Here is a 1,110,313-nt window from a genome sequence, read left to right on the forward strand (position 1 = left end):
CACTGTATTTGTGATTCACCAGTTGTTTTATGACCTGGAGGAACAGGCCTGCTACAGCCTTCCTACTCAAGATGTAAATGTCATTGTAAACCAATGATGTGGTAGACAGCAAATTCCTTCCCAGTTGGACAAACAGCAGGAAGTTTATGCATTCGAGTATACTGCACAGTTTCAATTAGCCAAACTCCAGTAATACCCACAAGTACTCATGTAGTTACAAGCTTTAGCAAGTGTTACAATTATGAGGCTTATAAGATTATTATATTTTGGGACTGTGTCTTTAATTTAGGATAAAATGAAGGGGACCAAATGACCTGTTCTGAAGTCTCACTAATAACAGGCCTGGGTAATGTTGCTGTTAAAGATTAAAGGGAGGCCTGGATTGATTTCCTGGGAAGAAGATGAAAAGTGTCCACACTTGGAGGCAATGACAGCAGCATCTGTCTTTACAGTTGTTAGACAGCAGTCTCTAAAGTCCCAGGAAGCTTTTTGAGAATATCCAGTGTAAACAATTATACTTTAAACTGGCAAATTATTTCCAAAATAAAAAGAGAGTTGGGATTGAAAGAATAATCAGCATTTCTACCTGGATACATGACATATGTGATTCATGTTGCCATGGAGATGGACTTTGGGATGGCAAGGATTTCAAAGATAATCGCTGAAAACTCACAGATTGAGTTAATCTGCCAGGATGTGGCAGAGAGAGAATAGTTGAGGCCAAAGGTCTCCATGGTTCACCACGCAGGAATGCATGTGGGAGCTTGTGCTCGATTGAAAAGATCAAATTCACGATTCAAAATGAGGCAAAAGATTTGCCCAGCTTGTGTGAAAGGAAGAATCACCAGGAACAATTCCCACTGTGAAAGACACTTCTGGGGTTAGAGGCTACCAGGCTGGACAAGGAATGGGGTGGAAGTAAATCACCGAGAGCTAAAAATCATAGAAACATAGAAAATTGGAGCAGAAGGAAGCCATTCGGCCATTCGAGCCTGCTCCGTCATTTTATTATGATCATGGTTGATTATCCAGATATTTTAAATTCATTTTTGGGATGTGGGCGTCGCTGAGTGGGCCAGCATTTGTTACCCATCCCTAATTGCCTTTGAACTGAGTGGCTTGCTAGGCCATTTCAATGGCGGCAGTTAAGAGTCAACTGCATCGCTGTGTGGGTCTGGAATCATGTGTGGGCCAGACTGGGTAAGGACAGCAGATTTCTGGACATTAGTGAACCAGATGGGTTTAAATGACAATCTGCAATGGTTTCATGGTCATTATTAGACTTTTAATTCTAGATTTTTATTGAATTCAAATTTCACCATCTGCCCTGGTGGGATTCGAACCCAGGACCCCAGAGCATTACCCTGGATCTCTGGATTACTAGTCCAGTGACAATACCACTACGCCACTGCCTCCCCCAAACTCAATAGCCTAATTACGCTTTTCCTCCGTATCCTTTGATCACCTTTACCCTAAGTGGTATATCTAACTACTTCTTGAAAACATACAATGGGCGGGATTCTCCGACCCCGCGCCCGGTCGGAGAATTGCCGGGGGGCCGCGCGGATTGTGCCACGCCGCCCCCACGCCGGGACAGGATTCTCCGCAGAGCGGAGAATCGGCGCCATTGACGCCAGCGTGGTCAGCGCGACGTCGGTGGGGGGCCACTCTACGCGGCCCCCCCCACGATTCTCTGGTCCGAATGGGCCGAACGGCAGTAAAGAAAAAAACGAGTCCCGCTGGCACCGTTCTAACCTGCTCTGAGCCAGCGGGAACTCGGCGTTGAAGGCTCGGGTGGCGGTCTGTGAGGGGGTTCCGACCCCAGGGGGGCCTCCGATGTGGCCTGGCCCGCGATCGGGCCCCACCGATCGGCGGGCCGGCCTCGCCGTCTCCCGGCCTCCTTTCTTCCGCGCCGGCGCCTGTACACCTGCGCCATGTTGGGTCGGAGCTGGTGCGGACAAGGGAGACACCGTGCATGCGTGGAAATCGCGCCGGTGGGACTGTACATGTGCATGGTTCGTGCCGGACGCATTGCGCTTGCGCACATCCACCGGCGCCCATTCCACGGCTGGATCAACAGCTGGAATGGCGTGAACCGCTCCAGTGCCCTGCTGGCCCCCCCTTCTGTAGGGCCAGAATTGCTGATCCTGGGGACATGTTGACGCCGTCGAGAAACACGATGGCATTTCCGACAGCATCAACACTTAGCCTCAGGATCAGAGAATCCCGCCAAATGTTTTGGCCTCAGCTACTTCCTGTGGTAACAAATTCCACAGTCTCACCAGTCTCTAGCTAAAGAAATTTCTCATTATCTCTGTCCTAAATGGTCTACCCCGTATCCTCGGACTGTAACTCCTGGTTCTGGACACACCCACTATCGGGAACATCCTTCCTACATCTACCCTGTCTTGTCCTTTTCAAACTTTATAGGTTTCTATGAGATGTCTCCTCACTCTTCTGTACTCCAGCGAATACAATTCTAACTGATTCAATCTCTCCTCATACGCCAGTCCTGCCATCCCAGGAATCATTCTGGTAAACCGTTGCTGCACGCCCTCTAGAGCAAGAACATCCTTCCTCAGATAAGGAGACCAAAACTGCACACAATGTTCCAGGTGTGGTCTCACCAAGGCCCTGTATAATTGCAGCAAGACATCCCTGCTCCTGAACACAAATCCTCTTGCAATGAAGGCCAGCATAACATTTGCCTTCTTTACTGCCTGCTGCACCTGCATGCTTACCTTCAGTGACTGGTGTACGAGGGCACCCAGGTCTCGTTGCACACTCTCCTCTCCTAATTTGTGGCCATTCAGATAATAGTCTGCCTTCTCGTTTTTCCTACCAAAGTGGATAACCTCGCATTCATCCAAATTATACTGCATCTGCCATTCATTTGCCCACTCACTCAACTTGTCCAAATCACACTGAAGCAATAATGCATCCTCCTTGCAGCTCACCCTCCCATCCAACTTGGTGTCATCTGCAATCACTTTGGATTTGGTTCAGAAAAAGATTAAATAATTATTTCAGCGACAGTGTACCTGCGATGTGGGTTTGTCGGTTGTGTTGAGAGAAAATTGAGGAAATTCTGTCTTATAGTTTAATTGGCGAGTTGCCTCAAAAACAATACTATTTAGGTAACAGGGCTTTAATTCTGTTTATTTTAGTGAAAGTCTAAAAATGTGAAATCTTGTTGTGTCATCATTTCAGCTGTCAACTGGAAGTTAGAACTTCTTTTAACGTTATTGGTCTCTACGGAGATTGCAACACATTGTTGATCAAATTCTCTCAGCTTTGGTGAGTGGAATACATCCGCATAGGAGACTGTTAAATAAGTTAAAAGCCCATGTTGTTAAGGGTAAGATCCTGGCATGGATAGAGGATTGGCTGACTGGGAGATAGGAGAGAGTGGGGATATAGGGCTCATTTTCAGGATGGCAGCCGGTGACTAGTGATGTGCCTCAGGGGTCTGTGCTGGGACCACAACTTTTCACAATATACATTAATGATCTGGAAGAAGGAACTGAAGGCACTGTTGCTAAGTTTTCAGATGATGTAAAGATCTGTAGAGGGACAGGTAATATTGAGGAAGCAAGGGGGCTGCAGAAGGGCTTGGACAAGCTAGGAGAGTGGGCAATGAAGTGGCAAATGAAATACAATGTGGAAAAGTGTGAGGTTATGCACTTTGGAAGGAAGAATTTAGGCACAGACTATTTTCTAAATGGGGAAATGCTTAGGAAATCAGAAGCACAAAGGGACTTGGGAGTCCTTATTCACGATTCTCTTCAGGTTAATGTGCAGATTCAGTCGGTAGTAAAGAAGGCAAATGCAATGTTAGCATTCATGTCAAGAGGGCTAGAATACAAGACCAGGGATGTACTTCTGAGGCTGTATAAGGCTCTGGTCACACCCCATGTGGAGTACTATGAGCAGTTTTGGGCCCTATATCTAAGGAAGGGTGTGCTGGCCTTGGAAAGGGTCCAGAGGAGGTTCACAAGAATGACCCCTGGAATGTAGAACTTGTCATTTGAGGAAAGTTTGAGGACTCTGAGTCTGTACTCGTTGGAGTTTAGAAGGATGAGAGGGGATCTTATTGAAACTTACAAGATACTTCGAGGCCTGGATAGAGTGGACGTGGAGAGGATGTTTCCACTTGTAGGAAAAGCTAGAACCAGAGGACACTGTCATGCGAGAGTGCCTTTAAGAACTGGATGTTTAAGCAATGTACCTTTAAGAAAACAGTGATGTCATAGAGTGGGGGAGCTCAATTCAGGTCAGCCATTTTGCAGGTTTTTAGTTGGAGTTTAAAAAAACAGTGTGTGTGTGTGTGTCTGTGTGTTTCCAGAGAGCTGCATGTTTTGAAAAGAGCTGAGTGGGTGTCTGTGTTTTGCAGGGGACTGGATATCTGCCATGAAAGACTATCTCTGGATCATTTGGGTGATTTAAAGTAAAGCCTTTAACCTGATGTGATTTTGTTCAAAGGTGTTAAGTCTCTTGGAAGTTTGATGGAACATTTTAAGGAATTATTTACTGTTGCAATATTTTCTGAGTTATCTTTGAAGTAAGGGGTGTTAAGAGATCCAATGTTTATTGAAGATGTTAAGTTGAGTTCATGGAATAAACAGTGTTTTGTGTTTAAAAACCCACGTGTCCATAATTGTAATCCCACACCGAGGGAAAAAGCCGTGTGCTCGGAAAAGCAACAAATACAGTAAAGGGTGAGGTTGGTTGAACTCCATGATATCTTTTGGGGTTCTGAAAACACCTCGCTCATAACAACACCATCTCAGACTAAAGGGATGATCCTTTAAAACAGAGATGAAGAGGAATTTCTTCAGCCAGAGGGTGGTGAATCTGTGGAACTCTTTGCCGCAGAAGGCTGTGGAGGCAAAGTCACCGAGTGTCTTTAAGACAGAGATAGATAAGTTCTTGATTAATAAGGGAATCAGGTGTTATGGGCAGAAGGCAGGAGAATGGGGATGATAAAATATCAGCCATAATTGAATGGCGGAGCAGACTCGATGGGCCGAGTGGCCTAATTCTGCTCCTGTCTTATGGTCTTACAAGGTGGAGAATGCAGGCCCCATTTTGCACAAGTTGGTCTCTGCTGAGACAGGTTAGTAAATTAGTTCTGAGATTTGTAAACTTTGTGTTGAATCTCTAGCATGTCTAACTGATCAAAAGGAAAAGCCTTTTGTGTAGTTATAATTATCTTTTCTCCCTTTTGTAGTCAGTGCTTTGCCCCCTGCTCCCTTCTGTTGTACCGACCCATATCATTCATAGGGTTGACAATTCTGATCAGATGGATTACTGAAGGTATCATCATACGACCCTCCCACAGCTGATTACTCGGCCTCCACGGTCCTGTCATTGATCACACAACACGGGCATCCTCACATTATCCATCACCCCATGGTCAAATGGAAAGCAAGAGATTTTGTGTTACCTGATTCTTGACTGTCAAAATAACTTCCAACAACCCCCCTCCTCTGCCACCACCACCCCCATTTTCAAAATTGGTTTAGCACACTGGGCTAAATAGCTGGCTTTTAATGCGTAACAAGGCAGCAGCGTGAGTTCAGTTCCCGTACCAACCCTCCCCGAACAGGCGCCGGAATGTGGCGACGAGGGGCTTTTCACAGTCACTTCATTGAAGCCTACTTGTGACAATAAGCAATTATTATTATTATTATCTCATATAACAAACTAAAATAGTCAAAGTCTATAAAAGTATATATTGTTTTTGATGCCACTTTGGTTTTTCTCCAAAGTTGCTGGCAGGAGATCAATCTTTAATTCTTGGAATCTTCCCGAAAAAGTGACTGGCTTCTTTTGCCAATGTGTGGAACATGTTTTTATGCAGCATGTGGTTGTGATCTGGAAAGTACTGACTGAAAGGATGATAGAGGCGAGAGGAAGATTCAATCGGGGCGTGAAGGGAAGGATATGTCCTGAAGAAAGAACATTGCAGGACTATGAGGAAAGGGCCAGTGGGACTATCTCAATTAGACTTTCAGAGAGCCAGCGCTGACTCAATGGGCCGAATGACCTCCTTCTGCAGTCCAGGATGCTCAGAGAGTGCTGGCAACACTATTCTGTCTAAGAAAACATGCAGCCATTCTGGTCCCAGGACTCTGCTTTTGCTGCTAAGGATTGTCACTTGGCTGTGAGGGTATGTCAGAGCCACACATCATTTGACACCTCTCTACTGTAATGCTAGCTCAAAATCTGAGTAATCACAGAAACATTCAATAGGTCCAGCAGCATCTGGGAAGAGAGAAACAGAGGGAATAATTTGGGTTGATAACCTTCTGTTGAAAAGTCACAGACCTGATAAATTGGGCGCAAGTGTCCATATCTAATAGCCCGCATCGGATAAACTGTTCCCAATTAGTCGAGGGTGGGAAGAGCCTGACGTGGAGATCCTGCCCGTAGGCAGTGGGATGTCAATTAGGCTCATTAATGAACCACTTGACACCATTCTCCGTGAGACCACTGCAACTTAGTGATGACTCAGTGATTTAACAGGGATTTGACGGGCCTCCTGCACCTCCAAATATCCACATAGCAAACACTCATGTTTGCCTGTGGCCTTGTGAAAGGGTGGGAAGTTGCAATTGGTGATGGGCACCCACTCGAGGGACCCAAGATCGGGAACGAGGGGCCACTAAAAGCCACTCTCCTGCCCTTGCATCTTCCCCCCCAACTGCCTCTTCCTGCGACCCAGTTCCTGTGCCCTTATCCTGCCCCAGTTACTTGTCTCCAAGGATAGAGTGTCCTGCATTCTTGGATGCTGCCTGATGTATTAACTGTATATTCTGTTTTTACGTTGGATTTCCTATATCCGCAGTGTTTTGCTTTAGTGTGTGAGTAATCGTGACTGCATGTTGTGATTTGCACTTTGCCTCATCGTGTCATGCAACACACTGAGGGGGAGACAGCTTCGTCCAACTCTTTGCTCCAACTTTGATTCTAATTTCTAAAATTGTTGAATGGTAGATAAGGAGCTAATTTACTTTGAACCTTTCTCGGGTCTGCACCAGACAGAACTAAAAAAATGAGGTGTCAACCTGATAGAGATATAACGTTGGATTACTTGCGTTCCAAACAGTGAAATCGGTAAGTAATGGGCAAAGCTAAGAAATACCACAACCAACGGATCAGATCTAAGCGCTGCAGTCCTGCCATATCCACTCATGAATGGTGGTGGACAAGTAAACAACTAACAGGAGGAGGAGGATGTTCCACAACAGAAGGTTCCAAAAGACAAGGCTGAACTATTTGCAACAATCTTTAACAAGAAGTGCGGTGTGGAAGATTCATCTCCGCCTCCTCTGGAGGTTCATAGAATCATAGAATTTACAATGCAGAAGGAGGCCATTTGGCCCATCGAGTCCGCACCGACCCTTGAAAAGAGCACCATACTTAAGCCCACGCCTCCACCCTATCCCTGTAATCCGATAACCCCATCTAACCTTTTTGGACGCTCAGGGCAATTTAGCATGGCCAATCTTCCTAATCTGCACGTTTTTGGACTGTGGGAGGAAGCCTGCGCACCCGGAGGAAGCCCACACAGGCTCCGCACAGACAGTGACCCAAGCCGGGAATTGAACCTGGGACCCAGGAGCTGTGAAGCAACTGTGCTAACCACCATGTTACCGTACCGCCTAGCATCACATATGCCAGTTTTCTGCCAATTTGATTTGCTCGACATGATATCAAGAAATGGCTGAAGGCACTGGATACCGCAAAGGCTACGGGGTCTGCTAACATTCTGGCAAGTACTGAAGACTTGTGATCCGGAACTAGTTGCACATCTAGACAAGCTGTTCCAGTACAGCTACAACATTGGCATCTACCCGGCAATGTTGGAAATTGCCCAGAAATGCCCTATACAGAGAAAACAGGAGAATCCTAACCTGGCCAATTAATGACTTCTGTTCGTCTACTCTCTATCATCAACATAGAGCTGAAAAGTGTTGTCAACAGTGCTATCAAGCAGTCCTCACTCAGCCATAACATGCTCATTGACACTCAATCTGGGTTCCACCAGGGCCACTCAGCTCCTGACCTCATTATAGCCTTGGTTTCAATATGGGCACAAATGCTGAACTCAAGAGGGGATGTTAGAATCATGGTCCTTGACATCAGAATGGCATATGACTGAGTGTGGCATCAAGGAGCTTGAGAAAAATTGAAGTCAGTGGGAATCAGGGTGAAAATTCTCCACTGGTTGGGGTCATACCTAGCTCAAAGGAAATAGTTGTGGCTGTTTGAGGTCAATCATCTCAACTCCAGGATATCACTGCAGGAGTTCCTTAGATGAGTGTGCTAGACCCAACCATCTTCAGCTGCTTCATCACTGGCCTTCCATCCATCATCAGTCAAGGTTCCACACATATTGAAGTAGTATGTGACTATATTTAGCGAAATCTGGACTATATCCAGACTTGTAGTGACAAGTGGTAAGTAACATTTGTGCCACACAAGTGCCAGGCAATGACCATCTCCAGCAAGAGAGAATCCAATCATCTCCCCTTGACATTCAATGGCATTACCATCACTGAGTCCCCTACTATCAACTTCCAAGGGGTTACCATTGACCAGAAACTGAACTGGATGAGTCTTCTAAATAATGTCTGAGGCTGGAAATTGCAGAGTGTAACCCACTTCCTGACACCCCGAAGCCTGTCCACCATCCACAAGACGCAAGTCAGTGGTCAATACTCAAGTCACTATTCAAGAGCCTTGACACCATCACTTTATACATTGACTCCCTTCACCAAAGGCCTACAGTGGTAGCAGTGTGTGCCATCTACAAGCTGCACTGCAACAACTCACCTGGGCTCCTTAAACAGCATCTTTCAAAGCCGCAACCTCTACCACCTTTAAGGACAAGGACAGCAGACACTTGGGATCCCGCAACCTCCAAGTTCCCTTCCAAGCCACTCACCATCCTGACTTGGAACTATTTTGAATGATGACCGTGAACTCTGAAATGATCAAAAATGGAATTCCATATGTTCTGACATCTCAGAAAGGGTAAAACACAACTTCTAAAAATTGCAGTAGATTTCTGCTTTCCACTGTGCTCTTTGAAATGTGCGTTCATCCTTGCTGTATGCATCTCTTACATCCTGTTATAGTGGCAGCAGCATGTTTATAGGCATTGACAAGAGGACGCAACCACATTCAAAAATCCTCTCACAGTCACAGTCCTGAGAGATCTCCTCCCACCTATAGTATCTATTCCATTTAACATTTAAAACCTACACCAGGGGCGGGATTCTCCAATCCCCCGCTGGGTCGGAGAATCGCCGGGGGCTGGCCCGGCCCCGACGGTTGCCGAATTTTCCGGCACCGGATATTCGGCGGGGGTGGGAATCGAGCCACGCCGGTTGGCGGGCCCCCCCCCGGCGATTCTCCGACCAGCGATGGGCCGAAGTCCCACTGCTGGAATGCCTGTCCCGCCGGCGAGAATCAAACCACCTCTCTTACCGGCGGGACAAGGTGGCGCGGGCAGGCTCCGGGGTCCTTGGGGGGGGGACACGATCTGGCCCCGGGGGGTGCCCCCACGGTGGCCTGGCCCGCGATTGGGGCCCACTGATCCGCGGGCGAGCCTGTGCCGTGGGGGCACTCTTTTCCTTCCGCCTTCGCCATGGTCTCCACTATGGCGGAGGCGGAAGAGACCCCCTCCACTGCGCATGCGCGGGGATGCCGTGAGCTGCCACTGATGCTCCCACGCATGCGCCGCACGGCAAAGTCAGTTTCGCGCCAGCTGGCGGGGCACCAAAGGCCTTTCCCGTCAGCTGGCGGGGCGGAAATCAGTCCGGCGCGGGCCTAGCCCCTCAAGGTTAGGGCTCGGCCCCTCAAGGTGCGGAGGATTCCGCACCTTTGGAGCGGCGCGATGCCGGACTGATTCGCGCCATTTTTGGCGCCAGTCGGCGGACATTGCGCCGATTGCGGAGAATCCCGCCCCATATCTTCACTCACATTTTCACCCAAATCACAACATGTTTTATGAATCATTCTGCATTTAAATAATCTGTTCAACCTTCTAATAACTCATTGGGCTGCACATATAATGACTCGTGGAGTCAGGTCAACAGCCAGGGTGGTCCTTAGACTTAACACTATTTGGCTTATGAAGAGAGACCCATACAACTGTGTTTATGTTTTCCCTATGGCTTGTGGTGATATAGATTTCATAGAATTTACAGTGCAGAAGGAGGCCATTCGGCCCATCGGGTCTGCACCGGCTCTTGGGAAGAGCACCCTATCCGAGGTCCACACCTCTACCCTGTCCCCATAACCCAGTAACCCCACCCAACACTAAGGGCAATTTTGGACACTAAGGGCAATTTATCATGGCCAATCCACCTAACCTGCACATCTTTGGACTGGGGGAGGAAACCGGAGCACCCGGAGGAAACCCACGCACACACGGGGAGGATGTGCAGACTCCGCACAGACAGTGACCCAAGCCGGAATCGAACCTGGGACCCTGGAGCTGTGAAGCAATTGTGCTATCCACAATGCTACCGTGCTGTAATGCATCACTGTAAATGCACAAGGGGTTAATGTAGATACACTAGGACACTGTAAATACACAAGGGGTTAATGTAGATACACTAGGACATTGTAAATACACAAGGGGTTAATGTAAATACACTAGGACAGTGTAAATACACAAGGGGTTAATGTAAATACACTGGGACTAAATAAACACTAGAGGGAGCACCAGAGACATCATGACACACAGACATTCAACCAATAGGTCAGTAAGATAGGACACAACTAATGGGCAATCAAGACACATCCAGAGGTGACATTACCACAAGGGGGCTACCTATATAAAAGGACAGGGCACACATGGCCTTTCTCTTTCCATAGGCGACACTCAGAGCGACAGGGGCAGATCAGGGAAGCATCACACCCACCGCATGGATTAGAGCAGACTGGTTGGTTAGATTGAATTACTATAGTAAGATTAGCAGGAGAGTCGAACCCTAGTAGGAGAATTGTTAACTGTTCAATAAATGTGTGAAACCTATCTCCAAGTCTGAACCTTCCTTTGTCAGAGTATACATCAAGGAAGCAGCTTATGCTACATGAAGAAGCATAACACAACATGGCTCAAATGTCACCAATTAGCATCTGATTATGTGGTCATGATCACATTGCTGTTTGTGGGATCTTGTTGAGACAATCTGGCCACTGCGTTTCCTACATGACAACAGTGATTGCACTTCCAAAGTATTTAAACGCTGGTAAAATGCTTTGCGGTGTCCTGAGCTGATGAAAAATGCTGTGGGCGGGATTTTCTGGCCTCCACACTGGCGGATATCATCGCGAACGCAGCTGTCCAAATTTTCCCATCCAAGCCCATGACCATGCCTGCTGATGTAGAGACCAGAAAATCCTGGGAGGCAGTGGTGTCATGGTACTGTCACTGGATTGGTAATCCAGAAACCTAGGGTAATGTTCTGCAGACCTGGGTTTGAATCAAACCATTGCAGTTGGTGAAATTTGAATTCTGGAATAAAATGTTTCATGATGACCATGAAACCATTGTCGATTGTCATACAAAAAAAAACATTTGATTAAGACTGCCCTTGAGGGAAGGAAATCTGCCACCCTTGCCTGGTGGGCCTACATGTGACTCCAGACCCACAGCAATGTGTTGACTCTTAACTGCTGTCTGAGATGGCCGAGCAAACCACTGGATTCAAGGGGCAACTGGGGATGGATAATAAATGCTGACCCAGCCAGTGACACTCACATCCTGTGAATCAATTTTTAAAACTGCAAGTTCTTTCTTTCTTTAGAGTGAAGATTGAGAAAGGCGAGGGCAAAATTCAAATCATCAAAATCCTGTGGGACATGAATAATATGGTTGTCAGATTATTGAACTGAAAATATGATGGAAGGGCACGTACAGAATAATAAGATTTCAAGTGACCTGAGAGATCGGACTTCTCCTTTTGTGATCTGAAGAAATCTTTCTTCCAATCCCCAAGATCAACAACAATCACCCCATCCACCACTGTCACTGCCACAGAGCAATCGATCAATTCATGAATTAACTATGTTCACCGACTGTGAAAAGAACAAATATCTGTTTAAGAATAGGGTTATCAGGAACATAAATTAAATATGCGAAGGAATATCTCTACCTTAGAGCACGGGTGAGCCAGCTGTGAGCCAGCTCCAGCCAGCAGGAGGCCAGAGTTGTCAGTGAAATCTGGTGCAAAGGTAACTTGGTCAACATTGTCCCTTTGAGAAGAAAAAAGATTCTGGTGCAAAATTAAATTCACATTGTGGATGCTTTGATTTTTTTTAGAATCCCTGCAATGCAGAAAGAGGCCATTCGGCCCATTGAGTCTGCACCAACCCTCCGAATGAGCACCCCACCTAGGCCCACTCCCTCTCCCTCTACCTGTAAACCCCAGCATTGATCATGGCCAATCCACCTCACATCTTTGGACTGGGGAGGAAATCTGAACACCCGAAGGAAACCCACTCAGATACGGGGAGAACATGCAAACTCCACACAGAAAGTCACCCAAGGCCAGAATCGAACCCAGGTCCCCAGTGTTGTGAGGCAGCAGTACTGACCATTGTGCCACTGTGCCGCCCTGACTTTGGAGATGATCGAAAAATGTATCTTTTTAATAGTATCAGCTGGTCGCATCTCAGGGGTACTAAGAGCATGAGGATGCACCATCTTGCAGACAATGCGAGCATTGATATCTGTTTCTTTATGGAACATAGAACATAGAACAATACAGCGCAGTACAGGCCCTTCGGCCCACGATGTTGCACCGAAACAAAAGCCATCTAACCTACACTATGCCATTATCATCCATATGTTTATCCAATAAACTTTTAAATGCCCTCAATGTTGGCGAGTTCACTACTGTAGCAGGTAGGGCATTCCACGGCCTCACTACTCTTTGCGTAAAGAACCTACCTCTGACCTCTGTCCTATATCTATTACCCCTCAGTTTAAAGTTATGTCCCCTCGTGCCAGCCATTTCCATCCGCGGGAGAAGGCTCTCACTGTCCACCCTATCCAACCCCCTGATCATTTTGTATGCCTCTATTAAGTCTCCTCTTAACCTTCTTCTCTCCAACGAAAACAACCTCAAATCCATCAGCCTTACCTCATAAGATTTTCCCTCCATACCAGGCAACATCCTGGTAAATCTCCTCTGCACCCGCTCCAAAGCCTCCACATCCTTCCTGTAATGCGGTGACCAGAACTGTACGCAATACTCCAAATGCGGCCGTACCAGAGTTCTGTACAGCTGCAACATGACCTCCCGACTCCGGAACTCAATCCCTCTACCAATAAAGGCCAACACTCCATAGGCCTTCTTCACAACCCTATCAACCTGGGTGGCAACTTTCAGGGATCTATGTACATGGACACCTAGTTCCCTCTGCTCATCCACACTTTCAAGAACTTTACCATTAGCCAAATATTCCGCATTCCTGTTATTCCTTCCAAAGTGAATCACCTCACACTTCTCTACATTAAACTCCATTTGCCACCTCTCAGCCCAGCTCTGCAGCTTATCTATATCCCTCTGTAACCTGCTACATCCTTCCACACTATCAACAACACCACCGACTTTAGTATCGTCTGCAAATTTACTCACCCACCCTTCTGCGCCTTCCTCTAGGTCATTGATAAAAATGACAAACAGCAACGGCCCCAGAACAGATCCTTGTGGTACTCCACTTGTGACTGTACTCCATTCTGAACATTTCCCATCAACCACCACCCTCTGTCTTCTTTCAGCTAGCCAATTTCTGATCCACATCTCTAAATCACCCTCAATCCCCAGCCTCCGTATTTTCTGCAATAGCCTACTGTGGGGAACCTTATCAAACGCTTTGCTGAAATCCATATACACCACATCAACTGCTCTACCCTCGTCTACCTGTTCAGTCACCTTCTCAAAGAACTCAATAAGGTTTGTGAGGCATGACCTACCCTTCACAAAGCCATGCTGACTATCCCTGATCATATTATTCCTATCTAGATGATTATAAATCTTGTCTCTTATAATCCCCTCCAAGACTTTACCCACTACAGACGTGAGGCTCACCGGTCTATAGTTGCCGGGGTTGTCTCTGCTCCCCTTTTTGAACAAAGGGACCACATTTGCTGTCCTCCAGTCCTCTGGCACTATTCCTGTAGCCAATGATGACATAAAAATCAAAGCCAAAGGTCCAGCAATCTCTTCCCTGGCCTCCCAGAGAATCCTAGGATAAATCCCATCAGGTCCCGAGGACTTATCTATTTTCAGCCTGTCCAGAATTGCCAACACCTCTTCCCTACGTACCTCAATGCCATCTATTCTATTAGCCTGGGGCTCAGCATTCTCCTCCACAACATTATCTTTTTCCTGAGTGAATACTGACGAAAAATATTCATTTAGTATCTCGCCTATCTCTTCAGACTCCACACACAATTTCCCATCCCTGTCCTTGGCTGGTCCTACTCTTTCCCTAGTCATTCACTTATTCCTGACATACCTATAGAAAGCTTTTGGGTTTTCCTTGATCCTTCCTGCCAAATACTTCTCATGTCCCCTCCTTGCTCGTCTTAGCTCTCTCTTTAGATCCTTCCTCGCTACCTTGTAACTCTCCATCGCCCCAACCGAAACTTCACACCTCATCTTCACATAGGCCTCCTTCTTTCTCTTAACAAGAGATTCCACTTCCTTGGTAAACCACGGTTCCCTCGCTCGACGCCTTCCTCCCTGCCTGACCGGTACATACTTATCAAGAACACGCAGTAGCTGATCCTTGAACAAGCCCCACTTGTCCAGTGTGCCCAACACTTGCAGCCTACTTCTCCACCTTATCCCCCCCAAGTCACGTCTAATGGCATCATAATTGCCCTTCCCCCAGCTATAACTCTTGCCCTGCGGTGTATACTTATCCCTTTCCATCATTAACGTAAACGTCACCGAATTGTGGTCACTGTCCCCAAAGTGCTCTCCTACCTCCAAATCCAACACCTGGCCTGGTTCATTCCCCAAAACCAAATCCAACGTGGCCTCGCCTCTTGTTGGCCTGTCAACATATTGTTTCAGGAAACCCTCCTGCACACACTGTACAAAAAACGACCCATCTATTGTACTCGAACTATATCTTTTCCAGTCAATATTTGGAAAGTTAAAGTCTCCCATAATAACTACCCTGTTACTTTCGCTCTTATCCAGAATCATCTTCGCCATCCTTTCCTCTACATCCCTAGAACTATTAGGGGGCCTATAAAAAACTCCCAACAGGGTGACCTCTCCTTTCCTGTTTCTAACTTCAGCCCATACTACCTCGGAAGAAGAGTCCCCATCTAGCATCCTCTCCGCCACCGTAATACTGCTCTTGACTAGCAGCGCCACACCTCCCCCTCTTTTGCCTCCTTCTCTGAGCTTACTAAAACACCTAAACCCCGGAACCTGCAACATCAATTCCTGTCCCTGCTCTATCCATGTCTCCGAAATGGCCATAACATCGAAGTCCCAGGTACCAACCCATGCTGCCAGTTCCCCTACCTTGTTTCGTATACTCCTGGCATTGAAGTAGACACACTTCAAACCACCTACCTGAACACTGGCCCCCTCCTGCGACGTCAAATCTGTGCTCCTGACCTCTCTACTCTCATTCTCCCTTACCCTAAAACTACAATCCAGGTTCCCATGCCCCTGCTGCATTAGTTTAAACCCCCCCAAAGAGCACTAACAAATCTTCCCCCCAGGATATTTGTGCCCCTCAGGTTCAGATGTAGACCATCCTGTCTGTAGAGGTCCCACCTTCCCCAGAAAGAGCCCCAGTTATCCAGAAATCTGAATCCCTCCCGCCTGCACCATCCCTGTAGCCACGTGTTTAAATGCTCTCTCTCCCTATTCCTCATCTCACTATCACGTGGCACGGGCAACAACCCAGAGATAACAACTCTGTTTGTTCTAGTTCTGAGCTTCCATCCTAGCTCCCTGAAAGCCTGCCTGACATCCTTGTCCCCTTTCCTACCTATGTCGTTAGTGCCAATGTGGACCACGACTTGGGGCTGCTCCCCCTCCCCCCTAAGGACCCGGAAAACATTATATTTGCTTTTCTATGGTCACATGGCCAATTTGCAGCATGGTGTCCCCAATAATTCAATGCTACTTTTAGAAGAGTCTAGCCTGAAACTTTGATATTCAATATTTCCACATCAGCCATTTTCATATGGCAATTTCAGATTGAATTCTGAGCAATTTTGCATTGAGTTTCTGCCAGCTAACTGCTGGATTGAGACCACTGTGAAGCCATTTCCTGCATGAAACCTATGTCCAGCAGGCAGGCAGACATCCACTTGGTTGATGTGAGCTATTCCTGGTTAGGTTGTCAGACTCATTTGTTTCATAATACTATTCAGTGCACTAAGAAAACCGTAACATACAAAGTCAATCGTAAAACTAACTCACAGTTATCTGCCTTGGTGGCATCTCGAGTCAAGGGTGCAGTGCAGGCCAGAAGGGCTATTCTGCCCTCATCTCTGGGAGGTCAACTGATCTCAGGGGGTGCAATAGTTAAAGTGTGATAGCGGACCTCAGAATCTTCAATTCGGGAGGGAATAAAATGAGAGGTTCCCAATGACTATTAAGCGCCTCCTGCTGGAAGTGTATGGACCTCAAGATGACCTTCTCCTCCAATAATAATGATAATAATTGCTTGTCACAAGTAGGCTTCAATGAAGTTACTGTGAAAAGCCCCTGGTCGTCACATTCTGGTGCCTATTCGGGGAGGCCGGTACAGGAATGGAACCCGCAATGCTGGCCTTGTTCTGCATTACAAACCAGCTGTTTAGCCCACTGTGCTGAACCATCCCCACCCTCACTGGGATAATATATCAGTGCTCACCATTCAGCTAAAGAACCATGTCATTGGAGGATGGCTGAAGTCTGTGGAACAAAATCGACATTTTAAAAATGACAAGATATATTACTGTAATGCTTCAGGTAAATGGGATGCCTCTTAAGTACCTAAGAGAGAGAGTCCAACCATTGAACTGGAAGAGCACTTCTGCCGAGTTGAAGACTTATACGGAAGAAGAAATAAAGATAAAAGGCACCGCAATGGTACCTGTAGGCTATGGGCAACAGTTTACCCAGTTTGTAACTACTGATAGGTGAAGGACCAATCCTTCTCAGCCGCGATTGGCTTAAAAGTTGAACTGAGCCGAGATTTTTTTAAGTGTGGAAAGGGGCACTGCCCGAACTGATAAGAAAATATGAGAGTGCCTTCTGTGATGAATTCGGCAAGATCAAAGGGCGAGAAGCTAAGATTTATGTGGATCCAGATGCGACTCCCTAATTCTTTAGAGCAAGACCAGAACCATATGCCTTATGAGAGAAAGTGGATATTGAGTTACACAGGTTTGAAGAACTGTACATTATCCAGCTAGTTCAGTTATCGAAATGGGCAATGCCTATACTCCCCTTATTGAAATTGAAATTGGACAAGACGATCTGCGTTTGCAGCGATTTTAAGCTCACAGTTAATCAGGCCAGCAAGCTGGATAAATATTCAATCCCGGGACTTGACGACATGTATGTAAAGCTGGCAGGAGGTCAATCTCCCACAAAGCTGGATATGAGTCACACATACCAGCAACTCGAATGAGATGACGCTTCCCAGGAATATGTCACGATAAACACACACAAAAGTCTATTCCAGTACATGCACCTTCCTTTTGCATGTGCAATATTCCAAAGGACAATGGAGAGTCTGCAGATGCACAAGGATTACACCCGTGGAAGGCAAAGTCAAGGTGGTAAAGGAGGCACCTATCCCCACAAACACAACTGAATTCAAATTGTTTTTCGGCATGGCAGACTATTATGGATTTCTTTTACCAAACATGTTGACAATATTGACCCCCTTGCAACTTCCATTGTCGGCCTTGGAAAGCGCCCCAGGAGGAATCTTTCAACAGAGTAAAGAAATTGCTGCATTCCTCAAACCTGTTAGTACACTTCGGTCCATCTAAAGAACTGTTATTAAGCTGTGCCTCCTCTCAAGATGGGGTTGGTGTGGAGTTGTCCTATGAGATGGATGACGGTTCTGAAAGGCCGATAGGATATGTGTCAAAAGCCCTCTGAGGCTACATTGGGCTACTCACAAATCAAGAAGGAAGGACTATCAATATTCATTGGTGTCAAGAAAAGCAAGCCATGATTCACATAGTACAGCACAATCATTTACAATAAAGCCATATACATGAGAAACGTTGGGAGTGGATCAAGGTGGATCCCCAGAATTATTATCTCTCTATTGACCCCCTTCATATCAAGTGGACATGGAGGGATGGATTGTTTGTAAACACGCGGACCACTTGAAGAATACAGAGATGCTCTACCAATCAGTGCTGCCATCAAGAAATGTTTTCAAACTCGTAAGCATCGAAGTACCTGATCGACCTGTTATTGACATAACTGATGTCTCCATGGAGGCAAATAGTGATCAACCGCCTGTGCCAGAACAGGTGCCAGTTATTGCAGTTCCTAATAACGACCATCTGTGGCAGCATCTCAGACAACAGAATTAAGCCACTAAACAAGGAACAGAAAACCCCCTCAAGGACTCGACTTATAATTGCTCAACTCATGTACTTAATGTTTAGTTAATATTTAGGACTGAGTGAATTAGTTATTAAAGATTTTATAAAGGAGATTAAGGTGGGAGGAATGCGGTGATTGTCCCTGGAAACGAAACACAGTAGAGTAAGGGTCACATGGCCTGAGTGACCAATTGGGACTCAAAGAGTTTAGAATCACCCCTATCGTGAGAGAGGCTCCGAGGCAGAGAGACATTTAGGGAGCTAGCTCCAGCCATGGGGCTGCTGTACAATTCTTATGTGTTCGCTGATCAAGTCTGTGAAAGCACAACTTTACAGAGAAACTGCTTCTAAAATCGTCTTAAGCCACAAATGCCTGCTTCAAACTGTGCTATTAGCGAGTGGTATTAGTGAAGCAGTGGCTAAATCTATCATGGAATCTCAGACCAAAGAATACATCTGTCAAAGCCTTTGTATACACTGTCAGACTGAGCTGATCGGAGGGATTGATGTGCCATTTCTACCTGGATGTATTAAGGTAATGTACCCCTTGCTCTGCTGGAGTCTTAGCAATCTCCAGAGCATCGAATAGTATGAAATTTAATAACAGCAGAGTCCCATCAATACTGCTCCTTTAGGCCTCAACATTATTTCAAATATTAATGGAAAATACACAAAGGAACTGAAGTGCTGTGTGACATAATCTGAAGGACAGATGGTTTGTATTTACTGCTGTGAGCACTTTGACAAGAAACAGGCCATTTATCTGTGTTTGTGAGCAATGGATAATACACAGCACCACAGTAAATGGACATGAAACGATAAACAGCATTTTTCAAGGAGTATAATTTTCCCATCACAAATATCTGTGCTTTCACCTCAGAAAATAGCCCGACATTGTGCAGCATTCATTGTGTCCCTCAAATGAAGCAAAAAAAAAAATAATGTGACTGTTGTGCATTAGAAATGACATTAAAAGTGTATAAAACCCTAACATCAAGGATGTCACCTCTTTTAAAATACAGGTTTTCAACTTGTCAGGAATTAAAGCCAGGATTATGGCTTTGGTCAATTCATTCCACATGAAATCAAGAAATGGATTCTCCAAAGGACATGGGGCCTGACAACATTCTGGCAATAGTGCAGAAGACCTGTACTCCAGAACTAGCTGTGTTCCTCGGCAAGCTGTTCCAGCATCTTCCAACAATGTGGAAAATTGCCCACATATTTCCTGTAGAGAAGAAACAGGACAAATCCAACCTGGCCAATTACCGCCCCATCAGTCTACTCTTAATCATCAGTCAAGTGTTGGAAGGGGCCATCAACAGTGCTATCAAACAGCATTTGCTTCATAATAACTTGCTCACTGATACTCAGTTTGGGTTCCATCAGAACCACTCAGCTCCTGATCTCAGTACAGCCTTGGTCTAAACAAGGACAAAAGAGCTGCACTCCAGGGTGAGGTGAGACGAACTACCCTTGACACCAAGGCAGCATTTGACTGAGTGTGGCATCAAGGAGCCCGAGCAAAACTGGAGTCGATGGGAATCAGGGGGAAACTGTCCACTGGTTGAAGTCATACCGAGCACAAAAGAAGATGGTTGTGGGTTTCCGAGGTCTGCAGGAGTTCCTTGAGGTTGTGTCCTCGGTCCAACCATCATTAGCTGCGTCATTAATAATGTTTGTAGGGACCACTCCTGTTTATTCCCTTATTTCCCCTTTATTTTATTTTGCCATTACATTTTTGATTCATGGATGATTAATGAACATGTGTCTTTAAGGCAAGTGGCCTGTGCCTTTAATTCAAGCAGAGGATTCTCGCAGCAGGAGTGATTACTTCTGGTTCAAACTGGAGCCATAGACTACCGGGCACCAATGACAGAGATTGGCTGGGACTAGGTTTGATTGATTTGGCTGGTGTCCAATGAATTGGTCCAAAAGGCTGTGCTCAGCCCAGGTGATGATTGGATCTGATCCCATTGGAATGTTTTCAGAGTCACAAAGTTTTCAGTTTGACTCCTGGCAGCTTAGAGAGATGACCTACTCTCTCCTCCCTCTTTTTCTCCAGAAAGGCTGTGTTTCTGAACTGACAGAAAGCCTGGGCGAATCTGTTTTCAGGAGAACCATTGCAAGTTGTGTAAGCAAAGTTCATAATCTGCTAACTCTCCCCAGAAAAGCTGGTGTGAACTGACTTATCTTTCTCTAGAAGGCTGTTGCTTGCGAGTACTGCATTTGCTGAAAGGCAGGTCACAAACTGAAAGCAAAGTTTGATGAAACAGGGACTCCACCTCTCCAGGAAAATTGTGAGTGCAGGCTGCAAAACAAAGACTGTAATCGGCAAGCTTACCATCATTTTTCATTTTCATTTAATTTCATCTGATGCAAAGCCTCTTTTCTCTTTCACTTACGTTTTCCCCCTTTTCCAGCCCTCTGTGTTTGTCTGCCTAGTGTGTGTGTAGAGGGTGGGGAGGCAAGGTAAAGTAGAAGTTAAGTACTTATTACTACTTAACCAACTGTGTCTGCTGCGTATTTCATCATTATTCTTGTTATAAATAAACAGTAATTGTGTTTCAACTTACAAACCTGGTGCCTGTAATTATTGGGCAGCCAAGGGCCAAAGACTGTGGGTATTTTAATAAGAATTATTGGATAATTTGCTTGTATTGTGGCTCCGGGACGAGTGGGACTGGAATTGATCATGCCCCCTCCCCCATCATCTGGTTTGAAGTGGTTATGTTTGCTAATGATTGCACAATGCCATTCACAACTCACCAGATACTGAAGCAGTCTGTGACCATACGCAACAAGACCTGGAGAATATTCAGTAATGGGGAATAACTGGCAAGCCACAAATGCCACAAGTTAACAAATGCCAGGCAATGACAATCTCCAACAAGAGAAAAACAAACCATCTCCCCTTTACCTTCAATGGCATTACCATTGCTGAATCTCCCGCTATCAATCTCCTCAAGGTTACCATTGACCAGAAATTGGACCAGTCATATAAATACTGCAGCTACAAAAGGAGGTCAGAACTGGTAATTCTGTGGTGAGTAACTCACCTCCTGACTCCCCTAAGCCTGCCTCCCATCTACAAAGCACAAGTCAGGAGTGTGATGGAATATTCTCCATTTGCCTGGATGTTGTTGCTCTAACAATACTCCAAAAGCTCAGCACCATCCAGGACAAAGCAGCCAACTGGTTTGGTGTCCCAGCCAACATCTTAAACATTCATCCCTTCTATCACTAACAGTATCAGCTTTATGCACAATCTATGAGATGCACTGCAGCAACACACCAAGGCTCCTTTGAAAGCACCTTAAAAGCACGTGACCTCTACCACCTAGCACAAGGGCAGCAGATACATTGGAACACCACCACATAAGAAGTTCCTCTCCAAGTCACTCACCATCCTGACTTGAAAATATATCACTGTTCGTGTTACTCAACCAAAATTCTGGAGCTCCCTCCCTTACATCGCAGTGGGTGTACCTACACCACAGGGACTGCAGCGGTGGAAGGAGGCGGCTTGCCACCACATTCTCAAGGGCACTTAGGAATGGGCAATAAATGCTGGCCTTAGCAGCGATGTCCACACCCATGAAGAAATAAGTAATTGAAAAAATATATATAAACACATCTATGCTCCCACACCAGTATTCCAGAATTGGGGGTCACTGCGGGTTGCATGGCAACTCAACTGTGAAAGGCAGTAGGGGACCTTGCATCAAAACCTCAAGGTCCAGACACAGCTTTCCTCAATGCCTTAACAAGGCTACTTGAGATCTTGGCTTCTAGTACACAGAAGCTCCTCTTTTGAGAATGCTTGGCACAGTGACGCATTCCTCAATGTTAACAAGCGACCGGCCCCCATGTAAATGCTGGACGTGGCAATGTTAAGCCCAAAAGTTGTGAATCATAGAAATGTTACAGCACAGAAGGAGGCCATTCGGCCCATCTTGTCCTTGCCAGGCCCAGGACACCCAGGTGCCCTTTCTAATCCCACCTTCCTGCACACGGTCCATGGCCTGCAGCTCATAACACTTAATGTGCACATCCAGGTGCTTTTCAAACGAGTTTAGGGTCTCTGCCTCCCCCACCAACTCGGGCAGCGAATTCCAGACTCCCATTACGTTCTGCGTAAAAAAGGTTTTCCTCATGTCCCCTAAACACCTTCTACCACAGGGAACACGTCTATGTCCCTGATTCTAGAATTCTCTCCCAGGGAAACAATTTTATCCTGTCCACCCCATCTCTTCCCCTCATAATTGGCCAGTGCAATGATGTAAGAGGTTACCTCTCATACCTCCTCCAACTGTAATATCTAACAGTTGATAACTGTGGAATCAATAAATATTAACTTTTTTCAGTGGCAGTTTATCAGCCCAAATTAAATACGCAGATCTGCCTTCAATAGATGAGCCTCTGGCTCCAGGAACTAATCACCTGGTCATTAGTGAATTAACTCATTAAATATTTCAATAATTTGACCTCAGTAGATAGATAGGGTCTTGGGGAGCAGACAAGCCAGTAAATAATTCTAGCCAGTAAATAATTCTGCTTTTAAATACAAGCAGTCAGGCTTCAGCAGTACCTATCTAACCGTGGTTTCATAAATTGAATCCATTTGTCCTCAATATATTGGGAGAAACATACAGCAGCCACTAATTAATCATTGAAATATATTGCAGCTGAATTAGTGCAGTCAGGCTTCTGGGAATGTAGAACAGCTACAAATTAGTTAATTAATTAGTCCCCTCAAATCCTATTATCATCCACTTCCTCGCACAGCGTGACTTCCTTGGTCATTCCTGCGTCCCTGTTGTGGGAGGTCTGTGAGTACTTCGAATAAAGTGGATGTCCGTAAATGTACTTGCACTGTCTTTGCTTGAATTGCAAGCAAATCTTAACACAGTGCTTTTCTGGCGTCGAAGCAATTTGAGCAGCAGCTGTAGCTCGCAGTCAGAGCTTGTTACGCACCTCAGTGTGAAGGGAGGTAGTGGCGATGGGGGGGCTGCGGTTTGTCAGATAGACTGACTGATTTCTCATTTCCATCTCAACCTCAGCTCAAAAACATGGGGAAATGATGAGTTCCTTGTACGGAAGTGACATTGTGATAAATTGGCTACACAGCAGGGCTCACCTCATCAGGACCTTTAACCACCTGTATCAGCAGCATGGTTACAATTTCTTTTCAAAGTCTGATATCAGCAGAGCTAATCTTGATCTTATTTCTCCTTACCCTGATTGTCACGAGCTTAATTCGAAGCTGTCTTTTTTTCATTTTCCTTCCAATTATCCCTTATCCAGTTCTGAATGTGGTTGATCATGTTAGTGTGCACAAATAATATTGTTATTCCACCTACCGCAAGAAATCCCTTTAGAATCGTGTGTGTGCGCGCTGTAACTTACTGATAGGTACTCAACGTCTTCCATTCGACGTCTTCCATTCGTCCACAGTCTGATCCCACCGAAACATTCATGCACATTAAATCTGGAGTAGTGCTTCTTCATCAAAATCCACAACAAGTAATGGAATTGTTAAATCTAGTTATACACTGAATATGGGGCTGCGTGATTTCATCTACACTTAATAAGGACAGTGTGACTGGGTCACTCAGCTCCTGTCCTCATTACAGCCTTGGTTCAAACATGAACAAGAGAGCAGAATTCCTGAGGTGAATTGAGAGTGGCTGCCCTTGATATCAAGGAAGCATTTGGCTGAGTACGGCATCAAGGAGCCCTAGCTAAACTGGAGGCAATGGGAATCAGAGGGAAAACTTTCACTGGTTGGAGTCATATCTAGCACAAAGGAAGATGGTTGTGGTGGTTGGAGGTCAATCATCTCAGTCCCGGGACATCACAGCAGGAGTTCCTCAGTATAGATTCCAAGGCGCAACCAGCTTCAGCTGCTTCGTTAATGATCTTCCAACATAAGGCCAGATGTGGGTATATTTGCTGATGATTGCACAATGTTCAGCACCATTCATGACTCCTCAGACACTTAATCAGTCCAAGTTCAAATGCAGCAAGACCTGGAAAATGTCCAGGCTTGGGCTACAAGTGGCCAGTAAGATTTGTGCCACACAAGTGCCAGGCAACGACCATCTCCAATAAGAAAGAGTCAAACAATTGCCCCTTGATAATCAATGGTATTACCAACACTGAATTCCCCACTGTCAACATCCTGGGAGTAACCATTGACCGCAAACTGAATTGGACCCGCCATATAAATACTATGGGTACAAGAACAGGTCAGAGGCTAGGAATCCTGCAGTGAGTAACTCACTTCCTGACTCCTCGCAGTCTGTCCACCACCTACATGGCACAAGTCAGGAATGTGATGGTATACTCCCCACTTGTCTGGATGAGTGCAGCTCCAACAGCACTCAAGAAGTTCTGACACCACCCAGGACAAAGCAACCCCCTTGATTGGCTCCACATCCACAGGCATTCACTTCCTCCACCACCGATGCACAGTAGCAGCAGTGTGCACTGCAGGAACTCACCAAGGCTCCTTAGACACCTTCAAAACCCACAAACACATCTAGAAAGACAAGGGCAGCAGATACATGGGAACACCACCAACTGGAAGTTCCCCAAGTCACTCAGCACCCTGACTTGGAAGTATATCCCTGTTCCTTCACTGTTGCTAGGTCAAAATCCTGGAACTCCCTCCCTAACAGCGTTGTGGGCGCACCCACACCCAGGGACTGCAACGGTTCAAGAGGCAGCTCACCATCAGCTTCTGAAAGACATTTAGGGATGGCTCACAATGCTGGTCTAGTCAGCAAAGCCCGCAACCTCTAAAAATTGATTTTGAAAAAAATATATTTACTCGCATGCGCACTTACACACATCTATTTTTGTACTTAACACATTGGCACAGTGAACATGGGACAGTGCAGTTCTACCCAAAAAACTTTAATAACATATTTTATCCTTGATGCCATGCTCCTCAAGAGAATGTATCCTCAACACTTCCACTCAGTCCAACTATGTCTCTATTTCCATTCACCTGATCCTCTAAAATGCTTGAGTTTATTGTCACCTCACAGCTCTGTGCCCATCCTTCCTGAACTTTCTCTTCACGTTAAGTCCAAAGGACTGTGACCATCATGCACTCATCTCTTTTGTCATCTTCATTGTACACTGCTCGGTACAGTTGCCCACGTTAACATCTTCCATCAATCAGGTCTACAATGTGATTCTCAGCTACTTGACAATATATCGCCAGTAGTGGCTTATGGTTCTTGCTGCAACCACCACCCCAACTAAATCTCTCCCTCTTCATTGCCTGCCAGTTTCACCTCAGTGACACCATCTACAAACGCCTGTTCCCACATGCACCTTGTTGGTATCCAGCTCTGCCACTAACACCATTTCTTTAGACCTTTCTATTGTCTCTATGCTGCCTGCCATCAAAGTTTAGCTTCTCCTCTTCAGATTCCACCACTGTACTCCATCATCATCGTCACCTTTGCAGTCTGGCATTCTGTTCAACACCCGCAATTGAGCTTCAAGGCCTATATCCTTTTTCATCACTGAGACCACCTCCAAAATTGCTTGCTTCTCCACCTTGTTCCACCCCACCTTAGTCCCACGCCGCTGAAAACTTCATTATAAACGTGTTACCATGTTCAACTAGTCTAACGCTGTCCCTGTTACCTTCTCATTATCCACTTTATAAACACTTGTTTGTGCAGAGGTCAGCTGCTGCGGGCGAACTTACCCTATTCTCCCGATCCCTCACTGACCACCCCCAACCCCAATGAGTTCAGTTTGATATCCTTTTGCTTGCCCTTCCATGGTCATGATCCATCCTCAACAATCAATTCCTCTGACTGCGTATCCCACATTTCATTTTTGCTCACTAGTACCCCTACAGTGTAGAAGGAGGCCATCGGCCCATCGGGTCTGCACCAACCCTCCAAAAGAGCCCACTCTCCTGCCCTATCCCCATAACCCCGCCTAACCTGCACATCTTTGGACACGAAGAGGCAATTTAGCACGGTCAATCCACCTAACCACATCTTTGGACTGTGGGAGAAAACTGGAGCATCCGGAGGAAATCCATGCAGACATGGGGAGAACATGCAAACTTCATCCAGTTACCCAAGGATGGAATTGAACCTGGGTCTCTGGTGCTGAGGCAGCTGTGCCACTGTGCCAGCAGTGCCACTGTGCCATGTCCAACCCCTGTGACACCATGCCGTCTGGGCCTTCAAGCACCTTCTGGTTTTGGAACCCACTCCTTAAAGTTTCATTCCACTTCTATCTCCTAGTTCCCCTATCTTTTTGCAACCCCCACCAAAACCCATGCATTGACCAGGCCCTCAGGCACCCTTCCCCTCCTCATCCAATTCTTTCTTGGGGGAATGCCTGTTGTCCCATTTCGGTGTGTTCTGTGAAGATGTCGGACCTCCCTCCCATATAAGCCTGAAGATGTATTTTACCGCGCACTTGCATCAGCCCTCGCACAGCAACAAGTAAAAATAAACACAAGATGGGTCTGTGTCACCAAAGGGCTTTTACATTACATGTGTTACATGAATGCAAATTGTTACAGTCGCCATTCTCAAGTAAGGATCTGACACTTGGGTGTCCCTTTGTTCCGGAGACAGGAAATAAAATATTAGCGAAGAAACTGTTATGATAAAATATTGTGGTCAAGGTGCGAGGGCGGAAAGAAAAAGTTCAACGTAAAAAAAAATACCCGAGGAAAATAAATGACGATATTTCGCAGTCTGTTGTGGACCTAATTAAGAACAAAACATTGGCGAAGTTTGCCAATCCCTTTTGCAGACCGTATCTAATTGGTTTGAATCACACAAATGTAATTTTAGTTAAGGGTCCCAGATGTGAAACAACACTCGGAACCACTGTGAAAACAAAGAGCAGCGGCCAGTCGTTTGAAGCGTGTGCCGAGTGTGGCTTCCCCTCTCAGTGACGGCAGGGGCAGGGGTGAATCACCCCCATTGGCTTTGCGTGCAGTAAACGAGCTCAGAGCAAGCGTTTGGCCCGCCTTATGGCGGGAGCTGGCTAACTTCCAGCGTGCCGTGCGAGCGGCTGCTGTGTTCATTTCTGCAGTCAGGGCTCAATCCTGTTGTTGACAGTGAGTCTATGGTTCAACTCAGTGGCAACGGACCCCAGAATGGGTCGGGGCATCTAATGTTTTGCTCCCCAGTAAACTTCTTAAAATGCACCAAGCCGATTCTGAAATGGACAGAAAGAGATGTGGGTGTTGTGCATTTTTTCTTTGTTGTGTTTTGTTTTTAAACTTTCTGAAGGCATAGACTCACCCACTTTGCCCTTCACTCGAGGAGCACGCGGCCATTCAGCTCCTTGTCTCCTGCTCTGCTGCTTGCAAAACCAATTAAGGCTTCAGTGACTCACCAGCTCGTTGCCCTGTCACCCAGCGCCCGCTCACACACTGAGAGGGAAGTCACACTCAGGATCTGCTGCTGAGAAGCTCATCAAGACTAGGGGGTCCGAGTGTGTGCAAAAAGCTAGCTGGTCTGGCAGCAATTGTGTTTTACAGAATCCGATTGTCCATCCCTAATTGTCCTCAAAGAGCCGTTAACCACATTGCTGTGGGTCTGGAGTCTCATGTAGGCCAGACCAGGTAAGGATGGCAGATTTCCTTCCCAAAAGGGCATCAATGAACCAGATGGGTTTTTACGACACTGACTGTTGAATTCAAACTCCACCAGCTGCCATGGTAAGGTTTGAACCTCGGTACCCAGAACATTACCCGGTGTCTGGATTGCCAGTCCAGTGAGAATACCACTACATCACACCACCCTTATCGGAGCTGGAACAAAAATGGCTAATCTGCCACTGCTTCACCTGCTTTTGCTTCCTTAATAACCTTACCTGGCAAAAAGATGTCTTTCTTGAAAGCGCCAATGGGATACCAGCATGCTCAGCATTTTGGAGCAGAGGATTCCAAATTTCGACACTATTTGGTGCTTCTCTGGCATCATCTCGCTCGAATTTTAAGATTATGATCGCTCATTTTTGATTATGCCATCAGTAGATACGGCTTTTAATCTTTTAAACGTCAATCAGATCACCCCATAAACTTTACAATTTAAGGGATGACATGCAATGTTTGTACAACATGTCCTCAAAATGTATTCACCTGCTATCTTGATAGTGTCAAAAGGCATTGCAGTTGTGTCTGATTTTTGTCACGCAAGCACTTACAGCAGTGACAGTTGTACGAATTCTAGTTGATGGTTTCAATACTCAGCCATTGCAATTGAAATCTCGGGGCTGAGATAATTGGATGCAGCATAATTTGGCAATTAAATCAGAGTAGAAACTGACCAGAAACTGTACTAGACTAGACATATAAATACTGCGGCTACAAGAGCAGGTCAGAGACTAGGAAATCGACAGTGAATAACTCACCTCCTGACTCTGCAAAGCCTGTCCACCATCTACAAGGCACACATCAGGAGTGTGCTAGAATATTTTCGACTTGGCTGGATGAGTGTAGTTCAAACAACATTTAAGAAGCTTGACACCATCGAGGACAAAGCAGCCCACTTAATTGGCACCCCATCCAGCACTTTCAATGTCCATTTCACCACTGACGCACAGTGGCAGCAGTGTGTACCATCCCCAAGATACACAGCAGGAACTCACCAAGGCTCCTTCAGAAGCAATATCCAAACCTGTGACCTCTACCACCTAGAAGGACAAGGGCAACAGATACAAGGGAACACCACGTTCCCCTCCAAGCTACTCAATATCCTGATTTGGAATAAATCACCGTTCCTTCACTGTCGCTGGGTCAAAATCCTAGAATTCCTTCCCTAACAGCACCGCGGGTGTTCCTAGACCTCAGGGGCTGCAGCGGTTAAAGCAGGTAACTCACCGCCATCTTCTGATAGGCAACTCGGGATGGGCAATAAAAGTGTTGGCCTTACAAAAAAAAGTAAGGTAATACGTAATAAAAAAGAAAAGCTCCGTTTTTATTCCCTAAGAAAAAGACTGAGAGGTGACGTCATTGAGGTTTTTAGAATTATCAAGGGATTTTCTAAGTGTTACGTGAGAGAGATATTAGGAAATTGAGTCCAGAAATTAGATCGAACATGTAGCAGACAATTTAGGGGTTAAAGTGACTGAGGAAAAATAATGCTAGCATGGAGTCAGAGAGACACCCACACCTGGGCGAGTTACATTGTCCCAGTAAGACTTAAACTTGTTGGTGGGAATACACAGGTAGTATGCCCCAGATCGATTGTTCTTCGAGACATTCCTGTCTGACCAGCTATTAGCCCATTACATAGTTTGATGGTCTCTTTGTTCGTCAATCGGAGGTTAGTTACATATGAATAGCATGGCTCTGATTTTTTGTATAAACGGGAGTGAACAATCAAACAGCCAAGATAATGATGTAGGTCTGGAAACCCCAGAAAACATTTGTTTGAGGAGCTGGGTGGAGCTTAGGGAGGGAGAGAAAAAGAATCCTGTTTTGAACAGGTAGATCAAAAGACTTTGGAAATTGACCGAAAGAGATCATGAAAGCTGCCACCGAGACAGGCTTTGGAAAAAGATTCTGAACGAATGTCCCAAACAGGAGAACAATTGCTTTGAAATTGCAAGTATTGCCTTTGTCCTGCCTGTCTAACTAGCATGAGAGCTGCATGTTCTGTTAAAGTGCTGTTTAATGGGAACTCTGTGTTAAGGTTAAGAAACTACATGTAATCTGCTATTGTTAGGGTTGAAGTTTCAATATTATTTTCTTGTCTTTTGTTAGAACAAAGTTTGTTCATAAAATAACCAAGCCCTATTTCTTATATTATCACTCCTGGAATGAATTGATCTTTCCGCACCATCTTAAAACTTACAAAAATTACGGCTCTGGTTCAGTCTCTTCGTCACTGTTGAGAGGCGTCCTTAACAAATTGGGGATCCATGGCCAGGATATTCTTATACATAATTCCTTGTTTCGCTTGGGGTTATCAAACTTAAAGATAGTGAGCGTGTGTGGATTAATTGCATTCTTTCCGGGTTTGAAATATTGAATAGGGAGTGACTGGGATGGCCCTTACAGTTGCAAAAGATGTCCTGTGGCTGGAGGAAATGACTTGTGAGGAGTTACAAGGGGAATCGAAAGCAAAACTTTGAGATTGGCTGAGAAACTGCAGTTAGCCCTGCCAAAAGGGGCAAAGAAGGCAGAGATAATACAAGCCATTGCTTTAGGTTTGAACAAATCCAATTAAAAATAAAAGAATTGGATATACAGCAAAAACCGAGAGAAATGGAGATAGCAAAGGAAGTCAAAGAAAAAGAGAGGGTTTTTCAAAGGAAAATGGAAAAGGATAAGATTGAAATGGAAAGGGAAAGATTAGCAAAGGAAGAGAGAGAGAGATTGGCCATGGCAGAAGCAAAGGGAAGAGAGAGAGAATTTAAACTTTGGAAACTGGTACTGCAAGGAGAGTGAATCAGTGGAATTATTTAACGCAGATAGCTGTGGATGCTGGGTTGTTAAGTATATTCAAGGTTGAGATAGGCATTTTTAATCAGTAAGGGAATCAAAGGGATAAGGCGGGAAAGTAGCGTTGAGGATTATTGTATCAGATCAGTCATGATCTCATTGAATGGCGGAGCAGACTCAATAGGCCGAATGGCCTACGTCTGTTCCCAAGTCTTATGGTCTTATCAGAAAAGCTGCACGCATTTAACCAGATATTGGTTCGATGTTCTGCACCAACTTAGTTTGGGGATCAAAAGGGACAAATCAAGTGTTTTACAGCACATCATGTGGGTGGTGTACAGTGATATTTGAAGCTTGTAAATTTGTTTAATGTAACTTGAAGCATGTGAGCAAATTAGTACCATCTGAAAGGGAGAATATTCACTCCAAAATTGTAATGGGTTGGAGCTGCCGTTTGCAATAACCACACAATGAATCAATCAAGTCAGATAAATGTGCGTATGGACTTTAACTTAAAATATTATCATCTACCCAGTAAACAAGGTTTAATATGCAGTCACTCTATGATGCGATTCCATAATAGCGCTATCTCTCCCACCCTCACTGTTCACAGGCACAATAACACATTCAATTCTAAAGCTATCTTTACATTAGAATACCATCAATGCCAGCACTATCCCAACTACAATTTGAACTTGCTTTAGTCCTTTTAGTTCTAACAGTCAAAAGTTTTATAACATCTGTACTCATGTGTAAATGTTTGAAAACTATCTTATGTTTTCAAATCCTATTCAGAGGCCCAGCCTTTATGTTACCGAAATGTATTCGTGCAGAAGTGAGCTGGTAGCGTGGTTCCTTCCAAGAAATCTGTAGAATCTAGTTTCCCATTATCTGTAAAACAAGCCTAATACCTAATTTTTCAAAAGTTGCTCATGCCTTGAAAATGATGGTGGGAGAGGCAAGGAAGAAACAAACAGCAAGAGGCTCGGAAGAAAAGAGAGTATTAGCCAAAGAAAAAGTAGTTTTTATAAAGACAACAAGAGAAAATAAAGAAAAAGACAGAGGTGAGATGTTCCAGTTTATTTTATACAAGTATATTGTAGGTGTTCAGTAAATAAGAATTCATACTAAAGTAATTGAGAGATTCTAGACGATCCAGAAGCTTACCGATGGTTTTAGTATCACAGCCCATTCGTTGAAAACAAACAAAACTGGCCAAACCAGTGAGACAGACCTTTCCCCTTACCGATCAATAGCCTGACAATTAAATGACCAAAGAACAGGAAGCAGAAGAAGATGAGACGATAGCAGAAGTTGAGATTTCAAATAAGTGTAGCAAACCTTGGTGAGGGATTTGGGTGTAGACGATATAGGATTAGATTGGGTTTGTAGCACAGAGTAAAAACCAATTGACTCAACCAGCCCATGCTGCTGTATATGCCCCACTTGATCCTTCTCATATATTCTCATTTAATTCTACCATTGTAACCCTCTATTCCCTCATCTCTCAAATGCTTGCTTAGCCTCTCATTAAATGCATAGACAGTGTATACTGTTTTCGTCAACCACTCTCTTCTCACTACTCTTTGGCTAAAGAAGTTGCTTTTGAATTTCCTCTTGGATTTCTTATATCAATATTCTCTAGTTATGCTCTTCCCCACACTGGCCTGGATTTTGCAATGGTGGAGAGCTCCTCCAGCGTTATGAAAATGGCAGAAGAGATGGAACTTTCAAATCCCACCCCCCAAAACTACACAGCTGCCATTTTCACGCAGCGACCTGGTGGGGAGTGGGGGAGGTTTGGGAAATGGACCCGGGTCAGGAAATGAAATGAAAATAAAAATCGCTTATTGTCACAAGTAGGCTTCAAATGAAGTTACTGTGAAAAGCGCCTAGTCACCACATTCCGGCGCTTGTTCGGGGAGGCTGGTATGGGAATTGAACCATGCTGCTGGCCTGCTTGGTCTGCTTTAAAAGCCAGCGATTTAGCCCAGTGTGCTAAACCAGCGCCTGGTGACACGAAATGAAAATCGCTTATTGTCACAAATTGGCTTCAATGATGTTACTGTGACAAGCCCCTAGTCACCACATTCCGGCACCTGTTCGGGGAGGCTGGTACGGGAATTGAACCGTGCTGCTGGCCTACCTTGGTCTGCTTTAAAAGCCAGCGATTTAGCCCAGTGTGCTAAACCAGCCCCTGGTGACACAAAATGAAAATCGCTTATTGTCACAAGTAGGCTTCAATGAAGTTACTGTGAAAAGCCCCTAGTCGCCACATTCCGGCGCCTGTTCGGGGAGGCTGGTACGGGAATTGAAACGTGCTGCTGGCCTACCTTGGTCTGCTTTAAAAGCCAGCGATTTAGCCCAGTGTGCTAAACCAGCCCCACCCACAGTATTTGTGCATGCGTGTATCATGGAGAGCACTGACCATGTAAATCATCAGCAGCCTCCACTCATGACAAGCACTGAACTTGATACTCAACAACAGAAAGTTGCAGAAGCTAGATCATCATAAGTAGGTGTGAACAGAACCCCCCCCCCCCCCCCCCCCCCAACCCCATCCATCCATCCTCGATTGTATAGCAATGGCTTTGAACATTACACCATCCTGGGTGGACAATAGAGATTTTTAATAGATTGGTCACCTGAAAAGGCTGTCCTCAGCTGATAAATTAATTATCCCAAGAACCAAGAGATATTAGTCAGTCTGCAGAGAACACAGCATACACCGCAGCTGCAGAAAAAGGCTGTAACATTCATGCCTTTTAAAACCTGGAAATAGCTCCATCTTAAAGTTTCCCAGCCATTCATTTTCAAAGTACACCAGCATAGAAAAATGACCGACTAGGAAGTTGCAAGTGACTCACTTGGTGACCTGCTGACCATCCACCTCTTTGAGGGAATCCAGCAATAATCCTGATAAATGACTCCAGCTAGCTAGGTCAACCTTCAGGAGTGAAAACACCTTCTTCAAAGGACTGGCAATGACAGCTTTTTCTAATACAAGCCATACATGTGAACGATGAACTATACGTTTTTTGACAACTTGTCAAAAGTTCTGTATCATCTTTGCTCACACTAACTTTTCTTGAGTGTGTGTGCAACATATGTGCAAGTGTACAAATACACATGTATTTGTGTGTGTAAATGTGTGAGTGCTGAGTGAGTGATATAGTGCTAGATTTCCTGGGTGAATGCATGGGGAAATAATCGTCCCTATTTAAACACACAAAAACATGCTGCTGATTATTCTAAATAATTGTCCAGACACTCAGTGATTGAGAAACACACAAACCTTCCTTTCCAAACAAAACATACTAATGACAGAAAGTAAGGAAAGGGAATTGGGGCCTCAGTTCTCCTCTTTCCATTCCATAACAATCGCCATTTTGAAGACCTTTTGAAAATTACCATTGTCGACTCTCAATTATCTCTGCAAAAATACATTAAAGATGGTCAAGCAACATTTTCCTTTGCAAAATATATATTATTAATTCTTTTATTTCTCATTTCTAGATGCTTTTCTATTCTCCCCTTTCGTAAATATTCCATTGTTTTTCCTACACTGGTGTTAAGTTAATAATAATGATCTTTATTGTCACAAGTAGGCTTACATTAACACTGCAATGAAGTTAACTGTGAAAAGCCCCATGTCGCCACATTCTGGCACCTGTTTGGGTACACAGAGGGAGAATTCAGAATGTCCAAATCACCTGACAGTGCGTCTTTTGGGACTTGTGGGAGGAGACCGGAGCACCCGGAGGAAACTCATGCAGACACAGGGAGAACGTGCAGACTCCGCACAGTCAGTGACCCAAGCCGGAATCGAACCTGGGACCCTGGCGTTATCAAGCAACAGTGCTAACCACTGTTAAGTTACTAGTTTATAATTTTCTGGACATGATTTTGGCCCTTCATTAATATAGGAATCACAGTAACTATCCTCCAGCCGTCTAGCATCATATCCTTTTCAGATAAATTATTAAATAGATGTAGTAATGCCTTTGGTATCTTCCCCAGATTAAAAAAATATATATGGATGAAATCCATCCAGGCCAGGCATTTTGCCTTCTTAGAGTGTGTTGCTTGTTTAATAGATCTATTTTTAAAATTTTGATTGCACTATCTCATATTGTGTCTCATTGTTCAATGTCATGCCAACCTGTTCTATCTCCCTGGTAAGAACCAAAGTGAAATAATTATTAATATATCCGCCAACTCTGTTGTTACCTGTAATATTATCCTGCATATCCCATAATATTCCAATCACCGCTTTCCTTTTTTTCGTGATCTGCCCTGAAAATACTTTGCAATTTGAACCTTGTGTGAAGTCTCTCCCTTCTTGAGTGTTCATCTGATCGCAACACTCAGAATTTTCTGTTGATAGGCAGCCTGAAAGAAAAGGCAACTGTTAAATGCAGGGTTTCATAGCGCGTCAGTATCTCATTGTGTTGCTGTTCACAATGGTTCTGGCCATGCCCATGACTCGGCCTAGATATCGAGTGTCTAGTCAATATTATGGAGTTTGAAGATGTCACTGGCAGGTGTGTCACCCATGGGGTGCCTTCTCCTAGCAACCAGCCTGAGAATGACCCTCAAGGAAAGGATGATAGAAAAGACAAATTGTTCACAATGGCAAAGTGTCATTAATAGCAAGGGGCACAAGGTTAAACTGAAGAAGTTAGAAATAAGATGGAGAAGCAAATGGACATTTTCACCCAAAGAATAACAGGGTTGTGGAAAGAGTTAGGGGAAATTAGTAAAGGGAGAGTCTAGTTCAATTAATGAGCTAATTGGATTGGTTTCTGAAATGAGAAGGGACTGAGGAATAATTGTCAGTGGGCAAGAAGGTGGGATTAATCGATGAAGCAAGTAGGTCACAGTTGTCTTTTCCTTGTTTCTAACAAGGACTTATACTCTATAAAACACCAAAACAGTTAAACAAGACCTGACAATGAACCTTCCTAAATGCAAGCTTTGGTGACATTAGATTCGATGCTTAATGCAGTTGCGTAAATAATGTATTCCACATGTGAGTAGGCTAGATTAATCATCTACTTGGGCACTTCTAATGCCAACTGTAAATGGCCTGCAGTCCAACTGTGCAATACTGTTGATATTTCATATAAAATTTGTAGAACGAGATACAGATGTTGTTTACTGCTCCTGCCTCTTTGCCAATTAAGAGCCTGCTTTGACGAGAAGTCAAAGGCACGCCCTGGGTAAAGGCACTGCCTGCTATGCTCTGGTTTCACAAAAAGCAGAAAAGCCTTAAGATCGCCCCTTACTCTGTGCCGAGCTGATGTCACCCACATTTGCCACTAATGATGATTATCAAGAGAAAATACTCTGGTGAACCTCGGTGGTCAGACTGTCAGCCAACACTCATTGTCTAAGCCCACACATAATGTGATGCACCAGAGGATCTCCGGTGTGTGGGAAACAGCATAAAAGGACGAGCCAATGTCTTGAGAGGAGGGAAGAAAGATAATCAAATTAGGAATTCTGAACTTGCAGTGAGGGAAATGTTTACTTTGCACATGACATGCCCAAAGACAATTTTCAAAACAATTTCTGTCAGTACATTATTGCTTTCATGTGTACATTCTATGCAGCAGGGATGGCAAAGGCAATAACTCCAATGATATTGCTGAGTGTAAGTGTGTTGTTCAATAGATCCGAACATTGGGCAGTGTAGATTCATTTCAGCTTCAAAACACATTCTCTGCAATCAGTTCATTTATACGATAAAACAAAAGATAGATTGAATTTACTCTGAATATTACAGCTGTCAGTACTGGAGGAAAAGTAGCATCTAACCTGCCCTGCTGCCCACAGTCCTGTTTAAACTGCTTTGTGGCCTTGTCCCTATAACCTTCAGTAATCTCCCACAAATCATCCTTCATTGGCTATAAGGCATTTCGGCATACCCTGAAGTTGTGAAGGGTGCTATATAAATGCAAGTTCCTGATTTACTATCCTCCCTAACTCTCCATTTCATTGAATTTTTCTCTTTCGCATTCTATTGCCCCTCGCCAACACTCTTTTGCCACCTCATTGGTGGCTGTCTTCAACTACCTACACCTGACTATTTGGGATTTCCTAGCCAAGCGCCTCTGCTACTACACCTGTATGCTCCTCCCTTTAAAATCCACCCGCTTGACCAAGGTCTTTAGTAGCACCTCCTAATCCCTCATAGAATCATCGACTGATACAGTACTGAAGGAGGCCATTCAACCCAACATCCTGTGCCAAATCTTTGAAAGAGCTGTGCAATTAGTGCTCTTCCTTGCGCTAGTTGTTACGACCCCCTTCAGGGGGTATAGCATCCGATTCCAATCCTACAAACTCTATTTTAAGTTTCTTGACAACTCAAGAATACAAAAGAATCAGCAACATGCTAAAAACAGTCACGAAAATCAGCAATATGCGAAAAGCATTTACAATACACCAAAAAAAAAACCACCAGCTCTCAAGCCAGCAGACGCCCACCATTAACCCAAGGAGAGGGAAATGACGGATGTTGAGGCTAGGGATGGATGTTTCAATACTCTAGGTCAAGTCGGCACAAGGAAGGGGGACGTTTTGGGTATTCTAAAAGGCATTTAGGTGGACAAGTCCCCAGGTCCGGATGGGATGTATCCCAGGTTACTGAGGGAAGCGAGGGACGAAACAGCTGGGGCCTTAACAGATATCTTTGCAGCATCCTTGAGCATGGGTGAAGTCCCGGAGGACTGGAGAATTGCTAATGTTGTCCCTTTGTTTAAGAAGGGTAGCAGGGATAATCCAGGGAATTATAGACCTGTGAGCTTGACGTCAGTGGTAGGCAAACTGTTGGAGAAGATACTGAGGGATAGGATCTATTCATATTTGGAAGAAAATAGACTTATCAGTGATAAGCAACATGGTTTTGTGCAGGGAAGGTCATGTCTTACAAACCTAATAGAATTCTTTGAGGAAGTGACAAAGTTAATTGATGAGGGAAGGGCTGTAGATGTCATATACATGGACTTCAGTAAGGCATTTGATAAAGTTTCCCATGGCAGGTTGATGGAAAAAGTGAAGTTGTACGGTGTTCAGGGTGTACTAGCAAGATGGATAAAGAACTGGCTGGGCAACAGGATATAGAGAGTAGTGGTGGAAGGGAGTGTCTCAAAATGGACAAATGTGACTAGTGGTGTTCCACAGGGATCCGTGCTCGGACCACTGGTGTTTGTGATATACATAAATGATCTGGACCAAGGTATAGGTGGTCTGATTAGCAAGTTTGCAGATGATACTAAGATTGGTGGAGTTGCAGATAGCGAGGAGGACTGTCAGAGAATACAGCAAAATATAGATTGGAGAATTGGGCAGAGAAATGGCAGATGGAGTTCAATCCAGGCAAACGCGAGGTGATGCATTTTGGAAGATCTAATTCAAGAGCGGACTATACGGTCAGTGGAAGAGTCCTGGGGAAAATTGATGTACAGAGATCTGGGGGTTCATGTCCATTGTACCCTGAAGGTGGCACCGCAGGTCGATAGAGTGGTCAAGAAGGCATACAGCATGCTTGCCTTCATCGGACGGGGTATTGAGTACAAGAGTCGGCAGGTCATGTTACAGTTGTATAGGACTTTGGTTAGGCCACATTTGGAATACTGCATGCAGTTCTGGTCGCCACATTACCAGATGAATGTGGATGCTTTAGAGCGGGTGCAGAGGAGGTTGCCTGGTATGGAGGGTGCTAGCTATAAAGAAAGGTTGAGTAGATTAGGATTGTTTTCGTTGGAAAGACGGAGGTTGAGGGGGGACTTGATTGAGGTCTACAAAGTTATGAGAGGTATGGACAGTGTGGATAGCAACAAGCTTTTTCCAAGAGTGGGGGTGTCAATTACAAGGGGTCACGATTTCAAGATGAGAGGGGGAAAGTTTAAGGGAGATATGCGTGGAAAGTTTTTTACGCAGAGGGTGGTGGGTGCCTGGAACGCTTTGCCAGCGAAGGTGGTAGAGGCGGGCACGATAGCATCATTTAAGATGCATCTAGACAGATATATGAACGGGTGGGGAACAGAGGGAAGTAGATCCTTGGAAAATAGAAGACAGGTTTAGATAAAGGATCTGGATCGGCGAAGGCTGGGAGGGCCGAAGGGCCTGTTCCTGTGCTGTAATTTTCTTTGTTCTTGTTCTACTCCCATGTCCCCAACGGTAACCCCACAGTGGCAGAAAGGCGCCCAAACGAGCAGCACAGACCACCAGAAAAGGACACACAGTTGCAGGACACGGTGTGAGAGAGAGAGAGAGAGAGAGTATACTCCTTCCCTCCCAAGAGGTTGCACAGATTACCATTCGCCATGCTGATCGACCGGGTGGGCCTTCAGTGAAATTCACAGCCCCCGATTATTGTCCAATGGTACCGTTTCCATACCGCTTCGCAGACATCGTCAGTGTTCACTGGGGAGTACTTGGCGTGCTTACGGGGACTCGCTGCCCTGGCGAGTTCAGAGTTGCCCTGGCTGAATCACTGTGGGATTGCTTCATTTGCAGACTTCGGGAGAGGGAGACACAGTGGAAGCTGCTAATGGAGGCCCCCCTGACCCTAGACAGGGCCGTCGACATTGCGCTCACTCAGGAAAGCGGCGACTGCGGGCTCCAAGAACTCCAGGGCCTGGCGGTCCTGAATATTGGGCATCATCAAGACCACTGGCCGACAGCTACTAGAAACGAGATGCCGGGACCGTCACAGAGCGGACGACATTTTAGGTCCAGCAACCGCCACCGTGACTCACCCCAGAGCGACCGTGGAGCTTATCCCAACTCAGTGTTCCCAGATGACGGGTACCAGTATTCAGTGGGACACCAAGGCCAAGAACTTTGCTCCGAGCGATCACCTGCAGGTGCCGTTCGTCGGCCACGGACCAGTTGCCATGTCCCCTCAAGTGGCCGCATACATTGCCTGGAGAAATTGGAAGCTGAGGAGCGAACCTTACAGCTGCTCTGTGGGACTGGCCCAAAAACGGCACCTATCTGGGTGATGCTGCTGGTAAAAGGACACCCCACTGAAATGGAACTGGACACGGGAGTGACGATTTCGGTCATCAGTTTTCACACATTTACCGGCATCTAGACAGGTCTTCAGGTGCTTCAGTTCATGGGACCCTGACTGACCACGTACACTAGGGAGTCCTTAAAAATCGAGGCACCGTCCATGTGCCCATGGCATATGGAGACCAGTCCGCGTGCTTACCATTGGTGGCAACAGGCCCAACCTGTTGGGGCACAATTGGCAACGCGTGTGCCAGATGTACCCCCCGTGGACTGGATGGCATGCTGTCCATGTTCCCTTCAGTTTCCGCCAAAGGCCTCTGGGCCATTAAAGGCGCTATGTCCTACAAACTTTATTTTAAGTTTATTGCCAACTCAAAAATACAAAAGAATCAGCAACATGCTAAAAACAGTCACAAAAATCAGTAATATGCTGAAAGCATTGACAAGACACTAAAACCAAAACCACCAGCTATGCCCGCATGAGCAGCACAGACCACCGGAAAAGGACACACTGGGACAGGGCATGATGTGAGAGGGAGAACACCCCGTTCCCCCCCAAGAGGGGCACAGTTCAACCCAAAGCAGTTCCTTTAAACAAACCACCAGTTGCAAAGCCAGGAAACGGCCACCCCTCCCCCCACCCCTCCCCAACAATTGCCCCACATTGATTGAAAGGTGCCCAAGTGAGCAGCGTAGACCAACTGGAAAAGGACACACCGATGCCCTACCCTACCGGCAGCCCCACATCGGTAGAAAGGCACCCAAACGAGCAGCATAGATCACCGGAAAAGGACGCACCGATACGGGGCATGGAGGAAAAGAGAGAAAGAGAACTCCAGCAACAGCTCCATGTCGGTGAAGAGGCGTCCGCAAGCAGCACAGTCCATTGGAAAAGGACAGGCTGTGCACGGTTGAGGAGAAGGAGCTGGTTTAGCACAGTGGGCTAAACAGCTGGCTTGTAATGCAGAACGGGCAGCATGGTAGCATAGTTGTTAGCACAATTGCTTCACAGCTCCAGGGTCCCAGGTTCGATTCCCGGCTTGGGTCGCTGTCTGTGCGGAGTCTGCACGTTCTCCCCGTGTCTGCGTGGGTTTCCTCCGGGTGCTCAGGTTTCCTCCCACAGTCCAAAGATGTGCAGGTTAGGTGGATTGGCCATGATAAATTGCCCTTAGTGTTGGGTGGGGTTACTGTGTTATCGGGATAGGGTGGAGGTGTGCGCTTGGGTAGGGTGCTCTTTCAAAGAGCCGGTGCAGACTCGATGGGCCGAATGGCCTCCTTCTGCATTGTAAATTCTATGAACAATGCCAGCAGCGCAGGTTCAATTCCCATACCGGCCTCCCCGAACAGGCACCGGATTGTGGTGACTAGGGGCTTTTCACAGTAACTTCATTGAAGCCTTTGAGAGAGAACATCCCTCCCCCTCACTAGCACTGGGACAGACTCCTCAACCCCCAGTGCACAGAAGCAGCAGGGCCACAACTGGTGAGCACCAACACTAAGCCCGAAATAACAATACACAACAAAAATACAACAAGAACTATATAATTCCCCCAACAATAAAACAAAACCAACATCAATAAAAGCAGTACACATAGTCAGTTGGGTCATTGCCCTGATGCTCTCACAGTTCCAGCATCCGCTCTCCGGACACCATCCAGTCCAAAACTGCAAAGGTGAGTCCTTTCTCCTCCACTTTCAGTCCAGCAGCAGGCCAACAAAAATCCGCCCGTGTTCCACTCCCAGGCAATAAGTAGAAAGGTAGCAAGCAACGAGTATGAGTCCCAGGCAAGGCAACTGTAGGCAGGCAAGCTGTCTCCTCTCTCACTTCCCTGCAAGTAACTGGCAGCAGCAACAGGCTCCTCTTCCCCTCCATCCAACCGGTCATCGCATCATTCTCCCTTGCCACAGTCCAGGCTTCAAAGTCCGAAAAAAGGCAGGCAGCATACAGAATACCACAGCAGGCCTGGAAGCAGTGTTACAGCCACAAGCAGCAGGAGCTCAGAGAAACACAGCCTGCATGTGCCTCAGAATATGAGCTACTTGGGTTACTAGGGGGCGGAGTTCCTCCCAATTGGAGGAGTTCTGCACTAGATATAAACCCAATGAATCCAAGATGGCGCCGGAGCATGGCGACTCTCTGTGAGCTCTCTCACCCAGACCCTTTTCCTTTCAATGTACTCTGTCGATTATTCTTTTTGTCTCCTATGTACGTACTGTAAACGTTCCCTTGGCTGCAGAAAAATACTTTTCACTGTACTTCGGTACATGTGACAATAAATCAATCAATCAATCAAACCTGGAAGCAGTTCGATGAAGGAGACCCTGTGTGGACAGGGGAGGAATGATTGTTGTGAGCAGTCGGAATAAAGAGAGTTGTACCCTGTCAGCCTGGCCTCTCGTGAAGTCTTTCCCGCCATCCACAACACTGATGTTCCCTCCTCTCCTGAAAGCTTGGACTGTTAGCTGAGATACGTTCCACAGGCGTTGAATGCTCACCAGTACCGTCTCAACTGACCACGCTATCTGTTAACCTAGACTGTGGGTGCTGAGGCCTGCCTGACGGAATCATTGACAGAAGCAGTAATTACACCTATTTAACTTTTTGTCTATAACCGCAATGCCTGCTCAAGGCACCCCTCTGTGAAACACTTTGATGGTAAAGACGCTGTATAAATTACAAACATTGTGTTGGTTAATTTAATTAACAGTTGTTGCACAGGTAAATTTTACAGTTGGGAATATTAGAACAGGAGCAGGCCACTCAGACCAATTAGATCAAGGCTGGTCTGTGTCCTATCTCCTATGATTTTCATTGCTTCACCATTGTTGGCCATACCTTCAGCTGCTGAGGACCTAAGCTTTCTAATTCCCCCCTTTTAGATGAAAGGGAGAAGTACCAAAGTCAACATGAGGGAAACTCCTTATACACAGTGAGTGGTTAGGATCTGGAATGCACTGCCTGAGCGTGTGGTGGAAGCGGCTAGCTTCAATTGTGGCCTTCAAAGGATATTGGATAATTGACCGAAGAGGGCTATCGGACAAAGGTGGGGGGAGTGGGCCTAGCTGAGTTACTCTTGAAAAGAGCCAGCATAGTCACGATGGGCCAAATGGCTGCCTTTGGTATGATTTTACAATTACAGAACAAGACGCAAGTTTTTCCCATTCCATTGGTGTGACACCACCATAAACACTGTCCCGGCCGCACTGAAGTAACAGGTGAGGGAGTGAATGAGTATCTCTCAGGAAATCCCAGATCAGTGTGGGATCAAAAACAATAAACCGAAAAGGTTGAAACTTCAGGCCCTATGTGCAGAGCAGAAACACAGGTCAATGTTTCAGGCATGGCTTTATAAATTTTGATTACAAAAAAGTCAATTATCCTCCAGGGCTTGACTTTATCGTTGCAGGCATTCATTTGGAAAGCTGAATCGGGCAAAAAGAGCTGGCAAGTTGATTTTGGCACCAATGAATTTATCCAAATAGCATTTTGATTTTTCATGGGGGAAACCCTTTCGAAATTGGGTCAACACATGAATGCAAACAACTTCTTTTATTCATCAGTGAATGCAAGAACAAGGAAACCAGCAGCCAGCGTTTCAGCCATTTCAAAGTCCAAATCTTAAAAAAAAAAATTCTCAGCCTCCTCGTCCAACTTCAAATTATTACCCGCTAACCTGATATTCTCAATGCCAAACTGACCTCCTTGACTCATTGGGCAGAATTTAATGCCCTCCCTTGTGGTGGGTTTGATGGCAAGGGGCATTTAATTGTGTGGGGGATAGCAGTGGGGACCCTGCCACCTTACTGCCTCTGCCCCAATTAAGCCCATGGCAGGAATACTTGTTGCAATTAATGCACATTTTAAGCCCTCACTATCCCTTTGACCAACTCCTCCAACCCAACTGGCGCCCCCAACCCAGCCACCTGCCCCTCCTCCACCCTCGGAAACCCATCCCTCCCTCCTCCAGTGGGGGCTCAGACCGGAACAGTTCCTCGTAGAAGTCCCTGAAGACCCCATTGATACCCACCGCACTTTGCACCGTGCTCCTTCCTCCATCCCTAACTCCCCCGATCTCCCTAGCTGCCTCTTGCTTCTGAAGCTGGTGCGCCAGCATCCGGCTCGCCTTTTCTCCGTATTCATATACCGCCCCCTGCGCCTTCCTCCACTGTGCCTCCGCCTTCCTGGTGGTCAACAAATCGAACTCAGCCTGGAGGCTATGCCGCTCCCTAAGCAATCCCTCCTCCTGTCCACCCTCTGCGTACCTCCTGTCCACCCTCACCATCTCCCCCACCAACCTCTCCCTCTCTCTCCTCTCCCCCCTCTCCTTGTGTGCCCTGATGGAGATCAACTCTCCTCTGACCACTGCCTTCAGCGCCTCCCAGACCACCCCTACTTGCACTTTCCCATTGTCGTTGGCCTCCAGGTACCTCTCTATACACCCCCTGACCCGCCCGCTCACCTCCTCGTCCGCCAGCAACCCCACCTCTAGGCGCCACAGCGGCACAGTCCCTCTCCTCCCCCAACTTGAGGTCCACCCAATGCAGAGCATGATCAGAAATGGCTATCGCCGAGTACTCCGTATCCTCCACCCTCAAAATTAGCACCCTGCTCATGACAAAAAAGTCAATTCGGGAGTAGTCCTTGTGGACATGGGAGAAGAATGAAAATTCCCTGGCCCCCGGCCTCGCAAACCTTCATGGGTCCACCCCTCCCATCTGGTCCATGAACCCCCTCAGCACCTTGGCCGCCGTCGGCCTCCTACCTGTCCTAGACCTAGAGTGATCCAGTGCCAGGTCCAGCACCGTGTTGAAATTATCAGGCCCCCTGTCTCCAGGTCCGGAATCCGGCCCAGCATACGCCGCATGAACCCCGCATCGTCCCAATTCGGGGCATATATATTGACCAACACCACCCGCTCCCCCTGCACCTTGCCACTTACCATCACATACCTACCGCCATTGTCTGCCATGATGCTCGACGCCTTGAACGACACTCTCTTCCCACCAAGATCGCCACCCCCCAATTTTTTGCATCCAAACCCGAATGAAACACCTGCCCTACCCACCCCTTTCTCAACCTTACCTGATCCGCCACCCTCAGGTACGTCTCCTGAAGCATGGCCACATCCGCCTTCAGCCCCTTCAGGTGCGCGAACACCCGGGCCCGCTTGACCGGCCCATTCAGTCCCCTTACATTCCAGGTTATCAGCCGGATCAGGGGGCTACTCACCCCCCTCCCCCGCCAACTAGCCATAGCCCTTCCTAGGCCAGCCACGTGCCCGCGCGACCGGTTCCCTACAGCGGCAGACCCCCTGCCCCGACCACCTCTACCAACTCCAGCTCCCCCTTGGCCATTCCAGCAGCAACCCAGTCCCCCCACCCCACTCCCCCTCCCCCCCTCCCCCCGCAGCTAGGTCCCCCCTGAGCTGCATTGCTCCCCCCATTGCACTCCTGTAAGTCAGCTAACTCCTGCTGGCCCCGCCCTTTCAACCCTAAGCGCGGGAAAAAGCCCGCGCTTTCCACTCGCCCGGCCCCGCCTCCTCTGGCGCAGCTCCCTTTCCAGGCCCGGTCCCACTACCCCCAACCCAGGCCTCTCCCACCCCCCCCCTCTCCACTCCCCCACAGGGCCCCATCTCCCCTACCGACCATCAACCCCCCCAAGCAGCTTACCTACCCCCCCCCCCCCACGAGCCCACAAGGCGGACCTAATCAAAACAATGCCCAATCAACCCCAAAAAAACAAAGAACCCCCCCTCGAACCACAGCACAACAATCCCCAACCATCCCTCCACCACGACCCCTCGGACCGACCCTTAGTCCGAGTCCAGCTTTTCAGCCTGAACAAAGGCCCACGCTTCCTCCGGGGACTCGAAATAATAGTGTCGGTCCTTATAGGAGACCCACAGATGCGCCGGCTGCAGCATACCGAACTTCACCCCCTTCCTATGCAGCACTGCCTTCGCCCGGTTGTAACCGGCCCTCTTCTTCGCCACCTCCGCGCTCCAATCCTGGTAGATCCGGACCTCCGCATTCTCCCACCTGCTGCTCCGCTCCTTCTTGGCCCACCTTAACACACACTCTTGATCAGCAAACCAGTGGAACCGCATCAGCACCGCCCGCGGCGGCTCGCTGGGCTTGGGCCTCCTCGCCAGCACTCGGTGGGCTCCCTCCAGCTCCAAGGGCCCCTGAAAGGCCCCCGCTCCCATCAGCGAGTTCAGCATGGTGACCACGTAGGCCCCCACGTCCGATCCCTCCATCCCCTCCGGGAGACCCAGGATCCGCAGGTTCTTCCGCCTCGACCGGTTCTCCAACTCCTCGAACCTCGCATGCATTTCTTGTGGAGCGCCTCGTGCACCTCCACCTTCACCGCCAGGGCCAGGATCACGTCCTCGTACTCCGAGACCTTCTGCCGGACCTCCCGGATCGCCGCCCCTTGGGCCGTCTGGGTCTCCAGCAGCTTATCGATTGAAGCCTTCATCGGCTCCAGCAGCTCTGCTTTCAGTTCCTTAAAACAGCGCCGGAGAAGCTCCTGCTGCTCTTGCGCCCACTGCCTCCACGCTGCCTGGTCTCCGCCCGCCGCCATCTTGGTCCTCCTCCCTCGCACCTTTCTTTGCTTCAATGCCACTCTTTTAATCGCCCCACTCCTGGTCCAATCCATACACTATCGGGTGAACGTTGCTTTCCCCGTCCCACACCGGGAAACGTCGAACAAGTGCCGTTACGGGCCCTAAAAAGAGCCCCAAAGTCTGTTTTCAGCGGGAGCTCCTGAACGTGCGACTTAGCTCCGCGTAGCCGCAACTGGAAATCCGGCCATTGTCACTCATGACAGTGAGTGGGATACCATGCCTGGAGAACGTCTCCTTACAGGCCTTGATGACGGTCCGAGATGTGAGGTCTGAGAGCTTCACGACTTCAGGGTAATTGGAGAAATAGTCAATAATCAACACGTAGTCACGACCATTCGCACGAAAGAGGTCGATGCCAACCTTGGACCACGGGGAGATTTCGATTTCATGCTGCTGGAGCGTCTCCTTGCTCTGCGCTGGCTGGAAGCGTTGACAGGTTGTACAGTTGAGGACCATGTTCGAGATGTCCTGGCTAATACCAGGCCAGTAGACAGCCTGCCTGGCTCTGCGTCTGCACTTCTCGACGCCCAGGTGTCCCTCATGGATTTGGCAGAGCACCAAGCTCTGGAGACTGAGTGGAATAACAATCCGGTCCGGCTTGAGGAGGATACCATCAATCACCGTCAGGTCGTCCCTTACATTGTAAAATTGAGGGCACTGCCGTTTCTGCCAGCCATTGGCGCGGTGGTGAAGGACACGCTGCAAGAGGGGGTCTTTGGCTGTCTCCTCACGGATACGAACCACCTTCTCATCTAACGCCGGGAGGGTGCTAGCACACAGCTGCACCTGTGATTCAATCTGCCGGATGATTTCCAGCGGTTCACTAGGCAATGTGATGGAGCGGGACAACGCATCAGCGATGATGAGCTCCTTACCAGGCGTGTACACTAAGTCAAAGTCGTACCTTCTGAAGGTACGACTTGAGGAGGATGTGCTGCAACCGAGGCGTCATGTCGTTCAGGTGGATAATGTGGACCAGAGGCCTATGATCCGTCTCGATAGTGAATGTCGGCAGGCCGTAGATATAGTCGTGAAACTTGAGAATGCCAGTGAGAAGACCCAGACATTCCTTCTCTATTTGTACATACCTTGTTTCGGTGGGCATCATGGCCCTCGATGCGTAGGCTACCGGTGCCCAAGATGAAGTGTCATCGCGTTGAAGCAGCACCGCACCAATGCCATCCTGACTCGCATCTGTCGAGATCTTCGTCTCCCTGTCTGGGTCGAAAAATGCCAAGACGGGTGCAGTGGTGAGCTTGGCTTTCAGCTCCAGCCACTCTGCCTGATGTGCTGCCTTCCACTCAAAGGCAGTGGACTTTTTCACCAGGTTTCGTAGGGCCGTGGTGTGTGAGGCCAGGTTTGGGATGAATTTGCCCAGAAAATTGACCATACCCAGGAAGCGCAACACCGCCTTCTTATCTTCAGGGACCTTCATGGCTTCGATGGCCTTGACCTTGTCTGTGTCCGGGCGCACGCCCTGCTGAGAGATCTGGTCACCTAGGAACTTGAGCGTCAACATGCCAAAGCAACATTTGGACCTGTTCAGCTTCAGGCCATTGGCATGGACACGGCGGGATACCTGCTGGAGACGGGAAACACGCTCTTCAGGGGTCGTGACCATATTATGATGTCATCCACGTACACACGAACCCTTCAGTGCCCTCCATCATCTGCTCCATGATGCGATGGAAGATCTCCGATGCCGAGACAATGCCAAACGGCATGCGATTATAGCAGTATCTGCAAAACGGTGTGTTGAAGGTGCAGAGCCTTCTGCTGGACTCATCCAGCTGGATTTGTCAAAATCCATGTGACGCATCTAACTTGGTGAAAAAATGTGTGTGTGCCATCTCACTGGTGAGTTCCTCCCTCTTCGGGATGGGGTCGTGTTCACGCATTATATTCTTATTGAGATCCTTGGGATCAATGCAGATGCGCAGGTCTCCCGAAGGCTTTCTAACGCATACCATCGAGCTGACCCAGTCTACTACTGGATTGGCATTAGGTCGTAGCAGAATCTTGTATCGATATGGCAGCGTGCCCATCCCGTTGAACACATCCGGATACTGGGCGAGGATGTCGTCAATGCCGGCCTGAAGACCCACATTGGAGGGTGTCGTTGTGTAAACCCGCTGCACGAGGTTCAGCTGCTTGCAGGCCTGCACACCAAGTAGGGATGCCCTGTCTGGCTTGACAATTTCAAAACGTAACCGTGCATGGGTGCTCCGGTTGGAGACGAGTAGATGGCAGGATTCCAGTGCCATGATGGCATTTCCGTTGTAGTCCAGGAGCCTTCAGGCTGCTGGAAGGACCTTGGGGGGCTTCTTGATGCGTTTGAAATCTGCCTGTGAGAGGAGGTTGGCAGAAGCATCTATGTTCAGCTTAAACTGGATGGAGCAGTGGTTGACCTGCATCACCGCACGCCATTCGTCCGCAGAATCCACAGTGAGGATGGATTAAATTTGTGATGAGTTGGATGTGGCATATTCACATTTGGTAATGTTGCCCACACAGTAGGCGGAGTCCAGGCATTCTTCCTCTGGGTCCGTTGTGCTGCCAGGATCAGAATCCTGTAATCGTTGTTGCACACTCTGAACGCGCCGTTCTCGGAATTGGGAGCGCTGGCCCCTGACTGGTGGTGCAGACCTGCACTCTGCCTATTGTATGGGCATCATTACCAAATGTGAATATGCCACATCCAACTCATCACAAAGTCAATCCATCCTCGCTGTGGATTCTGCGGACGAATGGCGTGCATATAGTGTCCAGGCTTCCCGCAGTTTTCACATCACCTGCCTATTGCAGGGCAGTGTTTCTTTAAGTGGGCGTTGCCGCAGATCGAGCACGGCATGACGTCGGCGTCCTGACGCTCCGCGCGTCGTCACACATGCGCAGTGCGGGTGTTGGCCGCTTCGTTATCCCGTTTGCATCGCGCATGCTTGGGGCCCCGGGAAAAGCGCGCAAAATGACCGCTTTCATCAATGCTGAGGCACTGCATCCGGGAGATGGCCTGCACACACTCTGCCTCGTGGGAGGCAAGTTTCTCATTTTCAGCCGATTTGTACTGGGCATAGCGATTTTTGGCATGCTCATGCACTGCATGTTTCAATCATGAGTGGCAGGGTCATATGCTTGATTTTCAGTAGCTGCTCTCTCAGAGGATCAGAGTGAACTCCAAAAACGATTTGGTCTCTGATCATGGAGTCAGCAATATCACCAAACTTGCAGGACAGCGCTAGCAGGCGGAGGTTAGTTAAGAAGGAGTTGAAAGATTCATCTTTACCTTGTAGACGCTGTTTGAACATGTCACGCTCGAAGATTTCATTGGTGTCCACTTCACAGTGACTGTCAAACTTGTCCAGGATGGTCTGAAACGTTGTCTTGTCCTGGCCTTCGGTGAAGTGAAAAGAGTTGAAGAGTTTGATGGCTTGATCACCCGCTGTTGAGAGGAGAAGCGCGATCTTCCTTGCATCAGATGCATCCACGAGGTCTGAAGCTTCGATGTACAGCAGAAACTTTTGCTTGAATGTCCGCCAATTGGCACTGAGATTGCCGGAGGTCCTGAGCTGGTGAGGAGCCTGAATCTTCTCCATGGTGCCGGGATACCTTCGCTGGTCGTCACGGAACTGACTAAGGTACACCACCTAGATTAGGCAGTCTCCTGGTAACATGATGTGTTATGTACTCTGGGATAACACAGGCTGCAACTGGATGCAGATTTAACCAAAAGACACTCCAGACCTTGAAGTTAGTTCAATCTGATTTATTGAACCAGTAGCCCAGTTAGCACAGTTCTCTATGAGTTCGACTCTCTGCTAACCGAAGTGTGGTTACTCTGTCTGACTGAACCAGACTCGCTCTCAGCCACGTGAGGTGTGGTACTGTACATACACCCTGACTCACTCTGTAGACGTTCATCAATGGAAAGAGGCGGAGTGTGAGTGCCTCGTGCCTTTTATAGTGAGATACCACCCCTGAGTGTCCTGCCTGCTTATTGGTCATGTCCTGTTCTCTGTGTTCATTAGCTGCCTGTCTGTGCCTGTCTCTACATTATTATCTGCATGTCTGCATATCATGACAACTTGCCCCTCTCCCCAACAGCTCTGTTTCATATCTTGGCCTTTACAGGATGAACTCTTTTAGGAATCAACACTTTGTGGGAAGAAGAGGAATAAATTTGGTAACTTAAAGGAATGCCTGCCCTAAAGCTGCCGCTACGAAACAGCACAGGCTGCTGTGCTGGAAAGTTGTGAACAACTGTGATGGCTCATTTTGTTTTACCTTCTCAGAGCAGGGAAGTTAAAGTTTTGAATGGTGTTGTTTTGTCAGAATAACTTTGGTCACCGCTGTTACATGGCTTTTTGTTGCCTTGGATGAGAGACAGTGTTTAGTTTGGCAGGCCACACACCCAGAATCCTGTTAACCCCCCCTGCTGAGCTGAACTTTGAGACACAAAAACAGAAGCTGTGTGAAGAGAATACCAGCACAAGGTTGAATGCAAGGCTTCCCTCTTTGTCATTCTTCGCTCAGTGGATTGGAAGGCGAGGCAAAAAAACAACGGAATTCTCCCCACCACCAAAGAAAACATTGGCCATTTGTTTTGATTATATTTACTCTGTCACGGGATATGGACAGTACTGGCAAGGCCAGATTTTGTTGCACATACTTAATTGCCCTGGTGGTTTGTCCGCCCATTTCAGATGGCAGCTAAGAGTCCACCACATTGCAGTGGGTCTGGGGTCACATGTAGGTCAGACCAGGAAAGGATGGCAGTTCCTTTCCTTAAAGGGCCAGATGTGCTTTTATGATAATCGTAGAAACATCAAAAGGAGAAGCAGGAGGAGACCATTCAGCCCTTCGAGCCTGCTGTGCCATTCATTATGATCATGGCTGATCATCCAACTCAATTGCCTGTCCCTGTCTTCCTCCCCATATCCTTTGATCCCTTTCCTCCCAAGAGCTAAATCTAACTTCTTCTTGAAAACATTGGCCTCAACTGCTTTATGTGGCAGAGAATTCCAAAGGATGAAGATATTTCTCCTTTTTTCAGTCCCAAATGGTCTACCCGTACCCTCAGACTATGACCCTTGGTTTTGGACTCCCCAACCATCGGGAACATTCTCCCTTCATCTACCCTGTCCAGTCCTGTTAGAATTTTGTAGGTTTCTATGGGATCCCGCCCCCATTGTTCTGAACTCAAGCGATTACAATCCTAACTGACTCAATCTCTCCCCATTGGCCAGGGCAGGATTCTCCAATAATGGGACTATGTCCCCACGCCATCGTAAAAATGCTGGTGTTTCACTCTAAACTTTCTGGATGTGGAAACAGGGCCCCACACTTCCAGTCAGGAGTCCGCGCATGCGCACGGCGGCGGGCTGCAGCGGCTGCCCCATGGTACATGGCGGGCTCGGACCACGGAGCGGCACCAAGAATGTAGGCCCCCTCCCCGAGACCGCGCGCGCCCGCGGGTCCGTGATGCCCGATCATTCCCCTGGCCGTCCATGAGGACCCCCGGTGAATGATCCCCCTGTCCCCCACCAGGCCAGCCGCGGACTGAGTCCGCAGCCGCCACCCGACGTTCTCGGCGACCGATAGGTGGGTAGAACCACGCCATTGGGAACTTGGCCGGTTTCGCGCGGAGAATCGCGGGGTGGGGGGGGGGGGGCCTCGGTCAATGGCCCCCTACCTGCATCGGGTAGTTCACGCTTGAGAGACTCCCGAGCGATTCTCGGGGGACCTGAACTCCGGTTTGACGACCATTCTCCCCCCCCCGCCCCCGCGCCGAACGTGATTTTGGCGCGGAGGCTCAGAGAATCCAGCCCCAGTACTGTCGTCTCAAGAAGAAGTCTGGTAAACCTTCTCTGCACTCTCTCTAAAGCAAGAACATCCTTCCTCATATAAGGAGACTAAAACTGTGTTCCAGGTAAAGGCCAAGGCCGTGTAAAATTGCAGCAAGCCATTCCTATTCCTATACTGAAACAACAGTATTACTATTACAGAGACTAGCTTTTCATTCCAGATTTTATGAATTGAATTTAAAATTCACCAGTGGCCATGATGGGATTTGAACCCATGTCCCCAGAGTTTTTGTCTGGGCCTCCAGATTATTATTCTGGTGACATTGCCACTACGCAATTGTCTCTGAAATAGATGGAGCAAACTTCTGTTTATTCAATATGTACAGGTAGAAAGCTTGTGGATATAAGTATTTTGCTGGAGGGCTATCTGGAAGGCCTCAGATCCTCTCTTGCCAAGCACAACCTCAAGAGGTTGACAGAGATACCCATCTACACTGTAATGGCTGGAAGACGTCATGCAGATAATGAAGATCACCCCGAGAAAGAAGCCAAAGGCAAAGACTTACATACAATTAGTCTGATTGCCCAATGAATCAAAGGTTGTATTGAGAGTTCTAACAAAAAGCACTCTCTTTGTTAGAACTCTCTTTGTTAGAGTGGGAAGGCACAAAATACATCAGAGATTACCAGTTTGGAGTCTGGGGAGGAAGAGGGACGAGCGAAGCAATTGGTATTATAAGATTAATGAGTGAACACAGTGATGTGTTGGGTGTTCTGGATCACAAACAGGTCACCAACACTGGAAGTGGTGCAACTCTATTTTATTATAAGGTTAACTATATTAACATACTTGAACTGTGGGTAAATGCAATACCAGCTTTAACTGTTGGCCCTTCCCTAGTCCTAACCAGGTGATGCACTCAGCACATGGCGAATGTCTGTGTTGCAGGCTGTGAGCTCTGTGCTCCGAGCTGGCTGCTACTAGAATGAGCGGGAACTCTCCTGTCCCCTGTCTTTATAGTGCGTGTGCTCTCACTGGTGATTGGCTGCGGTGTTGTGTATGCTGATTGGTCCCACTGCATGTTCATCAGTGTGTGTGTGTGTGTCTGCACCATAATGTACTGGTGTATATTATGACATCCCCCCTTTTATATAAAGAACATGTGCCTGCGTGACAATAAATATCGTGTAGTGAATGTACCTGACTATGTATGTGCGTGTTATTTACATGACTATGTACATGAGGCTAATCTATTTACACAGGAAGGTGCCTGGTGCAGAGAAATAGGGTGTCACACCAACAATGAATTGAACATTATATACAAACTACTGGAACGATGAAACAGGATAACAGAACAGATCAAAGAGTCCAACTGAGATGGGCGACGAATTCTGGTTGACCGTCAGGGTGGCACACCACTCGTCGTCTGGATCAATGCTGTGCACCGACAGCGGCTGTTGGTTTTGATTCAGGGACAGCCTGTTCTTTGTTATAACAGCGACTCGAAAAGGCTCCCTCGGGTCCTGGGTGTCACTGATTTGCGGGAAGTCGGAATCGGGGAACATGGGTTGAATTGCCCGAACGTTCCTGCGAGGCTGGCTGAAGTGATGAGAATTGGCAGGCTGAGCTGCTCGACAGCAGGCAGCATAGTGGCCACGTCTGCCACATAGTAGGCATTGTCGCGATTTTGCAGGACATTGCCGCTTTAAATGGGCGGAGCCACAGTTACCGCATGTCGTGACATCAGTATATTCGTTGCGCCACCGCGCATGCGCAGTGTGGTCCTGCGTGGTGCGCGCCTGCGTATCATGTTCCCCCACGTGACCGTCCCCTCGTTTGGCGCGTACAAGCGCGGGAGGCTGCGAAAAGCGTGCAAAATGGCTGCCCTCATCCAGGCTGCAGCCTTGGAGGTGTTCAGTTGTTTGGACCCGTTCCGCCTCATGGAGACCTTGCCGCGCTGTTTCAACTGCCTGTATGTGGGAGTACCGGCTGGTGGCATTTTCATGTAGGACACAGATCTCGATGGCAGTCGCTAGGGTGAGTTGCTTAATTTTGAGGAGCTGCTGACGCAGGGGGTCCGACAGAACACCAAATATGATCTGGTCGCGTATCATGGAGTCGGAGGTGGGCCCGTAGCCGCAGGACTGCGCAAGGATGCAGAGGTGTGTTAAAAAGGTTTGGAAAGGCTCGCCCTTACCCTGCAAGCGCTGCTGGAACAGATATCTTTCAAAGCTTTCATTGACCTCTATGCTGAAGTGGGTATCGAATTTGAGGAGAACCGTCTTGTACTTTGTCTTGTCCTCGTCGTCTGCGAATGTGGGGGAGTTGAAGATGTGGATGGCGTTTTGCCCCACCGTGGAGAGGAGCAGAGCAATCTTCCTGGTGTCCGAGGCGTTCTCCCTGTCCGTGGCTTTGAGGAAGAGCTGGAAACGCTGTTTAAAAATCTTCCAATTGACCCCGAGATTGCCAGCGATGCGGAGCGGCAGCGGCAGGTTGATGTTCTCCATACTTCAGGATGCCGGAACGCTGATTAGTTGCAGGTGGGTCTCAGAAGTACTAGTATGCAACCACTCCTTGTACCATGATGTGTTGGGTGTTCTGGATCACAAACAAGTCACCAACACTGGAAGTGGTGAATTCTATTTTATTATATGGTTAACTATATTAACATACTTGAACTGTGGGTAAATGCAATGCCAGCTTTAACTGTTGACCCTTGCCTAGTCCTAACCAGGTGATGCACTCAGCACATGGTGAATGTCTGTGTTGCAGGCTGTGAGCTCTGTGCTCCGAGCTGGCTGCTACTAGAATGAGCGGGAACTCTCCTGTCCCCTGTCTTTATAGTGTGTGTTCTCTCTCTGGTGATTGGCTGCGGTGTTGTGTATGCTGATTGGTCCCACTGCATGTCCATCAGTGTGTGTGTGTCTGCACCATAATATACTGGTGAATATTATGAAAGGCAGTTTGGGCAGGAAGTGTGTATTTTTGTTCTGTAGACTTTGAAAAAATATTGGATCGGGTTGACTGGATTCAGCTCTGAGAGTGCTGAACAATGTTGGGGTAGAAGATGAAGGAAGGCAGTGGGAATAGAAGAGACTAAAAATGGCCACAAAACTGCTGTAAGAACCTTTCTGCTTGGCCCTTTACATGCACTTCCCTGAATTTTTCATTACCCATCAATACTTAAATGTTGGTGGGCATTGGAATAACTGTTTAAAGGACGGCATGGTGGTGCAGTGGTTAGCACTGCTGCCTCAAGGCACCAAGTACCCAGGTTCGATACTAGCCCTGAGTCACTGTCCGGGTGGAATTTTCACATTCTCCCCGTGTCTGCATGGGCCTCACCCCCACAATCCAAAGATGTGCAGGGTAGATGGATTGGCCACGCTAAATTGCCCCTTAATTGGAAAAATTTATTCTTAAAAAAGGAATAACAGTTTAAGCAAGTTACAAATAGTGCAAGGGTGAAAACTACCCAGCCAGTATTTGATTGTTGTTCCTGCATACTTACACATTACAGTGAAGATCTTGACTGTTTAATTTGGGAGTCTTGTACAAAAGGAACAGGGTCCTAATATCATACATCTGTCTGTCTCTGAAAGCGAGGAAGACCTGGCATGGATACTCATGCCATGGCAGGGTCAGTACTGTTTCCGGGCCCCAAACCCACCCCGGAGTAAATAGTCACTTCTTAGGATTTTCAAAGGCTCGTGCCCTTAACTGGGGGAAATGGTGGCATTGTGGTAATGTCACTGGGCTAGACACGGCAGCTGGTGGAATCTGAATTCAATTAATAAATCTGAATATAAAACTGGCCACTGAATCATCATCAGTAATGGTGATCATGAAATTATCATTAATTGGTGTAAAACCCCATCTGCTTCACTGACGCCCTTTAGTGAAGGAAGTTTGCCACCCTTACCCGATCTGGCCTTCATGTGGCTCCAGAATGTGATTAACTCTTAACTGCCCCCTAAAATCGCCTAGCAAGCCAATCAGTTCAAGGGGCCTTAAGGAAAGACCAAAAAATGTTGGTCTTGTCAACAACATTCACACCCCATGAAAGAATAAAGAAAAAAATTCACCTGGAGACAGGTTCGCCATTCACTTACGGACGGTGAGCACATGGGCTCTCAAAGTTGGACAATCAATCAGAGTACTTCCGACTTGAAAAGAGCCATAGGCTGTAATGGAAGGTAGGTTTGAGAGAAGTGGCTTAAAGTTGGAACAGTCTCTCCCTCTCTATCTCTCTTCAACTTTTGTAAATCTTTAAAAAATAGTTTTTGCAGCTAGGCTACCACAGTCAGGATGGAACCCTTCTCAAGGATGGCCTGTGGCGGTTCTTTCTCCCAGGCTAACAGGACAGTCCACTGTGCCTGCCTGGAGCACCTACCCCTTGACCTGGTACTGGATACTCACTGAGGCACCTAAACCGGCTGCCCTGCCAGCTGTGAGAATCTGGAGGCCGACTTGAAAATTCCATTCAGACTCCTTCAATTGGCCTCAATTAGGCCCTTAATGAGTTAGATTGGTTACCTGCCACTTGCAGACAGGTAACCCTGTCAGTCTCCGATCCCACCCTTGTTAAAGTGGTCCAGTGGCCAAATGGAACCGGGGATCCAGCATGATGACACATGGAGCTAGGTTCAACTCCTGCCTGCCATTGATCCCCACCTCAGCAGGGGACCAATAATCCAGCCCTCCAGCTCTGACCACAGAAGGCTATCGCCGGTGGGTCCATAGCCCTTCATCTCTACTTTGCACAAATGCAAAATCACCCCATTTAAAATCATAGTTACACCACGGAGAAGAAGCAATATTGGTGCTGGATACCTGCATTATATCACTTTGGCCTGAGCTGAGGGATTGGTTTTATTCAAGGTGTTGATGTTTAATGTCCACTCCAAAACCATGGCAGTGCTGCAGGAGAGAAGGGAAGTTGTTGCTTATAATAGAAATTGTAACCAATTTTGTTGGAACCTGCCCTGTTCACGCTTGTCACAATTGGTATGAAGTGACAGCTCCTATTTACTGGGGATATCCAGATTTAATCAGTACAATATTTTAAATAAGATTTTATGTCTCATGCAGTATTTGCAATGGGAAAACTATACTCCTCTGGTACATTCCTTCAAACTGAACAGACCTATTTGATCAGGTGATAACATAATATTTTACAATGTGCTAAGAGCCTATTCACTGAGGCAATGAAGTTATAGAATTCATTACCTTATGTTTTTGTTTTAAAGTTAGGTCCTTTTGTTCTTTAACAGATAGTTATAGATCTATTTGTACTTTATTTCATGGAAGACAAACATACTCCACATATTTTGGCAGCCAGTAGATTGAACTGGCATGACAGCCCGGTGGTGATGACATTGGTCTCGCAAGCCAGAGGCGAGTTGTTCAAATTCCATCATAGCAAGTTGTGAAATTGAATTTAAAAATCATTTCCCACTTTATGGGCTGGCACTAAATGATCAATCTGCTAGAATCACCATAAGAGTCCAACTGGTTCTTGAATGTCTTTCAGATTCTGGCCTACATATGACTCCAATCCAATACTATATGGTTGGCTCAGGGCCTCAGAAATGAGTGATCGGCCTTGCCTGCACTACCCACATCCCAAGAGCAAACCAGAACAAGGATATTTTTCCTTATCCTTCATTTTCTTCTGCAGTCTATTTTTTTTCTCTCTTCCTCCCCCTTCCCCCAACTCTCCTGGAGACACCGGGAAAGGCTCCATCGACATTAGTCACACTCCAATTTAATGGTCACCATTATTAATATAAAGGCCTGAACAGTGAATGTTGGCAGACCACAGCAGATGAAGTTCAGAGCTTAATTCCAATATGACTCGATGTCCGTATGTCCTTGCTTTCATGCAGGACTCGATACCTGTGCTGACTATTCAACTCCCTGTCTCAGGGCATCCAACTTTGTGCTGGATTCTTCCGCCCCGCCCACCACAAGAACGCCACGGGAGAGGCGTGACAAAGGAAAAATCCATTGACCTCGGGCAGGATTCTCCGTTCACTGGGTGAACGCGGCCGGAGAATGCCGCCCTTTGTCTAAATTACTCCCCTGGCTCAACCACCTCAGAAGAGATCTTTCCATTCTACGTGGTTCAATGTATCAGTCATGCTGTATTATGTGGCTCAGGCTGGAAGTCATGGTGCATTCATTCACTGAGGTGTTCACAGCTCCTTGTCAACTGCCAACACCTATCCCAGGCCCATGAGTTGCATTTTTAAAAATGCTTATGAATGTCACAGGAGATTTCACCACATAGAGACCTATATTTAAATTCCCGGTTTCACTCTTAAGTAATGAACAAAAATCCCTTCTGCAAATTAAAGGACATGTGAATATTCACAATGCTGAAAATGTATCCTTTTCTGTGGTAGCTTGGAATGTTAGTATGACTCTGTACATATTGAAAATGATATCTTGTCTGATATCTAAGTCTTTGTTTCAGACTTTTCCTTCATGCCCCTTCTGGTCACCATGCCAGCTTCATGCTTCCATATATCCTCCATAGCCGCTCACCCAGATATGTACATCATGTACAGTCCCCAAATTCCATACAATATCAATGGTAAATATTTTACGTCCCTTTGGAAAAACACATCGGGCTCGATTAATGGGAAGGTTTCTAAGTGTGGTAGTGAGCGGGAACTGCCGCTAACTTCCCGAAGCTCGGCCGGCGAGGCCGTCACCAGTATCGAATGTTAATTGGTCCACTTAACGAGGCCCCAAAGGCTTCACGCCGTGAATGATGGTTCTGCCGTCTGATTCGCCGGGACCAGGACCACCAGCTCACCGCCAACAAGGGGGAGCACTCAAACCGCTCCTGCAGAGCAAACCCCACACAGCTCGCAGTCATGCCACCGTGCACTCTCTCAGTTGAACAAAAAGAAAAAAGATCAACACAGGACAGCTTCAGAGGAGAGGAAAGAAAAGGGTTTTCATAGAATTTACAGTGCAGAAGGAGGCCATTCGGCCCATCGAGTCTGCACCGGCTCTTGGAAATTTGGTTCAACACAAAATCCTGAGGAACTCCTGCAGTGATGTTCTGGGACTAAGATGACTCCCACAACCATCTTCCTTTGTGGTAGATATGACTTAAACCAGTGTGGGTTTTCCTCTCCCTGATTTCCATTGCCTCCAGTTTTGCTAGGGCTCCTTGATACCATACATGATCAGAGGTTGAAAGGAAAACTCGCTACCTTAGACCACATCATGCAAGGCTAACTCACTGATATTCTCAACTCGAGCCCGATCCTTTTACTTGATTTAATAGTTAAAAACAGTGAGTGAGCTCTGTCTGTGAAGATAGAAACAATAAAGAAAATCAAGATAAATTCACAGAAGCAAATGATGTCAAACAATGAGAACCTGCAGGAGATTTTGTCTCCGAGAGATTTCCAATAGTCTGAATACACAGGAGAGGCTTCCACTGAGAAAACGCATGGCAAACTCACGTTGGGATAACTCAACTCGCTGAAATCTTCCTGCGGACTCCCATTTGGCAACTCGGAGATAAAAGATGTTCTTTTTACCTCGCCTTCATTTCGTCCTTCCAAACTTGTCAATGTATGAGCAAAACATGAGAGAACAGAGAGAAGGATGTTTCCGTGACTTTGAGTTCTGAGCTGCGAAGCGATTTCCATCACGGAACAGAGGTCATGTCCCAAGCCAAGACAACCAAGCACATTTCCAATAACATACGTCCAGGCAAAAGACCAAAGTAGACTTCTGGATGATCAAAAGAGCCAGCATGCAAACTATCCAACCTGCAAGAATACTTTTCAATAGTTTTAATGTACGAAGAATACCATGACATTGCATGCACTGTGCGAGACTGCAGAAGATTTTTTTTTAGATGTTCAGCAAAGCTAGTGGTGGTGGACAATTAGACAACTCACTGGGGGAGGAGGAGGAGACTCCAAAAATATCCCCAACCTCAATGATGGAGGAGCCCAGCACATATGTGCCAAAGACAAGCAGTTGCAATAACCTTCATCCAGAAGTGCCGAGTGGATGATCCACCTAGGTCTCCACCAGAGATCCCCAACATCACAGATGCCAGCCTATGCAATTCACCCCACGTGATATCAAGAAATGCACTGGGTACTGCAAAGGACATGAGCCTTGACAATATTCTAGCAATCGAACTGAAGACTTCTGCTCCAGAACCTGCTGCACCCCCAGCCAAGCTGTTCCAGTACAGCTAAACACTGGCATCTACCCGGGAATGTGGACAATTGCCCAGGTATGTCCTGTACACAAGAAGCAGGACAAATCCAACCCAGCCAATTACTGCCCCATCAGTCTACTCTCAATCATCAGTAAAGCGATGGAAGGGGTCATCAACAGTGCTGTCAAGCGGCACTTACTCAGCAATAACCTGTTCACTGATGCTCAGTTTGGGTTCTGCCAGGGTCACTTAGCTTCTGACCTCATTACAGCCATGGCTCAAACATGGACAAAAGAGCTGAACTCCAGAGGTGAGATGAGAGTGGCTGCCCTTGCCATCAAGGCAGCCTTTGATCATGTATGGCATCAAGGAGTCCTAGCAAAACTGGAGGCAATGGAAATCAGGGAGAGGAAAACCCACACTGGTTTAAGTCATATCTACCACAAAGGAAGATGGTTGTGGGAGTCATCTTAGTCCCAGAACATCACTGCAGGAGTTCCTCAGGATTTTGTGTCCTAGGCCCGACCATCTTCAGCTGCTTCATTAATGACCTTCCTTCCAATGTAAGGTTAGATGTGGGGATGTTTGTTGATGATTGCACAATGTTCACACCATTCACGACGTCTCATACCTGAAGCAGTCCACGTGCAAATGCACAAGACTTGGACAATATCCAGGCTTGGGCTGACAAGTGGCAAGTAAGAATTGTGCCACACACGTGCCAAGCAACGATCATCTCCAATAAGAGAGAATCAAACAATTGCCCCTTATCATTCAATGGCGTTACCATCACTGAATCCTCCACTATCAACATCCTGGGAGTTACCATTGACCACAAATTGAACTGGACTCACCATATAAATACTGTGGCTACAAAAGCAGGTCAGAGGCTAGGAATCCTGCGGTGAGTAACTCACTTCCTGACTCCTCACAGTCTGTCCACCACCTACAAGGCACAAGTCAAGAGTGTGATGGTATACTCCCCACTTGCCTGGATGAGTGCAGCTCCAAGAACACTCAAGAAGCTCGCCTCCATCCAGGACAAAGCAACCCGCTTGATTGACATCCCTTCACCATTCGCCCTCTCTACCACCGACGCACAATAGCAGCAGTGTGTACCATCTACAAGATGCACTGCAGGAACTCATTGAGGCTCCTTAGACAGCACCTTCCAAACTCACAACCAGTACCGTCTAAAAAGGAGAGCTCATATTCCACATACCCCACGGGGAGATCAATCCGGTGATCCACGTGGGTCTTGTGAGGATTATTACAATGGGGCAACTGGTAAGGAGACTGCCCTGGGTAGAGCGGGAAGGGCATCAAGATTCCTGCTCCCAATTTCTCTACAGTGATCGTGTCTAGAAATGCAGTAACTTGGACAGCAGGTGACGTCAGGCTTCTCCATCCCTCCCAAACGTTGAGCAGATTTACTCTCAAGACATCAGACTGACAACCCAGCACCTCTGGAACCATAACATAGCAAAGATTCAACACCATTTACAGAGAGCGAGTTGAAGAATTTATTGAGGAGTGAAAGAAAGCAAGCAGGTGCACAATCCAATTTCTGGAGCCCCTTGGTGAAATGAAAGAAAATGTTTGCTTTGCCTCACTGGTGTGTTTTCTTCTCAGAGAACAGTGTGTTTTCTATAAAGAGGTGGAAAGCACTTTTCCAGCTGCATTATAGTGTTGCTTGACGTTGTGACTGAAGCTGGTAGTCAAAGCCAGGATACATTGTGGGTATTAGGTCAGCTCTTTAAATCCCAAATGTTGTTTTATTTGGAGGTATAAGTAAGTGCAAACTGAGTGAAAAAAGCACATGATTACAAGCTGTACTGTGCGTGTGATCTCCAGCTGGCAGTAACCCCCAGGTAGTTGGAAAATGGCCTATAAACACAACAAGGGTTTGCTTCAACAAGCAATAAACCTTTTCATTAATTTATGGAGGAGATAGTGAAAAGGTTAGCTAGCTTAATCTTCTAATTTCCCAATATCGTTCAGTGTCTTTGAAATTAATGTTTGCTTCTTCATTCTTTTAGGAGTTAAATAATTTTTCAAAAGCTGCTATAATAACACAGTTTGTGATGTGAACAGGTTACACAGTACATGATGTATACAAGTTACACCGGATAAAATTGGATCGGCTACATGGTACAACACAGAGTATTAGTACCCCTTCGAGTAGAGTACTTTTTTTAAACAGAAAACTCAAAGATCCTAAACCAGCATGGGAAATACCTGCAGGACCAATAGAATGTAACCTGCACTCAAAATAATGGGAAGACTAATGGTGCTCACTGTTATTTATGCACAATGAGGACAGAAGCTTCAGGCAAATGCATGGATATGGACTTCCGGTGGCGACTATGAAGCAGTAAGTCGCAGACTTGGTGGCTCGGGTCGGACTTTTGGACCTTCTCCCCCGATTTTCTCCCGGACTTGAATTGTAAAACTGTTGACAGAGGCAATTGTGCACTGAATTCCCACATCGGTGCATGGAGAGAAGGATTAGAAGTGCTCGTAAAGGCAGAAACAGAAAGACAGAGAATGCTTGGGCTGAAGCTGCAGCAGGAGACAGCATGGCGGAGGACCGGACCTCTGATTTGTCGACCCAGCGGTCAACGGAGCAGCTGATGCAAGGTATTCAGGAAGGCTTTGCTAAGCAGAAACGGGACTGCTTGGACCCGATAAAAGAGTCAATTGAGCGGCTGGAGCTTAGATTGGACGGCCAAGATCGGGCAATCCAACTGGTAGAGAAGGTGGAACATGAAACTGCGGTGGAGTTGGAGATGGGGATGCTGAGAGACCAGCAGAAGAAGCTCCTGGAGAAGGTGGAGGACCTAGAGAATAGGTCCCGCCAGCAGAACTTGAGAATCGTTGGGCTCCCGGAGGGGTCCGAAGGAGCGGACGCTGGGGCATACATCGCAGACATGTTTGAGAAGCTGCTAGGGGATGGGGCATTCTCCCGGCCCTTGGAGGTGGATAGAGCTCACAGAGCACTCGTGACGAAGCCACGAATGCGAGACCCCCCGAGGGCAATGGTGGTGAGATTCCACAGGTTCTCGGATAAGGAGCGCATTCTACAGTGGGCCAAGCAGACATGGAGCTGTAAGTGGGACAACAGTATCCTGCAGGTTTACCCAAGACCTGAGAGTGGAGGTGGCCAGGAGGAGAGCAGGCTTCAACCAGATTAGGTCGATCCTTTTTAAGAAAAAGGTGAAGTTCGGACTGTTGGCGGGCCCAAGAAAGGGGATGGCTGATCGGCAAAGGGGGGGGGGCAATGAGCCCCCCAACTAGGCTGATCACCTGGAATGTTCGAGGGTTAAATGGGCCGGTCAAGAGGGCACGAGTGTTCGCGCATCCTCGGGGACTGAAGGTGGACGTGGTAATGTTGCAGGAGAAGCACCTTAGAGTAACTGACCAGATTAGATTGAGGAAAGGCTGGGTCAGTCAGATCTTTCACTCGGGACTAGACTCAAAGACTAGAGGGGTCGCGATCCAGATCAATAAGCGGGTGGTGTTTGAGGCGGGTAGAATAGTCTTGGATGTGGGAGGTCGGTACATTATGGTCAGTTGGAAACTGGAGGAGGTGCAGGTGGTATTAGTAAATGTGTACGCGCCAAATTGGGATGATGTGGAGTTTATAAAGAGGATGCTGGGGAAGATACCGGACCTGGACTCGCACAGGTTGGTCATGGGAGGGAACTTCAACACAGTTATTGACCCTGGCTTGGACCGGTCAAGCTCGAAAACGGACAGGGTGCCAGCAATGGCAAAGGAGCTAAAAGGGTTCATGGAGCAGATGGGAGGGGTAGATCCATGGAGATTTGGGCAGCCGAGGGTGAAGGAGTTCTCCTTCTACTCACACGTGCATAAAGCGTATTCCCGGATTGATTTCTTTATTTTGAGCAGGGTCTTACTGGCAGGGGTGGTCGACACGAGGTACTCAGCGATCACAATCTGAGACCATGCTCCGCACTGGGTTGACCTGCAGGTCAGTAAAGACAGTAACCAGCGCCCTCACTGGAGGTTAGATGTGGGACTTTTGGCTGACGAAGGGATGTCTGAGCGACTGAGGAAATGTACTCAGAACTACCTGCAGGTCAATGGCACGGGGGAAATGTCAGTATGAAATGAAAATCGCTTATTGTCACAAGTAGGCTTCAAATGAAGTTACTGTGAAAAGCCCCTAGTCGCCACATTCCGGCGCCTGTTCGGGGAGGCTGGTAGCGGTGGTTGGGAAGCACTGAAGGCAGTGGTCAGAGGGGAGCTGATCTCGATCCGGCCCCTAGGGAGAAGGCGGGCAGGGCAGAGCCAGACCGACTGGTAAAGGAGATACTACAGATCGATAGGAGGTTAGCGGAGACGCCAGAGGCAGAGCCTTTAAGGGAACGGCGGAGGCTACAGGTGGAGTTCGGATTGTTAACCACAGGGAGGGCGGTGGAGCAGCTGAGAAAGACGATCTATGAGTATGGAGAGAAGGCCAGCAGAATACTTGCCCAGCAGCTTAGAAAGAGGGAGGCAGACAGGGAGATAGGGAAAGTAAATGACGGAGATGGGAACCTGGTTGGAGATTCAGCAGGCATTTAGGGATTTCTACAGTAGGCTGTATAGGTCGGAACCCCCTACGGGGCCGGAGGGGATGAGGCACTTCTTGGCGGGGCTGAATTTCCCAAAGGTGGACGGGGAGCTGGTCGAAGGGCCGGAGGCCCCGATCGGGTTGGAAGAGATAATGGAGGGTCTGATGGTCATGTGGTCGGGAAAAGCCCCGGGGCCGGACAGGTACCCAGTGGAGTTTTATAAAAGGTTCTCTGGGATATTGGGGCTGGTGTTGATGAGGATGTTCAATGAGGCAAGGGAAAGAGGGGTGCTGCCCCCAACGATGTCACAGACCATGATTTCGCTGATTCGGAAGCGGGACAAGAACCCGGAGCTGTGTGGGTCCTACAGACCGATATCCCTGTTGAATGTGGACGCCAAATTGCTGGTCAAAATTTTGTCCTCCAGGATTGAGGATTGTGTTCCGGATGTTATGGGGGAAGACCAGACGGGGTTTGTTAAGGGGAGGCAGTTGGTGGCCAATGTAAGAAGGTTGTTAAACGTGATCATGATGCCCCCGGAAGGTAGGGAGGTGGAGGTAGTGATCACAATGGATGCAGAAAAGGCTTTTGATCGGGTAGAATGGGATTATCTGTGGGAGGTACTGGGATGGTTCGGATTTGGGCGGGGCTTTATTGACTGGGTCAGGTTACTGTATCAGGCTCCTGCGGCAAGCGTACGGACGAATAGGGCAACATCGGACTATTTTAGACTGCACCGGGGGACGAGACAGGGATGACCCCTCTCCCCACTGTTGTTCACGCTAGCGATAGATCTGTTGGCAATTGCTCTGAGAGCCTCAAGGGGCTGGTCCGGGGGGGCTGGAGCACAGAGTCTTGCACTATGCAGACGACCTGTTTCTGTATGTATCGGACCCAATAGAGGGGATGGAAGAAATTATGAGGATTCCAGGGGAATTTGGCCGTTTTTGGGGTCCAAGCTAAATATGGGGAAAAGTGAGATGTTTGCGGTCCAGGCGAGGGGACAGGAGAGGCGATTGGGGGAGCTGCCATTTAGATTAGTAGGGGGGGAAGCTTTAGGTACCTCGGCATTCAAGTGGCGCGGGAATGGGACCGGCTGCATAAATTACATCTGGCCCGACTACTAGACCAAATGAAGGACGATTTTCGGAGATGGGACACGCTTCCGTTGTCACTGGCTGGGAGGTTGCAGGCGGTGAAGATGACGGTCCTCCCGAGATTCCTGTTCGTGTTTCAATGTCTCCCCATCTTTATTCCGCGGTCCTTTTTTAAACGGGTCAACAAAGTGATCACTGGCTTTGTTTGGGCGGGCAAGACCCCGCGTGTAAGGAAGGTAATGCTTGAGCGGAGTCGGGGAGAGGGCGGGCTAGTGCTGCCAAATTTTAGTAACTATAACTGGGCAGCGAATATAGCCATGATCAGGAAGTGGGTGGTGGGGGAGGGGTCGGCATGGGAGTGTAGGGAGGCGGCTTCATGCAAGGGCACCAGTCTGGGGGCGTTGGTAACTGCGCCTCTGCCGTTCCCGCCGGCACGGTACTTCACCCGCCCCGTGGTGGTGGCGGCCCTGAGAGTCTGGGGGCAATGGAGGAGATATGTGGGAGCAGAGGGAGCATCGGTCTGGTCCCCAATCTGCGATACTCACCGGTTTGCTCCGGGGAGGATGGACGGGGGGTTCCGAATTTGGCAGAGAGCAGGGATTGAGAGGATGGGGGACTTGTTCTTAGAAGGAAGCTTCGCGAGTCTGAGGGCGCTGAAGGGGAAGTTTGCATTGGCCGGGGGAAATGAATTCCGATATTTACAGGTACGGGACTTTTTGTGGAAGCAGGTACCAACCTTCCCACTCCTGCCGCTAAGGGGGATTCAGGATAGGGTGGTTTCTGGAGGATGGATAGGAGAGGGGAGCGTCTCGGACATATATAGAGAGCTTATGGGTTCGGAGGAGATGCAGACCGAGGAGCTGAAGCAAAAGTGGGAGGAGGAGCTGGGGGGAGAGATAGAGGAGGGCCTTTGGGCACTGGGTAGGATCAACGCGACTGCAAGATGTGCCAGGCTCAGCCCGATCCAATTTAAGGTCGTTCACAGGGCTCATATGACAGTGGCCCGGATGAGCAGATTCTTTGGGGTGGAGGATAGGTGAGCAAAATGTGCGGGAGGACCAGCGAACCATGTCCACATGTTCTGGGCATGTCCAAAACTGAGGGGATTTTGGAAGGGGTTTGCGGATGTCATGTCCAAGGTGTTAAAAACCTTGGCGCTGAGTCCAGAGGTGGCGATTTTCGGGGTGTCGGAAGACCCGGGAATCCAGGAGGAGAAAGAGGCAGACTTTCTGGCCTTTGCTTCCCTGGTACCCCAGAGACGGATACTATTAGTTTGGAGGGACTCAAAGCCCCCGAAGTCAGAGACCTGGCTATCAGACATGGCTAGATTTCTCTGTTTGGAGAAAATCAAGTTTGCCTTGAGAGGGTCACTGTTAGGGTTCACCCGGAGGTGGCAACCGTTCGTCGACTTCGTGGCGGAAATTTATTCATCAGCAGAAGGGGGGGAGGGGTTAGTTTAGCTTAGAGTAGGGGTTAATAGACAGCTTTTGCACTATGTTGATAGTTTCATGTACATTGTTTATTTTGTTGTTGTTATAATGCCAAAAATGCCTCAATAAAATGTTTATTTAAAAAAATACGTGGCTATGAGTTGCTATCTCAGCTGGGCCACTCCATTGCCAGCTTTGTTAAAATGTTGGTGACCGTCTGCCTCACCAGTCAAATATATTGAATGGTGTGAAGTTGCTGGAGTTGCATGGTAGACACAAACTGTAGTCACCACAGAAAGTTATGATTTGCCCATTCCAGTCAAAGTAACAGCCTCCCCGAACAGGCGCCGGAATGTGGCGACTAGGGGCTTTTCACAGTAACTTCATTTGAAACCTACTTGTGACAATAAGCGATTTTCATTTCAAGTACAATTTTAACAACGTGATCAACTATTAGTTAGTGTGACCAAACAATTTCTCTAAATTATTAAGGAATTAAGTCTCATTCCTTCAGGTTTTAATTGCTGGAGATTTTTTAAAATGCAGCATTTCACTTTTTCTTTCTTATCCCTTGCCCCTTTATCTCTCTTTTCTCAATGCAATTTCTGTTCCCTCACTTCATTTCTCTTTCTGTACCTGATTTAACACTGAAATGACCCACTCTCACTTACGTTTCCTTTTCACCTTTGCAACTCTAGTTTTACACAATTCTTCATTCTGATTTGTTGAGGGGATGTCCAGCTGCTCACACTGTTCACTCGGTTCCCAGGTGCCCGCGTTCCATTCAGCAATGCTATCGGCTCACACTTTAATGTGAGTCAGATGTAAATATTTGTATTTATTCATGGGATGTGGAATTCACTGGGTGGCCAGCATTTATTGGCCATCTCTTAAAGACTTTGAAAAGATAGTGAGCCGCCTTCTTGAACTGTTACATTCCACGTGGTGTAGGTACACCCGCAATGCTGTGAGGGAGGGAGTTCCAGGATTTTCAGCCAGTGTGGTTTAGCACACTGGGCTAAATAGCTGGCTTTTAAAGCAGACCCAGGCAGGCCAGCAGCACGGTTCCATTCCCGTACCAGCCTCCCCGAACAGGCGCCGGAATGTGGCGACTAGGGGCTTTTCATAGTAACTTCATTTGAAGCCTACTTGTGACAAGAAGCGATTTTCATTTCATTTTCATTGATAGTGATATGATTCAAAGTCAGAATGGTGTGTAACTTGGAGGGGAACGTGCAATTGGTGGTGGTCCCATGTGTTCACTGCCCTTGTCCTTCTGGATAGCAGCGTTTGCAGGCTTGAAAGGTGCTGTTGAAGGGCCCTTGGTGTGTTGCTGCAATGCATCTTGTAGATGGTACACACTGCTGCCACTGCATTGGTGGTGGAGGGAGTAAAAGTCTAAGGTGGTGGATGGGGTGCCAATCAAGCGAGCTGCTTTGCCTACATCGTGTCTAACTTCTCGAGTATTGTTGGAGTCTTAAATCCAGGCAAGTAAGAGATTTTTAAAAATGCAGCATTTCATTTTGTTTTACTTATCCCTCGTCCCTTTATCTCTCTTTTCTCAATGCAATCTTTGTTCCCTCACTTCATTTCCCTTTCTGTACCTGGTTTGATACTGAAATGACCCCCTCTTACTTACGTTTCCTTTTCACCTTTGCATAATCCATCATACCCTGACTCATACCTTATGAATGATGGATAGGCTCTGGGAATACCTGCTCTTGTAGCCACAGAATTTATATAGCTGGTTAAGTTCACTTTTGGTCAATGGTAATCCTCAAGATATTGACAGCAGGGGATTCAGTGATAGTAATGCTGTTGAACGTGAAGGGGAGATGGTTTGAATCTCTCCTGTGGGAGATGATCATTTTGTGGTGCACATGTTACTTGTCAATTATGAGCTCAAGCCTGAATGTTGTCCAGTTCTTGCTACATTTGGATGTGGACTATAGTAATGTTGTCATCCAGTAGTTTCATCATCATTATTAATTAGACCAGATTTATTAATTGGTTTAAATAGTGGTCACACTATAGTGTCTGGATACATTGGAGTGATTGGCCACACTATAGTGACTGGACACACTGTAGTGATTGGACACACTGTTGTGATTGGTTATACTATAGTGTCTGGACACACTGTAGTGACTAGATACACTGCAGTGACTGAGCACCCTGTAGTGATTGTACACACTATAGTTACTGGGCACACTGTAGTGACTGGACACACTGTAGTGATTGGACACACTGCAGTGACTGGGCACACTGTAGTGATTGGACACACTGCTGTGATGGGCCACACCATAGTGTCTGGACACATTGTAGTGACTGGACACACTGTAGTTACTGGGCACACTGTAGTGACTGGACACATTGTAGTGACTGGACACACTGTAGTGCCTGGACACATTGTAGTGACGGGACACACTGTAGTAACTGGGCACACTGTAGTGACTGGACACACTGTAGTGACTGGACACACTGTAGTGACTGGACACACTGTAGTGATAGGACACACTGTAGTGACTGGACACACTGTAGTGATTCGACACACTGTAGTGACTGGACACACTGTAGTGACTGGACACACTGTAGTTACTGGACACACTGTAGTGACTGGACACACTGTAGTTACTGGGCACACTGTAGTGACTGGGCACACTGTAGTGACTGGACACACTGTAGTGATTGGACACACTGTAGTTACTGGGCACACTGTAGTGACTGGACACACTGTAGTGTCTGGATACATTGTAGTGACTGGACACATTGTAGTGACTGGACACACTGTAGTTACTGGACACACTGTAGTGACTGATACACAGTAGTGTCTGGACACACTGTAGTGTCTGGACACACTGTAGTGTCTGGACACACTGTAGTGACTGGTCACACTGTAGTGTCTGGACACATTGTAGTGACTGGACACACTGTAGTGATTGGACATATTGTAGTGACTGGACACAGTGTAGTGATTGGCCACACCATAGTGTCTGGACATATTGTAGTGACTGGACATACTAGTGACTGGGCACACTCTAGTGACTGGACACACTGTAGTGCCTGGACACACTGTAGTGACTGGACACACTGTAGTGACTGGGCACACTGTAATGATTGGCCACACCATAGTGTCTGGACACATTGTAGTGACTGGACACACTAGTTACTGGGCACACTGTAGTGACTGGACACACTGTAGTGATTGGCCACACCATAGTGTCTGGACACATTGTAGTGACTGGAGACACTAGTGACTGGGCACACTGTAGTGACGGGACACAGCAGTGACTGGACACACTGTAGTGATTGGATACACTGTCGTGACTGGGCACACTGTAGTTACTGGACACACTGTAGTGACTGGACACACTGTAGTGATTGGACACACTGTAGTGACTGGACACACTGTAGAGATTGGCCACACCATAGTGTCTGGACACATTGTAGTGACTGGACACACTGTAGTGACTGGTCATACTGTAGTGAGTGGACACACTGTAGTGACTGGACACACCATAGATTCTGGACACATTGTAGTGACTGAACACACTGTAGTAACTGGGCACACAGTAGTGACTGGACACACTGTAGTGACTGGACACACTGTAGTGACTGGACACACTGTAGTGTCTGGGCACGCTGTAGTTACTGGACACACTGTCGTGACAGGACACACTAGTGATTGGCACACTGTAGTGACTGGGAACACTGTAGTGACTGGACACACTGTAGTGACTGGGCTCACTGTAGTGACTGGACACAGTGTAGTGACTGGACACACTGTAGTGACTGGACACACTGTAGTGATTGGACATACTGTTGTGATTAGACATACTGCAGTGACTGGGCACACTGTAGTGATCGGACACACTGCAGTGCCTGGGCACACTGTAGTGATTGGACACACTGCTGTGATGGGCCACACCATAGTGTCTGGACACATTGTAGTGACTGGACATACTGTAGTGAGTGGACACACATTAGTGACTGGACACACCATAGTTCCTGGACACATTGTAGTGACTGGACACACTGTAGTGACTGGACACACTGTAGTGACTGGACACACTGCAGTGTCTGGGCACGCTGCAGTTACTGGACACACTGTAGTGACAGGACACACTGTAGTGATTGGACACACTGTAGTGACTGGGAACACTGTAGTGACTGGACATACTGCAGTGCCTGGACACATTGTAGTGACTGGACACACTGTAGTGATTGGACACACTGTAGTGACGGGACACACTGTGATGATTGGCCACACCATAGTGTTTGGACACATTGTAGTGACTGGACACACTGTAGTGACTGGTCATACTGTAGTGAGTGGACACACTGTAGTGACTGGACACACTGTAGTGATTGGACATACTGTAGTGATTGGACACACTGCTGTGATGGGCCACACCATAGTGTCTGGACACATTGTAGTGACTGGATCCACGGTAGTTACGGGGCACACTATAGTGACTGGACCCACTGTAGTGACTGGACACATTGTAGTGACTGGACCCACTGTAGTGTCTCGACACATTGTAGTGACTGGACACACTGTAGTGTCTGGACACACTGTAGTGACTGGAAACATTGTAGTGTCTGGGCACACTGTAGTGTCTGGACACACTGTAGTGTCTGGACACACTGCAGTGTCTGGACACATTGTAGTGACTGGACACACTGTAGTGACTGGACACACTAGTGACAGGACACACTGTAGTGATTGGACACACTGTAGTGACTGGACACATTGTAGTGACTGGACACACTGTAGTGTCTGGACACATTGTAGTGACTGGACATACTGTAGTGTCTGGACACATTGTAGTGACTGGACACACTGTAGTGATTGGACACACTGTAGTGTCTGGACACATTGTAGTGATTGGACACACTGTAGTGTCTGGACACATTGTAGTGATTGGACACACTGTGGTGCCTGGACACGTTGTAGTGACTGGACACACTGTAGTGACTGGTCACACTGTAGTGACTGGACACACTGTAGTGATTGGACACACTGCAGTGACTGGGCAAAATGTAGTGATTGGACACACTGCTGTGATGGGCCACACAATAGTGTCTGGACATATTGTACTGACTGGACACACTGGAGTGACTGGACATACTGTAGTGTCTGGTCACATTGTAGTGACTGGGCACACTGTAGTGTCTGGACACATTGTAGTGATTGGACACTCTGCAGTGACTGGGCACACTAGTGATTGGACACACTGCTGTGATGGGCCACACAATAGTGTCTGGACATATTGTAGTGACTGGACACACTGTAGTGACTGGACACACTGTAGTGACTGGACCCACTGTAGTGTCTCGACACATTGTAGTGACTGGACACACTGTAGTGTCTGGACACACTGTAGTGACTGGAAACATTGTAGTGTCTGGACACACTGTAGTGTCTGGACACACTGTAGTGTCTGGACACATTGTAGTGACTGGACACACTGTAGTGACTGGACACACTAGTGTCAGGACACACTGTAGTGATTGGACACACTGTAGTGACTGGACACATTGTAGTGACTGGACACACTGTAGTGTCTGGACACATTGTAGTGACTGGACACACTGTAGTGTCTGGACACATTGTAGTGACTGGACACACTGTAGTGATTGGACACTCTGTAGTGTCTGGACACATTGTAGTGATTGGACACACTGTAGTGTCTGGACACATTGTAGTGATTGGACACACTGTAGTGTCTGGACACACTGTAGTGACTGGACACACTAGTGTCAGGACACACTGTAGTGATTGGACACACTGTAGTGACTGGACACATTGTAGTGACTGGACACACTGTAGTGTCTGGACACATTGTAGTGACTGGACACACTGTAGTGTCTGGACACATTGTAGTGACTGGACACACTGTAGTGACTGGTGACACTGTAGTGACTGGACACACTGTAGTGATTGGACACACTGCAGTGACTGGGCAAAATGTAGTGATTGGACACACTGCTGTGATGGGCCACACAATAGTGTCTGGACATATTGTAATGACTGGACACACTGGAGTGACTGGACATACTGTAGTGTCTGTTCACATTGTAGTGACTGGGCACACTGTAGTGTCTGGACACATTGTAGTGATTGGACACTCTGCAGTGACTGGGCACACTGTAGTGATTGGACACACTGCTGTGATGGGCCACACAATAGTGTCTGGACATATTGTAGTGACTGGACACACTGTAGTGACTGGACACACTGTAGTGACTGGACACACTGTAGTGACTGGACACACTTTAGTGATTGGACACACTGTAGTGACTGGTCACACTGTAGTGACTGGTCACACTGTAGTGACTGGACACACTGTAGTGACTGGACACACTAGTGACTGGACACACTGTAGTGACTGGACAAACTTTAGTGATTGGACACACTGTAGCGACTGGTCACACTGTAGTGACTGGACACACTGTAGTGACTGGACACACTGTAGTGACTGGACACACTATAGTGACGGGACACACTGTAGTGACTGGGCACACTGTAGTGACTGGACACACAGTAGTGATTGGAAACACTATAGTGACTGGACACAGTGTCGTGACTGGACACATTGTAGTGACTGGGCACACTGTAGTGACTGGACATACTGTAGTGACTGGATACACTGTAGTGACTGGGCACACTGTAGTGACTGGACACACTGTAGTTACTGGACACACTGTAGTGACTGATACACAGTAGTGTCTGGACACACTGTAGTGTCTGGACACACTGTAGTGTCTGGACACACTGTAGTGACTGGTCACACTGTAGTGTCTGGACACATTGTAGTGACTGGACACACTGTAGTGATTGGACATATTGTAGTGACTGGACACAGTGTAGTGATTGGCCACACCATAGTGTCTGGACATATTGTAGTGACTGGACATACTAGTGACTGGGCACACTCTAGTGACTGGACACACTGTAGTGCCTGGACACACTGTAGTGACTGGACACACTGTAGTGACTGGGCACACTGTAGTGATTGGCCACACCATAGTGTCTGGACACATTGTAGTGACTGGACACACTAGTGACTGGGCACACTGTAGTGACTGGACACACTGTAGTGATTGGCCACACCATAGTGTCTGGACACATTGTAGTGACTGGAGACACTAGTGACTGGGCACACTGTAGTGACGGGACACAGCAGTGACTGGACACACTGTAGTGATTGGATACACTGTCGTGACTGGGCACACTGTAGTTACTGGGCACACTGTAGTTACTGGACACAGTGTAGTGATTGGCCACACCATAGTGTCTGGACATATTGTAGTGACTGGACATACTAGTGACTGGGCACACTCTAGTGACTGGACACACTGTAGTGCCTGGACACACTGTAGTGACTGGACACACTGTAGTGACTGGGCACACTGTAGTGATTGGCCACACCATAGTGTCTGGACACATTGTAGTGACTGGACACACTAGTGACTGGGCACACTGTAGTGACTGGACACACTGTAGTGATTGGCCACACCATAGTGTCTGGACACATTGTAGTGACTGGAGACACTAGTGACTGGGCACACTGTAGTGACGGGACACAGCAGTGACTGGACACACTGTAGTGATTGGATACACTGTCGTGACTGGGCACACTGTAGTTACTGGACACACTGTAGTGACTGGACACACTGTAGTGATTGGACACACTGTAGTGACTGGACACACTGTAGAGATTGGCCACACCATAGTGTCTGGACACATTGTAGTGACTGGACACACTGTAGTGACTGGTCATACTGTAGTGAGTGGACACACTGTAGTGACTGGACACACCATAGATTCTGGACACATTGTAGTGACTGAACACACTGTAGTAACTGGGCACACAGTAGTGACTGGACACACTGTAGTGACTGGACACACTGTAGTGACTGGACACACTGTAGTGTCTGGGCACGCTGTAGTTACTGGACACACTGTCGTGACAGGACACACTAGTGATTGGCACACTGTAGTGACTGGGAACACTGTAGTGACTGGACACACTGTAGTGACTGGGCTCACTGTAGTTACTGGACACAGTGTAGTGACTGGACACACTGTAGTGACTGGACACACTGTAGTGATTGGACATACTGTTGTGATTAGACATACTGCAGTGACTGGGCACACTGTAGTGATCGGACACACTGCAGTGCCTGGGCACACTGTAGTGATTGGACACACTGCTGTGATGGGCCACACCATAGTGTCTGGACACATTGTAGTGACTGGACATACTGTAGTGAGTGGACACACTTTAGTGACTGGACACACCATAGTTCCTGGACACATTGTAGTGACTGGACACACTGTAGTGACTGGACACACTGTAGTGACTGGACACACTGCAGTGTCTGGGCACGCTGCAGTTACTGGACACACTGTAGTGACAGGACACACTGTAGTGATTGGACACACTGTAGTGACTGGGAACACTGTAGTGACTGGACATACTGCAGTGCCTGGACACATTGTAGTGACTGGACACACTGTAGTGATTGGACACACTGTAGTGACGGGACACACCGTGATGATTGGCCACACCATAGTGTTTGGACACATTGTAGTGACTGGACACACTGTAGTGACTGGTCATACTGTAGTGAGTGGACACACTGTAGTGACTGGACACACTGTAGTGATTGGACATACTGTAGTGATTGGACACACTGCTGTGATGGGCCACACCATAGTGTCTGGACACATTGTAGTGACTGGATCCACGATAGTTACGGGGCACACTATAGTGACTGGACCCACTGTAGTGACTGGACACATTGTAGTGACTGGACCCACTGTAGTGTCTCGACACATTGTTGTGACTGGACACACTGTAGTGTCTGGACACACTGTAGTGACTGGAAACATTGTAGTGTCTGGGCACACTGTAGTGTCTGGACACACTGTAGTGTCTGGACACACTGTAGTGTCTGGACACATTGTAGTGACTGGACACACTGTAGTGACTGGACACACTAGTGACAGGACACACTGTAGTGATTGGACACACTGTAGTGACTGGACACATTGTAGTGACTGGACACACTGTAGTGTCTGGACACATTGTAGTGACTGGACACACTGTAGTGTCTGGACACATTGTAGTGACTGGACACACTGTAGTGATTGGACACACTGTAGTGTCTGGACACATTGTAGTGATTGGACACACTGTAGTGTCTGGACACATTGTAGTGATTGGACACACTGTGGTGCCTGGACACATTGTAGTGACTGGACACACTGTAGTGACTGGTCACACTGTAGTGACTGGACACACTGTAGTGATTGGACACACTGCAGTGACTGGGCAAAATGTAGTGATTGGACACACTGCTGTGATGGGCCACACAATAGTGTCTGGACATATTGTACTGACTGGACACACTGGAGTGACTGGACATACTGTAGTGTCTGGTCACATTGTAGTGACTGGGCACACTGTAGTGTCTGGACACATTGTAGTGATTGGACACTCTGCAGTGACTGGGCACACTAGTGATTGGACACACTGCTGTGATGGGCCACACAATAGTGTCTGGACATATTGTAGTGACTGGACACACTGTAGTGACTGGACACACTGTAGTGACTGGACCCACTGTAGTGTCTCGACACATTGTAGTGACTGGACACACTGTAGTGTCTGGACACACTGTAGTGACTGGAAACATTGTAGTGTCTGGACACACTGTAGTGTCTGGACACACTGTAGTGTCTGGACACATTGTAGTGACTGGACACACTGTAGTGACTGGACACACTAGTGTCAGGACACACTGTAGTGATTGGACACACTGTAGTGACTGGACACATTGTAGTGACTGGACACACTGTAGTGTCTGGACACATTGTAGTGACTGGACACACTGTAGTGTCTGGACACATTGTAGTGACTGGACACACTGTAGTGATTGGACACTCTGTAGTGTCTGGACACATTGTAGTGATTGGACACACTGTAGTGTCTGGACACATTGTAGTGATTGGACACACTGTGGTGCCTGGACAAATTGTAGTGACTGGACACACTGTAGTGACTGGTGACACTGTAGTGACTGGACACACTGTAGTGATTGGACACACTGCAGTGACTGGGCAAAATGTAGTGATTGGACACACTGCTGTGATGGGCCACACAATAGTGTCTGGACATATTGTAATGACTGGACACACTGGAGTGACTGGACATACTGTAGTGTCTGTTCACATTGTAGTGACTGGGCACACTGTAGTGTCTGGACACATTGTAGTGATTGGACACTCTGCAGTGACTGGGCACACTGTAGTGATTGGACACACTGCTGTGATGGGCCACACAATAGTGTCTGGACATATTGTAGTGACTGGACACACTGTAGTGACTGGACACACTGTAGTGACTGGACACACTGTAGTGACTGGACACACTTTAGTGATTGGACACACTGTAGTGACTGGTCACACTGTAGTGACTGGTCACACTGTAGTGACTGGACACACTGTAGTGACTGGACACACTAGTGACTGGACACACTGTAGTGACTGGACAAACTTTAGTGATTGGACACACTGTAGCGACTGGTCACACTGTAGTGACTGGACACACTGTAGTGACTGGACACACTATAGTGACGGGACACACTGTAGTGACTGGGCACACTGTAGTGACTGGACACACAGTAGTGATTGGAAACACTATAGTGACTGGACACAGTGTCGTGACTGGACACATTGTAGTGACTGGGCACACTGTAGTGACTGGACATACTGTAGTGACTGGATACACTGTAGTGACTGGGCACACTGTAGTGACTGGACACACTGTAGTGACTAGGCACACTGTAGTGACTGGGCACACTGTAGTGATTGGACACACTGTAGTGTCTGGACACATTGTAGTGACTGGACACACGAGTGACGGGGCACACTGTAGTGACTGGACACACTGTAGTTATTGGCCACACCATAGTGTCTGGACACATTGTAGTGACTGGAGACACTAGTGACTGGGCACACTGTAGTGACGGGACACAGCAGTGACTGGACACACTGTAGTGATTGGATACACTGTAGTGACTGGGCACACTGCAGTTACTGGACACACTGTAGTGACTGGACACACTGTAGTGATTGGACACACTGTATTGACTGGACACTCTGTAGTGATTGGCCACACCATAGTGTCTGGACACATTGTAGTGACTGGACACACTGTAGTTACTGGTCATACTGTAGTGAGTGGACACACTGTAGTGACTGGACACACCATAGTTTCTGGACACATTGTAGTGACTGGACACACTGTAGTAACTGGGCACACTGTAGTGACTGGACACACTGTAGTGACTGGACACACTGTAGTGACTGGACACACTGTAATGTCTGGGCACGCTGTAGTTACTGGACACACTGTAGTGACAGGACACACTGTAGTGACAGGACACACTGTAGTGACTGGGAACACTGTAGTGACTGGACACACTGTAGTGACTGGGCTCACTGTAGTGACTGGACACACTGTAGTGACTAGACACACTGTAGTGACTGGTCATACTGTAGTGACTGGTCATACTGTAGTGAGTGGACACACTGTTGTGATCGGACACACTGCAGTGCCTGGGCACACTACTGATTGGACACACTGCTGAGATGGTCCACACCATAGTGTCTGGACACATTGTAGTGACTGGACACACTGTAGTGACTTGTCATACTGTAGTGAGTGGACACACTGTAGTGACTGGACACACCATAGTTTCTGGACACATTGTAGTGACTGGACACTGTAGTGACTGGACACACTGTAGTGACTGGACATACTGCAATGACTGGACACATTGTAGTGATTGGACACACTGTAGTGACTGAACACACTGTGATGATTGGGAACACCATAGTGTCTGGACACATTGTAGTGACTGGACACACTGTAGTGACTGGTCATACTGTAGTGAGTGGACACACTGTAGTGACTGAACACACTGTAGTGATTGGACATACTGTAGTGATTGGACACACTGCTGTGATGGGCCACACCATAGTGTCTGGACACATTGTTGTGACTCGATACACGTTAGTTACGGGGCACACTGTAGTGACTGGACACACTGTAGTGACTGGACACATTGTAGTGACTGGACCCACTGTAGTGTCTGGACACATTGTAGTGACTGGACACCCTGTAGTGTCTGGACACACTGTAGTGACTGGACACATTGAAGTGTCTGGACACACTGTAGTGTCTGGACACACTGTAGTGTCTGGACACATTGTAGTGACTGGACACACTGTAGTGACTGGACACACTAGTGTCAGGACACACTGTAGTGATTGGACACACTGTATTGACTGGACACATTGTAGTGACTGGACACACTGTAGTGTCTGGACACATTGTCGTGACTGGGCACACTGTAGTGACTGGTCACACTGTAGTGATTGGACACACTGTCGTGTCTGGACACATTGTAGTGACTGGACACACTGTAGTGACTGGACACACTGTAGTAATTGGACACACTGTAGTGTCTGGACACACTGTAGTGACTGGACACACTGTAGTGACTGGACACACTGTAGTGATTGGACACACTGTAGTGACTGGACACACTGTAGTGACTGGACACACTGTAGTGACTGGACACACTGTAGTGATTGGACACACTGTAGTGACGGAAACACTGCTGTGATGGTCCACACCATAGTGTCTGGATACACTGTAGTGTCAGGACACACTGTATTGATTGGACACACTGTAGTGACTGGACACTTGTAGTGACTGGCATCACTGTAGTGTCTGGACACATTGTAGTGACTGGACACACTGTAGTGACTGGACACACTGTAGTGACTGGACACACTGTACTGATTGGACACACTGTAGTGATTGGACACACTGCTGTGATGGGCCACACCATAGTGTCTGGATACACTGTCGTGTCAGGACACACTGTAGTGATTGGACACACTGTAGTGACTGGACACATTGTAGTGACGGCATCACTGTAGTGTCTGGACACATTGTAGGTACTGGGCACACTATAGTGACTGCACACACTGTTGTGACTGGACACACTGCTGTGATGGGCCACACCATAGTGTCTGGACACACTGTAGTGACTGGACACACTGTAGTGATTGGACACACTGTAGTGTCTGGACACATTGTAGTGACTGGACACACTGTAGTGACTGGACACACTGTAGCGACTGCACACACTGTCGTGACTGAACACACTGTCGTGACTGGACACACTGTAGTGCCTGGACACATTGTAGTGCCTGGACACAGTGTAGTGTCTGGACACATTGTAGTGATTGGACACACTGTAGTGTCTGGACACATTGTAGTGATTGGACACACTGTAGTGTCTGGACACATTGTAGTGATTGGACACACTGTAGTGCCTGGATGCATTGTAGTGACTGGACACACTGTAGTGACTGGTCATACTGTAGTGAGTGGACACACTGTAGTGACATGACACACTGTAGTGATTGGACACACTGCAGTGACTGGGCACAATGTAGTGATTGGACACACTGCTGTGGTGGGCCACACAATTGTGTCTGGACATATTGTAGTGACTGGACACACTGGAGTGTCTGGACATACTGTAGTGTCTGGTCACATTGTAGTGACTGGGCACACTGTAGTGTCTGGACACATTGTAGTGATTGGACACTCTGCAGTGACTGGGCACACTGTAGTGATTGGACACACTGCTGTGATGGGCCACACAATAGTGTCTGGACATATTGTAGTGACTGGACACACTGTAGTGACTGGACACACTGTAGTGACTGGACACACTGTAGTGACTGGACACACTTTAGTGATTGGACATACTGTAGTGACTAGGCACACTGTAGTGACTGGTCACACTGTAGTGACTGGACACACTGTAGTGACTGGACACACTGTAGTGACTGGTCACACTTTACTGATTGGACACACTGTAGTGACTGGACACACTGTAGTGACTGGACACACTGTAGTGACTGGACACACTGTAGTGACGGGACACACTGTAGTGATTGGACACACTGTAGTGACTGGACACATTGTAGTGACTGGACACACTGTAGTGTCTGGACACATTGTAATGACTGGGCACATTGTAGTGACTGCACACACTGTCGTGACTGGACACACTGCTGTGATGGGCCACACCATAGTGTCTGGACACACTGTAGTGACTGGACACACTGTAGTGATTGGACACACTGTAGTGTCTGGACACACTGTAGTGACTGGACACACTGTAGTGACTGGACACACTGTAGTGACTGGGCACACTGTAGTGATTGGACACACTGTAGTGATTGGACACACTGTAGTGAGTGGACACACTGTAGTGACTGGACACACTGTAGTGATTGGACACGCTGTAGTGACTGGACACACTGCTGTGATGGTCCACAGCATAGTGTCTGGATACACTGTAGTGTCAGGACACACTGTATTGATTGGACACACTGTAGTGACTGGACACATTGTAGTGACTGGCATCACTGTAGTGTCTGGACACATTGTAGTGACTGGACATACTGTAGTGATTGGACACACTGTAGTGACTGGATACACTGCTGTGATGGGCCACACCATAGTGTCTGGATACACTGTAGTGTCAGGACACACTGTAGTGATTGGACACACTGTAGTGACTGGACACATTGTAGTGACTGGCATCACTGTAGTGTCTGGACACATTGTAGTGACTGGGCACACTATAGTGACTGCAAACTCTGTCGTGACTGGACACACTGCTGTGGTGGGCCACACCATAGTGTCTGGACACACTGTAGTGACTGGACACACTGTAGTGATTGGACACACTGTAGTGTCTGGACACACTGTAGTGTCTGGATACATTGTAGTGACTGGACACACTGTAGTGACTGGTCATACTGTAGTGAGTGGACACACCGTAGTGACATGACACACTGTAGTGATTCGACACACTGCAGTGACTGGGCACAATGTAGTGATTGGACACACTGCTGTGATGGGCCACACAATAGTGTCTGGACATATTGTAGTGACTGGACACACTGGAGTGACGGGACACACTGTAGTGACTGGGCACACTGTAGTGACTGGACACACTTTACTGATTGGACACACTGTAGTGACTGGACACAGTGTAGTGACTAGGCACACTGTAGTGACTGGTCACACTTTAGGGACTGGACACACTGTAGTGACTGGACACACTGTAGTGACTGGACACATTGTAGCGATTGGACACACTGTAGTGTCTGGACACATTGTAGTGATTGGACACACTGTAGTGCCTGGATACATTGTAGTGACTGGACACACTGTAGTGACTGGTCATACTGTAGTAAGTGGACACACTGTAGTGACTGGACACACTGTAGTGATTGGACACACTGCAGTGACTGGGCACAATGTAGTGATTGGACACACTGCTGTGATGGGCCACACAATAGTGTCTGGACATATTGTAGTGACTGGACACACTGGAGTGACTGGACACACTGTAGTGACTGGACACACTGTAGTGACTGGACACACTTTACTGATTGGACACACTGTAGTGACTGGTCACACTGTAGTGACTGGACACACTGTAGTGACTGGACACACTGTAGTGACGGGACACACTGTAGTGACTGGGCACACTGTAGTGACTGGACACACAGTAGTGATTGGAAACACTATAGTGACTGGACACAGTGTAGTGACTAGGCACACTGTAGTGACTGGTCACACTTTAGGGACTGGACACACTATAGTGACTGGACACACTGTAGTGGCTGGACACATTGTAGCGATTGGACACACTGTAGTGTCTGGACACATTGTAGTGATTGGACACACTGTAGTGCCTGGATACATTGTAGTGACTGGACACACTGTAGTGACTGGTCATACTGTAGTAAATGGACACACTGTAGTGACTGGACACACTGTAGTGATTGGACACACTGCAGTGACTGGGCACAATGTAGTGATTGGACACACTGCTGTGATGGGCCACACAATAGTGTCTGGACATATTGTAGTGACTGGATACACTGGAGTGACTGGACATACTGTAGTGTCTGGTCACATTGTAGTGACTGGGCACACTGTAGTGTCTGGACACATTGTAGTGATTGGACACTCTGCAGTGACTGGGCACACTGTAGTGATTGGACACACTGCCGAGATGGGCCACACAATAGTGTCTGGACATATTGTAGTGACTGGACACACTGTAGTGACTGGACACACTGTAGTGACTGGACACACTGTAGTGACTGGACACACTTTAGTGATTGGACACACTGTAGTGACTAGGCACACTGTAGTGACTGGTCACACTGTAGTGACTGGACACACTGTAGTGACTGGACACACTGTAGTGACTGGACTCTCTTTACTGATTGGACACACTGTAGTGACTGGTCACACTGTAGTGACTGGACACACTGTAGTGACTGGACACACTGTAGTGACGGGACACACTGTAGTGACTGGGCACACTGTAGTGACTGGACACACAGTAGTGATTGGAAACACTATAGTGACTGGACACAGTGTAGTGACTAGGGACACTGTAGTGACTGGTCACACTTTAGTGACTGGACACACTGTAGTGACTGGACACACTGTAGTGACGGGACACACTGTAGTGACTGGGCACACTGTAGTGACTGGACACAGAGTAGTGACTGGCATCACTGTAGTGTCTGGACACTTTGTAGTGACAGGACACACTGTATTGACTGGACACACTGTAGTGACTGGACACACTGTAGTGACTGGACACACTGCTGTGATGGGCCACACCATTGTGTCTGGATACACTGTAGTGTCAGGACACACTGTAGTGATTGGACACACTGTAGTGACTGGACACATTGTAGTGACTGGCATCACTGTAGTGTCTGGACACATTGTAGTGACTGGGCACACTATAGTGACTGCAAACACTGTCGTGACTGGACACACTGCTGTGATGGGCCACACCATAGTGTCTGGACACACTGTAGTGACTGGACACACTGTAGTGATTGGACACACTGTAGTGTCAGGACACACTGTAGTGTTTGGACACATTGTAGTGACTGGACACACTGTAGTGACTGGACACACTGTAGTGACTGCACACACTGTCGTGACTGGACACACTGTCGTGACTGGACACACTGTAGTGCCTGGACACATTGTAGTGACTGGACACAGTGTAGTGTCTGGACACATTGTAGTGATTTGACACACTGTAGTGTCTGGACACATTGTAGTGATTGGACACACTGTAGTGTCTGGACACATTGTAGTGATTGGACACACTGTAGTGCCTGGATACATTGTAGTGACTGGACACACTGTAGTGACTGGTCATATTGTAGTGAGTGGACACACTGTAGTGACTGGACACACTGTAGTGATTGGACACACTGCAGTGACTGGGCACAATGTAGTGATTGGACACACTTCTGTGATGGGCCACACAATAGTGTCTGGACACATTGTAGTGACTGGACACAGTGTAGTGTCTGGACACATTGTAGTGATTGGACACACTGTAGTCTCTGGACACATTGTAGTGATTGGACACACTGTAGTGTCTGGACACATTGTAGTGACTGGACACACGGTAGTGACTGGACACACTGTAGTGAGTGGACCCACTGTAGTGACGGGACACACTGTAGTGACTGGGCACACTGTAGTGACTGGACACACAGTAGTGATTGGAAACACTATAGTGACTGGACACAGTGTAGTGACTGGACACATTGTAGTGACTGGGCACACTGTAGTGACTGGACATACTGTAGTGACTGGATACACTATAGTGACTGGGCACATTGTAGTGACTGGACACACTGTAGTGATTGGACACACTGTAGTGACTAGGCACACTGTAGTGACTGGTCACACTTTAGTGACTGGACACACTGTAGTGACTGGACACACTGTAGTGACGGGACACACTGTAGTGACTGGGCACACTGTAGTGACTGGACACAGAGTAGTGATTGGAAACACTATAGTGACTGGACACAGTGTAGTGACTGGACACATTGTAGTGACTGGGCACACTGTAGTGACTGGACACACTGTAGTGACGGGACACACTGTAGTGACTGGGCACACTGTAGTGACTGGACACAGTGTAGTGATTGGACACACTGTAGTGACTAGGCACACTGTAGTGACTGGTCACACTTTAGTGACTGGACACACTGTAGTGACTGGACACACTGTAGTGACGGGACACACTGTAGTGACTGGGCACACTGTAGTGACTGGACACAGAGTAGTGATTGGAAACACTATAGTGACTGGACACAGTGTAGTGACTGGACACATTGTAGTGACTGGGCACACTGTAATGACGGGACACACTGTAGTGACTGGACACACTGTCGTGACTGGACACACTGTCGTGACTGGATACACTAGTGACTGAGCATCCTGTAGTGACTGGACACACTGTAGTGACTGGACACACTGTAATAACTGGACACACTGTAGTGACTGGACACACTGCAGTGACTGGACACACTGTAGTGACTGGACACACTGCAGTGACTGGGAACACTGTAGTGATTGGACACACTGCTATGATGGGCCACACAATAGTGTCTGGACATATTGTAGTGACTGGACCCACTGTAGTGACTGGACACACTGTAGTGACTGGACACATTGTAGTGACTGGACACAACTGTCGTGATTCGACACACTGTAGTGACTGGACACACTGCAGTGATTGGACACATTGTAGTGACTGGACACACTGTAGTGTCTTAACACACTGCAGTGACTGGACACACTGTAGTGACTGACACACTGCAGTGACTGGCCACACTGTAGTGATTGGACACATTGCTGTGATGGGCAACACAATAGTGTCTGGACATATTGTAGTGACTGGACCCACTGTAGTGACTGGACACACTGTAGTGACTGGACACATTGTAGTGACTGGACACACTGTAGTGACTCGACACACTGTAGTGACTGGACACACTGTAGTGATTGGACACATTGTAGTGACTGGACACACTGTAGTGTCTGGATACATTGTAGTGACTGGACACACTGTAGTGACTGGACACACTGTAGTGACTGGACACACTGTAGTGACTGGACACACTTTAGTGATTGGACACACTGTAGTGACTAGGCACACTGTAGTGACTGGTCACACTGTAGTGACTGGACACACTGTAGTGACTGGACACACTGTAGTGACTGGACTCTCTTTACTGATTGGACACACTGTAGTGACTGGTCACACTGTAGTGACTGGACACACTGTAGTGACTGGACACACTGTAGTGACGGGACACACTGTAGTGACTGGGCACACTAGTGACTGGACACACAGTAGTGATTGGAAACACTATAGTGACTGGACACAGTGTAGTGACTAGGGACACTGTAGTGACTGGTCACACTTTAGTGACTGGACACACTGTAGTGACTGGACACACTGTAGTGACGGGACACACTGTAGTGACTGGGCACACTGTAGTGACTGGACACAGAGTAGTGACTGGCATCACTGTAGTGTCTGGACACTTTGTAGTGACAGGACACACTGTATTGACTGGACACACTGTAGTGACTGGACACACTGTAGTGATTGGACACACTGTAGTGACTGGACACACTGCTGTGATGGGCCACACCATTGTGTCTGGATACACTGTAGTGTCAGGACACACTGTAGTGATTGGACACACTGTAGTGACTGGACACATTGTAGTGACTGGCATCACTGTAGTGTCTGGACACATTGTAGTGACTGGGCACACTATAGTGACTGCAAACACTGTCGTGACTGGACACACTGCTGTGATGGGCCACACCATAGTGTCTGGACACACTGTAGTGACTGGACACACTGTAGTGATGGGACACACTGTAGTGTCAGGACACACTGTAGTGTTTGGACACATTGTAGTGACTGGACACACTGTAGTGACTGGACACACTGTAGTGACTGCACACACTGTCGTGACTGGACACACTGTCGTGACTGGACACACTGTAGTGCCTGGACACATTGTAGTGACTGGACACAGTGTAGTGTCTGGACACATTGTAGTGATTTGACACACTGTAGTGTCTGGACACATTGTAGTGATTGGACACACTGTAGTGTCTGGACACATTGTAGTGATTGGACACACTGTAGTGCCTGGATACATTGTAGTGACTGGACACACTGTAGTGACTGGTCATATTGTAGTGAGTGGACACACTGTAGTGACTGGACACACTGTAGTGATTGGACACACTGCAGTGACTGGGCACAATGTAGTGATTGGACACACTTCTGTGATGGGCCACACAATAGTGTCTGGACACATTGTAGTGACTGGACACAGTGTAGTGTCTGGACACATTGTAGTGATTGGACACACTGTAGTCTCTGGACACATTGTAGTGATTGGACACACTGTAGTGTCTGGACACATTGTAGTGACTGGACACACGGTAGTGACTGGACACACTGTAGTGAGTGGACCCACTGTAGTGACGGGACACACTGTAGTGACTGGGCACACTGTAGTGACTGGACACACAGTAGTGATTGGAAACACTATAGTGACTGGACACAGTGTAGTGACTGGACACATTGTAGTGACTGGGCACACTGTAGTGACTGGACATACTGTAGTGACTGGATACACTATAGTGACTGGGCACACTGTAGTGACTGGACACACTGTAGTGATTGGACACACTGTAGTGACTAGGCACACTGTAGTGACTGGTCACACTTTAGTGACTGGACACACTGTAGTGACTGGACACACTGTAGTGACGGGACACACTGTAGTGACTGGGCACACTGTAGTGACTGGACACAGAGTAGTGATTGGAAACAGTATAGTGACTGGACACAGTGTAGTGACTGGACACATTGTAGTGACTGGGCACACTGTAGTGACTGGACACACTGTAGTGACGGGACACACTGTAGTGACTGGGCACACTGTAGTGACTGGACACAGTGTAGTGATTGGACACACTGTAGTGACTAGGCACACTGTAGTGACTGGTCACACTTTAGTGACTGGACACACTGTAGTGACTGGACACACTGTAGTGACGGGACACACTGTAGTGACTGGGCACACTGTAGTGACTGGACACAGAGTAGTGATTGGAAACACTATAGTGACTGGACACAGTGTAGTGACTGGACACATTGTAGTGACTGGGCACACTGTAATGACGGGACACACTGTAGTGACTGGACACACTGTCGTGACTGGACACACTGTCGTGACTGGATACACTAGTGACTGAGCACCCTGTAGTGACTGGACACACTGTAGTGACTGGACACACTGTAATAACTGGACACACTGTAGTGACTGGACACACTGCAGTGACTGGACACACTGTAGTGACTGGACACACTGCAGTGACTGGGAACACTGTAGTGATTGGACACACTGCTATGATGGGCCACACAATAGTGTCTGGACATATTGTAGTGACTGGACCCACTGTAGTGACTGGACACACTGTAGTGACTGGACACATTGTAGTGACTGGACACAACTGTCGTGATTCGACACACTGTAGTGACTGGACACACTGCAGTGATTGGACACATTGTAGTGACTGGACACACTGTAGTGTCTTAACACACTGCAGTGACTGGACACACTGTAGTGACTGACACACTGCAGTGACTGGCCACACTGTAGTGATTGGACACATTGCTGTGATGGGCAACACAATAGTGTCTGGACATATTGTAGTGACTGGACCCACTGTAGTGACTGGACACACTGTAGTGACTGGACACATTGTAGTGACTGGACACACTGTAGTGACTCGACACACTGTAGTGACTGGACACACTGTAGTGTCTGGATACATTGTAGTGACTGGACACACTGTAGTGTTTGGACACATTGTAGTGACTGGGCACACTGTAGTGACTGGACACACTGTCGTGACTGGGCACATTGTAGTGATTGGACACACTGCTGTGATGGGCCACACCATAGTGTCTGGACACATTGTAGTGACGGGACACACTGTAATGATAGGACACATTGTAGTGTCTGGACACATTGTAGTGACTGGACACACTAGTGACTGGACACACTGTAGTGATTGGACACATTGTAGTGACTGGACATACAGTAGCGTCTGGTCACATTGTAGTGACTGGACACACTGTAGTGACTGGACACACTGTCGTGACTGGACACACTGTAGTGACTGGACACACTGTAGTGCCTGGACACATTGTAGTGACTGGACACACTGTAGTGTCCGGACACATTGTAGTGATTGGACACACTGTAGTGTCTGGACACCTTGTAGTGATTGGACACACTGTAGTGCCTGGACACATTGTAGTGACTGGACACACTGTAGTGACTGGTCACACTGTAGTGACTGGACACACTGTAGTGATTGGACACACTGCAGTGACTGGGCACAATGTAGTGATTGGACACACTGCTGTGATGGGCCACACAATAGTGACTGGACATACTGGAGTGTCTGGTCACATTGTAGTGACTGGGCACACTGTAGTGTCTGGACACATTGTAGTGACTGGACACACTGTAGTGACTGGTCACACTGTAGTGACTGGACACACTGTAGTGATTGGACACACTGCAGTGACTGGGCACAATGTAGTGATTGGACACACTGCTGTGATGGGCCACACAATAGTGACTGGACATACTGGAGTGTCTGGTCACATTGTAGTGACTGGGCACACTTTAGTGTCTGGACACATTGTAGTGATTGGACACTCTGCAGTGACTGGGCACACTGTAGTGATTGGACACACTGCTGTGATGGGCCACACAATAGTGTCTGGACATATTGTAGTGACTGGACACACTGTAGTGACTGGACACACTGTAGTGACTGGACACACTGTAGTGACTGGACACACTTTAGTGATTGGACACACTGTAGTGACTAGGCACACTGTAGTGACTGGTCACACTGTAGTGACTGGACACACTGTAGTGACTGGACACACTGTAGTGACTGGACACACTGTAGTGACGGGACACACTGTAGTGACTGGGCACACTGTAGTGACTGGACACACAGTAGTGATTGGAAACACTATAGTGACTGGACACAGTGTAGTGACTGGACGCATTGTAGTGACTGGGCACACTTTAGTGACTGGACACACTGTAGTGACTGGGCACACTGTAGTGACTGGACACACTGTAGTGACGGGACACACTGTAGTGATTGGCACACTGTAGTGACTGGACACCCAGCAGTGATTGGAAACACTATAGTGACTGGACACAGTGTAGTGACTGGACACATTGTAGTGACTGGGCACACTGTAGTGACTGGACACACTATAGTGACTGGACACACTGTTGTGACTGGACACACTGCTGTGATGGGCCACACTATAGTGTCTGGACACATAGTAGTGACTGGACACACTGTAGTGACTGGATACACTCGTGACTGAGCACCCTGTAGTGACTGGACACACTGTAGTGACTGGACACACTGTAATAACTGGACACACTGCAGTGACTGGACACACTGCAGTGACTGGACACACTGTAGTGACTGGACACACTGCAGTGCCTGGGCACACTGTAGTGATTGGACACACTGCTGTGATGGGCCACACAATAGTGTCTGGACATATTGTAGTGACTGGACCCACTGTAGTGAATGGACACACTGTAGTGACTGGACACATTCTAGTGACTGGACACACTGTAGTGACTCGACACACTGTAGTGACTGGACACACTGTAGTGATTGGACACATTGTAGTGACTGGATACACTGTAGTGTCTGGACACACTGCAGTGACTGGACACACTGTAGTGACTGGACACACTGCAGTGACTGGGCACACTGTCGTGATTGGACGCACTGCTGTGATGGGCCACACAATAGTGTCTGGACATATTGTAGTGACTGGACCCACTGTAGTTACTGGACCCACTGTAGTGACTGGACACATTGTAGTGACTGGACACATTGTAGTGACTGGACACACTGTAGTGACTCGACACACTGTAGTGACTGGACACACTGTAGTGATTGGACACATTGTAGTGACTGGACACACTGTAGTGTCTGGATACATTGTAGTGACTGGACACACTGTAGTGTTTGGACACATTGTAGTGACTGGGCACACTGTCGTGACTGGACACACTGTCGTGACTGGGCACATTGTAGTGATTGGACACACTGCTGTGATGGGCCACACCATAGTGTCTGGACACATTGTAGTGACTGGACACACTGTAGTGATAGGACACACTGTAGTGTCTGGACACATTGTAGTGACTGGACACACAAGTGACTGGACACACTGTAGTGATTGGACACATTGTAGTGACTGGACACACAGTAGTGTCTGGTCACATTGTAGTGACTGGACACACTGTAGTGTCTGGACACATTGTAGTGACTGGACACACTGTAGTGCCTGGACACATTGTAGTGACTGGACACACTGTAGTGTCTGGACACATTATAGTGATTGGACACACTGCAGTGACTGGGCACACTGTAGTGATTGGACACACTGCTGTGATGGGCCACACAATAGTGTCTGGACATATTGTAGTGACTGGACACACTGTAGTGACTGGGCATACTGTAGTGACTGGATACACTGTAGTGACTGGGCACAATGTAGTGATTTGACACACTGTAGTGTCTGGACACATTGTAGTGATTGGACACACTGTAGTGTCTGGACACATTGTAGTGATTGGACACACTGTAGTGCCTGGATACATTGTAGTGACTGGACACACTGTAGTGACTGGTCATATTGTAGTGAGTGGACACACTGTAGTGACTGGACACACTGTAGTGATTGGACACACTGCAGTGACTGGGCACAATGTAGTGATTGGACACACTTCTGTGATGGGCCACACAATAGTGTCTGGACACATTCTAGTGACTGGACACACTGTAGTGACTCGACACACTGTAGTGACTGGACACACTGTAGTGATTGGACACATTGTAGTGACTGGATACACTGTAGTGTCTGGACACACTGCAGTGACTGGACACACTGTAGTGACTGGACACACTGCAGTGACTGGGCACACTGTCGTGATTGGACGCACTGCTGTGAAGGGCCACACAATAGTGTCTGGACATATTGTAGTGACTGGACCCACTGTAGTTACTGGACCCACTGTAGTGACTGGACACATTGTAGTGACTGGACACACTGTAGTGTTTGGACACATTGTAGTGTCTGGACACATTGTAGTGACTGGACACACTGTAGTGACTGGTCACACTGTAGTGACTGGACACACTGTAGTGATTGGACACACTGCAGTGACTGGGCACAATGTAGTGATTGGACACACTGCTGTGATGGGCCACACAATAGTGACTGGACATACTGGAGTGTCTGGTCACATTGTAGTGACTGGGCACACTTTAGTGTCTGGACACATTGTAGTGATTGGACACTCTGCAGTGACTGGGCACACTGTAGTGATTGGACACACTGCTGTGATGGGCCACACAATAGTGTCTGGACATATTGTAGTGACTGGACACACTGTAGTGACTGGACACACTGTAGTGACTGGACACACTGTAGTGACTGGACACACTTTAGTGATTGGACACACTGTAGTGACTAGGCACACTGTAGTGACTGGTCACACTGTAGTGACTGGACACACTGTAGTGACTGGACACACTGTAGTGACTGGACACACTGTAGTGACTGGACACACTGTAGTGACGGGACACACTGTAGTGACTGGGCACACTGTAGTGACTGGACACACAGTAGTGATTGGAAACACTATAGTGACTGGACACAGTGTAGTGACTGGACGCATTGTAGTGACTGGGCACACTTTAGTGACTGGACACACTGTAGTGACTGGGCACACTGTAGTGACTGGACACACTGTAGTGACGGGACACACTGTAGTGATTGGCACACTGTAGTGACTGGACACCCAGCAGTGATTGGAAACACTATAGTGACTGGACACAGTGTAGTGACTGGACACATTGTAGTGACTGGGCACACTGTAGTGACTGGACACACTATAGTGACTGGACACACTGTTGTGACTGGACACACTGCTGTGATGGGCCACACTATAGTGTCTGGACACATAGTAGTGACTGGACACACTGTAGTGACTGGATACACTCGTGACTGAGCACCCTGTAGTGACTGGACACACTGTAGTGACTGGACACACTGTAATAACTGGACACACTGCAGTGACTGGACACACTGCAGTGACTGGACACACTGTAGTGACTGGACACACTGCAGTGCCTGGGCACACTGTAGTGATTGGACACACTGCTGTGATGGGCCACACAATAGTGTCTGGACATATTGTAGTGACTGGACCCACTGTAGTGACTGGACACACTGTAGTGACTGGACACATTCTAGTGACTGGACACACTGTAGTGACTCGACACACTGTAGTGACTGGACACACTGTAGTGATTGGACACATTGTAGTGACTGGATACACTGTAGTGTCTGGACACACTGCAGTGACTGGACACACTGTAGTGACTGGACACACTGCAGTGACTGGGCACACTGTCGTGATTGGACGCACTGCTGTGATGGGCCACACAATAGTGTCTGGACATATTGTAGTGACTGGACCCACTGTAGTTACTGGACCCACTGTAGTCACTGGACACATTGTAGTGACTGGACACATTGTAGTGACTGGACACACTGTAGTGACTCGACACACTGTAGTGACTGGACACACTGTAGTGATTGGACACATTGTAGGGACTGGACACACTGTAGTGTCTGGATACATTGTAGTGACTGGACACACTGTAGTGTTTGGACACATTGTAGTGACTGGGCACACTGTCGTGACTGGACACACTGTCGTGACTGGGCACATTGTAGTGATTGGACACACTGCTGTGATGGGCCACACCATAGTGTCTGGACACATTGTAGTGACTGGACACACTGTAGTGATAGGACACACTGTAGTGTCTGGACACATTGTAGTGACTGGACACACAAGTGACTGGACACACTGTAGTGATTGGACACATTGTAGTGACTGGACACACAGTAGTGTCTGGTCACATTGTAGTGACTGGACACACTGTAGTGTCTGGACACATTGTAGTGACTGGACACACTGTAGTGCCTGGACACATTGTAGTGACTGGACACACTGTAGTGTCTGGACACATTATAGTGATTGGACACACTGCAGTGACTGGGCACACTGTAGTGATTGGACACACTGCTGTGATGGGCCACACAATAGTGTCTGGACATATTGTAGTGACTGGACACACTGTAGTGACTGGGCATACTGTAGTGACTGGATACACTGTAGTGACTGGGCACAATGTAGTGATTTGACACACTGTAGTGTCTGGACACATTGTAGTGATTGGACACACTGTAGTGTCTGGACACATTACATAGACTGGATACACTGTAGTGACTGGGCACAATGTAGTGATTTGACACACTGTAGTGCCTGGATACATTGTAGTGACTGGACACACTGTAGTGACTGGTCATATTGTAGTGAGTGGACACACTGTAGTGACTGGACACACTGTAGTGATTGGACACACTGCAGTGACTGGGCACAATGTAGTGATTGGACACACTTCTGTGATGGGCCACACAATAGTGTCTGGACACATTCTAGTGACTGGACACACTGTAGTGACTCGACACACTGTAGTGACTGGACACACTGTAGTGATTGGACACATTGCAGTGACTGGACACACTGTAGTGACTGGACACACTGCAGTGACTGGGCACACTGTCGTGATTGGACGCACTGCTGTGATGGGCCACACAATAGTGTCTGGACATATTGTAGTGACTGGACCCACTGTAGTTACTGGACCCACTGTAGTGACTGGACACATTGTAGTGACTGGACACATTGTAGTGACTGGACACACTGTAGTGACTCGACACACTGTAGTGACTGGACACACTGTAGTGATTGGACACATTGTAGTGACTGGACACACTGTAGTGTCTGGATACATTGTAGTGACTGGACACACTGTAGTGTTTGGACACATTGTAGTGACTGGGCACACTGTCGTGACTGGACACACTGTCGTGACTGGGCACATTGTAGTGATTGGACACACTGCTGTGATGGGCCACACCATAGTGTCTGGACACATTGTAGTGACTGGACACACTGTAGTGATAGGACACACTGTAGTGTCTGGACACATTGTAGTGACTGGACACACAAGTGACTGGACACACTGTAGTGATTGGACACATTGTAGTGACTGGACACACAGTAGTGTCTGGTCACATTGTAGTGACTGGACACACTGTAGTGCCTGGACACATTGTAGTGACTGGACACACTGTAGTGTCTGGACACATTATAGTGATTGGACACACTGCAGTGACTGGGCACACTGTAGTGATTGGACACACTGCTGTGATGGGCCACACAATAGTGTCTGGACATATTGTAGTGACTGGACACACTGTAGTGACTGGGCATACTGTAGTGACTGGATACACTGTAGTGACTGGGCACAATGTAGTGACTGGACACACTGTAGTGACTGGTCACACTGTAGTGACTGGACACATTGTAGTGACTGGACACACTGTAGTGACTGGACACACTGTAGTGACTGGACACACTGTAGTGACTGGGCACACTGTAGTAACTGGGCACACTATAGTGACTGGACACACTGTAGTGACTGGACACACTGTAGTGACTGGACACATTGTAGTGACTGGGCACACTGTAGTGACTGGACACACTGTAGTGACTGGGCACACTGCAGCGACTGGACACACTGCAGTGACTGGACACACTGTCGTGACTGGACACACTGCTGTGATGGGCCACACTATAGTGTCTGGACACTTAGTAGTGACTGGACACACTGTAGTGACTGGATACACTAGTGACTGAGCACTCTGTAGTGACTGGACACACTGTAGTGACTGGACACACTGTAGTGATTGGACATACTGCAGTGACTGGGCACACTGTAGTGATTGGACACACTGCTGTGATGGGCCACACAATAGTGTCTGAACCTATTGTAGTGACTGGACACACTGTAGTGACTGGACACACTGTAGTGACTGGGCACACTGTAGTGATTGGAGACACTGTAGTGACTAGGCACACTGAAGTGACTGGACGCACTGCAGTGACTGAACACACTGTCGTGACTGGGCACATAATAGTGTCTGGACACACTGTTGTGAGTGGCCACACTATAGTGTCTGGACACATTGTAGTGACTGGGCATACTGTAGTGACTGGACACACTTTAGTGATTGGACACACTGCTGTGATTGGTTATACTATAGTGTCTGGACACACTGTAGTGACTCGATACACTGTAGTGACTGAGCACCCTGTAGTAACTGGACACACAGTAGTGATTGGACACACTGTCGTGACTGGACACTCTGTAATGACTGAACACCCTGTAGTGACTGGGCACACTGTAGTGGCTGGACACATTGTCCTGACTGGACACACTATAGTGACTGGACACACTGTAGTGACTGAACACACTGTAGTGACTGGGCACACTGTAGTGACTGGACACACTGTAATGATTGGACACTCTGTAGTGATTGGACACACTGTAATAACTGGACACACTGTAGTGACTGGACACACTGTAGTGACTGGATACACTGTAGTGACTGAGCACCCTGTAGTGACTGGACACACAGTAGTGATTGGACACACTGTGGTGACTGGACACCCTGTAGTGACTGGACACATTGTAGTGACTGGGCACACTGTAGTGACAGGGCACAGTGTAGTGACTGGACACACTGTAGTGACTGGACACACTGTCATGACTGGACACACTGTAGTGATTGGACACACTAGTCTCCTTCCAATATTTCACATCTTTGACTCCTGATCCATTTTTTGTCCCATTTTCTGACATTCTAATTTCTGAGTTTGTAATCTCTGCACCTATTATCAAGTATTAAATGCAATTTGCACAGTTGTAACTGTCTCTATATCTATAGAATTAATCTATACACCCTTGGAGGTGTATTCAAATAGCACAGATTGTAAAATGCCCCCTGAACGTACGATAATGAAAGCCTCTAAATCTATCTAATTCCAATACTCACATGTTTCACGTGTTGAAGTGTATGATCTTTGGCTGAACATCAGTCAGATATATTTTAAATGCGTGAACTGCACAAAAATTATGATTTACGTGAATTACATAGATTAAGATCATGTTTGCCCCATTAATTTGCCCCATTAGGCACTGTTACTTTGCACTTTGTGTAGCTAATTGCTGGCACTGCAAACTCATAGTTCAATTTCTGAAAGTATTTCATACGTGCAGTTCATTCAGCCCAACTGATTGGTGCCAGAGTTTATACTCTGCAGGAATCGCCTCCCAAGTACCAAAACCTTGTGAGCTACCATAAGACCATAAGACATAGGAGCGGAAGTAAGGCCATTCGGCCCATCGAGTCCACTCCGCCATTCAATCATGGCTGATTTCAACTCCATTTACCCGCTCTCTCTCCATAGCCCTTAATTCCTCAAGAAATCAAGAATTTATCAACTTCTGTCTTATAGACACTCAACGTCCCGGCCTCCACCGCCCTCTGTGGCAATGAATTCCACAGACCCACCACTCTCTGGCTGAAGAAATTTCTCCTCATCTCTGTTCTAAAGTGACTCCCTTTTATTCTAAGGCTGTGCCCCCGGGTCCTAGTCTCCCCTGCTAATGGAAACAACTTCCCTACGTCCAACTTCCCTAGCAACTTCCCTACCTCAGCGCTAGGATTGAGACTGTCCTTTGCCCCTCCCTTCACTTCCAGCGAAATGGACCAAGCTTCCTCTTGGGTTCCCTTGCCCTAGCACTAAACTTTTACCTTAGTTTCTCTCCTATCTCCCCTCATGCCCTCGACCACTTCATCTGGTCCATGAAAACACCGACTATAATAAAAGCAAAATAATTCGGATCCTGGAAATCTGAAATAAAAACAAAAAATGCTGGATAAACTCGGCAGGTCTGGCAGCATCTGTGGAGAGAGAAACTGGTTTAACGTTTGGATAATTTTGTATAAGAGCCGTATGGCCTTGAAACATTAACTCTGATTCTCAGAACCACCTCCTGCTCTACTTGACCCTATTTCAATTAAACTGCGGACCACACAAAATCTCCTCCTGGTCCCCAAGTTAGCCAGAATTGTTAATGGTTCTTTCTCCTTCGGTACTGTCCTCTGTCTGTCAAACTAGGGGCTGGTTTAGCACACAATGCAGTATTGCAGAACAGTGCCAGCAGCGAGGGTTCAATTCCCGTACTGGCCTCCCCGAACAGGCGCCAGAATGTGGTAACTAGGGGCTTTTCACAGTAACTTCATTGAAGCCTACTCGTGACAATAAGCGATTATTATTATTATTAAATCCCCCTCTCAAGAAATCAACTCTTGAACCTTGCAAACTATCATCCCATTTCCAAACTTCCCTCACCTCTCCCAAACCCTTCAACCCTTCATCACCTCCCAAACCATTGTCCATTATTCCCACAATTCTGTATTTGAATCCCTCCAATCAAGTTTCTGCCCTTCTTCAGTAATTCTATGTGACCGTGGCAATAGTAAACTGACCCTCCTTCACCTTCTTGACTTGCCTGCTTTGATATGGTTAACCACACCAAACTTCTTCAATAACTCTCCACCAGAATCCAGCTGGATGGGATTGATCTCACTCGGTTCCAATCTTATCTTCCCAATCACAGCCAGGAAACCACTTGCAATGGCTTCACTACCCACTCTCACATTTTGACTCGGGCGACCCACCCCCAAAGATCTATCCTTAGCCCCCTCCAATTATCATCTTTGGGCTGCCCCTCGATGACAGCATCGAAAAATTCAATGCTAGATTCCGCAAGTACGTTGACAAGATTCGGAACCTACTTCCCCTCTCTCCATCACTGCACTTCCTCTAATTTATCACACTGCTTGTCCAACATACGTTATTGGACGAGCAGAACTTTCTTCCAAATAAATATTGCGAATGCTGAAGCCATGATCTTTGACACCCTCACAAACCCTGCTCCCTAGCTACTTACACCAATCCTTCTTCCTGGCAACTGTCTGAGACTGAAGCTCATTGTTCTCACCTTGCGTTTCATATTTGATCCCGAGATAATCAATGACCACATATCCATGTCTTCAGTAAGACCACCCCTGGAACATCACCTGACTCCACCCAGACATCAGCTCATTTGCTGGTTAAACCCTCATCCATGCCTTTGTTACATCTGAACTGGACTATTCTCATGGACGACTGACTGGTCTCCCATATTCTACCTCTCTGTAAATTTGAAGTCATCAAAAACTTTGCCCATGTCCTAACTTGCAACCAGCCCCATTCACCCATCACCCCTATGGTCACTGACCAGCACTGGCATCCAGTGTAGCAATGCCTTGATTTTAAAATCAGTCCATGGAATCGGCCTCCCTAACTCTGTAATCTCCTCCAGACCCACAACCCTCTGGAATCTCTGCCCTCTTCTAATTTTAGCGTCTTTAGCATCCTGTATTTTAATCACTCCACCAATGATGGCTCGGTGCCTTCAGTTGCCAAAGTTCTATGATCAGAAGGTGCTACATGACATTTCCTGAGCAGTTCCATGAGACATAGTTAGAAAAATATTGGGCTAAAGGTGCCACATTCATTAGAAATGTTGTATCATTCTACGGAGTGCACCGGCCCAAAGGATGCCCTGACTATAGTGCTTCACCTCCTTATGCTAGAGGCAGGATACATTCCACAGGGTACCAGACTGAAGAGTTCCCAAATGCCTGCGAAATGGAAGAATGAAGGTCTCTATAGACTACAATACAGTCACTTCCTGTGTGAAGATGGGGCTGCTACTCTCTCTTGTATTCCAATGGGAAATCTGGTTGTAGTCAATGCCACACTGAAGATAAATGAGAACGTTAGAAGTGTGAAGAAAGTGCAATTGTCTCCTGCGTCCTACGTTTGTTTAGACAGAGTGGGTGGGAATGCTGCAAATGTGTATAAAGGTCTACAAAACCTCTCCTGTATATTCAAAGATCAGCTGGTGTATCCTCTGCTTGCCAATGCCAGACAAGCTTTGAACCTCCCGGATGTGTTTGGTCCTGTCGTCCTTCCCCTGGAACTCCAATTGCGAATTTCCAGACTCCTGGACGTATTCTCTATTTTATCTCTCTCGGCAGTATGCTGGGATGTTTGTACAGCTACTAATGACCAACTACTTTGGAGATTTCTCTACTTGAGGGACTTCAGAGATTTGCGAGCCAGCAGCCTTGACTGGAAGAAACTCTACAAAGAAAAATAGGTGATGAGGAGAAAAGCGCTGCACAGAATTCCTCTGTATTTGCCACCTGCTTTGCCCGTATTTCCAGGCCAGCCTGGCACGTTCAATCCCTTCCCATTTGAACCTCGTCATTTTTATCCGCCTGGAATTATTGGAGGAGAATACGATGAGCATCCTCAGCTGCCGCACCGAGGAGATCCTGTCAATCGCTTTTTACTTGGATCAGGACCTCTGCCAGGGACATTACCTTCACGGTAGCATTGTGGATAGCACAATTCGTCACAGCTCCAGGGTCCCAGGTTCGATTCCGGCTTGGGTCACTGTCTGTGCAGAGTCTGCACATCCTCCCCGTGTGTGTATGGGTTTCCTCCGGGTGCTCCGGTTTCCTCCCACAGTCCAAAGATGTGCAGGTTAGGTGGATTGGCCATGATAAATTGCCCTTAGCGTCCAAAATTGCCCTTAGTGTTGGGTGGGGTTACTGGGTTATGGGGATAGGGTAGAGGTGTTGACCTTGGGTAGGGTGCTCTTCCCAAGAGCTGGTGCAGACTCGATGGGCCGAATGGCCTCCTTCTGCACTGTAAATTCTATGAAGAATTCTATGATTCAGGCCACCGTTTTACCCAACTGATTCTTTGCCAGGTCAGTCAACTGTAATGTCTGGATTTCACAGCATCCGATTCCCAGGGAGGCCTTCTGGAGGCAGATCAGCAAACATTAGGCGTGGCATCATTTCGGAACGCCTCAATGAAATTTTTGGACTTTTATTAATTTCATTCTGAAAGGATGCTGGGTTGCTGCATTTCTAGTCTTTGTCAATCTTTCTTTAAAAAATCTAAAGCGCTTGCAGCTGTAACATGTTCCATTATATTTTAATTTGCCAATCCAAGCCTGAAAAGTAAAATAAGGAGTATCGGAAATGTGGGACAGAGGGATCTAAATGCACGTTTGACCCAATGGAGTGGAATATTTGTGAATATTATTTCAGTGGAGGGAGACAAGTGGGCTTTAGAATATTACAGCAACTTTGATCAATATGTTCATATTTTTGTCTGGAATTTTTTCCTGGAAAATTTTAATGCTTTTTTTCACTGCGAAGTTGCAGATTTGGACAAGATGGGTTACATTTGACTGTGTTCAAAGGATCAGGTTCTTTAGAACTATTATCCTGCACAGTAAGAATTTCAATCTTTCCTGTATTTTGCTTCTAGATATTGTATCAAATTGTAGTACACAAAGATGTTACTTTATTTACTAAAGCAAAAAGTGTTTGTAATATTTCCTGTATAGTGCACAGAAATAAATTGTTTCAGATGAAAAAAAAACATTGGGCTGCATATCCCAGGGTTGGATGTTCCCCGCTCCTCCCACAAGATGCAAAGTCGTCAGGAAGCCGACCTGCTCCACGCCAGCCCGCCTCATAATCATGACGTGCCATGGGTGGGTTAAGCTGCATAACAGTGAAATTTCCATCCCTCACTGTGGACAAAGTGCCACCCTCAGGAGCTGCCGGCCAATTAGATTGGCTGGCAGATCCAGCAGCGCCAAGATCTGAGTAGTGGACGCTGTTAGGACTGCAACCAGTCCCAAGAAGAATTTCCAATGGATCCCAAAGTAAGGTAAACGCAGGGTAATGAATGGGGAAGGTTTAGCCTACCTAGGGAATGGGGGTGGTGTGGTGGGTTTTAGATAACAGGTAGATAGGAAACAAGAGAGGTTGCTCCCAGTCGGCAAAGGGCTGGTTAAGGGCTGGCTTAGCACGGCGGGCTAAACAGCTGGCTTGTAATGCAGAACAAGGCCAGCAGCACGGGCTCAATTCCCGTACCGGCCTCCCCGAACAGGCGCCGGAATGTGGCGACTAGGGGCTTTTCACAGGAACTTCATTTGAAGCCTACCTGTGACAATAAGCGATTTTCATTTCATTTCATTTCAAATACAGTGCAAACACACAAATACCCAGATAACAGTCATTGCAAAAAATCCCAACTCCTACCTTACCTAAATAGGCAACTTCACCCCATTTAACACATACAACAATATGAAATAAAAACTAGAGCTATGTATAATCTTCCATTCCCCCTACCCTCAGTCCAAGACCAATCCTTAGTCCCATTTCTCACTTCTGCCCCAGTCCTTCTGCCTTCACAAATGTCTCCGCCGCTTCCACCGTTTTGAAGTAAAAGTCTTTGGAGTTGTAGGTCATCCTCACCTTAGCTGGGTACACTCCGTCGGACCACACACCGCTGTTATACAGTGCCGTCTTCACTCGGCCGAAAGGTGCCCGCTTCCTCGCCAACTCCACAGTTAATTCCTGGTATATACGTATACCGCTCCAGCCCACTGAACCTCCCGCTTCTGCTTCACCCAACTCAGGACCTTCTCCTTCACATGGTACCTATGGAAACAAATAATCACTGCGCTTGGCGGCCCATTTGCCATTGGTTTAGGCCTCAGCGACCGATGAACCCGATCCAGTTCGTACGAGGAGGGATCCTCCCCCTCCCCCAACAATCCCGCCAGCATCTTGGCAAATTACTCAGTCGGCCTCGGACCCTCCGGGGACCGCTTCGTGGAGGCCCTGAATCCTTGGATTTTGCTGCCTAGTTCTGATTTCCGGGTCCTCCACCTTCACTCACAGACCATTCTTGGCCCCCACCACCCTCTGCAGCTCCTCACCCATCAAGCTGAGCTGATTGCTGTGTTGTGACAAGGCCTCCTCTACTCCCTTTCAGTTTCTCACCCTGCTCCCGCACCTCGGCTGATATCTTCGACGCCTCCGCCTTCACCGGGGCAATCGCCTCCTCCATCAGCACCTTCATTTGCCACCATCATCTCCTTTCTCATTAACTCCATGTGCTTTGCGAACTGCTTTTCAAACTCCACGACCACCACCTTGGCCATCTTTTATGCCGTGAAAGTGCGGCTCCACCCAGCGACACAGCCTCCGCCATCTTTCCAGTTGCTGGGCAAACCCTTTTGCTCGACGGCGAACCTTCACTCACCCCCTTCTTTATGGTGGCATTTGAACAGTACAGCACAGTACAGGCCCTTCGGCCAACGATGTTGTGCAGACCACTTATCCTAATCGAAGATCACCTAACCTACATCCCTTCAATTTACTGCTGTCCATGTGCCTGTCCAAGAGTCGTTTAAATGTCCCTCATGACTCAGCCTCCACCACCTCTGCTGGCAGTGCATTCCATGACCTGAACATGATGTCCCCTCGTGACAGCCATTTCCGCCCTGGGGAAAAGTCTCTGGCTATCCACTCGATCCATGCCTCTCATCACCTTGTACACCTCTATCAAGTCAACTCTCTTCCTTCTTCGCTCCAGTGAGAAAAGCCCGAGCTCACTCAACGTTTCTTCAAAAGACATGCCCTCCAGTCCAGGCAGCATCCTGGTAAATCTCAGCTGTACCCTCTCCAAGGCATCCACATCCTTCCTATAATGAGGCGATCAGAACTGGACACAATATTCCAAGTGTGGTCTAACCAGGGTTTTATAAAGCTGCAGTAAAACCTCGCGGCTCTTAAACTCAATCCACCTGTTAATGAAAGCCAACACACCATATGCCTTCTTAACAACCCTATCAACCTGGGTGGCAACTTTGAGGGATCTATGTACTTGGACCCCAAGATCCCTCTGTTCCTCCACACTTCCAAGAATTCTGCCTTTAATCCTGTATTCAGCATTCAAATTTGACCTTCCAAAATGAATCACTTCACATTTATCTAGGTTGAACTCCATTTGCCACTTCTCAGCCCAGCTCTGCATCCTGTCAGTGTCCTTTGTAACCTGCAACAGCCCTCAACACTATCTGCAACTCCACCAACCTTTGTGTCATTGGCAAACTTACTAACCCACCCTTCCAGTTCCTCATCCAAGTGATTTATAAAAACCACAAAGAGCAGAGGTCCCAGTACAGATCCCTGCGGGACACCTCTGGTCACCGACCTCCAGGCGGATTACTTTCCATCCACTACCACTCGCAGTCTTCTTTCGGCCAGCCAATTCTGTATCCAGACAGCCAGATTTCCTTGTATCCCATGCCCCCTAACTTTCAGAACCCTACCCCTATCATGGGGAACCTTATCAAATGCCTTACTGAAATCCATATACACCACATCCACTGCTTGACCTTCATCAATGTGTCTCGTCACACCATTCTTTTGGCTTTTTGGTCATCCTCCTCCTTCCTTATGTCTTCCTGCACTTATTTGTTGAAAAATTGACCCTGGGTCCAGGCGTTAAATTCTATAATATAAAGCCTCGAGCAGGAGCCACCCAATGTGTGACTTTCTCCGACATGCCGCCACTGGAAGCCTCTTTGCAGGATAATTAATGGTGAAGTTAAATGTGTTCACCATTCTATGTGTGTGCCAATCATACAGTAACTTCTGGTGTCTGCACATTGTCAGTTAACCCTGGATACCGGGAAGTTGTTATCTGAATTTCCTTACTCTTTCTGAAGTGGTGTGATCACAGTCTCTTGCAAAATGGGATGGTATTGAAATGCATTGAAAATTTGATTATCCTGTACTTTTTTCATATATACTCTTTTTTTTAAAATGTTTTTTTATTGGATTTTTGAACAAAGTATATTTACCGTTATGTACACAAAATAGAATACACACATATATATACATAGAAGAGAAGGGAACACGCACAAAAAACAAAACAAACAACAACAAAAAAGTTAGAATAAAATAACTGGTAGGGTATTATGCGCTAGCTCAACAACAGCAGCTCTGTACAATTGGCAATGTTTTTATCACATAGGTAGGCATCTGTTTGTGGGGGGGGGGGGAAACTGGGGAGTACATATACATTTGGGTGCCGGAGAAACAATTACAGAACAATTACAGAGTGCAATACGTGAATGGATCTGGTGTTGGAGGGGATTATAAGAGACAAGATTTATAATCATCTAGATAGGAATAATATGATCAGGGATAGTCAGCATGGTTTTGTGAAGGGTAGGTCATGCCTCACAAACCTTATTGAGTTCTTTGAGAAGGTGACTGAACAGGTAGACGAGGGTAGAGCAGTTGATGTGGTGTATATGGATTTCAGCAAAGCGTTTGATAAGGTTCCCCACGGTAGGCTATTGCAAAAGATACGGAGGCTGGGGATTGAGGGTGATTTAGAGATGTGGATCAGAAATTGGCTAGCTGAAAGAAGACAGAGGGTGGTGGTTGATGGGAAATGTTCAGAATGGAGTACAGTCACAAGTGGAGTACCACAAGGATCTGTTCTGGGGCCGTTGCTGTTTGTCATTTTTATCAATGACCTAGAGGAAGGCGCAGAAGGGTGGGTGAGTAAATTTGCAGACGATACTAAAGTCGGTGGTGTTGTCGATAGTGTGGAAGGATGTAGCAGGTTACAGAGGGATATAGATAAGCTGCAGAGCTGGGCTGAGAGGTGGCAAATGGAGTTTAATGTAGAGAAGTGTGAGGTGATTCACTTTGGAAGGAATAACAGGAGTGCAGAATATTTGGCTAATGGTAAAGTTCTTGAAAGTGTGGATGAGCAGAGGGATCTAGGTGTCCATGTACATAGATCCCTGAAAGTTGCCACCCAGGTTGATAGGGTTGTGAAGAAGGCCTATGGAGTGTTGGCCTTTATTGGTAGAGGGATTGAGTTCCGGAGTCGGGAGGTCATGTTGCAGCTGTACAGAACTCTGGTACGGCCGCATTTGGAGTATTGCGTACAGTTCTGGTCACCGCATTATAGGAAGGACGTGGAGGCTTTGGAGCGGGTGCAGAGGAGATTTACCAGGATGTTGCCTGGTATGGAGGGAAAATCTTATGAGGAAAGGCTGATGGACTTGAGGTTGTTTTCGTTGGAGAGAAGAAGGTTAAGAGGAGACTTAATAGAGGCATACAAAATGATCAGGGGGTTGGATAGGGTGAACAGTGAGAGCCTTCTCCCGCAGATGGATATGGCTGGCACGAGGGGACATAACTTTAAACTGAGGGGTAATAGATATAGGACAGAGGTCAGAGGTAGGTTCTTTACGCAAAGAGTAGTGAGGCCGTGGAATGCCCTACCTGCTACAGTAGTGAACTCGCCAACATTGAGGGCATTTAAAAGTTTATTGGATAAACATATGGATGATAATGGCATAGTGTAGGTTAGATGGCTTTTGTTTCGGTGCAACATCGTGGGCCTGTACTGCGCTGTATTGTTCTATGTTCTATGTTCTATGTTGGTGTTGTCGTTTGCTTCTCCTGGACGGTTTTCGCTGCTGTTGCCTTCTCGCGATCACCTCCGCTTCAGTCGTTCGTCCTGTCTTTCACCCGGATTTTCCTTGTTCTCTGCTCCTGTAGATTCTAAGTTTGTTATCGTTTCCCGTGTCCTCCTTCCAGCTGTCATTCCCTTGCCTCCCCCCCACCTCACTGGTTCCCCTCTGTTGTTCCCTGTCTCCTCCCTCTTTCCCCCCCCCCCTCCCCCCACTTCTGCCCCCTTTCCCCTCCTCCCCATCTCCTGTGGTTCACCTTTCTTTTCTATTAAGTTTAGCTGCTATCATCCCCCCCCTCCCCCCCCCCCCCCCACCCCACCGGGACTATCCCTCCCTCCCCCGCCTCGGCTACTTTCCCCTGATTCTTGGTTCTCATACATACTCACTGAATTTGCTGAAGAATTAAGGTTGGGCTTGTCCATTTAGTGTTAGTGCCCCTTCAATGGCATGCTGCATCTAAATTATCACCAAGCAATGGCTGAAGTTCTCCGGTTATTGCGATTCAATTTTCCCGCCGGCAGCGCACATCCGCCAGGGGGTGTGGTTACAATGAGAAATCTCATTGACAAGCAGCGGGAAGATAGAATCACACCACCAGCGAACAGCGCGCGACAGAAAAACACACGGCTGGATGAACGGAGAATCCCACCCAGCATCTCTGGTAGCGAAAATGAACTTTTGACTTCCGGTGACAGGGATGCGTTGAGTAGTCGGACATCGGGTGGCTCTCCGCCAGAATACAATAAAACAGGCATTTTTTGATGAATTTAGCCCGAATATTCGGACTCATTTTATCCACAAACAAGAAAGAAGAGGAAAGGTGCAGCATGCCAGCGAATGGGAGCTCAAGAGGCCGCAGAGAAGGTAGAAGTGGAGGAAAACGTCAGAAGCAGCGAGCAAGAGAGCTGGCGGACCCTAGAAGCGAGGGGTCCCCTGCCACGAGAGGGAGACTGATGAGCCAACAACCGCCTCACGCCCCATCAGCCCCCTCGCTCCCCCTAAGATATTCTCAACAAAGGAATTGACAACGATAAGAGAGGCAATTAAAGTAGAGATTCAAGAGGTGCTCAAGTGGCGGTGGAGGAAGTCACCATGCAGTCTGTCGCCATGGTCTCCATGCAGTCGGCGATCGACGGAATGGGGAAGAAACCGGAAGCTCAGGAGAAGACGAACCTAGAGCTTGAAAAGGCGTCGATGGACCAGAGCGACAGGATTGTTGCTCTGGAGACCGAAATAAAAAATTAGTGGGGACCCAGGGGAGCCTGAGCGTGAAAGTCAACAATCAGGAGAATCGATCTCTGTGCCAAAACATCCGAATCATGGGCCTGCCAGAGGGGATCGAGGGCAGGGACTCGACAGACTATGTGGCCCAGATGCTGAGCAACTTAGTCAGGAGGGACAGCTTCCCCAAGCTGCCGGAGATAGACAGGGCACACAAGTCACTCCGACTTGGGGCAGCACGGTAGCATAGTGGTTAGCACTGTGGCTTCACAGCGCCAGGGTCACAGGTTCGATTCCCTGCTGGGTCACTGTCTGTGCGGAGTCTGCACATTCTCCCCATGTCTACGTGGGTTTCCTCCGGGTGCTCCGGTTTCCTCCCACACTCCAAAGACGTGCAGGTTAGGTGGATTGGCCACGCTAAATTGCCCTGAATGTCCAAAAAGTTTAGGAGGGGTTATTGGGTTAGGGGGATAGGGTGGAAGTGAGGGTTGAAGTGTGTCAGTGCAGACTCGATGGACGGATTGGTCTCCTTCCGCACTGTTTGTTCTATGTTCTATGACCGAAGCCCAAGGCTGAGAAGCAGCGAAGGGCGATAATCGCCCAACTACACAGATATCAGGAGAATATCCTGCGGTCCTTCCCAGCTGTTAACCTTTGTCAAGACAGACAGAGGTTAACAGCTGGGAAGGACAAAAAATACGAGTGTACCATGAGACTGGGGCAGATCTGACAAAGCGCAGAGCCATGTTCAACCATGCGAAATCGGCCCTCTTAAGGCGAACTTAATTTTCTCCAGTCTCAGGAACTCCGCCTGATCACTTAATCCACCCCTGGCTTCGGGGGCACCGAGTCCCTCCACTCCAGCAAAATTCGTCTCCGGGCTAGCAGGGAGGCAAAGGCCAAAAATTCGGCCTCTCACGCCCCCTGGACTCCCGGGTTATCCGGCACTCCATATATCACCACTCCTGGACTCGGGGCCACCTTCACCTTCAGCACCTTGGACATTATATCTGCGAACCCCTGCCGGTGCGAGTCCAGGTCCGGGATCTTCTTTAGCATCCGCCTCATGAACTCAGCATCGCCCCAGTTTGGGGCATAGACATTCACCAAGACCACTGACATCCCCTCCACTCACCATCACGAAGCTCCCTCCCAAATCTGCCACTATATTCCCCATCTCAAATGCCGGTGCTTGTTCATCAGCACCGCCACTCTCCTCGTCTTCATATCTAATCCTGAATGAAAGATCTGCCCTACCCACCATTTCCTTAGCCGAGTCTTCACCTTCAAGAGCCTATCTTGCAAAAAGGCCACGTCCATTTTCAAGCTCCTCAGATGCGTGAATACACGTGACCGTTTAACTGGCCCATTCATCCCTCTCACGTTCCATGTGACCAACCTGGTTGGGAGGCACCCTGCCTCCCCCACTGCTGCAGATCACCCAAGCACCCTTCTTGGGCCAGCTCCCATCCCGTATCACGTCACTTTCCTGGCCCGCCCTCGGATGTCCACTGCCACCACCTCCCTTCTTGCTGCTCCACAACAGCCACACCCTTGTCAGCAACCCCCCCTCCCCCTCCCTTAAACAAGAAAACATTCCCATCCCCCTCTGTTACACTAACCACCTGCTCACCCCCCACTGTGCTCCCATTAACTAGCCCACCCAGCTAGCCCGGGAGCTCCTACACCCCCACTGATTCCCCTCCGATCCACTCACACACCTCCATAGCACAAAGAACAATGAAATAAGAGAAAGGTGCACGCACCCTCCACGTTCCCCAAACATCCTGCCACAGAACCAAACAAAACATCTCAAAGAAGAGAGGTTCTCCCTAACCAACAAACCAAAAGCAATAAAACGAAAAGACAGAACCAACATTTTCTCACATTTCCTCCACAGTTCAATGTCCTCCCTCTCCTGCCCGTCCATTGTCTCTTAAAAACTCCATAGCCTCCTCTGGTGTCCCAAAATAATGCTCTCGACTGTTATTAGTCACCCAGAGGTGGGCCCGGTACAACACCCAAACTTCACCTCCCTTTTTAACGAGGGCAGCCTTCTCTCGGTTGAAGCCAGCTCTCCTCTTGGCCAGTTTCACTCCGAGGTCCTGATACACCCGGAGCGTATTACCTTCCCAGGTGCACCTCCTCCGCTGCGTGGCCCAACGCAAAGTCTTCTCCTTGTCGAGGGATCGGCGGAGCTGCACTGCCATAGCCCTCGGCGACTCATTCGCCTGCGGCTTCCTCATCAGCGCGCCCGGTGACCTCCAGGGGCCGGTCGAAGGCCCCCTCCACCATTAGCTTCTCCAGCATCTTGGCTACATATGAGCATCCGCTCCCTTCGGCATCCCTACAATTCTTAAATTTTGTCTCCGGGACGGTTCTCCAGATGTTCCACCTTCTCCTTTAGCCGCTTCTGGGTCTCCGAAATCATCCCGATCCCAATGAGGTGAGCTGCACCTCATGCTCCCCCGCCACCCCCTCCACTTTCTGAATAGCCTCACCCTGGGACACCAGGCTCTGCTCCACCAATTGATCCCCACTTTCAGCGGCTCCACCACCTTAGCCAGGTCCTCTTGGACTTCCCTCCTCTGCCGGCTGAACTTCTCATTTAAGAAGTCCACCAGCTGCTCCATTGACCACAGGACAGGCAGGGCTGACCCTTTACCCTCCGCCATCTTCACCTGTGGCGCACAAAGAATCCAACAGCTCCTTCCTTCTCGACCCACTTGCGGTCCGTGAATCCATACATCAGCCCCACCAGTGGAGTTTAACTTTCCTCCACCACCTCTACACTTTTTTCCACCAAAACATCTGCCCTGTAAATGGGGAAAAGGACCGAAAAAAACACCTTGAGCGGGAGGGGCCAAATCTGTGGCCACTCACTCCATGGCTGCCACCGGAGGTTCTCCAACACCACCAGCTCTGAATACTTCCAGTTGCACAGAGGCACCAGGCAGGGATGCCCGCTGTACCCGTTTCTGTTCGCCCTGGCAATTGAACCGCTGGCGATCACCCTGCGAGACGTGAGAGGCTGGAAGGGTATCCGAAGAGGAGACAGAGAGCACAGAGACTCGCTCTATGCGGATTACCTGCTCCCCTACATCTCGGACCTGCAGAACGGATTGAAAGAAATCATGAACCTCCTGGAAGAGTTTGGGGCGTTCTCACGCTATAAACTCAACCTGGCCATAAGTGAGGTTTTCCTGGTGAACCCGAATGGGGGAGGGACAGAGCTGGAAGATCTCCTATTTAAAATAGCCCAAAACAATTCCGCTACCTGGGGATCCAGATAGCCCATGACTGGACACGGATCCACAAATGGAATCTGATCAGTCAGGAAGTTAAAAAGCACCTGCAGAGATGGGATACGCTCCCGGTTTCCCTGGCAGGGAGGGTGCAAACGATCAAGATAAACGTACTGCCTAAAATTCCTCTTCCTGTTTAGTTCCATACCGATCTTTAACTTCACGGCCTTTTTCCAAAGAATAAATAAAATGATTATGGTGTTTGTATGGGGTGGGGGGAAGAATCCAAGAATCCCCAAGACTACACTGCAGAGGAGAAGAAACATGGGCGGCTTGGCCCTCCCGAATGTGCAGTACTACCACTGGGCATCCAAAGTCGAGAGAGTGATGGGATGGGTAAGGGGACCGAACACAGAATGGGTGAGGTTGGAGGAGGCCCCCTGCATGGAAACGACTCCCCGAACCCTCACCGCACAGCGCTCTCATCCCTGCCAGCAAAACACACATCCAGCCCAATGGTGGCAACAACGCTAACATCCTGGAACCAGATGAGACAACACTTCGGCTTAACTGAGGTGTCCACCATGGCCCCCATCTGTGGAAAACAGAGGTCCCCATCAGTCATGCTAGACGCCACCTTTAAGAGGTGGAGACAGGACAGGGGGACGTTAGTGATCAGGGACTTCTGTCGGGGGGACAGACCTGCGACCTTAGAAGAGCTGACGGAGAGACTGGAACTACCGAACTCCGACATTTACAAATCAAAAAGTTTCTCCACAAGGTACGACGAGGTACCCTAGAGTCCCGAGACTCAGAATGTTGGAGGAGCTACTGGACGTGGGCAGTGTGGAAAAAGGAATCTGCGTGGACATATACGGATGACCTTTAGAAAGGGTGAGAGCACCACTGGACAGTGCAAGACAGAAGTGGGAGGATGAACCAGGAATTTAAGTAGAGTGGGGACTCTGGAGTGAAGCACTAAGTAGGGCTAACTCCACCACCTCCTGCGCAAAGACAAGACTCCTGCAGTTTAAAGTGGTACACAGAGCCCACCTGATTAGAACCCAAATGTGCAGGTTTCTTCCAAAGGTAGAGGACAAATGTGAACGGTGCTGGGGAGGCCTGGCCAATAACACCCACATGTCCTGGGCATGCCCCAGGCTTGTCGGGTTTTGGACAGCCTTCTTCGACGCGATGTCCAAGGTTGTGGGAGTGAGGGTGGAACCATGCCCGAGAGAGGCAATTTTTGGGGTCAAGGACCAGCCAGAGCTTCACATGGGGAAAAGAGCCAACGCTCTTGCATTTGCTTCCTTAACCGCCCGCAGGAGAATTCTGCTCGGCTGACAATCAGCAGCACCACCCACAGCTACAGACTGGCTGGAAATTCTCAATCTGGAGAATGTCGTGTTGGGTGTTCCGCTATATAGACGAATTAACACGGTTGCAGATGGTACAACTCTGTTTTATTACTATCAATAACAACATCTGTAAACTTATGACTGTGGTTCGTTCTTTACCCTTTAACCTGTGGACCCAGCCCTAACACTATCTTAGAGAGGCACTCAGCACATGGTGCACGTCTGAGTGGCACGCTGTGAGCTCTGTGCCCTGAGCTGTCTCCTGCTGGAATGAGTGGGAACTGTGGTGTTACCCGTTTTATAGTGCGTGTGCTCTTGCTTGTGATTGGCTGTGATGTTGCGTGTGTGTTGATTGGTCCGTTGATCTGTCCATTAGTGTGTATATGTGTTTGCACCATGATGTTTACCTGAATATCATGACATCCCCCTTTTTTACAAGAATATGTGCCTATGTGGTAATAAATAGAGATGTGTACTGAGTGCAGCTGAATGTATGTGTGCAATATCTACTACATGTACATGAGGCTAAACTATATACTTAGGAAGGTGTCAGGTGCAACATAGCAACGAGGTTGTACCATAAACAAAACAAGTGTAATCATCAAACATCAAAAACGAACTCCTGTAACGACAAAAAGAGAAACATATTAACATTGTGGCATAACACTTTAGTGAGTTCAATGTACAAACAGGCTCATAAGTCCAGCCTAGTAGGTCGGCGACGAATTTGGGTTGACCGTTAGGGTGGCACACCATTCATCACCCGGATTAACACTGTTCACTGGCATTGGCTGGTGGGTCCTGCTTGGGGACATCCGGGGCGAAATTCTCCTCCAACGGCGTGATGTCCGCCGACTGGCGGCAAAAACGGCGCCAATCAGACGGGCATCGCGCCGGCCCAAAGGTGTGGAATGCTCCGCATCTTTGGGGGCCGAGCCCCAACATTGAGGGGCTAGGCCGGCGCCGGAGGGATTTCCGCCCCGCCAGCTGGCGGAAATGGCATTTGTAGCCCCGCCAGCTGGCGGAAATGGCGTTTGTTGCCCCGCCAGCTGGCGCGGAAATGCTGCGCATGCGTGGGAGCGTCAGCAGCCGCCGACAGTTTCCCGCGCATGCGCAGTGGGGAGAGTCTCTTCCGCCTCCGCCATGGTGGAGGCCGTGGCGTTGGCGGAAAGAAAAGAGTGCCCCCACGGCACAGGCCCGCCCGCGGATCGGTGGGCCCCGATCGTGGGCCAGGCCACCGTGGGGGCGGGCCAGGCCACCGTGGGGGCACCCCCCGGGGTCAGATCGCCCCGCGCCACCCCCAGGACCCCGGAGCCCGCCCACGCCGCCTGGTCCCGCCGGTAAATACCAGCTTCGATTTACGCCGGCGGGACAGGCAATTTCTGGGTGGGACTTCGGCCCATCCGGGCCGGAGAATTGAGTGGGGGGGTCCCGCCAACCAACGCGGCCCGATTCCCGCCCCCGCCCAATCTCCGGTACCGGAGACTTCGGCGGGGGCGGGGGCGGGATTCACGGCGGCCAACGGCCATTCTCCGACCCGGCGGGAGGTCGGAGAATGACGCCCCCGGTTCCTGTCAATGACCGTGACGCAGAAGGCTTCCCGGTCGTCGGTATCACCGGTCTGTACATCGTCAGGGTATGACTCGGTGTATGGAGCCTGAATGGCCCGCACGTCCCTGCAAGGCTGGCGGAATTGGGGAGCGTTAGCAGGTTGAGCTGTTCGACAGCAAGCAGCGTAGTGGCCCATCTTGCCACAGCGGAGGCATTGTCGATTCTTTGCTGGACATTGCCGCTTTAAATGTGCGGATCCACAGTTGCCGCACGTCGTGACGTCATGGCGTTCGTTGCGCCATTGCGCATGCTCAGTTCGGTCCTGCGTAGAGCGCGCCTGCGTCGCGTCCCTCTGCGTCGACGTCTCTTTTGGCGCGTACAAGCGCGGGAGGCCGCGGAAAGCGCGCGAAATGGCCGCCCTCGTCCGGGCCGCAGGCCGGGAGGAACTCAATCGACTGGACCCGCTCGGCCTCGTAGGACCCCTGCCGTGCCGATTCGGCCGCCTGGAATTGGGAGTACCGGCTGGTCGCGTTTTCATGGAGGACGCAGGCTTCGATGGCGGTGGCTAAGGTGAGGCTCTTAATTTTGAGGAGCTGCTGGCGTAGGGTGCCCGAGGTGACCCCAAAAACTATCTGGTCCCGAATCATGGAATCGGAGGTGGCCTCATAACCGCAGGACTGCGCAAGGATACGGAGGTGTGTCAGGAAAGATTGAAAAGGCTCATCCTTACCCTACAGGCGCTGCTGGAAGAGGTACCTCTCGAAGCTCTCATTCACCTTGATGCTGAAGTGCTGCTCGAGTTTAAGAAGGACCGTCTTGTACTTCGTCTTGTCCTCACCGTCCGCCAACACCAGGGAGTTGTAGATGTGGATGGCGTGTTGCCCCGCCGTGGAGAGGAGGAGGGCGATCTTCCTGGTGTCCGATGCATTCTCCCTTTCTGTGGCTTCTAGGAAGAACTGGAAGCGCTGTTTAAATAGCTTCCAGTTGACGCCGAGGTTTCCAGCGATTTGGAGCGGCTGCGGCGGGCTGATAGTGTCCATGGCGCAGGATAGCGGATTCCTGAAGATGTGTAGGTAGGCCTCACAGTTGCTGGGTTCCAATCCTGGTACTATGTCGTGTTGGGTGTTCCGCTATACAGACGAACCAACACGGTTGCAGATGGTACAACTCTGTTTTATTACTATCAATAACAACATCTGTAAACTTAGGACTGTGGTTCGTTCTTTACCCTTTAACCTGTGGACCCAGCCCTAACATTATCCTAGAGAGGCACTCAGCACATGGTGCATGTCTGAGTGGCTTGCTGTGAGCTCTGTGCCCTGAGCTGTCTCCTGCTGGAATCAGCGGGAACTGTGGTGTTCCCCGTTTTATAGTGCATGTGCTCTTGCTTGTGATTGGCTGTGATGTTGCATGTGTATTGATAGGTCCGTTGATCAGTGTGTATGTGTGTTTGCACAATGATGTTTATCTGAATATCATGACCGAGATGATCAAATACATCCTCTGAGTGTCGGAAGAAGGCTTCCACGAAGCGTGGGGGCAATTCATCAGCTTGTACCAAGACCTTGTAGTGGATGCTACAATGTTTAAATTGTCAACTGACCGTACCTTGCAACAGCCCATAAGACGGACAAGTGCAAATGTAAAAATCACCGTAAAATCCATCCCATTAACTTATTAGCATTTTGGGATCAAATAATACTTGTCTGGTATCACATTATATGAAGTGAAAAAATGAACAAAGTGTCCAATTTAGTTCCCTATCACATAAATGTAGGACAACATCCAATTGAATATTGACTCTGCTTGGAGATCTAAATAGTCCAGTTTGTGCTCGTTGATGATGTAAGCTGTCAGTAATGGGTGAGAACTTGTTCACATTTTGTCTCCTCGTGTTTCATTATCAAAGCCCACACGCAAAGATGTGGCCTCTTTGCTGAGACACTGGGGCGTATCAGTCACCAGGGTACCATACCGTTCTATTTTTTGTTTACTGTCTTATTTATTTATAGGATGTGGGTGTTGCTGGCTGGGAGCATTTACTGATCATCTCTAAATGCCCTTGGGAAGGTGGTGGTGAGCTGCCTTCTTTAACCGCTGCAGTCCATGTGGTGTAGGTACACCCACAGTGCTGTTAGGGCATTCCAGGATTTTGATCCAGCAACAGTGAAGGAATGACGATATATTTCCAAGTCAGGATGTTGAGTGACTTAGAGGGTAGATTCCCGGTGATGGTGTTCCCACATGTCTGTTGCCGTTGTCCTTCTAGATCATCATGGTTGTGGGTTTGGAAGGTGGCGTGGTATTGTCACTGGATTAATAATCCCGGTTCTGTGGACCTGGGATCAAATCTCACCTTGGCAGATGGTGGTATTTGAAATCAATAAAATATCTGGAATTAAAAGCCCATTGATAACCATGAAACCAGTGTTTTTTGTTGTGGAAACCCATCCAACCCAGACAGACAAGTAGCTGGAGGAGAGTAGGGGAGATTGAAGAAAAAGAGAGAGAAAGAATGAGCAGGAGAGCTATCGCAATGGATACCGAGATTAAGAGGGAGCGATAGAGAGGCAGGAAAAAGGACCTAAAAATAAGATCAGAATGGTGAGTGAGCGAAGAAAAGAAAAAAAATCAGAGTATAAGAGAGACGAGTGGTATGAGGGTGGAATGAGATGAGAGATCGAAACAAGAGAACTGTGGGAGATGGAACCGAAGAGATAGATAAGTTTGAAGCAAAAAGGGTAGGTGACCAAGATCGGAACAGGAGTAAGAGAAACAGGTAGGGAAATTAGGTGTTCAAAGAGGTTGTTGCCAATTTAATGGAATACTATCCCACGAGCGTCACCAATAATGTTGCTCTTTAGAGTCGCCAAAAATTATACTGAGGCTCTTTTTATGATATGATGTTATGTCCCAACAGCGTCGCCAATACTGTGGGTGTTTCTGTTTCTCTTACTGAACCACAAGGCTTTCCCATATATCGGTCAAATTACCACACAACTAGTTAGTCAGTTCAAGTTCAAAGATGGTTTATTTACACACAAGGGTTACTTCGACATGCAAATACACTACACTACAAGTTAAACTACACCTATCACTACAATAACCTATACTTAACTTCAGGCGACTGGCACTGTGCAAGTGGATGAGTCCTTTATCTTGATCACATGGCTGGTTTGAAGAAGTGGCTCTGTCTCTGCTGGGCTCAACTGTCAGGTAGCGATCGTTGGTCTTGAACTTGACTGTCTGGTTGTTATGCTGCAGTTGGGCTGGCACAGGCCAGATTTAAAGGAGGCTGGCACAGGCCGGGTCCAAAAGAGGCAGAACACATGGCTGTGTTCCTTTTTATCCTTCTGAGTTTCGCATTCTTTAAGGCGGTCCTTAATTTTGGACGCAATAATTCGACAGGGCTTTGATCACTGCCTTCGATTTTGGCCAATAAAGGGGCGGGTGCCTTGGTGGCTGGGTGGGTCCTTAGCGGTCATTGACCTTGGCAGTTGGGCTCTCTGAGTAAAGGGAGTGGCGCCGATCAGTCTGTGACTGTATCGGTTTCTTGAGTGCAGTCCTATTGTTCTGGGGAAATGGGCCATTAAAATGCAAACGAGTGGGGGTTTCGATCAGCTCTAGTCATCTGCGTTTCAAATACACAGAAGTCTGTCTGAGTCCTGGGTTGGCCATAATTCCCGTGGTCCTTTGCAGGTGGCCATCTCAGATGGCTACAAGGCGCAGGGTCAACAGGACAGAAGGACAAACACAAAACAAACACGAGTAATTGGTGGGCGAGAAAGTGCGGGATGCGACTGAGATTGCGATAGGTGGGATAAGTGAGAGAGACCAAAATCTTTATATGGAACTGCAGCATCTTGTCTGTAGGTGGCAGCTTCGTTCAAAATTACTAACACCACCTGAGAGTCAACGATCTGGGGAAAACAACTGTCAGCTGTCTCAAATTGACTTCAGCCCTTGCAGTTTTTCAAGTAGTGCGGTTAAATATAAGCATAGCTTCTACTACTGTTGCATAACTGTGTCTTTGTTTCAAAAATTAAAGCAACAGTTCTTCGCAGATGATGTGCAGCTGCTGATGGAACACTGGTGTTTGAGAAAGGATGAAATGTAACTCTGAATTGATTATTGAACTGTTATTGATGCATTATTGTTCTCAGGTGGGGACTGGAGGCTGTGGCCAATTCGCATCGCATGTCCAGACCCCAGTGTAAGCCAATCAGCGCAACACAATGGTCTAGTGTTGCATCAAAGGGAATTAACAGTATGTGAAGCATTGCTGTTTTGTGTGGTGCCTGTACACATTGTTCTCATTAATAGCACATGTGGAAAACTCCACAAAACAGCAAATAACTTGCTCACTTTCACACCAGGTATTGCAAATATTGTGAGCAATTTGCCCAAAGGTTGTTCTGCCATCACCTCCTGCGAAGCTCATACTGACTGACCATCTGATCAGGTGGTACCTGATACTTTCAAGTCGAGACAGTTGTGTTTCGATGCAAGACCTACCTCTCACCCAGAAAAATGTAGCAAAATCAAGGGAGCTTTGCTTTACCCATTCACAGGATGGATAATAATAATCTTTATTGCCACAAGTAGGCTTACGTTAACACTGCAATGACGTTATTGTGAAAAGCCCCTAGTCGCCACATTCCGGCGCCTGTTCGGACACACACAGGGAGAATTCAGAATGTCCAATTCACCTAACAGCATGTCTTTTGGGAATTGTGGGAGGAAGCCGGAGCACCCAGGGGAAACCCACGCAGGCACAGGGAGAACGATGTGAACGCCACCAATAAGGCCAGTGTTTATTGGCTGACCCTAATTGTCCGAGAGAAAGCGAGCCGCTGCCTCGAACCCAGGGATAGGCAGGGAGTTCCAGGATTCTGACACATCAGCAACAAAGGAATATTCCCAAGACTGGGTGGTATATGACTGGGAGGGGAACTTGCAGATGGACATGTTCCCATGCACCTGTTGTCCCTGCCCGCAAGACCCTGTCCTTTGTCAGTGTATGCAATAGAGATTATTAGGTAGTAGTGTGACGAAGAACTCCAGGTTGGCCATGCCCTTCCAGGTGAATAAAGGACCTGACTGTCACCATAACTGAGATCAGCAGTCATTGGGGGGGGGGCGGGGGGGGGGGGGGGGGGGGGGCGGTGCTGTAGCGGTATTGTCACTGGACTAGTAATCCAGAAACTCAGGGTGATACATGGGGGGGATCCAGGTTTAAATCCCGCCACAGCAGATGTTGACATCTGAATTCAATAAAAGACCTGCAATTAAAAGTCAAATGGTAATAAATTGTCAATTTGTCATAAAAGTCCATCTGATTCACTAACAGCTAACATGTGATTTCAGACCCACAGCAAGTTGGTTGACCCTTAACTGCCCTCTGAACAAGCCTCGCAAACCACTCACTTCCTGGGCAATTAGGGGCGGGCAATAAATGCGAGCCTAGCCAGCGCCACCCACCCACATCCCATAAATCATTTTTTATAATCTCAGCATGGCGTTGGGTGGCAGCAGGAGTCTGGATAATAGACTTTCATCTTTAGGCTAAGGCAGCTGAGGGATGAAATGAGACTCGGGTACTGGGCCCAGGAGCTGCTGACATATCAAGAGTTTATGAGACCCTAGTATATCCAAACTTAACAAGATGCTGACATGGAGTGAATACACATATACATAAATAAGAGTCCATGACATATTTACAAGTTACAAGTTGGTCGTGAAATGATTTAAAATGGTTTTCCACAGAATCAATAAATTTCTTAGATATCCAGTTCCCCTGCTGTAAAACTCACAATGTTGGTCATCGCTCAGTGTGGCATGGCGATGTGTGACTCAGTCTTGATTGCAATGTGTGTTCATGTGCGAATGCATTAGTTAGAAATGGATAGTTAATAGATAGTTAAATATTTGTGTCTTTGTAAATCTGCGTATATTTCTCTTGCCAGGATATGTGTGTATGTCTGAGTGCCTGGACTTAACTGTTGGTCTCAGTAAATGTGCACTGAGATATGAATCTTCATGACCTTGAATGAGACTGAACATGTGGACTAAATATCTAGTTGGATGTTTAAATGTACTATGTATGCATTGCCATTGATCTATGGACAGATTAGATTTGAAAGATTAAATGTAAGGTTAAGTGGTCCCTTTGCCAAACATGTCTGTTCTGTCCATGTGTGGCCCACAGTGTACTGTCACTTGCCGCTTCAATCCTCTGCCCCATTCCCACTTTGGCCTCTGTCCCAATGAAAATCAACAGAAACTCAAGGAGCACTGGGTGGGATTCTCTGTCGAGCGACGCTGGAATCGCGAGGCATGACCAGGCGGAGAATCGCGCATCAGCGAGGTTAGTTGTGGCTTTAAAAATCAGGAAACAGGCACACTGGTTGCTGAGGGAGAGGGAGGAGGTAGGTTAAAATAATCTTTATTAGTGTCACAAGTAGACTTACATTAACACTGCAAGGAAGTTACTGTGAAAATCCCCTCGTCACCACATTCCGGCGCCTGTTCGGGTACACTGAGGGAGAATTCAGAATGTCCAATTCACCTAACAACCACATCTTTCGGGACATGTGGGAGAAAAGCGGAGCACCCAGAGGAAACCCACGCAGACACGGGGAGAATGTGCAGACTCTGCACAGACAGTGACCCAAGCTGGGAATCGAACCAACCTTGGGCTGGTGGTCCTGCCGCTGGCATGACTCGCTTTGCGGGGAGAGTGGGATGTTTTATCCAGGGCCGAGGGGTGTGGTGGGGGGGGGGGGGGGGTGACCAGGGGATGGGCTGTGGGATTCGGGTGTCCCCTCGGGACCAGGTGTCCGGGAATGGACCGCCATTGCTGTGGCCTGCAATGCAGCCATCTTGCTGCGCGCCCCTCTGATTGCCCACCATGGCCGTGCATATGGCCATATGGGTACACCCATCTCAACAGACCATATGGGTACACCCACCTCAACCCCCAACCCCTCCCTTCAACTCCACCACACCAAACCCCACCCACCCAAGTGGAATACCCACAGTAGCCCCTACAGGAGGGTGCCGGACGGGGTTCGTGAGTGTGCCACTGGCATGGGTAGCACCAGCCACCAGCACCCCTGCTGGCAGGGTTGGGTGCTGGGGCCAGATGCCCTCACGTTGCCTGCCACCAACAGGACCAGGAGTGCAATGCAGAGGGCAGAGTGCCAGGTGGAATGGCCGGGAGTGGGTGTGGGGATGGGGATGGGGAAGGAGGGAGGGGGGAGGAGCGGTACATATGAGAGCATGGACTGTACTGCAGGCCATGGCCACCGTGTAGCCTGTTGGACCTGGTTGGGCACGGGGGTAGCACCATGCTAACATGTCTGCCTTTCACCCGCTGAAGACAATGGATTTGAGAATCCAAACAGGAAAGGCTGCCATCTGCCTTGCTGCTGCAGCCCTGGGGGATGCACTGAGGCTGTCCGAGCAGGAGCTGCTCTGGGAAGACTCTGCAGGCACAGAGCTTGCCGCAGAGGAACTGGAGCCAGCCGTTGAGGATGAGAGCCGGCCGCCCAACAAGCCCAGCGGGAGGTGGGAAGAAGGCGTCAGCCAGCGCCCAGGCAATGCATTCGACGATCGCAACCATGACCCCTTGCAACTGGACCAAGTTTTTGAGCGCCGCTGCAATGTCCAGGTGGCCCTTGTACATAGCTGCCTGTGACAGGGCTGGCCTGTCAAGTTCCTTGGCCACTGCCCGCACAGAGTTCCCCTGGCCTTGGACCTCCTTGACCCATGGCCGATACCTTCGCCAACCCCCCCTCCCCCACCAGGCCTCCATCGCGGACACCATTCGTACAATGTTGGCCTGGGCAGCTCACATGGGCCGGGATTCACCAATATCACGGCCAAGTGTTGTCGTCGGCATCAAAAGAGGCCGATTAGCACAGATTCTCAGGTCGCCAGAGAATCAGCGGCCCGGCGTCGGAGCGGCATGGCGGGATTCTCACGCCCCCCCCCCAACAATTCTCCGACCCGGCGCGGGCTCGGAGAATCACCGCCTCCAGTCCCTGCAGGTGGTTGGACTCCTCCAACTGCATCTGCAGGCGCGTGATGGTACCTGACCAGCCCTGAATTACTCCCCGGCTCTGTGTCTACATCTCCTGCATCGATGGGACCGCCCTTTCCAGAAGCCTGAAACCCATCTGTTGCCAGCTGGTCCCTGGGGTCGGGCCGTCCTCCAATTGTCCACCACTCGAGGCTTTGTCCCTCCCCCTGATGTCCAACTGCACCTGTGTGGTGCGCACCAGGTAGTGCCCCAGGAGCCTCTTTACTCTCATGCCCAACCGAGGTAAGTGTCTCGGATGTTGGAGGGTGTTGAAGACTGCTGTGACAGAAAGTCAGTGTCTTCCCCAGGCTGGTGCTGTGTCACAGGCTGGTGTTTGCCGTCCGGTGTCACCAAGTCCTTCAACGTGTCCTGGAGTTGTGGCCGGTGGCGGGAGTTGCCAAAAGTGCCCGCCTTGTTGCCAGGTGATCTTGCAAGACACAAGTCATGACGCATGGTTGGATCGCGGGTTAGGCTGGTGGAGGAGTGGTGTGGTGGTGGGGAGGTGGGATGGTGGTTGCGCTACCTGCGCCGTAGTGACACCGCTACTCAGCGGGGCTCACTTGGTTCCCCGATGCCGACCTCCGCCTCAGCAACTGCCCTCTCTCCGGGCCCACCGATCAGGTCCAGTGCCCGACACTCTGCAACAGTGAGGGGGCCGCAGGTCCTGCAGGCCCCCTCCAGTCTCATCTCTCTCCCTGCGGTTGGTGCGCCGCTTTCTCCGGGGGGAGGGGAGGTGCGGCGAGACAAAGCATGCACAGTGTTAGGTAATCAGTTGCGGGTGAGCAGCTGGTGGCCTTTGTAACCAGGGCACTTGGCCATGGAGGGTGATATGGCTGTTGGCATGTGGTGCAGAGTGGTGTGAGAGCAGACTGCCGGCATATGGAGGTCTGTCGCCCTCCAGGTGGGGTAGGGGGTGGTTACGGTTGTGTGGGACGATGGTTAGTGCCAGGGACACGGTACTGGTTATTCATCCTGGCCACCATGAGGAGGTCGGGCAGCTTTTTACTGGCTGGCTGGTCTTGGCGGTGGGGCCCACAGCACTCAAGGCCTCTGTCTCCTACCCGGTTTATGTCTGTGGGGAGTGGAGTTCAGCTCATCAGCCTCTCGAGTGCCTATCCTGACCCCGCGAACTGTGCTGACAATGTTTCCTGAACCCTGGGTGCCAACCTAGTTCTATCTTCCACCAGACCCCTGGGCTGATGTCTGTTCTGCTTTGCTAGCTTTCCGTGCCAGGTGTTTTACTTAACTATTCCCCTTCAGCTCTTCTCTCACACTCTGTCATCCAAATGTCCTTTATTTCTTTGCTTTCTCTCAATTCTTTCCTACATGAAGCACTTCAACCATGTCAGCACGTATTTCTAGCCATCTTGTCTTTTTTAAATCTGTGTGTGATTGTTACATACTTTTCCCTGTCCTTCCCCAGCTCCCTCCCCCCCACCCCCCACACACCCACGCACCCTCCACTAACATCATGAACACCCCATCCTACTTTTACTTATTCTGCTTCCCTTTAAATTTCAACTCACCTGTAATACCTGTCAGTTCTGAGAAAAATGGTGGGATTTAATCCCTGCCTCATCCTGCCACATCCTGCCGTCCTGATCCCCACCCCCCACCATTGCTGAGCCTGTAGCCTGGCTCCGGTGAACCCCACACACGTCCAAGTCCGATTTCAGTCACCATTGGGAACTGGCTGCTGTACCAGCAGTGGACATAGCTCCAGGTGGCGCTGCTGGGGCTAAAGAGCCGCTGGCCACCTGATTAGCCAGTAGCTATCTGATGGCCGTAAGCTCAGCCCAGGAATTGCCGGCCTTGCGGAGGCTGTCTGACCCTCGGCTTTTCGGTGGAGGCGTTTGTCCCCCACCTCCATGTAAAATTCTACCTATGTTCTCGTTTAACTTTTAATGCTGGTAGTTATCCAGTGTTAGGAGTTGATCTTGCAGAAAATTGTCTTCAATTTGAGGGATCGACTGTTTTCTAACCTGTCAATGATATATGCTGTGGAACTTGCTGCCGCATGATGCAAGCTGAGGCGAGTAGCATAAGCACGTTTAAGGTGAAGCTAGGTGAGTGCATGAGGGAGAAATAAATTAAAGGATATTTTGATAAAGTTAGATGAAGTAAGGTAGGCCTAAATTTTTACAAAGCACAAACTCTAGGTTGGGCCAGTTGGGTTGAATGGTCTGGTTCTCTGCTGCAAATTCTACAAAACTGCCCTGACTGCTTTCTGAATTATTCATGTTGTGGTTCAGGCAGTTCAGTTGAAGGTTGGGATGGGTTGTGTGATTTACTGTCTGACCACCATAAGAAAGGATTGTACGAGACATAGCTGATATGAAATATTGAAGCAACCTCTGTATCTCAATGCATTGCCAATGTAGTATTTGCTGCTCTGAAAGCAATCACAGTTCCCCGTGTTTTTAATCAGTCGGTGGAAAATGTAGTGTTCAATGGTTTGTTTCATCTGTGCTTGATTGTGTTGCCTAAAATGCGTTAGTTAGTCTTAAATTCCCTGATTATTTCGCCCAGATTTTTTAAGCGTAGAAAGCTGTGAACAATAATGAACTGGGCAAGATTTCCCTCCTGTTTTAAAATATACCTCTGTAGCTCCTTAGTTTATTTCTTGAATATGAAAAATTAGGATTACCAATTGGCCCTCTCTAATAAAACGAGTTCTGGCCACGACCTGCTTCACATTGATTTTATTTGTCATTGCTGTGAAGATAATTTCAGTGGAGAATACTTGACTGAGCCATGCCAGGTGATGTCATTCAGGCTGCTGTTGCTGAATTGGTAAATTGAGCTTTGTGAACTGTGGACTTATCAATCAGAAAAAAATACTTTTTATTCTTTACTATCTTTTTCCCTGCAGAATCAGTGCTGAGTTTTGTAGATGACATTGCCTCTGGATCCAAGACTCCCTGTGTGATGTTGGGAAAAGTTCCAGACAAGGTGTCAAACTCAATATCTTTGATAATCAGATGCCTGGAGCCTGACACTACATATATGTAAGTAGATATTCAGCACAACCTAACAAGCGCTTATTTCATAGAATGATCTGAGAAAGGGCGAGAGGACTTTATCTTGCACCATGACTCGCTGTTAAATGGGTTGGCGTACGCCTCTTTCATCTCCAACATTTGAAGACTTTCCCGACCAATGTGATAACGATCCTTTGAAAACTGTTGGTTGTAAAGATTTTCCATGGACTAAGTCTGGGAAATCTCAACAGACAGTCATGATAGAGGGGCTCTTTTGCTGCTAAATTACTCGTCCTATCCAAAAAAGGTCATGGGACGAACCAAAGTGGGACATGGAAAATGTCAACGTAATAAAGCTTGCTTTTTTTGTATTTAGGCTTTGAGTTTAGGAGAGTAGTCAGGGGTTCCAATGGGGTTAGATATAGAAATTAGGGGTTTGGGGGGAGTTAGAACTATAATTACCTGAGAGTTAGCAGTAGTTTAACAATTCTTCCAGGAGTGTCGGAGACATAAATTAGGAGATGGGAACATGCAACGAGACCTGGGTGTCCTCGTATACCAGTCATTGAAGGTGAGCATGCAGGTGCAGCAGGCAGTAAAGAAGACAAATGATATGCTGGCCTTCATTGCGAGAGGATTTGAATACAGGAGCAGGGATGTCTTGCTGCAATTATACAGGGCCTTGGTGAGACCACACCTAGAATATTGTGTGCAATTTTGACCTCCTTATGTGAGGAAGGATGTTCTGGCTATAGAGGGAGTGCACCAAAGGTTTACCAGACTGATTCCTGGGGTGGCAGGACTGATATACAAGGAGAGATTGAGTCAGTTAAGATTGTATTCGCTGGAGTACAGAAGAATGAGGGGGGATCTCATAGAAACCTATAAAATTCTAACAGGACTGGACAGAGTAGATGCCGAAAGGATGTTCCTGATGGCGGGTGTGCCAGAACCAGGGGTCACAGTCTGAGGATACGGGGTAGACGATTTAGGACAAAGGTGAAGAGTAATTTCTTCACTGAGAAAGTGGTGAGCCTGTGGAATCCATTACCACAGGAAGTAGTTGAGTCTAAAACATTGTATGATTTCAAGAAGCAATTAGATATAGTAGTTAGGGTGAAGGGAATCAAAGGATAAGGGGGGAAAAGCGGGATTAGACTATTGAGTTGGATTATCAGCCATGATCATAATGAATGGCGGAGCGGGCTTGAAGGGCTGAATGGCCTCCTCCTATTTTGTCTATGTATCTTTGTTTCTATTCGAAGTCTCTGATTTAAATCAGAGTTTTGCTTGGCTTCAGGTGCAGGATAATTGCATACCGGATCCTGAAACTTCCTGGGTAATTTCCGTGCAGTCCTTACGTCGGGACCTCTGGGGTATCCTCCAGCACATCTTCTGGGGTACCTCCAGGGTACGATCCCCTGGGGAATTGGAAGTTCTGAGCCACTGAGTTGTATCAAATTATCATATTGTAGGAATTTAAAGACGGCAGCACACTTCTCCCTTCTCCGGTACAAACACAGCCTTATCAGTCATAGTATGAATAAAATTTGAATTGTTCTTTTCCCGATCTTTTTGGAATTGAGTTGATAAACTGAAGATTCCCTTTATCCAATTAAACTTTTATATTCTACTTTCTAGCATACACATTAAGAGAAAAGACATTGAAATTGGCCTGATTAAGTATACAACATGTGTTGAACGGCGCAAAACGGATTGGTTAATGCTGGTGTCTCACCTTGTCGGCATTTTGTAGGTGATATATTGGATGCAAAAAACGTCATTCGGTTGTCCTGTTTGACCCTGAGCTGAGCGCGTGACCCCACATCCTCTGCACTATTAAGATCACCTATTTCCAATTTCCACCTCTGTGAAATCGTCTGTCTCCATCTTTGCCTCAGCCCGTGCTGCTGAGACCCTCAACCACATTTTTGTTAGATCTAGGCTGCCACTCATCTTGTGTCATCCAGAAACTGAACTCGCCCAAAATTCTGCTGCCCATATCTTATTGCACACCAAATCCCTTCACTCTCCCCCCACAGTGCTCTTAAGACAATGTCTTGAATTTGAAATTCACATCCTGATATTCAAATTCATCCATCTCTGTAACCTCCTCCAACCCTAAAACCTTACGAAAACTCCATATTCTTTCAACTCTGTCCTCTTGCATCTCTGATTACCATTGCCCCACCATTGGTGGCTGTGCCTTCAGGTCCCCTAAACTACTCTGACCTTCCATCTTTGTTTCCCCATATACAATGCTCTGTAAAATCATAGAATCATAGAATTTACAGTGCAGAAGGAGGCCATTCGGCCCATCGAGTCTGCACCGGCCCTTGGAAAGAGCACCCCTCTTGAGCCCCACGCCTCCACCCTATCCCCTTTATCCCCGTAACCCAGTAACCCCACATAACCTTTTTGAACATGAAGGGCAATTTAGAATGGTCAATCCACCGAACCTGCACATCTTTGGACTGTGGGAGGAAACCGGAGCACCCGGACGAAACCCACGCACACACGGGGAGAAAGTGCAGACTCTGCACAGACAGTGACCCAAGCAGGGAATCGAAACTGGGACCCTGGAGCTGTGAAGCAACTATGCTAAACACTGTGCAACCGTGTTGCCCTATCGACCTCTTTGACCAAGCTGCTGATCATCTTTCCTAATGTTGTCGTGTTTGGCTCACAGTTAAATGGGAGTGGAGAGAGAGGTGTGGTGATGGAGGCATGGTCAATTCATTGCAACAGTGGATGTTACAGGCTGATTTGAGAGAGTTGTTTCATGCGCCACTTCAATAAAACTTCACAGCTTGAGATCGTGAAAGGCACTATATAAAAGTCTTGTTTTCCTTTAATAAAAACAGGTAACACTGAAAAAACTCAACAGGTCGTGGAGCATCTTGGGAGAGGGGAACAGAGTTAATGCTTCAAATCCATTTATCCAACATTTTTATTTTTTATTTCAATGCTTTTATTTCTGATTTTCAGCATCTGCTGTATCTTGCTTTTACGTTTGTTTTTTCTTTCTTGGTTGAGCCAAAGAAGCATTTCTGTATTGTAACTTCTCTGGCCAGGATTTCCCTCCCACCCTGCCGCCCCCATGGCAGATTTTCGATCAGAGGATGTGGGCTACCAATGGCTGGCGCGGGATCTTCCAGTTCTGCCGAAGGCAGTGGCTATTAACATTGCTCGCTGGTCACCGAGGAACCCGCCGGCCAATGGCAATCCGTCTCTGGAACATCCACCGCGACGGGAGGCGGAATATCCCAGCCTCTGTCATTCACACTTGAGCTTAAAATATCTATGGATAAATGTGGACATGAGTTATGGATGCAAGAGCTTTCAGAATTAACCAACACCTCCCACTTCCTGTCGCCGAACCAATTTCCAGTTCAGTTGCCTGAAATGCCATTATTTCATTTAATTTTAACTGCATTTTGTAACCAGCATATATTGATTTGAATCTATTGCTGGTGGTCTGGACTCTGGTGCAGTGCGTTGGATTTTATGCCTACCAACCCTTCTAACCACGCTGTATCTGATTATATTCTGGTGCTGAGGAGGTTCGCATGAGTAGCTCGATCATCTAAAAAGTGCAATAATCGTAGAGGTGACTCTTGAAGTGAATCAAAATCCTGAATTGCCACCTGTTTTGGAGAAAAAACTTGTGGCTGGATTCTCCCAAAATGGGACTATGTCTCCACGCTGGCGTAAAACCGCTGGCGTTTCACTCCCAAGTTTCCAATAAAAAAGATTAGTCGATTCACTCACCTGCAGGGGGCTAGCAGGGACAGAGAGTGATTCACGCCGTTTGGCTGTGGAAACGGGCCCCTGCACTTCCGTTCTGGATCTGCGCATGCTCACGGCGACGGCCACCAGCGGCCGCGCCGAGCGCCATGGCGGACTCGGACCGCGGAGGCAGCTCAAAAATGTAGGCCTCATCCCGATTGGTCGCGCACCCGAAGATCGGTCCAGCCCGATCTGTCCCCCTGAGTCCGCAGCCACCATGCGAAGTTCCTGAACGGTGATAGGTGGTTAGAACCATGCCATCAGGAACTCGGCCGGTTGGGAGAACTCCGCGAACACGCCGATTGACAGGTCGCGGAGAATCGCCAGATTGGCGCCGGGCCCAATTTCGGCGTGAAAGTTGATTCTTTGTCCCTGTGCCAAACGGGATTTCGGCACGGGGCTGCGGAGAAACCAGCCCCTGGTTTTCCCAGCGGTGTTAAAATTCAGCCAAGCCATATTTCTTAAAGCTTTAAAGGGGTTCCAAATTAGTCTTATTGGGCTCAAAACATTTTCTGTTGGGTTCAGGATTATAATGATTAAAGGATCCTCATTTCTAGTGACTTCTGTTTGGAGTTGAATGTAGCTGTCCCGGCCAGCAAGTTATCTCTTTAAGCTCTCGGAGTATTGGAGTGGATATGCACTGAGAAGGAATATTGCAGATTTCAATTTGACCTGGTCTATCTGTAGCGCACAAAGACTCCGTGAGACGAATAGAGTGAAATCGATGAGGCTTAAGCGTGTCTTTTCCCCCGCAACTCGATAGTAAACTGGCCTGCGGGGGAAGACTCCGGCTTCTTATACTCCGCCTTCAGGGCGGAGCTTGAGGTCAACGGCCAACCAGGACCCGGGATCTGTCAGCCAATGACATTAGGGCTTCCAGTCCCACATGACCCCCAATACATACTACCACATTCACCCCTTGTCAAAAATGAACCCGGCGGGGTGATGCTTCGTATGGTGGTAAGGGTTTACAGGGCTGGTCCTGGGAGGACAAAACATTCACATGGCAATACAGTATTGGACAATTTCGTCCTGTTGCAACTATTTACAGAGGGTATAGGAAGAAAAGCAAAATGTCCTTGTGAACAGCCCATATTTGTTTTACATCGACGCCACGAGTCGGTCGGGCGGTCTGGTCGTCCGTGTCGATCGCCTCGGCCCCGGCGGTGGTGGTGGTGCTTGTACCAGTGTTGTCGCCTCCAGGAGCCGTACGGTTTCAGCTCGGGCTTGATTCTTGGTCGGTGCTGAGGGGAGGGGAACCAATCCTCCTGGGAAGGGGGCGGTCGCGGGGTGCGGCGGTGGCAGGAAGGGGGGGGTTGGGTTGATGGTGTCGGGGGGGTGTGCGTGTTGCCGGCGGGCGCCAGATCCCGCAGGGAGACCGTGTCCTGTCGGCCGTCGGGGTACTCCACGTAGGCGTACTGGGGGTTCGCGTGGAGGAGGTGAACCCTTTCGACCAACGGGTCCGCCTTATGTGCCCGCACATGCTTTCGGAGCAGGATGGGTCCTGGGGCCGCCAGCCAGGTCGGCAGCGACGTTCCAGAGGAGGACCTCCTAGGGAAGACAAGGAGACGCTCATGAGGCGTTTGATTAGTGCTCGTACATAATAACGACCGGATGGAATGGAGAGCGTCCGGGAGGATCACCTGCCACCGTGAAACTGGGAGGTCCCTGGACCGTAGGGCCAGTAGGACGGCCTTCCAGACCGTGCCGTTCTCCCTTTCTACTTGCCCGTTCCCCCGGGGGTTGTAGCTGGTCGTCCTGCTTGAGGCTATGCCCTTGCTGAGCAGGAACTGGCGCAGCTCGTCACTCATGAAAGAGGACCCCCTGTCGCTGTGGACGTATGCGTGTAACCGAACAGTGTGAAGATGCTGTTCAGGGCTTTAATGACTGTGGCCGCGGTCATGTCAGAACAGGGAATGGCAAAAGGGAAGCGGGAGTATTCGTCCACTACATTAAGAAAATATGCGTTGCGGTCGGTGGAGGGAAGGGGCCCTTTGAAACGAGACTGAGGCGTTCAAAGGGGCGGGAAGCCTTAATCAGGTGCGCTCCACCTGGCCTGAAAAAATGCGGCTTGCATTCCGCGCAGATGTGGCAGTCCCTTGTGACTGTACGAACCTCCTCTAAAGAGTATGGAAGATTGCGGGACTTGATGAAGTGGTAAAACCGAGTGACCCCCGGGTGGCAGAGGTCCTCGTGGAGGGTTTGGAGGCGGTTAATTTGTGCGTTGGCACATGTGCCGTGGGATAGGGCATCGGACGGCTCGTTCAGCTTTGCGGGACGATACAAAATCTCATAGTTGAAGGTGGAGAGCTCGATCCTCCACCTTAAGATTTTGTCGTTTTTGATTTTGCCCCGCTGTGCACTATCGAACATGAAGGCTACCGACCGTTGGTCCTTGAGGAGAGTGAATCTCCTGCCGGCCAGGTAATGCCTCCAATGTCGCACAGCTTCCACTATGGCTTGGGCTTCCTTTTCTACTGAAGAGTGGCGGATTTCTGAGGCGTGGAGGGTCCGGGAGAAAAAGGCCACAGGTCTGCCCGCTTGGTTAAGGGTGGCCGCTAGAGCTACGTCGGAGGCGTCGCTCTCGACCTGGAAGGGGAGGGACTCGTCGATGGCGCGCATCGTGACCTTTGCGATATCCGCTTTGATGCGGCTGAAGGCCTGGCAAGCCTCTGTCGACAGAGGGAAGGTCGTGGTCTGTATTAGGGGGCGGGCCTTGTCTGCGTACTGGAGGACCCACTGGGCGTAGTACGAAAAGAACCCCAAACAGCGTTTCAGGGCTTTTGGGCAGTGCGGGAGGGGAAATTCCATGAGTGCGCGCATACGTTCGGGGTCGGGGCCTATTATCCCATTGCGCACTACGTAGCCCAGAATGGCTAGCCGGTCGGTGCTAAAAACGCACTTGTCCTCGTTGTACGTGAGGTTCAAGGCTTTGGCGGTCTGGAGGAATTTTTGGAGGTTGGTGTCGTGGTCCTGCTGATCATGGCCGCAGATGGTTACATTGTCGAGATACGGGAACGTGGCCCACAACCCATGTTGATCAACCATTCGGTCCATCTCTCGTTGGAAGACCGAGACCCCGTTTGTGACGCCAAAAGGGACCCGTAGGAAATGGTATAATCGCCCGTCTGCCTCGAAGGCTGTGTACTTGCGGTCACGTGGGCGGATGGGGAGCTGATGGTAGGCGGACTTGAGGTCCACGGTGGAGAAAACTTTATATTGGGCAATCCGATTGACCATGTCGGATATGCGGGGGAGAGGGTACGCGTCTAGTTGTGTGTACCTGTTGATGGTCTGGCTATAGTCAATGACCATCCTTTGTTTCTCCCCTGTCTTCACTACTACCACCTGCGCTCTCCAGGGACTATTGCTGGCCTGGATTATGCCCTCCTTTAGTAGCCGCTGGACTTCGGACCGAATGAAGGTCCGGTCCTGGGCGCTGTACCGTCTGCTCCTAGTGGCGACGGGTTTGCAATCCGGGGTGAGGTTCGCAAACAAGGACGGGGGTTGCACCTTGAGGGTTGCGAGGCCGCAGATAGTGAGTGGGGGTATGGGGCCGCCGAATTTGAATGTAAGGCTCTGTAGATTGCATTGGAAATCTAATCCCAGCAAGGTGGGGGCACAGAGTTGGGGAAGGACGTTTAGTTTGTAGTTTTTGAACTCCCTCCCCTGCACCGTTAGGGTAACTATGCAGAATCCCTGGATCTGTACGGAGTGGGATCCTGCAGCTAGGCAAATCTTTTGTGCGCTGGGATAGGTGGTCAAGGAACAGCGTCTTACCGTGTCGGGGTGTATAAAGCTTTCCGTGCTCCCAGAGTCGACTAGGCATGGCGTCTCGTGGCCGTTTATTAGTACCGTTGTCGTCGTCGTCTGGAGTGTCCGGGGCCGAGCTTGATCGAGCGTAATCGAAACGAGCCGTGGTTGTAGTAGTGGAGTGGGGTCCGTTGTTGCCGTCCAAGATGGCGTCGGGGATGAACAAAATGGCCGCACCATACATCGCACGTGGCTGAGGGGTCACAAGATGGCGGCGGGGGTGGACAAAATGGCCGCCCCCATGCGTCGTACAGGTCTGGGACGGTCCAAGATGGCGGCGCCCCTCCTCCCCTCGTGGTGGCCGGGACCCAAAATGGCGGCGTCTGCGGGTCGCACATCGGCGCCCCTCCTCCCCTCGTGGTGGCCGGCACCCAAAATGGCGGCGTCTGCGGGTCGCACATGGTGTGCTGGGGGGCTGGGGAGCGCTAGGACCGCGAGCGCTAGGACCGCGCGGAGCTCCCTCACCGGGGACAGCGGTGGTCGGGGCCCAAGTAGGTGGCGCCGGCGGGTCGGGCGCGGGGTGGGGGTTAGGGTGGCGTTAGGGATGCGGAAAACTCCCTCCTCTCCGTGGAGAGTGTTGGCCGGGACCAAAGCGGTAGCGCCGGCGGCGGGTCATACATGGGCTGCGGGGAGGGGGGGGTTGGGGAGCGTAGGCGGCGTGCAGGGCTCCCAGTTCTCCCGGGACCGCGGTGGTCGGGACCCAGAGCGGCTGCGCCTGCGGGTCGTACATGGCGTGCTGGGGGGGTTGGGGCGCGTAAACGGCTTGCAGGGCTCCCTGTGCTCCCGGGACGGCGGCGACCTCGCGGGACCGGCACACAACCGCATAATGGCCCTTTTTCCCGCAGCTTTTGCAGATAGCTGCGCGGGCCGGGCAGCGCTGTCGGGGGTGTTTCGCCTGGCCGCAGAAATAACAGCGGGCGCCCCCGGTGCGACTCGGCGTTTGGACCGCGCAAGCCTGTGGGGTGTCCCGGGGGGGGGTAGGGGGTTTGCCGCGACGGGTACGTACGGGGCCCAATGGGTTGCCGCGCGGTCGGGGCCGTAGGCGCGGGCATTACGCGCGGCCACGTCTAGGGAGGCTGCTAGGGCCCGTGCCTCTGAGAGTCCTAGCGACTCGTTTTCTAGAAGTCTTTGGCGGATTTGGGAGGATTGCATAACTGCCACAAAAGCATCGCGCATTAACATGTCCGTGTGTTCGTTTGCGTTCACCGACGGGCAGCTGCAGGCTCGTCCCAAAATCAGCAGCGCGGCGTAGAACTCGTCCATCGATTCTCCGGGAGCTTGCCGTCTCGTCGCGAGCTGGTAGCGAGCGTAGATTTGGTTAACAGGGCGGACATAGAGACTTTTCAGTGCTGCAAACGCCGTCTGGAAATCGTCCGAGTCTTCGATGAGGGAGAAAATCTCCATGCTCACCCTCGAGTGCAGGACCTGCAGTTTTTGGTCTTCTGAGACTCGGCCGGTGGTCGTTCTGAGGTAGGCCTCGAAACAAGTCTGCCAGTGCTTGAAGGCTGCTGCCGCGTTCACTGCGTGGGGGCTGATCCTCAGGCATTCCGGAATGATCCTGAGCTCCATAGTCCTTTTTTTTAGGCACGCTTAATAAATTGTAGCGCACAAAGACTCCGTGAGACGAATAGAGTGAAGTCGATGAGGCTATATTCAGCGTGTCTGTTCCCCCACAGCTCGATAGTAAACTGGCCTGCGGGGGAAGACTCCGGCTTCTTATACTCCGCCTTCAGGGCGGAGCTTGAGGTCAACGGCCAACCAGGACCCGGGATCTGTCAGCCAATGACATTAGGGCTTCCAGTCCCATATGACCCCCAATACATACTACCACACTATCCCAGAGTTTGGTCAGTTCGATGTAACATCAGGAAGAATTATTTTTTGACACCAAGGGTCGTGTAATTCTGGAACTAAAGGCTGTGCATGCTGGTGGCCAGTTCATTGGAAATTTCAAGACGAAGTCTGATCGATTTATTTTCAGTTCAGGCATATGGAGCAAAGCTGGAAAAATGGATTTAAGATACAGATCTAACATTGTGATTGAGCTGGTTGGGGGCACTCCCATTATTATGAGGTTGGCTGGTTTACTGAAGAGATGGGACACCTCCTTTTTCCACATTTCTATTGCATTTACACAGGACGTAATTCTGATTAGTTGAAATCCTGAACACCCCAAAAATTGAGGACTGGAATTTTGGACTGCCTTTGAAAACCCTGAGGCAATAACATATTCTGGGCGGATGAAACAAGCTGAGGGTCGCACTTCCATCCCGTACTGAGAGGAAGTGCCCCCTTCACAATCGGATTGGCTGGCAGCTTTAGCAGTCCCAGCAATCCCAGCCCTCAATAGTGGGCACTACTGGATCTGCAAGGGGGCTCATGGAGACTGGGGAAACACATCAGACCCAAATAAGTCCTGAGCCTTTTGGGTAGGGAGGGTTTGCGAACCCTTGGGTGAGGGGGTTGGGGGGGTTGGGGGGGGGGGGGGAGTTGGGAAGTAGTGAGAAGATAGAACAGGTTGGGCTTTAGAGGCCAGGTTGGGGGGGGGGGTTGGGGGGAGAATACAAAGGGGGAGGTGTCCCCGATACGCACAGGACACCCCACAAACTATGTGCTTCCCCTTCCTTCCGATCTTTTCAACAAAGTTCTTTTAAAAAAACAGCCTCCCCACTCTCAACCACATGTCACTGACCAGCTTGTTATGGCAATCGAGGCCGATTGAGGGAAAGTGGATAATCTACATGCATCATTGTAATCTTATAATAAGTGGGCCAGAATTAGCCACTTAAGGCCCTCAAGTAAGGGTGGTTGGGCTAATGGGTATCTTACCCACCTAGTAGACGAGGTCAAGGCTGGGCAGGAACATGATGGGCTAGCCACCCAATATATTTTACATGACCCCTTCCCCCACCGAAAACACACCCAGCAGGTGGGGGAGGGGTCATAAAAACCTGCCCCAGCAATCATGCACGGTATAGATTTCCATTTGCATTGTTGCCACTTCCTGAGACAACTGCCCTGTCTGCTTGCCTTGCCTATACAAGGCATGTTTGTCGCAACCTAAACCAGTATTTATTCATGATCTGGAGGAATGCTATAGTGTCCTCATTAGACTCTCCAGATACTGAAGACCCTGAATGACTGTCACATCTGCTCCTGTGTATGCTCCTGTGTATGCTTGAAAGTGTTTAGGATATGACTAAAGATCAACCAAGGGACATGCGCAACACTTTATGTCCATAGCAGGGAGGGAGTCACTAAGTCTGGTGACGAGTGTCCACGTGCATCTTGGAGTTCAGGCTGATAGGTGGGCTTCTTTCTCTGTTGATGGCACTATTTCACTGGGAGAAATCTGTCTAGACTATTGAGAATTTCCACATGTTTACATATTTTTCTTGTTAATGTGCCCTTTGTTGCATTTAAAATTCAACTCTGTTCTACTCTTGCATCACCTTCTCACACATAGGTTTTGCCCCAGTGAAATCCTTTCTGATGGTCTTTCAACTAACAGGCCAATCAAAACTGCTGTCTCAGATAATTTCATTGCATAGGGTGTTGTAAATATTATAGATTACCCTTCTTGCTTTAAGGACATAAAAGTTACGAGCTGCAGTTGATTATATCATCCTTCCAACTGTTTTGCCATTCAACAAGCCCATGATCAATCATCTTCATTAACTCCACCTTCCTACACCATCCACACACCGCTTTATTCCCTATTAACCGCTGTCTTGAATACACTTACTGACTCAGCATCCATAACTCTCTGGGGTGAGAATTCCAAAAATTCACAAGCCTTTAAGTGACAACATTTTCTCCTCGTCTCAGTACAAGGTAGCAGACCCCTTAATCTGAGTCGGTGACCTTTGTTCTAGGTTCCTCAGCCAGCAGAAACTCTTCCTCAGCATCTACCCTGTTAAGTATTTGACGTTTCAATGAGGCCACCTCTCATTCTTCTAAACTCCAAGGAATTTGGGTCTATTCTACCCATTCGCTCCTCATGGGACAATGCTCTCATCCGTTGTACTCCCTTTAGGGCAAGTGTATATTTCCTTTGATAAGGAGACCAAAAATGCAAACAGTACTCCAGGTGTGGTCTCACCAATGTACTGTACAATTGGAGTACGACTTTCTCATACTCCAATCCCCTTGTAACAAATGCTAACATGTCGTTTGCCTCCCTAATTAATTGTTGTACCTGCATGTTACCATTCTGCGATTCACCTGGAGCCAGGGAAGTATTTGAAAACAAAGATGAAAATTAAGTAGTGATGATCCTGGACCAGACCCCGAAGAATCTGGAAAGAATCAGTTGGGGACTGGTGTTACGATCCTTGGTCGGATACTGAAACATGGGGGAGAGATTGAGTTCGGAACCGACAATGTTTTGTATAAAGTAAAGGTTGAGCTTCAAGTCACCCGCTTTTGGAATAAAGCTGCAAGATTTCACAGGTTTTGAACAGACAAAAACAAAATTTACGATACAAGTTCAGAAAGCTAAAACAATTCACAATATCTATTTTATACTCTAACATTCAAGGTTAGTTCACATGAGGTACCTGTGGTCCAGTGCCCATCAGAAATCAGACGCAGTCAAGACAGGCCCTAAGGATTTCTCAAGAACCCACCAAGACTTCGAGACACATGAGTCATCAAATCCTAATAAAACTCTGTCTGCTTCATAAGGCATCCCCATTCTGTACTGTTAAAGATCTAACCTCGGAACTCTCTCAAAGCCTCTCCAACGCGGACTGCCTCAACTATTGTTCATTTCCCAGGGATTCAATCTCAGCTCCTGAGAATACATTTCTCTGGATTTCTGAATCTGCACTCCAGCCTGGTGTAATTTCAGCTCTCCTGGTCTTCACCAAGCCTCACTATCTGGAGCCTGCCAACTCAGCTCCTCAGAGCTAACAACAGCAGATCAGCTGTGCGCTGCGAGCCTTTTAAAAACATTTTATTTATTCCTATCTCAGGCTTACTAAGCTGATGCACGGAGTAGATGGGCAAGCCTTCAGACCATCTCTTTGCTCCAAACACCAGTGCAATTCATGGTCCACAGACAAGGGATATGCCATATCCAAGCTGACAAGGACTGGCATTACACCTGATCTCACGCTTCATCTTCCGCTTGATCTGAGCCTAAAGGACATATGGTAGTCAAGGAGGAGTCCAGAAAGGAAAGTCAAAAATGGAGTATTTTCAACCCTTGGTTGAGGAAAAGTATACACAAGCAACAGTCCAAGTCCCAGCCAGGACTAATCTGGAACCCCAGCTCCTACCTGGGCAGGTTTTATCCTGTGGAATTAACGGACCCGCTGAAGGGCCTCCACCCCTCAACGAGGGAGCTCGTACTCCACTAGGCCCATGGGGGGATTAATTGGGCCACCCCCCATCTGGTGGTCTCGTGGGGTCACAAAAGGCCAAGAATCAATTTTTACGACAGGGGGTGGTGAGTGTCTGGAATGAGCTGCCAGAGGCAGTAGTAGAGGCGGATACAATTTTGTCTGTTAAAAAGAATTGAGACAGTTATGTGGGAAAGCTGGGTATAGAGGGTTATGGGCCAAATGCGGGCAATTGGGACTAGCTTAGTGGTACAAACTGGGCAGCATGGACAAGTTGGGCCGAAGGGCCTGTTTTCATGCTGTAAACTTCTATGACTCTATGCTCCTGACTAACTGTGACTGATTAAAATTGACTCACCCTTCAACTACTCTTCACTGACCTTTGAACTGATCTGGGTGGCCGACAACTCACTCCCATAGGGTCCCATCCTTGTTATAAGGCAGGAACCAAATAGCAGCATTGGAATATGCTGTACCTTGGATATTACAAACTCCGCAGGGAGACAGATAAATGGATTGAATAAACAGCAGTAACTTTTGCTTAAAGTGGACAAAGTTTGAAATTCAAGACACGTGCTAAGAGAATAAAACCACAAATTTCCAGGGTTCTGAGTGACAAAAATAAACTTTCCTACACAAAGAAAGATCAAACAATTTACAATATCTATCTTGTACTCTAATATTCAGGATTAATATGAGGTACATGTGAATTAACAGGCAAACTGTGGTCGAACCCACCACACTGAATAGTAAATGGCACTTGTGACGGAGACAGATTCCATGGATTTCTCAGTAGCCCACTCAGAGCTCAGTAATACTGTGAGTTAAACAATCTCATTGACGTTCTAGCTCTCGCACAAGGGATTCCAATCTCCAACTTCAAGGATCGCGCCTTGGAATTTTCTCCAAAAGTGATTCCGACTCACATGGTATCACCAGGCTCTGTTTCCCTGAATTCCTGAGTATGCGGCACAGTAGCACAGTGGGTAGATTCCTGGCTTGGGTCACTGTCTGTGAGAAGTCTGCATGTCCTCCACATGTCTGCGTGGGTTTCCTCCAGGTGCTCCAGTTTCCTCCCACAGTCCAAAGGTGTGCGGGTTAGGTGAATTGGCCATGCTACATTGCCCTTCATGTCCGAAAAGGTTAGGTGGGGTTACTGGGTTATGGGGATAGGGTGGAGATGTAGGCTTAAGTAGGGTGCTCTTTTCAAGGGCCGATGCAGACTTGATTGGCTGAATGGCCTCCTTCTGCACTGTAAATTCCATGATTCGATGCACTCAAACACTCAAGCTGTCTCACGTGCAAGTCGTGAAGGCAGCTGGCCATTTAAGTCATCAGCTGCCACCACTGAAGTGGAGTTTTTGAAAGTCAGGAGTGTGAAACCTAGTGCGTGCAGATGGGGCAAGAAGAATTCTGAACTTGATGGATGCATTCGAATAACCAGAATACCCCTTTGGAGAGGCAAGGTATCCCTTTGAATAAAATTCCAGGACACCTATTGGAGAGGTAAAGGCACCCTTTGGAATTGTTAAAAGTGAACATGATGTTCATATCTTAACCCCAGAAAACTCATTGGAACTGTCAAACAGTCAGATAAATGTTCAGTTGTCAGGGAACAATTGAAGAGCTGTTCAGCTGTCAAGGAACTATTGAATTTGCCTAGGAAGTGTTTAAGTGGCCAGGATGTATTAAAACTGTCCAGGAAGTGTTGAAGATATCACAGCTGTCCAGGAAATGTTAAAGCTATCAAAGTTGTCCAGGAAGTGTGCTATCAAAGCTGTCAAGGCTGTCCAAGGATACCAGGTGAGATAGCATGGAGATAATAATGGAAAAGGATGGTGCGTGGTGGCATGGGTTTATATGAGGTGACACTGAGTCGGTATGGGGCAATGGGAATTGGTAAATAAATACTAAGTTGCCATAAGGGGTATGGGGGACAAAGGTGATTTGGGTAGAGGGGCGCTAAGTTGACATGGGGTATGGGGATGGGTACAAGCATTGGTTGACAATGAGGGTGTGAGAGGTCGTGGAGATGGAGATGGGTGAGGACATGGGTTGGCATAGGTTGACATGGATGGGCCATAGTGAGTGTACTTGGGTGGGAGAGGGTGAGGATGAGGGCTGGACAGATTTTACTGTTTCATTATTTTTTATTTAAACACAGTGCCAGAGCATAGAAGCAGGCCCTGCATCAAACCCGCCTCTGCACCCCGCAGCCTCCACCGTTGTTCCGGGATCACTTGCCCTGTCTCCCATTTCAACCTACCCTCGACCAAAAATTCGACCTGTGGGTGGCCATTCCTAAAGGTCCCTGGAATCTGAAAAATCTGAACCTTAATCTTTCCTTGAAGAAAAGATGTAATTCAACGACCGACATCAATGCTACATAATCCCTCAAATCCTCGTGACCCAACAGTTCAGCTGTGCATTCTTCTATGGCTCAGCAATGCTCATTACGGGGCAAGAAAGGGTTCCCAGACGAGCTCTGAGACAGAAAATGACAGGCACTAGCTACGCACAAAATAGCTCCCTTGTCTGCTTCATTATCAAATTAATTTATTTTATCACAGCACAAATTTGGAGATAGAGGGGAAGTGGTTATGTCACTGGACGAGGAATCCCTCTTGATCTAGTAATCCAGGCTAATGCTCTGGGGGCATGTGGTAAAATCCAACCTCAGCAGCTGCCTGGTGGGATTTAAATTCAGTTAATAAATCTGAAACATAAAGCTAGGCCAGGGTTCCACGGCCCTATCATGGTGCGTTTCCTGCCAGCAGATGGGGTAGGCTCTTAAATTCCCATTTACTTCAGCGGGAACATAATACCCCACCAGGAGGGAGGGGTTGCAAAATCCTGGCCCTTGGTTCAGTTAATGGTGGCCAAGACAACTATCATAAATTGATATAAAAGCCCATTGCATTCACAAATGTCCTCTGGGAAAAAAACTCTGGCTACTTGCGACTTGAAACCTGTTGTGTATTTGTAGTATTTTCAGTGATTCCTTACCAGCAGCCTTGCAGCTGAATGGAGGCACTTGAGTAACATCACTGGAGTGGACGTCATCGGATTTTGCACGGGTAACTGGGTAATTAATATCATAGCCTGTAGGGTTAATGTTACGACCCCTTTGGAGGTCATGGGTTATGCACCATTCGGTTCCCCATGACCACCATAGAGTATGAACTCCCCTGGTAAACTGGGGCGGAGTTTATCCTTAACAAGGGGGAACCTCATTGTATTAAACCCTACCTGGAGGTGCAGGTCGGGAAGGATGACCCTTTGGGGCGAGGAGAGGTAGCTGTGTATATCGAATAATCCTACCGTGCGTTCCTATGTGTCTCTCATTGGATCCTACAGTTAACATCTCCTGAACCAAGCTCTTTTTGTCATTGAACCTCAATGGCCTTCTAAAGTCAATCCTGCGAACACCACAAAATCCACAGCAGACTGCCTCGCAAACTAATCAGTTCAAGGACAATTAGGATAGGCAACAAATGCTGTTCTTGCCAGCAACGGCCATGCCCCATGAAATAAAAAAGAAAAAAATGCAAATCTCTCTTTCCTTCCCCAAGTTAAACAAACGCCTCTGCTGCCATGACTGCCCCACTGCAGATTGATGTGAACATTCCCTTGGACTCCTCAAATTCAGAACAACTACACCAGACAAGAAGGAAGGTGAATCAAAAGCCTGCAGGCTCCTGGCCATGATCTTGGACTCCAGACTTAAATCCCTGGACTAGTACATTGGGACCAAATCAATGTTCAAATGAATGTCCACCCCACCACCTCCTACCACCCCAGGATAGGAAGATTTTTTGTTTAAAAGGGGTTCAGGTTTTTGCAGTGAGATTCTTTATTTAACAATAGCTGTGTGGTGACCTTGACGGTTTGACTTCCTCCTTTTATTTTAGGGAATGCTGCTGGTGAGCGCTCTCCTTTAACAGAGCCCTCTGATGGCAAAACTGTCTTTAACCCATTTAGTAAAATGCTTTCATGATGGAGCAGAAATGTTGTATGCCATTCTTATCTTACTTATGTAACATTGCTTGGGACATTTTCAGCAAATGATCTCATCAGACCTGGTTTTGTGAAGATTGGAAAGATATCAACTTTGAAGGTCATGATAACTTTGAAGTTTATTCTGCAATTTGGGTAGATCTGATTCCAATTCCCAATGGAGGATAATGTTGCTCTCAACTGAGGAGTTTGATTTCATCTCTGCCAGGGCTTCATTTTGACAGTCGGATCAATAATTGTTATAAATGGATCCCAATGATTGATGATCTAATCATCTTGTTGCTTTAATTAATTAATGAGATTAGCATCGAAACAATGAGTCATATAGTTAACTGTAAAGTAATACAGTACATCAGTGTTCTAGGCATCCAGCTGAACTAAACATTTCAGTATGATTATTTGACTGTACGTACTTTTGTCTTTATCTCAGGTTTTTAACTCCTCCAGGGCAATGTAAATTGAATTTTCCCCTCAGCAGGTCAATTCTCTCTGAGACTAAATGCATCTTGGACATAAATGCTCGTGCCATTTGTAGATGCAACTGATCTCCCCAGTGCCTCCCTCACAGTTGTAGGTCTTTGACCCTCCCTCATTTATATGGTTTCAATCACTATTACCCTGCCACAACCTTTCCTGTACTCTTCAGTTTTGCTAATACTTTGTGTTTTCAACATGCCTCATTTCTTCCTTGCCAGTTCTAAATGTGCTGTGAAACATGTTATGCCTCCTCATCATTCCCCCACCGTATTTTCAAATGAAGACTCTTCACAGAGTCCATCGCCCTCTGGGACAACACAACTGTGTCAATCTTCTCTTCCTCCTACAACATACAGACATTCAAAATCCTAGCTAGGTGGCATTTCTTCTCATGTCTTTTGCTTTATTTTATATATTCTTGCATTCTTTACGAACTTGGTGCTGTTCTACCTGGAATATAACAGAGAAAGAACCAGATTTTGTACATGGATTAAACGGTGTTTGAGTAACATCAAGATGTTAATAAAGGCTGATGGAGCTTGTTCTGTCACTCCTCAACTTCAACTTCCAAATTAAGCTTATTAAAATGGTAGAATAACTATCATTGACTTTACTTTACCAGTTTAATTCTGTTAATGTAACTGAAAACTTTATTGAAGCTGTTAAAAACTATCCTGAGTTTAACTGTATCCATATTTAGTCGCCCTCATCTCTCTTCTTACAATCAGTAACATTTGTACACACAAATGTCAGGCACTGACGATCTCCAACAAGACAGAATCTAACCATCTCCCCTACAGGTCCCGTGCCATTCCCATTGCTGAATCCCCTGTTCTGATGTGTCGGTTTTCATCTGAATCATGCTGGGACCAGAGACCTGACTATCAATATCCTGCTGGTTACCATTGACCAGAAATTGAAATGGATCAGCATTATAAATACTGTGCTGGAAGAACAGGTCAGAGATTGGAAATTCTGCAGAGAGTAACTCACCTCCTGTCTCCCCAAAGTCTGTCCATCATCTACAAGGCACAAGTCAGGAGTGCGTTGGATGAGTGCAGCTCCGACAACACTCAAGAAACTCAATGCCATCCAGAACAAAGCAACCTACCTGATTGGCACATCATCCACCACCTTCAACATTCACTCCTTCCACCATCGATGCACAGTGGCAGCAGTGTGTACCATCTACAAGATGCACTGCAACAATTCACCAAAGTTCCTTTGACTGCACCTTCAAAACCCTCTACCACCGAGAGAGACAAGGGCAGCAGGTGCATGGGAACACTGCCATCTCCAAGTTCCCTTCCAAGTCACTCAGCATGTTGATTTGGAAATATATCATCATTTCTTCACTGTGTTAAAATCCTGGAACACCCTTCCTAACAGTACTGTGGGTGTACCTGCACCATAAATGTTTCAGGAGGCAGTCACACTCCTTACACTACCTACCTTGAATTCAGCCATTGGTCAGGGACAGGAGGGTGTGGCAGTGAGTGATGCAGGTAGAGGGATCCAGGAGGTAGGGTTGCAGGACCTCAGCCCTTGTCCTTGTCCAACAGGTTAATGAGTTGATGGCACAAAGAGAGATAAAGGGTATGATTTGGTGGTGATTACTAAGACATGGCCTAGGGATTGAATACCCAAGGATACTCAGTATTTCAGAAAGATAGACTAAAGGAAAAGGAGGTGATGGAGCTTTGCTGGTGAAGAAAGGGATCAGTGCTGTAATGGATTGGAAAAATGTTAATCCAACACCCTTATTCAAAAAGGGATGGAGGAAGAATGTAGGAAATTACAGTTTAACATCTGTTGTTTGGAAATTGTTAGAATCCATTATTAAGGAAGTAATTTCTGGACATTTGGAAAGTCAAAATCCAATCCATCAGAGTCAGCATGGTTTTATGAATGGTAAATCACGTTTGACTAATTTTCTAGAGTTTTTCTAAGATGTAACAAGCCAAGTGGATAACGGTGATCCTGTAGATGTAGTATATTTGGTCTTCCAGAAGGTGTTTGATAAGGTGCCGCACAGAAAGCTAATACACACGTTACATCACATGGGGTTTGGAGTAATTTATTGGCTTGGATAGAAGACTGGCTGACGGACAGAAGGCAGGGATAAATGGGTCTTTTTCTGGATGGCAAGATGTAACTAATGGGGTGCCACCGAGTTCAGTCCTAGGGTCCCAATTATTTACAATCCATATTAAATACTTGGATACAGAGATAGAAGGTTCTAAAGTCAAATTTGCAGATGACACTAAAATAGGTGGGACAGTAAGTTACAATGAGGAAATAAGAACCTTACCAATGGAAATAGATAGGTTAGGTGAGTCGGCCAAAATGTGGCAATGGAGTTTAATGTGGACAAGTGTGAGGTCATCCATTTTGGTCAGCAAAATGGAAAGGCAAATTATTATCTAAATTGGGAGAGACTTCGGGATGCTGCGGTGGAGAGCGATTTGGTGTCCTCGTACATGAGTCGCATGGGATCTACCCCAGAATACTGAAGGAGGCGAGAGAGGAAATTACAGAGGCCTTGACAGAAATCTTTGGATCCTCACTGTCTTCAGGTGATGTCCCGGAGGACTGGAGAATAGCCAATGTTGTTCCTCTGTTTAAGAAGGGTGGCAAGGATAATCCGGGGAACTATAGGCCGGTGAGCCTTACGTCAGTGGTAGGGAAATTACTGGAGAGAATTCTTCGAGACAGGATCTACTCCCATTTGGAAGCAAATGGACGTATTAGTGAGAGGCAGCACAGTTTTGTGAAGGGGAGGTCGTGTCTCACTAACTTGATAGAGTTTTTCGAAGAGGTCACAAAGATGATTTATGCAGGTAGGGCAGTGGAAGTCTATATGGACTTCAGTAAGGCTTTTGACAAGGTCCCTCATGGCAGACTAGTACAAAAGGTGAAGTCACATGGGATCAGGGGTGAGCTGGCAAGGTGGATACAAAACTGGCTAGTTCATAGAAGGCAGAGAGTAGCAATGGAAGGTTGCTTTTCTAATTGGAGGGCTGTGACTAGTGGTGTTCCGCAGGGATCAGTGCTGGGACCTTTGCTGATTGTAGTATATACAAATGATTTGGAGGAAAATGTAACTGGTCTGATTAGTAAGTTTGCAGACGACACAAAGGTTGGTGGAATTGCGGATAGCGATGAGGACTGTCAGGATACAGCAGGATTTAGATTGTTTGGAGACTTGGGTGGAGAGATGGCAGATGGAGTTTAATCCGGACAAATGTGAGGTAATGCATTTTGGAAGGTCTAATGCAGGTAGGGAATATACAGTGAATGGTAGAATCCTCAAGAGTATTGAAAGTCAGAGAGATCTAGGTGTACAGGTCCACAGGTCACTGAAAGGGGCAACACAGGTGGAGAAGGCAGTCAAGAAGGCATACGGCATGCTTGCCTTCATTGGCCGGGGCATTGAGTACAAGAATTGGAAAGTCATGTTGCAGCTGTATAGAAACTTAGTTAGGCCACACTTGGAGTATAGTGTTCAATTCAGGTCGCCACACTACCAGAAGGATGTGGAGGCTTTAGAGAGGGTGCAGAAGAGATTTACCAGAATGTTGCCTGGTATGGAGGGCATTAGCTATGAGGAGCGGTTGAATAAACTCGGTTTGTTCTCACTGAAACGACGGAGGTTGAGGGGCGACCTGATGGAGGTCTACAAAATTATGAGGGGCATGACAGAGTGGATAGTCAGAGGCTTTTCCCCAGGGTAGAGGGGTCAATTACTAGGGGGCATAGGTTTAAGGTGCGAGGGGCAAGATTTAGAGTAGATGTACGAGGCAAGTTTTTTACACAGAGGGTAGTGGGTGCCTGGAACTCGCTGCCGGAGGAGGTGGTGGAAGCAGGGACGATAGTGACATTTAAGGGGCATCTTGACAAATACATGAATAGGATGGGAATAGAGAGATACGGACCTAGGAAGTGTAGAAGATTGTAGTTGAGTCGGGCAGTATGGTCGGCACGGGCTTGGGGGGCCAAAGGGCCTGTTCCTGTGCTGTACTTTTCTTTGTTCTTTGTTCAAATGGAATGTTGGTATTTATGGCTAAAGGAATAGAGAATAAAGGCAAGGAAGTGTTGCAACTGTACAAGGCATTGGTGAGCCAGCATCTGGAGTATTGAGCACAGTTTTGGTCCCCTTTTTTGAGGAAAGCTGTAGTGACATTGAAGGCAGTTCAGAGGAGGGTCACTGGATTGATTCCCGAGATGAGGGGTTTGTCGTATGAAGAGAGATTGAGCAGTTTTGGGCTATATTCTCTAGAGTTTAGAAGAATGAGGGGAGATTAAATTGAGGTATATAAGGTGATGAAAGGTATGGATAAAGTAGATGTGGAGCAGATGCTTTCTCTTGTGGAGCATTCTAGAACAAGAGGTAATAGTCTCAGGACAAGGGGTAGAAAATTTAAAACAGAGATGAGGAGAAACTACATCTCCCAAAGGGTTGTGAATCTGTTGAATTCGCTACCCCAACGTGTGGTGGATGCAGGGACAGTGAGTAAATTTAAGGAGGAGTTGGACAAATTTTAATTAGTAGTGGATGGGTTACGGAGAACGGGCAAGACAGTGAAGATGCAGCCATGGTGAGATCAGCCATGATCGTCCTGAACGGTGGAGCAGGCTCAAGAGGCTAAATTGCCTACCTCCTGCTCCTAGTTCCTATGTTCTAAGAAAGAACTATTCAGTCTAATTCCATCTTCCAGCTCTTGGTTTGTAGTCCTGCAGGTAACAGCACCTCAAACACAAATAGAGTCATAGAGGTTTACAGCATAGAAACAGGCCCTTCAGCCCAACTTGTCCATGCCGCCCAGTTTTTACCATTAAACTAGTCCCAAATGCCAGCCTTTGGCCCATATCCCTCTGTACCCATCTTGCCCATATAACTGTCTAAATGCTTTTTAAAAGACAAAATTGTACCCGCCTCTACTACTGCCTCTGGCAGCTCGTTCCAGACAATCACCCCCTCTATGTGAAAGAAATTTCCCTTTGCATCCTTTTGTATCTCCCTCCCCTCACCTTAAACCTATGCCCTCTAGGTTTAGACTCCACTACTTTTGGAAAAAGATGTTGACTATCTACCGTATCTATGCCCCTCATTATTTTATAGACACCTATAAGATCACCCCTAAGCCTCCTACTCTCCAGGGAACTCCTTATAACTCAAACCATCAAATCTCAGCAGCATCCTAGTGAATCCTATCTGCACTCTTTCTAGTTTAATAATATCCTTTCTATAATAGGGTGACCTGAACTGTACACGGTATTCCAAATGTGGCCTTACTAATGTCTTGTACAACTTCAAAATACATCCCAACTCCTGTATTCAATGTTCTGACCAATGAAATGAAGCATGCCAAATGCCTTCTTCACCACCCTGACCACCTGAGATTCCTCCTTCAAGGAGCTATGAACCTGTACTCCTAGGTCTCTTTGTTCTGTAAGTCTCCCAACTCCCTACCATTAACTGAGTAGGTCCTGCCCTGATTCGATCTACCAAAATGCATCACCTCACATTTATCTAAATTAAACTCCATCTGCCATTTAAAATCTAAATTTCTCTCCATCCAAGCCCCTAATGCTGTGTCTGTCCCAGTCAATATTGGGAAAGTTAAAGGCCCCAACTAATACCACCTTATTTTTCTTGCAGCTATCTGTAATCTCCTTGCATATTTGCTCCTTAATTTCCCGCTGGCTATTTGGGTGCCTGTCGGACAATCCTATCAAAGTGATCGCTCCCTTCTTATTTTTCAGTTCTGCCCGTATGGACTCAGTGGGCGAACCCACTGGTGTTCTTGATTAATAAGGGGATTTCTTGATTAATAAGAAGATCAATGGTTATGGGGAGAAGGCAGGAAAATGGGGATGAGGAACGTATCAGCCATGATCGAATGGCGGAGCAGACCCGATGGGCCAAATGACCTAATTCTGCTCCATATCTTATGGTCTTATATGGACGGCAGGCGGTTTCAAAATGCGGCTCAGCCTTCAGAAGGGCAATTAGGGATGGACAATAAATGCTGGCTGAGCCAGCGACACCCACATGACATGAACGATTAAAAAAAAAAAATTAGTGTTCACTCTAAAACAAAAGCGAAATACCGCGAATGCGGGACATCTGAGCCAAAACCTGGACGAAGAGGAAAATAAGTGATATTCTGAAGAAGTCAACTTCCTCTAGAAACATTGGCCAGAATTCTCTGGCCGTTGCTATTCACATTTCCCTCTGGCAGCGCACCCCCGTCCATGGGTTTCCCTGTGGCATGGTGTGGCTTCCATGGAAAATCTCACTGACAAGCGACGGGAAGAGACAATCCCACCTCCAGTGAATGGCACGTCGCCGAGAAACACATGGCTGGGAATCTCCCTTCACAGATGCTGTCAGACCTGCTGAGTATTTCTAGAAATTTCTGTTTTTATTTTAGTGCTGACTGTAAGCAGGTAACTGTAAGGTAAATGTGGTCGTTTGGCTGGACAGGCTGGTAATGTTGAACTCAAGTTCAATAAATATTGCCCGTTGAGTTGGAACAGTCGATCACTGCAGTGTTGGTATCTGGCTTGAATAAAATTGAATAGCTTTCCAATTGGCACTGATAATCTTCAGGGAACCAAGTTATTCTGTGCACCTCACTGGTAGTATAAGTATCATGTTACATAGAGCTGAAGTTAAACTCTGAGGGATTGTGAATTTACCTTAATATGTCCAAGCCTGATTCTGTTCCCCACTATCAGTATAGTTAACCCGATATGACCATACGTGGTTATATTTCTCCACACCACTATATCCAACCTGATATATATAAGCCTAATTATATTTTTGCACTTCCTACATTACATTAATGGGGCGGCACGGTAGCACAGTGGTTCGCGCTATTGTTTCACAATGCCAGGGACCTGGGCTCGTTTCCTGGCTTGGTTCAGTGTCTGTTGCGGATCCTGCACGTTCTCCCCGTGTCTGCATGGTTTCCTCCAGGTGCTCCGGTTTCCTTCCACAAGTCCTGAAAGACGTACTTGTTAGGTGAATTGGACATTCTGAATTCTCCCTCAGTGTATGCGAACAGGCGCCGGAGTGTGGCGACTAGGGGCTTTTCACAGTAGTTTCATTGCAGTGTTAATGTAAGTCTACTTGCAACACAAATAAAGATGATGATTAATGACCGTATTTCAAAGGTACTTGCTGAAAGCACATTGGAATGAATGGAGGCCATGGAAAGTGCTAAATAAGGCTGGATTCTCCAGTTCCCCAGTCACGTGTTTCTCAGCGGCGCACTGTTCCTTGGTGGCGGGTGCTCTACTCCTGCAGCTTGTGAATGGGAATACCCATTGAAGCCACCCCACACCACCGCGGGCGGGGTGCACTGCCAGTGGGAGAAGAGAGCCCAACAGCCAGAGAATTCCAGCTTATATAATGGTATAGCTATCTAGGAACATCCAGTCAGTACAATGGAAAGCCATCCCGATGTATAGATCTCCAGTTTCTCATGATCTGGAATTTCTTAGGAGCCAAGTAATTGAATGGAAGATTTTGTGCTGTGATGACATTAAGAAAAGAAGTACGAACATTCATATGGTATGTATATATGTTCACTTTCAAAGCATTTTGTAACACAGGGATTATTTTGGAGTGCAGTCACTGTTGTTATGTGGGCAGATATATCAATCTCCTTCATTTAAAAAATCAAACATGTTGATAGGTTCTGTTTTGTAGAGGATTGAAGATCCTAGTTTTTTAGATAGTATCTGGATGTTTGTGCACCAACTAACCGAGCCATGAGCATTTTATTTTTCTTGACATTTGGCTGACCCAATGATTGTGTTCATGTTGTCCTGGAAATGTAGTTGTCATCAGCCTTACACAACTGCTGCCATCCATGTGGTGATGGTACTCTCACAGTGCTGGGATATTGACCTGGTGACATCCAAGTCAGGATGGTTTGAAACATGATGGTGAAAATTGAAATGATGGTGTTCCAAGGAAGTTACTGCTTTTGTTTTTCTTAGTGACAGAGGTCACAGCTTTGGGAGGAGATGTTGAAGTTAACTTTATGTTCAGTAAAATTGGTGAGTTTCTGCATGTATCCTGTTTCGCGTGCTCAAATCATTCTGAACCACACCGTTCGATGAATGGATATTAAGCTCAGTGGCAGAACCCCAATCAAGCAGACTGCTCCATCCTAGTTGGTGTTGAGTTTCTTGAATGTTGTGACTGTTCTCATGCAGGTACTCCACCATATTGCCAACTTTAGCCTTTTATATGCTGTAGGGGCTTTGATGGGTTCAAAAACTGAGAAAACATTATCAGTGACAAACACTGCTGCCAGAGATTTGATGGTCAATGGTAACCCCATGTCCGCCATCTTCATGTCCCATTTGCAGCGGAGCTTCAGAAGCTCAGCAGGCCATAACCCAGAGGCCAAGGCCGGGATTCTCCCCTACCCGGCGGGGCGGGGGAATCCGGCATAATGGAGTGGCGGGAACCACTCCGGCTTTGGGCCACCCCAAAGGTGCGGAATTCTCCATACCTTTAGGGGCCAAGCCCTCACCTTGAGAGGCTAGGCCCACGCCAGAGTGATTTACGCCCCGCCGGCTGGCGGGAAAGGCCTTCGGTACCATGCCAGCCGGCGCCGAAAGGACTTCACCGGGTGACGCATGCGCGGGAGCGTCAGCGGCCGCTCACGGCATCCCCGCGCATGCGCAGTGGAGGGGGTCTCTTCCGCCTCTGCCATAGTGAAGACCATGGCGAAGGCGGAAGAAAAGAGTGCCCCCATGGCACAGGCCCGCCCGCCGATCGGTGGGCCCCGATCGCAGGCCAGGCCACCGTGGGGGCACCCCCCGGGGCCAGATCGCCCCGTGCCCCCCCAGGAACCCGCCCGCGCTGTCTGCTCCCACTGGGAAGGTAGGTGATTCAATCCACGCCGGCTGGCGAGAGTTGACAGCGGCGGGACTTCGGCCCATTGCGGGCCGGAAAACCGCGGGGGGAGCCCGCCGACCGGCGCGATTCCCGCCCCCGCCGATTCTCTGGTGGTGGAGAATTCGGGACACGGCGGGGGGCGAGATTCACGCCAGCCCCCGGCGACTCTCCGACCCGGCGGGGGGTCGGAGAATCGCGCCCCTGTTCACCATACAGAGGGTCTTTGAGTATACGGCCATCATCCTCCAAAGAACATGGCTGCCAGCTCAAGCATCGTTGGTTTAGCAATGAGTATATGCGGGAGGATTTAGCATATTCCCAGACCTGTCAGTTGGTGACCTTGTGCTGCAAAGAGATGCCATGGATACACCTGAGACAGCAAAGTTGGAAACTGTTCAGCATTTCCTCCTGCCTCAACTATGTTGTTCAGGTTTCAACCACTGTAGAGGAGTGTGCTAAGAAATCAGGCTGGTTTGGTGTTTTCAGACAGGTTGCTGTTTTTCCACGCTTTCTTACTCAGTTTGAACATAACAGCACTGGTTTTGCGATGCGTCTGTTGATTTTTCAGCATCAAGTGACAGATTGCTGGTAATTGTGGAGCCTAGGTATGTGTAGCTATCAATAATCTCCAGCATTACAATGTCAATGCTGATAGATAATGAATAAGACCAGCGATGACATATGAACCGTTTGAGATCTGAACGGGTGTCAGACCTTTTCTGGCACCAACACTCTTTGGCATATTCTTCTCTTTTTTTCAGTTCATCCACAGGGAGTGACTACATCCACACCAGAACTGATGGAAAGCTGTTCAGCCTTGTCTACCCGGGATCCAAGACAAAGATGCATTAAGTCCTCCTCAGAGAGTTGCTCAGTGCTGCCTTTGAGGCACTAGCATGCCATACTGAGGAACATCTTCAGCAGCAAAGAGACAGACTCTCTCACACTGTAAAGAGTTTGTGACAATTAGCATCAGAAAAACAAATGGCATGGTCCAGGATGTTCCATACCATCAAAGATAGAACTAATCTTCTACAAGTGACTATCAGCCAGATGGGTTACGGGTGGAATATACCTCACCTTCAAGGACAGTACTGAATCAGTCAAGGTTTTACAACAATTTAACAACTTTCATGGTCAGTTTCTGGTGCTATTTCACAATTTACCAGATCTCTTCTGAACTCAATTTCACAATTGTAGATGCAGAATTAGCAGTTTCACAACTTGCTATGGTGGGTTTTCTACCAAGAAACCTTCATACCCAAGACGAATATTGGACAATCAGTAGAGGTGTGGTTGAAAGGAGTGAAGTTTAAGTACAGCCAGGTATCATCAACATACATGTGCAAACTAATGCTGCGGCTGCATATGATGCAGTTGAGGGTCAGCATTTAAATGAAAAGGAGGAGGATGCCCAGGCTAGATCCTTGGATCCTTTCAGAGGTGAAAGTACTGGTACTGGAAGGGAAGAGGAGCTTTTGTAGGAGATGTCCTGGTTGTGTTTGGAGTGGAACTCTCAAGGGCAGTCACATGGAGCTGGACAGCAGAGCAGAGATATTGGGAGGAACATGGTTAATGTTTCTTTCTCTGTCGCAAAGATTACCTGAATGAAATACATTGTTCAACAGGCAGTTTCGAGAGAGTTAATCATTTCTAAAGTATGAAACAGGTCATAGGTTCCATATTATATTCCGAATAATCTGCAGCAGATGGAGAAGACTAAGATAGAAGGTGGCTGTGCGTTAGTGGGTAATGTTTTGAATATGGGTTTTGTGCCAAATATGCTGATGGTCATGGTGCCTGCAGATGTTTTCTGGGCCATATCGCTTGCTGCCTCTTGGATGCAAAACACAAAACTAGGTCTCTCTAACTGCAAACATGTGCAAGTATTTAATTTGCAAAGACATATGAACCATACCAGCCTGGACCAGGTTAAAGCAATACAGTGAGATTGGTGTCTTCAGTGTTTTTGATGTTGTCTCGAGGCAAGAATAACCCTCCTCTTTATAAAGTTGGCATCAGAGTGTGATTTTTCAGCCTCAATTATTCATCCCTTTTCAGACCCTTGGAGGCCTGATTCATTGAGTTGGACTGCAATTGGGTTAGAATGGAAACTAGAAGAAGTGAAATTTAGAGGTCATTTTGACATAGTGAGGGAATTGTGATTGCTTCTCAATGTTGCTCATGAGAAAGAAATAATTGAATAAGCCTCCGTGATGGCTTAGATGGTAAATGTATATCATGGTGTGTTACTGTATCAGCGGTGTCCCAGGTTTGAGATCACAGACAGTGCTCAGTTGCCTTGGTCAGAGTGCCTCTGGGACAAAGAGAGGAAGACCTGGGAAGGACTGTTCCTGGTCACGATCCAATCTCTTCTGTTTGCAAGTGAAAATTGCATGAGGATCGTACTGGGCTCAGATATGATGCCCTTTGCACCTGAGCAGCCTATTGACCAGTCTTGAACATGAAGACCATTGAGAGGTGCACAGCAGCAGAAGTTACTTTGTCAGAGAGAATGGAACGGTGCTGGGATTTCTATTTACAGGGTATTCCTGTGTACTCATTGTAAACCAAACAACATTCACAACAAGGCACATTTACTCAGCACACAGCTGCTATAGATTATAAAACAGAATAAACAATGTGGAAAAAACTAATATTCTTGAATAAATAATAGACTAGGTTCTGAAATGGTTATCTACTTTTTATTAGATATCATTCTGATTAATTATAATGCAACTTGTGATTAGAGAAAATGTTTAATCCTTCTCAGTTTCTCCCATCATTTCTCCAACACTTTATATTATAGACATTACCTAAACCGTTTAATTTGAGTCCAACATTAAAATATGATCCAACTGGGCAAGTGTTCAAATGTCCATCAGAAACAGTCCATACATTAAGCAACCATTTGTGGTAAGGCAGAGTCCAGGACATTGATGTGCTTCACAGAGTATTTGCAGGCGGAACACATTTTCGATTTTGGCGCAGTTATCGTTAACAACAGTGGGGAGGTGGGGACGGTGGAGTCAAAAGTGTGAACTAGGTCTCCTCGCAGGCTTTCATGGCATCTAGAACTAAGACTTTAGTCCAGTATTAGTGTTTAATAATTTCACAGAACTGTCACTGTGTTCACTAGACGGATCCTGTTTATGTGGGAAAGGGTGGGGTGGCTGATGAAAATGATTTCTTTCGTGCAAATCTCACACACATGGTGTAATCCTCCACTTGTTGTATTGTTAACTTTTCCAGACTTGTATAGATTATCAACATTATATACAGAGAACCATAGAATTCCTACAGTGCAGAAGGATGCCAGTCAGCCCATCGAGCCTACACCGACCCTCTGAAAAAGCACCCAACCTAGGCCCACTACCCCGCCCTATCCCTGTAACCCCACCTAATCTGCACATCTTTGGACAGTGGAAGCAAACCGGAGCACCCGGAGGAAATCACGCAGACACGGGGAGAACGTGCAAAGTCCACGCTGACAGTCACTCAAGGCTGGAATTGAACCCAGGTCCCTGGCATTGAGGCAGCAGTGTTAACTACTATGCCACTTTGCCATAATTGAATACCCCACTTTCATCTTCAACTGCATGGCACTTCACTTATGTGTCTCAAGTAAAGAACGGTGAAGTGTAAAAATGTTGGATTGTTTTAGTTAAAGGCATTTGGCTGTGTTAGAGATTAAGGGTTTGACGGATAGTCATTTTACAGCTTGCTCACAAGTTTTAATATATTCTTGGAAAATATCAACGTAGCATAAGGGGGAGGTGGTGGCAGAGTGCTATTGTCACTGGATTAGTAATCCAGAGACCCAGGACTCTGGGGTCCTGGGGTTGATTCCCACCACGGCAGATGGTGAAATTTGAATTTCAGTTTTAAAAAAATCTGGAAGTAATAGTAAAAGTCTAATGATGACCATGAAGCCATTGACGATTGTCGTAAAAACCCAGCTGGACTTTTGGGACAGGAAATCTGCCATCCTTACCTGGTCTCGGCCTACTCTAGACCTCAATAGTTTAAGGGTGAGGAAATGAGAGATGCACAAGAGGCCAGGGTTGGGCAGATACATATTTCCTGGAGGATTGTAGAGCTAAAGGAAGTGGTGACAAGACCACCGAGGATAATTAACATGAGACTTTGATGAATCGGGAGTTACTGTAAGTCGACAAGCACAAGGGTAATGAATAGGACTTGGTGCGAGGATGGATATCGACAGCAGAATTTTACATGAGCTCAAGACTGGAGGTAACAAAAGCTTGGATCTAGTGGCTTGGAGAGAAATGTTGCCATATTGTAGAAGATCCCATTAGTCATTGGAGGAAAAAATAGACAGCCTCGATGAAGATGCTGGTAATTTTAATATTTACGATGCTCTGTTTGGCCCAAAAAGAAGATAGTAGCGAATGAAGAACAAAATAACTGCCCCCCTGCCCCAACATACACACACACAGCCACTTAGTGTCGTCTGACCGATTATTGCTGATAGCTCCTGTGTCAGCCTGGAATGGATTGGTTGTGAATAAGTTCTGGGGACCTATGCTTGTGTTCAAATCCCTCTTGTTTATATCCACTCCTCCTTATCTCTGTAAATCTCCTTTGATCTTGCAACCCTGCAAGATCCTGGTACTCCTCCAATCTGCTCGCTTGCGCGTCCCGGATTTTCATTGCTCCACCGTTGCTGGCCACATCTTCAGCTGTCCGAAGATCTGAATATCCTTTCCTGAAGCATTTGGCCGTTGTACCTCTCTCCTTCTTTCAGTCACCTCTTAAAACCTACCTAGCGGCACCTGTCTTCACTCTGTTTGATTATTGCTCCTGTAAAGTGCCTTGGGACACTCTGCTACATTAATGCCATTGTGGAAATATAGATTGTTGTGCACAGGAAGGATTAGAGTGTGTGGAATAAAGGGGCAATGAGAATGGAGGCGTAGCTGTCACAGTTTGGTCCGACTGCTGTCTGATTCTCTGCTTACGCTGATACATGCAGTTTGCAGTCTATCACGTCTGCCCAAATGGCTAAATGGACCACAGTGGTCTGCTTCTATTCGCAGGTTTGCCAATACTATTTCTGATCTAAGTTGAACTCCAGCTGAAGTCACAGCTGGTTTCAATCTAACTGGAAAAAATCTGCAGCAGCCACACTTTACAGATGCCAGAGCATGCTTTGTTTCAAAGATGAATAAGGTAACTATTATTTAAGAGTACAAAAGCTAACTTTGAGGATCATTGTGTTTTACAAAGGTTTACCCTGTGGGCAGTGGATAACACTGGAAGACGCTCCAGACCGAGTGCAGTTACTGTCAAAGTACCTTGTCCACTTGTGGATGATGTCAAGGCTAAAGGTGCGTGTACCTGTTATTTTATTTCATTTAACTGGTTCCGAGTTTCACGAATCCATTAGATCCTGGATAACCACTGTCCGTGTTTACTCTGGATTCTGTGTAATCACTGTTAATGTCACCAGCAAAGTGATGGTGCTCACTGTTAACCTAATAAGAACAAAAGGAGAAAGTGGAGGTTATTCGGCCCCTTGCCCTTGCTCTACCATTCAATAAGAACATAAGAACTAGGAACAGGAGTGGGCCACCTGGCTCTTCGAGTCTGCTCCGCCATTCAATGAGATCATGACTGATCTTTTGCGGACTCAGCTCCACTTCCCCGCCCGAACACAATCACCCTTTATTCCTTTAATAAGAACAAGATTGAGTTCTCAAATCCACTTCCCCACCACACTCCTGTCCCCACCCCCATAATCTTTTGAATCAAACATCTGTCTAACTCAACCTTGCACATTTCAAGATTTTAGCAACACAGTGTCCGCAGCTCTTTTGTGGTAGAGAATTCCAAAGATCAACGACCCCCTGAGAAAAGCACTTCTTTCTTATCCCTATCTTAAATGGGGACCCCTTACTCTGAAACATTACCCTCCAGATCTACTTTCCTCCACAATGGGAACATCCCCTCAACATCTTTTCAGACCCCTGAAAGATCTATCCACAAAAATCCAGCGAAGTCTGTGAATTCGATTTACTCTTTCCCAATGATAGTTTGAATGTGGCGGCAAGACAAGGTGATGCCCAGGTATCTAGCAGCAGTGGTGTCATGAAGCAGGGTAAGCAGCCAATCACATTGAAATATTCTCACAGACAGCAAACCAGAAAGTAAAATGCACTGATTATCCTTCACTTTTAATTACATTTTACAGATGCAAGTTTGAGTCCTGCTGCGATTGTTCTGCAGATAAATTGGATCCAACTGAATGAAACCAAATACAGAGAGCAAAATCAGTGATTAGGAGCATAAGAACAGGCCATTTAACCCTTCAAACCTGTTTTGCCACCATTCACTGAGAGCACAACTGGTTTGTGACTTACCTCCATGTAACCACCTTTTCTCCGAATCTACTCATACCTTTGGAAACAAAATTGATCAATTTCAGATTTAAAATTTAAAAATTAAGCTAGCATCAAATTGCAACTTGCAGAAGAGAATTCCAAACCTCTTCCACCTTTTATATGGAGAAACATTTCGTAACTTCACTCTTCAAAAACAAAACAAAAGAAACAGACAAAGCAAAGAACAATACAGCACAGGAACAGGCCCTTTGGCCCTCCAAGCCTGCACTGGTCATGATACTACCCTTGGCCAAAACCCTCAGCATTTCAAAGACAAAACAATGAACAATAAGGTCAGGGACTTAAAGTTTTAGATTATGTCCTCCCCCGCCATTGAAAATAGTTTCTATCTACTTTGTCTATTCTTCTTAATATTCTGAATACTTTGATGAAATCACCCCTGAGTCTCCCAAATTCCAGGGTCTACAATAATGAGTGCAATCTCACTTTGTAATTTATGCCTTGGAGTCCAGGGGCCAGATTTTCATGTAAGTGGTGAGACAAAACCTGCTGTCGCAATCCTATCTCTGTTTCAAACCGCTCATTGACGGGATCCTCATGGCGGGCCCAAAGCAGGAGTGGAGATGGGACATCATGGGCAGGTTAAAAGGCCTGCCTTCATTCAGGGAAAAACACAATCTGGTGCTTGACAGTGCCTTTTCTGTATACAGTTGAACGTTCTGACCACATTCTACCCCCCCTACCCCTAAATCTCTCATCCCTCTCATTCCTTCACTATAAGCCCCTCAGATCCCTCACCTCCATCACCCATTGTCCAATTTATGAACAGAACTCACAAGCCCTATTATATTAGTTGGAAACCATTGAATAGCCCATAAAACTCCCAAGTAAAAGAAAAGGCTCTTCAGACCAATTGCAAACACTGTCAGATACTAGTAAAATGTTTAAACAGTTGGTTTGCAAAGAAGACCCCATAAAATTCCCTGAGTGAACACAGTTTTCAGAACTGTGGTCTCATTAGATATCTACACATAAAAACAATGGGAAAAGCTGAAACATTTACACTTGATTATCGTCCTAGGCTATGCTTCCAAAGTTATAAAATGGACTCTACCTTATTTTAATTAATCTGAATACATTTCCACATGTACAGTGTTGATCTTTTATTTGTCAGCTTGCCAGTTGGCAGAAGTAACAATCTGGCAATAATATTGTTTCAGAGGTAGTAATAGCTTCCAATCATGACTCTGCCTTGACTTACCTTACTGAACTTAGATATAACTCATGTTACTGCATTTAATGATGAACAGTACAGAAGACAAACACCATTTTACTTTCCTTTTAAGCTCTCCGTGCCTCCAAACCATGGCTCATGCCTCCAGCTAACAAAGCCCAGTTGCCTCCGTGAAATGTTAAATAGCGCTTACCTGAGTAGAATCTCAGTTCCCCACAATGTTGTCAGTTGCATCCTTCATAGGAGTGGATGAGTTACCGGACCACCTCCTTGCTTGCCCTCATGAAAATAGACAAGGGCCAAAATGGAGGTGCGAATTACGGTCACCTCACTTGACGACCTGTTTTTTCCTGTTGACAAAAGCATGGCCACAGGTATCATTCTAGTAAATCTACGCTGCATTCCCTCAAAGGAGGCTTCATGACAGCATCTTGTAATGGGGAACAAATAAGATAAATAAAAGTGTTTACTAAGCAATGGTGACCATAATGTTATATTCTTTAAAGAAAATGATTGAGAAGGATGTAAGTATGATCGATAATATTTTAATAGATTGGAGAAAAAGCAATTTGAGAGGCTGGGAATAGAACTCGTCAAATAAACTGTTTGAAAGTATTGGCAAACAACAATGTAGAATGATCCTGTCCTCTTGAGCAGCCACATTTTAAAGAATGTCTCCACCGTTTATTGCATTTAAAGAATATTTGAGTATGACATTGAAGTTTTGTAACTTCCAGGATTCAGGTTAAGAGCTTGAAAATAGGATTGGCTGGATTTCTCTTCTTCAGCTTAGACAGACACAATAAGCCGGACAGCCTTCTTCGGTGTTGTAACGATTCAATATGTTTCTATGTATTGGACACCATCCTTTCATGTGTAAAGGTCCGAAGCTCTGCAATTCATCCCCAAAACTCTCTGCCTCACTTATCTTCTTAAATCAGTTCATTAAACAGTAGATGAAGGAAAAGTGTACAGACAGTTAGAATTAGATGAGGAATGGGAGGAAAATAAACACTGTCATGGGCTGGTTGGGCCAGTTTGCCTCTTTCTGTGCTCTAGATTTTATCAATTTCCACACAGTCAACATCTCACATAATGTCTCTGCGTACCCCAAGTAATCACTGTCCATATCCGATTCATTGCATGTGTGCCCCAGGTAATCAGTGTCCATATCTCATTCATTGTCCTGTGTGCCCCAGGTAATCACTGTCCATATCTGATTCATTGCATGTGTGCCCCAGGTAATCAGTGTCCATATCTCATTCATTGTCCTGTGTGCCCCAGGTAATCACTGTCCATATCTCATTCATTGTCCTGTGTGCCCCAGGTAATCATTGTCCATATTTGATTAATTGGCACGTGTTTCACAGGTAATCACTGCCCATATCTGATTCATTGTCCTGTCTGTCCCAGGTAATCACTGTCCATATCGATTCATTGTCAAGTGTGTCCCAGGTAATCACTGTCCATATCTGATTCATTGTCCCTGTGTCCCAGGTAATCAGTTTCCATATCGATTCATTGTCAAGTGTGTCCCAGGTAATCACTGTCCATATCTGATTCATTGTCCTGTGTGTCCCAGGTGAGCACTGTCGATATCTGATACATTGTCCTGTGTGCCCCAGGTAATCATTTTTCATATCTGATTCATTGTCATGTATGCCCCAGGTAATCAGTGTCCATATTTGATTAATTGGCACGTGCGACACAGGTAATCACTGCCCATATCTGATTCATTGTCCTGTATGTCCCAGGTAATCACTGTCCATATCTGATTCATTGTCCTGTGTGTCCCAGGTAATCACTGTCCATATCTGATTCATTGTCAAGTGTGTCCCAGGTAATCACTGTCCATATCTGATTCATTGTCAAGTGTGTCCCAGGTAATCACTGTCCATATCTGATTCATTGTCCTGTGTGTCCCAGGTGATCACTGTCCATATCTGATTCATTGTCCTGTGTGCCCCAGGTAATCACTTTCCATATCTCATTCATTGCATGTGTGCTACAGGTAATCACTGTCCATATCTCATTCATTGTCCTGTGTGCCCCAAGTAATCATTGTTCATATCTGCTTCATTGTCATGTATGCCCCAGGTAATCGTTGTCCATATTTGATTAATTGGCACGTGTGTCACAGGTAATCACTGCCCATATCTGATTCATTGTCCTGTCTGTCCCAGGTAATCACTGTCCATATCTGATTCATTGTCAAGTGTGGGCCAGGTAATCACTGTCCATATCTGATTCATTGTCCTGTGTCCCCCAGGTGATCACTGTCCATATCTGATTCATTGTCCTGTGTGCCCCAGGTAATCACTGTCCATATCAGATTTATTGTCCCAGGCAATCACTGTCCATATCTGATTTATTGTCCCAGACAATCACTGTCCATATCTAATTTATTGTCCCTGTGTGCCCCAGGTAATCACTGTCCATATCTGATTTATTGCCCTGTGTGTCCCAGGTAATCACTGTTCATGTCTGATTTATTGTTGTGTGTGTCCCAGGTAATCACTGTCCATATCTGATTTATTGTCCCTGTGTCCCAAATAATCACTGTCAATATCTGATTTATTGCCCTGTGTGTCCCAGGTAATCATTGTCCATATCTGATTTATTGCCCTGTGTGTCCCAGGTAATCATTGTCCATATCTGATTTATTGTCCATGTGTGCCCAAGGTAATCACTGTCAGTATCTGATTTATTGTCTCTGTGTGCCCCAGGTAATCACTGTCCATATCTGATTTATTGTCCCAGGTAATCACTGACAATATTTGATTTATTGTCCCTGGCAATCACTACCCATATTTGATTTATTGTCCCAGGCAATCACTGTCCATATCTGATTTATTGTCCCAGGTAATCACTGTCCATAGCTGATTTATTGTCCCAGGTAATCACTGTCCTTATCTGATTTATTGCCCCAGGTAATCATTGACAATATCTGATTTATTGTCCCTGGGCAATCACTGTCCATATTTGATTTATTCTCCTGTGTGTCCCATGTAATCACTGTCCTTATCTGATTTATTGTCCCAGGTAATCACTGTCCATATTTGATTTATTCTCCTGTGTGTCCCAGGTAATCACTGTTCAGATCTGATTTATTGTCCCATGTAACCACTGTCCATGTGGTTCAGATTCAAGGGAGGTTGACATAGTGTTCACAAAGAACACAACTAGCTTTTACTTTAAACAAAGTTAAAGATTTATTTACACTACTTAGTTACACTACTTACACTACTTTCTTGTCCCTGTGTGTCCCAGGTAATCACTATCCATGTCTGATTTATTGTCCCTGTGTGTCCGGGTAATTATGAGAAATGTATAGAACAGTAAGGGTTAATGTTATGTCTGAATCAACCACTAGAGGGAGCTAGATGCAGAAAGTATAGAAAGCATTGATGCCAAGCCTTCTGGGAGAGAGTTGAGGAGAAGGCTAGAGAACAGACTGTCGGAAAGATAGTGTGAGTGAGAGTGCTTCAGAGTTACTCTATTAGTGTAGAGATTAATGGTAGATGAGTGTAGATTGTATGTTTATTGTCAATTGTTTATTATAATTAAGTAAGAATCAAATTCAACTAAGTAGTGTAAATAAATCTTTACCTTTGTTTAATGTAAAAGCTAGTTGTGGTCTTTGTGAACATTACGGCAACCTTCCTAGAATCTGAACCACACAAAGAACACCACAGTAATCAATGTCCATATCTGATTTATTGTCCCTGTGTCCCAAATAATCACTGTCAATATCTGATTTATTCTCCCTGTGTGTCCCAGGTAATCACTGTCCATGTCTGATTTATTGTCCCTGTGTGTCCCAGGTAATCACTGTCCATATCTGATTTATTGTCACTGTGTCCCAGGTAATCAGTGTCCATATCTGATTTATTGTCCCTGTGTGTCCCAGGTAATCACATTCCATATCTGATTTATTGTCCCTGTGTGTCCCACGTAATCACTGTCCATACCTGATTTATTGTCCCTGTGTGTCCCAGGTAATCACTGTCCATATCTGATTTATTGTCCCTGTGTCCCAGGTAATCAGTTTCCATATCTGATTTATTGTCCCTGTGTGTCCCAGGTAATCAGTGTCCATATCTGATTTATTGTCCCTGTGTGTCCCAGGTAATCACATTCCATATCTGATTTATTGTCCCTGTGTGTCCCACGTAATCACTGTCCATACCTGATTTATTGTCCCTGTGTGTCCCAGGTAATCACTGTCCATATCTGATTTATTGTCCCTGTGTCCCAGGTAATCAGTTTCCATATCTGATTTATTGTCCCTGTGTGTCCCAGGTAATCACTGTCCATATCTGATTTATTGTCCCTGTGTGTCCCAGGTAATCACTGTCCTTATCTGATTTATTGTCCCTGTGAGTCCCAGGTAATCACTGTCCATATCTGATTTATTGTCCCTGTGTCCCAGGTAATCACTGTCCATGTCTGATTTATTGTCCCTGTGTGTCCCATATTGATCAAAATCTGTACCTTTAATTGCTCTATATTTAGGTAAATTATATCATCTTGGGGTTATAACTGGAACCCTCTTACTATTTTGCTGATCAAGAGTTGCTGCGTTGCTTTAGAGCCGACTGACAGGAGCACAGTGGTTAGCACTGTTGCTTCACAGCGTCAGGACCCAGGTTCGATTCCTGGCTTGGTCACAGTCTGTGCGGAGTCTGCACGTTCTCCCTGGGCCTGCGTGGGTTTCCTCCGGGCGCTCCAGTTTCCTCCCACAAATCCCGAAAGATGTGCTTGTTAGGTGAATTGGATATTCTGAATTCTCCCTTAGTGTACCCAAACAGGCGCCGGAATGTGGCGACTAGGGGATTTTTACAGTAACTTCATTGCAAGTGTTAATGTTTGTCCACTTGTGGCACTAATAAAAGATTATTATTACCCTCTAAAACTGTCTAAAACTGTACCTTGAACAAGTGATTTCAATTGTTTCAGGCAGTAAACAGCAGTAAAACTGTAAAACTATGAATTTATCTCTTCAGTCTCAGATATGAAATAATAAAGATGCCACTCGCTTTCTTTCTAAACATGGACTTCAAACAAAAGTTTGCTGGCTGTACCTTCCGTCTGTTCTCGCAGACCCGCTGTGCCAGCACCATAAGTTTAAACATACCACTTTTGCCCTGCTGTTTGCAAAATTCCAATGTTGTGCATGGACAGTTCTCAGTGGAAGCCCTACTCATGAGTGGCATGATGTCCATATTAACATATCATGGTGCAATCACACACACACTGATGGACAGGTCAATGGACCAATCAACACACACACAACATCACAGCCAATCACCAGTGAGAGCACACGCACTATAAAACAGGGAACACTACAGTTCCCGCTCATTCTACCAGGAGATAGCTCAGAGCACAGAGCTCACAGCGTGCCACTCAGACAAACACCATGTGCTGAGTGCCTCTCTAAGATAGTGCTAGGGCTGGGTCCACAGGTTAACTGGTGAAGTACGAACCACAGCCAGAAGTTAACGGTTGTTATTGTACAGAATAATAAAACAGAGTTGTACCATCTACAACCGTGTTGGTTCGTTTGTGTATCGGAAAACCCAACACGACATGATACCAGGATGGGAAACTCCCCAGCAACTGTGAGACCTACCTGCACACCTTCAGAGATCCGCCATCCTGCGCCATGGACACCATCAGCCCGCCGCAGCCGATCCAAATCGCTGGAAATCTCGGCGTCAACTGGAAGCTGTTTAAACAGCACTTCCAGCTCTTCCTAGAAACCACAGACAGGGAGACTGCATCGGACACCAGGAAGATCGCCCTCCTCCTCTCCACGGCAGGGCAACACGCCATCCACATCTACAACTCCCTGGCATTCGCGGAAGGCGAGGACAAGACGAAGTACAAGACGGTCCTTCTAAAACTTGAGCAACACTTCAGCGTCGAAGTGAATGAGAGCTTCGAGAGGTACCTCTTGCAGCAGCGCCTGCAGGGTAAGGATGAACCTTTTCAATCCTTTTTGACACACCTCCGTATCCTCGTGCAGTCCTGCGGCTATGAGGCCACCTCCGATTCCATGATTCGGGACCAGATAGTTTTTGGGGTCACCTCGGACACCCTACGCCAGCAGCTCCTCAAAATAAAGAGCCTCACCCTAGCCACCGCCATTGAAACTGCGACCAGCCGGTACTCCCAATTCCAGGCGGCCGAATCGGCACGGCAGGGGTCCTACAAGGCTGAGCGGGTCCAGTCGATCGAGTTCCTCCCGGCCCGCGGCCCGGACGAGGGCGGCCATTTTGCGCGCTTTCCGAGGCCTCCCGCGCTTGTACGCGCCAAAAGAGGGGACGTCGACGCAGAGGGACGTGATGCGCAGGCATGCTCTACGCAGGACCGAACTGCGCATGCGCGGTGGCGCAACGAACGCCATGACGTCACGACGTGCGGCAACTGTGGATCCGCACACTTAAAGCGGCAAGTCCAGCCAAAACTTGACAATGCCTCCGCTGTGGCACGATGGGCCACTACGCTGCCTGCTGTCGAGCAGCTCAACCTGCCAACGCTCCGCAATTCCGCCAGCCTTGCAGGGACGTGCGGGTCATTCAGCCACAATACACCGAGTCATACACTGACGACGTACAGACCGGTGATACCGACGACCGGGAAGCCTTCCGAGTTGCGGTAATAGACAGAAATCGGATGTCCCCAAGTAGGACCCACCAACCGATGCCAGTGCACAGCGTTAATCGGGGCGATGAATGGTGTGCCACCCTAACGGTCAACCGATCACCAATCACATTCCGTTTAGACACTGGTGCCTCCGCCAATCTCATTGCATGGTCAGCCTTCTACACCTGGAAGGTCAAACCACCGATTCGGCCATCCCACTGTCAGTTGGCCGACCACAACAGTAATGTTATCCCGGCCATGGGGACTTGCCAGCTCGAGGTTGCACACAATTCATACACAGCCACACTGTCTTTTGAGATAGTTGGATCCTCGAAGGACTCTCTGCTAGGCACACAGGGGTGCAAGATCCTCCACCTCGTTCAGCGGGTACACACTCTGTCTCCAGAAGGCACGTCCGATTTCCCGGATGCAGACTTTAGGGCACAGCTCCACTCGCTCCTCGCCCACAACCAGGAGGTTTTTGAGGGCATGGGCACACTGCCCCACACTTACAGAATACAGCTCAAACCGGACACCACCCCGGTCATTCACGCACCTCGTAGAGTCCCAGCACCACTCAAGGACCGCCTCAAGCAGCAGCTGCAGGATCTGCAGGACCAAGGAGTGCTTTCCCGGGTCACGGGGCCTACGCCATGGGTCAGCTCCATGGTATGCGTAAAAAAGGCCCTCTGGCGAACTCCGGATCTGCATCGACCCGAAAGACCTGAACAATAACATCATGAGGGAACACTACCCCATACCCAAACGGGAAGAAATCACGAGCCAAATGGCCCGGGCTAAAATTTTTACCAAGCTTGATGCCTCAAAGGGTTTTTGGCAGATTCAGCTGGATCAGTCCAGCAGGAAGCTGTGTACTTTCAACACTCCCTTTGGCAGATACTGCTACAATAGGATGCCGTTAGGCATCATCTCGGCATCCGAGGTGTTTCTTCGAATCAGGGAACAGATGATGGAGGGCATCGAAGAGGTGCGCGTCTATGTTGACGGCGTCATCATCTGGCCCACCACACCACGGGAGCACATCAGTCATCTCCAGCGCGTCTTTGCTCGGATATGAGACCACGGCCTGCGCCTCAACCGAGCCAAGTGTTCTTTTGGCCAAACTGAGCTAAGGTTTCTGGGGGAACCACATATCCCGGTCAGGGGTGCGTCCAGATGCAGACAAAGTGACAGCTATTGCAGCCATGCCGCAGTCGGCAGACAAGAAGGCAGTGCTACGCTTTCTCGGGATGGTCAACTTCCTGGGGAAGTTTATTCCCAACCTTGCCTCCAACACAACGGCTCTTCGCCACCTGGTGAAGAAGACCACGGAGTTCCAGTGGCTGCCGCACACCAGAAGGAATGGGAGGAGCTCAAGATCAAGCTCACCACCGCCCCGGTATTGGCGTTCTTCGACACTACTCGAGATACAAAGATCTCGGCATTGGGGCGGTACTCCTGCAACGGGACGACACTGCATCATGGGCCCCGGTCGCCTATGCCTCGCGGGCCATGACCCCCACAGAATAGTGCTATACGCAGGTTGAGAAGGAGTGCCTGGGTTTGTTAACCGGCATAGATAAATTCCACGACGATGTAAAAGCAAGAGGGTGGCCAGGGAAAGGATTGGGCCATTTAAGGACAGTAGGGGGAATCTATGTGTTGAGCCAGAGGAAATGGGTGAGGTACTAAATGTGTACTTTGCATCAGTGTTCACCAAAGAAAAGGACTTTGTGGAAGATGATTTTTGGGTAGGGTGTGTGGACTGTCTGGATCATGTTAACATTGGAAAGGAGGAGGTATTGGGTATTTTAAAAGATATTAAGGTAGCTAGGTCTCCTAGGCTGGATGGTTTTTACCACAGAATACTGAGAGAAGCAAGGGAGAAAATTGCTGTGGCCTTGACTGACATCTTTGTGTCCTTAATGGCTCCAGGTGAGATCCCAGAGTTCTGGAGAATAGCTAATGTGGTACCGCTGTTTAAGAAAAGTAGCAGAGATAATCCAGGAAACTATAGGCCGGTGAGCCTCACGTCGGTAGTAGGTAAATTACTGAAGAGAATTCTCAGGGACAGAATTTATACCCATTCAGAAACAAATTGACTCATTAGCAATAGATAGCATGGTTTTGTGAAGGGGAGGTTGTGCCTCACTAACTTGATCGATGTCTTTTGAGGAGGTGACAAAGATGATTGATGAGGGGAGGGCGGTGGATGTTGTTTACATGGACTTCAGTAAAGCCTTTGACAAGGTGCCTCATGGCAGACTGGTACAAAAGGTGATGTCACAAGGGATCAGAGGTGAGGTGGTAAGATGGATACAGAACTGGCTCAGTCACAGAAGGCAGAATGTAACAGTAGAATGGTGTTTTTCTGAATGGAAGGTTGTGACTAGTGGTGTTCCACAGGGACCGGTGCTGGGGCCTCTATGTTTGTAGTGTACATAAATGATTTGGAGGAAAATGTAGCTGGTCTGATGAGTAAGTTCGCGGATGACACCAAGGTTGGTGGAGTGGCAGATAGTGTTGAGGATTGTCAGAGGATGCAGCAGGACATAGATAGGTTGGAGACTTGGGTATAGAAATGGCAAATGGAATTTAATCCGGTCAAATCAATTTAATCAGGCAGCACGGTAGCACAGTGTGTGTCACAGTTGTCACAATTGTCATAGTTGCTTCACAACTCCAGGGTCCCAGATTCGATTCCCCACTGGGTCACTGTCTGTGCGGAGTCTGCACGTTCTCCGTGTCTGCGTGGGTTTCCGCCGGGTGCTCTGGTTTCCTCCCACAGTCCAAAGATGTGCAGGTTAGATGGATTGGCTATGATAAATTACCCTCAGTGTTCAAAAAAGGTTAGCTGAGGTTAATGAGTTATGGGGCTAGGGTGGAGGTGTGGGCTTAAGTAGGGTGCTCTTTCCAAGAGCCAATGCGATTCGATGGGCCGAATGGCCTCCTTCTGCATTGTAAATTCTGTTAAAAAAATTCTAGGAAATGTGAGGTAACGCATTTTAGTAGGTCTAACAAAGAGGGAAATATATCGTAAATGGCAAAACTCTCAGGAATATAGGAAGTCAGAGAGATCTGGACATGCAGGTCCACAGATCTTTGAAAGTGGCAACACAAGTGGACAAGGTAGTCAAGAAAGCATATGGAACGCTTTCCTTCATTGGACGGGGCGTTGAGTACATAAACTGGCAAGTCATGCTACAGTTGTATAGAACCTTGGTAAGGCCGCACTTGGAATATTGTGCACAATTCTAGTCGCCACACTACCAGAAGGATGTGGAGGCTTTGGAGAGGGTGCAGAGGTGGTTTACCAGGATGTTTCCTGGTCTGGAGGGTGTTAGCTAAGCGGAGTGGCTGAATAGACGCACACTGTTTTCATTAGAAAGACGGAGATTGAGGCGTGACCTGATAGAGGTCTACAAGATTATGAGGGGCATGGATAGAGTGGATGGGCAGGCACTCTTTCCTGGGGTGGAGTGGTCAGCCACCAGGGGCCATAGGTTTCAGGTCCATGGGGCAAAGTTTAGAGATGTGCGATGCAGGTTTATTTACACAGAGGGTGGCGAGTGCCTATAACGCGTTGCCAGGGGAGGTTGTGTAAGCAGATACATTAACGGCGTTCAAAAGGCATCTTGACAAACACATGGATAGGATGGGTATAGAGGGATACAGTTTAAGGAAATGCTGAGGGTTTTGGGCAAGGGTGGTGTCATGACCGGTACAAGCTTGGAGGGCCGAAGGGCCTGTTCCTGTGCTGTATTGCTCTTTGTTCTTTGAATTCATTTCCACCACTTTTTCAGGGCGAGAATTGTTCCAATTCCTGGCAACACTTTTTCCACCTTCAGATTCTTTTGCCAATGATTTCAAATCTATGACCTTGGGTTATTTACCCACTCAACACAGGGAACTGCTTTTCTCTCTCTGTTCTATCGACACCGCTTATCATTCTGATAGGCTTGATTCGGTCACCTCTTAACTATCTCTACTTCAAGGAGAAGAGTCCAAACTTTTCCAAAATCTCCTCACAGCTGAAGTCCCTCACCCCTGAAAACATCCTGATAAACTTCCTCTGTACCCGTTCTATAGACTTTACGTCTTGTGGTGCCCAGAATTGTTCACACTGCTCCAGCCAACTCTAATGATTTGTGACGTTCTAGAATGGCTGTTTATTAACCCAAATAAACGTTATGCTCCTTTAACCGCCTTATCCACTTACCCTGCCAGCTTTAAGGATTTGTTTACATGGACTGATCTACATTCTCCAAAATTATGCCATTTACAGTATACTGTCTTTGCATGCTAGCTGTCGCAAAGTGCATCACTCCACAATTCTCTGTGATGAACTCTCTCTGCCTTACGAGATGAGTGCAGCGTTAATTGCTTTAAAATATGACAGCATTTCTCTCCCCCCCCCCACCCCCCCCACCCCCCTACTCTCCCCAACCTCCTCCTTTAGTAGCAAGTTCTGCTTTAGAGTTGGTGGTCAGTTGGATAGCCAGCAGCTCTGTAGTCCCAGCAGTGCCAGCTGCGAGCACTGGGGCGGCAGGCAGTCCCACCAGCCAAGGTAACATCGAGGTTGGGAGCCCAGGTTCAAAAGTCCAGGGAGGGCGGGGGAAGGGTTGTGGGGGGAGGGGGGTGCCTTCAATGGCCCCCAGGGTCCACAAACCAAGAAGGAGATAGCAATTTGGACCAGTGTTCTATTTCCTCGTTTTTCCGTTTCTTTTTCCTTCTGGGAAGGAGAATCCCCCCACACCCCTACTTTGGCCAGAACAAGTCCATGCCAAAGGCGTGGGCAGTAGGTAAAATACCGGGGGTGATTGAATGAGGCCCTTAAGTGGCCAGAATTTGGGATGAGGTTGGGGGGGTGTACCTGATTGTTCCCCTGTCCCTGTAAAATCTTAGGTAGGCCGGGGATGGGTGAGTTGGTGGCAGAAGCCACCCACTGGAATTTACGATCCATCCCCACCCTCCACCTTCAAACCTACATGAACAAATCCTTCAATTGTCTTAAACACCTGAATTCTTTCAGTATTTTAGCCAGCAACAAAGTGGAATAAGGCTTTCAACTCATTTATTGAATGGATTCTTGAACATCTCTGATTGCTTATATTAACTGGTACACTTTTACTCCTCCAGAAATTGCTGACAAAATTTATAACTTGTTCAATGGCTACACAAGTGGAAAGGAGCAACAAACTGCTTACAACACGCTGATGGACCTGGGCTCGTCCACCCTGCATCGAGTGTATTACCACTACAATCAGGACTACGAGCATTTTGGAGAGTTCACCTGGCGCTGTGAAGATGAATTGGGACCAAGGTTTGTGTACATCAGCTGCTTTCAGAATGGAATAATCCATGTTATTCTCTTGTTCCCTTCAGCTGGTTCCTTTGCTCACTTCTGATGGTAAAACTCAAGCAATGATGGCCTAGTCCAGGGCACATTTAAAAAAAAAATCCAATTAAGGCGAATTTAGAGTGGCTAATCCACCGACCCTGCACATCTTTGGGTTGTGAGAGTGAGACCCATGCAGACACTGGGAGAATGTGCAAGCTCCACACGGACTGTGACCCGGGGCCGGGATCGAAAGTTGCAGAAAGATCAATTAATCTTTGTAAATCATTTGCCTCTGAATTTACTTTATCGACCACATGCCTCAATAGGTTCTTCACCAATGAAAATTGTCTTGTCCACCAGTTTGCTTGCCCTACTTTAGTGCAGCTTTATCCGAATGTAATACTGAGTTGTCAGAGCTGTGTGGAATGAAGTCAATGGAAAATGGGAATTGTGCACATTGTAAAATGGAGTACCAGTTTGTTACCAGGCGAAAAGAAGCCTGTTTCGAACTGACATTCAGAAGAATTCCGTGCCACCCCCATTCACCCCCACAACACCAGCCCCACTTGTAACCTTTGACCATTTATCATCCTGGGGGTTACCATTGACCAGAAACTTGGCTAGCCATTTAAGTACTGTGGCTACCAGAATCCTGCAATGAGTAATCCACCTCCTGACCCCACCCCCAGGAGTCAGGAGTGTAATGGAATACTCTCCTCTTACCGGGATGAGTGCAGCTCTAACAATATTCAGGAAGCTCGACAATATCCAGGACAAAGCAGCCCACTCGATTGCTATCTGTTCCACGAACATACAACCTCTCCACCACCGACGAAAAGTAGCATCCATGTGTAGCATCTACAAGATGCCTTACATTTCACCAAGGTTCCTTTGGCAGCACCTTCCAAACCCACGACCCACTATCATCCAGAAGGACAACGGCAGCAGATACCTGGGAACCCCATCACCTGGAAGTTCCCCTCCAAGTCAGTCACCATTCTGACTTTGAAATATATCGCCGGTCCTTCAATGTCACTGGGTGAAAATCCTGGAATTCCCTCCCTAATAGTTCTGTCGGGGTACTTACACCACAAGGACTGCAGCAGTTCAAGAAGGCAGCTTAACTCCACGTTTTCAAAGGCAAATTGGGATGGGCAATAAATGCTGGCCTAGACAGCGAAGCTCACAACCGGTAAATTAATTTTAAAAAACATTGGTCAGTTAGATAGATAATCATTTTTATAATTGTCACAAGTAGGCTTACATGAACACGGCAATGAAGTTATTGTGGAAATACCCAGGTCACCAGATTCCGGCACCTATTCGGGTACACAGAGGGAGAATTCAGAATGTCCAACTCACCAACAAGCACTATTGACCGAGGTGAATGGAGGGGGTCCCTGGACCAACCCCAAATTCATAACTCCAATTCCCCCAAATGTTTGCCCGCCTGCATTCCTAGGAACCAGTGTGGTAGTGCCAGGCAGTAGTCTGATAATTCCACTAAAGGCATGGAGGCACAAGTGGATTGGGGTAAAGGAAGTTGCCCTGCTATAATTCTCTTCTTAGCACCTTGCACCCTGTTGTCAGAGGCAGAATGCATGCCAACCTTTTTGATGTAGATTGGTACGTGCCGGAAAGAAAAGAGCGAAGTAATTTCCGAGGAAATCATAATTAAATGCCAGGATCAGTAAAAGTGCTTTCCACTGTGGTCCATTAGAAAACTCAGGATGAAAATTATGGATTAATTGTTCTTAGCCATATGTGAAATCAGGAATCCCTTGGGCTGCTGTCATCTTTGATTATATTTTACAAGCACGGATATTTCTGGGAAAAGCCTGTATTTACAGAGAACAGTGTGTAACTTGGGGCCCTGTTAGGTTTTCCTTTTCTCAGAAATCAAGTCTCCTTTTAATCCTCAACTGCCAGAAACTCCAGAGAATTACAGACTTCCTGGGCAGACCTCTTTTTAAAGATACTGCTTGAACACTTTGGTTCTGAAAGCAACAGTAATTATCCAAATTAAGTATCAGGAGTTTATTATTGTTTATTATTGCAACATTAACTCTTCACACCAAAGTGTTCACATGCCTCTTAAATGGACTTTGCCAGTGCCCCATCTTGTCTGTCCTTCTTTCAAGACTCTGTACTTATCCCATTCCTCTCCTGAGGGGATTCTCTGCCAGCCCATATGTCTTTCAATAGTTGGCTTTTGCCGACCGTCACTCCTCTCCTATGTAGTCTCGCGGACAGACCTTGGTCACACTCCATTCCTCTCCATGGTCTGCTCCAACCTAATAAAAATAGATATTGTGGGTAGACAGGAAAGTTGGGGTTGAGGTTACAATCAGATCAGCCATGATCTTATCGAATGGTGGAGCGGGCTCAAGGGGCCACATTGCCTCCTCCTGCTTCTGGTTCGTAAGTATGTTCATGTGTTTGTGCTGGTTTAGTGTAGAAGGAATGGAGACTATGTTTACTCCATTTGAAATGTAATCATTATATTGTTTTGGCCGACTGTATGCGCATTGATAAAATTGATAGTTTCTCCTTACTAACAGTTCTAAATGTTAAATCTCTGAAGCATCAATTGCCAAGAATGGTTGAGAGGATAATAGAAATCCTCACCCCCAAGTCTGTTCCACCTGCCATTCAATGTGATCATGACTGATTTGCAACTGAACTCCATATTTCAACCTAACTCCATATGCTCATCATTGTCCCATAGCCCTAAAATCTAACAATCCCACATTTAAAGTTAATATTTGGTCAGACATTGTTTGCCTTTTACGGAAGAGCGTTCTAAACTTCTACCAGTCTTTGTGTGTGGAAGTATTCCCTAACTGCACCTCTGAAAGCTCATGCTCTAATTTCTAAATAATGTCCCCTAATCCTAGACTTTGTAACCACCAGAAACAGTTTCCCTCCATCTACCCTATCCTACCAATTCCTCTTTCATATCTTGAAAACTTTGACTAATTCCAGGGAATACGATACATTTTGCATAATTGCTCTTTGTAATTTAACTCTTGGAGTCTGGGTATCATTCTGGTAAATCTTTACTGCACTCCTTTAATGGCCAATGGATCCTTCCTAAGGTCTGGCACCCAGAACTGATATAGTTGTTGTCTAACCAGGGCTATGTTTAGCTGAAGAATGACTTCTCCCTTGTATTCTAATCCTCGAGATATAAAGGCCAGCCGTCCATTAACCGTTCTGATTATGTTTTGTACCTATTCATGGAATTTCAATTGTTTATGCCTCTGGACCTTCAAGTCTCTTTGAACCTCCACTGTTTCTACCTTCATATCATTTAAAAAGTGCCCTGTTTTAAACCAAGTATATGACCCCACTTTTGCCTGTGTTAAAATTGTCCACTTATCTTTCAATATTTGTGATTTTTGTACTTTCATTTACAGTGTTTACAATGTTTCCTACCTTTGTGCCATCAGTAAATTAAACAAAGTATATGGTGGAGTCTTGTAAACTCCAGACTGCCAGTTACAACACCTTCCCATTATACCTTCTGGTTTCGCTAATGCCACTTGGCCATTTTTCTAACCAGGGCAATAATTTCCCTTCACTTGTATGAATTTCTCAGTTTTAGCTCATAGTCTCTTATCAAATGCCTTCTCTGACCCTCTTTAATCAGCTGAAGATATTCAAAGTGTTGACATTCCTGCAATGTCCCAAGAACAAATGTTAAACCAACTGATCTCGCCAGGTTCCCCCCCCCCCCCCCCCCTCATCTTTCTTAATTAGTGGAGTGACGCGCATAGTTTTCCAATCTAAAAGAATGGTTCTGATGTTGAGCAATATTTGGAAGGGCATTTGAAATATTCTTACATACTTCCATTGAAATACTGGATTGGAAACCATATGCTCCCTTCTTTAGTCTTTCTTTAGTGCCATTATTTTCTCCATCACTGTTATTTTCTTTATTTTAATTTTAATAAACCCCCGTCCTTGATTCAATATTAGTTTCCTCTGGGTCTCTGGCATCCTCCACTGTAGAAATTGATGCAAAGTAATTCTTCAACAGATTCAAAATGTCCTCATTTTAAGTGACAAGATCACCATCGTCAGTTGTCAATGGACCCTCATTGCTCCTGACCACTCTTATTCTTAATATAAATGTTTTTCTGAGTTGATTCTCATATATCTTGTCAGTTTCTTTCCATATTTGCTTTTAATTTCTGATTTGTCACTGTTACACAGTGCCATTTATAAGCCTTATAAGCCTTTCTCCTGTGTAATTGTTTCTCTAGCATCTGGTGAGGCTTTTGAGCATGTGCGGGCTTTGGGGGGGCAGTCTGCAAGAGGGTGACCTGCAAGCAAGACCTGCTCCTACCAGTGCTCCTGTTTTCACAGTTATTACTGTTCCTCCTGTTTTGCTAAGTTACTGTTATTGTCAAACTTTGTTATTTATTCATATAAAAAAGTTCCTTCTTTTAAACAACGCATTCGACTACCTGCTTTGAGGTTTTAAGTTACCACATCTTTTTGGTGATGAGGAGAAAAACGAAAGAAAATGAAACAAAGTTTAGCGTGGCAATGCAAGGTTGCGCCACGAGCACCACTTCATCATTGGGAATGCCCTGGCAGGCTTCATGTGAACTTTGCGGGACCTTTCATGAACCATATGTTTTGGGTTGTTGTAGATGCACATTCAAAATGGTCAGAAGCAAAAAGGTGAAAGCAGTGGAGTATTTTAGGCATGGTAGGCCACACTCTGCAAATCATTGCAAGTTTAGGAATGCTGTTTGTCGCCAGTTCAACAAAGAGGGGCATTTAGCAAAGAAATGCACAGACATGAAGAGCAAGGCAAAAGCTGAACAAGAAACTTAAAATTCGCAGAAGCCTAAATCAGCTGTTCATCATTTAGACAGCCCAAAGCAGGCAGTGGAGCAAGCCTACGGCATATTTAATGTGAATGCGGTGCAAGCAGAGCCTATTTTTACTACAGTGGTGGTCACTGGTAAGCAAATCAAGGTGGAGGTTGACCGCAGGAATCACTGGTCTGTAATTAATAAAGAGACTTACAAGTCGACGTTGAACTCTAACCATGCGCCAGGCCATACTCCGGCAGAAATTAATATTTGGATGTACACTGGAGAGTCTCTACCTTTGTTTGGGACGTTGGAGGTCCATATTGAGTCTAATGGTCAAGAAGAATGGACAAGCCTCCTTGTGGTCAAAGGGAACGGGCTAGGTTTGCTCGGGTGGGGCTGCCTCAGCAAAATTCCACTGAAGGTCAAGCACATGAGGGAGAGAAATGATGTTGTCAAAAAGTATCTGAACATGTTCAAGAATGAACTGGGTACATTGCGTGGTACTACTGTGAAGTTATACACAGGTTTATTAATAATAATAATAATAATCTTTATTGTCATCAGTAGGCTTACATTAACACTGCAATGAAGTTACTGTGTAAAGCCCCGAGTAGCCACATTCCAATGCCTGTTCGGGTACACGGAGGGAGAATTCAGAATGTCCAAATGACCTAACAGCACGTCTTTCGGGACTTTTGGGCGGAAACTGGAGCACCTGGAGGAAACCCACACAGACACGGGGAGAACGTGCAGACTCCGCACGGACAGTGATCAAGCTGGGAATCAATCCGGGGACCCTGGCACTGTGAAGCAACAGTGCTAACCACCGTGCTACTATGCCGCCCACTCTTTACACCACTCTCACTTTTTCAAGCTTAGGACAATGCCCTGTGCCATGAGAAGGGAGGTGGAGGAGGAGTTGGAACGGCGCCAAAGAGTTCAATCGTTTCGTCCTGAGAAATGATGGTACGGGCATATATTTAGAGTCTCTACAGTGCAAAAGGAGGTCATCTGGCCCATCGAGCTTGCAACAATCCTTTGAAAGATCATCCTACCTAAACTCACTCCTCCACCCTATCCCAGTAAACCCACCTAACCTGCACATCCCTGGACAATAAAGGGCGATATTTAGCATGGCCAATCCACCTAACCTGCTCATCTTTGGACTGAAATGTGGTGACTACAAGTTCACCATTCACCAGATCGCCAAGTTAGATGCTTAACCATGCCGAGGGTGGAAGATTTGTTTGCAACTCTTGTAAGAGGCGTTTTCAAAACTGGACATGAACCAGGCCATATCAACAACTCTTGCTCGAAGATGTTTTGAAGCAAACCTAGCCATCGACACACATAAAGGGTTGTACAAGTACAATTATTTGGTTTTTGGCATATCCTCCAGTCCAGCGATCTTTAAAAGGACGATGGACAACCTGTTGCAAGACATTCCTCAGATTGCAGTCTTCTTTGGTAAAATCATCATTACTTTTTTTTCCAATTAAGGGGCAATTTAGTGTGGCCAATCCACCTACCCTGTACATCTTTTGGGTTGTGGAGGTGAGACCCACGCCGACATAGGGAGAATAGTAAACTCCACACGGACAGTGACCCGGGGCATGGGGATCGAACCCAGGCCCTTAGCACCGTGAGGCAGCAGTGCTAACCACTACACCACCACCACCAGGGTCGGATTAGGACAAGTCAGCATGGATTTAGTAAGGGGAGGTCGTGCCTGACAAACCTGTTAGAGTTCTTTGAAGAGATAACAAATAGGTTAGACCAAGGAGAGCCAATGGATGTTATCTATCTTGACTTCCAAAAGGCCTTTGATAAGGTGCCTCACGGGAGACTGCTGAGTAAAATAAGGGCCCATGGTATTTGAGGCAAGGTACTAACATGGATTGACGATTGGCTGTCAGGCAGAAGGCAGAGAGTTGGGATAAAAGGTTCTTTTTCTGAATGGCAACCAGTGACGAGTGGTGTCCCGCAGGGTTCAGTGTTGGGGCCACAGCTGTTCTCTTTATATATTAACGATCTAGATGACGGGACTGGGGGCATTCTGGCTAAGTTTGCCGATGATACAAAGATAGGTGGAGGGGCAGGTAGTATGGAGGAGGTGGGGAGGCTGCAGAAAGATTTCGACAGTTTAGGAGAGTGGTCCAAGAAATGACTGATGAAATTCAACGTGGGCAAGTGCGAGGTCTTGCACTTTGGAAAAAAGAATAGAGGCATGGACTATTTTCTAAACGGTGACAACATTCATAATGCTGAAGTGCAAAGGGATTTGGGAGTCCTAGTCCAGGATTCTCTAAAGGTAAACTTGCAGGTTGAGTCCGTAATTAAGAAAGCAAATGCAATGTTGTCATTCATCTCAAGAGGCTTGGAATATAAAAGCAGGGATGTACTTCTGAAGCTTTATAAAGCATTAGTTAGGCCCCATTTAGAATACTGTGAGCAATTTTGGGCCCCACACCTCAGGAAGGACATACTGGCACTGGAGCGGGTCCAGCGGAGATTCACACGGATGATCCTAGGAATGGTAGGCCTAACATACGTTGAACGTCTGAGGATCCTGGGATTATATTCATTGGAGTTTAGGAGGTTGAGGGGAGATCTAATAGAAACTTACAAGATAATGAATGGCTTAGATAGGGTGGATGTAGGGAAGTTGTTTCCATTAGCAGGGGAGACTAGGACTCGGGGGCACAGCCTTAGAATAAAAGGGAGTCACTTTAGAACAGAGATGAGGAGAAATTTCTTCAGCCAGAGAGTGGTGGGTCTGTGGAATTCATTGCCACAGAGGGCTGTGGAGGCCGGGACGTTGAGTGTCTTTAAGACAGAAGTTGATAAATTCTTGATTTCTCGAGGAATTAAGGGCTATGGAGAGAGAGCGGGTAAATGGAGTTGAAATCAGCCATGATTGAATGGTGGAGTGGACTCGATGGGCCGAATGGCCTTACTTCCACTCCTATGTCTTATGGTCTTATGGACACCCTGTGACATCACAATTAAGGGAAGACTGAGGAGGAGACCTCAGAAATATGGATCATGTTTTGAAAATGTTTTCAGAGGCGGGACTGTGTCTGAAGAGGAGCAAGTGCATTTTCCAGGCATCAGGTATAGAACATCCAGACAACAGAATCACTGGCTTATCTCCTGTGGAGGGAATGTTTGAGTGATTAAGGAATCTCCAGAGCCCAGGAATGTGTCAGAGCTCAGGTTATTTTTGGGTAAACTATTTTGTAAAGTTTTGCCAGACCTGTCTACAGTGTTGGCTCCTCTGTCCCTATTTCTGCACAAAAAAAACAAAGGAAGTGGGAGTCCGCACTGAAGGCGGCTTTCAATGATCTGAAAGTGCTGCTGAAATAGTCTAATCTGCTAATCCATTTTGATCCAGACAGAGAACTTGGGCGGAATTCTCCGAGCTTCCGCGCCGAAATCGCGATCGGCGGGGGGGGGGGGGGGGGGGGGGGGGCGGAGAATGGGTATTGACGCCGAAATCCGGCGCGCCGCCACTCCCGCGATTCTCCGGGGAGTTCCCAATGGCGTGGTTCTAACATTATTTTGCCTGTTGGGAATGGCCGGTGGCGGGTGCGGGCTCAGTCCGCGGGGGGATACTTCACTGGGGGAAGGGGCCTCACAGATGGCCAAGGGGGCGATCGGGCGGCACCTATCCGTGGGCGCGCGCAATCTCCGGGGGCCTGACATTTTTGGTGCCGCTCCGTGGGCTGAGTCCGCCATCACGCATGGTGCGGTGATTCTGTTGTCTGGATGTTCTATACTTGATGCCTGGAAAATGCACTTCTTCCTCTTCAGACGCAGTCCCGCCTCTGAAAACATTTTCAAAACATGATCCATATTTCTGAGGTCTCCTCTTCAGTCTTCCCTTAATTGTGATGTCACAGGGTGTCACGGTGGCGTAGTGGTTAGCACTGCTGCCTCACGGTGCTGAGGACCTGGATTCGATCCCAGCCCCGGGTCACTCTCCGTGTGGAGTTTACTATTCTCCTTATGTCTGCGTGGGTCTCACCTCCACAACCCAAAAGGTGTACAGGGTAGGTGGATTGGCCACACTAAATTGCCTCTTAATGCGCATGCATGGACTCCTGACCGGAAGTGCAGGGCCCCGTATTCGCAACCAGAGCTGCAAGGAGCACTCTGCGGCCCTGCTAGCCCCCTGCAGGTTGGAGAATCACTCTGGACTTTCTTAAGGAAAGTCCAGAGTGAAATGATTGCGTTTTGGCTCTGGCGTGGGGACATAGCCCCACTACTGGAGAATCTTGCCCCTTATTTTGTCATACAATGCCTCGCCTTACAGTGTGGGGGTGGCACTTTCTCATTTAATGGAGGACAAGTCTGGAAAAACCGTTGGTTTTGCATCTAGTGCATTGACGAAGACTGTAAAGGGGTATCTACAGTTGAACAAAGAAGGTCTAGTTATTGTTTAGCGGTGACAAGATTCCATCACTGCCTCCATGGTCGTTCATTCACCATATGTACTGACGGCAAGCCGTTGATGAGTCTTTTCAGTGAGTTGAAATGTGTTTCTCCCATGGGCTCAACAAGAATACAACGCTGGGCGCTTGCATTGTCAGTAAATATCATACAATGCTGACCGCTCACATTGTCAGTACAATATCATATGCAGAGCTGAGGGAGATACCGCAAACAGATGCGTTGAGTCATCTCCCCTTGACTGGATTTGCCGCTGGATTCTCCGATTTTGAGGCTATGGGCTGAATTCTCCGCCCCGCCGCGCCACATTTCTGTTTGACCCCGCCGGCGGGATGCTCCATTACGCCGGCTGGTCAATGGGGTTTCCCATTGTGGGGCAGCCCCACGCCATCGGGAAACGTCCGGGCTGCCGACAAAATGGAGCATCGCGGCGGCGGAGAATCCAGCAGTCCTCCTGGGACAATTTTCTTCCTCGAGACACTTGCACATTCTCCAGTTGGAGCTAAGCAGACTAAGTGGATGGATAGAGATCTTGGCCGGAATTCTCTGGCCGCTGCGATTCACTTTTCCCGCTGGCAGTGCATCCCTGCTCACGGGTTTCCCGGCCACGTGCTGTTGCTTCAATGGGAAATCCCATTGACAAGCGGCGGGAATATAGAATCCTGCCGCCAGTGAATGAAATTCTGCAGAGAAACACCACGGCTGGGGTACCATTTATTCCAATTTTTTGCATCCTGTCTGCTAGCCAGCTTTCTATTCATCTTAACACTACCTGTAACCCCATGAGCTTTAACGTTATATATTAATAAGCTGTGTGAGACCTCCCTGGTCAACTCTACCAGTTACATCTTCAAAGAATTCTAAAAGATTCCTGATTCAAGGGGGGCCAACTATCATAGAAGATGAAACGTTACACGATGCGTAAGGATGAGTAAAATGTGCACGATGGATGCATACTGTGGGGGTCAAGAGTGGTTGTTTCTCCCCCTTGTCAATGGCAAGTCATGGAGGAAATTCATGAGGCTCATTCAGGTGTATTTCGAACGAAATGTCTCGCCAGCTCGTACGTCTGGCGGCCCAACGTGGATCTAGACTTGTAGAACAAGGGGAAAACCAGTTCAGCATGTTAGATAAACCAGAAGAATGCACCACCAGCACCATTTCATCCTTGGGAGTAGCCTGATAGGCCCTGGTCGGTGTAGATTTGATGGGCCAAATTACCCCCTCTGCACTGCAGAGATTCTATGAAAAGAATGGTATACGCCATATGTGCACTGTGCCGTTTCATCCGACTTTGAATGGTTGGGCGGAGTGAGCTGTTCAAATTCTGAAGAAATTATGGCAGATATTTTGAGTACAAAGCTCTCAAGATTTTTATTCCTGTATCGTATCACCCCACAATCCACAGCTGGGCTCTCTCCAGCGGAATTGATGTTAGAATCATAGAATCCCAACATAGAACCAATGAATTCCTACAGTGCAGAAGGAGGCCATTTGGCCCATCGGGTCTGCGCTGACTTTCTGAAAGAGCACCCCACCTAGGCCCACTCCTCCCACCCTATCCCCCGTAACCCCACCTAACCTGCACTTGCTTGGACTGTGGAGGAAACCAGTGAACCTGGAGGAAACTCACACAGACATGGAGAGGAAGAGCAAACTCCACACAGTCACCCAAGGCCGGAACTGAACTCGGGTCCTTGGCACTCTGAGGCAGCAGTGCTAACCATTGTGCCACCATGCTGCAGGGAGAAGGCCGAAGTCTCATCTGGATCTGCTTCATCCAGGTCTCAGAGCAAAATAGAGCAGAAGACAAGGGAACCAAAAGGAAGGACATGACTGCCACGCCAAAAGGCGCCAGTTCAAATCGGATGATCAGGTTTACGTTAGGAGCGTGTTGGTAGCCAGAGGTGGCTACTGGGAATAATTCTAAACCAAAGTGGTCCTGTATCTTAGGTCATGAGACTGCAACACAGAAGAGTTGTTCGCAGACACCAAATCATATTAGTTTATGTTATGACTCAGTCAGGAAAAGGTTCAAAGTTAGTAACTGCCATAATATACACCAGTATATCATGGTGCAGACACACACTGATGGACACACAGTGGGACCAATCAACATACACAACATGGCAGCCAATCACCAGTGAGAGCACACGCACTATAAAGACAGGGGACATCAGAGTTCATGCTCATTCGTGTAGCAGCTAGCTAGGAGCACAGAGCTCACAGCCTGCAACATAGACATTCACCATGTGCTGAGTGCATCAACTGGTTAGGATAAGGCAAAGGTCTTTAGTTAAAGCTGGTGTCGTATTTACCCACAGTTCAAGTATATTTAAATAGTAAACCTTTTAATAAAATAGTGTTGCACTACTTCAAGTGTTGGTGACCTGTATGTGATCCCGAACACCCAACACATCAGTAACCATTACAGATAACATGGCAGAAGGTAATGCTGCTGCGGGTGTTCACCATGAAGTGGTTCCTGTGTTTCCAGGTTTACCAGGTGACTCCGCTGGGAGAGTGGAAGAGGAACATTCATGTTCAGATTCTCAATCTACCTCTTTACCTACGATTCCAGTTCCACCATTACCAGTTGTATTGCGTAGGTCACAATGCAGTCGCAAAGCTTGTGACAGACTTTCGCATAGTTAACATAGTACTTTTGTTGTATATCTGTCCTGATGGGAGATTGAAATTTAAGGGGGGAGAAATGTTGCAGAGTGCCATTTTGAGTACAGTGTTCTTATAAGCCTTTCTCCTATACAATTGTTTCTCTAGAGTCTGTTGAGGGTTTTGAGCATGTGCGGGCTTTGACAGGTTTTTCAGTCTATAAGAGGATAACCTGTAAACAAGATCTGTTTTACTCGTGGTATTGTTTTCATAGTTAATACTGTTACTACTGTTGTGCTGAGTTACTGCTATTGTCAAACTTTGTTACTTATTTATATATAGAGAAGTTCTTTCTTTTGAACAATGCATTTGATAACCTGCTTTGTTGTCTCAGGTTAACACAGTCACCCTTTGCCATTCTTTGTATTTTTCCATTCATAAAGATCCAACCTTTTCATCATTTTTGGATGCCATTTTTTTAAGCTATCCCTTACCCCACTCTTTAAACTTGCGAAAACAGGCTGCAGCTGTCAGTAAGAGTTAAAAAGAACTTCTGCTGGATTGCCTTGATTGATAGGTGCAGGCTAGAAAATAAAGTAGCAACTGATTGTGCAGTTTTAATAGCGCTCTTTGTTGACTTTTTCCTGGGATTCTCATTCATGTCATTATGAATGCTTGGCTAAGTTTCAAATGCTACAATTATCTAAGCAGCTGTTCTTGAGTTTCAATAGTCTGGTAAAGAGTTAGTATCTTTCTGGGGTCTGGATAGAAGTTTGTTTGTTTTTATAAACAATTGACCACTGAAATTTTAATGCCTTGAATCGCTTTTATGAAAAGGAATTATTTTTCCTTATTAAGTGTATCGGAGTGAGAACTTTATTAAATTGTTGGAAGGTTTTCTTTTCATCTCTACATAGGTAGGGGGCATGGAGGGAATGAGAGACCATGGAAATTAGTCAAAGGTGAATGGTGGGGGAGGGGGAGGACTAGAGGGCTTAACAACTTCTAAAACAACTAGGACAATTCCCAGAGGACCAAGGAGAGCCTTGTAAACAGCCCACCTTGGCACTTGCCTGCCTCTCTGGTCACCTATATTCTGCTTTTGGGGTTAGTGGTCCTTTATACTGGTGCACACCCAGCAAGTTGAGAAATTTCCTAATTTAAACTGTCCACCTTGGTAACCAAAATCAGGTCCCAGGTTGAACTTGATTATATTATTAGATAAATGTTCATGTACTGTTAGGCTGTTAACCGAATCTGCCTCTGTATCCATTACTAAATCTTTGACACACACCCTTTGTTGAATCGAAGACAAATGGCTGCAGAAAACTATTGCAGGCACACTCACAAAATTCACTACCTTTTTTTACTTTTGCGAGCTTGATTATTCCAATCCTATCCCAATTAATTTGTTATCAAACATTCAAAGTATGAAGAGAGGATGGCCTTCTTCACATTAAACACCACAAAGCTTGCTTCATTGGGATATACAGAGAAAGGAGCAAGTTGGAAATGGTCATCAATTCAGTCCAATTATAAGCTATTGGGTTGTGCTCTCCTCAGAACAAATTTAGGCTATATTTGCACAAGTTTGACTCCTCTAATTGGGACATCAATAGAAATGTGATCCACATTTCCCTTGGATTAATGTTCCCACTTTTCAAAATGAATCAAATAGCTCAACACTCATTGCAGCAACTCGCTAAATAAATAAACTCACTAAACCCGAGCCAATGTTTCGACCATCGAAGACAGGGCCCAGCAGTTTACATTTTGCGTATAATTATGTTGAGTTTTACAGCACAGAAATGGCCAATATGACCAAGATGTATATGTTGGTGTTTCCCTACCTTACTTCATCTCATTCCATCAACCGCTGCTCTGTTATTCCTTTTTTCCTCTTGTACTCAGCTGGCGACAGACTAGCGACCTGTATAAGGAATTACTAGCTATGGAAACAGACAGAAGTCTGCCTTCGTGCACCAGTAGGTGCAGGAAGAGAATTGGAATTTAACAACAGTGACATAAAATGTCAGCCGTTCAGATCATACCTACAGAATCAGAAATAGGATTAATGTTTCAACTCGATGACCTTGTATAAAGAAATGGAGCAGGTTAGAGTTTATCAGTTTTTAAGCAAATACAGGGCCAGAGAAAAGAGTCCAATGGTTCAAGGCAAAGAAGAGTAGTAATGAAGCGAGCGAAGAAATAGAAGATGAGGTTAAATTGTAACTGCAGAACAGCAGAGTGGGAGCGGAGCATGGAAAATGTGGGAAAGAAGAATGAACTGCCATGGCCTGGACATGGAATGTGATGGGAAACGTTGAGAAGCACCCCTGGAGGTGTGGACTATCCCGTCAGCCTTGTACCAATCAGAGATCCCCACAACAAGCTCATGACTCCTCCCCTTCGAATGGCTCTGGTGCAACCATCCCCCACCACCAGTACATGCAGAATACCTGTTGTGTATATTTCTGCTACCTCTGCATTGTATTATTCTGTATATCCTATTTCCATATCAGGCTCCCTTTTTTACAGATATGCCTGTAAAATTATTTTCCTAATTTGTTTTTATTCCTTAATAATTTAGTTTTGTATTTCCTCTTTGCCTTCCTAATTGTTTTTTGATTTTTCTCCTGATCTCTTTATATCATCTCTTATCATACACTCCCCTGCTATCTATGTATTTAATGTATGCCTCTTTCTTCAATTGTTCCCTTATATCCTCAGTCGTTCATGGAGTCTCACCAATGTTTTGTTTGTTCTTTCCTTTCAGCAGAAGATATTTGTCCTGCACTCTGTCGAACTCCATTTTAAATCTTTCCCATTGTTGTACTACATCATTGTTTGCCAATATTGTTGCCCATTTTATGTTCCCAACCTCTTTTCTCAGACCCTCAAAATGAGCTTTTCTCCAAACAATTTTTCTTTAAAGTAAGGGCAATTTTAGCATGGCCAATCCACCTACCCTGCACACCTTTGGGTTGTGGGGGTGTGAGCCAAGCATCCAAGCATACACAGAGGTTTCTCCAAACTATAAACCTTTTGTTTTTGTCTTACTAATGTCCTTCTCTATCATTACCTTGAAGCACACATTATGTTATGGTCACTATTCCCCTCTTTTCACTTTTCTTATCTGCTTTGGTTTATTCCCCATTACTGGATCTAATAGTGAATCTTCCCTTATTGGGAGTTTTACATATTGGGTAAGGAAGGAACCCTGTACACATTGTAAGAACTATTATCCCCTTTAACTACTTCTCTCCAACTAACATGGGGTAATTGGAATTCCCTACGAATGTATATTATTTACTCAATTTGTTTGCATATTTCTTCCACCACCTCTATCCCATTATTAGGTGGTTAAGAGATTGATTATTCCTTTATCTTTTATTTTTATTCACACAAATTTTATTTTGGCCTTGCAAATGCATCCCTTTTCCTACAGTTATGATGTTATCCCAAATAAGTTAACTTTCCCATTTCCCCTCTCTCTCTTCTCAAAAGATACACTGCATTGTTTAATTCCCAGTCCTGATTTTCCTGTAGCCATGTCTCCGTGATCCCAATTTTGTCTGGTTCATCGCAGTACATGATTGGCTCCAGCTCCCCTGCTTCATTTTAATTAAGGGGCAATTTAGCATGGCCTACCCTGCCCATCTTTGGGTTGTGGGGATGAGACCCGTGCAGACACAGGGAGATTGTACAAACTCCACATGGACAGTGACCCGGGGCCAGGATTGAATCCGGGTCTTCAGCTCCATGAGGCAGCAGTGCTAACCACTGAGCCACCGAGTCATTCAGCTCCCCTATTTCATAAAGGACACAATGTGCGCTACCATAGAGATATTTTAACACATTTTGATGGGATTTTTCTCTCAATTCATGATTAAGTACCATTTTAAATTTCTGTTCTAACTCTAGATAATCCCTTGCTATTAAAGTTTTCCTTTATGGTTCTTTCCTATTTTCTCCTCCCCTGTATTGTTTACATTTAGGGTGCTGCTGTTTCTTATAGATTCCTCTCGCCACCTTCCTTGTTTAAAGCCTTTGCTACTTCCCTATTTGCCCTTTCCACATGGATACACACCGGTCCCACCCTGTTTCCGGTTGAGCCCGTCACATAGGTGCGGCTCCTTCTTGCCCTCAAACTGGTGCAAATATCCAATGGAAATGAACCCTTCTCTCCCACACTAGGCCCTTAGTCACATGTTAATTCTCCTGATCTGCCTGCTTCTTCAATGCACATGTCTCGGGTGATAATCCAGAGGTTATTAACCTTGAGGTCCTAGGGCAGCACGGTGGCACAGTAGGCATTGCTGCCTACGGAGCTGAAGACCTGGGTTCGAATCCCGGCCCTGGATCACTGTCCGTGTGGAGTTTGCACGTTCTCCCCGTATCTGCGTGGGTTTCACCCCCACATCCCAAAGATGTGTAGGTTAGGTGGATTGGCCATGCTAAATTGCCCCTTAATTGGAAAAAAAAAATTGGGTATTCTAAATTTAAAACAAAACAAAAAAGAAAGAAACCTTGAGGTCCTGCTTTTTAGGTTAGAACCTAACCCCTGATAATCTATCAGCAGGACCTCCCCCCTTTTCCAACCTATGTTGCTTGTTCCAAAAGGACCACAACAACTGGATTTACCCCCCTCCCTTTCCAGGATCCTCTCCTGTGCACTATGTCGTTGGAACGTCTGTTGTATAAAGTTTGCTGTGCGGCTTATTAACTCTATTCCAGATGATCTGTGGCGAGACTGTCAGCCTGTTTGCATATCTTGGTTTCACAACTAATCTGAAAGATGGGTCACCCAATGATGTAGCTCTCCCTCAGTGCTGCACTTGAAGTAGCAGCCAAATTATGTACTCAAGTCCCTGGAGTGACGGTGAACCCATGACCTTCTAATGCAGGGCCAGAGTGCTACCACTGAGCCAAATCTGACATCTCGTTCGCTCATTCATCCTGTTGTATTCGGTCTAATACAATAATTGTGTTAACGATGCTGGCAGTAATGCAATGTGTAATATTGTTTCTACATTTCATATGTCATTCATAAAAAAGTACACCCCACTGGTTAAAGCCATTACGAGCCACAGTATTTTTTGAATTTCTATGTTGGAATGTAAAAGAAAAATATTTTGTTGAACTTCCATCTGTATTAGTGCCCCCTATGGTGTAAATACCTAGTCCTGTACATGTGATTGAAAGTGAGCTCAAAGTAACTTTAAAACTAATCTCTTTCATTCTTCCCATCTCTTCTATCCAACCTCCTGCTATTCTCCCCCCATTTGACCCTTTGCTCTTTCTTGGTTTCCCTCTCTTTTTCTTTCCCCCTGTCTTTTCCCTTCATCTGTTTCTTCCAATCTGTCCATCATCTTCGGCCTCTTCCTTTTTGCCCTATATCTGCTTGCCTCATTCTCTTCCCTTCTCCTCTCTCTTCTCCCATCCCTCTTTGCACCTCTTACTTTCCCCTTCCACTTGGTTTTCCTTCGGTATGTCTCTCCTTCATCCTTTCCTATGCTTCCTCCTATTCTCTCTGCCATTGTCTCTCTTTCTTCACTATCTATCCTGCCACCTTTCTCTCTCTGTCTTTCCCATATGCACATGTACCTTTCCATGTTTTACCTTCAGGAAGGCTGGTCTGATCCTGTCCAAGTTGGAAGAGCTGAGCAGCTGGTGCAGGGGCCTACTTCGAGAGCCCAAGATCATCCTGCGTCGGATCTCCTTGAAGTATCTTTCCTGCCAGTACAGTGAAATGAAGCGTTCAGGAATAAACTGGCAAGACCTGAGAACAGAGGTGAAGAAGATCTGTGACGAGCAATTTCTGACAGTGCTGTACAATGACTATGGAGAGCACAAAGAGTTCTGACAGAGGAACGTACATCATGTCTATCTCCCACCCCCACGCCCCCTTTGCCAGCTGTGTTATATGCAATCCACACAGCCTTCTGGGTAAAATGTTGCTTGGCTCCTGCAGTTGTTTTGTGGAGATCGTTAAACTCCAGGCTCACTTTGGCCTGGTTGTAAGACTTTGAATCTGTTTGAGTAGTGTCAGCCAAACATGCAGATTGTTTGCTTTTAACTTCTTCATTGGAAAATGGAAGAATTGGAGGAAGAATCAGATGACGATGATGTTTGCATTGTGTGTAATCCAATGGCTGAATCTGTTCTCCCATTGTATTAGGGTCCAACATGTATTAATATTGTCTCTTTGTTGTGAACATTCAACTATTGTTGCAGATTAGAAATGTTTTATTTAATACTCACTAGAAGTTAGGGATGCAACCTGTAGTCAAATCCAAGACTTCACAGTCGGTGGAATCAGGTTACGTTTTTGGGTAGGATTGTGCATTTGGTTCTGGAATTTGTATTGTTGATAGATTTTCCCATGTTAACTTGCCATTTTTAGAGATAGACTGTCCGGTCACTAATTCACCTTCACGAAGCAGGCTTTAAAACAGTATTGGATTAGCTACCCACCATAGAGGGAGAGCTTGTTGCAATACCTAGTGTTCCGTTGGAGAGGAAATTATTATGGTGCACAGTGCCTGATGCATGGAGAGATGTTAATATGGTACCTGATGCTTTCCAAAGGTAAGAGTGCTATGTGGTTTACAATTGATCCCCCATACCATGAGGCATAGAAGTGAATAGAGACAATTGATAATCTTCTGGTTTCCAAATTATATTTGGGAAATATCTAGGCTCTTTTGCCAAAAGGTAAACAGTCTGATCCAATACTGGATGGATGGCAATTGTACACATATATGCACACCTACACATACACTCACACATATACACCTATACATGCACACACATTCACACACACACATTCGCGCTATTCCTCTAGTCCAATGGGCCAAGCTTCCATCTAAATGGCTCCCATTACCTTAACTGAACTTGCATTATTGTTTTGTTGCTCTCCGATCTCCTGTCATGTCTTGTCCATTACACCCACCTGCTGCTCCCATAACCCTATTCCCACAAATGACCTAATTTCTCTTCTTAGCCCTGCCAACTGATGCTGTTAACCATTCTCTTTCATTTCTCATCCCTTCAAATCTGCTCTTATAATTGCCTCTCTTACAAAATTCTCTCATGACCCCTCTATCCTTGGAAATTACTGTTCCTTCTTCAACTTCCTTTTCCTTCCTAAAATCCTTGAACATGTTGTTGTCTCCAAACCCAAGTTCATCATGCCCATGAGACCATTCGGCCCATCATGTCTGCACTAGCTTTCCAAATGAGCAATTCCCTTCAATGCTATCCTACATTCTTCCTTTTCAGATAAGTCTAATTCCCTTTTGAATGCCTCGATTGAACCTACCTCCAAAACACTCTAATGCAGTACATTCCTGTCCCTAACCACTCGCTCTGTGAAAAAAAATTCTCACATCACTTTTGCTTCTTTTGCCAATTACTTTTAATCTGTGCCCTCTCATTCTTGATGCTTCACGCGTGCAAACTGTTTATCCCTATCTACCAGAATAAAAAGTGGGCCAAAGGGATATGTGGAACAGGTGGGGAGGAGGATTTGAGACCAGGAAGAGATCAGCCATGATCTGACTGAATGACGGAGCAGGCTCGAAGGGCTGACATGCCTACTTCTGCTCTAATTCCTATGTTCTATGTACTCTGTCCAGCCAGCTCATGATTTTGAACATCTTTATCTCCTTGTAGCCTTCTTCTCTTCAGGAAGAATAGTCCCATCCTCTCCTATCTATCCTCATAACTGCAGTTCCTCATCCCTTTAACAATTCTCGTGAATCTTTTCAGCACCCTTTCCAATGCCTTCGCATCCTTCCTAAAGTGCAGTGTCCAGAACTGGATGCATTCTCCAGCTGAGGCTGAACCAATATCTCATGCAAATTCAACATAACCTCCTTGCCCATGTACTCTCTGCTCCCTATTAATAAAGCCTAGGATGCTGTATGCTTATTAACTATTTTCCCAAACTGTTCTGTCATCTTTAATGACTTGTGTACATATACACTTATGTTCTTCACCTCCTGCACCCCCTTATTTTTATCTCTCCATGTTCTTCCCACCAAAATGAACTCTGCATTGAACTTCATCTGCCACCAGTTTGCCCATTTCACCAACTTGTGAAACTTTGAAAGTTGACAAAATCCTCCTCACAGTTCACAATGTTTCCAAGATTTGTACTACCCTCAAACTTTGAAGTGGTGCCCTGTCCATCAAGGTCAAAGTCATTGATAAAAATCAAGTAAGGGTCCCAACATTTACCCTTGGAGAACTCCACGACAAACCTTCCTCCAGCCCAAAAAACTCTTTGTTTCCTTGAGCTATAATTTTGTTCACAAGTCTGTCATGTAACACTGTATCAAATGCCTTTTGGAAGTCTGTGTACATCACATCAACAGCAATGCCTTCATTAATCCTCTCTATTGACTCTTCACAAAAACTCCAGCAAATGAGTTAAATACGATCTTCTCTTAAGAAATAAATGTTGGTTTTCCTTAATTAGCCAACATTTTCTTAATTAGCCCACGTGTGACTCAATCACAGAATCATAGAATCATTTTCGATGTGACTATTCCGTGTGACTATTCATTTTGTCCCAGATTATTATTTCTAGAAGTTTCCCCACCACCAAAGTTAAACTAACTTGCTTGTTGTTGGGCTTAAGTTTAACCTTTTTTGAACAAGGGTGTGACGTTTTCATTTCTCCAGTCCTCTGGCACCATCCCTGAGTCAAAGGAAGACTGAAACAGATCTCCCATAACTTCCAATTTCACTTCCTTGAATCCATCTCATCCGGTCCCGGTGCCTTGTCAACTTTAAGTACAGACAACCTATCCAATACCTCCTTTATCAATCTTAAACCCTTTAGGTGTACAAATTATCTTCTCTTTCACTATGGCCTGAGCAGCATCTTCTTCCTTGATAAAGACAGATGCAAATATTCATCTCATACCTCAGCCTCCATGTGTAAATCAACTGTTTGGTCCCTAAATGGCCCTGCTCCACCTTTTACTATTTATATGCTTCTGGGATACAGGGCGGGATTCTCCATCCCGCCAGCTGCATTTTTCGGTGAGCTCCCACTGGCAGTGGGATTCTCTGTTCCCACAGCCGGCCAATGGGGTGACCCATTTGTGAGCCACCCCATGCCGTCGGGAAACGTGCGGGCATGGGTGCATTGCCAGGAGGGTGGTGGATCCCGCAAACAGAGAATCCCACAGATGATTTATATAACTTTGAAATTCCCTTTTATGTTTTGTTTAAATGTTTTTGCCGCTCCTATGACTAATTCTGGCCCCTCCAGGGGGCCAGCACAGCGCTTGAGCGGTTTGCGCCGCTCCAGCTGCAGATCCCGGCGCGAACTGTGCACCGCGGAATCTGTGCATGCGCAGTTGCGCCAGCGGCAACGAGGACATGCGCAGTGGCACCGGTGCCAACGCACGCATGCGCAGTGGCCTCCTTTAACGCGCCGACCCCGACGCAACATGGCGCAGGACTACAGGGGCCGGCACGTAGGAAAGGAGGCCCCCAGCCACAGAGGCCAGCTTGCTGATCGGTGGCCCTGATCACGGGCCAGGCCACATCGGAGCCTCCCCCCCCCCAAGGGTCGGACACCCCTCCCCCCCCAAAGGCCGCCACCCGACCCTTACACGCCGAGGTCCCGCCGGTCCAGAGCAGATTAGAATGGCTCCGGCGGGATTCGGCTCTTTTCTTACGGCCGCTCGGCCCATCTGGGCCGGAGAATCGGTGGGCTGGCCCTGTAGAGCGGCCCGCGACCGGCACCGCGCCAACCTCGCCGGCGCAAATGGCGGCAATTCTCCACTCTGCGGAGAATCGCCTGGCGGCGTGGCACGATTCGCGCGGCCCGCCAGCGATTCTCCGACCCGGCGCGGGGTCGGAGAATCCCGCACAGGAGATTTACAGATGGACACAAAAGAGAAAGAAAAAACTGAGAAGATATTATACATAAGATAAAATCAATAACGCTATATGATTATCAAAATCACATGATTAACAAGTAAAAGAAAACATGTAGTGGGGGGAAAACTGGGGGGGGGTATACATACATCGAGGTACTGGGGACTGCCAGTCTCTTTGAATCCTCCCTTTTTGCTTCTCTTATTTTTCACCTTGCCTCTGAATCTTTTATAACTTGGCTTCTTCTCAGTTGTATTTTCTACCAGGCATCTTTTCTCCTTTATCTCTCTTGGTCATCCAGGGAGCTCTGGCATTGTTTAGCCTACCTTTCCCTTTCAAGGATATGGACCTTGACTGAGTCCGAACTATCTCTTACTTGAAGGCAACTTGTTAACCTATTTCGCTACCATTTTTCCTGCCAACCTTTGACTCAACTTATTCAGCCCACATCCATTCTTGCCTCATTGAATTTGGCTTTTCCCCAATTAATTATTCTCAATCTATCTTGTTCATTGTCCTTTCCATAGTCAGCCTAAACCTTACAATACAGTGATCACTGTCCCCTAAATGTTCTGCTACTGACACTTGGTTCTCCTCATTTCCAAGAATCAAGTCTTGCAGTGCTAAATACTTGACCCCCTTCTTCAAATATTCACTCCAGCACTGCAATGTTCTCCCTAATCAATACCACAACCCCTCTCACTTTTCCTTATTTTCTGTCTTTCAGGAATATTTAACACTGAGTCCTGCTCTTCTTTGAGGCAGATGTCTGTTACAGCCACAACATCATATTTACAATTGCCAATCTGTGCCTGCAGCTCACAAATCTTCTAGATCACAATCTATGCATTCACATAAATGCACAGTAACCCTGATTTAGACTTTCCTCCTTATTCTGCGCGCACATATTAACTTATTATTTCCTATGCTAGTGTGGCGTTCTCAATATTCTTTCCAACTTGGTATTCCTCTCTGACATTTGCGCCTGTTTCACAGACTCCCGGCCAAGATAGTTTAAACCCTCTCCAAATCTCTTCGCAAGAAACTTAGTACCAAATTGTTTAAGTTCAATCTATTCACCCTGAACAGGTCCATCTCCCACAGAGTCTGTCCCAATGTCACAAGAAAGTCCTCCCTCTGCATGATCTTTCTAGCCATGCATTCATCAGCTTTAATTCTTCTATTCCTGTACTCACCAACGCATGGAACTTGGATCCTTCTTGGTAATTTCCTAACTAGCTGCCTAAGTAGTTATTGCAGGACCACATCCCTCTTTCTTTCTGTCGTTTGGACTCATGAGACAACCATGACTGCTGGTTGTTCAACCTCCCCCCCACCCCCCTGCCAATGCTCAGGGTGCTCTGCAGCCGCTCAGTGACATTCCTGACCCTGGCATCAGAGAGAGAACAAACTACTCTAGGTTCACATCTGTGGCTGCAGAAAAGCATATTCCCCTCACTATCGAATCACCTATCATGATTGGTCTCACAATTTTCCTTGTACCCCACTGTTAAACTGAGCTCCCCATGGTGCCATGAGATTGGTTTTGGCTGCACTCCCGAGATGAGCCATCACTCTTATCAGTATTCAGTACTGGGTGGGACTGCACTGGCCATTCTTATCGATCTTATCTTGGCGGGAGGATCATCTGCAATAGCTTTTCTTCTCAGGCAGTTATCTCTGGTGTCCCCAAGGATCTATCCCTTAGCCCTCTCCTATTTGTCATCTACATGCTTCCTTCTGGAGACACCATTTGAAAGTGCATGAGCTTGCATTGGATGCTACCAGCACACAGCTTCACCTCACCACCACTTCTCTCAACTCCTCCACTGTCTCTATGTTGTTGTGTTGATTGTCCAACATTCAGGGATGGATGAACAGAAACTTCCTCCAGTTAAATATTGGGACAATCAAAGCCATTGGTTTCAGCCTCAGCCTACCACTGATGACATTCCAGTACACTCCTGACTGGACTCCCAACTTCCGCTGTACATAAACTTCAGGCCATCCAAAATGTCTCCAGTATCTCAATTCACGTTTACCCACGTTCCAGTGACCACTGACCAGCAATATTTAAAATTTCAATCTTTATTGTCAAATACTTCTGTGGCCTTGGTCCTCCCTATCTCTCTCTCACTTACCCCCAGTTCTACAACCCTCTGCTATCCTTGTCTTTTTCCAGTTCTTTTGCGTTACGCATTCCTAATTGTTGTGCCACTAGCGGCTGTGACTTCAGGTTCATAGGCCTGAAGCTCTGAAATTCACCCCTGCGAAAATCTTCTCTTCTCTATTTCTCTTTCCTCTTTCAAAACACTGCCTAAAACCTAGCCCTCTGACCTCATCTATTCAAATACCTCCTTGTGCCATTCAGTGTCAATTTTTGTTAGATACCACTCCTGTGAAACATCTTGGGATATTTTATCACTTAAAAGGCACTATATAAATACAAGTTTATTACAAGCACATGCCCTCATGTGGTCCACTTTACCCATGTGAATTTCTCAAAGTTCAAAAGGCAATTAATTCACTCAGTGTCAAGAGGGTAGAGGAGTATCAGGCAGGATCACAGCTATAATTGCATACATAATCTATTAATGAAATTAGTTAATGTGTGTTAATTAGTATAATTAGTACCTTGCTGGTTAGGAACCCACCTTGGTTCTTTGGGTCTTCACCCCTGATCCATGATCTTTCAGAAGGTGTTAGGCCCTGTATACCTCACTCCTCACACTCTCCCTGATCCCCCCTACCTAATACTCATATGCTATCTCATCCCCCCCACCCCCCAAGGGCCCTCCATGCTCTGCATACCCTACATGGGAATCCATGACTACTCATCCAGCATACACAATGGGAAAAAGATGGAGATGAAAAAATAAACTTTTTACAATATTATACAGGTCTCACTCTTACACACTTGCTCATGAAAAAAGAACCTCCCATTCATAAAATTCATTGAAGGTGGTTAATCTGTTTTTAAATGAATTGTATTTGGAACCCATTTCAAAGGCAGTGGTTCCTTTTAAACTTTCAATAAAACTGTAAACTCAGAACCCCTGCTGAGACAATGTTAGCTTTTGAAACTCAGCCAAGCATTCACAATGCCATAATAGTTTGTGGGAAATTCTCAACAAAGGACCCTATTGAAATTGCACTACCCAATGTTACTGCTCTTCTAATCTAATATGGAGTAGATGGCCTGTCAATCAAAATAGTCCAGCAGAGACTTTTTTAAACTCTTTGTGACAGCTGCAGCCTGTTTTTTTAAGTTTAAAGAGCCAGAGATTCAAAAGATTTCAGATTATGATATTTATAAAGACATTATCTGACGTTCAAGGCCATTTGATTCTATTGTGGCTCCCACACTATGGATTATAAAACCAAAATGCGGTCTTTTGGAACTCAGCTTGGAATTCAACCGCCCCTGCTGATTTTGGGTTTCCAGCAAAAATTTAATCTGTCAGAAATCGGGGCGCGACATCTACATTCAGGACCTGCCTGCCATTTTTAAAGGTCCACAGTCTTCCTGACTCTTAAAATTCAGGCCCTCGTTATGGAGTGATACTCCATTGTATTTTTATTTGCAGTACCACGTTTGTTTCCTCTCCAAAAACTGCAGTAATCTAACGGATGGTGTTCTACATCCTGCTCTTGTATAATTGCAAACTTATCCTGGCTGATTCCTCACATTGAAACAATTCTTCAAGCACTCTTCAGCATGCAGATTAGATTAGATTAGATTTGATTTGTAGATTCCTCACCCCCATTAAGCCGATTTACAGATAGGTGCATGGTCTACAATTAAGTGTTTTAATATTTATTCAGAATAGGATTTTTATATAAAATCACCAACTTTTAATATTATTGTCTTGAAGGCATGGTTTCTAAAAGATGTCATGTGGTAGCATTTTACACTGCTCTTTTTTAAAACATGTTAACCAACTGCCAACAATTTATTAGCTATCAGAAAACAAACTAGTGAAACTAATAGTCTGGCTGTGCTGACTAAAAGACAGCATTCCTCAAAGCTAGCCACAATATTGAAAGTTTCAACATGCAGGTTAGAACTGGAGACCTTCCCCTTGCGTAAAGCTGTGAACTTTGTGCTTCAATCACCTCTCACCTAATTTACTGTTTAAAAAAAAGCTAATACACACATTATTACTTCACTCGAAGTCCAGTGCTTTAATCATCTTTCTTTCTTATTCCAAAGTAAACTATACTAGAAATCTTCATTCTGACTCCGTCCAGCTGCACAGCAAGCAAGCTTTCGTTAGAGCATTTTTATTTTAATAGGTGCAAAGGCATTACTGCAAAGAAGTGTTAATGTACACAAAGCTTTATGGAAAGGTTTACAGAATGTTGATAATGTGACAACTCCGGTGATGTCCTTGTAAGCAACCTCTTTGCAGAATACCAAACTAATCCACCTTGTCGATGCTTCCTATGGCTCTGTTCCCATTTACATTGTCAGCCTGAGATTAGGTCTGATCCAGTATTTGATGTCCAGTTTCAGTTGCATGCTCCTCTTAATGTGGCCTCCTTCTGCACTGTAAGTATTCTATTCTAAACAAGACACTGTCCATTCCATCAGCATGTTTTGACGATTGCAATTCATTTGGGCACCTCTTTTGTACGTGTCATTCAGGTCAATTTGTTTTATTTCCTTCTGACCCCTGTCCCAACTTCTCTATCCCATGGTGTGCCCCTCATGCCTATTCCCTTCAGACCCCACTTCCACCATTTTCAACTTCCTCTCTCACTTCTTCCCTCTTCGCCTGTTTATCCTTCAATTATTACACTGGCTTCTGGCCGCCACCTCTTGGCTTTGCCCTCTTTATGTGCGTGTGTGCCTTTGATCGATGCTTGGTTTCATTTGGCACCTGTCCACAAGTCTGTAACCACTTTCCTGATCAGTAAGCTCTCGCCTTGGTTATTGTTGCCTAAGAACCGCATTACTCAAATCGGATGCTATTTTGTGAGTGAGATAATCCCCCCTCTCCAATCAGGAAAAGGAAACAATTGGGCTCGAAGGGTGAAGCTTAGACCTGACCTAAATTCTGGCTGATTTCAGCCAGTAATCTGTGAGTTTAAAATTTATGGGGTTCTTCGGCATCTCTGCCTTGTGTACAAACAGCATTCAGAGGAACAAAGATGATTGACACCTTTTAACACTCTCTTTGGATTCACACAGTAGAAAGCTGCCCAGGGAGGTTGTGTCTGTACTAGGCACCTGAGCCTTGTCACCATTTGACTCCGTGAACTGTTTCATGCAGGGACTTATGTCGCTGTTTGTGCAACATTCTTTCGAAAAATAAGGAAGTCCCCATATAAAACTCCACACATCTCCCTCCTCATAAATTATCCAGTAGAGTAAAAACACAAGAGTGTTGCATCACCTTTGTTCACAAGCACAGTATGGAAAGCCAAGTAAAACCTCTTTGGTATCATTGCTTTTTCAAGCAAGTCCTGCTATTTAGCTCTTTAACAGCTGACAGTATTCGAATCACGTCAGTCTTTGAAACTGATGGGCAACTTTTGCACTCCTAAATAATCAGGGATTCGATGAACTGCTGTCACCCTTTACCTGACAGGGCAAGCTGTATGGAGTTCACAAACGTGCTGTATTTAGCTGGTAGCAGAGGTTTCTCTAGCTTATTACTCTTTTGTCCACTTTCTCATCGAACACACACACTTATCTGTATTTGTATTTCCCCGTCAGATCAATCTAGGAAGTCAAAACAACTGACCATACAACAAGTAGCCTCGGTATATTTTACCCTCAGACTCAATCAAACCAAGGGATACTTCTCAGACAATATTTTTCTTCAGGCAAAACAATTCTGCAGAAAACACTTTATTTAGTTTATGAGGACTGGCTGTTATTGGTGAGAATGTTAACTATATGAAGCCAATGTGAATGCACACAGGCATGCGTTATTAAAACTGTCGGAGGTCTCCTGGGCTTCTATCCTTGGATATTATGTCTGCACTGCACTAGAGCAAGCTGCAGAGTGAGTGCTTTAATCGATCAGGTGAGCTGTGACGATCTTGAATGTGCAACAGCCATTTTAAACTTGTGAGCAAATGTGTTTGAGATTTGCACTCGGATGCAGAGTGGTATTAAAATGAAATGTAGTTCTATGTACTCTGAGTTTTGATAATACAGGTTTGCGGTGTTATATGTGCTGATGTTAAATGAGAGTTTGTGATCTAGTATTGTGCACAAATATCGGTCATTGTCTTCTTGAATCCATTGGTTGTTAAACATAAAGTATTGAAGTATTGATTCTGAGATTGCCTGGTTCCTGATTTCGTGCATGTTTTTGCTCAGCGTATAACTTGCGACAGCTTTCATCAGTGCAATAACAACTCCAACTAAAGATCAACAGCATTCAGTGTGTTAGATGGTGAATGTGGAACAGTTGTAGTGAGGAGACTCAGAATGATTCTTAATGAGCCCAAAACCCCAGAGCTGTCGGTGTTCCTCTCTGTGCCACTGTTTACGAGGGATTGCAGCTTGAGATCGATCAAGTCCATGCTGATCTTTGCCAGAGGATCATGAATTTGTCATATGAGTGATAATTGACACTAGGTGGCACTGTGGGACCTGGATTCAAATTCAGCTCACACGAGAGGAGACAATTCTCCTCTTTAGCAGAAGAGCTGCATGTTGTAGAGCAGTGTTCTTCAAACTTTTTTCCGGGGACCCATTTTTACCAACTGGCCAACCTTTGGGACCCAACCCGGCCGACCTTCGCGACCCACGCCGGCCAACCTGCACGACCCACCATTTTCTCTGACCTTGTTTACTGCTGACAAAAATGGAGGAAATGGTTTTGGGTCCCTTTGGCCCTCGTACGCGCTCCTCCAATGGAACCTGTTGGATGAAGGTGAAGCCTTCTGGTGTCGGAAAGTAGGGAGTCTCCATCTGTCCAAAGTTCTGAATTTTTTTCCTGTAAAAGTTTATCAAATAAACCCCCCCCCCCCCGAACTTGTAAAAGAAAATAAAAAATAAAATAAGCAAAATAAATGAATAAAATGAATAAACCCCTCCCGGACCTTGTAAAAAAAAATGAAGAAAATAAATGAAGAAAATGAATAAAACCCCCCCGAACTTGTAAATAAAATAAAATGAATAAAATAAATAAAAATTAAATGAATAAAATAAATGAATAAAAACCACTACAGAACTTGTAAAACAAAAAGTTGCAACCGGTTAAGAAAATAGTGGCCGCACTGCGCATGCATGCCCGATTATCGGCACGCATGCGCAATGCGGGCAAATTTTTTTTTTAACATGTTCGCGGCCGCTTGCAGCCGGCGTTATGAAACGCCGGCTGCTGCGCGGGCATTTGCGCGATCGGGAATGCCGCGGACAACGGCTCTGCGACACTCCCGACACCCTCCCGCGACCCACCCGACTTTGAAGAACACTGTTGTAGAGGAATGGTCATTGTTCTTTCTCCCTCATAGGACTGGGGCGTCATTCTCCGACCCCCCAACGGGTCGGAGAATGGCCGTTGGCCGCCGTGAATCCCGCCCCCGCCGGTTGCCGAAGTTTCCGAAGGGAAAAAAGTCGGCGGGGCGTTAATGGCGCCGCAGACGTCGGAGAATGGCACGGGTGTGCGCAAGGCAGCCGATTTTGGGCATGCCGATATTTTCCCTTCAGGACGGGCCGAAGTCCCGTCGACGTGATGACCGGTCACGTCGACGTAAATCAAACCTCCTTTTAATTGGCGTCAACCTGTGCTCCAGGTTCACGACGACCAGCGTGGAGGTGAGTGACGGCCTGGGGGGTTGGCTGCTGGGCAGGCGATGGCGTTGCCGCAGTCTGAATGTGTGGGGAGAGGTGTGTCTAGGGTTGTGTGTGTATGTGTGCGGCGGCGGGGCGGGGGGGGGGGGGGTGGTTAGAGTGGGCTGGGCTCCGGGGAGTGCCGGGAGGGGGGTCCGTGCCGGGGAGGAGGATGGGGTCCGTGCTGGGGAGAGGGATGGGGGGCCCGTGCCGGGGAGGAGGCTGGGGGGTCCGTGCCGGGGAGGGGGATTGGGGGGGGGTCCGTGCCGGGGAGGGGGATGGGGGTGTCCGGGGAGGGGGATGGGGGGCCCGTGCCGGGGAGGAGGATGGGGGGTCCGTGCCGGGGAGGGGGATGGGGGGGTGGTCCGTGCCGAGGAGGGGGATGGGGGGGTCCATGCCGGGGAGGGGGATGGGGGGCCCGTGCCGGGGAGGAGGATGGGGGGGTCCGTGCCGGGGAAGGGGATGGGGGGGGGGTCCGTGCCGGGGAGGGGGATGCGAGGGCAAGTGAGTTGGTCCACCTGGCCAGGTGCCAGCCTCCAACAGTTGGACCCATGCGGTCCATGCTACCTGGCTGGGGGGAGTTGGCCACCGTGGCGGCAGCCGCTAATGTCTATGTTGCCCTGGATGAGGAGGAGCAGGAGGAGGAGCGTGCCAGAGAGGCGGCGCAGGCTGCCGCAGAGGGGCAGGCGGCAGCCGCCCAGGCTGGAGGGACACCTGACCGACAGGGGGAGGAGGGGGAGGAGGACGTCGCGGCCCCACGGCAACGGAGGCACCCGAGGGTGCCCCGTGTGTACCGGCCCCGGCAGTCATACCAGAACCTCACAGACCGGGAATGCAGGAGGATACTCCGGATGAGGCGGGAAACCGTGGCACACATCTGCCACCTGCTGGCACACCTGTCACCGCGTGGCACTGGCGGGGGACACCCTCTCCCTGTGTCCGTCAAGGTTACGGTGGCCCTGAACATTTATGCAACGGGGTCATTCCAGGCACCGAGTGGGGACCTGTCCGGCATATCGCAGACATCGGTGCATCGGTGCATCCGGGCAGTGACAGATGCCCTATATGCCATGGCGCACCGCTACATCCGCTTCCCTGTGGACCGGGCCAGCCAAGATGCCCGGGCCGTGGGCTTCTCTGCCGTGGCCGGGTTCCTCATGGTCCAGGGCGCGATTGATGGGATGCACGTCGCCGTGCGGCCACCTGCAGATAACAGGGCCGTGTTCACCAATAGGAAGGGAACCTATTCGATGAACATACAGGTGGTCTGCGACCACCGCATGATGATCCTGCACGTCTGCGCCCATTACTCAGGCAGTGTACACGACTCATACGTGTTGTCGTGGTCATCCATCCCCGGCATGTACGTGGGACGCCATTCCCGGCTGAGGGGCTGGTTGCTGGGCGACAGGGGCTACCCATTGCGATCGTGGCTGATGACGCCTATACGGAGGCCACGCAATGAGGCGGAGAACCACGACAATGATGCCCATGTAGCGACAAGGGAAGTGATAGAGAGGTGCTTTGGCGTGCTGAAGATGCGTTTCAGGTGCCTGGACCTCTCTGGGGGCATCTCCAGTATCGGTCAGATAGGGTCGGCTGCATCATTGTGGTGTGCTGCGTCCTGCACAACATAGCCCATCAGAGGGGCGATGTGCCGCAGGCAGAGGAGGGCGGAGTGGAGGAGCAGCAGGAAGAGGCGCAGTCCTCCCCAGATGAGGGGAATGGGGGCAATGGTCAGGGCAGACGGACTAGACACAGGCGGGTGGCTGTCCACCGTTACCGGCTGGCCCAGCGGGCACGGGACAGGCTGATAGCCGCCCGCTTCACTGACTAGATGGGCGTGGGAATCAGGTAGTATGGCCACAGACCGCACACCATGGCAACAGCCAACCACCCACACCCCCCACCCATCCACCCACCCAGCACCCTCACCCCCCTCCCCAACCCCACCCACCCCACCCGCATGCACACCACCCCCCCCATTGCCGATCCACCTGCGGCACAATGGCCGGGCTCACACAGTTGCGGGTGGACGCGTGTCTATTGCAGACCATGGAGGATGATGAAAACCCGCCCTGCGATGAGCTCCTGGCTCCACATCGTTGGACTATGTCTGACCCATGGCCACAGTACCACCATCCACCCGGACCATCCCTGCATGCGGCTGTGACACTGCAGCGCACGGTCCCGTCCTCTGCCCGGGGAGATGCTGATGGCGGTCCAGGGGGAAGGGGGCAGACTCACCTGGGGCTGAGGTAAGACCACCCCTCACACACACACTTGCGCTCAACGTACATGACACCCCCGCACGCTTTGGACAGAGCACAAAGGCAGCTTCTGTAGGTGTAACATTGACTTTAATAACCAAAGAAGTTCATGCACGTGCCCTAGCCCCTAAAACTCATCTGTGCCCTGCACCCATGCCAACTTACTCAGTGTCTAATTGTTTGGCCTTACGGGCCCTTTGACTACGTCTATGTGGTTCCCCAGACGGTACAGCAGAACTGGAGGTGGACTCCTGTGATTCCTGCCCTCCGACACGGGATCCCTTTGGCGGCCGTTTCCTGGGGCGTCCTGGCCTAGATGGGCCAGGCTGCGGCCCGGGCGACTGGGATGGCGAGCTGCCAGCCTGTCCTGCCGTTGTCCACCCGATGCACCTGGGACGGAAGGGGGGGAGTCCGAGGTGTCGCGGTGTTCCGGGACCTCCCCTACAGGGGGACCCGGGACGGACCACACCCCCTCCTCCTCCCTCGGGGTGCCCGATGGCCCCCAGGCATCTACATGGGTGGGGGATGCGAATGGACTGGCCATCCGACGCCCCCCAGACATCTGGTGCTGCCAGTCCTGGAGGCCCGTGCTGGTATCGACAGGGGTCTGCAGGTTTGCAGCCATGGAGCCCAGGGGGTTGGCAAACCCTGTCTGTGACTGGGCTATGGCCTGCTGAGACTGGGCTATGGCCTGCTGAGACTGGGCCATGGCCTGCAGAGACTGGGCCATGGCGTTGAGCGCCTCTGCCATCTGGCGCTGGCACTGGCTCATGGCCTCCTGTGAGAGGGCAGCCATGTCCTGGGCCACAGACGCCGCCTGCACGGAAGGCCCCAGGCCTCGCAAACCGTTCCCCATGTCTGACACCGTCGCACCCATTGCCTCCACCGCGGACGCCACCCGTGCAGTGTTGGCCTGGGAGGCACGTATGACCGGCACCACTCCCAGCTCCTGGACGCGGGTGGACTCCTCCACCTGCGACCGCAGCCGCCGCAAGCCACCCGTCACCCTATTCGCTCGTCTCCGGGTCGGTGGTTGCATCGGATCTATGTGTGGGTGTGGTAACTCCAGGAACCCGGGATCCATCTGGGTGGCAGATGTTCGCTTGGGCTGGGTTGCCCTCCGACCGCCCGGCCCCTCTGCTGCTCCTACCTCCACCTGCTGTACCGGGACAGCTGTGTTGGGCGCACCAGTGAGTGTACCAGACGCCTCATCACTAAAGTGCCCAACCGAGGTGAGTGTTTCTGCGATGGTGGAGGGTGTTGGTGACAGCAGTGGCGTTGTGTCGTGCTCTTCGTCCCACTCTGAGTCCATGGCACTTTGGGGTGGGGGTTCGTCTCCACCCATCCACTCTGTGTCACTGTCCGGTATTTCGTCTTCCTGGGTAGTGCTGTCCCGGGTAGGGGTGTCCCGGGTAGGGGTGTCCCGGGTAGGGGTGTCCTAGGTAGTGGTGTCCTGGGTAGGGGTGTCCTGGCTCGGCTGTGACGGGGGCCTGTGGCTGCCCCTCTCGTCGCTGGGTGGCACACACCTGCGTCGTCACACCCGCACGTGACGGGGGCATCGTCTCCCTGTTGCTCCAGGTCTCTCCGTCTCCCGTGGTCTCCAAGGGACATCCTGCGGGCGTCGCATGCCGGAGGGTCCGGGTCTCTCCGTCTCCCGTGGTGTGCGAGGGGCATCCTGCGGGCGTCGCATGCCGGAGGGTCCGGGTCTCTCCGTCTCCTGTGGTGTGCGAGAGTGAATACGAACACAATGGGTAGGATTCAAAATGGACTGACACCGGTATCGGAAAGGCGATTGGGTGGAAGCCAAAATCCGGGCGGACGCTGGGCGCATGCCAATTTTCAATTCTCCAAGGCCTCGACAGCAGCATCAATGCGCTCTACTCTGAATGTACAGCAAACTCCGTTTGCATATTATTAGCGGGCCTGACCCGATATTCCCTGGAGCTTCCACGTTGCTCTGCCTCTGCCAGGGGGGAATTCCTGGCAGCTAGGTTCGCTTGTGTTTTAGAAATCGGGAAATAGGTGCCGTGGGCTGGCGAGGGAGAATGAAGAGGTAGGACAGGCAGAGGCTGCCGTGGGGGGGGGAGGGGTGGGGGGGGGGGGTGGGGGGGGGGGTGGGGGCCGCCTGTGTGAAGGGGTGACCAGGGAATGGGCCATGGAGTCAGGGTGACCGCCCCCCCCCCCCCCCCCCACGGGACCAGGGTGTCCAGGCACAAACCGCCATTGCTATGGGAGTGGGACATTGGAGCGGTAAGCGCTGGCTGAAGTGGGATCCCTGGGCCAAGCCCAACCCCAATATCCGCCCATCCCCCTCGCCCCTCTGCGGCCAGCCCAAACCAGCCCACCCCTCACACCCTTCTGACAGAGCACCGAGGGAGTTTGTAACATTGTGCACAGGTGTTTAATGTGAAGAAATATACCCAGGTTTGTGCCCTAGTCCCTAACCCGATATTGTGCCTTGCACCCGTGCCAACTTAACTGGTGTCTACTTTTCTGGCCTTATGTGCCCTAATGCTACTCCTACGTGGATGCCCAGTTGGTATATCAGGAGCGGAGGCAGCCTGCTGTAATTCCCGCCCTGCCACCTGGGTCCCCTTTGGCGAGCATCTTCTGGGGCAACCTGGCCTGGATTGCTCGGGGTGGCATGGTGCTGCCATATTCTGCCTGCTGACTACCAGATACACCAGGGACAAGAGTGGAGAGTCCGAGACGCTGTTGTCTTCCATCACCTCCCCTGCGGGCCCAATGGGCCCAATGACCTCCTCCTCTCTCGGGGTGTCTGATGGCCCCTGGGCTACTCTGTGAATGGAGGTAACCCCTGAGGCCCCCCACCACCACCTGGCGCTGGCCGTCCTGGAGGCCCATACCCATCCCGACCAGGGCCTCGATGCTCACAGTCATGGAACACAGGGAGTCGACCATGTCCCTCTGGGGACAGCGCCACGTCTCGCTGCGACTGAGCCACAACATCTGGGCCTGTGCCACATCAGACAGTGACTGCGCCACCTACCTCTGGTATGTGCCACGCCAGCCAGCAATGGGATCGCCGGCGCCCTCAGCCATGGCCCGCTGTAACTGGGCTAGGCTCAGGAGCGCCACTGCAGTGTTCAGGAGGCCCTGGCACATGGCTGCATGCTCTGGGCCTCGGCCACAGCCAGCATAGAGTGCCCAGACCGTGGACATCTTGACCCATGGCCAAAACCTTCATTTCCAGTGCCTCCACTGTGGATGCCACCCGTGCGGTGTTGACCTGGGTGACACATGGTTAACACCACCTCCTGCTCCTTCAGGCGATTTGACTCCTCCAACTGCATGTAGGTCCTGGCTCTGCATCTGCATCTCCACAATAGATGGAACTGTCCGTTCCAGAAGCCTGAAACGCATCCGGGCGGCAGCTAGTCCCTGGGGTCGGGCCGCCCACCGACTGCCACCTCCTCAGGGGTTCCTACCTCCACCTGCTGTCCTGCGACATGTGTGTGGTGTGCACCAGATAGTGCCACAGGAGCCTCTTCACTAAATTGCCCAACCAAGGTGAGTGTCTCTGGGACGGTGGACTATGTTGGCGACAGCTGTGACAGAAAGTTGGTGTCATCCCCGGACTGGTGCCCTGGGATGTCCACTGGCTGCGTGTCGAGGGCTTCCATCCATGTCCATCTCCTCCTCCTCCATTTGCTCTCCTCGTGGGGTTGTGCTTATGGTTGGGATCAGGGACACCAGAAGGGCTTGCATCATCGGCAGGTGATCCTGCAAGATACAAGACATGACGCATGATTGGACCACGGGTCGGGGTGGCAGGTGGTGGTGGACGGGCCAGTGTGGGGGAGGTTGTGGGGATAGTGGGGATGGAGGCGGCAGTGTGGGGAAGCAGCGTGGAAGTGGAGGGGACAGTGTGGGTGGTGAAGGGGTGGAGATGACAGTGTGTATGGGGTGGTGAAGGTGGAGGAGACAGTGTGGGGGTGAAGGGGTGGAGATGACAGTGCAGGGTGTGTATGGGGTGGTAAGGGTGGAGGGGACAGAGTGGGGGGTGAAGGGGTGGAGATGACAGTGTGTATGGGGTGGTGAAGGTGGAGGAGACAGTGTGGGGGTGAAGGGGTGGAGATGACAGTGTGGGGTGTGTATGGGGTGGTGAGGGTGGAGGGGACAGCGTGGGGGTGAAGGGGTGGAGATGACAGTGTGGGGTGTGTATGGGGTGGTGAGGGTGGAGGAGACAGCGTGGGGGTGAAGGGGTGGAGGTGACAGTGTGCATGGGGTGGTGTGGGTGGAGGAGACAGCGTGGGGGTGAAGGGGTGGAGGTGACAGTGTGTATGGGGTGGTGAGGGTGGAGGGGACACTGTTGGTGGTGGCATATGTGCCATGGGGTATCACAACTCAGCAGGATCTCTTGCCCGCCCGATGCTGACCTCCACCTCGGGGACTGCCCATACTGCAGCCCCGCCCACTGCTCTGCTGTCCATGGCCCACTGCTCTGCTGTCCATGGCCCACTGCTCTGCTGTCCATGGCCCACTGCTCTGCTGTGGTGAGGGTCTGCATGTCCAGCGGACCTCCTCCGGTCGTCTGCTCCTGGCGGTTGTGCGTCGCCTTCTGTTGGTTGGGAAGAGACAAAAACACACAGTGTCAAGCGGTCGGACGCATGCAGGGGTGCCAGGACCAGCCAGCAAGGGGGTGGGTAGCTGGTGGCTTTCATGGCCAGGGCACCCAGCTTTGGTGGCCAGTATGGGTGCTGGCAGAGGATGCAGGGTAGAGATTTGGTTGCCGTCCGGTGGAGGGGGGGCGGTTTACGGGTGTGTGGGATGGGGGTTAGTGCAAGGGGCACAGTGCTGCTACTCACCCTGGCTGCCCTGCGGAGGGTGTGCAGTTTTTTCCTGCACTGCTGGCCGGTCCTGCCCAGGGTGCTCATGACCTCTCCTACCTGCGCCCAGGCCCAGTGCACTGCGGCGGGTGGCAACTGCCTCCTCACCACGGGGGACAGGATCACCCGCCTCTCCACCACGGCGTCTAGCAGAGTCCCCAGTTCAGCATCAGCGAACCGTGGTGCCGCTTGTCTTGCTACCATCCTGTTGGCTGGGATGAGTGTGTGTGGGGAGTGGAATGCTGAGACCACCGATTCAGTCCCGGCGCCAGCACTTAGTCTCTGGCGTGGAGAATTCCGCCGAATGTCCAACCGTAACGTCTCATTTGAAATCCAGCTCACACAAAAGAAACCATTGCGAGATCATAGAATCCCTACAGTGCAGAAGGAAGCTATTCAGCCCATTGGGTCTGCACTGGCCCTCTGGAACTCCAGAAACTCCACCGAACCTTTTGGATACTAAGGGCAATTTAACATGGCCAATCCACCGAACCTGCACTTCTTTGGACTGTGGGAGGAAACCGGAGCACCCGGAGGAAATCCACGCAGACACGGGGAGAAAGTGCAAACTCCACACAGTCACCCAAGGTTGGAATTGAACCCGGTCCGTAGTGCTGTGAGGCAGCAGTGCTAACCCCATTGGTGCAAATGGTACTGATTTCAATGTGATGTTATTACAAGAAAGAACTTAATTACAAACAAAAATCTGAATAATAATGTTAATAACATCGAACCAAAAGCTATCTGCTTGTCTGACGAAAAGAACTCATAGCACTATTTTGAAGAAGAGCAGAGGAGTTATTCCCGGTGTCCTGGCCAATATGTATACCTCAATCAACAACTCCAAAGCAGATTATCTGGTGATTATCACGTTGCTGTCGAGGGAGCTTGCTGTACGCATATTAACTGCTGTGTTTCCGACAACACAACAGTGGCTACACTACAAAAAGTGCTTAATTGGCTTCAAAGTGCTTTGAGACAGCGTGAAAACAATTACATAAAAGCAAGTCTTTCTTTTTCACCACTCCCCGGGCTGGATTCTCCAAATTTGAGACTAAGTGCTGACTCTGGCGTGGAAACAGTGGTGTTTTATTACAGTAAAAACGGTGCAACAGCTGCACCGATTCGGCAACTCTAAATGGGCTAGGACCGTCGCAACGTGGAACGCAACTGGTTTCAAGCAAAACAGCGCCAGATTCGCCGGGTCCGTGATTGCCACACATGAGGCTCAACACGCCGCAGCCGCACTTAAATGGTCCTTCCCCCCCCCACACATACCATCCCAGTAAACAAGGTGGCTGGAAGGAGAGCAGTGCCACGGTTCAGGGACGCTGAGCTGGAAACCCTCCTGGACGCCGTGGAGGAGAGGCGGATGATCCTGTACACCGGAAGTAAGGCAACCAGGCGCTGCAATTCACCTGCTATGTTCACCAGGCAGCGTTGTCCGGACTGGCATCCAGTGCAGGAAGAAACTGCACATCCTCCTCAGGGTGGCCAGGATGAGTAGGCAGTGCCCTGGCACCAATCTCCCTCCCCCCACACACACATGTACCCCGGACACCCCCCCCCCCCCCCACCCACCCCCCACACCCTGAGGGACAGCCGAATCCCCACTCTGTCCCACATGCCAGCACCCATGCCAGCCGAAATGGCCGGGTGCCCTGGCCACCAACCAACCCCTGGGCTGCATGCGGTGGATCATCTAACAGTGTCATTGTTTGTGTCTGTCTCCCCTCGCCCCACCCCCAGGAAAAGGCCAGGCACAACCGCCGGGAGCGGGAGAAGACCGGAGGGGGACCACCAGACCTATCATAGATTATCATAGAATTTACAGTGCAGAAGGAGGCCATTCGGCCCATCGAGTCTGCACCGGCTGTTGGAAAGAGCACCCTACCCAAGGTCAACACCTCCGTTCTATCCCCATAACCCAGTAACCCCACCCAACTTCACCCTCTTCACCCTTGCACCCCCCCCCCCCCCCATGTGCACCCCCCCCTCCCCCCCCAGCCAACTGTCTAACCATACATGCCGTCTTGTGTCTTACAGGACTCGCCGGAGATGGGCCTGGCCCATCCGGGGCCCCCCGCCCACAGCCAGTGCCAGAACAGGTGCCCCCCAGACGGCCGAGCACTGACGGGGAGAGCAGCCCTCTGCCCGAGACGCAGGCGATCCTGGTGTTCGGGCCATCACAGCTGTCTCCAATACCCTCCACCATCTCAGAGACTATCACCTTGGTTGGGCATGCTAGTTAAGAGGCTCCTGCGACACTATCTGGTGCGGACCGCACATTGCATCCAGTACAGCAGGTAGAGATAGGAGCAGCCGAAGGGACGGACGGTCGGAGGGCAGGCCGGCCCCAGGACCCAGCTGCCGCCCAGACGGGTCCCGGGCTCCTGGAACATCCAGTCCCAGCCACAGTGCAGGTGCAGTCAGAGACCCAGGGACTACAGGAGGGGATAATGGACGGCTTTCAGCACCTGCAGGCGCAAGTGCAGGAGTCCATCCGCGTGCAGGATCAGGGGGTGGTGCAGGTCATGCATGCCACCCAGGCCGACACCGCACGAGAGGCATCCGCGGTGGAGGCAATGGGGGAGACGGTGTTGGATATGGGTCAGAGTGTGTAAGGCCTGGGGCATTCTGTGCAGGCGGGGACCAAGCCATGTTCCAGAGCCACCTGGACATTGCAGTGGCGTTCATCAGGCTGGCCCAGTCACAGCAGGCCATGGCTGAGAACATCGGCGCCATTGCCCAGGCGCTGGCCAGCATTGCACCAAAACAAGGGGAGGTGGCCCAAGCCAGAGGGACATGGACCAGTCCCAGAGGGACGTGACCCAGACCCAGAGGGACATGGCCCAGTCACTGGCTGATGTGGCACAGCCCCTCAGGGTGGTGGCATAGTCCCAGACAGGATAGTCCATTCCCTGTGCTCCATGGCTGCGAACATGCAGACCCTGGTCGAGACTTGAGCGGGCCTCCAGGAATGGCAGCGGCAAGTGGCCGGGCGGCCTCAGGGGAGGCTCCGCTCGCATCCCCGCCCAATGGAGTGGCCCGGGGGCCATCGGGCACCCCGAGGGAGGAGGTGGTGCTGAGGCCAGTGCCAGTGACTCCCACAGGGGAGGTGCTGCAACAGCACAGCACCCCGGACTCCCCCCCACACTCCTGTCGCTGGTGGGCAGCGGGCAGAACAGGGCAGAACCACGCCGCCCAGGAAGCCCGAGCAGCGGACGGACCCACCCAGGCCGGGTTGCCCCAGGAGACATGCGCCAAAGGGGACCCTTGTCGCAGGACAGGAGTCGCAGCAGTCCACCTCCACTCCTGCTGTACCATCTGGGGAACCACCTGGACGTAGTGTTAGGGCCCATAAGGCCAGCAAGTTCGGCACCAGTTAAATTGGCACGGGTGCAGGGCACAGTTGAGTTATAGGGGCTAGGGTACAGATTATATGTATTTCTCCATAATAAACACCTGTTAACGCTGTTGAAACCTGCCTTGGTGCTCCGTCTGATGGGTGTGGGGGTGGGCTGGTCAGTGTTGGCCAGGTGGATGGGGGACCAGTGCAGGCCCCATGGGTGGACCATGCTCCCCCCCCCCCCCCCCCCGACCGTCCCCAGCACCCCCACCCCAGTGATTCGATGGGACCGTGTGATGGACTGGCCAGCTCGCATGCAAGGTTCACCCAGGTGGAAGGTGCTGCATGGGCAGGAGTCAGACATTGTCATATGATGTGGGAGCACTTGAGTTCATCGCAGAGTGGGTTGTCATCATCCTCCATCCCATGGACCAGTACCGCTGTCACTGCCAGCCCAGTGCCCCCAGGTCACGCGCCGCAGGTATGTGTCGTGGAGAGGGTGTGTATGTGGGCGGTTTGGTGGTGTGGGAGGTGAGGGGGTGTGGATTTGTGATGATGGTGTCCGTGCCCCTGGCCAGCAACCCTCCTCCCCCACTACTCGGTGAAACGTGTCGCGATGAGGGCATCCTGTGCGCGCTGGCCCTGCCGATGGCGTCGTGCAACCTCCTGTGCCTGCCCGGGTCCCATGTCCCACTCATCATCCTCCTCCCCTGCATCCTCCTACTCAGACGAGGCCTGCCCTTCCTCCTCCTCCTCCTCCTCCAGCACATCGCCCCTCTGCTGAGCTATATTGTGGAGGATGCAGCAGGCCACCATGATGCGGGCGACTCTCCTAGCCTCGTCCTGGAGGGCCTCACATCTTCAGGACCCCGAAGCACCTCTCGACCACACCCATGGTCGTTTTATGGGCGTCGTATCGGGTCTCCGCATCAGTCTGTGGTCTCCGGATAGGTGTCATCAGCCATAACAGCAGCGGGTAACCCCTGTCGCTCAACAGCCAACCCCGCAGCCGGGGTGTGGGGCGGGGGGGGGTTGCCCTTCAAACGTCGGGGATCACCGAGTGCGTCAAGATGAATGCGTCATGCACGCTGCCCGGGTATCGGCCGCAGACGTGCATGATGCGCATCTGTTGGTTGCAGGCCAGCTGGAAGTTCATGGAGTGGCAAGCCTTTCTGTTGGTGCATCGCGGCCTGTTATCCACAGGTGGCCGTAGAGCGACATGCATCCTGTCGATCATCCCCGAGACCCGGGGCATCCCAGCGATGGCAGCGAACCCCGCTGCCCGGGCATCGTGGTGGGAGTGGTCCACATGGAACTGGATGTACTGGTCCGCCTGTGCGTGTAGGGCGTCCATGGTGGTGCAGATGAACCTGTGCGCCGAGGCCTGAGAGATCCTGGACAGGTCCCCACTTGGCGGCTGGAAGGACCCCGTCGCGTAGACGTTCAGCGTGACCATCATCTTGACAGTCACCGGGAGCTGGTGTCCTCCCCCACGGTGCCAAGTGTGCCATCATTTGGCAGATGTGTCTGACAGCCCCTCTGCTCATCCGCAGTAGCCATGTGCATGCCCGGTCCGGAAGGTCCTCGAATGGCATGCGGTTCGGTACACGCAGGGCCTCATCCGGTGCTTCCTTGGCACCTCCTCCTCCTCCTCGGCCTGTTGGGCGGCGGCCCTCCTGCCTGTGCCGCTGCCACCTGCCCCTCTGCAGCCCGCTACTCTGCTGCAGCTTCCGCCTCCTCCATGAGCAGCTTCTGCTCACGCTGCCGCACGGCATCTTGCAGTGCTGCGGCCATCGCCACAGCGGCCAGCATCGAGGGCTGGTGTCTGAATGCCACTCTATGCAGGGGGTGAAAGGCCAACATGTCAGCATGGCGCACACTCCCGTGCCCACCCAGGTTCAATGGGCTACATGGTGGCTCCGGTTGGCACTGCAGGCCCCATCCACCCATGACCTGCCCATCCCCGCACCCCATCGCCGTCTGCGCCCCCGGTGCTGGCGCCCATCCCTGCCGCCAGGGGTACCATTGGCTGGCACCAACCCTCTCTGGCGACTGCTGTGGGTGTGGCCCTGGGTGGTCCCCCAGTGGGTGGCGGCCGGTTGAGTGGGGTGTTCAAGGGCGGGGGGGCGTGTTGTGGTGGTGGGTGGGCTGCCGGAGTGGGCACATCCGTACAGCTGATGCCACTGTGTCGAACCAGGAGCCGGGGTGGGTGGTCAGCAAGATGGCCGCTGTAACGGCGGCCAGTGCCAGGGCACCACTCCAGTCCTGTGAGGGGGGGCCCCGGCTGCTTGTGCTGTGTGTCCCCCCCCCCCCCCCCCCCCACGCCGCCGCAGCCAACGTGGTGTCCGGACCGGCAGCCCGCAGTCACTCCATGCCATTTCCTACCTCCTCTCTGTCGCTCAGCAGCCAGGATTCCAGGTTCACGATTCTTAGAACCACAAGTGAACGATGCCGCCGGGAAATCGGCCCATCGGAGGCGGTGAATCGCGGAGGCCCCGGAACATCGGGCGTCAGGCCTGCTGATGACATGCCGACTGTACTTTCAGCCCGCGGTGAGTGCCGCATTTGCACCATTTTCAGGGTGACGGAGCATCGTGATTTGGCGTCAATCCGGCGTCTACCGTGATTTTGCCTCTGGAAGATATTCTCCGCCCAATCGCGTTTCCTGATTTTGCCGTTGGAGGACGGAGAATCCAGCCCCCTGTCAGTACAGGTACAACCGGCCGGACTACCTGTTCCTGAGACTAAATGTTGACACCGGGGCCGAATTCGTGGAGTTCTGCAACAGCAAAATTGGACTGAATCAACAACGGTTAAGGGGCTAGCACCGGCGACACGTGGAAAACAATCAATTCCAATGAGTAAAGGTGCAGGATTCGCGATTGTGACTTGGGAGGCTGACAAGCTGCAGTCGCATATACACACTTCACTCCACACACACACCATCCCAGCCAACAGTTTGGCAGCGAGGTGAGCAGCACCCCATTTCACGGACGGCGAGCTCGAGACTGTGAATGAGAGAAGGATGACCCTATACCCCGGCTCAGGGAGAAGGCTGCCAGCCGCTGCTCTTCACCATGACTGGACGCCGGTGGCAGAGGCGGTCAGCGACGTTAGCAAAACCGTCCGGACCGGCCACGACCTCCTCAGAGCGGGCAGGGTGAGTAGCCAACACTGTGTCCCTGGCAGTAACCCGTGCCCTACACATCCGTAGCCCCCCACCCTGCACCACATGCCGGCACCCATACCAGCCACCATGGTCGGCTGCCCTGACCACTGAAGCCACCAGTTACTCACCCCCTGGGCTGCATGTGTCGGACTGTCTAACACAGCGTTTTTTGCGCCCCCCACCCACCCCCCCGCGCCTACAAGAGGAGGGCGATCAGAACTGCCAAGAGCAGGAAAAGACTGTAGAGAAGAACCGCCGGGCCTGCGGACCCTCCCCACAGCAGAGCAGCAGGCCCTGGACGTGGTCAGCGGGCCCAAGGAAATGGCAGTCGCCGGGGTGGAGGTTGACATCGGGCAAGGAAGTGAGATCCTGCTGAGTTGCGGTTCCCCATGGCAAGTGGGTCACCCCCCCCTCCACACCACCCTCACCCTCAGACCACCCTCACACCATCCCCACATCTCCACACTACCCCCACACCACCCTCACCCTCAAACCACTCTCACACCACCCTCACACTACTCACCACCCCCACCCCCACACCACCCTCACATCACCCCCACACCACCCCTAAACCCCTGCTCCACCACCACAACCCCTTACTCCCCCCTCCCAATCACAACCCCCTCCCCCCCCAGCCCCCACCCCCCAACCCCCCACCCACTCCCCCCTGTCATGATATTCAAACACACACATCATGATAGACACACCAACAGACAAATCAGAACACACAACACCACAACCAATGACAGAAAGATATAAAAGCACAGACACGACCCCCGGTGGTCAGTATTAGCTGCAGAGGAGGACCAGGACACATCTGTTACCAAACACACTCAGGGAGACAGCACGTGCAGAGTATCCAGAACGAACTGTATTATAAGAGTTAAAATAAAATAGAGTTGTACCACATACAACTGTGTTGGCTCATCTGTGCACCAGAGCACCCAACACCACATGGTACAGGAGTGGATCGATACCTGCCGGCATACCTCAGTGTACACAGACAACCAGCAGTGCCCAGGCAAAATGATAGAGCTCCCGGTTCCGCAGCCGCTCCAGTGCTACGGCGATCTCCGCGAAAACTGGCGGCGATTCCGGCAATGGTTCGAATTGTTCCTGGTGGCAGCTGAACTCCAAGGCCTGGATGATAGCGAAAAAATTGAATTTCTCCTCACCATCGCCGGTGCAAGGGCAAGAGAAATATTCACAAGGTTCAGGTTCTTCAGGAGGCAGCAAAGGTACGATTACCAGGCAGTCCTGGACAAATTCTCCAAGTACTGTGAAGAAAACGCAATCCAATCGGCAAGTAAAGGTAAGAAAAGCTGCAGTACTCACCTCGTGGCTGGGATCCCGGAGCCCGAATTCCCAGAGGCCGAAATCCCGGGCCTGAGAGAGGGCTGGGTCGAGGTCGGCGGCCATCTTGCTAAAGGTATCACGCTAGCACAGTTGCGCGAGCAGTGCGCAGAACCGGAAGTTTCGTTTGCGCATGCGCGAGATGCTGCGCATGCGCAGTCAAGAAAACGGCCATCGGTAAAGGAACAGCGATCTGAGCATGCGCAGTCGCTTCCTACGTGCTACATACCGAGCGTCAGGATGTCAGAGGCCCCAGACTGCACCAATTTAAAGGGGAAATGTCCCAAATCCAATTTAAAAGGGAAACGTCCCAAATCAAAAAAACAAAAATCTGTTAAAGCTGTAAAACAACCTTCCCTCACCTGGAATGACAGCACAGTGCCGCAAATTGACCCAGGAGATGAATTTGACCTCCGAAGAACCCTCCGACAAGCAGTTACCTACGCACAAGCCGATGATTCCGACCTTGAATACTTCGATGACGATCTTTACAGTGTTTCCGGACCTCGCGAGCCCAATGATAGCTCCGTGGTCCTATACGACTATGACTCGGACGAACCTTTCGTGTTGCACATTGGCGGCCCCCACATTGAATCCGACGCAGATGCGGATTCATTTTTCGGATTTGAGGATCTTCAATCCAGCAGATATGACGTTCCAACTTATCAGTACCGGATGATGCTGCAGCCTGACATTAACAGACAGGAAGCGGTGCAAGCACACGGAGAGTGCCCTGCTGCCACACAGAGCGTGGTCCACGTCCCGCTCAACGTTCCCGACTCTATGAAAGAAGACATGCAAGACTCCAGAGTGCAGTCCTCGCATGAACCAGAAGTGACTCCAGTGTCACAAGCTTCCACAGCAAGCTCGTGGACAGACTCCACAATTGCAGAAATGCAAGACTCCAGAGCGCAGTCCTTGCACGGACAAGAAGTGACTCCAGTGTCACAAGCCTCCACAGAGAGCTCGTGGACAGCCTCCACGATAGAAGCAACGCAAGACTCCAATGTGCAGTCCTTGCAGGAACAAGACCATGAGGGTCTAGCAACCTCTCCTGACCAACCAGCGGCAGACGATGCAAGTCTGCCATGCTCACGTGAACAGCAAGAAGGCTATAACAGCCTACCATGCTCCACTACACAGCAGCATGACCATGACGGTCTCTCATGCTACAATGAAGGGCACAGCGCTGAAGACTGTTCAAGCCCAACTGAAGACAAGCCAAAGGAATCGCCTCGTCCAAGCCCGAAGAAAAAAGGTTTATGCGCTGACCTTCAGGATCACTATAGCCGAACAGAGATTAATAATGCTGCACGGCCACAGAAGGATGCTGAGGATTTGCTAACGAAATTAATTGAATGTTTAACTTGCAAGGAGCAGACTGAGAATTGCCAGTGTTTTAGTACGGATCAAAAAATGGACAAGACATTGATCCTCAGGTAATGGAAATAACACAACCTGAATCATATCTACAGCAGGGACAAATGTCTCCCTTCAACACAACGCCGCAAAATCCCAACTTCGGAGACCAGCAGTTAGTCAGTAATGACTCTTCAAACCTTGAGGGGAACATTAATTGCATTGAACCTATACACACTCCACTGATTATTGAGCAGAACATTGGAGCAAGAATCCTGAGGACACCGACATCGAGTAGCCAGATAACGAATTTAAAACCCACAGCAGTTTCAAGTGAACCAAGTGTGCTTTCCACTAATGGTGAAGATGCAGATAAGGTCGACCCGATTATCCATTGTACCACACTAACCCCAGTGATTAAGCAGTTATGTATGGGGAGTATAATGTGGGCAATTGAGAACAGTAAAAGAGAGACTGTGACCATGCCAGTCCCAGCAAAATCAGACCCAGAGACCATGAAGGCATGTACATTAGACAAAGATACATATGAGGCACCTGAGAAGAAAAGTGAAACGGAATGTTCTTTGGAAAATAGTACAATGTCGATCGAAACATTGGATCCTATATTCGAGACCATACCTATGGGAGAATTTGGGGGTAATAAACAAGGTTCTGCAATGTCTGGGGGAAGATTTAAAATTCCAAAGAAGAAAAGCCCAAATGAAGGACAACGGCAAGACAATGACAGTCCACCGACATGGTGTGCACCACCAGATGAAAACTCTGACAATTTACCCAACCCTAGTGAACAGCAAGCTGCTAATGAGGATCTATCCACGGGATGTGAGACGAGTGACGACAGCATCCCACTTCCCATGCAAAAGGTGCAAGGTGACAGACCTCGCCTAGTGCGTACCGAGGCACTCGACGATCACGGTGGGACCACTGACGACTGCGGTGGCGGCGCACCGCTTCCACCCTCGATGGCTCGACCCTCTCCACTGGTTGGTGCATTCCTGCATGTTCCGACTCCAGAAGTGCAGCTTCAGGGAATCCCGGCTGCCTCCAGTGAACCTGTTGGGACTCCGGACGGGGGGCATCGACGGAAGGCAGACCGGACTCCAGATGGGGAGCAGCCAAGCGCCGACTCTGATTCGCGCATGCCAGACCTTGCTCCGGACGGGCGGTGTCGCGGCCTCGGTGATGGCACGCTCAGGGTGACGGCGGATGCCACGGCGACAGGGAATGGATCGCGTGGCAGTCCCACTGGGTCGGCAGTGGCAACCAGCACCGGCGGTCCAAGATGGACACACCAATTCGCGCCATCGCCAGACGTTGATGCGAGCAACAATTCTCTCTCCAAGGCGACATGCTTCGACGTTTCTCTGCGGAGTCGCCCTTCCGGCACAGCAGGTGGCCGGAACCAGCGTACACGGTCTCGGCCAACTTCCACATCTGGCACAGTCATCGCCTTGCATGATATTAGTGATGGTGCTACTTCGATGGCAACGACCCATCGGCTACAAGATGCCGTCCACCACAAACATAAAAAGAAAAAGACTCCACCTTGTTCCTGGCATGCAGGGCGGATGGATTGGTGCGTAGGCGCAATCAGCGAGCTTTGCGCCGCCTTCCACGCTCGCAACTGAACCGTACGCACACGCCGGATCCTCCACTGGTTCCCAAGGATGACTTCGTGGAGATGCCACGGATCATGCCCCTTCCATCGCCACCAGAACCAAACCACAGCCAAGGCACCACTAACAAAGATGTTGAATGTTATATTTGCACGAATGAAAAAACCAAGCACTGCACGAAGTACAACAAATGGTAAAGTAGAGACTTCGGCAACAGCATCACCTCCAACAGTCCAAGGTGAACCAGTGTGACCCCAAATCTCCACAGCTGATCCGGCTTGAGGACCAGCCCATTCTTGAGGCGGTCACCCATTAGACTGGACTTATAACGCTGTTCATACGTTCAAAAAGTCAAACACTTCTGTATTATAACCTGTTGTTGTTTATTGTTCCAGATATCGTCTGACCAGACCAATGTTCAAGTTTTTTTTTTCTCTCGCATCCAAGTTTTGTTATGGTACAACCTTGTTAGTGTGACGCACCCGACATCGCCCCATGTAAATAGTTACGTCATATACACACGCTGTACACAACACACACACACACTCTTAGATGCACTCACGACACAATTATATTTATAACCACGTAGGCACATATCTTTGTAAAAAGGGGGGATGTCATGATATTCCAACACACACATCACGATAGACACACCAACAGACAAATCAGAACACACAACACCACAACCAATGACAGAAAGATATAAAAGCACAGACACGACCCCCGGTGGTCAGTATTAGCTGCAGAGGAGGACCAGGACACATCTGTTACCAAACACACTCAGGGAGACAGCACGTGCAGAGTATCCAGAACGAACTGTATTATAAGAGTTAAAATAAAATAGAGTTGTACCACATACAACTGTGTTGGCTCATCTGTGCACCAGAGCACCCAACACCACACCCCCCACCCCCACACCCCCTCCAGCCCCCGGTCTAATCATGTGTCTTGTCTTGTTTCTTGCAGGAACTACTTATGAGGCAGGCCCTTCTGGTGTCCCCTACCCCCGACCCCAGGCACAGCTATAGTCAGAACCCCAGTGGCGACCAACGATGAGGACACCGACAGAGATGTGAGCCATAGATTTGAGACCCAGGACACCTGGAGCTTGAGTCCGATAATGACACTGATTTCCCGTCACAGCTGTCTCCAACACCCTCCACTATCCCAGAGACAGTCACCTCGGTTGGGCACTTCAGTGAAGACGCTCCTGGGACACTATCTGGTGCGCACCACACACATGCTCTGGTGCAGCAGGTAGAGGTAGGAACACACAAGGGGGTGGACAGACGGAGGGTGAGCCGACCCGAGGAACTAGCTGCCGTCCAGATGGGTTTCAGGCATCTGGAAAGGACAGCCCCATCGATCGTGGAGATGTAATCGCAGAGCCAGGAACTATTTGACGGGTTGTCGGCGAGCATCCAGTACCTGCAGGTGCAAATGAAGGGGCCCAACTGTGTGCAGGAGCAGGAGGTGGTGCTGACAATGCGTGCCACCCAGGCCAACACTGCATGGCTGGCATCCACGGTGGAGGCCTTGGGGACGAGGGTTTCAGCCATGGATCAACATGTCCAAGGCCTGGGCACTCTGTGCAAGATGTGGCCAAGGCCCAGGACAGGGCTGCCCAATCACAGGTAGCCATGTGCCAGAGCCACATGGACATTGCAGCAGCGCTCCTGAACATGGCCCAGTCATGACTGGGAACATCGGCGACATTGCCCAGGCGCTGGCCGACGTGGCACAGACACGGAGAGAGGTGACCCAGTCCCAGAGGGAGATGGCACAGTCACTGTCTTGATGTCGCACAGACCGAGAAGGTGGTGGCACAGTCATAGCGTGATGTGGCGCAGTCCCAGGCGGAGGACTTCCTGTGCTCCATGGCCGCGAGCATGCAGACCCTGGCTGGCAGCAGGCCTCCAGGACTAGCAGCGTCATGTGGCAGGGGAGTCTCAGGAGTTAGCTCCGCTCACATCCCCCTCCCATTGGGCATCCCGAGGGAGGAGGAGGGGATGGGGCCCATGCCAGTGGCCCGCACAGGGGAGGTGACAGAACACCGCTGCACCTCCGACCCCCCTCCTCCTGTCCCTGGCGCATCTGGTGGGCAGGGGGCAGAACAGATCAGCACCACACCACCTGGGACACCCGAGCAGCAGCTGGGCCCATCCAGGCCTAATTGCCCCAGAAGACTCTCACCAAAGGGGACCCAGGTCACAGGCCGCCTCCACTCCTGATGCACCATCAGCGGATCACCTAGACATAGTGTTAGGGCCCGTAAGGCCAGAAAAGTAGACAGCAGTTCAGTTGGCATGGGTGCAGGGCACAGTTTAGTAATAGGGGCTAGGGCACAAATCTGTACATATATTTTCACATTAAATACGTATACCTATTACAACCTGCCTCAGTGCTCTGTCAGAAAGGTGTGAGGGGTGGGCTGGTTTGGGCTGGCTGCAGAGGGGTCACTGGGGGGAATGGACGGATGTTGGGGGTGGGCACAGCTCAGGGCCCGCAGCTCAGCCAGCACTCACCACACCAGTGTCGCAACTTCATTCCTCTGCCCCCTTCACCCCCTCCCCCCGCCACCATCGCCACCGATCCAACAGGACCCTGTGATGGAATGGCCAGCTCACGCAGATTTTGTTGGCGGTGGGAGGCGGTATCCTGCCCCTGGCTAGTTCCCCCCCCCCCCTCCGATTGGTTAATCTGGAGGCGATCAGAGCGTGCCGTGCACATTGGCCTTGCCGCACACGTTGTGCAGCCTCCCATTTCCGCCCATGTCCTGCTCAACCTCCCCCTCCCCCTCATCCTCTTCGTCGAACGAGGCCTGGTGTTCAACCTCTCCTCCTCCAGCTCATCCAGTCCTGGAGGACGCAGCAGGCCACCACGATGCGGGCAACCCTCCCAGCCCCAGACTGGAGGGCTCGATCTTGCTCCGGCAGGTCCTCAAATGACAGCGCTGCCGGTACACACGAGGACTCATGCGGTGCCTCCTTTACACCTCCTCGGCCTGCTGGGAGACCTCAGCGGCTGCCTCCTGCTCCTCTGGAGCAGGCTCTGCTGCTGCAACTGCCTCCTCCACGAGCAGCTCCTGCACGTACAGCCGCAGTGCATCCCCAGAGCTGCGGTGCCTAGGAGGAAGGCCACCATTGCTGGTTGTATTGCGACATTGATTACAATGTCCCATTTTCTTTGCAGGAGAAATGGGCACGAAATGCCCGAGAGAGGGAGATGGAACACCAAAGCTTGCCATTTTCACTCCATTGAAGGAGAAGGTACTGACCACAGATAATGATAAATAATCATAGAATTTACAGTGCAGAAGGAGGCCATTCGGCCCATCGAGTCTGCACTGGCCCTTGGAAGGGCACCCTACCCAAGCCCACACCCTGCCCCTTCCCCTCCTCCCTTTTCTCCCTTTCCCCCTTGTTTCGTTCTGTGGCTCCCTTGTGTTGCCCCCTCTCCTCTATCCCCTTCCCCCACTGTTCCTCTCCATTGTGTGTGCTCTAATTTGTTATCCTCCATCCCCCCTTCCCCCCCTCTTCCCCCTCTCCCTAGTCGCTATTGGCCTTGAGCAGATCTTGGAACAGGCTGATGAATGGCCCCCACGCTTTGCAGAAGTCCTCGTCTGACCCTCGGATGATGTATTTAATTTTCTCCAGGTGGAGAAATTCTGATAAGTCTGCCAGCCAGTCTGCAACTGGGGAGTGGTACTGCTGATCGCCAGCTAAGCAGGATTCGTCGGCGTGCGATTAAGGAAGCAAAAGCCAGGACATCGGCCCTCTTGCCCTTATGTAGTTCTGGCTGTTCTGAAACCTGAAGACAGCCACCCTCGGACACGGCTCCACCCTCACCCCCACAACCTTGGACATCACCTCGAAGAAGGCTGTCAAGAACCCGATAAGTCTGGTGCAGGTCCAAAACATGTGGGTGTGGTTGGCCGGGCCTCACTGGTACCGTTCGCATTTATCCTCCACTTCCGGGAAGGACCTGTTCATTCGGGTTCTGGTTAGGTGAGCTCTGTGCACCACTTTGAACTGCATGAGGTTTAGTCTAGCGCAGGAGGAGGTGCAATTGGCCCAACCCACTTCTGTCCCGGGAGGCCATTCAGCTCATCGAGTCTGCACCATCCCATTGAAAGAGCACTCTACCCAAGCCCACACCTCCCCCTATCCCCGCCCCGTGGATCCGCCGTCTCGTCCGCCTGCTGCTCGTGACCCTTTCCACCACTCCTGCTGTACTATCGACCCCTTGACCTCCCATTTGCTGGCATTTGACATTTATCTTTTCTCCTCACCATTGAGATTAATTTGCCTTCGCATTTTCGGACAAATTTCGCCTAAAAGTGCCTCTTTGGTTCTCGCCTGGAGGAGAGCCACCTGATGTGTGTCCACGCAGCACATCATCAAGACTGGAAGTCGCCCATCCTTATTTTTACTCTTCAGAAGGTGGTGGTGTGCTGTCTTCTTGAACTGCTGTAGTCCATGCGGTATGGATACACGCACTGTGCTGCTAAGGAGGGAATTCCAGGATTGTAACCCAGTGATAGTGAAGGAACGGCAATATATTAGCATGTCAAAATGGTGTGTGGCTTGGAGGGGACCCTGGAGGTGGTGTTGTTCCCATGCATCTGCTGCTTCTATGTGGTAGAGACTGTTGGTTTGTCAATCAAGCGGGCTGCTTTGTCCTGGATGGTGTTGAGCTTCTTGAGTGTTGTTGCAGCTGCACTCATCCAGGCAAGTGGAGAGTATTCCATTACACTCCTGACTTGTGCCTTGTAAATGGTGGACAGGCTTTGGGGAGTCAGGAGGTGAGTTAATCACTGCAGGATTCCTAGCCCTTGACTTGCTCTTGTTGCCACATTATTAATATGGCTAATCACGTACAGTTTCTGATCAATGGTAACTCCCAGGATGTTGATAGTGGAGGATTCAGTGATGCTAATGCCATTGAATTTCAAGGGGAGGTGGTTAGACTTTCTTTTGTTGGAGATGCTCACTGCCTGATACTTGTGTGGCACAAATCTAACTTGTCACCTTGAAAGCGAGCCTGAATATTGTCCAACTCTTCATGCATATGGACACGGACTGCTTCAGTATCGCAGGAGTCACTGCTTCAGTATCTGAAGAGTCACGAATGGTGCTGAACAGTATGCAATCCTCTGCATATATCCTCATAAAAGACTCTGGCAGATGGGCCCACAGATGGAAAATTCAAGGCCATTCTAACCTCCAAAGCCACAAGCGTAGGGTACCACCAACACAATTCAAAGCAATCGCGCCAGCTAACATGTCACACAGAGATGTAATCTTCTTACAGGAGATGCACAGCCTTTGAGGATAGGTCATCCTCACCCTGCACCATCTGTTGGCAGGATAAGTGCCTTTTCCTACCTCTTTCTGCCTGCCTGATGCTGTCTCTCCTCTGCAGGCCCTTGCACAGAAACAGGTTCCTCAGCTTGCTAACACACAGGGCGCACCTGCTCCTGACCAGCTGCCCCCTCCTTCGCCTCCTCACTTGAACCTCCTCTAGACTGGACAATGCCCATGGGGAAAAGCCATCTCCGTGTCCAATACTGGAGTCTGCAAACTTCAGTTTCACACTGTCAGCAGGTCTGCTTCGCGGACAATATCTCCTATTGCAGGCTGCAAACGATTACTCAACAAAGCTAAAGCACTGGGAGACTCTCCGACCTTCACCAGCAGGCTCTTCTGCTGAATGCTTGCAGCCTTTGCAATGCCTCCTCATATCTAGCGTAAAAACATTCCTATCATGTTTCATCTGCATCGGCTGAAAATGTCATGGACAATGTAAAATAGTAGTTTCCTGGGTTGTTCATGACCTTAATAGCTAATTGTTAAGTCATTGAAAAAAATGGCAGACAGACTGCTAATCACGTCCAACTTCTGTGACAGGGTGTGTGTGTGTGTGTGTGTGTGTGTGGGGGGGGGGGGGGGGGGGGGATGAGGCAGTGTGCCTGATTTCCAAACATAAAATCCACCGCTTTGAGAAATTATATCTGATATGAGGATTTGCTGGCTTTGCTTTGGTTGCCAAGTTTGTGGTGATATGCATCACTGGAAAGACACAAGGGGTTAATGTAAATACACTAAGACAAAGTAAACACTAGAGGGAGCACCAGAGACATCATGACATGCAGACATACAGCTAATGAACACATAGAATAGGACACGATTAATGGGCAGTCAAGACACCCAGAGGTGACACTACCACAAGGAGGCAACCCATATAAACGGACAGGGCACACATGCTCTTTCTCTTTCCACAGGCGACACTCAAAGAGAAGGACAGGGGCAGATCAGGAAGCATCACACCCACCGCATGGCTTAGAGCAGACTGGTTAGTTAGACTGAGTTACTATAGCACGATTAGCAGGAGAGTCGAACTCAAGTAGGAGAATTGTTAACTGTTCAATAAATGTGTTAAACCTATCTCCAAATCTGAACCTTCCTTTGTCAGAACATACATCAAGGAAGCAGCTTATGCTACAAGAAGAAGCCTAACATAACACAGTTTAGCAAATCATGATTACATAGTGTGTATGGCACAGAACTGGCCAATTGGCCCAACCAAGTTTTCAGAAGGCTTTTGATAAAGTCCCACACAAGAGGTTAGTGTGCACAATTAAAGTGCATGGGATTGGGGTTAATATATTGGCAAAGATTGGCGAGCAGACAGGAAACTAGTGACAGGCAATGACTAGTGGGGTCCTGCAGTTATCAGTGCTTGGGCCCCATCTATTCACAATATAGTAAGAAGTCTTACAACACCAGGTTAAAGTCCAACAGGTTTGTTTCGAATCACCAGCTTTCGGAGCACAGCTCCTTCTTCAGCTGCGCTCCGAAAGGTAGTGATTTGAAAAAAACCTGTTGGACTTTAACCTGGTGTTCTAAGACTTCTTACTGTGTCCACCCCAGTCCAACGCCGGCATCTCCATATCATTCACAATATAGGTCAATGATTTGGGTGAGGAAACCAGAAGTACTAAGTTTGCTGATGCCACGAAACCTAGTGGAAAGGTGAGTGGTGAGGAGGATGTTAAGAGGCTTCGAGGGGAAGGCACTGGCATAGTAGTAATGTCACTCGCCTAATAATCCAGTGACCCAGGGTAATGCTGTGAGGACATGACTTCAAATCCCACCAGGACAGATGGTGGTTTGAATTCAATAAAAATCTGGAATTAAAAGTCTAATGATGACCATGAAACAATTTTTGATTGTTGTAAAAACAATCTGGTTCACTCATGTCCTTTAGGGAAGGGAATCTGTCATCCTTACCTGGTCTGGCCTACATGTGACTCCTGACCCACAGCAATATGGTTGACATTTTTTTAAAAATGTATTAAGGCATTTATATATACATTAGACACTACCACCACAAGAGTAAGAACAAACATAGAATTACAAAGAATTTACAGTACAGAAGGAGGCCGTTCGGCCCATCGAGTCTGCACCGGCTCTTGGAAAGAGCACCCTACCCAAGTCCACACCTCCACCCTATCCCCGTAACCCGGTAACCCCACCCAGCACTAAGGTCAATTTTGGACACTAAGGGCAATTTAGCATGGCCAATCCACCTAACCTGCACATCTTTGGACTGTGGGAGGAAACCGGAGCACCCGGAGGAAACCCACGCACACACGGGGAGAACGTGCAGACTCCGCACAGACAGTGACCCAGCGGGGAATCGAACCTGGGACCCTGGAGCTGTGCAGCAATTGTGCTAACCACCGTGCTGCCCTAAAAATAAATTTAGAGTACCCAATTATTTTCTTTTCCAATTAAGTGGCAATTTAGCATGGCCAATCCACCTAACCTGCACATCTTTGGGTTGTGGGGGTGAAACCCACGCAGAGACGGTGAGAATGTGCAAACTCCACATGGACAGTGGCCTGGGGCCAGGATTCGAACCCGGTCCTCAGGGCCACAGTCACCGGGCTAACCACTGCGCCACGTGCCGCCCACCTCGGACATGCTCAAACAGAAAACCTCATAATAAATAATAACTACCCGAACGCCCCAACGCTGCCATACCCCACCCCCCGGACTCCCCAGTCTTCCGACACCAAATATCACCACTTCCAGACTGGGGGCCACCTTCACCTTTCAGCATCTCGGACATTACGTCCGCGAACCCCTGCCAGAACTCCTTCAGTTTCGGTCATGCTCAAAACAAGTGAACATGGTTCGCGGGCCTCCACACCTATCCTCTAGCCCCTCAAAGAACCTGCTCATCCTGGCCACCGTCATATGTGCACTATCTTAAACTGAATAAGGCTAAGCCTAGCACACGACAAAAATGCATTCACCCTCCTCATAACCTCCTCCCACAACCCAGCCTCTATCCCCCCCCCCCCCCAGCTCCTCCTCCCATTTCTGTTTGACTTCTCCTATCGGGGCTCCCTCCAGTCCATTATAAGTCTCGGACACCTTACCCTCACCCACTCCTGCTTTTGATACTACCTTATCCTGCAGAACCTGCTTTCTGACATAATCCAGTACCTGTAAGTACCGGAACCCATTCCCGCTGAGCAGCTCCTATTCCTCCTCCAATAACTCTCAACCCGAAAAGCTGCCCACAAACAGGTCCCCAAATTGCTCGATCCCTGCCCGCCGCCACCCCCGAAACCCCGGATCCAACCCCCCACCTCGGTGGAAATCTATGATTCCCGCAAATTGGTGCCCAAACCGAGACACCTTCCAACCTCAAACGCTACCGCCACTGTCCCCATACCACCGGGCTCGTGGAGTACTTAGTCGGCGATAATGGCAGAGGCGTCGTCAACAATGCCCATAAGCTCGTTCCACTACAAGAGGGCGCCTCCATCCGCTCCCACGGCGACCCCTCCCCCACCACCCACTCCCTAACCATGGCTATATTCAGTGCCCAATAATAGTTTATTAGATTTGGCAAGGCCAGCATCTCCCCCCACCCCATACCAGCACCTTCTTTAAATGCAGGGACTTCCTTGCTCACACAGACCCCAGAAAAAGGTTTTGGGATGAGGATCGGGAGGTTCTGAAAAACCAATAAAAGCCTCTGGAGCACCATCATTTTCACTGTCTGCACCCACCCCATCAGTGATAGCGGCAGCACAATCCACCTCTTGAAACCCCACCCCCCCTCATCTGTTACACCAATCGTGTCAGATTCAATTCATGCAGTTGTTCCCATCCCCGCGCAATCCCGATGCCCAGATACCTAAAACTTGCCCCACCTCCTTAAACAGCAGCTCGCCCAAATTCGTCTCCTGCCCCCGGCCTTGATTGGGAAGACTTCACACTTCCCCATGTTTAACTTCTATCTGGAGAACCAGCCATACTCATAATCCCTCAATACCTCCCAGTGCGGCCAGAATATAAATCAACAGGTCATTCGCGGAGAACGAGACCCTGTGCTCCACCCCAGCCCCGCACTATCCCTCTCCATCTCCTTGGCGCTCTAAACGCCATAGCCAATGGCTCTATTGCCAAGGCAAAAAACAACGAGCAGAGTGGGCACCCCTGCCTTTTCCCACAGTGTAGCTTGAAGCACCCTGAGTTCACCCGATTTGTCCGCTACCAGCGCCCTATACAACAAATGGACCCAATACACAAATCCCTGCCCAAACCTGTCCCAGCACTTCCCACCTGGAGAAAACCCACGCCAACGCGGGGTGAACGTGTAGACTCCACACAGACAGTGGCCCAAGCCGAGAATCGAAGCTGGGACCCAGGCACTCCCATTCCATCCAATCGAACACCTTCTCCACATCCATAGCCACCCTCACGTCCACATCTTGCCCCTCTGGCGGAGGCGTTATCACACTTAGTAATCGCCTAACGTTCGCCGACATATGCCTCCCCTTTACAAAAGCCCTCTGGTCTTCCCTATCAACCCGGCGCACAGTTCTCAATCTGTGAGGCCAAGACTTTTGCCAGTGATTTGGTGTCCACATTTAACAATGATGTCGGGCTATAGGACCGTCAGTGCTCCAGGTCTTTAATATTAAAGATATGGATGCCTGCGATAATGTAGTGGGGGGGGTCCGCCTTAACCCTTGCCTCACTATATGCCCTCATCAGCAGGAAAACGTCTTATAAAATTCAACAGGAAACCCATTCGAGCCCAGGGCCTTCCCTGCCTGCATTGCCCCAATACCCTCCATCACTCAACCAGTCCAATGGGGGCCCCCAGCCCCTCCACCAGGTCCCCCTCAGCCTTGGGGAACTCCAGTCTGTCATGATATTCAGGTAAACATCATGGTACAAACATACATACATACTGATGGACAGATCAACGGACCAATCAACACACACACAACACCACAGCCAATCACAGGCAAGAGCATACACACTACAAAACAGGGAACACGACACTTCCCGGGCATTCCTGCAGGAGACAGCTCAGGGCACAGAGCTCACAGCAAGCCACTCAGACATCCACCATGTGCTGAGTGCCACTCCAATATAGTATTAGGAATAGGTCCACAGATTCTAGGGTTATGATCGAACCTCAGTAATCAGTTTACCACTGTAAATAAATGTTAGTAATAAAACTGAGTTGTCCAATTCCCAACCGTGTTGGTTCGTCTGTGTAGCAGAGTACCCAACACATCATAATACCAGGAGTGACTGTGGGACCTACCTACGAATCCTCCAGAATCTGCCATCCTGCGCCATGGACACCGTCAGCACGCTGCAGCCGCTACAAGTCGCTGGAAACCTCGGCATCAATTGGAAGCTGTTCAAACAGCACTTCCAGCTCTTCTTGGAAGCCAATGAAAAGGAGAGCGCTTCGGACACCAGAAAGATCGCCATCCTCCTCTCCACGGCAGGCCAACACGCCATCCATGTCTACAACTCCCTGGTGTTCGCGGAAGGTGAGGACAAGACCAAGTACAAGACGGTCCTTCTCAAACTCGACCAACACTTCAACGTCGAGGTCAACGAGAGTTTCGAGAGGTATCTCTTCCAGCAGCACCTGCAGGGTAAGGATGAGCCCTTTCAATCCTTCCTTATGCACCTCCGTATCCTCGCGCAGTCCTGCGGTTACGACACCACCTAGAGATTCCATGATTCGGGACCAGATCGTTTTTGGGGTCACCTCGGGCACCCTACGCCAGCAGCTATTAAAAATTAAAGGCCTCACCCTAGCCTCAGCAATTGAAGCCTGTGTCCTGCATGAAAACGCGACTAGCCGCTACTCCCAATTTCAGGCGGCCGAATCAACGCGGCAGGGGTCATACGCGGCCGGATCGGCGAGGCAGGCGTCCTACGAGGCCGAACGGGTCCAGGCGATCGAGTTCCTCCCGGCCCGCGGCCCGGACGAGGGCGGCCATTTCGCGCGCTTTGCGGGGCCTCCCGCGTTTGTGCTCGCCAAAAAAGACGTCGACACAGTGGGACGTGATGCGCAGGCGCGCTTGACGCAAGACCGAACTGAGCATGCGCGGTGGCGCAACAAACGCCATGACGTCACGACGTGTGGCAACTGTGGAGCCGCACATTTAAAGCGGCAATGTCCGGCAAAAAACCGACAATGCCTCCGCTGTGGCAAGATGGGCCACTACGCTGCCTGCTGTCGAGCAGCTCAACCTGCCAATGTTCCCCAATTCCGACAACCTCGCAGGGACGTGCGGACTATTCAGCCTCCTTACTACGAGTCATGCCCAGACGGTATCCAGACCAGTGACACAGACGACTGGGACGCCTTCCTTGTTGCGGTCATTGATGGGAACCGGATGTCTCAAGCCAGGACCCACCAGCCGTTGCAAGTGAACACTGTGAATCCGGGTGATGAATGGTGTGCCACCCTCACGGTCAACCCGAATTCGTCGCCCACCTACTAGAGTGGACTTATGAGCCTGTTTGTACATTGAACTCATAATACCACTGTGTTAATATGTTTCTGTTCTTCCTTGTCGTTACAGGAATTTGTTTTGTCGTTCAACATTTCCCCGTTCTTTGTTTCTGGTACAACCTCGTTGGTATGTCGCACCCAACATCGACACACACACATCCAGCTGCACTCAGTACACATCTCTATTTATAACCACATAGGCACATGTTCTTGTAAAAAAGGGGGGATGTCATGATATTCAGGTAAACATCATGGTACAAACATACATACATACTGATGGACAGATCAACGGACCAATCAACACACACACAACACCACAGCCAATCACAGGCAAGAGCATACACACTACAAAACAGGGAACATGACACTTCCTAGGGATTCCAGCAGGAGACAGCTGAGGGCACAGAGTTCACAGCAAGCCACTCAGACATCCACCATGTGCTGAGTGCCACTCCAATATAGTTGTACCATTCGCAACCGTGTTGGTTCGTCTGTGTAGCAGAGTACCCAACACATCACAATCCATTCAGAAACCAACACATTCCCTCCCCCAGGCTGGGGGCTCCGGTTCGTAGAGCCTCTTAAAATCCTCACAAACCCCATTTGCACCCACTGGGTTCAGTACCTCCCTTCCCCTCTCGTCCTTCACCCTTCCAATCTCCTTCACCGCTCCTTCAACAACCCTCTCTCTGGGGCCTCTGGGTACCTCCTTCCACCCGCAGAATCTCATCCACCAGCCTAGCCATCTCTGCCCACTCCACCTTAACGCTATGTGCCTGAATCGATATAAACTCCCCCCTGACCACTGTCTTAATCGCCTCCCATAGTGTGGCGGCTGAAACCTCACCCGTGTCGTTCAGTTCCACATAACCCCGGATGGCAGCCCTCACCCGCTGACACACCTCATCACCCGCTAGCAAGCAACCCCACATCCAGCCTCCACTGTGGGGGGGAGGGGCGCTCAGCCCCCTCCCCCCCCCTACCGGCCCACTTGCAAATCCACCCAGCGCGGCGCGTGGTCAGAGACTACAATCGCTGAGTACTCCGAGGAGTCAATTACTCCCAGCAGCCTTTGTGGTGGAGTCTTGTCCACCACAAAATAATCGATCCGCGAGTACACCCTGTGTACATGGGAGAAGTACAGGAACTCCTTCGTGCTCGGCCTCCCAAACCTTCACTGGTCCACCCCACCCGACCCCCCTTCTCCATGCGCACCATAAACCCCTTCAGCTCCTTCACCACCGCCGACACTCTTCCCGACCGCGACAAACCTGGTTCAATGGCCATATTAAAGTCCCCCCCAACATAATCAGTCGGGGGGTGTCTAGGTTTGGGTTTTCCCCCGGCATCTGCCTCATAAATTCAACATTGTCCCAGTTTAGGGCGTAAACATTCACCAAGACCATTGGCATCCCCTCCAGCTCCCACTCACCATCACAAACATTCTCCCGAATCTGCCACTTTACTCACTGCACACTTCAAAGCTACCCGCTTGTTTATCAGCACCGCCACCCACCACGTCTTCAAATCTAATCCTGACTGAAAGACTTGCCCTACTCACCCCTTCCTCAGCCTAATCTGATCTCCAACTTCAAGTGCGTTTCCTGCAAAAAGGCCACGTCTGCGTTCACGCTCCTCAGGTGCGCAAACATGGGCGACCGTTTGACTGGCCTGTTCAGCCGCCTCACGTTCCATGTGACCAGTCTGGTTAGGGGGCACCCTGCCCTACCCCACACTGCGCTCCCATTAACCAGCTCACCCAGCTAGCCTGACAGACCCGCTCATGGTGCATAAACCTCCTACCCCCACTGATTCCCCCGGCTCGCACACCTACATAGCACAAACGACAGTGAAATTTAAAAAAGGTGCACTCACCCTCCACATTCCCCAAACATCCCGCCACAGAGCCCCACAAAAACATCTCAAGAGAGGTTGTCCCCTAACCCACAACCAAAAGCAATAAAATGAAAAGGCAGAGAGAGCCAACATCTTCTCACACTTCCTCCAGAGCCCAATGTCCTCCCTCTCCTGGCAGTTCATTGTCTCTAACAAAGACCATTGCATCCCCTGGTGTCCCAAAATAATGCTCTCGGCCGTTGTGAGTCACCCAGAGGCGGGCCGGGTAAAACATCCTTCACTCGATTAAACCCGGCCCTCCTCCTCGCCAGTTCCACGTCCAAGTCCTGGTGTACCGGGAGCTCGTTACCCTCCCAGGCGCATTTCCTTGTTTGCCTGGCTCACCGCAATATCTTCTCCTTGTCGAGGATTCGGTAGAGCCGCACCACCATCGCCTTCTGTAGCTCGTTCACTTGCAGCTTCCTCATCAGCGCCCTGAGCGCCCGGTCGACCTTCAGGGACCAGTCGAATGCCCCCTCCCCAGTCAACTTCGCCAGCACCTTGGCAACATACGAGTCAGCATCCGCTCCCTCGATGCCCTCGGGCATCCCCACGATTCTCAAGTTTTGTCTCCGGGTGCAGTTCTCCAGATCCTCCACCTTCTCCTTTAACCACTTCTGGATCTCCCACATCATCACAATCCTGGCTGCCAATGAGGTAAGCTGTTCCTCGTGCTGCTCCACCTCCTCCTCCACTTTCCAAATGGTCTGGCCCTGGGACTCCAGCCTCTGCTCCACACGATCGATCCCCACTTTTAGCGGCTCTACCACCTTAGCCAGGTGCTGCTGGGCTTCCACCCTCTGCTGGCTGAACTTCTCATTTAAGAAGTCCACCCTCTGCCACCTTCACCTGTGGCACACAAAGAATTGCTGTCCAACAGCTCCTTCCTTCTCGGTCCATTTCTGGTCCGTGGATCCATCCACCAGCACCACCTGTTGAGCTTAACTTTCCTCAGTTACCTCTACACCTTTTTCCACCAAAATATCCACCCAACAAATGGGGAAAAGGACCGAAAAAAACACCTCGAGAGGGAGATGTCAAATGTGCGACCACTCATTCCATGGCCGCCACCGGAAGTGATGTGCTTCACTCTTAAATGCCCTCAGGGATGGGCAATAAATGCTGATCCAGCCAATGATGCCCACATACCATGAACAAATAAAGAAAAAAAAATTACAAATTTAGACAAGTTGAGTGGGGAAATACGTGGCAGATTCATTATAATGTGGATAAATGTGAATCCATCCACTTTGCCTGTCCAGAGTATTATTTAAATGGTGATAGATTGAGAAATATTGATATACAAAGGGATCTGTGTCCTTGTACACCAGTCACTGAAAGCAAGCATACAGGTACAGCAAGCAGTTAGGAAGGCAAATGGCATGTTGGCCTTCATTCTAATAGGGCTGGGGTACAGGAGCAAGGATGTCTGATTGCAGCTATTCAGGGCCTTGGTAAGACTACACCTGCAATGTTATGTACAGTTTGGGTCTCCTTTTCTAATCTAACGGATAATCAAGTTGTGGTAGTATGCATTAGGGGTCATGTGGGACTGTGAAGCCGTGATGTCATTGGCTGACAGATCCCGGGTCCTGGTTGGCCGTTGACCTCTAGCTCCTCCCTGAAGGCGGAGTATAAGAACCAGGCGTCCTCCCCCGCAGGCAGTTTACTACTGAACTGTGGGGGAACAGTCACGCTTAATAAAGTCTCATCGACTTCACTCTATTCGTCTCTCGGAGTCTTTGTGCGCTACAATTTATTAAGCGTGACTAAAGGACTATGGAGCTCAGGATCATCCCGGAATGCCTGAGGATCAGCCCCCACGCAGTGAACGCGGCAGCAGCTTTCAAGCACTGGCAGACTTGTTTCGAGGCCTACCTCAGAACGGCCCCCGGCCGGGTCACAGAAGACCAAAAACTACAGGTCCTGCACTCGAGGTTAAGCACGGAGATTTTCTCTCTCATCGAAGACGCAGAGGATTTCCAGATGCCGTTCGCAGCACTAAAAAGTCTCTATGTTCGCCCAGTAAACCAGATCTACGCTCGCTATCAACTCGCAACGAGACGGCAAAGTCCCGGAGAATCGATAGATGAATTCTACGCTGCGCTACTAATTTTGGGACGGGCCTGCAGCTGCCCGCCGTTGAACGCAAATGAACACACGGACATGTTAATGCGCGTTGCTTTTGTGGCAGGTATGAGCTCCTCCCAAATCCGCCAAAGACTTTTAGAAAAAGAGTCGCTAGGACTCTCAGAGGCACGGGCCCTAGCAGCCTCCCTAGACGTGGCCGCGCGAAACACCCGCACCTACGGCCCAGACCGCGCGGCAGCCCATTGGGCTCCGTACGCACCCGCCGCGACAAACCTCCTCCCCCGGACACCCCACAGGCTTGCGCGGTTCAAACGCCAAGTCGCACCGGGGGAGCCCGCTGCTATTTCTGCGGCCAGGCGAAACACCCCCGGCAGCGCTGCCCGGCCCGCGCAGCGATCTGTAAGAGCTGCGGGAAAAAGGGCCATTTCGCGGCTGTGTGCCTGTCCCGGGAGGTCGCCGCGGTCCCAGGAAAACAGGGAGCCCTGCACGCCTTTTACTCTCCCCAACCCCCCCAGCGCCCCATGTACGACCCGCAGGCGCAACCACATTTGGTCCCGACCACCGCTCTCCCCGGAGAACAGGGAGCCCTGCACGCCTTTTACGCTCCCCAACCCCCCCCCCCCCGCGCCCCATGTATGACCCGCCGGCGCTACCACTTTGGGTCCCGGCCACCGCTGTCCCCAGAGAAGAGGGAGTCCTGCGTGTTCCTAACGCTCCCCAACCCCCCCAGCGCCCCATGTGCGACCCGCAGGCGCCGCCATTTTGGGTCCCGGCCACCACGAGGGGAGGAGGGGCGCCGCCATCTTGGACCACCCCAGAACTGTACGACGCATGGGGGCGGCCATTTTGTCCACCCCCGCTGCCATCTCGTGACCCCCCAGCCATGTGCGATGCATGGGGGCAGCCAACTTGTTCAACCCCGACGCCATCTTGGACGGCAACAACGGACCCCAGCATCGACGGCTCCACGGGGTTCAAAGAAGACGCTCAACCATTACAACCATGGCTGGCTTCAATGACGCTGGACCAAGCACGGCCCCGGACGCTCCAGACGACGACGACAACGGTGCTGATAAACGGGCACGAGACACCATGCCTGGTCGACTCCGGGAGCACGGAGAGCTTTATCCACCCCGACACGGTAAGACGCTGTTCTTTGACCATCCGTCCCAGCGCACAAAAGATTTCCCTAGCTGCAGGATCCCACTCCGTACAGATCAAAGGCTTCTGCATAGTTACCCTAACGGTGCAAGGGAGGGAGTTCAAAAACTACAGGCTCTACGTCCTTCCCCAACTCTGCGCCCCCACATTACTGGGATTAGACTTCCAGTGCAATCTACAGAGCCTAACCTTCAAATTCGGCGGCCCAATACCCCCACTCACTATCTGCGGCCTCGCAACCCTCAAGGTTCAGCCCCCATCCTTGTTTGCAAACCTCACCCCGGATTGCAAACCCGTCGCCACTAGGAGCAGACGGTACAGTGCCCAGGACCGGACCTTCATTCGGTCCGAAGTCCAGCGGCTACTGAAGGAGGGCATAATCCAGGCCAGCAATAGTCCCTGGAGAGCACAGGTGGTAGTAGTAAAGACAGGGAGAAGCAAAGGATGGTCATAGACTATAGTCAGACCATCAACAGGTACACACAACTAGACGCGTACCCTCTCCCCCGCATATCCGACATGGTCAATCGGATTGCCCAATATAAGGTCTTCTCCGCCGTGGACCTCAAGTCCGCCTACCATCAGCTCCCCATCCGCCCAAGTGACCGCAAGTACACAGCCTTCGAGGCAGACGGGCGATTATACCATTTCCTAAGGGTTCCATTTGGCGTCACAAACAGGGTCTCGGTCTTCCAACGAGAGATGGACCCAATGGTTGATCAACACGGGTTGCGGGCCACGTTCCCGTATCTCGACAATGTAACCATCTGCGGCCACGATCAGCAGGACCACGACGCCAACCTCCAAAAATTCCTCCAGACCGCTAAAGCCTTGAACCTCACGTACAACGAGGACAAGTGCGTTTTTAGCACCAACCGGCTAGCCATCCTGGGCTACGTAGTGCGCAATGGGATAATAGGCCCCGACCCCGAACGTATGCGCTCCCTCATGGAATTTCCCCTCCCGCACTGCTCAAAAGCCCTAAAACGCTGCCTGGGGTTCTTTTCATACTACGCCCAGTGGGTCCCCCAGTATGCAGACAAGGCCCGCCCCCTAATACAGACCACGACCTTCCCTCTCTCGACAGAGGCTTGCCAGGCCTTCAGCCGCATCAAAGCGGATATCGCAAAGGCCACGATGCACGCCATCGACGAGTCCCTCCCCTTCCAGGTCGAGAGCGACGCCTCCGACGTAGCTCTAGCGGCCACCCTTAACCAAGCGGGCAGACCCGTGGCCTTTTTCTCCCGAACCCTCCACGCTTCAGAAATCCGCCACTCCTCAGTGGAAAAGGAAGCCCAAGCCATAGTGGAAGCGATGCGACATTGGAGGCATTACCTGGCCGGCAGGAGATTCACTCTCCTCACGGACCAACGGTCGGTAGCCTTCATGTTCGATAATGCACAGCGGGGCAAAATCAAAAACGACAAGATCTTAAGATGGAGGATCGAGCTCTCCACCTTCAACTACGAGATCTTGTATCGTCCCGGAAAGCTGAACGAGCCGTCCGATGCCCTATCCCGCGGCACATGTGCCAACGCACAAATTAACCGCCTCCAAACCCTCCACGAGGACCTCTGCCACCCGGGGGTCACTCGGTTCTACCACTTTATTAAGTCCCGCAACCTCCCATACTCTTTGGAGGAGGTCCGTACAGTCACAAGGAACTGCCACATTTGCGCAGAGTGCAAACCGCATTTTTTCAGGCCGGATGGTGCGCACCTGATTAAGGCTTCCCGCCCCTTTGAACGCCTTAGTCTGGATTTCAAAGGACCCCTCCCCTCCACCGACCGCAACACATACTTCCTTAATGTGGTGGACGAGTACTCCCGCTTCCCATTCGCCATCCCCTGCCATGACATGACCGCGGCCACAGTCATTAAAGCCCTGGACACCATATTCACACTGTTCGGTTGCCCCGCATACGTCCACAGCGACAGGGGGTCCTCCTTCATGAGTGACGAGCTGCGCCAGTTCCTGCTCAGCAACGGTATAGCCTCGAGCAGGACGACCAGCTACAACCCCCGGGGGAACGGACAAGTAGAGAGGGAGAACGGCACGGTCTGGAAGACCGTCCTACTGGCCCTACGGTCCAGGGACCTCCCGGTTTCACGGTGGCAGGAGGTCCTCCCGGACGCCCTCCACTCCATCCGGTCACTACTGTGTACTAGCACTAACCAAACGCCCCATGAGCGCCTCCTTGTCTTCCCCAGGAAGTCCTCTTCTGGAACGTCGCTGCCGACCTGGCTGGCGGCCCCAGGACCCATCTTGCTCCGAAAACATGTGCGGGCGCACAAGTCGGACCCGTTGGTCGAAAGGGTCCACCTCCTTCACGTGAACCCGCAGTACGCTTACGTGGAGTACCCCGACGGCCGACCTGACACGGTCTCCCTGCGAGATCTGGCGCCCGCCGGCAACACACACACCCCCCCGACACCAATCACCCCCTTCCTGCCACCGCCGCACCCCGCGACCGCCCCCTTCCCAGGAGGATCGGTCCTCCTCCCAGGCCCGACCAGGAGTGAAGCCCAAGCTGAAACCGTAAGGCTCCCGGAGACGACAACACCGGAACAAGCACCACCACCACCACCGGGGCCGAGGCGATCGATACGGACGACCAGACCGCCCGACCGACTCGTGGCGTCGATCTAACACTACAATATGTGGACTTTTAACGAGAACATTTTGTCTTTTTCTCCTGACGATTACTGTAAATAGTTCGAAACAAAAAAAAACCTTGTACATACTGTAATAACATGCGAAAGTTTTCCTCCCAGGACCAGCCTTGTAAACCCTTACCACCATGCGAAGCATCACCCCGCCGGGTTCATTTTTAACAAGGGGTGAATGTGGTAGTATGCATTAGGGGTCATGTGGGACTGTGAAGCCGTGATGTCATTGGCTGACAGATCCCGGGTTCTGGTTGGCTGTTGACCTCTAGCTCCGCCCTGAAGGCGGAGTATAAGAACGAGGAGTCCTCCCCCGCAGGCAGTCTACTACTGAACTGCGGGGGAACAGTCACGCTTAATAAAGCCTCATCGACTTCACTCTATTCGTCTCTCAGAGTCTTTGTGCGCTACACAAGTATATCTAACGAATATACTTGCCATTGCGGGAGTGCAGCGAAGGTTCACCAGACTGATTTCTGGGATGGCAGGATTGCCATATGAGGAGAGATTAGGTCAACTGGGCCTGCATTCACTGGAATTTAGAAGAATGAGAGGGGATCAAATTGAAATGTATAAAATTCTGACATGGCTGGACAGACTGGATGCAGGGTTCTTGATCCCTCTGGTTGGAGGGTCAGGAACAATGGATCACAGATGAGAAGCAATTTCCTCACTCAGAGGGTGGTGAACCTGTCGCATTCTTTACCACAGAAGACTGCAGAGGCCAAGTCACTGAATATATTTAAGAAGGAAATAGATATCCTGACTTTAATGGAGTCACAGGGTATGGAGTTGGGATAGAAGATCAACCATGTTGAATGGCAGAGCAGACTTGAAGGGCCAGTGGCCTACTTCTGCTCTTATTTTCTATGTTTCTATATTTACCAGTCCATACTGGTGTTTGTGCTCCTCTCTTGCCCTGTCTAATTCTTTCATTGTTATCCTCTAAAACCGTCCCCCTCATATGTTTATCTAGTTTACCCTTATATCTGTACAAGTTGCTTCAACCACTCTCTGGTGTGAGTTCCACATTATCAGCACCCAAGATAAATACATTTCTGAATTCCCTATTGGATTCTTGATGTCTATCTCATTTTGATGGCGTCTAGTTATGTTCTTCTCCACATGAGGAAACAGCCTCTCTGTATCTACACTATCAAAACCTTTCATTATTTTAAAGGCCTCGATTAGGTTACACCTCAGCCTTCTGTTTTCAAAAGTGACCCAGCTAGTGAATCCTTTCTTGCTTTGTATATATATATGCATTTCTGGTATTGTACTGGAAAATCTTCTTTTCAGTCTCTCCAGTGCCTCTATATCTTTTTATACTGTGATGACCAGCAATGCGCACAGTACGCTAAGTGTGGTCCAAACCAAGGTTTGATACAGGTTTACCATAACTTCACTAGTGATTGGTTCTTGTTTTTATGGCCTCACTAACCTGTGGCACAACATTCAGTGATAAGTATATGCCTACTCCGAAATCCCTTTGTTCCTCAACCCTACCTAGACTATCCCAACGCAAACTGGAGGAACAGTACCTCATCTTCCAAATAGACACATCACAGCCTTCCGGACTTAATGTTGAGTTCAACAACTTCAGACTGTGAACTCTTTGTTCCACCTTCACCCCATTCTTATTTCCATCAATTTATTTTCATTTCTTCCATCGATCCGTTTTTCCCTCACCATTGTCCCCCCCCCCCCTCTCTCCACTTGAGCCATCTGTTCCACATTGTCTTTTGACACACTGCTTACCCGTTCTGCCATTAACGCATTCTGATCTCTTAATGTGCCACTATGATCACCCTTCTTAGCCATGATCGCCCACATTTACATTCTCTTAGTCTTTTTGTCCATGACATTTTTGTCAATCTCCATCTATCCCTGGCTCTTTATCCAGCCGCACTGCTCCACGCACTCCCTCCCCCTATAACAGTATAAATCTCATCATATCTTCAGTTCTGTCTAGCTTTGACAGTTATCTAAATTCGAAACATTAGCTCCCTTCTCTCTCCACGGATGCTGTCAGGCCTGCTGAGATTGTCCAGCATTTTCTGTTTTTGTTTCAGATTCTATCATCCGCAGTAATTTGCTTTTATTTTTGCTTCTATCCAGACTTGTTACTTCCAAGTAATGGGTGACCTCCCTGTGCTGGCATTCGCAAATTTAGAAATTGTGTTGCTTTTTCAAAGGTCCAAATCATTAATATCAATTGTCACCTCTGGTCCTTGTGGAACACCATTCCCTACATTCCCCACATTGAATAACCTCCTTTTATTTCACTTTCTCACGAGAAGCTGTAACGAGCAATTAATCTGTACTAAAATTATGCAAGACAGACTCCTAGCTAATGGTCGCATCGAGGGAGATACAAATAGAAGTATTACCTGTCAATACATTTGAAAGGCTGGTACATTGATAGCTTCTGATCATATCGCAGATTTCCCCAAGAAATAAAAATGCCAAGCTATGAGGATAACAACTTTTATTTAGTTTTTAATTAGTTTTATACACACAATAAAATTGTAAGACAGTTTCTCAAGAGTAGAAACAAAAGAAGTTTAAAATGTTGGCATCTCACGTTCAGTGTGTGTTAGCCCTCCGATCACTAAAGAAATATTTCAGCAGTGTGTTAAGTTCCAGTTTATCAGAAAGACTACCAGCAGCGTAAAGATGTGGATTGGACAGTGTTATCGGCCAGGTCTTTACGTACAAGGTCTGACTGTCCAATAGAACAATTCATGTGTGCGTTATGGTCAGGAAGCATCATGGCCAGTAAGATATAAGTGAGGTTAACTGTAACCTGCTTGTGGCATTGTTGGCTGTGAGTGATGTTCTCAGCTCCATCTGGAGATTGCTGAGACATCTCATTGATAAATAACTCGCAGATTTGACATCAGACTCTGGCTGTCACATGTCCACCTGTTCCTGATTTTTCCATTTTCGAGTGAAAAGTTTTAACAAAGCAGCTTTCGTATTGATCCAAGAGAAATAGGAGCGGGAGTGAGCCATAGCGACACCTCGAGTCTGCTCCGCCATTAATTTAAGATTTTCAGCTTCAGCTCCAACCCAAATCCCATTTCTCTTAGAATTCAAACATCTATTGATCTCAGTCTTGCATATGCACAACAACTGAGCATCCTTTTGGGATAGAGAATGCCAAGGTTTCACAGCCCTCTGAGTGAAGAAATTGTCCTAATCACACTCGTAAGCCCCTTATCCTGAACCCTTAGTTCTGGAAGCATGTGCGAGGTAAAACAACTGACTAACATCTACCTTCGCAGAATCTAATATATTTCAATGAGCTCACTTTGCATTCTTCCAAACTCCAGAGTGTATTGGCCCATTTCTTCAGTCCAAGGCCTTTTTGAGGTGTTTTGAGCTTTTCATCTGTTTCCTCCTCTGTGCCAATGGTGGCCAGAGAGGCAGGTAGATGGGAAAACCATTCAAAAGCTTCGAAGTAGTGTGGAATACAACCAAAGCTCAAGGTTGATCACCATCACCCGCTCCCCTGCTCCCAAGAACTTCAGTTCATTCCTTGCTTTCTGAAGAAGAGGTGACTTAGGAGTTTCCTTCAGGACATGGTTTTCAGGAGGGAGTCACAAGTATGACTTGCGTGACTTCCCAGGCGCAGCACGCTTGTGCTTCTGAGTGCTGTGCTGCCTCAATATCCACAAAGCAGCTTTATATTATTAGTATGAAGTGATATGTCAACTTTATTATGTCTCTTGAATGACCGAGGGGTTAACACTGAACAGAGTCTTATGTATATTACAATAGTCAGACAGGTAAATTACATATAACGGAGATCATCTGTAAATGAGCAGCAACCATTGAACAACATCAAATAATACTCAAGGTATCAAATAATACTGAAGATTCTCAAGATTATCAGGGTCACACTGACATATTTCACAGTCAGATGCATACTTTCTTTACACCGGGTGTTCAAATCCTACCGTTCAGCAATCTTTGAATAAGTGCTATTCAAAAAAAGTTCCATATCAATACAGCGGGCTCTTGCTGTATAACACACACAGTTGACAGCTTCTTCTCTGATGAAGAAGCCATAGCAAGCGACATGATATAATATACATTCTCTATAACCCACTAAAACATTGTTCCACAGAGAGTATGTGATTCTTAAGGATTCCTCCTCTAATCATTGACAAAGACTCTTGTTTCCTCCTGTCCCCCTTCTTCCCCAAACCCTCAATAGAAATTATTTTCTAGCATCAACTCTTCAATATATCCCTATGCAAACTGCCAAACTACAACTGCATTACTCTCATTCAGGTGCAGGAATGGTAAACTGTGCAGGAGTTTATAACTTTGTGAGTGTGCACGCAAGAGAGGGGATAAAGCAGTTACGTCACAGTGTCAGTTGGCAATCATATTAGTAATGACTGCTTTGTTCTGAAGGTGCAGAAACCTGCTGGGGCCTGGGTCCTCAGGAGACAAACCACCCTCATTCACCTTGCCCCCAAATACAAATCTAGAACATGAATGTTGTCAGATCTCTGATTTGTTTCGCTGCTTGTCTGACATTTAACATTAGACGAGCAGTAATCTCCATCAATGGAATACTGAATAGACTGTAGGTCCTTTGTTTCTGCCACAAACACCTGACCAATATTTCCAATCCTGGAAAATGCCTTAAACTAAGCAAAACCATTCACAATCTTGGTGTTATGTTTGACCCTAAAATGAGTTTCCAATCACAATCACCAAGACTGCCTACTTCTACCTCCATAACATTGATTCCCTCAGCTCATTTGTTGATGGACCGTCTCATTCATGCTTTTGTTACTTCTAGACTTGACCAACCCAATGCTCTCCTGTCCAGGCTCTGATCATTCGCTCAACATAAACTTTTGGTCATCAAATAATATGTTACCTGTATCTTAACTCACTTCAAGTCTCAAACCCATGCTTACAGGCATTGACAGGCTCCTGAACCAACAGCGCCTCAATTTTAAAATCCTCACTTTCAAATCCCTCTGTCCAACGTCCCCCCCCCCCCCCCTCTCCTCCAGCCAGTCAAGCCTTCAAGGCACCTGTATTCTTCCAATTTTGGCCTCTTGCACAGCCTGAAGGACTGGAAACATTTTCTGAGATAGAGCTGGGTGAGTTCATGGGGGAATTTGAAGACAAGGTTTAAAATCAAGGCCTTGCTTGGCTGGAACTGAGCACAGTGCTGATTATATGTAACTGTCCGTATTCACAAAGGCAGAATGGTCCATCCAAAGTGAAAGGACAACTTTTAACAAAATAGTCCATGCCACAGAAAATGTCACCAGTGTCATGTCACTCTTCTACCAAACTGCCTGTCACCACTGCCCCTCAGGACAAGTGAAATCAGATAGCCTGTGCTAGTTCAAAACATACATTTGTCTCCTCCATTAGTTAGATGCAAAATGCTGTCGCTGTTATTGAGGTGTTGTTGCCCAGATGAAAATGGCTAACACATCATTGACAGTGTGCAAAGGAGGGATGGTGGGGGTGGGGGGATTGACACAGCAATGTTGTGGGATTCTAAAGTGTGTCCAAGCCACCTGTTTATTTGTTTTTAACCAAAATCTGATGAGAAGCAAGTGCGGGGCTGGGGTGGGGGTGGAGGGGGGGGGGGGGGGGCGGGGGGGGTTGCTGGACACTTTGGTTTAATTTGGTAACATTTTAATGCTGGCATCTGCTCTCAACCAGAGGCAGCTGGTGCAGTGTGATTCCGAGACGGGATATTTTTTCATGTATTGAAAACCTACCTATGATTAAGCTTTGAACCTTACGACAGCAGCTTCACGTGGTTGAAGAATGTATTACAATGTGTGGCAGAGTATACTAATGAATGGATAAAGGTTTCAGTAATAGGGCTGGAGATTGGGTACTCTCATTTCTGGAGAGGAAAAGAAATTGAGAAGACTTATTGAAACAAATCTTCCAAAACGATGCTATTTTCAAAAAAAGCGTATTCTGCTGCTATAAGCAGTAAAACAAACTGCAGTTTAAATTGACGAATACATCTTGGATTTTGTGTTAGTCTATGTGGAGACTGGTGATTCATGAAGCAAGTTAATAAAGCAATCAAAATATGCTCCATTATCTTAACATTGCTGGGCACTCTCTAACCTAAGCTACGGACTCATACCTGCAAAGTAGATGGTGTGAGTGCATCTTGAAACTGCAGCGGTACGCTTGAACCTCACTGTGATGTATTCAATGGTAATTCAGGATTTGGTTTTGAGACCAGGATAGGCTGTGGCTGTGATGGTGTGTGAGAGACTTCTGGTCAGAATTCTCCAACCATTGTGATTCACTTTTCCCACTGGCAGTGCACCCCAACCTGAGGGTTTCCCGGCGGTGTAGGGTGGCTTCAATGGGAAATCCCATTGACAAGCGATAGGAGGATAGAATTCCACCACCAGCGAACGGCACATCGCCAAAAACACGCGGCTCAGGGAATGGAGAATCCCGCCCGGAGTGTGTATCAGCTGTGTTAAACTACACCAATTTTGAGACAAGTTAATCAGATAAATGTTCTACACCTGCAGTAGGCAAAAGACTTGTGTGTTGCATGTTGGCCGCCTGTTAGAGAAATGGCCCCAATTATAATTTCCGAAATGCTCGTCTTTGCGTTGGCGTGAAGTCTCCGTTACTAATTTGACTACAAGACTCACAGCATGTTTTTTTGTTCCATCATTTGTAATCAAATTTTAAAATATACTTTATGCGCCAGGTTGATGGCATTACATAGGTCTCAAACTGGGATTTATTGGAAAGTTGCCATCCTAAGGAAATGAGAGGGGGATTGTGAGGGCAAAGCTTTAGGGATTATGAGGTGGTTTGGAATCTTTAAGTACCCAAAGTATAACGAATATTCTGCAAAAGGTTATTTTTCACTTAGGTCAGTGTGTGAGGACGATGCGTTGCAGCAACTGAATAATACTTTCAAATGTCCTTCAATTTAAGATCCATTCTCCATTCACTGAACTTTTGCAGTGGATGAACTGATGTGACTGACTAAAGGACAACAGCAAGGATGTAAAGAGGAGTAAAGAAAGACTGAGGTAGGTGCACTGTCCCCATAGTCAAACTTGACAGGAAAGCTTAAATAAGAATGATGACGCAGAGAAAAGGAGTCAAATGGATAATTCATATAATATTAATATAATTGACTGATGTTTCTAAAAAGGAAAACATTTAAGGCTCTGGAGGAAGGACAAGAGTAGGACTAACTGGACAGCTCTTTCAGATAACCGACAGTCATGATGGGGCAAATGGCCTCCTCCTGGGATGCATCAGTCTACAGTTTTGGATCACAATTTCTTTGCTCAATCTCTTGTTGTTTTCTTCAAATGTTTGGTTATTTTGATGCACCTGTTGAGCTGCACACGCAGAATGATCTTCACCAACCAGCTCAGAATTATTATGCTGCTGATCTCGGATAAACAAATGTCGGACAAAGTTCCCTTCGCTCAGTCCAAACACTGCACCACAGAGGTGCGGGATTTCTCTCTCTCTAGCCATAGATATGACCGTGCTGAATATGATGAGGTTAAAGGTGGCGAGCGGAATATAAAAAAAGCGAAACTTACATTTATATAACGCTTTTCACAATCACAGGATGTCCCAAAAGTGCTTTATAGCTAATGAGTAAATCTGTGAGGAGTAGTCACTGTTGTAGTGTAGCAAATGTAGTGTAGCCAATTTCCACACAGCAAGCTGCCAATAATAGCAATGTGATAACAATGACATAATCTGTTTCTGTGACGTTATTTATGGGATAGATATTGGCCAGGACACCTGCTCTTCTTCAGAATTGCACAACGGGATCTTTCGCATCCACTTGTGAAGACGGCCAGGGCCTCAGTTTAGCGTCTCATCTGAAAGGCAGCACGTTTGACAGTGCTTCACTGGAGTTTTAACCTTAACTTTTGTGTTCAAGCCCTGGAGTGGGACTTCAGTCCACAACTTTCTGACTCAAGGGATGAGAGTGCCACCAACAGAGCCACAGTTGATGTTCAAAACAGGCCTTTTAAAAAAAACTTTACAGCAATATTTGCACTGAAGGCAGAATTGGAACCAAATCCCATACGTGAAACAATGACTAACTCATTGCTCCAGCCAATCGAGGTCTTGTTTCTTCAAGATCTGATTAATTCCACAGCAATACTCCGAATCAATAGGCCTTTTCCTTATTCCCAATGGGATGTAAATAGGAAAGAAAACAAAAAAGTTATTTGATTTAACTAGTGTAAATTTAAAGGAGGTGTGAGAAGAGAGAGACTTGGAAGCTTATGTATACAAAATGGCGAAGATGGCAGGGCAAGATGAGAAGGCTAATAAAAAAAATATTGCTCTATTGATAAAACCAAGCATCGCCCATAGAGTGCAAAAGCAAGGAAGTTATGCTAAACCTTTATAAAACACTGGTTAGGCCTCAACTAGAGTATAGTGTACAATTCTGGGTGCCACATTTTAGATAGGAATGTCAAGGCCTCAGAGAGGATGCAAAAGAGATTTACTGGAAGGACAACAGGGATGAGGGACTTCAGTCGGGTCAAGAGTTTGGAGAAGCTGGCATTATTCTCCTTAGAGCAGAGATTAGGAGACTTGAGGTATTCAAAATCATAAATGATTTTGGTGGAGTAAATAAGGAGAAACCATTTATTGGTGGCAGAAGTGCTGATTTAGAGTGACTGGCAAAAGAATAAGAAGTGAACTTAGTGGGGGGAAATGTAGTGAATTCTTGTGATCGGGAATGCGCTACCTGAAAGGGTGATGGCAGCAGAATCAATCATTTCTGAAAGGAAATTGAATACATAATTGGAGCAGAAATATACATTGCTGTGGAGAAGGAGCATGAAAATGGAACTAATTGGATATCCCTTTCAGAGAACCAGTACAGGCACAAGAGGTGACATGGTCTCCTGTGTTGCATCATTCCATTTACTCTACCTTTCCCCACTCCTATATCCGATCTGATTGACTTGGTTGGCTTCCCCTCATTCTAATTATATTCTTAAAGCTGGGGTGGTGAGACTATCAATGATCATGAAGTGGACATACTACTGAGTCCATTACATTGGTGAACTACACCTTGCTACTAAATTGGACGATGTGACTACGGCTTAACACAGGCCACGATTTTGGCAGGGTGCTGAATCTCTTTATTGATACCACAGATTTGTTTTTAGAGAAGTGTGAACATTATAGATTCATAAATCACTCAATCCCCTTTGTCAGAATATAATTCATAATCAACCAACCTCTGTTTTTGTTTGTTCTTTAAATATGGATTTGAACTAACAATAGGTGGGGCTGATAGTGGTCTGTGATATATTTTGACATGGTCAGCCAAGCTCCCCACCTGTCTTTTCTATGATCTCTGTAATACCAAGAGAATGATCTGATCCTGATAGACTGGATGAATTTTCACAGCTCGTGGCATTATCAAGCAGTCTCAGGTGACATAACCTTGATGAAGGCTCACCGGAAGGGATGTCTGCAAGATTGAGATCAGGAGGAAAGATCGGATAAATCAATAGTAATGGCTGGATGAAGTCTAGCTTGAAACCGGAAAGGAAGAATAATGGAGGCATAGAGTTCCACAGTTTTGAAGTCCTGGGAAGTAATGAGTTGCAGTGGAAGAAGGAAAAGAGATGCCCGGTTAGAAGAGCAAGTCTAGTAGTATCAATACAATTGAGGGGAGCATGGATCACATCAGCCACTGTGTGCTGCACAGTCTGATCCCGATGCTGCCTACCCTCTAGATCTCGGAGTGAAACTGCTGAATTAATGTCATTCATGCCCGTAGTTAAGACCACAGATTGTATCCCTGACCCTGGTCTTCATAAGCTCGTAGACAACAAAAAAGAAACCATTGCCTCTCATTCCCCCGTTTTTCTTGAATATAACAAAATAATGTGCGGTTGTGGCATTACTGCTGGTCTGAGGCCAGAATGCTGCTGGCTGGAGTACACGGCATCTATTTCTCTTGCGTGCTAGTGAAATCTGAGCTCTATTTCTTTCTGACGGTTCTCCTCAGCCTCAGGGTCCCGGCACGTACATTCGTCTTGTTCGTCACAGTCAGCAGCAAAAGGAATCACCTGTGGGGGAGCAAGTGGAAAGAGCATGAATGTGACACAGTCAGGATTAAAGAAAAAGAACAGCAGGACGTACAAGATCAACCCTGAGGATGACCTATTGAACTGTAGCAGGAATCTGGCAATTTCATGGTCGGTTAGCCTGTAAAGAGTTTATTTTTCCACAAACCTACTTTAAACGGAAAGTGGATTCTCCATCAGTTTTGGCCAGCACTTTGAGAAATGTTGGTTTATATTGTGAAATAGATTTCACAGTGCAGTTCCCACCTAAATGGAGGGCTGGGGTTGGATAGAAAATAACCGGCGCGATTCAGCGTACATAAATCTAAGGCGCCTGAAAAGTCCGTTTTCAGGCGCCTTTGGCGGGAGTTTCTGCAGTGCCGAGATTCACCTCACTGCTCACCAGCACTTTGCCAGTTTTCTGGCCTCGGGGAGTTTCTCCTCATCGAGGCCGCACTGAGGCTCTTTTCCTGCACTGGCAAGCCACGCAGTTCGGAGTGAAACCCCATTTTGACCAGATGTCCTGATCTCTATACCCTCCACCACCTTAAGGTCCCCTCCTGCTTTTAGGGTCTCCCATTTTAACCCCTCGAAACCTTTCCGTGGCTCCTGGAACCCCTCCTTATCCCTCTGTCATGGGCAAGGCCCCCCAGGACCCGATCGCTGGCAGTGCCAGCCTGCCACCCAAGCACATTGGTCCTGCCAGCCTGGTACCCTGGCAGTGCCACCTGGGCACCCTGGCAACTTGTGGTGAGGCAGAGAAACCCCATAAATTGCAAATCATCAAAGGTACTGGTTGATTTGTGTCACTCCGCTATAGTTTTACAAAGACATCATCTTGCCCTTTGTCACGCGTGGGTTTCATGAAGTTGCCAAATTTAGAGTTTTAAACTCGTCACAGAAATTCAAGTCTAGTAATTAGCAGCACAAGTACCCTTTTATCAGCATAGCTGTTGTTAGCAACTGTCAATCAAACTCTCTGGTTCAGAAATGCACCAGTCACATTCCATCAGATAGTGAATTGTTGTTGAAGACTTAAAAAAATATATCAAATTTTAATTTGTTTCTTTTTCTTATTTCCCCCACTGATTCAAAATGTGACTTTCCTTCTTTATTTCTCTTTCTGAATTTGATTTCACACTAATCCATCCTCCTCCGTGATTCTTCAGTTTACTTCTCAATCCTTTAATCTCATAGGTTAAGTGTTGGTTCCATCGATCACCAAGATCCCATCGCCCTTGTTTATAGCTCACACTTCCAGCAACTTACACGGCAAAGCTCTTTTCAGCTAGAATGTGCGGTATAAAGTCAAACTAATTAGGCTTGCCGCAAGATGCCATGCTATACAAAGTTTCAGAATGTAGCTTCAAAGTAGAAGATTGTGGTCTTAATTTTTGATCAGGCTGGATGTTCCCCACGAAATAGTCTGGGAATTGGATTGCAGATCCATAGACAAGCCGCGTAATCAACCTTCTTGAGGTGCTCTTAGCTCTGCATCATCAGGACAGGAGCACCATCTCATGGTGTTCACACCATGGCTGTAGGCTACTACCAACATGTGACAAATGCATCAACCCTTCGCACTGAGCAGTCATGCTGCAGTTCTCCTGGTGAACCAGAGACAAATGATAGGTGTATTGGCCATGCTAAATTGCCCCTTAGTGCTAAAAATGTCAGGTGGGGTTACTGGGTTATGGGGATGAGGTGGGTACATGGGCCTAGGTGGAGAGCTCTTTCAGACGGTCTGTGCAGACTCAATGGGCTGAATGGTCTCCTTCTGCACTGTAGGGATTCTATGATTCTATGAATGTTTAGCTACCTTTAACCTACAAAAAAGAAAAGCCAGCACTTAAAGTCTTTTCTTAAACTGTTCAGACTTTGATGAACCAAAACCCCTTCCAAATAAATACCAGCAAAACCAATGCAATCAACCACAAGCTGTGAAACTTTGGCCGACTGTAACTTGACATTTGATGCATTTCACCTGAGAATCATCATCCTACTCCACCTCTGCCTTTCCCTTGGTGTTGCCCAAATCATAATCCACAATTTAATCATCTTCAGACGAGCTTTATTTGATGCCCTTCACCGCAGCCTCGACTGAAAGAAAAGTTATCCCGAGGGCAAAACTCCAATGTCCCCTTGGCATCTCTGCTGTGGTTCATAATAGAATTGCAAAATGATGTTCATTCAGCTCATGTTAATTTATTCACCAGGCAATATAGTCAAGCTCTGAAATTTTGCCATTCGTTGTTTCTTATAAGGTTCCAAGGTTATAGTTAGCACTACTATCCTTCCTCTATCAATCCCTCGTTGTGAAAATCTCCAATCTGTCCCCTTGTCCCTTTCTCACTGATAAAATGGATTCTTCATTCCTTTTAACCCCCACACCCATGCACTAGGGGCTTTTCACAGTAACTTCATTTGAAGCCTACTTGTGACAAGCGATTTTCATTTCATTTCACTATTCACTATGCCCAGTTAATATTCCAAAAAGTCTCTAGACATAAGAAATACTGCTGTAATATGCAGGATCACTGTGGTCCAGCCTGCCATTTCAATTGTACCTCTAATTAATTGTCATTACTGCCCATTACTGACCAGAATCACATTTATGGTTGGACTTCGTTTGAATTTGTTCAGGACAATGGCCAACTGGGGATTGAGAAGAAAACCTGGCAGCTGTACTGCACTGCAGGGCTGAACCTTTAAGTAGGTAAGAAAGGCATTGATGGGGTAGGCGGGGAGGCAGTTGACCAACTGAGTAGTCGGCAGCAAAGGGATAGGATCTTGTGAGGCTTGTCTCGATCAGTAGCACTGAGATGTTTGCCCCTAATGCAGAGCAGCCACATAACTGTGGAAACTGTATTGATCCCAATTAATCAAGTGACGAGGGTGTTTTTCCCCTCAAAACTGTCAATACAATTCAATTTATAGTACAAATCCATCGGTACAATGTTTATGTGAAAAATGGCAATTGAATTGACAGTAAAGTAGATGACGTGTACAATATAGTACAGATGAGCGGCAGTATATGCACAGGTCAGGTTCTTTGACTAAGAGCTAATAATCTTTGATAAGTACCCCAATACTCGCTCTTCCACCACCCTGGTCCATTGTCACGGCATAAAACCTCAGAACTGCCTCTTCGAGGTGTTGAATCTCCACTTGTTTCATCAGGCATGTTAGATGTCCAATTCCAGGCAAGTTCAACAATAGATCTGCTGGTAGATGAGATGAGATTTGGGTGGGGGGGGGGGGCAGTTTGTAGATAGAGGCACTGATGGGATGGCTGAAAGTGAAGCCATTTGCTGGTGATAATCTGAACAGTGCAGTGTGACCAGGCAAGGCAAATGACACCAAGTTGGACAATGGAAAAGGGTGTAGGATACTGTCACGTGGAACAATGTGGGCAGGATAAAAACCTGGCGGGCGAGTTGAACATAGAGTGGAGAGACATTCAAAGAGGAAAGGGAAGTGGAAGATGAGGCAGTAGTTTGCGAAGACAAAGATGAGTTTTTGAGGGCAGTGATGACAGCATTTTGAAATGGAGAAGTCAATACTTGAGACAAGGTGCAAGTTATAATACCAAATAGCATGGAGATTAGGGTGCTCAGTAAATTAGGAGAATAGGGTCAAGCGAGCAGGATGTGAGTCCTGAAATGGAAAAAGAGGAGATAGGGTTAAAAAGTGAGAGCAGGGGGAAAGCATGGTGAATTGTTTATGAAGGGAAACCAGACTCGAGAGTTCACAGGAGGTAGCCACAGGAAGGGGGTGTTCTTGAATATAAATAGATGAGTTTATACAGAGGAAGCAATTTAGGGAAGACTGAGAGATAGTAAAAGTAGACAAGGCCAAGGGGAGCTGAGATGAAGACTGATATGACTGAAGAGTTGCTCAATGCAGAAGCCAGTGCAGCTGCAGCAAAGCTTTATTGTGGTCAAGCCAGTAGTGACTTGTAGGTAAGGTGCCTCATCGAATTGATAGGACATTCTCACTGTTTTCCACAAGGCCTAGAAAGAGCAGACATCTCAACAGAAACTGAAATAATACAAGGATTTGGTTGATGTTGAATATACCTTCATGCCCAAGACTATAGATGCCTCTGGGTAGATAATGTACAACAAGCTAACGTGGGCTATAACTTCAGAGGAATGTCAATCACCGTCAATTGCCATTCTGCTCCTAATTTCTTACTTTGAACCAAAGTTCCACATTTCTGGCCCGGACATCTTAACTGCGCCTCTTCAGAAATGCAGAGCCTACCTGTTCTGGGAGTCCTTCGCAGAACTCGATCATCAGGAAAGCCAGGCCAAACCACGTCCCCACTTTTTAAAGCACTGGCTGCTGTATTTTGGTAAGTGTTCATTCACTAGCACGCTGAAAAGCTGTGGGACATTTAAATAGCTTTTCACTGAATTACTGAATGAGCTTAAATGAGGTAAGTGAGTATGTGGAAGTGCGGTAGGGTGCCAGAACTGTGCAAAATGACAGAGGGAAGGATGGGTAGGGTGACAGATGCTGAGGTTGGGACAAAGGGGAGTCAGAGGGCCAGGAAGGGTAGTCTTTTGGAAGTCAATTCTATAGAGAGGTGTTTGGGGGCACGGTAGCACAGTGGTTAGCACTGTTGCTTCACAGCTCCAGGGACCCGGGTTCGATTCTGGGCTTGAGTCACTGGCTGTGTGGAGTATGTATGATCTCGCTGTGTTTGCGTGGGTTTCCTCCGGGTGTTCTGGTTTCCTCCGACAAGTCCCGGAAGACGTGCTTGTTAGGTGAATTGGACATTCTGAAATTCTCCCTCCATGTACCTGAACAGGCACCAGAGTGTGGCGACTGGGGGATTTTCACAGTAACTTCATTGCAGTGTTAACGTAAGCCTACTTGTGACACTAATAAAAATTATTACAATAATTAGATCCCATGGGAATTCTGGAGCATAACTGAACATCAATGATATAGCAGAAGTCCAGTGAGGTGTCATGGCAAAAATGCAGGAGAATTCTAAACAAATAATACCTGGAGATGTCTCTGATTTCTCGATCTGAAGCATTCTGAAGGTGGCCGCCACAATGAAAATCATGTGGACAAAAATCATAAACATGCTAAGGGAGAAGGTTGAAAACCAAGAGAACCTGTCGCACCGTAATAAGCTCTGCATTGTGGGCCTTCCAAAGGGTACAGAGGGCAGAACCCTATGGAGTACATGGCCCAGATGCTGGGCAATCCTGTTGGAGGGGAAAGCATCTCCAAGCCCCAGAAGTAGACAGAGCCCACAGGCCACTCCAGCCAAACTGCAAAGTGATGAAGCAGCCACGGGCCAACAGTGGAAGGGGCACCAGTGGCCCTTGTAAATGTATATGCTCCCAACTGGGTTTAAACTAGTATGGCAGGGGGGTGGGTTCCGGAGCAATAGGTCAGAAGATGAAAGCTCTGAGGCAGAACTAGGGAGATGCTGCTGAAAACAGCGGATCTGGTGGCCTGACGTGCATATGTTTTGATGCAAGAAGTATTACGGGTAAGGCAGATGAACTTAGAGCTTGGATTAGTACTTGGAACTATGATGTTGTTGCCATTACAGAGACCTGGTTGAGGAAAGGACAGAATTGGCAGCTAAACGTTCCAGGATTTAGATGTTTCAGGTGGGATAGAGGGGGATGTAAAAGGGGTGGCGGAGTTGCGCTACTAGTTAGGGAGAATATCACAGCTGCACTACGGGAGGACACCTCAGAGGGCAGCGAGGCTATATGGGTAGAGATCAGGAATAAGATGGGTGCAGTCACAATGTTGGGGGTTTACTACAGGCCTCCCAACAGCCAGCGGGAGATAGAGGAGCAGATAGGTAGACAGATTTTGGAAAGGAGTAAAAACATCAGGGTTGTTGTGATGGGAGACTTCAACTTCCCCAATATTGACTGGCTCACTTAGTGTCAGGGGCTTAGACGGGGCAGAGTTTGTAAGGAGCATCCAGGAGGGCTTCTTAAAGCAACATGTAGATAGTCCAACTAGGGAAGGGGCTGTACTGGACCTGGTATTGGGGAATGAGCCCGGACAGGTGGTAGAAGTTTCAGTAGGGGAGCATTTTGGGAACAGTGGCCACAATTCAGTAAGTTTTAAAGTGCTGATGGACGAGGATAAGAGTGGTCCTCTGGTGAATGTGCTAAATTGGGGGAAGGCTCATTTTAATAATATTAGGCGGGAACTGAAGAACCTAGATTGGGGGCGGATGTTTGAGGGTAAATCAACATCTGACATGTGGGAGGCTTTCAAATGTCAGTTGAAAGGAATTCAGGACTGGCATGTTCCTGTGCGGAAGAAGGATAAATACGGCAAATTTCGGGAACCTTGGATAACGAGAGATATTGTAGGCCTCGACAAAATGAAAAAGGAGGCATTTGTCAGGGCTAGAAGGCTGGGAACAGACAAAGCCTGTGTGGAATATAAGGAAAGTAGGAAGGAACTTAAGCAAGGCGTCAGGTGGGCTAAAAGGGGTCACGAAAAGTCATTGGCAAATAGGGTGAAGGAAAGTCCCAAGGCTTTTTACACGTACATAAAAAGCAAGAGGGTAGCTAGGGAAAGGGTTGGCCCACTGAAGGATAGGCAAGGGAATCTATGGGTGAAGCCAGAGGAAATGGGCGAGGTACTAAATGAATACTTTGCATCAGTATTCACCAAAGAGAATGAATTGATGGATGTTGAGTCTGGAGAAGGGTATGTAGATAGCCTGGGTCACATTGAGATCCAAAAAGGCGAGGTGTTGGGCGTCTTGAACAATATTAAGGTAGATAAGTCCCTAGGGTCTGATGGGATTTACCCCAGAATACTGAAGGAGGCTAGAGAGGAAATTGCTGAGGCCTTGACAGAAATCTTTGGATCCTCACTGTCTTCAGGTGTTGTCCCAGAGAACTGGAGCATAGCCAAGGTTGTCCCTCTGTTTAAGAAGGGTAGCAAGGATAATCCAGGGAACTACAGGCCGGTGAGCCTTACGTCAGTGGTAGGGAAATTACTGGAGAGAATTCTTCGAGACAGGATCTACTCCCATTTGGAAGCAAATGGACGTATTAGTGAGAGACAGCATGGTTTTGTGAAGGGGAGGTTATGTCTCACTAACTTGATAGAGTTTTTCGAAGAGGTCACAAAGGTAGGGCAGTGGATGATGTCTATATGGACTTCAGTAAGGCCGTTGACAAGGTCCCTCACGGCACACTGGTACAAAAGGTGAAGTCACATGGGATCAGGGGTGAGCTAGCAAGATGGATACAGAACTGGCTAGGTCATAGAAGGCAGAGAGTAGCAATGGAAGAGTGCCTTTCTGATTGGAAGGCTGTGACTAGTGGTGTTCCTCAGGGATCAGTGCTGGGACCTTTGCTGTTCGTAGTATATATAAATGATTTGGAGGAAAATGTAACTGGTCAGATTAGTAAGTGTGCAGATGACACAAAGGTTGGTGGAATTGCGGATAACGATGAGGATTGTCAGAGGATACAGCAGGATTTAGATTGTTTGGCGACTTGGGCGGAGAGATGGCAGATGGAGTTTAATCTGGACAAATGTGAGGTAATGCATTTTGGAAGGTCTAATGCAGGTGGGGAATATACAGTGAATGGTAGAATCCTCAAGAGTATTGACAGTCAGAGAGATCTAGGTGTACATGTCCACAGGTCACTGAAAGGGGCAACACAGGTGGAGAAGGTAGTCAAGAAGGCATACAGCATGCTTGCCTTCATTGGCCGGGGCATTGAGTATACGAATTGGCAAGTCATGTTGCAGCTGTATAGAACCTTAGTTAGGCCACACTTGGAGTATAGTGTTCAATTCTGGTCACCACACTACCAGAAGGATGTTGAGGCTTTGGAGAGGGTGCAGAAGAGATTTACCAGGATGTTGCCTGGTATGGAGGGCATTAGCTATTAGGAGCGGTTGAATAAACTCGGTTTGTTCTCACTGGAACGACGGAGGTTGAGGGGCGACCTGATAGAGATCTACAAAATTATGAGTGGCATAGACAGATTGGATAGTCAGAGACTTTTTCCCAGGGTAGAAGGGTCAATTACTCGGGGCATAGGTTTAAGTTGCAAGGGGCAAGGTTGAGAAGAGATGTGCGAGGCAGGTTTTTTACACAGAGGGTAGTGGGTGCCTGGAACTCGCTGCCAGAGGAGGTGGTGGAAGCAGGGACGATACTGACATTTAAGGGGCATCTTGACAAATACATGAATAGGATGGGAATAGAGGTATACGGACCCAGGACGTGTAGAAAATGTCAGTTTAGGCGGGCAGCATGGTTGACAGAGGCTTGGAGGGTCAAAGGGCCTGTTCCTGTGCTGTACTTTTCTCTGCTCTTTGGGATAACGCGGAATTCATGAAGAAAACGATGGGGAAATCTCTGACTCATCATGGGGGTTGGGGGGGAATTTAACTACGTGTAGGACCCATGGCGGACAGATTAAGCCCCAAGTCAGAAAGAAAATCAAACATGGTGAAGGAATTGAACACTTTCCTGGAACAGATGGGGGCAATGGATCCGTGAAAGTTCACACACCTAGGGAAGAAGGAGTTCTCCTTCTTCTCCCAGGTACACAGGGTATATACCAGTATCAACTTTTTTTGTAGTGGGGTTAGCAATGCTTCCAGAGACAGTAGAAACGGAGTACTCTGCAATCGTAGTCTTTAACCATGCTCCACACTACGTGGATGTGAGGTTGGAGTCAGGTCTGGTACAACTCCCCCAGGGAGACTGGGCACGATCCTCCTGGTCAATAAGGCATTCGGCGAACGGCTTTAACAGGCCATAGACGGGTACGTTACCAACAACCAGAATAGGGAGGTGTCACCCTCCACTTTCCTGGAGGCGGTAATAAGCGGGGGGGGGGGAGGGGAGGGAGGGGGGGGGGTGATTATTGCATACAAGGTGTCATAATATACACACAGGTGTATTATGGTGCACAGACAGTCAGTGACTGACACACAGGATGACCAGTGAACACACAGAACACAGCAGCCAATCACCAAACAGGACACAACCACTATAAAGCCAGGGGGCACTAGTTTTCCCGCTCTCTTGGGATCCAGCCTCTGAGACAGTCAGAGCCCGTGAGCAGCAACTAGAACATACACCATGTGGTAGTAAGATAGACGGTCAGGTTAGCCTCAGGTCTCCAGTCAAGTCAGCATAGTGTCAACCCACAGTTAAAGTATGTATGATAGTTCAATAAAATTGAGTTGCATTTCTTCAAGTGCTGGAAGCCTGCCTCTCTCATTGCTGCAGTAAACACAGTCCTCGCAGGCCCGGCATACCCAACACATTACAAGGTGCACAAGATAGGAAGGAGAGAGTAACTAGGCAACAGCTAGTCCACTCCATACTAGAGGTGGATCGGCGGTATTCCTCGGCCCCGACCGTAAAGCTGTTGGCGGAGAAGAAAAAGCTACAGATGGACTTTGACCTGCTCTCCACGGGGAAAGCAGAGCACCAGCTCCTCCAGACAGGAGAAATTTTACGGACATGAAGATAAAGCCAGCTACCTGCTGGCTCACCAGCTGAGGAAGCAGGCAGCCATGAGGGAAATGGTCAGTTTAAAGACAGAGGCAGTAGGCTAGTCATTGCGGCAGAAAAGAATCAACAAAGTCTTTGCAACCTTCACCGAGGGCAGCACACCTCCCGTCCCCTGAGGGGGACTTGAAGATGAAGCAATTCCTTGACAGGCATGTCGGTTGTGGGGGAAGATAGCAGTTGGGGCCTCGAAGCCCTGTAGAACTGAGGAAAGTCATGGAGAGTATCAACTCCATGCAGGCGGGGAAGGCGCCGTGGCCCGATGGATTCCCCGCAGACTTCTACAAACATTTGTGCCAGCATTGGCCCTGCACCTGTGGGAGATGTTCAGAGACTCACTGGTAAGAGGCACCCTGGCACTGACACTGGCACAAGCCTCAATATTGCTGATACCCAAAAAGAACAAAGACCCAACAGAATGCAGGTCCTACAGGCCCATCTCACTACTCAACGTAAATGCAAAGATTCTGGTGAAACCTTGATGTGGCGGCTGGTCAGCTGCGTGCCAGAGGTAATCACTGAGGACCAGATGGGTTTTGTCAAGGGCAGGCAATGAACATCGATCATTAGGCGCCCACTGAATGTGATAATGACCCCATCCAGGGAGAGAACATCAGAAGTGATCATGGCTGTGGACACAGAAAACGCCTTTGAAAGAGTCGAATGAAAGTAACTCATCGAGGTACTGAAACGGTTTGGCTTTGGACCAAAGGTCACCTCCCAGATGAAACTACTGTACAGTGCTCCCATGGTGAGTATACGGACAAACACCACTAGCGTTAAATACTTCCAGCTACACAGAGGTGTGAGGCAGGGATGCCGCTGTTGTTTGGTCTGGCAATCGAGCCACTGGAGATCACCTCAGAGCGGCGAAGGGGTGGAGAGGTAACCAAAGGAGGTGGGGAAACAAAGAGCATAGAGTTTCTCTCTACGCCGATGACCTGCTGCTCTACATCTCGAATACCCGGACCACCATGGAAGAGATATGAAACTCCTAGTTTGGAGCCTTCTCGGGTTACAAGCTTAACCTGAGCAAGAGCGAGATCTTCCCTGTGAATCCGCAGTGGGGACTTGGGGGGACTGCAGTGGGGACTTGGGGGGACTGCCGTTCAAGCAAACCCAAACCAAATTCCGCTACCTGGTGATGCACGATCAATTACACTCAAAACGAAATGATTTCATAACTGAAGGCTTTAATCCACTAGAACTTGTTCCCCAGCAGCTTCGGTACAGAAAGTGAAGGCTGCTGGGACGGCACCGGATCTTATACTCCGCCTGTCACGGCGGAGCTACGTATCAACAGCCAATGGTAAACTCCTAGGTTTAACCAATGGTCATCAGCCTCTTAGGTACCGCAATACCTGATAATACCACACCTGGGGATCCAAGTAGCCCACGACTGGACACGCATCCACAAATGGAACCTGACAAGTCTGGTGGAGGAAGTCAAAAGGGACCTGCAGACGTGGTGCCCACTCCCACTCTCCTTCACAGGGACAATACAAACAATTAAAATTAACATGCTGTCCAGGTTCTTCTTGTTTAGATCCCTCCTGATCTATATCCCCAAGGCCCTTTTCAACACAATCGACACACTAACCATGCCTTTTTTGTTTGTGTGTGTGTGTGAGTGGGAAGAGAGGGGAAAAAGAGCCTGAGGATCCAAAATAAGGTCCTACAAAGAGAAAGAAATGTGGAAAGCCTGGTCCTCCCAAAGGTACAATTCTACCACTGGGCAGCTTTCGCAGAAAGAGTACGGGGATGGGTGAAGGAACCGAGAGAAGAGTGGGTGAAGATGGAGGAGAGTTCCTGCAGAGGGCTGTCCCTCCGACTCCTAGCCACAACCGCTCTCCCATCCCCCTTGGCCAAATACTCGAGGAATCCAGTGGTAATAGCCACCCTCCGGATGTGGTACCGAATGAGGCAACACTTTGGCCTAACTAAAATTTCCACCATGGCCCCCATCTGCAACAATCACAGGTTCACTCCCACAATAATGGACAACACCTTCAAAAGGTGGAGACCAGACAAGGGGACTCTGACGGTTAGGGACATGTGCACTGACGATCGAGCAGCAGCCCTGGAGGAACACATGGAGAGGTTCCAGTTGCCAAGAGGAAACAACTTGAGATACATTCAGGTCAAAAACTTTCTCCGTAAGGAAACAGCTACATACCCACAGGGACCAGTACACTTGTTAGCAGAAGAACTGCTGTACACGGGTGACCTAGGGAAGGGAAACTGTAGGGGCAACTGTTGGAGGAGGTATGTTCCCCCCTGGACAAGACATGGAAAAAAATAGGAGGAGGAATTAGACATAGAGATAGGGGAAGGATTCTGGATCGAGGCACTGTGCAGGGCAGAGCCTAACACAACTAAAGGTGGTGCACAGAGTACACCAAACAAAACCCGAATGAGGAGGTTCTTTCTGGAGGTTGAGGACAAATGTGAATGGTGCCAGGGAGGCCCGGCCCGGCCCATATGTTCTTGTCTTGTCTCAGACTTTTAAAAAAAATGTTTTTATTGAGTTTTTTGTGGTATACAAAACAAGGATAAGCGTGGACAAACCATAGGAGATAGGATAAAGAGAAGTTTTTACACATCGTTCGGTTTCAATTATTTACATATATACATCGTTGTTCTTTCTCTTGCATTATTTACAGTGGTGGTTGCAATTTGTTGTTTTTCGTTTCCTATTGTTTTTTTTGTTCTGGTTGTTTCCCCTGCTCCCTCCCGCTTTTCTCCTTTCCTAGCTCCCCCTCCCACTTCACCCCCTTGGTCATTTGTTTTGCCTCTTTCCTTCATCAGTGCTTGGGCCCAATTCCTGTTATGTCGCTGTGATACTGCTTCCCTGGTTCTTTTGTTGGGCATGATTGGGTTCCATGTCTCCCTGCCCCCCCTCCCACTTCCCTTCATCGCTGTGTTGGGGCTACCCTCTCCTATTCTTTGACTTCTTAGTTGTTGGCTACAAACAGATCTTGGAAAAACTGAGTGAACGGCTCACACTCAGTTTGCTCGGGTGGCAAATTTAAATTTCTCCATTTGGAGAAATTCGGATAGGTCAGACAGCCAGTCTGCAGTCTGCAGCTTTGGGTGGTGCTGCTGATCAACAGCTGAACAGAATTCCCCGGCGGGCAATTGGGGAGGCAGCACAAGAGCGTTGACCATCCTCCCCATGAAGAGATCTGGCTGTTCTGAGACCATGAAGACTGCCTCTTGGGCAAGGTTCCACGCTCATCCCCACCACATTGGACATTGCCTCGAAGAAGGCTGTCCATAACCCTATAAGTCTGGGGCAAGACCAGAACATGTGGGCATGGTTGGCCGGGCCTCCTTGGCACTGTCATGATATTCAAACATACATCACAACACATACATAATGATAGACAGACCAACGGACCAATTAGCACACATAACACGACAGCCAATCACAGACAAGAGCAGACACGGTATAAAACAAGAAACACGACACTTCCTAGGCAGTCCATCTGGAGACGGCACAGGGCCAGGACCTCATAGCAAGACACTGACACAGTCACAACGTGCTGAGTACCAAGTCTGATGTATAAATAGTTTAATAGAATAAAATTGCGTTGTACCAATCGCAATCGTGTTAGTTCGTCTGTACCTCAGAGCACCCAACACTTCAGGCACCATTTGCATTTGTCCTCCACCTCTGGGAAGAACCTGCTCATTCTGGTTCTGGTTAAGTGGACTCTGTGTACCACTTTTAGCTGCATTAGGCTTTGCACATGTGGAGGTGGAGGAGTCCCTGTGCAGTGCTTCGCTCCAGAGTCCCCACCTTATTTCAAACCCCAAGTCCTCCTCCCACTTCTCCCTCATCTCTTCCAGTTGAGCATTAGCCCTCCTTAGCAGTCGCCCATACATGTCACCACAGTTCCTTTCCCCTAAGATGTCCGCAGCCAACAAGCCCTCTAGCAGTGCTCGTCATGGTGGTTTTAGATATGTCCTTGTTTCCTTTCGTAAGAGGTTTTTGATCTGTCGGTACCTTAGTTCATTGCCCCCATCAGCTGGAATATTTCTGTCAGTTCCTCGAGTGTTGTCAGCCTGTTGTTGGTATGGAAAGCCCTAACTGTCAGTGTCCCCCCTCCCCCGATCCTGTCCCCACCTTTTGAAGGTGGCGTCCATAGTCACCGGCATGAACCTGTGGTTGTTGCAGATGGGGGTTTTATCGGACATTTTGGTTAACCCGAAATGATGTCGCACTTGGTTCCACGACCGGAGTGTTGCTACCACTGGGCTCGTTGAGTATTTATTAGGTGGGGATGGGAGTGCCGCCATGGCCAGGGCCCGGAGGTACGTCCCTCTGCAAGAGACCTCGCCCAGAAGCACCCACTCAGCTTCTGGCTCCTTTATCCAACCCTTTACTCTCTCTGCGGTCGCTGCCCAGTGGTAATATTGCAGGTTTGGGAGGGCTAGGCCAGCCTGGATCTCGTTCTCTGCAGTACTCTCTTTGGGATCCTTGCGTTCTTCCTTCCCCATAATCAGTTTGTCTAGTGAATTGAAAAAATGCCTTGGGGATGGATCTAAACAGGAAGAGGAACCTGGGTAGTATGTTCATTTTGATTGTCTGCACTCTCTCCGCCAGGGAGAGTGGGAGTGTGTTCCATCTTTGCAGGTCCTTTTTTACTCCCTCCGTCACGCTGGTCAGGTTCCACTTGTGGATTCCTGTCCAGTCATGAGCGATTTGGATCTCCAGGTAATGGAAGTTGTGTCAGGCCTGTTTAAAAGGCAGCCCCTCCAGCTCTGCCCCTCCACCTTGCGGGTTCGCCGGGAAGCTTTCACTTTTACTCAGTTAAGTTTGGAGCTGAGGAGGCACCAAACTCTTTCAAGATCATCATGATTCCTTCCATGCTGCTTCGCGGGTCTGAGATGTAGAGGAGAAGGTCATCTGCATAGAGCCAGACTCTGTACTGTCTGTCTCCTCTTCGGATCCATTTTCAGCTCCTTGCCGCCCTAAGCACGATCGCTAGTGGTTCGATCGCCAGCAGCGGGGATAGCGGGAATCCCTGCCTTGTGTCTCTGTGTAGCTGAAGTACTTAGAGCTGGTGTGTTTGTCCTTACGCTTGCCATGGGAGCATTGTACAGCAGTTTCCTGCAGGTGGTGAACCCTGTTCCTAGCCGGATCCACTCCAGTACCTCTATGAGGTACTTCCATTTGACTCTGTCGAAGGTCATTTCTGCGCCCAGGGAGATGATCACCCTGTTCTCTTCCCGGATGGGGTTATTATCACATGCGGCAGGCTTCTGATGTACAATGTTAGCTGTCTACCCTTGACAAGGCCCATCTGGTCTGCTGCTACCACCTCCAGCCTTTTGACTAGGATCTTGGCCAGTATTTTCGTGTCTGCATTTAGCAGCGGGATAGGTCTGTAGGAATATATTCTGTTGGGTCTGTGTCTTTCTTAAGTATCAGCGAGATTGGGGCTTGTGCTAGCGGAGGCGGCAGGGTGTCCCTAGCCATGAACATCTCCCACAGGTGCGGGGCCAGAGCTGTCGCAAATCTTTTGTAGAAGTCCGCCAGGAAACCGTCTGGTCCCGGCACCTTCCCTGCCTGCATGGAGTTAATACTCTCCACGACGTCTCCAAATTCTAGCGTAGCTTCCAGGCCCCGTCTCCTATCCTCCCCCACGACTGCATGTCCCATCCATCAAGGAACTGTTTCATCCTCAAGTCTCCTGCTGGGGGCTCGGAGGTGTACAGCCCCCGGTAGAAGGTTTTGAATGTCTTGTTGACCTTTTCTGGCTCCACTACTAGGTTGCCTTTGCTGTCCCTAATCTGGGCAATTTCCCTCGTGGCTGCCTGCTTTCTCAGCTGGTGAACCAGCAGGCGGCTGGCTTTGTCTCTGTGTTCATACAGGGTCCCCGTGCCTGGCGGAGTTGCTGCACTGCTTTCCTGTGGAGAACAGGTCAAAGTCCATCTACAGCTTTTTCCTCTTTGCCAGGAGATCTACAATTGGGGCCTCGGAGTATCGCCGGTCTACCTCCAGTATGGAGTCAACTAGCTGTTGCCTAGCCACCCCCTCTTCCATATCTCTTCGTGCTTTATAAGCTGTAATTTCACCCCTGATCACCCCAGAATGTGGAGGGTGTGAGCTCCCCGTTCTGGTTGTTAGTAACATGCTCGTCTATGGCCTGTGATATTTTCTCACAGAAGGCCTTGTCGGCCAGGAGGGCCGTTTCCAACCTCCATGAGGGGCATTGGGCACGGCCCGTCTCCAACCACACATCCATGCAATGTGTAGCGTTGTTGGAGATTGCCATCACAGAATATGGCTCTTGCTAGCCATGGAAGTAGCGATTTTCCCACTACAAAGACGTCGATTCATGAATTGACATTATATCGTTGGGAGAAGAAGGAGAACTCCTTCTCCCCGGGTGTGTGAACCGTGATGGGTCCATTGCCCCCATCTGCTTCACGAATATACCGAGTTCTTTCGCCATTTTGGAGGTCTTTCCCGTTTTGGAATTCGACCTGTCTGTCCATGGGTTCTGTACACATTTAAAATCCGCCCCCCATGATCAGTCGGTGCATGTCTATGTTGGGGATTTTCGCCATGGTCTTCTTTACAAACTCTGTGTTGTCCCAGTTGGAAGTGTATATGTTGAGGAGGACTACCCGTGCCTTGTCCAGGACACTGCTGGCCATAACGTACCGCCCCCTGGGTCCGTAATCTTTTTTGTCGCCGTAAGTATGAAATTTAAATGTGTAGCTAACCCCCTACCTCTTGTCCAGTAGCAGTAATGATAGGTCTGTCCCGCGCAGCCCTTCCTCACCCTCAGTTTGTCCTCTCTCAGGTGCGTCTCTTGGAGGAAGACTATGTCGGCTTTCATACTTCTCAGGTATGCAAAGACTCTGGATCTTTTCACTGGGCCGTTAAGTCCCCTGACGTTCCAGGTGACTATCGTGATGGGGATTTTTGTCCCCCCAATTCCTGCAGGATCAACCATACTTACCTGGTGGATGTGCCCATGCACACTGGGGTTTCCCTTTGTTAGGGGACTGTCAAGATGACCGCAGGCACTATTCTCCTCATGAGGCCTGGCCCCTGCGCTCTGGAGTTTCCCTTTGTTCAGGGGCCCTCCAAAGTGGTTGTTTGCAGTGCCATTTTGTTCCAAGTCGCCATGTGTGGCCCATTGTAGCCAGCCTAATGCCCTAAGTCTTTCTTTACCTGTCTCTCCCTTGAGGTATTTTCTCCCCCCCACCCTTTCTTGTTTCCCCCCTACCCTGTAGCTGTCCCCCCCTTCTCCCTTAAGTTGTTTCTTCCCCCAGTTGTCTTCCTATTCCCAGTGTCTGCCCCCTCTTCACTAGGTGCTTTCCCCCTTGAGGGATATATGTCGCTGCCCTCTCCTGCACACTTCCTGGTGCTAGCTACTCTGCTAGTGTGGTGGCACCCCTCCTGGGTCTAGTTCTGCATCCTCCCATCGCCCGATCCCTGGGCTCCCTGTCCGCCATTCCACTCACTTTCTCCTCTGCTTTGTTGTGCTCGTTCATACCTCCCTCTCTTTCCGCTCTCGTCCCCAGGATGAGGCAGTACAATCCTGCGCAAAGTGGTTAATATGTTGATGGTTTACAGTTGGCTGTACAGAGTGCAAAAAGTAAACATTAAGCATTAAGAGTCTTTTCCTGTGGGTTCTTCATCGCTGTCCCTGCTGTAGCCTCTCTAGTTCATTCTCCGAGACGAACTTGGCCGCACCCGCAGGGGCCATGAAGAAGTACTCACTGCCTTGGAACGTGACCCAGAGCTTGGCTGGGTACAGCATCCCAAACCTTATGCCGTTTTTGTGCAGCGTGGCCTTCGCCCTGTTAAATCCAGTCTGGCGCTTGGCCAAGTTGGCTCCAATGTCCAGATAAATCCGAATCCGCTGGCCTTCCCAGCTTGTCTGGCCCAGCGCAGGATTCGTACCTGGTCCTGGTACGGGTTCATTTTGGCGATTATCGGCCCCAGCTGTTACCAGGCTTTGGGCGAAGCGACCGGTGAGCTCTATCGATTTCTGGTGGGTTGGCGAAGATATCCCTTCCCACCAGGTTACCCAACATGTAGGCCACATAGCCTGCGGGGTTCCTACCTTTGGTCCCCTCCGATAGGCCCACGATTCATAGGTTTTAACGCCTCGACCGGCTCTCTTGGTCGGCGATTTTCCCTTTCAGGTTCCCATGCGTCGCAACCAGCCTTGCCACCTCCTTCTCTCGGGCGGTGACCTGGTCGCCCTGGTCTCTTGCAGCCTTTTCCAGCTCCTTGATCGTTTCCCCCGAGGCTTCCAGTCGCCTTTCCGCCTTATCCAAGGCCCCCTGCATGGTCGCCAAAGCTTCGGCCATCGCACCCTTGACCGCAGCTTGAATATCCAACTTTGTCTCTTCCCGATGCTCTCTCAGTTCTCTTGAGAGAAACAGCCTCCACCCATTCCCTGGCGTGGGTGGGGTTTCTCGTGCGGCGGGCCGGTCCCTCTCGCTCTGGTGAAGCCACCTTGTGTGTCTGCCAGCTCGGTCTTTTGCTTGTCCAGGCTTTTTACGCTCCTGGTTTCCACCTGGCCTCTGGAGTGGCTGCTGTTTGTCACTTTTCTCTCTCTATCGTGTTGTGGTGTTGATGTGGGAATATTTTTTTGTGCTGGGGGCATTTTTCGGGCAAAAAGAGCCTATTTTTCATCATAATCTTTTTTATAATAATCTTTATTGTCACAAGTAGGCTTACATTAACACTGCAATGAAGTTACTGTGAAAAGCCCCGAGTCGCCACATTCCGGCGCCTGTCCGGGTACACAGAGGGAGAATTCAGAATGTCCAAATTACCTAATAGCACGTCTTTCGGGACTTGTGGGAGGAAGCCGGATCACCCGGAAGAAATCCACGCATGGGGAGAAGGTGCAGACTCCGCACAGGCAGTGACCCAAGCCGGGAATCGAACCTGGGACCCTGGCGCTGTGAAGCAACAATGCTAACCACTATTCTACCACGCCGCCCAGGTTCATGGGAGGAGAGTCACCTGATGTGCGACATCTCAGCACATCCCCGTCACCGGATGTGGCTTGTCCCAGCCTTGTCGGGTACTGGACGGCCTTCTTTGAGGCAGTGCCCAGGATTGAGGGAGTGAGGGTGGAGCCATGCCCAATACTGGTGGTCTTCGGAGTTTCAGATCAGCTAGAACTCTTCATGGTGAGGGGGTCCGATGCTCTAGCCTTTGTCTCCCTGATCGCCCGCCGGAGGATCCTGCTCGGCTGGTGATCAGCAGCACCACCCAAAACTGCAGACTGGCTGTCCGCCCTGGTGGAATTTTTCAGGCTGTAGAAAACAAAATTAGCTATTCGGGCCTTGGAAGAGGGCTTCCACAGGACGTGGAAGCCGTTCACCAATTTGTTTCAAGACCCTGTGCGTAGCCTGGAATCAGAGTGAGCCACAGGACAAAGATGAAAGGAAAGCTTCAGTGGAGGGGGGGGGGTGAGGGGAGAGAGAAGGGGGGTGAGGGAAGAGAGAAGATGGAGGGGGGGGAGGAAGCTGGTGGAGGGGGGGGTGGCATAGGCATGCAAAGAGAATGATGGGGACAAGAGACAAAGCCGCAGGGGACTAGTCCGAGGGCAAGCTGAAGCCCAAACCAAACTGTAAATAGACACTTGCAAGTACGTGCTCTGACCATATTGAGAATTGTAGTAGATGCATGCCGGTGAATGGGAGTCATGGTCACAGGAGGAGGGAACACACTTGCTTGTAAATATATGTGTTGGTTTCTGTTTTTCTTTTTGGCATGATTTTGTAATGTGTAACTTATAAATTGTTGAATAGAAGATGTGACAACCAATAAAAACATTTTTTTAAATGGATGTAGTCAGGTTGTGCCAGTGACTTGGGTGGATTTTCAGGGGGTGGAGGTCAGAGGGCAGTCAGGTCAGGTTGGGAAGTATCGGAGGGTCTGGTGGGTTAGTCATGGGGGCAGGCAGAGTCAGGGAGGTCAGTGAGAGTGACTGGAGGAGTCAATTGTTAGCCAGAAGTTAGAAACAACGTTTCCTAACTTTCCCTGGAAACTATTCAGGTAAATGAGTCAGAGCCTTCCAAAGTCTCCAGCTCTGAGTCAAAGTTTGAGACTGTTTTGGAGGGTCCCAGAAGCAGCGGAATTTCCCATTAGCAATCCAGACCTCCAGGGCAATTCCCATGAGTGTTGAGGCTTCCGAGGGATCCCATAGCACATCCTGATGGGGTACCTCCAGGATATGACCATTCAGAGAAGTTCTTATTCTGTGCAAAACTATGATATGAAGCAGGCTGTTGGCCAGGACAGCTGTAGAGTATTTGCAGAGAACCTTGTATACGTGTTTTGCAAAATCATAACAGCACACAACCAACACTTGTGTCCAAGCCCCTTCACTGGAGACTTTATTTTTAAAACAGCATAAAGTTTACAAGAAAGCTGACGCCGGCAGATTTATAAACTACTTGCCCCTGGAATATTTGGAACAAGTTAACTATCTTATCAGGCCATGTGAGTAATTCTTTTCAGGATGATCAGTCTCTACGGTGCAATTTGAACCTTTTGAGAAATAAATTTCATCAGAGGACTATGTAAGGCTAACACACCAGAACAGCCCCGAAGAAATGCTGCACTGTTGGGAGATGCTTACAATCCGTTGTATATCACTCTCTGGGAGACAGTTTGACAACATAAAAGCAAGTGTTTTATTTTCCTCTGCATAAGACTGTAAAAGACTGTAAAAGACAATCACAGTCCTTCTAGCCAGGATCCATCATGCTTGTCCCTCCAAGTATTTATATAATTCTCTGATTCAATCAGCTCCCAGTGCTTTTATTTAGTACCTTCCGCATTAACTGGCTCTACATTCAACCCTTTTCCGTGCTTCGTATTGAGCCCTCTTATGGTACAACCTGGCAGGGTTGCCATGGTGATCACGCCCACCAATGCTCCCCAGTGCCGGCCCTGCTGAGGTTTGCAGGCTCAGTTCAAAATGAAATGAAATGAAAATCGCTTATTGTCACGAGTAGTCTTCAAATGAAGTTACTGTGAAAAGCCCCTAGTCGCCACATTCCGGCGCCTGTTCGGGGAGGCTGGTACGGGAATTGAACTGTACTGCTGGCCTGCCTTGGTCTGCTTTCAAAGCCAGCGATTTAGCCCTGTGCTAAACAAGTGCCACTTTCTTGTCCTATTCCCACATCCCTCCTTTTCAGATGCTTAGAAAATGCCAAAAAATGTTTTGCCCCTCTGTGCCAGCTGCAGAATAAACCCCAGCCTAATCCCATTTTCCAACACTTGGTCTTTAACCCTGGAGGTTATGGGTTTTACTTACATTTCCAGCCATCTTTTAAATGAGTTGAAGGTTTCTGCCTCTGCTACTCTTTCAAGTAGTTAGCTCCAGAACCATTCCACACTCTGGGTGAAAAAATGTTTCCTCATCTCCCCTCTAATCCTTCTACCGAGAACTAAAAATCTATGTCCCCAACTTACTGATCTCTCTGCTGAAGTAAATAGGCCCTTCCCATCCACTCTATCCAGGTCCCTCACCATTCTGGAGATCTCAATCAAATCTCCTCTCATCCTCCTCTGTCCCAAGGAGAACAGCCCCAGCCTGTCCTACATTTCCTTGCAGCTGCAATTTTCCAATCCTGGCAACATCCTCGTAAATCTCCTCTGTACCCTCTCTAATGCAATTACATCCTTTCTGCATAAGGTGACCCGAACTGCACACAGTACTCAAGTTGTGATCGATCTAATGTTTTTTATAGTTCCACCATGATATCCTGTTCTTGTATTCTATGCCTGGTTAATAAATGAAAAGATTCCATATGCCTTTGTAACTACCTTATCGACCTGTTGTGCTACCTTCAAGGGATCTGTGGACATTCACTCCAAGGTCCCTCACTTCCTCTAAACCTCTCAGTATCCTCCCATTTATTGAATAGTCCTTTGCCTTGTTTGACCTCGTCAAATGCATCACCTCAAACCTCTCCAGGTAAAAATTCCATTTGCCACTCTTCTGCCTATCTGACTGGTTCATTGATATCTTCCTGAAGAGCTTTCCTTCTTGCTGTAAACCAAGCGGCCGATTCTTGTGTTGTTTACTAACTTCTTGATCATGCCCCTACATTTAAGTCAAAATCATGATGCCACAAAAAGCAGGGGACCAAGTACTGAGCCCTGCGGAACCCCACTGGAAATAGCCTCCCAGTCGCAAACATATCCGCCACCAATTGGCACAGTGATTAGCACTGCTTCCTCACAGCGCCAGGGGCTTGGGTTTAATTCCAGCCTTGGGTAACTGTCTGTGTGGAGATTGCACGTTCTCCCTGTGTCTGCACGGGTTTCTGCCGGGTGCTGTAGTTTCCTCCCACAAACCAAAGATGTGCAGGTTAGACGGATTGGCCATGTCAAATATTCCCTTAGTGTCCAGTGATGTGCAGGTGTTGGCCTAGGTGAGTGTTCTTTCGGAGGGTGGATGCAAACCTGATGGGCTGAATGGCTTCCTTCTGCAATGTAGCCATTCTATGGGTGCGATTCTCCGGAAAAATGGCCAAGTGCTGTAATGAGTGGGAATTTCCGCGAGTTTCCTGGCGCTCGGCCCAGCGAGGTTGGCAACACTGTTCAATGTTACTAGATCTAGTTAACGATGCCTCACGGGCTTCTCGCCCCGAATGCCAGCTCGCCAGCTGATTCGCCGGGATCGCACCCACCAGCCCCCCCGCTAACAACGCCGAGAAGCACTTAAGCTGCACTTGCTCAGCCAACCCCAACCAGCTCGCAACAATGGTACTGAGGAGACCAGCCCCAGGTTTTGGGGATGCTGTCTGGGGGAGGCTCTTGGATACGATGATGGCCTGGAGGGATCTCCTGTTCCCCCGAAGGTCGTGGAGGATGATCCAGAAGGCAGCCAATGGTGCCTGGGACGAGGTGGTTGCAGCAGTCAGCTCAAGCAGTGTGACCAGGAGGACTGGTTTTCCAGTGTCGGAAGAATGTCAATGACCTACACCGGCAGCACGAGAGAGTAGACACCAACGCCCCAGCCCCCATCCACCCAAGAGAGCATTCCCTAAGGCAACCCCCAACCCTCCTTCCTGGGTGGCCCCCTTTCCTAACTCCGAGGAGAACAAGAGGAGAGGTACGAGGATGCAACTGTTATAATCGCGGAACAGCTGTCAATCCCATCCTCCATCAGCGCAGATACACGCACCTTGGTGGGAAATGTTAGTGGCCAGGCTTCTGGGGCACAATCTTTTTGAGGCACCACACTGCTGATGATGAACGTCAGGTGGAAGCAGGAACCCCCAGGCGAGACAGCAATTGGAGGTCTGCTGGATCCATGGACCCAGCTGGGTCGCAGCCTGATGCTGAACCTCTGGAACAGAGTCACCTGGGGCTGGTGGAGATGATAGTGACCAACCTGGGCATTCAGAGGGAGATGTCACCATCACTTCAGCAAATCCATAGCTGATTGGAGAAGTCCCAGAAACTAGGAGTGCAGGAGATGGCGTCGGCAATGAGTGGATCCGACGCCAACACTGCTTGGGTTTCAACCGCAGTGGAGGGCCTGGTGCACGGTGTCGGCACCATGAGTGAAGGTGTCCAAGGCGTCGCTCAGTCAGTGACGGCCATGGCTGAGGGTGTCGGCAGTATGTCTGCATCACTGAGGGATGCCACCCAGTACCAGGTCAACCTTGATGGGGTTGTGCGGGACATGCCCCGCTCTCAGATGGGAATGGCCGAGGTGCTGCGGAGCTTGCCCCAGTCACAGCTGGGTAAGGCTGAGGCACTGCATAGAATGGCGCAGTCACTGGGGGATGCGTCCCAGTCACTGAGGAGCATCGCCGAGGGCGCGACACGATGGTGCGGACTATGGGGAGCCACCAGCGCTGGCAGAGTCAGGGGCTCGAACCAGCTCCCTCTCCGTCCCAAGGTGAACTCCAGGGTCCTATGGGCACCTACCGGGAGGAGGGGGCGCTGAGTGCCAACCCTGGCCCGTCCCATGGGGCGGCGACGGTGGCCACCAGCACTCCCGAGTTCCACCCCCCTGACGAGGACACGTCTCGGGGTCAGCACACGCAGTCATTTATAAATATAGGGAAAAATATAGGGCCAAAGACAGATTCCTGGGGGACAGCCCGAGTCAAATCCGGCCAATTGCAATAGATGCCCTTTAGCCATCCTCTCCACCTCCTACCACCTAATCAATTCCAAACACCTATCAACGGGTTGTCTCCAATTTCACACACAATCAAATCTTTTTAATAGAATCACACAGGAGGGGACCATTCAGCCCATCCTGTTCTTTGCCAGCTCTCTGGAGCTATCCAATTAGTCCTTGTTACTTTTTCTTTTCCCATGGCCTTGCAAACTTCCCTTTTTAAGTAGAGACCCAATTCCCTTTTGAAATGTACGATTAAATCTGCATCACCCTTTCAGGCAGTTCATCCCAGGTTACAGCAATGTACTGTAAATTAAAATCTCCGCATCTGTCCTCTGTACAGACCCTCCTTCCAGTGGAAGGTTACGCCCTACAAACCCCATTAACACATCTCCATTTAAAAAAAAGATTAATACAGTAATATATTGCATTAACCACCAATACATTTCCCCTTCCCTCTTCTACTCCAAGGGAAACAATCCCAGTTTTCTCCAGGTAGCTGAAACACCTCATCGCAGGTCCAGTCCATCGCTCCTTTGCACATCCCAGGAAGCAGCTTCTTGTTACAGTCAATGTGTCAAAGGGAAGCAGGCAGTCTGGCCAATATTTTCCCCTCAATCTACATCACCAAAAGCAGATGATCTGGTCATCATATCACTGTTTGGGGAACCTTTCTGCAAGCAAATTGGGGGCCACATTTCCTACTTTGCAACAATGATTCACTTAAAAGTCCATCAGTATTGTAAAGTGCTTTGGGATATCCTGAGGTGGTGAAAGATGCAATATAAATGTATCTATTTTGGTATGCTTGGCACATTTATTGAACTCTCAAAATCTTTCAGAAATCTCATCTATCTAAATGTGGAACATCACATTTTCTTTGAACTGTGGTCACTTATAATGCTGGCAAATACCACTGCCAATGATTAAAGTCCACGTAAAGCAATTAAATAATGATTGGGTTACGTGCTGGTGCTGATGGGGGGTGGGGGTGGTGGGGGGGGGGGGGGTGGTGGGTGGTGGTGAGGAGAGGTCTCATTAACACATCAGGAGAACTGCCATATCCTCTTCTTTTTCAATTCACCAGTTAGTAACTCATCCTAAAGTTGATGTTTCTGACACTTCAGCTTTACTTGTGTCTTTGGAGCGTGCCGCAAACCCACATCCTTCTGACTCAGACATGGCTCTAACCACAGAGCCAAAGGTAATACACCTCCACAGAACCCAATGAATGTTATGGTTAAGGTAGTGTAGCAGTTTAAAAAAAAACCATTTTATTGAAGGGATTTAAAATATATAAATAGTCACAAAAATACAAAAGCCAACCATGGCAACAGGTAACAAACACCACTCTTTCCCCCCCCCCGCCAACCCTGTGCATCCCCCCATCCGCACCCCCCCCGTCATATCGCTGCCATCCCGGCACCCACCTCCCTTTTGCAACGTATTGCCCACCCCCCTCCCAAAAAAAAACATCATCACCCACCACCCCACCCCACCACCCCCGCCCTTGCTGTTGACTCAATACTCCTTAAAGAAGTCGATAAACAGCTTCTACCTGAAGGTGAACCCCTCTTAATTTTATCCAAATGTAGAAACTCTGCCAAATCACTCACCCATGCACCCACTTTTGGTGGCTCCAAATCCTGCCAACACAGCAAAATCTGTCGCCAGGCTGTCAGGGCGACAACGGCCAAGATATCGCCCCCTCTTTCCACCTGGACTCCCAGATCTTCCGACACTCCAAATATCACCACTTCCGGACTCGGAGCTACCGCTACCCCCGAAATCTTTGATATTACGTCCGGAAATGCCTTCTGAAATCCCGTTAACTGCAGGCACGCCCAAAACATATGTACATGGTTCGTCGGGCCTCCCGCATACCGCCCACACCTGTCCTCCAACCCCGGAAAGAATCGACTCATTCTGGACACCGTCATGTAGGATCTATGCACCATCTTAAATTGAAATGACTTTGTCTAGCACATGACGAGGACAAGTTCACCCTCTGTAAAGCTTCCCTCCACACTCCAGGCCCCAGTGCCTGCATCCCAACTCCTCCTCCCACTTGCGTCTGACGTCCTCCATGGAAGTACACTCCCTCTTCCTCAGCTCCCCACACATGTCCGCAACCCTGCCCTCCCCAATTCTCGGACAGAAGCTTATCCTGCAGCACCAGGGACTGCAGCATTGGAAAGGATGGCACCTCCTTCCTAATAAAGTCCCTGACCTGCAGATACCTGAACCTATTCCCCTTTGGTAACTGGTTTGTTTCCTCGAGCTCTTCCAGGTCTGCAAACTTTTCTCCCACAGACAATCCCCTAAAATATTCTATTCCCACATGCCGCCACCCCTGGAACCTCGCATCCAATCCCGCCAGCGCAAAACTATGATTGTTGGCACCCACAGTGACATGCCTTCCAATCCAAAGTGCTGTCGACACTGGTTCCAAACCCTCAGTTGCAATGCCACCACCGGACACGTGGAGCATTGAACCGGTGAGAACAGAACAGTGCCCTCAAGCTGGTCCCCTTGCACGAGGCCACCTCCATTCGCCGCGAAACCGACCGCTCCTCCACCGCCCATTACCTAGCCATTGCAATGTTTGCTGCCCAGTAGTAATTCAACAAGCACTGGAATGCTAACCCCCACACTCCCTCCTCCACCCCATGAATCCCTACTTGAAGAACACCCTCCGCACTCGTGGAGACATCCCCACCCACACAAATCTCAAAATCAACCCAGTCACCTTCCTAAAAAAGGACTTAGGAACAAAAACGGGAAGTACGAAATACAAACAAAAACTTCAGCAGCACCGTCACCTTCACCGTCAATGGCAGCACCTCCCACCTCTTGAAGTCCACCTTCATTCCTTCCACCAGGTGCGCTTGTGCAGCTGGGCGAACTCCGCACCACCTGTATCGCAACGTAATGAACAATCACCCCCCCACCACCCAAAACGTCACTTTCCCCCAGCCTCCTCTCCTGTCCCCATGCATTACTTGGGAACACCTCATTTGTCTCAGCTTGTTCCCTGAAAAGCGGCCAAACTCACCCAGAATCCCCATGATATTATCAAAGCTCCCAACCGGGTCCGAAATATCCAACAGGAGGTCATCTGTATACAAAGAAACTCGGTGCTCGAAGCACCCCCCCCACCTCCGCTCAATCCCCTCCACTCCAAAGCACCATTGCCAATGGCTCTATCGGCAGGGCAAAGAGTAGCGGGGAGAGCGGGCACACCTGCCTCATCCCCTGGTGTAACTCAAAGCAATTCTAACTAATTTTATTCGTCTGAACACTTCTTTAGCAGCAAACCCAATCCACAAACCCCTGCTGAAACCCGAACGGACCCAACACCTCAAACAAATAGGCCTATTCAACCCGCTCGACCCCTTCTCTGCATCCATTTCCACCACTACTTCCACTTCTTGGTTCCCTGAGGGCATCATAATAACATTAAGCAGCCTCCATACATTCGCTGACAGCTGCCGCCCCTTTGCAATCCTCATCTGGTCCTCTCCTATCACTCCCGGCACACAGCCCTCGATCCACGATGCCAGCACATTCGCCAACAAATTCGCATCTACATTAAACAGCGAGATTGAGCGGTACAATCTGCACTTTTCCGGGTCTTTGTCCTTTAAAATAAGCGATATAGAGGCCTGAGACAGCATGGCGGGGGGAGGGGAGCTCCCCCCTCACCATTGACTCATTATACATCCCAACTCGCAGAGGCCCCAGCTCCAACCCAAACTGCTTATGAAACTCCACTGGGAACTCATCCAGCCCTGGGACATTCCCCACCTGAATCAGCCCCACGCAATTCATCACCACCCTTGGCCCAATCAGGGCCCCGTATCCCTGCATCTTCGCCTCTCACCCCTTGGGAACTCCAACTCGTCCAAAAAACAGCCTCATCCCGTCACCCCCCACCGAAGGCTCAGTTATACAACCTTTGACAGAAGGCCTCAAAAACCCATTCACCCCCTTCCACGTAACCAACCGGATTGATGGACTCCCCGCCCCCTCCCCTCGCCAATCAGCCATAACCCCACTTTAGCCAGCTACCCCAGGTCCACGCCTTGCTCTTCCTCGGGCCCTCCCCAAGATGCCCGCTGCCATCTCCTCTTAACCAACTGCGCCACATCAACACCACCCACGTCAGCATCCCTCCCCAACCCACTGTCGCCCCTCCCCATAAACAAAGACAAAGAAAGCCCAATCACTCTTCCCCCCCCCCCCCCCCCCACACAGGCCGACCCTCCACTTCACTCCCGTTAACTAGCCAACCATCTCTAAAGTTCAGTGTCCTCACAGACCTCCCAGTCTATGGTCTCTCATAAATTCACTCGCCTCCTCTGGCATGTCAAAATAAAACTCTCGATTCTAGTTTGTAACCCACAGACGATCAGGGTACAAACCCCACAAACTTCACCCCTTGTAGAGGGCAGCCTTGATCCGATAAGAACTGGCCCGCCACTTGGCCAACACCGCACCCAGGGTCCTGATAGATCCTCAGCATGTTTCCTTCCCAGGTGCACATTTACATTTGCTTCGCCCACTTCAATATCTTCTCCTTGTCAAGAACACGATGCAGCCGCACCACCATCGCCCTTGATGGCTCCCTCGCCTTCGGCCTCCTCCGTAGCGCCCTGTGCACTCGATCCACCCAAGGGGGCGGTCAAAGACCCCCACCAACTTCTCCAAAATACTTGCCACATACCTTGCGGCCTAGATTCCCTCAATCCCCACAGGCAGCACCACGATCCAGATACTCTGCCTCCTGGAACAATTCTCGAGGTCCTCCACGTTCTCCCTCGACCTCTTACGGCTCTCTGCCACGAGCACTACCTCCACCTCCAGTGGGGCCAGCCAGTCCTCATCCTTCCCCACCGACTCCTCCACCTTCTGGAGTGCCAGACCCTGCATCTCCAGCCTCTGCTCCACTCTCTCGATAGCCGCCCTAAGCGGCTCCACCACCTTCACCAGGTCTTCTGAGGCCTCCTGCCTCTGGTGCTGGAACTTTGCATTCAAAAAGTCCACAAGCTGTTTGGTAGACTACTGGGTGGGCAACGACACCCCAGCACACTCCTCTATCTTTTCCTGTGCCACACCTCAAATAAACTTTCACTCAAGCTGCTGCCTCTTATTTGTTACATTCCTCATCTGATAAGCCATAAACCGGCCTCACCGATGGAGTACTTAAATTCCTCACTGCTCATGTACCTCACACCAACAAACAATCGGGTGGGAAAGAACCAAGAAATTCCACCTCGAGCGGGAGCCACCAAATGTGTGACCACTCACTCCATGGTCACCACCGGAAGCTCAGCATGGCAGTTATGCCACTGAATCTAAAGACAAAGGCTGGACTTTCCTCCAGGGACCGAGAGGGAGTCCCAAGTCCAACCTAACTGGCAGCAAGACGTCCCAGCAATCTTCAAGCAGGCATTCTCTACATTGGGAGGCAATACGGTGGCACAGCGGTTAGCAGTGCTGCCTCACAGCACCAGGGACCCAGGTTTAATTCTGGCCTTGGGTGACTGAGTAGAGTTTGCACTTTTTCCCTCGTGTCTAGGTGGGTTTCCTTCGAGTGCTCTGATTTCCTCTCACAGTGTAAAGATGTGTGGATAGGTGAATTAGCTATGCTAAAATTGCCCCTCAGTGTTGAAATATGTGCAGGCTAGGTGGGGTTATGGGGTTACAGGAATAGGGCAGGGGAGTGGGCCTAGGTAGACTGCTCTTACAGGGTCGGTGCAGACTTGATGGGCCGAATGATCCCCTTCTGCACTGTAGGGACTCTGATTCTATGATCGACCAACAACTCCTACACTGTCCTATCAAGGACCAATGGCCTGGCAGCTCTGGAGTGTTGGCAGGGCCAAGAGAAAAGGTGGGTACTGCTGAGGCAACAACGAGACTGCCTCCACATGGAGGTGCCCTCGCTGGTTTGCGCAGCAGTGCAGAAATAAACAAAATCTAGGCTGACAGGTGGATTGGAAAGGAGTGGAAACTTTTCCATTGGATTGAGATGAGCCCTAATTGCAGCCTTTCAGTGGGCTTGGCGCCTCCAACTCTGATAGTGCCACAGACTACTACCTTGAACAGGATGCCTCCACAAGCTGCAGGAATCGCTCCACCGGCAGCTAAATGCAACCAAGGCTGAAAAATTGACTCGAATCGGGAACCTAACCAGTGTGAATGGCGGCTGGCAGGCCTGCCTCGGTGGAGGTGGCAGCTGATCTGATTCCCAAACTGTGCCAAGGAAAAGTGTCTAAGCAGAAGGATTGTATCGGGGAGCCATCCCGATGTGGCATCTCCTGCCTTTACCACTTCCCCCACCTTCAAGTCCACCATGACATGGCTGGGAACATCCGGCCCATGAATTTAACTGTCACGGCAGCAGTTGGGGTTTTTAAAGCTACTTGTAATTAAATAAGTCTGGAATAAAAATACCTAGTGTTGGTGACTATGAAACTAAGGACAACTAATGTCCTTCAAGGAAGGAAATCTTACATCTTTACTTGGTCTGGCCTACATGAAACTTTAGACCTACGCAAATGTGGTTAACTGTCCCTGAAATGGCTCAACGTGTCACTCAGTTGTATTAAACTGCTCTTAAAGGCACAAATAAGAGTGAAACTGGAAGGACATCAATCTCACACCAGACACGACAAATGCCCAGTCAACCTCTCCAAAGTTCTTTTTCCTTGCCCCGGGTCCCTGGTGCATTGAAGCAAAAGCGCTAACCACTGTGCAACCGTGCCGCCCGTTTTGAGAATTATTTTTTTTAGATCTCTACTCATTCCTGTACTGAGCGACTCTTTATGTTTGGAGCTTGCATTCATTGCCATTGCTGTTCTAGCTCAGATTTTTTTATGGCATTGACCATCCACTGACAAGATACATCCCAGGTACTCAAATGGTGATACCTCTGTCACATCAATACAATTATTTATTTTTTGTCTGCCATTGTGGTAAGTGGAATAGATCCAGAAGAGAGTACAGCAGCTCAAAACTGGGCAACCAAACAACATGTAATGGTATTCCATTAGAATACCTCATGGTCTGGCATATTCCTTATCCTATCATTATCATCAAGGCAAGGGACCAAAATCTGGTTCAATGCATGCCAGGCGCAACACGTGGGCATACAATACTGGAGAACATGTATGCCAAAAAGCGGAAGTGGCATTCGATAGACAGAGCGAACGGACCCCACAATCAAAGCTCTGCCATCCTGTCACATCCAGTCATTTAAAAAAATAAATTTGAGTATCCAATTCAGTTTTTCCAATTAAGGGGCAATTTAGCGTGGCCAATCCACCTGCCCTGCACATCTTTGGGTTGTGGGGACGAAACCCACGCAGACACGGGGAGAATGTGCAAATTCCACGCAGACAGTGACCCAGAGCCAGGATCGAACTGGCACCTCGGTGCTGTGAAGCTGCAGTGCTAACCACTGTGCCACCGTGCTGCCCGTCACATCGAGTCATGAATAGTGCTGAATAATTAAACAATAAACTGGAGAAGGCAGCTCCATGAACAGCCCCGTCCCCAGTGAAACCAAAGCGCAAGCACATGAGCGCAGAAGACAAGACTGAAATATTTGCAAGCTTCTGCAACCAGGAATGCAGAGTGGATGATTGACCTCAGCCTCTTCCTGAGATCCCCATCATCAAAGATGTCAATCTTCAGCTAATTTATTTCGCTCACCATGACATTAAGAAATGCCGAGTGCACTGGACACTATGGCCCCTGACAACAGCCCGGCTGTAGTACTGAAGACGTGCTGCAGAATGAAGCTACATCTCTAGTCAAACTGTTCCAGTATGGCTACAACACTGGGATCTACCTAATGATTTGGAAAATTGTCTTGGCACATCCAGTTTATAAGAATAGAACAAATGCAATCCAATAAATAATGAACCCACCACTACCACTGTGCTCCTTATGAGCTTACCTCTTAATCTTTCAACAGCGTGATGGAAGGTGTGCAGACAGCACCGTTAGAAGCAGTACTTGCTCGCCAATAACCTGCTCACCAATACTCAGTTTGGGTTCTGCCAGGACAACTCAGCTCCAGACATTATTACATTCTTGGTTGAAACACAGACAAGAGAGCTGAATTCCAGATATGAGAGTGGCTTCTCTTACCATTAAGGCAACATTTAACAGAGTGTGACATCAAGAAGCCTAGATGAAGTCAATGGGAATCAGCGAGAAAACGTTCAAGGCTGAAATCTTATCCAGCACAAAAGAAGATGGTCATGGTTGTTGGAGGTCAATCATCTCAATCCCGGGACATCACTGCAGAGGTTCCTCGGAGTAGAGTCATGGACTCAACCATCTTCAGCTGCTTCCCTAGCGACTTTCACTCCATCGTAAGGTCATAAATGGGATGTTCACTGATGATTGTACAGTGTTCAGTTTGATTTGTAACTCCTCAGATAATGAAACAATCCATTTCCACATCAGCAAGACCTGGTTAACATTCAGCTCTGGGCTGCGAAGGAATAAGTGATATCCATGTCACACAAGCCCCACACAACGACCATCTCTAACAACAGAATCTAACCACCACCTCTTGACGTTTGATGGCACGACCATCGCTAAATCGCCCCACCATCAACATCCTGAACAGAAGCTTAACAAGTTCAACCAAATAAATTCTGTGGCCCGCCAAGAGCAGATCAGAGGATGGGAATTCTGCAGCGAGTAACTCACCTCCTAACCTCCAAAAGCCTGTCGCCCTCCACAAGGCACTAATCAAGTGTGTGACAGTATCGTCTCCACTTTCCTGGATACCAGTGAGCAGTGAGTCCAATCACTGAGCTCAAGTGTTTACTGTTCATCCTCCCAATATCCTTCGAGGTTTTACAGCACACTACGAGGCCATTCTGCCCATCTAAGACTTTGGTAATACATTTCAAAACTAATCTCATTCTCCCCATCCCTTTGTCCGTTCCAAATATCAGCCACAGCTCTGAGAAAAAGTAAAATGGTCTTAACCTCTACTGTCTTCATTGCTGATCCAAAATTGAACTTGCCGTCTGTTCAAATTAATTTGTTGTGTCCCTCGTCTCATTTTTCCAAGTAATGTCACTGGGCTTTTGAAAATCAACATGCTCTTCACTTAAATATGATCTCTTCTTCCTTTTTCTATTTTTCTAATTACCATGTAGTTATGAACATAAAAAGTTGAAAAACTGAGTGGGTGGTGAGGGAGGGGTCGGCGTGGGTGCGTATGGAGGCGGCTTCTTGTAAGGGTACCAGTCTGGGGGCGTTGGTAACTGCGCCTCTGCCGCTCCTGCCGGCGCGGTACTCCACCCCGTGGTGGTGGCGGCCCTGAGAGTTTGGGACCAGTGGAAGCGGCATGTGGGAGCAGTAGGAGCATCGGTCTGGGCCCCAATTTGATAACCACTGGTTTGCCCCGGAGAGTATTAAGGGGGGTTCCGGGTATGGCGGAGAGCGGGGATTGAGAGGATGGGGGATGTGTTCATAGAGGGGAGCTTTCCAAGTATGAGGGTGCTGGAGGAAAAGTTTGAGCTGGCGAGGGGAAACAAATTCAGATACTTGCAGGTGCGGTACTTCCTTCGTAAACAGGTGTCAACCTTCCAGCTCCTACTGCTGAGGGGGATTCAGGACAGGGTAATTTCCAGAGGGTGGGTAGGGGAGGGGAGCGTCTCGGACATCTATAAGGAGTTTATGGGGTCGGAGGAGATGCAGACCGAGGAGCTGAAGCGTAAGTGGGAGGAGGAGCTGGGAGGAGAGATAGAGGATGGTTTATGGGCAGACGCGTTGAGTAGAGTCAATGCGTCTGCAACATGTGCCAGGCTCAGCCTGATACAATTTAAGGTTGTGCACCGGGCTCGCATGACAGTGGCTCGGATGAGCAGATTCTTTGGGGTGGAGGACAGGTGCACAAAATGCGCGGGAGGACCAGCGAACCATGTCCACATGTTTTGGACATGTCCAAAGCTTCGGGGATTTTGGCAGGGGTTTGCGGACGTCATGTCCAAGGTTTTAAAAACAAGGGTGGCGCTGGGTCCAGAGGTGGCGATTTTCGGGGTGTCTGAAGATCCGGGAATCCAGGAGGAGAAAGAGGCAGGTGTTCTTGCCTTTGCTTCCCTGGTAGCCCCGAGACGGATACTATTGGCATGGAGGGAGCCAAAGCCCCCGCGAGACCTGGCAATCGGACATGGCTAGCTTTCTCAGCATGGAGAACATTAAGTTCACCTTGAGAGGGTCACTGTTAGGGTTCGCCCGAAGGTGGCAGCCGTTCGTCGACTTCCTTGCGGAAAATTAATCGTCAGCAGACGGGGGAGGGGGAGGGGATGTAGTTTAGGTTAGAGTAGGGGGTTAATAAGGGTGGGCCCTGTACGAAAGGTAAAACGGCTTTTGCACTCTGTTTATGGTTTCATGTATCTTGTCTATTTTGTTGTTGTTTCTATACCAAAAATACCTCAATAAAATGTCTATTAAAAAAAAAAGTTGAAAAACTGCCCCCTCCCCAATTCTGCCTGGGGTGAGAGAGAGAAAACAACGTTGCATCTGTTACATCAACCCCCCCCAAAATTATAAAACTTTCCCTCTAAACCGAGGCAGGATTTAAAGTGCTTCTGAAAGTAATTCTTACAAATTCGCTTCTTAGTGCAGGAATGGAGCAGGATAAACTGAGGTAGAGTATACCACTGCCAATAGCAACCTTCCAATACCTCACCAATGTAGCCCTTCTCCACATAGATCCTAGAGAGCGGCAGGAGATTATTTTATCACGAGAAGGATCACCGTGAACCGTTTCTTGTACTCAGCAGGTTTCCCATCGGGAATGGGAACTCTGGCCTACTTTTCACCTTTTCCTTCACCCTAGTTGAAGAGGTGTTCATTGATCTTACGTTGAATGTAATCGCCTTGTGAGCCTGCAATGATCTGAAGCCAAGATCATTGCTAATTAACCAGCCTTTGCCAGACGAAAATGCCAATAATTCTGCTGCAAGTATCAAAAACCTCCATCCTGCGAATGCTGTGATTCAAAATAGAGAGTTGATCTCCGGTGCAGGCCTCACTGTGGCAGAGGACATCCAGGAGGTGGAGCAACAATTTCCTTGCCTTTACCATAACTTGGTACGAAGCCAGCAATAGCAGGGATCATAACTTGCACCCTCACTCCCACCCTCAGTACAAAGCTGCACTGAGTGCATCCTCTGCAAATGTCCAAATGGCTGAGGTAATCTAACAGACTGATTCACTTAGGAGAGAGAAAAAACAAGTTGACTGAAATTCAGACCATATGTAAAACAAACAAGCAATGACTTTTGCTGCCAGCAAGGTGCATGTTTTTCTGTGTTGTGATCACCGTCTGACCAACTGCATCAGCCTGATTGAAAACAGTGAATATTGCACGGCAAGTCAGCTCCTTTTGGTGATGAGCACAGGTCATCCTTCACTACAGCCCCTGCAGCTCACCACCACCTGCTCAAGGGCAATTATGGATGTATGCTAGCCTTGCCACTGATGTTCACATCCTAACGATCAATTTAAAAAACACGCATGCAAGAAGATAATGCCCATTCAATATAGTATCAACTGGGGTAAGGAGATCTGTACAATCTCGAAAGGCTGATGATTTCTTCTCTTGCCTCCAATCTACTTCATTCTATCACCCCCTTTCTTATGGCTTTGTCTCCATGAACTTTCCTCTTTAGCCCCAAGAACACTGCTTCTCCTACAGATTCTTCATCATTTCAGAATCAGTGTCACTGAATTGTTAAGGTGCAGAAAGAGGCCATTTGGTTCATGATGTCTGCACCAGCTCTCCGAATGAGCATTGTGAGTAAGTGCCATTCCCGTGCACTTCCCATGGATCCCTACACTGGGCGGGTTTCTCGATTGCCCGACACCGAAATTGGGAACGGCAATCGAGTGGAGAATGGCTCCCGACGCTGAAATTGCGGCAGGTGTCGGTTTGACGCCGAGTCGTGATGGTCTACCCCTCCAAATCAGCGTCATCGAGACGCATGCCGCGCGCAGTCATAACTGCGTTTGCATATCATTAACGGGCCCACACACGATGCTCCACTTCCGATGGGTCAAGTTCCCAACGACGCGGGCCACTTGTGGTCTAAACAGTCAAGAGTCTGGCATGGCGGCTGCGGAGAGAGAGAGAGAGAGAGAGGGCGTATGGACAGTGTCCAGCACTGCCATATGTCGCCGACAGTCATGCCGCTGGTTGGGGAGCTTCTGCAAGGGCATGGGGGAACAGTGGGAGGTGGCCGGGAGGTGGGCTGTGGGGTTGGGGTGGACAGGAACGCGGTCCAGCACAACTGGTGCCATCTTTTTGCGTGTGATGGGTGCATGTGTGGTGAGTGTAAGCGTATGCGCGGCTCCCGTTCCGCGGGTGTTTCACACGGTGCCGGTGCTAGCCCCTAACCGGTAGCGGAATCGATGTGGGTGTGGCGCCGATTTTTCTGTCGTGGAATACCACGGATCCTCCATTGACGTCAGCACTTCGACGCAGGAACGGAGATTCCAGCCCAGTGTCTCTATACAAATACTTATCTAATGCTCTCTTGAACGCATTGAAACCAACTTTCACTTTGCACTGGTTTTTTTTATCTTTCCCAGTTGTTGGAATGAAGCATTTATAGATGAAAGGCTCTGCCCAAGTTAGTCTGGTATCGTCCTCTTCAATATGAATGCAGACTCCAGTCCTGTATATTAAACTGATTCAACATGTACACTATTATTTCCAAATATATAAAATATTTATATCTCCATAATTCTCAAGCGATTATTTCCATAAGCTATGTCTCTGAGCAAGAATATGCCCTACTGCGAAATTCATTACTTAGAATCCACAAATACCCAGTAGTGGTGGGATTCTGTACAAGAATGTTGGGCACAGACATACTATAATAAAATGTTTAGTAGTGCAGTTAATGGCCCAGACAGCATGCAGCTTGAGATTTGTTTCCGTGAGTGCCCCCTGCTGTGCTTGCAAATAAAAGAGTCACAGTAAATAGCATTACCATAAATTCAACTTTATGACTTCAGGCAACATCCTACTGGGCAATTCTTCAAACCCGAGCAGAAATAAAAATAATGGTTACCAACTGAAGGAGGTTCCCTTTTTAGTTGCTTGGAGCCAAGAGTGAGAAAGTGATACCATTTTTTAATGAATGGGTAATGGGCTGAGTTTCTTTCAATGTGAAGTGTTCTCCCATCTTCTCAGGGTGGTAATGGAAGGATTGGCCTTGGGGGCACTTCCTGGACAGGTCAATTCCTCCAGTTCCCGGCTGCCTTACAGAGAGTATCATTCGGGTGAAGGCAGGATTTCATTCAGCTGATGTTTCTTGTCAATACTTTTGTGATCTTGTCAGTGTCCCACACTCTGTAAACTTGGTATCATTCAAAACATTGCTGCCTGCGTGTCCCTTTCATCCTTCAACTCTGGGCATGCAGACCTCCATTTGCTCCCGGGTAGGCAACGCTTCAATTTTAAAATTCCCAGCCTTGTTTACATCTTCCTCCATGGCGCCACCTCCCCCCATCCTCCTCACCCCACTTATCCCTGCAATTTCCTCCAGTCCCTCAGCTCTCTGAGATCTCTGCATTCCTCTAATTCTGGCATCCTGAGAATTTCCAAATTTACTCCTGCCACTATTCCAGAGTACCTTCAGCTCAGGAATTCTCTCTCTGAACCATTCCACCTCCTTACCTCTCTTTCCCCTTTGCAACCTTGGCAGCTTATTTGACCCGAGCTGAACTTTTGATCCCATGGGCATGATTCTCCAGTCTCGTCCCTGGCAAACCCACTGCAAGCGAGAATGGAAAATTTGGCGTTCCAGCCAAAACCCCATTCACTCTCACTGGCTCTGAAAAATCCCAGCCATTAGTGAGGATGGAAGATTTCAATGTCTATGTCCTCTCCTATCAAATGCTCCTTAAAACCTATCACTTTTTTAAAAAAATCTTTTTATTCTCCTCATTTTCAACATTTTCATCAATGAACAACCAGAGAAAAAACAAATACAATAACAATCCCCCACACTGCCTTCCTGAAAGTGAACTCTCGAAGGCGACGGGTCCGGACGGGATCCCTGGTCGTGCACTCAGTGCCTGTGCGGACCAGCTGGCAGATATGTTTGTGGACATCTTTAACCTGTCCCTACTCTGCTCCAAAGTCTCCATCTGCTTCAAGAAGACCACCATCATACCAGTGCCAAAGAAGAACCAGGCAACGTGCCTCAATGATTCCCATCCGATGGCCTTGACTTCAGTCGTAATGAAGTGCTTCGAGCGATTGGTCATGAAGCGCATCATCTCCATACTCCCAGAACACCTTTATGCACTATAATTCGCATACAGCCACAATCGATCCGCAGCAGATGCCATCTCCCTGGCCCTACTCTCATCCCTAGAGCATCTCAACAACAAGGACTCCTAAATCAGACTCCTATTTATTGACTACAGCTCCACCTTCAACACCATAAACTCATATCAAAGCTCCAAAACTTAGGCCTTGGCTCCTCACTCTGCAACTGGATCCTCGACTTTCTGACCCACAGACCACAATCAGTAAGAATAAACAACACCTCCTCCACAAAAGTCCTCAATACCGGGGCCCCGCAAAGCTGCGTACTTAGCCCCCTACTCTACTCCCTATACACACACTACTGCGTGGCAAAATTTGGTTCCAATTCCATCTACATGTTTGCTGATGATGCGACCATAGTGGACCGGATCTCGAATAATGACGAGTCAGAATACAGGAGGGAGATAGAGAACCTAGTGGAGTGGTGCAGCGACAACAATCTAACCCTCAATGCCAGCAAAACTAAAGAGCTGGTCATTGACTTCAGAAAGTAAAGTACTGTACACTCCCCTGTCAGCATCAATGGGGCTGAGGTGGAGATGGTTAGCAGTTTCAAATTCCGAGGGGTACACATCTCCAAAAATCGGTCCTGGTCCACCCACGTTGACGCTACCACCAAGAAAGCACAACAGCGCCTATACTTCCTCAGGAAACTAAGGAAATTGTGCATGTCCACATTAACTCTTACCAACTTTTACAGATCAGGCTGCATCACAGCCTGGTATGGCAAAGTTCGGCTCAAAACTGCAAGAAGCTTCAGAGAGTCGTGAACACAGCCCAGTCCATCACACAAACCTGCCTCCTATCCATTGACTCCATCTACACCTCCCGCTGCCTGGAGAAAGCGGGCAACATAATCAAAGACCCCTTCCACCCGGCTTACTCACTCTTCCAACTTCTTCTATCTGACAGGAGATACAAAAGTCTGAGAACACGCATGAACAGACTCAAAAACAGCTTCTTCCCCACTGTTACCAGACTCCTAAACGACCCTCTTATGGACTGACCTGATTAACACTACACCCCTGTATGCTTCACCCGGTGCCAGTGTTATCTAGTTACATTGTGTACCTTGTGTTGCCCTATTATGTATTTTCTTTTATTTCCTTTTCTTTTCATGAGCGGGATTCTCCAACCCCCCACCGGGCGGGGGCGGGAATCGTGCCGCGCCGGTTGGCGAGCCCCACCCGGCGATTCTCCGGCCCACGATGGGCCGAAGTCCCGCTGCTGGAATGCCTGTCCCACCGGCGAGGATCAAACCACCTCTCTACCCGGCGGGACTAGGTGGCGCGGGCGAGCTCCGGGGTCCTGGGGGGGGGCACGGGGCGATCTGGCCCCGGGGGGTGCCCCCACGGTGGCCTGGTCCGCGATCGGGGCCCACCGATCCACGGGCAGGCCTGTGCCGTGGGGGCACTCTTTTCCCTCCGCCTCGGCCACAGTCTTCACCATGGCCAATGCGGAAGAGACACCCTCACCCCGCGCATGCGCAGGGATGATGTCAGCAGCCACTGACGTTCCCACACATGCGCAGACTTCCGTCGCCCGGCGAAGTCCTTTTGGCCCCGGCTAGCGTGGCACCAAAGGCCTTTCCCGCCGGCTGGCGGCGGGCCAACTACTCCGGCGTGGGGCTAGCCCCTCAAGGTGAGGGCTTGGCCCCCTAAAGGTGCAGAGAAATCCGCACCTTTGGGGCGGCCCGACGCCGGAGTGGTTCAAGCCACTCCATAACGCCAGGACCGCCGGGTACGGGAGAATCCCGCCCCATGTACTTAATGATCTGTTGAGCTGCTCGCAGAAAAATACTTTTCACTGTACCTCGGTACACGTGACAATGAACAAAATCCAATCCAAACCGCTCCCTGCTCAATATACGGACTAAAACATCCACCCGTACATTCCAGGTAAACAAAAAAGCAAATTAACAATCAATCCGTAAACTGTGTAACCAAAGACAACAATACCGTCGACCCCCCCTTCCCCACACCCCCAACTAATGTTCAATGGCAATCAATTCTCAGAAGTTCATAATAAACGGCCCCCATGAATTGTGAAACCTTGCATCCCCTTCAGTTGAGACTTCACCTTCCCGAGAGTCAAAGAAATTCAAGTAGGCCCCCTGCTCCCGCACCTCGGCCCAGCCGCCTTCACTGGGGCAATTGCCTCCTCCACCAGCACCTTCAATGCTGCCATCATCTCCTTCCTCATCACCTCCATGTGCTTTACGAACTGCTTTTCAAGTTCCACAACCATCATCTGTGTTATCATTTCTGCCGTGAACAGTGCGGCCCCACCCAGCCTCCGCCATCCTTCCAGTTGCTGAACCGACCCTTCCACTCGATGGCGAACCTTCACTCACCCCCTTTTTCATGGCAGCTTTCCTTTGGGTTTTGGACATCTTTCTTCCTTATGTCTTCCTGCTCTTATTTAACGAAAAATTGTCCCTGGGACCGGGCATTAAATTCTAAAAAAATCAAGCTTCGAGCAGGAGCCATCCAACGTGCGACCTCCTCCTACATGCCGCCACCGGAAGTCCTAAAACCTATCACTTAACCAAGTTTTTGGTCATCTGTCCTAATATATCCGTATGTAGTTTGGTGTCATATTTTGTTTTGAAATGCTCTTGTGAAGGATCTCGGGGTGTTTTATTATGTCAAAGGTGCTGAATAAATTCAGGGTTTTGTTCTTACATACCTCTTCAGTGAACCATCTGAAATTGCTTTGGACATGTTCAACTCCTTGGACAAGGTATGGCATTATTCACTTCTACACAAGCTGTAGCTGTATTCATTCTGTGATATCCCATGAATCAGAGCTGAAACTCAATCTTGAACTCACGCGACATCAAGCAAGGTTCATTGGATCAAAATTGGGAACAGGGACCTTGCCCTGAGCCTAATATTACTGATAGTACTGAACCAATTGTAGCACTCCTGTACTGGACTGGCTGGGAGCATTTCATTCAACATGGAGAGATAAGGATTTCAACCTAGATATAGTAACGACTTGTGATAGCAACATTACCACAGTAAAATCACAGGAGTGCAATCGAATAACATTTTAGACTGAGCCACAGAAGGAGGTATGAGGGCAGATGAACAAAGACTTGGTTGAAGAGGTAGGTTTTAAAGAAGAGGAAGTTGCAGATTGTTAGGGAGGGAATTCCAGAGCACCGAATCTGGAGAGTTGAAGGCACAGCCGTCAATATTGGAGGAATGGAAATCAAGGCTGCACAAAAAAGCCTGGATTGGAGGGGAGCAGAAAGGGTTGTGGGGCTGGAAGAAATTACAGAAATAGGGATGGGTGAGGCCATGGGAGGGATCTGTAACTGAGGGTGAGGAGTTTAAAATTAAGGTTGAACTGGGAGCAAATGTAAGTCTGCAAACATGGGTGATGAGTGAAGAGGACTTGGATGCTCACTGAAATCATAGAATCCCTACAGCGCAGAAGGAGGCCATTTGGTCCATCGAGTCTGTACCGGCCCTTGGAAAGAGCACCCTACGTAAGCCCACACCTCCACCCTATCCCCATAAGCCCACCTCACCTTTTGGATAGTAAGGGACAATTTAGCATGACCAATCCATCTAACCCACACATCTTTGGACTGTGGGAGGAAACCGGAGCACCCGGAGGAAACCCACACAGACACGGGGGGAAAGTACAAATTCCACATAGACATGGCTTCCCAGTATTTAATTTGACAACATTTCTGTACCTGCAATACTGGCTAGGCAGCCTGGCAAATCAGCGGCTGAGTAGCAAAGTGCTGTGGTATTGCTGGCTGGTATACAAGTGAAATCTGGTGTGTTTTGGGATAATATGATGGTTATGTTAATGGGCTGGTAATCTGGAGAACGTGAGTTCAAATCCCACTGTGCCACTTTGAAAATTTGCATTCAGGTTAAAATACCTAATATCAGCAAGAGTGATCACAAAGCACTTGGATTGTTGTAAAAATCCAATTAGTTGACTGGTGTGACTTTAGGGAAAGCAGAATCCGGGGATATGATGGCACAGTGGTAATGTCACTGGATTAGTAATCCAGAGACCCAGGCTGAATGCTCGGGGGACATGGGTTCAAATCCCACCATAGCAACTGATGGAATTTAAATTAAATTAATTCAGAAAAGAAAATCTGGAATAGAAAGCTGGATTCAAGTGATGATGATTGTCGTAAAAACCCATCTGGCTCACTAAAGTCCTTAAGGGAAGGAAATCTGCTATCCTGACCTGGTCTAACCTACATGCGACTCCAGACCCACAGCAATGTGGTTTACTCTCGACTTCCTCTGAAATGGCCAAGCAAGGCACGCAGGGGCAATTAGGGATGGGCAATAAACACTGACCTTGCCAGAGCTGCCTGAACCCAAAGTGATTTTTTTTTTGAAGGCACGCACTGTACAAGTCAGCAGAGGTTAATCCCACCACATTAACATTGTGCCTTGAATTTAGATTTTCTGTCCATGTGACTCCCCGCTTAATTCTGAACCCAGCAAAACTTCACGGGCGGGATTCTCCCATTCGGCGGCAGAGTGTCCACGCCGTCGGAAATGCCATTGCGTTTCACGATGGCGTGAATGGCCCACTGGGAATACCGATTCTGGCCCCTACAGGGGGCCAGCACGGTGCTGGAGCGGTTCACGGCACTCCAGCCTCCTATCCCGGCGCGAACTGTGCGCCGCGGGATCCGCGCATGCGCAGTGGCGCCGGTGTCAACGAGGACATGCACAGAGGCACCGGCGCCAACCTGCACATGCGCGGTGGCCTCCCTCAACGTGCCGGTCCCGACGCAACATGGCGCGGGAGTTCAGGGGCCGGCGCGTAAGAAAATAGGCCCGGGGGGGGCAAGTGGCCGACCCGCCGATTGGTGGGCCCCGATCGCGGGCCAGGCCCCATCGAAGCCCCCCCCCCGGGGTTGGAACCTCCATCTCCACCCCCCCCCACAGGCCACCCCCTGACCCTGCACGCAGAGTTCCCGCTGGCTGCGACCAGGTGTCGACGGTGCCAGTGGGACTCTGCCTTTTTAGAGCGGCTGCTCAGCCCACCGGGGCCGGAGAATCGGCGGCCCGCGCCGCGGAGAATTGCGTGCCGGCATCGGGGCGGCCTGGCGCGGTTGCGGGGATTCTCCGGCCTGGCGCGGGGCTGGGAGAATCCCGCCCCACATTTTAACCTCTTCAATCTCACCTTTCTGGATGAAAGCGTTGACGGGCAGCAGTCTCCTCCATCGTACTGACAGTATGCTCTGTTGTTGATTGTATCGCACCAGCCATCAGCCTGGAAAGGCTGCAAAGGAATAAGACAATATATGCAGCTTAGTCTTTGAAGGGTTGGTTCCAATATTCAGTCAATAATCACTTTTCAGGATACACCTCCAAGACATTTGTGAGCATCTGTTCAAACCTGTTGAGACTCCACTCCAATTTACTGCCTCCTTTCCTCTGTATATAAAGTGCGGACAATTCAATTGTGCAATTATGTAAATGTCCACAATCTATGAGAAAAAGAGTAATGGCGTACCCATGCCTTCTTCAAAAAACAAATATGTCACAGGCTTTTTTAGATTTCTCCTTCCCAAAGGATAGCATCATGAGATTGATTTAATTTCTCAAATATACAGAGGGAGGATCAGATGGGGACTGTATTGTAGAGATTAGGTTACTGGATTAGTAATCCACAGGCCTGGATTAATGATGCACAGTTCATTAACTCATATCCCATGGGGCAACTGGGAAAATTGAAATTCCTTCTATCCTTCTTAGTTTTTACGAAAATGCTGAAATCTATCATTGAGGAAGCTTCAACGATGCACTTCGATAAGCATAGTGTGGTTAAAACAAGTCAACATTGTTTTACTAAAAGAACATACTGCTTGACCAATTTATTCAGTTTTTTGAGGATGTAACTTGTAGGGTAGATAAAGGGGAAACATTAGATGTCATATACCTAGGTTTTCAAAGGTTAATATGCAAGATATTCATGCTCATGGAGTTGGGGGTACATAGATAGAAGATTGGTCAATGGATAGAAAGCAGAGAGTGGACATAAGCAGTGCTGCAAGAGTCAATGCTGGAGCCTCAACCATTTACAAACTATACTGATGATTTAGATGAAGGGACAAAGTAATGTGTCAAAGTTTGCTGATGATACCAAGCTTGATGGGAAGGAAAGCTGTGGACAGGAGACAGAGATATGGGGATGATTCTCCAGCCGCATTGCACCCAGCACGAATCCTACTATGTTAAGAGAATTGCGAGAGTTCCCCGAAATGGGATTTATGCCAGACGCATATCAGTTTCCGATTCTCCCGGTCCACTCCAGCTGGCATGGTCAAACTGATCACAGCTAATTTGCATTCATTTAAATAAGAACATAAGAACTAGGAGCAGGGGTAGGCCTTCTGGCCCCTCGAGCCTGCTCAGCCATTCAATAAGATCATGGCTGATCTATTTGTGGACTCAGCTCCATTTACCTGCCCGCTCACCATAACCTTTTATTCGTTTCCTGTTCAAAAATCTATCTACCTTTGCCTTAAAAACATTTAATGAGGTAGCCTTCACAGAGCTGGGAATTCCAGAGATGGAATTCCACAGGGAATACCACTAATAGAGTCATAGAGTCATAGACGTTTACAGCATGAAAACAGGCCCTTCGGCCCAACTTGTCCATGCCGCCCAGTTTTTACCGCTAAGCTAGTTTCAATTGCCCGCATTTGGCCCATATCCCTCCATATCCAGCTTTTCCATATAACTATCTAAATGCTTTTTAAAAGACAAAATTGTACCCGCCTCTACTACTGCCTCTGGCAGCTTGTTCCACCCTCACACAGACATTCACCACCCTCAGTGTGAAAAAATTGTCCCGCGACCCTTTTCTATCTCCCCCCTCTCATCTTAAACGTATGCCCTCTAGTTATAAGCTCCCCTAACATTGGGAAAAGATGTTGTCTATCTACCTCATCTATGCCCCTCATTATTTTATAGACCTCTATAAGATCATCCCTAAGCCTCCTATGCTCCAGGGAAAAAGGTTCCAGTCTATCCAGCCTCTCCTAATAACCCAAACCATCAAGTCCCAGTAGCATCCTAGTCAATCTTTTCTGCACTCTTTCTAGTTTAATAATATCCTTTCTATACGAGGGTGACCAGTATTCCAAGTGTGGCCTTGTACAACTTCAGCAAGACGTCCCAACTCCTGTATTCAATGTTCTCACCAATGAAACCAAGCATGCCGAATGCCTTCTTCACCACCCTGTCCACCTGTGATTCCAATTTCAAGGAGCTATGAACCTGTACTCCTAGATCTCTTTGTTCTATAACTCTCCCCAACTCCCTACCATTACCTAATCTCATTAGTGAGATTAAAGCTGAATCCCACGGCCTCCCGGTATTCTCCCGCACCCCCCCCCCATCAGGAATTCATCTGGGCACGGATCACTTCTGGTCCCTAAAAGCAGAGACTAGGCAGCATTGGCTCCAAGGAGGTTCAAAGAGGTGAGTACCCCTCTCCACTTACCTCCAGGTGGCACAAGGGCACAGCAATCGCTGGCCAGATGCCATTGGTTGGGGGTGGGGGGGGGGGTGGGGTGGGGGGGGGGAGAGGTCCTTCAAGGGAACTAGGGGTTGGGGTGTTGGGCTGGGCTGGAGGGTGCCAGCTCAGGGGTCTCCCCAGGATGGGGGTTGCTTTTGGCCTGTGAAGCCTGGAAGCCTGCTTTCATTCATGTTAAATACCCCACAACAGAGCAAAGCACAGCTGCAGCCTGTCTGCCCTAAAATCCTTTCACAGGACAGAGCCATTCTGCAATTTGTTTCTTGGCAAAGCATTTATTGCCCTTGAAGTTTTAATAGGCTCTGTGGTTTCACTATTGAAGTATGCCTGCTTTTATCCCTTTGCAATTAGTCATTAACATTCTATTTCATACCCTATTGACTTTTACAAGCCTCTTGATTGACAGGTAAAGGCTAGTTCAAAAGAGGAAATAGTGTTGTTTGTTTTTATACCACTTCACGGTCCATTAACTCGGAAGTTATTCCTCTTTTGAGCAGGTATCCTGTCTGATCACATTTTCTTTGTAATGATTCTTTTTTTCTACTCTGAAGCTTTTTTTTCTACTCTGAAGTTCTTCCTAGAAAGAACAGGTGCTCTGTTTGAGCGCTTTTTTCTCAGAGTGGATTTTGTTCTTCTCTGAAATGTTTTCTAGAAAGAGTGTGCGTGCAGTCTGAGACCATTTGTTTAGGTTGGATCTTTTTCAACTTCTGATGCCTGAACAGCATGCCTGTACTGGAGGAACTTTTCCCTCATGGAGGCAGCTGGCACCACTCAGACAATGAAGTGCAAGGGTTCCTCAATGAGGACCTTCTCGGAGCCACTGTTCAATTCACTGGTTAGATGTGATGACAACATCAAAGGCCTTTGTATCCCCAGGTGATCTGACATGGCTGGACAATACCTTGGCACTGTTCCCTAGCACTGCCAACCTGCAACCAAGGGATGGGACCTGAAGGGGAAGACTGTGGAGGGGGGGGGGGGGGGGGTGGGGAGAGTGATCCTCAAGGGATGTGCCTGAGGGGTAGGGGCCTTTGGCAACCCCATAGTGGGGTGTTGATCACTTTAGGGGGGGTTGGAGACTATTGACAGCGATTGGGGGAGGGGGGATCTTTGCTGCCGAGAAAGTGGGTGGGGTGTTGTAGGTTTATTCTGAGATCGCGGCACCCTTTAAAAATGGCGCTCCAACCTCTGAGGATCCAGCCTTTCCAGTGTCTTTTGGTCCTTTAGTGTGATTCACTCCTGACTTAAGTGTGGCTGGATTGCAGTCTGGATTGCATGATGCACCCGGCGGGAATCTCTTCTCTTTTCCCACCGGAGACCACACTTAGAAATGCTTTGGGAGAATTACACCCACAGACAGGTTAAATGAGTGGGCAACAAGATGGCAGATGGAGCAGAATGTACGGAAGTGTGAAGTTATTTACTTTGGTTGTAATAGAAAGCAGAATATATTTTTAACGGTGTGAACATTTTACATTTTGATGTTCAAAGAGACTTGGGTGCACTTGTACAAGAAACATTAAGTGAGTGTGCAGTTGCAGCAATTACTCAGCAATAGGGCGGCAGGGTGGCAGTGGCTAGCACTGCTGCCTCACAGCACCAGGGACTTAGGTTCAATTCCAGCCTTGGGTGACTGTGTAGAGTTTGCACTTTCTCCGTGTCTGCATGGGTTTCCTACGGCTGCTCCAGTTTCTTCCCACAGTCCAGAGATGTGCAGGTTAGATGGATTGGCCATGCTAAATTGCCCCTTAGTGTCCAAAAAGGTTAGGTTGGGTACGGGTATAGAGCAGGGGAGTGGGCCTAGGTAGCCCCATCTGCTTGTTTTATCTTAGCAAAAGGCTATACAATGGTATTAGTAATCTTTTAGATAAAGGCTAAGCTTCAATATCAAGTTAGACCGCAATTTTAAACCAGGGTATGGTGCAAATTCACGTATCTAATTATCAGCATTCCAAAACTTGAATCACCAGAAAACGGAAGATATTTTAAGAAGAGGAAAAGTACACTTGGCACAAAAAATGTTAGTCTTGGCTTTTAAGTTGATCTCAATCCAACTTGTGGGTGAAATTGTCTTCACCGATATTTCTAACAAGCTTATTGCCCTATTCATATGAAATTTCTCTGTTTGTTACTTCAACACCGATACATTTCATGTACCACACCACATGGATTGCAATGGTTCAAGAAGGCAGTCTCAAGAGCAAATACGATGGGCAATAAATGTTGACGTTGCCAGCAATGCCCATGTCCCACGAATGAATAGGTTATATGGAGCAATTTTAAATGGGCATGGTGACAGGCTTGTTATAAATATCAGAGTAATTTCATTCACTGTATTCTTCAATCCCCTTCTTCTCCAGAAACAAAAAACAGGAATCACCGATCAAAACGATGGTGAGCTTTTCTTCAGATCCATCCAGGACTGTCCAAACCCATATTGACTCCATCAGCAAGATGGAGTTGCTGATACTTAATAAAGCACAAAGTTCTGTTCACACACCCCATGTGTTTGGTGGCCTCCATTGACTCCCAGACCCTTAACAAATTCTTTTTTGAATTTTCATCCACCTGTTAAAAATCCCTCCATGGCTTTGCCCCATCCTATTTCTGTAATCTCCTTCAACCTGATGACCCTTCAGGGGCCCTTCATTCCTGCAACTCGAGCCCCACGTCCAACCCTCGCTTCCTCCTCTTCAGCACTGCTGGCTTTGCCCTAAGCTCTGGAATCCCTCCCGAAACATTTCCGCCTTTCTCTCCTCTTTTAAGGTCCTCCTGACCAAGCTTTAGGTCATCTGTCCTAAGGCCAAGTAGAATAGCCACTTGATAGAGAGAATAACAGGGCTGTGCTCAAAAGTCACCATCTTCTCGAAAGATCCCCTCTGCACTAATGGAAAACAGCCCATTGTAGAGACATCTCAAAATATATGTAACATTGTCATCATTAAAAAAAGATTTATATTCCATTCACCCACTTCTGCTGATGTATATAATATTGAAGTTTGAGCGGTGAATCATGACAGCTTTATTGAGAGAACAAGCACTGTCCACTGAGTCAAAACTGAAGTAACACCATTCATTATTTTATATCCCTCAATTTTAATCCAGCTCCTGGGCATTTGTAGCTGTCTAACTCCTCCCAACCAGCATTCTGCGGCAATGGTTGTCGGTACTGATGTTTGACTCCGTCATGTTGCCAGGCTGTTTAGCTCCTCGAAGCCAGCACTCTGCTAATGGTTATCTGTGTGGACTCAATCTTACTTCCTCATGCTGTCAAGGTCCAGTTAATCCTCCCAATCTGTGTTAATGGTAGTTTCCTTCTGACAGATTGAGAAAGGTTGAAAAGCAAATGGGTCACATTAATTAGTCATGTGCCACATATTTCACTTGACGAGAGAGAGTGCACTCTCACATATCCATCCACTATGAAGTGCTTTAGCGCAGCAGGTGGCTGGCACATTTGGGTTCTTCCCTGGGCATTATTTTCAACACACCCAATGAGTTTCAATCTATTCTCAGAGTTCGGTCTGCTTTTGCAAATTATGAAAGAGGCAAGTCACATTCATAGAACAATGTCCTCCAAACCAGACTTGAACCATACTGCACTCATGTATGGTCCGTGGAGCTGCACATTTACCCACTGTTGTTGCTTAACTGCTCATCATAAAACATATAGGATATGCTGAACTTATAAGATACTGGTTAGATCTCAGCTGGAATATTGTGTACAGTTGTGGACGCCACAACATAGGAAAGACGTGGACACATTGAAGAGAGTGCAGAAGAGGTTTACTAGAATGGTTCTCGGGATGAGAAACTTCAGTTATGAGAATAGATTGGAGAGGTTGGAATTGTTCTCCTTGGAGAGAAGAAGGCGAAGAGGAGATTTGGTAGGGATGTTCAAAATCATGAGGGGCTGGACAGAGTAGGTAGGAAGAAACAGTTACTGCTTGTAAAAGGATCGAGAATGAGCGGGTACCGATGTAATTGACTCGCAAAAGAAGCAAATGTGATGTGATGTACGAAAGAGCTTGTTCACTCAGCAAGTGGTTTGGGTCTGGAATGCATTGCCTGGAAGTGTGGTGGAGGCAAGTTCAATCAAGGCATTCAAGAGGGAATTTTGTGCAGAAGTTGGTGGTGAGTAAGAACCAGGTATCGAGTGTGGCAATGGCAGATGCACAGTGTACGGCCCCGCCAGCTCAGTGGTCGACGGACCAGCTGGTGAGCTTCCTAAATGAGAAGTTCACTCGACAACGTAAGGAGTGTGTGGAGGACCTGGCCCGGGCGGTGGACTCGATCAGGGCGGTGGTTGACTGCGTGGAGGTGAGACTGACGACCCAGGGACAGGCGATCCAGAGGTTGGAGAAGCAGGCGGGAGAGCATGAGGAGCAGTCCATGAGGAGTAGTCCATGAGTAGCAGTCCACCTCGATGGCAGCAGAGATCGGGATGCTGCAAGACCAGCAGAAACGGCTGCTGGAGAAAGTGGAGGGTCTGGAGAACCGTTCTCGGAGGCATAACATCCGAATCGTGGGTCTCCAGAGGGAAAAGAAGGTTTGGATGCTGGTGCGTATGTGGGGACGATGTTGGAGAAGCTGCTGGGAGAAGGTGCGTTCGACAAGTCGCTGGAGGTGGACTGGGCCCACAGGGCGCTTATAAGTCAGCCCCAGGTGGGTGAGTCCCGGAGGGCGATGGTGGTACGATTGCATCGGTTCCTGGACAAGGAACGCATTATGATGTGGGCCAGGCAGATGAGGTGATGTATGTGGGAGGATGCTGAGATCCGGGTGTGCCAGGACCTGGGAGCAGAACTTGCAAAGAGGACGGCGAGTTTTAACAAGGTCAAGTCGGCCCTATATGAAAAGGGAATAAAGTTTGGACTGCTGTACCCGGCCCGCCTGTGGGTGACCTATGAGGGTTGGGAACTGTACTTTGGCTCGGCGAAGCTTGCGGTGGACTTTATGAAAGATAATAAACTGATGAGAGAAGGAAGACCTTGAACCTTGACTGTGCGTAACTGAGTCATGTTTTGTAAAACTTTTAACTTTTGACTTGCGATATTCGGACCGACTTTGGAGGTTCCGGATATTTTTTTTCCATTTTTCGTTTGGATCTGTTTGGGAGTAGGTTAACAGGTAGTACTTTGTTAAGGGAGGAGGGGTGGGCCTCTGTGCTCAGACCTTGGGAGGGACTGGTTGTTTGTTTTTGCTTCTTGCCATTGTTTTGATTGTTTGCAGTAAGAGCGGGCGGAGGGGAACCAGCTAGGCTCTGGTAAGATGCTAGGCGCCAGTGGCGGGTGCTGCCAGGCTAGCTGGGAGGGCTAGTTCATGGAAGCAAAGTGTGGGGTGATCTGAAGACCAATGTAGGGGAAGGAGTGGGGGAGCTTGTGGAGGGGGGGGGGGGTGGTAACATTGCTGACAGGGAGAGGACTTTTAAGTTGGTGGAGGAGGAGAGTTGATGGCGGTAGCTGCCTGGCGGCGGGCCAGTTGAGGTGCAGGACATGGCCCAAGGACTGGCCGAGAAGAGGTTATGGCAGACCGGCAGGGAGCGGGGGGGGGGGGGGGGGGGGGGGTGGGTTGCCCCCCGACTAGGCTGGTCACATGGAACGTTTGAGGGCTAAATGAGCCGGTCAAAAGGACCCGTGTGTTCGCTCACTTGAGGCAACTGAAAGCAGACATGGCCATGTTGCAGGAAACACAATTGAAGGTGGGAGATCAGGTTAGGTTGAGGAAGGGATGGGTTGGACAGGTGTTCAATTCGGGAATGGACTTTAAAACGATTGCATCGGTTCCTGGACAAGGAACGCATTATGATGTGGGCCAGGCAGACAAAGCGATGTACGTGTGAAGATGCTGAGATCCGGGTGTACCAGGACCTGGGAGCAGAACTTGCAAAGAGGACGGCGAGTTTTAACAAAGTCAAGTCGGCCATAAATGAAAGGGGAATAAAGTTTGGACTGCTGTACCCGGCCCGCCTGTGGGTGACCTATGTGGGTTGGGAACTGTACTTTGGCTCGGTGGAGCTTGAGGTAGGCAATCCTAGTCAATAAAAGGGGAGCATTTGAGGTGGGGAAGATAGAGGCGGACCGGGAGGTAGATTCGTCATGGTTACTGGGAAGCTGAAGGGAATGCCATGGTATTGGTGAATATATATGCCCCAAAATGGGATGATGTCAAGTTCGTTAGGAGGGTGCTAGGGAAGATCCCGGAACTGGATTCACATCGATTGATTATGGGGGGAGATCTTAACATGGTCCTGGATCCAAGACTGGACCGGTCGACCTGCAAGTGAGCAAAGGAAAGGCCCAGCGGCCACAATGGAAGTTAGCTGTAGGGCTGCTAGCGGACGACGAGGTGTGTGAGCGGGTGAAGGAGGCCATTCGGGGATACTTAAGGATCAATGATACAGGTGAGATCTCAGCAGGGGTGGTGTGGGAGGCACTGAAGGTGGTTATCAGGGTGGAACTCATTTCGATTCGGGCCCATAAGGAGAAGGCTGAACGGGCTGAGTTGGACAGGTTGGTAGGCGAACTTTTACAGGTGGACAGGAGGTCAGGAGGTATGCGAAGTCTTGGGATGAGAGGCTTCTGAAGGAGCATCAGAGACTGCAAATGGAATTTGGGCTCCTGTCCACAGGTAAGGCAGAGGGGAAGCTGAGGAGGGTAAAGGGGGCGGTGTATGTATATGGGGAAAAACCCAGCAGGATGTTGGCGCATCAGCTGAGGAAGGAGGAGGCGCCGAGAGAAATTGGGTAAGTAAAGGATACAGGGGGGAAGGTGATGGTGGATCCGGCGGGGGTGAATGATGTGTTTCGGGAATTTTATAGTAGACGATACAAATCGGAACCCCCAGCCGGGGAGGAAGGTATGAAGCGATTCTTGGGGGGGGGGGGGGCTGGAGTTCCCAAGGATAGATGAGGAGTTGGTGGAAGGCTTGGGAGGCCCAATCGGGCTTGGGGAGATTATAGACGGATTGGGGGTGATGCAATTGGGTAAGGCTCCGGGACCTGATGGATACCCGCTCGAGTTCTACAAAAGGTTTTCCGGACTGCTGGAGCCGCTCCTGGTAAACACCTTTAATGAGTCCAAGGAGCTGGGAGTGCTCCCCCAATGTTATCGCAGACAGGTTCCGATTTTCCTTATTCTGAAGCGGGATAAGGATCCAGAGAACTGTGGATCATATAGGCCGATCTCCCTTTTAAAAGTGGATGTGAAATTGCTGGCAAAGATCTTGGCCATGCGCATAGAGGATTGTGTCCCGGAGGTGATAGAGGAGGACCAGACGGGGTTTGTGAAGGGAAGTCACATGACGTCCAACATTAGACGGCTCTTAAATGTGATAATGATGCCAGCGGAGGGGAGTGAGGTCGAGGTGGTGGTAGCCATGGATGCATAAAAGGCCTTTGATCGGGTAGAGTAAAAGTACCTGTGGGATGTCCTGGGAAGGTTTGGGTTCGGGCAGGGATTCGTTGACTGGGTCCGGCTGTTATATCAGGCACCAGTGGCGAATGTAAGGACCAACTGGGTCCGATCACAATATCTTAGTTTGTGTAGGGAGACAAGACAGGGCTGTTCACTCTCCCCTTGGCAATGGCGCTTAGGTCATCGAACATCTGGCCGGGGGTAGTGAGAGGGGGGTGGAGCATAGAGTTTCACACTCCGCGGACAACTTGCTCCTTTACATAACAGACCCATTGGGGGGGATGGCTGGGATTGCAGAGATATTGGAGGAATTTGGTTGTTTCTCAGGCTACAAATTAAACATGGGTAAGAGTGAGGTGTTTGCGATCCAGGCAGGGGGGCAGGAGAGGAGACTGAGGGAGTGACCGTATAAAGAGGTGGGAAGGAGTTTTAGGTACCTGGGTATTCAGGTGGCAAGTGACTGGGGTCAGCTCCATAAGTCAAATCTGGGCAGGGCGGTTGAGCAAATGAAAGGGGATTTCCGCAGGTGGGACGTGCTCCCGCTGCCACAGGTGGGAGGGTACAGACTGTGAAGATGACAGTCCTCCTGAGATTGCTATTTGAGTTTCCATGTCTTCCAATTTTTATCCCTAAGGCATTTTTCAGGAAGATTAACGCGGTGATCTCGCGTTTCATATGGGCTGGTAAGGCCCCGAGGGTGAGGAAGGTCCTTTTGGAATGGGGACATGGGATGGGGGGCTTGGCCCTTCCGAATTTTATTAATTATTACTGGGCAGCAGATATATCGATGGTTAGGAAGTGGGTAGTGGGGGAGGGGTACCGGTGTGGGAGTGCGTGGAGGTGGCATCCTGTAAGGGTACAAGTTTGGAGGCTTTGTTAACGGCACCTCTGCCGTGTTCGCCGGCTCATTACTCCACAAGCCCAGCGATAGTGGCAGCCCTGAGGGTGTGGGGGCAATGGAGGCAGCACATAAGACTGGAGGGGGCGTTGGTGTGGTCACCGATCTGTGACAACCACCGTTTTGTTCCGGGAGGTCTGGATGGGGCTTTAGGAGGTGGCAGCGGGCAGGGATTGAGAGATTTGGTGATCTCTTCAGTGAAGAGGGTTTCCGACCCTTGAGAGATTAGAGGAGGAGTTTGAGTTGCCGGGTGGGAACGGATTTCAGTACCTACAGGTACCGGATTTTGTCCGGAGGCAGGTTCCAAGCTTCCCTCGTCTCCCTCTAAGAGGACTGCAGGATAAGGTGATGTCAAAAACAGGGGTTGGGGTGGGGAGGGTCTCGGAAATATATAAGGAATTGATGGAGTGGGAAGGGGTCCCAATCGGGGAGGTGAAGAGGAAGTGGGAGGAAGAGTTGGGAGGGGAATTGAAAGACAGACTATGGGAAAAGGCCTTGAGGAGAGTCAATTCATCCTCGTCGTGTGCCAAGCTTAGCCTCATCCAGTTCAAGGTGGTCCACAGGGCTCAAATGACTATAGCCCGGAGGAGTAGGTTTTTTGAGGAGGGGGAGGACAGGTGTGGGCGGTGTGGGTGAAGCCCGGCGAATCACTTACACATGTTTTGGGTATGTCCGAAGCTGAGGGGATTTTGGCAGGGATTTGGAGACGTCATGTCAGAGGTCCTGGAAGGGAGGGTTACTCCGGGTCCAGAGATGGCAATATGTGGGGTGTCGGAGCATCCGGGGGCCCAGGATGGGAGAGAGGCCGACGTTTTGGCCTTTGTCTCTCTGGTGGCCCGGAGACGGATTGTGCTGGGATGGAGGGACTCAGAGCCTCCAAAGTCAGGAGTGTGGGTCAGTGACATGGCAGGGTTTCTCAGGCTGGAGAAGATTAAGTTCGCCTTAAGAGGCTCAATTCAGGGGTTCGCTCAGAAGTGGCAGCCGTTCATCGACTTCTTTAAGGAAAACTGACCATCAGCAGAAAGGGGGTGGGGGGTGAGTTGTGGGGGGGAAGGGAGGCATGGCATTGTAGAATAAGGAAAGGGAATCTAATATACGGGCAGTCAGGAGATAGGGCTAGGGTGAAGTTGGGTATGTTATTGTGATGTTGTTGCGTGTGTCAGACCGCTCTGTTGTTTAGAATGTTTGAATGTTTAAATTATAAATGCTTCAATAAAATGTTTTCTAAAAAACAAATGTTCTTGATTCCCCCTCTCTTCCCATCCCCGGAACCTTGCATTCATCCTTCCCTGCTCCAACCCATGATCACCCCAATCGGCAACACCCCCGACGCAGCTCCCAACCTTAACTGCCTCCAGATCTTCACCACGGGACTCATGACATACTTCCCTGGAGCCATCGGGAATAGTGCCGTTACCATCGCCCGCAACCCCGACTCCCTGCAAGAGCCCGCCTCCATCCTCACCCACAATGCCTCCATCTCCCTATTCCATCGCTGAATCTTCTCTGCATTTGCCACCCAGTAGTAATACATCAAATTTGGGAGGCCTAGCACCCCCAACCTGCTGTCCCCTCTGCAATATCACCTTCGTAATCCTAGCCACCTTCCCTACCCAAACAAACGAGGAGATCAGCCTGCCCACATCCCTAAAAAAGACCTTGGCAAAAAGACCGGCAGGCATTGAAACAGAAACAAGAATCACGGCAAAATATTCATCTTTACTGCCTGTACCTGGCCTGCCAACGACAGAGAAAGATTGTCCCACCTCAATAAGTCAGCTTTCACCCTCCCCACCAAGCGAGTAAAATTGAACTTCCGGAGACCTGCCCAATTCTGGGCCACCTGCACCCCAAATATCTAAAGTGAGACACTGCCAGACGAAATGGCAGTCCCCCAACCCCCGCTCCCATTCCTGGAGAGGAGGCTGTAAATACTCACTTTTCCCTAAATTCAATTTGTACCCTGAAAACGTCCCAAATGCCTGAAGCAACCACATTATGCTCCCCACCGAAGAACTCGGCTCCGAAATACACAAGTTCTTTATCATAGATTATCATAGAATTTACAGTGCAGAATGAGGCCATTCGGCCCATCGAGTCTGCACCGGCTCTTGGAAAGATCACCCTACCCAAGGTCAACACCTCCACCCTATCCCCATAACCCCACCCAACACTAAGGGCAATTTTGGACACTAAGGGCAATTTATCATGGCCAATCCACCTAACCTGTACATCTTTGGACTGTGGGAGGAAACCGGAGCACCCGGAGGAAACCCACGCACACACGGGGAGGATGTGCAGACTCTGCACAGACCGTGATCCAAGCTGGAATCGAACCTGGGACCCTGGAGCTGTGAAGCAATTGTGCTATCCACAATGCTACCGTGCTGTCATCTACATAGAAGGATACCCGATGCTTCACCACTCTCCCCCCTCTATATCCCCTTCCACAACATGAAGCTCCTCAGCACAATGGCCAAGGGCTCGATAGCCAATGCAAACAGAAGGGGAGGACATGGGGCATCCCTGTCTCATACCCCTGTGCAATGCGAAGTACCTTGAATTCATATTATTCGTGCGCACATTCGCCATCGGCTCCTTGTACAACAGCTGCACCCACGCCACAAACTTCAGCCCAATCCCAAATTTCTCCAGCACGGTCATCAAATAACTACACTCCACCCGTTCAAAGGCATTCTCCCCATCTCACGCCACCACCATCTCCGTCTCCCTTCCGTCTGCCAGAAAAAGCACCACATTCAACAGCCTCCTCACATTCAAAGACAACTATCTTCCCTTCACGAACTCTTCGGGTCCTCCCCTATCACCTTTGGAAGGCATCCCTCCAACGTTAATCCAAGCACCTTTGCCAATATCTTGACGTCCACATTCAGCAGAGATATGGGCGTGTACGTCCCAAACTCCACTGGATCCTTGTCCTTCTTAAGTAACAACGAGATGGAAGCCTGCCCGATCATTTGCAGCAAGACACCCCTATCCATCCTTTCCTCAAACACTCCCACCATCAACAGCACCAGTCTATCCTTAAATCTCTTACAAAATTCGACTGGAAACACATCCGGCCCTGTCACCTTCCCTGCCTGCATCCTCCTGATTGCCTCCTTCATCCCCACTGGCTCCTCCAGCCCTACCCTCTCCTCCTCAACCAACCTCGGGCACTCCAACTCCCTCATCTCCCACTCATCGAAAAGTCCCTATAAAACTCCTCAAACTCCTGTATTAATTTGTTCCGGAGCCACCACCAACTTCCCCGTCTTTTCCCACACAGAAATATCTCCCTTCCTGCGGCCTCCTTACAAAGCTGACCTGCCAACATATGCTCTGCCTTCTCCCTATACTTGTAAGCAGCCCCCCTCGCCCTTCTCAACTGACACACCACTTTCCCCTTGGATAATAGGTCAAAACACATCTGCAAATCCTTCTTCTTTGCCAGGAGCCCCGGATCCGGATCTGCCGCATACCTCCCATCCACTTCCAAAATCTCTTCTATCAATCGTTGCCATTCCTTCCTCTTCTCCCTATCCACCTTAGCCTTAAACGAGATCACCTCCCCACTCACCACCACCTTCTGAGCCTCCCAGACCACTGACAGTGAAACCACCTCCGTTCAATTAAACCCCACTTACTCCTCAATCACCTTCCCAAGCTTGTCACAGAAGCTCCGATCAGCCAACAACCCCACATCCATCCTCCACCCTGGCCTCTGGGCTGCCCCCTTCTCCAATACCATGTCCATTCAACGTGGAGCATAATCCAAAATCACAATTGCAGAATACTCCGCCTCTTAACTCCAGCCAATAACGCCTTTCCCACCACAAAAACGTCAATCTGAGAGAACACCTTGTGCGTCGGGGAGAAAAACAGATATATCTCGGTCCCTCGGGTGTAAAGGCCTCCACGGGTCCATCCCCTCCAAATACCGCCTACCACCCCCCCCCTCCCCCACGTTCCACGTCACCGTTCTGACTGGAGGTCCCTCACCCCCACACCCCCTGTTCCTCCTATCAGTCATCACCATTACTCCACGCCCCGCCCATCTGGCCAGGCCCACCCAATCCTTTTGTTACCATTGCCCCCCTCCCCTTCCCAGAATTCCCCATCCATTTTGTTTTGCAAACACCTCACCCAATATCAATCCCGTCCCCCCACAATTCACATCTCCCAGGCTCATTGAAACCTGCTCGACCAGGCTCCAACGACCGCGGCCCCACCGCACTCCCATTCATTAGCCAACCTTCGTTGTCTAGTGCGTTGACTCCTGCCAGAGTCAACTGCACCCATGCGGAAAAAACCCAAAACACATGTAAATTAAATCCCCTCCCTAATTAACCAGAGAGAAACAAAACCCCAATCCAAATAGAAAACCCTCAATAAGAAAACAATTCCGTCCCCACCAACAGTCCAAATCCCAACTCTAATCTCAGTCCCAGTCCTACAGCCTTAACGAACACATCCGCCACCTCCACCATCTCAAAATTAAAGTTGTTTGAATTATGAGTCACTCTCGGCTTCCCTGGGTAGACCACTCCGTATCTCATTCCGCTGCCGTACAATGCCACTTTCACCCGTCCAAAGGCCGCCCGCCTTCTCACCAACTCCACCGTCAGGTCTTGGTATATTTGTACACCAACGTCCTCCCACTTCACCTCTCATCTCTGCTTCACCCAGTTCAAGACCTTCTCCTTCACATGGTATCTGTGGAAGCAGACTATGACCGCCTTGGTAGCTCATTCACTTTAGGCTTTGGCCTGAGCGACCACTGTGCCCTGTCCAACTCATCGTGGGAGGGTTCTTCCCTCCTCTCCCATCAACTCCGCAAACATCTTTGCAAAGTACTCGGTCGGCCTCGCGCCCTCCACCCCCTCTGGCAGGCCCACTATTCTCAGATTTTGCCTCCTTGACCTGTTCTCCAGATCTTCCACCTTGGCTCTGAGCCCTTTGTTAACCTCCGCTACCCTCCGCAGATCCTCACCCATCAAGATGAACTGTGGCTGTGTAGCGATAGGGCCTCCTCCATCCCCTTCAATGTCTCTCCTTGTTTCCGCACCTTGACTGACGTCTACATCACTGCCGCCTTCACCGGGGCAATTGTCTCCTCCACCACCAACGCTTTAAGCAAGGCTGTCAGCTCCCTCCAAAGCACCTCCAAATACTTGGCAAACAGGCTCTCAAACTCCACCCACATCACCTAGGTCAGAGTTTCCACTGTGTGGGGAGCGGCCCCAACCGACGACCCAGCCCTCGCCATCTTTCTTCCTGCAGGTCTCACAACAGCTCTCACTGGTGGACCTTCGCAATCCCCCTTCTTTCTAGTACCTTTCTTCTGGGACTTCAATATTCTCCAACCTCCTTATGACATCCCACAACAAATCATCCAAAAATTACCCAGCCGACCGGGCATAATAGTCCAAAAACCAGAGCATCTAGCAGGAATCACCTAACGTGTGGCCTCCACATACATGCCGCCACAGGAAGTACGTGGTGGCCATCCCTAATAAAAGATCGTGGATAGATGCATCGGTGACAAGTAGATTTTGGTGGACATAGTCTAATTGCTTTCCTTCTTGTTGGTTCCACCTGTCACAACCCTGCCTGACAGAGCCCCCCACCCAGAGTGCATTCAGTGCCTTTGACACCCTCAGTGATTCTTCCAAATGATGTTCAACATGCAGATTGCAACATGCAACATGGAGTATTGCCTCATCAGCTGAGAGCAGGGGATGAGGGGCAATTGGCAGTAGGTGGTAATCAGCAGCAATTTCCTGGTCCATGTTTGACCTGATGCCAATGGACTTAATGGAGTCTGGATTCAATGTTGAGGACTCCCAGGGCAATTCCCTCTCGACTGTATACCACTGCGCCGTGACCTCCAGTGCTTCTGTCCTGCCGGTGGACATCACATTCCAGGGATGGTGATGGTGGTGACTGGGACATTGGCTGTCTGATATGGTTGACTATGACTGTCTGGCTGGTGCCTGACTAGTCTGTGAGACAACTCTCTCACTTTTGGCCCAAGTCCCCAGACGTTAGTAAGGAGGATTTTGCAAGTTTGACTGAGCTGGGTGTTCCGTGAATGTTTTCCATGCCACGGTCGATGCCTGGCGATCCATTTGGTAACAATATAACTATTTGAGTATAATCTAATTCTAAAAATGTGAATAAATTCATGGGAGTATGATCTACTATCACCAGCATCACTGTCCCTTGATAGGAGGAGGAATAAATTTACTCAAGGTCGTGAGTTTCTGCCATGAACTTCACATGACTGAACTGATCAATTCTCGACCTACAGATCCTTGAGCACGTGAGACAGGATGTCCCACGAGACATTGGGATTAATAGCAACCAGACTCACTCATCAATTTGAAGATTCTGTGCTGTGTACTAAGTTTTCCACATGCCCTGCAGATGTTCAATTCACTGTGTCTCTTCATAACTAGGACTTTTTGGTCAACACAAATCTAATAGATTTCTCAGCCAGATGTACAGGTTTCATTAATAAAGATCAAAGATGTAAAAAAATAAATAATTTTAACACATGTACAACAATTTCCAGTCCCTCTCTTATAGTTTTACCCATATTATCCCTGAAATCATTGTCACTTGGAAGAGGCATTAAATGAAGATAACCGAGAACCTCAGTAAAGGAAGGAGGACAATGATGAAGGAGAAGCAGAATGAAGAACGTGGATGCAGGGAACACTGCACTGAATGATCGTAGCCATGGGGAAGAATACTTGCATTCAAGCACCAATACAATGATAAACTGGGGAAGAATGAAAGTTGCTAGTTTTAACGTTTGTGAAGGTTTGCATCCCTGCTCAATAAGGTTTTTTTCTGCTTAGTTCTAATGCTATTTGCCAAAAGTGTTTATGATATAGAAGGGTCAGCGGAAGTTCAGGTAAAAAATAAAAATACACCAAACCCACTTTGCATGAGTGGAAAGGGAATCAAAGCCCTGTGAGGACTTAGAACTCCCTGTCTTCATTCAATGCCATGTCATGTAAGTTGTCATAGTTAAGATTTTCCTTTTAGATCATCACTTCAGTTTACTGCCTTTTATGTTCATATGTTCAATGCCCTGCCCCATCCACACAATATACATAAGTCATGCCTTTGACCCAGAAATTTCACAAAATGTCATCTGTGTACTTCAAAAGTTTTCCCAACTACAAGTCTTCTGATGCAAACCAATGATAGAGCAGAGTCTGCATTATTATTAATGTAAATCCAAAATGTGCTGTGATTAAATGTTGCTTAAAATAAACTTTTCATCTAAAAGATTAAGGGAGATTTACTGACCTTAAGGAAGTTTTACCCTTGTGGACACTTGTAAGAGGGATTCAAATGACCAGAATCTGCACAAATGGAGCTCCCTTTACTTCACATCGAGCCCACTTAAAAGGCTGAAATGTCCCCATCAGTGTCCTTATCATTAAGTGCCCCATTTACAAGATCTTTATCAATAGAATCATTTTGAAGAGAATTGTAAACATGAGCATTCTGCTTTGGGAAAGGTGTACCAATTGGAACTATTTTTTTATATTTCAAAAGACCCAGCTAAATTGTCTGAACTATGTGTCAGAAAGTGGGCACAAGTCAACTGTCAACCTTTAACCATCTAATCACTTCAGCACGATGCCATGCAAGAGGGTCAGCCATTTTAACTGTCTAGGATGATTCATTTATCTGTTATGTTTTCTTCCTATAAGTTAGAAATAATCACTTAAAGACTCAAAATGCTGGGAGCTTTGGATATATTTCTTGCAGTGGCTGGTAAACTGACACATGTCCGAAGTGCAGTAAAATATAGCATAATTCAAAATCTTGAGAGTTCTGTGCAGAGTAGATAGGGAGAAATTGATTCCCACTCGAGAAAGGATTGCGAAAGAGAGGGAACTGATTTAAATTAATTCATAAAAGAAGCAAAAGTGATTTGAGGAGAAACCTTTTTACACAGCAAATGGTTACGAGTCAGGAATGCACTGCCTGAGTATGCGATGGAGGCAGGTTGAATAGAAACATTTATTTCATATATTTTCATTCATGGGATCTAAGCGTCGCTGGCTAGGCCAGTATTTATTGACCATCTGTAATTGCTCTCGAGAAAATAGTGATGAGCTGCCTTCTTGAAATGCTGCAGTCTTTGTGGTGTAGGTGCATCCACAGTGCTGTTAGGGAGTTAGACTGCTATCTGAAAAGGAAGAATGTGCAGGGTTACAGGTAGAAGGTGAGGAAACGGAAGTAGGCGAGTTGCTTTAACGGAGAGGCAGTGCAAACATGATGGGCCAAATGGCCTCCTTCTGTGCTGTAACAATTCTGCACTTCTGTGACACTCCAGATGTACATTCTCACAACAATCAGTTCTATTTCTTTACAAATATTATAACATCCCTGTGGTGATATGCATAAGCAGTTATGTAAATATTAACTGATACGACTTCCAACCAGCAGGTGCAGCAAAGAACAACCTTGTGACACTGTTACCTCAGGGAGTCTGGAGATAGTTGTCGTAGTGGATAGTCGCATTTGTAATGACTCTTAGACAATTTTATAATAGTGATTTAATAGTTAGTGGCATTAGTAGTTTGCATATTATTATCTGACCCACGTTATTGTTAATCAATAAACATTCAACTAATCACGAACCAGACACTCTCTAGTGCACTAATTCCTTCCGGCCAAGCACCAAAACGTAACATAGTACCAGGATTGGCATCCTGGAGATCTAAAAGACCAAAGACGAAGGTAATAAAGAAGAGAAGAAAAAAAGTTCAACTAACCACGAAGAATATAGCTCAACTCACTACTAATCATCGAAGTCAATGATGGAAGGTTTGAAGACACGACGCCAGCTTTGAGTTACTGGTAATGTAAATGCGAATTGGAGTGCTTTGAAACAACAATTCACATTCAACGTGGCTGCTCTAGGTCTTCAGGCACAGCCTGATGAATGGAGAATAGCATTGCTGCTCACTGTAGCAGGTCCACAGGCGATAGAAATATTTAATAACTTCATGTTTGAATGAAAACAAAGCTGATAAGAATAATTTTGACAAAGTCATAAAACAATTCAATCCACACTCTACACCTAAAAAGAACAAAACGTTTGAATGGTACATTTTTCACACGTGCACACAACAGGCAGGTGAATCGTTCGCCAGCTTCCTAACAGATTTGAAGTTAAAGGCTCAAACATGTAACTTTGCAAGCATCCATGATCCGAGATCAGATTGTGTTCGGTATAAGCAATGACAACGTTTGTGAAAGATTGTTGAGGGAGAATGAACTCCAGCTCGGCGATGCCATTAAGATTTGCCATTCCAGTGAGCTAGCTGCGCAGCAGATTAGTACATTAAACCTAAAATATTTTGGCGCGAAAATCGTAGATGTAGCCAATGCTATCGATGTTGTGACACACCCAAAAGTAAAATGTGGTCTCAACAGCGGCGGCCATTTTAAATGATTACCGATGCCACCATTTTGTGCAAACGATGCGACAACAGGCATTTTCCAAGGCAATGTCCAGCTTTCGGAAAAGTGTGTGCTGAATGCAAAGAGAAGAAACAATTTGCAAAACAGTGCTTTACGAATAATAAAATAGAAGTGCACAAGTCAATAAATGTTCTTGACGAGATTAATCTGGAAGACATTTTTTATCGATGTTGTATCTCGCAAAGGCAGGTTTTATAAAGTGAAGCAAACTGAAAATTCTTCAAAGCAAATCTGCAGCAATAATAATGAAATTGCGATTGCTCATGAAGAATTTTCTCTGATGGTTTCTCTAATGAGTATTTTATTATTATTTTTTAATATTTAGAGAACAATTATTTTTCCAATGAAGGGGCAATTTAGCATGGCCAATTCATCTACCCTGCAGACATGGAGAGAATGTGCAAACTTCACATGGACAGTGACCCGGGGCCGGGATCGAACCCGGGTCCTCAGCGCCAGGAGGCAGCAGTGCTAACCACTACACCACTGTGCTGCCCACCTCTAATGATTAATCAAAGCATTAGGGAATGTTAAACTTGACATGCGAGCGAGAGCTAATCTTATAAGTCAGACGGACATTCAAGAAGTGAAAGTTAAACCTAAAATCTTGAACAAATAGGTACTTTTGAAAGATTATAATAGCAAACGAATCAACACTCTAGGCGTATGTGAACTAAATATTAAAATAAAGGATAGGATTCATAAAGTAAAATTTTCGATTGTGGAAGCAGATTGTGAATCACTACTGGGTGTGAAAGCCTGTGAAGCACTTGAATTGCGAAAAAGAATATGCAGTGCTGACTGCTTTAACCACGCAACGAACACCAGTGGATTCATTCATAAGTGTTTCCAGAAATATTCCAAGTATTCAGAGTTTAGCCACTTACTAATCGTATGCAACTGAAGGATAAGGTGCAACCTGTAATACATGAAAATAAAAACGAGCAGAAATCCAGTTTACAACAACAGACGAACACCACAGCCAAGCAAATATTATGATGGACGAAAACTGTACCAGCAACAATATAGCCGAATGTGATCAATTCCATGAACCCTGCAGTAAATCAGATGTCAGATTCACAAAATTACGCACTGACCAGTGTAATCATTGTGTTACACTATTTGCTGCCTGTAAAATTAACAGTAGGGTTGGGACCAACACCAAAACCCAGACAGGCGGTTTGGCTGAAATAAAGTGGCTGGAAAGTTTGTGGACCACGTATTTTAGATCTGGCAAAGGAAAGGATTGCTGAACAAAGCCCCAGCACCATACTTGATTAATGGGTTATCACCTTCACAATTGTTAATGAATCGACAACTCAGAACCACCTTAACATATGTTTCACAGGAGCCAACCAATCGGAAACTCGTGAAGTAGCTCAAATTTCAAAAAAGGAGGCAGAAGAAATATTATGATAGACCCACAAGATGGCTGCAGCCGTTAGCAAAGAATGACATCGTCAGGATAGAAGATCCTGATGAATGTGGATGGTTTAAGAGTGCAAAGGTAATGCAACCATCAGGTCCGCAGTCATACATCATCGTCACCGATTAAGGGCAAGTTTTACGAAGAAACAGGTGAGCTTTGCTGAAGGTTCAGCAACCGGTTGTTTCAGAACCACTGGATGATGGAGAAAGCAATCCCAGGACAACTGAACAAATGCTACCTCAGCACACAGAAATAGAACAAGCTGAAGATGTGCAAAGCACAGAAACACAGCAAGAACCATCTTCAGAAACATCTGAATGCCAGTCAAACTCACAAGTTCAACCAGTGCTTAGAAGGTCGACAAGACACAGAAGAAAGCCAGACAGATTGAATTTGTGATGGTCATTGAACATGTAAATAATTGAACTATTATGCATATCATATGTATTGTGAATAGAATTTAAATAATGCATGTAAATATTGTTCATTTCCAAAGGAAAGAGGGTGTGATGATATGCATAAGCAGTTATGTAAATATTGACCTCTAACAGGTGGCAGTAAGAACAACCACGTGACACTGTTACCTCAGGGAGTCTGGAGATAGCCGTCGTAGTGGATAATCACATTTGTAATCGGTCTTAGTTAGTGGGTTTAGTAGTTTTCATATTGTTATCTGACCCAGATTATTGTTAATCAATAAACATTCAACTCGTCATGAACTAGACATTCTCTGGTGCACTAATTCCGTTCGGCCAAGCACCGGAATGTAACAATCCCTCTTTCTTTTAAAAATGGATAATGCCTCTGTATCAATGCAATGGTTCCTATCTTTAATATTTTTCTCTGAACCTAAGAAGATTAACAAACTGACTTTTCTAAATAAACTGAATATATTACAACCTTGTTTTATTTTCTAAAAATATTGTTCACGCTATTGTGTAGGTGGTGGGCTGTAGTAGATTTGGCATTCATTGCTCTCAGTGATGAGTTTGCTCTCAGCACTGGTGATGTGGTGTGTGTTCTCCTGATGTTGTAAGAGTTGTGCTTGATGTTGCTAATGTTGTGCCACTTAGTGGTGATGTTGCACTGCTTGTTGGTGATCTGTTGAAGCTGGCTCACTGGTTAGTGATGTTGCTGGTGTTGTTGATGATTTTTTTTCAGCTTTTCTAGCTCAGATATAGTTCAAATATGCACACTGTTCCTTCTCATTTCAGTCACAATGATGTATTACCTTGGAATTTCAGGTACACCAACAACTTTTGCTGGATACACGATCCTAGTATAGCCTGTTGTGCTGACAGCTTGGGCAACGATGTACTATGCTTGTTTGAAGTGTAAGGGTCACTCTGGTTTATTTCCCCTCTCTTTTATTTTGCTGTTACATTTTTGATCCATGGATAAGTAATGGACCTGTGACTTTATGGCAAGGCAGCTTGTAAGTGGCCTATGCCTTTAAATTCAAGCAGAGGATTGCAGCAGCAGGAGTGATCAATGATGACTCTATTTGATTGATTTGGCTGATGGCCAATGAATTGGCCAAAAGGGGTGGTATTCTGCCAGGTGGTGATTGGACTTGATCACACTGCTCTGCTTTTCATGTCCCAGGGCATGTGTTTTAATTTCACTTTTGATTCTGCAGGCTGGATCGAGGAATCTAACCAATTCACTCCAGAAATATTCAGTTATTTCCCACCAAAAGGCCACTGTGAGAATCTGATAACTCTCTCTGCAGAAAAGGCTGATGTGAAACAGAGAGAGTTATCAGATTCTGGTCTCTAAGAACAGACTGATGTGAAGGCAGAGGTCTCTCCTGGAAAAACTGTGAGTAAGATATACTGCTGAACTGCAAAGAAGATCATTACAAGCCATAGACCAGAGACTTTAAACCCCACTCATACTGTGAAGAAAGTTGATTAAAGTAATCATCATCTGAAGCTAGGACTTTTGACTTTAATCTTTGTTATTTTTCCACCTTTTGTCACCTTCTGTGTTTGTCTGTCCTGTGTGTGTGGTTAGATGGTGGGACAGTTAAAGGGGAGTCAGGTGTTAGCTCGACATTAAGCAGCTGTGTTACTGTATATTTCATATTTGTTCTAGTTATAAATAAACAGTAATTGTGTTTAAATCTACAGACCTGGTGACTGTAATGATTGGGCGGCTAAGGGCCAAAGATTTCAGGTATTTTTATACGTAATATTGGTTAATTCACTTGCGTTGTGACTTCATGGCATGTGGGGCTGGAATTGACCGCGCACTAGCCCAGGGTGTCGGAACAGAAGTGTTGACTTGCTTCTGCATCAACGAGTTGCTGTCTTATTTCAGCATTAAATTGGTTTAGAGTCATTGAGCTCTTACTCACAGACACTCGCTGCCACCATGTTGTGTCTCCTGGTTCCCATAAGTTAGAAATAATCACACTTTAGATTCAAAATGCTGGAGCTTCATCAAACGTATTTCTCACAGGGCAGCGCGGTGGTGCAGTGGTTTGCACTGATGCCTCACGGTGCCGAGGTCCCAGGTTCGATCCCGGCACTGGGTCACTCTCCGTGTGGAGCTTGCACATTCTGCCCGTGTTTGCGTGGGTTTCGCCCCCACAACCCAAAGACATGCAGGCTAGGTGGATTGGCCACGCTAAATTGCCCCTTAATTGGAAAAAATTAATTGGGTACTCTAAATTTAAAAACAATGTATTTCTCACAGTTCTCCTTGTTGCTGCTGGACTGACATATTGTTGTGTGGCGCCTGACTAAAGTGCAGCAGTAAAATGTGGCACCCCAGAAATTCTCATAACAATCAGTTCCTATTTCTTTATGAATAGTATAAAAATATAACAATTCCTTTCTGCAACCAGTAAAATGTGTGCCCAATTATTCTCTAAATGACAGTGAACCTTAAAAGAGATATGTTAATGTTTGGGACAGTAACCAAAGTCATATGAAAATACAGGTCATGAACGGATAGTTAGAGTTAGTGAAATATTAACCCACTCTCTCAGGAATCCATAGGCCCAGCTTCAAAGTAAGGGGCCAGTAGTGAGGTTCCAAGATCACACTTGAGTGGTGGCTGTAACACAGCAAAATTAGTTCTAGATCACTCTGCATCCACATTGAGCACGTTAACACCTCAGCCATCTGGTTAGAATCAAGCAATGGCTTACTGTCATATGAGCTGGTGCAGTAAAGTTGTCATGGGGCCCTTCAAGGGTTGCTGTTTTCCGAGCACCATGAACAAAAGAGAAAGAAAAGACTTGCATTTATGAAGTACCTGTTGAAATTTCATAAAGCAACTTACTTCGAAGTGCAGTCCGTGATATTATGAGTGAAAATGTCATCCAGTTAATGCTGAGGGAGGATCTCACAAAAAGCAATGATCTGCAAGTCAGTTAATTCTTTTGAGTGGCAATTATTGAGGGAGGAATGTTGGCCGGGAGAGCAAGAGAATTCTCTGCCTTTCTTCCAAATGGACAGGCAATAATCAAATAAACAAGCAGAAAGAGACAGTCGCTTAAACCCAGAATCCACTGAACGACACTACCATATTTGGGAATGCTTTTTTAGCACAACTGTCACAGAATAAATTAAAAATATACTTGCTGACTGCTGGGTGATATTTCCATCACTTCAAGCCAATAATTTCCAAATCCTAAATTAAAATGCCAAATTTGTTACTATTAGAAACGTGAAATATGCGTAAGTTAATGGGAACATTACTTTATTGTTATACATAGCTTGCAAGAATCCATGGTGCATTGCCATATACCTAACTGGAGAACTCCTTAATCTTGATTCCGGCTTGTTAAAAATGTACCCTCACCTTGACGAACACAGTGATGAAATTACTAAGTTAATTTGTGGCGGGTTTTTCAGGGAGTTTCCCACCGACTCTGTGGCGAGTTCCTCATCGCTATTCAATGACACTTAGTCACTTTTTTGGCCCTGGGGTGTTGAATCTCGCGAAGCATCGCAAGCTCGGTGGATCCCGGGAGCGGGGTCTCCCGGCTTTCACCCGCTATGCTGCACTGCTGCTTTTCCAGTGCATCGTGCCCGGAAGATCCGCGCCCATAGTGTTTATTGGAAGAGGAACCCTTCTCGACATAGGCTCTTTACCATGCAAAACAAATGAAAACCATGAAGGAATTGGACAAAATGGTTTTAAGAAGGAGCAACTGGCGATAGTACATGAGCTACATTGTTGAAAATTAGCCAGAGGCCTTCCACACCATCATGTTGTGTTCCTGCCCTTCACAGGAATGTTATATTAGTTTTGAAATTGGATTTCACCCCAAATCTTTACCTCGGGAATGTTGCCCTGCCTCATTCTGCTGGGAAAGTTGATTCCATTCTCTTCCCTTCAGCACAGCCAGCTCGGAGGCTGGCACAGAGCACTGGCATCAGTCAGTGAGCATCTGGGGGAACCTTCCACAAAGTAGCGCTGATGCCCACTGTCAGGAAACTTATACACATCGGGAGTCCGAGAAAAAAATGTGCCGACCATCCCGTTCAGATTCAGGTGGCACCTGCAATAATTCAATAAATGAGGGCTCCTTAAAGATGATTAAAGATGATCCCATTGAGAGGCATGTAGCCAAAAGATGCATCTGTTAACCAGGGGATATGTAGAATTTCTCTGAAAGGGAGGCTGACTAGAGAACATGTAAGTGAAGATAGATATTTATCATACCACATGGTTGGACACATGCTGCACTTTCAGGAGACATGGTTGATCGCACATCACTACTTTCATATTAGCTTTCATATTTGAAAATTAGTTGAAGCTGAGTGTTATAAAACACATGCTTCAGACAAGTTTGCTAAATACATGAGGATTTTCCATATGGACGACAAGCTGGAATGTGAAAAATGTGTGCACATTATACACAAGCAAAAGGAGGAAAAGAATATGCATTTTACCTGAGCAGGTTAAATTGGAGGTTGAAGAAGACACAAGAGTAGAATTTTCATTGTGGTTCTCCCAAGCTTCTGGTTTAGCTTTGGCAGAAAATAAGTTGAAAATCCAAGGGAAACATTTCTTAACGAAATGCTTCTGTCAATCTTCCTCCCAAAGTTGTGCTGCATAATTGGGAGAATTCCCTCAAAAGGTTCCTGGCAATCCAGACCTAATCCTAATGCAAACTTGTTTCATCTTCATCTTCAACATTAGATATCCATTTCACTGCATTGCTTATGTTGCTTGATTTTAAAGGTAACAGAATAATTCCAAATTTTGTAGCACAGAAAGTGATTTTAAATACATAAGACGAGACTAAACATCTTTCAAGTTTTGGCAGGAGCAAATGAATGTATTTTGCACAAGTGTGAGAAATACACAGATGTGTTCTGCTAAAGTGGAATCAACAGAAGCCAAATAAACAAACAAACGAGTTCCACAAGAATGTGAGAAGCAGGAGGGAAAAAGCTGCGTTTAAGAGGAAAGAAAATATCCTGCTCCTGATGAGATTAGGAATGAAGACAGATGCATTTCATTAGCAGAAGCTGACATGTGGAAAAGGATTTCCACAGTGAAAATTCTTTCCCCTTCACTGTTGTTAAATGTGGAGTCACTGATCCCTATCAGTGCCTTGGCGATATAATAAATAATTCAAATCGGGTGGTATGTGGCGCAGTGGGGAGCACTGGGACTGCGGCGCTGAGGACCTGGGTTCGAATCCCGGCCCTGGGTCACTGTCCGTGTGGAGTTTGCACATTCTCCCCATGTCTGTGTGGGTTTCACCCCCACAACCCAAAGATGTGCAGGTTAGGTGGATTGGCCACGCTAAATTGCCCCTTAATTGAAAAAAAAAAATTGGATACTCTAAATTTAGTAATAAATAAATAAATTAATAATTCAAACACTGCCAATAGCCAATGACGATTGTTAAACAGATCCAGTTTTGGGGAACGTTTTCTGATGCAATGGATTGCCTTCCACACACAAGGGTCAACCAACGGTCAGTGATACACCCTCTCATTCGCAAGGTGACATATCCGACAGGGCAGCTCTCCTTTGGTGCTGCACTGTAGAGTCAGCCTGAATTAAGTGCTCAAGTCTCATTTGCTTTGTGAAATATCTTTAGATGGAATTGATTGATGGCAATGCCGGAAAATAGCTCACACATAATGGGCGGGATACTCCCCTACCCGGCGGGACGGGGGTCCCGGCGCCGAGGAGTGGCGTGAACCAGTCCGGCGTCCAGCCGCCCCAAAGGTGCAGAATCCTCCACACCTTCAGGGGCTAGGTCGGCCCTGGAGTGGTTAGCGCCGTGCCAGCCAGCGGGGAAGGGGCTTGGCGCCACGCCAAACGGCGTCGAAGAGCCTCCGCCGGCCGGCGCGAGTTGGCACATGCGCGGGAGCACCAGCGTGTGCTGGCATCATCCCAGCACATGCGCAGAGGGCTTCGTTTCCGCACCGGCCATGGCGGACCGCTACAGCCGCCGGTGTGGAAGAATAGAGTTCCCCCACGGCACAGGCCCGCCTGCGGATCAGTGGGCCCCGATCGGGGCCAGTTTGCCTCTCATTTCACTTTAGCACATTCGTTAATGTGGCACCATGACATTTCCCCACACCTCATATTAGCCGTCCTCTTCAGTGTAATTCCCAAGTCAGTACCAATTAGATTTTTATTATTTGTTCATGGGATGTGAGTTTCTCTGGCTCAGCCAGCATTGAATTCCCATCCCTAATTATGCTTCAGAAAGACCATACCTGTAATGTTTGACATAATTTGCATTCAACCGGGTTCATTCGTTTTTGTCTGATGTCAATTGCACTCAAAAACAATCAGTTAGCCATTATTTGAGCACACTGGGTAGCTTTGAATGCACTGAATAGCTTTGAGCGCCATTCGCCATTTCATAGAATCATAGCATTTACAGTGCAGAAGGAGGCCATTCGGCCCATTGAGTCTGCACCGGCCTTTTGGAAAGAGCACCCTACACCAAAGCCCACACCTCCACCCTATCCCCATAACCTCTCCTAACCTTTTGGATATTAAGCCCAATCCACCTAACCTGCACATCTTTGGACTGTGGGAGAAAACAGGAGCACCCGGAGGAAATGCACACAGACACGGGGAGAAAGTGCGAAGTCTACACAGTCACCCGAGGCCGGAATTGAACCTGTGTCCCAGGAGCTGTGAGGCCGCAGTGCTAACCGCTGTGCCGCAGTGCCACCCCATATTTGATGTCAAAAATGGCAGAACCCTGATAACTCTGCGATCAAACTCATTCCAAATTAGAACATTTGATGTTAAGTGATCGCTGGTGGTTTTTGAGTACACTAAATGCAAAAATGTCAATGTTTGCAGGTTGAGTGGTGAGCTACCTTCTTGAACAGCTACCGCCCATGTTTTAAAAAACTTAGTTTGTGGGATGTGGGTGTTGCCCATCCCTAATTCCCCTTACGTGGCTATTTCAGAGGGGAGTTAAGAGTCAGGCACATTTCTGTGGATCTGGAGTAACATTTCGGCCAGACCAGGTAAGGGTGGCAGATGTCCTTCCCTAAAGGACGTTAGTGAACTAGGAGTAGATACATCCTGTTAGGGAGGGAGTTTCAGGATTTTGACCCAGTGACAATGAAGGAATGGAAACATGTTTCCAATTCAGAATGGTGCATGGCTTGGAGGGGAACATAGTGTTCCATGCAGCGGTTGCCCTTGGTCTTCTTGTTGGTAAAGGTCACGGCTTTGTAGGATCCTGTCAAAAAATGGTTGGTGAATTCTTGCAATGCATCTCGTAAATGGTACACACTGATGCCACTGGGTTACACTCATGAGGGGATCTGAATGTTGTTGGTGGTGGATGTGATGTCGATCAAGCTGCTTTAACCTGGATGGTGTAACGTTTCTTGAATGTTGAAGCTGCACTCATCCAGAAAACTTGAGAGTATTCCATCACATTCCTGACTTGTGCCTTGTTGGTGGTGGACAGACTTTGGGGAGTAAGCACGTGAGTTACTCTCCACAGAGATCCCAGCCTCTGACCTGCTATTGTAGCCATAGTATTTTTCTGTCTGATCAGTTAAAACTCTGGTCAATGGTAACCCCCGAGACATTGATAACAGATAATTCAGCAATGATACTGCCATTGAATATCAAGGGCAGTTGCTTAAATTCTTTCTTGTTGGAGGTGGTCATAGCCTGATAGTTGTGTGGCAGAAATACTTCTTCTCACTTATCGGGCAAAGCCTGGATGTTGTCCAGATCTTTCTGCATGTGGACATGGACTGCTTCAGTATCTGAGGATTATGCAATCTTCCATGATCATTCCCACTTCCAATTTTATTAGGGAGCGAAAGTCAATGATGAAGCAGCTGAAGATGGTTAGGATTACCCTGACGAACACCTGTAGCAATTTGTGGCGAATGTGATTGCTCTCCGATAGCCACAACATATCCTCCTTTGTGCTGTGCATGGTTCCAATTAGTGAAGAGTTTTCCCCCATTGACTTTAATTGTGCTCAGCTGCCTTGATAATACACGTAGTCAAATGCTGCCTTTATCAAGAGCAGGCATTTGACCCTCACCTGTAGTATTGAGCTCTTTAATCCATGTTTGGAACAAGACTATAATGAGGTCTAGAGACAAGTGGACAGAGTATCAGTGAGTATTGCTGATTAATGCCCCATGATAGCACTGCCAATGTTAATAATACCTTCCATCATTTTGCTTATTTTTGTTTGTCGGTGGATCCACTTGAAATTGGATCATAACATAGTAAACCCATTTTTCACTGGCTTCAGAAGGTCAATGAGTGAATGGACTGTCAATCCATCAACAGCAGCTGTCTTTAAGGTTTTCCCCTTTTTTTGTTTTAAAGAGGAACTCACAATGAAAGTGGCTTCATAAGGTGAGAATCTTGACATTGGTGCTCTAAAGATCAAGCTTTTCCACAAACTCAAATGTTTAAAAATTCATTCACGGGATGAGGGCGTCGCTGACGGGGCTAGAATTTATCGCCCATCCCTATTTGCCCTTGATCGGAATGGCTTGCCCATTTCAGAGGACATTGCTGTGGACCTGGAGTCACATGTAGGTCAGACCAGGTTAAGATAGCAGATTTCCTTCCCCAAAGGACATTAGTGAACCAGATGGGTTTTTACAACAATGACAATACTTTCATGGTCATCATTAGACTTTTAATTCCAGATTTATATTGAATTCAAATTTCACCATCTGCCGTGGTGTGATTCAAACCCTGGTCCCCAGAGCAGTACCCCGGGTTTCTGGATTACTAGTCCAGTGGCAATACCACCATGCCACAGCCTTTCCATGTGGATGCCTTTAAACAGCCAATCTCTGGCAATAATCTTGGCCCTTTAATGGGTTCCTGCTGGTGAGGTTCCGAGTTCTACCCCGACAGTCACGCTCTCTGATCCAGCCCATTTCTGAGAAGATATTGACACTGCTTTGCAGTTCTGCTGAGATGTGGCTGTAACATTACTGCACCAAATAAATATCCCTGTGGATAATGGAATGCTTTGTTGTAAACTTCAAAGACTTGGATTTGGTCCCAATGCCATAGCTTGGTTTACATCTTGGTTTAAATCTTGCTTTCCTGATGAGCTCCAAAAGGTTAGCATTCAAAGAGGAGCCTGGGCTGCAACCAGTCCGCCCGGTGATCCCTCTACTCTGTCCTCTTGTCTTCATCCCTGACTTGTATGATATATAATAAATCACACATGTAGAGAGCCAGTGAATCTGTCTAACTACAGAGCAGAGCTTTACTGCCTTTCGGAACATTTATTAACTGGAAGTTAATCCATAGAAGGCATCCGTGCTTGCACACAGACAGCTTGCTGGCTGTTCCTATTCCTGCTCCACATGGGTCTGCACTGACAGATTAGGATGTAAATCAGAGTTGTCTCACCTGCAGCCCATTGTGACGCTAGTTGTATCAGTTCAAAGGTCAAACCCAACTCAATTTGAAAAAACATGTATTAATTGGTGGATCAACAACAACTGCGTAGTTGTTGACAGTAAGCCAAAGGAAAAGTTATGAGGGTCTTCGAGAAGGTGAGAAAGGTTGAGGGAGGCAATCGTGGAACTCAAGGCCTCACGTTAGGAAAGCACAGTCTCTAATGATGGGGAACAGGGGGGGGGGGGGGGGATGCATTAATGGCCGGATTTAGAGCAATGTAGTGTTCCCAGAGGGCAGGAGAAGGTTATAGAGATGGGGAAGGGCAAGGTCACGGAGGGATTTGAAAACAAGGATGAGAGTTTTTTATAAAGTGATGTTGCTAGACTGGGTGTCAGTGTAGGTCAGCGAGCTCGAGGGGTGATGGGTGAATAGGACTTGGAGATATGTTTTCATGGAGGATGTTAAGTGGCAAGCAGCCAGGACAGGTTGAGCCTGCAGGTAAAGATATGGTTAAGGGTTTCCGCACTGGATAGGCTGATTGAAGGGCAGGGACAAGTGATGTTACAGATGTAGCATTAGACAGTCTTGTTGATGGATATAGGGGTTCAGGAGCTCTATGTCTAGACGGTGTGAGGAAGCAATAAATTACTGAGCAGATAGAGCAGTAGGCCCAAGTTTAGTGGAGTACGCTGAAACCGCATTCAACACAGAATAGGCTCGCATTCCTGTAAGCACTGGATAAGCTGTAGAGGGACTTGACAGTGATACTCCTCAGTGTAAAGAGATGAGTTATGGGAAGAGGTTAAAACAGGTTCATCTGCACACCCCAGAAGGTGATTAGGGGTCAAAGTCGAATTAAACAGAGTGATGGAGTGGTCGTAGACAATGATATCAAATGGCACTTGCCCAGCAATACCCTTCACGGATGCTCAGTTTGGGTTTCGCTAGGGCCACTCAGCCCCTGACCTCATTGCAGCTTGGTCCACACACCAACTAAAGAGCTGATCTCACAAGGCGAGGTGAAAGTGACAGCCCATGACAGAAAGGCTACATTTGACTGAGCATGGCATCATGGGGCCTAGCAAAACAGGAGTTAATTGGAATCGGGGGGTAACCTTCCACTGGTTGTAATTAGACCAACACAAAGGCAAATGTTGGAAGTCAATCATCTCAGCCCTGGAACATCACAGCAGGAGTTCCTCAGGGAAGCGTCCTAGGCCCAACCATCTTCAACTGTTTCATCATGACCTTCCTTCCATCATAATGTCAGAAGTGGGGATGTTCACTGATGACTGCATAATGTTCAGCATCATTCCATCACTCGTGACTTCTCAGATACAGAAGCAGTCCATGTCCATATACAGCAAGACTTGGACAATATTCAAGCTTGGGTTGATAAGTAGTAAGTAACATTCGTGCTACACAAGTTACAGGCAATTACTTATTTCCAATAAGACAGAACTTAACCATTTTCCCTTGACATTAAATGGCATTACCATCACTGAATTCCGTTCCCATCAATATCCTAGTGGTTACCATTGATCAGAAACTGAAGTGAACCAGCTACATAAATACTGTGGTGACAAGAGCAGGTCAGAGGCTGGGGATTCAGTGGATTGTAACTCAGTTTCCCAAAGTCTGCTGACCATCTAGAAAGCACAAGGCAGCATTGTGATGGAATGTCCTTCCCTTGCTAGATGAGGGGCAGCTCCAATAACACTCAAGCAGCACAGCAACATGCAGAACAAAGCAGCTGGCTTGATTGGCACGCAATCCACCACCTTAAACATTCACTCCCTCCTCCACCATTGCACAGTGGCAGCAGTGTGAACCATCTACAAGATGCACAGCAGCAACTCACCAAGGCTTCTTGAACAATACCTTCCAAACCGTGAACTCTACCATATAGAAGGACAAGGGCAATAGATGCATGGGAACGCCACGACCTGCATGGTCCTCTCCAAGCTGCACACCATCATGAGTTGAAACTATGTTGCTGGGTATCCTTACACCTGAGGGACTGCAGCTGTTCAAGGCGGCAGCTCACCACCACCTTCTCAAGGGCAACTTCGGATGGCAATAAATGCTGGTCTAGCCAACGATGCCCACATCCCATGAACAAATACATTTAAAAGAATCATAAATATACAATCCTGAACACACACCAGAAATTATAATTATTATTGGTCTCGTGCTAACAAATAATAATCTTACAGTGGCTTCATATTGCCATGAAGTCTACAAGAGAGAGCAAAGTAATGGGACATTGCATCACTGACTGTAATAATGTACACCGGTCTTATTAGCACATCATAGCTAGATTTAACCCTTTATTCTACATCTCCCACCTCCCAAAAGTCACTGATTTCAACTTAATTGTGCACAGGGACAACTGCAGCGGCAGTTTCACTTGGTCACCCAAAGGGTCCTCAACTCCTTTGACAGAGATTGGGGATTTGAGTCCGACAGGTGATCTCTCAGATTCTGCTGGGCAGAGGTGAATTTGTATCTGACTCATGATCACCAGTCTGATTATCATCTGGCTATCTCAATGAGTACTGCATCTCTAGTCTGATCAGTTAGGCAGGTGACTTCTTCAACTGTGCAAGAGGTGCTTCTGTATGATAATTAGTGGATGTCTGTTCCGTCTCAATGTACCGTTATATGTTTGGGTAAGGGAGGACTGTGGATGTGGTATCTGTCGCACCAGTTTCTATGGCTCTCTCCTGATTGGACGTCTGGCGGGTTATGTGCTTTGAGACATTTGTCATTTTTCCACATCTGGCTGCAACGGCACTCATTCTCTTTCTCCCTCATCTTGTCCCAAGTCATCCGTTTGCACAAGTGAGTGTGGGAGAGGAGATGGTTGAGTTCTCGGGTCTTCTTCTTTGAAAGCAGACCAAGGCAGGCCAGCAGCACGGTTCAATTCCCGTACCAGCCTCCCCGAACAGGCGCCGGAATGTGGCGACTAGAGGCTTTTCCCAGTAACTTCATTTGAAGCCTACTTGTGACAATAAGCGATTTTCATTTCATTTCATTTCTTTCTGTCGTGTACTGGTCTGACACTGGCTGCAACTGGATGCAGCTTAGATCAGAAAGATACTCCAGACCGTGAAGTTAATTCAATCAGGTTTATTGAACTAATAGCACAGTTCTCTGTGAGTTTGACTCTCTGCTAACGTAAATGTGGTTACTCTGGCTGACTGAACCAGACTAGCTCTTAGCCAAATGGTGGAGGTGTGAGATGGTAACAACACCCTTGACTGACTCTCCAGATGTTCATCAGTGGATAGAGGTGGAGTGTGAGTGCCTCGCGTCTTTTATAGTCAGATCCCACCCCGGAGTGTCCTGCCTGCTTATTGGTCATGTCCTGTTCTCTGTGTCCATTAGCTGCTTGTCTGTATATCATTATGTGTGTGTCTGCATATCATGACATCTCCCCTTTTTTTTAATGTTTAGATGACATATGTGAACGTATTTACAAGAATAGGCCAATATTAACATATATACATGCAGTGGATGTGAACATATGTACATGTGAAAACAGCTGTCTAATGCGAGAACACAGAACATAGCAAACAGAACAAATGTTCATAGGTCCAGTCTCTGTGGCTTGCTTCTGATCCTGGTCGACCGCCGGAGAGGTGGTGGTGGGAACGACAGCGCCTTGATGGGCGGGATTGAAGCCTGACTGGTGGCCTCGTGAGTCGAGGTATCAGGAGGTGGCAAAACAACAGAAGGAAACGGGGAAGAATGTGGTTGCGGGCAGGCAACTTTGCCCAGTGCCCGTCTGTTTCATCGCACAACAGAACCATCAGCCAGACGCACAACATGCGAGCGGGGGGCAACCTGTTGAACAACGACAGCTGGAACTGAACAGCCTCCATCAGGGATCTTGACCTGAACAGTGTCTGATGGGGATAACACGGGCAAATTGGTGGCATGAGCATCATAGCCCTGTTTTTGCCGGTCTCGGAGTTGCTGCACCTTCTGCAGCACCGGGAGGTGATCCAGGTTGGGTATGTGTATGGCTGGAAGTGTCGTTCGCAGGTCCCTGTTCATCAGGAGTTGAGCCGGCGACATGCCAGTGGACAGTGGGGTCGCCCTGTACGCAAGCAGCGCAAGGTCAATGTCAGACGCAGAATCCGCAGCCTTGCAGATGAGCTGCTTCACTATGTGCACCCCTTTCTCAACTTTTCCGTTTGACTGCGGATTGTGCGGACTGGAAGTGACGTGTTTGCACTGATACGACTGGGCAAACAGAGACCATTTATGGCTGCTGAAGCACGGGCCATTGTCACTCATGACAGTGAGTGGGATACCATGCCTGGAGAAGTTGCAGGACAGCGCTAGCAGGCGGAGGCTAGTTAAGAATGCATTGAAAGATTCATCTTTACCTTGAAGACGTTGTTTGAACATGTAGTGCTCCAAGATTTCATTGGTGTCCACTCCACAGTGACTATCGAACTTGTCCAAGATGGTCTGAAACTTTGTCTTGTCCTGGCCTTCGGTGAAGTTAAACGAGTTGAAGAGTTTGATGGCTTGATCACCCGCTGTTGAGAGGAGAAGTGCGATCTTTCTTGCATCAGATGCACCCTCGAGGTCTGAGGCTTCGATGTACAGTAGAAAGTTGACTTGAATATCTGCCAGTTGGCACTGAGATTGCCGGAGGTCCTGAGCTGGTGAGGAGCCTGAATCTTCTCCATGGTGCCGGGATACATTTGCTGGTCGTCACGGAACGGACTGAGGGAAGCCACCTTAAATTAGTAGTCTCCTGGTCTCATGTCGTGTTAGGTACACTGGTCTAACACTGGCTGCAACTGGATGCAGCTTAGATCAGAAAGATACTCCAAACCTTGAAGTTAGTTCAATCAGGTTTATTGAACTAATAGCACAGTTAGCACAGTTCTCTGTGAGTTCAACTCTGTTTAGGGGCTGTTTAGCACTGGGCTAAATCGCTGGCTTTGAAAGCAGACCAAGGCAGGCCAGTAGCACGGTTCAATTCCCGTAGCAGTCTCCGCGAACAGGCGTCGGAATGTGGCGACTAGGGGCTTTTCACAGTAACTTCATTTGAAGCATACTTGTGACAATAAGTGATTTTCATTTCACTTTCTCTGCTAACTTAAGTGTGGTTAGTCTGTCTGACTGAACCAGACTAGCTCTTAGCCACGTGGTGGAGGTGTGAGATTGTAACAACACCCTTGACTGACTCTCTAGATGTCTACAGTGGAAAGAGGGGGAGTGTGAGTGCCTCATGTCTTCTACAGTCAGATCCCACCCCTGAGTGTCCTGCCTGCTTATTGGTCATGTCCTGTTCTCTGTGTCCATTAGCTGCTTGTCTGTATATCATTGTGTGTGTGTCGGCATATCATGACACTTCCAATGAGGATTTCATATGGTGCGAGGCCATTTTGGAGTGTAGTTGATCAATAGCTCAGAAGTGAAAGTTGGATGTGAAACACTTTCTGTGAACACACTTCTCTTTCTGCCTCACCATTGGCTTGAGCGTATATGCGTGAGCTGTTAGTATAGACAAATCCAAAATATGCCATGAACTCTATTTAAAGTATTCCTCGACTCATTGTATGAGATTACAAGGTCTGGGATTCCATGTGTTGTAATTATTTCCTTTAGCAATGTCATCAGTGCCTCAGAAATGTGACCCTGCAGTTATTGCCTTCTGTCCATCTGGTGTAGGAGTCTACTGCAATGAGGAAGATCTTTCCTCTCTGCTCAACGATGTTCTCACTGTGTTGATGAGAACGAAGGTCACAAACTTTAACCCTGGTCTCCTGAAGATGGACAGCAAAGTCATACAATGTGATGTGATATCATTTCTTCCAGCAATTCTGAGAGATTCGGCCACCAGACAGAATATCTTGCACTAGTTCAACATTTTCTGATGCCCAAAAAGTCCTTGCTGCGACCGGTACAGTCTATCTAACCTCAGAACTCTCGGAATGACCACTCTCTCATCATAGATAAGTAAATCATCAACTTTACGGAGGTATCCCCTCCATTCATAGTTCTGTGTGAGAATGTGGTCGTATGGCATGGATTTTGGCTGTCCCAGGTTCGATTCCCCGCTGAGTATCCCAGATCTATTGGTGCTTCCAGTTCCCCCCCGCCTGCCCTTCTCCACAATTGGCATGTCCAGTCCATCGAGGAACTGTTTCATCCCCGCGTCCCATCGGGGGGCTCGGAGGTGTACAGCCCTCGGTAAAAGGTCTCATGGCGTTTTTGTGGGGGTGACGTAAGAATCCAAGAATCCCCAAATCAACACTGCAGAGGAGAAAAGTCATGGGCAGTCTGTCACTACCCAATCTACAATATTACTGGGCAGCAACAGCAGAGAGAGTGAGGGGATCGATACGTGAAGCCATCACGGAATGGGTGAGGATTGAGGAGTCTTCCTGCAAGGGAATGACTCTCTGGGCCCTCGCCACGGCAGCGCTCCCATCCCCCCCGACAAAACACACACCCTGCCCAGTGGTGGTAGGTACACTAAAGACATGGAACCAGATGAGGCAACATTTCAGTTTGACCAAGATGTCACCCATGGGCCCCACCAGCGGAAACCACAGATACCCACCAGCAATGCTCAACACCACTTTCAAAAAATGGAGACAGGACGGGGGGGACGCTAACAGTCAGGGACTTTTACATGGGAGACAGACTAGCAACACTGAGCGAACTGACGGAGAACCTGGAACTTCCGACAGGACAGGAACGTAGGCACCTTCAGGTAAAGCACTTTCTCCGCAAGGAGACAGTAGGATACCCCAGGGCCCCACAGACACCCTATTAGAGGACCTAATAAATATGAACAGTAAGGAAGCGGGAACCTGGGGAAAAATCTACGGACAGTTGCTGGCTGAGGGCGAGACGATCTGGATGAAGCCAGAAGAAAGTGGGGAGACGAACTGGGGACGGAAATGGGATGGGTCTCTGGAGCGAAGCACTGAGCAAGACCAACTCCACCTCCCCTGCGCAAGGCTCAGCCTCATGCAGTTTAAAGTGATGCACAGAGCGCACCTAACCAGAACCTGAATGAACAGGTTCTTCCCGGAGGCGGAAGATAAATGTGAACGGTGCCAGGGAGGCCCGGCCAACCACACCCACATGTTCTGGGCCTGCCCCAGACTAGTAAGGTTCTGGACTGCTTTCTTCGAGTCAATGTCCAAGGTTGTGGGGGTGAGGGTGGAGCCATGCCTGAGAGTGACAATCTTCAAGGTATCGGACAGCCAGAGCTACACACGGGGAAGAGGGCCGACGCTCTTGCTTTTGCATCCCTAATCGCACGCTAGAGAATCCTGCTCGGCTGGGGATCAGCAGCACCACCCACAGCTGCAGACTGGCTGGCAGGCCTATGGGAATTTCTCCACTTGGAGAAGATCAAATGCACCATCCGAGGGTCGGAAAAAGTCTTCCTCAAAGCATGGCGGCAATTTGTCGGCCTGTTCCAAGATGTGTTCGAGGCCAACAGTGACTTTTAGCAACTAGAAACATTCTAATCCAACTGAAATAGTCTGGTACCAAATTTGAAAATGGGGTTTTTAAAAAGAGAAGATTAAGGAAAAGCGAAAGGTTAGGAATATTTATTGCACTGAAAGTTTGAAGTGTTCCCTCATTTCACAAGTCCGTGATGGTTTGGCTGTACTTTCTACTTCCTCACATGGGATAGCTAAGAAATTAAACTTGTCTTTTGAAGATCAGCCAGTGTTATACTGGTGTTCTGCATATTTACTACTTTAAAAAAATAATTCTTAGCATGTGAGAAGACCAGTAGTTATTGCCCCATCCCTCATTGCCTTTGAGAAGGTGATGGTGAGCTGCCTTCATGAATTATTGTGATCCACACGATGAAGGATGTTGACCGAGTGGAACTGAAACCAATATATGCCCAAGTCTGTATCATGCCTGATTTAGAGGGAAACAATGGCCCTAACCACCTTTCACCCCTTTGTCCTTCTAGGTGGAAGAGGACCCGTGTTTGGGGTGGGAGCGGTAGCGTACAGCCAAAAAGGGCATTGGCGACAACCTATTCTGCATGCTGCAGCCACTTTATAGTGACGGTGGAGAGAATTAATGTTTAAGGTGGAGGCAGATGGGCCGTCAATCCCAGGCACTGCTTTGGCCGGTGGGTGTTGCCGAGGAGTGCTGTCGCGCTGGCACCCCCAGCCACGGATGTGGAGTGTGTCCCATCATATTCCTGACGTGTGGAGAAGGCTTGGGAAGTTTGGTGAGTTACTCACCCTAGAATGCCCAGCCTCTGACTTGCTATTTAAGTGGTCGGGCCTGGTTGAGTTTCCAGCTGATGGTGATTTCCAGAACGCTGATGTTGGGCAATTTGTCTCTGGTAATGGCTCACGAATGTCGTTTGGGGGGCAAATCGAAGAATGCAGCACACTATTGCTACGGAAAGAATTACAACTTCATATTTCACTCAGCTTGCTCTCACTGTCTACAGACATTTCTGATGGGAGGCAGAGAATGGGCTTGTTAGACCTAATGATCTTCCTGAAAACTCTTGCATCATAACTCTTGCACTCCCACCCTAGAGCTCACTGAGGGGCTTGTCCGTAAATGCATTTCCCCACATGGCCTTTGGCTAGAGGCACCAGGGTGGAGAGATGCTTACTCTTGTCCTAAATCTCACCGCCATCAAAACTGTCAGTGGTGCCATAATATACACCAGTATATCATGGTGCAGACACACACTGATGGACACACAGCGGGACCAATCAACACACACAACACCGCAGCCAATCACCAGTTAGAGCACACACACGATAAAGACAGGGGACGGGAGAGTTCCCGCTCATTCGAGTTGCAGCTAGCTAGGAGGACAGAGCTCACAGCCTGTAACACAGACATTCACCATGTGCTGAGTGCATCGACTGGTTAGGACAAGGCAAAGGTCTTTAGTTAAAGCTAGTATTGTGTAAACCCACAGTCTGAGTATGTTAAACAGTTAATGATTCAATAAAATAGTGTTGCACTATTTCAAGTTTTGGTGAGCTGAATGTGTTCCACGGATCTAGAACACCCAACACAACATGATACCAGGAGTTGAGGGATATTAGCACTTCTTAGACCTACCTGCAAGTGATCTGCCTTCCGCCAGCATTCCGTCATTCTGCAACATGGACAACATCTGCCCGCCGCCGCTCCGCATCGCCGGCAACCTCGGGGCCAACTGGAAGATTTTCAAACAGCGCTTCCAGCTCTTCCTCGAAGCCACAGACAGGGAGGGCCTCGGATACCAGAAAGATCGCTCTCCTCCTCTCCACGGCCGGGGACCATGCCATCCACACTTTAAATTCTCTCACCTTTGCGGATGATGAAGATAAGACAAAGTTCAAGACGGTCCTCCTCAAGTTTGACACTCACTGCAGCGTAGAGGTGAATGAAAGTTTCGAACGCTACGAGTTCCAACAGCGTTTGCAGGGTAAGGATGAACCTTTCCAATCCTTTCTCACGCACCTCCGCATCCTTACGCAGTCTTGCAGGGACGGGCCCACCTCCGACTCCATGATACGTGACCAGATCATTTTCGGCATTCAGTCGGACCCCCTACGACAGCAGCTCCTCAAAGTAAAGCAGCTCACCCTAGCGACCACCATCGAGACCTGTGTCTCACACGAAAACGCCATGAGTCGGTATTCCCACATCCAAGCGGCTGAAACGGCGCGGCAAGGTCCCCACGAGGCGGAACGGGTCCAAGTGATTGAGCACCTCCAGGGCCTCAGCCTGGATGAGGGCGGCCATTTTGCGTGCTTTTTGCGGACTCCTGCGCTTGTGTGCACCAAACGAGGGGACGTCGACGTCGAAGAACGCAATGGGCAGGCGCGCACCACGCATGGTCGCACCGCGCCTGCACGGTGGTGCAGCGAACGTGCTGACTCTACGAAGTGCGGCAACTGTGGCTCCGCCCATTTAAAATGGCAATGCCCTGCCAAATCTCGACAATGCCTATGATGTGGCAGACTTGGCCACTATGCTGCCTTCTGCCGAGAAGCTCAGCCTGCCAATTCATATCGCTTCAGCCAGCCTCACAGGAATGTCCGGGCAATTCAACCCACGGTCACCGAGTCCGATGCGGACCTCCCACACAGCAGTGACACCGAGGATCCGAAGGCGCCTTTTCGAGTCGGTGTCGTGACACAAAACAGGGTGTCCCCGAAGCAAAGACACCAGCCGCTGTCGGTACACAGCATCGATCCAGACGATGAGTGGTGTGCCACCCTGACGGTCAACCGGTCCCAAATACAATTCCGCCTGGACACTGGTGCCTCCGCCAATCTCATGGCGCGGTCTGACTTCCATAGCCTTCGTGTCAAACCAGCTAACCATCCATCAGCCTGCCACCTATTGGATTATAATGGCAATGTCATTGATGCCAGCGGCTCGTGCCAACTTGAAGTGACGCACAGGTCACGCAAAGCCATCCTTCCTTTTGAGATCGTGGGCTCCTCGAAAGACTCCCTGCTTGGCGCGCAGGCATGCAAGCTGTTGAACCTAATTCAGAGAGTTCACTCTCTCTCTCCTGATGACACATCTGCCTTTCAGGATGCTGACTTCAGGGCGCAACTCGAAGCCATCATCGACCAGCACCACAACGTCTTCGAAGGCATGGGCACGCTCCCATATACCTACAAGGTCCTACTAAAACAGAACGCCACGCCTGTGGTGCACGCTCCTCGCAGGGTCCCAGCACCCCTTAAGGATCACCTCAAGCAGCAGCTGCAGGACCTCCAGGACCAAGGAGTGATCTCCAGAGTTGCGGAACCAACCGACTGGGTCAGTTCCATGGTATGTGTAAAAAAGCCTTCCGGCGAGTTGAGAATTTGCATTGATCCCAAGGATCTGAATCGCAATATCATGAGGGAGCATTATCCAATTCCCAAGCGCGAAGAGACCACATGCGAGATGGCTCGGGCCAAGCTCTTCACCAAACTCGACGCCTCAAAAGGATTCTGGCAAATCCAGCTCAATAAATCCAGCAGGAAACTGTGTATATTTAATACCCCCTTTGTCAGATATTGTTACAACAGGATGCCGTTTGGGATCATATCTGCTTCAGAAGTGATCCACAGGATCATGGAACAAATGACAGAAGGCATTGAAGGTGTTCGCGTCTATGTTGACGATATAATCATTTGGTCCACCACCCCGCAGAAGCATGTCAGTCGCCTCCAGCGCGTGTTCAAACGCATACGTGAGCAGGGCCTGCGCCTCAACAGGGCCAAATACTCTTTTGGTCAGACGGAACTCAAGTTCCTCGGGGACCACATCTCCCAGTTGGGTGTGCGGCCGGATGCGGACAAGGTGGCTGCTAACACACCCATGAAAACGCTAGAGGACAAGAAGGCGGTCCTCCGATTTCTGGGCATGGTTAACTTTTTAGGGAAGTTCATCACTAACCTCGCCTCTCATACCACGGCTCTCAGGAACCTGGTCAGGAAGACGACAGACTTCCAATGGCTCCATGCCCACGAGCGCGAATGGAGAAAACTCAAAACCAAACTCACCACAGCCCCGGTCTGAGCTTTCTTTGATCCAGCAAAAGAGACCAAAATTTCGACCGATGCCAGCCAATCCGGCATTGGGGCAGTGCTCCTACAACGTGATGAGGCCTCATCATGGGCCCTCTTTGCATATGCGTCACGCGCCATGACCCCCACGGAACAGCACTACGCACAGATAGAAAAGGAGTGCCTGGGCCTTCTGACCGGTGTGGTTAAGTTTCACGATTATGTGTACGGACTTCCTCAATTCACTGTCGAGACCGACCATCGCCCGCTGGTCAATATAATACAGAAGGACTTGAACGACATGACGCCTCGCCTCCAGCGTATTCTTCTCAAGCTACGGCGATACGACTTTCCAATCTACCTGCCACGGATGAACGTCTCATCCAAATTCGCCGCGAGACGGCGGCAGACCCTTCATGCGTGTCATGCTCCACCTAACAGACGGGTGGCTCAAGGGCCAATGCCCTCAGTTCTATAACGTCAGAGATGATCTGGCAGTAGTAGACGGAGTTCTCCTGAAACTGGACCGCATTGTCATCCCGCAAAGCATGCGCCAGCTCGTCCTGGAACAGCTACACGAGCCCCATGAGTTGGTCATGTCCCCTTGGACCAAGGTGGGCATCGACTTAGTCCCTGCCCAGCGCGTGGAACATGTCCTGATTGTGGACTACTTTTCAAATTACCTGGAGGTGATACGGTTGCACGACATCACATCGTCTGCAATCATCCGTGTCTGTAAGGACACCTTTGCTTGACACGGCATCCTGCTCATGGTTATGTCGGACAATGGCCTCTGCTTCGCAAGCCAGGAATGGTCTAACTTTGCCAGGCGGTACAACTTTGCACATGTGACATCCAGTCCCCTGTACCCCCAATCCAACGGCAAAGCGGAGAAGGGCGTCCACATAGTCATACGGCTCCTCTGCAAGACTGCCGATGCTGGGTCTGATTTCTACCTCGCCTTGCTGGCCTATCGCTCTGCCCCACTCTCCACGGGCCTGTCACCAGCCCAGCTGCTCATGGGTCGTACCCTGAGGACGACGATGCTGTCCATTCATGTCCCAGACCTCCACCACGTTCCGGTCCTTCGCCGGATGCAGCTGTTTCGTGCACAGCACAAGGCGGCTCATGACTCCCGTGCAGCTGATCTCCCTGCTCTGGCTCCATATGACAACGTCCGCATCCATCATCCGGATGGTGGCTGGTCCGCAACCACTGTGGTCCTTCGGCAGGTGGCCCCCCGCTCGTTCCTGGTTCGTCTACCAGATGGCTCCATTCTGCGCCGCAATCGACGTGCCCTTCGTCTCGTTCCATGCTCACTACGTGATCCTCCACTGTTGCCTCACCCTCCTGCTGACCCTGACCTGGACTATGCAGAGATTCCGGTCACTCTGCATCCTCCTCACTCTGACACAGTGCAGCCCGCTCCTTAGACGGTGGCTCCCGACCCACCTTTGAGGCGATCAACCAGAATTCGTCGCCCACCTCAGAGACTTAATTTGTGAACTTTGTGGACTAATGGACTTTCTGATTTGTTCTGTTCTTCCGTTTAATCGTTTACGTGATTTGTATATAGTGTTCATCTCGTCATTCTTGTGACACACTGTTTTTCTGCACCAGGCACCTTCCCATGTAAATAGCTCAGTTCTCATGTACATAGTCCTGTAAATATTTCGCACACACATAGTCAGGGACATTCACCATACACTATTTATTGCCACGCAGGTACATTTTTTATAAAAGGGGGGATGTCATAATATACACCAGTATATCATGGTGCAGACACACACTGATGGACACACAGTGGGACCTATCAACACACACAACACCGCAGCCAATCACCAGTTAGAGCACACGCACTATAAAGACAGGGTGCATCAGAGTTCCCGCTCATTCGAGTTGCAGCTAGCTAGTAGGACAGAGCTCACAGCCTGTAACACAGACATTCACCATGTGCTGAGTGCATCGACTGGTTAGGACAAGGCAAAGGTCTTTAGTTAAAGCTAGTATCGTGTAAACCCAGTCTGAGTATGTTAAACAGTTAATGTTTCAATAAAATAGTGTTGCACTATTTCAAGTGTTGGTGACCTGTATGTGTTCCACAGATCCAGAACGCCCAACACATCAAGTGGGAAGCCTGCCCATGTTCCCTACTTCTAGGGAAATGTCAATGCTTTTGAAAAGAGTCACTTAAGATTCCACCAGAACTAGTCATTGGGGTGGAAGTGGTGGGTGGGGGAGGTGGGGGTTACTCTTAGAATGTGACCGAGCATGTCGAGATCATGACTAAAGTGTTATCCAGGATTGTGTAGTTTTTAAAATAGTAGTGTAGAGTACAAAAGAGAGGAAGTTATAATTAAACTTTCTAAAATGTTGGTTTGGCCCCCGGTTAGTCCATTCTAATAATGCATTTTCATTTTAGCGCAGTTTTAATAATAGGGAACTTGCTCAAATAACACTGCCAGCCAGAATCATGATTTTCAATTTTCAGCAAAGTGAGGTTTCCCACATGCTCGTGATCCATAGGGAACAGTAATCCTGAGATGAGAGATGGCAGGTGGATTGAGGTTTGGGAGTGGTCTATGTCATAATGGTTCATGTTCCTGAGTAGGATTCAGATGACGGTTCCAGCTCTAAATCCTGAGCATATCCACAAACATGGCGGAGTCCTCGGTTTTGTATAAGCGGGCCTTCAAGATGGGCTCATGCCTCCTGCTGACCTCCCACTCAGGATCAGCCTGGTCACTGCTTCCAGGTTCAGGTTTTTTAAAAAAAAATCATTCATGGATGTGGGTGAGCATTTATTGCCCATCCATAACTGCCGTTCGACTTAGTGGCTTGCTTAGCCAGAGGGCATTTAAGAGTCAACCACATTGCTGTGGGTCTGAGGTTACATGTAGGCCAGACCAGGTGAGGGCATCAGTGAACTAAGTGGGGTTATACGACAATCAACATGGTCACCATTAAACTTTTAATTCCAGATTTTCATTCAATTCAAATTCTACCCTCTGCCATTTTAGGATTCAAAACCCAGGTCCCAGAGCATGGGTCTCTGGAATACTAGGCCAGTGAATATACCACTACTGCCTTATTCTCACGGAGAGGGCCCCAGCCTCAGCCTGGTGACGATGCTAGGACAAGCTGTTCACGTCCAGCTGGTGTCCACTACCAAGTCCTGGTGCGAGCCTTCCTGCATCCAGATCTTAGCCTGGTTCCCCCAACTTGAAGAAACACTCCTGTTTCAGGTCAAGAACATTTCTGACAGCTTCCTCTGTGCTGTATTGTTTCAACTGGTGTCCAGTGTGGTTGCTATGAGCAGGGAGGAAGGCAGTGGGGCAGTCCTCAATCCGGAGCAGGAAGCTAAAGTAATAATTTTAATTGTTTACCTATGACAAAATTCTGTTCATTGTAGCACATTCTCTTTTAGTACAGTTTTTGGGAACATATGCGATGTGAGGGATAGCTGCACTGTCTACAATTCAGGGGCAGCACGATTTAGGAAGAACATGAAGGCTTTATCCATAAAGTAAAGGTCCATAAATGATTTCCAAGAATGAAGGACTTCAGTTATGTGGCTAGATTAGGGGCTGGGCTGTTCTATATGTAGAGGAGACGTTTGAGAAGAAATTTGATGTTTAAAATCATAAAGGGTCCCAGGGGCGGCATGGTGGTGCAATGGTTAGCACTGTTACCTCTCAGCACCGAGGACACAAGTTCGAATCCCGGCCCCGGGTCACCTTCTGTGTGGAGTTTGCACATTCTCCCCGTATCTGCATGGGTCTCACCCTCACAACCCAAAGATGTGCAGAGTAGGTGGATTGGCCCTTAACTGGAAAAAAAAAATGGATACTCTAAATTTATTTAAAAAATAATAAAATTGGACAGATGGAGAGAAATTGTTCCCATTTGGTGGATGGCTCAAGGAGTGGCGAACTCTGTTATAAGGTGAATGCAAAAGAGCCAATGGTGGCATGAGGAAAACTGTTTCCACATGGTGAGTGGTCACTGCCTGAGAGTGTGGTGGAGGCAGGTTCTTTTGGGGCTTTCTGAAGGAAATCGGATGAGCACCTGAAGATAAAAAATTTATAGGACAATGTGGAAAGGGCAGGAGAGGGGGGCTGAGTGGCTTTTGTAGAGGTCTGGTGCTGACATGATGGGCAGAATGGCCTCCTTCTGTGCTATAGCCATTCTATAATTCCAAGATCCTCTATTAAAATTTTTGTTGGGTCTTTATCAAGCTTGTCTTCACTGCCGACCTTGAAACTTTCTTTCTAAAGTAGTTGAGTACGAATAACACTGATATGCTTATTTTTACAGATATAGTTGCTGGATTTGGACTGTTCAGCTGACCTTAAACAACGTCCTGCCTGTCATCTTGTCTGTAAACCTTTGTCCATACCTCGAAACGTCATCAATATAAATCCCAGTATCACTACTATTAAAATGATTCAGTACACCACCAGTATTTTAGAACCCACAGAACCACAGAAGTCTGCAGCGCAGAATATGGCCACTGGGTCGTCGTGCTTGTGCGAGCCGTTTACTGGAGCATTGCAGAGCTAATCTCCCTGTGCACCGCCCCCCCCCCCCCCTCCTCCATGCCCTGCCCTCTCCACAACCTGGTTTCATCGCCTATTTAAACCATCTATCTTTACTTCCCTAAAGTCCGCCGTGATCTCAGCCTCAAGCACTTTCCGTGGCAACGCATTCCATGCTTGAACAATTCTCTGCATCTTAAAAAAAAAAAATCCTCTTCAAATTCTCTCATTGACAGTTTTAAACTGACAAACTTACAACCAAATTCCCTGTTCGCCCTATAAAACACTTCTTTGCTTCAGTTGAATTAATTCCAGTCTCTCCTCATAACTATTATTTCCATCCTTGGCCTCATCCTGGTAAACCTATGATGAACTATATTTTTCAAGTTCTCTTTGCAATGTCCAAAGTAGCACATGCAGTACTCTGTGATCTAATCACTATTTTGTACAAAGTTATCATAACCCAATGTACTCTTTTCACAACCCATCCCAGCCAATACATTCATAAAACCCAAAGTGCTTTTTTGTTGCCTTTTTACACGTTTACCTGCCTGTATGTGAAGTTCCAAGGAATTATGTATGAGTACCTGGAGTATCTATGTTTCTCCACAATGTTCAGCGTCATACCACTGCGTTTATAACTGCCATTCTTGTATTCCTACTGAATTGCAATATCTCGCAATTCTTTGTACTAGGTTGAAGCTGCCAAGCTGCTTGCTAAACCAGCTAACTTGTCCTTGTTTTTGTTACGTTTCTTTCATTATGCTCCTCACTATGTGCCAAATCTGCTATTTTTGTACTGTTAGCACATGTTAAGATTGCACTGCCAATGCCCGGGTCCATGAACGCTGCACTGACCCCCTAACTCTTACCCCATTTGCGTGGGTTTCCTCCGGGTGCTTCAGTTTCCTCGCATAAGTCCCAAAAGATGTGCTATTCGATAATTTGGGCATTCTGAATTCACCCTCCATGTACCCAAACAGGCGCCGGAATGTGGCGACTAGATTCTTTTCACAGCAGTTTTATTGTAAGTCTACTTGTGACAATAAAGATTATTATTGAAAAAAAACCTCCTCAAATCCGAGAACGCCCATAGATGCAAACATTTCCTCTCCTGGTCTGCCTGCCTATGCAGGCGTACTTTTTCTGCTCTCGCATGCTTGCAACCTTTGGAGCAGGTCTTTTGTAAGGCAACTTATTGAGCATCTTTTTAACAAATCCAGATGCACTAATATTTGGTATTGCAGAATCTTAGGGCACAGGAGATGGCCATTCAGCCTATCATGCCTGTGACAGCATTTTGAAAGACCTATCCAATATAACACCTCAGCTTTATCCCCATTACCTTGCAATTCAGTCCACTTCACATCCACGCCAAATTCCCTTTTGAAAGTCCCCAAGGAATTTGATTCTGCCGCCATTCCATGCTGTGTGTTCCAGATCTCACAGATCTTTGTGAAAAGGGGTTTCATTCCTTCTCTCGTTCTTTTGTTAACTTTAAACCTATGACAACAATACAATGAGTGGTCTTGGCAGGGTGGATGTGGAGAGGACGTTTCCTCTTGTGGGAAATTCTAGAACTAGGTGCCACTGTTTAAAAATAAGGGATCACCCATTTTAAATGGAGAAGAGGAGAACTTTTCTCTCAAGAGGATCGTGAGTCTTTGGAATTCTCTTCCTGAAAGGGTGGTCGCAGCAAAGGCAGAAGTGAATAGATTCTTGGTAAGCAAGAGGCTGGTAGGTTACCAGGGATAGGTGGGATGCAGATTTGAAGTTTCTATCAGATTAGCCATGATCTTATTAAATGGCAGAGCAGGCTCAAGGGGTTAAATGGTCTACTCCTTCTCCTTGATTGTAGGTTTTCAAGCAACTAATCAAATCCCTATGATGAACTATAAAAATGAGAGAATTTCACATTATAACCTCTTTTCTGTGAAGATATTTCTTCTATTTCAACCTCTTTAATAGTTCAAATGAAAACTGAACTTAATGCTTTAGAGCTCTCGAAACTAAGGTTAACCTGGACAAACGTCTCTGAGCAATACCAAATGCCTCGTTCTCTTTTTGCTAAGTAGGATAACCAAACGTTTGCACAATACTCAGGATATAGCCTAACTGGCCATCTAGCAAAATTTAAATCGCTCTAAATAATGGCAAAATACAGTAGATGCTGGAAATGTGAAATAAATTTGGATTGCGGACCTGCCTTCCTTCTATTCTCCGAATCCCATCTTTTATTTCCATGTTTGTCCTTTTGTCATTTAATTAACCATATCTTAGATCATTCTCCTTGTTCTCCCGCCTCCACCCCTGTCCTCTTTTCCCTGTCTCTGCATTTTCTTAAAAGCTGTTCATCTCCAACATTTTCCAGTTGACCATTGACCTGAAACATTAGCTCTGTCTCTCTCTCTCTCCACATACACTACCTGCCCTGCTGGGCGTTTCCAGCATTTACTGTTTTCATTTAAATAACTTGGTCTGATTAAAATCGAACCCTTTTGAAAAGCACTCCCAACTCTTACAAGTAGTTTCACCCTGATTGCGTGGAAGACAATGATTGAGAAGCTTAAATGCTTTTACGATGATCCAAGAATATTAGAAATAAAAAATTGGAGCTGGGGATTCATGCAGCTAATGTAAACATTTAGCATCAGCAACACAAAACCATGCAGACAAAAAACCTGAAAATCTCACTCAGACAGCAGTCCCGGGTGACAAAAAAAATGTTTATGTTCCACACTGGAAAGTTAAAGATGAGAAAAAAAATGCTTCAAGTTTCTGAATGTTTGCCATTGCTTAAGTATAGCTATGTATAGAACAATGGTGTGAGAGGGGGCTAGGATGGTCTAGAACATTTTATGAAGTTAGGTTTAAATTGAGCTGCCATTGCTAAGCGGCAGGTGATGAGAAATGAAGAATGCTCGCTGTAAGGAACTCAACCTTACCATAACAAGATGCTGCATCTGTACAGAAACTTGGAACATTGTTTCAAAAAAATCCAGGAGGCCCCTCACAGGAGCATGAATTAGAGAAAATATGACACTGAGACACAGAAGGAGACACTCTGACGAAACCTATGGTCACCTGTCCAATAGGTAGGTTAGAAGGAGAGAGGGAGGGAGAGAGGGAGGGTTAGGCAGGAAATTCCGGAGCTTAGGCCTTTGCCAGCTGAAGGTGCAAAGGCAATGGTGGAGTGATGACAATCAGAATAAAAGAGCGGTGTGACAATATTCAAAATGCAGGTATGTCCTTTGAAGAGTAAAGAGCAAGATCTTGCTTCAGGGTGAATTGAAAGCAGATGATGCTCATTGAAGCCTGGGCTTAAGAGCTGGGTTTTTCTCCAGTGAGGGGAGTTGCTTCTGGCATGAGAGAGGATCCAGAAGGGTGGAAACCAGCATTGAACCAGTACTGAACTATAGTATCACAATAGAACAACTGAGAATCATCAGAATGTCTCTTGCTGCCTGATTCGGTGAATGGATATTCACCTGTTTAACATGGTCTGTATTACTCTTCCCCATAATTGGGGACACCCATTTTCTCTGATATACACATCATCAGGGCATTGTTCTCACATATGATGTTGTGCACTGGAGTCACAACTCTGCAGCGATACCCCTTTGCAAACCATTTGTTGCCAACAGATGCAATACCACACAATCCCTGCTGGTGGTGGTCCAGAGCTATCAGAGATCACAGCAGTACCACAATTCTGTGGTACTGACGTGAGATGTTTATGTGTATTCTATATCCAAATAAATATTTAAAAACAAGCTCACTGCCTCCTTTTTTTATCTGCTTAGTTCAATAATGAGATGCCACTTTCCAGGAACTTGCATCACTCTCTAGTGATCTCAGAGGCCAATGGCTCTTAATTGACTGTTCGGTCTGCCTTGCACCATCTCATGGCTGACCGCAATCGTGGCCGGGATTCTTCCCCAACCGGCAGGCGGGCCATGCCGGCGCCAAAGAGGTTGTCGGGCCGCCCGGAAGTTGCGGAATCCTCCGCGCTTCCGGGGGCTAGGCCAGCGCTGGAGAGGGTTGGCACAGCGCCAACTGGTGCCGAAGGGCCTCCGCCAGCCGGCGTGAGTTGGCGCATGTGCGGGAGCGCCAGCGTGTTCTGGTGCATGCACAGAACCGCTGGCGTGCTCCCTTCGCATGCGCAGGGGATTTCTTCTCCACGCCAGCCATGGCGGAGCCCTACAGAGGCCGGCGCAGACAGAAAGAGTGCCCCCACGGCACAGGCCCGCCCGCAGATCGGTGGGCCCCGATCGCGGGCCAGGCCACCGTGGGGGCCCCCCCTGGGGCCAGATCCCCCCGCGCCCTCCAAGGACACTGCAGGCCGCCCTCAGAGCCAGGTCCCGCTGGTATGGACTTTGTGTATTTCACGCCGGCGGGACCGGCCGAAAACGGGCTCGGCTCATCGGGGCCCGGAGAATTGCCGGGGGCGGGGGCCGCTGCCAAAGGCCCCCAACAGGCGCAACGTGATCCCCGCCCAAATACCGGCGCCGGAGAATTCGGCAGCCGGCGGCAGGGCGGGATTCACGCTGCCCCCCCGCCGATTCTCCGACCCGGCGGAGGGTCGGAGGATACCGCCCCTTGTGTTTTTCTAATGTTGTCACACCATTTGAGAAATCAGATTGGACCAATAGCGAGAAACGCGCGTGTGTTCCTCTGGCACAACAGTTTTTGTGCGCCCGGAGGATTCAATAGGGTGAGTGCTGGCGGAAGATCCGATCTGAGGAACGGCAGGCAGCAGGTTTAATCAGCAGCTGATAAAAGCAAATTACTGTGGATGCTGGAATCTGAAACAAAAACAGAAAATACTGGACAATCTCGACAGGTCTGACAGCATCTGTGGAGAGAGAAGGGAGCTCACGTTTTGAGTCTGGCTGACTCTTTGTCAACACTGGAGAGAACTGAAAATAATCCAACTGCTCCACCTCCTCTCTCTCTCTCTCTCCCCCCCGCCCCCCCCCACACCCCACCCCCCACACACAAACACACACACAAACATACACAGCAGTTTCAATCTGACCCAATTCCAGTCTCTCCAGCTTTGACAAAGAGTATGACACACAGGTTTCCCTGACGCATGGCAATCTTCTAACCACAGTTCTTTAACATTGACTAACAATGCAACTAATTAGTTGCATTGTTAGTCAATGTTAAAGAACTTACCGATAACTGGCAAAACAATAACTTTACTGATTTATTGATCTCTTTTTGCATGAGTACTTGATTTATTCTGGAGAGCCAAATGCAGCAGAGTGGGCCAGAGGTGAGGGCACAGACCACTAAGACCTCATTGACATAGGATTTAAATTAATAACTAGTGATGTCCCACAAGGTACTGTGCTGGGATCGTAACTATTCCCTATTGATGGCTTAAATAACACAAGAACAAGCCACATATCCAAGTTGGCTGAAGACACAAAGGATTGCTGATATAGTTAATAGCATAGAAGTGAGAGACCTTGATGGATTACGGGAGTGGACAAAACTGTGACAAATGTGTATCAGTGCAGGTTTTCCATTACAGACCAAAAATACTGATATCTGGAACAAGGAACAGTGGGGGCCCAAGAAGATTTGAGGTCCAAGTACACAGGTCACCAAAATGCAGCAGTCAAAAAAAAAATCCAAAAGGTGAATAATACTTAACTCTTTCTTATAGCAGGGCAGAATATAAAGGGGAGGAAGTTTTACCAAAGCTACAAATGCCCTGGTTAGACCACATCTGGGCACTGTGTACAGATCTGGGCACTGCGGGTGGTTCTGGGCACTGAGGACTGTTCTGGGTGCTGCAAACAATTCTGGGCACTGTGGACTGTTCTGGGTGCTGTGTTTAGTTCTGGGCACTGTGGTCAGTCCTAGGCACTGCATATAATCCTGAGTACTGGGGACAGAGTTGGATACTGCACCTCAGAAAGGAGATATTAGTCTTGGAAGGAAAATAGCACAAATTCACCAGAATGTTACCAGGGCTCCAAAGATTAAGGGCGTGATTCAGCGGCCTGGTGTCGGGACGAGGCCGTTGAACCTTGCGAGAGACCTAAGTCGAGATTTATGATGCTCGCAACGTCTAGCGTTGCGTCATGATCTGGATCTTGCTCATGCTGGGCGAGATCCAAGTTCATTCAAATATGTGTTTGCTGGATTCACCCGGAGCCCGGGATTCACCAACCTCACCAGTCAGGCCTCAACCGGATGCTGTTTGGTACGGGTTCACAAAGTCATGAACCAACCGTGATGGCACCTTGAGGGTCTCGCTGGGGAGTTGGGGCTGCCAGGTGGTTGGACACTGGGCAGGGCGACACCCGGCACACTCCCGGGTGCCGGGTGTGTTTAGCACAGGGCTAAATCGCTGGCTTTGAAAGCAGACCAAGGCAGGCCAGCAGCACGGTTCAATTCCCGTAACAGCCTCCCCGAACAGGGGCCGGAATGTGGCGACTGGGGGCTTTTCACAGTAATTTCATTTGAAGCCTACTTGTGACAATAAGCGATTTTCATTTCATTCATTTCATTTCATCCCTGGCACATAGGCACACTGGCACTGCCAGCCTCGCAACTTGACATTGTCACCCTAGCACTGCCAAAGTGCCCAGGTGGTACTGACAGGCTGGCAGGGGCTCTGCAAGGTTGCCAGGCTGGCAGTGCCAATGGGCCCATGTGCTGCCAGGTTGCCCATACCAGGGTTCGGGCCCGAGGGGGCAGCTTAACCATTAGAAGTGGGGTGAGGGGGGGGGCCAGAGGACCCTGTAAGAGGTAGGTTGGGTGAAATGGGGGGTTCCTGAGACCGCAGTGGGGGTGCAATGGTGGGTTAAAAAGTGCGCCCTGATCTGCGAGTAGGCCTCCTGCACTGGTGAGCTCAGACCCGTATCACTAGAAGGGTGCCACATCCAAAGAGCGCAATTAAAAGTCAAGAGAATGTAGCCAGTGTAGAGGTGGATGACCCTGAATATAATTTTGTGCTTTAGTTTGGACGCGGCAGCCAGCCCCGCATGACAATAACCACTGGCTGCTTGGAAGTAAATGGTCTTGTAGATACAGGTGCATCTGTCAATGCCATGGGAAACTTCATCTCATCCCCTGAAAATCAGGGAACTCAAAATCTTCCCTCACAGCAGCGACAAAACACTGAACGTCTTCGGGACCTTTGAAACACCAGAACGAATGCTGTATTTTATGTCATACCTGGAGAATGAGACATACTTATCAATTTACACAGCAATTGAGCTCCACATTACTGCAGTGCACATGCACACCAACGAGAATGCTGCTCACTTTACTAGTATCAGCAACATTGAAAGGTGCTACACACAAGTTGCATGTAAACCCTATTGTGCTCCCAGGCAAGCATCAATGTGGTCGCGTATCATTTCATGTCAGAAAGCAGACGGAGAACAAACTTCCGCACTTAATTGAGCTTGACATAAATGAGAAAGTGGGGGATGAACCTCCTCCTTTGGTCTCGTCCATTCAGGTCGACAAGAATCAATGTTGATATGCAGTCATCAAATCAAGCCACACGAGAAAGACACTTAATATCGACAATCGGTGATATCGTGGTGCTAAACATGTCACTAAACTTGACTTCAATGCAAGCTACCATCAAATCGAACTTGTAGAAGAATCGAGGTATCTTACAGCATTCTTCATTATTTCAATACTTAACATTTGGAGTCAGCTCAGCAGCTGGGGTACTTTGGCATATGCTTCAGGCTGTACTTCGAGGGGCTGAAGACATGCTGAACATCAAGGGATGACATTCCCATCTACAGACACTCACAGGTCCATTCGAGCCGTGCCTACACATGGATTGGATTGGATTGGATTTGTTTATTGTCACGTGTACCGAGGTACAGTGAAAAGTATTTTTCTGCGAGCAGCTCAACAGATCATTAAGCACATGAAATGAAAAGGAAATAAAAGAAAATACATCATGGGGCAACGGTAGGTACACAATGTAACTACATAAGCACCAGCATCGGGTGAAGCATACAGGGTGTAGTGTTAATGAAGTCAGTCCATAAGAGGGTCATTTAGGAGTCTGGTAACAGTGGGGAAGAAGCTGTTTTTGAGTCTGTTCGTGCGTGTTCTCAGACTTCTGTATCTCCTGCCCGATGGAAAAAGTTGGAAGAGTGAGTAAGCCGGGTGGGAGAGGTCTTTGATTATGCTGCCCACTGTGCCTGCATCATCTAAGAGAATGTATCCCTGAGCAAAGACAAGTACTTGTTCAATGAAAGCAGAATCAAATTCCTGAGTCGTGTGTTTGACAGCAAAGAGGTATCACCTGATTTATGGGACGTTGAAGCCTTTGCCAACACTATGCATTTGACAAACATGCAGGAAGTCCGGTGTTTGCAAAGACTCTTAGAAACATACATAGAAAATAGAAGCAGGAGAAGACCATTCGGCCCTTCAAGCCTGTTCCGCCAATCATTATGTTCATGGCTGATCATCAAGTTCAATATCCTGATCCTGCCTTTCCCCCATTTTCCTTGACCCCTTTAGCCGCAAGAGTTATATCTAATTCCTTTTTGAAATGACACAATGTTTTGGCCTCAACTACCTTTTGTAGTAGTTCACAGATTCACCACTCTCTGGGTGAAGAAATTTCTCCTCACCTCAGTCCTAAAAGCTTTACCCCTTATCTTCAAACTCTTCACATACTACCATGGCTTGATTCCTGACCTCGCTAAGTTATCTGCCCGACATTATCAGTGCGGCTTTAGATGTTCCAGAGGAACCAATGATGGTCTTTGTTGCCAGATAAATCCAAGAAAAATGTTAAGCAGAGCACCAGGAAATCTTCATTGCATTCATCAACTTGACCAAAATATTTGACTCAGTAAATCATGAGGCGCTATGCATTCTGATCCAGAGATTTGTATATTCAAGGATCATCATCACAACCCTGCAACTGCTTCAGGATGATATAACTGCAACTGTTTAGAGTGTCAGATCTGCAACAGATCCCTTCAAATTTCAGACTGGAGGTCAAGCAAGGCCAGATGATGGTCCCCATAGAATTTATAATCTACCTGACAGCGGCTATTCACCTCAAATATCAACTGCCGTCTGGTGCAAGTATTAATTACCACCGAGATGGAGAAATCATTAACCTCAGTCGCCTCTATGCCAAAGTTAAATTGACCACTATAAACATGCACAATCTAGAGTTTGCAGATGACTGCAATGGCGTAGCCTGCTCTGCACCAGATTTGGAAGCCACTTTCAATCTCTTCAAATCTGCAGACAAGAAACTTGATCTGTCCTTGAATGTCGCCAAAACAAAACTCATATACCAACTCAAACCTGATCAGTCAAATGTTCCACCTCCCATATATGCTAAAGGAGAGACTCTGGAATATGTTGAGAACTTCCCAAAACTTGACAGATATCTCTATCAAAAGGACAGCATTGACGAGGAGGTTTGACATGAGATTGATCACTCTGGCTCTAATTGTCTACAAACTAGAGCAGGGAGTGTTTGACAACAAAGACTTCTGTCAGTTAACAAAATTCCTACTGTACAGAGCAGTTGTCGTCACCACACTCTTGTACTGCAGTGAGACTGGGATAGTGTATAAGCAACAAACCAGAGTGCTCAATAAATTCCCTCAGCAATGCCTCCGCCACATCCTCCAGATTCAATGGGAGGACTATTGAGTAACTGAGAGTGCTTTTTGAAGCCAGTTCCAGCAGTATTTGGGCAAAACTCCTGCAAAATCAACTAGAATGAATTGGACATGGTGTGTGCTGGCGTCTGGAAGGTTTCTGCCCCACCAGGTCCTGTTTACTGAACTTTCAAATGGCCATAGTTCCTGAGGAGTACCAAGAAAATACTTCAACGACACGCAGAAGCTCTCCTTGAAGCATGGTAACATTGGCATTAATGACTGGGAGGAGCTTGCTACCGATTGTTCAAAATGGCGACAACTTGTCCATCAAGATTCATTGTGCTTTGCGTTCAAGTGTCGTAATGATGAGACACAGCAGCAAAGGAAAGAAAAGGAAGCAATTCCTTCTCTCTGGACCCCACTATCCTGTGGGACATCCTGCCCCATGTGCACAAAGATCCACGGGGAGAGAATCGACCTGTTCAGTCTCGTGAAGATCCATGTCAGAAACTCACCACCCTAAGCAGACATCATCCTCGAATATCGAGTCAGCCAAAATCACCGATGATCTCTGTCCACCTATGCCATCTGACAAATGAGAGCCCCAAGTGGGAGTGGGTTAAATCATACAAATGGGCTGTGGATCAGGTCAAACAAAAATTTCAGCAAGTTTCACAAATTCTAATTTGATCCATTAGAAAACCACCCAGCTAGTTGGGATGCAAGAGCTGGGCTTAGATACAGTTCCCATGCAGAAAGGCAAGGCAGTTAACCCACCAATTGTTGTGATGGTAAGCCAATTACTAATACCCACTGAGCAAAATTAATCACAATTGGAGAGAGAAGCCCTCTCAATCACACGGGGTATCTTACACTTCCATCTCTAATTTTATGGAAGCGAATTTGAAATAATAACCAATCACGGACCACTAGGGAGCTTTTTCAACAATTCAAATAATAAAGCACCCACTCGATTAGAGCATTGGATATTCAAATCTACAAGGGAGGAGTTACGTGTTGAGTATCTGCCAGGAAAACTCGTCAATGGATTATCTTTTGTGACATCCGTTACCGACAGTATGTCCTACTAGTCATGAAGAAAGCGACGGTGCTGCTCCGATTCTGACATCTTTCTTGCACAACCTTGATTTTCATCGCTCCACCACTGGTGGCCATGTGCGGTGATTGTCCCTTTAAGGGCAACACAGCAGAGTAAGGGTCACCTGGTTTGAATAACCTTTTGTGCTGTCCTTAAAGGGACCATCACCACACCATGCTTTCAGCTGCCAAGGCCCTCACCTCTGGTATTCCCTCCCTGAATCTCTCCACCTCCCTTTCCTCTTTTAAGTCGCTCCTGAAACCTATCTCCCTGAGGAAGCTTTTGGTAAACTGTCCTCACATTTTCTTGTATGGTTTGATGTCAAATCTGTTTGACTAAATGCAAAATACTGCGAATTCTGGAATCTGAAACGAATACAGAGAATGCTGGAAAAACTCAACAGGTCTGACAACATTTCTAGGGAGGGCAACACAGTTAATGTTTTGAGCCCGACTCTTCTTCAGAATGAAAGGGAGGGAATATGTGTTTGATTATATACTGTATGAGAGGGGGAGTATACACTGTACAAATACAAGCTGATGTTTTCACAAGGGCAACAGTTTTGGTGGCATGAAAGCAGTTTAGGTCTCGGCTCATACATGTAGAATGGATATTTGATCCAAACCCTAGAGGCTGCCTTGGAGCTGTCCACCAATCAGGCCAGTGAGAAGAGTGGGGCCAATTGTATTCCAGATGTGGTGGGAGAGGGTAAAAAGATCACTGATACTCAAAATAAAAACACAACGCAAAGTATCACTTCCCTTCGTTCAGGCCACCATGTCCATATCACCTCCACTAAAAGTAACAGTAAATATTATTACTGGAATCCGATAGCATTACTGCCGGGATGTGTTGGCACATTGCAACATGTGACTCTGATTACTGCATTTTGTGAAGATTTCCTGGCAGATTTTCGAGACCGGCAGAATTTTTAAAAAAAGCACAAAGCACAGGAGACCAGAAGCAATAATATCTCAACATATTCTGTGCCAGTGTGATGGATAGGAGCTTTATTTAGCTCCGGAAAAGCAGCAATGACGTTGTTAGCTAACCGAGCAGAAATGACTCTTGCGAATTGGAAAGTTCTAGTCTGGAGCATTCAAGTACTTCTTCTGCTAGACATCTACTTTGGGATGCACACAAGTAGCTACCACCAAACCTTCAAGTGTTCTACCCATAGGTGTGAACCCAAGCAAGTGTGGAGGACAGCACGCTATTTGGCAACAGGATGCATCACGGCCGAGCCGCTAGCAAAATGGCGACCGTCTGAAAGTGAAGGTCATTGGAGCAAGTCAGTGAAGGACTGCCAGCGACCATAACACAACTCAGTACATTCAGAGGGAAGAAAATACATCACAAAACAGAAATGGGCATCAGGGAAATCAATTCCACTCGCCTATGCAATGAGAATTCCAAGGGCAAGTTCCTTCATTCTTCAGAGACTTGTTTTGAAAATCAATGTAATTTTTGGTGTAATTGGAAGGAAGAAAATATGAGAATATGTAAAAAGAAAAAGACCACTTAACTCAGCAGCAAAGCAGAGAAAACCCCTTCCATGTTCTCTATTCATGGATTCTTCAAACCCACCCTCCCCTACCACACCAAAGGTAAACATGCCAAACTCCAAAATATCACTCTAAACTTCCTACATTTATATATCTCAGAGCCTGCCTTCCTGCACACACAGTTTGCACATCCTTAACAAGTCAGGATTCCAGTTCCGCAAGTGAACTGGATCCAGAAAACTCAATCCTGCTTCGAAACACTTTGTGCTTTGAATATCTTTATTTCACAGTTTCTTCCATCTTGGATCCTGCAGGAACACCACAATTCTGTCTCAACTCAAACCTTGCTCGAGACACCCACCTGGTGCACTCATCTTCCCGCTGTGGTCTCACTGCACCCTCCTACACCGTTACAATGAAAATGAACCCGCAAAATGGTAATATGCTGGAAGCGAAGGTGGTTAGAATACTTCATAGTCCGAGCAGTTTCGAGGAAGGACGGGAGATTAGTGAGGAGACAACAGAGTCATAGAATGCAGGACTCCTTCTGCTTAAAGTACCAGCTTACCTCACATGACTGGATGCAGTGGATAAAATGGGGTTCTGGGTACCATTGCAGCATTCCTGTGCACACCATACTCTGCAAGGAAACAAACTCACGTTATTTCATTTGAGGTAACAATAAAACTAGAAAGTGAAGGTCATAAAGAATATACTTGCTTTAATATGGCAACTTTTATGACCCTCGGAATGTCTTAAAGTGCTTGACAAACAACAAAAGTATTTTGAAGTTTAGTCATTTTTGTAATGTGGGGGGACACAACACAACCAATTGTGACAAGTTTGTACACTCAAGCTGCCGTTCATTCAGAAGGACAAATGTTGTCCTTTGAACTGTCACATTTCACAGAGGCCGTTGTCCACCATCATGTCATCTTCTGCTGTTACGACTAGTTCCAGGTGTTCTATGCGATCATTAAGCAGCTGCAGTACCCAGTGATCATCAGGAATCAACAAGTGGCTGCAGTTTGGAGCAATATAACAGCAGGTTACAGCACTGGATCAGTTCAAATGGTTCAGATTTCCAGATTCTACAACTGAATAAGCTGAAAGTCTGGGCTACTGCTCACTTGCACCAAGTCCTGCTCAATGCCATGACCTGCACAGGTCTCAGCCAAGGCCAACACTTGATGCTCATCCTTAATTGTGCTTGAGAAGGTGGTGGGGAGAAGCCTTCTTGAGCCGCTGCAGTCCATGTGGTGTAGGTACACCCACGGTGCTGTTAGGGAGGGAGTTCCAGGATTTTGACCGGGCCACATTTTAAGGAACGGCAATATATTTCCAAGTTAGGTTGGTGATTGGTGTTCCCATATATCTGTTTCCTTTGTCCTTCTAGATGGTAGTGGTCGTGGGATTGGAAGGTGCAGTCTTGTAGATGCACACAAGGCTGCCACTCTTCGTCGGTGATAGAGGGAGTGAACGCTTCAAGTGGTGGATATGGTGCCAATCATAGGGCTGCTTTGCCTTGCATGTTTTTGAGCTTCTTGAGTGTTGTTGAAGCTGCACTCATCCAGGTAAGCGGAGGGCATTCCATTACCCTCCTGACTTGTGCCTTGTAGATTGTGGACAGCCAGTGGGGAGTCAGGTGACTGGATCAATGCCAGATGGTCCACCTGGTTTAATTTCTTTTTGACTTTTATGTCGTGGTTTATACAACTGAGTGGCTTCCGAGTCCATTTCAGAGGGCAGTTAAGGGTCAACCACATTGAGTCTCAAAACACACGGGAGGCCAAATCAGGTCAGGACATCAGATTTCCTTCCTGAAACCAGGGGTGGGATGCTCCGCCCCGCTGCACCACATTTCTGTTTCACCCTGGCGGCGGGATGCTCCATTATGCCGGCTGGTCAATGGGGTTTCCCATTGGGGGACAGCCCCACGCCGTCGGGAAACCCCCGGGCTGCTGGCAAAACGCAGCATCCCGCCGGCAGAGAATCCCACCCCAGATTCTTTTTAATGACAATCCGAGAGTTTCGTGGTCACCATTACTGAGACTAGCTTAATTAAATTAAAATTCTACCAGCTGCTGGTCCTGGGGTTTGAACTCATGACCCAAGTTCATTCATCTGGGTCTGTGGATTAATAGTCCAGCACAACATTATCACAACACCATGTTCTCATGGCGATGTCAGTTGATGGATAAATATCAGCCAGGGCTTAGGGAGAATCTCTCCTGTTCTTCAAAACAGTCCCATTGATTGTTTATATCCACCAAAAGGGCAGATGGGACCTCAGGTTTAGCCAAATTGAAAAGACACTACCTCTGATAATGCAGTGGTCAGATTCATCCTGGAGTACCACATGAGAGTGTGCTTTGACTGATCCTCAGCTAACACAGCTTAACAACAATTAAGCTACAATAATACATAATTATATCCCATTTTAATTCTATTCCTGTCTTGGTGCATCCAGAGCTGTCCTGCTGTGCAAATGACCAATTACAGAGGCATGGATTTAGGAACTGTCCGGTGTCCCGAAGCAGGAGAGACGAGAACAATGTTATTTGTCTCCTTTACTGAAGTCTCAATCGTGTTTGGATAAGGTTTCAGGGAGACCATCGGTTCTGCAGCACCTCATTCCTAAGTGTCCAACATTCGAGACTGACCTCCAGTAGTATCATCATAGATATCACAATCCTACACAATAACCACCTCAATACAATCTAAAATCCAACACTATTCTCAGGAATGATGGGCGGAATTCTCCGACCCGGCGGGGGGTCGGAGAATTGGCGCGGTGCCGCGCGAATCGCGCCACGCTGCCCCAACGCCAGGACGCAATTCTCCGCAATGTGCCACAATACGGGTGTGCGCCGACTCTCTGGCCCGGGCCGGCGTGTCGGTTCTCCGGGCCGGATGGGCCGAGCATCCGTCAACAAAAAGCCGATTCCCGCCGCGCTGTTCTAACCTGCTGTGGGCCGGCGGGGACCTCACCGTTGAAGGGTCCGAGTGCGGCCTGTGGGGGAGGAGGGGGGGTCCGACCCCGGGGTGGGGGGGGGCTCCGTAGTGGCCTGGCCGGCGATCGGGGCCCACCGAAAGACGGGCCAGCCTCTCTGCCCCCCGGCCTTTCCTCCGTGCTGGCTCCTGTAGCCCTGTTCCATTTGGCATTCGGGCCGCCGCGGAGAAGAAGGCCACTGCGCATGCGCTAGTTGGCGCCGGCTCAACTGCGCATGCACGGACCCTGCGGCATTGGGTTCTGGCCGGGGTCGGCAGCTGGGGTGGCGGAATGGGGTCCTGGAACGGGCGCCAACGGCGGAGTAAAACACTCCCGTTTTTACTCCCGCGTCGGCACTTAGCTGCCCGTTGGGAGAATCTTGCCCAGGACCATGGGCGGGATTCTCCGACCCCCAGCCAGGTCGGAGAATCGCCGGGGGGCAGAATGAATCCTGCCCCCGCCGGCTGCCGAATTCTCCGGCGCTGGGGTTATGGCGGGGGCGGGAATCGCGGCACGCTGGTCGGCGGCTGCTGCCAGCACCCCCTCCCCCCCGCCGATTCTCCGGCCCGCGATTGGCCGAGTGGCCGCCCGTTTTCGGCGGGTCCCGCCGGCGTAAATCACAACAGGTCCTTACTGGCGGGATCTGGCTCCACGGGAGGCCTGCAGAGTCCTCGGGGGGTGCCCCACGATGGCCTGGCTCGCGATCGGGCCCCACCGATCTGCGGGCGGGCCTGTGCCGTGGGGGCACTCTTTCCATCCACAGCGGCCGCTGTCAACCACCGCCACGGCCGGAGCGGAGATCTCCCCTGCGCATGCGCTGGGATGACTCCAGCACACGCTGGCGCTCCCACGCATGCGGCAACTCGCGCCGGCTGGCGGAGACCCTTCGCCGCCTGATGGTATGGTGCCAAGCTCTTCCGCGCCTGCTGGCGTGGCGCCAAACACTCCGGCGCCGGCCTAGCCCCAATCGTCCGCACCTTCGGGGCGGCCCGACGCCAGAGTGGTTCACGCCACTCCTCGGCGCCGGAGTGGCCCGCCTGCCGGTTCGCGGAGAATCCCGCCCCACGAAACTCTTGGATGGTCATAAAAACCCATCTGATTCACTAATGCTCCTTTCAAGAAGGAAATCTTCTGTCCTTATTCCATTTGGCCTACATGTGATTTCAGACCCACTTCAATGCCCTCTGAAATGGACTAGCAAGCTACTCAGTTGTACCAACCACAACAGAAAAGTGAAAAAGAAATGAAACCAAATGCACCACTGGACATTGTATTATCACCGGAAAAGACAACGCCAAACCCAGGCCTGTTGGCCCTGTAAAGTCTTCCTTGCCAAAATCTGGGGCCTTGTGCCAAAAATGGGAAAGCTGTCCCACAGGCTAGTCAAGAAACAGCCTGACATAATCATACTCTATAGCTTATGTCCCAGACTCCTCTGTCACCATTCTTTGGGTCAATGCTGATCTGGCAGGATAGACCCATCAGAGGTGGTGACACTGTGGTGTACAGGAGATAGCTGCCTTGGGAGTCCTCAATATTGACGCCAGAGCCCATGAAATCTCATAGCATCAGGTCAAACATGGGCAAAGAAGCCTCCTGCTGATTATCACCTACTGCCCCATTTCAATAAGCACACGTTTCACAGCTCAGGGGAATGCAAGGCAGGAAATAGATAGTCATCAAAAGCCCAAACAACTGGAGGATTTATTTTTTGTTTCCCTAGGCGAAAGAATCTGAAGGTGTGTGCGTGCGTGCTGCAAGATGGACAGAGCACAAGTGAAAACACAACTGACCTCACAAGGACCTGTGAAAAATGCAGCAGACACCATTACCTACAGCAAAAACCTCTGCAATCTGGACCAGGAACTGCCCGTGTAGGTCTTGTGTAAAGCTGGCCCTTATTAATGTGATTTATAATCTGGTACTCATGTAATTTATACTGTGCTTATTTCACATTCCAAGTGTCACTGCCTTATTGTGCTACAGAAAACAGCCATTTCCTCAACCTTAGGCTGTAAAAGATTCAGTTACACAGGGGACGGTCAGTCAGGTACTTTGCCTTACATAATCAGCTTTCAATCAGCCCAGAAGTGCAGCCGTCAATGTCATTTTGTCACAGGCCCATAGTTGCCAACTCTGGTTGAATGCAACTCTGGAACCTTCATCACATGACCTCCAATGTTTCTCTGACTAATAAACCAATGTATTCAAAGAGCATTAATAGAAACCACATCATTTCTTAAAGTGACTGTTCTCCTGGGTTTGCTCGCTGCAGCACCCTGGAGATCAACTAAGCTTTCCGGAGACTCTCGGGGCATTGCTGAAGGGAACCTTACGACAATTCTTGTAAATGGTGGACAAGCTTTAGGGAGTCAGGTGGTGAGTCATTTGCTCAGGATTCCCAGTTCTGACCTGCTTTGGTAGTCACGGTATTTATATGGCGAGTCCAGTTCACCTTCTGGTCAATGGTAACCCCCAGGATGTTGCTCGTGGGGGTTTCACTGATGATGATGCCACTGAATATCTGAAATGGTTAGAAGGTCGCTTGTTGCTCATTGCCTGGCATTTGTGTGGCATGAATGTTACTTGTCACTTATCAGCCGAAGCCTCAATATTGTCCAGGTCTTGCTGCATTTGGACACGGACTGTTTCAGTATCTGAAGAGTCACGAATGGGACTCATTATTGTCCAATCATCAGTGAACATCCCCACTTCTGACCTTATGATGGAAGGATGTCCTGAGATAGTGAAAAATGCTAGTTCATTCACAATCTTTTTTGTTAAGCTTAAAATGATTCTGATTATCCAGAATTACATTTCAGGTGGCTGACTGGATTAATACAGCATTATCCTCAAAATCAATTGTGATGGCAGAATGCTGTCAATGTTCATTTGGAAAGTTGATCCCTCTGCTTGCCAAGGGCTATTTGGGCACGGGCATGGAATATATCAGTGCTGCGCTAACTTAACTGGACCCAGAAGATGTGGGACAACAAGGCAATGCGGCCATGGAGGGGACACTTTAGAGGGCACTATGAGGTCAAGCATAGTCAAGAGGAGAAAACAAGTTCTAGTCGCTGTCACCCTCGATGACACTGGTGCCTCAATGGTTTCCAGAGCACTAGAAAGGAATTTTCCACGTTTTTAAGAAACAAACTTCACGGCGCTGGATAGCAAGAAGGTAGATCTAGCAGAGAAAGGAAACCAATCTCACTTCTCCAACAGGGGGTGCCTGAGGCATGAGGATCTGCGGGCCTGCAAGGTTTAGAGGTAACATGTTGGAAACCAGCATGTCTATCTCGCACCCCCCCCCCCCCCCCACCCCCCCCACCCCCACACACACACACACATGCCCACACACTCCCAAGAAATATGACAAAACTACCTGAAGATACAAAAAGACAGAGGCAATGTTAGCACCCTTGGGATCAGGTGGAAAAATTGGAAAGGAGTCAGTGAAGAAAGACGTATGCTTCATGATGAAACCAACGTTAATGAAGGAAGGGACAGGGCTGTGAGAGGTGGAAGAGATTGGTGAGGTGTCAATTGCAGGGGCTAAAGAGAGAAGGGAGTTGGCAGTAGGTAGGAATTCCAGAGATATAGAGCACACCTTATATCCAGGAGGATATGGCAGATGGTGGATATCGAAGAGAGTGGATGAAGGAGCTGCCTGGCTGGACCTTGTACCAGAAATTTGGAAGTCAGCAGGGATTTTCTTGGCCACTGGAATCTGACCTTCCTTCTACCTTTGGAATGTTCAGAGACCCAATGATAATAGAGAGGGGTAGGTGGTGTATGCTTCAAAGGGAATTTATTGCTTGCCCTTGCAGCCCCTCAGGTCCTCCTGCCGTATATCCTCAGGTACCCTCTGCCGGAGAAGTGAGATTGGTGATCATGAAGTCTACCACATCCCCAGCCCACTGCTCACAGATTATAATGTTAATGTACCTGTTCTGCGGTGTGATGCATTTGCATGTACTGGAAGCTAAATACATTAATAGGCAAGGCCCTGTTCTTCGCAGACAAAAAGAGCAGGCACACACATTGCCCCTGTTTCAACCAAACAAAATACATGACAGCCATTCGCTAATTCATTCCCCAGAGGAATGTCTTGACTAATCAGGATCAAGCAGTCTGGCTTAAATTCCAAACAATGCTTGGCAGTTATTTGTCAGTCACTATCAACTGATGTATTCTCGATGACAATGCCTCCACAAATCAGAATCCACTTGCCAACTAATCAACACTCTCCTCTAATACAATATCAATTGTTGTTTTCCCTTTATCCTGCTATTCTTGTTAGATGTCCTGTGAGTGCAAGATGAAAACCTTTAACAGATTTTATTTTAAGCAACACTCAAGTTCTTCAATCGCATACAACTATGTTTTGAGTAATAAATCTTCCACCCCTTGACATTACTCCTCAGTAGGTGTGAATGAAGGTGTGGATTCCAGTTTTTGTGGTTAATTTTTTTTTACAACAAAAATAACCAGTAGGAAAAGCCAATAAAACTTGGAAATAACTGGTATTGGTCCAAACTAGAGTTCCATTTAAGGATATACAGGACCAGTTTTACTCGTTTTTCACTCTGAGAATCTAGTTTCACCTCAAAAATATTATAAATAATGGAAGGAAAATAATATACTTCTGTCACACTTTGATATCTTTCTTTAGAAATTTACCTTTTTTGGAGTTTGAACTTTGTAACAGATCCCACAGATTTTATTTCCCTGTAGTAGGTTATATTTTGTAATGTTATTTGGCTTGTACAATGTTTGAATCTGTCAAAAGACAACAGCCTGCATTGTTAATGATCAAGTTGGTTTAGTTAAACTTTCCACTCTCCACTATTAGGTTAGGTAATATCAGTCTTCTGGCACTGCAGAGAATGTGGGTTCAAACACCCCCTTCACAGTTTTGAGAATTTAAAATCAGCTTTTAGAACTATGGAAATACAAATCAGTTTATATGATCGTAAAGCCAACCGATTCTTGTTTAATTGGCTAACTGATGACTTGTCACTCTTATCTGGCAAGGCCTGTGTGTGACTCGAACCCAACACCAATGTAGTTCGACTCTGAAAGTGATTGGAAGGAGGCAGCCCACCTTTTGTGGGGACAGTTGGGGATGGGCAATAAATGCCGCCCTTTCCAGCCAAGTAAATACTCTGAGAACTAATGTTTTGTTTTGCCCCGAATCCTCACCTGCACTTTGGGTGGTTCCATCCAGTGTTCCATAGTGTCGGCAGTTAGATGGCTGGGCAAAACCACCGCATCACTGGGGGGTATCAAACAGGATGGAATACACACAGAACCTGGAATGATAGAACACAGATTCAAATAGGAATCAAATGTTATGGTTGACACCACTATACACAACAATAAGAATTTTGGTCCACATTACTTCCATATTCTTTGCTCCCTTCATTTTTACCAATACAACATTACCATAGGTATTAGATGCAATAGATAATCTGGTGGCAGGAGATACTGTCTCTGGGCGTTATTTTGGTGACCCCCCCCCCCCCCCCCCCGAGTCTTGTTTTTCGATGGTAGAGACGGCCCACCTCTGGCCACCAGAAGGATATCTATGGCATTTTGCATGGCTCACCCGTCGCGCTGTCAGGAAACCCAACACAGGGGTTTACCTTCGGCAGGACTGGAAGATCCTGCCAGCAGGTAGAGCTGGAAAGTCCACCTATGTTTAGACATGTGTCGTTGGAAGGGAAAGGTAGACAATTCAGGACTACCCCACGTATCTCTGTAAACAGAATAATCATGGATGCTCCCTAACATATTTTGCCTCCAGTTACCGCACAGGGCAAAAGCAAACTTGAGAGGGCAGGGAGGCAGGCACGATATGCCTTGGCTCATCTCCCAGTGACGTGGGGTGGATGCAATGGTGGTAGAACCAGAAGATCCCGTCACTAACCGCCCACCTCCAGCCGCCGAAAAACACCACAGGAAGGCCAGAGAATCTCGCTCATTATCTAACTGGTAATGCACTGTACTGGTCCAAAAGATCTACATATAATAAAAAGGCACCTGTTGACATCGCAAACATTGGGCGCGATTCTCCGACCCCCCCACCGGGTCGGAGAATCGCCGGGGGCTGGCGTGAATCCCGCCCTCGCCGTGTCTCGAATTCTCCGCCACCAGAGATTCGGCGGGGGCGGGAATCGCACCGCGCCGGTCGGCGGGCCCACCCCCGGCGATTCTCCGGCCCGCGATGGGCCGAAGTCCCGCCACTGTCAACCCTCTCCTGCCGGTGTGGATTAAACCACCTTTTGAACGGCGGGACAAGGCGGCACGGGCAGGCTCCAGTGCCCTCAGGGCGGCGCGGGGCGATCTGGCCCCGTGGGGTGCCCCCACGGTGGCCTGGCCCGCGATCGGGGCCCACCGATCCGCGGGTGGGCCTGTGCCGTGGGGGCACTCTTTTCCTTCTGCCTTTGCCATGGTCTTCACTATGGTGGAGGCGGAAGAGACCCCCCCTCCCTTGCACGTGCACGGGGATGATGTCAGCAGCTGCTGACGCTCCCGCGCATGCGTCGTCCGGCGAAGACCTTTCGGCGCTGGCTGGCGTGGCGCCAAAGGCCTTTCCCGCCAGCCAGTGGAGCGGAAACCACTCCGGCGCGGGCCTAGCCCCTCAAGGTGAGGGCTTGGCCCCTAAAGGTGCGCAGACCTCCGTGCGGCCCGACGCCGGAGTGGTTCCTGCCACTCCATTACACCGGAACCCCCCGCCCTGCCGGGTAGGGGAGAATCCCGCCCAAGGTCTCTGATGCGACCATCAATTCCCTTGAGCCAAGAGTAAAGGTAAACCGTGGCTTTAATCAACTTAGAACAGTGCCTGCCTGCGACTGATACAATACTGTGCGCCGCCTACAAGTTGACTGCTCTTTATACCCCCCTCAAGGGGAGGAGCCATGGGCAGAGCCCATACATGTCCCAACATGTTCCCCTATGGATGATGCCATACAATGGCCCATAAATGGAGCCCACAAGGGCAACAACATAGCATAGATGCAAATACAAAGGCAAAGCATGGTACTGATACAATGGTGGATTATTGGTATAATACATTCGCCACATTTACCCCCTGTTAAAAAAATGAAGTCCAGCGGGGGTGACGGGTTCATAGGTTCAGCCGGTCCGGTTGCACGGATCGTGCGCTGTGATCGAAGCTCTGGCGTTGCTGCTGGCCCGGGTGTCGAGCTCATCCGTGCTGGCATCGGTAGTGGGGGAGCCGGTGCGGGCACAGACGAGGACTCCGGGAGCGTCTCTTCTGGAGCTTCATTCCTGTGGACCGGTGAAGGGGGAATGGCGGGCGGGAGGGAGCGCTGGGGCCAGAGAGGGGCGGGGGCGCTGGTCATGGTAGGTTGGGCGGGAAATAATGGAGGGGCGGCAGTGGTGAGCGTGATGGTGGTGGTGGAACCGGCAGGCGCCAGGTCCCGCAGGGAGACTGTATCCTGTCGGCCATCGGGGTGTTCGATATAAGCGTACTGGGGATTTGAGTGTAGGAGCTGGACCCTCTCTACCAGAAGATCGGCCTTATGGCTCCTGGCTTGTTTTCTGAGTAGGACTCGCCCCGGTGTCTTCAGCCAGGACTGAAGCAAGGCCCCTGAGGTGGATCCCCTAGGGAAAACAAATAGGCGGTCATGAGGGGTCTCGTTTGTGGTGCAAAGTAGGGACCTAATAGAGTGGAGCGCATCAGGGAGGACCTCCTGCCAGTGAGAAACTGGGAGATTCCTGGACCGCAGGGTCAGTAGGACGGTCTTCCAGACCGTCACGTTCTCCCTCTCCACCTGCCCGTTGCGATGCCCTTACTGAGCAGGTACTGACACAGTTCGTCGCTCATGAATGATGAGCCCCGGTCACATAATCGGGGAAACCAAACAGGGTGAAGACACTCTGTCGGGCTTTAATGACGGTGGAAATGGTCATATCGGGGCAAGGGATTGCAAAGGGGAAGCGGGAGAACTCATCAATAATATTAAGAAAATATGTATTGCGGTTATTGGAGGGGAGGGGCCCTTGAAATCGATACTGAGGCGTTCAAAGGGCCGGGATGCCTTTACCAGGTGCTCGATAGAAGTGCGGTTTACACTCCGCACAGATCTGGCAGTCCCTGGTCATGGCTCTGACCTCCTCGGTGGAGGAGGGCAGGTTGCGGGCCTTGATATAATGGATAAGCCGGGTGACCCCCGGGTGGCAGGGGTCATCGTGGATAGCCCGTAGTCGGTTATCTTGCGCGCTGGCGTATGTGCCGCGGGACAGGGCATCTGGGGGCTCGTTGAGCTTCCCAGGACGATATACTATATCATAGTTGTAGGTGGAGAGTTCGATCCTCCACCTCAAGATCTTATCGTTCTTGATTTTGCCCCGCTGCGTATTGTCGAACATGAAGGCTACCGATCGTTGGTCGGTGACGAGGGTAAACCTCCTGCCAGCAAGGTCGTGCCTCCAGTGCCGTATGGCTTCCACAATGGCTTGGGCTTCTTTTTCGACCGAGGAGTGTCGAATTTCAGAGGTGGTGAGGGTGCGCGGAAAAACGCTACCGGTCTGCCTGCTTGATTGAGGGTAGTAGCGAGAGCGACCTCTGATGCGTCGCTCTCCACCTTGAAGGGGACGGACTTGTCCACCTCGCGCATCGCGGCTTTGGCGATGTCTGCCTTGATGCAGCTGAAGGCCTGGCGGGCCTCAGTTGCCAGTGGAAAGATAGTGGCCTTGATTAGTGGGCGGGTTTTGTCCGCATAGTTGGGGACCCGCTGGGCATAATATGAGAAGAACCCGAGGCACCTCTTCAGGGCCTTGGGGCAGTGAGGGAGGGGGAGTTGCAGGAGGGGGCGCATACGGTCAGGGTCGGGTCCTAGGACCCCGTTCTCCATGACGTAGCCGAGGATGGCTAGTCTGGTCATGTGGAAAACGCATTTCTCCTTGTTGTAGGTGAGGTTGAGTTTTTCGGCGGTTTGGAGAAATCGGTGGAGGTTGGCGTCATGGTCCTGCTGATCATGGCCGCAGATGGTGACATTGTCCAAGTACAGAAATGTGGCCTGCAGCCTGTACTGGTCCACCATTCGGTCCATTGTTCTTTGGAACACCGAAACCCCATTTGTGACGCCAAAGGGAACACGGTGGTAGTGGAAAAGGCGGCCATCTGCCTCAAAAGCCGTGTAGTGGCGTTCCTCCGGGCGGATTGGGAGCTGGTGGTATGCAGACTTCAAATCCACCGTGGAGAACACCCGGTAGTGTGTGATCTGGTTTACCAAGTCTGCAATCCGGGGAAGGGGGGTACGCATCGAGTTGCATGTACCGGTTTATGGTTTGGCTGTAATCAACAACCATCCAGAACTTTTCCCCGGTCTTGACGACCACCATTTGAGCTCTCCAGGGGCTATTGCTGGCCTCGATGACTCCCTCCCGCAAGAGACGCTGGACATCGGACCTAATAAAAGTCCTGCCCTGTATGCTATATCGCCTGCTTCTGGTGGGGACTGGTTTGCAGTTGGCGGTGAGGTTCGCGAAGAGTGAGGGAGGGTCGATTTTTCGGGTCGTGAGGCTGCATATAGTGAGTGGGGGCAGGGGCCACACCGTATTTCAGGGTTAGGCTCCTGAGGTTGCATTGGAAATCTGGTCCCAATAGGAGAGGAGCGCAGAGGTCTGCGAGCACATATAATTTAAAATTTTCGTACTCGGTGCCCTGTATTGCTAGGGTTACGATAGTACACCCTTGGATTTGCACCGAGTGCGTCCCAGAGGCGAGGGAGACGGTTTGGTGCGCCTGGAGAATTGGGAGCGAGCAGCGTCTTACCAAGTCCGGGTGAATGAAGCTCTGTGCTCCCGGAGTCGAAGAGGGAAAGCGTCTCGTGCCCGTTTACCCGGATGGTCATCATGGAGCTCCGGAGGTGCTTGGGTCACGACTGGTCCAGGGTGACCGCGCTGAGTTGCGGGTAGTCGGCGTGGTCGGAGGTGCTGGGGCGGCTCCGTGATGGCTGCCCATGTTGATCGTACGCGCGAGCGGCGTAGCAGATGACGGCCAAGATGGCGGCCCCCATTGGTCGAGTGTGGCGGGCCGCGTGGGGAAGGATGGCCAAGATGGCGGCCCCATGAGTCGCACGTGCTGTAAGGACTGGAAGGTGGCTGCTCCCACGGATAGCACGAGGCTGATGAGGAGGCGGAGTCGGAAGACACTCTGCCACGCTGCGGGGCCTGCGGGCCTGTGAGTCTGAGGATCGGGCCTGTGAGTTGGAGTTCTTAGACCTGGCCAGGCAAACTTTGGCAAAATATCCTTTTCTCCCGCAGCTGCTGCAGTTCATATTACGGGCCGGGCAGTGCTGCCGGGGGTGTTGGGACTGGCCGCAGAAATAGCCGGGTAGGCCCCCATGATGGGCGGGCGGCCGCGCGGCACAGGCCTGGGGTAGTCTCTGGTCGGGGGCCCACGAGGGGGTCGCGTGGTCATCCGGGAACGCGGTAAGGCTCTGGAACACTACTTCCAGAGAGGTGGCTAACTTTATCATCTCATCCAGGTCCAGGGCCCCCTTTTCGAGTAGGCGCTGTCGCACGTAATTAGACCGGACTCCCGCCACGTAGACGTCTCGGATGGCGAGTTCCATATGCCGAGTGGCCATAACGGCCTGGTAATTGCAGTTGCGTGCGAGGGCTTTGAGGTCGCGTAGGTAGTCATCTAGCGACTTCCCGGGACGCTGGTGGCGAGTGGTAAGGATGTGTCGCGCGTAGAACTCATTCACGGGCCGCACATAGAGCCGTTCAAGCTTCGCGAGGGCATCTGTATAGGAGGAGGCTTCGTCGAGTTGAACAGAGGTTCGATGGCTCACCCGTGCGTGGAGGAGTCTCAGCTTCTGTTCGTCAGTGACGGAAGGCGTGGAGGCGGCTGCGAGATGAGCCTTGAAGCATCGAAGCCAGTGCGAAAACATTTCTTTCGCTTCCGCGGCCTGCAGATCGAGTTCCAGTCGGTCAGGTTTGCGGGCCGATTTCATAGTCGCATTTAAGTTGATTAAATTGATGTGACCATCAATTCATTCGAGACAAGAGTAAAGGTAAACCGTGGTTTTAATCAACTTAGAATAGAGCCTGCCTGCGACTGAGACTATACTGTGCTCCGCCTACAGGTCGACTGCTCTTTATACCCCCCTCAAGGGGAGGAGCCATGGGCGGAGCCCATACATTTCCCAACATGTTCCCCTATGGATGATGCCATACAATGGCCCATAGGCGGAGCCCACAAGGGCAACAACATAGCATAGATGCAAATACAAAGGCAAAGCATGGTACTGATACAATGGTGGATTATTGGTATAATACATTCACCACAGTCACGAAAGCAAAGCTGGCTAAAGTGAACTGGGAAACGATATTAAAAGATAGAACAGTCGAGAGGCAGTGGCAGATTTTTAAGGAGACATTTAATGGGCGGGATACTCCGATATCGGCGCGATGTCCGCCGACCGGCACGCAAAACGGCGCAAATCCCACCTGCATCGAGCCGCCCCAAACGTCGCAAAGTCCCCGGCCCGGAATGGGCTAGCAGCGACGTGACGCTATCCGCGCTGGCTCACGTGGTGACGGCTCATAAGACGCGCTACCCCATATCCCCCTCCCCATATCCCCCTCCCCCATATCCCCCTCCTCATATATCCCCTCCCCCATACCCCCCTCCCCCATATCTCCCCTCCCCCATATTCCCCATATCCCCCCTCCCCCATATCCCCCCTCCCCCATATCCCCCCTCCCCATATCCCCCTCCCCATATCCCCCACCCCCATATCCCCACTCCCCCATATCCCCCTCCCCATATCCCCCCTACCCCATATCCCCCTCCCCCTTATCCCCCCTCCCCCTTATCCCCCCTCCTCCATATCACCCATATCCCCCCTACCCCATATCCCCCTCCCCCATATCCCCCCTCCCCATATCCCCCCTCCCCATATCCCCCTCCACCATATCCCCCTCCCCATATCCCCCCACCCCCATATCCCCCTCCCCCATACCCCCCATATCCCCCTCCCCCATACCCCCCATATCCCCCCTCCCCCATATCCCCCATATCCCCCCTCCCCCATATCCCCCCTCCCCATATCCCCTCTCCCCATATCCCCCCTCCCCATATCCCCCCTCCCAACCGATGGCGTGCATTCATATACCTGTTTAACACTGTTGCCTTTTACCCCTGCCACCACCCCCCGCAGGAGAAGCGCGCACACAACACCAGGGAGCATGTGAGGACTGGAGGAGGCCCAGCTGATGAGAGGCCACTGACCGAACATGAGGAAAGGGCCCTGGAACTGGCTGGCGGACCTGAGGACCGGGAGGTTGCTGATGCAGAGGTCGGGGGCCCACCAGCAAGTTAGCCACTGTCAGCCCGTCACCATATCCCCCCTCCCCCATATCCCCCCTCCCCATATCACCTGATCACTGCCTGCGTGTCTAACCATGCATGCTTCATTGTGTATCGCAGGAGCAAACGTCGAGGCAGCCATCCCCGCAGATGCAGACCGCCTGCAGGATGCCCCTCGGAGACCACGGGAGGCAGAGAGACCTGGACCCTCTGGCAGGCGTGTGCCACCCAGCGACGAGAGGGGCAGCCACAGGCCCCCGTCACAGCCGAGCCACGAAACCACAACCCAGGACACCCCTACCCAGGACACCCATAGCCAGGAAACTGAACTACAGGACAGTGACACAGATTGGATGGGTGGAGACGAACTGCCACCCCAAAATGCCATGGACTCAGAGTCGGACGATGCGCACGACACAACGCCACTGCTGTCACCAACACCCTCCACCATCACAGAAACACTCACCTCGGTTGGGCACTTTAGTGATGAGCCGTCTGGTACACTCACTGCTGCGCACAACACAGCTGTCCCGGTACAGCAGGTGGAGGTAGGAGCAGCAGAGAGGCCGGGTGGTCGGAGGGCAGCCCGGCACGTGCGAACATCTGCCGCCCAGATGGATCCCGGGTTCCTGGAGTTACCACACCCACCCATAGGTCCGATGCAACCACGGAACCTGGGACGAGCGAAGAGGGTGACGGCCAGCTTGCACCGGTTGCAGTCGCAGGTGGAAGAGTCCACCCGCGTCCAGGAGCTGGCAGTGGTGCCAGTCATGCGTGCCACCCAGGCCGACACCGCACGGGTGGCGTACGCGGTGGAGGCAATGGGTGCGACGGTGTCAGACATGGGGAGTGGTTTGCGAGGCTTGGGGCTTTCCGTGCTGGCGGCGTCTGTGGCCCAGGACATGGCTGTCCTCTCACAGGAGGCCATGAGCCAGCGGCAGATGGCAGAGGGACTCAACTCCGTGGCACAGTCTCTGAAGGCCATGGCCCAGTCTCAGTAGGCCATGGCCCAGTCTCTGAAGGCCATAGCCCAGTCTCAGCGGCCCATAGCCCAGTTTCAGCAGGCCATGGCCCAGTCTCAGCAGGCCATCGCTGATGGCATCGGCGCCATTGCTCATGTGCGAGCCAGCGTCGCACAGTCACAGACAGGGTTTGCCACCCCCGGAGCTCCATGGCTGCGAACCTGCAGACCCCTGTCGATACCAACACGGGCCTCCAGGACTGGCAGCGCCAGATGTCGGGGGGGCGTTGGATCGCCAGTCCGTTCGCATCCCCCACCCATGTAGAGGCCTGGGGGCCATCGGGCACCCAGAGGGAGGAGGACGTGCTGGGGCCCGTTCCGGGTCCCATTGTAGGGGAGATACCGGAACACCTCAACACCTCGGGCTCCCCCCCTTCCATCCCAGGTGCATCGGGTGGGCAACGGACAGGACAGGCTGGCAGCTCGCCATCCCAGTTGCCCGGGCCGCAGCCTGGCCCACCTAGGCCATGACGCCCCAGGAAACGGCTGCCAAAGGGATCCCGTGTCAGAGGGCAGGAATCGCAGGAGTCCACCTCCAGTTCTGCTGTACCCTCTGGGGAACCACCTAGGCGTAGTCAAAGGGCCCGTAAGGCCAAACAATTAGACACTGAGTAAGTTGGCACGGGTGCAGGGCACAGGTGAATTTTAGGGGCTAGGCACGTGCATGAACTCCTTTCGTTATTAAAGTCAATGTTACACCTACAAAAGCTGCCTTTGTGCTCTGTCCAAAGCATGCGGGGGTGTCATGTACGTTGAGCGCAAGTGTGTGTGTGAGGGGTGGTCTTACCTCAGCCCCAGGTGAGCTGCCCCCTTCCCCCTGGGCCGCCATCAACATCCTCGTCCCCCTCCCCGGCACGCACCTCCCTGTCCCCCTCCCCGGCACGCACCTCCCTGTCCCCCTCCCCGGCACGGACCCCCCCCCCCCCCCCCCGGCCACCTCCCCGGCACGGACCCGTCCCCCCTCCCCGGCAGTCACCCTCCCAATCCCGGCACTCATCCCCCACCCGGCACTCCCCCGGAGCCCACCCCACTCTAACCCCCCCCGCCCCCACCGCACACACAACCCTACACACACCTCTCCCCCACACATTCAGACTGCGGCCACGCCATCACCTCTCCAGCGGCCAACCCCCCAGGCCGTCACCCACCTCCACGCTGGTCGGCGTCAACCTTGAGCACTGGTTGACGCCGAATGAAAGGTGTTTTGATTTACGCCGACAAGACCCGTGGTCACATCGGCGGGACTTCGGCCCATCCGGACGGGAGAATATCGGCAGCCCCGAAATCCATTGCCTTGCGCCCACCCGTGCCATTCTCCGAGGCGTGCGGCGCGATTGACGCCCCGCCGACTTTTCTCCCTTCGGAGAATTCGGCAGGCGGCGGGGGCGGAATTCACGACGGCCCACGGCGATTCTCCGACCCGGTGGGGGGTCGGAGAATCTCGCCCAATAACCCTCAGCAAAGATTTATCCCAGTAAAAAGAAAATTCTCTTTGAGAAGATGCATCTTCCATGGCTGAATAGAAAAGTTAAGGATTGTATCAAATTGAAAAAAAATACTGTCCAAAATCTGCAAAGATTGGTGGGTCAGAAATCGGTCAGATTTAAGAACCGGCAAAGAATAACTAAAAGAATTGAAGAGTAAAAAGTTGAATATGAGAGAATGCTAGCTAATATTATGAAAACTCATAGTAAGAATTTCTATAGGCATTTAAATAGGAAAAGAGTAACTAAAACTAGTGTTAATCCTTGAGAGAATGACTCTGGGGAATTGATAATGGGAAACAAGGAAATGGCGGAGGCATTGAACAGCTATATCTTCACTGTAGAAGACTTAGAAAACTTCCCCATGATATTTGAAAATGAAGAGGTGAATGGAATGGCGGAACTTCATTCAAGAAAGGAGGGGGACAAAAGTAGGAAACTATAGGACAGTTAGCCTAACATCTGGAATGGTGGTGTTAATTCCAAGGGGAGTGGAACATAAAAGTGGGGGGTTTTGTCGCAGTTGTACAGGGCATTGATAAGACCACATCAGGGGCGAAATTCTCCGGTATCGGCGCGATGTCTGCCGACTGGTGCCCAAAACGGTGCAAATCAGTCGGGCATCACGCCGACCCAAAGTTGCGGAATGCTCCGCATCTTGGGGGGCTGAGCCCCAACCTTAAGGGGCTAGGCCCGCGCCAGACGAATTTCCGCCCCGCCAGCTGGCGGAAAAGGCCTTTGGTGCCCCGCCAGCTGGAGCGGAAATGACATCTCCGGGCGGCGCATGCGCGGGAGCGTTAGCGGCTGCTGACGGCATTTCCGCGCATGCGCAGTGGAGAGAGTCTCTTCCGCCTCCGCCATGGTGGAGACCGTGGCGAAGGCGGAAGGCAAAGAGTGCCCCCACGGCACAGGCCCGCCCGCTGATCGGTGGGCCCCGAACGCGGGCCAGGCCACCGTGGGGGCACCCCCCGGGGCCAGATCGTCCCGCCTTGTCCCGCCGGTAAGGTAGGTGGTTTAATCTACGCCGGCGGGACAGGCATTTTAGCGGCGGGACTTCGGCCCATCTGGGCCGGAGAATCGCGGGGGGGGGCCCGCCAGGGGGGGGCCCGCCAACCGTCGCGGCGTGATTCCCACCCCCGCCGAATATCCGGTGCCGGAGAATTCGGCAACCGGCGGGGGCGGGATTCACGCCAGCCCCCGACGATTCTCCAACCCGGCGGGGGGTCGGAGAATCTCGTCCCAGAATACAATTCAGTTTTGCTCTCTATTGACACGATTTAACGGCCTTGTTGCACCCGACTTGGTGTTGGGACGAGGCTGTTGAATCTTGCGAGAGGCCTCTCGTGAGATTTGCAACGCTCAAAAATCTTCACTAGATTTAACGGAGTGTCACGAAACGTCGCGATTGATCTTGCCCTCACTGGCCATTAGGCTGATTTAAATTTGCATTCACGGGATTTTCCCGACGTCCAGGACCTGGGGCGAGATATTCTCCGACCCCCCCCCGCCGGTTCGCGCCGGTTAACACCCCCCCCCCCCTCCCCCCGCTCCACGATTCTCCTGCCCGAATGGGCCGAAGTCCCGCAGCTAAAATGCCTGTCCCGCCGGCGTAGATTAAACCACCTACCTTACCGGCGGGACAAGGCGGCGCGGGCGGGCTCCGAGGTCCTGGGGGGGGGGGGCACGGGGCGATCTGGCCCCGGGGGTGACCCCACGGTGGCCTGGCCTGCGATCGGGGCCCACCGATCCGCGGGCGGGCCTGTGCCTTGGGGCCACTCTTTCGCCCCTAATGTCCGTGCCTGGGAGACCTTGCCAGGGTGCCGTTTACTACTGGTTTCCACAAACGTGGACCAGTTGTAATGGCATCTAGGGAGTCTCCCAGGCCATTAGAGAACCCTGGTGATTGCGACAGGGCAGGGTGGGACTCTGGCTCGCCCTCTTGCACTGGGCACTGCCAGCCTGGCACTACCACCCGGGCACCCTACACTGTGCCATACCAGATGGAGAGAGGGTGTTCTCGGGGGCCTCTTGAGGTTTGGGGGGGGGGGTCAAAAACGGGGTTAAGGGGTGCTGAAAGGGGAATGGGGGGGGGGGAGGATCCGGACGGCCAGAAAAAATGGCTCCCTGATCTGTGAGGAGCCTTTGGTGCTGGGCTCACAAGCAGGAAATAACTCGGAGAGAAACTCTCAGAGGCCAAAAGAAATGGCAAAAAGCCGTCGAATAGTCGGGTGTTTATCGGCACTGCAGCCTCCGAGAAACACCCTGCTAAACGCACGCAAAACTAGACATAGATTGTTTTCTGGTTACATCACGCCACATATTCGAAAAATAATTGTAATTGGTTGGAAGCAGTTTAGAGAAGGTTCATTCAACGCATTCCTGGGATGAGAGACTTATCTTATGAATAAAGATTGAACAGATTATGGCTATACCCATTAAAGTTCAGAAGAATGAGACGTTATCTAATTGAAACATAGAAGCCCTGGATTCTCCGACCCGGCACCGGGGGGACGCGAGAATCTGGATCCCCCATTCTCCGGCCCCTATTCTCGGGCGCCTGCAGGATTCCCGCCGCACCGGTCGGGGGCCTTTGACAGCGGCCCCTTGGCGATTCTCTGGGCCCCGATGGGTCGAGTGGCCGTGGGTTTGGCCGAGTCCTGCCGGCGTGGGTTACTCAGGTCCCACATGGCGGGACCTGGAAGGTGGGTTTGCAGGGGCCGTCCTGGGAGGGGGATCCGACCCAGGGAGGAGGGCTCCCACGGTGGCATGGCCCGCGAGGAGGGCCTCCGATCGGTGGGCGGGCTGGTTCCGTGGGGCCCTATGTTCCTCCACGGCGGGCCCCCTGTAGGGCTCCGCCATATTGCCCCGGGGCCGGCGCAGAGCAGGGAACCCCCGCACATGCGTGGAATTACGCCGGCCATTCCGCTCATGCGCAAACTCGGCTGGAGCTGCGGGGACCACTCCGGCGCTAACCTAGCCCCCTAGGAAGGGAAGAATTCCTCACTTTCGGGGGCCGCTGACGCCGTGGGGACATAGCCCCATTATTAGAGAATCCCGCCCAAGATCCTGAGGGGACTGGTTGGGTGGATACTGGGAGGATATTTCCATTTATGGGTGAGACTAGAACGAAGGGGACACAGTTGAGGGATTGGCCATCTGAAGTGGAGATGAGGAGAATTTATTTTCCGTCAGAGATCGTTGTTAGTATGTGGACTTCTCTTCACCACAAAGCAGTGGAGGCCGGCTCATTGAATTTATTCAAGGCAGAGTTAGACAGACGTTTGATGGAACAAGGGAGTCAAGGTTTACGGGGAGCAGGCAGGAAATTGGAATTGAGATCACAACCAGATCAGCCATGATAGTATTGATTGGAGGAGCAGACTCGAAGGGCTGAATGGCCTACTACTGCTCCTACGTTCCTACAAGGCTCTGAGCAGGCTTGTCAGGTTAGATACCGAGAGGATGCTTCCCCTCCTCGGGGGCACATTTGAAAACAAGGGATCAGCCATTTTGGAGGGAGATGAGGAGGAATTTCTTCTCTCAGATGGCTGTGAGTCTTTGGAAATCTCTATCCCAGGTTTGAGTCATTCAATATATATTTAAGGCTGAAACAGACAGGTTTTTGAACTGTAGGCAATCAAGGGATAGGAGGAAACAGGCAGGAAAGTGGGGTTCAGACCACAATCAGATCAGCAATGATCCCATTGATTGGTGCAGTAGGCTGGAGTGTCCATTTTGTCTACTTTTGCTACTACTTCTGATGTTCTCATCTAGCTCCCCCTAAAATGCAATAACACTATCCACCTCGACCAATCCGTGTTATAACAACTTTTACATTGCAGCAACTCTCTGGGTAAATCCATTTTTCCTGAATTTATTATGGAATTTGTCAGTGATTCTCTTCGATGAAGGCTGCTGGTTCTGAACCCATACCCCCAGCAAATAGGAATGTCTTCTCTCGGCCTACCCAGCCCCTCTGGCCTCTGCTTTCCACAGAAATATGCACCAGCCCATTGAGCCTCTTTACAACTATATTGATGGCGGAAAATGAGTCTTGTTGTATGCAATGTGCTTGCTCCTAAGCTGATGCATTCTAACCAGTATTTCAGAGCTGGTAATGGTAAGATTTTAAAGTGTCCAAGTCACTCCTTTTATTGTATTTGAAGGTGATGGAGCAAGTTAGCTTGCTTTACCCTTTAACATATGCACATAAATTACCCAAGCTGGCAGATCACACACTGAAACCTCACAGTTCAGAATGACTCTAATTTGTGTAAAGCCCATCCTTGTGCAATAGTTTTGTTTTTGTTTCTGTTCCGAGCAATTTGCTGAATTAATGTTTACGTGGGCCATGGCACAATGATTTGCAATTTAACTATTCTTATCTGTAGTTACTAGAAATTCTGATCCAAGCAGAACATTTCTTGGCAAGCGAGCTAATTGTCTATGAGGATGTAATGACACATTCAACCAGTGTTTTCTGCCAGTGTACTTATTTGTATAAGGTTTAGTGCTGGCGTTTCACAGTGAGTGGACACAAATACACGGCTCAGAGCTCCGTGTGTTTAACAGAAAATATGTATTTCTCAATTCGCTGCTTACTCCACATTCCTGCAATCCAGCTCCGGGCTCTTGCACATCCCCAACTTTCGGCGCTCCACTGTTTTCTTCAGCTGCCCTCACTCTAAAGTTCTGGAATGCCCTTCCTAAACTTCTCTGCTCTCCAATAAGTCACTTCTTAAAACATACCTCTCAATTAATCTTTTGGTCACTTCTCCTGATATTTCCTTATGTAGGTTGTTTGTTTCTTTTGTTATTTTCTTTCCCACGGGGTGGCATTGTTGGCAAGGCCAGCATTTGATGCCCATCCTTAATTATCCTTATAAGAGTGACTTGCTCGGCCATTAGAGAGGGACAGTTAAGAGTCAAACACATTGTCGTGGGTCTGGAGCCAGACCAGGTAAGTAGGGCAAATTTCTTCCCGATAGGACATTAGTGAGCCAGATGGGTCTTTAAGAAACAAAAATCGATGACAGTTGCCATAGTTACCATTATTGAGGGATTCTCGCCACACAGAACCAGGTAGTAACCATCTCCTACAAGAGAGGATCTAACCATTGCCCCTTGACATTCAACAGCATTACATCACTGAATCCCCCACAATCAACATGCTGGGGGGGGGGGGTTACCAATGATCAGAAACTGAACTGAACTAGCAATATGGGGTGGGATTCTCCCCTACCCGGCATTTTCTGCACCTTTAGGGGCTAGGCCCGTGGCAGAGTGGTTTCCGGGAAAGGCCTTTGGCGCCACGCCAGCCATCGCCGAAAGGTCTTCGCCGGGCGACGCATGCGCGGGAGTGTCAGCGGCCGCTCACGGCATCCCCGTGCATGTGCAGGGGAGGGGGTCTCTTCCGCCTCCGCCATCGTGAAGACTGTGGCGAAGGCAGAAGAAAGAGTGCCGCCAAGGCACAGGCCCGCCCGCGGATCGGTGGGCCCCGATCACGGGCCAGGCCACAGTGGGGGCACCCCCCGGGGTCAGATCGCCCCCCCCAGGACCCCGGAGCCTGCCCGCGCCGCCTTGTCCCGCCGTTCAAAAGGAGGTCAAATCCACGCCAGCTGGCGTGGGTTGACAGCGGCGGAGCTTCGGCCCATCGCGGACCGGAGAATCGCCGGGGGTGGGCCCGCCGACTGGCGCGATTCCCGCCGACCGGCGCAGCACGATTCCCGCCCCCGTGAATCTCTGGTGGCGGAGAATTCGGGACACGCCGGGGCGAGATTCACGCCAGCCCCCGGCGATTCTCCGACCCGGTGGAGAATCGCCGGGGGCTGGCGTGAATCGCGCCCCCACCGTGTCCCGAATTCTCCGCCACCCGAGATTTGTTGGGGGTGGGATTCGGGCCGCGCCAGTCGGCGGGAATCGCGCCGGTCCGCGGGCCCACCCCCGGCGATTCCCCGGCCCGCGTTGGGCTGAAGTCCCGCCGCTGTCAACCCTCTCCAGCCGGGGTGGATTAAACCACATTGTGAACGGCGGGACAAGGCGGCGCGGGTGGGCACCAGGGTCCTGTGGGGGGGGTGCGGGGCGATCTGGCCCTGGGGGGTGCCTGTGCCGTGGGGGCACTCCTTTTCTTCCGCCTTCGCCATGGTCTTCACTATGGCAGAGGCGGAAGAGACCCCCTCCCCTGCGCATGCGTCGCCCGGCGAAGTCCTTTCGCCGCCAGCTGGCATGGCGCCAAAGGCCTTACCCGGCAGCCATTTTTGGTGCCGGGTAGCGGACATCGCGCCAGTTTGCGGAGAATCCCGTCCATGAATACTGTAGCTACCAGGGCTGGTCAAAGGTTCGCACCAATTCTACGGCGAACAACTCACCTCCTGACACCCCAAAGCCTATTCAGCATCTACAAGGCACACATCAGGAGTGTAATGGAATACTCTCTACTTGCCTGGATGAGTGCAGCTCCAACAACACTCAAGGAAGCTCAACATCATCCAGGACAAAGCAGCCCGCTTGATTGCTCCCCCTTCCTTCAAGCCGTCCACCACTGACAAACAGTTGCAGATATGTGTATCATCTACAAGATTCACTGCAGTAACTCACCAACGTTCTTTAGACAGTACCTTCTAAACCCACGACCACTGCCATCTAGAAGGACAAGAGCAGCAGATACCTGGGAACTTCATCATCTGGAGGTTCCCCTCCAAGTCACTCACCAACCTAACTTGGAAATATATTGCCGTTCCTTCACTGTCACTGGGTCAAAATCCTGGAACTCCATCCCTAACAGCACTGTGGGTGTACCAACACCTCAGGGACTGCAACAGTCATGAATAGGAAACAGTTCCGCAATAAGATGGAATGCCTACTCAGATGGGCATTGCTTTAGCCCTGTCCTATCCTTCCTTATGTTGCACCCTCCCTCACACAAAACCCTAGAATCAGTCACTGGATGCCCATCAGGAGCAAGAATCGTGACTAAATCTTGCTTCTCTACTCCAGTAAGGATGCAGGCTCATGGTTGCAGGCTTGTGTCCCCTTCCCAGTTAAGCAAACTCAGCACTGCTCTAGGGTCAAACCTGAGACTTACTGGCTGGAACAGTTTGGTTGCAAATATGTCAATGTTGGTACCAAGAGGGCAGGATAGGGGTTTCACGTTCTTTAAATTTTCAAATAATTCGAGGGGAACCAACAGTGGGGCAAAGGCGTAAGAAGGAATGGCACAGCTGGCAGAGACATTTTTTTAAAAAGATCCAAACTTGGCTGAACCACAGAAATGCACTTCATTTCTGTTATAGGATGGTCACTAAATTTTGAGGCCTGCAGTTGCCTTTGGTCTCTTGCTGTGCATTGACGCACTAATGAAAAAGCAAATTGAGTGACGTGGAAGACTAAAGAAGCTGGGACAATATGCCTTACAGGAAAGCAGGTTCAGGGCATTCTTATTGGAGGCCTTCACAGTTACAAAGGGTTTTGATGGAGCAGATGAGGGAAAATTTCTTCCACTGGCCCTAGGGTAGGTATTCCCAGAAAAACATCACTGGTTTAAGCTAACTGGCTAAAGAATCCCAGAGGGAGTTGAAGAGATTTTCTTTTTATACAGCACGTTTTTATGATCTGGAATGCACTGCCTTAAAGGGGAGGGGCAGGGGAGAGGAGGGGCAGAGGGGGAAACGGACACAATTTAAGCCATAACTTTCAAAGAAGTACTTGCAGACGAGAAATTTGCATGGCTCTGCAGGGGTATGGGACTAATTGGAAGCTCCCTCAAACCACCAGCACAGACATGACGGGCCAAAAAGCCTCCTACTATGTTTTATGATTCTATGATTAATGCCTTTGAAATGAATAACGATGCAGTCCCTGGCACTTACGCTCAGTTTTATTTTAAGAAAGAACATTACTTCTCGGTGTACCAACACTAAAGGCCACCTACTCATTCTCTTCGCCAGGAAACCGCACACAAGAAAAATAGATCTGACAAGGAGGCCGGGAAAGGGTATTAAAAACAATAATACTTAGGAATGATAAAGATCAACACAAATCCTTTGCAGTCCCTTAAAAACATCTGCTACTTACCACACCAAATAAAAGAGGAATCTGGACATTCGGAGGACCACGGATATAATCTTACTCAAAGTCTGTTTTAAATAAGTAGTTTGAGAGAGAATATGTGTTTTACTTTCTCGGCAGTTTATTGCAGTTGTTAGCTTGTTTAAAATAAGAGGGTCAAAAGCTGAGTTTTACTTGAATGCAATAAACAGTGAAGTACAAGAATGTTATGGTACTCATTACAAACCACACAGTTGGTAACGACCTACTGGATGAAAATGCACAGGAGTTCACAGCTTACAGAGTGTGCAAGCTCGGATACCAGATGCAATACACATTCAGGAGGGTGTCAGCTAAACTTCTACCTCCATGAGGATTGGGCTTGCTGCCAGGGAATATCCAGGTCAGGATTGATAAACAAATTACCCCAATATAAAAAAAGCTACGTGGAAAAGTAACATCTGCATTGGAAAAATGTTTGAAAACAGAGCTTAATAGAAAAAACAGACACATGGCAGCTGAAATTGAACACAGGGAAGTGTGAAGTGATATATTTTGGAATAAAGATTGGTAAGAGATTTGGGCAACACGGTTGCACAGTGGTTAGCACTGTGGGTTCACAGTGCCAGGGTCGATTCCACGCTGGGTCACTGTCTGTGAGGAGTCTGCATGTTCTCCCCGTGTCTGCGTGGGTTTCCTCCGGGTGCTCCGGTTTCCTCCCACATTCCAAAGACGTGCAGGTTAGGTGGATTTGTCATGCTAAATTGCCCTGAGTGACCAAAAAGGTTAGGAGGGGTTATTGGGTTACGGGGATAGGGTGGAAGTGAGGGCTTAAGTGGGTCGGTGCAAACTCGATGGGCCGAATGGCCTCCTTCTGCACTATAAACTAAATGGGACAATTCTAAAGGGGGTACAGGAACAGTGGGGCCTGAGGTTTACAGACACAAATCATTGATGGTGGCTGAGCCAAGCTGATAAGGCTGTTGAAACCCCTTCTTTGAATAAAAAGAGACAGAGACTGAGAAAGCAAAAAGGCTGTGCCAAACCTTTCAGAAACACTGGTAAGGCCTCAGCTGGGGTATTACATCCAATTTGGGACTGTGCCCCTTGGCACAATTTTGGTGAAGTAGCAGAGGAGAGTTAACAGGATGCTACCAGGGATGATGGACTCTGGTTATGTGGGTGAGACTGCAGAAGTTTGGTCTCGTTCCCCCTTATAGGAGAGGAAGGCTCCAGGAGCTGTGATTGAGGGGTTTAAAATCAAGAACAATCTTGTTCAACTAAGTAGGGATAAATTATTTCCAATGGCAGAAGGGTCGATAACCAGAGACACATTTAAGGGAATGGGCAAAACAATTAGAGGGGACAGGAGGAGATTTTCTTTCCCCCAAACAAAGCAAGTTGTTCCTATCGGAAAACAAGATCATAAGAAAAGGAGTAGGTGATTTAGTTCCTCGAGCTCCTTCCAGCTCTGGCCCAACACCACTTTATCTCCGTATCTCTTTATACCTTTGGTTAGCACAAACCTCTGATCAGATTTAAAATGAGTAATTGGTCTAAAATCAGTTGTAGGTTTAGAAAGAGAGTTCTGAACTTCTACCATGCTTTATGCCTGTGATTTGGATTTAAAGGGTGGTGGAAACTGATTCAAACGGATATTGTATAAATACTTGAGGTGGCAAAAACCTGTGTGGAAAAGATTTAGGGAAGTAGAAATAGTGAGCTAGCTCTTGCAAAGAACCAGCACAGGCAGAATGGGTCGAATGGCCTCCTTCTGCACTCCATGACTCCATGTTAAGATAAAGGGCTCTAGACAAAAACTAATTAATCTAAATAAATTGTTCAAATGCATAAGCAGTGGCTAACAAACGAATCTGACTGTTTGAATCGCCGTTCAAAATTTAAATTGAGCAGGACGAAAAGGCCAGGGAATATATGATAAACGGCAGAGCCCTGGGAAGCACCGAGGATCAAAGGGCCCTTGGTGTGCATGTACACCAATCCCTTAAGGTAGGAGGGCAGGTAGATACAGTGGTTAAGGCAGCATATGGTATACTTGCCTTTATTAGTCGAGGCCTAGAGTTTAAGGGCAGGAAGGTTATGCTGGAACTATATAAAACGTTAGTTGGGCCACAGCCAGAGTATTGGGTGCAGTTCTGGAATCCACATTCTCAGGGTCCTTCCTGGTTATTCCCTTATTTGCCTTTTCTTTTATTTTTGCCATGACATGTTTGGTCCATGGATAATTTATGGACATGTGTCAAGAAGGCAGCCTAATTCAAGCAGAGGGCCTGTGTCTTTAATTCAAAAGAAAGATTCAGAAGGCCATACTGATTTAGTGATTGCAGACTGGCCAGTGTCAGCGATGGCTCGGTTTGTTTGATTTTGCAAGCGGCCTTTGAATGGGCCCAAAAGGCTCTCCCCGCTAACAGGTTGTGATCGGATCTGATCCAACTGGAATGTTCTCAGTCATGAGGTTCCAGTTCGTTTTCACTTTTGATTCTGAAGCCTGGATGGAGGGATCCAACCAACTCTCTCCAAAAAGATCCAACTAATGCTCTTCACAAGGCTACTGTGGGGGCTAATTCTTTCTCCAGCAAGTCTGGGTGTCATCCTTTTGAGACTGCAAAGGCCTGAAGTCAAACCATGAGCTGAAAGCAAGGTTTGATGTGGAATAAAGTGTCTATACAGAAAGGTATAGGCCTGAACCTTGAGCTTCAGGCCGAGTTTGATAGATATGGGGCGTCATTCTCCGACCCCCCGCCGGGTTGGAGAATGGCCGTTGGCCGCCGTGAATCCTGCCCCCGCCCCCGCCGAAGTCTCCGAAGGGAGAAAAGTCGGCGGGGCGTTAATGGCGCCGCTGCTGCGGAGAATGTCACAGGTCTGCGCAAGGCAGCCGATTTTCGGCCTGCCGATATTCTCCCTCCCGGATGGGCCGAAGTCCCGTCGACGTGATGACCGTTCACGTCGACGTGAATCAAACCTCCTTTTCATCGGCGTGACCCGGTGCTCCAGGCTCACGCCGACCAGCGAGGAGGTGAGTGACGGCCTGGGGGGTTGGCTCTGGGCAGGCAATGGCGTGGCCGCAGACTGATTGCGTGAGGAGAGGTGTGTCTCGGCTTGTGTATCTGTGTGCGGCGGGGGGGGGGGGGGGGGGGGGGTGGTTAGAGTAGGCTGGGCTCCGGGGGAGTGCCGGGAGGGGGTCCGTGCCGGGGTGGAGGTTGGGGGGGGTCCGTGCCGGGGTGGAGGTTGGGGGTTGGGGGGGATCCGTGCTGGGGTGGAGGTTGGGGAGGGGGTCCGTGCCGGGGTGGAGGTTGGGGGTTGGGGGGGGTCCGTGCCGGGGTGGAGGTTGGGGGTTGGGGGGGGGTCCGTGCCGGGGTGGAGGTTGGGGGTTGGGGGGGTCCGTGCCGGGGTGGAGGTTGGGGGTTGGGGGGGGTCTGTGCTGGGGTGGAGGTTGTGGGTTGGGGGGGGTCCGTGCTGGGGTGGAGGTTGGGGAGGGGGTCCGTGCCGGGGTGGAGGTTGGGGAGGGGGTCCGTGCTGGGGTGGAGGTTGGGGAGGGGGTCCGTGCTGGGGTGGAGGTTGGGGGTTGGGGGGGTCCGTGCTGGGGTGGAGGTTGGGGAGGGGGTCCGTGCTGGGGTGGAGGTTGGGGGTTGGGGGGGGTCCGTGCCGGGGTGGAGATTGGGGGTTGGGGGGGGTCCGTGCTGGGGTGGAGGTTGGGGGTTGGGGGGGGTCCGTGCTGGGGTGGAGGTTGGGGAGGGGGTCCGTGCTGGGGTGGAGGTTGGGGGTTGGGGGGGGTCCGTGCTGGGGTGGAGGTTGGGGAGGGGGTCCGTGCCGGGGTGGAGGTTGTGGGTTGGGGGGGTCCGTGCCGGGGTGGAGGTTGGGGAGGGGGTCCGTGCCGGGGTGGAGGTTGGGGAGGGGGTCCGTGCTGGGGTGGAGGTTGGGGAGGGGGTCCGTGCTGGGGTGGAGGTTGGGGGTTGGGGGGGTCCGTGCCGGGGTGGAGGTTGGTGGTTGGGGGGGGACCGTGCTGGGGTGGAGGTTGGGGGTTGGGGGGGGCTCCGTGCTGGGGTGGAGGTTGGGGAGGGGGTCCGTGCTGGGGTGGAGGTTGGGGGTTGGGGGGGGTCCGTGCTGGGGTGGAGGTTGGGGAGGGGGTCCGTGCCGGGGTGGAGGTTGGGGGTTGGGGGGGGTCCGTGCCGGGGTGGAGGTTGGGGAGGGGGTCCGTGCCGGGGTGGAGGTTGGGGGTTGGGGGGGGTCCGTGCCGGGGTGGAGGTTGGGGAGGGGGTCCATGCCGGGGTGGAGGTTGGGGAGGGTGTCCGTGCTGGGGTGGAGGTTGGGGAGGGGGTCCGTGCTGGGGTGGAGGTTGGGGGTTGGGGGGGATCCGTGCTGGGGTGGAGGTTGGGGAGGGGGTCCGTGCTGGGGTGGAGGTTGGGGGTTGGGGGGGGTCCGTACCGGGGTGGAGGTTGGGGAGGGGGTCCGTGCCGAGGAGGGTGATGGGAGGGCAAATGAGTTGGTCCACCTGGCCAGGTGCCAGCCTCCAACAGTTGGACCCATGCGGTCCATGCCACCTGGCATGTTTTCAGATCATCCAGCGATGTTGGCCGCCGTGGTGGCAGCCGCTCATGTCTATGTTGCCCTGGATAAGGAGGAGGAGGAGGAGGAGGAGGAGGAGCGTGCCAGAGAGGCAGCGCAGGCTGCCGCAGAGGGGCAGGTGGCAGCCGCCCAGGCTGGAGGGACACCTGACCGACAGGACGAGGAGGGGGAGGAGGACGTCGCGGCCCCACGGCAACGGAGGCACCCGAGGGCGCCCCATGTGTACCGGCCCCGGCAGTCATACCAGGACCTCACGGACCGGGAATGCAGGAGGAGACTCCGGATGAGCCGGGAAACCGTGGCACACATCTGCCACCTGCTGGCACACCTGTCACCGCGTGGCACTGGCGGGGGACACCCTCTCCCCGTGTCCGTCAAGGTTACGGTGGCCCTGAACTTTTATGCAACGGGGTCATTCCAGGCACCGAGTGGGGACCTGTCCGGCATATCGCAGACATCGGTGCACCGGTGCATCCGGGCAGTGACAGATGCCCTTTATGCCATGGCGCACCGCTACATCCGCTTCCCCGTGGCCCGGGCCAGCCAAGATGCCCGGGCCGTGGGCTTCTCTGCCGTGGCCGGGTTCCCCATGGTCCAGGGCGCGATCGATGGGATGCACGTCGCCGTGTGGCCACCTGCAGATAACAGGGCCGTGTTCACTAATAGGAAGGGGACCTATTCGATGAACGTACAGGTGGTCTGCGACCACCGCATGATGATCCTGCACGTCTGCGCCCGTCACCCAGGCAGTGTACACGACTCATTCGTGTTGTCGCGGTCATCCATTCCCGGCATGTACGAGGGACGCCATCCCCGGCTGAGGGGCTGGTTGCTGGGCGACAGGGGCTACCCATTGCGATCGTGGCTGATGACGCCTATACGGAGGCCACGCAATGAGGCGGAGAACCGCTACAATGATGCCCATGTAGCGACAAGGGGAGTGATTGAGAGTTGCTTTGGCGTGCTGAAGATGCGTTTCAGGTGCCTGGACCTCTCTGGGGGCGCCCTCCAGTATCGGTCAGATAGGGTCGGCCGCATCATTGTTGTGTGCTGCGTCCTGCACAACATAGCCCAGCAGAGGGGCGATGTGCCGCAGGCAGAGGAGGGCGGAGTGGAGGAGCAGCAGGAAGAGGCACAGTCCTCCCCAGATGAGGGGGATGGGGGCAATGGTCAGGGGAGACGGGGTAGACACAGGCGGGTGGCTGTCCACCGTTACCGGCTGGCCCAGCGGGCACGGGACAGACTGATAGACGCCCGCTTCACTGACTAGATGGGCGTGGGTATCGGGTAGTATGGCCACAGACCGCACACCATGGCACCCTCACCCCCCTCCCCAACCCCACCCACCCCACCTGCATGCACACCCCCCCCCCCCCCATTGCCGATCCACCGGCGGCACAACGGGCCGGGCTCACCCAGTTGCGGGTGGACGCGTGTCTATCGCAGGCCATGGAGGATGATGACAACCCGCCCTGCGATGAGCTCCTGGCTCTACATCGTTGGACTATGTCTGACCCATGGCCACAATACCACCATCCACCCGGACCATCCCTGCATGCGGCTGTGACACTGCAGCGCACGGTCCCGTCCTCTGCCCGGGGGATGTTGATGGCGGCCCAGGGGGAAGGGGGTAGACTCACCTGGGGCTGCGGTAAGACCACCCGTCACACACACACTTGCGCTCAACGTACATGACACGCCCGCACACTTTGGACAGAGCACAAAGGCAGCTTCGGTAGGTGTAACATTGACTTTAATAACCAAAGGAGTTCATGCACGTGCCCTAGCCCCTAAAACTCATCTGTGCCCTGCACCCGTGCCAACTTACTCAGTGTCTAATTGTTTGGCCTCACGGGCCCTTTGACTACGTCTACGTGGTTCCCCAGATGGTACAGCAGAACTGGAGGTGGACTCCTGTGATTCCTGCCCTCTGACACTGGATCCCTTTGGCGGCCGTTTCCTGGGGCGTCCTGGCCTAGATGGGCCAGGCTGCGGCCCGGGCGACTGGGATGGCGAGCTGCCAGCCTGTCCTGCCCGTTGCCCACCCGATGCACCTGGGACGGAAGGGGGGGGAGTCCGAGGTGTCGCGGTGTACCGGGACCTCCCCTACAGAGGGAGCCGGGACGGACCACACCACCTCCTCCTCCCTCGGGGTGCCCGATGGCCCCCAGGCCTCTACATGGGTGGGGGATGCGAACGGACTGGCCATCCGACGCCCCCCTGACATCTGGCGCTGCCAGTCCTGGAGGCCCGTGCTGGTATCGACAGGGGTCTGCAGGTTTGCAGCCATGGAGCCCAGGGTGTTGGCCAACCCTGTCTGTGACAGTGCGACGCCGGCTCGCACATGGCCACTGGCGCCGATGCCCTCAGCGATGGCCTGCTGAGACTGGGCCATGGCCTGCAGAGACTGGGCCATGGCCTGCTGAGACTGGGCCATGGCCTGCAGAGACTGGGCCATGGCCTGCTGAGACTGGGCCATGGCCTGCTGAGACTGGGCCATGGCCTGCAGAGACTGGGCTATGGCGTTGAGCGCCTCTGCCATCTGGCACTGGCTCATGGCCTCCTGTGAGAGGGCAGCCATTTCCTGGGCCACAGACGCCGCCTGCACGGAAGGCACCAGGCCTCGCAAACCGTTCCCCATGTCTGATACCGTCGCAACCATTGCCTCCACCGCGGACGCCACCCGTGCGGTGTCAGCCTGGGTGGACTCCTCCACCTGCGACCGCAGCCGCCGCAAGCCACCCGTCACCCTCTTCGCTCGTCTCCGGGTCGGTGGTTGCATCGGATCTATGTGTGGGTGTGGTAACTGCAGGAACCCGGGATCCATCTGGGCGGCAGATGTTCGCTTGGCCTGGGCTGCCCTCCGACCGCCCGGTCCCTCTGCTGCTCCTACCTCCACCTGCTGTACCGGGACGGCTGTGTTGTGCGCACCAGTGAGTGTACCAGACGCCTCATCACTAAAGTGCCCAACCGTGGTGAGTGTTTCTGCGATGGTGGAGGGTGTTGGTGACAGCAGTGGCGTTGTGTCGTGCTCTTCGTCCCACTCTGAGTCCATGGCACTTTGGGGTGGGGGTTCGTCTCCACCCATCCACTCTGAGTCACTGTCCGGTATTTCGTCTTCCCGGGTAGGGGTGTCCTGGGTAGTGCTGTCCCGGTTAGGGGTGTCCTGGGTAGTGCTGTCCCGGGTAGGGGTGTCCTGGGTAGTGGTGTCCCGGGTAGGGGTGTCCTGGGTAGTGGTGTCCTGGGTAGTGGTGTCCTGGGTAGTGGTGTCCTGGGTAGTGGTGTCCTGGCTCGGATGTGACGGGGGCCTGTGGCTGCCCCCCTCATCGCTGGGTGGTCGCTCCCGCACGTGACGGGGGTGTCGTCTCCCTGTTGCTCCAGGTCTCTCCGTCTCCCGTGGTGTGCGAGGGGCATCCTGCGGGCGTCACATGCTGGAGGGTCCGGATCTCTCCGTCTCCTGTGGTCTCCGAGGGGCATCCTGCGGGCGTCGCATGCTGGAGGGTCCGGGTCTCTCCGTCTCCCGTGGTCTCCGAGGGGCATCCTGCGGGCGTCGCATGCTGGAGGGTCCGGGTCTCTCCGTCTCCCGTGGTGTGCGAGGGGCATCCTGCGGGCGTCGCATGCTGGAGGGTCCGGGTCTCTCCGTCTCCCGTGGTCTCCGAGGGGCATCCTGCGGGCGTCGCATGCTGGAGGGTGCGGGTCTCTCCGCCTCCTGTGGTCTCCGAGGTGCATCCTGCGGGCGTTGTGCATCTGCGGGGATGGGTGCCTGGACGTTTGGTCCTGCGATACACAATGAAGCATGCATGGTTAGACATCAGGCAGTGATCAGGTGATACGGGGAAGGGGGATATAGGGGAGGGGGGATATGGGGACGGGCTGTCGGTGGCTCACTTGCTGGTGGGCCCCCGACCTCTGCATCAGCAACCTCCCGGTCCTCAGGTCCGCCAGCCAGTTCCAGGGCCCTTTCCTCGTGTACGGTCAGTGGCCTCTCATCAGCGGGCCCTCCTCCAGTCCTCACATGCTCCCTATTGTTGTGTGCGCGCTTCTCCTGTGGGGGGGCGGGGGGTGGTGGCAGGGGTAAAAGGCAACAGTGTTAGGCAGGTATATGAATGCACGCCATCGGTTGCGCGTGCATTGCAGAGGTTAAGGTTAGGGCTGGATTCACTTGGGGATATGGGGGATATGGGGGAGGGGGGATATGGGGGAGGGGGGATATGGGGGATATGGGGGAGGGCGGATATGGGGGATATGGGGGAGGGAGGATATGGGGGAAATGGGAGGGGGGATATGGGGGATATGGGGGTGGGAGGATATGGGGGATATGGGGGAGGGGGGATATGGGGCTTATGGGGGAGGGGGGATATGGGGGAGGGGGGGTATGGGGGATGGGGGGGATATGGGGAATATGGGGGAGGGGGGATATGGGGAGGGGGGATATGGGGAGGGGGGATATGGGGGAGGGGGGATATGGGGGATATGGGGGAGGGGGGATATGGGGGATATGGGGATATGGGGGATATGGGGAGGGGGGATATGGGGGATATGGGGGAGGGGGGATATGGGGGAGGGGGGATATGGGGGAGGGGGGATATGGGGGAGGGGGGATATGGGGATATGGGGAGGCTCACCCTGCCTGCTCTGACGAGGTCGTTCACCTTCTTGTGGCACTGGGTGCCTGTCCGTGGTGTCAGGGCCACAGCGGTGACGGCCTCTGCCACTTCCCTCCACAGACGCCGGCTGTGGCGTGGGGCAACTCTGCGGCCGTGCCCGGGATACAGGGCGTCCCTCCTCTGCTCCACCGCGTCCAGGAGCGCCTCCACATCGCGTGACTCGAACCTCGGGGCTGAGCGACGGCCAGCCATCCAGTCGGGTGTTGCGGTCGGGTGTTCCGGTCGGGTGGGGGGGAGCTGCGCGGCCTTATGAGCCGTCACGCCATGCAGCGCGTATGACGCTGCACGGCGTGAACCACTGCGCAAGCGCGGATCCCGTTACATCGCTGCTAGCCCATTTATGACGTGACGCAAGTGGGATTTGCGCCGATCGGCGGACTTTCCGCCGATAACAGAGAATTTTGCCCATGATTTGTATCTCCCGAAAGCCTGCTGTCTGTAAGTATTGTATTTTCCAACCTGCGAATGACTGATTCTGCAAAGAAGATCATTACCAACTAAAAACCAGAAGCTTTGACCAACCAGTATGCTGTGAGAAAGTGTGCTAAAGCACCACCATTTAAAGCAAAGACCCATCTTCTGACCTTCATCCTTATTTTTTTTGCCCCCTCCCCCCCTGTGTTTGCCTGTCCTGTGTTTGCATAGAAGGTGGGACAATTAAAGTGGGCATTAGGTATCAGCTTGTCGTTAACCAGTTGCATTTATTGCATATTCCATGATAGTTCTTGGTGCAAATAAACAGTAGTCATGTTTCAACTTAGAAAACCTGGTGACTGTAATTATTTGGCAGCCAATGGCCAAAGACTTTGGGAATTTTAGTAAGAATTGTTGGTTCATGTTGTGACTCAGGGGCATGTGGGTTGGAATTGACCACGCACCTGCCTAGGGTGGCGCAACAACATGATAGGAGGGATATGATAGATTGGAAAGGGTGCAGAGGAAATTTACCAGGATGTTGCCTGGGCTGGAGAGTGTTAGTTATGGAGAGAGATTGGATAGACTGGAGTTGTTTTCCTTGGAGCAGAGGAGATTGAGGGGGTGACAGGATCAAGTTGTAAAATATTATCAGGAGCATAAATAGACAGGAAGATCCTTTCCCCTTGGTGGAGGATCAATGACCAGGGGACATAGATTTAAGGTAGGGGGCAGGAGGTTTAGAGGCAATGTGAGGAAAGACATTTTCACCCAAAGGTGGTGGAAGTGTGAAACTCACTGCCTGAAAGGGTGGTGGAGGCAGAGACCCTCACAACATTTAAGAAGTATTTAGAAGTGCACTTGTGATGCCAAGGCATACAAGGCTGTGGGCCAATTGCTGGAAAAGGGAATTAGAATAATAAGGTGGTTGCTTTTGATCGGCACAATTGCGATGGGCCGAGGGCCTTTTCTGTGCTGCAGACCTCTATGACTCTACTAAATGCGAATAGTTCACCTTTCAAATTTTGGGGTAAATTCTAATACATTTTGATAATGCAAAATATTTTAGAAAGTTAGGTGCATTCTCAGGTTTCTGGCAGCCACATTTGGATGAGGCTGTGCATTTTGAATACTCTTTGGGGAGGTATAGGCCTTTACCCTTTGGTATTGTTTCAGTTCGAGATGTACATCGCAAAAACATTCATATGATCTATGAGCACATTGAAGGTGGCGACACATAGATGGATGACATAACAGTGCGAGGTTCATCCAAAAAAGAACATGATGACAAGACTTAGGAATGTTACTTCAAGTTACTTTAAGAGTCACTCAAAACATAATAAAGATAAATGTGTTTTTGAAGACGCTAAATCGATTTCTGTTGGTGATATCATTCCTGACGTGTCAGCTGATGTGCATATGCCACATGTACACAACAAAGAAGACATGCAGATTTTCGATTGTATGGTCAATTACTTGGATAATTCATACAAATAACTTTGGAGAAAACTTCACTTCTTGAAAAACTATTCCTATGTAATTGGCTCCGAGGTGATTTCCGATTATTCCGAGACCCTCTCCAAAATATTTTATACCCGCTCAGCAATAACCCGTGGCAGCTCACGGATAATGTACCACTCAGAAGTACCTGCACCAGAGCATCCTAAAAGACGCGACTGAGGAATTCCCTCTCAGTACCATTACGTTTCTGTGTTGAACTTGTCTTTCTTGGCCACTACTAGCTCCACGGTGTTTCGACATCCCTTCAGGTTGCCCCTTCCATGTATTCAAGAATTATACACCATGGGGGTGATTTTGTGCCCACGTTCACTGTGACGTAAACAGTGAAGCAGGTGCAAAATTGCACAAGAGTGAGGAAACGAGATTCTCACTGGTGAGATCTCATTTCCTGATTTCCCCCTCCCCCCCGCCCCCCATCCCTTCACCAGTGGCGTAACAGGTGAACCTCAGGAACCTCATTTCAATGCATTTTAATACATTTGAATCTTATTAACAGGCCTTAGCGCCACATGACCCCCTCCCCTCATTAAATATTCAAACCTCGCCAACGTTTACAAAAGCTTCAGAAGAATGGGATTCAGTTGAGGGGATCCCACCCAGAGTGCCAATTTACATAGAATCCCCCGGGGAGAGGGACATTCCCGGGCAGTGCCCTGGCATGGCCCCCAGCACTGCCCCAGCACAGGTTGAGCAGTGTCAACTTGAGCCAAGGGCAGTGCTAGGGACAGGCCCTCTGGGGGTCCCTTGAGTAAGGGGATCCCTGAGGGGGATCACTTTAGTTAGGGGGTCTTTCTGGGGGTCCCTTTAGTTAGTTGGTATCTGTGGAGGTCCTTCTAGTTATGGGGTCGCTGTGCGGGGTCCCTGCAGTTATGGGGACCATGTGGAGGGTCCCTCTAGTTATGGGATCCCTGTGAGGGCTCCCTCTAGTTATGAGGTCCTTCTGGGGGTCCCTTTAGTTAGGGGTTTCAATGGGGAGTTCCTTTAGTCAGGCGGGTCCCTGTGGGGGTTCCGTTTCGTTAGGGGGATTCTGTGAGGGGTCCCTTTAGTTAGGGGATCTCTGTGGGGGACCCCTTCAGTTAGGGGGACCCAGAAGTGTCTCCCTATTCATTTTTGAAAATAAAAAATAAAAAATTTAAAGTACCCAATTCATATTTTCCAATTAAGGGGCAATTCAGCGTGGCCCTTGGAGGGGGGGGGGGGGGGGGGGATCTGAGCATCGTGTTCGGATTGGCGTCCTGCTCTGATCCCGATTTTACCCCGACACCCAATTCTTCGTCCCATCGGGGAATGCGCTTCAGGCATCGCGGGAAGGAGAATCCAGTCCTTAATAAATGTCTTTATCTGCTGAGTCACTAAAGGCCAATGAAGTTAATGTAATTGAGACTGAAAGACCTACAAGATCAATAAGTTTCCATAGAGGGCAATTTAAGCTTTGTGTGATATTGTAAAACGGTAAATAACAGTTAAGTTACTGTTTAGACATCTCTCTTTATTTTCCTCTCCATCGGCCCTTGAAAAATACAGCAGGTATTTCTGGTTTTCTGTCTCAGTGAGAAAACAACCTACCAAAGTGAACGCTTCTCATTATTCTCTTGGTTTCTAGACTTGACACCAGCAGGTCTCCAGCCCTGAGAGCAGCCTGGCGATCTGCTCCCACCATCCGAACAGCCGAGCAAAGAGTTGCTGCAGGGGTAGATCTCAAGTGGGACACCTGCATCCTACCGATGCTCGATGGTCCAGCCTGAAATATCACTGTGAAATCCCAAAAAACTACCAGTTCTGAAACAGATTTAATCTGCTTGACACCAGGGTCAGCTGCAAACATTCCAGGCAAAGCGACTATAACATGAATCAAATTAATTAATTTGCTTGTTCCAGATGGTACAACCTATGAGCTACCCAGAATACGAGCAATGGGCAGACTTTGGTTGGGGTAACTGGCATAAACCTCCCACCTTCTACAGCCATGGATTTGTCAGGTGTTGGCGCCAGAGCCAATACCTCTTGCCCTGTTACGCCAATCTCGGCTGGAACCTCAATTTATGGAAGACTGGGCATGATGATGCAGTGGTGAGCACTGCTAACTCACGGCGCCGAGGACACGGGTTCGATCCTGGCCCTATTTCACTGTTCGTGTGGAGTTTTCACATTCTCCCCGTGGCTGCGTGGGCTTCACCTCCACAGCCCAAAGATGTGCAGGCTAGGTGGGTTGGCCATACTAAATTGCCCCCTAATTGGAAAAATTAAAAAGAGAAAACTTTTGGAGGACTGCAATCTTATCATTTCACTCACCTTACTTCTTTTGAAGAGAGACAGCAAAATTGATCAAATTTAGTGTCACGAATTCCTGATTTAACTCATCTTTGTTCCACTTTGCGAGCATGAGCCTTTGATAAGATACTTGATTAAAAAAAGGGAGACTGGCTGAAAAGCCAGTCCATTGTGAGACAAATACAGTGCAAAATGGAACTAAAAGAGCTCAAGGTCCTTCTATACTACACCACCATCGACATTCATTATTCCCTTGCAAGAAACATGCGTGCTTCAGCCTTTCTCCCTACATGCTTGAGACCAAGATCTATGACTATTCCATCTGCCTTGGCTACAGATGTCATGGCCACTTCCCAACAGAAACACTGACACAGTGTGTAATGTAGGGTACTCTTTCCTACACATAGCGCCAGCACTTGCCTCCAGAATATTAGAATGATTTTCAATTGGATTAACCTTGCATTTACGTCGCTCGAGGCTAAGTGCCTGATGGTAACACACACCATGGAGCTCAGCTTTGTAGCAATTGCAGTCCAAATGTGACATTTGGAAGGCGATTCAGAGTTTTCAAGTGAACACTTTATTCTAAAATATCTTTGCACAAAGTATCTGGGTGGGCCCACCTTAATAAAAGAAATATAGATACTACTTGTGTATGTTTCAATACCTATTGCATGGCCACCAGCACACATGTACTCCACTAAGTTCAGTTCTGGAGGAGGTGAGCAATCTCCATAGACTTGCTCACACAGAGTAAAATCTTCTGTCCAAGTGCCATCTTTAGTACATCGGATGGGCTCCTGAGGAAAGGGTAATACAAGAGTGTTAATAATAATGACAACTATAAAAGTGTTCAAGGTCAAATGCTAGCTCCCAAGCCCTCTTTATCACACATATTAAAGTGCTCTGATATCACTTGGCATGAATCTTGATGTTTCACTGCAAAGGTAGCATGAAGGCGGGTTAACAGAGGGGAAAGAAATGCATTTGGGTACACTGAAAAATGAAAGTATTGCAAACACTCAGCAGGTCAATCAGCATCTTTTGAGAAAAAAAACGAGCTGAATATGACTCTTCTTCAGAACGAAGGAAGATAGAGACTCTTTGTTCCTTCTGACTACCACCTATGGTAAGTAATGGGATGTCGCATCATATTCTACTTTAACACTAACTTCATTTAATATTGGAATACCTTTATTGGAATAACTAGTCAGTTTCATCCTAGTTTTATGCAAGAGATTGTTATTTAGGGACTTCTTATACCTTCCTTCTGAATTAACAAGTGCATCAACAGTGGAAGTAAGTTGTGAATTTGTGATTTTCATTTTTACTGTGGGGACCTGTAATTATATTTTTAGCTCCATTAATCTTATCTTCCATGTTCTCTGACTGAATACAAATTTTGATCTTCCTGTTCGATAACATCAACTTCTGATTCCATGGACGGAATTCTCTAGCCTCGAAGCTTCCCCACGCCAGCGGGAAACCTGCAGGCAGGGAGCGCTGCCAGTGGGACAAGAGAATTCCCGCTGCCAGCAAATGGCCAGAGAATTCCAGCCTATATCTAGCGTTTGTACATTCAAGGATTTGCAGACTCCTGAGCTAACCACAACCTCAACCTGGTGCATAGCCACGACCTGGTGCTTTACTGCAATCTGGGACATTATTTCTTCCTCTCCTTCTGTCTGCTATCGGGATATGACCCATTTTCCCTCAGGCGCAGCAGATGTTAACCAGTTAATACTAGACCGCATCTGGAGTATTGGGCACAGTTTTGGTCTCGTTATTTGAGGAGAGATGTAGTGACATTAGAGGCAGTTCAGAGGAGGTTTATTAGGTTGGTTCCAGAGATCAGGGATTTGTCACATGAAGAGAAATTGAACAGTTTAGGCCTATACTCTCTATAGTTTAGAAGAATGAGTGGAGATAAAATTGAGGTATACAAGATGATAAAAGGTTTGGATAAAGTAGACGTGTGAGGAATTCTAGAACAAGAGGTCATAATCTTAGGATAAGTGGTAGCAAATTTAAAATGGAGTTTAGGAGAAACTACTTCTCCCAAAGGGTTGTAAATCTGTGGAATTTGCTGCCCCAGTGTGCGGTGGATGCTGGGACAGTGAGTAAATTTAAAGAGGAGTTAGACAGATATTTAATTGATAATTGGTTGAAGGGTATGGAGAATGGGCAGGATGGTGGAGCTAAGGCCAGGATGAGATCAGCATGATCAAAGGATGGAGCAGACTCAATGGGTTAAATGGGCTAATTCGGCTCCTGTATCTGATTAACTAATAAAGATGTATTCATGCATTTAGAAAGAGGGCCAAGAAGCAGACATGCTCAACCTTTATTCTGATGCTAGGACATCCCGTTGATCTACCAGACTGGAAATGGGGGCATTTCAATGGTTGGTGGCTACTGTGGCAATGGTTACATCTAACCTTCTGACTCAGACTGTGAGCTTGGCTGCCAGGGCCTGGATTTTGCTGAAATCCAGTAAACCTCCCTTGCTAGTTCAGGATAAAAAAACTCCACTGAAATTTGCAACTCTCATTTTCTGCCATTTCCATGGCTGCAGCCGGATCAGAGGCCTCCTTCCGAGTTAGCTTGTTGGCTTTGCTCAGAAGTATGGCCTGCATTCTATTGCCCTAAAGGCCTCCTGCAAATGTGCCTTTAAGATTAGTTTCTAAGTTTGAGCCAAAGCTATGGTTTGAGAATGTAGTTTACAACAGTTTCACTTGGCAGGGACGGAGTATGATAAAATGCTCAGCTATTACAGCATGCTGCAGAAAATATTTGTGAAGTTAATGAGACTAAAAGCTGATCAATGATTGCTGTATCGCTTGAGCATTTATAGACTATTTATGGGTGGCTTTATAGACTAAGGATGCACTGGTTTTGATCTTCCAGAATTCCGTGCTTTCGAGAACAGTCCGCATGGATTTGAAAGTAGCAAATGTAACCACACTGTTCAAGGAAAGGGAGAGAGAGACAAGGAACTAGAGACCATTTGCCCTGACATTAGTAGTAGGGAAAATTCTGGAATTTATTATTAGGGACATGGTAACAGGACACTTAGAAAATCACAATACGATTAAGCAGAGTCAACATGGTTTTGGGAAAGGGAAAAGAGTTTTTTGTGGATGTAAATTGTAAGGTAGATAAAGAGAGCAATGGATGTAATATATCTGAATTTCCAAAAGGCATTTGATAAAGTATAACATAAGGGATTATTTCAAAGTTTAGGACGCATGGGATTGATGGTGATATATTAACATGGATTAAAAGAGTAGGAATAAAGAGGTCATTTTTGGATTGATAGATGGTAACTAGTGGGGTACGTCAAGGATTAGTTCTTGGGCTTCAGCTATTTACAATTCTATTGTGGATAATTCCAATGATCTTGGTTACAACATTAGTGGTTTCACAACATTTATCACCCTTTCCAGTAAATATTTAAGTAACAGAAATTGCAAATATTGATTTTCCGATGCGAATCAATTCAATCTGGAACAAAAGTTAATCATACATTTGGTGATGTATTTGCGATTCACAAAGAGGGCCAAGTAGCAGGCATGCTGGGTTTTTATTCTGATGGTAGGGCATCATGTACAAGTTTCAATGTTGATCTACCAGACCTATTGTAGCAAAGGCATAACAAGGCACATGTTATGTGTTGAATGGGATCCAGTCACCTTCAAAAACAAGGCAGTCTTTTTTTTTGACAAGCTGAGGAGGTTTAACAATTATGTCTTCTCGTTACAATGAATGCCAATGTTGTGCAATGGAATCTTTTCCTAGATTAAGTATGCACAGGTTAGAATTAAAAAAAAAAAATATTTTTAAATTTTAGAGTACCCAATTAATTTTTTCCAATTAAGGGGCAATTTAGCATGGCCAATTCACCTACCTTGCACATCTTTGAGTTGTGGGGGTGAAATCCACCCAAACACAGGGAGAATGTGCAAACTCCACACGCACAGTGACCCAGAGCCGGGATCGAACCTGGGACTTTGTCGCCGTGAGGCAGCAGTGCGAACCACTGCGCCACCAAGCTGCCCTAGAATCGAACTTTGCAGATAAATAATAGAATGTGCAAAGCTCTTCTGCCCTGTCTGGTGCAGCACTGTTTAAATACAGAATAAAATCCCCCCATGCACTGCTCAATCAATCATTCCAAGGTCAGGTACGCTGTGTTAGGTAAAGAGTAGAGTTCTCTGATAAGGTTTGAAAGTCAGACCCAGAATAAAGCTAATTTCATAGTCCCAAAGACTTGTCTTGCCCTGATCACAGTGTGCCAGTTATTTTGATGTGATATTTCCATTTCATGCTCTCTGAATCGCTTTCTGAAACTACATTACCCAAAGTTTTATGCTACGCCTTTGCAAGCCCTAAAGCTTTAGCTGTACTTTCACTGCACACATTGCTCTGTATTTGTACTAATCTTATACTCCACTGTGCTTTGAGTCATTAGTTGGACAATGTCCAACATTTAGGTCACCTTCAGTTGGCTCCATTGTATTCCCTTCTTGTTGTGGTGATATGCATGTACACATCAATGTATATAGTTGTCTATCAGTGCACATCGTTATCGGTACGACCTCTGGCCAGCAGGTGGCTTTAGAGATCTATCACATGACTCAAGAGACCCACCAGTTGGTAGTAAGTCGTACAAGAAGATAGTCGTACTTAGAGTAGCTTCAGGACAATTCGCTGAATTCATGTGTTCATTTAGTAGTCATGGTATGTATTATAGTTTGTTAGTTACCTTTCCACGTGTTTGTTAATAAATCATCTTTATAGTTAAACAACTATATAATAATCTTTCTTGTCACAAGCAGGTTTACATTTACACTGCAATGAAGTTACTGTGAAAAGCCCCTAGTCACCACATTCTGGCACCTGTTCGGGTACAGAGAGGGAGAATTCAGAATGTCCAATTCAGCCAACAGCACGTCTTTCGGGATTTCTGGGAGGAAACCGGGGCACACGGAGGAAACCCACACAGACAGAGGGAGAACATGCAGACTCCGCACAGACAGTGACCCAAGCCAGGAATTGAACCTGGGACCCTGGTGCAGTGAAACAACAGTGGTAACCACTGTGCTACCATGCTATATGTTCTCTGTACATCATTACAATGATTAACACAGAACACAACACTTGAGATTGTAACAATCCTCCACGTGGACAGTCACTGGACACAAGGGGATGTCTGATCCGGGGCTGAGGATGAACCAGCTACACAATGTGTGGCATGCATGGATCAGGTGGCAAGCTGCCATCAGTTCCTCCGATGGACCTTCGCTGAAGTTGCAACATTGATCCTGAATTTTGCTACAAACAAGCAAGTAGTAAGACACACCAGACAGCAGCACTGGTATCACAGACACTATTAGATAATGATTGTACTTTATGAAGCAAGTGCCTCTGATATGGTTAACATGCTTCATCTTAGAAAATGTGATTGGGTATCACTGATGTCGCAGGTTGATCAACAGATAATCCATTCTCAACATTGGTATAGTAACCAGAAGTAAGTTTGTTATTGTAATACTACAGAATCTGCTGCGGTGTTGCTTAGGGGCAGCATCATGCGGTGTTCTTAATGATTAGTTTAAGCCTAGCCTGTATCTTTAAGGGCACAAATCTAAAAAAGGTTAATTAGTTAAACTGCAGCTACTTCCATACCAGTTGTCATGTGAGAGTACGTTTAAGAAATGGGTGTTTAAGAAATGTACCTTTAAGAAATGGGTGTTTATCAGTGATGTCAGAGCGTGAGTGGAGCTGGGCTGACTGTCAGCTTTTTACTTTCGTTTTAGGCTGTTTGCTGCAGGATGTGTTTTAGTTTTGTTTTCAAAGCTAGATAGCCGCAGTCACAGCCAGAAGGTGTATTAGTCTCTATCACTGTAATCTAAAGACTGTAAATCGATCTTGTGATTTAAAACTAATAACTGCTCTCAGTTGTGACTTTAACCTGATGTGCTTGTGTTAAAAGTTTTTTTAAAAGTCTTATGGATGTTAAAAGGACAGTTTAAGGATTACTTCATGTTGTATTCTTTGGAGGTTATATTTGAATTGATGGTTGCTAAGATGTTCACTGTATGTTTTAAAAAGGTTAACTTGAGTTCATAGAATAAACATTGTTTTGCTTTAAAAAATACTTTTCCATTTCTGCTGTACCACACCTGTAGAGTGGGCCGTGTGCTCCCCATACCACAATCTATTAAACGTTGTGGGTCAGGTGAACTCCATGATACACTTTGGGGTTCTCTAAACCCTGGCCCATAACACAGTGTAGGAGACTATTACGCTCATTGGCTTTGCCACACCTAATCCAGGAGAGATCTGCGCAGTCACCAGCGTGCCTGACGTACGACGCAGAGAGCAACAAACCCAGCACCACTACCCTTCGTACTTTGATAACCCACCTCTCACAGAAGGAAAAGGTGGATCAGATCCCTCACAGCTACAGCAAATAATGGGTCAGCAATGCAAATCTACGCAAGGAATCAATTTTGAGGCTAGATTTTGACAAAATATAGTCTACATGTGCCTTGGTAATCCATCGCAGCAGCAGGTTCTGTAAACACACGACAGTCACAAGTGAGCTGAAGCAAAACGATTGATGGACGTAAACATATGCCTCACAGCGCCAAGGGACCCAGGTTCGATTCCAGCCTTGGGTGACTGTGTGGAGTTTGCACGTTCTTCCCGTGTTTGTGTGGGTTTCCTCCGTGTGCCCCGGTTTTTTCCCCACAGTCCAAAGCTGTGCAGGTTAGATGGATTGGCCATGCTGAATTGCTCCTTAGTGTCTGAAGATGCACAAGTAAGGGTAATTAGCCATGTTGAATTGCCTCTTAGTGTCCAAAGGTGTGCAGGTTATGTGGGGTTGCGGGGATAAGGTGGGGAAGTGGGCCCAGGTGGGGTGTTCTTTCAGAGGGTCGGTGCAGACTCAATCCACTGCTTAATTGAATGGCTCATTCTTTGGGATCCCTGTCTGGGATGCAGTCTGCAAATGGCAATCACTGCATGTGCATTTTGATTCCAAAATAAAATCCAATAATGTTTTAATTTTATGAACACTGGAAAGTATCCTGCCCTAAGCATAATGAGTACACTTTGTTCCCTTGCAATTGCTTTCCAAGAGTGTATTTTTGACACAAAAAAGGCTAAACCACACATATTCTCCAAGAACCGACTGCAAACTGTCTAAATCTGAATTTTATCTTGACAGTGTGTTCTGAGTAGACATCATGAGTTACAGCCACCATCAATCCCCATTACATCATCAACTTAAAGAACAAATTTTACCATACAGTGTATGATGCTTTCAAAAAGACAGAGTGCCTTACAGGCCACAGGTTACTGAGTGACCGAATAGTAGGCTGTTAAGTAGGCTGTGTAACAGGAATGACAGCAAGAGTGGCTTTAAAAAAGAGATAAATATCCCAAGCCATTTCACAAGAGGGTTAATATATGAAATGTGTCGCTGAGCCACATATTAGGATAGGTGATCTAAACTTGATCGAACAGGTAGGTTTTAGGGATCTGAAAGGAGGGGAGAGAGAGGCAGAGGAGTTTAGCAAGGGAACCCCAGTGCTTAAGACCTTGGCAACTAAGATCTTGGCAACTGGGGCAGCAGGGTAGCATAGTGGTTTGCACAATTGCTTCCCAGCTCCAGAATCCCAGGTTCGATTCCCGGCTTGGGACTCTGTCTGTGCGGAGTCTGCACATTCTCTCCGTGTGTGCGTGGGTTTCCTCCGGGTGCTCCGGTTTCCTCCCACAGTCCAAAGATGTACGGGTTAGGTGGATTGGCCATGCTAAATTGCCCATAGTGTCCAAAATTGCCCTTAGTGTTGGGTGGGGTTACTGGGTTATGGGGATAGGGTGGAGGTGTGGGCTTGGGTAGGGGGCTCTTTCCAAGAGCCGGTGCAGACACGAAGGGCCGAATGCCCTCCTTCTGCACCGTAAATTCTATGAAGTGAAGGCACGGTTGCCATTGATGAATAGGGTTACCACCTCTCCAGAATTATCTTGGAAGTCACCAGGAATTGAAAATTAATCTCCAGGAAATTTCTGGGAGTGACAACCCAGGGGAAGAATCTTTTGACCATGATATCAACAATGTAAAAAACAAATTTTAACATCCTGTGGATGATGCTTTCAGAAAGACGGAGTGCCTTACAGTCCACAGCGATCTTTTGAGTGGCCATTTTTATCTTTTGACCATTTATATTTCTACCAACAGCCAATTGACATGGGATGTGGATCCGTAACGAGCAATGATGAGTTGGATGACCAATGGCAGGAGTGTGGGGTGAGGTAGTTAAAGTCAGCAAATCATTTCGGGAAACCTCCAGGAATACATGCAACCAAAGTTAGCAAACCTATTGGTGGAGCAATAAAAATCTGGGATGTGCAAGTGACCCGATTTGAAGGAATGCAGAGATCATGGAAGTTGTGGGGCTGGAGGAGTTTACAGAGATGTGGTAGGAGGAATCAATGGAGTGATTTGAGCACAAGAATGAGAATTGTAAAATTAAGGCATTAAGGGTCCGGAAGTTGCAGACCAGCGAGCACAGGGATAATGGGTGAACAGGACTTGGAGCAACAAGGGTAAAAGCTACAATCGATAGGGCTATCCAAGGGTAGATATGATGGTTGCAGGAATGGCCACTGCTGCTGGAGTGGAGAATGAAAACCAGGCTGCTGCCTGGAGAACTGGAGAATGCACAAAAATATAGAGAGGTTGAGAAAGTCATGAGGGTAGAGTCAGGGAGGGTGAGACATGGATGGATTTAAGTTATGGCCGAGAATTTTCACATTGGTTTTCTAGGGCCTGGAAGCTGGTGCAACCTGATGAGAGCGAGTTTAATCAGACTTCAGTCCTTAATGCAGATGAGAACGTGAGCACAGAATTGTGAGTGAGTTACCGTTTGTAGAGGGTGCAAATGGGGAAAAAGTCAAGGCAACTTTGATTGACTCTAGCCATGCTCCTTGTCAACAAAGGAGGCAAAAACCTCCAAAAGGTGTCCAGGAGTTCTGACTAGACACAGAAAATAAAGTCTTATTTCCGACCATCCAACAGTAAGCTAGGACAGCTCACAATCCTAAACAGAAAACCACCTTTACGGGGCAGCTCAGTTTAAGTGATGCCTTCCAGCGACCTGCTACCAACATTAAAAAGGCTAGAGCGAGACACAAAGGCAGGGATTCCCCAAAATCCCGGCTAAGTGTTGACGCCAGCGTAAACACCAGAGTGTTTCACGCATGCATCAGCGGGCCCCCTGGCCCAGCGATTCAGTGGCCCACAGGGGGCCAGCACGGCACTGGAGTGCTCCACGCAGTGCCGGCGCAGATACATGGCCCTGCACTGCCGGCACAGGTCTGCGCATGCATGTGGCGGCCATTTCCGCGCTGGCATCTGCATGTGATGGTCATTTCCGCACCGCGCAACATGGCATAGCGACACAGCGGGCCCGCGCGGAAGAAGGTAGCCTCCCCCCCAGATCGCGTGCGCCCGCCGATAGTTAGCCCCCGATCGAGGGCCTGGCCGTTGTGGAGGTACCCCCCCCCAGAGTCTGATCCCGCCCCCCCACCAGGACGGCAGTGTTCCCGCCGGTGTGGTTCACATGTGGTACCACCCGGTGGGAACGCGGTAAGTCGACCGCGGAGAATCACCGCGGGGGCCTCTTTCAACGGCCCCCAGCTAGCACCATGTCGACTATGCATCCGCAACTGGCACCGATTCTCCGGTCACCGGAGAATCGTGTGCTGGCGTCGGAGCGGCGTGGCGGGAATTTTCGGCGTCAACGGTGATTCTCTGACCTGGTGCGGGCTCGGAGAATCCCGGCCAAAATCTCTTGCATCAAAACTTTTAAAATGTCCCTTCAGTCTGGTTGCAACTCAACTGAAATGACACTTTACCCAAAGATCCAGAGCGCCAGGAGAGCCTCCAGTAGCTAACCAGGGTTTCGTACCTTCCAGCCCAATCTAAATTACATCACAGTTTAACAACTTTAACATTGATGCACAGGCAAAACTATCTTGCATCAATACCTGGATACTACGATGTGATTGCTTGTGTAATTGCACACAAACCCACATGTGAATCCTTGAAGTATTCTGTTGTACACACAGGTGAGGGGATGGAAAGTAAGGAAAGATGGTCATCGCCATCAATGATTAACCCTTTCCGTTAGACCCGTTTGATGAACCAGTACAACCTTGTCCAGTGTCAGCTGCTTGTCGCCATGTAAAATGGCCACCTGCAAAGGACCATGGGAATTGTGGCAATTTGGGACACAGACAGGTACACAGCCTTTGTGTATTGCGCAAAGAAACCAGACTTGGCTGAAACCTGTATCCATTAAGAGTGGATCACCATTTCCCCCAGGCCAATAGAGTTTGAATCAAGGAGTTACAACAGTAGCAGACTAACCGGCGCCCCCCCCCCCCTTATTTGGAAAGGCCTACGTGCCTGGGACAATGATAGCTCGGACCCGCCCAACTATCGAGGTATCCGCCCCCTAATTGGCTGAGATCGATGAGGGTGATCGAGAACCCTATTGATCCATCGGACCCGGAGTAAGGACCGCCCAAAAGGGCGCGAAAGAGATGAAGGATGAAAAGCCCTGCGCACTAGAGATCGATCTCTTTTGGGACGGGCCTGTGTGCGACCAATTGCAGCCGAACAACCAAGTTCAAGGACCCACGACCATTCCTGAAGGACGAGTCCAGCTGAAATGAACCCAACAACTTCCAAACCGACCACGTGGACCCGGATAAAGGCCTTATCTCGCACAGTGCCGGTCACTCGAAGTTAAGTAAAGGTCATCTTAGTCGTTAGGTGTAGCTTAGTACGGAGCCGCGTGTGTTATTGCATAGAGATACAAGTCTTGAGTTATTATTAAACTGTGTTTTTGAGCTAACATATTGGTTGTGTGGTCATTTGGTCGGTATAAGAAACAGGTTCACCCCAAAGTAAAGTAGGCAACATGCTAGTGGAGGTAATAAAAACCGAGGACCAATTTAAGGAAGGTACTCCCTGCTTTTGCCTGACTCACTGAGACAGCCAAAAAAGTTCCAGGACATGCATCACTCGGCAGACTTAAAATGAACCATTCCACCTGCCCAATTGATTCTTTACAAAGGACAGAACCGCATAGGACCAGGATCAAGCACTGCCACCTGTCCATTCCAAAATTTACAGACTTAGCTCCAACATTCACTTCCAAATCCATTCAATGTGCCAAAAAGGCTTTTATCAGCGATTTAAATTTCTGTACTTTCAATCTCTCTGCATAGGTTATTCTGTAGATTGAAATCTCTGCATGATACATACGAACTAGAGGCAGAGCGAAACCAATTCAGTCCCTTGAGCCTGCTCCACCTTTCAATAAGATCATGGCCAGTCTGATTGCGACCTCAACGCCACGATCCTGCCTCTCCCTGATACCCTTTGGTTCCATTGTGTGTCACGAGTCTACCTCTGCCTTAAACATATTCAATGACCCTGCCTTGACTGCTCTCCGGAGGAAAGAGATTCACAGATTTACAACCCTCTGAGAAAAACTTCTCCTAATTTCTATCTTACATGGGAGTACACTTATTTTTAATTCTGGTCTCTCCCACAAGGGGACGCATATCCTTCCAGTATCTATTCTGCTAGCTGCCTTGGGATCTTATATGCTCCAATAGGATTACCTTGTAGTCTTCAAAATTCTAATGGACACAGGCCCAACCTGTCCAACCTTTCCTCATAAGATAAATTCCCCCATTCCTCCACCACGCATCCTAGGATGATGACATAACAAGTTTCTAAACTATCAGAGGATACCAAAGATTTTATGTCAACAAAAACTAGACAGACAATCTCTACATGTCTGATGCATGAGAGTGGATGAGATTCTCTGGCGTCCCCATGTCCTGTTTCTCAGCTACAGGGGGTGGCCCAAGGCCGATGGCGGGAACATCTGGTCCCGGCAAGGGAAATGGAGTTTCCCATTGAATCCACCCCATGCCACCGGGAAACCTGCAGCAGTGGTGTGCTGTCGGCGGGACTGGAAGATCCTGCTGGCGTAAACAACCAGAAGATCGCGTCCAGAGTTTAAATGCCTTTGCAAGCCAGCTTTGGTTATTTGGGAAGGCCTGCCTTCTCAACCTTGCACCTCACCTGAGGTGTGGTGATCCTCAGGTTAAATCACCACTAGTCAGCTCTCCCCCTCAATCATTAGAATAACTTATTAGTCGGTTGCTATTTCTGGGAACTTGCTGTGCTGCAGTTTCCCTCACATTATTACTGCACTGCAATAATAAACTGCTTAATTGGCTGTGAAGTGCTCTCTGCTGTTTACGGATGTGAAAGGGTCTAAATAAATGCTGCCTTTCGCTGGGGTTAAAGTCCATTAGATTGATCCCCAGGAATCATTAAATTGGTATAGAAAAATCACTAAATTGGTATTTTACTGCACCTGGCACTGACAGTTCACTGCAAATTAAACGTGTCAGAATTCGTAATTGAGTGTAAATACGGTCCAAGTTTCACCAATGCTGTTATTTCCATTAAAGCAGTTGGCATTAATATCAGCCAGGCTTAATATCAACTGTAAAATCTCCAACGTAACTCACACTTTCCCTTTATTATTCACATTTCGAGCAACAGTGCCTCAAGAATGATATGCTTGAAGCTTTTTTAATTTGACATTTAAATCTTGCTGTTGGATGATTAATATTGGAGATGGTGCATTGAAGCTGATACCTTTTTAAAAAATCCATCAGAACAATGTACCAATGATTGAAATAAATCTTTGAAGTGTCAGGAGACATTGACAGATTTAATTTAGTTTGGATCAAAAGCCACCAGTTTGGGTCCTTCCCTTACAAATTAACAGCGAGCAGCTGTTCAGTAGAAAATCGATCTGGTATGATTCTTCCCAGCCCAAGCACTGCTGAATAATTATCAACTGAGTAGATCCCAGCATTGAGGAGATTTGAATGTGTGTCAGTGAGGGACAGCATAGAAGGAGCTTCAGTCTGTGCATAATGTGCATCTGAAACATGGACTAATCTCTGGCCGTGATCTAACGGAAAAGAGTCCCGTTCTGGCGAGATAAAAAGGCTCGTTCCTGGCGCAGAAGCGCCGTGAAGGACACCACTATCGAATGGCACACTGTTATTTTTTTGTGCTCCGCTTGTCAGTGCAGGAAGAGATCCGGACCCCCGACATGATCCCGGACCCCCCCCAACACCTCACTTCATCTGGTGGGGGTCCTCAAAGCCATCTAATACAGGCAGGACACCCCAAGAGCTGCTAAGCTCTCTTATACTATGCAAGTCTGGATCCCGGCCACAATGGGCAAGGTCCAGATCGTGACACCTCACAAGATCTATCTCGCGGGGCATAACGACCATCGAAAATCCCAGAAGAGGCCTCATGCCGATTCTGGCGGGATGCGGCGGTTAAATCATACCCTCTATCTTTCACCTTGAAGAGTCATCGTATAAGGCCAGCAGCCCAAATGCTGCATAGCAGAAAAAATTACCCAGGAGGACAGCTCGCCTCAAACTTTTCACCCTCTCACACTCGACCAAAGGGAAACAAAGCTCAGAACAACGATAATGGAACATGTTCTCCACTTGCGTATTAATTTATTGTTAACAATGAAAAGTGACTCAAGAGTTGAGTTAATCACATTGCTCAGTATTCAATTAATGCCTTACCTTTTCAGTGTGGTCATAGCAGCGAATAATACAATGGCTGTCAAATTCAAAACCATTGCTACAGTTGTACATTCCTTCAAAGACAGGAGGAGGGGGTTCACAAAGCACAGGAGCACAGCGACCATCCTCCCAGCGACCGCCTTCCAAACACTGCAGTTTGAGGAACTTCCTGTGAGTAAAAACAGACGGTAAGTACTACAAACAGATAGTTGAGAGAAACACCTACAAGTCGCAAAATTAAGCAATACTCCAAAAAAAAATTGATGAACCACATGTTATAACTTACAGAATTATTTATGTTTTCTCACAATAATCTGCCCAACGGAATAGTTCCCTGACACTCACACAGTGTAACACCCAACGTAATTGGTCACTTTGACATACACTTTAACACCCACTGGAATTGTTCACGGTCACTCACACACTGTAAACCTATGGAATTGTACACGGTCACTGACACACTAACACACAATGGAATTCTTCACTGTCACTGACACACTAACCAGCCACTGGAATTGTTTACTATCACTCACACTGTAACACTCAATGGAATTGTTCACTGTAACTCACACACAGTGTAGCACCCAATGGAATTGGTCACTGTCACTCACACAATGTAACATCCAATGAAATTGTTCACTGTAACACACACAGTGTAACACCCAATGGAATTGGTCACTGTCACTCACACACTGTAACACCCAATGGAATTGATCGCTGTCACTGACACACTAACACCCAATGGAATTGTTCACTGTTGCTCACACACTGTAACAGCCAATGAAATTGTTCACTGCCACTGACACACTGTAAGACCCAATGGAATTGTTCACTGCCACTGACACACTGTAAGACCCAATGGAATTGGTCACAGTCACTCACATACTGTATCACCCAATGGAATTGTTCACAGTCACTCATACACTGTAACAGCCAATGAAATTGTTCACAGTCACTCACACACTGTAACACCCAATGGAATTGTTCTCTGTCACTCACATTGTAACACCTAATGGAATGGTTCACAGTCACTCGCACACTGCAACAGCCAATGAAATTGTTCACAGACACTCACACACTGTAACACCCAATGGAATTGCTCACAGTCACTCACACACTGTAACACCCAATGGAATTGTTCACTGTCACTCACACACTATGACACCCAATGGAATTGTTCACTGTTACTCAGACACTGTAACAGCCAATTAAATTGTTCACCATCACTGACACACTGTAACACCCAAGGGAATTGTTCACGGTCACTGACACACAGTAACACCCAATGGAATTGGTCACAGTCACTCACATACTGTATCACCCAATGGAATTGTTCTCAGTCACACACACACTGTAACAGCCAATGAAATTGTTCACAGTCACTCACACACTGTAACACCCAATAGAATTGTTCACTGTCACTCACACACTGTAACACCCAATGGAATTGTTCACTGTCACTGACACACAGTAACACCCAATGGAATTGGTCGCAGTCACTCACATACTGTAACACCCAATGGAATTGTTCACTGTCACTCACACACTATAACACCCAATGGAATTGTTCACTGTTACTCAGACACTGTAACAGCCAATTAAATTGTTCACCATCACTGACACACTGTAACACCCAAGGGAATTGTTCACGGTCACTGACACACAGTAACACCCAATGGAATTGGTCACAGTCACTCACATACTGTATCACCCAATGGAATTGTTCACAGTCACACACACACTGTAACAGCCAATGAAATTGTTCACAGTCACTCACACACTGTAACACCCAATAGAATTGTTCACTGTCACTCACACACTGTAACACCCAATGGAATTGTTCACTGTCACTGACACACAGTAACACCCAATGGAATTGGTCGCAGTCACTCACATACTGTAACACCCAATGGAATTGTTCACTGTCACTCACACCATAATACCCAATGCAATTGTTTATTATCACTCACACATTGCAACACCCAATGGAATTGTGCACCGTCACTCACACTGTAACACCTAATGGAATTGTTCACTGTCACTGACACACAGTAGCACCCAACGGAATTGGTCAGTGTCATTCATACACTGTAACACCCAATGGAATTGTTCACTGTCACTCACACATTGTAACACCCAATGTAATTGTTCAATGTTACTCACACTGTAACACCCAATAGAATTTTTCACTGTCACTTACACACTGGAGCACCCAATGGAATTGTTCTCTGTCACTCACATTGTAACACCCAATGGAATTGTTCACTGTCACTCACATTGTAGCACCCAATGGAATTGTTCACTGTCACTCTCACTGTAACATCCAGTGGAATTGTTCACTGTTACTCACACTGTAACACCCACTGGAATTGTTCACTGTCACTCACACACAGTAACACCCAATAGGTTTCTTCACAGTCACTCAGACACTGTAACACCCACTGGAACTGTTCACTCTCACTCACACACTGTAACACCCAATGGAATTATTCACTGCCACTCACACACTGTAACACCCAATGGAATTGTTCACTGTCACTCACACACTGTAACACACAATGGAATTGTTCACTGTCACTCACACTGTAACACACAACGGAATTGTTCACTGTCACTCACACACTGTAATTGTTCAATGTCGCGCACACACTGTAACACCCAATGGAATTGTTCACTGTCACTTACACACTGTAATTGTTCACTGTCACTCACACACTCTAACACACAATGGAATCGTTCACTGTCACTCACATTGTGACATCTAATGGAATTGTTCACTGTCACTCACACACTGTAACACACAATGGAATTGTGCACTGTCACTCACACTGTAACACCCAATGGAATTGTTCACTGTCACTCACACACTGTAACACACAATGGAATTGTTCACTGTCACTCACATTGTAACACCTAATGGAATTGTTCACTGTCACTCACACTGTAACACCCAACGGAATTGTTCACTGTCACTCACATTGTAACATGCAATGGAATTGTTCACAGTCACTCACACACTGTAACACCCAATGGAATTGTTCACAGTCACTCACACACTGTAACACCCAATGGAATTGTTCACTGTCACTCACACTGTAACACCCAATGGAATTGTTTACTGTATCTCACACACTGTAACACCCAATGGAATTATTCACTGCCACTCACACACTGTAACACCCAATGGAATTGTTCAATGTCGCTCACACACTGTAACACCCAATGGAATTATTCACTGTCACTCACATTGTAACACCCAATGGAATTGTGCACTGTCACTTACACACTGTAATTGTTCACTGTCACTCACACACTCTAACACACAATGGAATTGTTCACTGTCACTCACATTGTAACATCTAATGGAATTGTTCACTGTCACTCACACACTGTAACACACAATGGAATTGTGCACTGTCACTCACACTGTAACACCCAATGGAATTGTTCACTGTCACTCACACACTGTAACACACAATGGAATTGTTCACTGTCACTCACATTGTAACACCTAATGGAATTGTTCACTGTCACTCACACTGTAACACCCAACGGAATTGTTCACTGTCACTCACATTGTAACATGCAATGGAATTGTTCACAGTCACTCACACACTGTAACACCCAATGGAATTGTTCACAGTCACTCACACACTGTAACACCCAATGGAATTGTTCACTGTCACTCACACTGTAACACCCAATGGAATTGTTTACTGTATCTCACACACTGTAACACCCAATGGAATTGTTCGCTGTCACTGACACAGTGTACCACCCAATGGAATTGGTCACAGTCACTCACGCACTGTAACAGCCAATAAAATTGTTCACTGTCACTCACATTGTAACACCCAATGGAATTGATCACTGTCACTCACACACTGTGTAACACCCAATGGAATTGTTTCCTGTCACTCACATTGTAACACCCAATGGAATTGTTCAGTGCACTCACACACTGTAACACCCAATGGATTTGTTCACTGTCACTGACTGTTATGAGCCAGGGCTTAGAGAACCCCATAGTGTATCATGGAGTTCACCTGACCCCTAACTTTTAATAGATTGTGGTATGCGTGTGTGGTACAGCAGAAATATATGAAGCAAAACAATGTTATTCTATGAACGCAAGTTAACCTTTTTAAAAACATACAGTGAACTTCTTAGCAACCATCAATTCAAATACAACCCCCAAAGAATGCAACACTAAGTAATCCTTAATAATTTCCCAAACAACATTCAGAAGACAAATGAGATCAAGTTTAACTTCTCTAATGAGAGCAATTATCCCTTTGAAATCACCCAAATGAACACTCTTTAGCTTGTAGAGAGTTCCATGCACATCTGTTGGCTTTCATTGCAGCTCTTCTCTCTGAAAACGAAACTAAAAACTCACTCTATAACAGCCTGCTCTAAAACGAAAGTAAAGCAGACAGACAGCCCAGCTCCAGCCACTCTTTGACATCACTGCAGTAATAAACACCCATTTCTTTAAGGTACACCCACTACAGTTATTCTATAAAAAACACCCATTTCTTAAAGGTACTCTCACATGACACCTCTCCCCAAGAAAACAAAATAAACCATCAACTTCAAGATGGTTTCATTTTTCACCTTTTCACTATCCTTTAAGAAATGCACACAGTAAATGTACATTTTCGTTTCAAAAAACCAACACACGCAAACAGGTATAATAATATAGTGCATTTTTTTGTTCTTCTTCCTCCAACTGGAATCCCTCTTGATTGAGAGTCTCTTTGGACAAGAAGGTCTTTGCACGATCCATCCATTTCTCTACGCCTTGGCATTTCTCTTTAAAGTCAGATACTTTATTTCATTCTGATCACAGAGTCCCTTGTAATTCTCCAACACAAGAGCATTGGTTATCACAGCTTTCAGGCAGTCAAATTCCTGTTGAAAGTCCGCTGTCCCCTGACATTTTCGACGTTTCTTCAGCAAGTCCATCAGTGGAGCAACCACGCTACAAATCGTTTGCACAAATGTTCGATCATATCCACTCATGCCAAGAAATCGCATTATTTCCCTTTGTGATGAGGGTATTGGAAACTCCTCAATAACTGTTGTCTTCACATCCCATGTGTCCATTCGACCCTGTCCATTTGTATGGTCTAGGAAAGTGACTTGGGCTTTTCCAAATTCACTTTTGGCTAGGTTTACCAACAAACCCGCCTCCTGAAGTCGATCGAATAACTCCATCAGATGTTTTAAATGTTCTTTCCATGTCTGGCTGAAAATTACCAGATCGTCGATGTATACCGCACAATTGTGTAATCCTGAAACGACTTTGCGAGTTAACCATTGAAATGTAGCTGGGCGTTTTTCATGACAAATGGCATAACTATGAATTGGTATATGCCATCTGGAGTCACAAAAGCTGAAATCTCCTTCACCCTTTCGGATAAAGGTACCTGCCAGTAACCTTTAAGTAAATCCAATTTGGAAATGAAAGCTGATTGTCCCATGTTCTCAATGCAATCCTCCAAATGTGGGATAGGATAAGAGACCGTTCTTGTAACTGCATTAACCTTTCTATAGTCCACACACAACCATTGGGTGATGTGTGGTTTAGGTACCATCATTATGGGTGAGCTCCACTGGCTGCAACCTACTTCAATTATGCCATTTTTAAGCATACTCTCAATCTCTTTGTTAACCTGTGCCAATTTTAAGGGTTAAATCTGTATGGATGTTGTTTGATTAGAACAGCATTCCCCACATCTACATCATGTATAGCCATTTTAGTACTTCCCAATTTATCTCTACAAACTTGCCCACTTCATATCAATAACTCTTTCGGGTCAGTCCGTTTTTCCTCTGGAAGGTAACTCAACAATTTATCCCAATTTTAAAGAAGAGCCTCATTTTCCAATTTAATTTGAGGTATGTCAAATTCACAGACATCTGGATTTGGTTTGTCACTTTGAGGTAGAATCATTAAAACCTCCTCCTTTTTCTCTCCTTCCCTTTCAAAGTACCTTTTAAGCAGATTCACATAACACACTCGATGAGTCTTCCTTCTATCTGGTGTTTTTACCACATAATTCACCTCACTTAATTTCCTTTCAATCTGATAAGGTCCACAAAACCTTGCTTTTAAATGTTCACCTACCACTGGTAACAACACTAAAACTTTATCTCCACAGGCAAAACTACGAACTTTGGATTTTTTGTCCGTTACCCGTTTTATCACATTTTGTGCAACTTTTAAATGTTGTCCAGCCAATTCACCTGCTCTATTTAATCGTTCCCTAAAATTTGACACATAATCCAATAACGTAAGTTCTGATTTATCACTAACAAATTTTCCTTAATCAATTTAAGTGGTCCTCTTAGCTCATGACCAAACATTAGTTCAAAACGACTAAATTTCATTGATTCATTAGGTGCATCCCTAATTGCAAACAGTACGAATGGAATTCCTTTATCCCAATCCTCTGGATAATAAGCCCTCAACATTGTCTTTAATGTCTGATGCCACCTTACTGACGCGCCCTGCAATTCTGGATGGTATTTGGTTGATTTAAATTGTTTTATTCCTAAGGTATCCATAACTTCTTTGAATACCTTTGAGGTAAAATTTGATCCTTGATCAAATTGTATTTCTGTGGGTAGTCCATATCTCGTAAAGAATTTAAGTAACTCCTCCACAATCTTTTTAGCTGTAATATTACGTACTGGAATGGCTTCTGGAAACCGAGTAGACACATCCATTATCGACAAAAGATATTGATTCCCACTTTTTGTTTTAGGAAGCGGTCCTACACAATCAATTAGGACCCTTGTAAAAGATTCCTCAAATGCTGGAATGGGTGTTAAGGGTGCTGGTTTTATCACTGCTTAAGATTTCCCTATCACTTGACATGTGTGACATGATTGCCAAAATTTAACTACATCTTTATGTAGTCCAGGCCAATAAAAATATTTCTGGATTTTAGCTTGAGTTTTCCTTATTCCCAAATGACCTCCCACTGGTACCTCATGTGCAACTCGCATCACCTCCTTTCTATATCCTACTGGCAATACTATTTGATGAACTGCTGCCCACTTTTCATCCACCTGCAAATGTAACGGTCTCCATTTTCTCATCAAGACATCACTTTTACGGTAATAACAATCTGATATCCACTCAGATTCCTCATCCATATATGCTTCCTGATACATCCGTTTTATTTCTATATCTTTCAGTTGTAACTCCGCCAATTTTCCTGAACTAAAAATATCCGCCTCATCTCCACCTGTTCTTGTTCTTTTTCAACCATCTGATCAAACATCGTTTCTGATAATGGCACTTCAACTTTATCTTCACTCTTTGATTTCTACTCTTGTCTTAACCTGTGACTTTGCGATCTTGTTACTACACAATCCTGAAAAATCCCAGGATACTCGTCCTTCAACACTTCAGTTGTCTGATTTTCCACTGGCTTATCAACCACAGTAGGCATCACTCCCACCTGCGATCCAGCTATATCATTACCCAAGATAAACTGTATTCCTGGACAAGATAGTTTCTCTATTACTCCTACTACCACTTCACCACTCTTCACTGGACTTTCCAACCTTACCTTATATAATTGAACACTACTCCTCTCACCCTGAATTCCACATATTACCACCTTTTCTGGCAATATTCTTCCCAAACTACATAGCTCCTCATCTCTTACCATTAAAGATTGACTAGCTCCCGTATCTCTTATAATTGTGACTTCTTTACCTGCTCCTCCTGATACACGAGTAACCTTTACCCACACAAGTAAATTATTTAAAGAGAACTGGCACCTTCTTATCAATCATCTCTTGATCAGGCTGTACAATCTTTTGCACCTCCTTCGCTTCACTTGGGCTTTCCTTTACCACTTGAACAAACCCCACTGTCTTATCCTGTTTTACCATATCAACCTTCCCAGTGCTTTTCTTCAACTGTGACTTTACATGGCCTAGTTTATTACAGTGAAAACATTTGAAACTTTCATTTCTTTTCCACCCTCCTGGAATTCTTTGTTAATCTGAGGTACACTCCTTATTATCTCCCATCAGGTCACCTTTGTCTCTACCACTTGAGTATTTCTCATGTCCCCAGTTTCTATCCCTCACAGGCTGAAACTGATGTCGGAAACCAAGCTTTGATTTATGAACTAATTCATAATTATCTGCCATTTCTGCGCTAACCTTGCAGTTTTAACCCTCTATTCTTCCACATGAGTTCTCACTATATCAGGAATTGAATTTTTAAACTCCTCCAAAAGGATAATTTCTCTGAGTGCTTCATACGTTTGGCCTATTTTTAAACCTTTATCCACCTATCAAAATTAATCTGTTTGAGCCTTTCAAACTCCATGTATGTTGGACCAAATTCTTTCCTTAAATTTCTAAACCTTTGTCTGTAGGCTTCAGGCACTAGTTCATATGCACCAAAGATGGATTTTTTCACATCCTCATACATTCCAGGTACCTCCTCCGGTAGTGGTGCAAACACTTCACTAGCTCTACCTCCCAGATTTATTTGAATCAGTAATACCCACATGTCCTGTGGTTATTTCATTTGTTTAGCCACCTTCTTAAATGAAATGAAATAGGCTTCTACCTCCTTCTCATCAAACCTTGGCAATGCTTGGACATATTTAAATAGATCCCAACCAAGCCTTCGACTATGATGCTCTTTCTCACTATCCTCATCACAATCATCCAACTGTACATTTCCCTTTACGTCTGCCAATTTTAACTGACTGTCATGTTTCATGGCCATTTACTGAAGTTCAAACTCTCTCTCTTTATCTTTTTCCCTGATCTGTATCTGCCTTTCTCTTTCTTTTTGTTCTGCTAGGGCTATTCTTTCTTTTCTCCTTTCTTCTCTTTATTTTTCTTTGTTCTCTCTCTCCCTCTCTCTTTCTTTTTCCTCTTTCTCTCTTTCGTATTCAAGCTGCTTTAATTCTTTCTCATGTTCCATTTGTTTGATTTGCAACTGAATATTTGCCATTTCCAATGAGTCAAACTCTACTTCAGGCAACTTTAAATGCTTAGCCACCATCATAATTACCTCACCTTTTCGCATTTTGTCAGGTAATGTTAACTGCAATGTTTTTGCCAAATCTAACAGTCTGCTTTTAGTCTCTGTCCGTAAGGTGCTGCATGTGACCGTCTCCACCAGCAAAAACTTCAGAGCCTCTGAAAGAACCATTGTCCACAACACACTCCCCACTTAAACTGGAATACCATACCTGAAAAGCAACCACAATATGTTCACCCCTCACTGTCTTAAGTTCACTAAGCCAATCCAATAGATAGACATTTATCCCGGACGAGCTCCCAATTTGTTATGGGCTAGGGTTTAGAGAACCCCAAAGTGTATCATGGAGTTCATCTGACCCACAATTTTTAATAGATTGTGGTATGGAAGCACATGGCCCACTCTGCAGGTGTGGTACAGCAGAAATCGAAAAGTATTTTATGAAGCAAAACAATGTTATTCTATGAACTCAAGTTAACCTTTTCAAAAACATACAGTGAACAGCTTAGCAACCATCAATTCAAATCCAACCCCCAAAGAATGCAACACTAAGTAATCTATAATAAATTCCCAAACAACATCCAGAAGACAAAAACAACTTTTAACACTGAGATCAGGTTTACATTCTCTAATGAGAGCAGTTATCCCTTTGAAATCACCCAAATTAACACTCTTTAGCTTGAAGAGACATCCATGTACATCTGTTGGCTTTCATTGCAGCTCTTGTTCACTGTCACTGACACATAGTAACACCCAATGGATTTGGTCACAGTCACTCACATACTGTAACACCAAATGGAATTGCTCACAGTCATTCACAAACTGTAACGCCCAATGGAATTGTTCACTGTTACTCAGACACTGTAACAGCCAATGAAATTGTTCACTGTCACTGACACACTGTAACACCCAATGGAATTGTTCACTGAAAATGAAATGAAAACCACTTATTGTCACAAGTAGGCTTCAAACGAAGTTACTGTGAAAAGCCCCTAGTCGCCACATTCCGGCGCCTGTTCGGGAGGTCACTCACATTGTAACACCCAATGGAATTGTTCGCTGTCACTCACACACTGTAACACCCAGTGGAATTGCTCACAGTCACTCACACACTTTAACACAATGAAATTCTTGACTGTCACTCACACACTGTTAAACCCAATGTAATTGTTCACTGTCACTCACACACTGTAACACCCAATGGAATTGTTCACTGCCACTCACACAATGAAAGACCCAATGGAATTATTCACAGCCACTCACACACTGTAACACCCAGTGAAATTGTTCACAGTCACTGACACACTATAACACCCAATGGAATTGTTCACTGTTACTCAGAGACTGAAAAAGCCATTGAAATTGTTCACTGTCACTCACACACTAACACCCAATGGAATTGTTCACTGACACACAGTAACACCAATTGGAAATGGTCAGAGTCACTCACACTCTGTAACACCCAATGGAATTGTTCACTGTTACTCACATTGTAACACCCAATGGAATTGTTCACTGTCACTCACAAACAGTAACACCCAATGAGATTCTTCACTGTCACTGACACACTGTAACACCCAAAGGAATTGCTCACGGTCACTCACACACTGTAACAGCCAATGAAATTGTTCACTGTAACTAACACATTGTAAGGCCCTATGGAATTATTCACTGTCACTCACACACTGTAACACCCACTGGAGATGTTCACTGTCACTGAAACACAGTAACACCCAATGGAATTGGCCACAGTCACTCACATACTGTAACGCCCAATGGAATTGCTCACAGTCACTCACACACTTGAACACGCAATGAAATTGTTCGCTGTCACTCACACACTGTAACACCCAATGGAATTGTTCACCATCACTGACACACTGTAACACCCAATGGAATTGTTCACTGTCACTCACACTGTAACACCCAATGGAATTGTTCACTGTCGCTCACACACTGTAACACGCAATGGGATTGTTCACCGTATTTCACACTGTAACACCCAATGGAATTGTGCACTGTCACTCACACTGTAACACCCAATGGAATTGTTCACTGTCACTCACACACTGTAACACACAATGGAATTGTTCACTGTCACTCACATTGTAACACCCAATGGAATTGTTCACTGTCACTGACACACAGTAAAACCCAATGGAAATGGTCAGAGTCACTCACACTCTGTAATACCCAATGGAATTGTTCACTGTCACTCACAAACAGTAACACCCAATGAAATTGTGCACAGTCACTCACATTGTAACACCCATTGGAATTGTTCACTGTCACTCACACACTGTAACACCCAATGAAATTGTGCACTGTCACTCACATTGTAACACCCATTGGAATTGTTCACTGTCACTCACACACTGTAACACCCAATGGAATTGTTTACTGTCACCCCACCACTGTAACACCCACTGGAATTGTTCACTGTCAATCACACACTGTAACACCCAATGGAATTATTCACTGTCACTCACACACTGTAACACCCAATGGAATTGTTCACTGTCACTCACACACTGTAACACCAAATGTAATTGTTCACTGTCACTCACACACTGTAACACCAAATGGAATTATTCACTGCCACTCACACACTGTAACACCAAATGGAATTATTCACAATTACTCAACACACTGTAACACCCACTGGAATTGTTCACTGTCAATCACACACTGTAACACCCAATGGAATTGTTCCCTGTCACTCACACTGTAACACCCAATGGAATTGTTCCCTGTCACTCACACACTGTAACACACAATTGAATTGTTCACTGTCACTCACACTGTAACACCCAATGGAATTGTTCACTGTCAATCACACACTGTAACACACAATGGAATTGTTCACTGTCACTCACACATTGTAACACCCAATGGAATTGTTCACTGTCACTCACACTGTAAGACCCAATGGAATAGTTTACTGTCACTCACGCACTGTAACACCCACTGGAATTGTTTACTGTCACCCCACCACTGTAACACCCACTGGAATTGTTCACTGTCAATCACACACTGTAACACCCAATGGAATTATTCACTGTCACTCACACACTGTAACACCCAATGGAATTGTTCACTGTCACTCACACACTGTGACACCAAATGTAATTGTTCACTGTCACTCACACACTGTAACACCAAATGGAATTATTCACTGCCACTCACACACTGTAACACCAAATGTAATTATTCACAATCACTCAACACACTGTAACACCCACTGGCATTGTTCACTGTCACTCACACACTGTAACACCCACTGGAATTGTTCACTGTCACTCACATACTGTAACACCCACTGGAATTGTTCACTGTCACTCACACACTGTAACACCAAATGGAATTATTCACTGCCACTCACACACTGTAACACCCAGTGGAATTGTTCACTGTCACTGACATTGTAACAGCCAATGTATTTGTTCACTGTCACTCACAGACTGTAACACCCAATAAAATTGTTCCCTGTCACTCACACTGTAACACCCAATGGAATTGTTCCCTGTCACTCACACACTGTAACACCCAATGGAATTGTTCACTGTCAATCACACACTGTAACACACAATTGAATTGTTCACTGTCACTCACACTGTAACACCCAATGGAATTGTTCACTGTCAATCACACACTGTAACACACAATGGAATTGTTCACTGTCACTCACACATTGTAACACCCAATGGAATTGTTCACTGTCACTCACACTGTAAGACCCAATGGAATAGTTTACTGTCACTCACGCTCTGTAACACCCACTGGAATTGTTCACTGTCACTGACATTGTAACACCCAATGGATTTGTTCAATGTCACTCACACACTGTAACACCCAATGGAAATATTCACTGCCACTCACACACTGTAAGACCCAATGGAATTGTTCACTGTCACTGACATTGCAACACCCAATGGAATTGTTCACTGTCACTCATTTAATGTAACACCCAATGGATTTGTTCGCTGTCACTCACACTGTAACACCCAATGGAATTGTGCACTGTCACTCACACTGTAAACACCGAATGGAATTGTTCACTGTCCCTCACACACTGTAACACCCAATGGAATTGTTCACTGTTACTGACACCGTAACACCCAATTGAATTGTTCACTGTCACTCTCACACTGTAACACCCAATGGAATTGTTCACTGTCACTCACACTGTAACACCCATTGGAATTGGTCACTGTCATTCACACACTGTATCGCACAATGAAATTTTTCACTGTCACTCACATTGTAACACCCAATGGAATCGTTCACTGTCACTCACACTGTAACACTCAATGGAATTGTTCACTGTCACTCACACACTGTAACACCCAATGGAATTGTTCAATGTCACTCACACTGTAACACCCAATGGAATTGTTCACTGTCACTCACATTGTAACACCCAATGGAATTGTGCACTGTCACTCACATTGTAACACAAAATGGATTTGTTCACTGTCACTCACACACTGTAACACCCAAAAATATTGTCCACTGTCACTCACGCGGTAACACCCAATGGAATTGTTCACTGTCAATCACACACTGTAACACACAATGGAATTGTTCACTGTCACTCACACACTAACACCCAATGGAATTGTTCACTGACACACAGTAACACCAATTGGAAATGGTCAGAGTCACTCACACTCTGTAACACCCAATGGAATTGTTCACTGTTACTCACATTGTAACACCCAATGGAATTGTTCACTGTCACTCACAAACAGTAACACCCAATGAGATTCTTCACTGTCACTGACACACTGTAACACCCAAAGGAATTGCTCACGGTCACTCACACACTGTAACAGCCAATGAAATTGTTCACTGTAACTAACACATTGTAAGGCCCTATGGAATTATTCACTGTCACTCACACACTGTAACACCCACTGGAGATGTTCACTGTCACTGAAACACAGTAACACCCAATGGAATTGGCCACAGTCACTCACATACTGTAACGCCCAATGGAATTGCTCACAGTCACTCACACACTTGAACACGCAATGAAATTGTTCGCTGTCACTCACACACTGTAACACCCAATGGAATTGTTCACCATCACTGACACACTGTAACACCCAATGGAATTGTTCACTGTCACTCACACTGTAACACCCAATGGAATTGTTCACTGTCGCTCACACACTGTAACACGCAATGGGATTGTTCACCGTATTTCACACTGTAACACCCAATGGAATTGTGCACTGTCACTCACACTGTAACACCCAATGGAATTGTTCACTGTCACTCACACACTGTAACACACAATGGAATTGTTCACTGTCACTCACATTGTAACACCCAATGGAATTGTTCACTGTCACTGACACACAGTAAAACCCAATGGAAATGGTCAGAGTCATTCACACTCTGTAATACCCAATGGAATTGTTCACTGTCACTCACAAACAGTAACACCCAATGAAATTGTGCACAGTCACTCACATTGTAACACCCATTGGAATTGTTCACTGTCACTCACACACTGTAACACCCAATGAAATTGTGCACTGTCACTCACATTGTAACACCCATTGGAATTGTTCACTGTCACTCACACACTGTAACACCCAATGGAATTGTTTACTGTCACCCCACCACTGTAACACCCACTGGAATTGTTCACTGTCAATCACACACTGTAACACCCAATGGAATTATTCACTGTCACTCACACACTGTAACACCCAATGGAATTGTTCACTGTCACTCACACACTGTAACACCAAATGTAATTGTTCACTGTCACTCACACACTGTAACACCAAATGGAATTATTCACTGCCACTCACACACTGTAACACCAAATGGAATTATTCACAATTACTCAACACACTGTAACACCCACTGGAATTGTTCACTGTCAATCACACACTGTAACACCCAATGGAATTGTTCCCTGTCACTCACACTGTAACACCCAATGGAATTGTTCCCTGTCACTCACACACTGTAACACACAATTGAATTGTTCACTGTCACTCACACTGTAACACCCAATGGAATTGTTCACTGTCAATCACACACTGTAACACACAATGGAATTGTTCACTGTCACTCACACATTGTAACACCCAATGGAATTGTTCACTGTCACTCACACTGTAAGACCCAATGGAATAGTTTACTGTCACTCACGCACTGTAACACCCACTGGAATTGTTTACTGTCACCCCACCACTGTAACACCCACTGGAATTGTTCACTGTCAATCACACACTGTAACACCCAATGGAATTATTCACTGTCACTCACACACTGTAACACCCAATGGAATTGTTCACTGTCACTCACACACTGTGACACCAAATGTAATTGTTCACTGTCACTCACACACTGTAACACCAAATGGAATTATTCACTGCCACTCACACACTGTAACACCAAATGTAATTATTCACAATCACTCAACACACTGTAACACCCACTGGCATTGTTCACTGTCACTCACACACTGTAACACCCACTGGAATTGTTCACTGTCACTCACATACTGTAACACCCACTGGAATTGTTCACTGTCACTCACACACTGTAACACCAAATGGAATTATTCACTGCCACTCACACACTGTAACACCCAGTGGAATTGTTCACTGTCACTGACATTGTAACAGCCAATGTATTTGTTCACTGTCACTCACACACTGTAACACCCAATAAAATTGTTCCCTGTCACTCACACTGTAACACCCAATGGAATTGTTCCCTGTCACTCACACACTGTAACACCCAATGGAATTGTTCACTGTCAATCACACACTGTAACACACAATTGAATTGTTCACTGTCACTCACACTGTAACACCCAATGGAATTGTTCACTGTCAATCACACACTGTAACACACAATGGAATTGTTCACTGTCACTCACACATTGTAACACCCAATGGAATTGTTCACTGTCACTCACACTGTAAGACCCAATGGAATAGTTTACTGTCACTCACGCTCTGTAACACCCACTGGAATTGTTCACTGTCACTGACATTGTAACACCCAATGGATTTGTTCAATGTCACTCACACACTGTAACACCCAATGGAAATATTCACTGCCACTCACACACTGTAAGACCCAATGGAATTGTTCACTGTCACTGACATTGCAACACCCAATGGAATTGTTCACTGTCACTCATATAATGTAACACCCAATGGATTTGTTCGCGGTCACTCACACTGTAACACCCAATGGAATTGTGCACTGTCACTCACACTGTAAACACCGAATGGAATTGTTCACTGTCCCTCACACACTGTAACACCCAATGGAATTGTTCACTGTTACTGACACCGTAACACCCAATTGAATTGTTCACTGTCACTCTCACACTGTAACACCCAATGGAATTGTTCACTGTCACTCACACTGTAACACCCATTGGAATTGGTCACTGTCATTCACACACTGTATCGCACAATGAAATTTTTCACTGTCACTCACATTGTAACACCCAATGGAATCGTTCACTGTCACTCACACTGTAACACTCAATGGAATTGTTCACTGTCACTCACACACTGTAACACCCAATGGAATTGTTCAATGTCACTCACACTGTAACACCCAATGGAATTGTTCACTGTCACTCACATTGTAACACCCAATGGAATTGTGCACTGTCACTCACATTGTAACACAAAATGGATTTGTTCACTGTCACTCACACACTGTAACACCCAAAAATATTGTCCACTGTCACTCACGCGGTAACACCCAATGGAATTGTTCACTGTCAATCACACACTGTAACACACAATGGAATTGTTCACTGTCACTCACACATTGTAACACCCAATGGAATTGTTCACTGTCACTCACACTGTAAGACCCAATGGAATAGTTTACTGTCACTCATGCTCTGTCACACCCACTGGAATTGTTCACTGTCACAGACATTGTAACACCCAATGGATTTGTTCACTGTCAATCACACACTGTAACACACAATGGAATTGTTCAATGTCACTCACACACTGTAACACCCAATGGAAATATTCACTGCCACTCACACACTGTAAGACCCAATGGAATTGTTCACTGTCACTGACATTGTAACACCCAATGGAATTGTTCACTGTCACTCACACTGTAACACCCAATGGAATTGTTCACTGTCACTCACACACTGTAACACCCACTGGAATTGCTCACTGTCTCTCACACACTGTAACACCCAACGGAATTATTCACTGCCACTCACACACTGTAAGACCCAATGGAATTGTTCACTGTCACTGACATTGTAACACCCAATGGATTTGTTCACTGTCACTCACACACTGTAACACCCAATAAAATTGTTCCCTGTCACTCACACTGTAAGACCCAATGGAATTGTTCCCTGTCACTCACACACTGTTACACCCAATGGAATTGTTTACTGTCACTCATGCACTGTAACACCCACTGGAATTGTTCAATGTCACTCACACACTGTAAGACCCAATGGAATTGTTCACTGTCACTGACGTTGTAACACCCAATGAAATTGTTCACGGTCACTCACAAACAGTAACACTCAATGGGATTGTTCACTGTCACTCACACACTGTAACACCCACTGGAATTGTTCACTGTCAATCACACACTGTAACACCCAATGGAATTATTCACTGCCACTCACACACTGTAAGACCCAATGGAATAGTTCACTGTCACTCACATTGTAACACCCAATGGAATTGTTCACTGTCACTCACACTGTAACACCGAATCGAATTGTTCCCTGTCACTCATATAATGTAACAACCAATGGATTTGTTCGCTGTCACTCACACTGTAACACCCAATGGAATTGTGCACTGTCACTCACACTGTAAACACCAAATGGAATTGTTCACTGTCCCTCACACACTGTAACACCCAATGGAATTGTTCACTGTTACTGACACCGTAACACCCAGTTGAATTGTTCACTGTCACTCTCACACTGTAACACCCAATGGAATTGTTCACTGTCACTCACACTGTAACACCCATTGGAATTGGTCACTGTCATTCACACACTGTATCACACAATGGAATTTTTCACTGCGACTCACATTGTAACACCCAATGGAATCGTTCACTGTCTCTCACACACTGTAACACCCAATGGAATTGTTCACTGTCACTCACACTGTAACATCCAATGGAATTGTTCACTGTCACTCACACACTGTAACACCCAATGGAATTGTTCAATGTCACTCACACTGTAACACCCAATGGAATTGTTCACTGTCACTCACATTGTAACACCCAATGGAATTGTGCACTGTCACTCACATTGTAACACAAAATGGATTTGTTCACTGTCTCTCACACACTGTAACACCCAAAAAAATTGTCCACTGTCACTCACGCGGTAACACCCAATGGAATTGTTCACTGTCACTCACATACTCTAACACCCAATGGATTTGTTCACTGTCACTCAAACTGTAACACCCAATGGAATTGTTCACTGTCACTCACACACTGTAACACCCAATGGAATTGTTCACTGTCACTCACACTGTAACACCCAATGGAATTGTTCACTGTCACACACTGGAACACCCAATGGAATTGTTCTCTGTCACTCACATTGTAACTCCCAATGGAATTGTTCATTGTCACTCCCACTGTAACACCCAATGGAATTGTTCAATCTCACTCACATTGTAACACCCAATGGAATTGTTCACTGTCACTCACATTGTAGAACCCAGTGGAATTCTTCACTGCCACTCACACACTGTAACACCCAATGGAATTGTTCACTGTCACTCACACACTGTAACACCCAATGGAATTGTTCAATCTCACTCACATTGTAACACCCTCTGGAATTGTTCACTGTCACTCACACACAGTAACACCCAATGGGTTTGTTCATGGTAACTCATACACTGTAACACCGACTGTAATTGTTCATTGACACTCCCACTGTAACACCCAATGGAATTGTTCAATCTCACTCACATTGTAACACCCAATGGGTTTGTTCACTGTAACTCAGACACTGTAACACCCACTGTAATTGTTCACTGTCAAACACATTGTAACACCCAATGGAATCGTTCACTGTCACTCACACTGTAACACCCAATGGAATTGTTCACTGTCACTCACACACTGTAACACCCAATGGAATTGTTCAATGTCACTCACACTGTAACACCCAATGGAATTGTTCACTGTCACTCACATTGTAACACCCAATGGAATTGTGCACTGTCACTCACATTGTAACACAAAATGGATTTGTTCACTGTCACTCACACACTGTAACACCCAAAAATATTGTCCACTGTCACTCACGCGGTAACACCCAATGGAATTGTTCACTGTCAATCACACACTGTAACACACAATTGAATTGTTCACTGTCACTCACACTGTAACACCCAATGGAATTGTTCACTGTCAATCACACACTGTAACACACAATGGAATTGTTCACTGTCACTCACACATTGTAACACCCAATGGAATTGTTCACTGTCACTCACACTGTAAGACCCAATGGAATAGTTTACTGTCACTCATGCTCTGTCACACCCACTGGAATTGTTCACTGTCACAGACATTGTAACACCCAATGGATTTGTTCACTGTCAATCACACACTGTAACACACAATGGAATTGTTCAATGTCACTCACACACTGTAACACCCAATGGAAATATTCACTGCCACTCACACACTGTAAGACCCAATGGAATTGTTCACTGTCACTGACATTGTAACACCCAATGGAATTGTTCACTGTCACTCACACTGTAACACCCAATGGAATTGTTCACTGTCAATCACACACTGTAACACACAATGGAATTGTTCACTGTCACTCACACACTGTAACACCCACTGGAATTGCTCACTGTCTCTCACACACTGTAACACCCAACGGAATTATTCACTGCCACTCACACACTGTAAGACCCAATGGAATTGTTCACTGTCACTGACATTGTAACACCCAATGGATTTGTTCACTGTCACTCACACACTGTAACACCCAATAAAATTGTTCCCTGTCACTCACAATGTAAGACCCAATGGAATTGTTCCCTGTCACTCACACACTGTAACACCCAATGGAATTGTTTACTGTCACTCATGCACTGTAACACCCACTGGAATTGTTCAATGTCACTCACACACTGTAAGACCCAATGGAATTGTCCACTGTCACTCACGCGGTAACACCCAATGGAATTGTTCACTGTCACTCACATACTCTAACACCCAATGGATTTGTTCACTGTCACTCAAACTGTAACACCCAATGGAATTGTTCACTGTCACTCACACACTGTAACACCCAATGGAATTGTTCACTGTCACTCAAACTGTAACACCCAATGGAATTGTTCACTGTCACTCACATTGTAACTCCCAATGGAATTGTTCATTGTCACTCCCACTGTAACACCCAATGGAATTGTTCAATCTCACTCACATTGTAACACCCAATGGAATTGTTCACTGTCACTCACATTGTAGCACCCAGTGGAATTCTTCACTGCCACTCACATACTGTAACACCCAATGGAATTGTTCACTGGCACTCACACACTGTAACACCCAATGGAATTGTTCAATCTCACTCACATTGTAACACCCTCTGGAATTGTTCACTGTCACTCACACACAGTAACACCCAATGGGTTTGTTCATGGTAACTCATACACTGTAACACCCACTGTAATTGTTCAGTGACACTCCCACTGTAACACCCAATGGAATTGTTCAATCTCACTCACATTGTAACACCCAATGGGTTTGTTCACTGTAACTCAGACACTGTAACACCCACTGTAATTGATCACTGTCAAACACACTGTAACACCCAATGGTATTGTTCACTGTCATTCACATTGTGACACTCAAGGAATTGTTCACTGTCACTCACATTGTAACACCCAATTAATTGTCCAGTGTCACTTCCACTGTAACACCCAATGGAATGGTTCACTGTCACTCACAAACAGTAACACCCAATAGAATTGTTCACTGTCACTCACACACTGTAACACCCACTGGAATTGTTCACTGTCACTCACACACTGTAACACCCAATGGAATTGTTCACTGTCACTCACACACCGTAGCACCCACTGGAAATGTTCACTGTCACTGACACACAGTAACACCCAATGGATTTGGTCACAGTCACTCACATACTGTAACACCCAATGGAATTGCTCACAATCACTCACACACTTTAACACACAATGAAAGTGTTCACTGTCACTCACACATTGTAACACCCAATGGAATTGTTCACTGTCACTCACACTGTAAGACCCAATGGAATAGTTTACTGTCACTCATGCTCTGTCACACCCACTGGAATTGTTCACTGTCACAGACATTGTAACACCCAATGGATTTGTTCACTGTCAATCACACACTGTAACACACAATGGAATTGTTCAATGTCACTCACACACTGTAACACCCAATGGAAATATTCACTGCCACTCACACACTGTAAGACCCAATGGAATTGTTCACTGTCACTGACATTGTAACACCCAATGGAATTGTTCACTGTCACTCACACTGTAACACCCAATGGAATTGTTCACTGTCAATCACACACTGTAACACACAATGGAATTGTTCACTGTCACTCACACACTGTAACACCCACTGGAATTGCTCACTGTCTCTCACACACTGTAACACCCAACGGAATTATTCACTGCCACTCACACACTGTAAGACCCAATGGAATTGTTCACTGTCACTGACATTGTAACACCCAATGGATTTGTTCACTGTCACTCACACACTGTAACACCCAATAAAATTGTTCCCTGTCACTCACAATGTAAGACCCAATGGAATTGTTCCCTGTCACTCACACACTGTAACACCCAATGGAATTGTTTACTGTCACTCATGCACTGTAACACCCACTGGAATTGTTCAATGTCACTCACACACTGTAAGACCCAATGGAATTGTCCACTGTCACTCACGCGGTAACACCCAATGGAATTGTTCACCGTCACTCACATACTCTAACACCCAATGGATTTGTTCACTGTCACTCAAACTGTAACACCCAATGGAATTGTTCACTGTCACTCACACACTGTAACACCCAATGGAATTGTTCACTGTCACTCAAACTGTAACACCCAATGGAATTGTTCACTGTCACTCACATTGTAACTCCCAATGGAATTGTTCATTGTCACTCCCACTGTAACACCCAATGGAATTGTTCAATCTCACTCACATTGTAACACCCAATGGAATTGTTCACTGTCACTCACATTGTAGCACCCAGTGGAATTCTTCACTGCCACTCACATACTGTCACACCCAATGGAATTGTTCACTGGCACTCACACACTGTAACACCCAATGGAATTGTTCAATCTCACTCACATTGTAACACCCTCTGGAATTGTTCACTGTCACTCACACACAGTAACACCCAATGGGTTTGTTCATGGTAACTCATACACTGTAACACCCACTGTAATTGTTCAGTGACACTCCCACTGTAACACCCAATGGAATTGTTCAATCTCACTCACATTGTAACACCCAATGGGTTTGTTCACTGTAACTCAGACACTGTAACACCCACTGTAATTGTTCACTGTCAAACACACTGTAACACCCAATGGCATTGTTCACTGCCATTCACATTGTGACACTCAAGGAATTGTTCACTGTCACTCACATTGTAACACCCAATTAATTGTCCAGTGTCACTTCCACTGTAACACCCAATGGAATGGTTCACTGTCACTCACAAACAGTAACACCCAATAGAATTGTTCACTGTCACTCACACACTGTAACACCCACTGGAATTGTTCACTGTCACTCACACACTGTAACACCCAATGGAATTGTTCACTGTCACTCACACACCGTAGCACCCACTGGAAATGTTCACTGTCACTGACACACAGTAACACCCAATGGATTTGGTCACAGTCACTCACATACTGTAACACCCAATGGAATTGCTCACAATCACTCACACACTTTAACACACAATGAAAGTGTTCACTGTCACTCACACACTGTAACACCCAATGGAATTGTTCACTGTCAGTCACAGAATATAACACCATATGGAATTGTTCACTGTTACTCAGACACTGTGACAGCCAATGAAATTGTTCACCATTACTGCCACACTGTAACACCCAATGGAATTGTTCACTGTCACTGACACACTGTAACACCCAATGGAATTGTTCACTGTCACTCACACTGTAACACCCAATGGAATTGTTCACTGTCACTCTCACACTGTAACATGCAATGGAATTGTTCACTGTCACTCACATTGTAACACCCAATGGAAGTGTGCACTGTCACTCACATACTGTAACACTCAATGGAATTGTTCACTGTCACTCACACACTTAACACACAATGTAATTGTTCACTGTCACTCACACTGTAACACCCAATGGAATTGTTCACTGTCACTCTCACACTGTAACATGCAATGGAATTGTTCACTGTCACTTACACACTGTAACACTCAATGGAATTGTTCACTGTCACTCACACACTTAACACACAATGGAATTGTTCACTGTCACTCACATTGTAACACCCAATGGAATTGTTCACTGTCACTCACAAACAGTAACACCTAATGGGATTGTTCACTGTCACTCAGACACTGTAACACCCACTGGAATTGTTCACTGTCACTCAGACTCTGTAACACCCACTGGAATTGTTCACTGTCACTCACACACTGTATCACCCAATGGAATTATTCACAGTCACTCAACACACTGTAACACCCAATGGAATTGTTCACTGTCACTCACACTGTAACACTCAATGGAATTGTTCACTGTCACTCACACACTTAACACACAATGGAATTGTTCACTGTCACTTACATTGTAACACCCAATGGAATTGTTCACTGTCACTCACATTGTAACACCCAATGGAAGTGTGCACTGTCATTGACATAGTGTAACACCCTATCGAATTGTTCACTGTCACTCAGACACTGTAACACCCACTGGAATTGTTCACTGTCACTCAGACACTGTAACACCCACTGGAATTGTTCACTGTCACTCACACACTGTATCACCCAATGGAATTATTCACAGTCACTCAACACACTGTAACACCCATTGGAATTGTTCACTGTCACTCACACTGTAACACCCAATGGAATTGTTCCCTGTTACTCACACACTGTAACACCCAATGGAATTGTTCACTGTCACTCACACTGTAACACCCAATGGAATTGTTCCCTGTCACTCACACACAGTAACACCTAATGGAAATGGTCAAGGTCACTCAAACTCTGTAACACCCAATGGAATTGTTCACTGTCACTCACACACTGTAACACCCACTGGAATTGTTCACTGTCACTCACACACTGTAACACCCAATGGAATTATTCACTGTCACTCACACACTGTAACACCTACTGGAATTGTTCACTGTCACTCACACTGTAACACCCAATGGAATTGTTCCCTGTCACTCACATATTGTAGCACCCAATGGAACTGTTCACTGTCACTCACACACTGTAACACCCAATGGAACTGTTCACTGTCACTCACACACAGTAACACCTAATGGAAATGGTCAAAGTCACTCACACTCTGTAACACCCAATGGAATTGTTCACTGTCACTCACACACTGTAACACCCACTGGAATCGTTCACTGTCACTCACACACTGTAACACCCAATGGAATTATTCACTGTCACTCACACACTGTAACACCCAATGGAATTGTTTCCTGTCACTCACACATTGTAACACCCACTGGAATTGTTCAATGTCACTCACACACTGTAACACCCAATGGAATTGTATATTTTATAATCAAATCTTTTATCAATCTCACCCAGCATGACCACGCACAAGATTGTTGGTGGGCACCTACCTAGCCGTATGTCTACATTGGTTAACTTCATGGCAGGGCCCATGGATGAAATTGTGTTGTGCTCAAACGAGTAAGGATTTTAAACCGAACATTGGGGGTGTCAAATTAAAAGTCCTTATTGGGTGCGTAAGTAAAGGATTTATTCTGAATGGAATGAGCTGGGGCTCAGTGAGTCGGAGAGTACTGTACCACAAATTATTGACTTGCAAATCACATGCTGAAGTCATTTGATACAACTTATGTAACTATATGCTGCACTTGTAACTGCTTTCATGAAATAGAGTCCCTTTAAGTGATCACTTGTTCTAACCAAGATATCACTAGTTACCTCTCTATTAAGGTGTTTCTTCCTAATCTGATATCTCAGCCCATTATTATTTATTACCATCTTCTCATTGGTACATGGAGACCAGTGACATGACTTATATCAAGACCTTATTGACACAAGTAGATTGTGACTGTGTCAGCGAAGAAACAATCATCCATCCTAATCCCACTCTGCAGTTCTTGGTCTGTACCCTGAAGGTTAAGGTACTTCAAATGCATACCCAAGCACTGTTTTAAAACGCAATGAGGAATTCTGCCTCTTCCACTTCTTTATGTGGTGAGTTTCAGATATCAGTTTATGCAGTTTTAGCATAACCTCTCTGTTTTTATAGTCCATGATTAACAAAGGAATTTAAAAAAAAAATTATTTTAAAAAAAATTTAGAGTACAATTCATTTTTTCCAAGTAAGGGGCAATTTAGCGTGGCCAATCCATCTAGCCTGCACATCTTTGGGTCGTGGGGGCAAAACCCACGCAAACACGGGGAGAATGTGCAAACTCCACACAGGACAGTGATCCAGGGCCGGGGTCGAACCTGGGACAATGGTGCCGTGAGGCAGCAGTGTTAATCACCATGCCACTGTGCTGCCCCAAAGGATTTTTTTTTCGTCATTATGGGATGTGTTGCTGGATCAGCCAGCATTTAGTGCCCATTCCTAATTTCCCTTGAGAAGATGGTGGTGTGCTGCTTTCTTGAACCGCTGAAGTCCATATGGTGTAGGTACACCCACAGCATTGTTAGGGAGGGAGTTCCAAAATATGACCCAGTGACAGTGATAAACATCAGTATAGCCCCAAAGTAGTGACGTCAACAAAAACAATGCCACAGGAAAATCAACTCTGAGACATTCAAAGACCCTGATTAGAAGGCCCTATGCCCCACTACCTGCCTGGCAACTCCGAGCGACACAGAGACGCAGAGTATTCACAGTGACTGGTCACCCTCAAAGCATCCATAATCAGCAGCTGTGAAGAGACAGTTGGTCACTCAATGAGCAGACACCAAGACTGGTTCGAGGAGGTCCAGGGGCTCATCAGCTGCAAGCGGGATGCCTGAAACAGCAACTCAACTCAAGGGTAAGAAAGCAACTCTACAGATGGGTGAAGGCTGAGGTTGAGTAAGAAAACCACAACCTAAAGAACTGTTGATGGGTAGAGAAAGCACAAGAGGTATAGCAGTTGGCCAACAACAATGGCATTTCTAGTGCAGCCAAAACCACCCGCGACCCAAGCATCCATGTCACCACCCCACTGCTGGCAACGGAGAGGCACTCATCAAGAACAGAGAGGCAGTCAGCATCTGCTGGGAGGTGCACTTCGAAGATCTCCTTCACAGAGACTCTAGGCTGGATTCTCCATCAGCGGGATCCTCTGTTTCGTCGGCAGCGCACTCATGCCCGTGTATTTCCTGACGGCGTGGGGATGCCCACAATAGGAAATCCAATTGACCGGCAGCCGGGATGGAGAATCCCGCTACCTGCGGGGGCGCGCCGCACCAGAAAACAAGTGCGACGGGATGAAAAATCCCGCCCTCTGTCTTCAACGTGAATACTCTTGACTCTGTCCCGCAGCATGCTACCCGTCACCATCTCAGCACAACAGCAATCCGCCCGAGTTAGAAAAGGCCACCCCACAGCTAAAGAACAACAAGGCATCAGGAGGGGATGCAATCCCTGCAGAAGCACGAAAAAAGGCAGAGAAATACTACTGGTGCGAATATATGATCTTATTACCCTTATCTTGAAGGAGGAGAACATGCCAGGAGATCTGAGATGCCATAATCATGACCATCTTCATAAAAGGTAACTAGTCTGACTGTCATTACTCCAGAGGAATAATGTTGGCCACAGGGAAGGTCAGCGCAAGAACCCTCCTTAATCGTCTTCTTCTTTTGGCTGATGAACACCTCCTCGAATCCCAATGCGGATTCCGCCCACTAAGGAGCACAACAGACATCTTTGCCACCCGGGAACTGGAACAGAAATGCAAGGAAACAAAACAACCCTTGTACAAGGCCTTCTTTGACCTCACAAAGGCCTTCGACATTGTCGTCTGTGAGACCATTTTGGCTACCTCCAAAGGTTTGTCATCATGCTCTGCCTGCTCAACAATGACATGCGAGCTGTGATTCTGACCAACGGATCCACCACAGACCCAATTCGCATTCGGACTGAGGTCAAGCGAGGCTGTGTCACTGCACCAATGTTCTTTTTGATCATCCTTTCTGCAATGCTTCACCGCATCCTTAGCAAGCTCCCCGCTGGAGTGGAGCTAAACCACAGAATCTGTTCAACCTCTGCCACCTGTCGGCCAGATCCAAGGTCGCCCACATCCTCGGTCATTAAACTACAGTATTTAGACAATTCTTGCCCAATTCATCGTCAACATCTTCATCGAGCCATATGATAGCATAGGTCTTACACTAAGCATCCATAAGACAAAGGTCCTCTACCAACCTATATTCCTCACACAGCACCGCCGATCCCAGTTATCAAAATTCACAATGAGGCCATGGACAACATGATCCACTTTCCATACCTTGGGTGCCTACTGTCAACAACGGCAGACATCGACGCCGAGGTTCAATACTGCCTTGAGTGTGCCGAGCGCAACCTTCGATCATCTGAGTAAGAGTGTTTGAAGACCAGAACCTCAGACCCAGCACCCAGTGCATGGTCTACAGAGCAATAGTGGTATTCACAACATCTCTGCAACATCTCCACCGACACCTGGAAATCTCTGGTCCGAGATCACCCAAAGTGGAGGAAAAGGATCTGGGAGGGAGTTGAACCTCTCGAGTTTCATCACCAAGAGCAAGCTGAAGCCAGATGTCAACAGCGAAAGGAGCACATGGCAACCCGAGCACCCTACCCACTCACTCCTCCAACCACCTGTAAAAAAAGACTGTAGGTCGCGCATTGCACTCCTCAGTCACCTGAACTCATTTTTTGTGTGGAATCAAGTCAGCCGAGACTCCGAGGGTCTGCCGAAGAAAAATAAGTCATCGTGGGCTTGGAAGGAGCCTTGGTGAGTTCCTGCAGTGCATCTCGTAGATGGTATACATTGCTGCCACTGTTTGCTATTGGTGGAGGAAGTGAATGTTTGTAAAAGGGGTGTCAATCAAATGGGGTGCTTTATCCAGGATGGTGTCTTCTTGGAGCTGCATCTCGCAGGTAAGTGGAGAGTATTCCATCAGACTTCTGACTTGTGCCTTGTAGCTGGTGGACAGTCTTTGGGGAGTCAGGAGGAGAGTCACTTGCCAAAGGATTCCCATCCTCTGGCCTTCTCTTGTAGCCACAGTATTTATATGACTAGTCCAGTTTAGTTTCTGGTCAGTGTTAACCCTCAGGATGTTGATAGTGGAGGATTCAGCGATGAAATGCCATTGAATGTGAAGGGATGAGGATTAGATTCCCTCTAGTTAGAGTATTCCACATGCCTTCTCATCCACCTTCCCATCATTCCCAATGCCTTCATGGTGGCAGAGTTCTTAGTACTGTTGCCTCACAGCACCAGGGAGCTAGGATCAGTTACAGCCTTGGGTCAGTGTGTGGAGTTTATACATTCTCCCAATGTCTCATGGGTTCCTCCAGGTGTTCCGGTTTCCTCCCACGGTCCAAAGATGTGCAGGTTAGGTGGGGTTGTGGGGATAGGGCGAAGATTGGGCTGAGATTGGGTAAGACTCAATGGGCCAAATGGCCTTCTTGTGTACTGTACAGGAAATCCCAAAAGTCAACATCTGGAAACATCCTGAACTCTGATCAATTCTTTGGGATGAAATCCAAGATATGGAACAATAAAACCTTCCCTATAGAACGAATGGCAGAAAATCTGTATCTGGTTCGAAATTATTCTGATTTTTCTGCTTTTTTCCCTTGTTGGCATGAATTTAACAAGCTGAATGGTCTCACTACACATGGCATATCCTTCTGTGGCAACAACATTTCACCATCTTGGGTTGTTGTTGCAAATTGCTCTCTCCTCGAGACTTTTCCTTGCTCCACATCATCGCCTTTAGCCGGCATGACTGGCTGACAACAGAAAAGGAATTATCCAGGGTGCGACAGATGATTGTTTTGTCCTGTTGATTGTTCCCTTCCCAATCCCCAAACTGGATCTCTAACTTCCTGCGGCCGAGTTTCAGTGCAGTAGGGATGAAACATGACTGCCTCGGAATGGGAAAACTGACACTTCCTAGAATTACCGGCTGCAACAGTGAAAACAGGTTTCGGAGGCAAAGCCCTTTGAATGAGTATCCAACAAATCATGTGTAGAACTTTTTATAGTTCTATTTGTCAAGGCTGAGATTCCACCTTTAATGAGAATTCAAATGGTCGGCTCAAATCTAGTCTTTCAACATTAGTGGACCACAGCTCTGATCAAGAGGTCCACTGTGTTCAGTGGAAGTTCATCACTGTAGTACTGGATCTGGTGCCCTCGGGAATGAGAATCCAATGATCAAGCTAAGCCTTTACATTGAATGGCAGAATTAAACGTGACAACAAATGAGCATGTAAATGCCAAATCTGAAACAGATTTCAGATCGTATGGCATGGTGGCACAGTGGTTAGCACTGCTGCCTCACAGCTCCAGGGACCCAGGTTTAATTCTGGCCTCGGGTGACTGTGTGGAGTTTGCACTTTCTCCCTGTGTCTGCGTGGGTTTCCTCCGGGTGCTCCGGTTTCCTTCCTCAATCCAAAGATGTACAGATTAGGTGGATTGGCATGCTAAATTGTCCCTTACTGCCCAAACGTTAGGTGGGGTTACTGGGTTACGGGGATAGGGTGGAGACGTTGGCTTAAGTCAGGAGCCCTTTCCAGGAGCCAGTGCAGACTTGATGGGCCGAATGGCCCCCTGCACTGTAAATTCTATGAAAATTCTGTAACAGGTTCCAATTTTCTGCTGGGCCCTAGAGTAGATTTCTGATTACAGAACGCACATGCTTACCGTAGTTACTACATAATTTCTGAAACACTGAGTTGTGAGGTGATGGACACGTACCTTTAAGGCTGCTGTCTATCATTACCCACTACGAGACAGGGTGCAACTCTGCAGATAGAATACAGCAGCACTTGTACAGGTCAGACGTGTCTACTGAGTGAATGTTCTCTGTTTTTAGTCTTATCTTCAAATAATGAACCCACATTATTGTCTCACAAATCCTGGTTGTATGATTGGTATGTTTCTGATAAATAGAAGAACGCAACATGGTGGCAGGGCTGGTAGTCAGTGATATTTGAAGATTCAATGGAGAAATGGTCAAGCCTCAACCCTTTCACATACAGAAGGACTATTGGAGAACAAAACAACCATCAAGTACTTAGTGTGTGAACAAGTCTACACAAATCAAGGAATCCTACGCAGAGGACTTTTTTCTTGGATACCGTACCTCACTCCAGCTAGCAGGTATCGCGTCGCAGTAAGATTGCTGTAAATTGGGAAAGGTAGAGCAGTCTGAATTTTGAATGGTTTAGTTTGTGCAGGAACAACTATTAAATAGCGAAATCCGGGAGTCTAGCACCAGCAGAAATCCATACAGGAGAATATATTGCTGCTACAGACGGTCTCTTCAGGAGGTTGGGGGGGTGAGGAGGTGCGATTAAACACTGGAGACTGGTACAAGAAATAAGAGTCCATCCAGTGACAGTTCCCAAAAAGTCTAACCAACTTCAAGGATGTAAAAGGTTTTTTTATTGAACTGCTTTTTCAGCCCTGCAGTCCCTTTCCATGCCAAAATTACAGCTCTGTGGGCGGCACTTCCAGCAAACCAGGAAGGCAGCAACGGCACTACCATTACCGTCAAATAACTCTGACGAGTCAACACTGTGGCCAGGAAAGTTACTGCAAGCCAGAGAGCCACAGAACCAAAGTCTTGAAGATTTTTTTCCCGTTACAAGTTTCACATTAATACTGCACAAAAGCCACGGGCTGACCACAAATATTCTAACATTCAACTGGAAGGCAGTCATTTCACCCTCTCTGACATCACCTAGAATGCTGTTTCTGGATCTGTGTGTTGTTGTATTGGATAAACAAGCTTGAAAAATTAAAATTGCTATAGATAATGAAGGCCTCCATAGACTGAACATATGGTCAACACTCAACACTCAAAGATCAATTACAAGTGGGGCTCAACTTCAGGGCACACCATCTGGAATTCATATACAAACCAATGCAAACCTTGGATCAATTCATAAGCAGATGCAGAGACAAGGGGCGTGATTGCAATTTTATGACAGCAGAGATGACCGCAAGGATAATTGAGCTCATTATAGTTTTGACCCCCATTAAACTTTTGACCCTATTAAAGATTTTCAAAATGACCTTCTGGACAAATGCAAAGGTTACAGCACGGACAAAGTGGATACAAGAATGAAGCCATAATACTGAGAGGCAAAGCATACAGCAGTGCTTCCCAAACCTTTTCTGAGTGTTTTAATGCCTCAGACCTGCAGTGGGAGCAAAGGTCAGCAAATTGTTTACATTGCAACAAACACCTACCTTTTAAATGGCATTTTGTGTGATGATCAGGCCGCAAAGATCTGTCCACCAGGCCACACCCAGCAATAGAAAAAAATGTCAGAATGTATAGCCAGCTATCTCAAATGAGTCCGAGCTCTGGGGCACCAAAAGGGAAGTCCTGATCTGTAGGCTATACATAATTCATCCACCATAGGCATGATAACTAGCGCAGGAAAGCCGAGTAAGTAATGCAGGTTGTGCAGGCTCATGCATGCACTCAGAAAATGCCCAGCATGGCAGCAGAAAACGCGGAAAAGACCAATGCAGAAAGCAAAGGCTGGAACATGTGGTATGACATCACTATAACCACAACCAGCGGCCAGATGGGTATGGCATTCTGAACAAAATAGAGCGTATACCAAACATCGCCAGAACAGGATCCAGAAAATGTCTGGCCAAGCTACGTGGTCACTATTCAAAGTGAGCAGACATTCAATATGGTGAACATCAAAGATCTTACTGGTGCAGTGGAACACACAAAAGCCTTTTCCACCATCCAGATGCAAGGTCAGCATAAATTATTTGCAAAACTGAAGATATAGCGCAGATGCAAACACCCTTCCACTTAACGCACTGGAGACCTATGTAGCTCGAGAAGTGGCAAGTGACCACAGCCAAACTAATTGTGTACCATGGTAGAAGATTCCATCCTTTGTTATCATTATGCTAAGTGTTGCTACAAGAACTCGCCCCAGATATTTTATATTGTGGATACCACAGGTCCAGTGATTTGGGGCCTAAGGTGTACAAGGACTTTTCCTTGGTCACCAACCATGGTATCATCAAACCAGTGATGAGGATCACAGAGAGAGCCATTCAAAACCCCACGTTTACACCAAGAAAAGGCAGCGTAACTCTGTAATGCAGATCAGCAGCTGACAGGCGATGCGTGTACAGATTCTGAACTAACAGACTTCATCTCATTGCAGAACCACTGAGGAACTACCATTCTGCTGACAATTGCAGACAACCATTACCAGTCATCACTCGTCGATACTTCCAGGAGTATGTGAGGCATTGATTGAAAACCAGGAGGAAGTTAAAGATGTCCACAACCAGCAGGCAGGCAACAAACTGCCAAACCTAATCATCACACAAAAAGGTTCAAGACAAAACCCAACTGATGACAGCAAGGTAGCATTGTGGATAGCACAATTGCTTCACAGCTCCAGGGTCCCAGGTTCGATTCCGGCTTGGGTCACTGTCTGTGCGGAGTCTGCACGTTCTCCCCGTGTGTGCGTGGGTTTCCTCCGGGTGCTCCGGTTTCCTCCCACAGTCCAAAGATGTGCAGGTTAGGTGGATTGGCCATGATAAATTGCCCTTAGTGTCCAAAATTGCCCTTAGTGTTGGGTGGGGTTACTGGGTTATGGGGATAGGGTAGAGGTGTGGACCTCGGATAGGGTGCTCTTTCCAAGAGCCGGTGCAGACTCGATGGGGCGAATGTGCTCCTTCTGCACTGTAAATTCTATGAAATCTATGACACATGGAATCCAGTCGATCTCATCAGCACATGCCACGGCTGAGATTGTATCAATTAAGAACACCAAATGGCATGACTTTGTGATGAAATGGGTGCTAAATTAGACCAATACTACAACAACAAACATCAAGTAGCCCTATTGCTGGCAGAAAACAGTCTAAGATACAAATCAAACATATCACCCCTACCCACAGCCAGCTTCCTGAAAATATATAGCACTATCCAACCAATATCACCGTAACTAATCTGGGTTTACAGGTAAACCACCAACACATTTCAGAGGCTTGTATCTTAATTGCTTTGCATAATAGCACATTCAAACACAACAGAATTTTCTTTTGCTGTCATGTAAATAATTTGTGATTTGTTAAGGAGAAAACATTAAATATGTTCAAAACAAGGATGTTGTGATGTGACGTATGTGTATCTTTAAGGATATGACATAAACTGTTATCCATCATTATCTATTTGTCCATCATTGTCTATGATGCGATACGGTGTGATGTATAGTCCCATGACTGCAGAAAAAAATACAGCAGGTACCCTATGGGTAGAACATGTCTACAAAGCTTCACAGGGAGCATTCTGCACCGTAGCACAGTGGTTAGCACAGCTGCTTCACAGCTCCAGGGTCCCAGGTTCAATTCCTGGCTTGGATCACTGTCTGTGTCTGCACGTTCTCCCTGTGTCTGTGTGGGTTTCCTTCGGATGCTCCGGCTTCCTCCCACAGTCCAAAGAAGTGCAGGTTAGGTGGATTGGCCATGATAAATTTGTGTCCAAAAAGGTTAGATGGGGTTATGGGCATAGGGTGGATGCGTGGTCTTATGTAGGGTGCTCTTTCCAGGGGCCGGTGCAGACCCGAATGGCCTCCTACTGCACTGTAAATTCTATGATTCTGTGTTTAGTCTTTTCTTCAAATAAAAAACTCACGCTATTGTTTCACAAGTCCCTGTCATATGATTTCTGCGTTTGTGATAGATACGAGATTGCAACACGATGGAGGCCTTCCACTGCCAGTTTGACATCAGGAAAATCCAGTAGTTTAGAAATATGGCCATTTACTTCTAAGAAACTGAAATTACTAGAAATAGCAGTTATGAATCTCTTAATAGTCCTCTGATTCTCAGTGCACAATGATATGCAAAAGGAACGTGAAATATGGACAAGGAGGAATTTTAAAATTTCTTTATTCATTTGCGGGATGTGGGCATCACTGGACAAAGCGGCATTCATTGCCCATCCCTAATTGCCCATCAGAAGGTGGTGGTGAGCTGCTTGCTTGAACCGCTGCAGGCTCTGATTTGTAGGTACACCTACAGTGCTGTTTGGGAGAGAATTCCAGGATTTTGACCCAGAATTAAGAAGGATACATTGATGTGTGTGTATGTGTGTTGCATGCAAGGCTCTGCAGTTTTTCACAAAACAACCAAAACGTGGAGACATTTTCCTCAACAGCACAACTTCTAAGATAATATCAGCAATACCCCATCATTCAACATTCATTCCCTCCATCACCGACGCATAGTAGCAGCGGTGTGTACCATCTGCAAGCTGCACTTCAGCAACTCACCAAGGCTACTTTGACAGTACCTTCCAAAAACATGACCTCTACCATCTAGAAGGACAAGGGCACCAGATACATGGGAGCACCACCACCTGCAAGTTCACCTCCAAGCCACATATATAATAGCTATTCCTTCACAGTCGCCAGGTCAAAATCCTGGAACTCACTTTGTAACAGCCCTGTAGGTGTCTCTACACCACATGAGATGTAATGGTTCAAAATGTTGTTCACCATCACCTTCTCAAGGGCAGCTAGGTGTGGGAAATAAATGTGGGCCGAGCCAGCATCCTGTTAAAGAATTTTAAAAATCATGAGCATTTTGGAATTTTGCCCTGACCTGATAGAGATAAATGTAACCTGACCTGATGAGTACGAGCTGCCAGACCAGGTCAGCTACCTGGTTTCTCATTCCACTGACAGCGAGAGAGTAAAATTGGCTGGGTTGTAAAGAGGGTGGTCAATTCAATTCAATCACTTTCTCACCTGCAGTTAGATTGAACCAAACCTGTGGTGGCTCGAGACAATACACTGGAGACTTCCATTACCAACAAAGTGGGTTTATTAATGATAGGCAAAGGCAACTTTATACTGGCACAAAGTATTGGTAATCAGGACTTAGCTCTCTGGCTCTAGGGTCCACACTACCCCTGCCCCAAGGACCCCACGCTTTCTCTCGATTGGCTGGGGTTCCTGTGCTCCTGCACAATTGGTCCTGAGCTGGTCACGTGGTCTGGAAAACCCACCCCCTTAAAGGGACTGTGCTACTACAGTCCAACCTCTCTTAGGTCCCTTATTTCACAAAGTCAGTTCTGTACAAGTGTTTTATGGAAGAGATACAAGGGGAAAGAGTTCAATCAGAGAGTTAGTCTGTTTGGGGACCTCCAAGTCTTTGAGGATTCCTCAGTCCCACAAACATCTCCACCGCCACCAAGGTAGTTCTGTTGTTTAAAGCAGATGATAGTTCAGGAGACTTCACCTCCTGTCGGGCTGTTAATCCCGCTAGCTTCCACCTGTCCTGCTGGTGTGTTGACTCTGGAATTTCCAGCTTCCTCTGTTCTGGAACAGCCACGTGAGCACTAGTTGGACTCGTCAGTTCTGGAATGGGGGTTACGGACCCCTGGCTCCTCAAGTGGTCTATGTGCTTCTGTACAGTCAAGCTATTGACATTTACGACAGACGATACTGATCTGGATTAGGATGCAATCTGACTGGCTAACCTAACCACAGTGGGCCAAAATTTTGAACTAAAACCAAATCATCCATCCACCTTTTGTAAAATATGTCGATTTTTCTGGGAGGCCTGACGTACCTCCACCCTCTCTGCCAAATTTGAAAATCTCGAATCGAAAGGAGTTCTGAGACGACGGCCCATCAGCAACTCGGCCAGCGTGACACCCGTGATGGCGTGGGGGGATCGTGTTGTCGGACAATAGGATGTTGGCCAGCCGATGGTGCAACGACCGGTCTGGCTGCTTCCTCATAACATTTTTAAAAGTGTACGCCCTTTCGACCAACTCATTGGCTGCAGGGTGATATGGGACCTTCTGGTAAGCCAAATTCCACTTGTCTGAATGAGGCATTGGAAATCGTCACCAGTAAAAGGGGTTCCATTATTAGATACTATGTCCACGGGTAATCCATGTATGGCGAATACTCGGCTTAAGGCAGCCACAGTAACCGCTAATCGTGGTCCCCATCTCTCATAGCTAATTTGGAGTGTTAATCCACTAAGACGAAAAACATCCTGCCCACAAAAGGGCCTGCACAGTCAACATGCACTCGAGTCCATGGGCGACCCAGCCCCTCCAAGGGTGGAGATTTGCCGAAGGAGGTAGAGTCTGGCAGGGGACATATTGCCGTTCAACTTCTTCAATAACTTTATCAATTCCTGGCCACCAAACATAGCTGCATGCCAGAATCTTTGTTTTTATTTCCCTTGAATGGGCACTTTGTAACTCTTGTAAGAGGGATTCCCTCATTGGTGGCGGAATGACAACTCTAGAATTCAAGAGGATTATCCCATTTACACAGGTGAGTTGATCTCTGCATATGAGATAGGGTCTCAGCTGCTCGGAATTCTCATGGTGTCAACCCGTTTGTATCATTGGTTTCATCTTGGATGATATTGGCTCCCGTTGGGTCCAATTTTCAATGTGGTCGGACAATAGCGGCAAAGTGTACAAGAATATCAACGGCAAGATGATCTCTTGGGGTACTGGCGGTGATGCCATGTGCTTCGGTAGGGGGAGTCAACTCAATGCATCTTCGTTGGAGATTTGGGTGCCTGGCCTGTGTTGAAACATTTAGATGTAGGCCGCTAACAGCAAGGCCCAATGTTGCACCCTAACGGAGGCAATTAGGAGTATTGGTTTATGCTTTTTCAAAAGGCCCAATAGTGACTTATGGCTGGTTATAATTACGAATCATGGGCAGGACGGTAGCACAGTGGATAGCACTGCTGCCTCATAGCACCTTGGTCCCAGGTTCGATCCTGTCTCTGAGTCACTGGCCGTGTGGAGTTTGTACATTCTCCCCATGTTTGCGTGGTTTCCCCCCCACAACCCAAAGATGTGCAGGGTAGGTGGAGTGGCCACGCTAAATTGCCCATTAATTGGAAAAAATGCATTGGGTACACTACATTTAAAAAAAATTATTACGAATCACAATCTGTAGCTGTAGACAGGGGAATGTTTTCACACCAGAGATGACGGCTAGTCCCTCTTTTTCGATTTGAACGTAGTTTTTCTCAGCTTCTGAGAGAGTTCTTGAGGCAAAGACAATGGACACTGGGATCCATGCTCCATTTTATGGAAAAGAACTGCCCCTATGCCATATGGTGACTGTTCCTCATACGACAAGCTCTTCATTCCATGTGAGATCGAGCGGCTTCCCTGAGTTGAAATGAACTAGAAGGTTCAAAGATTGCAGAGCTTACTTTAATAAGCAGAAAGCTTCCTCCTGTGGCTCCCACCATTGCCGTTGTTGGTGTTTCCTTAGTATCTGGTGTAATGGCCCCAGTATAGTAGCCAGATCACAAAGGGAATTGGGAGTCCTTGTTCACGATTCTCTTAAGGTTAACGTGCAGGTTCAGTCGGCAGTTAAGAAGGCAAATACAATGTTAGTATTAATGTCAAGAGGGCTAGAATACAAGAGCAGGGATGTACTTCTGAGGCTGTATCAAGCTCTGGTCAGACCCCATTTGGAGTATTGTGAGCAATTTTGGGCCCCGTATCTAAGGAAGGATATGCTGGCCTTGGAAAGGGTCCCGAGGAGGTTCACAAGAATGACCCTTGGAATGAAGGCCTTGTCATATGGGGAACAGTTGAGGACTCTGGGTCTGTACTCGTTGGAGTTTAGAAGGATAAGGACGATCTTATTGAAACTTACAGGATACTGCGAGGCCTGGATAGAGTGGACGTGGAGAGGATGTTTCAACTTGAAGGAAAAACTGGAACCAGAGGACACCATCTCAGACTAAAGGGACGATCCTTTAAAACAGAGATGAGGAGGAATTTCTTCAGCCAGAGGGCAGTGAATCTGTGGAACTCTTTGCCGCAGAGGCTGTGGAGGCCAAATCACTGAGTGTCTTTAAGACAGAGACAGATAGGTTCAGGGGTTATGGGGAGAAGGCAGGAGAATGGGGATGATAAAATATCAGCCAAGATTGAATGGCGGAGCAGACTCAATGGGCCGAGTGGCCTAATTCTGCTCCTATGTCTTATCTGGAAGGAGCCTACCACAATAGTTCACCATTCCCAGGAAGGATTTCAGTTTGGTTACATTCCTGGGAGCTGTCGGATAGCTTTAACTGTCTCTTTGAGCGGATGTAGGCCTGTCGCATGCAATCAGAAACCTAAGGACATAACCTCTGAGGTCTGAAAGGTACACTTTTCTGTTTAATGTGGACTCTCACATCTCTGAACGTCTTGTATATTTCCTTCAGACTTAACATGTGATTTTCGTGTGTGACTCAAGTGACTAAAACATCATCTAGGTTGACCATTACTTTTGGGACACCCTGAAGGAGGTTTTCCTCCTGGAAAATAGTGCAGGCTGAGGAAATACCGAAAGGTGGTCTCATGTATTGAGATACTCCTTTATGGGCATTGACCATAGCAAACCTTTGGGACTCTTCATCCAACTCCAACTGGAGGTAAGTGTGGTTAAGATCCAGCTTAGAATAGGTAAGACCTCCTGCAAACTTGTTGTAGAGGTCCTCGAGCCAATATACCTATAGACAACTGGGCAGCTTGATTGATTGTTAACTTGTAGTCCCTGCATATCTTTATTATCTGCTCAGCTTAAGGACAGCACAATGGGGGCTGCACACTCGGGAACTGCACTTGTTTAATTATTCCAAGTTTATCTAATCACCCAAATTTAGCTTCAATCTTTTGATGCAAGGTGTTGAATCTGGATTGACACAAATTTTGGCCTTCACTCCCTTGAACTGGCCCAACCCATTGTGAAACATGTTCTCGTATCTACACAGGAGATCTTGGAGGACATTGTTTCAAATTTTAAAAATGTCCAGCCAACTTAATTTGATTCGCTGCAAGCAATGTGATGAAGCCAACAGGAGGCCACGCGATCTGCAACATCAGAGTCCCAACGGCCTGACCTGAATATGATTTCCCTAGAAGAAGGGGCAAAGCTCCACCTTAAGCAAGGATTCACTGGGACATAAGTGGGCCGGATGCGGGAGACCCTTCGGGGAGTAGGAGTTGTCTTCTAGTAGATAAAATAAATTTTGTGTTTTAAGCATGTGGCCACCTCCCCAGCGGTGCGCTACAGGTCCTCGAGGGAAAGCTTAAGCCCTCATGTCCAGTGGTGGCCTTTCTTCCAGTGCAGCCACCTTTGATACCCAGCGAGGTGGATGAGTGCCTCGATCTTAAGATGCGGGATGCCGACACATTGGACCCCGAATCGGTTATGGAGGTCTCACCGACTGAGCTCGCGACGGATCCGGTGGGAGTGCCAACCCTCGCACGGTGGACGCACTCAGGCACTTAACCCAGAAAAGTCGCTCCCCAGTCCGTTACACCCCACCAAGCCCAGCACAGCGAGTGCTTGAGAAACAGCCCCAGGCAAAGAGGGTGCAGGAAATTTTCCCTTCAGCCGTCAAATGGATGATGTATCGGGGGGAGGGGCGTTATAACCTGACCAGAGGTCATGGGGTCTGCAACACCAGAGTCCAAGTGGCCTCAACTGAATATGATCTCCCTAGATGAGGGGCAGAGCTATGGCCTTAAGCAAGTGTTCACTGGGACATGAATACCCCAGTCCAAGTATGGGCCAGGCGCAGGAGAGTAGGAGTTGTATTCTAGTAGGTAAAATAAACATTGAGTTTTCTAACAGTCATCGCTTCAATGTGGTTGCTCAACTGAAACTTTGCACTGTCCCTTTCCATCAGTCTTGGCAGGTGCCTTACTATGACACCAAAGGTCAATGGACATATTGTTCTTTGTAAGCCACTAGTGTACTGGTGGTTCGAAGGGTCTTTAGGGTTTCCCCAGGTTGGTAGATAGCTTGGCCATCGTGCGAGTCAAACTCAGGGTCTGGGCCCCTTCTCGAATGTAATCAAATATCTGCGCTCCACAATCTTAACCTAGGATTTATCCTAGGATTCTCTGGGAAGCTAGGGAGGAGATTGCTGAGCCTTTGGCTTTGATCTTTATGCCATCATTGTCTACAGGAATAGTGCCAGAAGACTGGAGGATAGCAAATGCTGTCCCCTTGTTCAAGAAGGGGCGTAGAGACAACCCCGGTAACTATAGACCAGTGAGCCTTACTTCTGTTGTGGGCAAAGTCTTGGAAAGGTTTATAAGAGTTAGGATTTATAATCATCTGGAAAGGAATGATTTAATTAGCAATAGTCAACATGGTTTTGTGAAGGGTAGGTCGTGCCTCACAAACCTTATTGAGTTCTTTGAGAAGGTGACCAAACAGGTGGACGAGGGTAAAGCAGTTGATGTGGTGTATATGGATTTCAGTAAAGCATTTGATAAGGTTCCCCATGGTAGGCTACCTCAGAAAATATGGAGGCATGGGATTCAGGGTGATTTAGCAGTTTGAATCAGAAATGGGCTAGCTGGAAGAAGACAAAGGGTGGTGGTTGATGGGAAATGTTCAGCCTGGAGTCCAGTTACTAGTGGTGTACCACAAGGATCTGCCTTTGGGGCCACTGCTGTTTGTCATTTTTATAAATGACCTGGAGGAGGGCGTAGAAGGATGGGTGAGTAAATTTGCAGATGACACAAAAGTCGGTGGAGTTGTGGACAGTGCGGAAGGGTGTTGCAAGTTACAGAGGGGCATAGATAAGCTGCAGAGCTGGGCTGAGAGATGGCAAATGGAGTTTAATGCAGAGGTTTGAGGTGATTCATTTTGGAAGGAATAACAGGAAGACAGAGTACTGGGCTAATGGTAAGATTCTTGGTAGTGTGGATGAGCAAAGAGATCTCGGTGTCCATGTACATAGATTCCTGAAAGTTGCCACCCAGGTTGATAGGGTTGTTAAGAAGGCGTACGGTGTGTTAGTTTTTATTGGTAGAGGGATTGAGTTTCGGAGCCATGAGGTTATGTTGCAGCTGTACAAAACTCTGGTGCGGCCGCATTTGGAGTATTGCGTGCAGTTCTGGTCGCCGAATTATAGGAAGGATGTGGAAGCATTGGAAAGGGTGCAGAGGAGATTTACCAGGATGTTGCCTGGTATGGAGGGAAGATCTTATGAGGGAAGGCTGAGGGACTTGGGGCTGTTTTCGCTAGAGAGAAGAAGGTTAAGAGGTGACTTAATTGAAGCATACAAGATGGTCAGAGAATTAGATAGGGTGGACAGTGAGAGCCTTTTTCCTCGGATGGTGATTCTAGCACGAGGGGACATAGCTTTAAATTGAGGGGAGATAGATATAGGACAGATGTCAAAGGTAGGTTCTTTACTCAGAGAGTAGTAAGGGAGTGGAATGCCCTGCCTGCAACAGTAGTGGACTCACCAACATTAAGGGAATTTAAATGGTCATTGGATAAACATATGGATGATAAGGGAATAGTGTAGATGGGCTTTAGAGTGGTTTCACAGGTCGGCGCAACATCGAAGGCCGAAGGGCCTGTACTGCGCTGTAATGTTCTATGTAACCGAGACCCTGGTGTCGATCTCTATTTTCAATGGTCTTCCATTTACTCTCAGCATGATTTCGATAAGTGCTTTCTTTTTCATTTTCACAACATTCAGAGTACATTCCATGCTTCTCCTCAGAGCTCTTCTCCACTTGGTTCGAGAGCGTCATGGATTGCTGCTGTAGCTGCTTTTTGTTTTGCATTGCTGCACCCTACCTCGCCCGTCAAAGTGCCTGGATATGGCCTCTTCGGTTGCGACGAAAACAGACAAACTCCCGAGAATGGCAAGCTTCCTGGAGATGGTCTCCCCGGCATCGATAGCAATCCACCTCTGTCTTGGGCTGAGACCCAATCTTTTCCCGATTCTCAGACTTCGATCTGATCCCGAGGAACGTGTTTGGTTCTCTACTGTGCCTGTTGATCTCATTGCGCGTCTCGTGGCCATACAGCTCCACAACTGATTCACTTCCCCTTTAGAGCTCAGATACGCCTTTTTCAGTGCAGTCCATCACCTGAGATATCGTGATCTCGTTTTCCTCACGTAATTTTAGTTTCAGCCAAGAATTTTTTCTGTATGTTGAGGTTATTAATTCCACAGACTAAACAGTCGCACAGCATGTCACTGAGCGCGTCACCAAACTCACAGTGCTCAGCTAGCTGCTGGAGGCTGGCTATGAAGTCAACGTCCCTGACAGCAGAATTGAATTTATAACGTTGTAGGATTATCGAGCTTAAAATGTTCCTTGACCGATATGACCAACTGGCCGAAGGTTTCTAAGTCAGGAGCTTCCAGGGACGCTAGATTTCTCATCAGGTTAGGGTTCAGGCTAACAAACTTTCAAAAGTATCACCTTGTGCTTGTCTTCCCCGACTCTCTCATTTGCAGTGAAGAAATAGTGGGGCCACTGACTCCAGCCCTTGGCACCGTGGTCAAATTTACCGATTATCGGCATGTTCACTCTCTTTTTTGGTGCTACTGTCGATGGTTCTTGACTCTTTTTTGTCTCTTGGAGGCATTCTCCCCCTCCCCCAACCCTCGAGTCACGAATCACTGAGGACCTCTGAAGATTGCGATCAAAGCTTTTACATTGTCGCTAATGTGATGGCTCAAGGCAAGACTCTGTAGACTTCCAGTACCAACAAGAGGGTTTATTAACGATTGGCAAATATATACAGGCACAAAGTATTGGTAGTCACGTCTTAGCTTTCCGGCTTCGGGGTCCACACTGCCCGAGCCCCTGCTGCCAGAATTGTCTCTGATAAGCCCCTAAAACCTCAATCTGTGGATGCACCTCTGGAGAGCAGAATCGCTGATGGCATTAATGTGCCATCTGACTAAACTCAGGGGTTGAGAGTCAAATGAAGTCTGCCAATAGACTTTTAGCACAAGAGTCAAACAGAATCTTGGTAGACACCCAGCAGATGGTATCTGCTATCTGCCCAGTTAGTGAAAAGGACGACCTAGAAATTTGATATCTGGGGCGAAATTCTCCCCCAACGGCGCGATGTCCGCCGACTGGCGCCAAACACGGCGCCAATCAGACGGGCATCGCGCCGATCCAAAGGTGCGGAATGCTCCACATCTTTGGCGGCCTAGCCCCAACATTGAGGGGCTAGGCCGGCGCCAGAGGGATTTCCGCCCCGCCAGCTGGCGGAAATGGCGTTTGTTGCCCCGCCAGCTGGCGCGGAAATGCTGCGCATGCGCGGGAGCGTCAGCGGCCGCTGACTGTTTCCCGGCGCATGCGCGGGAGCATCAGCGGCCGCTGTCAGTTTCCCGCACATGCGCAGTGAGGAGAGTCTCTTCCGCCTCCGCCATGGTGGAGGCCGTAGCGGAGGCGGAAGGGAAAGAGTGCCCCCACGGCACAGGCCCGCCCGCGGATCGGTGGGCCCCGATCGCGGGCCAGGCCACCGTGGGGGCAACCCCGGGGTCATATCGCCCCGCGCCCCCCCCCAGGACCCCGGAGCCCGCCCACGCCGCCTGGTCCCGCCGGTAAATACCAGGTTTGATTTACGCCGGCGGGACAGGCAATTTCTGGGCGGGACTTCGGCCCATCCGGGCCGGAGAATCCAGCGGGGTGTCCCGCCAACCGGCGCGGCCTGATTCCCGCCCCCGCCCAATCTCCGGTACCGGAGACTTCGGCGGGGGCGGGGTCGGGATTCACGGCGGCCTGCGGCCATTCTCCGACCCGGCGGGGGGTCGGAGAATGACGCCCCTGATCTCCAAACTCAATACGAGGGGCTGGAGAACTTGCTCACAAACTGAAGAAGCATGATGACAGCAAAATGGATGCTCGTAATAGATACAGATTAAAGCTAGAGGGAGAAGAGGATTACAGAACTGTGCCATGTGATAGCGATTACAGCTGCCCTCCCACACAGTTGTTTGCAGTCTCATTTTAACTCCAGTGCCCGAGATTCCAATGCCGTCTCTTGTTTCCCTTTAGCACAGATCATTGACCATTTCCATTCAGCGTACATCTGCACTGTGTTAGATAAAATGCTCCCTGAAAGGCCCAGCTTTCACCCCAGCATATGTCTTTATATTAAAAGCATATGAATGCGAGGCAGTGTGTGTGCAAACCACATCGCTGTGAGCAGATATTGGTGGGGAGGTGTTTGTAAATTTCTTATTTGTCATGCTTCAGCCTGGTGTTGCGTTCCAGGAACCTGGTCTTGTAATCAAACAGGAGACACAACAATGCTTAAATGCTGGAAGTTAGTTGGCTCCTTGTTGTCTTGAACAGGTCCTCCCAGCAAGACAGCAGCATTATCAAATACCAAGATTGCCCACTACCCCTCCCCGTGTCACAATTTTGCTCAGTGAAACACCAAAGGGCATAGCAATTGTGGAGGCGAGTGTAAGGAACTGAAGCATTTGATTGGTTGGGCGGGCGGGAAAGCCAGTGAGGGCAGAGAATCTGATGGATTCCCTTTGTTATCGTCCCTGCCCGCACCAATTAAGTAATGGGGTTCTCACCCACAAAGGATGGGAACACCATCACCCACCTTAGTGGGCTTCCCTGCCCTATCGTCCCCTCACATTAGGGTACCATCCCCGCTGACGTGACTTCACATCAGCGGGGTTTACAATTGGTCTGGCCTAACAGTGACCTGGCAAAGAGAACCCGCTGGGGTAACATAGGTAAGTACAGAAGAGGGACATGCCCAGGCACTGCTCCCAGCACTGCCCCCTGGGCCCTGACTCAATATCAGGGGGCACCAGGGGTGGGATAATTCTGAGCCCACCCCACATGCATTATGACATGGGGCCCACCTACAGAATTTTTTGAAAACGAAGTTTCAAAAAATCTGACAAGCCACGCCATGAGAGTGGAACCAGTGGGCTACACACCGCTTTGTCCACCTGAGTTGATATTCAGTTAAAATATGAGAAAATCACAGTTTCAAAGGTGCCATCGGTCCTTCTCTGTAAACCCAATGCCCCAGTTGCACCATCCCAGGTTTACCAGGCTGGTTTCCTGGGATGGTGGGACTGTCATATGAGGTGAGACTAAGTCTGTTAGGATTATATTCACTGTAGTTTAGAAGAGTGAGAGGGGATCTCATAGAAACTTACAAAATTCTAACAGGATTAAACAGGGTAGTTTCAGAAAGAATGTTCTTGATGGTGAGGGAGTCCAGAACTAGGGGTCATAGTTTTGAGGATAAGGAGTAAACCTTTTAGGATTGAGGTGAGGAGAAATTTCTGCACCCAGAGAGTGGTGAATCTGTGGAATTCACTGCCAGAGAAGGTAGTTGAGGCCAAAACCGTGTGTAATTTCAAGAAGAAATTAGATATCGCTCTTGGGATGAAAGGGATCAGGGTTGATGGGGGCGGGGGGTTGGTGGGGGGGGGGGGGGGGGGGGGGGCGTGGAAAGCTGGATTAGGGTATTGAACTTGATAATCAGCCATGATCATAATGAATAGCAGAGCATACTTGAAGATCTGAATGGCCTCCTCTGCTTCCATTTTCCAACCAGCCTCTCTATATCATCCTGTAAACTAAAGTTTTCTTTAGATGGGTGTTGTGAGCTGCACTATAATGGCTGAAGGCTTGGCTGCAGATGTGTGTTTTCACATTTCAAGCGCCTCTATCTGAGGTTCTAGTTCAAGGTCAATGTACACTCTCACTGGACAGACTTTCTTGATTCCATCACACCATGGCATGTATTATACAAGAAGGTGTCAGTGATAAAAGACAATTGATCCATTTCTCGCTCATTCCAGTTCTTCAGACACATTTCCCCCTTGTCTTAGCATAAAGTTTGTGAAATCCCTGCTCCAAATATCAAAGATCCAATGAATAGATCATAATCTTTGAGTACAATCTCAACGCTAACTCTCTTGGGTCTACATTTGCGGTGTCAGGTTCTGATACTGTTTTGTGCAAGCAATTCTCTTCTGATGATTGGATGTGCACTTTGTGTCTGAGGATGAATGAAAAGGTTTCTTCTCTCCCTAGCATTTTACTTTTTAGTATTGAATGTAGATATCTCTTGTGAATTCATTTGTGCTGCACACTGTTATCTGCCAATGATACAAACCTTCCTGCTAGCCAGTACTGATCTGATCAGTGTTGTCCGTACCCTGAAATGGGATAATAAAGTAATACAGAATGCACTGTACATTGTTGTGACTGAGTTCTTGTAAAACGTGGGCCATGGAGTTAAGCAATCTTTGTGTTAGTAAAGACTTGTGGGTTGGGAATCCAATACTGTGCTGAGAGACAATGAGTCACCCTAAATAACCCCTCTATAATAGTTGAACCAAACTCAAAGTAAATCCGGTGTATTTAACAGCACAAGCAGTAACAGAAGACGCTAAGTGTACACACACACACACTCCAATGCACAGACTCTAGTGTACACACACACTAACTATTGCATGCACATGCATTCTAGCACATATTTACACACACACTCTAGCACACATTCAGTCTGGTGCACTCAAAAACACTTGACCTGGAATTTCAGAGTCATGGAGACTCTGGGAAGGTGCCAAAATGGCGGGTAGACCCAGATCCAGAAGTCTTGCCCCCATTTCCAACAAATCCTATTTTTGCCAGTGGGTTGGATGAAACAGAGATGGAATGTGTCTCCCACATGGGGAAATTCTGAACCCAGCAGGGCCATTTGAAATCAGTGCTGAGTTCAAACTGACCTTATTTTCACTGGACCTTATTCTATGTTGTGGGGGTTATGGATCCTTAGAAAAGTCATAAATGCTCTTGAAGGATGGGTAAGATTTCAGGAACTGCCAAGTTATTTGTCTACCCGGCCCTTAAAAATAAAATAAAAAATTACCTGATTATCTGCGAGCATTGAAAAGGAACAGTTCTAATATGGCCACTAGGGGCTTTTCACAGTAACTTCATTTGAAGCCTACTTGTGACAATAAGCGATTTTCATTTTCATTTCATTAATAGTTACAATTCATTGATATAATAATAATCTTTATTGTCACAAGTAGGCTTACATTAACATTGCAATGTAGTTACTGTGAAAATCCCCTAGTCGCCACACTCCGGCGCCTGTTCGGATATACAGAGGGAGAATTCAGAATGTCCAAATTACCTAACAGCATGTGTTTCGGGATTTGTGGGATGAAACCGGAGCACCCGGAGAAAACCCATTGGTGGGGTGCTCTTTCCAAGAGCCGGTGCAGACTCAATGGGCCAAATGGCCTCCTTCTGCACTGTAAATTCAATGATAATCTATGATTAATCGCGGACAAAGGTTCGGCACAACATCGTGGGCCAAAGGGCCTGTTCTGTGCTGTATTTTTCTATGTTCTATGTTCTATGTTAGACACGTGGAGAATGTGCAGACTCCACACAGACAGTGACCCAAGCCGGGAATCGAACCTGGGACCCTGAAGCGGTGAAGCAATAGTACAAACCACTGTGCTACCGTGCCGCCCATACAACACTAAGTGCTATCATTATTGCATTATTAATGCTTGCCTGTTTTCTGCAACCTATCATGAACAAAGTAGGGGTGTGGGTGTATTGGGTGGTTGTAATTTCACAGTTTGATTGACAGTTCCAATGGTTATTAATGGATTTGCTGGTTTAATGTAGGGTGATTAATTAAAAGTCTATCATTAGGGATTAAGTGCTCGAGGAGATTTGAAAATGCTTTCATGTATGGGAGTGTTTTTTATATCATGAACTCTGTAATGAATATTTGGAATATTATTTTATTTCACCTTAGAATGGCTACTGATGGGTGAGGGTGCGTTTGTGTGAATGGTGTAAAGGAAGTGGGTGGAGGTCATGAGTTGACACTAAGCTGGCATCAGGTGCTATAGAATTATAGAATCTCTACAGTATAGAATGAATCCATTTGGACCATCAAGTCTGCATTGACCCTCTGAACGCACTCGCTATCTCGACCTTCTTTCTTGCACCATCCTCGTAACCCTGCGCATTGTTCATGGCCAATGTACCTAACCTGCACATCTTTGGAAACTAAGCTGCAATTTAGAATGGCCAATCCACCTAACCTGCACATCTTCGGATGTGGAAGGAAACCTCCGCAGATACGCAAACTCCACACAGTCACCCAAGGCTGGAATTGAACTCGGGTCTCTGGCATTGTTGGGCAGCAGTGCCAACCACTGTGCCACCGTGCTGTCAAAAGGGGCCTATAGTATAGCCTATAAGGGGCCATGTAGTGGAGTCATGGGCTCACATGAGTTGGCATGTACGGGCAGGGGGAATGGGTGGATGTGGAATGGGGTGAAAGGCGTGAACTGAAGCACCCCGGAATGAGGATCGTGCCATTCACAACACTTTTTTGGAAGCTGGTGCAGCTAACCAGAAAATTCTACGACTCCCACTGCCTAATTTAGGAGCACAACCCCAAGCCCTTGTATTTATATAGCTCCTTTAACTTTGTAAATTAGCCTGAGGTGTTTTTACAGGAGTGCTATCAAACAAAAGTTGGCACTGAGCCACACAGGGAGGTATTAACAAGAGATTTGGTCAAAGTGAAAGTTTTTAAGGAACATTTTAATAGGAGAGGAAGTGTGGGCAGATAATTCCAGAGCCAGTGCCTCAGCAACTAAAGCTGCAGCAACCCACGGAGGAGCACAAACACACGAGCTCTGCAACCACAGACTTTCCCTGAGTGTGGAACTGACAGGCTAAAGGACTTTACTCACCCACAACCATTAAAAATCAGCAGTCAGGGGCTCAGTTTCATCCAAAGGACACCCAATACTCCAGCTACAACTGCACCATTTTATTCACACCAGGATGTTCATTTTAAGCGAGTGCATTAGCTTACTTACTTTCTGGATTTCTTGTCATTATTGCCATGAACATAATAGCCGGGGATGCATTTGTATCGGCAGGCAGAACCAACGTCGTGAGCTCCTTGTTGACATCGTGGCACCAGCAGCTTGGCATTAGCTACTGGAGGTGGGGCGAGACATTCCACCTTGCAGTAGGCTTCAGGGAGTGACCACATCCCATCTTCCATACACATCAACGAGTGGTTTTCTCCTAAAGAAAAAGATCCATGAATACAGTCGTGGTCTCATCATGTCCTTGACTCTATCCTACTGCGTAACATATTCTAGGGCCCCTGTGGCCTCAAGTAACAAGATTACTTGCAAGCATTAAGATGTGATGAATGCCAGTTCCCCTGCTGATATACTTTGAGTTTTATTTTAGGTATAACCTTTTGGCTGCTCTCAACATTTTAAAAGGTTATGACAACATATTTTACAAACACGGAGCCCTCGAAACACAAAACATTCCAAATTTAAGCCACATGTTCGTAAAGGACCCAGCGTTATTTAATTGGTCAATCAGAGGACGACACTGATGAATGGTGACATTATTCTGAGCAGTGGCTTGGCAGATTCTGACCTTTGAACAATCTCCCAAATAATTCGACTGGCCTGCTGGTAAGTGTTGTCACAAATCACGTTTGGTAAGCACAGTTTGGTATCCAAGTATTTCTGCTGTGAAGATAGTGAGGGACAGAGGTGATTGCCATTCAGGATTGTACATGCAACCCACTGCAGGATCTCACTACCCCAATGGCCTTCACTCAATTGGTGAACTAATCAGTTCCCATTCAGAATGTGTGGTTGAAATGGAACCCACCATGACCAACAGTGAGCCTGTAAATCTGGCTCTCACAAACATGGACTGAGCTATTGTTCTGAGGGGCATTGGCTGACAATGGAGGATTGCACTCCTACTCGGGGAGCTTTGGTATTTTAGCAATGGAATACTAAAGTAAAGTCACCATAGTCACAGATGGCCATATAAGCTGCTTTCCGCTTTGAGGAGGAGAGTTGACTGGTGGTAATTTAACCTGAGGAGCACCACACCTCAGGTGAGGGGCAAGGTTGAGAAGGCGGGGCCTTCATGAATAACCTCAGCCAGTATAGGAATTGAACCCGCGCTGAATCACGAACCAGCTGTCCCTCCCACCCGGGTTAGTCTCTCTTGCAACATCTTCCTTCAGGCAGGAGATACAGAAGTCTGAGAACACGCGCTAACAGGTTCAAAAACAACTTCTTCCCCACTGTTACCAGACACCTGAATGGATTGAACTGATCTCTTCACACATCCTCTCGAATGAGTAATACCGCACTCCGTATGCTTCACCCGCTGTCTGTGTCTGTGTACTTACATTGTGTATCAATCGTATGTCCTATGTTTCTTTTCATGTATGGAACGATCAGTCTGGACTGAACACAGAACAATACTTTTCACTGAACCTCGGTACACGTGACAATAAAACAAATCAAATCCATTCCAGACAACTGATCTAAACCGTACTGTTTCCAGTTGGAGTCAACCTTTCCAGCAATGGTGTGTTCCAGTTTGGTTAGAGGTTCCCCAGTTTGAGACGTAGAGTGCTGGACCTCAGTAGTTTCAACAAAACAGTGTTAGCCTTGCATTCTGAGGGGCAGCACGGGACATAGTGGCCTCACGGCGCCGAGGTCGCAGGTTCGATCCCGGCTCTGGGTCACTGTCCGTGTGGAGTTTGCACATTCTCCCCGTGTTTGCGTGGGTTTCACCGAGAACCCAAAGATGTGCAGGCTAGGTGGATTGGCCATGCTAAAATGCCCCTTAATTGGAAAAAATGAATTGGGTACTCTAAATAATTTTTTAAAAAAGATGTTTCAAAAAAAAACCTTGCATTCTGCAACTGAGAAACTTGTGCTGAAAATTGCTGAACGTCCAATCAAAAGTCCAATCGTTCTGGTACAAAGGTGTTCAATTCTAATAGGTCGAGCAGCTCAGAATCTGGGGCGAAATTCTCCAGTATCGGCGCGATGTCCGCCGACCGGCACCCAAAACGGCGCTAATCAGTCCGGCATCGCGCCGCCCCAAAGGTGCGGAATCCTCCGCATCTTGGGGGGGTCGAGCCCTAACCTTGAGGGGCTAGGCCCGCGCCAGACTGATTTCCGCCCCGCCAGCTGGCGGAAAAGGCCTTTGTTGCCCCGCCAGCTGGCACGGAAATGACATTGCCGGGCGGCGCATGCGCGGAAGCGTTAGTGGCCGCTCACGGCATCCCCGTGCATGCGCTATGGAGAGTGTCTCTTCCGCCTCCGCCATGGTGGAGACCGTGGCGAAGGCGGAAGGAAAAGAGTGCCCCCACGGCACAGGCCCGCCTGCGGATCGGTGGGCCCCGATCGCGGGCCAGGCCACCGTGGGGGCACCCCCCGGGGCCAGATCGCCTCGCGCCCTCCCCAGGACCCCGGAGCCCGCCCGCGCCGCCTTGTCCCGCCGGTAAGAGAGGTGGTTTAATCCACGCCAGCGGGACAGGCATTCTAGCAGCGGGACTTCGGCCCATCCGAGCAGGAGAATCGCGGGGGGGGGCCCGCCAACCGGCACGGCGCGATTCCCGCCCCCCCACCGAATCTCCGGTGCCGGCCCCCCACCCCTAGGGCGTCATTCTCCGACCCCCCAGCAGGTCGGAGAATGGCCGTTGGCCGCCGTGAATCCCGCCCCCCGCCGGTCGCCGAAGTCTCCGGTACCGGATATTCGGCGGGGGCGGGAATCGGGCCGCGCCGGTTGGCGGGCCCCCCCCCCGCTCGATTCTCCTGCCCAGATGGGCCGAAGTCCCGCCAAGAAATTGCCTGTCCCGCCGGCGTAAATTAGAGTACCGATTTACCGGCGGGACAAGGCGGCGTGGGCGGGCTCCAGGGTCCTTGTGGGGGGGCGCGGGGCGATCTGACCCCGGGGGGTGCCCCCACGGTGGCTTGGCCCGCGATCGGGGCCCACCGATCCGCGGGCAGGCCTGTGCCGTGGGGGCACTCTTTCCCTTCCGCCTCCGCAACGGTCTCCACCATGGCGGAGGCGGAAGAGACTCTCCCCACTGCGCATGCGCAGGAAACTGTCAGCGGCCGCTGACGCTCCGGCGCATGCGCCGCCCCGAGATGTCATTTCCGCGCCAGCTGGCGGGGCAACAAAGGGTGTTTCCGCCAGCTGGCGGGGCGGAAATCCCTCCGGCGCCGTCCTAGCCCCTCAATGTTGTGGCTCGGCCCCCAAAGATGCGGAGCATTCCGCACCTTAGGGGCGGCGCGATGCCCATCTGATTGGCGCCGTTTTGGGCGCCAGTCGGCGGACATCGTGCCGTTTGGGGAGAATTTCGCCCCTGATTTCTATTCAGTTGGTCACACTTACAATTAATATTTATTTATTTTGGTTGGCATGGTGGCGCAGTTGTTAGCACTGCTGCCTACGGTGCTGAGGACCCGGTTTCGATCCCGGCTCTGGGTCACTGTCCGTGTGGAATTTGCACGTTCTCCCCGTGTCTGTGTGGGTTTCGCCCCCACAATCCAAAGATGTGCACGTTAGTTGGTTTGACCATACTAAATTGCCCCTTAATTGGAAAACAATAGTTGGGCACTCTAAATTAAAATAAAATATGTATTTATTTATTTAGCGTATGCACAGTTATAGAGTGATGCACGATCAATTACACAAAGACGAGAGTAGGATGTAATCGAGGCTTTATTACACTGAGATGTGTGGCCTCCTACAGCAGCTGGCGAAATGGCTGCTGTACGAGGAGCACACATATTTATACTCCCCTACTGGGCGGAGCCAGCAGGCAGGGATCTACCCCCGTACCTGTAGTACAGGGACATTACCATAAAGCACCTACACCGACATCCTCTATATGCAATATATACATCAGTGGTGACTACCACATTCACCCCCTGTTAAAATTGAGTCCGGCGGGGGTGGTGGAGAATTACATGCAGGTAGATGTTTTAAAGTACAGAGAGAAAAAAAAATTGAGTCCAGCGGGGTGGAGGGGTAAATTATATACAGAGTGATGATGTTTTAAAAGTCCAGGTCATGTTACAGATTCAGTTGGTCCGGATCCTTGATCTGCCGTTGGGAGTGCCGCAGTGCTGGCGGCGATTCCGGTGTCGGTCTGGTCTTCATTGGCTCCAGGGGTGTGTCAAAGTCCTCTTCATCCCCGGGTGTTGGCAGGGGGAGGATAGATTGTCCTGGGGCGGGGGTTGCAGCTGGGTGTGCCGGGGGAGGGGGGGTGGCGCCGGGCTGGTTGGGTGTGAGTGTGCGGAACCAGCTGGTGCCTGGTCCCTGAGGGAGATTGTAGCTTGGCGGCCGTCGGGGTACGCTACTTAGGCGTACTGCGGGTTGGCGTGGAGTAGCTGTACCCTCTCAACCAACGGGTCCGCCTTGTGGAGTCGTACGTGTTTACGGAGGAGTATGGGTCCTGGAGCTGCCAGCCACGTCAGGAGCGACACCCCGGAGGTGGACACCCTAGAGAAGGCAAAGAGACGTTCATGGGGTGTTTCATTAGTCGCAGTGCACAGGAGCGCCCGAATGGAGTACAGTGCGTCGGGGAGGACCTCCTGCCAGCGGGAGGCCGGGAGATTTCTGGACCATAGGGCCAGCTGGACGGCCCTCCAGACCGTCCCATTCTCCCTCTCAAACTGCCCATTTCCCCGGGGGTTGGAGCTGGTCATCCTGTTCGAGGCAATGCCCCTGTTGAGCAGGTACTGGCGCAGCTCATCGCTCATAAATGAGGATCCCCGGTCGCTGTGGACGTTTGCCGGGAAGCCGAACAGAGCGAAGATGGTGTTGAGGGCTTTGATGACGGTGGCAGACGTCATGTCGGGGCATGGGATAGCGAAGGGGAATCTGGAATATTCATCGACCACACTGAGGAAGTACCTGCTACGGTCAGTGGAGGGGATGGGCCCTTTGAAGTCCACACTGAGGCGTTCAAAGGGGCGGGAGGCCTTCACCAGGCGCGCACGGTCTGGCCGGTAGAAGTGCGATTTGCACTCTGCGCAGACCTGGCAGTCTCTGGTGATAGCCCTGACTTCCTTGAAGGAGTAGGGCAGATTGCGGGCCTTGATGAAATGGTAAAAACGTGTGACCCCCAGGTGACAGAGGTTGTCGTGCAGAGTTCGGAGTTGGTCCACCTGTGCACTGGCACGTGTACCTCGGGTTAGGGCATCAGGGGGCTCTTTGAGCTTACCGGGGCGATACAAAACCTCGTAGTTGTAGGTGGTGAGCTCGATCCTCCACCTCAAGATTTTATCGTTTTTGATAAAATCTTGCTGTGTGTTATTGAACATAAAGGCAACCGACCGTTGGTCAGTGAGGAGAGTGAATCTCCTGCCGGCCAGGTAATGCCTCCAATGCCTCACAGCTTCAACAATGGCTTGGGCCTCTTTCTCGATGGAGGAATGGCGAACTTCGGAGGCATGTCGGGTTCGTGCAAAAAACGCCACGGGCCTGCCTGCCTAGTTGAGGGTGGCGGCTAGAGCGACGTGTGATGCATCGCTCTCGACTTGGAATGGTAACATCTTGTCGACCGCGTGCAACGCGACCTTGGCGATGTCGTCCTTGATACGGTTGAAGGCCTGGTGAGCCTCGGCCGTTAAGGGAAAAAGAGTGGATTGAATGAGTGGGTGGGCCTTGTCTGCTTTATTTGAGACCCACTGGGCGTAATAAGAAAATAACCCCAGGCATCGTTTGAGGGCCTTGGGGCAGTGGGGGAGGGGGTGTTCCATGAGGGGGCGCATGCGGTCAGGATTGGGCCCCAGAGCTCCGTTTTGGACCACATAGCCGAGGATGGCTAAGCGGTTCGTGCTGAACACAGAATTCTCCTTGTAGGTTAAGTTGAAGAGAGTGGCGGTGTGGAGAAATTTGGCAAGGTTGGCGTCATGGTCCTGCTGATCGTTGCCGCAGATGGTGACATTGTCCAGGTACGGGAAAGTGGCCGGCAGCCCGTACCGGTCAACCATTCGGCCCATTTCGCATTGGAAAACCGAGACCCCGTTGGTGACACCAAAGGGAACCTTAAGAACGTGGTAAAGGCGACCATCTCCCTCAAAGGCAGTGTATGGGCAGTCCGCCTTACAGATGGGGAGCTGGTGGTAGGCAGATTTCAAGTCCACAGTTGAGAAGACCCGGTACTGTGCAATCTGATTGACCATATCAGATATGCGTGGGAGGGGGTACGCGTCAAGCTGCGTGTACCGATTGATGGTCTGGCTGTAGTCCACGACCATCCTGTGTTTCTCCCCAGTTTTCACAACTACCACTTGGGCTCTCCAGTGGCTGTTGCTGGCCTCGATGTTGCCTTCCCGAAGCAGTCGCTGGACCTCGGACCTGATGAAGGTCCTGTCCTGGGGACTGTACGGCCTGCTCCTGGTGGCAACGGGTTTGCAATCCGGGGTTAAGTTTGCAAATAGGGAAGGTGGGTCGTCCTTCAGGGTCGCGAGGCAGTAAGGGGTGGTAGGGGCCCGCCGAATTTCACTGTTAGGCTCTGGAGGTTACACTGGAAGTCCAGGCTGACTAGCAGGGCAGCGCAGAGGTTGGGGAGGACGTAGAGGCGGAAGCCGCTGAACTCCATGCCCTGGACAGTGAGAGTGGCGATGCAGTATCCCCGGATCGCCGCGGAGTGGGACCCGGAGGCCAGGGAGATTCTCTGGTTAGCGGGGTATACCGCGAGGGTGCAGCGCCTTACCGTATTGGGGTGAATGAAGCTCTCGGTGCTCCCGTAGTCCAGCAGACAGGAGATCTCGTGACCATTGATCTTCACGTTGGTAGAAGCCGTTGCCAGGTTGTGTGGGCGAGACTGGTAAATCGTGACCAAGGCGAGACGTGGCTGGACGTCAGCGGTTGCGGGTGGTGCGTGGCCAGATGAGGTGCCTGGGGGGCCTGGGTCCTGATAAGATGGCGGCGCCCACGGGCCGCACGTGTCGTGGGGAAAACGAGATGGCGGCGCCTGACGATCCTGGGGAGATCAAGCTGGTGGCGCCCACGGGCCGCACGTGGTCCGGGGAAGGGAAGATGGCGGCGCCCAATGGCCGCACGTAGGGGGAGCTGGAACAATAGTAGCAACTGGGCAGGCCTGGCGCACCACAGCAAAGTGCCCCTTCTTGCCACAGGCCTTGCAAAGGGCGCTCTGGGCCGGGCAGCGCTGTCGGGGATGTTTGGACTGCACACAGAAGTAACAGTTGGGGTCCCCGGGGTTGGTTGGGGCACAGGTGTGGGGCTAGCTGAGGGCAGTCGCTGGTGGGGTCCACGATGGGATGGCCGTCTGCGGAGTCCACGATGCCGAGGAGGGGTGGGCCGCGAGGTCGGGGGTGTAGGCCTGCTGGGTGCACCGGGGGAGGGGGACGCGGGGGCGCAGACCTGGATGTTGCGCGGAGCGACCCTAAGCGAGAGCGCTAGCTTTTTGGTTTCCGCGAGGTCGAGCGTGGCCCCTTCTAAGAGGCGCTGGCGGATGTAATCGGACCCTATCCCCGTAATAAAAGCGTCTCTCATGAGCAAGTTCGAGTGTTCCGTGACCGAGACGGTCTGAAAGTCACAGTCTCTAACTCGGGGAATCAGGGCACGCCAGAAATCTTCCACTGACTCACCAGGAAATTGACTACGAGTGGAGAGGAGGTGCCTGGCGTAGAGTGTGTTAGTCCGCTGAATGTAGTTTTCCTTCAGTAGCGCCATGGCGTCTGCGTAGGTCGGCGCGTCCTGGCCAAGTGGAAAGATGTTGGAGCTCAGCCGCGTGTAAAAGATCTGAAGCTTCTGAGCTTCTGGAATTGGGTCTGGCGCAGACCCGATGTACCCTTCAAAACAGGCTAGTCAATGTTCAGCTGCAGGCAATCTGGCTTGATGCAGAGGTCCATCTTCTGAAAACTTAGTGTAATAAATTGATGCACGATCAATTACCCAAAGACGAGAGTAGGATGTAATCGAGGCTTTATTACACTAAGATATGTGGCCTCCTACAGCAGCTGACGAAATGGCTGCTATACGAGGAGCACACATATTTATACTCCACCTACTGGGCGGAGCCAGCAGGCAGAGAACTACCCCTGTACCTGTAGTACAGGGCCTCACTGTAAAGCACCTACACCGACATCCTCTGTATACAATATATACATCAGTGGTGACTACCACACAGAGCCAAAAAATGGGTGAGATTTCCAGGTCTCCCTCGGCAGCGGAAGGTAGCCCGCTGTTGGCGAGTGGTGGGATCCTCTAGTCCTACCACTGTCAATGGAATTTCCCATTGACTCCCCCTCATGCCACCACGAAACCCATGGTAGGGGGCATTGTGGGTGGGACCAGAAGATTCCGCCAGTGTGAACGGTGGAAGATCTCGCCCAATAGCCTCGTCAGCAGCTTCATGGACTTCTTTAAGCCGCCTTCAAGTTTAGTCAGCAGACAAGGGCTTCCGGTGGCGACATGTAGGTGGAAGTTGCACGTTGGTTGGCTCCTGCTCGAGACTCAATTGTCTGGAATTTAATGCCCAGGGGCAGTTTGTGGATGAATTGGTTCAGGAAGACATAAGGAAGGAGGGGAATGTCGAAGAACCAGAAAAACACCATTGGGAAGAGGTGGGTGAGCGAAGGTTTGCTGGCGTGCGATGGGTCAGCCCGGCTGCAGCAAAAATGGCGGCAGCTGGGTCCCTGGGCTGGGTGGGGCCATGCCCTTCACAGTAGAGAAAATGACCAAAGTGATGGCTGGAAAGTTTGAAAAGCAGTTTGCCGAGCATATGGAGGTGATGCGGAAAGAGATGATAGCAGCGATGAAGGAGTTGGTCGAGGAGGCAATTGCCCCGGTGAAGGCGGCGGTGTCGAAGACATAGGTTGAGTTGCAGGAGCAAGGAGAGAGTTGAAGGCGGTGGAGAAAGCTCTGTCGCAATGTAGTGCCCAGTTCACCTCGACGGGTGAGGAGTTGTGGAGGGTGGTGGAGATCAACAAAGGACTGAGAGTGAAGGTGGAGGACCTGGAGAACAGGACAAGGCGGCAGAACTTAAGAAAATGGGCTTGCCCAAGGGTTGGAGGGCCCGAGGCCGACTGAGTACTTTGCAAGGATGCTGGGGGAGTTGCTGGGAGAGGGGGAGGATCTCTCCCGGTATGAACTGGACAGGGCTCATTGGTCACTCAGGCCGAAGCCGAAGACAAATGAGCTGCCAAGGGTGGTCATAACTTATTTTCATAAATACCATGTTAAGGAGTTGGGTGAAACAAAGGTGTGAGGTGCAGTGGGCTGCTGGTATTCGTACATACCAGGACTTAATCGTGGAGCTAGCAAGAAGGCGGGAGGCGTTCGGTCGGGAGAAGGCGGCACTCCACAGCAATGGTGTGAGGTTCAGCGTGGTCTATCCGGCGAAGCTAAGGGTGACCTACAACTTGAAGGGCTGCTACCTTGAGACAGTGGAGGCTGAACTGGGGTTAAAATGAGAGGTGGGACTGGGGTTTTGCTTTGGACTGAGGGAAGTGGGGTGAAATGCTGTATATAATTTCATTTCTTGTCTGTTGTTTCAGGATGTTATTTTGTCTTGTATGAGGGATGGGAATGGTTGGGAGTTTGGGTATTTTGTGGTTGGTTGGTGGGGAAGGTTAGTGTATCCTGTGGTATGGTGTACAGGGGGTAGGGGGTGAGTGAACGTTGGAGTGATGGCAGTTTTCTGAGGTGCGTTTGTTTTGCACTGGTTATGTCTGTTTGACTTTTGTTTCCAGGGACTGGGCATGGGGGAGGGGAAGGGGTGCTGGGGGGCCTGGGCAGAGGCTCCCACACTAGCAAGTGTAGGTTGGCTAGAGAACAGGAGTGTGGTGGGGTGGGGGGGAGGGGGGGAAAGAGGCCACAGTCATTGGAACCTGGTCAAACAGGATTAGATGGGCCTGGGAGGTGTGAAAGGTGGGGGGATGGGATCGATACTGGGAGAGGTGTTTTCAAGAGGATGTGGATGGGGGGATTCTGGGAGGAGGGGAGGGGTTCGACGACAACAAAGGGATGGGGCGGGCCAGGTCCATTGGGCAGGGCCCGGGGTTATGGTGATGGCGGATGGGAGGGGCGGGGGGGGGGGGGATGAGAGACCCCTGGTCAGAATAGTGACGTGGAGCGTGAGGGGATTGGGGGGACCGATGAAAATGTCGAGGATGTTTGTACATTTAAAGAACCTAAAGGCCAATGTGATGATACAACAGGAGACCCATCTGAGGGTGAAGGATCAGGTGAGGCTCAGGAAGGACTGGGTGAGTCAGGTGTTTCATTCTGGGTTCGACAGTAGGGCTCGGGGGTAGCGGTGTTGGTGGGCAAGAGGTTGAGGTTTCAGATGGAGAAGGTGATGGCGGACCAGGGGGTGAGGCACTTGATTGTGACCAGGGTGCTAGACGTGAGGTTGGTGGCAGTGGTGAGCGTGTATGGCCCCAATTGGGATGATGCAGGTTTTGCGCAGAGGGTGCCATCCCGGACTTGGATACTCATGAGTTAATAGTAGGGGGGGGACTGGGCTCACGAGAGAGGTGGGAGGAGTGGACCTGTGGAGGTTCCTGCACCGACGAACAAGTTTATTCGTTTTTATGCTCGGTACACAACATGTATTCGAGAATAGACTTTATTGTGGTGGGGAAGGCATTATTGGCGGGTGTTTAGGAGTCGGAGTATTGTACGATAGCGATTATGGATCATGTGCCGCAGTGGGTGAATTAAGTCTTCGAGAAGGGAGTGGCTGAGAGGTCGGGGTGGAGAATGGATGTGGGGTTGTCGGGGGAACAGAGTTTTTGTGATAAGATTGGGAAGGTGATTGAGGAACATGTAGATTCAATTGCACAGGGGAAGTTTTGCAGATGGTGGTTTGGGAGGCTCTGAAGGCAGTGGTGAGGGGGGAGGTGATCTTATTTAAGGCCAAGGTGGACAAGGAAGAGAGGAAGGTGCGCTGGAAGTTGATAGAGGAGATGTTGGTGTTGGTCAGGAGGTACGTGGGAGACTCGGACCTGGCCCTCTTGGACAGGTGGGAGAGGCTTCAGGCAAAATCTGATTGGTTGTCCACAGGGAAAGTGGTGCACCAGTTGAGACGACGAGGGGGGCAGTCTACGAATATGAGAAGAGGTCTGCTGGCTGGCCAGCTCCGGAGGGAGGTGGCAGGGAAGGAGAAAGTCCAGGACAGGGGAGTTAGTGGTGGACCCGGAGCAGATTAATAAAGTTTTTGAGGAGTTTTATGAGAAGCTGCATAGGTCGGAGCCTGGGGTCCCCCTCCCTTCAAGGCTTGGTCACTTTCAGATCCCCCCCCCCCCCCCCCCCCCCCAACCAAAGCCTGAGACTCCAATTTCCTCCCTTGTGATCTCCCCAGACATTCCCCACCCTCTCCACAGGTCCTGGCACTTTGTGGTAGGCAGTTCTTTGCAATGCCTCTTCCAGCCACTGCACACTGTGCTGAAGGGACTGGAGAGCTGCCAACTAATCTAATTGGCCAGAAGCTCTGCAAGGTGGATTTTCTCCTGAGTGAGGGCAGATGTCTCCCGTGTGCCAATTAATGCGCGTTAGAGTGTAATATGGCATTGGGGCCAAGCCCCTGCTGTCCGAAAAATTCAGGCCCTGAAGCTTTTGTAACGCATAACTTGCACTTATCACTGAGATACACAAAGGAATGTGCACTCCAAAGGCAAACTTCTGGCATTCCACACAGACAGCCTGCAACTCTGCAGGACCCCATGCAGGCTGTCCTGAACTGTAGCAGTTCAGAAGGCCAATGAATAGTCTCCAAAGTAAAAGGCCTGACTCAAATTTGAGAACGTTTCTAACATTTCCAAGGAGGTTTACACAAACTAAAATGCACAGGTGCTAACTAATAATCCACCGCATGAGAGTTCAAATCCCACCATGTCCATCCCTGAAGGCTCTTCAGAAAGTAATGGTGGGCCACCTTCGGGAACTACTGATTGGGTTGTTCCAACAGCATGGTTTCCTGGGCCATTTTAGAGGGATAGACTATTGAAATCAACACTTGCTTCCCAGGAATGAAGAAAGGATAAAAGAAAAATTAATCCACTCCACCCAAAGATTTTTGGTTGAGTGGAGCCACAGGCTATGTAACTGTTCAACACTAAAAACCTGGAGGAGGTTGCAAAAGACACAGAAGAGACGGTCACTGAACATGGTTGAAAACACACCATCAAGAACACAACATCAGCACCACTGCAGTGAGTACAACAAATGGGTCAGATGCCTGCACAGCAGAGCATCAAGATGGGAGTTTATACAGATTGGCAATAATTTAAATCAATGGTGGAACAGGCTGGTGGGGCTGAATGGCCCTACCAGTTCCTATGCATTCACCTGCAATAAGGGTGTCGTGTCACGAGAAAATTAGAGGTCACACACAGGCCTCAAATGTATGTGGAGGGGAAGGCAGGCGAAGAGGTCAATGCAGCGAGTCTGTTAATTGGACATCTGTTGCCTGTGCGCTAACTCACGACAAGACCTGTTCACTTATCACCCCTGCACTTGCCGACATACATCTGCTCCTGTCAAGCATCACTTGGAATTTAAATCTCTCATCCTAGTTTTAAAATCCCTCCATGATCTCACCCCTCACTATCTCTGCAATCTCCTCCAGCCCTGAAACCCTCTGAGATCACTCCTCTCCTCCAACTCTGACCTCTTGATAATCTTCAATTTTAATTACTCCATTGTTGGTGGCCATTCCTTCAGTTCCCTCAGTCCAAATCTCTAGACTATCCTTCCTGAGCATCTGTATCTCTTTACCTTACACTCTTTTAAGACAGCCCTTAAAAGCTACCAGTTTGAGCCAGTTTTTGGTCACCAGACTTAATATCTCCTTTTGTTGTTTGGTGTCATGTTCTGTTTCATAATGCTCCTGTGAAGCACCTTGGGGCATTTTATTACTTTGAAGTTCGACATAAATAAAGTTGTTGCTCAGGTAGCTAATCTCAATGCGGTGTTGGAACAACATCAGCATATATTTAATAACAATGTTAAAACGTAGCTGCGTGTGCACATGCATGAAGTGTGGCCCAGGTTCGATTCCCGGCTTAGGTCACTGTCTGTGGAGTGTGCACATTCTCACCATGCCTGCGTGGGTTTCCTCCGGGTGCTCCGGTTTCCCCCCACAAGCTCAGAAAGACATGCTTGTTAGGTGAATTGGACATTCTGAATCCTCCCTCCGTGTACCCGAACGGGTGCCAGAATGTGGCGACTAGGGCATTTTCACAGTAACTTCATTGCACTGTTAATGTAAGCCTACTTGTGATAATAATAAAGATTATTATTATAAAGTAGTAACATAGAGGAGTTATTTATTCTTCAGCCTAATACAGTAATTGACAATTATTTGTTACTGTCTACAACACGGCTGGGCAAACAAGTACCATAAGAATGTATGCTGCGTTAGCGCTTTATTTGTGCTCCTTCTATCAGTTCTTGGTTGTGTAGCCATGTAAAAAGGCTGCGTTCTGATTAATCTGGCCAAAACCCAGTTTAAAACGGCTAACCCGAAAGACTGCTGGGAAAAGCAGCCAAAAAGACACAAGCAGGCAGCTGCAGACAGTTTTGCATATTCGGCTCTGGGAAGGTAGCCCAGATCGATACTCAGGGCTATCAACAGCCCATCAACCCAGGTATTCGCAGTTGCATTCAGGACTGTTTGCAGCCAATCTACTCAGACATCCACAGTTAAATCGGCTATCCCCAGCAACAATTGCAACATATTAGCAATGGAATACCGGGCCAGACCTGTCGGCGCCTGCAGTGGCCGAAACAAAGACAGGTGAGCGACCACCCCCCGATCGAGGAATCGCCTCACCATTGGACACATCGACCCCAGAGATTGGGGACAGAATCCAATCACTTGGGACTCAGGGTCAAGGGCCGCCCCGGGAGGCGGGAAGCCCCTGGGCCCTATAAAAGTGAAGGTCCAAGTTCAGATCTCTCTCTCCTCTTCGCCTGCTCGAGACCTTCGCAAGACCAGCCACCGGCAAGTGTAAGTTTGAATCCAGCGATCGCTATCCGGTAGACACCTAGCCACCGACCTGTAGCAGCCTTTTGAATCCCGCGGGCCAGATTTGATTGGACAAGCCATTCGTTTCCTTGACCTGGTGGGCTCTTCCTAAGTTAGGTATTGGCCAGTAGTGATAGGTTTATTATATAAATAGTAGTATTAGGGTATTAATATTGCTTGTTGTATATAATATATGACCGTTGTTTTAATCCTTACTAAGCGGTGTGCTGTGTTATTAATCATAACCTGAACTTGAACCACGTGGCGGTATCATAAAGATACCTGGCAACTCATGAGCAAAGGTGACGTAAACAGAGCAAATAGACTAAGGTTAAAAAGAGCAACAGTTGTTAAGACCTCAAGCATAATTGCAGAACTAATCTATAATCGAGTTTTGAAGAAAGGGAGGTGATCTCATTGAAACTTACAAAATTCTTACAGGGCGTGACAGGGTAGACACAGATAGGATGTTTACCCTGGCTGGTGAGTCTAGAACCAGGGGACACAGTCTCAGAATAAGATTGATGTGAAGGAAATTCTTCGCTCAGAAGGATTGGATCTTTGGAATTCTCTGCCCAGCAAACTGGAAATTCAGTCATTGAGCATGTTCAAAACAAAAATTGATCGGTCTTTTTATGCCAGTAGTGGGTCTTTCCAATGTGCAAACTGCCTAATATATTTGTCTTCAAAGTGAGAGCAACTACACTTCAATTAAAGTAATTCTCATTTAAGCACTTTGAAAATTGTTGAAGATACAGGAGGTTCTATAGAAGTAAAAGGCAGTTTCTCCCCTTCCCAATCCTCTATCCATCTTCCATCACAAAATCTTATAATAATAATCTTTATTGTCACAAGTAGGCTTACATTAACACTGCAATGAAGTTACTGTGAAAAACCCCTAGTCGACACATTCCAATGCCTGTTCGTGTACACAGAGGGAGAATTCAGAATGTCCAAATTACCTAACAGCACGTCTTTCGGGACATGTGGGAGGAAACCGGAGCAAGTGGAGGAAACCCACGCAGACACGGGGAGAACGTGCAGACTCTGCACAGACAGTGACCCAAGCCGGGAATCGAATCTGGGACCCTGGTACTGTGAAGCAACAATTGCTAACCATTGTAAATCCTCGCTCTTCATTCCCCGTGATGTGTTAATGATCACTTGGCTTCAACACAACAATCTATTTCTGCACATCGCTAGGCCAGCATGTATGGATCACAAATATAACCATACTGTATAATGTACAATTTTATCAGGTCAGACAGGGACAAAAGATTTAACTTGCCTCTTATTTAAATATAATATTAAATATTAACAATTGTGCTTCTGTGATGCTCAAGTGAATAAAGAAGCCTTTTAAGCTACCAGAATGGGATACCGTGAACTAGATGCACAATTTCATCTATGAATGTTGGTTCATTCCCCATGGCAATGCCTTAACCAATAAAATTCGACCTGTCTGGTTTGCATTTAAACAAAAGCTTGGCAGTTAACTGTTACCTGGTGCATTCTCCATGGCAATGACTCTTACAATCCACCTGCCAACAAATCTGCACTCTCTGCTGCACTGTATGTTCTATGTTCTCATGCAATATAAATTGTTGTTCCCTTTACTATTGGCATTCTTGCATATCTGTCCTGATGGGTGCAAGGCAAAACGCTTCAATACCATGGGCGAAATTCTCCCCCAACGGCGCGATGTCCGCCGACTGGCGCCAAACACGGCGCCAATCAGACGGGCATTGCGCCGGCCCAAAGGTGCGGAATGCTCCGCATCTTTGGTGGCCTAGCCCCAACATTGAGGGGCTAGGCCGACGCCGGAGGGATTTCCGCCCCGCCAGCTGGCGGAAATGGCGTTTGTTGCCCCGCCAGCTGGCGCAGAAATGCGGCGCAAGCGCGGGAGCGTCAGCGGCCGCTGACAGTTTCCCGGCGCATGCGCGGGAGCGTCAGCGGCCGCTGTCAGTTTCCCACGCATGTGCAGTGGGGAGAGTCTCTTCCGCCTCCGCCATGGTGGAGGCCGTAGCGGAGGCGGAAGGGAAAGAGTGCCCCCACGGCACAGGCCCACCCGCGGATCGGTGGGCCCCGATCGCGGGCCAGGCCACCGTGGGGGCATCCCCCGGGGTCAGATCGCCCCGCGCCCCCCCCCAGGACCCCGGAGCCCGCCCACGCCGCCTGGTCCCGCCGGTAAATACCAGCTTTGATTTACGCCGGCGGGACAGGCAATTTCTGGGCGGGACTTCGGCCATCCGGGCCGGAGAATCCAGCGGGGGGTCCCGACAACCGGCGCGGCCCGATTCCCGCCCCCGCCCAATCTCCGGTACCACAGACTTCGGCGGGGGCGGGATTCACGACGGCCTACGGCCATTCTCCGACCCGGCGGGGGGTCGGAGAATGACGCCCCATGTCTCTTTTCAGTAATACTCAAGATTTATACTACTAAATGGCTAAAAGTGTAATATTTGCAGTGGTGGACTTACAATATTTAAAGAGGGTATTAACTCGGGTAATACAATTGTTATTTACATTGGGCGATGTGTTTCTGGCCCCCAGCAAATTTTATTTTTCATATTTTCTGGATCCGTATTTTGAATATTTCCCTTGCCTGCTTTTCCTATTCTTTTGCTCCACAGTATTACGCTGTTTTTTGTCTTGCTGCTGATATTCATCCCAATTATGCATTATTACTGCCTTCTCCGCGTATATCTTTGCATTGTCTCAATCAGTCAAATAGTAAGCAATGCCATCACATTAAAAACCCATCACAATCTAAAATGGGTGGGTCGTGAGGTGAAGCAAATGAACAAATTACTCAGTGCTACATTGTGTTGAGAGTACAATGCTGTTGAAAAAAAAAACATATTTTGTAATCAGGAGGTTTGTCTGAAATCTTGTTGTCATTTTATTAGATGCAGAGGGCCATATTCACTAAGCGTTCACCTTTAAAATATACCATGGCAATCATTTCCAGCATTGAAACTCTCCAGTTTCAACCTGTTTCATTTTACTTTTGAGAAACTTAATTCATTTTGGTTACTTGTCCACTTGTCCACTGCTTATTCTATTAAATTGCTGCACATGCACTGTACCTAAATTCTCATTCACAAGGTGCCCCATTTGAAGGTTTTTGATAAAAATAAATAAGAGATTACTTTTTACAATGTGTGATGTAATATCTCTATGAATATCTAGTTAATTTTAATATTTAGTATTTAGAGGTAATGTTTTGGAAAGATTAAAGACTGCAGAAAATAAAATAAATGCAATGAAAGCAGCTTTCAGTCTATTATTACATTTGAAATATTACGGTCATGTTGATTGAATGGGTCAACAGCCAGAAAGTTAAGAGCCATAAAACAGCAGGTGAGTTTTCTTAGCTGGAGAAGTGATGTCTACACTGCGGCCCAAAATGCAGTCCAGAGAAATGTTTTGATTTGGGAGACAGCTGAATTAGTTTTAAAGCATTCAGCAAACCCTGAAATGCTATGTCACCATGGAGGTGGGTGGATCTTAAGAAGGTTCTCTGGTTTCAATGTATCTGTGTGTTTGCTGGGAAAGCGGGTTGTTTGCAGTATGGACCTTGTGTGATTTGTAGCTCACAGAGAAGCCATGGGAGCTGTTGGTAGACTTCAGGCAGTTAAGGCTCTGAGAAGCCCTGTGATCTGTTTGGTGCAGTTAGTGATCAGAGAGGAGCTGAGAACGTAAGCACTCTTCAGTGCTGACGATGGGTTAGGGCTCAGAGAAGCCTTGGGAGTCAGTTATAGCTTGGCGCAGCCAGAAGACTTGAGTTCAAAGAAATCTAGGGGAAAGTGCCAGCCTAATGAAGCTACCGATCTGCAAAAGAGTTGGAAGTGGGCCAGTACTTAAAAGTGGGAGCACGCCTTTGTGAATCCCATGGAATGGAGTCTCAGGGGAAGAAACTGAACCATCGGGAGGTGGGCAATCATTGAAGCAGTTGGAGTCAAAGCGGCTTTTGAGGGAATTCAGAGCCTAGATTTCTGAAAGTGAGCATTTTAAATCCCTATTTTGGGAAACAGAGTTTTAATGGGATTTTGTGACTCTCAGTGGTCACTGCCATCTGGATACATTACTGCAAAAATCAGTGGGCTCTGGCCTAGTCTGGTCACATCTGTCAAGTAATGCACAGTAATGCAAGAGTGGAAGTTAGATATTGTAGATTGTTTTACTTTTCTGATCTTGCACAGTAAAGTTTAATTTGATTGTTTAAAATTGTGGAATCTGGTGACTTTATCCTCTGAGTGAGTGACTGGGATTTCAAACTTTGTCTACTTCATTCAAAATGCTGGAGGTCTCTAACCGGATTGTAACAAATGACAGAGGGTACGTGGCCAATGGACACAGATTTAAGGTATTTAGCAAAAGAATCAGAGGCGAAATGAGGGGAGTTTTTTAATGCATGTTTTTTTGTGATCTGGAAAGCATTGCCTGAAAGAGAGATAGAACACATGATAATAGCTTTCAACAGAAAATTTGTTAACTTGTTGAAGAGAAAACATTTGCAAGGTCACTGAGAAATAGTAGGGATGAGTAGCAATGACGTTCATTACAAGATTATGTTGGAGAAGTGAGGCTGTCTCCTTAGAGCAAAGAAGATTGAGTGGTGGTTTGATAGGGGTGGGCATGATTATGACAGGTTTTAGCCAAGGAAGATAAATGAAAGCTGTTTCCATTTGTTATTGGTTACACAGAGGAACATCCAGTTCAAGATTTTTAAATCCCGGGGAGAAAACAAAAAATCAGTAAAACTGGCGCCAGTGATACTGGAATTCCATTTTAAGGTATACAAAAGCCGTTTGGCCAGGTTTTACTGGTACTCTTCATTGTCAAGTTTTAATGGTTTATTCTTCTGGCAGGGAGCAAAAATTGAAGGTTTCAAGCAATAGAAAAATAGGGGGCGGAGAGGGGGACACAACTTGTGAGGAGGACATTGAGTCCATAAAGGGATAGGCATGGATAGGTTAAGTCAGTGAGCAGAAATTTGGCAGATGGAATATAATTCGGGGTAATGTGAGGTTGCCCACTAATAGCATTTGAATGTAGAGAGACTGAAGAGTGCCACAGAGCAGAGGGTTCTGGTTGGCCTTGTGCATGAATTACAAAAACGTCAATGGGCCTGATTTATAATCGGCGGCACTCTCTTCTCCCAACCCCCCAACAACCTGCCCACACCCTCCCAGGTGTCCACTTCTATCTTGGCATGTGGAACTCAGTACCCACCCATCTTGTCACCCTTTCCTGGGCTTCCTCTCCTGGCCTCATTGGGAACACAATTAACACCCCGCCACCCTCCCACCACCACCACACCATCCCCACACCACAAATTCTCTCTCCATCCAATTCCTGGCTATTCTTCACTGGGACAGGATCTAGTCCAGTAGTGGTTACTTCTATTGGCTGCTGGCTAATCAGACTGGTTGGCAGCTCTCGAAAGCAGGAGCTGGGGCTGGTTTAGCACAGTGGGCTAAATAGCTGGCTTATAATGCAGAACAATGCCAGTAGCGCGGGCTCAATTCTCGTACCAGCCTCCCCGAACAGGCGCCGGAATGTGACGACTAGGGGCTTTTCACAGTCACTTCATTGAAGCCTACTTGTGACAATAAGTGATTATTATCTCCTCCCAAGTGTTAACTGACTGAGATACAGCCCAGCAGCAACAGAGGCAGGTTCGCTGCCCCCACCACCTGTGAAATCCTGCACAATGGCTCCATGGGTGGAACAAATTGAATCTCTGGGCTGAATGACCTTCTTCTCTGATGCATCAATCTACAATTCTACAAAGTTAAGCAATGCAAGCTGGCAGTAACCCATTGCCTCACAGATGGCGGAACTGGTAAATATTAATATTCAACCTATTACAGCATGTGCCTCACATGGAAGTCATACACTGAAAAATCAGGCCCCCTCTTCTGTTAGGGATGGAAATAGTCAACAATAACTAGAAAGGAAGAAAATAAAAAATTAGAAGAGGACTGACAGGAATACACAACCCAGGGGGAGGTCGGAGGAAAAGAGGAGGGAACCTGAGGGAAATAAAGGGAACAACATAGAGGGAGGGTCGGAAGCCCCCCTCCCACAAGACAGACGCGGTGGAAAACACAAAAGAAAGACAGGGGGAAAGGGGAGAGCAGAAGTAAAGGCCCCCCCCCCCCCCCCGAGCGAATGGAGGATATCAAGGGGGGTTGGGCTGGGGGAGAGGATAGCACACCGGGACACATGGTGACAAAATGTAAATAGATACAAAAGAATTTTATGTACTTTACAATAACAAACACAAAATGCACAAAATCAAAAATGCCAATAAAAATATTTTTTTAATAAAGGAATGGAAATAGTTTCTGCAACCATGGGTTGAATTCTCCGCCGTCGGGATGCTCAAATTTGCCGGCAGTCTGGGGGTTTCCCGACAGCGTGGAGCTGCCCCACAGTGGGAAACCACATTGACCAGCCGGCGAAACAGAGAAACCCGATGGCGTGCTGAACCAGGGGCGTGATTCTCCCCTACCCGGCGGGGCGGGGGGTTCCGACGTAATGGAGTGGTGGGAACCACTCCGTCATCAGTCTCCGCACCTTTAGGGGCCAAGCCCTCACCTTGAGGGGCTAGGCCCGTGGCAGAGTGGTTTCCGCTCCGCCGGCTGGCGGGAAAGGCCTTTGGCATCACGCCAGCCAGCGCCGAAAGGTCTTCGCCGGGTGACGCATGCGCGGGAGCATCAGCGGCTGCTGACGTCATGCGCAGGGGAGGGGGTCTCTTCCGCCTCCGCCATAGTGAAGACCATGGCGAAGGCGGAAGAAAAAGAGTGCCCCCACGGCACAGGCCCGCTCACGGATCGGTGGGCCCCGATCGCGGGCCAGGCCACCGTGGGGGCACCCCCCGGGGCCAGATCGCCCCGCGCCCCCCCTCCCAGGACCCCGGAGCCCGCTCGCAACGCCGTTCAAAAGGTGGTTTAATCCACGCCGGCGGGAGAGGGTTGACAGCGGCGGGACTTCGGCCCATCGCGGGCCAGAGAATCGCCGGGGGTGGGCCCGCCGACTGGCGCGGCGCGATTCCCGCCCCCGCCGACCGGCGCGGCACGATTCCTGCCCCCGCCGAATCTCTGGTGGCGGAGAATTCGGGACACGGCGGGGGCGGAATTCACGCCAGCCCCCGGCGATTCTCCGACCCGGTGGGGGGTCGGAGAATCGCGCCCCAGAAATCTGGAGCGGCGGCACAGAGAAACCCGCCCCATAACCTTTACACAGATTGGCATTGTCATAAATTTGTGAACCGTTAGATGCTACTTCAAGCTGTGATTACAAATAATGGTAATTTTATTGAAAGGAAGTTTGGGCAATTAAAGCAGGCAGAGTAAACAGAAAGGACAAACTTTGTAAATAAACCCCAGCTGCACAGAAAAGTGGCTGCCATAGAGTACATAGAACAGAGAACATACAGTGCAGAAGAAGGCCATTCGACCCACTTAAGCCCTCACCCTATCCCCGTCACCCTATAACCCCTCCTAGCCTTTTTGATCAGTAAGGGCAATTTATGATGGCCAATCCACCTAACCTGCACGTCTTTAGACTGTGGGAAGAAACCGGAGCACCCGGAGGAAACTCACGCACACACGGGGAGAACGTGCAGACTCCGCACAGATAGTGACCCAAGCCAGGAATCGAACCTGAGACCCTGACGCTGTGAAGCCACAGTGCTATCATCCACTTGTGCTACCATGCTGTCCAGAGTGTAAAGCAATAGAAACACAATCTTCCTATACAGATGAATGTTGTAAGCTGACCACCAGTTGAGTCCCAGACCTCCTCACACAGTCCGCCTCTGAAGAGTTACCTTTATATCTGTCCATAGCTCCAGCATCCGGGCAGGAGTTCAGAGAGTCGCTTCACAGCAGAGTTGTATTATGTAAGCTCTGGTGGGGTAAGTAAAGTCCCAAATGATGGCAAAGCATCAAAGGGCTGTGAAATCATACAGAACAAGCTCTGTAAAAGCTGACTGCTTGCTCACATTGCTTGGGAACACAGGAAATATAGGAACAGGGTGAGGCCATTCTGCCCCTCTGGCCTGTTGTGTCATTTAATTAGATTACAGCTGATCTCAACTCCAATCACCTGTTTTGGCTCTGTCATCTTTAATATCCTTACCAAACAAAACAATCATCAATCTCAGTCTTGAAATTTTTGACTGACCCACAACCTCCACAGCTTTTCGGTGAAGTATTATCAAGATTTCCACTACCCTCAGTGGCCCCTGACATCACTGCACTGAACAGCTTGGCTGTAATTTTAGAAATCCCTTTGTTCTGAGTTCTCCCGCCACAGGAAATAGTTTGTCTCCATCCACCCCCATGACATCATGTTAAAACACCTCATTTAGATTGCCCCTTAATCTTCTAGACTCACAGAAATACAAGTCCAGTCTGTGAAACCTAACCACACAACTTCAGCCCCAGGTATCTTTCGAGTGGTGCCAGAACAGAACGTTGTATCCCAGATAGAGTTTAACCAGTTTATTTAACTGTCTTATAACATCACCCCTTTGTATTGCAGACTCCTTGGGACAAAGGGAGTCCAACTTCTTATTTATCGTTTGTACCTTTTCATTAGCTTTTCGAGATTTCTGTATTTGGAACTCAACGTCTCTCTGCTCATCCACAACTTCGAGCTTCTCTTCATTTAGAAAATACTCTGTTCGATCTTTCTGAGCTCCAAAGTGGATGACCTCACACTTTTCCCCACATTGAACTCCAACTGCCACAGCATTGCCCACGCACATAATCTGTCAATGTTTATTTGCGAGACTTCCGGTGGCGGCCATGAGCTGATCTGTCGCACTCAAGGTTACTCCCATTTGGAGGCTTCAGTTTTGGCTCTTTCTACCTGGTTAACCAATCAAAATACTTGATGCACTATCAATTACAATGATAGGGAGTAATCGAGGCTTTATTAAGCAGAGATGTGTTGCCTCCTGCAGCTGCTGCTGAAATGGCTGCAGCTCGATGAGCACACACATTTATACTCCGCCTACTGGGCGGAGCCAGCAGGCAGGGATCTACCCCCGTATCTGTAGTACAGGAGCCTTACCGTAGTAGCTCTCATATATGTATTATATAAACAGTGGTGACTACCACCATACTGCAATCCAGAAAAAACTCACCTAAACCAAGAGGAAAATACAGGACTCCGAACAATCCCAGCATTTACCATGGGGAGGTCAGGTGTGAGGGAGGAGGCAGGGGCCCGGGGGTGCTTTGATTTCCTTTGTTTGGGGGCAGGGGAAGGGTGTAGAGGAGAGATGGCTGATTGGGTGGAGTATTCGAAGGAAAGAGGGGGTGGGGGCCAGGACGAGTGGGAGCAGGTGTAAGGGGGGAAGGTAGCAAGCTGGTGGCGCAGGTGTTTTTGTGGTTAGGTGTAGGTGGGGACGGAGACGGCAGCCATCTTGGGTGAACCTGACCTCAAGGGGAGCTTAGAGCCAAATGAGATTTCCGTATTAGGTTGAGATAGCGGACCTTATCAGAGTGGGGGTTCAGAGACCCCGGTGAGGATGGTAACATGGAATATGAGGGGGTTGAATGACCCGGTTAAAAGATGCCAGGTGTTTGCTCATTTGAGGCACCTGAAAGCGGACATTGTCTTCCTGCAGGACACACAATTAAGGGTGAAGGATGAGACAAGGCAGGAAGGGACAGGCATTCCACCCAAAAAATAGGTAGTTTTCACAGTGGCCAGAATAGTCCTGGACCCGGGGGGGTGGGGGGGGGGGGGGGGGGGGGGGGGGGGGGGCACCTTTTCGCAAAACCCCTTGTGCCCCACGGCGCTGAATCTAACCTCCATGGGGGGCCTAAACCTCCACGGATCCACCCCCTCCACCTGTTCCATGAATATTCCCTGTTCCTTAGTCATTCCACAAAGATGGAAATATCGAGCCCCAAAGCATTAGTAATGTCGGGAATGACTAAGGAACAGGGAATATTCATGGAACAGGTGGAGGGGGTGGATCCGTGGAGGTTTAGGCATCCAAGAGCAAGGGAGTTTTCCTTCTTCTCCCACATACATCGGGTATACTCCCGAAAAGATTTTTACATGGAGAGGAAATTGATACACCCAGGGATTGTGGGGGCAGAATATATGGTGATAGTGATATTGGACCATGTGACACATTATGTGAACATGAGGTTAGAAACAGGTTGAGCCCAGCGCCCCCCATGGAGGTTAGATTCAGCGCCGTGGGGCACAAGGGGTTTTGCGAAAAGGTAGCCTCGGTCATAGGGAACTATGTGGAATTTAACCAGAATGGGGAGGTTTCGCCCTCCATGTTCTGGGAAGCGCAACTTGCTGCTCCCGTGTACCTACACTGTTTACTGTGCCATCCAACTTTGCATCGTTAGCAAACTTCAGTGTAAACCTCTCTATTCTTTCATCCAAGTAATTTATAAATATAATGAAAAGCTAAAAGCCCAGAACAAATCCCCGAGGGACACCATTAGTTACTCTGATAATTGAAAGGAGACCCATTATCCATACTCTCTGTATGTTCCCTCCCTACAAATTCCCTATCCAAGCCAATATTACCTTTATATATATTACCTGTACTGTGACCCTACACAGTACAATGTAAAGTTACAGTATCTTACTATACAAACATCAACAGCATACTTCCCAATCTCTGCAGTTAATATTAACAGGTTTTCCAAGTCGGGATGGTGGGCAACTTGGAATGGACCTTGGAAGTGCTGATATTCCCATACATCAGTTGCTCTTATTTCTCTAGGTGGTAGAGGAGCTGTCAAAGAAAACTTAGCGGGTTACTACAGTGCATCTTGCATATGATACATATGCCTGACACATTTGGCGAGTTCGCCCATGTCTCCACCGGTGGGTTCAATGGCAGGATTCACAAGGGTGCACTTGCACCTGAACATATATAATATAATAATACAATAATATTTATTGTCACAAGAAGACTTACATTAAAACTGTAATGAAGTTACTGTGAAAAGCCCCGAGTCGCCACATTCCGGTGCTTGTTCGGGTACACAAACGGAGAATTCAGAATATCCAAATTACCTAACAGCACGTCTTTCGGAACTTGTGGGAGGAAACCGGAGCACCCGGAGGAAACCCACGCAGACACAGGGAGAATATGCAGACTTCACACAGACAGTGACCCAAAACGGGATCAAACATGGGACCCTGGAGCTAACCACTGTGCTACAGTGCCACACATTCTGGCTCACTTTCAACTCTTTTGCAGATCAATAGCTTCACTAAGCTGGTACTTCCCCTTGTGTTTCTTCGAATTCCATTCTTCTGGCTGCACCGAGCTACAAATGGCTCCCAGGGCTTCTCTGAGCCTGAACCATCTCCAACACAGAACCTTTGACCTTCCGTCTCCTTCTCAGCTCCTCTCTGAAGCCTAACTGCACTGAACAGCTCCCAGGGATCATTGTAGAGCTGCAAATCACACATGGTGCAAACTGAAAAATTGGTTTTACATCGGCTTGAACTTTCCAGGGGATCCTCTGTTGGTGCCTGCCATGGCAGATCGGGAAACCCACTGGAGGCTGGTGCAAGACTTATTGCATACAACTAATGGGATGCAGGTGAAGGTCCAACCGGAACCTTCCACCCACATCCAGGGGCTGGTTTAGCACACTGGGCTAAATCGCTGGTTTTTAAAGCAGACCAAGGCAGGCCAGCAGCACGGTTCGATTCCCGTGCCAGCCTCCCCGAACAGGCGACGGAATGTGGCGACTAGGGGCTTTTCACAGTAACTTCATTTGAAGCCTACTTGTGACAATAAGTGATTTTCATTTCATTTCATCCGATTCTCCGCGATGCTGGCAGGAAAACGCATTGTCCAGAACATATCTATAACAATGTGGCATTGGGACACATTGATGTTGGGACTCATCTGGACAATGCCTGGGTCTGCCTCGGGATTGCTGGATGGAGGCCAACAGCAACCCTGGAGCCTGGAATACCACACCAGTGGATGGGGTGAGAATCTACATGTGGATCTTCCAGATTCAGTGTCTTTCTTCCAGCCTCAGACTATTCCTGAAGATCCATCTTCTTTCCCAGGAGGAGAATCTTCCGGTCTCAAAAGTACTCTCGCAGATCCACCTTCATTTTCAGGAGGTCCATCTTCTGTCTTCGATAGAGGGGTCAGTGAGGGGCCACCTGGTTGCATAAACTAATGAGGTCGGAGCTGGAAGAGTTTTCCCATCTGACTCCACAGCGGGATACATTCCATGTTCCTGCCCCTGCCACAAAACTTAGGGCGCGATCCAACTAATTGGAAACAAAGTCCCATACAATGCATGTTTAGCCGTATGTTTCCCAGCGCTCGCAGCGGCGAGAAACACATGGCTGTACAACGTGACTTGCATTGTTTAAGGGGCCTTAGCGGGGCCCATATAGCACATAGCCCGTACAATGAGGAGCTCTGCTCACCGTAACTCCCCAGCATAGCGAGAGATCAGGACGCCATTTTTAAATTGTGCCCTGATCTCTGAGGCCCTCGAACTGACCCTCGACCCATCCCAGCCTGAACGCACTACGAGAGGAAAATTCCGCCAATTGTACCAGTATTGGGGGAAGGGAATATTTAAGGTAGTGGAAGAGGCATCAGCGAAGCCATCTGCTTTGCCCTCCAGTGTTTTTGGAGCTGTACTCAGTTGAGCAAGTGGAGAGTATTCCATCACACTTCTGACTTGAGCCCTGCAGCTGGTGAAATGGCTTCAGGGAATCAGGAGGTGAGTCACTCACCACATCATATCCAAATTTTAGTCGGTTCATGTAGCCATAGTGTTTGTGTGGCTGGTCAAGTAAGCCTGGTAATTCCAGTTAGATAGCACAAGGCTTTATGAGCGGAGTCACAGTTCTCATGCAATAATGAACAGAATTAAGGATTGTATCTGACCCGGGCAGCACGGTGGCGCAGTGGGTTAGCCCTGTTGCCTCACGGAGCCGAGGTCCCAGGTTCGATCCTGGCTCTGGGTCACCGTCCGTGTGGAGTTTGCACATTCTCCCCGTGTCTGCGTGGGTTTCGCCCCCACAACCCAAAGATGTGCAGGGTAGGTGGATTGGCCACGCTAAATTGCCCCTTAATTGGAAAAAATGAATTGGGTACTCTAAATTTATTTTTAAAAAGGATTGTATCTGACCCAGAGTTGCGCAAGGATGCGTTGCAAGGCCATCTGCAATGTCCCCCATTGAAAGTCTGCAGCCTTCTACCAGCCATGCTGAGCCCAGTAGGAGAGCACTGCATTGGAGCACTAAGCCAGGCAAAGATATCCCCAAAACAGACATTGCTCTAAGGCAGAAGGGTAATTGGTTGAGTATTGTATGGTGTATTGGAATCGTTGTTGGATAAATTCAATATGGAATGCTTGTTCTGTGGTGTATTTTATTTCAAGAGGACATTGCGATGGTCAATAGCAAAGGGCTAGAAAGGAAGGGAAGTATTGAGCAATGTGGATCTGTGGATTCATTCCGGGGCCAGAGTCTGACAGTAAACTTCTTATATAACTGCTGCCTTGTGGCAACATGCCTCAAAAGCACAGTGTTAATTTTCACATGTACACTGATGACAACCAGCACTGTCTCACCACCATGTCTCTTGACTCTTGCAATGATGCTAAATTATCAGCCTGCTAATCAGCCATCTATCATAGAATTTACAGTGCAGAAGGAGGCCATTCGGCCCATCGAGTCTGCACCGGCTCTTGGAAAGAGCACCCTACCCAAGGTCAACACCTCAACCCTATCCCCATAACCCAGTAACCCCACCCAACACTAAGGGCAATTTTGGACACTAAGGGCAATTTATCATGGCCAATCTACCTAACCTGCACATCTTTAGACTGTGGGAGGAAACCGGAGCACCCGGAGGAAACCCACGCACACACGGGGAGGATGTGCAGACTCCGCACAGACAGTGACCCAAGCCGGAATCGAACCTGGGACCCTGGAGCTGTGAAGCAATTGTGCTATCCACAATGCTACCGTGCTAGTACTTGATGAGCAGAAAACTTCCTCCAGTTAAATATTGGGAATATTGAAGCAATTACTTTTGTTCCCTCGTGAACAAAATCTCCATTCGTAAGCTACCAACTCCGTCCCTCACCCTGGGAACAGTCTGAGACTCAGGCAGTCTATTCACAAACTTGGTGTCACATTTGAGCCTGCGATGAGCTTCCAATCTCATATTTATGTTGTCACCAAGACCACCTATTTCCACCCGTAACCCCCCCACCAGCTCATCTACTGCTGAAACCTTCACTAGGCCTTTGTTACTTCTAGACACAAGTGTTCCAATACACTCCTGGCTGGTGTGTCTCATTCTACCTTCTGCAAACTTGAGGTCATTTAAAAGTCTGGTGCTTGCATCTTAACTCGCAGCAGGTCCCATTCCCCTGTGACCCCTGTGGTCACTGAACTACATAGGCTGCCAGTCAAGTAACTCTTGATGACAACATTTCCATGCTTGTTTCTTTGTAACCTCCTCCAGCCCCACAATCCTCCAAGATACCTAAGCTCCTTTAATTCTGGCCTCCTCATCCCCAATTTTAAATCGCTCCGGCATTGGTAGCTCGGCCTTCAGTTGCCCATATCACAAACTCTGGAATTCCCTTCGAACACCTCTCCTCTCTCTCGCTTTCCTCCTTTAAGACAAACTTACCTTTTCAGTCAATGTCTTATTAATTACATTGTTACAGTCCAGTGGCAATCACTGTGTTAAATGACAATTACATTGTTAAGGCAATTGCATTGTTGAGAAGGTGATGGGTGTTGCGGGTATATTTAGTTTAATTGGTTGTTCGTTTGACTCAAATGCAATATAAATGGGGACATTCCATGCCTGGTGGTTACCACAGGGGTTGGGTCACTTCATCCATCCCGATACTCCCATTTTAAGTTGATGTTTGTAAGTTTCCTTTTGTTTTTACTTTCTGTTGTAGTTTCGTTTCCCATTTAACATTGTTCATTTGACCGTTTGTAAATTTGTCCCTGTTTCTATTTGGTTAATTCAAAAGAGTATGAATGGGGTAGGTTGGAACACTGGGGGGACGCATTCATTAAAGGTGCTGTCAATTGTTGTTGAAATTGTGTCACCCGAGGCACTGTGCACGGAGACTAGTGCTTTGTTCTCACACTGCAACCTGAAATCAGGTAACTTCATTTAGAGCAGAGATTAACCATTGTTTGTGGCAGGAAGGGGCTAACTTTCTTCCGAATATATTTATGCAGAGGCAAATCACATTGAGATTTCAGTGCTCCCATGGGCCAGCACGGTGGCACAGTAGTTAGCACTACTTTGCTTCACAGTGCCAGGGACCCAGGTTTGATTCCGACCTCGGGTGACTGTCTGTGTGGAGTTTGCACATTCACCTGGTGTCCGAGTGGGTTTCCTCTGGGTGCTGCGTTTTCCTCCCACAGTCCAAAGATGTGGTGGTTAGGTGGGCTGGCCATGCTAAATTGCTCCTTAGTGTCCAAAGTTTAGGGGGGGTTACAGGGATAGGGTGGGCCACAATGGGGTACTCTTTCAAAAGGTCGATGCAGACTCGATGTAGGGATTCTATGAAAATCTCTCATTATTTTAAGCAAAGCTCTGCATGATTGTATCCTTGTACCTTGTAGTTTAGCTGGTGGATTGCAGGAGAAGATGCATTGCTTTCCATAGGTGGTACCCTCAGGGCAGAAAAAGCTGGCATGGTAAACATGTGACTGGTCTGGAAATCCACAGTTGATGGGGTCGCAGGTCACAGTTCGGTCCCAGTTTCCGTACTTGCAAATAAGGGAAACTTCTCTCTGAAAGACCCAAAGTCAAAACAAATTTTAATTGTTATGTTCAATCACATTTATCGGAAACATCAGTGCAGAATGTTCTGGAATTTTTTAAAAAATCTAATAATCCAAAATTATGTTTTCAAAAGAGCCTGGAGAGGACTAATAATTCTTGAGCAAGTTATGAGAATAACTGCTCAAACCAATTCTTCCTATCTTAACTCCTTTCGAATGAGCTGAGCCAATATTTGGTTGCTCTCCTGATTAAAAATACAGTTAGTCAATTCAATGGGAACATTGCAGATTCAATCCTGTCGGGAAAAATAACAAGGGAGTGCAACTGGCTAATTTAGGACAATATCGATTGCACATCTTATCCTGTACAGTTGCTCAAGTGGCTTCGAGTGGATTCAAACTGAGGGGCCCATTGATTATTTAATTCTGCTCATCACTGGCTTTCTGACCCTCCCAATCTGCTGCCATAACATACAATTTCTATAGTTTATATTTTATTAATTCATGGGATGAGTGCATCACAGGCTGTGACAGCAATTGTTGCCCATCCTTAATCGCCCTTGAACTGAGTGGCTTGTTAGGACATTTCAGAGGACTTTTTTTTGAAAAATACTTCTATTCAAATATTCAACATTTTTACAACAAATAAACAGAACCCCAACAGCACCTCCACCGCCCCCCCCCCCCCCCCACCCCCCACCTATCCATTTTGCCTTGAATGAAATGACCCCACCCCTCTCTACAGCCTTCATCACCTCCCAGACCACCGTGGGAGAGATGTCCCCATTCTGGTTAAGCCCCACATACTCTTCATTCACCTTCCCCGTTGTAGCTGAAACTTTTGGATCTGCCGTCAAACTCACATCTAGCCTCCACACCGGCCTCTGGGCTGGACCCTTCTCCACCCAGTGCGGAGCATGGTCCAATATCACGATCGCCAAATACTCTGCCTTCTTTAGCCCAGCTAGCCGCGCATTCCCCACCACGAAAATGTTTATCCTTGAGTACACCTTCTGCACTGCCGAAAGGAACGCATACTCCCTATCCCGTCGATGTAAAAATCTCCCCATCCCTCCTCTACCCCCTCCTCCTCCACCTCCTCTCTCCCCCCCTCCTGGCTAACCCAGCCCTTCCTCAGCTTCATCTGGTCCTTTACCCTTAGATGGGTCTCCTGTCACACAGGGTTTTTTAAACTCAGGTCGAGGGTCATGGAGCGATCGGTCGTTGCAATCCCGACCGCGGGGAGAAGTTCCCAACTGCCGCGACCGGCTTTTAAGAATGCCGTCCGCAGACAGTCCCCGATTGGTTGTGGCGTTTGAGGGGGCAGGTGGCGCGAGGCTGGACAGTGCGCTGATCACCGCGCGCAGAGCAGTGGGGGCGGGGAGACACTTCAAAGGCATTTAAAGACTAAGCATGGAGAGTTTGAGGACAAACCTCTTGATTTTTTTCAAAGCATGCAGCAAGAACTTAAGTCCTCAGCTGAAGTCCTCAGTAGAAATGTAACATTGAATGACGAAGCAAGTGAGATCATGAGGACCAAGCAGGCTCACCTGCCGCATTAAAAGTAAGCAGTAATGGTGTGTCGCGAAGGTCGGCCAGCGTGTTTCGTGAATGTCAGCCGGCATGTCTCGCGAACATCGGCCAGCATGGGTCCCGAAGGTCCACCAGTTGGTAAAAATAGGTCCCGAGAAAAAAAGTTTGAAAAACAATGCTCTAACAACACCACATTCACTTTCACGTTCTTCAAATGTGCGAAAACTCAACCTCTCTTCATCAGTCCACCTAACCCTCACACATTCCACGTCACCACTCTGACCAGGGGTGTCTCACCCCTCTGCCCTTCCTACCCACCATGACCATCCTTCCAGGTCCTGCCTGGAAGCCATGTCCCAGCCCTGGCCCGAGTCACTGTCACCCAGTATCATCCACATGCCCCCATTATTCGCACTTGCCTGGCCCATTAAAACCTGCCCAAACAGGTTCCAATGACCGCGGCCTCTCTCCCAACTCGATCTCAATCATTAGCCAACATTACGTTTGCTAGCGGGCGGCTCCTGCCAGAATCCCACATCGAAAAACACACCAGCTCCCAAACCCCCCATACCTCTCCTCCAAACTCCCAACAACCTAAACCAAAACAAATCCACTCGAGCCCAAACATTTTTTACACATAACAGTTAACCATAACATCCAAAAAGGGAAAGAACAACATAAAGGGAAAACCCAATCAAAGACCGTCAAAACTGAGTCAGTCCCAAGCCTTCTGCCTTCACAAATACCTCTGCCTCGAAGTAATAAGACATCCTACACTACTCCCCACACACACTCATCCCAGCCAACAAGGGGCGGGTTTAGCACAGTGGGCTAAACAGTTGACTTGTAAAGCAGAACAAGGCCAGCAGCGCGGGTTCAATTCCCGTACCAGCCTCCCTGAACAGGCGCCGGAATGTGGCAACTATGGGGCTTTTCACAGTAACTTCACTAAAGCCTACTTGTGACAGTAAGCGATATTCATTTAATTAATAGTCCCTGCTGTTATGTGTGATCGTTAGCTTCGGCGAGTAGACCACACCAAACCACATGTTGCATTTATGCAACGCCGCCTTAGCCCGACCGAAGGCCGCCCGTCCCCTCGCGAGCTCCGTCATTAGATCCTCATATATACGTAGACCGTTGCCATCCAACTCCATCTTCCGCTTCTGCTGCGCCAACCTCAGCATCTTCTCTTTCACCTGAAAATTGTGAAAGCAGGTGATCACTGCTCCCAGCGGCTCATTCGTTCTCGGTTTTGGTCGGAGCGACTGGTGGTCCCTGTCCAGTTCGTAGGGGGAGGGTTCCTCCCCCTCCTCTATCAGCTTTGTTAGCATCTTGGTGAATTATTCCGTAGGCCTCCAGCCTCCACCCCCTCAGACATACCCACGATCCTCAGGTTCTGCATTCATGACCTATTCTCCAGGTCCTCAACCTTGGCTCTCAGCCCTCCGTTGAACTCTGCCACCTTCCGCAGCACCTCACCCATGCTTTCTCCACCACCTTAATTTTCTCTCCTTGCTCCTGCACCACTTCGAAGTCTTCACCAGCTCCTCGCTCATCACGGCAAGGGTCACCCTCCGACTCTGTAAGCAAGGCCATAATCTCCGTTCGTTGCCTTTCAAAATGTTTTGAGAACGCCCGCTCAAACTCCCCGGCTATCACTTCAGCCATCTTTCCCACCTTTACAGCTGCGGCCCCACCCAACAAGATCTCTCCCGCCATCTTTTCTCCTGCTGCATTCCTCACCACATTCGACGTGGGGCTGGATTCTCTGCCCCGCCGCGCCACATTTCTGTTTCACCCTGTCGGTGGGATGCTCTGTTACGCCGGCTGGTCGATGGAGTTTCCCATTGTGGGGCAGCCCCACGCCGTCGGGTAACCCCCGGGCTGCCAGCAAAATGGAGCATCTCACTGGTGGTGACTCCAGCCCGTGGACTTTCGCTCACTCCCTTTTTACCTGGGTTCTTTTTCCCAGTTTTCTGACATTCTTGCGATGCCTCAGACCTTCCCACAACTTCTCGCATAAGAATTTTCCCCATAACCTGGATTTAAAGAGCCTAAGACCGACAACTCTGGCAGGAGCCACCAAACATGTGACCTCCACCAATATACTGCAACCAGAGGTCCTTTCAGAGCTAACCAACCACTCCCCCCCCCCCCCCCCCCATTGTTCTGGATCTGGAGTTACATGCAGGCCAGATCAGGTAAGGACACAGGTTTACTTCCCTAAAGGGAGGAATTAGTGAACCAGATGGGTTCAACAATTGACAACGGTTTCACGGTCAACTTTTAATTCCAGATATTTATTGAATTCAAATTTCACCATCTGCCATGGTGGGATTCGTATCTGGGTCCCTCGGGCATTACCCTGGGTTTCTGCATTGCTAATCCAGTGACAATACCACCGAGCCACGGCCTCCCTTTCTTTCTTTGTTAAGAGAGAGATTTACAAAATGGAAGTGTGTGTAGGTCAATTGCAGAGTCGCTGGGTTGTAATACCGGTCTATTCTCATTGCAGAAAATCACCATGTACCATTGGTAGCATCCTCCAATTTCCCTCTCACCTGTTGTGCATCAAACAATGGTGTTGCGATGTCTGAATCAATATATCACAGGAAGGCAAGCAGAGATAAACAACAAAGGAATATGAGTAGGCCATTTGGCCCTTGATCCTAATTCACCATCTTTGCACATTCTCCTAGTGTCTGCATGGGTTTCCTCTGAGTGCTTTGGTTTCCTCCCACAGTCCAAAGATGTGCAGTTTAGGTGTATTGGCCATGATCACTGCATGTGGTTACGGGGGTAGGTTAGTGGAGTGGACCTAGGTAGAGTGCTCTTTCGGAGAGTCAGTGCAGACTTTATGGGCTGAATGGCCTCCTTCTGCACTGTCGGGATTCTGTGGCTGATCTATATCTCAAACCTATTGAGTCTCCTTGGTTACAAAGCCCTAATACCTTTGTTGAACAAAAACGTATCAATCTCAATTTTGATTTCTCCCACTGACCTGCTCTCAACAGCTTTTTGGGATGAAGTTTTCAGATAAACTGTATCCTACGTGGCACCACCCCTGAAGGCCCAAGCTCTAATTTTAGATTTATGTCCCCTTATTCTGGCTCTCTTATCAGAGAAATGGTTCCCTCTATCATCTCAATCGCTTTAACCAGTTTAAATAACTCAACTGCGTCACTCTTTAGTCTTCTATATTCAAGGAATGCAGGTTGAGTCTCTGTAAATAGTGTTTATAATTTAATCCTATTACCTTGGAGTTGTTCTGTTGAATTTGCCAATATATCAATTGATAGAGAACTGTAATGGTACAGAGGTGCCTGAGAGTGGATGTTCACAGATTCTTAAAGTGGTGCCCTGCTTAGTTGGCTGAGAAAACATACAAAATACTTTCCTTTATTAACTTTAAATACTTGCCATGAAGGGAATGCATTGGAGATTCGTCAGACTAATTGCTGGGTCTGTCCCGTGAAGAGAAATTGAGGAAACTTTATTCTTTAGAGTTTAGAACAATGAGAGATGATATCATTGATACTTGCGGGCTAGACATGGTAGATGCAGAAAGGGTGTATCCCCCGGTTGGGGGGCTGTAGTACCAGAGGACACAGTCTCAGAATTCGGGACAAGCCATTTAGGATTGAAAGGAGGAGAAATTTCTTCACTCAGAAGGTGGTGAACGTTTGGAATTCTCTACTCCAGAGGGCTGTGGAAGCTCAGTCATTGAACTTGTTCATAACAGAGAATGATGGATTTCTAGATACTAATGGCATCAAGGGATTTTTTAAAAATCATCTTTATTGTCACAAGTAGGCTTACATTAACACTGCAATGAAGTTACTGTGAAAAGCCCCTAGTCGCCACATTCCGGCGCCTGTTTGGGTACACTGAGGGAGAATTCAGAATGTCCAAATTACCTAACAGCACGTCTTTCGGGACTTGTGGGAGGAAACCGGAGCACCCGGAGGAAACCCACGTAGACATAGGTAGAAAGTGCAGTCTCCCCACAGACCGTGACCCAAGTCGGGAATCGAACCTGGGGCCCAGGCAAGGAGAAGCAACAGTGCTAACCACTGTGCTACCGTGTCGACCTTAATGGGGATAGTGTGGGAAAATTGCATCGAGGTAGATGATCAACCATGATCTAATTGAATGTTGGAACAGGCTTGAGGGGCTGAATGGCATACTCCTGCTCCTATGCACCAGTGCCACAGAATTGAAGAGCAGAGGGGCCATGCTAGAACACAATCACATTTTCTTCCAAGACAGTGTATCAACAATCTTTCTTCCCAAGGACAATCCCACAATGGAACAAGCTGACGAAGGAAATAGTCACAGCTCCATCACTGGAAATCTTCAAGACCTATCTTTAGATTATTTCCATTTAAAAGGTTTTCATTATCAGAATGACCACATCAGCAGGTCATGCCTGGTTTAGCTAGTACTACCCATATAAATGTTGGTGGAATATGGATGTTAGTCTGTGATGCCGACACAGACTAAAGCAGAAGAAATAAAACTGTGTAAAACATAAATTAGGCCACAGATAGAGTACAATGCACAATATTACAGGGAAAATGTGATCACACCAGACAGAGCAGATTTACAAGAATGTTGCCAGGAATGAAGAATTTTAGCTATGTGGCAAGATTGGATGCGTTGGAGTTAAGGTAGATTAAGTTGAGGTATATAAAATTATGAGGGGCCTAGAGTAGCCAGTTTCCCTTTGGTCAATAGCCAAGGGCCATGGATTCCAAGTCGGTGACAGAAGAACAAGAGGGGAATTGAGGAGAAATATTTTAACTCAGAGTAGGAATGTCAGGATAGATAGGATGGATGCGTGGCTCGAGAGATGGTGCAGGAGGGAGGGATTCAAATTCCTGGGACACTGGAACCGGTTCTGGGGGAGGTGGGACCAGTACAAACCCGACGGTCTGCACCTGGGCAGGACTGGAACCGATGTCCTAGTGTTTGCTAGAGCTGTTGGGGAGAGTTTCAACTCATGCGGCAGGGGGATGGGAACCGATGCAGGAAGTTGGAAGGTAGTAAAACAGGGAAAGAAACAAAAGGCAGTAAGGGGGAAAGTGTAAGGCAGAAAAGCCATAGTCAAGAATAAAAAGGGCGACCGTACAAGGTACAGTGACTGAGGGGAGCTCAGTGAATAGGACCAGGAATACTAAAAGGAATAAAACTGGAAGTAAAAACATTAATGGTAAGCGATGCGGCAGGTTGTTACATGAAGATATGGGTTCAACGACAAGGAAAATTAGAAGAAAAGTTAAGAGGAAATATAATTTAGGAGAGGTTACTGATCAAGGTGTAAAGATTCAGAACAGAGGTAAAAAAAAAACATAAGTGTACTTTACCTGAATGCCCGTAGTATTCGGAATAAGGTAAGTGATTTGATGGCGCAAATCATCGTGAATGACTATGATTTAGTGGCCATTACTGAAACATGGTTAAAGGATGGTCACGACTGGGAGTTAAATATCCGAGTGTATCAAACTATTCGGAAGGACAGAGTGGATGTTAAGGGAGGTGGTGTAGCTCTGTTAATTAAGGATGACATCCGGAGCAATAGTAAGGGATGACATCGGTGCTATGGAGGATAAGGTTGAATCCATTTGGGTGGAAATCAGGAATAGTAAGGCGAAAAAGTCACTGATAGGAGTAGTCTATAGGCCACCAAATAGTAATATTATGGTGGGGCAGGCAATAAACAAAGAAATAACTGATGCATGTAGAAATGGTACAGCAGTTATCATGGGGGATTTTAATCTACATGTCGATTGGTTTAACCAGGTCGGTCAAGGCAGCCTTGAGGAGGAGTTTATAGAATGTATCCACGATAGTTTCCTGGAACAGTATGTAATGGAACCTACGAGGGAACAAGCAGTCCTAGATCTGGTCCTGTGTAATGAGACAGGATTGATTCAGGATCTCATAGTTAGGGATCCTCTCGGAAGGAGCGATCACAATATGGTGGAATTTAAAATACAGATGGAGGGTGAGAAGGTAAAATCAAACACTGGTGTTTTGTGCTTAAACAAAGGAGATTACAATGGGATGAGAGAAGAACTAGCTAAGGTAGACAGGGAGCAAAGACTTTATGGTGAAACAGTTGAGGTACAGTGGAGAACCTTCCAAGCAATTTTTCACAGTGCTCAGCAAAGGTTTATACCAACAAAAAGGAAGGACGGTAGAAGGTAGAAGGAGGGAAAATCGACCGTGGATATCTAAGGAAATAAGGGAGAGTATCAAATTGAAGGAAAAAGCAAAGATTAGTGGGAGACTAGAGGACTGGGAAATCTTTAGGGGGCAACAGAAAGCTACTAAAAAAGCTAGAGGCCGAAGGGCCTGTACTGCGCTGTATTGTTCTATGTTCTATGTTAAACTTGCTCAGAATATAAAAACAGACAGTAAAAGTTTCTACAAATATATAAAACAAAAAAGAGTGGCTAAGGTAAATACTGGTCCTTTAGAGGATGAGAAGGGAGATTTAATAATGGGGGATGAGGAAATGGCTGAGGAACTGAACAGGTTTTTTGGGTCGGCCTTCACAGTGGAAGACACAAATAACATGCCAGTGACTGATGGAAATGAGGCTATGACAGGTGAGGACCTTGAGAGGATTGTTATCACTAAGGAGGTAGTGATGGGCAAGCTAATGGGGCTAAAGGTAGACAAGTCTCCTGGCCCTGATGGAATGCATCCCAGAGTGCTAAAAGAGATGGCTAGGGAAATTGCAAATGCACTAGTGATAATTTACCAAAATTCACTAGACCCTGGGGTGGTCCCAGTGAATTGGAAATTAGCAAACGTGACACCACTGTTTAAAAAAGGAGGTCGTCAGAAAGCGGGTAATTATAGGCCAATGAGCTTAACTTCGGTAGTAGGGAAGATGCTGGAATCTGTCATCAAGGAAGAAATAGCGAGGCATCTGGATGGAAATTGTCCCATTGGGCAGATGCAGCATGGGTTCATAAAGGGCAGGTCATACCTGACTAATTCAGTGGAATTTTTTGAGGACATTACCAGTGCGGTAGATAACGGGGAGCCAATGGATGTGGTATATCTGGATTCCAGAAAGCCTCTGACAAGGTGCCACACAAAAGGTTGCTGCATAAGATAAAGATGCATGGCATTAGGGGGAAAGTAGTAGCATGGATAGAGGATTGGTTAATTAATAGAAGGCAAAGAGTGGGGATTAATGAGTGTTTCTCTGGTTGGCAATCAGTAGCTAGTGGTGTCCCTCAGGGATCAGTGTTGGGCCCCACAATTGTTCACAATTTACATAGATGATTTGGAGTTGGGGACCCAAGGGCAATGTGTCCAAGTTTGCAGATGACACTAAGATGAGTGGTAAAGCAAAAAGTGCAGAGGATACTGGAAGTCTGCAGAGGGATTTGGATAGGTTAAGTGAATGGGCTTGGGTCTGGCAGATGGAATACAATGTTGACAAATGTGAGGTAATCCATTTTGGTAGGAATAACAGCAAAAGGGATTATTATTTAAATGATAAAATATTAAAACATGCTGCTGTGCAGAGAGACCTGTGTGTGCTAGTGCATGAGTCGCAAAAAGTTGGTTTTCAGGTGCAACAGGTGATTAAGAAGGCAAATGGAATTTTGTCCTTCATTGCTAGAGGGATGGAGTTTAAGACTAGGGAGGTTATGCTGCAATTGTATAAGGTGTTAGTGAGGCCACACCTGGAGTAGTGTGTTCAGTTTTGGTCTCCTTACTTGAGAAAGGACGTACTGGCACTGGAGGGTGTGCAGAGGAGATTCACTAGGTTAATCCCAGAGCTGAAGGGGTTGGATTACGAGGAGAGGTTGAGTAGACTGGGACTGTACTCATTGGAATTTAGAAGGATGAGGGGGGGATCTTATAGAAACATGTAAAATTATGAAGGGAATAGATAGGATAGATGCGGGCAGGTTGTTTCCACTGGTGGGTGAAAGCAGAACTAGGGGACATAGCCTCAAAATAAGGGGAAGTAGATTTAGGACTGAGTTTAGGAGGAACTTTTTCACCCAAAGGGTTGTGAATCTATGGAATTCCTTGCCCAGTGAAGCAGTAGAGGCTCCTTCATTAAATGTTTTTAAGATAAAGATAGATAGTTTTTTGAAGAATAAAGGGATTAAGGGTTATGGTGTTCGGGCCGGAAAGTGGAGCTGAGTCCACAAAAGATCAGCCATGATCTCATTGAATGGTGGAGCAGGCTCGAGGGGCCAGAAGGCCTACTCCTGCTCCTAGTGCTTATGTAATTATGTTCTTTTGCTCTTATGTTAGTGGGAGTATGGAACTCGCAACATGTAAGAGTGGTAAAGGCAGGTACCTTCATTGCATTTTAAAAAGCACCAGGATATGCACTTGAAATACATTGGCCTGCATGGCTAGATCATAGAATAGAATCAACAGTGCAGATGGAGACCATTTGGTCAATCGAGCCTGCACCGGCCTTGGAAAGAGCACCCTACTTAAGCCCACGCCTCCACCCTATCCCCGTAACCCAGTAACCCGACCCAACCTTTTGGATACTAAGGGGCAATTTAGCATGGCCAATCCACCTAATCCGCACATCTTTGGACTGTGGGTGGAAACCGGAGCACCAGGAGGAAACCCACGCAGACACGGGGAGAAAGTGCAAACTCCACACAGACAGTCACCCGAGGCCAGAATTGAACCTGTGACCCTGGAGCTGTGAGGCAGCAGTGCTAACCACAGTGCCACTGTGCCGCCTTAACTATGAACCAAGGGCTGGAAAGTAGGATTACATTGGATAGCTCGGTTTCAATCAGTCGTTGGGCTCTATGGTCTCCTACTAGGCCACAGGGTCTTAAGATTCTATCCTTCCTAAGGTGCAGTGTACAAACTTGTCACAGTGGTCTAAATGGGTTTGAACCAGATGTTTTTATAACTGGGACACATCTCCCACACCTTTTTGTACCCACCCGCATTGAGATGAAGGCTCACACATCTTATCAATGTGTCAAATTATTTTTGCAGTTGTCCAGTAACATTTACTTGTGTAAAATTCCAATAGCCACCAGCTATTCCTATCAACTCTAAACTGCCAATGGGCTACAGATCTCCTATCCACTCGAAAGTTCCTATAGGCTACAGTTCTTCCTATCTAATCTCATTGTGTAGGAACAAATCTTTCACTGGACCCCATACTTCTTCACATTGAATCATATTGTACAGAATTCCCAAAACAATATTAAATATCCCACCATGGCTATGTTAAACTTTTCATTTAGTAAGAATAATGCATTGTCAAATTCTAAACACACTGGGAAAAAAAAAATTCTTCTTTTGATGGATTTGAGAACCCGTTTTTCAATCTCCAGCTCATAGGAAGACTGATCCAAACTAAATTTCTTGGCAATGACATGTACATTTATCACGGTTCAGCGCATTCACTTCAAACTATTAGTTGCTCATTGCCATTTCTGGCATTTCAGCCTTTTATCAGATTGATAACTTCAAAACACAAAGGAATTGTTTTCCCCATTGTGGATCCCAGATACAGAGCCAATACCTGAAATGAAAAGAAGAATGAAAACCAGATTAAAGGGCTTGTCTAAAAGCCAGTAGACCATATCAGGGAAAGAAGTCTGAAATAAAATGGAGACTGTCACAGTTCTGAGGTCTTAAGAAAGAATTAGTCCCAGGAGAAGATTACACAATGTTCTTCAACTTATCTGTAGCTTGGATCAATGTATTTATTTTTTAACATCATTTTCCTTTATTACACACTTTATCCGTCCACTTGTCATAGAATCATACAGAAAGGTGCAGAAGGAGGCCATTTGGCTCATCATGTCTGCACTGACCCTTGGATGGAGCACCCTACCTAGGCCCACGCCCCGACCCTATCCTCATAACCCAGTAACCCCACCCAAATTCCTGGGCACCAAGGGGTAATTTAGCATGTCCAATCCACCTAACCTGCACTTCTTTGGACTGTGGGAGGAAACGAGAGCACCCGGAGGAAACTCACGCAGACATGGGGAGAAAGTTCAAACTCTACACAGACAAAGACCCGAGGCCGGAATTGAACCCGGATCCCTGGTGCTGTGAGGCAGTAGTGCTAACCACTGTGCCATCGTGCCACCCAACCTGTCTTCTGCCATCAGATGTATTAGTTCCATTTTTATATCAATTCTTCCCGAGGTTGACTGAGGAATATTCCCTGAACTTTGCCCACTGGACAGAGCGCATAATGGTTTAGATAACAATTCTATTTCAAATTTAGAAGAATTGCGAAATTATCAATGATATGCCAAATACTGGATATATATGGTTTGTGTTTTGCAGCATCTTTTCTACAGCTATTCAAAGAACTTTTTACTGATCCCAGTCCGATTGATCAGACTTATCAGGAATCGGTTTTCACCAAGGTTGAAGGCATTATTGTTCAAGAACAATGGTCTTGCTACTAGCTTTGCAGGTCAGTTAACGGGTAGTGAAAGATGCCCCTAACAACTTCCACATGGTCCAGCAGGCGACTAGCTGTCAATGCGCATCTAGGGCGGGATTCTTCGACCCCCCGCCGGGTCGTAGAATCGCCGGGGGCTGGCATGAATCCCGCCCCTGCCGGTTGCCGAATTCTCCGGCACTGGATATTCGGCGGGGGTGGGAATTGCGCCGTGCCGGTTGGCGGGCCCCCCCCGGCGGTTCTCCGGCCCGCGATGGGCCGACGTCCCGCTGCTGGAATACCTGTCCCACTGGCGAGAATCAAACCACCTCTCTTACCAGCGGGACAAGGCGGCGCGGGCAGGCTCTGGAGTCCTGGGGGGGGGAGGTGCAGGGAGATCTGGCCCCGGGGGGTGCCCCCACGGTGGCCTGGTCCGCAATCAGGGCCCACCGATCCACGAGTGGGCCTGTGCCGTGGGGGCACTCTTTTCCTTCCGCCTTCGCCATGGTCTCCACTATGGCGGAGGCGGAAGAGACCCCTTCCACTGCGCATGCGTGGGGATGCCGTGAGCAGCCGCTGACGCTCCCGCGCACGCGCCGCACGGCAATGTCATTTCTGCGCCAGCTGGCGGGGCACCAAAGGCCTTTCCCGCCAGCTGGCAGGGCGGAAAACAGTCCGGCGCGGGCCTAGCCCCTCAAGGTGAGGGCCCGGCCTCCCAAGATGCGGAGAATTCCGCACCTTTGGGGTGGCGCGATGCCGGACCGATTCGCGCCGTTTCTGGCGCCGGTCGGCGGACATCACGCCGATTGCGGAGAATCCCGCCCCAGGTGTCTCCATTCACTGAACAAAGGACAAGAATGGTAGGAATAAAAACATTCCATTTTAGCAATTGTTTGCTGGTGCATCAGCAAAATCAAAGGATCTCTACATTAGTAGACCACTCAAGAACTCATTAGACAACCACAGCTCAAGAAATAGTAGCAAATAGTAGCATTAGCTTTCAGCAGTGGAACTTGAAGCTCAACTGCAGTACAATCATTCTACGTCCTTAAGACTAGAAGAAGCAGACAAGCTACCAGTAATAAGAAATTCCCTTTCATGGTGCTTTTACCATATTTATTAGATGTTTCTCTGTGAAGGTTACATATCAAGATCTCAGAGCTTCACTTGCGGACACCATCTCAGGATAGATTAGGAAATCTGTCTAGTCCTCCCATTTAAGGAGGCTAAAACAGCATTCAGTACTTCGATCCAGCAGCATGCAATTGTAGCATTCAGCAAAGTTGGAGACATCCCAGATGGAACCATTCCAAAATAAGATCATAGGAACCAGGTGCCAGATTGTCCAGGGGTTAGTGTACCCTGCCAACATATTCCTCCCCAAATGCATTTTCAGCTGGCATTTTCCAGTGTTTGAAGAAAGATCAAAGAAAGAGTTTATTTAAGGACAATGGAGTTTTGTAAACCAATATGCCAGACTATTGAGCTCCGTCCAATACGACCCGCTATCTGATAATCTACCCAAAGCAATGGGAATGGAGGCAAATAGATCCAAAGAAATCACACTTGCCCCATCACAGAAACAGATGGTTCGCCGACACAATGTGGACTTTCTTGCAAAGAATGAAGTCCTCAGAAAATCCAGTGAAAATGAAAAAAATGAAAATGAAAATGATTTTTTTTTTTCATTTTGTGGCATATCAGAGACTAGTAAGGTCATCTGAAAGCTTAAGGTGTGATATTGCTGGACACAGTAATGAAGCTTGTCAGTGTACAGATCAACTCATTGGCCGGGATTTCCACCCCCCCCCCCCCCCCCGCCAACATTCCACCATGGTAGGTTTTCCACTGACGAAGGCGACTCATCATTGGCCACCAGCACCAGCAGGATCTTCCAGTCCTGCTAATTTCAATGGCCATTTGCGTTGCTTGCCTGTCCCGCCACTAGGGAATAATGGGCAGTGGGGGGGCTGGGGGTCGTCTTCAGCAGAACCAGAAGTTCCCTCTGGCAGTAAGGTTGGCTTTTGAATGGCCTATTATAGGCATGCGCTCAACTGAAAATGTCAGGAATGCCGGATCCAATCAACAAAAGAGAGATTGGAACCTTATCAGGACAAACTTTCCCCCACAAGAAAAGAGAGGAATCCACCTTTCTGCTCCATGTAATACCAAAGGACTCCAACTCTATTAATAATAATAATCTTGCTTAGTGGCACAAGTAGGCTCACATTAACACTGCAATGAAGTTACTGTGAAAATCCCCTAGTCGTCACACTCCGACGCCTTTTCGGGTACACAGAGGGAGAATTCAGAATGTTGGATCTTGTGGGAGGAAACCGGAGCACCCGGAGGAAACCCACGCAGACACGGGGAGAACGTGCAGACTCCACACAGACAGTGACCCTAACTACACTTCAAAAAGTGCATCATTGCTGGGAGGCAATTTTCTGACAGCGTGAGCAGAATTGAAAAGGAAACAAGCTCTGCTAATGCATGTATCCTCTTCCTTTTTGGTACTTGGGTGAAAGGACAGAGATAGTGCAGTAAATAAGGGCCAAGATTACATAAACATAGAACTGTACAGCACAGTACAGGCCCTTCGGCCCACGATGTTGTGCCGAACTAGTCTGAAACAAAGATCAAATCAACCTACTCCCAATTATTCTAGTGCACTCCACATGCCTGTCCAATATCCGCTTGAAAGTTCCTAAAGTGTCCGACTCCACTACCATAGCTGGGAGTGCGTTCCACGCCCCAACCACTCTCTGAGTAAAGCACCTACCTCTGACATCCCTCCTATATCTTCCACCATGAACCTTATAGTTATGCCCCCTTGTAACAGCTACATCCACCCGAGGAAAAAGTTGCTGAACGTCCACTCGATCTATTCCTCTCATCATCTTATACACCTCAATTAAGTCACCTCTCATCCTCCTTCGCTCCAATGAGAAAACCCCTAACTCCCTCAACCTTTCTTCATAAGACCTACCCTCCAATCCAAGCAGCATCCTGGTAAATCGCCTTTGCACCCTTTCCAATGCTTCCACATCCTTCCTATAATGAGGTGACCAGAACTGCACACAATACTCCAAATGTGGTCCAACCAAGGTCTTGTACAGTTGCAGCATAACCTCACGGCTCTTAAACTCAATCCCCCTGTTAATAAATGCGAACATACTATAGGCTTCTTCACGGCTCTATCCATTTGGGTGGCAATTTTCAGAGATCTATGGACATGAACTCCGAGGTCTCTCTGCTCCTCCACATTCTTCAGAACCCTGCCATTAACCCTGTAATCCGCATTCAAATCTGTCCTACCAAAATGAATCACCTAACACTTATCAGGGTTAAACTCCATCTGCCACTTTTCAGCCCAGCTCTGCATCCTGTCAATGTCTCTTTGCAGCCTACAACAGCCCTCCACATTATCCACTATTCCACCAATCTTGGTGTCATCAGCAAATTTACTAACCCAACCTTCAACTCCATCAGCCAAGTCATTGATAAAAATCACAAAAAGCAGAGGAGCCAGCACTGATCCCTGTGGTACACCGCTGATGACGGGGCTCCAGGATGAAAATTTACCATCTACCACCACCCTCTGTCTTCTATGTGATAGCCAGTTACTGATCCAATCGGCCAAATTTCCCTCTATGCCATGCCTCCTTTCTTTCTGCATGAGCCGACCATGGGGCACCTTATCAAACGCCTTACTAAAATCCATGCATACAACATCAACTGCTCTACCTTCATCTATGTACTTAGTTACCTCCTCAAAGAATACAATCAAACTTATGAGGCAAGACTTACCCCTCACAAATCTGTGCTGACTATCCTGGATAAGCCATATCTTTCCAAATGATCATAAATCCTACCCCTAAGGACCCTTTCCAATAATTTACCTATGACCGAAGTGAGACTAACCGGCCTATAATTCCCAGGGTTATACCTATTCCCTTTCTTGAACAAGGGGACAACATTCGCCTCTCTCCAGTCTTCTGGCACTATTCCTGTAGACAGTGAGGACATAAAGATCAAAGCCAAAGGCTCTGCAATCTCATCCCTCACCTCCCAAAGAATCCTAAGATATATCCCATCAGGCCCAGGGGACTTATCTATCTTCATTAATCCTCTGTGACAATTGCTCACTGGATGCAACAATCTTAGTTTTCAGATCTGATCTCCTGGCTAGACACCTAAACCACTATCCTTCAGCAAGAGAGAACCTGACTCAGAGAACCTGACCTAATGGAAAATTTGGTCACCTGGACTATCCAAGCCATAACTATTCATCAAAAAAGTTCAATGTCCAGATTGAGAGCAATAATTAACTGAGACTACTGGGGCACCCAGAAAACCTGGAACCTGTACTATGGCTTTTTAAAAATTCTTTCCTTGGGATGTGGGCATTGTTGGCAAGGCCAGCATTTGTTGTCCATCCTTAAATACACTTGCATCGAGTGCCTTGCCAGAACCATTTCAGAGGACAGTTATGAGTCAACCACATTGCGATGGATCTGGAATCGCATATAGGTAAGGATGGCAGATTTCAGATTTAAAGGGCATTCATTAGTGAACCAGATGGGCCTTTACTACAATGAACAATAGTTCCAGGTTTATTAATTGAAGTTAAATTCCACCAGATGCCATGGTAGGATTTGAACTCTTGTCCCCAGAGCATTGGCCTGGGCCTCTGAATAACTGGTCCAATGACATTGCCACTATGCCACCATGTCCCCTTATGTAATTAGTTCAAAGCACTGATAATAGTCTAAATTAATCTGTGTTATAAATTGATCCACTCCCCTGATCTATCCCCATAACCACATGCATTGATCATGGTCACTCCACCTAACCTGCATAATCTTTCGACTGTGGGAGGCAACAGAGCACCCGGAGGAAACACACACACACATGGGGAGAAAGTTCAAACCCCACACAGACAACCACCCAAGGCTGGAATTGAACCCGGCGCTTTGAGGCAGCAGTGTTAACCACTGTGCCGCCATGCCACATGTAAGTGAAAGTTATTTTTTGTATTCCATGTTCAAAATCCTGGCTGAAAATTGTTATAGAGTAATTACGGCTCAGAAGGAAGCCATTCAGCCCATCAATACCATGCCATTTCTCTGCAGAGCAATCCAGTCAGTCCCATTTTACCACTATATCTCCATCCAGTTTCCTTTCAGAATCATTTATCATTCCTGCTTCCATATGGGCAGTGAGTTCCAGGTCATTACCAATCTCTGCGTAAAAATGTGAATTCAAAGTTCTTTCTCACACCATTCCGAGCTTAAATTCTTAGATCTGTGACCCCCTGGTCCTTGTACCCATTAATGGGAACATCTCTTCTTCATCTAAACTGGCCATAATCTTATACATCTGTACCAAATCTCCCCTCAATCTCCTTTGCACAAAGGAGAACTATTTCAGCTTCTTAAACCTAACTTTGCAGCCAAAATTCTTTGTCAGTAGGGCAATTCTGGTAAATCTCCTCTGCATCCTATCTGAGGCTACAAAACAGGGGCAACGCATCTGTGGACAGTGTACAGTGAACCATCAGTGACCTGGGTGGCAAGCCAGCTTAATGGGCATCATGCTACTTTACTGAAGCCTGGGCTAAGAATCAGTGTGTTGAATTGGACTTGGCAGCTTAGACCATTAAGATAGTTGGCATGGTGTGAGCTGCCTTCTACAAGTCCTTTTACAGCATTGTAATACCATAAGACTTGGGATAGAACATAGACCATAGAAAAATACAGCACAGAACAGGCCCTTTGGCCCACGATGTTGTGCCGAACCTTTGTCCTAGATTAATCATAGATTATCATTGAATTTACAGTGCAGAAGGAGGCCATTCGGCCCATTGAGTCTGCACCGGCTCTTGGAAAGAGCACCCTACCCATAGTCAACACCTCCACCCAACACTAAGGGCAATTTTGGACACTAAGGCCAATTTATCATGGCCAATCCACCTAACCTGCACATCTTTGGACTGTGGGAGGAAACCGGAGCACCCGGAGGAAACCCACTCACACACTGGGAGGATGTGCAGACTCCACACAGACAGTGACCCAAGCCGGAATCGAACCTGGGACCCTGGAGCTGTGAAGCAATTGTGCTATCCACAATGCCACCATGCTGCCCTTAAGAACAAATAAATCTACACTATATAATTTTACCGTAATCCATGTACCTATCCAATAGCTGCTTGAAGGTCCCTAATGGTTCCGACTCAACTACTTCCACAGGCAGTGCATTCCATGCCCCCACTACTCTCTGGGTAAAGAACCTACCTCTGACATCCCCCCTATATCTTCCACCATTCACCTTAAATTTATATCCCCTTGTAATGGTTTGTTACACCTGGGGAAAAAGTCTCTGACTGTCTACTCTATCTATTCCCCTGATCATCTTATCATGCTGAAGGGCATTACCAATAGATGCTCTAGAATGTGTACACTCATTTATGCAAGGGATCGCTGCCTACCATAATTTGGTTCGATTTAAATAGCTGGGCCCACTGATTTGATATTCCTTCAGGTTCCACCCCTCAGAATGGCATTTTATCCCAAATTTAAGGTCACATTGTCTTCCTCCATTTCTTAACAACCACATCATGATTCCTTTTAACAGAGATTAAAGAACACATACCTGAAGAGGATCAAGCTGTTTGCCACACATAGTCTTCAAACACAATCCTTTTGCACAGGTGACATGGCATTCCACTTGCACATTGCTGCCCACAGTGCAGTTTACAGTCGCGTGCTTCACTAACAATGTTTCACACTGGTCTTGACCATAGGAACATCGCACACAGCTGTAACAGAGGTGAGGTGTAAGGATTAATAGAAAATCCAAGCTGAGAATTTGCAGGGTGGATTATTGCTACCTGGTTCATTCGGTGAATGGTGGAGCCTGCTGATTGAACCTGGCTAGAGGCAAAGGAAATAAGTTGTTTACTGGTTTGGAGGACTAGTGAAAGCAAATTGCTCAACACTTTGCTGGTGTTGGCCTCAAATTTGTTATCCAAAAGGTTAAATGGAAAGATGGTGTTAAGCTGCATGCTGACTGACGATAAACTGGAGTCTCCACTAATTGATTCAGATCAGATAGGAAGCCACTCACTTCTGGCAAATTATATTTGTTTAAGCTATTGGCTGAAGAAAAGGATGAATTTGTTGAATTCTGTATCAGTTTGCATTTTAAACATTGAGTCTGCGGCAAAGTCTTAGATACTGGGCTTTGATTTTTGGATCCAAGTTTTAAATCCAACCCAGGCTGAAAGGATGACAGCCTCCCTCTATCTGATGCTGTAAGGGTCCATATAGTGTGGGCGGCTCGGTAGCATAGTGGTTAGCACAGTTGCTTCACAGCTCCAGGGTCCCAGGTTCGATTCCCGGCTGGGTCACTGTGTGCGGAGTCTGCACGTTCTCCCTGTGTCTGCGTGGGTTTCTTCCGGGTGCTCCGGTTTCCTCCCACAGTCCAAAGATGTGCCAGTTAGGTTGATTGGCCATGATAAATTGCCCTTAGTGTCCAAAATATGTTAAGTGGCGGTTGCTGGGTTATGGGGATAGGATAGATACGTGGGCTTCAGTAGGGTGTTCTTTGTAAGGGCCGGTACGGACTCGATGGTCCAAATGGCCTCCTCCTGCACTGCAAATTCTATGATTCTAGTATGGGCTAGTCAGTGTCAATCTAGTTGCTTAGAAGGAGCAGATGTCTCAAAAATTTCATTAATGCAGAACTAATTTCAGCTGATTTGAGAAATGAAAACATCATATACATTGGGAGGTCTTTTGATACTTATTACAGCAGAGCAGTGGAGTATTATTTTGCACCAAACCCTTGCTATGCCACCCTTGCAAAAATTCGACAATCATAAAGTGCCCTTGGCAAACAAGTCTTCATCTCGTGGATTATTAAAAAGGGCTCAGCCATAAAGATTTACAGCTAGAACAGAAGTAGTACCTGTGCTTGTGTTTCTTGTACTCTTCTTGCTCTACACAGTTGGAAATGGCGAGAGAATTGTAAAGGCTGTATGTTCGCAGAGCTACCCCAGAGACAGCTATGAGTGGTGAGGACATGTTCAGCAGCACTGATGCCGTCATGTAGACGGGGAGGCTGTGGTTGTAAGTGACATTTATGATCAGTGGGTTCATTTGGCAGTTCAGCCCATGAGCACCTAGAATCCAATAAGACAAACCATTAAAGGGGAAGACATGAGTGAAAAGGAAACTTCAGTTTATCCTCTTCATCCTTGATGATAGAAAGACTTCCAATAAATAGCAAGATTCACTCAACCTCAGTTAACATCAAACTCAAGTGTACAGTTCCAAATAGTCCTAATTAACTGGTTGATAAATGAGTGCTTCCAACTGCAATATTTATTATCTTATTATAATATGTATATTTTTCCCCCACCCTCTCCACTCTCAGGGTGTTGACTTCCAGTCAGTGTGTGCAAGAAAAACAGAAGCTACAATCACTGCATAAATGTTTACTTCCTACATTCACACAGAGGCCATGCGTTATCTTCTACCTTCCCATTGGCTTTTTACCTTGATGTCAGCTTCCAGGTGAGCCTTGAATGTTGTGCTAGTGTAGCCACCTAAAATGGCTGATTACCTATTAATTTGGCCAAAACCCAATTTAAAATGGCTTAACCGAAAAGGCTGATGGGAAAAGCAGCCAACAGGACACAAACGGACAGCTGCAGACAGAATAGCGTATTCGGCTCTGGGGAAGTTGGCCCAGATCGATACTCAAGACTATTAGCAGCACATCAACCCAGACATCTGCAGTTTAATCGGATATCCCCGGGAACAATTGCAACATATTAGCAATTGAATGCCGAGCCAGACCTGTCGGCGCCTGCAGTGGCCGAAACAAAGACAGGTGAACGACCACCCCCCGATCGAGGAATCGCCCCATTATTGGAGTATATCGAACCCAGTGATTGGGAACAAGTCCAATCACTTGGGACTCAGGGTCAAGGGCCACCCTGAGAGGCGGGAAGCCCCTGGGCCCTATAAAGTGAGGGGCCAAGTTCAGATCTCGCTCTCTCTCCCTTCTTCTCCTGCTCACGACCTTCGCAAGAACATCGACCAGAAACTGTAAGTTTGACTCCAGCGATCGCTACCCGATAAAGACTCCTAGCCATCGACCCGTATCAGCCTTTTGAATCCCGCGGGCCAGATCCGATTCGATAAGCCATTCGTTTCCCTGACCTGGTGGGCCCTTCTTAAAGTTAAGTATTGGCCAGTAGTGGTAGGTTTCAATATAGATAGTAGGATTATTGTGTAAGCATTAATTGTTGTATATAAAAAATGACCGTTGATTTCAATCTTACTAAGCGGTGTGCTGACTTATTAATCATAACTCGAGCTTGAACCACGTGGCGGTATCAGAAAGATACCTGGCGACTCGTGAGCAAAGGTGACATAATCAGAGCTAATAAAACTAAGGTTTAAAAGAGCAACACTAGTAAGCTCCTGTGGGAAGTGGCATTCTCCAGTGAGTACACCCTTCTGCCATGGGACTTGGTCTGTGGATATGTTTAAAAGGTCTTTAAAGTCTCCCTGATTCAAAATTGACTTCCTTGTCAATGGTAAAGAGAATTAACACAGATTCTAAATTGTCCCTTCCTCATTATTTTAAAGAACTAATTTCTCCGTCACAGTTATTACTTGATCAAGAGGACATGGATAACCTAGTCCTCAATTCTTTCCATCTGGTGTTTGGGAAGTACGCAGAATCTCATCCAGCTGGTATTCCCTTCTCATCTTCATCCCTACACACAGTGGAGTGACTAATATAACCCTGGAAAGCAGCAGTTCTCTGCACCATAACAAATCTGGTAAAAAATAGCAGATGGAGAGAGCCCCATTGAAATGGATGACTTACATCTCTGCCTGCAGCGGGGACCTAAATAACCACAGAAACTGTCGGCAGACATACTACTAATGTTGGCACAATGCTACCAATGATGGTAACAGCGACATGTATTTTGCATCCTTAAAGGGAATGTGTGCCCTGGAGACTCACCCTTTATATTCGAAACAACTTTAATAGTGACGCACTACAATTGTTGCCCTTTCTGACTGACCATTTTTATTCTTCAGAATTGCTGTAAGGAAGCATATAACCTGCACAAAATACAACTGACCCTGTCCATGCCCCAAGTCCATGCATGCAAATGCTTCAGCAAGAATGACAGAGAGGGGAAATCCGAGCTGTTTTTATCCCTTTTTGTAGTCAGGGGTGTAAAAGCCAATTGGAGTCTGTCAGCCATCGCTCAGTGTTGACATGCTTGTTTCTTAGTCAGACGGTCATGGGTTCAAGTACCACTCCACAGACTTGAGCACAAAAACTAGGCTGATAATTCACTACAGTACTCAGGACGTGCCTTCTAGCCTTTCTGATGAGGTGTTAAACTAAATCCCATTTTCCCACTTGGATGGATGTAAAAGAGACCAGTATCATACAATGAACAGGAGCTTTCTCTCAACATTCGGTCCAACTCCTATCCCTCAACCTGGTCACTTATCTTCTTGCTGTCTGTGGTGCCTTGCTGTGTGCAGGCTGGCTGCCACGTTTCTCCACGTTGCAACAGAGACGACTCTTAATAAACACTCATTGGTTGTGGCACATCTGGGGATGTGCAAAGTGCCATACAAATGCAAGTTATTTCTTTCCCACTAGCACCACCGCCCAAGCCAAGAGCTGCCAGGAGTTGAATTTAGGCCTCTCCTGGTCTGCAGGACACAGTTGCACACCAGCCAATGCATCTGCCAAGTGAGACTTCAGGGAGCTGGAACCTATTTTTAAACTTGCACTTTTGCAGCTCTTTCACTGCCAGTTATGTGACTGAATGAATTTAGCAATGGATTTCTAAGTTCTGTGTGAACGTTCTAAAGTAGCTCCAGCAACAGATCATTGACAGCATAAATCATTGCTCCTCCATGTGCTGAAGCAACGAGCCACACGTGTTACATAAATTGCCTTCATGCCTGAAGGTGGATGAACATTCTATCATTCCACTTTTAACAGCTCATTTCTTTGTGGTTTGAAAATTGAATCAGAGGAGGTTAAGCCTTATTGATTGACAGGCTGTACTGAACTATCTCAGGAACATTTCACTGTCTGAGTGATGGGTAAGCAACCCACATTGCACCCCATATCACAATAATAGTTTAATGTCCCTTTCACTACCTGGCTCTTTCTAAGCTGAGCGAGCACTATTCTACTGCCCCGCTGCCGCAAGAATGCCATGGGCGAGACGCTGACAATAGAAAAAAACCATTGACCTCGGGCGGGATTCTCCGCACGTTGGGCAAACGCGGCTGGAGAATCCCACCCATTATATTTTCTGTAGACCCCAGTTGTTATATTCTAAAAAACCATTTGGTGAAGGGTGATACTGGAGTCAATCCTTTCTTATTCTTCTATTTATTTACAGAGTGAATCATTACAAACATATACCTCCTAACTCAACCACACCATAGAATTTACAGTGCAGAAGGAGGCCATTTGGCCCATCGAGTCTGCACCGGCTCTTGGAAAGAGTACCCCACCCAAGGTCAACACCTCCACCCAATCCCCATAACCCAGCAACCCCACCCAACACTAAGGGCAATTTTGGACACTAAGGGCAATTTATCATGGCCAATCCACCTAACCTGCACATCTTTGGACTGTGGGAGGAAACCGGAGCACCCGGAGGAAACCCACGCACACACGGGGAGGATGTGCAGATGCCGCACATTCAGTGACCCAAGCCGGAATCGAACCTGGGACCCTGGAGCTGTGAAGCAATTGTGCTATCCACAATGCTACCGTGCTGCCATAGCTTCAGTAAGTGCCTTTAATTTTATTCCTTTCTCAGTTACAAAGCCAGAGCACAGAGTAGACAAGGCAAACCCTTAATCCACCCCTTTACTCCAAAAACAATTCAAATTGAATCCAATTTATGGCCCCCACAAAAGAGACATACTAGATCCAAGCTTACTAGAACAGGCATTATAATTTATCTCAGCGTCTTGATATGCGCTTAAAAACACCAATTAAATCGTTCCAACTATTTTGATCTTCGAAAATAACCAAGGAAACTAAATCAAATAAACAAGGAACAAATTAAAGTCCCTTAAAGGGAAACAAAAAGTGAGTCACAAATGAGACTTAAAACATCAAACCAAGATGCTTTCTACCTGCATCCATCTGTGTGATGCAGGATATATCACAATTGTTGAGACACGCTGGATGGACCAGAGGGAGCTATCGTGCCTATGCCCGTACATCAAAGAGTGGGATACTAAGGTACTGTAGGACTTCAGCAGTTGTTACAGAGAAAGACTGAGGTATAACATGAGGACTAGGGTGAGAGCGTAGAGAAAAAGGATAGGCTTTATCAGAGAGTGTCAGAATGAATGGCTAAGAATACAAGATGATGTTACAAAAAGGTTTTGTAATTTATCAAAGTGTGTGTGAGGGATGTATTGTGTCCACAGGGGAGTCCACATGCGAAGCAAAATAATTTTTTTTATTGGACAAGATACTATTTACACGACATACACAGGTCCCAGCTGTGCCCAGGCCAAGCTTTTATGCATAGTGTCCATGACTCCACTGATGGGGCCCCCACCTTCCAGCGGGGAAGCTCGTACTCAATGAGGCCCACGGGGAGACCAATTGGTCTGACCTCATAGGTCTCATGCGCATTACAATAGGATGTATCGTAGAATGAAACGAAAAAAACATTCACTCACATTGACATGAAAATAAATATGCTGTCACTGTGACAACACTGATACAACATGCATCGCAAGTTCTCATCAACTGTCCATCAAAAGCGCTTAAAAATGTAAACATGATAAACACAAACACTGATACCAGAGCAGAGGGTGATCTATAAACAACATTTAAAAACTGATGCCAGGAGGTACAACACCTTGAAACAATTTTCAAACACTGATGCCATGGGATTGTATCATCTATATAAAAAATACTGAAACAGGGACAGTCTGGCACAGTACAATCAATGGATAATATTGAAAAACTGATACCGTGCCACCATCCTATTGGCTCTGTTGGCTCGATGGCAATTCACTTTATTGCCAACAGCGCAGTTGTGATTCCCATTCTGGCAATGCTAGACTTGGCACCTGCCTCCTCACCCTGCCTTTTAGAGTGGAAGGCCATGGCAAAACAACCACTGACCAAAGAAAAGTGCCAAGAATATGGCTCAGGATGAAGCATCAGCAGGTAAAGAGCCAAGGACCGGCCTGTGGGAAGAACACACAAGGATTGAAATGGAATCATGGAAAAGTATCATCTACAAACAGCCGTTAAACACTGATACCCTTACACTGTAACATCTATAAACAGCCATTAAACACTGATACCCTGAGACTATTTTACAACAACCTGGATAAGTGTGTGATCAATTCCAGCCCCACTCATCCCAGAGTCATGTCACAAGTGAATTAACCAATAATTCTGATATAAATACTCAGGTTTTTGGCCCTTGGCTGCCCAATAATTACAGTCACCAGGTTTATAAGTTGAAACAAAATTACTGTTTATTTATACCAGGAACTATCATGAAATATACAGTAAATACAACTGGATAACAAGCTAATACCTTTTTAAAAAATGTATTTTATTACAAACATGTATCAACAGGTTACAGGAACAAACACCCCAGGAAACAACTTCCCAACAATTAATTTTACAGTCTGTACAGAGTTTTCCTCTTTTTCACCCTCCCCTCCCCAACCAACAGCTCCTCAAACACGGTCACAAACATCCCCACCTTTTCACAAACTCCCCTGCTGAGCCCCTTAACTCATACTTTATCTTCTCTAATTGCAGGAAATCATACAGGTCACCTAACCATGCCACTACCCCGGTGGCGATGCCGACCGCCACTCCAGCAAAATTTGCCGCCGTCCAATCAGAGAGGCGAAAGCCACAACATCGGCCTTCCTCCTCTCCATGAGCTCTGGCTTCTCTGAAACCCCAAATATCGCCATCAAAGGATCCGGGTCCACCTCCTCTTCCACTATCCTGGCTAAGACTGCAAACACTCGCGCCCAGAATCTTCCCAATTTTTTGCAACCCCAAAACATGTGCGCGTGATTCGCTGGTCCCCGCCCACACCTCTCACACTCATCTGCTACCCCCTGAAAGAACCCACTCGCTCTCACCCTGTGCACCACCTGAAACTGTATCAGGCTCATACTTGCACAAGAGGAGGTCCTGTTTACCCTACGCAGTGCCTCACTCCATACTCCACAATTGATCTTCCCTCCCAACTCCGCTTCCCATTTCTCCTTGATCTTCACCACCTGCTCGCCTCCCTGCTCCCCCAGCCACTTGTATATATCCCAAATTCATCCCTTCCCTTCCACATCCAAAAGCAGCAGCCGCTGCAGCAGGGTGTATCCCGGCAACCTAGGAACAACACTCCAGACCTTTCACGCAAAGTCCCTAAACTGCAGATACCTGAACTCACTCCTCCTCGGCAGCTCTACCCTCTCCCTTAGCTCCTCCAGACTGGCTCCTCCAAACCCTTCCCTCACCTTGACCAGCCCCCACTTCCTCCACCTCCTGTATACACTATCCATCCCCCACCCCCCGGCTCAAACTCATGACTCTCGCACAGCGGCGTTAGCACCGACATCCCTTCCATCCAAAAATGCCTCCTCAACTGATTCTATATCTTCACCATGGACTGCATCACTGAGCTCCCTGAATACCTCCTCGGATCCAATGACAACGCTGCCATCACCATAGCCCTTAAACTAGACCCCTTACAAGATTCCTCCTCCATCCTAACCCATTCTACCCCTTGTCCTTCCCACCATCGCCGCACCTTGTCCACATTCGCCGCCCAATAATAATGAAGCAAGTTCGGCAACACCAACACCCCCTGTTGCTTCTGCCTCTGTAGCAGGGTCCTCCCCATCCTCGACACCTTCCCCTCCCATACAATGTTAACTTACCGAAAAAAGGCCTTTGGTATAAAGATCAGGAGAGCTTGAAAGATAAACAAGAACCTCGGCAGAATATTCATTTTCACCACTTGAACCCTCGCCGCCAGCGTTAAGTGCAGTGTATCTCACCTCTTAAGATCCTCCCGAGCCTCCTCCACCAGCTTGGTTAAGTTCCACTTATGGAGCCCCATCCATTCCCTCGCTACCTGAATCCCCAAATCCCTAAACATATCCCTCACTACTGTAAATGGTATCCCCCCCCTAAATTAGACCGCTGTGCCATCTCATTCACCGTGAATACCTCGCTTTTCCCTACACTTGGTTTGTACCCTGAGAACCCTCCAAACCTCCCAAGCAGACCCTTAATCCTTCCCATACTCTCCAGCAGATGCGAAATATATAGCAAGAGGTCATCGGTGTGGTGTTGGGTGCTCTGGTGCACAGATGAGCCAACACAGTTGTATGTGGTACAACTCTATTTTATTTTAACTCTTATATACAGTTCGTTCTGGATACTCTGCACGTGCTGTTTCCCTGAGTGTGTCGTGTAGCAGGTCTGTCCTTGTCCTCGTCTCCAGCTAATACTGACCACCAGGTGTCGTGTTTGTGCTTTTATATCTTTCTGTGATTGGTTGTGGTGTTGTGTGTTCTGATTTGTCTGTTGGTGTGCCTATCATGATGTGTGTGTTTGAATATCATGACATCCCCCCTTTTTACAAAGATATGTGCCTACGTGGTTATAAATATGATCGTGTCGTGAGTGCATCTAAGAGTGTGTGTGTGTGTTGTGTACAACGTGTGTATATGATGTAACTATTTACATGGGGCGATGTCGGGTGCGTCACACTAACAAGGTTGTACCATAACAAAACATGAATGCGAGAAAAAAAAACTTGAACAGTGGACCGGTCAGACGATATCTGGAACGATAAACAACAACAGGTTATAATACAGAAGTGTTTGACTTTTTTGAACGTATGAACAGCGTTATAAGTCCAGTCTAATGGGTGACCGCCTCAAGAATAGGCTGGTCCTCAAGCCGGTTCAGCTCTGGAGATTTGGGTTCACACTGGTTCACCTTGGACTGTTGGAGGTGATGCTGTTGCCGAAGTCTCTACTTTTCCATTTGTTGTACTTCGTGCAGTGCTTGGTTTTTCATTCGTGCAAATATAACATTCAACATCTTTGTTAGTGTTGCCTTGGCTGTGGTTTGGTTTACTAAGTTTTTTTGCTGGCCAGGTGTATATTGTAGCGCGTTCTAACAGCCTGTAACACAGTTCCTTCGTGTATTTCTATGTGCTGAGATGTTACTGTAGTTAGTAAGGCCTTAATTATCCGCAACTGAACACCTTCGTCGGTTTGTGGTCCTTGAGAACAACCACATATTGTCTCTATAATTCTATCAATTAATTTCTGTAAACAGTCAGATGATGTGCTGACTATGCGGGGACATTTCGACTGGCATGCCAACTCAAAAGGGAGAAAATACTTGTCTGCTTCAATAAAGTTTGCCCTGGATTTGACAGGTGGCAAGGTCCCAGAAACAGCCTTAGCTTCTGCATGGGGAGGATTTTTAGCTGCTGCGGCCTGGTCACGGGTGGCGATGGAAGGGGCATGATCCGTGGCATCTCCGCAAAGTCATCCTTGGGAACCAGTGGAGGATCCGGCGTGTGCGTACGGTTCAGTTGCGAGCGTGGAAGGCGGCGCAAAGCTCGCTGATTGCGCCTATGCCCCAATCCATCCGCCCTGCATGCCAGGAACAAGGTGGAGTCTTTTTTCTTTTTATGTTTGTGGTGGACGGCATCTTGTAGCCGATGGGTCGTTGCCATCGAAGAAGCACCATCACTAATATCATGCAAGGCGATGACTGTGCCAGGTGTGGAAGTTGGCCGAGAACGTGCACGTTGGTTCCGGCCACCTGCTGTGCCGGAGGGCGACTCCGCCGAGAAACGTCGAAGCATGTCGCCTTGGAGAGAGAATTGTTGCTCGCATCAGCGTCTGGCGATGGCGCGAATTGGTGTGTCCATCTTGGACCGCCGGTGCTGGTCGCCACTGCCGACCCAGTGGGACTGCCACGCGATCCATTCCCTGTCGCCGTGGCATCCGCCGTCACCCTGAGCGTGCCATCACCGAGGCCGCGACACTGCCCGTCCGGAGCAAGGTCTGGCGTGCGCGAATCAGAGTCGGCGCTTGGCTGCTCCCCATCTGGAGTCCGGTCTGCCTTCCGTCGATGCTCCCCGTCCGGAGTCCCAACAGGTTCACTGGAGGCAGCCGAGATTCCCTGAAGCTGCACTTCTGGAGTCGGAACATGCAGGAATGCACCGACCAGTGGAGAGGCTCGAGCCATCGAGGGTGGAAGCGGTGCGCCGCCACCGCAGTCGTCAGTGGTCCCACCGTGATCGTCGAGTGCCTCGGTACGCACTAGGCGAGGTCTGTCACCTTGCACCTTTTGCATGGGAAGTGGGATGCTGTCGTCACTCGTCTCACATCCCGTGGATAGATCCTCATTAGCAGCTTGCTGCTCACTAGGGTTGGGTAAATTGTCAGAGTTTTCACCCGGTGGTGCACACCATGTCGGTGGACTGTCATTGTCTTGCCGTTGTCCTTCATTTGGGCTTTTCTTCTTTGGAATTTTAAATCTTCCCCCAGACATTGCAGAACCTTGTTTATTACCCCCAAATTCTCCCATATGTATGGTCTCGAATATAGGATCCAATGTTTCTATCGACATTGTACTGTTTTCCAAAGAACATTCCGTTTCACTTTTCTTCTCAGGTACCTCATATGTATCTTTGTCTAATGTACATGCCTTCATGGTCTCTGGGTCTGATTTTGCTGGGACTGGCATGGTCACAGTCTCTCTTTTACTGTTCTCAATTGCCCACATTATACTCCCCATACATAACTGCTTAATCACTGGGGTTAGTGTGGTTAAACATACAGGTAATTTCTTTAGCAAATCCTCAGTATCCTTCTGTGACCGTGCAGCATTATTAATCTCTGTTCGGCTACAATGATTCTGAAGGTCAGCGCATGAACCTTTTTCCTTCGGGCTTGGAAGAGGAGATTCCTTTGGCTTGTCTTCAGTTGGGCTTGAACAGTCATCAGCGCTGTGCCCTTCATTGTAGCATGAGAGACCGTCATGGTCATGCTGCTGTGCAGTGGAGCATGGTAGGCTGTCATAGCCTTCGCGCTGTTCACGTGAGCATGGCAGACTTGCATCGTCTGCCGCTGGTTGGTCAGGAGAGGTTGCTAGACCCTCATGGTCTTGCTCCTGCAAGGACTGCGCATCGGAGTCAAACGTTTCTTAATCATGGAGGCTGTCCACGAGCTCTCTGTGGAGGCTTGTGACACTGGAGTCACTTCTTGTTCGTGCAAGGACTGCGCTCTGGAGTCTTGCGTTTCTGCAATTGTGGAGTCTGTCCACGAGCTTGCTGTGGAGGCTTGTGACACTGGAGTCACTTCTTGTTCGTGCAAGGACTGCGCTCTGGAGTCTTGCGTTTCTGCAATTGTGGATTCTGTCCACGAGCTTGCTGTGGAGGCTTGTGACTGTGGAGTCACTTCTTGTTCATGCAAGGACTGCGCGCTGGAGTCTTGCATTTCTGCAATTGTGGAGTCTTTCCACGAGCTTGCTGTGGAGGCTTGTGACTCTGGAGTCACTTCTTGTTCGCGCAAGGACTGCGCTCTGGAGTCTTGCGTTCCTTCTATCGTGGAGTCTGTCCACAAGCTCGCTGTGGAGGCTTGTGACTGTGGAGTCACTTCTTGTTCATGCAAGGACTGCGCGCTGGAGTCTTGCATTTCTGCAATTGTGGAGTCTTTCCACGAGCTTGCTGTGGAGGCTTGTGACTCTGGAGTCACTTCTTGTTCATGCAAGGACTGCGCTCTGGAGTCTTGCATGTCTTCTTTCATAGAGTCGGGAACGTTGAGCGGGACGTGGACCACGCTCTGTGTGGCAGCAGGCCGCTCTCTGTGGGCTTGCACCGCTCCCTGTCTGTTAATGTCAGGCTGCAGCATCATCCGGCACTGATAAGTTGGGACGTCATATCTGCTGGGTTGAAGATCTTCAAATCCGAAAAATGAATCCGCATCTGCGTCGGATTCAATGTGGGGGCCGCCAATGTGCAACACGAAAGGTTCATCCGAGTCATAGTCGTATAGGACCACGGAGCTATCATTGGGCTCGCGAGGTCCGGAAACACTGTAAAGATCGTCATCAAAGTATTCGAGGTCGGAATCATCGGCTTGTGCGTAGGTAACTGCTTGTCGGAGGGTTCTTCGGAGGTCAAATTCATCTCCTGGGTCAATTTGTGGCAATGTGCTGTCATTCCAGGTGAGGGAAGGTTGTTTTACAGCTTTAACAGATTTTTGTTTTTTTGATTTGGGACGTTTCCCTTTTAAATTGGATTTGGGACGTTTCCCCTTTAAATTGGTGCGGTCTGGGGCCTCTGACATCCTGACGCTCGGTATGTAGCACGTAGGAAGCGACTGCGCATGCGCAGATCGCTGTTCCTTTACCGATGGCCGTTTTCTTGACTGCACATGCGCAGCATCTCGCGCATGCGCAAACGAAACTTCCGGTTCTGCGCACTGCTCGCGCAACTGTGCTAGTGTGATACCTTTAGCAAGATGGCCGCCGACCTCGACCCAGCCCTCTCTCAGGCCCGGGATTTCGGCCTCTGGGAATTCGGCCTCCGGGATCCCGGCTACGAGGTGAGTACTGCCGCTTTTCTTACCTTTACTTGCCGATTGGAGTGCGTTTTCCTCACAGTACTTGGAGAATTTGTCCAGGACTGCCTGGTAATCGTACCTTTGCTGCCTCCTGAAGAACCTGAACCTTGTGAATATTTCTCTTGCCCTTGCACCGGTGATGGTGAGGAGAAATTCAATTTTTTCGCTATCATCCAGGTCTTGGAGTTCAGCTGCCATCAGGAACAATTCGAACACTTGCCGGAATCGCCGCCAGTTTTCGCGGAGATCGCCGTGGCACTGGAGCGGCTGCGGAACCGGGAGCTCTATCATTTTGCCTGGGCACTGCTGGTTGTCTGTGTACACTGAGGTATGCCGGCAGGTATCGATCCACTCCTGTACCATGTGGTGTTGGGTGCTCTGGTGCACAGATGAGCCAACACAGTTGTATGTGGTACAACTCTATTTTATTTTAACTCTTATATACAGTTCGTTCTGGATACTCTGCACGTGCTGTCTCCCTGAGTGTGTCGTGTAGCAGGTCTGTCCTTGTCCTCGTCTCCAGCTAATACTGACCACCAGGTGTCGTGTTTGTGCTTTTATATCTTTCTGTGATTGGTTGTGGTGTTGTGTGTTCTGATTTGTCTGTTGGTGTGTCTATCATGATGTGTGTGTTTGAATATCATGACAATCGGCATAGAGCGACACCCGATGCTCCCTCTCTCCCCTCATAATCCCCCGCCATTCCGCCGACCCGCTGAGAGCCATCACCAATGGCTCTATGGCCAGCACACACAGCAGCGGTGACAGCGGGCACCCCTGTTTCGTACCCCTGTTGAAGTCAAAGCTTTGTGAGCTCATATCATTCGTCCTCACCCTCGCCCTTGGTGCCGCATACAGCAACCGTACCCCTGCCACAAATCACGGCCCAAACCCAAACCTTCCCAAAACTTCGAACAAGGACCACCACTCCACCCGATCAAATGCCTTCTCCGCGTCCATGGACACCACCCACCACCACTTCAGGGACCAGAGCCCCCGACGGTTTCATCAACACTACCAACAGCTATCTTATATTACTTGCGACATGCTTGCCCTTCATGAAGCCTGTTTGATCTTCTGCCACCACCCCGGGGACAGACTCCTCCATCCTCCCCGCCAACAACTTAGTCAATACTTTCACATCCGTGTTCAATAGTGATATGGTCTATACGGCCCACATTCCACTTGGTCCTTTACTGCCTGCGTCATCATCTCCAGCAACTCCTCCTTCTCCAGTGCTTCATTAAACGCCCCAAACAGATGTGGTGCCAGGTCCGTCCCAAAATATAAAATTTTGCCAAGTACCCAACCGGCCCAGGGGCCTTCCCCGACTTCATACCCCTGATACTATCCAGCACCTCCCTCAGCCCAGGGGCTCCTCCAATGCCTGCCTCTTTGCTTCCTCCACCTGGGGGAATTCCAGCTTGTCCAGAAACTGCCACATGTCCCCCTCCTCTCCTCCGGGTCTGCCTCACAAAGTCCCTGGCAGTACTCCCTAAATGCCTCATTTATTTTCCCTGGCTCTGACACCACATCCCCAGCCCCAGTCCGTATCTTCAATATTTCCCTGGATGCAGCCTGCCTCTGCAGCTGGTGCACCAGCATGCGGCTCGCCTTCTCCCCATACTAATATTGCACCCCCCCTTGCCCTACACAGTTGCCCTACTGACCTCCCTGTGTCAGCCTGTCAAACTGCCTCTGCAACTTTTTCCTCCTCGCCAATCCCTCCACGGTGGGCACCCTCGAATATTCCTTGTCCACCTCCACGATCTTGCTCACGAGACGGTCATGTTCCTCCCGAGATAACTATTTCCGCATACTCTGACCCCTCTACCCCAACCAAAATCTTCGGACTCACTACAAAGTAATCAATCCTCGAATACACCTTATAGACGTGTGAAAAGAAGGAATACTCCCTTCCCCCTGGGTTCTGAAAGCACCATGGATCCACCATACCCATCCTCTCCATAACCGCCCCCCCCCCTCCCCCCCAGCTCCCTCGCCATTCTTACCCTACCCATCGACCTGGGGCTCGACCTATCCACATTCGGCCCTCGGACACAATTCAACTCTCCTCCCATGATCAACTGGTGCGTGGCCACATCCGGGATCGCTGCCAGCAACCCCCTCATAAAACCCACATCATCCCAATTTGGGGCATACACATTTACCAATACTACCGATGCCCCTTCCAATACCCCACTCACAATCACCTATTTCCCACCTGGATCCCTCACCTCCTTCGAACTCACGAATCACATTTTTTGCTCATTAAAATCGCCACACCCCTCGATTTCAAATCAAACCGAGTGAAAAACCTGCCTGACCCACCCGTTCCTCAAACTAACCTGGTCCTTCACACAGAGGTACGTCTCCTGCAGAAAGACCACCCCCACTTTCAAGATCCTGAGGTGCGCAAACACCCGCGACCTTTTAACCAGCCCATTCAGTCCCCGGACGTTCCATGTTACCAGCCTTACTGGAGGCTTATGCCTCTAATCCCCTCTACCGTCTGTCACCTTCCCCACTTAGCTCCCGCCCCTTTAATTCCACCCTGTACCTAGCCCGTCCTGGATGGCCTCTTTCTCCGCCCACGACCATGTCATCTCTCACCCCCTGCCACGTCGGAACAACCTCCCCCCGCTTCCCCACCCCCCCCAGTCCCCCCATCTCCGGCCACCCCTTGCGGCCTTATCCGCCAACACTCACTTCCGTTTACCAGCATAACCTGCTAGCATAGCAGCCCCTGCCCAAAGGCACTTACCAATGACCTCTCCCTCCCCCCACTCCTCAGCTCAAGGAGAAAGACTCCCTGTTGGCCTTACCCTCCCCCACCCAAACAAAGACTTCTCCTGAACTGGCCCTACGGTCCAGGAAACTCCCAGTCTCCCACTGGCAGGAGGTCCTTCCCGATGCACTCCACTCCATTAACAGGGGGTGAATGTGGTAGTCGGTATTAGGGGTATTAGGGTACCTCGGTTGAGGCTGTAAGATCATTGGTGTGGGCGGTACATGAGACAGGATGATCATTGGTGAAGCCTGCCTGCTGGTTCTGCCCAGTAAGGCGGAGTATAAGAGCCTGAGTCTCCCCAGCAGCTGCATTCTGTACCTGCGCTGCTGGGGGAAACATCTAGTCCAATAAAGCCTTCAATTGTCATCCAATCTCGCTTCTGGAGTTATTGATCGAGCATCAATTTATTGGACTAAATTTTAAAGAATGGAGCTCCGAATCAAGCCGGAGTATCTGCAACATAGCCCCCACACGGCAAACTCAGCGGCAACCTTCAAACACTGGCTGGCGTGCTTCAAAGGGTACCTCCGGACGGCCACGACTGCACCCATCGAAGACCAGAAGATGCAAGTTCTCCACTTGAGGGTGAGCCCACAGATCTACACCCTCATCGAGGATGCGCATGATTTCGAGGCCGCGATGGCCCTGTTGAAAGGACACTACATTTGTCCAGTAAACCAGGTTTACGCCTGACATCTGCTAGCGACAAGGCAACAAATTCCAGGGGAATCGCTGGGTGAATTCTACCGTGCGCTCCTGGTACTAGGTAGGAACTGTGACTGCCCGCAAGTTTCAGCCAGCGACCACACAGAACTTTTCATCCGGGACGCATTCGTTGCAGGTGTGCTGTCCTCCCAAATCCGTCAGCAGCTGCTGGAGAAAGAGACACTAGGCCTCAAGGAGGCACGGGCCGTTGCTAGCTCCCTGGATGTGGCCTCCTGAAACGCCCGCACGTACGTCCCCGACCGCGCGGCAGCCCCTTGGGCAGCGTAGAACCCACCCGCGGCCGACCCCGATGCATCTCCCATCCCCCCACCAGCTTGTGCCGCGCGGCTACCAGGCAACCCCGGAGGGCCCCGCTGTTATTTTTGCGGGCAAGCCAAGCACCCCCGGCAGCGCTGCCCGCCCCGCTCCTCCACCTGCAAAGGTTGTGGCAGAAAGGGCCATTTTGTGGCGGTATGTCAGGCCCGGGCGGTCGCCGCTGTCTACGGGGGCGAACCGGGGCCGCCACCACAACTCTCTCCACGGGCCACGTGCGGGCCGCGGGCGCCACCATCTTCATTTTCCCGAGCCATATGCGGGTCTCAGGCTCCGCCATCTTGTTCCCCAGAGACCACGTGCGATGCGTGGGTGCCGCCATCTTGCCCACCCCTAGCCATGTGCGACCCGTGGGTGCCGCCATCTTGGCTGGAGTCTCAGGACCCCGATTCAGCTGACCACACACCGCCCGAGGAAAATCTTCAACTTTTACCACTACTCGCCTCGGTGACCCTGGACCAGTCTCGGTCCCGAACGCTCTCGACCGTGACGACGACCGTGCTCATCAACGGGCACAAAACATCCTACAGCATCATACACCCCAACACGGTAAGGCGCTGTTCTCTTCCCATACATCCAATTAACCAAAGAATCTCCCTGGCCTCCGGGTCTCACTCTGTTGAGATCAAGGGGTCCTGCGTAGCGAACCTCACGGTCCAGGGAAGAGAATTAAAAAATTTCTGACTCTACGTCCTCCCTCACCTCTGCGCTGCCACGCTCCTGGGATTGGACTTCCAATGCAACCGCCAGAGCTTAACCTTTAAATTCGGCTGCCCTATACCCCCCCTCACTGTCTGCAGCCTCGCGATCCTCAAGGTCGACCCGCCTTCCCTTTTTGCGAACGTCACCCCAGATTGCAAACCCGTCACCACCAGGAGCAGACGGCACAGTGTCCAGGACCGGACCTTCATCAGGTCGGAAGTCCAGCGGCTACTGAAGGAAGGTATTATCGAGGCTAGCAACAGTCCCTAGAGAGCTCCAGCAGTGGTTGTAAAGACCGGGGAGACATCAACAGGTACACGCAGCTCGACGCGTACCCTCTCCCTTGCATATCTGATTTGGTCAATCAGATTGCACAATACAAGGTCTTTTCCATGGTGGGCCTACCACCAGCTCCCCATCTGCCCGGGCGGCCGCAAGTACACTGCATTCAAAGCAGATGGGCGGCTCTACCACTTCCTAAGGGTTTCCTTCGGTGTCACAAATGGAGTCTTGGTCTTCCAACGGGAGATGGACCGAATGGTTGACCGGTACGGTTTGCGGGCCACATTTCCGTACCTCGACAACATCACCATCTGCGGCCACGACCAGCAGGACCACGACACCAACCTCCGCAAATTCCTCCATACCGCAAAAACCCTTAACTTAACCTACAACAAGGACAAATGCGTGTTCAGCACCGACCGTCTAGCCATCCTCGGCTACGTAGTGCATGATGGAGTCATAGGCCCAGATCCCGAACGCATGCGCCCCCTCATGGAGTTTCCCCTGCCCCATTGCTCCAAGGCCCTGAAACGCTGCCTGGGATTTTTTTCATATTACGCCCAGTGGGTCCTCAATTATGCAGACAAGGCCCGCACACTAATCCAATCCTCGGTTTTCCCCCTGTCGGCAGAGGCCCGCCAGGCCTTCAGCCGCACAAAGGTGGACATCGCAAAGGTCACGATGCACGCAATCGATGAATCCCTTCCAAGTCGAGAGCGACGCGTCTGATGTAGCTCTGGCGGCCACCCTCAACCAAGCGGGCAGGCCCGTGGCCTTCTTCTCACGCACACTCCATGCTTCAGAAATCCGTCATTCCTCCGTTGAAAAGGAGGCCCAGGCCATAGTAGAAGCTGTGCGGCACTGGAGGCATTACCTGGCTGGCAGGAGATTCACACTCCTCACTGACCAACGGTCGGTAGCTTTCATGTTCGATAATGCACAGCGGGGTAAGATAAAGAACGATAAAATCTTACGGTGGAGGATCGAGCTCTCTACCTACAACTATGAGATCCTGTATTGTCCCGGGAAGCTAAACGAGCCTCCTGTTGCCCTATCCCGCGGCATATGTGTCAACGCACAAGTGGACCTAACCCTAACTCCGGGCCCTCCATGAGGACCTCTGCCACCCGGGGGTCACTCGATTCTTCCATTTTATCAAGACCTGCAACCTGCCCTACTCCCTCGAGGAGGTCAGGACCGCCACCAGGAACTGCCAAATCTGCTCGGAGTGCAAGCTGCACTTCTACAGGCCAGAGAAAGCGCACCTGATAAAGGCTTCCCATCCCTTTGAACGCCTCAGTATGGACTTCAAAGGGCGCCTCCCCTCAACCAACCGCAACACGTACTTCCTGAACGTGATTGACGAGTGCTCCCGATTCCCATTCGCCATCCCCTGCCCCGGCATGACCGCAGCCACCGTCATAAAAGCCCTCCACAGTATCTTTACCCTGTTCGGTTTCCCCGCCTACATACACAGCACTAGGGGGGTCCTCCTTCATAAGCGACGATCTGCGTCAATTCCTGCTCAGCAAGGGCATCGCCTCGAGCAGAACGACCAGTTATAACCCCCGGGGAAACGGACAGGTAGAGAGGGAGAACAGAATGGTCTGGAAGACCGTCCTACTGGCCCTACGGTCCAGGAATCTCTCAGTCTCCCGCTGGCAGGAGGTCCTTCCCGATGCACTCCACTCCATTAACAGGGGGTGAATGTGGTAGTCGGTATTAGGGGTATTACGGTACCTAGGTTGAGGCTGTAAGATCATTGGTGTGGGGGGTACCTGAGACAGGAAGATCATTGGTGAAGCCTGCCTGCTGGTTCCGCCCAGTAAGGCGGAGTATAAGAGTCTGTGTCTCCCTAGCAGCTGCATTCTGTACCTGCGCTGCTGGGGGAAACATCTAGTCCAATAAAGCCTTCAATTGTCATCCAATCTCGCTTCTGGAGTCATTGATCGAGCATCACACAGTAACTTCATTGAAGCCTACTTGTGACAATAGGCGATTATTATTATTATTATTATTATTAATGAAGTTTTCGGCCGCTTCTGGAGTTTCAAAGTAATACCTCTGGGCTCCGAACGTCGCCCACAATTTCGTCGGGTAGAGCACCCCAAACCTGATCTACCACCGGTACAGCACCCCCTTGGCCTTGTTGAAGCTTGCCCATCGCTTTGCCAATTTGGCTCCAAAGTCCTGATAAATTCAGACATTTTTCTCCTGCCAGTCACAGGTACACTTCTCCCTGGCCCACCGTAAAATCTTCTCTTTCTCTTCAAATTTGTGGAGTCTCACAATCACCGCCCGCGGCAGCTCCCCAGCTCTAGGCTTCTGCCTCAGGGACCTATGCGCTCGGTCCACTTTAGGCACATTATCTCGCACCCCTTCTGCCACTTGCCCCGCCAGCATCTTTGAGACGTACCTCGTGGCACTCACACCTTCCACTCCTTTAGGCAGGCCCACTATTCGCAGGTTCTGCCTTCTCGAAGTATTCTCCTGCTCCTCCACTTTTGTCTTCAATGTTTTACAGAGGTCGCCATGGAGCCCTACCTCCACCTCCAGAGTCACCACACAATAGCTGTGGTCTGAGATCAATCCTTCAATCTCCCGAACCTGTGACCCCCGCACCTCCACCTGTTCCAAAGAACTCTTCAGGGGTGTCACCACTTTTTAAATGGCCTTTGCGAGATCCTGTCGCATTTGTTCCCTCTGCTGCTGGAATTCAGCTTTAATAAAGGCCATCAAGTCAAGTTGAGGCCTTTCAGCCTGCATCAGGCCTTCCCCTGCCTACATGTTTAAAGAACTTGTGTTGTTGCTGCAGCACAAGTCTGCTCCAATTTGTCAGCCAAATCTCTCACTGTTTTCTGCCGCGTCTGGTAACCAAGAGACACACCATTCCCGGTGGAAAGTACTCCTCCAACATTCACCTACGTCTTTTCATCAAAATTCCACCCCATATTGGTTAAAAAGAGCTCTTTTCTGTGACCTTGAGCAGGAGCTGCCTTGTATGAGACCACTCATTCCATGGTCCACACCGGAAATCAACAACAAGCTAATACCTACTACCCACTTTAACTGTTCCACCCTTTACCCAAACACATGACAGACAAACACAGAGGGGATGGGGGGGGGGAGGAAGGAGTTAAAATAAAAAAGATGAAGGTCAAAAGGGCTTTGCTTCAGGTGATGGTTCTTTAGCATGCTTTCTGATTAAAGTCTCCGGTTTATAGCTGGCAATGGTCTCCTTTACAGAATCATTCATTCAAGGCTCCCCGCAGGTTCGAAAATGCAGTACTCACAGGCAGCAGGCTTTCTGGGGAGACACATTAGTCCTTCCCAAACTGGGCCTTCAGCTTGAGGTTCACATTCAGGTCTATACTTTCCTGGAGAGACATTTAACTTCCCATCAAACCTTGCTTCCAGCTCATGGTTTGACTTCAGGCCTCTGCAGTCTGAAGAGAATAGCACCCAGACTTGCTCGAGAGGGAGAGTCAGCCCAATGTGGCCTTCTGGAGAGGATTAGTAAAGATCTTTCTGGAGAGAGTACATTGGATCTCTTCATCCAGGCTCCCAGTATCACAAATTAAAACCAAACTAGAACTTTGTGACTCTAAAAGCATTCCAGTGCGATCAAATTCAATCACCACCTGTTACGGGGCAGAGCACAGTCTTTTGAACCAATTCAATGGCAACCAGCCAAATCAATCAAACCGAATCCCAGCCAATCTCTGTCATTGGTGCCGGACAGTCCATAGCTCTGGTTTGAACCAGCACAGACTAACACAGTGGTCTTTCCTGCTTCTGAAATCCTGTCTTGAATTAAAGGCATTGGCTACTGCTTTCTTCTGCTTGAATTAAAGGTACAGACTGCCTTAAAGGCACATGTCCATAAATCATCCATTGATCAAAAATGTAACGGCAACACTAAAAGAAAGGGGAAGTAAGGGAATAAGTAGGAACAAACAGGAAGGACCCTTCCAACTGTAACATCTGTAAACAGTGATTATTACAATCCCAGACGAGACCCCAAAAGTGGCTCGGATATTGATCCCAAAGCCCAATATTTTTGTTTACTTGTAAGACTGTGCAGAAGATTCATTCCAAGAGAGGTTGCATGAAGGAATTGGGATTTGGTATTTTTAAACCAAAACATTATTAGGAATACAATATTAACTTCACACCCAAAAGGAGCAGCTTATTATTACACCTCAAAAAACTACTACTCAATTCCCTGTTAAATCACAAGAAAAGAAACATACAGCTCTCAATCCATCTAAAGATCAGCATGGTGGAGAGGAATACTTACCATACAAACTTCTAGCTGAATATCTTCAAGAAACTAGTTCACCCAGTGTGTTTCAGGTTCTTCCATGTCCTCAGACAAGACATAGAAAAATAGAAAATATGAGCAGCCGAAGGCCATTCGGCCCTTCGAGCCTGCTGCACCATTCATTATGATCATGGCTGAACATCCAACTAAATAGCCTAATCCTGCCTTCCCCCATATCCTTTGATCCCCTTCGCTCCAAGGACTATTTCCAACTGCTTCTTGAAAACATACAATGTTTTGGCCTCAACTACTTCCTGTGGTAACGATTTCCACAGGCTCTCCCCTCTCTGGGTGAAGAACTGTCTCCTCATCTCTGTCCTAAATGGTCTACCTAGTATCCTCAAACTGTGATCCCTGGTTCCAGACACCCGCACCATCGGGAACATCCTTCTTCCATCTACCGTATGTAGTCCTGCTAGAATTTTATAGATTTCTCTGAGATCCCCCCTATTCTTTGAACACAACCCTAATCTCCCCTCATGCTTCAGTCCTGCAATCCCAGGAATCAGTCTGCCAAGTCTTCTCTGCATTCCCACTACAGCAAGAATATCCAACCTCAGATAAGGAGACCAAAACTGCACACAATATTCTAGATATGGCCTCATCAAGGCCCTGTAAAACTGCAGCACAATGAAGGCCAGCATACCATTTGCCTTCTTTACCACCTGCTGTATCTGCATGCTTACCTTCAGCGACTGTATAAGGACGCTCAGGTCTCATTGCACATTCCCTTTTGTAATTTATGGTCATACAGAAAATAGTCTGCCTTCTAATCTTTGCTACCAAAGTGGATAACCTCAAATTTATCCAAATTATATTGCATCTGTCATTCATTTGCACACTCGCTCAACTTGTCCAAATCACACGGAAGGATCTCTGCATCCTCCTCACAGCTCACCCAACTTGGTGTCATCTGCAAATCTGGAGATATTACATTTTATTCCCTCATCTAAATCATTAATATATATTGTGAATAGCTGGGATCCCAGCACCGATCTCTATGGTACCCCACGATTTACTGCATGCCAATTTGAAAAAGACCCATTAATTCCTGCTCTTGTTGCCCGTCTGCCCATCTCAATACACTACCCCTAATCCCGTGCGCTTTAATTTTACATGCTATTCTCTTGTGCAGGACATTATTAAAAGCCTTCTTAAAGTCCAAATAAATCACATCCACTGTCTCCCCCTCATCAACCCTACTAGTTACATAATAATAATCTTTTTACTGGCACAAGTAGGCTTACATTAACACTGCATTGAAATTACTGTGAAAAGCCCCTAGTCGCCACATTCCGATGCCTGTCCGGGTACACAGAGGGAGAATTCAGAATGTCCAAATGACCTAACAGCACGTCTTTCAGGACTTGTGGGAGGAAACCGGAGCGCCCGGAAGAAACCCACGCAGACAAGAGGAGAACGTGCACACTCCACACAGACAGTGACCCAAGCCGGGAAGCGAACCTGGGACCCTGGAGCTGTGAAGCAACTGTGTTAACCTCTGAGCTACGATGCTGCCAAGCATGATTTCCCCTTCACAAATCTATGCTGATTGTGTCCGAACCTGCCACTGTTTGCGAAGTGCTCTGCTATAAAATCTTTGATAATGAATTCTAGAATTTTCCCCAATACCGACATCATAAATTCCTATAATTCCTTGTTTTCTCTCTACCTCCCATTTTAAGTAGTGGAGTGAAATTAGCTACCCTCCAATCTGTAGGAACTGTATCCACTATTTCTGAAGACACTTCCTTAAGTACCCTGCGTTGTAGATTATCAGGCCCTGGGGATTTATCAGATTTCAATCCCATCAATTTCCCCAACACCATCGGTGGGATTCTGTGATCCTGAGGCTAAGTGATGACGCCGTCGGAAACGCTATCGCGTTTCTCAGCGGCGTCAACACGGCCTCAGGATCAGCAATTGTCCAGCTGGGCGCCGCGGGATCCACGCATGCGCAGTGGCACCAACATGCGCAGTGGCACCAGTGCCATCACGCGCATGCGTAGTGGCTTCCTTCAACACGCCGCCCCCGACACAACATGACGGAGTACTACAGGTGCCAGCGTGGAAGAAAGGAGGCCGCCAGCCAGAGAGGCAGGCCCCCTGGCCCTTCCCCCCGACCCTTCCACATGTATACCGTGACACTGTAGCATCTATAAACAGACATTAAACACTGATGCTTTGACACCCTGACAGTGCAACACCTAAAGACAGCCATTAGAAACTGATGCCGTGTCACTGTAATAGCTATAAACAGCCATTAAATGGCACTTCTGGTGACGGCGGGCGGGAGGCAGCCGCACATTGGAGGGCTCCCGTTCGGGAACGCCATTTTCGGGATGTAACGCTCGGTCCCAGGGGCAGCGGAGGTGGCAAAAGCAGGGAGAAGGCACAGTGAAGGGAAATGCCGAAAATAAGTTAAAAAATCAACCGTGTAAAAAGCAGCTGAAAGTCCGTTGGGGAGTGGAAAGGTCACCGCGGGGATGGCAAGAAAAGTGGAGGCTGGGGCACCAGGGGAGGCCGCATTGCCCACGGCTGAAGAAATGACTAAGGTGATGGCCGTGGAACTCGAAAGGCAGTTCACAAAACACATGGAGGTGATGAGGAAGGAGAAGAGGGCGGCATTGAAAGTGCTGGTGGAGGAGGAGATTGCCCCAGTGAGGGCGGCGGTATTGAGAGCAGGGGCGGAGGTGCAGGAGCAAGGTGAGGCGCTGAAGGAAGTGGAAAAGACACTAGTGCAGCACAATGATCAACTTACCTCGATGGGGAAGGAGATGCGGAAGGTGATAGAGATTGTGGTAACCACCACTGTTGTACATATTAGAAGATGTGTGGTAAGACCCTGTACTACAGGTACGGTAGTAGTCCCTGCCTGCTGGCTCCGCCCAGTAGGCGGAGTATAAATATGTGTGCTCCCTACACAGCAACCATTTCACCAGCTGCTGCAGGAGGCCACACATCTTAGAGTAATGAAGCCTCAGTTGTATTCAACTCTCGTCTCTGTGCAATTGATCGTGCATCAATTTAGAAACTCTAAGATTTTCAGAAGGTGGACCTCCGCATCAAGCGAATCACCTGCAGCTGGATCCGCAATCAAGCGACGCCAAAAAGGACTTTCAACACTGGCTAGCTTGTTTTGAAGCTCACATCAGGTCTGCACCAGACCCAATCCCGGAAGCTCAGAAGATCCAGATACTCTACTCGCAGCTTGAGCTGCAACGTTTTTCCACTTATCCAGGACGCTCCGACCTATGATGAAGCCATGGCGCTACTGAAAGAGAATTACGCCCAGCAGACGAACACGCTCTTCGCCAGACACGTACTCTCTACTCGCAGTCAACTCCATGGTGAGTCCGTAGAAGATTTCTGGCGTGCTTTAATTCCTCTGGTCAGACACTGTGACTGTCAGGCTGTCATAGCCACGGAACATTCGAACCTCCTCATGCGGGACGCCTTCGTTACGGGGATAGGGTCAGACCTCATACGCCAGCAACTTTTAGAGGGGGCCACGCTCGACCTCGCAGCAACGAAAAAACTGGCGCTATCGATGACGGTCGCCTCGCGCAATATTCAGGCCTACACCCCCAGTCGCGCGGCCCATCCCTCCTACACATCGTGGACTCCGCAGACGGCCGCCCCACCGGGGGCCTCACCCAGCCAATACACCTGTGCCACGTGCCAGCCTGCCAACCCCGGTGGCCCCACGATGTTACTTCTGCGGGCAACAGAAACACCCCCGCCAACGTTGCCCGGCCCGCACCACCCTTTGCAAGGCCTGCGGCAAGAAAGGGCACTTCGCTGCGGTGTGCCAAGCCCGCTCAGTCGCCGCTATTGCCCGACCCCCCGCAGGTATGGACAATGGGCGCCGCCATCTTTACCCCCCCGGACCACGCGCGGCTAGTGGGCGCCATCTTCTCCCCCTCAGACCACGCGTGGCCAGTGGGCGCCGCCATCTTCCCCTTCTCAGACCACGTGCGGCTCGTGGACGCCGCCAACTTGTCCACCCCAAGATCATCAGGCACTGTCATCTTGTCTTCTCCATGGCACATGGGCACCACCATTGTTCCAGGACCCGTGCCCCCCGGGCACCCCATTGTTCGACACCAGCGACGACCAGCCACGACTCGCCTCGGTCACGATCAACCAGTCTTGCCCGCACAATCTAGCCACCTCCTCGACAAGCGTGAAGATTGATGGGCATGAGACTTCTTGCCTGCTGGACTCCGGGAGAACCAAAAGCTTCATCCATCCAGATATGGTAAGGCGCTGCTCTCTTGTGGTACACCCCGCCAATCAAAGAATCTCCCTTGTCTCCGGATCCCACTCCGTGGCGATCCGGGGGTACTGTATAGTCACACTCACGGTCCAGGGCATAGAATTCAGTGGCTTCCGCCTCTACGTCCTCCCCAACCTCTGCTCTGCCCTGCTACTTGGCCTGGACTTCCAGTGTAACCTCCAGAGCCTAACCTTGAAATTCGGCAGGCCCCTAGCACCCCTTACTCTGTGCGGCCACGCGACCATAAAGGTCGACCAACCTTCCCTATTCGCAAACCTAACCCTGGATTGCAAACCCGTCGCCATCAGGAGCAGACGGTACAGCACCCAGGACAGGACCTTCATCAGGTCCGAGGTCCAGCGGCTGCTTCGGGAAGGCATCATCGAGGCCAGCAACAGCCCCTGGTGAGCCCAAGTGGTAGTGGCGAAAACTGGGGAGAAATACAGAATGGTCGTGGGCTACAGCCAGACCATTAATAGGTACACGCAGCTCGATGCATACCCCCTCCCACGCATATCTGATATGGTCAATCAGATTGCACAGTACCGGGTCTTCTTAACTGAAGACCTCAAATCCGCCTGCCACCAGGCGAACCACCCATACACTGCCTTCGAGGCAGATGGCCGCCTCTATCACTTTCTCAGGCTTCCCTTCGGCGTCACCAACGGGGTCTCGGTCTTCCAAAGGGAGATGGACCGAATGGTCGACCGGTACGGGTTGCGGGCCACCTTCCCGTACCTAGACAATGTCACCATCTGCTGCCACGATCAGCAGGACCAGGATGCCAACCTTGCCAAATTTCTCCACACCGCCACTCTCTATACCTCACCTATAACAAGAAGAAGTGTGTATTCAGCACGAACCGCTTAGCCATCCTTGGCTATGGGGTCCAGGACGGAGTTCCTGCTCAGCAGGGGTATCGCTTCCAGCAGGACAATCAGCTATAACCCCCAGGGAAATGGGCAGGTGGAGAGGGAGAACGAGACGTTCTGGAGGGCCGCCAATTGGCCCTATGGTCCAGAACTCTCCCGGCCTCCCGCTGGCAGGAGGTCCTCCCCGATGCACTGCACTCCATTTGGTCGCTACTATGCACCGCCACTAACGACACACCCCATGAACGTCTCTTTGCCTTCCCCAGGAAGTCCACATCCGGGGTGTCGCTCCCGACCTGGCTCTCAGCTCCGGGACCCGTACTCCTCCGTAGGCACGTCTGACTCCACAAGGTGGACCCGTTGGTTGAAAGGGTGCAGTTACTCCACGCTAACCCCCAGTATGCCTACGTAGCGTACCCCGATGGTCGCCAGGATACTGTTTCCCTCAGGGACCTGGCACCATCAGGTTCCATACACACACAGCCCCCCGGCCCGGCTCCACCCCCTCCTCCCCCGGCGCACCCAGCAGCAACCCCCCCCAGGACCATCCGTCCTTCCCCTGCCCACGCCCGAGGATGAAGAGGATTTTGGCACTCCCCCGGAGTCACCGAGGACCAGACCAACACCCGAATCGCCGCCACCATTGCGTCGCTCCCAATGCCACATCAAGGCCCCGGACCGGCTAAATCTATAATTGGTTCAGGACTATCAAACCACCTTGTACTGGACTTCAGAAAGAGATATATATTTTTTTGCTTCTGTATATTAAACTTGCTCTGTATATAGTTCTCCACCACCCCCGCCGGACTCAATTTTAACAGGGAGTGAATGTGGTAATCACCACTTTTGTACATATTAGAAGCTGTGTGGCAAGACCCTGTACTACAGGTACGGTGGTAGTCCGTGCCTGCTGGCTCCGCCCAGTAGGCGGAGTATAAATATGTGTGCTCCCTAACAGCAGCCATGCTGTTATTGTAACCCCCCCTGACACTGCTACATCTATAAACAGTCATTAATCTCTGATACCCTGACACTGTAACATATTTAAACAGCCATTAAACACTCACACCCTGACACTGCTCCCATCTACAACGAGAGTTGAATACAACTGAGGCTTTATTACTCTAAGATGTGTGGCCACCTACAGCAGCTTACGAAATGGCTGCTGTTCGGAGAGCACACGCATTTATACTCCGCCCCCTGGGCGGAGCCAGCAGGCAGGGATCTACCCCGTACCTGTAGTACAGGGGCCTTACCATAAAACCCATATAAACAATATAATACAACAGTGGTGACTACCACATTCACCCCCGTTAAAAATGAGTCCAGCGGGGGCGGTGCAAAACTATATACATACAGATTGGTTTTAAAATTACAGAGAAGGTTACAAATTTAGACGATCGGGTGCCTTGATCTGTCGTTGGGGTGCGCCGGGGGAGGGGAGGGTGGAGCCGGGGCAGGGGTGGGGGGGGGGGGGGGGGGGACGACCCAGCTGGTGCCAGATCCCTGAGGGAGACTGTGTCTTGGCGGCCGTCGGGGTACAATACGTAGGCGTACTCAGGGTTCGCATGGAGTAGCTGTACTCTCTCAACCAACAGGTCCGCCTTGTGGAGCCGCACGTGCTTGCGGAAGAGAACGGGTCCTGGAGCTGCCAGCCAGTTTGGGAGCGAAACCCCAGAGGTGGACTTCCTGGGGAAGGCAAAGAGACGTTCATGGGGTGTTTAGTTGGTCGCGGTGCACAGGAGCGACCGAATGGAGTGAAGTGCGTCGGGGAGGACCTCCTGCCAGCGGGAGGCCGGGAGATTTCTGAACCGTAGGGCCAGCTGGACAGCCCTCCTGACCGTCCCTTTCTCCCGCTCCACCTGCCCGTTTCCCCTGGGGTTGTAGCTGGTCATCCTGCTCGAGGTAATGCCCCTGTTGAGCAGGTACTGGCGCAGCTCATCGCTCATATATGTGGATACCCGGTCGCTGTGGACGTAGGCGGGGAAACCGAACAGAGCGAAGCTGGTGTTGAGGGCTTTGATGATGGTGGCAGACATCATATCGGGGCATGGGACGGCGAAGGGGAATCGGGAATACTCGTCGACCACATTAAGAAAGTACGTGTTGCGGTCGGTGGAGGGAAGGGGCCCTTTGAAGTCCACGCTGAGGTGTTCAAAGGGGAGGGAGGCCTTCACCAGGCGTGCACGGTCTGGCCAGTAGAAGTGCGGTTTACACTCCGCGCAGACCTGGCAGTCTCTGGTGACAGCCCTGACTTCCTTGATGGAGTAGGGCAGATTGTGGGCCTTTATGAAGTTGTAAAAGCGGGTGACAGAGATCGTCGTGCAGGGTCCGGAGTCGGTCCACTGGTGCGCTGGCACATGTACCTCTGGATAGGGCATCGGGGGGCTCGTTGAGCTTACCAGGGCGATACAAAATCTCGTAATTAATGGTGGAGAGCTCGATCCCCCACCTCAAGATTTTATCGTTTTTGATCTTAGCCCGCTGTGTGTTGTTAAACATGACAGCAACCGACCGTTGGTCAGTGAGCAGAGTGAATCTCCTGACGGCCAGGTAATGCCTCCAATGTCGCACAGCTTCAACGATCGTTTGGGCCTCCTTTTCGACGGAGGAGTGCCGAATTTCGGAGGCATGGAGGGTGCGGGAAAAGAATGCCACGGGCCTGTCTGCCTGGATGAAGGTGGCGGCCAGAGCGACGTCTGATGCATCGCTCTCGACTTGGAAGGGGATGCGTCTCGTTGACCGCGTCCATCGCGGCCTTGGCGATGTTTGCTTTGATACGGTGAGCCTCGACCGTCAATGGGAAAGCGGTGGATTGAATGAGTGGGCGGGCTTTGACTGCATAGTTTGGGACCCACTGGGCGTAATACGAAATGAATCCCAGGCATTGTTTGAGGGCCTTGGGACAGTGGGGGAGGGGGAGTTCCATGAGGGGGTGGATGCGAGCGGGGTCGGGCCCGAGAACTCTGTTCTGAACCACATAGCCGAGGATGGCTAATCGGTTTGTGCTGAACACACACTTCTCCTTGTTGTAAGTTAGGTTGAGGAGTGTGGCGGTGTGGAGAAATTTGGAAAGGTTAGCGTCGTGGTCCTGCTGGTCGTGGCCGCAGATGGTGACGTTGTCCAGGTACGGGAAAGTGGCCCACAATCCGTACAGGTCAACCATTCGGTCCATCTCCCGTTGGAAGACCGAGACCCCGCTTGTGACGCCGAAGGGAACCCTCAGGAAATGGTAATGGCGGCCGTCTGCTTCTGGTGTATGGGCGGTCCGCCTTACGGATGGGGAACTGGCGGTAGGCAGATTTCAGGTCCACTGTCGAGAAGACCCGGTACTGTGCAATCTGATTGACCATATCAGATATGCGTGGGAGGGGTACGATCGATCTGCGTGTACCGATTGATGGTCTGACTAGTCCACGACCATCCTCTTGGGGAGGAAGTAGAGCCGGAAGCCACTGAACTCTACGCCCTGGATGGTGAGGGTGGTGATGCAGTACCCCCGGATCGCCACGGAGTGGGATCCGGAGGCCAGGGTGATTCTTTGGTTAGCGGGGTGTACCGCGAGGGAGCAGCGCCTTTCCATATGGGGGTGGATGAAGCTCTCAGCGCTCCCGGAGTCCAGAAGGCAGGATATCACGTGCCCGTCGACCTTCGCCTTTGCCGAAGCGGTTGCGAGGTTGTGCGGTTGAGACTGTTCGATCGTGACCAAGGCGAGACGCGGCTGGTCGACGGCGGTTGCAGGCGATGAGTGGCCCGATAAGGTGCCCAATGGGCAGGGGTCCTGAGGCAGGTAAGGTGGCGGCACTCACGGGCCGCACGTGTCCTGGGGCAGGCAAGATGGTGGCGCCCTCGTGCCGCACGTGTCCTGGGGCAGGCAAGATGGCGGTGCCCATTGGTTCTGAGGCGAGCAAGATGGCGGTGCCTACAGGCCGCACGTGTTGTGAGTGGGGCAAGATGCCGGCGCCCACAGTCCACACGTGGTCTGAGGAGAGGATGATGGCGGCGCCCACTGGCCGCGCGTGGTGGGTGCCGGGACAGTAGCGGCGATTGAGCGGGCGTGGCACACTGCAGCGAAATGTCCCTTCTTGCCACAGGCCTTGCAGAGCGCGCTCCGCGCCGGGCAGCGCTGCTGGGGGTGTTTTGTCTGTCCGCAGAAGTAGCACTTGGGTCCCCTGGGGTTGGTTGGCTGCCGCGCAGCGCAGGCGTGGGGTTGGCTGAGGGCGGTCGCTGATGGGGTCCACGATGGGGTGGCCGCTGGCGGGGTCCACGATGCACAGGGGGGGGGGGGCCGTGCGGTCGGGGGCATACGCCTGTATGTTGCGTGAGGCGACTGTGAGCGAGAGCGCTAGTTTCTTGGTCGCCACGAGGTCAAGCGTGGCCTCTTCTAAGAGGCGCTGGCGGATGTAGTCGGGCCCTATGCCCGTAACGAATGCGTCTCTCATTAGCAGGTTTGAATGCTCAGTGGCTGAAACGGCCTGGCAGTCACAGTCTCTCACCAGGGCGAGCAGGGCACACCAGAAATCTTCCACAGACTCACCGGGAAGTTGGTGCCGCGTGGATAGGAGGTGCCCGGCGTAGATCTTGTTGGTCTGCTGAGCGTAATTCTCCTTCAGTAGCGCCATGACCTCTGCGTAGGTAGGTGCGTCCTGGACGAGGGGAAAGACATTGGAGCTCAGCTGCCTGTACAGAATCTGGAGCTTCTGTGCTTCTGAGATTGGGTCTAGCGTAGATCCGATGTATGCTTCAAAGCAAGCTAGCCAATGTTGGAAGTCCTTTTTGGCGTTGTCTGCTTGAGGATGCAGCTGCAGGCAATCCTGGTTGATGCGGAGTTCCATCTCTGAAAAATCACTGTGTAATAAATTGATGCACTGTCAATTACGACGAGACGAGAGTAGAACGTAATCGAGGCTTTAATACACAGAGATGCGTGGCCTCCTACAGCAGCTTACAAAATGGCTGCTGTTCGGAGAGCACACACATATATACTCCGCCTCCTGGCCGGAGTCAGCAGGCAGGGATCTACCCCCATACCTGTAGTACAGGGGCCTTACCGTATTACCCATATATACAATATCATACAACAGTGATGATTACCACATACTGTAACACCTATAAACAACCATTAAACACTGATGCCGTGTCACTGTAATATCTATAAACAGCCATTAAACATTGATACATTGACACCGTAACATCTATAAACAGCCATGAACACTGATACCCTGACACTGTAACACCAAAAAACAGCCATTAAACACTGATGCCGTGACACTGTAACATCTATAAACAGCTATTAAACACTGATACCATGGCACTGTAACACCTATAAACAACCATTAAATACTAATACCATGACACTATAATATCTATATCAGCCTTTAAACACTGATACCCTTGCACTGTAACATCGATAAACAACCGTTAAACATGATACCCTGACACTGTAACATCTATAAACAGCCATTGAACACTGACACCCTGACATAGTAACACCAAAAAACAGCCATTAAACACTGATACCCTGACACTGTAACACCTATAAACAGCCGTTGAACACTGATACTGACACAGACACATCTATAAACAGCCATTGAACACTGATACTGACACTGTAACACCAAAACACAGCCATTAAACACTGCTGCCATGACACTGTAATATCTATATCAGCCTTTAAACACTGATACACTGACTCTGTAACACCTATAAACAGCCATTAAACATGATACCCTGACACAGTGACACCAATAAGCAGCTATTAAACACTGATGCTGTTATACTGTAACACTTATACACAGCCATTGAACACAGATGCCTTGCCACTGTAACACCTATAAACAGCCAATAAACACTGCTTTGGCTCACCAGCTGTGTTATACACCAGCTCCTTTAAGCTGTGATTGTTGTGGGCCATGTGACCTACTTGGGGCCTGTCGCACGGGAGTACCTGAACTATGGCCAATGGGAAGAGATTGCAGGCCCCGCAGTGTGGGGGCTCAGTCAGAGTACACTCTGGAGTCATGGATTAAAGACTTGTTTTCCAACAGCTGTTTCTGTACATAGTTTAACCTCACTGCTAGTTTCAATAAATCTCTTTGTTGTTCAAGAAGCTACCTGAAGACAATGAGTGGCTTTGGTACTTTTTCACAGCTAATAAGATAACTGCGGATGACAACCAATAGGTCATCCTACTGATATAATGCGGACCCCAGATTTCTAACCTTATTAGAAATTTAACATCCCTAGAGGCCCCCGATAGCAAGTTTTTGATCTGTAGTCACATTAGTTAAAGAGAATTATAACCCCAAATACTCCATCGTTTTAACGAATGTTCATCTGTACAGTATGTCACATGATTATATGGTGACATCATCAGATGCACATGGGAGACTTACCTGTCTTTCACCTAGAACTATGAGCAAGCAACAGCTCTGCAATAAAGTCTGACAACTGGTTAAGTAACCCACGCTGTGGCAACCTGTTAAATCTTTGTCTCTACTGCGAAGTAAAAGCAAAACCCTAAACACACAACAGTAAAAGACAAAGTTGGCGACAAGGATGTTTTTACAGTAAAATAGTCAGAAGAAACAACACAGACTTGGAGCTTGAGTCAAGGATCGATTATAAGGAGACCACTCCACCATGGTTTGAAGTGCGGTAAATCTGGCTGTTGGAAACGGGTTTTTAAGCCATTGCGAAGGGTGTACATTAATTTTAAAATTAATAGAAAGCATTCCTTAAGTTTATTTGTACTTGACCTCAACCCAGGATCGCTTGCAGAGTCGGAAACGGGAAATAAAACTGCATATTTTCAGCCAGTGCTTTGACGGTAATACTGGTCAATTAAAACAATTGGTAGGCCCAAAACCTCTGAGAAAAGGAGCAAAGTAAAGAAATAAAGAGGTAGGCTTTGAAAAAAATAAGTTACTTATTGAAGCTAGGGAGTCTTTTCCAGCCGTGTGCCTTCGCATGTGGCGGGCTGCATCGTCATGGTCCTCGAATTCAGTGAGAGAGAGAGACCCACTTTTGGAAAAATAACTATGCAAAAAGGAAAAATAACATGATAGTATCCAAGATTAAGCAGAATTACAGAGTGGTGTTTGCAAAAAACATGTCTTCAAGCAACATTCCAACCAAGAAAATACATTTTTTTAAAGAAACAACTGTAGAAATAATACAAAATAAATTGGAAGAGAAAGGCATTAGAGAGGAGGAAATATTAAAGGAATGACTACAAATTAAAATAACTGCGATGCAGGGAAAAGGTGACACTGTGGAATCATTCGATATTAATATTAGAATCATTCGATGCCAATGGGGAATTATGGAGTTCCTATGAAGAGAGATTCCAGTAGTACCTTGCTGCAAACAGGATACCAGATGAAATTCCTTGAGTGTAATTGGATGGGCAACCTTCATCCAATTACAAAGTCTTGTCTGCAGCGTCTGGTGCAATAACTTAGGAGGAATTGATGAAGACCCTTGAAGAACATTTCTCGCCCGAACCAGTAATCAGGGCAGAGCGGTTCATATTTCATCAACGTAATCAAGAAGAGGGTGAAAATGTTTTGACATTTGTGGCAGTAATATGGAAACTAACCAAGAGCTGAGAGTTTGGATCGACTCTTGAGGACACACTGTGAGTCAGACTCGTACGCAGATTGAGGGTTTAAACTAATATGCCAGGGGGATGGAAACTTATGCAAAGAGTCAGAGAAAGAGGGAGCAAGGACAAAAACAAAAGGTAGACAAGTGAATAAGAAAAGTGATAGGTGGAGAAACCAAGGGCAAAATTCAAACAGGGCAAAAGATAAACATATTGGGAGCAAGACAAACAATGTGAAAAAGACAAACTTAAAGGCTCTGTGCCTTAATACGTTACATATACATAGAATTTACAGTGCAGAAGGAGGCCATTGGGCCCATCGAGTCTGCACTGGCTCTTGGAAAGAGCACCCTACCCAAGGTCAACACCTCCGCCCTATCCCCATAACCCAGTAACCCCACCCAACACTAAGGGCAATTTTGGACACTAAGGGCAATTTATCATGGCCAATCCACCTAACCTGCACATCTTTGGACTGTGGGAGGAAACCGGAGCACCCGGAGGAAACCCACGCACACACGGGGAGGATGTGCAGACTCCGCACAGACAGTGACCCAAGCTGGAATCGAACCTGGGACCCTGGAGCTGTGAAGCAATTGGCTATCCACAATGCTACTGTGCTGCCCCAATACATGGAGCATCTGCAATAAAGTGGATGATCTAATCGCGCAGATAGATATAAATGGGTATGATATAATTGGGATTACGGAGACATGGCTGCAGGGTGTAGAGGGATGGGAACTGAATGTCCCAGGGTTTTCAGTATTTAGGAAGGACAGGCATAAAAGAAAAGGTGGTGGCGTGGCACTGCTGGTTAAAGAGGAAATTAACACAATAGTGAGAAAGGATATTAGCTCTGACAATGTGGAGTCTGTGTGGGAAATACCAAGGGGCATAAAACATTAGTGGGTGTCATATAGAGACCCACAACTGCAGTGGTGATGTTGGGAATGGCATTAAACACGAAATTAGAGGTGCATGTAATAAGGGAATATCAGTGATCATGGATGATTTTAATCTGCACATAGATTGGGCAAATTAAATTAGCCACAATACCGTAGAGAAGGAATTCCTAGAGTGTATATTGGAGAACGTAGAACATACAGTGCAGAAGGAGGACATTCGGCCCAACAATGGGATGGTTTTCTTGACCAATATGTGAAGGAACCAATGAGAGAGCAGGCCATCTTAGACTGGCTACTGTGTCCTGAGAAGGGAATCATTGCCAATCTGGCTGTACGAGACCCCTTGGGGATGAAAGACCATAACATGATAGAATTATTTAGCAGGATGGAGAGTGAAGTAGTTGATTCGGAGACTAGGGTGCTGAATCTTAATAAAGGGAACTATGAAGATATGAGGCGTGAGTTGGCCTTGATAGATTGGGGAGAGTTACTTAAAGGAATGACAGTGGATAGGCAATGGCAAACATTCAAGGAGCACAAGGGGGAACTGCAGCAACTATTCATTCCTGTCTGGCACAAAAGCAAAATGGAGAAGAGGGCCAATCCATGGCTTACAAAAGAAATTGGAAATAGTATCCGATCCAAGAAAGAAGCATACAGATTGGCCAAGAAAAATAATAGGTCTGAGGATTGGGAGTAGTTTAGAATTCAGCAAAGAAGGACGAAGGGATTGATTAAGAAGGGGAAAATACAGTACGAAAGGAAGCTTGCAGGGAACATAATGACTGACACTAGGAGTTTCTATAGATATATGAAGAGAAAGAGATTGGTAAAGAGAAATGTAGGCCCCCTTAGGACAGAAACAGGGGAATGCATAATAAGGGACAAAGAAATGGCTGAGCAATTGAATACATACTTTGGTTCTGTCTTCACAAAAGAGGACACAAATCAGACACCAGAAATGTTGGAGAATGAAAAGTTTAGTGAGAGTGAAGAATTGAGGGAGATCAACATTAGTAGAGAAATGGTGCTGGGAAAATTGATGGGATTGAAGGCGGATAAATCCCCCGGGCCTGAGAATCTGCATCCCAGAGTGCATAAGGGGGTGGCTCTGGAAATAGTGGATGCATTGATGGTCATCATCCAGGATTCTATAGACTCTAGAACAGTCTCAGCAGATTGGAGGGTAGCTCATGTCACTCTAATATTCAAAAAGGGAGGTAGAGAGAAAGCTGGGAATTATAGCCAAGTAAGCCTAACATCGTTCGTGGGGAATATTCTTGAATCCATTATCAAGGACTTTATAGCGGAACATTTAGAAAGCAGTGGCAGGATCAATAAGAGTCAGCATGGATTTATGAAATCATGCTTGAGAAATCTGTTGGAATACTTTGAAAATGTAACCAGTACAGTTGACATGGAGGAGCCAGTCAATGTGGTATATTTAGACTTTCAGAAGGCGTTTGACAAAGTCCCGCATAAGAGATTATTGTGCAAAATTAAAACGCATGGGATTTGTGAAACTGCATTGAGGTGGATAGAAAACTGGTTGGCAGAGAGGAAACAAAGAGTAGGAATTAATGGGTCCTTTTCAAATTGGCAAGCAGTAACTAGTGGGGTGCCACAGGGATCGGTGCTGGGACCCCAGCTATTCACAATATATATTAATGATTTGGATGGGAAAACAAAATGTAATATCTCAATGTTTGCAGATGATACCAAGTTGGGTGGGAGGGTGAACTGTGATGAGGATGCAGGGATCCTACAGCATGATCTGGACAGGTAAGGCGAGTGGGCAAATCAATGGCAGATGCAGTATAATTTGGATAAGTGTGAGGTTATTCACTTTGGAAGCAAAAACAGGAAGGCAAATTACTATCTGAATGGTTATGATCGGGAGAGGCGTGTGCAGCGGGATCTGGGTGTCCTTGTGCACCAGTTGCTGAAGGTAAGCATGCAGCTGCAGCAGGCAGTAAAGAAGGCTAACGATATGTTGGCCTTCATTGCGAAAGGTTTCGAGTACAGAAGCAGGGATGTGTTGCTGCAATTATACAGGGCCTTGGTGAGGTCACACCTAGAATATTGTGTGCAGCTTTGGTCTCCTTTTCTGAGGAAGGATGTTCTTGCTCTCGAGGGAGTGCAGCAAAGGTTTACCAGACTGATTCCAGGAATGGTGGGACTGTCGTATGAGGAGAGATTGACTAGGTAGGGATTGTTCCCGCTGGAGTTCAGAAGAATGAGGGGAGATCTCACAGAGAGTTGTCAAATTCTAACAGGACTAGACTGGATAGTTGCAGGGAAGATGTTCCCAATGGTGGGTGTGTCCAGAACCAGAGGTCACAGTCTGAGGATTCAGGGTAAACCATTTCGGACAGAGGTGAGGAGACATTTCTTCACCGAAAGAGTGGTGAGCCTGTGGAATTCATTACCACGGGAAGTAGTTGATGCAGAAACATTGAATATATTCAAGAGGCGGCCAGATATAGCACTTGGGGAGAATGGGATCAAAGGCTATGGGGAGAAAGCAGGATTAGGCTATTGAGTTGGATGATCAGTCATGATCCTGATAAATGGCGGAGCAGGCTTGAAGGGCCAAAAGGCCTCCTCCTGCTCCTATCTTCTATGTATCTATGAGAAATGAGAAAATCCAGAGAAGCTTGCTGACAGAAATCTCTCTAACACTCAAACTTGCTGTTGAAATAGCAGTATCTATGGAATTGGCAGCAAAAGAAGCTTCCCAACTTTGAGCTGGTGCCCAAATAAACAAGATTAATACTGAGAAAGGAAGATCGCTCAACATGCAAACATTCCATAGGTGTGCCCAGGTGGGACATTCTCCACAGGAATGTTGGTGACGAGAAAGGAAATGTCATATTTGTGACAAGAAAAGCCATATAACAAAGGCTTGCTGAGCCAGACAAAATCATCAAACTTCAAAGATAGTTAAACAAAAGAACGCGCTCAAATCCACAAAAGGGTCTACAGAATTACCGAAGACAATGAAAATTCCCAGGAAGACCACAATGTTTACGGAGATCAAAGAACTAAAACTTGGTATATTATCGATGCAAGGTGATAAACAGAGATTTTGGGTCTATACAAAGCTGATTCGGGATGAAATTAAAACGGAAGTTTATACGGGAGCTCCTGTATCCTTTAGCTATTCAAAATTGTATCAACAGAATGTATCATTAAAACTGTCTGACATAATCTTGAGAACTTACATGGAAGAGATTGTTCCAGTGAAGTGAGCCGGTTTAGCCCAGTTGGCTGGATAGCTGGTTCATGAAGCAGAGTGAAGCCAACAGCATGGGTTCAATTCCTATACCCACTGAGGTTATCCATGAATACCCCACCTTCTCCAACTTGCCCCTTGCCTGAGGGACGGTGATACTCAGGTTAAATCACCATAAGTCAGCTCTCCCCCTCAAAAGGGAAAGCAGACTATGGTCATCTCGCACTATGGCGACTTTACCTTTATATCTTGGTGCAAGTTGAAGTGAATGGTCAATCTGAAAAATTGCCATTACCTGTGATAGAAGGAAACTTTCCTGCATTTTTTTAAAGAGCATGGCTGAACAAAGTCAAACTAAATTGACAAGCTATAAACCAATTGTTTGATGGAAAGAACACATTATAGAAATTCTTAGAAAAGTACAAGAACATATTTGAAATACTTTCGGGGAAATGACTGGAGTCGAGGCACGATTTAAGATAAAACGTGACAACTGTACCATATGGTATCAAACCATATCAAGTAGAACTTGACGAATTGATCAAAGATGGAGTGGTCAAGCGTGTGATGATGAGTACATAAGAACATAACATAAGAACTCGGAACAGGAGTAGGCCATCTGGCCCCTCGAGCCTGCTCCGCCATTCAATGAGATCATGTCTGATCTTTGTGGACTCAGCTCCACTCTCCGGCCCGAACACCATATCCCCGAATCACTTTATTCTTTAGAAAGGTATCTATCTTTTTCTTAAAAACGTTTAAAGAAGGAGCCTCAACTGCTTCACTGGGCAAGGAATTCCAGAGATACACAACCCTTTGGGTGAAGAAGTTCCTCCTAAACTCGGTCCTAAATCTACTTCCCCTTATTTTGAGGCTATGCCCCCTAGTTCTGCTTTCCCCGACCAGTGGCAACAACCTGCCCGCATCTATCCTATCTATTCCCTTCATAATTTTATATGTTTCAATAAGATCCCCCCGCATCCTTCTAAACTCCAATGAGTACAGTCCCAGTCTACTCAACCTCTCGTCATAATCTAATCCCCTCAACTCTGGGATCAACCTCGTGAATCTCCTCTGCACTCCCTCCAGTGCCAATATGTCCTTTCTCAGGTAAGGAGACCAAAACTGAACACAATACTCCAGATGTGGCCTCACCAACACCTTATACAATTGCAGCATAACCTCCCTAGTCTTGAACTCCATCCCTCTAGCAATGAAAGACAAACTTGATTAGCATTCTTAACCACCTGTTGCACCTGCACACCGACTTTTTGCGACTCGTGCACCAGCACACCCAGGTCCCTCTGCACAGCAGCATGTTTTAACATCTTACCGTTTAAATAATAATCCATTCTGCTGTTATTCCTCCCAAAATGGATAGCCTCACACTTGGCAACATTGAATTCCATCTGCCAGATCCTAGCCCATTCACCTAACCTATCCAAATCCTTCTGCAGACTTCCGGTATCCTCTGCACTTTTTGCTTTACCACTCATCTTAGTGTCGTCTGCAAACTTTGCCACATTGCACTTGGTCCCCAACTCCAAATCATCTATGTAAATTGTGAACAACTGCGGGCCCAACACTGATCTTTGAGGGACCCCACTAGTTACAGGTTGCCAACCAGAGAAACACCCATTTATCCCCACTCTCTGCTTTCTGTTAGTTAACCAATCCTCTATCCATGCTACCACTTTACCCTCAATGCCATGCATCTTTAGTTTATGAAACAACCTTTTGTGTAGCACCTTGTCAAAAGCTTTCTGGAAATCCAGATATACCACATCCATTGGCTCCCCGTTATCTACTGCACTGGTAACGTCCTCAAAAAATTCTACCGAATTAGTCAGACACGACCTACCCTTTATGAACCCATGCTGCGTCTGCCCAATGGGACAATTTCCCTCCAGGTGCCCCGCTATTTCCTCCTTAATGATAGATTCCAGCATTCTGCCTACAACCGAAGTTAAGCTGACCGGCCTATAATTACCCGCTTTCTGACGACCTCCTTTTTTAAACAGTGGTGTCATGTTTGCTACTTTCCAACCCTCTGGGACCACCCCAGAGTCTAGTGAATTTTGATAAATTATCCCTAGTGCGTTTACAATTTCCCTAGCCATCCCTTTTAACACTCTGGGATGCATCCCATCAGGGCCAGGAGACTTGTCTACCTTTAGCCCCATTAGCTTGCCCAATACTGCCTCCTTAGTGATTACAATCATCTCAAGGTCCTCACCTATCATATCTTTATTTCCATCAGTCACTGGCATGTTATTTGTGTCTTCCACTGTGAAGACTGACCCAAAAAACCTGTTCAGCTCCTCAGCCATTTCCCCGTCTCCTGTTAAATCTCCCTATGAAAGTTTACTTTCATAGTCTACCATACTCTTCTTGATAGCTTTTTTAGTAGCTTTCTGTTGTCCCCTAAAGACTTCCCAGTCCTCTAGTCTCCCACTAATTTTTGCCATTTTGTATGTTTTTTCCTTCAATTTGATACTCTCCCTCACCTCCTTAGATATCCACGGTCGATTTTTCCCCTTTCTACCGTCTTTCTTTTTTGTCGGTATGAACCTTTCCTGAACACTGTGAAAGATCGCTCGGAAGGTTCTCCACTGTTCCTCAACTGCTTCACCATGAAGTCTTTGCTCCCAGTCTACCTTAGCTAGTTCTTCTCTCATCCCATTGTAATCGCCTTTGTTTAAGCACAAAACACTAGTGTTTGATTTTACAATTGATTTTGGCAACGCCAATTGTTCCAGTTATCAAGCCCGATGGCTCAGCAATAATCTGTGGTGACTTTAAAATAATGATAAACCAAGTGTTGTGTGCCGGCCAGTATCCCTTACCATTAATAGAGGACCTACTGCTGGATTGCTGGGTGGACAAAATTAAGTAAGATAGATTTGTCCATTTGTCCCACGCTTACCTTCAGATGAAGGTAGCAGCTGAGTCACAACTTCTTCTAATTATTGTAACATACAATGGACTGTTCAGGTACAAACGCCTACCATTCAGAATAATGTTTGCACTGGCCCTATTCCAAATGTCCATGGCCCAAATCCTTTAGTGGTCTCAATGGTGTTCAATGTTATTTGAACAACATTTTAGTTACCGGCAGGACTGGCAGGAGCATCTAAAGATCAAGCGTAGCGCTTCTCGGCCTTTTGGCTAAGATTTTGTTTTTTTAAATTTAGAGTGCCCAATTCATTTTTTCCAATTGAGGGGCAATTATGCATGGCCAATCCACCTAGCTGGCATATCTTTGGGTTGTGGGGGCAAAACCCACGCAAATACAGGGCGAATGTGCAAACTCCACATGAACAGTGACCCAGAGCCAGGATCGAACCTGGGACTTCGGCGCCTCGAGGCAACAGGGCTAACCCATAGCGCCACCGTGCTGCCCGCCTTTTGGCTAAGATGAGCGTGGGATCAGGTGTAATGCCTGGATCTGGTATGTCTCTCTTGTGGGGACCATGAATTGGATTCAATTTGAATTGGTTTTTGGAGCCGGCAAGGAGCTGGATTAGGGGTTCGCCCCTGTAGTGACAGGACTAGCCATGAAATATAAAGTTAATTTGGCTAGATATGTTTAAAATATCAGAAGGTGTTTTTTTCAAGAGGTCTTGAGCAAGTACAAAGACACTTTTCAAAACGATCTGTGCCAGATACAGGGGGACAAGGCCTAACTCTACATGAATCCTGATTCTGCACCAAAGTTCTCAGAGCACAACTCGAACTGTTGTTCCTGTACTAAGTTTAACCTCATTGCTCATTCCAATATATTGCTTTATTTCTCAAGAAGCCTTCTGGTTGATTCCTTGCACTATCATAAGTTGGGCATGAAACAACCTTTATTTATAACATCCTGTCTGTCAAAGTCTTGCAGCTTCATGGCTGTCAGTCAGCATCTGGAAACAATCTGAGGCAAACACCCATGCCTCCTAGGGTGAACCCCCCCCCCCCCCCCATCCTGGTCCCCTGATTGGTTTTCCAGGTCATATGTGCCTATTGGCCATTCACCTCTTAAAATGGACCAGTGCCCACACATGATACCCTGACACGGTCTCATCTCAAAACAACGATTAATACTGATACACTGACACTGTCCCATCTAGAAACAGCCATTAAACACTGATACACTGACACTGTCCCATCTCAAAACAACCATTAAATACTGATACCCTGATGTACAGCCATTAAACACCGATTCTCTGAGAGTGCCCATCAACAAATAGCCATTAAGCACAGACAGTCTGCCACTGTAAAATCTATAAACAGCCATTAAACATATGCCAATGTAAAATCTACAAACTGTCATTATACTCTGAAACCCTGACACTGTAACATCTATAAACAGCGTTAATCACTGATACCCTGACACTGTAACATCTATAAACAGCGTTAATCACTGATACCCTGACACTGTAACGTCTATAAACAGCGTTAATCACTGATACCCTGACACTGTAACATCTATAAACAGCGTTAATCACTGATACCCTGACACTGTAACATCTATAAACAGTGTTAATCATTGATACCCTGACACTGTAACAGCTATAAGCAGCGTTAATCACTGATACCCTGACACTGTAACATCTATAAACAGCGTTAATCACTGATACCCTGACACTGTAACATCTATAAACAGCGTTAATCACTGATACCCTGACACTGTAACATCTATAAACAGCGTTAATCACTGATACCCTGACACTGTAATATCTATAAACAGCGTTAATCACTGATACCCTGACACTGTAACGTCTATAAACAGCGTTAATCACTGATACCCTGACACTGTAACATCTATAAACAGCGTTAATCACTGATACTTTGACACTGTAACATCTATAAACAGCGTTAATCACTGATACCCTGACACTGTAACATCTATAAACAGCGTTAATCACTGATACCCTGACACTGTAACATCTATAAACAGCGTTAATCACTGATACCTTGACACTGTAACACCTATAAACAGCGTTAATCACTGATACCTTGACACTGTAACATCTATAAACAGCCATTAAACACTGACACCCAGACACTGTAACATCTATAAACAGCCATTAAACACTGACACCCTGACACTGTAACATCTGTGAACAGCCATTAAACACTAATACTTTGACACTGTATCATTCATAAAAAGCCAATAAACACTGATACCCTGAAACTGTAACGTCTATAAACAGTCGTTGAATGCTGACACCCTGACACTGTAACATCTTTAAACAGTCATTAAACACTGACACCCTGTGTTATAACCTGCCTGCTTACTATTGGCTGGAAACTAATGACAATCCCGCAATCCAGTGGGTGTATGAGCTTCCCCAATGAGGGGGGCGGAAAAACCATTAGTAAACTCCATGTATAAATAAAGCTGGCTAGTTTGGAACCAGCAACAAGGGAAGTTGCTGCTGCTGTTATATATATATATGTTATTGTAAATAAATGTTATTACTTTGTATCCTTAAAACTCGTGCTGGATTCTTCGTGGCCCTCACAAAACTGGCGACGAGGGTTAAAGTGAATAGCTGTCGACACTGCTGAAGCCACCTCCCTGGATTTTTGTTGGATACAGGTTGGAAGTTGTTTTCTATTATACCATGCCTCTGTACAGACATTTGGATGTTTTTGATGTGGTGCTGGAAAGCTGGAACCAGTACGCACAACGGATGCGTTAATATTTCCGGGCAAACAATATCACCGAAAACGAGCGCCAGGTGGTCATATAGCTCACCGCCTGCAGCCCGCATACGTTTGGGGTGATTAGGAGCCTTACGTACCCAGCTGCGCCAGACACCAAAACGTTTGATGAACTTGTGAATATAGTGGGGCAACACTTTAACCCAACCCCGTCCACGATAGTCCAACGTTACCGGTTTAATACCGCTGAGAGGACCCCAGGAGAATCCCTTGCCGACTTTCTATCCAGGCGATGCAGGATTGCGGAGTACTATGACTATGATGAGACCTTGTCAGAAATGTTACGCGACCGTTTGGTTTGCGGTATTAACAATACGGCCACCCAGAGAAAATTGTTAGCTGAGCCAACATTGACTTTTCAACAGGCCATTCAAATAGTATTGTCCCGAGAGAGCACAGAACGAGGAGTGCAGGAGCTACAGGGAATGGAGGTGCATGCCTTGGGGCGTAACCCCTTCCATCCGAAAACGTCCCACCGCACTCCTGCGGTACCTTGGGCGAGGCGACGTCCGGATTCCTCCCCGAAGGGAGCCTTCTCCAGAACCAATGGATGAGGAGCCATGTCCGTGTCAGACTTGTAGGCGCCAACCCCGTCGTGGACGCCGGTCCTGGGGGCGCCAGAGGCGCCGTCGTTCCGACCGAAACTGGGACCAGCCCAGGGGCATACCTTCCATGTGGATGAACCTGCAGCAACTACTCCTGAGGACGTGGAGACGGAGGACGACTGCCTGCAGCTGCATTGTGTGGCAGCTCCCCGTGTGGCCCCCATTAAGGTGACAGTACGGATCAATGGTCACCCACTTGAGATGGAGTTGGACACTGGCGCAGTGGTCTCCGTGATCATCCAGAGGACATTCGACCGCATCAGATGACAGAGGCAGCATACTCTGACTCCGAGATGGAGACACAGGACGCATCAGAGGGGAAATCCTCGGGCCCACAGGCCGTGGATGTACAACCGTTACGCCGTTCATCACGGAAGCGCCGGTCTCCGTCTTGTTACACGCCGCCTGATCTAGCGCCGCGTGCAAAAGGTGTCCGGCCTGTGGCAAAACGAGTCCGACGCCCTTCTTCGCCAGGCTCTTTGGTGGATTCCTTGGACTTTGGGGGGGGGCGGGGGGGGAGGGATGTTATAACCTGCCTGCTTACCATTGGCTGGGGACTAATGACAATCCCACAATCCTGTGGGAGTGTGACCAAAATGAAAATGTTGGCCCGGAGTTATGTCTGGTGGCCAGGCCTCGACACCGACATTGAGAAGGTGGCCCAAAACTGCTCCATTTGCCAGGAGCATTGGAAGCTTCCGCAGGCCGCGCCCCTACATCACTGGGAATGGCCAGGGCGGCCTTGGGCGTGCTTGCATGCGGATTTCGCAGGCCCTTTTCAAGGATTCATGTTCCTTCTATTAATCGACGCCCAGTCTAAATGGCTAGAGGTGCATAAGATGCAGGGGACAACATCCTGCGCAACAATTGAGAAGGTGCGTTTGTCTTTTAGTACACATGGCCTCCCCAAGGTACTGATACCCTGAAACTGTAACATCTATAAACTGTCATTAAATGCTGACACTGTAACATCTTTAAACAGCCATTAAACACTGACACCCTGACAGTTAAACTTCTATAAACAACCATTGAACACTAATACCCTGGCACTGTAACATCTATAAACAGCCATTAAACACTGACACCCTGACACTGTAACATCTATAAACAACCATTAAACACTGATACCCTGACACGGTAACATTTTTAAACAGCCATTAAACATTGATACGTTGACACTGTAACATCTATAAACAGCCATTAAACACTGATACCTTGACACTGTAACATTTATAAACAACAATTAAACCCTGACACTGTAACATTTATAAACAACTATTAAACACTGATACCTTGACACTGTAACATCTATAAACAAACATTGAACACTCTATAAACAGCCATTAAACACTGATACCCTGACATTATAACGTCTATAAACAACCATTAAACATGAATAACCTGGCACTGTAACATTTATAAACAGCCATTAAACACTGATATACTAACACTGTAACATCTAGAAACAACCAATTAACACTGAGACTCTGACACTGTAACATCTATAAACAACCATTAAACATGAATAACCTGGCACTGTAACATTTATAAACAGCCATTAAACACTGACGCATTAACTCTGTCCCACTAATAAATACTGATGCCCTGACATCGTAACTTCTACAAACAACCTTTAAGCACCCATACACTGAGAGTGCACATCTATAAACAGCCATTAAACACAGACACTCTGCCACTGTAAAATCTACAGTCATTAAACTCTGATACCTTGCCACTGTAACATCTATACATGCCATTAAACACTGATAGCCTGATACAGTAACACCAACAAACAACCATTATCCACTGCTACCCTTGCACTGTAATATCTGTAAACACTGACACCCAACATTATAATATCTATAAATGCTGTTAAATACTGACACTCTGACACTGTAAATTCTGTAAACAACCATTAAACACTCATATACTGATACTGTAATATCGATAAACAACTATCAAGCACTGATGCCCTGACACCAGAAAATATATAAACAGCCATTCAACACTGATGCCCTGACAGCGTAACTTCAATTAACAGCCATTAAATACTGATATCCTGACACTGCAACATCTATAAGCACCCATTAAACATTGATAAACATTGATACCCAGACACTGTGGCCGGGGTTCTCCGACCCGGGCTGGGTTGGAGAATCCCGCCTCGATGCCGGCTGCCTCATTCTCCGGTGCCGATTTTCGGGCACCCGCAGGATCACTGCCACGCCGGTCGGGTGCCGTTGACAACGGCCCCCCCCCCGGCGATTCTCCGGGGCCCCGATGGACCGAGTGGCCGACAGGTTTGGCCGAGTCCCGCCGACATGGGTCATGTATGGTCCCACATGGTGGGATCTGGAATGTGAGTGTGCGGGAGCCGTCCTGGAAGAGGGGTGGGGGGGTTCTGACCCCGGGGGCGGGGCCACGGCTGCCTGGTCCGCGATCGGGGCCTATCGATTGGCGGGTGGGCTGGTTCCGTGGGGGCATACTTTACTCCGCGCCAGGCCCCTGTAGGACTCCGTCATATTGCCCAGCGTGGAGAACGGAACCCCTGCGCATGCGCGTAAGCAAGTTGGCCGTTCCGCGCATGCGCGTAAATACGCCGTCCGTTCCGCGCATGCACAAACTCGCACCGGCTGGAGCTGTGGGGACCACTATGGCGCCAACCTAGCCCCTAGAAAGGGGAGAATTCCTCACTTTGGGGGGCCGCTGACGGCGGAGTCGTTAGCCCCATTATTAGAGAATCTCACCCTGTAACTTCTATAAACAGCCTTTAAACACAAATACCCTGAGAGTGCACATGTATAAACACTAATACCCTGACACTGTAACATTTATAAACAGCCATTAAACACTAACACACTGACATTGTCCTACCTCAAAACAACTATTACTGATACATACTGAGGGCCTGACATTATAACTTCTATAAACAACCCTTAACCACTGATACACTGAGAGTGCGCATCTATAAAGAGCTATTAAACACAGACACTCTGCCACTGTAAAATCTGTAAGCAACCATTAAACACTAATGTCATGTCACTGTAATATCTACAAACAGACATTAAACACTGACAATCTGACACTATAATATCTATAAACAGTCATTGAACACTGACATCCTGACACTATAATATCTAAATACAGCTATTAAACACTGAAACCCTGATACTGTAACATCTATAAACAACTGTTAAACACTGAAACCCTGACACTAGAACACCTATAAACAGGCACTAAACACTGACAGCCTGACATGGAAACAAGTATAAACAACCATTACACACTAAGATCCTGCCTCTCGGCGACCGCTCGGGCGCGATTGCCGCCGATTCTCTAGTCGCCGGAGAATCGGCAGCAGGTAATGGCATGGCGGGAATTTCACATGCCCCCGGCGATTCTCTGACCCGACGCGGGCTCGGAGAATACCGGCTCATGTCAGTGCCCTCTACAAACACCTTTTAAAACTGCTACGATGTCAGTACCCTCTATGAACAGCATTTATAACTGATACAATGTCATTCTGTCCTCAATAAACACCATTTAAAACTGATACTGTGTCATTGTGCCCCCTACAAACATCATTTAAAACTGAAACCAGGGGCAAAATTCTCCGGAAACGGCGCGATGTCCGCCGACTGGCGCCCAAAACGGCGCAAATCAATCGGGCATTGCGCCGCCCCAAAGGTGCGGAATGCTCCGCATCTTTGAGGGCCAAGGCCCAACCTTAAGGGGCTAGGCCGCGCCGGACGAATTTCCGCCCCGCCAGCTGGCGGAAAAGGCCTTTGGTGCCCCGCCAGCTGGCGCGGAAATGACATCTCCGGGCGGCGCATGCGCGGGAGCGTCAGCGGCCGCTGACGGCATTCCCGCGCATGCGCAGTGGAGGGAGTCTCTTCCGCCTCCGCCATGGTGGAGACCGTGGCGAAGGCGGAAGGGAAAGAGTGTCCCCACGGCACAGGCCCACAGGCGGATCGGTGGGCCCCGACCGCGGGCCAGGCCACCGTGGGGGCACCCCCTGCGGCCAGATCGCCCCGTGCCCCCCCAGGACCCCGGAGCCCGCCCGCGCCGCCTTGTCCCGCCGGTAAGGTAGGTGGTTTAATCTACGCCGGCGGGACAGGCATTTTAGCGGCAGGACTTCGGCCCATCCGAGCCGGAGAATCGCGGGGGGGGGGGGGGCCCGCCAACCGGCGCCGCGCGATTCCCGCCCCCGCCGAATATCCGGTGGTGAAGAATTCGGCAACCGGCGGGGGCGGCATTCACGCCAGCCCCCGGCGATTCTCTGACCCGGCGGTGGGTCGGAGAATCTCGCCCCAGGTTAGTTCTTTCTACAAACATCATTTAAAACTGATACTATGGGCGGGATTCTACGCACCCCGACACCGGAATCCCGGGCGGTGTGAGGTACGGAGAATCCATGGGCGGGTTTCTCCGCGAATGGCAGGGTGGGCCACTACGGCGCCGACGGGTGGCGTGAACCATGCCGTCATCGGGCCGCCCTCAAGGTGTGGAATCCTCCGCACCTTCAGGGGCTAGGCCGGCGCCGGTGTGTTTAACGCTGTGCCAGCCGGCGGGGAAGGGCTTGGCGCCACGCCAACCGGCCGCGCGGGCTGGCGGATTGGCGGGTGCGTGTGCTGGCGTCTTCCTGGTGCATGTGCAGGGGTTTCCTCTCCGCGCCGGCCATGGCAGAGGTTGACAGCGGCCTATGCGGAGGGAAAGAGTGCCCCCACGGCACAGGCCCGCCCGCGGACCGGTGGGTCCCAGTCGCGGGCCAGGCCACCGTGGGGACCCCCCCCCACTCCGAGGACTTTGCAAGTCGCCCGTGGAGCCAGGTCCTGCCGGTAAGGACCTGTTGTGAGTTTTGCCGGCGGGACCCGCTGAAGATGGGTGGCCATCGCGGGCCGGAAAATAGCCGGGGGGGGTCGCTGCCAGCAGCCGCCGACCGGCATGCCACGATTCCCGCCCCCGCCAGAACCCCGGCGCCGGAGAATTCACGCCCCCGCCCCCCCCTCCCCCCGGCGTTACTCCGACTCGGCGGGGGGTCGGAGAACTCCTCCCATGTTCACTGTGAGTTTGACTCTCTGCTAACTTAAGTGTGGTTACTCTGTCTGACTGAACCAGACTAGCTCTTAGCCACGTGATGGTAGAGTGCGATTGTAACAACACCCCTGACTGACTCTCTACATGTCCATCAGTGGAAAGAGGCGGAGTGTGAGTGAGTGTCTCGTGTCTTTTATAGTCAGATCCCATCTCTGAGTGTCCTGCCTGATTATTGGTCATGTCCTGTTCTCTGTGTCCATTAGCTGCTTGTCTGTATATCATTATGTGTGTGTCCACATATCAAGACACCCTCTATGAACACCATTTAAAACTGATACCATGTCAGTTCCCTCTATAAACACCATATAAAACTAATACTACGTTAGTTCCCTCTATAAACACCATTTAAAACTGATACTATTTAAGTGCCCTCTATAAACACCATTTAAACCTGACACTGTCAGTTCCCTCTATAAACATCATTTAAATCTGATACCATGTCAGTTCCCTCTATAAACACCATTTAAAACTGATACCATGTTAGTTCCCTTGATAAATACCATTCAGAACTGATTCCATCAGTGCCCTCTATGAACACCATTTAAAACTGACACCATGTCATTGTGCCCTCTATAAACACCATTTAGAACTGATACCATGTCATTGTGCCCTCTATAAATACCATTTAAAACTGATACCATGGGCAAAATTCTCCGGAAACGGCGCGATGTCCGCCGTCTTGCGCCCAAAATGGCGCAAATCAGTTGGGCATCGCGCCGCGCCAAAGGTGCGGAATGCTCCGCATCTTTGGGGGCCGAGCCCCAACCTTAAGGGGCTAGGTCGGCGCCGGACGAATTTCCGCCCCGCCAACTGGCGGAAAAGGCCTTTGGTGCCCCGCCAGCTGGCGCAGAAATGACATCTCCAGGTGGCGCATGCGCGGGAGCGGTAGCGGCCGCTGACGGCATTCCCGCGCATGCGCAGTGGAGGGAGTCTCGTCTGCCTCCGCCAATGTGGAGACCGTGTCAGAGGCGGAAGGGAAAGAGTGCCCCCACGACACAGGCCCGCCCGCGGATCGGTGGGCCCCGATCGCGGGCCAGGCCACCGTGGGGGCACCCCCCGGGGCCAGATCGCCCTGCACCCCCCCACCAGGACCCCGGAGCCAGCCCGCGCTGCCGTGTCCCGCCGGTAAGGTAGGTGATTTAATCTACGCCGGCGGGACAGGCATTTTAACGGCGGGACTTCGGCCCATCCGGGCCGGAGAATCGCGGGGGGGGGGGCCGCCAACCGGCGCGATTCCCGCCCCCGCCGAATATCCGGTGCCGGAGAATTCGGCAACCGGTGAGGGCGGGATTCATGCCAGCCCCCGGCGATTCTCCGACCCGGGGGGGGGGGGGGTCGGGGAATCTCGCCCCATGTCACTACCCTCTACAAAACCATTCAAAGCAGATGTCAGTACCCTCTATAAACATCATTTAAATCTGATACTATGTTAGTGCCCTCTATAAACACCATTTAAAACTGATACTACTTTAGTGCCCTCTATAAACACCATTTAAAACTGATACTACTTTAGTGTCCTCTATAAACACCATTTAAAACAGATACTACTTCAGTGCCCTCTATAAACACCATTTAAAACTGATACTACTTTAGTGCCCTCTATAAACACCATTTAAAACTGATACTATTTAAGTGCCCTCTATAAACACCATTTAAAACTGATACTACGTTAGTGCCCTCTATAAACACCATTTAAAACTGATACTATGTTAGTGCCCTCTATAAACACCATTTAAAACTGATACACTATCAGTTCCCTCTATAAACACCATTTAAAACTGATACTACTTTAGTGCCCTCTATAAACACCATTTAAAACTGATACTATGTTAGTGCCCTCTATAAACACCATTTAAAACTGATACCCTATCAGTTCCCTCTATAAACACCGTTTAAAACTGATACCCTATCAGTTCCCTCTATAAACACCATTTAAAACTGATACTACTTTAGTGCCCTCTATAAACACCATTTAAAACTGATACTATGTTAGTGCCCTCTATAAACACCATTTAAATCTGATACAATGTCAGCTCCCTCTATAAACAGTGGTCAGGACCAGGGGCACAAAATGCACCACGAAATAGAAAGTGCATGTCAGAAAGGCAAGGTCACAGTGATCATGAGGGACTTCAATATGCAGGTGGACTGGATAAATAATGCTGCCAGTGCACCCAAGGAAAGGGAATTCATTGAATGTTTACAGGAGGGCTTTTTGGAACAGCTTGTGATGGTGCCCACGAGGGAACAGGCCATTCTGGACTTAGTGTTATGTAATGAGCCAGATTTGATTAAAGATCTTCAAGTAAGGGAACACTTAGGAGACAGTGATCATAATATGGTAGAATTCAATCTCCAATTTGAAAGAAAGAAGGTAGAATCAGATGTAAAGGTGTTACAGTTAAATAAAGGTAACTACAGGGGCATAAGGGAGGAACTGACGAAAATCGACTGGGAGCAGAGCCTAGTGGGAAAGACAGTAGAACAGCAATGGCAGGAGTTTCTGGGAGTAATTGAGGACACAGTACAGAGGTTCATCCCAAAGAAAAGAAAGGTTATCAGAGGGGGGATTAGGCAGCCATAGCTGACAAAGGAAGTTAGGGAATGCATCAAAGCAAAAGAGAAAGCCTATAATGTGGCAAAGAGTAGTGGGAAGTCAGAAGATTGGGAAGGCTACAAAAACAAACAGAGGATAACAAAGAGAGAAATAAGGAAAGAGAGGATCAATTATGAAGGTAGGCTAGCCAGTAACATTAGGAATGATAGTAAAAGTTTCGTAAATACATTAAAAACAAACGGGAGGCAAAAGTAGACATTGAGCTTCTCCAAAATGACTCTGGTAATCTAGTGATGGGAGACAAGGAAATAGCTGAGGAACTAAATAAGTACTTTGCGTCAATCTTCACAGTGGAAGGCATGTGTAATATCCCAACAATTCAGGAGAGTCAGGGGGCAGAGTTGAATATGGTAGCCATCACAAAGGAGAAAGTGCTAGAGAAACTAAGAGGTCTAAAAATTGATAAATCTCCGGGCCCAGATGGTCTACATCCTAGAGTTCTAAAGGAGATAGCTGAAGAAACAGTGGAGGCGTTAGTTATGATCTTTCAAAAGTCACTGGAGTCAGGGAAAGTCCCAGAGGATTGGAAAATCGCTGTTGTAACCCCCCTGTTCAAGAAGGGAACAAGGAAAAAGATGGAAAATTACAGGCCAATTAGCCTAACCTCGATTGTTGGCAAGATTCTAGAATCCATTGTTAAGGATGAGGGGCGTAATTCTCCGACCCCCCGCCGGGTCGGAGAATGGCCGTTGGCCGCCATGAATCCCGCCCCCGCCGAAGTCTCCGGTACCGGAGATCGGGCAGGGGCGGGAATCAGGCTGCGCCGGTGGACCCCCCGCTCAATTCTCCGGCCCGGATGGGCCGAAGTCCCGCCCAGAAATTGCCTGTCCCGCCGGCGTAAATCAAAGCTGGTATTTACCGGCGGGGCCAGGCGACGTAGGCGGGCTCCGGGGTCCTGGGGGGGGCGCGGGGCGATCTGACCCCAGGGGGTGCCCCCACGGTGGCCTGGCCCACGATCGGGGCCCACCGATCCGCGGGCGGGCCTGTGCCGTGGGGGCACTCTTTCCCTTCCGCCTCCGCCACGGCCTCCACCATGGCAGAGGCGGAAGAGACTCTCCCCACTGCGCATGCGCGGGCAACTGTCGGCAGCCGCTGAGGCTCCCGCACATGCGCCGCATTTCCGCGCCAGCTGGCGGGGCACCAAACGCCATTTCCGCCAACTGGCGGGGCAACAAACGCCATTTCCGCCAGCTGGCGGGGCGGAAATCCCTCCGGCGCCGGCCTAGCCCCTCAATGTTGGGGCTCGGCCCCCAAAGATGCGGAGCATTCCGCACCTTTGGGCCGGCGCGATGCCCGTCTGATTGGCGCCGTTTTTGGCGCCAGTCGGCGGACATCGCGCCGTTTGGGGAGAATTTCGCCCGAGATTTCTAAATTCTTGGAAGTGCAGGGTCGGATTAGGACAAGTCAGCATGGATTTAGTAAAGGGAGGTCGTGCCTGACAAACCTGTTAGAGTTCTTTGAAGAGATAACAAATAGGTTAGACCAAGGAGAGCCAATGGATGTTATCTATCTTGACTTCCAAAAGGCCTTTGATAAGGTGCCTCACGGGAGACTGCTGAGTAAAATAAGGGCCCATGGTATTCGAGGCAAGGTACTAACATGGATTGACGAGTGGCTGTCAGGCAGAAGGCAGAGAGTTGGGATAAAAGGTTCTTTTTCGGAATGGCAACCGGTGACGAGTGGTGTCCCGCAGGGTTTAGTGTTGGGGCCACAGTTGTTCTCTTTATATATTAACGATCTAGATGACGGGACTGGGGGAATTCTGGCTAAGTTTGCCGAAGATACAAAGATAGGTGGAGGGGCAGGTAGTATGGAGGAGGTGGAGAGGCTGCAGAAAGATTTAGACAGTTTAGGAGTGTGGTCCAAGAAATGGCTGATGAAATTCAACGTGGGCAAGTGCGAGGTCTTGCACTTTGGAAAAAAGAATAGAGGCATGGACTATTTTCTAAACGGTGACAAAATTCATAATGCTGAAGTGCAAAGGGACTTGGGAGTCCTAGTCCAGGATTCTCTAAAGGTAAACTTGCAGGTTGAGTCCGTAATTAAGAAAGCAAATGCAATGTTGTCATTTATCTCAAGAGGCTTGGAATATAAAAGCAGGGATGTACTTCTGAAGCTTTATAAAGCATTAGTCAGGCCCCATTTAGAATACTGTGCGCAATTTTGGGCCCCACACCTCAGGAAGGACATACTGGCACTGGAGCGGGTCCAGCGGAGATTCACACGGATGATCCCAGGAATGGTAGGCCTAACATACGATGAACGTCTGAGGATCCTGGGATTATATTCATTGGAGTTTAGGAGGTTGAGGGGAGATCTAATAGAAACTTACAAGATAATGAATGGCTTAGATAGGGTGGACGTAGGGAAGTTGTTTCCATTAGCAGGGGAGACTAGGACCCGGGGGCACAGCCTTAGAATAAAAGGGAGTCACTTTAGAACAGAGATGAGGAGAAATTTCTTCAGCCAGAGAGTGGTGGGTCTGTGGAATTCATTGCCACAGAGGGCGGTGGAGGCCGGGACGTTGAGTGTCTTTGAGACAGAAGTTGATAAATTCTTGATTTCTCGAGGAATTAAGGGCTATGGAGAGAGAGCGGGTAAATGGAGTTGAAATCAGCCATGATTGAATGGTGGTGTGGACTCGATGGGCCGAATGGCCTTCCTTCCGCTCCTATGTCTTATGGTCTTATGGTCTTATAAACACCATTTATGACTGATACCATGTCATGGTGCCCTCTATAAACACCATTTAAATCTGATACCATGTCAGTGTCATCTATAAACACCATTTATAATTGCTACCATGTCATTGTGCCCCCGATAAACACCATTTAAAACTGATACCATGTCAGTGCCCCCTATAAACACCATTTAAACCTGATACTGTGTCAGTGCCCTCTATAAATACCATTTAAAACTGATACCATGTGTAGTAATGCCAGGTATTGCAGTACCTGAGAGGTGAATGACCATTGGCTAGGCCGCGGGGTCTACCATTGGGTAATGTACATAGCCCCACCCTGAGAGGCGGGGTATAAGAACCGGTGCCGTCCCAGCAGCCTTCACTTCTGTAACATCACTGCTGGGTACAGTTCTATCTGATTAAAGCTGAATCGATATGACTCCTCGTGTTCTCAAGAGTATTGATTGTGCATCACCATTTCAGTGCCCTCTATATATATCATTTAAAACTGATACTATGTAATTGTGCCCTCTAGAAACAACATTGAAAACAAATACCATGTCATTGTGCCCTCTATAAACACCATTTAAACGTGATACTGTGTCAGTGCCCTCTATAAACACCATTTAAAACTGATGCCATGTCAGTGCCCTCTATAAATATCATTTAAAACTGATACTATGTAATTGTGCCCTCTAGAAACAACATTGAAAACAAATACCATGTCAGTGCCATCTATAAACACCATTTAAAACAGATACTATGTCATTGACCCTGATTTATGTTGTAGGTGTAACATAAGCGGCTTCCTTGTTGTGCACTTGACAAAGGAAGGTTCAGACGTGGAGATAACTTCAATACGTTTATTAAACTATTTACACTTCTATTACTCGAGTGCGACACTACTACTAATCCTACTATAGTTACCCAGACTGACTAACCAGCTGCTGCAATCCACGTGGTGGGTGTAATATTGAATCAACCCTGTGTCTGTCTTCACTGGAAAGAGGCAGATCCTGTGTGTGGTGTCCTTTATATATGGGTTGGTGTAATGCCCCCCTGTGGTCGTGTCACCTCCTTGTGTATCGTGAATGTCCATTGGTCGTCTCCTATCAAAACTGATCTATTGGCTGAGTGTGTGTGTGTGATGTTTCTGGTGCTCCCTCTAGTGTCTAGCTAGCCTAGATGTATTTACATTGATGCACATCACCACATCCCCCCTTTTTTATATGTTACATATTTTCTGTGCACTTTAAGAAAACTGAACAAAAAACAGGTAGATAAGGTAAGGTTTATACAAGTCATGGGAACAGTGATTAAACAATAAGTCCAAATCATTTGTGTGAGTCCAAAAACCATCAATCATCATGGTCAAATGTCTCTCTTGGTTATGAACACCATCAACGTCCCTGTGCCACAGGAACCAAGAAGTGGTCAAATCACTTCGCTGTCTGATTTGGAGTCCCTTTCTTTTTCGATGTTTGTGATGATGCTGTCGGATGGCATGTTGTAGCTGATAAGGTGTTGACGTTGAAGAGGTACCATCAACAGTATCATTCGAGGTCATGGATGTGCCATATGTTGAAGTTGGATAAGACTGTGCATACTGGTTCTGGCCACATGCTGTTCTGGAAGGGTGATTCTGCTGAGAACCGTTGAAGCTTTGTTGAATTGGAAACAGAATTGCTGCTCGCACAAATACCTGGTGATGGTGTGAAACTAGAACCTTGCATCTGATAGGAATATGCCGTCTGGCCAGGCTGGGGTGCAGCAAATCCTGGGCTGTAACTAAGGCATCCAGTCTGTAGTGCAGATTGCGCTTGCGGTAGTCCTCCTTCGGTCTTGATTCCATTAGTGGGCAATCCGTAGTGCTGGCCTGTTTGAGAATATGCTGCATAGACTGCTGGCTGCTGCATGCCTGAATACTGGGTTTGTCCAGCATGAGCTGTCATTGACTGCACTGTCGGTGTGGAACAAATGTGTGGATATAGCTGTGGTGAATATTGGTGTATTCCTCTTGGACTGTAGCCGCTGCTTGTTATTACTGACCCAGTGTAATTGTTAAGTGATCCATCTCCTGTCTTTGTGGCATCTGCTGTCACCCTGAGCGTGCCATCACTGAGGTTGCGGCGCTCCCTGTCTGGAGTAAAGTCCGGCCTACGTGAATCAGAGTCGGCGTTTGGTTGCTCCCCATCTGGAGTCTGGTCTGTTTTAACTGAGTCAGTGTTGGTTTGTTGATGCTCCCCGTCCGGAATCTTAGCAGGTTCATTGGAGTCAGCTGAGATTTCTTGAAGCTGCACGTCTGGAGTCGGAACATGCAGGAATGCATTGACTTGTGGAGAGGTTCGAGCGAATGAGGGTGGAAGTATCGTGGTGTCACCGGAGTCACCAGTGGTCTCACAGTGATCGTCGAGTGCCTCTGTACACACTAGCTGAGGTCTGTCACTTTGCACATCTTGCATGGGAAGTGGGATGCTGTCGTCATTCGTCTCACATACCGTGGGTAGATCCTCAGTAGCTGCTTGTTGTTCACTGGGGTTGGGTAAATTGTCAGAGTCTTCATCTGATGGTGCAAACAATGTGGGTGGACTGTCATTGTCTTGCTGTTGTCCTTCATTTGGACTTGGACTGTCATCGTCGCTTTGTTCTTCACTGTAGCATGATAGACCCTCATGGTCGTCCTGCTGTGCACTGGAGCATGGTAGACTTTCATAGTCTTCTTGCTGTTTACTTGAGCATGGCAGAATTGCATGGTCTGCCGCTAGTTGGTCAGGGGAGGTTGCTAGACCCTCATGGTCTTGTTCCTGCAAGGACTGCGTGTCGGAGTCTTGCGTTGCTTCTATCGTGGAGGCTGTCCCCGAGCACGCTGCGGAGGCTTGTGACACTGGAGTCATGTCGTGTGTGTAAGGACTGGGGTGTGGAGTCTTGCGTGTCTTCTTTCGTAGAGTCGGGAACCCTGAGCGGTGTGTGGACCACGCTCTGTGTGGCAGCAGGCCGCTCTCTGTGGGCTTGTACCGCTCCCTGTCTCTTGGTTTCAGGCTGCAGCATCATCCTGAACTCACGAGTTGGGATGTCATATTTGCTGGGCTGAAGATCCTCAAATCTGAAGAACTAATCCGCGTCTGCGTCGGATTCAGTACGGGGTCGCCATTTCTAATGAAAAAACCATCGTCCGAATCGTAGTCTTCTAGGACCATGTCATCACTGTTTGCGTCGGAGCTGTCATTGGGCTTGCGAGGTCCGGAGAAAATGTAAAGATCGGTACCGAAGTATTCAAGGTCGGAATCATCGGTTTGGGCATAGGTAACTGCTTGTTGCAGGGTTCTTCGGAGGTTAATTTCATTTCCTGGTTTAATTTGAGGCATTGTGCTGTCATTCCAGGTGAAGGAAGGTTGTTTTACAGCTTTAAAAGATTTTTTCTTTGATTTGGGACGTTTCCCCTTTAAATGGGCGTGGTCCGGGGCCTCTGACGTCATGACACATGTGACGTAGTGCGTAGGGAGCGATTGCGCATGCGCAGATTGCTGTTCCTTTACTTTGGGCCATTTGTGCAATTGCGCATGCGCGGACCTTCCCGTTCTGTGCGCTTCTCGTGTAACTGCGCAAGTGCAGTCCCTTCAGAAAGATGACCACCGATCAAAATCGTTCTCTGCTCCAGGACTTCGGCCTCGTGGTGATTACTGGCGCTTCTCTTACCTTTTCTTGCTGGTTGGAGTGTGCTTTCCTCACAGTATTTGCTGAATTTGTCCAGGACTGCCTGGATGTCGCTCCTGTTTTGCCTCTTGGAGAACTTGAATTTTTTAAAGATTTCTTCTACTCAGGAACCGGCGATGGTGAGGAAAAGCTCGGTCTATTCCGCATTGGCCACGTCTTCTAGTTCGGCTGCCACCAGGAAGATTTCAAACTTTTGCCGGAATGCTCGCCAGTTTTCGCGGAGATCGCCGTGGCACTGGAGCTGCTGCGGAACCCGGATCTCGAACATCTTGCCTGGGTATCGTTGCTGGTTGTCACTTTACGCTGAGGTATTGCTATGTGGATTGAAACAGTTCACTTCTGGTACCATGATTTGTTATGTTGTAGGTGTAACATAAGCGGCTTCCTTGTGGTGCACTTGACAAAGGAAGGTTCAGACGTGGAGATAACTTCAACACGTTTATTAAACTATTTACACTTCTATTACTCAGGTTCGACACTACTGCTAATCCTACTATAGCTACCCAGACTGACTAATCAGCTGCTGCAATCCACGTGGTGGGTGTAATATTGAATCAATTCTGTCTCTGTACTCACTGACTGTCTTCACTGGAAAGAGGCAGATCATGTGTGTGGTGTCCTTTATATATGGGTTGGTGTAATGCCCCCCTGTGGTCGTGTCACCTCCTTGTGTATCGTGAATGCCCATTGGTTGTCTCCTATCTAACTGATCTATTGGCTGAGTGTGTGTGTGTTATGTTTCTGGTGCTCCCTCTAGTGTCTAGCTAGCCTACATGTATTTACATTGATGCACATCACCACAGTCCCCTCTATAAACACCCTTTGAAACTGATACAATGTCATTTTCCTCTCGATAAACACCATTTAAAACTGATATTCATGTTCATCTGCTCTATCCCTTCCTGTCACACTTTGCTAATCATTTCTCATATCATTACCCTGCACCATCGCTTTGTCCTTTCTTTAAATTTCTAATTCCCAACAGGCCTAATTATACGATTTGCCAAAACACTGGTCCCATCGTGGTTCAGGTGAAGACTATCCCACCAGTACAGACAGCTCTTTCCCAGTACAGGTGCAAGTGCACCATTTCTCACACACTAATTTTTGAGCCACACATCCAACTGTCTTGGGCGGGATTCCCTCAGCTCGGGGCCGGGCCGGAATATCCCCGCGACCGGCGCAAATCGCACCACGCTGGTCATGGGCCGCTCTACGTGGCTGGCCAGCCGATTCTCGTGCCGGGATGGGCCGAGCGGCTGTCGTGGAAATGCTGAGTCCCGCCGGCGACGTCCACACCTGCTCTCAGCTGGCGGGAACTCAGCGTTGAAGGGTCAGGTGGCGGTCTGTGGGGAGGGGGGGGTCCGACCCTTGGTGGGGGCTCCGATGTGGCCTGGCCCGCGATCAGGACCCACTGATCGGCAGGCCGGCCTCTCTGTCTCCCATCCTCCTTTCTTCTGCGCCGGCGCCTGTACTCCTGCACCATGTTGGCTCGGGGTCAGCGCAGACAAGGGAGACACTGGGCATGCGTGGAAATCGCGCCGATGGGACTGTGCATGCGCACGTTCATGCCGGACCCACTGCGCATGCGTGCATCCCCCGGCGTCCATTGCACGACAGGATCAGCAGCTGGAGCGGTGTGAATCGCTCCAGCACTGTGCTGGCCCCCTGTAGGGGCCAGAATTGCTGATCCTGGGGCCGTGTTGACGCCGTCGAGGAAGGCGACAGCGTTTCCGACGGCGACAACACTTAGTCTCAGGCGGGATTCTCCGTGGTCTCCACTGTGGCGATGGCGGAAGAGACCCCCTCCACTGCGCATGCGCGGGGATGCCGTGAGCGGCCGCTGATGCTCCCGCACATGCGTCGCACGGCAAAGTAAGTTTCGCGCCAGCTGGCGGGGCACCAAAGGCCTTTCCCGCCAGCTGGCGGGGCAGAAATCAGTCCGGCGCGGGCCTAGCCCCTCAAGGTTAGGGCTCGGCCCCTCAAGATGCGGAGAATTCCGCACCTTTGGGGCGGTGCAATGCTGGACTGATTCGCGCCGTTTTTGGCATAGGTCGGCGGACATCGCGCCGATTGCGGAGAATCTTTTTTACCCTACGCTAATTCACACATGGTGCAGGGAGTGATACAGAGATTACTACCTTTGTGGTTCTGGTTTTAACTTAGCCCCTGGCTGATCATTATCCCCATGCAGAACTCTCGCCTAGTCCTATATATGTCATTGGCACCCATGGGGACCCCGACATTTGATGACACTAAGTCAGCTGTACCCAGCATAAAGCATTTAAACACTGATACAATTGCACAGAGGCATCTAAATATAGCATTTTAAACACTGTTAGATGTTTTTGTTACATCTATAGACAATATTTCAACACTGAAACCATGGCATTGTAATATGATAGACAATATTTAAACACTGACAGCATGACATAGGGGCAATCTTGTTGAAACTTACAGGATACTGCGAGACCTGGATAGAGTGGGCATGGAGAGTATGTTTCCACTTATAGGAAAAACTAGAACCAGAGGACACAATCTCAGGCTAAAAGGACGATCCTTTAAAACGGAGATGAGGAGGAATTTCTTCAGCCAGAGGATGGAGAATCTGTGGAACTCGCTGCCAAAGAAGGCTGTGGAGGCCAAATCACTGAGTGTCTTTAAGACAGAGATAGACAGGTTCTTGATTAATAAGGGGATCAGGGGTTATGGGGAGAAGGCGGGAGAATGGAGATGAGAAACATATTAGCTGCGATTGAATGGCGGAAAAGACTCGATGGGCCGAGTGGCCTAATTCTGCTCCCATGTCTTATGGCCTTATGGTCTTATGACACTATCATCAACAAACTACATTTAAACACCGATATGATGCCACTGCCCCACCTATAAACACATTTATGCAGTGGTATCATATCAGTGTACAATCTGTACAATACAGTAAAAGATGGATGCACTGGCACTGTACTACCTATAGACAACATTTAACCACTGATGTCATGTCAGCATGATAATAATAAAATGATAATAATTAATATGTAAGCACTGATACCATGGCACTGCAGCATCTATAAGCACCATATAAACATTTACTCAACAGCAGTCCATTATCTATTAAGAATGTGTGAACACTGATAGGTTGGCCCTGGACTATCTATAATTAATATGTAAACAGTAACCCCCTGTACCATCTATAAACAACGTTCAAACACAAATACACTGGTAATGTACCATTGATAGTCAACATGTAAAGTTTATAAACAATATTGAAATACTCAGACCATGGCACTCCAGCATTGCAAAACAACATTTGCATTCAAATGAAATGGCAATGTTCCACCTATAAATAACATTGATACACTGATACCCTGTCACTGCACCATCTATAAATAACATTTAAACACTGATATCCTGGTATTGTGTCATCTAAAAATAACATTTACACGCCAATACCCTGGTACTGCACCATTTATAAGTAACATTTAAACACTGATATCCTGGTACTGTGCCATCTATAAATAGCATTTAAACACCGATATCCGGATACTGTACCATCTATAAATAACATTTAAACACTGATACCCTGGTACTGTGCCAAAGAACAAAGAACAATACAGCACAGGAACAGGCCCTTCGGCCCTCCAACCCTGTGCCGATCACGTGTCCTATCTAAACCAATCGCCTGTATCCTTCTATACCCCATCTGTTCATGTGCCTATCCCGATAAGTCTTAAAGGTCGCTAACATATCTTCCAACCACCTCACTTGGCAGTGCATTCCAGGCCACCACCACCCTCTATGTAAAAAAACTTCTCCGCACATCTCCACTGAACCTTTCCCCCCTCACCTTGAACTTGTGCCCCCTTGTAATTGTAATTTCCCCCCTGGGAAAAAGCCTCCAACTGTTCACCCGATCTATACCCCTAATAATTTTATAAACATCTATCAGGTCACCCCTCAGCCTCCGTCTCTCTAGGGAGAACAATCCCAGTTTATTCAATCTCTCCTCATAGCTAACACTCTCCATACCAGGCAACATCTTGGTAAACCTTTTCTGTACTCTCGCCAAAGAGAGAGTCCTTCTGGTAGTGTGATGGACCAGAACTGGATGCAGTATTCCAAATGTGGAATAACCAACGTTCTATATAATTGTAACATAATTTTCGAGCTTTTATACTCGATATCCGGTCCGATGAAGGCAAACATGCCATATGCTTTCTTTGCCACCATTTCCACCTGAACTGCCACTGTTAAGGATCTGTGCACCTACATGCCCAGATCTCTCTGTGTCTCTATGCTTCTGATGGTTCTGCCATTTATTTTATAGCTCCCACCTGAATTGGATCTACCAAAATGCATCACCTCGCATTTGTCCGGGTTAAATTCCATCTGCTATTTCTCTGCCCAATTTTGCAGCCTATCTATATCCTGCTGTATTCTCTGACAATCTTCATCACTATCCACAATTCATGCAATCTTAGTATCATCCGCAAACTTGCTAATCTGACCCACTACGTTTTCTTCCAAGTCATTTATATATATGACAAAGAGCAGGGGCGTCATTCTCCGACCCTCTGGGGGGTCGGAGAATGGCCGTTGGCCACCGTGAATCCCGCCCCCGCCCCCGCCCCCGCCGAAGTCTCCGAAGGGAGAAAAGTCGGCGGGGCGTTAATGGCGCCGCTGCCGCGGAGAATGTCACGGGTCTGCGCAAGGCAGCCGATTTTCGGCCTGCCGATATTCTCCCTCCCGGATGGGCCGAAGTCCCGTCGACGTGATGACCGTTCACGTCGACGTGAATCAAACCTCCTTTTCATCGGCGTGACCCGGTGCTCCAGGCTCACGCCGACCAGCGAGGAGGTGAGTGACGGCCTGGGGGGTTGGCTCTGGGCAGGAAATGGCGTGACGGCAGACTGATTGCGTGAGGAGAGGTGTGTCTCGGCTTGTGTGTGTGTGTGTGCGGCGGGGGGGGGGGGGGGTGGTTAGAGTAGGCTGGGCTCCGGGGGAGTGCCGGGAGGGGGTCCGTGCCGGGGTGGAGGTTGAGGGTTGGGGGGGGGTCCGTGCTGGGGTGGAGGTTGGGGAGGGGGTCCGTGCTGGGGTGGAGGTTGGGGGTTGGGGGGGGTCCGTGCCGGGGTGGAGGTTGGGGGTTGGGGGGGGTCCGTGCTGGGGTGGAGGTTGGGGAGGGGGTCCGTGCTGGGGTGGAGGTTGGGGGTTGGGGGGGGGTCCGTGCCGGGGTGGAGGTTGGGGGTTGGGGGGGGTCCGTGCCGGGGTGGAGGTTGGGGGTTGGGGGGGATCCGTGCTGGGGTGGAGGTTGGGGGTTGGGGGGGGTCCGTGCCGGGGTGGAGGTTGGGGAGCGGGTCCGTGCTGGGGTGGAGGTTGGGGGTTGGGGGGGGTCCATGCCGGGGTGGAGGTTGGGGGTTGGGGGGGTCCGTGCTGGGATGGAGGTTGGGGGTTGGGAGGGGTCCGTGCTGGGGTGGAGGTTGGGGAGGGGGTCCGTGCCGGGGTGGAGGTTGGGGGTTGGGGGGGCCCGTGCCGGGGTGGAGGTTGGGGAGGGGGTCCGTGCTGGGGTGGAGGTTGGGGGTTGGGGGGGGGTTGTGTGCGCGCTTCTCCTGTGGGGGGGGGTGGTGGCAGGGGTAAAAGGCAACAGTGTTAGGCAGGTATATGAATGCACGCTATCGGTTGCGCGTGCATTGCAGAGGTTAAGGTTAGGGCTGGATTCACTTGGGGATATGGGGGATATGGGGGAGGGGGGATATGGGGGAGGGGGGATATGGGGGATATGGGGAGGGGGGATATGGGGGAGGGGGGATATGGGGGAGGGGGATATGGGGGATATGGGGGAGGGGGGATATGGGGGAGGGGGGGATATGGGGGATATGGGGGAGGGGGGAATATGGGGGAGGGGGGATATGGGGGAGGGGGGATATGGGGGATATGGCGGAGGGGGATATGGGGGATAGTGGGGGAGGGGGGATATGGGGGATATGGGGGAGGGGGATATGGGGGATATGGGGGAGGGGGGATATGGGGAGGGGGGATATGGGGGATATGGGGGAGGGGGGATATGGGGGAGGGGGGATATGGGGGAGGGGGGATATGGGGGAGGGGGGATATGGGGGAGGGGGGATATGGGGAGGGGGGATATGGGGGAGGGGGGATATGGGGGAGGGGGGATATGGGGGAGGGGGGATATGGGGGAGGGGGGATATGGGGAGGGGGATATGGGGGATATGGGGAGGGGGGATATGGGGGAGGGGGGATATGGGGGATATGGGGGAGGGGGGATATGGGGGATATGGGGGCGGGGGGATATGGGGGATATGGGGGAGGGGGGATATGGGGAGGGGGGATATGGGGGAGGGGCAATATGGGGGATATGGGGAGGGGGGATATGGGGAGGGGGGATATGGGGGAGGGGGGATATGGGGGAGGGGGGATATGGGGGAGGGGGGGATATGGGGGAGGGCGATATGGGGGAGGGGGGATATTGGGGAGGGGGGATATGGGGAGGGGGGATATGGGGGAGGGGGATATGGGGAGGGGGGATATGGGGGATGGGGGGATATGGGGAGGGGGGATATGGGGGATATGGGGGAGGGGGGATATGGGGAGGGAGGAATATGGGGGAGGGGGGATATTGGGGAGGGGGAATATATGGGAGGGGGGATATGGGGGAGGGGGGATATGGGGGAGGCTCACCCTGCCTGCTCTGACGAGGTCATTCACCTTCTTGTGGCACTGGGTGCCTGTCCGTGGTGTCAGGGCCACAGCGGTGACGGCCTCTGCCACTTCCCTCCACAGACGCCAGCTGTGGCGTGGGGCAACTCTGCGGCCGTGCCCGGGATACAGGGCGTCCCTCCTCTGCTCCACCGCGTCCAGGAGCGCCTCCACATCGCGTGACTCGAACCTCGGGGCTGAGCGACGGCCAGCCATCCAGTCGGGTGTTGCGGTCGGGTGTTCCGGTCGGGTGGGGGGGAGCTGCGCGGCCTTATGAGCCGTCACGCCGTGCAGCGCGTATGACGCTGCACGGCGTGAACCACTGAGCAAGCGCGGATCCCGTTACGTCACTGCTAGCCCATTTCGGGCCAGAGACTATCGTCCCATTTTTATGATGTGACGCAAGTGGGATTTGCGCCGTTTTTTGCGCCGATCGGCGGACTTTCCGCCGATAACGGAGAATTTCACCCCAGAGGTCTCAGTACTGATCCCTGCGGAACATGACTAGTTACAGACCTCCATTTGGAAAAACACCCTTCTACTGCCACCCTCTGTCTTCTATGGCCAAGCCCAGTTCTGGATCCATCCAGCTAGTTCACCCCTGGCCCCATGTGATCTAATCGTTTTCTCCAGCCTTCCATGAGGGACCTTATCAAATGCTTTACTAAAGTCCATGTAGACAACATGCACAGCCCTTCCCTTGTCAATCATTTTTGTCATCTCCTCAAAAAATGCAATTAAATTAGTGAGACATGACATCCCCCGTACAAAACCATGCTGCCTGTCGCTAATAAGACCATTCACTTCCAAATGTGCATGGATCCTGGCCTGGTTTCTCCGAGCCTCCACGCCGCAATCGCATTCGGCGTGGAGGCAGAAAATGGGGTGTCAGACCTGCGATCGGGTCCAACGTCTTCCCGCGATTCTTCGGGGACCAGAGAATCACCGCCAATCGCGCGCGGTCGACGCGGCCCCGGTCGGGTACCATTGAAAGAGGCCTCCGCGGTGATTCTCCGCCGACAACTGGCGGAGTTCCCGCCGACGTGGTTCACTCACAGTTAAACCCAGCAGGAGCTCAGAGAGGCAGCTGCGGACCCAGTTCCCAGCCGCCCTGGTGGGGGCGGGGGGATCCGTCACCGGGGGGGCCTCCAGGACGGCCAGCCTCGCAATCGGAGGCCGCAGGCGGCCACCGCACACATGCGCGGAACTGCAGCCGGAAGTGCAGGGCCCCGTATCGTCAGCCGGAGCTGCAAGGACTACTCCAGGGCTCTGCTAGCCCCCTTCAAAATGGAGAATCACTATCAGAGAATTCTGCCCCCTATCTCTGAGAATATTTTCCAACAATTTCACTATCACTGACGTCAAGCTCACTGTACTATAATTACCCAGATTATCCTTGCAACCCTTCTTAAATCACGGTACAACATTGGCTATCCTCCAACCCTCCGGGATCTCACTTGTGGCTAATGAGGACACAAAGAGTTCTGCCAAAGTCCCAGCGATTTCATCTCTTGTCTCCCTCAGTAATCTGGGCTAGATGTAATCGGGCCCTGGGATTTGTCAACCTTAATGCTTTTTAACACACCTAACACATCCTCCCTCATAATAACGACCTGTTCTAAAGTGTTTACACATCCCTCTGAGACACCACCTATCAACGTGTCCCTCCCCTTTGTGAATACCGATGACAAAATACTCATTAAGGACCTCACCTCCTTCCTCTGGTTCTACACATAATTTCCCCCCATTGTCCTTGAGTGGACCAACTCTTTCTTGAGCTACCCTCTTGTTCCTAATATGCGTATAAAATGCATTGGGATTCTCCTTGATCCCGTCTGCCAAGGACATTTTGTGACCTCTTTTTGCCCTCCTAACCCCCTGCTTGAGCTCTTTTCTACTTTTCTTGTATTCCTCAAGTGCAATCTATAAATAGCACGTAAACACTGATACCCTGATACTATGCCATCTATTTAAACACCAATATCCAGGTACTGTACCATCTAGAAAAATCATTTAAACACTGATACCCTGGTACTGTGCCTCCGAGAAATAACATTTAAACACTGATACCCTGGTACTGTACCACCTAGAAATTACATTTAAACACTGATACCCTGGTACTGTGCCTCCTAGAAATAACATTTAAACACTGATGCCCTGGTACTGTACCACCTAGAAATTACATTTAAACACTGATACCCTGGTACTGTGCCTCCTGGAAATAACATTTAAACACTGATACCCTGGTACTGTGCCGTATATAAATAACCTTTAAACACTGATACCCTGATACTGTGCCGTCTATAAATAACCTTTAAACACTGATACCCTGATACTGTGCCGTCTATAAATAACCTTTAAACACTGATACCCTGGTACTGTGCCGTCTATAAATAACATTTAAACACTGATACCCTGATACTGTGCCGTCTATAAATAACATTTAAACAGTGATACCCTGGTACTGTGCATCCTAGAAATAACATTTAAACACTGATACCCTCGTACTATGCCTCCTAGAAATAGCATTTAAACACTGATACCCTGATACTGTGCCTCCTAGAAATAACATTTAAACACTGATACCCTGATACTATGCCATCTATTTAAACATCAATATCCGGGTGCTGTGCCATCTGGAAAAAACATTTAAACACTGATAGCCTGGTACTGTGCCTCCTAGAAATAACATTTAAATACTGATAACCTGGTACTGTGCCGCCTAGAAATAACATTTAAACACTGATAACCTGGTACTGTGCCTCCTAGAAATAACATTTAAACACTGATACCCTGGTACGGTGCCGCCCAGAAATAACATTTAAATACTGATAACCTGGTACTGTGCCTCCTAGAAATAACATTTAAATACTGATAACCTGGTACTGTGCCGCCTAGAAATAACATTTAAACACTGATAACCTGGTACTGTGCCGCCTAGAAATAACATTTAAACACTGATACCCTGGTACTGTGACTCCTAGAAATAACATTTAAACACTGATAACCTGGTACTGTGCCGCCCAGAAATAACATTTAAATACTGATACCCTGGTACTGTGCCACCGAGAAATAACATTTAAACACTGATACCCTGGTACTGTGCCATCTATAAATAACATTTAAACACTGATACCCTGGTACTGTGCCACCTAGAAATAACATTTAAACACTGATACCCTGGTACTGTGCCATCTATAAATAACATTTAAACACTGATACCCTGGTACTGTGCCATCTGGAAAAAACATTTAAACACTGATACCCTGATACTATGCCATCTATTTTAACACTGATACCCTGGTACTGTGCCGCCTAGAAATAACATTTAAACACTGATACTGTGCCACCTAGAAATAACATTTAAACACTCATACCTTGGTACTGTGCCTCCTAGAAATAACATTTAAACACTGATACCCTGGTACTGTGCCTCCTAGAAATAGCATTTTAACACTGATACCCTGATACTGTGCCACCTAGAAATAACATTTAAACACTGATACCCTGGTACGGTGCCACCTAGAAATAACATTTAAACACTGATACCCTGGTACGGTGCCAACTAGAAATAACATTTAAACACTGATACCCTGGTACTGTGCCTCCTAGAAATAGCATTTAAACACTGATACCCTGGTACTGTGCCTCCTAGAAATAGCATTTAAACACTGATACCCTGGTACTGTGACTCCTAGAAATAACATTTAAACACTGTTACCCTGGTACTGTGCCTCCTAGAAATAACATTTAAACACTGATACCCTGGTACTGTGACTCCTAGAAATAACATTTAAACACTGATACCCTGGTACTGTGACTCCTAGAAATAACATTTAAACACTGATACCCTGGTACTGTGACTCCTAGAAATAACATTTAAACACTGATACCCCGGTACTGTGCCATCTATAAATAACATTTAAACACTGATACCCTGGTACTGTGCCTCCTAGAAATAACATTTAAACACTGATACCCTGGTACTGTGACTCCTAGAAATAACATTTAAACACTGATACCCTGGTACTGTGACTCCTAGAAATAACATTTAAACACTGATACCCTGGTACTGTGACTCCTAGAAATAACATTTAAACACTGATACCCTGGTACTGTGACTCCTATAAATAACATTTAAACACTGATACCCCGGTACTGTGCCATCTATAAATAACATTTAAACACTGATACCCTGGTACGGTGCAACCTAGAAATAACATTTAAACACTGATACCCTGATACTGTGCCGTCTATAAATAACATTTAAACACTGATACCCTGGTACTGTGCCTCCTAGAAATAACATTTAAACACTGATACCCTGGTACTGTGCCGCCTATAAATAACATTTAAACACTGATACCCTGGTACTGTGCCATCTATAAATAACATTTAAACACTGATACGCTGGTACTGTGCCTCCTAGAAATAACATTTAAACACTGATACGCTGGTACTGTGCCTCCTAGAAATAACATTTAAACACTGATACGCTGGTACTGTGCCTCCTAGAAATAACATTTAAACACTGATACCCTGGTACTGTGCCTCCTAGAAATAACATTTAAACACTGATACGCTGGTACTGTGCCTCCTAGAAATAACATTTAAACACTGATACCCTGGTACTGTGCCTCCTAGAAATAACATTTAAACACTGATACGCTGGTACTGTGCCTCCTAGAAATAACATTTAAACACTGATACCCTGGTACTGTGCCTCCTAGAAATAACATTTAAACACTGATACGCTGGTACTGTGCCTCCTAGAAATAACATTTAAACACTGATACCCTGGTACTGTGCCACCTAGAAATAACATTTAAACACTGATACCCTGGTACTGTGACTCCTATAAATAACATTTAAACACTGATACCCCGGTACTGTGCCATCTATAAATAACATTTAAACACTGATACACTGGTACTGTGACTCCTAGAAATAACATTTAAACACTGATACCCTGGTACTGTGACTCCTAGAAATAACATTTAAACACTGATACCCTGGTACTGTGACTCCTATAAATAACATTTAAACACTGATACCCCGGTACTGTGCCATCTATAAATAACATTTAAACACTGATACCCTGGTACTGTGCCTCCTAGAAATAACATTTAAACACTGACACCCTGGTACTGTGACTCCTAGAAATAACATTTAAACACTGATACCCTGGTACTGTGACTCCTAGAAATAACATTTAAACACTGATACCCTGGTACTGTGACTCCTAGAAATAACATTTAAACACTGATACCCTGGTACTGTGACTCCTATAAATAACATTTAAACACTGATACCCCGGTACTGTGCCATCTATAAATAACATTTAAACACTGATACCCTGGTACTGTGCCATCTATAAATAACATTTAAACACTGATACCCTGGTACGGTGCAACCTAGAAATAACATTTAAACACTGATACCCTGATACTGTGCCTCCTAGAAATAACATTTAAACACTGATACCCTGGTACTGTGCCGCCTATAAATAACATTTAAACACTGATACCCTGGTACTGTGCCATCTATAAATAACATTTAAACACTGATACCCTGGTACTGTGCCTCCTAGAAATAACATTTAAACACTGATACCCTGGTACTGTGCCTCCTAGAAATAACATTTAAACACTGATACGCTGGTACTGTGCCTCCTAGAAATAACATTTAAACACTGATACGCTGGTACTGTGCCTCCTAGAAATAACATTTAAACACTGATACGCTGGTACTGTGCCTCCTAGAAATAACATTTAAACACTGATACCCTGGTACTGTGCCTCCTAGAAATAACATTTAAACACTGATACGCTGGTACTGTGCCTCCTAGAAATAACATTTAAACACTGATACCCTGGTACTGTGCCTCCTAGAAATAACATTTAAACACTGATACGCTGGTACTGTGCCTCCTAGAAATAACATTTAAACACTGATACCCTGGTACTGTGCCTCCTAGAAATAACATTTAAACACTGATACGCTGGTACTGTGCCTCCTAGAAATAACATTTAAACACTGATACGCTGGTACTGTGCCTCCTAGAAATAACATTTAAACACTGATACGCTGGTACTGTGCCTCCTAGAAATTACATTTAAACACTGATACCCTGGTACTGTGCCTCCTAGAAATAACATTTAAACACTGATACGCTGGTACTGTGCCTCCTAGAAATAACATTTAAACACTGATACCCTGGTACTGTGCCACCTAGAAATTACATTTAAACACTGATACGCTGGTACTGTGCCTCCTAGAAATAACATTTAAACACTGATACTGTACCACCTATAAATTACATTTAAACACTGATACCCTGGTACTATGCCATCTATTTAAACACCAATATCCGGGTACTGTGACTCCTAGAAATAACATTTAAACACTGATACCCTAGTACTGTGCCTCCTAGAAATAGCATTTAAACACTGATACCCTGATACTATGCCATCTATTTAAACACCAATATCCGGGTACTGTGACTCCTAGAAATAACATTTAAACACTGATACCCTAGTACTGTGCCTCCTAGAAATAGCATTCAAACACTGATACCCTGATACTATGCCATCTATTTAAACACCAATATCCGGGTACTGTGACTCCTAGAAATAACATTTAAACACTGATACCCTGGTACTGTGCCTCCTAGAAATAACATTTAAACACTGATACCCTGGTACTGTGCCACCTAGAAATAGCATTTAAACACTGATACCCTGGTACTGTGCCATCTATAAATAACATTTAAACACTGATACCCTGGTACTGTGCGTCCTAGAAATAACATTTAAACACTGATAACCTGGTACTGTGACTCCTAGAAATAACATTTAAACACTGATACCCTGGTACTGTGCCGCCTAGAAATAACATTTAAACACTGATACCCTGGTACTGTGCCACCTAGAAATAACATTTAAACACTGATAACCTGGTACTGTGACTCCTATAAATAACATTTAAACACTGATACTGTACCACCTATAAATAACATTTAAACAGTGATACCCTGGTACTGTGCCATCTATAAATAACATTTAAACACTGATACCCTGGTACTGTGCCATCTATAAATAACATTTAAACACTGATACCCTGGTACAGTGCCTCCTAGAAATAACATTTAAACACTGATACCCTGGTACTGTGCCATCTATAAATAACATTTAAACACTGATACCCTGGTACTGTGCCATCTATAAATAACATTTAAACACTGATACCCTGGTACAGTGCCTCCTAGAAATAACATTTAAACACTGATACCCTGGTACTGTGCCTCCTAGAAATAACATTTAAACACTGATACCCTGGAGCTGTACCATCTATAAATAACATTTAAACTCTGATACCCTGGTACTGCACCATCTATAAATAACATTTAAACACTGATACCCTGGAGCTGTACCATCTATAAATAACATTTAAACACTGATACACTGGTACTGTGCCTCCTAGAAATAACATTTAAACACTGATACCCTGGTACTGCACCATCTAGAAATAACATTTAAACACTGATAACCTGGTACTGCACCATCTAGAAATAACATTTAAACACTGATACCCTGGTACTGTGCCATCTATAAATAACATTTAAACACTGATACACTGGTACTGTGCCTCCTAGAAATAACATTTAAACACTGATACCCTGGTACTGCACCATCTATAAATAACATTTAAACACTGATACCCTGGAGCTGTACCATCTATAAATAACATTTAAACTCTGATACCCTGGTACTGCACCATCTATAAATAACATTTAAACACTGATACCCTGGAGCTGTACCATCTATAAATAACATTTAAACACTGATACACTGGTACTGTGCCTCCTAGAAATAACATTTAAACACTGATACCCTGGTACTGCACCATCTAGAAATAACATTTAAACACTGATAACCTGGTACTGCACCATCTAGAAATAACATTTAAACACTGATACCCTGGTACTGCACCATCTATAAATAACATTTAATCGTTGATATCTTGGAAAGGTGCAATCCATAAATAACATGTAAACACTGATTTCCAGGCTCTGCACCATCCATAAATAACTTTTAAACACTGATATCAGGGTACTGCACCATCTATAAATAGCATTTAAACACCAATATCCTAGAACTGTGCCGTGTATAAATAGCATTTAAACACCGATACCCTGTTCCTGTGCCATTCATAAATAACATTTAAACATGGGTATCCTGTCACTGCACCATCTATAAATAACATTTAAACACTGATATCCGAGTACTGCACCATCTATAAATAACATTTAAATGTGGATACCCTGGTACTGTGCCATCTGTAAGTAAAATCTGAACGTGAATACCCTGGTACTGACCATCTGTAAATAACATTTAAACATTGATACCCTGGTATGGTACCATCCATAAATAGCATTGAAACACTGATACCCTGGTACTATACTTTCTATAAATAATATTTAAACACTGATACCCTGATACTGTAACATCTATAAAAACATTGAAACACTGATACCCTGGTACTATACTTTCTATAAATCACATTTAAACACTGATACCCTGATACTGTAACATATATAAATAACATTTAAACACCAAAGTCTGGTCCTAAGCCAAATATAAATAACATTTAAACGAGAATACCCTGATCAATAACATTTAAACACTGATAATCTGGTACTGCACCACCTATAAATAACATTTAAACTCTGATACCCTAGTACTGTGCCTCCTAGAAATTACATTTAAACACTGATACCCTGGTACTGTACCACCTAGAAATAACATTTAAACACTGATACCCTGGTACTGTGCCTCCTAGAAATAACATTTAAACACTGATACCCTGGTACTGTGCCTCTCAGAAATAACTTTTAAACACTGATACCCTGGTACTGTACCACCTAGAAATTACATTTAAACACTGATACCCTGGTACTGTACCACCTAGAAATTACATTTAAACACTGATACCCTGGTACTGTGCCTCCTAGAAATAACATTTAAACACTGATACCCTGGTACTGTGCCTCCTAGAAATTACATTTAAACACTGATACCCTGGTACTGTACCACCTAGAAATTACATTTAAACACTGATACCCTGGTACTGTGCCACCTAGAAATTACATTTAAACACTGATACCCTGGTACTGTACCACCTAGAAATTACATTTAAACACTGATACCCTGGTACTGTACCACCTAGAAATTACATTTAAACACTGATACCCTGGTACTGTACCACCTAGAAATTACATTTAAACACTGATACCCTGGTACTGTGCCATCTGTAAGTAAAATCTGAACGTGAATACCCTGGTACTGACCATCTGTAAATAACATTTAAACATTGATACCCTGGTATGGTACCATCTATAAATAAAATTGAAACACTGATACACTGGTACTATACTTTCTATAAATAATATTTAAACACTGATACCCTGATACTGTAATATCTATAAAAACATTGAAACACTGATACCCTGGTACTATACTTTCTATAAATCACATTTAAACAATGATACCCTGATACTGTAACATATATAAATAACATTTAAACACCAAAGTCTGGTCCTAAGCCAACTATAAATAACATTTAAACGAGAATACCCTGATAAATAACATTTAAACACTGATAATCTGGTACTGCACCATCTATAAATAACATTTAAACTCTGATACCCTGGTACTGTGCCTCTCAGAAATAACATTTAAACACTGATACCCTGGTACTATGCGTTCTATAAATAACATTTAAACACTGATACACAAATAGTGTGCCTCCTAGAAATAACATTTCAACACTGATACCCTGTCACTGTACCACCTATAAATAACATTTAAACACTGATACACTGGTACTGTGCCTCCTAGAAATAACATTTAAACACTGATACCCTGGTACTGTACCTCCGAGAAAGAACATTTAAACACTGATACCCTGATACTTTGCCTCCTAGAAAGAACATTTAAACACTGATACCCTGGTACTGTGCCGTCTATAAATAACATTTAAACACTGATACCCTGGTACTGCACCATCTATAAATAACATTTAAACGCTGATACCCTGGTACTGTGCCTCCTAGAAATAACATTTAAACACTGATACACTGGTACTGTGCCATCTATAAATAACATTTAAACACTGATACCCTGGTACTGTGCCATCTATAAATAACATTTAAACACTGATACCCTGGTACAGTGCCTCCTAGAAATAACATTTAAACACTGATACCCTGGTACTGTGCCTCCTAGAAATTACATTTAAACACTGATAACCTGGTACGGTGCCTCCTAGAAATAACATTTAAACACTGATACCCTGATACTGTAACATATATAAATAACATTTAAACACCAAAGTCTGGTCCTAAGCCAATTATAAATAACATTTAAACGAGAATACCCTGATAAATAACATTTAAACACTGATAATCTGGTACTGCACCACCTATAAATAACATTTAAACTCTGATACCCTGGTACTGTGCCTCCTAGAAATTACATTTAAACACTGATACCCTGGTACTGTACCACCTAGAAATTACATTTAAACACTGATACCCTGGTACTGTGCCTCCTAGAAATAACATTTAAACACTGATACCCTGGTACTGTGCCTCTCAGAAATAACATTTAAACACTGATACCCTGGTACTGTGCCTCCTAGAAATTACATTTAAACACTGATACCCTGGTACTGTACCACCTAGAAATTACATTTAAACACTGATACCCTGGTACTGTACCACCTAGAAATTACATTTAAACACTGATACCCTGGTACTGTACCATCTGTAAGTAAAATCTGAACGTGAATACCCTGGTACTGACCATCTGTAAATAACATTTAAACATTGATACCCTGGTATGGTACCATCCATAAATAAAATTGAAACACTGATACACTGGTACTATACTTTCTTTCAATAATATTTAAACACTGATACCCTGATACTGTAACATCTATAAAAACATTGAAACACTGATACCCTGGTACTATACTTTCTATAAATCACATTTAAACACTGATACCCTGATACTGTAACATATATAAATAACATTTAAACACCAAAGTCTGGTCCTAAGCCAACTATAAATAACATTTAAACGAGAATACCCTGATAAATAACATTTAAACACTGATAATCTGGTACTGCACCATCTATAAATAACATTTAAACTCTGATACCCTGGTACTGTGCCTCTCAGAAATAACATTTAAACACTGATACCCTGGTACTATGCGTTCTATAAATAACATTTAAACACTGATACACAAGTAGTGTGCCTCCTAGAAATAACATTTCAACACTGATACCCTGTCACTGTACCACCTATAAATAACATTTAAACACTGATACCCTGGTACTGTGCCACCTAGAAATAACATTTAAACACTGATACCCTGGTACTGTGCCTCCTAGAAATAACATTTAAAAACTGATACCCTGGTACTGTACCTCCTAGAAAGAACATTTAAATACTGATACCCTGATACTTTGCCTCCTAGAAAGAACATTTAAACACTGATACCCTGGTACAGTGCCTCCTAGAAAGAACATTTAAACACTGATACCCTGGTACTGTGCCGTCTATAAATAACATTTAAACACTGATACCCTGGTACTGCACCATCTATAAATAACATTTAAACACTGATACCCTGGTACTGTGCCTCCTAGAAATAACATTTAAACGCTGATACCCTGGTACTGTGCCTCCTAGAAATAACATTTAAACACTGATACCCTGGTACTGTGCCTCCTAGAAATAACATTTAAACGCTGATACCCTGGTACTGTGCCTCCTAGAAATAACATTTAAACACTGATACACTGGTACTGTGCCATCTATAAATAACATTTAAACACTGATACCCTGGTACTGTGCCTCCTAGAAATAACATTTAAACACTGATACCCTGGTACTGTGCCGCCTAGAAATAACATTTAAACACTGATACCCTGGTACAGTGCCTCCTAGAAATAACATTTAAACACTGATACCCTGGTACTGTGCCTCCTAGAAATTACATTTAAACACTGATAACCTGGTACGGTGCCACCTAGAAATAACATTTAAACACTGATACCCTGGAGCTGTACCATCTATAAATAGCATTTAAACACCAATATCCTAGAACTGTGCCGTGTATAAATAGCATTTAAACACTGATACCCTGTTCCTGTGCCATCCATAAATAACAATTAAACATGGATAGACTGTCACTGCACCATCCATAAATAACATTTAAACACTGATACCCTGGTACTGTGCCTCTCAGAAATAACATTTAAACACTGATACCCTGGTACTGTGCCTCCTAGAAATAACATTTAAACACTGATACCCTGGTACTATGCGTTCTATAAATAACATTTAAACAGTGGTACCCTGATACTGTACCATCTATAAATAACATTTAAACACTGATACACAAGTAGTGTGCCTCCTAGAAATAACATTTAAACACTGATACCCTGTCACTGCACCATCTATAAATAACATTTAAACACTGATACCCTGGTACTATGCGTTCTAGAAATAACATTTAAACACTGATACCCTGATACTGTACCATCCATAAATAACATTTCAACACTGATACCCTGGTACTATACTTTCTATGAATAACGTTTAAAGACCGATACCCTGATACTTGGCTTAGGACCAGAATAACATTTAAACACCAATATTCTGCTGCTATGCTATTTATAAATAACATTTAAATGTGAATACCCTGGTAAATAACATTTAAACACTGATAATATGGTACTGTGCCATTTATAATTAACATTTAAGCACCAATATCCTGGTACTATACCATCTATAAATAATATTTAAAAGTTGATATCCTGTTACTTTACCATCTATAAATAACATTGAAATACCGATACCCTGGTACTGTACCATCTATGAATAACATTCAACCATTGACACCGTATTACTGTACTATCTATACCCAACATTTAAATTCTAATGCCATGTTCATAGAATCCCTACAGTGCAGAAGGATGCCATTCGGCCCATCGAGTCTGCACCAACACTTCGAAAGAGCACCCCACATAGACCCATCCCCCTCTATATTTCTGTCACCCCACCCAACCATTTGACACTGTCGGGCAATTTAGCATGGCCAATCCACCTAACCTGCACATCTTTGGATTGTGGTAGGAAACCTGACTACCTGGAGGAAACTCACACAGACATGGGGAGAAACTACAAACTCCACACATACAATGACCTAAGGCCCGAATAGAATCCGGGTCCCTGGCGCTGTGAGACAGTACTGCTAACCACTGTGCCTTCATGCCACCCATGCTATTGTATCATTTAGAACAACAAAATACTCAGGCAGTGGCACTGTACTGGTTCTAAACAACATTTACACGCATTGTTAAAATGTCAAGGTTGCATTTATAAATAATATTTTAGCAATGATAGCAATGTACCTGTAAACACCATTCAAACACTGATCCCATGATTCACGCCACACAAATGCCAGAGAATGACCACCTCCAATGAGAGCAATTTAACCATCTCCTGGCGACATTCAATGGCATTATCATTGCTGAATCCCCCACTAACAACATCCTGGGAGTTACCATTGACCACAAACTGAACTGGACTAGCCATATAAAACTGTGGCTACAAGAGCAGGTCAGAGACTAGAAATTCTGCAGAGAGTACCTCACTTCCTGACACCCCAAACCATCTACGAGGCACAAGTCAGGAGTGTGATGGAATACTCTCCACTTGCCTGGATGAATCCCCACTCATGAAGCTTAACTCCATCCAGATCAAAGCTGTCCGCTTGATTGGCACCCCATCCACAAACATTCACTCCCTCCACCACCAACAAACAGTGGCAGCCGTGTGTACCATCTACAAGATGCATTGCAGGAACTCACCAAGACTCCTTAGACATCACCTTCCAAACCCACAACCACTACCATGTCAAAGGACAAGGACCACAAATAGGTTTGAACACCACTACTTGGAAGTTTCCCTCAAAATCACACTCTATCCTGACATGGAAATATACCAAATACTGGACTCGCAGCTGAACAGCACAGGGACTGTCGTGGTTCGAGAAGACAGCTCAAAACCAGCTTCTCAAGGGCAATTCGGGATGGGCAATAAATGCTGGCCTAGACAACGATGCCCACATCCCTTAAAAAAAGCCATTTCAAAAACCATTTAAACATTGATATCATGGCACTGTGACATCTTTAAACACCATTTAAACACTGATACTGTGACACAGAAGCATCCGTAAACACCATTTAAACACTGTTACCATGACACTGTACCATTAATAAATAACATTTAAATACTGGCATGGAACTGTACCATGCATACCCAAAATCTAAAGCACAGATACCCATGCAACTGTACCATCAATAGATAACATATAACCACTGTATCATGTCACGCTAACATCAGTAAACCATATAACACTGACACCATGGCAGTGTACCATCGACATACAATGGGCGGGATTCACCCATCGGGATGCTAAGTCCCGAAGCCGGTGTAAAAACGGGAGTCTTTTATTCCGGCGTCGGTGCCCGTTCCGAGACCCGATTCTCCGGGCCATGGTGGGGTAGCACGGCGCTGGAGCGGCCCACACCGCTCCAGCTGCCGATCCCTGCATGAACCCGGCACTGCGGGGTCCACGCATGCGCAGTTGGCCTGGCGCCAACTAGAGTATGCGCAGTGGCCTTCTTATCCACGCCAGCCCCGATGCCAAATGCCGCAGGGCTACAGGAGCCGGCGCGGAGGAAAGGAGACTCCCCGACAGAGAGGCCGGCCTGCCGATCGGTGGGCCCCGATCGCGGGCCAGGCTGCTACGGAGGCCCCCCCAAGGTCGGACCCCCCCTCACCCCCCTACAGGCTGCCCTGGACCCTGCAGGCCGAGGTTCCGCCGGCTCAGAGGATGTTAGAACGGCGCAGGTGGGATTCGGCTTTTTGTTGACGGGCGCTCGGCCCATTCGGCCCGGAGAATTGGTGCGCCGGCCAGTGCCGGCCCGGGCCGGAGAATCGCGTCCCGGCATCGGGGCGTGGCACGATTCGCTCGGCCCTCCGCTGAGTCTCCGACCCGGCGGTGGATCGGAGAATTCCGCTCAAGATTTATATATCGATAACTTGGCACAGTCCTTCCTATAAACAGTATTTACCGCCTGGCCTAGCATATACCCGAATTTACCATGATCAAGTCAAGGCATCAACCTTGGCTAATTGAAGAGTGCAGGAAAGCATGCCAGGAGCAGCACCAAGCATATCTAAAAATCAGGGGCGTCATTCTCTGACCCCCCAGCGGGTCGGAGAATGGCCGTTGGCCGCCGTGAATCCCGCCCCAGCCCCCGCCGAAGTCTCCGGTACCGGAGATTGGGCGGGGGCGGGAATCAGGCCGCGCCGGTTGGCGGGACCCCCCGCTCAATTCTCCGGCCCGGATGGGCCGAAGTCCCGCCCAGAAATTGCCTGTCCCGCCGGCGTAAATCAAAGCTGGTATTTACCGGCAGGACCAGGCGGCGTGGGCGGACTTCGGGGTCCTGGGGGGGGCGCGGGGCGATCTGACCCCGGGGGGCGCCCCCACGGTGGCCTGGCTCGCGATCGGGGCCCATCGATCCGCGGGCGGGCCTGTGCCGTGGGGGCACTCTTTCCCTTCCGCCTCCGCCACGGTCTCCACCATGGCGGAGGCGGAAGAGACTCTCCCCACTGCGCATGCGCGGGAAACTGTCGGCGGCCGCTGACGCTCCCGCGCATGCGCCACATTTCCGTGCCAGCTGGCGGGGCAACAAACGCCATTTCCGCCAGCTGGCGGTGCGGAAATCTCTCCGGCGCCGGCCTAGCCCCTCAATGTTGTGGCTCGGCCCCCAAATATGCGGAGCATTCCGCACCTTTGGGCCGGCGCGATGCCCGTCTGATTGGCGCCGTTTTTGGCGCCAGTCGGCGGACATCGCGCCGTTGGGGGAGAATTTCGCCCGAGGTGTCAATCTGGTGAAGTGACAAAACAGGACTACTCATATGTCAAACCGCAGAAGCAGCATGCAATAGATAGGGATAGACAATCTCACAACCAATAGAACAAGTTTAAGCTCTGCAGACCTCTCACATCCGGTCATGAATAGTGGTGGACAAGGAAATACTAACGGGAAGAGAAGGTTCTGTAAATATCCCCATCCTAATTATGGGAGAGCCCAACGATAAGGCAGAAGTATGTGCAACCATCTTCAGCTAGAAATGCAGGGTGGATGATCCAACTCCATCTCCTCTGCAAGTTCCCAACATCACAGATGTCAATCACTAATTTGATTCATGTGATATCAAGAAACATCTGAAGGCACTGAATACTACAAAGACTATGGGTCCTGACAATATTCCAGCAACAGTACAAGCTCTTCAAGTAGAGCTACAACACTGGCATCCACACAGCAATGTGGAAAATTGCCTAGGTATGCCCTATACACAAAAAGCAGGACACATACAACTTGGCCAATTATGCCATCAGTCTGCTCTCAATCATTAGTAAAGCAATGGAAGAGATAATCAACAGTGAAATCAAGCGGCACTTGCGTATAAATAACCTGTTCAGTGTAGCTCAAGATTAGGTTCCAGCCGGGGTCACTCAGCTCCTGACCTTGGTCAAACAGGGATAACAGAACTGAACTCAAGAGGCCTTGACATCAAGGCAGAATGTGACTGTGTGAGACATCAAGCAACGTTAGCAAACTGGAGTCAATGGGAGCCCAGGGGAAAACTCTTCGCTGGTTGAAGTCACACCTAGCACAAAAAATGATGGTTGTGGTCAGTTGCACAACGTTACTGTGGGAATTCCTCAGGGTAGTGCTCTAGGTCCAACCATCGTCAGCTACTTCATCGATGACTTTCCCTCCATCATAATGGGATGTTCGTTGATGATTCAGCACCATTTGTGACTCCTCAGATACTGAAAAAGGTCACAGAATCATGGAATTGTTATGGCTTTAATGGACGCCATTTGGCCCATCTTTTCTGCACTGGCTGTCCAAATGAGCATTATAATTTGGTGCCATTCTCCTGCCATTTCCTGTACCCCTGCACGCTGTGTCTATTGAAAGAATTAACTCATGACTTATTGACTGCCTCGATTGAACTTGCCTCCACAACACTTCCAGGTAGTATATTCCAGACCCAAACCACTCGCTGTGTGAAAAAGTTCTTCTTCACATCATATTTACTTCTTTTGCAAATCACTTTAAATCTGAGCCCACTCCTTATCGATCCTTTTGTGAGCGGGAACAGTTTATCCCTATCTACTCTGCCCAGCCCCCACAGTAGTTTGAACAGCTCAGCCAAATATCTTAGCCTTCTTCTCTCCGAGGAGAGCAGTCCTGACCTCTCCAATCTATCCTCATATCTGAAGTTTCTCATCCCTGGAACCATTCTTGGAAACCTCTTCTGCCCTCTCTGCAATGTATTCACATCCTTCTTATAGTGTGGCATCCATGTCCATAAGCAGCAAGACTTGGACGATATTCAGGGTTGGGCCGATAACTGGCAAGAAACAATTGTACCGCACAAGTGATAGGCGATGACCATCTTCAAGAAGAGAGAATCTAACTCTCTCCCTATGACATTCAATGGCATAACCATCGCTGAATCACCCACTGTTAACATCCAAGGGGTTACCATTGACCAGAAATGAACAAGACCAGCCATATAAAAACTGTGGTTGTAAGAATAGGCCAGAGGCTGGGGATTCTGAATCAGGTAACTCACCCCCGGACTTTCCAAAGCCTGTCCATCATCTACAAGGCACAAGTCAAGAGTGTGATGGAATGCTCTCCACTTGCCCAGATGAGGGTGGCGCCAATAACACTCAAGAAGCTCAACACCATCCAGACAAAGCAACCCACTTGATTGGCACCCCATCCACCACCTTACTTTTTTAAAATCACAGAATATACAGTGCAGAAGGAGGCCATTCGGCCCATCAAGTCTGCACCAGCTCTTGGAAAGAGCACCCTACCCAAGGTCCACACCTCCACCCTATCCCCATAACCCAGTAACCCCATCCAATACTAAGGTCAATTTTGGACACTATGGGCAATTTAGCATGGCCAATCCACCTAACCGCACATCTTTGGACTGTGGGAGGAAACCGGAGCACCCGGAGAAAACCCACGCACACACGGGGAAAATGTGCAGACTTCGCACAGACAGTGACCCAAGCCGGGAATCAAACCTGGGACCCTGGAGCTGTGAAGCAACTGTGCTAACCACTATGCTACCTTGCTTACACATTCATTTACTCCACCATCAATGCACAGTTCATCAGTGTGTATCACATACACGATGCAAGGCAGCAACTCACCAAGGCACCTTCAATAGCACCTTGCAAACCTACAACCCGTACCACTGAGAAGGACAAGGGTAGCAGATGCATTGGAAACACCACCACCTGCAAGTTCCCCTTCAAGCCACACACTCTGAATTGTAACTATATTGCTCTTCCTTCACTGATGCTGGTTCAAAATCTTGGAACTCCCAACACCACTGTAGACCTGGTTGCACCTGATGGACTGCAATGGTTCAAGAAGGCCGCTCACAGCCATCATCATAAAGGCGTAATTAGGAGTGGGCAAGAAAACTTGGCCTTTCCATTGATGCCCACGGATCTTAAAAGAGTAAATTAAAATAAACACTGATATCCGGGCACGGTGCCATAAATAAAGATTTAAACACTGATACCCTGGCACTCTGTCTTCTATAACCAAGACTAAACACTAATGCCGATGCTATTGTATCATTTATAAACGGAACGGAAATACAAGGACCATTGCACAGCACCATTGCTAAACAACGGGCGGGATTCTCTTAACCCACGTCGGGTCGGAGAATCGCCGGGCCGGGCGTGAATCGCGTGACGCCGCCCCGACGCTGGTCCGCCGATTCTGAGAATCGGCGCCATTGGCGCCAGCGCGGTGCTAGTCGAGGGCCGCTCTATGCGATGCCCCCAGGCGATTCTCCGCCCAGGATGGGCCAAATGGCCGCCCAAAAAAACCTGGGTCCCACCGGCGCCATTCACATCTGGGGCGGGATACTCCGACCCCCCCCCCCCCCGGGCCGGGCCAGAGAATCGCCGGGTGACGGTGGGAATCGCGGCCCCACTGGCTGCCGAGTTCTCCGGCGCCGGCATTTTGGCGGGGGCGGGAAGCGCGCCTCGCCGGTCGGCGGCCGCTGGCAGTGGCCCCCCCGGCGATTCTCCGGCCCACGATGGGCCGAGCGGCCGCCCGTTTTAGGCAGTCCCACCAGCGTAAATTAGACCTGGTACGTACTGGCGGGACCTGGCACTGTGGGCAGCCTACGGCGTCCTCGGGAGGGCGCAGGAGTGCCCCCACGGTGGCCTGGCCCGCGATCGGGCCCACCGATCCGCGGATGGGCCTGTGCCGCGGGGGCACACATTTCCTCCACACCGGCTGCTGTGGACCTCCGCCACGGCAGGTGCGGAGATGAACCCCCCTGCGCATGCGCTGGGATGACGGCAGCACACGCTGGTGCTCCCGCGCATTCGCCAACTCGCGCCGGCTAGTGGAGACACTTCAGCGCTTGTTGGCGCCATGCCCCTTCTGCGCCAGTTGGCGCTGCGCCAACCCCGCCGGTGCCGGCCTAGCCCCTGAAGGTGCCGAGGATTCCGCACCTTCCGGGCGGCCCAACGCCAGAGTGGTTCACGCCACTCCTCGGCACCGGTACCGCCCGCCCCGCCGGGTAGGGGAGAATCCCATCCCTGGTCTTACCCGGTGGGACATCGGCATCCACCCTGCGGCGGGCGGCCTGGGGGGCACGGGGGGGTCCGACCCGGGAGGGGCCTCCACCGTGGCCTGGCCCACGATTGGCGGGCCGGCCTCTCCTGGAGGGGTCCTCTTTTGCTCTGCGCCGGCCCCTGTAGCCCTACGCCATGTTGCGTCGGGGCCAGCGCGGAGAAGGGAGCTGCCCCGCATGCGCGCATTCGCGCCGGTCGCAGCGTGCATGCGCAGACCCGCGCCACCCATTTGACGCCGGTATCGGCAGCTGGGCCGGAGTGGGTCGCTTCAGTGCCATGCTGGCCTCCTGTAAGGCCCAGGATCGCTGCCTCTGGGGGCCTGTTGACGCCGTCGTAAAACGCAACGGCATTTCCGACGGCGTCAACACTTAGCCTTGGGATCAGAGAATCCCTCCCACCATTTCCACACTGGTAAAATGGCAATGTTCCATCTATATCTCAAATGGAACTGTATTATCTACAAACAACATTTAAACATTAAAACTCGAGCACTTTCTCATCTATTATAATAAATCCATGCTTCATATCAAAAAGAATGTCACGTAATTATTTTCTGAAAACCACTGATCAGGTTTTAAAAGACAGAAACAATATTCCAATGACTTGAAACAGCCATTTTTAATATCGCTGAACATTTGCAAGCCTGTACCTCAGAAATTCCAAAGCCATTGGAATAGAGTCAATCTATCTAGAAATTTCCATCAGAAACAATCACCTTGAAGGAAAGTGAATGGACCATCTCCTCACCCATTCAACGAAGCACCTAGACATTCACCTTGGTACTCAGCTGGGTGGGAACCAAACATTCAACCTAATCACCTCAAACAATTAACTCTGGCAGAGCAAGGAATTAATCCAGCCATAATCTAATCATGTAAACCAGGAATACATGACCATGTTTGGGTAACTGGTCAATTGGAGAGAGAGGATCATGTGACAAGCCAACTAACCCTAGTTTGTGTTGGAGAAACTGCTTTTCTCCAGGCACAAGACAGAAGTAGAAGAGACACTGAAGAAGCAGGACCCTTGAGTGAGATGTTCTCTCTCTTCACCCAGCTGTCGGTTTGAGGCCTGCATGCAGTTCAATCATCCACACACCACAGCAGTGTATTAAGAATCAACCCAGCAGCTGCTGACACCATAAGAACAATTTATTTTAAAAAACAGATACCATAGCATTGTACTATCAAGAAACAACTCTGATACCGTGGCAATATGCCACACAACATTTAAACAATTATGAGACGGCACTGCATAATCTAGCAGTAACATTTAAGCATTGATATCACATAACTGTACCATCAATAAACACAATCACCCTGGCTCTGTACCACCCATAAACAAACTGATACTACTGCATTTTGGTATCCCCCATAAAAAATATTTAAACGTGGCGCTGTACTAACTATAAACATTTCAAAACTGATATCATGCTATGTGCAATTCATGAACATCATTGAAACACTGATGCCCTGGCATTATATCCTCAATAATCAATATGTAAACACTGATACCATTGGTTATAGATGCCACAATGCCAACATGTAAAACACAATGATACCATGGCACTGCATCATCTAGGGACAGTATGGTAGCATAGCGGTTAGCACTATGGCTTCACAGCACCAGGGTCCCAGGTTCGATTCCCGGCTTGCGTCACTGTCTGTGTGGAGTCTGCACGTTCTCCCCGTGTCTGCGGGGTTTTCCTCCGGGTGCTCCGGTTTCCTCCCACAAGTTCCAAAAGACGTGCTGTTAGGTAATTTGGACATTCTGAATTCTCCCTCAGTGTACTTGAACAGGTGCCGGAATGTGGCGCCTAGGGGCTTTTCACAGTAACTTTATTGCAGTGTTAATGTAAACCTACTTGTGACAATAAAGATTATTATAAAACCACCGTGTAACCACTGATATCAGGATATTGTAACATTAATAAACATCGGAGACTGACACCACAGCACTGTACCATCTATGTACAATAGTTGACCAGTTTTCCAATTCAAAGGAACAGTTCTTGAATTTGGAATAATGATGATAATTGTGGCTGATACATCAGCCATTTCATCACCCATTTATTTCATACCCTGGCATGGAAACCATCAGGTGCTGGAGATTCAACACATTATTTTCTCCATACGAATTTTATTACTTGTATCGTGTATTTATTTGTATTGATGAATTTATTTTTTACATTCTTTCTACCACCCTTCCACTGTACAATTTGATACAATATACCTTTAACAACTCTGCTGATTCCTGATTGTTCATTCTATTCTCACATGCGTTTGTGTTTAATGAACTCACATTCCCCTTTACCACATTCTCTCATAATATATTTACGGGACCTTTTACTGTTAGCTTTGATATCCCTCTCAAGTATTTTTTTTTTCCAAATTCCCTTTTTGCACCTCCCATGACTTTGTTCAAATCCCTTTATGGCCATTTATTCTTCCCAGTCCGCTGGATTTCCACTCCCCCCGCCTCCCCCATCCGCCTCTTTTAGGGGTTGAAAATGTATTTGACAATTCAGGTGCTGACAACATTTATGGCAAGAAGCGATTTGAAGTGGCTGCCTGGCAACCGGTTGGAGCATACATACCCAGAGTGTGGTTGTGTCCACTGGTGTCAATGAGCTGGACTGTCATCGATTTGCGCTGTTGATCATACAGTGTTGTGCCATCTGCAGATAAATAAATTAGAATCGAACTGGCCACGCCAGGGTGATCAAAACTGACCTAAATTTTAAAAAAGAAACATGAAGAAAGCAGCATTTGAAATTACAAAAATATTTTTGAATCCAGTTCAGGGACAAAAGGATATAACTGCAAATGGAAGAAATTGAAATGTAAAGAACAATACAGAAAATGCTGGAAATCCACCGTGGCTGAGAGAGAACAACAAACATTTTGGGAGCGACCCTTAATCAGAACCCAATAGGACTTTGCATCATTAAGTTTGCAATCTGTAAGGGCAGCACGGTGGCGCAGTGGGTTCGCCCTGCAGCCTCACGGCGCCGAGGCCCCAGGTTCTATCCCGGTTCTGGGTCACTGTCCGTGTGGAGTTTGCACATTCTCCCCGTGTTTGCGTGGGTTTCGCCCCCACAACCTAAAGATGTGCAGGGTAGGTGGATTGGCCACGGTAAATTGCCCCTTAATTGGAAAAAATGAATTGGGTACCCTAAATTTAACAAAAAAGTTTGCATTCTGTTTGTTACAAGGACCTCACGTTGACTCCGAGAGTAATGGTACTGGCACTACCTAGGGAAGCCTTCAGCTTACTGTTCCTTCGGCAATGCTGATTATTCTGGAATCATCTACTCTAAGTCGATATCACCAAATCCTCTCACATTCTTCCTACTCAAATACTTACAGATTCCCTTCTAAATGTTACAATAGTTACTTGTAAAGCAGTACACAATTAACTGTTGGTGAGCAAAATAATCTTATTTCTTCTTCGTGGTTCTGTCGACCAGGTATAAGTAAAATATGTAAATGTCAATTTCGCCACATTCCCAGAGAATCATAGACTGCTCCCCTCTTTTTTGAGAGTTCAATGGTGGTGATTTAACCTAAGGGTCACCACACCTCGTTCAAGGGCATAGTTGAGAAGTCGGTGCCTTCATGAATAACCTCAGTTGGTACGGGAATTGAACCCACACGTCAATTTGGATCAGCAAATTGCCATGGGCTTAAATTGTGAAAGTTATCATAGAATCTTTGCAGTGCAGAAGGAGGCCATTCGGCCCATTTAGTCTGTACCAGCCCATGGAAAGAGCACCCTCCTTAAGCCCATGCCTCCACCTTATCCCTGTAACCCAGTAACCCCACCTAATCTTTTGGACACTAAGGGTCAATTTTACCATGGCCAATCTACCTAACCTGCACATCTTTGAACTGTGGAAGGAAACCGGAGCACCCGGAGGAAACCCATGCAGACACGGGGAGAAAGTGCAAACTCCACACAGTCACCCGAGGCTGGAATTGAACCTGGGTCTCTGGAGCTGTGAGGCAGCAATGCCAACCACTGTTCCACCGTGCCGTCCTAATCAATGACCCGAATACACCACCAGGAGGACTCAATAATCCAATATATAGCAGAGTACAGGGTGCATGCACTACAGATGTAGCTCATGTTGGTTCAATATATTGTTCAGTGGACAGTGTGCTAGAGGGAAAGCACATGTTAGTGATGGTTGATACGGCAATTGGTGTAAAACTAAAAGGCAAATTAAAATGAAAATACCAAAGTAACATTAAGAAGCATATCTGATTTGGTATCTGAGCGATAAAAGGTGTTGAATGTTGCTTTGGAATCTCATTCAGTGAAGTGGTGCCTACAATTAATTGCAAAGTAATTTAATAGGCGGTACTATGCATTCCTTTCAAAATATACCACCATTATTCACAAGTCAAGTGAATCAATTAAGCAGTGCCTAATATTAACAATTTAATTCTTCTTACCTTCAGCCACAGCTTGTTTTCAGCATCTGAGTTGTGATATGAATCGTGCTTGTTAAAGTCCCATGCACTAACAGTGTAGAAGGGAACCGTACATGGAAACCAGGCATACTGCGACAGACCGTCATTCACATCCAGAAATTCAGTCTGACAAACCTAGAGGGTCAGACAATATCCAACTCTTACAACTGAGGATTTTGAACATAAGGAATAAACCACTTAACAGCCAAAATGAGTCAAGCAGTGCTGCAAAATGGCCATTTCTGATGCACAACAAAAGTCAACAGGATGTGAAATGACTGTTTATTTTCTGTTGCCCATTTTGAATTGCAAAGGAGATGCATGAAATTTCATAGATTTGAAAATCACTCTCTTGCCCCTTCACCCCGGGGATAAAGTACCATCACAAAGTCCCTTTATCATGAATGCTAAGAAATCAAGTGTCTCTTTCTAATCCAGATGAATCATATACAGGAGCACACACTGTAATTCTAAGATAAAGGTTCAGTGCTTTGAATGGAATAAAGAGCATTTCATGTGCTACTTAAGCACATGCTGAGCTGCCCAAGTGTAATGAGATGCTGAATTATATTCCAGAAAGCTAGTTGGTGAATGAGGAAACTCAAACCAACCCTTAATCAGTCGTCTTATGTTTATTTGGAGTGAAATATTGCGCACATACACCTCCTAACTTAACCACACCACAATTTTAGTAAGCCTTGCTTTATATGTGCTCAAGTGAAAAACGTATTGACGCCCTCCACCCGCATATAACTAAAAACAATTAATCAACAATTAAGAGCTGGTTTCAGTGCTAAAGACATTTGCTAGAAGAGAATGAAAGGCCCAACAAGCTATTCATAATCTTGGAGTATATGGCTGAAGCACACTTGGCCCATTTCTGTGATATATTTAGTAAAATCAATTGTGAAAGTGAGGTGGTGAGCTTATGGTGGGGTGGAGGATTGGAAAGTTAATAGGGTACGATTGAAAGGTTACTAGTAACAGCTTGTTCACTGTATGTCAAGATTAATCCAACAGGTTAACGCAAGTCGACTACCTCTCAATGTAAGCCATTAAAGGAGGAACTTTAACTTGCTTTCTTGGATTCCTTTGTTCCCAATATCCTTCCTCTGCTCCCAAAGGACTGTATGTCATGTGAATGGAGGTTTGTCTACTTAATTGGAGGGAAAGAGAGTAAGAAAACCAGGCAAGTCTGACCAACCACACCCTCAGCCCCATTTTGTAACTGAACCAGAGGCTTGACCCTGTATCTAAAAGATTATTCAAATGTTGAAGGGACCAACAAGGAAACTAGAAGTTACAAGATTTCCTCACAGATCAATCACCTACAAGTCTTGGCTAACTGGTGTACTTGGTCTTCCTAAACACTCCTGGAAATACATTTTAACCTTTCATTGCAAACCACTAATCCAATGTTCACATTCACCCACTCAGGGACAAGCACAAACCTGTTTATAGGTCAAGGAAGAGATGCAAATAAAGGCAGCTTTTCACCGCCTCCTAACTGAACAGAAATAAATAACATTGGAAAGGGCACACTAGAGTGTGCACATTTCGTTGTTTGGGTAGGAGTGTTAAACAAAGATTTTAATCAGGTGCACACCAGTGGGAACTGAAATGAGTAAGGGATTACAATGCAGGGGATAGCATATGTTAAGATTTATACTGTAAATGGAGAACTATTAAATCCCTCACCATCCTATGTAAATTTGCATAGACACGTGCATACTAAAAGCAAAACATTAATGGAACCCGACATAATTTGAATCCTTTAGTTTTGCCAAGAGAACAGCCCACAGAAATATGATGACACACTAAGAACATCACACTTGGAGTAACCATAACCTCCTGATAAATTCCTTCATTTCATTAATTTTTGAGTATATTTATTATTCACCATAGCTGGTTGGGCAATGATACCACTCAACTTCTTTTTGCCTACCTTAGTTGTGGCAGGGTGGCCAGTTACCACTTTAACAGGACATCTTTCATCCTGGTGGGAGGTGAAGGCCTGTGCTGCCCACTCGTCAGTGAAACCCTCAGGTGTAGGAAAGCCACAGTCACGAATACTGCTTCTTCTCTCAAACTCTTCACAAACCCCATCGCCATCATACACGTAACAGAGACTGGGCTCGCCTAAAAAAAGGCATAGTTGCATTTATGTGGAGGACCTGATCACATATGCCATCAAATGTCACAAGGCACTGTGCATGCAATGAATCAATGGGAGGTGCTGTGACTATTGGTCTCCCAAGTAAACACATCACCCAAGATGAAAACAGAAGATAACATCCAAACATTAATGAGTTCACTGACAGTTTTTGTTGCTAATAGTTGAGGGCAGAACTTTGGCCATGAAATGAGGAGGAACTATTTGCTCTTCTTTGCAATAATGCCAGGAAAACTTTAACATCTACCTGAAGCAACAGAATAGGTGCCTCAGTTTAACATTGCATCCGTCATATAACATTGCTGACAATGCAGCAACCACCTCAAGACTGCACTGAAATGTTTGTCTGATTTACATGATCTAGATCTGTTTAAACTCAGACTCAGTGTTGGACGAATAGAGCCAAGGTGACACTAGCATTATCAATAGGCTGCAGGATGCAGACTTGGGCAGAAGGTACCCACACGTCTCCATTGCTCGAGGCACGGACTTGCAGCACACTGGTGGCCAGTGGGTATTTCCCTACCTACACAGAAGTGCTGGAAAACATTTGCTGTGTCTCATAGTTCCTGGACTGCTCATGTATATCTCCCTCTACAAAACTTGCCTCAACTTCAGCCAAACAGTTGTGGCGAGGTACTGATTCAGAAATAAAGGACTACAGAAGTTATTTTCTTCAAGTGTCCTCAGGGCATGAACGTGCTTGCAACAGTAATGATGTAATGCTGGAACGGACATGAGCTGCTCCAGCATAGCAAGGACTCAAACAGTTTCACGCCTTCAAACAGCATATGAATCAAGTTAACATTTTGAAAACTGAGAGCAAAAGAGAGGTTTGGAGAAACATTTTTGTCACCCAGTGGGTAAGCGTTTTGTGGCAATGATCAGCCAGCAATGGGCGCGAAACCAGAAATAGAATATACAGCAGAGAAACCAGGCATTTGGCCCAACTCGTCTCTGCCAGGGCTCATGCTCCATGTGAACCTCCTCCCACCCACCTTTGTCTCATTTTATCTATATATCCTTCCTTTCCTTTCTCCCTCAACTGTTTATCCAGTTTTCCCTTAAGTGCATCTGACAACCTGTGAGGGCTTAAAGGCCAGCTGGGTGCATTAATCAGGCCTGCGAAAAAGCATAGGTTGACCTCTTGGAGAAAGAGGCATGTTGCTTGGGTCCTATGAACATTTCCAGCCACTGCAAAAACAAACGTATGTTCTTGTAACTTCCCAGAGGTGGGTTTACTTTATGGCAGAAACAATTCATAGTGCTGAGGCACTGCCAGAAGCATAGTTTTTCAAAGGTTGGGTTTCAGAAGTGCGTGAGACCGAGCCCCAGTAAAAATGAAGTGTTGGGACTCCGTGTTACTTATTCTCCTGCAAGCTCTTTCTCAATCACCCATTAACGGGTTGCAGCCTCCAGATGTGTGACTGCCCTTTCTATAAAACATATCTGATGTTTTGGGTAAATGGTCATCTGGCTTGTTGTACCAATTATTGAGGTTAGCTTGTTCCATTGACCCGTTCCCATTTTCCCCATGTGGAGTGATCGAAAACAACAGGAGACACAGCGTAAGAATGGTTTGGGTTAAGCCCAGTCACTTTTTTAATTGGAAAAACTCATTTGTTTTTGGGAAGGTCTTACCACGAGAAAGAATGGTGCTTATAGCTATTCTGAATGAAAAGCAGAAGAGCATGGAACTAATTAAATCCACATATTCACTCTAGTTAATAGTACCCAAGCTGGCTGGTGTTTATTCCACCATTGTATATTAGATCAAGCCCACCAACACTTCACGTCACTGAACCTTAATTAGGCCCAGCCTTCAACAAAGAAAGGGACTCAAAGCAAAGTGAAGAAACAGAGACAATTGTGAGCAAAGTGTAAACGCCTGAATACATTCAGACCTAATTGACATATAACCTCTTTTAATGTGAGACACATGAGCACAACATTGGCTAAATGCCAGCTACAGTCCTCTACTGAGGAACATTAACCCATCACATGGTTCTGCAAGACTTGCCCTATAATCAAGAATAGTGTGGCTCAAATGGTCAAAACTGAAATTGTGTTTGATCCCTCGAGCAACCAGGAGGATGCTGGTTGTCACAAACCAATCCTGTTTCAGAGGAGTGAAAGCAGATTATGTTGGAAATCCTCAGAATTGAAAATGGTGTGAATTAGTCCTGCCCTCAACCCTATTGCAGAACATTCCCCTGATGTTATTTACTCCCCTCTTACCCTGATTCCATATTTCTTAAAAACTGCTGCATCTCGAACTTCGCCCAGATCTGATGAAAGCTCATCAACTTAGGGGCTGGTTTAGCACAGTGGGCTAAACAGCTGGTTTGTAATGCAGAACAAGGCCAGCAGCACGGGTTCAATTCCCGTACCGGCCTCCCCAAACAGGCGCCGAATATGGTGACTAGGGGCTTTTCACAGTCACTTCAACGAAGCCTACTTGTGACGATAAGCGATTATTATATTATAACTTAAATGTTAACCCTGCTTCTCTCCCCACATCTGCTGCCTGACCTGCTGAGTGTTTAGACCATTTTCTCTGTATTACGGATTCATAGCATTTATGATGTTTTTGTTTAACGGTAAGTTGGATGAGTGTATGAGGGAGAAAGGAATAGGTTCTGTTTCGCAGCTTAAGTGAGGAAAGGTAGGAGGAGACTCATGTAGAGCTTAAACACTGTCCTGGATGAATTGGGCCGAATGGCCTGTTTATTCTGCTGCACATTCAATGTAATTCTATGTCATGAATTAAAATTAAACTTGTCCCCTTGGTGAATGTGAAGACCTTAAGCTGAACCAAGTGATGGTTTAAAATTTGGGAAGAAAACTTATCAGGATTATCCAAGCATAACATTCATGACTGAAAAGAATTCAAACAACAAGGAACAACAGTTAAAAACAGTGATTTACAAAGATGATATCAGAACTCAAAGGTTATACTGCCAGGAAAGGCTGAGCAGGCTGGGTCTCCAGTCTCGTAAAAAGAGAAGACTGAGAGGTGACCTAACAGTGGTCTTTAAAATTGAAAGGTTTTGATGAAGTGGAGAGAATGGACGGCATTTAATGGCGGTGCCAGGGGTCTCGCCCATCAGTTGCAGAACTGGTGAAAGCCCCATAAAATCTCTTTTAGGGAAGATCCACCGAATTAAATGCCACTCAGGCACTTAACTGGACAACAGTGAGCCTTCCCAGGGATCAAGGGTCACACGGGTAAAAGTCCTGCCTGCCAAGAGTTGCTGTCCAATCAGAGGCTGGCAAAACTATTGAACAGCACTACCACTGGGAAGACGGTGGCTGCTGCCAGCACAACACTCACCCAAGACTGAGTTTCAATGAAGAATGCAGGAGAGCATTCCGGGAGCAACATCAGGCATACCGAAAAATGAGGTGTCAACATGGTGAAGCTGCAACACAGGACTTTTTAAAAATAAATTTAGTGTACCCAATTCATTTTTTCCAATTAAGGGGCAATTTAGCGTAGCCAATCCACCTACCCTGCACATCTGTGGGTTGTGGGGGCAAAACCCACGCAAACACAGGGAGAATGTGCAAACTCCACACGGGCAGTGACTCAGAGCCGGGATCGATCCTGGGACCTCGGCGCTGTGAGGCAGCAGTGCTAACCATTGCGCCAACATGCTGCCCGCAACACAGGACTACTTGTGTGCCAAACAACATTAGCAGCAAGTAATGGACAGATCTAAACTCTGCAGCCCAGCCGTGAATGGTGGTAGACAATTAAACAACTCGCCACCGTGCTGCTCTCCCATCCTCAATGATGGAGGAGCCCAGCACATATGTGCAAAAGACAAGGCTGAGGCATTCGCAACAACGTTCAGCCAGAAGTGTCGAGTGGATGATCGATCTCGGTCTCCTCCAGAGGTCCCCCGCATCACAGATGTCAGTATTCAGCCAATACGATTCACTCCAAGTGATATCAAGAAACGGCTGAAGGCACTGGACACTGCAAAGGCTATGGGTCCTGATAATATGCCGGCAATAGTATTGAAGATTTGTGCTCCAGAACCTTCTGCATCCCTTGCCAAGCTCTTCCAGTACAGCCACAACACTGGCATCTACTGGGCAACGTGGAAAAGTGCCCAGGTGTGTCCTGAACACAAGAAACAGGACAATTCCAACCTAGCCAGTTGCCGCCTATCACTCTACTCTCCATCACCAGCAAAGTGATGGAAGGAATCATCAACAGTGCTATCAAGCGGCACTTACTCAGCCATAACCTGCTCACGGACACTCAGTTTGGCTTCTGCCAGCTCCTGACCTCATTACAGCCTTGGTTCAAACATGGGCAATAGAGCTGAATGCCAGAGGTGAGGTAAGAGTGACTGCCCTTGATTTCAAGGCTGCATTTGACCGAGTATGATATCAAGGAGCCCTCGCTAAACTGGAGTCAATGGGAATCAGGGGGGAAACTCTCCGCTGGTTGCAGTCATACCTGGCACAAAGGAAAGTGGTTGTGGTGTTTGGAGGGCAATCATCTCAGCTCAAGGACATCACTGCAGGAGTTCCTCAGGATAGTGTCCTAGTCCCAACCATCTTCAGCTGCTTCATCAATAACCTCCGTTCCATCATAGGTCAGAAGTGGGGATGTTTGCAGATGACTGCACAATGTTCAGCACCATTCATGACTCCTCAGATAATGAAGCAGTCCATCCAAATACAGCAAGACGTGGACAATATCCAGGCTTGGGCTTACAAGTGGCAAGTTACATTCGCACCACATAAGTGCCAGGTAATGACCATCCCCTACAAGAGGGAATCTAACCACCGCCACTTGATATCCAATGGCATTACCATAGCTGAATCCCTGATAATCAACATCCTGGGGGTTACCATTGATCAGAAATTGAACTGAACTAGCCATATTAATACTGTGGCTACCAGGACAGGTGAAAGGCTAGGAATCCTACGGAGAGTAACTCACCTCCTGACCCCCAAAGCCTGTCAATCATCTACCAGGCACATGTCAGGAGTGTAATGAAATATTCTCCATTTGCCTGGAGAGTGCGGCTCCAACAATATTCAAGAAGCTTGACACCATACAGGACAAAGCAGCCCACTTGATCGCTCCTCCTTCCACAAACATTCAAACCCTCCACCACCGACGAACAGTGGCAGCCTTGTGAACCGTCTACAAGATGTACTGTAGTAACTCACCAAGGTTCCTTAGACAGCACCTTCCAAACTCACGACCACTACCATCTAGAAGGACAAGAGCATCAGATACCTGGGAGCCCACCACCTCGAGGTCCCCCTCCAAATCACCCACCACCCTGACTAGGAAATATATCGGTGTTCCTTCGCTATCGCTGGGGCAAAATCCTGGAACTCCCTCCCTAACAGCACAGTGGGTGTACCTACACATCAAGGACTGCAGCGGTTCAAAAATGCAACTCACCACCACCTTCTGAAGGGCAACTAGGGATGGGCAATAGCAATGCCCACTTCCCATAAATGAATTTTTAAAAAAGGAAAAAAAAGACCCATAAGTGATCATTAATTGCACACTTAAAAGGACTCAATTGGCGGCAAGGCTAGGATGTCACCCTGCCATAAACTTAATCGGGGCTCAGGCATGAAGGCGGCTGGGTCTGCCCACAACCATAACACCTGATGAAATGCTCAACCCTCCTGACACCAAACTTGCCACAGGGGAAGATCAAAAGCAGCGACCATCTCTATAAGATAGTCAACAAGAAATCCAATGGGGAATTCAGAAGAAACATCTTTACCTGGAGAGTTGTAAGAACTGGAACTTGCCTACCACGGGGAATAATTGAGGCAAATGGTATATATGAATATAAGCGGAAGCGAGGTAAATATGATGGGGAAGGGAATAAAGGGTTATGCTGATAGAATCAAAGAAGAAAAGATGGGAGGAGGATCAAGTGGTTGAGATGAATAGACTGTTTCTGTATATTCTATGTAATTATATGGCAGTCACTTTTCAAAGAGGAACGAAGGAACAATACCTTTTCACTCAAGGCATAATATTCTCTTGGGATAAGCTTCCAGTGAACGTCGGCGAAGCTGCCCTCAAGAGAGGTACAAGATAATTCAGTGCTTGCAGATAATAAAGGAAAGCAAGAAGATGGTTGTAGAAAGGGCAAGGAATATCAAAAATGTCAATGACCTAACCAGGAAAAAGGCTAAAAGTCAACAGGATCAGATGGAATGGTGCACATATATATAATATATATAAAACTAACACAAACACACACACACGTGTACAAAGTATTCAAAACCAAATTCAAAAATTTGAATAATTGATAACTATGGATGAATCAAATGTAGCAGCTATAATGGAGATGTGGTTTCAGGTTAGATGAAACTAGGTACTAAATATTCCTCATTTTTACATTTTCAGGAATGGAAGAGGAATTGGACCATAGTTAGCAAATGATTCTGTCACAGCCTTTAAAACACATGCATGTCCTCGGGGTTTACAGTAAGGCAGTATCCACATGGATACAATTAAGCAAGAAGATAGGAAACAATATGATTATTTCTTCATTCTCGGTCAAAAAACAAGGGAGAAAGGAGGGAGGTGACGATCTGTAGACGTTCCAGAATGACAGGGTACAACTATACCAAATGAAGCGGAACAAAGCTTTTGCATGCACCCAGGACTTTTCCTTAGATCAGTATGTTTCTCGCAAATCAAAAATTTAGGGAAATGAATAACTGATGTTAGATAACAATTGGGTAACAGTGACCATAGTTAGGTTAAATGCAAGAACAGAAAAGGGAAATGAAGAGGCAAAGATAAGGGAACTGCACTGGTGAGATGAAAAAAAGGGAGATCTGGCCCCAAGAAACTGGCAAAAAAAGATTTGTGATGAACATGTGAACAATTTGGCAGCGGTAAATTTCCTCGACATGAGAAGCAAGAGAAACATGTAATACAAAATAAGTAATAAATAGTATAATACTGAAGAATATATGAAAATAGAGGAAATGCTAAAGAGATGTTAGAACCACTCTGTGAAGAAGACAAAATTCTAATTGCATAGTCTGAATGCATGGTGGACACATTAATTCATATGTTGCATATGTGTTGACAAAATGTTAGTGAAAATGAGAACATGTTAATTGGACAGCAATTGGGTGTTAATTGTATTCGGATATGGGTACTCATTGGAGTCGCAGTGTGACCGTGTATATAACTGGTTGATTGATTATAAAGCTGCATATTATGCAGTATAAGTATAGAAAGACTAGTTTTTATGTCTGAATGCACAAAACATTCGGAACAAAATTAATGAGTTATCATCACAAATAATGACAACGGTGTATGATTTGGTGGTGATTATTGAAACATGGTTACAAAGAGACCAGTTCTGGGAGTTGAATATACAAGGATACTCAGTGTTTCAGTGGGATTGACCAAAAGGAAAAGGAGGTGGGGTAGCTTTATTACTAAAGGAAGAGATCAGTGCTGTAGTGAGAAATGATCTTAGCACTGGAGATCAAGACGTAGAATCAGGGCTCGATTCTCTGGAAAACATTTTTAAATGTGGTCGCGAGCGGGAACTGCTGCGAGCTTCCCGGCGCTCGATCTGGAGAGGCTGACAATGCTACTCAACATTAATTGGTCCACTTAATGAGGCCTCACAGGCTCCATGCCACAAATGAATGCTCGCCAGCCGACTCGCCAGCCCCCCCCCCCCCGCTAACAAGGTCGAGCAGCACTTAAACAGCACTTGCACAACCAACCGCACTCACTCAGCTCGCAGTCATGGCATCGAGACGACCGACCTCGAGGTTTGGAGATGCAGACCTGCGGTGGAGGCAGGAGGGATGTCCTGTTCCTCTGAGGGTCCCAGCGGGTGAGCCACAGGACAGTCAATGCTGCCTGGGAAGAAGTGGCAGTGGCCATCAGCTGCTCAGAAATGTGACCAGGAGGCCTGGCCTCGAGTGCCACAAGGTCAACGACCTACACCAGCCCTCCTTTCACCCCCACCCCCCCTGCACCAATGTCAACCACACATGTGGCTACTGATGTCATCTCTGTGTCTCCACGGGAGAATCTCTCCCACAATTGCCGGGAGAGTGCCCAGACCAGTGGCGAGGTGCCGGGCATAAGAATCCTCACGACCTTCAAGAAGGGGCCCTGGAGGTGACGGGGTGGCAGAGGACAGATCGGCCACCAATGCGGGGGACATCGAAACCCTACAGTGCAGAAGGAGGCCATTTGGCCCATGGAGTCTGCACAGGCCCTGTGAAAGAGCACTCCACCTTGGCCTAACCCCCTACCCAATCCCCGTAACCCAACTAACCTTTGGACAGTATCGGGCAATTTAGCGTAGCCAATCCACCTAACCTGCACATCTTTGGACTGTGGGAGGAAACCGGAGCACCCGGAGGAAACCCACGTAGACACGGGAAAAATGTGCAAACTCCAGACAGTCACCCAAGTCGGAACTGAACCCAGGTATCTGGAGCTGTCGTGGAAATCATAATAAAGACATAATTCCTCGAGGTTCGATTTAAAGAAATTTATTTACACAAATATATTTGTGGAGAGAGAGTGTTCCACCTGCAAACCCAGTGCACTGGACTCTGAGATTCAATCTTATCGTCTGAAATAACAGCTTGAAGTAGACAGGCATGTTTATATTAAATAGACCTTGGAAAGTACGTAAGATGAAATACGTGGTACGTATGTTCTTGCCCTTGGCTAAAAACAACTCGAATACACATTTTGTTATCTTTCGGAGGACAATGTGTTTTCATAATAAGGCCAAAACCAGAATATTTCAGCAGTATTTCATTTATGTTACCTGCCCTACTTATTTTCATTCAAAAGCAGTGTTGAACTATAGTCAAGCATTTCCCAGCATGCTTCAAAGTTGGTTTATGTTAATTTCCCTTCCACAGGTGCTGTGAGGCAGCAGTGCTAATCACTGCCACCATGTCGCTCAGCGCATGCTGCAGAGGTGAGGATCCACTGAGCCCCACCCAGATGGCATATCAAACGTGAGTAGTTAATGCCATACAAACTGACCCATCCCTCCGACTGACCACGCTCATTCCCCCGGAGGTCCTCCAGCCGATGGTGCTGTTCCATCTAGGGTGGTCCCACCCACCCACCTCCCATGAGACCACCTCGGAGGAGAGCTCTGAGGATGCCACAGTTGATGCATCACGGTGTCATCCCCACCCTCCATCAGCATGCAAAATACACCCTGGTGGCCAACATTAGAGGACAGGCTTCTGGGGCACAATCTGGTGAGCACCACAGTCGCTGGTACACATCAGATGGAGACAGGAATGCCCAGGCGAGATAGCAGTCGGAGGGCTGCTGGCTCTCAGGATCCAGCCTGGTCCCAGTCAGATGCTAAGCCTCTGGAACAGTCACTGACTGTTATGACTAAGGGCCTCGGCAGAATGACTGACTCACTGCGGGATATGACCCAGTACCAGGCTGACCTTGATGAGGTGCTATGGGACATGTTCCACTCTCAGGTGGGCATTGCCGAATCATTGCAGAGCATGGCCCAATCACTGAGGAGCATCGCCGAGGGCATTGACGCCATGGTGCAGACATTGGGGAGGCGCCAGGGCTGGCAGCGTCAGATGACACAGGGGCAGCCACGGCTCAATCCAGCTGTCCTTCCATCCCGAGGTGAATCCCTGGACCCTATGGACACAGACCGGGAGGATGGAGTGCAGGGTGGCAAGCTGGACCTATCCTATGGACTGGCGACAGTGGCCACCAACTCCTCCAAGTTCCACCCCTCTGATTGTCGTGTTGGGTGTTCCGATGCACAAATGATCCAACACAGCTGTAGATGGTACAACTCTGTTTTATTGTCTAAACAACGGTAACAACTAACTGCTGGCTTGGGTACGTGGTATCCTCCAGCCGATGGTGCTGGTCCATCTAGGGTGGTCCCACCCACACGCCTCCCATGAGACCACCTCGGAGGAGAGCTCTGAGGATGCCACAGTTGATGCATCACGGTGTCATCCCCACCCTCCATCAGCTAACCTGTGGACCCAGCCCTATCACTATCTTAGTGAGGCCCTCAGCACATGGTCTATGTCTGAGTGGCACGCTGTGAGCTCTGTGCTCTGAGCTATCTCCTGGTAGAATGAGCGGGAACTGTGGTGTTCCCTGTTTTATAGTGTGTGTGCTCTCACTGGTGATTGGCTGCGATGTTATGTGTGTGCTGATTGGTCCAACTGCCTGTCCATCAGTGTGTGTGTGATTGCACCATGATATGCTGATGTGGATATCATGACATCCCCCCTTTTCACAAAGGATATGTGCCAACATGATAATAAATAGAAATGTGTACTGAGTGCATCTGAGTATGTGTGTGCAATATTTACAACATGTACATGAGGCTAAACTATATACAGAGGAAGGTGTCAGGTGCAACAGAACAACGGCGTTGTACCAATAACAGAGCAAATGCATTCAACAAACGACGAGAGAAAACTCTGGTACAATGAACGACAAGAAAAAAAACTTGTTACCAGTACAGTAAAACAATTCAGTGAGTCCAATGAGCTAACAGGCTCATAAGTCAAGTCTCTCAGGTGGGCGACGAATTCGGGTTGACCGCCTCAAGGGTGGGTCAGGATCCACCGGCTGAGGAATGGGCCTGGCCACAGGTGAGAGAGGAAGAGGCAGAGTGGCAGGAAGCTCAACAAAGTCGACATCAGGGACAACAGGAGGGCGTGGCACCAGTGCATGATCTCGTACTGAGCGCGGAAGCAGCCGAAGGGCCCGCCGATTACGCCAGCGAATGGAGCCATCAGGCATACGAACCAGGAATGAGCGGGGAGCCCCGTGGCAGAGAACCTCGGCGGTTGCCAACCAGCCATGCTCCGGTAGGTGTATGCGGACGTTGTCTCCAGGCGCCAGGGCAGAAAGATCAGTCGCCCGAGTGTCATGTGCCACCTTCTGCTGAGCACGCTATTGTTGCATCCTTCACAATACTGGAGCATGGTCGAGGTCAGGAACATGAATGGATGGCACAGTGGTCCTGAGGGTGCGACCCATCAACAGCTGGGCTGGCGAGAGGCCCGTGGACAGTGGGGCCGTGCGATAGGCCAGCATGGCTAAACAGAAGTCAGATCCGGCATCAGCAGCCTTGCAGAAGAGTCGCTTCACGATATGGACGCCCTTTTCCGCCTTGCCATTCGACTGGGGATGCAAAGGGCTGGACGTCACGTTTGTGAAGTTGAATAAAGTGGCAAAGGAAGACCATTCTTGACTCGCAAAGCAAGGCCCGTTGTCAGATATGACGGTAAGCGGAATTCCATGGCGAGCAAAGGTTTCTTTGCATGCTCTGATGACAGCTGATGACGTATCGTGCAGGCGTATGACCTCCGGATAACTTGAGAAGTAGTCAATGAGAATAATATAGTCCCTGCCGAGTGCATGAAAGAGGTCCACGCCCATCTTCGCCCAGGGGGACGTGACCAACTCATGGGGCTGAAGGGTCTCAGGGGGTTGCGCCGGCTGAAACCTCTGGCAGGTGGGGCAATTGAGCACCATGTTGGCGATGTCGTCGCTGAAGCCCGGCCAGTACACAGCCTCTCGGGCCCTCCGCCTGCACTCTTCAACTCCGAGATGGCCTTCGTGCAGTTGTTCGAGGACAAGCCGGTGCATGCTGTGTGGGATCACGATCCGGTCCAACTTCAAGAGGACACCATCAATGATGGCCAAGTCATCCCGGACGTTGTAAAATTGTGGGCACGGCCCCTTGAGCCACCATTCCGTCATGTGGCGCATCACACGTTGTAGAAGGGGGTCAGCCGCAGTCTCACGGCGAATGTGGGCCAGACGTGCATCAGTGGCCGGCAGATTGGCCGATGTGAAGGCTACCTGTGCGTCGACCTGACAAACGAACCCTTCCGAGTCGGGCGGTGAGTTGACCACCCTGGACAGAGCATCTGCGATCATGAGATCTTTCCCCGGGGTGTAGACAAGTTGGAAGTCGTACCACCGGAGCTTGAGCAGAATGCGCTGGAGACGAGGGGTCATGTCGTTGAGGTCCTTCTGAGTGATGCCGACCAGGGGGCGATGGTTGGTCTCCACAGTGAACTGCGGAAGACCATATACATAGTTTGGAACTTGTGGATGCCAGTCGACAGGCCTAGGCACTTCTTCTCGATCTGCGCATAGTGCTGTTCTGTGGGGGGTCATGGCCCGCGACGCATAGGTGACCGGAGCCCATGATGCGGTGTCGTCCCGTTGCAGGAGTACCGCCCCAATGCCAGACCGACTGGCGTCAGTTGAGATCTTTGTTTCCCGTGTGGTATCGAAAAACGCCAGTACCGGGGTGGTGGTGAGCTTGACCTTGAGCTCCTCCCATTTACTCTGGTGTGCGGGCAGCCACTGGAATTCCGTTGTCTTTTTGACCAGGTGGCGAAGAGCAGTCGTGTGCGAAGCAAGGTTAGGAATGAACTTCCCCAGGAAGTCGATCAGCCCGAGAAAGCGCAGCACTGCCTTCTTGTCTGACGGCTGCTGCATGGCTGCGATGGCTGCCACTTTGTCGGCATCCGGCCGCACACCCGACCGGGAGATGTGGTCCCCCAAAAACTTTAGCTCAGTCTGGCCAAAAGAGCATTTGGCTCGGTTACGGCGCAGGCCCTGATCCCATATCCGTGCAAAGACATGCTGGAGACGACTGATGTGCTCCTGTGGTGTGGCGGACCAGATGATAATGTCGTCTACGTAGACACGGACCCCTTCAATGCCCTCCATCATCTGTTCCATGAAGCGATGGAACGCTTCGGAGGCCGAAATGATGCCAAATGGCATCCTATTTTCGCAGTATCTGCCAAATGGAGTGTTGAATGTGCATAGCTTCCTGCTGGACTGATCCAGTTGAATCTGCCAAAAGCCCTTTGAGGCATCAAGCTTGGTGAATATATTTGCCCGAGCCATCTCGCTCGTGATTTCTTCTCGTTTGGATATGGGGTAGTGTTCCCTCATAATTTTGTGATTTAAATCTTTTGGGTCGATACAGATCCGGAGCTCGCCAGAGGGCTTCTTGACGCACATCATGGAGCTGACCCATGGCGTTGGCTCCGTGACCCGGGAAAGCACTCCTTGGTCCTGCAGGTCCTGCAGCTGCTGCTTGAGGCGGTCCTTGAGTGGTGCTGGGACCCTACGAGGTGCGTGAATGACCGGAGTGGCATCCGGTTTGAGCCGTATTTTGTACGTGTAGGGCAGCGTGCCCATGCCCTCGAAAACCTCCTGGTTGTGCGCGAGGAGTGAGTTGAGCTGCGCCCTAAAGTCTGCATCTGGGAAGTCAGATGTGCCTTCTGGAGACAGAGTGTGTACCCGCTGAACGAGGTGGAGGATCTTGCACGCCTGTGCGCCTAACAGAGAGTCCTTCGAGGATCGTACGATTTCAAATGATAATGTGGCTTTGTGTGAGTTGTGTGTAACTTCGAGCTGGCAGGACCCCGTGGCCTGGATGACGTTTCCATTGTAGTCAACCAGCTGACAGTGGGATGGCAGAATCGGTGGTTTAACCTTCAAGGTCTGGAAGGCTGACCATGCGAGGAGATTGGCGGAGGCACCAGTGTCCAGGCGAAATGTGATTTGGGATCGGTTGACCGTTAGTGTGGCACACCACCCATCGCCCGGATCAATGCTGTGCACTGGCAGCGGCTGGTGGTTCCGACTTGGGGACATCCGGTTCTTGTGGATTACCGAAACGCGGAAGGACTCCCTGTCTTCGGTATCGCTGGTCTGCATACTATCTGGATATGACTCAGTGTAGGGGGGCTGAATCGCCCGCACGTCCCTGCGAGGCTGGTGGAATTGTTGGGAGTTGGCAGGTTGAGCTGCTCGACAGCAGGCAGCATAGTGGCCCATCCTGCCACATCGTAGGCATTGTCGCGCTTTGGCTGGACATTGTCGCTTTAAGTGGGCGGAACCACAGTTGCCGCATGTCGTGATGGCATGGCATTCGTTGCGTTTGTTGCGCCACCGCGCATGCACGGTGCGGTCCTGCGTAGAGCGCGCCTGCGCATCACGCTCCTCTGTGTCAACGTCCCCTCTTTTGCCGCGTACAAGCGCGGGAGGCGTCGGAAAGTGCGCAAAATGGCCACCCTCGTCCGGGCCGCGGGCCGGGAGGTACTCGATCGACTGGACCCGCTCCGCCTCGTGGGGCCCGTGCCGTGCCGATTCAGCCGCCTGGAATTGGGAGTACCGGCTGGTCACGTTCTCATGGAAGACGCAGGTCTCGATGGCAGTCGCTGGGGTGAGTCGCTTTATTTTAAGGAGCTGCTGGCATAGGGTGTCCGAGATGACCCCAAAAACTATCTGATCCCGTATCATGGAGTCGGAGGTGGCCCCATAGCCGCAGGACTGCGCGAGGATTCGGAGGTGTGTTAAGTAAGATTGGAAAGGCTCATCCTTACCCTGCAGGCGCTGCTGGAATAGGTACCTCTCAAAGCTCTCAATTAACTGCCAGGCTGAAGTGTTCATCAAACTTCAGAAGCACCGTCTTATATTTTGTTTTGTCCTCGCCTTCCGCGAATGCCAGGGAGTTATAGATGTGGATGGCGTGTTGCCCCGCTGTGGAGAGGAGGAGGGCGATCTTCCTGGTGTCCGATGCATTCTCCCTGTCTGTGGCTTCGAGGAAGAGCTGGAAGCGCTGTTTAAACAGCTTCCAGATTGCCAGCGATTCGGAGCGGCTGCGGCGAGCTGATGTTTTCCATGGAGCAGGATGGCGGATTTCTGAAAGAGTGCAGGTAGATCTCACAGTCGCTGGTTTGCGTCCACTACTGGTATCATGTCGTGGGTGTTCTGATGCACAAATAATCCAACACAGCTGTAGATGGTACAACTCTGTTTTATTGTCCAATCAACGGTAACAACTAACTGCTGGCTTGGGTACGTGCTTCACCAGCTTTCCTGTGGACCCAGCCCTATCACTATCCTAGTGAGGCACTCAGCACATGGTCTATGTCTGAGTGGCACGCTGTGAGCTCTGTGCTCTGAGCTATATCCTGGTAGAATGAGCGGGAACTGTGGTGTTCCCTGTTTTATAGTGCGTGGGCTCTCACTGGTGATTGGCTGCGATGTCATGTGTGTGCTGGTTGGTCCAACTGCCTGTCCATCAATGTGTGTGTGACTGCACCATGACATGCTGATGTGGATATCATGACAATGATGAGGCCACGTCTTGCAGCCAGCACCTGGAACAGCGTGGCCCCAGACCCCCAGAGGACACCCACCAGGGGCATCGAAGGCCACGGAACGTGGTAAGCAGCTGGCTGTCTTCCCCTCTGATGTGCATCCTGGGGATACACCTAGATGTAGTTGTAGAGCAAGGAAGGCCAAGTGCATCGAGGCTCACTGAGGGCACGGGGGGCATGCGGCGAGGGTAGGTGGGAGATAAGGAGTGGAGTGTGCATTGGGTGGGACAGTGTGGGGATTCTGGTGGGGGGGGAGAGGGAGAGAGGGTGGGGATAGTGGGGCAGTGGTGTACACTTGTACGATGGGCATTAAAATACCCTCATCACAACCAGTATGATGCCTCTGGCTCTTTATTCCGCAATGCATGCCGACCACCAATCCCCAGACATGGCCGCCCCCCGCCAGACACGCCCTGCCCATGCACACCCGGCCACAGTCATGTGCCCGGGGCTTGGGACCATCCCTTGGGTATTCGAAGGTTGGCCACTGCGTCTGTGGTGCTGCCTCCTGCAGTGTTGAAGCACAGTATCCTTGCATCAAGGCGTGGTTGGGATGCTAGGCAATGAGTCCCACATACTACATGTCCCACCCATCCACGGGGATCCACTTGATAGGTGTGAAGTGCTCACTTAACCACAATTCCCTATTCGCAATAGCCTTCAGCCGCAAGGCCTTAGGCCTCCGCGGTCAGTGGGAGTTATGGGTGGTCGGTGGGGCAGACAGGCAGGGACTGGGATCGCCCACAGTACAGGAAACACATGGGTCAAGGGTTGGCACGGTGGAATTGCATACGTCCGCCACATAGCAAGGGAAAGAAGTCTCTTGTGGGAGTAATCCAGCACCCTATGTAATTTTCTGAAACAGTGTGTAAGCTGTAAAATTATCCATAATTTTGGGTTTTAAAAATAGTCTCACAGAATACAAAATAAGTACTGATGTAGTCAGACAAAACAATGAGAGTAATGTCTGCTGCTAGGGCATAGAATTCATTTTCATAAGGAGTGCTGAGATCACGGAATCTATTGAGTGTAAATTCTGTAAGATTAAAGCAGATCGAAACCAGAGCCAATGGATAAGTGTGAGGTATTGGGATTAGGTTCGTATTCCTCTCATGAAGGCTTGACATGGACATGATAGGTTAAATGGCCTATCTTTGCTTCAGTTTTCAAGTTGCCGACCAATCTGTTTTTCTTAGGAAGATTCCATTTCACATTCTCTACCTTTCCACTGTCCTCTGTACTTTCGCAAAACAAACAACTTGAATTATACGACAAATTACTTGGTCTCTTTATGTCCCAAAGCACTTTACGTTCAAGGAAGTGGTTGTGAACTATAGCCACTGTTGTAATATAAGGATACATAGGACAGCCATTTCACACACAGCAAGCTCCCACAAGAGGTACAAGAGATAAATAAAAAGTTATTTTTTTCCCCAGTACTGTTGGTTGAAGGATCAATAATGGCCAGAGCACCAGGAGAACTGAAAGAAGTACAAACAGAATTTTAAAACATTTAAACAAAATTACAGCACTCCCACAGAATGGCACTGAAATGTCAGCCTCTGTTATGATGTTAAATTTATGTACTGGAGCTCGACTTAGACAAGAGTGTTAAAATTGAGCCAAGTCAAGAATTCTCTGGCGTTCTTTATGTATGTTACATTTAATCAGTCACAGGAGCAATGACTCAGAGTCAATGGGCAATTCAGTACAATATACATACCCAGATATAGGGGCATTGTGCACATAATATAAATCAGATTGTCATTGGCTGTTCCTCGATTTGAGGATAATGTCTACTCAGGGCCACGAGATTCTGCCATGGGTTTCCATGTGATTGCACAGGCCGATTCTCGACCCACATGGGGCAAATTGCCCACCAGGTCGTGGGATCCAGAGTGTGGCATTTGCTTATTATTTTCACCATTCGCTGCCTTTTTGGACACTAAGGGCAATTTAACATGGTCAATCCACCTAACCTGCACATCTTTGGACTGTGGGAGGAAACCGGAGCAACCGGAGGAAACCCACGCACACACGGGATAATGTGCAGACTCCACACAGTGAACCAAACCGGGTGTAATAACCTGTAATAACCTGAACAGGACTCATCCAGCTGGGGATGATTGTTCCCTGTGCTCAATTGGAATGAGTTTTCCCAGCACTCATGTGGTAAACCACGGTATTGCATTATATGGCATTGTGATGTGTTGTACATGCCTGGGCTTGTCCAGGCTGGCTCTGCCTGTGGCTCCTCCCCTCGGGCTTATGTGTAAAGGTGGCAAGTCTCCGCCTCCGACCCAGTTCGGGTCCAGAGGCAGGAGGCTTGCTGTTTAGTGTAGTAAAGCCTCAGTTACGTTCATCACTCGTCGTGTGTTTATTGATGGCATATCAATTTAATACACTAAACTTCTAAAGATGAACTCATCATCATCGCAAGGAGCTGGACCCACAGTTAGCCGACGCCACAGGATCGTTTGAGCACTGGCTAAGCTGCTTCGAAGCATAGCTCGCATCCTCCACCGAAGACTTCACAGACCTCCAGAAGAAGCAGATCCTCCACGCCCGGGTGAGCCCAAGAGTCTTTTTCCTCATCAGTGACGCCCCCTCGTATGCGGAGGCAATAACGCTGCTGAAGGGACAATACGTGAAATCCATTAACGAGGTGTATGCTAGGCATCTCCTCACCACGAGATGGCAACGCCCTGGGGAATCACTTGCAGAATTCCTGCGTGCCTTGCGTATACTCTGTCTGAATTGTGATTGCCGGGCGATATCGGCTTCCCAACACACGGAGCTGCTGATCAGGGATGCTTATGTCGCAGGCATGAACTCTAACTACATCCGCCAGCGGTTACTAGAAGGGGTACTCGGCCTCCCAGAGACAGTGCAACTCTCCAACTCGCTGGAGGTGGCCTCCCAGAACATGGAGGCCTACACCTCTGACCGCGCAGCACTCTCGTGGGTCTCGTGGGAGCAGCCACCAACCAACCCGGGTGCGACGCAAGCTTGTGCCGCGCAGGAGCCTGCCAACGCCGGAGGCCCGAGGTGCTACTTTTGTGGCCAGAGTAATCGCCCCAGACAACGCTGCCCAGCACGGAACGCAACTTGCAACGGGTGTGGGAGGAAGGGCCGCTTTGCAAAAGCCTGCCAGGCCCGATCGCCCCCTAAAACTTCTAGACCAAGCGCTGCCTGCCGGGGTCACACTCAGCTGCCCGCCACCCGCCATGGGCAACCTGTGGGTGCCGCCATCTTTGCTGCCATCTTCAATTTCAGCCGCGATGTGCAACCCATGGGGGTCGACATCTTTAATGCATCCTCCATCCGCCACGCGAGACCCACGGGGGCCGCCATCTTGGATGCCATCACCGCTGCCACCTGTCACGCGCGACCCATGGGGGCCGCCATCTTGGACGCCATCGCCAATGCCACCCGCCACGCGCGGACTCATGGGGGCCGCTATCTTGGGATGACTCCCCAGCCTCCCGGGAGCCCAGCTCACCCGACCGTATGCTGGCCGCCGCTACCTCCGACCGGCCTACCAACCGCCTTCCGAAGCTCGCCTCCATCACGCTCGACCAGTCCCGGCTGCACCACCTCGCAACGTCTACGATGACCATCCAGATCAACGGGCACAAGGTGGCCTGCCTTTTCGACTCCGGGAGCACAGACAGCTTCATACACCTAGATACAGTAAGGCGCTGCTCCCTCCCAATCCGACCCGCGACCCAGAAAATCTCCCTGGCTTCCGGATCCCACGCAGTAAAAATCCGGGGGTACTGTGTTGCGACCCTTACTGTACAAGGCGTAGAGTACGCTAACTTCAAACTCTGTGTCCTTCCCCATCTCTGCGCTGCCCTATTGCTGGGGCTCGACTTCCAGTGCCACCTCCAGAGTCTTACTTTAAAGTTCGGCGGACCCCTGCCCCCCCCTCACCGTCTGTAGCCTCGCGACCCTTAAGGTCGCCCCACCCTCCCTCTTCGCAAATCTCACCCCGGACTGTAAGCCCGTTGCTACCAGAAGCAGACGCTACAGTGCCCGGGACAGGTCGGAGGTCCAGCGCCTCCTGCGAGAGGGGATCATTGAGGCTAGTAACAGCCCCTGGAGAGCCCAAGTGGTGGTCGTCAAGATTGGGGAGAAGAACCGGATGGTCATCGATTACAGCCAGACCATCAACTGGTACAGGCAGCTCGATGCATACCCCCTCCCCCCGCAAATCTGACATGGTCAATCAGATTGCGCAGTATCGAGTCTTCTCCACAGTTGACCTGAAGTCCGCGTACCACCAGCTCCCTATCCGCCTGGAGGACCGCCAATACACTGCCTTCGAGGCAGATGGCCGCCTCTACCACTTCCTCAGGGTCCCCTTCGGCGTCACCAACTTGGTCTTGGTCTTCCAAAGAGATATGGACCGAATGGTTGACCAGTACGGGATGCAGACCATGTTCCCGTACTTAGACAATGTCACCATCTGCAGCCATGACCAGCAGGACCATGACGAGAACCTCCGGCACTTCCTCCACACCGCTAAACTCCTGAACCTCACCTATAATAGAGAAAAATGCATCTTCCACACAACCTGCCTAGCCATCCTTGGCTATGTGGTGGAACACGGAGTCCTAGGGCCCGACCCCGACCACATGCTCCCCCTCCTGGAACTCCACCTCCCCCACTGCCCCAAGGCCCTGAAGAGATGCCTGGGGTTCTTCTCGTACTACGCCCAGTGGGTCCCCAACTATGCGGACAAGGCCCGTCCACTGATCAAATCCACCATTTTTCCCCTGACACTGAGGCCCGCCTGGCCTTCAATCACATCAAGGCAGATATTGCCAAAGCCGCGATGCATGCTGTGGACGAGTCCATCCCGTTCCAGGTGGAGAGCGATGCGTCGGACTTTGCTCTGGCCACTACACTCAACCATGCGGGCAGGCCCGTGGCTTTCTTCTCCCGTACACTCCATGCCTCCGAAATTCAACACTCCTCCGTCGAAAAGGAAGCCCAGGCCATCGTAGAAGCTGTGCGACATTGGAGGCATTACCTGGCCGGCAGGTGATTCACTCTCCTCACTGACCAACGGTCGGTTGCCTTCATGTTCAATAACACACAGCGGGGCAAGATTAAGAATGACAAGATTCTGAGGTGGAGGATCGAGCTCTCCACCTACAGCTATGATATCTTGTATCGACCTGGGAAGCTCAATGAGCCCCAGATGCCCTCTCCCGCGGTACATGTGCCAGTGCACAGGTAGACCGACTCCGGGCCCTCCACAATGACCTCTGTCACCCTGGGGTCACCCGCTTTTTTCACTTCATCAAGGCTCGCAACCTGCCTTACTCCATTGAGGAGGTCAGGACCGTGACCAGGGACTGCCAGGTCGGCGCAGAGTGCAACGGCACTTCTATCGGCCAGACAGAGCACACCTGGTAAAGGCCTCCCGCCCCTTTGAGCGCCTCAGCATCGACTTCAAAGGGCCCCTCCCCTCCACTGACCGCAACGTGTACTTCCTCAACATCGTTGATGAGTACTCAAGATTACCCTTCGCCATCTCGTGCCCTGACGTGACCTCTGCCTCCGTCATCAAGGCCCTGCACAGTCTTTTCACCCCGTTCGGTTCCCCGCCTACATCCACAGTGATCGGGGTTCCTCCTTCATGAGCGACGAGTTGTGTCAGTTCCTGCTCAGCAAGGGCATCGCCTCCAGCAGGACTATGAGCTATAACCCCCGGGGCAACGGACAGGTGGAGAGGGAGAATGCGACGGTCTGGAAGGCCGTCCTCCTGGCCCTACGGTCTAGAGGTCTCCCAGTCTCCCGCTGGCAGAAGGTCCTCTCCGAAGCGCTCCACTTCATCCGGTCGCTCCTGTGTACATCCACCAATGAGACTCCTCATGAACGTATGTTTGCCTTCCCTAGGAAATCCACCTCCGGGGTCTCGCTCCCATCCTGGCTGGCAGTCCCAGGGCCCGTCCTTCTCCGGAAGCATGCGAGGAGCCATAAAACCGACCCCCTCATCGAGAAAGTCCTGCTCCTCCATACAAACCCACAATCTGCCTACGTGGCACACCAGACGGGCGGCAGGACGCAGTCTCCCTTCGGGATTTGGCACCTGCAGGTTCCCCAGCGACCATCACCATCACCCCTGACCCTGCACCGTCTTCCCCCACCCCTGCCCACCTACCTCATGAAATAGCACCCGCAGGCCCACCGGCGACAATCACCACCACCTCTGTCCATACACCGCCCCCCCTCTTCACCGACTCAACAACTGGGTGAAGAAGAAGACGACACGCTCCCGGACGCGCAGGTCTCGACACCGGTGCCCACACCACAGCCGGGACTGAGGCGATCACGGCGGAAGGTCAAGGCCCCCGACAGACTTGACCTTTAAGACTACTTCATTCCCGCCTGACTCTATTTTTAAACAGGGGGTGAATGGGGTAAACCACGGTACAGCATCGTATGGCATTGTGTTGTGTTGTACATGCCTGGTCTGGTTCAGGATGGCTCCGCCTGTGGCTCCTCCCCTCGGGCTTATGTATAAAGGTGCCAAGTCTCTGCCTCCGACCCAGTTTGGGTCCAGAGGCAGAAGGCTTGCTGTTTAGTGTATTAAAGCCTCTGTTACGTTCATCACTCATCGTGTGTTTATTGACGGCATATCACCCTTTTGGAACGTCATTCTGGTCGTGAGTGCGGAGTTGTGTTTGGAAGACAGTCCTGCGGCTCCTCGAGCTGTGGGATTTGCAACAGTGATGTTTTGCCTGCGAGCTGACAGTTATTGTACGACTGCAGGTTGTGCGCCTCGAGACTCTGTTGATGTTGAATTGACTGGACATTCTATATGTGACTTCTGGTCCTGTGGCAGCTCGCGCCGGAACCCTGTTGATTTTTTTATTTGCGTTGTGGGTTTATTTGCCCGTGTAGAGGTACTGTAAGAATATATAACAGCTCCCTGGGCATTTAAGTAGGTGCTTTATTTTTAGGTAAACTTTAGAGTGCCCAATTTATTTTTTAAATTAAGGGGCGTTTGGGAGTAATGGGACGTTGAGGTGGACGTTGTCCGAGGTGTTCCCCCCTCATCTGCTCCCTCTGAAGCTGGAAGGCATGTCACGCCGATTGGGCCTTGGGCTGATGGGTCCGATGCCGTGGTGCGTGCCGTCCCCGGGTTCGGCTGTTGGCAGCTTCGCCCCGTGTGACTGGTTGTGATGAAAGGGTAATGTGCCTTTAAGACCGATGCATGTGATGCCCATTTAAGACCGGGTTTGGAACCCTGGGGGACTCCGCCTCCGGCTCCACCTCCCAGGGTTCCAGATATAAGGTAACATCCTGTGGGCGGCGTTCAGTGAGCACTCACCTCTCTGGCTGGCGAAGTTCTCTGCTTATTAAAGCCTTTGTTTACAAGTACACTCTCCCGTGTCATTATTGAGGGTACATCACTGGTGAGGGTGTTGGGCCGGATGTAATGCTTGGTAGAGTACCCGCCGGCCCATCCTGCTTCCCCATTCGGTGGTGCCTTATCCGAATTGTTGTCTGGCCACTGTGGGGTTTGCACCCGTTTGGTCCTCTCCTCCTCAAAGGTTGTCCTTGCAAGGGGTTTTGGAGTTTGGGGTGGGAGGGGTGTAATAACCTGCACATGATCCATCCAGATGGGGATGATTGTTCCCCATGCTCAATTGGACTGAGTTTTCCCAGCATTAACATAAAAAGCCGGCAGCTGTAGAGCCAGCTAAAAAGGAACAAGGACCCGGTGAGATGAGGACCTGGTGAAAGGTAACCAGGCCCTGTGCATGTATGATGCTGTTGCTCAAATAAAGGACTTTTAAGAAGCTTGTTGGACTCTCCTGGCTTTATCCCTGGAATCGAACCTGGGACCCTGGAAATGTGAAGCAACAGTCCTAACCACTGTGCTACTGTGTCATGTATATATAACAGAAACTGTGTGTATATTATAGAAACTGGACATGGAGACTGTGTTTGTATATTACATATAAGCAGACATGGGGACAGTGAGTGCATATTGTATATAATCAGACATATAGGCAGCTTGTGTTTGTTATATATAGAGGCAGTATATTGTATGTAACTCAACAATTCTGTGTGTTAAATATGACCTTGTGCAGGGGCCGGTCTGTATTATTGATTGTAAACTCACCGATACAGTAGAAATTTTCCTCTTTCTTACACTTCCTTGAGCACCCATCGCCATCCAATAAATTACCATCATCACATTCTTCTCCAAGTTTCCTGAGAGAGAGAAAATAACAGACAAAACTATTTTCAAACTCCTCCTCCTAACCCCCACACAACACTTGAAGCTGACAGGATGGCTCAACTGCAGGAGGCTTTCACGGCCATTTGGGTAGCTATTCCACTCGTCAGTCACATTCGTGCAAAAAGTACCAACCCCCATCATGGGCCGCATGGTGATGGGTATGTGGCACAGTTTGTACATCGAGTCTGGCCTGGGCCCAATGGGCCAAATGGCCTCCTTCTGTGCCGTAATGACTCTACGTCTACATTCCAGCTACTGCTCCACCGTGTTGGCTGCAGATGTTCATGTCACAGTGTGTTAATGATGTGTTAATGAAGGACGACAGTTTAACAGGGAGCTTGCCCCATCTGCACTGATTTATCACAGCCCCCTGGTATAACAGACTGTTGAACCAGATTTGGCTGGGCTTCAGTGGTCTGCTCAAAACAAATCTAGCCACCCCAGGCATCATTTAACAAGGTGCTGCCGTTTGTCTTTGCTCCCACCTTTCATTTGATAGGGAGCTGCTGTTCCTATTTGGCCCTGCTTCTGGCTGCTTGTTATTTTGTCAGCCAATTTTCATCGTCCTCGGCAACCCGTTTTCACCCAACCATGTCCCTGATACACCAGATGCTGCAGATGGCTGTGCCAGCACACGTGCCACCCAGCCTGTTACTGGACTTCAGTCGCCCAGGAAGGTTCTCAACCAAGACAGTTGTTGAGAAAGAGAAACTTCCGCCAATCTCTCTCCTGTTGCCGCTCGTTACTCAATGTCTCCCACTGGAAAGGGCCAGACCAGGCCAGGAATCCCTCCCATGGGGAATTAGCCTCCTGACACCCAGGGCCTCACATGAAGAAACATTGCTTGGCGGGGATGTCGGAGAGTAACTGCTACTTGTGGAACAGTATTTCACTGTGTCAACAATTGCATGAGCAGGGCATGAGAAAACTCTTGAGACAAGTAAAACTTTTTTTAAAAGATGCAAATGTTAGCTGAGCTCAGCGGCAGGTGTCTCGCATTAGTTAGAAGGTCATTAGTGCAAGACCCATTCCAGAGACTTAGGGGGCGATTCACTGGACCTGTTCGACCCAGCACAAATCCTGAGAGTGGCCATAACCGGATTTGCGACAGGGAGATCTCACCTTGTGATTCTCACCTGGTGACGTAACTTAATTTAAATATTTAGAATCGGCTTTATGGCAAATTCAGCTCCTGTAATTCTCCCACCTGCTGGTGCAACATGAAGTCAGCAGGAATCACTACAGGTTCCAAAAATGGAGGCCAGACAATCATAATCATGTCGGGGTCTCGGAGGCCATTGTAGCCCCTGGGTGGTCAGGGCCCTGGAATGTCCCCTGATACTATGGCAGTGCCAACCTGGCATTGCCAGGTTAGCACAACCAGCATGCCAAGGGGCAGTGCCAGGTTGGCATTGCCAAGGGGTGTGGCCTGAAGGTGGACCTGAATTGGGAAGGACCTTTGGTGAACTTATAGCAGGGTGTCACTCAACTGGGGGAGGGGAGGGGGGAGGGGGGGGGGGGGGGGGGGGGGGGGGGGCAGCTGATGCTGTCAATGGTGATGAGGGTTCTTTGCCGGCATAAAGGAGAGCGGTTCTGTAGCATTATTCTGAGATCGGGGAGCCCTTTAATAATGGTGCCCCGATCTCGGAGGATCCAGCTTTGCTAGTGTCTTGGGTCTGCATTTATCTTTCACCCCGTGAATCACCCCAAGCTCAAAAAAAAGTCGAAGTGTGGTGGATTGCGATCGGGATCACGCCAACCCATCGAGTGGGAATCGCACCACGCTTCCCACCAGAAACCACTCTCATAGAATCCTTACAGTTCAGAAAGAGGCCATTGGGCTCATAGAGTCTGCACCGACCCTCAGAAAGAGCACCCTATCGCTGTAACTTAACCTGCACATCTTTGGACACCAAGACGCAATTTAGCATAGCCAATCCACTTAACCTGCACATCTTTGGACTGTCAGAGGAAACCAGGGCAGCCAGAGGAAACCTACGCAGACACGGGGAGAACGTGCAGACTTCACACAGTCACCAAAGGTCGGAATTGAACCCGGGTCTCCGGCACTGTGAGGCAGCAGTGCTAACCACTGTGCCACCATGTCACCCGAAGACATTTTTAGGGAGAATTGCAAGAGTCACAGAGCTTTACAGCCCAATCTTGTGTGGAAACTGGCTGCTGTTTTTATCTTCATTAAATACAATGGTTGTATTTTATTGGTTGTGAAATGTATTGGGATATCTTACTACTGGCTGATTGAGGTCCAATAGCTTGAGCAACAGTCATAGAATTTCTACAGTGTAGAAAGAGGCCATTCGGCCCATCATGTCTGCACCAACCTTCCGAGAGAGCACCCTAACCCCACCTAAACTTTTTGGACACGAAGGAGCAATTTTGGATGGCCAATCCCCTTAACCTGCACATCTTTGGACTGTGGGAGGAAACGGGAGCACCCGGAGGAAACCCACGCACACACGGGGTGAACGTGCAAACTCCGCACAGACAGTCACACAAGGCTGGAATTGAACCCGGCTCCTTGGTGCTGTGAGGCAGCAGTGCTAACCACTGTGCCGCCGTCTGGGAACTACAGCTGGGATAACCTGTCCTGGATGAATTATATTTAGAATGGATAGTGCACTGGTGTCCTGGAACCTATGTCAACAGACTTCAGCAGATCTTTTAATCATCTCGTGAACCAAATTCATGCAATGTCTGTTGCTAATTTTCTCACAACTTACTTCAAACTGAAAGAAGTCCCCAAAAGTTCACTGGTGTTGTCTGGGATGTTGGCAGTAAGTCAGAGCTAGTTGATCCACCGTGTGTTGGATCCCTCACATTCAGCACCTGGATTTCAATGCAACCCTTACTCAGGGGTCCTCAACACATAAAGGAAAGACCGAGGGGACAGTACACTCTGTGATCAGAGACTGAAGCCAACCCAACTACAGGTGACAAAAGCTCTCTCCTCTCTCTGCTGTGCTGGAGCTTAGATGAATATACTTGGGCTGTTTGAGCCGAGTACTCAATGGAAAAATGGGTCCCAACTGACAGGGGGAAAAAAAGTGAACCCACCAATAGATTATTAAATTAAGTCTTGTACTTTTTTCTTACCTTTCCACTCGTTCATCCCCACAGAAGGGATTGCCATGTACGTAGACCAGAGGTGGGGTCAGTTCACTGGATGTTGATCCGGCTGCCACCTTTACTTGGTAGCTGTAAACTCTGCCTGGGGCGACCTCCCTGAAAGCACATCGTCGACAAACATTAGTAACACCACTTAGTCTCCCCCAGAGTTCTTGAAGGAGAAAAATGAACTATGCAACAGTGAACACTCGTGCAGAGAAAAACAAAATCAGGAGCACGAAATTCAAATAAAACTGTTTGAAATCTAATGAAAACCAATTCAAACTTCCTATAAAGACTGCAGGAGAGGCTACAGGCCTGGCAGAACTCTACTGAGGGACATCCAAGGGCTGAGACCCACCATGGAGAGGTATTCTGCCACTGCTCACAAACTGAATGACTAACTGAGAGAGCCTGCAAGGTCTTTGTGCACTGTACGAATGAGGTATGTGTGGTCACAGAGAGATTGTGCAGCCAGCCACAGAAGCAATAGAAAAGGGATTCATTCAAAATGCTCCCTTTTAGAACTAACTCACAAGCTCAATCACCAATGGAAAACAGGGCAAACAAAGCTGCTGCTTACGTTGAAACAGCTCCACCCCCAAGACACCTCCCCATGATCAAGCCTGAAGCCAACGAGCTGGAAGCAAGTTGTTCACATGGCAGCTATGAGGCAGTTTAATCGTCACGGTTCAGCTGATTGACGCTTGGTACAAACCTTTTGCAAGCACGTTTTCCCACCACACTTGTAATTTCTATTGAACAGGCTCTACACATTAGTTGCCATGTATTCCTCCATTCCCATTAGTCATCCACATTTCAAACCCTCTGGAGTTTACCCAAGATGTGACATATGTAATTTGCAAATGTGTTTTAATAGCAGACTGTAATTTGCAAATGTGCTTTAATAACAGACTGTAATTTGCAAATGTGCTTTAATAAGACTGTAATTTGCAAATATGCTTTAATAACAGACTGCAGCTTATTCTCACCCTCCAGACTTAATGCCTCACAGCAGCAACATAAGAACTCAGTCCAATGTTACAAACCCCCTACCCACTTGTATAGGGAGGGACAGTGATGAACTGTAGGAGAGTGAAGATAGTCCATTTCCTTAAACAACTGTTGTCTTCCTCTTCCCACACACATACACTCTCGCCAGGTACGGAGAGACCCAGAGAAGAGTACATACCATTGATCATGATGTATAAGTCAACCCAACAATAAGGTAACCACATGTTTTGGTGCCGAAAAACATGTTTAGGTCTATACTCAACCCTTTTCAGATAAGAAATATTACACTCAAATTAAGAGTTGGTCTTAATTTTCCACTTCAGATATGGCTGTTTTACTCACTTTGCAAGTCAGTGGATTGGATCAAGCAGACAATACATGCCTTGCTGTCAAGCAGAGATGAAGGTGCTTAAGATGTACCTCCACAGAGCAGGCTGCACATGGCAAATAATCAACAGAAAAGGATTAAGTATGAAGCTGGTTTCAAGCGAAAGGTTGCTTTGCTAACTTATCAAATAACTGTGCTGCAGGGAGAGAATTCAGTGTTAGTGAAAACTGGTGCCCGAAGAAGGTGTCCATGACAAAATGCACCATGAGAATGAGGAGATCTTCAGAAGTATGTGTATCAGAATGAGCCTTAAAAACCTTTAGCATGGTTTCATCATCACCAGAAATGCAGTGTGAATGTACAGACTTAAGTGGGTCAAATCAAATCAAACCTTGAATCCATTAAAGATTTCAGAGCAGGGCAGCACAATGATGCAGTGGTTAGCACTGCTGCCTCACAGCTCTGAGGACCCAGGATCGATACTGGCCCCGGGTCACTGTTCGTGCAGAGTTTGCACGTTCTCCCCGTGTCTGCGTGGGTCTCACCCCCACAGCCCAAAGATGTGCAGGGTAGGTGGATTGGCCACGCTAAATTGCCCTTTAATTAGGAAAAAAAAGAATTTGGTACTCTAAATTAAACAAAAAAATTTCGGAGCAACAGACGGTTGTTGTAGCTGCTTTACGGAACGAAAATGTCCAGTGTTGAGGCAGAAGACCAAAATCTCTCAGAGATTACCAAAAGACCAAAACACCAAAGGGGTGGCACGGTAGCACAGTTAGCATTGCTGCCCCACAGCTCTAGGATCCCAGGTTCAATTCAATTTGACTGCCTTTGTGGAGTTTGCACTTTCTCCCCGTGTCTGCGTGGGTTTCCTCCGGGTGCTCCGGTTTCCTCCCACAGTCCAAAGGTGCGCGGGTTAGGCGGACTGGCAATGCTAAATTACCGTTAGTGTCCAAAAGGTTAGGTGGGGTTACTGGGGATAAAGAGGAGGCGTGGGTTTAAGTAGAGTACCCTTTCCAAGGGCCAGTGCAGACTCGATGGGGCGAATGCACTGTAAATTCTATGATCTATGACCCCGATGACAAAATTACCAGTATCCAGCGATTCATCATCAGACCAACAGCAAGATGCACATGTTGCCATTATGCCACATCGCGGAACATGGGTGAAAAGCCCATGAATTTCAATATACGCAGCAGCTGAACAAATGGGCTGGAAAGGTTCAAAAACATTTCTAATGAAAATCACAGGACCATGAGAAGACAACGGAAAGATTTCTAATTTCATTTGTGACGGGTTTTTCAGGGAGTTCCCCACCCCAATTTAATGACACTTAATCGCTATTTTGGGGAGTTTCTCACCTGTCTAGTTCAGTACTTGGGAGCTGAACTCAGTCATTGGTCGCCATTTTGAAAGGATGCCTGATCTCTAAGTAAGCATGTGGATCCACCACATTCCCCACCCATGGGCAATGTCACCCCCCCTCCCCCCCCACACACACACACATGGGCACTCCTACCCCACAACCCCCAATTGAGGACACCCCACTATGGGATCCTTGGGGGTCCCCCCTCTTCAGGCCCTCGATGACCATTTATAGGCCCCTCCCGTTCCAGGACCCCCCACCCAACACCCCCCCAACCTCTCAGAGGCCCCTACTTACCTGCCGTACATCCACCCCACCCTTCAAACACCCCTACCACCCTCCTTTCATGGGCATGAACCCCCTCAGGCCTGGACCCTTGGCAGTGCTACCCTGGCACCTGGACACCCTTGCACTGCCACCCTGGCACCAAGGCAGTGATCCTGCCAGCTTGGCAGTGCCACCTAAGCACCTTGGCAGTGCCTGAGTGGCAGTGTCAAGGTGCCTGCTGGGCAGTGCCAAGTTGCCCACGTTCCAGGGGGAGAGCCAGGGGGGTCACACTGCTGTGACCCTGACCATCCAGGGGGCTCTAATGGCCCGAGAGACCCCCTGGGTGTTGTTCCGCCTGATCCACGTTTGTGTGGACCAGCACTGATCTGCGCTCGGCTGCAGCCCTGCTGAGAAGGCTAGTAAATCCCGCAATATCGGTAGATATCGGGTAAGTTCACCGAAGTCAGTTCAAAACCAGCTATGGCGCATGCCACAAGGGGCGGGATCCTGACTCAAACGCCTTGCAGGACCTGGGTGGATCCCGCGAGGTGTGAAGACTGCTGGGAAGCCAGTGAGTGGGGGCTCTCCCGGCATTCACTGGCTGCACTGCACTCGAGCGAGAGTGCAACGCGGATGGTGGATAGCACCCTTGGTCACTCACTTTTTTGGGCCCTGGGGAGTTTCTCACCAGTTTGGCCGACAGATTAGGGTGCAATTCTTTGGCCTCGTTGCTCTCTCGCTCAAGCGAAACAAGGCCTGTGAATAGCGGGAGAGACTGAAAACGAGAACCGTGCCATTTGCCAAACAGTTTTGCGATGCAACCGGCCCGCTCCCGTAGGCGAAATTGGGATCTTGCAATGGCATGGGCAGAAGATATCACCACTTGAGCCCGATTCCCATACAATTAACGGGAGTGACCCCATATCCAAGGCCTCATGTCATTCATCGGCTTCTCCAGCAAGTGGTCATGCTGACGCCACCTAGTACCCTTTTTGAAAAATGTGGACCTGGTGGAAGGGCTTCTGCGGGGAGCTGAGGTGGTGAGTAGCCATCTTTGCTCACAGGCAAAGAGCCCGGGGGCACAAAGAGCCACCCTCCGCTATCCCTGACCACTTAGGGGTCTCCAATAGCCCAGGAGACCCACTGGGTGCCGTTCCAACTAGTCCACGTTGATGTGGACCAGTGCTGAACAGCGCCCGGCTGCGGCCTCGTTGAGGAGGCTGATAGGTCCCAGGAGGCCGGTAGATCCAGAATAGGTTCCCCAAAGACGGAGGTGCCATTTGGTCATGCCCCTTTTGGGCATGATTCTGACTCAGATGCCTCGCTGGACTTGGGTAGATCCCGTGAGATGTGAAGGTGCCAGAAAACCCGCGGGAGGCCTCTCCAGGCATCCACTGGCCGTACAGCACTCGATCGAGAGCGCAACAGGCCTGGTGAATCGCACCCAAGATTGACAATGGTACTAGTCTACATGGCTTATGGAACAAAATTAAAACCTATGGTAATTTTTAAACATAAAACAGTGCTGAAAATCAAAGTTCCCTGCAGGAGGTTTTGTGCATGTCCACAAAAAATGATTGGAGGGATGAGCACAAGAGGCTAACTTATTCAAACATATAAGATCCTGAGGGGACTTGATAGGGTTGATGCTGAAAGGGTGCTTTGCCTTGTGGGAGCAGTTCAAAAATACTAGGGGCGGGATTCTGCATTGCCCGACGCCGAAATCGTAATCAGAGATCGGCAGAGAATCGATCCCAATGCCGGAATCGGGGCTGGCGCAAAACCAAGCTGCAGTCCCCAGACAGCTTGATAAATTTTATTTCAGCCCTGACATTTCATCCCACTGTGGGTCGAGGTTGAAGTTTAAACGTAAAGTCCACCTGACCAATCGGCCCACTCAATAAGCATAAAAGTAGACTGACCACATAAAGTTATGTTTAATTGGTCCCTTAATGGGCTAAATTGTCACCTTGATTGTCGGCGGGCACACTTCCGACTCTCGCGTGCACCAGCCAACCAAAATACCGCGTGAGTGGGCGATGACGAAGGGGGCTGCTTGCCCAAGATCTTTTCACACGGTTCCAGGTCATGCGCATCCCTGCCCACCCGAGCAATGCAAAATTCTGGCCCAGGTATCATTCCAGTTATCCTAGACTGCACCCCTTCCAAGGCCAATATTTCCTTCCAAGTGGTGGTGCCCAGAACTGCTTCCAGTACACCAGGCATCGTCTAATCAGGTCTTCATATGACTGTAGCATGATTTCTAACCTCTTCTATTCATAGAATCATAGAACTTACAGTGCAGAAGGAGGTCATTTGGCTCATCGGGTCTGCACCGCCCCTTGGAAAAAGCACTTTACTTAAGCCCAGGTTTCCACCCTATCCCCGTAACCTGACCTAACCTTTTGGACAGTAAGGGGCAATTTAGCATGGCCAATCCGCCTAACCTGCACATCTTTGGACTGTGGGAGGAAACCGGAGCACCCGGAGGAAACCCACGCAGACACGGGGAGAACGTGCAAACTCCATATAATCACCTGAGGCCGGAATTAAACCTGGGACCCTGGAGCTGTGAGACAGCAGTGTTAACCACTGTGCCATCCAGAATGTGGTCACCTTGACGGCCACCGGGAGCGGGTGTCCTCCCCCATACCCCCGCGGTGCCAGGTTCTATCTTTCTGGATATAAATACCAGCTCTTGGATTGGATTGGGTTGGATTTGTTTATTGTCACGTGTTCCGAGGTACAGTGAAAAGTATTTTTCTGCGAGCTTACTATCTGTTCTCTCACCTTTTGCTGTTCTTTCTATCATTCCTATTTGTTAGGATCTGTGCTATTTTTAACATTTTTGCATGCTTTTTAGGTTACCCCTTCCCTCTTGAGTTGCCCCTGGCAATTATTTTTGGCAAGTAGAACTCTTGTCCCATAGGGGTATTAACTGCTTGAATAACACATTAAACTCTTTTTTGAACACCGTCCAATGATTTTTGTTATTTGACCCATTAAAAGATTTCCCCAGTTCATTGTGGATAGTCTCTGCCCCATGCCATTGAAGTCAGTCTTGTCTAAATTAAGAATCTTCGCTGTTTCGTGTTTCTTCCTTTCAAACGCCATGTTAAACTAAAACATTTTATGATCACTGCTCGACAACTGTTCATGCACCATTAGACTATTAACTAAATCTGGTTCATTACTTATTACTAAGCAATAAGGGATAGTAGATTTAAAACAGAAATGAGGAGCAATTACTTCTCACAAAGGGCCGTGAATCTGTGGAATTCACTACGCCAGAGTATGGTGGATGCCGGAACATTTGAGGAGGTAGACAGATTTTCAATTACCAATGGGTTTAAGTGCTTTCATGCAGAAGAAAGCCATTAGGCCCATCAATACTGACCCTCTGAAAGAGCACCCTTTCCCTGTAACCCCACCTAATCTTGGGACCCCAAGGGACAACTTAAGAGTGGCCAATCCACCTAACCTGCACATCTTTGTGAGAGGAAACAGAAGCACCCGGAGGAAACCCACGCAGAAAAGGGGAGAATGTGCAAACTCCACACAGACAGTCAATGCCAGAATTGAACCCGGGACCCTGGCGCTGTGCCAGCCCGGAGAATGCGCAGGAAAGTGGAGTTGAGGCCACGTTTTCATCACACTAACAACAAAAGAAAAGAACGACCCCATCAATATACAGCCTGAAACATCGACTCGTAAATTCCAAAAGTAAGTTAAAGATAAACTAACCTAACCGCACCCCCCCCCCCCCCCCCCCCCCTATTGTTCAATGGCAACAAGTTACCGACAGTGCATGATAAACAATCCCCATGAATTGTAGCACTCCTCTGTTGTGTTATGCTGCTTTGGATAACACAGGCTGTTACTTGATGCAGTCTTAACTAAAGGATGCTCCAGACTCTGAAATGAGTTCAACGTGTTTATTGAACCATTAACACAGTTCTCAAATGAGTTTGACTCTCTGCTAATCTAACTGTAGTAACTCAGTCTAACTGTAGCAGCTTGCTCTAAGCCACGTGCTGGGGTGTGATGCTGCTGATCAACCCTGTCTAATTCTCTAGATGTCTGTCTCTGGAACGAGGCAGGGTGTGAGTGCCTCATCCCTTTTCTAGTGTTTATGTCAAGCCCCCTTGTGGTGATGCCACCTCTGAGTGTCCTAACTGCCCATTGGTTGTGTCCTATTCTGAGTGTTCATTGATTGCATGTTTGCATATCATGACATCTCCCCTTTTTTAAAAAGATGTATATACATGTAATGTGTCTGTCTAATGTGACTGACTGAGGAACACAGAACAGAACAAACAAAACAAATGCTCATAAGTCCAGTCTCTGAGGCTTGCGTCTGATCCTCATCGACCGCCGGAGAGGTGGTGGAGGGGATGACGGTGTCTTGACAGGCGAATGGGAGGCACGACTGGTGGCCTCGTGGTTCGAGGTGTCTGGAGGTGGCAATTCGACATGTGGAAATGGAGGGGAAAGTGGTTGTGGGCAAGCAACGTTTCGCAGTGCCCTTCGATTCCTTCGCACAATGGCGCCATCAGCCATACGTGTGACATAGGATCTGGACACTGCCTATCGAACAACGACAGCTGGAGCAGACCACCCACCATCCGATATCTTGATCCTGACCGTGTCTGCCGGGGATAGCACATCCAGATCGGTGGCATGTGCGTCATAGCCCTGCTTCTGGCTGTCGCTAAACTGCTGCATCTTCTGCAGCACCGGGAGGTGATCAAGGTCGGGCAGGTGTATGGTTGGAAGCATCGTCCGCAGGTCCCTGTTCATCATGAGTTGACCTGGCGACATGCCAGTGGACAAGGGAGTCACCCGGTACGCAAGTAGTGCAAGGTGTATGTCGGAAGCGGAGTCCGAGGCCTTGCGGATGAGCTGCTTAACGATGAGCACCCCTTTTTCGACTTTGCTATTGGACTGCGGATAGTGCGGACTGGAGGTGACATGCCTGAAATTGTAGCTCTTGGCAAACATGGACCATTCTTGACTGTGGAAGCACGGGCCACTGTCGCTCATGACGGTGTTCGGGATGCCATGCTGTGAGAATGTCTCTTTACACGCTTTGATGACGGTCCGTGAGGTGAGGTCTGGCAGCTTCAGCACCTCAGGATAGTTCGAAAAGTAATCGATGATTAAGGTATAGTCGCGACCATTCACGTGGAATAGGTCAATGCCAACCTTGGACCACGGAGAGGTCTCTAGGTCATGTGGTAGGAGCGTCTCCTTGCTCCGCGCTGGTTGGAACCTCTGACAGGTTTTGCAGTTCAGGACCATGCCTGTGATTTCCTGGTTGATGCCAGGCCAGTAGACAGCTCTGGTAGTCTGTGTTAGGAGGATTACGGTATCTGGTAATGCCGGAATACCATTGGTGGAAAATGTACTTGTTCCCATTGGTTAAGCTTGTATGTTAGCTCCGCCCTGCAAGGCGGGGTATAAGAGCCCGTGCCGCCCCAGCAGCATTCTTCTGTACATGCACTGCTGGGGGAAACATCTAGCGTATTAAAGCCTTCAATTGTCTCCAATCTCGTTTCTGGGGTTATTGATCGTGCATCAATTTAATACGCTAGTTTTTAAAGAATGGAGCTCCGATTCAAGCCGGAGTGTCTGCAACTCAGCCCCCACGCGGCAAACTCAGCGGCAAACCTCAAATCACTGGCTGGCGTGCTTCAACGGATATCTTTGAACGGCCAAAAACACACCCACGGGAGAACAGAAACTACAAGTTCTGCACTCGAGGGTGAGCCCAGAAATCTACACCCTCATCGAGAACGCGGGCTATTTCGATGCAGCAATGGAGCTGCTCAAAGGACATTATATTCGCCCTGTAAACCAGGTCTACGCCCGACATCTACTAGTGATGAGGCAACAAATCCCTGGGGAATCACTGGAAGAATTCTACCATGCGCTCATGGTGTTGGGGAGAAACTGCAGCTGCCCGCAAGTTTCGGCGAGCGACCACACAGAACTTTTGATCAAGGACGCTTTCGTTGCAGGTATGCTGTCCTCCCAAATCCGCCAGAGATTCCCATTGGTTAAGCTTGTATGTTAGCTCCGCCCTGCAAGGCGGGGTATAAGAGCCCGTGCCGCCCTGGCAGCTTTCTTCTGTATCTGCACTGCTGGGGGAAACATCTAGCGTATTAAAGCCTTCAATTGTCTCCAATCTTGTTTCTGGTGTTATTGATCGTGCATCAACAGCTTGTCGGGCTCTGCGTCTGCACTTTTCTACGCCCAGGTGTCCCTCATGAATCTGCCGCAGCACCATGCTCTGGAGACGTAGCGGGATGACTATCCTGTCCAGCTTGAGCAGGATGCCGTCGATCAGTGTCAGGTCGTCCTTGACGTTGTAGAATTGAGGGCATTGCCCTTTCTGCCAGCCATTGCTGAGGTTGTGGATGACTCGCTGCAACAGGGGTCTTTGGCCATCTCTTCTCGGATGAGAACGATCTTCTCATCTGTTGCCGGGAGAGTGCTTGCATACAGTTGTACCTGCAATTCAATGTGCTGGATGATCTCCAGTGGTTCACTGGGTGAGTTGACGGAGCGGGACACTGCATCGGCGATGATGAGCTCCTTGCCAGGGGTGTACACCAAATTGAAATCATACCTCCGGAGTTTGAGCACAATTCTCTGCAAACGAGACGTCATGTCATTAAGGTCCTTTTGGATGATGTGGACCAGAGGCCTATGATCCGTCTCAACAGTAAATGTTGGCAAGCCTTAGACATAATCATGAAATTTGAGGATGCCGGTGAGAAGACCTAAACACTCCTTCTCAATCTGCGCATATCTGGTCTCAGTGGGTGTCATTGCCCGTGACGCGTATGCTACTGGTACCCAGGATGACGCAACACCGTTCCAATGCCATCCTGACTCGCATCCTTGGATATCTTGGTCTCCCTGTCTGGGTCAAAGAATGCAAGGACGGGTGCAGTGGTGAGCTTGGCTTTCAGCTCCAGCCACTCTGTTCGGTGCTCCGCCTTCCACTCAAAGGCGGTTGATTTTCTCACCAGGTTGCGTAGGGCCGTTGTGTGTTGCCAAATTCGGGATGAACTTGCCAAGGAAATTGACCATTCCCAGGAAGCACAGTACTGCCTTCTTGTCCTCGGGGACTTTCATTGCCTCGATTACTTTAATTTTGTCTGTGTCCGGGCGCACACCGTGTTGCGAAATCTGATCGCCCAGGAACTTCAGCGTGGATGTCCCAAAACAGCACTTGGACCTGTTTAGCTTGAGGCCATTTGATGTATGTGTCGGAATACTTTCTTGAGTCGCAACACATGTTCCTCTCGGGTTGTGGACCAGATTATGATATCGTCAACGTAGACACGAACCCCTTCTATTCCCTCCATCATCTGTTCCATGATGCGATGGAAAATCTCTGATGCCGAGATGATGCCAAATGGCATTCGGTTGTAGCAGAATCTACAAGTGCCATCTCACTCGTGATTTCTTCCCTCTTCGGGATGGGGTAATGTTCCCGCACAATGTTTTTGTTTAGATCCTTGGGGTCAATGCAGATGCGTAGGTCCCCCAGAGGCTTCTTTCCGCACACCATCGAGCTGACCCAATCGGTTGGTTCAGTGACCTTGGAGATGATGCCTTTTTGTTGTAGACTTGTGAGCTCTGCCTTCAGGCGCTCTCTCAGTGGAGCAGGGACACGTCGTGGTGCATGGACTACTGGCTTGGCATCAGGCCGCAGTAGAATCTTGTATTCCTACGGCAGCGTGCCCATCCCGCTAAATACATCTGTGTACTAGGTTAGGATGTCGTCGACGCTGGCCTGAAGAACCGAATGGGACAGCGCGTGGTGTAGATCCTTTGAATGAGGTTCAGTTGCTTGCAGGCGTGTGCACCTAGCAGGGACGCCCTGTCGGGTTTAACAATCTCGAAGCATAAGCTTGCTTGTGTGTGTCGGCTGGACACCTGCAGATGGCAGGACCCCAGTGCCTTGATTGCGTTTCCATTGTAGTCCAGGAGTTTGCAGGAAGGATTGTGGGGGGCTTCTTGATTCTCTTGAAGTCCACCTGTGAAATCAGGTTGGTGGAGGCACCTGTGTCCAGTTTGAACTGGATGGGGCAGTGGTTGACCTTCATCACTGCATGCCATTTGTCCTCGGAATCCACGGCCAGGATTGATTGGACTCGCAATGTGTCCGGTGTGGCATATTCGCACTTTGTAATAATGCCCAGTCGGTAAGTGTTGTCCAGGTATTCACCATCTGGATCCGTCGCACTGCCTGGATCAGAGTCATGCATTCGGTGTTGCACACTTCTGAAGCACTGCTGTCGGAATTGGGAGCGCTGGCTCCTGACTGGTGGTGCAGATCTGCACAGGGCTGCATAGTGGTTTGTTTTCCCACAGTCCCTCTTGCAGGGCAGTTTTTAAAAAAATGGGCGGTGCCGCAGTTCGCTCAGTGCATCGTTGCGCATGCGCGGTGCGGTTCTCGGACGTTTCGTGTTCCCGATTGCATTGCGCATGCGTCCGCCCCCGGGAACAGTGTGCGAAATGGCCGCTTTCGTCAATGTGGAGGCGCTGCATCCGGGAGATGGCCTGAACACTCTCCACCTCGTGGGAGGCTTGTTTTTCACTTTCTGCCGTTTTGTACTGTGAATAGCGATTTTTAGAGTGCTCATGCACAGTACACATTTCAATCGTGACTGGCAGGGTAATGTGCTTGATTTTCAACAATTGCTATCGCAGAGGATCAGAGTGGACTCCAAAAATGATTTGGTCTCTGATCATGGAGTCAGTGATATCACCGAAGTTGCAGGATCGCGCTAGCAGTCTAAGGTTAGTTAGATAGGAGGTGAAGGATTCGTCCTTACCTTACAAACTCTGCTTGAAGATGTAGCACTCGAAGATTTCGTTGGTGTCCACCTTGCAGTGGCTGTCGAATTTGTCCAGGATGGCTTGGTACTTCGTTTTGCCCTGCCCTTCGGAAAAGTGAAAGGAGTTGAAGATCTCTATCGCATGGTCACCCGCAGTGGTGAGCAGAAGAGCTATCTTCCGAGCATCGGTCGCGCCATTGAGGTCGGATGCTTCCACGTATAGTTGACATTTCTGCTTGAATGATCGCCAGTTGGCACTAAGATTGCCCATGGTCCTGAGCTGATGAGGAGCCTGAATCTCGTCCATTGTGCCTGTACGCAGTAGCTGGTTGTCACGGATCTTGCTGAGTTGAACTAAATAGATTGAACAGTGACTCCTGGTACCATGTTGTGCTATGCTGCTTCGGATAACACAGGCTGCTACTTGATGCAGTCTTACCTAAAGGATGCTCCAGACTCTGAAATGAGTTCAACGTGTTTATTGAACCATTAACACAGTTCTCAAATGAGTTTGACTCTCTACTAATCTAACTGCAGTAACTCAGTCTAACTGTACCAGCTTGCTCTAAGCCACTTGCTGGGGTGTGGTGCTGCTGATCAACCCTGTCTAACTCTCTAGATGTCTGTCTGTAGAAAGAGGCAGGGTGTGAGTGCCTCATCCCTTTTCTAGTGTTTATGTCATGCCCCCTTGTGGTGATGCCACCTCTGAGTGTCCTGACTGCCCATTGATTGTGTCCTATTCTGAGTGTTCATTGGTTGCATGTTTGCATATCGTGACATCCTCCTTCACCCCCTTACCCAAATTTCACATATGCTAGGGTCAGGAATTCCAGCAGGCCCCCCCCCGCCATGCAGAGGCACAGAGTGGAGAAGCTAACCTCCACCCCAGCAGAACCCACCTCCAAGCAATCAGCGAGAGGAAGGCTAAAACATCTACCCCCGCACCCACCTGCAGCTCGGGCCGGTCCGACACCCCGAGAATGGCCTCTCGGGCATCCGGTTCCAAGTCCACATGTAACATCCCTGAGATGATATTAAAAAACCCCTCCAATATCTTTCCAGCTTCGGGCAGGACCAAAACATATGTACATGGTTTCCGGGGCCCTTCCACATCGCTCGCTAACATCCTCCACCACCTCAAAGAGCTGGCTCGACCTCGCCTTTGTGAGATGCGACCTCTCCACGACCTTCAATTCTTTCAGGCGCAAACCCGCGCATGAAGTTGAGGCTTTCACCCTTCATTGCAGCTCACACCACAAATCTTCTTCCATTACCTCCCCCAACTCTTCGTCCCACTTGGCCTTAATGCCCTTCATGGACATCCTACCCTCCAAAATCTTCCCATAAATCAGTGACACCACCCCCTTCTCCAACTTCCCTGCCCACAGTCCCACCTCCAACAATGAGGGGGCCGGCGATATTGGGAAGCTCGGAAACTCCCTCCTCATAACGTCTCGGACTTGCGGTACCTAAACCTTTCCTCTTGCGCCAACCTGTTTTTCTTCCCCAACTCCTCCAGCCTCACAAAATGTTCCGCCAGGAACAAATCTTTCATTACCTTAATCCCCCTCTCCTCCCATCTCCGAAACCTCCCATCCAGCCTCCCGGGCTCGAACCTAGGGGCGGGATTCTCTGATCCGGAGGTTAAGTGTTGACGCCATCGCTTTTCCCGACAGCGCCAACATGGCCTCAGGACCAGCAATTCTGACCCTACAGGGGACCCCTACAGCACGCTCTAGCTGCATCTGCGCATGCACAGTGGGACCGGCGCAATTTCCGCGGATGCGCGGTGTCTCCCTTCTCCACGCCGGCCCCAACGCAACATGGCGTAGTGCTACAAGGGCCGGCGCAGAACAAAGGAGGCCCCCAGCCCGAGAGGCCGGCCCGCCGATTGGTGGGCACCAATCGCAGGCCAGGCCACAGCGGAGGCACCCCCCCCCCCCGCCCCCGGGATCGCCCCCCCCCCCCCCTCCACCCCACAGGCTGCCCCAGATCCTTCCACGCCAAGGTCCCGCCGGGTAAGACCAGGTTAGAAACAGCGCTGGCCGGACTCGGGATTTTTTGTACGGCTGCTCAGCCCATCCCGGGCCGAGAATCGCCGGGGGGGTGGGGGAAGTGACGGAGAGCGACCCTCGACCGGCGGCGCGCCTGCGCCAATGGCGCCAATTCTCTGCTCTCCGGAGAATCATGTCCCAGCGCGGGGCAGCATGGCGTGATTCGCGCCGGTCGCGGCGATTCCCCAGCCCGGCCCTGGGGTGAGAGAATCCCACCCATGATTCCCCCTAATCAGCATCCCCCCTGACCCAACCCCCAACTTAAAGTGTTTTCTCAGCTGCCTTGAAATCTTCAACATTGCCACCATCTCCGGACTCTCCAAATACTTGCCCGGAGCCATCGGGTGTGATGCCATCGCTAGCGTCCTCAACGCCGACCCCCTGCATGAGCGTTCCTCCATCTTGACCCACAGGGAACCCCCCTCCCCTTCCTTTTGCCCAGAAGGGTCGGATCTACATATCCCACATACCTCCTACCCATCTCTAAGATCTCCTCTGCCAGCTTTTGACACTCCTCCTTGTCCAACTTGGCTTTAAACGATATTACCTCTCCCCTCACTACTGCCTTCAGGGGCTCACACACCACTTTCTGCAACACTTCCCCTGCACAATTAAATTCTACATACTCCTCAATCACTTTCCCGATCTTATCACAGAAACTTCGGTCCCCCAACAACCCTGCACCGTGCTCCACCCTGGCATCTGGACTACCCCGCTCTCCAAGGCCACATCCACCCAACATGCCGCATGGTCCAAGATCGCTATCGCCGAATACTTTGATTCCAGTCAATAACGCCTTCCCTACCACAAAATAGTCTCTCCCCGAATACACTTTGTGCACCGGGGGAAAAAAACGAATACTCCTGCTCCCTCGGGTGCAAAATCCTCCACAGGTCAACTCCTACCACCTCTCTCATAAGCCCGATCAAACACCCTCGTCCTCTTCATTGGTCCCCCCAAAACACTCACGTTCCATTCTGACCAGGGGTCTTTCACTACCCTGCCCCTCCTATCCGCCATCATCATAACTCCGGGCCCTGCCCACTGGACCAGGCCCTCCTCCCAATCCATTCCCCCATGTCCAGTCTCTAAAAAACAACCTCCAAAATTGTGCAAGTCACTTTTCACTTGTGCCCCCATACCACAGGGTACACTACCCTTCCCCATCGACCAACCCCCAAACAAGAAAACCCCAACTCCCAATCATTCTCATACAAGCAACGTAACATCCTTAAACAGCTAACAAGAAATGAAACTAGATACACCATCTGCCCCCTTCCCTCAGTCTAAAACCAAGCCCCAGTCCCATTTCTCATTTTAGCCCCAGTCCTCCAGCCTTCAGAAACGCCGCTGCCGCCTCCACCATCTCAAAGTAGAAGTCCTTTGAGTTGTAGGTCACCCTCAACTTCACCGGGTACACCATGCTGAAGCTCACACCATTGCTGTACAGTGCTGCCTTCACCCGACCGAAGGCCGCCCGCCTTCTCGCCAGCTCTACGGTTAAATCCTGGTACCAGCTCTAGCCCACTGCACCTCACGCTTCTGTTTCACCGAACTCAGGACCTTCTCCTTAACGTGGTACCTGTGAAAGCAAATTGTTACCACCCTTGGAGGCTCATTCGTCTTTGATTTGAGCCCTGTCCAGTTCATACCGGGAGGGTTCTTCACCGTCCCCCAGCATCTCTGCCAACATCTTAACAAAGAGCTCAGTCGGCCCCGGCCCTCCGCCCCCTCGGACAGGCCCACAATTCTTACGTTCTGCCACGCCGACCTGTTCTCCAGGTCCTCCATCTTCGCTCTCAGTCCTTTGTTGGCCTCCACCACCCTCCTCACCCATCGAGGTGAACTGGCCGCTATGCTGTGACAAAGCCTCCTCCACCCCGTTCAACTTCTCTCCTTGCTCCTGTACATCGGCCGATGTCTTCAACACCACCGCCTTCACTAGAGCTGTCACCTCATCCAGCAATACATTCATTGCTGCCATCAGTTCTTTCCTCATCACCTCCATGTGCTTGGCAAATGGCTTTTCAAACTCCCCGGCCATCACAGTCATCTTCTTTATTATGATGGGTGCGGCCCCACCCAGCAAACCAGCCGCCGCCATCTTTCCTGCTGCCGGGCTGACCCATTCGCTCAATGGCGAATCTTCACTTGCCTCTTCTTCCCGACGGCTTTTTTCTGGTTCTTCAACATCGCCTTCCTTCCTTATGTCTTCCTGCATCAGCTTATCCAAAAACTGCCACTCGGACCCGGCATTAAATTCCAAAAAAAACGAGCCTCGAGCAGGAGCCACCCAACGTGCGACTTCCACCTACATGCTGCCACCGGAGATCCACTTGAATCAGTTTCATACCCACAGTAATGAACCCACTTACAGCCCATCGACAACTGTTTACTGCCACTGACAGGCATCTTCTATTCACCAACTTGTTGTTCTTTTACAGTTTTATCATGCTCTAGTTAAAATTCAAAAAGTGAAACCAAATTTCATCTTGAAACTTCTCACGTGGGTACTAACCAGAGAACCACTCTCACCAAATTACCAACATTAACAAAAGCAGATGACTGCAGATTCTGAAAATCTGAAATTACTACAGAACATGCTGAAAGTCCTCAGCGAGTCTGTCAGCAACTGTGGAGATAAGGAGTTAGCGTGTCGACCAGGTGGCCAAGGACCTTGCAACAGAATGCTACTGACAACGGAGTGCGACATGAAACGTGAACTCTGGGTGCGATTTTTCCAAAAAATTCGAAATTAATTTGTGGTGGGTTTTTCAGGGAGTTGCCCGCTGGCTTTGCCAGCGAGTTCCCCACCGCTGCTCAATGTCACTTAGATCACTGGGGCCCTGGGCAGTTTCTCACCAGTTTCTCACCAGTTTAGCCCACATTTTCGTAGCACTGGGGAGCTGAACTCAGAGATCTGCCCGATATTCTGAAAGGGTGCCCCGATCTCTGAGTGAGCTTGTGGGTCCCCCACACCATGGGCAATTTCACCCACCACACACATGGACAGTACCCCACACTCCCCAAGTGAGGACACCCCACTATGGTGTCCTTGGGGGTCCCACCTCTTCAGCACCCCCTCCCTTTAAGGACCCTCATCCATCAACCACAGAACCTCCCAGAGACCCCTACTTACCTGCTGTGCACCTCACCACCCTTCAAACCTCCCTCCACCCTCATTACATGGGCATGGCCCCCTCTGCTCCCTGGCCCTGGCCAGTGCCACCCTGGCACTCAGGCACCCTTGCATTGCCACTCTGACACCCAGGCAATTCTCCTGCTGATTTGACAGCTCCATCCGGGCACCTTGGCAGTGCCAGAGTGGCAGTGCCAAGGTGCCAGCTGGGCAGTGCCAAGGTGCTCACAAACCAGGGGGAGGGCCAGGGAGCCACCCTGCACTTACCCTGGGGTTTCTGGTGGCCCTGGAGACCCCCCCCCCCGGTGCTGTTCCACCTGGTCCATGTTTGTGTGGACCAGCACTGACCGGTGCCCGGCTGCAGCCTCCTTGGCGAGGCCAAAGAATCGAGGGGGCTGCTGGATCCCACGCAGGTATGTCGTAAGTGGGTTTACAACCTACGTCTGCGAGCGCCATTCGGTCACGCGCAATTGGGGCGGGGTTCTGACTCCGACGTCTCGTGGGACTTCGGAGAATCCCAGGAGACACGGAGCCTGTCGGGAGACTCGATGCAGACCTCACCTGGCACTCTCCGGCCGTGTTGCGCTCAAGCGAGAGCACAAGGGGGCTGGAGAATCGCATCTTTAGAATTTTCATAGCACTGGGGAGCTGAACTCAGAGATCTGCCCGACATTTTGAACGGGTGCCCCGTCTCAAAGTGAATTGTGGGTCCCCCACAACCCCCACCCATTTGCAATGTCACCCCACACACATGGACACTACTCCACACCCCTCAAATAAGGACACCCAGCTATGGGGTCCCCTGGGGGTCCTTCCTCTTCAGACTCCCCCACACCCACTTACAGCACTCCCCTCTCTTCCAGGATCCCACCCATCCCCACCCAACCTCTCGGAGTCCCGTACTTACCAGCCCTGCACTCCTGCACCCTTCAAACTTCCCCCCCCTCCACCCTCATTTTGTGGGCATAGTTTCCCTCGCCCTTGCCAGTCCCACCTGGCACTCGGACACCCTTGCACTGCCACCCTGGCAACCAGGCAGTGCTCCTGCTGGCTTGGCAGTGCCATTCATGCACCTTGGCAGTGCCAAGATGCCAGCTGGGCAGTGCCAAGGTGCCCATGCTCCAGGGGTAGGGCCAGGGGGCCACCCTGCACTTAACCTGACTACCCTGGTGATGTACCATTAATCCACTGCTAGACGATGAGAGCAAGAGAACATAGGCTTTATTACATAAGAACGTGCCTTCCTGAGATCGCTGTAACAACTGTGCGACGCCCACAGGTGGCCAGTCTATATACCGTTCAGGGGCCGGAGCCAGAGGCGGAGCCCACCAGGGTTCCAGTACACTACACAGAAGAGGGATCATATTACAGTATTCTACAGACAACTTATTCTGTGAATACATTCACCACACCCGGTGGTCTCCGAAGGGCCGGGAGACTCCCGGGTTCCGTTCTGCATGGTCCACGTTTGTGTGGACCAACACTGATCGGTGCCCAGCTGCAGCCTCCCTGGGGAGGCCAGAGAATCGAGGGAGGCCGGTGGATCCCAGGCAGGTAGGTGGTAAGTAGGTTTACGACCAATTTCCAGGAGCATCGTTTGGTCATGCCTATTTGGGCCAGAGTTCCGACTCCGACGTCTTGCGGGACTTCGGTGAATTTGGCGAGGCGCGGAGACTGTCGGGAAGCTCGCTGGAGGGCTCTCCCAGGATTCTCCGGCCAGGTTTTGAGCACAACGCGGCAAGAGAATCGTGCCTTCTGTTTCTCTTTCTAAGGCCCACTGTGGATTTCTAGCATTTTCAGTTATTATTTCTGACTTTTACACTCAATTTATAAAGCACTCCTTTGACGATCGTTCGCTGTGTCCACTCTGCCATGTTTATTAGCTATAACAATAGGGTTGCCAACTTTGGTTAAATGTATTCCTGGAGGTTTCTTTATGACTTGCCCCCATGCTCCCCCATGTTGGCCAACACATCCATGCTTGTGATGCACTGAAACCAAAAAGAAAATGCTGGAAAATCTCAGCAGGTCTGGCAGCATCTGTAGGGAGAGAAAAGAGCTAACGTTCGAGTCCAGATGGCCCTTTGTCAAAGCTGTGATGCACTGCCTTCCCACGCCAATTGGAAAGCAAAAAGACTCTTTACCCAATTGGATGATGCTTGACTCTCTGCTAAAGAGCCATTGTTTTCCCATTTTCAATATTTTTTATATCTGGAAAAGAGAAATGTTCAAAGTAAATGGCAAACAAAAATATTGCTTTAATGACCTTGTGATTTTTCTCCAGAATTACAAACAGTTGTGTCCGTGAGATTGACTTTCAATTCCTGGAAATCCCAGGCCAATCCTGGAGGGTTGGCAACCCAAAGGGCGACTTAACATTTTTATTCCCATTCCGCATCCATTTTTCCACAGCCAAGCGCCCAACTACTCAGAACAGTTTAGGTGAAGAAAATGTAGTTAGATTTACTGCCCGGCCTGTCTCAGTTGGTCGCCCTCTCTGCTCAGAATCAGTCTGGCTTCAAGCCCCATTCCGGAGACTTCAGCACACATTACCAGCTAATGCTCCAGTGCAATACTGGGGGGGGGGGGGACTACGATGTCAGAGGTGCCAATTTAGGATTTGACAATAAGCTGAGGTCCTGTCTTCTCTCTCAGATGGAGATCAAAGATCCCATGGCACTATTATGAAGGCCAGCAGCGGAGTTTCCCTGGTGTCCTGGTCAATACTTATCCCTCAATCAGCTTTCACAAAAACTGATGGTCATGCTATTATTACATTGTAGTTTGTGGGATCTTGCAGTGCATTCACTCGTGTGTTGGTGACTTTAAAGCACTTTGGGAAGTCCTGGGACTATGTAAATTCAAGCCTTCCTTCTTTCTAATTGTTCAAACAACGCTGTTCAGGTAGCCGCTCTGCTGGTCACTGGTCAATCGGAGTTGAGGCCCAACACAATCTTCTATGGGTGGCGTGCACATTCATGGGGTTGCTGACTGAACATAATACCATTTGTGCGCCCTTCTCCCACATGGTTGCACATGGAGGAGAATGCAGCTAGTGCCAGACTGTCATTGCAGGAAATGCAACTTGCAGGAGGAAGTACAGTCCCTGCCGAGATAGTGACCAGAGGTTGCTGGAGCCAAGTCACTTTCTACCATCCTGCTGCTGAGGAACCACCAACAGGATTAAAGATATTTAGGAGAGAACGTTCACCAAGAGGCAACATGTCGACTGTAGGAACACAGACCTGTAGTAACCAAAACCTCCATCAGCCTATATTTGAGGTGTTTTGTGGAAAATGCTTGATGTAACGGTTCCAACAAGTGATGTGACAATAATAATAATCTTTATTAGTGTCACAAGTAGGCTTATCTTACACTACAATGAAGTTACTGTGAAAATCCCCTAGCTGTCACACTCTGGCGCCTGTTCGGGTACACTGAGGGAGAATTCAGAATGTCCACTTCACCTAACAAGCACATCTTTGGGACTTGTAGGAGGAAACCGGAGCACCCAGAGGAAAGCCACGCAGACACGGGGAGAATGTGCAAACTCCGCACAGACAGTGACCCAAGCCGGGAATCGAACCTGGGTCCCTGGCACTGTGAGGCAACAGTGCTAACCACTGTGCTACCGTGCCACCCATATTGGCGATAGATGACATGCAAATGTTTGCAGTGAATTCAGCTGTTGTTCTGTCCAGGGCGATCATGATGACAAGTCCTTTAGTTCACTAGTCACTGCTAGAGAGATAAGGAGGTCTCCAGGATGGGCTATCCCACAGATGCTTTGCAGCAGTCCCATGCCATGACTTTTTGCAGTAGGCTTATGACTGTCTTGCTCATCCAGTGTTCCTTCATCTTTCTCCTGACGGGATGAGAAAAACTACATGAAGTTCCAAACTCCGGCGTGTGCAGCTTACCATCATATTAAAGAACACCCTGGCAAAGTGATCTGTCATGATACTTCAATCATGCTTTCCGAATCCAATGCTGTATTCAATTCTGTATTGCGAATTGGTGCTCGTTCCCTCACCTCGACTGGAATCACCAGCCACGACTGCAGAGATAGAGTGCCTCCATCGTCCAGGAGACATCCAGACAATTTCCTTTCAGCAATGAGGAGTGATGACCTGGTGGGCCATCTTCAGTTGAAACGAGGCAGGCAGCCATCTTGTACTGAGTACTCACATACAACATCACATCCTTCTTCACTAACCATGCATGCATTAAGTGTTTGAAATCTATTTCCACTCAGGGAAAATGTTAAAAATGGGTTGGCATGTATTTGAGTAGTTGATGACCCCTTGGCAATCCTGGCTCTTGATAAATTGGACCGTACTTTCTCACTGATGTGCAATCCCCATTGGGACTTTGTGTCAGTCGGATTCAGGACACCAGGAGAATATCCCATTTGTTTCCAAATGGTGGGTGGGACCTTTCGCATCCCCTGATTTACTGGAATCTCGGGTTGACATATTTTAAAAAGGAAGTTACCTCAATACAGCACTCTCTCAGCAGTGCACCACATCGGAAGATCGGCCTAGATTATAGGTTCAAGTCACGGTGTTAGGCTTCAACTCTCGGCTCGTTACTCAAACGTCAGGATGCTGCCAATTGGGCCACCCTCTCCCTTACACACTGAAACGCAACATTACATCTGTTGTTTGGACTTGTCTTGGTTTTTACTGGATTGACACCGTTTCCTCATTGGCACTGACAAGATAATTTGTAGTAGAGGCAGTGGTTGAGGGATCAATATTGTCCAGGGCACCAGAGTGAACTCCTGGACTGTTTTTTAAAATGTTCGCGATGGGATTTCGGACTTCCACCTGAGGGGATTGACAGGGCCTCCATTTATTGGCACCTCTGACAGTTACTATACGGGGTGTCAGCCAGGATCAGATGCTCAGGACTCTGCAGCTGGGATCTTTGGAGAGTAAGTGGGTTTTATGTCTTTAAAATGCAGACTTCCATTACAAGTACTCACCAGTCAGTGAATGTTCTTTCCATCTGTGTGACAGTCACTGTTCGCCCTTCCTGAAATGGAGGCTCCCTCACAATCTTGTATTTCAGAGTCTTGCATTTGGTACATAGGGGGTCCTGACACTTCGATTTCAGTAGCACGGCGTCCAGCTCCAGCTTCTCATCGAAAGTATAGATCTTCACCCCCACCACTTTCTTTTTCACATTGACCTTAATGGTGAGGGGAATGTCACAGAAGGTGTGGTACGGCCCTCCAAGCTGAATGTCCTCTCCATCGCTGGTCAGGATCGCCACATTGGAGATGGTCCTGTCCGAACCAGCAGACAAGTAGGTCACCCACACTGACAACGAGTCCGCGACAACAGGGTGGGCGAAGTGGAGCTCCAGCATGCAGCCATCTGGTTGGGGGCAGGGCACTGTCATGTTCATGTGGTAGAGGTGGAGCTCTGGGCTCCAGGCCCGTAGGCTGGGTTCACATGGCCCCTCCACATCAGGAGACCCTGCGGCAAAGAGACATCATGGTTTAAACGAAACAAATGAACAAACAATGCACTTGTTTGTCTTATAAAGTGCATTACACATCCACAGAACATCGTAAGGTGCTCTAATACAAAGAAGTATTTCCTTAAAATTGTAATGTTAGGAAAGCAACAGCCAATTTGCACACAGAAACAACAATAATACAAATGTCAAAACATGCCTTTAGTGATGCTCACTGGCCGGGAAACAGTGGAGATCTACTCTGTCTGATTACCAACAGGGCCAGGACATCACAGACAAGTACAGTTCTGCAGGGTGGTGGCTATCAGTCTGAGAGAGGGGCACGGTCAATGTGGGAGAGGGGCAGTCTCAGTCGGGAGAGGAGCTGACCCGAGTTGGGGATAGGCCGCAGCAGGCAGGGTGAGCACAAAGGTGATGTCTGTGTAGGGGGTAGGGTGCTTCAGGGTTTGGAGAAAGGCGGTGTCAGTGTGGGAGAGGGACTGTGTCCCAGAGGAAAGGGGATGTCAGGGTGGGTAAGGTTTGTGTCTCAAATTGGAGACGGCTGTGTCAGGGGAGAGAAAGAGGCTGTATGAGTGTGGGGTAGGGATTGTGTCAGCGTTGGGGGAGGGGCTGTGACAGTGTTGAAATTGTAAACAGAAAATCTAATAATAATCTTTATTGTCACAAGTAGGCTTACATTAACATTGCAATTAAACTATTGTGAAAAGCCCCTAGTTGCCACATTCCGGCACCTGTTCGGGTAGACACAGAGGGAGAATTCAGAGTGTCCAATTCACCTAATAGCACGTCTTTCGGGACTTGTGGGATAAAACCGGAGCACCCGGAGGAAACCCACGCAGACATGGGGAGAACGTGCAGACTCCGCACAGACAGTGAGTGACACAAGCTGGGAATCGAACCCGGGGACCCTGGAGCTGTGAAGCAACAATACTAACCGCTGTGCTACTGTGCTGCTTTTCAAAAGTGGATCTTTTGAAACTTTTATTTCCAAGATGATTCTGAGAAGAAAGGTGGTGATCAACCCCTCCACAGACTTGGCACTGAGTGAATAATCCTGCAATATGCAATTCTCTTCACCCAGAGCTTCCCAACTGTGCCTGTTGTCTGGGGATTTTCTTTTTGCTTCTTCCCTATCTTTCCTTTCCTCTCTTCCTAACCTCTCTTCCTCAGCCAGAGGATTAGGACAGTATAAGTCTGCAGTATCCCAACCTTACCACCACAGACCGGGGGAGGGGCACAGTGGCTAGCACTGCTGCCTCACACCGCTAGGGACCTGGGTTCAATTCCGGCCTCGGGAGACCCTGTGTGGAGTTTGCACGTTCTCCCCGTGTCAGCATGGGTTTCCTCCAGGTGTTCCGGTTTCCTCCCACAATCCAAAGATGTGCAGATCAGCTGGATTAGCCATGATAAGATTGCCCCTTAGTGTCCAGGTACGTGAAGGTTCGGTGGGGTACAGGGATGGGGTAGGGAAAAGGGCCTAGGTAGGGTGCTCTTTCAGAGGGTCGGTGATAGACTCAATGGGCCGAACGGCCTCCTTCTGCACTGGAGAACTTCTATGATTCTATGGTCAATAAATATTCTCCCCTGGATGAACATTATCTCTTGTCCAAAGGATCTCAGCAGTAGTTTTCAGAATGTGCATCATGTTCCACATATACCTCAATCACTCGCTGTTCACCCAGATTTCACCTGTCTCAATGAAATTGTTTTCTGATTTTTATGATCAGACTAATCCAGAAACCTCCACAGCTTGCGAAATATTGAGGGACATTTTTCCTCTCCATTTCTAATACGTTCCTCAGGGTAGTGTCCTAGACCCAACCATCTTCATCAATGGCCTTCCCTTCCATCATCAGGTCAGAAGTGGGGATGTTTGCAGGTGACTGCACAATGTTCAGCACCATTCGCAATTCCTCAGATAATGAAGCCATCCATGTCCAAATGCAGCAAGACCTGGACAATACCCAGGCTTGGGCTGACAAGTTACATTTGCACCACACACGTGCCAGGCAATGACCATCTCCTACAAGAGAGGATCTAACCACTGCCCTTGACATTCAATGGCATTACCATCGATAAATCCCCCACAATCAACATCCTGGGGATTACTATTGATCAGGAACTCCACTGGACTAGCCATATTAATACTGTGGCTACCAGGGCAGGTCAAAGACTAGGAATCCTACAGCGAGTAACTAACCTCCTGACCCCCCAAAGCCTGTCCACAATCTACAAGGCACAAGTCAGGAGTGCAATGAAATACTCTCCACCTGCCTAGATGAGTGCAGCTCCAACAACACTCAAGAAGCTCAACACCATCCAGGATAAAGCAGCCCGCTTGATTTCTCCCCCTTCCAAAAACATTCAAACTCTCCACCGTCAACGAACAGTGGCAGTCGTGTGTACCATCTACAAGATGCACTGTAGTAAGGTTCCTCAGCCAACACCAGAGCCAGATAGATTCTTGATTAACAAGGGGGAGGTGAAAGGTTATCGGGGGTCAGCAGGAATGGGATTGGGGTTTCAATCAGATCAGCCAGGATCTGATTGAATGGCGGAGCAGGCTCGAGGGGCCAAGTGGACAACTCGTGCTCCTAACTCACATGTTCATATGACTTACACTGAATCACCATTACACAAGGCTTCAATTTGAAATTCTCATGCTTGCTTCAAAATCCATTCACAGCCTCATCTCTCACTATCTCCCTAATCTCCTACAGCCCCACAAACCACCCAGATATCTGTGGTCATCTAATTCTGGACTTTTTAAAAAGTGTTTTATTGCTGCTTTTTACATATTATGCACTATACAAGCAGTAAGGGTAACGGGGCTGATTACAATGTACATATTGGGTCACTGTACGCTGTACTTAGATTGGGTCACTGTCTGTGCGGAGTTTGCACGTTCTCCCCGTGTGTGCGTGGGTTTCCTCTGGATGCTCCGGTTTCCTCCCACAGTCCAAAGATGTGCAGGTTAGGTGGATTGGCCAAGATAAATTGCCCTTAGTATCCAAAATTGCCCTTAGTGTTGGGTGGGGTTACTGGGTTATGGGGATAGGGTGGGGGTGTGGGCTTGGGTGGGGTGTTCTTTCCAAGAGCCGGTGCAGACTCGGTGGGCTGAATGGCCTCCTTCTGCACTGTAAATTCTATGATTCTATGATTCTATTCATATGCTGACGTCCCCCCTCCCCCGTCACGTTCACTCTTTGTTTCAGGGTCCTTTCCCAAGCCCTTCACTGTACATGGGTAGTTATTCATTATTTACAAGTAGGCAGTGCCCTCCCTTCCCCCTCCCCTTTTGTCGTTGGGCCTTCCCTCTACACGCCCCCCCCCCCCCCCCACCCACCACTCTCCCTGACCTGTTTTCGACCTTCACTTGGGAGTTCCTTTCCATGTTCTTGTTCTAGGCTATCTGGCCTCTGTGTCAGTTGTTTTCTGGCCTCCCCTTCCTTTTCCTGGTAGCCTTCCCCCCCCCCCCCCAATTCCTGTCTGCCTCCTGTGGTACCATTGGCTCCCGTGCGTCCCCCGTCCCCCCATTCTATTGCTGTTGGCTTCAAATAAGTCCTGGAAAAAGTTGGTGAATGGCTTCCGCGGTTTGTGGAAACCACCCTCTGACCCTGGGATAGTGAACTTTATCTTCTCCAGATGGAGAAATCCCATAGGTCTGCCAGCCAGTCTGTAGCTTTGGGTGGTGCTGCGGATTCTACGGCGGGTGATTAGAGAAACAAAGGCAAGGGCGTCGGCCCTCTTCCCCATGAACAGTTCTGGCTGGTCCGATAGCCCGAAGACTGCCGCTTTTAGGCACGGCTTCACTCTCACCCCCACAACTTTGGACACTGCTTCAAAGGAGGCGTTTCTGAACCATCAAGTCTGGGGCATGTCCAGAACATTTGGGTGTGGTTGGCTGGGCCTCCCTGGCACCGTTCACATTTGTCATCCACCCCGGGAAGAACCTGCTCATTCTGGTCCTTGTCAGGTGTGCTCTTTGCACCACTTTAAACTGCATGAGGCTTAGCCTTGCACATGAGGAGGTGGAGTTGGCCCTGCACAGTCCTTCGCTCCAGAGTCCCGACCCTATTTCCATCCCTTGCTCTTCCTCCCATTTTACCCGAGTTTCGTCCAGTGGGGAGTGCGTCCTTTCTAAAGGTTGTCCGTACAGGTCCCCACAATTTTGCCTCCCCAGACTGTCTGCATCCAGTTACACCTCTAGCCTTGTGCTTTTCGGGTTCCGTGGATATGCAGTCATCTCCTTGCGTAGAAAGTTGTTGATCAGTAGATGTCAGAGTTTGTTCCCGTTTGGTAGGTCCAGTCTCTCTGTCAGCTCCTCTAACTCTGTATTTGTTGGAATTTAGAAGGATGCGGGGGGGATCTTAGAGAAACAGAAAATTATGAAGGGAATAGATAGGATAGATGCGGGGAGGTTGTTTCCACTGGCGGGTGAAAGCAGAACTAGGGGGCACAGCCTCAAAATAAGGGGAAGTAGATTTAGGACTGAGCTCAGGAGGAACTTCTTCACCCGAAGTGGATTGTGAATCTATGGAATTCCTTGCCCAGTGAAGCAGTTGAGGCTCCTTCATTGAATGTTTTCAAGATAAAGATAGATAGTTTTTTGAAGAATAAAGGAATAAAGAGTTATGGTGTTCGGGGGGAAAGTGGAGCTGAGTCCACAAAAGATCAGCTATGATCTCACTGAATGGCGGAGCAGGCTCGAGGGGCCAGATGGCTTACTCCTGCGCCTAGTTCTTACGTTCTTATGTTCTAAGGTCGCTGGTCTGTCCCCTGTGTAAAAGTCACTAACAGTCAGTGTCCCGCCATCCTGTTTCCATCTTTTGAAGGTGGCATCTAGCATGGCTGGTGCAAACCTATGGTTGCCGCAGGTGGGGGCCATAATGGACATATCATGGAAATGTTGCCTCAGCTGGTTCCAAGTTCTCAGGGTCGCTACCACCACTGGGCTTGTGGAGTGAATTTCTGTCAGGAATGGGAGCACTACTATAGTGAGGGCCTGGAGGGTCATCCCTGTACATGAGGACTCCTCCATCCTTACCCACTCCGTGTCTGGTTCCTTTAGCCATCTCCTCATTCTTTCCGCTGTGGCTGCCCAGTGGTAATATTACACATTCGGGAGGGCCAGGCCGCCCATGTTTCTTCTCCTTTGTCGTAATGTTTTGGGGATTCTTGGATTCTTGCCCAACCCCCACACAAATGCCATAATCATCTTATCTATTGAATGGAAAAAGGCCTTGGGGATATAGATCGATATGGATCCACACAGGAAGAGGAACCTGGGCAGTACATTCATCTTGCTTGTTTGCACCCTCCCCGCCAGGGAAAGTGGGAGTGCATCCCATCTCTATAGGTCCTTTTTGATTTCCTCCACCAGACTGGTCAGGTCCCACTTGTGGATCTATGTCCTGTCGTAGGCAATCTGCTCCCCCAGGTAGCGGAATTTGTTTTGAGCTATTTCAAATGGTAGACCCTCCAGCTCTGCACCTCCCCCTCTCGGGTTCAATTGGAAAACGTCACTTTTGCCAAGGTTGAGTTTGTAGCCAAACTCTTCAGGAGCTTCATGATTTCTTTCATGCCACTTTGCGGGTCCGAGATGTAGAGGAGCAGGTCATCCGCATAGAGTGATACTCCGTGCTCCCCGCCCCACACCCCACTTCAGAATCTCTTTCAACCTCTAGTCACTCTCATGGCAATCGCCAGCGGCCTGATTGCCGGGGCAAACAGGAGCGGGGAGAGTGGGCATCCCTGCCTTGTGCCTCAGTGCAGCTCAAAGTATTCAGCTGGTGATGTTGGTCCGTATGCGCACCTTGGGGGCATTGTTTGAAATTAAAAGCGACATGCTTTATCTAGCGCCTTCCACAACCTCGAATATCTCAAAGTGCTTTACAACCAATGGTGCTCTTTTGAAGTGTGTCGTCACTATTGTAACGTAGGGGGCAGCCTGTGGCACAGTGGTTAGCACTGGGACTGTGGCACTGAGGACCCGGGTTCGAATCCCGGCCCTGGGTCACTGTCTGTGTGGAGTTTGCACATTCTCCCCATGTCTGTGTGGGTTTCGCCCCCACAACCCAACGATGTGCAGGGTAGGTGGATTGGCCACACTAAATTGGGCCTTAATTGGAAAAAAAATAATTGGGTACTCTAAATTTATTTTAAAAAGCTATTGTAACGTCGGTGGTATGGAAACAATTTGCACACAGCAAGGTCCCGCAAACAATATGATAATGACCAAATCATAGGCCTTTAATGATAATGGTCGAGGGATAAATATTGGCCAAGACATCAGGGAGAATTCCCCTGAACCTCTTCATAATAGAGTCAAAAGATCTTTTCCAACTTGCTGAGGGGCAGGCATCTTTCAAAAGATGGCACTTCTGAGTTTGTGACACCTAATCAACCCTGCACTGGAGTGTTGGCCTATAATTCTGACCCATGATTAAAGAGTGTAAAGGTCAGAGCGCTATCAATTGAGCCATGGGACAAGAACTGATTAAGGGCCTTTGGTTTGCATCCATCAATAAAGAGGACAATTTAAAAAAACACAAAAATGAGCTGCAGCCAACCCTTCAACACTGCTCTCGTTAGCTGACTCTTAACTAGAGTGAAAAAAATAGTTACAAACAACAAAATATCAAAACCCCATCAACCATTGTGTTTTCATATTTCACAACAGAACGCAACATAAAACTAAACCTCAAACAGCAAAAATCCAGCCCCAAAAGAACAAGAAAATGCAAAAATAAACATGGAACGGCAACAATTCAACATGTCCACTCCCCAAAAACTCGATCTCACCGCACCCAACCCATATATCTTTACAAAGGAGTCCACCTCTGCCTGTGCATCAAATAAATAGGCCTTTCCTAACAGTGCAGGGTACACCACACTGAATCAGACTCCACTTTGTACAGGGTGGCCTTGGCCTTGTTGAACGCAACCTTCTGTCTTCACCAGCTCTGCTCCCACGTCTTGGTAAATCCTGATGGCATGGCTTTCCCATATGAGGTCACGATGCCCCCCTCGCCCATCTCAGAACCCGCGCTCTCTCTTTGCAGCTATAAAACTTCACACACACGGGATTCTCAGGACGAAGCCTCTCCCGATTGTACAGTGGGCTCGGTTCAACGTAGGCGGAGACATGAATCCATTCTCCCCCAACATCATACAGAACATCTCTGCAAAGTACTCTGTGTTGGGGCTTCCATCTCTCTGGCAGCCCCACAATTCGAACATTTTGCCTCCTAGAGCAATTCTCTAAATCATTCATATCGGCCTTCAGCAATTTATTTGCTTCGGCCACCAGAGATATCTCCGCTTCCAGTGAAGCAATCTGACCACTATGTCTTGTAAGGGTTTCGGGCAATTCGGCCCTTTTGGAAAAACTCAGAGACTGTAAACTGACTTTTCAGCCAAGATAACAGAACCAGTTTTCCCAGCAGGCTTGGCCCGCTGAGCTGAGTAGGGACATAAGTACATAAATATTTACAAACACCCCCCTAGGAGCTACAAGGAAGAAGGAGCCAGACAACAAGATAACATCAAGACACAGACAAAGGGGCACGGGAATACACAGGAGGCTTGCATGCAAGCAGGACAATGGGATGGTCATAGCCCCATGCAAATGTAAATGACCTGGCCTCCACCAGAGCAGAATCCAATTAACACCCCATCAACATAGCGAGGTGAGAATAGCAGCCATCTCCGGAGCAGCTGGAAGACACTGAAATTCTTCACAAGAGGGCTTAACCTCGTTATCCTAGGAAACAGACTGTCTGGGTTCAGCACATTGCGCTGGAAAAGCCCCTGTAAGATCAGCGGTAGGAAAAAACCAAGTTGGAGGCGGACCTGGGGGAGGTACTCCAATCTTGACAGGAGCTACCGGCAGAAACTCACTGGGAGGAGGGGGGCGGAGCCAGCGCCAAATTCAAATCGCGCAGGTCTGAAAAAAACCAAGTTGGAGGCGGACCTGGGGGAGGTACTCCAAGCTTGACAGAAGCTACCGGCAGAAAAACCAAGTTGGAGGCGGACCTGGGGGAGGTACTCCAATCTTGACAGGAGCTACCGGCAGAAACTCACTGGAAGGAGGGGGCGCAGCCGGCGCCAAATTCAAATCGCGCAGGTCTGCCTAGCTGGAAGGGGCGGACCTGCAAGGAATACCCGGAAACATACAGCTCTGACCGGCTCAAAGGGGGCGGGACCAGCGGGAACTTTAAAACTTACCTTTTTCAATGCAAAAGGGGCTGGCCGATCACAGAACAAAGCCAGGTATAACAATATAAAAGGGGCTGTGTTTTCGATTGGGGGTCTCTTCGTTCTTGGCTCGACCTCTGCACCCCTGACTTGACCTCTGCAGCCTGTGACCGTAAGTACCCCGCAGCAGCTTGCGAAACTCCCTTGATTTTAATAGTGGTTGAGGCTTTGGGGAAGGGAACTTGTTTTGTGCCTTGTGATATTGCTAAAAACTGTGTAATCATAAGAATTTTCGTTGTGTCCGCTATATTACTTTTGAATAGACTTAGTTGTATTAGAGCATAAGATTTTATTGTGTTTCTCCTGTTGATGATTTTGACCTGGGTTTTGCAATAAACCTTGATTTGATGATAATTGGAGTCGTTTAAATTCTTCAATCTTTCACCAGCGATCTCTGACCAAGTCATTGTTAAAAATACTCCTCACCTTAATTCCGGGTTCAAGAATCGAGGGTCATCTTGAGCGATTCACTCAGGACAGACTGCTGGTTAGGAAATAAACAGCAGTGTCCTATTCTCTCTCTTGGGAAAGCTACTCTAGTGGAGTAGGAACCGGGTGGGTGTTGTACCACCGGCAAGAGAGAGAATCACCTGGGTATTGGTAGGGGTCTGGAGATCTGTGTGATATAAGTCTCAGGCTGTCGGTTAGGAATAAACGGCAGGCTTGAATCAGTGCTCTCTTCAGTGGAAGTGTCCCAGTGCGACATCCCCTGGCCTCTGAAGTTTCAGTGCCAGCTGGAGAGAGACACACACAGATATTCAAACCCCAGATATCGGCCCAGTAGTGGAGTAGCGGAGATGGCACCCTCTACAATGGCGACCGCGGCAGGACCCCGGTGGTTTGGAGTATGTGACGTGGCAGAGGGGGTGAGGGAACGAAGCAAAATGGAGGAGAGAATATCCTCATATTTGTGGCAAAAGGTCAACCTCACCAAACCTTGGGTCTCAGAATTGATCAATGCGGAGCAACCGGTAATGGCAGCGGCTGCATGGACAGAAAGCAAGGCGCACAAAAGGCACTTGGAGAAGGCAGTTTGGCTGGTTTGCCTGTCTCAGCAGGTAGTCAACGCAGAGCAAAGGATCGAAGAGTTAGAGCAGGAGGCTAGCGCAGCGGAACGACTGCGGGGGGAAGTGGCAGAAATGAAACAGGAAAGCGAGTCTAACAGATGTGAGAAGGACTATCTCCACTGCCAGATAGTGGAGGGTAAAGAAAAGGAACGGAGGCTCCAGGAACTCTATGCTCGGAGTACAGAGCAGTGTAGGAAGCTGGAGGGGAAGTTCCGGGACATCCAGGCAGCGTACCGGGTGGCTCGCGAGGAAGTAGGGGACTGTGCCCATGGGCCGTGCCAGGCACGAATAACGGAGTTGGAGGAGACCTTGTCCAAGTTCAGGGGACAGATACACCTGGTAGGTCCAGGGGGGGTCCCAAGGGGCAAGGTGCTCCTCGCAGCGGATGATTCCCCAAAGGCCAAGGGGAATAGACCGCCTCCTGAGGCACCGGGATCGTGTCCGGGTCGGCAGGGGGGGATCGGGCTGCACGTTAAGGGGCAAGTCCAAGGGGGGTCGGCAGTGTATCCCCAGGTAGCGGCGCCTCCTATATGGGTAGCTAGCCCGGGGACAGGGGGGCTACCCAACGAGGCAGGAGAGCTGGACAGTGGGGAGGAGGAGCAGGAACCCCAGGTAGGGCAGATGTGCCCTGTCAGGCAAAGGAGGTATGGTCCCCCGGCGGGGATGGCAAATAGGGGACCGATTGAGGGCGACATTATCGTTCCTCATGGGGCATCCGCGCTCAGGGGGATGGTGGCCCACGTTCCCAAACTAACTCAGAAGGGGGACCCATCGCTGCATTTTATGGAGGTGGAACAGGCAGCCCACATCAATGACTGCGACGAAGGGGAGCAAATAAAGATGCTCCTGATAACCCTAGATGCCCAGCTATGCAGGACGGTGACCTCTGGGAATGGGGGAAGACCTGACACCTGGGCGGCAGCACAGACTGCTGTTCTGGAGGCCATGGGTTTGAACCTGGGGAGCCCTTTCATGAGGGTGGGGGAAACCAAGCAGCAACCAGGGGAATCTCCCACCATGTTCGCAGACAGACTATGGACTGTCTATATGGAGGCATGCGGGGTTCCCGCGGATAGACGGAATCTAGGGGAAAGAACCGCCCACTGGCTGAAAACCCTAGTTGCCAATTGCCTCCCTAGCGTTAGGGCAAAAGCCGAACACTGGTTCGACCCGCAGACCCCGGCCCTTAATGAGGAAGAGGTCCTTAGGAAACTTACCCTCGCATATCGTAATGGGGAGAGGGGTGAGGACAAGCCTCTTAAGGGTAAAGTGCACGAAATCGTGCCAGCAGCCCCTAAGAGAGAGTGGAAGCATGAGGGCACCCGGACCTCCGACAAGAAACCGGTATGCTACGGGTGTGGGAAGGCCGGGCATTTCAAGAGGGAATGTAAAAACCCCAACAAACAGGAGAGGGCTCCCGCAGTAGAGAGTCAGACCCCGGTGGCAGGAGCAGCTGCCCCGGGAACCATCGAGATAAGTAAGATCTTAGCCCTTTTGCAAGGCTCAGGACAGGTGGCTATGGCAACGGGCCAGGGGCAGCCCGCCCCCGCACCCAGGGAAGCCTCCGAATGACTAGCCCCTCAGCCACCCACCTTTCTATGCCCACTGGAATATGGCCCGTGCGGGAGACCCTGGGTAAAAATGGAGGTCCAGGATACGGTCGGGAGTTACCTACTGGACACCGGTGCTTCCAGTACTATAGTCCACACGGACAATCCCCGAGCATCCCCTCTGTCTAGCGGGGTACCCTATAGCCTCATTGGTTTTACCGGGAACGAAAAAATGGGTTTTTTCTCTGTTCCCCTGTCTATCAGGTTAGGGGCACTCCAGGCGCACTGGAAATGCGTCCTGATGAGATGGGAACAGGAGGGAAAAGGGATCCTAGGAGCTGATTTCATAGTGGCTCATCAGATCCTGGTGGACCTAAGAAATCACTGCCTGTGTGGTGCAGCAACGGAAGGGACTGAAAGGGAATTGAGGGTAATAGACAGAGCCCAGGAGAAGGGAGCTTTGTGTGTGGTACAGCCAAAGGAAGGGTACGATCTAGAAGCCCTGGAGAGGAATACCCCGGAAGAGTTCAGGGAGTATGTCCGCAAGAATCTGGCTGCTTTTGCCACCCACAAGCATGATTGTGGGAGAGTTACTGGGACAGAGGTCAGGGTAGATGGGGACCCCATGTCCCAGCCCCAGAAACAGTACCGCTTCCCCCGGGAAGCAGAGGCAGACTTGGAGGTGGCCCTAAACTCACTGGTGCGGCAAGGGGTGTTGAGGACAATTGCCACCCATGTAAACTCCCCGCTCTGGCCGGTGAGGAAGCCGGACAACTCCTGGAGGGCCACCGTGGACTACAGAGTCCTGAATAAACACATTCCGGCCTGCGCCCCAACGGTGGCGGCCGTGGCAGACTTGTTAGGAGAAATTCCAGCATCCGCCTCAATTTTTACGGTGCTGGATATTTCAAATGGATTTTGGTCCGTCCCGGTCAGAAGGGAAGACCAATACAAGTTTGCCTTTACCTTTAAGGGGCAACAATACACCTGGACCTGTCTCCCGCAGGGATTCCACAACAGCCCGAGCATTTTCCATCAATGCATGGCTGAATGCTTAAAGGGTTTCAGTGAGCCACACAAGCTGGTGCAGTATGTGGACGACATCCTGTTGTTCACCAGTAATAGTGAGGAGCATGGGCCCCTAGTGGACGAGCTGTTGGGGATGTTACACAAAGGAGGGCTGAAAGTTAACCCTAAAAAAGCACAGATCGGACTAGGAGAGGTGAAGTTCCTGGGGTTAACCCTGAGAGCTGGGGAGAGAGGGATTGACACCGCCAGGAGACAAACAGTGCAGGAACTCCCAGTCCCCGTAGATGTAAAGGGGATACGGTCCTTTTTAGGAATCACCGGCTACTGCAGGGATTTCATTGAGGACTATGCCACCACAGCAGCGCCTCTGCTTAGGCTGCTGCACAAGGGGGTGGAGTGGGACTGGGACAGCAAATGTGAGACGGCGTTCGTCCAACTCAAGCAGGACTTGCAGAAAGCCCCAGCCCTGGGAGCCATTAACCCCCGGGAGGAGTTTTTCCTGGAGGTGGCCGCAGGCAGCGATGGCCTGAGTGCTGTGCTCCTCCAGACCCGACATGGCAAATTGAGGCCGGTGGTGTACTCCTCTCGGGTCCTCACAGACGTGGAGCGGGCATACTCCAACTGTGAGAGGCATCTGCTGGCCACCCACTGGGCAGTAAAGCGGATGCAGGTATTTGTTAGGATGGGCCCCATCACTCTCCTGACACATCACACCCCGACCCAAATGCTGCTGGACGGCCGGATTAAGGACGGCACGGTCAGCAGCGCCAGAATCACCAGGTGGACCCTCCTGCTGTCTCAAATGGCCCTTCAGGTAAAAGGGCTGAATGAGCCACAGCTCGCAGCCAACCTGATATACCCCGGGGAGCCACACCACTGTTCCGTAGAAGGGGTATGGGAGGTAGGGTTCGGACTCAGGGCAGGGCTGCACCCGACAGGGAGGGAGATCTATGTGGATGGGTCCAGTACGGTAGCGGAGGGCGTCAGGCTCACGGGCTGCGGGATCTGGGACCCCGATGCCGACATAGCCCTGGCCCTTAAACTCCCCCATGCACTCAGCGCCCAGCAGGCAGAGCTGGCTGCAGTGATGTATGTGGTCACCCACCCCGACCGTTTTCCCACGCCGTATACCATCTGCTCAGATAGCATGTTTACATGCAACTCCTGCACGGAGTACCTGGCTATCTGGTCCCGCCGAGGATACACCTCCTCGGATGGAAAACCACTGGCCACAAAACCCCTCCTCGAGAAGATCGTGGCGGCAGTTGGGCAGGGGGAGGACAGGTATATCCTCAAGGTGAAAGCTCACTCCAAAACAGAGCCACGGGGCGAGGGGAACCAGAAAGCAGACGGCCTGGCTCGAGAGGGGGCTAAGAATGGGATAGCATGGGACCCGTACGAAGAGGGACAGGTAGCGGCCGTTACAAGACAGCCCCAGAGGGGGGATGGGACAAGTTTGGCCCCAGATCTGGCCACTGCCCAGGGACAGGACCCCGAGCTGAAAAAAGTCATAACGGCCATGGGTAAACAGGAAAGGATAGAGGGGCCCTATGGGGGAAAGGACATCACCCTGAAGGAGGGCATGCTCTTCAGGGGGGACCAGTGGATAGTGCCTTCCCAGCATCATAGGGAATTTATCGAAATGGCCCATGAAAGCCCCGGAGCGGGACATCCCGGCCCTGAGACCACCTGGCAACGGGTGGAGAGGGTGGGGTGGTGGCCGAGCCTCCGGGAGGATGCTCGCGATTTCTGTGCAAGCTGCCTGGTGTGTGCTACCAATAACCCGGATCCCAAGAAGAGAAAGGTCTCGTTGGGGCACATCCGCAGGGTGGAGGGGCCCTGGCAGTCGATACAGATCGACTATATTGGACCCCTTCCCCCAGCGGCAGGGGGTTACAAGTACTGTCTGGTGTTGGTGGATATTTTCACCAAGTGGGTAGAAGCCTTCCCCTGCCGAACAGCCACCGCAGCAGGCACAGCCAGGATACTGGTCAGGGAGGTATTCTCGAGGTGGGGACTCCCACAGTTTGTGGAGTCAGATCAGGGGAGTCACTTCACGGGACAAGTGATGCAAGCGACCCTGAAAGTCCTGGGGATTAAGGCAAAATGGCATGTGGCTTATAACCCTCAATCCTCAGGTCCTGTGGAAAGGTTAAATAGGACCATAAAGGAGAGGATCAGGAAAGAAACTGGCAGCTCGCCCAACCGGTGGGTAGAAATCTTGCCCTTAGTTTTAATGGGGATCCGGGCAAGCCAGTCCAGAAGCACAGGGTACTCCCCGCACGAGCTCATGACAGGGAGAGTCATGAGAACCCCGATCCATGTCAGGGTACCTTCCCTGACAGAGGGGCAGCTTAGGGAGGTAAATCGAGACAAGTTTGCTAAGAAGCTGATGGAGCAGCTAAAGGAAATTAACTGGCAGGCAGCGTTTAATATGGGGACCCAGCACCGGAGGAACAAGCTGCTACTCGAGCCCCACACTACCCAGGAATGGGCCATAGGGGACCAAGTAATGGTCCGGAATTTTGCACGGGTAGGAGCCTTTGAGCCACTGTACGCGGGACCGTACAGTATAGTGGACAAGGCCAGCCCCATGGTTTACGCAGTACAGCTCCCCCGGAAGATTAAATGGTTCCACGTGAACCAGTGCAAACTTTTCGACCCCACCAGGGCCGGTAAGAATAAGTTGGGGGGGGGGGCTGGGAGTGATAGTGGAGAAACCGCCTGCAGAATTGACGACGGTGGGGGAGGTCCCTGACTCCACGACCACACAACCGGTGGCAAGGTACTGTCCCCAAGGGGCAGTCCCAAAGAGACCGACAGTGCTGCAAACACCCAGCCCAGGGACAGTGATGATTCCCAAGCCCTTACCTGTGGGTCAGGTGGCCTGCCTTAGTATAGAGGCTAAGGAGGCGGAGGAAGGGGAACTATCACCTTGGGCTTGGGAACCAGTCAGGGCACGAAGGAGCAATCGGGTCTCCAAGCCCCCTCTAAGATGGTCACCCTCACAACTCCCTAGAACCCGGTCCCGCAGTAAGGGGGCCCGAGTAGAAGGGAGCGCTGAGGGATCCCCGAACCCTGTTGGGGAAAGAGAGGCAAGAGGCAGCCCGAACCCCCGGGAGGGGACGGTCTGGCCCGAGCCATTCGACCAAACAGGCGGACTGCCCCCGTTTAGCGGGGCACAGTTTTAATTTGGCCACCCGGAGACGGGTGGCACTGTATATATCATATTCCCTTTTCTTTCCCCCTGCTAGTTCTAATTAGTATGTAGTTGTGTGTGAAGTATTTAGGATCGTGGGGACACAGGAGCGCCTGGTACAAGGGTAAAATAATGAAGCACCAGGCACTAGGACCCTGGTGCAGCCGGGCTGTAAACACAGAATCACAGACAGGCTGCGGCAACTTCAAAGCAGGAGCTGCTGCCGCCACCGGATAGCACCCATGCACTTCAAGGTAGGTAGTTCTGTGGAGGCAAGGATGTGTTTTGTTTGTCTTACAGATGGGGCACCCGACGATGTGGAGTTTGCTGATCCTGGCGATGGTGGGACCGGGAGAACTCCGCAGAGGAGAGACAGAAGAGTCCTTTGTCTATGGGTGTTCTGGCGGCAGAGCCCCCCTGGTCACTACCGGACAGGGAAACCAGGTGGCCATAGAACAGGCCCGCTACTCACACCTAGGGAGGTGGCCTGGGTGGCTGGGGTCGAACTCCACCAGGTACTCCAGCCACCAGAGCTTCACCTATGGAGAGGCCTCGGTACTCTGCGAGGAGATACAGGTGGCGACTGACCGGGTTAGGGTGACTGAGGGCAGGCGGGTGTGTTTAACCTGTGAGGGGGACGTTCCTGTGGGGAGATGGTGGTGGCTCAGGAAGCTGAGCCCGGACATGAGGGATCGATCCTCGGACTGGGAACGAATGGACAATAACACCTACCGAACCATCACGGGGTCACCGGGTAGGATCACCGTTTGCTGGGATAAGTGGTGGGCTTCCGACCAGGGCATGTATCTATGTTTGTGGGGGTCGGCCAAGGCATGTCCACAAGGGGCATCAATCACCTTTGTAAGGTGGTGGCAAGACACCGGACATGGGATAAATTGGGATCAGAATGGGAAGGGATGTGTAACCCCCGGAGGGAAAGAAACCGTGAGAGCTACCGAACTGCTGGTTCAGGTAAAGAGGCCCCTACCCACAGCCCAACCAATCGACCCTCACAACTGTCCAATCACCACCCGGGGGCCCGAAAATGGTTTGCTGCTCGTCCCAACAAAGAAACTATTATACCAGGGGATACATTACGCGGTAGCCTCGGTGGTGCTAAACCTAACCGAGGTGAAGTTACCAGAGTGGTGCCCTCGCAAGACGGAACTATTGTACCAGGCGCTGCTGAAGGACATGTTCCAGAAATTCCACAATTTGGATTTTGGGGACGTTGAAGTGGAGGATTTGTACAATAGGGCAGGGGAATTTAATGGGGACTCCAGTAGACAACGTAGAGGGCTAGTCAATGATGGGTTCACTGCCTTCAATACGGGGACATCCATTGTCAACAGCATGGATACTGTAGAGCTGGCCTTGCAAATCAATCAGCTAAAAGGCCAGCTGAGAAAGGTATTGAAGGATGAGAACACAGTAGTGCGGTCGGGTTTGCACGAGGAGGTGGCAATGACCCTACATCTAAAAGAAATAATCGCGCAATTGGAAGGGCATGCAAAAGCCATTAACGCGCTAATTAAAGAAGATCGAAATTCATCGGATCAGGCTGCCCAGAATGAAGTGTGTGGGCTGTATGGTGCCTGGTTGCTAGGAGAGGGGAGGAGTAATCTGGAGGACCTGAGACAGGGTCAGGTCCCCTCGTGGATTAGCAACAGGCACTTGGCAGCGCTGCACCCATTCCACAGGGTTTTGAGTCCTTGCCAGCTCCGTGCAGCCTCAGAGGCATACCCGGTACCGGTCGATTGTGGGAGGTCAAACCACACAATCTTGGGGGTCATCGTGAGAATCCCAATCTTGGGTAGTTCAGCACAGCCGGTGCCGCTGTACCGAGTGGAGAATGTGGGGGTCATTCGTGGGGGGGTACACATTCGGTTTGGAAAGGTCCCGCCGTATGTCATAGTGCGGGAGCGAGCTGTGGCAGGCATTGACCTCTCGGGCTGCCGGAGCCGGGGAGCGCAGGTAATCCTGTGCCCTCAGCACCTGGGCACTGAGGCGCGACCCCAGTGCGGGTTCAGGACTGTTGGGGCAGAACCTATTAACTGCACCATGGAGGCAATGGCAGCGAGCCATGTCCAGCCCCAGGTGGCATATATAGGAAGTGGGACATACTGTGTCACCACTGGAGCCCAGCAGTATCAACATGGGCCACAGCAGTGGTGTCCGATACTGCACAGCAGCTTCTGTTTTAAACCCAAGGCAGAGGTCCAGGTGGCACAGCAACGGATACTGCCCATTCCACGACCCTCCTCAGTTCACCTCTCGGTACGGGAAAACATTACTAACATACAAGAATATGTGGCCCGTTTTGGGTACGATATTCCCCCGGTTAAGGAAGACCTAAGGGTATTACTGCAAGCTGTGGAAGTCTCACAAAGACACTTTTTCTCCTTAGAGCAAAAAACCCAAAACATTGATCGTGAAATTACAGATCTCAAAGCCCCGGACTGGTGGAACATGGGATCATGGATTGTGATACCAGCCTGGATCCGAATAGCCTCACACTTGTTAGTAGTATTACAGGTGTTCGTAGTTTTGTACTTATGTTGCCTCAGCTGCAGGTACCGACGACGGAGGAAAATGAAGAGCCTTCATCGGGTCCTCGGGGAGACGCTGAGTGCAGCCCACAAAAGAAAAGTCGTAGTGTAAATAGTTGTGTGCAGCGCGGGTTTTCAGTTATTTGATTGTAATATATGTACAGGGACCCTTACGTTTGGGGTTCCGGTGAAATGTGTATATGTTACTGTATGTTTAAATTAGATATGGTCTTGTCTTTCCCTTTCATTGAAATCAGGGGTAGCCTAGATTAAGGGAACTGTCTTGGGACTTGTAGTTTCGCATGTTGTTGGGGGGGGGACCTACGGTCCACACAAAAGGAAATAATTGCCCTTCACCTGTGTCGATACGGTCCAAGCAGGTAGGGACGTATCGAAGGGGCATCTGTAAGGGTTTCGGGCAATTCGGCCCTTTTGGAAAAACTCAGAGACTGTAAACTGACTTTTCAGCCAAGATAACAGAACCAGTTTTCCCAGCAGGCTTGGCCCGCTGAGCTGAGTAGGGACATAAGTACATAAATATTTACAAACACCCCCCTAGGAGCTACAAGGAAGAAGGAGCCAGACAACAAGATAACATCAAGACACAGACAAAGGGGCACGGGAATACACAGGAGGCTTGCATGCAAGCAGGACAATGGGATGGTCATAGCCCCATGCAAATGTAAATGACCTGGCCTCCACCAGAGCAGAATCCAATTAACACCCCATCAACATAGCGAGGTGAGAATAGCAGCCATCTCCGGAGCAGCTGGAAGACACTGAAATTCTTCACAAGAGGGCTTAACCTCGTTATCCTAGGAAACAGACTGTCTGGGTTCAGCACATTGCGCTGGAAAAGCCCCTGTAAGATCAGCGGTAGGAAAAAACCAAGTTGGAGGCGGACCTGGGGGAGGTACTCCAATCTTGACAGGAGCTACCGGCAGAAACTCACTGGGAGGAGGGGGGCGGAGCCAGCGCCAAATTCAAATCGCGCAGGTCTGAAAAAAACCAAGTTGGAGGCGGACCTGGGGGAGGTACTCCAAGCTTGACAGAAGCTACCGGCAGAAAAACCAAGTTGGAGGCGGACCTGGGGGAGGTACTCCAATCTTGACAGGAGCTACCGGCAGAAACTCACTGGAAGGAGGGGGCGCAGCCGGCGCCAAATTCAAATCGCACAGGTCTGCCTAGCTGGAAGGGGCGGACCTGCAAGGAATACCCGGAAACATACAGCTCTGACCGGCTCAAAGGGGGCGGGACCAGCGGGAACTTTAAAACTTACCTTTTTCAATGCAAAAGGGGCTGGCCGATCACAGAACAAAGCCAGGTATAACAATATAAAAGGGGCTGTGTTTTCGATTGGGGGTCTCTTCGTTCTTGGCTCGACCTCTGCACCCCTGACTTGACCTCTGCAGCCTGTGACCGTAAGTACCCCGCAGCAGCTTGCGAAACTCCCTTGATTTTAATAGTGGTTGAGGCTTTGGGGAAGGGAACTTGTTTTGTGCCTTGTGATATTGCTAAAAACTGTGTAATCATAAGAATTTTCGTTGTGTCCGCTATATTACTTTTGAATAGACTTAGTTGTATTAGAGCATAAGATTTTATTGTGTTTCTCCTGTTGATGATTTTGACCTGGGTTTTGCAATAAACCTTGATTTGATGATAATTGGAGTCGTTTAAATTCTTCAATCTTTCACCAGCGATCTCTGACCAAGTCATTGTTAAAAATACTCCTCACCTTAATTCCGGGTTCAAGAATCGAGGGTCATCTTGAGCGATTCACTCAGGACAGACTGCTGGTTAGGAAATAAACAGCAGTGTCCTATTCTCTCTCTTGGGAAAGCTACTCTAGTGGAGTAGGAACCGGGTGGGTGTTGTACCACCGGCAAGAGAGAGAATCACCTGGGTATTGGTAGGGGTCTGGAGATCTGTGTGATATAAGTCTCAGGCTGTCGGTTAGGAATAAACGGCAGGCTTGAATCAGTGCTCTCTTCAGTGGAAGTGTCCCAGTGCGACATCCCCTGGCCTCTGAAGTTTCAGTGCCAGCTGGAGAGAGACACACACAGATATTCAAACCCCAGATATCGGCCCAGTAGTGGAGTAGCGGAGATGGCACCCTCTACAGTCTCGAAGGACCACTTCCAGGTCTTTGATCATGGCTCCATGGGCTTTCACGGTGTTGTTGGTGTTCTCCAGAGCCACTTGGATGGGGCCGCGGCCTCCTCCATCAATTTGGGGAATCTTATGACACAACCCGCCAGTGCTTTGCGGATTCTTTCGCCAAGGTACACAAAAGCACCTTGGCCGTTAGTGGAGTGGCTAGAACCCCAGATGCCTCCACCATTTTTTCTGCTGACGAGGTCTGAGAGGCATCCGATTCCGTTGACAAGCCTTTACTGTCTGCCTTTTTTTCCGCTGGCTTTTCTGAGCATTTCACCTGTATAGGATCCTTATCCCATTAATTCTGTGGGTTTTCATAGGAAATATCCCCCTTAAACCAAGAGAAAAGGGTAAAATGTGAGGTACTCTAGTGGGAGCCACCTCGTGCATGTCTTCCCCCATATATAATGCCACCAGAAGTCACAAACTAGATAGTTAGTAGGAACGGAAGTGGAGTGGAATTTTTGTTAATCAAACAGTAATAGGCTGCTCCAGTAGATTCTGATGGAAGTCAGTCACAGGAGATTGCATAACTAAATTCAAGACACAACCAGATGTAGAACAAGCTTGTGCTTCCACCTAGAGGAGAGGAGGCGGGCAAACAAGATTGGCAATTTTTCTCTTTGTTTTTGTCTCTTACCCACTGCCTCTTCGGGAGTCCAGTAGCCGGATGCGTCGCAGATACGGGTTGAAGCAGCCGAGTGTGCATACTGATAAAATTTCCCATCCTCATCACAGTCACCACATAGGTTTCCCACCTCTCTACAAAAGAAAAAGGAAAAGAATGTTTAAATAACCTTGTAGCCCAGCCTGTCTTCCTCTCCAAGAATGTACGGTCAGGGTGGTGCTGAAAAGAAAAGATGCAACTAAAGATCAGCTCCCTCTGTTCTAGTTAACTGAGCCACGGAGATCAGGAAGTTTTTAGGTTACTCTCCAGCGAGTCCAAGCTGACATAAGTAATATTAGTAGGGGGTACAAGTGACCTGTGTACCTTCCCCAGTTAGTCATGAAGAAAATTGGTATCTTTCTGTCCAACAGTCTGCTGAATAAATGCATGTCAAGCTAAGCGGGAGTGTGACTATCGTTGTAACCACACTTATTGTTAAGTAGCCCTTTGACACTTGCTGCCCAACCTTGAGAGCAAAATCAGACACCCTATTGCCTTGAGAAGAGGAAATGAGGGAAAAAATTAACCTGAAATTAGCCTTGTGAATGGGGCAATAAATATTATGGCATGGCCAGTGCAAGAAAGAAATGCTTGCAACCAGCAAACTACATTGTATATTTACTATGTAACAAGTCCTTGATATCAGATATCAGCCTCTCCAAGTGCCCTTCGATAAAGTAGAAAACATTCACTCCTTGAAAATCAGAGTAATCAAAACAATCTTTTCATTGCGAAACTTAAATTGAATAACCATCCCACCCACATCTAAAAACATTCAAAACAGAACACTATTTGGATAAACAAAGACATAGAGCAGAGTATGTGAACTTGTTAAAAAGCTCACTGAGTGCAGTTTGAAAAGTAACACACTTGCTTCAGACGACATGCGGAAAAGTGCAACATTGCTAGATACAGGAGGCCATTCACAGCTACCTGAACTTCTTATTGCAGAGAAACTTTCTAAGTTCTTCCTGTTATGACATCTAAAGTGTTTCTTCGGAATGGCTGTGGCTCAGTTGGTCGCACTTCCTTTTTTAAAAAAATGTATCCAATTAAGGGGCAATTTAGCGTGGCTAATCCACCCTCCACATCCTTGGGCTGTGGAGGTGAGACCAACATAGACACGGGGAAAATGTGAAAACCCCACACGGACAATAGGGCATATGCCTTTAAGTTGGACTTCACCTTTAATATTTAAGAAAAGGAATCCAGCAGGATGTGTTGACATTGGTGATGGCTCATCTTGATGAACTTCCTGTCAGCCAATGAGCAGTTTACTTTGCCGGGCTCCGGGCCTGGAATGCACTGCCAAGTGAGGTGGTTGAGGCAGATACGTTAGCAACGTTTAAGACTGATCTGGATAGACACATGAACAAATGGGGTATAGAAGTATACAGGCGGTTGGTCTAGATAGGACTCGTGATCGGCACAGGCTTGGAGGGCTGAAGGGCCTGTTCCTGGGCTGTATTGTTCTTTGTTATTTGTTCTTAGCTGATAGTCTATGCTGATTGGTGCTGACCATTCTGGAATGTTCTGCCAAGGGCAGGAAGGCTTCATCTGGTTGTTAGTTATGGCTTGATCGAGAAGCTGGAGGGCCACAGACCGGATCGCTCTTTCTTATCTGATAGCCTCTGTCTAAAAACCTGACCAAAAGACCTTTTTCATTATACAGCTTGTGAGTCTGTTTCCAAGTTTCAGTTTTGTTTTGAACCCAGAGCTGAAGGAAACTCTTTTGAGTTTCTCTCCCTGAGAGGATAAAAGCTCTCCGACACCGGTTTGGAGATTCTGTTTTATCCTCAGTGAAGCTGGAGGCTCAATGCCATGACTTTTCTCTCTTACCTGATGGTCTCTATCTAAAGATCCAAAGTAAAGACCTTTCTCTCTACAGCCAGATTGAACTCCAGGAAGTTCAGTCCAGCCACTAGCTGCAGGCAGGGTCAGTTGTTCAAAAACCCCTTTGAAACTCTTGTGTGGGGAACTTTGTTTTTATCTCAGTTAAGCTGTTGGTCCTTCTGGTGGAGCCAGAAACAAATAGCAATTACAAAGGCCTAAGGTTGTTCTTTAGACTGGAGGCCCAAGTTAATAAAAATGAAAGGGACTCCCTGGAGGAAAGTCTACAGCCTATTAAAAATAAACAGTTATTCTGTTCAACATTCAAACCTGGTGGCTATAACTTATTGAGCTATCAAGGGACCAAAGATCTCAGACACTTTATACAAATTATTGGTGATTTCACTTGTGTTCAGACTCCAGGGTCTGTGGGGCTGGAATCGAGCCCACCAGTAACCCAGGGTGTTGCAACATAAATTAGGGGCTCGTCCAGGATCCGAAATAGTAAATGGCAAATTTTGAGTATAGTGTAAATTTTAAAGAGATACCAGGTTTGCAGTGATATAACAGGATGGCCCTGGAAGCTTGTAAGTATTTTCTTAATTTGAAGACTTAACTCTGATTTATTTAGAGGGGCTTCGCTAAAACCCATCAGTTGAATCGGTAGGGAAATTAAAACTGGCTGTACCAGTTAAAGCTAAGAAGGCGAAGGTACTTGAAGTGTTTGCTGGGCAATTAAATTTGATGGTAGTGCAAGAAACACAGAGCAGCCAATGAGACAGTGTAGCATCAGGGATGTCTTTGGGTGGGGAAATTGAGCTGGGGAGAGTTTGTTTCCAGTTTGTAAATGAAAGGGAATTAAAAAGAATGGTAATGGAAATAAGAAGAGAGGAAAGAGAAAGGGAGAGCGAAGAACAAGACAAGGAGAGCGAGTTCCAGCTTAGGGTACTGGAAATAGGTGGGAAACTTCTAGAATGTAGAGCAGAGCTTAGTCCTAGAACTGAAACCAGTGGTTATATGTTTAAATGTATACAGGCTCCCTCTAAATTTGAAGAGAAGGAAGTGGAAATGCTCTTTGGGGCTTTTGAGAAAATAGCGACCCAAATGGAGTGGCCAAAAATAAAGTGGATATTTCCTCTGCAGGGTAAATTTACGAGGTAGGCTCAGGAAATGTATGCTTCCCTATCAGAGCAGAAGTCTAAGGATTATGAGATGGTAAAAAAAAAGGGCATTCTGGATGCAGATGAATTGGTTCCCGAAGGACATAGGCAAAAATTTGGGAATCTAAGGAGACAGCTCGTACAGACTTTGAAAGGGTTAAGCAGAATAATTTTAATAGGAGGGTATGAGCATTGAGAGTTGAAACTACCTATGAGGCTCTGACAGAGGTCATTCTCTCAGAGCCTCATAGGTAGTTTCAACTCTCCTCGAGGAATTTAAGAATTCCCTACCTTCTACAATAAGAAGACACGTTGAAGACCAGAGGGTTCAAACAGCTCGGCAAGCAGCAATTATGGCTGACAATTATGAGCTAATCCATGAATTTAAACATTTGTTCCATCACCCCATAATTTTGATAAGGGTAGCAAGTGGGAGAGTGAAAGGAAAGCATGTAGCCAAGGTAGTGAATGAATTGCTGGGAATACTCCGAGATCTCCGCCTCAGACCAAGAAAGAAGGTATGGCGGGTGGAAGTGAGATTCGGAAGCCTCGTTGTTGCCATTGTAACAAGGTGGGACACGTTCATCCAGCATCTTCAAAGTTGCAAGGAAAGCCCTTGGGACTTGTGGGGATTCAGAGGGAGGATTCTGAAAAGAGAACAAAAGTGTAGGAAGTGGAGAAAGTCTAGGGCGCAGACTGTACCATTAACTGGACTCAAGAAACCGGAGGTAAACACTGCTGTGGGAGCGAGTGTGAGTAATGAGGTAGATGAAAGATATGCTAGCTTTGTGTCTAAGGGGAAGGTCACCCAATTTTCCTCAACTGATCTTGCCAAATCCATAACAATATTAAGGGACACAGGGGATTTTCAAACTCTCGTGTTGGTGAAGGATGTGGTTTTCCTTCTAGAGGGCTCAGTGAAAGCTGAGGTAATAGAGAATGGGATAGGAGGAAGTTGTATCCCCTTTCCATTGTATAAAGTGCAATTGGAGTGTGATTTAGTGTCAAGTCCAGTAATTGTCGGAGTGGTTAAGGAATTTCCCGTGGAAGGAGTCGGCTTACTTTTGGGGAGTGAAGGTTGTAGTTTCACCCATGGTTACTGAGAGTTTGTCAGAAGCACTGCAGTTATCACCTGAGATGCCAACAGTCGGGCATGTTGGAGCTAGGAAATCTCATTTAGCGGTAGATGATTCAAAGAAAGAGATGTTGACTGTTGTTGATCACATGTCAAATGACTGTTGTAGTGAACCAGATTCTGAGCATTCTCAGACCACAGATGACCATAGGGATGAAATCGCTGGCTTTGAAAGCAGACCAAGGCAGACCAGCAGCACGGTTCAATTCCCGTAACAACCTCCCCGAACAGGCGCCGGAATGTGACAACTAGGGGCTTTTCACAGTAACTTCATTTGAAGCCTACTTGTGACAATAAGCGATTTTCATTTTCATTCATTTCATGAGGGTCTTGACTTCGATTTTGGTTCTGCTTATGAGGAAATGGTAAACAGTTGTAACAAGAGTGGTGGCAGGGAGGAAGAGTTAGTTGAGAGTTTTGACTTTGATTTTGGTTCTGATTATGAAGTAATGATAAACAGTTGCTACTGAATAGACCGGCCATTAATTGATCTTGAACCATTGGCAAGTAATTCTTCCAAAGCGAGTGAAAGAGATAGCAACCAGGAAGAAGAATTGGACTTTTCTAAATGTAATTTTTTACCGCCTCTGGCAGTAAACCCATTACCATTACTATTTCCTTCAGGTCAAGGAATTCACCAGAGTAGTTTTACTTTTAAGGAAAGTATACCCGACCGTACGCATCAGTTATTCAGGACGAGGGCCATAAGGACTTTGAAATGATACCAAGCGAGTGGCAGGTTGACCCACATCCTTTTGAAGGTCTACAGCGCCTCTTTGAGGTAAAAGAGGTGGATAGCAAGGGAGATTAAGTAATTGGTAATCAATCCCTTTTGGGAGTTAAGGGGAAGATGGATGGAGAACTCTTTAGTGGTTTTGCAACCCCAGATGTTAGCAAAAACCAAAACATTCATCGAGCCAATAATGTACCACACTCTGATTCTGAAAGTAGAGAAGAAAAATTGGAATCTGAAAAACACAAACCATGTCATTCCTTATTATTAATTGGAGCTGCAAGTGGTGGTTACGAAAACTCTGACGAATTAAAAGTTATCACACAACGAATGGTGCCTATGAAGTCAGCAATCCTGAGAGGATTGAATGCTCAGCTGCACTTGGTGCTGAAGGTAGCCATGTCAAGTCCAAGAGAAGATGTAAAGCTGGAGGGGTTGATCAGTATTAGTTAAAAGTTAACCTAATATTTCTCTCAGCGTTGACAATCCTACTCATAATTTAGCTGTATGAGATTCTCAAAATTCGATTAAACGTTCATCAGACAATCAGGAAAGACTGACTGTATTACAGAAGGGACAGAAAGAGACAGTTATATAAAGGTACTGAAGGAGCATATATGGGGTTGCAGGGAAACACCAAGGGACACTCTATTAACTACCCATGGTGTGGATATCTGAAACTTTGAACCACTAAAACAACTCCCATCTTGACTAAAGCCACAGAGACTGTCACAGTTAGAGACTAAGGAACAATGTATGTTGGGCATGTTGCAGAAACGGGCATGATCAAAACTGTTGTATTCCATGGAACGCCCAGAAGAGTTTGGGAGATCAATGGCCACGTTGAGAGAGCAAGTCATCGCTGGCCGCTCTGGACTTTTCCAAATCTTAATCGCTTGCGTTTATAGAGACATTTAAACACGGAACGCAAGATTACTCTGTTGGAGTTTGTTATTGCAACAGTTTGATGTTAAACCTGTACATATTCCTGGAAATGTATTTGTAAGTACTTTGCCATGTGTTTAAAAGCTGATTCATCACCAATGTAGAAACGAGGAAAGGAACTTATAGAATGGGGCTGGTTTGGATGGTGTGTGTGGGTGCTGTAAGTCTTGCATACTTCATAATGAAACGCATATGCTTAGAAGTTTAAATCTTTGAGGGGGAGGTAGGTAAGGATCCTCCTGTTTAAACAATTTTTTATCTGTTTATTCTCTTTATTTTTTTTCCCCTTTTATCATTTTTGTTCCTGGTCAATTAATAGGACCTATGTCTTTAAGATGGACTTTGCATTTAATTTAAACAAAAGGAATCCAGGAGATGTGACGATATTGGTGATGGCTCATCTTGATGGACTTGGCTGTCAGCTAATGAGCTGTTTACTTTGCCGAGCTCTTAGCTGATAATCTGTGCTGATTGATGCTGACCATTATGGAATGTTCTCCCAACGGCAGGAAGGCTTCATCTGGTTTTTAATTTCTGTTTGATCAAGAAGCTGGAGAGCCACAGACTGGATCTCCTTCTCTTACCCGATAGCCTCTGTCTAGCCTCTGTATAAAGACCTAAACAAAAGACCTTTCTCTCTGCACAGCTAGTGAGACTGTTTCCAACTTTCAATTTTGTTTTGAACACAGAGCTGAAGGCGGCTCTTTTGATGTTTTTCTTTCCCTGTGAGGGTAAATATCTCTCCGACACCCATAACAGTCACAGGTGAAGGACCAAGCCTTCTCAGCCATGATTGGCTTAAAGAAATCAAGTTGAATTGGACCAAGATTTTTCAACTGTAGGAAGGGAGACTGTCCAAATTGCAAAGAAAATACAAGAGCATCTTCTGTGATGAATTAGGTAAAATCAAAGGGCTACAAGTTAAGATAAATGTGGATCCAGAGACGACTCCCTGATTCTTTAGGGCAAGTCTGAAACCATATGCCTTACGAGAAAAAGTGGGACACTGAGTTAAAAAAATTGGAAGAACTAGACATTATCCAGCCAGTTCAGTTCTCAGGCTGGGCAGCATCTATAGTCCTCATATCGAAACTGGACAAGAGCATCCACATTTGCGGCAATTAAAAGCTAACAGTTAATCAGGCTCCAAGCTGGATAAAAGCCCAATCCTGAGAATTGAAGATCTGTATGTAAAGCTGGCAGGAGGACAACCTTACACAGAGCTGGATATGAGTCACGCATAACAGCAACTTGAATAAGATACCAGGGGGTATGTCATGATAAACACACACAATGGAACACACACACATGCCTATTCCAATACACATGCCTGCCTTTTGGCATATCTTTTGCATGTGCAATATTCTAAAGGACAATAAAGAGTCTGCTACCGCAGGTTGTAGTATACCTTGATGATGTTCATACAATTGGATCGACAGAGGCCAAGCATCTAGAAAACTTGGAAGAAGTGTTAAAGAGATTTCAGGAGGTGAAAGTTACCTCAGGAAAGAGAAGTGCCCATTTCAAACCACTGAGGTGACCTACATGCGGCATTGTGTCGATACACAAGGATTGCACCCCACGGAAGACAAGGTCAATGTGACAAAGAGGCACCTGCCTCCAGAAACAGTGCTGAACTAAAATTGTTTTGGGGGATGGTAAACTACTATGGACATTTTTAACCAAACGTATCAATGGTATTGGTCCCCTTGCATATTCTGCGAAAGAAGCACCATTGTTTTTTTTGCAAAATTCCCCAGGAGGAAGCTTTCAACAGAGAAAAGCAATTACTGAATTTCTCAAAACTGTTAGTACACTTCGACCCATTTAAAGAACTGATATTGACCTAGGATACCTCTCCATATGGTGTTGGTGCGGTGTTGTCCCATGGGATAGACGATGGCGCTGAAAGGTCGATAGGGTATGTGTTCGGAACCCTCTCAGGGGCCGGAAAAGACTACTCTCAAATTACGAAAGAAGGACCAGCAATAGTCTTTGGCGTCAAGAAATTCTACCAGCGCTTACCTGGTAGACATTTCACTATCATTACTGACCACAACTGCTCTTCAAAGAGGACAAAACTATCCCATCAATCACCTTGGCAAGAATTCAAAGATGGGCGTTAATTCAGTCTGCCTATCGACTTCCGGTGGTGGCCATGAGGGAGTAGAATAAGAACAAAGAACAAAGAAAATTACAGTACAGGAACAGGCCCTTCGGCTCTCCCAGCCTGCGCCAATTCAGATCCTTTAACTAAACCTGTCGCCTATTTTCCAAGGATCTACTTCCCTCTGTAGCCCGCCCATCCATTGATCTGTCTAGATGCATCTTAAATGATGCTATCGTGCCCGCCTCTACCACCTCCGCTGGCAAAGCGTTCCAGGCACCCACCACCCTCTGCGTAAAAAGCTTTCCACGCACATCTCCCTTAAACTTTCCCCCTCTCACCTTGAAATCGTGACCCCCTTGTTATTGACACCCCACTCTTGGAAAAAGCTTGTTGCTATCCACCCTGTCCATACCTCTCATAATTTTGTAGACCTCAATCAGGTCCCCCCTCAACCTCCGTCTTTCCAACAAAAACAATCCTAATCTATTCAACCTTTCTTCATAGCTAGCACCCTCCATACCAGGCAACATCCTGGTGAACCTCCTCTGCACCCTCTCTGAAGCATCCACATCCTTCTGGTAATGTGGCGACCAGAACTGCATGCAGTATTCCAAATGTGGCCTAACCAAATTCCTATACAACTGTAATATGACCTGCCGACTCTTGTACACATTTGGTGGCTCCTGCTCGTGACGGTCTTTGTGGACCTTTTTCACCCGACTTCTTTCGGAATTTTGTTATGGGGCCGATGGTGGATGAGGCTGTGAGGAGGAATCCCACCCAGTATATGGAGACACGGTACAGAAGTGGACATAAGGGAAGGAAGAACTGAATCGAGCAGACACGTGCAGATTCTGCAGCAAAGGAAAGCATGGCGGATCTGCAGCGTACTGGCTCGGCGGCCCAGTGGTGGAGTTTATTCGGGAGGGTTTTGCCAAGCAAAAAAAGGAATGTCTGGGCCCGATCAAGGAGTGGATCACTCGGGTGGAGCAGAGACTGGAAGCCCAAGGTAGGGCGGTCCAGAAGGTGGAGGAAACGGTGGCTGAGCATGAAGAACACCTAACTGCGCTGGAGGCGCCGGTGGGGCTGATGAAAGAGCAATGGAAAAGGCTGCAAGACAAGGTGGAGGACCTAGAGAATAGGTCCCGCCGGCAGAACTTGAGGATCGTTGGCCTCCCTGAGGGATGTGAGGGAACGGACGCAAGGGCTTATGTGCTGAATATGCTCGAGAAGTTAATGGGCGAGGGGTCGTTTTCTAGACCCCTGGAAGTGGACAGAGCACACAGAATGCTTGCGAGGTTGCAGCGGGCGAATGAGCCATCGGGGGCGATGGTGGTACGAATGCACAGATTCCGTGATAAGGAGCAGATTTTGCGTTGGGCCAAGCAGACACGGAGCTGGAAGTGGGAGAATAACATTCTGCGCATCTACCAAGATCTGGGTGCAGACCTGGCCAAGAGAAGAGCAGGTTTCAACCGAGTGAAATCGACCCTTTTTAAGAGGAAGGTGAAGTTTGGTCTACTTTATCCAGCTCGTTTATGGATCACCTATGAAGAGCGGCAATTTATTTCGAGTCGCCGATTGAAGCAATGGACTTTGTGAAAAGCAAAGGTTTAGATAGAGACTGAGGTTATTGATCTTTGCTATAGGGATTCTGCTAAAATTGTTCTTACTTTTGCACTACATGAGAAATGTCTTTTGATACTTTCTTTTGGACTGTTGCTAAGTTTTGTGAGTTAACTTTATACTGGTGGGGGAAGGATGGGTGAATCTTTGATGCTTTTTCTTTGGATGTGTTTGGGTGGATACGAGCCTTTTGAATCGGTATATCCGAGCGGGGGGAGGGGAAGGGAACAACAGGAGGTAAGATGTCTGGCACCATGGGGAATGAGTCACCAAGCCAGCTGGGTGGGTTCACTCACGGAAGCGTAGTGGGGGGTGAGCAGATGTTTTCTTTGTTGAAGGGGGTTGCATTTATTGTGCTGTTAACTGGGGGGGGGGGATTGCTCTGCTGACAGGGGAGGGGTGGTTGCTTGGAGATAAATGGGAGGTCGGGCATGGAGGCTACCTGTGGGCGGGAGCACGGGGCATGATCTGGAGGCTGGCCCAGGAAGGGGGATGGTTGATCGGCTGGGGGGGTGGGTGGGGGGGAGAAGGCTCCCGACCAGGCTGATCACGTGGAATGTCAGAGGGCTGAATGGGCCGGTTAAGAGGGCTCATGTGTTCTCACATCTGAGGGGATTGAAGGCGGACGTGGTAATGCTACAGGAGACAGGCCTGAGGGTAATTGGCCAGACCAGACTGAGGAAGGGATGGGTCGGGCAGGTATTTCATTCGGGGCTGGACTCGAAGACTAGAGGAGTCGCGATCCTGATTAATAAGTGGGTGTCATTTGAGGCGGGGAGAATAGTTGCGGATAAGGGGGGTAGATATATCATGGTTGCGGGAAGCTTGAAGGGTTGCCGGTGGTGCTTGTGAATGTTTACGCACCAAACTGGGATGATGTGGAGTTTGTAAGACTGATGTTAGGGAAGATCCCGGATCTGGATTCAAGCTGATCATGGGGGGGGGAGACTTTAATACGGTCATTGACCCAAGACTGGACCGGTCGAGTTCAAGGACAGGCAGGGTGCCGTCAATGGCGAAGGAACTAAAGGGGTTCATGGAGCAGATGGGTGGGGCAGACCCATGGAGGATTGGACGGCCAAGAGCGAAGGAGTTCTCCTTCTTCTCATATGTAAATAATGTATACTCCTTGATTGACTTTTCTATTTTGAACAGGGCTTTACTAGCGGGGGTAGTTGACACCGAGTATTCGACGATTGCTGTGTCGGACCATGCCCCACATTGGGTGGGCCTACAGGTGAGCAAGGAGGGTGGTCAGCGCCCGCAATGGAGATTGGATGTGTGACTGTTAGCGGACGAGGGGGTGTGCAAGCGAGTGACGGAATCCATCCAGAACTACCTGGAGATTAACGATATTGGGAGAGGTCTCAGCAGCAATGGTTTGGGACGCACTGAAGGCAGTGGTCAGAGGGGAGCTGATTTTGATTCAGGCCCATAGGGAGAAGGAAGAGAGGACAGAGGCAGATAGGTTGGTCGGGGAAATACTTCAGGTAGTCAGGAGGTGTGCGGAGGCCCCGGAGGTAGGATTACTGAAGGAACAACAGAGGCTACAGGTGGAATTTGGCTTGTTACATAAGGGGAAGGCGGTGGAGCAGTTGAGGATGGCGAAGGGGCCAATATGTGAGTATGGGGAGAAGGCTAGTAGAATGCTGGCACACCAGCTCAGGAAAAGGGAGGCAGCAAGGGAGATAGGGAGAGTGAAGGACAGAGGAGGGAACACAATCTTGGACCCAGCAAGGGGTAACGGGGTATTTAAGGAGTTCTACAGCAGGCTGTACAAGTCGGAACCCCCAGCGGAAGTGGAAGGAATGAGGCAATTTCTGGGAGAACGTGAGTTCCTGAAGGTGGACGAAGGGTTGGTAGAAGGGCTGGGAGCCCCGATAGGGATTGAAGAAATAGCAGATGGAGGCCATGCAGTCAGGCAAGGCCCCGGGACCAGATGGTTGCCCAGTGGAGTTTTATAAAAAGTTCTCTGAGACGTTGGGCCCACTGTTGGTGAGGACGTTTAACGAGGCAAGGGAGCGCGGTGTTCTTCCCCCGACAATGTGACAGGCCTCGATCTCACTGATCCTGAAGTGGGAGAAGGACCCTGAGCTATGCGGGTCTTACAGGCCGATCTCCCTGTTGAATGTTGATGCCAAACTGTTAGCGAAACCCTTGTCCTCAAGGATGGAAGACTGTGCCCCGGGGTGATAGGGGAAGACCAGGCGGGGTCCGTTAAGGGTAGGCAGCTAATGGCCAATGTTCGAAGACTCTTGAATGTAATCATGATGCCCCCAGAGGGAAAGGAGGTGGAGGTAGTGGTTGCAATGGACGCGAAGAAGGCCTTTGACCGGGTGGAATGGAACTATCTGTGGGAGGTGTTAGGGCGGTTCGTGTTTGGTCGGGGCTTCATCGACTGGATCAGGCTGCTGTACCAGACACCAGAGGCGAACGTTCGAACGAACTGGCTGTCATTGGGCTATTTTAGACTGCACCGGGGGACTAGGCAGGGACGCCCCCTCTATCAGTAGCTGTTCGCTCTGGCCATTGAGCCACTGGCTATGGCGTTAAGAGCTTCCAGGGGCTGGAAGGGGCTGGTCCAGGGTGGTGTGGAACACAGGGTCTCGTTATACGCCGACGACCTGCTCCTGTATGTTTCCGACCCGTTAGAAGGGATGGGAGAGATCATGAGGATTTTAGGGGAATTTGGCCTTTATTCGGGGTACAAATTGAACATGGGGAAAAGTGAGATGTTTGCGATCCAGGCAAGGGGGCAGGAGAGGAGACTGGGAGAGCTGCCGTTCAGAGTGGTGGGAGGTAGCTTCCTTTATTTAGGGATCCAGGTGGCACGAGACTGGGGGCTGTTACATAAACTAAACTTGACCCGGTTAGTGAAACAAATGAAAGAGGACTTCCGAAGGTGGGATATGCTCCCGTTATCACTGGCGGAGAGGGTACAGACAGTGAAAATGACGGTCCTCCCGAGATTCTTGTTTGTTTTTCAGTGCCTCCCCATCTTTATCCCAAAGGCCTTTTCCAAGCGGGTAAATAAGGTGATCTCCAGTTTTGTGTGTGTGGGTAAAACTCCACGAGTGAAGAAGGTGATGCTGGAGCGTGGCAGGAGGGAGGGTGGGCTGGTGCTGCCAAACTTTAATAACTATTACTGAGCGGCAAATATAGCATGATGAGGAAGTGGGTGGTGGGGGAAGGGTCGGTGTGGGAACGAGTAGAGGTAGCAACTTGTAAGGACACAAGTTTAGGGGTATTGATCACGGCACTTCTGCCGTTCTTGCCGGCCCGGTACTCCACAAGCCCGGTGGTAGTGGCTGCCCTGAGAGTCTGGGGGCAGTGGAGGAAACATGTGAGAGTGGAGGTAGCATCGGTTTGGACTCCAATCTGTAGCAACCATCGGTTTGCCCCAGGGAGACTTGATGGAGGGTTTCGGAAATGGCAGAGAGCAGGGATCGGGAGGATGGGAGATTTGTTTATAGAAGTGCTTACCTTGCACTTCCTTACCTTGCAGGTCAGCTGTTCGGGAGAGAGAGGGAGCCAGGACCTTGGAAACAGTGCGGGAGTTTCAAAAAGCGCGGGAGCTGCGAGGCAGAGGGGACAGTTTAAAAGGGCGCGCTGTGGGTGAGGTAAGTACTGATTAACCACTTCCTTACCTTGCAGGTCAGCTGTTTGGGAGAGAGATCAGTTTTGGGAGCAGGCCTATTGGCTGACTGTAAAGCAGGAAGGATACAAAGGGTGTGGCTGAAGTGCCTATAGAAACGGAGTGCTGAAGGCAAACAGAGTGTATCTGAGTTTGGGTAAGGCTGAGTGCTGAAGGCAAACAGAGTGTATCTGAGTTTGGGTAAGGCTGAGTGCTGAAGGCAAACAGAGTGTATCTGAGTTTGGGTAAGGCTGAGTTCGGGTAAGAGGGGAGTGACAAAAAAAAAAAAAAAACAAGTTAATTAAGTAAAGTAATTAACTAGTTAAGGGAATTTGGTGCTCACCTGAAGGAGGTGCAGAGAAGCAGACCTGTGAGGGAGTCTCTGGAGCAATTGCATCACAGCCAGCAGGTAAGTGATTGGCTTGTAACTGGTAAGTGATTTCTCTCTCTTTGACTTTCTCCTAGCTGTGTAGTGTAGTTCAAATTTAACTTCAGGTTTAAGTCATGGCAGGAGAGCTCAGACCCGTGTCATGCTCCTCTTGTGAGATGTGGCAAGTCAGGGACCCTTCTGGTGTCCCTGACTCCTTCATCTGCAAGAAGTGTGTCCAACTGCAGCTCCTGTTAGACCGCTTGACGGCTCTGGAGCTGCGGATGGACTCACTTTGGAGCATCCGCGATGCTGAGGAAGTTGTGGAAAGCACATTCAGTGAGTTGGTCACACCGCAGATTAAAATTACTGAGGCAGATAGGGAAAGGGTGACCAACAGACAGAGGAAGAGTAGGAAGGCAGTGCAGGGATCCCCTGCGGTCATCTCCCTCCAAAACAGATTTACCGTTTTGGAAACTGTTGGGGGAGATGGCTCACCAGGGGAAGGTGGCAGCAGCCAGGTTCATGGCACCGTGGCTGGCTCTGCTGCACAGAAGGGCGGGAAAAAGAGTGGCAGAGCTATAGTGATAGGGGATTCAATTGTAAGGGGAATAGACAGGCGTTTCTGCGGACGTAAACGAGAATCCAGGTTGGTATGTTGCAAGGGTCAAGGATGTCTCGGAGCGGCTGCAGGGCATTCTGGAGGGGGAGGGTGAACAGCCAGCTGTCGTGGTGCATATAGGCACCAACGATATAGGTAAAAAACGGGATGAGGTCCTACAAGCTGAATTTAGGGAGTTAGGAGTTAAACTAAAAAGTAGGACCTCAAAGGTAGTAATCTCAGGATTGCTACCAGTGCCACGTGATAGTCAGAGTAGGAATGACAGGATAGCTAGGATGAACACGTGGCTTGAGAGATGGTGCAAGAGGGAGGGTTTCAAATTCCTGGGACATTGGGACCGATTCTGGGGGAGGTGGGACCTGTACAAATCGGACGGTCTGCATCTGGGTGGGACCGGAACCAATGTTCTCGGGGGGGTGTTTGCTAGTGCAGTTGGGGAGGGTTTAAACTAATGTGCCAGGGGGATGGGAACCGATGTAGGAAGTCAGTGGGGACAGAAACAAAAGGCAGGAAGGGAGAGTGTGTAAAGCATGACCAGAGAAAGCAGGGCAGAGAGCAAGGAAGGTCTACATTAAACTGCATTTATTTCAATGCAAGGGGCCTGACGGGCAAAGCGGATGAACTCAGGGCATGGACGGGCACATGGGACTGGGATATTATAGCTATGACTGAAACATGGCTAAGGGAGGGGCAGGACTGGCAGCTCAATGTTCCGGGGTACAGATGCTATAGAAAGGATAGAACAGGAGGTAAGAGAGGAGGGGGAGTGGCGTTTTTGATTAGGGAGAACATCACGGCAGTACTTAGAGGGGATATATCCGAGGGTTCGCCCACTGAGTCTATATGGGTGGAACTGAAAAATAAGAAGGGAGAGATCACCTTGGTAGGACTGTACTACAGGCCCCCAAATAGTCAGCGGGAAATTGAGGAGCAAATATGTAAGGAGATTACAGATAGCTGCAAGAATAATAGGGTGGTAGTAGTAGGGGACTTTAACTTTCCCAACATTGACTGGGACAGCCATAGCATTAGGGGCTTGGATGGAGGGAAATTTGTTGAGTGTATTCAGGAGGAATTTCTCATTCAGTATGTGGATGGACCGACTAGAGAGGGGGCAAAACTTGACCTCGTCTTGGGAAATAAGGAAGGGCAAGTGATAGAAGTGCTAGTGAGGGATCACTTTGGGACAAGTGACCATAATTCCATTAGTTTTAAGATAGCTATGGAGAATGATAGGTCTGGCCCAAGAGTTAAAATTCTTAATTGGGGCAAGGCCAATTTTGATGGTATCAGACAGGAACTTGCAGAGGTAGATTGGGGGAGACTATTGGCAGACAAAGGGACGGCTGGTAAATGGGAGGCTTTTAAAAATGTGTTAACCAGGGTGCAGGGTAAGCACATTCCCTTTAGAGTGAAGGGCAAGGCTGGTAGAAGTAGGGAACCCTGGATGACTCGAGATATTGAGACTCTGGTCAAAAAGAAGAAGGAGGCATATGACGTACATAAGCAACTGGGATCAAGTAGATCCCTTGAAGAGTATAGAGATTGTCGAAATAGAGTTAAGAGGGAAATCAGGAGGGCAAAAAGGGGACATGAAATTGCTTTGGCAAATAATGCAAGGGAGAATCCAAAGAGATTCTACAGATACATAAAGGGGAAAAGAGTAACTAGGGACAGAGTAGGGCCTCTTAAGGATCAACAAGGGCATCTATGTGCAGAGCCACAAGAGTTGGGTGAGATCCTGAATGAATATTTCTCATCGGTATTCACGGTGGAGAAAGGCATGGATGTTAGGAAACTAAGGGAAATAAATAGTGATGTCTTGAGAAGTGTGCATATTACAGAGGAGGAGGTGCTGGAAGTCTTAAAGCGCATCAAGGTAGATAAATCCCCGGGACCTGATGAAATGTATCCCAGGATGTTGTGGGAGGCTAGGGAGGAAATTGCGGGTCCCCGAACCGAGATATTTGAATCATCGGCAGCCACAGGTGAGGTGCCTGAAGATTGGAGAGTGGCGAATGTTGTGCCCTTGTTTAAGAAGGGCAGCAGGGAAAAGCCTGGGAACTACAGACCGGTGAGCCTAACGTCTGTAGTAGGTAAGTTGCTAGAAGGTATTCTGAGAGACAGGATCTACAAGCATTTAGAGAGGCAAGGACTGATTCGGGGCAGTCAGCATGGCTTTGTGCGTGGAAAATCATGTCTCACAAATTTGATTGAGTTTTTTGAGGGAGTGACCAAGAAGGTAGATGAGGGTAGTGCAGTAGACGTTGTCTACATGGACTTTAGCAAAGCCTTTGACAAGGTACCGCATGGTAGGTTGTTGCAGAAAGTTAAAGCTCACGGGATCCAGGGTGAGGTTGCCAATTGGATTCAAAATTGGCTGGACAACAGAAGGCAGAGGGTGGTTGTAGAGGGTTGTTTTTCAAACTGGAGGCCTGTGACCAGTGGTGTGCCTCAGGGATCGGTGCTGGGTCCACTGTTATTTGTGATTTATATTAATGATTTGGATGAGAATTTAGGAGGCATGGTTAGTAAGTTTGCAGATGACACCAAGATTGGTGGCACAGTGGATAGTGAAGAAGGTTATCTAGGATTGCAACGGGATCTTGATCAATTAGGCCAGTGGGCCGACGAATGGCAGATGGAGTTTAATTTAGATAAATGTGAGGTGATGCATTTTGGCAGATCGAATCAGGCCAGGACCTACTCAGTTAATGGTATGGCGTCGGGGAGAGTTATAGAACAAAGAGATCTAGGAGTACAGGTTCATAGCTCCTTGAAGGTGGAGTCGCAGGTGGACAGGGTGGTGAAGAAGGCATTCGGCATGCTTGGTTTCATTGGTCAGAACATTGAATATAGGAGTTGGGACGTCTTGTTGAAGTTGTACAAGACATTGGTACGGCCACACTTGGAATACTGTGTGCAGTTCTGGTCACCCTATTATAGAAAGGATATTATTAAACTAGAAAGAGTGCAGAAAAGATTTACTAGGATGTTGCCGGGACTTGATGGTTTGAGTTATAAGGAGAGGCTGGATAGACTGGGACTTTTTTCCCTGGAGCGTAGGAGGCTTAGGGGTGATCTTATAGAGGTCTATAAAATAATGAGGGGCATAGATAAGGTAGATAGTCAACATCTTTTCCCAAAGGTCGGGGAGTCTAAAACTAGAGGGCATAGGTTTAAGGTGAGAGGGGAGAGATTCAGAAGGGCCCAGAGGGGCAATTTCTTCACTCAGAGGGTAGTGAGTGTCTGGAATGGGCTGCCAGAGGTAGTAGTAGAAGCGGGTACAATTGTGTCTTTCAAAAAGCATTTAGATGGTTACATGGGTAAGATGGGTATAGAGGGTTATGGGCCAAGTGCGGGCAACTGGGACTAGCTTAATGGTAAAAAACTGGGCGGCATGGACTGGTTGGGCCGAAGGGCCTGTTTCCATGCTGTAAACTTCTATGATTCTATGATTCTATGGGAGCTTCCCCGGTTTGAGGGAGTTAGAGGAGAAGTTTGAGTTGACGGGAGGGAATGGGTTTAGATATCTGCAGATTCGGGACTTTTTGGCGAAGGCAGGTTGCAACCTTACCGCTCCTATCGCCATGTCGGATACAAGATAGGGTAATTTGTCGAGTATGGGTGGGCGAGGGGAAGGTCTCAGATATCTATAAAGAATTCATGGAGTCAGAGGAAATGCAGACAGAGGAGCTAAAGCACAAATGGGAGGAGGAGTTAGGGGGGTGATAGAGTCAGGTCTCTGGGTGGATGCGTTAAGCAGGGTCAACACGTCCACATCATGCGCCAGGCTCAGCCTGATACAATTTAAGGTCGTTCACCGGGCACACATGATGGTGGCCCAGATGAGCAAGTTTTTTGGGATAGATGACAGGTGTGCAAGGTGCGCGGGAGGGCCAGCAAACCATGTCCACGTGTTTTGGGCATGTTCGAAGCTTAGGGGATTCTGGCAGGGGTTTGCAGACGTCATGTCCACGGTGTTAAAAACAAGGGTGGCACCGAGTCCAGAGGTGGTGATTTTCGGAGTGTCGGAGGACCCGGGAGTCCAGGGGGCGAGAGAAGCAGACGTCTTGGCCTTTGCCTCCCTGGTAGCTTGGAGGCGGATACAGTTAGCATGGAGGGACTCGAAGCTCCCAAAATCAGAGACCTGGGTCAATGACATGGCTGGCTTTCTCAGTCTTGAGAAAATCAAGTTCACCCTAAGAGGGTCACTGCTAGGGTTCGTCCGGAGGTGGCAGCCGTTTGTCGACTTCCTCAGAGAAAATTAACTGTCAGCAGCAGTTAGTCTAGATTACTGTTTTAGGAAGGTGGGGCCTGTGAGGAAGGTAGAGGATTACTGAACTATGTTTATAGTTGTTGGTATATGGTTTACTGTTACTGTTATAAAATCACAAATGCCTTAATAAAATATTTTACAAAAAAAAAATTCTGTCTGCCTATGAATATACTTTCAAGCATGGGCCTGGAACACACACAGTGAATGTGGATGCTCCTAGCCACCTACTTGTGCAAGAAAGTACCATCTGGACTCCAGTATCACAGGGAATCATCATGGCATTTAATTTTTGACAGTCATTCCAGTTACGATGAAACAAATCAGAACTGAATCAATTGAGATCCTCTTTTGTTCAAAATGTGTGACAAAATATTTATGGGATGGGTAAATGAGTGTTAGTAAAACAAAGGTAGTTTTAAGGGATTTATATTTGTATTGACAAATATTTGAAATAATATAGTTTTAAGTGGGTTTAATTTAATGTTTCTGTGTCTGTAAGGGCAAAACCTATGGTTACATTCATGCTGGAGAACGGTGTTTGTATGTGTGGGGGTTAAGTTCCAACTATATTCCCATTGCATTTAGAGAGGGCTACAGTGTGAAGAATAAATAAAAGGAATAAGCATGTGGATGTTGCTTAGCAACTGGCACCTTGTATGGTAGAGAAGCTTTTAAGTTTTAGTTTAGCTAATTTGATTGCATTTGAAGATAGGTAGTGAAAGAGAAGGAAGCTCTCATAACTCTGCTAAAACAGTTGGTTTAGAAGGCTAGGGGAGGGGGGGACATTTCTCTCAGCTTTGCTATAAGAAAAGCTGTACCAATGAGTAATGCTTAAGAATATAAGTGCAGAGATCTGAAGGGCAGTTAGTTTAGGAAATGGGATTAATGAAGAAAAGTTTCTAGTAAGTCTCACGTTAAAGGTACTGGAACAGAGCACTGTTCAGCAAAGACAAAAAAAAAATTCTGTCACTGTTCAGAGCTGAGAAAAAAGCTGAGATGCCAGAAAGATGTCTGAAATGATTTTCAGGTTTGTGAGATTGTAAAACATGAGTTGAAATAACTGGAAATCAGCGGTTGAATCGCAGAGTTTGTATAAAGTTTGTGATAAGACAAAGGAGACCTAAGAGTGGTGGTGTAAAATCATGGCTTGGATTCGCTGTTAACGGTGGAGTGGACATTTTTGAGGTGAAGTCATCAACATTGCATGCTACCATCAAAAGATGACACCAAGACTTTTTAACACACTGATTACCTGAAGTTATGGTATCAGACAATGGAACTGTATTCACAAGTGCTGAGTTTCAAAACTTCTTCGCTCTCAATGGTATTAAACACATTACAACTATTCTTTACCACCCAGCATCAAATGGACCAGCCGAGAGAGCCATCCAAACTTTTATGTCTGGCCTAAAGAAACTGTCAGGGGGAACCTTGGAGACGAAAATTTCACAATTCCTCCTTAGCTATCGTACCACTCCCCATGCAACCAGTTCCACCAGCAGAACTGCTAATGAAACGTAGTCTCAGAATGAGACTGAGTCTCATGTTTCCAAATTTGGCAGGGAGGATGAGAGCTAGCCGAAGTAATCAGAAAGCAAACCATGATTCACACAGTACAGCATGAGGAGTTATGGCAAATGAAGCCGTACACATAAAAAACTTCGGTAGTGGATCAAGTTGGATCCCGGAATTGACTCTGAGACTGGACCCTTTTCATATGGAGGTGGAGGGACGGATTGTTCGTAAACATGAGGACCACTTAAGGAGTAGAGAGATAATCCAACAGTCAGCTTCTGCCATCAAGAAATGTTTTTGAACCCGTAAACACCAAAGTACCTGATTGACATGTTATAGACATAACTGATGTCTCTATCAAAGCAAATAGTGACGAATCACCTGTGCCAGAAGAAGTATCCGTCTTTGCTGTTCCTGTTAACTTTGATCCTGTGGAAGCATCTCAGAGAACAGAATTACACTGCTCTACGAGGAACAGGAATCCCACTCAAAAAGACTCGATTTATAATTGTCCAACTCTTGCACATAATGTTTAGTTGGTATTTAGGACAGAGTGAATTAGTTATCGAAGATTGTATAAAGGAGTTAAAGGGGAGGGATGCAGTGATTGTCCCTTTAAGGGCAACTTAGCAGAGTAAGGGTCATCTGGCATGGGGGACCAATCGGGACTCAGAATGTGGAATCACTCCAAAGTGAGAGAGGATCCTAGGCAGGAACATATTTTGGGAGCTAGCTACAGTGATGAGGCTGCTGTACAATTCTTTTTAATAAATGCTTTGTGTGTTCACCAATGAAATCTGCAAAAGTATATCTTTATAGTTGTCCATGCAATTTTTATCCTTCAGTCAAAATCGCAAAAGATAAAATATCTGGTCAAAACCACATTGTTGATTTTGGAGCTTAGTGTGTTCAAATTGGTTGCCGTGTTATACTACAACATGCCTACACTTTATTAGCTATAAAATCTTTCTAGGCATCATGAGGTCATAAAAAGCGCTATATAAATTCATTCTTTTAAATTCATGAACAACAGCTAACAAGGAATCATTGAACTACATGCACTTGTCAAGTGCCACACTGCACTACTAGAAATGTCTCACAACGGTGGAGCAGATGAGATGTCATCGCTGTTGATAAAACCCTGTCCAATTTGAGGATAACGCGTGGCCAGAAGCATAGGTCAATGAAACCTTGGTTGGTGCAATTTCTATACACAATGCAAGTTTCTCTTGAGAAAAACAACCATGGAGAGTGGCATTTCTGACATTTATGCTTCACGATGTGAGCAATGTCCCCTTTGTATTTATGAAGTGGATGCAGACCATAAATCTGAGAGCGCGACTCGTAATTTGAGAGCAGCATCTCCCCCTCATTAAATCAAGCTGAAAGGAAGAACAAAAAATGTCCTGTCTTTTTCAGGATTTCACTGCTTGTTCATATCCCACCTATTCAATTCAGGTTACTGTCTTTCACAGTTGACACTTTCTCCTCATCCCTCAATCCCAGATAAGAACCAACAAAGCATCTTTAAGCATCTGACCATCTATTATTATACCAAAGGTTTGTTTTTGAGAAACTACATAACAATTTGCTGGCCATGTGGTGAGGGTGCAACCAAGGGAAATAAAGTACTTTTTTCAGTGGCAGAATCAGTCTCAGAAGGAGTGCTACACTGGGAGTCTTGCCAATTTGACAAGGACTAGTGGGACCTGGACAGAACGATGAGAGAGCAATATCTTGCCAAAAGAAATGAAAGGAAATAACAACTTAAGAATGGGAATTTATTCCACGCAATCAGCAGGGGATCTGAAGTCCAACATAAATCGCAACCCAAACACAGAAGTTCTTGCCAAACGAATCTGAGAATGCAGCTGCCGAGTAATAAGCAAGCACTCAGTTCTTCACAGAACAATACATGGGGTGGAGTTCTCCTTTAATCAATGTTTGGCAGCACGCTTTATGAAATATTGAATGCGATATGTTTAAAGTATATCATTGTTCATCAGAATTGAAGGAAATATGGCCCGTGAAGCCTGTTATTGCAGCTGATCATCTGCAATCTGTCCTGTCATGGATTACACCCCACCTACTGAATCTCCTGAAGGAGAATTCTATTTAAATACCCCAATTCCCAAAGTTAAGGAAGGAATACTCCATTGCATCTGTTCAGCCCAATATTTTATTTTGTTCTTTCATGGGATGTGGGTATCTCTGGCTAGGCCAGCATTTACTCATTGCCCTTGACTACCTTCTCAAACTGCTGCAGTCCATGTGGTATTGGAACATCCGGTGTTGTCAGGGAGGCAATTCCAGGAATTTGACCCAGCGACAGTAAATGAACTGTGACATATTTCCAAGTCAGGGCGGTGAGTGGCTTGGAGGGGAAGTTGTAGATGGTGGTGTTCCCAAATATTTGATGCCCTTGTCCTTCTAGGTGGTAGAGGTCATGAGTTTGGAAGGAGCTGTCAAAAGAGCCTTCGTGACAGGGTAGATAAGCTTTGCTTCTCAGACATGAGAGTCCAGAAGAAAGAAAGAGGCATAACTTTAAAGTTAGAACTAGGCCATTCAGGGATGATATCTGGAAGCACTTAGTTCCACTAAGGGTGTTGGAGTTCTTGAACTCTCTCCCTCAAAATGGTTCTGAGGGGTCAACTGAAAGTTTTAAAACTGGAATTGTTGATTTTTTGTTTGGCAAGTGGACAGAATATGGAACCAAGGTGGGGTTCATGCAGTGAAGATACAGATCAGTGATGATTTATTTGAATTACAGGACGGGCTTGGGGAACTGAATGGACTATTCCCTGTTCTTCATGTTACATCTGTATCTTCATCACCTCAAATGTCAAAGAGTATAGTAAGGAAAGATGAGATTTGGGGTGAGGGGGTGCAGGGAATGCTACAATGTTCCTTTGCTTTTGGAAATATATGTCTGATTGTAGAGAGTGAATGGCAACAAGCCCTCTGTTGGGAGGGATGTTGATTCAGGAGGAGCTGATCTAGTTTTAGAAACTAAATGTTGGGCTTGACAAAGCTCTGTGATATCTTTAAAGATATTTTACAGACAGAAGACAGAGGAATTCCGAAGAATATCATTTACTTGGATTTTCACAGAGCCTTTGACAAATTCCGAGATGAACGACTTTTTAAGTAATAAAAATTTCAGAAGAAAGTATGAGGCTGGAGAGAAAAGCAGCTGAAAGATAAGAAACAGAGAATACTGGACAACGATATAGCCATAGAGTCAGGGAAACTTATAGGGGTCAGCGCAAGGACATCTGTTACTGCACATTTAGATGACTAACCTTCATGCTGAACATAAAACAGGTAAAATTTCAGATGACACAGAAATGAATGGGACGCATAAAAACGCAAAGGTTGCAGCTATGTTTTTGCAGAAATAAGATCTCTTGGAGTCAGGCAGAGATTAGCAAGTTAAGTTTAACATTGGCAAACATCAAGTGTTGCAGATTGAATGTATTCTATATATATATATAACATAAATACAAAGTTCATAGACTGAGCCGTTTGCAAAAAAGCGAATTTGTCAACATTAATGTCTAGTCAGCGGCAAAGCAATTTCAAACCTATTCAAATGCTAGGATATAGAGCGGAATCAGTCGGATGGATGAAAGTCAATACACTTATGCTAGGACTGCACATTTATGGATAAGATCATACTTCCATGTGAAATTCCTCGAATTATGATTATGTACAATTTTTATGACAAAAGGACAACATAAATCATTCTGAGTGTGAAAATATAAATGCTGCCACAGTCCCAGGGGAAGGGGAAGGGGAAGGGGTGGGGGGGGAGAGGGGGTGGGGCTGAAAACTGACTGGTAGTGATTTAACATGAGGGCCACCGCACCTCAGGTAAGGAGCAAGATTGAGAACGTGGGCCTCAGTCAGTCCAGGAATTGAACCACAAACCAGCCACCCAGCCAACTGACCTAACCGGCCCCCCCATTGATGATCGATGAGGAAAGTTTGAATAAGGTCTAGTACACAATATAGGAAAGGCAAGCAATGATCAACCTTGCTGAGGTGCAGGAAGTATTAAATGTTTTAGATAAGGTAAAGACCGTATCATTCAGAGTAAAACTGGACAGTAGGAGCTGAGACCAGAAGCATAACTAATGTATAAGGACAGATGGAATCAGTTAGGATTGTATTCACTGGAGTTTAGAAGAGTAAGAGGGGATCTCATAGGAACATATAAAATTCTAACAGGGCTGGGTCGGGTATATGCAGGAAGGATGGTCCCGATGGTGGGGGTGACCAGAACCATGGGTCACAGTTTGAAGATATGGGGTAGACCATTTAGGACAGTGATGAGGAGAAATGTCTTCATCCAGAGAGTGGTGAGCCTATGGAATTCACTACCGCAAAAAGAAATTGATGCTAAAACATTGTGGGCGCGGTTCTCCGCTCTCGCGCCGGTTGGGAGAATCGCCTGGGTCGACAAATTTTACCGCGACGCCGGTCCGACGCCCTCCTGCGATTCACGGAAGCAGCCAGATCGGCACAATCACGTTTTGCGTGGCGCGGTACAGTGAATCACCCGAGACAGCCAAAATGGCGATTCACCGGTACCCCCGCGATTCTCCGGCCCGGATGGGCAGAGCGGCCTGCCCAAAACGGCGGGTTCCCCCCGGCGCCGTCCACACCTGGTCGCTGCTGGCGGGAACAGCACGGGAACGCTGGGGGGGGGGCCTGCAGGGGGGGGGGGGGGGGGTGCAGGGGGGATCCTGCACCGGGGGGGGCCTCAAATGGGGTCTGGCCCGCGATCGGTGCCCACCGATCGTCGGGCCGGCCTCTCTGAAGGAGGACCTCCTTTCTTCCGCAGCCCCGCAAGATCCGTCAGACATCTTCTTGCGGGGCGGACTCGGAGAGGACGGCAACCACGCATGGGTGGGTTGGCGCCGGCCAACCCGCGTATGCGCGGGCAGCGCCATTTATGCGGCGCTGGCCGCGTCATGTATGCGGCGCCGCCTTTACGCGGCGCCAAGGCCTGTCGCGCGTAAATGACGCGGCGCCGCTCCTAGCCCATTATCGGGCCCTGAATCTTTCGGGATAGGGTCCGTTTCGCACCATCGTGAACCTCAACGGCGTTCACGACGGTGCGAACACTCTGCCTCCATTTCGGAGAATCCCGCCCAGGATGTTTTCAAGAAACAGTTAGATATAGCACTTGGCGCTAAAGGGATCAAAGGATAAGGGAGAAAAGTGGGATCAGGCTATTAGGCCATAAGACATAGGAACAGAATTAGGCCATTTGGCCCATCGAGTCTGCTCTGCCAATCAATCATGGCAGATATGTTTCTCATCCCAATTTTCCTGCCTTCCCCCCATAACAACTGATCCCCTTATTAATCAAGAACCTATCTATCTCTGTCTTAAAGACAGTCAGTGATCTGGCCTCCATGGCCTTCTGCGGCAGAGTTCCACAGATTCACTACCCTCTGGCTGAAGAAATTCCTCCTAATCTCAGTTTTAAAGGACCGTCCCTTCAGTCTGAGGCTGTGCCCTCGGGTTCTAGTTTTTCCTTCTTGTGGAAGCATCCTCTCCATATCCACTCTATCTGCACCTCAGTATCCTGTAAGTTCCAATAAGATCCCCCTTCATCCTTCTAAACTCCAATGAGTACAGACCCAGAGTGCTCAACTGCTCCTCCCACGACAAGCTCTTGATTCCAGGGATCATTCTTGAGAACCTCCTCTGGACCCTTTCCTTCCTTAGGTACGGGGCCCCAAACAGCTCACAATACTCCAAATGGGGTCTGACCGGTCTGCAGACCATGATAAGAAGTTCATCCCTGCTCTTGTATTCTAGCCCTCTCGCCATGAATTAAGGCAATTATGATGCGATGAAGCAAGACTTAGGATGCATCGGATGGAGAGGAAAACTGCAGGGGATGGGCACAATGGAAATGTGGAGCTTGTTCAAGGAACAGCTACTGTGTGTCCTTGATAAGTATGTACCTGTCAGGCAGGGAGGAAGTGGTCGAGTGAGGGAACTGTGGTTTACTAAAGCAGTCAAAACACTTGTCAAGAGGAAGAAGGAGGCTTATGTAAAGATGAGACATGAAGGTTCAGTTAGGGCGCTCAAGAGTTCCAAGTTAGCTAGGAAGGACATAAAGAGAGAGCGAAGAAGAGCCAGGCGGGGACATGAGAAGTCTTTGGCAGGTAGGATCAAGGATAACCCTAAAGCTTTCTATAGATACGTCAGGAATAAAAGAATGACTCGGGTAAGAGTAGGGCCAGTCAAGGACAGTAGCGGGAAGTTGTGCGTGGAGTCCGAGTAGATAGGAGAGGTGCTAAATGAATATTTTTCGTCAGTATTCACACAGGAAAAAGATAGTGTTGTCGAGGAGAATACTGAGATTCAGGCTACTAGACTAGAAGGGCTTGAGGTTCATAAGGAGGAGGTGTTAGCAATTCTGGAAAGTGTGAAAATAGATAAGTCCCCTGGGCCGGATGGGATTTATCCTAGGATTCTCTGGGAAGCTAGGGAGGAGATTGCTGAGCCTTTGGCTTTGATCTTTAAGTCATTTTTGTCTACAGGAATAGTGCCAGAAGACTGGAGGATAGCAAATGTTGTCCCCTTGTTCAAGAAGGGGAGTAGAGACAACCCAGGTAACTGTAGACCAGTGAGCCTTACATCTGTTGTGGGCGAAATCTTGGAAAGGTTTCTAAGAAATAGGATGTATAATCATCTGGAAAGGAATAATTTGATTAGAGATAGTCAACACGGTTTTGTGAAGGGTAGGTCGTGCCTCACAAACTTTATTGAGTTCTTTGAGAAGGTGACCAAACAGGTGGATGAGGGTAAAGCAGTTGATGTGGTGTATATGGATTTCAGTAAAGCGTTTGATAATGTTCCCCATGGTAGGCTACTGCAGAAAATACGGAGGCATGGGATTCAGGGTGATTTAGCAGTTTGGATCAGAAATTGGCTAGCTGGAAGAAGACAAAGGGTGGTGGTTGATGGGAAATGTTCAGACTGGAGTCCAGTTACTAGTGGTGTACCACAAGGATCTGTTTTGGGGCCATTGCTGTTTGTCATTTTTATAAATGACCTGGAGGAGGGCGTAGAAGTGGGTGAGTAAATTTGCAGATGACACTAAAGTCGGTGGAGTTGTGGACAGTGCGGAAGGATGTTACAAGTTACAGAGGGACATAGATAAGCTGCAGCACTGGGCTGAGAGGTGGCAAATGGAGTTTAATGCAGAAAAGTGTGAGGTGATTCATTTTGGAAGGAATAACAGGAAGACAGAGTACTGGGCTAATGGTAAGATTCTTGGCAGTGTGGATGAGCAGAGAGATTTCGGTGTCCATGTACATAGATCCCAGAAAGTTGCCACCCAGGTTGAGAGGGTTGTTAAGAAGGCGTACGGTGTGTTAGCTTTTGTTGGTAGAGGGATTGAGTTTTGGAGCCATGAGGTCATGTCGCAGCTGTACAAAACTCTGGTGCGGCCACATTTGGAGTATTGCATGCAATTCTGGTCGCCGCATTATAGGAAGGATGTGGAAGCTTTGGAAAGGGTGCAGAGGAGATTTACCAGAATGTTGCCTGGTATGGAGGGAAGATCTTATGAGGAAAGGCTGAGGGACTTGAGGCTGTTTTCGTTAGAGAGATGAAGGTTAAGAGGTGACTTAATTGAGGCATACAAGATGATCAGAGGATTGGATAGGGTGGACAGTGAGAGCCTTTTTCCTCGGATGGTGATGTCTAGCATGAGGGGACATAGTTTTAAATTGAGGGGAGATAGATATGAGACAGTTGTCAGAGGTAGGTTCTTTACCCAGAGAGTAGTAAGGGCGTGGAATGCCCTGCCTGCAACAGTAGTGGACTCGCCAACACTAAGGGCATTCAAATGGTCATTGGATAGACATATGGATGATAAGGGAATCGTGTAAATGGGCTTTAGAGTGGTTTCACAGGTCGGCGCAACATCGAGGGCCGTATGGCCTGTACTGCGCTGTAATGTTCTATGTTCTATGTTCTATGAATGCTAACATTGAATTTGTCTTCCTAACTCAAGAGAATCTTGAACGAGGACTCCTGATTCCCTTTATGCTTATTTTTCCTATGCATTTTCCCATTTAGAAAATAGTCTATGCTTCCGTTCTTCCTACCAAAGTGCTTAACCTCACACTTTTCCACATTGTATTCCATCCGCCACTTCTTTGCCCACTCTCCTAGCCTTCCAAGTCCTTCCACAGTCCCGCTGCTTCTTCAATACTATTAAGTTGGATGATCAGCCATGATCATAATGAATGGCGGAGCAGGCTCGAAGGGCCAAATGGCCTCCTCCTACTCATATTTTCTATGTTTCTATGATGCAAATAGCACAAAGAAATGGTTCTGAAGGGGTCAGAAACAAAGCCCCTGGACTCAGCAGAGATGCAAATCTTAGCTCCGTTCAAAGTGCAGTTTGATCCAGAGCTGCAATCTAAAGCATTAAAGGGTTGAACATGTGAAGGATGTGAATACTTGGCATTTACTTTGTCTTTATGTAACATACTATAGAAAGTACTAATCACAAACATAACTCTTCGCATTAGTAGACTTTTAATGCCAAACCCAATACAATACACAAACACATGCTGGTGTTAAGTATAAGGGATAATGAAATGAAATGAAAATCGCTTATTGTCACAAGTAAGCTTCAAATGAAGTTACTGTGAAAAGCCCCTAGTCGCCACATTCCGGTGCCTTTTCAGGGAGGCTGATACGGGAATTGAACCGCGCTGCTGGCCTGCCTTGGTCTGCTTTAAAAGCCAGCTATTTAGCCCACTGTGCTAAACCAGCCCCTAAAGTATACTTTGTTCAACCAGACGTATATAGATGTTTACGATCGATACTTAACACTGAGTTTAAATATCTAATGCGAGTATAACACAGGCATTAAATGTTAAATCTAATTAAATACAGCAGTAAATGTATTCTGCTAAATATAACCAAGCATTAAATGCCTGGTACCAGAAATAGCAAAATATAAGAAATAATTTTTCAAAATGATATGTGGCTTGGAGAGAGTAGATAGGTAGAAGATGTGTCCTCGGGCAGCAATGTCATCAGCCCAGAGGACAAATTGAAGGCAATTGGCAGAAGAACCAGACATAGGAGGAGTAGAATTTTTATTTTCCCAGTGAGCTGATATGATCCGAAATGTACTGTTTGAAAGTGTGTGTTGCAAATACAAAGTTAACGGGCTGGATTCTCCGCCGGCAGCCCGGGGGTTTCCCAATGGCGTGGGGCTGCCCCACAATGGAAAACCCCATTGACCAGCCGGCGAAACAGAGCATCCCGCCAGCATACTGAACCAGAAATCTGGCGCGGCGGGACGGAGAATCCAGCCCAACAACTTTGTTATGTTTTGGAGATGTCTGTTTAATTTAAGATACAATGGAGAGAATTGTTGACTTTTCTTGACTGACATCTTTAAGTGGCTATAATAAGTTGTTATTTCTGTGATCGCTTTTGTCAATTTCACAATGTTTATTTGCACAAGATCAAGAGGTGTTTTGTGTTTGAAGCCTCTGTTGTTGCTACTTTAGTGTTATGACTGACACTTTTATAGGGCTGTAGGAATAGTTAGTGAACCAGAAGTTTTGTGAATGGGCAGTTTATTCTCTGAGCAGTTTCAATATACCAGTGTTACCCCATGGCTAATTGGTGGTGTATACTGGGTGAATTGACATGGAAGAGTGGGCATGAGGCCTATAAGTAGCCATGGGGATGGGTGGGGGACAAGAGTGGGAATTAGTTAACATCAAAGGCATAGAGGCAGCATTAGAAATCAGTGAGGGTATGAGGGGTAAGGACTAAAGGGACTAACAAGCTTTAACAGAACAGAGGGGGGCGGGGGGGGGGGGGATTCCAACCAGATCGCCCCTGTGGCCGAGTACATTTCCAGAACCAGTGGGCCTGACTTTACTGACTCCACCTCACACCTTCCCACCCCCAGCATGCAAATCATGAGATTTGGGGGGTTTTCTATGAAGGGAACTATCTGCCAAGGGTGTGAAAATCCAGCCCCTAGTCAGTGAACAGATGTCTGATGCTAAGTGTAATAGTGAGCTGGATATCAATAGGAATTTCTACAGGTGTTTTTCTGATCTCTATATCTTTAGCTGTTGATGCCATTTTGCTGGAGATTCTGCTAATCTTCCACTGAGATTGTAACAGATGAAAATCCCTGAAGAAATTCTAACCCCAGGTTCCAGATATGATGCAATGCATAAGTAGAAGTCTTGTATTAGGTGTAACACAGTGACTATACCTAATGCAATGTGTAACCGAGTTTGCGGCCTATCACAAATGTCTGCTACTGAGTATATTGTGCTCTGGCATTGTGCCTGACCCCTGAAGTTTTACAGTGAAATAATCATGAAAGGCACAAAGCGATATCTGATGCCAGATTTAACCCAATACATTGCTCATGCCTCCCAGTCAAAGTTAAATCTCAATTTTCAAACTGTGCTGATCTCTGCCAATTCTGTGCTACAGTGAATAGGTGCGATGGTACATTAGAATCGGAGTGCAGGATTTTGTGCAAGAAATGCACCACTTGTCCCAAGTCAGGTGTTAAAACCTGCCTGCGTGTGTACACTAAGGGAGTCACTACATGGAATTTTAGACTCAGGTGGAATGATCATATACTGTGCCACACTCAACAATTGATCACTGAATATCAATCCTATAAATCCACTTTGGAAAACCAAACCAATGAAGACTATGGGCATGGAAAGTCTTTAATTTGGGAGAAGCTTGGGAGACAGGGCATTTCTGGACTTGCCCACCCAACAAGTTAGCTACCTTAGCCAGAATCGTACAGCAAGGTGCCTGGAGGGAAGGAGAGAGATACAGAGCAGGAGAGCAATGTGAACATAGAACATAGAACATACAGTGCAGAAGGAGGCCATTCGGCCTATTTAGTCTGCACCGACCCACTTAAGCCCTCACTTCTACCCTATCCCCATAACCCAATAACCGCTCCTAACCTTTTTGGTCACTAAGGGCAATTTATCATAGCCAATCCACCTCACCTGCACGTCTTTGGACTGTGGGAGGAAACTGGAGCACTCAGGGGAAACCCAACATGGTCCATGTTGTGCCTTTCATATTGTCTGGTGGAGAATTGGAATTAGGGTGACTAGCTTGCAGGCTTGATCTCTCGCAGAGCCAGCTCCAGAAAGCACGCAAGCCACCTAAATGGGCAGGTTGAGATGTGTGTTGAATGATAGACTGGTGAAGCAGAATAAAAGGCCATTCAGCACATTGCGCCTGTGTCAGCTCTTTGAAAGAGCTATGTAATTAGTGCCACTCCCCTGTTTTTTTTTCCCCAATTGTTTTTTCCTTTTCAAGTATATATCCAATTTCCCTTTGAAAGTTATGTTGCAATCTGCTTTCACCACCCTTTCAATGCATCCCAGATCACAACAACTGCTTGTATAAGTTCAATGTTTCCTCGCATTGTCTCTAGTTGTTTTGACAATTCCAGTTGCCACTAGAAACAGAGGCTCCTTATTTATTCTATCAAAACTGTCCGTAATTTTGAAAACATCTTTCCAAACACTTCCTATTCTCTAGTTTCATCAGTCTCTCCCTGGTACCACCATCACTGAATCTTTTCTGCACCCTCTTCAGGTTCCGCCCTAGAGCCCAGTGACCAGCGTACTCCAGCAAAGGGCTAACCAGTGTTTTATAAAGGTTTAGCATTATTCCCGTACTTACAATGCCTCTGTTATCAATGGTGTTAAACCTCTTTAATACATAAACCAGAGCCTAATGCTTATTTTTGTTTGGATCCCACTCTCAAAATTGACATTAGCAGCAATTGCATCAGTCAGTGATTCCAGTTCAACAACAGCCCTTAAAAAGGGACAGCTAGAGGCACCCAACAAAGAGGTTACATTTGCATGGCATCAGGAGCAGCAGCTCTACAGCATTATGACATGTGAGAGTACCTTTATGAAATGGGTGTTTATAAATGGGTGTGTATATAAATATTTGTAGTGAGAGTACCTTTAAGAAATGTGATATCAGAGAGTGGGTGGAGCTGGGCTGTCTGTCAGCTTTTTACTTTCGTTTTAGGCTGTTTGCTGCAGGGTGTGCGTTTAGTTTTGTTTTCAGTGCTGGAGCTGAAGCCAGACAGAGCAGGTGTACTGTTGATCTCTCTGCCATGAAAAGACTATCTCTTGATCATTTGGTGAATTCAGAATTATAAATGTTCTCAGTAGTGAATGTAAACCTAATGTGCTTCTGTTAAAAGGTGTTTCTTTTGTCTTCTGGATGTTGTTTGGGAAGTTATTAAGGATTACTTAGTGTTGTATTCTTTGGGGGTTGTATTTGAATTAATGGTTGCTAAGATGTTCACTGTATGTTTTAAAAAGGTTAATTTGAGTTCATAGAATAAACATTGTTTTGCTTTAAAAAATACTTTTCCATTTCTGCTGTACCACACCTGTAGAGTGGGCTGTGTGCTCCCCATACAACAATCTTTTAAAAGTTGTGGGTCAGGTGAACTCCATGATACACTTTGGGGTTCTCTAAACCCTGGCCCATTGCAATTACGGTGGCCCTTCTTTTTTGCTCCACTGTCCAAGGGCCCCATGCCAAAATGGCAATCTGATGAGACTTAACAGATTTGTGGATTTTTAAAAAAAAAATTATTCTTGGGATATGGGTATCGGCGACTGGGCCAGCATTTATTGCCCATCCTGTATAGCCCTTGAACTGATTGGCGTGCTTGAACAGTTCAGAGGGCATTTTAAGAGTCAACCAGTCTACCACATTGCTGTGAATCTGGAGTCACATGTAGGCCAGACCAGGTAAGGACAGAAGGTCTCATTCCCTAAAGGACATTAGTGAACCAGATGGGTTTTTACGACAATCGACAATGGTTTCATGATCATTATTCGGCTATTGATTCCAGATTTTTATTGAATTCAAATTTCACCATCTGCTGTGGTGGGGTTTGAACCCAGGTCCCCAGGGCATTGTCCCGAGTCTCTGGATTAACTAGTCCAGTGATGATTCCACTCATCCACCATCTCCGAGGTGCCCAATTTACGGAGACTCAAGTGGTGATGTCTTTGGGCAATCCATCATGCCTGCCTCATGCCCATTGTTGAATCTCTCTCTTGGTGAGTCTAGCTTTGATACTGTCTTGCACCTTTTCACAGTGAATTGCAGAGACGCACTGAGAAAGCCCGACTGTAACTTGTAAACGTTCTCACTCATCAGGTGCGGAACTGGCCAGAGCAGTGAGGAGCGTGGCGGGTGCTGTGTGGAAGGGGGCCGTGGGGGTCTGCGTGGAAGGGGGTGGAGGTTGGTGTCAGGCAGGGGGAGAAAAGATCCTTTAAAAACTAAGAATCATTTTAACGTGGGAAGAGGCAGTTAAGTCAAAATGTGCTTCACCTGCAATCACAAAACAATGTTTACTCTGTGCAGTTTAACTTGTAATGTGGCTGTATAATCAAAATAAAATAAGAAAGCCCAGTGACAGGTTACTGAGTGATGCAGCATGGAAGAAGTACAGCAAGCTAATGATCAAACAGGTTCTGGTTTTAAATATGATCCACTCTGCACAGATCTTAGAGACCTGCATATGGTCTTCATACAGTATGTTAAGTTTCACACAGCTCATGTTACACCAATGCCAAAAGAATCAGTACCAGATGTTGGCCTACTTTTGGCTAGCTGTGTTTTGAATTTGTAAATCCCACATAATGCCACCATAAATTCAGTTCCCCCCTCGTGAAGTGCACTCTTTTCTGCCAGCCATTTCTTGGCCAAAGTGGAAGGACCACTTTTTGTGGGGGTCCCAATACTGGAGCGTTGCTAAGGTGGTGGAACTAGGCACAGTGCCAGCCCCAAAGACCTTCACAGGTTGAACAGGATGCCCCTGCCTTCTCTCAAGGATTCTCACCGGGAAGCATGTCAAGACTGAGACTTCTGGGGCGAAATTCTCCCCAAACGGCGCGATGTCCGCCGACTGGCACCCAAAACGGCGCGAATCAGACGGGCATCGCGCCGCCCCAAAGGTGCGGAATGCTCTGCATCTTTGGGGGCCGAGCCCCAACATTGAGGGGCTAGGCCGGCGCCGGAGGGATTTCCGCTCGCCAGCTGGCGGAAACGGCGTTTGTTGCCCCGCCAGCTGGCGCGGAAATGACATGTCGGGGCGGCGCATGCGCGGAAGCGTCAGCGGCCGCTGACAGTTTCCCGCGCATGCGCAGTGGGGAGAGTCTCTTCCGCCTCCGCCATGGTGGAGGCCGTAGCGGAGGCGGAAGGGAAAGAGTGCCCCCACGGCACAGGCCCAGCCGCGGATCGGTGGGCCCCGATCGCGGGCCAGGCCACCGTGGGGGCACCCCCCGGGGTCAGATCACCCCCAGGACCCCGGAGCCCGTCCACGCCGCCTTGTCCCGCCGGTAAATAAGTACTCTAATTTACATCGGCGGGACAGGCAATTTCTCGGCGCGACTTCGGCCCATCCGGGCCGGAGACTCGAGCGGGGGGGCCCGCCAACCGGCCCAGCGCGATACCCGCCCCCGACGAATATCCAGTACCGGAGACTTCGGCAACCGGCGGGGGCGGGATTCACGGCGGCCAACGGCCATTCTCCGACCCGCTGGGGGGTCGGAGAATGACGCCCCTGATCTTTTGACCAATAAATTAATCCTTCACTTTCCACGGTTGTAGTGAGATTTCCTGTTTGTTTCCCGTTGGTGTAATCAGTCACTGATTAAATTATTGCAGAAAAATTAAAAATGTTACGTTTATTAGCACATCTGTGAAATCTAGAGACCGCTATGAGATAGTTTGCCCTTACACAGGTAACATTTTCACACATACCACTGGTCAAACTGCACTGTTTGTGTGACATTTATTCAGGTGTAGTTTAGCATTTTGTGAGATTACGTAAATATGGATGTGAACAAGTGTTGCAGTCTCATGTCTTTGGAAAATATTATACTTTTCACACAACTTGGATGAAATTAATCATTCGCCTTCCAACCAACAAAATATGGACAGAAGCCCCCATCTTAGCCGCTGTATTATAGCAGTTGCACTGAGAACTACTCATCATTCAAGCTGCAGGAACGGCTCAAAGCAATGGTGGGCATCCTGGGACCTGGGGGTCACATGCGGCCCATCTGGGTTCTGAATGCAGCCCACGAGACATTCTGTTGACACGCAGGGTTGCCACATTCTGTTGATTTCCGTCCACAGTTTGTTTTCCTACCAGTATGACTGAAGGGATACACATGTAAAGCAAGGGCAAGCGAAGTGAGGTGCGTGCTGATTGCTCACAACATTGACTGTGAGAGCCTCTGCATCCAAAATGTAAATATTCATTTTGTTTTTACCATTTGAAGTTGGTGATAATACTATTAATATATAAATGTTTAAGCATTTTGTATAACTCGTAATCAAATATTTGGTGTACATTAAATGTATTTAATCTTATTTATGGGGTCATGGTCAGGAAACAAGCTTGATTCCCACTGCAGTGAAGGAAGACCACTCGAGCAGTCCACTTACCAATTAGATTGTCCATCACTGGCTCAAAGGGTAGGAATGGTCACTGTCTCAGTGTTAAGTTAACTCAAAGAATAATAGGCTGACAATCTTACCAGTGTTAGGTTTTCTCTGACAAAACAAGGCTGACACTCCAGCTACCAGAGTTGCCACCTTTTGGATGAAACATTATACCAAGGCCGCCGACTTGGGTGGATGTAAAAATCCCAGATCACTATTTTGAAGAGCAACAGCAGGGGAGTTGAGTTATTCCTGATGTCTTGGTCAATATTTATCCTTCAGTCAAAGTCACAAAAAAAACAAATAACCAGGTGGTTATCACATTTGCCGTGTGCAAAATTACAAGATCGAATACACTTCAAAAGTACTGAATTGGCTGAAAAGCACTTTGAGAAATCCAATAGCCATGAAAAAAGCAATATAACTGTTAGTCTTTAATTTGTTCAGTGGGATAAGGGACAGTCACTCAATGTCTGGTCAGCAGACTCACTAACTGTCCGTTAACCAACAGCACAACCTTTGCGCTGGAAGCGTAACAATCTATTAATCCTTAAGGAAGAGCTAAATTGAGAGACGGCATCTGTACGCTTTGAGCTTTTTCAGCAGCTTGAATGACATACAGTCCTGAATCCAACTAATGCGAAGAATGGTCACCAAACATTAGCCTTAGTAGGATAGTCATAGAATTTACAGTGCAGAAGGAGGCCATTCGGCCCTTCGAGTCTGCACCAGCCTTTGGAAAGATCACCCTACTTCAGCCTATGCCTCCACCTTATCCCTGTAACCCAGAACTCGACCTAACCTTTTGGACACTAAGGGACAATTTAGCATGGCCAATCCACCAAACCTGCACATTTTTGGATTCTGGGAGGAAACCAGAACACCCAGAGGAAACCCACGCAGACACGGGGAGAAAGTGCAAACTCCACACAGACAGTCACCCAAAGCCGGAATTGAACCCAGGTCCCTCTGAACTGTGAGGCAGCAGTGCTAACCACTATGTCACCGTGCCTCCCCCTCCTTAACTGTAATAGCTCACCCAACCCTTGGTGTGAAAATTCCACTGGTCTATAATTCGTGTCTCTAACTCCCCCCATAGACAATGGGACTCCTGCACCCTCCAAAAAAGACCCAACCCTTGAGTGACAATCCCACAAGTCTATTCTGGGTGTGTAATAATGAATGACAAAGAGGCATTGTCAATCTCTCAACATTGGGTTTCTAATAATTTTTATTATTGTCACAAGTAGGCTTACATTAACACTGCAATGAAGTTACTGCGAAAATCCCCGAGTCGCCACCCTGGAGCTGTGATGCAACAGTGCTAACCACTGTGTTACCGTGCCGCCCGTTTATTCAGGTTGGTAGGGAACTTTCAGTCTCTGAACATTGGGTAAGGTTGGTTAATAATAAGTTGGACAGCCCTTCTCTTCATGGTGGCTTTTCTCAGTAGAATAAGAGACTGTCACTCTCTCAACATGCACAGGTCTCAGTGAAATACGAATGAGGCAACCACAACTTGTTCACTTGTAGCTTCCAGAAGGGGAAAACCAAAACAGAGTAGAAGGTGAGGACCTTTCTGCACAACACCAAGACCAGAACAAAATAAAAACTCACCTTCAGTACCTTTAGGTACTGGGCCAGAAGAACGGAAAGATATTTCTGGAACCTAAAATAATCCATGTATCACAGAGTGATGGCCCATTCAGACATAGGGTTATTCCAAAGTGAATCCAAGTTACATAGACTAGGCACAGTAAGATCAGGCTCATAGAACATAGAACATTACAGCGCAGTACAGGCCCTTCAGCCCTCGATGTTGCGCCGACCTGTGAAACCACTCTAAAGCCCATTTATCGTCCATATGTCTATCCAATGACCATTTGAATACCCTTAGTGTTGACGAGTCCACTACTGTTGCAGGCAGGGCATTCCACACCCTTACTACTCTCTGAGTAAAGAACCTACCTCTGACGTCTGTCTTGTATCTATCTCCCCTCAATTTAAAGCTATGTCCCCTCGTGCTAGACATCACCATCCGGGGAAAAAGGCTCTCACTGTCCACCCTATCCAATCCTCTGATCATCTTGTATGCCTCAATTAAGTCACCTCTTAACCTTCTTCTCTCTAACGAAAACAGCCTCAAGTCCCTCAGCCTTTCCTCATAAGATCTTCCCTCCATACCAGGCAACATTCTGGTAAATTTCCTCTGCACCCTTTCCAATGCTTCCACATCCTTCCTATAATGTGGTGACCAGAATTGCACGCAATACTCTAAATGCGGCCGCACCAGAGTTTTGTACAGCTGCAACATGACCTCATGGCTCCGAAACTCAATCCCTCTACCAATAAAAGCTAACACACTGTACGCCTTCTTAACAACCCTCTCAACCTGAGTGGCAACTTTCAGGGATCTATGTACATGGACACCGAGATCTCTCTGCTCATCCACACTGCCAAGAATCTTACCATTAGCCCAGTACTCTGTCTTCCTGTTATTCCTTCCAAAATGAATCACCTCACACTTTTCTGCATTAAACTCCATTTGCCACCTCTCAGCCCAGCGCTGCAGCTTATCTATGTCCCTCTGTAACTTGTAACATCCTTCCGCACTGTCCACAACTCCACCGACTTTAGTGTCATCTGCAAATTTACTCACCCATCCTTTTACGCCCTCCTCCAGGTCATTTATAAAAATGACAAACAGCAGTGGGCCCAAAACAGATCCTTGTGGTACACCACTAGTAACTGGACTCCAGTCTGAACGCTTCCCATCAACCACCACCCTTTTTCTTCTTCCAGCTAGCCAATTTCTGATCCAAACTGCTAAATCACCCTGAATCCCATGCTTCCGTATTTTCTGCAGTAGCCTACCGTGGGGAACCTTATCAAACGCTTTACTGAAGTCCAAATACACCACGTCAACTGCTTTCCCCTCATCCACCTGTTTGGTCACCTTCTCAAAGAACTCAATAAAGTTTGTGAGGCACGACCTACCCTTCACGAAACCATGTTGACTATGTCTAATCAAATTATTCCTTTCCAGATGATTATACACCCTATATTGGATAGGTACATGGATTACGGTAAAATGATATAGTGTAGATTTATTTGTTCTCAAGGACAGCACGGTAGCATTGTGGATAGCACAATTGCTTCACAGCTCCAGGGTCCCAGGTTCGATTCCGGCTTGGGTCACTGTCTGTGCAGAGTCTGCACGTCCTCCCCGTGTCTGCGTGGGTTTCCTCCGGGTGCTCCGGTTTCCTCCCACGATCCAAAGATGTGCGGGTTAGGTGAATTGGCCAATGATAAATTGCCCTTAATGTCCAAATTGCCCTTGGTGTTGGGTGGAGGTGTTGAGTTTGGGTAGGGTGCTCTTTCCAAGAGCCGGTGCAGACTCAAAGGGCCGAATGGCCTCCTTCTGCACTGTAAATTCAATGATAATCTATGATTAATCTAGGACAAAGGTTCGGCACAACATCGTGGGCCGAAGGGCCTGTTCTGTGCTGTATTTTCTATGTTCTATGTTCTATCTCTTATAAACCTTTCCAAGATTTTGCCCACAACAGAAATAAGGCTCACTGGTCTATAGTTAGCTGGGTTGTCTCTACTCCCCTTCTTGAACAAGGGGACAACATTTGCTATCCTCCAGTCTTCTGGCACTATTCCTGTTGACAAAGATGACTTAAAGATCAAAGCCAAAGGCTCAGCCATCTCCTCCCTAGCTTCCCAAAGAATCCTAGGATAAATCCCATCCGGCCCAGGGGAATTATCTATTTTCACCCTTTCCAGAATTGTTAACACCTCCTCCTTATGAACCTCAAGCCCTTCTAGTCTAGAAGCCTGAATCTCAGTATTCTCCTCGACAAGATTGTCTTTTTCCTGTGTGAATACTGACGAAAAATATTCATTTAGCACCTCTCCTATCTCCTCGGACTCCAAGCACAACTTCCCACTACTGTCCTTGTCATATATAAGGAACAGGTTGGCAGACCAAAAGAACTCCCTGCACCATGCAAATAGTGCTCTGAACTCTCCGCAGCCACGCAGTCATGTGATTGGGCAAATGGGAACTCAGTTAAAAGATATCATCCAAGTATTTCATATTTTCCCCTGATACCTCCATGGGTGCCTCCAATGACTAAGACCCGGAATAGCCAAGACGTAAGCCTGGATATTCACAGAGGCAGAAGTCCCATCCCCATTTCTGGCAGCTTTCATTTTTGCTGGTAGGGGAAATGGGGCGGGATGTGAGAGATGTGAATTAGACAGGAAGGAAGTCCAACAAATCCCCAGCCCTTTAAAAAGTAAAAAGAAACAGGCTGCAGCTGTCAGGGAGAGTTTGATGGTGGGGACATGTGGTATAGCATGTGTTCAAGCAGTTTCAATCATTGCTCCGAGAGGGCAGCTCGGTGGCACAGTGGTTAGCACTGCTGCCTCATTGCACCGCGGTCCCAGATTCGATCCCAGCTCTGGGTCCGTGTGGACTTTATATATTCTTCCCGTGTTTGCGTGGGTTTCGCCCCCATAACCCAAATATGTTCAGGGTAGGTAGATTGGCCTTGCTAAATTGCTCTTAAATTGGAAAAATGAATTGGGTACTCTAAATTTATAAAAGAAACAAAAAATAGTTGCCCACAAACAGCTTTTTATAAATACTTGGACGAGTTACCTCAGCTGGGGCTGGTGGAGGGGTGTGTGTGTGTGGGGGGGGGGGGGGGATGGTGGTGGTAGTAGTCTGTGTTCTTGTGTTCAAAGTTTGATTGACAGGTTACAGAGCCTTTTAGAAGATTAGTTGCCTTTGATGTCATGTTTGAATGGAAAGTTGTTTGTTTTTAAAAGAGATTAAGCACTTAAGAGTTTTTAAAGGAAGCTTTGAATATGCTATTATGATTGAGAAATCTATTACTGTCAAGTCTGGAGTGTGAGAGCTGCATTAGATTTTTATAACTTCAATTTATTTTATGCCACATGGCTCCTGAGGCCTGTCCAGGATGTATACTGGGTGAGTGGAGTTGGCATCGGAGGATATAATGGGCTGTGAGGTAGTAGGGGACTACCTCACTGTGAGGTAAACGGAGCCATGTAACGTGGGTGGGGTGTGAGGGGTAAGGGTTGTGATTTGTTATGTTGTAGGTGTAACATAAGCGGCTTCCTTGTGGTGCACTTGACAAAGGAAGGTTCAGACGTGGAGATAACCTCAACACGTTTATTAAACTATTTACCCTTATATTACTCGGGGTTTAACACTACTGCTAATCCTTCTATAGCTACCCAGACGGACTAACCAGTTGCTGCAATCCACGTGTGGGTGTAATATTGAATCAACCCTGGGTCTTTTCCTACTGTCTGTCTCCACTGGAAAGAGGCTGATCATGTGTGTGGTGTCCTTTATATATGGGTTGGTGTAATGCCCCCCTGTGGTTGTGTCACCTCCTTGTGTATCGTGAATGTCCATTGGTCGTGTCCTATCTAACTGATCTATTGGCTGAGTATGTGTGTGTGATGTCTCCAGTGCTCCCTCTAGTGTCTCGCTAGCCTACATGCATTTACATTGATGCACATCACCACATCCCCCCTTTTTTATGTTACATATTTTCTGTACACTTTAAGAAAATTGAACAAAAAACAGGTAGGTACGTTAAGGTGTATACAAGTCATGGGAACAGTGATTAAACAATAAGTCCAAATTATTCGTGTGAGTCCAAAGACCATCAATTATCATGGTCAAATGTCTCTCTTGGTTATGAATGCCATCAATGTCCCTGTGCCACAGGAACCAAGAAGTGGTCAAATCACTTCGCTGTCTGATTTGGAGTCCCTTTCTTTTTCGATGTTTGTGATGGTGCTGTCGGATGGCATCTTGTAGCTGATAAGGTGTTGATGTTGAAGAGGTACCATCAACAATATCATTCGAGAGTCTTCTGGTTGCGGCTATGCCTAGGTAGGTCGCATGTTCGGCAGCTCCCGCCGGGAACGGACTTTTGGGCTCTCCAGAGGGGCCCCAACGGCAATTGTTTGACGCCTTCCAGTGTAGGAAGGTGACAGCAAGGTCCCCCCGACATTATATGGATTGGACCAGGAGTGGAGCGGTTAGAAAAGTGATCCTGGGGCAGCAAAAAGTGCGAGGGAGGAAAAGCAAGATGGCGGCGGGTGGAGACCAAGCAGCGTGGGCGCAGTGGTCGCAGGAGCAGCAGGAGTTTCTTAAACGATGCTTTGAGGAGCTGAAGACAGAAATGCTGGCGCCAATGAAGGCGGCGATTGAGAAGCTTGTGGAGACCCAGAAGGCCCAAAGGACGGTGATCTGGGAGGTGCGGCAAAAAGCCTCGGAGAACGAGGATGAGATCTTGGGCCTGGCGGTGAAGGTGGAGGCGCACGAGGCGCTGCACAAGAGGTGGGCGGAAAAATTCGAGGACCTGGAGAATAGGTCGAGGAGGAAGAATCTTCGGATTCTGGGTCTCCCTGAAGGAGTGGAGGGGCCCGATGCTGGGGCATATATGGGCACGATGCTCAATTCGCTGATGGGCGCGGGAGCTTTCCCGAGGCCCCTCGAGCTAGATGGGGCTCATCGCGTCCTGGCAAGGAGACCCAAAGCCAACGAGCCGCCAAGGGCTGTAGTGGTGAGGTTCCACCGCTTTATGGATAGAGAGTGTGTCCTGAGATGGGCCAAAAAAGAGCGGAGCAGCAGGTGGGAGAACGCAGAGATCCAAATTTACCAGGACTGGACTGTGGAGGTGGCTAAGAAGAGGGCTGGTTTCAACCGGGCTAAGGCGGTGCTCCATCGGAAGGGGGTGAAGTTCGGGATGCTGCAGCCAGCGCGATTGTGGGTCACGTTCCAAGATCGGCACCACTATTTTGAGACCCCTTATGAGGCATGGAACTTTATCCAGTCTGAAAAGTTGGACTCAAATTGAGGGTTTGTCGTGGGGGGATGTTTACTGTGTTTATTGTGTTTGGGGAATGTTCTCTTGGTTTGAGTGCTGGGTGGGGATGTGTGAATGGATTTGATTCGGGGGCTGTTGGAGAGTGGGAGCGTCGGTGTTGGAGGGGCAGGGCCCCGCGGTGGAAGAGGGGGAGTGGAGGCCCGGGGATGGGGAGTTGGTGTAAGGCCGCAAAAAGGAGCTGCGCCAGAGGGGGCGGGGCCGGCTCAGGGAAGCGCGGGCTTTTTCCCGCGTTAGGGAAGGATGGTGGTGGGGCCAGGGGGGGGGGGGGGGGGGGGGGGGGGAGGCGGTGCTGGAGAAGAGCGCACACTGACTGCCAAGGGGTGGGGGGATTCTCACACTGGGGGGGTCGATGGAATGGCGGGAGAGGCCGGGGTCAGCAGGGGTCAGCTGACTTACGGGAGGGTCATGGGGGGAGCAAAATGGCTAGATATGGATCTAGCGGGGGGAGGGGGGGGAACAGGGTTGCTGCTGCATTGGCCAAAGGAGATCTGGAAGTAGGAGAGGTAGCCGGGGCGGGGGTCCGCCGCCTGGGGGACTGGAGGGTGCGGGTGGTGCGGGCACGTGGCTGGCCTAGAAAAGGAGATGGCTAGTCGGCGGGGGGGGCGAGTAGCCCCCCAATCCGGTTGATAACTTAGAATGCGAGGGGCCTGAACGGGCCGGTCAAGAGGGCCTGGGTGTTCGCGCACTTAAAGGGACTGAAGGCAGACGTGGTTATGCTCCAGGAGACACATCTGAAGGTGGCAGATCAGGTTAGGCTGAGAAAGGGATGGGTCGGGCAGGTCTTTCATTCAGGGCTGGATGCGAAGAACAGAGGGGTTGCAATACTGGTGGGGAAGCGGGTGTCGTTTGAGGCACTGAATATTGTAGTGGATAATGGAGGTCGGTATGTGATGGTGAGTGGTAGGTTGCAGGGGGTGCGGGTGGTCCTGGTGAACGTATATGCCCCGAATTGGGATGATGCCAGATTTATGAATCGCATGCTGGGTCGGATTCTGGATCTGGAGGTAGGAAGCTTGATAATGGGGGGAGACTTCAACACGGTGCTGGACCCAGCACTGGACCGCTCTAGGTCCAGGACGGGTAAGAGGACGGCTGCAGCCAAGGTGCTCAGGGGGTTTATGGACCGGATGGGGGGAGTGGATCCATGTAGGTTTGTCAGGCCGCTGGCCAAGGAATTTTCCTTCTTTTCCCACGTCCATAGAGCCTACACCCGGATAGATCTTTTCATTTTGAGTAGGGCGCTAATTCCGAAAGTGGAGGGAACGGAATATTCGGCCATAGCCACCTCGGACCACGTCCCGCATTGGGTGGAGCTGGAGTTGGGAGAGGAGAGGGACCAGCGCCCGCTGTGGCGCCTTGATGTGGGACTATTGGCGGATGAGGGGGTGTGCAGGCGGGTGCGGGGGTGCATTGAAAGATATTTGGAGGCCAACGACAACGGGGAGGTGTAGGTGGGGGTAGTCTGGGAGGCGCTGAAGGCGGTGGTCAGGGGAGAGCTAATCTCCATTAGGGCCCACAGGGAGAAGAGAGAGGGGAGGGAGAGGGAGAGGTTGGTGTGGGAGATTTTAAGGGTGGACAGGAGGTATGCAGAGGTCCCCGTGGAGGGGCTACTCAGGGAGCGACGGAACCTCCAGATGGAGTTCGACCTGTTGACCACAGGGAAAGCAGAGGCACAGTGGAGGAAAGCGCAGGGGGCGACGTATGAGTATGGGGAGAAGGCGAGTTGGATGCTGGCACACCAGCTTCATAAGAGGGAGGCAGCGAGGGAGATTGGTGGAGTTAAGGATAGAGGGGGGAATACAGTGTGGAGTGCGGTGAGAATAAATGAGGTATTTAGGGACTTCTATGGGGATCTGTACAGGTCTGAGCCCCCAACGGGGGAGGAGAGGATGCGACGATTCCTAGATCAGCTGAGGTTCCCGAGGATGGAGGAGGAGGAGGGGGCTGGTTTGGGGGCGCTGATTGGGCTGGAGGAGCTGGTTAAAGGATTGGGGAGCATGCAGGCAGGGAAGGCCCCTGGGCCGGATGGGTTCCCGGTTGAATTCTACAGGAAATACGTGGACCTGCTGGGCCCGTTGCTAGTGAGGACTTTTAATAAGGTGAGGGAGATGGGGACCTTGCCCCCGACAATGTCTAGGGTGCTGATTTCTTTGATCCTGAAGCGGGACAAGGATCCACTGCAATGTGGGTCGTATAGACCAATCTCGCTCCTCAATGTTGATGCTAAGTTGCTGGCGAAGGTGCTGGCTACGAGAATTGAGGACTGTGTCCCGGGGGTGATTCATGAGGACCAGACGGGATTTGTGATGGGTAGGCAATTAAATACAAATGTGCGGAGGCTCATCAATGTGATTATGATGCCCACGGTGGAGGGGGAAGCGGTGGTAGTGGCAGCTATGGACGCGGAGATGGCCTTTGACCAGGTGGAGTGGGAGTATCTTTGGGAAGTGTTGCGGAGGTTTGGGTTCGGGGAGGGGTTCATCAGTTGGGTCAGGCTGCTATATAGAGCCCCGGTGGCGAGTGTGGCTACGAATCGGCGGAGGTCGGAATACTTTAGGCTGTACCGGGGGACGAGGCAGGGGTGCCCCCTAACCCCCTTGTTATTTGCACTGGCAATTGAGCCTCTGGCCATGGCACTGAGGGAGTCCAGGAAATGGAGGGGACTGGTCCGGGGGGGAGAGGAACACCGGGTGTCGTTGTATGCTGACGACCTGTTGCTGTGTGTGGCAGGTCCAGTGGAGGGGATGGTGGAGGTCATGCGGATCCTAAGGGAGTTTGGGAACTTTTCGGGGTATAAACTCAACATAGAGAAGAGTGAGCTCTTTGTGGTGCATTCAGGAGACCAGGGAAGGGGGAATAGACGAGCTACCGCTGAAGGGAGCTGAAAGGAGCTTTCGGTGTCTAGGGATCCAAGTAGCTAGGAGTTGGGGGACCCTGCACAGGCTCAATTTGACGCGGTTGGTGGAGCAGATGGAGGAGGATTTTAAAAGATGGGATATGCTGCCACTCTCACTAGCGGGTAGGGTGCAGTCGGTCAAAATGACGGTCCTCCCGAGGTTTCTCTTTGTGTTCCAGTGCCTTCCCATTATGATCCCCAAGGCATTTTTCAAATGGGTAAGTAGGAGCATCATGGGTTTTGTGTGGGCGAATAAGACCCCGAGGGGGAAGAGAGTGTTTCTGGAGCGTAGCAGGGACAGGGGGGCTGGCGCTGCCGAATTTGTGTGGCAATTATTGGGCAGCCAATGTGGCGATGATCCGCAAGTGGGTAATGGAGGGAGAGGGGGCAGCGTGGAAGAGGTTAGAGATGGCGTCCTGCGTGGGCACGAGCCTGAGGGCGCTGGCGACGGCACCGCTGCCGCTCTCGCCGATAAGGTACACCACGTGTCCTGGGTGGCGGTGACGCTGAAGATCTGGGGGCAGTGGAGGCGACACAGGGGCGAGGTGGGAGCCTCGGTTTGGTCCCCGATTCGGGAGAATCATCGGTTCGTCCCGGGAAGGATGGATGGGGAGTTTCGGAGCTGGCATCGGGCAGGGATTAGAAGAATGGGGGACCTGTTCATCAATGGGACGTTTGCGAGCCTAGGGGCGCTGGAGGAGAAGTTTGGGCTATCCCCGGGAAATGCTTTCAGGTACATGCAAGTGAGGGCGTTTGTGAGGCGGCAGGTGAGGGAATTCCCGCTCCATTCGGCACAGGGGATTCAGGACAGGGTGATTTCGGGTGTATGGGTTGGAGAAGGCAACGTTTCGGCGATTTACCAGGAGCAGAAGGAAGAGGAGGAGGCCTCGGTGGAGGAGTTTCAGGGCAAGTGGGAGGAGGAGCTGGGGGAGGAGATAGATGAGGGTCTGTGGGCTGATGCCCTGAGTAGGGTTAATTCTTCCTCCTCTCGCGCCAGGCTCAGCCTAATACAGTTGAAAGTTACTCACAGAGCACATATGACAGGGGCGAGGTTGTGTAGGTTCTTTGGGGTGGAGGACAAATGTGGGAGGTGCTCGGGAAGCCCGGCAAATCACGTCCATATGTTCTGGTCGTGCCCGGCACTGGATGGGTTTTGGAGGGGTTTTGCGAGGACTATGTCCAAGCTGGTGAAAGCCCTGGTCAAACTGAGCTGGGGGTTGGCATTATTTGGGGTAACGGACGAGCCGGGAGTGCAGGAGGCGAAAGAGGCCGGTATTCTGGCCTTTGCGTCCCTGGTAGCCCGGCGGAGGATTTTGCTATTATGGAAAGGTGCGAAGCCCCCTAGTGTGGAAGCTTGGATCAATGACATGGCAGGGTTCATCAAGCTGGAGAGGATAAAGTTTGCCTTGCGAGGGTCTGTGCAGGGGTTCCTCAGGTGGTGGCAACCGTTCCTAGACTATCTCGCGGAGCGTTAGGAGGAGGTCAGCAGCAGCAGCAGCAGCCCAGGGGCAGGGGGGAAGGGGGGGGGGAGAAGGGGGGGGGTTCTTTTGGGGGGGCGTTTGGGTGGGAGGGTGGTTCCCTATTGGTGTTTTTAAATGTCATATGGGGGGTTATTGTATAGGGGGGAAATCCAATGTATAATTTTTGATTGTTGTGTTCTTGTTTCTTTCTTTTTGTTGAGGGGGGGGGGTTTGTTGAAAATCTGTTAAAAAATTTGAATAAATATATTTATTTTTTTAAAAACATGATCATTCGAGGTCATGGATGTGCCATATGTTGAAGTTGGATAAGACTGTGCATACTGGTTCTGTCCACATGCTGTGCTGGAAGGGTGATCCTGCTGAGAACCACTGAAGCTTGTCGAATTGGAAACAGAATTGCTGCTCGCATAAATACCTGGTGATGGTGTGAAACTAGAACCTTGCATCTGATAGGAATATGCCGTCTGGCCAGGCTGGGGTGCAGCAAATCCTGGGCTGTAACTAAGGCATCCAGTCTGTAGTGCAGATTGTGCTTGCGGTAGTCCTCCTTCGGTCTTGATTCCATTAGTGGGCAATCCGTAGTGCTGGCCTGTTTGACAATATGCTGCATAGACTGTTGGCTGCTGCATGCCTGAATACTGGGTCTGTCCAGCATGAGCTGTCATTGGCTGCACTGCTGGTGTGGAAAAAATGTGTGGATATAGCTGTGGTGAATATTGGTGTATTCCTCTTGGACTGTAGCCGCTGCTTGTTATTACTGACCCAGTGTAATTGTTAAGTGATCCATCTCCTGTTGTTGTGGCATCTGCTGTCACCCTGAGCGTGCCATCACCGAGGTTGCGGCACTCCCTGTCTGGAGTAAAGTCTGGCTTACGTGAATCAGAGTCGGCGTTTGGATGCTCCCCATCTGGGGTCTGGTCTGTTTTAACTGAGTCAGTGTTGGTTTGTTGATGCTCCCCATCCAGAGGCTTAGCAGGTTCATTGGAGTCAGCTGAGATTTCTTGAAGCTGCACGTCTGGAGTCGGAACATGCAGGAATGCATTGACTTGTGGAGAGGTTCGAGCGAATGAGGGTGGAAGTATCGTGGTGTCACCGGAGTCACCAGTGGTCTCACAGTGATCGTCGAGTGCCTCTGTACACACTAGCTGAGGTCTGTCACTTTGCACATCTTGCATGGGAGGTGGGATGCTGTCATCACTCGTCTCACATACAGTGGGTAGATCCTCAGTAGCTGCTTGTTGTTCACTGGGGTTGGGTAAATTGTCAGAGTCTTCATCTGGTGGTGCAAACAATGTGGGTGGACTGTCATTGTCTTGCTGTTGTCCTTCATTTGGGCTTGGACTGTCAATGTCGCTTTGTTCTTCACTGTAGCATGATAGACCCTCATGGTCGTCCTGCTGTGCACTGGAGTATGGTAGACTGTTATAGCCTTCTTGCTGTTTACTTGAGCATGGCAGAATTGCATGGTCTGCCGCTAGTTGGTCAGGGGAGGTTGCTAGACCCTCGTGGTCTTGTTCCTGCAAGGACTGCATGTCGGAGTCTTGCGCTGCTTCTATCGTGGAGGCTGTCCACGAGCTCGCTGCGGAGGCTTGTGATACTCGAGTCATATCTTGTGTGTGTAAGGACTGCGCTCTGGAGTCTTGTGTTCTTCTATCATGGAGTCTGTCCACGAGCCCGCTGTGGAGGCTTGTGACACTGGAGTCACTTCTTGTTCGTGCAAGGACTGCGCTCTGGAGTCTTCCGTTTCTGCAATTGCGGAGTCTATCCATGAGCTCGCTGTGGAGGCTTGTGACACTGGAGTCACTTCTTGTTCATGCAAGGACTGCGGTGTGGAGTCTTGCATGTCTTCTTTCGTAGAGTCGGGAACCTTGAGCGGTGCATGGACCACGCTTGGTGTGGCAGCAGGCTGCTCTCTGTGGACTTGTACCACTCTCTGTCTCTTGGTGTCTGGCCGCAGCATAATCTTGCACTCACGCGTCAGGATGTCATATCTGCTGGGCTGAAGATTCTCAAATCCGAAGAACTCGTCGTCGGGGTCGTCAATGTGCAACACATCTAGTTGCGGTTCGGATTTGGTACTGGCGTAGCCTCCCAAGGTGAAAGGTTCATCTGAGTCATTGTCTTCTCGGACCATATCATCACTGTTTGCGTCGGAGCTGGCATTGGGCTCGCGATGTCCAGAGAAAATGTAAAGGTCGGTATCGAAGTATTCAAGGTCGGAATCATCGGTTTGGGGGTAGGTAACTGCTTGTTGCAGGGTTCTTCGGAGGATAATTTGATTTCCTGGTTCAATTTGAGGCATTGTGCTGTCATTCCAGGTGATAGAAGGTTGTTTTACGGCTTTAAAAGATTTTTTCTTTGATTTGGGATGTTTCCCCTTTAAATGGGCGTGTTCCGGGGCCTCTGATGTCATGACGCATGTGACATCATACGGAGGAAGCATTTGGATGGCGCCGCGCGCATGCGCAAACGGACCTTCCCGTTCTGTGCGCTTCTCGCGCAACTGCGCAAGTGCAGTCCCTTTAGAAAGATGGCCGCCGATCAAAATTGTTCTCTGCTCCGGGATCTCGGCCTCGTGGTGAGTACTGGTGCTTCTCTTACCTTTTCTTGCTGGTTGTAGTGTGTTTTCCTTACAGTATTTGCCGAATTTGTCCAGGACTGCCTGGAAGTCGCTCCTGGTTTGCCCTTTGGAGAACTTGAATTTTTAAAAGATTTCTTCTGCTCTGGCACCGGCGATGGTGAGCAGAAGCACTGTCTTTTCAGCATCGGCCACGTCTTCTAGTTCGGCTGCTACCAGGAAGATTTCAAATATTTGCCGGAATACCCGCCAGTTTTCGTGGAGATCGCCGTGGCACTGGAGCTGCTGCGGAACCCGGATCTCGAACACCTTGCCTGGGTATCGTTGCTGGTTGTCACTGTACACTTAGGTATGGCTATATGGATTGAAACAGTTCAGTCCTGGTACCATGTTTTGTTATGTTCTAGGTGTAACATAAGTGGCTTCCTTTTGGTGCACTTGACAAAGGAAGGTTCAGACGTGGAGATAACTTCAACACGTTTATTAAACTATTTACACTTCTATTACTCGGGTGCGACACTACTACTAATCCTACTATACCTACCCAGACTGGCTAACCAGTTGCTGCAATCCACGTGGTGGGTGTAATATTGAATCAACCCTGTGTCTCTACTCACTGACTGTCTCCACTGGAAAGAGGCTGATCATGTGTGTGATGTCCTTCATGTATTGGTTGGTGTAATGCTCTCCTGTGTTGTGTCACCTCTGTGTGTATCGTGAACGTCCATTGGGCGTGTCCTATCTAACTGATCTATTGGCTGAGTGTGTATGTGTGATGTCTCCGGTGCTCCCTCTAGCCTACATGCATTTACATTGATGCACATCACCACAGGTTGGAGGGCCTAAAACCTTGTAACATAGCTGAGACAAAATATCAGAAAACAGACAGGCCTTCTGACCACTCCGCCTCAGCATTCAGCTGCCCCGTGGCCTCCTATGCTCTACTTCATCAGTGTGTCCAATACAATTTCGTATCCATAAAACCATAAGACATGTGAGCAGAATTAGGCCACTCGGCCCATTGAGTCTGCTCCGTCCTTCAATCATGACTGATATTTTTCTCATTCCCATTCTCCTGCCTTCTCCTATAACCCCTGATCCCCTTATTAATCAAGAACCTATCTATCTCTGTCTTAAAGACACTCAATGATTTGGCCTTCACAGCCTTCTGTGGCAAAGAGTTCCACAGATTCACCACCCTCTGGCTGAAGAAATTCCTCCTCATCTCCGTTTTAAAGGATCGTCCCTTTAGCCTGAGATTGTGTCCTCTGGTTCTAGTTTTTCCAACAAGTGGAAACATCTCTCCACGTCCACTCTATCCAGGTCTCGCAGTATCCTGTAAGTTTTAATAAGATCCCCCCTCATCCTTCCAAACTCCAACGAGTACAGACCCAGAGTCCTTAACTGTTCCTCATGCGTCAAGCTCTTCATTCCAGGGATCATTCTTGTGAACCTCCTCTGGACCCTTTCCAATGCGATCACACTGGTGGAAACATCTGGGGCCGTCTTTCTGACGCAGATTTGTCGAGTTGGAAAGATCTGTCCCTTGGGGGATAACGTTGATCCTCCTGCTCTGAACAACAATGTTGTTGTGCAATTTATTGGCACTACACTTGGAATCCTGCAGTTCGGGGGTACATGAATAGTGACTGGGATCGCTACTCCCAGTCACTGTCCAACAATCCCATTGCAAGTCCATGCATGAGGTCTGGCTAAGAGCTGATATTATGGTGGCCACAAAGGACGTGGGAGATCGTCAGTAAATCTTCCCGTGGGTTTTGTGGAATATGAACTCCCCTCTTAAGCAGACGGTAGTTCAGCCAATAGGAAATATACGGTAAGAGCTTAAAACCCACTGTTCCAACCCAGGCTGGCATCTGCATAGGTGCCCGAGTTTGGACGCATGTGTTGTAAGCCGCAGCTGTGGCTTTTCTCATTACTGCAATAAAGGGGTTTGTTAGTGGAAGATTGACCATTGGCGACGAGGAGTAAAAATAAGTTTTTCCGAGCAACCTTCAGAGTCGAAAATGAGTGCCTAATCCGGTAAGAAACAAAATGCCTGTCTTTGGTAAATTCGATCCCTATAACATTAACGGAGAAGAATGGGTCCAATATGCCCTGCGCATGTATCTCTTCTTCCGGGCTAATAACATTGTGGGAGCTGAGAAGCAGAAAGTGATTCTGCTGTCTACATGTTGGGCCCTGACATTTAGTGTGATGAAAAGCCGAACCTACCCAGATGTCCCTAACTCAAAAACCTTCGATGAGCTTGTAGACCTAGTGTGAAATCACGATGACCCAATGCCCTCTATTATCTTCCAGAGGTATAGCTTTAAAATGGCAGAGAGAACCCCGGGGAAACATTTCACTGAATTTTTGACCCAATGGCAGAAATTGGCAGAACATTGTGAATTCAACCCATCCTTGACCAAAATGTTGCAAAACAGATTGGTATGTGGAATAAACAAGAAGACAACTCAAAAATTCCTCAACCTAAGGTGCCTGTGTAAATAGTCCATCACCAAATTAGAGCTCAGCCCATGTTCCTTGGCAGTTAAGGAAATATTATGACAGTCCTGAAGATGCTAGGGAATCCGCTCTGGAGGGTTGCAGATGTCAGAAAATGGACTATCGTAAGCACTATAAAGGGCACAGCCAGGTCAAAGCTATAGGAATAGGCAATACATGTGCTACACAGGGAAGAAGCCAAGGCCAGCACTTGTCCATATCGTGCAGGTATACCCATCCCCAGAAGCTGAGACAATGCAACTAACCAAGGTCGCCCCAATAACAATTGAAGTGCTGGTAAATGGTTTGGAAATGGAGGTTGACACAGGGGCTGCCATCTCTGCCATTGGAGAGCAAACATTTGATCGCCTCCAAACTGGTATCCAAGCTTCAAGTCTGAAGACTAGCCACCTGCACGGGGCACCATAATGACCCCGGTGACCCATAGGCAGCAATTAGCCTGACGTCCATTCGTCGTTGTGTGAGGGCAGGTCCAAGTCTTATGGGAGAGAGATTGGCTCCAGCGGATCAAGCTGTACTAGCTAATGATTTCAGGCTGCATGAATTCATCAGCAAAGACCCTTAAGCCTTCCAGAAGGGCTTTGGAAAAATAAAAGGAAGCCACAATTTATGTTGATGCTGACGCTATGCCTAAATATTTTTTATCAAGACCAGTTCCCGGCTTGGTTCACTGTCCGTGCGGAGTCTGCACATCCTCCCCGTGTTTGCGTGGGTTTCCTCCGGGTGCTCCGGTTTCCTCCCATAGTCCAAAGATGTGCAGGTCAGGTGGATTGGCCATGATAAATTGCCCTAAGTGTCCAAAATTGCCCTTAGTGTTGGGTGGGGTTACTGGGTTATGGGGATAGGGTGGAGGCGTTGACCTTGAGTAGGGTGCTCTTTCCAAGAGCCGGTGCAGACTCGATGGGCCGAATGGCCTCCTTCTGCACTGTAAATTCTATGATAATCTATGATATTCCCTGTTGGAGAAGATAGAGACCAAGCCTGGGCATCTGGAATATCTAGGTATAATAAGACCTATGTCATTCGCAGACTGGATAATGTCTGTCATCCCTAGCCTCAAGATGGACAAATCAGCCCCCCTCTGCGGGGATGATAAGTTTATGGTCAATTAGGTTTCCAAACTGAATTGGCACCCCATGCCAAGCTAGCCGGTGGCCAGATGTTCACTAAATTAGATATGAGCCACCCCTATCTTCAACTCTGATAAGACGAGCCTTCCCTCAAATACATCATGATCAACAAGCACAAGGACCTATTTGAGTATGCTTGCTTGTCCTTCAGGGTCTCCAGCGTGCGTCACATTCCAACAGATCATGGGGAACAAACTAAGTGTCGGTGAACTTGGATGATGTTCTGGTCATGGGGAGTTCAGAGTGAGAGCACCTGGCAAACCTAGAGGAGGTCTTGCAGGGATCTTGGAAAGCTGGGGTACATCTAAAAAGGGGAAAATGCATTTTCCAAGCGAGCAAAGTAACCTATTCGGGCAATCGGGTGGATAAGAAAGGGCTAGACCCAGTGGAGGATAAGGTGAGGGCCATCAGGGAAGCACCAACTCTAAGAAACATCACGGAATTGAAATCCTTCCCAAGACTAGTCAATTATAATTGTAGGTTTAGCCCAAATTTGGCCGCCTTGCTGACTTCACAACGCATATTGCTTAAAGTACAAAAAATGGTCTTGGGAGGGGCCACAGGTGGAGGCCTTCGAGAAAGCAAAACAACAGCTGTTGACAACCAATTTATTGACCATTTCAACCCCAAAAAGGAACTCATCCTGACATGTGATGCTGACCTTTACAGATTTGGGACAGTACTTTCAACCCGCTGGAAAGGTGGAACTGGTTAGGGGGACTGGTAGGGTGTGGTCCGGGGTGGCGAGGCTGGTTACAGGGGAGCAATTTCTGGCAGGCCGGGTCCACGTGCGGCCGGTGCCATGTTGCATGGCGGAACCGACGCCATGCACATGCGTGGCCATGGACCTGGCCATTCTGTGGCAGTATCCACAGGTAAAGCAGGGGGCTTTACGCTGCGCGGCTGCTAGCTCCGCACTGGGCGAAGGATTGGTGCGGGGCAGCGCCGACTTTCTGGTTGTAAGGCCAGACAGATCCTGCGGACATAGCCGCAGAATCGGAGAATCCAGCCCATGACGTTTCAGTGAGATTGTTTGGCTCACAGTGTTACTGACATCTGTGTGGGTTAGTGAGAAATCCATGGAGCATTTTTGGTCACACTATTTATTACTGGGCTGGGTGGTGTGTTCAACCTTGGGTTGCCTGTTAATTCCCAGGTACCTCATACTTACTGTTCACTGGAGGCATTGTGGGATATTCTGAGGTTGTGAAAGTCTCTGAAGTCTCCCCCACAAGGAAGTGATCGAACATCAATAAGTTTAATTCAGTCGCGTTCAAACTGTAGCTTACCCTCTCCATCATAAACATGGCCATCAACATCTTTCAAACACATATGGTAATAACTCCCTTTCATCCTGGGCCCCTCATATGAACACCATTAGCTGTGAATTGGGCACCAACCCTGCCAACCCCACATAATCAAGCCATGCCCACAATGCAGATAATGACACAAATAAAGACATATAACCCTGTCCACGCTGAAAGGAGTTGCATCATTCCTGTAGAAATGGCACCTCGCTCATGATGGTTTGACAACTGTGCTGTAACAGCTCATTGGAATAACATTTGCTCCATCCATTCCAGCCAATGGTTCTGGTTAAGAACTGGGAGCCTCATTCATCAGTCCTGGTTTAAATATCCCTCGGCAAACTCCATTCTATGACACTGCAAATTACAGTACAGCTACTACAGTGGTGACAGCACATAGAATCACAGAATTATAGAATTTACAGGGCTGAAGGAGGCCATTCGGCCCATCGAGTCGGCACCAGCCCTTGGAAAGAGCACCCTACTTAAGCCCACACATCCACCCTATCCCCGTAACCCAGTAACCCACCTAACCTTTTTTGGACACTAAGGGCAATTTAGCATGGCCAATCCACCTAACCTGCACATCTTTGGATGGTGGGAGGAAACCGGAGCACCTGGAGGAAACCCACGCACACACGGGGAGAAGGTGCAGACTCCGCACAGACAGTGACCCAAGCCGGGAATCGAACTGGGACCCTGGAGCTGTGAAGTAACACTGCTAACCACTGGGCTACCGTGCCACCCACATGATTTATATTAACTGGGCAATATATGACCCACCGAGCTGTGCTGCCCACACCAAGGACAAAGTGCAGATGAATGTCTAACATCCAGTATTCATGCTTCAGCTGCACTTGCTGACTAATGTCTGGTCATGGAGTCAGATCATTAAGCCTCCCTCAAAGGCATGTTGAGATGGAAACTGAAAGATACAAGGAGCAACTTAGTGCTTGAACCTTTGACGTCATATGTGGTACAACAAAGAAGGAAGAAGGTTTCATATGCCTCACCAATCAGGCCACCTTATTGCTCCTGGTGAAGACACTTGGAGATACAACTGAACATGCCATTTTCAATACTACTGGTATCTTTAGCATTCCTTTTGAACTCTCTATTACACACACACAAACCAAGTCATGTAGAAGTGAAAAATAAATACTGAACAAGTGCACAATATGATTAATGTGAATACAGGAACTATGGTGAACTCATTTGTGCTCGAGGTGAGACAGCACCCGACGCTCATGCAGAATCCTATTAAGGTTTCGTCGTGTTGCCTCTCAGGAGGTGGAGGCAGGTTGCTCACTTTTCTGCCGAAAAGAAAATGAGGAGCATGGTGACTAGCGCCATTGTGTGGGCTCCTGTTGGAGATCTCCTCCTCGGCACGGCAGCCATGGTCACTGGCAGATATCGAGGGCTCTGATGGATGGACTAGGGAGGTGATGAAAGATGAGGGTGCTGAAGAGCTATTGGCACTTGCACCCTCCTCAGAGACCTCCACAGGCCTATGTTGGCCTTCAGGTGGAGTTGATGGGATTTACTGCTAGTCCGCAGCAGTCATCCAATCTAACAACTGCTGGGTCAATAGTGTAACCATCCTGTTAAGGTTACACAGCTCCTCATGTATTCCATAGATGTCAGCTCTCATACACTTGAGTGGATTGATCCAGGCTACTGAAGGAGGCTTGTACCCTTTCCTGGCTGAGATACTGCTCTTGAACCAACTCCGAGTGTTGCTGCATGTGTCTCTCTTTGGCCAATCTCTCATACTCAGATGTGAGCTCATGATGGTAATGGACTCATTCATTCAGAGTCCTCCCACTGCCTCAGGGAACTCTCTTAGATGTCCACATATCTGCTCGAATGGACAAATACTGTGCCCCAATAGAGATTCTGAGGATCCACATTCCTACCAGCCCAGCAGAGCATCATCGTGACATTCCTGTACACAGAAACCTCCTCTTGCACTCTGGTGTGGTGACTTTCACTCTGTGCCACTGACTCTAAATAAACGCTACACCCCTCCAAAGTACTTGTATCGGAGTTGGTGAGGGGTCCAGGCGAGTATCCGATGATACCGCCTCCTTGGACATCATGTCCTCCTCTTGATGTGTGAGGGGTGCTACTGACTGGAGGGTTGAGGGAGCAGAGCTGGGACGTGTGTGAGATGCAAAATGAGACATTGAGGTAGAGCCCTTCTCATAATGAATGCACTATTAAATTCACACTATTGCCTTAACAATGCATTGCACGCATGACGCAACCCCCTCATTCAATCTCATGCCAACTGACCCATCGGGTTTAGCAAAGTGACAGTGTCACCGTCAACATTACCAGCATGAGGGCAGCACAGTGGCGCAGTGGGTTAGCACTGCGACCTCACTGCGCCGAGGTCCCAGGTCCGATCCCGGCTCTGGGTCACTGTCCATGTGGAGTTTGCACATCCTCCACGTGTTTGCGTGGGTTTCAAGCCCACAACCCAAAAATGTGCAAGCTAGGTGGATTGGCCACACTAAATTGCCCCTTAATTGGAAAAAATGAATTTTTAAAAAACATTACCAGTGTCATAATATACATCTATGTATACAATGGAGTACAGACAGGCAGTGATTGGCAGACAGGCAGTGATTGACACACAGGATAACCAGTAAGTACACAGAACAGAGCAGCCAATCACCAGACAGGACACAACCACTGTAAAGCCAGAGGGCACCAGTTTTCCCGCTCTCTCGGGACCCAGCCTCTGAGACGGTCAGAGCTTGTGAGCTAGCCAGTGCCTACACCATGTGGTAGCTAGGTTAGTCTGGTCAGGCTAGTGGCAGGTCTCCAGTCAAGTCAGCATAGTGTCAGCCCACAGTTGAACATGTATAATAGTTTGGATGTTGAATAAAATTGTGTTGCATTTTATCAAGTGTTGGAGGTCTGTCTCTCGCTAGACTGCATCAAGGCGGCAGAAACGGCAAAGCTAACCTCCCACGAGGCGGAACGAGTGCAGGCCATCGCACAAATGCAGTATCGACGAGAGTGGCCATTCCGCGAGCTTTTCCCGGGCCCCTGCGCATGCGCGCCACAACCGAGGGGATGGCGAGACTGACGACCAGACTGCGCAGGTGCGTACGTCGTTCGATCGCACTGCGCATGCGCGATGGCGCACGGAACGCGCTGACGTTGGCGTCATGACGTGTCCGAATTGTGGCTCTGCCCATTTAAGGCAGCAATGTCCGGTGAAATCAGGACGGTGTCTACAGTGTTGCAAGCTTGGCCACTACGCAGCCCCTTGTAGATCTGCTCCACTGCCCAGCATCCAGTGATCCCAGCCGCAGCGCAGAAGCGTCCGTTCAATACAGCAGGCCATGCCAGACTCCGACCCCGACAGCCCAACAGATCCTGATGCTGCGTGCCTCAAATCTCCATACCGGGTGGGCATCATTACGAAGCATGCGCTGCCTTTCTCCAAGGCAGCGACGCACCTCCCGATCCTCAGCGTGGATCTCGACGACGAGTGGTGTGCTGTCCTCACAGTCAACAAGGCTCGCGTCCGGTTCAAACTGTACACCGGCGCATTGGCGAACCTCATCTCCAAATCCGATCTCGACACCATCCGCGTCAGACCAAGCATTCTTCAACCGGCCTGCCAGCTCCTTGACTACAATGGCAATGCCATAGCTGCCAGTGGCTCATGCCAACTCGGAGTTTCCAATAAGTAATTTAAAGCGACACTGCGATTTGAGATCGTGGGACCTGACAGAGCATCCCTGCTCAGTGCTCGGGCCTGCAAACTCCTGAACTTGGTTCAGCGAGTCCACACCATGTCATCCTCACGACGGCCTCACCTGATGAGAACTTCCAGGCTGAAATTGATGACATCATCATGCAGTACCACAACATGTTCGACGGAAAGGGCACATTCCCATACCGATACAAAATCCTGCTCAAACCGAACGCCACCCCTGTGATCCACGCACCATGTCGGGTGCCGGCACCCCTCAAGGACCGCCTCAAGCAGCAGTTACAGGACCTCCAGGACCAGGGCATCATATCAAAGGTCACAGAACCCACAGACTGGGTCAGCTCCATGGTCTGCGTCAAGAAGCCGTCAGGGGAGCTTCGAATCTGCGTCGACCCCAAGGATTTAAACCGCGACACCATGAGGGAACATTACCCGATACCAAAATGAGAGGAGTTGACCAGTGACATGGCTCATGCCAAACTCTTTACGAAGCTGGACACCTGCAAGGGGTTCTGGCAAATACAGCTGGATGCATCTAGTCGCAAGCTGTGCACATACAATACCCTGTTCGGTCGCTATTGCTAGAACCGAATGCCTTTTGGCATCATTTCTGCCTCAGAGGTATTTCACCGCATCATGGAACAGATGATGGAGGGTATCGAGGGGGTGTGTGTGTATGTTGACGATATCATAATCTGGTCCACAACTCCTCAAGAACACATCGATCGCCTCAAGCAGGTATTCCACAGAATCCATGAGGATGGCCTCCGACTCAACAGAGCCAAGTGCTTGTCCGGTCAATCAGAAATCAAATTCCTTGGTGACCATATCTTGCAGCAAGGCGTACGGCCAGATGCTGACAAGGTCTCAGCGATCAAAGCCATGAAGACCACAGAGGACAAGAAGGCGGTCCTCCGCTTTCTAGGGATGGTCAACTTCCTCGGGAAGTTCATTCCCAACATGACGGCACACACCACAGCCCTCCGCCATCTCGTCAAAAAGTCGATAGAATTCCAGTGGCTGCCTGCTCATGAGAACGAATGGCGTGAGCTCAGGGCAAAACTCACCACAGCCCCGGTTCTGGCGTTCTTCGACCCCACCAAAGAGACCAAAATATCTACTGACGCAAGCCAGGACGGTATTGGGGCGGTGCTCCTCCAACGGGATGATTCCTCCTCATGGGCCCCAGTTGCGTATTCCTCTAGAGCCATGACACCCACTGAGCAAAGGTACGCTCAGATTGAGAAGGAATGCCTGGGCCTCCTAACGGGAATCGACAAATTTCACGACTATGTGTATGGCCTCGCAAAATTCACGGTTGAGATGGACCACAGGCCACTAGTCCACATAATCCAGAAGGATTTGAATGACATGATGCCTCGGTTACAGCAAATCCTTCTCAAGCTACGCCATTTTGAACTTGTCTACACGCCAGGCAAAGTACTCATTGTTGCAGATGCCCTTTCCAGGTCTATCAACACACCGTGTGAACAAACTGACTTTGTCTGCCAAATCGATGCGCAGGTGCAATTGTGTGCCTCCAACCTTCCGGCCACTGATGAGAGGGTCATCCAAATTTGTGAGGTAACGGCCAAGGATCCTCTGCTACAGCATGTGATGCAGCACCTCACGAATGGCTGGCAGAAGGGACAGTGTCCCCAGTTTTACAACGTCAAGGACGACCTGACAGTGGTGGACGGCATCCTCATGAAGCTCGATAGGATAGTGATTCCGCAGAATATGCGAGCTATGGTGCTCAGCCAACTCCATGAGTGTCACCTGGGGGTCGAGAAATGTCGACGCAGAGCTCGAGAGGCAGTCTATTGGCCGGGCATCAGCCAGGACGTTACCAACACGGTCCTCAACTGCCCCACATGTCAGAAATTTCAGCCAGCTCAACCCAAAGAAACTCTGCAGCAACATGAGATAGTGACCTCCCCATGGTCCAAAGACGGTGTCGACATTTTCCACGCCAAGGGACGTGACTATGTCCTCTTGGTCGACTACTTCTCCAATTACCCTGAAGTGGTGAAACTGTCCGACCTCACATCGAAGGCGGTGATTAAAGCATGCAAAGATATGTTTGCCAGGCATGGGATACCGCTCACGGTGATGATTGACAACGGTCCCTGTTTTAAGTCAGGAATGGTCTGATTTTGCCTGCCTTTACAACTTTCGTCACATAACCTCCAGCCCCCACTACCTGCAGTCAAACGGGAAGGCCGAGAAAGGGGTCCATATCGTCAAGAGATTACTATGCAAGGCTGCAGACTCAGGCTCCGACTTCAACCTGGTGCTGCTGGCACACAGAGCATCCCCGCTGTCCACTGGGTTGTCTCCCGTGCAGATGCTCATGAATTGCACTCTGCGAACCACGGATCTAGCCATCCATGTTCCAGACCTTGACCACCTCACAGTCATACAAAAGATGCAGCAGTCTCGGGCCCAACAGAAATCAGCATACAACCCTCATGCTACAGATCTCCCCGAGCTGGTCCCAACTGATCGTGTCCGTGTGCAGTTGCCTGATGGCGGCTGGTCCGCCACAGCTGTGGTGGTCAAGCAAGTGGCCCCGAGATCGTTCCTCGTCCGCATGGCTGACGGCTCCTTCCTACGACGCAACAGACAGGCGCTGCGCAGAGTTCCACGCCCGCCACCTAACCATGATGTCCCGCCTCACACGATGCTTCCTCCGGACATGCCCTACCACGAGGCCACCGATCTATCAGCAATCCTGCCGACCTCTGCGACCACCGCATTGGTGGCGGTCCCGCCTATCCAAGTGCAGGCGGCCCCTGATCCACCCTTGAGGCGGTCAACCAGAATTCGGCGCCCGCCGCAGCGACTAAACTTATAGACTGAACTTTTGCACAACTGTGTTATCTTATCGTTTTGACCTCTGTAAATATCGTTGTTACCGTTTCATCTGCCCTATATCTGCACTAGCGACACCTTCCTGTGTACATAAGGTCATTTTAGCACATTCTGTATATAGTCACGCACATATACACATCCACACGCACATGCACCTTAATATTTATTATCTCAACACACACAATCTAGAAAAAAAAAGGGGGAAGATGTCATAATATACATCTATGTATACAATGGAGTGCAGACAGGCAGTGACTGACACATAGAATGACCAGTAAGCACACAGAACAGAGCAGCCAATCACCACCCAGGACACGATCACTATAAAGCCAGAGGGCACCAGTTTTCCCGTCCTCTTGGGACACAGCCTCTGAGACAGTCAGAGCTCGTGAGCTAGCCAGTGCTTACACCATGTGGTAGCTAGGTTAGTCTGGTCAGGCTAGTGTCAGGTCTCCAGTCAAGTCAGCAGAGTGTCAACCCACAGTTGAACATGTATAATAGTTTGGATGTTGAATAAAATCGTGTTGCAATTTATCAAGTGTTGGAGGTCTGGGCTGAGATTAGAAACAGGAAAGGAGAGGTCACCCTGTTAGGGGTTTTCTATAGGCCTCCGAAAAGTTCCAGAGATGTAGAGGAAAGGATTGCAAAGATGATTCTGGATAGGAGCGAAAGTAACAGGGTAGTTGTTATGGGGGACTTTAACTTTCCAAATATTGACTGGAAACGCTATAGTTCGAGTACTTTAGATGGGTCCGTTTTTGTCTGCTGTGTGCAGGAGGGTTTCCTGACACAGTATGTAGATCGGCCAACGAGAGGCGAGGCCGTATTGGATTTGGTACTGGGTAATGAACCAGGACAGGTGTTAGATTTGGAGGTAGGTGAGCACTTTGGTGATAGTGACCACAATTCGATTACGTTTACTTTAGTGATGGAAAGGGATAGGTATAAACCGCAGGGCAAGAGTTATATCTGGGGGAAAGGCAATTATGATGCGATGAGGCAAGACTTAGGATGCATCAGATGGAGAGGAAAACTGCAGGGGATGGGCACAATGGAAATGTGGAGCTTGTTCAAGGAACAGCTACTGCGTGTCCTTGATAAGTATGTACCTGTCAGGCAGGGAGAAACTGGTCGAGCAAAGGAACCGTGGTTTACTAAGGCAGTCAAAACACTTGTCAAGAGGAAGAAGGAGGCTTATGTAAAGATGAGACATGAAGGTTCAGTTAGGGCGCTCAAGAGTTACAAGTTAGCTAGGAAGGACCTAAAGAGAGAGCTAAGAAGAGCCAGGCGGGGACATGAGAAGTCTTTGGCAGGTAGGATCAAGGATAACCCTAAAGCTTTCTATAGATATGTCAGGAATAAAAGAATGACTCGGGTAAGAGTAGGGCCAGTCAAGGACAGTAGCGGGAAGTTGTGCGTGGAGTCCGAGTAGATAAGAGAGGTGCTAAATGAATATTTTTCGTCAGTATTCACACAGGAAAAAGATAGTATTGTCGAGGAGAATACTGAGATTCAGGCTACTAGACTAGAAGGGCTTGAGGTTCATAAGGAGGAGGTGTTAGCAATTCTGGAAAGTGTGAAAATAGATAAGTCCCCTGGGCCGGAGGGGATTTATCCTAGGATTCTCTGGGAAGCTAGGGAGGAGATTGCTGAGCCTTTGGCTTTGATCTTTAAGTCATCTTTGTCTACAGGAACAGTGCCAGAAGACTGGAGGATAGCAAATGTTGTCCCCTTGTTCAAGAAGGGGAGTAGAGACAACCCAGGTAACTATAGACCAGTGAGCCTTACTTCTGTTGTGGGCAAAATCTTGGAAAGGTTTATAGGAAATAGGATGTATAATCATCTGGAAAGGAATAATTTGATTAGAGATAGTCAACACGGTTTTGTGAAGGGTAGGTCGTGCCTCACAAACTTTATTGAGTTCTTTGAGAAGGTGACCAAACAGGTGGATGAGGGGAAAGCAGTTGATGTGGTGTATATGGATTTCAGTAAAGCGTTTGATAATGTTCCCCATGGTAGGCTACTGCAAAAAATACGGAGGCATGGGATTCAGGGTGATTTAGCAGTTTGGATCAGAAATTGGCTAGCTGGAAGAAGACCAAGGGTGGTGGTTGATGGGAAATGTTCAGACTGGAGTCCAGTTACTAGTGGTGTACCACAAGGATCTGTTTTGGGGCCACTGCTGTTTGTTATTTTTATAAATGACCTGGAGGAGGGCGTAGAAGGATGGGTGAGTAAATTTGCAGATGACACTAAAGTCGGTGGAGTTGTGGACAGTGCGGAAGGATGTTACAAGTTACAGAGGGACATAGATAAGCTGCAGCGCTGGGCTGAGAGGTGGCAAATGGAGTTTAATGCAGAAAAGTGTGAGGTGATTCATTTTGGAAGGAATAACAGGAAGACAGAGTACTGGGCTAATGGTAAGATTCTTGGCAGTGTGGATGAGCAGAGAGAGCTCGGTGTCCATGTACATAGATCCCTGAAAGTTGCCACTCAGGTTGAGAGGGTTGTTAAGAAGGCGTATGGTGTATTAGCTTTTATTGGTAGAGGGATCGAGTTTCGGAGCCATGAGGTCATGTTGCAGCTGTACAAAACTCTGGTGCGGCCGCATTTGGAGTATTGCGTGCAATTCTGGTCGCTGCATTATTGGAAGGATGTGGAAGCATTGGAAAGGGTGCAGAGGAGATTTACCAGAATGTTGCCTGGTATGGAGGGAAGATCTTTTGAGGAAAGGCTGAGGGACTTGAGGCTGTTTTCGTTAGAGAGAAGAAGATTAAGAGGTGACTTAATTGAGACATACAAGATGATCAGAGGATTGGATAGGGTGGACAGCGAGAGCCTTTTTCCGCGGATGGTGATGTCTAACACGAGGGGACATAGCTTTAAATTGAGGGGAGATAGATATAAGAAGATGTCAGAGGTAGGTTCTTTACTCAGAGAGTAGTAAGGGTGTGGAATGCCCTGCCTGCAACAGTAGTGGACTCGCCAACGCTAAGGGTATTCGAATGGTCATTGGATAGACATATGGACGATAAGGGAATAGTGTAGATGGGCTTTAGAGTGGTTTCACAGGTCGGCGCAACATCGAGGGCCGAAGGGCCTGTACTGCGCTGTTATGTTCTATGTTCTATGTTCTATGTTCTAAGTCTGTCTCTTGCTACACTGCATCAAGTGCAGTTCACCTCGACCCAGCCTGCCCAACACATCAACCAGCATGTGCCAAGGCCACCTAAACACTTCCTTTATCGCCTGCTACTGGAGATTCACATCATCAAACAGCCAGCAGCTCCAGCACTCTGGCCATCTCAATGGCCATTTGCTCCATGGAACATATAACCCTTGTTTCGGCTCTTCTACTCCCAATCCAAGCCAGCTCAATGGCCTTCCTCGCCCTTTTGTTCTGTGACCACAGCATAAATTTTGTTACCCGCAAATATAGCTCATGCAGAGGTAACGCTCTTCAGTGCATCTGTCCATCATACTACCTCTTCACATCTGTATTGTGCACAGCTAAATGAGCTGCTCACACAATCCTCTGTTGCAGCTCTGAGGCTTGTTTACGCCCTTCCCTTGGACATCTGTGTTGATCAGCAAAGCTACTCACACTGCAGAAATGCGACACAGCTCACTGAAATTTTTGAGGCACAGGATCCACGACCTCCAATCGTGCTCATGGCTGCCACAAGCTCAATCCATGCCTTCATGGTCTTGGGAAGATGATGATCTTTATGGCTATGTCTTGAGGATCCAAACAGTGGATTAATTCAGCAGGCCTTTGATAAGGGGTCAGCGACAGTCCTCCCATCCAGAACGCCCAGGATTGGCCTTCTGTTCTCGGATAATCTAAAAGCCGGACAACATTTACAACTTTGACATACATTTGACAACTTAATAATGTCTCCTCCAAGCCTCCAGATATTCTGCATTCAGGAAGTAACACTTGGATCAGCAACTCTGAGGACACCCTTTATAAATGGGCCCGGGTTGCCCAACCCACACTGGACCTGCCTCCGAACCCACACCACTTCCTGGCTCATCCTCCCCGACTCAAAGTTCAGCCAGCCCCCACACACCCACCCCCAACCAAACTTCCAATCTGCGGCTGGCCATTTTTAAAAGGTTGAATTCATGGAGCTGTGAATTCTCCCATCTCTGTGCATCCGACCTGGGAGCGGACCTCTGGACCCTGGGGCGAAATTCTCCTACCCGCCCCGCCACATTTCTGCTCCGACCGGCCGGCGGGAGTCTCCGTAACACCAGCCGGTCAATGGGGTTTCCCATTGTGGGGCAGCCCCACGCCGTCGGGAAACCCCCCGGTGCCGGCAAAACGGAGGCTCCCGCCGACGGAGAATGGCGCCCCAGGTCCTGGTGGGATCTGGCCTACATTAAGTATTGGACACTCAATGGGACAGAAATGGTTATAACATGTAGACATCAATAATTTAAGTCTGTGTGATGGCATTAGATATCAGTCTCATCATCGATGGACTATTTTGATTAGGAAGCCAATCCTAAGGGTGATCCTCTTAGCAACTGCTTTTCATGTACTGAGAAAGTCTCCTTGAGGTCTCTTCAGAGTTGAGCTGGTCACAGAATACGGTTGCCAAATCTCAACTCCAGTTAGAAATCAAAAGAAGCCTGTCATAACTATAGTGATGCAGGAAAACCAGTCTCCTTGCCAGATAGTGATGATTTAGAGCTCTAAACGCTTCTCCAAACCCTGCCATTGACGGACAGGTCCCATCATTTCATAAGTTAGGCATTTGAAATATGGATCTGATGGGGTCTTTACTGGGTTCCTCCGAACTACCAATGTAACTTTCATCATCCATCAGATGGGATGCGATGCTGGGGTCTCATCTGCCTCTTCAGGTAGATGTTAAAATATTCCAATTTCACTATTCAGAGTCGGGAGACAGCTCTGTATCCTAGTCAACACCACAACAAAGATTCAACGAGTAGCCTTTGAGTAACAAGGCCCAATTTCAGGGACTTAATGAGCGGGATTCTCCGATCCCTTGCCGGGCCGGAGAGTCGCCGGGGGGGCGGCGTGAATCCCGCCCCCGCCGGCTGCCGAATTCTCGGGCGCCGGGGTTTTGGCGGGGGTGGGAATTGCGCCACGCTGGTCGGCGGCCGCTAGCAGCGGCCCCCCCAGCAATTCTCTGGCCCACGATTGGTCGAGCGGCCGCCCGTTTTAGGGCAGTCCCGCCAGCGTAAATTAGACCTGGTACTTACCGGCGGGACCTGGCTCTGCAGACGGCCTCCGGGGTTCTCTGGCGGGCGCGGTGAGATCTGCACCACTTGGCGCGGCGCCAGCCTAGCCTCTGAAGGTGCGGACGATTCCGTACCTTCCGGACAGCCCGACACCGGAATGGTTCACACCACTCCTCGGCACCGGGACCACTCGCCCCACTGGGTAGGGGAGAATCCCACCCAATGTCTTGAGCCCTTAGGTCATCTGAAAAATGCGACTCAAAATTGGGTCATGCCTTTTTGCTTAGGTGACGTCTCATATGCTTATGAGGCGCTTCGGAAAGTGCTTGTCTTGTTTTTATGTTTCAGGATGATCAATATTATTATTGTAAACTATCTCTATTAAGAACAGAACTTGGACACAATTTGAAGCCCGCAGCCTGCTTATAACTTACATTTACAATAGTTATCTGACCTTTGACTCCCAGGTCAGGTGACCCAATGAAGCAGAGTGCATTTTATCCAATACTAGAGTACACTACCACAATCACTCTAATATTATTACAGGCTGACAATGAGCCGTAAGTCCATCAATATCTGAAAAAAATAAAGATAGGTCAGCATTTGTAGTAGGACACTTCACTAGCCAGGTGTGATTAGTTGTTAACTTAGCTTTTCTTTTCATTCTCTGAGAGAATTGTTCAGCATTTGTGAGTGCCAACATATTTTTTATATTATCCATATTTTCCCATTTTGCTGAGTAAATTGCTTCCCAATTGAAGATCTGTGTGAAACAGTAAGAACTTTGAGGCAACTTTTAGTTAACAGGACAGAACTGGGTTTAGGCCATGTGCAAAGGTTTACCTTTCATACAGCATCCCACTGATTGGAGGCAGCCAGTGAATGGTTACAGAGTTCACAGTCTGTCTGATCACATCCGGAGCCATTGAAATGGGTGATGGCTTTTTCGACTGGATCCAGCCTTGATACACTAGGTCCAGGTAACAATGCATACGAGCTACTTGGTTTGGTGTGAACTTATTGGTACAGCTGTCATCTGTGGAAGAAAATGAAGGAATATATGGAGATAAATATGTTTTGCTCATAAGTCTTGATCAATTTTTGTTGGAGTTCCTGACATCAATGCTGAATGGAGTATTTGAATGACTTCAAACTGTGACTCTTGGCTTTTCTATCACCCTTTATTTTTGAAGTCATGTCATGTATTTACCCGACCCACAGGGATTGGGTTGATCAGAAAGTTGGGGGAACCTGCAAGGGGTTAGCCAGAGGGGGACAGTCAATTGGGTGGGAGGTGGTTGCAATCAGGGAGGCTAATAATACAAGACCTAAGCGAGGGGCAGGCTAGAGGTCATGCGGTGATGGGAAGAAGGGATCATGGGCCTGGTGGTGGTGGCAGGATCGCCAGCAGTGGGAAGGGAAGTTACAGGAAAAGGTTGTTGAGGTGATACTCATCAGGGACCTAGCTCAGCTCCTCTATCAACCAAATCGCCTGGGTTTCCCCAAGGTGCAAAATCACAAAAGCTGCAAACCTAACGGACAGGTGGGTGGGCATAGGTGGCGAGCTCATTTGGAAGGTCGGTGCAGAATCACTGGCCAGTTGGCTTCCTGCTGCACTGCAGGGATTCTATACTTCTATCAAAGTCAAAGCTGAAGCTGCCTGCTTCCAAACTACAAATGGATCAAAAAACAGCCTTTACAGTCTTTGGTCTCACCATCCAACCATAACTCACCCTTTCTTTCAAGTTACAATTCAGCCCAGTGCTGTATTATGGAAAAGACTTCATGAACGTCAACTTTTGTCTCTCTCAGGAGTTGGGAACCATTCAACGTTGATTTTTGTTGGAATTCAATCTCATTTGGGTTAAACCAGGACAGACTGCTGCAGAAAAACTCTTTAAATTATCTTTATAATTTTATTTTTGAGTTGTTGGGACAATAAGTCGTTCAGGATAAAATTGACCAGTTGGTTCCCAAGAAACGTTCAAAGCACTCGCATTGAATTAAATCAAATTTGTTTTCATTTACAGGATGTGGGCTTTTGTGGCATGGCCAGCATTTATTGCCCATCCCGAATTGCCCTTGAGATGGTGGTGATGAGCTGCTTTCTTGAACCACTACTACCCATTTATTGTAGGTACCCAATGTGCTTTTCGGGAGGGAGTTTCAGGATTTTGACAGTGTCAATGGATACAGTGCCAATTCAGGATGGTGTGTAGCTTGGAGAACTTCTGGTATTCCCATGTATCTGCTGCCCTTGCCTTTTAGATGGATTTGTAAGGTACTAAGGGGCCTTGGCGAGTTCCTCCAGTGCATATTGTACATAGTATAGACAGTGTTGGAGGGAGTGAATAGATGTGGATGGAGGCACCAATCAAGTGGGCTGCTTTGTCCTGGATGGTGCTGAGCTTCTTGAATGTTGCTGGAGCTGCTCTCATCCAGGCAAGTGGAGAGTATTCCATCACACTCCTGACTTGTGCCTTGTAGATGGTGGGCAAGCTTTTGGAAGTTGGGGTGTAAGTCAGGAGGTGCCAGAATTTCAAGGGGGGTAGAGAGGAGATGCAAAATTTCTGCATCTTGAGGAAGAACTGTGAATAATAAACCAGAATATTTTAAATAATTCTACAAATGGATACATCATCATACAATGTTTCTCTATTATTGTGAGACTGAGGTACATTCCATGTTTCTCCAGTAAAGAGTGAAGGAAAAGTGTGCTATTTGGTACAGAATTACAATGATTATCGCAATGCACAGAATGTGATTGGCTCACTTTGAGATGTGGAAATGGAGGAATTAAAGATCTGACTGAGAACTTGTGACTTCACAGCTAGCCCACACTGCCAATTGGCTGAAACAGATAACCGGATGCCAGAAACTGATTAACTACTGGTAGCGAGATCTACTGGCTGCATTGCACACAAAATGCAGAGTGGCGCGGCCGATAGATGCCGCAAGATCCCACTTCTGGGATCTACCCAGCTCGCCACGCCTCACAAAATCAAACCAATCTCATGATGTGAATCCCGCCCATTGTGGGAGGGATCACTTTCTGGAATATGTAGATTAGAGTAAAACAGCTAGTCTCACTCTAATACGCGCTCCCAAGATCTAACCAAGGCATGGGATCGAATCCCTTCACAATGGGGGGACCAGACAGAACACAATCATGGGGGTCTCCCATGCGATTGGTGGTCCCCAGGTGCTTGCCCTCTGGACAGAGAGGCAACCTGGCACTGCTGGTGCCAGCTGGGCACCCTGGTTCTGCCAGCTAGGTGCCAGTCTGGCACTGCCCAGGTGGAACTGTCAGGGTGTCAGGCTGGAACTGCCAAGCTGGCATTTTGTGCGTGACAGGAATTGGACCCAGGGATGCCCTGCATGGGGGAGGACTGAGGTTACCCATATAGGTGAGTTGGGTGGGGGGATTTATGGGTCGTGTTGGGGGGGAGTGGAGATGAGAGATTGGGATGCCATTTAAAAATGGCGTCCCAATCTCTCCCTGCACTGAGGAGTTGCGACGATCCTCAGTGCAGAAATTAAGGCTACGTGTGACCTCGGCTGCACATTTCCTGCTAAGGGCCCTGATCTACCAGAATGGCTGTTCGATAGCGTGGTGTTTCTAGGCGCTTGAGCGCTGGGAAGCACCTGGCTAATTGCACGCATTCTGAGACTCTGTTCCCATTTGGGTAGATCATGCCCTGAGCTTTGTTTTGGTGGAAGTGTCCCCACGAGTTGGGGAATTATTCATTTTTCCTCTGTGCGCAATTCTACCATGCCATATGGAGGAGGGTTCAACATCTGGCCTAGGACAAGTTAATAGATCACAGGCCAGTGTGAGCAAAATAAAGATTAAGCATTCCCACTAGTGCTCATTATCCAGTGACTCCTGCTTGGAACCTGGCTTCTAGCAAAGTCTGGGTCCGGCTGCAAAATCCCATTGGTCGATCAGCCTGCCAGCACTCACCATCTCGGTTCACACGTAGGAAATTATTATTCTGGCAAGAAACAAGATGGCTGCTGACACTCGCAGAGGCATGAGCTCAGCAAGGTGCAGTCCCTTCGGAAGAATATATGAGTAAAAGAATACAGTAGACCAAGTTTGAATGAGGGTAACAGGGAAGGAAAAGGGGGGTTTGCTGTACCTGCTGAGGCATCCCACTCCCATTTCCTTCGAAATGGCTCAGAAGAATTCTTGAAGTTTCGCTCTTTCTTTCCAAGAAATTAATAATAATAAATGTGGTCTCTATTCCCAGAATGGCAACGCTGAATGTTGAAATATGGTATTAATTTTGGTGATTAAATAAGGTCAAGCACTGAATGCAGGATTCTGATCAACCGTTTAAATATGGTGTTAATTTGTATTTGTTTGGGTTCTGTTTGAAGGTTTCCTAAGTGATAGTGCTTTGATAAAAAGTATGTGTTTTTAATATATCCTTATAACGTATTACTCGGTGTCTTTCCCTTGTTGGCAGCTCTCACGGTTGGCTGTGAGTCAGAAGATTTCTACATTCACAGCAGACCCACCATGATCACCAGGCAACAGAGCAACACAAAACTTTATAAACCTATTATTTACCTCATAAATATATGATTTATCTTATAACTAACCAAATTACTTGGCCTGCAAACCTAGTGTTTACCTCATGTCTGGTGCAATCAAGGCCACCTCAGCAGTTCCCTCACAACAAAGTTCAGGGAAAAAAAAATATTTCCTGATTTGATCAGACCTGTCAGGTCGTATATTATTTATTGGTATTTAAGGCTCAACAGTTGGTAAGTTAAGCTTCTGTAAATCTCCAGTATAAAACTACAAGTGAGTATCTTTTATTTTGCAGTAACTTATTTATTTGTTAAATGGCTATTTAATAGACCGCACTTAAGGCACCCAATTCTGGCAGCGGTTAGCACTAAAGTGCAATAAGGCCTCCTGACACAATTTGCCAGTGCCCTGAGAGAAGCTGTCGGAAATAAGTACACAGTCGATGTAGAGAATTTGGCAATACATCGAAATCAAGGGCATGAATGCAATTGAGGCTCAGATCATCAGATAAGGTGTCAGTGCCGATGGTGTCTACAGCCATGATGAATAAATCCAACCTGCAGATCAAGGTGCCCTGATGTGGAGTGGCAGAATTTAACTTACAAGTCAGTCAAATCATGTCATTTATCTCCAAATATTTAATTCCGTTTCTGTCCACATCTTGTTTTGTCGTGCTGTATGACCGGGCGAGTTATTTTTATGTCAAGAATGGGTTTGATGTTGAGATAGAAAAGACCCAATCAAGGGACCATGCTCGGGATCACCTTTAGATCTTGCTGATACTCTTTCAAGCTTTCCAACATTGCTTCTATTTGTTTTCCTATGAAACAGCATTTTACAGGATGGAGACCACACCCATATTCCAAGAACATCAATTTGTTGTTTTCTGAAATAGTTTAGTGCTCTGCACTGAATTATTCACATGAGCTCGCTCTCTGATCCAGGTAGAAGGTTGAGTTACCGAAACATGAGATTATGCCAACTGCTTGTGGCCTTAACGGCCTTCACAGAAACAATATAACCATTTCTCGCTAAAGCGAGTTCTGAACTGTATCGATAATTTTCCATCCAAATTGCGAGAAATCTGTGGGCTCAGTGATGGGTTACACAGTTCCTCAAAAGCTTTCAGAGGTACACTCCGTTTGTCATGCTTGGCTCGTCAACCACAAACTAATTAATACGCTCCAAGACTTTTCCACTGTACAGATAGTTGGCGAGAACCCTGGCACAATTAAAACAAAGTTCAAAGATGCACCAGCTTTCAATTGGATACTTAGGGGCATAGAGGATGGCAGTGGACAGGCTTTTTATGTGAAATTTGGGTGAATGCTCCCTTGGGGGAGGGGGGGGGGGGGGGGGGGCATTGGTGTCTACTCACTCGTGGCTGCTTCATGGAGGTCTTTGACCTTCTTCCGGCACTGGAGGCCAGTACTCCTGGTCATACTCCTCGAGGTGACTGCTGATGCCACCCTGTCCCAGGCAGCACTGGCTGCCTTGTGGCTCACCCTCCGGGACCCTTGGGGGAACAGGATATCACTCCTGGCCTCCATCGCATCTAGGAGTCTCCCCAGGTCAGCGTCTCCAAATCTTGGGGCTGGTCTCCCCGGCACCATTGTTGCGAGCTGGCTGGGGTTGGCCGAGCAGGTGCAGCTTAAGTGCTGCTCGACCTTGTTAGCAAGGGGCTGACGATCGCAGTCACGGTGAATCAGCTGGTGAGCCGTCATTTGGGGCGAGAAAACCATGAGGCCTCGTTAAGTGAACCAATTAACATTGAATAGCATTACCGGCCTCACTGGGCTGAGCGCCAAGAAACTCGCAGCAATTCCCGCTCGTTAGCACATTTTTCTGGAGAATCGCACCCAATGACTCCACAAGTAGAGAAAAATCCCAAAGAGGAATCCGAGACGTACAGGTTAAATATGAATAGAGTATGCAAGACGGCTCCCATAGAAATAATCCTTCTGACCAACAGGCAACCCCATAAGGCAAAGGGGCATTCGCCACGGTGGTGGATGAACAAACAGACAAGTACCTTCGAGGAAGGGTCCAACCCCTGAGTATACGCAGCTCAACTGAAAGGTTGGCAACGTACATAGGGGAAACCTTAAGATATTAGGTACAATGAGAACGCCAGTGTCATATCAACACAGTCGGCTCAATTACCTACGATCGATGTGGAAGGACAAAGGCCAAGCCTCATGGGGCGAGATTGGCTATGTCAGATAAAGCTAAACTGGCTATAAATCTTTAGGATATCAGATGACAAGAAGTCCTGTGCAAGTACGAAGATGTGTTTCAAAATGAGTTTGGCTGAATACGAGGGTTAAAGGTCAAAGTTTTCGTGAACTCCGAATCTGCATCAAAATCTTTCAGAGCTCGGCCCATCCCATATGCTCCACACCAGAAAGTAGAGGCCAAGTTGACACACTTGGAAGAATTATGGATCATTAAACCAGTATAATTCTCTGAATGGGCAGCCCTTATTGTCCCAGCCTTAAAACCTAGCCGCTTTGTCAGTATCTGCGTTGACCGTAAACAAAGCAATCCAACTCGACAAGTATCAGATTCCTCGGAGAGAAGACCTCCATGCAAAGTTTGTGGGGTGGCCTCACGTGTACAAAGCTTGATTTAAGGCGCGCTTATTTACAACTTGAACTGGACGAGGTTTCTTGGAAATTTGCAACTAGGGGCTCTTTTAATAAACCAGGTTGCCTTTTGGGATAGTATCTGCTTGTGCAATATTTCTACAAATGATGGAAAGCTTGTTACAAGATATCCCAAAGGTCATGGTGTACTTGGAAAGTGCACTTGGCCAGCTTGGAAGAAGTCCTTAAAAGGTTCAGAGACGCTGGCATCAAATTAGAAAGAGAAAATTGCACATTTCAGGCCAATGAGGTTGCATACTTGGGATTTAAGGTGGACTCAAAGTGTGTATCCTTTAGAAGACAAGCTAAAAGTCAACAAAGAATTCCCTGCGCTGAAGAATGTTGCAGTGTTAATACTGTTTCTGGACATGGTAAAGTACTACGGCTGGTTCATGCCTAACTTGGCAACCATGTCAGCGTCACTATACCTCCTTTTAAAAAAGCACCAACATGAGTGTTGGAAAGACCACCAAAGGAAGCTTTCCATCAAGACAACCAGGCCCTACAATCGTCCAGCTTGTTGGTCCACTTTGACCCAGGAAAACAGTGCTGCTTCGCCCTATGTGATAGGGGCAGTCCTGTCACAAAAGATTGGGGACAGCACTGATAGGCCCATTGTGTTTGCCTCCCGAAGACTCACTGAAGCAGAATGAAAGTATGCAGAAATTGAGGGCATAGCTGTTATATACGGCATTAAAATCTTGCCATCAGTACTTATACAATCGCCGGTGCACCATTGTAACCCACCTCAAGCCATTACTAGGGCTACTCTGGGACATAACTATGGCCAGGGTGCAAAGGTGGGCCTTGCTATTGGAGGCTTATAGCTATGATTTCTAATCTCGAGCGAGGACACAGATCTCCAATGCCGATGCCCTGAGTTGGCTCCTTCTCCCCGAAAGTCTGGTACTGCCACCTGTGCCACAAGAGATTGCCTTGATGTTAAATTTTCCCGATGCTCTGCCTGTCTCCTCGACCCACATCAGGAGCTGGACCCAACGTGACATGGTCCTGTTGAAAGTCAAAAAGATGGTGCTAGGTGGCTGGCTGGCACCAGGACAGGTCCGTTCAGCTCAGGCCTCATCAACTGAGGAAAGATGAACTCGCTGAAAAACAAACTCAGTTGTGAAGACAGAGTATTGCCACCCCCAGCAAACGAACGAATACTGCAGGAGTTGCACAGTGCACACTGAAAGATTGGATGGTCAGTCGGGTGGGGAGTGTAGTCAGGGGGCAGGGTGGGTAGTTGGGGGGGTTAATCAGGAGGGTCGTCAAGTGGTCGGGAAGGTAGTCAAGTGGCGAGGGGTGTAATCGGAGGGGGTCAGGATTTTAGTTTGGGTATTGGAGTGGTGGGGTCCAGTGGAGGCGGGGGGCACGAGCACAGTCACTCAAGAGTTAGAAGTGATTTTAAACTTTCTAACTTTCCCTGGGTAACTATTTTGTTAAAAGAGTCGGAACCATCTAAAATTTCTGTTTTAAATCAGAGTTTCGGGTAGTTCTCAGTGAAGGGTTATTGCTCATCATGGGCGGGATTCTCTAATCCCGCAGCAGAGTGTCCAAGATGGGCCGACACGACAACTAATTCTTGCCCGCAAAAGGGGCCAGCACGGCACTGGAGCGGTTCACGCGCTTCAGCTGCTAATCCTGGCTGAACTGAACACCGCGGGATCCGCGCCTGCGCAGTGGCACCGGCCCCAACGCACACATGCGCAGTGGTGCCAGCGCCAATGCGCGCATGCGCAGAGGCTTCCTCCAACGCACTGGCCCCGATGCAACATGGCGCAGGTCTACAGGGGCCGGCGCGGAAGAAACAAGGCCCTCAGCCAGAGAGTCCGGCCCGCCGATTGGTGGGCCCCGATCGCGGGTCAGACCACATCAGAGGCCCTCCCCACCCCCCCGGGTCGGAGCCCCCTCCCCCCCAATAGGCCACCCCCCGACCCTTCCATGCCGAGGTCCCGCCGGCTGGGAGAATCAGCGAGCCGGACGTGTAAAGCGGCCCCTGACCAGCACCACGCCAACCACGCCGGCGCCAATGGCTGAGAGAATCGGGTGCCGGCATGATTCGCGCTGGTCGCGGGGATTCTCCGTATCCGCAGCCAAAGCTGCATGAAGCTCCCCGGGTCCATGCTAGCCCTCTGCAGGTAAGTGAATCGCTCTTTACTTTTTTGCAGGAAACTGGGGAGTGAAACTCCAGCGTTCTTACGCCGGTGTGGGGACATAGCCCCGTTTTTGGAAAATCCAGCCTATTGTGCCAAGTCAGTGGAAGGCATTCAAAGGCAAGATTCTATGGGCACATGGTGCTGCCAAATCTGTTGCCCCTGGTTATCCAGAAGCATACAAGCCAGGATAAAACAAGAAAAGAAAACTTATGACAGTCACAAAAGGCTTAATACAGTCGAAAGTCTAGAGGAGTATCTAAAGTACAGGGGTAGAGTCAAAATAATAATAATAATAATAATCACTTATTGTCACAAGTAGGCTTCAATGAAATTACTGTGAAAAGCCCCTAGTCACCACATTCCGGCGCCTTTTCGGGGAGGCCAGTACGGGAATTGAACCCGCGCAGCTGGCAGTGTTCTGCTTTGCAAGCCAGCTACTTAGCCCACTGTGCTAAACCAGCCCCAAAATAGTAATTAGGAAGGGAAAGCGAGGATACAAAAAACTATTGGCAAGGAAAAAAGAAAATCTTAGAGTGTTTTATCAGTACATTGAGAGCAAGAGAATAACTAAGGAAATCATCAGGCCTATCAGAGGTGCACATGGTGTTGGTTGATATAGGAGATGTGAGCAAGTCTCTCAATGATACTTTGTCTCTGTCCTCACTAAGGAGGGAGGTGAAACAGGTGATTCCAGTTAAAGAGAGGGAATGTGAAATATTAGATACAGTAAGCATAATGAGAGAGGACGTACTAGAGGGACTGGCTTCCTTGAAGGTAGATAAATGACCAGGGCCAGATGGAATGTACTCCATGCTGTTGAAGGATGCTCCCAGGATCATTTTCCAATTCTCAGTAGGAACAGGCAAGGGCCCAGAGGATTGGAAATCTGAAAACGTTGTACCATTATTTAAAAAGGATACAAGGGGTAGGCCCAAAAACTTTAGGCCAGTCAGTCTGACTTCAGTGATGGACAAATTATTGGAAATAATTCTGAGAGATAGGATAACAAGATAGGCACTGATTGATCAGGGATAGCCATCATGGTTTTGTTAGGGGAAGATTGTGTCTTACTAACTTCATAAACATTTTTGAGGAAATAATAAGGAGGATTGATGTGGGTAGTCCAGTTAAGGTTGTCCACATGGATTTCATTAAGGCATTTGACAAGATCCCACAAGATAATATGGTCAGAAAAGTGAGATCTCATGGGATACAGGGGAAGTGGCGAGTTGAATCCAAAAATTGCTCAGTGACAGGATACAAAGGGCAACAGTCGATAGATGTTTTGAGACTGGAAAACAGTTTCCAGTGTTATTCCACAGGGCTCAGTGTTCAGGTCTTTGTTTGCTATATATACTATTGATTTGGGCATGATTGGAAAATTTGCAGATGATACACAAATTGGCCATGTAGTTGACATGAAGGGGATAGCTGTCATTGTCCTTCAGCTGCAGTGGAGAGCCTGGTGCACGACGTCGGCACCATGAGTGAAGGTGTCCAAGACATTGCGTAGTCGGTAACGGCCATGGCTGAGGGTCTCGGCAGTGTGTCTGCCTCGCTCGGGGTTGTGACTCATTACCAGGCCGACCTTGGTGAGGTTCTGCGGGACATGTCCCGCTCTCAGATGGGAATGGCCGAGCTGCTGCAGAGCTTGTCCCAGTCGCAGGTGGGCATTGCCGAGGCGCTGCAGAGAATGGCCCTGTCACTGAGGCATCGTTGAGGGTGCCGACACGATGGTGCAGACCATGTGGAACTGCCAGGGCTGGCAGAGTCAGATGATGCAGGGCAGCCCGGGCCCGAATCAGCTTCCTCTCCATCCCAAGGTGAACCCCAGGGTCCTATGGGCACCAACCGGGAGGAGGGGGTGCTGAGTGCCAACCCTCTACCCTTCCTATGCAATGGGTACGGCGGCCACCAGCTCTCCTGAGTTCTACCCCTCTGATGAGGCCACATCTTGGGGTCAGCACACGGACAGGGTGACACGCAGTGCATGTGCCGTTGACAAGTAGGCCGGGGCCATCCGGCCCCAGAGGATACCCACCAGGGGTATCGAGGGCCATTGAACGAGGTAAGCAGCTGGCTGCCTACACATCGTATGTGCATCCTGTGAAAACACCAGGATGTAGTGATAGAGCTACGAGGGCCAGACATGTTGAGGAGCACTGAGGGTAACTGGGTAGGAGGTTGTGGGGGGGGGGGAGGAGGGCTGGGTGGGTTGGGGGGGGGGGGGCAGTACTATTGGGAATGGGGTATTATACAGCACATTAAATAACTTTCTGGACCACCATTATGATGCCCCAGTCACTTTCTTCTGCATGCAGTCTGACCCCCGGACCCTTTGCCCATCTCTCCAGGCCCCCTCCCCCCCTCACCCACCCACCCCCACCCCGTGGTGCTCACCCAGCCTCAGGCCGTGGACATGTCCCCGGAGCTATGTCCCATCCAGATGTTGGCTGCAGCATGTGTGGTGTTGCCTCCCACAGTGTTCAAGCACAGTGTCCAGGCGTCAAGGTGTGACTGGGATGCAAGGCAATGACTCCCGCATGTTACATGACCCGCCCACCGCCGGGAATCCACTTGGCATGTGTCAAATGCTCACTTACCCACGATTACCAATTCCTTATTAGCAATAGCCTTCAGCTGCACAGGCAGAGTCCTCAGCAGTCGGTGGGGGTTATGGGTGATCGGTGGGAATATTGGCAGAGACAAGGGTTGCCTCCGGAATGGGGTTGGGATCCAGGAGTTGGCATGGTGGCTCCGTGAGCGATTGCCCCCCCCCCCCCCCCACCCGCCTCCCACCCTTACCCTCCCATCCCCCCAGCCCTAGCCGAGGTTCTTCTACCCCCAACAAGCATTGGGACAGCAAGCCCAGCGTCCCTGGGCTCTTTGTCTGTGAGCAAAGATGGCTACTCAACTCCTCGACTCCCCACAGGCGCAGGAGTGTGGCGACTAGGGGCTTTTCACAGTAACTTCATTGCAGTGTTAATATAAACCTACTTGTGACACTAATAGTAAAGATTTCATCAGGAAACAGTGAACAAAAATCATTAATTCCTGAGAAATAACCCTGCCAGCTAAATGTATAGTTTTACACCCTACAAAATTACTTGTTTCCTGCCTAAAATCTACAAACTACATTTAATTACATTAAAACCTATCAGCCATCCATCAGCCCACCTGGCTGTGCAGGCCATAGACGTTTGAATCTGGTTAAGCTCCTTTAAACTTGTCACCTGGCCATATAATCATTGGTAACAAATGTTATATTTCAAGAAGTATGCTTCCCCAGTCATTAATAAACAGCACAAACTGCAGCAGTCCACAATGCAAACTGCAGAACTTTAAGCCACTGTCTATTTTGGGAATTTATCCATTTAACATTACCTTCTGCTTATCCCATTGCCAAGGCGGTGTTCATTCCAACTAAATGGCCATCAATGCAACAAATCTTAATGTTTATCATGAATCTGGAGCTTCTTCCAATGTTTTCTGACGATCCCAGTAATTGTATCTATTGGATGGGTCTCTCGTAAACTAGTTAGCTACCTCCAAAAGGAATTTTGGCTGTGTTGTAAAGCACAATCTGGTTCCAAAAATTCTCATAATTTCTGTTATTTTTAGATGAGCACCAAAATTAACCTGCGCATTTAAATAATCATTGTTAATTTATTATGATTTTTCTTCGACTGTGCTTTCCAATTAAGTGCTACTTTTAGAAATATTCCTCAACTGAGAGAAAAACAGGGTGGGAGAGGAATTGGATCATAAAATGAAAGACAGGCAAACATGGAGGAATTCCACAATTCAAATTAAATCTGTTTATTTTTGGAACTCAAATCTTTGGAACTCAAATCATAAGAAAATAAGTGACTTTAAAAAAGGCACGGTTGAGATATACAAAAACCTACAAGAGTCTTCCGAAACTAAATCAATACACTACCAAATCTTTAACAATTTTATTCAATTTCATTTAAAAAATAGCATTGAGGAGAAAGACAGAGCTGGAGTCGGAGTGAGATCAGGAATGAATTGGATTGTGAACAGGAATTTATCAAATTGAGAGCAGGAATGAATCAGATTGAGATCAGGAATGATTTGAATTAAGGTAAGGGATTAATCGAATTAAGATCAGGAATCAGGGGCGAAATACTCCACCAACGGCGCAATGTCCGCCGACTGGCGCCAAAAACGGCGCCAATCAGATGGGCATCGCGCCGGCCCAAAGGTGCGGAATGCTCCGCATCTTTGGGGGCCGAGCCCCAACATTGAGGGGTTAGGCCGGCGCCGGAGGGATTTCCGCCCCGCCAGCTGGCGGAAATGGCGTTTGTTGCCCTGCCAGCTGGCGCGGAAATGCGGCGCATGCGCGGGAGCGTTAGCGACCGCCGACAGTTTCCCGCGCATGCGCAGTGGGGAGAGTCTCTTCCGCCTCCGCCATGGTGGATGCCGTGGCAGAGGCGGAAGGGAAAGAGTGCCTCCACGGCACAGGCCCGCCCGCGGATCGGTGGGCCCCGATCGCGGGCCAGGCCACCGTGGGGGCACCCCCCAGGGTCAGATCGCCTCGCGCCCCCCCCCCAGGACCTCGGAGCCCACCCACGCCGCCTGGTCCCGCCGGTAAATACCAGCTTTGATATACGCCGGCGGGACAGGCAATTTCTGGGCGGGACTTCGGCCCATACGGGCCGGAGAATTGAGCGGGGGCGGGGGCGGGATTCACGGCGGCCAACGGCCATTCTCCGACCTGGCGGGGGGGGTCGGAGAATGACGCCCCAGATTGAGATCAAGAATAATTCAGGAATGAATCGGATTGTGCTCAGGAATGAATTGGATTGGGGTCATGAACTGAATTGAGATTAGATTGAGATCATGAATTGAACTGAGATCAGGTATAAATCAGAATGAGATCAGGGATGAATCTGATTGAGATGAGCTTTGGATAAATCAGGGAACAGCCACAGTGAATGTGGTTGATTCCTGTATTAAAGTCTGTTTGGCCTAGAGTCTAATGCTGCAAATGGTGTAATCGTTTGTCTTTCATCACATTTCATCACATAGGGGCAGCACAGTAGCACAGTGGTTATCACAGTTGCTTCACAGCTCCAGGGTCCTGATGTGTTAAGTAAGTTGGTTCAACGTTGACTGCAACTGGATGCAGTGAAACTAGGAACAGGCTTCTGACACAGGAGATGGTCCAACACTGTTTTATTGAACTTCCTGATTGCTGTACATAGTCTGCTGTGAGTTGACACTCTATCAATCTAACTGATAACCTCCTACTGGCTTGACCAGACTAACTCTCTACCTCATGGTGATAGTGCTCACTGGCTTGTGCACTCTTACTATCTCAGTAGCTGTGTCCTGTAGCGAGACGGAGAGTCTTAATGCCCTGTGGGCTTTATAGTGGTGGTGTCCTGACTGGTGATTGGTTGTTATGTGTCGTGTGTGTTCATCGGTTATCCTGTGTGTCAATCACTGCCTGTCTGCATCTCATTATATACATGAGTGGATATTATGACAGGTCCCAGGCTCGATTCCCGGCTTGGGTCACTGTCTGTGCGGAGTCTGCACATTCTCCCCGTGTCTGCGTAGGTTTGCTCCGGGTGCTCCCGTTTCCTCCTACAGTCCAATGATGTGCAGGTTAGGTGGATTGGCCATGCTAAATTGCCCTTAGTGTCCAAAAAGGTTAGGTGGGGTTACTGGGTTATGGGGATAGGGTGGAAGCGTAGGTTTGGGTGCTCTTTCCAAGAGCTGGTGCAGACTCGATGGGTCAAATGGCCTCCTTCTGCTCTGTAAATTCTACGATGCTATGATCACATTTCAGTTTGTTGCAGCTGTAGGAAACTGCAACAAACACATTCACGTTTTACATAAACTTTGAGATCACCTCAAGATAAGTCTTGGTTGAATTTGCTTTTGAATGTCTGGTCTTGAAGTACAAAGGTATCATCACATACTGCACACAATCCAAGTAATGATGTTTTGAAGGTGATCACATACATTTCTGGCATTCAATGTAAAGAACGTGGAGAATTCAGCTTTGTTGGTGCTCATTGTCCCTGGGCAGCCATCCAAAGCAGCATGTTCAGGGGGACGTGTCAGACAAAGTCCTCAATGGCAGAACAGGGGAAGGAAGACTAGGTGTCTCACCCAAGAAGAGGTCTGCAGTGCAAGATGGACTTGGCCATTGTGGTTTGACACATCGGCGCTATCTGACCATCAACTCCTTAGGAACAGGTGGACAATGACAGCGTCCCAAGTCCCCCACATTAAACAAAGTCACATGCAGGCTTCTATCAGGGTCCATTTTCCAAGTCCTGTGGCAATAGGGGCTTGTGAATCTGGGAGTGCCGAGACAGAATTTACACAGAGGGGACAGATGCATGAAGGTTTTTTGGCACTCATGTTGGGTCAGAGATGGCTCTGGGCAGCAGGATCTGTGACTGTGAACTCCCTTCAGGATACCCACTGCTCACCTCAAATTGGAATAGGGTGGGAAAAGGTGCCCTAAAAATAAGTTATCCCACTTGCTCCCGGCTGGGAACCACACTGTACGAGATCACCATCTTACATTTTGCAACTCGCAACTTGCAAAGTTAGAACACCCATGGATAATCCCCACAGTGACTGTCCGGAAAGAAGAACTGCTATTGTATCACGGGAGCAATCAAGACTTCAAATTGACATCGCCACCCTCAGTGAGACCCACCTTCCTGGGAAGGGGCAGTTGAAGGAACATGCAGAGGAATAACCTTACATTGGAAAGGAAAGGCTGACAAAAACCCATGTCAGGATAGGAGCTTGAATGCACTGCCAAAACCCCTCAATTGTATAAATGAAGTCTTGTGGCGCTTCACCGTAATTCACGGCCGTTCAGCTTTAATTCACACGGCACCGTCATTAGCGTTTATGCCCTGACCCTTGACTCTGATGAATGTTAAGGAAAAGTTCTATCCTGATCTTGATGAAGTCCTCGCTTGCATGCCAAAAGAAAAGATCTTCCTTCAGTGGCGCTTTAATGCCAAGATTGGCCATGACTCCAATGTCTGGAGAGGAACCATTAGAAAAAAAACGGGTGAGAAAAGTTAATGCAAATGACAAAGTGGTCTTAGCATGGTCTCATACAAAACAAACACCATTTCCCACAATAAGGACAAATATGCAACCATGTGGAGGCATCCTCGATCAAAGAATTGGCACCTCCTGGATGATGCCATTACTCAAGTCAAAGATGTACATGGTGTCTGTCCCACTCGCCCCATGAAGGGTCTGATACTTGTTAGACAGATCAGCGACTTTTCCGTGATGAACATCCACCTAGCACCAAGACATCGCAAGAATCAAACGTCCAAGAGGAAGAAGATCAATGTCACGGCCTTAAAGCAGCTGGACCAAAGTGAGGAATTTCAAGTACAGCTCACAACCAGTCCGCAAATCTTCACACATCCAACTCAATTCCAGTTGGGATCAAATAAAATCAGCTGTAGTGGACTCCTGTGACCAGACTATTGGTTCGAGCATCGTCGTCACCAGGACTGGTTCGACAAAAACAATGCGGAAATAGGTGACTGCCTTCATTGCCTGACAGAACAAGCCAAGGTCACAAGTAAAGCATTCCAACAGCTCAAGGTTAAAACCAAACGACAAATCGTGAAGATAAAGGACAAGTGGTGAGAAGGGAAAGCCCGAGAGATCCAACAATGTACTGACCGTCATGAAATTAGAAGCTTTTTTGAAGACACCAGAGCCATTGGTAGACCACAGTCAAATGGACCAATTCCCCATCGCTCCCAGGCTGGTGTCTCTCTTCTTCTGGATGACAATGCTATTCGCCAACACATGAAAGGACATTTTGAACAACTCCTCAACCATGAGTTACAGTGTCAGGAATTCGGGCTCGTCCTCCAGTACCCCGTACCAGAATCCAGGGGTGAACCACCATCGCTGGGAGAACGGCAACAAGCAATCAAACAGATGAAAAACAACAAAACCTGTGACCCTGATGGTATTCCACTGAGATCTTCAAAGCTGGGGGCTTATGCTGATCTCAAGACTCCATGAACTCATCCTATGGGCTTGGGAGAAAAAACAACTCTTCTCTGACTTCAGGAATGTGACAATTGTAACTATCTTCAAGCAGGGAGATAAATCATACTGTGGAAACGTTTGAGGTATTTCCCACATGTTCATTGCAGGGAGAATCTGGACAAGCAGTCTCCTGAATTGCATACTTTCTGTGGATGAGGAAATGCTCCCAGAAACACAGTGTGGCTTTACATTTTGTGGAGGAAACCTTTGATCTTTGTTGCCAGAAAAATCCAAGAATATTATTGAGAACAACAGTAGGAATTCTTTATTGCATTCATCAACCTGATCAAAACATTTGACTCAGTCAATCAGGAGACTCAGTGGATTAAGCTGCAAAGATTTTGATATCCAAGAAAATTCATCACAATCCTTCATGATGATATGACTGCAACTGTCTTGATGGGAGATCTGAAACAGTGCTCTTTCAAAATACAGACTGTTATCAAGCAGAGATGTACGACTGCCCACATACTATTTACAATCCACCAGACATAGCCTATTTGCCTCATTGAAGATTAACTGCCCTCTGTTGCTGTGACTGGAAGCTGGTGTCCAATGGTGTACAGGAGGGACCGGTGCTGGGTCCCTTGTTGTTTGTAGTGTACATTAATGATTTGGACATGAAAGATATTAGAAATTGGTGGTGTGGCAAATAGCGAGGAGGAAAGCCTTAGTTTACGGGATGATATAGATGGGCTGGTCAGATCAGCAGAAGAGTGGCAAATGGAATTTAGCCCTGAAAAGTGAGAGGTGATGCATTTTGAGAGGACTAACAAGGCAAGGGAATACACAAAAAACAATAGGACGCGAGGGAGTACAGAGGACCAGAGGGACCTTGGGATGCATGTCCAAAGATCCCTGAAAGCAGCAGAACAGGTAGAGGTGGTGGTTAAGAAGGCATGTGGGATACTTGCCCTTATTAGCCAAGGTATAGAATATTGGAGCAGGGAGGTTATGATGGAGCTGTATAAAACATTCATTAGCCCACAGCTAGAGTACTGTGTGCAGTTCTGGTTGCCACACATTAGGAAGAATGTGACTGCACAAGAAAAGGTGCTGAGGAAGTCCACCAAGATGTTGCCTGGCTGGCGTGTTTCAGTTACGAACAGAGGCTGAATAGGCTGGGGTTGTTTTTCTTAGAGCAGAGAAGGCTGAGGGGGACAGAATTAGGAGGGACAAAGACAGGGTAGGTAAGAAGAATTTTTTCCCCTTAGTAGAGTGGTCAATAACCAGGTACGGGGCAGGAGATTTAGAGGGGATTTGAGGGAAAACTCTTTCACCCAGAGCGTGGTAGGAATCTGGAACACACTGCCTGAAAAGGGTGGTAGAACATTTCTCAACACTTAAGAAGCATTTAGACGAGCACTTGGAATCCATAGCGTACAAGGACCAAGTGCTGGAAAATAGGACCAGGTTAGATGGGTGCTTCATGCAGTTATGTGAGAGACTGGAGGAGCTAGTATTGTTCTCCTGAAAGCAGGAGAGTCAGTGGAGATTTAATGGAGATGTTCAAAATCATAAATGGTTATGATCGAGTAAATAATGGGAAACTGTATTAGTGACAGAGAGGTGTTAGTAACCAGAGGAAAGACATTTAAAATGATTAGCAAAAGAAACAGGGGGTGAGTTGTGATCTGGAATGCACTGCCTGAAAGATTGCTTGATTCAAAATAGTATTGGAGGAATGCTCAAAGTGAGAAATTTGACAGGACTGTGGGGAAAGAGCAGGCACTTGAAAGTAGACTATTCAGAGATTTGGGTTTTTTGAAGGAGAGATGCGAGAAAGTATCTATTTGTACAAACCTTGAGTTGGTTGAACGATGGAGGATTTAGAGAATTGGATGAGGACACGTACCTGTGTAGCTCATGTAGTTGTCGAATGGTGTGCCATGGTATTGCATTTGTCCGCACGTGTCATTTACTGGATCAGGATCCCGGCAGAGTTTGTTCTTGGGCGTTGGCGCGGTGTCAGCACACAAATCCCCAGTTTCCATTGAAGGGATGGTCTCCCTGCATGGGTCATCACATGACTCCTTCTCACTCACTCCTTTGAAGACGTGGTACAAGCCCAGAATATGGCCAAGCTCGTGGATCATGGTGTTGGTGTGGCCAGGCCTCCCATAGTAAGATGGACTCAGGACCACCCCACCTGGAAATAAATATAAAACATATCAGCCAAGTCTGGAAGCCTCAATGACTGAACTCTCATAACCCTGTCATGATATTCAAACACACACATCATGATGGACACACCAACAGACAAATCAGAGCACACAACACCACAACCAATCACACACAAGGACAGCAGCCACATAAAAGCATGAGCACGACACCTAGTGGACAGTAGGTCTGGGGACAAAGACACGGACAAGACCTGTTACAAGATCACAAACAGGGAATCCCCACGTGCAGAGTATCAAGACAAAACTGTACATAGAAAGTTTAAATAAAATAGCGTTGTACCATATACAACCGTGTTGGCTCATCTGTGTGTCAGAACGCCCAACACCACATGGTACAGGAGTGGATCGATACCTGCCAACTAACCTGCCATTCTGGACATGGACCGCACCGACAAACCGCAGCCGTTGCAAGTCGCGGGGAACCTAGGTACCAATTGGAAGCTCTTCAGGCAGCGATTTGACCTGTACATCCGAGCCAACGAAAAACAGAGTGCCTCGGATGAAACAAAGATTGCAATGCTCCTCTTCTACGCAGGTCAGCACGCCCTCGACGTCTTCAATTCACTGGTGTTCGAAGAAGGCAAAAATCAATCCAAGTATGACACGGTCATCCTCAAACTGGACCAGCACTTTAAGGTTGAAGTGAATGAAAGTTTTGAAAGATACCTCTTTCAGCAACGCCTGCAAGGTAAGGAGGAGCTTTTTCAACCCTTTTTGACGCACCTCCGAATTCTAGCGCAGTCCTGCGGTTACGGCAGCACCACAGAGTCCATGATCAGGGACCAGATTGTTTTTAGCGTTGCCTCTAGTGGCCTACGCCAGCAGCTTCTTAGAATAAAAGCCTCACCTTGGCGTCTGCTGTGGAGGCCTGTGTCCTCCACGAGAATGCAACCTGCCGTTTTGCCCGATTTCAGGCGTCCGAGTTGGCATGGAGGGGGTCCCCAGCCGTCGAATCGGCAAGCCAGGCCGCCCACGACGCCGAACGCATCCAGGCCGTCGATTACTTCCCGACCCACGGCCCGGACGGCAGCGGCCGCTTCCTGCGCTTTTCGCGGTCTCCCGCGCTGGTGCGCACCAAAAATAATGGCCACATCGAGGGACGCACTGCGCAGGCGCGCCCACCGCAAGATCGCACTGCGCATACGCAGTGGCGCAACGAACGCCGTGACGTCATGACGTGCGGCAATTGTGGAGCTGTACACTTAAAAGGGCAATGTCCTGCTAAAAACCGACAGTGCCTCAGATGTGGCAAGATGGACCACTATGCTGCCCACTGTCGTTCGGCTCAACCCATAGATCCTGCACATCCCTGACAATCTCGCAGACAAGTCAGGACCGTCCAGCCCACGCATCAAGACTTCCAGTTAAGTGATACAGATGACCAGGATGCCTTCCGAGTTTCCGTCATCGATGTCAACAAGGTCAATGCCATCAATCCAGCCGATGAGTGGTGTGCCACCCTGACGGTCAACCCGAACTCGTCGCAAGCCCATTAGACTGGACTTATAACACCGTTCATATGGCTAACAAGTTACACAATTTTATATGATAACCTGTTGTTGTTTATCGTTCCAGATATCGTCTGACTGGACCACTGTTCAAGTTTTTTTTCTCGTTCGCATTCATGTTCTGTTATGGTACAACCTTGTTCATGTGACGCACCCGACATCGCCCCATGTAAATAGTTACGTCATATGCACATGCTGTACACAACACACACACACTCTTAGATGCACTCACGACGCGATCATATTTATTACCACGTAGGCACATATCTTTGTAAAAAGGGGGATGTCATGATATTCAAACACACACATCATGATGGACACACCAACAGACAAATCAGAGCACACAACACCACAACCAATCACACACAAGGACAGCAACCACATAAAAGCACGAGCACGACACCTAGTGGACAGTAGGTCTGGGGACAAAGACACGGACAAGACCTGTTACAAGATCACAAACAGGGAATCCCCACGTGCAGAGTATCAAGACAAAACTGTACATAGAAAGTTTAAATAAAATAGCGTTGTACCATATACAACCGTGTTGGCTCATCTGTGTGTCAGAACGCCCAACACCACAAACCCAACATGGGTGCATATTCTAATTTGAGAATCCTAATTTGTGGAGATTAAATGGATAGGGGATTGGGTGGTCAAACAGGAACAATGTCCTTGAACAGATCAAAATACAAATCAGACTGTTGTGATGAAAGCCTCCAGTTGCTGCTGAGTGTCCAATGTTTGCTCAGTGCCCTGCCTGGTGAGTCATACAGAGAAGGAAGATTCCAGATTTAGCGTTACCTTTGGCGTGTGCTTCTTTGAAAGGTTCAGCCAGGATGATGGTGGATAGAACAGTAAACCTGTGGGTCAAGCTAGGGTTAGGGGAAAAAGATTTGGAGACCAAAAATTCACAAAGTCCTCCAGTTGCAACCTCACAGAAGCTATGTGTAACTGTAGTAAGACTTCATTACTCTTACACTCCAATCCTTTTGTGACAAAAGCTAACACACCACGTGCACAGCGGATCATCTTATCAGATTTTAAGGCACAGCATATTTTTATTCACTTCACCCACACCAGCATCCTCCTCCAACTTGCTGGTCCTTAGAAACAACATCCATCCCGCTCCTCCATTCACTTTTGCAGCTCTCTCTTTCCTCTTAACTCTTACGGAGTAATACCAGGCTCTACTGTTCCCTCGCCTCATCCATGCCTTTGTTTTTAGACTTGAACATTCCAACATGGGGAGGCGGTAGCATTGTGGTATTGTCACTGGTCCAGTAAACCAGAAACCCAGGGTAATGCTCTGGGGACCTGAGTTTGAATCCCACCACTACAGATGGTGAAATTTGAATTAAATAAAAATCTGGAATTAAAAGTTTAATGATGACCATGAAACCATTGCTGATTGTCGTTAAAGCCCATCTGGTTCACTAATGTCCTTCAGGGAAGGAAATCTGTCACCCTTACCTGATCTAGCCTACAGACACAATGCAATGTGATTGGCTTTTTACTACACCCTCAAGGGCAATTAGGGGTGGGCAATAAATGTTGGCTCAACGCCCACATCCCATGAACGAATAAAAAAAAAATGCAGCTGTTAGCCTCCACAATCAACACTCTGCTGCCCATTTCCCAATTTACTTTGTCCTATCACTCCTATGTTACCTACATTGGCTTCTGATCTGGCAATACCCCAATTTAAAATTCTCACCCTGGTCTTCAAATCCTACCATTGTCTTTTGCTTTTCCTGATATACATTAATGATCTTGATGTCTCGGGCACAATTTCAAAGTTTTGTGAGGATGCTAATTAGGCAAGTTGGTGAAATGGGCAGACATGTGGCAGATGAAGTTCAGTGCAGAGAAATGGGAGGTGATTCATTTTACTAGGAAGAACATGGAGTGACAATATAAAATAAAGTATTTCTATTCTAAAGGGGTTACAGGAACAGAGGGACCTGGGCATATGTGTGCATAAATCATTGAAGATGGCAGGATAGGTTGACAGAGCAGTTAATAAAGCATACAATATCCTGGGCTTTATTAGTAGGGGCATGAAGTACAACAGCAAGGGAGTTATGTTGAATTTGTGTTAGTCACAAGTTTGGCCTCAGTTGGAGTATTGCGTCGAATTCTGGATGCCACACTTCAGGTAGGAGGTGAAGATATTGAAGAGAGTGTAGAAAAGATTCACCAGCACAGTTTCAGGGATGAGAAACTTCACTTATGAAGATATATCGAATTAGTTAGGACTGTTTACCTTGGAGAAAAGGTTGAAAGAAGATTTTCTTGAGGTATTCAAAATCATGAGGGATCTGTGATGTGGAGATGCCATGAGGGGTCTGAACAGAGTAAAGAGGGAGAAACTGTTCCCACTCATGAAAGGATCGAGAATAAGAGGTCGCAGATTTAAGGTAATTAGGAAAAGAAGTAAAAGTTGTGTGAGGAGAAACATTTTCACACAGTGAGTGGTTAGGGTCTGAAATGCACTGCCTGAGTGTGGTGGAGGCAGGTTCAATCGGAAAGTTCAAAAGAGAATTACACCATTCTCTGAAAAGGAAGCATATGCTGGGTTACGGGGGGAAAGCAGGAGAGTGGCACTAGGTGAGTTGCTCAATTGGAGGGCTGGTGAGGACATGATCGGCCAAATGGTCTCCTTCTGCGTCATGACATTTCTATGATTCTGTGACACTTCTTAAAACTTATCTCTTTGACCAAGCCTTTAGTCACCGATCCGCGTATCTCGATATGTGGCTTGGTGTCAAGTTTTGTTTGATAACACCTCTAAGGCTTGGGAGGTTTTAATATGTTAAAGGCACTATATAAATGAGAGCTGTGGTTACTGAAATTAAATCCCCTTCCCCTTAAGACATCTCCTTCACAGAGACAAAATCACCTGGACCTGATAGAAATACACAACATCACCGGTTACCAAAGAAACCCACCTGCAGTTTGACATCAGAACATTTGTGTTTTTGGACATTAAAGTAATAAAGATTAACCATCAAGCTAATTAATGGAGTCAGATGAAGAGAGACCTGCACTGTGCAGGCCAGACAGCACTGCCTGCCCGTTGCGCAATAAAACTGCATGTACTCAATAAAAGAACATTCACAGCACTGTAGAAATTCTCGAATGGTTCCCTCCGGGAAGCAAGGGTAAGAACACTCTTACAAGTTCTTAAAGCAAAACACTGCAATGGTCCACCTTGCTTTTATGTGTGGAACAGTAAAGCGTGATTAGTTGAACTGGCAGGAACACGGTGAAAGTATCTGTAATGAGGACACAGCTCTTAGAACGACTGACAATGAAAGGTTTATTCATCACGTGGCTGCCAAGACCAAACTTTGCTAGGAATGGGCAGGTCATAATTTTCTCACAAAACAAAGTCCTTTGATTCCCAGTCCCACTGCCTGATTTTCTTTTGTTGCATTTACACCCTACTTAACGTTAAGGGCAGAGGAGACAGATGAAAACATTTTCACAGCTCTGTTGACGGGAGGGTGTGAGCTCTCTTTGAAACTGTTGCCAGAGATTCGAGATGGTTGAGTGACAGCCTCACCTTTCTCGATTCGCTGAGAGATGTTACCGATCGACAGGTCTGCTGCAACCAACTCAAGCCCGTGAAGAGATTGCGAAGATCAGATAGATAAAGAAGTGCCATGCAGTTTTGGAGTTTAAAAGAAGCAAGGAAGAAGACTTCAAGGAACAATGATCATAGTATCATCAATTCAATCAGGCTGGGTGTGTCAGCCAAAGGTAAGTTCATAAGACACCAGGGAGGCAGGATAACAACTGGGTTTTATTTACTCTATTCATAATACTACAATTACACTGCTCCTCACCCCGCAAGGTCTCCCTCCCCCAAGTCGGGGTTTATATCCTGTGAGATTCCTCCCAATTAGGGGGGAGGCTCCATCCCTCCTCTCCAATCACCTGGGGAGTTTGTACTCCAAGGTGTAGGAGGGGAACCGTAGACGATATTGGGTTTGGCCCCTGAGGGGGTCGTAACACTGGCAGAGGTTGGAGCGAGAGGGATGGAGGGGTCAGACAGGATGCAATAATTCCCACTTCCTGTTCTCTACCCCAGCCAGTTCGTGAATTGTGCACACAATTAATTCTCGTACCTCGCATAGTGGGAAGGGAGAGAAAGTTTAAACAAAATGTAATTCTCATGCTTGTGATAAAAGTACTAATGCAGCCTGATGTGTTATGCAGGTCGGTTCAGTGTGGACTGCACTTGATGCAGCGATGAGAGAAACAGACCTCTAACACTGTAGAAGATCTAACACGGTTTTATTGAACGATAGAACTAACATACATATTTAACTGTGGGTCGACACTATACTGAACTGACTGGAGACATTGTACTAGCCTGACCAGACTTACTAGCTACCGCATGGTGTTTGCACAGTGCTAGCTCGTGGACTCTGACTGTCTCAGTGGCTGGGTCCCGAGAGAGTGGGAAACCTAGTGCCCTCTGGCTTTATAGTGGTGGTGTCCTGTCTGGTGATTGGCTGCACTGTGCTGTGTGCTTACTGGTCCTCCTGTGTGTCAATCACTGCCTGTCTGCACTTCATTATATACATGCGCGGATATTATGACATCTCCCCCCTTTTTAAAAAATAAATAAATACTAAGGTGTGGATGCTTATAAATATATATATGTATATGTGCCTGACTATATACAGAAAGATGTCTAAACGAACGTATATACATAGGAAGGTTGCGATAGTGCAGATACATGGCAAACAAAACAATATTTACAGAGGTCCAATTGGTGAAATCACAAAAATGTACAAAAGCTCAGTCTATAGATTTAGTCTTTGTGGTGGGCGACGAATTCTTGTTGATTGCCGCAGATGCGGATTAGGAGCCGCCTGTGGTTGGAGAGGCGGGTTCGCTGGCATATCGGTGGGCGGGTGGACCGCAGGATTGCTGGTAGATCGGTGGCCTCGTGGTCGGGTACGTCCGGAGGAGGCATCGTAGGCGGTGGGGCACGCCGGTCAGGTAGCGGGCGTGGAACTCTTTACATTGCCCGTCTGTTGCGCCGTAGCAGGGAGCCATCAGCCATGCGGACAAAGAATGATTTTGGGGCCACTTGTTTGAGCACAACAGCTGTGGCTGACGAGCCGCCCTCAGGCAACTGGACACAAACAGGATCAGTTGGGGCCAGCTCAGGCAGATCCGTGGCATGGGCATCGTACGTGGCTTTCTGCTGGGCCCATGACTGCTGCATTTTCTGTAGGACCGTGAGGTGGTCAAGGTCGGGAACGTGGATGGCTGGAACTGTGGTCCTCAGAGTGCGATTCATGAGCATCTGGGCTGGAGACAATCCAGTGGACAGTGGGGTCGCCCTGTATTCCAACATCGCCAGGTTAAAATCATGAATTTGGACCACCCGTTCGTCGGAGGCCGGAAGGTTCGAGGCACACAACTGCACTTGGGCTTCTATGTGGCAGATGAAGTCACTTTGTTCATGCGGTGTGGTAATGGACCTGGACAGGGCATCTGCAACGATCAGCTCTTTACCTGACGTGTAGACCAGTTCGAAGTCGTAGCGGCGTAGCATTAGAAGAATACGCTGTGTGGTAATACCAGGTATTGCGGTACCTGAGAGGTGGATGACCATTGGCTAGACCCAGGAGTCTACCATTGGCTGATGTACATAGCTCCGCCCTGAGAGGCAGAGTATAAGAACCAATGCTGTCCCAGCAGCCTTCACTTTCTGTATCGAAGCTGCTGGGGAACAGTTCTAGCAGATTAAAGCCTATTAGTTATGACTCACCTTGTCCCGAGAGTAATTGATTGCGCATCACGCTGTAACCGAGGTGTCAAGTCGTTTAAATCCTTCTGGATTATGTGGACTAGAGGCCTGTGGTCCGTCTCTACCGTGAATTTCAGGCCATAAACATAGTCGTGGAACTTGACTATCCCTGTTAGGATGCCCAGACACTCCTTCTCAATCTGAGCATACCGTTGCTCAGTGGGCATCATGGCCCTGGAGGCATACGCCACGGGAGCCCAGGACACGGAGTCATCCCACTGAAGGAGCACCACCCCAATGCCGTCCTGGCTTGCATCAGTTGATATCTTGGTTTCCTTGGTTGGGTCGAAGAACGCTAGGACCGGGGCTGTCGTGAGTTTTGCTTGCAGCTCGCGCCATTCCTCTTCATGCGTGGGAAGCCACTGGAATTCTGCCGACTTTTTGACGAGATGGCGGAGGGCCGTGGTGTGGGATGCCATATTGGGAATGAATTTCCTGAGGAAGTTGACCATTCTGAGCAAGCGGAGGACCGTCTTTTTGTTCTCCGGGGTCTTCATGGCGTTGATCACCGAGACCTTGTCGAAGTCTGGCCGTGCGCCTTGCTGCGAGATGTGGTCACCTCGGAATTTGATCTCCGATTGACCAAATGAGCACTTGGCCCTGTTGAGCTGAAGACCATGTTCATGGATTCTTTGGAATACCTGCTTGAGGCGAGCTATGTGTTCCTGGGGCGTTGTGGACCAGATAATGACATCGTCAACATACACTCGCACCCCCTCGTTGCCCTCCATCATCTGTTCCATGATGCGATGAAATACTTCGGAGGCAGATATGATGCCAAAAGGCATGCGGTTGTAGCAGTAACGACCAAACGGGGTGTTGAACGTGCACAACGTGCGACTGGACGCGTCCAGCTGTATTTGCCGAAAACCCTTGGCAGCGTCGAGCTTAGTATTTTAGTATTTGGCATGAGCCATCTCACTGGTCAACTCTTCTCATTTTGGTATCGGGTAATGCTCCCTTCATTATGTTTCAGTTTAGATCATTAGGGTCAATGCAAATGCGAAGCTTCCCTGACGGCTTCTTGACGCAGACCATGGAGCTGACCCAGTCTGTGGGTTCTTTAACCTTTGATATGATGCCCTGGTCTTGGAGGTCCTGTAATTGCTTCTTCAGATGATCCTTGAGGGCGCCGGCACCCGGCGAGGTGCATGGATTACAGGGGTGGCGTTCGGCTTGAGCAGGATTTTATATCGGTAAGGGAGCGTGCCCATCCCGTCGAACACGCTGTGGTACTGCGTGATGATGTCATCTATGTCGGCTTGCAAGTTTCCATCGGCCGAGGCCATCGCCAGTGATGATGACATGGTGTGGACACGCTGAACCAGGTTCAGGAGCTTGCAGGCTCGAGCATCGAGCAGAGATGCTCTGTCAGGCCCGACGATTTCAAACCGCAGCATCGCCTTGATCGCCTTATTGAATACCCCCAGTAGAACATAGAACATAGAACATAGAACATAGAAAATACAGCACAGAACAGGCCCTTCGGCCCACGATGTTGTGCCGAACCTTTGTCCTAGATTAATCATAGATTATCATTGAATTTACAGTGCAGAAGGAGGCCATTCGGCCCCTTGAGTCTGCACCAGCTCTTGGAAAGAGCACCCTACCCAAACTCAACACCTCCACCCACCACCAAGGGCAATTTGGACATTAATGGCAATTTATCATTGGCCAATTCACCTAACCCGCACATCTTTGGACTGTGGGAGGAAACCGGAGCACCCGGAGGAAACCCACGCAGACACGGGGAGGACGTGCAGACTCCGCACAGACAATGACCCAAGCTGGAATCGAACCTGGGACCATGGATCTGTGAAGCAATTGTGCTATCCACAATGCTACCGTGCTGCCCTTAAGAACAAATAAATCTACACTATATCATTTTCCCGTAATCCATGTACCTATCCAACAGCTGCTTGAAGGTCCCTAATGTTTCCGACTCAACTACTTCCACAGGCAGTGCATTCCATGCCCCCACTACTCTCTGGGTAAAGAACCTACCTCTGATATCCCTCCTATATCTTCCACCTTTCACCTTAAATTTATGTCCCCTTGTAATGGTGTGTTCCACCTGGGGAAAAAGTCTCTGACTGTCTACTCTATCTATTCCCCTGATCATCTTGTAAACCTCTATCAAGTCGCCCCTCATCCTTCTCCGCTCTAATGAGAAAAGGCCTAGCACCCTCAACCTTTCCTCGTAAGACCTACTCTCCATTCCAGGCAACATCCTGGTAAATCTTCTTTGCACCTTTTCCAGAGCTTCCACATCCTTCCTAAAATGAGGCGACCAGAACTGTACACAGTACTCCAAATGTGGCCTTACCAAGGTTTTGTACAGCTGCATCATTACCTCACGGCTCTTAAATTCAATCCCTCTGTTAATGAACGCGAGCACACCATAGGCCTTCTTCACAGCTCTATCCACTTGAGTGGCAACTTTCAAAGATGTATGAACATAGACCCCAAGGTCTCTCTGCTCCTCCACAATGCCAAGAACTCTACCGTTAACCCTGTATTCCGCATTCATATTTGTCCTTCCAAAATGGACAACCTCACACTTTTCAGGGTTAAACTCCATCTGCCACTTCTCAGCCCAGCTCTGCATCCTATCTATGTCTCTTTGCAGCCGACAACAGCCCTCCTTACTATCCACAACTCCACCAATCTTCGTATCGTCTGCAAATTTACTGACCCACCCTTCAACTCCCTCATCCAAGTCATTAATGAAAATCACAAACAGCAGAGGACCCAGAACTGATCCCTGCGGTACACCACTGGTAACTGGGATCCAGGCTGAATATTTGCCATCCACCACCACTCTCTGACTTCTATCGGTTAGCCAGTTCGTTATCCAACTGGCCAAATTTCCCACTATCCCATGCCTCCTTACTTTGTGCAGAAGCCTACCATGGGGAACTTTATCAAATGCCTTACTAAAATCCATGTACACTACATCCACTGCTTTACCTTCATCCACATGCTTGGTCACCTCCTCAAAGAATTCAATAAGATTTGTAAGGCAAGACCTACCCCTCACAAATCCGTGCTGACTATCCCTAATCAAGCAGTGTCTTTCCAGATGCTCAGAAATCCTATCCTTCAGTACCCTTTCCATTACTTTGCCTACCACCGAAGTAAGACTAACTGGCCTGTAATTCCCAGGGTTATCCCTAGTTCCTTTTTTGAACAGGGGCACGACATTCGCCACTCTCCAATCCCCTGGTACCACCCCTGTTGACAGTGAGGACGAAAAGATAATTGCCAACGGCTCTGCAATTTCATCTCTTGCTTCCCATAGAATCCTTGGATATATCCCGTCAGGCCCGGGGGACTTGTCTATCCTCAAGTTTTTCAAAATGCCCAACACATCTTCCTTCCTAACAAGTATTTCCTCGAGCTTACCAATCTGTTTCACACTGTCCTCTCCAACAATATCGCCCCTCTCATTTGTAAATACAGAAGAAAAGTACTCATTCAAGACCTCTCCTATCTCTTCAGACTCAATACACAATCTCCCGCTACCGTCCTTGATCGGACCTACCCTCGCTCTAGTCATTCTCATATTTCTCACATATGTGTAAAAGGCCTTGGGGTTTTCCTTGATCCTACCCGCCAAAGATTGTTCATGCCCTCTCTTAGCTCTCCTAATCCCTTTCTTCAGTTCCCTCCTGGCTATCTTGTATCCCTCCAATGCCCTGTCTGAACCTTGTTTCCTCAGCCTTACATAAGTCACCTTTTTCCTCTTAACAAGACATTCAACCTCTCTTGTCAACCATGGTTCCCTCACTCGACCATCTCTTCCCTGCCTGACAGGGACATACATATCAAGGACACGTAGCACCTGTTCCTTGAACAAGTTCCACATTTCACTTGTGTCCTTCCCTGCCAGCCTATGTTCCCAACTTATGCACTTCAATTCTTGTCTGACAACATCGTATTTACCCTTCCCCCAATTGTAAACCTTGCCCTGTTGCACGTACCTATCCCTCTCCATTACTAAAGTGAAAGTCACAGAATTGTGGTCACTATCTCCAAAATGCTCCCCCACTAACAAATCTATCACTTGCCCTGGTTCATTACCCAGTACTAAATCCAATATTGCCCCTCCTCTGGTTGGACAATCTACATACTGTGTTAGAAAAGCTTCCTGGACACACTGCACAAACACCACCCCATCCAAACTATTTGATCTAAAGAGTTTCCACTCAATCTTTGGGAAGTTAAAGTCGCCCATGACTACTACCCTATGACTTCTGCACCTTTCCAAAATCTGTTTCCCAATCTGTTCCTCCACATCTCTGCTACTATTGGGGGGTCTATAGAAAACTCCTAACAAGGTGACTGCTCCTTTCCTATTTCTGACTTCAACCCATACTACCTCAATAGGGTGATACTCCTCAAACTGCCTTTCTGCAGCTGTTATACTATCTCTAATTAATAATGCCACCCCCCCACCTCTTTTACCACCCTCCCTAATCTTATTGAAACATCTATAACCAGGGACCTCCAACAACCATTTCTGCCCCTCTTCTATCCAAGTTTCCGTGATGGCCACCACATCGTAGTCCCAAGTACCGATCCATGCCTTAAGTTCACCCACCTTATTCCTGATGCTTCTTGCGTTGAAGTATACACACTTCAACCCATCTCCGTGCCAGCAAATACTCTCCTTTGTCAGTGTTCCCTTCCCCACTGCCTCATTACAAGCTTTGGCGTCCTGAATATCGGGACACGAGCCACTGGCAGCTATGGCGTTGCCATTGTAGTCAAGGAGCTGGCAGGCCGGTGGAAGAATGCTTGGTTTGACACGTATGGTGTCGAGGTCGGATTTCGAGATGAGGTTCGCCAATGCGCCGGTGTCCAGTTTGAACCGGATGCGGGCCTTGTTCACTATGAGGACAGCAGACCACTCATCGTCGGGATCCACACTGAGGATCGAGAGGCATTGCATAGGTGTGATGGAAGGCAGCGCATGTGTAGTTATGATGCTCACCCAGTATGGGGACTTGCACTCAGCATCAGGGTCTGTTGGGCTGTCGGGATCGGAATCTGGCATGCCTTGTTGTATTGAGCGGACACTTCTGCGCCGCAGCTGGGATCGCTGGCTGCTGAGCGGTGGAGCAAATCTGCAAAGGGCTGCGTAGTGGCCAAGCTTGCCACACTGTAGACACCGGCGTCCTTTTGCCGGACATTGCCGCTTTAAATGGGCGGAGCCACAATTCGGACATGTCATGACGTCGACGTCAGCGCATTCCGTGCGCCATTGCGCATGCGCAGTTAGGTCGGTCAACGTATGTACGTGCGCAGTCGGGTTGTCGGGCTCGTTGTCCACTCGGTCGTGGCGTGCATGCGCAGGGACCCGGGAAAAGCGAGCGAAACGGGCACTCCAGCAATGTCCTGCACCTGTTCCGCTCATGGGAGGCCAGCTTCGCAGTTTCTGCCGCCCTGCTGTGGGAGTAATTATTCTTAGCAGGCTCATGGACAACGCACGTCTCGATAGAGACAGAGAGGGTCAACTGTTTGACTTTCAGGAGCTGCTGCCGAAGGGAGTCAGAGTGGACCCCGAGAATGATCTGATCCCGAATCATGGAATCAGCCGTCGCGACACAGTTACATGACTGCGCTAGGATGCAGAGATGGGTCACGAAGGACTGAAAAGGTTCATCCTTACCCTGAAGCCTCTGCTGGAAAACGTACCGTTCAAAGCTCTCATTCACCTCAATGTCACAGTGGCTGTCAAACTTCAGCAGGACTGTTTTGAATTTTGTTTTGTCTTCGCCGTCAGCGAACGTGAGGGAGTTGTACATGTGGATGGCGTGGTCCCCCGCGGTGGAGAGAAATAGCGCGATCTTCCTGGTATCCGATGCTGCTTCGAGGTCGGCGGGATCGATGTACAAGAGGAACTTTTGCTTGAAGAGCTTCCAATTTGCGCTGAGGTTGCCGGAGATGCAGAGCTGCGGAGGAGGCTGGATGTTTTCCATGTCACCGGATGGCTGCTTGCTGGTCAATGCTGATTCACTCGAGGTAGGTCCGTCAAATTTCAATGTCACTCCGTAGTACCATGATGTGTTATACAGGTCGGTTTGGTGTGGACCTCTAACACTGGAGAAGATCCAACACGGTTTTATTGAACGATAGAACTAACATTCATATTTATCTGTGGTTCGACACTATACTGAACTGACTGGAGACCTTGTAGTAGCCTGACCAGACGTACTAGCTACCGCATGGTGTTTGCACTGTGCTAGCTCGTGGACTCTGACTGTCTCAGTGGCTGGGTCCCGAGAGAGTGGGAAACCTAGTACCCTCTGGCTTTATAGTGGTGGTGTCCTGTCTGGTGATTGGCTGCTCTGTTCTGTGTGCTTACTGGTCATCCTGTGTGTCAATCACTGCCTGTCTGCACTTCATTATATACATGCGCGGATATTATGACACAGCTAATCATGCTAAGGTACAACAGATTTACACCATCGCACTGAGCTGAGTATTTTGCAAAGTGAGGATAATACGTCATACTGAACAGCTTAAGTTAATAATTCATACATTTCTGGAATGTCAGGTGCATCTGTGCACTTTCGGACCAGGGTCTGTCTCCAATTAAGTTCCATATCCATTGTAAAGCACATGTATGTTCAAAAGTGGGAGAGTTAAAGAAAGCAAATATTGAAAAATTTCATACACTGCTGGTGATGAGAGTGGGACAGATTGTGTTAATGGAGGAGCTGGGTAAGGGACAGGGTGTGTTAATGGGGGAGCTGACATTTGTGAATGAGCAGACTGCGTTCCTGGGGAGTTGATACTTGGGAATGGGACAAATTGTGTTCATGGAGAAACTGGTATTCGGGAATGGGTTCCTATCTCTTTTTGCTATGTTTAATGGGCCGAGATTTGTGCATCCCTTCTGGAGCAAAGGTGAATAATGGGCTGTCTGGTCATACTGGGTATTTGAAAAAAGTGGTTACAGCACCATCACATGGAATAAGTAAGACATTGCTACGACAGTGTTACCAGCTCAAAATCAGACATATCTACCTGAAGAGAATGGAGAAGTGGAGCTAAAGGAAACATGGCAGCCATCAGAGCTGAAAAAAACTGAAGGAAATGTGACAGGGAGAATAGGTGAACTGGGGCCCAAACATCTGAAGAAAACCTAGGAACATAGGAATTAGGAGCAGAAGTAGGCAATTCAGCCCCCAGGCTCAATCAGATCATGACTGATCTCTTCCTGGTCTTGAATCCATCTCCCTATCTGTTCCCCATATATCTTTAACCCATTTTAAAAATCAGAAATATATCTATCTCCTTCTTGAAACCATTTAATAACTTTGATTCCACCACAGTATGGGGCATCAAATTCCACAAGTTCACCACCCTCTGCGAGAAGGAGTTCCTCCTCATCTCAGTTCTAAATCAATGCCTCTCAAACTATATCTGTGACCTCTCGTTCCAGATTGCCCCACGAGGGAAAACATTTGGTCTATGTTTACTTTATCAATCCCTTTTAGTATTTCATATATCTCAATCAGATCCCCTCTCATCATTCTAAATTACCGCAAATATAAGCCCAAACTGTTTAATCTCTCCTCATACATCCTGGCAGAAGATCAGAATTAAACAAAACAGTGCCCTGTGGCAGCCTTTCAAAGGCTGGGATGGGCACAACAACATTGCCAGTTCTAAAGAAGTGTTTCTATAAAATGCCAAGGATGTGTGCTGAGGGTTCTGAAGAATCTTACTGGACGTTAACTTGGTTTCTCTCTTCACAGATGCTGTCAGACCTGCAGAGTGTTTCCAGCACTTCCTGTTTTGATTACAGGTGTGTGCAGTTGTACAGTAGCCATATTACTGGACTGAAGAGAAAGGCGGAGATTGGAAGCAAGTTTGTTGAAGATTTTCAGTTCAAGCCAAGAGCAGGAAACAACAGTGATACGGATATCAATGTACCAGGAAGAGAAGTGAGGGAGAGGGGCACCAGTAGGACACAGAATGTTTTGCACACCCCACAAAAAAGACAGGCATAGCGAGGACCAATCGGGTGCCAATTGCAACGCCTCCTACCTGGAGGAACCGAGTGGAGTTAAAGGAGAAAATGCTCAATGTGATAAGTTCAGCCAGGTGGAGGAGGATGACGGTGGATACAGACTGGTGGGGCCTCTGAAAAAGCAGGCAGCTCTGAGACCACCTTGGTGGGGAATGTGGAAGGATTGAATGTCAAAGGTGAAAAGGGGACAGTTAAGCCCAGCAAGCTGAAAACTGTTAAAAGGGACTGAGGGCACCAGTACAGTCATGGGTGTAGATTGGAAGGAACTGGACAAGAGGAGAATAAAAATAGAGCTGGAATCAGAAGAAATCAGCTTAGTGGGACAGCAAGAGGTCAGCCAAAATAATGGGCAGTCCGGTTTGTGATCTTGGGAAGGAGGCAGTGCGGGATTAGGAGACTGTGAGGTTGGAGGCCACGGAGGGATGATCGCCAGAGGAGATGAGTTCAGTGATAGTCCTGGAAACAATGGTTTGATGTTCAGTGGTGGGGGTCACTGTCCAGGGGAAAGAATGGCATTCAACTTCAGCAGGGGAGAGAGCAATACATCAGAGAATAGCAACAACACACTTGTCAGCAGGTCGGATGACAATGTTTGAGCTGGATCTGAGAGAAGAGAGTGCAGCAAGTTCAGAGGGAAACATTCCAGTGAATGAGGGCAGTAGAGAACTTGACTCAGCTGATGTCAGGCTGGCAGTTCCCACCGAAGAGATGCAAAGGGAGAGTATGGGGCCAGAGGATGGAGTGCAAGTGAAGGGAGAATAGTGGAACTGAGTAAAAAGGGTCCACTATGTGGGGCACAACAATGAAACAATGAAGGTGAACAAGACAGAAGAATGGTAATCCCACCAAAGAAAAGAGCAAGATATCCTCAAGGTGGGCATGCATTTGGACCACCACAAGAGTGACCCTGAGCTTCCAGTCACTGTCCTTTGAATTCTCCATCTTGTTCTCACTTGCTGACCACTCTTGATCTCCTGACCTGCACTGTTCCAGTGAAGCTCAACGCAAGCTCCAGGAACAACGCCTCATCTTTCCACTGGGAATTTACAGCTTCCCAGACACAACTCTGAGTTCAACAAGTAGGATCATAGCCTCTGTCCCCATTTTGTTTCGCATTTCTTTGTAGGTTTTGTTTCCCCTTGACTCTCTTGTTTAAGTGTTTTTTTTTCCTTTTTTTCTTTGGCTGTTCATGATTCTGCCATCTACACCTCCTCTAGAGTCAAGGTTTGTTTCTCTTCTTGGTCCATCACCACTCCCTTTTTACCAACATTTTCTCATTTCAACCTCCTGCCCTCTGCCCTATTGCAGATTCTTTGCTCTCTTTTCCCTGCCCTGCTCCCTATCATTTACTTAAAACAGATTACCATTTCTAACTTTTCCCACTCGTAATGAAAGGTGCTGAAACATTGACGCTGTTTTAAGTCTGCACAGAAACTGCCAGATCTGCTGAGTATTTCCAGCATTTTCTGCTTTCAATTAAACTAGCAGGTCAGGGGAGGGCCAGCTCAGGTGAATGAAAATAAATTCCAGCTGCAGCCATTCCAACATCTGGCTAAGCCCTCTCCTCAGCTTGTGAGCACATGGAGATTGACACAAGGACAGAAGCATGAGGGAGGGGAGGCGTAATCTTCGCTTGTGAGGCCCGGAGTACTCCTGCACTGGTGTTTTGGGCCTCTTCTGGTCATGCCTGAGAGGGCTCCCCTTCTGCGTGCTTCAGGACTCCAATGCCATCAGACTCTGTTGACAATAACACTTATATTTATAGAGAGCATTTAGAGGAATCCAATTGTCCCAAGAAGCATTAAAAAACTAAACGTGACAATTCACATAAGAGATATTCGGTCAGATGACCAAAAGCTTCATCAAAAAGGTAGGTTTTAAGCAGATGAAAGGAGAGAAGCAAGGAAGAGACAAATGGAGGTGTCAGGTAGGGTACTCCACAGTTTAGGGTCCAGGCAACTGAAGATGCTGCCACAATGGTGGAGTGATCAAAATTGGAAATGAGCTCAAGAGGCCAGAATTAGATCAGTGTAGATGTCTCAGATGTCTAGGAGCTGGCGAAGATAACAGAGATAATGAGGGAAAGGTCATGGGGGGGATTTGAAAATTCGAATGAGAATTTTAAAATCAAGATGTTGAGTGACTGAGACTCCAGTGTTACATCTCCCAACGGCTCCATAGTAAACTCAGACTCGGGAAAACTTGGTACATCTTTGTTACCACACAACAAAAAAGTTGACTACTTAACCAAAAGTAGTATTAAAATCAACATGTAACATACATTGAGACTAGAAAGGATGCCTTCAAAGCGGGGACGGAGTTACGCTTCCACGTCTGGCCCATGGTCTCACTATCTTCTTCCCCACCTCGCCTGACCTTTACACTGTGGTTTGTTTCACTGTGGGCCATACTAGGGGAGATGAACCCTGGATATAAATAGACTGATCAGCCCATAGTTTGGCTACATGAAAATCTGGCCAGAGCAGTGAGCCAGTGCTGCAGGCCGACGAGAAGGCTCTTAGACATTCCCAGTTGTTGGGAGTGGACAGAATGCAATGCTCCTTCTCCAACATACATGGCAAAAAAATTTTTTTTTTTTTAAATGACCTTTGAAAGATTTCCCTCTGAAGCTCACAAAGCTGTTACTAAACATTCATTAGTAACTTCCATACCACAGACTTACTCTTCCAAATGCCAAGGAAAAACAGTGTGGGTTGGAGAGGGAGGAATGGACAGTTGAACAGAGCAGTGGAGTGCATCCGCCTGTCGTATTTTCACACACATCTGGGGTTCTGCGCATTACTGACTCAGCAGCTGTTTTTGAACATATTCCCAAAAATGAACTGTTTTTGTGCTCTCCCATGGAGCCGCTCAGGCTGAATCAGAGGGTTCGCTGTTTTATAACATTAGGAGTGTTTATTGCACATGCGGGGTACTGGAGCTACTGACTGAAAATAACTGACGATGTGAAATTCCTTTTGTTGAAGATTTTTCGATGCTTATTACTGGTACTTCAGGAATTTGGATCCACAACTGTCATTCAATGAAAACCATGAATGAGTGGTCTCTATTTTATAGATTTATTACTATCACGGCTTGTGTTTAATGGTCACATCAAACCCAGTGCTATTGGCTGTAAGCAGCCCTTGTGTCCACTATGATTGGATTAGAGTGTAAATGATATGGAATCCTTAGGATTGCGTCTCACTCCGTAGAGTGGAAAGTGTAATGTGCCGGTCCCGATTTCTGCGTCAAACTGGATTCTCCGCCCCGGCGCCAGCGCGCGATTTTGGCGTCAGGGTGCGGAGAATCCAGCACAGGATCTTGCGAGTTAGGGGGCGCGATTCTCCGCTCCCGCGCCGAAGTGCCCATGCCGTCGTGAACGCCGGCGCCGTATAACTGGCATCCCCCGTGCATGCGCGGGTTGGCCAGCGCCAAGCCGCGCATGCGTGGTTGCCGTCCTCTCCGAGTCCGCCCCACAAGAAGATGTCAGACGGATTTTGCGGGGCTGCGGAAGAAAGGAGGTCCTCCTTCAGAGAGGACGGCCCGACGATTGGTGGGCACCGATCGTGGGCCAGACCCCATTTGAGGCCCCCCCCCCCCGGTGCAGGATCCCCCCCCCCCAGCATTCCCGCGCTGTTCCCGCTGGCAGCGACCAGGTGTGGACGGCGCCGGGGGGGAACCCGCCATTTTGGCCTGGCCGCTCGGCCCATCCGGGCCTGAGAATAGCAGGGGTGCCGGAGAATCGCCATTTTGGGTGTCTCGGGCGATTCACCGGCCCGCGCAGCGGGGAACTTGACGGGGCCGTTCTCGCCGCTCAGGAGAATCGCGGGAGGGCGTCGGACCGGCGTCGCGGGAAATTCTGGCGACCCAGGCGATTCTCCCAACCGGCGCCGGAGTGGAGAATCCCGCCCAGGAGCTTTACTGACCCAGGCTTCCTGCTTCGCTGGTGGAAATCAATCCCCAAAACATGTGTGTGTCAAAAAACAATGCATGGTCTTGTTGATGCCCGATCAGAGAATGGACAAGAAGTTGCAGAAAACAAGGAACGACACATTCCTTTCCTCTCTTCAATACATAAAATAATAGTGATACCAACAAATTTCTTTCCAATCATTGGCTTCAAAATACTAGATCAAGTTTTGCCATTCAAACAGGTTCCCACCTAACCAAGCTGTTTTCTGACGAGGGGCGATTCAAACTTTAAAACACAAAGTTTGGAGGCTGCCAATGGCATGATTCAAATAACACATGATGCCAAATTGAAGTCTGTGATAGAAGAGCTGGGATCACAGAACTATCCTTGAGAATCACAGCCCATCAAGAGAGTCTGCTTTTGTTAGGCAAGCTCACTCCCTTAGATTCGGGCCTAAATTCATTTTCATGGAATGAAGCATAAGACTATTTTGGAACAGCTCTAATAAAGCTCTCTCATCTCATCATGGTACATTGTTAACCTATCACAGAGGAAAGACTTCAAGCAGTCTGGGCCGCTGCATCTCCCGCGGTGGCTTCCACCATGACACTACCGGAAAATCCCAGCCTTTATCTGTGAGAAATATCACTTACCGGCATTTAGCCAATCTCCAGGCTTTCACAAAACACAATTAACTGGATCGGTTTAATCACGTTATGAAATTTGTGTTTTAAAATAAATTAAGGGTGGGATTCTCCGTTAACCGACACCAAAATCAGGAAATGCGAATGGGTGGAGAATCGGTTCCGACGCCAAATTCGCAGCAGGCGCCAATTTGATGGCAAATCGCAATTCTCCATCACCTCGACAGCTGCGTCAATGCGTTCCGGAATGCACGTACAGTATCACCATTTGCATATCATTCACGGGCCCAACCCGGTATTCTCCGGGGCCTCCGTGATTCTCCATCTCCAATGGGCCGAGTTCCCGATGGCTTTTAAAAAATCATGAAACCGGCGTCATGGCTGATGAAGAAGAGAGAGAGGAGGTAGGCCCGGAGAGGAGCGACTGTGGACTGCAGGGCCCAACACTGGACAGGCAGGCTGGGGTGGGGAGGGGGAAACACGGGGAACAGCCCGAGTAGCCAGGGCGATCCCCCATGGAATTGGGGCAGTGTCCAGGCATGGATGATCATTGCCGCGGCCTGCAAGGCAGCCATTTTGCTGCGCACCACATTGACCACCCACCCTGGCCCCTGGTTCTGTAGAATGACACCGATCCCCCACCCCAACACCACCACCCTCCCCCACCCCCACCCGGCCTCCATTCACCGTCATCCCAAACCCACACACCCTCACTCCCACCCACCTCCCCTCCCCCCGGCCAACCCCCACCTGCAATCCTCTCACACCCAACAGACTGAGAACCGAGGCAGGTTGTAATGGTGGCAACAGGTGTTTACTGTGAACGGACATATACAGATTCATGACCTCGCCTCTATAATTAAACTGTGCCCCGCACCCATGCCAACTTAATTAGTGTCTAATTTCCTGGCCCTATGGGCCCTAACACTACGTGGATCTCCAGATGGTCCATCAGGAATGGAAGTGGCCTGCTGTGATTCCTGCGCTGCAACCTGGGTCCCGGTTGGCGGGAATCTTCTGGGGCGACCGGGCCTGGATGGGTCCGGCTGCCGCTCGGGTGCTCTTGGTGGCGTGGTGCCACCCCATTCTGCCTGCTGCCCACCAGGTGCACCAGGAAGGGGGGTGTCCGAGGTGCTGAGGTGTTCCGGCACCTCCCCTGCGGGAGCCACCGGCTTAGGCCCCATCAGTTCCTCCTCCTTCGGGGTGCTTGATGGCCCCCGGGCAGCTTCATGGGATGGGGGAATGCAAGGGGAGCTATCCCCTGAGGCACCCTCGCCACCTGGCACTGCCAGTCCTGGAGTCCCGCTCTCGCCTTGATCAGGGTCCGCACGCTCGTGGCCATGGAGCACAGGGAGTGGGCCAACTCCATCTGGGACTGCACCATATCATGCTGCGACTGTGCCATCACCTTCTGGGTTAGTGTCACTTCAGCCAGTGACTGTGCCATCTCCCTCTGGGACTGGGCCACCTCCTTTCTGTCTGTGTCACGTTAGCCAACGCCTGGGCAATGCTGCCGACGTTCCCAGCCATGGCCTGCTGTGACTGGGCCATGCTCAGGAGCGCCACTGCGATTTCCAGGTGGCTCTAAGACTTGGTGGCCTGTGAGGCGGCAACCCTATCCTGAGTCTCGGCCAGCGCCTGCACAGAATGCCCCAGACCTTGGACATGCCGATCCAGAGCGGAAACCACCTCCCCCAATGCCTGCACCATGGATGCCACCTGCGCAGTGTTGGTCTGGGTGTCACGCATTGGCGGCACCACCTCCTGCTGCTGCATGCGGTTGGGCCCCTCCAACTGCACTTACAGGCGCTGGATGCTCGCCTACACCCCTCATATAGTCCCTGGCTCTGCGACTGCATCTCCACTATGGAATGGACTGTTTGTTCCAAAAGCTCGAGACCTGTCTGGATGGCAGCTAGTCCCTGGGGTTTGCCTGCCATTCGACCATCCACCCCCTCGGGTGCTCCTATGTCCACCTTATAGTGCGCACCAGATAGTGCCCCAGGATCGTCTTCACTAAAGTGCCCAACCGAGGTGAGTGTCTCTGGGATGTGGAGGGTATTGGATTTAGCTGTGACGGGAAATCACTGTCATCCTCCGACCCGAGCTCCGGGGTCGCCTGAGTCTCGGGCAGAGGGCCTGTGTCCGAGCTGCTCTCCTCGTCAGTGCTCGGCTCACATGTGGCACAGGCTGGGGGAGGGGGACGTCAGATGGGCCCACCCCATTACCAGCAGGTCCTGTAAGACACAAGACAAGAGGCATGATTAGACCGCTGGCTGGGGGGGGGTGGGGGTGGGGGTGTTAGTGGGGGCGAGGGCTGGTGGCGTTGGCATCAGGGTGGTGTGGGGGTGAGGGTGGTGTGGGGCTGAAGGTGTGGGGGGGTCTGGGGGCGGTTTGCACACGTGGCTCGGGGAACTAAGCGGGATCTCACTTCCCTGCCCATAGCTCCCATTCCTCCGGGCCGCCAACCAGCTCCAGGGCCCTCTGCTCGACAACAGTGAGGGGCCGCGATACCCCTCTGTCTTCTTCCGCTCCCGGCGGTTGTGTGCGGCCTCCTCCTAGGGGGGCGGGGGGAACAGAAAACGACAGTGTTAGACAGTCCGACACATGCTACATAGGGGTGGGGGTAGCTGACGGCTTCAGTGGCCAGGGCACCTGGTCATGGCACCCGGTATGGGTACCAGCATGTGGGGCAGGATGGGGGTTCGGCCGTCCACTTGGTAGGGGTGGGGGATGGGACAAGTTGGGGGGGGGGGGTTTCGGGCTACGGGTGTGTGGGACACGGGTTACATCCAGGGGCATAGTACTGTCTACTTACCCTGGCCGGCCTGAGGAGGTCGAGCAGTTTTTTCCAGCACTGCCAACCCGCCTGGACAGAGTTGCCCACGGCGCTGATGGTCTCTGACACCTGCGCCAAGGCACAGTGAACGGAGGCTGCTGGCAACCGCCTTCCCGCATCCTCCGCTCCTCCACCGCATCCAAGAGGGTCTCCAGCTCAGCATCTGTAAACCTCGGGGCTACCCTCCTCACTGCCATCTTGTTGACTGGGATGGTGTGTGTGGGGAGTGAAGTGTGTATATGCGGTTGCAGCTTGTCAGCCTTTGAATGTGAATCGCGAAACCCGCAAACCTGGCATTGTTTCCCATTAGAATCGATTGTGTTTCACGTGGCGTCGGTGCTAGCCCCTTAGCAGTATCGGAACCAGTCCAGGTGTGGCGCCAGTTTTACTGTTGTTACAGTCCACACATTCTGCGTTGGCATCAACACTTAGTCTCAGAAACAGAGAATCCCGGCCCACGATTTTAAACGGCAGATGAAAACTTTCTCAAAAATATAATTTGAGCAATTTGATTGGTTCGTGAATATGTCATGAATGAAATCTAACTTGCTGATTTGGAGTTTTCCCATTATAACCTTTACACTGAGTTCATTAAGTGTGCCATGGTGATCTATAGATTTCCTGGTCTGAAATATAGGCACCGGGTGAAATGGAAGTGACAGAAGCCCTGACTGTGCACCAGACTTTGCTCTATTTATAATGATTCAGAGGTTCGAATAGAAACTGTGTGGATGGGACCAGCTATTCAATCTGGGCAGAGCCATTTTTCTGTGCTGCTATTAGTTCGTGATAAAATGAAAGACTGAGATTTTGCTGGATAGGAAATCAATATTACTGGTTACACAAGCTAAAGGTTCATGTCATATGAATCCCATCTCTCCACATTGTCTTTGACAAAGGGTGTCTATCCTTCGTTCTGCTTCCTGAAATGGTTAAATATTTTAATCATTAAGGATTGGAAAGAAAGTTGTCTGGCTCTTTGTCTTAGAAGACGAATAGTCTCCAGGTGGCCAGCCTAGGTTATGATATGCAGATAGCCTTTGTAGAGTTCTCTTTGAATTTGGTCTCTGCAGACCGCAGGGAGTCATTGGTGACTTTTCAGAGATAACAAGGTGTAGGTCTCCTCGATAGTGCCATAGTTGCTCCTATTGTTCGAGGGCCACAGACCTACACAGCTTCAGCCATTTGAAAAGTTCTGTCCAGATTTGTTTTCAATTTTATAAATAGGCATGAGGATATCTATATAAATTTTATAAAACAATATAAGTTGAGATTCATAAATTCATAAAATATTTACAGCACAGAAGGAGGCCATGCGGCCCATTGTGTCCATGCCAGTCAACAAAGATATGACTACACTAATCCCATTTTCCAGTGTTAGGCCCATAGCCCTGAAGGTTATGGCAACACAAATGAATATCAAACTACTTCTTAAATGTTATGAGTGTTGTTGACTCAATGGCCCTTTCAGACAGTGAGTTCCAGACTCCCACCATCCTCTGGGTGACAAAATTTCTCCTCAACTCCCCTCTGAGCCTTCGCGCACTGACCTTAAACCTACACCCACTAGTTATTGATCTCTCTAATAATGGTAAAAGTGCCTTTCTATCTACCCTATCTATGCTCCTCATAATCTTACACACCTCTATCAGGTCCCATATCAACGTTCTCTGCTCCAAGGAAAATGGCTCCAGCCTATTCAAGCATTCCTCATTGCTCAGACCCTCCAACTTAGGCAGCATCCTGGTAAATCTCACCAATGTAATCAAATGCTTCCTATAATATGGTGACTATAATTGCAGTAGTGGCCTAACCAGAGTTTTATACAGCTCCAGCATAACCTCCCTACTCTAATATTCCATGCTTCAACTAATAAAGGCAAGTATCCCATATGCCTTCTTAACCACATTATCTACCTGCCCTGCCACCTTCAAGGATCTGTGCATATGAATATGAACCCAAGGTCCCTTGATCGCCAGTATTCTCCAGGGTCTTAGTCTCCTCACATCAAGTCAAGTGGTGACAAAGGCCATACTGAGAGTTTCAGTGGTGGATGGGTTGAGTGAGGAAGAATCCTGCAGGGGCTGAAGATGACAATCAATAGGGTCAGAAATTCAGCTCAAGGTTGAATGGGATATAAGAATTGTGAATACGTACTTAGAATACTGGCATGCAAGACATCATTGACGAAATACTCTATGGATAGGTCAACCATCATTGATTTTTTAAAAACAAAATCATTGGTGACAAGCCTCAATCCGTGAACTGGGAATGAAGTATATGGATCCGCCTACTCTTCATATTTCTGAGCTGCCATTAATCCTCTGAAATCTGATGGCCACGGCCCATGCAGCTGATGTACTGACAAACAGGAAGTAGAGGAAAGTGATTATCACAATTCATTTAGAAAAGAAATCTGGAATTGGAAGCTTATCCCAGTACCGGTGCCATGAAACTATCATCAATTGTGGTAAAACCCCATCTGGCTCACTAATGCCCTTTAGGGAAGGAAATCTGCCATCCCTACCTGGTCTGGCCAACATGTGACTCCAGACCCACAGTAAATTGGTCGACTCTTAACTGCCCTCTGAAATGGCTAAGTAAGCCACTTGGTTCAAGGACAATTAGGGCATTTAAGGATGGGTAAACAAATGATGCCCATATCCTATTATTTTTTTATAAACAGTGAAATTGATGTGTACAGGGTATGCACACCATTCACACACTGTCTCGCATAAAGAAATTACATAAATATACAGCAATGTAGAGAGCAGGCCCTTTGAGTCTTCTCCACCATTCATTATCATTGTGTCTGATCATCCAACGCAGTATCCTGTTCTCACTTTCCTCCCCATATCCTTTGATCCCTTTAGCCCCAAGAGCTATAGCTAACTCCTTCTTGAAAACATACAATGTTTTGGCCTGAACTGCTTTCTGCGGTAGCAAGTTCCATAGGTAATACCTTTGGACTGGAGCTCCTTTTGTAACACTCACCCAAGTAACTCAGGGCTTCCTTATCCCAGGGCCAGGTGGCAGCTCCCGCCAGCTCCTCCCGCACCGAGTTCGCAAAATAGACATTCAGGTACATAGATCCATTGATCTGCAGTGTCTCCTTCAGTTCCTTCACACTCATGTAGGTCCTACGCAATGAAAAATAAAAGCTTAGAATTCAGTCAGCTTCAGACAATTTGGTTAATTCACCAAACATAGGCATTGACCTCCAGACACTAACGTTTGGATTATAAAATCAAAATGGGTTATTCCAACCCTGTAAAATCTCATTGGAAAAATCACACAGGACTTTGGGCATGAAAAAGGAACGAGGGGCTCAAGAAAAAACAGTTAGAGGGACAATATTAAGACTAATGGCTCAGGGTTCTTAATGTGATTCACACAACTGACCCTATGTTCGCAGAATGAGATGGGAGCCAGAGGGATAGACCACTGATGGGGGTTTTCCTTCATTATCCACCATAACTCCTCTGGCAAACAATCAGTGGTATCCCCGGAGGAGTGGCAGAAACCTTCTTCACTGGGATTTCTGCGGAATCCCAGTAAACAATCTGGAGAAGCCTCACAGTAAAACAAAAATCAGTCCCAGAGCATTTCACATGTGCTGCGCACACAGGCGAGTGAACACAAATGTAAGTCAACTTAGATCAAAGTGAAGTTATAAATCAGAGAAATGTTTTCCCCTTTCAACCCTAGTCCTGCACAGAGTGATGGGTGACTGGAACAGGCTCAAATAAAATAAAACAAATGCTGATCAAAGGCACGAATGTGCACAATCGGTCACATGCCGCTCCTGAATTGACCAGGCTTGAACCTAGGACTTCTCAGATCCGTGTGCCTCAGCCACTTAAAGGGTAAACTCGCTGGGTCTTCAGCAGAGCTTGGAAGATCTATTTGGGGCCTGGAGTGTGCTGATGAGGCGTTTCAGCGTCTTTGCCATGTCTAGTTAGCAGCCAGCTGGAAAAGTATCCAGTGGTCTCATGACGAAGAATCTAAGAAAACACTAAAAGACCAATTAATCTGGTTTTAATGGTGTTTCATTGCAGTTGCTTGTCCTTGAATAGCATCATAGATCTTCAGAGGACATCATCAATGGGCAGACTAGGCTTCGTTTCAACATCGCAGCTCAAGGTCAGTACCGTCCTCAGTGCTGCACTAAATGCCAGCCTAGACTATGTGCTGAAGCCCTCGCACCCACAGTTTTTCCACCATGGAGATATAAGAGTGCTGCCAAGAGAGCCACAATTGTCACATATGGAGCACAGACCTTCTCCATCAGATCTGGAAGAGGTGATCTATGTGTGTTTTCAGATGGTTTGGATTAAAAGGCCTCATCAGAGTGACGATTCAACCAATGTTACGATTGGATCACAATGACGCCCGAATGTTTGGAACAAGTTATGTTTTTCAGCGAGTTATTCAAACTTGTCACTGGACCATAAGCTGCAAGTATTCAATCTGGCCTCTGTCTTTCATGCCCCCAATGTTGAGTAATTCAACCAAGAAAGCGTTTCCTATAATGCCGGTTTTGGCAGGAGATGAAATCTCAAGCAGGTTGTGGTACATTTCTCTGGAAAACAAAGACTGAGACCTGATGAACACTTTCAAATTATGAGGGGGTTCTATAGAATTATAGAATTTATAGTGCGGAAGGAGGCCATTCGGCCCATCGAGTCTGCACCGGCTCTTGGAAAGAGCACCCCACCCAAGGTCCACACCTCCACCCTATCCCCATAACCCAGTAACCCCACCCAACACTAAGGGCAATTTTGGACACTAAGGGAAATTTATCATGGCCAATTCACCTAACCTGCACATCTTTGGACTGTGGGAGGAAACCGGAGCACCCGGAGGAAACCCACGCACACACGGGGAGGATGTGCAGATTCCGCACAGACAGTGACCCAAGCCGGGAATCGAACCTGGGACCCTGGAGCTGTGAAGCAATTGTGCTATCCACAATGCTACTGTGCTGCCCTATAATCCCTATAATTGGGATGTAGAGAGACTGTGACATAAATAAGGTGACATGAATATAAGACAGACACTAACAATGCAAATTTCAGAATGATAGAATAATGCAGTAGACAAGGTGGCCAAAAATCAATCCACGTGCCTGTGCCAGCTGTTTGGTGGAGCTCTCCAATTAATCTCAGGTCACTGCTCTTTCCCTGCAGCCCTGTTCATGTATCGATCCAATTCACTTTTGAATGTTAGTACTGAATGTGCTTCCTATCAGACATTGCATTCCACACCACAGGAATTTCCTGTATTATAAATATCTTTCCACTTTGCGACTCTAATTTTTCAGTCACTCATCTTCAACGTATATTCTCTGGTTCATTTAATCAAGCAAAACCATTCATGAACAATGCTGTCAAGTCTCCTCTTAACCTTCGCTACTAAAAGGAAAACAAACCCAGTTTCTTCAAACTCTCCACGTGACAGTAGCCCCTCACCCCAAGTACCATTCTAGCAAATGTTTTCTGCATCCTCTCCAAGTCATTGACATCTTGGGCGAAATTCTCCCAAAACGGCGCGATGTCCGCCGACTGATGCCAAAAACGGCGCCAATCAGACGGGCATCGCGCCGGCCGAAAGGTGCGGAATGCTCCGCATCTTTGGGGGCCGAGCCCCAACATTGAGGGGCTAGGCCGGCGCCGGAGGGATTTCCGCCCCGCCAGCTGGCGGAAATGGCGTTTGTTGCCCCGCCAGCTAGCGCGGAAATGCGGCTCATGCGCGGGAGCGTCAGCGGCCGCCGACAGTTTCCCGCGAATGTGCAGTAGGGAGAGTCTCTTCCCCCTCAACCATGGTGGAGACCGTGGCGGAGGCGGAAGGGAAAGAGTGCCCCCACGGCACAGGCCCGCCCGCGGATCGGTGGGCCCCGATCGCGGGCCAGGCCACCGTGGGGGCACCCCCCGGGGTCAGATTGCCGCGCGCCCCCCCCAGGACCCCGGTGCCCGCCCACGCCACCAGGTCCCGCCGGTAAATACCAGCTTTGATTTACGCCGGCGGGACAGGCAATTTCTGGGCGGGACTTCGGCCCATCCGGGCCGGAGAATTGAGCGGGGGGTCCGCCAACCGGCGCGGCCCGATTCCCGCCCCTGCCCAATCTCCGGTACCGGAGACTTCGGCGGGGGTGGGGGCGGGATTCACGGCGGCCAACGGCCATTCTCCGACCCGGCGGGGGGTCGGAGAATGACGCCCCCGGGGGGTGCCCCCACGGTGGCCTGGCCCGCGATCGGGGCCCACCAATCCGCGGGCGGGCCTGTGCCGTGGGGGCACTCTTTCCCTTCCGCCTCCGCCACGGCCTCCACCATGGCAGAGGCGGAAGAGACTCTCCCCATGCGCATGCGCGGGAAACTGTCGGCGGCCGCTGACGCTCCCGCGCATGCACCGCATTTCCGCGCCAGTTGGCGGGGCACCAAACGCCATTTCCGCCAGCTGGCGGGGCAACAAACGCCATTTCCGCCAGCTGGCGGGGCGGAAATCCCTCCGGCGCCGGCCTAGCCCCTCAATGTTGGGGCTCGGCCCCCAAAGATGCGGAACATTCCGCACCTTCGGGCCGGTGCGATGCCCGTCTGATTGGCGCCATTTGTGGCGCCAGTCGGCAGACATCGTGCCGTTGGGGGAGAATTTCGCCCCTGGTTCGGAAAACAAAGGTGGATGTAAGGAATTTATTTTTGCATTGGTAAACATTAGAAATCTGCATAGTTGTTCATGCTTCTATGCTTGGAAAGGCAAAACCTATAGTTAGATTTATGCTGGGCAAAGATGTTGGTATGTTTGGGGGTTGGTTCAGTCCCAACTGTGTTTCAATTGTGCTTACAGAGGGCTACGATGTGAAGAGCCAACACAAGTAGGTTTAGCAGCAGGAGGCCATTTCCCGAGGGAAGGGCTTTACTTTGTTCTTATCTTTAACTGAAGCCAGAGCAGTTGGAACCAGGGCATTGAGGAGTAAACAGCTCTCACCTCCACCAGGAGAAGCTGGACAGGGAGTTGCATAGATTCATGCTTCCTAAGGAACAAGTTAAAGTTCAGATTGTCAGGGAATTAGGACAGAAAGACTGTCTAAGAAGTCTGGAGTTAAGTAATAATAATAATAAGCACTTATTGTCACAAGTGGGCTTCAATGAAGTTACTGTGAAAAGCCCCGAGTCACCACATTCGCCCTGGCGGTATTGTTCAGAGGAATTCAAGGTAGAGTAAACTGAGTGTTCTGAGTTAAAGAGAGAATCGCAGTAACTAGATTTAAAGTGGGAGAGCAGATTGGAGGTAAATTAAACATTTGGGGCGGAATTCTCTAATCCCGCGGCAGAGTGTCCACGCCGTCGTAAATGCCGTCGCGTTTTACGACGCCGTGAACGGGTCGACTCGACGACTAATTCTGACCCCTACAAGGGGCCAGCATGGTACTGGAGCAGTTCACGCCGCTCCAGCTGCTGATCCCGGCGCGAACTGGATGCCACGGGATCCGCGCATGCGCAGTGGGGCTGGCACCAACACGCACATGCGCAGTGGCGCTGGCGCCAATGCACGCATGCGCAGTGGCTTCCTTCAACCCGCCGGCCCCGACACAACATGGCACAGGACTGCAGGGACCGGCGCATAGGAAAGGAGGCCCCCAGCCAGAGAGGCTGGCCTGGCGATCGGTGGGGTCCGATCGCGGGCCAGGCCACATGAGAGGTCTCCCCCGGGGTAGGACCCTCACTCGCCCCCCACAGGCTGCCCCCCCGACCCTTCCACGCCGAGGTCCCACCGGCTGAGAACAGGTGTGGACGGCACCATCGGAACTCGGCCTTTTCACGACGGCCATTCGGCCCATCCCGGGCCGACAATCAGCGGGCTGGCAGCGCAGAGCGGCCCCCAACCAGCGCCGCGCCAACCACGCCAGAGCAAATGGCATGGCGGCGTGACGCAATTCGCGCCGGTCGCAGGGTTTCTCCGGCCCGCCCCGGGCTGAGAGAATCCCGCCGCTGATGTCAATTTAATACAATCTGGGAATTAAGAGTTAAAACAATTGTTTTGAGTTAAAGAAAGAATCACAGTAACTAGATTTCAAGTGGGACAGCAGATTGGAGGTAAATTAAACATTTGATGTCAATTTAATACAGTCTTAGAATTGAGAGTTAAAACAATTGTGAGCAGTTTGCACAGCCATCAAGGCAAATAAATCCTAAACGGGTTGGTGTGAAATCCTGGACTGGATTCACTGTTAACAGTGGAGCAGAAGCATTGTTTGAAAATATAATTTGTAGAACCTGGATTGAATTTCAGAATGCAACCTACTAAGGGAAAGCATTATTATGACAGAGAATTTTAAAATGTGTTTTTGGGAGTGAAGTGTGGAAACTCATGTGACAATCATCGGGGGGGATTCTGAGGAGAAAGTCACAGATACTAATTTGGGTATATTTGACCACAGTCATCTTGACTGCTTGAGAAGGACTTTATGTCTTAATGAGAACACTGTACCTTAACATAATAATATTTATTTTTATCTTTATTAGTGTCACAAGTAGGCTCACATTAACATTGCATTTAAGTTACTGGGAACATCCCCTAGTCACCACACTAAGGCGCCTGTTCAGGTACACTGAGGGAGAATTCAGAATGTTCAATTCACCTGACAGGCACATCTTTTTAATCCATATTTATTCCTATTTGGCGTAAGAGTAGCAAGGGAACTGTGGCAAAACCATGGCTTACAAGGGAAATTAGAGATAGTATTAGGTTCAAAGAAGAGGCATACAAATTAGCAAGAAAAGGCAATAAACCTGAGGATTGGTAACAGTTTGAAATTCAGCCACGGCAGACCAAGGGATTGATTAAGAATGGGAACATACAATATGAAAGTAAGCTGGTGGTAGACATAAAAACTGACTGTAAACGTTTCTACATGTATATAAAGAGGGAAAGATTGATAAAAACTAATGTATATCCTTTTCAGTCAGAAAGGGGGGAATAGGTACGGCACGTGGCATAGTGGTTAGCACTGCTGCCTACAGCATTGAGGACCCGAGTTCGAATCCCAGCCCTGGGTCACTGTACATGTGGAGTTTGCACATTCTCCCAGTGTCTGTGTGGGTTTCACCCCCAAAGCCCAAAGATGTGCAGGGTAGGTGGATTGGCCACGCTAAATTGCCCCTTAATTGAAAAAAAAAATTGGGTACTCTAAATTTATTTTTTAAATAAAGGAGAAAAAAAGAAAGGGGGAATTCATAACAGGGAACAAAGAAATGGCTGAGGAACTAAATTCATACTTTTCTTCTATCTAGAGGATTTGAGGATAGGAATAGGGACGTTTTACTGCAATTGTATAGGGCATTAGTGAGGCCACACCAGGAGTATTGTATGCAGTTTGGTTGTCCTCACCTGAGGAAGGATGTTCTTGTAGTGGAGGAGTGCAGTGATAGTTTACTAGGGCAGTAATCTCAGGATTATTCCCCATGCCACGTGCTGCTGAGGGTTGGCACAGTTGGACACGTGGCTAAAGAGCTTGTGTAGGAAGGAGGGCTTTAGATATATGGATCACTGGAATGTCTTCTGGGGAAGGTGGGACCTGTACAAGAAGGACAGGTTGCACTTGAACTAGAAGAGCAGCAATACCCTGGGCAGGAGGTTTGCTAGTGCCGTTCGGGAGGGTTTAAACTAGTGTGGCAGGGATGTGGGAACCGGAACAGCAGGCCAATAAGTATAGAGTCTGGGGAAAGAAGTGAGATTGAGATAAACATAGCGCAGAGTAAGAGCAGACAGGGGGAAGCCGCAGGACTCAGTGGGACTGTAAGTCTGGAGAGCGTTTGTTCAATGCAAGAAATATAAAAGGTAAAACAGATGAACTGAAAGCCTGGATTATGGCATGGCATTATGATGTAATTGCAATTACGGAGACATGGTTAAAGGAGGAACAGGACTGGCAGCTTAACATTCTGGGATATCGTTGTTTTAGACGGGACAGGAGGGGAAACAAAAGTGGTGGTGAGTTGCATTGGAGGGATCTTGGAGTGAGGCACTATGGGGGGGAAGTCAGGAATTAGAAGGGTGAAATCACAATGTTTGGAGTGTACTATAGACCTCCCAACAGCCCACAGGAGACAGTGGAGCAGTTGTGTAGTCAGATACTGAAAAGGTGTGGAAGAAAGCAGGGTAGTTGTGATGGCCGATTTTAACGTCCCCCATATTGCCTGGGAATCCCTTACAGCCAGAGGCTCAGATGGAGAGCAATTTGTCATATGTGGCCAGGAGTTGACAATCCAACCAGGGAGGGGGCCATATTAGACTTGGTATTGGGGAATGAGCCAGGCCAGGTGATTGATGTTTCAGTGGGGGAGCATTTGGGGCTTAAGCGACCACAATTCCACAAGATTTTGAGTAGTCATGGATAAGGACAAGAGTGGCCCACGGGTGAGGGTGCTTAATTGGGCAAGGACAATTACATCCAAATTAGACAGGAACTGTTAATGTGTATTGGGAGTGGCTATTTGAGGGCAAATCCACAGCTGACACGTGGGGGCTTTTAAAGCCAGTTGATTGTAGTGCAGGACAGGCATGTCTCCACAAAAATGAAGGATAGAAATGGCAGGATTCGGGAACCATGGATGACAAGGGAAATGGTAAGCTTAGTCAAAAGGAAAAATGAAGCACACGCTAGGTCTAGGCATCTAAAAACTGACGAAGCCCGTGGGGAGTACAGTGAAAGTAGGAAGGAACGTAAACATGGAATTAAGAGGGCTAAAAGGGGCCATGAAATGTCTTTAGCAAACATGGTCAAGGAGAATCCCAAGAGTTTTATGCATATATTAGGAGCAAGAGGGTAGCAAGAGAAAGAGTAGGCCCACTTAAGGACATGGAGGGAAATTATGCGTGGAACCACAGGAAGTGGGTGAAATCCTTAGTACTTTTTATTGGCATTCACCAGGGAGAAGGACATGACGGATGTTGAGGTCAGGGATAGGTGTATGAACTCTCTTGAGGACATCAATATCAAGGGAGGAAGTATATAGTATCCTAAATTACATTAAGGTAGACAATCCCAGGGGCCGGATGGAGAATCAAATTACATTGTAAATGGCAGAACGCTCAGGAACATTAACATACAAAGGGATCGGGGTGTGCAGGTCCATAGTTTCCTAAAATGGCAACACAGGTGGCCAAGGTGATTAAGAAGGCATATGGCATGCTTGCATTCAGGGCATTGAGTACAAGAGTTGGGAAATCATGTTGCAGCTATATAATACCTTGGTTTGGCCGCATTTGGAGTATTGCATGCAGTTCTGGTCACCACATTATCAGAAGGGCATGGAAGCTTTGGAGAGAGTGCAAAGAAAGTTCACCAGGATGTTGCCTGTTCTCAAGGGTGTTGGCTATGAGGAGAGGTTGAATAAACTAGGATTGTTTTCACTGGAAAGACAGAGGCTGAGGTCTATAAAATTATGAGAGGCACAGACAGGGTGGATAGTCAGAGGCTTTTTCCATGGGTGGAAGTGTCAATTACAAGGGGGGCACAGGTTTAAGGGAGATTTTCGGGGTACGTTTTTCACGCAGAGTGGTGGGAGCCTGGAACGCGCTGCCAGAGGATGTGGTGGAAGGAGGCACATTAGCAACATTTAAGAGGCATCTGGATGGGTACATGAACAGGGAGGAAATAGAGGGCTATGGACCGAGTAAGGGCAGAAGGTTTTTTTTTAGTTAGGGCATCATGATCGGAACAGGCTTGGAGACCAAAGTGCCTGTTCTTGTGCTGTACTTTTCTTTGTTCTCTTTATTCTGCTACCAGGCTGATTCCTGGGATGGCGGGACTGTCATATGAGGAGAGACTAAGTCCATTATATTCAATGGAGTTCAGAAGAGTGAGAGGAATCTCACAGAAACTTTAAAAATTCTAACAGGATTAGACAGGGTAGATTCAAAAAGAATGTTCCCGATGTTGGGGGAGTCCAGAACTAAAGGTCATAGTTTGAGGATAATGGGTAAACCTTTTAGGACTCAGGTGGTGGAGGAGGCTCAAAGGGCTGAATGCCCTCCTTCTTCTATTTTCTCTGCACGTTTATCTTTAAATCCGTGTGTATTTGTTAAGCTAAGGGGGGAATAATAATCCAACTTTTCATGTTTAATAAATCTGTTTTCCTTGTTGTCAAACTAATTAGCGGTCCTGTGACTCTGTTCCTCCACATTTTATTAACAAAAGTTACAGTCTATTGAACCAGAGTTCCATTCTGGGATCTTCCCATCCAGTTATAACACCACCTGAATTGTAGCAAAAGTAGGGGCTCGTCCGGGATTTCAAAATGTGGAGAAAGGGTTATTAGATACTGATTAATAGGATGTTGGGATACTTTGAAACATGGAAAGCGAGTTACTGGTTGCTGAATAGTAAAAGGTGTTCTGGAATTTATTGTTAAATGGTGGGATCTGTCAATTCTTAAAAAAAAATAAGTGGGGTACTGGAAAAAGGAATTGGAGTTACTGTGAAGTGTATTGTACAGGTTGGAAAACCAAGTGGCAGTGAAATTTGCTCAGACTTTCTCTGATCTAACACTGACTGGTTTACAGATAGTAACCAAGAGTCAGTGAATTAAATTGGCAGAGAAATTAAAATCTGATATTATTGGAAGCATAGTGAAACATTTAAAATTGCAAGAGTTATCATAAAGACAATGTGAGGAAATTGAATTAGCTAAAATTCAATTACAAATGAAACAATTAGAAATGAAGGAAAAAAGAAATAGAAATGAAAAAAACCTGGATGAGCTAAGCAGGAAAAGCAAAAAGAAAGAGAGCTTTTCAAAAGAATATTGATGTGGAAATGGAAAGATGAGCAAGGGAAGACAAAAAGGGGAGACAGGGGGCTGGATTCACCATTTTTCAGGCAAAATGCCGATGCCGGGGTGGGAATTGTGGCGTTTTACGATGCCAAAATCGGCGCCGAACTCTCACCGATCCTGTGGACCAGTGAGGAGCTCGCAGTCACGCTGAGTAAAACTCACGGCTCCCACGATAAAACATGGCGCCGGCCATGCACGGACCTGATCCGCAAAATAGTGTGCACCCTGGCCACCCCCCACCAGTCCCCACAGCCCTCGTGGAAGCCTCCCCAGCCAGCAGCATGGCTTCCGGCCGACTGTGATGGCACTGGACACAGTCCGCAGCTGCCACACCGGGTTCCCGACCACTGAGACCACACGTCCCCCGCGAGGTCGGGAACTCAGCCCATCGGGGGCGGAGCATCGGGCGAGGGCATTCAGATGATGCGCCAATGCCGTTCAAATAGTGCGCAAAGCGATGACGCCATTTCAGAGGGGGCAGAGGCTAGAAAACCGGCATCAAATGTCAGCACCCCCGCTGGAAGGGATTCTGTGCCCGATTGCCAATTACAATATCAGCATCGGGGAACGATGAATCCTACCCAGGGAATTTCAACATAACATGTGGGAAGTTAAAGCAGAGACACAAGAGCAGGTTGAGAAAGGAAGTAGTTCTACACATGAGCCTAGTGGGGGAAATGTTTGAATTTATACAAGCTTTCTTAAAATTTGAGCAAAATGATGTGGAAACAATGGGCGGGATTCTCCCCTACCCGGCAGGGCAGGCCATGCCGGCGCCGAGGAGTGGAGTGAACCACTCCAGTGTCGGGCTGCCCGGAAGGTGCGGAATCCTCCACACCTTCAGGGGCTAGGCCAGCGGCGGCGGGATTGGCGCCGCACCAGCCGGCACGGAAGGGCTTGGCTCCGCGCCAACTGGTGACGAAGGGCCTCCGCCGGCCGGCGCGAGTTGGCACATTCACGGGAGCGCCAGCATATGCCGGCGTCATACCAGCGCATGCGCAGGGGGGTTCTTCTCCGCGCCGGCCATGGCAGAGATTGACAGCAGCCGGCGCGGAGGGAAAGAGTGTCCCAGCGGCACAGGCCCACCCACGGATCGGTGGGCCCTGATCACGGGCCAGGCCACCGTGGGGGCACCTGCTGGGGCCAGATCCCCCTGTGCCCCCCCCGAGGACTCTGCAGGCTGCCCGTAGAGCCAGGTCACGCCGGTAGGGACCTGGTTTGATTTACGTCGGCGGGACTGGCCGAAAACGGGTGGCCGCTTGGCCCATTGCAGGCCGGAGGATTGCAGGGGGGTCCCGCCGACTGGCGCAGTGCGATTCCCACCCCTGCCAAACCCCAGCGCCGGAGAATTCGGCAGCCGCGGCGGGGCGGGATTCACGCCGCCCCCCCGGTGATTCCCACACATTATTTATTTTGAAATTGTACCTAAACAGATGAAATGAGCAAAAGATATTTGCACATTACTTTTGCAAAGTAGATTGATAGGAGAGATAGTGAGATGTATCTGTAGATTATGATGGAGTAAAGAAAGCTATCCATAGTGCAGATGCGCAGGTTCCTGAGGGGTACACGCAGAAATTTCAAAATGCAAGAAAACAGCCAGGACAAACTCACATTGAATTCAAAAGGGTGAAGCAAAATAATTTTGACCATTGGATTCGGCTGTTAAAGATAGAGAATACGGGCGGGATTCTCCAATCCCGTGGCAGAGTGTCCACGCCGTTGTAAACGCCGTCATGTTTTACGATGGCGTGAACGGGCCGCTCCCACGACTAATTCTGGCTTCTACAGGGCGCCAGCACAGCGCTGGAGTGGTTTGCACAGCTCCAGCTCAGATCCTGGGGCAAACTGTGCGCCGTGGGATCCGCCCATGTACAGTTGCACCGGCGCCAACGAGGACATGCGCAGTGGCACCGGCGCAAATGCGCGCATGCGCAGTGGCCTCCTTCAACGCGCTGGCCCCGATGCAACATGGAGCAGGACAACAGGGGCCGGCGCGTATGGAGTTTGAAAGCAGGCCCCCAAGCCACAGAAGCCGGCCCGCCGATCGGTGGGTCCCTGGGGTCGAATCCCCCCCCCCCCGATGGCTGCCACCCGACCCTTACACGCCGAGGTCCCGCCGGCCCAGAGCAAGATAGAACGGCGCCGGCGGGACTCGGCTCTTTTCTTACGGGCGCTCAGCCCATCCGGGCCGGAGAATCGAAGGGCCGGCCGCATAGAGCGGCCCACGACTGGCGGCGCGCCAATGGCACCAATTCTCCACTCTGCAGAGAATCGCGTGCCGGCGTCGGGGCAGCGTGGCCCGATTCGAACGGCCCGCCGGAGATTCTCCGACCCGGCGCGGGGTCAGAGAATCCCGCACCCTATCTCTGCTGAGGGTGTGAAGGCAAAGTGGACAGAAGAGCTGACTCCACTCTTGGATGTTTGGAGTGAGGCATTGAGTAGAGTGAACTCAACCTCATCCTCTGCGAGGCTGAGTCTCATCCAGCTGAAAGTGGTGTTCCGAGCACATCTTACGAAGGCTAGAATGAGTTGATTTTATGAAGGGGTGAATGATAGATGCGATCAGTATCTGGTTGGCCCAGCACATCATGCGCACATGTTCTGGTCGTGCTCAAAGCTGGCGGACTTCTGAAGTACTTTTTGGAGACTATGTCAGCAATCCTGGACATTGGGTTAGAGCTTTGCTCATTGGTGGCGATTTTTGGGGTTTTCGGTGTGCCGGAATTCCGGACAAGGGCATGGCCTTTGCCTTACTAATGGCAAGGATGCAGATCCTCATGGGCTGGAGGTTAATTACACAGCCAAGCACCTTGGCATGGCTGGGTGACTTGATGGAGTTTTTACATCTCGAGAAGGTTAAGTGCATTGGAAAGGTATTACCACAGATGGCGGTCATTTATAATGTTCTTTAAGGAGCTGGTCACTGTTAGCTATTGGGCGGGGTGGGGTGAACGACGCAGTAACTAAGTTTTACTTTCGTAAGAGAAGAGGGGGTGGGGGAGGAGACGTTATTCTGTGATTTTGTAGGTTTTGTACTAAAATTGTGAAAAAGTTTTAATAAGAATTAAAAAACAAAAAGAAAACATATGAAACCCTTGGAGAAGTGATTCTTTTAGAAGAATTTAAAGATTCACGTAAAACTGCTCAACAGACAGCAGAGCTAGTTGATGATTACGAATTGGTCCTTAATAAAATAAAACTTTTTTCCGGCACGGTAGCACTGTTGCTTCATAGCTCCAGAGTCCCAGGTTCGATTCCCGGCTTGGGTCAATGTCTGTGTGGAGTCTGCACGGTCTCTCTGTGTCTGCATGGGTTTCCTCTGGGTGAACAAAGAATAAAGAAAGGTACAGCACAGGAACAGGCCCTTCGGCCCTCCGAGCCTGCGCCGACCGGGTGCTCCGGTTTCCTCCCACAGACCAAAGATGTGCAGGTTAGGTGGATTGGCGATGCTAAATTGCCCCTTCGTGTCCAAAAAGGTAGGGTGGAGTTATTGGGTTAAGGGGATACGGTAGAGCTGTGGGCTTAAGTGGGTGCTCTTTCCAAGGGTCGATGCAGACACGCCGGGCCAAATGGCCTCCTTCTGCACTGCACATTCTATGATTCTATGATCCTTTTAAACATGAGAAGGCTAGAGAGAGGGAAGGAGAAAAGAAAACAAATAGTCAAGAAAGAGATAAACAGTTGGGAATGGTCAAGAAATTTCACCTCAGATAAAAAGGGATAATGATGAGGGTAGAAGTGACATGGAGGCCTGAGTGTTTCTGTTGTGACAATGTGGAACATATTTGGGAAGTTGTTGGAAATTAAATGGAAGACCCATTGCAGTAGTAGGAAAGGAAGCATCTGAAAAATAAATGACTGTTTAAACTGTAGCAGTGGTGCAGATGAAACCTGCTCCATCAGAATCAATGAGAAAGGGGATAGGTCGCAAGATAGTTCAGAAAATTATCTGAATACTGGTGAAGGCAGCCTGGCTATTGGAGGTTCTGGATGTTTTGTTTCAAAGAACTTTCCCCTTGCTCATCTAACAAAATAAGTAAACAAATTAAAATTTTAAGAGATAGAGAAGCAGATCAATCATTGATGGTGGCTGATGATGCCATTTGTATCCTAGGAAGTTTTATGAAGGAGAAAGTATTAATACCGGATTTTAATGGAAGGGATGAACATGTTTCTTTGTGTAAAGTTAATTTAAGAAGTAACTTTGTTAATGGAATTTTTAAGGTGGGAATTATTTCTAAATTACCTACTGGAGGAATAGATTTCAACCTCGACAATGATGATCTTAACAAACTTTTGAAAAATACTGTGGAGCCACTTATTGCAGATAACAAGCAATTGAAGGAAAACCTGATTAACACAGACAACCAACTTCCACATATGAAAGAAGAGTCTGTGAATGAAAAAAAGAGAACTGAAGAGAACAATTGAGAATCAGTCAGAAAAAGTGGAACATTTGATCAAGGACATGAATTGTCTAAAAGACATGCATTAAAAAGCAAACTTGGCAAAGGTTGATCTTCAGTTAAAATTTGGTGAACTACAAGCATCAGAAGTATTTACGAAGCACAGTGGAAAATGCCTTGAACAAGAAGAGGTGGTTCTGATAAATCAGAATAATTTGCAGAATGCAGAATTAAAAAGCAAAACTGACGAACTGTTAGAGCTTCGCCATGAAAAGAACAATGAGATTTTTGAACTTCAAAGCAAAATGGAGGAAATGAAGAAGAAGATGGATGGCAAGGAGTGTTGCAATTCAAAAGTTGTTTCTGTGAATATAAGCTCATTGTGGAATACTGATCCAGTTGAGCAAATACTGATCCAAGTAATATTACTGGGGCGGAATTCTCCAATAATGGGGCTAATGTCCCCACGCTGGCGTGAAAACCGGCGCCAACCACTCCGGCGTCAACAGCCCTTGAAAGTGAGGAATTATCCACTTTCTAGGGGGCTAGGTTGACGCCGGAGTGGTTCCCACAGCTCCAGCCGGCGCCAAAGGGCCAGCGCGAGTTTGTGCATGTGCGAAACGGACAGCGTATTTCTGCGCATGCGCGGAACGGGCAGCGTATTTCTGCACATACGCGGAATTGGCGGCATATTTAAGCACATGTGCGGGGATTCCCTTCTCCGCACCGGCCCCCGGGCAATATGTCAGAGCCCGCTGGGGCCCGGCACGGAGGAAAGAAGGCCCCCACGGAACCTGCTCGCCCACCCCGGTAGGCCCCGATCGCGGGCCAGGCCACTGTGGGGGCCATCCCTGGGATCGGGCCCCCTCGCCACACCCCCAGGACGGCCCCCGCACACTTACCTGCCAGCTCCCATCGTGTGTAAGGTGAGTAATTCATGCCGGCGGGACTGGGCAAACCTTGTCGGCCACTCGGCCCATCGGGGCCCGGAGAATCGACGTGGGGGCCGCTGTCAACGGCCTCCGACCGGCATGGCAGGAATCCTGCGGGCGCCTGAAAAACAGCGCCGGAGAATAGGGAAGCCTGCAGCGGGGCGGGATTCGCGCCCCCCCCCCACCCCCCACCCCCCCCACCCCAGGGATTCTCCGACACGGCGCAGGGTCGGAGAATCCCGGCCTTGATGTATCAAGATCAGTAAGTGCCAATAAGAAATACCTGCAAAATTTGAAAGTAGGAATTGTCAACCAGAAGTGCTGACATTGCAAAGTGATCTTTCTGAGTCAATGACCACAGACTCTGATTTTAAAATGCTTGTCCATATTACTTTACAAGATGTAGTAGTTGGAAGAAAGGCAAGTGAACAGTTTGCCAAAGACCATTCAAACTCTACTGAGAGCTGGACTGAAATATTTCCAAACTTGTGAAAAAAGGTTAAAGGGTTAGAACGAACTGTGAAATTTCAGAGAGAGGAAGTGACTGACATGGTTCAAACAGAATTGAAAATAACTCATTTGAAATGGGACTGGGAGAAACAGTAAGCTCACAAAATGTTCACAGAACAAACAAGGCAAGGGTGTGATACTATTCTGAGTGAACATAAGAAGCATCTTAACGACATTCTTGAAACAGCTAAAAGAGATTTCGCAAAAATTTAATTTTGACTGTGTTAAATCAACATGTGAATTTACTCTTTGTGATTTTGGAAAGTGGGCTTAAGAGTGAAATTATGCGTACAAGTTACTAAAGAGACAGTTGCAATGTTGGTTAAAATTAAACATTTTTTTCTGAGTTGCAAACTGGAAATCAGATGAAAAAGAAACACAAGACTTGAGTTGTTATGATGTTGCCATGTACAGAGTCTGACAGTACCATTAAGGTAGTGATTTTCAAAGTGGGGGTTGCGATGATGGGTCGTGGGATGGTGTAGAATGGGTCGCTAAAAGATCACCAAAAACGTTCCCCAAAGATCTCCTGACCACTTTTTCCGTTTTCACTCTCAGTAAATTCTCAGTGTATAACCACATGAGGCTGATGTTTAAGCCAGTGCCATGGATTTCCTTGCCTCTCTGAGACACAGTGCATTTCGGCAGTTTGCAGTCAGAGGCATGTAAAATTTTCTCTGGGTGGCATTTCCTGCAACTGTGTTCAGCATCAGGATCTATATTATTTCTTGAGTGTGTCACTAACAAACCCTGTGAGTCTTTTATCATTGTCTTGTTAATCAAGTCATGCAGCCTCCTCTACCACTTCCAACCCCTATGTCCACCCCTTCCGCTTCCCAAATGTCTCTCCACACCGGGGCTCTTGTCCTTCCAGAACGTTTCTTTTTTTCATCACCACCCCCGCCACTATCCATCCTCTTTCCCCACGTACTCATCTTCAAGCTTCCGTCCATGCCATGGGGCTACATGGACTCCATCAGTTGAATTGTTTCTTGTACTGCACGGAGTTTTGCATGTAACTTTATTGGGACTTCAACTGTTTGCCATGGATGGCACTGGCTGGTGGTGAAACTACACTCACGTATACAGGAGCTGGCAAAATGTTGCAAGTGTATGAAATGGAATGCGTCTGCACGTTTTGCATATTCATCAGCTGAGTTATGCCCAGCATTGTTTTTTTTTAGCATGTTTTCAGTCTGTTATATATTTAACTGAGAAACGGTACTGACAGGAGTGCGGTGACATTCTGTCTTACCGTGCTTTTAGTTCAGCCGTTAGGGCTACTGTTTCTGAAGTGCAAGATTTAAGTTTAATTTCCTATCCGGGGTCGTGTTAGGTTTTGAACGAATGAATAGGACGTTGTTAAAACTGTGCAACATTGAGCCTGATAATCTTTCCAATGCTTGCACGCAATTCTCCAAATGCTAAGAATGGGTGTGAAGATATTAAATGATCAAATAATCCTGAGTTACACCCTTTAGCAAGATGTCAGGGTGCAGCTGTCATTTAAGGTGAAACAGCAGCTCAATTTATAATTTTACATATTACAGAAGTGCCAACAATGAGTGTGAATTTTTAAAGTAACTATGGAGAATCCTTTGTGAATGCGGCATGGGTCGTATGAGACGGCCATTCTGTAAACGTGGGTCACTGGGAAACAGTTTGAAAAACACTGCATTAAAGTTATTGTCGTTATTTTGGTTAAATCATTGCAATTATATAATATGAATATGACATGTGGAATTGTGAAATAAGAAAACGAGACATGTATGATGTAATAAGTTATGCAGTTAGATATTTATAATGTTAAGTTTGTGTTAAGTGGGTGTAAAATCAATGTAAACAAATCTGATAGGAAATATCGAAACATAGGAATAGGAGTTAGCCTGTGGCCTAATTCCATATACCTGCCTTTGGCCCATATCCCTTAATATCTTTGCTTAACAAAAATCTATCTGCTGAACAAAAATCTATCTATCTCAGATTTAAAATTAACAACGGTTCGAGCTTCAACTGCTGTTCGTGGGAGAGTTCCAAACTTCTACCACCCTTTGTGTGAAGAAGTGCTTCCTAACATCTATCCTGAACGGTCTAGCCCTAATTTTTAGACTATGCTCCCAGGCTTTAACATCCCCACCCAGTGGAGATTATGGAGATTATGAAGATTTATTTGTTTCAAAGGGGGTGTATTTAATTTAATGTTTCTGTGCCTGGAAGGGTAAAACTTATAGTTAGATTCATGCTGGACAAAGGTATGTGCATGCTTGGGGGTTGGTTAAGTTTCAACTCTATTTCTATTGTGCTTAGAGAGGGTTATGGCACGAAGAATAAATAAATAGGCCAACAGAAGTAAGTTTAGCAACAGGAGGCCACTTGCCAGGGAAGGGCTTTCCTTCATTCTTGGTTTTAATTGGAAGCCAGAGCAGTTGGAACCAAGTGACTGAGGAGCGAACTTCTCTCAACACTGCCAGGACAGGCCAAGGGAGTTGCAAAGATGCAACCTTTTAAGGAACAAGATACAATCCAGGTCATCAGGGAATTAAGACAGAAAGACTGTCTAAGAAGCCTGGAGTTAAGTGAACACATAGCAAGGTATTATTCAGAAGAATTTAAGGAAGAGTAAACACAGTGTTCCGAGTTAAAGAGACAATCGCAGTCAGTAGATTTAAAGTGGGACAGCAGACTTCAGAGGTACAGTAAATATTTGATGCAATTCTAATACAGTCTTGGAATTGAGCGTTCAAGAAATTGTGAGCAGTTGCACAGCAGTCAAGACAAAGAACTTCCAAAGGGATTGGTGTGAATTATTGGATTAGATTCGCTGTTAAAAGTGGAGCAGAAGTTTTGGTTGAAAGTGTGATTTGTAAAACCTGGACTGAATTTCAGAATGTAAACCGTTAAGAGAAGGAATTATTATGAGAGAAGATTTTAAAACATGATTTCGGGAGTGGAGTTTGGAAACTGTCATGTGACAATTATCAGGAGGCCGGATTCTGAGGAGAAAATCACAAACACTAACTTGGGTTCAGAACGGAGTGTGTATTTGACCACAGTCACCTTGTCTGCTTAAAAGTAACTTTTGTGTAAGAAAGACCATTGCAGATTCAGATATACTTTGGAATCCATATTAATCTTTAAATCTGTGTGTATTTGTTAAGCTAAGGGGAGGAGTAAAGGAGCATTGTATAATAATTGAACTTTTCATGTTTTCCTTGTAGTTAGCAGTTCTGAGGCTCTTTTCCTCCACATTTTATTGAAACAAGTAAAAGTTACAGCCTGTTAAGCCAAGGTTCCATTCCAAGACCTTCAACTGGGATCATAACGATCCTTCCTAGACCAGGACGGAATACTCCAACCGAGGCCTAACCAATGTGATATACAAGCTTTCTGTATTTTGTTCCTCCATTCAAGGCTCCCTTATGCTTTGCCAACAGCCTTCCTCCTGCCGCTTTTAAAGATTTATCTGCTTATACCACCAGATCTCTCCGTTCTGAACCTGCAAAGAAACAAGTGTATCATCCTCGGATCCCAGACCCAATTCTATTGCACGCAGCTATTTTGGGGTATTGCTTCGCCATTTTCTTTCAGACATAGACCATATTTCTGAATCATATATTTAACTATGGATTCAACCAGCCCTTATGCATTGACCCACCTGATCTAGATCACACATGATGATCTCTACATTCAGTAGCTGCTCACTTAAGTCACAAAGTGGATCGTTCAGGATTAATCTGAATGGTGTTAGACTTGTGTTGTGACAAGGTTTGGAACTTGGGTATCCGCTATTTATCTTGACAGCCTTCTCAACGTAGGTGACAGTTTTGTTCTCAATCACTCCTTCAAGAGCTTATTTTTTGAGAAATTAGTTTGATTGCTTTTAGTTTATTATGTACAAGTATGTTAATGTTACATCAGTACTATCAGTTCAGCCCAGATCGAATGGAAGAACCACTTCAGCATCCAACCAAATAGGTTTTATTTCTGATATTAGACTGGATTCAAGGTGCACATGTGGATTTTTACAGTAACTTCATTGCAGTGTTAATGGAAGCCTACTTGTGACACTAATAAAGATTATTATTAGAATATCACTGGCATTCCCAGAAAGCTCATGCAATTCGAATGATTTTGATTGAACTCGTCTCTAATTAGCTCAAACAATTTCTCAGCATTGCAGATGGCATTGTGATGTTCAATTGTACAGTAATCGCGTTTGTTATATATCTCAACAACAACTTGTATTTATACAGTGTCATTAATGTAATAATATGTCCCAAGACCATTCACAGGGGCATTATAAAACTCGATGCCACATAAAGAGATATCAGGACAGATGACCAAAAACTTGGTTAAGGAGCTCCTTAGAGGAAGAAAGTCAGGTAGAGAGATGTTGAAGTTTAGGAAGGGAATCCCAGAGGTTAGGGCCTCGGCAGCTGAAGGCATGGCCATGAATTATACAATGACATTTTCTTTATGGGTTGCTGAGCATTACCGACAAGACCAGCATTTCTTGCCCTTCTCCAATGGCCGTAGAGAAGGTGGTGGGCTGCCTTTATGAACCGCACCAGCCCACCTGGTGTCAGTGCAACCACAGTGCTAGAAGCAACAATATTTTTCCAAGAAAGGATGCAGAGTGGCTTGATGGGAAACTTGTACTTGGTGGTGTCCCCATGCATCTGCTGCTCTTGTCCTTCTAGATGGTAGAGGACATGGGTTTGGAATGTGCTGACAAAGGAGCCTTGGTGAGTTGTTGCAGTTCATCTTGTAGATGGTTCACACTGCTACCACTGTGCACCTTTGATGGAGAGAGTGAATGTTGAATGTGATGGATGGGGTGTCAATCAAGTGGGATGCTTTGTCCTGGATAGTTTCAAGCATCTGGGGTATTGTTGGAGCTGCACTTCAAGTGGAGAGGATTCCATCAAACTTCGGACTAGCGCCTTGTAGCCTTGGGGGAGTTTGGTGAGTTACTATCTGCAGAATTCCCAGCCCCTGATCTTTTTTTAAAATTCATTTATGGGATGTGGGCATCGCTGGTTCAGCCAGCATTTATTGCCAATCCATACTTGCCATTCAGAAGGCGATGGTGAGTTGCCTTGTTTAACCGCTGCAGCCCCTGAGGTGTAGGCACACCCACAGTGCTGTTAGGGAGGGAGTTCCAGGATGTTTCCCCCGTGACAGTGAAGGAGCGGCAATATATTTCAAGTCAGGGGAACCTCCAAGTGGTGGGGTCCCCAAGTAACTCCTGCTCTTGTCCTTCTAGATGGTAGTGGTCATGGGTTTAGAAGGTGCTGTCTAAGGGACCTTGGTGAGTTACTGCAGTGCATCCTGTAGATGATACACCATCTGACATTATTCATCGGTGGTGGAGGGTTTGAATGTTTGTGGAAGCGAGAACAATCAAGCGGGCTGCTTTGTCCTGCATGGTGTTGAGCTTCTTGAGTGTTATGAGAGCTGCACTCATCTAGGCAAGTGGAGAATATTCCATTACATTCCTGGGCTGTGCCTTGAAGATGGTGGACAGGCTTTGAGGTGTCAGGGGGTGAGTTACTCACTGTAGCCTTCCTAGCCTTTGACCTGCCCTGGTAGCCACAATATTAATGTGGCTAGTCCAGTTCAGTGTCTGATCAATGGTAACCTTCCAGGATGTTGATTGTGGGGGATTCAGCAATGGTAATGCCATTAAATGTCAAGGGGCAATGGTTAGATCCTCTCTTGTAGGACATGGTCATTGCCTGTTGCTTATGTGGCACGGATGTAACTTGCCACTTGTCAGCCCAAGCCTGGATATTGTCCAGGTCTTGCTGCATTTGGACATGGACTGCTTCCTTATAAGACGCAATGTCAGTTAGAGGGGTGCAGTGCTCTGACTGTGAGATGTGGCAGGTCCGGGAGGCTTCCAGCGTCCCGGATGGCTTCATCTGCAGAAAGTGCACCCAACTGGAGCTCCTCACAGACCGCATGGTTCGGTTGGAGCAGCAATTGGATGCACTTAGGAGCATGCAGGTGGCGGAAAGCGTCATAGATCGTAGTTATATAGATGTGGTCACACCCAAGGTGCAGACAGAGAAATGGGTGGCTACCAGAAAGGGCAGGTAGTCAGTGCAGGAATCCCCTGTGGTTGTCCCCCTTTCGAACAGGTATAGCCCTTTGGATACTGTCGGAGGGATAGCCTATCAGGGGAAAACAGCAGCAGCCAGAGCAGTGGCACCATGGCTGGCTCTGATGTTCAGAAGGGAGGGTCAAAGCGCAGAAGAGCAATAGTAATAGGGGACTCTATAGTCAGGGGCACAGATAGGCGCTTCTGTGGATGTGAAAGAGACTCCAGGATGGTATGTTGCCTCCCTGGTGCCAGGGTCCAGGATGTCTCCGAACGGGTAGAGGGCATCCTGAAGGGGGAGGGCAAACAGGTAGAGGTCGTTGTACATATTGGTACTAATGACACAGGCAGGAAGGGGCATGAGGTCCTGCAGCAGGAGTTCAGGGAGCTAGGCAGAAAGTTAAAAGACAGGACCTCTAGGGTTGTAATCTCGGGATTACTCCCTGGGCCACGTGCCAGTGAGGCTAGAAATAGGAAGATAGAGCAGCTAAACACATGGCTAAACAGCTGGTGTAGGAGGGAGGGTTTCCATTATCTGGACCACTGGGAGCTCTTCCGGGGCAGGTGTGACCTATATAAGAAGGACGGGTTGCATCTAAACTGGAGAGGCATAAATATCCTGGCCGCGAGGTTTGCTAGTGTCACACGGGAGGGTTTAAACTAGTATGGCAGGGGGGTGGGCACGGGAGCAATAGGTCAGAAGGTGAGAGCATTGAGGGAGAACTAGGGAATAGAGACAGTAAGGCTCTGAGGCAGAGCAGACAGGGTGAAGTTGCTGAACACAGCAGGTCTGATGGCCTGAAGTGCATATGTTTTAATGCAAGAAGTATTACGGGTAAGGCAGATGAACTTAGAGCTTGGATTAGTACTTGGAACTATGATGTTGTTGCCATTACAGAGACCTGGTTGAGGGAAGGGCAGGATTAGCAGCTAAACGTTCCAGGATTTAGATGTTTCAGGCGGGATAGAGGGGGATGTAAAAGGGGTGGCGGAGTTGCGCTACTGGTTAGGGACGATATCACAGCTGTACTACGGGAGGACACCTCAGAGGGCAGTGAGGCTATATGGGTAGAGATCAGGAATAAGAAGGGTGCAGTCACAATGCTGGGGGTTTAATACAGGTCTCCCAACAGCCAGCAGGAGATAGAGGAGCAGATAGGTGGACAGATTTTGGAAAAGAGTAAAAGCAACAGGGTTGTGGTGATGGGAGATTTCAACTTCCCCAATATTGACTGGGACTCACTTAGTGCCAGGGGCTTAGACAGGGCAGAGTTTGTAAGGAGCATCCAGGAGGGCTTCTTAAAACAATATGTAGACAGTCCAACTAGGGAAGGGGCGGTACTGGACCTGGTATTGGGGAATGAGCCCGGCCAGGTGGTAGAAGTTTCAGTAGGGGAGCATTTCGGGAACAGTGACCACAATTCAGTAAGTTTTAAAGTGTTGGTGGACAAGGATAAGGGTGGTCCTAGGATGAATGTGCTAAATTGGGGGAAGGCTAATTATAACAATATTAGGCGGGAACTGAAGAACATAGATTGGGGGCGGATGTTTGAGGGCAAATCAACATTTGACATGTGGGAGGCTTTCAAGTGTCAGTTGAAAGGAATTCAGGACTGGCATGTTCCTGTGAGGAAGAAGTATAAATACGGCAATTTTCGGGAACCTTGGATAACGAGAGATATTGTAGGCCTCGTCAAAAAGAAAAAGGAGGCATTTGTCAGGGCTAAAAAGCTGGGAACAGACGAAGCCTGTGTGGAATATAGGGAAAGTAAGAAAGAACTTAAGCAAGGAGTCAGGAGGGCTAGAAGGGGTCACGAAAAGTCATTGGCAAATAGGGTTAAGGAAAACCCCAATGCTTTTTACACGTACATAAAAAGCAAGAGGGTAGCCAGGGAAAGGGTTGGCCCACTGAAGGATAGGCAAGGGAATCTATGTGTGGAGCCAGAGGAAATGGGCGAGGTACTAAATGAATACTTTGCATCAGTATTCACCAAAGAGAAGGAATTGGTAGATGTTGAGTCTGGAGAAGGGTATGTAGATAGCCTGGGTCACATTGAGATCCAAAAAGACGAGGTGTTGGGCGTCTTAAAAAATATTAAGATAGATAAGTCCCCAGGGCCTGATGGGATCTACCCCAGAATACTGAAGGAGGCTGGAGAGGAAATTGCTGACGCCTTGACAGAAATCTTTGGATCCTCACTGTCTTCAGATGATGTCCCAGAGGACTGGAGAATAGCCAATGTTGTTCCTCTGTTTAACAAGGGTAGCAAGGACTTCCGGTTGCGGTGATGCCTTGCTAGCCGCACGTTTCGACGGCTCCAGCTCCAACGGACCTTCGGGCTCTTTTAAGAGCCCCAACGGGAAATTTTGGGGCGACGCAACCCGGTGTGGGGTGAGTGAGAAGGGAGTCCCACCCCAATGAAGGAGGAAAAAAACGGCGGCGGCGGCGGCTGCAGCGCGAGGAATCGTCGACCAAAGAGGCAGAAAGGGAGAAGCACAAGATGGCGGCGGAGAAAGCGCAGGCGACATGGGGGCCCGAGCAGGATGAATTTTTGAGACGGTGCATGGAGCTGCTGAAGAGGGAGGTGCTGACCCCAATGCTACAGGCAATTGAGGGGCTCAAGAAGACACAAAAGACTCAGGAGACAGAGCTCCGCGTGGTGGAGCAGAAGGTGACGGATAATGAGGACGAGATCCTGGGCCTGGCGGTTAAGACACAGACGCACGAGGCACTTCATAAAAAGTGTACTGAAAGGATCGAGGCCCTAGAAAACGGAGCGCGAAGGAAGAACCTTCGGATACTGGGTCTCCCTGAGGGTGTGGAAGGAGGGGACTGTGGAGCTTATGCAAGTACGATGCTGAGCTCACTGATGGGTGCTGAGGCCCCTACGGGCCCCTTGGAGATGGAGTGGGCACATCGGACCCCGGCGAGAAGACCAAAAGCGGGAGAACCACCCAGGGCGATAATCGTGCGATTTCACCGCCTTAAGGATAGAGAAGAGGTCCTGAGATGGGCTAAAAAGGTGCGGAGTAGCAGATGGGAGAATGCAGTGGTACGGGTGTACCAGGATTGGAGTGCGGAGGTGGCGAGAAGGAGGGCGAGCTTTAACCGAGCCAAGGAAGTGTTGCATAAAAAGGTGAAGTTCGGGATGCTGCAGCCGGCAAGACTATGGGTCATGTATCAGGAGAGACACCATTACTTCGAGACGGCAGAGGAAGCATGGACCTTTATCAAAGAGGAGAAACTGGGTCGGAACTGAGGGACTGATGCTGCAGGAAATGTTATTGTTAATGTTATGGTTGAAGTTAATTGAGAAGTAAATTGGGAAGGGGTGAGACATTGGGAAATGTGGGCACCGGTGAGGGGGGAAAGACGGGACATAGATGGAGAATGAGGAAGGGGAGGGGGAGGGGAAAGGGAGCTGCGCCACAAGAGGCGGGTCAGGTAAAGGGATGTTCCCGCGCCAGAAAGAATATGGCGGGAAGACAGGCGCAAGGCGGATGGGAGTTCCCCACACGGGGGGGTCGAGGAGTGAGCAGGAGTAGCCGGGGTCAGTTGAAGTCAGCTGACTTACGGAAGTAATATGGGGGGAGCAATCACACTAGAAAGAGATCTAGCGGGGGGTGGGGGGGGCAACTGGGTTGCTGCTGCGGAAATCCAAAAGGAAATGGCTAAAGAGTGGGTGGACGGGGATGGAATGCGACGCCTGGGGAGCGAATGGGAGCGCGGAGGCGGGATATGGGACTGGCCTAGAGAAGGTAATGGCTAGTCGACAAGGGAGGGGGGCAGGTAGCCCCCTAGTGAGACTGATCACGTGGAACCTGAGAGGCCTGAACGGACCGATAAAAAGGGCCCGAGTGCTCGCGCATTTGAAAGGACTAAGGGCAGACGTGATTATGCTCCAAGAGACGCACCTAAAGGTGGCGGACCAAGTTAGGTTAAGAAAAGGATGGGTGGGACAGGTGTTCCACTCAGGACTAGACGCAAAGAACAGAGGGGTGGCCATTTTGGTGGGGAAACGGGTAGCATTTGAAGCAAAGAACATCGTAGCAGATAGCGGAGGTAGATATGTAATGGTGAGTGGCAGGCTGGAGGGAATGGAGGTCGTGTTGGTTAATGTGTATGCCCCAAACTGGGACGATGCGGGATTTATGAGATGGATGCTGGAGCGTATACCGGACCTGGAGGTAGGAAACTTGATTTTAGGAGGGGACTTTAATACTGTGCTGGACCCGGGGCTAGATAGATCCAGCTCAAGGACCGGAAGAAGGCCGGCAGCGGCCAAGGTGCTTAAGGGGTTTATGGACCAAATGGGGGGAGTGGATCCATGGTGATTTCTTAGACCTAGGGCTAGGGAGTTCTCCTTCTTCTCCCATGTCCATAAAGTGTACTCCCGGATAGATTTTTTTGTTTTGGGAAGGTTGTTGATCTCTAGGGTGGAAGAAGCTGAGTATTCAGCCATAGCGGTTTCGGACCATGCCCCACATTGGGTGGACCTGGAATTAGGAGAGGAAAGGGAGCAGAGAGCACTCTGGCGATTAGATGTGGGATTGATGGTGGATGAGGGAGTGTGTGCAAGAGTGCGGGGGTGTATTGAGAGATACCTGGAGGTCAATGACGACGGCGAGGTCCCTGTGGGAGTGGTATGGGAAGCACTAAAAGCATCGAGGAGAGCTGATCTCTATTGGGGCCCACAAAAGGAAAACAAAGGCCAAGGAAAGGGAAAGATTACTGAGGGAGATTTTAAGGGTGGATAGGGAATTTGCAGAGACCCCGGAGGAGGGACTGTACAGGGAGAGGAGACGACTCCAGACGGAGTTTGACCTTCTGACCACCAGAAAGGCGGAGGTGCTGTGGAGGAAGGCACAGGGGAGGAGGTATGAATATGGGGAAAAGGCTAGTCGCCTGCTGGCTCATCAATTGCGAAAGAGGACAGCAGCGAGGGAGATAGGAGGAATTAGAGACGAAAAGGGAAGAGCAGGAAAGATAAATGAGGTGTTCAAGACCTTTTATGAGGGACTGTATAGGTCTCAGCCCCCAGAGGGAGAGGAGGGGATGCGGCAGTTCCTGGATCAATTGAGGTTCCCGAAAGTGGAGGAGCAGGAGGTGGTAGGCCTGGGGGCACCGATTGGGGTAGACGAGGTTATTAAGGGACTGGGAAGCATGCAAGCAGGGAAGGCTCCGGGACCAGACGGGTTCCCGGTGGAATTTTACAGAAAATATGTGGACTTGTTAGCCCCGTTGATGGTGAGGACGTTCAATGAGGCCAGGGAAGGAGGGACTTTACCCCCGACAATGTCGGAGGCGACGATATCGCTAATTTTGAAGAGGGATAAAGATCCGTTGCAGTGCGGGTCCTATAGACCTATTTCATTATTGAACGTAGACGCCAAATTGCTGGCAAAGGTACTGGCATCGAGGATAGAGGACTGTATCCCGGGGGTGGTGCACGAAGACCAGACAGGGTTCGTAAAAGGGAGACAACTGAATGTTAACGTGCAACGACTATTAGGGGTGATAATGATGCCCCCAGTGGAGGGGGAGGCAGAGATAGTGGCGGCAATGGATGCAGAGAAGGCATTTGATAGGGTGGAGTGGGAGTGTTTATGGGAAGTGTTAAGGAGGTTTGGGTTCGGGAACGGGTTTATTAGCTGGGTCAAACTTCTTTATGGGGCTCCAACGGCAAGTGTAGTTACGGGTCGACAAAGATCGGAGTATTTCCGACTATATAGGGGAACAAGACAGGGATGCCCGCTGTCTCCATTGTTGTTCGCGTTGGCAAATGAACCTCTGGCCATGGCATTGAGAGACTCCAGGAAATGGAGAGGGGTGGTTAGAGGGGGAGAAGAACACCGAGTCTCGCTATATGCAGATGACCTATTGTTATACGTGTCGGACCCAGCGGGGGGGATGATAGAGGTTATGCGAATGTTGAGGGAGTTCGGGGATTTCTCGGGGTATAGGCTAAACATGGGGAAGAGTGAATTATTTGTGATACATCCAGGGGACCAGAGTAGAGAGATAGAAGGCCTGCCTCTAAGGAAAGTGGAAAGAAACTTCCGATACCTGGGGATTCAAATTGCTAGGAGCTGGGGAACCTTGCACAGACTTAATCTGACACGGCTGGTAGAACAAATGGAGGAGGACTTTAAGAGGTGGGACATGCAGCCTCTGTCGCTGGCGGGCAGGGTGCAGGCAATTAAGATGATGGTCCTCCCGAGGTTCTTATTTGTATTTCAATGTCTCCCTATACTAATCACTATGACCTTTTTCAATAAAATAGACAGGAGCATCACGAGCTTCGTGTGGGCAGGGAAAGTTCCGAGAGTAAGGACGGGGTTCCTTCAGCGAAGTAGGGACAGAGGTGGATTGGCACTACCGAACTTGGGCGATTACTATTGGGGCGCCAATGTGGCAATGATACGTAAATGGATGATGGAGGGTGAGGGAGCGGCGTGGAAAAGACTGGAGAGAAAGTCCTGTAAAGGGACGAGTTTAGAGGCGCTGGTGACGGCGCCGCTATCGTTCTCGCCAAAGATGTTTACCACGAACCCGGTGGTGGCGGCAACATTGAATATCTGGGGACAGTGGAGGCGACAGAGAGGGGTGCGGGGTGCCCTGGTGGGGTCCCCAATTAGGAACAACCATAGGTTCGCCCCAGGAAGAATGGATGGAGGATTCCAGAGCTGGCACCAGGTGGGAATTGAGAGGGTGGGAGATTTATTTATAGATGGGACTTTTGCGAGCTTGGGAGCATTGGAGGAAAAGTATAAGTTGCCCCGGGGAAACTTCCTGAGATATATGCAGGTGAGGGTGTTTACTAGACAACAGGTGAGGGAATTTCCACTGCTCCCGACACAGGGGATTCAGGACAGGGTGCTTTCAGGGGTGTGGGTCGGAGAGGGCAAGGTGTCAGAGATATACCGAGGGATGAGGGAAGAGGGGGAGGAGTTGGTGGGCGAACTAAAAGGAAAGTGGGAAGAAGAACTAGGGGAGGAGATTGAGGAGGGTATGTGGGCTGATGCCCTAAGCAGGGTAAATTCCTCTTCCTCATGCGCCAGGCTTAGCCTGATTCAATTTAAGGTGCTACATAGAGCACACATAACGGGAGCGAGATTGAGCAGGTTCTTTGGAGTGGAGGACAAATGTGGGAAGTGCGGCGGGAGCCCGGCAAACCACGCACATATGTTTTGGGCGTGTCCGGCACTGGAGGGGTATTGGAAGGGAGTGACGGGAGTGATTTCGAAGGTGGTGAAGGCCCGGGTCAAACCAGGTTGGGGGCTAGCTCTATTTGGAGTTGCGGATGAGCCGGGAGTGCAGGAGGCGAAAGAGGCCGACGTTGTGGCCTTTGCGTCCCTAGTAGCCCGGCGTAGGATCCTACTCATGTGGAAGGAGGCGAAACCCCCCGGACTGGAGGCCTGGGTAAACGATATGGCGGGGTTCATTAAACTGGAGCAGATCAAGTTTGCCCTGAAAGGATCGGCTCAAGTGTTCACCAGGCGGTGGCAGCCATTTCTCGACTACCTAAGGGAACGTTAGAGGGAAGACAGATGACCAGCAGCAGCAACCCAGGGGGGGAGGGGGGGGGAGGGGGGAGGGGGGGGGGTTAGTTTAGTTTATGTCAAAAGATTATGGGGTTTAGTTATTTGTGTATTGTTAAAAATTTCTTTACTGTTACGTTTGCTTTGTAAGAGGGAAAAAATTGTTGTTTGGAAAAAAATTTCAATAAAATATATTTTAAAAAAAACAAGGGTAGCAAGGATAATCCAGGGAACTACAGGCCGGTGAGCCTTACTTCAGTGGTAGGGAAATTACTGGAGAGAATTCTTCGAGACAGGATCTACTCCCATTTGGAAGCAAATGGACATATTAGTGAGAGGCAGCATGGTTTTGTGAAGGGGAGGTCGTGTCTCACTAACTTGATAGAGTTTTTCGAGGAGGTCACAAAGATGATTGATGCAGGTAGGGCAGTGGATGTTGTCTATATGGACTTCAGTAAGGGCTTTGACAAGGTCCCTCATGGTAGACTAGTACAAAAGGTGAAGTCACACGGGATCAGGGGTGAGCTGGCAAGGTGGATACAGAACTGGCTAGGTCATAGAAGGCAGAGAGTAGCAATGGAAGGATGCTTTTCTAATTGGAAGGCTGTGACCAGTGGTGTTCCGCAGGGATCAGTGCTGGGACCTTTGCTGTTTGTAGTGTACATAAATGATTTGGAGGAAAATGTAACTGGTCTCATGAGTAAATTTGCAGACGACACAAAGGTTGGTGGAACTGCGGATAGCGATGAGGACTGTCAGAGGATACAGCAGGATTTAGATTGTTTGGAGACTTGGGTGGAGAGATGGCAGATGGAGTTTAATCCGGACAAATGTGAGGTAATGCATTTTGGAAGGTCTAATGCAGGTAGGGAATAAACAGTGAATGGTAGAACCCTCAAGAGTATTGAAAGTCAGAGAGATCTAGGAGTACAGGTCCGCAGGTCACTGAAAGGGGCAACACAGGTGGAGAAGGTAGTCAAGAATGCATACGGCATGCTTGCCTTCATTGGCCGGGGCATTGAGTATAAGAATTGGCAAGTCATGTTGCAGCTGTATAGAACCTTAGTTAGGCCACACTTGGAGTATAGTGTTCAATTCTGGTTGCCACACTACCAGAAGGATGTGGAGGCTTTAGAGAGGGTGCAGAAGAGATTTACCAGAATGTTGCCTGGTATGGAGGGTATTAGCTATGAGGAGCGGTTGAATAAACTCGGTTTGTTCTCACTGGAACGACAGAGATTGAGGGGCGACCTGATAGAGGTCTACAAAATTATGAGGGGCATAGACAGAGTGGATAGTCAGAGGCTTTTCCCCAGGGTAGAGGGGTCAATTACTATGGGGCATAGAGGGGCAAGGTTTAGAGTAGATGTACGAGGCAAATGTTTTACACAGAGGGTAGTGGGTGCCTGGAACTCGCTATCAGAGGAGGTGGTGGAAGCAGGGACGATAGTGACATTTAAGGGGCATCTTGACAAATACATGAATAGGATGGGAATAGAGGGAAACAGACCCAGGAAGTGTAGAAGATTGTAGTTTAGTCGGGCAGCCTGGTCGGCACGGGCTTGGAGGACCGAAGGGCCTGTTCCTGTGCTGTACATTTCTTTGTTCTTTGAGGAGTTGTGAATGGTGCTGAACATTGTGCAGTCATCTGCAAACATCCCCACTTCTGACCTTATGATGGAAGGGAGGCCATTGATGAAGCAGCTGAAGATGGTTGGGCCTAGAACACTACCCTGAGAAACTCCTGCATTGATGACTTGTACCTGAGATGATTGGCCTACAACCACCACAACCATCTTCCTTTGTGCCAGGTCTGACTCCAACCAGTGGAGAGTTTTCCCCCTGATTCCCATTAGCTCCAGTTTAGCTAGGGCTCCTTGATGCCATACTCGGTCAAATGCTGCCTTGATGTCAAGGGCAGTCACTCTCACCTCACCTCTGGCATTCAGCTATTTTGTCCATGTTTAAACAAAGGCTATAATGAGTTCAGGAGCTGAGTGACCCTGGCGGAACCCAAACTGAGCGTCCATGAGCAGGTTACTGCTGAGTAAGTGCTGCTTGATGGCACTGTTGATGATTCCTTCTATCACTTTGCTGATGATGGAGAGTAGACTGATATGGCGGTAATTGGCTGGGTTGGATTTGTCCTCATTCTTGTGTACAGGACACACCTGAGCAATTTTCCACATTGCCGGATAGATGCCAGTGTTGCGACAAGTTCTAAACCACAAGTCTTCAGTATTATTGGCGTAATATTGTCAGGGCCCATAGCCTTTGCAGTATCCAGTGCCTTCAGCTTCTTTATATCACGAGGAGTGAATTGTATTGGCTGAAGACTGACATCTGCTTTTGCAGCCGCAGAACTTGTATGGCTAGTCCACATAGGTTTCTGATCAATGGTAACCTCCAGGATGTTGATAGTGAGGGTTTCAGTGATGGTAATGCCATTTAATGTCAAAGGGGGATGGTTAGATGCTTTCTTGTGGCAGATTGTCATTACCTGGCACTTGTGTGGTGCAAATGCTACTTGCCAATGATCAGCTCAAGCCTAATATTGTCCAGGTCTTACCGCATATGGACATGGACTACTTCAGTATCTGAAGAGTCACAAATGATGAACATTGTTACAAACATTCCCAATTCTGACTTTATGATGGAAGGGAGATAATTGATGAAGCATGTTGGGCCTAGGATATTACCTGGAGGAACTCCGGCAGTGATGTTCCGGACTGAGATACCATTTTCCTTTGTGCGAGGTATGACTCCAACCAGTGGAGAGTTTTTCCCAGATTCCCATTCACACTAACTCAAATAATGCCTTGATATCAAAGACAGTCACTCTCACATCACCCCTGAGGTTCAGCTTGTCCATGTCTTGACCAGGTCTGTACTGAGATCAGGAGCTGAGTGACCTAAATTTTGCATTGCTGAGCAAGTTCGTACTATGTAGGTTTTACAGCACTCTCAGCGACACCTTACGTCACTTTGCTGATGATTGAGAGAGTAGACTGATGGGGTTGTAATTCGCCGGATTGGATTTGTCCTGCTTTTTGAGAACAGGACACACTGTCAATTTGCCACATTGCTAGATAGAGGTGATGCACGATCAATTACACAAAGATGAGAGTTGAATGCAACTGAGGCTTTATTACACTAAGATGTGTGACGTCCTCCAGCAGCTGGCGAAATGACTGCTGTATGGGGAGCACACATATTTATACTCCACCTACTGGGCGGAGCCAGCAGGCAGACTACCCCCGTACCTGTAGTACAGGGCCTTACCACAAATCACCTGATATATACATCAGTGGTGACTACCACATTCACCCCCTGTTAAAATTGAGTCCGACGGGGGTGGTGGAGAACTATATACAAGTACATGTTTTAACTACAGAGAAAAAATGGAGCCCCGATCAAGTTACAGGGTCAGTCGGTCCACAGCCTTGATCTGCCATTAGGAGCGCCGCAGTAATGGCGGCGATTCCGGTGTCGGTCTGGTCCTCGGTGAGTCCGGGAGCGTGCCGAAATCCTTGTCATCCTCAGGCATGGGCAGGGGGAGGACGGATTGCCCTGGGGCGGGGGCTGCTGTGGGGTGCGCCGGGGAAGGGGAGGGTGGCGCTGGGTCGGAGGGGTGAGTGTGTGGAACCAGCTGGTGCCAGGTCCCTGAGGGAGACAGTATCTTGGCGGCCGTCGGGGTATGCTACATAGGCGTACTGCAGGTTGACGTGGAGTAGCTGTACCCTTTCAACCAACGGGTCCGTCTTGTGGAGTCGTACGTGCTTATGGAGGAGTACGGGTCCTGGAGCTGCCAGCCAAGTCGGGAGCGACACCCCGGAGATGGACTTCCTGGGGAAGGCAAAGAGACGTTCATGGGGTGTGTCATTAGTCGCAGCGACCGAATGGAGTGCAGTGCGTCGGGGAGGACCTCCTGCCAGCGGGAGGCCGGAAGATTTCTGGACCGTAGGGCCAGCTGGACGGCCCTCCAGACCGTCCCATTCTCCCTCTCCACCTGCCCGTTTCCCCGGGGGTTATAGCTGGTCGTCCTGCTCGAGGCGATACCCTTGTTGAGCAGGAACTGACGCAGCTCATCACTCATGAATGAGGATCCCCTGTCGCTGTGGACGTAGGCGGGGAAGCCAAACAGAGCGAAGATGGTGTTGAGGGCTTTGATGACGGTGGCAGACGTCATATCAGGGCATGGGGTGGCAAAGGGGAATCTGGAGTACTCATCGACTACACTAAGGAAGTACGTGTTACGGTCGGTGGAGGGGAGGGGCCCTTTGAAGTCCACGCTGAGGCGTTCAAAGGGGTGGGAGGCCTTCACCAGGTGCGCACGGTCTGGCTGGTAGAAGTGCGGTTTGCACTCCGCACAGACATGGCAGTTTCTGATGATTGCCCTGACTTCCTCGACGGAGTAGGGCAGATTGCGGGCCTTGATGAAGTGGTACAAACATGTGACTCCCGGGTGACAAAGGTTGTCGTGCAGAATCCGGAGTCGGCCTACCTGAGCGCTGGCACATGTACCTCGGGATAGGGCATCGGGGTGCTCGTTGAGCTTACCGAGGCGATACAAAACCTCGTAGTTGTAGGTGGACAGCTCGATCCTCAACCTCAAGATTTTATTGTTTTTGATCTTACTCCACTGTGTGGTGTTAAACATGAAAGCTACCGACCGTTGGTCAGTGAGGAGAGTGAATCTCCTACCGGCCAGGTAATGCCTCCAATGCCGCACAGCTTTAACGATGGCTTGGGCCTCTTTTTCGACGGAGGAGTGCCGAATTTCAGAGGCATGAAGAGTTTGTGAAAAGAATGCCACGGGCCTGCCTGCCTGGTTGAGGGTGGCGGCCAGAGCGACGTCTGATGCATCGCTCTCGACTTGGAAAGGGAGCGTCTCGTCGACTGCGTGCATCGCGGCCTTGGCGATGTCGGCCTTAGTACGGTTAAAGGCCTGGTGAGCCTCGGCCGTTAGGGGAAAAAGAGTGGATTGGATGAGTGGGCGGGCCTTGTCTGCATAATTTGGCACCCACTGGGCGTAGTAAGAAAAGAACCCCAGGCAATGTTTGAGGGCCTGGGGGCAGTGGGGGAAGGGGCGCATGCGGTTGGGATCGGGCCACAGAACTCCGTTCTGGACCACATAGCCGAGGATGGCTAAGCGGTTTGTGCTGAACACACACTTCTCCTTGTTGTAAGTGAGGTTAAGGAGAGTGGCGGTGCGGAGAAATTTGGCAAGGTTGGCGTCATGGTCCTGCTGATCGTGGCCGCAGATGGTGACATTGTCAAGGTACGGGAAAGTGGCCCGCTGCCCGTTCCGGTTGACCATTCGGTCCATTTCCCTTTGGAAAACCGAGACCCCATTGGTGACGCTGAAAGGAACCTTGAGAAAGTGGTAAAAGCGGCCATCTACCTCGAAGGCAGTGTATGGGCGGTCCACCTTACGGATGGGGAGCTGGTGGTAGGTGGATTTCAGGTCCACAGTTGAGAAGACTCGGTACTGTGCAATCTGATTGGCCATATCAGATATGCGTGGGAGGGAATGTGCGTCGAGCTGCGTGTACCGATTGATGGTCTGGCTGTAGTCAACGACCATTCTGTGTTTCTACCCAGTTTTCGCCACTACCACTTGGGCTCTCCAGGGGCTGTTGCTGGCCTCGATGATGCCTTCCCGAAGCAGTCGCTGAACTTCGGACCAGGTGAAGGTCCTGTCCTGGGTGCTGCACCGTCTGCTCCTGGTGGTGACGGGTTTGCAATCTGGAATTAAGTTTGCAAACAGGGAAGGTGGGTCGACCTTTAGGGTCGCGAGTCCGCACACAGTAAGGGGTGGTAGGTGCCCGCCGAATTTCAATGTTAGGCTCTGGAGGTTGCTCTGGAAGTCCAGGCCGAGTAGTAAGGCAACGCAGAGGTTGGGGAGGACGTAGAGGCAAAAGCCGGTAAACTCCACGTCCTGGAAATTGAGAGTGGCAGTACCCCCGGATCGCCACGGAGTGGGACCCGGCGGCCAGGGAGATTCTCTGATTGGCGGGGTGTACCGCGAGGGAGCAGCGCCTTACCATATTGATTTGAATGAAGCTCTCGATGCTCCCAGAGTCCAGCAGCCAGGAGATCTCATGCCCATCGATTTTCATGTTTGTAGAGGCAGTTGCTAGGTTGTGTGGGCGAGACTGGTCAATCGTGACCGAGGCGAGACGCAGCTGATCGTCAATGGTGGCTGACGATGGGGTGCCCGGGGGGCATGGGTCCTGGTAAGATGGCGGCGCCCACGGGCCGCACATGCCGTGGGGGAGACAAGATAGCGGCGCTTGATGTTCCTGGGGAGGACAAGATGGCGGCGCCCACGGGCCGCATGTGGTGGGGGTTGAACAAGATAGCGGCGCCCACGGGCCGCACGTGGTTCGAGGGGGGGAAGATGGCGGCGCCCACTGGCCGTGCGTGGTCCGAGGAGGGGAAGATGGCAGTGCCCACTGGCCGTACCGGGGAGGGGGGGTCGGAACAATAGCGGCAACTGAACGGGCCTGGCACACCGCCGCGAAATGCCCCTTCTTGCTGCAGGCCTTGCAAAGGGCGCTCCAGGCCGGGCAGCATTGTCGGGGGTGTTTTGGCTGCCCACAGAAGTAACATTTGAGGCCCCGGGGTTGGTTGGCTACCGCGTAGCACAGGCTGAATGGGGTCCCCGATGGGGCGGCCGTCTGCGGAGTCCACGATGCGTTGGAGGGGTGGGCCGCGCGGCCGGGGGTGTTGGCCTGGGTGTTGCGCGAGGTGACCGTCAGCGAGAGCGCAAGCTTTTTGGTTGCCGCGAGGTCGAGCGTGGCCCCTTCTAAAAGGCGTTGGCGGATGTAATCTGACCCTATCCACGTAACAAAAGCGACCCTCACAATCAAGTTCAAGTGTTCCGTGGCCGTGACGGCCTGACAGTCACAGTCTCTGACTAGGGGAATTAGAGCATGCCAGAAGTCTTCTACTGACTCACCAGGGAGTTGACTGCGCGTGGAGAGGATGTGTCTGGCGTAAAGAGTGTTAGTCCGCTGAGCGTAGTTTTCTTCCAGGAGCATCATGGCTTTGTCGTAGTTCGGTGCGTCCTGGATAAGCGGAAAGACGTTGGAGCTCAGCCGCGTGTAGAAGATCTGAATCTTCTGAGCTTCCGGAATTGAGTCTGGTGCAGACCTGAGTAAGCTTCGAAACAGGCTAGCCAATGTTCAAAGTCCTTTTTGGCGTTGCCTGATTGCGGATCCAGCGGCAGGCAATCCGGCTGGATGCGGAGGTCCATCTTCTGAAAACTTTAGTGTAATAAATTGATGCATAATGAATTACACAAAGACAAAAGTTGAATGCAACTGAGGCTTTATTACACTAAGATGTGTGGCGTCCTACAGCAGCTGCTGAAATGGCTGCTGTATGGGGAGCACACATATTTATACTCTGCCTACTGGGCGGAGCCGCAGGGAACTACCCTCGTACCTGTAGTACAGGGCCTTACCATAAATCACCTAATATATACATCAGTGGTGACTACCACAAGAGGCCCGTGTTCTAGCTGTACAAGGAACAGCTAATTCTAGAGGACAAATCTTCAGTGCTCCTGCTGAGATGTTGGCTTGGTCCATAACCTTTGCTACTCCCAATGCCTTCAGCCATTATTTGATATCATGTGGAATGAACTGAACTGGCTGAAGAGTAGCAACCATGATGCTGGCAATCTCCTGGGAAGATCAAGATGGATCATAGAAGCGCAGAAGCAGAAAATGATTAAAGCATAGAAGGAAAAGATTGGCAATCTCAGTGCTAGCCCTCTGAAGGAGCAATTCATCTAGTGCCATCCCTCTGCATTTTCCCCACAGCCCTGCTAAATTTTCTTTTTCAGATAATGAACCATTACCCCTTTGAATGATTTCATTGAACCTGCCTCAGGTGAGCAAATCCATGCTGACTTTCCTCAATTAACCAGCAATTATCCAATTGATTGTTAATTGTGTTCTAAAACGTCGGCCAATATTTTATGACCCGTCCTATCCGGTTCTGTCCCAGCATTCCTGATTCCCGATACACCAGCTCTTGCCCAGTCGTCCTGTTTCCTGATGTATCGGCTCTATCCCAGTCTTCCTGTTTCCCAGTACGCCAGCTCTATCTAGTCTTCCTGATTCCCAACACAGCAGCTCTATCCCAGCATTCCTGTTTCACGATACACCAGCACTATCCCAGTCTTTCTGTTTCCCGATACACCAGCTCTATTCCAATATTCCTGATGCATTCCTGCTGTCTTCTTATTCACCAACTCTAACCAAGCATTCCTGTTTCCTGGTATGCCAGCTCTATCCCAGAATTCCTGTTTCCTGGTCCACCAGTTCTATGCCTTGCATTCCTCATAAGCCAGCTCTATCCCAATCCTGTTCTTTCCTGACACACCAGCTCTATCCCAAACCTGCTGTTTCCTGACACACCTGCTCTATCCTAATCCAGCCATTTCCTGATACATCGCTCTCGACCAGTTTTCCAGTTTCCTGATATGGTTCAATTGGTGCAATTCCACCAGAGCAACACTTCTACTGAGAACTGCCTGAATGTTTGCCCTGCAATTCTTTCGATATCTGCCTGAAGCCTAAAATACTGTCATTAAACCTCACCTTCTCAAAACAAGTTAAACTGACTCCTTCAGAGGATAACCAGCTGTATACAACAGTTTCAGTGCGCAGCACGGTGGCACAGTGGTTAGCACTGCTGCCTCACAGTGCCAGGGATCCAGGTTCGATTCTAACCTCGGGTGACTGTGTGGAGTTTGCTCTTCCTCCCCATGTGTGCGTGGGTTTCCTCCGGGTGCTCCGGTTTCCTCCCACAGTCCAAAGAAGTGCAGGTTGGGTGGACTGAACATGCTAAATTGCCCCTTAGTGTCCAGGGATGTGTGGGATAGGGTGGAATGGACATGAGTAGGGTGCTCTTTCGGACAGTTGGTGCAGACTCGATGGGCCAAATGGCCTCCTTTTGCACTCTCGGGATATTATGATACTGTACTTTTGCTGCAATTCTGGATAATTGACATTATCATAGGGTTCCAGGTGATCTTCTCAACTTCTTGCCGAGAGGATGATCAGATTGTCAGCCACAGTCACATCTCTCATTGAAGTTTCAAAATTAGCTACGCACCAGCTGAGGCCTCATCCTTAAAACTTTAAAGAATTCTGATCCATTTATTTTCTTTGGGGATGATGTCAACATTAAGAATCATTGTTATTGCTGGCATCGCTCTTCGCCCTTCGAGATTTGAAAGATTACTCCAACTCTTAATTGTAAAATTGCTGTGTGAAGCTGTGTGTGACAGTTAGGTATGCAAAGGAAATGTCGGGCAGATACATTCTGACAGGTTTGAAATGCTGCCCAACCTCAATACTTGGAGCACGAGACATGGTTCGTAGCTTTAACACGAGCACAGGCCACATAATGTGCTTTAACAAAATGTGTGGTACACAACAGGAATGTAGTGACTCAAACCTTTGCAAGTTCACTGTTCATTTGGGTCGGAAGAATTCTGAAGGACAACCTTTGAGGTCCAGTCTTTCATCAACAAGACCTGGCTGCTGTACCTGCACTGATGCTGCCCAAGAGTCTGTGACCAACATGCAGAGACTTTTGTTTTAAATACCACACAAGGGGCTTAGAATTTAATTTTGTGCAGATCTACTGTACTCCCTACACACACAGGACTGTGTGGCAAGATTTAACTCCAACTCAATCAGCTGGTGGTGGGCCGTATCTCAAACAACGACGAATCAGACTACTGAAGGAAGCTAGATCATTTGGTTGCAGGGTGTACTGAAAACAAACTCCCTATAAATGTCGGAAAGACCAAGGAACTGATTTTCGACTTCAGGAAACGTAGCACGACACCCCCCCCCCCCCGGTCTACATCAATGGCTCCGAAGTGGAGATGGTCGATAGCTTTAGGTTCCTGGGGGGTCACCATCACCAACAGTCTGGCCTGGTCCACTCACGTTGATGCAACAGTCAAGAAAGCCCAACAATGTCTCTACTTCCTACAGAAGCAAAAGAAGTTTGGCATGTCTGCATCGATTCTCACAAACCTCGACAGATGTGCCATAGAGAGCATCCTATCCAGCTGCATCACAGCCTGGTATGGCAACTGCTCGGTCCAAGATCGCAAGAAACTGCAGAGTGTGGTGAACTTAGCCCAACGCATCACACAAGATTGCCGCCCCCACATTGATTCTGTATACACATCCCGCTGCCTCAGGAAGGCAGACAGCATTATCAGAGACCCCTCCCACCCAGGCATTGCCTACTTCCAGACCCTTCCATCAGGCAGAAGTACAGAAGTCTGAAGACTCGTACATCCAGACATAGGAACAGCTTCTTCCCCACAGCTACAAGACTCCTCAACGACTCCCCCTCGGACTGATCTGTTCCCTGTAAGAACACTATTCACGACACCCTGTGCTGCTCTTGCTCATGTGTTTGCTTTGTTTGGCCCCTTGTTCCGCACTGTAACCAATCACCGTTTGTCGATGTACCATTTGTCAATGTTCTCTGTTGATTATTCTTTCTGTCTACTATGTACGTGCTGTATACGTTCCCTCAGCCGCAGAAAAATACTTTTCACTGTACTGAAGTACATGTGGCAATAAATCAAATCAAATCAAATCAAATCACATTGTATCAAGCTGATCAACCTATTGTTTCAAATGCCTTTCAATAAATTACAGGAATAGTTTTCTTCAAAAACCTTCACAGACTGTGATTTTAAAGGTTTTGTAAACCAAATGTTAATATTTCACAACCACATTATCACCTATACTCATAACCAGGAATTCATAAGGTCATCACAACACAAACCGTCCAGAACTCATCTGTCATTGGAGGAAGTTTACATGGGATTCCATGTAAAGGCAGTGATTGGTTGTCCTGCAGTGTGACTGATACATAGAACTTACAGTGCAGAAGGAGGCCATTCAGCCCATCGAATCTGCACCGACCCACTTAAACCCTCACTTCCACCCTATCCCCATAACCCAATAACAAATGGCCTTCCGGCATACTGAGCAGAAGCTCAGTCACATTCTTGAAAATCATTAGAGAGACTCCTGAATTCGCAAGAGGCCGAGATATCGGGGCTCAAAGCAGGAAGAGAAAATTGGCATCCTGCAGGGTCCTCCAAGAGGGGCAAACTGGACGGGGTGAACAACCTTTCAACTCGTCAAAAGGTGAGGGCTGCTACTTTGATCTTATTGAAAAGTATTTGTTCCCCAGCTGATTTATGAAATTTTCATCATAAGTCGCTCCTCGTCACTTCCTCCAAAGCATCAAATTTGATGTCTCAAGGATACGGGCAACAACATGGGTCTCATCCTTCACCTGGGACTTCATAAATTTCCACATGTAGTGATTCAAAATCCTAACACCCAATCCCCAGTGATCAATGGTGCCTTTCATAGATTTTCCCCAAGAGCTGATATCACAGTATCAACAAGAGGTGAAGGAGGAGCAGAAGATGTTTCTGAGATTTGGCGTTAAAGTATGATAACTTTGATAGAGAGTTAAATAGCTAAGTAATGTCAGTTAAGCAGAACTGGAGAGTGTATCCTATATTGCAGCATTTAGTTGTAAAGAATAGAGTTGATCAGAGAGAGGTTCCATCACATAGCTATTATGCTACAACTGTCCTCTATAGCACTAAGGAGAAAACCAGTCAGGATCTTACCCTGATTCCTATACAACACCTGTATGTGTAGATGCATCATCAAATTGCCTGATGACATTCACTTTTTACATTTTTTAAATCTATTCTCAGGGTGTGGGTGTCACAAGGTCAGATTTTATTACCAATCCCTCATTACCCTGAAATGAAAAAAATGAAAATCGCTTATTTTCACAAGTAGACTTCAAATGAAGTTACTGTGAAAAGCCCCTAGTCGCCACATTCCGGCACCTGTTCGGGGAGGCTGTTACGGGAATTGAACCGTGCTGCTGGCCTTCGTTGGTCTGCTTCCAAAGCCAGCGATTTAGCCCTGTGCTAAACAGCCCTGCTGACAGGGTGGTTGTGGGCCTTCTTCTTAAATCATTGGTAGCAATTTGATACAATTGTGTGATGTGTTTGACCACTCCACGAGCCAATTGAGAGTCAATCTCAATGGTGTGGGACTGGGAGTTACAACCATAGACCAGACTGAGTTAGGGCATCAGGTTACCTTTCGAAATGACACCAGGCATTTACGATAATCTGACAGTTTCATGGCCATTTATTGCTACTAGTTTTATTTTTTTTATAGCTAATTTTAAACTATATTCAAATCTTAAACCATGATAGAAGGATTTGTTTTTATTCAGTTAGAGGATGTGGGTGGCGTTGACAAGGCCAGCATTTATTGTCCATTAATTGCCCTTGAAGAGTGGCTTACTTGGCCATTTCAGTGGGCATTTAAGAGTCAACCACATTGCTGTGGATCTATAGACCACATGTAATAATAATAATCTTTATTAGTGTCACATGTAGGCTTACATTAACACTGCAATGAAGTTACTGTGAAAATCCCCCAGTCGCCACATTCCGGCTCCTGTTCAGGTACACAGAGGGAGAATTCAGAATGTCCAATTGACCTAACAAGCACGTCTTTCGGGACTTGTAGGGAGGAAACCAGAGCACCCAGAGGAAACCGACGCAGACACGGGGGGAACGTGCAGACTCTGCACACACAGTGACCCAAGCCGGGAATCGAACCTGAGACCCTGGCGCTGTGAATCAACAGTGCTAACAATTGTGCTACCGTGCCACCCCCGGCCAGTTAAGGATGGCAGATTTTCTTTCCTAAAGGCTGTTAGTGAACTAGATGGGGTTTTTTTGCAACAAAACAGGTTTAGTTCCAGTTTTCATTAAAAATTGAATTCATCTTCACCATCTGCCATGATGGGATGCAAAACCGAGTACCCAGAGCATTACCAGTTCAGTAACATTATCACTACCGAGTCATTCGTGCAAAGTACAAGAAGGCTACTGGCTCCCAGAGAGGCATTACCCTACAAGAACCAGTGCATGCCTCCAAGGAAAGAATAAAGATGGGGATGGTTCTCCTTTCTCCTTTGCATTATTAAGTGTCAACCTTGGCTGGGTGGGAGCACTCAAGCCTCGAGTCAGAAGGTGGTGAGTTCACATCTCATTCCAGAGACTTTGAGCACTTAACCGAGGCTGACAATGTCAATTCGGTGCAGCCGCAGCGCTACGTTGTCAGGGCATTTTGGTTGAAATATTAAGTCAAGGTTGCCCTCTTAGGTGGACATAAAAGATCTGATGGCACAATATTCAGAATGAGAAGGAGAGCACTTCTAATATCGGGATGACAAAGTGGTACAGTGGTTAGCACTGCTGCCTCACAGTGCCAGGGACCTGGGTTCGATTCTGATCTTGCGCGGCTGTGCCATTCTCCCCGGTCTGCATGGGTTTCCTCCGGGTGCGTCTGTTTGCTCTCTCAGTCAAAAAATATGTGGGTTGGGTGGATTGGCCACCTAAATTGTCCCCTCATGTCAAAAGGTTAGGTGGGTTATAGGATCAGGCAGGGTAGTGGGCCTAGGTTAGGATGCTCTTTCAGAGCATATGCGACTATATCTACATGTAGAACTATTTACATTAAATGGCGAGTAGATGAAAGCGAGTGGATGAATATATACATAAGAGGTATTTAGCGTGCAGATACAGAACAAAATTTACAAGATAACTGCCTGTAAGTCCAATCTTTGGGGCTTGCGCCTGATCCTTGTCGACCGCCTGAGAGGTGGAGGTGGGGATGACGGCGTCTTGACAGGCGGGATTTCTGCCAGTTTGGTTGCCTCGTGGTGCGAGGTGTCCAGACAACATGACAACATATGGAAAAGTAGGATCTGGTGGTGGGCAGGCAACTTTGCGCAGTGCCTTTCCATTGCGCCTGACAATGGAGCCTTCAGCCATACTGCTATTTGTGATTTTTATCAATGACTTGGAGGAGGGGGCTGAAGGGTGGGTCAGTAAATTTGCTGATGACCCCAAGATTGGTGGAGTAGTGGATGAGGTGGTGGGCTGTTGTAGGCTGCAAAGAGACATTGATAGGATGCAGAGCTGGGCCGAAAAATGGCAGATGGAGTTTAACCCTGATGAGTGCGAGGTGATTCATTTTGGTAGGACAAATTTGAATGCGGATTACAGGGTCAACGGCAGGGTTCTGAGGAATGTGGAGGAACAGAGAGATCTTGGGGTTCATGTCCACAGATCTCTGAAGGTTGCCACTCAAGTGGATAGAGCCGTGAAGAAGGCCTGTAGTGTGTTAGCGCTTAGTAACAGGGGGCATGAGTTTAAGAGCCGCGGGGTTATGCTGCAACTGTACATGACCCTGGTGAGACCACATTTGGAGTATTGTGTTCAGTTCTTGTCACCTCACTTTAGGAACGATGTGGAAGCATTGGAAAGGGTGCAAAGGAGATTTACCAGGATGCTGCCTGGTTTGCAGGATAGGTCTTATGAGGAAAGGTTGAGGGAGCTAGGGCTTTTCTCTTTGGAGCGGAGGAGGATGAGAGGCGACTTAATAGAGGTTTATAAGATGATGAGGGGGATAGTTAGAGTGGACGTTCAGAGACTAATCCTCGGGTGGATGTAGCTGTTACAAGGGGGCATAACTATAAGATTCACGGTGGGAGATCTAGGAGGGATGTCCGAGGTAGGTTCTTTACTCAGAGAGTGGTTAGGATGTGGAATAGACTGCCTGCTGTGATAGTGGAGTCGGACACTTTCGGAACTTTCAAGCGGTTATTGGATAGGCACATGGAGCACACCAGAATGACGGGGAGTGGGATAGCTAGATCTTGGTTTCGGACAATGCTCGGCACAACATCGAGGGCCGAAGGGCCTGTTCTGTGCTGTACTGTTCTATGTTCTACCCAAACCCAAACCCCACTCTATTCCTGCATCCCCACCATTTTTCAAAAAAAAATGTATTCAGGAATTTGCATAAACAAACAAACAAAACAAATGAAAGAAGAAGTAAAATTATCCAACATAATAAATAATCAACACGCACTCCCCTCCCACGCCATACCCCCTCCTCCCGTCACGCCTTCCCCATTTAACCCCTTTACTTTGACACCTCAATCCTCCTTAAAGAAGTCAATGAACGGCTTCCACTTCGAAGCGAACCCATCAACCAACCCTCTCAGGACAAACTTGACCTTCTCCAGCCTTGGGAATTCCGCCAGGTCGCTCATCCATACTCCCGCTTTCGGCTACTCTGACCCCTCCAATCAAGCAAAATCTGTCTCAGGGTATCAGGAAGGCAAAGGCCAAGTCATTGACCTCTCTCGCCCCTTGGACTCCTAGGTCTTCCGACACCCCAAATATCACTACCTCACGAATCGGGGCCACCTTTACCTGCAACACCTCGGATATTACATCCTCAAACCCTGCCAGAACCCCTTTAGCTTCGGACATGCCCAAAACATGTGGACATGATTCACATGCCTCCCTGCGTACTGCCCACAACTATCCTATATTCCCTCAAAGAACCTACTCATCTTCGCCACTGTCATATGCGCATTTTGGACTACTTTAAACTGAATAAGACTGAGCCTCGCACATGACGAGGATACATTCACCCTCCACAGGGCCTCAGCCCACGTCCCGGCCTCCACTTCCCCACCCAGCTCCTCCTCCCACTTCCGCTTAATGTCCCCCACCGGGCACCCCTCCCAATCAATCAGCTCCTTGTAGACCTCGGACAACTTCCCCTCTGTAGCCATCTAAGATGGCCATCTGCAAAGGGCCATGGGAATTATGGCCAACCAAAGACTCATACAGATACAGAGCCTATGAGTATCTGAAACACAGGGAACCAGACCTGATCGAAACCCCCCACTCGTTTGCATTTTAATGGCCCATTTTCCCAGGACAATAGAACTCCAATCAAGCAATCGGTACAGCCACAGACTGATCGGCGTCACTCCCCTTACTCAGAAAGCCCAACTGCCAGGGTCAATGACCGCTCAGGGCCCGCCCAGCTACCAAGGCACCCGCCCCTTTATTGGCCGAAATCGAAGACAGTGATCAGAGCCCTGTCGAACTGATCCAAGGTTAAGGACCGCCCCAAAGAGCGAGATATCCCAGAGGGATAAAAGAGGACACAATCATGTGTTCTGTCTCTTTTTTGGATCCAGCCTGTGCCAACCCAATTGCAGCAGGAACAGCCAGCCAAGTTCAAGACCAACGATCGCTACCTGACAGTTGAGCCCAGCAGAGACAGAGCCACTTTCTTTGAACCAGCCAAGTGAATTCCAGAAAAAGGCCTTATCCATTTGCTCAGTGCCGGTTGCCCTGAAGTTAAGTATAGGTTATTGCAGCTGATTGGTGTAGTTTAACTCATAGTAGATATTGGGTGGGATTCTCCGCTCCCGCGCCGGTTGGGAGAATCGGCTAGGTCGCCGAATTTTTCCGCGACGCCGGTCTGACACCCTCCCGCGATTCTCCCAAGTGGCGAGAATGGTCCCATCGAGTTCCGCGCGGCGCAGGCCGGAGAATCGCCCGAGACACCCAAAATGGCAATTCTCCGGCACCCCTGCTATTCTCAGGCCCGGATGGGCCGAGTGGCCAGGCCAAAACGGTGGGTTCCACCCGGCGCCGTCCACGCCTGGTCGCTGCCGTTGGGAACAGCGTGGGAACGCTGGGGGGGCGGCCTGCGGGGTGGGGAGGGGGGATCCTCCACTGGGGGGGGGGGGCCTCAAATGGGGTCTGGCCCGCGATCGGTGCCCACCGATCGTCGGGCCGTCCTCTCTGAAGGACCTTCTTTCTTCCGTAGCCCCGCAAGATCCATCTGCCATCTTCTTGCGGGGCGGACTCGGAGAGGACGGCAACCCGCATGCGCAGGTTGGCGCCGGCCAACCCGCGCATGCGTGAGTGACACCAGTTATGCGGCGCCGGCCGCGCCATGTATGCAGTGCTGCCTTTACGTGGCGACAAGGCCTGGCGCGTGTAAATGACGTGGCCCCGCTCCTAGCCCATTATCGGGCCCTGAATCGGTCGGGATAGGGGCCGTTTTGCGCCATCGTGAACCTCGGCGGCGTTCGCGACGGCGTGGGCACTTCGGCGCGGGAGCGGAGAATCGCGCCCATTGTGTTTGCATGTTGAGATAACTCTTCTGTATGTAAATAAACCACCTTTTGAACTAACTAACTGGTTGTATGGTCATTTGATCGATATAAGGGAAGGCTTGTGGTTCACTAAGATAAATAGAAATACCCACAGTATTGGCGGCACTGTTGGGTGGGACCGAAAAATACCAACACCTCCCCAAACTCCTCCTTCGACAACACCTTATCCTGCTGCCCCATGGGCAGCAACCCGGGAAAGGACGGCACCTCCCTACTTACAAAATCCCAGACCCGCAGGTACCTGAAACCATTCCTCCTGGGCAGCTCATACTCTTCCTCCAGGCCCTCTAATTTCGCAAAGCTGCCCCCTATAAACAGGTCCCTGAATCATTCAAGCCATGTTCCTTGGCACCCCTGAAACTTTGCATCCAGCCCCGCCGGTGTAAACTAATGATTATCACACTTCGGTGCCCACACCAAGGCCCTTTCCAATCTCAAATGCTGCTTCCACTGCCCCCACATCCTCAAGGCCAACACCACCACTGGGCTCTCGGAGTACCTGGCCGGCGAGGACGACAGAGGCGTCGTTAGCATTGCCGTCAAGCTCATTCCTCTACAAGTGGCTGCCTCCATCCTCCCCCTTCCCCACTTTCCTAACCATAGCAATGTTTGCCGCCCAGTGGTAATTTATCATATTCTGCAACATCAACCCTCCCCCCCCCCCCCCCCACTCCTCATCCCCGTTCCAAAAAAACCTTGTGACCCGTGGGGTCTTCCCCTCGCATACAAATCCAGAGATCAGCATTGGTATTTTTCGGTCCCACCCAACAGTGCCGCCAATACTGTGGGTATTTCTATTTATCTTAGTGAACCACAAGCCTTCCCTTATATCGATCAAATGATCATACAACCAGTTAGTTAGTTCAAAAGGTGGTTTATTTACATACACAAGGGTTATCTCAACATGTTAAATTTTAAAAAAATCTAGAGTACCCAATTCATTTTTTCCAATTAAGGTGCAATTTAACGTGGCCAATCCACCTCCCCTGCACATCCTTGGGTTGCGGGGGCGAAACCCACACAAACATGGGGAGAATGTGCAAACTCCACACGGACAGTGACCCAGGGCCGGGATCGAACCTGGGACCTCGGCACCGTGAGGCAGCAGTGCTAACCACTGCGCCACCGTGTTGTCCCGTGTTAAACTTTTTAAAGAAAGGCTTTGGGACAAAGATCGGGAAATTCTGAAATATGAACAGGAACCTTGGCAGTACCGTCATCTTTACTGTCTGCACCCATTCTACCAATGACAGTGGTAGCACATCCCACCTCTTAAAGTCCCCCTTCATCTGCTCCACTAACAGAGCCAAATTGAACTTGTGCAACTGTGCACAACCCAGCATCACCTGAATGCCCAGGTATCTACAACTCACCTCCACTACCTTAAACAGCAGCTTCCCCATCCTTCTCTCCTGCCCTCTGGCTTCAATCGTGAATACCTCGGTCTTTCCCATGTTCAACTTGTACCCAGAGAACCGGCCAAAGTCCTCCAAAATCCCCAGAATGCCCTCAATGCCACCCAATGAGTCCTAATTATATAACAAAAGGTTGTCCGCCCCCTCGCACAATCCCTCCCCAGTCCCTCGACCCTATAAGCGCCATTGCCAATGGCTCTATAGCCAAGGCAAAAAGCAATGGGGAGAGTGGACACCCCTGCCCAATCCCATGGTTCAGCCCAAAATATCCCGAGCTCACCCGGTTCATCTGCACACTTGCGACAGGCGCCCAATACAGCTATTGGACCCAATCTGCAAACCCCTGCCTGAACGCAAACCATCTCAGCACCTCCCACAGATACTCCACTCCACTCGGTTGAAAGCCTTCTGCACGTCCATTGCCATTGTCACCTCCACGTCCTGCACGTCCAGGGGCATCTTAATCACATTAAGCAACCTCCTGACATTTGCTGACAACTGTCTCCCTTTCACAAGCCCCATGTTGTCCTCACCTATCATCCCCGGGACACGGTCTACAATTCATGAAGCCAACACCTTTGCCAATAACTTACCGTCCACATTCAACAACGATATAGGACAGTACAATCCAAACTGCTCCGGATCCTTGTCCTTTTTCAATACCAAGGAGATGGATGTCAGCGAACGTGTAGAGCAGAGCTCCCCGCTCTCCCTAGCCTCATTGTATGCCCTCACCAGCAACGGACCCAGGTCCCCCCGCAAACTTTTAATAAAACCCCACTGGGAACCCATCTGGGCCGGGGGCCTTCCCTGCTTGCATCACCTCTCCATACTCTCCATCACCTCCCTCAACCCATAGGGACCCCAATCCCTGCACCAGCTCCTCGTTCACCCTGGGAAACGCCAACTCGTTCAGGAACCACCGCATTCCCTCCCCTCCAGCCAGGGGTTCCGATTCATACAACTTCCTATAAAAATCCTCAAACATCCCATTCACCACCCTTCCCGTCCCGTCCTTCACTCTACCAATGTCCTTTGCTGCCTGCTGCTTCCTCATCTGGTGGGTCAACATCCTACTTTCGCGGAATGGTAGCATAGTGGTTCGCACTGTTGCTTCAAAACGCCAGGGTCCCAAGTTCGGTTCCCGGCTTGGGTCACTGTCTGTTCGGAGTCTGCACGTTCTGCGTGGATTTCCTCCGGGTGTTCCGGTTTCCTCCCACAAGTCCTGAAAGACGTGCTGTTAGGTGAATTGGACATTCTGAATTCTCCCTCTGTGTACCCGAACAGGGGCTGTAGTTTGGCGACTAGGGGATTTTCACAGTAACTTAATAGCAGTGTTAATGTCAGCCTACTTGTGACACTAATAAAGATTATTATTATTTAAATGGATAGGATGGGTATAGAGGGATAGGGTAAAAGGAAATGCTGAGGGTATTGGCCAAGCATGGTATCATGGCCAGTACAGACTTGGAGGGCCGAAAGGCCTTTTCCTGTGCTGTACTGCTCTTTGTTCTCCCCATACTCATATATTGCCTCCCTGGCCCTCCGCAACTGCCCCACCGCCTTCCCCTTGAACACTAATCCAAACTCCATCTGGAGCCTTTGCCTCACCCTCAACAACCCTACTTCCAAATCCTCCGAATACCTCTTGTCCACCTTCAGAATCTTGTGCACCAGCCTTGCCATCTCTGCCCATTCCTCCTTCTCCCTATGTGGCCAAATTTAAATAAACCACCGCCTTTAGTGTCTCCCACAGCCCACAGCATGGCTGCCGTGACCTCCCTCGTGTCACTGAACTTCACATACTCCCCAGATGGCAGCCCTCACCCGCTCAAACACCTCATCTGCCCACATCCAGCCTCCACTGCAGACACTGTTGCCCGCCCCCCCCGATCCACTCGCAAATCCCCCCAGTACTGCATGAGACCACAATTGCTGAATACTCTGAGTCGACCACCCCCGCCAGCAATGCCTTCTCTACCACTTAGAAGTCAATCCGTGAGTACACCCGCTGTCCATGGGAGAAATATGAAAATTCCTTCGCCCTGGCGAAATCCACATCATCCCAATTAAGGACATAAACGTTTACCAGGAGCACCGGCATCCCCTCCAGCTTCCCACTCACAATCACGAATCTCCCCCCCGAATCGGCCACAATGTTCCCCACCCACTTATTCACCAGCAGCACCACCCCCCTCGTCTTCATGTCCAGTCCCAAGTGGAACGCCTGCCTGACACCGTTTCCTCAACGTTGTCTGGTCCTCTATCTTTAAGTATGCCTCTTGTAAAAAGGCCACGTCCGCCTCAGGTGCACAAACACACGTAACCGCTTGACCAGCCCATTCAGCCCCCTCACATTCCACATGACAAGCCTGGTTGGGGGGGGGGGGGGGGGGGGGGGGAGCCACTATTTCCCTTTTTGGGCCAGCCCCCGCCCCCTGTCACCCCACCCTCCAGGCCAACCCTCGGATGTCCACGATCATCACTCCCTGTACAACTGCGCCACAACAACCACACACTTGTCAGCAGCACCAACTCCCCCTTCCCAAACAAAGCAACAACCCCACCCCCACCTCTGCGTCTACCTCCTGACCACCCCCCTGTTATATTCCTTGCTTTTTCCTCCAAAGTAGCCAGATATGTAGAGTTGACAAAGAATATATAAATAAGAAGTTTGAATCAAAACAAATTTATTTTACAGTACTAACTTTGATTAGGCTCACACACTTTACTGAGTAACCGATACTAAACTGATAGTACTGAATCTGTAGTACAGTAATCAATATTCTCTCTAACTATTAAACTACAGTATAACTTGACCTCTGGCTATATCTCAACAATGAATTCTCACTCTGCTCTCATCAGCTTCTCATCATGTTCTCCCAGAATTCCTAGAGATGCTGCCTGATATACAATGACTTAGTAACACCATCTAGTGTTTTATTTGCACATAGTTTCTGATGTTAACCCTTTACTACACTTGTACTATACATATTATTACACCCCCACTGTGCTCCCTTTAACTAGTTCACCCAGCTAGCATGGCAGTCACCGCCCAACGCCTCTAAACATCCTACCCCCCCCCCCCGCTGATTCTCCTTCCACCGGCCACATTCCCACGAACAACCAAGAAACAGAAAAAAGCGCACCCACTCTTGATGCTCCCCAAACACCTTGCCACCAAACCCAAACAAACATTTAAAGGGGAAAGGTTTCCCGAGAACAAAGAAACCTCCTCACAATTCCTCCGAAGTTCAATGTCCTCCTTCTCCTGCTAGTCCATTGTCCCTCAAAAAGTCCATTGCCTCCTCTGGCATGCCAAAATAATATTCTCGCTTCTGGAAAGCCATCCTGAGGCGTGCCGGGTCCAGCACTCCAAACTTCACTGCCTTCTGGAAGAGGGCTGCCTTGACCCGATTAAACCCAGCCCTCCTCTTCACCAATTCTGCACCCAGGTCTTGATACACCTGCAGCTCGCTCCCTTCCCAGGTGCACCTCCTTGTCTGTCTCGCCCATCGAAGAATCCTCCCTTTGTCTAAGAAGCAGTGCAACCATACCACCATCGCCCTTGGCAGCTCCCCTACTTGTGGCCTCCTCATCAGCACCCTGTGTGCTCGGTTGACCTCCAGGGATCGGTCAAAGGTCCCCTCCCCCATCAGCTATTCCAATATTTTGACCACATATGTGCCGGCCTCCGCTCCTTCAATGCCTTCAGCCATCCCCACGATCCTCAAATGTTGTCTTCTGGAGCAGTTCTCCAGATCCTCCACCTTCTACTTCAGCTTCTTTTGGATCTACCACCTCTGCTACCAACAAGTGCCCTCTGCTCCTCGTGCTCTCCTACCGCCTCCTTCACCTTCTGGATCACCCGGCCCTGGGACTCTGCTCCACTCGCTCAATCCCTGCTTTGAGCAGCTCCACCACCTTGGCCAGTTCCTTCCAAGGTCTCCCTCCTCTGCTGGCTGAACTTAGCATTTAAAAAGTCCACCAGCTACTCCGTAGATCACTGGGCGGGCAGAACAGGCCCTTTACCCTCCGCCATCTTGTCCTGTGGCACACCACGAAGACTTCCCTGCTCCAACAGATCCCTTCTTCTGAACCCACTCCTAGTTTGTGGAACCATCCACCAGCCACACCAAGGGAGTTACACCTTCTCCAGGTACTCCTACACCTCTTTCCATCCAAACATTCCATCCCTCAGATGGGGAAAGGACCAAAAAATACCACCTTGAGCGAGAGCAGCCAAATGTGCGACCGCTCACTCCATGGCCGCCACCGGAGGTTCCGCAACCACACCCTAAGAGGGAATTTAGCCTGGCCAATCCACCTAACCTGCTCATCTTTGGAGAGTGGGAGGAAACCGGAGCACCCGGAGGAAACCCACGCAGACACGGGGAGAAAGTGCAAACTCCACACAGACGGTCACCCGAGGTCGGAATCGAACCAGGGTACCTGGCGCTGAGGCAGCATTGCTAACCACTGTGCTGCTTGTTTGAAGGACAAACAGGATTGCTGCCATCACACAGGAAAGCTGCTGAAAGCATGGGTTATCCAAGGGTTGCGGTTTATAGTGACTGTTCTAGGTTAAGAGAAGTACAGTATCACAGTCTCTATAAATATGCATTCCACTAGGTGGTTATTCAGTTGAACATCAAAACAAACTGCACTGTAATCGATGGCTTGCATCAACCATCTTGAGTATAAAGCTATTGTTTTTTAATCAGTCCTGCTTCCAACCCATCACAACCTTTCCATATTGATTTTTTCTTCCCGCCCCCACTTTGCCAGCCTCTGTACTTGCTTAAAGCTGGTTATAGCTCCGTCTTCCCAGTTCTGACAAAAGGTCATTGACCTGAAACATGAACTCAGTTTCTTGCTCCACAGATGCGCCTTATCTGCTGAGTTCTTCCAGCATTTTCTGCAGATTTCCAGCACATGCAGCATTTGGTATTGTGTCAAATGCACACTTTCAGACATCACTCCTGAATGGTCTAGCCCTCATTTAAAAGTTAAGGCCCTAGATTTTGGATTCCTGCACCATATGGTTACGATCTATATACCCTACCAAATCCTTTGATCATCATTAAGACTTCAATGGCATCAACCCTTAATCTTCTAAAGCAAAGGGAATTCAAGACGAGTTTTTGAAACCTGTCCGTATAAGTTAATCATTAGTGCCCCAATATCAATCTGTGCTGCACCCCTTTCCAAGATTAATATATCCTTATTAAAATAAGTTACTGCAGATACTGGAATCTGAAACAAAAACAGAGAGCTCTAGACAATTTCAGCAGGTCTGACAGCATCTGTGGAGAGAGAAAGGAGCTATTTCGAGTCTGGATGACTCTTTGACAAAACTAGACAGAACTGGGAATAGGATAGAATTGTGGTTGGTTGGGGTGGGAGGGGGAAGTGGCAAAGCAGTGGGGCTAGATAGAGGACCAACGATGAGGGAGGTTGACAAAGATGTGCAGACAGAAAAACAAAGGGAATGTAAATAGTGATGATCAAGGGTAAGAAGGGTGCTGATAATGGCAAATTTAAATTAGAATGTGGTAATGGCAGAACAGAGGTGAGCAGTGTGTCAAAGGACAACTAGGAACAGGGAACAGATGGCCCTAGTGGGGTGGGATGGGAGGGGGAGAGGAGACAATGGTGAGGGAAAAACAGAGCGATGGGAGAAATGAAAGCGAATTGATAGAAATAAAAATGGGGTGAAGATGGAGGAAAGAGTTCACAGTCTGAAGTTGTTGAAGTCCAGAAGGCTAATTGGAAGATGAGGTGCTGTTCCTCCAGTTTGCGCTGGGATTCACTGGAGCATTGCAGCAGGACAAGGACAGACATGTGGACATGTGAACAAGACAGTGAGTTGTAATGGCAAGTGACACGAAGGTCTGGAACCTTCCTGTATCACAGTGCTCAGGTGAATAGGGGACTCCAGATGTGGTCTAACCAAGGCTTCATACAAATGTAGATTAAGTTCCATCCTCGCAGTGTATGCTTGGCAGATTAAACTATCACAGAGAGCTCTCCAACTCTTTCTTCCTTCATGCGCAACCTGGCAATAACAAGTCCATTGTGATAGTTACATCAAGGTTGGCATTTCACTAGTGGCACCTCCAAAAGCAGAAAGGCAGAAAGAGGAAATGACTCTCAAAACGTAACTTTGATCTGATCGTGTTATTCTGAATTCTTAAACTGTGTAACTAAAATTGCACTTAGATTTCATTGTTCCAGTATTCCAATTTAATGTTCAACAGTCTAGATCCAGTTTCCTTCCTCTCTCTGGCTCAATATTGTTTTGAAGTGAGGGATGTTAAGGATGGAAAACGTTCCTATTTCAGGCACTCTCAGTTCCTGAAGAACTCGGCCAGCGACAATATAAATACTCTCTGTTCTGGTCAGAACCAACCACATGTCCAAACACGAGAAAGCATACTGAATGCACCAGTGATGATTTTACTGACTCTTCTTTCACTGTGATATAAAGTCAATGGTGTGCTTGGGGCCATGTGCAATAGCGGGAGTCTGAGCCTGCTGAAACCTATTCAAGTTATACCATTAAGGCTGGCTGAGTGATAAAATATTCAGGATGGCTAATTGAACCCTGCCACCTCTCGAGTTCAGCTCTCTATGTGCTAATTCATGGTGTCAACTGGTTCCAAAGATCTAAATTAAACCTTCCATTTCTCACATCCACCAACCAACCCCCATGTCTCGCAATGAGAGTTTACTGCCAAATTAGAAGCATTTCTGTGCAGTGGGCTCATGTCCAAAAGGAACTGGGCTGAGACTGTCCAAACTCATCTCCAATAGACTCCGAGCAGCCTTTAGAGCAAGCAGGTTTTTACCACATCAACCATGGAAATGAAGTCAGGTCCCAATCTGGAAGGACAGTATTCAGTCCACTGAAATACTCAGGCCCTCCGATCAATGCAATGGCAATTCAAGATAGTTCACCTGGGACATTTGCACCTGTCTTCACCATTTGACAGGAACACTGAATTCATTCCATTGAGTCCACGTTATAGCCAAGAGACACTGGTTGTGTTTGAAGGGACTCCACAGTTGCTGGCTCTAGACTGATGGGGAGCATCTGTATACATCAACATCCAACACTGTGGCCACAATTTAATGGAATAAAAACAGAGTCCCACTTTGGGCAAAAATAGTGGGGTATTTCTGAGTGCCTGCAGCGCCGAGTACACCCCGCTAACAAACGGGACTCGTTGCTTTTGGCTTGGCGTGGAACGCCCCGCCAAGGCCGCTCTTACCTTCCTTTCCTGCACTGACGAGCTCAACTCTTCAGTGCAGGAAGAGATCGGATGCCATTCTTAAATGCGGCCCCAATCTCTGGAGCCCCCATCGCGGCCTCCAGACACCCCCCCCCCCCCACGCTAAAGCTTACCTGTTAGGGAGTCCTCGAGCCCCCTCCCTCACTTCACCTTATAAGGGCTCTGGAGTGTCAATCTGGACAGTTTAGCACTGCCACCCAGGCACTCTGGCAAAGCCAAGGTGCCCGGCTAGCAGGGTTGCCAGGGTTCCACCCTGCCCAGAGACCGACCACCCGGGGCCTCAGATGACCTGGGAGACCCAACAAGGTGCAGTTATGCTTGGTCCACGTTTATGTGGATCAGTGCTAAATGGCACCATGGCGAGGTCTCCCAGGCACGGGCATTCGATCCTGGGCCTTGGGAGAATCTGTGCAGACATATTTAAGTGAGCCTAACTGCTCACTTAAATATGCAAATCTGGATCCCGCCCAGGGATGGCAAGATCCAGATCGTGACATTTCGCGATTTCGTGTTAGATCTTGCGGTGAGGCGTCCTAAGCATCGCAAACCTCTTCTGAGATTTAACAGCCTCGTCGCATCCCAAGTTGAGCGTGACGAGGCTTTTCGATCGGACCCTGCATCTGCTCAGAGTCAATGAGTCAATTTGCCTTAGCAGAAGAGTAGATAAACATCACCAATGAAAGTTTGTCTTGTCCAAAAATGTTGTCAAGAGATCACCATGACATCTTTGGCACCCTCATTTTCTGTCAGTTGTAACACTGGCTGTCCGACATCCAGAACTGGATGAGGGAAAGATAGTGTCCTTTGTAAAAAGGATCAAGAGGCCACATGGTGTGATGTCTTCCTGGTGCCATGTTGAAAGGAACTTCAAACTAGTTTTAAAGAATTTGGGTAAGGGATGAAGAGGTCCATTTGTTGTGATCCTTGTTGTGACCAAACATAGGGAAGAGTGCAAGGTACAAGTCAGGAGTATGATGAAAACTCTCCATGTACCTGGATGACTGCTGCCCCACAACACTCAAAAAGCTTGACAACATGCAGGAAAAAGCTGAGTGTTTCGTCACCTGATCCACCACCTTAAACATTAATTACCTTCCCCAGCATACATGGAATAACATCAGGGGACTCTCAGGAAGAAGGTGCAGGTTTATGAAACCCCCATTCTCAGCACCTTGTTGTTTGACTGCAAAACATGGATAATTTTCGGCCATCAAGAAAAGGAGCTCAGCAATGTTTATCTTCCCTTTGGGGTGCATACTGAGAAAAAATATACAACAAGAACTCGGAGCAGGAGTAGGCAATTCAGCCCCTCGAGCCCGCTCTGCCATTCAATACAATCATGGCTGATCTTATCACGGCTTCAACTTCACTTTTCCGGCTTCAACTTCACTTTCTGCTCGTTCTCCAAAACTCTTCAACACATTACTAGTTAAAAATCTGTCCATCACCTTCTTAAATTTACTCAAAGTCCCAGCATCCACCGCATTCTGGTGCGGTAGTGAATTTCACAGATTCACGACCATTTGAGAGAAGTAATTTCTCATCTCGGTTTTAAATCTGCTATCCCTTATCCTAAAACTATGACCTCTCATTCAAGATTGCCCCACAAGAGGAAACATCCGCTCTACAAAAGCTTTGTCAATATGTCATGTGAGAGAACCTTTTGGAACTGGGTGTTTATTAAATAGTTGGAGTGGATGTACCTTTAAGAAATGGGTGTTTATCGAATAGCTGCAGTGATGTCAGAGTGTGGGTGGAGCTGGGCTGGCTGTCTTTCACTTTTGCTTTGGGCTGGCAGCTACAGGGTTTTTAGTTTTGTTTTGAGAGCTAGATAGCTGCAGGAAAAGCAAGCAGTTGTATAAGGATCTCTCTGCAATCTAAAGACTGTCTCCAGATCATTTGGATGATTTCAAAGTGATAACTGCTCTCAGTAGTGAATTTAAACCTGATCTCTGTGTTAAAAAGGGTCTTTTGTCTTCTGGATGTTGCAAGGAAAGATTAAGGTTTACTTATAGAATATTGTATCTGTGGGGATGATTGGTGTTGATAGTTATTAAGATGTTTACTGTGGCTTTTTAAAGTGTTAACTAGTTTCATAAATTGTTTTAATTTAAAAGTACTTTAGCCCTCTGTTGCACCACAACTGTAAAGTAGGCCCGTGTGCGCCCCATAACCACACTCTAGTAAAAGTTGTGGGTCAGGTGAACTCCATGATACACTTTGGGGTTCTCTAAACCCTGGCCCATAACAAATATTATCTGAAATACCTCAATTAGACCAAGGATTATCTTACACCAGTTTCAGGCCAACATACAGAGTGCACAAAATTTCAGGCCCAAGTATAGCGAATGTCATAATCCGACCGATGGTTAAATAACTACAACTACATGCCACACCAATATCAGGCAGGCATATATCCCGCACCAATATCAGGCTGACATATATCCCGGATCAATATCAGACGGACATATATCCCGCACCAATATCAGGCTGACATATATCCCACATCAAAATCAGACTGACATATCCGAACCAATATCAGGCTGACATATATCCCGCACCAATATCAGGTGGACATATATCCCGCACCAATATCAGGCGGACATATATCCTGCACCAATATCAGGCGGACATATATCCCGTACCAATATCAAGTGGACATATATCCCGCACCAATATCAGGCGGACATATATCCCGCACCAATATCAGACGGACATATATCCCGCACCAATATCAGGCTGACATATATCCCACATCAAAATCAGACTGACATATATCCCACATCAAAATCAGACTGACATATCCCGAACCAATATCAGGCTGACATATATCCTGCACCAATATCAGGCTGACATATATCCTGCACCAATATCAGGCGGACATATATCCCACACCAATATCAGGCTGATATATATCCCACACCAATATCAGGCTGACATATATCCTGCACCAATATCAGGCAGACATATATCCCGCACCAATATCAGACTGACAGATATCCCACACCAATATCAGGCTGACATATATCCCGCACCAATATCAGGCTGACATATATCCCGCACCAATATAAGGCTGACATATATCCCGCACCAATATCAGGCGGACATATATCCTGCACCAATATCAGGCGGACATATATTGCGCACCAATATCAGGCGGGCATATATCCCGCACCAATATCAGGCTGACGTACATCACCTCGACTGTACTGTGGGTAGCCGAACAACTCCTCCAGTGACAAACAGTAGGAAGTTCATCCAGTAGAGGCAGCAGAAGAAGATTTTGGGAGATGTCAACTCAGTCACCTCGACTGTATTGTGGGTAGCCAAAGAACCCAGTGACAAACAGGAGGAAGGTCATCATCCAGCAGAGGTGGTAGAAGAAGATTATGGGAGAAGTCAACACAGTTACCTTGACTGTACTGTGTGTAGCCGAAGAACTGGTGTCAAGGAGCGGTTAAGCCCGAAACACTACATTAGTGTTTCACTCCCTCCGTCTTCCTCTCACCAACAAAAAGGCACTCTGAGGACAAGCATGGTAAGATTCTTATTCTTATATCTTTCTTAAGTGTACAAAGGCAGGATGGCAGTTACAGCAGTGGTGTGCTCATGCTGCCTCATGTGGCAGATCAGGGAGCTTTCTCGCGTCTGTCATGATATTCAGGGAAATATCATAGCACAAACATACATACATACTGATGGACAGATCAACGGACCAATCAACACACACAACACCACAGCCAATCACAGGCAAGAGCATACACAGTACGAAACAGGGAACACAACACTTCCTGGGGATTCCAGCAGGAGACAGCTCAGGGCACAGAGCTCATAGCAAGCCACTCAGACATCCACCATGTGCTGAGTGCCACTACACGATAGTATTAGGATTAGGTCCACAGATTCTAGGGTTATGATCGAACCTCAGTAACCAGTTTACCACTGTAAATAAATGTTCGTAGTAAAACTGAGTTGTACCATTCGCAACCGTGTTGGTCTGTCTGTGTAGCAGAGTACCCAACACGTCATAGTACCAGGAGTAACTGTGGGACCTACCTACGGATCCTCCGGAATCTGCCATGCTGCGCCATGGACACCGTCAGCACACCGCAGCCGCTACAAGTCGCTGGAAACCTCGGCGTTAATTGGAAGCTGTTCAAACAGCACTTCCAGCTCTTCCTGGAAGCCAATGAAAAGGAGAGCGCTTCGGACACCAGAAAGATCGCCATCCTCCTCTCCACAGCAGGTCAACACGCCATCCATGTCTACAACTCCCTGGTGTTCGCGGAAGGTGAGGACAAGACCAAGTACAAGACGGTCCTTCACAAACTCGACCAACACTTCAACGTCAAGGTCAACAAGAGTTTTGAGTGGTATCTCGATCAGCAGCGCCTGCAGGGTAAGGATGAGCCCTTTCAATCCTTCCTTACGCATCTCCATATCCTCACGCAGTCCTGTGGTTACGACACCACCTCCAATTCCATGCTTCGGGACCAGATCGTTTTTGGGGTCACCTCGGGCACCCTACACCAGCAGCTCTTAAAAATAAAAGGCCTCACCCTAGCCTCCGCAATCGAAGCCTGTGTCCTGCATGAAAACGCGACCAGCCGCTACTCCCAATTTCAGGCGGCCGAATCGGCGCGGAAGGGGTCCTACGGCAGGGGTCCTACGAGGCCGAACAGGTCCAGGCGATCGAGTTCCTCCCGGCCCGCGGCCCGGACGGCCATTTCACGCACTTTTCGAGGCCTCCCGCGTTTGTGCGCGCCAAAAACGACGTCGATACAGAGGGACGTGATGCGCAGGCGCGCTCGACGCAAGACCAAACTGCGCATGCGCAGTGGCGCAACGAACGCCATGACGTCATGACGTTCGGCAACTGCGGAGCCGCACATTTAAAGCGGCAATGTCCCACAAGAAACCGACAATGCCTCCGCTGTGGCAAGATGGGCCACTACGCTGCCTGCTGTCGAGCAGCTCAACCTGCCAATGTTCCCCAATTCCGACAACCTCGCAGGGACGTGCGGACCATTCAGCCTCCTTACTACGAGTCATGCCCAGACGATACCAGACCAGTGACACAGACGACCGGGACGCCTTCCGTGTTGCGGTCATTGATGGGAACCGGATGTCTCCAGACAGGACCCACCAGCCGTTGCAGGTGAACGCTGTCAATCCGGGTGATGAATGGTGTGCCACCCTAACGGTCACCGATCGCCCATAACATTCCATCTGGACACTGGCGCCTCCACCAGCCTCATAGCATGGTCAGCCTTGAAGGTCAGACCACCAATTCGGCCATCCCGTTGCAAGATGGTCGACTACAATGGGAACGTTATCCCGGCTATGGGATCCTGCCAGCTCCAGGTGACACACAACACACACACGGCCACACTCTCATTCGAGATAGTCGGACCATCAAAGGACTCCCTGCTAGGCGCAAAGGCATGCAAGGTTCTTCACCTCGTGCAACGAGTCCACGCTCTGTCTCCAGAAGGCACATCTGACTTCCCGGATGCAGAATTCAGGACACAGTTCCAATCGCTCCTCGCCCACAACCAGGAGGCATTCGAGGGCATGGGAACACTGCCCTGCACCTACAGAATTCGGCTCAAACCGGACGCCACCCCGGTCATTCACGCACCTCGCAGGGTCCCAGCGCCACTCAAAGACCGGCTCAAGCAGCAGCTGCAGTATCTCCAGGACCAAGGGGTACTATCCCGGGTCACGGAGCCCACGCCATGGGTCAGCTCCATGGTGTGTGCTAAGAAGCCCTCTGGCGAGCTCCAGATCTGCATTGATCCAAAAGACCTCAACAACAACATAATGAGGGAACACTACCCCACGGGAAGAGATCACGAGCGAAATGGCCCGGGCTAAAATCTTCACAAAACTGGATGCCGCAAAGTGTTTTTGGCAGATCCAACTGGATCAGTCCAGCCGAAAGCTGTGCACCTTCAACACCCCTTTCGGCAGGTTCTGCTATAACAGAATGCCATTTGGCATCATCTCGGCATCCGAGGTCTTTCACAGGATCATGGAGCAGATGATGGAGGGCATCGAAGGGGTGCGCGTCTACATGGACGACGTCATCATCTGGTCCACCACACCACAGGAGCACATCAATCATCTCCAGCGCGTCTTTGAACGCATACGGGAAAACGACCTGTGCCTCAACTGAGCCAAGTGTTCTTTCGGCCAAACCGAGCTGAGGTTTCTGGGGGAACCACATTTCCCGGTCAGGGGTCCGTCCGGATGCTGACAAGGTGAGCGCCATTACAGCCATGCCGCAGCCGGCAGACAAGAAAGCAGTGCTACGCTTCCTAGGCATGGCCAACTTCCTGGGGAAGTTCATTCCCAACCTTGCCTCCCACACGACGGCTCTGCGCCACCTCATCAAAAAGTCCACGGAGTTCCAGTGGCTGCCCGCACACCAGAAGGAATGGGAGGAGCTCAAAATTAAGCTCACCACAGCCCCGGTATTGCCATTTTTCGACACATCTCGTGACACTAAAATTTTGACTGATGCCAGCCAGTCCGGCATTGGGGCGGTACTCCTACAGTGGGATGACACTGCGTCATGGGCCCCGGTCGCCTATGCCTCGCGGGCCATGACCCCCACAAAACAGCGCTACGCGCAGATCGAAAAGGAGTGCCTGGGTTTGCTGACCGGAATAGACAAGTTCCATGACTACGTGTATGGTCTCCCCCAGTTTACCGTTGAGACTGACCATCGCGATCATAAATAAGGACCTGAACGAGATGACCCCTCGCCTCCAGCGCATCCTACTTAAACTCAGGGGGTATGACTTCCAACTGGTCTACACCCCGGGAAAGGACCTTATCATTGCGGATGCCCTATCCAGAGCAGTGAGCACACCGCCCGATTCGGAGCGGTTCGTCTGTCAGGTCGAAGCGCAGGTGGCCTTCACATCGGCAAATCTGCCAGCTGACGACTCCAGTCTGGCCCGTATTCACCGGGAAACTGTGGCTGACCCCCTTCTACAATGGGTGATGCACCACATGACGGGTGGGTGGCTCAAAGGACAGTGCCCGCAGTTCTACAATGTCCGAGACGACTTGGCCGTCATTGATGGTGTCCTTCTGAAGCTGGACCGGATTGTGATTCCGCACAGCATGCACAAACTGGTCCTCGACCAACTACACGAAGGCCATCTGGGGGTCGAGAAGTGCAGACGGAGGGCTCGAGAGGCGGTATACTGGCCGGGCATCAGTGATGACATTGCCAATATGGTGCTCAACTGCCCCACCTGCCAAAGGTTTCAACCGGCGCAGCCTCCTGAGACGCTTCAGCCCCATGAGCTGGTGACATCCCCCTGGGCGAAGGTGGGTGTGGACCTTTTTCACGCGCTTGGCAGGGACTATGTAATCGTCATTGATTACTTTTTAAACTATCCAGAGGTCATATGCCTGCACGATTTGACATCGTCCGCTGTCATAAGGGCCTGCAAAGACACCTTCGCTCGCCACGGCATTCCGATTACTGTCATGTCGGACAATGGGCCCTGTTTTGCCAGCCAGGAATGGTCGTCCTTTGCTGCTTCGTATGGCTTCACACACGTGACGTCCAGCCCTCTGCATCCCCAGTCAAATGGAAAGGCGGAGAAGGGCGTTCACATCGTCAAGCGGCTCCTCTGCAAGGCTGCTGCTGCCGGATCGGATTTCTGCCGAGCCCTGCTGGCCTATCGCTCGGCCCCACTAGCCACTGGCCTCTCACCAGCCCAGCTGTTGATGGGTTGCGCCCTCAGGACCACTGTGCCATCCATTCTGGTACCCACAACCAACCATGCTCCGGTATTACACAGAATGCAACAGCAGCGCGTTCGCCAGAAGAGGGCATATGGCACACGGGCAACTGATCTTCCCGTACTGGCGCCTGGAGACAACGTCCGCATCCACCTACCAGAAGGTGGCTGGTCAGCACCTGCCGAAGTTCTCCGACGCGTGGCTCCCCGCTCGTTCCTGGTTCGCATGCCTGATGGCTCCACTCGCAGGCGCAATCGCCAGGCTCTTCGCCTACTTCCATGCTCGCTACGGGAACTTACACCGACACCGCGCCCTCCTGTTGTTCCTGATTTCGACTTCGTGGAGCTTCCTGCCACCATGCCCCTTCCGTCGTCGCCCATGGCCAGGCACATTCCTCAGCCGGTGGATCCAGACCCACCCTTGAGGCGGTCAACCCGAATTCGGCAGTCACCTACTAGACTGGACTTATGAGCCTGTTTGTACATTGAACTCATAATACTATATGGGGCAGCACGGTAGCCTTGTGGATAGCACAATTGCTTCACAGCTCCAGGGTCCCAGGTTCGATTCTGGCTTGGGTCACCGTCTGTGCGGAGTCTGCACATCCTCCCCGTGTGTGCGTGGGTTTCCTCCGGGTGCTCCGGTTTCCTCCCACAGTCCAAAGATGTGCGGGTTAGGTGGATTGGCCATGTTAAAATTGCCCTTAGTGTCCAAAATTGCCCTTAGTGTTGGGTGGGGTTACTGGGTTATGGGGATAGGGTGGCGGTGTTGACCTTGGGTAGGGTGCTCTTTCCAAGAGCTGGTGCAGACCCGATGGGCCGAATGGCCTCCTTCTGCACTGTAAATTCTATGATATAAATACCAGTGTGTTAATATGTTTCTGTTCTTCCTTGTCGTTACAGGAGTTTGTTTTGTCGTTCAACATTTCCCTGTTCTTTGTTTATGGTACAACCTCGTTGCTACGTCACACCCGACATCGCCCCTTGTATATAGTTTAGCCTCATGTACATGCTGTAGATATTGCACACACACACATTTAGCTGCACTCAGTCCACATCTCTATTTATAACTACATAGGCACATGTTCTTGTAAAAAAGGGGGATGTCATGATATTCAGGTAAACATCATAGCACAAACATACATACATACTGATGGACAGATCAACGGACCAATCAACACACACAACACCACAGCCAATCACAGGCAAGAGCATACACAGTACAAAACAGGGAACACGACACTTTCTGGGGATTCCAGCAAGAGACAGCTCAGGGCACAGAGCTCATAGCAAGCCACTCAGACATCCACCATGTGCTGAGTGCCACGACAAGATAGTATTAGGATTAGGTCCACAGATTCTAGGGTTATGATCGAACCTCAGTAACCAGTTTACCACTGTAAATAAATGTTAGCAATAAAACTGAGTTGTACCATTCGCAACCGTGTTGGTTCGTCTGTGTAGCAGAGTACCCAACACATCAGCGTCCATGACAATTATGTCTGTGGGAAGTGTGACCAGCTGCATCGCCTCACAGACCGCGTAGTTCTGTTGGAACAGCAACTGGACTCATTGCGGAACATACAGGGGGCGGCGGGTGTGATAGACACCAGCTTCAGGGAGGTGGTCACACCACAGGTTCAGACAGGTAGATGGGCGACTGCCAGGAGTGGCAGGCAGGTAAGGCAGGAGCCTCCTGTAGCTATTCCCATCTCAAACAGGTAGACTGTTTTGAATACTGTTGGGGGGTGGGGGATGGGTGAGTCTCTCAGCAAAAGATACCAGCTGCAGCCAGGCCTGTGGCATCACAAATGGTTCTGCTGTAGAGCAGGGTTGGGCTAAGTCTAAGCGAGTGATAGTAGAAGGAGACTCGATAGTCAGGGGCACAGGCAGGTTTTTCTGCGGCCGCTAAAGGGACTCTAGGATGGTGTGTTGCCTCTCTGGTGCCAGGGTCCTGGATGTCTCTGAATGGCTACAAGGCATCCTGAAAAAGGAGGATAAACAGACAGATGTCATTGTTCATATTGGTACTAATGACATAGGCAGGAAGAGGGAAGAGGTCCTGCAAAGACAATTCAGGGAGTTAGGTCAAGAGCTAAAATGCAGGACCTCTAGGATAGTAATCTCAAGATTACTCTCCGTGCCACGTGCTACTGAGGCTTGGAACAGGGAGATAGTAGAGTTGAACGCGTGGCTAAAGGGCTGGTGTAGGAGGAAGGGCTTTAGATATATGGATCACGGGGATGTCTTCTCGGGAAGGTGGGACCGGTACAAGAAGGACAGGTTGCACCTGAACTGGAGGGGCACCAATATCCTGGGCGGGAGGTTTGCTAGTGCTGTTCGGGAGGATTTAAACTAGTGTGGCAGGGGGGTGGGAACTGGAACAGCAGGCCAGTAAGTGTAGACTGGGGAACAAACTGAGACTGAGATAAACATAACGCAGAGTAAGAGCAGACAGAGGGAAGTCACAGAGCTCAGCGGGACTGTAGGTCTGGAGTACATTTGCTTAAATGCAAGAAGTATAAAAGGTACAACAGAAGAACTGAGAGCCTGAATTATGGCATGGAACTATGATGTAATTGCAATTACGGAGACATAGTTAAAGGAGGAACAGGACTGGCAGCTTAACATTCCGGGATATCGTTGTTTTAGACGGGACAGAAGGGAAAACAAAGTAGGTGGGGAGTTGCATTGCTGATTAGGGAGCAGATCACAGCTGTGTTGAGGGCGGAACATTGGAGGGATCTTGTAGCGAGGCACTATGGGGGGAACTCAGGAATTAGAAGAGTGAAATTAATATGTGCACTATAGACCTCCCAACAGCCCACAGGAGACAGAGGAGCAGTTGTATAGTCTGATACTGAAAAGGTGTGAAAATAGCAGGGTAGTTGTGATGGCCGATTTTAACTTCCCCCATATTGCCTTGGAATCCCTTACAGCCAGAGGCTCGGATTGAGAGCAATTTGTTAGATGTGTCCAGGAGAGCTTTTTGATACAGTATGTTGACAATCCAACCAGGGAGGAGACCATATTAGATTTGGTATTGGGGAATGAGCCAGGCCAGGTGATTGATGTTTCAGTGGGGGAGCATTTGGGGCCTAGCGACTTTAATTCCACCAGATTTCAAGTAGTCATGGATAAGGACAGGAGTGGCCCACGGGTGAGGGTGCTTAATTGGGCAAGGGCCAATTCCGTCCAAATTAGACAGGAACTGGGGAATGTAGATTGGGAGTGGCTATTTGAGGGCAAATCCATGTCTGACATGTTGGAGGCTCTTAAAGGCCAGTTGATTGAAGTGCAGGACAAGTATGCCCCCACAAAAATGAAGGATAGAAATGGCAGGATTCGGGAACTATGGGTGACAAGGGAAATGGTAAGCTTAGTCAAAAGGAAAAAGGAAGCATGCATAGGTCTAGGCATCTAAAAACTGACAAAGCCCATGAGGATCACAGTGAAAGTAGGAAGGAACGTAAAGGTGGAATTAGGAGGGCTAAAAAGGGCCATGAAATGCTATCATAGTCAAGGAGAATCGCAAGGCTTTTTATGCATATATTAGGAGCAAGAGGGTATCAAGAGAAAGAGTAGACCAACTTAAGGACAATGGAGGGAAGTTATGCGTGGAACCACAGGAAGTGGGTGAAATCTTTAATGAGTATTTTGTAGCGTATTCGCCAGTGAGAAAGACATGACGGATGTTGAGGCCAGGGATAGGTGTATGAACTCGCTTCAGAATATCAATATATATCAAAGGAGGAAGTGTTGAGTATCCTAAATTGCATTAAGGTAGGCAAGTCCCTGGGGCCTGATGGCATATCCCAGGTTACTGTGGGAGGCAAGGGGAGAAATGGCTGGGGCCTTAACAGATATCTGGACATCCTCTTTGACCACAGGTGAGGTCCCATAGGACTGGAGAATAGCCAATGTTATTCCCTTGTTTAAGTAAGGAAGCAGGGATATTTCCAGCAAATTATAGGCCGGTGAGCCTGGCATCAGTGGTGGGGAAACTTTTGGAAGAGATACTGAGGGACAGGATATATGCACATTTGGAGGAAAATGGACTAGTTAGTGACAGGTAGCATGATATTGTTTGAGGAAGGTCATGTCTCACCAACTTGATTGAGTTTTTTGAAAAGGTGTCAAAGAAAATTGATGAGGGAAGGGCTGTGGATGTAGTTTATATGGACTTTAGTGAGGCATTTGACAAGGTCCCACATGGCAGATTGGTACAAAAACTAAAATCACATGGGATTTGGGGTGGGCTGGCTAGATGGGTACAGAACTGGCTTGGTTATAGCAGACAGAGAGTAGCGGTTTAAAGGTGTTTTTCTGAATGGAGATCTGCAGCCAGTGGTGTTCCACAGAGATCAGCGCTGGGACCTCTGTTGTTTGTAGTATATATAAATGATCTGGAGGAAAATGTGGGTGGTCTGATTAGTCAGTTTGGCGGAGTTGCTGATAGTGCCGAGAATTGTGCGGAGTCGGCACATCCTCCCCGTGTGTGCGTGGGCTTCCTCCGGGTGCTCCGGTTTCCTCCCACAGTCCAAAGATGTGCAGGTTAGGTGGATTGACCATGATAAATTGCCCTTAGTGTCCAAAATTGCCCTTAGTGTTGGGTGGGGTTACTGGTTTATGGGGATAGGGTGGAGGTGTTGACCTTGGGTAAGGTGCTCTTTACAAGAGCCGGTGCAGACTCGATGGGCCGAATGGCTTCCTTCTGCACTGTAAATTCTATGATAATCTATGAAATACAACAGGATATAGATAGTTTAGAAAATTGGGCACGGAAATGGCAAATGGAGTTTAATCCGGACAAGTGCGAGGTATGAATTTTGGAAGATCAAATCTAGGTATGAATTATACTGTAAATGGCAGAACCCTTAGGAACATTAACGTACAGAGGGATCTGGGCATGCAGGTCCACAGTTCCTTTAAAGTGGCAACACAGCTGGCCAAGGAGATTAAGAAGGCATATGGCATGCTTGCATTCATCAGCCGAGGCATTGAGTACAAGAGTTGGGATATCATGGGCGGGATTCTTCGACCCCCTGCCGGGCCGGAGATTCGCTGGGGGGGGGGGGGGGCATGAATCCTGCCCCGCCGCCCCGACGCCGGCTGCCGGATTCTTCAGCGCCGGTTTTTCGGCGGGGGCGGGAATCGCGCCTCTCCGGTCGGTAGCCGTTGGCAGCAGCCCACCCGGCGATTCTCCGGCCCGCGATTGGCCAAGTGGCCGCCCGTTTTCGGCAAGACCCCCCGGCGTAAAATACACCAGGTCCGTACCGGTGGGACCTGGCTCTGCAGGTGGCCTGCGGGGTCCTCAGGGGGGGCACGGGGGGATCTTGCCCCGGGTGGGACCCCCATGGCGCCGGCCGGTGTAACGGTCCGCCATGGCCGGCGCGGAGAAGAACTCCCCTGCGCATGTGCTGGGATGACGCCAGCTCAGGCTGGCGCTCCCGCGCATGCGCCAACTCATGCCGGCTGGCGGAGACCCTTCGGCGCCGGTTGGCATGGTGCCAAGCCCTTCGGCACCGGCTGGCGCGGCGCCAAGCCCTCCGGCGTCAGCCTAGCCCCTGAAGGTGAGGAGGATTCCGCGCCTTCCAGGCGGCCCAACACCGGAGTGGTTCACACCACTCCTCGGCGCTGGTACGGCCCGCCCCGCCGGGTAGGGGAGAATCCCGCCCCATGTTGCAGCTATACAAAACCTTGGTTAGGCCGCATTTGGAGTATTGCATGCAGTTCTGTTCACCACATTATCAGCAGGACATGGAAGCTTTAGAGATAGTGCAAAGAAGGTGCACCAGGATGTTGTCTGGTCTTGAGGGTGTTGCCTATGAGGAGAGGTTGAATAAACTAGGTTTGTTTTCACTGGAAAGGCAGAGGCTGAGGGGAGACCTGATAGAGGTCTACAAAATTGAGAGGGTGGATAGTCAGTGGCTTTTTCCATGAGTGGAAGTGTCAATCACAAGGGGGCACAGGTTCAAGGTGAGAGGGGGAAGGTTTAAGAGAGATGAGCGTGGTACGTTATTCAAGTAGAGAGTTGTGGGAGCCTGGATCGTGCTGCCAGAGGATGTGGTGGAAGCAGGCTTAGCAACATCTAAGAGGCAACTGGATGGGTACATGAATAGAGAGGAAAAGGAGGGATACAAACCAAGCCAGGGCAGAAAGTTATTTTTTTTAGTTTGTGTATCATGATCAACACAGACTTGGAGGGCCGAAGGGACTGTTCCTGTCCTGTACTTTTCTTTGTTCTTTGTTCTAATCTCAGGCTGATATATATCCCGCACCAGTATCAGGCGGACATATATCCCGCACCAATATCAGGCGGACATATATCCCGCACCAATGTCAGGCGGACATATATCCCGCATCAATGTCAGACGGACATATATCCCGGACCAATATCAGGCGGACATACATCCCACACCAATATCAGGCGGACATATATCCCGCACCAAAATCAGACGGACATATATCATGCACCAATACCAGGCGGACATACAACCCGCACCAATATCAGCCGGACATATATCCCGCACCAATATCAGACGGACATATATCCTGCACCAATATCAGGCAGACATATATCCTGCACCAACATCAGCCGGACATATATCCCGCATCAATATCAGGCGGACATATATCCCGCATCAATATCAGGCGGACATATATCCCGCACCAATATCAGGCGGACATATATCCCGCACCAATCAAAACACAGGCTTGCATTATTATTGGCTCCAGGTATATTTTGCACTAAAAACGTATTCAGGAGATAAATTCATTATTAGAGGCCATGAGTACAGACATATAAGCACCATCTCATATTAGCCTTGGACAAGTATTGAAATAAATACTATCCTGTATCCATATTGTAATATACAGCATCCTGTGCTAATGTTGGAATATCAGCATTGGAATATATACCATCCTCTATAAGCATTGGAATGTATAGCAGTCCTTTATCAGTATTGGAATATACAGCATTGCTGTATCAGTATTGGAATATACACAGCAGTCCTGCATCAGTATTGGAATATACATCAGTCCTGTATCAGTAGTGCAAAGTATGCTATCCTGTAACAGCATTGAAATATACACATCCTGTACCTGCATTGGAATATATACCAGTCCTGTATCAGTATTGGAATATTGTTACGATATCCTGGGCTAGTCAATTCCAGCCCCACTTGACCCGGAGTTGCAACACAATTTAAATTAACAATTAATTCTTAGAAAATACCCAAAGTCTTTGGTCTTTGGCTGCCCTATAATGACAGTCACCAGATTGGTAATCTTAAGTACAATTAATTTTCATTACTAACAATAACTGTGAATAAATAGGCATCAAATACAACTGTTTAACTATTATCTAGTTCCTAACCACCACCCCGCTACACACACTCGACTTAGGGGTGTAAAGAGAAACAATTTTAAAAGTCGACGGATAAAAGCCTCTGCTTCAGATGGATGTCTTCCCTACACCTTTCTTCATCTAGGCCTTCAATAGGAGATTTTTGCTTCCCCCCTATGATGGTTATCACTGTAGGTTCATCAAGGTCTTGAAATGTCTCTGCAGGTTCAGAAAACAGCTGATAGGCCGCATTTCTGGAGAAAGAGGATGAGACACGGAGAATCACACAGAGAGAAAGGGAGAGAGTAACCACGCACACAAAAAGGGAGAGAGAGACACCACACAGAGAGGAGAAAGAGAGTAACCACACAGAGAGAAAGGGAGAGAGACACCACACACCGAGAGGTACTGGGAGAGAGGTACAGGGAGAGAGGTACAGAGAGAGAGGTACAAAGAGAGAGGTACAGAGAGAGAGGTACAGAGAGAGAGGTACAGAGAGAGAGGTACAGAGAGAGAAAGAGATACACAGAGAGATACACACACAGAGATACACGGAGAGATACGGAGAGAGATACAGAGAGAGGGAGAGAGAAAGAGAGCAACTCACAGCATCTTCTCTCAGCATCCAGGACTTGACTGTCTCTTCCTGGGTCCTCTGAAAACTGTCCCACTCAGGAAGGATCCAATCACCGCCAGTTGACAGGCAGAATGTCTTTGGCCAATTCATTGCCACCAGCCAACCAATCAAACTGAACCCTTCCGATCTCTCGGGTGCTAGAAAATATTTCTGTTCAAAAGCTAAATCTCCAATAGCACAGTGTTCTAATTCCTCACTTCCTCTGCTCGACTTAAAGCTACATGCCCATTAAATATCCATGGATCAAAAATGATAATGACAAATTAAAAGAAATGGGAAAAAAGGGAATCAACAGGAAAGGCCCTTACAAAATCCACCAGTCATGTTTCAGAATTTCAATGTACACCATCCTGTAACAGTATTAGAACATACACCAGTCCAGTCCTGGAACAGTATTGGATCATACACCAGTCCAGTCCTGTAACAGTATTAGAACATACACCAGACCAGTCCTGTAACAGTATTAGAACATACACCAGTCCAGTCCTGGAACAGTATTAGAACATACACCAGTCCAGTCCTGTAACAGTATTAGAACATACACCAGTCCAGTCCAGTAACAGTATTAGAACATACACCAGTCCAGTCCTGGAACAGTATTAGAACATACACCAGTCCAGTCCAGTAACAGTATTAGAACATACACCAGTCCAGTCCAGTAACAGTATTAGAACATACACCAGTCCAGTCCGGTAACAGTATTAGAACATACACCAGACCAGTCCAGTAACAGTATTAGAACATACACCAGTCCAGTCCGGTAACAGTATTAGAACATACACCAGACCAGTCCAGTAACAGTATTAGAACATACACCAGTCCAGTCCTGGAACAGTATTAGAACATACACCAGTCCAGTCCTGTAACAGTATTAGAACATACACCAGTCCAGTCCTGGAACAGTATTAGAACATACACCAGTCCAGTCCTGTAACAGTATTAGAACATACACCAGACCAGTCCAGTAACAGTATTAGAACATACACCAGTCCAGTCCGGTAACAGTATTAGAACATACACCAGACCAGTCCAGTAACAGTATTAGAACATACACCAGTCCAGTCCGGTAACAGTATTAGAACATACACCAGACCACTCCAGTAACAGTATTAGAACATACACCAGTCCAGTCCGGTAACAGTATTAGAACATACACCAGACCACTCCAGTAACAGTATTAGAACATACACCAGACCAGTCCTGTAACAGTATTAGAACATATATTGTTACCGGACTGGTCTGGTGTATGTTCTAATACTGTTACAGGACTGGTTTATTTTCCAATACTGTTACAGGACTGGTTTATATTCCAATACTGATACAGGACTGGTGCAAATTCCAATACTGTTACAGGACAGGACTGGTGTACTTTCCAATACTGTGACTGCATGGACTGGTGTATGTTCCAAACTGCTACAGCACAGGACTGGTGTATGTTCTTATACTGTTACCGGACTGGTCTGGTGTAAGAACACACACCAATCCTGTGCTGTAGCAGTTTGGAACATACACCAGTCCATGCAGTCACAGTATTGGAAAGTACACCAGTCCTGTCCTGTAACAGTATTGGAATTTGCACCAGTCCTGTATCAGTATTGGAATATAAACCAGTCCTGTAACAGTATTGGAATATAAACCAGTCCTGTAACAGTATTGGAATATAAACCAGTCCTGTAACAGTGTAGAAATATACACTATCCTGTAACAGTATTAGAATAAGCACCAGTATTATACATGTATTGGAATATTCAACAGTTTGTTATTAGTATTAGCATATCCATGAGCATTTTGATGTGAATTACTTTCCCCCCATTAACTCACTTATGTTCCTCTGGCTCTGCTTTAAGCCACCTCCTTCATTCCCTCATTTTCCAGTAACTCACCCATTTCAATCTCAACCCCCAATCGTTGTTCACCTTCACTCTCTGATCCTGCAATGAACCTACTTCAGTTCCCCACTCCCTGATAATTCTCCCGTTTTACCCCTTTGCCTGCACTGTGACAGACTTGGTATTTTTGCAAACTCGCTGTCCATTAATGGTTCTTGCCACGTGCGACGAATTCAATACAGATACTGCAGCTCTGGGCTTCCTCATTCATCTAGTCCTGGGGATTTAGTTTGGGATTTAAAAAATATTCCTGCAGGCAACCATAAGGTCATCCGGCAGGGCCGCCGACCACAGGCTTTAGGAGTGCTGCTGCAGTGTCATTGCGTATAACAGACAGAGGCATCGTTGATCATTCTCTCTATCACATGCCATCATAAACAAAGCATATCCAAAACAAACCTGCATTTCCCAGGGCCCCTGCCCTAGATTAATGGTACTTCATAGATTCTTCAAAATCAGCTCATCTAAGAATTGATTAAACACTCCATTCACAATAGGTAATAAATTCATTCTAAGTTCTTTTTAGAATCATTGCGATGAGCCAAGACCTTGTGTCCTGCCAGTCAGGCAATTTAAGTCATACCAAAAAATTAGACTAACCTTTGTCTGCAATAAAGAAATGCTTGCAAAAATATTTATTTCCAAACAACAATGCACTCAGTTAGAACATTGCAATCATATTACTGAGCAGCGCCGGTTCGACGTGGGTGGCACATTATCAGCTGCCCTGTGAGATCCTGGCCTGCAGAGTCAAAGTGTATGGAGAGTGAGGACACCTTGAGGCTGTTAACCCAATGTCAGCCTGTCTGAGTACTCCAGATTTCTGTGTCATTCGCAATTGAGCTGCTGGAGACAGATTTTGATGCTGAGAGACACTTCCAGTTGGCAGGATTATGCTTCTTTGGGCTGCGTTGTCAGTGGGATGTACCCACTGCGATCAACCCACCGGCCGCTGCCAACCTGGCACTCAAACCTGTACCTGTCTGAGCTTTCGGAGAACCGATCGCTGACTACCCTTCTTGAAGGAGGTGGCATGCGTGATCTCTTTTGAAGTCGAGGTCAGGATGGCTGCCTGGTAATGGAACTTTGGGAACAAGTCAGTGTGTTGCGACAGGCCTGTCAAACTGCACAAGTCCATTCCAAAGCGTTAGCCCCCAAATCATGGCTAACACTGTGGGAGTGCTACTCTGGTAGAAGTACTGGCTTTTATATGAAAAGCTAAGCTGACGCCCTGTCTGCCCTCATAGGCAGATGCCAAAGATCCTATGGCACTATTGTGAAGAAAAGCAAGGGAGTTGTTTCTCTATCCTGGCCAATGTTTATTCCTCAATCAGCATCACTAAACAGAGGTTAGAAGTGCAAAATACTGTGAATGTTGGAATCTGAAACAAAAACAGAGAAAGCTGGAAAAACACAGCCAGTCTGGCAGCATCTGTAGGGACAGAGTTAAATGTTTCCAATCCGGATCAAGTGGACACGAAACATGAACTCTTTGCTGCCAGACTTGCTGAGTTGTGTCAAGCTTTCTCTGTTTTCGTCACTAAAAGAGGTTGTTGGACATTATCACACTGCTGTCTATCGGAGGTTGCTGTGTGCAAATTGGCTGCTGTAATTCGGAAATTATTTTTGAAAAAGTGATGTGGATTTTGGAAGACAAGTTGAGCTTTGAAACCTCGAAAACCCCATCAAAAACGTGTTTATTGAGATCCTCGGTATATGGGAATTAGTTGGTTAGAACAAAGAACAATACAGCACAGGAACAGGACCTTCGGCCCTCCAAGCCTGTACTGGTCATGATACCACCCTTGGCCAAAACCCTCAGCACTTCCTTGTGCCGTATCCCTCTAGACCTATCCTATCCATGAATTTGTCGAGATGCCTTTTAAATAGCGTTAATGTATCTGCTTCCACAACCTCCCCTGACAATGCGTTCCAGGCACTCACTACCCTCTATGTAAAAAACCTGCCTCGCACAGCTCCTCTAAACTTTGCCCCACGGACCTTAAACCTATGCCCCCTGGTGACTGACCCCTCCACCCTGGGAAAGAGTGCCTGCCCATCCACTCTATCCATGCCCCTCATAATCTTGTAGACCTCTATCATGTCACCCCTCAACCTCCGTCATTCTAATGAAAACAGTCCGAATCTCTCCGCATAGCTAATACTTTCCACACCAGGCAACATCTTGGTAAACCTCCTCTACACCCTCTCCAAAGCCTCCACATCCTTCTGGCAGTGTGGAGACCAGAATTGTGCGCAAGATTCCAAATATGGCCTTACCAAGGTTCTATACAACTGCTGCATGACTTGCCACTTTTTATACTCAATGTCCCATCCAATGAAGGCAAGCATTCCATATGTTTTCTTGACTACCTTGTCCATTTCTGTTGCCACTTTCAAAGATCTGTGGACCTGCCCGGCAGATCTTTCTGACTTTCTATATTCCTAAACGTTTTGCCATTTATAGTATATTTCCCCTCTATGTTCGACCTACCAAAATGCATTACCTCACTTTTGTCCGGATTAAACACCATTTATCATTTCTCTTCCCAGGTCTCCAACCTATCTGTGTCCTGCTGTATACACTGACAATCCTCAACACGGTCTGCCACTCCACCAACCTTGGTGTCATCCGCAAACTTACTAATCAGACCAGCTACATTTTCCGTGAAATTGTTTATGTCTACTACCAACAACAGAAGCCCAAGCACAGATCCCTGTGGAACACCACTAGTCACAACCTTTCATTCAGAAAGATAGAAATTGGTTAATATTCTGAGATGCAGGTGCCTCTGTAACAGCTTTGACCTTTAAAGGCCTTGCACAACCCCTTGGCATTGATTACATGTGCCAGATATTCAATTGAAGATTAGAAAAATTAGCATTTGTCTTTTCGGACTCTTAACCCATAATCATCTCATCTCTGAAGTGTGGCATCTAGGTTGCGGAGATGTTCTTCCACGTTCTTCCCATTCACCAGGATGTCATTCAGGTAACCGGGTTAAAATTTGGTCCATACCCCTTTGGAACAATGCCAGAGCTGAAGTGATGCTCAAGGATGATCTTTTGTATTAAATAACCCTTTATGTGTCACAATTGTCAAGAACTATTGTGAATCCTGGACCTCATCAATTTGTAGTTATGCTTGACTGAGGTCGATCCTCAGCCAGTGTTGGCCCCCAGCCAACCCTGCAAACAGGTCATGAATCAGAGGTAGAGGGTTTGTTCTACATGGAGCACAGGATTAATCGTTATTTTGAAATCACCCCAAATCCATACGGATCCGTCTTTTTGCATGGCTGGCATTATCGGTGTAGTCCATTCATTCACTTTAACAGGTTCTAGGACTCCTGTCTTGACCAGTCACTCTAATTCTGCCTCGACTTTAGGTCTGATTGCATAAAACACCAACCTAGCCTTTAAGCATTTTGCCTGACTCACTACTTTGATTTTCAACTTTCTTGAGATAGGCTCCATATTTCCCAGGTCACCATTGCTTGTTACTTCAAGGTTTTGGCAAGGGCTGGTTTGGAATCTTTCATGAGGTTTACTTCGGCAGAATTTAACCTGATCTTTTCCAACAATTCTTCCCATTAACGCCGGACAATTTCCCTTGACTAGGTGCAAAGACAAATCTGGCATCTGTCCATTAAATTGTACTGTTACATCAATACGGGCCCTCAAGATTGTTTTTAACACCGTCTTTAAGGGTTTCAGAGAGACGTGTCAGAGCTTTTCTTCATAAACAGTCTCTGGCACCAGCGGGATTGCTCCACCTCCATCTTTACCAGCTGTCTATCCAGTAGTGGAGTAACCTAATACTGATCTGTAGCCCCAGCAATAACCAGTACATTGAATGACAACTCATCTTCGGACTGTGAATCAGATCTCTCCTCACTCCTTTTTGTGCGACATAGACTTTTTCCTTTATTTTGTTGTGCCATTTATTTAATTTGGCTCTTGGTTTTTGTAACTTTAACCTGAAGCTTTTTCCACCATGTGCATTCAATGTGGCCCTTTCTCCAATAATTTCTGCACATGATGTCTTTGTACCAACAATCTGCTGCTGAGTGTCTGATTTTAGCACACCTATGGCAAGTGCGAGTCTGTGTTTGCCGAGTTTCGGCCGACATCATGAATTCTTGCATGTGAACTCAACTATGGAGCTTCCTTGGCTACTAATTCCATTGACACAGCAATTGTCAAGGCTTTATTTAAAGTCAGGTTGCTTTTGATTAACAATTGTTTTTGAATTGCCTCACTCCTCAGCCAACAGACTAGACTACCTCGGACTGTATCGTTTAATACATCCCGAATTCGCAGTGTTCAATCATCTTTTCAGTGTAGCTACAAACTGTGCAATCGATTCTCTTTTTTGGGGTTTAGTTTATGAAACCTAAACCTTTCTGCGATGACACGAGGTTTCGGTGAATTGTGACCCTGTCAAAGGTCCACTATTTCTTTGTATGCTTTTGTGTCTGGCTTTTCCGACTGTCCCAGACTCCTGAGGAGGTGAAATGTACCCCCCCTCCATTGGGAATGTTGAGACTTTAATATCTGCTGCTATCTTGTTAGCTTAAACAAAATAGTTGAATTGTTCTGTATATAATCTCCATTGCTCTGTATTCTCATCAAATGGGCCCATGCCGCCGAAACCTCCTGTAATTTTCCTCTATAGAAGGATTTCGGTTTGCACAATGTGCCATGGAGTTTTAGCATCATCTTGCTTCCTTTCTTCCAAAATAAGGCACAGCCCAAGTTCAGCCTGTTTTTCTTTGTGTTTTACAACACCCCCCAGCTCTAAATCTGTTGTTGCAGAGTAATTGTCACTCACGGCTATTGAGTTTGTTTCGGGTGGAGCGCATGGTGAGCTTCTTTCCAAACTTATTTTCTTTGAATTTTCAGTGTTTGGTTTTGTTCCTCCAGGTGGCTGCTTCCACAACCTCCCCTGACAATGCGTTCCAGGCGCTCACTACCCTCTAGGTCAAGAAAGGAAAGGGGAGTGTTGAACATGAAGCATGTGATGGTCAGAGAGGGATGGAAATTGGAAGCAAAAGTGATCAATTTTTCCAGGTCCAGATAAAAACATGGGGCGGGATTCTGTGATCCAGAGGCTAAGTGTTGACGGCATCAACATGGCCTCAGGATCAGAAATTCTGGCCCCTACAGGGGGGCCAGCATGGCACTGGAGCGGTTCACTAGAGCAAACTGGGCGCCATGGGATCCGTGCGTGCGCAGTGGCACCAGCGCCAACACGCACATGCGCAGTGGCACCGCCGCCAAAGTGCGCATGCGCAGTCGCTTCCTTCAACGTGTCGGCCCTGACTCAACATGGCGCAGGACAACAGGGGTCGGCGCAGAAGGAGGCCGCCAGCCAGAGAGGCCGGCCCTTCAATCAGTGGGCCCCAATCGCGGGCCAGACCACATCGGAGGCCCCCCCCCCGGGGTCAGACCCCCCCCCCACAGGCTGCCCCCCCCCGACCCTTCCACGGTGAGTTCCCGCCGGCTGAGAGCAGGTGTGGGCAGCGCCGGCGGGACTCGGTGTTTTTACGATGGCCGCACGGCCCATCTGCCGGGAATTGGCAGGCCGGCCGCGCAGAGCGGCCCCCGACCTGCGCCGTGCCAATGGCGCCGATTCTCCGCTCTGTGGAGTGGGCGGCGTGGCTCAATTTGCGACGGTCGGGGAGATTCTCCGGCCCCGGGCTGAAAGAATCCCGCCCATGAAGTGGAACTGATAGTCATTCATCGATGTAACAGAGAACAAGTTGAGGGAGAGGGCAAGAACAAGGAATGTTCCACATACCCCACAAAAAGACATGCAGGGTAGCCACAGCCACACATTTTATTTGCAGGAAGTGAGACAATTTGAAGAGGAAGTGACACAATTTGAAGAGGAAGTGAGACAAGTTGAGGAGGAAATGAGACAATTTGAAGAGGAAGTGACACAATTTGAAGAGGAAGTGAGACAAGTTGACGGAGTACTTGTTGTGAGAGAACACTTATAGTTCGGCGGAGGATAGTAATGTTGGACAGGGATTGTTTGCACCTGCGCTCAAGGAAGAAGTGGACAACCCTGAGACCCACCTGGTGACAGATGGCGGTGTAGAGGACTTGGACATCCAGAATGAAGAGGAGGCGGTTAGGGCCGGGAAACTGGGAATTGTTGTTGTGACACATCAGGGGAAAGCAAATGTAGGTGGGAAGGGACTGAAAAAGGGAGAGAGGATGGAGTCACGATGGGAAGAAATTAATTCAGTGGGGCAGGAACAGGCTGATATGATGGATCTACCAGGATAGTCCTGTTTGTGGATTTTGGGGAGGAGGTAAAAGAGGGCTGTGCGATGTTGGGGGGGAGGTTGGACATTGTGGGGGTGGGAGCATCTCCAGAGGAGATGAGGCCAGTGACAGTCCTGGAAACAGTGGCTTGGTGTTCCATGGTGGGGTCACGGAGGTAGGAGGAAGTGCTTGAGAGGTGGAGCTCAGCATCTGTGAGGTAGAGGTTAATACGCCAGACAACAATGGCACTAAGTTGTCAGCAAATGTGACAACAAAGTCAGGGTTGCACCTGAGAGCAAGTGCAGCAAGTTCAGAAGGAGACAGGTTAGAGTGGGTAAGAAGAGCAGAGAAATTGAGATGGCCGATGTCACGCCAACAGTTCTCAATGAAAAGGTCAAGAGCAGGTCAGAGACCAGAGGGAGGGGTCCAGGTAGAGGGGGAAGACGAGAGGCAGGTGAAAGGTTCTGTCGAACAGGGGGTTGGACTCCAGACCAAATAAGTGAGCATGGAGATGGAGACAACGGAAGGAGAGTTCACCGTTGTGCCAAGCCCAAAATTCATTTGAGGTAAGGGGATGAAACTGAAGCCTCGGGTGAGTACAGAACATGCAGCATCCGAGAGGGGAAGGTCAGAGGGTATAGAGAATACACGACTGACCCCTTTTTTATTCTTTGTCCCAATGCAAACTCCATCATCATCACCACCTCCAAACGTCCAACATTTGTGTAGTTTTCGCGCAAGAGTCCCTTATGTAAAATGTTCTGGTGTTTCCCATACATTTCAACACAGAGCCTGTCATTTAAATACAATGCAGTGTTTAATGCCAGAGTTGTTGTAGCCTACAGGTTTAACCGCATGGCTGAATCCAGAAACCTGGCTGCAAAGCTGAGGGAACAAATTAGCGAGGTCACAGTGGGAATAATTTGGTCTCGTTTAAAATGCAGATTTCATACCTGCCATGGGGTTATTACAGAGGGAGGGAAATGTCAAGTTGTTACTTATTTATTTATGTAGTCACGGGCACGCTGTCAAAATCATAATCAAACTCAATCTCTCCCAGATCTGTGAAAGTGCTTCCTCGCTGTGGTAAACAAAGCTTCCCTCTGAATTGCAGACTGAGGCAGTCGGCCAGCCCTTCATCTGCACCGGGCAAGACCCAAACAAGAAAAATAACCACACGCATACGAGGTTTCTGCTGCACAGTGCCAGAGATGATGGCCTGTTAATTTTGCGCAGTTAAGGTTATGATATGGAAGTGAGGAATCACAGGACAAACGAATGGACTATGGAGGGTTGACATTAGCCTGCTTTGTGCCGTCCCCGTCCCCTCAACATCAGAAGGTTGCCAACTCCCTTGTGGGCTCGTGCCGAGTTGAAGGGTCTCAGCCAGGTTGCTGAAACTGGTGCAAAGGTCCCTCCCCCAGGATAAAGAGAAGGCAGAGTCAGCTAGGGTTCTGGTTCCCCGTCAGCATGCGGAAACCCCTCCATTGCAGCACACCAGGGGAGCTCAGGCCTGGACTCCTCTCGGACTCACTGTGCGAGCTCATAGGCGACTAACTAGCTGGAGTAGCGGGGGCTGCTGGCGCGGGGTGGCCGGTGTGGAGGCAGGGCTACACCGCCAACATGAAGAAGGCAAGAAAGATGGGTGTTCTTAAAGTCAGCACTGTTCAGACACCCCCCCCCCCCCCGCCGGCCCCCGCTAAAACACCGTGGTAGCCCGAAACAGCAATGAGAAAACTAGCAACTGCCAAAACAGGAAACAGTCTGGGAAACCGCAGGTGGGAGAATTGATCACAAAGGGGGAATGGTGTTGTTTTTGGAGAAGACAAGGCGCAATTCTGAGCATTAATTCCAACCTCATGACCACATCATACTGTAATGAGGAATCCAGTGAAATTGATGTTGTCACATCGCTCCTTTATGAACAGCAGTTGAAGTTGTGCCAAATGACTTTCCACGAGGGACGTTGCTGCTTTACATCTAAATTGGTGGAGTGTCGGTGGATGTTAACAGTTTACCAGCACCTGAACCCACCCCCGCCTTGTTAAACGTGGGCTGAAGCTGATATTCCCAGACACGCTGCAGTGCCAAGAATGGCCTGTCCTTCTGAATTTGAAAGGACTGCCCTGCATCTGTGTCCCTCGCTGTACCTCCTTGAAATGGCCTCGCTGCCACATTGGGCCACAGACCAAACTTGCTCATTTGAACACAGTGCAAAGGTATTGGCGTGGATCCCTCTCCTTTTCCCTATCTCAGCGAGAGGTACAGAAATCCACAATGTGATCAATTTCAAAGGCAAACGAACCTGAACACTGAACATGCAGCCTTTCGGGAGGGAGCAAGTTCCACTGCGGACATCAGCGAACAAGCCAAGCCTGCAATAATTGATCTTAGCAATGAATCTTAACAAGAGGATAAAGAGGAATCTTCTGACTGGGGGGGGAGGGGGGAGACTGTCAGCCTTGCTGATGAAACACAGAATCCTGGAAGGTCCCACATTTCCGTACCGGCCTCCCCAAACAGGCGCCGGAATGTGGCGACTAGGGGCTTTTCACAGTAACTTAATTGAAGCCTACTTGTGACAATGCGATTATTATTATTTGTTCCCAGGTTTCTGCAGAGTTGAACTAACCTGGACCTCAGTGACTGTAGGACGCCTACAAGTGACGTTGCAATTAGACCCAAGTGCCGAACTCACACTCGGGGTGGTTATTCTGTGATCACTGCTCCACAGAGCTGATGTGTGGATACTGGGGGATGGCAGGATTGGGTGAGGCTGAGATGCCCCCTAACCTGTCAACGGGTTTGGGGTCATGCATGGAGCGTGGTCACATGGGCAAAGTGCTCCCAGTTGAGACTCCACTGTACAGAAGGCGAGGCAAAGGCTTCAGGAGAGAACACTGGAAGAGGACGACAAACTAAGCCACTGGGAAGCAAAATGCTAAATGGTGCTGTCACCCCAAAATGGGAGGGAGTATTTGTCAATAAGGGTGCCAAACATCAATCGGAAGGTGCTGGATTGCCCCATTCTGCCTCCCGAGAATATAAACTCAAGAGGGATAATGGCTCAGCGAGCAATGGCATTTAACTGTTGAGTGGCCACGGTGAGGAATGGAAGCGATGGTCTGACACCCCCCCCCCCCCCTTCCCCATGGGTTTGGTGGGGCGGGGAGGGGGACAGAATCCATCCGAGGAGACAGCGCCAAGCAAACGGCGACTGGGGGATGCTGAGCCTGCAGACTGCAGAGTGGGGGCGACGGAAGGACCACACGGGGGAATGATATGCCTTCCAATCTGTCCGGCATTATGCAAGATGCCTGCGTTTCCAGGGTGGCGTTCTCGGCCCTAGCTGCCTCGGAGTCTTTTATGATGAGGGGATGGAGAAACGTGTATTCTCAAAAGCGAATTGGAGGTTAGACAGACTGCAATTTCTGCCCCTGCTGAACCCCCAAGTCAAAGATGAGAAACTGCAAACGCTAAGGAAATTAGCAGTAAAAATATATTCCCACGAACAGTGCAAATGAAATACTTCATCACCTGCACAAACACTGTATTCTTTCTCAAGCCTTCTTGCAGTCCACAGCACAGCTAATTGCTTCTGTATTTGGACTACTGACAACAGAGCTGCGCAAGGACATTCATATCCCCAGTTTATTGCTCGTGTGTTTTGGGTGCAGTACAGTTATACTTGGCAAAAGATGAAATGTTTAGAATGTTAAAAACTATTAAAGGCTGTTTGCATGACCTCAGCCTCAGGCGTAAATCACTTACCACTGTGAACAGGCCCCATTCTGGTCTGAATCTATCAGGTATGTGCATGCATGTGTATGTTGGAAAAAAGGTTATGTACGTCCCACTGAGGTTAGAACATATCCTCTAAGTGAGCAGGCGGTAGGCTGATTTACTTGCGCCTGCACATTTTAGATCAACGGCGAACTCGTATTTTCAATTTAAATGATATGTTTGATGGATTAATCACAATACTGTTCTTTCGCTGGACGCTCCTTGTCGAAGAGTTTGCCAGTTCACGGTCTGAAAATCCTCTTTTATTCGTTTCTTCAATAACACCTTGCAAGTATCTGGTTTCTGTTGTGCCTTCCAATCTCCATGTTTGTTCAGATATGGAGGAAGAATCTAATATTGACCCTGATCCCAGTAAAGTACCATACCATCCAAAGGTATTCCGAAATTCTGACTGCTTGTGGACACGTGTCTCTGGAGTCGGCATGAATCACTTCAACACGGAAATATCTACCACTCGGATTCAGTGGTGCCTTTTTGTACATACATGCGTTCGAGGTGCATTTAGTTGGCTAGACGGTTCATGATGCAGACTGAGGCCAACAACGTGGCCTTCTCAACCTTGTCCCCTGCCTAAAGTGTGGTGATCCTCAGGTTAAATCACCTCTCTCCCTCAAAGGGGAAAGCAGCCTATGGCCATCGGGGACTGTGGCGACTTTACTGTAGACGTGTGCTCAGATGTGCAAATGGCTATGCACATTGGTTGACTCATCCTCAAGTTCAGGGCAATAACCCATCATTAATTGACTGCCTCATGAATGGATGCATTATCATATCAAAGGCATGATAGTCAGTTTCTTCCCAGTGAGCGGGGCAGCGGTTACATAACCTTGACATGACCAGAAAATAGATAGACACTGTGCAGACCATGAACTAAGTCAGGAGTATTTGGTGTCTTAGCAGACTAAACGTTGATTGGTTCTGTTGCCGTTTGTCACGTTTAGGCAGAGCCCCGCCCAGGAATGGCCCTTTTTGCTTTATCCCTCATTGTCATTGCTTTGTTTATTTGGTTGCCCTTCCCACTCTCTTGCAGGTGGCTGCGGTTTCCTTCCAGCTGCCGCTCCCGATGCCTGGAGGTCATGTGCGGGTCACTATCGCCTCTGCAGCTGTGGTGACCGGGGGAGGGGAGCCAGAGGAAGCTGGAGACGACCTGCCAGCGCCAGGGGAGCAGCAACCCGATTTGGCGGTGCGCCTGTGTTTGGGACTATGTGCTGCTCCTGCCATGTAGGTTGTTGGTGCTTTTAGTTTTTCTTTTGCCTTTAGCTTTGGGTTTTTTTATACCGTGGCATTGCTAATAAACAAAAATATCGAAATGTCCACTGGTTCAGGGGCAAATGGGTGGAGTGAATTCGGTGCTGACTGCCTCCCAATAGGGATTAATAATTCTCCACATGTTAATACTTATCCCTTTAATCGTCCATTTATTTCCGAACCAGGGATCTTTCTCGCTCTTTTAAAGATGGTTACAGCTCCAAAGTCTTGTTGCACTTTATTCACTTGATGCGCTTGGGAGATTCCCAATTTTCTCCACCAGCGCTGACATTTTCTGGAGGGGTGGGGAGAAGGCTATTAACACATTTCTTTAAAAATGGGTGAGGCGAGGGCGGCAGGAGCAAAAGAGAAAGTATGGAACATGAAAAGGCCAATTACCCAATCGATCAATCAGCTTTGTTTCATTGCCGTTCAGTCCTGGAATTGATTCCGGGATGAATACGAACAGATCCAGAATTCACATCTTCAAAGAATTTAGCCTTAAAATCCACTAACGTCATCTTGGTTTTCACTGAAACACACCCAGAAAAAGATACAGCAATTTTCCCTTTTCCACGGGTGACCCACCGGTCTCCTGAAGTTACAGAGGAAATTGGGAGAAATCCCGCAGAATATCTCGGCCGAAATATCAATAGAAAACCCAAGCCCAGATGGGACAGGTGGCAATGGTTCTCCGGGTAAGCGGAGAGATACGAGGTGAATTCTGGTTAATATTTTCAGGAGCTTTGGTAGTCCAGAGGAACCAAAGGCCTGGATCATTGGGATTTCCTGCAGCTTCCTGAAGGGACTACATATGATCACAGTAAAGCAACTTTCCCCAAGAAATCAAACTAAAAGCAAAATACTGCAGCTGTTGAGAATCTGAAATAGCAACGTAAAATCCGGAATATACCCAGCAGGTCAGGCAGCATCGGTGGAGAGAGAGAATGAGAGTTAACGTTGCAGATCGGTGACCTGTCATCTGCAGGTGAAACGTTTATTCTTTTTCTCTCCATTGATGTCTCATCTGCTGACGGCTTCCAGCGATCGCTGCGTCCAAACTGCCAGTTTCTTGTACCTGATGTCAAGCAGCATCAAGTAATGAACACTGTCGTGCCTGGCATCGAAAGACTGGGCAGTACAGGGTTAACTTTGCAAAGCTCCCTTCCCAGTTTCGAGTCTCCCTGGCTGCTAGCACTGGTCGCAGAGTCAGTGTCGATTTTTGATCTGGGCTTATCTTTAACCTGAAATAAGTAGGCAGCCGAGTGACGAGACCCAGTTAGAGAAACTGACCTCGATGTATTTCAGAATCATTTCAATTAGTGTAAGTCGCAGCTCAGTGCCTTGCCCTCCGAGATCGAGGTCATGGGTGAGAGTCCCACCACAAAAACCTGATCACAAACTAATCCAGCGCTTCACTGCCAGAGGTGCCGTCTTTCCGAGACATTTAACTAAAGCCCTTACGGCCCTCACACATGGAGATCAAAGGACGCATGAAGAGCAGGGTGGATCTCGTTGCTGTCCGGTCCAGTATTTATTCTTCAACCAACATCATTAAATCCGATGAGTTGATCAATATCATTGCTGTTTGTGGGATGTGTAACTCTGGTATTTCCTGTATTATAAGAGTGAGGAGCCTGTTTGGGACATTGTGATTTGATGAAAGGCAGTAAGTCAAACCAATTCTCTCTTCATTACAGTACTGAGGACCTGAGGCAGTCTGCGTGTTGTTCAGAACTGAGCGCCAAGCAGACGTGGATTGCTTATAAATGATCACTTCCACATTCTCAGTGACTCAGAGGAGAGGGAAGGGCACAGCAAACAAAAGCATCGGTTCTCAATGTGTCCATTAGGGCCCAAAGCTTTGCTTTGATTGGATGGGGGCGGGGGCGCGGGGGGGGGGGGGGGCGGTTTGAGGGCCTCAACTCGGTGTTTCTCAGCAAGAAAGTGGTCGTCCGGCTCGATCACTTAAATCAGCACCATGGCCAGCTCCAGAGATTGAACCAAAAGTTAGTAAATAAAATCAGCTGGCTCTCTGCCTTCAGCACCCAGCGAAATGCTAATAATTCACCAATGATTTTGGCAGCCGCGGTTATCTAGACGGCGTCGCTTTCAGCGGAGCAGCTGGGTCACCTTCCGGACAGTGTTCCACCGGTGGAGAGAGATCCTTCCTTTTGGGTGAGAGTTTAAACCGAAGCCCCGTTCCGGCCTTCAATCGGCCCTCTCAGGTCGATGTCAAAGATTGCAGTTCCCCCTGGTGACCTGTCCAATAGATATACTTCCAGCAATATTGCAGAGACAGAATTTCACAGTGTAAGGGTCCTTCTTGCTCATTCCCTTATTTCCTCTTTCTTTATTTAGGTGTTATAATTTTTGATCCATGGATGCTTAATGAACATGTAACTTTAAGTCAAGCAGCAGAGATAATGAGGAATTCAAGAAGTTGCATTATAGTATATGGTGCTGCTAGCTTTGGACAACAGAACCCAGACTTCTTGGCACCTCAGAGATAGGTGAAACTCGGTTCAAATGGTTGGCTAGTAGCCAATGAGTTGGCCAAAAGGCTGTATTCTGTGTGGTAACAGGCGGTGACTGGGTCTTAAGGAGCTCCGTTTAACTCTTGGACATCAGGGCAAGGACCAGTTTTTCCCTCTCGCTCTTTCTCTCCAGAACAGTGGAGTTGCTGTATTTCTGAAACTGCAGAGACCTGAATGAGTGTACAATGAAAACCATCCAGGCTGCAAACAGAGACCTGAGAACTTAGGTTGAAGGAAGGTCTGCTGAAAGACAACCATCTGGAACAAATTCTCTTTTTCCTACAAGTTATTTTTTGACACCCTCCCCTCTGTGTTTATCTGTCCTTGTGTGTGTGCATATTGTGTATATATATATATATATATATGGGTGGTGGGGCAAATTAAAGTGGGCGATTAGGAATTAGATAATAATAAATGTAAAAATAATAATAGTCGCTTATTGTCACAAGTAAACTTCAATGAAGTTATGGTGAAAAGCTCCTAGTCACCACATTCCAGCGCCTGTAGGGGGAGGCCAATATGGGAATTGAACCTGTGCTGCTGGCCTTGTTCTGCATGACCAGCCACTGTTGCGCCCACTGTGTTAAACCAGCCCCTAATAGATAATAGTTAACCAGCTGTATTTGATGCATAGTTTATTATAGTTCTTGTTGTTAATAAAAAGTAATTGCGTTTAAATTTACAAACCTGGTGACTGTAATTAGTGGGCAGCTAAGGGCTAAGACCTTTGGGTATTTTTCTATGTATTATATAAGTATTTTCTAAGTATTATTCAGGTGTGTTGTGACTCTGGATCAAGTGGGGCTGGAACTGACCTTGCACTAGCCCAGGGTGCCATAACAATGGTCATTCCCGCCAATGGGATTTTCCGGTCCCACCAAAGTCAAAGGACATTAAAATGGCTCGCTGTTTACCTCTCTCCCTCTGGTTCTTTCTTACCATCAAACAGAAGTCCAAGGTTATATCACTTAAAAGGAGACTGATATTTATGGATAATTCCTTTGCCATCTCCCTGCTTTCAGTTCAACAACTAGGCATAACCAATTTCTCATACAAAATGTTAAGGAACACTTGCATTCAGAGGGAACCTTGCTTAGAGCTTCTCAGCAATATCAGAGTTATTATCACAATTAGTTATAAGTATGGCCAAGATGCACTGAGAACAGTCATCAATTTAATGTTTTCTATTGGTTAATGGAGGAATGCAGGTCATAAAACTAGTGGACCCTCTTGCGCTCCTTGTACTATGAGATCTTCAATGTCAACAAAAATTACTCAAAAGTTGGCAACTTCAATAACGTGACATTCCATCAGCAATACGCCCGATTCTGGGCTAGGAACAGGGCTTAAACCCACATGTTTTGGTGTCAAGCAAAGTAAAAGTTGCGATGTAATTCTGTCCACCCCAAGAGTTGAATTTGCTATAATGTTCTCCCATGTCATAAGAAAGAGGTGAACATTTAACGAACCGTAGGTCAGCCATCTCCCAATGGAAAACCTGCAATAGTCCCACAAAGACAACCCATTTCCTCTTGAATGTCTCTGACATTTTTCTTCACTGCCCCAACAGAGTTCTGTTTCAAGTATTCATTGATCTTTTTGTGAAAGCAATCTTTCCCAATGTGACTCCTTAATTTTTAATAGCTAGAATTTTCCCATCCTGCCACGACAGGCTCCCCCATGGTGGATGCCGTGAGTCATTCAAATGGCTATTGCCTTGGATGGGCGTAGAAGATCCCGCCTGGAGGAGGAGCCAATATATTCCCCAGCCTACGATTTTGAACCTCACCCCTCTGATCTATTTTTTGGGTTATTTGGAAGCAAAGGTCCAATTCTCTTTTCTATCCCTCATAGTAGTTTGATTTTTAGGAAATTCTTTCAAGGCTAAAAAGCCCTTCCACTATGTTGAAATATCATAGACTTATTGGCCTGACTCATAATTGTACATCACCATGTACAAGTCTACTTGCTACCTCAGTCCTCCTCCGAATCAGTTTCTTGGATTGCCTTGTCAAGGTTTGAAAATTCCTACCAGTTACAGCAAGTGGGAGCCAAATGGTCAGTAGAATTTTCTACTATTCAAGACAGTTAGGATTCTGTTTGAACCAGCAAATTTAGGAAGTTCCCAAGGATTGGGTTACTTGTACAAACACGCACTCCTCCTGGGCCTAGCCAAGATAGCCATTAATAGATCCAAGCAGGGAGGCGGTCAATAGGGTCCTCAACCCCAACCATCCGCCCCTCTACCATGGTTGTATTCGCTGTCTGGAAAGGGATAGGCAGTGTCTGCCAGCACCATTGAGGTCTTTCGTGCCCGGTGGGCACCACGGGGACGGGAGTATTTCATGAACTCCTTTAATTAAATTATTTTTGATGTTTTAAGTTTCCTTTGAGCTTCTGTTTATTCTGATGTATTCCTTTAAAGAACTATGGGTAGGATTCCAGGGTCTCCAATGCCGAAATCATGACCAGTGATCGGCCGGAGAATCCCCTTTTGCACCAAAATCGGGGGAGGGGAGGGGGGGGGGAGGGGAGGTGCCACTTTTGAAATGCTCCGCCCCCTCATAAATGGTGTACTCGCAGAGTACGCCGCATGCTCAGGACATCACCTGACAACGTCCCTCGATGCTCCGCCCTCGATAGTTCGAGTTCCCAATGACATGGAACACTTGTCCTTTTTACTTGAACCCGGCATGGCGGCTGCGGACTGAGGCCAGCACCGCCACAGTCGGGGTAGGGGGATCTGTTCTGCGGGCACAGGGGGCTCTGGCGGGGGCTGGTGACACTGGTCGGGGGTGTTCCAAGAGTGGAAAGCCTGATTATGGGGGCAGCTTTTGACAGGCCACGGGCGTTATTCTCCACTCCCACGCCGAAGTGGCCGCGCCGTCGTGAACGCCGTCAAGGTTTACAACGGCGCAGAATGGCCCCGGTCCCGACCGATTCAGGCCCTGACAATGGGCCAGGATCGGGGCCGCGTCATCTACACGCGCCAGGCCTTGTCGTCCGCATAAAAGCGGCGGTGCATAGATGACGCAGCCGGCGCCGCATAACGGACGTCGTCCGCGCATGCGTGGTTGCCGTCCTCTCTAAGTCCGCCCCGCAAGAAGATGGGGGACGGATCTTGCGGGGCCGCGGAAGGAAGGAGGTCCTCCTTCAGAGAGGACGGCCCGACAATCGGTGGGCACCGATCGCGGGCCACCCCACATTCCAGGAGAAGCCCAGTGCAGGATCCCCCCTCGCCCCCCCCACAGGCCGCCCCCCCAGCGTTCACGCACTGCCCACGACTGCAGCGACCAGGTGTGGACGGCGCCGGGGGGAACCCGCCGTTTTGGCCTGGCCGCTCGGCCCATCCGGGCCTCAGAATAGCGGGGGTGCCGGAGAATCGCCATTTTCGGTGTCTCCCGCCTGCGGCCCGCGAAACTCGACCGGGCCGTTCCCGCCGCTTGGGATAATCGCGGGAGGGCGTCGGACCGGCGTCCCCGGAAATTTTGGCGGCCCAGGCGATTCGCCCAACCGGCGTGGGAGTGGAGAATCGCGCCCATGGTCTGTGCACGGCCGGCACCATGTTGCACAGCGCGGCTGCTGCAGGCCGTCGCCTTGCGCATGCGCAGCTACAGACCTGGCAATTGCGGCTGCATCCACAAGTAAAGCCAGGGGCTTTACACTACGTGTCTGCTAGCCCCCCACTAGACAGAGGATCGGTGCAGCTACTGTTCCCATGCCGCTGTCAGCACTTAGTCTGTAAATCCGAGAATACAGACCTACATCTTTAATTTATCCCATACTTTGTTGACTTAGGAAAAAAGCTCACCTTCTCCGAGATATCCCAAAGTAAAAAAACTGGTCATCTGACTGGTCACTCTAATCTCTGGATTTTATTAACTTGCTGTGGTTTATGGATAGTGTTCATGTATTTTCCATTTTGAGTGTGATGCTCTTATCTCTCTGAACAAAGCAACTTGTATTTATATAGCAGCTTTAACTTAAAATAATGTCTCAGGGTGCTTGACAGAGGAGTTAGAAAACAAGGTATAAGGTCAGATGATCTCAAGCTTGATCACAGAAGTATGCTTTAAGGAGTATCTAAAAGGAAGAAAACAAGGTGGAGATGGTGAGAGCATTGGGCTGAGGCAGTTGAAGGTGTGGCCACCAATAGTGAACTGATTAAAACTGGAGGTGTAAAAGGGGCCGGAAATATAAGAGCGCAGATATCTTGGAGGGTTCAAGGGCTCAAAAGAACTTACAGAGATAGGGACCTTTCAGGCCATAAGGGGATTTGAAAATAAGGATGGCTTTTTTTCCCAAATTGAACCCTTGCTTAACTGGGTGCCGGTGAAGGTCAACAAGCACAGTGGGGGTTAGGTGAACATGATTTGGTGGGACTTAAGACACGGGCAGCATGGATGAACGCAAGATGAGGGAGAGTAGAATATGGGAGGCCAGTAAGGGGGGAGGAATTAGAATAGTCAAGTCTAGAGGTAAAACATGCATGGATGAATGGCTGAAGTTTCAAGAACGCGGGCCGGGATTCTCCGAGCCCGCGCTGGGTCGGAGAATCAGCGGTGACGCGGGAAATTTCCGACGGCAGGACTCGATTCTCCGGCGACTGGAGAATCGGCGGCAATCGTGCCGGCGTGGTCGACGCGGCGCCACGATTCTCCGCCGTTGACTGGCCGAATTCCTGCCGAGTTCTGCCGGCGTGGTTCCAACCTGGTACCACCCGGCGGGAGCTCGGACCCGCGGCCGCGGTGGCCATCCTGGTGGGGGGAGACCTCCACGGCGTCCGGGCCCGCGATCGGGAGCAACCGATCGGCGGGCGCCCGCAATCAGGAGGGGGCCTACCTCCTTCCACGTGGGTCCGCTCTAGGGCTCCGCCATGTTGCATGGCGCCGGCTGCAGACACAGCCACCATGCGCATGTGCTGGCGCAGAGACGGCCATCGCGCACATGCGTGGACCCGCGCCGGCAGTGCAGGGCCACGTATTGGCGCCGGAGTAGCGTGCATCATTCCATCACGGTGCTGGCCCCCTGAATCTCTGGCCCAGGAGGCCCGTTAACGCCAGCGTGCACCACTCCAGCGTTTATGCCGGCGCCAACACTTGCTGGGATTTCGGAGAATCCCGGCCACCATCTTTACTTCCTTCGTCCTCCTTAGATTGAAGTGAAGATTCACTGCTCCAACTCCAACTCAATTTTTCCACAGAAACTGAAATCTCTGAAGCTTCATAAAGAGACTTCATAAAAGAGCGCTGAGAGACAGGGGCGAGACTTCATTAAAGAACGCGGAGAGACAGGGGCAAGACTTCATTAAAGATCGCGGAGAGACAGGGGCGAGACTTCATTAAAGAACGCGGAGAGACAGGGGCGAGACTTCATTAAAGGTCGCGGAGAGACAGGGGCGAGACTTCATTAAAGAACGCGGAGAGACAGGGGCGAGACTTAATTAAAGATCGCGGAGAGACAGGGGAGAGTCAGAGCGGAGATTTTAAAAGATCACGGCCTAGTTTCGGGAGCCGTTCGGAGGAGGAGGAGCAGTCTCTGTCAGGGAGAGAACCTGAGAACATCTAAGACACTCAGAAGGTAAGAAGGTAAGTAAGTGATTTTTACTCATTTTTACTTTTATACCTTTTTCAAATTGTGTGTGTCAGGGGGAAACAGAAAAGCTGTGACCTGATTGGCTGGTTGGGAATATACACTAATTTTTTTAAATTAAGCATTGGTAGCTAATTAAACATAATTACTGAATTATAATTTAGAGGGGTATCTAAGCCAGAGATCGGAGAGTACTATATTTAGGTTTCGCATTTATGTTAGAAATCTAGTGCTACGAAACAGATAGTTAACAGTAACTGTGTAAAAAAAAATGTTTTTTTAAATATAAATTTTTAAAAAAAAACTTTTAATTTTAATTAATTGACGCAATGTCAGTTAGAGGGGTGCAGTGCTCTGACTGTGAGATGTGGCAGGTCCGGGAGGCTTCCAGTGTCCCGGATGGCTTCATCTGCAGAAAGTGCACCCAACTAGAGCTCCTCACAGACCGCATGGTTCGGTTGGAGCAGCAATTGGATGCAGTTAGGAGCATGCAGGTGGCAGAAAGCGTCATAGATCGCAGTTATATAAATGTGGTCACACCTAAGGTGCAGGCAGCAAATGGGTGACCACCAGAAGGAGCAGGCAGTCAGTGCAGGAATCCCCTGTGGTTGTCCCCCTCTCGAACAGGTATACCCCTTTGGATACTGTTTGGGAGGGTAGGCTATCAGGGGAAAACCGCAGCAGCCAGAGCAGTGGCACCACGGCTGGCTCTGATGTTCAGAAGGGAGGGTCAAAGCGCAGAAGAGCAATAGTAATAGGGGACTCTATAGTCAGGGGCACAGATAGGCGCTTCTGTGGACGTGAAAGAGACTCCAGGATGGTATGTTGCCTCCCTGGTGCCAGGGTCCAGGATGTCTCCGAACGGGTAGAGGGCATCCTGAAGGGGGAGGGCAAACAGGCAGAGGTCATTGTACATATTGGTACTAACGACATAGGCAGGAAGGGGCATGAGGTCCTGCAGCAGGAGTTCAGGGAGCTAGGCAGAAAGTTAAAAGACAGGACCTCTAGGGTTGTAATCTCGGGATTACTCCCTGTGCCACGTGCCAGTGAGGCTAGAAATAGGAAGATAGAGCAGCTAAATACGTGGCTAAACAGCTGGTGTAGGAGGGAGGGTTTCCGTTATCTGGACCACTGGGAGCTCTTCCGGGGCAGGTGTGACCTATATAAGAAGGACGGGTTGCATCTAAACTGGAGAGGGATAAATACCCTGGCCGCGAGGTTTGCTAGTGTCACACGGGAGGGTTTAAACTAGTATGGCAGGGGGGTGGGCACGGAAGCAATAAGTCAGAAGGTGAGAGCATTGAGGGAGAACTAGGGAATAGGGACAGTGGGGCTCTGAGGCAGAGCAGACAGGGAGAAGTTGCTGAACACAGCGGGTCTGATGGCCTGAAGTGCATATGTTTTAATGCAAGAAGTATTACGGGTAAGGCAGATGAACTTAGAGCTTGAGTTAGTACTTGGAACTATGATGTTGTTGCCATTACAGAGACCTGGTTGAGGGAAGGGCAGGATTGGCAGCTAAACGTTCCAGGATTTAGATGTTTCAGGCGGGATAGAGGGGGATGTGAAAGGGGTGGCGGAGTTGCGCTACTGGTTAGGGAGAATATCACAGCTGTACTGCGGGAGGACACCTCAGAGGGCAGTGAGGCTATATGGGTAGAGATCAGGAATAAGAAGGGTGCAGTCACAATGTTTACTACAGGCCTCCCAACAGCGAGCGAGAGATAGAGGGGCAGATAGGGTAGACAGATTTTGGAAAAGAGTAAGAACAACAGGGTTGTGGTGATGGGCGATTTAAACTTCCCCAATATTGACTGGGACTCACTTAGTGCCAGGGGCTTAGACGGGGCGGAGTTTGTAAGGAGCATCCAGGAGGGCTTCTTAAAACAATATGTGGACAGTCCAACTAGGGAAGGGGCGGTACTGGACCTGGTAGTGGGGAATGAGCCCGGCCAGGTGGTAGATGTTTCAGTAGGGGAGCATTTCGGGAACAGTGACCACAATTCAGTAAGTTTTAAAGTGCTGGTGGACAAGGATAAGAGTGGTCCTAGGATGAATGTGCTAAATTGGGGGAAGGCTATTTATAACAATATTAGGCGGGAACTGAAGAACATAGATTGGGGGCGGATGTTTGAGGGCAAATCAACATCTGACATGTGGGAGGCTTTCAAGTGTCAGTTGAAAGGAATTCAGGACCGGCATGTTCTTGTGAGGAAGAAGGATAAATACGGCAATTTTCGGGAACCTTGGATAACGAGAGATATTGTAGGCCTCGTCAAAAAAAAAGGAGGCATTTGTCAGGGCTAAAAGGCTGGGAACAGACTAAGCCTGTGTGGAATATAAGGAAAGTAGGAAGGAACTTAAGCAAGGAGTCAGGAGGACTAGAACGGGTCACGAAAAGTCATTGGCAAATAGGGTTAAGGAAAATCCCAAGGCTTTTTACACGTACATAAAAAGCAAGAGGGTAGCCAGGGAAAGGGTTGGCCCACTGAAGGCTAGGCAAGGGAATCTATGTGTGGAGCCAGAGGAAATGGGCGAGGTACTAAATGAATACTTTGCATTAGTATTCACCAAAGAGAAGAAATTGGTAGATGTTGAGTCTGGAGAAGGGTGTGTAGATAGCCTGGGTCAAATTCAGATCCAAAAAGACGAGGTGTTGGGTGTCTTAAAAAATATTAAGGTAGATAAGTCCCCAGGGCCTGATGGGATCTACCCCAGAATACTGAAGGAGGCTGGAGAGGAAATTGCTGAGGCCTTGACAGAAATCTTTGGATCCTCACTGTCTTCAGGTGATGTCCCGGAGGACTGGAAAATAGCCAATGTTGTTCCTCTGTTTAAGAAGTGTAGCAAGGATAATCCAGGGAACTATAGGCCGGTGAGCCTTACTTCAGTGGTAGGAAAATTACTGGAGAGAATTCTTCGAGACTGGATCTACTCCCATTTGGAAGCAAATGGACGTATTAGTGAGAGGCAGCATGGTTTTGTGAAGGGGAGGTCGTGTCTCACTAACTTGATAGAGTTTTTCGAGGAGGTCACTAAGATGATTGATGCAGGTAGGGCAGTGGATGTTGTCCATATGGACTTCAGTAAGGCCTTTGACAAGGTCCCTCATGGTAGACTAGTACAAAAGGTGAAGTCACACGGGATCAGGGGTGAGCTGGCAAGGTGGATACAGAACTGACTAGGTCATAGAAGGCAGAGAGTAGCAATGGAAGGATGCTTTTCTAATTGGAGGGCTGTGACCAGTGGTGTTCCACAGGGATCAGTGCTGGGACCTTTGCTGTTTGTAGTATATATAAATGATTTGGAGGAAAATGTAACTGGTCTGATTAGTAAGTTTTCAGACGACACAAAGGTTGGTGGAATTGTGGATAGCGATGAGGACTGTCAGATGATACAGCAGGATTTAGATTGTTTGGAGACTTGGGCGGAGAGATGGCAGATGGAGTTTAATCTGGACAAATGTGAGGTAATGCATTTTGGAAGGTCTAATGCAGGTAGGGAATATACAGTGAATGGTAGAACCCTCAAGAGTATTGAAAGTTAAAGAGATCTAGGAGTACAGGTCCACAGGTCACTGAAAGGGGCAACACAGGTGGAGAAGGTAGTCAAGAAGGTATACGGCATGCTTGCCTTCATTGGCCGGGGCATTGAGTATAAGAATTGGCAAGTCATGTTGCAGCTGTATAGAACCTTAGTTAGGCCACACTTGGAGTATAGTGTTCAATTCTGGTCGCCACACTACCAGAAGGATGTGGAGGCTTTAGAGAGGGTGCAGAAGAGATTTACCAGAATGTTGCCTGGTATGGAGGGCATTAGCTATGAGGAGCGGTTGAATAAACTCGGTTTGTTCTCACTGGAACAAAGGAGGTTGAGGGGAGACCTGATAGAGGTCTACAAAATTATGAGGGGCATAGACAGAGTGGATAGTCAGAGGCTTTTCCCCGGGGTAGAGGGGTCAATTACTAGGGGGCATAGGTTTAAGGTGAGAGGGGCAAGGTTTAGAGTAGATGTACGAGGCAAGTTTTTAACGCAGAGGGTAGTGGGTGCCTGGAACTCGCTACCGGAGGAGGTGGTGGAAGCAGGGACGATCGTGACATTTAAGGGGCATCTTGACAAATACATGAATAGGATGGGAATAAAGGGATACGGACCCGGGAAGTGTAGAAGATTGTAGTTTAGTCGGGCAGCATGGTCGGCACGGGCTTGGAGGGCCGAAGGGCCTGTTCCTGTGCTGTACATTTCTTTGTTCTTTGTTCTTTGTTCTTGCTTCCCTTGTGTTCATCTACAGACAGGCTCGGAAAATCACAGATTTTGCTTCAACCCTTGAAAGACCCTTTCCTCTTCAGCCTCAGTAATGCGCTGCACTCTTACATACAGCTCTTCACTTGGCTTCTCAATGTTCACCTTACTTCATCAGGCCACCATTCCACAGTTTTCCCACCCTCATTTTGACACATTAGTTTTTCAGGTTGTCAACCAGACTAGCCCTTGGTTACAGAAACTCACAAATTTTCATTTCAGTATTTGACAGTTAATCAACAATGGCAGCTTTATAACTGGGCTTGAAGTTGAATGTCTGTCCATTCAACAGAAGAGACACTTATCGGGACAAGGTCCAGAGAGACGGAGAGAGAGAGCAGGACGCGGTCCAGGAAGAGTGAGAGAGAGAGAAAGAAGAGAGAGAGGCAACGGTCCAGAGAGCAGGACATGGTCCAAGGAGAGCAAGAGAGAGAGAGCACGACACGGTCCAGGGACAGAGAGCAAAACACGGTCCAGGGAGAGAGAGAGCAAGACATGGTACAGAAAGCAGGGAGGGCGAGAGAGCAAGACATGTTCCAGGGAGAGAGAGAGCAAGACATGGTCCAGAAAACAGGAGAGGGGGAGAGAGCAAGACACAATCCAGGGGGAGAGAGAGCAAGACAGGGTCCAGGGAGAGAGCGAGCAGGACACAGTCCAGAGAGAGGGAGCGAGAGCAAAACACAGTCCAGGGAGAGGGAGAGAGAGAACAGGACACAGTCCAGGGAGAAGGGGAGAGAGAGAGCAAGAGACGGTCCAGGGAGAAGGAGTGAGAGCGGGACATGGTCCAAGGAGAGGGTGAGAGAGCGGGACACGGTCCAGGTAGAGGGAGAGAGAGAAAGACATGGTCCAGGGAGAGAGAGCAAGACTCAGTCCAGGGAGAGAGAGAGAGAGAGAGGAAGACACGGTCCAGGGATAGAGAGAGACAGCAAGACAGGGTCCAGGAAGAGAGAGAGCAAGAAATGGTCCAGGGAGAAACAGAGAGAGCGGGACACAGTCCAGCGAGAAGTAGAGAGAGCAAGACACAGTCCAGGGAGAGAGAGAGAGAGAGCGGGACACGGTCCAGGGAGAGAGAGAGAGAGAGCGGGACACGGTCCAGGGAGAAGTAGAGAGAACAAAACACAGTCCAGGGAGAGAGAGAGAGCAAGACACGGTCCAGGAAGAGAGAGAGGGAAAGAGAGAGCAAGGCACGGTCCAGGGAGAGAGAGAGAGGGAGGGAGAGAGCAAGGCATGGTCCAGGGAGAAGGAGATAGAGAGCAAGACACAGTCCTGGGAGAGAGAAAGCGCGGGACAGGGTCCAGAGAGAGAGAAAGAGAGCGGGACACGGTCCAGGGAGAGAGAGAGAGAGAGAGAGCAAGACACGGTCCAGGGAGAGAGAGAGAGAGAGAGCAAGACACGGTCCAGGGAGAGGGAGAGAGAGAGCGGGACACGGTCCAGGGAGAAGTAGAGAGAGCAAGACATGGTCCAGGGTGAGAAGGAGAGAAAGAGCAAGACACGGTCCAGGGAAAGGCAGAGAGCGAGCAAGACACAGTCCAGGGAGAGAGAGAGAGCAAGACACAATCCAGGGAGAGGGAGAGAGAGAGCAGGAAACGGTCCAGGGAGAGGGTGAGAGAGCAAGACACGGTCCAGGGAGAGATAGAGAGAGAGAGCAGGACACGGTCGAGGGAGAGGGAGCAAGACACGGTCCATGGAGAGATAGTGAGAGAGAGCAGGACACGGTCCAGGGCGAAGGGGAGAGAGAGAACGGGACACGGTCCAGGGAGAAGTAGAGAGAGCAAGACACAGTCCAGGGAGAGAGAGAGCAATTCACGGTCCAGGGAGAGAGAGAGAGAGCGGGACACGGTCCAGGGAGAGAGAGAGAGAGAGCGGGACACGGTCCTGGGAGAGAGTGAGAGAGAGCAAGACCCAGTCCAGGGAGAGGGAGAGAGAGCAAGACACGGTCCAGGAAAAGGGAGAGAGAGCAAGGCACGTTCCAGGTAGAGGGAGAGAGAGCAGGACACGGTCCAGGGAGAGAGAGAGAGAGAGAGAGAGCAAGACACAGTCCAGGGAGAGGGAGAGAGAGCAAGACACGGTCCAGGGAGAGGGAGAGAGAACAGGACACGGTCCAGGGAGAAGTAGAGAGAGCATGACACAGTCCAGGGAGAGAGAGAGAGAGCAAGACACGGTCCAGGGAGAGATAGAGAGCGGGACAGGGTCAGGGAGTGAGGGAGAGAGAGAGGGACACGGTCCAGGGCGAAGGGGGGAGAGCAAGACACGGTACAGGGAGAGCGAGAGAGAGAGCGTGACACAGTCCAGGGAGAGAGAGAGAGAGAGCAAGACACGGTCCAGTGAGAGAGAGAGGGAGAGAGAGAGAGAGCAAGACACGGTCCAGGGAGAGGGAGAGAGAGCAAGACACGGTTCAGGCAGACAGAGAGAGAGAGAGCAAGACATGGTCCAGACAGAGCGAGAGAGAGAGCAAGACACAGTCCAGGGAGAGAGAGAGAGAGTGCAAGACACGGTCCAGGGAGAGCGAGAGAGAGCAAGACATGGTCCAGGCAGAGAGAGAGAGAGCGGGACACGGTCCAGGGAGAAGTGGAGAGAGCAAGACACAGTCCAGGGAGAGAGAGAGGGAAAGAGAGAGCAAGACACGGTCCAGGGAGAGAGAGAGAGGGAGGGAGAGAGCAAGGCATGGTCCAGGGAGAAGGAGAGAGAGAGCAAGACACCGTCCAGGGAAAGTGAGAGAGAGAGCAAGACACAGTCCAGGGAGAGAGAAAGAGAGCGGGACACGGTCCAGGGAGAAGTAGAGAGAGCAACACACGGTCCAGGGAGAGAAGGAGAGAGAGAGAGAGCAAGATACGGTCCAGGGGGAGAGAGAGAGCAGGCACAGTCCAGGGAGAGAGAGAGAGCAAAACACGGTCCAGGGAGAGAGAGAAAGCAAAACACGGTCCAGGGAGAGGGAGAGAGAGCAAGACACGGTCCAGGGAGAGAGAGAGAGCAAAACACGGTCTAGGGAGAGGGAGAGAGAGCAAGACACGGTCCAGGGAGAGAGAGAGAGAGCAAGCCACGGTCCAGGGAGAGAGCGAGAGAGCGGGCCACGGTCCAGGGCGAAGGAGAGAGATAGCGGGACACGGTCCAGGGAGAGAGAGAGCGGGACACTGTCCAGAGAGAGAGAGAGAGCGCAATACGCCGTCCAGGACGAAGGAGAGAGAGAGCAAGACACGGTCCAGGGGGAGAGAGAGAGAGAGCAAGACACAGTCCAGGGAGAGAGAGAGACAGCAAGACAGGGTCCAGGCAGAGAGAGAGAGAGCAAGACACAGTCCACGGAGTGAGAGAGAGAGTGGGACACGGTCCAGGGGGGAGGAGAGAGAGCAAGACACAGTCCAGGGAGAGAGAGAGAGAGTAAGACACGGTCCAGGGAGAGAGAGAGACGGAGAGAGAGAGCAAGGCATGGTCCAGGGAGAAGGAGAGAGAGAGCAAGACACCGTCCAGGGAAAGTGAGAGAGAGAGCAAGACACAGTCCAGGGAGAGAGAGAGAGAGAGTAAGACACGGTCCAGGGAGAGAGACAGAGGGAGAGAGAGAGCAAGGCATGGACCAGGGAGAGAAGGAGAGAGAGAGCAAGACACGGTCCAGGGAGAGAAGGAGAGAGAGAGAGAGAGCAAGATATGGTCCAGCGAGAGGGAGAGAGAGAAAGACACAGTCCAGGGAGAGGGAGAGAGAGCAAGACACTGTCCAGGGAGAGGGAGAGAGAGAAAGACACAGTCCAGGGAGAGGGAGAGAGAGAGCAAGACACAATCCAGGGAGACGGCGAGAGAGAGCAAGACACGGTCCAGGGAGAGGGAGAGAGAGAGCAAGACACAATCCAGGGAGAGGGCGAGAGAGAGCAAGACACGGTCCAGGGAGAGGGAGAGAGAGAGCAAGGCACGGTCCAGGCAGAGGGAGAGAGAGCAAGACACAATCCAGGGAGAGAGAGAGAGAGCGGGACACGGTCCAGGGAGAGGGAGAGAGAGAAAGTCACAGTCCAGGGAGAGGGAGGGAGAGCAAGACACAATCCAGGGTGAGGGAGAGAGAGCAAGACACGGTCCAGGGAGAGACAGAGAGAGAGCTGGACACGGTCCAGGGAGAGGGAGAGGGAGCAAGACACGGTCCAGGGAGAAGTAGAGAGAGCAAGACACAGTCCAGGGAGAGGGAGAGAGAGCGGGACACGGTCCAGGGAGAGGGAGAGAGAGCAAGACAGGGTCCAGGGAGAGAGAGAGCAAGACACGGTCCAGGGAGAGACAGAGAGAGCGGGACACAGTCCAGTGAGAAGTATAGAGAGCAAGACACAGTCCACGGCGAGAGAGAGAGAGAGCGGGACACGGTCCAGGGGGAGAGAGAGAGCAAGACACGGTCCAGGGGGAGAGAGAGAGAGAGCAAGACACAGTCCAGGGAGAGAGAGAGACAGCAAGACAGGGTCCAGGCAGAGAGAGAGAGAGCAAGACACAGTCCACGGAGTGAGAGAGAGAGTGGGACACGGTCCAGGGGGGAGGAGAGAGAGCAAGACACAGTCCAGGGAGAGAGAGAGAGAGTAAGACACGGTCCAGGGAGAGAGAGAGACGGAGAGAGAGAGCAAGGCATGGTCCAGGGAGAAGGAGAGAGAGAGCAAGACACCGTCCAGGGAAAGTGAGAGAGAGAGCAAGACACAGTCCAGGGAGAGAGAGAGAGAGAGTAAGACACGGTCCAGGGAGAGAGACAGAGGGAGAGAGAGAGCAAGGCATGGACCAGGAGGAAAGGAGAGAGAGAGCAAGACACGGTCCAGGGAGAGAAGGAGAGAGAGAGAGAGAGCAAGATATGGTCCAGCGAGAGGGAGAGAGAGAAAGACACAGTCCAGGGAGAGGGAGAGAGAGCAAGACACTGTCCAGGGAGAGGGAGAGAGAGAAAGACACAGTCCAGGGAGAGGGAGAGAGAGAGCAAGACACAATCCAGGGAGACGGCGAGAGAGAGCAAGACACGGTCCAGGGAGAGGGAGAGAGAGAGCAAGACACAATCCAGGGAGAGGGCGAGAGAGAGCAAGACACGGTCCAGGGAGAGGGAGAGAGAGAGCAAGGCACGGTCCAGGCAGAGGGAGAGAGAGCAAGACACAATCCAGGGAGAGAGAGAGAGAGCGGGACACGGTCCAGGGAGAGGGAGAGAGAGAAAGTCACAGTCCAGGGAGAGGGAGGGAGAGCAAGACACAATCCAGGGTGAGGGAGAGAGAGCAAGACACGGTCCAGGGAGAGACAGAGAGAGAGCTGGACACGGTCCAGGGAGAGGGAGAGGGAGCAAGACACGGTCCAGGGAGAAGTAGAGAGAGCAAGACACAGTCCAGGGAGAGGGAGAGAGAGCGGGACACGGTCCAGGGAGAGGGAGAGAGAGCAAGACAGGGTCCAGGGAGAGAGAGAGCAAGACACGGTCCAGGGAGAGACAGAGAGAGCGGGACACAGTCCAGTGAGAAGTATAGAGAGCAAGACACAGTCCACGGCGAGAGAGAGAGAGAGCGGGACACGGTCCAGGGGGAGAGAGAGAGCAAGACACGGTCCAGGGAGAGAGAGAGAGGGAGGGAGAGAGCAAGGCATGGTCCAGGGAGAAGGAGAGAGAGAGCAAGACACAGTCCAGGGAGAGAGAGAGAGAGAGAGCGGGACACGGTCTAGAGAGAGAGAAAGAGAGCGGGACACGGTCCAGGGAGAGAGTGAGAGAGAGAGCAAGGCACGGTCCAGGGAGAGAGAGAGCGGGACACGGTCCAGGGAGAAGTAGGGAGAGCAAGACACGGTCCAGGGAGAGAGAGAGAGAGAGTAAGACACGGTCCAGGGTGAGAGAGAGAGGGAGAGAGAGAGCAATGCATGGTCCAGGGAGAAGGAGAGAGAGAGCAAGACACGGTCCAGGGAAAGGGAGAGAGAGAGCAAGACACAGTCCAGGGAGAGAGAGAAAGAGAGTGGGACACGGTCCAGGGAGAGAGAGAGAGAGAGAGAGCAAGACACGGTCCAGGGAGAGAGCGGGACACGGTCCAGGGAGAAGTAGAGAGAGAGAGAGCAAGACACGGTCCAGGGGGAGAGAGAGGGCAAGCCACAGTCCAGGGAGAGGGAATGGGAGCAAGACATGGTCCAGGGAGAGGGAGAGAGAGAAAGACACAGGCCAGGGGGAGGGAGAGAGAGCAAGACACGGTCCTGGGAGAGGATGAGAGAGAAAGACACGGTCCAGGGGGATGGAGAGAGGGAGCAAGACACAATTCGGGGAGAGGAAGAGGGAGCAAGACACAATCCAGGGAGAGGCAGAGAGAGAGCAGGAAACGGTCCAGGGAGAGGGTGAGAGAGCAAGACACGGTCCAGGCAGAGGGAGAGAGAGAGCAGGAAACGGTCCAGGGAGAGGTAGAGGGAGCAAGACATGGTCCAGGGAGAGATAGTGAGAGAGAGCAGGACACGGTCCAGGGCGAAGGGGAGAGAGAGAACGGGACACGGTCCAGGGAGAAGTAGAGAGAGCAAGACACAGTCCAGGGAGAGACAGAGAGAGAGCAAGACACGGTCCAGGGAGAGAGAGAGAGCAAAACACGGTCCAGGGAGAGGGAGAGAGAGCAAGACACGGTCCAGGGAGAGAGAGAGAGAGCAAGCCACGGTCCAGGGAGAGAGCGAGAGAGCGGGCCACGGTCCAGGGCGAAGGAGAGAGATAGCGGGACACGGTCCAGGGAGAGAGAGAGCGGGACACTGTCCAGGGAGAGAGAGAGAGAGCGCAATACGCCGTCCAGGACGAAGGAGAGAGAGAGCAAGACACGGTCCAGGGGGAGAGAGAGAGAGAGCAAGACACAGTCCAGGGAGAGAGAGAGACAGCAAGACAGGGTCCAGGCAGAGAGAGAGAGAGCAAGACACAGTCCACGGAGTGAGAGAGAGAGTGGGACACGGTCCAGGGGGGAGGAGAGAGAGCAAGACACAGTCCAGGGAGAGAGAGAGAGAGTAAGACACGGTCCAGGGAGAGAGAGAGACGGAGAGAGAGAGCAAGGCATGGTCCAGGGAGAAGGAGAGAGAGAGCAAGACACCGTCCAGGGAAAGTGAGAGAGAGAGCAAGACACAGTCCAGGGAGAGAGAGAGAGGGAGTAAGACACGGTCCAGGGAGAGAGACAGAGGGAGAGAGAGAGCAAGGCATGGACCAGGGAGAGAAGGAGAGAGAGAGCAAGACACGGTCCAGGGAGAGAAGGAGAGAGAGAGAGAGAGCAAGATATGGTCCAGCGAGAGGGAGAGAGAGAAAGACACAGTCCAGGGAGAGGGAGAGAGAGCAAGACACTGTCCAAGGAGAGGGAGAGAGAGAAAGACACAGTCCAGGGAGAGGGAGAGAGAGAGCAAGACACAATCCAGGGAGACGGCGAGAGAGAGCAAGACACGGTCCAGGGAGAGGGAGAGAGAGAGCAAGACACAATCCAGGGAGAGGGCGAGAGAGAGCAAGACACGGTCCAGGGAGAGGGAGAGAGAGAGCAAGGCACGGTCCAGGCAGAGGGAGAGAGAGCAAGACACAATCCAGGGAGAGAGAGAGAGAGCGGGACACGGTCCAGGGAGAGGGAGATAGAGAAAGTCACAGTCCAGGGAGAGGGAGGGAGAGCAAGACACAATCCAGGGTGAGGGAGAGAGAGCAAGACACGGTCCAGGAAGAGACAGAGAGAGAGCTGGACACGGTCCAGGGAGAGGGAGAGGGAGCAAGACACGGTCCAGGGAGAAGTAGAGAGAGCAAGACACAGTCCAGGGAGAGGGAGAGAGAGCGGGACACGGTCCAGGGAGAGGGAGAGAGAGCAAGACAGGGTCCAGGGAGAGAGAGAGCAAGACACGGTCCAGGGAGAGACAGAGAGAGCGGGACACAGTCCAGTGAGAAGTATAGAGAGCAAGACACAGTCCACGGCGAGAGAGAGAGAGAGCGGGACACGGTCCAGGGAGAGGGAGAGAGAGAAAGTCACAGTCCAGGGAGAGGGAGGGAGAGCAAGACACAATCCAGGGTGAGGGAGAGAGAGCAAGACACGGTCCAGGGAGAGACAGAGAGAGAGCTGGACACGGTCCAGGGAGAGGGAGAGGGAGCAAGACACGGTCCAGGGAGAAGTAGAGAGAGCAAGACACAGTCCAGGGAGAGGGAGAGAGAGCGGGACACGGTCCAGGGAGAGGGAGAGAGAGCAAGACAGGGTCCAGGGAGAGAGAGAGCAAGACACGGTCCAGGGAGAGACAGAGAGAGCGGGACACAGTCCAGTGAGAAGTATAGAGAGCAAGACACAGTCCACGGCGAGAGAGAGAGAGAGCGGGACACGGTCCAGGGGGAGAGAGAGAGCAAGACACGGACCAGGAAGAGAGAGAGGGAAAGAGAGAGCAAGACACGGTCCAGGGAGAGAGAGGGAGGGAGAGAGCAAGGCATGGTCCAGGGAGAAGGAGAGAGAGAGCAAGACACAGTCCAGGGAGAGAGAGAGAGAGAGAGCGGGACACGGTCTAGAGAGAGAGAAAGAGAGCGGGACACGGTCCAGGGAGAGAGTGAGAGAGAGAGCAAGGCACGGTCCAGGGAGAGAGAGAGCGGGACACGGTCCAGGGAGAAGTAGGGAGAGCAAGACACGGTCCAGGGAGAGAGAGAGAGAGAGTAAGACACGGTCCAGGGTGAGAGAGAGAGGGAGAGAGAGAGCAATGCATGGTCCAGGGAGAAGGAGAGAGAGAGCAAGACACGGTCCAGGGAAAGGGAGAGAGAGAGCAAGACACAGTCCAGGGAGAGAGAGAAAGAGAGTGGGACACGGTCCAGGGAGAGAGAGAGAGAGAGAGAGCAAGACACGGTCCAGGGAGAGAGCGGGACACGGTCCAGGGAGAAGTAGAGAGAGAGAGAGCAAGACACGGTCCAGGGGGAGAGAGAGGGCAAGCCACAGTCCAGGGAGAGGGAGTGGGAGCAAGACATGGTCCAGGGAGAGGGAGAGAGAGAAAGACACAGGCCAGGGGGAGGGAGAGAGAGCAAGACACGGTCCTGGGAGAGGATGAGAGAGAAAGACACGGTCCAGGGGGATGGAGAGAGGGAGCAAGACACAATTCGGGGAGAGGAAGAGGGAGCAAGACACAATCCAGGGAGAGGCAGAGAGAGAGCAGGAAACGGTCCAGGGAGAGGGTGAGAGAGAGCAGGAAACGGTCCAGGGAGAGGTAGAGGGAGCAAGACATGGTCCAGGGAGAGATAGTGAGAGAGAGCAGGACACGGTCCAGGGCGAAGGGGAGAGAGAGAACGGGACACGGTCCAGGGAGAAGTAGAGAGAGCAAGACACAGTCCAGGGAGAGACAGAGAGAGAGCAAGACACGGTCCAGGGAGAGAGAGAGAGCAAAACACGGTCCAGGGAGAGGGAGAGAGAGCAAGACACGGTCCAGGGAGAGAGAGAGAGAGCAAGCCACGGTCCAGGGAGAGAGCGAGAGAGCGGGCCACGGTCCAGGGCGAAGGAGAGAGATAGCGGGACACGGTCCAGGGAGAGAGAGAGCGGGACACTGTCCAGGGAGAGAGAGAGAGAGCGCAATACGCCGTCCAGGACGAAGGAGAGAGAGAGCAAGACACGGTCCAGGGGGAGAGAGAGAGAGAGCAAGACACAGTCCAGGGAGAGAGAGAGACAGCAAGACAGGGTCCAGGCAGAGAGAGAGAGAGCAAGACACAGTCCACGGAGTGAGAGAGAGAGTGGGACACGGTCCAGGGGGGAGGAGAGAGAGCAAGACACAGTCCAGGGAGAGAGAGAGAGAGTAAGACACGGTCCAGGGAGAGAGAGAGACGGAGAGAGAGAGCAAGGCATGGTCCAGGGAGAAGGAGAGAGAGAGCAAGACACCGTCCAGGGAAAGTGAGAGAGAGAGCAAGACACAGTCCAGGGAGAGAGAGAGAGAGAGTAAGACACGGTCCAGGGAGAGAGACAGAGGGAGAGAGAGAGCAAGGCATGGACCAGGGAGAGAGAGAGAGAGAGAGCAAGACACGGTCCAGGGAGAGAAGGAGAGAGAGAGAGAGAGCAAGATATGGTCCAGCGAGAGGGAGAGAGAGAGCAAGACACAGTCCAGGGAGAGGGAGAGAGAGAGCAAGACACTGTCCAGGGAGAGGGAGAGAGAGAGCAAGACACAGTCCAGGGAGACGGCGAGAGAGAGCAAGACACGGTCCAGGGAGAGGGAGAGAGAGAGCAAGGCACGGTCCAGGCAGAGGGAGAGAGAGCAAGACACAATCCAGGGAGAGAGAGAGAGAGCGGGACACGGTCCAGGGAGAGGGAGATAGAGAAAGTCACAGTCCAGGGAGAGGGAGGGAGAGCAAGACACAATCCAGGGTGAGGGAGAGAGAGCAAGACACGGTCCAGGGAGAGACAGAGAGAGAGCTGGACACGGTCCAGGGAGAGACAGAGAGAGAGCTGGACACGGTCCAGGGAGAGGGAGAGGGAGCAAGACACGGTCCAGGGAGAAGTAGAGAGAGCAAGACACAGTCCAGGGAGAGGGAGAGAGAGCGGGACACGGTCCAGGGAGAGGGAGAGAGAGCAAGACAGGGTCCAGGGAGAGAGAGAGCAAGACACGGTCCAGGGAGAGACAGAGAGAGCGGGACACAGTCCAGTGAGAAGTATAGAGAGCAAGACACAGTCCACGGCGAGAGAGAGAGAGAGCGGGACACGGTCCAGGGGGAGAGAGAGAGCAAGACACGGACCAGGAAGAGAGAGAGGGAAAGAGAGAGCAAGACACGGTCCAGGGAGAGAGAGAGAGGGAGAGAGCAAGGCATGGTCCAGGGAGAAGGAGAGAGAGAGCAAGACACAGTCCAGGGAGAGAGAGAGAGAGAGAGCGGGACAAGGTCTAGAGAGAGAGAAAGAGAGCGGGACACGGTCCAGGGAGAGAGTGAGAGAGAGAGCAAGGCACGGTCCAGGGAGAGAGAGAGCGGGACACGGTCCAGGGAGAAGTAGGGAGAGCAAGACACGGTCCAGGGAGAGAGAGAGAGAGAGTAAGACACGGTCCAGGGTGAGAGAGAGAGGGAGAGAGAGAGCAATGCATGGTCCAGGGAGAAGGAGAGAGAGAGCAAGACACGGTCCAGGGAAAGGGAGAGAGAGAGCAAGACACAGTCCAGGGAGAGAGAGAAAGAGAGTGGGACACGGTCCAGGGAGAGAGAGAGAGAGAGAGAGCAAGACACGGTCCAGGGAGAGAGCGGGACACGGTCCAGGGAGAAGTAGAGAGAGGGAGAGCAAGACACGGTCCAGGGGGAGAGAGAGGGCAAGACACAGTCCAGGGAGAGGGAGTGGGAGCAAGACATGGTCCAGGGAGAGGGAGAGAGAGAAAGACACAGGCCAGGGGGAGGGAGAGAGAGCAAGACACGGTCCTTAGAGAGGGGATGAGAGAGAAAGACACGGTCCAGGGGGATGAAGAGAGGGAGCAAGACACAATTCGGGGAGAGGAAGAGGGAGCAAGACACAATCCAGGGAGAGGCAGAGAGAGAGCAGGAAACGGTCCAGGGAGAGGGTGAGAGAGCAAGACACGGTCCAGGCAGAGGGAGAGAGAGAGCAGGAAACGGTCCAGGGAGAGGTAGAGGGAGCAAGACATGGTCCAGGGAGAGATAGTGAGAGAGAGCAGGACACGGTCCAGGGCGAAGGGGAGAGAGAGAACGGGACACGGTCCAGGGAGAAGTAGAGAGAGCAAGACACAGTCCAGGGAGAGACAGAGAGAGAGCAAGATACGGTCCAGGGAGAGAGAGAGAGAGAGCTGGACACGGTCCAGGGAGAGAGAGAGAGAGAGCAGGAGACGGTCCAGGGCGAAGGGGAGAGAGCAAGACACGGTCCAGGGAGAGGGAGAGTGAGAGCTGGACACGGTCCAGGGAGAGAGAGAGAGAGAGCAAAACACGGTCCAGGACGAAGGAGGGAGAGAGCAAGACACGGTCCAGGGAGAGAGAGAGAGCAAGACACGGTCCAGGGAGAGAGAGAGAGAGAGAGCAAGACACGGTCCAGGGAGAGAGAGAGAGAGAGAGAGAGCAAGACACAGTCCAGGGAGAGGGAGAGAGAGAGCAAGACACAGTCCAGGGAGAGAGAGAGAGAGCAAGACACGGTCCAGGGAGAGAGAGAGAGAGCGGGATACGGTCCATGGAGAGAGAGAGAGAGAGAGCGGGATACGGTCCATGGAGAGAGAGGGAGAGGAAGCAGGACACAGAGAGCAGGAGACAACTAGGGGATATTCAGAGCCAAGGGCCAAAGACTTTGCATTTTTCGAAGAATTATTGGTTCATTGATTTGGGCTGTGATCAGGGGTCAAATCGGGCTGGAATTTACTCCACACTAACCCAAGGAGTTGGGAGTAACACAATCCAAAGAAAGAGCGCTACACTATAAGGAACCTCTATCAAATCCCTGTCTGACCCTTGTTTCCTTTTTTAAAATTCCTTAATTCCTTAATGTCTTGTTGGATGCTTCAAAAGTGCAGATTTTGGGTTTAAACACCCCTGGTTTAATATGCTATTTGAAACTCATCCAGTGAGATTAAGAGTCAATCTGGTGGAGGCCTGTACAAGTGAGGGCGGCTCTCCTGTGGAATTCCTGCCGTCCATGAGGTCTAATTGAAGCATACATGAAAAGATCCAGACCAAACAATAGTTTTTAATACCCAGCATTTTGAGACGTTAGTCGCCTACAAAGCCCACAACCTCAGCAGCGAAGATACACATCTCTCATTACCAATTTAATCCACGTTATTTCTTAATCCTTCCCTGCTGCCACCATGTGTCTGTCTTGTGTGTGTCTGGCTGGATGGTAGGATAGAGTTTGGGGAATAATTAGATTAGAAAACCATTGTTATATTATCACCATTACATGTTTATCTCTTTTCCTGTTATAAATAAACAATTTTTAAAATGTTTCTACTTACAAATCTGGTGCCCGTAAGTCATTGGAGCAGTCAAGAGTCAAATATCCCAGGAAAATAGACAAATTATTTGTGAATTCACTTCTGTTGGGACTCGAGGGCCTGTGGGGCTGTAATTGACTGCACACTAGCCCACTATGTTATAACAACATAATCAGAAGAGAGTGCGACCCAGAGAGAGACCGGGGCATGGTTTCGAGAGAGGGAACAAAAGAGAACGGGAAACAGTCCAGAGACAGTGAGCATGACATGGTCCAGAGACAGGGAGAGAGAGAGGGCGGGACACAGTTCAGGGAGAGGGAGAGAGGGCGGGACACAGTTCAGGGAGAGGGAGAGAGAAAGGGACATCGTCCAGAGAGAGACGGCACAACATTGACCGGAGGAAGAGAGCGGGATAGATTCCGGAGACAGAGTGAGAGGAGGGGGACATGGAGTGGAGACAGAGAGTGCAACATGTATCAGAGAGAAGCGGGACATGGTCTGGACAGAGAGAGAGGATGGAGCATGGTCCGGAGCGAGAAAGAGCAGGACACGGTCCAGAGAGAGAGCGGGGCGCAGTCCCAAGAGAGAGAGAGAGCAGACCATGGTCAGGGAGAGTGGGAGTGGCATTGTTCTGCGAGAGAGAGCGGGGCACTTTCCAGAGATAGAGCGGGACGTTGTCCGGAGAGAGAGAGCATGTGGCACACAGTCGGGAGAGAGAGAGAGGGTGGTGACACAGTCCAAAGAGAGAGAGAGAGAGAGAGAGGTGGAAACAGTCTGGAGAGAGACAGCGAGACATGGTCCAGAGAGAGAGAGAGAGAGAGAGAGAGAGCTGAACATGTCCAGAGAGATGGCGAGAGAGAGAAAGAGCAGGACACAGTCCAAAGAGAGGGAGAGAGAGAGACAGTGCAAAATATTCATGACACAGTCCGGAGAGAGAGACCGGGACACAGTCTGGAGAGAGAGAGAGAGCAAGACACAGTCCGGAGAGAGAGAGAGGGAGAGGGAAACAGTCCGGAGAGAGAGAGAGCGGGACACAGTCCGGAGAGAGAGAGCGCGGGACACAGTCCGGAGAGAGAAAGCGCGGGACACAGTCCGGAGAGAGAAAACATGGGACACAGTCCGGAGAGAGAGAGCGCGGGACACAGTCCGGAGAGAGAGAGCGCAGGACACAGTCCGGAGAGAGAGAGCGCGGGACACAGTCCGGAGAGAGAGAGCACAGGACACAGTCCGGAGAGAGAGAGCGCAGGACACAGTCCGGAGAGAGAGAGCGCGGGACACAGTCCGGAGAGAGAGAGCGCGGGACACAGTTCGGAGAGAGAGAGCGCGGGACACAGTTCGGAGAGAGAGAGCGCGGGACACAGTTCGGAGAGAGAGAGCGCAGGACACAGTTCGGAGAGAGAGAGAGCGCAGGACACAGTCCGTAGAGAGTGAGAGCGGGACACAGTCCAAAGAGAGAGAGAGCGGGATACAGTCCGGAGAGAGAGAGAGAGAGAGAGAGAGAGCGGGATACGGTTCAGAGGGAGGGTAGGACACGGGCCTGACAGAGAGCGGGTTACGGGCCAGACAGACAGCCGGACATGGGCCAGACAGAGAGTGGGACACGGGTGTTCTGACACCCTGGGCTAGTGCGCTGTCAATTCCAGCCCCATTTGACCCAGTGTAATTCATTAAAAATAGCCAAAGCATTTGGCTCTTGGCTGCCCAATAACTACAGGCATCGGGGCGGAATTCTCTGATCCTGAGGCTAAAGTGTTGGCGCCATCGTAAACGCCATCGCAGAGCATCATGCTGCTCCAGCTGTGAGCTCGCTCATGTGCGCTAATTGCCTTCTCCGCGCCGGCCCCGACGCAAGATGGCGGAGAGCTACAGGGGCCCGGCACGTAGGAACATAGGCCCCCACTAGGATAAGCCCGATCGCGGGCCAAGCTACCTTGCAGCCCCCCCCCCCCTCCCCCTCCCCCCCCCAATAGACCGCTCCCTGCAACATGAACGGTGAGGTCCCGGCGAGTAGGACCACACATGAACGGCGCCGGCGGGATTCGGCCTATCTCGACGGGCACTCGGCACATCGTGCGTGGAGAATCGGCGGGGGAGGCCTTGTAGAGGGCCCCCTGACCGGCGCCGCGCTGATGCCAATGACGCCGATTCTCCGGTGGACCGGCGTCGGGGCGGCATCGCATAAATCGCGCGCTCCCCCCCCGGCAATTCTCTGACCCGGCGTGGGGTCGGAGAATCCCGTCCCAGGTCTGTGAATGTTAACTCAATTACGTTTTATGCACTGTAATGGTTAAAGCAGCAAATACGACTGGTTAACTGTTATCTAATACCTAATTTTTCACTTTAACTTTCCCCCACCCTCTTATACACACGTACAACGCTGACAAACACAGAGGGGATGGTGTAAAAAAAAAGCATGGAAAAGGAAAAAGTGTCTTTGTTTCAGATGGTTGTTTTTAAGCACGGTAGCCTTGTGGATAGCACAATTGCTTCACAGCCCCAGGGTCCCAGGTTTGATTCCAGCTTGGGTCACTGTCTGTACGGAGTCTGCACATCCTCCCCGTGTGTGCATGGGTTTCCTCCGGGTGCTCCGGTTTCCTCCCACAGTCCAAAGATGTGCAGGTTAGGTGGATTGGCCATGATAAATTGCCCTTAGTGTCCAAAATTGCCCTTAGTGTTGGGTGGGGTTACTGGGTTATGGGGATAGGGTGGCGGTGTTGACCTTGGGTAGGGTGCTCTTTCCAAGAGCCAGTGCAGACTCGATGGGCCGAATGGCCTCCTTCTGCACTGTACATTCTATGATAATCTATGATAATCTTACTCTCATTAAACTCTACTTTCTGTCCGCGGCTTTATTGTAGATTCATTCAGGCCGCTGAAGTTTCAGAAATACAGCACTCACAGCCTTTCTGAAGGGAGAGAGAGAGAGAGAGAGAGGGTCCTGGTCTTTGTTTGCAGCCTGCAATGGTTTTCTTGTAGATTGATTCATTCAGGCTATCTGAAGCTTCAGGAATACAACACTCACAGCCTGTCTGGAGAGAGAGAGAAAGCACGTTCTTATCTTTCTGTGTCTAGGGCTCAACTGATCTTTCAGGTCTCTGAGAACTATCCCACTGTGATAGGATCCAATCATCACCTGTCACTGGGCAGAGTACAGCCTTTTGGTCAATTCATTGGCCATCAGCCAATCAATCAAACCGAGTTTCACCCGATCTCTCTCACTGGTGCCGAAAAGTCTGAAGCTCCTGGACAAACTAGCAGAGACTAGCACAATATTCTCTCCTGTAATGTCTGATTTCCCCATTCTCCCTGCTGCTTGTCTTAAAGATACAGGTCTATTAATCACCCACGGATCAAAAAAGATAATGGCAAAATAAAAGAAAGGGAAAATAAGGGAGTAAAAAGGATGGACCCATACACAATCCGCAGAGAGAGCGGGCACAGTCTGAGAGAGAGTGGGATGTGGTCTGGTGAAAGCAGGACACGGTCCGGTGAGAGCGAGTGGGAGACTGTCCAGAGAGAGAGCACGCCACTGGCTCCGTAGGGAGAGTGGAACACAGTCCAGAGAGAGAGCAGGACACAATCCGTATTGTTGTCAGTGGTATATTAATCCCTCAACAACTGAAGTATACTGGCCAGGATTCTCCCTTCTGGGGTCTAAGTCCCCACGCCAGCGGGAAAACAAGCGCCAATCACTCCGGCATCAACAGCCCCCAAAAGATTTTCCGCACTTTCGGGGGCTAGGTGGACGCCAGAGGGGTGGACGCTGGAGGGGTCGGCGCCGCTCCAGCTGGCGCCGAAGGGACTGGGCGAGTTCGCACATGCGCGGAACGGCCAGCATGGTTCCGCACATACGCAGACCGGCCGACGTATTTTGCCGCATGCGCGGGGGGTTCTGTTCTCCGCGCGGCCATGGCGGAGCCCTACAGGGGCTGACGCGGAAGGAAGAAGTGCCCCCAGGGAACAAGCCCGCCCGCAGATCGGTGGGCCCTGGGCCAGGCCATCGTGGGGGCCCTCCCCCCGGGGTCGGATCCCCACCCCCACCCCCGAGTACCGCCCCCACCGACTTACCTGCCAGGTCCCGCCAGTACATGAGTTGAGTGATTCTTACTCCCTTATTTTCCCTGGCGGGACTGGCCAAAAATGGACGGCCGCTCAGCCCACCGGGGCCCGGAGAAAGTTGCTAGACAGTTAACCACACTGAGATTTCTCAGACAAGACTATCAACCACATGAACACTTCATACATCGACCGGTTATAGAATACCAGCAACTCTCTTCCGTCATTCCTGATATGGCTGAGTGCTGGGGCTGCCTGGAACGCCCTCCGTTTAAGAATCAGGCTGAAATTCAGCCCAGGTTAATCGGAGAGTGTTCTCTTCTATTTTGCAGCAAGAGATTCTTTTGAAAAACTGCCACAGTTTGGAAGGGGTTGTAAGGATGGACAATGTGAGAAGTGGAAATTTCACACTGCTGTTCTTCTGAAATGCAGGCCAAGTCATATTGTTTCAGCTCTTCTACATTTAGAACATTCTACACTTGGTTTGGAAGTACTTAATACTGAACATGTTACAGTTGCCAACAGTGGCAATGTTGAACTGTAATATGCACAGTAGTTTATCAAACATATTCGCCAAAAAAAGCACAGTGTTTCCTACCTTTCTGGGGCGTCTGGGTCAAAACAAGTTTTCCTCACATCTGTAATCGTGGGATCGCAGCAGTCACCATCATCAAAGTCATCCAGGATATTGTTGCACTCCATGTTACAGATCCCATCCCTCCTCTTCCAAACATAACACCTCCCCAGGAAGCGACAGTCCCCACCGTCGTACCCTGTTAAAGGGTGGTCGCACTCTGGGTCACAGTGGTCATTCCCGATCTTGCTCTTCTCACAGTTGACCAGAATGATTCGATTGCGAATGGTGGTGTTCAGGACCTCGGTGATGGTGAGGTCCCATGTTATGTTGTACCCGCTGAATGCCTTGTTCAGGGCCTGGTGCTGGAGCTCAATCTGCTGCTTTGAGACAGTGGGGTTGAGCCGTCTATCATCATGAATGTTGATTACTCTGTAGCGGATCAGCTTCTCATTTCGGAGCGGCCAATAGCTGTTGTAGTTCTTGATGACGTCAATATTGTCACAAACGGTCAGTCCACATGGCGGAGGGATCAAAGGAGATGCCAGCTTAGGCCCCGGCAGAAGCATAATTTCCCAGCTAGGATAATGACTGTCCTTCTCTGGTATCCATTGATTTTCCATTTTAGAGAAATCTGCATTGAAGACCAACAAGGAATCTCCCCCATGAACACCTCGATGATAACTCTGCTTTAATTCTTCTTGAGACTTTGCAGTTTTCCAGAGTGTGAAGCTAGCCAGGTAACCACGGAAATTATGTCCATCCTCAGAGCTGTCCCCACCAATCAACAATGTCCGGCAGGAGCTCATAAACGCGCTGTGCAGATCTCCCAACTGTCCAGCACTCGCACCAACTCTTGCTCCGTTCACATACAGCTTCATCTGCCTACCGTCATAAGAGGCAGCCACATGGGTCCAGGCGTTGGCATGGTAACGGTGATGGGCGAAAACCGTGGTGGCATTCCTGGCTCGGTCTGTGCGGAGAGAGAAGAAGAAACGGGGATCCTTCCTTCCAGAATATTCTACTGATTGAATGCCAATCATCCAGCCCTTCTCACTGAGTGAATAGGAGCAGTTATCAAAGAGCCCTGCAAGAAATGACAGAAAAAGACTCATTATCTTGCACACTGGCATTGTGAATTTGTTTAGTAATGGCAGCACAATGTGTGGCCCCTGTCCAGTCCACTTATATATGGAAATAACATATTTATATAGCACCTTTCACAACTTCGGGATGTCTCGAAGTGCTTTACAGAGTTTGGTTACTGTTATAATGTCAATATTTCACACAGGAAACTACCACAACAGCAGTGGCCAGATAATGGCTGGGAGTTACTGCATCCCCCCCCCCCCCCCCCCCACCCCACCCATCACGGTATGTTTTCCAATGGCGAAGGTAGCTGGACATTGGCCATTGGCGGAGTTGTGTGATGTTTACTGTTTACCTGCGTGGGACCACACATCCTGCGTTTCAGGTCGCAGTGAAAAGACAGCACCTATGATAGTGTAGCACTCCCCTCGGTACTCTCGGGCAGGATCAGCCTGGATTTCTGTGCTCCTGTTGCTGAAGTGACCTGTCCCTAAAACCTATTGACTCAGAAGCAGGGGTGTGACCACTGAGCCATAGCTGACACACGGGTACAGAGATGTAACCGTCAATGTGATTTTTAGAATAAATCCACAGCAGGATAATAGTTTGTTTTGTCCTTCCAAACTTAGCGAGTCAGAGCAGTTTGTTACCCGGAAAAATAGGATAGAGAAACTAAAGGGTACATGTATACACCAATGATAGTAGGGATGGAAATAATTTTAGATTATTCATTCCAAGCTTCCCCTGAGACTTTAGAGCATTAAAGTGTGATGATTCCTTGGTTAGAAGCATGTAGTCAGTACAAATACACACAACAAGTTTAGTAACAGCACACCAGCTAGCATTGACAAGAAAACATTCAATGCAGGAAAGCATCTGTTATAAACCGCACAGGTCTTAAGGGGTGGGGATGATTAACTACTCTGTGGATCTTGCAGAATACGAGCTCCCCCGATAAGGGAGCGGGGGACTCTTAACAATACTTGGCTCTGTATAAATAGAGTTGGACAGTAAGGCACCGACTAGAGAAGGCCCAGTACTATATAATAATAATTATAAACTAAAGCACGTTTTTGTTTTGACCAACTTGGTGTAGTCTCTTCGTAGCCTTTACGAAACTAAAACATCCCAGGACACAAAAATACAATCAAATAAAAATAAACAATGCTGAGCTAAAGAAGCAGATAGTCGGAGGAGGCTGGGGCAAAGAGGTCAGTTTTAAGGACGCTTTAAAAAAACATAGGTGGAGAGGTTGCTTCTGTTATACACTGTTCAGACCATAAGGGGGTTACACTTGTGGGTTCTAATCATCTAATCCCTGGAGGGATATTATTGCTCTTCAGAAGGCACAAAGAGCAACAGACAAAATGTTTTCAATCATTGGGAATTAACGTTCTGTGTAAAGATGAACGGAGTTGCCCTTGTTCTCGTTGAAAAAGGGGGGGACTTTGAGGTGAACTAAGTGAAGCTTTGGAAGTTCCATATTGTGATATGTTGGTATATTTCTTTAAGGCAGCATATCTTAAACAGTTGTCAATCATCATCACTGAGGCGGAATGGGATATACAGCATATATGTAAGATTCAGTGATCAAGATCAGAAATGATTCCCACAGCCTCCCAGTGAATATTCTCTGTACAGAGTCTTATCTTCAAATAAAGAAGTCACATTATTGTTTCACCAATCCTTACATGTGATTGATGAAATTCAAATAATCTCCAACAATGTTCCAATAAATCCAAGGTAATATTAGAACCGTCTTTCACATTATGTTCCTCATTCTGTTTACAAACTTATGCATCTGCATGATCATTCCAAAACTCTAATGTATGATTATTTATCCTGTAAATCATCCAGCAAATCATATGTGAGCCATATGACACGTACTAATGTGCATTATGTTGAAGGAGGACTATGTCAATGAAGATCTTTGGTCCCAATTGTCCCCTTTGCTGATGGGTTTGAATATCGAAGGACAAATGGTAAAATTGTAATGGTTAGGAGATTGAAATGGTGCTGAGCTTTTCCATTGAGAAAGTTGTGGAATAAATAGCAGGGAAAGCCACTGACACGGTTACGACACCCTGGTAAGCACGGTCAATTCCTGCCCTCCCTGTCCTGGAGTCGCAACACAAGTGAATTAACCAATCATTTTTTTAAAAATATAGTTTATTCCAAACATTATCAAATTCCAAGAAAGCACAACAGGGCCTTTATTTCCTCAGGAAGCTAAGGAAATTCGGCATGTCCACATGGACTCTTACCAACTTTTACAGATGCACCATAGAAAGCATCCTATCTGGCTGCATCACAGCCTGGTATGGCAACTGCTCGGCCCAAGACTGCAAGAAACTTCAGAGAGTTGTGAACACCACCCAGTCCACCACACAAACCTGCCTGCCATCCATTGACTCTGTCTACACTTCCCGCTGCCTTGGGAAAGCGGGCAGCATAATCAAAGACCCCTCCCACCCGGCTTACTCACTCTTCCAACTTCTTCCCATCAGGAAGGAGTTACAAAAGTCTGAGAACACGCAAAAACAGATTCAAAAACAGCTTCTTCCCCGCTGTTACCTGACTCCTAAACAACCCTCTTATGGACTGACCTGATCAATACTGTATGCTTCACCCGATGCCAGTGTCTATGTATTTACATTGTGTTGCCTTATTATGTATTTTCTTTTCTTTTCATGTACTAAATGAACTGTTTGAGCTGCTCGCAGGAAAATACTTTTCACTGTACTTCGGTACACGTGACAAACAAATCATAGAATCATAGAATTTACAGTGCAAAAGGAGGCCATTCAGCCCATCGAGTCTGCACCGGCCCTTGGAAAGAGCACCCTACTTCAGCCTCCACCCAATCCCCGTAACCCAGTAACCCCATCTAACCTTTTTTGGACACTGATGGCAATTTACCATGGCCAATCCACCTAACCTGCACATCTTTGGACTGTGGAAGGAAACCGGAGCACCCGGAGGAAACCCACACAGACACAGGGAGAACGATTAGACTCCGCACAGACAGTGACCCAAGCCGGAATCGAACCTGGTGTCCTGGAGCTGTGAATCAACTGTGCTATCCACTGTGCTACCCACAGTATCCAATCCAAATTCTTACAAAGGCATAACTATAGAATACAAACAGTTTGTCATTTTTATTTTAACAATGTAATAGTAATGACCCTAGCCCCTATCCCCCTTCAGCCCAACCACTCCCTCTTTCCCTCTTTCTCCTCATCCACCCACATTCCGCCCCATCCCCTGTCCCCACAACTGTTGGCCAAGAACATGACCTTAAAGAAAGTGATGAACGATCTCCACCTGGGGAAGAACCTTTCCTCTGACCCTCTCAAGGTACATTTAAACTTTTCCAATCTCAGGAACTCCGCCAAGTCACCCAACCATGCCGAGGCCTTCGGTGGCACTGCCGCCCTCTATTCATGCAGGATTCGTCTCCGGCCTACCAGAGAGGCAAAGGCCAAGCCATCAGTCCTCCTCCCCTCGAGAAACTTAGGTGAGTCTGACACCCCAAAGATAGCCACCAGTGGACACGTCTCCACTTGACCCCAATGACCTCCGTCATGATCTAAAAAAAACCAATCAGTTTAGGGCAGGATGATAAAATGTGTGAACAGCTCCCCCGACTCCCTTAAACACCGCCCACACCTGACCTCCACTCCGGGGAAGAACCCGCATGCGTGCCATGGTCAAATGCACCCTATGTACTACTTTAAACTGTATCAGGCTTAGTCTGGCGCAGGAGGAGGTAAAATTTACCCCCTTGCAAGATCTCACTCCACACCCCTCCGTCTAGCCCCTGGCGAAGTTCCTCTCCCCTCTTCATCTTAATTTTCTACAACGATGGCTTTTACGTCTCCAGCAAACACCCATAGTCTTCCCTTCCCCTACCTCATCCCATGATAATATCCTTTCTAACAGTGTCTTGGCAATCGAGATAACGAAGAGATCGCTTTATGAAGAAAGTTCCTCACCTCCAAACATCTAAATGCACTTCCTGTTGGGAGTTGAAATTTCTCCTCCATCTCCTCCAGTCCTGCAGATCTATTCCACAAACAAATCCCTAAACCTCTCGACCCCTTCTCATCTCCAGATCTTCTACATTACATCCATCCCCAATGGTGCAAACCTAAGATTATCACAAATTGTGAATTCTTATAAAAATACCTGAACTCTTTGGCTCTTGGCTGCCCAATAATTACAGTTGCCAGGTTTGTTAGTTTAAACACAATGACTGCTTATTTACAATGAAGACTATAATGAACTATGCAGCAAATACAACTGGCTAACGAGTAATTAATTCCTAACTCCCCACTTTAACTTGTACCCCACACTCTATATATATACACACACACACACACACACACACACACACGCGCACACACAAAAGACAGCCAAACACGGAGGGGTGGAAAGGGGTCAAAAGAAACTAAGCAAAAGGAAAAAGAGCATTTGTTTCAGATGATGATATTTAGCACAACTTTTTTTCACAGCAGGTTAATTCCAGCCCCACTCGTCCCGGAGTCACAACACAAGTGAATTAGCCAATAATTCTTATAAAAATTCCCAAAGTCTTTGACCCTTGGCTGCCCAATAATTACAGTCACCAGGTTTGTACATTTAAACATGATTACTGTTTATTTATACCAATAATTAGCATGAACTGTGCAGTAAATAGAACTGGATGACAATAGGCTAATATCTACTACCCCCTTTAACTGTCCCATCCACTACCCACACAGAGGGGTGGAAAGGGGTAAACAACAATAAGGGTGAAGGTCAAAAGTTAAGAGTCTTTGCTTTAGATAGTTGTTCTCCAGCACACTTTCTTTAAAGAATGCCCACGGGTCAAAGTCTCTGGTTTGCAGTCAGTAATTGTCTTTTTTATAGAGTCATTCATGCAGAGTCTCCAGAGCCTAGAAAATTCAGTGCTCACAGGTAGCAGGATTTCTGGGCAGACACTTTATTTCTCATCAAACGGGGCCTTCAGCTTAGGTTCACATTCAGGCCTCTATCTTTCTGTAAGAGACACTCCATTTCACATAAAACCTTGCTTTCAGCTCATGATTTGTCAAAAGGCCTCTGCAGTCTCAAGAGAACTTTCTGGAGAGAGAATCATCCCTCACAGTGTCCTCCTGGAAAGAATTAGTTTGATCTTTTTCAGAGAGAGTTAGTTAGATCCCTTCATTAGGCTGCCAGAATCGAACTGAAACTGAACTGGAACCTCAGGAATCTGAAAAATCTCCCATTGGAATAATATTCAATCATCACCTGTTACCTGGCAGTGATCAGCCCTTTGGGCTCATTCATTTGCCAGCAGCCAAATCAATAAAACTGAGTCATCACTGATGCCAGCTAGTGTGGATTCACCAGTCAAACTAGAACAGCCTTACAGATTCTTCTGTTTGAATTAAAGGTACAGGATTCTTACAGGCTGCTTGTCTTAAAGTGGCAGGTCCATTAACTCTCTGCAAAATCAAAAATAAAAGAATAAGGGAACTAAGGGAATAAATAGGGAGGACGCTTACACAGGTTAAAGTCTTTCCTTACCACCTGGAATGTGGTTGATTCTCTGTAGATTCATTCACTAAGTCCTCTATAACTTCCGAAATACATCACTCACAGCCTTTCCGGAGAGGGAATATCAAGTTAAAGTCCCTTTTTGCAGCCTGTACTGCTTTTCCTGTAGATAGATTCATTCAGGCACTCTGCAGGTTCTGAAATACAACACTTGCTTTCTGGAGAGAAACATGGAGGAAAGAGAGTGTATCTTCTTTCTAAGCTGCCAAGAGTCAAACTGTACTCCTTGGGCAGGATTCTCCAGAGCCCAACGCCGAAATCGGGGTCGACGATCGGGCTGAGAATGGATTCCAACGCCGGATCCGGGGCAGGCATCGGTTTGACGCTGGTCCGCCCCCTCCAAACCGGAATCATCGGGTCACGCGCCGTTGCAACACCGTTGGCGCATCATCGCCCAGACCACCCACGATGCTCCTCCCCCGATGCACCAGGTTTCGACGCGTGGGCCACGTGTGGTCCCGGTGGTTGGGAACCCGGTGTGCCGGCTGCAGACAGTGTCCATCGCCGCCACACCTGTCCGGGATCCGTGCCGCTGGCCAGGCGGGCTTCTGCTAGGGCTGGCGGTACTGTGGTGGTGGGGGGTGGCCAGGGGGTGTGCTGTGGAGTCGGGGTGGTTGGATTAGGGCTATAGCATGGCTGATGCCATATTTTCCGCCGCAACCTGTGCAGGCTGTCAGCCCTGCTCATGTGCGGCCCAGGTCTGGCCATTCTCCGGCCGCTTTCAGCACATCCCACGGGCATTTCATGCGGCGCTGGTGCTAGTCCCTCGCCGGTACCGGAATCGGTGAGGGGTTTGTGTTGATTCTCCTGCGAAACTCCCACGGATTCTCCATTCACACCGGCACTTAGCTTCAGGAACGGAGAATCCAGCCCCTTTAGCCTCTGAACCATCCCACTGGGGTAAGATGCAAACACCGCCTATCACCGGGCAAAGTACACCCTTTTGGGCCAATTCATTGCCCCCCACCCACCCCCAGCCAACCAATCAAACCAAGTCCCAGCCCATCTCTCTCACTGGTGATCTCTTGTTCAAATCAGCACTGGCTAGCAAATTGATCTCTCCTGTAACTTCTGGAATCTTCTGCTTGAATTAAAGACACAGGCTGCTTGCCTTAAGGAGACATGTCCATGAATCATCCATTGATCAAAATAAGAACGGGAAAATAAATGAAAGAGGAAATAAGTGGAATAAAGAGGAAGGACCTATACATCACAGATAGTGTGAACAGTTCATGAGATAATGGGCGCAATTTGCCAGTCACGTCCTGCTGGAATCGGGGCTCAGCCGGCAGGTCCTGCGAGAGGCCTCTTCTGGGAGTTACGATGGTTATTACGCCCCGTGAGATCTAACGAGATCTTAATGAGCGAGATCACAATGGGCAGCATCCAGATTGCATAATTAAATGAGCTTCACTGCACACTTAACTATGCCTACGCTAGATCGAACTCGCCAATGAGACCTCACGCAGGCACCATTTATTACTGTCTGCCACAAAGAGGGACCAGGCGAAACAGCACTCGGGGCTGTCTCCCATGTGATCGGAGAGCCCGGGTGGTTGGAATCTGGGAAGGGTGACACCATGGCACTGCTGATGCCACCTGGACACCATGGCAATGCCAGCCTGGCACACAAGTGCCACCTGGAAACCCTGACAGTGTCACCTAGGTGCCAGTCTGGCACTGCTAGGGTGCCCAGGAGGTACTGTCAGCCTGGAAGGGACACTGCCAGGGTGCCAGGCTGGCAGTGCCAAGGTGTCCAGATAGCATTTTGCCTGCGCTGGGGATCGGGTGCATGAATGCCTGGTGTGGGGCCTGGTGTGGTGCGGGGTGGCTAAAGGACCCCCCAACTGGTGAGTTGGGGCATTGCGGGAGTCTGGGGGTCGCGTTCATAGTCGAGTGGTCGGGTTGCCATTTTTAAACATCCCCCCGATCTCTTCCTGCACTGGCTGGCGGAGCTCCTCAGTGTAGGAAATGCGACTGAGTGCTGCCTCGGCGGGCGCTCTGCGCTCATCCTGCACAACCCGTCCAGAACGGGACTCTGGTTTTTTTTATTCAGTTGCGTCCAATACTGTTGGAGAAAAGTGGCTGGAAGAATGTGCGGAGGTGCGGAGCACTGAAATCGGAAGAATTAAAGTCTTGTTTGGATCTATTGAGTGTTCTATTTCCTACACCTTGTTACTTGAACAAGATTGAAAAGGATGGAGTCTTGAGTTCCAAATCTCCGAGATATCCAGTGTGAAGCTGGTTGTCAGGAAAGCTCTTCAAATGAATTAGTTTGTTTCGAGTGCTCGCACTGCCTACTCTTCAGTCAAATAATTTGTGGGTTTAAATTTCATTCTCAGATTTGAGCTGTTATCAAAGCCAACTTTGCTGTGCAGTGGTAAGGGGATTGTGGTGCCTGCACTGCTGTTCTCCAGTGGAAATGTTAAGCTGAGGAGTTCGGTGATGTTAAAAATTCCATGGTACACTGACGAGCAGAGTTCAACACTGCCCCTTCAGTCCAAACAGATATACTTCACTTCTATTTGTGGAACCTTCTCAGGAACTGAACATGTTGGCAGATGTAGCAGTCACAGTCATTGCATCACATACTGGGCCTTTCTGAGGTGGAAAAGTGTACCATAAATCAAGACACGTGTACCTACTCAAAATACCTCAAACAGACTTGATTACAAGTTATCTGACCTCCGTGCACCTTATGGAAAGGCTGCATTTGAAATGAAATGAAAATCGCTTATTGTCACAAGTAGGCTTCAAATGAAGTTACTGTGAAAAGCCCCTAGTCGCCACATTCCAGCACCTCTTCGGGGAGGCTGGTAGGGGAATTGAACCGTGCTGCTGGCCTGCTTTCAAAGCCAGCGATTTAGCCCTGTGCTAAACCAGCCCCTAATTCACATGGGGCTGCAGTTATGTGGCGAGACTTGAGAAACTGGCCTTGTTTTCCTTTGAGCAAAGAAGATGTTACAACCCGCACAAGACCTACACCCCGTAGGTGTAATCAGAGCAATCAGTCTCCACGTGAGTCTCGCCGTAAACAAACTCGCCCGCTAAGAGGGCGGGGAGCCCGAAGATATTCATGACTGAGATCTGTATGAAGTTGGCCATGTATGGAATGCAGTACGAAGTCTTACAACACCAGGTTAAAGTCCAACAGGTTTATTTCGATGTCACTAGCTTTCGGAGCACTGCTCCTTCCTCAGGTGAATGTTACCTGAGGAAGGAGCAGCGCTCCGAAAGCTAGTGACATCGAAACAAACCTGTTGGACTTTAACCTGGTGTTGTAAGACTTCGTACTGTGCTCACCCCAGTCCAACGCCTGCATCTCCACATCATGTATGGAATGGGCAGAGTAGACCCAACTGGGATCTGATGTATATTGTAAATATAAAGACTTTGCAATAAACCAAGTTTTCTTTTGACAAACTCGGTTCGGACTAATTGGTGGCCCACTAAGGAAGGTTAAGTTGAGATGTTCTGGAGGTTTACAAAATAGGTTCTGAGAGATGAGGGGAAAGTGTTTCTACTGGTAACAGGTCAATAACCAGAGGACGTAGATTGAAGGGAACTGGCAGAAGAACTCGAGGCACCTTGAGGGATGACATTTTTTTTTACATAAGCTGTTTTGATCTGGGGTGCACTGTCTTAAAGGGTGTTGGTGTAGTTTCGATAGTAACTTTTAAAAAGGGAATTGGCTAAATACTTGAAGGCGGAAATTTTCAGGGCTCTGAGGGAAGGGGAATGGGACTAATTGGGTCATTCTTTCAAAGAGTTGGCACAGGAATGATGGGCTCAATGGCCTCCTTAGGTGCTATATCATTCTATTATTTTCAATAGTGTGCCCACGTTTCAACATATTCCTGCCAATATGATTTTGAGGTATGGGCGGAGAAGAGGGTGCTAGGCTTTGGAAAAGGGTGATTCCTGTACTCAAATTTGAAAGTACAAGGAGAAACCCGAGGTGCTGAACTGTAGAGAGGGTGACTCACAGCCTGTAGCCAGACATCCTCAGACATTTCACTGGTGCTCAGCTGTGCATTAACCTGACAGCAAAGTGCAATTGGATGAAGAGCAAAGCCACGTGGTACCAGATACCATCCCTGCTGCTGCTTCCCTTGCAGTTGCCTGGATACGCAGCTGAGCTCCCTCCTCAGCATAATTAGCAGATGGTCACATGCCGTGGAGGCAACCTTTTGGCTTTTGTTGACACAGATGGAGCTTAAAATCCAAACTGTACATTGTAGTGTTCGTTATTGCCGTTCGTTCTCGGAGCTGGTGATTCATGCCGATTCATGACTGAACTCAAGACAGAGAATGTCAGTATGCTGTTTGACTGTGGGGTCCATCAACACAGTGTCTGCTCACATCGCCTGTTGTTAACGCTGGCACCAAGGGTCACTGGGGATGTACAAGTGTGACAAGGTAATGCAGCTCAGGCAGGCTCTATCAGAAGTAACAAGACAGTAATCAAACCTTGACACCAGTTGGACTCTCCAATATTAACTGGGAAAACTCCCCGATTGAGTTTGGTTAATAGAAGTTTGTTTATTCATTGTAAGTGCATCCTGTAAAGTTGGACTGAGGTCAATAAGAGTTGGTTTTGTTTCCATTTTGAAAGTCTCTGTATTCCTTTTTACAGAAGGAGTTATTTTTGGCTTACGCCCAGCTCCAAAAGGCTGCGGGAAAAATGCACCAAATAAAATGTTAAAAGGCTTGTTTCTCTGGGACAAGGTGGATGCACGAGATCCTCCTGCAGGAAACAGTGATGTCTGCACCCATCCGCCTCCTTCAGGAACTAACTTGATTCCTGCAACAAACTATACCCAAGGAGGTTGTTTCAACTCCCGAGATAAAAACAAGCAAATAATCAGGGTGATTTGACATGCCCAGTGGAGAAGTTAATGCTGGAGGTGCAGCTCTGAGGTTGCATCATTTTAGCTCCCATTTTCACACTAAGTTAGTGCCGTTTCTCTTGCAGGAATGTAGGGTTATAGAATGACCTCGTCAACTTTTACCTGCAGCTTCAGACATTCCCACTGAATACCCAGTCTGACTCCACAGCTTCACATTTGATAAGGGGGTATTAGGATTCGAATGGTCCACCATTATGGGACCCAGATCATGTGTGTTTGAACATTCTGCAGATCTCTTGTCAGTTTCCTCGACTGCTATGTAAATGCACCCAGACACCGATACCTCGTGGCTCTGGGATGCTGATCAATAGTCGACCGCACATTCGAACTGTGACCTGAGCCCAAGTTCTTTACCAAAAACCCCAGGCAGAAGCTCGAATGAGTAGACTGGTTTCTCCCGCCCTGCCCACCACAAGAACGCCACGGGCGAGCCGCGTATAATGGAGAACTCCATTGACCTCGTGCGGGATTCTCTGGTCGCCTGGTGGTCGCAGCCGGAGAATCCCGCCCAGTAAGTCTGAACTCCTGTGAGAATTCCCATGGAGAAGAGAAGCCAGGAATAAAGTAAACTAGGGTGCCTCAAATGTGCCTGGCTCAATGGTGACTTTCCCACCTTTGGTTCGTGGGTTTCATAGTTTCATAGAATTTACAGTGCAGAAGGAGGCCATTTGGCCCATCGAGTCTGCACCGGCTCTTGGAAAGAGCACCCTACCCAAGGTCAACACCTCCACCCTATCCCCATAACCCAGTAACCCCACCCAACACTAAGGGCAATTTTGGACACTAAGGGCAATTTATCATGGCCAATCCACCTAACCAGCACATCTTTGGACTGTGGGAGGAAACCGGAGCGCCCGGAGGAAACCCACGCACACACGGGGAGGATGTGCAGACTCCGCGCAGACAGTGACCCAAGCCGGAATCGAACCTAGGACCCTGGAGCTGTGAAGCAATTGTGCTATCCACAAGGCTACCGTGCTGCCTTCAAATCTCACGACAGAGACTGGAGTACAAAATCTAGGCCGGCACTTCAGTACAGCACTGAGGGAGCCCACCTGCCCTCTCAGGCGGATATAACAGGAGGTATTTTTAAGAAGAGCAGGTGGGATCTCCCCATCCCTGGGCAATTAACATCACTAAAAAGGCTTATTGTTTGGCCTTTGCTATCAGTAAATGATCTGCCGCAGTTCCTACATTACAGCCCGGACTCCAGTTCCTCGCAACTTTGAACATCTGTCAGTTGCGAATAACTGTTCTAAAATGCAGGTTCTTGCTCCTCTGTGCGTTGAAACTGGGACTTGTCTCGCTACTTCCAAAGTTGCTTTCACACCGTTTTTGGAAGTGTTGGTTCCCAGCACCCAGGTCTCACACAGACCAGCACTAACTGCAGTGTGAAGCTGTCCGATCCACTCAACCCACCTGCCTGCAAAATCCAAGGAGGATAAACATGCAGATTCTTTGCCTGGTCTCAGTTCTGTGATCCATTCTCCTGGCTGCCTTTTTAGACCCTTGGCATCGCCTAACTGTCAACCCCAGACTGACATCGTCCTCCTCCCCTGCTCTTTTCAATCCCTATATGATTCCCTGCACTGTGTGCATTGGCACTTCATCCACGTTACACAATTGTAAAAACAGTGGTGGTTTCCACAGCTTGCCCCAGCAAGCAGGGTTTCCCTTTAAACAGGAGAGCCTGGCTATTCCAGGGATGCCAGCGGAAATAATAAAACCGAGTGAGTCATAAAATTCCCAGTCTCTGAATGGGGGGATCTCACCCGGGACAAGCATTAAACAGGTGTCTCTCCACAGGTACAGACAAAGCTGGCAAATCCAGGCCCTTAGTGGAAGCAATTCTAGATCTGGTTCTCTGCGGTTAATTATCCAAACATAACAAGCCGTTCCCAAGTAAGGCCTCCCATGTTTACAAAACAGTTTCAGGGAGAACTTACTACAATCGAGCTCAATTCCACAGCGTCTGAAACACACTGGAACCCAAAACCAGGGGTGGGAGCCAAGCCAGAAAATGTGTTTTCAATTGGCCTGCATACCCTGCCTGTGATGAACAAACAGAGAATTTGAAGTAACTGCTTCCAGCACTCAGCAGTAGCGCGATCATGTACAAAAGCACACGCCTACCAGGTAGGAGGTGTGCACTACCTGTACAAAGCCAAGATCCGAACCGAATTGTGCATCCTTCTTTAAACACAAGCCGAATGCAACTCCGCACACGCCCCATGCCCAGTTCGCAGCTGACAGTGATACTCACAGACACCACAACATCATTTGTTGGTCCGCTGTATACTACTTTTTTTCGCTTCACTCTCGTCATGTGAGCATCACCCCACCTTGGTCACCCCGAGGTGCTGGCGAGCCACTTTGGTGTTAGTGGGTTGTTACGTCTGTCTGGCTTGTTAGGCCACACAACAGGGTAGTTTAGAACCAACCTGCTTGGCATGGGATTGGACTCAACTATCGTCCGGAACAGGTAAAGATGGCAAGATTCCTTTTTTAAAAGTACATTCATAAACTCATTGAGAATTTTGTGGCTATTTAACAGTTTCATTGTTACCGTTCCTGACACCAGCTTGATGATTCCCAGTTATATAATTTTAAACTGAATTCAGAGGAGCAGGAGGAGGCTATTCAGCTCATTGATCATGCTCTGCCATTCAATTATACCATCAGCAATCATCCACCTCTACACTATTTTCCCATGTACCCCCATATCCGTTGTAGCCATCTGGGATGGCCAGGTCCCGATTACAAAATGGACACTTGCAAAGAATGCAGGGAAAATTGGACAATGCTAAGAAACAAGCAGGTGCAAGCTCTGTCTATTGATTAGAACCTTAAACGCTCAGACAGGCCAGAAACTACCAAACGATTTACATACCAATGAGCCATCTACGGGGACAAAAGGGAAACATTTAAATACACAATGTTAGGATAGACTACCCGGCGCCAGAAGAAGCTAAGACAAAGCAGACTGACAGTCACCAGGACACGCCCAGCGATCAGGGAACCGCCCCTCTATTGGAGGAAAATCGATACCGATGATTGGGAAAGACCCAATTAGTTGAGGCCAAGTTCAAGGCCCGCCCAAAAGAGCACAAAGCCCTTTTGGGTATAAAAGGTATCCCCCAAGGGAGAACGCCCTCCTTTGGCTTTGGCTCTCAGCGAAGAGAGACCAGACCAGCAGCTGCACCAGACCAAGTAAGTTCCAAGTCAACGCACACTACGAGATAGACGCTCCTAGTTGCTACCCTGTAAACAGCTCAACCCAGCAGCCTCAGAACCGAGCAACAGCCATTGTTCCTCTGACTGAATGGGCGCCCAAAGCTAAGTATAGGCCTTAGTAATAGTGGTAGTTTAGTTTGTAGAGTTTATGCATGAGTACATTTGACTGTGTAAATAAATGAGCATTGCTTTTGAACTTACTAACTGGTGTATCGAGTCATTGATCAGTATTCGGTTCTGAACCTTGTGGCGGTGTCAAAAGATACCTGGCAACTCTTGAGCAAACGTGATTAAATGGAGCCAAATTAAGAACCAACCACAAGTTAGCAACATTTACTGGCGACTCCGCCGGGATTCGATTTAGAAGTGGCCTAACCACTCCGAGAGAACCCAAAATTTGAACTGAGAATCCAATTGGGAACAGAAAGAAAAACCACAAGCGTCAAAACAGTACTGATCAAGCCTCTGAGATTCGGAAGTGTGTTAATGCATGTGTACTAACATGGACATAAGGTAAACCTGAGAGATTTTGTTGCGAAAAACTGTCGGGAGTTTTGTAGGCCGGAAATTAGCGTAAGCCATACCCGTGTTTACATCACCGCTTTATCACCCCCTGTTCCAAATTCGGTAAAGATCCTAGTGGAGAGAATGGCAATGAAGACAATGGAATGCCTTATGAATCCCCAGGAATTCAAGGTCGCAGTGACCAGCAGTAGAGTAGGACAGTGTCCCGTTTGGGAAGAAGAGATCAGGAAATATTTCAAAGGGAAAGGATGGCCCCTTTGGAGTGAATTCTGTGATAATGAGGAAACAGGACCCGGGAGAATAGGACATACTTGGTGGGAGAACCTGTCAGAGATCCACAAGAAGAGCTTGGGAAAAGCTCGCAAGCCGATGGCAATTGTGTCCTGTTTGGCACAATTGCGAGGCACAGAGGAGGTCGTTAGGATGCTCCGTAGAGAGCTAGAGGAGAGAGACAGAACCAGTGAGTGAGGTAGAGAAAGAGAATCGAGATCTGAAAGAGCAGTTAGCAGCAAAGGGCAGAGAGGTGGATGATGCCAAGAGGGCACATCAGTCTTGTCTCGTGCATTTGAACAGCTTTCAGACACAATACAATAAGGCCTACCAGGACACGCAACGTGCGGTCTTGGTAAGACAAGAAACAGAACAGCAAATTGAGAAATTGCAGAAACAGTGCAACGATTTAAAAGCAGCCCTACGAGCACGCCGTACTTCCACAACGGAACAAAGGCAGAGCTCCGTAGACCATGCAAAGTGCCGGAAGCAATCTCTGCAGTCTGTGCAAAATGGCTTTCAGAGTACATTCGGACCCCAATTAGATCAAGAAAATGGCCCCGATTGGCAGGAATTGAACGAGGCTGCCCACAGATACGTACATGGGACATGTACGCAGGTAAAACCCCAGAAAAGGAAAGCGCCCCAACCGAACAGGCAGAACACACCCCCATGAATCCTGTGACCACACACCGCAGGGCCGCAGGAGAAGGAGAAGCAGACTTCCTTTACACAACCCCGTTAACCGTGACCCAATTATGGGACGCGTGTGGAAAAGTTACACCATTCCTTCCCACATCCGACCCCCAACCATTTTTCGCGAAAGTCAGACAACAGGCTACCATGTACGGCCTGGAAGAAAAGGAACAAGCGAAGCTCACAGTTTTAAGCCTCGACCCTTCAGTCATAGCAGCCCTTCCCGACCCACAGAATGTAGGAGGAGGCACACTCCAAGAGATGCACACAGCGATCCTTGATGCGATCGGCTTTAACAGAGGAGACCCCGTAGAAGGCCTTAATAAGTGTAGGCAAAAGAAGACAGAGCACCCCACAGCGTTTGGTGGACGTTTGTGGATTCACTTTACCGCAGTTTTTGGAGAGTTAGCCCGCGCTCATTTGTCCCCAGATAATATGGCCAAATGGACCTGAATTCTAGTCTCCCACGCCACAGAAGCAGGACGAAAAGCTTGTGCAAATTATGACCCCTCAGATGAGGCCCACAATGAAAAATGGGTTTTGAAGAGATTGTCCCACGCTTGGAGAAATCAATTGCAGGCAAAACCGCATTCATAACACCCGATGAAGAGCAGGTAGAAATGAACCCAGTTAAGGCACACCAGAACCCCGCATGGGTAAATGAGGGCAGGAATAGCCAATCCCAGCCCAAAGCTCAGGAATGTTATAATTGTGGACAGCTAGGATACTTTGCACGAGAGTGCAACGCGCCCCAGAAGCAGCAGAGAAACCAACAAACAAGCAGCCTAAACAAGAATAGGGCAAAGCCGATCCATAGCGTTAGCGCCCGTTCAGAGTGGACAGAAATAAACTGCACCGACGACGGTGTTCGAGCTTCCCAACTTGGGTCTGCGACACTCTTTGGGACAAGTCCGGTAGACAGGTAGTAGCAGGCAAAGTTCGGAGACAACTCGTGGAATTTCTTTGGGACACAGGAGGGTCCCGCACCACACTCAATTCCTCCACGATGTTCCAGCGAGACACGTGGCCCACAACAGACACCATTACACTCAGCGCCTTTACAGGCCATTTACAACAGGGACACATCACAGCCCCTGTAGCAATACAGATAGGGAACATCACAACCAAGCACCCCGTAGTTTTAGTTGATATGCCCCAGACAGCAGAACATATCCTTGGGATCGACTTCATGAGCTCCCATAACTTTTCTTTCGACCCAGTGAACAAGTGTGTATGGAAAATGGCAAAGGCAGCACGAGCCCCCGCCACGCTCACAGTAGGAGAATACGTAAATAGGATTAGCTCAGTAGGAGACTTCTGGTTCGACCCCCGAGCCATTAGTGCAGACAAATAGGTAAGGGCAGTCCTGCAGGAACACAAAGCAGCATTTGCACAGCACAAGCACGACTGTGGCAGTTTGACTGGCTTTGTAAACATTACAGGTCCCGACCCTAAACCCCAGAAGCAGTACGGATTTCCCCAGGAAGCAGAGGGAGAAATATCCAAAGTAATAGAGAGTTTGTTGGATCAAGGCGTACTCAGATCGATAGCCTCCACAAACAACGCACCGATTTGGCCTGTCAGGAAACCGGATTGATCATGGCGACTGACCATTGAATACCGGGAACTGAACAAAGTAACCACAGCAGCAGCCCCCACCATAGCCACGAGTCCCGAGACCATGCTCAAACAGGGACTCCAGTCAAATTCTTTTTCATTTTTGGACAATAGTAACGGCTTTTGGTCCATTCCATTGGCTAAAACGTGCCAGTACAAATTCGCCTTTACATTCCAAGGGCAACAATACATGTGGATGTGCCTTCCACAAGGTTTCCACAACTCCCCCTCCATTTTCCACCGACAGCTGGCAAATGGATTAGCAAAATTTTCCCGCCCCGATTGTCTGGTCCAGTATGTAGACGACTTGTTACTACAGACAGACACAAAGGGAGAGCACATTTTGCTTCTAGCCAAGCTCCTAGCACTCCTAAAAGACATTGGTTGTAAAGTCAACCCCAAGAAGGCCCAGATTCTGAAAGAAAAAGTAATTTACTTGGGAACAGTGATCACTCGTGGTAAACGCGAGATTGAGCACAAGAGAATTGACTCGATCATCAAATTGCCCCTTCCCCACAATGTCTCAGCCCTCTGGTCATTTTTAGGACTAGTTGGTTACTGCCGAAACTATATTGACAGTTTCGCCACTAAAGCAGCGCCCCTTTCCGAACTTCTCAAGAAGCAGGCACCGTGGGAATGGCTTCCACAGCATACAGATGCCGTGGACGCTTTAAAAAGAGCACTCAGCACAGCCCCCGCACTACAGGTCCCAGATCCACATTCCCCGTACGCTATAGAGGTAGCAAGCACCGACCGAACCCTTTTGGACGTGCTCCTGCAGGAACATCACGACCAGTTAGCATACGCCTCACGCATGTTAGACCGTGTAGAGCAAGGATTTTCTGCCTGTGAAAGGCACCTGCTCGCAGTTTTTGGGGCAGTACAATACTTGCCTACATTACAGGACTCAACCCCATCACCATCCTCACAGAACACACACCGACACAGCTATTGTTAGACGGCCGACTTAAAGATGGCACAGTCAGCCAAATCCACGCAGCCCGTTGGACCCTTCTTTTCCAGGGACGGGACATCACGGTAAAGAGAACCAAAACCCACACATTCCTTGCCGATAATCTGCAGTATGCAGGCACCCCTCACGAATGTGAGATCATCACCACTAAACACAACACAGGCCCATTTATTCCCAAAACACCCCCCAGGAAAACAGGTAGTACATCCCAGAGTCCCCAGCCGACAGACACGTGCGCACCCCTAAGGATTTATGCGGATGGCTCATCCACAGTGTTAAATCCACAGAGAGAGAATTACCAGTTGCAGTACATATGTGGAGGACATGCAGGGATGCGCCCTAAATGAAATTTCCTTAAAGTTGCCAGGACACTTAGGCTCGCAGGCAGCAGAGCTGGCAGCGATTGCATATATTGTAGACCACCCAGATTCGTTCCCGACCCCAGCTGACATCTATTGAGACAGCTTGTATGTCTGTAATAGTTTGACAGAGTTCCTACCACTCTGGGAAACAAGAGGATTTGTTTCCACGGATGGTAAACCCCTACCCTCAGCCCCATTACTCCGCCATATCTTAGAGACAGCGAAGGATAGGAAATACGGCATAATTAAGGTTCGCAGTCATCACCGTTCTTCCCCCCCGGTAACGTTAAACCAGATGCCATAGCGAAGGCAGGCTCCAGGCATGGTTATTTCTGGAAGCCCTCCGAAAGCACCCTAGTACACGTAGTTCAGGTCTCACATACCAACAGTCAGGATTTAGCGAAGGCCCAGAAAGAGGACGAGAAACTCAGGGAAGTTTAAAAGGGAAACTTCCCAGCCCCGTATGACAAGTTTAAAAATGCAATCACCACACACGACGGTGTGATTTAAAGGATGGCATTTATATAGTCCCCAGCAGGGACAGGAACCAGATAATGTCAGTTCCATGACAATCATGGACACCAAGGAATGGAACCCACCCTAGCCCACCTCAGACCGCTTTGCTGGTGGCCTGATTTAAAAACTGATGTGACACACTACATAGAGAATTGTTTATCTGTGCCCAGAACAATCCGGACAATGCTAAGAAACAAGCAGATGCAAGCTCTGTCTATTGATTAGAACCTTAAACGCTCAGACAGGACAGAAACTACCAAACGATTTACATACTAATGAGCCATCTCTGGGACAAAAGGGAAACATTTACATACACAATATTAGGACAGACTCCTCGGCACCAGAAGAAGCTAAGACAAAGCTGTGACTGACAGTCACCAGGACACGCCCAGTGATCAAGGAACCACCCTTCCAGTGGAGGAAAATCGATACCGATGATTGGGAAAGACCCAATTCGTTGAGGCCAAGTTCAAGACCCGCCCAAAAGAACACAAAGCCGTTTTGGGTATAAAAGGTATCCCCCAAGGGAGAACGCCCTTTTTTGGCTTTGGCTCTCAGTGAAGAGAGAGACCAGCCCAGCAGCTACAGCAGGCCAAGTAAGTTCCAAGTCAACGCACGCTACGAGATAGACGCTCCTAGTTGCTACCCTGTAAACAGCTCAACCCAGCAGCCTCAGAACCGAGCAACGGCCATTGTTCCTCTGACTGAGTGGGCGCCCAAAGCTAAGTATAGGCCTTAGTAATAGTGGTAGTTTAGTTTGTAGAGTTTATGCATGAGTAGATTTGACTGTGTAAATAAATGAGCATTGCTTTTGAACTTACTAACTGGTGTATCGAGTCATTGATCAGTATTCGGTTCTGAAACTTGTGGCGGTGTCGAAAGATACCTGGCGGCACTTGAGCAAACGTGATTAAATAGAGCCAAATTAAGAACCAACCAAAAGTTAGCAACTCTGTCAAAGTCATTAGTCTCCAGAAATCTAATTTCTATCTTGAACACGCTCAATGATTAGGTTGCCACAGCCCTCTGTGGTTAAGAATTCCAAAGATTCACAACCCCTGGAGTGATGAAATTCTTTCTCATCTCAGTCCTAAATGATCTGCCCCTTATCCTAAGATTATGGCCCCTGGTACTCAACTCACCCACCAGTGGAAAATCTACATCTACCCTGTCACACCATTAAGAATTGTGTAAGCTCAATCAGGTCACCACTCATTCTTCAAAACTCTAGGGATAGAGGTCTGTCTCCTTGATATCTCCTCATAAGACAATCCAACCGCGCCAGCAATCAGTCTTGTGAATCTCCATTGTATTCCCTCTGTGGCATATATATCCATCCTTAGCTAAGGAGGCCAAAACTGTACACAATACTCTCACCAAGGCTCTATACAACTGTAACAAGACTTCCTTATTCCAGTCCTCCCAAGCCCTCATAATGAAAGCCAGTGTATTAATTATTTTCCTAATTGCTTGTTGTACCTGCATGCTAACTTTTAGGCCGGGATTCTCTGAAAACCTGGCCAAGTGTTGACGCCGGCATCAAAACCGGCGCGAGCGACGCCGGCGTCAACGGGCCTCCAGGCCCAGGCATTCACCCCTTCCTAGGTGGCTCGAACGGCGCCAGAGTGCTGTGCGCTGCTCCGGCGCCGAAGGCCGGCCCGCCACGGGTCCATGCACGCGTGCGCCATAGCCATCTCCGCACTGGTCCCCAGGCAATATGGAGGAGCCCTCGAGGGGCCCGGCGCGGAGGAACATAGGCACCCCCCTGGAATGAGCCCGCCTGCCAATCGCTAGCCCCCGATCGCGGGCCTGGCCATCGTGGAGGCCGCCGCCCCCACGCCACTCCACCAGGACGGCCCCCGCAGCCAGAACGCCGAGGTCCCCCTGGGTAGGACCATACCCAAACGATGCCGGCCGGACTCGGCGGGCACCCGGCTTTCAACGGCGCCACGGCGACCGTGCTGGCGCAATTGCTGCCGGAGAATCGGCGGTCCTGTGTCGGAGCGGCATAGCGGGATTCGCACGCCCCTCCTGCCGATTCTCCAACCCAGTGTGGGATCGGTGAATCCCAGCCTTAGTCTCTCATTCACAAGGATACCCAGGTCCTTTTGGACATCAACTCTTCTCAACCGCTCACCATTTTAGAAATATTCTGCCTTTCTGTTTTTCCTACCAAAGTGAATAACATCATGCTGATTCACATTATATTCCACCTGCCATGTTCTAGCTCATTCACTTAGCCGCCCAAGTCCTCTTGAAGCCTTCTTGCATCCTCCTCACAACTTACATTCCCACCCAGTTTGGTGTTATCAATAGATGTGGAAATATTACAATTGGGCTCCACATCCAAATCATTTATCGAGATTGTAAACAGCTGTGGCCCCAGCACTGATCCTTGATCACTGATCCTTGATAGTAACAGTTTTTGGAGCAGCATGGTAGCACAGTGGTTAGCACTGTGGCTTTACTGCGCCAGGGTCCCAGGTTCGATTCCCGGCTGGGTCATTGTCTGTGCGGAGTCGGCACGTTCTCCCCATGTCTGCGTGGGTTCCCTCCGGGTGCTCCGAAGTTTCCTCCTGAAAGACATGTTGTTAGGTAATTTGGACATTCTGAATTCTCCCTCTGTGCACACGAACAGGCGCCGGAGTCTGGGGACTAGGGACTTTTCACAGTAACTTCATTGCAGTGTTAATGTAAGCCTACTTGTGACAATAAAGATTATTAAAAGCTTGCCATCCTGAGCATCACCAATTTATTCCGATGGTCCATTTTCTGTCTGTTAACAAATTCTCCATCCATATCAATATATTACCCCCAATTCCACATGCATTAATTTTATTCACTAACCTCTTGTGTGGCACCTTATCAAAAGCATTCTGAAAATCTCAATACACCATGTCCATTGCTTCTCTTTTATTTATGCTACAAGTAAAATCCTCAAAACGTCCTTACAAAAACTGCAGCAGGTTTGTCAAACGGGGGCAGATGGTAGCACTGCTGCTCACAGCTCTAGGGTGCCAGATTCAATTCTGGCCTCAGGTGACTGTGCCCCTTAGCGTCCAAAGGTTAGGTGGAGTTACTGGGTTACAGGGATGGGGTGGAGGCATGGGCTTAAGTAGAGTGTTCCTTCCAAGGGCCGGTGCAGACTCGATGGGCTGAATGGCTTCCTTCTGCACTGTAAATTCTATAATAATTCTATCCTTTGATTTCCCTGTGAGAATCCGTGTTGACTCTCAATTTTCACATTTTTTTCTGAATGTCCAGATATTACAATCCCAAATACTAGATTCTAACATTTTCCCTACTTTAACATTTTTTTTAGACTATCCAATTCTTTTTTCCAATTAAGGGGCAATTTAGCGTGGCCAATACACCTACCCTGCACATCTTTTTTGGGTTGTGGGGGTGAGACCTACACAAACACAGGGAGAATGTGCAAACTCCACACAGACAGTGGCCCGGCGACGGGATTGAACCCGGGTCCTCCGCGCCGTGAAGCAGCAGTACTAACCAATTTTCCTTACCTCTGACACCAAAGTAAGAGGTCTATAGTTCTCCATTCTCTCTCTTTCTCCCTTCCTTTATAACTCTCAAACTGTCTCAATTCTCAAAAATTCACTTTTGCTGGATTATGATATCTAGATCTCTGGACTCTACACCACGGCATTAAAAAACAAGATGACCGTTACCTGATTGCTGGACTCCCATGGGTTGGACTACCCCCTTGTCCTACATTAGGGCAGGTAGAGCCACAAATGTCATCACTACATCATTGGACATCCCTCATCACTCTGACAACATGTTGAAGACCAGGTACAGGTAAAATACACAAGATTTAAGCTGAATCCTAGTCACTCATGATTAGATTGGATTTGTTTATTGTCACATGTACCGAGGTACAGTGAAAAAGTATTTTTCAGCGAGCAGCTCAACAGATCATGAAGTACATGGGAACAAAAGGGAATAAAAGAAAATACATAATAGGGCAACACAAGGTATACAATGTAACTACATAAGCACTGGCATCGGATGAAGTATACAGGGTGTAGTGTGAATGAGGTCAGTTCACAAGAGGATCATTTAGGAGCCTGGTAACAGTGGGGAAGAAGCTGCTTTTTGAATCTGTTTGTGTGTGTTCTCAGACTTCTGGATCTCCTGCCCGATGGAGATGCCTCATTTGAGAAATGTTGTCACTGGGATTATATTTCTGATAGGAAGAGTTGTGTGGACAGAAATGTGGATCGTTGCTGGATGATTGAAGTTGATGTGCAGCTAGGTATCAATTACATTGGTTGTGAACATTAATTAGTCATAGAATTTACAGTGCAGAAGGATGCCATTCGGCCCATCGAGTCTGCACCGGCCTTGGGAAAGAGCACCCTATCCAAGCCCACGCCTCCACCCTATCCCCGTAACCCAGTAACCACACCTAACCTCTTTGGACACCAAGGGCAATTCAGAATGGCCAATCCACCTACCCTGCACATCTTTGGACTGTGGAGGAAACCGGAGCACCCAGAGGAAACCCACGCAGACAAGGGGAGGACGTGCAGACTCCGCACAGACCGTGACCCAAGCCGGGAATCAAACCTGGGACCCTGGAGCTGTGAAGCAACTGTGCTAACCACTATGGTACCGTGCTGCCCAACGTGATTAGGAATAAGTGTTAATATAAATCGGCGGGGGATGGGAAAGGCATGCGTGGTGGTGGAAAGGTTCTCATGATGGTTCTGCAATGACTCAGTCTGGCATATCTATCTAGAAAAAGGAAAGCATTGATCCTGACCGGGGCAGAGTTCGCTAAGTTGAGTTCAAGAAATTAGTGCTAATGAGTACCTTTCCAGGATACAGAGCCATTGCATGGGCGTGTGCATACATGCTTGTGTATGTGTACATTAGTCAAGCGCAGTAGTGAACTCCTCCATGATCCCTCTCTTGAGTGAACAGTGCAATGCTCAGACGTTAAGAATGCTCCGTTCCAGAATGGTGCTGGAGATTTTCCTATACATGCAAAGCAAAAGCACCAGGGTGGGGAAGGGCCTTCTGGGCAGGAGGGGAGAAACATTTGATAAGAGGATGCAAGAAGGCAAGCTCTGGATTGAAACATTCTTCCCTGGCTTCTCCTTCATCTCAAATACAGAAAGCCAAAAACATTTCCCAAAAGGACAAAATAAATCTATTGCCTGACTAAGTGAAGAGTTGGAAGTGAGTTCGTTGACACAGCTTTTAACTGTGGTGGTGAGAGAGGGGGGTGGGGGGGGGGGGCAGCAAACTGATTTGTATCCGAATGATTTCCCAACACCTTTCACTTTGGTTTGCCAAGGCCATTAGCAGTGAAATGCTCAGTAATCAATATGTAATAAACAAACTATTGAATGAAATAAAATATTGAATGTAATGAGTTTCTCAATGACAACCATGTACACAGAGCTGCACACCACCCTTATGTTTCAGGTTGACTCTCCTCCCAGGTTGCCTGCAGCATTGCACATTAGGACATGAAATCAGATTAGCCCCGCATCCTTGAAAGCTTTTTGTCAGATCCCTAAGCTCACGACTGAAAGACAACTAATATCCATTACTGAAAGGGTTAAATCGCAAGCCTGGCTCTACTGAGGGTTCTAGTGCGCTTTTCACTGGAAGAGGGGGATTGTAGATGATTTAAACTGACAGCACTTAGTGCATTAGGTTGTTATGAGTGGCCCATTGTGCTGCATAGGGAATGACGCCTGTTGGAGTCCAGAGCTGCCTGTGTGTGAGGTTATAATGGGGGTTCCAGTACATTTTGTACTGGAATATGGGATGGACCCGATTGGAATTCAGAGCTTGCTGTGTATATTAGTCACAGAAATCTCTGGGATTCTTTTTCCTATCTTAACTGAAAACTGGTTCAGCAGGCTTTTCAAATCTTTCATTAGTTGCAGTCCCATTCACAACACATGTTGATCCAGCTCCCTTTCAAAGTGACTCCAACCAACTGCTTCTTCAAGCGATTGCAAGTTTCTTCGAATGAAACGTATTGCTTTATTCTCTGACTTTGCTCGAGGCTGGTTAACTTTCAATTTGTGTTGTAAACTCTTTTTATAGTCAAAGGTAAATGATTTGCTCATTTACACTTGATCTGCTATGTCTTTTATTAATTTTAAGACTTGTATTAAAATAATACCAGTTTTTTTGAGGCTGTCTTGATATCTTAATCCAGACAGTCTGAAATTATGGGGAGTCACAGTGTCATATACGGCACATAATGAGGCCATTCAGCCCATCAATTCCATGTTGGCTCTGAGCAGAGAAACCCAGTCAGTTCCGCTTCCGTTCGCAATCCTCATGGTCATGAAAGTTTATTTCCTTCAAGTGGCAATACAATCTCCTTTTCAAATCATTGATTGTTTCCACATCCACAGCACATCGAGTTACAGCCAATTCCACTCACTGCACAATCCTAGAAAAAGTCTTCTCTGACCCTTTTCTACTGCATCCATAATTCCCACAAGCTAGAATTCCATCAGGAGATAGAACCTGATTCCCTCTCTGCCCTCCTAACCTTCAGGTGAAAGGCAGTGGTAATCCCTGGACAACCCATGGGAGTGGTAGCCCATTGGGCTGGATTCTCCGTTTGGGCGACTAAGTCCCCACGCCGGCATGAAAACAGTGGTGTTTTACGCCAGGAAAACTGGTGCAAAATGGTGATTCCCCATATTTCTGGGGCCTAGCAGGGAGGCAGCTTAGAGCTTGCAGCTCTAGCTGTCGATACAGCCCTGAGCAGTTCCGATTTGGTGGCCGTGCATGCGCACGGTGGAGGCCTGCAGCGGCCGTGCCGTGCTTTATGGCAGACTGAGCCCGCGGTCCCAGACTGCGAAAGTAGTGCCCCCCTTCGGCCACTTGCGCACCCTGGACCGCCTACCCACAGTGCCCTCAGCCCCGAATAAAGCCCCCACTGCCGCGGATCGGCCCTCCCCCAACTGAGTCCGCAGCTGCCACGCTAGTTCATGACAGGGGAGACCACACATATCCCACGCCGTTGGGAACTTGGCCAGTTGGGGGCGGAGCATCGCGGGGCAGGTGCCAGGCAATGGTCTGAGGTCGTGGATACGTGGCACAGCTGACTCCTGGAGTACGCCGCTTTTCAGGGTGTGGAGAATCCGTAAACCGGCGCTGCCCCTGATATTGGCGTCTAAACGGATTCTCCGCCCTGTCGCCAAACACGATTTTGCCGTCGGGGAGCGGAGAATTCAGCCCATTGTGTTTGTGATGGGAGAGGGCCCAGTCAAAGTCTACTTTCTCTTCACTTAGATCTGGGCTCCTACCTACCGAAGGACCTTAATTGGAGCAAGACACCCAATGGGGGTTCACTGGATCACCTGTATGATCGAAGACAGTACGCTGTATATTTTTATTAAAAAAGATATATATATCTTCATGGTCATTTCAAAAATTAAAAACTGGGCAAAGATCTTTTAAAATGGCTGGAGCTATGTCTGCCTGTGTCCCTCGAACATAAGGAACTTTCTGGCAATATCAGGGAAACCTATACCTCGTTATTGCTGAAGAAAAGCTAAGGACATCCTTGTGGGCTGCACAGATGAAGTTCAAAGTGAACTATGCAAAAGATATGGGTGCTTCCTAGCCTATGTTGGCCAGCCTATTTGTCCACTATGACAAAGAGCCCCACAACCTTCCTTTCAATTCTTAATGGTTGGAACGTTTAACCATCTGAGGAATCAGGATGAGAGATACACACTCTTTTTAAAAGACAGAGAGGAGAGGTGGGAGCCATGTGACATGAACCTCTAGCTGATGGAGCCAATTATACTGTCTTGCTGTACTGCAAACTTAGTCAGCAATTTTACCATCTTTAATCAGCAGCAGCATAGAAATGTGGCTCCAGCCAGATTGAATACCTGGAACCTCTGTGTCATCACCTACAATCTTCTTGGTGTGCCCATGACCTTTTGTAAAGTCAACACCACCAGAAAAGTAAATTATACAGAATTGGTCATACAATCATAGCATTTCACAACATAGAAAGAGGCCCTTCGGCCCATCATGTCTGTGCCGACCATCAAGCAGCAACCTATCTATTCTAATCCCATTTTCCAGCAGTTGGTCCGTATGCTATGGCATTTCAGGTGCTCATCCAAATGTTTCTTCAATGCTCTGTGGGTTACCGCCTCTACCACCCTTTCAGGTAGTAAAGTTGCAGATTCCCCCCAGCGTCGCTGGGTGAAAAGGTTTTTCCTCAAATCTCCTCTAAATCTATGCCCCCTGATTATTGACCCCTCTCCTAAAGAGGAAAAATTTCTTCCTACTTGCATCCCTCATAATTTTGCACACCTCAGTCAGCAATCCCCCTTCCCCCTTCCAATGCCTCCCCTTCTGCCCTCTTTACTCTAAAGAAAACAACCCCAGCTTATCCAATCTCTCTTGATAGCGAAACAGTGCAGCCCAGGCAACATCCTGGTGAATCTCTTCTGCACCCTCAGGAGTGCAAGCACATCCTTCCTATAGTGTGGTGACTAGAACTGCACACAGTACGCTAGCTGTAGCCGAACGAGCATTTTATACAGGTTCATCATAACCTCCCTGCTTTTACATTCTGTGCCTCGGCTAATAAAGGCCTGTGTCCCATTATGCCTTCTTGACCGCCTATCTACCTGTCCTGCTGCCTTCAGGGATCTTTGGGCATACATCCCAAGGTCTCTCTGGTCCTCCATACTTCCTAGCATCCTATTGCTCATTTTGTATTTCCCTGCCTTGTTAGACTTCCCAAAGTGCATCACCTCACATTTTTTAGGGTTGAATTCCATTTGCTACTGTTCTGCCCATCTGACGAGCCCATCTATATTGTCCTGTAACCCAAGGCTTTCGTCCTCACCTAATGAATGTCAGGTACAGATTAAACATCACCTCCCAGAAATAAAACCTGGAATCCCATTTTTTAAAATTTTCTTCCATATGCAATTCTGCTTTTAAATACTTCCACATCTGCACTCCTACATCTGTATGGCCTCAACTCCCACTGAGAATGTGAATGTTCAATTTTACTGTTACAAATTAACATTCCAATAACCTATTATACCAGAACAGGGGGCAGAACTGGCAAAGATACATTATGGATGAGATTATAATACAGGTTCTGGAGCAGATTTTGTATTGAAGGTTTATTCTCAGGATGCGCACGATGCCCAACTTCAATCACTCTCAGTAGATGGTAATGGGTTGTCTTCAAGAACCACCGCAGTCCCTGCTGTGGTGACTCTTATGTTTAATAAAACTGAATGACTTGATCGATCACATGAGAGCGCAATAGTCAGCCATTTTGGAATTGGACTGCAGTCACCACAGGATGGGATAGAGCGGCTTTTTCTTCCCCAAAGACACTTGTGGACTAATTGAAATTTTAAGACAATCCTCTTAACTCTGGAGTCACTTTTGCTGAAACCAGCTTTTTATTTCAAACTGTTTAAAAATGAATTTAATTTAAAACTGTCATACGTGGGATTTGAACACAATGGGGGGGGGGGGGATTTCGGCTCCTGCACTGAGGGGAGGTGGTTGCAAGAAATCCCGCAGGAGTCCCAAAACGTCATTTACATCGGCAGAATTTCTTGTTCAGATTATTCCCCGCAACCCCACCCCTGACATAACAGGAATCCAGAATTTTGAAATTCGACCTGTTCTACAAATAGTAAATATGTGCAGCCTCAGTACAGACCCCTGTGGAGGATCCCGACTGCTCCTCCGCAGCAGCTCTGGAGCAGAGAATTCTAAAGATTCACCACCCTCTGGGTGAAGAAATTCCTCCTTATTTCGGTCTTAAATGGTCTACCCCTTCTAGGAACTTTCCTTTGCTCCTATCCCCTGTTTTCTGTCCTCCAACCAAGTGGCCATTTCGGCTTTAACTTCACATCTTTGCTCCGAATCCTTTATCAAATAGTTTTTTTTTGAAGATCAATATAAAGTACTTCCATCGCGTTTCCTTTATCAATTCTATAAAGTTGGTCAAGCATTATCTGCCCATTAAATTACAGCAGTTTTTAACAACTGAAGTAAGACTAACTGCCCTATAATTCTCTGCATGGTTCTCGTCTCCTTTTATAAAATAGCGTGGGTCTTGTTTGCAACCACCCAGTCCACTGCTGACACCTCAATGCCAACCTCCTCTTTGAAAACTCAGTTCAATTCATTATATAGTACAAAATAAAAAGAGGAAATGGTGTTTCTCTCTCGACAGATTCTGTTGAGGGTTTCCAGCTTTTTCTGGTTTTATTTCCAATTTCTGGAATCCTGAGTGAGGGGCAAGAAATTACAAATGAGCTGAGGAGGAATTTCTTCACTCAGAGGGTGGTGAATCTTTGTAATTCCTTACCCCAGAGGGCTTTGGAGGCTCAGCCAGTGAGTATGTTCAAAACAGAGATCAATGGATTTCTACATATTAAATATATCGTCTATGAAGAAAGTGTAAGCAGTGAAAGTGGGCAGCGCGGTACCATAGTGGTTAGCACAGTTGCTTCACAGCTCCAGGGTCCCAGGTTCAATTCCCAGCTTGGGTCACTGTGTGTGCGGAGTCTGCACGTTTCCCCCGTGTCTGCGTGGGTTTCCTCCGGGTGGTCCAGTTTCCTCCCACAGTCCGAAGATGAGCAGGTTAGGTGGATTGGCCTTGCTAAATTGCCCTCAGTTTCCAAAGAAAAAGGTGAGGTGGGTTTACTGGGTTACGGGGATAGGATGGAGTTGTGGGTTTGGGTAGGCTCTTTCCAAGGGTCGGTGCAGACTCGATGGGCTGAATGGCCTCCTTCTGCACTGTAAATTCTATGATTCTATGTAAGGAAATGGTGTTTCACTAGATGATCAGCCATGATCTCATTGAATGGAGCAGGTTCAATGTGCTGAATGGGCTCCTCCAGCTCCTGTTTCGTATGTTTGTTTGGTACATGCACCACTACAAAATTGTGCCCTTCTTCTGTTACTGTTCCTACCCATGCCTTGGGCTGGATCTTACGCGCCTCCACTGAGCATGCTTTCCATTCGTGTAAAATAGACGGGTACCAACTACCCACAAGCTGACCCCGCTGGTGGGTGGGCTCCGAAATCGGTACCCTGCCTGCCATATTTAAATAAATGGTCAAGGGTCAAACAAAATTGTTGAAAAAGACAATTGACCCCAATAATACACCTCCAATGCCATAGTATAACTAGGATTGGCAGGTATTGGGGGGGGGGTGGGGCGTGGTGTGGGTAGGCATTTTTTTTTAGGTATTTAAAAAATGGGTGGGAGGAAAAGAGGTGCTATCTTCAGTGGATGCCCTTGCACATCGGGGGGCACCACTTTCATCTGACTTGCCTGCTCTCTAAAATGAACCACCCCCACCTACTGGCCCCTGCCCAAGCTCCCAAAGGCCTCCCAACCCAAGGCCCCATACTTAGTTTGCTGCTTAGCTTTTATTGAGAGTGGTTATAGTGCCTGCAGCATCCACTAATGAGCTTGTGGCACTGCTCAGACTGCCAGAGCAGCTGGTCAACTTAATTGTCTGGCAGCTCCCGAAGGTGGGTCTTGCCCCTCAGTGAAGGGTAGAAGTCACACTGTCAGGCTATTTAGCCCACCTGCAGCACATAGTGTCATTTTTTCAATTCAATTATGGGATGTGAAAATTGCATTTATTGCCCATCCCTAGTTGTCCTTCGGAAGGTGGTGGTGAGCTGCCTTCTTGAACCGCTGCAGTTCCTGTAATGTAGGTACATCCACAGTGCTGCCAAGGAGGGAGTTCCAGGATCCTGACCCAGAGACAGTCAAGGGACGACGATATATTTCCAAGTCAGGATGGTGAATGACTTGGAGGGGAACTTCCAGGTGGTGGTGTTCCCAGGTATCTCATGCTCTTGTCCTTCCACATGGTCATGGTCATGGGTTGGAAGATGCAGTCGGAGGACGATTGGTGACTTCAGGCCAGTGCATCTTGCAGATGGTACACATGGCTGCTACTGTGCATCAGTGGTGGAGGGAGTGAATGTTTGTGGATTGGGTGTCAATCAAGCGGGCTGCTTTGACCAGGATGGTGTCAAGGTTTTTCAGTGTTGTTGGAGCTGCGCTCATCCAAGCAGGTGGAGAGTATTGCACCCGGCAGATGATGGACAGGCTTTCAGAGTCGGAAGGTGAATTACCCACTGCAGGATTCCTAGCCTCTGACCTGCTCTTGTGGCCACAGTATTTATGTGGCTGGACCAGTTTCTGGTCAATGGTAACCCTGCCAGGACATTGATAGTGAGGGATTCAGTAATGGTAATGTCAAGGGGTGATGGTTAAATGCTCCCTTGTTGGAGATGGTCATTGCCTGGCACTTCTGTGACACAAATGTTACATGCCACTTGGATATTGTCCAGGTTGTGCTTTATTTGGACATTGACTGTTTCAGTATCTGAGGAACTATGAATGGTGCTGAACATAATGCAATCATCAGTGAACTTCCCCATTTCTGACTTTGTAATGGAAGGAAGATCATTGATGAGGCAGCTGAAGATGGTTGGGCTTAGGTCCTGAAGTGGTGTCTTGGAACTTCGATAATTGACCTCAAACAACCACAACCACGTTCCTTTGTGCCAAGCATGACACCAACCTGTGGAGAGGTTCCCCACCTGACTGGCATTGACTCCAGTTTTGCTAGGGCTCCTTTATGCCATACTCAATCAAATGCTGCTTTCATGTCAAGGGGGCCTCACCTCTTGAGTTCAGCTCTTTTTCCATATTTGAACAGAGATTGTAATGAGTTCCACGAGCCGAGTGATCCTGACGGATTGCAAACTGGCTGCGGGTGTGGTGTGGCTCCACATCAACTTTGTTTCCGGAAGGGCAAATCGTCTGCACCCCCTCCCTTAAGATGCAGCCCCATGATTGCACCTTCCTACTTGCCCCCCAAAAACTCTGTCTAACGCAGCCTTGAACATATTCGATGACCCAGCCCCCATGTGGAAGAGAATTGCCAACATTAACCACCTTCGGAGAGAAGAAAACAATCCTCCTCATTTCCAACTAAAATTGGGTAAGTAATGCTGCCTGCTGGTGGATCGTCGCATGATCTGTAGTGACATTAGCAGAGTGTTTGCATAGTACCTCTATTTCCTATCTCTTTGCGGCTAACAGAGAAAATATATCCGCCTTATTTTGAAATTGTGCCTCCTAGTTCTAGATTTTCCCCCATCCTCCAAGAATCTACCCTATTAAGCCCCCTCAGAATCTTATATATTTTAATAAGATCACCACTCATTGCTCTAAACCCCAATGAATATAGGCTCAATCTTTCTTCCTAAGACATCCGCTTCATCCCAGGAATCAGCCCGGTGAACCTTCCCTTGCAAGTATATTCCTCCTTAGATAGGCCACAGACGTACTCTACTCACCAATTCCCTGGACCACTGTAACAAAATTTTCCTACTTAATATTCCATTCCCCATGAAAAATGGTCAACTTTCAATTTGCTTTCCCCATTCTTTGCTGAATCTGCATGCTAACTTTTTATGATTCATGTGCAAGTAGTCCCAGATCCCTCTATACTGCAGCATTTTGCAATCTCGCTCCAATTAAATAATATTCTGTTTTTCTATCCTTTCCCCCAAAAGTGGGCAAGTTCACATTTCCCCACATTATACTCCATCTGTCAAAGTTTTTCCCACTCACTAAACCCATCAATATCCCTTTGCAGACCTGAGTCCTCCTTACAACTTACTTTCCTCTCTTTGTATCATCAGCAAATTTGGCTACAATACACTCGGTCCCTTCAACCAAGTCATTGAAATAGTTGAAGCTCAACACTGTCAGCTGCGACTGTCACTGTCACAACACCTGAATCAAAGGGTGGGGTTTTCCAGCCCTCCCTGCCAGTGGGCTCTTCAGGTCCTGGCGAGGGCAACCCGCACTGCGGCGGGTCCCTGGCAGCGCGGCAAGCAAATAAAACAAACAGCCATTTACTTCACCGGGACGAGAAGATGGGATTGCACGGTGGTACAGTGGTTAGCACTGCTGCCTCACAGCACCAGGGACCAGGGTACAATTCCGACCTTGGGTGACTGTGTGGAGTTTGCACGTTCTCTCCATGTCTACGTGGATTTCCTTTGGGTGCTCCGGTATCCTCCCACAGTCCAAAGATGTGCAGGTTAGGTGGGTTGGCCATACTAAATTGTCCCTTAGTGTCCAAAGATTAGGTGGGTTTACGAGGTCACAGGGGTCGGATGGGGGAGTGGGCCTAGGTGGGGTGCTCTTTCGGAGGACGGGTACAGGATTGATGAGCCAAATGGCTTCTGCACTGTATGGGTCTTTGATTTTATTATCTTGCCAGTGGCCAATAGTGAGATACCTCCATCGACAGAAAACCTGCCGGTGGTTTGGAGGGTGGGGGCTGACACTCCAGTGTAGCAATAGAGAATCTTGCAATATTGGAGGTCTCACCTTTCAAGTGAAATATTAAACCGAGGCCTGTTTGGCTCTCAGGTGAACGCGAAAGATTCAGTGACATGATGTTGAAGAAGAGCAAGGCATCACTTCCACCATCCTGGCCAATATATATATCCCTCAACCAAAATGACAGAAACAGATTACCTGCTCCATATCTCATTGCGGAACCTTACCTTGCCCAAGTTAGTTACTGGATTTGCAACATCAGTACTTCAATAGTATTTCATTGTCTAAGAAGTTTATTGTGGTATCCTAACATTGCAAAAGGTGTTATATAAATGCAAGGTCCCTCTGTCCTTCACCACAATATGTATTTTCTTTCCAAAATCAAGTCAGTCATCTTTGGCTTTCCTCTTTCCTTCCTAGTCAAACACTGAATATAATGATATTGTGATGATGACTACAACGAAATACTATTACAATCATTACGTACCAAATACATGCAAAGCTTCCCAACAGACCCAACAATGCCACAGCTGAACTGGATTGAGTGTTTCTGTATTCCTCACATACACTGCTCTTGAAAAGGTACCTTCAACAATTTGGGCAAAGTTACTACTGTAGGCTATGTGTTACACTGCTGCTAACACAACACAACAAGGAATGCGCGGACATTGCTATTCTGCACTTTGGTATCTGAGTGACCAGCTTGGGAAAGAGTTAATCTGCTTGTTGTGTCTTGGAGATTTTCTCTGTTAGTTATTTAACCAAAGTATAAAAACCTTCTCAATGATTTCACTAGAATCACTAAGTCAAATGTATAATCACCAATGCACTGAATCACCTCCCCACAAATAATAGTCAGAGAATTAATACAATACAAATCAGACATATGAACAGCTAGTGAATGGTATAACACAAAAAGGCAACATTTTTGTTTTAGTCATGCATGGGCATCATTGGCAATGCCAACATTTATTACCCAACCCTAACTGTCCTTGAGAAGGTGGTGGTGGGCCGACTTCTTGAACCAGTGGAGTCCGTGTGGTGTATGTCAACCCACAGTGCTGTTAGGGAGGGAGTTCCAGTGACAATAAACATTGAAGGAACTGAGATATAGTTTGAAGTCAGGATGGTGAGTGGCTTGGAGGAAAGCTTGCAGGTGTCAGGTGGCATTCTCATGCACCTGCTGCCTTTGCAATCATCAGCAACCATCCCCAATTCTGGCCAGGATACTTCACCCACAATACGTAGACTCCACGTGCTCTCTCTTGAAAGATTTTATACTATGGACTGATTTCTTACCCTGGTGTGCAACAAGGTGTGCTACTTGAAGCCAAGATCCGCTGTTTCTGCTAGTTGGTTCCAAGCATTAAAACACAAATAATTTTTAGCCTGCTGGCTCCAATACTCAAACCAACTGGATTCCAATAGGGAGAGAGGAAGAGGGGTGGGAGGAAGCTTGAGTGGATCATGGACCTGTTGGGCCAAATCACTGTTTGTTCTGTGTAATCCCACATTGACTGCCCAAGGACACGCATTGAAAACTTTTACCTCTCAAACTATCCATACCCCTCAAACTATCCAGAAAAAGACAGCCACTCGATATTCCCTGATCAGAGGCCTATAGAATAACCGTTAATCAAACCCAATTCTTCAGACTGAGGCTGGATTTGTTGCTGTGTGTCAGCTTAGATGGAATGATTGTACCCCTCCGAACTTCATTCGTCAGTCATTATTGAATGGATAGCCACATTGTGCCAATGGAAGAGGAAATGACTGCAATGAATGTGAATGCCTCGGGCTGATGAAACTATCAACACAATAGAAAAGCCATTGCATTTGTCCCAGAGACTTGCACCTTTGTGCTCCCTCATCAAACCGATTTCTCTGGTCTCAACTGATGACTTTTCCATTGACAAATATTTGGCATGTCCTTGGGTGATAACCTCTAGCATGCTGTTCCATGCAGTGCAACATGCAAGTAAAAAATTCAATATACATAACATAAAAGACAATTTTTCATCTTTAGCTTGCCCAGATATTCACTAACCCCACCCCCCCTGCACAGGGCCGCCCATGACCATTAGGCCCATTAGAATTTATCTCTTTAAAGTAATTTTCAGCGCCATCCATTGGGTTGAACACTCCCTTGACAAACATTAAAGCTTGAACCCAAGCAGCCAATTGTATAAAGTAACCAACTTGTTTCTATTTCCATCTCATCGGAATTCTGGCACTCTAAATATTACCAGAAGAACAATACATTTCAACTGTCAGCATGCAGCCTCGACACTAACCAGAGGTAACCAAAGTACCCAATTCCAGCTCGATTCACTGCCAATTTTAATCCCTTCTATATATTTATTATATTCACTGTGCCAGGTAGTCAAGGGAGATAGGTATTTATATTGGCACAGGGACAATTCATTGCACTACATCTTTTCCCCTTCTAGAGTGCTGACTCAGGCAGTACTAGGGTCTGAGTGGAAGAAGAAGTTAGTTCCTGTATTTCACATGAAATGGAATAGAGAGATGAACAATAAGAAAAACATCCCAACAATCCAAGGCCAACAGGTGACATAATGCGCTTAGCCGCAGAAGTATGTTCACATCTGCGTAATGGGACCCCATTCAAGACATGGGCCTGAATTTTCCAGATGGCGGGGGTTTCCCGGTGCCCGAACTGGAAAGTTAAGTATAAGGTGACCCAGCATGACAAGGGTAGGGAAGGCCTGGGAGATTGCCACGGTGGGGAATCGAGATATCGGGAAAAGGTCGGGAGGTCTTGAGGTCACCAAATCTGAAGGGAATGCGCCCCAGTCAGGAGGGGGCTTCTAATAGAGCCCCCGTCTCTCAGCCGTGGCCTACCTTTGATTCTTCTCCCATGAAGGTTCATTGTTCCCACCAGCCTAAAAACTGAGGCTGAGTGGAAACAGTCCTTAAGAGACCATTTATTAGCCGCTTAAGGGTCTCAATTGGGCTAAGGGTAGGCTTCCCATCCGAGGTCTTGCCCGCCCCAGTGGAAAATCGTAGTCTGGGTGGGAACCAAGAGGGAATCTCATCCATGCAATTTCACACTCGTTCCCCCCCCCCCCCCCCTCCCAATTGCCTAAAAACCTGCCATGGATGAAAGAGTAAAATTCAGGTCAAGGGCAGATACACTGCAGATTTCTGAGTGAGCGGTTCTGAGCTTCACTGTGATAGACAGAGAGAGATGGACAACCTTTTGCAGAGCCCCTTTCACCTCACAAAGAAGATAATTGCAAAATAGATGGTGAGGAACATCAACACAAATTAATCTCTCAAGATTCATTTATTCCCTCCTTCCTCCCCATTGCGAAGGAAATCACACTTTGCTGGATCACTAGCCCTACAGAACCCTTACAGTATCTGACAGGAATGACCAATCTTTGTGTTGGGGTCTGCATCAGGATTCTCAGCAGTTTATTTAACCACACTAGGCATCACAGCTGAGTCAATGTGGTGACTCTTAAATGCCCTCTGAAATGGCCCAGCAAGCTACTCAGGTATTCAACTGCTACAAAAACACAAAAAAGAAATGAAACCTGACAGACTACCCGGCATCGAACCAGGCACCGGAAACGACAATGGCAAACCCAGCCCTGTTAACCCTGCAAAGTCCCTTGCTAACATCTGGGGTCTTGTGCCAAAGTTGGGAGAGCTGTCTCACAGATTAGTCAAGCAGCAACCTGACATAGTCATACTCACAGAATCATGCCTCACAGGCAATATCCCAGGCACTACTATCACCATTCCTGGGCATATCCTATCTCATTGGCAGGACAGACCCCGCAGAGATGGTGGCACAGTGGTATACCATCAGGAGGGAGTTGCCCTGGGAGTCCTCAATATCGTATCTGGACCCCTTGAAGTCTCCTAGCTTCAGGTTAAACATGGGCAAGGAAACCTCCTGCTGATTACCACGTAGCGGCAACCATCAGCTGATGAATCAGTACTCCTCCATGTTGAACACCACTTGGAGGAAGCACTAAGGGTGGCAAGAGCGCAGAATATGCTCTGGTTGGGGGACTTCAATGTACACCAACAAGAGTGGTTTGGTAGTACCACCACAGACCAAGCTGGCCGGGTAATAAAGGACAGCTTCTGGACTGAGACTGCAGCAGGTGGCGAGGGAACCAACAAGAGGGAAAAACATACTTGACCTCATCCTTGCCAATCTGCCTGCTGAAGATGCATCTGTCCATGACAGTATCAGTATAAATGACCAGCACACAGTCCTTGTGGAGACAAAGTCCCATCTTCACATTGAGGATACCCTCCATCGTGTTGTGTGACACTACTACCGTGCTAAATGGGATAGGCTTCGAACAAATCTAGCAACTCAAGACTGGGCATCCATGAGGCACTGTGGGCCATCAGCAGCAGCAGAATTCTATCCTACCACAATATGCAACCTCACGGCCTGGCATATCCCTCAATCTACCATTGGCGCCAGGGTACAATGAAGAGTGCAGGAGAGCATGCCAGGAGCAACATCAGGCATACAGGCGTCAACCTAGTGAAGCTACAACACAGGACTACTTATGTGCCAAACAACATAAGCGGCAAGTAATAGGCAGAGATAGGCGATTCCACGTGATATCAAGAAACAGCTGAAGGCACTGGATACAGCAAAGGTTATGGGTCCTGATCATATTCTAGCAATAGTACTGAAGACTTGTGCTCCAGAACTTGTCACACCCCTAGCCACGTTGTTCCAGTAGAGCTACAACACTGGCATTTACCTGGCAATGTGGAAAATTGCCCAGGTATGACCTGTACACAAGAAACAGGACAAATCTGACCCAGCCAATTATCGCCATATCAATCTACTCTCCATCATCCGCAAAGTAATGAAAGGAGTCATCAACAGTGCTATCAAGCAACACTTACTCGACAATAACCTGCTCACGGATGCTCAGTTTGGGTTCTGCCAGAGTCACTCAGCTCCTGACCTCATTACAGCCTTTGTCCAAACATGGACAAAAGTGCTGGATGCCAGAGGTGAGGTAAGAGTGACATCAAGACAGAATTTGACCAAGTATAGCGTCAAGGAGCCCAGCTAAACTGGAGTCAATGGGAATCAGGGGGAAACTCTCAGCTGGTTGGAGGTTTCCTGGCACAAAAGAAGATGGTCGTGGTGGTTGGAGGTCAATCATCTCAACTCCAGGACATCACTGCAGGAGTTCCTCAGGGTAGTGTCCTAGTCCCAACTATCTTCAGCTGCTTCATCAATGACCTGCCTTCCATCAGGTCAGAAGTGGGGATGTTTGCAGGTGATTGCACAATGTTCAGCACCATCAACTCTTCAGATAATGAAACAGTCCATGTCCAAATGCAGCACGACCTGGACAATATCCAGGCTTCGGCTGACAAGTGGCAAGTTACGTTTGCGGCACATAAATGACAGGCAATGACCATCTCTTACAAGAGAGGATCTAACCATTGCCCATGACATTTAATGGTATTAACATCACTCAATTCCCCACAATCAACATCGTGGGGGTTACCATTGATCAGAAACTGAACTGGACAAGCCACATTAATACTGTGGCTACCAGGGCAGGTCAAAGGCTAGGAATCCTACTGCGAGTAACTCACCTCCTGACCCCCAAAGCCTGTCTACCATCTACAAGGCACAAGTCAGGATTGTAATGGAAATACTCTCCACTTGCCTGGATGAGTGCAGCTCCAACAACTCAAAAAGCTCAACACCATCCAGGACAAAGCAGCCTGCATGATTGCTTCCCCTTCCGCAAACATTCAAACCCTCCACCGCCGACGAACAGTGGCACCCTTGTGTACCATCTACAACTCACCAAGGTTCCTTGGACAGCATCTTCCAAACCCACAACCACTATCATCTAGAAGGACAAGAGCAGCAGATACCTGGGGACTCCACCGCCTGGAGGTTCCCCTCCAAGTCCCTCACCACCCTGACTTGGAAATATATCATTGTTCCTTCGCTGTCACTGGGATGAAATCCTGGAACTCCCATCCTAACAGCACAGCGGGTGTACCTACAGCTGATGGAATGCATCGGTTCAAGAAGGCAACTCACCTCCACCTTCTGAAGGGCAACTAGGAATGGGCAATAAATGCCTAACCAGCGACGCCCACATCCCGTAAATGAATTTTTTAAAAAGCTAGGTATACTCCTATTGTCTCACATCCCTATCACTGCTCAGCCCAATTCTGTCCTTGCCTCATCTCCACCAGCTCCCCCAGTCCCAATCTATATTCTCTCACACTTTAATCCAGGAACACTGCAGGTGTTCTTCGTCTAGCCCCCATCCCCTCCCCACTCAAAAATATGTCAGAGAATATTAAGGTTAATTTGTAGATAACCTCTTCCCACATCGTCAACAAGAACAAAGAAATGTACAGCACAGGAACAGGCCCTTCGGCCCTCCAAGCCCGTGCCGACCATGCTGCCCGACTAAACTACAATCTTCTACACTTCCTGGGTCCGTATCCCTCTATTCCCATCCTATTCATGTATTTGTCAAGATGCCCTTTAAATGTCACTATCGACCCTGCTTCCACCACCTCCTCCGGCAGCGAGTTCCAGGCACCCACTACCCTCTGCGTAAAAACTTGCCTCGTACATCTACTCTAAACCTTGCCCCTCTCACCTTAAACCTATGCCCCCTAGTAATTGACCCCTCTACCCTGGGGAAAAGCCTCTGACTACCCACTCTGTCTATGCCCCTCATAATTTTGTAGACCTCTATCAGGTCTCCCCTCAACCTCCTTCATTCCAGTGAGAACAAACCGAGTTTATTCAACCGCTCCTCATAGCTAATGCCCTCCATACCAGGCAACATTCTGGTAAATCTCTTCTGCACCCTCTCTAAAGCCTCCATATCCTTCTGGTAGTGTGGCGACCAGAATTGAACACTATACTCCAAGTGTGGCCTAACTAAGGTTCTATACAGCTGCAACATGACTTGCCAATTCTTATACTCAATGTCCCGGCCAATGAAGGCAAGCATGCCGTATGCCTTCTTGACTACCTTCTCCACCTGTGTTGCCCCTTTCAATGACCTGTGGACCTGTACTCCTAGATCTCTTTGACTTTCAATACTCTTGAGGGTTCTACCATTCACTGTATATTCCCTACCTGCATTAGACCTTCCAAAATGCATTACCTCACATTTGTCCGGATTAAACTCCATCTGCCATCTCTCCGCCCAAGTCTCCAAACAATCTAAATCCTGCTGTATCCTCCGACAGTCCTCATCGCTATCCGCAATTCCACCAACCTTTGTGTCGTCTGCAAACTTACTAATTAGACCAGTTACATTTTCCTCCAAATCATTTATATATACTACAAAGAGCAAAGGTCCCAGTACTGATCCCTGTGGAACACCACTGGTCACAGCCCTCCAATTAGAAAAGCATCCCTCCATTGCTACTCTCTGCCTTCTATGACCTAGCCAGTTCTGTATCCACCTCGTCCTTTAGTCTGTTGCCAGCCTCCTCATTCTTTGCTCCATATCCAAAGTTTGTGATATCTGCCAACATGGAAAATATGCCCTTTGTACCCACATCTAGAGCATTAATGGATATTAAGAAGAGCACTGTCCCCTGTACTGATGCTTGGGAGACATCAGTGTATACTTCCTCCAGTCTGAAAAACAATGGGCGGAATTCTCCGTTTCTGCGGCTAAGTGCCGATGCTGGCATGGGTCCCGTGGTATTACGCGACCGGCAAAACAGGGCAATCCCCTCACCGATTCCGGTACCAGTGAGGGGCAAGCACCAGCGCTGCTTGAAACGCTCGCGGATCACGCCGAAAACTGCTGGAGAATGGCCATGGCCCGGGCCATGTGTGCACACGGCTGATGAGCTGCACTGGTCGCGCCATACAACATGGCGCCGGCCGTGCGCGTAACCTAACTTGCAAACCGCGACCCCACAGCCCACCACCTGGCCTCCCCACACCAGTCCCCCAGCCCCTGCTGACGCCCCCCCCCCCCCCCCGCCAGCGGCACGGATCCCGGCCGAGTGCGTCGATGCTGGACACAGTCTGCAGCTGGCACGCCGGCTCAGATCACATGCGTCCCACGCCATCAGGAACTTGGCTCATCGGGGGCAGAGCATCGCGTGTGGGTCGGACGATGACACACCAACGGCGCTGAAATGGCACGTGTCACGTGATGCCATTTTGGCGGGGTGGAGCATTGGGGAACTGGCGCCACATCGGTGCAGGCCCCGAATTCAGCGCCGGAGTCCATTATCCGCCTGATCACCGAACACGATTTTGGCATTGGGCTACGGAGAATCCCGCCCCACAACTCACTATTGCTATTCTGCTTTCTACCTTGCTGCCAAATTTGCATCCACCCCAGCTACTGCCCTGTTCAATTTTGATGAAAAATGTATTGTGTGGCTTTTTGAATGTCCATGTACACATTATCAACTGAAAATGAAAAAATGAAAATCGCTTGTCACAAGTACGCTTCAATGAAGTTACTGTGAAAAGCCCCTAGTCGCCACACTCCGGCGCCTGTTCGGGGAGGCTGGTACGGGAATTGAACCGTGCTGCTGGCCTGCCTTGGTCTGCTTTGAAAGCCAGCGATTTAGCCCAGTGTGCTAAACCAAGTGTACTACCCTCATACATTTTTACTGTTATTTCATGGAAGAACTCAAATCAATTTATGCAAACACGATATGCCTTTAACAAAGGCAAATGCATCAATACAAGTCCTTGCTCCTCCATAGTTACCTCAGATGATGGGCCTGTACTGTACCTCAGCTGTATTGTCTGGACAAGCCTTCTGAATGCATGATTACACAATTCACAAATCCACGCTTGCAATCTCGGTATCACAAGAAGTGGGCAGCTGAAAAGTTATCAAGACACACCAGACGCCAGCGGAAAAAATAAAAAATAAATTTGAGCAACATTGTCCCGAATCCTGAGAAGACAGTCACCGAGGGATCACAACGGCGTCACATCTGTCGGGAATGTTAAAAAGATGACGAGCTGTGAGATCTGGCTGCCAAGTGCGTGACGGGTAAGGCAGCCAACCTATCCGCCTCAGTTGGCTTTCTCGACGCGATACGTGGCAGACAGAAGCATGTGTCCAGAGTCCGTGTCCAGAATCCGGCTCTTCTCCATCAACTGCCGCTGAGACTCATCCATCAACTAAACAGGAGACTCCAACATCATGTCAGATAGAAACTCAAGGCTGTTGGGTTTAATTCATGTCTGCTCTCATTTGCTTAAACGCCTATCTTTCCCCAGGAATGGTTTGAACAAACTTTCAGTGCAGCAGTGGGGAAAAGCAGCCAGTGAATTATAGTCCTGGAGGCTGGCTTCAGTCAAGGCCCACGCATCCAATCACATGGCCTTGGGGAAACTCAAGAGGGATATTTTACACGGCAGTGAAAACATTTGCTTTCTGAGTACATGCGCTGATGCGACAAACTCCTGGTCTGCAGAAATAATTATTCCCCCTCCGTCCAGGTGGACGATCACAGGCAATGGAATGTCATGCTTGTTTTTGAGCAGTTCAGCCTGGAAGCAAGTTAAGGCTTTCGGCGATCTGCCTTCTTTTTTTAGTGCTCCTGGCAAGGTATCCAAGAATAAATTCCCTCCGCAAAGTCATCTGTCAGTGAACTCGGTGGAATAAAAATAACAATCTCCACAAGTGTTTCTGTGGAAGGAAGAAGGCTTGCATATTTGGAGATCTGAGGATATGCTGGAATGTGCTATTTTACACTAACAACTGATTTATGTAGATATTTATACAGAGAGAAATATCGGCTGTACTCCAGCAAATGAATCGCGTTCCTTGAGAGCAATGCATGAAGTTTTGAGAGCTGAGTTTCCTCACCCCTCCCTGCACAATCACCTCCCCCTGCACCCCCCCCAAACCCCTCTCACTGGATTTTATTAAACACTGGGGTCTCATGTCTTCAGAAATATTCATGTTCAGGCACACCTGAAAGAATACATTGGCATTACAGAACTTGCATATTGCGTAAAAAGACGGACATGTTGGTGAAGCTTTTCATCTTGGACTCATCAGGACAAACACAAAAATGCCAAATTTCAAACAACCACAACCATTTATACTTCAGGGGAAAGGAGGTGCTGATTGGCTGGCAGATTGACTCTGGGTTGCCATGGAAAAAGCAACGGGAAACTCGTGCTTTCTGGGTACTTCACAAAAAGGTGCAGGGCTTGGACATATTCATTTTCTTTGCCGAAAAGGTCCCCGTGTATGAATGTATGCCATGGTTAGCACGTATAAATGAGCCACATTACAAGCTCGTCTGACTATTTAAGTAGGTGTCAGTGCTGCCTAATTGAGACAACTTGCCAACTAATCAGCATCACTTGTCTCCTGCTTGACAAATTGTCGTGATTAGCTGAGTTTTCTTGCTTCTGAAGGCCGAGGGTGGCTATAGTCGAATCCCAGAGGAACAGTCCACAAATTTATGTTACGTGAAGTTTCATGATAGCTGAGGACGCCCCATTCCTACATGAATGTATCTTATTGGGATGCATTCCCAATAAGGGGGGATCTTATTGAAACTTACAGAATACTGCGTGGCCTGGATAGAGTGGACGTGGAGAGGATGTTTCCACTTGTAGGAAAAACCAGAAGCAGAGGACACAATCTCAGAATAAAGGGACAATCCTTTAAAACAGAGATGAGGAGGAATTTCTTCAGGCAGAGAGTGGTGGATCTGTGGAATTCTTTGCCGCAGAAGGCTGTGGAGGCCAAATCACCGAGTGTCTAAGATAGAAATAGATAGGTTTTTGATCAATAAGGGAATCAGGGGTTAAGGGGAGAAGGCAGGAAAATGGGGATGAGAAAAATATCAGCCATGATTGAATGGCGGAGCAGACTCGATTGGCCGAGTGGCCTAATTCTGCTCCTATGTCTTATGGCCTATATAATGCAATGTGCCGATTAATGCAGTCTAAGTCAAAAACTCTGATTCAAATGCTAAATAAAAATGGAGGAAAGCAGTAGCTGTGTGAAAAAGCCTTTACTTCATTTTTGTAATGGTGTGGAGATGCCGGCGTTGGACTAGGGTGAGCACAGTAAGAAGTCTTACAACACCAGGTTAAAGTCCAACAGGTTTGTTTCGATGTCACTAGCTTTCGGAGCGCTGCTCCTTCCTCAGGTGAATGAAGAGGTATGTTCCAGAAACATACATATAGACAAATTCAAAGATGCCAGACAATGCTTGGAATGCGAGCATTAGCAGGTGATTAAATCTTTACAGATCCAGAGATGGGGTAACCCCAGGTTAAAGAGGTGTGAATTGTGTCAAGCCAGGACAGTTGGTAGGATTTCGCAGGCCACATGTACACCTTGCAAAGGGCTGACCTTCTAAAACGCTACTTAATAAGATAAGACCCCAGTGTTTTGGGGGTAGTATATTAGCATTGACTAACTCATGAAAGGCAGAGATTTGGGATAAGAGGAGCATTTCACAATGGCAATCTGTAACTAGTTGAGTGTCACACGGATCAATGCCGAGGACACAATTATTCACAATATTTATCCATGACTTGGAAGTGAATGCACTATTGTCAAGTTTGCAGAGGGATATAGACAGGTTCGGTGAGTGGGCAAAAACTTGGCAGAGGAATATAATGTAGGAAAATGTGAAGTAATGCACTTTGGTAAGAAGAATAAAAGCTGAATATTATTTAAATGGAGAAACACTGCAGAAAACTGCAGCCCTAGAGAGGGATTTGGGGGTCCTCGTTGTTGCGACATCCTGGGCTAGTGCGCAGTCAATTCCAGTCCCACAGGCCCCAGAGTCCCAACTAAAGTGAATTAATCAACAATTTGTATATCATTTCTGAGATTTTTTTAATATATAAATTTAGAGTACCCAATTATTTTTTTCAATTAAGGGGCAATTTATCATGACCATTCCACCTACCCCGCACATCTTTTGGGTTGTGGGTGTGAGACCTACACAGACATGGGGAGGATGTGCAAACGCCACACAGACAGTGACTTGGGGTTGGGATCGAACCCAGGTCCTCGGCGCCGTGAGGCAGCTGTGATAACTACTGTGGTGCCTAGTTTCAGAGATCTTTGACCCTTGACTACTCCAATGATTTACAGGCACCAGATTTCTAAGTGAAACATAAAAAAACTTTTTTGTTTATAACAAGAGAGATAAGGCATGCAATAAGAATAGAATATCAGCCAGTTGACCTATTACTCCCCCCTTTTTACCATCCTACCCTCTAACCTAACACACACAAGACAGATACACAAAGGGGAAAGGGAAAGGGTAAAAATGATAGGGATTAAAATGTAAGAAAGAGAGATGAATGTCCTTGTTGCTGATATTGAAATTGTAGTATCTGACTATCTTCCCAGGATGAGGAGGGCTGAGAACACCAGTTGGCTTGGATTTTCTGTTTGTAACATTCAGGCCGGACTCTCAGGCTGTGGGATCCCTATAGGGAGTCACTTTAACTTGTGTTAACCTGGGACTTCACACAAAATATGTACTTCAGGTCTGTTCAATTTCTTATTTGTTTCCCACTCCAGAAGACGGACCAATAGCTTGTCACAGATAAACAGAGTCTCAGAGAAGCAGCTTCCACAAGGCATTAGAGTGATCTGGTAACCTTACAGGGAGAGAAACCCAGAAAGTTCCCTCCAGCTCTGTCTTCAGGCTTTAACAGTCACCAGCTGGATAGAGAGAAAACCTCTGGTTCTTCCATTTACCTGGAGTGAGCCACAGCCGAGGTATTAGAGAGAGTTCCACCCTTTCTGGCAGAGACAATTAAAACTCTGTTCAGCTCGGAGTTCAAATCAAAACTAAATCCAAAATGGGTTCTGCCTCTCTCAGCAGAACATTCTGGAACAGCCAACACCAATCAGCGTTGAGGTTCAGGTAAAGACCTAGGAATTTAAAGTAACTGGTTGGCTGCCAGTCAAGTCCATATAAAATGTGTCATCACGGAGCAAACCAAGCCCATCTCAGGGGCAGGTGGGGTGGTGGAGGGGGTTCCTGAGGCCACACCATATCACACATCTGCCGGGGGAGTCTGTTTTTTAAAAGTAAAAGTGCAGTCCATCTGAAAGTCACAAGTCCCAGCAACTTTCCAGGCACAAAAGTTACAAAAGCAAAAATAAATAATAGAAAATAAAGGGAAAACCAGGTTTAAACCGGAGGATCCTTACATCGTGCGCAAATCACAAAGCTAGCATGCAGATTCATCCAGTAATTGGGAAGACAGATGAATGTTGGCCTTTGTTTCAAAGGGAATGGAGTATAAAAGTAAGGAAGTCCTGCCAAAACTACATAAGGCGCTACTTAGACCACACCTGGAACACTGTAAACAGTTTTGGCCCTCTTATCTAAGGAAAGATGTACTCGCAATGGAGGCAGTCCAGAGAAGATTCACTCGGTTCATCCCAGGTATGGACGGATGTTCTTGTGAGGAGAGATTGAGCAGGTTGGGCCTGTACTCATTGGAGCTTAGAAGAATAAGAGGTGACTTCATTGAGACATATAGGATTCCCAGGAGGCTGTACAGGGTTGACGCTGAGAGTATGTTTCTCTTGTGGAAGAGTCTCGGATCAGGGGGCATTATCTCAGAGTAAGGGGTCACCCATTTAAGACAGAGAGGAGGAGGAACCTTGGGCGGGATTCTCCGCGAACTGGCGGGGCGGGCCACTCCGGCGTCGGGCCCCCCCGAAGGTGCGGAATCCTCCGCACCTTCAGGGGCTAGGCATGCGCCGGAGTGTTTGGCGCCGCACCAGCCGGCGACGGAGTGTTTGGCGTCACGCCAACCGGTGCCGAAGGGCCTCCGTCGGCCGGCGCGCATTGGCGCATACGTGGGAGCACCAGCATGTGCTGGCGTCATCCCAGAGTATGCGCAGGGGGGTTCTTCTCCGCGCCGGCCATGGCGGAGTTTGACAGCGGCCGGTGCAGAGGGAAAGAGTGCCCCCACGGCACAGGCCTGCCCGCGGATCGGTGGGCCCCGATCGCGGGCCAGGTCACCGAGGGGGCACCCCCTGGGGCCAGATCCCCCTGCGCCCCCCCCCCCCCCCTTGCAGGCCAGCCATGGAACCAGGTCCCACCGGTAAGGACCTGTTGTGATTTACGGTGGCGGAACTGGCCGAAAACAGGTAGCCACTCGGCCCATCGCGGGCCGGAGGATCGCCGGGTGGGGCCACTGCCAACAGCCCCTGTGCGGCGCGATTCCCACCCCTGCCAAAACCCAGACGCCGGAGAATTCGGCAGCCAGCGGGGGCGGGATTCACGCCCCCCCCCCCCCCCCCCAAGCGATTCTCCGACCAGGCGGGGGGTCGGAGAAACCCACCCCTTTTCTCTCAGAGTGTAGTGAATCTGTGGAATTATTTACCGCAGACAGCTGAAGAGGCTGGGTCATTAAGTATGTTCATGGTTGAGATGGACAGATTTTTAATCAGTAAGTGAATCAAGGATTATGGGGATAAGGTGGGAAAGTGGAGTTGAGGATTATATCAGATCATCCGTGATCTCATTGAATGGCAGGGCAGAATCGATGAGCCGAGTGGCCTACTTCTGCTCCTATGTCTTATGGTCTTTGCATTGAAAAATGGCGAGAGTTAGCTCTGGAAAAGCTCTGTAATCGTTTTCTGTTCAGAACGCTATCTCCAGATATGTGCAATGCAATCCACCAATGCAGTCAAACATGTTTTTGGTATTTTGTTGCCTGCTTTTTGCTTGATGTCACCGTTGCTGTTACACTGTTACACCGTTGATATTAATCTTGCTGTATCAATTTCACCTACCCTGCACATCTTTTTTGGGTTGTGGAAGTGAGACACGGGGAGAATGTGCAAACTCCACACGGACAGTGACCCAGGGCCGGGACCAAACCTGGGTACTCTGCGTCTTGAGGCCGCAGTGCTAACCATTGCGCCACCATGCTGCCCTCGTCTTACTGCAATTGTACAGGATTTGGTGAGGCCACACCAACTACTGTGTAGCTTTTGTCTTCCTACCTAAGGAAGAAATTACTTATCTTAGAGGGAGGTCAATGATTACTGGACTGATTGCTGTGATGTGGGATTCCGATAGGGAATGGTCGAATAAACTAGGCCTAGATAGAGCTTAGAATAATGAGAGTTGATCACATTGGAACATATAAAATGCTCAAGGGGTTTGACAGGCTGATGCTGTGAGAATGCCTCCCTGGTCAGAACATGTGTAACAAGGAGTCATAGTGTCAGAATAAGGAGTCATCAAATTAGGACTATGGTGAGGAGAAATTTCTTCATTCTAAGGATTGTGAACCTCTGGAACTCTATACCAGAGAGCTATGGATGCTCATTCGTTCAATGTATTTAAGTCAGAATTCGATAGATTTTTTGCCTGCTGAGGGAACTAAGGGATATGGGGACAGGGCAGGAAGGTTTGGTGATGTAAATCGATCATGGCCCAAAGTTTTGACTACTTTGTGTTTCATATGCTCTTGGTGTGGTTGCTGATTTCTGATATGCATGACCTATCTTACGAAGAGAGAATGTAGTCTTACTCTGGTATTTTCTGTCAACTGGTTTATCAGCATTATACATAGGATATGTTACGAAGTATCTACGTCTCTCCTGGGCACAAAGTGTTCCTCGTTCAGAATCTGAAATGTTTCAATAAGATCACCTCCCATTCTCCTAAATTCCAATGGATACAGACGCAAATCTGTCCCACATTTCCTCCCAAGATACTCAACTGCTCATTTGTTTAACCAGGGGAGTCATCTGTAAAACCAAATAATAAATAGTTTTTGGACCAGTGCTTTTAAAAATCATGCCAACATTTTAAAGGGTACATCCACTCACTTCAGGCAGAAAAGAACTTAACCTGGGAGGCTCCTAGAATGCACTATGGATTTAGAATACCTTCTCAAAGCATATTTTCCTGATCCATGGTCCATGTGGAAAATAGCTACACATGCACACTTCAAGGAGTGTTATAGCATAAGCATGAACTGGCAGAGCTAGTTGACAAGCATGACCATCTATTTGATTAACATGACCAGGGCTGAAATGTGCAATTTACAGTTACTGTGCTGTGCAGCGAAATAGAACAATATATTGATGTAGCTGGAATCTCATGCTGAGGGATGTATTTTAATGTTTTTCTCACATCCACATCTTCACAAATCATTTCCCTCCCCTCCAATGAACTGGACTCTATCCTGCATTTAAAAACACGCGTTTTCATAAATCTCATAAATCAGATTGTCATGGTTATTTTTGGTGGTGTCTTTTTTGTTTTGTTTTCCCCCTCATGGCGACACTGAATTGGCAGAATCTAGAGAGGGAGAGCAAGAACCAGGCAAAAAACGGCAAAGGCACTCCACTTTGCAAAGTTCATCCTGCCAAGAAAGAAGCAAAGAACTTGCATTTATATAGAACCTTTCACAACCTCAGGAGTCCCAAAGCACTCTGCAGCCAATGACGTCCTTTGAAAGTGCAGTCACTGCTGTAAAGGAGGAAAAGCAGCAGCTAATTGGCGCACAGCAAATCCCAGAAACAGCAATTGGATGATGGCCAAATAGCCATTTCAATAATGTTGGTTGAGGGATAAATATTGGCCAAGGACACAGTGTGACCTCCCCTTCACTTCTTTGAAATAATGCCATGGGATCTTTTGTGACCGCCTGAGAGGGCAGATGGGATGGAAGTCTCCTTTCCTTCCCATTAAAGAACTGGGATTAGCGGACATGAGCCTGTCTACTGTTAACCAGGAACACATTAATATTCCACCTGCTACAGTGAGAGCAAAAGCAGTTTTGGTTCCCTTCCTAATGGACACTGATCTGCCGCACAAATTCACACAAGTGCTCACTAAATTGGCAACCTCACACATAAAATTATACGTCAGAGAGGGAGACTAATCAGCACATTGGAACAGCACTCTGCTGTGAGAGGGAGAGAGAGAGAGGGGAAGAAAGAGAGAGAGAACCTGAGTAACTGGAGGGAAAAGTGGAAATTTCACTCCAGTGCAGCAGGGGGCGATATCCTTGAGGGCAAAGATTCCTGGGGGTGCAAGAGCCACTTCCATTATATTGACACAAGGCAGACCACTATTTACAATGCAAAACAAATGGTGAAAGTGTGTAGCAATATTGTGAGCATTATATAACAATCTTTCTGGAGCATGGTGAGTGTTCAGTAGGTGTATAATTACAAACTTTATCCAGTTATTATACATGGTCACCAGGTACATGGTACAGGGTAACACAGTGATGGAGTATGTGTAGCGTTCTACCTGGTGTTATATAGTGGTTCTGTATATATTATATGGCATTACTAATATGGCTTTTATGATGTACAGTGAGCGCCATATTTAAATAGTGATCAAGACTGTAACATAAACAATACTGAATACAGCTGATACTGTTGAGGTGCATGATTATAGAGTGATCTTGTGAAGCTGCACAGCTACTTCATCAGGTGTATGGGGAGATTCTATATCCCGCACTTGCCCAGGCACTTCACAATGTTTACATACTCGTCCCAGCAAGTGATTTACATCAGAACATTAATTCCTTTCTAGCACTATTCTGACAAAAGGTCACAAATCCAAAACATTAACTCAGTTCTCTCTCCATGTAGGCTGCCAGACCTGCTGAGTATTTTCAGCGTTTTCTGTTTTTAGTTTAATTCCTTTCATTTATTGCTTCTGAAACCAGAGGTTGCTATCCTCATGATTTTTCCTTTGGCCAGCAGCTGGGTTCCACAAGGACCTGCAAATACTGCTCTGCAACTGGTCAACAGCTCGTGCCCTCAGGGGAATGTTTAACAGATTGATGCCTTCCCCTCGCCCGCCCATCCATCTGGCTGCATTTCGCTGATGACAGTTGTCCATTGCTCCATCTAGTGGCTCAAGCAGGAAGTCAGAGTCCTGACTCAGTGCAATTCAAATCCTCAACCTGATGACCAGCAGCTCTCCGCACGTATCCCTTTTTGAAATAAAAACAGTAGCGAATCCAGAATGTCCGGTCATTAGAAATATGTGTGATTATCTGTCAGAAAGGAAATCAGGCAGTTTGTGGATACTCTATAGTCTGCAGCAGAGGAACTGGGAGACCTCATTACTCACAAGCCTCCCGCCACTCAATTAGATCCTGGCTGATCTGCAACTTAATTGCATCTATCCACCTTGGTTCCAAAATCCTTCCTCTTGCCCAACAGAAGTCTTACAGCGCCAGGTTAAAGTCCAACAGGTTTATTTTGAATCACTAGCTTTCAGAGCGCAGCTACGTCATCAGGTGAATGAAAGAGCTGCGCTCTAAAAGTTAGTGATTCAAAACAAACCTGTTGGACTTTAACCTGGTGTTGTAAGACTTCTTACTGTGCCCACCCCAGCCCAAAGCCGGCATCCCCACATCATGGCTTGCCCAACAGAAGTCAATCAATCTCAGTTTTGAAATTTTCAGTTGACCCCCAGCCTCAGCAGCCCGGGAAAGAGAGCTCAAGATCAAGAATGTTGGTTGAGGGATAAATATTGGCCAAGGACACAGTGTGAACTCCCCTTCACTTCTTTGAAATAAGAGAGGCACGGTAGCACAGTGGTTAGCACAGTTTTTAATATAGCTCCAGGGTCCCAGATTTGATTCCCGGCTTGGGTCACTGTCTGTGCGGAGTCTCCCTGTGTCTGCGTGGGTTTCCTCCGGGTGCTCCGGTTTCCTCCCACAGTCCAAAGATATGCAGGTGTCCATGCTATTAACTATGGCCTTGGAGTGCAGAGAGGTTGACTCACAGCTCGAGAGCTCGCAGTCAAGGTGCCCCCCTGCACCCCTCCAGCCCCCTCCCCCCTGTTCTTCACCAATGTGCAGCGAAGCCCCACTGGGAACGTTGGACACCACAGTCGAAAGGATAATCAGACTGGCCTGTGAGGCCTCCCATGGCAGAATAGCTCCTGACATTCGCTGTGACTCAGCATTAAGAATGACCAGCTGGGAAAAATGTCACAGCAAAATAAATTCAAGCAGAGAGAAGAATGAAGCAATTTGGAAGGAAAGGATAGTCATCAAGTAAAACTTTCCATTGACAATGAAGAGGAAGTCCCTCTTGGTGCCTTTAACTGTGCACTATTCAGTTTGCTGCAGTGCTCTGTATATGCACATTGCATTCTGATAGCCAATGATGTGACCCAGTGGGCAGCACTTTCACCTTTAAGTCACCAGATTGTGAGTCCAAGTCCCACTCCATAAACTTGAACACGTAATCCAAGCTGACAGCTGGATACAGCACTCAGGGGGTGTTGCACTGGCAGAAGTGCCATTTTTTTGATGAGAGATTAAACAAACCCCCTGGGCTGGATTTTCCATCGGCGGGATCCTCCGCTTCGCCTAAAAACACACTCGTGCCCGTGGAATTTCTGAGGGCGTGGGGGTGTCCACAATGGGAAACCCCCATTGGCCGGCTGCCGGATGGAGGATCCTGCCCCCCGTCTGCCCTACATAACCCTCTCAGCTGTCTGTAAGAGAGTCCATCGAAGACCAGTGGAGCTACGCCCAATGTTCTGGCTAATATCCATCTGCCAAAGCCATTAAACCAGATTACCTGGTCATTATCACGTCGCTGTTTATGGAAGCTTGCTCCCAAATTGGCTGCCATATTTCCTACATTACAACAGTAACTACACTTCAATGGCTGTGTAGTGCTCTTGGACATCCTGAGGCATGAAAGAAGCCATATAAAATGGCAATTCCTTCTTTTATCTACCAGCACCAGTTTTAGGCAGAAACATCATCTGGTCAATGAATTTTAAGTGGAGAATGTGCACATTTTGTATACGTGTATGAACCTTAATATAATAATAATAATCTTTATTGTCACAAGTAGGCTTACATTAACACTGCAATAAAGTTACTGTGAAAACTATGTTCATCCATCATTCAAGGTGCATTTCTCAACAATGGTTACTGAGCTTGTTTCAGGAGAAATGGCAATTAAGTGGAGTTAAGATAAAGATCGGCCATGATCCAATTGAACAGACTTTGAGGCGCTGAATGGCTTCCTCCTGTTTCTATAATTCCCAGAAATGTAATGCGACCATTCAGTCTTCTGAAGGGCAAGGTTATTGCTCCCCACTTCAGATGGTAATGTCCACCCAATATCTCAAAAAAGGATTCAAAATAGATGCAGGGATTCTTAAGATAGTTATATATTACTCACCATTATGGGCAGCATGGCAGCACAGTGAGTAGCACTGTTGCTGCCCAGCACAAGGGTCCCAGGTTCGATTCCTAGCTTGGGTCACTGTGTGGAGTTTGCACGTTCTTCCTGTGTCTGCGTGGGTTTTCTCCGGGTTCCTCCCACAAGTCCCAAAGACGTGCTGTTAGGTAATTTGGGCATTCTGAATTCTCCCTCCATGTACTCGAACAGGCGCCAGAATGTGGTGACTAGGGGCTATTCACAGTAACTTCATTGCAGTGTTAATGTAAGTCAACTTGTAACAATAAAGATTATTAAAAATTAAATGTATTCCTTTTACATGAGATTTATAAAATGAGGCTCCCTAGATCTGGTTTCCTACTGAGGCTCCTGCAGATCACTATTTGATGCCAAATTTCGCATGGAAGTGAGGAATAATGAATAATGAATTGGACACGTAAACAGTTGCAATGTTTTAACTCCTGCAAAGCTGTTTTTTTCAGAGAACTCAATTAGATAACTAATCTTTAAAAAAAGAACCTCACAGATTTTTACAATTCAATGATTATTAAATTCACATTAGCCTTGGGTCATCAGGTCGCACTCTCAGACACCTCTGACATAGAAGGTTAGACTGCAAGTCCCAATCCGGTTACTATGAGCACATATTCGAGACTACTACGCCGGTGTTTCCTATTTCTTTTCTCATTTGATCTTTTCTGTAACCTTAAACCCCGCCCCCCCATTCCATTTTGTCTTCACCTTGTAACTTCACCAATTCCCTCTGCCTCTGGCCATCTTTAATGGCCACGAGACCTTTCCCTGATTAGCTACTAAAATCAATATGAGATTTATTGTTTACTGTCGACCAATAAGGTCACAATTTCTTTTACGAGTTTGACCCCCCCCCCCCCCCAAAAAGAAGGCAATTTTCAGCAGCACATGCGAATATTCATGCCTTCACAGACAAATATTTGACCTTTGCTTTTAGCACCTCTCACTCACGAATCCTGGTATCAATTGTAGTCTCCAGTTGCTGCCTAGACAGAGTTCTATACACAGAGCAAGACCCGTTGCAAGACTCATTACAATGAGTTACCATGCCACTGAAGGAGTTAACACTACAATAAAGATTATCTTAAAATCCAAATTTTAGAACCTAAACTTTTGCTTCTTATATTAAATGTTACAAAACATTCTTACATTTCTCTTCTCGTCTTTCACTCATTTCATCGGTTTTTATTCCCTCATTAAGTTCCCATTCACCTTTCATTGCACCTTCCAGTCTCTAACATGGCAGGTACAGATGAGAAACCCTGACATAAACCCCTGACCCAGCATTCCCAACATTAACATTCTGTCCTCCCCAGTGGTACAAATGCCAGGACAAACCAAGGCTGAAGTCAAATACGTTTCTTGCTGATTTTCTGATCGGACTGTTCTTTCAGCACCTGAACAAGTGACAGATAAAGCTCTCCTTAAGTACTGAACATAACTTAAGTGCGAGAAGATAACTTGTGTGTTACTCCAGAATACTGGTGGCCGGGGTCACTGGCGTGCACTAAGCACAGGGTCAGATTTTAAACTTCCACCCCATTCTCACTCCTCCATACAACAAAAGCATCTGACATTTAGGTATAACAGTTTTGTTTTTTTAAACAATTTTTATTCAAGGGTTTTCATAAAATATCAATAACAAAATGAAAAAGAAACCCAACAGGGCTAAGTACAAAACACAGTCCAGAAAAACAACCCTCCATATCCCCCTGTACATAAATAATAAATTAACATTAACACCCCGACTTAATACAAGTATATACAACCCCTCAGACCCTCCAGTGTAAATAACAAAAACAAAAAAGTAAAGTGACCCCCCCGCCCCCCCCCCCCCCCCCGAGCTGCTGCTGCCATTGACCAATGTCTGCCGCTCTGCCAGGAAGTCTCAGAACGGTTGCCACCGCCTAAAGAACCCTTGTACTGACCCTCTCAAGGCGAATTTCACCCTCTCTAACTTAATAAACCCTGCCATATCGTTGATCCAGGATTCCACGCTTGGGGGTCTCGCATCCTTCCACTGAAGAAGAATCCTTCGCCGGGCTACCAGGGACGCAAAGGCCAGAATTCCAGCCTCTTTCGCCTCCTGCACTCCCGGCTCCTCTGCCACTCCAAATATTGCGAGCCCCCAGCCCGGCTTGACCCTGGATCCTACCACTCTCGACACCGTCCTCGCTACGCCCTTCCAAAATTCCTCCAGCGCTGGGCATGCCCAGAACATATGGGTGTGATTTGCTGGGCTCCCTGAGCACCTAACACACCTATCCTCAGGTATAACAGTTTTAATTAACATAGGAGGAGGAGGCCATTCAGCCCCTCAAGCCTGCTCTGCCATTCAACTGGACCATGACTGATCATCTATCTCAATGCGGTTCCCGCACTATCTCCATATCCTTTGATGTCTTCATTGTCTAGAATTCTATCAATTTCTGTCTTGAATATACTCACTGGTTGAGCTTCCACAGCAGAGAAAGACCTCTCTGGGGTAGAGAATTCCAAAGATTGACCGCCCCTGAGTGAAGAAATTACCTAACATCTCAGTCCTAAATGGCTTACCGCTTATTCCTAAACTGTGTCCCTGGTTGTGGGCACCTCAGCCAGTGGAAACATTCTTTCTGCATTTACTCTGTCAAGTCCCTTAAGAATACTATAAGTTTCAAAGAGATCGACTCTCATTCTTCAAGGGCAGCACAAGCCCAGTGGGTAGCACTGTTGTTTCACAGCTCCAGGGTCCCAGGTTTGATTCCCATCTTGGGTCACTGTGTGGAGTATGCATGTTCTCCCCGTGTCTGCGTGGGTTTCCTCCAGGTGCTCCGGTTTCCTCCCACAAGTCCCAAAAGACGTACTGTTAGGTAATTTGGACATTCTGAATTCTCCCTCTGTGTACCCGAACAGGAGCCGGAGTGTGGCAACGAGGGGCTTTTCACAGTAACTTCACTGCAGTGTTAATGTAAGCCTACTTGTGACAACAAAGATTATTATTATAATTTGGGCCCAGTATCTCAAGCTCTCCTTACATGACAGTCCAGTATCCCAGGAATTAGGTAAATCTCTGCTTTCCCTCTCTGGCAAGTATATCGTTCCTTAAATAAGGAGGTCAAAACTGTACACAATACTCCATGTGTGATCTAACCCAAGTTTCTATACAACTGAAGCAAGACATCTTTACTCCTGTACTCACATCTTCTTGTAAATAACATGTAAGTGAAGTGCAGCAAGCAATTCGGAAGGTAAATGGTATGTTGCCATTTATTACAAGAGGATTGTAGTTTCCCATTCTCTCTCGCCCTCCTTATCAGTGAGGTTATATTTGCTATCTTCCAAGTTGCAGAAACCATTCCAGAATCTATAGAATTTTGGAAGGTGACCACCAATGCATCCACCATCTCTGCAGCCACCTCTTTCAACATCGAGGTATATCGATCATCAGCCCCAGGGGATTTATCAACTTTCAATCCCATTAATTTCTCCATTGCTACTTTTTTTACTGATACTAATTTCTTTCAATTCCTCATTCCTGCCATTCCTTTGGTTCTCTAGTAGTCCTGGGAGGTTTATTGTATCTTCCTCTGTGAAGACAGACACAAACAGCAGGATTCTACGTCCCTCCAACCCCGTTTTCCTGAGCAGCGCGCACCCGCCAGCAGCGGGATTATCTATTCCTGCAGCCGGCCTGTAAGATTTCCCATTGTGGCCACCCCAAACCATCAGGAAACCCGTGGGTGTGGGTGGGCTGCCGGTGAAGCAGAGGATCCAGCTAACGGAGAATCCCGCAGAAAGTATTTGTTTAGTTTCTCTACTATTTCCTTCTTCCCCAATATAAATTACCCTGTCTCTGTCTGCAATGTCTTTGCAAACTGTTTCTTTTTCCATACCTGTAGAAGTTTTTACACTCTATTTTTATCTTTCTTGCTAGTTTACTCTCATATTCTATTTTCTCTTTCTTTATCAGTTTCTTGGTCCAAGGGCAGCACGGTAGCATTGTGGATAGCACAATTGCTTCACAGCTCCAGGGCCCAGGTTCGATTCCAGCTTGGGTCACTGTCTGTGCGGAGTCTGCACATCCTCCCAGTGTGTGCGTGGGTTTCCTCCGGGTGCTCCGGTTTCCTCCCACAGTCCAAAGATGTGCAGGTTAGGTGGATTGGCCATGATAAATTGCCCTTAGTGTCCAAAATTGCCCTTAGTGTTGGGTGGGGTTACTGGGTTATGGGGATAGGGTGGAGGTGTTGACCTTGGGTAGGGTGCTCTTTCCAAGAGCCGGTGCAGACTCGATGGGCCGAATGGCCTCCTTCTGCACTGTAATTTCTATGATAATCTATGATTTGCTAGATTATAAAATGCTCCCAATTCTCAGGTTTACTACTTTTCTTAAAAATATTGGATGGGATTCTCCGGTCCCCCATCCACATGTGTCCCAGTGGCACACCTTGGCTGGTGGCGGGATTCTCTACTCCCACCACTTGTCAATGGGATTGCCCATTGAAGCCACTCCACTCTGCCAGGAAACCCACGGACAGAGGTGCACTGCCGGCAGGAAAAGAGAATGTCAACAGCTGGGAAATTCCACCCATAAAAACCCTCTTCCTTTGATCCAATACAATCTTTAACTTCCTGTGTTAGCCACAATTGGATCACTAATCCTGGTGTTTTTTGTGCCTCAAATGAATGTTGATTAGTTGCAAACCATGTTTAATTAGTTAAATACTAGCCATTGCCTGACGATTGTCATACATTTTACTGTAGTTTCCCAATCTACCACAATTTGTTCCTCATACTTTCAGATTCCTTTGTTTAATGTAGTGAAATGTCCCATGGAGCAGTATCAGACGCCAAGATACTAGGAAAGATAATCAATGCTTGCTCAGAGGGTAGGTTTTAAGGAGGAACATAAAGGAAGAGAGAGATTGAGTTGGAGAGGCAGAGACATTTGGAAGGGAATTCCATGGCTTAGGGCCGGACACCAGAAGGCACAACCGCCAACAATGGAGCAATGACAATCAGGATGCACAAGAGGAGCTCAGAAATCACAAACAGAAATAATAACTCAAAATTAGGAAGGGTATAGAAAACTGCTGGCATGTTAACTGACCTGAGCTGTGGAAGAAGTCATAGGGAATTACTAATATGGACACACCTAAGGGAGAGTGTAGGGAATATTGCCCTCAGCAACTCACCCCAGAAAAAAATTCAGGCCTTGAAAATAGTCTCACCAGGATCATTGTGTGCCATGCACACATATAGATGCCTGGTGAATGTACCATTCTAAATGTTTGAGTTTGGAAATTAGAGCACTAAACAGAGAGAGAGAGAGAGTGAGATCGAGAGCAGAACTCATGCGAGAGAGATCCTCACAGCCATGCGGAAATATAGTTCTAGCCAGATAGATAGGCTGTAGATTGCTGAATCCTAAACTTGTTTGTTCCAATTATTTAAAATCCTGCCACATGCAGAAACTGCTTTCCATCCAGTCAGACATTGCTCACTGGAGTCAATCCGGGCCAAATATCAAAATTACACTACTCAAGTGCAATCACTTTTTGGTAAAATTTACACCCTTGTTCTGGAGTTCTCTGTTCATGTTCAAATTCAAATGACTGAATGAAAGATTCAATAGCTGTACTTCATAGATTTACAAATTGGCCTCACCCCACCCCCATTCACTCCTGCTGACAGAGATGGGATAGGTGTGGCTGTATCTTTGGCACAGGTGACAGAGTTGGCACAGGTGTGGGTGTATATTTGGCACAGGTGACAGAAATAGTACAGGTGTGGGTGTATATTTGGAGCAGGTGACAAAAATAGTACAGGTGTGGGTGTATATTTGGCACTTGTGACAGGGGTGGTACAGGTGTATATTTAGTGCAGGTGATAGAGATGGTATATTTGTGGGTGAATATTTGGTCCAAATGATAACGATGGTACAAGCGTGGGTGTATATTTGGTTACAGGTGGTGTTCCTGGTGTTGTTGTATATTTGCTTACATGTTGATATATACTTAGTTACAGGTGATATTTCTGGTGTTGGTGTATATTTGGTTACAGGTGATATTTCTGGTGTTGGTGCATATTTGGTTAAAGGTGATATTTCTGGTGTTGGTGTATATTTAGTTACAGGTAAGATTCCTGGTGTTGGTGTGTATATGGTTACACGTGACATTCATGATGTTGATGTATTTTTGATTAAAGGTGATGTTAATGGTGCTAGTGTAGCTTTGGTTAAAGGTGATATTCAGTCACAGGTGATATTTTTAGTATTGTATATTTGGTAATGTCGTGCATATCAAGAACAAGTGATGTTGGTGTGTGGTGCATATTTACTTACAGGGGATGTTTGTGTATATTTAGTTACAGGTGATGTTCCTGGTGCAAGTTTATACTTAGTTACGGGTGATTTTGGCGTATATTTAGTTACAGGTGATGTTCCTGGTGCTGGTGTATATTTAGTTACAGGTGATGTTGGTGTATATTTAAATATAGGTAATGTTGGTATATTTAGATGCAGGTGCATTTCATGGTGTTGGGCTTTGTATAGTTACAGGTGATATTCTTGGAGTTGGTGCATATTTAGTTACAGGTGATGTTCCTGGTGCTGGTGTATATTTAGTTACAGGTGATGTTGATATAGATTCTCCTGGTGTTACTGTATATTTGGTACAGGTGATGTTCCTGGTGTTGGAGTATGTACAGATACAAATGATGTTCCTGTTATTGGTGTATATATGGCACAGGTGATGTTCCTGGTGTTGCTGTATATTTGGTTACAGGTGCCGTCATTGTGTATTTGGTTATATTTGATATCCCTGATGTTTGTTACAGATGATATTCCTGGTATTGGTGTATAAATAGTTACAGATGATGTTCCTGGTGTTTATGTATGTTTGGTTAACATGTGATATCATTGTATATTTGCTTACAGAGGATGTCACTGATGTGTTTTATATTTAGTTACAGATGATATTGGTGTTGTTTTAATACAGGTCATGTTCCTGGTGTATATTTAGTACAGGTGATGATGGTGTATATTTGGTTACAGGTGTGCTCCTGGTATCAATGTATATTTGGTCACAGGTGGTGTTGGTGTACATTTAGATAAGGTGATGTTCCTGGTGTCTGCATATATTTGGTTACAGGGTTTGTTCCTGATGTTGGGGCATATTTAGTTACCGGTGAAGTGGGTGTAGAATTTGATGCAGGTGATGTTTCTGGTGTTGGTGTATAGTTGGTACATTTGATATTCCTGGTGTCTACTTAGTTACAGGTTATATTGGTGCATACTTAGCTGCAGGTGATGTTCCTGGTATATATTTAGTTACTAGTTGTACTGATGTATATTTAGTTAGACCATAAGACTTAGGAGCAGAATTAGGCCATTCGGCCCATCGAGTCTGCTCCGCCATTCAATCATAGCTGATATGTTTCTCACTCCCATTGTCCTGCCTTCTCCCCATTACCCCGATCCCCTTATTAATCAAGAACCTATCTATCTCTGTCTTAAAGACACTCAGTGATTTAGCCTTCACAGCCTTTTGTGGCAAAGTGTTCCACAGATTCACCACCCTCTGGCTGAAGAAATTTCTCCTCATCTCAGTTTTAAAGGATGGTCACGTCAGTCTGAGGCTGTGGCCTTGGGTTCTAGTTTTTCCGACAAGTGGAAACATCCTCTCAACATCCAATCTATCTAGGCCTCTCAGTATCCTGTAAGTTTCAATAAGATCCCCCCTCATCCTTCTAAACTCCCACGAGTACAGACCCAGAGTCCTCAGCCACTCCTCAGATGGCAAGCTCCTTATTCCAGGGGGTCATTCTTGTGAATCGCCTCTGGACCCTTTCCAAGGTCTGCACATACTTCCTCATATACAGGGCCCAAAACTCTCATAATACTCCAAATAGGGTCTGAACAGAGCCTTAAACAGCCTCAGGAGTACACCCCTGCTCTTGTATTCTAGCCTTCTTGACGTGAACGCTAACATTGCATTTGCCTTCCTAACTGCCGATTGAACCTACACGTTAACCTGAAGAGAATCTTGAACTAGGGCTCCTAAGTCCCTTTGTGCTTCTGATTTACTCAGCTTTTTCCCATTTAGAAAATAGTCTAAGCCTCCATTCTTCCTGCCAAAGTGCATAACCTCAAACTTTTCCACATTGTATTCCATCTGCCACTTCTTTGCCCACTCTCCTAGCCTGTCCAAGTCCTTCTGAAGCCCCCTGCTTCCTCAATACACCTGTCCCTCTGCATTTCTTTGTATCACCTGCAGACCTAGCAACACTGCCCTCAGTTCCTTCTTCCAGATTGTTAATGTATATTGTGAAAAGTTGTGGTCCCAACACAGACCCCTGAGGCACACCACTATTTACCTCCTGCCATCCTGAAAAAGACCCCTTTATCCCCACCCTTGGCCTTCTGCCAGTCAACCAATCCTCTATCCATGCCAGTATCTTCCCCTTAATACCATGGACTCTTAACTTATTTGACAGCCTCCTATACGGCACCTTGTCAAAGGCCTTCTGGAAATCAAAATAGATCACATCCACTTGTACTCCTTTGTCTAATTTCCTCGTTACCTCCTCAAAGAACTTTAATAGATTTGTCAGATATGACCTCCCCTTAACAAAGCTGTGCTGACTCAGCCCTATTTTAAGATGCACCTCCAAGTACTCTGCAATCTCATCTATAATAATGGTCTCTAAAATCTTACGAATGACCAAAGTCAGGCTAACCGGCCTGTAATTTCCCGTCGTTTGTCTCCTTCCTTCTTAAATAAGGGTGTTACATTAGCCATTTTCCAGGACGCTCCCTGCCTCCAGTGATTCCTGAAAGATCACCACCAATGTCTCCACAATCTCCTCAGCTATCTCCTTTAGAAGCCTGGGGTGTTGTCCATTCGGTTCAGGTGACTTATCCGCCTTCAGACCTTTCAGTTTCCCCACATCCTTTTCCTTAGTGATGGACACTACACTCACCTCTGTCCCCTGATTCTCCTGGAACTCTGGTATCCCACTGGTGTCTTCCACCATGAAGACTGATGCAAAGTACCTATTCAGTTCCTATGCCATTTCTTTGTTTCCTACTACAACTTCTCCATTTTCCAGTGGTCCAATGTCTATTCTTGCCTCTCCCTTACCTTTTATATATTGAAAAAAGCTCTTCCTATCTTCTTTTATATTAACAGCTAGCTTACACTCTTATTTCATCTTCTCCCCCCTTACTGCTTACATGTGATGGTGTTGTACATTGGTTGTAATTGATGGTATGTCTAATTTTGGTGTAGATTTGGTTACTGGTGATGTTCATTGTGTACTGTAATATTAGTTAGAGGTTTTGGTGTATATTTTGTGAGAGTGATGATGTTTCTAGTTTTCATGTTGATTCAGTTACAGGTGATATTGGTGGATATGTAGTTGCTGGGTATGTTGGTGTGTTACAGGTGATGTTGATGTATATTTAGTTACAAGTGATGCTGGGGTACATTTGCTCACAGAAGATGTTGGTGTATATTTGCTTTCAGGTGATGCTGGTGGTATATTTAGCTACTGATAATCTTCCTGGCATTGGTGTATATTTAGTTACAGGTATTATTCCTGGTATTGGTGTACATTTGGTTACAGGTGATGTGGTGCCAGTATACATTTACTTACAGGTGATGTTGGTAGTGGTGTATATTTAGTTAGAGTTGATGTTCGTGTATATTTTGTTCCAGGTGATTTTCCTGGTGTTGGTGTACATTTAGTTACAGCTGACTTTCTTGGTGTAGGTGTATATATTGCGGCAGTGATAATGTGTCTAATTTGGGTATCGACTCGGTTACAGGTGATGTTGGTGCATATTTAGTTATAGGTGATATTGTCTTGGTGCTGATTTAATTACAGGTCGTGTTGGTGTATGTCATGAGAATGTCACTTTAGGAAATGTTTGGCTGCTCATGTTACTGCAGTGATGTCAGAGAGTGGGTGGAGCGGAGCTCTGGTTCTGCTTTTTAATTTCACTTTGAGAAAAGCTTGGGTGTGTCTGTCTTTTTGGTTTCGTTTTTCAGTGTGTTGCAGCTGAAGTCAGCCAAAGCAGCTGTATTGTTGAGCTCTTTGCCATGAAGGACTATTTCTTAATAATTTGGTGAATTCAGAATTATAAATGTTTTCAGTATTGAATGTAAACCCTGCTGTGCTTCTGTTTAAAGGGTTGTTAAGTCTTTTGGGTGTAAAAGGACAGCATACAGATTACTTAGTGTTGTATTCTTTGGGGGATATCTTTGAATTAATGGTTGCTAAGATATTCACGGTTTGTTTTAAAAAGGCTAACTTGAGTTCATAGAATAAACATTATTTTGTTTAAAAAAAATACTGGTCCACTTCTGCTGTACCATTGCTGTAGAGTGAGCCATGTGCTCCCCATACCACAATCTATTAAAAGTTGTGGGTCAGGTGAACTCCATGATACACTTTGGGGTTCACTAATCCCTGACCCATAACAATTGGAGGCTCGAGGGGGATAAAAGTCTATCTATTGGATTGGCTAAGTGAACTTAAAGACAGTGAGGGTGATCATATTGTGGTTGTTTTTCAGGTGTGGTATTCTAGTTTAAGTCGGGTCTGTGTTGTGGACAATGGCTCTTTCAGAGGGTCAGACGTTTTTGGGAGTGGAGATGGTCACACGCAGTACCTCATGGACAGAGTATAAAAGCAGACTGTTAGATTTGGCAAAAACATTGCGGTTAACATTACCTGACAAAATGCGAAAAGATGAGGTAATTATGGCAGTGGCTAAGCATTTAAAGTTGCCTGAGATACAGTTTGACTCATTGGAAATGGCAAAAATTCAGTTACAACTTAAACAAATGGAACATGAGGAAGAATTAAAGCAGCTTGAATACGAAAGAGATGGAGAGGATAAAGAGAAAGGGAGATGCAGATCAGGGAAAAAGATAAAGAGAGAGAGTTTGAACTTCAAAAATGGCCATGAAATATGACAGTCAGTTAAAATTGGAAGGCATAAAGGGAACCGTACAATGGTAGTGATGAGGATAGTGAGAAAGAGCGTCAAAGTCGAAGGCTTGGTGGGAATCTATTTAAATATGTCCAAGCATTGCCAAGGTTTGACGAGAAGGAGGTGGAAGCCTTTTTCATTTCATTTGAGAAGGTGGCTAAACAAATGAAATAGCCACAGGACATGTGGGTATTATTGATTCAAACAAAGCTGGTAGGTAGGTCTAGTGAAGCATTTGCATCACTACCGGAGGAGGTATCTGGGACGTATGAGGAGGTGAAAAAAATCCATCTTAGGTGCATATGAACTAGTGCCTGAAGCCTACAGACAAAGGTTTAGAAATTTAAGGAAAGAATTTGGTCAAACATACATGGAGTTTAAAAGAATCAAACAGAGTAATTTTGATAGGTGGATAAGGGCTTCAAAAATAGACCAAACCTATGAAGCTCTCAGAGAAATTATACTTTTGGAGGAGTTTAAAAATTCTAATCCTGATGTAGTGAGAACTCATGTGGAAGAGCAGAGTGTTAAAACTGTGAGATTAGCACCAGAAATGGCAGATGATTATGAATTAGTTCATAAATCAAAGCTTGGTTTCCAACATCAGTTTCAGCCTGTGAGGGATAGAAACTGGGGACATGAGAAATACTCAAGTGGTAAAGGTGATCTGATGGGAGATAATAAGGAGAGTGTACCTCAGATTAAAAAATAAATCCAGGAGGGTGGAAAAAAAATGAAAAGTTTCAAATGTTTTCACTGTAATAAACCAGGCCATGTAAAGTCGCAGTGTTGGTGGTTGAAGAAAAGCACTGGGAAGGTTGATGTGGTAAAACAGGATAAGACAGTGGGGTTTGTTAAAGTGCTAAAGGAAAGCCCAAGTGAAGCGAAGGAGGTCCAAAAGATTGTACAGCCTGATCAAGAGGTGATTGATCAGAAGGTGCCAGATGTCTTTAAAGAATTTACTTGTGTGGGTAAAGTTTACACATGTGTAACAGGAGGAGCAGGTAAAGAAGTCACAATTTTAAGAGATACGGGTGCTAGTCAATCTTTAATGGTAAGAGATGAGGAGTTATGTAGGTTGGGACGAATGTTGCCAGAAAAGGTGGTAATATGTGGAATTCAGGATGAGAGGAGTAGCGTTCGATTATATAAGGTAAGGTTGGAAAGTCCAGTGAAGAGTGGTGAAGTGGTAGTAGGAGTAATAGAGAAACTATCTTGTCCAGGAATACAGTTTATCTTGGGTAATGATATAGCTGGATCATAGGTGGGAGTGATGCCTACTGTGGTTGATAAGCCAGTGGAAAATCAGACAACTGAAGTGTTGAAGGACAAATATCCTGGGATTTCTCTGGATTTTGTGGTAACAAGGACGCAAAGTCACAGGTTAAGACAAGAGGAGAAATCAAAGAGTGAAGGTGACATGGAAGTGCAATTGTCAGAAACGATTTTTGATCAGATGGTTGAAAAAGAACAAGAACAGGTGGAGGATGAGGTGGATATTTTTAGTTCAGGAAAATTGGCGGAGTTACAACACAAAGATGTAGAAATAAACCGGATGTATCAGAAAACATACACGGAAGAGGAATCTGAGTGGATACCAGAGTGTTATTACCGTAAAAGTGACGTCTTGATGAGAAAATGGAGACCTTTACATGTGCAGGCAGATGAAAAGTGGGCAGAAGTTCATCAAGTAGTATTGCCGGTAGGGTATAGAAAGGAGGTGTTGCGAGTTGCACATGAGGTACCAGTGGGAGGTCATTTGGGAATAAGGAAAACTCAAGCTAAAATCCAAAAACATTTTTATTGGCTTGGACTACATAAAGATGCAGTTAAATTTTGTCAATCATGTCACACATGTCAAGTAATGGGGAAACCTCAAGCAGTGGTAAAACCAGTGCCCTTAATACCCATTCCAGCATTTGAGGAACCTTTTACAAGGGTCCTAATTGATTGCGTAGGACCGCTTTCTAAAACAAAAAGTGGGAATCAATATCTTTTGACTATAATGGATGTGTCTACTAGGTTTCCAGAGGCCATTCCAGTACACAATATTACAGCTAAAAAGATTGTGGAGGAGTTACTTAAATTCTTTACTAGATATGGACTACCCACAGAAATACAATTGGATCAAGGATCAAATTTTACCTCAAGGTTATTCAAAGAAGTTATGGATAGCTTAGGAATAAAACAATTTAAATCAACTGCGTACCATCCAGAATCACAGGGAACGTTAGAAAGGTGGTATCAGACATTAAAGACAATGTTGAGGGCTTATTGTCAAGATTATCTAGAGGATTGGGATAAAGGAATTTGATTTGTACTGGTTGCAATTAGTGATGCACCTAATGAGTCAACCAAATTTAGTCCTTTTGAACTAATTTTTGGTCATGAGCTAAGAGGTCCACTTAAATTGATTAAGAAAAAATTGGTGAGTGAGAAATCGAAATTACATTATTGGATTACGTGTCAAATTTTAGGGAACGATTAAAGAGAGCAGGTGAATTGGCTAGACAACATTTGAAAGTTGCACAAAATGTGATGAAACGAGAAGCGGACAAGAAATCCAAAGTTCGTAGTTTTGCCAGTGGTGATAAAGTTTTTGTATTGTTACCAGTGGTAGGTGAACTTTTAAAAGCAAGATTTTGTGGAACTTATCAGATTGAAAGGAAATTAAGTGAGGTGAATTATGTGGTAAAAACACCAGATAGAAGGAAGACTCACCGAGTGTGTCATGTGAATATGCTTAAAAGGTACTTTGCAAGTGAAGGAGAGAAATGGGAGGAGGTTTTAATGATTCTAACTCAAAGTGACAAACCAAATCCAGATGACTGTGAATTTGACTTGCCTCAAATTAAATTGGAAAATGAGGATGTTCTTAAAAATTGGGTTAAATTGTTGAGTTACCTTCCAGAGGAAAAATGGACTGACATGAAAGAGTTATTGATATCACATGGGCAAGTTTGTAGAGATAAATTGGGAAGTACTAAAATGGCTATACATGATGTAGATGTGGGAAATGCTGTTCCAATCAAACAACATCCATACAGACTTAACCCTTTAAAATTGGCACAGGTTAACAAAGAGATTGAGGGTATGCTTAAAAATGGCATAATTGAAGTGGGTTGCAGCCAATGGAGCTCACCCATAATGATGGTTCCAAAACCAGACGGTACCGAACGGTTGTGTGTGGACTATAGAAAGGTGAATGCAGTTACAAGAACGGACTCTATTCCTATCCCACATTTGGAGGATTGCATTGAGAAGGTGGGACAATCAGCTTTTATTTCCAAATTGGATTTACTTAAAGGTTACTGGCAGGTACCTTTATCCGAAAGGGTGAAGGAGATTTCAGCTTTTGTGACTCCAGATGGTATATACCAATTCAAAGTTATGCCATTTTTGAAACGAAAAGTATATTTACTGTGTGCATTTCTTAAAGAATGTTGAAAAGGTGAAAAATGAAACCATCATGAAGTTGATGGTTTAATTATTTTTTCTTGGGGGGCGGGGGGGGGGGGGGGGAAGTGTCATGAGAATGTCGCTTTAAGAAATGTTTGGTTGCTCATGTTACTGCAGTGATGTCTGAGAGTGGGTGGAGCTGAGCTCTGGTTCTGCTTTTTAATTTCACTTTGAGAAAAGCTTGGGTGAGTCTCTCTTTTTGGTTTCGTTTTTCAGTGTGTTGCAGCTAAAGTCAGCCAAAGCAGCTGTATTGTTGAGCTCTCTGCCGTGAAGGACTATTTCTTAATCATTTGGTGAATTCAGAATTATAAATGTTTTCAGTATTGCATGTAAACCCTGGTGTGCTTCTGTTTAAAGGTTTGTTAAGTCTTTTGGGTGTAAAAGGACAGCATACAAATTATATTCTTTGGGGGTTATCTTTGAATTAATGGTTGCTAAGATATTCACTGTTTGTTTTAAAAAGGTTAACTTGAGTTCATAGAATAAACATTGTTTTGTTTAAAAAAAAACCTGGTCCATTTCTGCTGTACCATACCTGTAGAGTGAGCCGTGTGCTCCCTATACCACAATCTATTAAAAGTGGTGGTTCAGGTGAACTCCATGATACACTTTAGGGGTCTCTAAACCCTGACCCATAACAGTGTATATGTGGTTGAAATGATGTCTCTCGTTTTGTTGTATATTTAGTTACAGTTGATGTTGGTTTATAGTAAATTACAGGAGATGAAGGTGTATATTTGGTTATAGGTGATGTGATGTATATTTTGCTACAGGTGATGGTGGTGTATATTTAATTACATGATCATGGTGTATATTTAATTACAGGTGATGTTGGTTGAGACTTAGTTACAGGTGATATGGTGTCTATTAAACTACAGATTATGTTGGTGTATATTTGGTACCAGGTGATGTTGGTTCATATTTGATTACCAGTGATGTACATTCTGTTATTGGTGATGCTCCTGATGTTGGTGAATATTTGGTATATGAAAATGTTAGTTTTGGTCTATATTTGGTTGCAGGTGATTTTGGTGTTGCTGTTGATTTAATTGCAGTTGATGTTGGTGTACATTAATAAAAAATAGTGTTGGTTACATGTGATGTTACTGTATATTTGGTTACAGCTGACTTCGGTATATTTGGTTACAGGTGATGTTAGTGTATATTTGATCACAGGTGGTGACGGTGTATAATAATTTACAGGTGATGTTGGTGTCTATTTGGTTACAGGTGATGTTGGTTTATAGTAAATTACAGGAGATGAAGGTGTATATTTGGTTATAGGTGATGTGATGTATATTTTGCTACAGGTGATGGTGGTGTATATTTAATTACATGATCATGGTGTATATTTAATTACAGGTGATGTTGGTTGAGACTTAGTTACAGGTGATATGGTGTCTATTAAACTACAGATTATGTTGGTGTATATTTGGTACCAGGTGATGTTGGTTCATATTTGATTACCAGTGATGTACATTCTGTTATTGGTGATGCTCCTGATGTTGGTGAATATTTGGTATATGAAAATGTTAGTTTTGGTCTATATTTGGTTGCAGGTGATTTTGGTGTTGCTGTTGATTTAATTGCAGTTGATGTTGGTGTACATTAATAAAAAATAGTGTTGGTTACATGTGATGTTACTGTATATTTGGTTACAGCTGACTTCGGTATATTTGGTTACAGGTGATGTTAGTGTATATTTGATCACAGGTGGTGACGGTGTATAATAATTTACAGGTGATGTTGGTGTCTATTTGGTTACAGTTGATGTTGGTTTATAGTAAATTACAGGAGATGAAGGTGTATATTTGGTTATAGGTGATGTGATGTATATTTTGCTACAGGTGATGGTGGTGTATATTTAATTACATGATCATGGTGTATATTTAATTACAGGTGATGTTGGTTGAGACTTAGTTACAGGTGATATGGTGTCTATTAAACTACAGATTATGTTGGTGTATATTTGGTACCAGGTGATGTTGGTTCATATTTGATTACCAGTGATGTACATTCTGTTATTGGTGATGCTCCTGATGTTGGTGAATATTTGGTATATGAAAATGTTAGTTTTGGTCTATATTTGGTTGCAGGTGATTTTGGTGTTGCTGTTGATTTAATTGCAGTTGATGTTGGTGTACATTAATAAAAAATAGTGTTGGTTACATGTGATGTTACTGTATATTTGGTTACAGCTGACTTCGGTATATTTGGTTACAGGTGATGTTAGTGTATATTTGATCACAGGTGGTGACGGTGTATAATAATTTACAGGTGATGTTGGTGTCTATTTGGTTACAGGTGATGTTGGCGGATAGTTATCTATGGGTGATGTTGGTGTATAATAATTTCCAGGTGATGTTGGCATATATTTGGCTACAGGTGATGCTGATGATTATCTCGTTCCAAGTGCTGTTGGTGCATATTTGGTTACAGATGATGTTGGTGTATAAGACATTACAGGTGACAAATGGTGTATATTTGTTGACAGGCGGTGTTGGTGTATTTTTGGATACAGGTGTGGTTAGTGTATAATAGTTTGTGGAAATGATAATGTCTCTAGTTTTGTTGTATATTTAGTTACAGATGACATTGGGGTATATTAATTTACAGGTGAAGTTGGGGTATATTTGATTACAGGTGATCCTGGTGTGTAGATAATTATGAGTGCCGGTGGTGTATATTTATTTACAGGTGATGTTGGTGTATATTTAATTACAGGTGACATTGGTGTATATTTATTTACAGGTGATGTTGATGCATATATAGTTACAGGGATTTTGTGTTGGTGTTGCCTTAATTACAGGTTGTGTTGTTGTATATTTTGTTACAGGTGATGTTGGTGTATATTTGGGTACAGGTGATGTCAGTGTATATTTGGGTACAGTTGATGTTAGTGTATAATAAATTACAGGTGACATTGGTGTATATTTGCTTCCAGGTATGTTGTGTATATTTGATTACTCTTGATGTTGGTGTTAATTTTGTTACTGGTGATGCTCAGTGTTGGTGAATATTTGATGCATATTTAGTTACAGGGAATGTTGATGTATATATAGTTACAAGTAAAGTTGTGATGGTGTTGATTTCATTACAGGTTTGTTGGTGTCCATTTGATTACAGGTGATATGGGTGCATATTCAATTACAGGTGATAAATGGGTGCATATTCAATTACAGGTGATGCTGGTGTATAATAAAATACAGGTGATGTTGGTGTGCATTTGGTTACAGATGATGTTGGTGTATATTCCATTACAGTGGTGTTGATGTATATTTAGTTAAAGGTGGTGTTAATGTACAATATTTTCCAGGTGATGTTGGTGTATATTTGGTTGTAGGTGGTGATGGTATATAACACTTTGCAGCTGATGTTGGTGTCTACTTGGTTACAGGTGGTGTTGAGTATATCTGGTTACAGATGAAGCTGCGGTATAATACATTAAGATGCCATTGGTGTATATTTGGTTACATGTGATGTTACTGTATATTTGGTTACATCTGACTTTGGTGTATATTTGGTTACAGGTAATGTTGGTGTATATTTGATCACAGGTGGTGACGGTGTATAATAACTTACAGGTGATGTTGGTGTCTATTTGGTTACAGGTGATGTTGGCATATAGTTATGTATGGGTGATGTTGGTGTATCATAATCTACAGGTGATGTTGGCATATATTTGGCTACAGGTGATGTTGGTGATTATCTCGTTCCAGGTTGTGTTGGTGCATATTTGGTTACAGATCATGTTGGTGAATAATACATTACAGATGACATATGGTGTATATTTGGTTACAGGTGGTGTTGGTGTATTTTTGGAACAGGTGTGGTTAGTATATAATAAATTACAGGTGGCATTGGTGTATATTTGGTCACAGGTGATGTTGGGGCATATTTGGTTACAAGTGATTTTGGTGTATAAGAAATTACAGATGCCATCAGTGTATATCTGGTCACAGGTGTGGCTGTACATTTAAGTATTTGTGGTGTTGGTGTAGACTTAGTTACAGGTGATGTTGATGCTTATTTAATTACAGCTGATGGTGGTGTTTATTTGGTTACAGATTATGTTGGTGTGTAATTGGTTCTGGGTGAAGCTGCGGAATAATACATTACAGTGCCATTGGTGTATATGTGGTTACAGATGATGTTAGTGTATATTTTGTTATAGCTGCCTTTGGTGTATATTTTGTTGCGGGTAACGTTGGTGTATATTTGGTTTCATGTGATGTTAGTGTATATTTGGTTACAGCTGACTTTGGTGTATATTTGGTTACAAGTGATGTTAGTGTATATTTGGTACAGGGGATGTTGGTGTATATTAGGTTACAGGTGACAATGGTGCATATTTAGTTACAGGTGACATTGGTGTATACTTAGTTACACGTCGTGTTAGTGTACAGTGTTTGAGCCAGTTTAGCACAGTGGGCTACACAGCTGGTTTGTAATGCAGAACAGGGCCAGCAGTGCGGGTTCAATTCCCGTACCGGCTTACCTGAACAGGCGCTGGAATGTGGCGACTAGGGGGTTTTCACAGTAACTTCATACTTGTGACAATAAAAAGATTATTTATTATTATATTTAGTTACCGGTGATGTTCGTATATATTTGGTTACAGGTGATATTGGTGTATAATAAATTACAGGTGATATTGGTGCATATTTGGTTCCAGGTGATGTTGGTGTATATTTTGTTGCAGGTGACATTGGTGTATATTTGGTTCCATGAAAGTTAGTGTATATTTGCTTACAGATGATGATGTTAGTGTATATTTGATTACAGGTAACTTTCATGTATATTTTGTTGCAGGTCACGTTGGTGTATATTTGGTTACAGGTGATGTTGGTGTATAAAAAATTACTGGTGACATTGGTATAATTTAGTTACAGGTGACATTGGTGTATATTTAGTAACAGGTGAAATTGGTGTATATTTAGTTGCAGGTGGTATTGATGAATATTTAGTTCCACGTGATGTTGCTGTATATTTAGTTCCATGTGACATTGCTGTATATGACGTTGGTGTACATTTGGTTACAGGTGACACTGGCATATATTTAGTTGCAGGTGAAGTTAGTGTAGATTTGGTTACATGTGACATTGGTTACACATGACGTTGGTATATATTTAGTTGCATGTGGTGTTGGTTAATATTTTATTCCAGGTGATGTTGGTGTATATTTGGTTACAGCTGACTTTGGTATTTATTTTGTTGCATCTGGCGTTGGTGTATATTTAGTTGCAGATGATGTTGGTATACATTTGGTACAGGTGACATTGGTGTATATTTAGTTCCAGGTGGTGTTGGCAAATATTTGGTTCCAGGTGATGTTATATTTGGTTACAGCTGACTTTGGTCTATATTTTGTTGCAGGTGATGTTCATGTATATTTGATTACAGGTAATATTAGTGTATATTTGGACACAGGTGGTGTTGGTGTATATTTGGTTCCAGGTGACATTGCTGTATATTTAGTTGAAGGGGACCGTGGTATATATTTGGTTAAAGCTGGCATTGGTATATATTTAGGTACGGGTCGTGTTGATGTATAATAAATTACAGGTGGCCGTGGTATATATTTAGTTACAGGTGACATTGGTGCATATTTAGTTAGAGGTCGTGTTGGTGCATATTTGGTTCCAGGTGACGTTTGTGTATAATTATTTGCAGGTGACATTGCTGTATATTTAGTTGCAGGTGACATTGGTATATATTTGGTTCAAGCTGACATTTGTGTATATTTAGTTAATGGTGTATATTTGGTTACAGGAGACTTTGGTATATTTGGTTCCATGTTATGTTCGTGTATATTTAGTTACATGTATGTTGGTATATAATTAGCTGCAGGTGACTTTGATGTATATTTAGTTACAGGTGGTGTTGGTGTATAATAAATTATAGGTGACGTTGGTGTATATTTGGTTACAGATGGCATTGGTGTATATTTAGTTATAGGTGATGTTGGTATATAGAATAGAATCATAGAATTTACAGTGCAGAAGGAGGCCATTCGGCCCATTGAGTCTGCACTGGCCCTTGGAATGAGCACTAAGCCCACACCTCCACCCTATCCCCATAACCCAGTAACCCCACCTAACCTTTCTGGACACTAAGGGCAATTTAGCATGGCCAATCCACCTAACCTGCACATCTTTGGACTGTGGGAGGAAAACGGAGCACCCGGAGGAAACCCATGCAGACACTGGGAGAACGTGCAGACTCCGCACAGGCAGTGACCCAGTGGGGAATCGAATCTGGGACCCTGGAGCTGTGAAGAAACAGTCCTAACCATTGTGCTACCGTGCCGCCCTAGATTTGGTTACAGGTGGTGTTTGTGCATATTTAGTTTCAGGTGATGTTGGTGTATAATAAATTAAAGGTACCTCGTTATATATTTAGATAAAGGTGACATTGGTATATATGGGCATATATCTGGTATTGGTATATGTCTGGGGCAGCACGGTAGCACAAGTGGATAGCACTGTGGCTTCACAGCACCAGGGCCCCAGGTTCGATTCCCTGCTGGGTCACTGTCTGTGAGGGGTCTGCATGTTCTCCACGTGTCCGTATGGGTTTCCTCCGGGTGCTCCGGTTTCCTCCAACAGTCCAAAGACGTGCAGGTTAGGGGGATCAGCCATGATAAATTGCCCTTAGTGCCAAAACGGTTAGGAGGGGTTATTGGGTTACGGGGATAGAGTGGAAGTGAGGGCTTAAGTGGGTCGGTGCAGACTCGATGAGTCGAATGGCCTCCTTCTGCACTGTATGTTCTATATTTAGTTATAGGTGATGTTGGTGTATATTTAGTTACAGGTGGTATTGGTGTAGTTTGGTTACAGGTGATGTTGGTGTATATTTGATTACGGGTGATGTTAGTGTAGATTTGGTACAGGTGATGTTGGTGTATATTTGGTTATGGGTGATGTTGGTGTATATTTGGTGATGTTGGCGTATATGTTACAGGTGACTTTGGTGTAACTTTAGTTACAGGTTGCGTTGGTGTATATTTGGAGCCAGTGATATCAATGTATGTTTGGTTGCAGGTGATGTTGGTGTAATGTAATTACAGGCGATGTTGGTGTAGATTTAGTTACAGGTGGTGTTGGTGTGTATTTAATTACAGAGGATTTTGGTGTATATTTAATTACAGGTGGTGTTGATGTATATTTCGGTACAGTTGATGTTGGTGTATACTTAATTATATGTGATGTTGGTTTATAATAAATTTCAGGTGACTTTGTTATATATTTAGTTACAGGTGGTGTTGGTGTATATTTAGTTACAGCTGGTGTTGGTGTTTAGTTACAGGTGGTGGTGTACAGTTACAGGTGGTGTTGGTGTATATTTGTTTACAGGTGATTTTGGTGGACATTTAGTTACAGATGGTGTTGGTGTATATTTAATTACAAGTGGTTTTGGTGTATATTTAAGTTACAGGTGGTGTTGGTGTAATATTTAATTACAGGTGATTTTGGTGTAAATTAAGTTACAGGTGGTGTTGGTGTATACTGACAGGGGCTGTTTAGCACAGGGCTAAATCGCTGGCTTTGAAAACAGACCAAGACAGGCCAGCAGCACGGTTCAATTCCCGAACAAGTGCCGGAATGTGACGACTAGGGACTTTTCACAGTAACTTCAGGGCAGCACGGTAGCATTGTGGATAGCACAATTGCTTCACAGCTCCAGGGTCCAAGGTTCGATTCCGGCTTGGATCACTGTCTGTGCGGAGTCTGCACATCCTCCCCGTGTGTGCATGGGTTTCCTCCGGGTGCTCCGGTTTCCTCCCACATTCCAAAGATATGAAGGTTAGGTGGATTGTCCATGATAAATTAGTGTCCAAAATTGCCCTTAGTGTTGGATGGGGTTACTGGGTTATGGGGATAGGGTGTTTACAATAAGTGTTGACCTTGGGTAGGGTGCTCTTTCCAAGAGCCGGTGCAGACTCGATGGGCCAAATGGCCTCCTTCTGCATTGTAAATTCTATGAAAATTCTATGAAATTACAGGTGATTTGGGTGTATATTTAGTTACAGGTGATTTTGGTGTATATTTAGTTACAGATGGTGTTGGTTTATATTTAGTTACAGGTGGTGTTGATGTATATTTGGTTACAGGTGAATTTGGTGTAGATTAAGTTGCATGTGATGTTGGTGTAAATTAAATTACAGGTGATTTTGGTGCAGATTAAGTTACAGGTGCTTTCGGAGTAGATTACGTTACAGGTGATTTTGGTGTATATTTGGTGACATGATTTTGGTGTGCATTTGGTGACAGATGATTTTGGTGTATGTTTAGTTACAGGTGATTTTGGTGCTGATGAAGTTACAGGTGATTTTGGTGTCAATTAAGTTACAGGTGACTTTGGTGTAGATGAAGTTACAGGTAATTTTGGTGTTGATAAAGTTACAGGTGATTTTGGTGTAGATGAAGTTACAGGTGATTTTGGTGTAGATGAAGTTACAGGTGAATTTGGTATAAATTAAGTTACAAGTGATTTTGGTGTAGATGAAGTTACAGGTGAATTTGGTGTAAATTAAGTTACAAGTGATTTTGGTGTAGATTAAGTTACAGGTGATTTTGATGAAGATGAAGTTACAGGTGATTTTGATGTAGATAAAATTACAGGTGATTTTGGTGGATAAAGTTACAGGTGATTTTGGTGTAGATAAATTTATAAATTACAGGTGATTTTGGTGTAGATAAAGTTACAGGTGATTTTGGTGTAAAGTTACAGGTGATTTTGGTGTAGATGAAGTTACAGGTGATTTTGGTGTAGATGAAGTTACAGGTGATTTTGATGTAGATAAAATTACAGGTGATTTTGGTGGATAAATTTACAGGTGATTTTGGCGGATAAATTTACAGGTGATTTTGGTGTAAAGTTACAGGTGATTTTGGTGTAGATGAAGTTACAAGTGATTTTGGTGTAGATGAAGTTACAGGTGATTTTGGTGTAGATGAAGTTACAGGTGATTTTGATGAAGATGAAGTTACAGGTGATTTTGGTGTCGATGAAGTTACAGGTGATTTTGGTGTAGATGAAGTTACAGGTGAATTTGGTGTAAATTAAGTTACAAGTGATTTTGGTGTAGATTAAGTTACAGGTGATTTTAATGAAGATGAAGTTACAGGTGATTTTGATGTAGATAAAATTACAGGTGATTTTGGTGGATAAAGTTACAGGTGATTTTGGTGTAGATAAATTTATAAATTACAGGTGATTTTGGTGTAGATAAAGTTACAGGTGATTTTGGTGTAAAGTTACAGGTGATTTTGGTGTAGATGAAGTTACAGGTGATTTTGGTGTAGATGAAGTTACAGGTGATTTTGATGTAGATAAAATTACAGGTGATTTTGGTGGATAAATTTACAGGTGATTTTGGTGGATAAATTTACAGGTGATTTTGGTGTAAAGTTACAGGTGATTTTGGTGTAGATGAAGTTACAGGTGAATTTGGTGTAAATTAAGTTACAAGTGATTTTGGTGTAGATGAAGTTACAGGTGATTTTGATGAAGATTAAGTTACAGGTGATTTTGGTGTCGATGAAGTTACAGGTGATTTTGGTGTAGATGAAGTTACAGGTGATTTTGATGTAGATAAAATTACAGGTGATTTTGGTGGATAAAGTTACAGGTGATTTTGGTGTAGATAAAGTTATAAATTACAGGTGATTTTGGTGTAAAGTTACAAGTGATTTTGGTGTAGATGAAGTTACAGGTGATTTTGATGAAGATGAAGTTACAGGTGATTTTGGTGTAGATAAAGTTATAAATTACAGGTGATTTTGGTGTAGATAAAGTTACAGGTGATTTTGGTATAGATAAAGTTACAGGTGAGTTTGGTGTTGTTACAAGTGATTTTGGTGTAGATAAAGTTACAGATGATTTTGGTGTAGATTATGTTACAGCTGATGCTCCTGGTGAATATTCGGTGCAGCTGATAATGTCTCTAGATTTGGTGTAGATTTATTTACAGTTGAAGTTGGTGTACATTTTGCTACTGGTGATGCTCCTGGTGTTGGTGAATATTTGGTGCAAGTGATGATGTCCCTAATGCTGCTTACAGGTGTTTTGTCGAAGTTTGCCCAGCCCCCAGCATCCTTACCTGCCACCACCGCCGGGTTGTTCTGCCCTCCCTCCGGTTTGAGCCACATGTCGGTGGTGAACGCTCCCCGAGGCATCTTGACCTGGCGCCGCGGCTTGAGGCGCTCCCTGCCGCCGGAAAGGTAGAGCACTGTGCCGACCCCCGGTTCGCATCCGGCCGGGCCGGAGCCCCAGCCGCAGGACAAGGAGCTGCCTCCTCCGGGGGACGAGGAGCCGCGGTCTCTCTCTCCGCCGCTCTCGCCGGGGAAGCCGTCGCCGCTCTCTCCGCCCTCGGGGGACGGGCTGCTCCTGCTGCCGGCCGGCTGGCCGCTCTCCAGCGCCCAGGCAGCTCCGTGCTCGTCCTGCCGCCCCGGGTACAAGGCGAGGCGGGCTCTCGGTGCCCAGCGCCGGCTCCTCCTGCCTCTTCGCTCCGCCGTCCGGCAGTGCTCCTCCCCGGAGCCACTGCGGCTACTCTCCGCCCGAGAGATGAGGGCTCGCTTGTAAAGCCAGTGCTGGTTAGCCCGGACCAGACTGAGTGGCAAGAGGTCCAGAAAGGTACTGAGGACAAACAAGAGTCTGGCAACCAGCATATTGTGAACACACTCCTGAGCTAGGTCTCAAAACCCCCCTTTTAAATCCCAGGTACGATTATCTGCAAATAAAACTTTCTCCAAAATAAAAACTTCCTGCCCCTTAAAAAAAAATCCTTTTCGAAAATACTGATTTCTATTTTAATCCCCTGGATTCAAAACTCTATTTTTAAAATAACTATTTGCTCATTAAATCCTGCCAAGGTGAACCTAAGACTAGATTCACAATCCCAGTTCGAGCAGATCTTGTTCTCTGCACTCACTCTGAAATCATTGCCTTACCCCAGCGCAGGTTGAGCATTTTTATACCGTATCCTGTCCTCTCTCTGGATCGCCCCTTCTCACACATTCTGCCCCCTTACGCGGGTATCCCCCCCCCCCTCTTTAAAAAAAATCTTTTTGGCATATCTGCATCTATTCTTCATTGTTTGTTTGACTGACTGGCTGGCTGGGTGGGTGGGTGGGTTTGTGTTTGTGTGTCTCTCTCTCTAGATACAACATCATGTGATCTGCAAGGGGGAAAGGGGTGGGTTGTGTGTGTGTGTGTGTGGGGTGATAGGGAAATGCCGTCAGATTGTAAACAGCAATTCACTGAGACTCAACCTGATGCTGTGGAACAGAGAGGGGGAAATAAAATGTACCTCCCACCCCGGCTGCTGCTTTGACAGCACACTCCTGACACCTCCCCCCCCCCCCCTCTCGTCCCCGCCTCATATAAGCTGCAGGACGGGGGGGGGGGGGGGGGTCACTGTCGCTAGTGGCAACCGCTTGCCCTTGTGTCAGCTCAGCCCCATCGGTGTCAGATGTGGCAGCCGGAGGAGGAGGAGGGGGGGGGGGTGCTCGGTTTTGTGTGTTGTTGGAGAGGGGGGGGCTCGGTTTTGTGTGTTGTTGGAGAGGGGGGGGGCTCGGTTTTGTGTCTTGTTGGAGGGGGGGGGGCTCGGTTTTGTGTGTTGTTGGAGAGGGGGGGGCTCGGTTTTGTGTGTTGGAGAGGGGGGGCTCGGTTTTGTGTGTTGTTGGAGAGGGGGGCTCGGTTTTGTGTGTTGGAGAGGGGGGGCTCGGTTTTGTGTGTTGTTGGGGAGGGGGGCTCGGTTTTGTGTGTTGTTGGAGAGGGGGGGCTCGGTTTTGTGTGTTGGAGAGGGGGGGCTCGGTTTTGTGTGTTGTTGGAGAGGGGGGGCTCGGTTTTGTGTGTTGTTGGAGGGGGGGCTCTGTTTTGTGTGTTGTTGGAGAGGGGAGGCTCGGTTTTGTGTGTTGTTGGAGAAAGGGGGCTCGGTTTTGTGTGTTGGAGAGGGGGGGCTCGGTGTTGTGTGTTGTTGGAGGGGTGGGCTCGATTGTGTGTTGTTGGAGGGGGGGGTCGGTTTTGTGTGTTGGAGAGGGGGGGCTCGGCTTTGTGTGTTGGTGAGGGGGGGCTCGGTTTTGTGTGTTGTTGGAGAGGGGGGGCTCGGTTTTGTGTGTTGTTGGAGAGGGGGGGGGCTCGGTTTTGTGTGTTGTTGGAGAGGGGGGGCTCGGTTTTGTGTGTTGGAGGGGGGCTCGGTTTTGTGTGTTGGAGAGGGGGGCTCGGTTTTGTGTGTTGGAGAGGGGGGACTCGGTTTTGTGTGTTGGAGGGGGGCTCGGTTTTATGTGTTGGAGAGGGGGGGCTCGGTTTTGTGTGTTGGAGAGGGGGGACTCGGTTTTGTGTGTTGGAGAGGGGGGGCTCGGTTTTGTGTGTTGGAGAGGGGGGACTCGGTTTTGTGTGTTGTTGGAGAGAGGGGGGGCTCGGTTTTGTGTGTTGGAGGGGGGCTCGGTTTTGTGTGTTGGAGGGGGGCTCGGTTTTGTCTGTTGGAGAGAGGGGGGCTCGGTTTTGTGTGTTGGAGAGGGGGGGGGCTCGATTGTGTGTGTTGTTGGAGGGGGGCTCGATTGTGTGTGTTGTTGGAGCGAGGGGGGGGGGGGGCATTCTTCTAACCTTCTCCACCGGTCCCTGTGGAGTTTCACACTCGGTTCAAACTTTGACTCAATTCTCCCGACCCACACGGACAGAAGGGGGACCTGAACGCAGTTCACCCTCAAAACAATAGTTACAACACACACACACACCTACTGTACAGACATGGATATAAATACACGCGTCGACACAGAAACAGTAAACATAGAGATACAATGACACGGACACAGGTACAAACCCATAATAGACACACATGTGTCGATATGCGCACACAGATACATATACACATTGCTCTCGACACACACACTATTTGGACAGATCTATTCGCACAGATACAAGGATATGAGGCGCATGCATGTGTTCAGACTCTTGTCCTGTGTTCAGCTGAGGAACAAAAGCAATCGGGCACAATAGTGAACGACAGTTACAATATCTGCCTGCCCCCCTGCAAATAAGGTGTGTGTTTGGCAACAGCATCAAGCGCCACCGTCCCACTGAGCCACACGCTGAGGCTCGTTGCCCAGTGAGCCTGTCCCGACCACTTCCCTCACTCGGTGTTGCTCAGTGAGCACGGGGCTGGCTTGTGTTTTTTGGTGCACACACGGGCACAGACCGGGACAAAGGAGCGCAATTTACCGCTTCCAGCGGAAGACCGCGTTGAAATGGGAGGTGAAGCTGCAGAGCAAGCACATCTCTCTCCCGATCAGAGCACAATGGACTAGCAGTCAGTCCCTGGGCTTGGGGCCCCTTCTGGGTACGAGCTGCCCGCAGTGGGAGGCGGTAACGTGGCCCAGATTGAACTTGGACACTGGCCTTCCTTCGGAGGTTTTGGGAGTTACAGACAGTGTGGGAACTTAAGCAGTCACAAACATGGGTCTGCAGTGTCATGGACAACACAGCGTGTCCTTCAATCTTTACTTCATGTATCTGCCCTCAGAACTGAACTTTAAAAAAAATAAACAGAACGGCAGCCAGATTAAACATCGCCTCCATACCTTCAAAAGAAAAACACAGCAATGATGTTGAGGGTTTTCTGATTTATGGAGTTCAGGTTCACGGCACTTTTAGAATGATGCCACAGGAGCAGTGAAGGGCTTGACGTTTTAATCATTGAGGGCTAAAGCTCCCTGAGGTGGGGGCTGAGGGGAATTGTAATTTACCCAGATCCCGATGGAAGGAAGCCTGTGTTCCTGGCATGAGGGGACTTTAAACTAAAGGGGTGTTTAGCACCAGGTCTGACATGACAGTCTGGGCTCTGAGGGGGGGGGGGGGGGGGTTGTCACATAAACGTGACTGAAATTTCTGCCAATTAGGACTTCCGATGCCGACATGGAGACAAGCAGTCGCACTCGAGGTGGTTCCCGCCAGAGAACTTTGATTTAAGCCCTTTTCGCCTGGTTTCTGGAGGAGGTCGGGGGCTGAATTCGGTCAGTTTGATGGGTTAAGAATCCCACCTCAAAAGAATGCCCAATAAATACAAAACCAGGCAGCAGAAAAGTAAGGGCCCCGCTCCACATAGCACTGAGATGCCTATAGGCATCCTGGCGGAGGAACTTAATAAGCTCTCTGAGTACCATGAGAGAGCAATTCAGGGGACGATGCCCACTATTTGTGCGGCCTTGGCAAAATGGCCATGAAGGCGCAGGGCATGAATCTAGTGGAGGTGGCCCTTTCACGGCAAAGTGACCAGATCACCTCCTTTGGGAAGGAGATGGGGCAGGTGGCCGGTGACAACAAGGCATTGAGAGCCAGGGTGGATGATTTGGAAAATTGCTCCAGGAGGCAGAATTTGAGGGTTGCTGGGTTGCCGGAGAGATTGGAGGGTCCGAAGGGTGCTCCGGTTTCCTCCCACATTCCAAAGATGTGAAGGTTAGGTGGATTGTCCATGATAAATTGCCCTTAGTGTCCAAAATTGCCCTTAGTGTTGGGTGGGGTTACTGGGTTATGGGGATAGGGTGGAGGTGCTGAACTTGGGTAGGGTGCTCTTTCCAAGAGCTGGTGCAGACTCGATGGGCCGAATGGCCTCCTTCTGCACTGTAAATTCTATGATAATCTAAGTCCAATGTAGTTTATGTCGCAATTGTTTTGGAAGATGATGGGGAAGAGGGAGATGGCATCCCCTTCCGAGCTTGATCGGGCCCACATGTCATTGAGGCAGAAGCCCTGGTGAACCAGCATGTGCAATCATTGTACGCTTTCACAGTTATCAAGAAAAGGAAAGAGTTTTGTGGTGTGCAAAAGATCATCGACACTCCAGATGGGAGGGCCACGTTGTGAAGATCCACCAGGATGTTGCAGCGGAGCTGACCAAGAGGCGTGCAGCAATCATCAAGACCAAGGCCTCGTTGTATCAGAGCAATGTTCGATTTGGTGTGAGTCACCCTGCGCACCTCCGAGTGACTTCTGAATCAAAAGATTATTACTTTGAGACTCTGGAGGAGGCATAGTCATTTGTGCAGAAACATGGACTGGGATCAAGATAACTGTGAATTATATTGGTTGGGAGATGTGTTTCTGGGGATGGGAGTATGAGTTTTGGGATTTGTTGGGGTGTTTATTGGGCATTTTGGAGTTTAGTACTTGGGATTTTTACCATGGGTTTTGCGGGATGGTTGTGATACTTGTTTCTTTTTTCCTGGAACGAGTAAAGTTGGATTTTGGCAGGGGCTGGTTGGCGTTATGTTCTTTTTTTGTTATGTTTATTACTCTGTGTGGGGCCATCCTGCTAGCTATAGTTAGTTAATGGGAGCAGAGGGATGGGGGTATCTGCAGCTCATACTGTGAGGGGCGGGGTGGTGTAAGCATATTTTCTTTTTGGTTGGGGTTTGGGATGGAGGGTGGGAGTCTTTGTTTGCATTGTTGTTGTTTGCTGGTCTTTTTGGGTGTGGTATTGATGGGAGGCGGGGGAGAGGGGGAGGGTTAGTTTTCTAACGGTGGCTATAAAGTTTTCTTTGTTCTGTTTTTATGGGGGATTTGTGGGACATCTTGGATAGACCTGGTTTCCGCTCTTTCTGAGTACTTGCTCAACTGCCCCACGTGGTGGGAATGGCTGACTCTGGGTCAGGGTAAGCTTGGAATGTGAGGAAGTTGAGTGACCTGATAAAAAGATTTAGGATGTTTGCGCACCTTAGGAGTTTGAAGGCTGATGTGATGCTGTTGCAGGAGACCATTTGGGGACAAAGTTACGGCAGGGCTGGGTGGGGCAAACATTTCATTCGGGATTTGACAGTAGGGCCCGGGGGGTCTTCAATCAGAGTATCTTTTTTAGCGGCTAAGATTTTGATGGATCCGAACGGGAGATATGTAATGGTCAGTGTGTCATCGGTTTGTACCCCAGTGGTCATATTTCATTTATAAGCACCAAACGGCTTTTCTCAACGAATTACTGGCTTCTATTCCCAATCTGGACTTGCACCAGTTAATTCTGGGAGGGGACTTCAACTGTGTACTTGGCCTTCGGCTGGACAGATCGAGGCCAAAGTCTTTGAGTCCTTCTGGGATGGCAAAGGCACTTTTGGCCTTTATGGAGCAGATGTGGGGAACAGACCCGTGGAGATATTTACACCCAAATGTGAAGGACTTTTTGTTTTTCTCTCAGGCACATCAGGTCTACTCTCGGATCGATTCTTTTGGGGTGGGTAGGTCTCTGCTTCCCAGAATGGTGGGTGCGGGGTATTTGGCTATAGTTATTTTGGATTATGTTCCACATTTTGTGGATTTGGTGGTAGGGGCGGGCCCTGCTCAGCATCCCCCTTGGAGGTTGGAGAGCACGATGTGGGCGGATAAGGGATTCTGTAAGAGGATTTTCTCTGCCATAGGGGGAGTACATTTAATTTAATATAAGTGAGGAGATTTCATCTTCCACATTGTGAGAGGCTCTGAATGCAGTTATTAGGGAGGGAGACAATCTCTTATAGGGCACATAAAGAGAAGGGTGGAGAGGCAGAGGTTGGTGGAGGCCATCCTTGAGATCGATCGCCAATACGCAAAGAAAGCACAACAGGGCCTTTATTTCCTCAGGAAGCTAAGGAAATTTGGCATGTCCACATTGACTCTTACCAACTTTTACAGGTGCACCATAGAAAGCGTCCTATCTGGCTGCATCACAACTTGGTATGGCAACTTCTCGGCCCAAGGCCGGAAGAAACTACAGAGAACCGTGAACACCGCCCAGTCCATCACACGAACCCGCCTCCCATTCATTGATTCTGTCTATACCTCTGCTGCCTTGGGAAACCGGGCAGCATAATCAAAGACCCCTCCCACCTGGCTTACTCACTCTCCCAACTCCTTCCATCGGGCAGGATATACAAAAGTCTGAGAACACTCACTAACAGATTCAAAAACTGCTTCTTCCCGCTGTTCCAGACTCCTAAATGATTCTCTTTTCAACTGATGGTCTTATGGACTGATCTGATATCTTCACACATCTTCACCCAATGCCTGTGTCTATGTATTTACATTGTGTATTTTATGTTTGCCATATCATGTATTTTTCTTTTCACGTACGGAATGATCTGTTTGAGTTGCACGCAGAACAATACTTTTCACTATGTCTCGATACACGTGACAATAAACCAATCCAATCCAATCTGTTGTGAGATCCTGGGAAGGTTCGGTTTTGGACCTAGATTTATATCTTGGATCCACTTTTATATAGAGCCCCCACCCAGAGTGTTTATACGAATGCTTTGAGCTCAAAATATTTCCAGCTGACGAGAGGTACGAGGCAGGGGTGTCCAATGTCCCCGCTATTGTTTGCCTTGGCAATTGAGCCTCTAGCCATAGCATTGAGGTCATTGATGAAGTGGAGGGGAATAGAGAGGAGAAGGACGAAGCATAGCATGTCTTTGTATGCGGACGATATGCTATTATATTTAACAGATCCTCTCTCCAGTGTAGATGAGATAGTGATGTTGCTTAGGAGTTTTGGATCTTTCTCGGGATATAAACTGAGCTTGGGCAAAAGTGAATACTTCCCTGTGAATCACATTCTGGAGGGTGCTTTTTCGTCTGGCCAGGTCCAGCTTCTGTTATCAGGGATTCTGGGTGGCCCATGATAGGGCCTCACTCCATAAACTAAATTTTACAGGTCTGGTGAATGGAGGCAAGTCTGGTTTGAAGAAGTGGGATCACTTCCCTATGTCCTTGGCTGGCAAGTCCAATTGGTAAAGATGAATATCCTCATTGTTCATGAAATGAAATGAAATGAAAATTGCTTATTGTCACAAGTAGGCTTCAATGAAGTTACTGTGAAAAGCCCCTAGTCGCCACATTCCAGCGCCTGTTCGGGGAACATGGTACGGGAATTGAACCGTGCTGCTGGCCTGTCTTGGTCTGCTTTAAAAGCCAGCGATTTAGCCCTGTATGCTAAACCAGCCCCATGTGGGCCGGCGACTCACATGCATATGTTCTGGTCTTCGTAGGGTGTCTCTGCAGAGGGAAAGGCAATCAGGGGGCGTAACATTGCCCAATCTGTTATTTTATTATTGGACGGTAAACATTGAAAAGGTACAGGAGTGGTCTAAGGGTACAGAGTCTGGAGGCCCCAAAGATAGCCACCAGTACGCGTATGGAGAGGAGCGCGTGTAGAAGCACTTGTTTGAGGGCCTTGGATACGGGTCCGCTTCCGTTTTCCCTACAAAGTGGACTTCAAGTCCAATGGTAGTGGCCAGTCTTGAGAATATGGAGACAGTTTAGACAACATTTCAAGCTAGGTAGCATATCGTTGTTAGCCCTAATCTGTGGAAACCATACATTGCTCCAGTGGTTTTGGACTCATCGTTGGGAGCATGGCGGGAGGAAGGGTTGGAGCAGCACAGGGACATGTTTATAGAATGCAGGTTTGCTGGTTTTGAATAGTGGTTGGGTAAATTCCAGTCTCTGAGAACGAATCTGTTTAGGTACTATCAGGTGTGTAATTCTTTGTGCAAGGAGATTTCTTCCTTCCCCTTGGCACATTCACCTTTGTTGATGGATTTGAGCTAGGGGAGGGGAAGATATTGGATATTTATCGCCGACTTGTGTCGATGGAGCAAGCTCCATTGGATGAGGTAAAAAGGAAGTGGGAGTGGGAGCTGGGTCAGGTTTTTGATGGGGAGGTGTGAAGTGAGGCTCTACACATGGTTAACTACACCTCCTCATGTGCTAGGCTCAGCTTGATTCAGTTCCAGGTGGTGCATAGGGTACATCTGACCATGGCATGGATGAGTGTTTTTTTTCCAGAAGTAGAGGATAGGCGCGAGCATTGTTCACGTGGTCCGGCGACTCACACACATATGTCCTGGTCTTACAAGAAACTTGTGAGCTTTTGGGTTTTCTTTTTCAGCACCATGTCAGGGATTCTTGGGATCGAGTTGGAGCCTTGCCCACTGGTGGCTATCTTTGGGGCCTCCAACTCCCTGGAGCTGCAGACAGGGGTGAAGGCAAATGCTCTCGCCTTTGCCTCGCTAATAGCTCGAAGGTGAGTTCTGTTTGGGTGGAGGACTCCGATCCCGCCCAGTGCTTCATCTTGGTTGAGCGACGGTTTGGAGCTTATATACTTAGAAAAGGTCAATATATCATGAGGGGGTTCTACTCGAGATGGCCTGTCATTTCCTGTTTCATGGAGCTGGTGACCATCAGATGTTAGAGGATGCAAACTTAACGGTTCTGTGCCTTAATGCACGGAGCATTTGCAATAAAGTGGAGAGATATAAATGGGTATGGTATAATTGGGATTACACAGACAGCGCTGCAGGGTGATCAGGGATGGGAACTGAATGTCCCAGGGTTTTCAGTATTTAGGAAGGACAGGCATAAAAGAAAAGGTGGTGGCGTGGCACTGCTGGTTAAAGAGGAAATCAACAAAGTAGTGAGAAAGGATATTAGCTCTGCAAATGTGTTCACTGTAAAACATACATTGAACATCTTAGCAACCATTAATTCAAATACAACCCCCAAAGAATACAACACCAAGTAATCCTTTAAGCTTTCCCTTTTAACATCCATAAGACTTAAAACACCTTTTACCAGAAGCACATCAGGTTAAAGTCACTACTGTTATTTGTTTTAAATCAGCAGGGTTGATTTACAGTCATTAGGTTACAGAGAGAGACTCTAATAACCTTCTGGCTGTGACTGCAACTATCCAGCTCTGAAAACGAAACTAAAACACACCCTGCAGCAAACAGCCTAAAACGAAAGTAAAAAGCTGGCAGACAGCCCAGCTCCACCCACACTCTGACATCACTGCAGCAATATGAACAGCCAAACATTTCTTAAAGCGACATTCTCATGACACCTCCCCCCAAGGAAAAAAAACCATCAACTTCAAGATGGTTTCATTTTTCACCTTTTCACTATCCTTTAAGAAATGCACACAGTAAATATACTTTTTCGTTTCAAAAACATCACAAGCAAACAGGTATAATAATATAGCCCATTTTTTCCCCGTTCTTCGTCCAACTGAAATCTTTCTTGATTGACAGTCTCTTTGAACAAGAAGGTCTCTGCACAATCCATCCATTTCTCTCTACCTTGGCATGTCTCTTTAAAGTCAGATACTTTAGTTCAATCTAATCACAGAGTCCCTTGTAATTCTCCAACACAGGAGCATTGGTTATCACAGCTTTCAGTCTGTCAAATGCCTGCTAAAGTCCGCTGTCCACTGAAATTTTTGACGTTTCTTCAGCAAGTCCATCAGTGGAGCACTCATGCTACAAAACATTTTGCACAAATGTTCGATCAAATCCACTCATGCCAAGAAATCGCATTATTTCCCTTCGTCTCAAGGGCATCGAAAACTCCTCAAGGAAAGTGACTTGGGCTTTTCCAAATTCACTTTTGGCTAGGTTTACTACCAAACCCGCCTCCTGAAGGCGATCAAATAACTCCATCAGATGTTTTAAATGCTCTTTCTATGTCTGGCTGAAAATGACCAGATCGTCAACGTATGCCGCACAATTGGGTAATCCTGAAACGACTTGTTAGTTAACCGGTGAAATGTTGCTGGGGCAAATGGCATAACTTTGAATTGATATATACCATCTGGAGTCACAAAAGCTGAAATCTCCTTCACCCTTTCGGATAAAGGTACCTGCCAGTAACCTTTAAGTAAATCCAGTTTAGAAATAAAAGCTGATTGTCCCACTTTCTCAATGCAATCCCCCGTTCTTGTAACTGCATTAACCTTTCTATGGTCCACACACAACCGTTGGGTACTGTCTGGTTTAGGTGCTATCACTATGGGTGAGCTCCATTGGCTGCAACCCATTTCAATTATGCCATTTTTAACATACTCTCAATCTCTTTGTTAACTTGTGCCAATTTTAAAGGGTTAAGTCTGTATGGATGTTGTTTGATTGGAACAGCATTTCCCACATCTACATCATGTGTAGCCATTTTAGTACTTCCCAATTTATCTCCGCAAACTTGCCCATGTGATATCAATAACTCTTTCATGTCAGTCCGTTTTTCCTCTGGAAGGTAACTCAACAATTTATCCCAATTTTTAAGAACATCCTCATTTTCCAATTTAATTTGAGGAATGTCAAATTCACAGTCATCAGGATTTGGTTCGTCACTTTGAGTTAGAATCATTAAAACCTCCTCCTTTTTCTCTCCTTCGCTTTCAAAGTACCTTTTAAGCATATTCACATGGTGCACTGGGTGAGTCTTCCTTCTATCTGGTGTTTTTACCACATAATTCACCTCACTTAATTTCCTTTCATCTGATAAGGTCCACAAAACCTTGCTTTTAAAGGTTCACTTACAATGCTAAAACTTTATCTCCACTGGCAAAACTACGAACTTTGGATTTCTTGTCCGCTACCCGTTTCATCACACTTTGTGCAAGTTTTAAATGCTGTCCAGCCAATTCACTTGCCCATTTTAATCGTTCCCTAAAATTCAATAATGTAATTTCCAATTTCTCACTCATCAATTTTTCTTTAATCAATTTAAGTGGTCCTCTTACCGCATGACCAAAAATTAGTTCAAAAGGACTACATTTCATTGATTCATTCGGTGCATCCCGAATTGCAAACAGTACAAATGAAATTCCTTTATCCCAATCCTCTGGATAATCTTGACAATAAGCCCTCAACATTGTCTTTATTGTCTGATGCCACCTTTCTAACGCTTCCTGCGATTCTGAATGGTATGCAGTTGATTTAAATTGTTTTATTCCTAAGCTATCCATAACTTCTTTGAATAACCTTGAGGTAAAATTTGATCTTGATCCGATTGTATTTCTGAGGGTAGTCCATATCTAGTAAAGAATTTAAGTAACTCCTCCACAATCTTTTTAGCTGTAATATTACGTATTGGAATGGCCTCTGGAAACCTAGTAGACACATCCATTATAGTCAAAAGATATTGATTCCCACTTTTTGTTTTAGGAAGCGGTCCTACGCAATCAATTAGGACCCTTGTAAAAGGTTCCTCAAATGCTGGAATGGGTATTAAGTGCACTGATTTTATCACTGTTCGAGGTTTCCCTATCACTTGACATGTGTGACATGATTGCCAAAATTTAGCTACATCTTAATGTAGTCCAGGCCAATAAAAATGTTTTTGTATTTTAGCTTGAGTTTTCCTTATTTCCAAATGACCTCCCACTGGTGCTTCATGTACAACTTGCAACATCTCCTTTCTATACGCTACTGGTAATACTACTTGATGAACTTCTGCCCACTTTTCATCCGCCTGCATATGTAAAGGTCTCCATTTTCTCATCAAGGCATCACTTTTACGGCAAAAACATTCTGGTATACACTCAGACTCCTCTTCCGTATATGCTTTCTGATACATCCGTTTTATTTCTATATCTTTTTGTTGTAACTCCGCCAATTTTCCTGAACTAAAAATATCTTCCTCATCCTCCACCTGTTCTCGTTCTTTTTCCACCATCTGATCAAAAATCGTTTCTGATAATTGCACGTCAACGTCATCTTCACTCTTTGATTTCTTCTCTTGTCTTAACCTGTGACTTTGCGACCTTGTTACTACACAATCCGGAAAAATCCCAGGATATTCGTCCTTCAACACTTCAGTTGCCTGATTTTCCACTGGTTTATCAACCACAATAGGCATCACTCCCACCTGCGATCCAGCTATATCATTACCCAAGATAAACTGTATTCCTGGACAAGATAGTTTCTCTATTACTCTATTACTCCTACTAGCACTGCACCACTCTTCACTGGACTTTCCAACCTTACCTGATATAATGACACACTACTCCTCTCACCCTGAATTCCACATATTACCACCTTTTCTGGCAACATTCTTCCCAGACCACATAACTCCTCCCCTCTTACCATTAAAGACTGACTAGCTCCCGTATCTCTTAAAATTGTGACTTCGTTACCCGCTTCTCCTGATACATATGAATAAACTTTACCCACACAAGTAAATTCTTTAAAGAGATCTGGCACCTTCTTATCAATCACCTCTTGATCAGGCTGTACAATCGTTTGCACCTCCTTTGCTTCACTTGGGCTTTCCTTTCCCACTTTAACAAATCCCACTGTCTTATCCTGTTTTGCCACATCAGCCTTCCCAGTGCTTTTCTTCAACCACCAACACTGTGACTTTACATGTCCTAGTTTATTACAGTGAAAACATTTGAAACTTTTCATTTCTTTTCCACCCTCCTGGATTTCTTTTTTAATCTGAGGTACACTCTCCTTATTATCTCCCATCAGATCACCTTTACCTTTACCACTTGAGTATTTCTCATGTCCCCAGTTTCTATCCCTCAAAGGCTGAAACTGATGTCAGAAACCAAGCTTTGATTTATGAACTAATTCATAATCATCTGCCATTTCTGCTGCTAACCTTGCAGTTTTAACCGTCTGCTCTTCCACACGAGTTCTCACGACATTTTGAATTTTTAAACTCCTCCAAAAGTATAATTTCTCTGAGAGCTTCATACGTTTTGTCTATTTTCGAAGCCCTTATCCACCTATCAAAATTACTCTGTTTGATCCTTTCAAACTCCATGTATGTTTGACCAAATTCTTTCCTTAAATTTCTAAACCTTTGTCTGTAGGCTTCAGGCACTAGTTCATATGCACCTAAGATGGATTCTTCACCTCCTCATATGACCCAGGTACCTCCTCCGGTAGTGAGGCAAACACTTCACTAGCCCTACCTGCCAGCTTTGTTTGAATCAGTAATACCCACATGTTCTGTGGCCATTTCATTTTTTTAGCTACCTTCTCAAATGAAATGAAAAAGGCTTCTACCTCCTTCTCATCAAACCTTGGCAATGCTTGGACATATTTAAATAGATCCCCACCAAGCCTTCGACTATGACGCTCTTTCTCACTATCCTCATCACTATCATTTCCCTTTATGTCTGCCAATTTTAACTGACTGTCATGTTTCATGGCCATTTTCCGAAGTTCAAACTCTCTCTCTTTATCTTTTTCCCTGATTTGTATCTCCCTTTCACTTTCTTGTTGTTCTGCTAGGGCTATTCTTTCTTTTCTCCTTTCTTCTCTCTCTTTTTTGGCTCTCTCCCTTTCTCTCACTTTTTCCTCTCTCTCTCTTTCGTATTCAAACTGCTTTAATTCTTTCTCATGTTCCATTTGTTTAATTTGTAACTGAATTTTTGCCATTTCCAATGAGTCAAACTGTATCTCAGGCAACTTTAAATGCTTAGCCACCATCATAATTACTTCATCATTTCGCATTTTGTCAGGTAATGTTAACTGCAATGTTTTTGCCAAATCTAACAGTCTGCTTTTAGTCTCTGTCCAGAAAGTACTGTGTGTGACCGTCTCCACCCCCAAAAACTTCAGAGCCTCTGAAAGAGCCATTGTCCACAACACACTCCCCACTTAAACTAGAATATCACACCTGATAAGAAACCACAATATGCTTACCCCTCACTGTCTTTAAGTTCACTAAGCCAATCCAATGGATAGATTTTATCCTGCTCGAGCCCCCAATTTGGAATGGGCCAGGGTTTAAAAAACCCCAAAGTGTATCATGGAGTTCACCTGACCCACACCTTTTAATAGATTTTGGTATGGGGAGCACATGGCCCACTCTACAGGTGTGGTACAGCAGAAATGGAAAAATATTTTTTAAAGCAAAACAATGTTTATTCGATGAACTCAAGTTAACCTTTTTAAAACATACAGTGAACATCCTCGCAACCATTAATTCAAAAATAACCCCCAAAGAATACAACACTAAGTAATCCTTTAAGCTTGCCTTTTAACATCCATGAGACTTAAAACACCTTTTACCAGAAGCACATCAGGTTAAAGTCACTACTGTTATTAGTTTTAAATCACCAGGATCGATTTACAGTCTTTAGGTTACAGAGAGAGACTCTAATACACCTTCTGACTGTGATTGCAGCTATCCAGCTCTGAAAACGAAACTAAAACACACCCTGCAGCAAACAGCCTAAAATGAAAGTAAAAAGCTGACAGACAGCCCAACTCCTCCCACACTCTGACATCACTGCAGTAATATGAGCAGCTAAACGTTTCTTAAAGCGACATTCTCATGACAGGAATGACAGTAGATAGGCCATGGCAAACATTCAAGGAAAGCATGGGGGAACTGCTGCAACTGTTCATTCCTGTCTGGCACATAAGCAAAATGGGTAAGAGGGCCAATCCATGGCTTACAAAGGAAATTAGAAATAGTATCCGATCCAAGGAAGAAACATACAGATTGGCCAAGAAGAAGACTAGGTCTGAGGATTGGGAGCAGTTTAGAATTCAGCAAAGAAGGACGAAGGGATTGATTAACAAGGGGAAAGTACAGTACGAAAGGAAACTTGCAGGGAACATAAAGACTGACAGTTTCTATAGATATGTGAAGAGAAAGAGATTGGTAAAGAGAAATGTAGGCCCCCTACAGACAGAAACAGGGGAATGCAAATTAAGGGACAAAGAAATGGCTGAGCAATTGAATACATACTTTGGTTCTATCGTCACAAAAGAGGACACAAATCAGATATCAGAAATGTTGGAGAATGAAAGGTTCAGTGAGACGGAAGAACTAAGGGAGATCAACATTAGTACAGAAATATTGCTGAGAAAATTAATGGGATTGAAGGCAGATAAATCCCCAGGGCCTGAGAATCTGCATCCCAGAGTGCTTAAGGGGGTGGCTCTGGAAATAGTGGATGCATTGGTGGTCATCTTCTGGGATTCTATAGACTCTGGGACAGTCCCTGCAGATCGGAGGTCACTCCAATATTCAAAGAGGGAGGTAGAGCGAAAGCAGGGAATTATAGACCAGTAAGCCTAACATCGTTCTGGGGGAAAATCTTGAATCCATTATCAAGGGCTTTATAGCAGAACATTTGGAAAGCAGTGGCAGGATCAGTTAGAGTCAGCATAGGTTTATGAAGGGAAAATCATGCTTGACAAATCTGTTGGAATTCTTTGAAGCTGTAACCAGTACAGTTGACAAGGGGGAGCCAGTAGATGTGGTATATTTGGACTTTCAGAAGGCGTTTTACAAAGTCCCGCATAAGAGATTATTGTGCAAAATTAAAGCACATGGGATTGGGTGAAATATATTGAGGTGGATAGAAAACTAGTTGGCAGAGAGGAAACAGAGAGTAAGAATTAATGGGTCCTTTTCAAACTGGCAGGCAGTAACTAATGTGGTGCCAGAGGGATTGGTTCACAATATATATTAATGATTTGGATGAGGGAACAAAATGTAACATCTCAAAGTTTGCAGATGATACCAAGTTAGGTGGGAGGGTGAACTGTGACGAGGATGCAGGGATCCTACAGCATGATCTGGACAGGTTGGGCGAGTCGGCAAATCAATGGTAGATGCAGTATAATTTGGATAAGTGTGAGGTTATTCACTTTGGAAGCAAAAACAGGAAGGCAGATTATTACCTGAATGGTTGTAGATTGGGAGAGGGGTGTGTGCAGCGAGACCTGGGTGTCCTTGTGCACCAGTCGCTGAAGGTGCAGCAGGCAGTAAAGAAGGTTAATGGTATGTCGGCCTTCATTGCGAGAGGTTTCGAGTATAGAAGCAGGGATGTGTTGCTGCAATTATACAGGGCCTTGGTGAGGCCACACCTGGAGTATTGTGTGCAGTTTTGGTCTCCTTCTCTGAGGAAGGATGTTCTTGCTCTCGAGGGAGTGCAGCGAAGGTTTACCAGACTGATTCCAGGGATGGCAGGACTGCCATATGAAGAGAGATTGACTAGATTGGGATTGTTCTCGCTGGAGTTCAGAAGAATGAGGGGGGATCTCAGGGAGATTTATAAAATTCTAACAGGACTAGACAGGATAGATGCAGGGAAGATATTACCAATGATGGGTGTGTCCAGAACCAGGGGTCACAGTCTGAGGATTCAAGGTAAATACATTTCAGACAGAGATGAGGAGACATTTCTTAACCCAAAGAGTGGTGAGCCTGTGGAATTCATTACCACAGGAAGTTGTTGATGCTAAATCATTGAATATATTCAAGAGGTGGCTGGATATAGCACTTGGGAGAATGGGATCAAAGGCTATGGGGAGAAAGCAGGATTAGGTATTGAGCTGGATGATCAGCCATGATCGTGATGAATGACGGAGCAGGCTCGAAAGGCCGGCACTACACCTCCTGCTCCTATCTTCTATGTATCTATGAGGCGGTGGGGAGGGGGAGGTGTTGGTTGGTTTTGTTTTGGGTTTCATCTCGGTTGTTTTTGTTTTTTGGGGTGGGGGGGTGGATTAAGTCTGGAATTGTATTTGTTGTGCACTAGATTTACGGTGTTATATTGAAAAAAAGGTCTCAATCAAAACATTTTTAAAAATATATTTCTGCAAAACGTAAAGCCCAATCTAACAGCATTAGTCACCTTTAGATGTGCAGCCCACAGTTGCTGACGTGATAGGTGAAGGGCAGGACTGTACCAAAGTATTGTTTGTTAAACTTTTCCCCCAGCCTCTGCCAATCCCTTCATTTGAAATGAAATGAGAATCACTTATTGTCACAAATAGGCTTCAAATGAAGTCCCTAGTCGCCACATTCCAGTGCCTGTTCGGGGAGGCTGGTACGGGAGGGGAGAAGAGTGGGAGGAGGAGCGGGGTGGGCTGGGGGTTGAGGGGGCTGGAAGGAACCAGGAGCCATTTTGTAAATGCTACAGTAATGCATCCTGAGATGACCTGTGCCATGACATCGTGTTGCCATCTGTGATTATTGAAATTCAGGAAAGCATCGGACAAAGTGGATGGCAATTTGACGGTTCCAGTTATTGGGGACGGATTAAGGGTGAGCAACAATGATATAAAATTAAATGTGAGAGATTTATAAGCAAAATACTGCGGATGCCGGAAATCTGAAATAAAAACAGAAAATACTGGATAAACCCAGGTGTGGCAGCATCTGTGGAGAGAGTAACACAGTTAATGTTTCAAGTCCATCTGATTCTTCTTCAGAGTCAATTAGTATGAGTTTAAGTCCCTTTATTTAGCCATTCTTGAGATTGGGTGTCACTGGCTCGGCCAGCATTTTTGCCCATCCCTAATTGCCCTTGAGAAGGTGGTGGTGAGCTGGCTTCTTGAACCGCTGTAGCCCATGTGGTGTACGTACACTCACAGTGCTGTTATGGAGGGAGTTTGAGGATTTTGACCCAGCGACAGAGAAGGAACATTGATTTATTTCCAAGTCAGGATGATGTGTGTCATGAAGGGGAACCTCCAGGTGGTGGTGTTCCCACCTTTCTGCTGCCCTTGTCCTTCTCGATGGTACTGGTTGTGGGTTTGGAATGTGCTGCCTTGGAGCCTTGGAGAGTTCCTGCAGTGCATCTTGTAGATGGTACACACAGTTCCTACTGTCCGTCAGTGATGGGAGGAGTGAATGTTTGTGGATGGGGTGCCAATCAAGCGGGGCTGCTTTGTCCTGGAGACTGATGAGCTTCTTGAGTGTTGTTGAAGCTGCACTCATCCAGGCAAGTGGGGAGTATTCCATCACACTCCTGACTTGTGCCTTGTAGATAGTGGACAGGCTCTGGGGAAATCAGGAGATGAGTTACTCGCCACAGAAATCCCAACTTCTGACCTGCTCTTGGAGCCACAGTATTTATATGGCTGGTCCAGTTCTGTTTCTGGCCAATAATAACCCCCAGGGTGTTAATAGTGAGGATTTCAGTGATGGTAGTGCCATTGAATCTCAAGGGGTGATGCTTACATTCTTTCCTGTTGGAGATGGTCATTGCCAGGCACTTGTGTGACATAAATGTTACTTGTCATTTGTCAGCCCAAGCCTGGATATTGTCCAGGTCTTGCTGCATATAGGCACAGACTGCCTCAGTATCTGAGGTGCCATGAATGGTGCTGAACATTGTGCAATTATCTGTGAACATCCAAACTTCTGACAATATGAAGTAAGGAAAGTCATTGAAGGAGCAGCTGAAGATGGCTTGGCGTAGGACACTATCCTGAGGAACTCCTGCAGTGATGTCCTGGAGCTGAGATGATTGACCTCTAACCACCACAACCATCTTTCTTTGTGCCAGGTATGACTCCAACCAGTGGAGAGATTTTCCCCTGATTCCTATTGATTCCAGTTTTACAGATTCCTTGATGCCGTACTCAGTCAACTGCTGCCTTGCTATCAAGGGCAGGCACTCAAACCTCACTTCTGGAGTTCAGTTCTTTTGTCCATGTTTGAACAAAAGCTGTAATGAGGTCAGAGCTGAGTGATCCTGGTAGCACTCAAACTGAGCACCTGGGAGCAGGTTATTGCTAAGCAAGCGTCACTTGATAGTGTTGTTGATGACCCCTTCTGTCAATTTGCTTATAATCGAGAATGTGGCCGGGTTGGATTTGTCCTGCTTTTTGTGTATAGGACATACCTGGGCAATTTTGCACATTTCCGGGAAGATGCCATTGTTGTAGCTAGACTGGAACAGCTTAGCTAGGGGTGCGGCAAGTTCCAGAACGCAGGTCTTCAATACAATTGCTGAAATATTGTCAGGGCCCACAGCCTTTGCAGTATTCTGTTCCTTCAGCCGTTACTTGATATCACATGGTTACTTGATATCACATGGAGTAAATCCACAGGAAAGAGTTTTCGCACACAGGATTGTGAGGCTGTGCAATGCACTGCCAGTGTCAGTGATTGAAGTAGAGATTGTCAACATCTGAGAATTAGGTTAGATGGCGATTGAAGGAAAGCGTCCAAATGCATCACCATTGAGTTCAGTTCGGCATGGAATGAAATATGGAAGCTACCTCAATCTGTATTGTACCAATCCACAACAGGTAGTTTAATTATCTCATTGATACCTTCAGCCAAGCACTATTATAAGATTACTCTATGACAGAGGAATATTGTTTTCTCAGTGGTGACAACAGAGGTGCTTTCAGGGTTAGCTCCAAATTCTATTTGTTAAAACAGCAAAGAATAATGTTAATAGTTGTACATATGCTTAATATGCAAAAGGGTTGGAAGGTGGTTCGGTGATGTGTGTACTCTGCTGAGTCAGATGCTCCTTACGAGGTCCCTTTCACCCAGATTCTGTCCCAACTCAGGCCTAAGTTAAATGCATGCCTTGAATGAAGCAGGTTAATAATGAAAGTAAAGCTCATTATTCCTCCAGCATGCAAGTCTGCAGAATAAATCTGACTTTCGTCGAGATTCAGCCAAGGTACTGTACAGAAACTGTCTGAAGCAAGTCGTCCCAAAGGACTCGTATGAACGCTTCCAAAACCTAATGGAACTGTGGTACTGCCAAGTCACCATATGAAGACTTACTGACTCTGGAGCCACTCCAGTTTCAATTTGTCCCTCCTACTGTATATAAGTGGATAATTTGGCATTGAGACTGGTTCATAGTCATTCAATCCCTTGTTATCATCAGTGCACGTAGCATAAGTTAACATTCCTGGATCTGTATCTGCTCACACTATCAAACTCTTCCCTGTGGAGTATGTCACTGTCCTGGCTCACCTTCAGACATTCTTTCAAGCGTTATTGTATCATGGGAGGAAATAGAATTTCAAAGAAACAAGCAATTGTAAGGAATTCACATCAACTTAATTTACATTGATCTGCATCAACATCTATATATAGTGTTAATGGTCGACTGTTATTTGACTGGATGGCACGATGGGTTGGCAAACTGTGCTTTGACCTGATGAATCAGTTTTGAACGCAACATAAACTGATGGTACAAAGTCTCCACTCTGCCAATTTGACATAAAATCTATTTGGGCAATGCCAAACAAATTTTTAGTTGGAGTGAATCGCCACTATAGAATTACCCACATTTTAGCACAAGTTGGCACTTCATTACTGTATCGCTCAGAGAAAGGGGTGGTGAGAAATATAAATGTCACACCGTTGCAGTAGGCACCATTTCCTTGGCATTATAATTGAGGCATTTTATTGGAGTAGAATAGAGGAATTTTTACATTGCATTGTGTTTTACCATGTCTGGAACATACAGGTGAGTTAAGGTTGGGGGAATATGCCATTCTTTAAACATCCTCCTTTGATCAGGGTGAGCCCTGAATATATGTTGCCAGGATCACTACTCTAGTAGCTAACCTTGCTCACATTGCACAGCTGGATGCCGTTTGGAGATCAACAATGTAGCCCACAGGGTGGAGAGTAAACCAAATTATATGTCCCCATTTGTTGAAATACCACGGGCAACATCAGCTGGGCTTTTCAAGCAGGCTGCTCAACAGCTAAGCATGTGGACCAGGATTGTATCGATGAAGACAAATATGGGAGGGGTTGGGAGATAGAAGGTTGTGAATCTCTGATTGCAAAAGAACACAAACCAAATTAAATAATAAGTTTAAAAACACTTACAAAGCCGCTTGTTATGACACCCTGGGCAAGTGCATGGTCAATTCCAGCCCCACTCGTCCCAGAGTCACAACACAAGTGAAATAACCAATAATTCTTATCAAAATACCCTAGGTGGCCCAACAATTGCAGTTATTAGGTTTGGAAATGTAAACACAACTACTGTATATTTATAACAAGAACTATAATGAAATACGCAGCAGATACAGTTGGTTAACATAGATACATAGAAAATAGGAGCAGGAGGAGGCCTTTTGGCCCTTCGAGCCTGCTCCGCCATTCATCACGATCATGGCTGATCATCCAACTCAATAGCCGAATCCTGCTTTCTCCCCATTGTCTTTGATCCCATTCTCCCCAAGTGCTATATCCAGCCAGCTCTTGAATATATTCAAAGTTTTAGCATCAACTACTTCCTGTGGCAATGAATTCCATAGGCTCACCACTCTTTGTGTGAAGAAGTGTCTCCTTATCTATGTCCAAAATGGTTTACCCTGAATCCTCAGGCTATGACCCCTGTTTCTGGACACACCCATCATTGGCAACATCTCCCCTGCATCTACCCTGCCTAGTCCTGTTAGAATTGTATAAGTCTCTATGAGATCCCCCCCTCATTCTTCTGAACTCCAGCGAGAACAATCCCAACCTAGTCACTCTCTCCTCATATGACAGTCCCGCCATCCCTGGAATCAGTCTGGTAAACCTTCGCTGCACCTCCCTCGAGAGCAAGAACATCCTTCCTCAAAGAAGGAGACCAAAACTGCACACAATACGCCAGGTGTGGCCTCACCAAGGCCCTGTTTAATTGCAGCAACATGGGCTTCTATACTCGAAACCTCTTGCAATGAGGGCCAACATACCATTAGCCTTCTTTACCGCCTGCTGCACCTGCATGCTTACCTTCAGCGACTGGTACATAAGAACACCCAGGTCCCGCTGCACACTCCCCTCTCCCAATTTACAACCAAACAGGTAGTAATCTGCCTTCCTGTTTTTGAAATAACTATTGAAATAATATCTGACTCCCAACTTTAACTTTCCCCCCACCCTCTATATACATACACACACACACAACACAGACAAACACAGAGGAGTGGAAAGGGATAAAAAATGTAAGTGAAAAGGGAAAAAAGTATTTGTTTCAAATGATGTTCTTAGCATACTTTATTCACAGTCAGTTTGCAGATTAAACTGCCTGTGCTGGTCTTCTCTGTAGTTTAAAAATACTGCATTCACAAACAATGAGTCTTTCTCATCACACTTTGCTTTCAGTTCCTCATTTGTCTTCAGACCTCTACAGTTTCAGGAACACAGCACCAACAGGCTACTGGAGAGAGAGAGGGATACAGCCCTCACAGCAGGCTTTTTGTAGATCTTTCCAGAGAGAATTATCTGGGTCTGTTCACCATGCTACCCGTATCGAAACTGAAATCTTCAGGTCTCTGAGAATCATTTCAGTTGGGTAAGATCCAATCACCACCTGTTACCAGGCAGGCCAAAGCCTTTTGGGGTAATTTATTGGCCACCAGCCAAATCTATCAAACCAAGCCCCAGCCCAGCTCTATCACTGGTGCTGGTCAGTCTGAAACTCCAGTTAAAACCAGCATAAGCTTCTGGATTCTTCTGCTTGAATTAAAGATACAGGCTGCTGACTTTAAAGCCACATGTCCAGTAATCATCCACGGATCAAACTTGTAATGACAAAAATAAAATAAAGGTGAAATAAGGGAATAAACAGGAAGGACACATACATACCTCCCCCTTAAAAGAATGAAACTTCAGGGCACGGACATTTCATTACGAGGTATGCAAGACATAAATGACAATGACATATCCATGCAATCCATCCCCATTATACAAGTTCCCTTCCCAATCTCTTCATTGGTAACTAGTCAGCCTTTAAATGCACATCACAATCATATTATCCTTTCCAATTTCAACATTAAACTTTTGTAATAATAAACTCCAACGGAATAATCTTGTGTTCCAAGTTTTAAACATCTCTTTAAGCGTAAGCGGATTCTGGTCTGTGTAAACTAGGCATTATTTATTTTCATGTCAGGCATATACTTTCAAGTGCTTCAGGGATACTAGCGAGGCTAAGACTTCATTTTCAATGGTGGAATATTTTCTATGGTACTGACTTAGTTTCTTTGAAAAATACCCAACTGGCCTCTAGAATCTTGCATCATCATCTTGTAGTAGCACTGCTCCTACCCCCAGGCCTCTGGTATCTGTGGCCATTTTAAATGGTCTGAAAAAGTCAGGGGCAGCCAACACTGGTTTGTCCACTAACATGGACTCCAGTCTCTCGAACTCTACTTGGAGATATGTGAACCACAATGCTTCCGCTTGTCTCTGCAACATGACCAACATGCATTGTATTTCAGTCTCTAACTGAGCCAGTCTCTGTGGTTTTAGTTGAGATGGACATGGCTTTACTGGTTCATAATTTTTCATGTCTACATCATGATCGGTTAAAAGAGTTCCCCCTGATGTTTCTCTACAATCCTGCCTATGTTTTTCCAGTATCATTATTATATCTGTCTCTTTCTGTCTTCCGTAAAATGCAGTCAGTCTTTTTGGATGCTCCAATGAATATTTAACGACATTTCGAGGATCTTCTACAGTCAAACTACAAGCAGTAATGTCAATACTGAGAGAAATACTGGGTTTATTTTTAACCAATAAACAATCGTCAACCCCTTCAGTGTTACATTCTCTCTTTCCTTTCACATGGTTACCTTCAGAAACAGGTGCATCTGAGGGTTCAGTCCTCTCATATGCACCACTCTTTGTGTTACAGTTTTTATTTCCTCATTGGAGTGTTTGTAATCACAGCCCTTATACCTATCTGTTAATATGGACTAAAACATTTTGTGCTTTCCAGATTTCAATTGTTCTTCATTACTTTCAGAATCAGAGAACAGCACGTTATAAGACTCAATCACCACTTTTACCAGGCAGAGCACAGCCTTTTGGGCCAATTCACTGGCCACCAGCCGGATAGTTTGTAACTCCAGTTTCAACCAACACAAGCTTCTGGATTCTTCTACTTGAATTAAAGATACAGACTGCTTGCGTTAAAGTCACATGTCCATTAATCATCTGTGGATCGAAAATGTAACAGCAAAACAAAAGGGTAAATAAGGGAATAAACAGGGAATAAACAGGAAGGACCCTTACAGGTTCAATTTGAGTGTTTCATTCAGTCATTGGATGTGTTATCAATTACTGTCTGTCGAACTTGCTGTTCCAGCTAATTTATGTCAACCAACTCCCTTTTTCTTCACTCACTTTCCTGCCTTCTGCTACGCGAGCCGCATTTTGATGGAATCCTAAGGAGATTGTTTGACCATGTATCATTCCAAAGCACTTCAGGTACATATATTGCCAATGGTGTGATAGGTTTGTTGGACATTTTTAACTATTTTCCACCTTTGTTCCACCATGTTTGTGGAAAAAACAAAGTGAATTAAAATAACCTTATATAATAAATGACCTCAGCAGGCTCCTGTTTCACAAAGTGCAATTCACTGTATCACCAAAAATGATGGGCTTGTTTTGAAGCTTTATTAGTTCCTGGAAATTCTCGATCGTGATAATAGGAGATGAACACTCAAACGCCTTGGTATGACATTCTCCTCTCCTTCAGTAGAACGGAGGCGTGGGTTAATGCCTTTATTTAAATAATAGCAGAGGGATATGAGACAAGTGTGTCAAGTGTTCACCCACTCTTTTTCCCAACAGTATTTTCCAGTCTTTTCATTCTACAGTTGTTCTATAACACAGAGTGAGTCATTATCATGTTCCACCAGGTAAACATGACTGAGTTGAAATTGCACCTCAGATAGTGTAGCAGGCAACGGAATGATATTCTAATACATTAACACCTTTCTTACCAGCATTGCCCAATGCAGCTTCATTACTCGAAGGCAACTATGTCGCCTGATCGTGGATACCATGTAATGAATAAATGGGGCATGTTTTTACCGAAACAAGTGTTCCTGGAAATCAACACTCAAAGAACAGCTCTGCAAAAGTTGAGATTTTCTTGGGGGATCAGTGAGAGTTGTGTCGTGATGAAGGAGACCATACTGTGTTAGCGGACTAAGAAAGACTGACCATAAAAAAAATACAGCCAGCCGTAATGCTGTAAAATGAATATCCATCCAGTATTCTATCACGAAAGAACCATGAGATGACACGAAGATGTGCCACAGAATGGGAGCGGAACATCTATCCCACTCCTTCAAATAAAACCAACTAATATGCTGGGGCAAGCGGAGATTCGACGAGGTAAATTGTTTTTTTGAAAGGCAGTGAAGGACAATACATCATTGACGGAGAGGGTTAATGACGTGAGTGGCTGGCAAACCACTTTGCGCCAAATATTAAACCGCCGAAAGGTCACGTGAAGGCCATCGGCATGAAAATGCATCAAAAGTGCAAAGGATTGTTGAGAATTGGACCGACCAATGAAAAGGGCAAATAAATGAGAGACATTGGCTAAGGAAGTGGATTTTTTTAAAAAGTGCTGATACCTGGGCCCCAAAATAAAAGAAATCCCACAGTAGTTCCACCAGTCCCACAGAGAGAGAAATAGGAGAGCATGTCAACCATTCTCCCCAAACCTCTGGCGCATGACAGGCACCCACCACCGCCATCACCAAAACATCAGCACTATATCAATAGCATCTCTTTCTGAAAGACAAATTGGGAATATAGTTAAGATTGACATATACTGAAGTCAATTCTCACGCTGAATGCCAGAATATCTGAAGCCACATTGTAGCTGGTTGGGATCATGTACTTCAGAAATGTCTTTGTTTTCTTTTTACCTCAGCTGAGTATCCCCTCAATAGCAGTCTGCGGTGTTCTTCCTGACCCTCACCTCATTTCCCATGCCCCTGTTCCAAACCTCCTCCCTTTGACAGCACTAGAATGGCCCTTGTTCTCAACTGTTACTCACCACCACCCCTCTATTCTCTACTTTCACCACATCATCATCCATCCTTTCCACCACCTACTACTTGAATCCCTCCCCAAGCTCAACTCCCCGTTTCTTTCAGCTGTTTCAGGAGGATAATCTATTTCGTGGAATTTTGGTTGAGGAATTAAATGTATGCTAGGGACCAGTTAGACCTGACCTTTCTTGCTCTTCTTGAAATCATGCCATGGGATCTTTAACATCCATCTGAGGGGGAAGGCAGGGCTTAATATCCCAGTTGAAAGACGGCACCTCCAACAGGGCAGCATTCCCTCAGTATCAGCTTGAGTGGTGGAATGTACAGGTGGAGCTGCAGCTACAACTAGTCAGCTGCTGCCTCGCTGGTAATGATCTACAATGAAGGTTTCTCCGGAGGATTTTTCTCCTGGTATCTACACAATAGAAGACACTGACTCTAAGCAGATCAATAGAAACCACAGAAACCTCAACGTTGTTTTGGTCTTTGGCTTTTGGAAATCACAGCGTGAGCTCTCCAGTACAAATTCACTTCAACAATCAGCAGAGACTGGGATTGAGGCAATGATAGCTTTTCTGCAGGATGGGGCTGCGTATTGTCAAACTGACTATTTGAATTTCACAACGGCATTCCCGTGTTCCCAAGAGGACTGTAAACTTTGTCTCTCATTCAATATTTGATTATTTATGCCAGATAATTAGCTACAGTCCACAAAGGACCAGAGATATAATTGGTTATAACTAGCTTGAGGGGCATCATTCCGCCAACCTGGGTCAAGGTGAGGAGATTCATGAATCTTACCATAGTCTGGATAGGATTCTACCTCAAGTCTATTTTTGGTAGTGTCAATAAAAGTCTGTTTCTCCTTTACTCTTCAATTATGTCTGTCACTCTTCCCCCGAACTTACTTTCCCTCCATGTGACCCCTACCTTGTTTTTGCATTACCTTCTTCAAGTGTCTCTTTCTTTCTCTCAGTTACTCTCTCCCTGGGCGTCAATTGCAGTAAGAATACTATAGTTCAAACATCAAAGAACAATGATACGATAGAAAGATCTATGGTTTGGCAGGGTGGCGCCTCCTTGCATTCGTACAGAAACTTTATACACATTTTTGCGCAGGATAAAGATCTGCGTTTCTAAATCTAACTTTGCATTTCAATTCAGTTTTGTCAAAATTCACCCTTTGAAAAATGGCTTTTTAAATCGTATGTTAATTTAACCCATTTTCACCTTTTCTAACATTTCATTTTCTTCCCGTTCCTTTTCCTTAATTGCTCCATCCTTTTTTTAAAACTTTACCCTTCCTCTCGTACACCTCTTCCAGAGAGTCACATGCTGCAAATCCTTGTTTTGAGTTGCGGGTGCTAGAAATTGCAACTATCACCTACCAGAAGTCTTGCGACTAGCTAATAAACATACTGTTTGACCCACTTGCCGCTTGCTCGTGGTGACACTTGTACTGTTGCACATTTTCTATCACATTTTGTTGAGCAAATTAAGCAGCTATGCACATCAGAGTCGACGAGGTCATGGCTTTGAGAGACATGTTGAAAAACCTTGTGTTGCTGCATTGCCCCATATTAATGGCACACTCAGCTGCCACTGTATGCTCTGTAGTGATCTCTGTATGTGCATGTACACAAGGGGTTAATGTGTAATCAGCCGGACCAACAGGGGTATAAAAAGCAACCACATTGTGTCTCCCTCAGTCTCTCTCTCTCTCGGGTGCACTGTGACCAGGACAATATCAGAATAGTTCAGATGGCTAGTGGAGTTACGTATTGTTATTGTAGTTAGATCTTGTTAACCTTATCACTAGTATCAAAGTTAAAGTAAAGAACTCATGCACTGGTTGTTATAGTTACTCAATAAACCTTTGTTGTAACTGGACGAGTTTGAGTCTTCTTCACCGAGATTCAGAAGACCTCACCATCAACTAAGGATTGTGTAGCACGAATTACCTACCACACAGGTAACAAGACATGCTCCTGCTGGGGGAAATGCATGTTAGAGGTGGTGGGTTGGCCACCGCTTTACTGTGAATGACAATGACCTTCTTGAGCCTTGTTGCATGTGCAGCATCCACAAAAGCAAAGAATATTCCACTGTGACTTGTCCATTGTAAATATTGCAAAAGCTTTGGGGAGTCATGAGGTAAACAACTCACCACTGGTTAGTCAATCTCTGACCTGCACTGGTCCAATTGAGATGCTGGCCAATGGTGACCACCAGAATATGTTGGTGAAGTCCCAGAGTTGGGAATGTTATTGAATGACAAAGGTAGATGGCCCTTCTTATTGGAGACGGTTACAGCCTCTACTTGCGTGATGTTAATGTTACTTGCCACTAATTAAGCCAAGCCTGGATGTGTTCAGATCTTGCTGCATGCATTCACAGACTGCTGCAGCATCTGAGGAGTCGCAAATGGTGCTGAACATTGTGCAATCATCAGTGAGCATCACCACCTCTGACCTTAAGATATAGGAAAGGTAATTGATGAAGCAGCTTAAAATGGTTTGACCCAGGACACTACCCTGAGGAACTCTTGCAATGGTGTCCCAGGACTAAGATAATTGACTTCAAACATTCACAGACATTGTACTTTGTGGTAGGCATGACTCCACCAACAAATTCACATGGCCTTCAACTTTGCTGGAGCTGCTTGATGCCACATTTGGTCAAATGCTGCCGTGACTTACTCTCACCTCAGCTCTGGATTTCAGATCTGTTGTCCATGTTTATCAAGGCTGTAATCAGGCCAGAAGCTGAATGGTCCTGGCAGAAGCCAAACTGAGTGTCAGTGAGCTGGTTATTAATGAGTAAGTGCCACTTTATAGAGCTGTTGAGAACATCTCCCATCACTTTACTGATGATTGAGAGTGGCAGATGGGGAGGTAGTGAGCTGGACAGGGTGTGTCCTGCTTTTTGTGGACAGGACGTACTTGGATAATGTTCCACATTTCCAGGTAGATGCACGTGTTGTAGCTGGACTGAAACAGCTTGACTAGAGAGAGACACGGCGTTCTGGAGGGTGTCCTCAGTGTGAAGATGGAAATTTGTCTTCGCAAGACCTTTGCAGTGCGTATTCCTACCAAAACTGTCAGGGACAAGTGCATCCGTGAAAACTAGAGCAGGGAAGGTGAGGCCATGTAGGTTTTCCATTGTTCTGCAGGTTCTCACAGCACCCGCCGCGAGTCCAGTCTGGCAGTTATTTCCTTAAACACTTGACCAGTTTGGCCAGTGGTGGTATCATCAAATAACTCTTGGTGATGGCATGTGAAGTCCCCCACCCAGATTACATTCTGTGCCCATGTTACTCTCAGTGCTTCCAATTGGTGTTCAACATGGAGGAGTACTGATGCATCTGGCCATGCTCCATCCCGTTTCTCACCCATCCTGAGCCATGGGCTGGAGACCTCTTAAATATTTTAATTGATCGAACACTGACAGCTGCCAGGGATGCCTAAATCCAGCAAAGGCCTAACGTGGCAGGGGTCATGCAGCTGGCACAGATTAGGCGCATGTCCCCAAGTGGAGGAATCTGTATATTTTGCGCCGTTCTAAGCCCAACATACAGGCACAGCACATAGCAATTTCTGCTTCAGTGTCTCCAAATAAAGTTGGCTCAATCTGATCCAATCTGACAGCAAATGTCTCAATACCAGATGATGCCCATTATGTAGACTGTGTTTGACATCCCTGTTTGATACCTGATCGAGCTTTAGTTTGTCTGCCAGCTCCCTTCCCCAACCTTGGCAAGTTCTGTCAGCTTGTCTCTATGCCCACTGCAAAATCATGCCATACAATGAAAATAGCAAGAGTCCCAGCACTGATCCTCGGCACTCTCCACCAGTGACATCCTGCCAATGTGTCCTTTAATACAACCAATTGCCAAACTACTTCCTTAAGAGCCCACCTATCTCGGGTGCCGATCCATTTATGAACTAGTTTCCTCTGTAATACTTCTAGCAAAAGTCTTGCTGAAATCTAGACAAGCAATGGCCATGCATTCCATTCATGCACAAACTCCAGTGTATCCTCAAGAACAATCCAGATGTCACTCAAAGTAGAACATGTTTTGGAAAACCTCAGCAATTAACAGGGGAATGGGCATTTCTAGTCCTCTATTTCAGCATGGCTTCAAGTTATCATCACGATGACGTGGATTCATATGTTCAATCACTTTTACATACAGGATTTCGGTTTAAAAGAAAACACCTCGAGCAGGACAGAAGTTTGGGAATGCTGTTGATGTTGAATTCCTGCACTGGAGCATGGAGCCATGATTGGATCCATGATGGAATAAGCGATTGCTACGAGTGCATTACTCCGGGAGTGCTGTATCGTCAGCGGTGCTCCCTCTAGCTTAGTATCTCCTATGTGATTGTTTATAATCACATGGCTCTATTTTAATTAAAGAAGGGAGTTCTCCCAGTGCCTCTGCCACCTTCATGCAGCATCAACACAAAAGCAGTATGTTGTTTGCAGGCTTTTCCTCTGCCTAAGCTAGTGGCCTCATCTGCGAATGTTTGCTTTGCAACTCAATGGGGTAGAGTTTCCATTTCACTGTTTGGTGGTAACATAGCAGAGCAGTTCGCCCATCTGCTGTTGAGTCTGTTTGAGTTGAACTACATTCATCTGAATTGAGCGAGTTCTCCAATTGGGAAGAAATATCATTATACTAACAGACAGTCAAAATGAAAATCCAGCCCTCTTTGCAAAGATTCAAAGATGTGATAAAGTGAAATATTGAGTGTGAGGCTTTCTCTCTCTAACTATAAATCAGTGCAGTCTGATTAGCTGTCCAGATCAATGGCTTAATGTCAAGATAATAAATGGAGATGAGAAGCTACTGTGTTGGAATCACCTGAGCCAGGTAATAAACCCAAACAGAAAAGATGTTAAAAGTTTCTAAATACATGCTACTGTACGACACTGCCCTCTCGTGGTAGACACTGCTTTCACACAACTGCACAACATTAGTGACATTAAGAAACCTGCACAGATATGTTGCTCCTCAGCTCACACACACAACACACATCACATTTCACTGGGTTCTGCTGCACGCAGTGAGATTGCTGACATTACATAATCACCGGTGACAGAGGAAAGGGCCAATATGAATAAATACACTGAAAGTTTGGCTGTCATAGGGTGCGGGAAAACTAAACAAAAGTCTTAAAATGTTATAGTGCTTTCCAGCCAATGACAGATTGCGCAGTCGCTGTTGTAATGAAGGAAACATGATGAAAATAATGATCAGACAATCTTTTTCTGTGATGTTGATTGCGGGGTGCAGGATACCAGGAATACCATCTCTGCTACAAAATACTTTCAAACAAGGAGGCAGAATGTGTGGTTTAATGTCTCATCATATCTCTCAATGCATCGCCAACAGTGCAGCATTGCGCTGGAGTGCCAGCTAGTTTTTGAGTGGGACCAGCCACATCATCCCTCAATGGGACTGCTCTGTCCCTCAATGGGACTGCTCTATCCCTCCATGGGAATGCTCAATCCCTCAATGGGACTGGTCGATCCCTCTGTGGGAATGCTCTGTCCCTCAATGGGACTGCTCTATCCCTCCATGGGACTGCTCTATCCTTCCATGGGACTGGTCGATCCCTCTGTGGGAATGCTCTGTCCCGCCATGGGACTGCTCTATCCCTCAAAGTGACTGCTCCATCCCTCCATGGGACTGCTCTATCCCTCAATAGGACTGCTCTATCACTCCATGGGTCTGCTCTGTCCCTCAATAGGACTGCTCCACCCTCCATGGGACTGCTCTACCCACAATGGGGATGCACAATCCCTCCATGAGACTGCTCTATCCCTCAATGGGTGGGACTGCTCTATCCCTCAATGGGTGGGACTGCTCTATCCCTCAATGGGACTGCTCTACCCATCAATGGGACTGCTCTACCTCTCCATGGGACTACTCTATCCCTCAATGGGACTGCTCTATCCCTCAATGGGACTGCTTTGTCCCTCAATGGGACTGCTCTATCCCTCAATGGGACTGCTTTGTCCCTCAATGGGACGGCTCTATCGCTCAATGGGACTGCTCTACCCATCAATGGGACTGCTCTACCCCTCCATGGGACTACTCTATCCCTCAATGGGACTGCTCTATCCCTTCATGGGACGGCTCTATCCCTCCATGGGACTGCTCTATCCCTCCGTGGGAGTGCTCTATCGCTCAATGGGATTGCTACAATCTTCAATTGGACTGCTCTACCCCTCAATGGGACTGCTTTGTCCCTCAATGGGATGGCTCTATCCCTCAATGGGACTGCTCTACCCATCAATGGGACTGCTCTATCCCTCAATGGGATTGCTCTACCCATCAATGGGACTTATCTACCCCTCCATGCGACTGCTCTATCCCTCAATTGGACTGCTCTATCCATCCATGGGACTACTCTATCCCTCAGTAGGACTGCTCCACCATCCATGGGACTGGGCCACTCTCAATTGTACTGTTCTAACCCTCAATGGGACTGTTCAACCTTCAATGGGACTGCTCTATCCCTCAATGGGACTGTTCCATCCCTCCATGGGACTGCTCTGTCCCTCAATGGGACTGCTCTATCCCTCAATGGGACTGCTCTATCCCTCCATGGGACTACTCCCCCTAATGGGACTGCTCTGTCCCTCAATAGGACTGGACTGCTATATCCCCTAATGGGACTGCTCTATCCCTCAATAGGACTGGACTGCTCTCTCCCTCAATGGGACTGCTCTATCCCTCCATGGGACTACTCCTCCCTAATGGGACTGCTCTGTCCCTCAATAGGGCTGGACTGCTATATCCCCTAATGGGAATGCTCTATCCCTCAATAGGACAGGACTGCTTTATCGCTCAGTGGGACTGCTCTATCGTTCAGTGGGACTACTCTATCCCTCCATGGGACTGCTCAATCCCTCCATGGGTCTGCTGTGTCCCTCAATGGGACTGCTCTATCGCTAAATGGGACTGTTCTGTCACTGCATGGGACTGCTCTACCCCTCAATGGGGCTGCTCTATCCCTCAATAGGACTGATCTAACCTTCAATGGGACTGCGCTATCCCTCGATGGGACTGTTCTATCCCTCCATGGGACTGCTCTGTCCCTCAGTGGGACTTCTCTATCCCTCAATGGCACTGATCTATGCCTCCATGGGACTACTCTAGCCCACCATGAGACTGATCCCCCCTAATAGGACTGCTCTATCCCTCAATTGAACTGGACTACACTATCCCTCCATGGGACTGCTCCCCCTAATGGGACTGCTCTATTCCTCAATAGGACTGGAATGCTCTATCCGTCAATGGGACTGCTCTATCCCTCAATGGGACAGCTCTATCCCTCAATGGAACTGCTCAATCACTCCATCGGACTGCTCTATCCCTCAATGGAACTGCTCTATCACTCCATCGGACTGCTCTATCCCTCAATGGAACTGCTCTATCATTCCATCGGACTGCTCTATCCCTCCATGGGACTGCTCTATCCCTCAATAGGACTGGCCTGCTCTATTTCTCAATGGGACTGCTCTCTCTCTCTCAATGGGTCTGCTCTGTCCCTCAATGGGACTGCTCTATCCATCAATGGGACTGCTCTATCCCTCCATGGGACTACTCTATCCCTCAATGCGACAGCTCTATCCCTTCATGGGACGGCTCTATCCCTCCATGGGACTGCTCTATCCCTCCCTGGGACTGCTCTATCGCTCAATGGGATTGCTACAATCTTCAATTAGGCTGCTCTACCCCTCAATGGGACTGCTTTGTCCCTCAATGGGACGGCTCTATCCCTCAATGGGACTGCTCTACCCATCAATGGGACTGCTCTATCCCTCAGTGGGACTGCTCTACCCATCAATGGGACTTATCTACACCTCCATGTGACTGCTCTATCCCTCAATTGGACTGCTCTATCCAACCATGGGACTACTCTATCCCTCAGTAGGACTGCTCCACCCTCCATGGGACTGCGCCACCCTCAATGGTACTGTTCTAACCCTCAATGGGACTGTTCAACCTTCAATGGGACTGCTCTATCCCTCAATGGGACTGTTCCATCCCTCCATGGGACTGCTCTGTCCCTCAATGGGACTGCTCTATCCCTCAATGGGACTGCTCTATCCCTCCATGGGACTACTCCCCCTAATGGGACTGCTCTGTCCCTCAATAGGACTGGACTGCTATATCCACGAATGGGACTGCTCTATCCCTCAATAGGACTGGACTGCTCTGTCCCTCAATGGGACTGCTCTATCCCGCCATGGGACTACTCCTCCCTAATGGGACTGCTCTGTCCCTCAATAGGGCTGGACTGCTATATCCCCTAATGGGACTGCTCTATCCCTTAATAGGACAGGACTGCTTTATCGCTCAGTGGGACTGCTCTATCGTTCAGTGGGACTGCTCTATCCCTCCATGGGACTGCTCAATCCCTCCATGGGACTGCTGAATCCCTCCATGGGACTGCTGTGTCCCTCAGTGGGACTGCTCTATCGCTAAATGGGACTGTTCTGTCACTCCATGGGACTGCTCTACCCCTCAATGGGACTGCTCTATCCCTCAATAGGACTGATCTAACCTTCAATGGGACTGCGCTATCCCTCGATGGGACTGTTCTATCCCTCCATGGGACTGTTCTGTCCCTCAGTGGGACTTCTCTATCCCTCAATGGCACTGATCTATCCCTCCATGGGACTGCTCTAGCCCACCATGAGACTGATCCCCATTCATAGGACTGCTCTATCCCTCAATTGAACTGGACTGCTCTATCCCTCCATGGGACTGTTTCCCTAATGGGACTGCTCTATTCCTCAATAGGACTGGAATGCTCTATCCGTCAATGGGACTGCTCTATCCCTCAATGGGACAGCTCTATCCCTCAATGGAACTGCTCTATCACTCCATCGGACTGCTCTATCCCTCAATGGAACTGCTCCGTCACTCCATCGGACTGCTCTATCCCTCAATGGAACTGCTCTATCACTCCACCGGACTGCTCTATCCCTCCATGGGACTGCTCTATCTCTCAATAGGACTGCTCTGTCCCTCAATGGGACTGCTCTATCCCGCCATGGGACTACTCCTCCCTAATGGGACTGCTCTGTCCCTCAATAGGGCTGGACTGCTATATCCCCTAATGGGACTGCTCTATCCCTTAATAGGACAGGACTGCTTTATCGCTCAGTGGGACTGCTCTATCGTTCAGTGGGACTGCTCTATCCCTCCATGGGACTGCTCAATCCCTCCATGGGACTGCTCAATCCCTCCATGGGACTGCTGTGTCCCTCAGTGGGACTGCTCTATCGCTAAATGGGACTGTTCTGTCACTCCATGGGACTGCTCTACCCCTCAATGGGACTGGTCTATCCCTCAATAGGACTGATCTAACCTTCAATGGGACTGCGCTATCCCTCGATGGGACTGTTCTATCCCTCCATGGGACTGTTCTGTCCCTCAGTGGGACTTCTCTATCCCTCAATGGCACTGATCTATCCCTCCATGGGACTGCTCTAGCCCACCATGAGACTGATCCCCATTCATAGGACTGCTCTATCCCTCAATTGAACTGGACTGCTCTATCCCTCCATGGGACTGTTTCCCTAATGGGACTGCTCTATTCCTCAATAGGACTGGAATGCTCTATCCGTCAATGGGACTGCTCTATCCCTCAATGGGACAGCTCTATCCCTCAATGGAACTGCTCTATCACTCCATCGGACTGCTCTATCCCTCAATGGAACTGCTCCGTCACTCCATCGGACTGCTCTATCCCTCAATGGAACTGCTCTATCACTCCACCGGACTGCTCTATCCCTCCATGGGACTGCTCTATCTCTCAATAGGACTGCTCTATCCCTACATGGGACTGCTCTGCCCCTCAATAGGACAGCTCCACCCTCCATGGGACTGCTCCACCATCAATGGGACTGCTCTGTCCCTCAATGGGACTGCTCTACCCGTCAATGGGACCGCTCTACGCCTCCATGGGACTGCTCTATCCCTCAATGAGACTGTTCTAGCCCTCCATGGGACTGCTCTGTCCCTCAATGGGACTGCTCTATCCCTCAATGGGACTGTTCTACCCGTCAATGGGACTGCTCTACGCCTCCATGGGACTGCTCTATCCCTCAATGGGACTGTTCTAGCCCTCCATGGGACTGCTCTGTCCCTCAATGGGACTGCTCTATCCCTCAATGGCACTGCTCTATCCCTCCATGGGACTACTCCTCCCTAAAGGGACTGCTCTGTCCCTCAATAGGACTGGACTGCTATATCCCCTAATGGGACTGCTCTATCCCTCAATCGGACTGCTATATCGCTCAATGGCACAGGTCTATCCCTCAATTGGACTGGAGTGCTCCATCCCTCAATGGGACTGCTCTATCCCTCCATGGGACTGCTTTGCCCTAATAGGACTGCTCTATCCCTCAATAGGACTGGACTGCTCTATCCCTCAATGGGACTGTTCTCTCCCTCAATCGGACTGCTCTATCCCTGAATGGGACAGCTCTATCCCTCAATAGGACTGGACTGCTCTATCCCGCAATGGGACTGTTCCATCCCTCAATGTGACTGCTCTTCCCTCATTGGGACTGCTCTGTCCCTCAATGGGACTGCTCTATCCCTCAATTGGACTGGAGTGCTCCATCCCTCAATGGGACTGCTCTATCCCTCCATCGGACTGCTTTGCCCTAATAGGACTGCTCTATCACTCAATAGGACTGGACTGCTCTATCCCTCAATGGGACAGTTCTATCCCTCAATCTGACTGCTCTTCCCTCATTGGGACTGCTCTGTCCCTCAATGGGACTGCTCTATCCCTCAGTGGGACTACTCAATCTTTCAATGGGACTGCTGTATCCATCCATGGGACTGCTCCATCCCTCAGTGGGACTGCTCTATCCCTCAGTAGGACTGCTCTATCGCTCAATAGGACTGGACTACTCTGTGTCTCAATGTGACTGCTCTATCCCTCAATGGGACAGCTCTATCCGTCAGTGGGAGTGCCCTATCCTCCCATGGGACTGCTTCCCCTTATAGGAGTGCTCTATCCCTCAATAGGACTGGCCTGCTCTATTTCTCAATGGGACTGCTCTCTCTCTATCAATGGGACTGCTCTGTCCCTCAATGGGACTGCTCTATCCCTCAATGGGACTGCTCTACCCGCCAATGGGACATCTCTACCCCTCCATGGGACTGCTCTATCCCCCAATGGGTCTGCTCTATCCCTCCATGGGACTGCTCTATCCTTCAATGGGACTGCTCTGCCCCTCCATGGGACTGCTCTATCCCTCCATGGGCCTGCTCTATCCCTCCGTGGGACTGCTGTGCCCCTCAATGGAACTGCTTTATCCCTCAATGGGACTGCTCTATCCCTCCGTGGGACTGCTCTATCGCTCAATGGGATTGCTACAATCTTCAATTGGACTGCTCTACCCCTCAATGGGACTGCTTTGACCCTCAATGGGACGGCTCTATCCCTCCATGGGACTGCTCTATCCCTCAATGGGACTGCTCTATCCCTCAATGGGACTGCTCTACCCCTCCAAGGGACTACTCTACCCCTCCATGGGACTGCTCTATCCCTCAATGGGCCTGCTCTATCCATCAATGGGACTTATCTACCCTCCATGCGACTGCACTATCCCTCAATTGGACAGCTCTATCCATCCATGGGACTACTCTATCCCTCAGTAGGACTGCTCCACCCTCCATGGGACTGTTCTCACCCTCAATGGGACTGTTCAACCTTCAATGGTACTGCTCTATACCTCAATGGGACAGTTCCAACCCTCCATGGGACAGCACTGTCCCTCAATGGGACTGCTCTATCCGTCCATGGGACTGCTCTATCCCTCCATGGGACTGCTCCTCCCTAATGGGACTGCTCTATCTCTTTATAGGACTGGACTGCTCAATCCCTCCATGGGACTGCTCCCCCTAATGGGACTGCTCAGTCCCTCAATAGGACTGGACAGCTATATCCCCTAATGGGACTGCTCTATCCCTCAATAGGACTGGACTGCTCTATCCCTCAATGGCACTGCTCTATCCCTCCATGGGACGACTCCTCCCTAATGGGACTGCTCTGTCCCTCAATAGGAGTGGACTGCTATATCCCCTAATGGGACTGCTCTATCCCTCAATAGGACAGGAATGCTCTATCACTCAGTGGGACTGCTCTATCTTTCAATGGGACTGCTGTATCCATCCATGGGACTGCTCTAACCCTCAGTGGGACTGCTCTATCCCTCAATAGGACTGCTCTATCCCTCAATAGGACTGGACTACTCTGTGTCTCAATGTGACTGCTCTATCCCTCAATGGGACAGCTCTATCCCTCAGTGGGAGTGCCCTATCCTCCCATGGGACTGCTTCCCCTTATAGGAGTGCTCTATCCCTCAATAGGACTGGCCTGCTCTATTTCACAATGGGACTGCTCTCTCTCTATCAATGGGACTGCTCTGTCCCTCAATGGGACTGCTCTATCCCTCAATGGGACTGCTCTACCCACCAATGGGACAGCTCTACCCCTCCATGGGACTGCTCTATCCCCCAATGGGACTGCTCTATCCCTCCATGGGACTGCTCTATCCCTCAATGGGTATGCTCTGTCCCTCCATGGGCCTGCTCTATCCCTCCGTGGGACTGCTGTGTCCCTCAATGGAACTGTTCTAGCCCTCCATGGGACTGCTCTGTCCCTCAATGGGACTGCTCTATCCCTCAATGGGACTGTTCTACCCGTCAATGGGACTGCTCCTCCCTAAAGGGACTGCTCTGTCCCTCAATAGGACTGGACTGCTATATCCCCTAATGGGACTGCTCTATCCCTCAATCGGACTGCTATATCGCTCAAAGGCACAGCTCTATCCCTCAATTGGACTGGAGTGCTCCGTCCCTCAATGGGACTGCTCTATCCCTCCATGGGACTGCTTTGCCCTAATAGGACTGCTCTATCCCTCAATAGGACTGGACTGCTCTATCCCTCAATGGGACTGTTCTATCCCTCAATCTGACTGCTCTTCCCTCATTGGGACTGCTCTGTCCCTCAATGGGACAGCTCTATCCGTCAGTGGGAGTGCCCTATCCTCCCATGGGACTGCTTCCCCTAATAGGAGTGCCCTATCCCTCAATAGGACTGGCCTGCTCTATTTCTCAATGGGACTGCTCTCTCTCTATCAATGGGACTGCTCTGTCCCTCAATGGGACTGCTCTATCCCTCAATGGGACTGCTCTACCCGCCAATGGGACATGTCTACCCCTCCATGGGACTGCTCTATCCCCCAATGGGACTGCTCTATCCCTCCATGGGACTGCTCTATCCCTCAATGGGACTGCTCTGCCCCTCCATGGGACTGCTCTATCCCTCCATGGGCCTGCTCTATCCCTCCGTGGGACTGCTGTGTCCCTCAATGGAACTGCTTTATCCCTCAATGGGACTGCTCTATCCCTCCGTGGGACTGCTCTATCGCTCAATGGGATTGCTACAATCTTCAATTGGACTGCTCTACCCCTCAATGGGACTGCTTTGTCCCTCAATGGAACGGCTCTATCCCTCCATGGGACTGCTCTATCCCTCAATGGGATTGCTCTATCCCTCAATGGGACTGCTCTACCCCTTCAAGGGACTACTCTACCCCTCCATGGGACTGCTCTATCCCTCAATGGGCCTGCTCTACCCATCAATGGGACTTATCTACCCTCCATGCGACTGCACTATCCCTCAATTGGACAACTCTATCCATCCATGGGACTACTCTATCCCTCAGTAGGAATGCTCCACCCTCCATGGGACTGTTCTCACCCTCAATGGGACTGTTCAACCTTCAATGGTACTGCTCTATCCCTCAATGGGACAGTTCCAACCCTCCATGGGACAGCACTGTCCCTCAATGAGACTGTTCTATCCGTCCATGGGATTGCTCTATCCCTCCATGGGACTGCTCCTCCCTAATGGGACTGATCTATCTCTTTATAGGACTGGACTGCTCAATCCCTCCATGGGACTGCTCCCCCTAATGGGACTGCTCAGTCCCTCAATAGGACTGGACAGCTATATCCCCGAATGGGACTGCTCTATCCCTCAATAGGACTGGACTGCTCTATCCCTCAATGGCACTGCTCTATCCCTCCATGGGACGACTCCTCCCTAATGGGACTGCTCTGTCCCTCAATAGGACTGGACTGCTATATCCCCTAATGGGACTGCTCTAACCCTCAATAGGACAGGAATGCTCTATCACTCAGTGGGACTGCTCTATCGTTCTGTGGGACTGTGCTATGCCTCAATGGGACTGTTCTATCCCTCCATGGGACTGCTCAGTCCCTCAGTGAGACTTCTCTATCCCTCAATGGCACTGATCTATCCCTCCATGGGACTGCTCGAGCCCTCCATGAGACTGATCCCCCCTAATAGGACTGCTCTATCCCTCAATTGAACTGGACTGCTCTATCCCTCAATGGCACTGATCTATCCCTCCATGGGACTGCTCTATCCCTCAATAGGACTGCTCTATACCTCCATGGGACTGCTCCACCATCAATGGGACTGCTCTATCCCTCAATGGGACTTCTCTACCCGTCAATGAGACTGCTCTACGCCTCCATGGGACTGATCTATCCCTCAATGGGACTGCTCTGTCCCACGATGGGTCTGCTCTATCCCTCCATGGGACTGCTCTATCCCTCAAAGGGACTGCTCTACCCATCAATGGGACTTATCTACCCCTGCATGCGACTGCTCTATCCCTCAGTAGGACTGCTCCACCCTCCATGGGACTGCGCCACCCTCAATGGCACTGATCTATCCCTCCATGGGACTGCTCTATCCCACCATGAGACTGATACCCCCTAATAGGACTGCTCTATCCCTCAATTGAACTGGACTGCTCTATCCCTCCATGGGACTGCTCCCCCTAATGGGACTGCTCTATCGCTCAATAGGACTGGAATGCTCTATCCCTCAATGGGACAGCTCTGTCCCTCAATGGAACTGCTCTATCACTCCATCGGACTGCCCTATCCCTCAATGGCACAGCTCTATCCCTCCATGGGACTGCTCTGCCCCTCAATAGGAATGCTCCACCCTCCATGGGCCTGCTCCACCATCAATGGGACTGCTCTATCCCTCAATGGGACTGCTCTACCCGTCAATGTGACTGCTCTATCCCACGATGGGTCTGCTCTATCCCTCCATGGGACTGCTCAGTCCCTCAATAGGACTGCTCCACCATCAATGGGACAGCTCTATCCCTTAATATGACTGCTCTATCCCTCCATGGGCCTGCTCTATCCCTCCGTGGGACTGCTGTGTCCCTCAATGGAACTGCTTTATCCCTCAATGGGACTGCTCTATCCCTCCGTGGGACTGCTCTGTCGCTCAATGGGATTGCTACAATCTTCAATTGGACTGCTCTACCACTCAATGGCACTGCCCTATCCCTCCATGGGACTACTCCTCCCTAAAGGGACTGCCCTGTCCCTCAATAGGACTGGACTGCTATATCCCTCAATGGGACTGCTCTATCCCTCAATGGCACAGCTCTATCCTTCAATAGGACTGCTCTATCCCTCATTGGCACAGCAATGTCCCTCCATGTGACTGCTCTATCCCTCAATGGGACTGTTCTATCCCTCAATCGGACTGCTCTGTCCCTCAGTGGGACTGCTCTATCCCTCAGTGGGACAGTTCCAACCCTCCATGGGACAGCTCTGTCACTCAATGGGACTGCTCTATCCGTCCATGGGACTGCTCTATCCCTCCATGGGACTGCTCCTCCCTAATGGGACTGCTCTATCTCTTTATAGGACTGGACTGCTCAATCCCTCCATGGGACTGCTCCCCCTAATGGGACTGCTCAGTCCCTCAATAGGACTGGACAGCTATATCCCCTAATGGGACTGCTCTATCCCTCAATAGGACTGGACTGCTCTATCCCTCAATGGCACTGCTCTTTCCCTCCATGGGACGACTCATCCCTAATGGGACTGCTCTGTCCCTCAATAGGACTGGACTGCTATATCCCCTAATGGGACTGCTCTATCCCTCAATAGGACAGGAATGCTCTATCACTCAGTGGGACTGTTCTATCGTTCTGTGGGACTGCGCTATGCCTCAATGGGACTGTTCTATCCCTCCATGGGACTGCTCAGTCCCTCAGTGGGACTTCTCTATCCCTCAATGGCACTGATCTATCCCTCCATGGGACTGCTCTAGCCCTCCAATAGACTGATCCCCCCTAATAGGACTGCTCTATCCATCAATTGAACTGGACTGCTCTATCCCTCCATGGGAGTGCTCCCCCTAATGGGACTGCTCTATCCCTCAATAGGACTGGAATGCTCTATCCGTCAATGGGACTGCACTGTCCCTCAATGGGACAGCTCTATCCCTCAATGGAACTGCTCTATCACTCCATCGGTCTGCTCTATCCCTCAATGGCACTGATCTATCCCTCCATGGGACTGCTCTATCCCTCAATAGGACTGCTCTATACCTCCATGGGACTGCTCCACCATCAATGGGACTGCTCTATCACTCCATCGGTCTGCTCTATCCCTCAATGGCACTGATCTATCCCTCCATGGGACTGCCCTATCCCTCAATAGGACTGCTCTATACCTCCATGGGACTGCTCCACCATCAATGGAACTGCTCCATCACTCCATGGGACTGCTCTATCCCTCAATGGCACTGATCTATCCCTCCATGGGACTGCTCTATCCCTCAATAGGACCGATCTAACCTTCAATGGGGCTGCGCTATCCCTCAATGGGACTGTTCTATCCCTCCATGGGACTGCTCTGTCCCTCCATGGGACTGCTCCTCCCTAATGGGACTGCTCTATCTCTTTATAGGACTGGACTGCTCAATCCCTCCATGGGACTGCTCCCCCTAATGGGACCGCTCAGTCCCTCAATAGGACTGGACAGCTATATCCCCTAATGGGACTGCTTTATCCCTCAATAGGACTGGACTGCTCTATCCCTCAATGGCACTGCTCTTTCCCTCCATGGGACGACTCCTCCCTAATGGGACTGCTCTGTCCCTCAATAGGACTGGACTGCTATATCCCCTAATGGGACTGCTCTATCCCTCAATAGGACAGGAATGCTCTATCACTCAGTGAGACTGCTCTATCGTTCTGTGGGACTGCGCTATGCCTCAATGGGACTGTTCTATCCCTCCATGGGACTGCTCAGTCCCTCAGTGGGACTTCTCTATCCCTCAATAGCACTGATCTATCCCTCCATGGGACTACTCTAGCCCTCCATGAGACTGATCCCCCCTAATAGGACTGCTCTATCCCTCAATTGAACTGGACTGCTCTATCCCTCCATGGGAGTGCTCCCCCTAATGGGACTGCTCTATCCCTCAATAGGACTGGAATGCTCTATCCGTCAATGGGACTGCACTGTCCCTCAATGGGACAGCTCTATCCCTCAATGGAACTGCTCTATCACTCCATCGGTCTGCTCTATCCCTCAATGGCACTGATCTATCCCTCCATGGGACTGCTCTATCCCTCAATAGGACTGCTCTATACCTCCATGGGACTGCTCCACCATCAATGGGACTGCTCTATCACTCCATCGGTCTGCTCTATCCCTCAATGGCACTGATCTATCCCTCCATGGGACTGCTCTATCCCTCAATAGGACTGCTCTATGCCTCCATGGGACTGCTCCACCATCAATGGAACTGCTCTATCACTCCATCGGACTGCTCTATCCCTCAATGGCACTGATCTATCCCTCCATGGGACTGCTCTATCCCTCAATAGGACCGATCTAACCTTCAATGGGGCTGCGCTATCCCTCAATGGGACTGTTCTATCCCTCCATGGGACTGCTCTGTCCCTCAGTGGGACTTCTCTATCCATCAATGGCACTGATCTATCCCTCCATGGGACTGCTCTAGCCCTCCATGAGACTGATCCTCCCTAATAGGGATGTATCCCTCAATTGAACTGGACTGCTCTATCCCTTCATGGGAGTGCTCCCCCTAATGGGACTGCTCTATCCCTCAATAGGACTGGAATGCTCTATCCGTCAATGGGACTGCTCTATCCCTCAATGGAACTGCTCTATCACTCCATCGGACTGCTCTACCCCTCAATGGCTCTGATCTATCCCTCCATGGGACTGCTCTGCCCCTCAATAGGACTGCTCCACCATCAATGGGACGGCTCTATCCCTCAATGGGACTTCTCTACCCGTCAGTGAGACTGCTCTACCCCTCCATGGGACTGCTCTATCCCTCAATGGGACTGCTCTATCCCTCCATGGGACTCCACTGTTCCTCAATAGGACTGCTCCACCATCAATGGGACAGCTCTATCCCTTAATGGGACTGTTCTATCCCTCCATGGGACTGCTCTGTCCCTCAATGGCACTGCTCTATCCCTCCATGGGACTACTCCTCCCTAAAGGTACTGCTCTGTCCCTCAATAGGACTGGACTGCTATATCCCTCAATGGGACTGCTCTATCCCTCAATGGGACAGCTCTATCCCTCAATAGGACTGGAGTGCTCCATCCCTCAACGGGACTGCTCTATCAATCCATGGAACTGCTTTGCCCTAATAAGACTGCTCAATAGGACCGGACTGCTCTATCCCTCAAAGGAACTGCTCTACCACTCAATGGGACTGCACTATCTCTCAATGGGACTGCGCTTCGCCTCCATTGGAGTGCTCTACTCCTCATTGGGACAGCTCTCCCCCTCAATGGGACTGCTCTCTCCCTCCATGGAACTGCTCTATCCCTCAATTGGACAGTCTATGCCTCCATGGACAGCTCCACCCTCAATGGGACTGCTCCACCCTCAATAGGACCGGACTGCTCTATCCCTCAAAGGAACTGCTCTACCACTCAATGGGACTGCACTATCTCTCAATGGGACTGCGCTTCGCCTCCATTGGAGTGCTCTACCCCTCATTGGGACTGCTCTCCCCCTCAATGGGACTGCTCTCTCCCTCCATGGAACTGCTCTATCCCTCAATTGGACAGTCTATGCCTCCATGGACAGCTCCACCCTCAATGGGACTGCTCCACCCTCAATGGATCTGCACCTCCCTCAATGGAACTGCTCCACCCTCAATAGGATTGCTCTGCCCCTCAATGGGACTGCTCTGTCCCTCAATGGGACTGCTCTATCACTCAATGGGACTGCTCTACCCCTCAATTAGACTGCTCTATCGCTCCATGGGACTACACTTTCCCTCAATGGCACTGCTCTATCCCTCAATAGGACTGCTCTATCCCTCAATGGGACTGCTCTGCCCCTCAATAGGACTGCTCCACCCTCCATGGGACTGCTCCACCATCAATGGGACTGCTCTATCCCTCAATAGGACTGTTCTAACCTTCAATGGGACTGCTCTATCCCTCAATGGGACTGTTCAACCTTAAATGGGACAGCTCCATCCCTCAATAGGACTGTTCTATCCCTCAATGGGACTGCTCTGTCCGTCCATGGGACTGCTCCACCATCAATGGGACTGCTCTATCCCTCAATAGGACTGTTCTAACCTTCAATGGGACTGCTATATCCCTCAATGGGACTGTTCAACCTTAAATGAGACAGCTCTATCCCTCAATGGGACTGCTCTATCCTTCCATGGGACTGCACTATCCTTCCATGGGACTGCTCCCCTCTAATGGGACTGCTCTATCTCTCAATAGGACTGGACGGCTCTATCCCTCAATGGGACTGCACTATCCTTCCATGGGACTGCTCCCCTCTAATGGGACTGCTCTATCTCTCAATAGGACTGGACTGCTCTGTCCCTCAAATCGACTGCTCTATCCCTCCATGGGACTGCTCTATCCCTCTATTGGACTACTCCTCCCAAATGGGACTGCTCTATCCCTCAAAAGAACTGGACTGCTATATCCCTCAATGGGATTGCGCTATCCCTCAATGGGACAGCTCTATCCCTCAATAGGATAGGACTGCTCTATCCGTCATTGGGACTGCTCTATCCCTCAGTGGAACTGCTATCTCCATCCATGGGACTGCACCACCCTCAATGGGACTGCTCTTTCCCTCCGTGGGACTGCTCTACGCTTCAATTGGACTGCTCTATCCCTCAACGGGACTGCTCGATTCTTCAATTGGACTGCTCTATCCCTCAATAGGACTGTTTTAACCTTCAATGGGACTGCGCTATCCCTCAATGGGACTGTTCTATCCCTCACCTCCATTTGACTGCTCTATCCCTCAATGGGACTGCTCTACCCATCAATGGGACTGCTCTACCCCTCCATGGGACTACTCTATCCCTCAATGGGACTGCTCTATCCCTCCATGGGACGGCTCTAATCCTCCATGGGACGGCTCTATCCTTCCATGAGACTGCTCCACCCTCTATGGAAATGCGCTGTCCCTCAATGAGACTGCTGCATCCTCAATGGGACTGCTCCATTCTAAAAGGGACGGCTCTATCCCTCATTGGGACTGCTCTATGCCTCAATGGGACTGCTTTATCCCTCAATGGGACTGCTCTATCCCTCAATGGGACTGCTCTGTCTGTTAATGGGACTGCTCTATCTTTCAATTGGACTGCTGCATCCATCCATGGTACTGCTCTATACATCAGTGGGACTGCTCTATTCCTCAACAGGACTGCTCTACCCCTCAATGGGACGGCTCTACATCTCCATGGGACTGCTCTAACCCTCCATGGGACTTATCTATCCCACCATGGGACTACTCTGTTCCCAATAGGACTGCTCCACCCTCAATGGGACTGTTGTATCCCTCCATGGGACTGTCTTGTCCCTCCATGGGACTGCTTTATCCCACCATGGGACTGCTCTATCCCTCCATGGGACTGTTCCCCCTAATGGGATGGCTCTATCGCTCAATAGGACTGAACTGCTCTATCCCTCAATGGGACTGCTCTATCTCTCAATGGGACTGCTCTACACCTCAATTGGACGGCTCAACCTCACGATGGGCCTGCTCCTTCCCTCCATGGGACTGCTCTATCCCTCAATGGGAATGCTCTATCCCTCCATGGGACTGCTCTATCCCTCCATGGGAATGCTCTATCCCTCAATAGGACTGCTCTCCCCTCCATGCAACTGCTCTATCCCTCAATGGGACTGCTGTGTCCCTCAACATGGCTGCTCTATCCCTCAATGGGACTGCTCTACACCTCAATTGGACGGCTCTACCTCTCCATGGGCCTTCTCTATCCCTCCATGGGACTGCTCTATCCCTCAATGTGACTGCTCTAACCCTCAATAGGACTGCTCTATCCCTCAATGGGACTGCTCTATCCCTCAGTGTGACTGCTCTATCCCTCAATGGGACTGTTCTATCCCTCCATGGGACTGCTCTGTCCCTCAATGGGACTGCTCTGCCCTTAATGGTACTGCCCTATCCCTCCATGGGACTCCTCCCCCCTAATGGGATTGCTCTGTCCCTCAATAGGACTGGCCTGCTTTATCTGTCAATGGGACTGATCTATCCCTCAATGGGACTGCTCTATCCCTCAATGGGACTGTTCTAACCGTCAATAGTACTGCTCTATCCCTCAATCTGACTGCTCTAACTATCAATGGGCCTGCTCTATCCCTCAATGGAACTGCTCTATCTGTCAATGGGACGGCTCTATCTGTCAATGGGACTGCTCTATCTGTCAATGGGACTCTGTATCCCTCCATGGGACTACTCTGTCCCCAATAGGACTGCTCCACCCTCCATGGGACTGCTCCACCCTCAATGGGACTGTTTTAACCTTAAATGGGACTGCTCTATCCGTCAATGGGACTGTTCTATCCCTCCATGGGACTGCTCTATCTCTCAATAGGACTGGACGGCTCTATCCCTCAATGGGACTGCACTATCCTTCCATGGGACTGCTCCCCTCTAATGGGACTGCTCTATCTCTCAATAGGACTGGACTGCTCTGTCCCACAAATCGACTGCTCTATCCCTCCATGGGACTGCTCTATCCCTCTATTGGACTACTCCTCCCAAATGGGACTGCTCTATCCCTCAAAAGAACTGGACTGCTATATCCCTCAATGGGATTGCGCTATCCCTCAATGGGACAGCTCTATCCCTCAATAGGATAGGACTGCTCTATCCGTCATTGGGACTGCTCTATCCCTCAGTGGAACTGCTATCTCCATCCATGGGACTGCACCACCCTCAATGGGACTGCTCTTTCCCTCCGTGGGACTGCTCTACGCTTCAATTGGACTGCTCTATCCCTCAACGGGACTGCTCGATGCTTCAATTGGACTGCTCTATCCCTCAATAGGACTGTTTTAACCTTCAATGGGACTGCGCTATCCCTCAATGGGACTGTTCTATCCCTCACCTCCATTTGACTGCTCTATCCCTCAATGGGACTGCTCTACCCATCAATGGGACTGCTCTACCCCTCCATGGGACTACTCTATCCCTCAATGGGACTGCTCTATCCCTCCATGGGACGGCTCTAATCCTCCATGGGACGGCTCTATCCTTCCATGAGACTGCTCCACCCTCTATGGAAATGCGCTGTCCCTCAATGAGACTGCTGCATCCTCAATGGGACTGCTCCATTCTAAAAGGGACGGCTCTATCCCTCATTGGGACTGCTCTATGCCTCAATGGGACTGCTTTATCCCTCAATGGGACTGCTCTATCCCTCAATGGGACTGCTCTGTCTGTTAATGGGACTGCTCTATCTTTCAATTGGACTGCTGCATCCATCCATGGTACTGCTCTATACATCAGTGGGACTGCTCTATTCCTCAACAGGACTGCTCTACCCCTCAATGGGACGGCTCTACATCTCCATGGGACTGCTCTAACCCTCCATGGGACTTATCTATCCCACCATGGGACTACTCTGTTCCCAATAGGACTGCTCCACCCTCAATGGGACTGTTGTATCCCTCCATGGGACTGTCTTGTCCCTCCATGGGACTGCTTTATCCCACCATGGGACTGCTCTATCCCTCCATGGGACTGTTCCCCCTAATGGGATGGCTCTATCGCTCAATAGGACTGAACTGCTCTATCCCTCAATGGGACTGCTCTATCTCTCAATGGGACTGCTCTACACCTCAATTGGACGGCTCAACCTCACGATGGGCCTGCTCCTTCCCTCCATGGGACTGCTCTATCCCTCAATGGGAATGCTCTATCCCTCCATGGGACTGCTCTATCCCTCCATGGGAATGCTCTATCCCTCAATAGGACTGCTCTCCCCTCCATGCAACTGCTCTATCCCTCAATGGGACTGCTGTGTCCCTCAACATGGCTGCTCTATCCCTCAATGGGACTGCTCTACACCTCAATTGGACGGCTCTACCTCTCCATGGGCCTTCTCTGTCCCTCCATGGGACTGCTCTATCCCTCAATGTGACTGCTCTAACCCTCAATAGGACTGCTCTATCCCTCAATGGGACTGCTCTATCCCTCAGTGTGACTGCTCTATCCCTCAATGGGACTGTTCTATCCCTCCATGGGACTGCTCTGTCCCTCAATGGGACTGCTCTGCCCTTAATGGTACTGCCCTATCCCTCCATGGGACTCCTCCCCCCTAATGGGATTGCTCTGTCCCTCAATAGGACTGGCCTGCTTTATCTGTCAATGGGACTGATCTATCCCTCAATGGGACTGCTCTATCCCTCAATGGGACTGTTCTAACCGTCAATAGTACTGCTCTATCCCTCAATCTGACTGCTCTAACTATCAATGGGCCTGCTCTATCCCTCAATGGAACTGCTCTATCTGTCAATGGGACGGCTCTATCTGTCAATGGGACTGCTCTATCTGTCAATGGGACTCTGTATCCCTCCATGGGACTACTCTGTCCCCAATAGGACTGCTCCACCCTCCATGGGACTGCTCCACCCTCAATGGGACTGTTTTAACCTTAAATGGGACTGCTCTATCCGTCAATGGGACTGTTCTATCCCTCCATGGGACTGCTCTGTCCCTCCAAGGGACTGCTCTATCCCTCCATGGGACTGTTCCCCCCTAATGGGACGGTTCTATCACTCAATAGGACTGGACTGCTCTATCCCTCAATGGGTCTGCTGTATCCCTCAATGGGACATCTCTATCCCTCAATGGGTCAGCTCTATCCCTCAATAGGACAGGACTGCTCTATCCCTCAGTGGGACTGCTGTATCCCTCAGTGGGACTGCTCTATCTTTAAATGGGACTGTTCTATCCCTCCAAGGGACTGCTCTGTCCCTCAATGAGACTGCTTCCACCTAATGGGACTGCTCTGTCCCTCAATAGGACTGGACTGCTCTATCCCTCAATGTGACTGCTCTAACCCTCAATGGGACTGCTCTATCCCTCAGTGGGACTGCTCTATCCCTCAATGTGACTGCTCTATCCCTCAATGGGACTGCTCTGTCCCTCACTGGGACTGCTCTGCCCTTAATGGTACTGCCCTATCCCTCCATGGGACTCCTCCCCCCTAATGGGATTGCTCTGTCCCTCAATAGGACTGGCCTGGCTTTATCTGTCAATGGAACTGATCTATCCCTCAATGGGACTGCTCTATCCCTCAATGGGACTGTTCTAACCATCAATAGGACTGCTCTATCCCTCAATCTGACTGCTCTAACTATCAATGGGACTGCTCTATCCCTCAATGGAACTGTTCTATCGCTCAATGGGACTGCTCTATCCCTCAATGGAACTGCTCTATCTGTCAATGGGACGACTCGATCTGTCAATGGGACTGCTCTATCTGTCAATGGGACCTCTGTATCCCTCCATGGGACTTCTCTGTCCCCAATAGGACTGCGCCACAAACTCCATGGGACTGCTCCACCCTCAATGGGACTGTTTTAACCTTACATGGGACTGCTCTATCCCTCAATGGAACTGTTCTATCCCTCCATGGGACTGCTCTGTCCCTCCATAGGACTGCTCTATCCCTCCATGGGACTGTTCCCCCCTAATGGGATGGCTCTATCACTCAATAGGACTGGACTGCTCTATCCCTCAATGGGTCTGCTGTATCCCTCAATGGGACATCTCTATCCCTCAATGGGTCAGCTCTATCCCTCAATAGGACAGGACTGCTCTATCCCTCAGTGGGACTGCTGTATCCCTCAGTGGGACTGCTCTGTCTTTAAATGGGACTGTTCTATCCCTCCAAGGGACTGCTCTGTCCCTCAATGAGACTGCTTCCACCTAATGGGACTGCTCTGTCCCTCAATAGGACTGGACTGCTCTATCCCTCAGTGGGACTGCTGTATCCCTCAGTGGGACTGCTCTATCTTTAAATGGGACTGCTCTATCCCTCAATGTGACTGCTCTAACCATCAATGGGACTGCTCTATCCCTCAATGTGACTGATTTATCCCTCAATGAGACTGTTGTAACCATCAATGGGTCTGCTCTATCCCTCAATGGGACTGTTCTATCCCTCCATGCGACTGCTCTACCCCTCAATGGGCATGCTCTATCCTTCAATGGGACGGCTCTACCGCTCCATGGGACTGCTCTATCCCTCAATGGGACGGCTCTACCTCTCCGTGGGACTGCTCTATCTCTCCATGGGACTGCTCTGTCCCTCAATGGGACTGCTCTATCCTTCAATAGGACTGGACTGCTCTATCCCTCAATGGGACTGCTCTATCCCTCAATGGGACTGTTCTAACCATCAATGGGACTGTTCTGTCCCTCAATGGGACTGCTCTATCCCTCAATGGGACTGTTCTATCGCTCAATGGGACTGCTCTATCCCTCAATGGGATTGCTCTATCCCTCAATAGGACTGTTCTATCCCTCCATGGGACTGTTCTATCGCTCAATGGGACTTCTCTATCCCTCCATGCGGCTCCTCCCCCTAATGGGATTGCTCTATCCCTCAATAGGACTGGCCTGCTCTATCCCTCAATGGGACAGGAGTGCTCTATTCTCAGTGGGACTGCTCAATCTTTCAACAGGACTGCTCTATCCCTCCTTGGGACTGCTCTATCCCTCAATGGCACAGCTCCGTCCCTCAATAGGACAGGACTGCTCCAACCCTCAGTGGGACTCTCTATCTTTCAATGGGACTGTTCTATCCTTCCATGGGACTGCTCTGTCCCACATTGAGACTGCTTCCCCTAATGTGACTGATCTATCCTTCAATAGGACTGGACTGCTCTATCCCTCAATGGGACTGTTCTATCCCTCCATGGGACTGTTCTATCCCTCCATGGGACTGTTCTGTCCCTCAATGGGACTGCTCTATCCCTCAATGGGACTGCTCTATCTGTCAATGTGACTGCTCTATCTCTCAATGGGACTGCTCTGCTCTGTCCCTCAATGGGACTGCTCTACCCCTCCATGGGAACGCTCTATCCCTCAATGGGACTGTTCTATCCCTCAATGGGACTGCTCAATCCCTCAACAGGACTGCTCTATCCCTGAATGGGACTGCTCTACCCCTCAATGGGACGGCTCTACCTCTCCATGGGACTGCTCAGTCCCCAATAGGACTGCTCCACCCTCCATGGGAATGCTCCACCCTCAATGGGACTATTCTAACCTTAAATGGGACTGCTCTATCCCTCAATGGGACCGCTCTATCCCTCAATGGGACTGCTCTATCCCTCAATGTGACTTCTCTAACCCTCAATGGGACTGCTCTATCCCTCAATGGGACTGCTCTATCCCTCAATGGGTCTGTTCTATCCCTCAATGTGACTGGTCTAACCCTCAATGGGACTGCTCTATCTCACAATCGGACTGCTCTATCCCTCAATGGGACTGTTCTATCGCTCAATGGGACTGCTCTGCCCTTAATGGGACTGCCCTATCCCTCCATGGGGCTCCTCTCCCTAATGGGATTGCTTTCCCTCAATAGGACTGGCCTGCTCTATCCCTCAATGGGACTGCTCTATCTCTCAATCGGACTGCTCTATCCCTCCAAAGGACTTTTCTATCCCTCAATGGGACTGTTCTAACCTTCAATTGACTGCTCCACCCTCAATCGGACTGCTCCACCCTCAATAGGACTGCTCTATCCTTCCATGGGATTTTTCCTACCCTCCATGTGACTGCTCCACCCTCAGTGGAACTGTTCTATCCCTCCATGGGACCGCTCTATCCCTCCATGGGACTCTTCTATCCCTCAATGTGACTGCTGCACATTCAATGGAAATACTCTATCCCTGAATGTGGCTGGTTCACCTTCAATGGGAAAGTTCGATTCCTCAATGTGGCTACTCCACATTTGATGAGACTGCACCATCCCGCAATGTGACTATCCACATTCAGTGGGACTTCTCTATTTATCAATGGGACTGCCCTATCCCTCCAAAGGACTGTTCCTCATTCAGTAAGAATACTTTGTCCCTCAATAAGATTGTTCTATCCCTCAATTGGATTATTGGTGGGAAAAGAACAGTCAAGTTAGCAAGATGAGTATTCCCTTGCCCATCCAGATCCAACAGGTTGCATGGTGACCCTGAGTTGCACTTCAGCTCCACGCTCCACATATCCCCCTCAAATCCACCCCCGCCCCTCAGCCGTTCCCCCCCGATATGTTGTCCCTGTACTGCACCTCTGTCCCTATCAGTGAGTAGCACCACGGAGCCTCTATTCTCACCAACCGTCCCTGTCGACAGGGGTACTGTTGGCATCGCAACCCATGTCAGTGATGGGCTCTACCACCCCTGTCCTGTTTCCCCAGTGGGTGTCCTCATTGGGTGGGCCATGTGTTATCCCACCAGCAGGGTGCCACCTGGTTGTGTGGTGGAAAGGGTTACGGTGTACCACCAATCGCCTCCATGCTTAGAGGCTTGTGTGTGGGCTGGTCCTACAGATGGGGATGGGGGAGGGAGGTGGGTGTCTGCTGGGTGATGTGGGTCCTGGATGTGACAGACAGGTCCTGACAACCTGACTAAGGAAAGGATAAATGGGACCATGGGTATAGTGGGCAGACAGGGCTTGGAGACAGCTGGTGGTTCTGTGGAATGGGCCTGCTGATACTGTGATTGGTTAGGCCTCTGCCCTGAGAGGGCAATGTGCCAGGGAGGGTGCCAAAGGAGGCGACGCATGTGCCCTTTGTTTGGGATGAGCAATTTTTAAAAATTGATTTCTTATCCGCCTCTTATTTCATTACATGTGACAATTTTAAATGCTTTCTAGCCAACTCATTAGCCTTAATAATCCCTCCCTAAAGTTCAACGCATAGTCCAATAATGTAGTCTTCAAACACTGACTCACCAAATTCTCTTTTAAAATTAAAAAAAATATTTTTATTGAAGAATTTCATTTATAACAAACAAAATTAATTACAAAGAAAATACAGAGTAGTGATATGAAGAAACAGATATTTACAAAGTACAATATTAGAGACAAATACCAAACGTAAACAAAAAAAACAAGAATGTAACAACCTGCAGGGCAATGTTACAGTAATACTGCTTGTCTGTGCCTCTGTCACGGGTCTAGTGCAAACACTTTGTTTTTCTTCGTATTGGTGTGGATGCTATTCCCATTCCCCCGTCTCATTGCCCCCTCTTCTGTCTTTTCCTCCCCCTCCCTTTCCCCTTGTCCCCTCCTCATATCGCCCCCCCCCCCCCACCCCACCCACCCCCACCCCCCACCACCCTAGCTGCTGGTCATAAACAGGCCTTCGAAGATGTTGGTGAACTATTTCCACCTGAGGTGAAACTTTTCATCCGATACCCTGATGGTAAACTTTGGGTTGGATTCTCCATCGGAGGATCCTCCGCTTCAGCAGCAGAGCACTCAAGCCTACTGATTTCCCGATGGCGTGGTGCTGCCCAGAGTGGGAAACACCATTGGCAGGCTGCGGGACAGAGGATCCCGCTGGCAACGGGGGTGCGCCTTAGCATAAAACGGGTGCGGCGGGACGGAAAATCTCACCCTATAATCTTTCCAGCCTCAGGAATCCCACAATGTCAAAGCTGCAAATGGACTTTAACCTGCTATCCACTAGGAAAGCAGTGTACCAACTGCGCCAGACACGGGGAACCTTCTACGAACACGGAGACAAGGCTGGCCGCCTATTGGCTCACCAGCTGAGAAAACAGGCAGCCACGAGGGAAATAGCACAGGTTAAGGATAGCAAAGGCAGACTGGTAACAGAGCCAAAGGAGGTCATCGGGCATTCGAGACCTTCTACCGGAGACTATACACCTCCGAGCCTCCCGAAGGGGATGCGGGAATGAAACAGTTCCTAGACAGACTGGAACTATCAGTGGTGGGGGAAGACAGACGGGGGAAGCTGGAAGTACCAATAGACCTAGGAGAAATCATGGAGAGCATCAGCTCCACGCAGGCGGGAAAGGCACCGGGAACCGACGGGTTCCCGGCGGACTTCTACAAAAAATTCACACCAGTCCTGGCCCCACACCTAAGGGGCATGTTCGTGGACTCACTGGCAGGGGGCACCCTGCCCCCAACGCTAGTGCAGGCCACAATCTCACTAATACCCCAAAAAAATAAAGACCTGACGGAATGTGGATCATACAGACCCATTTCACTGCTGAACGTGGATGCGGAAATACTGGCAAAGGTCCTGGCCAAAAGGCTGGAGGGCTGCGTACCAGAGGTGGTCGCAGAGGACCAAACCGGCTTTGCCAAGGATAGGCAGCTCACAGCGAACATCAGGCAGCTGCTGAATGTGATAATGACCACCCCCCCCCCCCCCCCCGGGAGAGACCCCCCCCCCCCCCCCCCCCCCCCGGGGAGAGAACACCAGAGGTGATCGTCTCCCTGGACGCAGAAAAGGCCTTAGACAGAGTCGAATTGAGCGGTTTGGGCTCGGAGCTGGATTCACCGCCTGTCCCCACTCTTGTTCGCGCTAGTGATCGAACCCCTGGCGATAGCCCTGCGGGACGCAAAAAGCTGGAAGGGAATCCGGAGAGGAGGCAGAGAGCAGAGTTTCACTCTTTGCAGATGACCTGCTCCTCTATGTCTCGAAGCCACAGGAGGGACTGAAGGCAGTACTGCAAATACTGAAAGAGTTTGGAACCTTCTTGGGCTACAAACTTAACCTGGGCAAAAGCGAGACATTCCCAGTGAACCCAAAAGGGGGAGGGACAGAGCTAAAGGGCTCCCATTCAAAACGGCCCAGTACAGGTTCCGTTACCTGGGGATCCAAATACCCAGAAACTAGACACAGCTCCACAAGTGGAACCTGACCAGCCTGGTGGAGGAAGTAAGAAAAGACCTTCAACGGTGGGGCTCACTCCCACTCTCCCTGGCGGGAAGAGTGCAGACGATCAAGATGCCACGATTCCTCTTCCTGTTTAGATCCATCCCGATCTTCATTCCCAAGGCCTTTTTCCAAAACATAGACAAGCTAATCATGGCGTTTGTGTGGGGGGGCAAGAACCCGAGAATTCCCAAACCGACACTGCAAAGAGGGAAAGTCAGAGGGGACCTGGCTCTACCGAACCTACAATACTACCACTGGGCAGCAACAGCAGAAAAAGTGAGGAGATGGGTACAAGAACCCAACACAGATTGGGTACAAATGGAGGAGGCTTCCTGTAAAGGAACAACCCTCCGGGCCCTGGCTACAGCAGCACTCCCATCCTCCTCAACAAGGTACACAACGAGCTAGTGGTAGCGGCCACGCTGAGAACGTAGACCCAGTTGAGACAGCACTTCGGGATAAACAAAATGTCCCTTATGGCCCCCACCTGCGGAAATCACAGATTCTCCCCAGCCATGCTCGGTGCCACCTTCAAAAGATGGAGGCGGGACGGGGGCACACTGACGGTCGGGGACTTCTACGTAGGGTGCAGACTGGTGACACTGGACGAACTGAAGAGGAAGTGGAAACTAGCAAGAGGACAGGAATTGAGACACCTCCAAATAAAGCACTTCCTCCACAAAGAGACAGCAGGGTACCTCGGGGCCCCAGAAAGCACACTAATAGAGGACCTGATAGGCACAAGCAGCGAGAAGGGGGGGCTGTGCCTATGTGGGAAAATATATGGACAGCTACTGGGCAGAGCCTGAACACCCCTGGACGGGACCAGACAAAAATGGAAGGATGAACTGCGGACAGTGGTAGGATGGGGTCTCTGGAGCGAAGCACTGAGCAGGGTGAGCTCCACCTCCTCCTGCGCAAGGCTCAGCCTAATGCAGCTCAAAGTGGTGCACAGAGTGCACCTGGCCAGAACCCGAATGAGCAGGTTCTTCCCGGAGCTGGAGGACAAATGTGAGCGGTGCCAGAGGGGCCCGGCCAACCACACCCACATGTTTTGGGCTTGTCCTAAACTTGCTGGATTCTGGACAGCCTTCTCCGAGGCAATGTCCAAGGTTGTGGGTGTAGTAGTATGCATTAGGGGTCATGTGGGACTGTGAAGCCGTGATGTCATTGGCTGACAGATCCTGGGTCCTGGTTGGACGTTGACCTCTAGCTCCGCCCTGAAGGCGGAGTATAAGTACCTGGAATCCTCCCCCGCAGGCAGTCTACTACTGAACTGCGGGGGAACAGTCACGCTTAATAAAGCCTCATCGACTTCACTCTATTCGTCTCTCGGAGTCTTTGTGCGCTACAATTTATTAAGCGTGACTAAAGGACTATGGAGCTCAGGATCATCCCGGAATGCCTGAGGATCAGCCCCCACGCAGTGAACGCGGCAGCAGCTTTCAAGCACTGGCAGACTTGTTTCGAGGCCTACCTCAGAACGGCCACCGGCCGGGTCACAGAAGACCAAAAACTACAGGTCTTGCACTCGAGGTTAAGCACGGAGATTTTCTCTCTCATCGAAGACGCAGAGGATTTCCAGACGGCGTTCGCAGCACTAAAAAGTCTCTATGTCCGCCCAGTAAACCAGATCTACGCTCGCTATCAACTTGCAACGAGACGGCAAGGTCCCGGAGAATCGATAGATGAATTCTATGCCGCGCTACTAATTTTGGGACGAGCCTGCAGCTGCCCGCCGGTGAACGCAAATGAACACACGGACATGTTAATGTGCAATGCTTTTGTGGCAGTATGAACTCCTCCCAAATCCGCCAAAGACTTCTAGAAAAAGAGTCGCTAGGACTCTCAGAGGCACGGGCCCTAGCAGCCTCCCTAGACGTGGCCGCGCGAAATACCCGCGCCTACGGCCCCAACCGCACGGCAGCCCATTGGGCTCCGTACGTACCCGTCGCGACAAACCCACACCCCCCCCCGGACGCCCCACAGGCTTGCGCTGTCCAAACGCCAAGTCGCACCGGGGGTGCCCGCTGCTATTTCTGCGGCCAGGCGAAACACCCCCAGCAGCGCTGCCCGGCCCGCGCAGCGATCTGTAAGAGCTGCGGGAAAAAGGGCCATTTCGCGGCTGTGTGCCGGTCCCGCGAGGTCGCCGCTGTCCCGGGAGAACAGGGAGCCCTGCACGCCGTTTACGCTCCCCAACCCCCCCCAGCGCCCCATGTACGGCCCGCAGGCGCAGCCACTCTGGGTCCCGACCACCGCTCTCCCCGGAGAACAGGGAGCCGTGCACGCCGTTTACGCTCCCCAATCCCCCCCCCGCGCCCCATGTATGACCCGCCGGCGCTACCACTTTGGGTCCCGGCCACCGCTGTCCCCAGAGAAGAGGGAAGTCCAGCGGCTACTAAAGGAAGGCATAATCCAGGCCAGCAATAGTCCCTGGAGAGCACAAGTGGTAGTAGTAAAGACAGGGGAGAAGCAAAGGATGGTCATAGACTATAGCCAGACCATCAACAGGTACACACAACTAGACGCGTACCCTCTCCCCCGCATATCCGACATGGTCAATCGGATTGCCCAATATAAGGTCTTCTCCACCGTGGACCTCAAGTCCGCCTACCATCAGCTCCCCATCCGCCCAAGTGACCGCAAGTACACAGCCTTCGAGGCAGACGGGCGATTATACCATTTCCTAAGGGTCCCATTTGGCGTCACAAACGGGGTCTCGGTCTTCCAACGAGAGATGGACCGAATGGTTGATCAACACTGGTTACGGGCCACGTTCCCGTATCTCGACAATGTAACCTTCTGCGGCCACGATCAGCAGGACCACGACGCCAACCTCCAAAAATTCCTCCAGACCGCTAAAGCCTTGAACCTCACGTACAACGAGGACAAGTGCGTCTTTAGCACAAACCGGCTAGCCATCCTGGGCTACGTAGTGCGCAATGGGATAATAGGCCCCGACCCCGAACAATATGCGCGCCCTCATGGAATTGCCCCTCCCACACTGCTCAAAAGCCCTAAAACGCTGCCTGGGGTTCTTTTCATACTACGCCCAGTGGGTCCCCCAGTATGCAGACAAGGCCCGCCCCCTAATACAGACCACGACCTTCCCTCTGTCGACAGAGGCTTGCCAGGCCTTCAGCCGCATCAAAGCGGATATCGCAAAGGCCACGATGCGCGCCATCGACGAGTCCCTCCCCTTCCAGGTCGAGAGCGACGCCTCCGACGTAGCTCTAGCAGCCACCCTTAACCAAGCGGGCAGACCCGTGGCCTTTTTCTCCCGAACCCTCCACGTTTCAGAAATCCGCCACTCCTCAGTGGAAAAGGAAGCCCAAGCCATAGTGGAAGCTGTGCGACATTGGAGGCATTACGTGGCCGGCAGGAGATTCACTCTCCTCACGGACCAACGGTCGGTAGCCTTCATGTTCGATAATGCACAGCGGGGCAAAATCAAAAACGACAAGATCTTAAGGTGGAGGATCGAGCTCTCCACCTTCAACTACGAGATCTTGTATCGTCCCGGAAAGCTGAACGAGCCGTCCGATGCCCTATGCGCACATGTGCCAACGCACAAATTAACCGCCTCCAAACCCTCCACGAGGACCTCTGCCACCCGGGGGTCACTCGGTTCTACCACTTTATTAAGTCCCGCAACCTCCCATACTCTTTAGAGGAGGTCCGTACAGTCACAAGGAACTGCCACATCTGCGCAGAGTGCAAACCGCATTTTTTCAGGCCGGATGGTGCGCACCTGATTAAGGCTTCCCGCCCCTTTGAACGCCTTAGTCTGGATTTCAAAGGACCCCTCCCCTCCACCGACCGCAACATATACTTCCTTAATGTGGTGGACGAGTACTCCCGCTTCCCATTCGCCATCCCCTGCTCTGACATGACCGCGGCCACAGTCATTAAAGCCCTGAAACCCCATTTTCACACTGTTCGGTTGCCCCGCATACGTCCACAGCGACAGGGGGTCCTCCTTCATGAGTGACGAGCTGCGCCAGTTCCTGCTCAGCAACGGTATAGCCTCGAGCAGGACGACCAGCTACAACCCCCGGGGGAACGGGCAAGTAGAGAGGGAGAAACGGCACGGTCTGGAAGACCGTCCTACTGGCCCTACGGTCCAGGGACCTCCCAGTTTCACGGTGGCAGGAGGTCCTCCCGGACGCCCTCCACTCCATCCGGTCACTACTGTGGTACTTGCACTAACCAATCGCCTCATGAGGCTCCTCCTTGGCTTCCCCAGGAAGTCCTCCTCTGGAACGTCGCTGCCGACCCTGGCTGCGGCCCCAGGACCCATCTTGCTCCGAAAACATGTGAGGGCGCACAAGTCGGACCCGTTGGTCGAAAGGGTATCACCTCCTTCACGCGAACCCGCAGTACGCTTACGTGGAGTACACCGACGCCGACAGGACACGGTCTCCCTGCGAGGATCTGGCGCCCGCCGGCAACACACACACCCCCCCCGACACCAATCACCCCCTTCCTGCCACCGCCGCACCCCGCGACCGCCCACCTTCCCAGGAGGATCGGGTCCTCCTCCCAGGCCCGACCAGGAATGAAGCCCAAGCTGAAACCGTAAGGCTCCCGGAGACGACAACACTGAACAAGCACCACCACCACCACCGGGGCCGAGGCGATCGACACGGACGACAGACCGCCCGACCGACTTGTGGCGTCGATCTAACAGTACAATATGTGGACTTTTAACAAGAACATTTTGTCTTTTTCCTGACGATTACTGTAAATAGTTTGAAACAAAAAAAACCTTGTACATACTGTAATAACATGCGAAAGTTTTCCTCCCAGGACCACCCTTACCACCATGCGAAGCATCACCCCGCCGGGTTCATTTTTAACAAGGGGTGAATGTGGTAGTATGCATTAGTGGTCATGTGGGACTGTGAAGCCGTGATGTCATTGGCTGACAGGATCCCGGGTCCTGGTTGGACGTTGACCTCTAGCTCCGCCCTGAAGGCGGAGTATAAGTACCTTGAGTCCTCCCCCGCAGGCAGTCTACTACTGAACTGCGGAGGAACAGTACGCTTAATAAAGCCTCATCGACTTCACTCTATTTGTCTCTCGGAGTCTGTCTTTGTGCGCTACAGTGGGTTTGAGGGTAAAGCCATGCCCAATAGTGACAATCTCGGGTATCGGAGCAGCCAGACGTGCACATGGGGAAGGGGGCCAACGCCCTTGCTTCGCTTCCCTAATCGCATGCCGGAGAATCCTGCTCGGCTGGCGATCGGCAGCACCACCCAAAGCTGCAGACTGGCTCGCTGACCTCTCGGAATTTCTCCACCTGGAGAAGATTAAGTACGCCACCCGAAGGTCAAGAGGAAGCTTCCTGATACTTGGGGGCAGTTCGTCGGCCTGTTCCAAAACCTGTTTGAGGCAGCAAGGAGGAGTAAGCCAGGAAAAAATTAATAAAAAGATGAAGAACTAAAGGACTGCGCAACCTGGTGCGGGCGGGGGGGTGGGGGGGGGGGGGGGGGGGGGGGGGGGGGGAGGGGTGGAAATGGGGAACCACAAGAGAGGAGGAAGGGGAGGATGAAGGGGGGGTATCATAGTCCGATCCAGAGGGCAGCAAAATGTACGTACAGTTAGTCAAATGAAGGACAAAACAAACCGCTCTGTAAAATAAAGCAAATTAGCACGGGCAAGAAAAATGTAATGTATATAAAGTAACAACTGTTTATAAATATGAGAAAAACCAATAAAAAGCTTTTCAAAAATAAAAAAAGGAATCCCACAATGTCGGCCAGCCAGTCTGAGATCTTGGGTGGTGCTGCCAATCTCTATCCCAGCAGGGGTCGTTGTCGGGCTATTAGAGAAATGAAGGCCAGGGTGTCAGCCCCCTTCTCCTCGAATAGCTTCAGCTGCTCTGACACCCAGAAGTCCACGACCAAGGCGCATGACTCCACCCTAACCCCCACCGTTGATTCCAAATCCAGTATGGAATCGATCAGCCGCTGTATCTATGAGCCTTGTAGGCTCTTATTTCTCCCTTGATCAGTTCCTTCAGTGATTCCCAGAATGTGGAGGATGAGACTTTCCCATTCTGGTTGCAGGCAACGTATCGGTCGATGGCTAATGTCATTCTTCGCAAAAAACATTTTCGGCGAGAAGGGCTGTGTCCCAGCCTCCATGGGGGTTGCTGGGCCCGGCATTCCCCAACCTCACGTAATGTGATGCTTAGTCCCAAATTAATATTTGAGTGTATTCCGCCCCTTCCATCCTTGGAAGTACCACCTTTCCTACCACAAAGAAGTCTATTCGGGGAGCAGGCTTTATGAATGCAAGAGAAGAAGGAGAACTCCTTCCATGGAACCCATCCCTCCTCCATAGGTCCACCGCCCCACCCCACCCATCTTTTCCATGATGTGGTTAACTCTTTCGCCATTTCTGATATAGTCCCTGACTTGGGGCTGGACCTATCTGCCTTTGGGTAAAATACAGTTACAGTCTCCACCACGATCAGTTGGTCGGAGCCGAGGTCGGGAATCTGTGCCATGGTCTTTTTGATGAACTCGGTGTCATCTCAGTTTGGCGCGTGCCGTTTACTAATACCACCAGAGCCCCTTCCATTGACCCACTTACCATTATGTACCATCCCTCTGGCTTAGACACCGTGTTAAGCGCTGTGAAGGCTACCTTTTGTTGAATGCCTCGCCAACACCCATGTAAAGCATTCCTGATAAGCCTATCCCACTCAACGTTTCCTCACCCTCATTTAGTCCTTCGCTCTCATGGGCGGCACGGTAGCACAGTGGATAGCACTGTTGCTTCACAGCGCCAGGGTCTCAGGTTCAATTCCCGGCTTGGTCACTGTCCTGTGCGGAGTCTGCACGTTCTCACCGTGTCTGCATGGGTTTCCTCCGGGTGCTCCGGTTTCCTCCCACAAGTCCCGAAAGAGGTGTTGTTAGGTGAATTGGACTTTCTGAATTCTCCCTCTGTGAAACCAAACAGCGCTGGAATGTGGCGACAAGGGGCTTTTCACAGTAACTTCATTGCAGTGTTACTGGAAGCCTACTTGAGACACTAATAAAGGTTACTATATTATTATTAAGGTGCATCTCCTAGAGAAAGACTACACTGGCATTCAGGATTTTTATATGGGCCAAAACCCGAGATCTTTTCACTGGACCACTGAGTCCCCTCACGTTACAGGTGACTATCCTGAAGGGGTTTTCTGCCCGCTCCCCCCAATGGAGTCAGCCATGTTTGCCACGTGGACATGCCCCTGCATGCCCAGATCCGGCTTTGTTCCTGGAGGACCAAAATGGCCGCTGCCACCTTCCTCTTTCCACCCATCTCCACATGTGACCTGTGTGACCAGCAATCTACCCTTTCCCCCGTCCCACCTCCCCTCATGCTATCCAGACCACCCTCTCCCCCTAAGCCCCTTCGCACGTGCGCTATCCCTTTCCTCTCCTCCCCCACCTGCTTTGCTCACGATTAACAGCATGTCCGTTAGTGTGATTGCGACGGCCCCCGTGGAAATGGAGATCTACGGTCTGACCCATCTGTACCCGCTCCCCCCTCCCCCCCCCCCCCCTCCTCCGCGACTGACCCTGGCCTTTTGCCCTCCCTCTTTCGTGTTTCCCTGTCTGGGGCGGCGACGGTGGCAGCTCCTGCACCCATAGGAAAGGGCCGGTCCCCTCCTTTCACCATAGCCTGATTGTGCCGCGTGCGGAGGTCCGCCAGATGGCTCAAACCCCCCTTTTTTTCTCAAACTCCCTGCGCTGGCTCTCAGTGACAATACATGGGGTTATTTACCACTGTACCATCACAGTGCAAAAGGTAGCCGGATTACTTGCTCACCAAGGTATAGGGTCGCAGTGATAGAAACGACACAAATGATATGGAAGAGTGAGGCAAAGCACTCAAGCGGGCAAGAAACCAGACCCAATACAAAACCCATCCTTCGCAAGAGGGAAAGACATAGAAAAAACGGAGATCAAACTTTCCCATATATGATATACACCGCCCTCACTGCTTATAGATGTTCTTAGATTTGTACCTTCCTGGTTACTTCTTCCCAAGTCTGTTCCTCTGCACAAAATCATTTGTTTCTTCCAGTGTGTTGAAGAAATGGTCCCTGTCCTGATATGTAATCCAAAGTCTCACCGGGTATAGCATGCCAAACCACTGTTCTTAAGGAGTGCAGCTTTGACCCCATTGAAATCCACACGGCGCTTGGCCCGGTCAGCCCCAATGTCCTTATAAATCCGATTGGCGTTTTGTCCTGCCTACTTACATGACTGGTTGTTTTTTTGCCCAGTACAGGACCCACTCCTTATCTTTGTACCTGTGGAGTCTTGCAATTATTGAATTATTGCTCCCGGAGGTTCCCTCAATTTTGTTTTTTGTCGAAGCACCCAGTGTGTCCTTCTCCCTGCCAAGTTTCCCGAGCATTTTCGATATAAACTCTGTTGGGCACCTACCTTCTATGCCCTCTGGTAATCTGGCAATCAGGAGGTTTTGATGTCCGGATCTGTTCTCGCAGGCATCTACTTTTCCATTCAGCACCTTTTAGGTTTCCGCCAACCTCATTTACTCGGTCTCGAGCAAGGCAATCCGATCGATAGTTACTTTCTCCAGGTCCTGGATCATCGCTTCTTGGACCTCCAGTTGTCGTTCCAACCTGTCCATCTTTCCCCTTATGGGGCAGCACGGTCTTGATTGCCGACTTCATCCCCGATATGAAATTCTCCTTTACTGCCTCCCTTTGCTTTTGGAGTTCTATGGAACTGAATACCATCAGCTTCTCTGTCGATGACTGGAACGGTGTTGGCCCTCCGAGGTTGGGGTCTTTCTCTCTCTCCTTTTACTCCCTTTACGGTTTGACTGTTTGACGGCATCTCAAATTGGGTGAGTTATTGATGGGGGGATGTTTGGTTCGGCTTTTTGCTAATTTGGTGCCTGTTCATCAGGTCAAAAGGGTCAAAGATAAGTTCCCAGGTGAGGGCCACCTTTCAGGCAACTGCTCAGCTCATGGCCACCATCAAAGTCACCAATTTCTCTTTGATCAATTTCAGGGGTCCTCTTACTTCATGACCAAAAATCAATTCGAATTAACTGAACTTAGTTGATTCATTAGGTGCACCCCTAATTGCAAATAGCACAAATGGAATTCCTTTATCCCAATCCTCTGGATAATCCTGAGCATAGGCCCTCAACATGGTCTTTGAAGATTGATGCCACCTTTCCAACAGTCCTTGTGATTCTGGATAATATGCAGTTGAGTTAAATTGCTTTACTCCGAAGCTCTCTATAACTTCCCTCAATAACTTCAACATAAAATGGTATCCCTGATCTGATTGGATTTCTTTTGGTAGTCCATTTCTGCTTTAAAAAAAAATTAGTTAGCTCCTCTACAACCCACAGCTGTAATATAGCATCGTGAGTAGCACTATGGCTTCACAACGCCAGGGTCCTAGGTTTGATTCCCGCCTTGGGTCACTGTCTGTGCGGAGTCTGCACATTCTCCCCAGGTCTGCATGGGTTTCCTCCGGGTGCTCCGGTTTTCTCCCACAAGTCCCGAAAGACGTACTATTATATAATTTGAACATTCTGAATTCTCCCTCTGTGTACCCGAACAGGCGCCGAAATGTGGCGACTAGGGGCTTTTAACAGTAACTTTATTGCAGTGTTAATGTAAGCCTACTTGTGACAATAAAAATTATTATTATTTCTGAATGGAATGGCCTCCAGAAATCTAATAGACACACCCATTATGGTCAACAAATACTAATTCCCACTTTTTGTTTTAGGCAGTGGTCCCACACAATCAATTTGGGCCCTAGTAAAGGGTTCCTCAAATGGTGGAATAGGTATTAGGGGTGTTGGTTTGATTACTGCTTGACGGTTCCCTATAATATTAATAGTAATCTTTATTAGTGTCACAAGTAGGCTTACATTAACACTGCAATGAAGTTACTGTGAAAATCCCCGAGTCGCCACACTCTGGCGCCTGTTTGGGTACACTGAGGGAGCGTCCAGAATGTCCAATTCACCTGACAAACATGTCTTTCAGGACTTATGAGAGGAAACCGGAGCATCCGGAGGAAACTCACGCAGACCATGGGGAGAATGTGCAGACTCCGCACAGACAGTGACCCAAGCCGGGAATTGAACCCAAATCCCTGGAGCTGTGAAATAACAGTGCTAACCACTGTGTTATCGTGCCTGAGGTATGTGACATGTACAACAAAATTCAACTACATTTTTATGCAGTCTAGGCCAATAAAAATGTTTTTGTATTTTTGCTTGTGTTTTTATTAATTCTCAGTGACCCCCAAATGTAACCTCATGTGCTGCCCGCAAAATGTCCTTTCTATAACCCACCAGTAATACCACTTGATGAACTTGTGCCCGTTTCTCACCTGAATATGTAAAGGATATGGAGACATTTCTTCATTAATACATTATTTCTAATATAACAACATTCCAGTATACACTGAGATTCTATTGACGTACATGCTGTCTCAAACAATTGCCTCTGAATCCTTCCACTGTAATTCTACCACCTTTCTTGAACTGAAGATTTCTGTTTCATCCACCTGCTTTTGTTCTTTAACAACCATCTGGTCAAAGATTGTTTCTGATAACTTAACCACGGCCTCCCTATCTGTACTCCTTGAGTTCTCCGCCTCCTGTCTCAATATGGCTTTGTGATCTTGACCCAATAAAATCAGGAAACACCCCAGGATATGCTTCTTTCAACACCTCAGTTGTTTGAAATTCCACCAGCATTTCATCTACAGTAGACATCACTCCCACTTGTGCTCCAACTATATCTTTACCAAGGATAAATTGTACCCCTGAAAAAGGTAATTTCTCTATTACTCCTACCACCACTTCACCACTTTTCACCAGACTCTCTAACCTTACCTTACATAGTACTCCTTTCACACTAATTCCATATATTACCACTTTTTCTGGCAATACACCTTCTGAACTATATATCTCTTTATCTCTCACCATTAAAGATTGATATGCTTCTGTATTCCTAAAGATCTTAATCTCCTTACCTACTCCACCTTGTACACATAAGTAAACCACACCCTCACAAATAAAATATTTTAAAAGATCTGACACCTGCTTATCCACCAACCTCTGAACAGGCTGCACACTCTGTTGCACCTCTTCCACTGGGACAATAGTTTTGTTTCCACTTTAATAAACCCCACTGGCTTTGTTTTAATGGTTCTGTCTTCCCGAGACTTTACTTCAGCTACCAACACTGCAACCTCCTGTGTCCAACTTTATTACAATGAAAACGCTTCAGTTTTCTTATCTCCCTTCCACTATCATCGGTTTTTTTTAAACTTGAGGCAAACTCTCCTTAATATCTCCAACTAGACTTCCTTTGGCTTGACCACCTTGACTTAATTCCCCAGCTTCTATCCTTCATAGATTGAAATTGATGTTGCAACCAGACTTTAGTTTATGAACTAATTCAAACTCAACTATCAATTCTGCTGCCAGTCTAGCAGTTTTACCGCTTTGCTCTTCCACATAATTCTCACGACTGCGGGAAGTTAATATTTAAGTTCTTCCAAAATAATAATTTCCCTCAGAGCGTCATATGTTTGGTTTATTTTTAAAGCTCCGATCAACCTACCAAAGTTATTTTGTTTAATTATTTCAAATTCTATATATGTCTGACCAGGTTCTTTCTTTAGGATTTCTAAACTTCTGTCTGTAAGCTTCTGACACCAGATCATATGCACTTAATATGGCTTTTCTCACCTCATCATAATCCCTAGACACCTCCTCTGATAGCGATGAACAAACTCTTCACTAGCTCTAAATTTGTTTGAACCAACAATACCCACATGGTCTTTAGCCACTTTCTCAAAAGAAACAAAAAAGAAACAAAATGTCTTTCTCATCAAGCTTTGGCAGTGCTTGAATATATTTAAACATATCCCCACTAGGCTTTTGACGAAGAAGTGTTAATCCTTCCTGTAAACTTTTCTGTAAACTTTTCTCAGGTTCTGCCTTCAGCATTTAAGTTGATATCCTTTTTTCCTTTCCAACTCCCTTTCTTCCTTTTCCAATCTTTCCATTTCCACATCAAGTTTCCTTATTTCTATTTCCTTCTAAAAAGCCCTCTCTCTTTCCTTTTCTTCAGCAATTATCTTTCTCTCTCTTTCTTTCATTTCCAATTCCTTCAGTTCTATTTCTTTCCGTTTATCTTTTTCCTGCATTTCTAATAGTTTCATTTGTAATTTAATTCTCGCTAACTCTAATGATTCAGGCTGTGTTTTCAGCAAAATTAAATGCTGACCTATTGCTTGTATTATCTCCATCTTCCTCACCCCTTCAGGTAAGTTAGGGATGGGTAATAAATGCTGCCCCAGCCAGTGATGTCCCTGTCCCATTAACAAATATGTAAAAATAACACTCTGTTGAAGAAATGTCAAATTTCCGCATGCTGTGAACCTTGCGATTGTCATAATACATCGCATCAGCTGCAGTAAGATTAAATATAATTGTTCTTGTGGAAAAACCCGGTTTTCTTAAGTTCAATTTTGTACTTTTCTGCCAAGGATTATTCTAAAGGCTGCCTGTGTTTAGTGCTTGCTGTAACATGTAATCAAGCTGATTGACTTCCTTTCTCAGTGACAGAACATGGCCAAACTTCACCCTCTTTCCATCCGTGCGATCAAACAGTTGGTTAAACATGCCCGTGAAACATGTCCTGTCTGCTGTTCTTTTTTTCTGATAAGAGGCTTCCCAAAGGAGTGTTTAATGTTGTTCAGCAAAGCGCAGTGTCAACTCTGTCAGCACAACTTACCAATAACCGCAACTTGTCTGCTGCTAGTTTGCTCATGACCTCACTTAGCTCCGACATCTGAAAGTGTTTATGATGTATCGCTTGCTTCATTCGGTGCTCAGCTGCCTTAGTTGTCAGTTCAAATATACCCATTCTCTTTTCCACAATATATGTGCATTTTCTCTCACCTCAGCCACTTTAAATGCCCGGGTTTTGATGCTATTTGGGTTGACACCTGGATTCACCCTAATGTGATATGGCTCATTGAGATTTTCGGTACTTCTGAAGTACGAGCTATGCCAGATGAATACATTGCTCACTTTTGTCACTTTTTAAAAACTGATGCATAAAATTGGCAAGTAGCTGTGTTATGCTTATGTCTGTAAGATCAGACACACATTTTAGGCAGTCCCTCAGGACTGAGGGTGATCTGCTTCCACTCCAGTTCGATGGGTTCTGAAATGGTTGATAAGTCCAATGTGTGATGTGCAAATTCTGTCCCATATGGGCAGATGGTGCTTGAAGGTTGGGTAGATAGGGGTTAAAGGGGAGGCAGTGGCATAGTGGTATTGTCGCTGGACTAGTAATCCAGAGACTCAGGGTGATGATCTGGGGACCTGAGTTCGAGTTCCACCGCAGCAGGTGATGGAATTTAAACTCAATAAAATATCTGGAATTAAAAGTCTAATGATGACCATGAAACCATTGTTGAGTGTCGTAAAAACCCATCTGGTGACTAATGTCCTTTCGGGAAGGAAATCTGCCATCCTTACCTGTTCTGGCCTACATGTGACTCCAGACCCACAGCAATGTGGTTGACACTTAACTGCCTCCTCAAGGGAAATTGGGGATGGGCAATAAATGCTGGCATAGCCAGCGATGCCCACATCCCATGAACAAATGAAAAAACAATTGCTTGGAGGTTTCTGTGCTCCCTCCGATGCCTTGATTTTGCCTCTGCACATTCCTGAATGACCATTTCCATTTCACTAGGTCAAAAATCAGGGAGTTCCATGAGTCAGCGGGGATGATGGCCTCTTCGCAACATCCTGAAAGCATTTCTGATGTCCTCCTGGTAGCAACCTGAAGCAACCAAGTTCCAAGTGGAGCAGTTGCTTCCGGAGTCCGGTTTCAGGCATAGGAACGGCATGCTCCACCCAATAGAGTTGGTTTTGAGTGATTAGCTCCTCGATGGCAGACCTGTTGGCTTGGGGAGGATGCTTCTGTTCAGTGCCATTATTACAACCCCAAGATTGGGAGGATCCTGCGAAGGTACCCCTACAGGTATTTCCCCAGCGCTTTGAGGTGCCTGATGTTGGTTGTCCAAATCTCCAAAGCAATATGAAATGACCAGGTGACTATTTTATGATGTTGGTGGAGGGGTAAAAATTAGCCAGGTCAATAGGAATAACTCTCTGCTCTTCTTTCGAAACAGTACCATTGGAACATTTACTCCATCTGAGAGGGTGTACAGGACCTTTGCGTAACATCTCACCTGAAAGACAACAGTGCAGTATTGCCCTGCAGCATCAACCTCAATTTCTGGGCTCAAGCCCTGAAGCAGAACTCAAACCTACAACCCTCTGACTCAGAGAAGAGCATGCAGCTAACTGAGCCGAAGCTGCCACACAGCGCGGTACCAAGGGAAAGCTGTGCTGTTAAGGGTGCTCGCTGTTACCCTGTGGCTTTAACACCAAAGCCTTGCCTGGCTGGTCAGCTGGAAATTGTTGAAGAAGAGCAGGAGATTCCCCCTACACCATGTCCCAGTCAAATTCATCTTCACAACTAACCCGCACCACATCCCCACCGAAACAAAATCAGTTGGTTTACAATTTGTGGGAATTTGACAAGCACAAATTGACCGTCACGCTTAGCCACATAACAACAGTGACTACGCTTGAGCAGAAATCTGCAAACCCCTGAGAATCTGAAAGTACTACATCAAAGCAAACTCCATCCACTGAAACACCCTTACTGAAGCTCCTTGAATCTCTAGCTCAATGGACTGTGAGTCGCGTTTAATCTCTTGCCCTATTTATCCTGAACCATGTTTAATCTCAGCTCCGCGTACTGTTTTTGTCTAAATATCGCTCTGATCGCGATCTTCAAAATCGCTTCTGATTTGTAACTCGCCCCCTTGGAAAGTCGTCAACATCACCCATTATTTAAGAAGGGTGGGAGAGAGAGACCAGGAAATGTTCAATCTAATAGCTCAAGGTCCCATTGTGGGACATTGATGAGAATCTGTCTGTCATGATATTCAAGTGAACATCACAGCACATACACACATACATAATGATGGACAGATCAACGGACCAATTAGCACACACAACACGACAACCAATCACAGACAAGAGCATACACAGTACAAAACAAGGAACACGACACTTCCTGGGCAGTCCATCAGAAGACGGCTCACGGCACAGACCTCATTGCCAGCCACTCAGACAGTCACCATGTGCTGAGTACCAGAGTTTACTATGTCAACAGTTAAATGAAATAAAACTGCGTTGTACCATTCGCAACCGTGTTGGTTCGTCTGTGTTTCAGAGTACCCAACACTTCACTGTCATTCGGGATGAAGTGACTGAGCACCTGGACAAATATGACTTGATGAGGGAGGGCCAGAATGGTTTTGTGAAGGGTAAATCATGTCTTACAAGCTGAGTCAAAATTTTTGAAGAGGTCACTAATGTGGTAGATAAGGGTGACTATAGATGTTATTTAATTGGATTTCTCAAAGTATTCAATACCGGTCCACTGATGAGAATGTTGGCATAAATGAATGCTCATGGAGTTGGATGTAACCCATCGAAACGGGTAGGGAATTGATTAGGCCAGGGATTACCAAACTATGTTCCACGGAACTCCAGGGCTTGGCGAGAAGCCTCCAGACTTCCCCGAAAGCTTGCGGAGCCACATGACAAAGATTAGTCAAATGGCAGTTTTTAAAAAAAAACACGGGGCTGGATTCTCCATCCCACCGCACCACATTTCTCTTCCACCCCGCCAGCGGGATGCTCCGTTTCGCCAGCTGGTCAATGGGGTTTCCCATTGTGGGGCAGCCCCATGACATCGGGAAATCCCCGGGCTGCCCCACAATGGGAAACCATTGGAATGTTTTTTTAATGACCAAGGAAGTAGGAAGGAAAGGATTTATTTTACTTTTAACATAAAGCTGCCCAGGGCAGTAACTATCTACAATCACTGCCCCCTTGGGACAACCAATATGCCGGTCCCGGCTCCGTCGTCTTTTATGCTCGGTTTAATGAGCCCCATCTGGGTGGGTCTCCACATCCTACCTGGGATGCTCGTACTCCAGAAGCCCCATGGGAAGATTAATAATGTTTCCCCTATGGGCCTCATGGGGATTATGACACCCTTCCTACACAATGTCTGACAGTTCCCCTCTGCAACCATCTGAGGAGGCCTTCTGCACCACATCGGCAAAGCCTGTGCTGGGTCAGGTGGTGTGTGTACTGGTTGGTCGACCGCCTTTTTCTGGCCACCATCCTTAGGCCTATTGCCAGAACCTCAGCCCTGGACACAACATCGTCCATTTGCGCTGATGCCTCTTGTCTATATCCAAATCAGAGCCATCTTCCTCCTGCTGGTTCCATCGATGGCCGACGGTCAGATGGGTCCTCTGGCTGAGGGGTGGTTCCTGGCAAGACGGATGCATCTGGTTGGGCGCCGTGTAGCGTGGGCTCTGCCTTATGTTGGAATTTCCTTTGGACTATGACATTTTAGAAGGCCGGACCTGTTCTGTCTATTATGACTCCTGGGAGCCTGGGAGACAGAGTGCCCCGTCTCCAAAGTTGCAGGCATAGACTGTGTCTCCTGGTTTGAGATTCCGTCCTAGTGTCCGATGGTCATGGTCGCATTTCTGCGCTTCTTGCTGCACTCCCACTTTCCCAGCAAGATTTGGGAAAATCAGGGTTAACCAGGTTCTGAGCTTACGGCACATCAGCAGTTTTACTGGTGCCCCCCCCCCCCCCCCCCCCCCCCGGCGCGGATGGTATGGGTTGATTCTGAAGTACCAGATTGCATCCAGCTCAGTGAATGTGGCAAACTCTTTGCTTGTGAATGAATTCATAGAATTTATCATAGAATTTACAGTGCAGAAGGAGGCCATTCAGCTCATCGAGTCTGCATCGGCTCTTGGAAAGAGCACCCTACCCAAGGTCAACACCTCCATCATATCCCTATAACCCAGTAACCCCACCCAACACTAAGGGCAATTATGACACTAAGGGCAATTTATCTTGGCCAATCCACCTAACCTGCACATCTTTGGACTGTGGGAGGAAACTGGAGCACCCAGAGGAAACCCACGCACACACGGGGAGGATGTGCAGACTCCGCACAGACAGTGACCCAAGCCGGAAGCGAACCTGGGACCCTGGAGCTGTGAAATGTCATTGTCCGTCACCAAGATGTCAGGAATTCCGTGACTTCAGGGACCCAGTGAGTGCTGAACGAGCACCTCAGCTCCTCGACAGTGTCCCATAACGTCGTGAGATCATTTTATAAATGTCGAGTCATTTCGAGTGGGCATCTACAATGATGAGAAACATGAATCCCATAAAAGGCCCGGTGAAATTAGCATGCAGTCTCACCCAGGGATGCCCTGGCCATTCCAAAGGTGAAAGGAGGCCGCCGGCATGAGCTTTTGGTCACTCCTGACTTACCATGAAACAGCCTACAACTCACGTTATGTCGCCATCGACGCAAGGCCACGAGATGTAGCTTTGAGGCAGCATCTCATTTTCAAGGCACAAGGGTGACCACTGTATAGTTCCTTCAGGAGAGCCTCCTGACCCAACAGTTGGATGACCCATGAGGTCCCCAGAGGATGTTACCTTCCTCCACATTTAGCTCTTGGAATTTCTGGGCTGCTGGGGGAATCCCCTGTAATCCGCCATATAACTCGCCAACTTAGGATCTCCTTGTGTCCATGCTTGAACCTGAACAGCTGTCATCAGCAGAGAGTATCCATAAAATTCAGGGTCAGCAAACCTTTGTCTGCCATTGATGGGGATGGGGGATTCACGGGCAGCGGGAGATGATTAAGGGTGTCAACATGGGCTATCTGTGTACCTGGGCTATGTTGGAACAAGCACTCATATGCTGCGAGCAAGAGCGCTCAAAGCTGAATCCAGGCAATGGGGGAATCCCCTTGTCCTCTTTAAAGAGGCCCAGCAATGGATAGTGATGGGCAACAGTAGACATACTAATGGAACTTCTTGACCCCAAATATCACTGCCAAGCCTTCTTTTTCTATTTGAGCATAGCGGTGTTCTCCATCTGCCAGAGTTCTCCGTGCAAAAGCAATAACGCGCTTCGTGCCATCACCCCATCTGTGTGCCAGCACAGCCCCGATGCAAAAGAGACAGGCACCACAAGTCAGGACTGGCAATCGTGATGGGTGATAATGAGTGAGGAGTTGCAAGGATGACAGAAGTCTCTTCACCCTGGCGAATGCTTCTTCCTGTGTGACATCCCAAAGCCACTTTTGGTTCTTCTTTCGCAGTATGTGGTGAGGTGCTAACAGGGTGGCCAAGTTTGAGATGAATTTTCAATAATAATTCACGAGGTCCAAGTATGATCAGAGTTCAGTGGCATTCCTCAGTGTTGGGGCCCCTTTTATGACCTGAACCTTCTCCTCCAAGAGTGCAGGCCATTTCTGTCCACCCTGTACCCCATGTACATTACCACCTTTGCTCTGAAATGCATTTGCTCCTCTTCAGACCATAGATCTACCATAGAATTTACAGTGCAGAAGGAGGCCATTCGGCCCATCGAGTCTGCACCAGCTCTTGGAAAGAGCACCCTACCCAAGGTCAACACCTCCACCCTATCCCCATAACCCAGTAACCCCACCCAACACTCAGGGCAATTTTGGACATTAAGGGCAATTTATCATGGCCGATCCACCTAACCTGTACATCTTTGGACTGTGGGAGGAAACCGGAGCACCCAGAGGAAACCCACGCACACACGGGGAGGATGTGCAGACTCCGCACAGACAGTGACCCAAGCCGGAATCGAACCTGGGACCCTGGAGCTGTGAAGCAATTGTGCTATCCACAATGCTACAGTGCTGCCCTCAGACGGGCGCCAACTTTGGAGAACCGTCTGAGCACTTCCTCCAGGCTTTCCATGTATTCCTTGTCGGTGGTATCCATGATGAACAAATCATCTAAGTATATAGCTCCATTTAGCAGCCCTTGAAGAATGCCTTCCATTACTCTTTGGAAGATTGCTGGAGCTGGCGAGACACTGAACTGAGTATGCTCAAATAATCCCTTGTGGGTGTTTATAGTTGCATAATGCCCTGGATGCGAAGTCCAGTTCCATCTGTAAATAGGCATGGCTCAAATCAAGCTTTGTAAAAGAACACCCTCCTGCCAGTTTCGCATATCTGTCTTCCACTCTGGGCATCGTATAACAGTGCACATGTGAAGCCTTGTTCACCATGAATTGGTAATCTCCGCAGAGCCGGACAGACCTGTTGGCTTCATAACTGGTACTGTAGGTGCGGCCCACTCCAAAAATCGTACTTGGCATATGATTCCAAGATCCTGTAGGCCAGTGTTCTTCAAATTTTTTTCCCGGGACCCATTTTTGCCTACCAGCCAACCTTTGCGACCCACACCAGCCAATCTTCGCGACCCGCGCCAGCCGATTTTCATGACACACACCATATTCGCTTACCTTTAATGTGAAAGGGGAACTTGCTTGGTCCTCACAATCTCACTTGAATGAGGTTGAAAGGAGGAGAGGGCAATGCATATATCAGGTGCAGACTTCAGCCAGTTCCTTTATGCCATCTTCACCTTTATGGAAACAGAAAATCCAACCTCGCAAATGTAGGTCGTCGTGAAGTGCAATGGCAACAAATGCTTGTTTTACTCAGCGCTGGGTACTCCTGGGAGATACTACACCAGAAAGCTCACAGCCTCATGGACTTGTGGCATGTTTTTAATCACACGTAAGCTATGGCAGCATAGTCTTTCAACTTGGAGTCTGCTCTAAGTTAACAGCTGACTCTGGGGTCTCAACCTCAAAAGGAATTTTTCACCCACCACTTTTCTTTCAAAATATGAAACCTCTCCTCTCATTTGCCAGAAGTCCCTGCATATAACACACATGAGCTTTGCATCCTCATTTTCATCAGCACAATTGACAAAACTATACCTCAAGAAATCATCTTTTATACTGCTTTCTTCCCAAGTTAAGCTTCTTCTTTGTAGGCTGTTAATCTGACACCCCGGAGCTCTGTACAGAGCTAACACTAACACTGCTCTGTCCTGCCCTGGACTCTCCTGTGCAGCTCTTCCCGGCAGATTATGTTATGAGATCTTGTCCAATAGGTAAACTGCCTATTTGAGTCTCTGGTCATCTCTTACTTTTAAGGCAGCACAGTGGCGCAGTGGTTAGCATTGCTGCCTCAAGGCGCCGAGGTCCCAGGTTCGATCCCGGCTCTGGGTCACTGTCCGTGTGGAGTTTGCACATTCTCCCTGTGTTTGCGTGGGTTTCACCCCCACAACCCAAAGATGTGTAGGCTTGGTCAATTGGCCACACTAAATTGCCCCTTAATTGGAAAAAATGAATTGGGTACTCTAAATTTTTTTTTTTTAAATCTCTTACTTTTAAGAAAACAATTAATCTTCACCAGCCATGTTTGCCAGCAGCTGGAAATGCAAGCAACACTGTTCTGTGATTTGGCGACAAAAGCACATACCTGGAGGGCGTCTGACATCATGAGTGTATGCAGGGCACGCTGACCTGCTCTCTTCTGCTGTTTCTGGTCAGAAGACTCCACACAGCCTCATTTATTTCATTTAATAGGTGGCAGCAGCCGCCATTCTCAATGTAAAAGGTGACAGCAGCCGTTGGGCGCTTCTCCCGTGATCGGGACCACTGCGGGAACGGTGCAACCGACTGCTCTGCAATCCTCCCGACACCTGTCTGAGATCCACCTTTGTATCGTGACCTGCTCTTTGAAAATCCCTGCTTTCGGCGCTGCACCTCTACGTCAACTTTGGTGAGGAAGGCACAAAGAACAGGCCTTGCCCTAAAATATCTGGGTTGAGCCTCTGGGTCCAGGTAGATACAGGCTTTAGCCCCCTTTAATCTGTCCAGACCCTCCTGGAATATTTCTGCATACTTGCCCAGGACTTCATACAGGTTTCCCGTGCCAATCCAGAAAATGTGCTGCGAATCAAAACGGAGGAGACACAACCAGACATGGTCCAGCAGATTGGGTCCCGGTCCCTGAACTATGACTAACAGTAGCCTGACCATTTGTTGTCCCTATGTCAGCAGGGTCATAGTGACCCCCACGATGCTCAGCGGTTTGCCTGTATAGGTTGCCAACCTGGCCTTGGTGTCTCTCAGTGTTAGTAGTAAGATCACTGTACGATGTTGGCGTAAGGACTGCTGTCCGATATAGAGGGCGGCTCCCATGTCCATCACCAGAGAATGCCTATTCACTTGCAATGTGTCCTGGATCGGCACCACCTTCAGGGTTGCGATGCAGTTCAGCTGCGTCATATTGTCTTCTTCCGGTGGGCCACATGCAAGGCCCTGGCTCGTGGTGACCTGAATGGCTGCCCTGGGCGGAGTTCTCTCCACCGGTTCTGGTGGTCCTGTCCACTGCGTGTTCTCTGCCCACGCATGAGGAAATGTGGTCAGCCTTCCCCTTCGTCCTTGGAGGAGGTATCCACAGGTCTGCAGTTGCTCCAGAGTACTGAGCCTGACTGTAGAATTGCACCCGTGGTTGCCTCTTGGGAGTTGAATGTGAGAAACCTCCCATTCAGTTTCTCTGAAACTCTGCATTCCATATTGAATTCCACACTAGGATCTGATTACCCCTGTTGGCACAAATTCTCGTCCTCTGTTTAAATCCCTCCATGGTCTCAAACCATATTTGCAACATTTCCCAGTGCTGCGCCCTTCTCCCCATCAACACCCCCACCCCTCCCCCCTATTCCCCCTTGACTCTGCATTCCTCTGACACCTGCCACTTGGGAATCTCCCTCCTTTCCCACCACCATTGGTTGATGTACCTTCAGCTACCTGGACTGTATGTCCTGGAACATTCCCTCCCTAAGCTCATCTGCCTGTGCACCACCTTCTCTTTTGGAGATGCTCCTTAACAGTCAACTCTTTGATGAAACATTTGGTCATCTCTTTGTTGTTATTTTAATGCTACAACTATTATCACATACGACTGCCCGCTTTATGACTTGGGACAATTGTGCTGCACTGGGAACCATTTGGCAAAGTGATTTATATCGTGCACTTCAGATAGTTCTGCCAAAGTTATGTTAATAATTACTCCGAGAAGGCAGCACGGCGGCGCAGTGAGTTAGCCCTGTTGCCTCACGGCGCCGAGGTCCCAGGTTCGATCCCGGCTCTGGGTCACCGTCCGTGTGGAGTTTGCACATTCTCCCCGTGTTTGCGTGGGTTTCGTCCCCACAACCCAAAGATGTGCAGGGTCGGTGGATTGGCCACGCTAAATTGCCCTTAATTGGAAAAAATGAATTGGGTACTCTAAATTAAAAAAAATAATAATAATTCCTCCGAGAAAGTTAAAAGAAATAAAACCACTTCTAATTTCTACAAAACCACTTCTAAATTCTTCGTAACCACTTCTAATCTCCGAGATGGCCCAGCAATTCATGAAGGGGGCTCACCACAACTTTCTCAAGAGCAATTTGGGAGAGGCATTAAATGCTGGCCTGCTGGGAGTGCACACATCCCCAAGAATGAGAAAAATTACAACAATACCTGCTTATGTCACAGCACTGTTTCTGCTATATTCCACATTTATTTGTGGTGTATTGGACAATATTGCGCAACTGAGCTTCCATTCCATTATAGAATGTTTTTTTATTAAATTACAGAACTGCCTCCATTATCAAATGGCAATGCCTCTGTAATATAACAATGCTGCTTCAATTATATTACAACATTGTTTCTTTCATCGTTCAATTACGCTTTTGTTATGTTACAGAACGGAGACTGTTACAGTTCAGTGTGGTTCTGTTCTATTACTCTGATATTATCATCTCTTACTGAGCAATGTTCTCTATGTATAATGCAGCATTATTACATTCCAGCCTGTTATATTAATTATTTTTTCCATGATATTGCTGTTCTGCTTCTGTTATGACAGCATTATCGCTTTACAGCACAGCTCCTGTTATATTTGTTCCCTCTGTTACACTATTGAAATGCTTTGATTATATTCCGGCACGGTGTACAAAGACATTGATGCAATAAGGCCAACATCATGAGATGCATTACTGTGTTAGATACTACATTAACAGATCGGCAAATGTAATTGCTGCCTACAGTGACACTGCAAGCCACTGTGCCCCATTCAGTTTGAAGATGCCTCATGCTGTCTTTGTTTACATTATTTGATGTCCACAGACTATTCCCCTCAGACCAGAAATAGCAAGTTACAGGCACAGCCCCTGAGCACCAGCAAATCCTGCACGAGTTGCTACCCATGCTGTAAATTAACGCAGCAGTGAAAAGGGCTAATCTCACTGCAGAATGTGGCATGGATGGCATCTTGTTCCAGTTATTTTAATACTTCTTATCTGAATCCCTGCCTGTTGCAGGAGATTCCTCACAATATTTACTGTTCAACTCCCTGTCACGGCACTTAAGTGAGAACATGTTTGGTGAAGTGGCAGATAGCAGGACGCCAGCTCCACCGGACCTAAGATCCCCCCTTGTCTTCACACCTTGCCCTGGTTTGGTGTCATCTCGTCCATCTTTCTCAACCCCATTCTCCTCACCCTCCCCACTCTGTGCTTCCAACAAACACAGTTGGGAGCAGAGGCTTAAATGGGAATTTGTCAGAGGAAGTACGGAGAGCTGGTGCTTGCACAGGCATGCTGAGACTCCGGCAGACCCTGGGAAGAATTAAAAGCTGACGCGATTGATTTGACAGCAGCAGGGAAGAGCTGTGGCTGTGAGCGCAATGGAAGCTGGAAGCTGGCATGCAGCTATGACTGGCTGACTTCCCAGAAAGGCTGGCGCACGTTGCTGACAGGACAGCAAGAGAGTTATGGGGCTGGCTCGCAAACTGGCGGCATTTGCAGCAAATCCAAGTCTTCAACTGGGCCTCTCTGTGATGGCTCATTGTTAGGGTAATGGAAATCTGAAAATCTTTCTCAAAAAGCTGCTGAGGCTGGTGATGTATTAAACATTTTTTGAAACACACTTCTTCATGGGATGTGGTCAGGGCCAGCAAAGCCAGCATTTGTTGCCCATCCCTAATTGCCCTTGAACTGAACATATTAGATGAGAGTTAAGAGTCAGTCAAGTTGCTGTGGGCCTGGAGTCACATGTAGGCCAGATCAGGTAAGGAGGGGTCCTTTCCCCAAAGGCCATTAGTGGATCTTTACCACAATCAGTGATATTTTCATTGTCTCTGCTATTGGGGCTAGTTTTATCACCAAGAATCACACAGTGCAGAAGAGGCCTTTCAGCCCATCAAGTCTGCACTGTGTGATAAACCACTGTGTTCCTATATTAAGGGTTGTACGGTAGAACCTGCACTACAGGTTCACCTGTGGCCTCTGCATGCTAGCTCCGCCCAGGAGCCGGGTTATAAATATGCGTGGCCTCCAGCTAGCAGCCATTTCATCAGCTGCTGTAGGAGGCCACACTTCAGATAATAATAAAGCCTCAGTTTGAATTCAACTTCGTCTCCAGCCAAATTGATCGTGCCTCAATTTCATAGATCATAGATCATAGAATTTACAGTGCAGAAGGAGGCCATTCGGCCCATCGAGTCTGCACCGGCTCTTGGAAAGAGCACCCTACCCAAGGTCCACACCTCCACCCTATCCCCATAACCCAGTAACCCCACCCAACACTAAGGGCAATTTTGGACACTATGGGCAATTTAGTATGGCCAATCCACCTAACCCGCACATCTTTGGACTGTGGGAGGAAACCGGAGCACCCGGAGGAAACCCACGCACAAACGGGGAGGATGTGCAGACTCCGCACAGACAGTGACCCAAGCCGGAATCGAACCTGGGACCCTGGAGCTGTGAAGCAATTGTGCTATCCACAATGCTACCATGCTGTCCATTTATTAGTATCTGATTCAGAAGATGGACCTCCGGATTAAACCAGATCGACTGCAGCTGGATCCACACGCAAGCGACGCCAGAAAGGACTTTCGCCACTAGCTTGTTTTGAAGCGTATATCAACGTGGTGTCGACCCCTGTTCCAGAGGCTCCGAAGATTCAAATCTTGTACTCCAGACTCAACTCTAAAATCTTCCCGCTGATCCAGGATGCGTCCAATTACGCTGACGCTATGACTCGACTCAAAGAGAGTTATGAGCAGAAGACGAACACGCTCTTCGCCAGACACGTGCTCGCAACGCGTACTCAACTACCTGGTGAGTCAATCGAGGGCTTCTGGAGGGCCCTGATCCCACTAGTTCGGGACTGTGACTGCCAGGACGTTACAGCTAAGGAGCACTCAGATCTCCTTATGAGGGACGCTTTTGTAACTGGGATTGGGTCCGATGTTATCAGGCAGCGGCTCCTAGAAGGGGCCACGCGCGACCTCGCAGAGACTAAAACACTAGCGTTTTCCATGACGGTCGCCCTGCGCATTGTACAGTCCTACGCCCCCAACCGCGCGGCCCACTCCTCCTACGCTTCATGGGCCCCACAGGCAGCCGCCCCAGCGGGGGCGCTACCCACCCAGCACTCCTGCGCTATGTGCCAGCCAGTGATCTCCGGGGGGCCCCGATGCTATTTTTGCAGCCAACAAAGACACCCCTGCAAACGCTGCCCGGCCCGCGCTGCCCTTTGTAAGGCCTTCGGGAAGAAGGGCCACTACGCAGCGGTGTGCCAGGCCCGCTCAGCGGCAGCGATCGCCCCCCCACCCCCCGCCCCTCCCCCCCAACCCTCCCCAGTCACGGACAATGTGCGCTGCTATCCTCCCCTCCTCCCCAGGCTATGTGCGAGCAATGGGCGCCGCCATCTTTTCCCCCGCACCAGGCCCGCTCAGTGGCAGCGGTCGCACCCACCCCCGGTCATGGTCAATAGGCGCCGCTATCCTTCCCTCCTCCCCAGGCCATGTGCGAGCAATGGGCGCCGCCATCTTCTCCCCCGCACCAGGCCCGCTCAGCGGCAGTGGTCGCCCCCACCCCCCCCAGTCACGGACAATGGGTGGCGCTATCCTCCCCTCCTCCCCAGATCATGTGCGAGCAATGGGCGCCGCCATCTTCTCCCCCGCACAATACGTGCGTTTCTTGGGCGCCGCCATCTTGCTCCACCCCTGCAACGTGCGTTCCATGGGCGCCGCCATTTTGTGACCCCCAGGACCTCCGGGCGCCGCCATCTTGTCCACCCTGCAGTACACGGAGACCAAAGGCATTTCAGGACCCCGACGCAGCGGCCGCCTCACTACCCGATGATCAACCACGACTCGCATCCATGGTAATCGACCAGTCCAGACCACACACTCTGACCAACGCATCCACCAGCGTGAAAGTCAACGGCAACGTGACCTCCTGCCTACTGGACTCCGGGAGCACTGAGAGCTTTGTACATCCAAATACGGTAAGGCGCTGCTCCCTTAAGGTACACCCTACCAATCAAAGTATCTCCCTGGCCTCCGGATCCCATCGCGTAGCGATCCGGGGGTACTGCACGGTCACACTCACAGTCCAAGGAGTAGAGTTCCATGGTTTTCACCTCTACGTCCTCCCTAACCTCTGCGCTGCACTTATCCTTGGCCTGGATTTTCAGTGCAACCTCCAGAGCCTGACCCTTAAATTCGGCGGACCCTGACCACCCCTCACTGTGTGCAGCCTCGCGACTCTAAAGGTTGATCCTCCTTCCCTCTTTGCCAATCTAACTCCAGATTGTAAACCCGTCGCCACCAGGAGCAGACAGTACAGCACCCAGGATAAGGCCTTCATCAGGTCCGAGGTCCAGGGGTTGCTTCAGGAGGGAGCCATCGAGACCAGCAACAGCCCCTGGAGAGCTCAAGTGGTAGTGGTTAAGTCTGGGGAGAAAAATCGACAAAGTTCTCATCCAGGTACTTTTTAAAGGATTTGAGGCACACTGCCTCTACCAGCCTCCCAGGCAGTGAATTCCAGACTGGCATCACCCAGTCTGTCTGGGTAAAAAGGCTTCTCCACACATCCGTCCCTCACCTTGAACTTCTGTCCCCTCATGACTGACCCTTCAACTAAGAGAAACAAATGCTCCCTATCCACCCTGCCCATGCCCCTTATAATCTTGTACACCTCAATCAGGTTGCCCCTCAGTCTTCTCTACTCCAATAAAAAATAACCCAGGCTTATCCAACCTCCCTTCATAACTTAACTGCTTCATCCCAGGCAACGTACTGGTGAATCTCCTCTATGCCTCTTGATAACATGCTCTTCTGCCTTCAGAAATCTATGGGCAATCATGCCAAGATACCTTTGTTTCTCAAAACTTCCTAGTGTCATGTCATTCATTGAATACTTCCTGGTCAAATTACTCCTTCCAAAGTGTATCAACTCACACTTTTCAAGGTTAAAATCCTGGCACAATTTAACCGAAATTAAACAGAATCCTGTGTCGAGCGCGTTTAGCTGGGTGTTTCCTGTTGTACAGTGCCGAGAATAACCCCGCTATTAAATGAGACTTTGTTTAATTTCTCTGCCTCGACAAGGAACACCCTGCCGAGGCCACACTTTGTCCCATTTCCTCTGCTCGCCAGTGCAGGAAGAGATCGGGGCACCATTAAAAAATGCCGTCCCGATATCTAGACACCCCACTGCAGCCTCTGAACTGCCCAAATTTACCAATAAAGGGGTAATCGAGCACCCTGTACCCCACCTCATAAGGTCAGGGCACCCTGGGTCCAATCCCCAGCACATGCATGATGCCACTTGGGCACCTTGGCACTGTCAGCCTGGCAGAGTTGGTGAGTGACAGTGCCCCTGCCAGCCTGACAGTACTACCTGGGCACCCTGGCACTCCCATGGTGGCACCAGGGTGGAACTGCCATGGTCCCCGACCGGCCAGGGGCCCCCCATCCACTTGGAAGACCCCCCAGTGCCGGTACGCTTGGTCCGCGTTTATGGAAACAAATGGTAACCAGTGCCCGCTCAGTGTTTTCAAAGCAAGGCAGTTTTCCGTTCTCTTGTTGCAGTGATAATGAAAATAAGTTCATTTATCTGCTGTTTCTTCCATTTCCCTTTCTTACAAATTCAAAGCCTTCTTACCATATCCCACCCTTTCACTAGGACATCTCTGAATTAGCCACATAGAGTGGCCCGAGGATAGTTCTTTTGCCCTGATAGTTTCCTCTTTCCCTTTAAGAAGGGATTTGATATCTCCCCACTTTGATGCTATTCAGCTCAAAACTCCGTGATCCCATGGGCTGGATTCTCCATTTCAGCGGCTAAGTGCTGGCTGGAACGTAGAATTTGTGGGTGTTTTACGACACCAAAATTGGCGTCGAATCCTCACCGATTCTAGGACTGGTGAGGGGCTAGCACCGGCACTAGGTGAAACTCCCGGCTCACACGCCGAAAATGGCTGTAGAATAGCCAGGTCCGTGGCGGCCCATTCACACGGCGACGACGTACAGCGGTTGTGCCGTACAACATGCCACCGGCCATGGGTGGACCTGATGCTGTATCCACGACCCCACAGGCCACCCCCTGGCCACCTCCTGGCCACTCCCCACTGATCCCACCAGCCCTCACCCATTTTGTTACTCAATGTAGTCGCGAAGATATTCGCAAAAGTCTTGGCCAAGATATTGAAGAACTGCGTACCAGAGGTGGTCGCAGAGGACCAGATGGCTTTGTCAAGGGTATGGCAGCTAACTGCAGACATCAGGTGGCTGCTGAACGTGATAATGACCCCATCCGGGGAGAGAACACCAAAGGTGATCGTCTCCCTGGACGCAGAAAAGACCTTCCAGAGAGTCGAATGGAAGTACCTCATCGAGGTGCTGGAGCGGTTTGGACGAGGGACGAGGTTCACCTCATGGGTAAAACTCCCGTACAACGCCCCCAAGGCAAGCGGTCGGACCAACACCGCCAGCTCTGGCTATTTCCAGCTACACATGGGCTCAAGGCAGGGATGCCCACTGCCCCTGCTCCTGTTCGCCCTGGCAATTGAACCCCTGGCAATAGCCCTGTGAGATGCGAAAAGCTGGAAAAGCATCCAAAGAGGGGGCAGAGAGCACAGACTGTTGCTCTATGCGGATGACCTGCTCCTTTACGTCCTGGACCCACAGAACAGCCTGAAATCAACCATGCAACTGCTGGAAAAGTTTGGAGCCTCCTTGGGCTTCAAGCTCAACCTGGGCAAGAGCGAGGCATTCCCGATAAACATGAATGGGGAAGGGACAGAGATGGAGGGACTATCATTCAAACGAGCCCAGAACAAATTCCGCTACCTGGGGTTCCAGATAGCCTATGACTGGACATGGATCCACAAGTGGAATCTGGCCAGCCTGGCGGAGGAAGTAAAAAAGAAGCGACAGAGATAGGATGCACTCCCGCTTTCCCTGGCGGGGAGGATGCAGATGATCAAAATGAACGTACTGCCGAGGTTCCTCAGGTTATTGCTGAGCAAGTGCCGCTTGACAGAACTGGTGATGACCTCTTCCATCACTTTGCTGATGATGGAGAGTAGACTGATAGGGCATAATTGGTTGTGTTGGATTTCTTGAGTACAGGGCATACCTGAGAAATTTTCCACATTGCCAGGTAGATGCCAGTGTTGTAGCTGTACTGGAACAGCTTGGCTAGGGGTGCGGCAAGTTCTGGAGCATAAGTCTTCGGTACTATTGCCGGAATATTGTCAGCGCCCATAGCCTTTGCGTATCCAGTGTCTTCAGCCATTGCTTGGTATCACGTGGACTGAATTGCATTGGCTGAAGACTGACATCTGTGATGCTGGGACCTCCGGAGGAGACCGAGATCGATCATCCACTCGGCGCTTCTGGCTGAAGATTGTTGCGAATGCCTCAACCTTGTCTTTTGCACATATGTGCTGGGCTCATAGAACATAGAACATACAATGCAGAAGGAGGCCATTCGGCCCATCGGGTCTGCACCGACCCACATTAAGCTCTCACTTCCACCTTATCCCCGTAACCCAATAACCCCTCCTAATCTTTTTGGTCATGAAGGGCAATTTATCTTGGCCAATCCTCCTAACCAGCACGCCTTTGGACTGTGGGAGGAAACCGGAGCACCCGGAGGAAACCCACACAGACACGGGGAGAATGTGCAGACTCTGCACAGACAGTGACCCAGCGGGGAATCGAACCTGGGACCCTGCCACTGTGAAGCCACAGTGCTAGCCACTTGTGCTACCGTGCTGCACTAATCCTCCATCATTGAGGGTAGAGATATTTGTGGAGCCTTCTCTGCCAGTGAGTTGTTTTCTTGTCCACCACCATACACGGCTGGATATGGCAGGACTGCAAAGCTTAGATCTGATGCGTTTGTTGTGGAATCACTTAGTCAATTACTTGCCGCTTATGTTGTTTGGCACACAAGTAGTCCTGTGTTGTAGCTTCACCAGGTTGACACCTCATTTTTCAGTATGCCTGATGTTGCCCCTGGCAGGCTCTCCTGCACTCTTCTTTGAGAGTTACTGATGAATTGAAAAAAAGGCAACAGGGCCTTTGGACAGGTCCACATGAATACAAAGGGCTTCAATTGAATGACCTGACATTAACGCTGTAATGTGCAGTTCAGTGCCCACTTTCCAGGCTGCAGTCATAGTACATTCTCTTTAAGACATTGATCTGTGTCAGGTTGGTTGGACAAATGTTTAAGACCAATCCTTATCCTCCCAGCTCTTAGATGCAGACATCCTTTGTGACAGGGACAGAGTGTCGATACAGTGAGCACTGTATAGTTAGTGGCCAGCAGTATATAGCATTCCGTTGTCTTCTTAATTCAGAGTTTCAGTTGATCCCAGCTGTTCAGGTCAGTGAAATCCTTTCATTACAGTCCTGCTGGAACCTCCAAGATCATAAATATTTTAAGAACCAGCAATCAAACTATGGAGGAGGAGGTCAACCTATAATCAAGGGCAGAACAGAATGCAAGATATTGGCCAAGAGGATGTCACTGAGTTACCAATGTAGTCAGGAAGACCTAGATTGTGAAAGTGAACATAAATGAGTCATTTTCAGGTTGGCAACATGTGAGAAGTGGAGTGCCACAAGAATCACTGCTGCGGCCTCACTTTTTTACAATTTACATCAATAACTTGGATGACAGGACCAAATGTACACCAGTTAAATTTGCTGATGATATTGAGATATATAGGAAGGTAAGATGTGAAGAGGGTAAAAGGAACGAGAGATGGGAAGGTAAGATGTGAAGAGGGTATAAGGAGCGAGAGATAGGACGGTAAGATGTGAAGAGGGTATAAGGAGCGAGAGATAGGAAGATAAGATGTGAAGAGGGTATAAGGGGTGAGAGATAGGAAGGTAAGATGTGAAGAGGGTATAAGGAGCGAGAGATAGGAAGGTAAGGTGTGAAGAGGGTAGAAGGGGTGAGAGATAGGAAGGTAAGATGTGAAGAGGGTATAAGGAGCGAGAGATAGGAAGGTAAGATATGAAGAGGGTATAAGGAGCGAGAGATAGGAAGATAAGATGTGAAGAGGGTATAAGGGGTGAGAGATAGGAAGGTAAGATGTGAAGAGGGTATAAGGAGCGAGAGATAGGAAGGTAAGATGTGAAGAGGGTATAAGGAGCGAGAGATAGGAAGGTAAGATGTGAAGAGGGTATAAGGGGTGAGAGATAGGAAGGTAAGATGTGAAGAGGGTATAAGGAACGAGAGATAGGACGGTAAGATGTGAAGAGGGTATAAGGAGCGAGAGATAGGAAGGTAAGATGTGAAGAGGGTATAAGGGGTGAGAGATAGGAAGGTAAGATGTGAAGAGGGTATAAGGGGTGAGAGATAGGAAGGTAAGATGTGAAGAGGGTATAAGGAACGAGAGATAGGACGGTAAGATGTGAAGAGGGTATAAGGAGCGAGAGATAGGAAGGTAAGATGTGAAGAGGGTATAAGGGGTGAGAGATAGGAAGGTAAGATGTGAAGAGGGTATAAGGGGTGAGAGATAGGAAGGTAAGATGTGAAGAGGGTATAAGGAGCGAGAGATAGGAAGGTAAGATGTGAAGAGGGTATAAGGAGCGAGAGATAGGAAGGTAAGATGTGAAGAGGGTAGAAGGGGTGAGAGATAGGAAGGTACGATGTGAAGAGGGTATAAGGAGCGAGAGATAGGAAGGTAAGATGTGAAGAGGGTATAAGGAGCGAGAGATAGGAAGGTACGATGTGAAGAGGGTATAAGGAGCGAGAGATAGGAAGGTAAGATGTGAAGAGGGTATAAGGGCGAGATTCTCCATCCAGCAACGGCAGAATTGCAAAACGAGATTGGGTGGAGAATCACATGGGAGCCAAAAATGGTGGCCGGCGCCGGATGGAATACCATGCTCCGGTGCCTCGACAGTGGCATCAAAGCATTCTACTCCGCACATACAGTAAATGCTGTTGACATATCATTAACGGGCCAAACCCAGTATTCTAATATTCCCTGGGGCCTCCGCTTTGCTCTGCCTCTGCCAGGAGGAATTACCGACGGCAAGGTTCACTGGTTGTTTTAAAAATTGGGAAACTGGTGCCACGGCTGCTATGGGAAAGAGAGCAGGTCGATCATGTTCCCAGAGGGGTGACCATGAGCTGCTGGTCCTGATGCTGACGGGGGGAGGGGCGTCTGTCAGGGCTGGGGAGATGAGCGGGGAGTAGCAAAGGGTGGGCAGAGGGTGGGCCATGGGGTACAGGTGACACCCCACCCCCCCCCCCCCCCCCCGGGACTGGGTGTCCAGGCATGGAATGCCATTGCCGTGGCCTGCATGGCAGCTATCTTGCTGCGCACCACACTGACCACCCACTGTGGGCCGTAGTTTGCGCAGAGCGACACCTGCCGTATGGGTGCCACCAAACCACACTCCACCAACCCCCCACAACTGAGCGGCACGCGGCCCATCCAAGGAGGACTCCCACAGTAGCCCCTACAGAAAGGTGGCAGACAGGGGCCACAGAGCGTACCTCTGGCATGCATAGCTCCAGCCACCAGTACCCCCGTCAGAATGGACGGGTGCTGGGACCAGAGGCCCCTACGGTGCCAGCCACCAGCGGGACCAGATGTGCGGTGTGGCGGGCAGAGTGCCAGGAGGAACAGCCGGGGGTGGGGGTGGGGATGGTGGAGAGGGGTAGGGGGACATGCGGGGTCAGTGGCCCCTGTGCAGGTCGGGCCATGTGTAACCCATTGGACCTGGCTGGGCACGGGAATACACACCATGCTAACATGTCTGCTTTTCATCCCCTACAGGCAATGGACTTAAGAATCCAACCAGGATTTTTTTTATTCGTTCATGGTACGTGGGCATTGTAGGCTGTGCCAGCATTTATTGCCCATCCCCAATTGCCCTTGCGAGGGCAGTTAAGGGTCAAACACATTGTTGTGGGTCTGGAATCACATGTAGGCAGACCTGGTAAGGACAGCAGACATTAGTGAGCCAGATGGGTTTTTCTGACAATCGACAATGGTTTCATGGTTATCATTGGACATTTTAAATTCCAGATATTTATTTAATTCAAATTGCACACGTCTGGTGTGCACCAGATAGTGCCCCAGGAGCCTTTTCATTAACATACCCAACCGAGTTTAGTGTTTCTGGGATGGTGGAGGATGTCAGAGACAGCTGTGGCGGAAAGACAGCATTGTCCGGACTGGTGCTCCGGGGTGACGTGGGCTGGCATTTGGGGGCTCCCTTTGCTCTCAGTTGCCGTCTCGCTGCTGGAATCTGCTTGGTGTTGGGAGCGGAGGGCACCGCCTTGTCCCCAGGTGATCCTGCAAGACACAAAACATGACGCATGATTTGATTGCGGGTTAGGGTTGTGGGGTGGTGTGGAGGAGGTGAGGCGGTGTGTTGGCGGTGAGGGAGTGGTGTGGGGGTGGTGAGGGGATGGTCTGAAGGAGGTGGGGTTGGGGCCATGCCATACGTGCCATAGGGACACCACTGCTCAGCGGAGGCTCACTTGCTTGCCCGATGCCGATCTCCGCCTCGGCAACTGCCCTCTCTCTGGGCCCACCTGCTGCTCTGTGATGGTGAGGGGCCGCAGGTCCAGCAGTCCCCCTCCGGTCTCCTCTCTCTCTCTCTGTGGTAATGTACCGCCTTCTCCTGGTGATGGGGGGTGGGGGCGGACAGACAGCACACAGTTAGGCAGACGCATGCGTGCAGCACAGCGGGTGGGCCGCAGGTAGCCTTTGTGGCCAGGGCATCCAGCCATGTTGGGCGGTATGGGTGCTGCCATGTGGTGCATGTTGGAGTTGGAGTGCGAGAGCAGACTGCCGGCGGTACAGTGCTACTCACATTAGACAGACAGCTTGTATGTCTGCAATAGTTTGACAGAGTTCCTACCACTCTGGGAAACAAGAGGATTTGTTTCCGCAGACGGTAAACGCCTACCCTCAGCCCCATTACTCCGCCATAACACTTCCCGTAACAGCCTCCCCGAACAGGTGCCGGAATTTGGCGACTAGGGGCTTTTCACAGTAACTTCATTTGAAGCCTACTTGTGACAATAAGCGATTTTCATGTCATTTTCATTGTCATATCTTAGAGACAGCGAAGGATAGGAAATACGGCATAATTAAGGTTTGCAGTCATCACCGTTCTTCCCCCCCTGGAAACATTAAAGCAAACGCCCTAGCGAAGGCAGGCTCCAGGCATGGTTATTTTTGGAACCCCCCCCCCCCCCCCCCCAAAAGCACCCCAATACACGCAGTTCAGGTCTCACAGACCAACATTCAGGATTTAGCAAAGGCCCAGAAAGAGGACGAGAAACTAAGGGAAGTTTTAAAGGGAACCTTCCCAGCCCCGTACGACAAGTTTAAAAACACAATCACCACACACGACGGTGTGATTTTAAAGGATGGCATTTATATAGTTCCCTGTCCAAGCCAGGACAGGAACCAGATCATTTGTCAGTTCCATGACAATCATGGACACCAAGGAATTGAATCCACCCTAGACCACCTCTGACCGCTTTGCTGGTGGCCTGATTTAAAAACTGATGTGACACACTACGTAGAGAATTGTTTAATCTGTGCACAGAACAATCCGGACAGATACGCAAAAAAAGCTCAACTTAGCCATACCCGCCCCGTTAATGGACCCTGGACAAATCTCCAGATAGATTATATAGGACCCCTACCCCCATGCAGAAATGGTTACAAGTATGTGTTGGTGGTCATAGACACCATCACAAAATGGGTGGAAGCATTTCCGTCAAGAACTAATACGGCCAAGACGACGGCTAAAATATTAACACACCGCATCTTTACAAGATGGGGCCTCCCACGCAGTATAGAGTCCGATCATGGCTCCCATTTCACCGGACGTGGAATGAAAAACTTCCTCACAATTTTCGGAATTACACAAAAGTTCCATATCGCATACCACCCCCAGTCGAGTGGTATTGTAGAACGAATGAATAGGACATTGGAAGCCACCCTCAGGAAAATGGTACAGCAAAATAATAGCACCTGGGATTCAGTACTCGCATTTACTTTGATGTTTTTAAGAAACACAGTATCTACATCCACAGGTTTCACCCCCCACACCCTCATGACCGGACGCCCCATAAAAGGCACTGAGTATTTACTGGGACTGGATTTGGCAGCCCCGCAGTTACAGCCCTCACACATGAAAACGCGGTCACACAACTAGTACCGAACATAAAGGCAGCCCAACTCGCCACAGCAGTGAGACTTGGAACCAGGAAGAAACAGAGCAAGGCCTGTTTCAACAAAACAGTACACGCCACTGAGTTTACAGTAGGGCAACAAGTTATGCTTTCCCTTTACAACCCCAGTTCATTCCTTTCCCCAAAATTTTCCGGACTGTACTCCATTTCAGACAAAGTCAGCCCCTCAGTATACAAAATAACCGATCCCAATGGTAAGTCTGCGTGGTTTCATATAAACCAGCTCAAGGTTTACGGCTCACAGAATAACCACACACACCACATCCTGCTCGCAGCAGCAGATGATCACGCCCCGTCCACAGATGACGTATTGCTACCCTCCCCCAACAACGCCAGCCCACCCCCAGAGGCACGACTCTGCCTCTCCCTTCCCTAACCAGCAGCGACAGCGACAGTGGTAGCGATCACAATGACGACAGCCACAGCACGCCACGTTATGACTACACCCTTGCAGCAGGCCCCACTCCCAGCGAATCTGAGCATGATTCTACCGACCCATTTGAGATCACTTATATCAAAGCCCCTGACCAAGACCCACCGCCCGACGATTACGGATTGAAGTATAGTAGCTCCAACCTCGACACACGATTGTGGCACCGAGACAATTCGTTCAGGCTCATCCGGAACGATGAGTTGGACCCCAATTCGCCCCAAGCAGCTTTAGCTCGGTTACTACAGACAAGAGTTTGGCAGCCGGGAGAAGATGATGACTTAGAATCTGACCTCCACCAGACCAATCCCTTTGCGACCTTGTTCGCTACTGAGCAGTGAGGTGTCCAGATGATGGAGAAAAAGGAACCGATGGAGAGATACGGTGTCCTTTCTGATGGAACCTGCTCCATGTTTGTTGAATGTTTGTTCGTTAGTGTTATCGCTAAGTGTTGTGTGTAAACTCGGAAAGTTTTTTCACGGCCCCACGTCACCACCCCTTTGATGGCCAATGGTTGTTAGAGGATCTAGTTTGTCCCCAGAAACTTGTTAATGGAACAATTTTGTCCCAGACACTTGTTCAGAGGAACTAGTTTGTCGACAGAACCTCGTTTAAGGTACAAGTTTGTCCCAGATAATAGTTCAGAGGAACTAGTCTGTCGACAGAACCCAACTCATAGTTGCTCTCCTAATTCGAGAGGCAGCCCCCCACGACGACCACATTCTTACCCGTTCTTGCCCGTTGCTCAGGCAGTGGCGAAACGGCATTGGTCCCCGCCCTGCCTGAGGACCCCCCTCTGGTCAGCTACGCTCGGGTAGAGCACATACGGCATTGATCACCGTCCTACCCGGGGATTCCACCCATATCTTACCCGCTGCGACCCATACGCACCCCATTTTGGCTCATTACGTTCGAAATTCTTTTGTTTGATTTTGGCAACCCTTAGGTTGCTTCCCTATGCTATTTACATCCTCAAACACTGGGACGGTAAATCACACAGACTGCGAGACGGCTCGCAGTACAGCAATATTTTCTTAGATGTCTTGTCCAAATATTCGTTTTTTAAAAAAATGAGGGACCACAGATGGTGACCAATTATAAAGGGAAATTGGCAATAAAGGACAGACAGACAGACATACGAGATCTTAAGCAAGATAATAACAGAAATTATGCTTGTATTCACAGAACTCCGGAAACCCAGGAACCAAGGAGGAAGACAAAGAAGAAGTCCGACAAAGATGAAGACAGTCTTCGTGTTCGCATGGATCTTAGCGGGATCCCTTCAGTTGCGCGCGGACGCTACCCCCTGACCCCTACCACACAAACCGTAATGACTAGCCCAGTGACAGCACGGTAGCATTGTGGATAGCACAATTGCTTCACAGCTCCAGGGTCCCAGGTTCGATTCCGGCTTGGGTCAATGTCTGTGCAGAGTCTGCACATCCTCCCCGTGTGTGCGTGGGTTTCCTCCGGGCGCTCCGGTTTCCTCCCACAGTCCAAAGATGTGCAGGTTAGGTGGATTGGCCATGATAAATTGCCCTTAGTGTCCAAAATTGCCCTTAGTGTTGGGTGGGGTTACTGGGTTATGGGGATAGAGTGGAGGTGTTGACCTTGGGTAGGGTGCTCTTTCCAAGAGCCGGTGCAGACTCGATGGGCCGAATGGCCTCCTTCTGCACTGTAAATTCTATGACTCTCACCCCTGTAATACACGGAAGCCCGAGATAACTAGCCCAGTGACAGCAAGCAATACCCCGACCTGGTGTGATAAGTTTATCACCTGGTACTCACTCTCATATGTAGTCGAAGCACTCTTAGTGCTGGCGATACTTTGCAGTGTCGTGCAAACGTTTAGAGTCAGGAAATGGCGAAACAGAGCATGTCACTCCCGCACCCCTGTATACAGATTTAGGTCCCCCATTTTCAGATTTCACCAGGCCCACGAACCCATTGGGACGGATTAAAGAGCATCCATTTTGTTTAATGTATTCTATGGAATAAAGAGATGTAAACCTCTGTGTCTGACTGCCAGGCCAGAGAAATTTGTGTGCTGCTATTTTGTACAGTTTGATGTATAGATTATTTTTGGATTGTTTGTATTTTTGGATTGTTTAAATGAGGATAGTTTATTGAGAATAGTTAGAGGTTCCATTTTAAAAAAATTTCTGTAATGCATGGATTAATGTCATAGCGTCCCATAGAATTTTTTGAAAATGAATGTATTTAAAATGGTTTTGGTAAAATTGTGTTTCATAGGATAGGACAATGTAGAGCGTAAGCATGGGTGCCCCGGGGATCAGAGGACGAAGATGCCATGGTAATGTGATCCTTCACGCATCGCGTTGAGGATCACAAGGAGGGTGTGTTGCCATCTGGGATGGCCACGTCCCGATTACAAAATGGACACTTGCAAAGACTGCAGGGAAAATTGGACAATGCTAAGAAACAAGCAGGTGCAAGCTCTGTCTGTTGATTAGAACCTTAAACGCTCAGACAGGACAGAAACTACCAAACGATTTACATACTAATGAGCCATCTCCGGGGACAAAAGGGAAACATTTGGATACACAATGTTAGGACAGACTCCCCGGCGCCAGAAGAAGCTAAGACAAAGCAGACTGCCAGTCACCAGGACACGCCCAGCGATCAGGGAACCACCCCTCTATTGGAGGAAAATCGATACCGATGATTGGGAAAGACCCAATTAATTGAGGCCAAGTTCAAGGCCCGCCCAAAAGAGCGCGAAGCCCTTTGCAGTATAAGAGGTATCACCCAAGGGAGAATCTTCCTCCTTTGGCTTTGGCTCTCAGCGAAGGGAGAGACCAGCCTAGCAGCTACAGCAGACCAAGTAAGTTCCAAGTCAACGCACGCTACGAGATAGACGCTCCTAGTTGCTACCCTGTAAACAGCTCAACCCAGCAGCCTCAGAACCGAGCAACGGCCATTGTTCCTCTGACTGAGTGGGCGCCTGAAGCTAAGTATAGGCCTTAGTAATAGTGGTAGTTTAGTTTGTAGAGTTTATGCATGAGTAGATTTGACTGTGTGTAAATAAATGAGCATTGCTTTTGAACTTACTAACTTGTGTATCGAGTCATTGATCGGTATTCGGTTCTGAGCCTTGTGGCGGTGTCATAGAATCATAGAATTTCCAGTGCAGAAGGAGGCCAATTGGCCCATTGAGTCTGCACCGGCTCTTGGAAAGAGCACCCTACCCAAGGTCAACACCTCCACCCTATTCCCATAACCCAGTAACCCTACCCAACACTAAGGGCAATTTTGGACACTAAGGGCAATTTATCATGGCCAATCCACCTAACCTGCACATCTTTGGACTGTGGGAGGAAACCGGAGCACCCGGAGGAAACCCACGCACACACGGGGAGGATGTGCAGACTCCGCACAGACAGTGACCCAAGCTGGAATCGAACCTGGAACCCTGGAGCTGTGAAGCATTTGTGCTATCCACAATGCTACCGTGCTGCCCACTCGAAAGATACCTGGCGACTCTTGAGCAAACGTGATTAAATAGAGCCAAATGAAGAGCCAACCAAAAGTTAGCAACAACTTGAATCAGATTCATTGAAGGAGAGGGCAATGCACATATTAGGTGCAGGCTTCAGCCAGTTCCTTTGTGCCGTCTTCATCCTGAAAACGGAAAATCCAACCTCGTATCAGTAGTTTGTTTAAGGGCATTAACAACAGAATACTTGTTTTACTCTGCACTGGATATTCCTGGAAGATGCAACACCAGAATTCTGACAGCCTCATGGACTTTTGGAGTGTTTTTGATGTGGTATCACAGATCAGCAAACAGCGTATCTTTTAATTTGGAGTCAGCTCTAAATTAAAATGTGTCTCTGGGTGTCTCAACCTTAAAACAAATTTTTCACCCACCACTTCTCTTTCAAAATCCAAAACTTCTCCCCACATTTACCAGTACTTCCCTGCATATAACACACATAAGCTTTGCATCCTTTTTGCATTGGCACAATTGACAAAACCATACCTCAAGAAATCATATTTATACTGTTTTGGTCCCGACTTAAGTTTCTTCTTTGTAGGCTGTTAATCAGAGGCTCTGGAGCTCTGTACAGAGCTAACACTAGCACTGCCCCTTCCTGCCCTGGACTCTCCCAAGCAGCTCTCTCCAGCAGATTCTGTTGTGAGATTCTATCCAGTAGGTACACTGTCTATTTGAGTGTCTGGCCATCTCTTACTTTTAAGAAAATGATTTAGCTTCTTAAGAACTATACTTAGCTTCGGGCATCCACTCAGTCAGAGGAACAATGGCCGTTGCTCGGTTCTGAGGCTGCTGGGTTGAGCTGTTTACAGGGTAGCAACTTGCCAGCAGCTAGGAAATAGAAACAGCTCTCCTCCGTGATTTGGCACCAAAAGCATTTACAAGGTGCTTGATGACAATTGGATGTGCAGGGCATGTAACCTGCTCTCTGCTGCCGCTTCTGCCAGAAGACTTCACACAACTTCATTCATTTTCATTTAAAAGGCAGCAGCGGCCGCCATACTTAATGTAAAAGCCGATAGCGGCCATTGGGCGCGTCTCCCACATCGGGAACACCATGGGATCACTCCGATTGATCGCTCCGTGCCCTTCCCGACACCTGTCCGCGACCCACCCGCGGATTGCGACCCGCACTTTGGAAATCCCTGGTCTAGGGTGTTGGTGAAATCACATTTGGAGTACTCTGTACATTTTTCGTCACCTTAATTAAGATGTGAGAGTACCTTTAGAAATAATACCTGTTTCTGTAGAGAAGTTAAACCTGATGTCTTTCTGTAAAAAGGCTTTTTTTGTCTTATGGATGTTGCAAGGAACGATTAAGAGTTACTTATAGAGTATTGTATTCTTTGGGGGATTTATTGGTGTTGATAGTTGTTAAGATGTTTACTGTGGATTTATAAAGTGTGAACTGGTTTCATAAATAAACATTGTTTTAATTTAAAAGTACTGCAGATCTCTGTTGCATCACACCGGTAAAGTAGGCCCGTGTGCTCCCCATAACCACAATCTATTAAAAATTGTGGGTCAGGAGAACTCCATGATACACTTTGAGGTTCTCTCAACCCTGGCCCATAACAAATGGGACATAAATGCTTCGAAGTTCAGAGAAGGTTTCCTTGGTGATTCCTTGAATGAGGGAATTATCCTGTCAGGAAAGGTTGGACAGGCTCAGCATATTTCCATTGGAGTTTAGAAGAAAGAGTGTTCTTACTGAAGCTTATAAGATCCTGGGGGACTTGACTGGGTGGATGCTGAAAAGTATGTTTCCCCCTGTGGGGGATGCTAGAATTAGAGAGACACAGTTTAAATAACAGGTCGTTCATTTAAGATGGATATGAGAAGAAATGATTTCTCTCAGAGGGTCATGAGGCTGTGGAACTCCCTTTCTCAGGGAGCGGTGGAGGGAGGAACATTGAATATTTTTTTAAAAATAAGTTTAGAGTACCCAATTAGGTTTTTTTTCCAATTAAGGGGCAATTTAGTGTGGCCAATCCACCTACCCTGCACATCTTTAGGTTGTGGGGGTGAAACTCAAGCAGATATGGGTAGAATGTGCAAACTCCACACGGACAGTGACCCAGAGCCAGGAGTCGAACCCGGTCCTCAGCGCCGTAGGCTGCAGTGCTAACCACTGTGCCACATGCCGTCCTCAACATTGAATATTTTTAAGGCAGAGGTGGATTGCTTCTTGACTAACAAGGGAGTCAAAAGTTTTTGTGGGTAGACGGAATGTGGGGTTGAAACCACAGTGAGATTAGCAGGCTCAAGGGGCCGAATGGCCATTCCCGCTCCTAATTTATATATTGGTGTGTCATACATTATTTTCATTGAGTACTGTTCATTCACTCAGCTGAAGTCCTGCAAATAGCTGAATCCACATTCTAACTCTCATTATTCTTCTGCCTTTCAAAGGTGAGGAGGTGATGTGAGTGAAAGTCAGAAGGACAGTCTCCGGAGTTTGACTCACCAAACAGGCAGGTAAGGTTCCAGATCATACAAGATGGCAGGTTGCTCATAGAAGTGGTCGATGGAACTGAACCCAAGGGAGCTCCCTCTTGGAGAAACACAAAACAATAACAAGTCTGTGGATAAATGTGTAGAGTGCAGCAAATTTAACTTAGAGAGATTTGCTGCGTGAGGCTCCTTTAGGACTCCAGTTTCAGTTGTGACTTGCAGATTGTACTTGTGTCCGTCTGGTGCACTTTGACCATTATAAGAATGTGCAGATGCTTGGCATTGGTCCACAAGGGGATGTTTGGCAGTAATTGTTATTGGGGCAGCTCCTTGGTAAAGGGACATGTCACACTAGCCTTACCCTGGCAGTACTGCTCAGCTCTGCCATCTTCTGGATTTGCAGACAGTCTCTCTGTTCTCTGACTCTTGGTGGCAGCATTGATCAAGTCAGCAGGGCTGCTAGTCCTGTGCGAATTACAGATTGATATCATCTGGATACCGACCACAGTGAACAGCCCAGGACAAAAAAAAATCATGAGAAAATCAAAATAATAATAATAATCTTTGTTATTGTCACAAGTAGGCTTACATTAACACTCCAATGAAGTTACTGTGTGTGGTAGGCTTTATTAGCGGTATCGCGGTACCTAGGTGGGATGGTATGAATGGTGGAACCTGCCTGCTGGTTCCGCCCAGCAGACGGAGCATAAGAGTCTGTGTTTCACCCACAGCAGTCATTCTGTACCGGAGCTGCTGGGGTAACTATTTGTTCATTAAAGCCTTCAATTGAACCACAATCTCGCTTCAGTAGTGATTGATTGTGCATCAATTTAATGAACAAAATTGAAGAATGGCTGCTCTCCACATCAAGCCAGAGTGTCTACAAATCAACCCCCACGCGGCAAATGCATCAGCAACTTTTAAACATTAGCTGGCATGTTTCAACGGGTACATCAGGACGGCCCCGACTACCTCCACAGAGGAGCAGAAAATGCAAGTCCTCCACTCAAGGGTGAGCCCAGAAATCTACACGCTTATCGAAGACGCAGACGGTTTCGAGGACGCAATGACTTTGTTAAAAGAGCACTACGTCCGCACTGTGAATCAGGTATACGCTCGGCATCATTTAGCTACCAGACGGCAGATTCCAGGGAATCACTGGACGATTTTTACCGCGAATTGTTAGTGTTAGGTAGAAACTGTAACTGTCCACAAGTCTCAGCCATTGAACACACCGAACTCTTAATACGGGATGCTTTTGTTGCGGGCATGCTGTCCTCTAAAATCCGCCAGCGACTGCTGGAAAACGACACACTAGGGCTTAAAGAGGCACGGAAACTTGCGCACTCCCTAGATGTAGCCTCCTGCAAAGCCCAGGCCTATGTTCCCGACCGCGCCGAACCCGCATGGACAGGGTGAACCCCACTCGCGGCCGATTCCAAAGCACCCCTAAATTCCCCACAAGCTTGTGCAGTGCGGCAGCCAGGAAACCCCGGAGTTGGGGGGGGGGGGGGGGGGCGATGCTATTTTTGAGGGCAAAACAAACACCCCCGGCAACGCTGCCGGCCCGATCCGCAATCTGCAAGGGCTGCGGGAGGAAAGGGCACCTCGCCGCAGTATGCAGGCTCGGTCGGCCGCCACTGTCTCCACAGGCGAACCGGGCCTGCTCCCATTCCTCTCCTCACAGGCCATGTGCGATTCATGGGGGCAGCCATCTTGGATGACATCTCAGGACCCCGACTCGGCTGGCCATGTATCGCCTGATGAGATCTCCCAGTCGGCCATGTGCGATTCATGGGGGCAGCCATCTTGGATGGCGTCTTAGGACCCCCGACTCGGGTGGCCATGTATCGCCCGACGAGATCTCTCAGCTTTTGCCACAACTTGCCTCAGTGACACTGGACCAGTCTCGGCCCCGAACGCTTTCAACCGCTACGACATCGGTACTCATCAACGGGCACAAGACATCCTGCTTGATCGACTCTGGGAGCACGGAGAGCTTCATCCATCCCAATACGGTAAGACACTGCTCCCTCACTGTACACCAGATTAAACAAAAGATCTCCCTGGCCTCTGGGTCCCACTCTCTGGAGATCCGGGGGTACTGCATAGCCAACCTCGCGGTCCAGGGCGTGGAGTTCAATAACTTCCGACTCTATGTCCTCCCCCATCTCTGCGCTGCCACACTCCTGGGACAGGACTTCCAGTGTAACCTGCAAAGCTTAACGTTCAAATTCGGCCCCATACCCCCCCTCATTGTCTGCGGCCTCGCGACCCTCATGGTCAACCCGCCTTCCCTGTTTGCAAACCTTACCCTCGATTGCAAACCCGTCGCCACCAGGAGCAGACGGTACAGTGTCCAGGCACCTTCATTAGGTCGGAAGTCCAACGGTTACGAAAGGAAGGCATTATCAAGGCCAGCAAAAGCCCCTGAAGAGCTCAAGTGGTGGTTGTAAAGACCGGGGAGAAACATAGGATGGTCATAGACTACAGTCAGACCATCAACAGGTATACGCAGCTTGACGCGTACCCTCTCCCCCACATATCTGAAATGGTCAACCAGATAGCGCAATACAAGGTTTTCTCCACCGTAGACCTTAAATCAGCCTACCACCAGCTCCCCATTCGCCCGGACGACCGCAAGTACACTGCATTCGAAGCAGATGGGCGGCTCTACCACTTTCTAAGGGTTCCCTTTGGTGTCAAAAATGGGATCTCGGTCTTCCAATGGGAGATGGACTGAATGGTTGACCGGTACGGTCTGCGGACCACGTTCCCGTACCTCGACAATGTCACCATCTGCGGCCACGACCAGCAGGACCACGACACCAACCTCCGCAAATTCCTCCATACTGCAAAAATCCTTAACTTAACCTATAACAAGGACAAATGCATGTTTAGCACTGATCGCCTCGCCATCCTCTGCTACGTAGTGCATGATCAACATCAACAACGGTAGCATTGTGGATAGCACAATTGCTTCACAGCTCCAGGGTCCCAGGTTTGATTCCGGCTTGGGTCACTGTCTGTGCGGAGTCTGCACATCCTCCCTGTGTGTGCGTGGGTTTCCTCCGGGTGCTCCGGTTTCCTCCCACAGTCCAAAGTTGTGCAGGTTAGGTGGATTGGCCATGCTAAATTGCTCTCAGTGTCCAAAATTGCCCTTAGTGTTGGGTGGGGTTACTGGGTTATGGGGATAGGGTGGAGATATGGACCTTGGTTAGGGTGCTCTTTCCAAGAGCCGGTGCAGACTCGATGGGCCGAATGGTCTCCTTCTGCACTGTAAATTCTATGATTCTATGATGGAGTCATAGGCCCAGATCCCGAACACATGCGCCCCCTCATGGAGTTTCCCCTCCCCCACTGCCCCAAGGCCCTGAAACGTTGCCTGGGCTTCTTTTCTTATTATGTCCAGTGGGTCCCCAATTATGCGGACAAGGCCCGCCCAATAATGCAATCCACGGTTTTTTCCCTATCGGCAGAGGCCCGCCAGTCTTTCAGTCGCATCAAAGCAGACATCGCCAGGGCGACGATGCACGCAATCGATGAGTCCCTCCCCTTCCAGGTCGAGAGCGACGCATCAGACGTAGCTCTGGCTGCATCCTCAATCAGGCGGGCAGACCCGTGGCCTTCTTTTCACGCACCCTCTACGCCTCAGAAATCCGCCATTCCTCCGTCGAGAAGGAGGTCCAAGCCATCGTCAAAGCTGTGCAGCATTGGAGGCATTACTGGCAGGCAGGAGATTCACTCTCCTCACTGACCAACGGTCGGTAGTCTTCATGTTTGACAATGCACAGCGGGGCAAAATTAAGAATGATAAGATCTTACGGTGGAGGATCGAGCTCTCCACCTATAATTACAAAATGTTGTATCGTCCCGGGAAGCTCAACGGGCCTCCTGTTGCCCTGTCCCGCGGCACATGTGCCATTGTACAAGTAGACCGAACCCGGAACCTCCAAGTCAACCTCTGCCACCCGGGGTTCACCCGGTTCTTCCACTTTGTTAAAACCCGCAATCTGCCCTACTCCATCGAGGAGGTCAGGGCCGTAATCAGAAACTGCTAAATCTGCGCGGAGTGCAAGCCGCACTTCTACAGGCCAGAGAAAGCGCACGTGGTGAAGGCTTCCCGCCCCTTTGAGCGCCTCAGCGTGGATTTCAAAGTTCACCTTCCCTCCACCGACCGCAACACATATTCCTTAAACGTGATTGATGAGTACTCCCGGTTCCCTTTTGCCATCCTCTGTCCCGACGTGATGGCTGCAACTGTCATTAAAGCCCTCCACAGCATCTTTACCCTGTTCGGTTTCCACACCTAGATCCATCGCGATAGGGGGTCCTCCTTCATGAGTGACGAGCTGCGTCAATTCCTGCTCAGCAATGGCATTGCCTCCAGCAGGACGACCAGTTACAACCCCCGGGGAAACGGGCAGGTAGAGAGGGAGAACGGGACGGTCTGGAAGGCTGTCCAACTGGCCCTACGGTCCAAGAATCTCCCAGTGTCCCGAAGGCCGGAGGTCCTCCCCGATGCACTTCACTCCATCCGATCACTACTGTGCACTCCTACCAACGAAACACCTCATGAACGTCTCCTTGCCTTTCCTAGGAAGTCCTCCTCGGGGACCTCGCTCCCAACATGGCTGGCAGCCCCGGACCCGTCCTACTCCACAAACACGTACGGGCCCACAAGTCGGACCCACTGGTCGAGAGGGTACATCTCCTCCATGCGAACCCCCAGTACGCCTATGTGGCGCATCCCGATGGCTGACAAGACACGGTCTCCCTCTGGGATTTGGCCCCGCTGGATCCCCACCCTCACCGCCCCCCCACCAACCCCAACCATTTTTTCACTGGTGCACACCACCGCAGCCCCTTTCCCAACATGATCCATCCTCCCATTGGCCCCATCCGGATGCGATGAAGCTGAAGACGACACGCTCCCAGAGCCACGGATGCCCGAGCCAAAGCCAGCATCACCGCCGGGACTGCGACGATCGCAGAGGACGACCAGGGCCCCCGATCGGCTGATAGGTTCATTGTAAAATGAACTTGTAAATAATTGTCTGTAAATATGTGTATTGCATGTAAAAGTCCCGAAGGGTACCGCTATAACCTCTACCACTGTAAAAGCAAGGCCACCACCCCCGCCGGACTCTTTTTTAAACAGGGGGTGAATGTGGTAGGCTATATTAGGGGCATCATGGTACCTAGGTGGGATGTACCTTATACTGTAGTATGAGTGGTGGAATCTGCCTGCTGGTTCAGCCCAGCAGGCGGAGCATAAGAGTCTGTGTTTCACCCACAGCAGTCATTCTGTACCGGAGCTGCTGGGGTAACTACTTGTTCATTAAAGCCTTCAATTGGATTACAATCTCGCTTCAGTAGCGATTGATCGTGCATCACTGTGAAAATCTCCCAATCGCCACACTCCGCCACCTGTTCGGGTACACTGAGGGAGAATTCAGAACCTCCAATTCACCTAACAAGTACGTCTTTCGGGACTTATGGGAGGAAACCGGAGCACCCGGAGGAAACCCACGCAGACGTGGGAGAACGTGCACAGAGAGTGACCCAAGCGGGGATCGAACCTGGGGCCCTGGCACTGTGAAGCGACAGTGCTAACCACTGTGCTACCGTGCCGCCAAGAAGTTGTGCTCTTTTTCCATCTTCTTCGAATCCTTCCATTGGTTATAAAAAAGGAGTGATTGACTGGAGAAGGCTCTTGGAGGTAAGCAGTCAGGTGACAAAATCTTTCCGTCCAGAATTGGCCAACCTATCTTCAATTTAGGCCAATCCTGAATATTGGCTTATTAATGCCTAACACTTTGCACAGATTCACCCTTTCCCTGATGAGTCATCTCCATGACTGGCCTAGGCAGTGATCAAATCAGCAGCAGCCTTTATTTCAGTGAGTTTGAGCTGAACCCTGCAGTGATACGAGACAGCAACTCTGTAAAAGGCCACACATCTGCTAGAACACTTGAAAAGAAGTCTGTGAACATCCCTTTACCCACTTTAGTGTGAATGAATATTTAAATTCTGTAAAATCAGTGCATCTATATTTTATATTGAGCTGAAGTGGAGGAACCATAAAAACTTTACAAGGTCTGTTAGGGGCTGTTTGTCTCTGTTTTAAGAGACTATTCCCTCATAACATAACCGTATTATAAAACTGAGACAGGGGATTACACACTACTGTTGGCGCTGAACTATTCCACTATCTGCCACAGACTGCAAGCTCTTTCATCGAACATTATCGCTGCTGCCAATCCTCACATTGTACCGGCGAGGCTAGCAATCACAAAACACCGAGCACAGAATGTGTTTGCACAGCAACCACTTTGAAAGCAGGAATTTATAGCAGGGTTAAAATACGATGCTTAGGCAGGAGGAGAGATGAGGTGAGTGTGAATGCTGAGAAGCACGATATAAAGCAATGGAGGAAACTGTCTCAAATGAATGTGCACTATGATAGGAGCATTAAGAAAATGTGAGGTGAGCTCAACTCTTAGTTGGGGACAAGAATTATGGCATTCCAGACATTACTGCCTTAATAATGACATAGCATGATAGTCTACCTCTCAAAGGACATTGGCCATTCATGTAAGGAGAGAAAGGATAAGGGAGGAGAAGGCCTTCTTTTTATGCCAAGAAAGGAAATAATTAGAGCCTAGCATGGCAGGGATGTTTTGAAGTGAGATGATGTGCTCTGGGTCACTGGCTGGAGACAGGTTAAGGGTGCCGAGTTGTTCAGCAAATCAGGGAGCTATGTTGGAGTGTACAATCAGCAAGGAGATTCTAATCACTGGAAAATTAGCTTTAGTCGGAGCAGGAACTAAAACATTCATTACCCGGACACGTTTGTGGATTGTGTTTTGACCCAAGCATTGAGAATGCGAGGTAGGTAACTCTGGGCCTGGTTTTGTTCAATACCGCAGCCGCCTCAGTCAGTGAAGACTAAGTTGGAACCAGCATCCAATGACATAATGGATTTTGGCATCTGACTTACTACAACTGGGAAGAGTACAGCAGAGGCTGCTAATTTTAGGGAGAGAGGAATGAAGAAGCAGTTAATAGAGCTGGATAATATCAATTGTTAAAGGGGCTGAAGTTGGGAGAAGAACCAATACATTTTAAAATGCACAACGCATCGATTAAGAAAAGAGCTAGCATTTATATGATGCCTTTCATGACTTCAGGATGTCCCAAAGTGCTTTACAACCAATGAAGTTCTCTTGAAAAGTGCAGCCACTGGGGTAATATGGAAATGTGGTCACCAATTTGTGCACAGCAAGCTGCCACAGACATCAATGACCAGATAGTCTGGCGCTACTGAGGTTAGTTGCGGGATAAAGTTGGCACAGGGAAAACTTCCCTGTTCTTCCTTGAAATAGTGCTGAGGAATATTTTATCTGAGAAGGCTGGGTTCAGGGATAAGTGGGGTGGTGAAGTGGGAGGGAGTGAGATGGGGGTTCTCAGTTTAACGCCTCATCTGAGGGATGGTACCTCCGACTTAACCACCCCCTCAGCACTGCACTAGTGTGTCAGCCTAGATTTTGTCAAGTCTCCGGATTGGAATCTGAATTCACCTGCTGACTCAAGAGGTCAGGCTTCAGCTGACAGGGCCTGGGCTGATCATTAACAGCCATACTGTTGCTAATCATTAACAGCCATACTGGGGGGGCACGGTAGCACAGTGGTTAGCACAGTTGCTTCACAGCTTCAGGGTCCCAGGTTTGATACCCGGCTTGGGTCACTGTCTGTGCGGAGTCTGCACGTTCTCCCCGTGTGTGCGTGGGTTTCCTCCGGGTGCTCCGGTTTCCTCCCACAGCCCGAAGGTGTGCAGGTTAGGTGGATTGGCCGTGCTAAATTGCCCTTAGTGTCCAAAAAGGTTGGGAGGGTTTACTGGGTTACGAGGATAGTGTGGAGGTGTGGGCTTAGGTAGGGTGCTCTTTCCAAGGTCTGGTGCAGACTTGATGGGCCGAATGGCCTCCTTCTGCACTATAAATTCTATGATTCTAGACTAAAACACTTGCTTATATTTCCATCCTCATTTTATGAGATAGGGTGGAATCCAAAGTCAGCCCCTGTCACCTCTCCCAACCTGAGCAGTGAGCATTGGCCTTGGAGGGGCCCTTGTACAAACCTGCCCCTCATTGAGAGCAACTAATTAATCTGAACACTTTGTCAACTCAGAAGAGTAGGTGGCATATTTTGGGTGGTGATGAACAGAAGCGAGTTGAGGAGCAGGAAAATGAAAGTAAATAAATACACAAAGTTGAAGCCAGAGGCTGCAATTCAGCCAGAGGATTAGGCCTTTGGTTGATTCAAATGCAGGAATGTGGAGGGCATTAAATAGCTTGCAATAAAAACAAAATATTGCAGATGCTGCAGACCTCAAACAAAAACAGGAAATGCTGGGTAAACTCAGCAAGTCTGGCAGCATCTGTGGAGAGTATTAATGTTTCAAGTCCATATGACTCTGTAGGCCAGATTAGGTAAGGAAGGCAGATTTCTTGCCCTGAAGAGTATTAATGAGCCAGAAGGATTTTTACAACAATCAATGATAGATGGTCACCATCACTGAGACCAGATTTTATTAATTGAATTTAAATTTCACCAACTGCTGTGGTGGGATTTGAACCCATGTCTCCCAGAGCTTTCAACCTGGGCCTTTGGATCAACTAGTCCACTGACATTATCACTTCACCACCCTCTCCCCCAACACAGTGTTTGGAAAACATTTTGAGCCTCTGAACAGGTCCTTCCATTGTTTTACCCAGCAAGGTCCCAGCTGCCAGTCCTGGTCTCCGTCCGCCAAGGCAGCTGATCAGGCGAGATGGTTCTGCCATCGACCGCAGTACATAAAGTAGAACAAAAGAAGGAATATCTCATTCTACCCTTTCAGCACCACCAGCTCACACTTCAGCCCCTATTTGCTGACTGGCTATGGCAAACGGTCTGATTGTCAAATCTTATCAGAATTAATTGGTTATCTCTGTGTTTTAAAATGGAGAGAGGTCAGGAGAGGTGATGTTTTATTAAAATGAGCCTCTGGCTATTTATTGGGGCTGTTCTTCAGTAATGTCATGAGAATAGTTTAAGTGGCTACTCTCTGAAAACAAGCAAGTTCCCAATTGGAGACACATAGAACAGGATAAAACTGGGACACATTGCTGCCCATAATCATCGTAGTCCTTTGTACACAGACACAGGGTATAGCGGTCTCTGTGGATCGGTACTTATAAAACCCCTGATTAATGTCAGATATAATACAATAGAAAGACAATAGATATGCTTCCTGCGGACATTGTGAGTGACAATGCAATAAAGTCACACACAATACTAGCTGGCTGAGTGTCTGAATTCAATCTGTCGCCTGCAAGAAGCAGTGAATGTCACTCTGTGCTGACATGAAAGCCCACTTAGAACATAGAACATACAATGCAGAAGGAGGCCATGCGGCCCATCGAGTCTGCACCGACCCACTTAAGCCCTCACTTCTACCCTATACCCGTAACCCAATAACCCCTCCTAACCTATTTTTGGTCACTAACGGCACTTTAACATGACCAATCCACCTAACCTGCACGTCTTTGGACGTGGGAGGAAAGCGGAGCACCCGGAGGAAACCCACGCAGACACGGGGAGAACGTGCCGACTCCGCACAGACAGTGACCCAGTGGGGAATCGAACCTGGGACCCTGGCGCTGTGAAGCCACAGTGCTATCCACTTGTGCTACCGTGCTGCTTGAATGTTTTTTCTCAGTGGATTGACTAACGGCCGCAACTGACAGGAATGGTTAAAAAGTGTAGAACTAGGACAGTAACCTTAGATGCTGCATTATTTAGATAATCAACTGCAATTATGGCAGCTCCTGTCAGTGGCCGTGAAGTGTTTGAATAGAGCCCATTCAAACCAATTTCATTATTAATGCTGAAGTTGCTACTCCCAGAGCCATATTCCTGGGCCCTCATTGCTCACTGTCCCTATTTACAGTGCAGAAGGAAGTCATTCGGCCCATCGAGTCTGCACCTGCCCTTGGAAAGAGCACCCTAACCCAAACTCTACCCAAGCCCACACCTCTACCCTATCCCCGTAACCCAATAATCCCGCCCAATCTTTTTGAACACTAAGGCCAATTTAGCATGGCCAATCCACCTAATCTGCACATCTTTGGACTTGGGAAGAAACTGGAGCACCCGGAGGAAACCCACGCAGACACGGGGAGAACGTGCAGACTCCGAACAGACAGTGACCCAAGCCGGGAATCGAACCTGGGACCCTGGAGCTTGAAGCAACTGTGCTAACCACTATGCTACCTTGTTGCCCCAGATATATTACAAGAGCCGAGAAGTGGAACATACCTGAATCACGATTGCATACCGTACCGCCACAGCCTACTTGGACTAGGATTCTCCACTCCTGATCCGCGGCACTGAGTGAGCTCTGGTGTGAAAACAAAATCTGGCTATAACATGACGCCTCCATAGACAGGCAGCCTGCTGACCCTGTCTGCCCAGGTTCATGTGCAAAGACAGGTCAGTCTCTTAAAGAGTATGGGCACCCATGTATGGAACTGGCATGACTCAGGGATGTCAGGGAAAATGAAGTGTGAGAAGGCAAAGTGGGTCCTCTCAAAATATATTCCAAAGCCTGCTAATGCCAAGTTGAAATGTAAGAGCAGCAGAATTTAATGGGGCCTGTAAGAGCAGGAAACGAGGAGGCTGAGGGACTTAATTAGCTGGGAGTCAAAATCTCAGTATCGTGATGTCAGGTTGAATATTTGAGTTAAAAAATCGATGGTGTGTTGGCAGCGTAGCGGCCATTACACTGCCCAGCACAGGCAACATATTTATTATTAATTTGCATACCACAAATACTCATTAAATAGGACCGTCACCAAATTAAGTCCTATCTGATTAAATCTGAGGCACGGTTTTCCGACAGTTTACAGGTGGAGGTTGATGAATCTTTGGATCTGAGGTGAGGTTTTGTCTTTGTCTAACTTAGCAGCACAGTGGAGGGCAGCAGGAAACCTGGGCAGTCTGCTCGCGGCAAGGAAGAGGGTGGGGGAGAAGAGCGTACTGCTCCGATAATTAAACAGCAAGAGGGTGATGCTGCTTATCTGGTCCTCAAACAGCAGCACAGTAAGACACTGGCATGTTTGGAGGCAGGGAGAGGAGAAAGGAGATGTCCAAAGGGAGCCAGACTCCGGCATGTAGGGCGGTACCTGTCTTTGGAGTGGTTTTGCCCTGTGTCCCTCTCGGGTAGCTGCAGATGAACAGTCAGGGAAAAGGCATCAAGCTTTAAGCGGACAGGTCTGATAGCAAGGTGGGCAGGGCGGGCATCCTGTGCACTAATGAGTTTAAGTTTTACTGGGACAATATAACTCGGCCAGGTGTGGACGTATCCCTGTATTAGCAGGGTTTTTTTCCCCTCAGTCTGTTTAACCCCTAAATTTCCTGATACATTGGGGTCTCATTTCTGTACTAATATCTCCCTCACGTAACACTGATGACTCAATGACACCAGCGTCTCTTCCCCACAGCCCAGTGGGGAAATACAATGCAGCACACGGTTCAACAAGGGCAATCATAGAGCAGACTGCAGTTTGCCCAAAATGTACTTTGGCTGCCTTGACCTATTTGGTGGAGCATTTCAATAGGCACCACAGAGTGCCCAGGGTTGCCAGCATCTACTTTGTTATGGTACATATTGAAGTGGGTGTAGTACATTTTCTGTATACATTACTGCAAGGGAAAAGGTGCAGTGTACCATGTGATTCAGGCTCATCCTTGTCCAATGTGAGGGAACAACCTGATCAGACATGTGGACATGTTCTCTAACTTTGCAATACTGCTCAACTCCCCAATAAAGAAATCTACATATTCTTGTGATAACCAATTCCTTATGCATGATTGGTGCCTTGATGTTATTTGCTGGTAAACACAAGGAGAAGGAAAACACAACACGCTGTTGCAAGAATCCTTCGCATTTTTTTTTATTTTCTTTTTATTATTTTTGGTCTCTGGACCCACAATCAGAATGTGCCTTGTCATAACCTCCCTCGGGGACATGGGGAAACCTTCACTGATCTCCCAGTGGGATCCGTAGAGTATGAGCTCCCCAGGTAGGGGATGGAGGCCTACCAACTGGGACTCGTTATTAGCAAAGGTTAACAGCAGGCCAAGATCAGGGCCTGGTGATATTCATCCTCCCAGCTAGGACTGCACTGGGAGTGAGATGCTGTGTTACACAGATCATTGTAAATACTTGTAAATAAATCTATCTTCTATTTACCATCAGCGTTCTCTGTGTAATTATACTGGCAACGAGGATTAACGGAAACTCCAGAGTCGCCCATCGGTTTGCCTAGCCGTCGGACCTTCGCTTTGGGAAACGTCATTTCATATTGAATAAAATGGCTTTATTCAGGAAACTGGAGGCCTTCAATGCAGGTTTGGTGGATTGGAATCAATATGCGGAACGTATGCGATATTTCTTTCAGGCAAATGGTATATTAGGGGAAGACCGACAGATGGTTCCCCTCCTGACCGCCTGCAGTGCCCAGACGTTTGGGATCATAAAGTGTTTGAACTACTCGGCAGCACCAGACCCCAAGTCTTTTGATGAATTGGTAGCTATGGTTTATAACCACTATGACCCCAAGTCTTCTGTTATTATGCTCGGATATAGGTTTAACATGGTGGTGCGCTCCCCTGTGAATTAGTCATGGACATCTTGACCCGTTTGCAGCACCTGGCTGAACACTGCGAGTTCGGGCTGTCACTCTCAGAGATGGTGAGGGACTGGCTCATGTGTGGTATTAACAAAATGGCCATGCAGAGAAAGCTGTTCGCGGATACAACTTTAGATTTGAGGTGGGCCATTGAGTTTGTCCTCTCTCATGAACATGCAGAGAAAAGTGTGCAGGAGCTGCAGGGCTCCCTGGACGATGATGTCCATATTTTGAGCACAGTACGAAGTCTTACAACACCAGGTTAAAGTCCAACAGGTTTGTTTCGATGTCACTAGCTTTCGGAGAATTGTGAATTGTGACACAAGCTTGACACAATTCACACCTCTTTAACCTGGGGTTACCCCATCTCTGGATCTGTAAAGATTTAATCACCTGCTAATGCTCGCATTCCAAGCATTGTCTGGCATCTTTGAATTTGTCTATATATGTGTTTCTGGAACATGCCTCTTCATTCACCTGAGGAAGGAGCAGCGCTCCGAAAGCTAGTGACATCGAAACAAACCTGTTGGACTTTAACCTGGTGTTGTAAGACTTCGTACTGTGCTCACCCTAGTCCAACGCCGGCATCTCCACATCATGTCCATATTTTGGGCTGCCCTCCTTTTCGGACTTCTGACTGGTCACGGGATGGTGCGGGAACAGCAAGGCTTCCTCCGATTGAGCAACCCCCGAGACGGATCCGCGACAGAGTTCAGGTTTTGGGCGCTGCCACTGCCTGATGGGATACTTTGCCCGAGGATTATGCTGAGAGCTGAAGGCCTTGTTGGTATTGTGGTCGTGGGAATCGTGAGGGCCACATTCGCCTGGTGCGCGCAGGGCACGCTGTCTGCGACAACCCCCGTTATGAGTAATGGTTCAAAGCAGTTCCAGCTAGGATTGCACTGGGATGCTGTATTATGCAGATCCTTGTAAATACTTGTAAATAAATCTACTGTCAACCTTCGCTGCGTCAGGACAGTGTATTCATAGGTGTATTTTCAAGGGGAGAAATCAGGCTCTTCGGTGAGGAGTGAATTTTAGGAACCAGCTTTGGAGGATATTATTAGTTGGAAGTCAACCTGTGGTTGGTCAGGGACAGTGCTGTGCCTGACAACTGTCAGCGATTTGTTCCTGTGTAATGCTTTCAGGGAGAGCTGGAAAGAAGTGTTTACACCTTGCAAGGAGAAGGAATGTGCTCTCTCTGGGGACAGTCTACTGGCCGCATTGCGCCCTAAAGGCAGCACGGCGCAGCCGGTAAATGCAGGGAGATCCCGCTTCCAGGCTCTACCTGCCTCGCCACGCCTCGCGAGATCTAACGCGACCTTGGGAGACGTCGCCTTCCCGCCCATTGTAGACGGGACCACTATTTTGCAAATTTGCATATTAGAGTGACCTTGGGCAAGTGCTGTTCAGTATTGGTCTCCACAAAAGGGGACCAGATGAAATGGCACTCATGGGGTCTCCCCATGAGCACTAGTGAACACCCAGATAAAGGCGCACGTCCAGGTACTCTGGTCTGATTTGGTTAGATTGCACACTCTCTTTATTGCTGAAAGAACTGCTTTATTGTTCTAATGATGTGGAGATGCCGGCGTTGGACTCTCCTATGAGTCACCTGATGAAGGAGCTGCGCTCTGAAAGCTTGTGATTCAAAACAAACCTGTCGGACTTTAACCTGGTGTGGTAAGACTTCTTCTTGTTCTAAAACCAGTGAGTGGCACAATGGATGGGATTCACATCGTGACATCTTGTGAGATCACGTTAGATCTCGCGAGGCATTGTGAGCCGGGTAGGTCCCGGGAGTGGGGCCTCCTGCCTTCTATCGGCAATGATGCGCCATGGTGCGCTGCATTTCAGGAGCAATGTGGCCGTTCGATCGCCCTTTCAGTTACATTTTTGGCCCCCTGGGGAATTTCTCACCGGGCTAGCGGGTTAGAATTATTTTCATCACTGGGAGCTGAACGTGCGGGCCAGACCGGCTCCTCAGAAACCGGGCCACCAATATGAAAGGGTGCCCCAATCTCTACTTGAGCTTGAGCTTGAGGGTCCCCCACATCCTCCACCCATGGGCAATGTCATCCCCCCACAGACACATTGGCACTACTCCACCCCCCCCCCCCCACCCCCTGTGAGGAAACGGTGCTATGGGGTCGCTGAGGGGACCCTTTTTCAAACATTGCTATGCTTCCTGTGGGCATCACTTCCAGGACCAGCATCCTTCAACCCCCCCCCCCCCCCCCCCAACCTTCCAGAGGCCCCTACATACACAGCCTGCAAGCACCCCACCCTTCCTACCCCTCCTTATCCCTTCTTTCATGGCATGGCCCCTCTCAGGCCCTGACCCTTGGCAGTGCCACCATGGAACACTGGAAGTGCTCCTGCCAGTCTGGCAGTGCCATCTAGGCACTTTGGCCAGGCCAGCCGGAGAGCCAGGGTGCCACCCTATCCTATCCCCCTGGGTGCCGTTCTGCTTCGTCCACATTTGTGTGGACCAGTACTAAACAATGTCTGGGTTGGGTTTCCCGGGGGAGGCCAGTCCATGCCGGGAGCTGGTTAGATCCGTCATTGGCTCAGTTAAGTGGGTGCGAGACTGGGTGTCCCCCCCCCCCCCCCCCCCCCGGGCTGGGTCTATTTGCCTCCGGGATAATGCATGTGCAGGGAGGCAAAGATATTTGCCATTGCACTTGTGCACCTTAGGTCTCCCACACATGCTGGCCCTTTGCCTATTACACTTTCTGTCCCAAGGCCTGAGAGAAAGTGCTATATGCTGGGGTCCAGTTGAGCTGACCGAACTCCTATGGAGCATCTCGAGATCTCCATCTTGAGGCTCTGCATAGTTTCAAGCAGCCATGGTTCTAGTGACATACTATGTTGAGTTAAATAGCATCTCCTCAACCCCTGCAACATCTCCCCCTCCAATTAACCATTGACTCCCCAGGAATCACTTTTGAACTCCCCACAGTTAGCCATCCCAAAGAGTCCTCTTGCATTGCACTTGATCTTCCCATCCTCATTCTTCTGACCTCCCCAGCGAATCTATTTCTCATTCTGTATCCCTCCAACAACCCTCAGTATCCCTTCACCCGTCGTCACAGGAGCCTTTCCAATCCCACCCAATCGGCTCCCATTGCCCCTTTAACCCTCCTCCCCCTCTCCCCCGCACCCACTTCCTCCTGCAATACCTGTTCACACCTACACACACCCAGCGATCGGCGGGCCGGCCTCTCCCCCCCCCCGGGCCTACCTCATTCCGCGCGCGGCCCCAGAACACCGGCTCCATGTTGGTGAGGAGCCGGCGTGCGTAAGACGTTCCCCGCGCATGCGCAGGATGGCGCGGCCCAACTGCGCATGCGCGGGATTGGGCTGTCCCAACTGCACATGCGCGGGTTGGCACGATGCCCATTTGGCGCCGCGTAAGGACGCTGGAGGGGTCTAGTTTGAGGGCTATGGTGTTGGCAGCGTTGCCAATGGCTCCGAGTAGGTATTCAAGGAGCCCGGTGGTGCAGTCCACAGTGAAGATATAGAATCAGTTGAGGAGGCATTTTAGGGTGGAAGGGATGTTGGTGCTAATGCTGCTGTGCGAGAATCATGAGTTTGAGCCGGGGGGGATGGAAAGTGTATTGAGGAGCTGGAGGCAAGTGGGGGTGGTCAAGGTGAGGGATCTGTATTTGGAGGAAGGGTTCGCCAGTCTGGAGGAGCTAAGGGAGAGGGTAGAGGTGCCGAGGGGAAATTAGTTCAGGTATCTGCAGTTTAGGGACTTTGCGCGAAAGGTCTGGAGGGGGTTCCCTATGTTGCCGGGATACACCCTGCTGGAGCGACTGCTGCTCCCGGATGTGGAAGGGGAGGGAAGAATTGGGGATATATACAAGTGGCTGGGGGAGCAGGGAAGCGAGCGGGTGGTGAAGATCAAGGAGAAATGGGAAGCGGAGTTGGGAGGGGAGATCAATTTGAGAGCATGGCGTGAGGCACTGCGTAGGGTAAACGGGGCCTCCTCTTGTGCAAGGATGAGCCTGATACAGTTTCAGGTGGTGCACAGGGTGCATATGACTTGGGTGAGAATGAGTGGGTTCTTTCAGGGGGTAGCAGATGAGTGTGAAAGGTGTGGGCGGGGGCCAGCGAATCACACCCACATGTTTTGGGGTTGCGAAAAATTGGGAAGATTCTGGGCGGGAGTGTTTGTGGTCTTAGCCAGGATAGTGGAGGAGGAGATGGACCTGGAACCTTTGGTGGCGATATTTGGGGTCTCAGAGAAGCCGGAGCTCATGGAGAGGAGGAAGGCCGATGTCTTGGCCTTCACCTCTCTGAGTGCACGGCGGAGAATTTTGCTGGAGTGGCGGTCAGCATCGCCACTGGGGGTAGCGGTTGGTTGGGTGATCTGTACGACGTCCTGCGATTAGAAATGAAATGAAAATCGCTTATTGTCACAAGTAGGCTTCAAATGAAGTTACTGTGAAAAGCCCCTAGTCGCCACATTCGGCGCCTGTTCGGGGAGGCTGGTACGGGAATTGAACCATGCTGCTGGCCTGCCTGGGTCTGCTTTAAAATCCAGCTCTTTAGCCCTGTCCTAAACCAGCCCCTAGAGAAGATAAAGTATCGGTTAAGGGGCTCTTCAGGGGGGTTTGAGGAAAGATGGGGGATGCTTGTGACTGTGTTTCAGGGGCTGTTCGTCGCAGGGGGGCGGGGGGGAGGGTGAAAAAGAGGAAAAATCTACAGATTGTATAGATGATCGTTGGGAAGTATGTTTCACGAGGTGTTTGTTTGCTGTAACTTGTTTTGATACATGTTTGTCATAAAATACATTTATTTTTTAAATTATCATAATGAAGGGCCGCATAGTCTCCTCATGTCCTATATTCTGTATTTCTATGTGTGATACAGGCAGATTCAATTGTGGCTTTTGAAAGAGAATTGGATAGTTATTGTGAGAGAAACCATTCGAAAGTGACTGGGAAAAGGCGGGTGGGTGGGACGAGCTGAGTTGCTCTTGCAGAGGGCAGCTGTCACAAACACGATGGGCGAATACCTCCTGTTCTGTAACCATTCTATGATTCTGATTCTATTTGTCGTATGTGTATGCCCGTTTAATAGTCTGCGGTTGCCTTTTCAAATGAGTTTCTGCTAATCAGGATGCTGTATCCTCAGATGAACCTCAGCAAGTCAGTCCTTTGTGGTCTGATTGAATTGTTGCTGGTGTGTTCGTCATACTAAAACATTGGGACTTGAGAAAACATGGTCTGGATTCTAATCTGGAACAAAAAGGCTATACGTCTCCAGGGCAGATCCGAGGGATTCTTGTCAGAGTTTCCTTTCAGATGAGCATTTAAACCAGCCTGTCACTCAGGTAGATGTGAAGGATTCCATGGTATTCTGTTGAGGAAAGGCAGTGGAGATTCTCTGGTGATTTTGGACATCTCCTGCAGGGCCAGGAACCGGGTTTAAGTATATGGCAACTCATTGGTTTCAAGGAATGTCTAAAAGGAGCAAAGGGGGGTGGAGATGCGGAAAGGTGTCGGAAACGAATTCCAGAATCTGGGGCAGAGGCAACTTCAGATACGGCCGCCAATTAAAATCAGGGCACATGAGAGGCCAGAATGAGGTGGTGGGTTTGAAGAGAGGTGTAAGGCCACAAAGGGAACAGATTCTCCCTATCTACTCTGGTAAAATCAGTCATGGTTTCTTCACTGTTATAACCCCCATGAGGACCATGGGAAAACCATTGTTGAGCTCCCGTAAGACTCGTGGAGTACGAGCTTCCTAGATAGGGAGCGGAGTCCACTCAGCTGAAGCTCGTTACAAATGAACATAAAAGCCGGCCCAAAGTAGGGCCTGGTGTGGCTAGTTCTCCCAGCAAAGACTGTACTGGGAGTGAGATGCTGCCTTGAGCAGAATATTGTAAAAAGTTAAATAAACCTCTGTTCTCTTACCGCTGGCTTCCTCAAGTTACTAAACTGGCGATGAGGAAGAAAGGAAACTCCGGACTTGCTTGTAGAACCGCCTAGCGGACCGGTAATTTGCTTTCTTGGGACGTAGTGTCGTAACAGTTCAAAACGCCGCTATTCGGGAAGTTGGACGTCGTTGATACAGGCTTAGAAGACTGGAACCAGTATGTAGAGTGCATGAGGTATTTTTTTTAGGCGAGCAGGATTTTGTGGAACACCATCAAAACGTTCTTCTCCTGATTGCCTGTGGGACCCAGACCTTTGGGATCATAAAAGGTCTGACTTACTCGGCTGCACCAGACTCCAAATCCTTCGATGAACTGGTTACTTTGCTCTCTGAACACTATCACCCCAAACTTTCCGTAATTATGCAGCGGTATTATTTAAAAAAGAAGTATTCAGAGTACCCAATTCATTTTTTCCAATTAAGGGGCAATTTAGCGTGGCCAATCCACCTGTACACCTTTGGGTTGTGGGGGCGAAACCCACGCAAACACGGGGAGAATGTGCAAACTCCACATGGACAGTGGCCCAGAGCCAGGATCGAACCTGGGACCTCGGCGCCGTGAGGCAACAGGGCTAACCCACTGCGCCGCCATGTTGCTCTTGCAGCAGTATCATTTTAATACGACGGTGAGGCCTCCCAGTGATTCGGACACTGACTTCTTGACTGCCTAAGACGTTGAGCTGATCATTGCGAATTCAGGCTGTCCCTCTCTGAGATGTTGAGGGAGAGGCTAGTGTGTGGAAAAACAACACAACCACTCAGAGGAGGTTATTGGCAATGCCCACCTTAGATTTGAAATGGGCCATCGAGCTTTCGCTATCCCGAGAGCACACAGAGAAAGGAGTTCAGAAGCTGCAAGAATCCAAGGACTGTGGCATCCATAGTTTGGCCTGCTCTCCATTTCAAACTCCTTCTGCATCATGGGACAATGCCGGCCTGACCAGACCTCCTCTGAAGGAGCAGCCCTGGAGGCAATTCTGCAGCCGGGTCTCTGGAGCTACTGCTGACTGGTGGGACACCTTCCCCTAGGATGAAGGGGAGAGCCAGTCGCATTGTCAAATGTGTGATCAGAGAACTGGTGATGGTGAGGGTCACCAATTTTAGTGCAGAGAATACTATCCATGAGGGCCGCCAAGATCACCGTGAACCAGGGCCCTGCACGTGGGCCCCCCGATGAGGAAGACTGCTTAATGCAGCTGAACTGCATCACAGTGCGAAGGTAGAATGCTCCGGGTCATATTACAGGTCAATGGTGACCCCGTTATAATGGAAATGGATACAGGAGCAGTCCTCTCCATCGTGGACCATCGCACATTTTGGCGACTCCCCCCGGGATCATGACAATGACATTGCAGGACACCAAAGCAAGATTAGCGACCCACACCGATGAGCCTTTCAACATTGTGGAGACCACCGTGACACCGGTAATGCACGGGCAATGGTCGGTCCGTCTTCTCTTGGTTGTGGTGTAGGGACCCAGGTCCAATTTGTTAGGACGAGACTGGTTGCAAGTCCTCCATTTCAACTGGCAACAGGTTTTTCGGATAGGCACTGGCAATCTGTATGACGTACTTAAAGTGTTCCAAGAGGGTCTGGGGAGGATAAAAGGGGCCAAGGCCCGTATCTACGTAGATCCAGATGCCCTGCCCTGATATTTTAGGGCAAGGCCTGTACCTTACACATTGCTGGCCAAGGTCGACGCAGAATGTCACCGCCTGCAGGATCTGGGGGTCAGACGTCCAGTGCATATGCAGAATGGGCCGTACCCATGGTACCGGCAATGAAGCCTGGCAAATCCATTTAACTCTGCAGAGATTTCAAGCTCATCGTGAACAGAGCTTCATGCCTGGACTAGGGTGGAGGATTTGTACACAAGACAGGCTAGAAGATGCTCCTTCACGAAGCTTGCCCTGAGCCACATTTATTTACAGAACCCGGAGATGTGGAAATTCGCAACCATAAACACTCATTAGAGTTTATTTTAATACCTTGTTTGGGGTTTCATCGCCCTGACGATTTCCCAGTGGGTAATGGAGAATATCCTGCAGGGCCTGCCGAAGGTGGCCATCTATCAGGACGACGTGCTCATCACAGGCACCACAGAGAAGGAGCACCTGTAGGAAATGCTCTGGCGATTTTCCCAAGTAGGCTCTTGGCTAAAGAGGAGCAAGTGTGCATTCTGCGCTAGAGAGGTGACCTGTCTAGGTTACAGGGTGGGCAGGGATGGGCCATACCCAGTGGAAGATAAGGTTAGAACTATAAAAGGGGCCCAACCACAGAGAACACAAATGAACTCTGGTCGTTCCTGGGCCTGGTTAACTCTGGGAAGTTCATTGCGAACCTGGCCACTTTATTGGCTCCTCTCCACGTATTATTGAGGAGATACCAGGAGTGGTTCTGAGAGGCGCTTCACAGGACAAAGCATTTGCTGGAGTAAAGAAGGAGTAACAAAGCATCTGTCGTCCACACTGCTACTCATGCATTATGATTTGGCCCGGCCTCTAATCTTGACTTGTGATGCCTCTCCCTACAGCATTGAGGTGGTGATGGGTCACGGATGGGACGACGGCATGTAATGTCCCATTGCATTCGCTGCAAGGACTCTGGTGGACGCAGAGCAAAGGTCCGCTCAAAAAGAGGGCTCGGCAGTAACCTTTGGTATCAAGACGTTCTACCTGTGGGCGGCATTTCTCCACAGTGACAGACTACAAGCCACTACTCAGCCTTTTTAGGCAGTGTAAGGGAATTCCACCCATCGCATTGGCTAGAATGCAGCATTGGCGCTTCTGTTCGCCAGTGACGGCACATGTGTGCGCATGAATGCAGTGAGATCCGGGATTGGCAAAGCTTCACCCCATGGTGTTGAGCGGTGGAGAAGGAGGGCCTTCCTGTAACTCACTTGCCTTTTTCCCAGAAGTTCTTGGAACTCAGCATAGAAGACAGCACCATATTGTGCGGAGTTTGAGTGGTTATCCAACCACAGCGTGAGGAATTCTTGCTGCAGCACCTCCAAAGTGGCCACCCGGGCACCTCTAAGATGAAGATGTTGGCCCGTAGTTACGTCTGGTGGCCCGGCATCGATGCGGACATCGAGAAGGTTGTGCACAGCTGCCCGGCATGCCAGGAGCATCAGAAATTACTGCCGGCAACCTCCCTTCATCCCTGGGAGTGGCCAGGCCGCCCATGGGTGCGTCTACTTCAGATTTTGTGGGACAATTCATGGGGTCCATGTTCCTCATTATCATGAATGCCCACTAGAAGTGGCTAGAGATGTACAAGATGGCCTCAACAATGTCCAGAGCCACGATAGAAAAGCTCTGGGGCTCGTTGAATATCCATGGTGTTCCTGAGGTCCTGGTACAGAGGCCCTAGACGCCATTCACTAGCGAAGAATCTGCCGTGTTTACGAAGCAAAATGACATTCGGCATATTTGAACCAACCAGCTCCAATGGCCTGGGGAAAAGGGCGGTCCAGACCTTCAAAAGGGGCATCAAAAAACAATCCCAGGGTTCCACAGCCTCACAGCTGGTGCAGTTTGTTTTAATTACCACACGGCGCCACACGTGATGATGGGAATCGCTCGGCTGACGACTGAGAACCCGTTTGAGTCTCGCGTTTCTGAGCCTCAGCAGGAAAGTGGGGATGCAGCAGGAGAGGCACCACAACTTGAGGACGGTAGGATGGAAATTTCACTTCGGAGATGCAGTCTAGGCCCGCAGATTTGTGATAGGGCACTGTGGCACCCAGATGTAGTGCTCAAGAGAATGGGTCCGGTCTTGTACAAAGTCCAGGTTCAGGGAAGAGTTCAGCGAAAGCCCTTGGACCACCTGAAGAAGCGAGAAACCGCACCTCAAGATGCTCAATCGGCAGTATCGACATCTGTTCCGGGCCATGAACTGCTCCTCAGCCTGGGGACCCAGCACCTGGTCCAGCAGAAGGAGGATGACTCTGAATCAGATATGGACGGCGAAGTGTCCAAACCAGTGGACGGCGTCTGGTCCGGGACCAAAGTCCGGGTAATTACTCTTCAATGGTCGGCCAGGAAACGGTGGTCGGCAAACCGATACACTCCACCCGAACCAGAGCCCCGACAGGTGGAAGCACAGTCATGAGCAAAGTGGCACAGAAGGCTCCCACCGTTGGGGGCTGAAGGGGGACTTTTGGTCTTGGGGGGGGTTATTAAAACCCCATGAGAAGCACAGGGAAACCATTGTTGATCTCCCCGTAGGACCTGTAGAGTACGAGCTTCCCAAATAGGGGGCGGAGTGCACTCAGCTGGAGTTTGCTACAAAGAAATATAAAAGCCGGCCCAAAGCAGGGTCTGGTGTGGTTAGTTCTCCCAGCAAGGACTGCACTGGGAGCGAGATACTGCCTTGAGCAGAATATTGGATATAGTTAAATAAACCTCTGTTCTCTTACCATTGGTTCCTCAAGTTACTGAACTTACAAATTCCCCTTTCTCTTCTCTCAGGAGGACAGCAAAAATTACACAGATCGATCCACATAATTGAGGTGAGAGTGACTGTCCTTGACATCAAGGCAGTATTTGATTGAGTGCGACATCAAGAAGCCCCAGCAAAATTGCAGTCAATGGGAATCAGAGGAAAACTCTCCGCTGGTTGGAGTCATATGTGGCAGAAGGGAAGATGATTGTGGTTGCTGGAGGTCAATCATCTCAGTTCCAGGACATCACTGCAGGAATTCCTTAGGGTCATGGCTCAGACACAACCATCTTCAGCTGTTTCATCAATGACCTTCCTTCATCATAAAGCCAGAAGTAGGGATGTTCATTGATGACTACACGATATTCAGCACCATTTGCAACTCCTCAGATACTGAGGCAATTCATATCCATATGGTAATATCCAGACTTGGGCTGATAAGTGGCAAATAACATTTGTGCCACACAACTGCTGGACAATGACCACCTCCAGCAGGAGGGAATCTCACCATTAACATTCAAAGGCATTACCGACACAGAATCCCATGCTAGCAACAATGTGTAGCTACGATTGACCTGAAACTAAACTGGGCGAGCCATATACATTGTGGCTTTAAGAACACGTCAAAGACTGGGAATTCTGAGATGAGTAATTCACCTCCTGACTCCCCAAAGCCTGCCCACCATCGACAAGATACAGGACAAGAGTGTGATGGAATACCCGCCACTTGCCTGGATGAGCGCAGCTCCAACAGCACTCAAGAAGCTCCATACCATCCAGCACTTAATTGGCCGTCCCTCCATCACCTTAAACATTCACTCCCTCCACCACCAGCAAACAGTGGCAGCAGATGGACTGCAGCTACTTGCCAAGCCTTCTTTGACAGTGTCTTCCAAACCCATAATCTCCAGTAGAACAATGGCAGCAGATACCTGGGAACACCACCACATATGCAAGTTCCCCTCCAAGTCACAAACTATCCTGACAGAGAACTATATCACCATTCCTGCACTGTCATTGGGCTGGGGAAGGGGAGGGAGAGGGGGGAGGGCGTGCTGAGCAGCCGGGACGCCCCCACCCCACGGGACTGGAGCAGCGCCCAGGCACCGACCACCATCTTGCTGAACACCTACGGAGCACCGACCCCCACCCCTGGTTCTACACAGTGGCACCAGCTGTATGGGTACGCCCACCCTCGCTACCTTTCCCCCCCCGCCACAGCGCCCCCTCCATGACCCCGAGCACCCTGCCAACCGGCAGCCACCCACCGGGGAATCACCCAGGGTCACACCCAAGGCAGCCCCCAGTGAAGGCAGTGCCAGCCAACAGGCACCATGGCAGGGGGCACCGGCGGATAACATGCCGGGGTTGAGGGGGTTAAGAGTGAAGAGTGGGGATGAGGGGTGTGGGCTTCCAAAATGGCTGCCAGCACAGATCGTTGGGAAATTGGTCAACACAGAGACACAGACAGGCTGCAGCATGCAAATATACAAGGGTTGCAGGCCGGACCTTGCAGAAACGGACACAGGGAAAAGGCTGTTGAAAGCCCATCCCGGGACAATGGACTCCAGGTAGAAAGTACCAATATGTGGCAGACTTGGTGGCTTTGGTTTCCTTATTTGGGAAGGCCTACGTGCCTCGGACACTAACGGCCATGGCCGACTGGGAGCCGCCCCACCATTGAGGAGACCACCACCAATTGGTTGAGATCGTTCAGGGTGATCATGCCCTGATTTATCTATTTGACATCTACATAGGACCGCCCAAAAGCGCGCGAAACCTGCAAGGGATAAAGGTGCTGCACAACCCACCACCCGCTCACGCGACCACCTACGGTGATACTTGCACCAGTCAAGGAGGGGAACATCCATGCCATCCACAGAGGGACCAGAGCCATGTTACGTGGGTCAATTGCCTACGAAAGTTAGGCTCAGCAGGAATCTCCAAGACTGTCCTGTGGGATCGTTCGGAGCAACAATTGTAACTCCCAGCCGAAAACACCAGGGTCGCCAAATTTATGGTACCTTCTGACCCACAGTGTGCCTCCAACCCGTATACGATGGACAAATGACCACACAAGCTGCATGCAATAATACCAGTTCAATACACACACAGTTAATATTAGTCAATCACACACACATACAGGTTGGACTCTAAACTAACACACATGAAAGACCAACTTAACTTCCAGGTGACTGGCATGTGAAGAGTAGATATGGCCTCATCTGGAATCCTTCGTCTGGAAATGCTGGATGTCTGTTGTTGATTGTCTGCAGCCGGGGGCGGGGGCAATATTCCAGGTTCATTGAAGGGAATATAAAAGTCCTCATTCTTGAGGATTATTCACAGATCAACTATAAGCCACAGGTGTGCACTCCGTATTGGACAAATCACCAGATTTCGGAAGTGTGTACTAATTGCATGCGTACCTAACAAGGGAGGATAGGGTCAACCCGGCAGATTTGCATGCAGCTTCTGAGGGATTAGGGCGGGAACATAGCCACAAGCCGTACCCACTGTCCAATCGGCCCTCTACCCCCTTGTTCCTTAACGGCAATATGTCAGCTCGGACAACAGGTAGAGATGTAGAGGAGCGGAAGACAGGAGCAGAGAGGGATCCTATATGGCAGAGGGTAGTACGGGGATATATCAAAGGGAGAGGTTGGCACATGTGGTCAGACCTTATCAGGCACTGAGACAGGCCCCGGGGCAACAGGGTACACTTGGTGGCAGGACGTGAGCACAACACATGGGAAACGCCCGGCGAACTATAGGTAGCCACTGGCCGCACCTATCGCATCATTGAGGTGAAGAGCTATCCCCCACCCCCCACCAGGCAACTGCACGGCCGAGGCCCTAGCCAGGGCCAGTGCCAATAATGGACATCTCTGGCAGCCACCTGGAGGTGAGCCGATGAATGCGATTGACGTCTACCTGACTAACGTAGCCGATCTAGCTCTGTCCCAACGCACAGACGATTCCCTAGGACAGATCCTGAACGGCGATTCCCATCCCCCTACAGAACATGGGAGGACGGACTGACCATATACGACGGATTTGTTTAAAGAGCGGGAATAACGCAGTCCCTACCCAGGACCGAAACCAACTCATATACCAATCCCATGACAGACAGGGACACCAGGGCATGGAGACCACTATGGACCACCATTCGGTTGGTGCCCAGAACTAAAGGAGGATGTCACTCACTACATTGAGGACTGCCTCATTTGGGCCCAGAATATTCCCGACGGTGACGCCAGGAGGGGACATGTAGGACGCCCGTCCTGTGGAGGGTCGCTGGACGAATCCCCATGTGGATTACATCAGCCCACCCTCACCATGCAGAAATGAATTTAAGGATATTCTGTTTATCATTGACACCTTCACGAAGCAACGCAACCGCCCCACATCCACTCAAACTTCCCAGTGGGGCCTCGCCGGATGGTTGATCAGAGTAGCCGAAAGATTCAAGGACCAGGTCACAGTAACCCTGAACGCAAGCAACCGGCAGACGCGGGTCTGGCGACCAGGGGAGTTAGATGATTCCATCGATGAACCTCCCGTGTGGGTATTACAAGAATAGCTGCGGAGTGCAGTGCTTTGAGGTAGGTGGAGCACAAACATTCTGAGGTGTCCAAATGATGACAATCGGATGACTCCCAATAAGCATGGCACGCAATTTCTGATGGAACCTACCCCATCATGCGTGTTCCACGCATCCACGCCTTCTATGTTTGTGCGTTGTTTCACCCTTGTCTCCCCATCCCTTCTTCTCCTCCCGACATGCTATTTGCAATTCGAAATGTCCCTCGCCTCTCTCTGATCCGACTCTGAGAGCACCTTCATCATCAGCACTCACGCTGAGCTGTATTTCCTCCCAATGTATTACTACATTGTGTGCCTGCCACACAACTCCACGATTGACCCCCCACTACTCAGAGCAATGTTATATTCACTTCCTGACCATCTTCTCTCCCCGCCACCTCCCCGATCAGTCTCCAATCTTAACCATCGCTGTGCGTGGTTCACCTTCCATAGAATAGGGGGTCGTCCCTCACCAACCACACACCCTCGTCCTGTCATCTGTCCTTGGACACGCAACATATCACCACCCTGTTCTTGCTGGTTCTAAACAACCTGTCTATTTAGACCTATGGAGTAGCCCCTTCCTATGGATACACACTCGTCCTGTCATCAGTCCTTGGACGCACAACATATTGCATTGTGTTCCTGGTGGTTCTAACCCACCAGTCTATCCAGACTGAGGAAGTAGCCCCTTTCTAGGAATACACACTCACCCTGATCTTCAACACACTTGGGTACTGGAGTATCGGCATTTCCCCCGTCCTACCCGGGGGCCCCACTCATTCATCGCCCACCGCGGACTATATGCACCTTTTTCACCACTAACCTCTCCTTCCCTCCGACCCCCATTATCTGGAATGGCTACTTACAGTACCAAACACTTGGGCAGCTCTCAGACCAGAACCGCTGCCCCACACCCCACCGTTTGGCTGTGGGACGATAGATACATTCAGTGACTCTGGTCACAACTCATCCTCTTCACTCTTCTACAGACCGAGCCCACATGCTATTTACGCTTAGCAGCCCGAGGGCGATTGCTGCTGTGATGGAATCGGGCTGCCCTACAATTCGGCGCACCCCCCCCCGCCCCCCATCCCCTCAGGTCAGACCTCTGTGGTCCTGGGACGAAACTGTATACAGCTGGCCACCCTCGGGTTCGGCTGGTTAAGCCAGACCACAACCAGTATATGGTTGCGTTAAGAAGGAGGTGATCAAATACCGGTTCCGACTACTCCAAGCCTCAGCCAAGAAAAGGCTGTGTTGGGTTTGAACATGTTTAGATGAAATATGGAAAGGGAGGGGGGAGGGGGGGGTGGGGCACGGATGGTGACAGTATGGTAGAATGAATGCAGATATTAGGTGTGCGATAATAACAGAAACTATGCTTGAGATGCCCAGAGACAGCAACCCCAGGATGTCACCCGGCAGATGCAGAAGGCACAGCCAGAACTTGGTGGGATGATTCCTGGGATTGGGGCTCTGAACTTCGTAGACACCCCATTCTTCAACTCAGCCCCCATCTGGCTGCCATGTTGATCCTGTTTACCTTGATCAACCTCATCTTCCTCACAGTCCAATTCCGTAGGTGGACAGCAGAGATCACGGAGTGGCAGCACATGGGACTCATGTTTACTGCACGGGCCCGTTTAATCCAGCCAGACCAACGATACTTGGGGACTGATACTTGTTTGGCACTGAGTATCCAGGTTATCTTTTATATGACCTTTGTAGAACTGGAAATTCTTCAGGCCAGTTTGTTATTATTGATCTGTACTACCGTCTGTATGTTCTGTAGTTTGTACCGGACAGTATTCCTCCACTTCTGTATCAGGTTTTCAATATTGTCCCACCTCTGCAAAAGACTGCCACTTGTATCTTACAGTACAGACACTTCCATTTCTCTAACCGTATTAGGTCCGTTATGGAATGTATATTTATATTTGTCTTTGTTATTCATGTATTCTGTATTAGGGAGTTGTGCAAGTAGAGTTAGGGTCTTACCTGATGGACAGGTGACTGGAGATGCAGGGCATGTATTGGTCCGAGTGTGTGATCCACCATGCTACGCCTTAAGGATCAGGATGGGAGGATCTGTGGACCTCTGAGGTGGCCGCCCGCAAAGGTGGATGGGACATTGGGCACCACATGGACACGGACAGGCTGTAGCTTGCAAATGTGCAAAGGCTGCATTCAAGTTGGTGCCTCGGGACATAGCGGTTGAATGCAGGAGGGGCCATTTGGACCGTCGAGTCTGCTCTGCCATTCGCTCTCTCGACCACCGACAGCAACAGCAGTGATACCTTCACCAGCCAAGGAGAGGAACATCCATGCCATCCACAGAGGGGCCAGAGCCGGGGACACAGACGACCAGCAACAGACACCTGGCACTGCCAGACGACAGATTACAGATAAGGCCATATGTGCTCTGTACTTGCCAGTCACCTGGACGTGAAGTTAGGGTAGTTCTTGTGTGTTAGTTTAGAGTGCAACTTGTATGTGTATGTTGACTGTGTGTGCGTGTAATAAACAATGACTGTATTGAACAAGTTGTGGTCATTTGTCCACCGTATTTGGAACTTTGTAATTTGGTGCAGTGAGGTAACCAGGAAAGGTAAGTGGTTAATCTAATTGTGCTGTTTTTCAGTTAAAAGTGCAGTGTAGATTAGTGTCTGATTGGCTGAAGCTGCCCCCACCCTAATTGCTGAGAGGCAGTTATCTGGCAGTCACCTGAGGCCTGTTTAGGGACACAAAGGTACACATTGTATTCTTCTCTTTGAAGTTTAAGTAGTGCGAGTCATCCTGAAGTCTGTATAAAAGACAGACAGAAAGCGCACTCAGTAAGCTTTGCACATGTCAAAGAGACACAACCTGAGTGAGTGAGACACATCCAGAGTGGGGAATTTGGAACTCGGTAATTTGGTGCAGTGAGGTAATTCGTTGCAGAGTGGGAGAAGGTGCTTTTTCCCTACTGTTTTGTTCTCTCTCTTTCTTCTGGCCTGTAACTTTTAATCAGCAGGGAGAGAACCTGAGAGCATCTGAGACCCTCAGAAGGTTATGTTGCACTTTTTAGCTTTATTCTATTTGCTCTGTTTAGGTCACCTTTGCTCATGAGTCGCCAGGTATCTTTATGATACCACCACGTGGTTCAAGTTCAGGTTATGATTAATAACACAGCACACCGCTTAGTAAGGATTAAAATAACGGTCATTTATTATATACAACAAGCAATATTAATACCCTAATACTACTTTCTATATAATAAACCTATCACTCCTGGCCAATACTTAACTTAGGAAGAGCCCACCAGGTCAGGGAAATGAATGGCTTGTCCAATCAAATCTGGCCCGCGGGATTCAAAAGGCTGCTACAGGTCGGTGGCTAGGTGTCTCTACCGGATAGCGATCGCTGGATTAAAACTTACACTTGCCGGTGGCTGGTCTTGCGAAGGGCTCGAGCAGGCGAAGATGAGAGAGAGAGATCTGAACTTGGACCCTCACTTTTATAGGGCCCAGGGGCTTCCCGCCTCCCGGGGCGGCCGTTGACCCTGAGTCCCAAGTGATTGGATTCTGTCCCCAATCTCTGGGGTCATTGTGTCCAATGGTGAGGCGATTTCTCGATCGGGGGGTGGTCGCTCACCTGTCTTTGTTTCGGCCACTGCAGGCACCGACAGGTCTGGCCCGGTATTCAATTGCTAATATTAGAACATAGAACATAGAACATTACAGCGCAGTACAGGCCCTTCGGCCCTCGATGTTGCGCCGACCTGTGAAGCCACTCTAAAGCCCATCTACACTATTCCCTTATCGTCCATATGTCTATCCAATGACCATTTGAATGCCCTTAGTGTTGGCGAGTCCACTACTGTTGCATTGTTGCAATTGTTCCCGGGGATAGCCAATTTAACTGTGGATGTCTGAATAGATTGGCTGCAAACAGTCCTGAATGCAACTGCGAATACCTGGGTTGATGGGCTGTTGATAGCCCTGAATATCGATCTGGGCTACCTTCCCAGAGCCGAATATGCAAAACTGTCTGCAGCTGCCTGCTTGTGTCTTCTTGGCTGCTTTTCCCAGCAGTCTTTCGGGTTAGCCGTTTTAAACTGGGTTTTGGCCAGATTAATCGGAACGCAGCCATTTTACATAGCTACAGTAAGTGATTTGTACTCATTTTTACTTTTATTACCTTTCAAATTGTGTGTGTGTGTGTGGGGGGCGGGGGAACTGAAGTGACATCACAGAAAAGCTGTGACCTGATTGGCTGGTTGGGAATCTACACTAAATTAAAAAAATTAAGCATTGTTAAACTAATTAAACATAATTACTTAATTATAATTTAGAGAGGTATCTAAGCCAGAGATCGGAGAGTACTGTATTTAGCTTTCACATTTATAGTAGAAATCTCGTGCTAGGAAACATATAGTTAACAGTAACTTTTTTTTTAAACTTTTAAATTTAATTTACTCATCAATTGATGCAATGTCAGTTAGAGGGGTGCAGTGCTCTGACTGTGAGATGTGGCAGGTCAGGGAGTTTTCCAGCATCCCGGATGGCTTCATCTGCAGAAAGTGCACCCAACTGGAGCTCCTCACCGACCGCATGGTTCGGTTGGAGCGGCAGTTGGATGCACTTAGGAGCATGCAGGTGGCGGAAAGCGTCAGAGAGAGCAGTTCTATAAATGTGGTCACACCCAAGGTGCAGGCAGAGAAATGGGTGACCACCAGAAAGGGCAGGCAGTCAGTGCAGGAATCCCCTGTGGTTGTCCCCCTCTCGAACAGGTATACCCCTTTGGATACTGTCGGGGGGGATAGCCTATCAGGGGAAAACAGCAGCAGCCAGAGCAGTGGCACCACGGCTGGCTCTGATGTTCAGAAGGGACGGTCAAAATGCAGAAGAGCAATAGTCATAGGGGACTCTATAGTCAGGGGCACAGATAGGTGCTTCTGTGGACGTGAAAGAGACTCCAGGATGGTATGTTGCCTCCCTGGTGCCAGGGTCCAGGATGTCTCCGAATGGATAGAGGGCATCCTGAAGGGGGAGGGCAAACAGGCAGAGGTCATTGTACATATTGGTACGAACGACATAGGCAGGAAGGGGCATGAGGTCTTGCCGCAGGAGTTCAGGGAGCTAGGCTGAAAGTTAAAAGACAGGACCTCTAGGGTTGTAATCTTGGGATTACTCCCTGTGCCACGTGCCAGTGAGGCTAGAAATAGGAAGATAGAGCAGCTAAACAGCTGGTGTAAGAGGGAAGGTTTCCGTTATCTGGACCACTGGGAGCTCTTCCAGGGCAGGTGTGACCTATATAAGAAGGACGGGTTGCATCTAAACTGGAGAGGCATAAATATCCTGGCCGCGAGGTTTGCTAGTGTCACACGGGAGGGTTTAAACTAGCATGGCAGGGGGGTGGGCACGGGAGCAATAGGTCAGAAGGTGAGAGCATTGAGGGAGAACTAGGGAATAGAGACAGTAAGGCTCTGAGGCAGAGCAGACAGGGTGAAGTTGCTGAACACAGCGGGTCTGGTGGCCTGAAGTGCATATGTTTTAATGCAAGAAGTATTACGGGTAAGGCAGATGAACTTAGAGCTTGAGTTAGTACTTGGAACTATGATGTTGTTGCCATTACAGAGACCTGGTTGAGGGAAGGGCAGGATTGGCAGCTAAAAGTTCCAGGATTTAGATGTTTCAGGCGGGATAGAGGGGGATGTAAAAGGGGTGGCGGAGATGTGCTACTGGTTAGGGAGAATATCACAGCTGTACTATGGGAGGACACCTCAGAGGGCAGTGAGGCTATATGGGTAGAGATCAGGAATAAGAAGGGTGCAGTCACAATGTTGGGGGTTTACTACAGGCCTCCCAACAGCCAGCGGGAGATAGAGGAGCAGGCAGATAGACAGATTTTGGAAAAGAGTAAAATCAGCAGGGTTGTTGTGGTGGGAGACTTCAACTTCCCCAATATTGACTGGGACTCACTTAGTGCCAGGGGCTTAGATAGGGCAGAGTTTGTAAGAAGCATCCAGGAGGGCTTCTTAAAACAATATGTAGACAGTCCAACTAGGGAAGGGGCTGTACGGGACCTGGTATTGGGGAATGAGCCCGGCCAGGTGGCAGAAGTTTCAGTAGGGGAGCATTTCGGGAATAGTGACCACAATTCAGTAAGTTTTAAAGTGCTGGTGGACAAGGATAAGAGTGGGCCTAGGGTGAATGTGCTAAATTGGGGGAAAGCTAATTATAACAATATTAGGCGGGAACTGAAGAACCTAGATTGGGTGCGGATGTTTGAGGGTAAATCAACATCTGACATGTGGGAGGCTTTCAAGTGTCAGTTGAAAGGAATTCAGGACCGGCATGTTCCTGTGAGGAAGAAGGATAAATACGGCAATTTTCGGGAACCTTGGATAACGAAAGATATTGTCGGCCTCGTCAAAAAGAAAAAGGAGGCATTTGTCAGGGCTAAAAGCCTGGGAACAGACAAAGCCTGTGTGGAATATAAGGAAAGTAGGAAGGAACTTAAGCAAGGATTCAGGAGAGCGAGAAGGGGTCACGAAAAGTAATTGGCAAATAGGGTTAAGGAAAATCCCAAAGCTTTTTACACGTACATAAAAAGCAAGCGGGTAGCCAGGGAACGGGTTGGCCCACTGAAGGATAGGCAAGGGAATCTATGTGTGGAGCCAGAGGAAATGGGCGAGGTACTAAATTAATACTTTGCATCAGTATTCACCAAAGAGAAGGAATTGGTAGATGTTGAGTCTGGAGAAGGGTGTGTAGATAGCCTGGGTCATATTGAGATCCAAAAAGATGAGGTGTTGGGCGTCTTGAAAAATATTAAGGTAGATAAGTCCCCAGGGCCTAATGGGATCTACCCCAGAATAGTGAAGGAGGCTAGAGAGGAAATTGCTGAGGCCTTGACAGAAATCTTTGGATCCTCGCTGTCTTCAGGTGATGTCCCGGAGGACTGCAGAATAGCCAATGTTGTTCCTCTGTTTAAGAAGGGTAGCAAGGATAATCCAAGGAACTACAGGCCGGTGAGCCTTACGTCAGTGGTAGGGAAATTACTAGAGAGAATTCTTCGAGACAGGAAGCAAATAGACGTATTAGTGAGAGGCAGCATGGCTTTGTGAAGGGGAGGTCATGTCTCACTAACTTGATAGAGTTTTTCGAGGAGGTCACAAAGATGATTGATGCAGGTAGGGCAGTGGATGTTGTCTATATGGACTTCAGTAAGGGCTTTGGCAAGGTCCCTCATGGTAGATGAGTACAAAAGGTGAAGTCACACGGGATCAGGGGTGAGCTGGCAAGGTGGATACAGAACTGGCTAGGTCATAGAAGGCAGACAGTATCAATGGAAGGATGCTTTTTTAATTGGAGGGCTGTGACGAGTGGTGTTCCACAGGGATCAGTGCTGGGACCTTGGCTGTTTGTAGTATATATAAATGATTTGGAGGAAAATGTAACTGGTCTGATTAGTAAGTTTGCAGACGACACAAAGGTTGGTGGAATTGCGGATAGCGATGAAGACTGTCAGAGGATACAGCAGGATTTAGATTGTTTGGAGACTTGGGCGGAGAGATGGCAGATGGAGTTTAATCCAGACAAATGTGAAGTAATGCATTTTGGAAGGTCTAATGCAGGTAGGGAATATACAGTGAATGGTAGAACCCTCAAGTGTATTGAAAGTCAGAGGGATCTAGGTGTACAGGTCCACAGGTCACTGAAAGGGGCACACAGGTGGAGAAGGTAGTCAAGAAGGCATACGGCATGCTTGCCTTCATTGGCCGGGGCATTGAGTATAAGAATTGGCAAGTCATGTTGCAGCTGTATAGAACCTTAGTTAGGCCACACTTGGAGTATAGTGTTCAATTCTGGTCGCCACACTACCTGAAGGATGTGGGGGTGTTAGAGAGGGTGCAGAAGAGATTTACCAGAATGTTGCCTGGTATGGAGGGCATTAGCTATGAGGAGCGGTTGAATAAACTCGGTTTGTTCTCACTGGAACGACGGAGGTTGAGGGACGACCTGATAGAGGTCAACAAAATTATTAGGGGCAAAGACAGAGTGGATAGTCAGAGGCTTTTCCCCAGGGTAGAGGGGTCAATTACTAGGGGGCATAGGCTTAAGTTGCGAGGGGCAAGGTTTAGAGGAGATGTACGAGGCAAGCTTTTTACACAGGGGGTAGTGGAACTTGCTACCGGAGGAGGTGGTGGCAGCAGGGACGATAGTGACATTTAAGGGGCATCTTGACAAATACGTGAATAGGATGGGAATAGAGGGATACGGACCCAGGAATTGTAGAAGATTGTAGTTTAGTCGGGCAGCATGGTCGGCACGGGCTTGGAGGGCCGAAGGGCCTGTTCCTGTGCAGTACATTTCTTTGTTCTTTTGTTCTTTGTTCTTTGTATACGGATTACAGACACACACTGTGGTTTAGAATGTACAACAGAGGTCGAGGGTGTGTGGAGCTGCGGAAGGTGTGGGTGGGGTTGAGCTGAGGGGCGGGTGTTGGTCGAGGGGGGTGTGGGGGGGGATGTGTCCACACATGCGTCATGGGGATGCACAACTATGCGGGGTCTCACTTGCTCGGCTGCCGCCGACCTCCATCTCGGTGACCTCCATTTCCTCCGGGCTGCCGACAATGTCCATTGCCCTCTGCTCAACCACGGTGAGAGGCCGCAGGTCTAGTGGTCTCCCTCCGCTCATCTCCCGCTCCCGGCGGTTTCTGGGGGGTGGGGGGGAGAAACACGAACAACGACACCGTTAGACAGTCCGAGGGGTTGGGTAGATGATGGCATCAGCGGCCAGGGCACCCAGCCATTGCGGCTGCCATGGTGGCTGGAATGCGAGGCAGGTTGGGTGTTCGGCCGTCCCCTGAGGGGGCGGATGGTTACGGGTGTGTGCCAGGGGCACGGAGCAGCCGACTCACCCTGGCCACCCTGAGGAGGTTGTGTAGTCTCTCCCGGCACTGCTGACCAGTCCGGGCAACGTTGCCCATGGCGTTCACCCCATCTGCCACCTGTGCCCAGGCACAGCGAACGATGGCACCTGGCGGCCTTCCTCCCAAGCCGGGATACAGGATCATCCACCTCTCCTCCACGGCGGCCAGGAGGGTGTCCAGCTCAGCGTCCCTGAACCGTGGCATTGCTCGCCTTGCAGCCATCTTGTTGACTGGGACGGTATGTGTGGGGGGTGGATCGTTTAAGTACGGCTGCGGCATGTGGGCCTCATGTGCACCAATCACGGACCCGGAGAATCCGGCACCGTTTAGCATGGAACCATTTGCGTTCCACGTGGCGATGGTGCTGGCCCATTTTGAGTAACATTTGTGCTACACAAGTTTCAGGCAATGACCAACTTGAAGAAGAAATAATCTAACCACTTGACATTCAATGGCATTAACATCACTGAATCACCCACTGTAAACATCCTGGGGGTTACCATTGAGCAGGAACTGAACTGCACCAGTTATAAAAATACTGTAACTGCAAGAGCAGTTCAGAGACTGGGAATTGTGCAGTAAGTATCACGGGCGCAATTCTCCCATCGGGAGACTAAGTCCCGACGGCGGAGTGAAAATAAGAGTGTTTCACTCCGGTGCGGAGGCCGTTCCCAGCCCCCTATTCTCCCGCCCCCGGGGGGCTAGGAGCGGCGCCGCGTCATTTACATGCGCCGAGCCTTGGCGGCGCGTAAAACCGGCGCCGCGCAAATGACGCGACCGGCACCGCGTAAATGATGTCACCCGCGCATGCGTGGTTGCCATCCTCCCCGCGGCCGCCCCGCAAGAAGATGGCGGATCGATCTTGCGGGGCAGCGTAGGAAAGGAGGTCCTCCTTCAGAGAGGCCGACCCACTGATCGGTGGGCACCGATCGCAGGCCAGACCTCTTTTGAGCCCCCGCCCCAGTGCAGGAACCCCCTTCAACCCCTCACAGGCCGCCCACCAGCGTTCCCGCGCTGTTCCCGCTGGCAGCGACCAGGGGCGACCGTGAATTCCGCCCCCGCCGCCCGCCGTAGTCTCCAAAGTGAGAAAAGTCGGCGGGGCGTCAATGGCGCCGCACACCCCGGAGAATGGCACGGGTGGGCGCAAGGCAATGGATTTCGGGGCTGCCGATATCCTCCCGTCCGGATGGGCCGAAGTCCCGCCGACGTGATGACGGGTCACGTCGGCGTAAATCAAACCACCTTTCAATCGGCGTCAACCTGTGCTCCAGGTTTACGCCGACCAGCGTGGAGGTGGGTGACGGCCTGGGGGGTTGGCCGCTGGAGAGGCGATGGCGTGGCCGCAGTCTGAATGTGCGGGGGAGAGGTGTGTGTAGGATTTTGTGTGTGTGTGTGTGCGGCGGGGGTGTGGGGGGGCGGGTAGTTAGAGTGGGCTGGGCTCCGGGGGAGTGCCGGGAGGGGGGGGTGAGTGCCGGGGAGGAGGATGGGGGGTCCGTGCCGGGGAGGAGGATGGGGTCCGCGCCGGGAGGGGGATGGGGTCCGTGCCGGGGAGGAGGATGGTGTCCGTGCCGGGGAGGGGGATGGGGGGGGCCGTGCCGGGAAGGAGGATGGGGTCGGCGCCGGGGAGGAGGATGGGGTCCGTGCCGGGGAGGGGGATGGGGTCCGTGCCGGGGAGGGGGATGGGGTCCGTGCCGGGGAGGGGGATGGGGGGGCCGTGCCGGGGAGGAGGATGGGGTCCGTGCCGGGGAGGAGGATGGTGTCCGTGCCGGGGAGGGGGATGGGGGGACGGGGTCCGTGCCGGGGAGGGGGGATGGGGGGACGGGGTCCGTGCCGGGGAGGGGGATGGGGGGACGGGGTCCGTGCCGGTGAGGGATGTGGGGGGGGGGGGTCAAGTGAGTTGGTCCACCTGGCCAGGTGCCAGCCTCCAACAGTCGGACCCATGCGGTCCGTGCCACCTGGCTGGGGGGAAGGAGGGGGTATGGACAATGATGACATGTCGTCCCCCCCCCCCCCCCCCCCCCCCCAGGCCGTCATGTTTTCCGATCAGCCAGCGAAGTTGGCCGCAGTGGCGGCAGCCGCTAATGTCCATGTTGCCCTGCATGAGGAGGAGGAGCGTGCCAGAGAAGCGGCGCAGGCTGCCACAGAGGGGCAGGCGGCAGCCGACCAGGCTGGAGGGACACCTGACCGACAGGACAAGGAGGGGGAGGAGGACGTCGCGGCCCCACGGCAACGGAGGCACCCGAGGGCACCCCGAGTGTACCGGCCCCGGCAGTCATACCAGGACCTCACGGACCGGGAATGCAGGAGGAGACTCCGGATGAGCCGGGAAACCGTGGCACACACCTGTCACCGCGTGGAACTGGCGGGGGACACCCTCTCCCCGTGTCCGTCAAGGTTACGGTGGCCCTGAACTTTTATGCAACGGGGTCATTCCAGGCACCGAGTGGGGACCTGTCCGGCATATCGCAGACATCGGTGCACCGGTGCATCCGGGCAGTGACAGACGCCCTATATGCCATGGCGCACCGCTACATCCGCTTCCCTGTGGACCGGGCCAGCCAAGGTGCCCGAGCCGTGGGCTTCTCTGCCGTGGCCGGGTTCCCCATGGTCCAGGGCGCGATTGATGGGATGCACGTCGCCGTGCGGCCACCTGCAGATAACAGGGCCGTGTTCACCAATAGGAAGGGGACCTACTCGATGAACATACAGGTGGTCTGCGACCACCGCATGATGATCCTGCACGTCTGCGCCCGTCACCCAGGCAGTGTACACGACTCATACGTGTTGTCCCGGTCATACATCACCGGCATGTACGAGGGACGCCATCCCCGGCTGAGGGGCTGGTTGCTGGGCGACAGGGGCTACCCATTGCGATCGTGGCTGATGACGCCTGTACGGAGGCCACGCAATGAGGCGGAGAACCGCTGCATGACGCCCATGTAGCGACAAGGGGAGTGATAGAGAGGTGCTTTGGCGTGCTGAAGATGCGTTTCAGGTGCCTGGACCTCTCTGGGGGCGCCCTCCAGTATCGGTCAGATAGGGTCGGCCGCATCATTGTGGTGTGCTGCGTCCTGCACAATATAGCCCAGCAGAGGGTCGATGTGCCGCAGGCAGAGGAGGGCGGAGTGGAGGAGCAGCAGGAAGAGGCGCAGTCCTCCCCAGATGAGGGGGATGGGGGCAATGGTCAGGGCAGACGGGCTAGACACGGGCGGGTGGCTGTCCACCGTTACCGGCTGGGCCAGCGGGCACGGGACAGGCTGATAGCCGCCCGCTTCATTGACTAGATCGGCGTGGGAATCGGGTAGTATGGCCACAGACCGCACACCATGGCAACAGCCGACCACCCCCAACCCCCACCCATCCACCCACCCAGCACCCTCACCCCCCTCCCCAACCCCACCCACCCCACCCGCATGCACACCACCCCCCATTGCCGATCCACCTGCGGCACAACGGCCGGGCTCACACAGTTGCCGGTGGACGCATGTTTATTGCAGGCCATGGAGGATGATGAAAACCCGCCCTGCGGTGAGCTCCTGGCTCCACGTCGTTGCACTATGTCTGACCCATGGCCACAGTACCACCATCCACCCGGACCATCCCTGCATGCGGCTATGACACTGAAGCGCACGGTCCCGTCCTCTGCCCGGGGGGATGTTGATGGCGGCCCAGGGGGAAGGGGGCAGACTCACCTGGGGCTGAGGTACGACCACCCCTCACACACACACTTGCGCTCAACGTACATGACACCCCCGCACGCTTTGGACAGAGCACAAAGGCAGCTTCTGTAGGTGTAACATTGACTTTAATAACGAACGGAGTTCATGCACGTGCCCTAGCCCCTAAAACTCATCTGTGCAATGCACCCGTGCCAACTTACTCAGTGTCTAATTGTTTGGCCTTACGGACCCTATGACTACGTCTACGTGGTTCCCCAGACGGTACAGCAGAACTGGAGGTGGACTCCTGTGATTCCTGCCCTCTGACACGGGATCCCTTTGGCGGCCGTTTCCTGGGGCGTCCTGGCTAGATGGGCCAGGCTGCAGCCCGGGCGACTGGGATGGTGAGCTGCCAGACTGTGTGACGCCGGCTCGCACATGGGCAATGGCGCCGATGCCCTCAGCGATGGCCTGCTGAGACTGGGCCATGGCCTGCAGAGACTGGGCCATGGCCTGCAGAGGCTGGGCTATGGCGTTGAGCGCCTCTGCCATCTGCCGCTGGCGCTGGCTCATGGCCTCCTGTGAGAGGGCAGCCATGTCCTGGGCCACAGACGCCGCCTGCACGGAAAGCCCCAGGCCTCGCAAACCGTTCCCCATGTCTGACACCGTCGCACCCATTGCCTCCACCGTGGACACCACCCGTGCGGTGTCGGCCTGGGTGGCACGCATGACCGGCACCACTCCCAGCTCCTGGATGCGGGTGGACTCTTCCACCTGCTACTGCAGCCGCCGCAAGCCGGCCGTCACCCTCTTCGCTCGTCTCCGGTTCGGTGGTTGCATCGGATCTATGGGTGGGTGTGGTAACTCCAGGAACCCGGGATCCATCTGGGCGGCAGATGTTCGCTTGGGCTGGGCTGCCCTCCGACCGCCCGGCCCCTCTGCTGCTCCTACCTCCACCTGCTGTACCGGGGACGGCTGTGTTGTGCGCACCAGTGAGTGTACCAGACGCCTCATCACTAAAGTGCCCAACCAAGGTGAGCGTCTCTGCGATGGTGGAGGGTGTTGGTGACAGCAGTGGCGTTGTGTCATGCGCATCGTCCCACTCTGAGTCCATGGCACTTTGGGGTGGTGGTTCGTCTCCACCCATCCAATCTGTGTCACTGTCCTGTATTTCAGTTTCCTGGGTAGTGGTGTCCTGGGTAGTGGTGTCCTGGGTAGTGATTTTGTGGCTCGGCTGTGACGGGAGCCTGTGGCTGCCCCTCTCGTCACTGGGTGGCACACGCCTGCGTCGTCGCACCCGCACGAGACGGGGCGTCGTCTCCCTGTTGCTCCAGGTCTCTCCATCGCCAGTCGTCTCCGAGGGACATCGTGCGGGGCGTCGCATGCCAGAGGGTCCGGGTCTCTCCATCTCCAGTGGTCTCCGAGGGGCATCCTGCGGGCGTCGCATGCCAGAGGGTCCGGGTCTCTCCGTCCCCCGTGGTCTCCGAGGGGCATCCCGCGGGCGGTCTGCATCTGCGGGGATGGGGTGCCTCGACGTTTGCTCCTGCGATACACAACGAAGCATGCATGGTTAGACACGCAGGCAGTGATCAGGTGAAATGGGGGAGGGGGGCTATGGGGACGGGCTGTCGGTGGCTCACTTGCTAGTACGCCCCGACCTCTGCATCAGCAACCTCCGGTCCTCAGGTCCGCCAGCCAGTTCCAGGGCCCTTCCCTCATGTTCGGTCAGTGGCCTCTCTTCAGCGGGGCCTCCTCCAGTCCTCACATGCTCCCTATTGTTGTGTGTGCATTTCTCCTGGGGGGGGGGGGGGGGGGAGGTGGTGGCAGGGGTAAAAGGCAACAGTGTTAGGCAGGTCTATGAATGCACGCCATCGGTGCGCGTGTATTGCAGAGGTTAAGGTAGGGCTGGATTCACTTGGGGAAATGGGGGAAGGAGGATATGGGAGATATGGGGGAGGGGGGATATGGGGGAGGGGGGTATGGGGGAGGGGGATATGGGGGATATGGGGAGGGGATATGGGGAGGGGGTATGGGGGATATGGGGGTGGGGGATATGGGGAGGGGGATATGGGGGATATGGGGGAGGGGGATATGGGGAGGGGTATGGGGGAGGGGGGATATGGGGAGGGGGGATATGGGGGAGGGGGGATATGGGGGATATGGGGGATGGGGGATTGGGGGAGGGGGATATGGGGAGGGGGGATATGGGGAGGGGGGATATGGGGGAGGGGGGATATGGTGGAGGGGGGATATGGGGAGGGAGATATGGGGGATATGGGGGAGGGGGGGATATTGGGGATATGGATATCGGCAAGGGGGGGAGTCTCACCCTGGCAGCTCTGACGAGGTTGTTCACCTTCATGTGGCACTGGGTGCCTGTCCGTGGTGTCGGGCCACAGCGGTGACGGCCTCTGCCACCTCCCTCCACAGACGCAGGCTGTGGCGTGGGGCAACTCTGCGGCGTGCCCGGGATACAGGGCGTCCCTCCTCTGCTCCACTGCGGCCAGGAGCGCCTCAATGTCAGGAGACTGGAACCTCGGGGCTGAGCGGCGGGAGGCCATCCGGTCGGGTGTTCCGGTCGGGTGGGGAGGAGCAGCGCGTCCTTAATGAGCCGTCATGCCGTGCGCGTGTATGACGCCGCACGGCGTGAACCACGTGAGCCAGCGCGGATAGCGTCACGTCGCTGCTAGCCCATTCCGGGCCGGAGACTTTGCGACGTTTTTGGCAGCGTGATGCAGGTGGGAT

The 1,110,313-nt window shown here is 48.4% G+C and overlaps 2 protein-coding genes, 1 long non-coding RNA gene and 1 pseudogene across 6 annotated transcripts in view; 3 read left to right on the forward strand and 1 right to left on the reverse strand.

Annotated features, from left to right (window-relative positions):
- Positions 1–199,905, forward strand: part of astn1 (astrotactin 1) — a 4,064,875-nt gene extending 3,864,970 nt beyond the window's left edge. For all 4 annotated transcript variants that reach the window (XM_072511608.1, XM_072511609.1, XM_072511610.1 and 1 more), the window contains 4 exons: positions 125,753–125,888; positions 157,476–157,576; positions 171,612–171,795; positions 189,339–199,905. In XM_072511608.1, the coding sequence (XP_072367709.1) occupies positions 125,753–125,888; positions 157,476–157,576; positions 171,612–171,795; positions 189,339–189,576 (659 nt within the window). In that variant the 3' untranslated portion in view covers positions 189,577–199,905. The remainder of the gene's footprint in view (positions 1–125,752; positions 125,889–157,475; positions 157,577–171,611; positions 171,796–189,338) is intronic.
- On the forward strand, positions 18,895–21,198 carry LOC140426621 (uncharacterized). Its single transcript, XR_011948242.1, has 2 exons — positions 18,895–19,154; positions 19,642–21,198. It is a non-coding gene; the product is annotated as an uncharacterized lncRNA (long non-coding RNA).
- Positions 64,783–102,221, forward strand: LOC140427222 (F-box only protein 7 pseudogene; annotated as a pseudogene).
- Positions 199,906–244,678: 44,773 nt separating the features above from the next.
- On the reverse strand, positions 244,679–970,680 carry pappa2 (pappalysin 2). Its single transcript, XM_072511622.1, has 22 exons — positions 969,824–970,680; positions 890,896–891,958; positions 776,828–776,973; positions 750,722–751,015; positions 732,284–732,476; positions 665,223–665,344; positions 644,276–644,771; positions 622,254–622,382; positions 619,020–619,111; positions 595,436–595,629; positions 593,473–593,625; positions 591,612–591,747; positions 504,245–504,458; positions 502,928–503,093; positions 484,146–484,323; positions 454,520–454,733; positions 405,265–405,433; positions 392,210–392,342; positions 360,385–360,494; positions 352,756–352,827; positions 292,412–292,510; positions 244,679–249,168 (listed from the first exon to the last, which is right to left on the reverse strand). Exons 1-22 carry the CDS (start codon positions 970,389–970,391, stop codon positions 249,064–249,066), a joined length of 5,046 nt encoding a protein of 1,681 aa, XP_072367723.1. The 5' UTR covers positions 970,392–970,680; the 3' UTR covers positions 244,679–249,063.
- Positions 970,681–1,110,313: the final 139,633 nt, after the last annotated feature.

The sequence above is a fragment of the Scyliorhinus torazame genome, chromosome 7 (genome assembly GCF_047496885.1).
Source record: "Scyliorhinus torazame isolate Kashiwa2021f chromosome 7, sScyTor2.1, whole genome shotgun sequence".
Taxonomy (NCBI): Eukaryota; Metazoa; Chordata; class Chondrichthyes; order Carcharhiniformes; family Scyliorhinidae; genus Scyliorhinus; species Scyliorhinus torazame.

Excerpts from the sequence above, each read along its gene's own strand:
- pappa2 (XM_072511622.1), bottom strand. The coding sequence starts at position 970,391 with ATGCTGGTTGCCAGACTCTTGTTTGTCCTCAGTACCTTTCTGGACCTC. Across the intron at positions 405,434-454,519 it reads AATGACAAGAAATCCAGAAA|GAAGTTCCTCAAACTGCAGT; the intron begins GTAAGTAAGCTA and ends TTTTACTCACAG. Across the intron at positions 292,511-352,755 it reads ACTGCATCCAGTCATGTGAG|CCTTTCCAGGCTGATGGCTG; the intron begins GTAAGCTGGTAC and ends ATTCCTTTGCAG.